This window comes from Rhinolophus sinicus, chromosome 14, assembly GCF_057876585.1.
Source record: "Rhinolophus sinicus isolate RSI-liver-muscle chromosome 14, RSI-T2T, whole genome shotgun sequence".
NCBI classification, from domain to species: Eukaryota; Metazoa; Chordata; class Mammalia; order Chiroptera; family Rhinolophidae; genus Rhinolophus; species Rhinolophus sinicus.
The window spans coordinates 60101209-61254641 of record NC_142514.1 but is presented as its reverse complement, the minus strand read 5'-3'; the positions used below and the strand labels follow the sequence as shown (position 1 = coordinate 61254641).

Sequence of the window (1153433 nt, the reverse complement as noted above, 5' to 3'; positions counted from 1 at the left end):
ATGTTCAGATTTGTCAATATAGCAAAACCACATTCAGCAAAATTGTACATGCAGACAAAGCTGATAAGCACTGCTTCCGGTCATGTAATCTCCTATCAGGGAAATAATGAATAAAAAACTGTACCAACTCTAATTACTACATTATTGATATGAAATGAAAACCAAAAATATTTGAGTCCCAGAAGTCTAAAGAGACTTGTTTCAATATGGAAACAATCAAATCTTCTTCACCAATAATTAAAGAATCCTGTGTGGAATCTGAGACCTAAAGGCAAAATCATTTTATTTGAATTCTCAGTATAATAACATTTTCAGTATAATAATGTTTGAAATAGTGACTAACCAAACTCAGATGTGAGAAAAGATAGCTTCAGAAATACCAGACAAAAGAAAATGAAAGATTTTTCAGCATTCTCCAGGGAAGACACTAAAATGTAATAGTTTCACTTTGGTATGTATAGCAACATAAAGCTTCTATATGTATACATTTTCTTTACATCCATGATAATACACCCAGAAGGTGTTTTTTCCCTCTATGACACTGATTAGAATTATTGGTTTTGATTCTGCATTTTTATCTTTTCTCAAACATAGCATAAAATCATTGTTTTTGTTCATTTCTTATGTTTTATCATATGTAATTGGCATAGGTACTCACAGGACTTTGGGACAGCGCAGTTACTATGAAGTTGGTGACATAAATTTTGCAGCTAGCCTGACGTTGATTTAAAATATATTTCAGACTGATAAAAACTGGTGGATTCACAGTCCCCAAGATTGAAGTTCTCTGGTTCTCCACTGAACAAAGGGTGCCCAGGGACCTGCAGTGCCCCATAAACTTGTTTCAGCTGTGAGGTGACATTCACCATAAAGAGGTATGTTGGGTAGGTACAGCTGAAAGTACTAGATTATTGGAAAACCATACAACACTTATGTCCAAAAAGAGTAGATTGTTCCTGTTGTTAGAGGAGTCAAATTAGAATATCTTGTCATTCTCTCAACAATGATTTTAGAATTCTTTACCATTATTTTTCTCAAAATGCCCAGATTTTTCATATATGTGGGATTTCTGTAAATTTAAATTGGTCCTTATTCAGAACTTTTTCTAACTTGCTATGCAAAATTAGGCAAGTTAATGAGTCTCTATGATTCACTTAACATATTAAATGGGAGGTAAAATGGATAATGCATAAGACATCTTCCAGCTCTAAAATCTAGATGGTCACAGTTTATCATGAGAGGAAAATGTACCCTATGACCCCACAGAGATACCTTGAAAAAGTAGTTCATTCTGCTCTGTCAGATTTTTTTGAATTCTAAAATATGATGGACATGTAGAATTAGGAATAAAGACAATCTCGTGTGGTTTTCACAACAATTTGCAGAAATACATTTCTAAATATTTTGTTTATTTGTTCCCATTTACATGGCAAATGAATATACTTACCATTTCCTGTTTCTTTCCTATACAATTTCAATTGAGAGAGACAGAGACAGAGAGAGAGAGACAGAGACAGAGACAGAGAGAGAGACAGAGAGAGACAGAGAGAGACAGAGAGACAGAGAGAGAGAAGGAGGAGGAAGAGGAGGAGGAGGAGGAGGAGGAGGAGGAGAAGAATAAGACAACTAGCCCTTGTTTCCTTGACAAAATAGAGGTTTTAAGAGTAAGTTATAAGGAATGAAGTCAGGAAAATGGCTGTTGGAATTTGCTATAACAAATCTGGTTCTCTATCATTCAGTTATCATGCTGTGGGTCATACTATTTACCTCCAAACAGGATTTTCCAGTTACATAGACCTCATATTGAAATAAAACTGAGGGGAGGGGGTGGGATATAGCTAACTAAAGTTGCCTTACTACCCAACAGGTTTAAACCAGATCTAATGGAATGGAAGAAGAATGATAAGCAGGGGGAGAAAAAACAGAGAGAGAGATAGATAGAGCCTGTGCTCCTTTCAATTTTGACCAAAAATAGGGCTTAGTGTTTGGGAGCATTTGAATTTTTTGTACGTGCCATTTTATCTTGCTTTTATTCTCTCTCCCACTCTTAATTCCCTCCTATTACAATTCACCTAATTCACACACACAACACCTGTAGGGTAGATGTTGAGGAAAATTTATCTTCATTGGTTGATGTGAGCTTTTGTCTATTAGCTTTTATTTGTTCGTATATGTGAGGTGATTTCTGTGCTGTGATCAAGGGTTGAGTAAATTCCCCCTTTGGTCTCATTCTCTCGAGCAGGGGAGATATCAGATGATGTTGCTTTCCAGGTGTCATTTTCCCGAGCAGGGGAGACATGGGATGAGGTTGCTTTTCTGTCCCCCTTTGATCTCATTCTCCCAAGAAGGGGAGACATGAGATGAGGTGTTCTGTTTGGTCTCATTCTCTCGAGTAGGGGAGATAGGAGATGATGTTTGCTGTTCTGTCCGTGCTGTGAGGTGATGGTTAGCTTAGGGTTAAAGAAATTCCTGATCAGGAATTGAGAGAATTCCCTCTTTATTCTGTCTGTTTCACCCACATCAGCAGAGAAGTAAAGAAGTAGCTAAGTTATATCAGGATGACATGGTAGGCACGTTGCCAGGCTTTGGAAGACCTTGGGCTGATGGTCCCAAGCAAGAACAGTAGATATTGCCTGTCCGAATGAATTGGCCCTTCGGCCGGATGGACAACATTCATATCAGTAACTACCCATCCTCCCGGAATTGCCATTCCTTGAGAGGGGAGGCAGGAACATAAAACTTGACTCTGGGGTGCACCTAAAGAGATATATAAAGCAGACCTCAGGTGGATTGATTGATTGATAGCTGTTTCAAGAAATTGCTATTCAGAAGATTTGCTGTTTCAGGACTGCTTTTCAGGATTGGATTGTTTCAGAGTAAGAGATCGGAACTTGCCTCAATGGACAGCAGAGACTTCTTTCGTTGGTGAATTGTCATCATTCTAGCATCTTTGAGAACTTGTATGTAACTTGCAGCTTGCAGTATCAGAAGACTTCCTAACTTCCAACAACAACAACAACAACGCCCACAGCAGCAGCATCTTGGGAACTAGCAAGTAGCGGTGTGGGAGATGCCTGAGTTTCTCTCAGCTACAGACCTGGCAACGTTTTGATTTATGACTTTTCCAGTGCCATCCCCCACCCCGGTATGGTGAGCTTGTGGCATCTACTGTAATAGTTACTATCCTATAGAGCTTACTACTGCTTTTGGATACTCTTTACTGATGTTCTTTGCGTATTTAGCCAAGTGATTTTTGATCAATAGTAAACATATGCTGGGATCTCTTAAACTTATATGTATGTATACTCCTTTGACATGACATTGGTATCAGTGTATATAGTTTAGTCTTAACCACCTTTACTTTCTGTCATTAGCACATTCTATTAATTGCCTTTGTATTTTACTATTACATATTACAAAATAAGTTGATTAGATATTACTAAATAAATAATCAAATAGCCCCATTCTAGCCTCCCTCCTCCTTCTTTCCCCACTTGTCATTACAACATCCAAACACACACATATTTAATTCACTCTACCTGCTTATTCCCTATATCCATATGTTGTTGAAACCAGTCATAATCCATCAGCATCATATGTGATCTAAGAGAACATAATCAGGTTGAAGGGAACTTCAGCCATCTCCTTGTATCACTCAGAAGACACTAGCTCTTTGTAAGTATTATAAATACTAAAGAAGAAAAACGTCATAAGAAAACCACCTACAATCCCCTTAATTTAAGCCATCATTTAAAGAAAATAATCTATGTTCCCTTTAACTGATGGTAGTTAATTTTTATGTCAAGGAAGAAAATTCAAATGTCTTATTGACATTGTAACTAAATACCCACTGATGGCTAATTTTAATAGTGAGATGGAAAAAAATCATCTCTACTTTTACTCTCAAGTCTTATCATTTGACTTTTTTAGAGACACTACTCATCAAATGAACACACAGGGAAAGAATGCATCTACCAGAGATCAAGCTTAACTGCTTATCTTCCAATAAAAGTCTATTTGATGAGGAGAAAAAGGGGGAAAGGGGATAATGGATAAGGAGAGATGGTTATTTTGTCCTTAGGATCAAATAGAGGAGGAAGCCAGCTTTATTACCATGTCTTTGATATATAAAAGAATATACATTGTAGGCAACATTATATGCATGGTCACCTCAACCCCATGATTATGCTTTTGAGTCAACTCTCTGAGCCAGAAAAGACCAAGAACGACGTAGGAGAAGAGACCTCATGTCTACTTAACAAAGATCACGTATAGGAATTGTGTTTCTCCGTTTCCTCCAGTGTTCTTAGTGTGCACATGATAGGTGACTGCACATCTTCCAATCAAGACAATACTCTAAATTATGTCTCCTTCATGTCTAGATGGGTAACAGCATAGCTGAGAAGCAACACTGAGTCATGGAAATCGCCATGGACAATCAATCCATCAAGTACAAGAAAGCCTTCAACTAATTCTAAGTCTCAGTTTCTTCAACTGTGAAATGATAATAATAATGCCTCCCTTGCCTATTTCACAGGTTTACTATGAGCTTCACATAAAATAAGTAATATGATAGCAATAATAGCATCTTCATTTATTGAGCACTTAGGTAATAAACATATGCACAGAATTTCATGAGCATTAGCGTATTTTGCCATTAAAACAAACCTATGAAATGAGTAATATTGATCCAATTTTGCAGTTGAAAATAGCTAGGCTCAGAGAATTAAAATTTCACATATTATAAATGAGAAAGTGGAGAGATTCCGATCCCAAGGATTTTGGTGACATCTTGTGTAAATGATATCAATGAGGCTTTATTCATTAAATATCAACAAGAGTGTTCTGCTCTCCTGGCCTCTTTGTTTTCAAATGATAATGAAATCTGGTGATAATCATTGCACTTCTGCTGATAAGGAAAAATGTCCATAGTCAAATTCTAAATTAATAGGACACTAAATTGCCAAGGTTATATTTTAGTAGAAAACTTGATGAAAATTTACAGAAAGGAAGTTTCTCCTTTCATAAGTAAAGTTCTTTTTTTGTTGTTCACTTTCTTTTGCCTTTCATAGGCTGGAGGTGGGACTCTGGATACTTTTCTTTTTCCTTTGCTCTTGAATGCTGCTAATAATTGCCTTCTGCCCATGATACTGTCCCCTCATTTACCTGAAAAATTGGACATTTTTTAAGTAAAAATCTGCAGCAGAAAAGGTGATATTAGGCCATCTTAGGTCCCCTTCTGCCTTTCAAAATCCAGTTAAGGACAATTAATCTCTCTCATTGAGGAAAAGATGCAAATAACTCCTTTGATCAAACTGCTATCTAATTAGACCAAGAGCACTAAAAAAATCACTCTCCACTTACTCAATCCAGCTCTGATAGACACAGAAGTCTGCTTTGGATGGTTTTTCCTTTAGGTAGATAATTGAAATAATTCTAGTTTGCTGGCTCCAGTGCTAAAGTATCATAGCGAAGAGTGTCATAGATAAATATAGGAATAGCTTCTTACAAATATATATATATATATATATTTTTTTTTTGCAATCTGGTGTTGCATATGGATGCTGGGAATAAGTAATGTGAATGGTCTCTCCTAATTTACATTTGAACAGGGGCTTAAAAAGGATGAGGGAGCACCACACTGCCTTGAAAAGCTACAGCCCAAAAAGAGTGACAGGGATGGTCACCTGTATTATAATTATTACCTAGTTTCAAAAAAAGGACCCTTTTTAGGAGTGGATCTGTCTCTGCAGGGAATATCCAAGATTGTGGCGCTTGGATAAAATATGAATCAAGAGCTAATGCTGAAAATCCAAATTGCATTTTAAAAAGAGGATGTTACATTGAAATAGTGATAAACTGAGTATTTATGCATCTTTTAACATAATTATTGACATAAAACACCAAAGTTTGAAATTAAAAGTCCATGTATTTTAAATTATGCTTCTGAATTTACAAACAACATTAGAATGAAAATAAATGTAGACTGATTACATTAATAAGTATAAACTAAATACGGTTTAGATATTTATCCATTGTGAATAGAATTGCTTCTAATATTAAATAGATTCCAGTTAACTGCAGTGCATTTACTAAAACTAATATTAATATTATCTAAGTTAACTTTTCATATATAACAAATATTGGGTAAATAAACCCTGTATGAAATCTGGAATGTAATTTATAATGAATTTGTGCTAATGATATTTAATGTGCTAGTAGTTAAAATGGAAACTTTATTGAAAATAAATGTTGCTCATTTACTTCAAAGGGAGTTACCAAACGTGTAATTTGATGGTAAATTAAGAAATAAAATAATTTTGGCTAGTATAAGTATGATTTACAAATTTCCTTATGAAAATACAGTACATATGTTATATACTTTGTTTAGTAGTAAAAAACTTCTCAGACTCTATGGACACTCCAAAAATTCAAACAAATAGCTATTTGAGGATGCATACTGGTGGTAGGCAGAATAATGGCCCCTCAAAATTTTCTACACCCCAATCCCTGGAACCTATGAATATGTAACACTGTTAAATGGCAAATAGGACTTTGCAAATGTAATTAAGGTTATGGACCTTAAAACAGGAGGATTATCAGTATCCTGTTACTCCAATGTTTGCAATCACATGAGCCTTGTAAAGCAGAGAACTTTCTCTAGACAAAGCCAAAGAAATGTGGAAGAAGAAGCAGGGGAAATGAGGCTGAAGAGGAGATCAAAGAGAACTATAAAAAGGACTCTACCTGCTTTTTTTGGCTTCAAAGATGAAGGTAAGCTTCATCATTTGGGCAGCTTCCAGAACTTGAGAAAGACTCCCGGCCAAAAGCCAGCAAGGAACTGACAACTGCAGTCCTACAACCACATGGAACTGAATTCTACCAAGTACGGAAAGGAGTGGAAGCTGCTTTTCCTGTGCAGAACGCAGCTCTACTGACAGTGAGACTGTGATTGAACCCAGTGAGACCCTGCTGGCCTTCTACACTACAGAACTGTGAGATAAAAAATGTGTGTTATTTTAAGCCATAAACTGGTGATAATTTTTTAAGGCATCCATAGAAAATAAATACCACACTGCATCATATGTACAATACGAACACTTATTAGTAAGTGAACACTAAGATGATCAAAATTTACTTTCACAATAGAATACCATGGTGTCAATATGAATGAAAATTTTTAAATTGTAAAGTTATAGAGAACAAATTCATTAAGAATCAACATCTTAATTAATGATGTAAAACAACAAAAAAATTATAAAGATGCAGCTTTTAAAAAATACAAGTGGGTGTTTGCATATTCAATATAAGAAATGGAGCTCACAGTTTAAAGACTTTTTTCGTTTTCATAAGTAAAGATTGTATGACCTTGCTCCCCTTATTTTCATTTCCTCCAAAGAATTTTATCATTTTAGTAAAATTACAGTTTATTATTACAGCTAGTCTTTATTCATCAGTGATACATATTTTGTAGCAATTTTAAGAAATATGAATTTGTTTCCACTTTAGAAATTTGCATTAATGATTAGTGATTTTCATTTGCACGTACTCCAAATTATTAAAGAAGAAAATATCTTTATACCAAATGTCTTTGTCATTTTGTTAAAAATTAAATATGGTGCCCACATATTCAGAAGTTCAACTTCCAGAAACTTCGATCAATTATTTAATTTTAATTTGCTGTATCATTCTGCTGTAGGAGGCCTGCTTATCCCTGTTCCTCAAATTTTCATAGAGAGGGAAGGAAATTCTTTCCCATAAGATCACAAAGAGCATGGAGTAAACACTCCCCATCCTCTCCCCTCCTCAGCTTACTTCCCCCACAGAAGACAGAGTACTTCTCTGCTTGATGAGTCCAATATCTATTGTCTGTTCTGTCTGTTGGAAATATTCACTTTTCCTAATTATGTTTTTGTATTTAGAAATCAGCATTAAATAATGTATTTCAAAGTATAAAAGAATTTTGATAAAATAATGAAACATAAAGATGAACCTTTCAAACAGCTATTTAAATGTTGTGCTTTTGATGTGTTACTATCTTAATTTTCAGAGGGATGCATAGGAAAATAAACCCAACATTATTTTTAATCTTCCTATTTTGAGAATAGATCCAAAATGAAAACAGTAAATTCTCAAACTCTATAGTGGAAATTCCCCGGGATCCTCAAATCATTTACAAACACGTTCCATCCTCTGTTCTGGCTTAGCAATTTGTTCTTATATTAGTGAAAATACTTATTACCCTGCATTATAACTTTTTGGACTTTTGTGTTGTGTATTTCCTGTCCCTCCACCTTCTTATCACTTACAACTTCCTTACTACTCCTGATAACTTTTTCCTTTTTTGCATTCATTTCCAATTCACCCCCAAGTCCTTTCCAAACACTAAAATCTGTCCCCTCCACTGCCACACTCACATCAAAGCTCCTTTCACCTAGCTCTGTAATATAGCAACTGCCTCCCTACATAATCTTGTCTCTGTCAATTTTTTTTTACTTACTCTACAGACTTGGAGATCTTTCCAAAATGGAAATCAGATAAACTCTCATGCTCATGGCTCCCTCTCAGACTCTTCTTGCATGACTCTAAAGATGGCAAATACACACTGAACTCTTGGTGTATGCTGAACACGTTGTGCTAAGTGCTTTACATAAATTATTTCACATAGTCCTTACAAACCACTCTGAGGTTGCTATATAATTTGTGTCATCCTCTTAAGCATTTGATCAAGTTGATACAGAATGTAGTTAAATGATTTGCCCAAAGATCGACAGCTAGTTACTAGTAGATCTCTGTGTGAACCAAGTAGTTCAAGTCCATAGTCTACATTCTGAACCTCCACCCCATCATTTAGCTTTCTTTTAGTTGTTTAAATGCTGCCTGTTTCTCTTTGCATCCTTTACACATCTTTTCTTTTCTCTACCTGAGCCACCCTCCTCTCTATCTTTGCTTAGATAGACACTTTTGGTTCTTTGTATCAACTCAAGTGTGACTTACAGAAGACTTTCTGACTCTCTAGTCAATGCTGTCATCAGAACCTTATCCCTTCCTTCATAGCACTTAGTGTCATCAGTCACTCATCGCTGTGTTTATTCCATCAGTGCCTATCTCCAACACTAGACATTTCATTAGCTGATGCACTCTAAGAAACAGGAGTCTTGTCTGGTTCTGCTCACCACTGTGTCCTTAATGCTCATCACTATGTAGCAAGTAGGTGCTCAAAAAACACAGGATAAAAGACTAAGGTAATGATTCTTTCTGCTTTTAACCATGTTCTCTCCAACTAACAACCTGATCCCTTCATGTGGTACTATACAAGCTCTTAGTACTTTTTGAGCATAACATCCTTTAGCTCACCCTCAGATAAATTCGAAAAAATCCTTTCTCCTACTTTAGTTTGAAAACTTCTAGGGAGGTACTTTTACTGGCATGGCTTGAATCAGTCCAACTGACCAATCAATGAGGTCATATCAATGCATTTCTGAGTATCTGGACCGTTCTCAGAGAGGGGGATATGAAGTGCTAAGAAGACACTTCAGTTGGTGTTCACCACAACATCTGAGTGGAGATATTAATACATGACTGGGTCTCAGAAACTAGTCCAACTGAGCTTAATGAAAATAACGGTAATATAATCTCCAATTACTCTAAGTAAAACATATTACTAAATATTTTACCTATGTTATTGCATTTCATATTTATGATAATCCTATGAGTATCCTACACATATTAGTATTTCATTTCACACATGAGAAATTGAGGCTTAGAGAGCTTAAGTGATTTACTCAGAATCACATAGCTAGAACATGGAAGAGTGAACCCAAATTGTCTAAGTCCAAAGTTTGTGCTCAGAACTGCTATAAATCCTGCCTTCTTAATAGCAAAGCTATTTGAGTATATAGAGTAACTCAACATTTACTAGATGATTAGTTGTATCAGTATACAGATGCAAAGGAAAGAATATACCCAGTAAATATGCACAGAGCTTGTAATACAAAAGTGGCATGTTGGGAGAAAGAAAAAGATGTATACAAACTACAACAGGAGTTATCCCTGGCTAATGATAGTGAAGTAGTAAATGTAAATAAATATGATTATGTGAAGTTGTATTAAACATAGCCATGCACACACATACACAAACATATAACAAATAAGGAATTTCAGGCCATTCCAATCCTGTGTTTGCTGTGCATGATCTGTCCTGGAGGCTGTATAAAATCCCTCTCCCAAGAGCACAAAATAGGATAGATACATATATTGAGGAGAAAACCATGATTAAGTGCACACATTTTAATATTCAAAGTTGAAAATTTTATTAGATTACTCAAAAGTATTGTATTCTAAATCTACTACAGGAAAATCTTTAAAAGAGAAAGTACAAATTGAATTTCATATGCTGAGATTCTTTATTTTAAGGATTCAGGAATAAGAGATAAAAGAAACTAATTTTCTATAAATCCTGGCACATTAAATTATTTAACTATTTAGCATATTATAAAATTTAAAATGACATTTCTGTTTTAAATGATTATGAAGCTTTGAGTATAATTGAATAAAACTACGTAAAATGCATTACCATGTGAAGTCAATCTGATATCTGATCAATTTTATAATACTACATATTATGATGTATAATACTATTAAGAATGTATTAATATAGTTCCCTTCAAAGCATTTTTCTCTGTTATTGGACATATGACCGAATGCTTTAATTTATTTTCTAAACATTATCTTGACACTATTGATTTCTGAAATTGTTTTTGGATTATTTAACTATGAAACATTTCAAGATTTCAATTTTATAAAGCATGTGATGCACAATTAATTATATTGCGTGACTCTGTTAGATATCTTAGAATGTTCCTGTAATTATACCAGAAAAGTGCTTATGAATTGGATTCTGTTCTGTCATTTGTTCTAATTGTGATCTGTTTAAAAAGTGAGCTGAAAGTAGATTTAACAATATGAGCAACTTAAAGGAAATGGTATATTTATGTATCAGGTTTTAAACATCCATAACGGAACATTCAAGAGCCCTGTCTTTTAAAATAAAATAATAATAAAGTCATAGACTTTTAACATAAGAGATCTGGTAATGACATCTTTGTTTGTACTTTTAATCATTCAATCCATTAGCACATATATATTTCTATGTAACAGAAATATTTCTATATACATTGAAGCTGGAGGAATATACAGTTTTGTATTTGTTCAATTGGCATCTGACTCCAATAAAAATTTTTCTAAATAAACTAATAAAGTTTAAAAGCAATAACAATAATAAGCATTGAAGAAACAAAAGCTGCACAAATATTGAGTAGCTGTCAGATCAGTGGACCCACTCAATCTCACTGTGCCACCAGCCCAACATTCAGGCACAGATCAGCCCAGGCAGTACGCAAACCATGGTGTTTGTGTGCCATGGGAGTGAGCCCTTGCCTCCCATTCCTGAATATGTCTCCTGTGTTCCTTCTTAATCACTCAGCCCCCACAAGCACTTTACAATAACTAAACATCACAATGAAGATTATTCTAAAAGCAAAACCTAACCAACAGCATTTAATTCATGTTTATATGTGTTGGTGATGTGAATTGATATCGTCAAGCTTAAAATATGCAGAACATACATATTTAAATTCTGTTTGAATGCTAGCCCACTTGGATATTCTATAGGCACTTTTTAGTTAACATCTTAAAAACTGAATTTGCACCGTCTCTACTCCCTAATCCACACCTGTGTTTCTGCCTTTGTCCCCCAATTCAGTGGTGCCAATATCTACCCATTACTCAAGGCAAAAACTCAGGAACTACTCTACATGCTTTCCTTTCATGAAGCAACATTCCTCACCCCCGGCATGTAATCCATCACCACATAATGACTGCTGCATTTTAGATTCATGGCCACTAAACCCCAGTGTGCTCTTAGCAATCCTGCAGCATCTTGCCCATCAGTGCATTCTTTCTCTTACATGACTATTGTAGAATTTCTCCTTCTCCTTAAACTACCAATACCTATCCCTGGTCTTCCTTCTCAGCTGATGACTTTGTATATTATTTCACTGCTAAACAGAAGCAATCCAGAGGACCATCTATACTCCCTACCTCCACATTTACTTGTCTCATCAGGACCCACCTACATTGAGGATCCCGAAGTCAGCCAATCTACACTCATCCCGTCTCCTTTCCTTTCTCAAGCGGGGAGTTCAATAACTTACATCATCAATTCTCTCTCTCTCTCTCTTTCAATCTCTCTCTCTCTCTCTCTCTCTCTCTCTCTCTCTCTCTTTCTCTCTCATCATAAGTATACACAATTGCTTTAAAATAAATAATAACTTCTTCCTACATACATCTTCAGTTGTTGCTGTCTCTCTGCTCCATTTATAAAAATACTCCCCCAAAGTATAGTCTAAATATTGTCTCAAATTTCTCTCCTCTAGTCTTTTTCTCTTTTTAAATTTATTTTTCATCAAAGTTATATATGATAAGTAAAATTTTGTAGAGAGATCAACAGTATACCTGAATCTCCTCCTCCATGGAAGTGAATTTTAAATCATTTAGTTGAGGTGCTTGATATTTCTTCTGGGCTAGATTATGTCTCCCCAAAACTCATGTGTTGAATTTTTAACCCTTACTATCTCAGAATGTGACTGTATTTGGAAATAGGGCCTTCAAAGAGGTAATTAGGTTAAAATGAGGTCATTAGAGTGGGCCCTAATTCAGTGTGACTGGTGTCCTTATAAGAAGAGGAAATTTGGATACAGATAGACAAGAAGAGAAGGCCACGTGAAGACACAGGGAGAAGGCAGCCATCTCCAAGCCAAGAAGAGAGGCCTCAGAAGAAACCAACCTGGCTAACACTTTGTTCTTGGACTTCTAGCCTCCAGAACTATGAGAAAATAAATGTCTGTTCTTAAGCTACTCAGTCAGTTGTACTTTGTTATGGCAATCCTAGCAAACTAATAAAGTAGTTTATTTCCAAATAATGCACTTGCATTGTTGTTTTTTTGTTTTTTCAGATTTAGATAATATATATTAACTTCCCCTTGAAGAAAATGAGAATTTACATAATTTTCACCACTCCTCAATCCATTCCCACATACATGGGCAGCCATGCTGCCCAGCCTCTGAAAATAGTTACTGTATTTTATCGATCTAAGAGGCTATTGATTTTAAGATGCACTATCATTTTATGTACCTCTAAGAAAGAAAAATACTACCAATTAAATTACGATACAAAACATTCTTATCACTTAGACTTTTATTGAAAGAAGTCTTTTAGAATTAACCAGACATAGGGTTTATTATGTATCATTCTTATTCAACTTGAAAATAAAGGTGAAATAAATTATTTAAGTATACATAAATTTTTCAAATTCAGAATCTGATTGTTGCAAATCACTTACTTAACTCAGCATCTTACTACCCATTTTTTTCTACACTATAATTGTTTATACCATCACCAATGTTGATGGTGTCGTTTTCATAAAAGAATTCTTAAAATACTAAAACACTCTGAGGTTGGTCTCTTAATCCAGTTTTGCATTATGTATAGCAAGCCATATTTTGTGTTCCCTTCTGAGGAATATTACTAAATCTATCTACTTCACTTCCTTACTTTATTCACACAGCACTGGTTCTTTACATGTGTAATACTCATGTAGCCACTACCAAATCAGTTATAGATCACCTGCAGTACACCATGATGCTACAATTGTTGACGTGCATGCTTCCATAAGTAATGACAATCTTATTCTGAATGCTTCCTGGCCAACAACATTTGTAAGACATCATTCATTACAAGACTATCTTAATCTGTAGGTATGTTAAAATGTGCAGGGTAAAATGAATAAAATTCAAAATGTTATAATTTCGATTAGAACAACATTCAATTTTATTGATTAGAATCATGTAGATGCTAATCATTGCAGAGGTGAATTAACTGTGAAGTTACTGAAGGATCTTTCAGGGATAGGCATCTTCAGAGTCCCTGGGAGGGGACCTAGCAATGTGTTCACACGATATTTTTTGTAAAAATTAGAAAAGTGTATTTTAATTACAACCAGTTAAGTTCTCCAGCCCTTCCCACTCTGACTTCACATGTATGGTCTGTAAAATTATTCCTCATAATTGATTAGCCAGAAGCATTAATAGGGGAAGATGATATAAGGATACAGAGTTTCGGTTTAGAGGGCTTTCTTTATGTAGTTTTCAGTCACTTCCATGTATTGTTAAGCTGTTGCTTAACCACCCTTTTAAGTTGTTAATGCTACTGCTCACTGTGCCAGTTCACTAGGTATCATGATTCAAAGTGCAGGGTGAGAACTTATTGCAAAATGAACAGGCACCAAGTGCACTGAGCCTTGGGAACATGGAAGAAAAAGAAAGTGTGAAATGTATGGAGCCTGAAGCTAATCTATGTAAAAACATACATGTAGGATTCAGTTCTCATCAAAGTCTACTCAAAATAGTGCTCTTCTTTTAGAAATATACCCCTAATGTAGTGCAATACTGACACCAACAAATGTTAACATAAAATGTATAATATGCTACTGTAATGAGGATATCATGGACAAATTGCTTGAGAGTTGTTGATTCAAAGAGTATTAATGTTCAGTCTCTGCCTCAGAAAAGTTGAAATATCCTGAAATCTTACTGCTAATATATGAAAAAAGCATGACAGAGACTTTCCCCAAATCTGACAGAAATCTAAAACTTCACATGACATCAGCATTAATAAACTGTTAGCTGAAGGAAAATTTTCTCAGCTATCAATAATAAAGCACAAATTTTGTTCAATGATGCTAAAGGAAAGACTAAATTATCTATCCTCTCTCTATAGAAAATGCTATTATAATATTACTTTCCTGAGAAGAGATCATAACATAAACAGCCAAAAATGTACAGAAAATGTGTTACAGAGGTGTCAGGCAGTCAAATAAAAGTAATGTTTTCAATCTCCAGATTTTGCGATGTTTGCAGTATTTTGCATGTTTTTAATTCTGTAATTTTCTATAAATTATTTTATTGTGCTAAATAAATATTTACTCATACCAAATTTTTATAACTCGATGTTCTTTCTTTGAACGGGAGTCCCAGGGTGGCCGGTTAGCTCAGCTGGTTATTACGTGGTGCTGGTAGCACCAAGGTTGCCAGTTTGATCCCCGCATGGGCCACTTTGAGCTGCGCCCTCCTTAAAAAATCAGAAAAGAAAGGGAGACCCCATAATCATATTCATTACAGTGCCCAGTAACCCTGGAAATTTACCTGACTGTGATTATTTTTCCTTTCCTGCACACTGGCCTCCTTACACTCCTTGGAGCACTTCATGCTCTGGTCAGGACTCTGCCTTTGTTCTCTCATCTGTGTGTTGTTTCCCGATATAGCAACATGGCTTGCTCTGCACTTCCTCTGGGCAATGCCCAAGGTTATATATTAGGGAGACATCCCTCACTATCCTCTATAAATAGCACGTCCAACCACAACAGGATCACTAAATAAAATACAAGATGTCTGGTTACATTTAAATTTCAATTAAACAATGAGCAATGTTTTAGTGTATGTTGCCAAAAATGCATGGAATATAGTAATGGTAAAAATAATACATTGTTGATCTGAAACTCAAATTTAACCAGGTGTCCGTTCGTTTTTGTTTTTGTTTTCATTTTTTGGCTAAATCTGGTAGTCCTACCTCGCCTACACTTTTTATCCCTCTACTCCACTTCATAGCACTTAGCATCATGTAGTACACTACATATTCACTTTCTTGTTATTGCCCAACTTCCCCACTAAACCGTAGGCTTCCTGATGGCAGAGACATTTGTCTGTGTTGTTCACTGATGTATTCAAGCACCTAGACTGGTGCCTGGCATATAGCAGGCACTCAGTGAATATTAATTTTAGGAATTAATGAATAAAGATTCTAAACCTTACAACTTTACCATTTAATATTTCTCAGTTCCTCTCTTTTTACTGTCCTCATAATTCCTGCTTTAATCAATCCCAGACTATCACTATTGTGTTCTAAATGGTCTCCGGGCTTCCACTGTTCTGAAATCTATTCACTATAAATAGCTGTACAATTGATCTAAAACACAAATGTAACCAAACTGCTGCCCTGCATAGATTCCTCAGCAGGACTTCATCAACTAGAGGAAAAAATCCAAGCACTGTGGCCTGGTACTCACAGCCTTTTTCATGGTACCCCCACCTGCCTCTCCATCTCACCTGCCACGACCCTCCAATCTGTCCTCATCCATAATCTACCCTTCACACCTCCATGCTAATATTGATTAGTTTACTTCTGCTCACAACACACTCCCCACTTCTTTCTTCATCCAACTCTTTCATATCCTTAAGGACTCGTTTCAAGTATCATTCTCCTCCAGGAATCTCCTCCAGGTCTTACATCCATGAGTTGGAGTGTGTGTGTGTGTGTGTGTGTGTGTGTGTGTGTGTGTGCACGCGCACAGTGCTTCCATAGTACTCTGAGTAATTCTGTCATAGTACAGTTTATATTGTATTAAAACCACCTATATGTTTCTCAACTAGAATTTAAATACTCAAATACAATGACAGTGTGGTATTTATCTTTGATTTACAGCACCTAACATAATGCATTTTACAACTACCTTTCCATAGGTGTTTGTTAAACAAAATAAATTCAACTATGTTATCCAAATTTAATACATACTTAATATATACTGAGATAGAGACTGCTAACTTGGGGCTACTGAGAAATCTATAATGTCCGCAGGCCCCAAAAGAGACAAAAAATGTATTAGTAGGTTTTTCAAAATAGGGGAAAACAATCTGTGAACAGGCTATGTCTAGAGATGACAGAAGGTTCCAGATCAGGGCAACGATGAAGTCCAGAATGGTGGGGACTAAACAGAAGAGAGTAGAGTCTCTGAAGGAGACAAACTATGAGAATATTGTCAAGTGGACCAACAATGGTAAAATTGCTGAGATCCACAGCAGAAGATGGTATGAGGAAGAAAGGTGTGAGACAAGCATTATAATTGTCAAGCTCAGTGCCAGTGGATCCACGAAAGCAGTAGACATTCACATATAGGACATAGAAGATCCAGAAATGTTGAGTTTCAAGTGAAGAGAAGCAGTGGCAGGAACTTGTTAGTGGTATACAATCTATCAACTGGAGAAAAGAGGCAGGCTAACCCTATCACCCCCAGGCTCAAAAAGAGGACATGAGCAGACTAGGCTTTGTGGGATAACTTCATTAATGGAATAAATAAACCTCACAAGAACGCATTTTGATTTTTAAAAATAAGTCTTGTGGTGGGCCCCATAATACATTTTCTGCACAAATTTCATAGTATTTCTATAATCTCACATAGAACAAAAATCCCCTCGCTGTCTTCAAATATAGCTAGGATGAAGTCAGGGAGGCAAAAAAGGAGGAAAATGAATACAAAGAGGGATAAATCAACAAAGAAATGCTAGTAGGAAAGGGGAATTAAAGTCTATTCGGTGCCTGGATGAACTATCATCCACAAAGTTGCCCATGGCCCATCTCTTCCCCTGCAGGGGGTTGCTGGGTGAGGAGAAGAGAGGAGTCCCTAATGACAGAATGACAGTTCAGTCCCCTGCTTCGTAATTCATAAAACTGCTTTGCGTCAGAATTTGCAGGTAAGATTTTCAAAACTGCATGGATTTCTGTGCCCTCCTAACCCCTCTCCTACCATTCCTATTGAATCAGAATTTTTGCATGCAAATTTCAAAGTTTCATAGAAATCTCCCAAATCCCTGTGTTACTAGGCATGGTCGTTGTTTGGGAACTACTATTCTAGTTTATGTCAATGCTGGAAGGTTCTGATGACATGCTCACTCCAAATCCTAAACCCTCTTCCCCTGATGGGACTCTCTAAGATTGCTGAGGAGAAAGAAGTTCTTTTGCAGATGCCCCAGGAAACTTTAGTTTCTTGAAGAACTTTCAATTCACAGCTCTGAAAAAACTTTAAAAAAAGAAAAAAAAAAAGAAAATATACTATAAAACTAAAACACACAATTTTCTTCTCTGTGCTTCCCTTTTTTCTTCCATTAGAATCAATCTGTTAACAAGAAGTAATTAAGTAAATTCACACAGTATTTCACCTGTCAGAAACTTTGTTTGAAAAAAGAAAAGCTCACTGTACATATTATTTTCACTCCTCTACACAACTTTTTCATCCTGTTAGACAGCCTTAAAAGTGGAAAACCTATTTCTATTTTTTTTTTAAAAAAAAAAAGCTCCTAAATTAAAATAACTTCATGGAAAAATACAACCCAAAAGAGGTATATCAAATGAAGGATGTTGAGTACAGAAAGAAAACTATAGTGTCCCTAAGGAGTCTGAGAATAAGGTCTGAGCACTACAAGATGGAACCTTCAATCAGATTGCTGTTCAACTTAATTATAGTTTAAGATGTGCACATGTGAAATTAATATTCAGAATCCTGGTGATTCAAAAAGCAGGAATCGGCAACCATTTGAATTCACAGTCTTATAATCCATCTTTACCCGTGAAACAGCTAGTACAATATGATATCTGTGCTCAGATTTCTGGAGAGAGAAAGCAGTGGTCCTATTTTTTTTTACAAAAAGAATAATGCATATGTAACTTGAATGTAAAAGGGGGGAACTATGTTAATACTGAGGAGAACTTATAAAGCTTCCATCTTTTTATTCCCAAACCAAGTGGAAACCCCCACTTAGCTCTTTAGGTCTATTGAGAATGTCAGTGCACACAGACCAATGTCATATTCTTAAAACATTCTCTGAGCCTCGGGCTATGCTCATGTCTGTTGTAGCTTCGCATGGTCAGAAGTGGAGATACTAAATTAACGATGAGATCTAGACTAGTTTGACGGAAACTGAACTGATAATAACCCATTTCTACCTGCCATTCTTTCCTATGGTTGCTAATAAACACTATCCAGAGATATATGCCCCAGGGAAATAAGAGAAATGATTGTCCTCTACAAGCTTCCGCTCTGGTACAAAGAAGCTCTGACTCCTGCTTTTTATGTCCCAGCATCCGCTTTTCACAAATGCCTAATACAGGCCACACCTCCCCAGGGTCCCACCAATCAGTTAGGCAGCCATCACATCCTCCTAGAACTTCTTGGCTCCTTTGTATTGGACACTTTTGTGAGGCATCATCTAATTTTATCCTCTGTATCCTGCCTTGTCAATGGCATAAGGAAGCAGGTTGGCCTGGTAGAAATACTTCAAGTTTTATGGTCAAGTCTTATCTTCATTTCCCACTCATGGCCTTGTGACCTCAGGTAAGTTACTTAACTACTCTGAACCTTTTGTGTTTTGTTTGTTTACCTAAGGAAACAGATAGATTTTACTTACAGGACTGTAAGCATCAAAGGAGAAAAAATACATATAAAAGATCTACTGCTGGGACTACCATATAAGATGTGTTTGGTAAATCTTCGTTCCTGTCACTACAATGGAACACAGTCCACCAAGGGCAAAGTCAATGCCATTGAGGTTGTATTGTGCTTATGGACTCCATTACGGCAGGTGATGGAATGGTAAGTCAAGCTACCCCTGCTACCTTGGCAAGATCAGGCTGCTTCAGCCTCTTGAGCCTCATCTCAGATGTATATGACCATGCTCACTGCCATGTTCATGCCACGCTGGCTTTCCCTAAGTTGAAATATTCTGGGCTCTTGCTTTTACCAGATTCTTGCTGATACATTTTTCTTTCTCCTTAGGTCTCATTTGAAATGTTATCTCCTCAGAAAGGCTTTGTCTGACTATTCTTATTTAAAAGAAGTCCTTCTTTGTATTTTTTATTCCAGCATCTACTCTCTTTTTCTAAACACAGACCACAATCTGTAATGATCTTATTTATTTGGTTGTGTCATATAATATAATCTCCCTGAGGATCTTTGTATCCTTTGTATCCTTCATGCCCAGGAAGTGCCTGGACACTTTGATGCTGATATTACCTGACAAGATGAAAATGTTGTTCCACTGAAATCCCTAGAGAGAGTATACCCTCAAAAAAGTTTTGGAGGAAACTGTATTTTCATTAGCAACATATGACTATCAAAAAGTTGTTTTAAATCCATGCTGACCAAACTAATCAGAGATAACAAAATATACAATAAATATAGTATTTGCTGAATCAATGAATGAATGAATGAACAAATTATTGTCAGTTCATTATTGCCTCAGTTTTGTTGTTTTTTTAAGCTGTTTTGGCTACATTCCTATTTATATAAAGCACTGGGAGGTATTGATTCTTTTCTTAGCTTTGAAGAAAGACATTGTGAAGAAGTAAATGAAATGTTAGTAATGTGGTGGTCTATTAATAAACGCTTACTATATATTGATTATTTCTGGTGATATTTTTGTTAATTAAAGAATAGTAGCCTTAATGCTATGAGATAGCACAATACTTTCAGCTCCCTTTGCTTTGGTTCCCTCAACTATAAAATGAGAAAACTCATCAATGTATAGCATGTGTATTATGAAATTAAATGAGTTTGTACATGTAAAGTGATTTAAATGGTACCTGGAACACAGTCAGTGCTAAAAATGGCATTCCAGTATTGATACTTACTGTAATCTATGGCAACGACAATTTGCAGTTAACTGATGAATTCATCTCAGATACGGAGAAAGGCAGAATCCATGTAGTGCTGATCAACACAGCACTGCCGTCATACACAGAGATAAAGAAAAGTCTATAATTCCTACTCAGTGAGAATTAGTATCATTTGGTACTGATGTCATCTGACAAGATGAAAATGTTGTTCCACTAAAATCCCTAGAGAGATTATATTCTCAAAAAATTTTGGAGAAAACTGTATTTTCACTAGCAACCTATGACTATTGGAAAATTATTTTAAGTCCACGCTGACCAAACTAATCAGAGATAACAAAATATTTAAGAATCTTCTGGTCAAATGGACACAAAGCTTGTTGGATAAAATTCATGCTACTTAGATTTATAGTAATACATAAGTCAGCAAGTCCCTGGATTTGTCTGTTGTACTGTCTGCTATGTATTATCATGACCCTTGAATAAAGATTCATTTCAATGTAACAGCCAGTAAGATTTTTTTATATCATTTCACTCCAAATTCAGAGTTTTGAACTCACAATAAACTCAATGTGTCTGTTTATAAAGATAAAAAGTTTTTAACAATCCATGATAGTAGATAACTAAAAATAGCAAATGGTTCCATATTTATATCTCAGTAGTCAGAATACAAATAAACATCCTTGGTGAAAACACATCAGTGCTTCCAATTAAGGCAATATAATTGCATGCTTTGAAGTGGAACAATGGAAAAATCTGACAATCCATTGTATTAACATGAGACACAGACTTTAGAGACATATAAAAAATATCATTTAATCTTTGTAAGGCATCTGCTTCTATATACTTTTTGCATAACATTTATGTATTGTGTGTAAACATACACATTAGATAGATAAATTGATAGCTGGATAGATAAACATATGTTAAAGAGCTAGATGAAATCTGGTGCAACCCACTAATTCAGTTCAGTAAGTCATTTTACCATTACCACTGCAAATTCTATTGTCTTCTCCAGTTTCATTGTTTTCAAGAGGTGGTGGAAAGATTTTATACTCAGTCAATTAATTTATTTACCTGACACAAATCTCTTACACCAATGTGAAAGTAGAGGACAAAAATCTCAAATAAACTAGAAAGTGGTGTAAAAGCTGACAGTGATGCTTTTTATCCTATGTGTGTCTTCAAGTGTTTTATTTTATTTATAAAGGGAAGTGCAATATATAGCCATTGAAGAAAAAAATGATAGTTCAAGTAATCTTTAATAAACAGTGATTTGAAGCACACTGTTGTTTTCCCAATTTTTCATGAGATTGCACAAGACTATTATTTAATGATCAGTTTTCAAGTATCACTGTTTCCATTCTTTGCTCTCTAAAACAACCAAAACAAACCAAGCAGTAATTTTTTTTGTTAAGACTCGGTTTCTGGGCCACTCACTCTGACTACAACATTATTTAATTCTATAAGAGTTAAGTAAAATTACCACTTAGATTTACTTATCAAAAAAGACCTAGGTGATACTTCTGATAAAAGGTTAATATCCAAAATATACACAGAACTCATACAAGTCAACAATAAAAACAAAAAAAGAAAACCACAAGCAATTTAATTTAAAAATGGACAGAGGACCTGGATAGACACTTCCAAGGAAGACAAACAGACTCATGAAATGGCAAACAGACTCATGAAAAGATATTCAAATCACCAGTCATTAGGAAAATGCAAATCAAAACCACAATGAGATAACATTTCACACCTGTTAGAACAGCTATTATCAAAAAGACACGCATAACAAGTGTTGGAGAGGATGTGGAGAAAAGGGAACCCTCATATACTGTTGATAGGAATGTATCAACATAAAGCCGCCATGGTAAACAATATAAAGCTTCCTTTAAAAATTAAGAATACAAGTATCATATGATCTAGAAAATTCCTTTTCTGGCTATCTACTTGAAAAATATGAAAATACTAATTCATAAAGATATATGTACCCTTATGTTCATTGCAGCAGAATTTACAACAGCCAAGACATACAAACAGCCTAAGTGTACATCAACAGATGAATGGATAAAGAAGATTTGGTATAGATAGATAGATAGAGAGAGGGATAGATAATTGATAGATAGATGATAGATAGATAGATGGATAGATGGATAGATGGATAGATAGATAGATAGATAGATAGATAGATAGATATAAATACTACTCAGCCATAAAAACATAAAATATTGCCATTTGTAGTAACATGAATAGATCTTGAGTATATTATGCTAAGTGAAATTAGGTGGAAAATGACAAAATCTGTATGATTTCACTTAAATGTGGAACATAAATAAAAAAGTAACAAATGAACTAAAAATGCAAACAAACAAAAACAAACTCACAGATACAGACAACAGAATGGTGGTCACCAGAGGGGAAGGAGGGTAGAGGAAGGGTAAATTGGGTAAAGGGGGTCAAATATATGGTAACAGGGGTCAAATATGTGGTAACAGAAGGAAACAAGATTTTGGGTGGTGATCACTCAACAGACTATACAGGTATTGACTTATAATGTTGTATACCTGAAATTTATATAATGTTATTAACCAATGTTACCTCAATAAATTTAATTTTTTAAATAAATAAATTTTTTTTAACTAAAGATCTAAACATGGAGTTAAAAAAAATCAGGAGCTGCGGTGGGTGGTCATTTGAGCTAAACAATTGAGTGAATGAAAAATTAATATTACACTACTGATGGTTGTAATTTATAGGCCTTTAGAAACTCCTTTGCAAGATGGATTATAGGCCACTGGTCCTATAATATAAAAAGAAGCTTCATTAGCACATTTTTGTCTAGATCTGGAAATCAAGTAAGGAGGAAAGCAGCCAGTTCTAGAAGAGAGCAAAGAATTAATCACAGTTGTCTTTGTTAACCTAAAACTAAAAGCCAAAGTGAGAGGCAACACGTGTTTATTTGAGATGAAAAAGAACTGCAATTCAGGGGCATAGATTGAGTCAGAAATCCAAATTATGTCTCACTTATAGGGTGAAGAAAAAGGGTTTTTATGAGAAAGGGAAGGGAAATTATTACATGAATAGAATAAAGGAATCTGTTTTGGTGTTAACAAGGTAAGTCACTCTTTAGCGTTACATGGCTAGTTACTAATTCTAAAGAATGTCCTTAATTATCAGTCCTTGTGGTCAGATCTGCTTTCCTGTTAGCACTGCAAATAGTTGTTTGTACGACAATGTTGGTTTGGCCCAATTCAAATGTTATTTTGCCCAGTTCAAACATTCCAGAGGTTCAAGGCATAAGACTTTCAATACAGTTCCTCTCGAATGGCTGCCTTGACTCCATTTTAAAATGGCTCCACTTGTGCCAACATTTTACACTTTGCACACATCACAAATAGGTAAGTCATAATTAGGGAAGTTTTGTTTTAATTCCAACCTCTGCCAAAATCACTACAAATTCTCTTTCAACTTTTTTTCTGAGTTTGTTTTTTAACATTAAAAAATTTTAAGCAATATTGTAGTACATAAAATTAATTACTCATAATATCTGAACCACATTCCATTAGACTGGAAAGCTCTATAATTCAAATATGCTACAGTATTCTAGGTTGGAGTAACTTTTTATAACATAAAATGTCATGACAAAATTGATTTTTTATAATCTACACTGCTTTTGTTATAAAATATGTAATGCTATGGATGTAGCTTCTTTAATCAAAGGCACTGTGTTGAAACGAGAAATGCACTTCATGTAATAGTTCCCAAGGATTTTGCAAATGTACCTCTGAAACTCCTTATAGTACTTATGATTAACGATTCAGTCTGACAGTCCTGACAATGAACTCAAAATATCCATCATTGCAACTGATAAGCGAAAGGTGTGCTGTCAGGGAATGACCAAACACACAGTTCCTGCCTTGCCAAAACCATTGTGGTAACTGGACACTCTGGGTCTCATTGTCTTTATCATCAATCCATTACATCACAGGATACATTCATCATCAGAATTTTGAGCACAGGATTTAAAAATTGAATCAGATGTAATTGATCAGTAATAAGTATGCAACATCCAAGAAACTAAGTCAAGATGTAGCATTATTAAGGGTGTTAATTTAACTTCTAAATATTTTTTAAATAAATTAATAATTTAGGGTCGAGCTATTATGTTTCTACTCTGACAGTACAGGCATACTTTGCTTTATTGTGCTTTTCTTTACTGTGCTTCACAGAGGTTGCGATTTTTACAATTAAAGTCAAGACCCTCTACCAGCAAAAGGATTACAATTCACTTTATTGAGGTAGTCTGGAACCAAACCTGCAATATCTCGCTGTATGCCTATATCTAGCATACTATCACACCATACTGAGTTTAAATGTCTCTTGAATACAGATCGCTTGGCTGATATATATATACATATATACATATATGTAGTCATATATGTATATATACATATATGTATGTATGTATACATACATATATGTAGTCATATATGTATGTATATACCATGTTTCCTTGAAAATAAGACCTAGCTGGACAATTAGCTCTAACACGTCTTTTGGAGCAAAAATTAATATAAGACCCGGTCTTATTGGGTCTATATAATATAATATAATACCGGGTCTTATATTAATTTTTGCTCCAAAAGACGCATTAAAGCTGATTGTTGGGCTAGGTCTTATTTTCGGGGAAACACAGTTTATAAGTACATCCTGTAAGGAAAATATCATTGTTTTTTACACATTTTTTTTAAATTCGGTCATTCTTTAGTGTTACACATAGCTGGAGACAAATATTAAAGAAGGAATAGTTATTCTTTTGTACGAAAGAAAGATAAGGAAGTTAAATTTCACTAAAAACAAAAAAAAAATGACAGAGGTTATTGCAAGTAAATTAGGAATTGCTATCTTTTGTCAAATGACATTATTGTGACAGGAAGATTCAACATTTACCATTCTGTCTATGATTCTTTTGTACAACTTTTCATGTGTTTCAGACTCTATAACACTGGGAAAATCATTATGCTGGCTTATTAGCAGTCTTTGTAAATTCTGAGAGATATTTGTAGTGGTGACGGGTTTAGAGTTCGATATTTGAAAGCTTTGGCACTCCTGAGTGAAGCCATCTTATAGACTAAGATGGAATTAGAGCAAGGAACAAATAATAACACATTAATTTTTAATTCATCATTGTCTTAGAGCCTGAAGGACTCTGAGAAGTTGAACAAAAGACCACTAAAAATAACCTGCTAGAAACATACTCCAAAGAAGAGAGTAAACAATGAATCTCAAATAGTTCAAGGCAAGGTACACTAACAGTATGTAGGACCAAAAATAACATTTAAAGCTTTGAGACTGGCCTTTAGGATTGTGCATATGAGGGGGGAAGAATTCCAAGGTAAAGCCTTTTAAGATCCAATAGATTATACTTTTTGATGGTCAATAGTATCATTGTGACCTTGACGGCTGCTGCAAGAAATAGTGAGGCATTCAAATATGGCCATGCATTTGCTCCGCGTCAGTCAGTCACTGAGAATAATGATGACCCAAGAATAGATGTCCTTTTGTAAAATTCTTTGTTCTCTGTGGGAGGAAAACCTTAGAAATATTCTCTATTATACCCCAAATAGCATTCTTTCTGGCAGTCCATAATAGTGGGGAAAGGGAAGAGTATTATTAAATGAGGAAAAAAGTTTATTAAGGAAAATGTATACATAAAAAAACTTCAGTTTATTACATGCCATTGTAATCTAGGATTTTACTAGTACTTTATCCATGTGAATTTATTTAATTCTAAAAACGCTCAGGGGTAGGGATTATTATTTCTATTTTGTAGACATGAAAAGAGAGATGGAGAACAACAATTTGCCCAAGGTCATTTAGTGACTGAGTGATGGAGACCAGATTTGCACCACAATCTGTTGAGTCCAAAGCCCCAGTTTTAAACCATTGTATTTATCCATCCATTATTAAATCTCAAGAGTTGTGGGATCATCTCTAGTTAAGTCCAATCTTTTCATCCACCTACTGCAGGCAAATATTATCTAAAACACCCTGAGTTCCACAGTACACTATAGGGAAATAGCTCGCCTCTAGATGGTTATTAAGAATCCACCTATGAAGGATATTTACTATCAATCTGTAACCAGCCCTCCTACCAATTAAGTTCCAAAGGACACAAGTGATGGACTCATTCCACTCAAATGACAAAGATCCTGGTGAAGAGAATAGGACTATAGCAACTTACTTAGTGAAGGTTTCACACTCATTAAACCACAGCCATGACAGTAAAAGCCCACAATCCTCTGTGAGGAATAGCCCACTAATGCAATTTCGTCTCCCTGAAAGGTCAGACTCTTTGCAGAGATTGTATTAACGTGAAACAGTTAACCAAAACAATTAAGGAAGGCCCTTACCTACAATTATCAAGTAAAGTGGAATATTCAATTTTTCTTATTTGGGCATTATTACAAGTGTTGATAATGAAATACTTCTGTCCTCAAAATAGATATACTCATCTGATAGAGGGCCCTCATCTAAGATCATATTAGTAGTTTTTTTTCTGCAAAATGAGTAAATACTGTCTAATACAAACACCTCTTTTCATAATAGTTAAAATGTATGATTTTAAAAATTGAGCGCTAAATATCCCAGCTATTGTTATATTAGCTTTCAAAACTAAAAAGATATATGAATTCTAAAAAAGTCTCCATTTGAACTCAATAAGATTACCCACTCACAATAAAAAGCCATTTCCAATGCAACATTTGGGAGGGATCATCCATCACAGAGACTAACACATTCTCCATGCTAGACTGAAGCTTAGAACTTAATGGGAAGTTACTGACAGCTTTCGTCTTCACAGCTGCCCCTGGAATCTGTTAACAAGTCTGTTCTTCTGGCATGCAGATACTAGAAGAAACTCACAATATTCCAATGAACATAATAAAATAAATGCAACCCCCTAAAAAACTGTGCCTTTAAGCCACTAAACTAAGTAAATATAACTTTTAGTGGTCATCAACCAAGTATGTTTAACAAATCTAGCCTTATGGTTTTTACCACCTTTGATAAAACTATTTCTAGCAAACAAACAATGAAAAGAATTCAATGTGTCGGAATTTCCAAATTATTTTTCTTTTTTAAATTGCAATTCTCACATTGCTGTTCTACCATCATTTATGTCATCGGCAGCCTATTAAAATGTACATAATGTAATAACATGTAATATCTTGATTAATTCTCAAAACAATTTTCTATGATAGGTGCTATTGATTGATCCTTTGTTGCAGATAAGTAAACTGAAGCTCTGTGAAGTTAAGGTACGTGCCTAGATTATAGTACTAGGTATTAGCACACTAACCAATTTTTTTCCGTATCAATAAAAGTCCATAGATATAGAGAACTTTTCCATGGATATAGAGAACCAGCCTTAGAACTCAAGTGAGAGTACATAATTTTTTCTATCTTAATGTGAATTAACAACAGCATATTTTAAAAATTATATGCACTGGAGTGAACACAAGTTAAAATTAAATATTTTTACAGATATTTTTAGCCTAAGTTCTATGTAATTTAAACATATAAGTGTATATATATATATATATATATATATATATATATACACACACACACACACATACACACACACACATATATACAGAGAGAGAGAAAGAGGTATTCTGATAAAGTCTAAATATATTAATATGTATATATTAAGCAAATCATTGCTCAAGGTGAAGTAGGCACCATCCTTTGTAAAAAATGTGACAGACTGGAATAAACCCCTGTCAAAATTCTGACCACACTGCCATCATCACTACACTCATCACCAGCATTTCACAGTTCCTTGAATTTCCACCATGAGTCATATACTTGAGTTGAAGCATCAAAGACTCTTGTTAAAACTACTGTTATTGGGTGAGGCTGGAGATATATCACATTAAATCATTATAAGCCATTAATATCATTCTACAATCTTGTTTAACTAATTAACTGTAATCATCTAGCAGGTCCTTGAAGAACTAGATCACACAGAACAAAAACAGGTAAGTTTGATATTAGAAGATGGAGAAGGGAAAGGTTAAGAGCATTCATAAGTTAGTTATTCCTAAAATATACATTTGAATTTATTCTGCCAGGTTTTTCTCAGGCTGATAGAAATGGCCATTGAATGCATTAATGCACTCAGCATTGTAATCAGACATATTTTCACAGTCTCCAGTATATAGAACAGCTTGTTCTCAGCAGAGCCCCGCCTCCCCACAATAACACTAAACATTTCAGACTGTCAGGGCTATTTCTCATGATGCCAACCATACATGGCTCCTCAGAGCACATTTTCTGTCACCTTTTTTTCTTTCAAGTTCTATTCTCTGCTACTCTTCTTTCTAACAATCAGGGGGCAAATGTAGCGGAAGTGGCAGCTAAGGGCACATTTTTCATTTATAAACAATAATTGCATATTTGTGGATAAACAATTACCTAAATATCAAAGGAAAGTCCAGGACTTGTGCCAGGCATAATAGCATAGCTCATACTGAAACAGCTCCTGGAATTACAAAGCACCTATCACAGACTCTTCTCTGAAAACTCCTCCTGGTTCACCCTATATTTATATAGAATATGAAAAAATAGAGGATAGTTATTTGGGATATGTATTATTTTAAAATGTATTTTCATAGCAATTCCAAGATCAGAGAGTTAAATTTTCCAACATAGTTTTCTCTAAGTTTGTTCAGATAGTCTCATATCTGCATTCCAAGGTCAAACAATAACAGATTTAGCAACAATTCTAGAGGATAGTCCCTCTAAGAACACAGTTGAGGCCATGAAATCATCCACTGTGTTCACCTAAGTTTGCTCAAACCATGACAAGTCAAGGGTCTACAGATTTAAAATGTCTTAACATTAGCTTTTCAGTTTAAAATAGTGTATAGTTTTGCCCTTTAAAAACTACTTCCATATTAAAAATCAATATCCTTATTATCTAGAGACTCATATTTAAAAAAAGGAATTTGAAGAATACTGAGGACCCAATAAATAAATGAACAAAGGGCTACGCCAGCTCACAAATGAGGAAACACAACTAGAATAAAAACAAAGAAAAATTGTTCAGAACTGTCCAGGGTTTCATTAATAAAAGAAAAATTAAGTAAACTAAAAATAAACCATATTTAACCCACAACTTTTTAATTACGTAAAATAAAATTATGATTGAGAGCATAAATTGGCCAAGGCTTTTGGAAAGTAATTTAGGAATATGTGGCAAGAGCATGAAAACAGCCTTTGAACTCAAAGAAATAAACTGAAATGTGAGGGGGCAAACCATGTAAAAATTGGTTTATCACAGCATTTGTCCTAATATTGGAAACTAGAAACAATGGAATAGCCAACAATAGGGGAAGAGTTATGTAAATGGTGTTGTAGCTACTCCACTGTAATAGAAGGTTTAAAAATAAGGAGATGAGAATAGATTGGTCAAATGGGGATAACTCTTGAAGTAGTGTAATAGGTATATGAGTTCATTACACTCTCCTTTGGGGGAAAAAAAAAGGAAATTCCTTAAGCTACAGAGTTAAAAGAAAGGAAATCCATATACATTGGGAGAAAAAAATATAGAAATACAACAAAATGTTAGTAGTGAATAAGTTTTCCTTTAATTTTTAGAGCAGTGTTAAGTTTCCAATAAAATTGAGGGGAAAACTACAGAGATTCCATAAATCCCCTGCCCCCACATGATCTCCCCATGATCAGTGTCATTCACCAGAATGGTACATGTTTTACCAAGGATGAACCGATACTGGTACATCACCATCACCAAAAATCCATAGTTTATTTAAGGGTCCCCTCTTGGTATTGTGTATTTAATGGGTTTGGACAAATGTATATTGACATATGTCCATCATTATAATATCATACAGAGTATTTTCACTGCCCTAAAAATCTCCTATGCTCTGTCCGTTCATCTTTCTTCCTCCTCCTTCCACCTGGCAACCACAGATCTTTTCTTTGTCTCCAGAGTGTTGCCTTTTCCAGAATGTCAATATAGTTGGACTCATATAGTATGAATATTTTTTTTTTAAAAATTTAGAATCTGTGTCTATAATGATAAGTTAATCTCTTGCAAATAAACATTACCCTCTTCACAAAACCCATGGAAACCATAAGAATTCCTCCATGAAAGTAAAGAAGGTATTGATAAAATAAAGCCTCCAGGAAGATAAAGAAAACTGATATATTAAAATAGTAGTCCAACTACAGAACACTAGAAGAAAAAAATAATTTTTGAAGAAATATTGTAAGTGACAAAATGGTTTCTTTCATAAACAAAACCCTTGGTGAACAAATATCTGCCCTTGGCAATGAAATACCTTGTCAGACTGAGAATCAAGACTGAATTGTGGACAAGGGAGAGGTAGAGAACAAAGGAGAGGAAGAACCAGCTGGTATTCAACAACTGAGTCTTTCAGGGAAAAAAAAAAAATATGAATGCTTTATACATGAAGTTAAAAAAAAGAAAGAAAGAAAAGAACGGACAAATGGGGTCTATAAGACTTTACTGAGATGACTTTATGATATTCCCAATCTGCAGAAATATTTTGATTGCTTCTAATCTGAAAGGACTTTTATTGTTTTTCAGCCTTTCAGTATACTTTGGAAAGGAACCTGAGGTATTGTTGTCTTTGGAGACTAAGAGAAATGCAGTTCTCTTGTTATCATTCTTCTGATCCTCTCCAATTATAACCCATTGCAGGCAGTTATGTGTGGCCTTCGTAGATTGGTGATTACTAAATAATTGGAGTTGAGATGTCAAATATTTCTTTTATGAGCTCAAGGTCCAAAGTAAATCCTGGACGGCAACCACAACAGTGAGGCATTTCAATATGTCTGCTTCTGTATGGGTTAGAGCTGTTATGCTTCCAAAAACGTGTGTGTGATTGCTTGGGGGGAGAAAAAGAAAGAAAATCAGAATAAAGAAGAAAGACATCTCTTTCTGTAATAATTAAGAGGATTATCATTTTTAAATTGCTATTTCTATCACTTAGGTTTAGAAACTCAGCCCTAAAATGATTGATGCTGAACCCTTCTAATTCTATTCAAATCTAACTAAATGTAGAAAGCTGGAGAAAGAAGGATTCCTTGGAAAACAAAACATATTACGGTATAAGCCCTCCTCAGAAATGACTAGCATATTGGTGGAAGCTTTGCTATTTTTGACAAAGGGGTATCTGGCACCTGTAAGTGCAGATAAACACAGGTGTTACTTATAAACACAGCCAAGCTTCAGCCCCCAATGAATGCTCCATGTTGCTGCTTGTTCTGTCATGCTGAGGTGAAGGAGAACCAGAGAGTGCCGTAACTCCCAGCCTGGATGACTCTGAAAGCAGTAAACTTCTTTTTCTAAATAAGTACTTAGACCTGAACAAAGATACTGATGGTGCTTGCAACCCTAAAATTTAAAAGAATAATATGGTGATTAAGGTCTATCATTATCATAAATAAAGAAGCTAGCGTCTCACAGCTTTGGTTAAAGGTCTATTCTGAGACTTCCCTGGATTGGGGGAAATTAACATTCTGCTGGTTGATACATTCTTCAAATCATGATAACTTATAGCAAGAATGTGGAAATTTTAAATTAGCAGATTGCATTAGAAAGTAATTTTATGTTGTCTCTCCTCCTCGTTGAAACAATCTTTATAAGCAACCCATGATATTATAAACACAGCTATTTGAATTATGTTGTATTAAACACAAGCTTTCCAATCCTTTGAACCAGCATGTTGGCTTAGGAGCAGGCTTTGCCTCACTATTTGGAGTGTGGACACGTCTGTGCTTGTCTCTTTTTATTGCTTTGGGGATTTTCCCAATATAAATCCTCTTGGAACTCAACTCTCCAGCTTTGTACAGATGTACTGTAACTGACTCTTTGTTTATGATCCTGTATCCAGTATTTTTTCAAATGGGAGTAGACAGATTAGACACACTTCTAAGGGACCTATTGTGCATTGTGAGTACTGTGTGCTTAATTGCAAAAAAAAAAAAAAACACACAAAACAAAACAGCTGCTTAATTTATGGATATCAGCAATAGGGCCAGCAATTTCAACATAGAAAGTGGAACTCTCATCATTCATAAAGTTGGCAAGAGTTTCTTCTGAATTTCAGACTGAACAAGAATCTCTTTGTTTTTCTCCAATTACTTTTTCAAACAACTAAATTGAGTGCTCGTGGAAGGTGCTTGTTTTCCTAAGTGAAGTCCTCGCTTTCACCAGTGAACAGGTGCAATAGCGAGAGTGGCATTTAAGGCATTACAAACACCCCCAAATTCCACCTAGCAGGCCTTTAAGCTTCATCCTAGATGCTCTATTTCTAGGGATCGATAAAGTTGAGCCTCTGGGGCCTCAGGCTATTAGTTGACGTTATCCACAAAACTACCAATTGCAATGGTGATTTTTCAGAATCAGCTATGCCTGGAAAAAACACACATTACTTCTCCAAAATATTACCTCACACAATTTAACTCATTTCCTTCATAGTTGGCCCACTGCCATCAATATCATAGAGACTCCTCAAGGCCCTCCAACTAAAACAGAGATTGTGTGCTGAGGATGGTCAGGGCAAGGCGAATGCCAACAGCTCTTTTCTTGGCCTTGTCTACTTTTTCTCCTGTCTCTCTTTCTGACCCTTCCTTTGGCCAAATGCACCGTTTTCCCATGAACAGTAAATGCGTGGAGGGGCTAGCCTAGTGATATGAGGGAGCTCAAAATGATCTCTATCTTGTTGTGCCACAGTCTTTCAAGAACATTATGAGAACTAAGTTGCACTTTCTTATGAAGCTTCTTTGGACTCCCAAGACTTTGGAACTTTCTTGAAATAAGACTGTGTGGGACAATAATTAATTACTGTCTTAAATAAATCCAATTCTCTTGGGTGGAATTCAGACAGGATTCGCTTTAATTATGAAAATATTTTCTGAATCAAATAGTCTTAAAGTGGAGTTTCACTGTATCGTGAACAGATGATGAAACACTGTCAGAAGAATAAGTCACGAGAAGTACCTGTTCAGCAATAAGTAAAAAGAGTCAGAGAAGCAAACACATGCATAAGGAAAATGTTGTTTTTAAAAATAAAAGTGTCAATTCATTAAACAGAGGCATTCCATCCTAAATTATTCCACCAGAGCTTCTAAAATTCCCAAATGCAACAGATTTTTGGTTACTAATAATTGAGTCTGGATTCATGCCCACAAATTGAAGATAACATTCTCCCATATCCCATTACTAATTCCTTTAACAAGACTTCCTCTGAATATTTTCTACTTTTTAACCCTTTGGTTACTGAAACTGCATTTACCAGGAGGTACTTCAATTTTTTTCTTCCCAAGTATTTGAGAGGCAGCTGTTTAATAAGCTATCCCAATGTTATATCACATGTTTTAGCAAAGAGCCAGTTTTGCATAGCCACATTTGGATTTGTGACATGAAGACGATATATTTCTGTATACATAAATATGTATATAAACTACAACTCAGCTGTGTATCCAGAAACCCTCTTGAGGACTAGGCATTTTTTCACTCTGTTAGATAAGCCAGAACCTAAAGTGAAGACATGAGTCAATGGTACTGACTTTAATTTGAATGTATTATGTATTTGGTTTCCTGAACTACTCGTAGAATAGGCTCCAAGTTAAGACACCCCTATATATATAATTTTTTTAAAAAATTACCACTGGGTTATTTCTTGTTCAAGTTCTGTCACTAATTAACTTCAGGATCTAAAGCAAAACACAGCTTCTCAGGTGATTTATTCATTTCCTCATGCACAAGATAAGAAGGATAACTGACTTAACATTTCTCACAGGGTGGATGTGAGGATTAAATGCTACCACACAAGGGAAAGCACTTTAATAAAAACACCACTAAATACATAAAGCCACTATTTATGCTAAAATCTGATTGTTGCACCATCAACCCAATGTTTATGAGATTTAAACTAGAAACGTATACTGGCACATCAGAAATGCAACCTTTTTATTTGACCTTAAAGGGAAGCTAATGGTAAGCCCTATCTCATTATGACGTTTTTTGTGCAATCAATTTTTACTGAACTCTTATCATTTCTCAACTATTTTGTTAGTAGGTGATTAGAACATGATGAATAAGTCACTACAAACTTGTCTGCATGAAGCTTAGAGTCTAATGGGGGAGCTAGATATTAACCATTTGATCACACTAATAATTACATGATTGAAATCATGACAAAGCATTTATAATGGAAGAGTACATTTTGAGAGTATAAAAGATCTAAACTATATTTCAAGTTTTGGTGAAATTCTTGAAGGAAATGACTAAGCTGAGTGACCAAAGGACAAGTAGAAGTTACACAGATAAACACTACAGGTAAGATTGCAGGCAGAGAAGCAGCATGGATAAGATCCTGATACATATGAAATAAGGGATAGAATGAAGCTAGATGACATTAGCAATGTAGAAAGAGGTAAGATCATGCAGAAATCTAGACATCAGAGATTTGAAATAGATGGGAAATCTTTAACATGGACAGAAACAAATCCAGAATTATAAAGTCATGATTTATTTTTCTAAGTACAAAAATTAAAATGTATTCTTGTAGCCCTTTAAGTCTAGTCTCTTTTGCCCTGGACCAGTGATTTTCTCGCCGTGCTGTCTGAAATCCTAAACTTCTCCAGAGCTGCCTGAGCAGGGGCCTGAGGTAGACTAGATGCAAGGAGCAGGGCAGAGAGGGCCCCCAAGCCTGACACATCAAATGGCTCCACCAACAAGCCCCACATCCCACCCCACCACCAGAATAGCTACTCTCTTAGTTTATTATATATTGGGCTTCTACCTACAAATTGCTGGAAGAAAAGATTCCAAAGTCAAGGAAGACAGGGTGGCAAGGGAGGTGGTGGGGGGTGGGGGGATGAGAAGACTATATTCCATGAGCAATAAAGTTATTTATATATGGTCTCCATCCAATTTTCTTCTTTTTTTTGCCTAGAGGAGTTTGTGTTTTGTTTTCCAAGAGCTTATCGTTGTTTTCTCTGCTGACTGCTTGCCCATGGATGATCATATTGTATCAGATCATTTGTCTTAAAATGAGGCCTAAATGGCTAGCCCATAGGGCCTCAGGAAATCTGTGATGCCTCTGGAGGCAAGCTTCTGAGTACCCCTTTTATGGAAGGGAGAACTTTCTTTTTTTTCCACTGGGTGATACTAATTTGCCTTGACTGTGGTTGTACTTCCTCAGGCTTTCCTTTCTGAGGTTTTAAAACCTTTTTATTGCCGCTTCCAGGGCTTTGCTCTGGATGGTTGATAGTGCTCTGAGACCTGGGGAGACAGGAATAGCAACCATTGTACATATTGCACACTAAAGAAATATGGATGCTGGGCAGCCGGTTAGCTCAATTGGTTAGAGTGTGGTGCTACTAACACCAAGGTTGCTGGTTTCATCCCTGCATGGGAGAGCTGTGCCCTTCTTTAAAAAAAGAAAAGAAGAAGAAGAAGAAGGAAAAATTTTGTAAAAAGAAAAAAAAGACAAATATGGATGCTGAGCTCTGTCTCCAGACGACTAAAAAACCAGTGCCAGTGACCGCCTGCTGGCTCACCGGAAGTAGGTAGAACACAGCCTTGCCCTCCCCTACCTGCCCCATGCTCTGTCCCTCACATTAGCTGAATGAAGGCTGACATTGATACAAAATGGATGGAGGCATGGCAAACCTATAAAAGGTACTGAAGGAAGATAAAGTAAAAAGCTTCAACCCCAGGGGTTTCAATCCCAGAATCTCCTAGGGGGCCAGTGCTGCTGATCCATTTATTATGTTCTACGTATCTTTCTCATCCCTGGTAGAAAGCCACCTGTTAGCCTCTCTCTTCCCAGGCCAGCAAACTGGCAATTCTATGCCAAACCATAAAACAGGTGAAGCTGCCAGATGTTACCATACATTTTGTGGGTCAAAGTCTTCCAAAATAACCATTTCTAGTCTTAATTTGTCAAGGGGAGAAAAACATTATAGCAAATAGGGAGAGATGATTGTGTCAACACCTAAGTTGGAGAAACTTTCTCATTCCAGATCACCCAATTCAAACTAAAATAAACCAAGTTGTAAAGTCTAACCTGTATGCTTTAGATTTAAGATCTCTATAGATAATATGAGCTACGTCACTGATGTGGCAGAGAGGAGCATGCTTACCCAATACTGACCATTCTCCGCCCAAATTTCCAGATTCCCTTAAATGTATGTTAGGGCCACTGACTTTTACTACCAACAGGCTGGGAGTTGAAGAGATAGTCTGGTCTGACTACTTATGAGTGGGTGTTAGCTCTACACAATCTTTCATCTGCTTCCAGCAATCAGAAAGCCAGCTGGCAAGCTGAGAGGTTGCATGGATGCAGGCTGCCCTGGCATCACCTGCAGTGACTACTTGAAAAAGTGACTTTCCTGTGGTATCCACTAGGATTTCACTAGGACTACTTAGTCCGTATCAGATAATACAAGTCACAAAACTAATTTAAGATAAACCTTCACCTAACCTTCCCGACTCTTCAAGTTCTCCATCCATTCACTGTTGTGCTTCTCCAAGTTGTGATTCTCTTATGTCGTGTGATTAACTTCAGTCCTCTGCTCTCCTGAGCCTTCTTTCACAAGGGTTACTACAGAGCAAGCGGGGAATACCAAACTACTTATTCTTTTTTTTTTTTTTATCCTTTTCTGTCTGGCTTATTTATTTATTTTTTAATTAGTTTCAGGTGCACAAGACAAAGTAATACTTAGACGTTTATCATTTGTTTCCTTCACACTGCGTGAGCCCCCCTCCCCCCATCCACTATCCCTCTGACATTGCACGGAGCCATTACATTTCCACTGTCTCCCAAATGGGACACGTGTCCATCGGATACCCTACAAAATCTTTACAACATTGTTGATTATGTTCCCCAAATTAATTTTCAAAACCCCATAGCCATCTTGTGGTTACCAACTGTTTTCTAATCCCCTCACCTTCCCCCTTATCCCCACCCCCCTGCCCATCTAGCAACCCTCATTTTTTCCTGTATGTCTCCAAAACTGTTTCTGATTAGTTCATTCACTTATTCTTTTCTTTAGATTCCGCATATAAGTGAGATCATATGGTATTTGTCTTTCGCTGTCTGACTTATTTCACTTAACATAATGTTCTCTAGGTCCATCCATGTTCAAACTATTTATTCTTAGTCTTTAACTTCTTTTACTTCCCTGGAACATTTGACATTCCTCATTGAAAACTATCTTGTTTTTCTTTAAATATTCTTTTCCCCATATTTTTATAACTCTCTTAACTCAATCAACCAAAAAGTATTTGATGAGCAACTACATACACTAAAACTGTCTATGTCCCTTGGACTCCATTCCCTTTATACTTTCCCACTGAGATATCTTGTAGCTTTATCCATAGACCCACTCCCCCAAAGCTTTAGTTTCCTAAAATGAGTCAGTGTTTATTAAAGGAACCTATGATAAAGCATGAAATATAAGAATTGCAGAGTCTTACATCATTGCAACATGAAGTTGCAGCCCAACAAATATTGACAGTCATCCAAGAAGTGAAGATATTAATGAGGTAGAAGAGGAACTGGGGGGCTAATAGGTTGTTGTGTTGTCGATGAGTGGGATTTTGAAGTAGAAGAGCCCTGAGTACTGACAAAGGCCAGTTGTGGCCATGGAGAGGGTAACTAAAAAGGGAAAAGTTTTAAAAAAGCATTGAAGTTAGTTGTCAGATGGATTATCCACATGTAGGTCAAAGTCATCCATGGTGATAGCAGGAGTAATGGTACAGGGGAAGACTGTGAGATGATGAAACTTCCTCAACAAGGAGATGTAGTGACTGGAACATAGCAGATGATAATTGGAAGCTCCTCCAGATGTCATCAGGCTCAGGGTATTTTGTATAAAAGTGTCCAAGTATAAAAGAGCCAGTGGGAGAATGTCCTCTGTGGATGAATTCTGGACCTTCTTCACCTCTTTGTAATGGTTACTACCCTGGAACCTTGCCACCCACTGCACTGAAGTGGAGTAGAATTAAAAATTGGAGGGATCCTTTCAAGCGGGTTAGTTGCTGAAGTAACTGAAATGCCTCATTTTAAGAGTTTCTCACATAGGAAGAGGATTTCAGCACAGATTTCAAAGTTACATTCGAGAGATTTCTAGTAAATTTATGAGCTATTAAAAGTATTTACCTTAAATAAATCTCTAGGGTCTTCTTCATTGCTTCTAACTTACACAGGTCACTAACCAAGACTAACAGAGACCACCCACAAAGAAAGCCAAAATTTTTATTGGCTCCAACTTAGTCGTGTGGATAGCATCCAATAATTTTCAGCCCCCCAGATTTCATAGAATTGTGCATTTATGTAATCCACCAACATTCTGAGGTTAGTGGTGCAAGGAATAAACAGAGAAAGCTGAACAGATAATTCAAGCTGTGTAGCAATTTGGAAAAAAGTAGTTCTATCTCAGAATAATAAAATGGAAATTGTGCTTCTAGAAGTATGTTGTTTCTTGTTCCTGCCAAATCTCTTTTGCATTTGTATGATCAAAAACTCATAATCCTATTGAATGCACACAAAATTGGATAATAAAGTTCTCCAAGTGTTATTGTTAGTATCTGCTTACCAATACCAACACAGAGGAAAAGCTGCATGCATATAAAATGTTACAATATTATAAACTTCTGAATCTGTTTTAATATTTTCTTTTCAATATTCAAAATATATGTCCAAATTAAGAACTGAAAGGTCATTTCTATCAGCTAAAATAGGTATATCAATCACATAAAATAGTAATGTGATTAGCTATTGACTATGTAGGAAAAATTAAATTGTTACAATTTGTATTCTTTGCACCAAAAACCAAAGACAAGTTTGGCTACAAAACAAATAGTTGTTCTAAAATGGCATGTTTTTTCTTTTCCTCAGCAATATTGTGTTTGGGCTGTGAAAGAAAGTGTTATCATATACTAATGCCATAAAAGGAAACGTTTGTGATTGTGGATGAGAATGTGTTGGGGGAAGGCTGATAGTGATTAACAGAAATTGATAACATGATATTGATTCTCATTTCCTTTCTCATCCCCGAAATGCCCTAAGACAGACCACAAAGAAAATCCCATAAGACAGCAAAAGTTATGAACATAAACTCTTTCATTGAATCCAAATGCAGCATATTAGAAGAATCTCAAGGGCTAATGTTTCCTTTGGAACATTAAATTGGTACAATACCAAGTGCATTTTTTTATGAGCCCTTAAAACAATATGACTCATAGAAATTCTATGAAGTAGGGTGTAAGTGGGGAGAGACAAATCCTCTCCAAATTCAGCTTTATCTGAGTTTGAAAATCGTTTGACTAGAAGATTCTGAGGGGGGGGCAAGAGTGGGGGCGTTAAACTTGTCTTTTCAAGGGGGGATACAGTACTTTAAACATGAGATAGCAAATTTTGTTTCATTTTGCTTTATTTTGTTTTTTTTTTTCTGGAGTTAGGATAAAATTTGAGAAGTTCTCTGGATTTCAAATTGAGTACCATAAATGGAAAGGGGAAAAGCAAGGTGGAATGTGGGGAATGGCATTCTGTAGTGTATCCCCTGTTCCACATTACTGAATTATTTATATGCCAGTTGCTTGCCACATGTTTATCATATAGATTATGCATATACCTTTTAGACAATGAAGAAAAACAGATATAATCTCTTTTTCATCTCTCTCTGGAGATGAAAGAAGATTTGTAATCATTAAAGACATGTAGCTGTGTCCTAAAACAGCATAGGTAATGTTAAACCAAGGAAACCTGCATGTCTGATACTGGTATTCACATTACACTGTGCTACTCTTATTTTCGTGTCTCTATTCATTTATTTCTAACCAAAAGTCACAGTCACTTTGCTATATTATACACACAATAGTCAGTAGCCAAGTTAATTGTTTCTTCCAATTCCAACATAAAAAAGAAAAGCTTTACGTTTAAGAAAGTTTAGCCTATACAAATAACCCATTTACAAAGAAAGAGGTGAAAATTTTCTTTAAGTTTTTTAGAGCACAAGATTTTCACCAGAGATAGAGCAGAAAGGGAAAAACAGAAAACAAAAAACACAAAATAAAACTAGGCACTACGAGTAAGTGGAAAGGAATAGAGAGAAGTCTAGAATAATATAATATCCTATGGTATTAAATTTTCAATCCTTGACCAGGGCAGGCATTTCCTCTCTATTGGACGAGGACATCCTAGTGCAACCTCCCAATATCCTGATGACTTAGTGACCCACACAGTTTCTTTTGGTTATATATAGTTTTCTAGAAATCTGGGTCTATGGTGATAAATCACTACACTAAGTTTCTCTTGTTGTCAGGCAAAGGCTAGGTAATGAATATTTTGTTTCCTTCCCTATAAGATTATGATTTGTCCCTTTACCCTTCCTTTAAAAAATAATGGCTTCTAAAACATATTAACTCATCAGTAAAATAAGTTTCATGAGGAGAGATGATAATATCTAAGTTTTATGTTAGATAAGGTAAAAGAAAAACCTCAAATATGAAATCATTTTAACATTTATTCTAAAGTTTCCAAAATTTTCCGTTTTTCATGTAGGAAATTGGGGAGTGGGAATAGAATGCTAAAGATGAACAAGAGCTATGCTTCAAACAATATTTTTAAAAACTTGAGTTATGAGAGCTCTCCATTAGTACTCAGACACCCCGCTGGTTTTAAGCGATGTTCCTTATACAATTGGGGCTGTGGCGCTAATACACAAGGGCCAAGGAGAACGTGATTAAATAGTACCGTATGTGCTCTAATGCACATACAAACATTTGGCTAAGGGTATGTATGCTTTTCTAATGTCTGAGTGTGATATTCCATAGACCTACCATACGGCTCCATTATGCAGAAGGATCCACTAGAGAACTCCTGTTATGTAGCAAAGCTGAAATATCTGCCTCTTTTATGCAGGCAATATTCCATTTTAAAATGTTTTCCAATCTGGCTCAGAATAACCCCCTCTGTGAACCAAATGTGTTCATTACCAAATATTCTCCGTGGTTTTCCTCCAAGGACTGAGACAGCCTCCAGGTGTTAGTAATGACCTAATCATACAAAGCCAGCATATTTATCTACTCTTAACCCCACACCAAATGTGGATACACTTCCTTCTTAGTCTACTTTGCCTCAACAGCCTTCATACATCTGCTGATTACGTATTTGTAAATCTCTCCTTTTATCTCCCCAACAGATGCATGCTGTGATGAGAAATGCTGAAGCACACATTAGAAGCAATGATGGTTATCAGCCTAGCGGAGGCTGATGGGCTTCCTTGGATTCCGCCATGGAACCAATGGAATGCCAAAAAATGATTGGCTGGGGAGCTCTTCCCCACTGTCAGGAGCGTTGGAAAAGGGCTGCAAGAGAATGATGAGAAAAAACCTGGAGAATGGCAAATGCTTCACTGACGCAATCTGTTACATTCCTCCTTGCAGAGTGGGATGCCTGGCCGGAGATGAGAAGAGAAGTAACAGGACTGAGAGGAAGTGAAGGAAATAGAAGCTGTGAAGAGCAGGGCAGAAAGCAAAGATTTATAGCACGTATTGTAAACTCTCTAATATTTGGGGCTTCTCCTGAACTTAATCCAACTTTCAGGTTACTGAAAATTTATTATTTCCCTTATATGTTTGTGGGAAACAGACTCAAAATGAGTAAGAAAAATGGAAAGAAACAGAGAGAGAGAAAAAAAAAAAAAAAAACACAGAAGACCTGGAATCCAATTCCTGTTTCTCCCGCCTTTGTCAGACCAAGTAAAACATTTTAAATCATCCAGATATTGGCTGATCCTCATCATTTTGAAAGTGGCTATTCAAACCTTTTAGAAAAAGACCTGGTCCTTGCACCAGTTATTGGCCAAGGTATGACATGTGAGAATAGCACTTCAGGGACAATGGCCTTTTGATGACCATCAGGTACCAGTGCTTCTAAATTGGCCAATTTTGTGTGTCATGAGGCCAGAAGACATACAATCACATAAGAAAAATACTTAATCCAGTCATTATAAGGGAGGAGCAGAACAGAGAATGGCTGAGGTGTTTATGGATGTAGCTATAACTTCAGCCTAGGTTCATTCAGTAAAGAAGATTGTTTCCAGTTACTAGGAAACACTTCCAATAAGCTTGAATTACAACCTCAATATATTTCTTTCTTTCTTTCCTTCAGGTTAACACGTGAAATACAGAGATTTCCTCGATGTCATAGTTACTTTTTACTGCCTAAAACCAATGAGTAGCTTTCCCTCCAAAAACAAATAGATTGTTTCATTTCAATCTCTTGGCAAAATACAGTAACAAAATTGGTTTTGCATTTTCCCTTTACATTTAATTTTCTGCAATTGATCACTGGCCTTAAAAAGATGAGAAGACAGATGTCAGCTACCATCCTCTATGGTGGTTTTCATTCACTAGTGTTCTTCTTTCTCTTACTCTCTAACCTCCTCCTCTCCTGTTACATTAGCTTCACATCTTGCCACAACCTCACATAATTCCTGTCCTGTGACTTTGCAACATCTAACTTGCTATGATGTATTGCCCATGTAAATGTAATTGCAGAGAAGGAGTTAAGCAGAATGACACCTTAAAAGAGGCATGCTTTTTTGACTCTCACTCCCACAAAACAACATAAAGAGATCTGGGACAACTAGATGCCGTGATGAAAACATTAGAATGTCAAGATATCAAATTAAACAATAGAACTGTCCTAGTGAAACTGCATCATCTGTCACAGGCAATAAGAGTTCCTTATGAAAGCGATATGAAGACAAGGCAATTATTTGTCTTAAAATGAGCCTTCAATTTTTACATTATGAAAAATAAAATGAAAATTGTATTTTCAGCACAGTACTTTTGAGTGAGAAATGTATAAACCTCCTTGTCACATTATATAATTAGTTATTTTCAGATCACTTGGCTTGTGAAAAATCATATTAACAAAAATAGTAACCTGGAAGCTAACTGAATAAATCTTAATGGTACTGACCACAATCTTAAAAATTAAGGGATTTTACTTTGATCCTATGTTTAAAGAAGAAAACTACAATGACATGAGAAACAACTTACCACTTATAAGTCACATATTGTAGAACATGACAAGGCCATTAAAAGATGACTAAGAGGATTTTTTTCTTAAACTACAAAGCTAAAATACTCATCTCAGAATAATTAGTTTAGATTGCTAATAGGAACTCTAAAATATAATCTCAAATGTAATCATTTTGCACAGAACAGATTTCTGACAGTAAATTCTAACTTCAAAATACTTTTCTTTATTATTATTATTGACCTGGTGTTTACATAGTAAAAAGTGAAATGGAGCCTTATCTAGCTAGCTCTTGACCTGGAACACCTTCCCTTCCAAACCTGGCCTTTCCCCTTTGCAGACCCACCATTACACCTTCTCATTATTTCTGGAGACTCAGAGAGGTTTGGAAGATTGATAAGATAGATAAGATAGATAGATAGATAGATAGATAGATAGATAGATAGATAGATAGATAGATAGAGAGAGAGAGAGATAGATAGATAGATAGATAGATAGATAGACAGACAGACAGACAGACAGACAGATAGATAGATGATGGATAGATAGTATATAACTGTGTACTAGCCTCATGACTTAAGCAATAACAGAACTAGGAAATAGGCCTAATTAGCAAAAGATATTTAGCTACACAGGCTAAGTCTATTGTCTTGAAAGTTCATTCCTACCCAGGCATGATTTAGACATTTATGAACAGGACAAGATAAAGAAAAATGCTCTGTCCACAGGTAGCAGAAGAGGACCGGAACGCAGCAGCTTTGTCTGGGTGCTAACGCAGAAACCCAGGCCTAGAACTAGGGCTCAGCAGGATTCTAAGAAGCTGGGATGCAGTCTGGAAACATGGTTTCATCCTTCATTTCTTTTTCTCTTTTAAAAATGTGTTTATTTACTTACTTATATTTTAGGACAAGGAGTTAGTCTTATTTTAATTGTCAGCCTTGAAGCCAGACTCGCACAGCATCTTTATATTTGAGAAAATGCAAACCTTGGGAAAGATCCAGGTAAGGCTTGCCATTGCACTATTCCTTCTTACTATTCCCATCCATGCTTAGCCTGAAAGAGAGCCTCCTTCTCAAACTCTCCTGGGATGCACATGAATACACGATGGAAACCAACCGATACGGTGACCTGTGCTTTCAACATTTCTGCTGCCATGATAATAATAAAGGAGTCTGCCTGGGCTTCCATTTCTCTGCTACATAGATTCTCAGAAATACATTTCCAATATTCTTATTCTCATTCTTATGAATGAATGGAATAAATGTTGCCAATTACACCATCATTAAGGGAGCTTGACTTTGCAACTCAAGACAATTTCCAGTAATGTTGGAACTTGCCATGTAGCTCGGATTAGCTTCAAAGAAAGGGCAGTTCCGACAGTGCATTAGTGCTATGCAACCCTTGTCAGTGTATTAAAGAAGTGATGCAATACTAAACTGCATTGGATTGAGACAGGGTAAAACGAGACATAGTCTCTTGAATGGCTTAGGATTTACAGCCTTGGTCATTACCTTGCCTGATGACAGAACTCTGCCAGCTAGTCTTCTGGTTGTCTAACAACCTTTTTGTTTCCTCCTAACTCTGGTCAGTCTTTGAGCTGAATTAAAATTGGCCTTGCCATCAAAATCTAAACTACAGACATACCTGTTTAAACCTTAGAGATGATGACTCCTGTGCAGCAGGATGGCTCATGAAAATCCAGCACTGAGGAAAAAAAAAAAAAAAAAAAAAAAACAGCTGGACTGGGTTATAAAAGTGTCTTTGTTGCCCTCTTGGGTTCCTGTCTCAGTAGGTCTACCACTCTGGTTACAGCTATGTCCATCACGGCTCCTGTAGCCTCTTTGGACCTCTCGTTAGTGAATTCCTGCATTACTCTCATGAGAAGAAAGAGCATGCAGAAAGATTAAGATCAATAACATGTCAGTGGCAGTATCCAAAAGCCTCTCCTTTATGATGTAAGTCCCTTCATGTCCTGACCTACGCCAAGATATCCAGGCTTATCTTCTGATTCTCCATGCTCCCAATCTAAACTTCAATAATGACAAACTGGGAAACACAACAGACTATGGTATGTAACAGTTTCACAACTTGGTTTATGCTGTTTCCTCAGTGGAACAGCACCACCGCTTCACCCATCCCCATCGCTGTCCTCTTGGCCAAACCATTTCCACGCTGCTTTCACTGACTCTCCACTAAAAGTTAACAGGCCCACCCTTGATTTGCTGCTCACGACTCCATCACAGCCTCCACCACACACACTCCACCTAGAGGCTGCTTACTTGCTCCTCCTGTACTCAGACAACACTCAGGAGCCAGAGTTTGCTCCATTACGCCAGATTTTTCTAATTACAAATCATGACCCCAGGATTAAGATAAAGGGAGAGAAATGAAAAGTAGAAAAAAGCTGAAAAAGAGCCTGGCTCCATCTGCTTGTGGACAGGGAGAAAAGTAAAAGCAAAAAGCGGCTTTAAAAAATCTGTTCTGTAAGTGCACAGGTAAGTGATTTAAAAGTCACAACTTTAAATCACACTGCCTAATGTTACTGTGAAGTGCAAAAATATAAACTTCTATAAGAGCATTGATGGCTTCTGATATTTAACACATATTTTAGTTAGAATGGTTCTGCCAGTGGTATCAGTAGGGGGAAAAAGCTCTTTCTTTTAATAAATGGTAGTTGGACATCCATCTGAACAGTGTGAACCACCAGTAACCTTTAAGAATATTCATCACTTGTCTTGTTAGACTTAGATGCCTTTCTATGCTGGGAGGCAAACTCTGTGCCTTCTCTAAGTCCTCCTTAGCCCTCTGATTTTGGTCCTTTGATTTTCTATTTATGATCTAGGGCAAAGGAATGGAGTTGATTTATTCACATTAAGTCCACTGATATATTTTGAATAAGGTATAGAAAAGAGTTTTGAGTGACTCTTCACTCATCTAAAGGTCGATGGCCAGTGAACTGCCTCAAGGCTGTCTCTTCAACCTTTCTTTTGGGTATTCCCAACCTATTCAAGCTTTTTCTTAAGTTCTTCACTCTTTGGATAAAAATTCATTTTTAGTATGTATGGAATGAGTCTGTTACCAAACATGTGTCTACTTCTCTAATTAATAGTTACCTGTAATAAATAAGCAAACACAGTAGTAAGGACAGAGCTTCATCAAGAATATCTCAATGCTCATTAACCATCAGTGGTCTCAGTGGTAAAGCACATAGCCCCCAGGTAATACTACCTTCTGAACTGAGTTAGTTCACATTGTTTTTCCAAGCCCTCTGTACTTATCACGTAAGGGCTCCATTCGACAATGTGCTGCAAAGGAAGGACTTTTCGGCATCTTGCAGTGGCCGTTTCACATCTCTAAGTCTAAACTCCCTAGACTTCCAACTATCCACATGCATTTCTTTATTTATTCCTTAAATAAATAGCAATTCTGCTGTGATTGTAGTAATTCCTCTAGAAAAGCCATTTCTTGCAATTTCAGAAGTGTACTTTTTTCCTTCTCTGTGGTGCATATTGACTTTGGAGTCTGTGGTATGACCATATGCAAAGAGAAGTGAGTGCCTAGTGGAGGTGATATTCCAGCTACTGAACCCACCCAGAAAAGGAATGCCATGGAGTCGCCTTTTTAACAATTACCACTTATTTGGACTGTAGAGCCAAAAGGCTATATTCCTTTTCCACTCATGTAGTCAAGTTTGTTTTAGTAAATTCTGTAGAGAAATAGGGGCACTTAATAGTGTCTTTAGAAATAACACCCAGAAATTGAAATGAAATATCACTATTCATTAAAAAAAAATCCTTTTACAAGATAACTTTGCACTAAAGAAGAGAATTTTGTTTTGTAGTTTGCATTTGAAAACATAGTTTAGAACTGTATATACAATAAAATTCTGATCAAAAGTGTGAACAAGTTTTCTGCAAGTAACTACAAATCCTTATATGCACTATATTTCAATAGTAATTGTTTCTCTTAATCACAGTGTTATGTAATTCTCCTTCTTACAGATAATAGAGAAAACTACTGAGAGACAACTGGATTCACAAAATTTCTAAAACTTACTTATTAATTTTGTTATAAAGAAATGCTAATTTAAACAAATATGTATTCTCTTTTTTGTTGTTGTATTCCAAAAAATAAAAATAAAATAAGTCAAGAAATTTAAAAACACTTATTAAATATCGATTGTGAATCAGGCACCAGAGAATATGTCTGAAAACAGCTCACAAAAAGGTCAATGTCTGGGGAAGAGAAGACATTGCCATCAGAAGGGTCACCTTCATTACCTCCATCAATGCAGGTAAAAATTAGCAATGTATGTAGAAATTGGCAGTGGATGCTCTAGAAAACCAACCACCAAATTTCATGGCTTAATCCAATAAAATTTAATTCACAAAAAGTCTAATTCCACTCTCCCTGCTTAGCATGCACATTTTAATTTACAGAAAAATACTTTTCATATTGTGGCTTTGTCTTCTTCTAGAATCCTGGAAGGGTCCTATTTCAGCCACACAATAGGAAAAGACAAAAAAAGGTCATATACAAAAAATATTTAGGGTCAGGTCTGAAAGCCATGTCTATTACATGCCTATCTGTTTACGTGCCATTGCCTAGAACTTGATCACATGGCCACATCTAACTGAAAAGGAGGGTAGGGAATGTAGTACAGCTGTGTGCCCAGAAAACAAGAGGAAAAGAATTTGGTGAGCAGCTAGCCACACAATAATTTATGGGAAGAACATTAGTTGTAAATCAAAAATCAGAATTTTAAACTTTGTGGTACTACTAAGTAATGTACGTTGTGGGTTAAATGTTTAATAGTTTTGGGCCACAATTTTTGCATAAGTGAAGTTAGGTATGACATTCTAATATTGCATCAAAAATTAGGAAAACAGAGATTTCTGGCCAAGATGGCAGAATAGGTAAATGCTGTGCTTACCACCTCTCAGGACCACATTAATTACAACCAAACCACAAAACCTCCATTATTGAAAATCAACTGAAGTCTAGCTGAAATGAAGCCCTACAACCACAGACATACAGAAGAAGCCACCTCAAGACTGGTAGAAGTGATAGAGACGTGAAAAGGGCTGGTCCCACAACTTCATGTGACCATTAAAAACTGGGGGGGATATCTCTGTTGTGGAGGTCCTGTCCTGAGGAGAAAAGGTGCCCAGCCCCTCCCAAACCCAGGATTTCAGTGCCGCAGAGAGAAGTCCCCATAACTTCTGGCTGTGAAAAACAGAAGAGATTATAGCTAAATGAGCTGGAGGGTGGCTGCACTCTTAGGCACTGCTCTTAAAAAGACCACGCACAGACTTACTCACTGATGGACTCACTTGCTCTGTGCTGCAGCACTGGGGCAGCAGTTTGAAATGCACCAGGGACATATGGGGTGGAATTGAATTGTCTAGCTTCAAAGTGAGGTCTAGATGGGGTAGCTTTCTCCCAGATGAAAGAACTAGCAGAAGCTATTGTTTTTTCTTTGTTGAACCCTCCCACTCCCTGCTTGCAGGTAGATGTCACATATGATTCTCCATCAAATTGTCAATCTCCTTTGTTCGGCCCTGCCCTAGTGATTCCCTGAGACCATGCCCCACCCAATTTTGGGGTACACTCAAGCCGCTTCCAGTGGCTTTTCTATATAAATGGACTGCCATGGCTCATGCTGTGGACTTTTCTAATCTCTCAAAGTTTCACAAAACACAAACAAGCAGCATCTGTCTTCAGTGTGTCCTGTAACTCTGGCTGATCAACCCTAAGACCAGCATTAGCGGCAGCCAGCCTTGGTTCGTGGTTTGGCCTCTCAAGGCATCTCCAAGCACAGCACAGGTGGTAGCCATCTCTGAATTGCTTTGTGGCTCATGCCAGGTGGTTCTGGGCAGAACACAGATTATGGCTGAACTTGGCATGCAGTGAGTCCCCTCACATGAGATCCCAGGATGGCAGGCCCAGTGGCTAGCTGTAGACTGGGACATAGATCACCCAGCTACCTGCAAAGACAATAAACACAAAAGGCATGCTGGTCAGGCACCAAAGCCCTGCTAAAGTGAACCCTGTTCTGTAGGGTCAGACCCTGCACAATTCCTCCACTGTAGTCATAGCCAGTCCTCAGAACCAATCAGCTTGAGGGTAAATCCACCCACTGACATGCAAACAGCACTCAAGTCTCAATTACAACAGGAGGACACACACAACCTGTACAAGGGACCCCTAGAGCACCTGGCTCTGGTGACAAGGGAGAGTGCACCACTGGGTCCCACAGGACACCTACTACATAAGTCAACTCTACTAAGGCTAAGAGGCATAGCAGCCCTACATAGAAACAAACACAGTGAGACAGCCAAAATGAGGAAACAAAGAAACATTTCCCAAATCAAAGAACAGAACAAACCTCCAGGAAAAGAATTAAACAAAGTGAAGTTAAGTAATCTACCAGATGCAGAGTTCCAAACATGAGTTATAAGGATGCTCAGTGATCTCAGGGAGAACTTCAACAAAGAGATAGGCAACATAAAAATGGAGATAGAAAACATAAAAAAGAATGAGTCAGGAATAAGAATACAATAATGGAAATGAAGAATACATTCGAGAGAATCAGCAGTAGATTAGATGGAGCAGAGAATTCATCAGCGAATTAGAAGATAATGTAGCAGAAAACACCCAATTAGAACAACAAAAAGAAAAAAGAACCCAAACATTTGAGAAGAGTTTAAGGAGTCTCTCAGACAATACCAAGCGTACCAACATTCACATCACAGGGGTACCAGAAGGAGAAGAGAGAGAGCAAAAATGTATAACCTATTTGAATAAATAATGACAGAAAACTTTCCTAACCTGGTGAAAGAAATAGATATTCAAGCCCAGGAAATGCAGAGAGTCCCAAACAAGATGAATCTAAAGAAGCCCTTACCAAGACACATCGTAATTAAAACGCTAAAGGTTAGCATTTAAGAAAGAATCTTAAAAGCAGCAAGAGAAAAGCAGTTAGTTACCTACAAGGGAGCTCCCATAAGACTGTCAGCTAATTTCTCAACAGAAACTTTGCAGGCCAGAAGGGATTGGCAGGAAATATTCAAAGTGATGATCAGCAAGGACCTACAACCAAGATTACTCTACCTAGCAAAGCTAACATTTAGCATAAATAATAAAATCACAATAAATACTTATCTATCAACAATTACTTTAAATATAAATGGATTAAATGTTCCAATCAAAAGATAAGGTGGCTCTGCAGTGTACACCTGAAGCTGAAGCTGAATAATAATGAATGTCAGCTGTAACTTTTTATAATTATATATATTAGAACAGCAAAAAGAAAAAAGAATATATATATATGTATATATATATATATATATATATATATATACATATATATATATATATATGGTCACAGGATGTGGAGTACAGTATAAGTAATAGAGTCAGTGGAACTGTAACAGCTATATACGATGTCAGAGGGGTAGTAGACTGGGGGAAGGGGGTATCATTTTGTGAGGGGTATAAATGTCAAACTATTACATTGTTTTGTACACCTGAAACTAATAATAATTAAAACAAAAGATAGGGTGACTGAATGGATAAGAAAACGAGACCCCTACGCATGCTGCCTACAAGAGACTCACTTCAGATCAAAAGACACACACAGACTGAGAGTAAAAGGATGGGAAAAAGATTATTTCATGAAAATGAAAATAAATAAATAAAAAAGTTGGGGTAGCAATACTCATATCAGACAAAATAGACTTTAAAATAAAGGCTATAACAAGTGACAAAGAAGGACCCAGTAATCCCACTTCTGTATAATTACCCAAAGAAACCCAGAACGCTACTTTAAGAGGACATGTGCATCCATATGTTCTTTACTGTATTGTTTACAATGGCCAAGATATGGAGGCAGCCTGGGTGTCCGTTGATGGATAAATGAATAAGAGTAAGTGGTACGTATATACACTGGAATATTGCTCAGTCATGGAAGGGAATGGGTTCTCGCCATCTGCGGCATCACAGATGATCCTGGAGAGTATTGTGCTGAATGAAGTATGTCAGATAGAGGAAAACAGATGTGATTTCACTTAAATTTAAAATCTAAAGAACAAAATCAACAAACAAACAAACAAAACAGAAACAAACTCATAGATTCAGAGAATATTTTGATGGTTGCCAGATGGGAGGGGGGTTGGGAATGGGTAAAAAAGGGGATGGGATTCAGAAGTACAAATTGGTTGTTACAAAGTAGTAATAGCGATGTAGGGTATAGCATAAGGAATATAATCAATAACATTGTAATAACAGATGGGTACTAGATTTATTAGGGTGAGAGATGGGAGGGGGTTTGGGGGACAGGGTGAAAAAGGAGAAGGCATTAAGATGCACCAATTGGTAGTTACAAAATAGTTATGGGAATGTAAAGTAAAGCATAGGGAACATAGTCAATAGTATGGCAATAACTGTATATAGTGCCAGGTGGGTACTACACTAGTCAAAGGGATCACTTCTTAAACTATATATCTAACCACTATGCTGTTTACCTGAAATTAATATAAAATAACATTGAATGTCAACTGTAATAGAAAATTTTAAAAAGAAAGGAAAAAGGTAAAGGGGAATAAGAGGTTCAAACTTTCAAGTATAAAACAAATAAGTCATGGGGATGTAATGTACAGCAAGGGGAATATAGTCAATAATATTGTGACAGCATAGTACGGTGTCAGATGGTTGCTGGACTTACGATGATCACTTCTTTAGGTATATAAATGTTGAATAGCTATTGTGACACCTGAAACTAATATAATATTGTATGTTAGTTATATTTTAATAAAAATATTTTTAAAAAGCAGGAAAACAAGTTTATGGGAGCACAGTAAAGCTGGAAGGAACACTGGCATATAGTCAGTGTTCATAAAATAGTATTATCATCATTATGATTATCTTCATCATCTTTTTTCTGAGTTGTTTCCTTTAGTTCTTTGTAAAACATCTTTCACTTGTGTAATTTCCTTCCTTTTTCTCTATCTTTCCTTCCTTCTTTCTATTGTTTCTATTTTTTTGTTGTTCTTATTTTTAATATGCTCACTTTCTCCAATCTTGTTTTAACTTTTCTACTGTGAGTATAGCCTGCATTTCATCAGACTTCTTGAATATTTGGAAACATGATGTGCTTTACTTAAGTGTCCATTTTTAACTTTTGACTTCTTTTTCTTTCTGTATTAGGTAAGCATTACCTAAAAGAAGTACAACAAATTTAGGTACCCAGCATTAGCACTTGTACCTCTGAAATTACTATCTTGAACGATGAATTTATTTATTGAATATTTGCTACTTATCGAGCAATATTCTGAAAGTTTCATGAGTGTTGTCTCCTGGAATTTTTGACATCATATTGAGGTAGATATTATGGCCTATTTACTATGAGTAAACTAAGAGTTAAAGATGTTAAATGACTTACCCAAGGTCACACAGCTGGTAAATGGTAGGCACAAGATCTGAACCCAAATGTGTATGACTCCGGAATCCATGCATTCTGCCTATAAAACCAATATTGTATACTTGAAGAAAAAGAAGTACATTCACCATGTCACTTGTCACTTTTCCTCTCAAAACAAAACCTTGGTCAGAATGACAGAATACTCAAGGATTGGCTTTGAACCTGGAAAATGCCTAAGAAATAGCCAATGAAATGACCTCTGAACCACAGGCAGATATCACAGAGCAAGTTACCAAAAAAAAAAATGCTTCGGTGAAACAAAATTCCCAGGGTGGAATTGAAAATGTTCTTTGGATCCACTACAATATTTTACTAAGGGTACAGTATATTTTCCATTCAATTTTGAAGTGAAGAAAATGTCAGCTTTGCTTTCATATTTTTTTTAAGTTCAGGATGGTCAAACATTGAACTTTGGACCCTCTCTACTGATCAGTCTTCACTAGCCCTTGAATTCCTTTTATAGTATGAACAAAATGAATTTCTATTGTCTGTTGTTTGTTCTAAACTGCCTATATATTTTTTTAACTCTGTTTTTAAATTAGTAATTTTCACAACCTCATGCAATCTTCTAAATTACTTTTTAGAGTGCTGGCTATTAATATTTTAGGTAGCTTTGATGTTTTACTTTATAGTCTTCAATTTTATTTTACATTTCACAGGTTCCTAGTTGCAAATAATCCTACAGGCAATTTTCTCACACTGCAACTATTCCTTGAAAGATATGCTAATGTAGCACGACACTTGCAATACTGGGGGTTAAGTTAATCACCCAAAATGAGTTGTATTACTGTCAGCGGTGTATAAAGACATCCCATAGTGAATTACAAGGAAGGCTAGCTTTAAAGCTGCATTTCAAAAAATACCCAAAGCTGGAGATGAACAAAAATAAGCATTTATTTCAAAGTCCATTGAGCTAAAGAATCAAACATTTGTTATTTCTGGTCTCAAAGTTATGCAGTACAAATAAAGGGATTCATATCCTTTTCAAAATTTAATTACCAGGAAGACCCTTACCGACTGCACAGTCTGTCTCTGGGCGAGACAAACACTCCATAGCAGTTTCTGTCATCATATTTGTCTGCAGAAAAAAGGAAGAAATCTTTATTTTGTTCTCTATTTAGCTGAACCAAAGGCTAGTTCTAAAAACCCAGGGAGCAAATTGCCATCCTCTGCTCCCTCAGTGAGAGTGATACTCGCGGCAGCATCACAATCTTTACATGACTTTGCCAGAAATCTGGGAGCAGGTACATTTTATACATCTATTTCTTTCCACTGTTCAGCTTTTACTCGTGCTTAAGTGTGGATTAAATAGGAAATTTAAGGACCTGCCAATTATAAGACCCTTTCGAATCTTTGAAATCCAAGTCACTTGTCATACTAGTTTGTATCAACCTCATAACTGTGGAGGCACACCCCAACCAGCTCAATGTCTGTCTTCCAATATTACTTTGTTCTTGGGAGAGATTAACAATACCTTGCTCTCATGCCCAGATATGGAGCCACACTGAAACTCCATTATCTATATTCTTTCCTGCATACAAAGCTAAGAGCAGCCATCACTGCCAGCCCTGATTCTGATCAGCGGGTCATATGCATTGTCACAGTGCTTTTCCATATAGGCAGCAGATTAAGGACTTTCAGGAAGCCTTATCCTTTCTGTCAGAAGGGTACTTCTCTACAGAACTGCTGCTTAGAGGCAAACTGAGGTAGAGTTCTGAGCTGCATTTTAAAACAGCAGCAAGTCTGCACTTACAATGATCTAGATTTCTCATTTCTGTCTTGCAAAAACATTGAGATAAGATTTAGCTACAATGTTGTGATGCGCATGTTTATGAGAGAAGAAATATATTATGAAAAGAACATTACTTCACTTGAAAAGATCAAGAGAGCGGGAAGAAGTAAAGGTTTAGCAGGAACATAGTATTTATTTGCCATGCATATTTGATATGAGTTCATTAAATACGCAATACAAGTGTCAACATAAAGTGCTGTTTAGATCAAGCTATGAAAACAAACTGCCCTGGTATTAATATTGGAATATACTAAGCTATGGTTACATATAAGCCTTATTTACTATACGGTAAAGAAAATATTTTATTGACTATTGTTAAATAACCATCTACTTAGCCTAGTTAAATTTGCCCTTTATTGATAAAGATTGATGCCTTGAAAGCTATGACAGTGTGGTTGGCATTTTAACATACCATCTCTTTGCCATTACATGGATTTTTCTTTTCACACCCATTGACATTCAATAATTAGCAATTATCACCAGCCTGTGCCTAATTTGAGAGTATTTTCTCAATCTCACTGGACCATTGCCAAAGCTGTATTCAGTGAGGAAGCAAAATACAGAAGAATCTCTTTAAGGAACACTTGCCGTAGAACTGGAGAGCATCTGACTGCACCACAGTGTGAAAATCCACTCACTGGCACAAGGAAGTATTTCATAAGACAGAGTAGACTCATTTGAGCCTTATCTGGGATTTGAATTTAAACATAGATGTTTTAGATTAAAACGCAGATAACCTCAGGCAGAAGTAGAAGGCTAGGTAGTCTTCCTGGCACGTTGCCTTCCTGAGGATCATTAACATAATGTGAAAGTACAAAGGTAGGAGACTATTATTATCCTCATGTCTCATGCGATGTGCAGGAAAGCTAAACCTGCTGTAATTAATACTGACCCTTTCTTTACTAGTAGCTCACATAGCAATTTTTAGGGAAGAATGCCAAGAGAACAAAGGCATAACTAAATTTTTCAAAACCCAGGCTTTTTGCCTTACAAACGATTTCTGTCACTGATATGACCCTAATCCTTAAGGGTCATAGAAATAAAGGTCAGGAGTACAGATGCTGCCATCAAGATATATAAATACTTTACAAACAATGAAAGCATTGGGACTTACTCAAACTCATATCTAAGATGTTTAAATCATGTACTCAAATGCCATTTCCCTGACTAAAGTTACACTTATCAAATATTCTTAATTTTACTACTTTGTTTTTTAGTTGTTTGTGATTTTGTGATTTCTGAAGCACCTATAAATGGAGCTGTTGACATGAAGTCAGAGATTTTTGTTGTTGTTTTTGTTTTTTGTCTTTTTTAATTTAATGGCAGTGTGTATCCTTCCTTTGGCTCCCTCTACTTAGCCCTTTAGGGAAAAAAAAATTTTAAAAACTTGAATGGATAACTATTTTTTAAGGTTTAGGATTCAAAAGAAATGAGTATAAACTCTAAAATTAACTTCCAGTTGTATTGATGGAACCGTGGATTCTAATTATATGCTTTTAGTTGTGTGTCATTCTTCTTTAGTTATTTTCTGCAAATTTCCCACTGCCACCTAGACAATTTCCAGGTAAAGAGTTTCATGTCATAGTTAGACTCTGATAAATAATGTGTTTCCCAGAAAATAAGACCTAGCCGGACAGTCAGTTCTAATGCGTCTTTAAGAGCAAAAATTAAAATAAGATCCGGGTATATTATAATATGATATAGTATAGTATAATATAATATAATATAGTATAATATAGTATAATATAGTATAATATAATATAAAGTAAATCCATATTTTCCCTCAGGTTTTCATTTTTGACAGGTATTTTTCTCTTTACCTCTAAGTTTCAGATTTACATATTCACTTGACTGCTATATATATGATGTTGCCTGGCTCATGGTCATTTTTAAATCAGCATATCCTAACCAGGACTCATATTATCTCCAAAAAGCCTCATTCTCCACTTAGATATTAACATAAAAGTTTCTTCAATCTCTAAAGCAGAAACCTGCCTTTCTAACTCCTTCTTTATCAATCACCTGATAGTTAGAATTTTCTCCTGGTTACATCTTGTGTATATTACCTGCTTTCTATTTTTATTCTCACTGATATAGGTCAGTCCCTCTTGTTTTCCTGACCTGAAGCAATAGCCTTCTAATTCATCTTCCTCCAGCCTTTCCTACTTTGTGCTGCATCTTCCCCACAGCAAATAAAGCAGTGGATATAAAATCAAGATTTCTCTACTTAAAATTTTTCAGTGGTTCCTATTGCTCATGTCTTCATAGCATGGTATGCAAGGTGCTCTATGGCCTTGTCTATATATACCCATGCTTCAGAGTCCACCCTTGCTACCATAAAATTGTATTTATTGTGTTATACAATACTGTTATACAAATGGCTCATACGAACTTCAGTCGTTAAGCTTTGTAATTCATGTCTTTGCTTTGATTGATTTCTCTGCTTCATACAGTCTTCCTACTTTTCAACTTCAAGATTCATTCTTTATTACTCAGCAAAGGGATTTTTCTAATAAATTTCTAATCCAATATAATTTTTTTTCCTATATCATTCTTATTACTCACAATAAAATGAAATTATCATTTTGTGTTGATTTCATCTACTAGATATAACCTATTGAAGACAGGATATGTATCTTAACATTGTACTCTCAGCACCTGGCATAGTGATCCACATATAGAGGAGATGCTGTGAATTGCTGTCTTGGGCGGCTGAGAAGATAAAGATGCCATTTATTAAAACAAGAAATAATGGAAGCTACCAGCATATGGAGCTATCTTATGTGTTTGAGATGCTAAGGGACAATCAGATGAAAATATCTAGCAGGCAGCAGAGTTACATGAGTTTAAATCAGGCATTTAGGAGGGATCTGAGCTGCAGATAACCGTAGAAGTCATAATTATATCAATGGTAATAGTGCAATAAGGAAATTTGTGAATTGTTTTCTGTTTAAACTTCCATTCTGAAAGCTTATTATTCAGTCCTTCTCTTTTAATTAATTATTTTAACTAACTCAAATACTCAAGAATCTGGATGCCTGCAATAGCCCTTGGTCAAGATTAAGAAACATAGTTTTGAGTTCAACTAGACTGTTATGTTATTATTTTGGAAATGAGAATTACTCACATGAAGCTGTTAAATAATCATGATAAAACATGTAAATTGAAAGGCTGAATGAAACATAATTGAGTCCTAAAACGCATGACACTGAAGAATAAGTGCTGCTTTTTGGTATAAAAGGTGGACAAAACATTTCTAATTCTAACATACTTATGACTTCCAAACCCATGTTAGTAGGGGCTATAATAAAATATGAATCCACTTACATATGCAAAGGCAGTATAAAATTGTCCAGCTAGGTAATAAAAAGATTAAGGGCATAAACTAGGTATATACTTTTTTTTTTCTAGAACTATGAACAGGATGCTGGGAACCTATTATGGACATATAGTTCATTTACTCTTTAATATTCATCAAATGTTTTCAGTATCTACTATATGTCATCACTGTTCTGTGCACTGGAAATAGAGCAGTAAAGAAAACAGGTGAAATTTTTCTATCCTCGTTGAGCTGATAGTCCAATGAGGAAAATAAGCAATAACACAGTGAGGATGCTATGTGGTAATGAGTCCTATGAAGTAAAATGGAACAGGAAATGGGAATACAGTGTGCCAGGGAGGGTGCGATTAATTTGTAAGAGGATGGACAGGAAGGTTACACATTTTAACAACAATCTGAAGAAAGTTCAAGAGTAAGCATGGTGAATATCTGAGGGGAAAAGAAATTCCAGGCAGAGGCAAAGACTATGAAGTGAGAAACTTCCAACAGTGTTCAAAGAACAGCAAAAAGACTGTAAGAGTAAAAAAAGGCAAGGTCAAAGTAGTCAGATAGGTAACAGGTGCCCCTATCATGTCAAACCCTTAGACCATTTTAAGGACGTCAGCTTTTATGAGCTTTTATGCTGCGTGGGAGCCACTGAAGGGAAGTTGAGCAGAAAGTGTCATGATTTAACTTTTTTTAAACTTCTAGAGCATCACTATGGCTTCGATGTTAACAGTAAACTGCATAAGGACTGAAATAGGCACACCAGTTAGTAGACACTTGCAAAAATACAGGAAATAGATGATGGTGGCTTAGAGAGGTAGCAGAAGACATGGTGAGAAGTGGTCAGATTCAGGATGTATTTTGAAGTTAGAACCATAGCATTTGGTGATAGTGCCTGTTAGTAGTCCGAATGTAAATTATAAGAAAAAGTGAAGTATTGAGAGTGACTATAATGTTTTAGGCATAATCAATTGGAATAATGAAGTTGCTATTAACTGAGTTGGGGAATACTACAGGAGAAGCAGGTTTGGAGTAGATGGTGGAGAAATCAGTTCTATGTTGAGCCTATTTGAGCCTGCTTGTTAAATATTCCAATAGCAATGGTGGAGGGACTGCTAGATAAAGGAGCCTGGAGCTTAGAAATGCAGACTGAGCAAGAGACACAAATATGAGAGTTATCAGTATATAGTTGGTGGGAGAAAATAGAGGATATGAAATAATGATCCAGAAGAGTCAAATAGTAAATAGACTAAGAAAATTTAGTCTGATTGCCTGGCAGCACAAAGAGTTCACTTATCTACTGGATCATAAATTAGAAGTGAAACCAACAGCAAGGTCCAGGTGCAGGTAAAATAATCAGCACAGAGATTGACTTAACTAGGGTTGTAATTTTGCCAGCTGTGCCAGATGCTGAGATGGAATTTGGGATGCAGAAGGTTTATTGGGGAATCATGCCTCTGAAATTAAAAGGCAAGATGCAAGATTGGAAAGAGGGAGACGGCAGACCCTGATACAGACTGACAAACTCTACCAGTGGAACAGGAAACCCACTACAGAAGTTCTGCACTGAGTGGAAATGGCTAGACCTTGGTATCACTGCCTTGCTCAGTCATTGGCTGGAGTCATAGAACCACTCCAAGAAGAAGTTCACAGCAGACCCAAAAGTGTTAAAAGCTGGAGGCTATCAACCAACCATACTGCTGGCTGTTGTACAATTTATTTCTCAAAGGAGGATCTGAACAACACATCTCCCCGAGTCTACCAAACCAACGCTTCCATAATTGAGAATGAAAAAAGATGACTTTATTAAACATGAAATGTAAGCTGTCTAGGAAGAGGAGTGAAAACATGAGACGTATAAAGAACAGTAAAAACAGTAGAATTAATGGATGTAGATTCCAGCAGGACTGGAAATATTGTTGGAGACAAGACACTAGAAGAATTGCACTGAAACAAATAGGAGGTGGTGGTTATTGTGTGGGGCACATGAACTTGGGATTATGGAAATGTTTTTGGTAACGAGAAGTTTTAGGATATGGCCCTGGGAGTGAATGACTGGCTGCAGTAGTGGGGAGACAAAGTCATTGGAGGAAGAGGTTAAGAAACTGAGAGGCTTCCAGATGGAAAAAATCACCTATGAGAATATCTAAATCAGCAAGAGTTATGATGATATTGGATTGAGAAGCAATGAGCCAGGAGGAAAAGACTTCAGTGAAGGGGAGTGACCTAGGGATTGATATGTGATCATGACAAGGAAGGTGATGGTAAAAAGATAATACTAGATTTAAAGCTGGCAAGATTTACAAAGACAGGTGAGAAAATAAAGTGGAAAGAGTAATGTGGAACAGGGTGGACACCTACCACACAGATATATATATGAGTGTAGTGGGAGAAAAATTAACACCCACTGGAGTGGGTTGTGGAAGTATCATGTTGAGAGACAGTTTTCCAGTGAGAGAAAGAAAAATGAGACACTTGTTCAGAGAAGGTGCTGAATGTTAAAAGGATTTTGTAAGTAATTACCCAACATTTCCAGAGGGCTCTGTGGCAGGATTTTCTGAAATGGTATAGGGAGTTACAGTGTAAGAGAGGAAGGGTGGCCTGGGATTCTGAGGCATTTTTATGGGAGACATGGTTCAACCTGTGGGTCTCAGGGCAGGTAATGGTGGCAAGGCTGGAGTGATGGAGAACTGGAGAATGAGTAGGGACCTGGGGCTCCATCTTAACTCCTGTCAGTAGAGACATGAAACATGGAGAGGAGAACTGAAGGCCCAAATTATTTACATAGGATTATTGTTTAATGTTCTTGATTAGATAATCATATAAAGTATATTTGCATTTTTGTATGTATGTAGACACTTTTACACTGTAATCAATGCACAATACTGATTTTGAGAGAGAATAAAGCAAAGATAATTTTTTTGACTACTTAGTCTACCTGAGACATGAAGTTGATTGTTTCCACATACTTCAACCAACTTCTCAACACATCTGTAAAAAAGGGTGTTTACTCATTTTTTTTTATGCATGAGAAATCTGAGATTCAGAAAGATCAAGTAACTTGTGTAAGATCATAGGTAATTTACAAAAGAGCTAGGATTTTTCAATTAGGTATCTCTGACTTGAAGCCTGTGAGAGGTCCACTATACTGTACCTTACCCATATTACAGGATGCCTCCATATCAAGGTAGTTTTAATATTTTATTTTTCAGAAAAGAGTTGTTCAGTTTTTGAGGTATGCTATTACATATGTTTCTGCTATATGTATGCACACATCCATACACACATTACATATGGTTATATATTATCCCTTATAATCTTTTTCAATAAGAGTTTTTAATTCTACAAAAAAATTTCCAATCCCCTATGCATTTGTTTTCCAGACTGAAACCAATTTGTCAGGCTCACTAGTCACCTTAAATTTACAGCTGTAAGCATCAGATTAGACGGGATTAAATAGAGGTTTGAGGCACAAAGCATTCACAGCTCAGATTTCCATCAAGAATGGAAAAGGAAATCCACATAACAAGAACTACACGTATGGAACCAATAAGCAATAGTAAAACCAAAGGCCCAGATTCCATACAAGCTATGCATTTTTCATCCATATCAAAATAAGATGGTAAAAATATATGTACTTTCATACATTTATGAGATTGGCTAAGAGGTACCATCTATATTAAATTAATTATATAGTCCATTAAAATTATAATGAATAGATTTTAATACTAATCTAACAAGGAATATAACATTTCAGATAATGATGCAAACAGCTCACTGTAATCATAAAGATTTTTTTATATAAGCAATGTCTCTATTTTTATCAAATGTATACTTCTTATTGAACGTATTATTATTATAAGCCATGTTCTATCCTCTAACTCAATAAAATGACTGTGTTATGTTATACAAAGACTGACAATTAAGATCGTGAACTCATCCTAGAAAAAGCGCCATATATCTCATTGCTGAATATCACTATGGTCACCTTTCAAGTATTCCCTGTCGGAGGCTATGCGCCAATGCCCGTGCCTAGTCCACCCTTCAAAGCAATTCTAGAACTCCTTTACTGAACTGGCCATCAGAGCTATCGTCATATTACCCTTGATGTCCTGAATGTCATCAAAATGTCTTCCTTTCAGTATTTCCTTTATCTTCAGGTAAATAAATAAGTCATTGGGGGCCAGATAAGGTGAATAAGGAGGGTGTTCCAATACAGTTATTTGTTTACTGGCTAAAAACTCCCTCACAGACAGTGCCATGTGAGCTGGTGCATTGTTGTGATGCAAGAGCCATGAATTGCTGGCAAAATGTTCAGGTCATTTTTGTCTGTGTCACGCAGTCTTTTCGGCACTTCCAAATAGTAAACTTGGTTAACTGTTTGTCCAGTTGGTACAAATTCTTAATGAATAATCCCTCTGATATCAAAAAAGGTTAGCAACATCATTTTGACTCTTGATTTGGACCCACAGAACTTTTTTGGTGGTGGAGAATTGGCTGACTTCCATTGTGCACTTTGACACTTTGTTTTAGGGTGGTATTGGTACACCCATGTTTTATCACCAGTGATAACACAGCCCAAAACATCATCTTGCCTCTCCAAAAGATTTTGGCAAACATCAACTCTCCTTTGCTTTTGTTCATCAATGAGCTCCTTCAGGACCATTTTTGCACACACCTTTCTCATACCAAGATTTGCAATTAAGATTTTCCTGTTTCTCTATTGACGTTTACTTGGTCTGCTGTGCTTCTCACAGTCAGTAGATGATTTTGATGCACAATTCGATGAATTTTTATAATGCTTTTGTCAGTTCTACTTGTTACTGGCCGCCCTGACCTCTCTTCATTAATGATGCATTCTTTCCCCTCAAAAAAATGTTTAATCCATTGGTACACTGGCATTTTCTTCATGGCATTATCCTCATAAACTTGGACTAACATGTCCCTGATTTCTGTTCCACTTTTGCCAAGTTTAACAAGAAAGTTAATGTTTGTTCACTGCTCTAATTCAAGCTCAGACATTCTTGCAACAGCACACAAAAATACACAATAAGGAACGCCACTCAGCAAGACACCGCCACATGTTGACGTTTTCTCCCACCTCCATTTTCTCCCACCATCTATATACTGATAACTCTCATATTTGTGAGACAATGATATACCAAGGTTATGAAACCTCACTGAGCTGTTTGCACAGTGCTGCCAATGTAAGTGCACAGTGGCAAGGTCACAAACTGAATTGTCAGACCTCATATTTAATAGGAGGGATTATTATACTGCTCTTTTTTAAAAAAACAAAATTATCCTAATGTATTATTAAAATGGCTGCCTTAAAAATGAGGTGCATTTGTTGGCTTTGCCAACAAAGGCATCCAAAATATTTGTCAAAGCTTGTTTCCTAAGGCTTTCTTGTCCTTGTACATGGACTGTTAGGCCCGTTAGGCTGGTGATGAGGAGGGGATAGGGAACTTGAATCACAAAGAATATTCAGTTCCCAAAGAGAATAAAACCTTAAAGACTGATATTTACCATATTTCAGAAGACTACAGAGCATGTTTTCTGAAATCTGAATGTCTTTTTATAATCAAAGGCATCATAGATTTGATGAAATTTTTTAAATTACATTAAATGTATTTTAATTTATCCAGCATGGCAGAGCAATTCATACTGAGTAAAATTCTTTCTCCACAGCTTTCAGACAGACTCTGACAATGGCAGACTGAGCAGAAGAGATTGTGGTATAAGAACTCTCTGAGAAGCTACTCAAATATGAATATCCTTTATCTAAAGCAGGTCCATGTCCACAGAAATGACACAGGTCAAGTCTAAGGGCCAAAAAGATGAGTTGCAAAGTATTTGCACACAACTGAGCACCACAGAGTTCAGTTATCACTAGTAAAATCTAAATAAGGTAATACTCCAATAGATCTAGTTGAATGGATAATATTTTTTTTTTAGATTTAACTAATATTAAGTTCTTATTGATGCCAAATATGGTTCTGACCAATTTTATGTATATTACCTCATTTACATATAAAAACAACAACATGAGGAAAGTATTATTACCTGATCTACAGATGTGGGAACCAAATCTCTGAGAGGTTAAATAACTTGTCCAAAATTTCCCATATATAGCATACGTGACCAGTTAGAATTTGAATCTAAACTCAGTACACCTTCCACTGCCTCGGAACTCTACACCATTGCCTGCTGGATGGCTTATTAGAAACTCATGAGCAAAGACAGTCACAGAAGTCCCTGCTCACCCAGTTCAGGGAATGAAAAGCTAACTGTAGAATTTGAATTTAGAATCTGCAAATAAAAAAAAGGAAAGCACACACAACTTGTCCATCTTCCCTCAGAGAACTCTCATGTCCCTTTTAATCTAATTACTTTCGTGTACATGCTCTGATATATAGTGATTTCCACATTACAATTGGAAAACACCAACATCAAAAATGAGGACTAACCGTGGAATAATTTAGAATGGTAGCTATAAAATAATAAATTCTACTAGGAAATTAAGACAATATGTCCAAAAACAACAACAACAAAAATCTAGTTTTGGACAAAATCTCTAGCACCTTTTTACTGATAAACCAATAGCTTATTAATATCTTACATTTTGTGAGTGCTGATTATATGTAATGCATTTACTTATAATATCTCGCTTAATCCTTATGGCAATGACATTGATACTATCATTATCTTCCTTTTTACAGATGACAAAATGAAGAAAGAGAGACATTAAATAATTTGCCTAAAATGAACTGACCAGCATTTCTAAATCGGTCTTTCAAACCTCAAAATCCATTTTCTTAACCATTATACTTGTACTATACTGTCTCTTGGCCCTCCCGAATTTCCATAATGTGATATGAAGATGAAAAGGCAGCAAAATCATGAAGCCATGAATAGAGGGTGAAGGATGCGGGAATCCTTACAATCAGCCAGCTATTTCTGATTGCTCAAAATGTTTTAAATGTCATGTTACATACATTGAAAGCAAATTGTGTGTTGGTAGAAATGAGTCCATAAAAGGCAAGAGTATTATGCAAAAGAAGGTTTTCATGTGAGGAAATTAGTTTTAAAAAATAACTTAGGCAACTTAATTTTTTAATTTCTTGAGTTTTACAGTGAAGATTTAAATAACAGTTATAACGTTCAAGGTTCTAAGTATTTGAAGAACAGAAGTACTTTTTAAATTCCTTTGGAACACATGGATTGCAGTGGATTAATATTTTTAATGATGCTGGACAAATCTCACTAGGAAATGTAAAGGCTCTACAAAAGAAACTTCTCAATACCAAATTCTTGGGAAAATCTCAAATTCCCCTTTCTTTGATGTGAACAATGAAATTAAACATCAAAACATTTTGCAGCTAGGTGGACAAGGAGGAAAGCATTTTCAAATCTATAGGCCAAAATTATCAAAACATTGTAATCATTTGTAGATTTTTTTTTGTATGTAGGTGAAAAGATAAAGGAAGAGGAAAGAGAAAATGTGGGAGAAGAATGGCATCTCTATGCAAAGATCACTTGGGGACACACAATGATTGCTAAAATATCTGTGAATCTCCAATATTTACACATAAATTTCAACATAAAAAAACACCTTTAACATAAATGAATCTGTAATATTTAAAATATAGTTTTGGTAGATAATTCAACATAGCCTAAAATTGTTGAAGATCAAATTTTGGTGATATAATAATTTTGTAATTAGATTAACAACCTAAGCTAGTAATTTTGACAGCAACAACAACAAAAAACACCATTAGTGGGAAATCAGATACTATCTAACCAAGATCAAGTCATGAATTAGTCATGATCCACCTGTTAGTTGCTCTTCTTTTTTGGGAGGTGAGGGGCAGGGAGGGGGAGCTTCCAGTTTCCTAGCATACAATAAAAGTGAACATTTATCTTCAAATCTACTGATGAGTTTTCAATCATTGAAAACTTTCAGGAGCAACCACAAGGTAATGACATAAATGTGGTTCCAGAGAAATCTATACCTAAATAGAAAGGATCTGCTAAAGAAAAGTTATAGACTTTCCCACTACTCTGCCACCCGTTCCTTGCTCCAGGGATCACTCCCCCTAGCACCCCTTCCCTATTTTTCATCTCATCCTCCTGGAATCATTTCAAATCATTTGGAAAGATGTTTATGGCAGCACTCATGTCATACTGTTACTAAATGTTTGAAAGAATTATTTTGGTTCCCACTTTTGCCACATTGACTCTGACAAGGGATATGAAAGAGTTTATTATCAGTCCAGATACTATCTCACATTATTGGGAGGTAAAATGAAGTTGAAAATAATCAGGTTTTATTCTGGACATGTTTTCCCAATTTCAGTTAAAAACAACAGCCAAGTATAAAAAGGCCTTTTCCAACTTGTGGGGAATCTATTATTTTCTTGTAATAACCTGCTCACTACTTGCCTCTACAAAATCGCAGCTTATAAGTGAGGAGATGGTGAAAACAAGGAGCAGGCTCTGAACTGCCTTCATTTATCTCAACTTGTTTTGTTCTGACACACAGAACAGGAGGAGGGCAGGAGGCCCAAAACGAGGCAACTGAATCCCTCAGACAAGCTGAAGGGGGAGTCCAGATGACGAGTGGGAACCTACATTAGTCCTCCTAGCCCATGCCACTGGGTTGGGTAGCTACAATGTGTTCTTAATTTTTCTTTTCCCAGAGCAGCACTGAGAGTGTGGAGAGAAAAAGAGAGAGTAAAGTTGGATATTTCATCTCCAGTAGTTTTTCTGTCAAGGAACTTAGGAATGGTTCTAAAAGGAAATACAATTCAGAGTGTCCTCACTTACTGCAAAAAAAAAAAAAAAAAATCTCATCTCTGCAGCCGCCCACACACCACACAACATCAGTGTCATTATTGTATGAAGACATCACTCCATCAGCTGTAAGTGTGCTGGAGGTGACTGATAATAATTAATATATCTCTTCAATTACAGTCTCTGACAATATTACTGATAGACATGTCATGGGTAACGTTACATAACAAAAGACGTTGAAAGTATTTTGTTATATGACTATTCCATCACTTACATTTCCTCCATCTGCTATTCCTCTTTCTTCTATTAGGATTGATGGAACCACTTCCAGTGCCATGTGTAAAGATCCAGTTGTACCTCTAGGACCAAATTTTCATGGACCAGTGATAGATTCACCTGCAGAGAGAGATCTATATTCAGTTTCATAAGAAGCTAGATTTGACTCAGGCAAAAGTATCATCCAACATGGCATGTAGATGTTACATTTTCTTCAGTGAGGCATGGGTCTGAAATAGGAATCCATATGTTTTTACAAGACAAAATCAGCTCTGGATTTTTTGAAAATTTAGCTCCTAACGTACATTTGGTTCTCAAGGGGAAACTCGAGCATCATTGTGTATTTCCTAAATTAATCCAATTATAATGATTTCTATATTTAACGATGAGCCACAAATGTTTTTAATCATGCCCTGTTCCCTATGGTACAGCTTACACAATACCATTGTGTACGTGCTAAAGAACAGCACAAAAACAGCCTTGCATACTAATGGAATACCTGGCAGTGCAAGGAATTCATTCCCAAAGCATGAATCATTCTGAGAGGGCAGAAGCCACAGATTTGGAATCAAACTAAATTCTGTCACACTCATATTTTCTTTGGCTCTCTCTACCTAGCCAAACTGGATAATTCCAATAGAAATCATTTGCCTTGATGCCTAAAATTATACTCTTAAAATTAACAGGATAATTATCCACTTGGTATTTCTCTTTTACTCTGAAGACACAACTTTTGTCCTATGGCTTCCAGGGGGGAAAAAATGTTAAGAATGTGATAGAGAAAAAATATATATATCAGTGTTGGGAGCTCCTTGTATTGCCTTGGGCCCCAGCATCAAAAACAGATCAAGGTCAAGGTGTCCTGTGCAGAAAAAAAAACAAAACAGAAATCACTTGATGACTCTTTTCAGTTGTGATTTGTAGACACTGGCATAAGAGTTTCACTAGAAATGAGTTGATATCCAGAGGTGGGTAGAAATTTATGAAGTAGTTTCAGTATGTTCAGTAAGATGTTTGGTAAAGGCTAGCTTGGAATTACAGGCTTAGTTTGGGTGAAATCTTAATCGTGTGTGCTTATTTGGAAGCTTGGGCACTTAAATTTTTGAATATTCTTCAAAGAGAAACATTGAAGGAGATGGCGTCACTTTCCTGGGACTGCCATAACAAAGTATCACAAACTGAGGTGGCTTAGCAATAGAAGTGGATTGTCTCACAGTTGTAGAGTCTATTACTTCAAAATCAAGTTGTCAGCAGGGTTGGTTCTTTCTGAGGGCTGCAAGGAGGGTCTGTTCCATGCCTCTGTCCTGTCTTCTGATGGTCTCATGCATTCCTTTGCTTGCAGGTGATTATTCCCTGTGTCTTCACACTGTCTTCCCTCTGTACCTGTCTGCCTCTGTATTGAAATTCCCCCTTTTATATTAATACCAGTCATACTGGATTAGTATCCACCCTAATGTTCTCATCTTAACTTTGACCACCTGCAAAGACCCTATTTCCAAATAAAGTCACATTCAGAGATCTAGAGTTAAGGATTTCAACATCTTTTGGGGGGACATAATTCAACCCACAATAGAGATTAAAATAGTTTCAAAACATTAATGATCTATTGAATACAAAAGTATGTTTTTTTAGAAAAAAAATATTTTCCACTGTGCAATAATACCTGCACTTGATTGGGTAGTGTATGGATAGATTAATGATTCTGAACTGGTTAAGGTTTGGAGAGAGTGAGTCAGCAGATTAATTAGAAAAGAGTTTGTGGGGGAGGAATGACTAAATATCACTGAGGAATGACTAATACCTAGAGGTGAGTATCAAAATCAAATCAAGTGTAGTCTTTAAATTTAGTTCAACATTAGAATTTTGTATTTGAAAAATAACTATTTCTAATATGAAAGATAGAAAGTAAAGCTCATCAAAGTATTGTTGGCTGATGGGAATAAGTGAAAGGTCTTTTTAGTCCTACTCCTTTGTCCATGTCCTTCCTCCAGGGGCATCAAAGTATGGTTTGGGAGTGGAAGTAGAGTAAAACTCAGCATGACCATGTCTCTCAAAGGGAGCAAGGCTTTTTTAACACTAAAACACTATTAGTAAGATAACAATTTACTAATACCATACTCATACATGCAAAGAGAATAGATTCTTTAGTTGTCTGTTACTCATATCAACTTTCTCATAAATCACTAAATTCTCATCATTTTCCCCTCTTTGCTGGGTAGCAAAGGGTGCAGAATTAATATAAATAAATATAATGCAATCCAGGAAATTCAGTCTGATCCCATTTGTGTCTCTCAGTCTGTTCAATAACTGCCAAGTTTTTCGGATAGTCTCTTCTCCCCTTGCTTCTTGCCAGGATGATGTCTGGATATACTTGGTAGCCAAGGAGGTCACCATGTTTACATGATCTCAAGGTCTGTAGGTGAAGGAGACCTCACATACCCTAGGGTCCTCTGGAACTCTTTTATTATGACTAGCTGCCTTCTCTGGTCTTCTGACGACTGATGACCAAGATACATTCTGGCATTTTGGAGGGTTGGATGTTGATCCCAGACATTAATTTCTAGTCACCATTCCCTAAAAATCATAGCCTCTCTGTCTTGATCTCAGCTCTCCAGTGGCCCACCAGTTCTAATAGCAGCAACGCACACTCTCACAGAAGCCCTGCCACGTGTTGAAAATACCCACATCTGAGGTGTCTTCTAGAGTGGGAGTTGGAAATCTGTGCCCTGAAAGCCAAATCCATCCCATTAGTTGATTTTTATAAAGAAAGCAATAAAACTTTGCTTTCAAAAAAAACAGAGCCAATACTCATCCATTTATGTATTGTCTATGGCTGCTTTTGTGGCATAAAAGCAGAGTAATTGTAGCATAAACCACATGGGCCAAAAACATTAAAATGTTTACTGAGTTTTAACAAGAAAAGTTTACCAACCCCTGGCATAAAGGTTTATAATCTTTAGTTGTTTCCCGAGGAAATTATGCTAATACGCTAACACACATACACTGTCACAGCCACATTCCTGGACATAATATGTAGCTATTTCTTTGATACTTCTTTCTTGAATTCCCACTCCAAAAAAAAAGTACAAGAAAATACACAGTATAATTTTTTGCTTTACCTTTTGCTTTAGTCTCACTTTTCCCACAATTCAGGAACACAGGAAGTAGACATTCTACTTCTTTATTATATCCTTCTATTTTATCTATTCCTGACACATTTTTTAAAAACCCCTATGCTGGAGCAATCCATGTCTGGATCTTGTAAATAAGGTCAATAGGAATTTGGAAAATGCTTTTCTCTTTTGATATTATCTGGATATCACTATTATTGCCTTTTATTCAAAACAGCCAGTTTTGAGATTCAAAGCACATCAATGACCTACGGGCCCCAGGAAGGAACTGTTCTCTCATTCCCTAAGGCAATAAACTTCACCTCTCAGCCTTGGAAATGGAATGCTCAAAGGAAACAAGACTTCAGGCTGACAAACACACTGGCTTACTATCACAAAAGTATTACCACTATTACACTGATGTGCGTGATGATGTTTTACTGCTCCACTGGTCCTTCAAGAGTGATCCCAGATTTACCGTGTGCACACCTGTCTTAAATTCTGGCATCAAAGTATAAACATGTACGTAAATCGGACTGTATAGGAAAATAGGAACTACAGCACTCTCCTACGTCAGTACAGACTTCACTCTGGGTATTATCTCACTTTGGCCCAACTCCAAATCCAAAGTTGGAAAGAGTATTTAAAAATTGTCCTAGTAACCCCTTTACATTTTTTCTGTGGCAAATGTAGCCAGCCTTTCCCTCTACATATACTCAATACTAATGGGAATAGATCTGCCACTCGAAACCTCCAGGGAGGTAAATAGAGCATTGCTTCATATTTATAACATTAAAAAAAATTAATCTAGATAACAAAGCCACATAAGCCCTTCTTTAAAAGTCAGGGAGCCAGCAAACCTACTGAACGGAAGAAAATATTTGCAAATTATGTATCTGATAAGGGGTTACTATCCAAAATATATAAAGAACCCAAACAATTTAATAGCAAAAAAAAAAAAAGAAAAGAAAAGAAAAAGAAAAACCTGATTTAAAAATAGGCAGAGGGTCTGAATAGACATTTTTTTTCCAAAAAAGACATACAGATGGCCAAGAAGTACATGAAAAGGTGCTCAACATCAGTAATCATCAGGGAAATGCAAATCAAAATCACAATAAGATATCATCTCACACCTGTTAAGGTGGTTATTATCAAAAAGACAAGAAATAATAAACGTTGGTGAGAATGTGGAGAAAAGGGAAAAAGGGAACCCTTAGTTCACCATTGGTGGGAATGTAAAATCAGTGCAGCTACTATGGAAAACAGTATGGGGGATCATCAAAAAATTAAAAAATAGAACTACCATATAGCCCAGCAATTCCACTTCTGGATATTTATCTGAAGGAAACTAAAACACTAACTCATAAAATATATGCACCCCTATGGTCACTGCAGCTATTTATAATAGCCAAGACATGGAAGCAACTTAAGTGTCCATCGAAAGATGAATGGATAAAGAAAATGTGTTGTGGGGAGGGGCGAGGAAAGGGGGTGATGAATGGAATATTATTCAGCCATAAAAAAGAAGGAAATCTTGTCATTTGCAAAACTGTGGTTGGACCTTGAGGATATCACGCTAAGTGAAATAAGTCAGCTTGAGAAAGGTAAATACTGGATGATCTCACCTGTATGTAGAATCAAAAACAAACAAACAAACAATAGAACTCATTAATACAGAGAACAGATCGGTAGTTGTCAGAGGCAGAGGTGGAGCGAAAAAGGTCAAGGGAGTCGAAAAATAAAAACTTCCAGTTATAAAATATATAAGTCCTGAGATTGTAATGTACAGCACATTGACTATAGCTAACAATGCTGTTTTGTATATTTAAAAGTTGCTAAAAGTATAAGTCTTGAAAGTTCTTAGCACAAGACAAAAATTGTAGCTATATGTGGCAATGGATGTTAACTAGACTTACCATGGAGATCATTTCACAATATATGTAAATGTCAAATCATTATGTTGTACACCTAATATAATGTTATGTGCCAATTCTGTCTCAATTTACAAAAAAATTAAGGAGCCAGAATAGTTAGAAATATGTGTTTATGTGTGTATGTTTATACATATATAATACTACACGGAATAATGATAGCTTCTATCTATTGGCTGCCAGGAATGCCATTAGATTCTCTACACTGTATATTATTTCATGTATTCCTCTTTATTTTATGAAGTAAACATTAACTTCATTTAACAAATAGGGAAACTGGGGCCAAGTCACCTTAACAAGTTACCCGTAGCCATGGAGTAAGTGAGAAACAGAGCCAGGATTGAGCCCAAATCTATTTGACCCTAAAGTGTAACCTAAGGGAATGCTTATCACACTGAGCCCTCTCAAGCTACTGACACATTAATAAGACACGATGAAACAGAGACTTTAGGGACAGGCACTCCGGAAGGGCCAATTGATGAGGGAGAAGGGAGGGAAGGCACCACTGAATGGAGCGTGGTTGCAGAGTGGAAGGCTCTGAACATTCTTAGGAAAATATAAGGGCACTACACATCTAAGCACAAGACAAAATCTCCATGGGAAATGTAATACGTCAGAGTGGGTCTGGCCTCAAGATTTTCTTTCCCTATTACTTTTCCAAGTCAACATTATTTCATGCACAATGATTCGCTAAGCGTATTAGGAATATTGACTAACATAGATCCATGGTCATTCTCAGCAGATGGAAATCTTCACTCTTCAACCACTACCTATCTTCCTACTATGCATCCAAATAGGTAAGTGGTATACTGGTAAATATTTCTCAGGCAGATCTCCAGTAAAAGAAAAACAAACAAACAAACAAATAAAAGCCCTCATTTGTAGTGTTTGCCATTTTCCATGTTATAATTACTTGTCATCATGACCAATATACAGCTACCAACATGTTGACACTCAATGGCAGAATTGGAAAGAAATGTGCATGGTTTGCCCTTGGGAGATGGTATGAGACAGCGTCAGCATACCACTCACCTAAGTGATACCCTTCTACCTCCATGGAGTTTCTTTCCAATCACTTAATCCCACTTTGTGTTCTTCTTTTTCTAAATATCTATGGCATTTAAAGTCAATGGCACACTACTTGGAAGTGTTTTTTTATGGCTCTACCATATGTTATATCACAGTAATCTCTGACTACATCCATCTTTAGAAGAGTGGACGTCTGATTCATCTTTAGAACCTAAATGGCACTTTACAGATAGTCTGTGTCTGTTTTGTGTGGTATGATGAATGGCCAGTTTCCTTTTATAGTTAATTACTAAACTTCTATAGAATGAAGAAAATATCTACTATTTTTTATTTATTTCTCATAGAATATACATAAGAATGTGCTAGTGGTTAATAAATATTTGTTGATTGATCTTTCTAAGGTCACGTTCACATCTTTTCAACTACTGCAAACTACAAACTGCTGCTACTATATACATTCTTCGGGCTGTACAAGCACCTGGAAAGCTAGCAACTAACACAAGCATACCTTGAAGATGTGGGTTTCATTCCAGACTGCTGCAGTAAAGTGAGTACCGCAATAAAGCAAGTCAGATCTTTTTTCTGGTGGAGGGTCTTGCCTTCAATTTGTAAAAATGCAACATCTGTGAAGCTCAATAAAGCACAGTGCAATAAAGCAATGCATGTTTGTACAAAGTTTGTGGGTTTTGTTGTTTTTTGTTTTTGTTTTTTCCTTCTGAGCCCAGCAGAAAACCTCAGACTTTTTTTTAAGTTTAGGTTTTGAGCAACTCACTGTGAATCAGATATATCCAGTGCTCTCTGGGCCTTTATTCTAAAGCATGCTCGCTGCTTAGTTTCAAACTTCTCCAGAAAGTCAGCTCCACTGTCAAGCATCTCTAGGAAAAGCAGAAGTTGCAAATTGAGGTTGGATCCTCCTTGTTGTAGAAATGGAACTCCAGGGGAAGTCACAGTTTTCAAAAATTTCATAGTTTTTGTTGTTGTTGTTGATTTTCCCCCCTAAACAAATGTAGGCTTCAATGTAATAAGAAATCTTTTCTGGTTTGTTCACCTTTAAATTCCCAGAATTTAGAACATTGACTAGCACATAGTAAATGTCCAATGAATATAAATGAAAGACAGCATAGGTAGGAGAGTGAAAAGAAAGAAAAAAGTGAAATTAAATGAAATGAAACAAAAGGAAATCTTGAGCAGACCTTCCAATATAAAATATATACAAATATGTTCTAGTATGAATTTCTTTCATAAGTTTGGATTCATCATACTTACTCAGAAATCAACGATAAGAAGATAAGATTATTGGACTGTCCATGAAACTTTGAAGCCAGGTGCTACAACTAATGGCTGTAATCTGATTTCAGCATGAGTATCCAAATTATTTCTGCATTTGTTATGGTTGCATAGGCTACAGAATATCCTGATTTATGCAGATGACTAGTGAAATTTTTTAATATCTCACTTTGTAATCTTGAGCCTTCAATTAAACACATTCAGAATTTTGAAAGAGGAATAGTACAAAATTTTTATTTGCAATTTAGATAACTACCAATATCTCAGAATTACATTTGATGGATGGTTTTCTCAATAAGTTTAAATTTCTATTGATATATATAAAATATTTATGACATGCATATCTTGAAATCTTGTGAGACATTCAATAATGTTGTTAAAGAATGTTATATAGCTCAGTGCCCATCATTATCATTTACACAGATTTTTATAAGAATCAAATTGACTTTAATTTTCATATTGAATCCCAACTTGAAGTTTCAATTTTATTGTTAACTTTATAAGTAGTGGTAAATGAGATTAATGTGGCAGGCTAGCATTGTCATATTCAGTTTCTTCGGCTTATTAAAAATGTCGGCAAGAGACACAAGCAAGCGCAACCATATTTTAGGAGAGGCTTTGTTGATGGTGTTGTTTATTACTAGGAAGAAAAAAAAATTTTTTATCCCATTTGAAAGATTTATATCAGCACTTGGCCTCGGCAGAACCAACTAACTTAAATTAGAAAGAGAATTTTGGAATTCGTCATCTATATAACCACAAATAATGTTAAAAGTTCTGCATTATAAAGAATATACCTTACAAATTTGTCAATTTCTATTACAAAACCAAACATTGTTTTGAAAGATGATTGTCGTGCGGGAGACCCTGCTCTCTGCGCCATTTGTCATGCAGGGAGGCCTGCGGGGTCTCTGCTCCCGCTCCCCATACAAGAACGCAGGATACGGTGAGGCCAAAAAGGAACACCCACGGAGCCATAGGTAGGGGAGTCATACCACTATATTCTCTCTGGCGGCACTATACTCTCAATGGAGGCTGGATCCACACTGTCCGCAAACCGCCATCCACACTTGCCAGCCCAGCCGCCATCTTCTTGCTAGCCCCCATTCTTTCTCTTCTCTCTGCTAGCGTAGCCACAGCAGTTATATTAGTGGCCAATGACTCACTGGTTACAGCTGACGGCCAACTAGCCACAGCTGATGGCCATCCCATCACAGTTGATGGCCATTTACTACCTGAGCCAGCACCTGTCTATGTGAGGCCGAGAGCCTGGAAACTACTTTCTGGGGCTCTGCCCCCACAATGATCATTAATCTGCTTAATAGCAAGTGCTTGTCTATTGAACACACTACAATTATTTGAACTCATTTTGGCAACTGCTCTTATATGAACTACAAATTCTATTGCTTTCCCAGCCATTATATTCTCGATGTCAATTGCAACATCAATACATTTTGACAACTGATTTGATGGCATATTTTAAAGTTTAACATAACACTGAAACACTTTTTCCTGTTGTATGTGCTCTAAAGATTTTGCTCAGTAATATATATCCTTTATATTTACTTGTATGGTCTTATCCTACCAACAAATTGGTGTAATGTACAATATTCATAATTTGAAATAGTTGTAATGATTCACATAATTCATTTTTGAAATAAACATTTCTTCATAAACAGCTTCTTAGGGCTCCTTTCACACAGTATTTTAAAGTAATGGCAATTAGTGTTTGTTCATTGCTTGCTCATCTACCATGACTGTTGCAAAATCAATAGCATAGGGTTGAATGAGTATTTTCCTGATACCTTGCCCATTTCCCTTACTACAACGTGATAACTTCAAATGGAACTATAAATACTTTTTTATTGAAAGATTTACATTTTTAAGTACCCTTTATCAAAACATTAAGTGGTGATTCAAATTGCACTAAACGATGCAGGGAGGCTTATTTTTATAGTCAATTTTTTATTTCAGAAGTTATCAAAATTCATAGAACAAAGAACTTTGCAAATTTTAATTTCACAAACATAGTGAGGACTTTGTGTAGAGGGCACTATAATTAGGACGGGTATAACTTGACTTGAGTCATCTGATCCTGATCATTGTCACCGTATTACTCATGAGATTTTATTTCTTTTGAAACTTCTTGTTCTTCATTAGTGATTGATTTCTAGTTTGGACGGCAATTATTTCACCTGAATTTTAACAATTACACTTATATGTATATTTAACTTAGGCAAGTAACACCTGATACTATCGTTAGCACAATAAGGTCATGATGCAATGTGCAGAGTTCACCTATTATTGCACAATTGTCTAATAAGCCATGATAAGAGCATGAGCGAAGCAGATGTGCCTGAGTTTTGCCTGGCATTTAATGGAGCACAATACACATGTGCTGAACTAGTGAACTCACTTGTATAACTTTACATGAGCAGACATGTACAGGCTTGAATTCAAAGAAAGACCAGAGGAAATGAAACCCTCTTTCTAATCAATTACACATTTGTAGAAAGGTCAAATACATGCATAAATAAGCAAAGAAACCACAGCCTGAAATCTGCATGCAAACAAGTTAAACCCAGTGCATGTGGTATGCTTGATAATCTCTAATGTGCTAAAAATTGGCAAATAATACATTTTAGTGTTTGTTGTTTTTGTTTCAGTTTGCTTTAGTTTTGGTTACAGTTTTTAAAACAATGAAATATAATTTTTAGTTGAATTAATGTGAAACTATAGAAGCATCTTGTAGAAACCTGAGGTTTCACAGAGAGCAGTTTGAAAGTGCCTGTAGATCCCAAAAATGCCTAACCCAACAGAAGACATATTCAAATTGTTTGGCTTATCGCTTCCCTACTGAAATCACCTGCTGAGAACAGGAGTAAAGGGAATGGAACAGAAGGAAGAGGGAATGGAAAAGGATGAGAAGATAGAAAGAATGAAGGGAAGGAAGGAGGGAAGGAAGAAAGGAAGGGAAAGAGGGAGGAAGGGAGAATGGTAAGGGGGAAGAAGGGAAGGAAGAGAAAGAATGGGTCTTGAACTAGTGCTTTGTGATCATTCAATTTGATGTACTCCTAAATCTCTACTTCTACTGTCTCTTAAGTCTCCCTCTCTTACCATCCACTTCCCATCCAGGCCTCCTCCTTGACAAAGTCTCCACCTCTTCTAATACTTTCCCTTCCCATAAACCCTAGCTGCTTCCTGAGGTACCATATGTCGTTACACCTGGAAGACACAACAGAAGAAAGTATGACAAAGTGTTCTTTGATGGGCTAGTGAGAGACTAATAATTTTTACAAAGTTGCAATTAATCATGCCAGTAATAAGATGACACTTTTGGTTTCCTGAATCTATAACTACAAGAAACATTAAACAAATGTTTCTTGAGCACCTACTATGTGAAATTATTTTTAAAAGAGTGTAATAAACATTTATTGAGCACTTCCTATGTGTCAGGCACTGTGTTAAGCAAAGTCTATACATATTCTCTTTCATTTTTCACAACACTAGAATATAGGAAATATAATCCTTTTTTCTCATATGGGAAAATTTTGGCTTAAAAATTTTAATAGGCTAAGGTCAAACAATTGCTAAGGGGATAGGGAGAGATTTCAAACTGTATCTGTATGATTCCAAAGTCTATGCTAATAACTCACAAATTCTATGTTTCTTCCTCGAAACTTATTCATATAATTTCAAATTCAATATATCTCTGACCAATTTATTGCCCAGGAGTTGAATTTCCCACCTGACTTTGTCCACTGTTACATGCTATGATTTTTTAAGACATTTTTTCTGAATCATTATTTTAATTTCATAATATAACTGCCCAACGTAGTAGGAAGAACATAGATTCATAACTTGTTTTTAAGACTGACAGATTTCAAACTTTATTTTTAAACAAAGCCCAGGATTTTAAAATTCTGTGATTATAACAATAGTCTGAACTCAAGAGGAAACTTTGGTCTCATTTATGCTTCACCAGAAAAAAAACCTGAACTATTTTTCAACTTTGAGTATTCAAGTGATACTTCTGCCAAGAAATAATGGGAAAACAAAGGAGCCATAGATTAGTTAAATCTCTGTATCTCAATGGGAACATGGAAATGCACATGTGTCCATAGGAACATGGCTGCCTGAATATGCACATACACATGCACACACACATACACACCCTGTGCATTCTGCTTCTCATACCGTCACTCAGCTTTTTTTACCACAAGATCCTCTCCCTCCAGCTTCTTCAATCTAGGAAAAGCTCTCTAATTGACTTCCTCACAAGGTTAGCCAATTGATTCAAGTATTTACCATTATCTCTGTGTAGCCAGCAGTTAGACACTGTGAATCTCCTTTTCCTTCTCAAATATCTTTACACGATCATTTGTAAACATTTTCCATAGTACTCCTGTTGTTAGGTAGAGCTTGACCTCTTGAAATCAATCAGCAGACAGTCAATCCTTAGAGCTGCAGTATTAATTGTGCCTCGCCTTTAGTACAAATCATAGTATAATGATATTTTGACAGTGGGCAAAATTTTGTCCAACTCCCCTAACTTCACAGATGAAGAAACTATGGCACATTACAGCTTAGAGAGGTAAAATGCTAAGAATGATCAAGATCAGACAATGAAAATGGAATTAGAATCCAGTACTAGAGGCAGAACTAATACATTCAAAAATCCACTGTTTCAAACACATCATAGCCCCTGTGGCATATCATTCACAAGGCTAAAGTGCCATCTTTACCATTTCTATGCATGTCTATAACCTCACTCTTAGCTCTTTTATCAGATAACCAACTGGCAGCTACTTGAGCAAATGAATTCTCTGTTTCATTTTATAAAATGATTTTTATTTTCCTTTATTATTCTATGATAGATATTCTTTCACATTCATATTATTTTGGCATGACATACTCATGCTATCTTATGAAAAACAATCCATACTTTCGAATAGACTATTATACAATCTTGATATAACCAGTGTCACCTCAAATGATGAATTAGTAAAATACACAAAATCATTGCCTCTCTTCTGCACTTTCTGTATATCATAACTGTTGGCTCCTACAAGTACATATAATACATTATTGTGTTCTATTGTCAAAACATATTGAAGGCTTAACAACTACTGATGCACAAAACTCAAACAGAGTTTGAATGGAAGCTCTTTAGAAAATAACAAAAACTCACTAAAACAGACCTCATAAAATCCTTAGGGTTCCTTAGTCTCCACTGAGAGAAACATTCTATAATAACATTTTTCTTTCTTTTGCTGGCATATATAATTAGAATTATAGTACAAAGATCCAAGATGGTGGACTAGGTAACCACCGTGCCTGTGTCCTTCTGTGAACACATTAAAATTACAACTAGATTATATAACAATCAACCTGGAGAACCATCTGAAGTCTAGCCAAACAGAACTCTTATAACTAAAAATACAAAGAAGCCACGTCGAGATTGGTAGGAGGAGTGGAGATACTGAAAGGGCCCCAGTCCTCCCTATAGCAATTGAGAATCAAGAGGGATATCTTAGCTGTGGAATTTCCCCGAGGACGAGTGCAGGACCCCAAGTCCCAACACAGGCTCCTCAGCCTGGAGTACTGGTAGTGGGAAGAGGAGCCCCCACAACATCTGGCTGTGAAAAACAGTGGGGATTCCCCATTTGGATGAGACGAAAGGCTGCAGGAAACCCAGATGTCCTCTGAAATGGCCCATGCACAGACTCACTCATTTGCAGGCACTCACTTTGGCTTCCAGCAGAGGTACAGTGATTCGGGGGGCCTCAGAGACATACACATGTGCAGACTAAGGAGTGTGGCTTCAGGGAAAGAGTAGAAGACAGTTGGCATTTTCCTGGTGAGGGGTCCTATTCCCGTGCAGCTGGCAGCAGGTGCCATCTTTCCTATGTTGAGCCCACCCCCACATGTGAATCTGATTGCCCTGGTGAGCTCTGCTGCTTCACCCTACTGACTCAGCTGAGACCCCTCCCCACCCAACTGGCTGAGGCACTTTATTTGCATGCAGCCAGCCCCACCCACATTGTACTCTTTCTTGGAAAACTATTGGAGTCCATGGGCCCCAGGTGGGTGGCAACTGACCTTAGTGTGCTTTGAGACTTTGTTGAGTTGTTCCAGGCTCAGCACCAGTGCCAAACCCGAGTCTACAGTAATCTGGTGACTACAACTCTTCCCACTCTAGTAACTCCCTGAGACCCTGCCTCACCCAACTTTTGTAACAAAGGAGCCATTATCATTGGCTGCACTTTAAGAGAACCAGCAGGTGGCAGCAGGCCTCTGGGTGTCCTGGACTTTTGCAGATTTACATCATGCCTGGTACTGATGGCAGCTGTCCTCAGTTCTCAGTGTGGTCTCTCCCATGCACCTCAAGATTTAACAAAGGCAGCAAACATCCATGGATTGTTTGTAGCTCCTACCAGGTAGACTCTGGCCAGTCACCGGCAGTGGCTGACCTGGGCCTGCATTGAAACCCCTCCCAACAGGCCCCAGAACCAACATATCCAGAGATTGGCTTCAGGTGACAGCAGAGCACTGCCCAATTAGCCCCACAAATGGTAAACACAGAGGGCAGTCTCAATAGGCACCAGAGCTCCTGGGGTAAATCCCACTCAGTGGGGTAGGCCTCCTACACAGCAGCCCATAATCTATAGACATGGCCAAACCCCACAGCCAGTCAGCCTGAGGGTCAACACCACCCACTGATGTGCCAATAACAATGAAGGCTCAACAATAACAAGCGAACACACACAACCACACAAGAGACACTCCTGGAGCACACAGCACAGGTGACCAGGGAGACTGTGCCACTGAATCCCCCAGGACACTTGGCCAACATTGAGAGATACAGTAGATCTACCTAATACATAGAAACAGACAAAGAGAGGCAGCCAAAATGAGGAAACAAAGAAATACATCACAAATGAAAGAACAGAAGAAAAATCCAGAAAAAAAACTAAATAAAATGGAGACAAGCAACCTACCAGAGACAGAGTTCAAATCACTAGTTATAAGGATGCTCAAGAAATTTAGTGAACACTTCAACAAAGAGATAACAAGCATAAAAAAAGAACATAGAAACCATAAAAAAAGAACCAGTTAGAAGTGAAAAATACAATAACTGAAATAAGAATGCACTAGTTGGAATCACCAGCAGGCTAGATGAAGCAGAGGATTGAATCAGTGATTTGGAAGACCAGATAGCAGAAAACATTCAATTGGAAAAAAATATTTTTTAAATCTAAAAAAAGGAGGAATATTTAAGAGACCTCTGGGACAATTTCAAGCTTAACAACAATTGCATCAAAAGGGTACCAGAAGGAGAAGAGAGAAAGCAAGGAATTGAGAACTTATTTGAAGAAATAATGACAAAACTTTCCTATTTCTTCTGGTGAAGAAATAGACATAGAAGTCCAGGAAACAGAGAGAGTTCCAAACAGGATGAACCCAGATAGGCTCACACCTAGACACATTATAATTAGAATTGCAAAGATTAAAGACAAAGAGAATCCTGAAAGCCTTATATATTAGGTTGGTGCAAAAGTAATTGCGGTTTAAAAAGTTAAAAACAATTGTAAAAACCGCAATTATTTTTGCACCAACTTAATGAATGTCTGTGCTGTACACCTGAAATTAATATAAAATAATATCAAATGCCAACTGTAATTGATGAATTTAAAAAAGAGGGAACAGGGAATAAGAGGTCCAAATTTCCAGGTATAAAGCACAAAAGTCATGGGGATGTAATGTACAGCATGGAATATAGTCAGTAATATTGTGATAGTGCGGTACGGTGCCAGATGGCTGCTGGACTTATGGTGATCACCTCTTTAGGTATATAAATGCCAAATAACTATGATGTATCCCTGAAACTAATATACTATTATATGTTAGTCATATGTTTAAAATAAATCTTAAAAAAAATAAAACAAAAATAATAAAATAAAAAGTAAAAAGATAGTTTGTAAAAGCAAAAAAAAAAATTAAAAATTAGGATTATAGCTTAGGCTATGAGTTATTAGCCTAAATTCTATTCTTCTCAAATCTTTATTGCTAGAATTTGTGCTTCAATTAACAGCCTGTGGTTTTTAATCCTTCAGAAGAATACTATTTTTTTGATACTCAGGCCAATATTTTTCTGGCTTATATCCCAGTTTTTAATGGCCTGTGTCTCATACCTGGAGCAACAATTTCCTTCCATCTTTTAATATTGTCTGCCTTAAATCCAGTGAAGAATTATTTATGTTATTTTTCACAAGTCACTAACCTACATTCAAGTAGAAACATTTTCTCAACTAATTAGTATATGTGCAACAGAAATGGGAAATCACCTTCTAAAAAGCTGAAACCAGGGAAGCCTGAATTTAATTTTACCCAGTTCCTGAGTCAATCAGTAATCAGTAATAATACTGTTTATGCCTAATATTGTATAAATGCAACATCATAATATGTTAATAATAAAATCATAAAATATCATAAACTGGACATGTTGCCTAACCAAACTTTGTCTATCTTCTTTCATCTTTAGTAATATTTCTAGGTCCTTCTCTTTAGTATCTCTTCTGTGCTCCTTCTTACTCATTAGTAAATATTTATGACTCAGACAGTCTGGCAGGTACTAGTAACACAAAGATAAATAAAGTGCATCTCTCGATTTATTTCTCTCTCTCTCTCTCTCTCTCTCTCTCTCTCTCTCTCTCTCTCTCTCTCTCACACACACACACACACACTCACACACTTCTCTCAGACTCAACTTGAGTCTGTTCTCTTTACAAAGTACCATGATTACTCCAGGGAACTCAGCCACATGCTCTGGGAATTTAGCATATCTCCCTGCTGACTAAATCTCAGGATATCTGTGGTCTGGCTGTAATTCCTGTTTAAGACCTTATGGGAGAAGTCTCCCTGAAGCACACAGGACTTCAATTCTTGCCTTGTCAAGCCATCTAGATAAATTCACCTTCCAGCATTCCTTCAGCATTCTCCAAAGAGATTGCATGGAAAACTATGTCCTGTTCCACTCTACCCTCCACTTGAGGGAAATTTTGAAGTAGTCAGGTCCAATCTTTGTCTAAACAAACAAAATTCTGACTTTTCTATTATTCTCACATGTCTGTGACTCTTTCAGGAATTTCAGACAAGTCCTCCCTGTTTTAGATTGTTCCCTCAAACTTGCTGAGGTTTCTATCTTCTTGTTATCTTTCCACCACCCCCACCCCCATCTTGAAATATTGAATCCTTGAAGGACATAAGCGTGTCCTAACTCCAGTCTTACTCCCACCAAACCTCTCTACCTTGTTCAGGGCTCTAATTCTCACCCTTCAGAACTCTCCTTTCCCATAGGCAATGGAAACTACTTTCACATAGTAGCTTGAGTTCTATCCACCTAAGGCTTAAAATAAAATCCTATGTTCAGACATTCTCCAATCTGGACTCATTACTCTCTAGGCCTCCTATTCTGCTGGGATTTCACTTTGTAATTCTCCTGTGTTGGATTTCCCTGCTTTCTAAATCCTGTGACATTTTTGTTGTTGTTAATTTTATTCTCACTGTGTTGAAACAGCCTTTTGTATATTTCTAAGAAAGAAGACACAGAAAGACATTTGTTTCTGAGAATTTACAGGTTTGAAAATGTCTTAATTTCAACCCTCACATTTGCTTGTTAGTTTCCTTCCCTTTATATATGATGGAAATTATTTCCCTTCTATACATCAAAAGAATTACTCCATTTTATTCTAGGTTAAAATGTTCTCATTAGGAAATCAAATACCATTTTTCCCCTAATTCTTTATATGTAACTAGTTGTTGGTTTATTTTTTTCAATTTCTTTGTATGAACTTCTAGGTTCTTTATCTCTGGGTGTGGCAGACACTGCCAGTTGCTCCCCAATATCCAGTCTTCCCTCCTTCCTTTAGTAATAGGAGCTCTAAGATTTTACTAGGTACATAGCAATCCAAACTAAAGACTACAATTGCCACCTTCCCTTGTAGCTGGGGTGATGATGTGACCAACTTTGGGTCAACTGAACATGAGCAGAAATTATTCGTAGCTTCCAGAATGAGTTAAAAAGAAAGGGAGATTGTTTCACTTTCCATTTCTCTTCTTCCTACTGTCTGTACTGATAGTGAAAGCTAAAGAGCCATCTAAACCAAGAGAGGAAGACACATCTTAAGGATGCCAGAGCAACAAGATAAGAAGATCTTGGGTTCTCAATACCATGGAGCAGTCATGCTGCTTGGGTTGGACTGATACCGGAGACAGAAATAAATTTCCATCATGTTTCAGCCACTATTATTTTGGTCTTTGTAACAGCATGCAACACTGAGTCTTAGATAATATTCTTCTCCTTATAAAATCTATTTATGGTCATTGCTGTGGGAACTTTGTGTCCCTTTCAACAAGGAGGCATGTCTTTAAAATTAGTAAAAGCTGTCTTTGTACAGTTTCTTTGATAATTTCCTCCTGTTTTCTCTTTTCTGTTTTTCTGGACCTAGTTGTTGAATCTCCATACCTGGTCTTGTAACTTTCTTAGTTTCCCCCCTCCTATTTTCTGTATCTATCTTTTTGTTCTATTACAAAGAAATGTCCTCAACTTTATCTTTATAGCCTATTGAATTTTTATTTTAATTGTTTTATATCTAAAGTGTCTTATTGTTTTCTTTAATTTTTAGAATCCTGTTTCACCTCATAGATACAATATCTTTGCTTATTTCTCTGAGAAAATTATAGTAAAATCTTTTTCAAAATGTTCTTCTACTTTCTTTATTGTTTCATTTCCGAAGAGTTCTGTTTTACAGATTTTTTTTTTCTCTTTCATATCAGAGACTTTCTTCCATTATCTGTTGACCTTACCTGTCCATTTTTATATGTCTAAGAGTCAAATGTTTATAACACTCATGGGAACTTCTTTGCGTTGGGGTGGGACTGGTTAACTATTGAACCTTATTGTAAGGTGATTGAGTGACAAGCTAAATTTTTTGTGGAAGAAATCACCACTGTCAAGATTTTAAAATTGCTTTTTCCTTTAGGGCCATTCTGCTTTTTTCAGAAGAAAGCTCTCCAGCCTCCTACCTGGGGATAGGAGCGGGGAGGAGATGTCCTCCTGATGGTCTGCATTTTAGAAAAGAAGACTGAGCTGGCTACCCCACCTTTCAATATGCAGAGGTCAATTAGTAATCCTATCTTTAGCACTTAACCTGATGCTACCCCTAGCTGGGTCTGGAGTACCTAAAATCAGAGACTTTCTAGTTCAATTTCTAAAGAAGTTGAACTTCTCATTATGAGTAGAAGTTATGGCGTGGCCCATTGTTTGGGAGGAGTAAGAGAGTAAGAGTCAGTCACTGAGCTAGGCCATGTCGAGGTGACCCAGGGAGTCTAACTGTTGCACATGCAGACCCTTTATGTTCATTGTCATGCCTCTTTCATGCCTCCCAAGGTGTCTGGTACCTGCTTTCTGGAATTCTGCAATGCAAATTGAATACCCTCTCTTCAGTAGACTCTTCTACAGATGTTCAGTTCATACCTTTCTCACTTTGCTTAAATCAGATACAGTCCTCAATATTCTATCTCCCTAAAATCCATTGCCTTCTCTATTTTTCACTTATATGTTTATGTTTGTTTTTTGTTTTTTTCCTAATTCCTTTAGTTTTGCTGGAGTTCTGAAAGGGAACTTAGAGAAATGTGTGTTTAATCATGCAGATAACTTTATGCACATTTAAGTCATCTCTGTGCAAAATATGTTGTAGCTATGTTATCCTAGTGTGTTTTGAACAGCATATTCCCCAACTTACTGTGATAATTCCTTCCCAACATCAAATGCAGTTCTTATACCTAGTGTTAATGCAGAAGTAAAAAAATATAAATAGATGATTCCATTTTTTTCATTTAACAAACCTTTCTGGAAAGCACAAATTCTATTTATAGTACAAGCTACCGGTATTTATTCAAAAAGAAAACAGACTCCTTTTTCTCCATGAATAACCAATTTCATATGCATGATTTTGCAAATTCACTTACAAGCAAACATAATATTGGCTAACGAATCACGCTAAGGTTGATCGAGAACAACAGATTTCCCTAGAAAACTTCCTGTTAAATTAGCCCCATTCCTCTAGGTCAAGTCCTCTGGGTCCTCTCCCAGTGGGAGAAGGTCACTGGTAGCTACTGTTTCAAAAGATCCCTAAGATATAAACGTAAGTCCCCTGGAGCCTCCAGAACAAGGCATGTCTGGTCTTTCAGTCAACTGTGGTCCTGAACTTCAAGTTACTACCCAATCAGAGAAGTTCGTAGAAACGTGTGTGCCTGTCTGGAATACCTGCTGCAATGTAAAGTCTTGCATGATCTTGCAAAGGACAGACCTTGTCTTTGCTGAGTGTCCATATCGGGAATTTGCTTCCTCTGGTGAACAGAAATTAGTACTAGCAAACGACATCTTGGATTTAACAGTTGCATGGCATTGGAAAGCCACCAACATTTAAATTCTGTTAGTGTTCAAATCCTACGATCATTTGTATTATAAGTCACTAAAAGATTCTACTACATTTTACCCATTGCCATAATTCAGAAAACTGTCTTCATGTATTTTCTTGAAGTTTTTTGTTTGGTTTTGTTTTGGGTTTTGATCCTCTTTTAAACAACATGCTCTGTTTCCATTTGCCCACTCATTAGATAACATTGTACTTACCATTCTTCTCTTAATTATTCGATTATGTTTGTTTTAATTGTACATATCTTAAATCCCACTCCAGTCTACACACTCAACTGGTTTTTATCAGATCACAGAGCTATGCTAAGTTTGTCTGTCTGACCCTTTTTCATTTCAAAAATCATGACTTTCTTTGCTCCTCTCTTCTAACCTTCCTTTCTCAAATTGGTTCCAACTCCCTTGGAGTTCAGTCAGTTTTTCATGCCAGTTGGAAAAATGACAGGATTATTACTCAGATACTTGGTTTAAAACTTCATTCCTGAGAAATTTTTTTTCTCTCTCTCTCTCTCTCTCTCAACTTTGTGACAGGAAATAGAACACTGAGCCTGTCCAAGGCAGGAACAACATAGGAACTAGGCCCAGTGCCACAATCATTATGTCACTTCTGATGAAGCTCAGCCTTCCACAATTCAGGAACTTTTTTAGCATATTCAGACTCCAGAATCTACCCTAGATCTAAAAATCATTTATGGCCTACTCAGCTTGCCCTGATGAATGTCAATGCCCTAGTTTTCCATTCTTCCTTCAAATAGCTCTGCATGATAAAATGCACCAGTGCACGTGTGCAAACCCCGGGAGTGTTAGACAACAAATATGCAAGTCAAACAGGACAAGTTCTCTACATTGGCCAGTGTGACTAATGAGGTGAAAATAGCAGACAAGGAGATTAAGTACAAGGGGAGGTAGATTTTTTTTTTTTTTTTAATTTTAGCTCATTAAATTCTCAAGCTATAACCTCATTACCAAATTTTGAATAGGTTGTCAAACATGGCAAGTTGCATTTTTAAGCTCCAACACTGGACTCAAATGTGCCTGAATTTGCACTCCAACCCTGCCTCTGACTAATTGTGTGGCATCGAGTGAGTTATTTAATCTCTCTAAATAGCCATCTCTTCACTGCAAATCCTAGTGATAATACCTACTCAGAAATATACATAAATGGCATGATACACAAAGCAGAAAGCCTGATGCAACATAAGTACCCAAAACTTAGGAAATTAACAACATAAACATAGCATTTTTATTGTCTCTTTTGATTTGGGGAGATGGCCAAAAATTACTCTAAGTGCCAGTGGGGGAAAAAAAGAATGAACAAAGACAATTGCATTCTAAGAAAGAATACTGCATTCTGATGCTGACCCATGTCCTTATTTGTAGCACTACAACCATTTTTTATTTTTTTAAATAATGTATAATTATCGTGAAGATATTGAGCAGAAGCTGTAGCAGCTTTCATAGGCGTTAGGGGTTACTAATTTGGTTGCTTGCCAAAATTAAACTTATCATCTCTCACTTCCCTCACTTTTACCACGGCAATAGTAAAGATGTACATATCAAAACCTGACAATATTTTTAATTTCAGAGATAATTATTACATCCTTATTCCAATTAGTTTATTCATTCTTCACTGAATATCCCATATTCTATTGAATGTGTCAACTTTTAATTGGGAAAAATTTCTGTTGTTCTGGATATATATTTTTGTATGATAAAGATTTCATATAAGTAAATACAGAATGCAAATTTCAGTCTGAGAAAACAGGTCTGGCTAATCTATTTTTCAACCTTCTTTAAGACTGAAGAAGTGGTTCTTACTCTTAATGTCGATAAAATCTATTCTGGCAAGTTAAAAATATGTTTTCTGGGCTGACTCTAGAAATTTTTATTTGATATGTCTGTGATGGGTCCCCAGAAGCTGCATTTTGATAAATGTCCCAGGTGATCACCATGTGGGTGGGTCTCAAGGACCCCTTGGGGAAACACAGGAACAAAGGAACAATTGAGAATATTTTGCTTCCATTTCTTATGAAATTCTCAATAACATTACAAAAATGATAGTAGATCCCTTAAAATCTCACATCTTCTCCTCACACACATCTTTTATAGCTGAGAAAATTGTTCCTCTACACACACATGTAAAAAATGCCTTTCTATGTTCCCCATTTTAATAGCAGGGTTGCTGAATCTTATCTCAAATATTCTAAAAACCATATTTTAAGAAAATAAAACACATAAAACCACTGAAACCAGAGACTAGGTAAACCAAGGTGTTTTTTGTTTTGTTTTGTTTTGTTGTTTTACAAGAGTATTTATTTTTCAAAAGAATACACTTTGGAGTTATTTGCATTGTGAGTTCTGAATATGTAGTATGTATTCACTTAATATCACTTTCTATAGCATCTGCAGGGACAGCCATAATTAAACTTAGAGTGGCAAGGCCACAATCAATTAAATATCAATCAGAGATAAAAATAAAGCAGCTTTGAAATTACAATGTAAATTCAATGTAAATATATTCATTCATTCTTTTTATTAGCTAGTATTTATTAAGCACACACTACATGCCAAGAGATCATGTTTCAATTTATTTTAAAAATACATCTATTGTATAAAGCAAAATATACCCACATGGGATAACAGAGTGACATTTACAGGCTCTTTGGGGTATATCTAAATGTATGTTTGATCTTCAAGAGCAGGTCTTTGAACAGAAAAATAGCAATGGTACTGAATTAAAATAATCACCAAAAACCATCACTGAAACCTTCACAAAGTCTGTCCATCATTTTTTTTTTCCAACCTTCCATATTCCAAAGCAAGTAAGTTATCTTTAAAATAAAATTAACATTTAAAACAAAATACTGCGGAGACATCTGGGAAGGAGGAATTTTAGAAATATTTTTAATGGCTATTCACAGAGTATTACTGTATGTATGACCGAGGGCAAGTCATAGACATTCTCTGAGCTACGTCTTCATGTGTTAAACAGGAATAAAAACATCTCATTGCAGGATTAGTGTGTAAGAATTCAAGGAGGTAATATATGTAGAACAGCAAGTATAGAACTTGGCAAGAGTAAGTGATCAAAAAATAGAAGTTGGATGATGAGGATGCTGCTGCTGCTGAATTGGTTCCTAATTGTTTCCTGTGTGTGTATTTCCTCTCTTCTGCTAGACTGTAAATTATCTGAGAGTAGGGATGGTGTCACTTTGTTTTTTTTTATTGCCAGCAATTTGGCACAGTATTAGGTAAATAATATCTGCTGTATGGATTGAATTAGGAATAACCATATCAGTGGACAGAAGTGCAACTTTTTTTTTTTTCTCTTACTAAAACTCTAAGCCATGTCTTACCTAAGAAAACAACCTGAAGTGTGTCGAGCTTGGAACAAATGTCTGCTGAAAAAAGCTAAGCATGACAGTAATAGTAGCAAATCGAATTCCATTTTGGTGCTTGTTTTGTTCCAATAACTGTTAAGGTACTTTACATGTACTGTGTTTCCCCAAAAATAAGACCTAACCGGACGATCAGCTCTAATGTGTCTTTTGGAGCAAAAATTAATGTAAAAGACTCATTAGAGCTGATTGTCTGCTAGGTCTTATTTTCAGGGAAACACGGTTGTCATAAGAATACAAAAAAATGCTGGAGAATGCATGCCTGTCTGATACTTCAAAATAGTAAGGATATAATTAATAGCTAGGCTGGGTTCCAAGTCCTCCCCCACCAGTTTTATACTTAATCTGTGTCTCATCATTATGAAATTAAATTCTAACTAGTATGTTTATAAGACAGTTCTATAGTGACATTCTGACTTCTTAAACAGCAATGTTATATATTGTTAATCTCAATGCTATGATGTATGTTTTACTTGTTTGTTGTAGTAAATCATATTTATTCATTATATAGTTAATAGATGATATTAAGTTTAATTTATTCATATACTTTATACTATTTAATCAACTGTGATTTAACTGATTTTTTTAAACAAACTAACCTAGAATTAAGAAAAATGCATTCTTTCTCCTTGAATAATTGTGCAAATAAAAATGGTAATTATAGCAGCATCTTTTTTGAAATAATACAGAAACCTACCATTTTCTCCTCTTCTCTAATAATTCCTCTTATTCTAGCACTGATCACTGATCTCTATTGGGAATATCCACGAGGTCAAGAGGATGGCAGGCAGAATGAGTGTGAGAACAGAAGGTCACTGTATGAAAACAATATTCAAAGCCTTCTGTCTAGAAGGGTGAAGGCTTTGGTGGGAAATATAATCAAAGTTTACCAAATCAGGAAAACTATAAACAAATGCAAAAGCACTTGAATCTGCATCTACATGCTATATAAAGATGATTCAAAGACAAATATATACATATATATGTATATATACATATACAAATATGTGTATATATGTGTATATATATACATATATGTGTATATATATATATATACATGTCCTCCAATACAGCAAGCAGCAAATCCTGTTACCTTTAAAATATCTAAGAATCCAACCACTTTTCACCAGCTCCACTGTTAATATTCTTATCTAAGCCACCATTATCTCTTGCCCAGGTTATTTCTGTAGCATCCTAATTCCTCATTCTACTTCCAATCTTGCCTCCACACAGAGTTTTCTCAACACGGCAAGTGAATTGTTTAAGACAAGTCATTTCTTTTCTTAAAAGCTTGCAATGACTTCCCATCTGACTATGAGTCCAAAAAAGCCAAAATCTCTAAAACGGCCAAAAAAATGCTACACAGTCAGGCCACCAATTAGCTTCTACTTTCTCTACTGCATGTAGCTTCTTTGCTGTTCCTTGAAAATATCAGGCTGGCTCCTTCACCAGGGCCTTTGCACGTCCTATTCCTTCCACCTGGAACTTTCTTCTCCCAGATTCTCCCTGGCTTACTTCTCACCTCCTTTAGAGCTTTACTCAAAGCCCACCTTTTCAATGAGGCCTTGTCCACTCAATTTAAAGCTATATAGTCTCCTTTTCTCCATACTATGAATGCCTCCTCCTCAGCTTTAGTTTCCCCACCGCTCACTTATCTCCATTTATTTTAATGTTTTCGTTATTATGACTTTCCTTTGAAATGTAAACCCAAAGAAAAGAAGACATTTTTAATCTGGTCTCTTTACTGCTGGATTCTCAGTGCCTGGAGCAATATGCTTGACACACAGTAGGTGCTTAGCAAATATGTGTTGAATAAATGAATGAATACCTTCCAGTAAGAGTGTGGAGCACTGGAAGAAAAAAAAATACATACGAACAACAAATGTGTTCATGAGTTCCTGGATTAATCCTCAGAGGGTTTTATTTCCACCTCATTTCAAGGTTCACGTCATGTAAAGCTACCGTGGCCTCCCAGGAAATACTTCTCTGTGCCACTCTAAGACACAAAATACAAAGCTGAACAGGCCACTTCATCGATTCAATACAGCAATCTCTATGTTCTACTCTGACATCTAATATTACTCGTGTTATTCATCAATACTGCTTCTGCCCCACTCTTATCTATATTTTGAAAGGTGGCATTTAAAATAATAGGTCCCTTTATATCTCCTCTCCTTCCTTTCCAAAAAGTAATCAAGGAACAAGCACTCAATGGTTTGAAAACAAGCACCATGGTAAATGTTCAAATGACAAGAGGGAATGCCAGGAGGTTTCAGATTTCCTGCATCATGCCTATTTTTTGCAGAGGGGAAAAAAAAAAAGGTTTCATAATTCAAATCCATTCTTTGTTGAATGCCTGCTGCCTGTGTAAATACTGCTTAGATAAATGACTCCTTGTCCGATATATTTGTTCCCTCACAGTTGTTAACAGTCCTCAGAGCAGTTGCTGCCTCATTCAGTGTTAGGGGCTCTCTCTCCACTTACCAGAGTCCTCACACCCTACTTTTGTCTCCTCCCCAGATGGCCTTCAGTACAGAGAGAAATTTTACTAACAGGTGCGACTTGTGCCTGGAAATGCCATCCTGAAATTCAAGGAAGAGATAATCTTCTGTGTGTTAGTGGTGTGTGTGAGTTTAAATGCTTGCATGGTTTAAGAAGCCTACATTCTGCTGATATACTTCTTGATACTCATATGTTTGCACCTCACTCTTAGAATAATCTATCCAAATCGCAGGAAATTGCAATCTCATCATCTTAATTTCACTCCTGTAGAGCTTGATGTCATCTGAAGAAAGAAAAACTCATTCATAAGTCCACACATACCAGGTATTCCTAAAACAGAGTGGAAATGGAGAGAATATGATACTGCATAAGCTCCTGAATATTCATTAGCTCCTTTAACCGAATACATTCCTTCTCTGGCAGCTTCTCAACTGGCAAGGAAAACCTTTCCGTTTCAAAATTAAAATCTCCCTTCTCTTTCTAACGTTAGGTTTCTTGTTAGTTCCACAGGCTGGGGTTAATTGGTCACAATCTCAACCTGTCTCCTGATTTCTGTAGCTGAAGGCCACTGCTTCACCACGTGCAAAACAACCGTTTGCCATGGAAAAACACATACTGACACTCATTGATCTTAGGAGAAATGACTGAGGGTGGTGAGGGAATTCGCTCCTGACAAGAAGAATGATTTTGAAGCCTCAAAAGATGCAAAATTCTTTCTGGGGCACACATTAGTGATAATCAGGGAGCGTTGCTATGGTTCAGTAGAAGTCGGTACTGAACTTCACGGAACTCTTTCAACCTTTCCTCTCTCACTGTGTAAATGTGAAAGTAACAATAAATCTTGTTGACAATTACTTCCCCGTCTATTGGCAGGAAGTCAGCAGCAGTTTGAAGAGTATTGTGAGCAATATGTGCAGTGGAGCCAACACCCATTAACTATCTCCCTAGTTTCTCCGGTGACTTATAGAACATGTTATTTTTCCCCAGTGAGCAACCCTCTAAATGTTGAATTAGTAATATTAGCACCAAATATCACTAATTTGTCAGCTAAGCTGTGTTTTTCCATTGCGCTTGCAGTGGGATCCGATTACCCCTTTGCAACACAGCTGAGCAAAGATACAAATCTGAAGACGTTTTATTTATATAATTGTGCCAAGCTTTACAAAAACAACATTAAAACAGTCACAGAGGTGACTTAGTTACAGTTCAAAATACTCATCCAGACTACAAACAGAATCCTGGCATTTCAACCTAAGCCTCCAATGAAGGTGGCATTTTGGCAGCACCACGACTCTTTCTGTATTTCACAAAGTTTTAATTCATTCAGTCACTTTTCAATGTGAAAATCCTATGTTCATTCTGAACTGAGAAATAAGTTGTTGATTCTTCCAAAATGCTCTCTTGGAGTTTTATGAAGAACTAGGGGCAGAGAGATGGATGGGAAGGTAAGGAGAAAGGTGTCCTCAAAAGCCTACAACTGTTTCCATCTGATACCGCTGCCCAGCATGGGAGGCCAAAGCAGGATGCGTGCTCTCAGCTGCGGTATCAGCTGCTCTGTGGAAGGGATGGAATGTCTACTAGCTCGCTTGTTTCTAAAAGCACAGATGTTGCCAAACTTTAGAATTCAAAGAAGGATTCAGCATTGACTTTGAGGCCTGCGTAGTTCATCAGAAACTGTATTTTGAAACTCATTTAATCAAAAGATTCCACCTTAGTTATGCAATAAGTCCACCGCAGACCTTTGAAAGCTAAAAGATGCAATTCCCTACGACTACGACCCTCGCACACACCAGCCAAGCGAGCAAGCCCACAGCGGTGACATAGGGAGGGGCTAGTAGAGGACCCAGACATGCAGACTGTCCAGGGACTCCAGGTGTCACCAAACACCTACAATTTCTTTCCCACTCTTCTCATGCTCTTTCCTGCACCATTTTCCGGAGACAAGACAATGTATGGGAAAAACTCATTACCCTAAAATCAATATTGCTTGCCCAATTTGAGTTTCTTGTTTCCTTTCCTTAAACTAGTGAAAAACACCTAAACTTACGGCAATTATATGACTTCATCAAATCAGGACACTTTGAGTGCTAGTGGGTGCTGCTGACAATATGCCAGAAGACTGTGTGTAGCCCAGTGGTATCCAGGGCAAACTACAATGCATGGCCCCCCTACTAAATGAATGCTTAGGCCTTCAGGGATGGAAAACATACTCTTGGACGGTCGGGATGGGAGGGGAGCTGAATTCTTTGCTCTTTGGCAGAGGACTGAGAATAGGAATAGAGTGATCCAAGTTTCTCCACCCCCACAAGCACGTATTCTCATCCAGAGTTTATCACATTACTGGGCTTGTGACCAGCATCCAATCCATATTTGTTCAGTTCCAATGTTCTCTGACTTTAAAATGTACCATCTCATGAGTACAATCTTCTGAGTGTACCTGCTGCTTTGGGCTCTCTGAGTCTGTTTCCTGGTCACAAGGTGCATCTGCTCTGTCATTGGCAACAGCTTTGTAACCTGTAGATTTAGGAAGTAGGAAGAGAGAAATATGCTGCACCTTCTGGCTTTGATTCAATATCACACTTCTTTACTCTCTACGTGTCTTTAGCAAGTGGCTTAATCTCTTGAGTTTCAGTTCCCACACCTATAAAAAAGTAATAATAGAGCAACCTTGCAGGGTTTTGATAAGGATTAGATGAGATAACTAACTACATTTGATTGTTTAGCACAGGAGCTGGTACTTTGAAATCAGTCAGTAAATAATAGTGGTTACTACTATTATTCTCATTATTAATGTAAAGATGAGTGACCTGAAGTCTATGCTTGTAGCACTGAATTTCTGTTGTCCAATGTTAGCTCACTTGGTCTTTTTGTCATCCTGTAGCTCCTTGTGTAGTAACTGCAGTCTCAAGCTGGAAGACAGCAATTTACAAGTTACAAAGGACTGCCTTGTTCGAGAGCTACTTGTTCTTCACCTGCTTGTACGGTTATACAACAGATTAACTGATCAACTGTAAGGACAAGTCAGTTTCTTAAAACGTACTCGTAGACTCAAGTCTTGGCAGCAGTATTCCCTAGCTTTTTAAGTTCCAACATGTATGAATATCTTTCCCTGGTTCCTTACTAGCATTTTTCCTTGTACAATATTTCTTTGTGCAATTCCTTAGGAAGCACCCTCAGAGAGTTTCAGATGATCCATTAGGCTGGGTGTGGAGGGGGATGGGAGAAGGCCCTGTGCGGGTTCTCCATTCAGAACAGGAAGGGGAGTGAGCTAACTATGAAAAATCGAATACAATTTTGCATGGTATGAGGTTTCAACTGGCTGTACAGCTCTTTCCCAGATGCTGGAATGCCAGAGAACCAATAGATCTTCTTTCAGCTGACAGTTCTTCGCACCTTGTAATGCCCTCAGCAAAACTGTTTATAAGTGGTGACAACATCTACAGACAGTTTGTTCATTGTTCTCCCACCTTCCCTTAAAAAAGCGATATGTCCAAGCATAAACTTGAAATAGTAGTTCTTTCTTACATGAGTCAAGCCCCAAGTGATGAAAATTCAAAACGGCAAGGGAAAGTGTATGAAGGCTCTGGAACAACTATCCCCAGACCTGAGGGTGGCTGACTTTCACATAAGGGCAAACAACCCTCCTCTCTTTTTTCACATTTCACAATGCAGCAAAATGCATATAATCACCTTGATTTACATGGTTTTTATTAATTAGTCTTCTTAAAGAGGTAAAGATAAAAATTTATAGGACAAATGCATGAAAAAGGATAACAGTAGGCTATTCCTCTCCCAGCCAGCCCCAAATCAAACTTTAATTTACTAGCATCTTGAGATCCTGGATGACTCTGAAGGAGGAAAGAGTTTTTCAAGGGAAGAGCACTCATGGAACACCCAAGGGGAAGACAGATAGATGTCTATCACATTGAAGGCTAAAAGTTGAGTTTATATAGGGAAGCAGCTCAAGGCCTTTGAGTGTCAAATCTGTTGCAGAATAAACCATGGGAACAGCTGAACTCCCAAAGACATCGCAGCATACACAGGCCTAAGAATGTGCTGGTCAGACAGGGGTTTGCATTAGAAAGTAGGCTGCCAGGTCTGACCACGGGCTACATATTCAATTGATAACACCCATTCCACTCTCTGACTAATTAGATGTAATTTTAATACGTGTGGATACTGAGCAGGATTCAAAATCTACTATGGTCTTTGTTTTCAAATAATTCTTCATAGAAAAAAATTACTTGAGAACAATTCTGGCAATATATCTACACATAAAAGAAGTATATTATAGTGAAATATTAACTATCTCCTTCACACACACAACTAGCATATATTTTTCACCAGTCACTAGTCTAGAGCATCTAGATGCAAATTTAAATAAGATATATTAAGTGTTTTCAAGAAGAGACAGTTTAGCTGAGGAGCCGGACATATAAGAAATAAATATAATACAGTGTAATAACTTCTGCAAAAGACTAGCATGGATGCTATAGTACTAGAGGAAAATGTAATAAATTCATCAGAAAGAAAATATATGTTTTGGCCTTTAAAGATGAGTAGGAATGTTTAGAAGCAGGAAAAGGGAATTCCTGCTCCCCTAAATAAATGCAGTAATAATACCCAATATTTTTTGAGTCCCAACCAACTTTGTGTCAAGTAGTAAACTAAGGACTTTATAAATAGTATTTCAATTAATCCTCACAGCAATCCAATGTTATCGGTATATTTATCTTATAGGTGAGGCAGCCGAGGTACAGAGAAGTCAAGCAACTCACCCAAGTTCACACAGCTATAAGGTGATGAAGCTGTCAGGAAAACCTGAAAGAGTATATATAGCATGTTTGTAAACTGGCCAAGAGTTTGATATGGATTAATACATTATGCATGAGATTAAACAGGAGAGGAGAAAGTATGAATCACCCAGGAGAATGAGGAAGTGAACGTGCTAGAAATACATCATACCATTACGATATTATGGTATTATTTACCCACAGCAGTAAAAGCCCAAAGGAATTCAAGGTGAGTAAGGAAGCCAGTGAGGACATGGCTTGGTAAGGAGAGTGCAAAGTCATCGTCCCAATAGATTAGAGGTCACTGTGGCCAAAAGATCGTTGAGGGCAGGGAAACAGAGAGAGAGAGAGTACTAGAAAAATAGGGGGTAGTAGCAGGGAATGTGAGGCAGGAAATTTGGAGAGATGCTGTGATTGACAATGATAAGGTCTATCTTGTAAGAGTATGACCTCAGAAAGGAAAGGCAAAAGTAGGTGAAAGTAAAGATTCTTGGAGGAGAAGTGGTCAAGGAACTGAGGAGCCATGTGTTAGAAAGATCAACTCTGTGTATCTTTAAATCAAAACAAATGAAGTCATGATGTTGGAGGTAATACTGGAGACCATGACAACGAGCTAGAAGTGAAAATCATAGCGTGAAGTGGGTAAACCACTCAGAGGTCAGCAGATGTCAGCAACAATGGGGGAGCAACTGGCAAACTGAGATCAAACTTGGGATTTTCAGAGTGGAGGGGAAAGAGATTGATCTGGAAGGCGTTGGAGGAGCAAAGTGCCAGGTCTGTGGGGACAGGGCTGTGGGGAGACTAAAGGAGCTCCCACTTGAGGGGGATGTAAGGAAAGTAGTGTTCAGAAGACAACCCAATTTCCATTCAAATGAAACCATGAAGAGACCATTTAGAGATAAAGTCAGGAGCAAAGGATACTTTGCTAATAATGGAACAGAGTCACATTGAAAGGACGCCAGGAGTTTGGAGGAAGGACGTGGGACATGGGTCAGCCTTGTGGGGATTAGAGTGTGGTAAAATGGGTGATCTGGGCCCTGGAACTCTTGAAGTGACTAACATAACCAGGAAAAAGTATGGTGGGTCATAGCAGATAGTGGAGGAGAGGCTGTAGAGGGAAAGGTACGTTCTGGGGCCTCCTTTTCTAACTGTGAAGATGGTAAAAAAAAAAGCTGTGGGAAGAGGCCTCTTAGACTCAAGAACATTCAAATTTATTACAGTATTCCAAGCTGTTTTCACTGACTTTATAAAAGAGAAAACTCATCTGAATTGAAAGATAGAGCAAGCCTTTAAATTCTCTAAGCTCAAAAATGCAAAAATGTGGGTAAGAACATGCAAGAGATGCCTGCTACTCAAAGTTGAACGTAGCAGGAGCCAAAATTCCCACATGAAGTGCTCACATCCTACAAGTGACACCCTGTATCCTTCTATGCTTTGTGTCACTTTTAAAATAGAAACCTCGCTTTGTTGTGCATTCTTTGACCTTTCCTTTTACCTAAAAAAGGCAAGATTTTTACAAAATTATTCAGTTTGCTTTTGTTTTTCATCGTCCAAGAGATGGCGGTTACTGCAACAGTAAGTTAAGAGGATGGAAGAGGAAAGATAAATGACTTTCTCTAAAGAACAACAGATCAGATTCTCATCAGAAAGTCTTGGATATTATTAGGCCAGGAGAAAAATTTTAACATGATGAAAATAAAAAGAAATAATCCAGAAGGAAATAAAAGGTCAAAGAATTGTCTTATCCACTTTAATGCTCAGTGTCTCTACTGAGCAGGGGGAAATGGAAACAGACATTATTGTCGTCTTTTGCCTCTGCGTGTCCCATTTTGGTTGCTTTATCTCCACTTATAACTTAGAAAGAACAATTATAAACAAATGGGGCCCAGCATGAACACCTCTCCGGCAGCCTCTCAGGGTCAATTGTCTCCTCCCAGCTCCTGCACCAGCAGAGTGATACATGGCCTCTTGGATGTCAGCATGAAGAAGAGCTAAGGAGGCAAGCGGTCTGTGATTTAAACTCATGCTGGCCTTTTCATCAGCCCCACACGGAATTGCATCAGGAAGGGAGCCTGGACAAAGCTTTGCTACTTTAAAATACAGGAATGGACACAGGATATACTGTATTGATGAGCATACAGAGTGATTCAAGGGGAAAAAAGCGATGAAAATCATTTTCCATTATAATCCCCACGAATTGCCTTACATCTCTAATATAGATCGCCTGGGAAATAATTTAAAAGCATTTAAAAATATCTTCCATTTTCTATTATGAGCCTTTGGATTTCCATAGTTTGAAGGAGTGAAGAATCTGTAGCGTAGAAAACTAATTACAAAACATAAAAATGCTCAAGTCTAATGGAACATATCAGATTGGAGGAAGATGCCAACAATGGCAGGCAGTATTACAAATGTTGCCCCAATGAAAGAGCCACGTCTGAAACAGAGGCAGCAGCTGGTACCTAAATGTCTTGTTCTCAACATCTTTGTTTTACATTTTCTTTGTTCCTGTTGGCTTACTAATTAGCTGTGATTTTTTTAATGCCCCTTACAGTAGGTTAATTTTGTCTAACTCACCAGCAGGGGTTTTTGTAATACATAATTCACAGAGCAATGTCAATGATTAAAATTCTTTCATTAACACAGCACCTTAAAGATAATAAATATGAAGCATTTAGCTCCCAATCTATTGGTGCAGAAAACCTAATTTTTCATGGGAAGAAAATTCGTGCTCAGATAACTTGGCACCAGAGAACAAAATGGAATCTGTTTTAGGGTATTGCAAACACAAAGTCCAACAAATCAAAGGGCATTGATTTTGAGAATAATAATGTAGTGGGGGTGAGCGAGTGTCAGAGGAGGGATTCTAATAATGCACTGGAAGAATGCAAAGCGTGCAGCCAGAAGTGCTATTTTCTGGCATTTTTGTGGGCAGAGCTGTGGCATTGCAGATGATCAGCTGAAGAGAGAGGGTCAACATGTTTTGGACTGAGAATCGTCAGTGGTCAGGGTGCAGGTTGCTTTGCCCTTTACATGGCATTTCTCTTCAGTCTCCTCAAGAATGTTAACGGGTCTGACTCGTCAGGATACAAGAAGAGCAATGCAATAATTAGACATAGGGTATGAAATTTCATTTTGAAAAGTTTTAATAACTCTTAGAACATCTGTTCCTCTGAACTCTATCACTTCCTTTCCACCTACACCCAAATGATTCTTATATTTCATTTGCTAAGTGCAAGTTCTATTTGCTTCCATGTGTTCATCCTGATACAAAAAGGATAGTAATTGCAGATGCCTTGGCAACAGCAGCCAAGAAAACAGAGAATCTGATCACTAAATGTGATTTTCCTTAGAGCCTTTTCCCCAATGTATTATTGTGGGGTTTTTTTCTTTCTCTTCTCCAAAGAAGAATCAGGTTATTTTTTTGTTGGCTATTTTTGGAAGGGATGGATATATGTATTTGGGGTCGTAAAAACAAGTAGCATGTCTCCAATTCAAAACATTTTCCTGCATTAAATATATCAATTGAGAGTAACTTTGCACAGAAGGAGCTTAAAGTTGAAAGACATGAAAGTAAAATTAAAAACCACAAAATTGTCTCCCAGTTCAAAGGTTATGGCTCAAATTTAACAGGTGGCTCTGACATAACGCATTTTCTACTCTCAGCTATGGTTCTAATAGGTTTGTCTCCAGAACCAAAGTCAGCATCAAACCAAGGCCTCAATTGGCATTTTGAGCTGAAGAGACATGGAACGTGGTGAGAGAAGGGGGCCCTCTAACATGTCATCCATTCAAGTAAATACCCTGTCCACTTCAAGCAGGAGGTCAGCAGCAGGCCAGTCGGAAGAAATGTTCATGGGCTTGTCCCTGCTCTGTAATTTGCCTGTGGCTAATTTCATAATTTCTATTTTTAGTGTTTGGTTGCTCCCATCGCTCTCATAAGCACAAATAATTGCTCCCATTTTTTAAAAGAAAGAAAGCAGCAAATAGCCCCTTAGTATGGCAAGCCACTGAGCTAGCTCATAAAATTAATATTGAATACCACTAAGTAAAATTTGCTACTGATCAACACACTAACAGGAAAGTTGTAACCAATGGTTCTACAATATTTAAAAAATGATAGTGAGGCAAACTTATTTCTTTTAGCCTCTTTTAGCCTTAAAAAGTAGAGTTTTTAAACTAGAAGTGTTTTAATTTCACACATATAAACCAAAAAGAATTGATTTTTTGTTTCTTGTTTCCACTTACGAATTAAAGTCTGGGTAACTTGCCAAGCTTGGTCAACCAATTACTGTTAACGATAACAGATGAGGTAGGTGCGGAGCGACTGATACCCGTAACTATTGGGCAATAGATACATATGATTCAAATAAATCAAGAATTTTATATGGACAGATTGAATCATACTTGAGCATCTGAATTTATAGTTGTTCAATGATACATAAAAGAGGATGGTAAATGCTAAGAGTAAAACCTTTACTTCAAATCAATCTTCCGCCTACTGAAAAGATCCAGTGTGGGACTTTTTCTTCTTCCTAAAGCAGCCAGGGTCACGTCTAACCAGATTGTCTTAATGTCAAAAACAAGATTGACTATTTGTCAATCAAATATTCAGACGTCTGTGTCAGTGCAGTCCACTTCCTCTACCACAGATATTGTAATAACAAGCTTGATCTTGGCTTTGAAATCGTTAAGTTGGGAGGGGCTGTGAATACAGGGCATGTAAGTCATATCATTTCAACTTTTCATCCAGCCTCTCATTCTTGATATTTATTGAGTTCCTACTATGAGTTTAGAAGTTCATGGTAAGGTATTTTGAAATGGGAAAAATTTTTAATTGAAGAGTGATATGATTTGACTTCAGTTTTTAAAAGATCACTCTGGATGCTGTATTGACAAGAATCCTTGCTGGGAATGACAGAAGTAAAGGCAATCAATTAGAAGTGTAATGCAACAGTCCAGGAGAAAGAGATGATGATGGCTTGGACTAGGTGGAAAGGGATCTAGATATGGAAAGTGGTCAGATTTAGATATATTATGAAAGTAAAACTAACAAAATTTGCTGATGGAATGATGAGGGCTGAGAGAGACAGAAACCAAGTTCACTAGAATGTGAATTCCATTTCGAGAGGGTGTAGGTGAGGGTGTGGGTGTAGATGTGGGTGTGGGTGTGTATGTGTGTCCAACTGATTGATCTCCAGCATTTACGACGGAGTCTGGAATATAACTGTCACTCAGTAATTATTTGTTGAATAAATGATACGGTGGATGAACAGAGAAATTAGATGAATGGAGTTGCCATTTATTGAGGGGGGGCCAAAGAACAACTGCAGAGGCACAGTGTTTATTGTTTATTTTGTTAGTGGGAGAGTGTGAAATCAATAGTTCAGTTCTGGACATGTTAAGTTGGTCTATTATTCAAGGGGAGAGATCAAATTGGCAGTGTATGTCAGGAAACTAGGAGAAAGTCTGAGATAGAAAATAAATTTGGAAACTAGGAAAAAGTCTGAGATAGAAAATAAATTTGGTTCCTATTAGGAAATAGGAGATATTTAAAGCTATGGGACACATGAGGTCATCTAGGTTGTGAATACCATAGAGAAGTTTGAGAAATTACCCTTAGGCCACTTGAGTGAGTATAGGTCAGGAAAATGAAGATAATCCAACAAAGACAGAGCAGCCAGTGAAATGGAAGAGGAACCAAGAATGAGTGGTATCTCAGATACATTCTAAGAAAAGAATGTATTCTGAGAAGAGGGATTAAATAATTGTGTCAAATATTATTGATGAGTCCATTAAGATATCTAGCGATAGATAGATTTATACTTAAATATAAATTGACCACTTGATTTTGCAACATATAGGTTAAGAGTGACCTTGACAAAAGCAATTTCAACAGCATCAGTATAAACTGGCATTAAAAGAAAAGATGGATCTCTATCATCCAGAACAGTGCTGACACAGCAGGTACGCAATACACACAAGTGAATGAAGGAGCAGCATCATTCTATTTAAAGTATATGTAAAACTAATTTACACATATCCCATGTTGGTTATGCCTCATTGAAAGAAATTAGTTTAAACATTGAGAACGTATTTAAACAAATTTATACACATAAAAAATTTGACATGGCAACTATGAGAAATATATCAAGATTTAAAATAAACATGGCCATCAGAATAGTATTTGTGGTAGTAAATCTTTAATAAAACCTGAATATCGAACTATAATAAACGGTTAAGTAAATTATAGTTTATCTACAAAATGGACTATTACATAGCCGATAAAAATGTTTAGTGGAAAATGACATATTAAAGTATCTAATAGTATGGAATGATACTATGTGATATATGATTTCTTATATAATATTATATTTCTCAATTTTCCTCAAATAGAAATATTTCATCTATAAAATTCAAAAGAAGTAAATTATAAATTTTAATAAATGTTACAACTTTTTATATTGTATATATATATATGCATACAGCATACATAAAATGTAATAACTTTGAGATGTATTAAACGGCCCACTAAACACCTGGTATCGGCAGATGACATCTACAATAACTGAAATCAACCACAGTCAGAGTTATGTGTCACCCATGAAATGTGTTTTTGAATCCACTATCAAAGGATAATGCAAAAGGATGTTTACTAGGGGCCTTGTTTACATTCCTTGTTGTGCACTCTTAATCACTATTTTTACTCTACAGGCCTAAGCCAATGTACTGAGTTTCAAAATGTTCATGTTGTCAGTCTTCCAAGTGGACAAATCAGATCCACTTCATAGTTAATAAAAGTGATTTTGCAGAAATAAATCATCAGACTGCCTAGAAAAAGAAGTAACTAAGAATAGTTGATTCAGCAGTTTTTCAAGACAATTTTTTTTGTCAAAGTATCTACGATATTGACCCAATGATAACAAATAATGCTATATATCAGCTAACTCCAGACTCAAATTAAACGGAGATCTTATAACTTTAGTATCATAATGGAATCTGGTTCTCTAAATTCCCCAAATTATTAACAACCCTAATAGGACTTCCTTACAACAAAGACCACTGTTATAAGCTATTAATGGAGTCAATTTTAAGCTAATGCAGTCTTTTTTATTTTAGTTGTGACTTAATTAGTATAACAAGAGGCTGAAGATTAGTAAAAATAGTGTCGTACCTAGCTTATTTTATTACATTTAGAACTATATTTCAAATGTTTTAGTACACGTTTTTATTTTAAACTTCAGCTACATTTGAATAGAAGAAAGGTATAATTAATGAAAGAACAAATGAATGAGTGGATAAAGTAATGCATTTTTAAAACCACTATTATTTTCAACTGAATTCAAATTCAATAGCAGATATTAATCATTTTGCCTCTATGTTAGGAGATTTCACATGTATTTAATTTTATAAATAAAAGCAATATCTATTTTTTAAATATTCTTAGTAAAAAAAAAAATCTCTCTATGTACATGACCAAATAAAAACCACACATTCTACTTAAACTTTTTATCTTGATCCACTTAGAAGTTAATTCTAACATAAATGAAATTGCTTGTGGTTATTGAAAGGTATATTATAAAAATATCTGTTTAAACCAGAAAGCAGGACTCCAAAGTGCTAGTAACTTGCCCAAAGCCACATAGCTGGTAACGAACAAAGGTGGAATTTAAACTTGGGTCTGATTCCAAAGACCCTGTTCTCTTAATTAGAGCAGGTTGCATGTTTCTGTGGATGGGGAAGGGCTTGTCACTTACAGCACTTCAGCTCCTTTCAGAACAGTGAAAACCTAACCTAATAGGCAGCAGAAACTGAAAAATTAGATCATAAAATACACGATTTTCAAAATGACTGCTTCGAGGAATGGAATTTTGTTGTTTGTTTGTAATCAGATTGCCTCCTCATTGTCTTGATTTTTGGTGATTTCCTCCTTTTCCTCAAGTGGTGATGGTGGTTCCCTGACTCTGCCCCTTGGGGGGCTTGGAAAGGAGCCGAGCCCAAACAGTGCAGAGCTCTCCCTGTCCATATTGTCTGACCAGGTTGAATGTCTCAGCGCCACACTCAAGACAACCCTGGCATTACGATTAGCCACACCGCCTTTTGAGCACAATCCTGCTGGAATTCAAACTCCCCCCACCTGACACTGAACGGTCCCACTGGAGTGGAACAAAGCTCTTAAACTTCATGACAAAAGTAGAATCTGACAAGAGAAAATTAATGGTTCTCCCTCATTATGGCTCCTTCCGATAGGTTTTTCTATAGCCATGACTTCCGACAGGGAGGGCCAAAATTCCCGACATCACTCCTATATCATCCTGAGAAAAAGATACCTTCTTTCCTAAGCAGCAAGAATAAGAGTTGGGGGAAATTTCATTTTATAATTAAGACAAGCAATTCTACCATTATTTTCCATCTGATACCATTAAAAAATTAATAATCACTACTATGTTTGTCAAATACAAGTTTTACGAGTCTACAATCAAGCGGAAAACCGTTATAAAAGACTGAGAAGCATTTAACTAAAATCAAATTTTATTTTTCCCATTCCATCTCTTACATCTCTAAGGTTCTGCCTATTTGCATATGTTTTTATTCAAAGATATTTTCTTAGGACCTTCAATCAAATTGTCCATTTTTCCTAGGTTCTAAATCTCCTTAGCACACCATAACTAAAACCCTCTTTCTTTTCAAATTTTCCTTCATTCCTTCTAAAAAATATTTACTGAATATCTACTATGGCCCTGATACCATATTAACCTCTTAAAACACAAAGATTTATTCTGGGGAGAGAGTACAGCAAAACTATTTCCTTAGAAAGTTCTTTATGAGTAACTGGAATTTAATGAGATTATTTCTACCTCAATAGCAGATATTCTGATAGGCACATTTGATGTCTCAAATTTCACTTTCTAAGCATTGTGCAAGCAATTGTAGATCATGTAAATATTTGGTTCAATTTCATTTTTGGTTGGTGTTGGCATTTGTTTGTGTATCTTTCAATCTGTTTATGCATATGCCACTCATACTGAGCTTTTAGACATCGAGGGACTTGTTTATATTTAATTTAGATGTGCACAAACCAGCAAGAATTAATACTAATCCAGATGGATGTTTCTTGAGTTATTTCAATAATTATAATATTCCCTTAAGTTCTTAATATATAAATGACTGTATTTTAGTGAACTACCAGCCTTCTCAACACCAGCCACATCATCATGATAAGCTTAAAACAGGCATCACTTGGGGACTAAATTATGCTAATGAAAGCTACCCTTTTGATATGAACAGTAGATATAGTCATTTGTTCATCCATATAGCTTTTCACACTTGTCCCTAGCCAGGCTGTAACAAGAGAAGGAGATCCCTGCCAGTTCCTGTCTGGCAGATCCATGTGACTTGAAGGAATCTTTGGCCTAGAGTTTGATCAATGGATGCCAGATCACCTAAAGAACTGAGAACATATGGACAACCTCCTGGGCTTTCAAACATTAATTAACTGTATTTCTTGATAGAAGACATTTAATTTTTCTGAGCACATTTTAAAAGTTACCCAAATGTGGTAATTTTCTTTTTGGGCATGTAAAATTTGGCATGTATGCTTCTTTATTGAAATGTATCATTATTAATAATGCAAATCATGTGTACCTTATTGGACATTGGGGTGATATGAACTTTATTAAGTTCCCCTAAAGAATAAACTCTCACTAAAATTCAAATCAACAAGATCACCACTTTCAGAGATCTGAGGTATCTATGCTTTTCATTGTTACATTCCTTCTTTTTGGGGGTAGGGAGGGGGGTTTGGACCTCTCAAATATTCCTTTGGAACAGTTGTGGTTCATCAAACATCAGGTAATCTAAATACAAAAGTTATCATATATAGTATGGTTCATAAAACAGTAAGACAGGTCTGGTAAGTCTACGACGTGTGGTCAAACGATATAGTGAATGTTTAAATAAAAAATAAAATTATTACAGTAAAAGACACGTTGCCCTTGATCTCCCACAAAATACTCCCCTCACTTCGAATACACTTATCCCATGTTCTTGCCACTTTCTGAAACAGTTCTGGAACTCTTCTTTCGTGAGTGTCTTTAGATCCTCTGTCGTGCGTGGCTGCCTTGATGTCCTGAATCTATTGAAAACGTTTACTTTTCATGGTCATTTTGACTTTGGGGAAGAACCAGAAGTCAGATGGTGCCAGATCCGGTGAATAAGGTGGATGAGGACACACCATAATGTTTTTATTTGACAGAAATTGCCACCTACCAGAAGCAATGTGTGACATGGTGTGTTGTCATGATGGAGGATGATTTATAGCACACTTTAAAACACACCTTCTCTCAACTGTTTTTAATTGAGTGGTTATCCTTCCAAGAAATGTATATGTAAATGCATATGCATATGTACATACACACATATATGTATATATAATTCAGAAAGAGACCATTAGTTTAGGTTAAAAAAAATGATGGCAATTTATCGTCTGTCTGAAAGATGATTCTTACTGGTCTCATTTGGAGTGTATTTTTCTTTTCTTTTCTTTCCTTTCTTTCCTTTCTTTCCTTTCTTTCCTTTCTTTCCTTTCTTTCCTTTCTTTCCTTTCTTTCTTTCTTTCTTTTTACCATCTCTGTGGATGAGGAATTGTGTTAGCCTGTCAGACACACAATACACATAACAATACTGGTATAGGGACCATCCTTCAATGGTGACACCATCTCTGTCTATGGGCCCAGTCCCCCTGGGCAGCAGTTAAATAGTTGCTATAACCTCTGTGCTCCAGGGTCCCTAATAGAATTGGCCAAGGTTTTGAGTGATGACACTGAGCACCTGATAGCAAAGGTGGTGCTTTACAGTGAGAGCATCAAAGCCAAACATTCCTGAGCCCTGCAGTTCCTCTGAGATAAAAACGCTTTCTCCATTTCAGACTGTCCAAAGACGAATGTGAAGTTAACATTACCTACTTTAGGCTGAACGACGTATGCTGCCCAAAGGGGGAAAAGCCTGAAAAAAAAATCAGCTGGTAATGTAATATTATTTGCTTTCATCCCTTGTAGGATACCATTGGAATGTATGTATAGTTAAAGAATAAAATGAAATTTCATTGAAACAGTTGTGGGTGTATTTTTACATACATAGATTTATCACGGCTATTAACTGCATGCCTGTTTTAAATAAGCATTGTTAATAAACAAGTGGATTTGTTACAAAGTCATTCATCACCGAAAATTTTATATATATCAAAAACCTCATGTGGAGGGGAGTGGTAGATGAGGGTAAAAGGGATCAAATATATGGTGATGGAAGGAGAACTGACTCTGGGTGGTGAACACACAATGGGATTTATAGATGATGTGATACAGAATTGTACACCTGAAATCTATGTAACTTTACTAACAATTGTCACCCCAATAAACTTTAATTTAAAAAACAAAAATTCACAAATAAAGTGACAAGAAGAAGGTAAATTGGAAAAAAATCTATTTGCAATATATGTAACTGTTAATATCCATGATATGAAAGTTAATACTTATGAGTACTTCCTATGTAACAGGCACTGTTCTCAGTGGTTTAAAGATGCTATTTTCTAACAACCCCAAAGTGTGGCTCTATTATAATTGTCATTTAAGGAAAGATGGCTAAGTACCTTGCACTCAGTAATGACAGTTAATAAGTGACAGAAAATGAACACGAGCGGTGCATCAACAGTGTCTGTACATGAACCCACAGAGTTTGAATCCAGAGTCTGTGAACTTGCCACCTCTATACCCTAAATCAGTTTTACAAGTCAAAAGGGAAAAATGAACTTCTCTTTCGGGAGAAAAAAGGCCAAGCCTCAGAACTAGTGATTCCAGAAAGAAGGAGGAATACAAACAGTCCAATAAAGAGAAAGAAAAATCCCACCAATAAGGATGGTACGCAAATTCCCATTATACGCACATTGCTGTGCTGCAAATGGGCTACAGGTTTGCTGAGACACTGATAACTCTAATAGCCAGCATCCTCATCCTCATATACAATAACCCAGTGTGTCCCAGAAATATAATATTCCAGGTGTCTCGTGACAGGAAAACATTGGGAAGTTTCCATTAACATATTTGCTTTTCAACTTCCTCTTGTATAAATACAGATATATAAGGACTGCCTCACAGCACTGTTGTGAAATGTAATGAAATAATGTCTGCAGGGAACTTAGCACAGTGCTGGGCACAGCGGAACCACTCAAAATTGACATTACCTACATTAGGCTGAATGAAGTGTGCTGCCCAGAAGCAGTTGTGAGAAACACTTTAACCCCCTTTTCCCACCTGCCAAATGCTGCTGGTATATACGAGGTTGGACAATTAAGTTCGTGAACTCATCCTAGAAAAGTGCTATCGTGTTTCCCCGAAAATAAGACCTAACCAGAAAATAAGCCCTAGCATCATTTTTCAGGATGACATCCCCTAAACATAAGCCCCAATGCATCTTTAGGAGCAAAATTTAATATAAGACCCGGTCTTATTTTCAGGGAAACACAGTACATACCTCCTTGATGAACATCACTATGGTCACCTTCGAAGTACTCCCCTTGAAAAGCTATGCACCAATGCCAGCGCCTAGCCCACTTTTCAAGCAATTTTGGAACTCTTTCTGGAATGGCCTCAGAGCTGTCATCATATTACCCCTGATGTCCCGAATGTCATCAAAATGTCTTGCTTTCAATATTTCCTTTATCTTTGGGTAAAGAAGGAAGTCATTGGGGGCCAGATCAGGTGTGTAGGAGGGTATTCCAACACAGTTATTTTTTTACTAGCTAAAAACTCCCTCACAGACAGTGAGGACTCCCTCACAGACTGGTGCACTGTCATGATGCAAGGGCCATGAATTGTTGACAAAAAGCTCATGTCGTCTAACTTTCTCACCCAGCCTTTCAGCATTTCTAAATAGTAAACTTTGTTAACTGTTTGTCCAGTTGGTACAAATCCATAATGAATAATCCCTCTGATATCAAAAGAGGTTAGCAACATTGCTGTAACAAGTTCGTGAACTTAATTGTCAATCCTCGTATACAATAACCCACTATTCACTAGAGGATTTTTATTGAAACTGGTACAAGGTAGGCATTATAAAACATGTGGAAGAACTGGTCTAACTGCAGGCCTATGCCAGCAGAAGTCTAGGTTGGGTGCTTACTCCTGTTACTGTCTTCCAGACCATGTTGCAATCAGTCCTCTCTCATCTCATACTCTCATCTCACACCACACAACAAAAATACAAAAGTTAATTACTACATCCTGTATTTTGTATTGTGCGGAGGAGCAGGCCCTATGGTAAAAGCCTTATCAGAGTATCTACATTAACACACAATGCCATTTTAAGAACAGACACCTTTGTATGATCCCCTGGATAGCTAGCTCGCTTTGAGCCTTGATCATTAATCATTCCCCTGCTCCCTGGAAGGAAGAAGTAAAATGATGGACAGTAACAAGGGGAGAGAAAAGGAGACGTTAAGTCATCCAAAAGAAACAAATATAAAATGATTTGACAGCAACAATTTGTGAGTCAACAGGGAAGCTTGGTACAGTGAAGTGCAGTGAATCAAAATGATCAAATGATTTTATTAGTTTCGTTTTATTAGTCAGATCTATTACCTTCTTTTTTTAATGACCAGGGAAAAACAAATAATTATAATCAGTTTATCAAGGCAGACCCCGGTGGAAAGTATACGCCTGATTCCCTGATTCCACTCCAGCCAAGCTGGGCCCATTATCCTTTGACTAAGAATACTTAGCCTCTGAATTCATTCACTCTTCAAAGGGAGGACACTGGATGCGGCAAACATAGCTTTCTCACAAAACGCCTTCACAACACCGAGAGAAAAATATAGCATGTGCTATTGTATTTAAAAAGCATTGGAGATGGACACTGCTCCAGGCTGAGGGGGGGAAAATACCCTTAATTTATCTTCAAGCCCCAGACTGTAAATATACTGCCAGCACTCACAGCAGAAGCCTTCCTCACACCACTGCCCTCTTTTGCAAGTCCCTGAACCTCACCTGGAGTAATCACATTCTCGGTGGGAGAGAGGGAATTTGGTTACCACGATTGCTAATTCCAGGGCCTCCGCTAAGCAAAGACGAATCGTCATTATAAGACATTCCAAATTATAGATGGGTACTCTGTGAGTAGACTGCTGTAGACAGGGCTAAGACAATTACCAAATGAAAGAGATATTATTATTTTAAGAAATCTAACATTTTAATACAATGTGAAAAAATGATGAGGGAATAATAAATGGAGTACATAAAAAGAGCTAATAATAAAAAAGAGCTTGGTGAGAAATCCCGCTGTCATATTTGCATTTACCCTGAAACCAATGCCATGCACATTTCTGAATGCAAATAATTCACAAGAGGAAGCAAAATGAGAATGTTAATAATCATTTTTCCCTTAATGAGAAGCTGTTCTTTGACTGAAAGGTGCTTTAAGATGGACTAAGTGAGGCTTAACAAAAGAGTTCCTTTTGGGGGGAAATGTACAAATGAAGGCAGCTGAGTTTCATTCTGGGATTTAAAGGCAGTAACATTAACATTATCATCACAAATATTATTTCTACATTTTTAAATAATAAAAATTCAACTGCCAATTTAAAATTCCTCCTTGTACTGACTTTAGCTCAAAGTGATATTTCTTATGGGATTTCCAGGTATTAAAAGCATGTTTCAGCATTAGTTTGCGCCATGCCAGACTTCTACTACTTTTAATAATAACTAATGTTAACTGGATGCTTATTATTGGTACTGTATGATGAGTTTGACAAGGGTCACCCTCACCTTAAAGCTAATGAAACTCCCAGAGACAAGGGCGAAATTTATCCGAGGACACCAGTGAGTAAACAGAATGTCCTTAAACTCAGAAGACAAAACTGCACTGTTCACCTTGGTAGCTACCATCCCTTTTGATATTACGAACAGACTCAAGGGGCGTTAGCAACAACCTGTGAACACCGCCATGCAATGACACCTGGACATGATGTAAAAGCTAGTGATGCTATACTCTTCAAACTGAGCTTGGAGTACCTTCTGTCTTCTCTTTGTCTTTCTTCCTTCAAGTAGGCTGCCAAGAAAGCAATAAGAATGCCTAAAGACAGAAGTTGTAGAACATCCGCCCCAATTACACATCTGTAGCTCTATATGTACCTCTCTCAGTGTGATTCATCCCAAGATTCAATGGCCTGACTCGATGGCATTTCAATGGCAAAAATGTATACTATTGAAATGCTTCCATTTCAACAGCAAACCATTTCAACATCATGTTTGCTTGCCGGCTGAAATGTTACCAAGTCAGTGTGGCCTAGTGGCTGTAATATGATTTTTACAGTCAAAGTATATTGGGAGACAATTCTCCGTGGGTCTTCTACATTTCTGCATGTCTTTCAAGCAGTCGCACTAACTGACTTTGTTCCGAACTATCTTTTCAGCGTGATTAAATAGCAAACAGCCCTGGAAGATCATGTTTCCCTCCAGAGCAAAGGCAGCCATACTTACTGACCATTACAAACAATTTGTTTCCTCAGCTCTCGTTTTCTCTCCTATAACTTGACTCACTGCATGTGCAGGTGACACCTGGGTCCCTTCTCACCATCCTGTAGAGACAGAGGCTAGGGAAAATGCTAATACTATGACTACTATTATTAATATGAGTAACAAAGTTCCTGAGTCTCTGACTCAGGATTCTCAAGTCTTCTGCCAGCATGCACGAGACTATAGCAGGCTAATTTCTTAGCTTGCAAGGAAGTTAAAGTCTCAGACACTTTAGAGTTCGTCACAAGGCCCATATTAAAATCTGGTTCTTTTGTTTATTAATTATGTAATGTTAAGAAAAGCACTTAAATTCTCTAAGACTCAGTGTACTCAGCTGTCAAGTGAGGCCAGCCTTAAGAGTTTAAGTGCTATATGATATTGCATTGTGTTATATAATACATGCATTAGTTCAATGCCAGGCACATGGTATGTGTTCAATAAATTTACCTGTATGATGAAGGAATTACTTGGAATTAGGAATCAATTTCCTGTCCTCTTTCTATACGGCCTCAAAAGTCACTCAACTCATCCAGGGCTGGATTTTTCCTCTGTAAAAGGACACCAGTAGATGAGGTGATCTCTAAGTTTCCTCTAAGCTTTAAATTCTGAAACTTTGTTCAAGCTGCTCCTCATCATCTCCCTTCTCTGCTCTTACAAGCAGTTTCTCTCATCAAATTTTTCCAGAAGTAACAGATCAGCACAGGGCCTGATGGAAGCTGGAACCAAGCTCCAGCTCTGATGCACAAGAGGAAAGTCTGGCTGCTGAGGAGTAAAGTGGCTTTGCTAACGCCAGCGAAAGATAAAACTAGTACCAGTGTTGCTGATAAACCAAAAGAGGTACTAATTTTAACCTTTTCTGTCTAAACTGCACCCAGCCAGCTTTCCTGTTGCAGCCAGAACAAGAGCAGAGACAATGAAAATGTAGAGGAGTGTTTAAATACCAGAAATAATGAAGTAGAATTGATAATTGGACTCATTGCCTGATTTGATATGGCATGTGAGCAAGATGATGAGAAGATCTAGATTTTAAATCCTCTCTACACACAGCGGACTGTATGGCTCCGATTAATCCATTGACTCTCCCTAGGTCTCAGTTCCTTCCCTGGTACTATGAGGACACGAGACTAAATGATTCCCGAGGTCCCTTCTGACTTTATAATTCTATGATTAATGAATGTCACTAACACTTCTTACCTCCCTAAATAATTTATCTAAATAAATGACTAAATTTATCTTAACTGCAGGCAAAGAAATCAAGTTAAGTGACAGGAAGTTTTAGCTTGTACATAGCCAGGAGTGTGCAAATAGACAACTACAACTGTCATCTTGATCTAGAATCTACCTTAGTCCCAACGTACAGTGCACCAAAGGTATTGCAGGTCTGGGTGATAATGGACAAGCCTATATGCACCTGAATATTCCACCTTTGACCTTCTTGTCCACACTGAGTAGTTTCTCCAACAGCACGAAATGTCCTTGCTCATTTGCACTCATCGATGCCTACGTTGTTCTTCTTGCATCCAAGATACATGCTCACGAGACAACTGGCCGGGCTAGATTAAGCTTGTGGAACGGTATCAAGGAACACAGTAAAGCAGCCAGTAATTAAGCCCCAACAATTACCTCATCAGCAACAATCTCTAACAAACTTAATGTTAGGAAAATACACCACTGTGTAATAATTGCAATAGAAAAACATATGAGGTTTCTTCCCGTAGCAAATCACTGATATCTTTAGCAAGATATACACTTAGCAAGATATATACTTTTTAATAACTCAGCTGAGAGACTAAGCTGATTTCTAAACTGATTTCTTCTGGACTACATCATTTTTATCTTTGCACCTACGCCGGTTATTAAATGTACAATGCTTTGGAGTTTAACGCACCTGGTTTTAAATGTTGGCTTTGCTATTTGTTAACTGTGTGACTTTGGGCAAGTTACTTAACCTGGCAGAGGTTTAGTTACTTCCTCTGTGCAATTGATATAATACCTACCTCACAGAGGGAATGCTATAATTTCATGAGACAACTTTTAAAATATCAAGTACATTGTCTAACATATAATAAGATTTAAAAATATATTGTAGCTTTTAATATAGATCAATAAATATTTTTGAGTAATAGTGATGATTTTTTCTTTATTTACTGTGTACCAGGCCCTAAATTATTATTCTACACAAACCTATACAATATAGGTACTATTATAGGCCTCATTTTCAAAGACTAAGGGCTTGAAAATAGAAAGGTGACGTGAAATGCAGCCATAGGTCCAACAGTCAGAAAATAGCTGAGCCAGAATTTAAAGTCAGGTATTCTAGGTCCAGAGCCAAAACTCCTAATAACACGCAATATCACCTTCAAATGAATGAATCATTTGGTTTCAAATAGAGCTAAGGTACAAGAAGACACTAAGAGATGATTTATCATGTCTTTAATCTTAATACAAGTCTCCATATCTTTGTCTAGAGCTAGATGTAGACCCACGTTTTTTAAATTTCTGTTACCAGATTCAAAATCCTCAAGAGAAGGACATGGAAGATTACATTCTGAGTAATCTATTCAACTAATTAGCATACAAATATTTCCACATATTTGTAATCTCCAATATCCATAGACAGGAAGAATAATTAGAAAGTTCATTAAAACTCTTTTGGTTTATAGTTCAATTTCACAGAAACATAGTTCACTCTCATGCAAATAGGTTTTTCTCTGTAAAAGTACTAGCTGTACCAGTTTCTGATGGAGAAGAATAAAATGTAAAATTCTAACTTACAGATGGAACTTAAATATAGATTTCTTATGAATGACCATACTGAAGAAAATCTTTTCAAAAAAAAGATATCATGTTTCTAACAGAATTTGTTTGTAACTCATTTGCAGATAATTATTTGTAGTAAATCTTTGGCCTTCTTCTTATATTTTAAAGTTTTTTCCGTTGTTTTTCTCTGAAGATAGAGTAAAATGGATTACAAATCTTGGAATTGTAACAAATACATTCTAATACAATTATTCAACTGCTAGAAAAATATTTTCTATGCTTTAGGTTAAATAATAAAACTACAATTCAAGATGTAAGGTCATTCATCATTCCAATACAGGAAAAAAAAAGTGAGTTCATTGTTTCGCTGTTTTATGAAAGAGAAACAAAAACAATGAGAAAAAAGGTATTTGACCAAGATCTGAGAAGAAATAGATACAATAAAATGGGCCTGGATAGGATACTCAATGTCTCATTCAAGTCTGCAGAAGAAACAAATATAAAAAATACAAAATGATTCTAATAAAGTAGGTTTCTTTCTCGGCACTGAACAAACAGGCTGAAACAGATGTTCCTAGTTGGCAGATGGTCTTCCGCATGTAACTCAGAGACCCAGGCCTCTCCCAGCTTGTGGCTCAGCCATCCCCTAGAACCTCATCACGGTCATCTTGCAGCAGGTAGAAAGGGAAACAGAGTGGAGGTGGGCATATTCTGTTCTTAAGAGACCCAGAAATGGTACATATAACATCCACCACATCCACATTCCACTTGCTGGATCTCAAACATACTGCTTACGCATCAGTACAAAGGAGATTGGGATATAGAGCCTAGCACAGGAAAAATAAGAACTAAGCATTTGATGAATAGGTAACAGTCCTTCTCACACTTTGTCTGACTTATTCCATGTCACTCCAGAGTTGAAAGAATTCAGCTGTAGAGAATATCTAAGGAGACTTCCATTAGATCCTTTTTAACATACCCCAAGCAATAATTTAGTTCTTGTATAATAACACAATCCTAGGATAACTAGGATCAAGATCATTTTCTGTTTGTTCCATAGAAATAAACAGGCGTTTTATTTTGGGCAATTTTTCTCAGACTTCTCTTTTATTTCACCAGAGTAACAAAACTTAAGAATCAGAAAATTAGAAATGTTATTTAAAACTTATCTGATCCATTGTCCTACATTCAGGAAGGTCAACACCTACACCAGTCTATTTTTATGAAAATACTTTTTCAAAGATGTGCGAAGAGGATTCCAGCGAGTCCTGTATACTCAACAACCCTCTGTCAGGAAATTCCTTCTTGTTGCTAATTTAAATTTGTTATCCTGTAGCTTAAGCCCACAGTTCCTTTTGGATTTTTCTTAGACATAGAAAACAGATGTTCTTTTATCCACAGTATAGTACACATTCCCACTTTTCTACATTTAGCCTTGTCTTTGGCGAACTGAAAAATCCCAGAACCTTTTCCCCACAGGTGCCATGCCCAAACCCTTTAACTGTATTTACGACTCTCCTTAGAAATCTTTCCAATTTTCCCATGTTCCTTTTAAGTTATCATAGTCCCAAATGAGATCTTGGTAACTTAGCTGATTTTTATAAGTACATGCTCTATGAGAGTACATAATACATAGAAAAGAGAGAAATAAATTTAATTTTATGAAAACGATATTCTATGAACAATAAAATATCATCGCCATATTTTGTCTTTTTTTTTTTTTTCCCAGTCTCTGCTTTTTGACACATTTGTCATCCCCTAGACAGAAGTCTTGGCTCACAATCTAAGTTTCCAGTTAGGGAACTGGCAAAGCCACATACTAACTCCCTTCTCAACACATCCTTATCTCAGAAAAGTCAACACTTACACTCATAAATGTTGGTAATCATTCACATGTTCACAACCGAGACACTTAAAATAATTCACATTCAAATAGCCCCTAACAGTTTGCAAAATGTTCTAAAGTGTATCCTCATTAACTCTTCACAACCATCTTGTGAGGTAAATTACACATCTTCATTTGAAAAACAAGGAACCTCAGAACTAGAGGTTAAGTAGTTTGCCTAACATCACATACGTAAGAGTAGGTGGCAGCTGTGGATCACTAATTCAGATCACCTAGTTCCAAATGTAGTGCTTTTGCAGAATACCATATTGGGGAACCATTTCTTTCTTTGTTTTCTGATACACTATCTAAGAAATAAATAACATAATTCTTAAAAATAAAAGGATGTCATGCAAATTATATCAATAAAATAGCTGATTTGAAAATTATCTCATATTATTAAAGGAGGGTGTTGAAATCTAAGTTCAGTGTCTTAAGAGTGATTTTTATACCATGATTTCATAAGATGTTGGCCTTGACCATGGTTCAATAAGAGTATGACTGTGTGTATTCTTGGCAGGGGGGACGTGTTTGGTGCCTAGTAGGTGCTCAATAAATGTGCATCTGAGTGAAGCATCATTATTTATTATATTTATGTAATTCCTATGAAGTTTATCAGAGCACTCCAGAACTCGATCTCATTTCTCACTCATCCATGAGAAGAAAATACCAGAGTCAGTAAAAAGAGTAAAAAGAAAAAGTCAATAATGGGAATTTGGCTACTTAAAAGGAAAAGGTAGGCACAGGGGAGGAAAACACAAGATGAAGTAGAAAATATGTTTCACAGAAGATATCTAGGTATGTCATCTGTAAAGCATGCATCTTTGCTAGTAAGGAGGTTAAATACATAACCTTATTCCGTTTTTTGTTTTGGATTCACAAATTTCTAATTCTGAGCAAGTAATGATTGACTCCATATGCAAATAAATACTGTACTAAAAATCTAATACCAATCGTGTCTAGCAATGCCTTGGATTTCCTAAGGAGAACACCAGCTTATTAGAAAGCAGTATGCAGGGTTTGGAAAATGTTTTTATAGTTTTATAGAATCACTGATGTTCCTGGGATTTGAAGTCTGGTTCCTAAAGGAAAATCTACTCTAGATTCATAGGCTAATGAGTTGACAAAGAAGCAGGGAAAATACCTATGAAAATGAGAGTTTAGCCTCTTGACCTATTTGCCCACCTTTAGATGATTTCAGTTGCGTGTCTCTCAGTCTTGCCTGTCTGCTGCACAGGGAGTCCTTTGTGGAATTATAGTTGTTCAATTTATTGTAAATTCCAGGGGAGATTTCAAGAGGCTCGCCTCATGCTGCCATTTCTATGACGTCATCTCCCTAAAGCTCTTCTTGACTAAAAAGACAGGGGAGAAACAGAATATCAGTATCAGATCTTCAAACCTGAAATTTAAATTACTGCTTTGGCTCTTTTCTCCTTTTTTGCCTCCATTCTTCTTTTGATGAAAAGCTGAAAACTTTAAAGCATAAAGTTTTCACCAGCTCAGCAAGCAGATTCACAGACTAAGTAAGTCCCTGAAAATGTCCAGGTTCCCATTCATCTTTAACACTAGAGGAGGCCAGACTGGGAGTAGTCATTTCATGGTAGTCTCAGATCTCCGCCATCTCACTTACATTGTGTGGGAAAAGAGCCTTGGGCAGATAACGGATTCTCGTTAATTTATAATGGTGATAGTGTTTTCCATTCAGCCTACAAGATGTACACAGATCGGCCCTGTATTCCTTGATTTCTGCTCTACAAGACATGGAGTGCAATGCTTTGCACTGGATTCCTGGTGGGAGAGGTACAAAGGAGATTTTTCATGCTTCTTATAGAATCTGAAGGATAATGACTCAGGAAGAGTCACTTACAGAGTTTAGGGAACAGTGGTGGCTGCTTCATTGTTCTGTTCACAGCATGCTAGAGGGCAAAAGTTTATCAAAAAGGGAGAAAAAAAAAACCTGAGGGTTAAACGGAACTGAATAGAAATTCAAATATGCTTAAATAAAATTTCCTCTTGTGTTTTAATTCTAGTCTTTGATTTGCATTCTTCCAAAAAAAAAAATTAAATGATGTTTTAAATGTGGCAGGCCTTTTGTAGCCTTCATTTAATCCCAAACCTTTGACTTTGGGCATTGTTAATAACATTAAATATTAGGCTTACATTGTTAACTTAATAGTAAGTGGAAAGATGGCTTTGTAATTGTATGATTTTTCTCACTCAAGCCTTTTCTTTTAATAAGTCAGTTTAAAAATTGAAGAGACAGTCTAATATTAGGGTACTTACTAGAGGAACTACTCATCCAAGGAGACGAAGCCAGTGCAAATCATTTAAATTTTAGAAATTGAGTTCTACTAACTGAGTTTATCCTTAAAAATTACTTAAATGTCACCTAAAATTTTTGTTATTTAGGCTTACAGTATCTTAGTTTTGTTAAATATTGCAAACCAGTTTTTCAAGAACATTTAAAAATAAACCAAATAGAATTAAGTCACTAACCCTCTATGTCACCTTCAACCCTCTATCAAATAAATTTTAAAGCAGTTTTTTATAATATAAAATTAACTGTGTTGAATTGTTACATTTAGTTTAGCAATATATTATTAAGAATTATATATATTTTTTGTTTTTCTTTGAGAATTTCCAATGTTTTCTTCCCTAGTAAACTGGAATCTACGGTTTCTTCTTACATATCTGTGGGCACACAGGGAACTAGCCTAAAGTCATGGATCCTTTCTAGCCTGAGGGGTTCTCTATTCCAATCAGTTTCATGAGAAATGTTCAAAGTCAAGAAATTGTCATATAATAGCCTATAGAAAGGATGCTTAGGGATATTCAGTGGTTTATGTGCATTGTTGTAGAAATATTGGTATCAGAAAATGAAGTCAATATGAGCAAACTTATATTGATGCAGCTTTTCTTTTAGTAAAAGGACTACATTTCTATATTTATATAAGTTCATTTAGATTGATCAATCAATAAGAGTAGACAGATAACATGGGTAATACCATTTCTGCAATGAAGATTATTATTAGTTATCTATTATTATCCACCCTCTCCTTTATTGACAATAGGATTGAGTTAAGCTTAGCAAACATCCTCTCAGCTATAAACAATATAATCTGCACTTGGTATGGCCATTTTCCTGGATTCTAAGTAATAGGATGAAAGCAGAAGTGATAGGTAAGCCAATTTGAGCCCCTCTCCTTAAAAAAAGAGATTGAGCCTGTGCTCGTTGTTCTCTCTAGTTGGGAAATGAAACAACTCGATGAGCCACTGTGAACCCAGGGAAGAGAGCTATGTGTTGAGGATGGCAGCACCTTCTTACCAGCTTTGTATCACTAAACTCTGGATTGTTGAAAGAGAAACAGACAATTCTATTATTTTAAACCACTATTTGGATTCTCTTTGTTAGAGAATTTTAACCTGTACCCAGTTTAACACAGTTCCTATTAGTGAGGGGAAAATACGGTAGATGTGGTTATGAAAGATACTCAGCAAATGAGAAATTGCAAATGACTGGAACTACCAATTTTATGACAAACTTAACTATTGTTAATATGTGTCTACTTATTCTACACACAAAAAATGGGGGAAATTACCATACGTTATTTGATGAATTCCTTTACAAAGGTTTTTAAAATCTAATTCTAATTACGTGTGGTATTGCTTTCAATTAGTAAAATTAAAGAACAGACTTTCATCTTCTATTTATCTATTCATGTCAACAGTTCTTGATATTAGTACAGGAATTAACTAGGAAAAACAAAGCAGAATTAAAAATTTCTTCATCTGTATTATAGCTGTCCTCATACCAACTCCAAGAGTGAAACATACCATACCCTAACTTATGAGGTTTTAGACTAAGTTCAGTTTACATGAATTTACATACATAAGTTTACATACATAAGTTTACATACATCAGGTTTCTATGATATATGTGCAAGTTTTTGAAAAATAAAAAGTATACAATATACTATCAAAATATGAAGTTATTATTATTATCCAGGGTTAATTTTTTTTCAAACTGTGGCAGATAATGACCTAAAGTTTGAGAGCTAAGATAGAGGGGAGAAAAGACATATATAGACATAAATATAGATGATATAGACATATCAGAATATTTCTAATATCAGTAGAATAATTATACCTCCAAAAAGTCTGAATTTAGAATTTAGGTTTTAAATGCTTTACCCTCAAAAACATAGTTATACACATATATGAGTCATCTTTAAGCATATACAAATGAAAGCAAGTGGGAACACAAAATTCCAAAATAAAAATCATTTAATTTGACATTAAGCAATGTATATATTCTATCAACAGTGGTTCATTTTCTCAAAGGGAGATTTGGATTAAAAACTGTATAGCTTATAACTTTATAATCATGATGGATAGTAAATTATCTAAATATAATTTATAGTTAAATAGAGAACTAAAATATGCATGTGGTCATTTATCTTGATTCTTTCAAAATCAAAAGCAATTTGGACTACATATTGTCTCCTTTTATTTGTTTTATTTAAAACAGATGTTCACAATTTTTTTCTGTAAAGAGCCAGATAGTCAATATTTTAGGCTTTTTTGGCCATACAGTTTTTGTTGCAACTATGCAACTGCCATTCACGGCAAAATCAGTCATAGATGATATAGAAATGAACGAACATGTCTATATCCTAAGAAAACTGTTTGTGGACACTGAAATTTTAATTTCCTATAATTTTCACATGAAATATTACCCTCTTTTGATTTTTTTCAAACATTTAAAAACATAAAACCAATTTTTAACTCACAGGTCTTACAAAAACAGGCAACAGGCTGTATACTGCCTGCAGGCTATAGTTTTCCACCCCCTGATTTAGAATGATCACAAAATTAAACCAACATATATAGAAATATTTACCTATACAGGATGAATTTTAAATCTCTGCCTTATTTAGCTCAATTAAAAGGGTTACAATAGATAATTGAAATTCAGTCATTCCACAAGTGTTAGTGATATTCCACTGGGTACCAAACACAAAATACAAATAGTCTCCGCCTCATGGAAATTTTAGTTCAGTTTGTGAAATATGCATTAATAAATAACTCATACAACTATATTGATGATACCCATCAACTACAATGTCTAGTTTAATTCAAAAATTAAGTGAAACTATGATTTACTTAATTACAAATTGAAAATTGTAATTTTAATTCAAAATGTTCTAATGATATGGGGAAATTGAGCAAATTGAATAAACTCATTTTTAGACCAGTAGCTCAAAGATAGGGACTGAACTAGACTTAAGCCAATGGAAAAACATATCTGATTATTCTATATTTTAATATCTTGACCTCATTTTAATTGACTGAGTTTCATAATGGTCTCATACTGGATACCATAGATTCTGCAGATTGCTACTATTAAGATACAAAGACACAACTCCTCTAACTTTTCTCAAAATAGACCCGTTTTCTCCAAATTACTTCTCCAAGTTACTTAGCAGTCACTAAATATTTTATGTGTGCAAAGCACCATTGATACAGGAATGAGAATAGTACTATTTGCGGTTTTTTACTATATTCATTAAATACTGTAATAACGACTTGACATATATTATCACATTTAATTCTCTCAGAGCTCTATGAATGAGATAATATTCTGCCTATTTCAAATATGAGGTATTAAGTATCAGAGATAATGATGTGACCAGATCTTTTTAATGCCTAAACATGTGCTTTGTACCACTAGGCTATACTGTCCTCCAGGTGCCTACCAAATATAAAAACTAGATAAATCATAGAGGATATAGAGTTTAATGATTGAATAATGCTAATATTAATTAATTGGTCATAGTATGTAACATTTGCTGAGCAATGATGCTGTGCCAAACTCTTTTTTAGAGAGCTTTCCACAAATTATAAGATTTAGTCTTTACTAAATCTCTATTTCAGGAAGGTGTCATGGTTATTATTATTATCATTTTATAGACAAAGAAGTTAAGGAAGATAAAAATGAACTAACATCAAAAATCAAACAGCGGGGCTGACGGGTGGCTCAGTTGTTTAGAGTGTTGGTTCTGGGCAACAGGGCTGAAGGTTCGATTCCCACATGTGCCAGCGAGCTGCGCCCTCTGCTACTAGAATGAAGTCAATGAGCTGTTGCTGAGCTCCCAGGGGCCCAGATAGTTCAGTTGGTTAAAGCACGTGCTCTCGACCACAAGGTTACCGGTTCCACTCTCGCAAGGGATGGTGGGCTGCGCCCCGTGCAACTAGCAATGGCGACTGGACCTGGAGCTGAGCTGTGCCCTCCACAACTAAGACTGAAAGGTCAACAACTTGACTTGGATAAAGCTGATGAGAGTCCTACGAAAATCACACCACTGTTCCCCAATAAAACGTCCTGGAAATATACATTTTCCCCAAAAAAGTCCTGTTCCCCTCTCCCAATAAAATCTTAAAAAAACAAAAACAAAACAAAACAAAAACCCTGCCCCCCCAAAAAAAAAAAAAATCAAACAGTTACTAAGTAATGGAACCAGGATTTGAACCTAGGCAATCTCTTTCCAGGGCTTACATATTTAAGTCAGTACCAATGTCCAAGCCACACAGGTTATGCTCTGCACACTCTTGGAAATGCCATTTGTTGATCACAATGGACTTTGCATCATGTGGCAAAGCTATTGGGCTTTACCCATAGGTACTGGAGAGCCACTGAAGGGCTCTGTGTTATGAAAATAATGAATATGTGTTACTGAATGATTACTCTGAAGACAGAGAGAGGACAGACTCCAAGATTTTAAGTGACCAATGACGTAGTCTTATCAAAAAAAAAAAAGCTAAAAACCTGAACTGTGGCAGCAAAAGTAGGAAGAGAATGGGTCTTAACTTCCTTAATGCATATAGGCAAATGGAGGAGGACGTACAAATATGGATGGAGAAATGAGTGAGGTGTATAACCTGTGAGTTTGAGATTCTGTGGCACTCCAGGAGGAAATGTTCAGCAGGCAGCTGAACATGAGGCTCAAGGTCAAAGTTTAGGCTGAACAAATGGATATGGTTACCAAAAACAGGTAGTAACATCATGGGTTTTAGTCGACAATCCAGGAATGGCAGAGAATGAGAAAGACGAGATTTGGGAATAGAACCGTGCAGAAGAGTTATAGTGAAGCGGTAAGTGAAGGCAGAGTTACCCTTGACAGGACTAATTGAAATGGTCATAGAGGTGTAAAGAAAATCAAGAAACAATGATGGTATGGAAAAATCAAAAGCCATACGAAAGGCAAATAAACCACACTGGAGCCCCCCAAGAAGTGTTAACTAGGAGATAATTTGAGACACCAAATAAGACAATTTTTAGTGATGTAAATTAAACACAGCCTAAATCAAAACATCAGTGCATTCCTTAATTTGATACATATAAAACTCTCAAAAGTGTCAACAAGTAGTTATTGAACATCCATCACTGTATTAGGTGTTACAGATTAGTACAGTGAAGAAACACATAGTCTACTAGGAAAAATGGCTGTGAACAGGCATGTATTACCAGTATAATTGGTAATGAGGGAAGGCATGAGGTTTTGATAAAGGATCCCATCTAGAGAACATATATCTTAGTCTGGTGTGGTAGGGAGCAGGTGAGCGATTGCATTTAGAATGGTGAGGGTGGATAATTTCTACACCAAAGAATATATCCAGTTTGCCAAATGTGGACAGCTGACCAATATTCCACCAAAGATGTCCATATCCTATTCACCAGAACCTGTGAATATGTTTCTTTGCATGACAAAATGGGTTTTGCAAAGATAATTTAATTAAGGATTTTAAGATGGGATGATTACACTGGATTATCCAAATAAAGTAAATATAATCACGAGTGGCCTTATAAGGGGGGAAGAGGAGGGGTAACAGTAGCAGAGTCAGAGAAAAATTTGAAGATGCTATGCCTCTGGTTGAAGATGAAGAAAAGTCACAAGCCAAAGACTGCAAACAGCTTCAAAAAGCTGTAAAAAGCATGGAAACAGATTCTCCCCATGAGCCATCAAAGGAACGCAGCCCTGAGGACACCTTGATTTTAGCTCAGTAACGTACATTTCAGTCTTCTGACCTTCAGAATTTTAAGATAGTAAGTTTGTGTTGTTTTAAGCCAGTAAGTTTGTGGGGATTTGTTACAGCAGCCATAGAAAACCAATACACCACAAAAGAGGCAATAGGGAGGGGTAATTCTACACAAAACAAATGATACCTGCCAAAGGATAGAGGTGAGTGAGTTTACAGTTACCATTTTAAGCTACAATTCTAAATTTGGTTATAGCATCACGGTATTCCCAAACTTGCAGACTAATGCTGCTGACTCTCTGAAACATTTTACAATCTATGCCCTCCTACAGGAATTGTCCAAACTTGGTCATTTATGCTGTTCACAGACCTCAGAGTTTGGCAACACTGGGATAAACTTCATTCCCCACATAATCTGTACCCAGTACCCCTCTGTGCCAATTCATGCTCACCCCCTTCTCTCTGGAGGGGTCCTCTGTAAACACTCCATATACAACATCTTCTACACTGAGAAATTATGTATTATATTGTATGACTGGAGAAAACTGAAACAAGCATGAGTCCAAATTTTTATCAGATTAATTGGAATATGTATACATAATCTTTGATCACTATTTTTTACTGATATAAATTAGCCCATACACTTAAGGAAAACAAACACACAAACACTATTATATTGAATGTATCGCCCATGTGCATTTTCTTTTTTAGTAAACAATTACTTCTATATAAAGAAAGTTAAGTTGGTAACTCAGACTGTCCACCGTGAAGAAGATGCTAGATTTACATTTAATTCCTAAAGGACAGCTAATTTATACAGTTTGCTTTCAAATATTTTCTAAGAGGAGCAGTGTGGAGAAAAATCATATAGTTGCAATATACGAGGTCTGACATTCGCGAACTTGTTGCAACGACGTTGCTAACCTTTTTTTGATATCAGAGGGATTATTCATTATGAATTCGTACCAACTGGGCAAACAGTTAACCAAGTTCACTATTTGGAAGTACTGAAAAGGCTGCGTGAAAAAATTAGACAATGACCTGAACTTTTCACCAACAATTCATGGCTCTTGCATCACGACAATGCACCAGCTCACAGGGCACTGTCTGTGAGGGAGTTTTGAGCCAGCAAACAAATAACTGTATTGGAACACCCTCCCTACTCACCTGATCTGGCCCGCAATGACTTCTTTCTTTACCTTAAGATAAAGGAAATATTGAAAGGAAGACATTTTGATGACATTCAGGACATCAAGGGTAATACAATGACAGCTCTGATGGCCATTCCAGAAAAAGAGTTCCAAAATTGCTTTGAAGGGTGGACTAGGCGCTGGTGTTGGTGCATAGCTTCCCAAAGGGAGTACTTCGATGGTGACCATAGTGATATTCAGCAAATGAGGTGTGTAGCACTTTTTCTAGGAATGTGTTCGTGAACTTAATTGTGTGACCTTGTAAAACTGTTCAATATACATCATGTTCAAATCAAGTTTAAAATTGTTCAAAGGGAGTGAAAAAAAAGACTCCTTTAAAAATGAGGTCAGACATCAAAATAATCCATACTGTGATCATGTTGAAATAGTTAAGAGCAAGAGTACATTATATTAAGTTAAATAACTCTTACAATATCTCAATTATGGAGAAAAGAGGGAATTGACTGCCCTGTCAAGTAGTAAAGAGAATTATAAATAGAAAATCATGAAGGAAACATATATTGAGCATTTCCTAAAGTGTGTTTTACAGATCACTAATCCCATACATAATCCACAAGAAAAAGTACAAGTAATTGTATTATTTATAAATTATGATTACTTATAAATGCTATGACTTTTAAATGCTCAAGTATGTCACTTATAAAATACCAATATAATAATTCCCTCTAATGTACATTAGTATAGTAGTCTCTCTAAAAAATCCTGCAGTAAGGAAAAAATTAAATTTGATTAACCAAGTGTTTCCCTAGCTATTTGACCTTTAACAATTCCCATCCACTGAAAGCCCCTTTAACTACTGTCCTATTGAAATATTTAGGGAAACCTTACACTAAAGCAAAGGTCAACGAACTTTTTCTGTAAAGGACCAAATAGGAACTACTTAAGGCTTTGCAGCCCACATGGTCTCTGTAGAAACTAACTCAACTACCTTTGCAGCATGAAATAGCCGTAATTGATATATATGTAAATGAAGAGGTGTGGCCATGATTCAATAAAATTTCATTTACAGAAACACAGCAGACCAGATTTAGTCCATGGGCCATAATTTGCCAACCCATATAATAGAGGCATAATCCGTCTCCCAAGAATAGAAGCTGAAAACTCACCATCTTTATCTATTAGGGTTTGTCTCCAAGTGTCTTTTAGGGAGCAACGGCCATGAGGAATTTCCTTAAACTTGACTGTGATGAGAAAAGACATATGCAGGCAGTGATGGTCTAGTTTTATCAACTGTGCTGAAGAACATTTCCTTTGAAAGACACCCCAAAAGCTGAGACATCAATGTTCTTTAGCTCAAAACAAGCAGTTTCCTGCAGTTTAGTAAGTAATCTGGGGTAAGTACACAGGTTTTAAACAGCTATATGCTTTCAGTGCAAAGAATTTAGCTACACATACACCTCAAAATAGAATTAAACTGAATATATTTATTAAATGTGCTAGAAAGTTGAAAAGACAATACTTGTGATCTTGATTTTATTTTGGTTAGTAACTGTGCAAGTTGTAAAGTTATTTTCATGAAGCAATATATTATTCTAGGCAAATGATGAAATTTAAGGGGTAAATTGAAATTGTCTCCTTACATTTATCTAGTGATATCTATGCTACCAAAATCCCCACCAAGACATTATCATGTCATGTGACCGCCAGTGACAAAAACAACAGTGATGGAAAATAGGATATTTTTTCCCAATATAGTCCCTTCCTTGTTCTCAATCAGTTGTTCAGAAGCTCTAATAACTTATCAAATTAGGAAAAATATTAGTAAGTATTACTTTCCTGGCTCCCAACATTAGTTTTGGTCATTTAACACATTTCTTCAATTCTCTGGAGGTTCAAAAGACCTTTGGCAATTCCATTAAATGATCTGTTATTTTCATCTGTAAATATAATTTCCCTTATCTAGTAATTAATGAAAGAACAAAGACTGGTTTCCTGGGTGAATGTTGCTTACTTTCTTTTTGCATTGCATTTCTGCCATTTGCTATTACTTACCAAAAATAAATAAATAAATAAAATAATAATAATAATAATAGGTTATTATTATTGACTAACATTTAATTAGGTTGTTTGATCTTTGGCCAAACAAGTTTATAGTTTTTTATTACCATGTGTATAAAGATCAGCCCACATGTTTTGATGAATATTGATGTTGTCATATAATGGCAAAGCCCTTTATTCTCTGGCTACTAAATTACTAATCAGTGATCACTAGAGAACATGTGATACACACTGCACAGGAATCCTTCGTATTTCACAAAAATCAATTTTCTGATGAAGAATTTAGGTCAACAGTTTGTATTGTGTGATTACAATGACATCAAGACAGAACTTAATACACAGAAGACTTTCTAATTATTCAGAATTTAGGCATAAATGTTAATATTTATATAGAACTGATTTTTAAGATCTAATTTCCACAGTATTCAGTTTTTCAATCAACTATCCATTGTCGGGAGAATCTTTGATTTGGCATGAAAGGCCTTTCCTTATCTAGCCAAAATGTACCATTCTATTGCCAACCCTTCCCCTTATCCTGTGCCACTGAGCCATTTTTATGGGATGGCACCAACATACCAAGTTACTGATTGCTACTTAAATATAGCATTCTGGTTCATGTACCTATGGCGTTGCAGTTCTCTCCCTCTTACCTAAAATGACCTACTCCACCTCACCTACAGTTAATGGCTACCCTTAAAGATTATCCAAACATTATTTTTTCCATTCATTCATTTATTTAAAAGCCTACTAACTGTCTCCTATGTTCCAGGTGTAGTTTAAGCACTGGAAAGACAATGGTGAACCATCTAGTCCCTACTTTCTGGGAGCTCACACCTAGGACAAGAAATACGACAAACACATGCATAAATAAGAAGATCATTACAAATAGTGAAAATGGCCATGAAGGAGGTACATGGGGTGATGTGAGAGAATAACATGTGCAGAAGAGTAACTTTAGGTAAGGTGGTGAGACAAGGACTCTCTGAAGAAGTGACATTCCTACTGAAACTTGAAAATGAGAATGAGAAGGGACCAGGAATGTGAATCCCTGGGACTAGAAGGTGCTTGGCATGTTTAGGAATTAAAAGGAGGCCAATGTGAGTGGAGCATAAAACCACAGGCTAAGGTCGTAGGAGATGAGCTTTCACTCCCAAACTTCTCACTCCCATCCCTTTGAAGTCAGTCCATCAGCAGCTCTTTTCATAACAACACATGATATCATGTTGTAAGTGTCTGCCTCTTTGAGGGCAAACTTTGAGCTCTTTGAGGGTGATTACCATATATTATACATCTTTGCATCCCCACCACCTATGAGGGCCAAGTACAAAGTATGTATTCAACGAATATTTGTTCGCCATTAATGTCCATACTTATATTCTTGATCCTAACTCCATCTGATGTCTGCAAGGACTCACTTCATCATTTATTCACATTTATCCACACCTTTACCCTCCCTATTAACTCAATGCATAAATAACTTCAAATCTTAACAGTCTTTTAAAAAAAATCACGCTTCAGCCCCATCTCTCCTTTAGCCAAAACCTCCCCAGTTTACTTTATAAAAATTCCTTGAGAAAGGTAGTCACTCATTGTTTCTGTTTCCTAATTTCCCCTGTCCTTCTTTGGCTCACTACAATGTAGCTCTACTTTTTGATCGGCACTGACAGAGTTGATAGATATGTATCTGAGCTCAGTAGTCAAATTGTATGGATTTGAATATTTGTTTTGTTTTATAATGTGGGGCAGGTGACTTAACCTCTCTGTGCCTCAGCAGCCTCATCTGTAACAAGGGGATAATAACAGCATCTAACTCAGAGCTTTGTTATGAGGATTAAATGAGCTACTTCATCTAAGTGTCTAACAAAGTTAGCGCAACTGTTGTCTTACCCTTTACATTCATTGTAGCCTTACTCATCACACTGACCCTTGTACAGATCTTCCTTAGTCTTGAAATTATCTCCTCCCATGATTTACCTATCACCACTGTCTCTTCATTCCCCTTCTCCCTTAGTGGCCATTATTTCTGAATTTCGTGAATCTTTTTCCTCCAGGCTCTTCTAAATATCAATGTCTACCAGGGCGCCTTCCTCTTTTCACTCTATACATTTCATTTAAATCCATCATTTTTAATTATCATCTAAATATGAATGAATCCCAAATCTTTATTCTTAACCCAGGTATTTTTTCTAAGTTTTAGACCCCCATGTATGACTCCTTTTACATGTGTCCATCTAGCTTTTCAGCAGAACCCCCAAACTCAACACCTCCATCCTTGAAATCAGTTTTTCTCCTCTTCTGCACCTTCTGTGGGGCTCCCTGCTGCAGGGAAAGGTATGACCAGCTATCCTGGTACCGAATTCAGAAACATTACAGGATTCCTTGGCTCTTCTGTTCCTCCTCTCCTCTGTCTCTTAACCAGTCTCCTCCATTTCCCCTTCCACATCTCCCCAGAATGTTTCCTCCCATGTCATTTCTATGACAGGGTCTTAGCGTAGGCTCCCGTCACCTCTCATCTATACACACACTCCTAGCTGATCTCACTTCTTTAGGCTCACAAACTTCAGTTCATCCACACACAGCAGCCGACAAGGTCTTTGTAAAACACAGATCCGATCATGCCATTGCCCTGCTCAAAGCCCTTCAATGACTCCCCAAAGCTTTCAGGATACAGTTCAACCTCGTCAGTTTAGTTCGAGGCCCTCTGCCTGAGCCAGATTAGTGCCCTTAACAGCTCCCTCCCCACCAATTCAGGAAGCTGCAAGTGCCCTATAAAAATCTCTACAGTTATGTTCCCGCTGTTCCGGAAACTCCTCCAAGCTCCACATCACATCCTGGTTGCAGCTCTAAGCCTCTGCTTTCATCCAAGCTCCTGGTTACCTTCATTCCCTGCCTCCAACCTGAACATTGTCTGGTTGCCTCCTTAGATGTCAGATTTGCTGGCTTTCAATTTCTCATTCCCTCCAAAGTGTGGTCTCTTTAATCATCTTTTATGCTCTGCTGCACACTGTGGCCCATTTCTCCTGATCCAGGCTCCACTGACACTCCAGCCTCACCCAGCAACCAGTTTCTACCTGCCTGGGAGAGGGCACTGGACTGTTTCTATAAACACACAGATTCCTGTGCTCCACCCACTCAGAATACTTTCTGGTCCCCAAACAGTTAGTACTGTTTCTCACCTTTGCCCTTCACACAAGCTGTTCCCTTCGCCTGGAATACATCCCAGTCTTCTCTCACCTCCTACCCATGCCACATTGCCCAACATATGCAGCCACTAGCTCACTCAGGCCAGTGGCTCATTCACTTGAAAATTCAATACTTGGAAGCCTTTGGTGATACCCACCCTGGTCTTAATTAAAAACCTCTCTTCTGTCCTCTAAATCCCTCTATACAAATCTAACATAGTGCCTAGTGTTTAAAGTTCTTCTATTTCATTTTATCCCCTATTAGACTGTCAGCCCCTTGAGGTCAGGGAACTGTAATCAATCTTTGTATCTCAGTGCCCAGTATAGTGCTTAATATATTAAGGTACCTAATAAATAATTTTCCAATAAATGAATGAGCAAATTAATTTCATAGTCCTGGAATAAACTGAACAAATGTCATTTTGAAAATTTTTTAGATGTAATAGAAATTTCATGTCACAATGATTTGTAAACAGCTCTAAGTTTATGTTAATATTAGCACTTTGAAACTGGACATATTCCAAAGTATTTCTACCAGCCACATGACAAGCTTCTACTTATAACTTAGACTTAAAAATAAAATCAATGCCCATCAATTTTTTTTCTCTAAAAGGCCTACATGATGAGGCAGGGAGTCTCAGCAGAGGTTGCCCGTGTGCAGAGTTAGTGTATTTGATGTGGATAGATTCCTGCCAGGGAATAAAATAAGATACCCTCCTTCTAACTCATTGTGCATTTGCATGGGCTTTTAGAAAAGAACATTTGCATTGCAACTTTCTGAGCATCTTAGCTCCTGTAGTGTTTTTAAGTGTGCCATTTATACCTGACACTATTATCCTTATGACTATGAGTATAAATGGAATATTAACAAACATAGATAGTTATTGGATATATTATTAAAATTGGTAAAGACAAATGTGTAGAGTACAGAATGCTGATATTATTTTGCCTGATACAGCACTTCATAGTTCTAAGCCCTTACACAAACACATGTACACACAAACACACACACACACACATACACACACACAATTTTTAACTATATTTAAATAGTATGTGATGTATAATGTTAATAATAGCCAACATTTACTAAGTACTCACTATGAGATAGGAACAGCCCTGAGAACTTTATGTACATTTTAACATTTAGACCTTACAATAATCTTAAGAAACAGGTAATATTATTATCTCCTTTTTCCCAGTTGAGGAAACAGAGACAGAGACATATAAATAGCCTGAAGTCATACAGCTAGTGAGTGATAAAGCCAGAACAGAAATCCAGGCAATCTAATTTCAGAGCTCTGCTTTTAATCTCTTTGCTATCTTGTCTTTGTACAAGACATATCATAATGCAAAACAAAGACTTGCATGGCTTTACCAACAAAAGTGATTAAAACAAAATGGAAAAGCTGTCCTTCCCATAAATGGAACTATATGTGTGCATAGAAATGAAGTAGGATTCATGTACTTTTAATCATAACTACCAATTTATCTCTTCTCTCTCCCATCAAATGGTAATTAACCTTATACCTCTAACATAAGGTAGAGACACTGTTATAGAAAATGTGCCCAAAAAGAAAGACTGAATAACAGCATTCAGAATACATATCAATGAAGATGGGATTTAATCAAAGAATTTTAAAACCATAGATTACACAGTGTGATAAACTTAATTTTCAGCGTTACATTTAATTCTCAAAAATTGTAGTATGAGGTGGAAATAATCATTATATTTTACCAATGTCTTCTGTGGTTCACAACAGTTAAGTAACTTGCCCCAGGTCACAAAGCTGGTAAGTGATAAACTCAGGATTCAAACCCAGGTCTGTGTTACTGCAAATCTCAATGCTGTCAAGAGTTTAGTCAATTTGAACTCTATAATACAATGTTATTACTAAAAGAGACAAATGATTGGGTTGGATTTGCTACAGTTCTACCCAGTCTGGTAATTTTGTGCTTTTATTGGTCCTTATTTCCCAGCTTCAGGATTATAAAACATCAGCACTGCTAATTATATAGTATTACCTATATGAGGCAAACAAATTCATAAACATTGTTTTGCTCCAAGTTTTTTTTTTGTTTTTTTTTTTCTTACTCCCATTTTATTTTATTTTTTTCAGTTGCTAATGGATGTACTTACAAAGGACAGGATATTGAACTCTAACATTATTCATGGAAGAAAAATTAAGGGGTTAATCAATCTTCCAGGTGAACCTTGTGAGCCCTTACATGGGTATTTTCATAAAAGCAATGCTGCATATAAAGTCAATGGAACAGGCGAGTCTAACAGACCTCTAGAGAAGTCCAAGCAAAACTGATAATCCAATAATACATTGTTCAAAATACAAGTTAAAAAATGAAAAGAAAAGAAAACGATCTCCTAAAGTATTTATTTTTGATGCTAGCATAAAACCCAAAACATATTTAATGCTGAATAATGAAGAACAAAATATAAGTTTTTCATATTTACTGAAGGTAAGACTAGAAAGAGTAGAAAAATAATCATCTAGCAAAGCACTTCACCATAATAGGCACTCAGCAAATATGAATTTAATAAATTAATGAGGTTTACATTTACTTCTATAAACAGGCCATATTCCACTAAAGATAACTCTTTTGTGAAAAATGTCACCAAAGTTATTATAAATAACTATAAATTATACCAAGCTAAAACCTTCAATTATTAAATGTTTAAAAAATGGCAATTCTAATATCTTAAAATAATTTTCATCCACTTCAATTTCTCTGATTGATGTCTCTCTAGCTAAGTGAATAGTAGAGAAATTTAAAAATAGTTCTGTTACTTTTATATAGTTTCTGAATACACTTGACAAAGTAGAATTGTTTCTATTTCATTTATCCTCAAGGACAAAACCAAAATGACTTTATTTTTTAAAAACTACAAACTTTATTTTACTATATTAACATAACATGGAATGCATTTGAATTTTTATTTTCTACTTAGGTGATCACAGGTATTGACACTGTATGGGAAAAACAAGTCTCAGTCAAAGTTCTCTTTCTGCATATCCTTAGTAGTCACTCATATGTACAGACTAATATGGATGAAAATTAATTTCTTTATATTGACATCAGTAAAATGGCGGCGTGAGGTGAGCCTCTGTAAAGCTCCCCATGAATTTACAAGTAATCGAACAACAATAACTCCACAAAGGACTCCCTGCACAGCAGACAGGCAAGAGGAAGAGGCCCACTACTGAATTCACCAAAAGGTGGGGCAAATAGCACGAGGTGGGGAGGAGGGAAGAGAGAAGTGCAGAGACGGAGCCGCGCAGGCTCAGAACGCAGACCTAGCTCAGTGCTCCAAGCTCTCTGCATCCTGGAACTACCGCCGCTGTGGGACAGGGAAGAATTCAGACTGCTAGAGCTCCATTTGTGGCCCACAGCGCTGAGGGGGCAGCATATAACACGGCTAAACCCAACACTCATGGCAGAGACCTCGGAGAACAGACTGAGGGAAGAAGGCTGAAAACAGTGATTTAAGCCCTCACTGCAGAACACAGAACGGAAGCCTTAGGCATTGAGACTAGCCGCCCCCTCCCTACCTTCCCAGAGCTCGCCCCACCCCCACCTGCCCGGTGCTAGAAGCGGAACGGTAGCAGTGTCAGATCAAAAGAACAAAATATTTGCTGTTCTGAGAACTGTAGACTGCAGACACAGATTCGCAGACCAACTAGTTCCGGCAAAGGGGAGGGAGCTGTGGAAGCAGGACCGGCTGTGGTGGTGGTCGCCGCCATTGCTCTGGGCCAATTCTCACAACTCACCCCGCCCCTGACCCCACCTATCTGGGTGGATCCCTGCAGGAGTAAACAGAACTGCTGAAACACACAGGCTCTGAATCTGGTGCAGGAAGAGCTTTGGAACTTCAAAAGCTCTCCACATACCCACAGGGACACTGCACCCTGTGACCCAGGCGAACTCTTAACAGAGGAAATGCCCATCTTCCAGGGAATCGCCCCATTGTCTGAGAAGCCGGAATAGTGCAGAGAAAACATAGCACTACTGTGTGAGAGAGGGAAAAAAAGGCTGCAGTGGTAGAGAAAATAAAACATTCTACCAACAAGTACTGGAAAACAAAAGAAAGACCTCTTCCTATCAACCCGTTGCAGAAGCCACTCATGTAGATGTCTAGCAAGAGAAATAATAAATGAGTAATTGCCATGAATAACCAAGGAAACAAGACAGCTCAGAAAGAAAGTGAAAGTCTCCTGAAAAGGAACTTAAAGATATGGAAATATGTGACTTAAATCACAGAGAATTCAAGATTGCAATTCTGAAAAAACTCAATGAGATGCAAGAAAATACAGAGAGGCAGTTTAATGAACTCAGAAACGCAATCAAAGAACAACATGAGCATTTTACAAAAGAGATTGAAATTTTAAAAAGGAACCAAATAGAATTTCTGGAGATTGAGAACTCAATAGAAGAAACTAAGAATGAAATAACCAGCTTAGGTAGTAGAGTTGACCAGATGGAGGAAAGATTCAGTGACATCGAAGATAGAAAACTGGAAATGACACAGATGGAAGAAGAAAGAGACTTGAGACTTAAAAGAAATGAAAGAACTCTCCAAGAACTTTCTGCCTCCATCAGAAAGAGCAATATAAGAATAATGGGCATAGCAGAAGGAGAAGAAACAGAGAAGGGAACAGAGAATATATTCAAACAAATTGTCAATGAGAACTTCCCAAATTTGTGGACAGAACTGGACCCTCGAATCCAAGAAGCAAATAGAACACCTAATTACCTCAATCCCAACAGGCCTTCTCCAAGGCACCTTGTATTGAAGCTGTCTAAAATCAATGACAAAGAAAGAATCCTCAAAGCAGCCAAGGAAAAGAAGACGGTAACCTACAAAGGAAAGCCCATTAGATTATCATCAGATTTTTCAGCAGAAACTCTACAAGCCAAGAGGGAGTGGAACCAAATATTCAATCTATTGAAAGAGAGAAATTATGAGCCAAGAATAATATATCCAGCAAAGATATCCTTTAGATATGAAGGAGGAATAAAGACCTTTCCAGACACACAGAAGATGGAGGAATTTTCTAATACACGACCTACACTACAAGAAATACTAAGGGAGGCTACTCAACCACCATCAACAGGGACAATTTGTGGCAACCAAAACATAAAAAGGGGGAGAGTAAAGGCCTGAACCAGAATATGGGAATGGAGAAAGTAAGCCTGCTGAAGAAAATGGAATACTCTAAATATCAAACTTTCTTTTACATAAACTTAAGGGTAGCCATTCAAAAAAAATCCAGAACTAAAGTATATACTGTAATAAAAGAAGAAACAGAGCGAAACATCATAGAATACCACCACACAGAAATAATGGACAGGAACAAAAAGGCAAAGAAACAATGAAGACACAGCCTTACCAGAAAACTAAAGATAGAATAACAGGAAATCCTCACATATCAATAGTCACCCTAAATGTAAATGGACTGAACTCACCAATAAAAAGGCACAGAGTAGCAGATTGGATAAAAAAAAACAAACTCAAGCATATGCCATCTCCAAGAGACACATCTTAGCTACAAGGACAAGCATAGACTCAAAGTGAAAGGGTGGAAATTGACACTCCAAGCAAATGGTACCCAGAGAAAATCAGGTGTAGCCATAATGATATCAGATGAAACAGACTTCAGGGTGAAAAAGATAACAAGAGACAAAGATGGACATTTCATAATGGTAAAGGGGACTATACAACAAGAAGACATGACAGTTATCAATATTTATGCCCCCAATCAGGAAGCACTGAAATATACCAAGCAACTACTGACAGAACTAAAGGGAGAAATTGACCAAAACACAATTATACTAGGGGACTTAAATACATCATTGACAGCTATGGATAGATCATCCAAACAGAAAATAAATAACGAAATAGCAGCCCTAAATGACACATCAGATGAAATGGACATAATTGACATATATAGAGCACTTCATCCTAAAACATCAGACTATACATTCTTTTCTAGTGTACATGGAACATTCTCAAGGATAGACCATATATTGGGATATAAAATCAGCCTCAGCAAATTTAAGAAGATTGAAATCATACCAAGCAGATTCTCTGATCACAAGGCTTTGAAACTGGATATCAACTGGAAAAGAAAGCAGGCAAAAACACAAATACATGGAGATTAAACAACATACTCTTAAAGAACGACTGGGTCAAAGAAGAAATTAGAGGAGAGATCAAAAGATACATAGAAACAAATGGCAATGAAAATACATCCTACAAAAATTTGGGGGATGCAGCGAAAGCAGTTTTAAGAGGGAAATTTATATCATTACAGGCCTATCTCAAGAAACAAGAAAACTCCCAAATAAATAACCTCATGTTACACCTTAAAGAAATAGAAAAAGAAGAACAAGTGAAACCCAAGGTCAGCAGAAGAAAGGAAATAACAAAAATCAGAGCAGAACTAAATGAAATAGAGAACAAAAAGACAATAGAAAAAATTAATGTAACAAAGAGCTGGTTCTTTGAAAAGATTGACAAAATTGACAAACCCTTGGCTAGACTCACTAAGATAAAAAGAGAGAAGACACTAATTAACAAAATCAGAAATGAAAACGGGGAAGTTATCACGGACACCACAGAAATACAAAGGATCATCCAAGAATACTATGAAGGACTATATGCCACCAAATTCAATAACCTAGAAGAAACGGACACGTTCTTAGAAACATATAGCCTTCCAAGGCTGAACCATGAAGAACTGGAAAATCTAAACAGACCGACCACCAGTAACGAAATTGAATCAGTCATCCAAAACCTTCCCAAAAGCAAAAGTCCAGGACCAGATGGCTTCACTAGTGAATTCTACCAAACCTTCAAAGAGGATCTAATACCAATCCTGTTCAGACTCTTCCAAAAAATTGAAGAAGAGACAGTACTCCCTAACTCATTTTATAAGGCCAACATTACCCTGATACCAAAACCTGGTAAGAACAACACAAAAAAAGAAAACTACAGACCAATATCTCTGATGAATAAAGATGCAAAAATCCTAAACAAAATTCTAGCAAATCGAATACAACAATGCATTAAGAAGATTATTCATCACGACCAAGTGGGGTTCATCCCTGGGGCACAAGGATGGTTCAACATCCGTAAATCCATCAATGTGATACATCACATAAACAAAATAAAGGACAAAAATCATATGATTATATCAATTGATGCAGAAAAAGCATTTGACAAGATACAACATCCATTTATGATTTAAACACTTAATAAAATAGGTATAGAAGGAAAATACCTTAACATAATAAAGGCCATATATGACAAGCCCTCAGCTAATCTCATAATTAATGGTGAAAAACTGAAGCCCTTTGCTCTACGTTCAGGAACACGACAGGGCTGTCCCCTATCACCTCTGCTTTTCAACATAGTTTTGGAAGTCCTTGCCAGAGCAATCAGGCAAGAGACAGAAATAAAAGGCATCCAAATTGGGAATGAAGAAGTTAAATTATCACTCTTTACAGATGACACGATGCTATATATAGAAAACCCTAAAGACTCCACCAAAAAGCTATTAGAAACAATCAACGAATACAGTAAAGTTGCCGGCTACAAAATCAACGTACAAAAGTCCATTGCATTCCTATATACTAACAATGAAATCTCAGAAAAAGAAGTACAAAAAACAATTCCTTTTGCAATTGCAGCAAAAAGAATAAAATACCTAAGAATAAACTTAACCAAGGATGTGAAGGACCTATATGCTGAAAACTATAAGACATTTTATGAAAGAAATTGAAGAAGACACAAAGAAATGGAAAGACATTCCATGCTCATGGATTGGAAGAATCAACATAGTTAAAATGGCCATATTACCCAAAGCAATATACGGACTTAATGCAATCCCCATCAAAATCCCAATGGCATTTTTTAAAGAAATAGAACAAAAAAATCATCAGATTTGTCTAGCCAAAGATTTGTTTTGTCCGAACAGCCAAAGTAATCTTAAGAAAAAAGAACAATACTGGAGGTATCACACTCCCTGACTTTAGCTTGTACTACAGGGCTACAATAATCAAAACAGCATGGTATTGGCAGAAAAACAGACACGTAGACCAATGGAATAGAATTGAGAACCCAGAAATAAAACCACATAAATATGGACAGATAATTTTTGACAAAGAAGCTAAAAACATACAATGGAGGAAAGACAGCCTCTTCAATAAATGGTGCTGGCAGAATTGGACAGCCATGTGCAAAAGAATGAAACTGGACTGCTATCTGTCACCACGTACCAAAATTAATTCAAAATGGATCAAAGACTTAAGCATAAGACCTGACACAATAAACTGCATAGAAGAAAACATAGGTTCTAAATTTATGGACCTTGGGTTCAAAGATCATTTTATGAATTTGACTTCAAAGGCAATGGAAGTATGAGATAAAATAAACGAATGGGACTATATAAAACTTAAAAGCTTCTGCACAGCAAAAGAAATCATCGACAAAATAAAGAGGCAACCAACTGAATGGGAGAAGATTTTTGCAAACAGTGCCTCTGATAAGGGGCTAATATCCAAAATATACAAGGAACTCATGAACTCAACAACAAAAAACAAACAAACAACCCAATTGAAAAATGGGCAGAGGACCTGAAGAGACATTTCTCCAAAGAGGACATACAAATGGCAAATAGACATATGAAAAAATGCTCGACATCACTAATCATCAGAGAAATGCAAATCAAAACCACAATGAGATATCACCTCACCCCAGTCAGAATTGCTATCATCAACAAGACAAATAGTAACAAGTGTTGGAGAGGCTGTGGAGAAAAAGGAACCCTCATACACTGTTGGTGGGAATGCAGACTGGTGCAGCCATTATGGAAGGCAGTGTGGAGGTTCCTCAAAAAATTACGAACAGAATTACCATATGACCCAGCAATCCCTGTCCTGGGTATCTACCCAAAAAATCTGAAAACATTTATACATAAAGACACGTGTACTCCAATGTTTATTGCAGCTTTGTTTATGGTGGCCAAGACATGGAAACAACCAAAACGTCCTTCAATAGATGAATGGATAAAGAAGTTGTGATATATATACACAATGGAATACTATTCGGCAGTAAGAAAAGAGGATATAGGAACATTTTTGACAACATGGATGGATCTTGAGAGTATAAGGCTAAGCGAAATAAGTCAGACAGAAAAAGCAGAGAACCATATGATTTCACTGATATGTGGTATATAAATCCAAAACAAGAAAAGAACAAGACAAACAAATGAGAAACAAAAACTCATAGACACAGACAATAGTTTAGTGGTTACCAGAGGGTAAGGGGCGTGGGGGGTGGTAGATGAGGGTAAGGGGGATCAAATATATGGTGATGGAAGGGAACTGACTCTGGGTGGTGAACACACAATGAGATTTATAGATGATGTAATACAGAATTATACACCTGAAATCTATGTAATTTTACTAACAATTGTCACCCCAATAAATTAAAAGAAAAATAAAATTAAAAAATAAGAAAAAAATTAAATTCTTAATCCTGAAAATTTCAATTAAAACAACTTGGCCTGATTTCCAGACCTAAGTGTATCTCCTTGAACTATTTTTTGGATTCCTTTGCATCCATACTAAACAGAAATCCTAGTTTATTCTACTCTGATTCAATTTTCCAAAATTTGCTCTCTGTTTATTTGGGCCTATTGGGAGAATTCCAAGTTTGTCTCCAGTCTCTGAAAGGAGATGAATGAAACTGAAATTGTATCTACAGTTCTTTTGACTCATATTTGTGCTCAAAGACAGATCTAATTTCTCTGACAATTTTCATAAAGAAAAATTAACAAATTAATTTATTTTAGCACTCATTAAAGCAGGGTTTATCCACAGCTAATATAACATTATTCCCATTCTTTTATTAAACAATCAAATCCTTATGAAAAAAATATACTACTGCTTTCCCAGGTATAGCTATAAAAATCTTTGTACATTGCCAAACATTTTGGAGTAACCTAAAATTTAAGCTTTTGGAGTTAAAGAAATTGACACCTGGAACAGACAGACTCCTTAAGATCACATGGCCAATGAGTGGCCAACCTGTGACTGTAAACCTAGTCTAGTACCAGTTCTTCTCATTCCTGTGACGGATGTAAAACTTCCCTGAGTATTCGATTGCTGATTTGATCTTCAAAGTTTATATGGAATATATGTAGTTGAAATATAGTTGAAAAGTCAACTACTTCTCTCTTTCTCTCTATTACTGTACACTGTGTTATGTTGATCTTTCTCAAAAGAGAAATAGGAACAAATAAACATCAAAAATTATATGCCATAAATATGGAGAAAAGTACAAACTGTGTATCTTGAGAAAAAGCATAGCAAATAGATGACAGGGTGATAAGCACTACTGAAGTAGATGACAGACCTAGAGATTGATAGATAGAAAATTTGCCCACTATTACATTTTCAATACATAACATTTAACTCCTCAAAGGTTTTTGTGTACACAAGCAAAAGAACCCTCAGCTGAAGGGCATCTATGAATTTTTAGTAGTCTGGGCAAATATTACAATTCAAAAATACAACATGTCAAGGTTTGTCCTACAAAGATGTAAAATACTTTAAATTGCTTGAGAGAAGATGTTTTACACAAGAAAAAATAGTTATTATAATGATTTGCTTATGTCTCATTTCTGTCTAATTATTAGTTTGTAAAGGCATATAAGCATCTGCAAAAGGACTGAGAAATAAATATGTACCTGGTCTAATGTAATAGCTACGTTTCAGAAAATTCATGAATGAATCACTTTTTGTAAATCAAAATCTTATTTTAAAATGCATTGGAAGCTTTCTATTTAAGGGGACTTTGCAGTAACTCTTACAAAGAATAATTCGAAGTAATCACCCTACTTTATCTACAGAACTGAAAAAAGAGAAAAGCTGACTAGATGTCTTAGGCAGGCCCTGAGAGGTAGCCAGAGGGAGTAAGCCCTCTAGGGGGTCTGATCCTTACATGGAAGGTCAGGGCTGGTTTTCGAACCTGGTCACAGTTTATAATCAATTGGACAACTTACAAAAAAAATAACAGGGCCCAGGCCCCATCCCAGGCTAATTAAGTCAAAATCTTTGAGCATCAGTATTGATAATTACTAACAAAAGCAGTTCCACTGGAAACACAGCTACCAAAGCTTGAAAGAAGTGGATGCACATGAAAACAGGGGACAGGAGAATTGGACACAATAAATACAAGCAACTTTTTCAAGGAGTTTGGTCTAAAGGGAATAATGAAGTAATCTCTGGAAGTTGATTCATAGACAACAGAATATTGTATTTGTTTATTTGATTTCACTTGTTTTTTAAGATGGACATTATTATATAACCTGTGTGTAAACAGGTAGAAAATACACACTTGGGTATTGACAAGTATGATCTAATAGAAAAGAAGTTTCTATCATCGGACAAAGGAGGGGCATTGCTGGCAGGCTGGCCTTGAATAAGCAAGAGGGAATGGGGTGCAGAGCAGGAGAGGAGGAGCTGGAATTACACATAGTTCCCAAGAGAGGGAAAAAGGCAGACTGTGTGAGCACAGATGCGGAACGAGGGGGAGTTATGGTGGGGCAGGCACACAGAAGTTCCCTCTGATAGCTTTTCTTTTCTCAGTGAATAAAGAACTGAGGTCATCAAGTGAGAGGGAAGAATGGGGATGGGATTTTGCAGACCTGTAGTCAGGGAAGATGTAAAATAATCCTGCGACGAGATGAATGAAATGCCTAGAGAAATGTCATCACATTGGTCTGCTGTACCAAGAAATCAATGCCATTCAAAAACGAAACGCATTATTCTCACATGCTTTGATCTTAGAAAGTCCATATGGGGTTCTAATGACCATCACTTCCTCTTATAGAAGTGTGAAACCACCCTCCTCTTGTTCATTCTAGTCTCTCCAGAGATCAATAAAGCTGGCCACTCTCTAGTTTGCAAAATATTTCTTCCCTTTTTCAAAACTCAGAATGATATTTGCTTACCTCCAATTTGCTGATTTCTAGTCTCCAGAATTCCTTAAGAACAACAACAACAAAAAAACAACGCTGAAAATTGGCAGCAATCTCATTTCTGAATACTCTCAAGATCCCCCAGTATAATTCCATTTAATCAGTATGTGTGAACTCATTTAAAAATACTAGGCACTCCATCTCTCCACCCGGAATATAATTCAGCATGGTGAGAAATTCCTAACCTAAACTTACTGTGTTCCATTCTGTTCTGTCATCCTGGCCTGTTACACATCCAGTAAATTCTGTATAGCCACTTTGTTTATTTCTAAACTCTTAAATTATCTGACAGTCTACGAGCACTTGTAAGTACTTCCCAAGTTTAAGTTTGATGAATGTACTCTTATCAAATGAATGAAAGAGTTGAGGTGACTTTTGAACTTCTGTAAAACTATAAGCATTTCAGAGAATAGGAAACACTTATGCTCAGGAGAAATAAAATTGTTATGTTATTCTTTTCCTCTAATGATAATTTCACATCCTTAGTTAAGGCTTCTTCTTTTCAGCTCTTGATTTACTTTATTAAACTCTCAAAAATTCCCCTCATTTCCTATCTCTTTACCCTGTCAATTTATCTGAATACTGCTTCCAAAGATCAACTTTCACAAAGTATTATTCTGTCAAGCACAGAGCATTTGATCCCCCACAGACCTTGGTTCAAGTCCTGCTCTGGGTTGTGGGTTAGTTACTTCATCTCTTTGGAGTATAAATGTCATTATCTGCAAAGTGGGGATAATAAGAGGATTACATGCAGTAATAAAACTCAGCTGTCTCTCCCAACATTTAAAACATACCAAATGTTCCAAATATAAATCTTTTGTTCCTTTCTTTCTCTCTCCTGTTAGCAAATGGCCCCACATTTCCAATAATACTAAGTCCAAAATAACATTTTCTTTTTTCTGGTAAATGCAAACAATGATCTCTATCATTTCCTTCTTGACTACTTTTGATAGTCTACTTAGTTCAGAGTGTTCTTCACTTATTCATATCATACTCTAATTTTTTTTAGTTATCTTACATGTTAAAATATCATTAATTCCCAGATGAAGATATAGAGATAGATAAAAACATAGATACATAGACACAGAAATGCATAGGTATAGGTATGTATATAAATAGGTAGATAGATACAGATGTAGATATGGTTATATATTATATGTGATTTATATATTATATATATTATACATATATATATATACAATTTTACATATATACACATTTTATTTTAGGTGCAGCAAGCACCTCAGTATAGAGGGCAAGAAAGCAAAGTCTGTTAAACCAGGCAGACAAGACCTCAAGCCCTCACTTGGGAACTTACTCACTTTATAGTTATAAAAAAAAGTGGCTTAAATTCTCTAAGCCTCCATTTCTTTGCCTGTAAAATAACTTCTTCATTGCAGAGTTGTATTTAAGAAGGACAGTGTTTGTAAAATTCTGGCATATAGTAGGTTCCCAGTGAGTTGCTGTTTGTTTTATTATTATTATTTTCACAAGTCTTATTTTTTCTGCAGTGCCAGACATTTTTAATAGCAACAATATATAAATGCCTGCTGAGCTGGATATTGCTATGAATCGATCTTGTTAATGGTAATGAGTAAATTGGCAGGGTTGATGTTTTCAAATTTTAAAAGATGCCATCTTTTGACGGAGTCTTATAACATCAGTGGTATGACTTCAAAAAGATTACTCCAATGAATAAGATATTTTTTTCACTCACACATCAAATGAAACAGCTATGTGATATTGGATTGCTGAAGTAGTCCATTTGCAATCCATGCAGTTTTTTGTTGTGGTGCTCCAACACACAGTAATAAAGGTAGGGGCACTTCTACAAATAAAATGCAGTTTCTAGGACATAGTTCTTCATTTTATTTTTTCTCTCCTTCCCCCTTTTTCTCCATATAATCTCTCTGATCATATGAGTTCTGCCAATTAAGTTCGCGATCTTGCCACCATTCGCTTACATTGGCAGCACTGTACAAACAGCTCGGTAAGGTTTCCTTACCTTGGTATATCAGTGTCTCACAGCTGTGTTCGTGTCAACGTGAGTGGCATTCTTGCTGAGTGGCATTCATTATTGTTGCATCTTTTTATGTGCCATCGTGAGAATGTCTGAGCTTGAATTAGAGCAATGAACAAACAATAAATTTCTTGTTAAACTTGTCAAGAGTGGAAGTAAAATCAGAGACATGTTAGTCCAAGTTTATGGGGACCAATGCCAAAAGGAAAATGGCAGTATACAAATGGTTTAAATGTTTTTCTGAGGGGAGAGAACATCTCTTCACTGGTGAAGAGAGGTTAGAGCAGCTAGTAACTAGCAGAACTGAGCAAAGCATTGCAAAACTTCATCAAATTGTTTGTCAAAATCGTCAGCTGACTGTGCAAAGAATAGCAGACCAAGTAAATATCAATAGAAAAACAGTTAGGAAAATCTTAACTGAAAATCTTGGCATGAGATAGGTGTGAGCAAAAATGGTTCCGAAGGAGCTCTGATGAACAAAAGCAAAGGAGAGTCGAAGTTTGCCAAGACCTTTTGGAGAGGCAAGACGATGTTTTGGGCCATATTATCACTGGTGATGAAACTTGGGTGTAGCAATATGATCCTGAAACAAAGCGTCAAAGTGCACAATGGAAATCAGCTAATTCTCCACCACCAAAAAAGTTCTGTCAGTCCAAATCAAGAGTCAAAATGATGTTGCTAACCTTTTTTGATATCAGAGGGATTATTTATTATGAATTTGTACCAACTGGACAAAGAGTTAACCAAGTTCACTATTTGAAGTGCTGAAAGGTTGAGTGAGAAAGTTAGATGACAATGACCTGAATTTTTCACCAATTATTCATGGCTCTGGCATCACAACAATGCACCAGCTCACACAACACTGTCTGTGAGGAACTTTTTAGCCAGTAAACAAATTACTGTATTGGAACACCCTCCCTACTCACCTGATCTGGCCCCCAATGACTTCTTTCTTTACCCGAAGATAAAGGAAATATTGAAAGGAAGACATTTTGATGACATTCAGGACATCAAAGGTAATATGACAACAGTTCTGATGGCCATTCCAGAAAAAGAGTTCCAAAATTGCTTTGAAGGATGGAGTAGGCACTGGCATCAATGCACAGCTTCCCAAGGGGAGTACTTCAAATGCGACCATAGCGATATTCACCAATGAGGTATGTAGAACTTTTTCTCGGATGAGTTCGCAAACCTAATTGTCAGACCTCACGTGTACATGTGTGTGTATGTGTGAGTATGCGTGTATGATGTGTGTGGTGTGTGTGTATATGTGTGTGATGTGTGTATGCGTGTGTGTGTGATATGTGTGTGATGTGTCTGTATATGTGTGTGATGTGTGTGTGTGCTGCCAAAAGCAGTATACACATTTTAAGAAAGGAAACAACTGTATAAAAATTATAATCTAATGAATGACACTAGCAACAATTTGATTAATGCCATCTTTTGAGTGAATGTCATACTACACATTGCTACCCTAATTCAATTCAACTTCGAAAATACATAGATAACATCTCTTAAAATGTGTACATTTTTTGGCACCCCCAGTATAATATACAATATAATGTATATTATATATAATAAACAATATACAATATATAATAGATTATATATAGAGATATATAACTATAGACATAGACATAGATATAGATATAGATGATATATAGATATACACAGAGGGTGCCAAAACAATATACACACATTTTAAGAAAGGAAAACTGTATTAAAATGGTAATACTCAATATATACTGATAACAAAAGATGAATACAAGTCATGTTTGACTTCTGCAATTGCAAGAGGTGCTCAAAGTGGTTACCATCAGCGTCCAGACACCCTGATTACAGTGAACTACTGCTTGAGCAACACTGACCAAAGTGTCCACTTGTATACATTTATTTGGCACACCCAATATATATATATATATATATATATATATATATATATATATATATATATGTATATGTATATGTATATATATATATGTATATGTATATATATATATATATGTATATATATATATATATATATATATATTTACTATTGCTCTTTTAATAATCAAGCCTACCTTGAGAGACTTCTACTATTGACTTTTCTGTACTTTCTTCATTTCTCCAAATGCCATTTAGAACAGAGTGTAATAAAAAAATTGAGCAATTTCTTGTCATTATATCTTCTACTTTTTCTTTTTATCAATGATCTGTTTTGCTAAACAGACAAATAATATAAATATATCATTTTCATGTCACTGAAGCTCACTGTGAAGGAATTTCAAGGCCAGGAAAATGAAACAGAGATTATTGGCTCAACAGTTAGAGAGACTAAAAGGAATAAAAGCTACCTCTAGAAGAATTACCTCTAAATTGATTGCTGAAAGTAAATCAATCTTCTAGCCTTTTTACATGTTGGCAAGTTAATGGAAAGAAATAGGCTTATTTATTTATTTGAGTTATATTCAACCTAATAACATTTCAATGCGTGAATAAAGAAAACTAAAGAAGAAAAATTCAATATGACTTAAAGGAAGTAGTTAAATTTTAGAAAAGATCCTTTTTTCCCTCTTCAGAGGAATGTTTACATTCTCAAAATTGATGGCTTGTTTTTACACATACACCATTTGACTTGTATTTCACAATATTTTGGATCCATAAGTACACCTAACCTAGAGTTGTCAGAAACTGGTAGTGCAAAGTTGTCATTCTTGGTGTTTTGTTTTGTTTTGTTTTGCTTTGTTTTGTTTTGTTTAAAAAAAAAAAAAAAAAAAAACAAAAAACAAAAAAAAACTTCATGTAAGACAAAAAGAAATCCAGACTTTGTACAATGGATACCAGAATGCACAATTTTTAGCTTTCTGATCTTCAGAAAGATATTTGACCTCAATAAGACTTAATTTTCTCATCAATAAAATTAGAATAATTATAATACCCACCTTACAGATTATTGTAAAATTTAAAATATGTATTTCATGAAAAGCAACTGATAAATATTCTGAGAATGGACCGTTAGTTTAGCACTTAGACTCCCAAGTAGTATTAGTTTTCTTGTGTAGGTGTGTGCATTAGTATTTTCAAAACAAGTATTTATAAGACTTTTTTTTAAGTTTTTCTTTTAAAAACTTGAAAAGTCTTTCTCACGAAGAGCTATAAAAAGGGACTTATAATATGTTTGCCTTTGAATAAACAAGTACCATTTGGCTGAGCCATGAAAATTCTGATGAAGAACTGACATATATTGGGAGAAATGGCAACTCTATAAATAATAAAAATAGCAAACATGTGCTTGCTATATCCAAGTGCTTCATATGCATTATACTATAAAGGCTAGACACCCATCAGGGGATTGTTGTTTCAATTTTTAAAATTAAAAATTTAAAGCTTACATAGATTATGAAATGTGCTGAATGTCTCCTAGCTAGTAATTAGCATATCTGGTACTTGAACCCAAAATCCTGAGTCCAGAACTGAGTTCTTGACAACTATTCATCAATGTCTGGTAGGTACATGAGGTAGGTATAAATAACTCCAAAAAAATACTTCAAGTGGGTACAGCAAAAGGAAAAGAAGAGGAAAGTTCTTGTATAAACCTCTAAAGAGAATACTATAACTTATACATATATCCACATTTTTTTTCTATTTGTTCATACAACAAATCATAAGTCCACTCCAACACACATCTCTTCATTCAAAATTTTCTGCCAAGAATCATGAACTTGGCCCTATGTGATCTCAGAATCAAAGAAGATATCAGATACCGAAATGTATATTTGATGATGAAAATTGAGGAAGGGATGTAAATTTTAAAATCCAATCTTTAACATAAAACTATTCCCAAACTTTGAAATGCCCCACAACAGAGAGATATAATTCTATAAATTAAAATAATCAAAAGCTAAAATATACTATTTAAGTGTAGTTGAGCTCAAAGGCTGCTCCAAACTCCATAGCCTGTGAAACAAATCTGAATATAATGATTTAATATGAATCAACACAGACATTATCAGCAAAATAAATTTTCTTATTAGTACACTAAAAAGTAACAAATTTAGCTCTATAGAATTAAAGGCAAAATAAGCTTCAGAAATAAGCTGTGGGTACTTCATTCATTGTAATATAAACAGGGTAGGGGCGGCTGGATGGCTCAGTTGGTTAGAGCTCGAGCTCTGAACAACAGGGTTGCTGGTTCAATTCCCACAAAGGATGGTGGCCTCCTGCAACTGAAGACTGAAAATGGCGACTGGACTTGGAGCTGAGCTGTGCCCTCCACAACTAGACTGAAAGACAATGACTTGGAGCTGATGGGCCCTGGAGATACACACTATTCCCCAATAAAATTTTAAAAATAAAAATAAAAAATAAAATATTAAAAAATATGTATAAATAGGGTAAAATATGTTAACTTCCCTTTGCCTGCCAGGGAACTTAACCTTTTTATTTGGAACAACTCTAAACTTACAAACTATGGACATTTAAGTGACATCCAGGTAATATCTGAGCCTGTCTAGTTGAGCATGCAAATCTGTAAATTATGTATATAATGGACAATTAGGTGAGCACAGTTGGAGTGTGTGCTTGCAATCCAAATTTACATGCTTAATCATCATACTTATATTTCACTGAGAATGGTTTACACACACATATCTAAATTGTAAAGATTTCATGCGTATATATTTTACACCTATGATTTCAGTTTCTGGTACAGACAAATAGGTCCTTTGTATATTTTTCTGCTTGCAATCCAAATTTACATGCTTAATCATCATACTTGTATTTCATTGAGAATGGTTTACACACACATATCTAAATTGTAAAGATTTCATGCGTATATATTTTACACCCATGATTTCAGTTTCTGGTACAGACAAATAGGTCCTTTGTATATTTTTCCTTTGAAGTTAATCTTATTTTCTATATTATTACATATGTCATACAAAACCCTTATGCTGTTGGATGGACTATGCATTTATTGTTTGTCAGGTTTTTGGGTTATACCTATGCACACTGCATTAGATCTAGAGCACTGTAGAATGAGAAAGGAGGTAGGTTCTCTGCCTTTTGAACATGCAGTCTCCTTTTTCCAATAGTATCACAAACATTTCAAACATCCAGAACAAAAGTTAAAAATTTTTAAAGAAATTGGGTAAAGAATAATATGATATATACTTTCACTCTTTAAGTCTCACTTGAACACAGTTAATTCTTAAATTCACACTTTGCATATCCAGTTCCATTTGGGAAGTGGCCCATAGGAATCATTTAGCACCAGGTTTACAGAAGTGAAAACTGAGGTTCCATAAGGGTACGTGCTTTTCTTTTTTTTTTTTTTTTTTTTATCCTTTTTTGTTGCTGTTGTTGGGGAATATTGGGGAATAGTGTGTTTCTCCAGGGCCCATCAGCTCTAAGTCGTTGTCCTTCAATCTAGTTGTGGAGGGCACAGCTCAGCTCCAAGTCCAGTCACCGTGTTCAATCTTAGATGCAGGGGGCACAGCCCACCATCCCATATGGGAATTGAACCGGAAACCTTGTTGAGAGCTCACGCTCTAACTAACTGAGACATCCAGCCACTCAAGTGTATGCACTTTTTCAAAAGCCACTGCTTTACCACAACTTTCTGATGTATCTCATAGAAAAGAAAAAAGATGATATGTTCTGTTTACTCATACAAAAAGCCTACCAAGGATTTCAGTTCAGCCCTTCACAAGCTTCAACCTGACTTCCTCTCCTCTTGGCTGGACATTTCTATTTGGATGCCTCTCTTGCACTCAACAAAATGTTTCCTCTTTCTTCCTATATCTATTCCCCTTCCTGACTTCCCCATCCATTCCTGAGTGAATCACTGAGGAATGACTCTTCCCTTTGATACCCCCATCTGACCATCAGCAAATCCTTTCTATTAATTCTTCTTTTCATTTGTCCCGCTTTTGCATTATTTTCTACCTACCTTAACTGACCCTTTGTACATCACATCAGATTATCCAAAGAAACCCAAAATGCTACTTCGAGTAGCCATGCTCATCCATCTGTTCATTGCAGCACTATTTACAATAGCCAAGATATGATGACAACCTGGATGTCCTCAAATGGAAGAATGGATAAAGAAGAGGTGGTACATATATACAATGGAATATTACTCAGCCATAAAAAATAGAATGAAATCTTGCCATCTGTGAAAACATGGATGACCCAGAGGGTATTGTGCTGAACGTAGTAAGTCAGACAGCAAAAGACAAATGCCATATGATTTCACTAATAAGTGAAATCTAAAGAACAAAATAAACAAACAAACAGAAAAAAAACTCATAGATACAGAGAACATATTGATGGTTGCTGAATGGGAGGGGGTAAGTAAAAAAGGGGAAGGGATTAAGAAGTACAAATTGGTTGTTATGTAGTAGTCATGGGGATGTAGGGTATAGCATAAGGAATATAGTCAATGATATTGTAGTAACTATGTATGGTGTCATATTGATACTATATTTCTTGAGGTGAAAGATGGGAGGGGGTTGAGGGCAGGGTGGAAAGGTGAGGGGATTAAAAACTACAAATTGGTAGTTACAAAATATTCATAGAAATGTAAATTATAGGGAATATAATCAATAATATGGTAATCACTATGCATAATCCCAGGTGGGTACTAGTCAGGGAGGTCACTTCCTAAATTACATAAACGTCTAACCACTATGCTGTATACCTGAAACTAATATAAAATATTAAATTTAACTCTAATTGAAAAATTTTTAAAAGAGGGAAAAAATAAAAAAGAATAAGAGGTTTTAAAGTTCCAGGTATAAAATAAATAAGTCATAGGGATGTAATATACAGCATAGGAAATATAGTCAATAATATTATGACAGCATGGTATGGTGTCAGATGGTTGCTGTATGTATCATGGTGATGACTTCCTTAGCATGGGGAATATAATCAATAATGTGGTAATAAGTCTGCAGTGCCAGATGGGTACTATTGAATAACTATGATGTACACCTGAAACTAATATAATATTGTATGTTAGCTATATTTTAATAAAAATCTCTTTAAAATATGAAGAAAAAATAACTATAACAAATAACAAGCATCAAGGATCTAATATGGTGCCAGACACTATGCTAAGTGTGTTTCATCAGTTACGTCATATGTGCCTCACAATAATAAGATGTGGATATATTCTGGCTAATCTATTTTATAGATAGAGAAATTTAAGTTTTGACACACTGATTAATGTGCCCAGGTCACATCATTAGTAGATCAAGTAGTATTCACACACAAGAGATGTGCTTCTAGAACTAAAAGTATTAGTTATTATCCTAAACATATGCAGGAGTGTCTCCTGTGAACCTTATGTGGCAAAAGAGAAAGCCATTGGGAAGGAGCAGGGTAAGAAGTGAAGACAACATGAAAAGGCATCTTCAATCCTCTAGAATTTATATTTCCAAGAGAAGTAACTCGGAGAACCATGAGTTAAGTGTTTTCTTTAAGAGTTTTGTCTTTTGCCTTTGTATTTCTTTTCACTTAAATCAATGGTTTCCAATACCTAGAATAGTAGAAGCAGGATAATAGGTTTCCAAGTGAACAGCAGTTTGACTTGTGAAAAATTTAACAAAATGTTATAATTAATAAATGGAACCATCACAACACACACACAAAAGGTTAATTTTCTCTTCTTCTGGGAAGAGAAATCCAAATAGAATAAAACAGACTTTTAATGGCTTTCCTCCTGAATATTTTTTGTATACTACATTTGGTGATCAGTCAAGGAAGAGACACAATTACTTTTAATTATGGACAGAAGGATAATGTAAAAATTGCATTTTGAAATTCAATTTGGAGATGTAATTTGTGTCAAAACCAAAGTCTATCACACAGACTGATAGGCTTTGGGAAATCCAAAAGAAAAGTAAAAACAGTATGTAGAGATGTTTTAGTTTTATATTATATGTATTTGACACCAGTCAAGAAGTTTGAACCCTTTTCATGTGGCATGTGGTGAGACATCAGAATCCTGAAAGTGTTCGTTTATCCTCTTTTCAGTTCATTCAAGACACTGGAGAGCTGGGTGATTAGGATTAATACTGGAGTCCAGGAGCTACCCACACAATCCTTGTACTTGTTAAGCTTCTTTGATTGTAAGCATCAGAAACCCATTCTGGTTAAACCCATTCTGGTTAAAGAAAGAGAATTTATTACCGCCATCTTGGGTAGCTCAAAATGGCAAAGCATCGTCAAGCCAGGCTTAGAGTCAGCTCAGCATCTGTTCAGGACCTGGCCAGCTTTGGGTGTCAAGGACACAGGACAACCTTGACCATCTCTTCAAGACACTCCTCAGGAGCAAGTGAATGCCAACTGTCTTTTGTATTCTTGTAAAACTTGGCTCTAGATTCAGAGTGCCCCCCTCCCAAACACACACACACACACACACACACAAAGGTGATGGATTTGGTCTGGGAAAAATGCCCACCTTTTGGCTAAGGAAGTGCAGAGACCCTTATTCATAGCCCCAGCAAGACTGCAAAGGTGAATGAGGTCATTCTTCAAAAAGAAATCAGAGCACTGTTTGGCAAGGAAAATGGTTGGTGGGCAGCCAAAAAACCAATGGTGAGCTGATATAGCAGAAGTTATTACAGAATTGCAAGTTTATTCTATTCAGAAACAAGAATTTAAGATTATTTTCTCTGGAAAAGAGAAACCCATGGAATCCCTTCATTACAGTTTTTCACTCTGTCTTATTGTTAAGAAGAGACTGATCAGTTGTTTTACATACCTGAATAGGAGCTGAAGAAAGTTCAGCTAAATGAACCTTGGTTCAAATTAATCTAAAATATCAGCAAGATCATTTGCTCATCAAGCAAAATTCTGTTATGATAAAAGGGATAAAACAATAAACAGTGAGTAAGCTTAACCTTTTATCCACCGCATTTTTTTTTTATTAAATATACAGAATCCAAGATCTTGAAGGTACATGGAGGTTATCTAAGACATTTTGTAGGTTAGGAAACTGAGATCCAGAGAATTAAAATTATTTGCCCAAGGTCACACAGCTGCTCCGCATCAAAACCAAATCTACCACTTAGATTGTCTGATTCATGGTAACATCCACTATTTTCCACTCTTTTGTTGGACCTCATGTGTCCGGGTTGATTTAGGCACTCGCTGATTAACACTAATTTCTTGAATTTGCTTTTGATTCCATTATCTACAATTTTAGGATTTAGAATCACTTTATTTCCCCAACATGTATGTTGTAAATTGCAGTATTTCATCAAATCAAGTTGCCATTAATTATAACATGCACCACTAGGAAATCAAACAAAATACTGGCAATCAAACTAGGACAGAATGCTTTCTCCCTACTTAGGATTTTTATTTTATGCTTAGTGAAAGAGCTCTTCCAGACTCATTAACACATGGGTTTTTGTCATGCACTACTGTTGTTTATAGGTTAAAAGGAAAATATAAGCAAAATAAATTTTAATAGCAGCTGACAAAAACTTCTACACATGTGGAATCCACCTCTCCTGAATGACATTTCATCTCAGAGCCATTGATACCATGTTACGTGACATCAACGTCTACACTTCAACAGCATTGCTGATGCAGCATTTCTTACATATATCCCTAGACCCTTCTTTCATGCTGCTGACATCCATTCTGCATCCATCTTTCTTCCTCAAATAGTCTTGATGATTTCTGACTGAAGTGTCAAGAGGCTGCCATTGCCTAGCCATGCCACTGAGAATAACAATAAAACTCATACATGCACACAACAACAACATCATCCTTATAACACCCACCTGGTCAACAGCAATTGTAAAACTCCATTGAGTATGTAAAAATGTGAAGAAGAAAAAAATGTGCATTAGAACATAAATGTATACATAGATATATAATAACATAAATGTGTGTGTGTATATATATATATATATATATATATATATATATATATATATATTTGTGTTTTTGTATTTTAGCCCCTGAAATGAGTATGAGGAGTAGCTTCTACTTTATTATAAACTTTGCTAAGCCTTTTTATACAACGACATATCTGTAAATGATGTATTATTATGCAAGCAGAATAAGCTTCCTCTAGTTATTTCTAGCTGACATTCATGGGGAGAGTGGACAGGTATCTGCACTATTCTTATTCCCCAGTTTGTGCCACAGGAGATGTTGTTATACACGTTCCAGGATCCATTTAATTAGTTCAAAGAGTTGATTTTCAATTTTCTGAAAACTTTTGATTTTTCAAAAATGAAATAATTCTTGATATCCTTTTTTGGCTCAAAATCTCTTACAGGGGTCATATTAAGAAATTACATTTCCTAGGAGAGTAAACTTAGATGATTAGACCCACACAAATAAAGTTTCCCACAATAATGAGGACAGTTATGCTGGCTTCCCAAGAAAACCACAGCATGTAGTGTGGTCCATGGAGCAGCAGCAGCAGCATCACCTGGGAGCTTGTGAGAAATGCAGACCCAACTCACCCGAGACCTACAGAACCAGAATCTTCATATTACCAAGATCCCTAGGGAGTCACAGGTACATTGAAGTTCAGGAAACACCAGCCTAAAAGATGGACTGTTCAGCTAAAGCTGAGTACACACTTCCCAGAAACTTGGGTTGCTATAACCATTTTATTGCCACAGCTGACATAAGCAGCTATTAGGCTCTGAGGCATTTCCAGTCTGACTGCTAGTTCCTCACAGAGTTTCAATCTTCAGAGGTGAATAAGGAAAGAAATGCAAGGAGTGGTTCATGAAAGGCACAAGTCTTTACCAAGGTTACTGAATCTTTAAGTAGTGGAATAATAAAGAGGTAGAGAGGCTGAAAGCTAGAGGAAAAACTCTCTCAGCTCAATCATCCACTCTGTTTCACCAGTATTATTGACTACTTTCTACATGCCTCACATTTAATCTTTCTACCTCTCTAAAACTTACTCACCTTCTCACACTTTCTTTGTTCTCTTTAGGAAGTCTGGTGTGACTGTCTAAACTAAGGATTCTTTATCAAGCATTCAGGGATCACCTTCAGGAAGCCTACAAATCTAAAATGATGTATTTAAAATTTTGGGGTATAGGCATATGTTCATTTTCATAGAGGAAAAAAAAATCTGTGCACTTACCAGAATTTCAAAAGGGGATTCCAATCAATCAATCAATAGTTAAGAATCACTATCATTCTAAGTAACTAATTTCTATCCACCATCTGTTTTAAAGTTGTTGATATAAACATGTTAGTGACAAAAATCATCCTATTCCATTTGGAAATTGGCTCATTACATTATGAGAAAACCAAAACCAAAACCAGTTTTGTTCTGTTACTACCTTTAAAAAAAAAAAAAAAAAAAAAATGGAGATGGGGAATGATCATCCCACTTAACTATAAGAGGACCTCTTAAATACATAAACATGTTGGCATCTTTCCTCATTTGCCATTCTCTTTTCCTTCCTTCCCTACGTTTGTCTTCTTTAGTTCTTAAAGGATCATTGTTGCTATTCCTCCTCCTTCAGTGTTAGCTCCCCTGTGATCTTCCTGAAGTGTGAAATAGATGATCAAAGCTATACTGTTCTATATTCTATCCTTCCCATTTTGACTCTGTCAATTTCAAAATCTCATTCAAAAAACAGCAAAGAAAGGTCAGGATTGGCCTTGGCTGGCTATCATAATGTGCACCGTCTCCTCACCCTTAGCCCAGGCACCCACAAAAGGGGTGGTATCCTTTAATGCCTTTGAAATCATCGAGAAAGATCAAAGAAACCACTTCCCATCCTATCTTTATAACCAGAATCCCATTGATCAGTATATGTAAAGGGATAACACATCAAGGGGGAATGGCATTTAGAAAGTATGATTTGATCCATATAGCTGAGTGATCACGGCAAGCTCAAATCCCATCTGAGCTGGGCAATAAATCTATAGTCCTGTCAGCTCTGAAATATCTCATTCATGAAGCACAGGTAAGAAATCGCCTCTAGTTGCCATTGATTATCAAACACATCGGAGTTAAGTAAGTACTTCATCTAAGCAGTAATCTGTGTATTGAGTTTTACAACTGAGTGAACATGGTAGCCCCAGAAATTCAGTACCATCAGATATCTAACAACAAGGCCTGAACTCTAGTTTTTCTAGTAAATGGCTGAGCAATTTGGTCCCAAACATTTTGCCCCTCTGGGACCAAGTTTCTTTATCCAAAAAATCAAAGAGGTACATAGGTGTTAGAATGGCCAAAATTCAGAAAACTGACAACACTGAATACTGACAAGGATGTGGAGCAACAGGAACTCTCATTCATTGCCGGTGGGAATGCAAAGTGGTACAGACACTTCAGAAAACAGTTTGGTAGTTTCTTACAAAACTAAACATACTCTTACAATCCAGTAATCACGTTCCTTGGTATTTACTCAAAGGAGTTGAAAACTCAGATTCACACACACACACACACACACACACAAAACAAACAAACAAACAAAACCTTTGCACATGTATGTTTATAGCAGCTTTATCATAATTGCCAAAACTTGGAAGCAACCAAGATGTCCTTCAGTAGGTGCATGTGTAAATAAACTGTAGCCCATCCAGAGAATGGAATATTATTCAGTACTAAAAAGAAATGAGCTCTCAAACCATGAAAAGACATAGAGGAAATTTAAATGTGTATTACTAAGTAAAAGAAGCCAACCCAAGAAGGATACATACTATAGGGTTCCAACTTTTTGACATTCTGGAAAATGTAAAACTATGAAGACAATAAAAAGATCTGTGGATCCCAAACGTAGGGAGAGGGATAACTAGGCAGAATACAGAGGATTTTTAGGGCTTTTAATGAAAATACTCTGTATAATGTTATAATGATGGATACATGTCATTATATAATATATTTCCCAAAACCATAGGATGTACAAATCCAAGAGTGAACCCTAAAGTAAATTGTGATCTTTGGGTGATAATGATGTGTCAATGTAGGTTCATCCTTGGTAAAAAGTTCTGGTGAGTGATGTTGATAATGGGAGAGGCTATGCATATGTGGGGATAAGGGGCATATGGGAAGTCACTGTACCTTTCTTTCAATTTTATTGTAAACCTAAAACTGCTCTAAAATTACAGACTAAAAAAAAGTTGGGTGAGCTGCTCTCAAAAGAGACAGATTGGACTAGAATTGAAATCTTGAACTCGATGATCAAAGAGACTTGGGCTCAAATTCAAACTCTGACACTCACCACTTCCTGAGCTTGATCAAATTACCCAAATACTCTAAGCCTAGTTTTTTTCATTTGTAAAATAGGAATAATAATTGTTCTGACCTTAGGAGGTATATAAAATATGTAATATAATTCAATAATACGGTTGAAATTTCAAGGGCATATTTCAGTTTCTAATTTTGAAAACTACATTCACTTACTCTGAGAACTGTCCTCCCTACTTGTGTTACTGTGAATATCAACTGAGATAACAGGACAAAGTCCTTCAAAAACTGTACATTACTGTGTTGATATGAGGAAATATTTGTATTATTTCACCCCTCTTACTTTTAGAGGTACTAAATAAAAACAATCTCTATGATAATGCTTTCATTCTAAATATCAAAATGAGTAATGTACATTTCAAATTAGGGGGGAAAATACCCTAGTTCTGGCAAATTTGATTGTACAGAGGAGATGTAAGAGAATATGACTCTAAAACGAATGTCTAAAAAAAAAAACCCAAATATCAGAAACAACCATTAAAAAAGTAGAATAATGCATATAGTTAAATTATGTTGGCCCAAAACACGATTAACTGATATGGAGCTTGTTTTGCATTTTCAGTAGTACTAAGATGAATCAGATTATTTTTGTTAGGCATAAATTTTAACCAGAGCTTCTAAATCACAGGTAAAACGGTGCCAAGCCAAGTGGACTATATCTCAATTCTGGGAATCCTGAAATGATTAACAACGAGGAAAAGTAGAGCTGAAGAAATATCATATTTCATTATTTTTATCCCTTTTCCTAATACTTGAGCTTCTTTCTCCCATACTTCTTGTACATTTTCATTTTTTTTCCTCTTCAAGCATTTAGGTAATACACATACACCAAAAAAAAAAAAAAAGTCTATTTAGAAAACAACAAATCCAACAAAACACTTGTATGAAGTTGCTGATTTCAGTAAATCTCCATGCTCTTTGATTTGGAAACGCTCTAGAGCAGTTTAAACTACCTCTTCCATGATTGAAAAATTTTAAAGTAGTTCATTACAAGTATACTTTTATCAAGACAGTTAAAAATAATTTCTTTGTTTTGTGTAATTTTATATTCTTGAAAGTTCTGCTGATAAAGCATGAGAAAAGGAGAATTGGTAAAAGTAAGTCATACATAAGTACTTTTTAAAACCACTAAGGTACCACTTCGCAAAAATGATGTTGACCTGTCAGTTCTACCTTTTTTCTCTGTGGGTATGCCTCCATTTTTGCAGAAGAGATACACATATTGGCATGTATTGAAATAGTCTGAATCAAATTATCATCTAGTTGAGATGGGGATGTAGCAAGGGGATGTCTCCATGACTCAAAATTCCACAGAGAGGAACCGCAGTGTCAAACTTGAGATACAGTGTCAAGATGAAATCTGCTTTGAATTTTATTAATAGTAGGGAGTATATTTCACTGCTCATTCAAGTGTCATGCTAGAACTAGATGAGTGTTGCCAATATAAGTGGATGAGATCAACACATTTTTGACATTTTTGCTACCAAGTGCCTATAAAATGTTTATATCTATAATTGTATCAAATTATGCTAATTGAGTACTGAAAAGACACTATAGTTGAAGTATTCAAAAAGTACATTTCTCAGAATCTCACAGGGCTCTTCAAGTTAAGCACTTGAGGGACCTTTTTTCCCTCTACCAAGTAGCGTCAAAGTACAATGTCTTAAGTGTCAACTTGGCCTTAACATAATTTTTAAAAGTATGAAAAAAGCAAATTCATTTATATTCTTGATACAAATATAAGGTATTAAAGGTTTTACCTTCAGTAGTTTATTTGGTTTTGTTTGGTTTTGTTTTGTTGTTGTTTTTTCAGCCCAGTTGTACTAACATCAGTTAGGAATATATATTTTACAAAAAGTTATGTTTATTATAAATGATAGTTCAAGTGCAGCTCAGCGTCTTCAACAACCTCAGCCCACCAGTAGATATTAACAATACATCAGGTGTGATTGTGAGTCAGGAAGAAAATGAAATAAAATACTAGGTCCTGGAAGATTTTTGTTTGTTGGTTTATTTGTTTGTTTGTTTTTTCCTAACTCCTTCTCTCAGGTCAAAATGAATAGCGATTTTTCTGAATGTCATTACAGACAAATACAACTTCAATGACTTCTCAATTTTACGTGAGAATATTCTGCTTTCAGGAATATAGATAACAATCTTTGAGTTCCCAAATTCTGACCATATTCTATTAAAATCATTTTTCTACTTCTCTGTTAAACTATATTTAATCCTTTGTGTCAGTGTGCTGAGGAAGATAGTAAAGATATATCTGAACTTTGCCTTAAACTTCTTTAATCTTTTAAAACTCTCATTCATGTAACACAGCTTCAGCAATCTGATTTCAACACCCCATCTCCCAGGGGGAAAATGCTAAGATTTCCAAGTTCAGAGACCAGTGTCAAACTGGTTCTCCTCAACTAAAAGATATTTAATTCTAACAGCAGATTCACTACAGTGCCTCCTGGAGCCCTTTCAAGTCTTTTGAATTTTAATGGTAGTAAAGAGGTCTTTTGTGCTGGCGAAAGGGGTCCTAGAGCTGAAGGGATTGGTAATAGCATATGGCACAGGTGGTCGCAGATAATTTTTATCTGGTGTGGAAAACATCAACCCTCTTATAAGGCAGCATATGCCGCCAAGAACACATTTACCCAAAACCTTTGTTCCCTGTGCTGGCTGAGCACAACTTAGCAACCAATTTAAAATGTTGTATTTCCAAGGCCCTTAACGATGTGGGATTCAGCTATAGAAGGAACCAACTGACAGTGCACATTCTGCCACACTCCCTTCACGTTTCTACAGCACAAATGGAAGAATAAATCTCTCCAGAAATGTTTGCTTGCAGGCCTGAGAGGCTATTCCTAGCTCTTGTCTCTTCTCATCCAGTTCCAAGAGCACTCTCCAGGGTGAAGTAGTTCTGAACTACTTTGCCTGTAAACAAGAAACCCCACGGTTTTCGACCCTTTCTCACTGTTTCCATTCAATGTCCCTTCTCTCAGTTAAAATAAAAGTCACTTTATCTCATGCCCCTCTGGTATTCTTCTAATATTTTTGCATGAGAAATTATGTTTTCCAATAGTAGTGATATTTCCATGCCTAAGGAGATCTGCTGGCAGATGGAGAGCAAGTTGGAGCTCCGTAGGCCTGAACTGACAATTAAAGCATCGTGCGCAGATTGATGGTCATTACTATCTACCAGTTATCCAAAGGCTTTATGACCCAAGCTGACAGTGGCAGTCCATGCGATGGCAACAAAACCAAATCACAATTGAAGGGCATACTTGATAAAGAGCCTTTCATTTATACATACAGCTTTAGCAATTAGTTTCTTTGTAACAAAGAGAACAAGAGATTGCACTCTACTACTATCATATGACAATAATGGTGGGATGATTTTTTTTAAAACCTTAGCCTACCAGAGCAACTGTAATAATTATTATCATTATTACGCATAATACAGTGAATGGCTGATGCTCCCTACGCAGAAGCTAAATTAAAAGAATATGAAAAAAAACACACACAATAATAAACACTGCACTCTATTTTAATATAGGCTAGGGTCCCTTTTCCTGGAAACAATTTTTTTTTTTTTTTTTTTAAGGAGGGCACAGCTAACAGTGGCCCATGAGGGGATCAAACCGGCAATCTTGGTGTTACCAGCACCATGCTCTAACCAACTGAGTTAACCAGCCACCTGTCCTGGAAACACTTTAGACAGTGGACAAGACCATTTGATTATTATCCTAACAAATGCTACTGCTAGAAGATAGTCTCTATAGGTAGAAACAACCATCTTAGCCAACCTAGCTCTTTCTGCGCTACTCATCTTTTCACTTTTGGAACCCAGTAGTCTCTTCTAGAAAAAGCATTTTGTTATTCACTGCACTTCAAGTCAGTGGCAGTTTTAAATGATGGGCTTATCTGACAGGCATTTTAATACCTTCTGTCGTGCGGGGAGGCCTGCGGGGTCTCTGCTCCCGCTCCCCATACAAGAACGCAGGATATGGTGAGGCCAAAAAGGAACACCCACGGAGCCATAGGCAGGGGAGTCATACCACTACGGTCTCACTGGAGGCTGGGTTCACTGGACGTGCGACCTGCTGTCCGTTTTGTCTGCAACCCACCGACGACTCTCTTGCACTCTCCTCCACTCTCCTCGGCTCTCCTTCGTAGCCGCAGCAGTTATATTAGTGGCTAATTGGCTAACTGGCTACAGCTGACGGCCAATCAGCCACAGCTGATGGCCATCTACTACCAGAGCCAGCACTCCTCCAAGTGAGGCCGAGAGCCTGTAAACTACTCTCTGGGGCTCTGCCCCCACACCTTCCTATCTTTCTTAGAAAGTAAAGACCAGGCAGCAAAATATGATAATTAAAGTAATTGAAATTATTTTAGCCAAAGGACAATTTGGACTGCTAATTCAAATTTTTATAAATTAATCTCTACAACCATGCCAGAAAGCAATGTTTAAAAAAAAAAAATTGAGATTGGGGTATCTTAAAGGAACACAGGAGCTTCCAATGGTCAAAGGTGGAACAATTTGAACAACAAAAAAAAATTGTAAGTAGAAGAAAAGAAAGAAAGAATGCAGGTCTTACCATCCTCTTGCTTTGCCAGGATCGGCAGACGGGGCCTCATCCTACAGCTCAGCAAATCATTGTTGCAAGAAGACTGCAGCAGCTCTAAGCTTCACTTCCCCAGATGACATATTCAACAGAACAAGGAAAGAGGCAGCAGTAAAACAAAGAACACAAGTATAGTTGACCCTTGAATAACTCGGGGATTACGGGTGCGGAGTACTGCACAGTGAAAAATGCGCCTGTAACTTTTTCACCCCCCATGTGAAATGCAGGTGCGCCAACTTTGCATTAAAAGTTATAGGCGCGCCTGACCACCGTGCCTATAACTTTTACTGTAAAATTGGCACACCTGAGTTTCACTTCCGGGCATTCAACCAACCCCGGATTGAAAACAGCGTTTTTATATGAGTTTGGGATTTGGCAATTGGGAAACTGCAGTTGGGAATGTGAAAATACAGTTGACTTTAAAAATCTGAAGTGGACTTTCACACTTCAAATCTGTGTTGTTTGAGGGTCAACTGTAAATTTTTTTATTAAAAAAAGTAGCATTGTATTATAATGGAAAACGTAAAATAAATATCCATTATTCTTTACTAATATAAATAAATGATTGAAAAAATGAATAAACAAACAAATGTGGGAGAAGACACAAATCTCGCATGTAGAAGAATTTCAAATAATTCTTGATACACCACCGTCAAAGAAATGGAGTATAACTGCCCACTCCATATGTGGGAACTACTCAAAGTCACTTCCTTCCAAATGCACAGTGGGGAAAAAGAGTAGCTTTACAGTGCAAAAGCTTGCAAACTGTACCTCAGCCAGGTGATCAAGGTGAACATCAAAAGTGATAAATCACGTTGATAGTACATACCCTTGATATCATGTGATGAACATGGCACTTTACCTCTGTAGTCTTTCTCCCAAAAGCCCGTAACCCCAGTCTAATCATGAGAAAAACACCTGACAGAATTTCTGTTGAGGGTCATTTAGCAAAACACCTGATCAGTACTCTTCAAAACTGTCCAAGTCATCAAAACAAGAAAAATCTGAGAAGCTGTCACAGCTAAGAGGAGCCTAAAGAGACATATGACTAAATGTAATGTGGCGTTCTGGATGGGATCCTAGAACAGGAGAAAAATACAACAAAATCTAAGGAAATCTAAATAAAGCATGGGCTTTACTTAATAATAACGTATCAATATTCAATTATTAATTGCCATCTTAATGCAAGAGGTAATAACGGGAAACTGCATGTGGAGTATGTGAGAATTCTGTAATAGCTTCACAATTTTTCTGTAAATCTAAAACTGTTTTAGATATTTAACCCATGGAATGTGTCTGCAGCTTATTTCCATTATAACTCTAGTTCCATCTTACCTAAGCCAGCTGGCTTTCTATCACAGATTCATGCTCATACATACACATATATAGATATTATGTTATCATAGTCATTAGCTGCGTTCACCATATTTCTTGTTCTCCTGTCCCCTTTGAAGTTAAGCATAATCCTATTACTTGCCCTGTCCAGTGAAATATGAGATGAAGTAAAATACATCACTTTCAGGCACAACATGTAATGCTAGTGTTAGATTCACTGCATTCCATTCCCCCTGCCACACTGGTAGTACCGTGTTTCCCCGAAAATAAGACCGGGTCTTATATTAATTTTTTGCTCCAAAATACACATTAGGGCTGATGTTCAGGGTCTGTCATCCTGAAAAATCATTCTAGGGCTTATTTTCCGGTTAGGTCTTATTTTCAGGGAAACACGGTAGAAACACAATCAAGATAGAATCGCCACAACCTGGGTCGTTGAGTGGCTTACAATGAACAGAATTCCCTGCTACCTTGCATTGGCAGACAAATAAACTTTGATGTATTTAGTCAAGGAGAATTGGAGGTTGTTTGTTACTATACCATAGTTTGACCACACTAGCAGATACACATATATACACATTTACCATTACTTGATAACAGAGCAACTCTCAAAAATTCACATCAAAAAGCTAATTCCTTAGAGAATATGTATTTATGACAATGTGTTAGATTATGGGAGGAAAACAAGCATTTTTGGCAAAATTTAGAATAGTAACAGGAATGAGTCTTTCACATTATTGGCCTACTGCCAATGTAGAACTTTTAAACCTTTTTATTAATTCTCTGACATTGTAACTATGGAGATTGATCTTCAGTTATGAATAGGAAAATCTGTTCTGGTTGTAATTGGTACTAGATTTTGCAGGTAGATTTAGGGTTAAATTCACTGCGTCTGAAGATAATTTGGGAACTTATTCTCTTTTCAAAGCACTCTTAACCTTGGTTCTTTTTTACTTAATAAGAAAGGTTAAGTAAAGTGGCTAATATTTTTTTAAGAGAAAATAAATGTTTCACAAAAAGAAAAATCTTGAAAACATATCCAAGAATAAAGCAGTGGGAAGATTCATTTTTATAACATAATTTTAAGAGGAGAAACAATTTTTTTATTTTTATAAGTAGGTTACATATTTCTTCCACAGTGATGTACACTAAAAAACATTAAAATTGTTGTAGAGAAAGAAACTAATGATCCTCTTGAGAAGGTATAAAACCACCATAATGCACTTGATAGTGCAGTACTCTGGGGTATCAGGAAAGGATAATTCCTTCATTTCCCCTCTCAGAGCTCAGTTTATGCAGGAAGCATTAGGATTTTAAAACTTCAGGGCCCTTAACCAGACGCCAGTCATGGCCATATGTTTTCACCTTCAATGACGTCTTCTGGCATCCAGTTCCAAAATTAAAATTTGTTTTATTTAAAATACATTTGCTCATTTAGAGGTATTAACAGACTTCTTTCTCTTCACTAAGCACACAAACATCACCAGGCCTGGAGAGTTTAATCATTGTCATGCGAACTGCACTGTCTTAAAAGCAGAAGACAGGGTCTGCCATAATCCTTTCTAAAAGACTTAATATTTTATCAAAATAGCCCATCCTAAAGGACAAATCAAAACGTACCACAGTATGGGACAGAGTTCCCACAAAAGTATATTTTTAAGTGTTTTATATTTTATATACACATATATACAATATTCTCTAAAAGTATCACTCATAAACTTCATGTGAACGAGTCTTGCAAAGAATTTTTGGTGCCTCTGTACCAGTAGATCCATCACCTAATATTTACTAGAAATAGTGGAAGAAACTGAAAAACTGCTCGCTTATCACACGTACTAGTTTTACCATATCATCATGTCTGACATTTGATAAAGATTGAAAATGGAATAGAAAATTTTCCAAAAGGAAAAAGAAGGAAGACTTTCAAGGGAACCAGATAAAGAATTGATACCTTTAAAAAAAGATGACTTCTTACTACAGCTATACAGAGACATACACAATACAAATAAATTTTAATAGGATCATAAAGAGAAGTCAACTGTGTTTGGGTGGTGGGGTTGTGGGATTATGATTTTTAATGCTCTTAAATAATCACTAATGAAGTACTCTAAGGAAGAAGGCAAGTTGATGAACAAGAGTAATAGAAGTAAAATATGTTGAATATGTAGGCAAAATATTCAAAAGGTTAAGCATTTACAAATAAAATGTATTTTTCTTAGCACCTTAAACTCTTTAAAATAACCAAACGGTATTTTTTCTCCACAAAAAATCAATTTAAAATCAAATGCATAACCTAGGAATCCCACTGAGCTCATCTCTTCTTTCGAAAACTGTCAAGTGCACTTTAAATAGTTGGGGTCTTGATGCTATGGTTGAGTTTATAATCTGCAACAACACACTTCTTATTACTTCCAGGAAAATCATTTTCTACAATGACTCACTGACACTTCTCCCTCTCATCATCATTTCTGCAGCATTTAGGTACAGCATCCAGATGTCTTCTCCTCAAATGCCAATGGAATGACAATAAGCCAGCAACATGAGCTGATAGAGTCACAGGCAGAGGCCTGTGCAGTCACTGCCCCAGTGACTGCAGAGAAAAGGCCGAGGGCATCCTTTACAAGTGGACACAAGAGGACTTCCAGACAGCAGAGAGAGTTATCATGCAAATGTGGCTCAGGAGGAATACAGGGCTACCCTGAAATGGAATTATAAATGAGGAAATATCACTGGTTGCAGACTTTAGTTACCTTGCCTATGGGTGTTCATAAAGCAGAACAAAGCCTGTCCTACTCTTTGAGGTTCATATACAATGAGGAAGCAAATATCTTGTCATTTAATTACTGATGTTACCTGAACCTTGACATGCATTTTCATGTTTTAAGAAAAAAAAAAAGATGCAAAATGGAATGTTTTCAAACACTTTAAAATACTCTAAGCTTTGTACGCTGTGGTAGTTCATTTTATTTGTCAACTTGACTGGGCTCAGAGTGCCCAGATAGTTAGTCAAACATAATCCTGGGTGTGTCGACGAGGGTGTTTTTGGATGAGACTAACATTTGAATTGGCAGCCTGAGTAAAGCAGATTGACGTGCACAGTGTGGATGGGCCTCAGCCAATCAGGCGCAGATTGACGTTCACAGTGTGGATGGGCCTCAGCCAATCAGGCGAAGCCCTGAATAGAACAAAAAGGATGACACTCCCCTGAATAACAAAATTCTTCCTGCCTGATGGCCGTTGACTTTTTTCCTGCCTTCAGACTCAAACTGAAATATTTGTATTTCCGCCTCTGGCATCTCAAGCCTCTGGCCTTAGGACCAGAACTACCCCATCAGCTCTGCTGGGTCTCCAGCTTGCCAATTCACCTTATAGATCTCGCCAACCACCAGAATTGTGTGAACTAGTTTCTTATAATACATATATATTATTGGTTCTGATTCTCTGGAGAAACCTAATACAAACACCTTTGCATAGGAGAGGGGTTTGTTTGACTCTTCTAATGTTATAGATTTGTTGGGCAGTGTCTTCATATACAAGGTACATAGTGTTGTTTGACTGAATTCACCATTCTATTAGAAAAACATAATTACCAACCACTTGGTTTGGTTGAATGGAGTGGCCAGTTTAAAGGTCAAACAAGCTGTGCTCAGAGACATTTCCAGAAGATACGTTCTAATTTATACTCTTGCAAAGATGAAAACACAAATTGAAAAATCCCCAATTTCTCAATTTACACTTAGCTGGTAATACTTCTTTCTGAGCTTCTTATTCCCTTGAGTTGTCTATAAATCTATGGAGAATAACTTAGTGGCATTTCTGAGAAAAATAGATGACCATCATGAAGAGAAATTAAACCACTCAACAATCATTGAAAAGAGTAATTCTGTCTGGACTAACATGTGTTATTCCCAACATACATATATCTGTTCAAGATGATCACGGGTCACAATCTCTAAATAAGACTTATTTTCCTGGACTCCTTGACCAGGCACAAGGATTCCTAAATTAGGCTGAACTTTACAAATTTCGTAAGCAATAATATCCTTCCGTATTAAAAATGTACACCTGAAAAGGGAGGAGGGGATTGATCTAAAATATACATGAATAGTATTTAAACTTCAATTTTAAAAAGTACCATTATCAAAAGTTTTATTTAAGAAGATCTTTGTTTAAAAGTACTGGGGAATGAGAAACAGAAAAACTGAACACAGAACTTTGCATCCTTAGTATTAGGAAACTGAGAAAATTTCTAATAGCTGAAGTACATGTCAGAAATACCATGCCCTCAATAAAGAGACCATGAATGAAAGGCAGCCCTTAGATATCTAAAGTTCCCTATACAGTGGATCTGGCAGCATATCAGAGGCAGGAATGATCTGACACATAATCTGTTAGCTGCTCTCAGAAGAATCTTTGTTCAGTGGTTGGATGGATTTCACCGATTGCTGGCCTCTCAGGATGTCAATAGTGACACATAGACAAAAAATACATACCCTAGCAAAAACAGGAAAGATTTAGTGGGGAAGTCTTGGTGTGTATAGCGCCCTAATCTGAAAGGAAGAAAATATTTTCTCATCCAGATAAATATAACTTTAGTGGTAATAATTACAAGATACTACAGTTGTAACCTCTTTTGGGAACATTTCTATCTGTTTTTATAACAACTTGATGGAGGTTGTTAATGTGGTTATAACTTTCTCTGAATTTATCATCTCTCAGTATATTTTCTGCCTTTAGCCAAGCAACAATCAATTGCAATAATATTAATTTCACAATTAGCCTTCTTTACTAATTGAGTTCCAGGTCTATTACAGTTCCAACATGACCTGTGTAATTTAAAGAGACCAACATGAATGTTGAAAACTTTACAATCCATACAAGGAAAATTCAGTGTTTCTATTGAGCTCATGTTTATTGTTTATTTAAAAATATTAATAAAACTATTTTTTTACTTTCTCAATTTATAATCCATTTGATGTATTCATGGACATTTTTACCTTTTGGTTCTGATTTGCCATTCCAAGACTTCAAAGGCTATATGTTAATAGAAAAGCACACAATAGAAAAAGATGATAGATAATAGAAAAAGCAGTAAGAGAATTGGGCTAAAGGAAACTTTATCATCCTATTTGTTTTCTTCACCATAAGTATTAAATCAAAATTTTAAAAAGTGAGAAGGGGTTAGGTTTGAAAATCAAAGAATAAAATTCTACCTCTGCCACCTATTAGCTATATAAATTACTTAAGACCTCTGATACTTTAGTTTCCACATCTGAAAAATAGAGTGAAACCAATTATATATAATGTCTAAAATACCTAAAATATTATACATAATATATATAAACTACCAAGCACTAGCACCTACATGTAGCAAGGCCTCAAAAAGCAATACAAAGAGGTCGCTGCCTCCGGCTATTACAACTGTTACTAATATTGTTAGTCTACAACTAGCAATATTAGTCTCATTCTGTCCCTCAACAAATGTGGTAGGGCTCCAAGATATTTTCAGCCAATTCTCTGGAATCTGTGAATATGTTATGTTACATGCTTAAAGGAATCTTGCTGATGGAATTAAGGTTATGGACCGTATTGGTTTACAATCCCCAACATTCTGGGGAATCAGTACAGAAGAAGAGACAGACATATACAAAAAAAAAAAAAAAAATACACAAATTAGTGAAATAAGTGATCTCAGGAATACAGCTCAAAGCATACTTCATACTTTACTCATCTTCCTGGGCCAGCAACTAATGGCAACATCTGCCACGGACCAAGTTCACATGATTCCTTGCCTCCAAGTGCAGGCCACAAGCTTACACTGTTCTCATGCTTCAGTATTATAGTTCTTGTCATAGGATCATACCACCAAAGATTTTACATCAAATATTTGAGATTCTTTGATACTATTAATAACTGGATTGCAAAATGCAAGTTCTGGAAAACATAAAATAGGCTTATTTAAATACAAAACAGAAAAGGACAGCTCTTCCTTGAAATACATACACACAGACACATATCTCCTTGCAAAGACATGAAAATTTTGAAGGTTAAAATGACTATATCAGGAAAAATGTAACTTTACCCTGCAGACATTACCTTAATCAAGTGGCCATGGTCAACATCACCAGTAACAAGACTTAGCTACATTGTGTACTTGGCATATGATCACATTTGTGGTATTCTTGCCAAAAAATGCATAACCTTTAATGATGAAAAATAGCGAAAAAAACTCAAGAGACATTCTCCAAAATAACTGACCAGTATTCTGGAAAAATGTCAAGGTCATGAAAGTCAAGACTGAGAATCTGTCACAGATTGGGGGAGACTAAGAAGAAATAACAACTAAATGAAATGTAGATTCCAGGATTGGGTCCTGGAACAGACAATAAAAAATAAAAAAAGGACAATAAGAGAATAACTGATGAGGTGTGAATAATCTTGAATGTGAAGAAATTGAAATAAACTCTAATTAATTTAATAGTATCACAGCAGCTTTAACTTTCTGCTTTTGATAAGTATGCTGTGGTTATGTAAGTTTTAATATTAGGGGAAGCTGGGTGAAGGGTATATGTGAACTACTGGTCCAGTTTTTACAAATTTGTAAAAGTCTAAACCTGTTTCCAAATAAAAAATTAGAAATAAAAGATAATCCGTCATATCAAGAGTTAGATAATCCCAGGTACACCTCAATGTAAAGCAGTTCTCCCTTTTATTGCAATAGTCAAGTTTGAGCATCTCAAAAGCTTGTCTCCAAAGTAGCCAATTAAGGACAAGCGAGAAGCTCAGGCATCAGACTAAGGAAACGTTTTGATTGAGCGGACTGGAGAAAGCTGGGAACTGAATTGAGACAGCACCACTAATTTCACTCAGACCACCTGCCTGGTTCGGCTACAACCCAGTGATCTAAACAGGATGGGCCATTACCAGCCCTATGCTGGCATTCTGAAATGACTACAGAGGAGACAAATGTGAGAATGACAACATTTACAAATGGCACAAGAACAGCAGAGGAAGAATGACTTTCTGTGAGCATTCTGAGACACCTTACATACACACATACATAAAGTCAGCAGGAGCTACACTGCATGATTAACAGGGACTATTCACCGCCCCTGAACCCCCCCGGCCAAAAAAAAAAAAAAAAAAATCCCAGTTAGTTGTGACATACAATGTGATGTATTATTTAAAAAAAAAAAAAAAAAAAAAAAAAAAAAGCTCCAAATAGAACTTTTCATTACATTTCTTTAGGCAATAGAATGAAATTTTTTAAATACAATTATTTCTTAGTTTGCTCTTTTTCTGTCAACATGCAACTACTTTTCCTCTCTTCGAAGCAGTTCATACTGATGAGTGAAAAGAGAAATAAAAAGAGCTTTGATCGTGTCAACCAAAACTGAACAAACACATCTATTAAAAAGAACTCCCACCAGAAATCTTAGAAGCCTCACAAAGTCTCATTCTTTTTCTATACTAACTCTATTATGAACTGAAACGTCCTTTTATTTTAAATTATTGTCATCGTCCCTTGTGCATGTACCAACCAGTGATTTACACTGTGTCGGATGATATTACACTGGAAAATTTGGTGTTTTAATGGCTATAGTAGCTGTAATAAGAAAATTAAATCAGATGCTGTATGCAGAATGTACATTTTTTGCTACTAACAATAAACTGAATTATAGCAGGCTAAATATTATGAAGCAAAACTTGTATCAATTTGCAATTTAAAGCATGTGTTGAAACCACTCTCAGATCAGCAGAAGAGGCTTTAGAGGCATTGGGGGGTTGGGGGTGGGAAGGCAAAGATTTCCTTGAACGAACATGATCCTTTTTCCCAATTCTTTCAACTCCATCCTTCATGACGATTCACTCTAAATTTCATCCTGAAGAACATCATGCTGTACCCTTCTGATCCTCTGGTCCAACCAAAGTCCTAGAACCCAGGCCCATAATGTTAATATGCATGTAATTTCACACTGTTCATGAATATAATAAACCATGGGTAAACAGCAGGGAGGGGCTAAATGGAAAACTCATTTGTTAGTTTTCCCACTTGGAGGTTGTTATTTTTTAAATTACTGATATTGGACACTGTAGGAGTGCCCTTTTTCATACACACTGAAGCACTCCACTGGCCCCAGGAGTCACTAAGACTAGTGGATTTTAATAGTTATAGATCTTAAATGGAGGGTTAGAAACTGTTTCTTTTCATTACAATTACAACAAGGAATTAACCCCAAGGGTATCCACTTAATTTCATAATATATAGACTGGAACGCTAATGTGGCTCTTCTACAGTGTAATAAAGAGGCAACTGGCCCTTCTCTCCCCAGGGTGGGTTTCTGTAAAATATATCACAAAAAAATGTAAAAGGAAGATTTGACGTTAACAAGCTTCCTAATGTCACCAGCTCCAGTGCCTAGCATGAAGTGGGCCCCCATAGGCACTGAGCACTGCTGTTTTGTTTTTTCCAGTGGGAAAGTGGTCCCAGCATGTTTTGAATCACTTCACCGATACTAGGAAAATGGAAAATGAGAGAAGGAAGACTAATTTACAACTAAGCACAGAAAGTCACAAGGACAGGGTTGTGGGGTAAAAATTGGAGTGGGACCCCCTTTCTGAGATGGGACCAGCAGTGTATGCTGGTCAAGTCTGGTCATGTCAGTTTAACCCTTTGCTCTCTGTAGTGACCTCAGCTCCATTTGATGGACACTCCCTCCCTACTTGTTGGAATCTGAAATAATACCAAGCTTCAGAATTTTCCATCTTCAGGCTCCAAATGTCTGAAGCCACTTCCTGGCAGAGATTTGGAATCTTAGATTCCTGCTGATTAGCCCTCTCAGTTAAAGACATTTTTATTTGTCTATGCTGTTTTATGAGGTTTGGCCATGGCTCTCTGAGACCAATGAAAGGAAGAACATTATTTCAGAAATAGAGCTTTAAACAGAAGTGGGACAGAGACAGTGGGAGAGGCAAATGGCAATTCAATTAAAAGCACAAAGCAGAGAGGAGTATATTCTTCTCTGACATTTGCATTTCCACCATGTATTGTTACATGTGGCCCTATAGACTTCTAGCCAGCCATAACCTGGTATTCACTTCTTCCTTCTCCACTGAAAGTGTCTGCTCTGTAGAAACTAAATTTGCCAGCCAACTAGAGAGAAACATATGATCCAGAGAGAAGAAACTGTGAATCACTCAACTCATTTGTTCACATCTATCAAGCAGATCGTATTTTCAGAAACATATAAGATTGTATAGGAAAACCATAAAAGAACTCTGGCTTCCATGAAAAGTACCCCTTTACAAATCAAAATACCCAGCTTCCCTCCTGAGACAGGAAGCAGGAGCTTAAAGCAGATATCAGGGCTTCCAAGAGAGCCCCAGAGATGAGAAGTCACTAAAGAGAGACATTTATCACATAAGAAAGTTGAGAGAGGCCTCATTACCGTGTATCCCTGAAAATAAGACCTAGCTGGACCATCAGCTCTAATGCGTCTTTTGGAGCAAAAATTAATATAAGACCCGGTCTTATTTTACTATAATATAAGATCAGGTCTGATATAATTAATATAATATAATACCAGGTCTTATATTAATTTTTGCTCCAAAAGACTCATTAGAGCTGATGGTCCAGCTAGGTCTTATTTTCGGGGAAGCGGGGTACTGGCTCAGAGCTACAGAAACCATTTCTAGGAGAGTCCAGTATCATTTGAAAATCTATGAGGAGCAGAAAGAGTTGAGAGGAAGGCATGTTGTTCCCAGAAAACAAACACAATGAGGATTGCACCAGAAAACCAAAGAGACAGTGTACATGCTTTCACAGGTGATTCTAAGTTTAACCAAGTGGCCAAGACTTTGTAAATACAAACCATGGACTCAGTATCAAGAAAGATGTGAATATGCATATACTGGTCAATGGTCACAAACTTCTCTACCCCCATATTTTTTCATTCCCCATTTTATCACCTTGAAATCATGTGTCTATAAGCTGTTTCCTGAATATATCAAATGTTGAGTTATTAAAAGTTGTGTGCATCTCAAAATAGCTCCTTAAGCATTTTTCCCCAGTGACTTTAGTTGTGTTTGTTCTTGGCTCATAAACTTGGAGAACTTGATGTGTTTAAAAACACAAAGTGTGGTATCCAAATGTTTTGGTTTTTCTAAACTCAATGCACTCTAGTTGGTTCACTCCTTTAAAAAAAAATATATATATATAAATATATATCTATATCTATATAGATATAATTAAAAGAAATAAGCTCACCTATGTAGAAATTTCCCATTTCTCTACTTACCTTAAATCTTTCATGCAAGAAACTGTTAATGTTCTTTGCTTTGTTTTGTATTAAATGGAATTAAGATACAAAACAATTCTCTAATTAGAATGACATTGGATATATGCCTTACAAGTTTGATTTTCTGAATTTCCCCATGACATTTTCAAATTGAATATCACATTCAATATCAATCTAACCAATAAAAAGCAATTTAATTTTTATAAGGAACCAAGAGACTATCTAAATTTGGCATATCAGACAGTTTTTGTCTCTGTTGAATTACTTTAGGAGATATTTTACTTAAACTGACTTGCAATCGCAAATTTCACATCTTTCAAGTAATATAAGACTGTTGGCCCCTGATGTACGATAATTATTTAGGTCTCAAATTTATTCAAATCAAATCGCACCTGGCAAAGTATCTGAAGCACCTACGACTACCTGTTCTGCTTGTAACACTATTTGCTTCATAGGTCTTATCTTCTCAAAGATTGTGAGCTTTTCAATATTACATACAACATCGTAGTATTTGATATTTCAATATCTATAGCAATGGTAGTGATTATTTTGATTGCATAAATACGTTTTAGTAATATAATACTTTGTAAATGATTTGAATACTTACTATAATAGAAATAGGACAGGCAAATCTATTTGTAATAGATTGTCTCCCCCAAACAACACAGGCCATTTCAAAAACAGAATATAAACACACCAAATAAATTTTTTTTCTTCTTCTCTGGATTCTAAAGATTACACCAGTAGATGGCCAGGGAAGAACAAAAATCATATCTCTGGCAGCTGGACTGCTGCGAAAATCAGAAACATTCTCCCCAACTCTTTAACTCTGGCCTTGACAGTGTCTTGAACTTTTGCCCAACGTGACCAATAACCCTGGAGACAGTGCTCCCAAACCAAATGCTTTTGTTTCTGTCATAAAACTGTTTCTTCTCCCATGTCTCCCCTTTTTGTGAAAGGGACAAATTATTTTCTAAGGCCACAGGGATTGTTTGAATGTATAAATCTGAAATACTGTTAGGCTTGCATTTGGGTATATCAGGCAACTATAGGTATACAAGAATTTGGGCCTCCAGACTGGAGAGGTAAATTAGGAAGTCACCAATATAGAGCCGAGATTTATATCCATGAAATTACCTAAGTGGAGAATATAGATGCAGAAGAGAAAAAGTGGTATAGCTGAGCTCCAGAGAACTCCATAATCTAGAGAACTTGGGAGGAAACTATCAAAGAACATGAGAAGGAGCAGACAGTAAGGTGGGCAGAAATCCTGACTCCTGTGGTATCCTGTATTTCAAGTGAAGCTGGTATTTCAGGAATGAGAGCAACTCTGTCAACTGCTACTGATAGGTCAGGTTTAGATAGTTAACCACTGACTTTATCAACATTGTGATTATCAGTGAACTTGATATGAGCAGCTTCAATGAGTGCTGAGGGTGAAAACATGATTGGAGTGGCTCCAAAAGTGGAGTGGCAAAGACAAAGAGGAAAGATTTTAACAAATCTCCAGTGAAAGGGAATGGATAATTGAGGTGGTAATGGAAGAGTATTTTTTAAGACCGAAAAAAATAATATGCTTATGTATCAATGTACATTATAGCTAATGAACCAGTAGAAAGTGAAATTTGGTTTTGCAGTAGAGAAAACAAAAAAAAAATTTCTGTGTGATTCCCTTGAGTAGGAAAGAGAGGATAGAATCCAGTCGACAAGTGAGGGAGACAAGCAGGAGGAGATCATCAACAGCACAAGGCCGGGGGCAGAGTTCACGAGGTGGATAGATGTGATGGCAGCAGATGAAAATTTCTCATCTGACAGTTTATGTTTTCTTATCATTCAGGTCCCAGAGCATCTGCGACCACTCAAACAAACTTCTTTGACCACTCCATTTAAGTATCTTTCCCTTTCATAAGATCCCATACAACCCTATTTTACGATCTCTATAGCATTTATGGCTTTTGTTGACATTGTTGTATAACTTGTTTACTTGATGTATATGTTTCCCAACCAGGAGCACAGACCTTATTTCTCTTCTTTTCTGCTATATCCTTAATTTCCACAACTGAAAAGCAAGGAATACAAATAAGAGCTTAATATATAATTGCTGAATAAATACGTCAAAGAAAGTTTCAGAAACAAGCATTTCTTAGAATGCAAATGATGTCAAATGCAATACTACAAGTCTCAAGTGCTTTTTCTAGATTTATTCATACAGATAGCAATGTCTGCGGATAGCTGTGCCTGTACTCCTTGCTCTATTGAAAATGCACGCTCCTGAGAGTTTAGTAATAGTGAATAAGATCACACATGGGCATGCTATCGGCTGCAGGCTAAGAGCATTACAGAAGAAGGGCAAGGATCTCCAACACAAAGGGTTCAACTGGTCTTCCTGAGGCACTAGGCATACAAGGAGGGTGCAGAGAAGGAAAAGATCAGCCAGAAAATAGAGAAAAGCCCAGGAACTGAAAACCATTAAATAGGAGAAAATTATCCTGAAATGTTTGTCTAGCACTTGATATTTGCTTTCTATAATTTTTGTTAGTGCGCCACCAAATCACTTCAGAGGTCAGTTACTATTGTTGGACTCATTTTTGCAGAGCTGTAAATTGAAACGCTAAGAGATTAAGTGCTCTGCATAATGAAGTTATCTGCAGCTGCTGAAAAACGAACTCACAAGCATGCTCCCTGCTTTTCTTACCAGTACCTACGTCTACTACCCCTCTAAGAGCCACAGAGTGACCCAGTCAAGGTTTGGATGATCTCCAGCAGCCAGCAGCCATGGTTGACCACTACATATATTTTTTCCTGATACTGATTTTATTTCTGGCAGGGCTGACTTGCATTGACCTGAATTGAGAATATTTATGAAAAAGAAATAGTGCATCCATGAATACAAAGTATAAATCGTGCTACGAGTGTTTATGCCTTGATTGAGCTATGCCAAAAAGCAATTAGACATTACCCAGTGGCCCCCGATTTAACCTGGTATTTATACCGTAGGCACAGGGAATCCATGAAATTATCTATGGCTAGGCACCTTGGAAATTTTCCCTGGCTATTTTTCAAAGCTTAAATGGTATTGCTTCTGGTCACCCTTGCCAAATAGAAATAAAAGAGGGCGAGAAAAGAGGGAACTAAGAAATAGGGAGAGATATCCTGAAAAAGAAAGTTTAGTAGAACACGAGGGAGTTTTGATAAAAGAAAAAAGAAAAATTCAAGATGAAATTTAAGAATTTGCCCTTTTCCTTTCGTTTTTTTTTAATTTTTAGTAGCGTAAGAAGTTTGTCTTGAAAAGTTGATCGTTCTTCTTTCAAAATTGTGTTTCCAAATGAGAAATAACATTCTGTTCTCCTTTAAGTCTCCAATGAAGGCAAATTTCACACCCCAGTTCCAAACCACATATTAGAATAATAATATTCTGCCTGAGGTGTAGAATGACTTCCATAATCCGCCTCCTTGTTCACCACACAAAGACTTTTGCAAAAATAGAGTACAAAGCGATATTGTTTGATTACATTCCCCAAAATGAGGTGTCATTTAGTTAAGAGGTAAAATGGAAGATCAGTTTACAAAACCCATCTATGTGTAAGAATAATCCACGTTTGTTCTTTTCTTTTTTTTTTTCTTTTTTTTGTATTTTCTTCCTCCCTTCCTTTCCTCTTTTTTTTTTTCTATTAATTTTTTTTATGATGTTTACTGTCAGTCTTGGAACTTCTAACATAATCACGTTGTGGACTGGTCATTAAGAAACACGATTGTCCAGCCGATGTAGAGAAGAAAGCAGTCCATGTTGGTAAAAAGAAAAAAAAATGTCTTTCCAGATATGGTATCTTCTGTTGCTCTGATCATGTTAACTGCTTTCCCTTGACTTTGAAACTTGCTTCATTTTCTATTTGTGGGATTCATTCTATCCTAAGACATCACCAACATTTTAGGAAAATGTTATGGACAAGCATTAAGTAATTAAAATAATAATAATAAGATAAATCTCCCAAATTAGAAGCATTAAGTAAATTCTAATTTATTTTGTTTAAAATAATATAAAGATATTTAAATAATTACAAAGAACATTCAATACATGTGAGAATGCTTTGGACATTCAGCATTAAATGAAAAGAACAGAATGCAAAATTGCATAACTAGATTATAATTATATAGAAATTTAAAAGTATAGATACAATTAAATGTCAACAGATGAGTTAAGATAGTTGTTTTCTTTTGTTTTCTCTACATTCCAAATTTTCTACAATTTAAAATAAATTTTAATTTTTAAATTTTTTAGCTTAAAAGAGATTCATGATGTAAAAGAACCCCTATTTATTCCAATTGTTCTTTTTTTTTTTTTTCATTTTAGGTATTTCTTGCTTCTTGGAAAAGACATTTGTGGTCAAAGAACATTTTTGGATTAGGCCAAGTTTCTGTTCTCTAAGCCAATTGATAAGGGCAGGGATTTAGAAGGAGAAAGTTATATAATCAGAATTTTATTAAAACTGTCTGGGATTTTATAGATCGTGTTTGAAACTCCACATTTCATAATGGAGAAACTAAGAAGGGAAAAGCTAGAAAAATATAAGGAGCAGATACGTGGGTGTATCCAATAGACATGTTGTGAGTTTAATGAAATTTTTATAGGCATAATTATTTCAGAGTGATCTGGATATAGCTAACAGTAGATCTATATAGTAGAGTACTACTATCTTTCTAACTCACTCCCCCTGGCATCACTCTTTTTTAGAGACGTATAGCTCTTTGCATCAAAAGAGCCTGTTTCACTGGAGAGTTTGCAGAGCAATGTTTACAAAATCCAGAGACATGCTGAAGATATTTATTAGAACTGCCTGACTTCTGTGTGTTATCGATGCTGTGGACCCCCCCTCCATGCTGACTGAGGTTCCCATATCCCCAGGTTCTGGGCATGAGGGCTGCTGACTGTCCACTCCGAGTCCCTCTCTGTGAATTGCCCTTGATCAAAGCTGCCTCACTCAAGTTATGCCCCTCCCAGAACTGGCAGCCTGCATCCAATGACTGGCTGCTCGGTAGGGGTATGAAGACCCAGTAGTTTTGTGTTGATTTGGGGACAACTCCAATGTCCATTTCAGTGCCAGAGCTTCCCGTTTAGTCCACGGGGGCTGGACTGCAAATGCGTTTCAGGTCAGCCTCTTGCTGTTCCCATCTTGCTTCCCTCACTCTCCAGGAAACCTCCTCCAGGCAAATCTCTGTCTCAGGGTCTGTGTTCCAGGCAACTCATCCTAAGACAATGCAGCTCTACCAACACATCAGTCCATTACAAAACTTGTGGTTCATTTTGACTGAAATTGTGTTGTTTTCAACTTATTGATGAAAAAGAAAAACATGGGCTTGTTTTTCAGAATTATAGACCCTCTCTTTCCAGCAGCGAGTTTAAGATAGAGAGTCAAACAGTTATCTGTTGAATTTGATCAGTTTCGACAACTTATCCTGCTTGAACATCCCGTTCCTTAATAATGACTCTTTATACTGAATAATTTTCTTCTTTATTTCTCTGTAGAAATGATAAGCCTATATGATAGGAAAATTAATCTGTGGGCCATCTTTATTGTGGCTGCTCAAAGGGTGGTTGCTCTGCCACCAGCATGGGCATTGCCTGGGAGCTTGTTAGAAATGCAGAATTTCACGTGTCACCCCAGACCTACTGACTCAGAATCTGCATTTAACAAAGATTCTCCCATTAAAGTTTGACAAGCACTGAATTGCACCATTGTTGTCATATCAACCTGCTCATTAAGACTGGGCATTCTCAGAGGGAAAACAAGCATTGGAGTCAAAAGAATTCAGTATGAGTCCAGCTCTGCTCCCATCTTTCTGAGCATCTTGAGCAAGTGAGTCTTGATTTTCTGGGCATCTATTTGCTTACCCTTAAAAGTCCCTACAACAATGTGTACCTTAGAGGGTTTTTATGAGGATTTACACTTGCTTTTATTCAAAAAACTTACTGAGCATCTGTGATGGGCTGGAACAGTTTTAAAGGCTCAAGCATTAGGAAAAACAAGAGACTCAAGTCCTGCCTTTCAGATATTCCACAAAGATGTACTGAGCATGGACCATAAGCAATGGCACTAGAATTACAGTGACAAAAAAGATAGAACCTTTTGGAGCCATCGGTTGAAGACAGGATAAACACTGAATAAGTTATTACGAAAAATAATTGGCAGTGCTACAAAGGAGCAGTGTAGCTAGCCACAGTGAGAACTATTAGGGGAATTCATCTAGGTTGGAGAAGGGAGTTGTCAAAATCTCTCCACCTTGATGTTGCTTCTAGGCTAATAAGGGTGTACAAACAAATAAATATGAAATTCCAACATCATGGTATGAGGCCAACAGTGATGTGTGGGTGTATAGGAGGCCCCTATCATAGACCTGATGGGGAAGGGGACACAGAATGGGGATTAGCTGGGTGGAACTGAGGGGAGGTCTCCTAGAAGAAATGTCATTCTCTGAGACTTACAGAATGAGTAGTATTGATTGTGATAAATGTGGAGATTAGAATGACACAAACAAGGAGAAGAGCACGAACTAATTTAGGGTTTTAAAGAAGAGGTGACATAATCAACAACACATTTTTGAAGAAACTCTGCATCATAGAGATAGATTAGACTGATACTGCTATCTGTAAATGCCTCCTACCTGTTCTCCTCAGTTTCTCACTTGCACCCCCACAACCTGCTTTTGAGTCTACTTCAGTGCCTACTCTGGGTCAGACACTCACTTACCCTGTTTCCCCGAAAATAAGACCTAACCAGACAATCAGCTGTAACCCATCTTTTGGAGCAAAAATTAATATAAGACCTGCTTATATTATATTATATTATATTATATTATATTATATTATATTATATTATATTATACTATACCCAGTCTTATATGATAGTAAACTAAGACCGAGTCTTCTAATATTTTTGCTCCAAAAGATGCATTAGAGCTGATTGCCCGACTATGTCTTATTTTTGGGGAAACACGGTAGATACTTTTCATATATGCTATTGTATTAAGCATGTTGTTTAATTCTGACGCTTTGACATCTGGGGCTTTGCTGAATCTGAAGAGCTAGCCAACTCCTAGAGATCTAAAATAATTCACCTTTCATATGCAAATCAACCCAGAGCCCAGGCCCCAACGACCTCCTTTATCAGGTTCCTTCACACACTAGGCTACTACCCTCCTGCCCTAATGACCCCAGGACCAGTATAACTAAAGACAGTTCCCAGGTCCACAGCCTGCTGAAATTTTTCATACTAGCCAATCCTAACCCTGGTTACCCTACCTTAACCCTTCCTTTCCACTGAAACAATAGAGGCTCTTGCCCATGTGTTCTCCTCACTCCCTCTGCCACCTGACTAATGTGGCACCTGCTCCTTTTGGGAACCATGAGTAATAAATTATCTTTTCAATGACAATCATCTTCTGATCTGTTGGCCCCACCATACATGAATAAAATTAAACCTAATTTTTAAAATGGTTACCTCATTTGTCTTTTATAACACTCCTGTAGGGTGGAATTCATTTTATCCATTTTTTGAGATGACAATCTGAAACCTATCTATGTCAAAGCCTTCCATTCTGTTTAAGTCAATATAATGTGGTGAGAAGAGTGTAATATTTCTAGTAAAATAGATTGGCTAGGACTCAAATCCCACCCAGTATGAGTTTGGCAATAATAAGCAACCTCAAGAATCTAGTTGCTCTATACATAAAAGTTTATTATGCATTCTCACAAACCCTCTGCAAGTCTAGATACTCTCCAGGAAAGCTCACTTCCCAGAAATGAATCATGCACCCTTCAAGTTTCTATTTTGTGGCTCCTTCAACTCAACACATAGTTTCCAGGGTCTCTAAGACAGGCAAAGAGAAAGCAGAAAGAATTCACAACTGATAATGAGTATCGCATGTCACATCTACCCACAGGCCATTGTCCAGAACTCATCAATAATCTAATTAAAAGGAAGTCTTTAAAATACAGTAAGTACATGGATATTTGTTGAGTTTTACTGTTTGTGACACACACTTCCATCACACTCAAGCTTGGGCAGTATCCTTACTTTCCATCAGCATATTATAGTGTCCCAAGTACAGAGTTACATAGCTATAGCATTGGAAAAATAAGTTATGAATATTCTTTTCATTTTAAACATGGATACAATCAGAGCTTAATATGTCATTCCCTTTATAACCACTCAAGCATTCTAACATAGTTTCATTTGTTCAATAACCACTTTACTTACTTATACTCACAATATAAATTACTAAAATTAGAATCTACTTCATTCTCATTACCACTTTCAACTTTGTTTTTTCACTTCTTGTATGCTTTTATTCAGGAATTTTTTTTTTTTTTATTCTAGGATCAGAATCACACAGAGAAAACTGTCTCAATATTCAAATAGGTGTAAAGAAAAATGGAATCTTTTTTGGATACCACAGAAATTAAATCAACCTACTTTTCCTTTTTTTTAACTGCTTTATTTCTCTATCAACTGTTTCTTCCTAGTCCATTAATAGTGTCTCTCTGTATGTTTCAAGAGCCCCCAGACAGGTTATCTAATAGACTCACTTAGTCATTTTCCAATGGTAGCACCTCTTTGAGACCAAGTTATCATATAGGACCCCTTTAAAGATCACGACTCAGTCTATGCATGGTCGCCTTGGTCAGGTACATAGTCCTAATACAATCTGCCACATAACTCACCACTGGCAGCTTAGCTCAGAAGATAACTTTGGGTGAGGCAAAGTCTCACAGTTTCATGTATTCCTCTCCATAGTAGCACTGTGAAGAATTTTTTTCATGACTAGAGCTACATTTATTATTTTCAGTTTGCTGTTGGCATAGTATTCTAGAGAGTAGGAAAATATTAAACCATAGGGGGGTTAGCCACCCATGGCATAGCTAACAGATGTGTTCCTCAAGACAAAGAAAAATATGTGAAAGCACATCTTCTGGCCATTCTATCTCTGTCATGTATAGGATTTTTTTAATGGTACTGACAGCCTTCTACAGATTTTCACTGACTGTTCGTTGTAGTATTGGATTTTGTTAATTTACATTTTGAATTACTATAAAAATGGTACTGTTACCATGACAAAAATGCAAACTGAGTTGTTCTCTCAAACATATAGGTCACCCAGTGAGCACAACAGAAAACTATGATAATTGTAAATTTAAGCAAGACGAGAAAACAGATCAATTTTGAGCAAAGGGCATGACTAATCTATAAGTAACCTTTATACTATGGAGTATTATGTAATATATTACAGGATTTTCTTAAAGGGTAAAAAAGAATTGAAACAAAAACTGAAATCTATCTCATAAGTTCAGTTTTTCATAAACATAAGAAAGACCTTAAAGAAGAAAACACATCAGTTAACTGGGAAGCATGTTTACCGAGGATACTTCAGGGCAGTGTTAGTTGTGACTGGGGATGGGATATGGGGAGCACCCTGTGTCCATCCCTGGGAGAGTGGATAAGGCAAATGTGCTAGATGCACAAAATGGAACACTATGGGGCAATTAGAAAACACCTGAGGTTTGGTCATAGCAACATGGGTGGCTCGTTTTAAAAAAATAAAGAAACAAAATGAGATATATAATATCTGATATCATTTATGTGAATCAAAAATACATATATACAAAACAAAACATTATGAGACAAAAAGTTGCCCATCAAACTGTTGCCTATGGTAATGGAACTAACACCTCTCAATAAAATATCCAGGGAATTTGCTGAGTCCCATTCAGACTACCCCATGTGCCATTTTCAATGACCCAGAACATGGAAGGTAAGATTCCTAAACTATGCTCTAGAACTCCTTTCATTCTGTCAGACTCTGCTCTGAGGGGGAACGGGTGGGTAGAGATAAAAGGAAACATAGCTGAAACAAAGAAATATGAGATAATCTTCCCACTGAATTGATGCTAATGTGTCTGCTGGGAACTAAGGAATATGATTAAATAGCATCTGAGATCCAAGAGGGAGAGAAAGAAAGAGAGAAAGAGAAAAAGAGAGAGAGAGACATAAAGAGAGAGAGATAGAATTCTCTGGTCATGACATGTTTAACTAGACTCTATATTCTTAGTTTATGTGGGGTTTTTTGTTTTGTCTATAATAATAGCCCAGCTGACCATCAGCAGTTCAAGAGAATGTAGACCCAAACACCTAGAAAACGTATTACAGCTAAGAATCAAGCCTTAGCAGCCTTTCAATTAGTTGCTTAACCCCCAGCACAAATCAATCAAAAATCAATAGACTCAAAACTACATACAGATGTGGATTAATCAACAGTACATCCATCACTTGGTTAGGTTTGGGATTCTGCGAGCCACAAATATTATGTTCCAACAAGTAGGATGTGACACATAGGCAGGAAAATAAAAGGCAGTCATGGTACTGAGTATTACAGATGATCAAAAGTCAGGTCTCAAACCTTCACACCGTTGAAAATGATTAGAGAGTATTCCCTTTGATAAAGTTTCAGGGCACTAGATGCTGATGAGCAACTTTTCTACAAGAGCTAAGGGAAAGGTAGAAAAGCCTAAGTAAGAGCAAATCGCCAAGACTGATTTGAAAGTTTCCAATCGTATGTAACAAAGCACATTTTATTTGGGATTGTGGACAGGTGGGGGATTGGCTTATGAAGACAGTCTCTACGTGATATGATTTATCGAGAGGCCAACAAACTCACTGACGCAATTCCACACAATGGCACGCTGCACAAGTTACATTGTTTGCCAAAGGAGATGCACACAGGGTGAGAAATGGAAACAAGATTTTATGACTGAGGAAACAAGTCACAACCTCCCTGCAGTCACATGTCCAACATTTAATTTCTAAATTATTACAACCAGAGAAACCAACATTTCCATTCCTGCAGAATGAGTGACACATGGTTTAATGTTCCTCTCCCCTCCTGGGAATGTACTTTGCCTGAGAGCCCAATGAAAGGCGGCTTGTCTGGTCATATCTCTGGAAAGAGATTGACTATGCCAACTTTGATATTTATTACCTTCCTACAGGGAAGGTAGAAAAATTATTTTTAAAAAATTTTAGAAGTGAAACAAAGACTATGTGTCAATATATTCTCATTGAATTAGTCTGTTTTGGCAACATTCTTTCTTCTCCTCAGGCCAGGGGTGATGTTTGACATTTGAAATAACCAATGTGGCCCACACAAAGCCAATCTAACTGCCTAAAAATCAACAACAGTCATACTGATGCCTACTGGAACAGCACGACCGAAAGCCCTGCTGGGGTAACCCCCAAATACTAGAGACCATTTTTCTGCTTTGTATTGGGATAAGTTCAAAAAGCTACTTTCATTTTCCAGAATTATCTCAAAAAGGTGTTGAAGGTCCCTAGAGTTCCTGCTGTAGTTTCATTTTACAGAGATTCCCAACCCTCCATTTGATGTCCCAGTCAGACTCAACCTGCACAAAGGCTAAGCAGTCCCTCAAATGACGTCCTACCCCTGGATTTATCCTGAGAGCGGTACGCTCCACTCCACACTGCTAAATAGTGAAGAAGTCATGTGATCCAAGTGATCCAAGTCCCACCCGCATTGGGTACCCCTTTCCACTGATGCGTGCACTTCTGAAAGGGACAGGGACAGGTAGCCCCGTGCCGCAGTTCCACCTTCATAGGTTCCTTGTCCCTACTTCCTTCACCTTAAAGGCCCTACTTAATGAACAGAAAGCCAGGGCTCTCCCAGAATCATGGTGGTGCAGGAGTCCAGGGCCCCTTATACGCGTTTAGAGATAGGTACAGTGTCTAGATGAGAACACAGGCTAGAGCCAGGAGCATGTCCTGGCTGGTTCATTTAGTGGCCATGGAATCTTGGGTCAGTTTCTTAACCTCTTCAGGGTTCAGTCTCGTCCTCAATAACACGAGGGCAACATCATAGGATCCTAGGGCATATTACACTATTTCTACATGAAAGGTGCTTAAAGTGAGGCACATGGTAGGCATTCCACAATTATTAGTAAAGGGATACGTTTCCAGAGCACAGAAAAAATGGTCAGTTGATTCTGATAACCCAACTGAAGAATCAGATTTTCTAGAATGCTACAGACTATATTTTATAAAAATGTTCACAATTCACCTAATTCATTTGTTATCATGGATTCATTGAACAGATATTTCTTGAGAGATAACTAAGTGCCAGAACCTGTGTCAGCAGCTGAGAATGTAAAAAAGAATGAGATATGTACCGTACCATCATAAAGTTCACAATGGGAGAGACCAACACGTACACATATAATGCAATGCAGAGTGGTTTTAGATAGGGAACAAAGAAAGGAGGGGGTTAACCCACATCAGCGGGCCAGACTGATGTATGCCCCACACGTACCTCAGAATAGTGGCATTGTGTGGTCAAAGCGTATAGATCATGTATAACCAGACTCATCATTCTTACGAGCCTTCATTCCTCTGATGTCAGAAACAAAAACTAGATCTCCCTATTTCAAGGTAACTTAGACCTTTGTTTTTCAAGTTAAATCTCATTTGGACAGTTAAGTTCCAGGCTTTCCCCCAACATCCTTCTCCTACCCCTCAGGAGCTTATGAATTGTCCTGTCATTAGAGAAAGGGCATCTGGTTCCTGCCTGTCACAGCACCAAAGTGTGTTATGCTGATATCTGTGGTCTGATTCCTCAGCATGAAGGTAGTGGCTTTCTGGTAGCTCAATCTTCTCTGCCCATAGCCTCAAGCTTTCACCTTAGCAATAACATTCACAACTCACATTCTGAGATTTAACCACATCCACAGCTGGCCCCTGCTGTGTGCTATCCAATCCATAATTTCCAATTTCAGCTACAGCAGCCTCCTGGCTGTTTTCTAATTCTCAAACAGTCCCATGCTCCAGTTTTAAGAATTTTAAGAATTTTCCTGGATCTCCTCTTTGGATTTGAAGGAAACTTTTGGATGGGCTAGCTCAGGCGTGGTCATTTATACACATAACAGCATAATTTCTGCTCCACAGAGGATGCCCTTTTTAAGGTAATTACATCTATCCAGAGTTTTAGGCAAAATATCAGCACCAAGCTCCCTCTAGTCAATGATTTCTAAAATATCAGCACCAAGCTCCCTCTAGTCAATGATTTCTAAAATCATCTGGGGTCTCCATCCCACCCAGGCCCAGGAACCAGCACCAATTCAAGTCTCAGTAATCTTGCTTTCCTCTCACTTTCTTCTCTCCAGGCAACTTCCCACTAGTTTTCTTCTTTCCAGGATAACGGAAAATTATCTTTGCATTACACTTTGCATATTCTGTATTCTGTGGCTTATAGTAAATCTTTCTTCCTTCAGTCCTCTAACTTCTTAATATTTTAAGGGAAGAGTTAATATTTAAAGCGAAGTTTCCAACTTCTCTTTCAACAAACCTAGGTATTGCAAGTGAATGCCTGGGCTTTTTGAAACTATTGTCTCTGAAATTAGCTTCAAGAGCATGATTTGGAATTTAAAAACTGAACGTTGTCTCCTTTGTTCTTGGCTGGGTTCTGCCCTCCCCCTGAAGTAATAGATGCCGTGACTCAGTGGGAGGGACTGTAGAGCCAATGAACTAATGAGATTTAAAAATTCAGAAGAGCAAGTTTCAAAATCATGCCTCCTTTGTCCCAAATTTTCAAAAAGGAATGACTTCCAAAAGATAGGATAACAAAATAGCACTGGGCACATCTGTTGTCTGACATACTTCTGCTCTCCAGTGGCCGAGCAAGTCACAGGAATGTGCAAGCAGGAACGTTCATAAACAGTGAAGCTGTATCATTACCCTGACTCACAGATGAGTGAACATTCCAGCTTCAGCAGAAACAAGGCTCTGCCACTGCCTGCAATAAGCAAGTTTGTTCTGGAGAGAGGCGAGGGGAAGGACAACTGGGAAAGCTGACAAAAATGACAGAAGCCATGGATTAAAGAAGAAGAAGAATCTCCTACACAATTGTCCATAAACTAAACATCCAAAATTACCTAGTTACAGTTTCCACTATCAAATTCAGGTATTAAGAACCATTGTTCTATTTCTCCATAACTAATGAAGTGCTTTCCTATCTGTTACCTTATTTTATTCTTTCTGTGCAATAGAATTTTAGTAACTCATTTCCACTTAAAGAACCCAAAGCTCACTGACTTTCTTAAAGCCAAATAGTGGTAGAGATAGGAAGCAAACTCAGACCTAGGAAGCAAACTCCACACTAAAAGGGCTATTTACATTCTTCAACCTTACAAGCATTGCTCCCTAATTTCCTTTATTCCTTAAAAATCACTCCTAATTTTTAACCCATGGTTTATTGTTACCTTACAGCTGCCGAACCGTCTGTTCCCCGTCCCTTCCCCAGGACATCACAGGCAGTGTCTTGGGAAGCTGAGACCCGATGGAATGTTATCGGTAAAGCTTCCTTGCAGGAGTGTCCCGGAAAGCTGGGAACCAATAGAATAATATCGGTCAGGCTGTCTTATCTGATCGTTTCAGTACAATGATTCCATCCCCTGGGGTTATACGTGTGTGTGTGAAGGCACAGTACGTGTTGGAGCACAATGGGGGCTTTCGGGAAGAAAAGCCAGTCAGGAACATGACTCGAGGACCATGGAAAAATCAAACTTTACTTCCTTGTATGATTACTAATAAAAGCCATGCATTGGCCTGATTCGGGGTTCAGTCCTTGAGGTTTGTGTCCCTTGGCCCCACTTGCACTCTACTCTTGTCTACTGTCTTTCTTAACCTTGCGCTGCCCTTCTCGCTTCCCACTGCTCTTGTTGTGCTGGACGTAACAGTTTATGATTATTTGCTTATGATATTTAACCTTTCCCGATATTGACAGACTGAACTTATATTGATTTATGGAGGATCCTTCCAGCATTGTGTATGTCATGACTTGCTTACCCTGAATGTCGAGTCATCAAGTCGTCCCACCGTTATGTTTGATCTGTCCCCTGAAATCACCTCTAATTTTAAAGAAGTTTGCACTCTTTATGAGATGCCTCAGGGGTCCTGCCTGATGTTTATTCCCTAAAGAAGATTTCTCCTTTGTCACTTGCTAGTTCCCACTCAAAATATCTAATACCTCAAGCCTTCCACTGCCTAGGTTATCCCATCTAGAACTCTGCTTTCGAAGGAATGCCATACACGGGGGTCAGACCTCACCACCCATTGTCTTAGCAAAATATAGTATCAGCTATTGTAACTTAGCTGTAACATAACAAATTAAAAGTAGTGTATCTATAATAATTAAGTTCTGCTACATAATAACCCCAAAATGTAATGGTTTAAAATACCCATCGTTTATTTAGTGCAGAATTCTGCAGATCAGCAGTTTGGGCTATGTATAGCGGGGTAATTCTGGTCTCGGCAGGGCTCAGTCAGTGCATCTTTAGTCCACTGCCAGGTCAGCTGGGATGGTCTGAGATGACCTCAGCTGGTCTAGGATGACCTCAGCTGGAATAGCTGTCTAGACTTGGTCACAAAACAATTGAGCAAAGTTTTAATAGAGCAGGTAGAAGTACAGACTTGGAATTGGCTCACCATCGTTTCTGTCACATTCTATTGGCCAAAGCAAATTCTAAGGCCAGAAAAGATTCAAAGATTGGGTGAAGAGACTATTTCTAGATGGGAGATGCTGCAAAAGCACATCTCAGCAGTAAGATGATATTTGTATCAATCTATACTAAAGTATCTAGCATTAAAATTGGTCAAACAATAAACTTTATTAAGTTTCATTACATGACCTACTCTACTAAGTACCCTTATATGAATACACATTTATCCATTCCCCAAGCAATGTATTTACTTGACAAAAGGGAAAAATTATTTCATTAAAATGCGTTTAATTCCATTAAGTTTGCCAAGCACTACTCAGGCGTCTAATGGTAGCACTGAACTAGTCATGGAACTATATAGGCAAGTGAGAAAATCACCAACATTAAGAAGATTGCAATCTAGTAGAGGAGACAAGTAGGTGAAAATATGCAATTATAGATATAGAGGGCATTATGGAGTTACATAGGAAGGGCACATTACTCTAAGAAAGATTTCTGGAGAAGATTATGGAACATCAGGTATCAGAAAAATCCAGAAGTACGAGAACTATTATATTCTATGTGTGTGGACAGACAACCCTGAATCCATATATCTCCTAGCTGTGTCAGAAGGTCAAGAAATCACTTCACTGACAGACCTGGGTTACCCTAAATAGCATGTGTGATATCAGGGACTATTAATAAGGTAGCATTAAACTGGTTCAGCTCACCAGCCCCCTTCCATTACTGCCATGTAATGATCCCAGGTAAATCTTTGTTCTCTGCCTAAATATCAGATAGTCAACATTGCTTATTGTCTGTCTCTCCAGCACTCCTCTCACTCAATATCTGCTTAACACCAATGTTCCTCTACTTTAAGCATTTAGAATCCTAAGGCTATTTCATCCTTAATACAGAGATCTGGCTTCTACTTCAGTTGCCTTGGCAGTTAAGTATTCTTCCTATTTTTGAGGTCCAATACCAGTCATACATTTATTCATGCAATAAAGATTTATTGAGGACGGGCTATGGCCTAGAACTACTATATAATGGTAAACAAGATGATTACAGCCTCTATCCTCATGACTCTTATAATCAGTAAAGAGAGACTGATATTAAAGCAGGAATTACACAAGTGATTTTCAATTATGTTTATATATCCTATCGTAAAAATACAAGGTGTATGAGAACAAAACAAGAAACACTTCAATTAGTCATCTGACAGATGAGCAGATATTGACCCCAAAAGGGAATTGGAGGGATCCAGGGGACATGTCTTAAGCTGAGAACACAGTGTGTGCTGAGGCTGGGTGTGAAGAGGCCTGGCGTATTGGAGAAGCAGAAAAACGGTGAGTGTGGCTGCAGCTGAGTAAAGAGGAGAATCACAGGCAATGGGGCTGGAGGGGCAGAAAATAGCCGGTCTTCAGGAATGGATCCAACACTCTGCATAATGATACTTTTCTCCAAAACCACGCCAAAGTTAGAATGAATGTGACTTCAAAATTAACCCAAACTCACAATTTTCTATTTCATTTGCAGTTTACCATACAAAGAGTATCTAACTTCTTAATCCACAAGTTCATCTTCAATTCTGACTAATCTCAGTTTCTTGAATATTTCCTCAAAACACAATAGGGTTAACTTTCATCCAACCAGTCAGAAACTCAGTAGAGTTTCTAGGATATAAAATGTTTTATAGGCTTCTAGGGACTGAAACGTCTCCCAGGGTATAGAATAAAAAGGGTGGTAGAGGAACAGAGCTAGCATCTGATTGACTCTGTTTTCTCTCTCTTTGAGGATGTTCAAACTAAAAGTTATGTTCTACCTCCTTGGCCTTAGAACTTAAGGAAGTTAGGCTGACCCCAAGGAATTCTAGGGATTCCCCCCAACCTCCTTTTCTGTGTTACTCTCCAAAGTCTTTCTTTAGCTCTTATACTCTGTCTTAAATTCTTTTGAAATAGAACTTGGAGCAAATGTGCTTCATATGCAAATATTTGGCTGTTTCCATGTGTAAATGTATTTGAAAATCAAAGTTACAAAAAAAAACACACAAAAACCTTAAAAACCCAAACCGTGCACACACATTGGTTGGGAATGTATGTGATTTGAGTTTGGGGATGCTGGGAAGTTGTGATGGAAGGCAAATCTGGAAAAGAGACTAAACTACTTCTTACGTCTCTGAGGCTCCCATATTTGAAAAGATTGAGATCCCCCCCTTTTTTTTTTCTATATTATATCTAGCTGAATAATTAACATACAACCATTTTCCTTTGCTCCCATCTCCCCTTTGCTGTCCTGCCCCAAACCAGAAGTTAGAATTACTGTCACGCGTGGTGGCCTGTGGGGTCTTTGCTCCCGCTCCCCACATAAGAACACAGGACATGGTGAGGCCAAAAGGGAACACCCACAGAGCCATAGATAGGGGAGTCATACCACTATATTCTCGCTAGAGGCTGGGTTGGACACAGGAAGCAGGAGCCACACTGTCTGCAACCTGCTGTCTGCTTCTCTGCAATCTGCAACCCACACTCCGCCGTGCTAACTACAGTCCGCGCTTGTCAGCCACCATCTTCTTGCTAGCCCCCATTTTCTGCTAGCATAGCCACAGCGGTTATATTAGTGGCCAATGGCTCACTGGTTACAGCTGATGGCCAACTAGCCACAGCTGATGGCCATCGAATCACAGTTAATGGCCATTTACTACCCGAGTGAGCACCTTTCCACATGAGGCTGAGAGCCTAGAAAGTGCACTCCTGGCTCTGTCCCCACAATCACCCTATTTTAGACTCATGGCCATTGTGGGTTTCCCCACTGTGGGGGCGGAGCCCCAGAGAGAAGTTTCCAGGCTCTCGGCCTCACATAGACAGGTGCCTGGCTCAGGTAGTAAATGGCCAACTGTGATTGCATGGCCATCAGCTGTAGCTAGTTGGCCGTCAGCTGTAACCAGTGAGCCATTGGCCACTAATATAACTGCTGTGGCTACGCTAGGAGAGAGGAGAGAAGGAGAGAAGAAGGATGGGGCTAGCAAGAAGATGGCGGCTGGGCTGGCAAGCGTGGATGGCGGTTTGCGGACAGTGTGTATCCAGCCTCCAGTGAGAGTATAGTGCCGCCAGAGAGAATAAAGTGGTATGACTCCCCTACCTATGGCTCCGTGGGTGTTCCTTTTTGGCCTCACCATATCCTGCGTTCTTGTATGGGGAGCGGGAGCAGAGACCCCGCAGGCCGTCCCGCACGACACCCACCATAACACACAAATTCATCCTTTACATAATTCCACATCGTTTTTCCTGTACTTATTCAACATGTGACACTTTGGTCCAAACTGTTCAATTCACTTGGGTTTAAAGAAAACCTGTATAAACTTTGAGGTCAGAAGTTTCTGGATCACTCCTTTTCCCAGAAGTCACTTCATCTGGGAGTGTGACGCCATTTGACATCAGTGTTCAGGGTTGAAAGCGGCAAATTAAAACATTTTGCATTTTAGGAGCTCAGTTCCTACTCTGGGTTCTGTTGTCTTAAAACTTTAGCTAAAAGTTTCCTGGAGGGGACTGAGTGTTCTCAGTCCCCTCCAAGAAACTACCGTGAATGACTTTTCACACTGCCTGTTTTAAAAGTTGCCAAATTCACTGTTTTCAATCTAGTGTTATACCCTTACATGCATGCCAGGGGCATTCAAATTGAAAGGACGAATAAAAATTCTAAATAGAAAGTTTTCAAATGAATAACGTAACAAAGAAAGCCTAACTTAAAGAGGTAATAAAGTGAAAACAAGCTTAGAATTCCAATCTCACCATAAACAGTGGGACCCCAAACAAGCTACTTGGTTTCCCATTCTATAGCAGGGACTCACTCCATGGCATTCTTTCAAAGATGAAATGAATTAACACGTGTAATTCATTCCTTACCTTTAGCTTTCCAAATGTCTAACTAGCCAGCACAATAAGATAGGGAGTAACTCGTGTTCTGTTTTTTTTTAATGAACTAATGGAGATTCATTGCGTTATACAGTCAATTACAAGTGTGGGCAATAGCCAAATAGGCAAGTTACTTAAAGGAAAAAAACGAAAAAAATCCTCCGGTCACTGCATCAGCAATTAGCAAGCATTGTGGAAAGAAGGAAGGGAAAAGAACAAAGGAGAAAGACAAGGGCCTGATGAGGCAAATTGCCTTTAATTATCCTTAAACATTTTCACCTTGTCTTTTGATGCCATAAACCCCCCTGCAGGTGCAAAATAAAATAAGCCTGAGTTTTGTTTTGCTCCTTTAAATAGGAACATAATAGCCACTGCAGAAACATGTTCTTAATCAAAGGTATTAAACTCCTGACTTCTCTCCTTCATTTGAAATTGCCTGGGTTCATTATTATCAAGGGGAAGAGGAGTCTAGTCACCATTTAGCTCCCTTCTCAGTAAATTAAAATATTAATTACAAAATACGTTAGTTTTATCTTATATCTTAAGCTATTAGTTACTGTGGCTTGGGGGAAAAAAAAGAGGACTCATTTTGTGCTGAAGTAATTTTCCTAACAAAGCATTCATAGTTACTTTCTAGTTCCTGGAAATCAAATCGGTACACTAAATGCTGCATTTTGAGAGCTATCAGAATAAATTAGATAGCAACTTCATTTATTTTTTTGTCTCAGAGATAAGTGTACAATTACAGTTGCCGTGTCCACGCTCTTAGGACATGCGACCACTCAGACAAGGCCGTTAGCTGCAGCCAATGCCAGGCAGAGCCCGAGAGGAAAGAAAGAATGTTTCCTTTTCATTTCCGCTGCACAATGCAGTAATCGATCTTATGCCCGTAGACACAAATGCTCAATCTCTGGGAAAGAGGCAAATAAAGCCGCAGAATAGACATTAGAGCCAACTAAACCCTCTTTGTCTGCCTCTTCAAAGACTCAAATTACCAGCAAGGTATTGAGATGACAGTAGAAAGTCTTAAGAAAACACAAGCCAATGGCCAGCAAACCCAGCGAGCACAGGGCGATTACTTGGTCCTGTGGTGCCTGAAAATGAACCAAAACTGGGGTATGTCTTTTACAGGTGAGAGTTATATGCAGTAATCACGCACTGAAGAGGGTTATTTGGAGAGAGTTTAAAAGCCACCATCCTCCTTGCAAAATATTTTCTTCTTTCTCTAGTACCTACCTGCATGGTTCCTGGAATTAGATTTTTTCCTACATTTGGGAGGCTATTAGATGTAAGAGGTCATGATTTAATTTTAGAAACGTCTCGAGAGATAAGGCTTTACAGACGAGACCATTTATTAAGTGCCCACTATGCACTTAACATATATTATTTTCTTGAATCTTATGACATAGATAGTTTTTATAGCACCATGTTACTCAAGTGAAAATTGAGGCTTAGAAAGATTCAGTAACCTGAAGAATTGGCAAGTGATACAGGGAAGATCTAAATCCAGGTGTCTGATTGTAAAGCCCTTGCTCTTACTATTCTTGTTGGCTTGTACCTGCTAATATGTGTTGGGGTATAAGGGACGAGTGCTGGGGCATTGAAAACCAGAGAGAGCCCAAAGAGGGAGGAGAAGGCGCATCAGAGAGAAGGGAGGGTCAGCCCTCATATGCTGATTCACCGAAGGAAGAAACTCTCTTTGCCAGACTGCCCGACGAGAGCATTAATGATGGGCCTGCTCATTCCTCCCATTGACCATCATCCAAACTAACCTTCTTCTAAGGGCTTTGTGCACATGTCCCACTGAAGTGCCCAAAACCTTCAGTCCCTCTGGATGAGCAAAGCAGTTGTAATTCATTCACACTTTTCCGTGTCCTCGGGGAATTTTAGTCACCTGTCCCTCTGCTCTGAAAGGGGCTCTCCACACATCAGAGACACTGGGAGGCAGGAGAGTATAGAATACTGGGGTAAGACACGGCTCCACTGCCTATCTGTGTAGCCTAGGGCAAGTTATTTGGTTCTCTCTGCCTCACATTCGTCATCGGAAACATGGGATCAATAATGGTTCCTCTTTCACAGGATCGTGACTAGCAGATAGAAATGTCAAATGGATGTTAGTTAGTGCTTGTAGTAAGTACTAAACCATCGATTGATTTAACTGGGCAGTATAGCATTTCTCAAAGGTGTACTGTAAAACAATTCCTGAGCCAGATGAGTTTGGAAAACATTGACTACTTGACCTGCTCGTACAAATGCACAATGTAACTTAGCATATAAAAGACTCCCCCCCAAAGTGCAGTCAACAAAACTATTTTAATATGTTTAATGTGTTCATTCCATGAAGCACACCTGAGGGAGTAGTAGTGTTCCAAAGAATTCTCTACAGGAATATGAACTAAGACAACGTAATGCAAACACGAGTGCATCTAACTACACTGGTTCCACTGTACCTGTTATGATTCATACGTCATAAACAGAAACGCTTTATTGGGTTAAAAGCTCAGCTGGCCACTCAGGAGAATAGTCTTGAATGAGTTGCTCATCTCTTAAGTCTAGTTTCTAGCTTCTTAAGTCATGTTTATGAATCTGTCTTGTCAAAAATAGGTATCAGCCTTATTTATCTTTGAATTTCCAAAATCACAGAGCCCAAAACTTTGTTGGCGCTCAGAATATTGGTAGAATGAAAAAATGAAGACTCAACTTGGTCCTACAGAGCATGAAATGGTAGGTACAGTGAAAACTTATCAGCAACTCCATTCAATCCCATAAACTTTTGCTAAGTCAATGCAAATCCTTCTGGAAGCAGACACTAAAAGTACATTAGGAGTGCAAGAGGTTAAATGGGAGGCACTGTCTGTGAAAGAAAAAGGTGGGAGGGGAAGCAGAATTGGGCAGGAGAGTCTCAGACTGCAGTGCATATCTGATACTCAGCCAACTGAATGGGGAGCTCCAGAGTAAAGGCTGCCCAGAAAAGTATGGCTTTGCTTCAAATGCTGCCACAGAGGTGGTTCCCTAAAGCAGAGTATCAGCTAACTCTTCCCTCACAGCTGAATGGGAAGTTATTTTTTTGAAGTGACATCCAGCAGTGCACCTCTGTGGTTGCCAAAATGAGCCCCTTCCAGGTGCCTAACTCAGTAGGTTCAAAGATAAGCAAGGCTTAAGTTTTATGCTAGATTGTAGTGTAATAGAAAAATAAACCATTTATTTCAATTAACCTAACAAAGCACTATGTGGCTAGTTCTCTAAGGAAAGAAAAATTGGCTATGGGGTAATTGATTAACAATGTCTGCCACGGACAAAGGAGGAGACAGTAAGTTTGCAGACACATGTATTTGCCAGCCCTGGTCTGCTCCATTCCCTCTGCCAACTCAAATCTCCCTCAAGATACAGCTGAAGTTTTATATTTTCCATAATTTTCTTTAATACAGTAAATCCTCACTTCATGTCATCGATAGCTTCTTGGAAACAGCAACTTTAAGAAAAACAACATATAAGAAACCCAATTTTACCATTGGTTAATTAATATAAGTAAGAATTAAGTTCCTATGGCATATTTCTCATCAGAAAAACATCACCGAATATCTAAATAAAGACCCAAAACACTTCTAATACTAAACACTAAGATAAATGTGAGCTGTACATCCATTTAAGAAAGATTAATAAAAGCACGAAAGAGAATTATTTTGTAACCATTTATGTGACCAGCTCAGGGTCACAGGTGACCAGAACCTCTCCCAGAGGCTCAAGGCACAATGTGGGACCCAACTGTAGATAGGACACCATTCCATCTCAGATCACACTCACACACAGCCACACTCACTCAGACTGGAACAGTGTAGACAATTCACCTAACTGCACATCTTTGGGATGTGAGAGGAAACCAGAATCCCTGGAGAAAACCCACGCAGACATGGGGAGAAAATGCAAACTTCGCAGAGAGAGTGGCCCCAGCTGGGTATTGATGACTTTTTTTTCTCATGAGCATTGTAACAAAACGATGTTGAACAAATTGACATTATTTAAGAGCTGCTGTACTTCTACGCATTAAATGTCTCTCCTTTTATAACCAACTATAGCATATATTACCTTCTCATAATTTGTCACAGAATTTGCATTTCTGTATTATCCTACAAATGTTTCCATCTCTTACAGCGAGTCCTAATAAAAAAAAAAACAATAAACAATTGGTCATCAAGGACACTGTCTCATATTTCCTTACTCCTCCCTTTTTTAATAACCCCACACCGCTTAATATACTGTAGAGAAATTAGTAGTTGGTCAATGTCTACATTTTAATATATGGATCAATTGACTAGACTCATGGTTTCAGAAGACAGATGAAACCTTTTTGCAGGAATCAAATGTATTATTTATTTCCTTTAGCATTAAAGCTCCAAAAGAAAGAGGTGAGCATCATTTTCAGTTGGGATGTGTGCATAATCATATGTTTTTGCTGCATATACTCCTTTTCTTGACCTTAGTGCCCACTGGCAGCTAATAGAGTGTCTAAGATGGAAACTGGAGGCTTTAGGAACATTTCTATAATCTCAATCAGTACCACCCCACTATCTCTGAAATACCTAATGTTAATTTTATAAATTAATATAAATTTCTCCACCAGCTCAGCTTCCAGCATCCTGGCCACCAATAGCCCTTCCAACAATGCTACCACCACTGACTGAGCCTCACAAACCGAAATTCTGGAATTGTTTCTGCTACTTTCCTCTGAAATTCATGCCGATAATAGAGTGTAGACTTAAATTCTATTTTCTCCACCAAAATCCTCCACGGACTGGTGTAGTCAATTCTAGTTCTCTTAAACTCACCATTTCTTCCATTTTGGTTCCAAATCCAGCCTCTCTTCAAAGATCAGCTTTCCAGTTAACTCTTTATAGAAAGAAACAAAATGGACTAAGGAGTGGGGGAAAAAGGTTGGAATGAATCTTTTCTTTTTTGTTTTTTCCCATAAAGCTATGCAGCAATTTGCCTTCTATTTGGCTTTATTTAAGCGGGGGGGGGGGGGGGGGGGGAGTTGCCTTTGAACTTACTGAAGTTGATTCCATTTATTCAAATTAGTTTACTTTTTTCTTTTTTTTAATTTTAGCTAATATTAGCAGTTTTCCAGTTCATAACATTCATAGCATTTAAAGTAGTAACTTTCAGGAAAATCTCTTTAATCCCATCCTAAAAATTAGTCCTCATCACATCCCACATGTTTACATGGTCACAAATGCCATCCTTACTTGAAAGCTCATTTAAAAGTAGGTAAGAGATTTGCTGGAGGCCACAGTAAATCTAGGATGAGTCAGGAATAGAAGCCAGCTGTTTGCACTAGCTGCCCTGCGCTCTAATCACCTCAACAACATTCATTCCCACACACCCCATTATTACAGAGACACTTGTCCCACAGTCCCTTCCAATTCATCTTCTGCAAAGGGGCTGTGGACATGCTCAAACCAGCCTCTCTCACTTCTCACATTTGATTCTGACTCATCACAAAGTCTTCCTGCCAAAGCCAAGTATAGCCATTGGGTCATTTTCAGATCAAATTATTGATTTAGTGCATTCAGAAGCTGTTCTTCTCATTTAATATAAAATATCTCTGTAAATGCTAAACCTTTTGCAAAATCAAAGGTGTGGAAATTTTTTCCCCACATCGTAACTTGCTCTTGCGAGTTCAGTGAGTTCTCCCTAAGTGCTGGGCACCTGCTGACTAATCGGGGTACAAAACACAGTCCTGGGCCTCCACAAGTTTACCACATATTGTGCAAGACAAATAATTAAGCAGGCCACATGTATATCAAGTCCCATCAGAGGGGAAAATACCAAATGTTAAAAAAGTTCACAGGTAGGGTATTTCCCCTCAGCTTGTAGGTTCACAAAGACTGCCTTAGAAGCTGAGTTCTCAGAAAAAAATACTAGCCAGGTGTTATGGGTTGAATGGTGTCCCCCTAAAAAAAGATATGTTGAAATCCAAAGTTCCAATACCTCAAAATATGAACTTATTTAGTAATAGAGTCTTTACAGAGATAATCAAGTTAAAATGAGGTCATTAGGGTGGACCCTTATCCAATGTGACTGGCATCCTTATAAGAATGGGAACTTTGGACACAGAGACAGGCTGGCGAGAGGGAAGATGGTATAAAGACACACCAAGAGAGCACCATGTGAAGGTGGAGAATTGTAGTGACGCATCTATAACGAAGGAACACCAAAGATTGCCAACAAACTACTAGGATCTTGAAAGAGGCCAAGAATTCCCCTACAGGTATCAGAGGAAGCAGGGCCCTGCCAAAACTTTGATCTTAAACTTCTAGCCTCCAGAACTGTGAGACAACACATTTCTGTTTTTTTAAGCCACCCAAAGTGCAGTACTTTGTTCTAGCAGCCTTACAATACTAATCCACCGGGACAAAAGTGGTGGTGGGGGGATTCTAGGTAAGGAAAATCAAGAGGAAAATACCTAGAGAGAAAACATTCCCCATGGCTAGTTTGAGTTCAGTATGGTGAAAACCTGAAAGTGGAGACAGGGGCAACTGGGAGGTGGGGTGTGACAGGAGTCAGGGACCAGCTCTTGAGGACTCTGTATAAATATTTAGTCTACCTTTTGCTGTCATGGAACCTATGGAATCCCCAGTGTTTCTACAATGGAGGAAAAAGTTTCTGGATATTGTATGTTCTGTACATCTGCTGATAAGCTTTAAACTCTGCATTTCCTCTCCAGTCAGCAGCTTGAAGCATCAAAGCTTCTGTTTCAGCACCACATCAAAACTCAGGAAGCTTTAAAGTTCATCCAAACACCCAGCTCTTGCTGAAAGAAGACACCGGGACTCTGGAGACAAGTAATAAACTGTCTCAAGGATCCCTCTGAAAATAAATATCTGATAAGTGGACCTTTATTTACATCCTGAAATGTCTTTTCCTGTTCCAGGTCTACTCCAGCCAGAAATACAAGATGCTATGTCAACTTTATCTAAGGGAGGGCAGCAACCCACCACGGGCCATAAGACAAGTGGAGCAAAACCCTGACGCTCAGACCACAACCAGCCCCACTGCCTTCTGCTCTATAAAGAGACATCTAAGGCCATCATCCTGGACCATGTAAACGTGTTCCCTTGGGAATGGCCTAAAATTAGTGTCTTTGATGCCTCTTTGAAATATCCCCACACTAAAGAAGGTATTTTTAGCAGACTTTCCATAAAGTCCCATTTAATGCATTTCCTGCCAGATACTTGAATGAAGAAAAGCTCATATGACCCATCAAATTGGGAAGTCTGGTCAGTGAGGCAAGGCTTCAAAGTGCCACAGCTCAACAGAACTGAGAAAAAGAATGGAAAGGAGGAGACGCCCTTCAGGAAGGTGTGTGCTTCCTTTTTTCTTTTGATGTGGATGGATGTCATTTTAATGAGAGGAGCTGCCTTGTGGAAACACAACAGAGAAAGTATGCCAATAAAGAATCAAATGCTTGCATTTTACAGTTTGGTACTGAGTCTGTGTTTAGAGCCAAAGTGTCACATTTCAACTTCTTTATGCAGATTAAACTCCTATTTGAGAGGTTTGACGGCTGAAGGAGAAAAGGGTGTGGGCAGAAAACTGAGTTTCCCTTCTCCTTCCACACACACATTGGGTTTGAATTTTGATGGTTTTTGGTTGTAGTTGGTTTTGTTTGCTTTGTTTTCTCTGCACTGAAACTAAGGAATTTAAACGGGGGGTTATTGTACTACATCCAAACAGCAGGGGATTTTATTTTAGTATTACGCTGTATTTTTGCTCGGAGTAATTTGTATTCACAGACCCTAATACCCCTGAACAGTATTTTTTCCTGCCTTCTTTTCACGTGTCTTTGTCCATAGTTTAGTGAAGAGCTTACCTACCCCCACTTTACTGTAACTTAGTGTCGTATCTCCCCCACGGTAACAATTGCATTTTAATAATCTTTGAATCCCCAGCTCCATAGAATAAACATACCAGTCATTTTTCCAGGAATAATGAATAGCATACACCTTGGACGACTACAACACTGCAGAGCCCAACTCGCCCTGTCTGCTCATCATTACTTGTCCTGAGAGTTGTACCAAACTCCTGCATGCGATTGCTGAGAACATAAACAGGCAGTTATGGCCACCCAGAAAATACTCTCCTGTCACCCAGTCCCAGCTTTTCCCACCTGTGATTCTTCTGTAGGTCTTCCTCATGTAGAAGAACACAGAAAATAACTAGCTAGGGAAGCAGCTTTGAAGATGTTATTTTAAAACATGGAAGTTGAAACCATATAGTGGTGTATATTATACAGATGTTTATATACACTGAGTTTAATACCACATTTATATAAACTATGCATGCTAAACATAATTTCTACTCTTTATTTAAACTTGTTCTTTGCAAAATGCTGTAAACTCCTTTATAATTATGGTAGCTTGCCTTATAATAGTTGGTCTTAGGAATTCAAAGTATTATTTGGCTTTCCCATCTACCCACTTAACACCCTCATCTCGGGGAGATGAGAGGCAGGGTTTTGTCTTCATTTGCCTGAAGGGAAAAAAAAAAAAACAGGAGTCAATGCCCAAGTGTAAAAGGCAGTGCTCTGGAAGCACTCTGGGGTGAATGTAGCAGATTTCAGTACAAGGTTGGTCCATCTTGGCTTTCATCCCAAAGGGGTTTTATTAGAAAAGTAGAGTAATACCTGTATCAGTGAAAAAGCTATGCTCAAAAAGCACACTTTATTGTCAGAATCTTTACTACCAGAGCTCAAAATACTTGAAACCTTAGGGATATATTCTAGTATGTCAGCAGTGGAGCCAATTATGGTCTGATCATATCATCAACACTAATTGAAGTAATATCACATGTTCTAGAAAATAAAATTATTATTTACAGAGTCTTATGCTAAAAGGAAGGGTAACATTTGGGTGTGTGGAAGTCTGAAAACAGAAAAGTTATCAGATAAGCTTCCAGGTGTTGGAAGAAACATGTATAGGAAGTGAGAAAAATATATATATATACATATATATTCATATATATATATGTTTATAAATGATAATTATATATACATATATTTATATACATTCACTTCCTATACATTACATATAGTTATCAGATATATATGTAAAATATATATATATTTATATATAACTATATATACACATATATATTCACTTCCTATAAATAATATATATGTAAATATATATATATTTTATATACATATATAAATATATATATTTTATATAAATATATATATTTTATATACATATATATATATATATAATAATTCCTGTCTCAAGACCTCCAGCCTCTACCCAGAATCTGGAAACAAGTCACCCAGAAACACACCAGAACTAAGTATTCTCATTTTTTCTTGTAAGAGTTAGCAGTCATCAAAGGGGAGAGATCAGGAAGCAGTTTTATAAGTCCAGTTACTCAACAGAGACAGTGTGGGAGAGTGAAAATAAAAGACAGGTTTGGGGACCAGACAAGCCAGAGTGAGAATAACACTAGTTGTGTAAACTTGTCTAAACTACCTCACACATTGGAACATCAGTCTTTCTCATCATTAAAATAAAGGCAATATTATTTACCTTGCTAGGTAGTTTTAAGATTTTAAGATTATGTAGGTAAGCACTTAATCATGATGCCAGGCAAATACCAAGTGTTCAATAGAAGGGAGCTATTATTTTAGCTAAAATATTAAATTACATTTACCATGAGCGCAGACTTGTGGAAAATGTGATTCAGTAGTATTCATGCCCAAAAGCAATTTGTACCTTATTAAAAGAATTTCAAATGTCAGCAAACTAGAGGGGGAAAGTCCTCTTTTTACATATTTAAAAGATATGTAAAATGTAAGCGACTGGAAGATTAAAACTACATTAAAACATAATAAATCAATCTATCACCGAGTGTAAATCATTGATACTAGATTCTTTCCAATTTTTATTTATCAGGGAAGAGAAAGGATAGTAAAAGCAGGGAAACAGAAGTAGAGAAAGAAATGAATAACCACTAAAGAAAGGAAACCAAGAAGAAGAGAATGAGCATGATAAAATTGAGTTTAAATGATTAAAAGATAAATTTAAAGAAAAAAAATATGGGAGGCAACAATTATTTACAACATTATAAAGTTTCCTAAATTTTCCCGATTGAGACAACCATGATGCCAGATAAAATATAGAATAATTTTTTTAATGCATTACTAAACAAGCATGATATTCAGGAATCCAGGGAACTAAAATCAAAGTAACAGGATCCTGGAGAGAAGTGGATTCCAAATTTGGCTTTTGCCCCAAGTTTCTGCCAGCCTTTGGAAATCTTGGGCTGCATCTTTAACAGATGCAGTGTAAGCAGCTGACAGGAGATAAAATCAGATGTGGTTCAAGGTGGAAGATCTAGTAGAAGATGCCTGCATTGAATCTTAAAGGTCTCTATCCTCAACATAAGAGTAAACTTAAATAAAATATACAATTATGGTCGTAGTTAGCAAACAGAATTTCTTGCCATGGTCTTAGTTCTAGATGTAGAAAATAAAAAATGTCTCCTGACAGTTTGTAAATGCAACTGACCCATACAGAATTAGTGATCCAAATTTGTGTTACCTGTCTAATCATAAAATATAAAAGTGGATAATTTAATTTAATATAGAGTGAGTAAGAGTAGGTAGTTCTAACAGGTAACCACCAAAAGGAAATATAAACCCTCTCTAAAGGAGTTAAAATTCAACCTGGATCTTGGAGAATAGCTCTTAATCTATAAGGTAAAAGGAAAATCTATCACTCACAGTGAAAAAAAAAAAAAAAAATTGCAAGGCATACCTGAAGAGAAGGCACCATGAATGAGAATCTGAGAAAACAACAGAAATAAGATATAGGCCCAGAAATTGACAGTCATATACAGAATATAAAATAAATAACATCAATCTGTTTAAATTTAAAAAAAGAAAAGCCTGAAAATTGACAATTGAATGAGAGGTTAAAGAAAATGACCAAGCATATTTGATAAAGAATTAAAATAGAAATTCTACATTTAAGTTGAAGAACTTAACTAGATTAAACAAAAGAATAGATAGCACAAAAGAGAGATTTAGTGAACTGGAAGATAAATTTTAAAAATCTATCCAGAATGCATTCTAGAGGAACAAAGAAATAGAAAATATAGCCACAGATTGACAGAAATAAACATGACAAAATCCAATCAAACTTCCCGATGAAATTCATTGAAAAAATAGGAAAGAGGCAATATTCAAAGAGATGATGACTGGGAAATTTCCAGAGTTGATAAAGCAACAATAATGACAGAAGCAGAAAGCTCAAAAAAATTCCAAACAGGAAATTATGAGGACATCACACTTAGATCAATTAGAATGAAACTGTAGGATACAAAGTGACAAGGAAGAATCTACATGTAGCCAGAAAAAAATGTCAGCTCATCCTCAAAGAAACAGAGAATTAAACTGATGGCTGACTTCTCCATATCACCAATAGAAGCCAGAGACAGTGAAATAATATCTTCAATGTTTTGAGAAAAAATAACTTTCAGCGTGGACCTTTATCTTTGTTGAAATATAGAAGCAGTCTTTCAGGAACTGAGGGGGAGGGGAGAACAAGACATTCTTAGAAAAACAAAACCTGACATTTTTACTACAAAAAACAAAAACTGACATTTTTACTACAAAAAGACCTTCACTAAGGGAAACTGCAAAGGATCTTCTTCAGTCAGAAGGAAATGATCCAAGAAGCAAGAAAAAAATGATGAATTGAACATTTCTTATGTGCATCTTCAAATTCTCTTGGTCATACCTTTGATTACAGCCATACTGGCACCAGTGAATTCTATGCAGACTTGAATCAACTTCACACCGCTGCACCTGACAACACTGCACATTTCACTTCCTGCCCTGGCAATTCTTGCACATGGTCAACCCAGAACTAGCAAGTAATCAATGCCTCAAAGGATAACCAGAACTTTTGACCAAAGGGAACCAGGAAAAAATGAATAATGCCCCCATACCCACCCACTTCTTCTCCAAAGTGGACAGTCTGAGATTTATTCAATTAGGTTCATCCTAATTACGGCCCTAAAAGATTGCACACACAACCAACTCTGGTAGTGGTTACTCAACAACCCATCTTTGTACTGGCTTCCCTAATTCACTTCACCATCCCTCAGTTAACATACTCCCAGATAAACTACTAGCTTGTAAACCTTTGTCTCAGGCTCTGCTTTCTGAGGAACCCAGACTAATATAATCCTACCTAAAGCAATGATAATGACTAATTTGCTATAGATGGGAGCATCAGGGAACAAGGTAGGTTGAAAATATTTCAAAAGAAAGGCATGTAAGTTGGGAACTCATTGATAAGAGTTAATCCCTTCTAAAGTCTTTTTATTGCTTGAGCAATGGGTGAAATGTTGAGTAACTTTAGACTTAGTTAAGTATTTTAAAATACTTATGAGACCACTAAAGGAAAAGGCATATATGATGCAATTTGTAAAAAAGGAAGAGAAGAAAAGATTGTGGGAAGACAGGAAAGGGTGGACTGGAAACTCATCCAATACAAAATAAGATAAAAAGGAGTGGGGAAAAAAGTAACCTGTCACATATGCATCCAAAACCATAGCCTGTACAACACCAAGAATGAAACGTAATATAAACTATGGCCTTTAGGTGATTATGATGTGTCTATGCAGGTTTATCAATTGTAGCAAATGCATCCCTCTGATGGGGAATGCCGATAAGAGGAGAGACTCTGCATGTGTGGGAATAGAGAGTATATGAGAAATCTTCCTGTCTTCCCCTGAATTTTGCTGTGAACCTAAAACTGCTCTTAAAAAAAAACAAAAAAACAAAAGGTCTTTTTTTTTTAAGTAGCAGAGGAAAGGAACAAATAGAAAACACGAAATAAAAAAGTAGAAACAATTCCAAATATAACAATATAAATTGCCTAAGCTCTCCAAAGAAAAGAAAAATATTACATGGATTAAAACAAAGTCTAGCAATATGCTACTTACAAGAGATATCCCTAAAAACATAAAGGTACAGATTATAAACAGTAAGAGAAATAACAAAACCAAGTCTGGAATATGCTAAATAATATGCCCAAGTTCTCATGTTTCTAGTGTTTTTTTTCCTGATGCCAGCATTCCAATTGTTTTCCACTATGTCATGCCAGTTACTGAGCATAGGGCCACCATTTTATTCATCTTTATGTAGCTGCCATCCAGCATAGCAACAAAGCAGAATCTGCTGAATTCATGAAATCAAAAGTATACAAGTGTGTAATTTGTCAGAAACATGTTGAGCATTCTCAAAAAGAGCAACGTTTCATGTAATGTATGAAGATTGATTTGTTCTGATATTTCTAACATAATAAATAAGCTTTATTTCTCCCTAGAGGATAAAATCAAGGCATAGCTCAACCTAGGAAATGTCTACATGTGTGGTCATTCGTAAGGTGACAGGCATAACCATAAAAGATGGCTTTCATTGACTCATTTATTCTATGTATATGTATTCACCTAATCTGTTGTGGGGGAAGAATAAACTTTCCTCTACCCTCAAGGTTCTTCTGGCTGGCCTAGTAATCAAATAAACATGGGACAGCTTAGCCAGAGAAAATAACCACATTTAATACGTACATATGTATGGGAACCCCGCATACATGAGAGTCGAAAACCCCACATGCACAAGAGATTCAGAGATAGAAAAGGAATATGGATATATAAGACATCCTGAGCTAGGGATGAGGTAAGGTGCCTTGGGGACTTCAAAGGGTCATTGCAGAATGGTAAAAAGAACAGAAGTTTGTCCTTCCCTGTAAGTAGGTCAAAAGAAGCTATCTCTGATAATCTCTTGTGGGCAAGGCTCCTAATTCAAATTCTTCTACATAGTTAAGGAGACGGACAGAAGTTTCCCTTGAGTCTGCAGCTAAAGTTGCCTTTAAGTGACAGTAACCTGCATACCACCGAGGCACACCCTGAGGTGGCTTGCTCTGAATCCCCACACTATGCAGACACGAGGTAAATATATGGATGCAATGATAAAGACAACTGACAAAATCTTTGCCATTTTGGAGATTGCAGACTAGTTGTTGTATAGCAAAACCCTACTTTAAACAATTTTAAATTTAAGTTAGTTTAAACAGTTGAAATGTTATTACTTTTAGGAAATGCCTTGACCACAAAGTAAAATTTTAGCTAATTTTAATTATTATCTGAATAATCTTGAATACATCATTCAGTCACGTAGATCACTTACTGCTCTAAGGCTTAAGTTTCTTGTCTCAACATTGGACAATAATCGCAACCTCTCGTGATGACAATTAGCTAAGATAATGTGCCAGGCATAGGGATGCTCAATAAATGCCAGTTCTCTTCAGAACCCAATTGTAACTGCCATGCCCCAATTTAATGTGTACCATGTCCTATTTGTAAATATGAAGCATTATGCCGTCCAGGAATCAGGTTTCAGAAAAAGGGAGCCATCTAGATGCAGCAAGACTGTTATTTATTAGAAACAGGTTTCTTGAGGTCCAAACAGGAATGCAATGTATGTATATTTATTCCTACTTTGTATCTGTTACATAGATGATGGACTAGCAACTATGATTTGAACAATCTACTGGCATTTACTTGTAAAAATGATCCTATTATATTCTGAGTTAACACATATAATTTAAGGTATCGCCTTCCACCCCCCAAAAAAGCATATGATCTAATGAAAACTTACAAAGCACTTTTTTTTACTATTATCTCCAAGCTCGCGCTTTACCCAAGCAGATGGAGAAATGTATTATTGGATATGCTGCATAAAGCTAAAGACTCTGAAATTAATAGAGACCTGGTTGCCACAGGATATGACTACACCTAATGGGCTATTAAAAAATGATTAATATATGTCTCAGTGGGCCAGCAAAGAGAGAGGCCATGATTGTGCATAAAAATGAAGAATGAATTTGACCTATCGTGGCAATGAAAATGGCTAGTCCAAGTTGCAGAGCACTGACTGTGGGAAGAGGCTAAAAGCATTTGCTGGCTTTGTGAGCTTCTGAAAAACAATGTTTTTGAAAGAAAAAAAGCAGAGTTTACTAGAATGAGCTTTACGTTTGGTCTTGCTGCAATGGCTGAATCTTTCAGTGTTAAGTGCTGTTTTGCCTTTGATTTGCCATGTCTTTGTGCTGTAAGTCAATTGTATGCGAGGAGCATTAAACAGTGCCTCTGGGGAAAATACTCAAATCCTGAGGATGCTGGGATGAAAGATGCTTTGTAATTGCAAAAAATTATTATTAATTACTATTATTCAGACTCTCGTTTTCCAATACTTCCCATTTTAGATGAGCAATATAAAGCCCCATCTATGCCTTATAGAACACTAAAGATGCCTGAAATATTATAAAGCTTTATGTCTGTAGTATTCTGTATTCAGGGCCACATATGAATAGATTATTTCTTTCTTCTCAGGAGCCGTAAGATGAGCCATTAAATCTGTCAGATAGTTTGGATGCCTTAGTTGTTGAATGAAACATTTTAAAAATTTGGGTTCTCTTTTTATTCTTCCTTTTAAAACACTCCCTCTCTAGCTTCATCTTGAGTATTACTGATTATTTCTTATTATTATTACCTTCTAGATAGTCAGTCAAATAGTGAACATTTCCGGAAGCCACACACAACAGAATAAGTTGAAAGGTGACAAGAAAATTGATTATGACATTTTTAAAATTAAAAAATATCTTCTTTGAAATAAATGACTAAAGATGGTTTAACACATTTATTTTTAACTAACCATTTTAGGAAGTGGGAAGGCTACTCAGAACTGTTTCAAGCATTAACGAAGAGTTACTAAATCCAAAAGTTTATTCAATTAAAAAAACACTGCCCCTAATCATGAGAAAAGGACCCTCGTGGTAAGAATGAGATAGGGAGCAGTGAAGATTTCTTGAAAAGACCAAAATGCCAGGTTTACAGATGCTTCTTTGTACTGACCTTGATTATTTCAATCTGCATCCCATAAACACAAATTCACATATTTATGTATTCACAGGGGAAGGAGGACTAGATTTCGTGCCCATTATGTGTTAGACACTTGATATATTTATCTTATTTAATCTTTACAAGAACCCTAGGAATCAGCTATTTGTCATTAGCGTCATTTCACAAATGCCTATAGTGAAATTAAGAAACATTAAGTAATTCTCCCAAAGTCACATGGCTAATAAGTGATAAAGTTGATTTTCACAGTTAAGACCAAGCCTAAGCTCTATCCACTATTTCATTCATTTATTTCTTTTGCTGAACACCCACTGTGCTCCTGCCTGTATATTGGAAATGCAAATACTTCTAAGACAATAGTAAGTGCCTTGGAAAGTCAAGAGTTCCATCCTGGGAAGTCTATAGGAGACAGAAATGCCTACGCTACCAGGCAAGGAGTAGAGAGGGAGGGCGGGTCATAACAGATGTCAGGAAAAGTGAAAGCAAAACCAACTCTTCAAACATGAGTAGGTGTGACCAGCAGGCCAAGAGAAGACTTTGCAGACAGAGCAGCATAGGCAAAGGCAGATTAGCCTGAAATTTTTAATTTAGGAGAAAGTTCTACAATACAAGTTTCAAAGAAGGATGTACAGTGTTTTGGGAGAAATTTCACAGGTTGAGTTAGATTGGTAGCTAGAAGTCTTTTTTTTTTTTTTTAAGATGGGAACTTGAGAAAGTTCTCAAATGTCTTCTCCACATAAAGTAGAGTATTCATAAAGCACTGCAATTGGTATGAGAAAAGCAAACAAAATTAACCCTCCAGTAAAACTGTCAGTGAAAGAAGTTAAAAAGCATTGCATAACAGAAGGGTGGTGACTGGAGGGGAAGGGGGGAAGGGAGGATGAAGAGGGTCATGGGGGTCAAATTTTTGGTGATAGAAGGAGACTAGACTCTGTGTGGTGAGCACACAATGCAATATACAGACAACATGTCATAGAAGTGTACACTTGAAACTTACATATTAACCAATGTCACCCCCAGTAAACTTAATAAATAAAAAAAGCATTATCTGCATAAGAAACATGAAGCAGACTGACATTTTCATAGTGAATTTGGATCTACTGACTGTGTGCTCAGTCTGCACCCCTACCCTTAGCACCAGTGTACCCTGAAATTTTAGCAAGGGCTGGGTTGGCTTTGCAAAGGGCAGTCACTTGGAATACACAAACACATTACTGGAACCCAGGATACCCATGAAGATGGCAGATAGCGTAGCATTCCTATTTCTAGGCTCTAACCCATTTCCACTAAAGTGTGCAAAGAGAAATTCATTTCAGCGTTAACACTAGCTATTCTGGGACGCCCTCGAGAGCCAGCTCCACATAGGTTGTCTGGAGTAGCCCATGGGACTTCTTGTGGGTCTTTCAGTTGAACCTATGCATTGGCAGGTGATAGGAAGAAAGAATGAGGTGAAGTACCCTGATTAGGATGCTCTGAATGTAAACCTACACTGGATGAAACCACTGACAGATTGACTCAAGTTGGCACCGGGCTCCATGGAATCCTCACCAGAAGCAGCTGCAGCGCTCACTTCACACACCATGACTGCCAACCTCTGCTGAGATTCCCAGGGGCCTGACCAAGTGAGCCGGGCATTACATAGATCTCCTATTAATGACCTGTTGCCTCTGGGTTTTTAGGTAATCCACTGAGTAATGTGCTAGGTGGCAAGGGATTGCAGAACGAGCTTTGTTGTCACTTTGCATTTTCTTTTAAACTCCTGCTATGCAGATAAATAAAAGGTGAAGAATGGTGGGCAACAGACTGGCATCACAAATTGTTCCCAAAATATATTCATCATCATGTGATTACCACAAATAGGAATCAAGCCACCAATCACATTAAATCACATGGCATGCTATGTTGACAAGGCTTGTTAAAGTAATCTTGACAGCAACCATAACCCTTTAGACCCTTGGTAGTTCACCAGAAGATGTTTCCATTTCCTGTCTCTGTCTCCATCTCTCTGCCTCCCTTGCCCCCTCTGCCTTCTCTCCCCTTCTCCCTGTCTGCCTCTCTGCCTTTGTCTTCTCTCTGTCACTCTGCTGTCCCTTAACTCTCACTCTATGTCCAATTTCTCCAGAAACTTGCCACAATCCTATAAGATGTATCTAGTAGATTATATCATTGGAATAATGGCTTCATTTGATAGAAAGATGCCAGTAGGTTCTTGACCAAAGTAGGGCACACACTCAGAACTAAACTATTTCTAGCAATAAAATAAGCCTCAAACACCATTTCCTTTTATGGCTCTCTAAGAAATCTAGGGGGAAATAAACAATCTACTACAATGGATTTTTGTGTCAAAAGATAAAGATGTTGATCAAGCAATCAATCACAGAGCTTTTCCATTTCTTTCAAGAATCTTTCTTCATGCCAAACTTTCTTTTGCTTTCTTTGGAAAGGTGGAAGTTAGCAAACTGCCAAGTGCAGATATTGTTTCCCACACATGGGAAAGAACTTCCTTGAACGGCACACACACCATATTAAAAAAATAATAAAATTTTTCCTTAAATTTGTCTCCTAAACTTTATGAATGAACCTATTATACATCTAATTCTGTACTTTCTTAAAAACAGATTTGTAATGAACTATTTTATTCCCCTTAAATAATTTAAAATCCCAAAGATGCCATTTTCAGCAAAGCCTTAGTGCACACATCAGTATGTGCTGCATACATTAGATTGTACTTACTTTACATGTTCAGTCACAGGTACATTTCAATATTTCAGTATTTTCTGCATTGGTTTAAAAGAGCTATTTATTATCACAGAGTCATCTCACTGGTAAATATTTATAGGCAGTTTTATTTCTAGTTTAGGGTTTGAGTATTGTATCTTACAATACCTAAAATAAAAAGCATTGTTGATTGGTTATTTTAGCTTTTGATAGACAGTGTGTTTATGGCATGTCTGTGGGAGGTTTTTTTTTCTTTAATAATTTACAAAATTACCTGCAGTGAAATCTTCACCTGTTCTTTGTTTTCTTAGCACCACAAAATTGGAATTACATATAAAATCTTTCCTCCAGAAGATTTATGTCTACCACAGACAGAAAATCTCCACTTAAATTTTTATGAAATGTCAAAATTACAGTCCCTTTTAGCAAAACAATACAAAGGAGACTTTCGCTGGATGAGGAGTATTTCTAATATCTGAGGACATCATTCTTCATCTCCCGTTTAATCCTTATTTTCCTGTGGCAGCTTCTTTTTGGTTTCATCGATTCCCCTGTTTATATTTGCAATGTGCTAATTTGTCTTTCGTTACAGAAGGTGCCAAGTGCCAACCACAGAGGCTAACCCCAGCCAGAGGACAGACCTCCCAGATGGCTGTGCTTTGCACAGTTTAATCTGAAGTTGTTCTATAAAAGGAATGATGGCTGGTTGTTTCTCTCTTTTCCCCAAGACTGACCACCTCATACTTGAAGAGGGCAGTGGTCCCCACCTGGCAGTCCCAATTTTGCCTCATATGGAAGCGAAGAAGCACAAATGCTATCCTTGACTTGATTTGGACTTAAATCTCTCTTTATTGAATTATGTGGTTTATAAAAGGGTTTATATAACATCCACAGAGCAGTTATCAATTAATTACCCATGGAAATTTAAGGGATGTTACACAGTGGTAGTTATTATACCCAGGGCATTAAACATATGTCACATAAAAGAGGCAGTCACCTTGAAATTATATTGGCAAGGCTGCCTTTTGCCAATAGAATATTATACATTCTAATGTGAAAATTGAGTTTAAAACTTATTAGGAGATGGGAATGGCCTGCTCCAAATGGTTGAAGGCAGGCTTATACACATTTCCAGTAAGCTCAGCAGAAATTCAGGAAATCGTGCATGCTGTTTGAGAAATGTCTTACGTTCTTAAGCCACTCTTGCCTTTGGTAGACTGGGGTTTTGTATTTCAGAGAGCAAATAGGCAGCTCATTTAGAATCCTGGCTCCATCTGATTCAGCCCAGGGATTCACTCAGAATCACCTGCAGACACTGCTCAGATGGAGGGCGTGTGGGCGGAAGGGTGTCCCATCAGGTAGTTGCAGTCCCAAGGCTGACAGCTTTGCACCTATGGACTGGCACCTGAATGCAGGGATTGGAAAGGGCAGAGTAGAGTGAATAATGGGGGAAGATGGATGGTGACAGGGACCCAGGATATGATTGATAGAGAAGGGAAGAAAAGAGACCTTCCAGGTCCCAGGACAGTGGTGGCAACCCGGGACAGCAGAGCAATGGGGGAAGAGAGGCAGAGAGGAGACTCAGCTGGCCCTCAAGTGAGAAAGTTGCCAACAGATTTAAAAGGATTAATCCACGGTTTACTTGCCCTGAGGACTGCCGAAACAGCCTCCCAACAAGTTTTCTGTTTCTGTGTCTGAGATAAAAGCTTATTTTGTTTGTTTGGGAGCATAAGATGGTCATGTTTGTTTATCAAGTATTAAAACTAATGTCCTTCTTGGCTGAAAAAATTAAGTTGCATTAGCTATTTTTGAAGCTGTAATTTAAAATATCAGAAAATCAGTCAGTACTCTGGGACATTGTTCTACATTGATTTTTAGAACAATTATCTCCATAGTTAGAGTTTTATTTAAAAATACCAGCAACCAGTGAAATGCTTTTTTTTTTTATTTAGCTGTTCATTAAACTAATTTCAACAAGACCTAAGTCAAAGACGTACCCTAATACATTGCTACTGTAAAATAGAAGTATTCCATCCATGAGCTCAACATTCACATTTTAGTTCATCCCTGGAGAGTCACTACCAGGAAACAGAAACAAAGGAAGAAGCAGGAAGGAAAATGAATAATTACAATCCAGGCTGATCAGTGATCTGCCAGGTCATCGTGAGAAGTGATGTGAACACCAAGAGACACAAGCGCCTAATTCTGCAAGCAAAACCTGAGCGAGAATGCCGTGTCATAACTGAGCCTTAACAGACTGAAAGATAAAAGAGTAAGAATATGACACCCCATGGCGGAGACACACAGTCACATGGTACATTTCCCAAGGTCTATTTTCCCTTCCTAAAACTGGGACTGTGAAAGACATCTGCAGTGACACTTAGGTTGGTCTCCTCTGGTTCCTGTGTCTGAGGATGACCAGGACACAGAGGAGGCCCAGACTTTCTTTTCTGGTAGTCAAGATTTTCTCTGCAAATCCATTCACTCGAACGTGAGTGTGAACATTAAAAGTACTAGGTAACCAGGAATACCATAGATTTTACATACACAAAAAAATACTTTTCATCCATGACCTACTTTGCCCTGCTGGAATTTTGGTCGCTAACTGACGTCAAAAATAGCTTACACGAACATTCAACTAGGTACTTAGGCTTCGTTTTTAAATAAACCTCAACTGATTTATTAAACACAAAAGATCATTACACATGAGAGTGAAATAAATCTGCTGAATGGAGTGTTGTGAAGGTAAGTAGAGGACCTTTGGTTACACAGTCAGATTAGGGGTCAAATGACAATAATCCTTAATATTCGGTAGTTCTATCACATTTATTCTACTCATTAGAGCCTTAAAAAAATTCTGGACACTAGGAAGGTGGCACTATTCCTGCTATTTTACAATACAGAAAGGTTTGATGGTTTACCCAAAGCAGTCTGGATTATCAAGGACAAAATTCCCAAAGTGTCCATATTCCCAACCCTATCATTTGAGCCTCTATTCTGAGGTACGTCCACCATCCAAAAGATTATGCCAAGCTTTCTTAAAAGCAAAATTTTAAACATAATATTGGCCTGAAGAAAGTTTTTCGTTTTTATACTAAGTGAAGACGAAGATCATCCACTAACTTAATCTACTTTTCCTCATCTGACATTTTTTGCCAGTTGTGTCCATAGCCTGGAATGACCTGAAATTGACAATATAATTTAGAGAATGGCAGTGCTCTGAGGTTGGCCTAGAAACTCTTCTCTATGACACTTAATAAAGATTTGGAACGTGGAAGGAAATTACTGCTTACGTTAAAATGGGAAACAATAATAATTAAATTGATATATTCAATTAGAAGAACAGAAAAAAACATAGCTCAAGTAGGTAATGAATTTGAATTATTTGGGCTACCAAAATAACCCACATACTCCTAGCAACATAAATTATTCAGATTCATGTTTTACTTTGAGTTTGTTGAATAATTGTCACAATTGTACTTATTTTTGGTTCATATAAGTATGGTTGATGTTAACTGTGAGTTTTAAAGTTTCATTTTTAACAAGCATTAAATATTACTTTTGATTCAAGGTTGAAAAGTAAATATATTACCAATACATAAATAATCCCCAGTTCTTTTTTCTCACTTAAAAAAAATGTTACATGAGAAGTAAATTCAAAGTCACTGAAGATTTTCTTTTAGCTTTTTTAAGATAGTATAAAGGTAATATCTTGTGTAGTACTACCTAAACAATAGATTTATACTTATCATTGTGGGTTTTCATTTTCGATAGCACATTTTGTTATTTATGTTATTTATAATGACTATAATCTGAGAAGTTAGTTGCTATGGCTGAAAGGGTAACTGCCACCAGAAAGGTATGAAAGGAAATTCATTAATACATTTCGTAGAATAAGAAGAATATGTAAAAAATCCTTTGCACGCATGTATTTATATGGTCACTACATTAGTTCTTAGGGCTGCCATAACAAATTAGCACAAATTTAGTGGCTTAAAACAACAGAAATTTATTTCCTCACGGTTCTAGAGGGCAGAAGTCTGAAGTCAAGGTGTCAGCAAGGCCCTGCTCCCTTTAAAGGCTCTAGAAAGAATCCTTCCTTGCCTCTTGCAGCTCTTGGTACCTCCAGGCCTTTCTTGGCTTATGGCTGCATCACTCCCATCTTTGCCCCTGTCGGCACATGACCTTTACCTCTTTGCGCGTCTCTCTGTGTGTCTCTTATAAAGACACTTGTCATTGGATTTAGGGTCCATCCGGATAATCCAGGATGATCTCATCTTGACATCCTTTAACTTAATTATATCTCCAAAGACCTTTTTTTCAATAAGATCACAGTCACAAGTGCCAGCGGTTAGAACACAGACATATCGTTTGAGAGTCACCATTCAACCTGCTATAGTCACCTTTCACAGATTTCTACTCACACATTCACCACAATTAAATTGTTATTCTGTACTGTTACTGCAGGGATAGAAGCTAGAACACACAAAGTCACTGAACCCATGGTCAAGTCCCAATTCCAGTGTCCAAGTGACTGGGAAGAAAGAGCTCTGGGAAAAGCAGCCCTTGGTTTATGTTTGTCACAGACTCCGTGAAGAAAACGCAGTGTCAGATTGCTGAGGTCCTAGGGCATCAGTTACTCTTAGTTTCTTCTTTGGGCACAAATTTTTCCTAAGGTTTTACCAGCTACATGTGTTCTTGTTATTGGATCCTTTAGGACCAAGCAATTACTGAAATCTTATCTTGCCTCCATTGTCCCTCCCATCGGCCTTGTAAACACCTTTGTCCTATTAAGGTGGTTTGGGGTGGGTGCGTTTGTTTGTTGTATTTCGTAAGTCTGGGCTTTAGTTAGATATCAGGAAGTTCCCACTGTTCTGGGACATTTCCCACATTGACAAGTCCTTCAAATGTACAGTCATCTCTTCTTCAAATAAAGAATTTGCATTATAAAATACCCACAGCATTGTTGCAACGTAAGGATTTTTAATAAACCTAAAACAGGCAAAATAAAAGAGAGAATTCGACATCTTTCACTTGTGTAGTTTATCACTGGAAGACTTTACTGCATTTATCGATACCTCTCAGGACACTTGTGAGAAAGGCACTCATCTTTAAGGACTGATACCTAAGAAGCAGAGCAGGATTGGTAGTCCGACCTGCCCACATCACAGCTGCCAAGGATTTTACTCATGATCTCATTCCTCCAGAGCACTGAGCCAGTCCTAGCCAAGGCTGGCAAATAAATGAGCTCCTCAACTCAAGGACTAATCTTGGTGCTATGAACCAAGTCTCAGTAGGCCTGAGATAGGCGTAACATCTCCACTGACCTGTGACATTGCCCAGAACCTACAGGCACAGCACCTATTTCATCCCCACATCAACACAGGCTTAGTATTTCAGAAGAAATTTCACACAAAGGTCCTGTGTAATAAAGAATTTGGCCAGCCTTTGTCCCTAGTTCCTGCGAGTTTCTCTTTAAATCCTCACAATTGTCTAAGTGATAGGAGTGTCTTTATTACTCATATGGGATTGACCACACCTGAGTTTATGCTAATGAGGTGACTCTTGGTAGGCTCCTACGGGTAGATAGGTAGATAAGCAGTTCCTGCTAACAAGATGACTCAAGATGGGACCTGGCCATGCCATAAAGACCAGTCATACGATTAGAGGATTGGGGGGCTACTGGGGGTTGAGTTCAACTGCATAACCAGAGATTTAATCTATTATGATTTGTAATGGGGCCCCAACAGAAGCTCTGGACACTGAAGTTTGGATGAGCTGCCCTGGTTGGCAGTACTCTGCTATTGTCACACATCAATGGGTCAGGAGGGTGATGTATGCTTGTACCACAGGGTGAGAACAACAGAAGCCTTATGGTTGGGACCTTCCCAGATCTCATCCTATGCATCTCCTTTTAGCTAGCTCTAATTTGTATCTTTTTGATATAACACAACTATATTTGTATATATACTGCTTTCCTGTGTTCAATGAGTTGTTCTAGCAAATTATCAAAACTGAGGGGTTATATGAGACGCCCTTAAATTTGTAGTCACTTGATCAGTGGACTCTCAGTTTGCAGTTAACATGTGGACAGGTCAGTGTTGTGACGGACCATGGCATTGACCTGTGAAGTTTGGCCCAACTCCAGGTAGTTGGTGTCAGATGTCGTTACAGCCCCAAATTCACTGCATGTACCAGGTATTCCATATAACGTATTCGTTTCTTAATGCTGCTGTCACAAATTACCACAAACTAAATGGCGAAAAACAACACAAATTTATTACCTTACAGCTTTAGAACTTAGAAGATTAATGTCATGTGCTGCACTCCTTTTGGAAACTCTAAGAAAGAATCCACTTTTTAGTCTTTTCCGGCGTCTAGCGGAGATCTATATTCCGTGTCTCATGGCCCCACATTGTGTAGTCACAGCTCTTTTGCTTCATCTGCTGCTATTGTCACGTTGCCTTTTTTGACTTTGACACTCTTACAGGGACCTTCGTGGCTGCATTGGGCCCACCCAGACAATCCAAAGTAATCTCCACTCTTAAGATGCTTAGCTGAATCAGATCTGCAGTCTCCTTTGCCATAGTCACAGGTTTGGGGTATTAGGGCATGGGCATATTTGGGGACCATTACTCTGTCTATTTCTGTGAAGCTTTTTGTGATGGAAGACTCAAAAGCAGGAGCCTCCACTGGGTAGTTGTTCAAAGCTAAAGCCAAACTTTGAAATCATTTCAAAAGGCACAAGTACATTTTGCTAAATATTATTGGTTTCTGTCTATCTACATAGGCCCTTCATGTTAAAATTTAATTATTACTACCCTTAGGGTTGTCGTTCTTTAATTTTTCTTTTTATTTCCTCTTGCATACCTGTTATTATTCACCCAGATCCCTTACACCAGAAGTTTATGTCTGAGAACAGATAATAGTATTCTAAATTCTATTGCCCAATTTATTATATTCCTTCTTAAAATAGATTCTGATCCTAACACTCATTTTTCTCAATAGTAATATAGGAGAATAGCAATAGCAGGAAAGACAATGAGCATAGAAATTAATTGTGTCTGAGTTACAAGTTTTGGCTCCTTTATTTAACTAGTGTGTTCTCAGAGAAGCCACTAAATCTAAGATTCAGTTTCTTCATATATATAATGCCAATAATAGCTTTGTTGAAATCATATTAAAAATTACATTGCTGTGATGATGAAAGATCCAGCATGGTGCCTTGCACATAGTAGGTCAAAAAAATGCCCTTCTTTTCTCCACCTTCACCACCATTGTACACCTGAAGTGGGGCCTATCCGCTCTTAAAAGAACCAAATCACATGAGATCATGACACCAATATGTTCCACCCTTAGCCATACATTCTACATTCTCACATCACTGAAATTTGTCAATATAGGTCTGCTCCCAGTGTCATCGCTGACTTACTTTTATAAGCCATGCAGGCCTGTGGTACCTGCTTTGGGGTGGTTGGATGAAACATAATATGAGAGGACAGGATTTGTCCTGACCTTCATTCTATTCTTCCAACTCCATATTATTGTATTCTGCAGCCAGCATGACTTCCTCAAGGTTACCTGAAATCTCCACAAGAAAAAAAGAGGATGTCTGCCCTGTTGGTCCATCTTTCCTGCATCTGATAGAATGTAGGGGCACATACTCGTACGCCTCACTTTACAAATAGTTGATAAATTAACTGAGTAAACTAACTCTTGTTTTTTCATTTGACCTTTTGCTCTTCCCTCTATTCACCACTGCTATTTCTCCTCTCTGAACTGTAGTCCTAATTTAAGCACCAGCCCAACTACTACCCAGAGTTTGCGCTTTTGGTGAGGTTTTTCTGGCCACTCCTCAATAACTTTTCTCACCTGCTTTTAAATTCCCCAGAATTCTTTATCTGGGACTTTTACCTTGCACTGTAATCTTTATAACCTTTTCATCTCTAGTAAATATTAATTGAAAGTCTCTTGAACAGGGGTGTAGGAAGAGGGTGAAATAGGTAAAGGGGGTCAAATATATGGTGATGAATGGAAACCAGATTTTTGGTAGTGAGCACGCTACAGTGTATACAGATATCAAATTATAATGTGATACACCTGAAACTGATATGTTATTAACCAATGTTACCTCAAGAGGAAAGAAAGAAAGAAAGAAAGAAAGAAAGAAAGAAAGAAAGAAAGAAAGAAAGAAAGAAAGAAAGAAACAAAGAAAGAAGGAAGGAAGAAAGAAAGAAGGAAGGAAGGAAGGAAGGAAGGAAGGAAGGAAGGAAGGAAGGAAGGAAGGAAGGTCTCTTGAGGGAAAAAAATGTACCTCATGCTTCTACTACTAGTACGTAGCCTGAACACATAGTAGGCATTTGAAAAATGTTTCTGGAATTGGCCTTTCCTTGCTCTAAGTAACACATGCTGCACAAGAACTTTAAGAAATATGCCAATGATCATGTTTATATTTACAACTAATTCTACCTAAATTGCTTTAAAAAAAAAAATGTGGCTGATTGATATGCTGAACTGACTATACAAAATTCAATTGCAAGTCACATTTATAGCTTGCAACCATTAAGTGATATGTGCGGGGAGGGGCATGGACGGGCACCAAAAATGTTCCTGGGCCACTAATAACACCGCCAGGTCTCATATTATAGACGTTTTCCCTCAAATTTTGTGGTTTCTCATTGTTTCTTTTATACAGTAATCACTCCAAGGTGTTTGTAGAGACTGGATAGTTATAGCAAGTGTCAAACTGTGTTAATGGGAGTCAGGCAGGAACTTAATTATTCTCCCAATTTCCAAAGGCAATGATGTATCACATTAATATTTTTCCTTCATTTTCCTGCATGCTAGTAGCTGAAAGTGAAATGATGTCCCAGTCCCCAGTGTGTGTGCAAAGGTGTCATAAATTACACCTCTGCACCTTTTCAATGGAAGAGCTGTTTCCTCCTAATGCTACTTGTCTGCACAGACGACTGACAGAACGGCATGGACTACGAAAACAGAGTAGACACGTGTTATTTCAAATTTATTCTAGGAGTCATTTTTTTTAACACTTAGGGATTTTCCCTGAATAATTTGTAATCTGCAGGGCTGAGGGCTCGTACTAACTGAATCTTCTAAGGGTGTGATTTTTTTAAATTAGCATATTTAGTCAATTTTAGTACTATTCTCAAAATCTCTGAAATTCTGAACATCATACACCTGCAACTTTACAAGACTGTGACTGGAAAATCAGCCCTTCATCACTGAAGAGTGGGAATCCCTGGGACGGCTCCTAATGGTGTGTTATGAGGGCCAGTGCCCTGTGTCATTCTAGTGACATTCACAGTGCAGATAAGGGTGAGTCAACTGAACTGATGATTGTCACTGTATGAGCTGATGCAACCAGTTCTTAGGACATCAGGCTGTGCGACCTTAGGCAAAATGAGCTCTGCGTGTAGGTTGTACAACTATCAAGTGGAACCCTGTAACTAGAAATGTTCTAAGAATTGCTAGATAAAATCGCTAAAGCAGCAGAAAGTCGTAGATGAAATTTTCCCTTGAATTCAAAATAGTGTGAGTCATATGTTGAATATAAAAAGCCAGTCAAAAACAAAACATTTTTGTATGGGAAGGAGAAAATAGGGAAAGAAAGGAAGGAGAGACAGACAGAGCAGAGGGAGAGAGAAGGAAAAGAGAGAGGAAGAAATGGAGAGACAGAGAAAAAAAATGAACATTGAGATGTTTAAGCAAAGTTAATTCTGGCTACTGAGAGTATGTTCCAACCTCATAGGCTTTGGCTTCTCAATCTATAAATACCGTGTTTCCCCAAAAATAAGACCTAGCCAGACAATCAGCTCTAATGCGTCTTTTGGAGCAAAAATTAATATAAGACATGGTATTATATTTTATTTTATATTATATTATATTATATTATATTATATTATATTATATTATATTATATTATATTATATTATATTATATTAAAGGCCGGATCTTATATTATAGTAAAATAGACCAGGTCTTATATTATTTTTTGCTCCAAAATGTGCATTAGAGCTGATTGTCTGGCTAGGTCTGATTTTTGTGGAAACACGGTAGGACATTGAGTTGATGGCACCAATAAATGGACCTCCGAGATCTCCATTTCAAAACGTTTACCTCAAGGACACTGGGAACTATGGATGTGCTACAGAAGAGACAGTCCAAGGACTTCTGCTCCATCCTCTTCTGCCATCTCACAGCCAGCACTGCAGGCGCCCTGAGCCCAGGACTTAAACTAGAAGATCGTGCTTGTTCTATTTCAGGCCTGAGGATGCTGAGGTGGCACCTGCTTGAGTTTCTTGCTGTGCTACAGTTAGTGATTGAATGTCAAAGAAAAACTTAGTGCCTGACTCCTAACACAGAAAATGGTGCACTAAATTTTGTCATTTTCCCCACTGTTTTATTACACTTACCTGTTGAGAGAGAAGTCATTAAGCAGTGAGTGTTAGCTTTACTTGCAGAGTTAGAAGAAACAGTGCATGCTGGTGGAACGGCTCCTGCTCTCTGATTAGCTAATGAAGCAGAGAGAAGAGTGTATGAGAAGAAATCATGACAGCAGCCTAACCAGGGAGTAGGGAGAGCCAACACAGTCTCATTGGGATGAGGAGCAGACTTACTAGGTGGAGTTTCATAAGACATGTGCAGTTTCCATCTTTGTTTTTTTCCAGTTTCTTGCCTCCAATCTCTGACCTCAAGGTTCAAACCTTACACTATGAAACATAAATATATATTGCCAGAATATGGCCATTCTGCACACAGCCTTAGTCTGACTTCTAGTATCAGTGTTACAAAACGGGCCCCACCGCAGGACTTACTAATAGTGAATTTAGTCCCATTTCTCTATGCTTATGCTTTTCTAAGTGAGTTGAAACAGAATCAATTCCTGTTGCCTACCTGCCTGCATTTCAGACCACACTATATTAATGTGGTCAAAATAGAATTATCCAACCTGAGTGATTTTAGAGCAAAAGCAAGCCTATTCTAAATAAGTATTACATTATGTCTTGAGTTTAGAAGTTGTGGTTTTTGTGGAGTGAGCAAGTAGCACTTTAGAATAAAGGAGAGATTCAATATCACACACACTTAGTTGTGATGGGCCTCGGGGAGGAAGGGAAAATGAAAGAGATCTTTGAAGGCTGTAAGGGAAGGTATTTGGCAAATCCAGGCAGGGGAAACACTCTAGACACAGGGAAGGGAAGGCACACAGGCGTGCAATTAGAAGAAAATTGAGGTGTCTCCAGAATGAAGGAGAGCAGGAACTGAATGAAGGGTGGAAAATTGAATTGAGTGGTAAGAAGATTAGTAGAGGAGGGGAGAGAAGAACGCGTGGAGGGATCGGGATGCCAAGAATAACTAGAATGACTGAAAGGAGGCACAAGAGTCTCACTGCTTTGCTCACGCTCCCAAGATGTGTGGTGCTATTTCCTTACATGTACAGTGGGAAGTACTGGTGCTCAAATTTCTTCTCTTCCTCTACTTTCTTGGGAGTAATGAGCATCTAAACCCAGTGACTAGCGTTTTCGCAGCTAGCGTTTTTGTCATTTGAACTTTTGATTAGATTCAAAAAAAGTTCCCAAGAAGTCCTCAACTTTAGAGAAATTTACCATAGTGATTTGGGAGAAATGGTCAGCTTACTGTTTGACCTATTCATTCAAGAAACATTTATTGACCTAATCTATTTCATTAACTTCCCAGGTTGATTTGAATCTATTTGCTATTTAGTTACAAATTCAAACATATGCTCAGCTTTGTTTTTCATGTATTAAGGGATCTGGGTTTTGGGCAGGATCTTTAAAATCTGAATAAACACATTAAAAACTTATGAAAGTTAAAGACCTGGATAATTAATACATTTCAGAAATTATGGCCAACTATCTGCAGATGTTTTTCATGAAATGCAACCTCACTTTTTAAAAATTAAATTAATAAAGAGAAATACCCTCAACTTCCTTCTACCTCTCCCGCAATTAAATCCTGTAAATCCTTCCTCCATAATCTCTCAAATAAGCCTGCCTTTATATTCCCACTCATCTCTCTCTTACCTAATATCCAAACCACTTTAATTTCTGAAGACTAATATTCTTACCTCCAGGACGTATTCATCACTGGAACAAGAACTATGCACAAAGCTATAAGCCTACCATAGTCATTCCTAGTCTCAGAAACTCACAAAGGCCTACCTAGAATAAAACACAAACTTTTATTGCAGTGCCTTAACCATCTTGCCATCTGTCCTCAGGCTCTTTTCCAACCCGGTTGTCCCCAGTCCCTTCACATCTCTATATTTCTCTTAACCATTCTGTGCCTTAGTTTCTTCATCTTGAAAGAAATAATAATAATACCTCCTTCAGAGAGTTACTGGAAAGACTAAATAAATGTCTGGCACATAGGAAGCATGATCTGTATTAATATTATGATTATTATTACTTGTAGTACTAATGTAAGCCAAGCTTTGACTATTTGAATATTTGAATATATATTGGATATATGAATATATATTAAATGCATATATACATGGTTTTTTTCTTTCTCCTAATTTTCAACTACATTTTCGGCTAGTGTTTCAAGTCTTATTTGCTGAGGTGCCTCCTATGATCAGGCTCTGGCTTAGGCATTTCCACATTGTTGTCTCATCCAATCCACTTCACATAAACCCTGAGAGAACACCTAATTTTCCCAGACCCCAAGAGAGTTCTTTTGGTGGAGTGAATAAGTTGTTCCATTCGCTCGATCTTGTAACGAATCAAGTACCATGTGTAAGTGGACTCCATAACAATGTTAGAGGAATATTTAGCCCAGAGCATGAAACCTGGTTTTATTGAGCAGTGAGATCTGTTTAAAACATGATTTTTAAAAGCTATATTGCATAAAGTCTGGATTTAGCATTACAACTCCAACGGGGACCCTGAGAAGGTTTTTAGCACAGCTTCTAACCTAACACAGAAACACCTGCGATAGAAGAAAATCTCTTCTGTTTTTAAACATCATCCAAAAAGGTTTTCGAACCATCTTTCATAACCCACTGCAAAATGTGTGTCTCAGAATATCTAAAATACCTTCACTGTCATATGAATTATCCTCCAAGAAAGTCTTCCTGTTTTTCTTCTGTAGAAATGAAACCAATTAGTATCCTTTGATATAATAATGATTCTATAACTGTTTTAAGATCTGCTTTTTCTTAGATTAAGTAAATATCAGCTTCTTTCGGTTTCCTGAAATCTAATTATCTCTGTGCCTCTTCGCTGACTTGCCCAGAAATTTCCCACATAAATATGTGAAGGCCAAAACAGTACAAAGAACTCTGGTTTCACTACAGATTAATTTAGTAAGACTACTAAATCAGGTTCATCAGTTAGATATTTTGCTATGATGTTGGAACTGCCTATTTTACTAACTAACCAGATCACATTGGTAATAAGTTTTATCTGTATGATACTAATAAACTTGAGATACTAGTAAATTTGAATATATTTTAATATTTTTACTAAATTGTGATTGTTTCATTCTTTTTTTATTATTTCTATGAACAGTTTTATGGTTTCACATGATCTAATCATATTTATATTCTTTTCCTTCATTGTTCTTATGATTATAAAATCTTTCTATATAAAAACCTCTTTATCATATTTTTAACTTTAAAAATTCCTATTTTTATACAGAAGATGCTACCTCAAGACTGAAGCCAGCATACAGAAGAAACCACCTCGAAACTGTAGCCAGTATCTGGCTTTAGTATGTGTCCTATACCTCTGGCAGAGCAGCCCTAAGCCTGGCTCTAGTGACAGCCAGCCTAGGTTTGAGGCTTGACCTCTCAAGGTACCTCCAAACCCAGTGAGTGTGGTGGACATATGTGGATTGCTTTGTGACTCATGCCAGGTGGTCCTGGTCAGGGCACGGGCTGTGGCTAAACTTGACACGTAGCAGGTCCCCTTCCAGGTGGCCCTGGGGCTGGCATTCCCAGTGGTCAACTTCTAATGAAGGTGGAGCATCACATGGCCACCTCCAAGGATGACACATCCAAAGGCAGATTAGGCAGGCACCAGAGCCCTGTTAAAGTGAATCCTGCTCCAGAGGGTCAGCCCCTCCACAACAGCTCCTTCACTATAGTAATGGCCAATCCTCACAACCAATGAGCCTGAGAGTCAATCCCTCTCACTGATGTGAAAACAGCAACCAAGGCTCAACTATAACAGGCGGGCACACACAACCCACACAAGGGACAGGTGTTGAGCACCTGGCTCTGGTGACCCGGGAGACTGGGCCACTGGGCCCAACAGGACACCTACTATATACGGCCACTCTATTAGACTGTGAAACATAGCAGCCCTACCTAATATATAGAAACAAATACAGGGAGGCAGCCAAACTGGGGAGACAAAGAAACATTTCCCAAATCAAATATACAGAACAAAAAAACAGAAAAAGGAATAAACAAAATGGAAACAAACAATTTACCACATGCAGAATTCAAAACACTGTTTATAAGGATGCTCAGTGAGCTCAGGGAGAACGTCAACAAAGAGCTAGGAAACAAAAATGGAGATGGAAAACATAAAAAAGTACCAGTCAGAAATAAAGACTACAATAACTAACATGAAGAATATATTACAGGGAATCAACAGTAGATTAGAAGAAGCAGAAGATCGAATTGGCGATTTAGAAAATAAGGTAGCAGAAAGCACCCAACTAGAACAGCATAAAGAAAAAAGAATCCCAAGAAAATGAGGACAATTTATGGGGCCTCTAGGACAATATCAAGAGTACCAACATTCACATCGTAGGGACACCAGAAGGAGAAGAGAGCGAGCAAGGAATGTAAAACCTATTTGAAGAATAATGACCCAAAACTTCCCTAACTTCATGAAAGAAATGGATATTCAAGCCCAGGAAGTACAGAGAGTCCCAAACAAGATGAACTCTAAGAGGTCCACACCAAGACACATCATCATTAAAAGGCCAAAGTTAAAAGACAAAGAGAGAATCTTAAAAGCAACAAGAGAAAAGCAGTTATCCACAAGGGAGCTGCCATAAAATTGCTAGCTGATTTTCAACAGAAACGTTACAGGCCAGAAGGGATTGACATAAAATATTCAAAGTAATGATGAAAAGCAGGGACTACAACCAAGATTTTTCTCTACCCAGCAAAGCTATCATGTAGAATCAAAGGACAGATAAAGAGCCCAGACAAGAAAAAGCTCAACGAGTTCATCACCATGATAACAGTATTACCAGGAATGTTAGAAGGACTTCTTTAAGATGAAAAGAAAAAAGATCAAAATTATGAATAATAAAATGGCAATAAATACATATCTATCAACAATTACTTTAAATGTAAATGGATTAAATGCTCCAATCAAAAGACATAGGGTGGCTACATGGATGAGAATAAGACCCACACATATGCTGCCTACAAGAGACTTACTTCAAATTGAAAGATACACAAAAATGGAAAATAAAGGGATGGAAAAAGATATTTAATGAAAATGCAAATTAAAAAAAAAGCTGGGTAGAAATACTTATACGAGACAAGATAGACTTTAAAATAAAGACTATAACAAGAGACATATAAGGACCTAGTAATCCCACTTCTAGGTAGTTATCCAAAGAACCCAAAATGCTACTTTGAGAGGACATGTTCATTCATACATTCACTGCAGCATTATTTACAATAGCCAAGATATAGGCAACCTGGGTGTCCCTGAATGGATGAATGGATAAAGAAGAGGTGGTAAATACTCATCCATTAAAAATAATGAAATCTTGCAATCTGTGACAATGTGGATGGTCCTAGACGGTATTGTGCTGAGTGTAATAAGTCAGACAGATCAAGACAAATATCATATGATTTCACTTATAAATGGAATCTAAAGAAAAAAATTAAGGCAAACAAATGAAACTGAAACAAATTCATACACACAGAGAACATTTTGATGGTTGCCAGATGGGAGGAGGGTTGGAGATGGGTGAAAAAGAGGAAGGGATTAAAAAGTACAAATTGTTTGATGCACAATAGTTATGACAATGTAAGGCATAGAATAAGGAATATAGTCAATCATATTGTAATAACTACATATGGTGTCAGATGGGTACTAGATCTATCAGGGTGATAAGTAGGAGGGTTTTGGGGGCAGGGTGAAAAAGCTGAAGGGATTGAGAAATACCAATTGGAAGTTACAAAATAGTCAATGTGATGTAACGTAAAGCACAGGGAATATAATCAATAACATTGTAATAACTATGTATAGTGCCAGGTGGGTACTAGACTATTCAGAGGGATCACTTCTTAAATTATATAAATGTCTAACCACTATGCTGTACATCTGAAATTAATATAAAATAATATTGAATGTCAACTGTAATTGAAAATATAAAAAAGGGGGGGAAATACAGAGGGTAAGAGGTTCATAGCTCTAGGTATAAAACAAATAAGTCTTGGAGATGTACAGCATAGGGAATATAGTCAATAATATTGTGATAGAGTGGTATGGTGTCAAATTGTTGCTGGACTTACCATGGTGATCGCTTCTTTAGGTATATAAATATTGAATAGCTATGACGTGTACCGGAAACTAATATATTGTATGTTAGCTATAATTTAATAAAAATCTTAAAAAATAGTTCATATTTTTATATTTAACTCTTTCATGTGCACGATTTTGTTTTGTTTGTTTGTTTGTTTGCATTTCACCTCAGAAGAGACTCAATCCTTTTCTTCCCCAAAAGTCAAAGTATTTCTTAGAGTTTTATGATAATCCTTTTTCTATATTAAGGTATCAAATGGATCAAGTGTCAGCTTTAAGAAAAACTGCTTTTAATTGATCCCCTGGGTCTATTTTATATTAATTGTAGATAGGTTAAACAAATGACTAATTAAATAATTGATATATTACAATAACAAAGGATTAAACATGCGAAAATCATCCAGATAACTTTTTAATATTATGATAAATATACATGACATAAATTTTACCATTTTTAAGTTGAGTGTCATTGAATATACTCATATTGTTGTACAACCATCACCATCATTTATCTCCAGAACTTCTTTCATTTTCAAAAACTGAAACATAACTTTTTAATAAAAGAAGGTTGATAGATTTTTTTCCCTTTCACTGTAACTTTTTATCATTGTGCCCTGCTGTTTTTCTTATTTACCCAATACAGTGTATGACTGTCATTGGCTCATATCCTCAGCTGGTGGGCAAATGGATATAAATAAGTCCTAACCCAAATCCCAGTGACTAATAGGTATTCTTGGGAAACAGCTCTCCTGGATTGAGGCAAGACCAGGACCTTTGCTGTGTCAGTTTGATGGGGTTCCTGAAAAGCAACATCTTCAGGATGTGCTGATGCCTGGCTCTTCCTGACTCTGGCCATAAAAAGTGCATAATTTATGGATATTGTATGTCCCACAATGCAATGTGCTGTTGTCATTTCATCTATTTGCTATTTTCTTTACTTAATGGATTTAGAAAGAGAAGTAAACATGAAGGTGTTTAGTTCTCGAGATACATCAAAAAGCAAGATCTGAACATTAGATGATAAAACCCCTTAGGATTTGGAGTGGTTTAGGACACATATTGTCAACTTTTTACTACTCTTTCTTGTAAGTAGACCCTCTCTGAAACAATGATAAACTTGAGATTTCCCAATACAAATTTGAGATGCGAACCCATGTGAGTGTCAACTTGCGGTTATGAATTCTCAGAGGAAGCCCTGCCTTTTGATTCCCATGCATCAATATACCATGAAATCCAAAGATTAAATTTCCCAGGTTCAGTAAAAGTCCTTGAGGAAAGAGGCAAAATTCGGTTTCAGTGTGCAGCTTACATTAGTTTATCTCTATAGTTTCCATCTTTCTCTTAGTTTTGGGCTTTACTTTCTAGCTAGCTCATCAATGCATTTTAAAAGACATTTTAAAATATTTTGTTTAGCGTTTTTAAGTGTATTCAGTGGGAGGTTCAGTAAGGATATCTAGACCTCTATTGCCACAAGCAGAAATTCATTAATTTATATGTTCAATATATACAGATAATTAATGTGTACTTAGTAAGGATCAAGAACTCTGCTAGAAACTGGGGATACCATGGAGAAAAGGTCCATAAAATTGTAGATCATAATGTCTGGAAGTCAGAGAATCTTCAGAGACAAGATGGTGAATAGAATTTACAATTTAGAAGAAAAAAAACATATATATATATATATATATATATATATATATATATATATACATATATATATATATATATATATATATGTATTCACATCCTATTGACTGTCTCTGGAGAAACTTGACTAATACAACAAATATGAAAGCATTAATAAGCATTAATTTTACTTAGAAAAATTTTCTCCTTACCTGGACTGTTTGTTTGTTCAGAGCAAAGTTTATGTTGGTTTTCTAATGACCAAACTCAACTCTATGATAAAAACAGCCTTCTTTAAGCTTTAGTGGGTGGTAAAAATTCTCGAGAACATTCTACTTTATCTCAAACACCTCTTTTCATTTCATGAGAGCAAATCTTTCTTACAAAATTCTGTTAAACTTAGGCCCAGGAACATTTAAACTACATCAACTTGATACTGTTAAATATTCATATTTCCACTGCCAAGTGATATTGTATTTTAATACCAATTGCATTTTCAGGAAGAAAAGAACTTGAACTTGCTGAAGCAGATTGCATTCTTGAAACTTCCAAACTTCTGTCAAACTCCCTTCAGCTCTTTATTTTCTTTAGCACACATTCTCACTTTTCAGCTCTCAATGGCACTGTTTGTATATTAGTCAATGTATGTCAAGATGATGATAATTAAATTTCACTTGAAGTTCAGAGACAAAGTGATTAAATTTGAACTTAAATCTTTTTAAAATAGGTAGCTCTCTTGTATTTCACAGAGGGAAAATTCTACTTGAGTGTTAGGAGGAATATAATTATCTCGTTCAAGATACCAGATCTTTCAAGAAACAATACAACATTATCTTTGGTAGGAAGAGGGTAATCAGAAATTCAAAGCAGGTTTTTCTTACAGTTATTTTAGATTTTCAGGAAGTAATTGAACTTCCCTCATACACAGACATTTGCCACAGCCATAATAAAATAGAGAACTGACAAGAAAACCTCTGTTTACGTCCCTCAACGTAAAAGAAAAAAGAATCTGATCTGTTTGTATGGCGCAAAGGAAGGTGATGAGGCCGTGTGAGCAGCAAATGCTGCGACAATAGCACAGCAATGACAGCTGCCAGTCATCGTCTCAGAAAGCAGCAAGTGCCAGAGAAGACTGACATCAGAGTCTCCCCAGTTGTACTGGGCCTGCTCCAGCATGAGGGTCTAGTCACTTGCAGATGGGTCGGGTGCCGGAGGAGGATGATCTTTACCCAGAACTGGACATGGTAGATAAAGACCCCCAGACGGTGGAAACCAGCTTCGCCTATCAGTAACGTAATTCAAATTCACCTCCTAAATTGAAGGGCTATTCAATTTCCTATTGCATTGCAACTTCTAATACAGCTGTTTCCCTTCTCCTACATCCAGGATTGATTAAGGAATGTGAATGCAAAAGTCAAAGTTGCATTACACGCTAAGGCTGTGCGTCAGCGCGGAAGTGACAATCATCCCTATTCTCAGTGTGAAATGAGAGCAAGCACTAATTAAAATTATAAGCTAGAGAGAACATGCAATGAAAAAAAGAAGCCGTCCCTAACCAATAATTCCAGGGATAAATCATAGTTGATTTGCTAACATATAGAAGTGTCCGGGAACTATGATCTACAAATGTCTTGAATATGGTTCTAATCAGTCTGCAGAACAATAATCAAGGAGGCATGTAATTAGAACAGGCTCATCCGACAAGCAGCATATAACATTGTCTCACCTTGAAACAGTGCAGAGGCCTCCTGTCTTGCAAGTAAGAACTAATTCAAACAGAAGCAGTTTTTCATTTGAAATGCACCCAGATCTCTAGCTTTCCGGAAAATGTAGTTCTAGAGGGCAAAGGTATCCCGGTAAAGTTTCCCTGAGTCTCCTGCTTTTTCTGTCTGCTTCCCCTTTCACTCTGACCTTTGCCACATCGACTATATGTGGGAAGGAGTCTGACCCGAGATGTCCTTCCTGATAGCTGCATACCCCAGTTGGTGATTTGCATGCAATCAGTAATAAAAAAAAAAAAAAGAACCAATAAAAACCTCTAAGAAAATGTGAATCAGTCATATTTTTTTATGAGCTAAGGACCTGCACCAGCTTCTGGCTGCACCACTGTCATCAAGGTAAGAATGGCATGGGAAAGCATAGACAAAAACAAACCAAGTTTTGTACACGGACTTCTTGCCTTGTCAGTGTTCTAAGTCTCTCTATGGATCACCACGTTTATTCGGAAGAGACCAATGCAGTCGATTAGGAGATAGCAACATAGATGGACAAATAGCATCTAGTATGTGCTGAAGGTGCTACTCCAACCCATCTCCCGATAGCTCCCCACCCGTACGTGGCCGAGGCCTCATTTCCCTCCACTCTCCTCCTTTCTGACTTTAAACACGCCAAGTTCACCCCTGACTCAGAACCTTTTTACTTACTGCTCCTGATGCTTGTTACATTCTCCCTCTAAGATCTTCAAACAAGTGCCTCCCCTTCGCTGTTCAGGTCTCCAGCTCAGACAGCCTTCCTCGGGGAGGCCATTCCCAACTTTGTAGCAAGAGGAGCCTTCTCACCACAGTGTTCATTAGCATTTTACCCATCATAGCTCTGTGGTTACGTGCATCGGGCTCTGAAGCTAAATTGCCTGGATTTGACCCTGGTCTCTCTGTTTACTATCCGGAGGATATAAGGTGGGGGTACTGTGACTCTCCATGCTTTAGCATCCTCATCTGTAAAATATGGGTCATGAGAACAGCTATTGCATCTATTTCATGTGTTTGTTTTGGGATTTGCACACAGTGTTATAGGTAAAGTACTTAGAACAGGGTCTGCTACAACCTCCATAATCTGTTTATTACTATTTTTTGTGTGATACTTATTGGTAGCTGAAGTTGTCTTCCTGTAGGTCTGAATGTTTATTAGGAGGCAGGGAATCTGCTTTGTTTCTTAGTGTGCCCTCAGCAACTAGAAAGATAACTGGCACAGAACAAATTATTGTGTAATGCATTGAGGAAGCACTCAATACATTATTGTTGACTAGAGGCTGAATGATTTAGACCTCATATTTGACTGCCCTTCAGGCTTTACAATAAGATGATACTGAATTAGAGTCTTAGTTCTGCCACTTTCTAACTCTGATATAAAACTAGTTATTTAACCTATCCAAGTTTTATTATTTATTAAAGAGAGATAATAATTAACTACTCCAAGGCTGGATAAATAATTTACGATATAGTCATCAGTAGAACATTATACGGCAATGAAAAGGAATGAATTACGCCTGCACGAATGAATTACACAAGGATACTGTTGAAGGAAAGAAATAATGCACAAAATATTATATATTGCATTATTCCACTCCACAGAGTTCAAAAACAGGCAAGGTTAAACTATGCTGTTAGAAGTTGGGCAGCATTAGCTTTGAGGTTGTAATGACTAGAAAAGGACACAAGGCAGCTTCTGAAGTTCCATATTCTTTTTCATCATTCTGGGTGCTAGTTACATTGGTATGTTCATTTTGTGAAAATTCAGCAAGTGCTATCCTTATAATTTATATACTGTAAGCAAAATAATAATAACAACAAAAATAATAGACAAAGCCTACTTCCTTGCATGGTTGTGAGAATTAAAAGAAATAATGTAAATAAAGCATGAAATAATGTAAAGAAGGCACGTAAGAGAAAGTAAACACTAAACACACCAATTCATTTCCCTTCTTCCAACATGGAGGCAGTTCCAGTCCCCAAGGGGCATTCAAGACCCCTCTGAATCTGGTCTTAATCTATCTCCCCAAGCTTTTGGTCAATCACATTCTATCACACGCACTACATTGTTCTAGTCACACTGAACTTCTCACTCAAATCAACTCATCTTTTCACACTTGCTTTCTTTTCATATAATTTTCCATCCACCTTGATGTTCTTTCTCTACTGTGTTCATTCAGCAAACTTCTATTTATCCTTGAAAACCTAGCGCCAACACTATTTCCTCAATAAATCCTTTCTCAGTGCTTCTTTCAATCCCTCTCTTTTGTGCTCTCACAGTAGTTGAGCCTTTATCCTATTGTGTTGTAATTATCCTTTTAAGTATCTTTTCTAGTTTCTAGCCATGCCAGTTGTATCATACAAAGGTCTTTAGGACTTTAGGCTTTCAGTTTCCCCACTCACCTAATTTTTACTCTCCAGCAAGTTATTTCACCTTGCTAAGCCTCAGTATCCTCACCTACACAATGCAGGTAACAACAGTTTGAATGTCATACAATTGTTTCAAGAATTATAATTTTTTAAATGAAATAATGTTCATGAAGGGTTTAAATAGAGAACTTAGCAAACAGAAGGTAATGAATATATGTTAGTCTTTACCATGATTAATTCAAGGGCAAGGACACCCTTCCTTTCTGTGTTCCACCACCTACTTTTACACATGAAACACATAGTAGATACTCAACCAATATTTGTTAGATTACAGAAAGATGAAATAAACAAGAAACTTGTCTATTGCTGTATAGGAAAGAATGAGAAGGCAAAAGGGAGGAAAAGAGAAAGTAGAGAAAAGGGAAAACTAAGGGACACATTTCTTGCATAAGATAAATTTTTTAATTAAACTAATATTTCAGAAGGAGAGGACTGCTCCCCTTTCCCCTCATTAAGTTAGATCACTGCAGAAAGCCAAGCCTTTCCTAGAGACACCCATCCCTTAAGGGCAGGAGCCTGGTAGCTGGAGGTGCATTGTCCATAAAAGTGTTACTGATATATCCTGGACACATGGCTTGAGGCCACGTGACTGATTATTTTTCTACAATTTAAAGTCATGAGATGTTTATGCTGCTCAAAATATCTTCCTAAAGAAAAAAAAATAAAACTACTATCCATTGAGTGCCTATCACGAGCAACACTGTACTAAAGCATTTTACATACATTAATTCTAATCTACACAGCAACCCTTGGCTGATTCCAATTTTATGGAGGAGAAAATAATTTGAGAGAGATTAAGTAATTTGCCTGAGAGAGAGAGAGCAAAGCCTTAAACCTGTGACTAAGTGAATCCAAAGCTTCCATAACCATAACACCTCTACTTCATTAAATTATTTATATGAATATCTTATATCAAATGAACACTAAAATTGGGATAAACGTATAAGAATTACAAGTAGAATTGAAATACTAGAGACTCTTTTCAATGCTACCATCCTTGTGGCCATAATTCTTGCTGACTATTGGAAATGAGTTAAGAGAGAAAAAAAAATAAAAAATAACAAAGTGAGGTTTTTTGTTGTTGTTTTTTAAAGAATGTGAAGGGCAAGGGCCTAGAGATCCAAGATGACAGAGTAGATAAATGCTGTGCCTCCCTCATTCCATGAACACATCAGAATTACACAAAATTTTATAACAATCAACTTGGAGAACCATCTGAAGTCTAGCTAAACAGAAGTTTTATAACTAAAGATATAAAGAAAAAGCCACATCGAGACTGGTAGGAGGGGCAGAGATGCGAAACTGGCTAACCCCAAACCTTTGTGTGGCAATTGAGAACCGAAGGGATACCTCGGACACAGAGGTTTCCCCAGAGGAGCGAGGAACCCGAGGGTCCCACTCCAGACTCCCCAGCTCAGAGTGCCGGTGCCGGGAAGAGGAGCCCCCACAATATCTGGTTGTGAAAAACTGTGGGAATCCCAACCCTCTGGGTGGGATGGAAGGCTGCAGGAAACCCAGACATCATCTTAAATGGCCCACACATAGATTCATGCAGTTGCAGGCACTCACCCTGGGCTCCGGCAGAGGGACAGTGACTCGGGGAATCTTGAAGATATACAGGGGCAAATAGAAGTGTGGGGCTTCAGGCTAGGGTTGGAAGATAGTCACAATTTTGCTGTGTGAAGGCTTCCTCCCGTGCAGGCAGACACCATCTTTCCTGTGTTAAGCCCGCCCCCACAGGCCAAAACTGAATCTGATTGGTCCGGTGAGCTACGCTGCTCTATCCTGCTGACTCCCTGAGACTCAGCCCCACCCCACTCCTTATCACATGAGGCTTTATCAGCGACTGAACCTTAAAGGATCCAGCAGGTGGCAGCAAACCTTGGGCTGTCCTGACATTTTGTGGAGCTACCCAGTCCCCGTACTGGTGGCAGCCATCTTCGATTCACAGTGTCACCTCTCCCACGCATCTCCAGATACTGTACAGGCAGCAACCAATGGTGGATCACTTTGTAGCTCCTACCACATAATCCCCAGCCAGTCGCAGGCAGTGGGTGACCTGGGCTTGCACTGCAGCTCCTCGCAAGAGGCCTCAGAACCAACATACTTGGAGCTTGGCTTCAGACCACAGCAGAGCACCACCCAATTAGCCCCGTAAGCAGCACACCCAATGGGCAGTCTCAACAGGCACCAGAGCCCACAGGGGCAAATCACGCTCCGTATAGTAAACCAATCCCCCGCCCCCAACACCCCACAGCAGCCTGCAAACTGCAGACATAGCCAAATCCCACAGCCAGTTAGCCTGAAGGTCAATCGAAGCCACTGATATGTCAATAGTAATCAAGGCTCAACTATAACAGGAGAGCACACACAATGTACACAAGAGTCATTACTGGAACACCCAGAGCAGATGAACAGGGAGACTGTGCCACTGGGACCCATAGGGCACCTACTACATAAGGCCACCCAGCAAGACTGGGAGACATAGCAGCCCTACCTAATAAATAGAAACAAACACAGAGAGGCAGCCAAAATGAGGAAACAAAGAAATACATCCCAAGGGAAAGAACAAGAGATAACTCCAGAAAAAGATCTAAACAAAATGGAGGCAAGCAAACTACCAGACACAGAGTTCAACACACTAGCTACAAGGATGCTCAAGGAGCTTAGTGAGCACTTCAACTAAGAGATAGCAAACATTAAAAAAGACACAGAAACCATAAAAATAGAACCAGTCAGAAGTGAAGACTACAATAACTGAAATGAAGAATGCACTAGAAGGAATCACCAACCGACTAGATGCAGCAGTGGATTGAATCAACAATTTGGAAGATAAGGGAGTAGAAAATACCCCAATCAGAGCAGCAAAAAGAGAAAACAGCCCAAAAATGTGAGGATAGTTTAAGAGACCTCTGGGACAACATCAAGATTAACAACATTTGTATCATAGGGGTACCAGAAGGAGAAGAGAGAAAGCAAGGGATTGAGAACTTACAGTGTCTCCCCAAAAATAAGACCAGGTCTTATACTATAATTTCCTGAAAATAAGACTAGGACTTATATTAAATTTTGCTCCAAAAGACGCATCCAGGCGTATTTTCAGGGGATGTCTTATTTTTTTCATGTACAACAATCTACATTTATTCAAATACAGTCATAATGATGTAGGTGATGTTGGATCTGTCGACAGTTTCTGGGTGTGGGCTGGGATCGTGTCTCGTGACGTTGAAGAATGGAAACACGGACCAGGGAGAGGCAAAAAATTTTAAAAACAGGATTGTTTAGTAGAGGCAGGAGAAGAGGTTGCAGCTCCTGAGCAGGAGGGGGTCCTGAATGGGGGGTGCCTGTGACTGAGGCAAAAGCTCCTACCTTTATACCTTCCCTTTGTCTGTTTGGGGAAGGGGAGCGGTTTTGGAGAAGGGAACTGTTTGAAGAAGGGAACAGGCGCCTTCTAATGAAATTCGTCTACCAGGTTGGTTCTGCTTGCCCATCCTAAAGGAATTAGCAAAGCAACCCACTCTTATCCATCAGGATCTGCTCCATTTGTCAGGCCAAAATGAATTTTATGATTCACCTCAAGGCCTTGTTACATTATGTCCTGGAGCAAAGGAGTGATTTCAAAACCGGAAGTTTTAGGCTATGGCTGTCTTTTTTTATCTTACCAGAGTCCTACCTATCTACCTAATAATCATACCAACTAACCTGTCTCAATATCATCTTCTCCTGGAACATCGTCATAATGAACTAAATGCGTCTGTCTGTCTGACGATCTTAACTGGGGCTTATTTTCGGGGGAAACATCGTGTTTGAGGAAATAATTACTGAAAACTTTCCTAACCTGGTGAAGAAATAGGTGTACACGTCCAGGAAGCACAGAGTCCCTAACTAGATAAACCCAAACAGGCCCACACCAAGACACATTATAATTAGAATTGCAAAGGTTAAAGACAAAGAGAAAATACTAAAAGCAGCAAGAGAAAGGCAGCTAGTAACTTAGAAGGGAGTTCCCATAAGTTTATCATCTGATTTTGCAGGCCAGAAGGGACTGGCACAAAATATTCAAAGTGATGAAAAGAAGGTTCTACAACCAAGACTACTCTACCAAAAAAGACTATCATTTAAAATTGAAGGGCAGATAAAGAGCTTCCCAGACAACAAAAAGCTAAAGGAGTTCATCACCACCAATCCAGTGTTACAAGGAATGTGAGAGGGACTTCTTTAAGATGAAAACATATATATATATATATATATATATATATATATATATATATGAATAATAAAATGGCAGTAACTTCATATCTATCAACAATTACCTTCGATGTAAATGGATTAAATGCTCCAATCAAAAATATAGGGTGGGTGAATGTATAAGAAAACAAAACCTTTATATGTACTGCATATAAGAGACTCGTTTCAGATTGAAAGACACACACAGACTGAAAGGGATGAAAAAGTTATTTCATGAAAAAAAGAAAAAGTTGGGGTAGCAATAGTTACACAAGACAAAATAGACTTTAAAACAAAGGCTATAACAAAAGACAAGGAAGGACCCAGTAATCCCACTTCAGGGTATTTATCCAAAGAAACCCAAGATGCTACTTCAAGGGGACGAGCTCCCCATCCGTATGTTCATTGCAGCACTGTTTACAATGGCCAAGATGTGGAGGCAGCCTGGGTGTCCAGCGATGGGTGAATGGATAAAGAGGAGGTGGTGCATGTATACAATGGAATATTGCTCAGCCAGGCATGAGAATGTGCTCTTGCCATCTGTGGCGGCATGGATGGACCTGGGGTATATTGTGCTGAGTAGTGTCCGACAGAGAAAGACAGATGCAATGTAATTTCACTTATATGTGGAATCTAAAGAACAAAATAAAGCAGAAACACACTCGTAGATATATAGAATATTTTGATGGCTGCCAGATGGGAGTGGGGATGAGGTCAGTGGAAGAGGACAAGAAGGAATTAAGAAGCACAACTCGGTTGCTACACAATAGTCAGGGGATGTAGGGTATAGCATAAGGAATATAGTCAATGGCATTGTTGTAACATGTATGGTGTCAGATGGGTACTAGATTTATTGGGGTGATAGATGGAAGAGGATTTGGGGGACACGATGAAAAAGATGAAGGGATTAGGAAGTACAAACTAGTAGTCACAAAATAGTCATGGGGATGTAAAGCCTAGGAAGTATAGTCAATAATATCGTAATAGCTATGTATAGGGCCGGGTGGGTGCTAGACTAGTCAGGGGGATCTTAAATTATTTAAATATAAAACTATGCTGTACACCTGAAATAATATCAAATATCGAATAATATTGACTGTCAACTATAATTGAAAATTTTTAAAAGGGAGGAAATAGTTGAAAGGGAGTAAGAGGTTCAATCTTCCAGGTATATAACAAGTAAGTCATGGGGATGTAATGTACAGCATAGCATAGTGTCATATGGTAGCTGGACTTATCATGATGATCACTTCTTTAGGTATATAAATGTTGAACAACAATGGTGTACACCTGAAACTGATATAATGTTGTACTTAGCTATATTTTTTAATAAAAATCTTTTTTAAAAAGGATGTGAAGGGCAAAAGAAAATTGGAAGGAAATTTAAAAATTGGAATTAGGAGAAATTTAAATGTAAGCAAACTTGTGTTCCAAAAAAGATTAAAGGTTAGTATTAAAAAAAAAAACCATACAAATTATATGAGAATCCAGAAGACAATGAGATGAAAAAGCAAAGCTACAGACTAAAATATACTCTAATAAGAAAAAAAAAAAAGACTAAAATCCATGAAATAAAAAGATGACATATAAGATAATCTTTTGATTTTTGTTTCCCTCTTCTACCACCCCCATTTGTTTATATTTTTCCAAAGGGGGCAAATTAGTAACCAATAAACTTTACATTCCACTCTCACCCAGCTAATGGGCCCACTTCTACTAAGATTTGAGGTAAACAGGGCTATCTTCTTCTGAAACACACTATTTAGTAACTGATTTCTTTATTTCATTTTCCTTTACCGCTCTATAGACTCAAAACAAACCAAGCCTCTCTGACGACCAGCAGAGAAGAGTCCACGAAGTGTAAGGAATATTTTTGGAACTCCCAAGTAAAACCAGAGGTGACAGATGTTGGTTAAATGCTTCCACTCTGGAGCAAAACAAACCATGCTAGTGTAGGCTTGGCCCCTCATCAACTGTTGAGACCTTGAGCAAATTTTTTTTCTTCTTTTGAAAAAGTGTACAATGAGTACCCTTCCCAGAGGATTGTTGAGAGGATTAAGTGCAATAAAGAACATAACATTTGGTACAGAGGCTGGCATACATGAAGCACCTTTCAAATGGTAGGTGCTAGCGCTTGTTCTAGTTGCAATATGTAAAATTAGTAAATGGGACAAAACCATTTAGTCTGAGATATCTTTAATAAGTTAGACAGCAATTCTTGTTTTGTGGCTCCTTTATTGTAGTGTTAAAAGAATTTACTGTGTGCTAGTGCTGTTTTGGTTTAAAAACTCATCTATTTATTACGATAGGTATTTCAGGAGGAAAACATTTAATGAATCTTTCATCCAATCAATACCTGACACCTATCCCTCATTGCTCCTGGGTGTTCTGTATAGCAGCTGTCAGCCTTTCTCAGTATCAAAATACCAGTCATTTTTTGCCTCATAAAATCAAACAAGAAAGCCATGTTGCTGTGCCAAAATGCTTTTTAAAAAGCTTAGTTCTGACATGACGTAAAATTTCAGAAAACTATTCAAAAATTGATCATTCATCTCTAGTCTCTTATGCTCACACAACATTGGTTTGCTTAAGATTAACTATGCCTTTTAAACTTTTCTAAGAGATTTGGGTCTTACAGCTTCATAAGCATATAATAGAGAAATGTGTAAAAGATTCATGGGACAGTATTTTTCTTTTCACAGAAGGTAAAGGTTTTGGTGAGCTCAATTGTATTGGGTTACCTGTTTTGTTGTTTCTTATTTCAGTCATCTATATCGTTAAAAGCCAGTATATCTAACAGCATTTCACAATCATTAATTCAGGAAAATTTTACCAGTTAAAATAGGCTTTAAAAATCAAACTGTCCCCTGTAGACTTCTGAGAAACTACACACTCAGTAATAACATCAGGAAAAGGAAGAAGACTCTACAGAAGCCTTAAGAGATGAGGGGTGGTCTATTGCCAATATTTGAAAAACACTTATAGTATATTTAATTAGCCTAATTACATGGTGCATGCACAACTTATTATTTATACCCTCTGACAGAAATGTTACCTTGGCCTCGAAAGCCTGGTGACCAGTGCCTTGAATTGAACTTGGATTATGTCCAGGTGTTTCCATCAGTCCCATACGTTTTAGATAAAAGCATCAGTAATATGCACAAAGTGCATGTTGGTGAAAAATATGATATCCTAAACACTCACTTTTTTTTTTTCGCTTGGTGCATTTAGCTGCCATAATGCTTCTGGGATCACTTGGAGACTCTAAGTGATATAACAGAAAATTCTCATCCCATACCATTCAAATGATCATTGAGACTGTCATTAGTTCATCTCCAAACCCAGTACCATTCATTCACACATTCTTAGCACTGCTTCCAGTCTGCCACTTCATGCTATTTACAGACTACTCAAAATCAACGTGATGCTCACTAGCAGGAAATTATGTGATACAGCCTTTGCACCAAAAAAGCATACTAATTTTATTACCCCGTGAAGCAATCCTCATCTATATTGAACATACCAGTAACTTTTCATACTAATGTTTGAGATTTAATGCAACAATTTCATGGAAAGAGAAGTATCTGGAACACAGGTAGTTTTATTTGTAAAACACTGCAGGAATTACCGTTTTTAAAGAAAATTTCAATGTCAATAAAATATGAAGAGCTGTTTTTATTACAAAAGTTCAACTTGTATGCATTCTTTCAAGTTTTTCTTAGAAGGTTATAACCGCAATAAAAATTTTACTGAGTTAAAATTTTTTACAAAACACTATTCCATGAGAGCATCATAAAGGTCAATTTGAAGCCTGAGGTTTAAAGTTGAATTGATGGAAAAGTACATTTTCTCCTTTTTCACTTAAATACATAAACAGGCATCCTGAAAACACCTCTATAACAAGTGCACATGAATTTCTTTTGAGATTTGGCAATGACTTTGTGCATGATACTTTTTTTTTCATTTTGGGGAGAGGATAGTGATGGTGATTTTCTGTCAAATAATTGTCCCTTTTTTAAAAAACCAGTTGCTATACTGGTTAAAATATTGTATGTAAGTACCCTCAAATAAATGTAAATGAGTTGGAGTTGACAACATAATTAAGTCACTTACACACTTGTATGGATTCTCTTCTATATCAATGAGTTTAAAAGCCTGTAAGATGAATACTATACAGATGTGTAAACAATAATTTCCTTTTGTAAATAGAACAAACACAAGTCTATATTTTAACATAAACTGAAAGAGGTCAATCTGGACTAACCTGTATCAAATTACATTTAAATCAAATGGAGGCAAGAATTACTTATCATTAATAGACCAGTAGAGTAACTGTCCCTGGGAAGAAGTACAATAATGTGATTTTATAAAAGTTCACAGTTGTGACCTTCACAAAAAAGAAACAATTAAGGTGGTGGAAATTGTGTATCCAGGTGAAGTCTGGGCAGACCCAAAGAAACTACTGGGCTAATAAGTAGAGTAATGCATCAGTCAAGTAGATTATTAATTTCAAACCTAAGAAATTAACCCGTACTAGGAGGAAGCCTGGATGGAATTTAAGTCAATATGTATAAATTTTTTAAAAGAAGTTAGTTTTAAAGACGATTCTTCTTTTGGTGGTAAAGATGAATGAGAGCTTCCAAATTGTATTCTTTAACATAAAGACTCATAACAAATTACTTTCTAAAGAGAACATTAACCATTTAGATACTATGTACTTGTTCACATCATACCAGTTTTAAGAACTACCTCAAGAGAAATAGCATTAATTGAATGCTGCCCTTTTTTTTTTTTTCTTTTTTTTGTAATTCATTACTGACCCTACTTAGCTTGGATACTGGGATGTGTATATCACACAACAGTGTAGTTTCAGGTCTTCATAGGAAAAAGTATAACAAAATAAAAAATAAGTGCTTGATTATATAATGCCCCTTCTAGTAAATACAATTTTATAAATCCCTAAAGGATTTACAAAAGGAATCTGAATACCCTTCTCAGAATATAAAATCTGTTTGAATGTTAATATAATTTCTTATAGTCAATCTCCAACTTGTTAGGTATTAACTACATGTGAATACACTACACTCCTCCATTGTTATCCTACTATTAAATATTGATATTTTATTACAGTATCTACCTTACTATATCCACATTTAGATACATAAATATATAGTTGAAAATTTTTTCTCATTACTCTTTTTAAATTCAATAGGCATGACTAAATGGGTCCACACAAAATAAAGTGATTTCTAACTTGGTGGAAGCACTTGAGAGAACCACTAAGCTTTACAAGAATTTGGTATAAACGCTTACGATGTAGACAGGAAAATTCTATTTGTTGAGATTCAATTATATGATTTTTGAACCTTTCCATGATAACAAATATTGTCATTCGCAGCTGCCTATAGGGATACTTATAATCCTCAAACCGTGAAAGTATGTTTTAGGAATTTCTTCTCACTACTGCTGAAAAATCATTTTTTTTTTTTTTTTTTTTTTTATGATGTTCAATTTGACTGTAGAATTTCCAACCCTGCTTTCTTCATTTTTACTTTTTAAGTACTGGTGCAATCCAACAAACAAAATACTTTCAGTATTATCTCCCTGTTGAAATTGATCTGCCAGATTTTGAGCCCAAGTAATGGGTACGTAGAATATAAACTTATTATATTCTTTACAACATATAGAACCATCAGAGAACTCTACTGTATTCTTTCACATATCCATGGATTATATTATGAAAGGAACTAAATATACCCAAAGTGTGTGAGGAGAGCAGGGGGAGAGTGGGAAAGGACCAGTGTGTTAAAGCCAATTATGTATCATACATAAAAGTGCACGTTAACTACTTGAAAAAATTCACATTTATTTACTGTCAAACCGTGTTAAACTTTACACTGGATATTAGTGATGGGCTCATTATTAACAGGTTTACACAAAGGGATGAAAAGAAAAGCAGAATTTTGCTGAAACAATTTACATTTCATTAGAACTTTATCATAAAATAAATTAATTACTAAATATAGGCAGAAGGAATATGGAAGAGTAATATGTATGTTTTATTGTTTAAAAAATAGGCACCTTTTGTTCACTAGAAAGTTTGTGATAAGTGCCCAGTGCCCTCTTTGCCATCTGTTCAAGAATAAACAGAGGGGTGACACATAATCTTTTCTAGATTTCACCACATTTGTGCAAGGCATGGCATAACTGGCTTCAAAGAGTTTTCTCCCCATAAAACACACTCTTTTGGCAATAAGAAATTTAAATGTAAGAATAAAACTAACTTGTCAAAGCAGAACACTGTATACAGTGGAAAATAAGTGAAAATGGGTAGAACTTACCATGACAAAGTGTAAGAAAAAACATTTCATAACATATGTGCAACCAAGAGCTTTTCACAATATTTTCTTCAAACTCTTTAAAATTATTTTAATGACAATTATATTTCAGTTGGACACAAATGTGTTTATTTTACCCTAGCAATAGAACAAAATATAATTTCTTTAGCCATTTTTCATGAGAATAGTTCATTGTACAGTTGAGGAAACATATGAAATAAGGCCTGTGGCTTGATTGCTAGTGGTTAAACATGTTTTCAATCTTTGCCTTAATGTAAAAGATTTGCAGTGAACTGCAAACTGATGCAGAATATCTCTCCTGCTTTTCCAAGTCTTGTCAGGAACAGTAAGGTACAGTAAATTTGTCCCACAGGATTTTAAAGCCTACGTCTTGTATATAATACAATGCAGGCCTACAAAAATGGTGCAGCCATATTTACAAATTTAGTTCGCAAACTGCTGCAGTAAAATGGCTGGAAAGTTTTGTTTTGCTTTTTTCACAATTTCTCTAAACAGCAGCAGAATCTTAAAATATCTGGTTGGCATCTCTTTTCTTTGTAACAAATAATTCATTTTAGTATACTCTGTGTATATACAAAGTTTCTGTATGTTTTATAAAAATTCACAGAACTGCAAGGTTCAGTCATCTTGTTTACACTGGAGGAACCACAGGACAACAGAGCCGTCTCTTCAAGCAGAGTTTGAGGGGGCTGCATCGGGCCACTGGAGTCTTTACTTATCAATACTTGCATGGGGCCCCTGCAATTCCTTAGCTGCACTATTAAAGACTTGTCACCAGCTGCATTTGTCCTTCTCTAACGTCTCCTTCCGGAATACACCCTTCTTTGTTAATGGGGATTATGTAACCATCACTATTGCCCCTGCTGATCTGGTAGCACATCTGAAGCTGATGGCCAGCTCCCAGATTTGGCATGCTCTTATAGTAAATGTCCTCGTTCTCACTCCTCCTGGAGGGAGACAGGTCTTCTTCCATGTCGGGGCTGCTCTCCTGATACGGAGAGTCTCTCAGGTTGGGCATGCTTGTGTAAAGAGAGTCTCTGTTGGGGGACTGGAGGTGGTCCTCAGCCTCAGCTGTCAGCTGGGAGACATAGCTGTCAGTCCCCTCGGGCTTCCCCTTCTTCTGGGGCTGGTACAGAAGGGAGTGAGTCCGCTGAGGAATGAGCGGCGCCTCCAGTTCCTTGTGGTGGAGCTCCAGCCCTGGGTTGTCACCGTGCATTAAGGAGGAAGCGTCCGCCACGATCGCGTCGTCCTCGCTGCTGCTACCTCCAATCACAGGTTTGACGGGTAGTGTGAGCTCTAGGGTGTGCGTCTTGCTGCTGCCCCGGAGGTTGTTGTGCACTAATTCTGAAATGATCATTTTCTCAAAAGCAGTGTCATTCAGACTTAGTCCACAGTCCACCACCTGCACGCTGTCATTATAGTCCCCTTTGCGCAGGGAGTAGCTGTTGTTGAAGTTACCATTTAGCGGTAGAGTATCCATGGCACTTGTATCCCTGGCATTGTTCAGTGAATGTCCTGAAACAGAAAAGGGGCAGTTTCCGTCATTGCCTCTGTTCCTTCCTAAAGCATCTTTATGTCTTTTGTACAAAACTTTTTAATGTCGTTCAGGACAAAGTTTTATTTGAAAGCTCACACTGGAAAAGTGCCAGGCTTTCCCGCATTCCCAACCGTAAACAGTGCAACCCCTCAGATAATAGGAAAAAGAGTGAAAGAATAATACTGTATTCCAGGCAGGGAAGATGGCATACAGAATGGTACTTTATCAATTTCGGGGTGGGGGGGTGGGGGGTTCATTTATTTGGGGTCAAATCTCTGACACTCTTACAAAAAAAAGACTTCACTCCATGCCCTTGCATAGTTAATGCAAAGCAATTCATTATTGACATTTACATTTTAAAGTACGAGACTATGGTTTATAAAAATAAAATTAACAGAATTTGTCCTAAACAACACTAAAATAAAAAGGAATAAGTCACATACAACAACCGAAGGCAAATGTACAACATAAACGCACATAACTGGCAAGCAACTTTTTAAACAACATACTAACATTTCCTTTTTCTGGAGATGAAGTTAAAAAAAAAAAAAAAGAATGGAAACAAATATGGACAGAGACAAAGAATTCAGGTTAAACAAAGACAGCCACCTCTCACACTGACTGGACCGGGGCCCACAAGCACCATCCAACAACACGATAGACAGCAGGTGGAATGACTCACTTTGGACAACTCACATCATGTCTGTCTGCTCAGGCTATCTGGCCTAAGAGTAGCTGATATATAAAAGAAAGTAAAATGATTTATTGTAACATGATGAAGAATTTCTAAGCTTCTCAGCAACTTAGAGCAAGGGTTCAACAAATTAGATGCAAGCAATAACAGCCTTTTACTTTTTCATTTAGTATTTCTTATTATTTTGATTATTACTGTTTTTTTTTTGTTTGTTTGTTTGTTTGTTTGGTACTAATACTCTCTCTAAAGGCAATGGCCCCAGGCTCCTAATGGTCAGAGTGTTTGCCTGCAGCCCTGCAGTTTGCATCAGTCACAGTGACAGCACCGAATGAACCAGCAGTCTACTGCACGAGACTGGCCCACAGACACCATGGGCATGGAGGTTAAACGCAGAAATGTTAAAGATTTCTTAAGTATGGGTCACAGAAATTAAACCAAGAATAAATATTAACTATGGAATGGGAAAAGGGTGTCAGCCTTGGCTAATATATTTGTATCTCTAAAGGAATGAAAGACTGGGTACGTCTGCTGAAGATATGAAAAGAGGTTTAGGAGGAAAAAAAATATGGTGACATGCTCGCTTTGAATCAGAGTTGTATTTTCTACAGACACATAAACATGTAAACTAAGACATCACAGTGCTTTTCAGGCAAATGAAAAAAAAATAGAGAAAATTAAATGGTCTGCATCATGGAAAGTTAGGTTATTCATTCTCAAAATCCTAAAGAAAAAAAAAAATCACTTGTCTACAGATAGGTCTGGAAAAAAACAGAATGAAATGATGTTACTGAAATGAAACTGACCACTGTGAGGCTGCTGCATTGTATGCAAGGCTTGGAGGAGTTTAGGAAAAAAAATTTATTTCTTGGAAAAAATAGGAAATTTCCCTTTTCAGTGCTCACTCCACTCTTAAAGCTGCAGATTATCCTAGAAAACTAATTCCATGACCAATAAATATCTGGTAATTGTTTGATAAATGATCATTAGCAGAAAATGAGAAAATGGGGGGGGCGGATTATATTTGTTGGTGACTGGTGGTATTTTAAAAACTCTGATTCAACTTCTACATTTGAAAAACTGACAATTAAATTTGTATCATGCTCCACATATAACAAAATGAAGTTATGACAGTTATTTGTAAGGCTTTCTTTAGCTTGGTTGATATAATTCGCTAGTTTTTAAAAATTCATGTGTACCACAATCTTTATTTATAAGGTCCACCACTAGAAAACATTTGGTGCTTTATGTTATAGGATCACTTGCTAACATTTGTTTCCTCTGTAGAGGCTCGATTTTGTCAATTTTTTTATTGTTTCTGAATAAATGTAAAAATATATACTGGGTAATCCAAAAGGTGTTTTCTATGATATACTGCAGATTTAAGCACATCTTTGACTGGTTTTGAAGAGGCAACTTTTTCTGCCCAAGTTCACGTAATTCAGTTGAAGACTTTCCACAAGCCTGTAGCAAGATTACTGTGGGAATTCAGAAATGATAAGTCAATTAGTAAGCATTCTGGATGACAGAACCTCAGGCTTTAAAAAGCAAATTATTTCAGCATTGTGTGTACTTAAGTATGGACAGCATTTGCTACAGACCTCTATTATTGACAAAACGCAGTACAGGCAGAGGTACTGCTTGAATTTGGTAACATTTTAGTTGCAAATTGTGAACCACTTGCCCGCTGAGTGTACTTCATGACTGCTAGTTATGTTTTTAATTGTGCCGGTTAAAAATCATGCTGAAAAAATTTACATTTGATAGGCAAAGTTAAGTTTTACTCCCATACTTGTCTCTCTGTAGGTTGCTAGAGGAAAGCATAAGGAAAGTAAGAAAAACAAGAGAATGAAAAGCTGCAGTTACGTTAAAAATAATTTTAAGGAAAAAAAATAGAAACAAAGTTCTGTTGTAAATTTAGTGGCAAATATCAGTCACAAATAAAGATTATATGCTAGCAGTAATTATGCAATAAATTTTACCAAAATCTTGAAAATTCTGATTTTAAATTTATATGCTTTTAAAAAAATAAGCTATTAGAAAACATAGTAATACAGAATGGGTTAGTGATAATCTCTCCCCCTCCCCCAACTAAAAAAAAAAGAAACTATAGTTATAAACTGACTAATATTAACTTCATTTTCAAAGTTTTTTTTTTTTTTTTTTTTAAAGAGAAATAAAAAACTATCGTAAAGCTGCACTATACTATAGTTTAGTTATATTGATAATACTGGATGTAGTTTTCTATACCTAGGCATCCAAATTATCTTTATTAGCTAATTCATTCCAAAAGCAAATTCTGTCGGCAAGCTTTAGAGTCAATTGAACAGTATATTACATAGATAGGATACCTCTAAATGATATAAATCTTGAAGATGGGCTCTCGGACCATGTGATGTCAGTCCTGTAATAATATATTAAGATTTATGCCACCTGTGTCAAAAACATGGATAATTACTGGTAAATACTATCATGACTGAATACTATAATATAGTGCAGTTTTAGAAGCCTGGCATGGTCAATACCATTTTTTTATTGAGAAATTAAAGATGTGATAATAAATATATAGCAACTAGAGTATTCTAGAAAAAGAGCAAAGATCAGAGCTCTGTTTAGCAATAAAGAAAGGTAGTTTTATTCTTAAGTAAAAGCACACCTGGTGAGTTAAATACAGGAGCAGAAGGGGCATTACATACAACTGTTTCAGCGAGCAATGTGTTATAGGGGTTGTTAGTGCCGTGGGGTCGAAGAAGAGGGTTTGTTAGTAGGTAATTGCCAGTCATTCCTAAAGCCAAAAAAAAAAAAGAAAAAGAAAGAAAAAAAGAAAAAGAAAGAAAAGAAAAAATACATCAGTTTTCTTATTTTAGTGTTACAGTTGCAGTAAAGTACTTTTTGTATTCATCAAGGGTAGTAGACAAGTTGGCAACAGAAAATCTGCTGAAATTTTCTGACTGTATTTGAACTACTAATTTGAAGGAGAAAGGGGAGAGGGAAGTTAAATTTCAGTAATTCACAGGTGCTTTCTAAGTCCCCCAAGTAAACACCTGCTGAGGATGACATTTACTAATTTATACAAAATCACTGTTAAACAAAAATGGCAATTAAATGCACAGAGATCAACATTATGTTTCAAGATGTTACTGCTTAATATTAAAAACCTAACCACTGAGGCCCAGAAGAGGGAATCTCAAACTTTCAGAATTTACAGGTGTGGGATTATCCCTCATGAAAACATCTGTGTTAATACCAACTTTGATACAAGCAGGAGGAAAAACAACTTCAAACAGATAAAAAGTATGACACATTGCACAAAGCTTCTCTTAGTAAATGCAAGAGCACACATGCTGAGGGGGTGGGGGGGGGAAGAGACTGTGTATAATGAATTATTAGACCATTCACAAATTTTATATAACAAGAATTTTCATTTGTAATCTAATTTGCCAGGTTTCAAAAATGAATCACTGAATAATTCATTTTCTTTTTGATAGTCATCTTAACAAAACTAGGTAAAACATCAGAGCAATGGAATAAACATACATTTCATTCATCCTAACTGACAAATTACAAACCTTTCAATACTTATCAAAGATATATTTTGCATAGCTAATGTAATCTGGCTAAAAATATTTTAAAATTCAACTTGGTTTTGATTCCATACATACTCCTCTTTTCATTTTAAACCAAACTCTCATCAGAATAATATTAACAATGAAAAATGTCCTCAATATTTCATTGTGATACAATATAATACGTTATATTACCAACCAGTACAGCAAAATGGAAATTACCTGATAAATTACTTTTCCAAGGATATATACAATAACATGATTTTTTCATACCAAACTGAAATTGGCTAAGCTTGCATTCAGGAACATGTGTGTGGACATGCACTTGGGTCATAATCTTGCTGAAATATTTTATTTGCCAGCTTATTTTAAATAAGAATTATACTGCTTATATGATAAATTTTATGCGGTCACAGTAGACCCATGAAAAACACTAATTCAAAGAGAAAAAATTACTTTGTAAATTCTCATGTATTTTAATTGTTTATAAAGATTTACTATAAATATTATCACACTTTTTACTTTTTGAAAGAAATGTAAAATTTAAAACTTTTGCAAATAAGAACTTTCACTACAAAATTGGCACTATTTAATGTGAATAGTAGGAAATCTAATTGTATTAATGTTTTAAGAAGAAAATGTGCATAAATGTCTCGGTTTGAAGGATAAATTTGTACTTAACTAGGAAAATATTTTAATCTGTGGCAAAGTTATATTTTCAGTAATTACTTTTTCTAGCCTTACTCTGTTAATGTGGAGTTCAAAATTATAGTTTTTGCATTACATTACTGAATAAAAATAATTTATATGTACTTTAATAAAGGATAAAAGTTGACTCAACAGCTTTAGGAGCTTGTGATATAAACCCATTTGAGAGAAAAGGTCCCCATTTTCTCTAAAGTTATTGTAAATTGGCAAAAGGTACAAAATTTATATTGTAAACTCAAATTTTCCTAGAAACTGACCTTGATTAAGTGTTGAAGTGCTATTGATGTCACCTGAGATAAAAGAAGATTCAGATTGTTTTCTCACAGTGTCATTCCACATCCTTCTTATACGACTCTATCAACATAAAATAGCAAGACATATGTTATGTTAGTTTCCCCAAGCTTACCTTATTAAAGACACACAAAGATTTACCCTAACAATCTGTGTAGGATTTATCTGTTAGCCTTTCAATAGAAAATGTGTGTTGATTCTGGTCTAAAACTAAGGAAGGCTATAATGTTCTGTTGCTACTCTACGAAGGGGTATTTAATTTTCTACTCTTAAAAATTTTTCTTTTATTGCCTTTATTTTTTAACGTGGAGAATGATTGATTATTCAACAAATGTTTACTGAGTGCCCACAACGAGCACTGTGCTGTATGAGCTTAAGGTAGCCAATGATTACGAAGTATACTTAAAGAAGTTTACCTCTCAAAAAAGGATGTTCACACCTAAAGAAACACCTTGAAGCAACACTTAGGAAGAAATTAAAAACCAAAACACTAAAAAAGCCAGTATTTGCTACCTAGATCATTATAATGAGGAGACAATTAGTGCATCTGAACAGAACCTGTCTCAGTAGGCTTTCCATAAAGAAGGTTAATTAAAGATGCTGTCACATTCTTTGTTACCTGTGTGCCAGAGGAATACCGAGCACTGGTTCTGGTGGTTGATGCCTTCACGGAACTGTGGGGGCTCTCAGTAGGGAGGCCGCCGCAGCAGTAAGAGTGTCTGAAGCACTTGCCGTATTCTTTTCGTACCTGCATTGAATAACCAGGAAACAGAGAGATTTATATAAACGTATTTGCTTCTCTGTCTCTCTAATTGAATGAGCAGTGGAGACAATCAGGAAGAGTAAGTTCCACTACCATTTGTCCATGAAGAAAATAAACTGAACTTACAAAATCAAGAAAATGATGAAATAGTAATCAGAAAAATTATCTCTGTCCACTAGACTGGCTAGGAAAATCTTTAAAATCTGATATGTGGTAATGCTTTATACCTTGTTATTAGGCAAATGTTATTAATTAATACAATAGTAATCTTTTAAAAGCCTTGTTTTATCTATATACTTGGCCCAAATTTATATTTCGTGCTAAGAAAATAGGACAAAAAATTTAGTATTTCCCTTGCTTAATTACATTTAACCAATCGTAATTCAGTCATTTAGGTTTTATACGCTTCATGTCCTCTTAGGTAGGTTGACACATAAACTTTTTTTACTGGATTGCATAGTTTGGCAGGTAACCTCTTTATAAAAATGACAAGACTACTTTGGCACAAGAATAAAGAAAAAAAATACTTTGATAATACGCCATTAACTAGGACAGAATGTTTTCTTCATTGATGTGTTGAGCTTCGATATTTAGTATAGAGAGTCTAAGATGCATATTCATTTCATTAGCACACAAGGGAACTATTTATGCAATTTCTATTCACATTAATGAGTTACCCACGTAATTTCCCTTTTCCCCTGAAGCTTGGACATACGAATAGATAAAAAAGTTATTAGGCCTAAAAGAAAGTTTAAAGTAAACTTTAAAAAGTGGAGTCCACGGGTGGCCTGTTAGCTCACTTGGTTAGAGCATGATGCTAAAACAGTAACAGCAAGGTTGCCAGTTCGATCCCTGCATGGGCCACTGTGAGCTGCACCCTCCTTATTAAAAAAAAAAAAAAAAAAAAAGTGAAGTCTAAACATTCACTAAATAATAGGGCACCTGGAGAGGTGGAACAAAATTGGGCGGAGTGGGGGAGAGTGCTGGATTCAATGCAGCTATACTGGCAAATGAACATGTTCTGTTGTGGCTTAGAGCCAGACTGAAATTACAAGACAGACAAAGAGACGCTGCATAAGACATTGTTTTTTTCTAGTAGGTCACCAAAAAACCCTCAAACACCTCCCCCCTCCTCACAGTTCTGTGCTCGGTATCTGCCTGCAAAGACCATGACGTTGACACTTATTCCTTGCAAAATGAGAGAATTAAAATCACTAGATGATCTTTTAAATCTAAGTGCACTCGCACTTTCATCCTCTTAGCTTTATTTAATTACACCTATTAGAACAAATAACAATGAGTTGAACTTTCAAAGCATTTTCTTTGCCTAAATATGCTCACTCAAGTAATAAGAACCATGATTTTAACAAAATCATTTTATATCAGATTCTTAACAACTCATCCTGGCAGTACTCAAAAGGATGTATCCAAGCCTAAGTAAAACATATCCAAAGAAGTACAACACAATGCTTTTAAAGTGTAATTGGAATTAAAAAGCATAGCAAAATCTCTCTCTTCAATTAATACATACAACTCTACAAGGAAATAATGGCTAGCTCACCCTTTTTCTGCAAAGTTTATGCTTTATCTCAAAATCACCTGGCAGAAATTTTGAATGCTATCATATGCATATATACGAAATGCTCATTGATAAAGTAAGAAATATATAAAAACCGAAGTAATTACTAAGGTTATACCTGTATAATGTTTAGAAAGTTAAAATTCAGTGTTATTAAATAACACGATACCTTACAAAGAATTTCTGCACATTTAATGGCTATTAACTGCTCTGAAATGCTGTATAACCGAGACAATGGCAATCAAAATGGTATTTTAGCCAAATAATACCCTCCGTTGTTGGTTTTGCCTAATGTCTATATTGCTGTGAATGTACATTATCTGTCAGGACTGCACATTCCACTGCCATTATCTCAAAATTATAGCTTATTCAAAACTGATAGAAGTAACAACACGATCATCTTGTCAGGAATGAAAACATAATAGTTTTCACTTTCACAATTCTATTTCTCTGTCCAATTTAAGTGACCAACTAGTAATAACAGAATAAAAAGACTACATTAGGTATGCAGAGAGGGAAAGGATGATACCTAGTGAAAGGCATGGAAATTTTAAACTTAAGTGGTGCTAAGCTATTCTCTTCGACTTGTGTCTTCCTGTAACAGATTGAAGTTTTTCCTCTTAAAACATTAATTTCTGAAATCATTTTTGCTTACTACACTTAGTATAAAATCAGGACAAAATAATAAAATGTGAGATATTAAATTATTGGATTTTAGATCTATTAAAATTACTCAAAAAGCAATATTAATATTGTTTTGTATGTCTGTGATGTCTGGTGCTTTTAAATTAAAGGTATTTATCCTTATACTCAGTTTCTTTTGGACCACTGCATTCCCTTTATCGAGCAAAGAACAAGATTATTTAACCTTTTCTTTATCTTGTATACACTTTACATAAAGCATTTTTATAGACCTCCCTAGCAAAGAAATCTTAACATAAGTATCTAATTTATAACATTCCCAAATTGAGATCCAAAACTGATTACTGACATACTTTATATGTGAAGCCTGAATTTCCAGACATGCATTAATTTATGATTAAAAATATGCTATTTAATAATGCCAACTGTAATTTAAATCTCTATTATATCTATTATTTCCAATAAAAGAACAAGCAAGCAGAACTCTTAGGTGTTTTCACTTACTTTCTTTTGGAGAGCACAATGAAAGATGAAAATGAACACTCCCTGGAAAGCATTAAAGATGGTGAAGAGATATGCCATCACAATAGTCTCCTCATTAATAAAAAGCAACCCAAATGACCAGGTTAGGCCAAGAAGACATAGAAGAGCAAAAGCGCCAAGCACCCAAGACCTGAAAAAATAAAGTGAATCTTATTAACAGGTTCAATGAGAGAGCAACACATGGCACACTTAAATATTAACATATCAGTAGTATCAGTTGACTTTCTCTATGTTCACATTCAAATTCAACAGCATTTTGGCTTTAACCTTTCATTGATTAAAGAAAAAACAATAGCATTTATTACTGCAGCCTCCAGAGAAAACAGCAACAGCAGGTATGACCTTTTCTTACTCCAGAATAAACAAGGCATCAAAACTATATTAAAATACAAGGTGTAAAACATCCCCATGACTTTATTGTCTTTTATGTGCATTTTGGTAAAAGAAATTAGGAGTCCTTAGTTTACTCCTGTATTTTTATTCCTGTGGTGTACCCATGACACTGAATAATGTGACACATACAGAAAGGTTAAATGGCAGATAATCAGCACCTAAACTTCAGATTCTGATAAACTAATCTTAGGTGAACCTAAAGTTTTATAACTAAAACATGAAGAAGCCTAGCTGAAATGGGACAAAAACATGAGAACAACTTCAAAATAAAGTAATTTTGGAGCGATTTCATCATGAATAGCTTAAGGAGAAAAGAACTGCAGAAAATAGGACGGAATGAGAAGGATTTAAAGTCAGTGCATTCCATGTCTAACTAATGATCTTACTTGATAAATGGCTTATTATCTTCATAGCTAGAAAGCATTATAAGCAGAAAAGAGAAACAAAATTATTAGACAGAATTAAAATAGAAAGTAATAAGAAAGCATTTATATATTTTATAAATTAGTCAAAATTAAGGAAGTCAAAATGCAGAGGCAAGCAATTAAAAAATAAAGGCATATTATAGTTTAAAAATACTATAGCAAATTAGATATTCCAAAATAATTATAAAAATTAAGGGCAATTCATGATATTGACAGATTTGTAAAAGTATAAATCATGCCATAAATTTGTTAATGTAGGGTTCTACCTTACCCAGGTAAGTCCGTATTATAGTAGCCATCACAAACACGGTAATTACTGGTGTAGATGAGAAGACAGAAAGAGGAAAAGGAAGAAAAGAGAGAGATGCTAAAGATTAGCTCTCTCTCTTATCATGCAACATGCAATGAAGCTGGCACTAACCTATCTAAAACATCTAATTTTTAAAAAATTACCCTTACTATAGATCTGCCATTTTTTACATTAAAAAATATTTTTTCACAATCCCATAACCAACTTGAATAATACCTCATAAAATTTTAACTTACGAATCACATTTAAAAGATAATTCTGAAAATGCTTCCATGACTTAATGACTCAACAGCTATCACTTTTTTTTGTTAGCATTTTTCCATTGATAGGATATTACAGGTTTTGTTCAACACCGAAATAAAGTTAACATTTATTTATCATGAAAACAACAAATAATCTCCAAGTTAATGATAGTAATAGACTGTATTCTCTTAGGAAAGCAAGATTAGAAGCAGAAACTGCTCAGGACCCTTAAATCAAAAGTCATTTAACAAAACAAACTTAATATAATCATATCAGCCATGCAAACAGGAACATCATTTTGAACTGCATTTTAAATTCAAATGAAATTGCTACAGTGATATGAAATTTTCACAATGGCCACTGAAACAATTTCTTGGCTCTAGATCAAGACAAATTATCTCATTTTTGACCAATGTCTGTGACATGGTCACAGTGATTCTCGACCTTGATCAGTAAAACTTCATTCTGAATAATTTCTATAGTTGATAGAAGGTATTCATGTATTCCCTGTGGAGAATATCTTTCACTTAGTTTGTCAAGCACTAAAATTAAAATCCAAAATACTTACTTAATGTTTTCCAACCTGCTAGAATCTGGTTTCAAAGTGTTAGAGTGCTTCACCATTTTGCACAATGTAATCACCAGGAAGATAATATTTAGCTGTTGTAACAAATAAAGAAAGAATTAGACCACTACAACCAAAGAAAAAAAAGTTTTTGCAGATTTATTTAATGAGTTAATGCAGTTTTAAATATCAATGACATGAGTACATAGTAGACAATGATTCAATTTTAATTTACATATGCAATGATCAAGTTAAGTCTAAATAAAAAATACTCTGGCTATGTACGATCGATTTTTTAATAGATCATTTGACATGAAATTGCAACCTCATTAAATCAGTATCCTGTGGTGATGATTAAATAAATTAGATACCTAAATTAGTTTCTTAAGCTAGAGCTACTCCAGGGCCTAAAAACCATCTAATGGAAACATTGAAGTAAATTCCTTAGAAAGGGTATTTATAAATTCCTTAGAAAGGGTAACTTATAATGGGAGGATTGTTGGACTTAGTTGAGTGTCTAGCTTTTGATTTTGGCTGATTAAATGAGGAGAACATTTGCACAATCTATTTGTAAGGTAAGTGTGAGGATCAAATGAAATAAAATATATGAAGAATGTTAACTACCGTGTGTCTCCGAAAATAAGACCTAGTTGGATCATCAGCTCTAATGCGTCTTTTGGAGCAAAATTTAACATAAGACCTGGTCTTACATTATATTATATAAGACCCGGTCTTACATTGTATATTATACTATGCTATGTTATGCTATGCTATGCTGTTATACTACACTATACTATACTATACTATACTATACTATTACTATACTATACTATACCCGGTCTTATATTAATTTTTGCTCCACAAGATGCGTTAAAGCTGATGGTTCGGCTAGGTCTTATTTTCAGGGAAACACCATATATAAAGAAAAATAAACTTAAATATACATAAATTTGTTATTGAACTACTAAAAGCCCTCAGTACTTTTTACCTAGTCTCTATATTGTATGGAAGTAGGTAAATTCTGAAGAAAGGCCATTTTAAGTCCATCTGAACATTCAGCTGTGCAAAACTTCCAGGTGCATACAAAAGCAAACTGGGGAAGATGGAACCTGACATGTTAGGAACATTTGGAAAATGAACATGAATGAACTTAGAAGAAAGGAGTTGTATTTTGACTGAGGAGAGGTAAAGGTTTGCTATTTGCATTTGCTTCTATGTACACCTGGCAGAATGCTGGACAGAGGGAAGGCAGTTCCATTTTTATGCTGTAAAAATAGAACTAAACTAGATTGGTCTTTGATTTTTTGACATTTTCTTTACTTCAGAATATTACTTTTAAAAAGGCAGAACAAAATTATTTTGTGAGCTTTACATGATTTAAAGACAGCTGAATCCCAAATGCTATATTTAAAAAAGGACCCACTGGATGTAGGATAAGAGCTATTTCTTAGTGGTAGATAACAGACATAACTTTGTTACAGTAACATGATCACTTTTACTAAGTCACAATACAATCTGATAAAATAACATATTTTACTCTTCTCTCACTTCTGATTTTGTAATTAGGAAAAATGACATAGATAAATAAACTTTCCAAGTCCTTTCTAATGAGTTTATGAACACAGTGAAGGCTTTAATCTAAGCTGTTTATCAGTCATTTTGTCCTCTGTGCCTTTTCATTTCTCTTAGATGTAGAATTTCTTCTTAAAGGATAAAATGAGGTTAAATGGGCATAATTTGCAAGCGTTGGCAGATGGTGTTCTATGTTAATTACTAGAGGACAAAAGAAGCTCTTTGTTTAAAATGGTACTTAAAATTCATTTCTTAAAATACTTGTATAGAGAAGAAGTAAATATATTTGTAGAAACATTTTTCTAGTTTTCTAAAGATTATTCCAGTTGATCACAATATAAATAAATGCTTACCCTTTCAGGAATATTACAATGTGATATATCTTACTCAACAAATATTTACTGACTTTAATGTTTCACACAAGAATGTTCTTATTGTACTATGGGTAAGACACAATTTCTTCCTTTGGGAAATTAGAGAGATCCTTCTTGCAGTACAGTAAATATCTGATTTGGTTTTTAAAAAATATGATACAGTATAAATCAAAAGCAACAGTATTTTTATATTTTATTTTATGCAACAGTAAGACTTAACTGGCAAATTTAAGGAATGGTTAAAATCAAGAACTCTAAATATCCTAAAAACAAACAAACCGAAACCCATATAAACAGACAAAATGACTACAACTTTTAGGTTAAAAAGGCTGCTTTATAGATTCAGAGTTACAATCCTTTAAAACTCTCAACACTTCTCTCTGAATATCCTAATGAAACTATTTATTTATTTATTCCCCCCCAAACTTCTGGACCTAGGGTTGTCCCCAACCTGTCCTTTTCTTAAACAATTTCCTGAAACATACAGGGCCACAATTTGGTATTCATTGTTTTCTAAGCATATGAATTATACTCTAAGGAATAAAATAGTAGTAGTAGTAGTAGTAGTAGTAGTAGTAGTAGATTCCAGGAAGGAAAAAAAAATATTATGTATTACAATGAATAAACTACAAAAAATAAATACTATGACTGTGAAAAAATGTAGATGTATAAAGTATTATGCTACAAAAAGAAAATGAGTAGAAAATGTGAAATCTGAGGGGTGAAAATCCATCCAAACATACTTTTCAATGAAGAAAATTATGTAAAAACAGTTATTTAAGAATTAACGCATTAGCCAATAAAAATGAAACCTACTATATAAAAATAGAATTAAAGCTAAATATGATACAAAGACACCCCCTTTTCGATAAAAGTGAGGACTAATCAACTTGAATGTGCCACAGATAACATATTTCATTTAATCCTCACAAAACAGACTGTTAGATGCATCTTCCCTTCCTTCCCTGTCACCCTAATAAGGTTTTTAACATCATACTTGTATATGTGTTTAGTTTGGGGTTTTTTTCCCAGTTAGAAATAGATTCACAACACATAAGGTTCAGACAATCATAAGGAGGGGAAACCAACAATAACCTATAATCTTATCTCCAGAGGTAGTAGCAGGCAGCATTTAGATAGCCATTTTACAAATCTGCAATGTTAGTTATCTTGCCAAAGATTACTACTTAGCTACTATAATATCAGTGCTGAGATTCAACATACTGTGATCTAGCTCCACGAACCACAGATTTTCCAAATAAAATTAACCAATTTATTCTGGGAGAAAAAATTAGGAGCCTCCTAACAAAACAGATACACTAGTTTTATATTTTAAAAAAGGTTCCACTTCTGTAAGGAGTAATCCAATTTATAAGTCACTCAGATGATGAATGAGTTGAAGATAAATGATAAATTAATCAATGTATAAAATACAGCCTCAAAGAAATCCTGAATAACATGAAGTGTGCTTGTCAAATGACTTCTACCTGATGGACTTGCCAATATAACTCGTTCTCCATTTCCTTTATAAAACACTACCATCCCATCATCTGCAAATGGCGAAAATGCCCACACACGTCTACTCCTACTAACCAAATTGTATGTTTTAACAGTTAGTTGTGTTTTCCCAAATCTATCTGTGTTATACTCACATAGGTTTGTAAATATCACACAACCCATAAAAGCCAAGCACAAAATAAAAGGCTGTTGTTTCTAACATACTTAATAGTAAACGCTTCTAATACACATTTTAAAAGCAAGTCTCTTTAAAACCAACTAAAAATATTAGAAAAATGATCATAAAAAATGCAGGATAGTTGAACTCAGAATTTATGAGTGTGAAATCTCCAATTTAAAGACACTGAAAATAAGAATTATTGCCAATGAACTAATATTTAGGTCCCACGAAAATTATAGTTAAATCCAACACTAATTTGCCTTTGACTGGAAGACAGACAAATAGTGAGACAATGGTATCTTTATAGGACAAACTATCATCATTTCAAGTTAAAGTAATTATGAAAAAAGGCACGCCAGAAATATAGTGAAATCATAATATAAGATGATAAGAAAATGCTAAGATACTTTTCCCCAACTCTACATTAAAAAACAAAACAAAAAGAAAACCTCACTAATACGATTTACTAGTTTTATTGGAGAAATGAAAAAAATACTTACATCATTTAGCTATGGAACATTTTAATATGTTACCACCAACATATATGACAGTGAAATATTTTGTGGAATTAAATAGAACATATACTGAATTGTAAACAAAATGTGAGTTTAGACTTTTCTTATTTTTCCAATGCTTTAAAAGCATAAATGCTAATTTTTATTTTCAGAGAAAAATATTATTGCTTTGATCTTTTTTAGGAGATAATATACTCTGATAAGAAACATGTTTTCTAGAATAAATACTTCAACAGATATTTCCTCCCCTCGCTTCTACTCCTTACTTGTTCTCTTAAAATATAACTGGAAATTAGAACAACAAATAGGGAAACAGAAACATCTTTGATAATAAAACCTATTGCCCAAAAGAGCCACATGAAGACTAAAAAGGTTAATTTCAAATGAACCTTCTTGAAATTAACTGGCTGCAATTCTGAGTTCTTTCTTCTTGGCATTTTTCCCATGACAGAAATGGTTCTTTCCTGCCATATACTTCTGTGCTTCTTCTTTTTTTTTTTTTTTTGGGGGGGGGGGGGGGAGATGGGGAGGCTGTTAAAATAAGTGATTTTTTTTTTGCCCTCACTTTTATTTCTTCCTGCCTTTGTTATGCGTTTTAAAAAGAAAAGAAATCACAACCATCAAACATAGAATTTTCCCTATTTCTCACTGGAAGGTAGGCAAAAAGACAAGGAGAGAAGAATGTCTCCAAGGCCCAACTGCTGCCTTTCTCCCTTCAATTCCAATGAAGCCACAATCCCCCTCTTCCGCCTTCTTTGTTTTCTCTTTCCAACATAAATACTACTAAGTTTAAGCAAAGTATTCGGTGATAGGTTGAAAGGTGTTATGCATCAGTGAGAAAGGAAAAAGACGAAGCTACAGCTATGTACACAAAAATGTGCCCAAACCTGGTAAGTCAGTCATTCACAGAAGCCCCAGTAAGTACAGGTTAATGGGATTGTGTTACATGTTGTATGTCAACTCAACAGTTTAATGCCCACACTGGTGATTAATTCCGAGATGAGGCAACTCATCCCGGAATTAATCAGATTTTAACTCTGCTCTATGTGTGCCTGCACGTGTGCGCAGGGACATAGGTACACAGACATCTCAACAGACTTCTATGTAAAAGAGTGACAGCAAATTCAGAAGGAAAAACTTTCCTATTTAGCTAAAAAAAAAAAATTCATCAAACGTGGGCTTCTTTTTCTACCAATGACAAATAATCCCCTTTTACCTATCCTGAAATAATAATTTCATAAATTATTGTTTAAATAATCTTCCAGTATAATTTGCTGACAAAATTCATCACTACCTAATGATAGGGCATAGCTAATCATCACCTATATTCGTGACAGGAGAATACAAAAAAGTTTGAAAATAGAAAAGGTGCCCCAGATTACAGGAATGCACTGCTTGTGTTAGTCATCAACCTGCTCAATTAAATCACATCCACCTGAGCTTTGCAGCTTAAAATTCAATCCACAGTTTGCAGTGCTGACATGGATATGATAAGACAGAAGAACAGAAACACCACTCTGAAGTAACCTCACTGAACTGCACATGTTTTGACCCTTTTTGTCCTCCCTGGAGCTTTTGCTACCTGGCAAATGCAACTCTAAAACTGCACTTGTATCTCCAGATCTTTGCTGTTAGCCAAGCAGAAACCTATTTCTCCCAGGGACCAGCAGCCAGAGAGGTGTTCTCTGAAGAAGACTTCTAAATGAGTGTGTGAGCTGAACTCTTACTGAACTGAATTAATTATTAACGATGCAGATGGAGCTGTCCAAATGATAAGAATAGCTCCTGACGAGTCATGATCCAAGCTTTCATTAAACCATTTCAGGCATACTAATGGTTTCCCACTGCTCATTACTTACAAGTACTTTCCTCATAGATATAATCACTCTAGTGGCCTGTAGGCAAGGCGTTCAATAGAAATACGGAAGTAGGAAGTTTTATCTTCCATAGCATATTATTTTTCTTCACAGAACATTATTAAAAATGTACACTTATTTAATACTACTAAGTTAAACGGTTTCAATTCAGAAAAGTTGGAAATGCAAAAAACTTGTAAGAATGCTCCTTACAAGTGCAGTACACTATGTAATTTATATCAAGATCTGTGTCTGAATTGACTTTAAAGTATCCCATTATTACCAGTAAGACATATGTAGGTAAATATATCAACATTCAACAAACAGGTACTGTACAATCATATCATATCTCAGTTTCGGTTATATATGCAAAATAATGTTTTATAAACTCTCTATCACTGTGGCTCTCTGTGTTGGGACGATTAGAGGGCAAAGCAATTGCGAGAGAAGAATTACTCCTAGGGTCTGTACTGTGATTGCTACCTGCTGTTTTGTTTTGTTTTAAGTTGGGAACACTGTTCCCAAAAGCCCTTCACATCTCAACTTAAATGATTTGGTAGAGGATAATAAAGACACCATAAATGGGCAATATAATAAAATGCCCTTTACCTCTGTTCTTACTGAAGCTGAGTATGTGTGAACATTAGTTCCTTTCACCAAGTGAAATGTTCCTTAATACTCTTAAGTCAGTATTTGTCTTTAGAGATAGAAAATAAACAAAACTGCAGTCTAAAGAAGTAAACACATGATAATTGTATAGAACAACTATCCTTAAACATGGTCTTCACAATTTTCAAAACATCAACATGCTTGGCCAAGGGCTCAGGGGGAAAAAAGATGCCTGTATCTTTAAGGATCACTTCTCTTCATGTCAGCTTTTTGTCTTATAATTCAAGATAGACTCAGGCTGTGTTAACATGAGTAAACCAAGAACAAAAACTGGGACAATCATCTGGATTGAATAATTCTATTGAGAAATCAGCTTTCTAGGAACACTTGGGAATGTTTTACTGACTTGATTCACACAGGCATGCATCTTAAATTTTCATTTTGCTTTGTGTAAGTATGTAAAAAGTTAATTTTAATGACAAAAGCACATACGCTTCAAGTAGTTTTAAATTTCCTTGAACTACTAAAATTTTTCTCAATTTTATGAAACACTAGTTAATCACAGAAATATCCTAAAATAAGCTCATTGTGTCACTTTTTAAAGGAAAAAAAAAACAAAAAAACCTCTTAATAATAAAAAGATATGGGCAGTATTTAAACTTGTTTATGTTTCCTCTTCAATCGTAGGTCAATAACACCTATTTGAAACAACATAATGCTAAAACTGAGTGAAAGGTTTTAAATACTGAAATCCAAATATTTTAGCTACATTTTTTCATTTGAACTATATTTCAAATATTTCACTAACAATAATGTAAGAAATTAAAAATACCTAATGTCCCTATACTTATATCAAATTTATTTAAAAATAAAAGTTCTTAAAAACCAGTATTTATATTTGGTATTTTAAGTCTTAGAAAAAGAATTTTATTTCTAATAAGTTTAAAATTGATCTATTATTCACTTATTAATCTAAGCTTAAAATATTGTTTCGTGCTCTGAAAAGAAGTTAGGGTGTGGACATTTAAAAGTATTAAACTACCATGTGGAAATTAAGACAAATATTGAGCTAATGTTCTTTCACTTCCATAAAACATTCATTTAATTTCATAAATGCTACACAGGCTTGGTACAGACTAACATTACAGATTTTGGAGACCTAGTTTCCTGAATTAAAACTCTTAGCAAAAGAAACCTCCACTACTCAAAGACAAAATATGCTATATATCTCAGTCATTCCTTTCTAATTATCAAACTAGTTTCAAATCATTCAATCTTAATATGGCTTATGTAGGAGTATATTTTTTAAGATTATGACACGACATTTTATCTAAATTAGAAATGAGAAAATCTACTTTTTAGAGGAGAGAGGATTTTCAGGAAAAGTACTAATTAGCAGTAATACTAACTTAAAATAAAGAGTTTTATCCCATAAGCTAGACGTGTTTTTAATTTTTGAATGCATCGATACATTAACAATGAAACAAATTACCCTTTTTCAATAACACTGCTGACGCAGCAAGCTAAAAATGAAGGGAAAATAGAGTCTGCTTACCAGAATAATGAAGGTAACAGGTCCAATGAAACTCCATATAAAATAGTTATCAACATGAAGCCAGCAACTAGTGTGAAAAAAGAGCATGTACTGAGCAAGTAGCTTCAACGGATCCTCAACATCACAAGGAAAACAGATTTTGAAAATCTAACAAAACTATCTGTACGTTGCCTTTGAACAGTCATTTATCTCGGGCAAAAACAATTTTATTCATTCTGAGTTAGCTTTGACTTAAAGAGTAGTAGTATTTTATTTACTCCCACTTACTGGTTTTCATTTCAGGTTTGAAATTTGATAACAGTATAATTATGTTTATATGGGGAAAATAATAAACCCCAATATGTCCCAATCCCTAATTCTTAAGACCTCTGACTTTACTAAGAAAAACTTGAAATTCAACCTTCCAAATTGTATAATTATTGTAAATCTTCAATTTTCAAGTTCTTATCTTCAATTTCTGCCTTTCAGATCTATACGTGTGCTAAAGTGTTTAACTCTATGGACTATAACAGACAAAAAAAAAAGTTACATGTTATGTTTGTTGCAAAACTGTATAGCATAAATATAATACCTCAACTGGGAATAGATGAATACTAGAGAAAAAAAAATCAAAGCATAAACTCATACACTAGTAAAGGATGCATAAACGTATTAAGACAGATTTTACCTAGTGGTTCATTTTTCATATAACGCTGAATCCCCACTGAATTTCTTTTATTTGTCTTTCATCATTTGTACAGTCAAAAAGCTTTCTTTAGTCCAAAGAATCTTTATGTAACTAATTTTATCAAAGGGAAAAATAAACAGAATTGGAAGGCAAATTCATGCCTTTAGCAAATAAAATCCTTAGAAACATGGCTATGCCTACCTTCTGTCACTTTCCATAAATATCTATATTTTTATAAATTAAAGACAGTGACTTATTTTAATCCTTTCAAACTGCCTGATAAAATATTATCAAAGTAAAACATATGGGAAGGAATGTGCTACTGTCACAATTCAGAATGAGAGTTAGCTAGAGGGTGGGCTGCATAAAGAGAGCTAATGAAGCATTAGCTTAAAACTGAGTAGTTAAACCTGTCAAATGCTTTAAATTCAGAAGAATTTTTACTTAATATCTTTCTAAGGCCAAAAAGTTATTTACTTTTTCAATTTGTTTCAGGTCAATCTTTTGTGTTAAAAAGAAAGTCCATAATTTAGAATCTGCCTCGCCAGAGTACAAATCCTCTGAACCCAGAAAATTACAAAAGACTTGATTGTAATTTGTGCACGGCATGCCCATTCTCTCACCAATAAAGCTTTCAGGGGCTATTTTAGTCTGTCAGGGAACCTCACTGACAGCTAACAGGCTTTAAAAAATTATTCACTTGAAAAACACTCAGGTCGCTTGCAATTACTCACGCTTTTTCTGTTCCATAGCTCTTATAGTCAATAGCAGCTGAAACTCCAACCACTGTGGCAGGAAACAAGTAACCAGCAACATAGTAATATTTCTTTCTTGAATATTCACTTTCAAAAACTTCAACTAGCATCAGATAGAGCTGCACACCTTCTAAGCACATCCAAGCAAAAGCAGCCAAAAAGAAAAAGTGTAGAAGTCCTGCAAATATTGAGCATGCAATCTATAAAGGAAAAGAATAAAAATAAAAATAAAAAACACAAAAGAAAATGCATGAATATAAACAGCCCACTCCAAAATTATAAAATAGTCCCTGACAGGGCTCACTGCTGCCTTTAAAATACATCATTATTTAGAATAAAGTACTGCTTCTTTAAAATTTATTATTCATAAGTGGAAATGAATTATAAACACTGCCAAATTTGAAGAGTTTAATGGTTATAGAGGATATTGCCAGGTATGCTAAAAATTTCGTTGCTAAAAGACATTACTGTTTTTAGAGAAATTTTGTGCAAGTAAGAAAACATCTTAATTTCTCTTCTAGAATTATCCACTATGAAATCTGAATATCCTACTTGTAGATGATCTGTTTTGTCTTTAGAACACTTGTTTCCAAATATATTATTTCTATTTTTTTCTGTAACAGAATGTTTTAAATTTGCTTTAATGACAAATACCCCAGGCTCTAATTACCTAACATGATTTTCCTGTCCTATGGGAAGCATTCTTAAAATTCACCCCAGCGCAGATGAATAAAGGGTGAACAATTAACTAATTATCAAGTTCTATTTCTAAAATTGAGACCTCATGATGAATAAACTACTTAGAATATGAAGAAATGATCACTGGTCAGAATGACTCTGTGAGCAAAATGAAAATTGTGAAAATAGGATCTTCTCATTTCAATATCCCCAGCATTCTTCTATGCAAATTAGGTGTCTTAATAACAACCCAGAAAAATAGAACTGTACCTTAATTCAAGAAATGAATTAACTCATAATAATTTTACTTAATGATTGGGTTTTTATTACAGACTGTCCTTCAATAATTGCCATGTCAATTATATTAAGTTACAAGGTCAAATATTAATATCAGCATATGAGTGGATTCACACTTGTTACAATAATTTTCAGAGATACAAGGTCAATAAACTAAAGGGGTACTTACCATGTATTTTGTCTTATCAATGCCTATGAGAAAAATAAATTCAGCAATGAAAAGGTTGATACAAAGGTTCTTGTGAATAGTATTACGGTCACTCTGTAGACCGCGGAAAAAGCAGAAGGTGAAGATGCAAATAGCCAGGCAAACAAGGGAAATGACAATCCCCACCCAGGTGATGACTGTAAGTAGTAATTCGTGAACTCCATCTTTGTACTGAAAATAAAAACATATGAGGAACATCAATATTCCTGCATTCCATATACCTAAAGGTAAGATAGCATTTACATGTGATAGCTCATCTCTTACTAATACTAAACTCTCTGAATATTTATGTGTTCAAATGGGGCACAATACTAAAAAGATATTTTGATTATACAACAGAGTTCAATATTATCTTAACTTTTATACCCAAAGAACGATCTATGAAAAGTGGAAGATTTTAGAAAAGAATGCAAGAGCCCAATTATTTCAAAATAGTGATTGAAATAATTACCTACATAAACAGAGAAAATATATAGTAGGATAAAGAATACTTAGTTATGATGAAAAATAATTGGCATTTTAATGATTTTTCCAGGCTAACACAAGTCAAATTTTAAGTTTTAAATTTCTCCTTGGGTTTTTATATTATATTTATGTAAGAGTCAAGTACATAACAGATTTGAGAGTTAGTGTTTTAGTTCTTAAAATATTTTTCTCTTCTAGCTCTCATTTTCTTAATTATCACAAAAAAGAATACTAAGAAGCATTCCAGAAGTCATTCTGACATTTCAAAATCTGCAGTTTTGCAGTGTTGCAAAATGGTAAGGAAACAAAATAACAGTTGTTATGAGATTCAAACATGCAAGACGTGGAGGGCAGGATAAACATCAGAGCCCTTTCTCTTTAGCATGACCTATTGCTGTTCAATCCCTGACCGACTCTGCCAAACATGCCCAAAGGAGAAAAACTTAGGAGTCTCTAAAGCACATGGTTTTGAGAAGTAACAATAAACATAGTACCAAGGCTTACTAAAATATATGGACAGTGTAGAAACAATTAAAAATCCACATTACTTTGTTTGCTTTTTAGTTACGATAAGCACCCAAAGAAGGGTCTATTACACAAGCTGTTTTGAATCTCTGAGGTTTTTCTCTGCTACTAATTATAAGTGCAAATACTTACTGCAATTTCCCTGTGGGCCATGAGAATTGCAAAATTGGTGAGGTGGCTGCATGCACACGTTGTACGAGTTTTATTAGTGTCAACCAGCTTGCAGCCCTGGGTAGACCAATATCCCATCATAGTTCTCTCTGAGTAGTTCCAGAAGGAGCAGTTTGCATTGAAATAATTGTCAGGCTGGGAAATAAAATGACAAGATAAAATTAGGATTTTACACTCTAAGATGGCAATAGCAATTGTTTAATATGTGGAAAAAGGTAATTTAGATTAAACTTTGCATGTTTCGGACTATAAAGTTTTTCATCAGCAAAACTGTAGCCTATGTTATACAAGGCAGATATCTAACTTAAAGGGGTTTTATAGTCCGAAACACTCTAAAGTGTACTTCAAATTACCAAAGACCCATTTTACACAATTACAATTTCCATCTTATGATTTTACATACTGATGGTACATTAGAATAATTTTTCTTTTCTGACAAAATTAGAGCCATGAATTTGTTCTGAGAAAATTCTATAAGGACCAAGTGTTTTAAAATCCATTTTCCATTTTGGGTTCGTTTTTGTTCCAACTGACACGTTAGCAACATCAAAGTTCTTAAAGTTCTTAAGGAGTGAATCAACCACAACAAATACAAGAGAACAGCCACACAGATTTATTTTTCTTTGCCAATTCTAGAGATCCACTTAGCTATCTGTGGGAACTTATTCACTCTACTTATAAAAACAGTCAAAATTCTTCAGATAATATTTCAACATAGTGTCATTTTTTAACTACTAACTTGCATTGTAAGGCACAACAGAGGAATCACATCTAGATGTTTAAAAATACAGTCCTTGTAATTGTGTCAAATATGATCAGTAAAACAAAACAAAAAAAATAATCTGCCACACTAAAAAGGTACGGAGTCCTATCAGTTAATAATACTCAGCTATCCTGCTGCCTAAGGTAAAAGTTAATTTTCATTCTAAAACAAATTACAGTCGTTTACATTTTCCTATTGATTACTGTATTAGCTTTCATTAAGAATACACTTAAGTTCTAATAATCACTGAACCTCATTTAATTTTATGTTCACATACTTAAATAAACTTGTGACTCTGACCTGGTCCAACATTTGAAATTCTAATGGAAAGGGCCTTTCTCTCCTCTCTGCCATTTCTCCATGCCGGTCTCCCTATCCCCAGAAAGTTACTTTTGCTTTTTGTCCTCAATGGTTTTATAACCTTCCACTACTTCATTAACATACATAACTTACATCAATGTGTGGCAGGGTAAAAAGCACAGGATCTGTCAAGTATACTCGGCTGGATTCTTTATTGATTGAAACTGAAATGACATGGGAATTCACTGCAATGGTGCTATTACGACCAATAAAGTCAGCTCCCAGTTTTATGGTTGCATTTTCTGTGCTAAGGAACTGTCCCAGACTCCGGTAAATGATGAACACCAACTTTGCAAGCCCTAGGAAAGTAAAAATAGTCAGATGATTGTACAGGAAATACACATGAATAAAAAAGATACATTAAAATAAGAAAATGAAAAAAAAATGTCCCGATAGAATCTTTATTTAGATTAAGTTTAGGGAAACAGCAAAGCATTATTTTAAATCTGCTTTTAAATGTTAAGCTGTATTAGTTATATTAGGAGTGAAATACTCTGCATTTTAGAACAGGTTTAACTGAACAAAAAAACCTGTCAATTTTTAAAAGACTATTCTCTTACCGTTCCTGCTGTTCTGTTTGACAGTATTTGCAGAGAGTTGGATTGAGCTGCCTGCTCCTTTGATGCCCAGAGGAAATTTAAAGTCTTGGACCTGCCCTTCTGTACTGAGTACTGCGACTTCTAGAACTGGATGAGGCAAAGGATAAAGGAGGCAGAATAAAAGAGAATTCTTTAAACTACAAAGAGGCAAATGATAATTGCATGGAAACCACTGTTACTTTTTATCTCCTTACAAACTTTATTGCTAAGAGTTCAACGAAATCATGAACAAACAACTACATTATTCTAAGAAATCTTGAGACTGGACTACTCTAAAAAATTTCATATAATCATTGCACCATTTTCTTCATAGATTTTTATCTTTTGCGATGAACTAATTCCAGACTTTTAGCCTATGAATACGAACAGTGTATGAATTCATAGTAAACAACTTTCAAAGTTTCATTTAAATCATTAAACGAAAGTATCTCAAAATGATTTTTCTGGCTCTATGTCAGATAACTTTTCAATGCCCAATACCTGTCAATGGAAAAACTCATTATAAAGTATAAATGTGAATGCCTTTATTGCATATATACATCTATCTCTATGTATATGAGTACGATACATTTTAGTATAAGATTGTACAGGTCAGTTTTGTAGTAATAGATTTTCTCTAATTTATGCAAGTAGTAAGACCAACATAACATACTCATGAGAAAATGTTATGGCATTATATTACAACTTCCTATCAATTCTCACTAGTAACCATCAATCTTCACATCTGTAAGTTAGGTAAAATAAGCTCCATGTGACAAATCTGGCCTGCCACCTGTCTTTGTAAATAAAGCTTTATTAGAACACAACATGCTTCCTCATTTACATATGGTCTTATGGCTGCTTTGGTACTACAATGCCAGTTAAATATTTGTAACTTAGAGCACATGGCCTGGAATGCCTAACATGTATACTATTTGGGCTTTTTAGTAAAAGTTTGTCAACCAAGAGTAACACATACTCTTAATAATTTAATAAATATAGTCCATATATTTTTCCTATATTTCAACCTCTCTAATGGTGCATATTCTTGCATAACTATTTCTATCCTTAAACACATGTGTCTGTGTACACACACACACACACACACACACACACACACGATAAATTTGTTCACTTCTCTTTTTACAAAAATGGGCTTATACCATTACAGAGTAACTCTTGGATGCCAGTTTACTTTTTATCTTTCATAACTTTGTTTTGTAAAACACATATAAATTTAGTCATGAATATGAAATAATAACACTGGAAGATTTCTATAAGCTATCAGACCACGTGTCAAGAACCTGAAATACAAGTTTATAATGAGAGTCATATAACTCCAAGAGTTCTATAAGCTGCAGAAGCTGGCTGAGATACTTATTTTATTGAGTCGCTTAGAAAGATTAAGCAGGTGGGTAGATAAATTATTTCCTCTCCTCATATCAGATTCCATGTGTGTGTGTGGGTAGGGGGTGAAAGGGAAAAGAAGAGTGACAAAAATATACATCTAATCATATATACCTTTCTCTTCCTTATACTGAAAGGGACTCTCAATTATTAATTATTCTTAAATGTGAGAGAAGACAGGGTAAAAGAAATCCTTTGAGTTTCATGAAATGTTCCAAATATAGATATACATGCACAAAGAGTTAATTTGAATCAACAAATATTCACTTCTAAGAGTTTAAAAATCACGTCAATAAAAACAAAATTAATAATTTGTTGGAATTTTTTTAAAAAGGATCATTAACACAGATAGTTGAGAATAATGAACTTAATACCAATAAATATAAATACATATTATTATTTTTATATTTAAGTATAAGAACACACAAAAGGGAAAACTAACTAGAAACATAAAAGTGACTAAAATAAATTAAAAACCCAAAAGTTCATGACCATTAAAGAAAATAAACTAATAGTTAAATATATACATGTAAAAGTATTTAATAAATTATACACACTTTATAACATCCTGAACAAATTGAGTTTAACTCAAAAAGGCATACAGAAATTAATGCATTAGAAAATACATTAATCAAATTCACCATATTAAGAAAATAAAAACATTAACAGAAAGAACTGAACAATTTTAACATCTATTCAATTGTATAAGAAATTTTTATAAAATAATAGGAACAAAAAGAAAATTCCTTGCTCAGATCAAGTTTCTGTTATCAGATAAAGGTTATCTTTCTAAACCTACAGCAAACAATGGTTACAAAACTCTAGAAACATTCCTTTTAAAGTTAGGATGATCCCTATTACAGATTTTTATTTAGCATTGTACTAAAAGGCCTAACTAATGCAGTAACTAAAGAAAAATAAAAGGCATAAAGACTGGAAGGAAAACGCAAACTTGTATTATTTACAGAACATATAATTAACTACATAGCAGTCTTGAGGGAGGCTCTAACTACCATCAGAAGTAAAAAAAAAAAAAAATTTAGCAAGGCTGCGATCAGCAACAACAATTATAATATGTAATTTTAAAACAGATGTTACTTATAATAAAAAACAAATAGTGTAAGTTAACCTAGGAATAAACCTAATAAAAGAAAAGTGTAAGATATTAATGGGAGAAACACAGAACTTTATTAGAAAACCTAAAAACAAATGGAGGATTATATTATGGTGTTATTTGGGAGAACTCAACAAGTAAATCTGTGACACCACTTTTAAAAATCAATCTATAAACTCAGTCTAATTCTAATTTAAAAATTCCAACAAGATTTTTTTTGGTGTGCATAACCTGACAAGCTGATTATTAAAATTACATGGGGAAGACATGCCCAAAGCAGCCAAGGCAATTCCTTAAGGAACAGGGTTGAAAGAACTCACCAAATATCAATAATACCGAAACAAAACAAAAGCAACAACAAAGAACACACACTCCTAACATATACAGAAACTTGATATATGACAGAGATATCACTACAAACCACTGGGGAAAGGAATGGATTATGCACCACTGATTATTCATATGGAAAACAAAATCAAATTAGTTCCCTCCCCCTATTATAAACAAATTAAATTTCAGGTGCATTAAATACATAAGTGTAAAAAGACAAAGTTTTATCATTCCTAAAGAAAATAAAGATCTTTATAACTGCAAAGTAGAGAAAATTTACTTGAGTAGGAAACCAAAAAGGAAAATATTTCTTAAATAAAATAGCAAAAATGAAAAGCACCAACCCTAAAAGAATATACTGATAAATTTCACTTCATTATTCTGTAAAACAAATGTTACCCTGAACAAAGTAAAAAAGAGAAGGCATAAATAAATATTGCAATTATATAATCCTCAAAGAAAGTATCTAGAATGCATTATTTACAGAAAATCAGGAAAACAGGAAAAAGGTGTGGACAACAAAAACAGGAAAGAAAACTAACATAGCCAAGAAATGCATTACGTAGTCAAAGAACTACAAATTAAAATAATGTTATCAATTCAAACCCATTAAAATGACGAAGTTTATGTCAACAATAAAATGTTAGCAAAGAGAGTGATAAGAAATAATGGTATTATAGGTGAGAAGGTAAATTGGTAAAACAGTATCAGAAAGCAATTTGGCAGTAATTAGTAAAGTTGAAGATAGATATGTTCTATTACTCAAAAATTCTAAGTATGTGTGTGCATATATGTCCATAAAGACATACGTATGAGCAGGAAGACATAAAAAAATCTTCACTGTAGTTTCCCTTATAGTATCAGCAAAAAAGCTTAAGCCACTAAAGTACCATTGGTACAGTTAAATAATTGTGGAGTATTCTTAAATAGATCAGATGATTGAGCTAGAGACGTATGTAATCCACATGTATACATACGAAAATTATAATGGTACAGAAAAATTATACAATTGCATCTATAGCGTGAAATCATTAATGTTAAAAATATTGTAAAAAATAGTTAAATGTACATTACCTATAGAGCAAAATAAAAAGAAAAATAGCTTACTAATGCTAACAAATAAATTAAGGATGATGGTTACTCCCTTTTCTTGACCTGATGAGGAAGGAGGACACCCAGGGGCTTACACATTATCTAGAAACTATTTCTTTCCCCCGAAATCTGAAGCAAATATGGTAAAATACTAAGATGTGGTTGCCGGGTGACTGGAACACAGATGTTTAGGATACTCTCTATTTCTGTATGCTTGAAATAATGTATGCCTTGTTCAATAGATTTCCTGAAAAGTGAATACACTTGATTCATAGAAGAACCACCCAGAATCTCACTCACAGCCAATTCTGTACATAGGATTTTAATATATTTCTCTGTCTTTCTACTTTTCAAATTCATTGTGGAGTATCTGCTGCAATGAGAAGAAGGAAGAAGGGAAGTAAGAGAGCATACAGGGAAAACTATGACTTCTGCCAGAAGAGGCACATTCGGGGCTCCATCAGTCTGAGTCCCATGGGGGAGACTGAAGGCGACAGGGAGCAAGGCCAAAGCCAAGCCTCAATGGTAATGCGGCATAAAGAAGTATAAACCTTTGTTGTGAGCTGCTGTGAATGAAGGGGGGTTGTTACTGGAATATAACTACACCTAAATTGATGGATACAATCAAGCTGGCTGATAAGCCTACTGGGAAAATAAATGATAGGGAATTTTATAATGGATGGATGAGGCTGGTAATACCTAAACCACCTAATCAATCATAAGATCACAAAGAAAAACAACCAAACATTATGCGTACGTGCCTCTTGAATATGATATAACAGAACGTTCTCGGGGGAGTGGGGACCTTAAACCTGACCTGATGAAGCCTCTAGATCTAATTGTTAGATCAGTCATGGTAAAATGATATCCTGGGGATGAAATAAGCCAAATCTAGAATGTGGGGAATTCTACAGCACAAATTATCCACTTGATTTCTTCAACAAGAATGAAAAAGGTGTTTTATTTTGCTTTGTTTTTTTATAATAAAGATGAAAGAAGAAATGACTTTTAATTCAGTGACTCGAGCAATGTATTAATCAAACGTATGATATAGACTTGTTTGTATCTTGGTTAAAAAAATCATTAACAAATTTACAAAAATCTAGTAAATTTAAAAACATTTTTGTTATTTTTTTGAACTATTTTTGTCAATTTGTTAAACTGTAATAATGACATCGTAGGTTTTTTAAAAATATGGGATACGTATTCAAGCACTTATAGTCATAATACGTTAGGATTTGTTTTAAAATAATGCAATGGAGAGAAGAATAAGTTAAATGGGATTAGCTAGATGTTAAAGCTGGGTAATGAAGATTTTTTTATCAAAAATAAAAACCTCTGTTCCTCTCAAGGTATCATTAAGAAAATGTTTTAAAAAGTTACATGTTGAGGGAAAACATTCACAGTACATATACCCGACAAAAGATTTATATTGGGAATATATAAAGAATCTTTATAATTTATTAATAAAAAGACAAATGACCCAATAAAAACGGGCAAAAGATATGAACAGACACTTCCCAGACAGATAAATGAATGACCAATCAGCACTTGAAAAGCTCACCAGTTACCAACAAAATGTAACTTAACAATCATATAAATGCAAAAGAAAATGCAAATGAAATGTCACTAGAAACCACTAGGCTAAAATCAAAAAGACATTTGAGAAGACAATCCTAAATGTTGGTGAGAAGGTGGAGCATCTGGAACTCTCACTGCTGTCAGGAGTATAAAACGCCACAACCACTTGGGAAAACAGCAGCTTTAATAACCATCAAAAAGTGGAAACAACCTAAATGTCTAACCACTGAGTAATATACAAGAAGTGGAGTGTCCTTATTATGGAGTACTACTCAGCAATAAAAAGGATTGAACTACTGATGCTTGCACCAACATGAAGGAATCCCAAAAACACTATTCGATGTGAAGGAAGCAAGATAAAAAAATAGTATATATTGTATGATTCCATTCAACTGAAGGTCTAGAAAAGCAAAACTAAACTATCGTGACAGAAAACAGATCTGTGGTTGCCTGGGGCTGGGGGTATGAGGAAACTGACTACAAAAGAGTATGAAGAACGCTTTTAAGGTGATAGAAATGTTGACCATGCTATTGGTTATAGGGGTGCACATTTGTGAAAGCTCATCAAATGGTACACTTAAAACAGCTGTTCTTATTGAATGTAAATTATACCTCAAAGCTGATTTTTAAAAGCTATAACCACATATAATTATATCATTTTTATGAGGTCATGCATAAGGGTAAACCATACAATAAAGTTAAATTAAGGATTCAAGGAGAAATCCCTAAGCAGAAAAATCAAATTGTCTTAATAACCAAAGTCACTATGTAATCACATCCTAAATTTAGATAACAGCATCAAGAGAGTGAGGACATAAGAGGATAATGGCTCATTTTAGTTCTCCTGTCTAAAAAGAGAACAAGTCCTAGGAAAATGTTGAATGTTTTCCTAATACTAAACAATATGTAATGTTTGTCACAAAATTGTTTCTATCTCAGAAACAAAAAGACATTACTATACTAGAATAAGTAAAACAACTTTCATAGTGATAATTCTTGGGTAATCAATATATGCTTATGGTAAGGTCAGGGTATTATTTTTGAGAAGTCGGTAAAATGTGTACTACATTCTTCAAGAATCTCTTTTCTTTTTTTAATTAAAAATGAAAAATATTTAGAATAATCCTTCAGTGATCACTTTGCCAACACATATATTAAAATCGGAACGATACAAAGATTAGCATGGCCCCTGAGCAATGACGACACACAAATTCATAGCCAAATAGGAGTGGGGTAGGGGACTGCCTGAAAAAGGTGAAGAGAAGAAGAAGTATTATTGATAGATACAAAATAGTCACAGGGATATAAAGTACAGTGTAGCGAATACAGTCAATAATATGGTAATAACTATGTATATATAATAACCAGGGGGTATTAGTCTTATCAAGAGGAATCACTTTGTAAGTTATATAAATGTCTAACCACTATGCTGTACACCTAAAACTAATCTAAGCGAATACTGAATGTCAACTGTTCTTGAAAATAAATTGATTTTAAATAAAAGGATAATTCCTTAGAACTCTGAAAAACACAGGTATTGAGAAAAACATATTCCTGTACATTTACATTTTCAGACGACATCTCACACTGGAATAAAAATATTTCGGACTTGTAATAATAGTGTGTTCTGCATTATGTGAGGCTGATGAGAGCACACAGTGTCAACCGGGACGGTCAAGTTTCCTTGTACTGTTGGGAGGGAGCATCAGAGGGAAATTTTAGGTTTTTTGTGTTTTGCTGTGGCTGTTGTTGTTTTTTATTTTGAAAATAGCATTTAGAAGATTTAGAATACAAACTGAGGTCGTAACGCAACACTTCAAATAACACTTTCTGTAACTCATCCTCTAAAATGATTAAGTCTATACTCCTTTATTCTTACAGGTACATCACTGGAAACATTTGAGAAGACTTATTTAATATGCATCTTAGGAGTTTTATTAAACTAGCAAATAAATTAACCTCAAAAATAATAAGCTTAGGACCAAAGGGAAGCTTTAACTATTTTGTATTACTACTAAGGCTATGGTAAAGTATCATTTTCCTTATGATTGGTCTCCCAGATCATGGCAGGACACATTATTTTGACTGTAATTTGAAGTTTAATGAGACATTTATCATTCTAAAACCTCATAATAAAAGCATATGATTTTAATAATATTTCTTCCTTTCTAAAATTTTAGTGATTTAAAATAAACTCAAGTTTTTGAATTAAAATCCAAGTATCATAATCTGATTAATGTCTGTTTCTTCATCTATGCCTTCATTTTCTACAATTATTAGTATAAAGTTCCATGATTTAGGCAGGCACAATTAGGCTAGGTAAGATATGGCATCCCAGACAGCAAGACCTCATTCAGTATCTGCAGCTCCAATGTACCTTTTTGGTGAAAGAGGAGTCAGTGATCCCTCTTGGTGTTTTTACATTTCTGCTTGGGAAACTTTTACTTTACTAAGGTATACTAGAGAACTTCACCTGAGCTCCACCTTGCTGAATAACCAACTCTAAATCAGTCAAGCCTAATTAATTTTACTGTACTCACTGTACTTCTTTTAAATATCATCACAAATTAATCTCTACCTCTTGTTGCCAGCATTTCAATTCTAAATTATGCTTCAAAACTATTTACAGCTATTTTGCAATCTATGAAGCATGGATATTCTGCATTATGGAAGATGTAGTTTACTGACCACATTTTCACCTGAAGGCAGTCATGTTTAATAAAAATATTTGGCTCAAATTCTGTTTGCCTAAAATATCTGACTGGGAGAAAACATTCCAGAAAATAATTTAAATTCATTAGGAACATATTATATCAAATGGAAAAGCATTTGCCACAGTTCCATAGCCAGCACTTTTATGACTTAAGCAATCCATATTCAGGCATTTAAGTACTCTAACACATTTTTCCTTTAATGATTTTTCAGCTGAAAAAAAAAAAAAAAAACACATACAAAACCAACTTTTAAAAGATAATAGAAAAAAAGATAATAGGATAAATGGTTGGGTTTTGCATTAATTTTATGAAGTGTGATCAACAACATCTCTTGTTAACAGACAAAAATAATTTGGCCAAAGAGAAGTTTGGCACTGGGAAAAAACAAAATCAGAACAGAAACATCATTCTCTTAAACATCTGTCTTCTAAATCAAAATTAAACCTGAAAACAAATTCACTTACCAATATTTTCTGTGGGCATCGAGACCCTGGTTGGTTCTACCAGATTGTCAGCCAGGACAAAAGCTCCTTCTTCCAATGTATCGAGTAACATTGTTGCAGTATGTGCTTGTTCAGAAGAATTCATGTGCTTCCAGGATTCCAAAGCTTCAGGTCTCAGGAGGTTGTCCACTGTGTCGACAATTGCCTGCATCCATTAGAAAACTATCATTAGTTTGACTGCCTCTAGTACCAAGGTGATGTTCAATCACTGACTAGTGACAATTGGAATATTTATCTGTCATGATGATTTACTATTATCTCAAGATGGAAGGAAACCTGGACAACATATATCTGGTCAACTTGTAACATCTGACCATTTCAAAATAAGACGAATTGAAGATTAGTAGACTACTACTTGATTTTAAAGAATAAGTGTAAAAAGATGGCTGGTTTCTGTTTATCTAATCATCTCAGCTGTTGACAAGAAATACAACCAGCATCAGCTCAACCTGAGGAGTTACTCTTACTTAAAATCTCAAGACCTAAGTAATCTAAATAGAAAACACTGATGTCTCTGGACATATTTATGCTTGAAAACATTGTTTTTTGGAACTTAAACTAAAATAACAACCAAAATTGTGCCTTAAAACATTATCTACTCATTACCATTGGGAAAGAACCAAGATGATTTCAAAGTTTATAAACGATCTGTGAATATTTTCACTCTACCAATTCCCTGTCCAACTAAAAAACAGCTGAAAATACCTTAATTCATCATCAATGATTTGTTTTTAAATGAATCAAGAGAACAGTAAACATATTTAAAGCCTATACTAATAATTTAATGAAAACAGAGAGGCAGAACGGTCTTCACAAACATCCAAGTTGCAAATATTCATATATGTAGGTTTAGTCTATTATTATGCAAAATGACATTAAATAAAAATATAACCCAGTTGGTTAAGCAATTCAAGTCAGGCTTTTGTACTGATACTTACTGTAGCTGTACACTGACCGTGGCTTAGATAGCTGAAATCACTAAGTTTGTCTGCTCTATCCCATTTACCTAGTCACAATATGTCTTTAAGCACATAAATATGTTGGTTTGATCTATTGGTAATCACAGAAGCAAAAAGAACACACGTTGTACAAAGAACAACAACAAAAATTGCTAGTTTGAGATACTACATTAAAATGAGCGGGGGGGGGGAAGTTGTTTGAGGCTACTGTCAGAGTAAGATTAATTAGCTTAATCCATCTTAATATCCTCATCTGTCTGCCTCGTGAGCCACCACGACCTTCCTGGCAGGTGAAGAAACTTTCAAGGGGCGTTACAGGTTTTTTTCTTTCTCTAATGGGAGATAGAATAGTCAAAATGCTCACACTGATACTGCTGCAGCCATTAACTAAAGTGGAATAGAAATTGGTCTGCTGAGGCCAGATTCATTAGCCACCAAAAAATACAGTCTGGAGCCTCTAATCTAAGTTACAAATGAATCCTCTGTCAGAAAGCAGGAACCTGCTTCATTTGCATAGTGTAAGTCAGCTTCTGATTTGTTATTTAAGAAGTTTTATTAGTCTTATCTGAACAGAGCAGATCATCTGTGACATACTGAAAATGACACTGGCCAGAAATTAAGGTCATGCTGAAATTTACTATGTATACACATAACTCGCCGATGACATGCTTTTATTAATTTGAAACACTTCTTATTTATTACCATTTGTACTTTTCTGGTGGAATCAAAATGATCATTAGCGTAATCATATTCCTGAAGTAGTCTCTCCCTGCCAAAGAAAGAAAGCTATTCTTTTCCCACTGAGATATGTGTCCTGGGCAACATACCAATTATTACATTTCACACATTAACTAATACCTTAACGGTGAACTGAAAGTTTCAGTATGACAAATTTTATACTCTTCAGCAGTTATTTCTTTGCCCCCATCCAAAAGGCTAAAAAGGGGTTTTCAGAATTTTACTAACTAAAGAGACTTTCCAACCACCTTTTCTTGTAAAGTTCTGAGACCCCCACAATATCTATTATTAACTAGTGAGATGCCATTCTTTTTTTTTTCCCTAGACCTTGCCAACCAATATTATGAAGGCATAGCTTTCATGTGGTACAGAAAGTACAAAGTTATTTTGTTTTGTTGTCACATGTATATGGATTAGTTCTCCAAGGTTTGATTTACTAGGGATATGGTCCCCAGATGAGTAAGATTAGAAAGTAACTATCCCCCCAAAAGGAACTTTCAAAATTCAGAATAAAACAAAATGCAATGTGGTATGATTATTTTGATCTATCACACAGAGCTAGCATGGTATAATTCCACAGTGAGCCTCAGCATGTTTCCTATTACTTGGGTCTACCAGGGAGAAAAACCGGCTGAAGAGGATAAGAATTCTAAGCCAAACACTGGCTTTCTGTTCTTACTGGCCTGAAAAAAACCAACATATAACACATATCGGTAGCACTGTCATATTATTTATATTCCATTACTAGTAACCCATCCCAGTATCAACCTGATTCTAGAAATGACCCCTAAAAATTTCAGGACAAAGCTTATTTTATTTTAAGAGTATACCACAGAGATAAAAAAGCAGTGACTTTTTCATGCACATACATTATGACTATACAGTCTTTGATATGATAAACTGCCAAGAATATATCATAGCTGTTTTAGTCAAGTTGTTGTTGTTGTTGTTGTTTTTTAAATCCACAGAGATGACAACAAGAACAAAACAAAGAGACTATTATGATTACTTTCCAATTCAGAGGATAGTTCTTTGAAATTCTTGTATTTTGGATGAATGGAAAAACAGCAAAAATTATAAAAATAAATGATTTGCTTATTCTGGGAGTAATATACCTATGAAAAGCCAACATTTGTACAGCTGATATGGGGCACATTATATAATTATCAAAGACTGAAATACATTGGGTCATGCAGCAAAATGATAAAGCGTGGCAGGTAGCTGAAGAAGGGAGAAAGCAGGGTGATAGCACAGGAGAGATACCTTAAGGTAAGCCCTGCATGTCTTCTCTCGTTTTTGGAGCTTTTTAGTAAAAGAAAAGAAAATCAGAGGTTAGATTTTATCTGTTGAAAATGAGGAAAGAAAAAATCCTCAAAGATTAAGCTTGTGTTTCTGAGCTCAAAATTCATTATGTAGTGTACGTAGTCTTCTGGATTTTTTTGAGTCTACAATGACTGCGCAAATTGTGTATTTACAGTTTTGAGCTATATTTTACTAAGTATACAAACTCAAAGTATCTTGGTAAAACTAGAGACAAAATATGTGGTCAAAAGGAAAGGAAAAAAGTCTATTTTTTCACCCCATAAAATACATTGGGCACAGATTTTGGATTACTATGAATCTCATATACATACTTATTTTTATTGTATGGTTAAAATAACTACCAAATTTATGTCACAGTAGGAAAAATTAATAATACTAATATACTATGCTCCTACAGAGGGAAAGTAACACTAATACACTACTATATTCCTAGAGAGGGAAATGCCTCCTTCTCCCAAAACCTGCCATTGAAAACAGTATTTCAGTGGCTAACATTCCTGTATGTGTCGCAATTTGGCTAGAACCCTAAGAGCTGAAGGTATGAGGACACAAAGTATGGGAATTATAGAACACATAATCTCTCCAAGTGCAGACAATGCATTCTAAAGTGAGAGTGCTGACCACAAACAGGTGGATGAAGTTTGCCACCAACTCAGGTAAGATCTCCCTCAAGTAATTTTCTTTCTTTCTTTTTTTTTTTTTTTTTAAAGCCATATTGCTCCTTTCTCAATTAGGATTCTTTCTTGGGAAATGAACCAATTTATAAGTTTTGGTTCTGAGTGTATGTCAGAGGGGCAGTCAACAGCTAGAAGAATCCAGAGGTGCCACAGAAACTGTCTAATGGAAAAAAAAACAGAAAATCTCTACCTACCTTGTTATAACTCCGTCCAGCTGAGTCCTTTTCACTAGGTTTCAGTTCCTGCAGTTGTGCGTCAAGAATGTCCACCAACTGCTCCATCAGTCTTACTGAAGAACTCACATCCCCAGCAAACACGGGCCCTTTGGTATGTTTAGCTAGTTCATTGGCAAGACTAGCGGCGTTTTCCCCACTTCTGATCTGAAATGCCAATTTATATTATCTCAGTAAGATTTCTTGCTCTGTTTGTGGCTTCTTGTTCTTCTCCTGAGTATCTTTGTTGTGGTGAAAAATATATTTGCAAATAAGTCAAAATCTGCAAGTAATTGAGACCAATAACCTTCTCTTCATTTCAGATGATTAAAGGTTCTTAGATCCTCAACACACAAGAGAAATTCTTAACCAGACATTTAAAAGAAACAAAAGGGGGGAAAAAAATCCAGCCAGAAATCCTTTTTAAAAGTTTTCAGACAGCTCTCTCATTTCACGGCAACCATTTTAAACTGTTGTTTAAAAATCTGATTTATTTATTCCAATGATCCAGGAATTTAAATCAGAATGTAATCAGTATGATACTGAGGGTGATTATCTACTGCTTAGTTTCAGAAAGGTAGATGGGAAAGGAGAAACTAAAATGTCACTGCATTACACTGTAATATTAAAGTTACTAATTCTTTTAAAGCCCTTTTTACTTATTCTATCATAATCATCTGTGATATAAACATCTGCTTGCATTCTGTGGCTTCAGTTGCAAACATAATGATATTTGATTTATTAGGCCAACGCACTATTTGTCTTACAAACATCAAAAGAAACAGAACTAACTAAATATGAATGAAATTAAGCAAGTATGTACTCATTTAAAAGCTTAACATAGAAAACAGCATGCCCCAAAACATATGTAACTTTGAATAAATAGTTTACAGACAAAACTCTGCATAATTTTTTACTTTTATACTGAACAAAGAGCAACGAAGCTGGTTTTAACATGCAAAGCTAAATTATTTATGTTAGAAGTTAAAGCCCTTAATCACCAATGTGTATCATATTAAAAGGTTCCAACCAACCTTCTGAGCCAGCTGATTTACCCAGTGTGAAGTACAGTTGCTAAGATCGGGGCCCTTAGGGTTCCATGTTCCAGTGGAAACCATGCAGAGATACGAGGCAGTTCCTACAACAGATGCAGAAAACAACAGTGAAATTGAAATCATTTTTCTGCATGCATTCGGGAAATCAGCTATGATGATCCTACCCTGCGTGTTAAATTTTGAATAAACACTAATGGAAGTAGTTGACAATAACTGACAAAAAGTAGGGTGAAATGCAGATTATAAACAGTAAATATAAAGTCAGCATAGAAATATCAGACGTTTACAGCAAACAAACAAAAAGCCCTTGATTTTCTTGGGACTCATCCAAAATGATACTTGTAATGAATAAGGCAGCTGGAAGGAAGCCTCACTAGAGTCCATGGGCAAAACTCTCAGGCTTGACCTAGGTCTTGAAGAGGGAGAGGTAATTCAGGGCCTGACCTTAAATGATTTTTACATTTTAAAAACCATTAGGTGGTCGATAGATGCTACGTTCCCGAAGTAACAAAAATAACAACAAATTTGGCTAATGTAAGTATCTCCTTCCTCAAATAAAATCATTTCAGTGTAACTCAGAATCTACCGCAACTAAAATGTAACATGTATGTATAGTTTTTCACAGGAAATACCTCTCGTTCCCTTGGGACATGGTCGTTCAACCATCATTCCCCTTTGTGTCTGAGGCCACCTTATCCCCCTCGCGTCTAATGCTTCGCAGAATCTCTCTGGCAGGGGAAAAATATTTGTTACAGGAGGAATTTTGGTTGTCGAAACTGCTGGAGGTGGTTTTGTCCCTTTGCTTCCTTCCTGTGATCCAGCTCCAGTTGTGCTCACAGGGCCTTTTTGAGAAGGAGTGCTTGTGGTTGATACAGTGGTTTTGAACAGCTCAGCTGAAGAAGTTATTGTCACAGCTGTGGTAGGCACTATGGAAAAAAGATGAGTGTGTTAATCTCAAACACACACTCGTGCTCACATACAGGCACACATCTGAATGTGTATATGCACGTACACACAAAACCGCACCCATCCAACCACCCATAAACCAACAAAATGAGCATTGCTGAGAACATCAGTAGCTGCCAGGGAGAATAAATCTCTTCATTTCTGCCAATTTATTCATATTCTTGGCTAAGTGATGGCAGCTTAGGCTTCACTATATATTTCGCTTATGACTCTGTGTTAGGCTTACTTCTCAATGAAATATTTGATAATACAAGTTAAGTATATTTTATCATATATATCCAACAGGAAATAAAGGAGAGTTTGACATAACGTTTCAATGTACATACCAAATGGATCATGTTACTAAGTAATTTAGAAAAATTCTTTTCTTATATATATTCATACTCTACAACCAAATTCAAAGTATCAACAAAGTCTGACAATTACATATAATTAGAACAATAGAAAATTTCAAGTCACCCACTCTACATCTTGCAGGAAAATAAATACTGTGACATCTTTCCACCCAGCAGCCATTCTTGCTTGAGAGACTTTTGAGCATGCCTGATTAGATCCAAACAGAAGATAAGCTTGGCTTGCTTGTGCTGTTTTAAGGAAACATCTTTACTTTTGAAAACGAAGGTATAAAGGCAACTAGTTCTGGTCAGAGGTTATAATGCAATCTCTTATCAAGAAAACAGGTCAGATCAAATCATGCCTAATTTGAAACCAACCCTACACATTTTGCTGACTCTAACAGAGAGTATAAAAGGAACTACAGTGACACATTTTAAAAGTAGAAATTTAAAAAGAAGTGTTTAAAAAGGTTAAAAAAAAAAAATCAATGGAGCTTAAGGTTTCTTTCATGAATTACCATTTAATTAGTTTAAACAACAACAAAAATTCTGTCGGTAAAACTTATAGTACTATTGTTTGAAATCTATTATGTGATCACACTCAAGTTTTATGAACATTTATAGACACCAGCTCCTAAATCCTGATACATATGACGCCTTAAATTTAAATTGTTATGAGTATAGCCAATCAAAAATAATGACTTTCAAAAGAATCTTACAAAAACATTAACTTATGTTATGCTTGTTCTATACATAAGAAACAAACTAGAACATTAAAATGTATTAGAAAACAAGCTCCTATTATCACTGTGTTTACTATTTTAAGCTCTAGTCCATAAACAGCTGTTTATACAATTCTGACAGTATTGACAGAGTAGGGTAAGCTTATCAGAGAAACCTTGTTTCTAGTTCTTTCGTAGTGACAAACTTCTTGTTATCAATGAAGTGCACTACACACTTTCTACACCTTTTTTCCTTCTCTAGCCAGAGAAACTTCTTAAGCATATGTTTTACTTCCAGGGATAATTTATTGACCATATGAGAGAAGCCTGTGTACATTAGTCAAACATCACCCAGCCAGCTGCTGCAGAAACCTATTCAAACCCGTCTATCTTTTTCTGTAAAGCACTTGCCTGACATCTTGTTAAACCTCTATAATTTTCTTTTGATTACAATGCAGCCAGGCTTTCAGTGCTTTCTCAATTAACATTTGTCAAAAGCATCACAATCTTTTGCAGAAGTGTCAAATGACTGCTGCTGAATCCAATTTGAGAGGCGAGTGGAGAATTGGAGCAAAAAGAGGAAAGGGCAGAACAAAGTGGTTTAGTGCTTCACCATCTATGTATCCCGCAGCACTGTACTAATTAGTACATACTTAATCACTGAAATGTATGTTAACAATACTACAATTGGTGATCAGTTAGCTAAGCATCAGTAAAGATTCATAATAACTGAATGAAGGTAGGCAATAAAATGTCCTCTGTTAAAATTTCATGCAACATCCTACATCCTGTTTGCAAGAGACTTTTGATAATTTTCATAGCTTTTCACCTTTTGTTCATCAAAAGAAGTTTAAAGGAAATCAACACATTCTTCAAAGGTAAATCAGTAAAATATTGGGACGTCATGAAAGTAAACTTTAAGTGGCGCAATTAAACTTCTTTGGAGAACAACTAGAATTTCTGGGATTTTGCAAGACCACAGTTTAGCAACTTCAAGGAAATCAATTTTTTGTAAGGTTGAAGATAGAAATGCAGTGGTACTTCTAAAAAGTAATATTTCTTTCCCTAGGTGAAGACAGGGCATCTGATATGATAAAAACTTAACACTTATTCAGCATTTATGTACTGGACACTATGTTAATGTTATGCTAATTACCATACAAAAAATATCAGATCATCTTATTTAATCTACAACCCCATGAAGTAGACACTATGATTATCTTCCTTTTACAGAAGAGGAAACTGAGCCAGAGAAGGTTAAGCAAAGGTCACTTGTCCATACTCTTAAATGCTATGCTCTTACTTTTCTAGCTAAAAGATTTTGATAGACTTTGGCAAACTCTGGCACCCCATGAAGCAATGTGCCCTGATTTTGGAGCACGGAACTGACACTGTGTTCTGTGTAAATCTCTAAAAGAAGAAAAGGTGTGGGAAGGTGCGTAAGGTACTGGAGCAATAAACAACAGTTTCATACTGAAACTTACGGGGCACAAGTTCAAAACTCTAAAATATCCTATAAATGATAATGAAAACATGGCAACTCACAATAGCATTTTATCTTACATCTGAAATCCAGATTCTGCTTTACAGAGCTCTACCCCAGTTAGTGGGATGTCATATCAAACGTCTGCGTTAATTCATTTAACATTCTGCCCACCGCTATCATCTGAGTACAGAGACCTAGAAACGGTACTAATAAAATGCTAATAAACATTTAATAGGGACCCATGACAATGTTCACAAACATAGACGGAATGGTTCTATTTACTATGGTAGTTTACTAAGAACTTGCTATTGATTATCAGTTTTTTTCCTGCATGAAAAGATTTAAGGACAACATCCTTTTGTTTTCAGGGTAGTCTGCCATCATCCAGGTGCAAGAACTCACCCATGCGTGCGTTCTTCTCTGAATGAACTTCAGCTCAAGTCAGTTTGCAGCCTGGAAGGCCAAAACTGCGTATCCCTTAAATTTACCCTCATTTAATGTTCAGAAATACTGGTCCTCTTTTATTGAGAGCATTTACTATCAGTGGGAAGATGTTTCAAGAAATATGTATTATATGTTAAATACTTCTGAAAAAAATAATCCTAACTGGCTCTCTTGATAAAAAGTTTCCTCCTATGTGTCATACTTGATTAGAGTAATTATTCAGGAGCTGTCAAAACCCAAGACACACATTTTTTTATATTTGGGTTGTCAAATTTGCAGACAGAAAAGGTAAATATAAAGAAAGTCAGATTAAAGAAGAGAAAAAAATGTTAAAATAAAATTGAAACAGGTTTTTCCTAAGCCCACGTTAGAGAGAAAGAAGGTGCAAAGAGGAAAAACAGACCTAGTTTAGGCAAATGGAGCAAACGAACGATGCAGAGATCACAAAAAGCTAAAATTCAATGAAAAAAAAAAGAAAAATTTATTTGAAAACCATGATCAAGGCAAAGAAATAATATACTTGGGCTGTCAAAAATAAAAAGGCTTGGATTTGTAAACGGGAAAAAAAAATATTGACACTCATGCATTACGAAGCAATCCACAATGAAAAATGAAAGGAATGGTTAATTTTACAGCACAGTGTAAGCCTTGGCAACATACATAGCAGCAAACCCAGTACACAAGGCTCTGTGAATTTCAGCCAAACCAGTCCATCACTGCTTTGTATGAAAGTAAAAGAACTGATCTCTAATTGCTCTGTCCCATCAGTTTCTTGGATCATGTTTCTGGAAAGCTGACGGTGGCTTACTGGTTTGACCTAAATTTATGGGCCAGAATAGTTCTGCAAGGCCCCATCTAGATATCAGCACACATCCTGGAGGAGAGAAACAGGAGTCTCTCTAAAAGCATATAAAGATAAATTATAAGGAGAGCGAGATTAAGATAACATGATTCAAAAAACAGCAAGAAAAATTTAGGTCAGATAAAAGTTTTTTACCACTAAGGGTTTAATAAGGGCTAATATGAATTTTCACTTTCTGGGACTATTTAAGAATGGCTAACTCGGGGGGAAACCATTACGAAAAAGAATGGCTAACTATTTTGGGTAACAAAACACAGCTGTAGGAACACAAGTTACCAAATATATGTAAGTTTCTCATTTTCAAAGCTGGTAACTGCTCTTTCCAAAAAGCATCTAAATTATCAAAGACTTTTTCATCTGAAATGGAACAAATTATATACTAGAATATAAGCCACATGTGGAAAATAACATTATTACTCATCTTGTATTAAATGAAGTACTTTTGTGACAAGTGGATGGGGCAATGATTCTTTGTTGAACTAAATCTCTACTCAACTTTATTCACAATCTTTCAGGTGTTGCCTGATTATGAATTTGCATTTTTAAAAAATATTTCCTTTCTTTGATTTTTCTAATGGAAAGGAAGAGATTTACTACCAGGCAAAACAAATGTAACAGCTGTGAGGGTAATACAGGTTACAAAAAAGGTTAAGACAAGTAACAATGCAACCCTCATCCATTCCTGACGTGTGCCTTTTACAAACCTACAGGATAAAGAAGAAGCATGATACCAGCTTTTAGAAAAACAACTGAAACACAGGAAACATCCCAAATTACTGGCCTCAAGAGAAAAAAGATTATGTCTAAATTTGAAAATAAATGACTCTAACATATTATCAGTAAAGATTTTTACGCACTAAAAGATTTAATTGTTGAAAATTTAACAATAGGATATTACCACTATAATTTTAAGCCAAAATTTTCTAGACATAAATGAATTAGAGAAAAGGGTGCATTGCGGTAAATCAGTGTCGTTCTTTCTCTTATTTTATGAACAAAAATCACATATTTTGGTATTCTATGACTCAAATTAAAAATCCAACAAAAGACTGTGACTTCTGCTTGTGACCCCATGACAATATTTAGAACTTAGTAACAGCATATTGTAAAATAATATGGGTACATGTAGTTATGTTTAAGTGTATGGCTGTGTACTGCTTTAACAGAAGAAAAAGATATTAGTATCTGTTCCACCTTGTTGAAGAGATGATTTAATCACTAAAGAACACTGTGGTTCCTAAAATTCTGAAGTAACTCAGTAAACTGAAGTATTAATTCGTATCTTTAAAACAAATACTATTGTTCAAAGAGAAAAGACTGATAATTAGTGCAAGTTCTATAATAATATAATAGGTTCTTCTTTCATCATGTGTATGAGGAGATCTTGTTTTAGTGAAATAGTCATGTAATTTACTCTCAAAAATTGTCCCACAGAAATGAATTCACTTGTTAAACTAAAATATATTTCCAAAGATTTAGCATTACTTCCTAATAGCATTCTCCATAAAGTTACCTAAAAAGAACACAAAAAAAGGCTAGCAGATCCATCCATCTTCATAAGTCATCACCTGGGACCATTTGTCACTTGGTGACAAATCATCACTTGTCACCGACAATCCATGGGTGACAGTTAAAGTCACAGAAATACTGGCCTAAAAGCATCAGTAATTTATCAGGAAGTAAAAATGCGTATTTTATATGACGATCCAGGAAGATGTTGGATGCCTCGTCTCTGGCCTAGAGAGCACACGTCAAAACTTCAAAACACTTATGCCTGGCATTGTACATCAAGCCTAGGAATTCTCCTGGGACTTCCTAACACGTATTTCCCTTAACCACTGGCGCCAAGAAGTTAAAAGGTCTGCGTATATCTTGTAATCAATTCAGAAGTCAGGTAGGGGAAACACACACACACACACACACACACACGCAGCTAACAGGTTTGTAGCTGCTATTACATTTTTAGCAATGAAAAACTAAATAACCAATGATGCTATAATTTTTTTGAAGCCAACATTTACGTGAAGAAATTCAGAAAAAATGGACTAAAATAAGGCTAAAATGTACAACGGAAATGTGACATTATCTTTTGTTCTTTATGAAAGGAGGAAAAAATAAACAGGCAGGAAAAAAAAACTGAAGAAGTTTTCCAGAAATAAGTTGTTCACAAGACATATGCATTAATAAGCAAACATTCTTACCTTGGGCAGGATCAGGTGGACCAAACTCCAGAGAATATCGTAAAATGAAGTTATTGTTCCACACGTAGAGTTGGTTATCTCTAGGATTGTAATCCACTGCAGCAATATACTGGTACTGGTTGGGGAAGGGAACATCTACATACTCCCCTCGGTTTAATCGGGTATTGTAAATGTAATCAATTGCGTTCTTGCCTGTTTCACTCTCATTGTCTTGATAAACTGATCTGACCACATAGAGCACTCCACAGATCATAAACGCATTTGATGCAGCACGTTTGTCATACACAGTCTCCCACGTTGCTTCAAATCGAAGAGTGTATGGATTCAGTTGGCTAATAACTATCATTCCATTGTTCTGTTCAGTGGCATAAATGACCCATAAGCCATTTTCATCCACTGCTAGGTCAATATCAGTCTTTCCTCCCCATCTATAAGGCGAGGTATCATGATAGTTGGCATAGTTAATTATGGCCTCTCCACTCTTAATTCTAGTCCTCAAGTCAAATTTCACAATATTCCTCGTTCGTTCTTTGTTAAAGAAGACGGCGCCATCATATACCACAAATCCAGTACCATCTACTCGATTTGGAAGTTTGTACGTTGTTGTTTGGCGACTGTTTTGGAAATCTTCTAAAGAAGCGTATTCTATTAAAGTGTCGGTACGATAGGGAGTCCAGGGCATGAAATAAATTTTATCTGCAGCCTGAAGAGGGTCCTTGCACCAAGCACCTGCCTTTTGTTCAGCTTCATATATACATGGTGAGTCCACTATTGCTTTCAAGGTCCCAGGGCACACAAAAACTAACAGTCACAGAGAAAAAGACAAAAATTAAGTGAAGTTAAAAAAAAAAAATACACAAGTAAACACGAGTTTTAATAATCAAAAATCAAGAGAAACATTCATTTATTAACATTGAATTTTACCAAAATTTATACTGAATACACTTAATACAAGTACTACCCTTCTTTCTTCAAGTTACCATAATCAATGTGCCAGCATAGAAAGTGGCTGGGGTTCATTTTCACAAATGTAAACCTAGGTTTAAGATCATTCATAATTGAGCTGAGAATTTACATTTTTGCTATGTGTTTTCATCTGATAATTTGGTAATTTAAGATTTAAAACTTTGAGCTTTGTGCATAATGGTATACAAAAGACTTTGTTTTAGTCCAAACTTTGTAATCTTCCTTCCCAGGCTCACTTATGAGCCCCCAAAATTAAAACGCTAAAATAAAGCAAATAAAACAAACAAACAAAAAATACCCCAATGTAAAGGCTTATTTATAACTTTTACAGAAGTTAGACTGAAAACAAAGGAGCCTGAATTGAAGAAACATAAATATTTGGAAAATGCAATTAGGAGCAGAGAAAAGTAAATACAAGGAAAGCAGTGATGAAACGACCAGGAGACCCTGTAACCATGGCATGCTATGGAGAGGGTTCTGGAAACCAGGCAACATGACACTTTAATAAAAAAATATCCAAGGGTGTCAGAAAAAGAGATAAAGGGTGAAAAAGAAACAGAGAAAGGACATTTCCCCCTCGCCGACTTCAGAATTTTGATCCCATTACCAGATTTAGCAGTCATATAATTTCATTGTAAACAGTCGACTTCTTTATGAGGTGCATTTATGAGATCCTGCTGATTTTTTTAACGTCAGAAGTGTTGTGGGGGAAGGGAAGGGAGGAGGTAACATCCATAAGGCACATAACAGGGAGCTGGGGTTCAGACTGTATACGTTATTTACCTTTTTGCTCCACTTCTATTTTAAGCATCGGAAGAAAAATAAAAAGAGTGCAAGGAAAAAAGAAAAAAGATTAAAATAAATTGACTATTAGTCTAAGACTGAATTCGTAATAGATGCTAAATATAGGAAGAATAAGAGCTGCACTACTTTGGATAAAGAGAAACACACAACAGGAAAACCTAGCAGGAAAAAGATTCTAAAGTTACATAAAAGAACATGGATCAATCATTTTAGTAGATTAAGGAGGCAATGCAAATATGTTGGCATGTTGCTTCACTTAGTGTACCTGAATAAATAATGAAATTCTTCACTAATGCATGGTATGCATACTCTTGCTTTTCCAAAGTCACTCAGCAGTCTTATCGAGTTTTACTTTATACATGTATGCTCTAGACACAAACGCATGCATAGGTGTATCATCTCCTTTATCTTATCATGTGAGCTCATCATTAAATTGACTAAAGTTAGGTTAAGAATAACAACAGCAAAATATATTTATAAAAATGGCAACTTAATTTTGGAGCTTAGGTCAAACTTAATGAATACTGACATGGCTACAGCTTGACATTTTTTTCAAAGATATTTATGTAAGAAGAAATATATAAGTATGTATCTCTGTACATGTTTCAATTGTTTTTCTATTATTTTCTATTTCTAGAAAAATACATCTTAACCGTAAAAAAATAAAGCCTCCTTTACAGGAACATACAAATCTCCCCCACCTACCCCAACAGGGATTTGTGGGGCCAGGTAGTGCCTTTCTTCCCCACTAATAATTAGTAAATTTACTTATTTAGGTTTATAGATATTTTATATTATAAAATTCTTACTAAATTCTCTATATTACATATGTCAAACTTGTAATACTAAAACTATTTTTAAAAAAAGTAAGCAAAATACATACAAGGAAAAAGCAAGCACAGTAGGCAAGGAGAAAAAGGAAGAAAGAATTATGGTTAGCTTTTTTTGACATTGTCTACCACCATCAATTTACACAGAAAGCAAGCTAGCATGCAACAACAATCATACCGAGCATTCAAAGCAAGTACCTTGAATCCACAGCCCCCATAAAAGGTAAATGCTTTCATAAAACAAACCTGATTAGTAGAGTTATATGTGAAAAAAATCCTCCCTCCAAGAAGTTTACAGAAATGGATTATGCAGTTAGGAAGGGTGCTACATGAGATTCTTGTTGGTAAATAGTATTCTAGTAATTACAAATCATGAAACACTGTTTTAGATTGTATGTAGGCTTTGAAGTATGTTGCCTGAATTTCATAAAGTAACCAGATTAATCTCTGTGCTGCTCCTTCTTCCCTTATTAAAAGGCATTAGGGTATGTTGATACTGTATCTCCAAACTGATTATTCAAAAAGATACTGTAGGTGAACATTTCATTAAGGTGTCTTAGCTTGATTAATTTTTTTAAATTATAATAATTCACCAAAATTAAAAACTGACCTCCTGAAATACCTTAAGGAGAAACATATCACATAAATATTTTTGCCAATGGAATAGCATATAACCTTCCACATTAAGCCACCACTTCCCCAACCCAACTTGGTCTATTTAACTCCTTTCAGGAAACATACTTGCTCTATAATGTGTAATTCTGACTGCATCCCATAAAAGAAGAAATTCAGTGTTACTGACATGAAACAATTCTTTTTATAAACCACTAGTCCTAAAATTACTCCTCAGTGAAGAGCATATTATACCTGCTTAGAATCAATAATGGAAGGGCGTGGTGGGAAAATGAGGATAAGAGAAATCATTAGTGTTGTGACTGCTCAGACTATATTTACATACAGCTTTATTCTTTTTTTTTTGGAAAGGATGATTTTATTGAAATAAATTAATGAAACGTAAAGAATGGGAATAATACATTAAAATATGTTACGTACTAAAAACAGAACTTAAAATAAGTTCAACAAAGGATGTAGAAAGTATATTTTGTTTTCCATTAATTGAAAATGGCTGGGCTTTATTATTTGATACACTAAAATGACAGTGCAGCTACTGAGTAAAATATTAAATAGGGAAGGAAGTCTTCTTTTGTGACTTAACTCATATACTTACATTAACAAATAAAATGGATGTAAATAGTATGTAATTTATAATTCTGATGAAAACTGAGATTACCCAAATGTAAAGATAAGAAATAATCAAATAAAGCCTTTGATGACTAGTGACTCAAATAAGACACAGAGATTTAAAAGAAATGTCCTTACATTATGATTTTTATGAAAACGCAAAGGGTAAGTATCTGTCAAAATAGCCAAAATTCTATCAACCCAGAAAATAAAATCACAATAAATTAATGAAATTAGCATTCTTCATCACATGCCATATATATACCGCAACTTGTCTTAAGAGACTGTATGAATTAATTCATAACAATATGTTTACTATTCTATAGACCAAACAAACATAAATACATGACCTGCTAATACCAGTGGAGGACTAACTACATGGATATGCAAGACAAGAAATTGACCCAAACAAACTAAAGCCTATATACACTGTACCTGAAGTGACACACTATTTCATTTTGAATAATCTCGAGTTTACTCATTAACAATGATTTAGTAAACAGTAATGGTTATTTTTTTATCAAGTAAAACTTGTAGCTAACATTATGGTATAATTTTTATAATTTAATGATAATTTGAAATAAGGGGGTACAAAAATCAAAACCAAATCCTGCCACCAAATTCAAATCCTGTAGGATGTGAATTTCCAATCTGATTATTCTTTTTATCCTACAAGATCCTTATGAATTCTTTTAAACACATACATTCAATTATTAACACTTCTGTTAATGATAAAGGATGCCTTATGAACCTATATTTTTAACACAGACATTATCTGGGCAAGTATAAATGTCAGATATAAATGTGCCTGCCTATAAACATACATAGTAAAACAAACAGCATTTCCAATGGACTCTGTTGAGTAAATTCATCATAACATTTTCAGAAATCATGAAAAATTTCTGAAATTTCTTTTAAAAAGGAGTAAAGAGTTTGGTGTGTACAAACTCCAGAGAATTTGCTTTGGAGAGAAGCTGATATAAAACAAGATGGTCAGGGACACATAATAAATAAATATTACCTGATGGTAACAACTTTTATCAACTAAGTATAGTGTAAAAGGGGTATGCAAATATTACAAGTACAGAAACACTATTAAAACAAGGGGAAAGTGAAAGCTACAGGCTAAAAATAAAAGCAAGTGTAAGGGATGGATACAATGGACAGAACCGTAAAGAAACAAGAGAAAAAGGGGAAAAAGAGATAAGGAAATACACAGTCCTATGTAAGATCAGAACAGTCTAAAAAGATCCTCTATATTATATTTTAACATTAGTAAAAATTATGCAATTGATAGTGTGTCACTACTGCACGGTATATAGGAATAATAGTTAATTCTTTAGCAAGGAGTAGTTAAAAAGCCATAGACTTATTTGTGCCTTATGCAAACATCTAGAAAGGTAACAGCGAATTAATTCCTGGACTTTTTTATAGGACAGAAACTAAAAAGAACAAATACTTCTCTGATTATAGCTATTTGCAAGTTTAGTGCATATTGTACAATACTTCTGGAGAACTGAAAAAGCAAAATTTTGAAAGTTAGATGTTCCAGAAGATATCCACATTTTCCTTTCTTAAACAGCGCAAGAAATAACTTAAGAGTCTGAAAATGATATTTGCTTAACACTGTTCTTGGTCTATAGACTAGGTTACAGGAACAGGCTCCAGAAAGACACAATTCTTGGCAGCTCTGACTGATTCCACTGTTTGGGAATGGATGCTGTATTCCTTTTCTAATTTGAGGACAGAAACCGTGCTAAATTCAAGTGAAAGTGACTTTTACGGAACAAAATTTTGGTTAGCTAAAAAGAAAAATACAATGTTCCTCTAGTGGCACAGGAGAATGACTATGTAAGCCACCGACACTACACACAGGAGAAATGATATAAAGATCAGTGCACTCAGTAGGCTTCCAATCCTACAAATGGTATAGAAAATACTGAAAACATAAAAGAGCATCCATTTCACAGTAACACAGGAACACAGAGCAGGAATGAAAAGAAAAGATCATCTGTGTTTGGCCTTTAACTGATACCCCACAAAAAGCCAATTTATCAAAACTGTGGCAGAAAATAGAGAGCCAGTGCCTTCACAAGATGTGTAAGAACGTATTAACTAGCATATTGGACACACTGTATCTATCAGAATGTGGGTCTTTGGTTTTAGAAAGATTGATGGTTTGGACATACGAACCCATCAGAACTAGTGATCAGGTTTTTGAGGTTCTGGAAAAAGCAGTTTCATAATTTAGTTTGAATTTAGTTTTTTTTTTTTTTTAAGAAGGGACGTGTACAAAACTATGGCAAATCAATAAAAATGCTATTATAAGAACTTTAATTCAAATGCCTATGAATTAAGGTGACATGACACATTTCCCCCCGAATTTAAAAAAGTAAAGAAGACAAGAATACTATCAAACAAACTAGCTTATGAAAATTAGGTAATATACTGAAACATTTTACCTGTTTAAAATGTATACTGAAAGTATAGGATACAATTGACAAGTATCAATTTTGAGATTCGGAAGCAAACTATACAGAATTAGAACATTAGTTGAAGCCTACTTATGGAATTTCCAGTTGAATATTAAACATCCCTCTATAGGGTCTCACTAAAAATGGATGTGCCAGATTACAAATAGAAATGTGTGCAAGGTTTTGTGATACCTATTTTATTTAGTGCTAAGACCTCATCATGGAATTTGGTAAAGAAATGCTCCCTTAAGGACAAAGGAACAAAAAGGAAAGCACTTGCCTCAGTTTCTGCAATGGTAGCGTTTACCGGGAACTAAAGTTACCACAACAGCAGGTAGCCTCAAGTAGCTCATGATTAAAACCAAAGTCAATTCCTCCTTTACAAAACTGTGAGCCAAACCAATTTGTCAGCAACTGGTATCGGGCAAAAGTACAGATTTCTATCTGCCCTATTGAATAGCTAATTCAAGTTTGTTTTCTGGAAAAACACTAGCCTTAAAAGCCAAACACTTAAGAACACAGACAGACACTTGGCCAGCATCACACTATGGCTTCCTTCCACACTTCATGAAGCTAATTGGAGGCCCAAGTCTGTTAGTGCTCTGCATGCATAATGGTTTGGTAGGCCATAAACATATGCTTCTTTCACATGTGTAATCTTTCAGCATCAATGAAGAATGCTGGAGAAAGTGGAAAATATAAATTTCATACTTACTATAAGGGACACATTCATACTGGACTTCAAGATATTTGTATGTTCCAGGACATGGATCAGGAAATACATCTGACCCAGTAACTACTATACACTGTGTTCGATTGTTGCACCTGGAAAACAAAACAAATCAAACTTGTGTGACATACTAATTTATTTGTGTATTTTTACTAAAGAAATAGAACAGACAACTGATTTTTTTTTCCTCAAGCAACCAGTACCACAGAACAAAACATTCAACTGATATTAGGTTGTTCTTCATTATTTAAGTTACTGAAGGCGTATTTTCTTTATGTTGTAATATTTCCTTATCATGGATCACACTAAACTTTAACTCAAAGTAAAAAGAAAATAACTAACAGTTCTCTATTATTCTACTATGCTTTTTAATTGGAATTTTTAACATATTCAACATGTACTGGAAAAACAAAACAAAACCTTACCAGGATATTCGCCATGTGTAAGAATTAAAATTACAATAAAAATGATACAATTAAACAGAAACAGAATCATAAATTGAATAGCTCAGAAGTTATGAAAACATATTACAACAGAGGAGGAACCAAGTTTTTAAGTTTACTCTCTAAATCCAGTTTTTTGTTATATTTTCTATTACAGATACTTTCTATATTCGTGAATACCAGATACCAAGCTAATTGATGGCACCTTCTATGCCATGACCTGCATAAATGAGAGAATGCATTTAAAGCACTTAGCATAGTAAGTGGCACCTGCTGGGTGCCTCAGCATTGTTGTTACTCTTGCTATTTTCATAGGTCAATGTGCTTACACTATTAATATGATATGACTATGAACCTCACTTCTAATTTAGTACTCCCTGAAATATAACATTAAAAAGAACGTCACTAACCTGATGCCTAGAATGTCCTATTTATTTTCTCATTTTTGTGTTATTAAATTTTCAAGATTATTAGAATTAAGTTAGAATTCCAGGGAAGATGATATTTATTTAAGTTCTGTGAATTTATCCAAATCATCTTTTTATAAGTTTTTTAAAGACAAGAACTATCCTTTATAATCGGACTTGATTACAATCTAGCGGGATATAGTATTTGCAGGCTTTTACTATATTTTCCAATAGTATATAAATTAACAAGGCAAAGCAAGCAGAACAAGAGCATTATAACAACATTTATTTAACAATTTGAATACCAGACATTCTATAGTGCAGAAAATATCTGGACTATAAAATGGTAAACAAAGAAGGAGAAAAACAGCCCAGTTTTTAGCATACCAACTAAAGGACAATAATGGAAGCATTGTTTTAAAGAAGGGTAGATATGTTAAGAGATGCACGTTAGACCCATTTCAACTCAAACCATGTTGATTATCCCTTGAAGTACAGCAAGACCTGAAAACTTCTACAGAATCAAAAAGGTGAATGTTATAGGTCAAGGTACAATATAATGAATTTCAAAGAAAAGTCTTAAATATTAAATGAATTATAACATTGCTTGTGCAAATACTAAACTACTAAGTTTTATCATAATAAAGTATGACACACATTTAAAAAAAAAAACATACCATACAAAATAATTTTCAAGAGCATGTATAAGTGGTGCCCAATCACATTCTTATGCAGTATCATGTTTTACTCTCATTATTCTGTATTTCTCTTAAATCAGTTCAATCACTTGAGGAAATTTGCCAGTAGTTCTCAATCTAATGTAAATGAATTATTTTAATATGAATCACAGAACCAATTTTATAACCTAATATTTTAAAAAGGAGATGGATTTAAGATTTCTCAATAAGTCAGTATCTAATGTTTCAATATATGTTTCATTTTCTTTGTTAAATTTTACAGCAACAAGAGAGTTCACAGCTTTTTTCAAGTTTCTTGATCTCCTAGGAAACCTCAACCACTAATCTGGTCGCCATCAAAACCAAAGTTCTTTTATTTCCTTCCTTGTGTTTATTCATAGCTATGAGGATCCTCCATTTTATCACCCTCACATCTTTCAGAAACAAAGTAATCTAAACTGTGAGTCAGACATCCCTTTTATCTACTCCTTTAGTGTGCATTTTATAACCAATCAACAATGTTAACTCTGCCATGTTGCAAATGCTTTTAAAACATATCTAAAAGATATTCATGATATACATCCCATAAAATAATTCCACTTGTGAGTAAACTTATCACACTGTCTGTCCCCTTTTCCCACCAGACCTCCTTTCATACCCCCAAACCAAGAACAGGTGGGAGAGAAAGGAAACTGTGATCAAGGTTAAAATGCACAAAGCGCATGCAGGTCTTTGGAACAAGGTGAAGGGGGATGTGGCTCAAAGGATTTGGAAATTTATACCTGTTTTCAAAAATAAAGAATACATTTAAGATTATCCCACTTATTCCCCCTAGAAGATCACATGAATAAATATGACTTTAATATGGGATGTAACATATCTTTTTTTTAATATTTTTCAATGTCATAGTATGTTTACAGAAGTATACAAGCAATAAGTATCCCTGCTTCCATTATATTTTAAAAGACCAACAACATAAGATGGAAAACAACTGCACATATTTACTTTTTCTGAAAAACTTTGCAATAGTCATCTGACCAAAAATCCAAGTTCAAATAAATGTCAGAAGCAATTACCATAATCAATAATCACACTGTACAAAGCATTCACTTTACGACAGCAAACAGTGTTAATTCTTGGGCTATATTCTTAAGTAAAATTGAAGGTAAGGAGACTTAATGGAGTCCTGCAAATAAAATTACATAGATTTCTAGAATCCATGACGTCTGAAGATGTCAAAAATGTTTAGTTTATATATCAGAAGTACAAGAAATTAACATTGAGGACAAAAAGATATTTGGGAGCTATAGTAGTAAAGGGTCAGCAAGAAGAGGAATACAAAAGTATAAGAATAATATCAGATTTGCATTCCAGTATCTCGATTCCTGGGAAACAAAACCAAAGCTTTTAGAGGACCGAATGATGGCTATAAAAATAGACTATGTGTATTTATTTATGAAGCAAGCAGCCTTAAGTTTCCAAATACAGTAAGTGTAGGACACAAGGGAAAGGAAAATACCTACTGTGAACTGTTAGTACGAAGAAAAACCCAAAAATTCTTTAACCAATACACTGTTGGTAAGACTGTAAAACTGTAAACAGCTATCATTTAAGACTATAGGAAAAGAGAAAAGAATTAGTTAGCCACAGAAGCAAATTCCCGTCAACTGTTAAGCTTCGCATGAAAATGAAAAGGCACATTGATGTTAAGCCTAGAAAGGAAAGGCATTCAGTTGTTTGTATTCTCAGCCCTGGACAGTTCCTGGCATAATTTTCTCCCTCTTCCCCCAGAAGTTGAAAAAAAAAAAAAAAAAAAAAAAAAAGGTATCTTTATTAGGAAAGGTTTGCACTAACAATTAGTAAAGGTGCTTGCACTAACAATTAAAGTTATCAGTATACTTAAGTAATACCATTGGAATTAGGTTAAAAATCCACATTTTTCTCAAATGTTAAGCATACATTTGAGCATGAATGAGAACAACGCAAAGAGAAAGAAACAGGGTTGTTGTTTTTAAATAGGTGGGCCTTAGATAATGACCTAAAGGAAATAAAATTACTGTTCAGAATAAAGAAAATGGATACTAGATATAATTTAGACACTTATTTTATATTTATAAAGATGCACAGATGAGTTAGGATAACTTAAACCACTGGTTCTCAAAATGGGATCCTCAGATCAGGGGCTCCAGCATGAACCACGAATTGTTAAAATTGCATTCTCAGGCCCCACCCAAGACCAACATACTCAGAAACTGGAGGCCAGTACCCAGAAATCAGTTTTAACTAGCGCTGCAGGTAATTCTGATGAATAAAAACCATGGGGTTAACAAAGTTTTATGTGTTTTAGTAAAGAATAAATGTGTATGGGCATGAATGCTTTTGCTCAATAAATCTTAATAAATTACAAGTGAAATGGAAACTCATGAAATGATGTGTATGTTTATGCAGCAAGCACATAATCGAGTTTACCATGCTAATATGACTTCTCTTGCTAACTTTAATCATAAGAAACAAGGGTTTTAGTTGCTATAATTTTGAGCAAGCAGACCAGTTATTTATAAATTCCTAACACGAGGGGTCTGAATAGTAAAATTTCTAAGAACATGTATATATCACATGTAAGCCCATTTTAAACAACTTTTCCTAAAAATTTACCCACTAATGAAAATTTCTAACACTAAATAAAACTGGAAATATTTTTCTGATAATCTGTAAAAATAAACGATGTTCCCTAGGAGGACATTATTTAAAATAACAATGACAAAAGATTCATTGTGATCATTGAAAATTTTTCTAAATTCAACCTTTCGCTTATGTATTCAAGTAAATTTTAACAAAGTGTCTCAATTATAGGAAGAGATTATAATATGACTGTTTTTAGAAAGAACTCAAGAAGCGTAAGGGCAGTTCTTGCAAATAATGTCTAAGCAATTTCTGGGGTATAAAGTGTGACTTAACAACACCTAGTAAATAAATGTCAACACATACATATTCAGTGTCAAATTCTAAGCATTTGATCATTCTTAACATTCTAATCACATTTCAGAAATTTCCAAAAGTTGCCATGTATGAAACAAAAGGCTAATCATGATTTCAATCACTGGGTTAAAAGCACTATCACAAAACCTCACCTATATGTTATTTCCACACATTATTTCAGGTTTCCAATTTCTATCATATTAACTATTTCTCTAATATTCTTACTAATCTAAAATATACATTGAACACAACACTCATCCTGAGAATTCCTATGTAACTAAATTAAATCCAAAAAGAAATGCTGTGCAATATTATCAAGTTCAAATACCAGAATAAAAATATTTCTGACAATATTCATAAAACTTACATTTTAGTCACAAAGCCCATGTACTACAACAAAGAAAATCCTAAATCCTGCTTTATAGGCCATAAAGCTGCTTTAAATGGAGCAAAAAGACTGAATTTTAAAAATTAAAACTCATTCCTATAAGTTTTTCTATTCTAAACAAGAAAAAAATTCTACTCAGGAACAAAGCCAAACGTACATCCCAAAAGCTGAAGAAAATAAAACCAAATAATTTTGGAGTTTAATAGTTTATTAATTTACTTCCTGTGCACAAAGGAATACCAATGTATTTGCTTATTAACAAAATTTAGAGTATAATATTTAATGTCATGGAATATCTAATAAATCTCTTAACCATCACAATTAGCACATGGTAAAAACTTAAAACTATTAAAACAGTGTATTTTATCTTCTAGATGTAATCAATGTTCTCAGGTTTCAATATTAACTTTTAAGGCATCCATAATATCTTTTGAAATTAAGATAAATGTTGCCAAGAAAAATTCAAGCAAACTATTAATATGATGTTTTTCCTTAACTTTTTAAAGCCATCCGTGAAAGAAGGCACAATGTGCACATTACTTATAATCTGAGAATAAATTGTACAAAAATCAATAATGTGGCATCATTTAACTGTTCAGAAGCAAAATCATTTGCTAATTGGGGAGACTAGTGTTTAAAAGCAGAGGCTTTAGAATCATAAAGAACTGGGGTTTAAGTTCTAGGTTGGCTGCTTACTTAACTGTTGAGTCCATAAACAATTGTATTAAACCTTTCAACCTCAGCTTTCTCATCTGTAAAACAGTACCTTCTTTAGAAGTTTGTCGCTAAAGTTAAATGGGATAATGCAGGCAAACTCTGCACAATCCCTCAACAAATATGAATTACCATCAACAAAAAAATCACTAATAACAATAAGTACTCCCTTATAAGATGGACATAGATTTGTAAACCTTAAAGGGGCAGAATATCTTTTACTCTTCCATAGTCCCTAAACAGCACATATGATTTCCTGTGTACAGCTTTAAAAACAGGCCGAACTATTCATGGAAATTTGTTTCCTTTCCAACTCTAATCTTGAATTGTACAATGCCCAACAAATCACTTTTACTCTTCTTTTGATTATCTTATGCTCATTATTACACTTTACCAAGTGCAAAGTATGGAGATGAGATTCCATGTGTAATCTATTGTGAGAGGTGTTTTAATCAATAGTCTTGTTCTGCTGATTAAGCAGGGGCTTCTGTTTTGGCAAGATAACATTAGTTTCTCCAGTCATGCTCCAAAAACCATTGGGGATCTTCAGCACATCATTAGCTATGCTACAATAAAGCTTTGGTACATTCTCTTTTCTTCCTTAAATTACTTCTTCACTGTCCCATCATTCCTCGTCTCGATGGCACTGCATTATTACTGCATCTCCCCTGAAACTTGCACTAGAGCTATGTCTCCAGGCCATAGGATGCCATTTTCAATTGAAGCTTCTGCTTGAAAATATAAATTAAGAAAATTTCATTATCTCCTGCCAGGGGCCATTATTCACCACAGTTCTAAGGAAGATTAAAAATTCAAAATCTACCGACTTGAACAAATACTCCGGTATTCAACAGAAAAGCTCAGTAAGTATATCATGACAGAAACTAAAAATTAATGTTTGCGGAAATTTGGAGTTATCCTCTAGAATTAGTCCAATTCTTTACTGAGTCTGTATGTTCAGTGAAGACTGCTTCAAAAATTTCAGTCTCTTAGTGGCATCTGTTATTTTTTCAATTCAATTATAAAATAATAGCAATAATAGGTCTGTTTCTTTCCTGAGTTAACGTCTGTCTTAGTAAAAACTATTCACATTTTTGGAGATGAAATCAATGTTTTCAAGGTACTCGTGTGTCATGTAATGATACTTCTTTCCAAAGTGCCAAAAACAAGCAGAATATTCCCAGGAGTACCGTGGAAGTGTTTAAACCACATCCACATAGGGAATTATATCCTCTAAACGAACAGAACATTCATGGTTGAATTATTGCAATATGAATCCATTCTCTAATTAATGGAATAGAAATGATATTCATTCTTAAGCCTCAATAAAAAGAGTAAATTTTATTCTCTTCAAGAACATAAGTTGAAAAATTTAGAACAATTACCACAAAGGGCAAAAAAGAAGAAAAAAAGAGACACATTCAACCTATAAATTCTTATTAAAGGTGATTATAGGCCTGACACATAATAGCCAATTCAGTAATTGTTTTTGAACAAATGAAATTATGAAGAATAGTTAACCTGGCTATTTCTATTTGTAAATAAACACAGTAGAAAATAAATATCAGATCCAATTGTGTTTCAATCAGTTGTACCTGATTACCAGAGAATTCTGTCAATTTGGACATAGTTTGGTATTGTGAAAGCCAATAACACAATACTTGGGAGATAGATCTATTTAATAGGCAGGAGAAAAATGTACCCTGTAGCTTCCAAATCACTTTTTCAAACATCAACAGTTTCAAACGACCAAGAAATGTAGCACTCTGGGCACCAGAACTTCTGTCTTTTTTAGTCCAAATTTAGAATACATTTTTATACACATAGCAGATGACCTTGGAACAATGAAAGCTAAGTTCCGATGCAAACAGATTTGCTCAAGCAAAGTATCAAATAAACCGTGGGGATATATATATGTTTGAAGATACAGGTAACAACTATTCTCACTGATTAAAGAGGGAAAGTGAGTTAAATAATAAATCAAACTTTGTTTTTTTAATTGTATAATGAAATGCCTTTTTATCCTCTAAACTTCCCTTCTGTAGAACTAAGGAAAGTGAGTCCTGCTTTCTTTAAATATTTATTAATGATGATTTGTGAGCCTAACTAATTGCTAGGTAAACATAACATCAGGAAGCTAAATGGTGTGTAATTAACATGGTAAAAAAAAAAGGGGGGGTGTTCTATAGTAATGTTCCCATTTGTCATATAACTATGCTCTCATAATTCATTTAATAATTAGTGTATTCTAGAAGACTTCTATACATCAAAGTATTTAATTCTTTGGGCATGTTAAGAGAGTCTACTCTAAGCCTTGCAGAATATTGTCAAAGTATTTTAAAATTATTAAAATACAGTTGAATTATTGAAGCAAAGTTACTACCAATATCTCTAGGAATATATGCTTGAATATTGGTACATGTATGAATGCATAATTTGGAAAAAATAAATAGTATAATTTCTATTCCACTTAGTTTCCTATATACTGGTGTTATAAAAAAAACTTAAATATAATCCTGATTTGTTTTTAAATTGCAATTGTGATTAAATCTTTGCAAATGTATTTGAAAAAAGGTACAGAAAAAGCCAATTTATTATTTAAATAATTATAAGCAAAAATACAAATATTTTTCTGTACTAGCAACACATAAACATAAACCTCTGACTGAAAAAGTATATGGTTATATAACAGAAACAGAAATCCAAATAAATAAACAAATAAATACCAGGTAACTTACAATAAGTCAATAAAAGCTTGACAGAAAAATCCTGTTTAAGATGGTACCCAGAAGACTGTCATTCTACTTTTCAGTATGTTGAAGACAGGGATAACATAGAAGTGATACCTTCCATAATCATTTTGTGTCTGAGTAAAATATTGTGTCAGGAATTGTAATCACAAAGTATGAATACTGTAATATTTATAGTTAAAATTGCATCTCAGAAACCTAAAAACATCCTCAAAAATTCCACATTAATTACCAAAATAAGAATTTTCAAATGGCAATGCTGATTTTCTAAAGACAACTTTCTATGTTTTAGAAACCTCTGAAATTCCTTGCAGTTTTTACTGGACCTTGGGGTCAGTTTAATGCAAATTAGGCTTGACTCATTCAGAGCCTTATTAATCCAATACAAAATCTCTTGTTTCCAGAAATGCACATTCAACATAAATGTGCTTGCTTTTATGAGCAAAATAAAAAGTATTTACTTATAAAGCGTGCCACTGAGACTAAGTTTCATTCACAGGGTCATCAGGTCTAACCACTTAATGAAAGGAAAAAATAATTTAAGTGGGGCTAAAACTATAAAATATTGAAACACTTCAAAAATATCACTTCTCTGTCCAAATTTTCACGAACCTTACTTTTAAAAATTAAAAAAACATATATTATGACCTGTATCAATTAGGAGCAATTATTTATAAAAATGTTAACCTACTACAGTTTGCACTTGCAGAAACTATCACATTTTTAACAAAGGAAATGGGAAATCGCTATGGGATGCCCTAGTTAGATTAAATTAGCAAGAAACTTGTTACCAGACCATATAAAAGACACAGCATAATAAGACATGACCTTGCAGAGTCTTGGAGACAATCTGTGATGTTTTTCCTTCCTCTAACCTTTGCTAATTATCTGCAAATTTACAGACTCTTTTGTTGTGGGTTATTTTCCTTCAAATTGTGAGGAGATCTTTGGTTTCTAAATATTTAATTAGTCTTGTTATGATGAGAACTGTACATGCCAAGCATTTTGATTTTCATACTCTATTCCTTCTAATTATCCTCAGATTTAGATTGGTCATCCCAAATCTTTCTTTTGTAATTATTTACTTCTTAAAGATCATTTGGTGAAGAAATATTTTCACCCTATGGCTCTTTTTTTCCACAAATGGCTTTTCTGGTCCGTTAATTACCCACTCAGAGGATTAGAGTTTGAAATAATGCAAAAGAACCTACAACTAAAAGGAATTTTAGAGGGCAAAACTGAGTAAACTAGATTTTTGTTGCTACTATTTTAAATTCACCTTAAAGATTACTCCCCCTTGGTTTGGATATGACTTTGATAAAGAGGAAAATTATGCTCCAAATGTTTGTGTGTTTTTTTCCTGCTTCCCAAGATCTTTGATGGGGTGTCATTTAGTCAGTATTATGTAGCTCATACACAAGAAAAGAATTTCTAGTCGAATTGACAGCTAATATAATTCCTATTTTTACAGAGACCTCACTTTAATTACAACATAGCAACAAATGTTCACAGAGCTTCCTATACAAACCAAACTGAAAGCATAGAAACAAAATCATAAAAGACTTTGGTAGCATGGCTTTTTAAAATTTTTCATCTATGCAAAATTTTAGACAAATTAAACTTTTTGTTGATGTATTTTATCAATTCAGGAAAGGTTTTTTGTTTTTTATTAAAAAGGCTACATCCTACAAGGGCTTGCTTTTTAAAACAAGAGGCAAGAAAGCCTGCTATTCCTTACCCAGACTGAATCATTTTGGTAGAAAATCTTTCACAACTTTTAATACTATTATTTCCTCAACAAACTTATTTTATTTTTCAGATAAATACATTTTTCTTATTATTACTTTTATTTTAAAGTTATTTATTTTCCTCCTGTTACTTATAAAATATTTTGGTAGTAAAATATGTGACATGTAAGGAGATACAAAAGTATGAGTGAGCAATACTTTAATATTGACTTGAATTAATAAATTAATGTTGGAGAACAGGGAAATATGTATACTTAAATTTTCCCCAAAGGGTCAACAAAGTGAAAACTCGATCTGAAAAAACAAGTGCTATGCAATCATTCTGACAGTCATAAATCTTTTTCTATTAATTATCTAGTTTTAACTTTGTGCCCTCATAAAAACAGTTATCTATGGTTTACTTGTGTTGCTCTTTCTCTAAAAAGATACATCTGAACTGAATTCTTACAGAAATTACTGACTGTGTACACTTGTTGAACTACTTCTTCCTTAATACAAAGAACCATTTGAAGGACCTTAAGTCTCTGAGCTAGAACACTCTCAGAGGTTAGGGCACGAGGCTAATAGTCTGAGAAACTGCTGTTTTCCAACTCACAGCGGTGCCCTCTATGCAAGCCTAAGGGTAGCAACTCTTTGTTAGGTACCGGATCTGAGGGAAATGCACACATTTGCAGGAAGCATAAGCTAAGGAGGAGGTACAGAAAAAGCCAACACACACACACTATGTTAGCCAAATAGTATTAAATTCTTCCCTGATTATCCAAACCTGAAGTGATCTTTCTCTCCTTTCACTATGGCAGTAACTCCTCATACTGTCTCTCTCCATATAATATGCTACCAATGTGTGTGTGTGTGTGTGTGTGTGTGTGTGTGTGTGTGTGTGTGTATGTATATATATGTATATATATGTGTATGTATGTATATATATGTATACACACACACACATATGTGTGTGTATTTAGGTAATTAATTATACTCTGCGTTGAGGCATTTCTTCTATTTTGCATTTTAGTTGTTAATTAACTCACTATTTTCCATGTTTAGAATTAAGCTGTAAACTCCTTACGTTTTTGTTTATATTCTTTTCCAAACACCCCAAAGAGTGCTGGTTGTATGAGGTCTCATACGATGTCCTTAGTTGTTTCTAGGACCCTAGTCTTATCTCTCTAGTTGTTAGTTTTCTTTTAAATCAGTTGGAATGCCTATTCCTGTTTACTGGAAAAAGTACTCTCTCAGTAAATACTTTCTAAATTGGAATTCTCCTTCTATATTTTATTGAGGTTTTATCATCAAAGAAACAACTCGGTGTGCTGTTGATACACACTAGTTGTCATTTCCCTCATGAAAACTGCAGTTTGTATAGATGTTTACCTAACCATTCTGTAAGACAAGAGGTGAAAAACAATAAAAGCAAAAAGCTGGAACCACAGACTCTTGGGATACTCTTAGCAGTAGAGCAGGTGTGAAAGGCTAAAAACGATCCTTAATACCCACAATCTGAATATAAATAATCAAATTCATCAGAGACGTATAAAGAGGTGGATACTTTGTGGGAATCATACACTCGCAAAATTAATGGCATCTCACGTAACTGATAAATATAAGGCAAATTTCACTGGCTTACTTCTGATAAATCAGAACTAATCTTTAATCATGACAAAATATTCATAATCTAATCCTTTTATCAAATTGACTATCACTGCAAGAGTCTCATGTGTTTGCACAATTAAAAACCTCATGTTAGCTGTATATAATGAGGCATTACATTTGATGCAAATCCTTTTCTATTGAAATAAGTGCCACGCTGACAGCAGGAAGCAGCTGATAAGAAAGCAGCGAGATGCTGCTGATGGCATTCTCGATAACTGAACACCTACTCATAAACATTCAGTCTACAGTGTATTACCCCAAGCGTTCTTTTCTTAAAAACCACAGATCAAGGGACGTGTCCTTTTGCTGCATCTCAGCCACAAAGGCAAACAATTATCTAAAAACCAGATAGATAGAAGATAAGGAGGAAGGGAGGGAGGCAGGAGTGAGGGAGGGGAGGGAATGACAATTTTATATCCACCTTGATTCTGGCATCAGAAACAGCAATATAAGACATTATCAGCAATAAAAGATATTGCTTTTCACCAGATTACAGTATTTTTGAGGGGTTAGTGCTGCTTGAAGACATTATCAGCAATAAAAGACAAGAGGTAGAAATACCGAGTTTTAAAAGCACAGTAATCCCTAAATATACACATCCAACCAATATCTATGCAGAAAAAGATGAACAAATGGATATAAAATTATGTATTACTGTTCTCTGCCATAAAAAGAGTGAACTCCTTATTGTTTCAGAGTTAATATAAAGGGCATAAAACCCTAGTGTTAGTCTCTGTATTGACATCATAGCATTTAAAAAAATTTTAACATATTTTATAGAATTATTCCATAATTTTGAGAAATATAAAGAATACAATCTTTGAAATAGCCTTTCCTCCTCAGCCTAAATGCAAGAAGAGAATTCACAATGCCCCAAAGGAAGAAGAAAGATGATCAGATGCTACGCGGAATGGAAACTTTGAAAGGGTGAGGACAGAAGCCGAATAACTCCTTTAACAGACCTACGCAGAATTTCCTCAACATATAGTACATTGTTGCACTCAGCCATTACTCATCATTCTCCCTTCTGCACCGGTTTTTGGAAGCTCATTGCGCTATCTCAGAGATTCAGTATCGTTATTTCTGTACATATATCATCTTCTACACCAGATTACAGTATTTTTGAGGGGTTAGTGCTGTTTGAAGACTCTCTACACCATGCGCTGTGCATAACGCTGTGCCTTAGTCTAAAATTCATTAAGTACATAAATATCAGTCTATAGACTTGAAAATATTCTTACTGGCCATTCATAAATAACTTCCAGAGTATCTGGCACATTACCTGAGACATTACACAACTCGATAATTATTTGGTAGCATCCATCAGTGAATAAAAGATAAAGATTTTCAGAAACTAAGCATAATCCCACAACCATATTGATAGAAACCAAATTAAAACCTTTCTTATTTATGTGGTTTGTTACGTTTCTAAAAATTACAATCACGGCAGAAGGCTTCCATTCCATAGGATATTTCTAGCCTGAATTAGCTACGTATCAGAAACTTGTCTAAAAGGCTCAGTTCATTGTGACCTAGCATATGTTAGAATCCAAAGCTTTAAATACTGCTAACACCATGTACAGGCTTGAGAGTACACGGCTGAGTGCTGTGAAGCAGCAAACCTGCCTTTCCGAAGCTAACACGCACTCCTAGGCCAAAGACATAAACAGGGTAAGCATTATCAAATAATGAATATCGAGGAAAACCCCTTTCTCACTACAGATTAAAGTCACAATGTATACTTTATTATATTAAGCACATTAAAATCTATTAAGCTATTTTAAGATTTTTACATGTCTTACAAAAGTTACAGATAAATATGAAATTTAAATAAAATAGTTGCATATTTTACAGCTGGCGAGTTTTAGAATTATTTTTATATGCAAAAAAGCATTCTAATACTTAAAAGTACTACACTCACACACAACATACCTATGTTATGCTAGGGATCCTGGTATATTTATTAACTACATTTGACATGTCATTATTAAGAAAAAGAAACCCTACAAGATCTTGCTATTGCTCTTATCTTTGACCTTTCAACTTTTCCATTTCAGCAACCTCATTAATGTCAAAATGCCATTACAATGTCTGCCCACTTTTAAATCTCTACAGCCTTAGCAAGGCAAAATCTTTTGGGTTCAGTAAGGAATGCTTTGGGGTTTTTTTTGTTTTTTTTATTATTATTTAGCTAAAAAGCTTAATAGAGCCACAAAGGTCAGAATATTTCCTGTATTAAAGAAAAAGGACCACGTGACAAAGATAAACTTTAGAATGTAAAATGCCATTTGTAGACCTGAATTGGGCATTTCTTTTTTGCTTTAAAACTAGTTTAATTTTTCAAATTTTTAAAACATTTTTAAAAAAGGTTTTTAATTGCCAGATTCCTATCATGTATGTAACCGATATCACGGACAGAACTTGTTTTTGTATTTAATAGTAGTACCTTTCTTAGGCTTTAACAGGGGACGTGGAATTTGAAGCAGAAATCTCTGAGAGGCATACAGTGCTATCAGACGTATCAGTGAAGCCATGAGGACGCAGGATTGGATAGAGTGAGAAGTCCAATGTGCCTGCAACAAAGCCCAGCAAATTCCTCAGGGAGGGAGCTCTGGAGTTGGAAGAGCCCTTCAGAGAGGTCTCAAAATGAAGCAAAGAAAGAGGAGGCCAAGCCTTTGTACTCTGGCATTTGATGAGGGCTGCCTCTGGAGAGCAGAGTTTAAGATCCCTTCAGCCCGAGGCAGCTCCAGGGCAGGGCGGCACTGTGAGTCCATCAGCAGGCAACTCCCTTGACAGCTGGGGCAGCAAAGAGAGTGGCCTGATCCTACAGGGAAATCGGGAGGGCATACCATAACACCCACTCCACAGCACTGTAACAGTGAAGAGGTTAATGAGAATTGTTTTCAAAAACAGTTCTTTTAATACTACTTCTCATTTACATGGCTTTTATTGTGTTTTATCTTCTTGTACACACTGACATGTCAATCCTGTTTACTAAGCGATATTCAATGGGTTTCCTATAGAGCAATGAACCTTAACAGGCAGCTTTTAATTGGCCCACATAGGAAACCACATTACTATTAATTCCACAGCTACCGCATAAAATAAAACCAATGCTTCTCTAACTCTAGAGCAATTAGACCTCTCGGCTATTTGGCTAACTCCGCTTCATGATACCCAATGCAGTTAATTATATTTTTTGATGTTAACAGTCTCTGTCAGTCTCAAGCATAACTTCTCTTTGATGAATATTTAAATTATATTTGAATAAAAAATAATCTTGGTTACATTTCATATTCAGTAATCATCACAGCTTAATAACGTCTGCTCGTCAGGAGTTGAAATAAATGGCAATGCACATATAAAGGTCCTAAATCAACTTATCAGATAATATGTTTGTAATTACCTCTATCTATCATCTGTCTATCTATCTAATAAATGTGTTTATATACATTTTAAAAGGTATAGTCGCATTCACATAAAAACCCACAATTAGATTTCAAAAGTTACTTACAAACATTATTTTAAATTACATATACAGAGTTTCATAAATTTATGATAAGAACATCTTAGGACTGGGTCCTAAGATAATTTAATGTAGGAAAAAATTACCAAAGTAAAAAATGTCCTAGAAAAATAAGCATACATTATTTTGTCTCCTGTAGCTGTATTGTGTGGCAACTTCCAAGAGTAATAAGAAAAAAACAAAACAAAACTTTGATTTACTCAGCGATTTTTGATTATGGAGCTTTTGGAAACCCACTGAAATCATTACTAAAGGAAAGTAACTTAAAAATAATATTTTCCTCCACAAAGAGCCTGTAATTGGAGTGGTGGGTGAGGGTAAGGGAAATTTCCAAAAATGGGGAATGCGGGAAGTGGGAGGAAAGTGTAAAAGCAAAGTCCATTAGTATAATTCCTTAAAAATATATTTATATCTATTTAGTTCAAAACTCCTTTCATCTAGTCTATCTTATAATATGAAGGTTTTAAACCAAGCATTTACTTAACATAAACTGTGAAAATAGGTTTTCTATCTCAAATTTTGTATCAAGTAAATGAATGCTGTTATCTACTTAATGCCCCTTAATAAATTATATAGTTAAAATTTTTAACTTTTCACTCTGTCTTCTCCCAAATTCTCAATGTTTAGAAAAGAGGAAACACAATGAAATGAAATAAAAAACGATGTAATGAAATGTCCTGAAATGCACACATCAACCTATGAATGTCCAGTGGAACACTGCCAATTTCTTGAAACTATCACATTATAAATAAAACAGGTAGGGTGGATTCAAGTTTTCTGAGGTCTAAAGCTTACAAAATTCAGGGGTACCATTTTAAGAAAAGAAATTGAAAAAAAGACAAGTAGAAAATCAGGTGCCAAAGTGAATACTTTAGGGGGAAAAAATCTCAACAAACAAAACATTTTTAAAAGCCAACAACAATCACAAGAAACAAAACCCACAAAACTCAAAAGTGTTTTAAGAAATTAATTGCTTGGCATTCCTTTACATGACTTTCCTTAATTTTTTCACTCCATAATCTATGACTGTCTCTTCATATAACAATTTCATAGTGTCACTTTCTATAATTTTGCTTTCCTTCTAGAACAGATGATCACAACTTGTTATCCATTATTGATGGTTGGGATGGATACATACAGCACACACCTACAAAGTCACCGTGCTCGTGTTTTTTGAACTGCTCTGGCCTGTGCCCCACAAACATTTGGTACAATTCTATTTTATGATATTCATTAAAAGAGAGGAACAGTATGGTGCATTTATAATTCTAAGTAATACAGTTGATATGTTCTCTATGTACTGTACGTACTCCATGAAGAATGTGTACATAGTAAAGAAATTCTGTTTTGATTAGTCATCTATGAGAATCAAATCTCCACTTACTGTTTTACACATTTAATGACTCAAAGAATTTCCCACAGACTAGCTTCTGCCTCCCTATATTTCAGACATTATTTCTCTAACACTTGCCACATGTCTCAGGTGCCATAGGACACATTCAAATTATAATGACACCTGGCCTTGCACATATAGGTCATGATCAGTACGGCAGTATAATGAGTAATAGGAGAATTTCTAGAGGCCATTTCTTCACCAGAATAGCTAGCAATGATTAAACTGTACACGACTGTCCGCAAACCATATAAAAACACCCCACTAAAACCCAAAATGAATTTATTACCAACTGACCTTCCACTTAACAGAACCCCAAAAATGCACTTGGCTACTCCTAAGTGACCCTAAATGAGGGGAAGTGTAACAAGGGAGTCAAAGAATGAAATCAAAACCTTAAAAGGTTGTGTTTAAATATCATACATCAGCAAATTTTACAAGAACATATGACCTTGTGAGCATGCTGCTGGGGCCCTAACAATGCCTTGGAAGTGGCCTGTCCAAATGAAGGGCTCTGACGTTTCAGATTCATTAGCTACATGATAAATCCACCTACAGAAACAGAGTAATATGTTCACAAATTACAGGGGAATTCAGTAACAATGATCTGTCTGTGGTCTGAAAAAATGAACAGAAAGACCACTGCTGTGATCTCAAGCGAACTATACAGAGTGACTCTCATTTCAGGCCCTGCCTTCAAAGCCATGGGGACCGTGTTTAGGTGAGTTCTAAAACCATGTCTTTATTGGTTGCATATGACATGCGAAGAAATATTGGGAGAACTGTGACATGTATTAGGTACATGATACACTTCACTGATTTATGTGAAATAAATGAATACTGGGGGTGCCAAAAAATGTATACACGTTATTTGTATTCATCTTTTGTCATCAGTATATATTAAGTATTACAATTTTAATGCAGGTTTTTTTTCCTTTCTTAAAATGTGTATACATTTTTTTGGCACCCTCTGTATTAGAATTACAGAATCGCTCACTTCTTTCTCTTTCTTCCTTTCTCCTAGAGACATCTGAGAGATACGTGAGCTCTAAACCTAACTGTGGGATAATTGCAAACAGCACTAAAAACTGTAACGAAATCGCTATGTTTAGAAAAAAAATACATAGCAGAGTAAAAAGGATAGGTCTTTAAAATCTAAGACAGATAACTATATATTAGTAAAACACTATCAGAAACCCCATTACCCTCAATAACTTTCCTTGAACAGGTATAAATTAGACTATTGATACTGGTGATTTTGTTACTATTGAGGTGGTTAATATGGTCGAGGGCTGCAATATTAAGTGATATATGGAAAATTAATAGGGTCATAATGAGTAACAGTTTAAACTTTTTAAAATAACTTAGTATCAAATCTTCTCCTTTCATTTAATAAAATTAGTCATTAGAGCACATTAGGAATGATACTAACTCACAGTTGTATCCTGCTTTTTATGTGGCAGAGTTCCTAAACTGCTAGGAAGAAATTAAGATTTGGAGTAAATCAACAACTAAGGATATTTTCTCCACCAGATAACATACAGGCATTTTTTAAAACTTACTTAGAAACCTCAATAAAACAAAAAGAATAATGAAAATGGGAAATTCTCAGCTTTATTCAAAATTGTATTTGTTATTATTTATTGCATAATAAAATGTATTCAATAATAAACAGCACATTTTCAGACAATGAAATTATGCCAAAGCTTTGAAGAATGCATGTATTAATTTCCTAGTAATAAACATATCAATATGAAGTTGTACTGCACATGAAAAAGATTCCAAAATCTTAAGTGAAGTTACAATTCATAATTCTTCACTTTTCTATACTAGCAGAAAATATGCATTATATTACATTTCAGTAGCATTTGGATATAAGTTTTAAGTGTGTGTGGGGGGGGAAGGGGGAACAGACAGCCAAACCCAAAGGAAAAATAGTGAATATGCCGTGATTTGAAACTCTAAAATTTCATTTCTATTCTCTACAACTGTAATGAAACATCTATTTTTATTTGTTCAAAGGACACTTTTTTAAAGGATGCTTTTAAGTCATATTTATATACTGACACTAGTAGCATGACATCAGAAAGCAGATACACACTAAAAATAAATCACATTTAAGTACAAAACAAAACACTCAAATGGGTATTTGAAATGAGTCTTATGCAAGCAGATCTAGTGTGCTTTTATTCAGTTATTTAGCTTTTGATTGTCTAGTACAATTTAGTAATACAACACTGTATTAGACTTGGTTTCTGTCAACTACCATAATTTGTTTAAATTTACTTTGTAAACAGAAACCATTAGTTTAGTGTGTAGTATGGAATGCTCTAAGTAAGTAAAAAACAACAAGCTATGTGACAATATATGTACTATTGAAATACCACTGTCACCTCACCTCATATCTCAAATGAGAAAGATGGGATAAATGATAAATAAGTGTGAAAAGCACTATGAAAAGATTATAATGATATTGAAATTTGTACGTCAGATAAATGTTCACATTTGTTTTTATTTATTCACTTCAACTTTGGTTTAAAAAAAAAGACTTCTAATGATAAAAACTGAAGCAAAATCAGACTTAAAACGAGACGTCTTTGTTTTTAAAAATGAACTTCCCTTTCTCTCATCTGACCAGTATCTGTTCAAAAATAATATCAAATTCAAACTTTTCAGGTATTATTCAATACTTAGGAAATACTGAATATTCGCAATGTAGTAGTATCCTTAGGGAAAATGGTCCTGGTTTCCTTGACCAATGCATGTAGTATAAAAGCTAAAAAACTATATATTAACTAGAAATATCCCTGAAAACCAGCAATTCACACTTGTACTCTCACGTCTTCATTATCTAGTCGAGTTATGTTACTAATTTTCATTTTAAAAGGAGAAACAAAGACCTCTGTAGGGCAGAATCTTTGATGCGACATTATTTCTTTCTTCTACATTTGCTAAGCAGGGTTGTAAGGGATATTTAGATGATTTGTCTTCTAATCTATTTTATAATTTATTAGTCTTTCTTGAGCATTAAATGTGAATGTTTAATATGATTCATGTTTATTACTGCCAATAGTCTCCCCTTCCTATAATGAGTGCTTTGGTTTAAATGTCCATCAGTAAGTGACATGCAAAGTATGTGTCCAATTAGATATACCAATTAGAGCTTTAATGATTATTTATTACTGTACTAAGGTTCAAGAGGCTGTACTAGTAACCTCCCAATCTTTGGCTAAAGAGAGGTGCTTGTAATTCCATTTAGTTGACTTAAAACAACTCAGCCAAAGAGTGAAAGAATTAGTGGAAACCCATCACCTAACAGAAAATAACCTAAGAAGATCACACAGAGATGATGAGATAGTAGCATCTGAGTTATTAATTTTTCCCAAGATACATTTCATCTTAATAGGCAAATGTCTGATACACCTGACACTACCGATAGATAAATGCACTTGGAATAAACAGCATGAAGGTTAGAATGTAGTTTCTCAGAAACGGCAGGCTTAGCTCCTATGAAAATAAATAGGTTCCCTAAATAAATATATTAAGTAAGAGAGAAGCACCGTCGACCAGTAAATATTTAAATAAAATATACCAACCCCCAAGTATTATAAAACATCAAATTAGATGAAAATGGCAGACTGGGCAAATTTTTCTCCCTCTAAAAAAAGGTCATAATAAAGAAGGGATGTGAGCATCTTAGAAAGACAGGCTTGAAGTTTATTGTGACCTATAAAGAAAGATCAGAAAACAAAAAATTAATTAAATTAAAAAAACCCTCATATAGCTCTGCCTTAGATACAAAGCTTCTTTATAAAGACTGAAAGATCAATATAAAAGTTGAGAGGGTTGTATGTCGAGGAGAGTATATCCACACTGAAATCTATAAATATGAAGTCTGCCAGAAAGCACTGGCAGAGCTGTGACTGCATTTTAATGGATCTTCATGGTTCAATTCTGAGAAGCTTCCAACATTCATCAGTTCCCACAGAAATGTTTTATGTGTATATGTGTATATCTAAGTATCTCCTTTCTTAAAATACTTTACACACACTGAGTGTCTATTAGTATACTTGAAAATAACACAAGCATATTTTAAAAAGCTAGGTAAAGTACTATTTAAGAATATTTATTATTTAAAAATTTCCATGCCACCAAGATAAACATTAATGAGGTTCTAGGTATAGATGATTTGATAGTTCAGCCCCTGTGGCAAATAATTCAAACCTTCTGAAGGTTCACAAAATAAAAAGACAGATATTATGCTGCCACTCCTTCCCAGGATAGTTTCCTAAATGAGAACATACAGTCGTCCCCTCTTAACCGTAGTTTCACTTTCTGGGTTTCATTACCTGCTCTCACCCACAGTCCAAAAACAGCAAATGAAAAAATACAGAAATAAACAATTCTTAGGTTTTAAATGGCATGCCGTTTAGCGTGATGAAATCTCCCGCAGTCCCACTCCACGCCACCTGGAACATGCATCATGCCTTAGTCCAGAGTACCCACACTGCTTATGCTTCCCACTGGTTAAGTCATTTAGCAGCCATTTAGGGTGTCAGGTCGACTGTCGTGGCATCTATCGCAGTGTTTGTATCCAAGTAACCCTTATTTTATTTAATAATGGTCCCAAAGTACAAGAGAAGTGATGCAGCAACTGGGATATACCAAAGAGAAGCTGTAAAGTGCTTCCTTGAAGTGAAAAGGTAAAAGTTCTCTAATTAATAGAAAAGAAAAAATCATATGCTGAGGTTGCTAAGAACTACAGTAAAAACAAATCTTCTATCCATGAAATTATGAAGAAGGAAAGGGAAACGTGTGATAGTTTTGCTGTCGCACCTCAAACTGCAGAAATTATGGAACAATGTGTGAGAGTGCTTAGTTATGATGGAAAAGACATTAAATTTGTGAGCAGCAGACATGAACAGAAAACGTGTTCTGATTGATGGCAACATGATGCACCAGAAAGCACTGAGCCTATCCGAAAACTTCAGCAAGGGATCCCCTGAAACGAGTGACACCAAGCCATTTACTGTAAGTAAGGGATGGTTGCAGATTCAGGAATACATTTTGCATTTTATCATCTCACATCACCACAAGAAGGGTAAGTACAGTACAACAAGATATTTTGATAGAGTCCACAGTCACATAACTTTTAGTACAGTATGTTACAACTGTATTTTATTAGCAGTTGTTGTGAATCTCTTACTGTGCCTAATTGATACACTTTATCATCAATGTGTATGTATAGGAAAAAACATAGTATATAAAGGGTTCAGACACTACACCCAGTTTTAGGCTTCCACTGGGGGTCTTGGAAAGCACCCCTATGGATAAGAGGGACTACCGTGCATGCTTCATTGTGAACAAAGTGTACTGACTATAAACAGTTTATTCCCAAGTGTCACGAAAGGGAGTTAGAATACAATGAGTCCCAAGTTCCTCGGCATCTCTAACAATCTGTTACCTAATAACTCTCTTAAAAATAGAAGCAATGGCCTATGTTTTCCCCCTCCCAAAAAGGGTCTCTACTTCTGTGCCTTGCCTGGTAGGATAGCAAGAATGGAAGTGGAGAGGCAGAGGGTAAGACCATTCTGCTTGTTCCTGGATGCAGAATGCATGGTTCCTCCAAACAGCCTTAACTTTAACTACGTGCTGGGAGTATTCACTCAATGTTCCAGTCTTATCCTGCATCTGCAGTAATGTAAAGAACCCACGGAACAAAAAAAGTAATGCACACACATGCAATAATGCATTTCTTCAAATCCTCATGCACAAAAGAAACTGTCACCACTCAAGTGGCTGCTGGGTTGACCATGTTAAATAACACAGGATTATTATACTTCGAGATAATAGGTTAGGACATTAATAGGGTTTAGAAATTCAAGGATAAAAAAGTTACTGAATGGGGTATAGGATGGGATAGATTAATCTGGTTCGTACATATTTTGGCTTACTTCTATCATCCCAACCTTTGTGGAAAAGATCTTGGCTCTAAAATAAGTTTTGTCACTTACTTAGCTTAATTTAATTAAATGGGACCCAAGTTCCAGAAGTTAGATTTTAAACATCCCTAAGTTGTACCTCTACTTTGTAAATCTAGATCGTGTATTTATTATGCATTGCTTGGTTCCATGTGACAAGGGTATTACCTAATTTTTCTGGTCTGTACAAGACTGAAAGCTACATTCTTGATTCCTATGCTGTAACACTGCTACCTTGAAAATCCTAGCATATTCTTTTATTTGAGTTGTCAAAATGGAATAAAAATCTTCAACAACGAGAATAAATGGTATGTCTTCACTGCTTTACTACTGGGTCTGAGCCATGATCCTCCTGTGCCCGTTCTGGTTTCCTTGACGGCAACTTTACCTGTGCCCCTCAACGCAGGTATGCTCTAGAACTCTGGCGTGCTCACACTACACAATCTCTGCGGGTGACATCATCTATTCACCTGCAACTATCCCTATCCCCACACTCATGAGTGCCAAATCTGTAAAAACAACTGCTTGCTCAACTAGTTATTTTTTTATAAGCCACCCTGTTCCCAAATAAACTTAAAGGCGCTTAAGAGGGTAGTACAACATCAAAAATACAGTACATTTTACTTAACAAGAAATCTAATACAGATGTGCTACGGGATTCTAACCAGTTGTAATCTATATGTGGGCTAAAAATCTAGGCTAAAAGCTTTTAAGGAGCCAGCCTAGTTCTCTAAGTCTACGGCAATTCTTTGATTTCCTTGGGCAACTTCAATTCCAAAAAAAAAAGTGAAAAAGAGCCTGTCTTTGAATCGATTACACAAAATATACTTTTCCTACCAGAGGAAAAACTGAGGCATGTATTCTTACTATCCTCTTGAGAGTAGTACACATTACTTGTAGAAACTCTTTGTATTGACAGAGGAACACTGATGAATATCCGATAGCATGAGCTGGGACTCTGTAACACTGGACCTACCCACGCACATGAATCATTAACCTTGACCTTAAATATTGAAAACAAAAACAGTAAATATTTACTTTCAGATGTCTAGGTCAAAATGCTAAAAACTTAAGGATGTATTACAGAGCATAATCTAAGGCAGCAAACTACACTGATGAGAATGAAAAGGTTCTTAGAGTGAAGAATATGAATAAAAGAACAACTATAAAACAATCCCAGAAGAGGATGTCAGGTACAATTTAGCGTATCACTTTAAGATACTAACTAGACTGTCCCCACGTGCTGCAAAGAACCAATATTGTTAGCAAATTCTAATTTATTTATTCATCCAAGGGTAGTAGGGTTGTTTTTCTTTAATAAATTCAAAGTGTGACACTATTAACTTCTTTTTTAAGTTATCCCATCATTACAGATCATTTTTTTAGTACTATCCTCAAAGAGTACTAAAAAAAGATCTGTAATGGTGATTATTTTATAAAGTATTAAAATACATATTTTAGAAAAGAATTTCATTTCTCACTTTTTAGGATGAGCCATTTGGTGTTCTTATAAGACATGTACACTGTCAGTTACTAATAAAGCCCTGGTTTCATACCTTTTTTTTTATTATTAGTTTCAGGTGTACAAAGCAACGGAATAGTTAGACATTTACATCCCTCACAAAGTGGTAAATCCCTCCCCCAAGCTACTACCCCTCTGACATCTGATATAGCTGATGGTTTCATACTTTTAAATGAGCAGAAAACAGAAAACGGAGAATGAGTAACAATACTCTTATTACCAGCAGAGTCAGAGTTACAAGTGTTATTTATTTACTTGACTCTCAACTGCTGAAGCAATTCCAATTTTTGTGCCTATCTCCATCATTATATGCAGAAAACGGAGACTTTCAAATTTAATAGAAAAGATTCTAGTGATTTTGATTTTTCCAAAAAGAAATTTTCTACATTAAAGGAAAAAAAGTCTCTTTCCTACATTATTGAATCACATTATTTGATGATCATAAATGGAAACATTGGTCAAATTGTTAGGAGTTTGGTGAAAATAACTCTTACTTTATTTTAAATACTGTAAGTATTTTAAAATTAAAACAATAGGGACAGGGGGTTATCACTTTGTAAGGGGTGTAAAAGTCTGTTACATTGTTTTGTACACCTGAAACTAATAAAAATAATAATAATAATAATTAAAAGAAAAGCCAATATATTCTACACATTCAGTAACTATTCAGTAATAATTCAGCTGCAAATACATTGTCTATCTATTTTTCTTACAGCTATCTGAAACTTGTATGTAATGGTCAAATATGGCAGACTTCCTTAAAGGTTTATATTGTACATACTAATACATAGACTAGAGTACTTATAAGCTACCACTATGAAACTCATTTTTAAGTCATCTTAACATTGTTTTCCTTGTCAATAAAGTATTCATGTTTAAATTGTCATTATGGTGATTGAATAATTATAAGTCACCAGTATAATATGACAATTTAAAAATGGGGTTTTGACGGCCAGTTTTGGAATCATCCCCTTATTTGCATTAATACACATAAATTGTTTAGACATTTTGACAACAAGGGTATGGAAAACAACTGTATGCTTTCACAGAATTTAAATACCTCAAAACTCTAGTTCCTTTCAAAAGTATCAAAAATGCAGCCCTACTTTTATAACACGAAACAATAAAAATAACTTGCTATCTATCTTGTACATTCCCTATATGTAGTTGTATTTATATGTACAAGTATGATAACTTACGTATTTTGCTAGATAGTCAACTGTGTGCTAGATTTAACTGTGTAAGCCCACATACAAAGGTAAGTTACCCACAATGTATGTTCTTCAAGGCTAGCTCTTCTAGATTTTCTCTTTGTTCCAATTCCCAATGCTTGCTGCTTGCCAGTCTTAGTAAAAACAGGTAATTATACAGAAGAGTTTTTCAGTCCCTATTTCTCTCTGGCCTATTTTTAAATGCTCAAATCATATCACTGCCTTTGAATAGTTGGATCAACATGTAAGGAATGAATAAATGGTCAATTATTAGCAGTTGCCTTTATTGCCTCCCTAACATAGGCAATTCCCAAATTTTGAAATACCATATACAAATTGTTCTATTATAACTTACTGTAGCAATGAATTTATTCTTCCAAATAAGTTATGTTTTGTGGTTCGCTCATTGGTCAGATTTCGTATTCTACATAAAGGACTTTAAAACTACTGATCAAGTACCATTTATGCAAATAAACTTTAGTCTTAATTTTTTTTAATAACTGCCCTTTAAGAAATAAAAATAAAAACATTTTGATGGAAATCTTTTTAAAGTATTGTATATGTTCTCTGGTTTCCTAAAAACATCTTGGTCAGTATCAACATTAAAAGAAAACTACTTACTACGAATGTGCTACCAATAAAAATATGCTAGTACATATTCACTGTGAAATAAGAAATTTTACAGCAATTTGTACCCATACTCTTACAGTGTAGATTTTAAAAAAATCCTTTTTCCATTGACTCTTATAATTTCTTGATGTTTTCAATGTGCCTACAATAACCAGACTCATCTAAAAATTTTGCTCTTCTACTTTAAGGCAGACTAGTAAGTAAGCCAGAGAGCTAGACAGAATATTGTGTGCAGAGGGGGAAAAGAAGCAGAAGGATGAGGGTGAAAGCTTTGGGTAGAACTATGGTTTTCCTAGTAAACAAAATATAAAAAGCAATAATGTATAATAAATTTGGTGATACTAAATTTTCTTTCAAAGTTTCTCTGTTTCAAATAACTGGGACTGCTGGATATTAAATGCAATAGTTCAATCACAACTAACCACAATTTTAATATCTTATATACAAGAAAACTCTAATATGCCAAGAGTACCAATATTTAGAAAAACAAAAGATGCCAAGAGTTATGTGCTCTGGGTTAAGGCAGAGGAAAGGCAACCCCTATCATCAGCAGGCTTTTCCATTCTCTCTCTGTAGGAAGGCAGTTGTCCAGTTAAGAGAGATCATTTACAGAAAGTTTAAAATGTACTTTCCAACACATTGTTTTTTAAAAATGAAACCAATAGTTTATTACCCAAACAAATATATATATATATATATATATATATATATATATATATAGAGAGAGAGAGAGAGAGAGAGAGAGAGAGACACACGAGGGCAAGAGCAAATGTGCAAGTGCATGCAGTATATGCTTCCTTAAGTTGCATTTGTTGTTTTTATTTTGTTTGTTTTCTAAAGATAAGGATAAAAAGAATGAGAAGACCTGCCACAGGCTGGGAGGAAATATTTGTAAAAGACGTATCTGATAAAGGATTATTATCCAAAATACATCAAGAACTCTAAAAACTCAACAATAACAAAACAAACAACCTGATTTTAAAAAATGAGTAACAGGGCCAGCCTGGTGGCTCAGGGAGTTGGAGTTTCATGCTCCTAACTCCGAAGGCTGCCGGTTCGATTCCCACATGGGCCAGTGGGCTCTCAAGCACAAGGTTGCCGGTTCTACTCCCCGAGTCCCGCAAGGGATGGTGGGCTCCGCCCCCTGCAACTAGCAATGGCAACTGGACCTGGAGCTGAGCTGTGCTCTCCACAACTAAGACTGAAAGGACAACTTGAAGCTGAACAGCACATTGAAAGGACAACAACTTGACTTGGAAAAAAGTCCTGGAAGTACACACTGTTCCCCAATAAAATCTTAAAAAAAAAAAAAAATGAGCAACAGACCTGAACAGACACCTCACCAATGAAGATATACAGATGTCATGTGAGCAAAGTGAAAAATGTTCAACACAATGGAAAATTGGGGAATTGCAAATTAAAACAATGAGAGACTACCACATACCTATTAGAATGACACAATTCTAAAACACTGATATCACCAAAAATAGGTAAAAGTGTGGAGTAACAAAACCTCTGACTACTGGTGGGAATACAAAATAGTACAGTAACTTTGAAAGACTGTTTGACAGTTTCTTACAAAACTAAACACACTCTTACCATAGGATCTAGTCATTGTGCTCCTTGGCATTTATCCAAATTAACTCTCTGTACTTTCTGCTATTTTTGATATAAAAAAAGTTTATTAATTTAAAAAAAAGGAGAAATTATTGCCAAAGATCCAGACGTTTAAACATTCTTGATATTACAAAAATTTCAAAATTTTAAAACCCTAAAATACAATATTACATTTGAAATATATATCTGTACTCTTCATTTTATGATATATTAAAAAAATAAAGATGTTATTACATATTCTTTCTGATATGTCAACCTATATAAAAACGGTAAGACATTTAAATGTTAAAAACTTACAGTAGAAATCGACATTAGTAGGTAAAACCCTAACCCAGTTTAATAAATATGCTGAGATATGGACTGCTCCCATCCACTTTGGAGTTATTATACCAATTTGGATGTAATAGCTAAAATAGGATAGCAAAGCATGAATATTTACCTTTGAGTCATAATTTTGAAGGCATCTGGGAGGTAGCAGTCTGTATTCTCCATCTGAAACGGGTCAGCATCACAAATCTTGTCATCTGTCCGACCGTAGTTAGCGCTCTCAATCATGATGACATCACTGCCTGGACATCGCAGATCTATAGAATAACCTTCACAGGATAATTCTCGCCTAACTAACCCAAATGGTAAAGCTGCTCTGCTGAAACCTAAAAAGAAAAAATAATAAATGATTAATTAACTCACTTATGAAGCATATTATTTCAGTAAGGCATTTTTCAAGTAATATAATACAATTCTGGTCTATATTCAAGAGATGTCACACAAACTATGTTTTTTTAAGTTCTCCATTCATACATTTATTAAATAATTCCTTGGTTCTTTATTATCTGTCAAGAAGTCATTAGATTTTTTAAAAAATATGTATCTTTAGCTGGACTATTTCACCCGTTAGAGACAATTTGAAATTATTCTAAACAAAACATTTTCTGTATCATCTAGTCACAAACAGAAACTAAGTAGCTCTTTTTGAGTAAATTCAGAGAAAAATGACAAATTTAATCAATGGATTTATAAACATTGCTGTTTTACAGAATGTAGTAACAACCAACCAAGAAAACAGTGTTCATTTATGCAATGGAATAAAAGCTCTGCTACACACTCGCTTTATTTATCATTTAATGTAGACATAGTAATTCCTGTTAGTAGCATTGCCTTAAAAACACTTTCATTTTAGCAGTTTCCCCCTAAAATAACTAAGCTACTATGGCAGTAACATATCTATGGCACAATAACTTATTTCAATTTATACACACTTTAAAACTGACAAAAATCAACAGATGGGAATTCAAAGGAGGCAGCCCTGCTCCAATCCAGGCCAGCACCTTGAAACGCCCAGAAAGGGCAAAATTTCTTAAGGTTCAGTTTTGTCATCTACAGAATGCAGAGAAAACATCTGTGGTGTGTTACTTTTCCTACCTGTGTGACTCAAAAATGAAATAATGTACATGTGAGTGATTAATGAAAAATGCTATATGAACTGATGCATGGTGCATTATGGAGCGTATAGACACCCACTGTTCATGAGTGCTGTGAAAAAGATTCCCAAATGGAATAAAAGATTAGAATTTTAAATTTAACCAGTATTCAAGCAGGTTAAGTAGTAACAGAGCACAGGAGGAAGCGCAAAAGCAGAGAAAGCCAAGAACAGCCAAGAAGAACGATGTGGGGGAGAAGTACATCTGTGGTATGCAGATGTGCTACCTATGGGTTAGCGATTGTTATCAAAAACTTCTCCTCCACTGTCTCCCTTTTTAATTTCAGTTCTCTAACCTGTTGTCATGTATAGCATTCCAATAATTTCAGTACTTTTTTCTTATCTCTATCCTTTTAATCACTCTGCATTATATCAATTATTCCTTATATCCCTTTTTATACAAAAACATGGATATTCAGAAGTTAAACTGTTCCAAGATATAAACTTCCGAATTGAAGGGCTGGGTTGTGTACAGGTCAATCCAATGCCGTAAGTTGTCCTCTTTAACTTAATTGCACAATGCCTCTTCACTAATTCAGTGAAAATGAAAGTCACCTGGATAAATGTACATCCTTTCCAAGATGCAAATAATTCTCCAAAGGGTTACTGGGTTACACATTGGTATGGTTTAGAAAACCAGTAATTCTCAAAGTTGGTGGACCTCTCAGTTCTACTGAGAAAACTAAAGGTGTGATTGGAATGAAGAGAAGAAAAGGACATAATTTGGAGCACAGACATCTTCAGGGGATTGTAGCAAAACCCAACCTTGGTAGGTTTTCACTAAGAAGGTTTATGGTCTTATGAGATGAGTGAAAGTATGTGAGAGGTACACTACCAATGAAGAAGAAAGAAATACAGAAACGGAGTTGGGAAAATATCAACACACACAGTAAACATAAACAGGCCAGCCTTTCAAAAAGTTTATTTATGAACTTCCTTAAGTTCATAAACTTCTACATGTATTATTGCTTTCTTCCATTTCCTGATACTGTACCACACTGCCTATACAAATAAATCTGCTTGAACTAGTCTTATTATAGTTGTTTGAATTGAAAATACTTTTAGGGCTTCAGAAGCTGACAGTTTTGTGGCAAAAGCTGTGTGGAAATTCATACAAGTGACATCATATAAAATTTTGGAGCACAACCCATTTTAAAGCAGACATGATCTGCAGTTATAATTCTTTGATGAAAGAATAAATCATATTACTAGAAAATATTGCAAATATTAGACCTTATTATTAGAAGATGGTCTTGGAGCCATAATTCACAACTTTTACTATTTGTCAAAAATATAGGTTTACAAAGCACTATGGTTTTTAAATTGAGCCCTTTCATTTTTATTGTTGTTGATAGTTTGCAGAATTACAGTTATGGTTCTAAGTGAATTTTCAGAGCCTCAAGGATTACTGTCAGTTAGATTCGAACCTATTCAGGGTTCTCAGGACTCCAGAGTCCATGCTCGTATTAATGGCCATGAACAGAAAAGTACTCAGTGACTTCTCAAGCCACCTTGTTGATAGCCGGACAAGATTTATACATTTTAATACAATCTGAAATTCACCAAGGCATGTTAGTAAATTTGACAGGAAACAACTACTGGAAAGGTTCACAAAACCAGAAATATTGATCATAATAAAAACTGCAGGGGAAGCTGGACGGCTCAATGGTTAGAGCGCGAGCTCTTAACAAGAGGTTGCTGGTTCGATTCCCACATGTGCCAGTGAGCTGTGCCCTCCACAACTGATTGAAAACAATGACTTGACTTGGGACTGAACCTGCGCCGCACCACACACACACACACACACACACACACACACACACACAACTAGATTAAAAACCAATGACTTGACATCCTGGAAAAACACACTGTTCCCCAATAAAAATTGGGGAGAAAAAAACTGCATTTGTGGAAATGTAGAGACATGTGCCATAAGTATAAAGAGAGCCTAATCTACACTTCAAATGTGTACATATGAAAACAATAGTGATAAAGTATGGGCATCTGGGTCAGCCTTGTGAACTAGGCTAAGTCATTTTACTTCTCTGGGTTTTAATTTCTTTTTCTAAAGAATTTAAACTCATTTCAAAGTTGTACTGAATTTCACCAGTTTATGATTCTAAACAGGCAAGCTCCTTTTAATCAGGTACACATGCTATTCTAATATTTTCCAGTGATCAATAATTGTTCTGTTTCTTTAAAAAAAAAAACATATGAGAGAATGTTAACATGGATGTGTTGTGACACAACATGTTTGTAGGCTATATGGTACTGTCATGATAATTCTCAGAAGCATGTGTGATGAACGAGGCAGGACTCACACAAATCACAAGCAGACATCTTCCTGAATTAACTTTTAATCAAAACCTTAGTGGAAGAGAGAAAATAAACGTGGGTCAGTTATGCAATCAAAAGAAAAATTTACATAAGTTTTAAAGAAAAATGTGCCTTCTTTGGCCACATCATACTATTTCTCTGAAAACTTCAGGGAGTGTGCATCCAACCTCTTCCACTGACAATGGTAATTCAAATGAAGTTTGGAAAGTCTTAAATAAAACTATGACAATTAACATTAATTTTAAAAATTCAGTATTTTCACTTAAGTAAATCTTACGAAAAGGCAGAGCAAAGCTTCTTCCTAAATGCATTTATTTACCCCTTATTTATATGCATTAATGACTTATTATACTGAGTCACACAGAAGAAATCACAAGTATGGCCATTACTTCTTAATCACACTTTCTGCCTTTGTACATGAAGTGATTCTTAACTGTTCCAGTGGGGTATTTTTGAGAACAATTTTTTAAAAATCACTTGCCAAGACTATAATATGGCTGATTCCCAAACATGACTTTGCATCAAAGTCAGCTGGTGTTTTTAAAAAGAAATCTTCAAGCCCTAATTGAGACCTACTAAATCAGATTCTCTGTGTTCAGATGAAGCTGAGATATCTGTATTTGGAGAGGAAAAGGTGAAGTTATTTGCAACATACTGCTAAAACTGCTATAACTAAGATGTGCCAAGAATTTCTCCAAGGCCTTTTATAAAAGAGTTTTTATTTCTCTATTGAGATTGCATATTTTTAAGCCATTGTCATCATATTTCCTCTTAATACTTTAATATAGTTTTATTTTAATCTTTGATCATATTCATAATAGCCACTTTGAAATGTTTATCTGCTAAATCTAACGTCTGGGCCCACATAGAGGAAGTTTCTACCGAATGCTTTTTCTCCTGAGTATGGGTTAACTTCCCTGTTTCTCTGCCTGTGTTGTAAATGTTTTGTTGTTGTTGAAAACTAGACATTTTAAATGATACGCTGTTAGCAACTCTTGATTCAGATTTCTTTCCCCTGAGAATTGTTGCTGTTGTGATATTTTCTTTTTAGTATCATGACTGTATTTAAATCTGTAGAATCTGTCTCCTGCATAGTGTGCAAGCTGCTACGTCTCTGCTCCTTGTTACTGCTGCTGTTATTTTAGCTCTTATTTTTATTTTCTAGCCTGGCTTCCTAGGGATCACCCCTGTGCTGGCATAGCTTAGTGATCAGCCAATGTACGAGCAGAGACTTTTCACAAATACCATGAACCCAGAACAAGGTCTCTACACTCTGCTGACTGAGCTGAGTGTGAGTTAGGGCAAGTGTTCAAAGTTTGGGCCATTTTCAAGTTAGCCTTGGTTACTTAACCTTCTGCCAAGTCCTCTCTTTTCCTTGGAATGTGTGTGTACCTTCCAGTTAGTCAAGAATGCACAGAGAACTTTTAGCCCTTTCATTTCCAAGATTTCCTGGTTATGTTTCAGACAGGCCCTCCAATCTCCACACATGGGACCATACTTCAGGCTAGCAGAGCCAGGGGTTTCCACCCATCTGTTTTCCAGTGTTGACTACTTTTACTGACAACGCAGCGGGACACGGGCTTCCACTCTCCACTCCAAATCAAGCTAACTCACCCTGGCATCAGAAGCACCGAATTTCAAGGCCAGCCTTGCCTTAATCAAACTTCCACAATGAAAGGCTGGGGGCGGTGTGTGTGGGGGTGGGGGTGGGGGTTGATGGGGGGTAATAGGAGCAGCCCCAGGCTAGAAGGTTTTAAACTTCCAAGGCTCATACCACAAATTCTATCAGCTTCTCATAAATAAATGCTTCCCATTTCTTATTTGGCTCTGATTAATTTCCAGACCTAAAATGGTTCTTGTTGACAATTATGTTCAGTTTTCTACTTCTTTGGGGGGAGAAGAAGATTTGCTACTCTCTTCACCCCATCATCACCAGAAGTCCCTTGAAGGACTCTACAAATAATTACTAACTATAAATTCTCAAAACAGTTGTATAACTATTGTTATTACCACCATTTTACAGAGGAGGAAATTGAGGCCCAGGAATAAAATTAAATTTTCCATGATCACACCTCAAATACAAATGAAAGCAAGGTTGGAAACCCAATAATTCAGTTACCAGTTCCTGGTCTTAACTGCTACTTTAATGCCTCTACAAATGATAATAAGTAGCAGCAGGTTTGGGGGTAGAGGATGTAGTAGGAGAGTACTGGCTGCTTCTAGTCTTAGAGGAAGAAGGGCAGGGAAAGGAAATGGTGTGTCTGACGGTCGAGTATTCAATGAAATTCCTCAGTCAACATTATCAACGTAAAGAAATTCCCAAATCAAAGCCTTTTAATCACATTACTACTATGACATTTATCCGAAGATGTATTTTCAATCTTTATCTCAAAGAAAAAAATAAGCATCCCAACAAATATAATCCAATCCATCTTGCAACTGTGGCAAACGAAGAAAAAACTTGTGGGAGGCCCCGTGAGTAACGAAATCAATACTGCAGCTTTGTGCTGTGCAAATGTGAACACTGCCAAATAGTGGTGCTTAGAGTAAAATGAACTGTTTTGCCCCATTTTCTCCACTCTGAACAAATGATTTTGAAAAGACAATTCCCCCGCCCCCCTCCCAGAGTTATAAAATGTCAAGCAATAACTCTCTGTGCTTTATGGCTAGTGATTAGAATAAATACCTCCCAGCAACAGGTGCAGTGACTTAGGATTGAAATCATTCACATTCAGGGGATAACTCCTAATAAACAGATGCACTGCTGCCAGATGGGAATTCGTGAGACCAGAATTGGAATTCTATCATTGGATGTTGCATCATTTGTGAGCATTTTTGCAAGAAAAGATGCTCCTCTGGCAATAAATAGTACATGCTGCTATAAGCTTAGCCTTCTTATGGACTTCAAGCCCTTGATTGGGAACAGTCTGCTTTGCTAATATTGTCTCCATTTAGTCTCCTTTTTGTACATCTCTGTAAAATCATGCATCCCTGTAAAAGTCTTCTTATTAAGCTGTAATATAAAACTTCAACTTTTCTGGTACTGTTTTTCTTAATTACTTTGAACTAACCCCTGTCATGGATGCTACTGCTCACGCTGTCTAGGGTTCCCAGAAGCACCATGACTTTTGATTATCAGGGACCTCTATGGGAGTGAGGTTGTGACTTTAAGCTCTCCTGAGACATTAAGTCAGGCCAGAGTCTACTACCAGTGTTAGCATTCAAAATCTCTGATTTATTCTTGTTTATATATGTTAATGAGATTTCTTCCTAAAAAAGAAATGAGAAAAAATAAGAAGGGGACATGATTTCAACCAGGTTGAACTCTAGCCTACAAGCTTCCAGAAAACTTATTTCCATTTCATTATAATTTAGATGAAAACAGAATGTTAAAAGCAAACCTAAAAGATAAATTATTTGACTAGTAGTTCAACTTTTTCATTTATCAGTGCATATTCATGAGGTCATCAAAACAAAATTTTTTTAAAAATCAAGGATTTATAATAAAACTTGTCTTTGTATACTAAAAAGCAGTATGTTAAAAACATTACACATAAGTTTACAGAATGTCCCTCTACTGTTTTAGTCACTGTTAGTCTGTTTAAGAAATAACTATATCAATCATACCCTAAAACATCCAAATTTTTTTTTTGGATTCATTACCATATAATTCTTTTAACCTGTCAGTAATTATGTGAGGAACCTAAAAAATGGGGAGAGTAAAAAATTACTTTCACCTTCGAATTTGTTTTCATGACAAGAGTAAAGAAAATAAAAGAATGCAATGTCATTTCCAACCTTAAGCACACTAGCTTTGAAAATGTAGCAATCTGTGTGACATAAACTTGGTTATTAGCATGAAACACAAAGCAAATCCTTACAGAAATATAAAGTTCTTGCAAAAGAAAGTATTAAAACAATCTATGGGGGGCCGGCCCGGTGGCTCAGGGGGTTGGAGCTCCATGCTCCTAACTCCAAAGGCTGCCGGTTTGATTCCCACATGGGCCAGTGGGCTCTCAACCACAAGGTTGACAGTTCGATTCCTCGACTCCCCCAAGGGATGGTGGGCTGCGCCCCTCACAACAAGCAACGGCAATTGGACCTGGAGCTGAGCTGTGCCCTCCACAACTAAGATTGAAAGGACAATAACTTGACTCGGAAAAAAGTCCTGGAAGTACACACTGTTCCCCAATAAAGTCCTGTTCCCCTTCCCCAATAAAACCTTAAAAAAAAAAAAAATCTATGATCATGTACTATAAAATAACTCAGCATATATGAGTGATATGCCTTAGTTTCATATATCATTTGATTTACCAACTGTTTTTTTAATTTGGGATATATTTTAAATTATGAAACATTTCAAACAAATGGTTTTCTAAGAAGACTATTTAGTTGGAAGCAAAATCAATTTATATGCAAAATACTGATTTAAATTGGAATACACAAAAAATTCCTAATACACGCATGATGAAATATTAATGCATAATCAAGTCCAACTACATAAATAACAAGGGGGGAAAAACTTTATCTTTGGGATTTGCTAAGAGTAACAAAATTCTGGACACGACACTCAGGTAAAATTTTATTTTTAGAACACCATCAGTAGATAGGTTCACACATTATTTCTGAAATCCTCTCAATATTTTAAGGAGAAAATACACATTATGAGTCCCTCACGACATTTTGGGATTAAATTCCTCATTAGAAAGAAATTCATTTCTCCCACTGGAAAACTTGTAAACCACCGATTAATAATTCACACGTGCCACTAAAATATAGCAATTTAAGAGTTATGAAATGCTATCTGTTTAATTCTGAACTCTAAAGGAAAAAATCCTGATAAGCCTGACTATTAAAAATAATATATGCCACAGAAGGAGACGCTTTTAATAGTCTCAGCATATAGCTGTAATTTCTCCAAAGTCCACAAATATAATACTTGAATTCTTATCTACTTTTTAAAAAATAGTGAATTTTTTATTAAGCCACAATATTACCCTTACCACTCAATAACTATGTTTAAACTACTCCCCCTGCAAGTATATTTTACTCCTTTTTCTCTTGGGCAACAATTACTCTCCAAAATCCAGTTCAAAGCTCCCCTAACCATGGGGACAAGGAGAACCTGAGCTCAGGTTTAGTTCATCTATTTTCTGTCTTATGATGAATATTTATTGAGCACGTACTATGTGCCTAGTACTTTTCTAGATACTGGGGACATAACAGTCAACAAAATGACCACAATCCCTATGCCTGGGTAACTTACATGAGGAGTGAGTTCTCCTTGAACAAAACTATCATATCTATCTGGTTCACCATTATAATGCCAAAACCTAATAAAGAGTCAGTTTACACTGCTCTCTTTATAGAGGGCATGAAGAAAAGTACGTTAAATAAATGGATCTATGAATAAATGGGGTGAAGGAACAACTCTGAGCTCCTCCATCAGAGCAGGCAAAGTGCTCTAAGAAGGGTTTCTACTTAAATTCCTTCCCTGCTGAACTTCGAGCTGCTCGATAGGAAGAAGCGAATCTTATTCTCTTTTGTATTCTTGTTTTGCAGCACAGTACATGGCACATAGGAAGCATGTAATTTTTATCAAATTTTATTTTATGCTTTATTTTATACTTTAGTTCCTCATATAGAAAGATGTCAAATGTACACAAGAACATAAAAAGATTTTTTTTTCATAGGGGGAAAACACACAGGTATATTTTTTATATATATATGTTAATTTTAAAGTTTCCAGTTTTGATGTTTAAGCTATTCACATCATCAGAAAACGTTTTATATTTAAAAATGCAGCTGTAAGGAGATAAAAAATATAACAAAGATGACATCTTCAGAGTCCCCAAGTCAGTAAGACTCAACTACGATATGCACTCTTAAATGACTACCTGTTAAGAGTGCAAAATCATCCAGGAGTTGTCATCCTTAGTCATGCAAAAGCATCACAAACACCAAAGGAGCAACTTTACCCCTCTTTTTTTACCTCCAGAAAGACTGGGAACAGTCTTTATATTTATTATATTTCATGACTAGTTAAAACCAATTTAATATTAAGAAGTTACTATCAGAAAAGCAATTTCAAGTCATTCACATACTTATCAAATTAAAATTATTAATTCTGTATAATGATTCACTGACGATGACGGCGACAACAACAAACAATGAAACCTAGAAAATAATCACAGAATATGCAACAAAACATCAGTTTCATCCTCTCCTCAGGTACAACAATCTATTTCTATTTCCATGTTGATACTGTAATATAATCAAAATATAAACAAAAATGTGAAATGTGTTCCCTTATCCAGGGACTCGCGCCCCACCCTCACCCCCAACCATACTGGCTAAAGGATTCTATTCCTTTGCTGTGACCCTATGAGTCTGATGACTGAAACCATGTAGGGGTGGTGACCTTACACTATTCCTCAGGCAGGTCTCCCAGATCAGAGTCAAAATTTGAATTCTAAGTCCATTTGTTAATGCCTTGCTGTATTTAAACATACACAAGAAGTATTTTTTTTAAAAAACCCACAAAAAGTTATTAACTATAATTTCATTTTTTAAAAGGTATGTTGAAGTTGAAATCACAAGGACAACAACGTATACGAATATAAGATTTCCATGTCAATTAACTTTTATTTGGCAACAATAAACTCTAAAGGTGTGAAGAAGTTACCAGTGTAACAAGTGGCTTCCTTGTTAAAAGTATCTTATAGGGGGGCCAATTAATACCACTTCTAAAACTTATTTGAGTTAACTACATTGAAACTGCACTGAAACCACCCACTCATTTCTCTCAGCCCCAAACAGGAATCCAAATATAATCACATTCAACCACTGCTGACTCAAATGTCCTAGAAGGGAAAGGCTTTATATCTCCATATACATCCAGGTGAGGTATTTATTTCTCACTTCACATAGGAAAAGAGTAAAACAGCCTGAAACCAGTCTTGACTCTTATATCTTGACTTTTCACAAACTTACCCAACACTAACACTTAGATCACTTTAAAAATGTCAGCCACTTAACCTTTCTCCCACTAAAGGGAGAAATATCCTGTCTTTTTTTTCCCTATATGTTATAAAGGGCACTCTTCCCCTAAAACCTCAAAAGACTTCTTGAAGTTAGGGCTTTTTTTTTTTAACTGAACACACGAATACTTATGGAAGATGATAGAAAGGCTTTTCTGCTAAGGGTAAGAAGGCATTTTCCGGCAGGGCTCTGGGAAGGGAAGAAAAAAAAATGCTTACTGAAGTACTTTTCTACCTCAAAAAAAACTCATGAGACTCAAGTTGATTTTTTTTATTCCCCCCCCTTTTTCCTCTAAACATTACTTACAATCATATTCTAAACTATGCTACATACATGAAATTTTTAAAACCCAAAATCTAGACTGTCACTACTAACACGTTAAGACTACTCCTCTTTTACAATGGAAGGTTTTTATAAGCAGTTGTAGGATACATTTCTAAAACATATACAGAGCTTAAGGGAATAACTAACCAAGTGAGTAATATGACATCTAAAAAAATACTCCAGTGAACACTGTACTGCTGTGCTACTACTTTTCTCAATGCTCCCAGACCAATACTGTAAAATGACAAAATGAATGAGACCCAAACGCAGTAGTGAGCCCATTTTGTCAATTTCACTTGAAAATGCAAACTCCAAATAATCAATAACACCACCAAATAGAAAACAGAATTTCTAACGTTACCTCTTACAAACATATCTTTGGCAACCCCACCTCGACTTTTATTTTTATTGCTCATTCATTCAACCATTTGTGTTTGTGTCCTTAGCACATTCTAATTCTTCCTTTACACTCTTCTAGAATAAGCCTTAGAAACTAACAATTCTCAAGTTGTAGGCAACTAACTCCACCACTTCCACAAACTACAGAAAGTTCACTCAGTGATAAAAGTCCTCCCTAAAGCAGAGATGATGTATAAAAGTACTCTACTACCTGTGATAGTATGAGTTAAAACAGAAGCCACTTTCCAAAAAGGTATAAAGGTTATCAAATAATTTCTTAAGTGACAATATAATGACTTTGATTTCATGGGTGGTTTTGGTGTTATTTGTGTTGTGAGGTTCAGGTTTGTTCAATTTTTAATGCAAAGATGAGATTCTAAAGAACACAATCTATTTTCAAATCTGTGTCACCAGAATATTCAAGGAGAGAAGGAGGGAGGGGACAGAGATCTTTTAAACGGGTATTGTAAAGTTACAAAATGTTGCTTTAAAAAATAAATACTACTGCTACTTTCCTGCACAGTTAAAAGTATATCCTTTCTTGTATTTTAACTGCCAAGCTGAACATCAAGGGAATGAAGAAACAGCATAGCAGCAGATTCAACTGTATAAGCTTAGCCCCTATATATACATATATACAACCCATTGTCATCTTTCCCACAGATACCAATTGTGCCAAGGCAACAGAGCAGTTCCCACTTCTGGTTTCAAACATTCTAACAACACACAGGTTTGAACTACCGTGGTCCACTTCTACACAGATTTTTTTCAATAAATGCTGTAAATATATTTTCTCTTACGATTTTCTTAAAAACATTTTCTTTTCTCCAGCTTACTTAATTGTAAGAATACAGTATATAATACATATAACATGCAAAATATGTGTTAATTGATTATTTATTATTGGTAAAGTTTCCAGTCAACAGTAGGTTACTAAGTAGTTCAATTTTGGGGGAGTCAAAAGTTATACACAGATTTTCAACTGTGTGGCGTCTGCACCACAACCCCTGCAATGTTCAGCGTCAGCTGTATAAGGAGTTGCAAGAAAGAAGCTCTTAGGAACCCTGACTGAGCCAGTGTTCATATGCCCTGGTATACTAATTACTCTAATGCCCCTTCCCTGGTACTTTAAATGCTTATTTCCCTTTACAACCTCAAATACTTTTAATTTCACTCTTACAAAGCTGAATGTTACCAGATAAAAAAGCCTGCTTACCAGTCAAGGCAAAAAACAAAACAAAACAAGAAAGGCTTAATAAGTCTCAAAAACAAGCTAGCTCTTATCAGAAAATGAGAGTAAGTTTAGGTACATCTGATTTATAACGACAACAGACATGTCTTAGAAAATTACGTCTCTCAAGATGAATTGTCTAAACAAATAATACAAAGGTTAAAGACTTTATATAAGAATTGGTTACAAATCATGATATCAATTTCAAAGTAGGTAAAGAAAAAGAACAGACAAATGAAATAAACATAAGTAGCAAATAAATATATACAATGTTCCATTTAACAGGCATGGACAAAAAGAAACCAAAAATTAAACATGGTGATTTTTTCTATCAAATTACCAAAGATTTGTTTGTGTACTGTAAAAGAGACAACCTCATGTATTTCTGAGACTACAGACTGGTACAATCTTCCTGAAAAATTCCTTACCAAATCTTCCTTACCAAATTCCTTTTACAAGAATATATTTTTTAAAGAATCAAAAAATTTGACAAAAATATAGATTAAAAGGTATTCATGAAAAGAAAAATTAGACAAAGTAAAGGACCAAAATAGGAAAAAGGTTTAAAAGTACATCAGTAATACAGAATATGATACAACCCTAATAAACAATATTATAATATAAATATATATTACTATTATAAATAATATTATAATAAATAATATTTAGTGATTTGGGAATGTTCCCAGATAATTATGAGAATTATAAATCTACTGCTTTTTGGGAAAATAATTATAAATCTTTTTCCGCAGGGAGGGAGGGGGACGCAGGGAGGGAGGGAAGAAGGGACTCAGGAAGTGAAACCCTCTTGGCAGAGCAGTGACCAGCTCATAGAAACCACTGGGCTCATTAATCAGGAGCTGATGAAAACTGGCCACCATCCCTGGCCACCAAGAAGCAGAACTTGGGTTAAAGTGAGCAGGTAAAGAAAAAGGCACTCAGCCCAGGACTATACCAGAAATCTTCATGGGAACAATCTGAAAATATACCATCTTTCACACTGAGAACTGAAGTGTTTCCTTCACCTTTTCAGTTCTGGGCAACTGGACTGTGCACCCTGATGTGAAGACCCTGGCAGTTTTTCCAAAGACTGTATATATCTCTATTCCCTACACCACAATTCCCTTTCTGCATCTGAGATACATATTCCTTGGATAAACCAATAAGGAAGTAGTTTGCTCAAGCAGCGGTCTGTATCCACAGGTTTATCCGAATCCCCATCTCTCCCAACTCACAATTACCTTCTTTCTGTCAAGTGTTCCAAATTTCCCCCAACTCAGTGCAGGCTTCTTCCCAGTACATCCCATGGCTGCCGCTTTGCTGATGTTTGAGTTAACCCTTACATGCTGAAAGGTGGACCCATTATCTATTTTTATGGAATTAAGTATTTGTATTATTTGTATAAAGAAGCAAATGGTACCTGTGACACCGAAGTGCTGTGTAGAAAATTCCATGTATTTATCCCATATATTTTACTAAAATATACAGTTAATCTGTTTACACTATGGAATTGAGTATTAATTTATTCATATTCTAAAATCTAGTATATGCATCCCTGCCTTTGTAACTTTCTTCATACAATTCTCCCTCCGTTATGCTCAGTTCTGGGACCCCCTCTCATTTAGGGCTCTTGAACTCCCTTCTTTAAAGCCTTTCCTAGCAGAAGATACAGTACAAAAGTATCATGAAATGAACAAAAGGCAGACTTGATTCAGAGAGATGATAACTTTTGCCCGTATACAAATTATGTGCATAAGACTCCCAACGCCACAATAACAAATGTTAGGTTTTTCAAAGAAAATGCATTTATTGCCAAAGGAGAAGAGCATTGAAGGAGGGGTCGCTGTTATCGCAGTGCCACACACACCCCACTCTTGTACACTGAGTCTTAGTGAAAAGGCAGAGTAGAACCAGCACATCCATACTTCTCAGGATGCCCCAAGAATGAGGACACAAAGACCCACTCCTGCCTTTTAGTGAGATGCTCGCTCTATCTTCCCTGGTGATGCAGAATTCCGACTTCCAGTTTCTGCCCGGCAACAGTATTCTGCAAGTTTGTCAACCACATTATCCAGTCATATCCCACAGGTGGGCTAATTTGCTTGCTTGCTTCCTGAGTGCCTTAAAACCTAGTTGGCTGCACATATATCTTGAAAGTCTTGATCTTCTGGAAGAAGAAGGCTATTTCTATGAACTTCTAACCATATGCTATTTTGCAAATGTACACTGTCCATCACAGACCATCTAGATTTGAACCCAGGCTCCTCTGTTTACTGCCAAGTGAAGTTGTTCAAAGGTTAAAATTCTAAACTTCTGTTTCCCAATCTGTAAAATTGGGATAATAATAGCTCCTATGTCTCGGCTTTTGCAACGGTTACATACATTAAACTCTTCAAAACAATGTTTGGCGACTTTAAGTGCTCAATTTTGCCAGCACACTTTTCTTCAAAAGTGGTACATTTGACACCCAGTCTTGAGTTCTGGATTTCATCTCCATTGAACTAAGAAAACAGCCTAATTGATAAATTATAAACCAGCTATAATAGAATAACTTACATGTAGATAATTTGCAGATTATAAAACCAATTATAGCTCATTAGAAATAAGCTAGTCCCTGTTGTTCCCATCTCTCTTTCCTATATTTTGAAGACGCAAAATTCATTTGCCAATTGTGTGTGTGAGGTTGAACACACACACACACACACACACACACATACAGTACTGGTAGACAGCTCAGGAAAAAGGACCATGATTTGCAAGAACTTAGACTATTCTACACACAGTGTACATTATTTCACTTAATGATCACAGTGATCCTGGCTGAACCCACAAAATATCCTGGCTGTTTGGAGGCTTCTTACTCCTCCCTTTTTTAGATTAGAAACAGGACAAACCTCCTCTGAGGTATCTTCTCAGACCACATACCTCAGGCTATCCTACCTCACTTCCTAAACTGCATCCTAATTATGACAAGACACCACAGGCGATCGCTGCACTTACCACATGGCTTCAAACTGACCTATTTATGTGTTTCTCCGTCTATGTCTAAAAATTCCTTGAAGGCAAGAACGAATGCTTACGTCAGTTTTTGTCCCAAGCATCTAGCACAGTGGCTGGTTTTAGTAATCACTTAATACATATGTGATGTTAATGTCACAGAAAATGGGGGCTATGGGGTATTTATCTAACATCACATTATTACAAAAGGAATCAAAAGACGAATACCATATGATCTCAATTATATATGGAATCTAAAGAATAGAACAAATGAACAAAATAAACAGAAACAACCTCAGAGATATAGAGGAAACACTGAGGGTTGCTTTATGGGAGGGGGGTTGGGGGTGAAGGAGAAGGTGAGGGGATTAGAAAGCACAATCAGTAACCACAAGATTGCCACGGGGATACGAAAGACAGTTTGGGGAATGCAATCAATAATGTTGCAAAGATTTTGTAGGGTATCCGATAGGCACTTGTCTTATTGGGGAGACCACTTCATGGACAGTGTAGCTGCCCGACTTCTGCAATGTACACCTGAAGCTGAATAATGATATACAATGAATGTATGTATATTATTAATATATAATAATAAATGTCAACTATAATATATATGACCATATACATATATATATGGTCACAGGATGTGGAGCACAGCATAAGGAATAGAGTCAGTGGAACTGTAACAGCTATGTGAGATGTCAGAGGGGTAGTAGATTGGGGGAGGGGGGTTATCACTTTGTGAGGGGTATAAATGTCTTTTACATTGTTTTGTACACCTAATAAAACTAATAAAAGACAAAATTAAAAAATATTTTTTAAAGGACTGGCTTTAATGCTCCCCGCACTATACCATGGTATCTTGTCAAGTCCTATCCGTAGTTACTTTCTGAGATTCCTGGCCACTTGGCTTCAGCAGTCTCTGAGCCCATTTTACCGTGAGTATCATTGTAATCCCACAAAACCTTTCCTAGGCACTTAAATGAAATCCATCAAATGCACATTTTAAAGGGACACATGGATCATGTTTCCATAGATTTTCCATAGGTTACATTAAACTTATTTTTATAATTCACTCACACAGTAACCCTTCTGTGTATCGTGCAAGTGGAAATTTTATTTGGATTTCTGATACGCAACATTTCAAAGTCACTCAAAATTTAGTAACAGACATTTTAATGATGAAAAACTTCATTACATGCAATATTACAATTTTTTTCTCAGCATTCAGTTGTTGGCATTTTTTAATTACACAAACCAAATGATCAAAGACTATAAAACTTCTGCAGGTTTCAATGGAAACAGACTAAAAAGTTCTGTATCTTGTCGCCTTGGTCACCTTTGCTTCACAGTGTCTAGTTAATTTGTTGAATAAATTAATCATCTTACTAAAATTCCATTTCATTCTGAGGAAATATGTTTGCCTACACATTATTTTGCAATAAGTATTGGAAGTCTATATGAGTATGCCCTCTGTGGATGCCAGAAAGAAAGAGATAATTCTACAGAGGGGGGGTCACAGATAAAGTTTTCCTAAGCCACATAGAGTTTTAAGAGAAACACGTTGGAATGTGCTTTCTGGAGCTGGAAAACACTCCATGCATTTTCATGTAGGGGTTGTCATCTTGGTAAGGCCCCTATATCTCAATCTCCTATTTCACTAACAATTCCTTAATGGAAATAATCAGTTGTACCCACTATTTCTAATTATTCTTACCATTCACTTTTTCACTCAATGGGTTCTATATGTTAAATGGGCCGCAAAAATGGAAGATACTGTGGTGTCAAAAATCTAATGTCAATAACTTCAGTAAGGAAAATTATATAATTATCTTTAATAAGCAACTCCATTATTTTCTCAGGTATACAATCAGGAAATGTTTCATGATAATGTCCTAGCGTCCATCATGCCATGACATGAACTCATGCTTTCTGACTGAAGATGGAAAAGCAAGTCTGCATGAGGGTACACAGTTTCTATTGTGTTCACAGCCATAATCACAGTACCTAAAAGGTAGGTACTTAATAAATATGTTAAAATGCCAATAGTAACCTATCATATGTCCAAATGTTCTTAGATCAAATTTTAATTCCTGGAGATAATTCCCCTTTTAATCTTTCAAACTCTATTTCCTCCTAATTCCCCTACTGTTATTGCATATTTCCAGTTTTTTGGCTCATTTATTCATCATTGCAACATGTACTGAGTGGTCACCATGGGCTAAGCAAGACACAGTATGTTGAAATGAATTTTTCAGTTTCTACTTTTCAGCAGCTCAGTCTTAAAAGTCTGAAGCAGAGCACATCATACAGTGAGAGAAAGGTGAATAACTTCACAAAAAGATCCTTGACAGGGAAGATATCAAGGAAGGGTCCTTAGGAAAGACATTTTAAAATCTCCAATATCAAGAATACACAAACTGAAACAGGTAAGAAACTGAGAGTTTCATTGGCAAAGTTAGTATCTGAGAAATATTTGGGCAGAGAAAAATGACAAAGACAACATCAAAGTCATTTTTTAACCTATTGCTGAAAGTATTCTGTGAAAATACTTTTTCTCACTACAATTTTTGTTAATCATCAAGGCTAACCTCAATTCAGTCACTCAACAAACAACATTTCACATATATTTATTTGGGTATTTTGCAACCATATCGAAAGCTGCTCCAGTATTTCCAAAAGAACTAAAATGAAACCCTATATGCTGAGAAACTCAATGAAACTCAATTAGTTTGCTCTATAAAGAATGTCTAACTAATTTATTTTACTGTTTATCAAAAAAGGAGTTTCTGACTCACTGTTAACAGGCGCTATTCTCTCATTATTTCATGAATGGCCCTTCTAAAATGCTCTCATAACTCATCGTCCCCATATCTTGAGTCCTTCTCTACTTGGGTTGAATGACCATTCTGCTACCTTTATCTTTCTTAAAGCAGATCTCATTCTCGCAGGCTTAATGCATTTCAGAGTTCTCCCTGGTCTTCACGATTCTCGAAATGCCTAAATATGGCATGCAAGGTCTCTTGAATTTCTAGCCACACCCAAAGTATCCAGACTCCTCTCTCTCAATTCTGTTCCCCACACGAATCAAATCATACTTATCTTTCCAGGGTATCCCATAGGTATAATACTCTATATCAAAACAAAATATGATGTTCACATACAACTTTCATGAAAAAAGTCTTATTCTAGCTAACGTACTCTATTTGCCATTCTCTTTCGTTTAAGTGCTGTTCATACTCACTAAATACTGTCTTCACGAACTGGTAAATCTACAGTTTGAAAAGCACTAATCTAGTCCAAATCCTAAAATAAAGAAATGAGAACTCAGGATGGTATGGGAATTTCTCAAGTTCTTGAACTAGCTGACGTTGGACATCACATTCTAAGACATTGGTCATTCTACCTGGACAAGTGTTCTGCAGCCTCAACATGCATTTTGAATATTCCACCAATTGGTTCAGTAAGAAATCTGAAACTTCTAATGAATACCCAAAGCTTTACTCTGGACAAAGTAATGATTCTCCTCAAATCATATTTAGCATCAGTTATAAATTTACTTATAATAATCCCTATTAAACATGCAACAATATATACCCAGCATGTCCACCTTTGGCTAATTACACTAGGGGGCACTTTTCAATATCTCTAGACTTCAACATTAAGTGCATCTTTTTGATAAAGTGTGTCACATTCCTGGAATTTGAGAACTATGGTCTTTTAATCCATTACCAGTTTTCTATCAAGGGATTACTGTCTTGTTTTTCTTACATTAATTATATATAGAATCCTCAGGCAGAAATTCTGACAGAATGTAAATGAACTAAGCAGATGCTATTTTAATTAAAAAGAATACATGCAAATAATTCATTTTGAATAGGAATTCAATAAAGGTTTAAAATTATTTTTATTTGGCAGGTTTCTCTGGTCAAATAAAAAAATCATGTTTAAAAGCTTATCACATTTGATTATTAATAATGTAGAAAAAGGAGTCAACTTAGAGTCTCACATGCAAAGCTAACAAGTGAGAAATATTTGGGAAGAGAAAACATAGAAAATACAAAATTATCGGTTAACTAGCTCTAAGGAGCTGAACTTTTGCTTTCTGGCAAAGAATTAATCTGTTTACTACCAAATTGAAAAGACTATAATTTGGGCAACATAAAAGGTATATAATTATGCAGATAATTGCCAAAAAATGTGTATTTGATATCTAAAATGATACATCAAAATACAACATGAACAATCTATTTGATACTACTTTCAACAAATGAGTTACAACACTTGTTGCAGCCCTGATTCTCTGAAGATCCCCAACGGGGGTTTATTTATTACGTTTTTAGTGTATGTTGATTAACAACTTCACCCAAACATAAGATCCATTTAATTTCAGTTAAATGTTATTTAAGTGACCTGTCTAGATTTTCACAAGTCTACAGGGTAGGCCTAATCCATCCCTGTTTTAGAGTAACATCAGTTTGGGACTCTTTCAATATACATCGTCACAATAGTAACAGGGTATTCAAATTTGGAAAAGAGAATTTATGGAAATCCCAATCCTTAATTACATCACAGAATGAAGTTTTCAAGTAGTAAATAATAAATCACAATGAATCCTCAATCTGGTTGTCAAGGAAACTACTTTGACTCTACCATAATTGCTGTGATCCCATCCTGCCCTTCGTGACATCACGCCTTATCACGAATTCAGAGACTGAGAAAGTAGCTTCTCTATTCCTCTCAGCAATCATGTAACATGCACTGAGCTTGACTGAACAGGGCCTTGAGACCATACAAATGCTGAATTCAAGGCCTTTCCTTTTCTATCGGGAGACAGTAATTAACTAGTAAGCAGCAATATATCCCTATCCCGCTTTAGATTAAGAATCGGGACCAAGGCAATTTGATAGTCCTTGGCAGCTGTGTTTTTAGTCCTTACTAATTGGAACCAGTAATCATTAACATCTTAACGTTAAATCTTAATTTTTTTTTTAAATTTTCCTCTGAAAATAAAGATGAATTAATAAGTTTGAAAGAGATATAAACACAAATATTTACATTGTAACATTAATTTAACATTTATAAACCACATATTAGAAGTAAAACAGTAAAATCAGGGCCAAATAAATTATTAACTCAAAATGGCTTACTCAACTTCCCCCTCCTTGCTTGTATTTTTTTTTTATATTGGTCATTTTTAGAATAATAAAATAAAATTCTGAAACAAATTGGCAATTTTATGTCTCTAATTCCACATACTGCTTCCATTGTTTTCTATTAATTATTTTGATTTTCTTAACTGGATTCCATTAAAAATATTTGTTTTCTAGTATAATTCTACTTGTTTTCAAAAGTACTCCTTTAGTTAATTTTGCTGTTATTCTGGAAAACTATATTTTAGATCATTCAATTTTGAAGTTGTCTCTACTCAATTCAACTAGTAAAGAGTATAAAAGCAGTATTACAAATATATTTTTAATTCTATCAGTCTATACTAAAAATCAAAATTATCTTAACAATTACTACCATAATTCAATATATTCACTCTGTTCTGTTTTATTTACCTACACTCAATATTGGGTCACACAAAAACCACGTGTTTTTTTCAGAAATGGGGACTTACCTAACAATGAAGATACTGACTGTAAGAGTTTTTGAGAGCGTTACATGAAATAATGAATACATAGTGTTTAGCTCTGTTCAATGCATATTTAGTCAAAAGCATTCAATAAATTTCAGCTTTCAACATCTAGCAATTTCCCCATTTTCAATTTAAAATTAAAATACTAGGCAGAAAATGGTACAATTTGGAAGAACAAGTCAAAAAGTTTGGTAAAACTTTAGTAAAAAAATTCCACAGTATCTTCTAGGAAACTATTCTGTCAACATATAATTACAGGAGGAAAACAGTGGCAAGATTCTTTAAAAAAAAATCATTCACAAAAACAGGATTGTTCTCATAGGATGAGCAATAAAGAAAACTGTTTCATCTCAAAACTGAGAAAAATGTTCTTATCAAACTAAAATATGTATATAAGTGTAAAAACTTAGCATCGAAAGACTTTTTCTTTTAATAACTGGGTATGTCACCACTACCATGACTACAGTTCTGATCTCAAGCACGTTAGCATTTAAAAAAAAAGGAGCCTGTATCTCGCCTAAGCAGGTAGGCAAGAATGCTAGCTAAAGTTAATTTTAAAAAAGAAAAGTGTAATAATTATGGGAATTCAGGTATTGCATTAGATATGGAAAAATAATAAAGGTGAAGGCTGATACCTGGAAGAAGAGGATGAAGAATCAAAGTTTGGTGCAATATCAATAGAAACCCATGGCAACTGACTAAGTAAATAGCCAGGACATAAGAAATCTCATAGAATGAAATTTATTGTTTATTTTCTCCCCATTTTTACATTATGTTCTAATAAGCCCATCATTAAGCTGAAAATAGCACAAGTCAAAAAATGCATTTCATACACCTAACCTATCAAACATCATAGTTTAGCCTCTCTTACCTTAAACGTGCTCAGAACACTTACATTAGTCTACAGGTGGACAAAAATCATCTCACTGCCCAGCGTCACAAGAGAGTAAGATACCACATACAAGTACCCAGGGAAAAGATCACAATTCAAAATTTGAAGTAGTTTCTACCGAATGCAAATTGCTTTCACACAATCAGAATGTTGAAAAATCATAAATCAAACCATTGTAAGGTCAGGGACTATCTGGGGCTTTTTTTGTTCGTTTTTTTCCCCCCACAATTAGTAATTATAAAGTATCCTTGAAAATAGGAGGAGCAGAAGGGTCTTTATATAGTTCTTCCAAAATCTACACCAAAACAGTATATTCAGAGCTTAATAGATGTGAAAACAGCATGATCTCAAATGTTCTTAGTTGGCCCCACTATGTTAATTGGACATTTACACTGAATACTGGTATCTAATTTTCTTGGTCCAAAGATAACTTAAAAACAAAATTCAAGTACTTTCTGTAGTATTTTCATACTCAAGTAGTATTAGAATGTTACACTTTTTCATACTCAGCTTAAATTCTATCATATAAAATACACCATCCTGAAAATAATCTGCATAACACACCACACCTTAACTGGGGAAGTTAATTATGTGCTTTGGTTTCACAAACCAACCGCTGTTGCCAGCTGCATTCCAAGAGTAAACAGAGACAGTTTGAGCTGTCAACAAAAGACATAATTAAGTAGAAACAAAGGCTGTCAATAAAACATGGCTAAAACATTTAAAACTTCTAAAACAAATCGAGCCAACCAAATGTAGACTACATTGTATAGTCAATACATCTTAACCACTAACCAATTGAGTCAAATAAGAATAAAGTAGGAGAAAGCTCACAAAAACATTATTTGTGAAGAAATGAAGTTTTAAGTAAATGAAGGTTAAAACGTTTTTGGTTTTTCATTTTCCCGCTTTTCTGACCTAGGATTCCACAGAAGAATAAAGCCCTATATAAAATGATTGAGGGTCTATTTTGCCAATTCTGCCATTCTAGATGCAATGGAGAGAAGTTGATTCATTCCGTACAATGGATGTGTTAGATCTTAATTATCTACCAGAACTAGTGGAAAGGGCTAGTAGAGCATCTGAAGAACTGTAGAACAGACTGCATATTTTTCAGTTTAAAAGATGGCATGGACACAAAAGGCATTTACTCTCTCCCTCAGGGTTATCTTCTAACCATAAAGATAACTTGTATGTTTACAATGTCCCTAATTTTTCAAACTGCTTTCCCATTTTCTGTGTCATTACCCATATAAACAGCTCTCGTTCTTTGGACATGCTTTACAGAAAACAGGGTTTTATTACTAACAAAAAAGAGTTTTACTGTAATGTTTTAGATAAAATTGACTTTCATTGTGATGAATACCAAAAGAGCATAGACTCTGTAGAACGTTTTAATTATTAGCAGTAAATTTTGCATAATCAAAATCCTTCAACAGGTTTGCTAGAAAGCAGTGTCTCTGAGACAGTAGTCAAAACCAGTAAACTCTGCAAACCACAAGGATAATGAGGGGGAAAATAAAAGTTCTGCCTATTTAGGACCAACCTAATTTTTGGATGTTTAATCGACTTTCTCATTCTAGTTAAAACAAGATATCATAAATCATCATTTCTCTATCTTCACATTTTTTTTCTCAGGTACCTAAAATCAGAAAACAAATTGTGCAAATTCCTTATCAACCTAATGGCTACTATAGTACATCTATCTATGTTGGCACACCAGAAATCAGGGAGGTCAGCTGAAATGGTGGTTGGGGGGAGACAGATCTCTATGCAATTTTCACCCTCAAAGAATTAAAATGGGTAGTGGGGGAAAAAAAAAGAACAAACTAATGAATCAATCAAATATTCCTGACCACCACTTAGGTGCTTTAGCAGAGTCTGAGGCAGATTTAGGGCAAGATTAAGGTGCTGTCTTCATCTTGATTAGTTTGAAGTATGTTGGAGGAGCAAAGAAACCAACCCATACAAGGAAGTGTATATGTAAGCATTCAATTATGTGGCACAGATTGTGTGGTGTAAAAATTGGAGGTAAAGGATGATTATCGAGAACTAGAGCGGTTGGGGAAGGAAAAAAACATATTATGAAGGGAAGATCTCAGCTTAACCTGAAGGACGAGCAGCTAGACAATACAGAGATGAAGTACAGCAGTAAAAATCACCTTAAACGTGGGCCCCCCTTTCCCTTCCCCTCCCCTCCTTTCAGTACTATTTGTAACAGTTTGAAAAAAAGTAAAGTGATTTGACAGGAAAAATTCAAGCACTAACATGGGCTTAATATTAAAATAAAGTATACAGGAATTAATGCCTTACCAAAAAAAAGTTATATCACTCATGACTTTGAGACCCAGATCCATCAAATCCCCATACTGTTTCACAACATATAGTTTCCCACGTGGCATATAAACCCATAGTATCCCATAATATGCAATTTGAGTATACTGGGATTTCAAACAAATATAGGAAGAAATGGGGTTGGAGTCTGGGATAAGACTTCCACAATATTAAAAACTGAAAGATGCTACTGCATTGGTTCCAGTCTGGATTTGAGAGGGTAGGACTAAGAGATCTTGAAATTGTTTTCTACAAAACACTCTAAGAGAGACTTAAGGCTGACTTAATCTTCCATCTCTGTACAAATCAGAGAAGGTTGTTTCGTGTCTTTTACTCTTAGGGAGACAGGGATCATCCAACTACTTGAGAAATAACTCCCCTGATGACATGTGAGGCTCAAGTAATATGCTAGAAAGCATTCCAACAAGGGCAGCCATAAGGATGTTCAAATGATCACTCTTTGAAAAGGGCAAAACATCGAGGTATCTCTTTAGACACAGTAAGGTAACTTGAAGAATTATTATTTCCATTGCTCGGATTAGGACCCAAACCTCAGAATACTTACAGGACTTATTTTTGTTCACAGTGGTAGTGATCAGAACTGGAAATCAAATTCAATTGTTTTATATTTTATTTTCTAGAACGCCTGATTTTCTACTACAGTAATAAAGAATAGTCACTATAAGGAATCCCTTGCACTTCATTACAGATATACCTTGGGCAAACATATTTTAAACATTTTGAGTAGTTAGCCACCAACAAAATAAATAAGGCTTTTAAAAAGGCCTGTAAGAGTTGTCTAATCCAAATGGGTAATGTTCTAGATAAGGTAATGGTAACCCAGATCTAAGTCTCTGACCAAAGTTACATAATTAGTGGCAGAGAGAGTGAAACAAATGATTTACTTTCAATTGTAATGATTCTAGTTTCTTCAAACATTTACTCCTAAGTATTTTTAGATTTTTCCCAAGTTTATTCAATAATAACTCTGTTTTGAGAATAGTTCAGTTTCTCCAGATATTTTGTAATCACACTCACTCCAAATCTCTTCACCTGCATGTTGCATTTCTAATCCTACAATGCTTTTAGTCTGGTCCTAGATTGGAAATAATTCAAGAGTCTCAATGCCAAGCAGAGGTACAGATAATTTCTTGAGGGAGTCGAGGTGTAAGCAATAAGCAGAATAAAGAAGCAGCTAAATCATTTTCATATTTTGATTTCATTGTTAGGCTATCATATTTGTTTTAATTAAATGGTTTTGGGTGAAGTATCTGCTTTCAGAATGTGTGTGTGTGTGTGTGTGTGTGTGTGTGTGTGTGGTGTATAGTTTTAAAATTGCTAACTTTTGATATGAAATTGTACCAGAATCCTATAGAACCAAAATGCTACCACATTATCTTTTTAAGAAAATAGTAATACTAATTCCTAGTGAGTTCAAGAATAGGACAATAAACCACATAGGCCTGTATTTATTTCAAGTTTCCCATGATGCCATTTACTCTAGCTTTTAGCCTTTTATGTGACATTGAGCTGTTTTATAATTACAAAATAGTTGAAAAGGACAACCTGTTAATTTAAAAGGAACACATTACAACAGCTCTCTCTGGTACTATAATATTTTAATTTCTTTTTTGAAGACAAACCAGTTGGAAAGTGACCATCTGCTAGTGTGTTAGTATTATTCGGGAAAAGTATTGAATAATGTTCTCCTTTGCTGTGAGAAGGGAACCATTAAATGAAAGAAATTCAGAAGATGCAATATGAAACTAACAGATTCAGTGCCATGTAAAAAGGATAGTTTCAATGTTTACAACTTTCAAACCATTTTTAGATGCCCATTTTAATTAAAAAGATAACTGAATCTGCTGAAATCTGTTTTGACACTAAGTCAAGAAATACGTTAACAAAGCAAACAATTAAAAATAAGACTTCCTATCAATTCTTTTCATATGATTTATTCAACATCTATTCCTACAGAGCTAGGCTGTGTCCCCAACATAAACATCTCCCAAATATACAATTTAAAAAACATACATATAGTAACTTGTATTTCATAGTTGGCTAAATTTTCCTGTACGCTGAAACCTTTTCCAAAAATGTGTGCCATCAATATTCAGTAAGATGGGTAAAGTGCTTGCTTATTTATAAAGTATTATAACAATGTGAAATCAATTAATAAGTAGATTTCTGATTTATATTAGAGGAATTTCTATGTATGCGTAATGCGGGCCCTATAGCAAGTACATATGCTGTGTACCTAATGAGTACCTCCATCCTGTCAGGTTATGGAAGGGAAGAAGAACACCATGCAGTCTGCCTGTGCCTACGGGATGGGCTTTGAAAATCAGACATTTATTTACTCACTGGAAAACTATGGCTTCCATGAATCTCTAGGGAAGTTTACCAGAGGAGAAGAAAACTCCCCCCAAAAATGCAGCACAATTGTAGGACCGGGAACTGCAAATGCTTAGTCATTAAAATGACATAGTATCCTAAGACAGTTAAACAAATGGAAAATTACAGAATTGTTAATAAATATCCCTAGTCTGCTTTGTCCATCTGTAAACATGACTTACAGATATTTTTTCTTTCTTTCAAACACAATTTTCTTTTTCAAGTCGGACTCACGATTAACACCAGTTAAACATTTTAAATGGTTTTGATTGCTAGTAAGCAGGTAAGCCACACTCAGTAACTTGAAAGGGCAAGGTACTCCTATAACTATTTAAGCCAATAGCAGAATTTCTTTTAAGATCTATCTCTATAGAACCTCTTCCCCCAAAATATCCATTGTTTTTCTTTAAAGGGTCTCAGGGTTTACAAACATTAATTTCTTTTTTCCTCCTAACAGTCCTATCATAATCCTCATTTTAAAGATAAGTAAAACAAGGCCCAGCACGATTAAGTGGCCCAAGATGACCAACAGGAGAGCACTCCTGTTTAAGACTGAACGGGTTGAGTCACACTCAACCATTCTGGCCCCACACTCTGCTCGTCAGCACCACGTCACATGCCATATCAGCCACGTCAATTGAAGCAATAAATAGTGATGCACAGAGACAAAGGCAAACAGTTTTCAGTTTGAAAGTCAATGCTGAGAAATGTCTCACTTTATGACATCTTAAAGTGAGAAAATCTATCATAACAAAATGTTGTTACTTTGCTGGACTCTCAAAAAAAATCTATAGCAGACCCTTGAATAAAGTTATAAAGTTGATGGGGGTGGGGAATCGATTTCCTACAGAGGCCAGTGACTGTGAAATCTGCATGTCCTCCCCACGTCTGCGTGGGTTTTCTCTAGGTGCCCCAGTTTCCTCTCACGTACCAAAGATGCACGTTTAGGTGAATTGGTGTGTCTAAGTTGTCCCAGTCTGAGTGCGCGGGGGGGGGGGGAGCAGAGGACAGGTGAATACACCCTGCGATGGAAATGGAAGGGTGCCTTGTCCGGAGCTGGTCCTGCCTGGTGCCCTGAGAGGTAAGGACAGGCACCCGTCGCCCACTACCCTGAACTGGAATAAGCAGGTTGGAATATAATTGTCTTACTTGTTTTCATTCATCTTTTCTTAAATGCATGTACAGCTCACATTTATTTCAATGTTTAGTATTACAAGTGTTTTGGATCCTTATTTAGACGTTTGGTAATTTTTTTTGTGACCAGAAATATGGGATAGGAATTTAACTCTTGTTTATATCAACTAGCCTATGGTAAAATTGGTTTTCTTTTATGTCGTTTCACCTCGAGTCAGTTTCCAAGAACCTATTGACGTGGTTAAGTGAGGACTTACTGTATTAAAAAGAATGATTAGGGAGGGACACAGAGATAGGAATTAAGACTCAATATTATAGGACGAGTCAGAGTGGCTGAGATGACCACCCAGAGAATCCTGTTTCAGAAAAGGAATCAATTCTGCCTTCAGTTCTATTACATAAGAGACTGCGTTGCGTTGTTGATAGATACCCAACACCAGGCTATACAGGGAAACTATGGATGAGAGGTTTTGAATTTGAGCTGCCATTAGTAGATTTAGCTGTATAAAAACCAAAGGCAGAGAATAATAAAAAGTTAAGAATTTTTAATACATTTTCTCAGTCTGAGTGTTTGTTACCTGGATTCCGCTACTAACTTAATGTTATCCTGAGCAAACGTCAAGTCATGATGGATCAATTCCTCAAATGAAAAATGAAGGGGTTGAATTAAATTATCTCCAAAGTTCTTTTAACTTCTACGGTCTTTAACTTAGTCACTCAAGTTAAACAAGCATTTGTTGATACTCAGGTAAGTGTACTTGTTATTGCATGAAAAGCTCTGTTAAGTGTAAATCAGAGATTTCTCTCACGGTCTGAAATAATAGAATCAATGGAAAAAGTACTTTTGAGTGAGTGTAAAAGATCACATATTGTCCACTTTAGTATTATTAAGAGCTTTACAGGAAGAAAATCCATACTGAATACAATGTTTTATATATATATATATATATATATATATATATATATATATATATATATGTATATGGCCTTAAAAACAAATGTTGGCATTCTTAAATATTATTTCATGGTAGAATACATACAAAGCTATAATAGGAGTAAATGAAAAAAAAGATACCAATATACAAATATCTGCTTTAAAAAGTATTTCAGGAACATATTAAAAGTATATGATAAAACCAACCCGAATCCCATTATTGGCCAGCCATTAAAAGCTTTTTATATTTTTGAATGCATTTATATCACGTGAAGTCATTCAGAAAACATTTTGATAGTTTAATTTTTAAAAAATATTTTAAAATTTAGCTCAAATGTGCTAACTTTTTTATAATGTCAACTTTTTAAATAACCTTAAACTGTTGTTTAATTCAACCTGTTGAGTTCAAGACCAAAAAAAAAAATGTGAAAATTCTCAAGGTCTGGATTCTTATTCAAATGAATAAAGACAATTCCACAAGTACTTGATATACAGTGTTTTCCTTTATGCACTTTAAAAAGTTGAACTACTATAGCAAATGTGTAATTGATTTATGGAAGAAAAAGTTCAAGTGAAGGACATACTGCTAACCGTGCATTAAAGCAGCAGGATGGAAAGAAATGTACCTCTTGGGAACATTTTTAAAGCAATAATTAAAAATGCAAATGCCAGGTACAGGTGATGCTCTCCATTTCACATCAGCACGTAAGTCACACAATAAATCCTCCAAAAACAAACAAAAGGGCCGTTTATATATCACTCCGCAAATAAAGGCAAATCTTTTCCCATGTAAACATGTAAGAAGGGTTCTGCACTCCAACACTATTTTAAAGATTAGATTTACCTGTTGTGCCAAATTTACAAAATACATCAAGAATCTAATCACAACATGGTGCCGTATTAGATTCAAATATATCATAATTTAAATCCTACATAATAACAATGCAATTAAAAATCTATTGAACATAATATATTCATAATATTGCTGTCGCTCAAAAATATTACAAAGGTGATTTAATAAATTTCATTTAATAATTCTGTATTTTGAAACATTATCCCATACTCATATGAACAGCTACTCAAGCTAGTCCGTTTTTAACCAAACAGAAGATAAGTATTATTAGGGAAGTGGGCTGGCAGTTGGACAGTTGTTCACTCTGCCTGTCATATCCCTTTAATGCAACTCTGATTTGCCTTTGTTCTGACAGCAGCAAACAGCTGCTTGTAAATGAGCCACTATCCCTAGGCTGCCTCCCATTATTCTCCACTTTTGTTTGACAAGGTCACTTGCTGCAGGAATTTGGGGAGGAAAGGGTGTGCGGCCTATAGAATTAAAGAATTTAGAACATAGGCAGGCAGGTAGTTTTCTTTTGGTAGCATGAGCAAATCAACACACACAAAAAAAGGTTTTTGCTCATTGAGCAAGTCAAACATTTTTCCTTTCATCCTAATTTCAAAAGCCTAAAGCTGTATCACAAAAGCAAATGACTTTTCCAGAAATCCTCTTTCGTTTAAATCTACATGACGGTTCTATAAAAGACAGATTTAATCACAAAATAATATTTATAAGCACATCGTAATAAATACTAAGGCGTTGCTCCCCTGCTGTGCTTCAATGAGAGTTCAGATCTGGAAGACAGCAACTGGAGAAACATTTTGGGAAAACTTGAGGATGGATATCTTACAGTTATTTTTCTCAATTCTAAATTTCAATAAAAAATTCACGTATAACTTATTTCATTAAGGGTAAAAGGGCAGGGACCTCCAGAAACAAAAATTTCACAATTTCATTCTATGTCAATTGTTACCTTTAGTGAATCTTACACAGTACATAAATTAATCTAGACTGAAACTTATTATTGAATTGTTTGATCAATATTCCACCACTGCTCCAAAAGGTATAATTGACACTATAAAGCAAGGCTCATCTTTAATTTTCAACTTGACCTATGATCTTCAGAAAGACTTAAAGCTACATTATGACAATCTCATACAATTAGCGAGGCATGCAAAAAGAGTGGAATGGCAAGTTTTCAGTTCCGTGGGTGAACATCGACAGGGCATGTTGGAGCAGCTGCCCATCTACATGAATAATTATGTTGCGGTTTTGAAAGTTTATGAGTGGGAAACGATCTAGGAAACTCTTTACATATTCTTAGGATAAAACCACCTAAATGTCAAACAGAAATCTGGAGTCGATTATTCAAGTATAATTTCTCACTATTCCATCCTTTTACCTATGTCTAAAGATAGAGTTTTGTACATTTTCCTCATCTTGATATAGAACCATAGGATGGACTGTGAGCCTGTAGTAAACTTTATTAATGGATAACTGAAAGGAAACAAATTCTATTCAGCAACGCTGGCACTTTGGATGTGTTCACCTGTGAGAATTAGATTATTTCCATACTGGGGGGGGGGGGGGGGGACTAAGAATCATGTGATTGATTATCTCAATTTCCCTCATTCTCTACTCAAAAACTGCAATTCTATTCAAAGAATATACTACCCAAGTTTTCAAAAAATTTCTAGCCTCCTGCCATCTAATATATTCGGCATCATTTACCAGGTATTGTCTTGTATGGAAGGCATTTGACTCCTAAAAATATTTTTACTACCTTAGCTAAGCTTACTTTGTATACCTTGTAAAAGCTACCTCATTAACTCTCTCTAATTTTTAGGCATAACTCTGCTGATTTTCAAATAAATTGGGTTTTTCTACATTTCAATTAGAATGTGTCAAAGCACATTCACAAACTACCACATTCAGAGATATAGTGAAGAGTAAGTATTATCACTGATTTATATATGATTATCCAGTATTAACAAGTAGTCACATAATAAAAAAATTAAAAGAAGCCGATGGTAATTTCTTATAACAGCCTTCACTTCTACACAAAGAATTGGATACTCTAGTAATTCACCATTAACAGCAAAGGACAGAAGATTTTCAGCTTCATTTATATTCAGAGGCAGATAAATCACCAAAACTCTTTTACATCCCTCCATTTTCCTTACAGCATGTTAACAGCAGGTGGTCTATCCATATCATCTTTAAAATAGGTAGGTGGCTTAAAATGCCTTTACATTTCAGTCAAGACCCTGTATTAAAAATAAACATGAGCTTTAACTTTACCATTTTCTCTAAAGATGTGGTAATACAAAATAAACTTAGTACTTAGTTTGTTCTTATTTTAATCTAATGGTTTCATACCATAAATTTGCTCATTTTAATCCTGCATGTCCTCCAAAGAGTTACGCATTTAAGCTAACAAATGCAGACAAAATGAACTAGGAAGAAATTATAAGTGTTTCTGATATTCTAATTTATGTATTTTTGCAAACTACAGGCTTGTCAGCATGCTTTTATACCAATAAACACTAAAACACATTTTTAACACCATCACAGTAAGAAAATCATGACTATACTGGATAGTACTTGCTCTCATATATCTAGAATATATCTATGTAGACATGTATAAAAATATCTGTGTCTTCTGTCACCAATGACTTTTCAGATACAAAAGTACAAAATAATTTCCAAGGACGGATGCCTCCTTCTACTTAGCCTGACATGAGTATTACAAGAGAGGGACCAAAAGTCAATCAGCACCAGTACTTAATACAGTGTGAATAAAGAAATCTTTACTAGAGACATATGTCAATATAAAAAGGTCACAGTGGGATCAAATATACAGTGATGGAAAGAGAACCAACTTTGGGTGGTGAATGAACACACAATGTGATACATAGATGACGTATTACAAAATTGTACACCTGAAATCTATGTAACTTTACCAAAAATTGTCACCCCAATACATGTTCATTTTTTTTAAAAAAAAAAAAAAGGTCACAGAGAACATTCATTACTACAAGCACTTTCAAAATAAAAATCTGAAAAATTAAAATCACATACTTTATAAATTAGAATCTTTTGAGGGAAGGGAGGTGATTTTACCACTTGCAGTTTTTCAGACTAAAATCAGGAAGTCTCCATATCCCTGAAAAACTAACAACTCAGCAGGTTGTGGCCTAACAACTTTTTCACTACTACTTTGAGATTACAAAATGCGTAGGAGAAAAACAATCTACATCCTCATCTTTTAAAAAAAGATGCTGAATTTAATGTCTAAATAATTTTAATGTCCGAGTTTACTGACAAATCAATACTTAACATTGAAGGGAACCAAAATTTTACCACCCTGGAGCTACTTTTTGGGAAACTGATTTTGAGCTGTTTATTAAGAAATAAAACTACTCAGAAAGAACGTCTGGCCCTTCCCCCTTTCCTGCCAAGAGATGCAGATAGAAACACATGCTTTAGGAAGGGATCCTGGGCGTCATCGCCTTCAGAATCTCTCCCCCAGCATTAGTCAGGAAGACTGAGCCTGTTAGCTAGATACCCCGTGGCCCATTGTTTCTGAGTTGCCCGGCAAGAATTTCCGCTCTTCCTCAACTCCTTGTAAACTGCCCATTCTCACTTCTGAAATCTAATACCCCATCCCTCCTTCTCCTGTGTTCAAAATTGCAATATATACCCAATGATGCCTCATTGTCTTTGTGGAGTTTTCTTGTTTATGGGACTTCCACGTGTGCATGTATTAAAACTTTGATGTTTCTCTGTTAATCAGTCTCTGTTAATTTGACTATTAGTCCAGCTAGAAGAACTTAGAAAGTAGGAGGAAAAGTACTAATACTTTTCGACCCCCACAAAAGCAATGAGAAATGAAGTGAGATCTATTGCAATATTGTGACTTAAAAGATAGTTTTATTTTTCATTTTCCACCAATAACATAGTCATTTACATTTAAGTTGTATAGTCCGTGTGACCAGACTAAAAAAAATAAAAAATACTGAAGATTATCATAAACTAATGCATTAACTAAGTATAAGTGCACAATGTTTTTTAAAGTATGTTTTTGGTTGTTTTGACTATGCTAACATATAAATAAATAAAGTACAACTAAAAGCAATTTTTATTTTAACAGTAATAACACCAACAAAAACCAGAACCTTGATCATTTCATAATATTCTTTATCTGCAAATATGTGTAAAATTGCTTTCATTAGGACTAGTTGTTCTGACAACTTAATATGCAGCTTATATCCCTATATTGTGAAAATAATTTCATAGCCCATAATTTTCAAATATGTTAAAATTATATTATCATTATGGATACTTTCCAAAATGTGAAACTATTATTTGAAATTAACTAAAAGTCCCCATTTCTCCCTCTGTTTTATTTGAAAACTGATTCTTGCAGTTTAAAATGTTACCTTATAAAGTCTTATTGTGTAAATATATATATATTTTGATATATAAATTTTTTACATATCATATATATATATATATATATATATATATATATCAAAAAGTTTCAAGAAAGGATAGACAGGAGTACTTAGTTTTTCTCTTAGAGCACATCACATACAAACGAGAAAGGAACACGGGTTATTCCTGGTTTTCAGATAGTTGATATGCAAAAAAAGATCTAAGGAAATCCAAGTGTTTCATTTTAGATAATTAGAAGCAAATCAAAGTTTTGTAGAAGTCTTCAATTTCAACAAAAGTTAAGTTATCGAAAAAAAGGATCTTTAATAAATTAACCACATTTTATTCTCCTTTTATAAAAATTCTCATGAATATGTATTAAAAGTTTTATGTGCCGATACACACACCATTATGTATGAAATTAACTCTGAATAACTCTCTGGCAAAAGCCAAGTCTTTCATTTCATACAAATCTCATAAGTGTTACTAACTTTTCTGTTGTTGTTTCATAAAGGAAAGTGTGCATTTCCTACTTGTTCGATTTTGACATGGAACAGCACCTAACAATTTTCAAGATATGTAGCCAATACACGTAATATTTGACAATGTAGATCAAATGATTAACAAGTTATCATAGAGATACAGACACTTAATAAGTGAATACAGAAGAATTAAAAATAAAACCTACCCTCATGAGGACTCAATTCAAATTTTCCTTTAAAAAAAAAAAAGAGCACGTCTACCTAATACACAAAATGTGCATCTGAAAATTTAATGTATTTTATCCATTTTTTAAAAGTCGCAATTATATTTTACGTTTTATAAACATTTAATAAATCAATGATTTTAATTATCAATTTGACTGACATTTATCCCTCCTCTGGAAACAATGAGAAATTATACTTCTTTATAAATTATAAAGCATATAGCTGAAGTATTCAAACTATCTATATGTTAATACTTTCCTACTATTTTTTATATGTATACTCAGGTACATTTACGATGGCAGAAAGTCATTATACATAGTGATCTAATACTGATAACAGGGGTGGCTACTATTAATTGGATTTTGTGAAAAAAGAAACGGCAATATTAGTCTTCACCAAAAAAATAAACTGATCTATATATCCTTATACTGCAGTTTAAAGTAAGTACTGTAGCTCAAGGGTCTTCCAATCCTTTTTATTTTTTTAAGTTGCGGGTTTGGGTTTGTTTTTTTTAATCAGACAACTCAGATCAGGTGCTGAATTTTTCTATTCATACAGTCTTTCAAAATAGCTGAAAACAAACACATTTTGAAGATGCAAATAAGAAAAAAAGGGAGACCTGGAAGAAATCCGTAACAACTGGTCCTCTTCTATCTCACCCAAAAGCACCAACATTCACTCATCTGGGTTGTACAAACCAGAAACCCAAGAGTCATCCTTACCACTACTTTTCCTATCTCCAAATATCTCTGGTTTTGATGTTCTAAGAATCTTTCTAATGCATTCCCTTTTCTCTGTGTCTACTTTTAGCAAGATGATCCACTTACTCTCCTAACACCCTTGCAAATCTCCCTGCATATATTATTAGTTCTATTCTCCCCACTTCACAATGTTTTCTCTTTACAGCAATCATGACCTTTCCAAACATTATCTGAGCTGGCCAACCTCCAGCTCTTAGCATAAAGATGAAAATCCTGGACATAGGCCACAGGCTCCTACTTGGTTTGAACACAAGTCCTCTGAGCCCACCAGCTACATTTTACTTCAATTAGTCAAATGTACCAAGCACCCTTCAGTTCTCTGCACAAGGATAACTTGAGCCCCCTGGTTTGGTCAAACATCCGCACCATACACTCCAACTTCTGTTTCTATTTGTTAAATGCTGACACGTATAACACGGAAGGAGCTGGTTGTAACAAAGAATGATTCCCAGTCACATGTAGCCAACATTCTAATGCAAATAATAGGTGCCGACCCCACAAACAAATGATGTAAAATAAACATTCACATTGTAGTAAGTACTAATAAGGAAATAAGTGAGGTGTTAACAAAGTGGTCTATGAATGGATGCTGTGGAATAGGAGAATGTTTTAACTGGGTAGGTAACTCCTCTGAGATAAGAACATTTAAATTTTAATCTTTTAAAAAAAAAAAAAGTAACTGAGTAGAGGAGGGGTACATGATTCTGGGCAAAGAAACTACAGGTGTAAAGGCCCTCAGATGTTTCCAGGAACTAAAATAAGACGACTAGGTCTGAAGCCAAGGGAGCCAGCCGAAGGGTAGGTAGGTAGCTCCATGGCAAGATGGAGAGAATCTAAGATCACTTAGGGGTGCGTACCAATCGAGGTTTTTTAATAGGAAAACCATTTTTAATAGGAAAACAGTGATCAAATTTATATTTTACAGAGTTCACTTTTGCTAGGCTGTGGAGAATAAATGAAAAAGAGGAGGACAAGGATCAAAGTGGCCCCTGTACCAAGTAACCATCATTGGAGAACCTACCCCATTTGTAATTTAACGGGTTAATGCATGTCTCTCCCACGTTTTCACTGTAAGTTAAAGCATGTCTGGTTTTTCTGCAACAATATCACCAGTGTCTAGGATATAGCAGTGGCACAGATGAATATTATCAACAAAACCCATAATGTGTGAAAAACAAACCAAAAAAAAGCAAAAACCTAGTCCTCTCTCTCTCTCTCTCTCTCTCTCTCACACACACACACACACACACACACACACACACACACACACACACACACCCATATCCAAAGTGGAGCTTTAGAAATACATTTCAAGGGTATATTTTGTGTCTATGTGAACCTTCGTATTTATCTGGAAGTTGTTGCCCATCTTTTAATAGATTCTCCAAGAAGTCTACAAGCTCCAAAATTTTAAGAACCCCTTAAAGCCTACATCTTAACCATAAATCTAGAATGTAGAGGACACGAAGAAATAACAATCTAAAAATAGAACAGAGAATAAAATAGAATCTAAGTTCTTCATAGATGGTTAACTCCTAACATTCACTCAAATGAAATGCAAATGTCATACAGAATAAAAAATTTTTAAAACATTACTCATTCTTGACTTTGCAATTTAATATTTGGTTTTCCTTTACAATTCTATTTCATTTAGGTACTTCGTATTTAGCAGTACCAAGTGAGGAAAATCAGTGCACCCAATCATACTTTTTTTTTTTAGTGTTTGGGGATAAGAATTAATCTGCAGGTAATCAGATATTGTTTTACACGGTTATTTAACTAGTTATTTTCAAGTATAGAATTATATATGAAACTCACTCACTAGCCTCGATTTCGATTTTTTCTCTTACACATCAGTAGAGCCACCTCTTAGTCTGACTTATTCATACAGATCTAAAAAAAGCTACATGGCACAGGCCCATGTGCACATAGCAAAGGAAGTAAGAACACCCCAGGGAAGGAATCTGGTTTGTTTTTATCGACACCCAAACCAGCGCTCTTCTCTTCCCATGGGGTTCAGCAACAACACTACCTCCTCCACCTGTACAGCAAAACACTATTATATCCAGGCTAATTCTTCTCTTTGGAAAGGAGACATTTCAAAGCATTGAGATTTAAGTAATCATCAAACACTCATCATAATAGTAACTTACTGCCAAAATCAAGTAAGATGCGTAAGGATTTTTGAGATATGAAAACACTAATTTTTAAAACAGAATCAACCGGCTACTATTAGATCACCAGAAATATTTTACAAGGTTAATTTTCTCTCCTCTAATCTCTGTAATAGGCTGTAAGGGGAAAATTTCCTACTTAAATTTACTTAAGGTAAACCTAAAATTAGTGTAGTTTTTTCTGTTTCCCAAAATTTAAAAAATAACTGCTCTTCTTATGTAACAGATGTCAAATTCTTCTGCTTAGAAACATAAATGCAGTTCTTAAATAACTTTGTATAATTTATTTGTAACCACAGACAGCAATTCATATTCTAGCAATGAAAGCATTTACTTGCCATTTATAATTCTGTATTCCCAGCTCACCCTTCGTTATAATGTTTCTTAAAACTCATGTAAGAGTCCAATTCATGCTATACACAAGGTGCTGAGAGTAACTATTTCATGCAAACTCATAAATATCAGTGAGAGATTGCTCTTGTGTAGAATATACAATTAAGTTCGTATCTCAATCATTAAGATATGCTTGCAGAAGTGGATCTTGAATGGAAAATGTATACAAGGTTACAAAATGTCATGTCTAAAAAGCACAGTTTTAATAAGAATTTCCAATAATTTTCATGGAAATTTATATGTAACTTATTTCTTTAAATAAGTTTTAACTGTCACAGTAACAATTGAAAATCAAAACTGAAATGCAGTTTTATTATTTCTTTAACAAAAATTTTGAGGAAATTGTACTTGTTTATCTATCTATACTTATTTTAAAAAGGCCAGGTATATAAAAAGTTGTATTCATTCACTGAAATGATAGCTACTAGTATATATACTAATGTGTGCCAGTATTATTCTGTGAAACAAAACTTGAGGAAACGAAGGGGAAAATGACAGGTCTCTGTCCTCATAGCTTATAGTGAGAGAGACAGAAAAATAAAGTATTTACGGATAAAAGAACTGCTAGGAAGAAAATAAAGAGGATGATGTAACTTGGGAGATCCTTTCCATAACATAGTTATGGAAAGCCGCCCTGGGGGTTAACATTAATTAGAGCCAACACCTAAAAGGATGAGAAAAAATAAATAAAATGATGGGAGAAGCCAAGGAATGAGTTCCAGACACAGGAAAAAATCTGGCATGTTACAGAAAAAGAAGGTAAGTCCATGAAACATTAACATTTTTTTCCTCTTCCTCTAAAATCAACATGCCTTAACAGTAAATATGGAGCAAAGCAATTTGTATTTGAATCTTAGCTGTACTAACTCAAAAATTCTGTGATCTTGCGTAGTAAGTTAATAAAACATTTTTAACCTCTTTTCCTTAATCTGCACAGTGGCTATTGGCATAAGAAATCTTCAGCAAACAAAACAATGCCCAACAAATTGTTCCTTCCAATATGGGTGTCACTTTTATCTTTCTGAACTTTAAACAATACCAATTGTTGTCTCTTTATTTTTCACAATCTATGTAGAACATTTTAAACAAAATTCTTTCAAACTAAATTTTCAATACTCCTTAAAATAATCAAGTTTTCATGGAAGGTTATGAGGGCAGCCGTCTCTCCCCTCCCTTTAGGGTGAACTGTTTCCCTTGGGAGTTGTCTGTGGGGCATACAGCAAAGGTTACTTACAAAAGCCACCTCACAACCCTCTCAGGAAAAAAATGAACCATTGGCTCATAAGTAGTAGTTAAAACTACTCATCCCAAATTTGAAAATATAAAAAATTAAGAATAATTGGAGATTACTTCCTAGAACAGGGAAACTCCTAACTTACGGTGCTCAGAGGAAAAGTGATCTATCTCTTCAGAAGGAAGGAAGAAAAGGAGGGAGGGAGGGTGGGGAGAGGGAGGAGAAGGATTGGAGGGAGGGGAGCTATAACCTTTAAAGCAAAAAAACTATGTGAATGTTCCATAACCCCAAATAAAAAGGACAAAGGAAATACCATAAAGTAGTGAAAGCAGGTAAAATGCTTACAGTTTTAATACTTCACATTTATCTTTGTATCAGTAATAAAAGTATAATTGGGTGGTGACCGTACAATGCAATATACAGATGACGTATTATAGAATTATACACTTGAAACCTATATAATCTTATTAACCAATGTTACCTCAATAAATTTAATGAAATAAAAAACAAATTAGATATGGCTCACTTATCAACTTTACATGTTCCAATATATTTTAGCTAGTAAGTCAGAACTAAAAGATGGAATGGAAGTAACTGAAAAAATGTTGACCAGTATCACAACTGATTGTCTAGCAGTTAAAAATCACATTCAACTTTGAAGGTTACACACTAATTTAAGGTTACAGTTTTAGAAATGTAGATGGGAAGCTGAAAGACAATGAAGCACGTTAGATAACTTAATGTCTCTTTTAAACAGTTAAGCTTGTTTGTTTAGAGTGAATAGCGAATACGGAGAAAAAAGGGTAAAGATACAGTAACACACAAGGAGAATCTCCTCTCTGTAAAGCAGTACATGGGAGCTTTCACAATTTTTAGAAATAAAGTAAAATAGGCTAATCCAAGGAATTGGGAATCTCTTTTTCCTTCTTAACTATAGTGATTGTAAATTTAGTAAATATAGTGAATGAAATTTTCATATTAACAAAGATGCAAATGAGATTGTCAAATTAAATAGAAACAGCGTAATAATCATGCAAACATTTTTTCTTAATTTTACCATTAATAAGCCATTGGTCAATTCATTGCTCAGTTCATTCTCTGGTGAAATATTTTGCCTATGTTAATGACCACTATTTGGAGGAAAAAGAAAAAAAATCTTTCTATGCACTGCCTCAATGCTGTAGGAAACACATTCAATTTCTTCTGAATCAGAAGCAGGTCCTCACTAAACATGTACACATTTGCCAAGTAATATGCTGCCTTCAGACACATGACTTGGCAACTGATTGTGCATGCAACAAAATATTCACGCTTGATAGTTCTGAGGCTCACACGGAGTGCCTTATTGTCAAAAGACTACAGGAATTAAGCCATGAAATATATTTGACAATTTAGTATTTAGAAATGTTTTGACTGTTGCCATATCACTGTTAACCTGTATGTATGGTAAATTAAGTACATAGTAAAGTATAAAATTAAAAGGCCTGAAATGCTGAAAATGTAAGTTTTCATAGTTTGTGACTTGTAAAAAAGGAAAATTAAATTCCAGTATTTTATTTCTTCCTCCACAATAGATTGCTACTTACATACAAAAAAAAAAAAAATCATAATTATTTTTTAATGTTGTTCCTATAACTACTTAAAACTGTTGCAAAATAAAACGTCTGCTCCTATCCAGATAAACTTAATTTCTGGTGCTAAGTAACTACAAGAGTGTAGAGGTGATTTAATACTTGTGACACATAATGCAGTAAGTTTAGGTCAAATGTATTGACTTTTAATCTTTTCAGACAACTTCATTTATTTTATTTTACAATTAACATATGTAACTCAACTACCAACCTTTTTGTGTGAGAAAACATGCTCGATGCTTCTGAAGCAGGCTCTCAATGTATGCTACATGGCTTCTTGGGTTTCCTCCCTTAACTGGCCCAAATGTACACAATTAAATCTCACTTTATACTAAATCAAATTTAAATAATAGCAAGAGGCTGAGGTTTTACCCTCCTGTATCTTTTTCCATCTTTTAATCTGCTCACTACAACCCACTCTCAGCAACTGCAGAATACACGCATGCACACGAGAGAGGCACTGCCTTTTGGGGCAGTGTCACATTCCTCAAATTGGGGGAGGGAGGAGCGGAGATGTAGTGTAGGAAAAATATTGTGGAATGTGGTTTTGGATGATCTTTTGGATGTCTAGAAGAAGATCCTTTCTGATATGATAATTTAAAACCTGAGGCTCCTAGGGCACGAAGCAATACTTAAGAAGCAACAGGGAAATGATCAAATAGCTATGATCAAACAGCATTTGAGTCCCAACCATTGGTTACTGTGGTCTGGGGACCTCAAAAGCTTGCAATACAATATGAAGACCAACATGAACCATCTGTTGCCCATCCTCGATTCATATGTGACAGGTCCTAAAGCCAGAGGGAATCAAACCCACACGGGGCAAAGATCAATAGCCTAGGAACCACACAAACTGATTCCTAATTTATGTTCTGGCACAAGCTAGCTTCAGCTGTTGATCACAAACAAATCATCTAAATGTACTGCAGCTAAAACCCCATAAAAGAGACCCTTTGCCTATGTAAAATCTATACCGAATATTGTCTATAAGAAAGTAAACACGATACCGTGTTTCCCTGAAACTAAGACCTAGCCGGACAATCAGCTCTAATGTGTCTTTTGAAGTAAAAATTAATGTAAGACCCTGTCTTATTTTACTATCTTATAGTAAAATAAGAGCAGGTATGATATGATATGATATGATATGATATGATATGATATGATATGATATGATATGATATGATATATGATATGATATGATATACCGGGTCTTATATTAATTTTTGCTCCAAAAGATGCATTAGAGCTAATTGTCCGGATAGGCATTATTTTGGGGGAAGCATAGTACTAAAATTCACATTCCCAGCCTTTCAGTGATTGTTCATTTTTCCTTTGTGATTTACTACTTAGAAACCAGCATAGTTTGTATTTTATTTAGTTTCATAAACAAGTTTTTTTTCCCAAAACAAGGTATGGTCATTTTTCTTTTTTACTATAGTGCGAATAGGGATCATTTATATATTCATTCCTCCGACAAATATTTATTTAGTATCTCCTCTATGTCATACACTGTTCTAGTTGCATGGGAGACATGTAAATGTGAAAAGTGACAGACGAACTTGGTTGGTCAAAAACTATAAGGGCTATGAAAAATTAAATATTTCTCTTCTTTCTCTGTAGGGTTTATAAAAAGCCCAATCTAGCCACTGCCACCCACCCATTCCACTCCCGACCAAAGGCTTAATTATGTTCTATCAATATAGTCATCTGCTAGAAAACTCATTCATTCATTAATGTAGTCATCATTCATCACATATTTATTCTTTTAAAATTATTAGTCGTGCCTTGTATATTCCTGAGGCCTGGGAATACACACTGGCAAAGACATGGTCCCTGCCCTCATGAAGCTACATAAAACTAGCTTTCAATCAAGATCTATTTGTTACATGAAAAGAGTGTCAGGAACACTAAAGTGAAGAGCAAGATAAAGAAAGTACATAAGGGGGCTATAAATGTCTATTACATCACTTTGTACACCTGAAACTAATAGTAATAAAAAAAAGTATGTAAGAGTTACTAAGTGACTGAGAGAAAAGTTCAAAAATGAGTGGCAACAAATTAAAAGGGAAACAAGTGTTGCGAAAATGTGTTGGCTCATTATGGATTAGTTGATTTTTTTTTTTTTTTTCTGGTGAAATTACCAATAGGGATAATGTAAAAACAACATGGTTAATTTATTCTTTAAAAAGTATCTGTTTTTCAAAACTTAAAAAGTACTTTCTCTGTCATCCATCTTAGCCTCCAATTTTTTAATTCCTTGATAACTAAATATGATGAATCTACATTATTTTCACTTAATTTATAAACTCTGCTAGTTTTAACTTTGACAAGTGAAATAAAATCTGAGGTAAATATAAGATTTTTGTTTGTCTTTTTTAAGGACAGCACAGCTCACAGTGGCCCATGCGGGGATCGAACTGGCAACCTTGGTGTTATCAGCACCACACTCTAACCACCTGAGCTAACCAGCCACCCCTAAGATTTCTTTTTTTATAAATTAGCTTCTGCTATACTCTATGATGACAAAAGCATTTGTAAAAAGACTGATGTAAGACAAAAAACAGTCTAAATTATTTTATAAGAAAATAACACATGATGAAAAATGTTCAAGATCTAAATAAAACATTCATGTGTTTGTTGATTAAAAACAGTATCAAATGTTGAGACATTTTACAACTGATATTGACAGAATCAATAACATAAATATCTCTGGGTATAACACTGCACAGCAACACCTTTAATCAAACATGTGGAACCTACCATAATATTCTGACATCTCTTATCAAGTGTTAGATGAGTTCCTTAAGCTGACTTATTATTATTGAAAACATTAAAACCTACACAAAATTAGCTATGGTAAATAAAGTACTTTGCTACTATTACCCTATTAAAATGTCAGTGAAATGTGCACATGGTCTAAAATTAATGAGGATATGTAATAAAAGTGACCTAAGCAACTGAAAGACAGCTGTATACTTAACAATCTCCTATCACATACTGAAAGTGGTATTATGAGACAAAAATCAAAAGTAATAGAGTAAAAAGTGTACTAAAGGCAAGCAGATTCTTAAAGTTAGAAATAAATATTCTGCTCTAGTAGACAACTTCATTTCAGAGCCAGCATACTCTTAAATATTGGCCCCCTTTTATTTTAATTTCTTAACTTTCAAGATGAAGAAATTAGACCAGAGAAGTGAACTAACTAGAGTCAGAGTTAGACCTAGATACAAAATTTTGGTTTCTTAGAAAAAAAATGTTTTCCCCCAAAGCACCTCTTATGTCGTATTACCATAGAACATTTTACCACCTAACAAAGGACCTAAGTGACTGAAATAACACAATCAGTGACTATAAAATTTGCTAGATATTGAACATTTAACACTTTAGTGCACACACACACACACACACACACGAGTTCAAAGTAATAGCATAGTATTTGCTACTTCAAATATAGGAAACCAAGTGTTTTGTTTTTATTTAAAAAAAAAATCACTAAGAGATGTTCAAAGAAAATGTTAGTCTAGGTATCAAGATTTCAAATCCCTTTTTTTCTTCCTAATTTTCTATGCTGTTGCTTAGAATTCAATGAAGTCATTAAATATTGTTATTTTATATTTTTAAAAAGCCTCACCCAATAAATGACACAAAAACAACAAAAAAGCGAGTATTAATCAAATAATGGTAAAAGTTTAGTAATCGTTTTTACTTATAAGAGAATTTCTAATCATGTAGGGATAGAAGAAAGAAATATTTCAAAAATACTACATAATAGAAAGAAAAATAATACTGTTGAATTGACACAAATAATCTAAACAACATATCTTTTCATAAAAATAAAAGAACGTATACATACAATCATGTCAGAATTAAACTGAAATAATGTTTGAAAATAATTTGATTCTCAAATTAGTAAAATATTGTAAAACTCAGTCACTATTTTATTTTACTATCTTAAATGGTCCATTATTTACAACTTTATTGGTAGCATCTTCTCAATCCTTACTAATTATCAAAATCTAAATGTTCAAACATAATGACTTAAGTAAACTATGGACAATTAGTTTCATTGAGCTATATATATCAAAATTATATTTATTCAGTCAACATTTTCAAACAGGCAGAAAAATAAACAATTGTATACATTATATGACCATAAACTAATGGCATGTTAAAATAAAAATCCCATAGCAGGCTAAAAATAAGCCATGTCCAATGGAAAAAATAAGCACTCGATTACAAACAGCATTCTTAACTCCACATTGTATTTGGGGGGGAAACGTTAAATGTGTCTAGAGCTTATTTCATGTGTTTTTAAGTTTTGTAAATTTTTTTCCAGGTCTTTGTACATACACTTGCCATCATTTTTTAAGTTGATTTACATTTTACTGACCCTTGTATCTAAGGACTCATCCCTAAATCTGTTAATTTAAGAAATAAGGACACTAAATCAAATACTAACCCTGTTCCTGATTAAAGAGGTAAGGATGTGCTATGCTTCAGAAGACAGCAAAGATAAGATTAAGGAATATATTGTCTTAAGTCTTAGCTCTAAATATGTTTATAATGCAATTGTTCCTGCCCTAAAAGGAAGTTTATGGGAATAGGTAAAAAGATGTTCATTCTTCTTAGTTTCAGTTCTTCACCCTATCAACCACAAAAAATGTTGCATATAGTAAGAACTAAAAAAAATATCGCATTTGCCAAATGGAATAAGAAATAACTTTATGAAAAAAAATAAATCCAAGGAGCAGTAGTACTATTGGCTCGATGGTATTAGTTCTACGTCTTAAGCATAATTAGGTCTGGTTTTCTCCATTCTGAAGTGTCATGTGTAGAATTTCAAAGTTTCTACATGTGGCCTCGTTTAAGCCAACAGTGTTATTATCCCAGGAAAATATCAATAATATTAAGTTTCAGGGTCTAAAATAACTGCTATTCCTCAGTGAGTTAGAGTATTATATATAATATTTTTATGTTTTTATCTTTATCTTTATTTCCTTTTTCCAAACTATTAATTTTAATGTCTCAATTGAGATAAAATGTTTTACAATTCCCATACATTTTCAAGGACCAGTCTAAAAATACCAATAACAGTAAAGATTTAGATGGCTGTGATGAGAGTGAAAAAGATTAATTGCTGTATAAACACACAAAAAATTCTTCTAAGAGTTTCACAGATCATTAAATCAATGCTGTATGTATGTGTGTGTGTATATATATATATATATATATGTATATCCAATGATATTCTATCTAAAAAGTAAAGAAAGTCATTTAAATTTTATTCATTTATTCAATAACTTATTTAAATTCTGTCATATACCAAGAGCCTTCAAATTAAAATTTTAAATAGTATGTTCAAATAACAATATAATCTTTCAACTATGTTTATTGATTAGGAACCCTCTCTGCATAGGCGCTGTCAATGTATAATAAATTTGAGAGAAGTTTCCCACCAGAAGGAACCATGTGTGCGCTGATAGAGGCTTTTCTACTGATTTGTGGACACGATGCCAAAATATGTAGTCAATGCAGTTAAAAAATAAAGCCAAGTAAGATGTCTGGCACCACAGACAAAAAGCATATGTTGAATGCTTTCATCTTCCACTTTCTCAATAGGCTGTCTGGCATCAAACAGACTTAGTCTTAATGTGAATAGTGGGTGTACATTTATGAACCTTTTTTAAAGCCATTTCCTTTTTACACATACACAGTACTTAAATTACGGAAGGCTAAATCTTAGGCATCGCACTATATACACCTAGAAACATTCCAAAACTAAAAATTAAAATGGATTTTTAAATTGTTATACAAATTCAAAAGCATCAAGAATGTTGTATCAGACAGTCATGTGGCTAAATGAATCACATCTCTGCATTTATTACAGATTTAATGCTACTGATTTAATGTGCATGAGTTTCCTCAGGTACAAAAAGGAGAAAATAAGACAAACCCCATAGAGCTGCTGGGAGAACTAGCCAGGTCCATGAATAGAAAGCACCAAACACAATCCTTGCTATCTAGTGGGGGTCCCACAAAGGGCAGCCCTTGTTTTCAGATTTAAATTAAAAGCACAAATTAGGGAGCGACAGTAGAAACTAGTTGTTCCTGTACATCTATAACAAAAGTTTTCCAAACTTCCCTCATGTTTATTGTTTAATGATTAAAGCAAGCCTCGTGTTATATGCTGATTATAAATTGATATTAAGACCATAGGGACTATATTAAATATCTAATTCTTAAGGTTTTTTAAAAAAATTCTGTAAATATGCCCCACTGACAAGTCTGTCTGAGTTTACTATCATTCTGCGTTTAGTGGTAGTTACTTCATTAAACTGACCACACAAACTACCCATTAAACCCATTTCTCTTTTGTTTAATATACTTCTCATCTTGAATTCATGATCCGACTGGACTCCCCACATTCATCACTCACCATGCCTAAGTATAAATCGCCATTTCTGCCAGCACTGAGTTCTTTCTAACTGAAAATGGTCTGCCTACAGGCACTGCTGAAGGGGGGGCAAAGCCAATCTGACTAAGAAATCCTACAAGCAACCCGACACAACTGATTGAAAAAGACATGATTCCTCAACTCAAGGGCAGTCAGTCCATGATCACAAGAGCAGTGGGACTTCATACAGAAAGAAGAGTTAGGCTTTTGAGTTTTTCTCTTTCTCAAGAACCTGAATTGGGAAACGTGGGGCAATTCCAGAATGAGAGCAAGAGATGAAGTTGACAGGGTGGAACCACGCTGGGTGGAGCACACTGGAACTCATCCTCACATAAAACTGTGAGGGAGTAGAAACTATGAGTAAGGCAAAGGGGAAAAGATAAGGAAATGACCAGAGTGGAGGGGAACAAAGGCCAGTTTGTATCCAGAAGAGCTGGCAGATACGGAGGGAACACATGGTAAGTAAACAGAGTCCCAGAAACTCCTGCTACCTCAGATCTGGGAACTGTGCTGAAGGTAACAACCAGTTTTCTTACATTTTCCCAACTCCACAAGGGCAGGCCAGGAAGCATGACTCCCCCTGAGTCCCTGGGAGAGTCTGATTTATCGTATTCCCAAACGTCCATTACTCTCCATTCCTTACCACCAACAAACTTGAATAAATCACTCTTTCCCTCATCAGTGACTTATTACCAAATTCCATCAATTCTACTTCTGAAATCTTATCAATTCATTCCTTTTTATGTAATCTCTGCAATTTTTTCCAGTCTCATTCTTCCTCACCTAGATCACCTCAACAGTCTTCTTTAAGACAGAAAGTACAAATGGGCAGACCACAGGAAGAATCCATCCAGCTCACTGGTGTATTTCATTTCCCCACCCGCCTCACTATTTGAATTTGTGCTTTGAATGAGTTTCCAGTGTTTCAAAATATGGAGATACAACATTCATAAACAATTTCTGACTTTTCTTGGGGGGAAAGAAGAAAATCTGACCAACTGACAACACATTCACATTAGCAAAGTATCAAAATACTGACAAATTAATCACCTGAACACAAGTAACAACTGTTTACTTTAGATAAGCGTAAATTTTCCAGTTTTATTTCATTTCTTTATACTCTGTCTACTTGACTTTAATCTTAATCTCCTGGTCCCACAGAACTTGTTCAATGTTCTCTCTGCTTTCAACAGTAGATCGCATCCAACCCAAATCAGTACCTCTAGAAAAAAAAAATCTACAATTACCTTTGAAATTATTCAGTGATCATCACCAAACATGCTAAAATCCTCTTTCACATGATCTGTCCCATATTCTTTACCCAGTGCTCTCTTGTCTCACCTCACCTTGCAAACATCAAACCACTTGGGCCACTGTGAGCTGTGCCCTCCTTAAAAAATAAAAAAATTTTAAAAAGGCAAGAACTATGCCTAGCACATTGCATAGTCCTGGCACACTGGACATGTTCAAAAATTACGGATGATTAAATGATTTTTTTAAACATTTCTTTTCTAAGCAGCAACAGTTCTAAAAAGAAGCAGGCATTTTCCCAATTTTATAATACATAAGAAAATGCAGACACATTAAAGAATTCATACAAGTTCACACAGCTGGTAAGTAAGAGTCAGAATGTGAACCAATGGATGTCAGACCAAAACTTGCTGCCCTTGAGTATATACCCTTTCTTGCTCCCATGGGAAACTCTGGTATAAATGTAATTTCACCACAGGATATGTCAGGGAAAGGAAACAGAGACCTAGTCAATACAAAAGATGGTAATGTCTAATCCTAAATCAAAACTGACAAGATAAATCCTTTGAGATGTTGAGCAGTATCACTGATGTTGTGACCGGCTGTGGAAACGCCATGACAACTTTCACAGTCCTAAGCAAACTAGAAGAAACTCCATAAAAATCTTCCTATTTTGAGTACTTAGTACTTCATTATCTTACCATAATGGAAAAATAATTAGAAAAAATAAAACGGAAAAGCAACCAACAACAGAAAATGTATTAAGAAAAGTCAGTGCCTACAGGATAGGCAAAAGATAGATCATAAACCCTTTAAGAAAAATATATATGACATTCAAGAAAACATGATTAATAGAACTAATCAAAGGATAATTTTGTGATTCAAGTTATTAAATTTTAAGAAAAGTAACACTATTATAAATGCTTGAAGCACAGATTAATTTGAGCGGTACTTGGCAACAGCTTGTGATATAAATTTGTACAGCATAAGAAGTTTCAATTTTGTTTTCAAACATCATAGTACTATAGTACACAAAAATCTCTTGGAAAAAAATGACAGAAAAAAATTGCATCACGGAGTAGTAAATCCTTTCAGTAACATCAAAAAGCCTGAATAAACAAAAAAAAAATCTTTAATATTCTTTTAGCGCTTGATTTGCTTTCGTTTTTTAAAATCTTTGAAAACTTCACTGCTTATCTGCATAGACTGGATATCAAAAATTTTTTAAGAGCCTCGTACATAAAGCCTAATTAAATGTTCTTTCTTAAAAACACCCATCCCCACTTTTTTTGCCCTCCCCAGTATCTCAGGGCCAACAAAATACTGACAAGCATTGTTTTCAGTACATTAGGGAGTAAAACCCTTGAAAGCAATAATCTTTGTTCACACAGATGGATAGAGATGCTTTCAATGTTCTGACATGGCATCTTCTTGCCACACAAGCACCTGTAGTCTTGCATTGTCCTGCTAGGCATTCCTAAAAACACCTGGGCAAGCTGTTGACTAAAAAACTAGACATTGGATGAGATGAGGGATAATTAGCAAATAAAACTATTCCCAGCACTCTCTCGACGTTAGAGCAGAACCAAGCTCCAAGCCGGCACCTGGTGAAGGGAACTGCTAGATGTGATAATTCCAATTTACACATTCAGCACAACATTCTGTCTGCCTGTCAATTCGAAACAGTTTCCTATTCAGTGATAACAGATACCCCAAAAGAATGCAGTGTCGAAATGCTGACATGAATTTTTTATGCACCAACTAGACTCACTCTCCTCTGGACCAGCTGCATCTGCCTCCTTCACTCTTGGAATGGACTGACAGTTGGGGACTTTTTTCAACTATACCAACAACAACAAAAATTGAAATGTATAGGGCAAATTTAAAGTATCAGATCCTCATGCAGAATAAATACCAACAAAATTTTCTTAAGTTAAGAAAAAAACACTAGTGAAGTTTAAAAAAATAAAAATTCACTGTCAGTTGATCTTAACTCATATATGCAGTACTTCTCAGCTGCCAAAACCATGAAAGTATACTTCTACTAAATACAGAATTTACTAATTTATTCTTTCTAAATTGACAGAGAGAGCAAGATAAAGCAAGAAAGAGAAGGACAGACACACAGAGACAGCATAGTATACTGGATATCCATTTGCAAATAATATTTAAATATAGAATAAGAAACTTTGACCGCAAGTATACATATGCATACACATATATACATTCATAACATACACATGTATACACACATATGTACATATATGCATATAATTTTAAAAGATTTTATGAAGATTCTCCCAGCAAAGCCATCAAGTTCAATATTATAAGCTATAAACATTTTAATATTAATAAAGTCATTAAGAACATACTAACCAAAACAGTAGTATATTCGCAAATGTAACATAGATATAAAATATCATTATAACAAAACACCACTATAAGGATAAAATTTCCTCCTTATATCTAAGCTATAATCAGAGAATTTTCTAGTTACTAAAAGAAATTCACAAGAATCTTCTAAATGATTAGAGATATTACTCATTTTTAAATTGAGATTTTCATAATTACTTATCTTCTAAAATATTTTCTCAAAGTACAGAATGCAAATGGCAATATCAACTGGGTTCATCATTAGAATTCAAGAAGGAAGCTCCAATTAGCGAATAAAAGTCAACATTAGTTGACTTCGCTATTGTAGGTTATCACCACCCAGAAAATCAAAAGAGCGATCAAAATCATTGAAGAACTAAGGTTGCCATCAGGAACCGGGGTTCGCTACCTTTAAGTCTTAAAGTATGCTCAGCTCTGAACCCCAAAGACCCCGTTCCTATAAAATACATACTGCGCATGCAGAGACACGTTTAGTTCTGATAGTCACAAACTCACCATATTGTTTTAGGTGATCATTAGTGAAACAGTGAACTGTGAATGAAGTACATATTTACTACTGCTCTGGTAGTAACACTCCTTAAATGTGCTTGTCAATTAACGGAAGTATTTTTCTGAGTGCCAAAGCATTATGAAAAATACAGAAGTAAAAAATTGTCCCTGACCTCAAAAAATTCATTGAAACATACAAAGGAGACGTAAGATGTGACTACCCCCCCCAAAAAAAAAGTAGTACATAAACAAAGACAAGTACGGACAAACTGTTCTTGTCCAATATGGTAATCTCTAGGCACCATGGTTACTTCAATTTAAATTAATTAACATTAAATAAAATAATGCACCTTTTCAGACACATTAGCCATAGTTCAAGTGTTCAATAATCACTTGTCACTAGTGACTTACTCCTCTAGACTGTGCTGCAACATAAATTCAGAGGACTCCTATTTATATGAGGAAAAAAAACACCTCCTCAAGGTACTACTAGCTTTTGAAAAGTATCCTAAAGGACAAAGAGAAACTGAATAAGTGCAAAGGTGGATTTCTTGGCATTGTTTTTAAGAAACAATTAGTCGTATAGCTTGGCTGGAGTTATGGAAGGAAAATCCCACTTAAAAGTCAAATTTGGGGTCCTTGAATTTTGCTGTGCCTTTTAGATTTTGTTTTAGTCTGAACAACTGGTCACAGAATTGACAATAGAGGAAATAATGCTTATGTAAATATGTAAAGACAATGACTAACAAAACAGATGTTCAAAAACTGACAGAAGGGATAAAGAAGGGGGAGAGGTGAGGGAAAGGATGAAGAACACGGGGTAAAACAAAGGAGTACTGAGAAAATAAGACAACAGAACTGCTGGTGCTTCACTGTTAAACACCTATAAGACACTAGTGAAATGTGATGGTTAAGCCTCAAAATGGCCTGTTGATGCCAGCAATCTTTTTTTATACTTTGCTCCTGTATATAGATTAGTGAGGAACCAAAGTAGCATTTATCACTAACAGTATAAAGTCGGTTTCAGTCTAGAAAAGTTATTCAAAACGACTGTGGGCTCTTGCAGGGGGGAGTAAGAATATTTAGGAAGGGCGAGTTAAATATTGCATTGTCTACCAACTGTAGCACAATGTCAACCACATCATGTGTCCGTGTACTTGGTATACGTGATAGCATTTCAAATCTATAAATGAATTTCCAATTTGTGTTCAACTGAAATGCATTCCAAAATACAAGAGGTGCTAGTCATTCAATTATTTGTATTTCTTCTCTAAACCTAGGTATCCAAAACTGTCAAACTGTATATCAAGGATTATATAATGCAAATTAAACATTATTTAGTAAGATTTCCATTGTGACAAGTATCTTTACTGTTTTACTACTTTACTAAAGCATGCAATCATAAGACACAATTTTACACACATCTATACGTATATATGTATATATATATATGTATTATCACATCACTATCACAATAAAGTCAATCTTTCCAAAAGACCAAAATATTATTTAAAATTAAACTTAGTTCAATCTTTTTCTTTTTTTTTTTTTTTTAACAAAATCACTAGAAACATTTGTTTGGACTTTGTCAGAAGGGTTTCAATTTTACATCATTACGTTTTAACTTGCCTAATCAGCTGAACAAAAGTACTTTATGTAAAATCATTCTTTTAGTTGCCTTAGCTACAAATCCCTGCAGAATACTATAATTGAAATCTACTCACGTAAGTTAGGAATAATTAGGGCCCCAAATTAAGCCAAACACAAAGTTAATTCAAACAGTCAGCTGCTGTCATTTAAATGGTTACAGAGTTTTATTGTTGCTTAACATTTCTGAATGCTTTTAAAAGTACTCTGTTCTTGTCTCTATTTAGTATTTTAGTACAAATAGAAATGGGATCAAGAAGCCAAGATTCATGCCTTTAGACTGGAGTCACACCTATTCCAGTCTTTTGTCACTGAAGGTTTTCCAGTCAATCTTTGCTATCAGTCAATTAACAACACAGTTAAAAGAATGGAGTGACAGCTCTCAAAGGCAAGCTTTCAGGTAAATAAAGCAGGATCACAGAATCTACAGTGAGTGCCATTAATACAACAAAAGTAAGAGCTTTTGAAAGCTAACAAGGATAGTCTCTATTTGCTTAAACTCTAAAACAAAGCAAAGGATTAAAGGAGCTTCCCCTTGTAAGGCAAACAAAAGAGAAAAGATAATGTCTAAAACCCATACATACCTGAAGGAGGGGATATGAAAGCATGCCTTTAACTATTTTAAGACAAATGGTAATCAGTAAATGTTAATCAGCGTGAACCGATAAACTAAATATAGTAAAAATTAAAACTATTCTTGTAATATTTTGGTTTTTCAGTATTTAGCATCTGTTTACATTCTCAAAGAGAGACTGATTTTTAAAAAATATATACCTATGGCTTTTATAACTTATGAAGATTATTTGAAAGTTGCAGAGTTAACAAGATTGGCTTTAATGTTTTACATATTTCAAAACAAAGTGAAATGATCTCTTTCGATCATCAAGTTAAAGAATGCTAAGTTAATATATTTTAAGGTATACCTTAAATATTCTAAGATGACAACCTGATAGGGCAGGAAAATACACCAACGATGAGGCTAAACATTTAATTCTACAGAAAGAATAATAGACTGGCAGTAAAGAGAGCTGGACAAGGGTCTAATCTTTCCAGGCCTGTTTCTTCAACTGCAAGTTGCAAACTTCTATGTGACTAATCCCCAGGTTGTGATTCTTAGTCTAAAATTCTTTAATTCTACCAAAAAATAAAAACAAAAAATAATGTGCCCTCTAAGATACTTATGTAGAATTTGTTTAAAATTTACTATTTTCTTTTTATTTGGTTTGAAAAGCTGAATAATCTAATGAACTTCATTAAGAAATAAATGTAATTTGTGATTTGTATTATAATAAAACAAAATAATATTGGTAACATATCTTTATCTCTGACAGCAGAAGTAAAAGATTATGTCTACTACTAAAAATAAAGAAATAAAAGCTTTGAGTATGTGTAACACTTAAAAGTGGATAAATCACTAGATGACCTTGATGTGGGTGATTTTGGATCTGCCAGCAGTTTCTGAGTGTGGGCCGGGATCCTGTCTCATGAAGCCGATGAATGGAAACAGGGACCAGGGAGAGGCAAAAAATTTTAAAAACAGGATAGTTTATTAGAGGCAGGAGAAGAGGTTACAGCTCCCGAGCGGGAGGGGGGTCCCGAATGGGGGGTGCCCCATGACTGAAGCAAAAGCTCTTTTATACCTTCCCTTGCCTGCTTGGGGAAGGGGAGCTGTTTGAAGAAGGGAACCGGCGCCTTTTAATGAAATTCGTCTACCAGGTTTGTTCTGCTTGCCCATCCTAAAGGAATTAGCAAAGTAACCCACTCTTTATCTATCAGATCTGCTCCATTTGTCAGGCCAAAACGAATTTTATGATTCACTTCAAGGCCTTGTTACATTATGTCCTGGAGCAAAGGAGTGATTTCGAAACCTGAAGTTTTAGGATATGGCTATCTTTGTTTATTCCACCAGGGACCTCCCTGTCTACCTAGGGACATGCTAACTCTCCTGTATCAACCTTAGGCAGATAAGATATATTTAATCTGTTCTGGTCAACCAGTTTACACATGAGTACTCCTACCCTATACTCTTTTATGATGCTATCATGTCAGGGTTTAGGGTTAAATGACAACAATTCTTAGTTTTTAAAATATGCTGACTTTGAAAAATTAGTAAAATACAAACTTTTTCTAAATGGCTTAAGACAAACATAAATATACACTTTGCATTACATGATTTTATAATGCTGCTTTAAGAAATTTAAAACATTTGTTGTAAAATGCTATTTAAAATGTTTCCTTGTAACAGAATAAAAGTAGTACAGATCAATGGGGAATAGAGAAAATATTAGGAGGAAAGGGTCAGGCTGCACTGTTACTCAGGGATTTTTCAAAACAAATCATCAGATTAAAAAAGGTCAATAAAAAGCATATAAATTAGTATTAAAAGTGTAACAAAATATAACAATGTTCAGTAAAGTTTCAAGGTAGCTTAGTTCCTTTTTTAAATAAATTATAAAACTGAAAGTGATGTTATTTCTGCATTGCAACTGTGTTCTTAAGGTTAGAAACAAACGTCAATTTGCAATGGTAGAAATCACTGTCATGCAAAATCTAATTTTCTAGACTAAACACGTTAATAACCAAACTCCTTGACACAGATGTCCCTCACAGACCAGAAACCTCAGCATCACCTGGGAACTTACTAGAAATGGAAGACTCTCAAGCCCCATCCCAGTTCACGGAACCAGAATCTACATTTTAACAAGATTCCCAAGTGCATTATATGTGCATTAAATTTTGAGCACTGTTCTTGATTAATAAGATTAAAAACATCCAACTCGACCTCTCTTAAATTTCTTCCTCTTCTCTACACATCACTTCTTGAATCTTCCTCTCCCTGTATCATAATACACATTCTCCTTTCCTATATGAGGCCTCCTTTTCCTTGTATTCGACCCCATTTCTTTCTTGGTTCCTGGAAACAAATTTTCAGGTATCTGACATATCTACTTCAAACAATCAAAAAAGAAAATTATAAAAAGTACTTTCCCTAAACAATGGAATACACGTAACCTCCACTACCTGTCTCCTTCGCTTTACTTACCTACTTTTGAATCACCTGCCACCATCCCCTCATCACAGCAATCTGCCATTTAAAAGTGGGTCTTTTAAAATCCAACAGACAGGCTCTCTTCCCCACTACCACCAGCAAAGCCCCCATCCATCCTTTCTACTGTGTGACTAAAGTTTAAGTTCTTGACTCTTTAACATATGATATTGCCTGTAATAAAAACCTGAATTTAATATTAAGCATAACGACCACCTGATGTAGATTTACTAAAAAGAGAAAAAGATGAACCAGGAAGAGTAAGGGAAGAGGGAACTAATGTTTAATATACACACACTAATTAGACACAAAGAAATAGTAAAAAGCACTCTATAGATAACCAGCAAAATAAGTAAGAATATCACTTAATCTCTTTTTTAGATTAAGACCGTATGCAAAACAAAACTCTGCTTTATCTGAATTCCTGTTTTTTTAAGGAAATTTCACGTGTTTCTTGACACTTCAGAATTCCAGTATTTTAATCAATATTGTCATGCTGCTTCTTTTTCTCTCTCTCTCTCTCACCAAAAAATTACCCCTTAAAAATAAACTTTATTAATAGACTAGATGTAGAAAGTAATAATCTTAGTAGAAAAGAGCACTATTATTGAAATCAGAAAAAGTGACATTTTCATCCATATTTCAATCTGTATAAATATGAAGTGTGTTCATTTCTTCTTTTTTAACTATTGTCCATTATCTATTTTTAATTTGGGTACATCCCAACTTCATCTACTGTGTTAGTTCAAATTTGATTCATACCCAATGATTTTACATAGTTCACTTCATTTCAAATTAATTGAGACCTTAGATCGCACCTTTAAACAAAGTTAATTCCTAATGGATTAAGAAATTAAATAAATACATTTAAGAGCTACAGGGAAATACAAGTGAATAAATATGTAACTAATCTCAAGATGCAGTTTTTTAAGTATGAAGATAATAGAAGATCTCACAGAAGGAAACAGCTATACATCAAAAAGTATGTAAAGAAGGGGTAAATAAAACAAATGAAGTAAATATTGACAACTGTTAAATCTGTGATTAATGTGTTATTTTACAAAATTCTTGTTTGAATTTTTCATTAAAAAAATAAGCAGTATGATTTAAATTAAAAAATACATTTTTCATAATAAAAATGATGTTAAGGATATAATCAAAGGGTTTAAAAAATAAAGAGAGCTGTAACAACACAAACAGAAAAACTGGCAAAGGTAGTTAAAAGTTCACATCAAAATTACAACTGCCCAATAAATAAATCTCTAAAAAATGTTTCTGTCCTCATATATGGTCCCAAAAATATAAATTTAAGTTAGAATGAGACACACTTTTTCACACATCAAAAGTGTCATTTCTTGTAAAAACTTAAAATCAATGCTGGTAAAGTATGTAGATTGATACTTTCACATATTGGTAATCAAAATGTACACTGGTATAACCCTTCAGAAAAAAACAGTTTGGAAGATGTCCATATACCTAATAAATCAGAATCTAGAATGCTAGTCTCAGGAAATAAACAGATATAAAAGAAGAGATTTAGATAAATATTTATTTTACTTGAAAGAAATTAAGTTCAAATGGCCAATGAGTAAAGGGGAGATTAAATTATTTTTGATATATACATGATAAATTACAATGAAGCAGTTAAATCTATTTTCTAAATATATAATAACAGGTACAAGTTATGATAATATAAAGTGAAAAATCAGAATATAAAAGTATATGGAAATAGATAACCTAATTTTGTTTTACCTATAACTTTATTTTATCCATAATATTAAGTATGTATGTTGGAAACAAAAAGGAAATATGTCATAATTATAGTAAGGTCCTAGAATTATGAACAATTATAAATTGTTATCTTAATTTTCTTATTTTTTTATCCTTTCTAATGTATTACATTCAAAATCTGAAGGGGGGAAAAAAACTTTTAAGAAAAAATAATCCCTCAAAGCAAGAATAATGGCAGACATAAAAGTCAAACTCAGTAGAGTCCCATGCTGATAAGCAGGGATTATAAATGTTTTTGCTTCCTGAAGCTCTGAAATGGAATTCCCTTCTCAGCCTCACATTTTAGCCAAGAGATGCCAGGGCTGGGGCTAGGCATTCTCCTGGAATCACTTCTGTCAAGTTGACAAAAGGAGTTCAAGAATAGGGTTGAAAGATGTCATGAGATATTCACTAATCCACCTTGATGTCTAATACATGTAGACTGCATGGCTGTCATATGTCATTCTCTGTCATGCAGGAGGTAAAAAGAAAATAAAGAGTACCACAGGGTACCAAGCATATGCTTCAGTAAGACACTCCCTTAGTAATGTGGCAGATAAATTGGTTCTTCGAGACATACCAGTTCTACATTAATACTCAGATGTGCTCAATCATTTGTATTATCTTCTTCTCTAATAACACAGCCTCACTATATAGTATATAAAAAGGGAAAGGTGCATTAATTCAAAGAACGAAGTAAAAGATTCATCAAAACTGAAACTACTCAGTGACTAATTAACACAATTACCGTTCGGCAAAATTAAGGTGCTTTACATGCTTCCTGTACTTTTAATTAAGCTACCTTTATTACACTATTGAATTCTTTCAAAATGTAACAGTAACTGTGATAAATGCCTAACATAGATGTAAAATCAATTATTTCAAAAATTTACTCTTCGACAGACAAGTTTATAACCTCTTTACTTTTAGCAAATTATTTCTTCATAGTAACAGATTTTTTTTTATTAATCATTTGATGTAGTCTTTTTTTCTCAAAAAATAAAACAGCCAAGCTATACAATGTTACTGAGGTCTGTTGGGTAACCATTATGTATGACACTGATTTATAACACTTTACCACCAACAACAGACCTGCTGGTGAATAAACAAACATTGTGGATAAGTAAGCCTTTTTTTAACACTGGAAAAGAAGCAGGACAGGATGAAACAGAATAGAAAGTGGGAGGAAAAGTGGAAAGAAAAAAAAAAACATCAACAATCAAGCACTAGACCTTCATTAATCTTCATACATGAAATATGGCATATTTTGACAATGAATATTGGTATGTAAGATGACCAAAGTATATTCCAAATTAACTTTTTAAAAAATACCATTGTATCCTATTTAGCCTTATTATTTTTCAATTTTGAGTCATATTCAGCACAACTATACCTTCCTTTTGAATGCTGGTAGTAGTACTACAAGGCATTTGGTATTTACAAGAAGCAATGTCATGTAATTTGTGAATGGCATTAATATTTATATTTTTAAAACTGAATTACATCACTACCTATGCAGAAGAAAGCTGCTGCAATCAAATTACATTACATTCATATACTACAATAAGGAATATTTAAAGTATCCTAACAGCAATATAGTTAGGTACTCTCTTAAGGAGTAAAACCACGTTGATCTGCACTAAAAATACAAAGAAAATCATTTTTTAAAAATACATTCTTTTAAACCAATTTTAATTTACATAATTTTAAAATTAGAAAAATAAGGTTACATTTGTTATACACCAAACACAGATATGCTGTACAAGTCCAATTAATTTAATGGGAGATATGACTTCCATTAAGTTTAATAGGAGTCATATGGTCAAATCCCCATACACCTTGCTGAAAATTTACCTTCTAGCTTTCAGCTAATCAAATATACTGAAATGAACAAAAATAGTCAATTTTGCTAGACTGGGAAATCCAAAGTCCCTATAGTAAGTTAATTCAGCATTATCACAGCAATAGCCATGTAGTTATTCCCAACAAGAAAGAGAACAAGGTTACAACAATGAAAAGAGACAAATCGAAGCAAGGGTTTAAAAATGTAACATTTACCCTTAACAGAAAATATGTTCCATTTTTTCCAATCTGGAGCCAGTTTTTCAATTTTGTTTTTTCCTTTCTTAGTACACTGTTTAAAAGAGTAACACGAAGAAAGGGGGAAAAAAAAAATGAAAAAAGAGTAACACGCAGTCCCTTTTTTAAGCCTAAAATTACACCGAAAGGGTCTGTTCAGAGGAATATAGAGCCACATGAAAAAGTATAGATAGTATTTCCCAGGAAACAACTTGTTACTACTTCTGAGCCACAGTGAATTAAACTATTTTCAAAAGGGAAAATCTTTTAAAAAGGTTACTGTATATCCACACCACTGTACCCTAACACCTCACCTCGACTACTCACACACATAATACTGCAGAGCTTCAGTGAAAGGCTGAACAACACCAGCTTCATCCCAGAAACGTGTCACAAAGGCAAATGCCTGGGCCCTACCCCAGACCTTCTAGGAGATTATGCAGCTCCTCAAGTTGGAGAACCACTGCAATCCTTTATGCCACATTCATGCTGTTCTCACTCCACTTTTGCTCCACCACCATGCTCACCACTGTCTTTAGCTTATTCTACTCCTTTTAAGACTCAGCTCAAGCATCATCATCACTTCCAGCTGGAAGCCTTTTCTGACATACACCCACCCAACTCAATTCACCCCAGTACCTCTGAATATCATCATCACGGCACTTCTCACCCTGTTATTACAATGATTTATTGTCCCCCAACTATTAAGACTAAGACCCTCTTCAAAGATTTATGCTATTTATGTAGTGGATATAGAATGAGTACCTACTGTTAGCCAGGCATTGTTCTAGGCACTCGGACACATCACTGAACCCCCCAAAAAAAGACCATTGCCCTTCTGACATGCAGACATATTGTATATGTATATTATTATGTGTGTAAACAAAAGAATGAAAAGAAAGAATAAATGAATGTAGGTCTGAATTATTTTAATTCTTATTAAGTTTAACCTTGGCGAACAAAGCTACTATTCCTTCACCAAATTACAAACCATTCTAAAGGAACTATTTATATGCCAAAAACATTTTTTGCTAATTTATATTTAACCCCTAGATCTACTTTTTTCTGCAAAAAGACCCTACAGCCAAACTTCCTGTTTTAGTAAGATATCATTAACACAAAAGTCATTGCAAAATGTGCTTTAAAATTTTTTAATACATTAAAAACTGGTTATGATAATATTTCTACAGCTATGTCCTAAAATTTTCTTGATGTATATAAAATAAATAATGTAAAGTTGTATATGGAATACCTGGCATTTATACCTGGCATAATATTTTTCTTTGAAATAAGGATAAGCAACAATGTAATTTGAGTTAATTAACTAAAATTTTGACTAATGAAATCTAATTACATACTCACTGCATAAAGAATTCAACCTGAAATCTGTATTACTCACTTTGCTGAAGAAGTGCTATTATTTATAACTTGTCACTTGAGCAAACCTTCATATGTCTGATTTATGCTTTTCAGGGCTCCATTATATACCATAATTTAATTCTCTAGGACACAAAGATTCAATATACGTTCCTACTTACTGATACATGATTCCACAGTGGGTTACTGTGCTTATAAAAATCGGCCAAAAGAATCAAAACACACTAGTTTCTCAACAGAACTGATTTTTGAAGGGCTTGAGGTTAGTTCTCTAGAAATAAAATCAGTCTGACAAAAACTTACAAAATATTTTGAAAGTCTTGTCTTTTATAATTATTTTTTATTTGGAAATTCTAAACATAATTTTCAAAAATACACAGGAGAGACTTTAAGAGTAAGCAAAACATTGCTCCTATTTTTCAAAAACGAGTAAATTTTCATGGTAAGATGATTCTTAAATAGTAACTGAAAGAGAGAGATGAGCTAATTCTAACTTTATAGATGTAACTGATGTGAGCTAATTAAAACTTTATATATATAATTAGTTTTTACTACAGTAAAACTTATAAAATGTTTAGTTATTTGCTCTTTTTGTATACAAAACATGACATGTCTATAACGTTCACCTGAACATATAACACTGAACAAATAAGCCCTTCCCTCAAATGTGGACATTTATATCTCAGGTATAAAAACAAACCCACAATTAGGTTATGCTTTTAAGAACACAATACTAAGGTAAAACACTACAGGAGGGAAAAAACTCTGAAAAGGAAGGCATGCTTCACTGTTGAATACAATACACAGGCATGTTTTGTTTAAAAAATAGAAGTTAGTTGCTATTACTTAAAAATCTAATGTCTGGTTTGTATTACAAAGCCAGAAAACTGGCAAAACAAGGCTGAAAACTGGAATGACAATCCTGGGTCCTCCGGGACTTTCCTACCTGCTGCAGACCTCCACTGGCCTGCTATATACTCAAGTTCCTATGCTTGCTTTGCCCCAACACTCGTATGTAGGTATCTGAGATTTCAACCCCTGCACAAGACAATGAGCTCAAGAGCAGAAACTATGCCATGTGCTTTTTTGAATGCTAAGCACCTGGCTCAATTTAGTCACTCAATACATGAGGAAAGAGGGAGGACACCACCCAGGGAAGCCCTATTCTGAGTTATCTGTAACCATCCAAGTACTGATATAAAAAATGCTCATCGCTGTAAGATTTCAAAAGTTAACAATCGTGTAAGGGCCCCTAAAAAAAACTTAATGGGTGAATCGTTAAATTTATAGCTTCTTTCCTGTGCTCTCATACCTAACTTTGATTGGTTTTCTCCATAGGTGTTCACAAAGCATGATCTGCTTTCTGGCAATAAAAGACTACCACGTCATGTAAAACTTTTCTAAGACAAAACCAGGTGATACTGGCTCGATGTTCCAATAGTGTGCACTAACTATGTACACTTCCATAACTAGCAGTGTGGGTGCATCCCAGGTTCTTTTTACCTATAGGAGGGGATTGCTTCAAAAGCAACACCCCCTGGCCTGGTGTGCCAAAAATGAAATTTCTCGTAACAGCAGATATGAATCCTGAACTAAGAGGTGACATACAAGAAATAAAACTGCAGTATCTCATAAAAAAGTGTCTGTTCCCTAACCCCTGCTGGGTTGAGCCACTGTGCCAGCAAAGTGGTCTCTATCTTGATTGGAAAATTTTTCATTATGTGGACTAATGAGCCATTGGTCCACACCTGGAATCTTTTTTAAATGTATAAAAGCATTCAAACATAACAGCAGGAATTCAGTTAGTTTTTCACCCCCCAAAAAAACAGATTCAAAATTATAGGCTACATACAAGATTTGCCTAACAATGCAAGCCAAAGATTCATATTGTTAAACTCAGTTTCTGTTCGTTGTTTATCATGACAATATTATTCATTCAGACATATTTTAATGATAGATTTGATGTATCTTTTTAATTCTGATGCAAAGAGCAATACCTCCTAAAAATAAAACATTAACCCAGTTGTAACTTTCATGTGACTTAAATCCAAGTGAACAGCATTTCCTTTCAGAACACAGAAATTCTAATTTTAAAATATTCCCAATTTGTTCTTTGAGTTCTACTCTTCAGTTACGTCAACATATTGAAAGTAGGGGATTGGTGAGGCAACGAGAAAATGAAACATGATTTTGGAACCAGCATTTCACATAAAATTCTTGTGGCACAATTAAAATGTTAACATTTTGATGCTTCCTACAAAGACATTGTATTAATACGCTTGCTTCTATCTATCAATTGACAGTATGCCTTTCTACACTTATCATTTCATTAATAGATATAAATGTGATCACTTAAAAATACACATAAAACCAATTTTAAAACTCTAAAACATTTTCTTCAAGAGTATTTCATTGGAACCCAAAAATCCATTATATTTTACATGTATTTCTCAGATTTTACATTCTATACATATCTAACGGCATTAATATATTTTCATGCCGAATATAATAACTACCACTAGGAATCAGCGATATTAACATATCTTAGCTCCACGTTAACTTCTGACCTGCTCTGTAAAGAGCACCTGGGAAGGTGTTATTTCCACAGAAATAATACGTAAGACTAAAGAAATAATGTATGATACCAGGAGATCCATACAGTAATGAACAAACGATGGTACCAATGATTTCATTAAGCCTTAAAAGTGTATTAAATAATTCTTTAAAAACCAGATCTGTCTTCAAAAAGATATAGATAAGAAAACACTATAAAAAAATAACATTTTTCAGAAGATATGAAAAGTTTTATTTGTTTTTAGAACTATGACCACACTGAAGCAGACAAAACTAAAAATGAGGTGAGTTGCCATAAAATACTTTCAATTTCACTAGAATAAATTTAGTCAATAAATGTAAAATATATACCAAACAATGCTTTCATTTAGTTCTCTGAGGATTATTTACAATGCTGATATTTATAAATTTATGTAAGATATAAATTCATATTTCTTGAACTCACTATAATAGATAGCTATGTAAGGAAAATAATTCAACCACCAAAAAAAACAAACAAACAAAAAAAAAAACAACTGATGTTCAAAAAAATATTTTTAACACTTATTTCCAAATAATAAAATAATACGCATTCTATCTACTTCTGCATAAATAAGACTGCATAGTTTAAGTTCTCCGGGATGTAAAAAATATAATTTAAACTGCATCTTACCTTCTGTATTCGGTAAGAAGCTGATTATAATGATAAACCACAGACTTCGCATTCTGCAACCAGAAGACACCATTATTGATCCCTTTAAATATTTTCTTTGTATTCCTTAATGAATCTAGTTACAAATGCCCAGCTTCATCGAACCCAGCAGTCTGCATCATTGATCCTCATATCTGAAAAACAAACAAATCCATCATTTACTCTATGGTCCTGCTACATTCCAAAAAAAATGTGAAAACAACTCTTTCCCTCCCTTCACTCCCTCCTTGTCCAATATGGAAGCTGCTCCTATACACGGGGTAATGAGCTTCACATCCTGAAAACGATCAAAGCCCAAAAAACACTTAGAAACAACCAGAACGTATGAATTCACACAGTAATATAAATTCTTAATGGTGATTTTTTTTCATTGAAAAGCTTACAAAGCCATTCTAGACTAATACATCTGTCTCTCTATGCCACATATTAGTTGGTTTTTTTTTTTTAATCAAAGTACAGCTGACCCTTGAACAACACGAGTTTGAACTGTGAGAGTCCACTGAATATCAATAAATACTTGTAGTTTTTGCTCTGATGTTGGGAGTCCACAGATGCAGAGGGCCAACGGTAGGTAGTGGTCTACACCATTTTATATAGCAGATCTGAGCATCGTGACTTTGGTACCCACGGGGATCCTGGAAATCCCCAGGGATACCAAGGGACAACTTTAACTTCTCAAAAGTTATACACAGATTTTTCAACTGCGTGGGTGTTGGCCCCCCAATGCCCACGTTGTTCTAACGGTCACCTGTACTAGCTTCAAAATATAATACCTCTCACAAAATTTTATAAATAAATACAGTTTTGGGTTTGTTTTTAGTAATGACAACAGCAATATTATCTACTATTTTATCCTGTTACCATCCAGGATATTTTATCCTGTTACCATCCAAGACGGAGCTGAGATAAAATGAAACTTAATAACAGTTTAAGTCTCTTAACTATTTCATTTTAAAGTTTAAGATTTTCATTTATTGGTTTTTCTCACTGCAAGGTACAACTTCAGATCAAACCCACATCTTTGAATAGGTTGTTTCACCCACGGGACCCAAACGTAAACCTCAGACCATAATGATTTTTATCTCTAAGGCTGCATCTTTCCTTTTAAAAAAACTGAGGGACGGGTGGCAAGGAAAACAGACCTGGAGTCAAGTCTAATTCTGACTAGCCATTAAGGACCAGTTCAACTGGAGATGATACAAAAACTTCAGCAGCGTTTAACTTAATTAGTGCTACTCAGTTCCTAGGATCACATGAGACCAGGTCATTTGCTGGGTTCTACGGAAGTGTTTTTACTTCTAAGGTGGCATGAGGAGTCAGAGAGTAAGTGATAGTCTTATAATACACATAAAATGCAGGCAGTTCCCAAATATACCCTGCCTCTGGGTCCAGCTTCTTCTTAAGGTTAATACAATTTTTTCTTTTATAAGGGACATCTTAACTCTTTATTTCTAACAATTTTCTATTATGTACTTCTAAGTAATACTCTTACCAAGTTTTAAGCTAACCTTAACTTGCTATACAAGTAAGAGTTTTTAAAAGTTGGGAAGTGAGAGGAATAACCCCTATTCTGAGGTTGTGTCTATAACTCAAATAAAATGAACTCATATTTAGAAAAAAAAATTTCATAGATAACTCTGAGTTCTCTATTTTACATTATCTGAGCTACTCTGCATTTTGCTACATGCTTCATGTATATCATATGTGATTCTATTAGCAACGCATTATATTTTATTATCAGTTCCCTATAATGCGACTTCAATGGAAAAGCAGTCAGATTCTAAATGGTTTAGAGCACTTACCACACTATAAAGTCACTACCTTGGTTTACCAACAAACACACCAAAAAGAATTTAAGAAATTAATCTGAAGCTATTATCTAGTGTTTAAATATAAAGATCCATAAAAATCACAGATGAAAGAAACTAGCAAGGTTTCTGTAGAAAGTCTGTTTTACCAAGCTTATAGTTTCAGACATAAAACTGCTTCTCCATATACGCCTCCTTAACCCATAATCAGCCCAGTTTTTTTTAGCTCTGTCTGAAAACTCTGAAGACAACTAGGCATCACGATAAGGAAAGTCAGATGGGTATTATCCAGTTCGGAGAACACCTTAGATGCTTCTCTGTCCAAAGAAATAAGACAAAAACAAAGGAAAGAAAGCTTCCTCTTCTGAATGCCAAAAAAGTTTTTAAAAGAACGAAACATTAAAAATTAATGTAATGGAGACACATGGCACACAATCCTGCAGAATTGGCTAGCTCTCTCTATTCATTTTTCACTCTCAAAAAACAAAACCAAACATAAACCTGCAGTTCACAACTGCTGTGGCAAAGTCCCTGCCTTAAGACTGCAAGCTATTTTATGGAAAGCATAAAGAGAAGTCAGATAATTTCATGGCCTGTCACATCGAAAAGGCTCATCAATGAACAATTTCTTACAGCCTACAGACTGTTCAGTGATCTGATTAAGCAATTAGAATAATTTTAATGTGTGGATGAGGTACATACATTCATTACCACAAGTAAAATTCAGTGAGCCTTTGGAATGCTCCCGAGTCAAGCAAAGAATTCTGGTTGTAAAGGGAACTTTCATTTCAGTGAACTGCAATGCATACAGGCTGCTTGCCCACACGCATAACTCTTGAACACATTTCCACTTTCTTAAAGCAACCCAAGATCAGTCTGTCTTCGGTCATCCACTCTTTGAAAGAGTCCTTGTTTGTGGGAAGAAAGGGAAGGAAAAAATCAGGGACTGATGACTGCCTTGTAGGAAACAGCTGCCAAGATAGGAAAACCTCTGTTTGTGAGGGGAAAAGGAGGAGGAAACCACACAACCAAGACCTCTTTTGTGGTCTTTGGCTAGGACAGAGTATTTCATGAACAGATTTTAACTATACTAAAATTTGAATGTATTCTTAAGCTTTGAATGTGAAACAATTTTAAAAGTATGCTCTAGTCATTATGAGACAGTATAAATGATTGTTTCTAACAAACAGAAACGGTTCTGGAATGAAATAAAATCATGGCTTCTTTTACACAAATAAAGCTAAAGTCTGGCCATTTATTTCTCTGTGCAATAAGTAAAAAGAATATCAAATTTATTTTGCTCATTCTACAACATATAGCCAATCACTTTCACATCAAATAGAATTATTTTCAAAAGCTTAGGCTTTAAATGCAATTTTGAAAACTAAGTCAAAAGATTTTACCGCTGTGATCCAAATTAAAAACAATCTCCCATTAAAAAAACTGCTCATGAAAATTGAAATACTTAGCAAACCACAATCAGCTAAGGATATAATAAATAAATAATCAAGTATGGTGAAACTAATCCCAAGAAAACAGTGCTCCTAAATCAAACTCGAGCCAAAGGACACTCAGGCAGAGATGCAGCCAACACTCCCTTCAAACTCGACAACTACCTGCAAAAAATGACGCTCAGTAACACTTCCTCACAATGCAAAACAACAAACAAAATCAGAAAAGGACTATTAAATTTCCTTTCAACAAACAGAAAAGATTAAGTGAATCCCCATATTAATGATGAGTTTGTCTTTAGATTTTTAGAAAACTTCTTCCCAAGAACTTCAGGGAGTAATTAAGGGTGTAAGAAAGGCACAGAGCGCAGATGAAACCCCTCCTAATGCGAAGTAACAGTTCTTTTCTTAATTATAACAGAAACAGAACATTTCTACGTGAACTGTAAATAACTGTAATTTCTTTAAAAATCAAAGCTACTTCTAATGTACAACCTCCTCCTTTTTTTATCCTTCAAACAAGATTCAAACAATTTCATCCTCTTCTTGTTTCTAAACCACATGCCATTTTCTACCAAAACCTCTCTCAAGATTTTTTTTTTAGATCTAAGTCTCCTATTACTGTGTCATGTAAAAAGCCAATTAATGCATCATGACTACTAAACCTTCCAAAGCTGAACAATGATTTCCAGGAATATGCCTCAGCACTGTTTATATCCTAAGTCCTCAATATACAGCTAGCTGTAGTCTTCCAGACAGTAACTGGCTTATATTTATTAGCTGCATTAATCATCCTGTGCCTTAAACCGTCAGCAAAATTAGGAAAACACCACTAATCAGTTTTAATATCTGTGTATTTATGCAACATTACCAGGAAATCCCATTTAACCCTATATTTAGAAAACAATAAAAACCATTTGTTGATAAGTATTAATGAAAGAAGTAGAATATGCTTCAAACTTCTAAGAGGAAAAGATAATTTAAAATGGCTTAAAACTGGTTAATTAAGGTTGATACTCTATTAAGAGCAAAGCCGCCTTAGAGATTCACATTTAAAGCTTCATCTGTGATTTCTACTCATGGACACTGACTGAACTGCTGTGAACTCTGGATTTTAAACCCAAAACAGCTGTAAGGGTGAGAAGCACAGGGAAAGGAAAGAGCCAGCAAAGCATTATACCTACCGAAGTCACCCCTCCTTGTTAGCATGCACTAATGCTGTGTAAAATGAAACATTCATGTGTTGGGTAAGCCTAAATTCTACGCACTTAAATGTACATCAACTCTAAAGGAAAGCTAAAGATAGCTGTACAAAAATCAGTGTTTCTGATCTTATTTGTGCTAAAAGATTACAATCATTATGGGACAGAATTTACTAGCAAAAGAAAGATGCTTTTCTTTATTTTACCAAAACAAAACCAAAACAACGATAACAATCCCACTCTGCCCCCAGGCTTAGAGAATGAAAACTGTATTAGCTGCATGTCAAAGTAGCTAAACCTCATCAGGGTGGTGTTCATTTTTCAGAAATATCTTACGTGCAGTCCTTACAGGCCAGAATTTCCCCTCCTTGTTAACGTAAGAGAAAACACCAACAACCCTTGGGAGTTTTCTTTCAGTAAGTTGTCTAAGCAAAACCCTTGTTATCGCCAACCAGAAAGCCTTTTGTTTAGCTCCATTCAATGTCCTTGGCGTTTAAGTTTATTAATATTTCCCTTCCCTCACAAGGATAAGGATAGCAGTTGGGAATGCTGATAGAGATTTGAAAACCACGTGGCCAACCACTAGTCACCACCCTCTTTCTCTGTTTCATTTCTGAGGACACTGACTGGTATCAAGTCTAGAGTAGTTTAATTAAATTATGCTAAAGTTCCTTTGCTATTCATTATTGGGCTTACCCTTTACTGAAACTTCTTCGTTACTAGGGAATAAATTCTCCTCTGACAGGGCTTAGAGGAGGGGCAGAAGGGAAAAAGAGTTCAGGAAATTCAGGAATGCTCCTAGTAAATTACACTGCTACTGCAGTAATATCTTGGGAGTCTGGCTGAGCATGCAAAAGAGGCTTGTCGCTGTGGACACTGGAGGCACAGCGCAGGGCAGTCTGCCATTCTCTTCATTAAAATCCTTCCAGTTGAAATAATAAAAACAAATGGCTGTCATTTTCAAACCAATGTAGGGAACATTTTATGACTGAACATAAACTTGCAAATGAAGTTTCAAAAAGGAAAAAAGCAACATGCCCAGTTCAAAATATTACCTTATAGATCATGAAAACTTGATAGCTCTCTCAACTTTTCTACTGAAACAGGTTCATAAATCCGTTTGCATAAAACATTTTCTATTTATTAAAATTATAACATACCTACAACATAGAAGTTAGTTTTTTCCCCATTTGGGGGGAAAGGGACAGCTACTTTTAAATGGCATTCCTCTCCAACTTTAAGACATTATATTGCCCCTTAACTTTCCCATACTCCAGAATGCTCATGCAGTTTTTTTGAGTTGAATACAAAATATGGGTACCATGGCTACAAGTATTTCCTGAGTGCCTATTATGTGTGAAACACTGTATTAGATATACATCACTAGTCCTTATGAGGTTAATATAATAAAGGTCAGGAATATGAAGTTCAGAAAGGAAAAGTAACTCCACTAGCAGGTGGCAGGCCTGAATTCCAATCAGGGCTAATTATTGTAGCCCCCGCCCTTTACCAATGGAGAACCCAGTGGATGCCTGAAACTTCGGATAGTACCAAACCCTATATATACTATGTTTTTTTCTATACATACATACCTATGATAAACTTTAATTGTAAATTATAAAAATTTTTGTGTATGTGGTCTCTCTCTCTCAAAATATCTTATTGTACTGTACTAACCTGTGTTATGATGATGTGACATGATAAAATACCTTATTGAGTCTAGAACTTTTACCTAATCATTGATTTCACCTAATGATTCAACTAGTCATTGTTCAGGCAAAAGGAAAGAAAAAAATCCCATGTTGTTCATGAGATGCAGTCTTATGTTTGGATCGCTGCAGGATCTTTTGTTCATAAACCATTGTTAGTAGCAATTCCCCAAATCAATGTTCAGATTCTCTCTTGGTCCATATATTCAACCACTGAATGAAATAATAATGACCCAGGATCTGTTGTATAGTAAATCATCAATAGCACCATCAGAGATTTTTTTTAGAAGTAATGAGGTGATCTGACTAAAATATGTCAAATGATCTTACAAGTAAATATGAAAAATTAACTATAATACATATATACAATAAGTTGAAGAAAATTTTGTTATGTCCACAGCACATTGCCTTTTGTAATCAATAAATAACACAACTCATTTGCAAACTATGTCAATATAGTGTCATTTAAACTTGTAATTCTTACTTCTAAAATAAAATAGATAATACCAACATTGTAGTTGTATGTATATCAGTTTAAGTTATTACATTCTAGATATTTTTTTTTATATTGAGTACTAAAGTGTTATTTATTATTTTTACCTTATATATCAATTGGTCCTGTATTAGGTTCCAAAGGGCTATAAAATAGATTAAAATATGATTGCTACCTTCAAAAAGTTAATAACCTTCTAAAAATTAAATACACAAGAAAAATAAGACCCAAAATATGAATTAATAAGTGCTAAACTCCCCCAAACTTAATGGTAATAAATGCATTTTGTATGAAAATAATCAGAGAGAAGAGAATAAAAGCCGTTTCTGGACCTGTGTTTCCCTTGAGAGGTGTACCTGGATCATCTAATATCATCTTGCTGACAAGAGCCCAAGGTGATGATACACTCTAGAATACTGGCTTAACCTACTACTGTGAGGGTTTGGACAATTCACAAACATCTATACCTCAAGTTCGACAACTATCTATGAGGGCAGAAACACGCAATAAATCTACTAGTCCATTATTTTCCCAATTAGTCCAAAAGGTTTATGGCTCTGATTCCATCTTAAGGAAACTTAAGGAAGATTTTTAGGGGCTACTGCAATGTTTCACTGAGGGCTTACTCTTCTATCAAAATACGTGTCTCAGCAATTATTCTAATAATTCCACTTTTAAAATTACATCTAAAGAAGTTGCCATTTCCAAAAACACTTTTTGAAACCTTACACATTATTACATTGGTAGCCATAATATAATAACCTGAGACTTATTCAGCTCACATATTTCACCCTCTGCCTCTGTGGGAAAGCTACACACGATCAAAAAGCAAGATGACATCCAGGCCTTCTTCCGCAAGAGCAAATTCCTCTGCCTTAGCCAGGGTTAATCTCCATCAAGCCCTGTGCCACACCATATATATCTGTGTCTACAAGCAAAACTAAATATAACAGCATTTTATTCATTTGTAGAGAAGAGGAATATATCAAGTATTTCTGAAAATTAACTTAACGTTAAAAATAAAGTTGTAGTCTAAGTGAATGAAAAGAACAGATTCTTACTTCCAGTGAAAGACAGAGTTTTGTAGGGTTGGAGTGGCTGCTTCCTTTAAAGAACATTACTGTTTCCCCGAAAATAAGACCGGGTCTTATATTAAGACCCGGTCTTATATTCTGCTCCAAACGACGCATTAGGGCTTATGTTCAGGGGATGTCATCCTGAAAAATCATGCTAGGGTTTATTTTCCAGTTAGGTCTCATTTTCAGAGAAACGTGGTAGGAGACTTAAATGGGAAGGCAAGAGAAATATTCATGGACATAACTGTAAGAAACAGTAATGAACTGAGTCATTTTGAATAGCTGTTAAATGTAAAAAAAAATGAAAAACAAAAACTTCAGTTCATTAAAAAATCAAAATATATCAAGTCTGACATGTTAGTGCTTCGTAACTATTCAATCATGGAGTGGAGGAAGTGTGTGGCTTTTAGAAAAGGGGTTTTCAACTTTAAAATATAATTTTATAACCTCTGTTAAAATTTCAAATAACAGTAAAGCAGTAATAAAACAGCAATGTTTAACAAAAAAAAATGTGGGTTATTAAAAAGCTGAGAAAAAATGACTAGAAGCTTGAATTACTTGCCCATTCTCTTATTTGGTGAAAAACTTATGTACTTTTTGCAATATTTCAATAATAATTAAAAATTTTCCAGTTCAGAAAACTGAGGAAAATATATCCCCTGTTGCTACTTCACATATAAAGAAAAGCAAAATACTGCTGAATATGAATAATTACCAATGATAGTAGGTTAACTAGTGATTCTTCAAATCTTTTAAGCTAAAATACTGTCAGTAGTATTCCATTACGTTTGGAAAGATTAGAAGCAACGAGGAAACATGCAGACAGATAGAGAGCAGGGATCAGTGAACTGTTTCTATAAAAGACCTGATAACAAATATTTTAGGCTTTAAGGACCATCAGTCTGTCACAACTATACAACTCTGCCATTGTATCAAGAAACCCGCCGGAGACAATGGGTAATGAAGGAGCATGGCTGTGTGCCAACACTTGACTACAAAAACAGCCAGCGAGCCATAGTTTGCCAACCCTTTCTATAGATGAACAGGCTCAAGATGGAGAGAAATGAATGCAGCTCAGTCTAGTAATGAACTGACTGATTAATTTAAATGTTAATGTAAAGGTAAATTAACCATACTGGGATAAGGAAAATAAAACAAAGCAGCATTACAGTGACCAAAACAAATTAGTGTTTCAGTATATGTGAAACAGAGCCATAGGTACAGCTTACAGTGTTTAAGGAGAAACTCCAGAAAAGAAAATAAAAGACATTACCACAGTAACCTATCTTACTACTTTTTTGGCAGGAGAGAATGTAAAACCAATCAAAACACTCAGTAATGGGAGACTGAAAAGTAATGAGGTTTGGACAAGACCCCTGAGGTATTCGACCATTAGTATGATGGTTTCAAATAGCTGTTGGTAAAAGTGGCTTCAAACTCCTGAAATTTCTGTCACCACTACTACTCACCCATATGAAATACTGGACATATCCCAGTTCCACACTGTATTCAACAGGTAACTGTTTAATTCTAATTTGTTGAATGTCTGCTATAAAACTAAAATCAATCTTACTCCAAAAAATTATTAAGGAACAATAAATGCACACATTTCTTTCAGAGTATTTCTCGAGACTTCCAATTGCCTACATCTAGACTCTCCCCAAAATATTTTGATATTTTTATTTTCTGCAACCTAATGTTTCTTAAAATTGAAGTCATGCTGTAACATGCCATAGAATAACATTTCTAAGCTACACTGAACAGGTATCACATTAAAATACATAAAGGCTAAACTTTCCTATCAATTTTACATATAAGACAAAAGAGTGGAGAAGGTTACAAATTTTTAATAAGAGCATTATGGTAGTAATAATCTAGGTGTTTTACTGGAAGTGGATTACTGTAAATGAAATTTTAAAATGTCCTTTCCATTTTACAGATAACAAAATGACTTTTTTTCATGTCTCTCGCGATAAGAATAAATTTGCCACACATTTAAATGATGCCTTCACACTTCCCACCCTGGCTCATGAATTAATAACTCAGTGACATTAATACAAGAAGATAAATGATAAAAAGGTTAAGGCACATGGGCCAACCATACACACATACTTCTTTTAGCACAGTTAATACTTCTCTGCCAATTATAGCTAAAACTTTTTAACAGTTTTCAATAGCATTTTTACAATCTAAGTAGCAGCTTATGCACACACAATTTCACACAATTCAGGCTTAATAAATCTCCTGCTGATACCAAACAATCATTCTAGGGGATTAAAGTGCAACATCTGTTAACATTAATAATGTTTTATATAGTCATATGTATTAAAGAAGCCTCTATTATTAGTCCCTAAAAAAACCTTCTAGACCAATATACTGATTAAGCATGAATTATACGTACGAGTATATCCTTCAATTGGTAACTTACCATAACAAAGAAATACATTAGTGTGAAATGGTAAAAGAAAAAAAAAAAAATCACACCCCCTGTAAAGTAACAGATTTTCTTTGAACCAAGCTTACTAAATGTGTACGGGTGTGCACACACAGATAAATATATACATAAATGAAATTAGCTCAGTCTCTAATAGTTTTTAAAACCAAAAATCCCCTGGAGCATTCGTTATTCATTATAAGTTTGGGTAAAATATAGCTCTGGTAACATAAAAGGTACTGCTAAAGTAGATAGTATACATTTGCTCACTGTTTCATTGATTCTTTCTCTGAAATGTCTTTATCCCCCCCTCATTTCTTTCATTCCTTCTGCCCTAACCTCTTTCTCTCTAAACTTCTGCAAAAATCTCATGGCTGGTTTCTCAACCTCTGTCCAGCTTGCCAACCGCCATTAGACTAATCTTCCAAATTTCACTCTAAACCATAAAAATGTGTAAAACTGGAACCAGTCCTAGACATCACTTTATATACAAGACAAAGAAAACACTTGGGGTTGTGTCTTACAAAGGCAGATCTAGGAACTGGCTGATTTTTAAATTTTCCTGTAAGTGCATATATTGTTATCTCACTGTAATTATCACAACAAATGTACTACCTCTATTTTAACAACAGGGAAATTACAACTGGGGGCTGGAGAGGTGGCGGTAAATGGAAAGTCAAAAGAAAAGTGGCAAAAAGCAAAACCTGAAAAAAGGGCCCAAACAGATCTAACTTCAAAAATACTTAACCCAACCCCCGGCTTCTGTCAGATGTGGTTGCTCAGTAACTCTGAATATGCCTTTCAAATTGACCTTTAATCAAGATTTTAATTTGTACCCATACAGAAAGCATTTCCCTCCTTTCCACCAAATGGAATTCTATAGAGACCTGATAGGTTTAAAAACCACCCATGCTGTAAAGCCAACCTGACCACCTCAAGCTGAGAAAACCTCTTCTGCAAATTCTTACGGTGATAATTTGTGTATCACTTGTACGGTAGTTGTTATTGGGTTATCTTAAAACTCTTCAACTAAGCTTTAAATTGTTTTTTAAGTCTCTTCTGTCAAATTTTGCACTATTTATCTTTCTTCAACATACATATCTTCAAACCAAACCAAAAAAATTTCAAGGATACATACTTTGTTCTAGGCACTGACAACTGACATTACAAGCAATACAATGAGGCAGAAGATGAGGAAATGAGCCACGGGCACAAATAACTTTACAAATGACTACAATGCAATTAAGAGAGTAAGTGCTCCATATGGACCACAGTTTGCACTTTGCTTCAATCTTGATTCCGATGAGTAGTGTAATATCCTGGTGATTAATACACTGACTATATAATAAAGCAACCACATTTCTGGAAAATTATTATAATCTTAATGGATTTCTTTTTTAGCTAACCTCTATACTTGAGAATGACCATTCTTTAATTTCCTGTTATTCCTCTTTAACTATGAAGGTAATTTGATTTGGGGACCGTAAAAGGCTTACCCTCACCTCTGTACCTTTCTGGACATATTTCTGCTCTTCCTTCTGCTTGGAATCCTCTCTGCCACTTGTTCCCTTAGCCAATTATGACTCCTTTTCCGAGACTCAGTTTAGGCTGATGTCCTGACTATTGCTTCCCTAAATCTCCACCACGCACACCAGGGGAACACTGCCATTGTGAGCAAAGTACAATCCTCCCACTATCACAAAGTACCTGAAGTATTATTTTCAAATTAGTGTGAGCTAACAGAAAACAGAAACCACAGCTATAACCTCAGTGCCAGGCACCCTTGCAAAATGACTGGCAAATAGCACATAAGAAATATTTTTGACGGAAAGGAAATAAGTAGGTAAATAAAGAAGAGAAAGGAAGGAAGGGGTGAATGAATAAACTGAACTATGAGAAGTTAACAAACATGAACAGTGGAAAGGATAAAAACAAGCAAATGGAATTCAGCAACTTAAGTGTAAAACTGAAACATAACTTTTTAAGACTGGAAACAAACTTAGAGATCAAGGATTTTTTTCCCCTTACTTGGGACTATTTTTTAATTAAATGTTTAATTAAATATTGAGGAATGCCAGTGTAAAACAGAAAATAAAAATGGATATTTTTCAGCAAGTTTATCATTAATTGGTATAAAATACCTTATCATATTTATCATTAATAGAAGTCAAATAAACTCCCTTCAAGGGAGAGTTTTAAAAACCACTGAGCCCCCTCATTACAAGAATGAGGAACCAGAAAGGTCCACAATTAGAGAGCGAACGAAATCTGTAACTCAAGTCCAGACAAATTCCAGTAGAATAATCCCTTGAAGTTTTTCTTTAAAATACTTGAAAATTTAATAATGTCTACAAAAACAGTTTAAAGTGTTAAAATAATTTAAAACTATTATAAAAACATGACATTATATAAAATTGTATTAAATAAACCTAATAAATTTGATTTTAAATAAAAACAGGATAGGGAAAATAAACAAATTTGACATTTATTTTCAAGGTAGACTAAAAATAAGATAATTTTTATTGCAAACATTTTTGCCAAGGTAGGCTTCCACATCTACACATTTTCCTAGCAATATTTTGAATTTGAGAAAACAGTTTCCAACAGTAAAATTCTTCCTAAAAGTGAAAATTTTGAAATAGAGGGCAACATACGGGTACAATGCACTTTTACCACCATTGAGAATGAGGAATAAAAAAATTAAAATCAACCTCTTTTCTCCTCCAAAGTAATGTGACTGACATTAGCACTCCAATGTTAGTGGCTTATGTCTCACCTCTCTATGAAAAATCAGTAAATTTCACACTGGGAATTAAACTTCAGTCATCTAATTATTGCCTATAATGCATGCGGCACTACCATTTTGTGTTTGTTTTTGTTTTGTTTTTTAGTATATATGACTTACTGAGGCTGTTTTTTTAGTATTTATTACTTACATGACAACTTAGAAATCCTAACTTTCCACCTTCCTCAGACCAGCATTTGCAATTTGATTAACTTTAATATACGAATCAAGCATTGCCAATGAAACTAAGCAGCTTGTTTGCAGAAAGATATCTGAATACTAAATATGAACTTTAACAGGTTTTAATAATTAAGACTCTGTAAGCGGTATCATATATGTGTGTCCTAATTTAGGAAGACAGGAGTCACATAATACTAATCAAACTAAATACAAAAAAAAAATTGTTTTGGCATTTCACTAAATTAAAATCTTGAAACCCTACAGCTACAATGTACAGATTTAGATTTTATTAATACTTTAAATCAAACCACAGTTACTATTCAGTTTCATACAATGTAATTTATAGTAGTCCTCTGCTGTGAATGCAAGAACACAATGAGATTTTCCTCAGATTTTAGAATTAGCAGTAGAAGTCATTCTGGAAGGTAAACCACCCACCCACCCACCCCCTAAAAACTATCATTTCACAATTAAAAAGTAAAGATAATCCACCTGTGATATCTAATTACCTATGGAAGAAAGGAATTGTGGAAGAATGGCTCATCTGATGCTAAAATTTGGGCCACCTTTGCTATAAGTTTATATGAGATATTAAATGGCATTGTTTCAGTTTGCTAAATGACTAAACGGATGTTAAAATATTTTGTTGAAAGTTTACATATTTTCTTATGAATGACCATTAAAAATGTATTTTAAAACATTTCTCTTATATCTTTATGGCTTCCATAACCAACTAAATAAAATTCACATTCCAGTACCAACAACCATATTTAGTTAATCTCCACTTATTTCATGTTGATTACCTTATATGAATCTAAGTCTTCTGCATGACTTACCCACCAATAGAAACAAGAAGCCAACTTTCATACCAGGACATGTGCTGACAAGTATCCTCCACTTTCTTTTAAAGCTGGTAACACATGGGAGAATCCTAATCACTGGGATGATTTGGGGGCAGGGCTATGAGTGCAGGTCACAAAGAAATAAAGGCGCTGGAAAGTAAAAGCAGAAAATGGTGCCTTACGGAGAATGTACGCAAGGCATGAATTGCACAGGGAAATGGAAGGAGATGAAACTGAGATGTTAGTTTGGGACATGTTCTTAAAGAGCCTAATCTGCTAAGATTAGATTGTATCATGTAGTCTATAGAAGTTGTTCCTATTTTTCATTGAGAAAGTGTTACATTTTCTTGCTAACTCCTCAGGTGGTGTAGCCAGTGAACTATAGTAGGGAAATACTGGAGGAAACAGAAACCTTATTAGAAGGTGTAGATAACAGTCCAGGTGAGGGCATGGCAGTAGACAGATGGGAAAAGTTTTGTAATGGGCTAGAATTTGATGATTGATCGCATGCGGGGTAGAAGAGCTAGGATCAAAGCCTAGGTTCTAGACAAGTGGTTCATTTCTGCCATTCATTTGCTTGAGAGCAAGGGAGGAAGAACGAACCCATTTTTTGGACAGTGTTCTGAGGTTGAGGGGCATGAATTACACCAAAAGAATAACAGTGCACCCCAGATTGCTTCAAGTTGATATGTATGTTTTTAATGTGATATTTGCAAAAAACTGTAATTTTGCTTCCTTTATAGATGTTTCCGTAAAATATTCTTGTGTGTCTCCTGCACATGTTTAAATGATATTCACGTTTTTTTCTAGTGCTGATTTAAGTGAAAAACTTTATTATATGGATGTAAGGCTATAAGATCTAGGTTTTTGGTTTATTTGAAGTTTCTACAAGGTAATCAAAACTATAAAGGTCAAGTTATTATAATCTGGTTACAGAGAAATCTTTATTTTGTGAAAGAATACTTTTGTCAGTTAGACTGGTTGAGTTACTCTCTTCACGGTCATTTATGTAACATTCTTTACAGCTCTTTAACCAACTAATTTGATATTCTTAGGTTTCTTTAGATACCAGCCTGCCTGTTTTCGGAAAATTTAGTAGTCAAGACTTTTTAATTTTAAAAAAATTTACTGCAATTTTGTGTGTCTTTTTCTTTTGTTATCATGAATTAATAATATATTCTGTTCATAGGAAATGTCCTAGTTACAATCTTGTTTATTGTAAGAATAACGAAATCATCATCTCAATAGCTTTCAATTCTTTAGATTCAGCAACTTTTAGGTTTTATAGCGGATCCTTTGTATCTAGTTAATTCTGGGCGATAAGGCTGAAAACAATAACCAGAAGTACCTATCATCAGTGATTAACTCACAGTAGGCTCTCAATATACTTCTGAACAAACAGTTATTGATGATAATGAAGATCATATAACTTGCCCTAGAACCTAACCAGTTTCATATTCCTGTCATGAATATAGGAACGGTAAATAATAAAAGTACTGATTTTTTTCCATGCTAACCCAAAAGTATTCTTGCTTCCATATAATAAAGTGCGTGTGATGCTGTTATCATAGTGCTTAATAGAGTTGCATACATGGAAAGCTGTCCGTAAATGCTTGTTATTATTATCATTATTGATGTGGACTAAATTTGGTTCACATTAGTTCATATATTTAAGTGGCTTGTGTCTTTCAGCATCCATTTTGACTCTAGATTTGTTTCGTCTTTTTCCTCTCATTTCTGTTTGGGAGATTCTCTCTTCCTTCTTTTCTCAATTATGCTTAGGGTTTTCTTTTTTCTTTTTTCTTTTTTGGCAGGGTTTTCTGTTATTTTTGGTATCTTTAGATGACAAATCAGTGACTGACCTGACTGACCTTTGTCAAAATGAGTATTCTGATATTGAAGACAGGAAGTGGTGATGTGTCCACTTGAAAATATCAGTACTTTCTGCTTCCACTTTTGCTATATAATTAAGTAAAAAGGATGGTTTTCATCATTTTACTTCCATAATTGCCTGATTGAATTACATGAAAAGCATGCAAGTAGGACTCTTTTTTGTACGTCTTCTCCCTGACCTACACTCATAGCCCTGCCCCCAAATCATCTCAGTGATTAGGATTCTCCGATGTATTACTAGCGTTAAAAGAAAGTGGAGGACAGCGCCTAACCTCCTCCTCAAAAAGCCTGCATCTGACAAAATCCTCCTCTGCCTTCAGATCTACATATATGGGGTCTCTTTATCTCAATACTACTTATTTTCAATTCACTCAAGCTACCCTGTATTTCCACCGCCTTTCCTCCGCACTTCATGTTGGCATGTCATTATACTATGCCTTAGATTATAATTATTTGTGGATATGTCTGTTTTTCTCATGAGATTATAAGTACCTATAGAACACAGCCCTTATACAGGACTTTTCTCCAGGCAGAGCCTTAATAAATGGCTGTGGGTCTAAAACGACTAGAACTAAAGTCCAGACGTTAATGAATTAACTAGATGAAATGTGTTTACAGATAAAATCGTTCTTGTAAAGGGTAAAACAATCAATATTTAAAAACACAGACTGTAAGACCAATGCAAACAAACGCATACTTTTTTTGGTCTGGCAATTTGGGCAAACTTTGTGCTTAGAAGTTCTGTCACTTTTTTAAAACTACATGTGCTGCCATAATGACCTCTGTGGCATTGTAGGAAACCAAAAATACCATCTTCAAAGTAAAATTCAAGAAATTATAAATACTGTGAATTAGTAAAGTAAATCCAGGCCCTCATCTGTCATTTACACACATGCGGCATTGCTGGGAATGGTTATTCTTCTGATTCACAGAAGCACAATGTACTTTAAGAGAACATACCAACATATGAAATGAATTTTTCAAAAGATAATTTGGGTATGACTTTTATTTTAATTTGACTCTCAAAAGAATTATTTTACATAGTAAGAATTCTCCAGTACTATGCATCTTAATATTATTTATCTAAATGTATCCTAGCTATGGGAATAGGATAATGGCAAAAATTGAATCGCTCTGGCTTGGTCAGTGGTATCTTCTGGCCTTGAGAACTCAACTACAGATTGCACAGCATAGAAGGGTGACAAGGTTGCCAAAATGTAAGATTTACTTCATTCAAATATACCTTTATAATCTCAGTTGTACCCTATCAATGTCCCAATAAAAGCTGGATTAAAGAGTTTGTTAAATTAATAATACACTCTTTAACGTACGTTAATTTCAAAGATGGAAACATTTGCCTTTCAGCTAAATGACCAAAAATAATGTTGATCAATATATGTAGAATTAAGAACAGGTTTCAATTTTATAAAATTAGTAATATTTATATATATTAAACCCAAAACTGTGCTGTTCTAAATTTATTGTTCAATCTGCTGTTCTTGTGTAGAATCAATAAAACTCAAAGTTCATATAAAGAAAACTCACTATTAAAGATAAGGAGTTTCTAATTTCCACTGAAATACTTGTTAAAATATTTTTTAATTTATCCATAAATCTTACAACAACAAAAACATAGACTGAAGTCCTGCTGTTTCTATACAGCTGTAGTAAGTGATTTCAAAAAATCTTAACCTAGATGTTAAACATTTAAATTTCATCAATTTTTGACATGTTAAAATGATGTAAAATATTGAAGCTTTAATATGGAATTAATGCTCAAACAGATTAAGCAGAGCTTTAAAAATTCAGAATGGTACAGTTGAGATACAGTCCAAAAGTTACCCTTTAAAGCAGTGTTAATGAAAATTTTAACTATTTAGTCAAATGTAAATACTGTTTCCTGGGATCCTTCCTAATATTTTGTTTCACTTTCCAACTACTTGAATTATTGATACATTTTATAGTTCCCTATCTAAGTCTATCCTTATACATGGTTGCATATACTTTTTACCTTTTTCAAATCTCTTTCAATAAATATAAATTAATGTCAACAAATTGAAATATTGAAATTACCACAAAAGTTTATCGAAGTCTTAGATTCTAATAGAAAATGAGACAAGGTGAGAAAAAAAAATCAATGCTTAAATCTTACACATAATGCAATAATTTATAAGTTTAGGTGACAAACAGAGCCTAATTTTTAACCAGAGAAATGAGATCAAGACAACGGCAAATCCTGGCCAAGAGTTAATACATATATTTGCCTTACCATATTTTGGTTGAAACTAATCTAAATAACACAAAGTAGGATGGCAAGCCAATCACAGGCATCAACTGCACTATGTAGTTGCCCGTACACATCATTTTTATATACAAACTAGCTTTTTCTTTTAAAATCATTTTATTCATACACAGATTTAATTATAGGATGGCAGTATATATATACACATATTATATATACATATATGTAATACACACATACACACATTCCTCAATCTGTCATTTAAGAGGCTTGCGTGAAAAAAACTTCTTTACTGGAGAAAAAAGTACAGGAAATAAAGTTTCTATTTTGTAGACTGAATAAGAGTAGGCAAGTATAAAAAAGACTGCTTATATGCACAATGGATAATCAATTATTAGACCAAACATTAAAAACATCATTTATTAAGAGTTGGATAATGCCAGACGTGAAGATATGGCAAATACCCTTTTTATAATTATGGAGGCTTCATCTGTATTAAGTCATATGGAAACACTCTGAAGAACATCAACATATGATTCCACATTAAATAAAAAACCTATACAATGATAGCAATCCCTAAACTTATATCTTGGCTGTTTTTAGGAGGTCAAACACAGCTTGGGAAGTCAAATGGAAAATGTGATTTAATTCTTTTTAAAAAAGAGAACTAAGACCCTTAGCCATCAATCTAGCAATGAGTAACATCAAGTTATTAAAACATCTGAAGACAACATGCTATCACAGGAAATATCAAAAATATTAACATGTACAAAATACTGACGAGGTGTTCTTAAGAACAGTGCAAAAAAGTCTGATAATATCATCAATTTTATAAATACATTAGAGTTTGTGATGGCATTCTTTATAAACAGGCAAAATCAATTTTAATAAAGTAAGCTAACAAATTAAAGCTATATTTCGGTTTATTTTCAATTAAAAGTTAACATTGTGATTTAATTGCAACCTTGTGGATTTGCTCCTCTTGATTTTCACAGAATTAACAAGGCAATATAGAGAAATGAGGCTATTAGCGTATGTAATACACAAGGTTCTCTGAATCCTTAAAATATGTAAGCAACAGTTATATTACAGGCGATTCAATTTAGTATTGTTCTAAAGAGTTCTTACTCTCCGATTTTTTTAAGGAATATTCTTAAACTATTAAGAATCAACTCTAAATGTTTTTGAAAAGTGTAACTCCAGAAAATGTGAATTCTAAGATACTTAAGATTTGTTTGAGGATCTTTTAATCATGTGATATTATTAACAGACTAATAATTGTTTTAGTCTCATAAAATATATTTATTCTCATTTAACAAAACCATTTATAGTTTTCCAGGCTGAAATGGTGGGAGAATCTATGTACTTAACATATTAGTAACACAACACAAGGAAATTAATAAAAAATAAAAACATACGAGAGGTGTAAAAGAGTGACTGCATTAAAATAGGCAAACTATAAAAGCGATGTTTGACCAACTTCATTATTATTCTGTCACCATGATTTTACAAAATATTTTATACACACGAATCAACCCCAAATTTTTATAAATACAAAGATAGAAAAGTGTTTTTGGAGTGTATTCTTAAATACCTTAATGTGTTGCAGCTGCTACCTGAATCCCAAATGGCACAGACCTAAAACATAGATAGATTTTTCTTGAAGTGTAATTCAAATAATTTCAAAGGTCCAGGTATTTATTTTTGCATTAGCCAATAGCTATTGTGGGCCAGTAATTACTACTAAGAGATAATAAATCATTTGTTATGATGCTCTGACAAATAGCAAAATCCTGGCCTCAGCCATTTCCTTGAACATAAATTAACTTTTTATTTTAGGGCATCTGATACAATAACAACTACCTTTCTGTTTTGACTTATATTTGGTCAAAATAAAAATGCCTTTTGAATCAATAATTTGATTTAATGAGCATTAAGCATAAACTCATTTTTAAAAACCATTACACAAAAACTCAATGATTAAATGAGTTTTCTTCTCCTTAAATATAAATCTCAAAAAAGGCACTTTCACCAATCATATTTATATTAAAATATGGAAACCATACAAATAGAGACAAAATTATTCATAAGAAAACATCAGTATTTTTATTTCCAATTTGGAATATTTCCTTAATTGTTGTGTTGACTTTTATATAAAGGTAATACAATTATATTTAAATGATGAAGAAAATATACCTTGTAATTTATTCCTTTTAAAATATACAGAAATTTGATATTCTAAGATTTTAAAATTTCACTCTTCAGTACAGCTTTGAATTAGCAACATCATGTGAATGCCACAAAACTGTACTAAAGTGTATGTAATAAAACAGTTTTAAACCTTTGTCAGATTTTAGCTTGAAGAAATCAACAAGACAAAAAGGAATGTCTTTGAAACATATAAAAAGCAAAAGGAAACTAATATTATTTCTCTATTTTTGTAATTAAAATGAAATCCTGCCAACCTAAAATACATTTTTTCTCCAATAGTTATTAAAACATGCAGAGTCACAGTTCTGCATTCCAGACTCTTTAAATGTATATAGGTACATATACATTTAAATAAGTATTTTTTAGTAACATGTTTTGTTAACTTCAGTTTAAACTGTTAACATGTTAAGATATTTTACTCTTGGTTCAAAGACTATAAAACATATCAAGTCTTTTTTTAATAGGAACTTCCACTTTTATAAAATTTATATTGAAACAGATTATTTCAAATCTATATTCTTAACACATTCTACCTTTATCTGGAGAATTATTCTTCGTATTATATTCTACTCATAATACAGTCGTTGGTTTTTTAATCTGCTCAAATAGATACTGAACAACTAATGCATACACATTTAATCTTAACATATATACAAATGAGCAGAGGATGATATCTAATTCACATTATTTTTTATTATTCATTCAAGAATATTTAATAAAAAAAATATCTGATAACTTGCAAAGAATGTCTGAGTTCATTTAAACTAAAAAGCAGATGCCCATTAACTTCCTTGTTAGAAATATCCCCAATATAATACTTTAACAATAATTTCATTAACATTGCAATAACAAATTTTCTTTGCAGTGGTTTCAAATTTCACTAATTTAAAAACCACTCCAGTAGTGTACCTTCAAATTAAACACAGAACAAGTAGAACTTACCTTAGCTGTGCCTTTCTAATAACCTCACAGAAGTTATGTACTCCGTGACAGTTACTGTTCCTCTAGCAACAAATTTCCTGGAATGAATTCTCTAGTAACCCTTACCTCACTGTGGAGGAAGGTGTGGTATTTGAGGGAAATGGATAATGAACTGTATATTGGATTCCATTTTCCGGTGCCTTTTATATTTAACACCAACTATGATAAATCTCTTTTTACCATATTAAGACAATGAAGTAAAGTTGGGCTATCAATAATTCTATAGACAAGGTACATTATGTATACTTTTATGAAACATACCATCGTAATCCTATTGAAGTGTAATTGCTATCGCAAGCATTCTTACCCTGATGTGAAAATGCTCTGCATAAATGTTGCACTGACTTGTTAAGATAATACATAACCATGCTGAGAGGGTAATATTTATGTAAAAGCCCATGCCCGTACCAGAAATCTCTTTATTAGACAAGTTTCCTTACTTAGAAGGTCATTCTGTGCAACAATAACAATCTGACTTTTCACATTAGTAAAGATAAGCTAATAAAATAATAAACCCACAACAATGAATTTCATTAAGAAACAAAGCCTCTCAAAACACAAAATAAGTATTTTTGTCATATCATTCCTTGGTAATCTAAGGGAAAAATGAACTATTACATCTCTTTTCATAGCTGCATAAGTGGAAACCCTTTCTTTTTTTCCAACAGCAAATTGTGAAATTAAGTTACTACACCAAAATGTAAAATCAAAAATAAAGATTCATTTTTCAGTAGAATTTAATGTAATATCCTATATCCTTAAATTTCCCAACACAAGTATATATATACATAAGGTGAAAAATTTTGCTCACTAAAAAGATCCAAATGAGACGCTTTTTTTCCAGTCTGATTATCAAAATACCTAACTGCAAAACTCTCAAGTATTTCTTAGCATGCAGCTTATATTTCTTAGAAATTTAGTTGACACAGGGTTCATGAAAAGAATTCAGTTTTCAATCAAGTACTGTCTACCTTGCCTGCATTCACTTTTTTCCAAGTTAGCAGTTTTCTAAACCATTCAGTATTAGGTCCTTACTGGTAGTTTCTCTGTTTAAGTGTCACTGCATTAGTGGGTCCATTACTGCAAGTAAAAATCATTAATCCAAAGTGATCATTTTTATTTTTAGAAAAGAACATATACAACTCATCTAATTTGATCTGTTAATTAAATGTAGAGGAATGCAATTTACTACTTACTGTTTAGTGATCGTTTTTTATAATATTCTACATAATCTGGAAAATTATCTTTAAAATTTGAATCTTTTAACAGTTATTAGATATTTAAACAAGACATGGTTCTGCAGTCATCCCTCCAGAGCGTTAGCCAATCATTAAAAAAAGGTAGAATCTCAAAATGAATCTGATTCACTATTTTCATTATCTTTTCAAGTGATTTTTACTAAGAAAAGGTAAAAGGCACATTTGTTAATCTGTGAATACAAGAAATAATACCTGGCGTTCAGTATATTAAATTTCATTATAATTGGCTAATCCCAAAATGCTTTACATTCCTTAAAACAACTTTTGTCAAACAAAAATAAATAATGTTAATAAAATATTCAAATGAGGAATCACCAATTTACACTGCCTTGATTATTTTATCTCATATACAAGCTCCCTCTGCAGGTAGTAACAAGGGCTAGCAAAAATATTCTAAACATGTAGGCAGTTGCAGGTCACCACCATTGTATATAAATACTATTATCTAGCATTGTTTCCTCCTTCTTACCAATTATCTGATTAAAATACCTGCTCCTGAAAATTTGTGGTTCAACATGATTATTCTTGTCCTTCATCTTGGTTAAGAATGCAGCTTGAACAGGCAGGATACACAAACTTTTCACAAAGTCACCCAAGAGCTACTCTCACAAGGTGTATTTCAAGGAAAAGAAAACATTACTTTGTTTATACAGCACCAGTCTAAAATGATAGACCACCCAAAACAAAGCTGTCCAACCCGTTTATCTGACGCATCTTCTGATTGCAAAGTAAACAAAGGTGGCATTTTAGGATTAATTTACAGTGAAAGATAAAAGATCAATTTTAAATAAATGCAGTAACAAGTATATTTTCATCTTATTTAGAATAATCTAAAACTTAAAGCCAGAGAATATTTACCTCTGAAAATCTATTTTCATTAACTCGATACAGAAGAAGAAAAATTGATTTGGTTTGCAAAATGTTCTCTACCCTTCTGTATTATTTTTTTCAGAATCTGTTTTAGATTTCTGTTTACACACCCTCCTCTGGCATACTCCTTTCCCCAGGTATACAGAGATATGGTCCATCTCTGCAAGGAAGCGGGGGAAAAAAAGAGCTAAGAACCATTTTAAGGTCTTGAGGGCAATGTGTTACCAAAAATAATTGCTGCACAACAATGTTGATGCCCCCTCTTTAAATATTTCCCCCTTGCAGAAATTTGAGGCAAATTCCGTTAGACTTACCTATGTATGAACTGACAGGCTTATAAACAGTGATTTTTTTAAATACTAACATCCTTATTAAACAAGTGAAAATTATGAAAAATATACTAACTTTCATGCTAAAACATACAGAAACATCATACAGAGATACCAGTAAAAAAATATTTTCCACTTAAAGAAAACAGGGTTAAGGGAAAAGGCAACTTATAACAAGCAGTGTTTTTCAGTGAGTTTTTTGCTTAAGAGAAATAAAATTGTTTCACTTATATTTTTAAATAGTGAGGCTGCAGACCTAGTTTAAAATCAGTAACAATATGAGAAGTGGCCTCCATCAAGGCTATGCGTATCAAACACAGCATTTGCAGCAGAAAAAAAACAAAGAGAGTGAATGTCCCTATTATTGTCTATACAGCTCTCAGGAGAATGCACAAAATATCCAAATAGTATCTTTCTCATGACAAACAGAACTTTGAAAAAGACAAAATCAGTTAAATGTCCTTAGTAAAAGTGAAAATGTCTAGGACATCCTAATATTGGTATAATTTACGTTGATGCATCTGAAGCAAATTGAAGTGTTTTAGAATTACATCCATCTTTTTAAAAATAGAAGACAAGATATATAAAAACGCACCAATTCATTTAATACATTAAGCCTTTGTCAAATTCTATGAAAATACTGAGATACAAACAAATAAGTTCACATTACAAAATCAATGTTTCCCAAACTCTGGGACATGAACTACAGGAAAGCCAGAGATTTTAAGAATGAAAACACACCATAAGCATTTGATATTGAGAACACAAAGATGAGTGGATCAAATACTATATAAAAAATGTGTTCTACAACTTCTAATCAATAATCAATCACAGTAATAAACAGTAAAAAATGGTAGGCTTTTAACATAGGGGAATAAAATTTCCGTGTGGAAGGTGCCAGAAGTAAAGTACTAATTCCAAATAGAAGTACTTTGCTTCAAAGTAAAGATACAGAGAAAATCATTTCAACATGATTTTTATGTAAATTGTAATCGAGAACTGATTAAATAAATATAATCTACATAAAAACAAAATACATATCAACTAAAGACTGTATCTAAAATTTTGTAATGATTCATCTATTATATGGAGAACTGAGGTTATAATATTTAATTTTAAGAATAAGTGATTAAAATTAGAACTCACATTATAAACAAAAGAGCCAATTCGTTTGCTCCCTCTATAGATGGATACTATTTACTACCCTCTACAGGATAATATAATACATTAGTCAAAAGCAAGGTCACCCTAGCCTGCCCTCAAGAGCCAAGAACCATTTTTGACAGTAATTGGGGTTAGATTATTCTGTCATCTAAATCCACAGCAACAATCAACAGAGGTGTGGATTGATATAAAATACCTACAAAACGATGCAAAGTGTGGACAGAACAAGCATTTCATGGTCCAACAGACAGGAAATATCTTTGAGAACAAAACATTAAAGAAGTGATATTTTCAAAATCAGTTTAAAAACAGCTATCTTAATCATACATATTTCACATTTTAAACTTGCATTTGCACTAATTTTTAGCCAATAACTGTCAATAAATATTGATATACACAAAAGAAAATATAAATTGCATGCTTACGTATGTACATGTATATATAATAGTATGTAACTTGACCATGAAAGGAGTTAGAGTTTTATCTAATAGCTTAGAGAGCAAAGCCATTTTCCTTTTAGTAAGAGCCTCATGATGCATCACTCTTCACTACTACAATGGCCAAAAATTTTATTTCTTCTTCCAGAAAAAGATACAGAGTTGTATCTGGTCTTGTTCTAACAAAATAATGTGTGTTTGAATTGATCTCAGTCTAAAGTTAAACATCTTTTCAACTTGTCCCATCTCTCACAGCCAAGAACTAATAGTTTCTTTTTCATCTACTTCTTTTTTTCTACTGTCAGATTAAAAAAAAAAACACAAAAAAACACATATTTTAAGTTACTCAATGCATCTTAAAACAGAACTAAAATTTGGTCAGTGTTTCAGGAAGTTAACTTCTGCTTAACCTGTCTGCTTTTTACTAGTATATTTCTATTTTTAGTGAAGTATTGAGTCTATCCTTTAAAAAAAAGTCTCCCAAAGATTTTTCAGCTTTCAGTACGCTTCTTTTAAGGCAACTAATTTCAATACTGAAATTCAGAGATTAAGGTATAATCCCTGTGTGTGAATTTAAATGATTTTAATGTACTTCTCACAGATTGAAAAAAATCAATGACAAGACCAACAAGGGCTCGTTTCGCTCAGCATATGTTTTTTTGTCAGGTAGTGATTAATGCTGTGCTCTGTAGAGGGAGACATTACATCCGGGCTAAAACAGACCTAAATTTTACCCTCAGGCAGAAATCTGATTTAAACATCTCTATTTAAAGTGACATTTGTCCTCCCTTTTCAACTGGTTTCCCCTGAAATTCCAGGAAGTTGACTTCATGACCTAAAAACAGCCGGGTGGCTGTGAGCAGCAGTTATGCCTGTTTCTGCACTTCAGGAAATCTGGGTGCCAGAGTGAATCAAGGTGGTAGGTAATAAAACAGGTGCCCAGCTATCTAGCTATCTGCTAGTATGATAAATTCCATGTCACTTTACTGCTACAAGAATTTAAGATTTATTAGAGTTCCGTATAATTCTAGACTCAAGAGCAAAAATTTCCAAAATGTGTTTCTGTTGATGATAATAATGTAGCTATCCCTACTGATGGACTAGGTTTCTTTTGATTTCATAAAATTACATCTGATCTTTCACTACACTGATCTGAAATAATAACTGATTGCAAATTCTAGAAATCCAGAAAAAGCAACTAATAATCAAACCTCTAAAATAAACCAAAAATATAAAGGAATAAAAAAGAATGTTCACATAACAAAAGTCACCAAGTAATGAGAATGTATGCATATTAAAACAGGAACTAATATCCTAACACTGTGAAACATGGTAACTTTTGATATTATTAAGCTATTTAGACACTGCTGGCAAGTTCCTACTAACCAAGGTAATCTAATTTCTGTTCCTTTTCCACATAAATTGATTTTCTTTTTCTTTTAGCCGTTCTGGTAATTGAACAAATTTATACAACTGTGATGGGATTTTACTTACCACCACACAATGCATAAAACCCTCCACGAAGACAAACTATATCACTTCATAGAACTGCATTTTTTGTCGTAATTAAACAAACTGTATTTAAACTTGCTCTATGCTTCCAAAGCAATCAATAGCATTTTGCTTGTTGTAAGCTGCACTTTACTTTCAGGTGTTAAGCGCTTGTTTCCTTTAGTTGATCTAGCTTTTTTTTAGATTATTTTTTATTTACAAAATATGGGAGGTTTTCACCTAAGAAATCACTTTTTAAAAATCGTTGGATAAGAATATATTGGAAACTATATGCAAATTATTGCTTACATTTAGTCCATCAGATAAATGACCTAAAAAGATTTTTTAACTATTTTTGGTTGATTGGGATCTGATGACACAATGATGCACTTTAAAAACAAAAAACCAAAAAAAGAAAAAAAAGAAGAAAAAAAACTACCTACATCAAAATAGTATTAAGAGATTTTCAGTTTACAACATATACTAAACAAGACCTATACAGTAAACTCAAAATATCACACTGAAGTCCTGCAAAAAATTTAGAAATTACGTATCCTAGTTATAGTTACTGCTTTAAAAGTTATCACACTAGGTCAAGAAACATGTCATTATTTTAGGGCTCTAATTTCCTAACTCCAATAATTAACTATCTCTAGGTTAAATAACCCATTTCCTTAACCTTTTTCTTAAAGCATTAAAAAATAATAATCACTACTTGACCAATGTTGAGTAGCAAAAGGATTTCAGAAAATAGTCTCAATTTTTCTGATAACATCAAGTCTAATTACAGTAATCTTGGTGATTAAATACTTTTCAACCTTTCAACCTTTAATCAAGAATTATTTAAAGAGATGAATATTTGAGTGGGTCTATGGACTAATTAGTGTTATGTAAGAAAGAAGTTAAGCTATAGTTTTAATCTATCTTTAAAATAGGAATATTTTAATCCTTCTTGGAAATAGTTACAAAACACTTATCTATTTAGGTAACATGAACTAATATGTAAACAAATTACCTTAGGAACTGATATGACCAAAACGTAAGTAAACAGGATTTCAAGTCCTTTTCAAGTCTAGCAGCTAAAGTTGCTATTTTTAACACTGCATCAAAATCATCAATTTGCACTTTTTAGCTAGGCATTTTTGCAAATCATTTGATGAACTTTTTTATAATTATGCATTCCACTTCTAAAATTTACAACCGTGAAAATAATTCCACTTTAATTTCATATGAACCTTTTTTGCAGAAAAGCAGATGTCAAATATGTACTTCTCCTTCAAGACACAAAATCAGTCAGTGAACAGCAAGAGACAAAGTGTAGTATTTGAAGAAACTTTTTGTAAAATAGTAATCCTATGACACTAAATTCTTCAAATTTCTAAAACTGTTATTTCATTTCGAATCTAAGTACAACTGATCCGCACTCTTAAATAAAATATCAGCAATTGGACAAGTGGTATGAATTCTTATTAAAATGAAAGCAGATTTCTTTCAGGTAGGTACAAGTGTGTTTAGTCCATACCTTAGACTATATTGTAATGCTCTCATACTACACCTGTCAATAAACTAAGTATTATTTGAACAAGTATTTACTAGAGTCAGGTCAAATAAATATTTTGATAGAAAACAGAGCAATATTTTATTACTATGGTGTACAGATTTCTAGTTACTTCCTGACCTTCCCAACATCTCAATCTTAGCTCACATATTCCTATATTACTTAAGACATTAAAATATGATTTTAAATCTTTTAATAAAACACAGAAAGCTTCAATAATTCTCAAATAAAGATCTAACCCTAAGTAAAGCTTGGTTTTAAAGTTCTCCTCTAGCTAAATTTAAGAAAGGAAACGCCCAGAAGCTTGGTGTTAACATTTGTGCTGATTGTGAAAACTGCAGCAATAAAAACTGCAACTGCTTGTCTTAAATTAAGACTTCTAGTACTCTATGTGAGATCCATACGTATGTTTATATTAGTTTTTATAACATTTGGAAGTTTTGTTGTCTGCTTTGATGTTAGTCCATTAACAAAGCAGAGAATCAAAAGCCTGGAAAAAAAACAAATTTATTGGAAATTCTCAAGTCAAAACCTGAAGTAATTGGTTTGTTCTACCCCACATGATTCAATATTCTGATTTCCCCAACTACCTGCTCCCAGAGCTATCTTGCATTCCTAAATTCGTTTTCTGTTGCCAACACAAAGTAACCCACAGTGATTGAAAATGGCAGCTGAAGTGCTTCTACAACACATTAATTTTTCTCTAAGTAGTCCAATTTTGTCATCTAAATGTTGAGAAATCTTTTCACTGCATTTTACACCTTTAAAGATTTGTTGCATTCAGGATCACCACCATGTAAAATGAAGAGCAAGGTTTTCAAGACAATTTTTAGATTATCACTAATAGCTCTAGGATAATGTGTTTTCTTTATAGCACTCTGCATTCAAAGCAAACTAGTTAACAGCAACTTAAGTGCAATAATAGCAATCGCATCAATGTGGGTTTTTTTTTTACCTCAATAGTACTTCTTAGACAACTGAAGATAAACTATCATAAAATGATTTCAGGATGATATACAATTTGAATGCCACTAAAAATAATCTGAAAAAAATTACCCTATTAAGCTGACGCCTAAAAATGTTAGGCAGTTAATGTTTTTTTCTCAAAAATTGTTTATGAAGAGTCAGTTTTCACTATTAAAATAAAAACAAGGAGGTCAGCCCATAAGTATTAAAAAAAAAAAGCCCTCCTCCAATGAAGGGATATCAACTCATGTTTAAAATCAACCAACCATAAAAGGTAAAACTATAAAAAATATGGGCTTACAAATCTCTAAAACCTTCCCTGAGATTCATTTTCATCTTAAACTAGGTTTTAGGAAATCTTAACCCAAGTGAAACCACTACTTCCCTAAAAGTTGAAGACACAAGTTCTTCTCCCTTGACCTCTTTCTTCTACATAAAATACTTGTTCTTACTTGTTTTTTCACTCATGGACATTCAGTTGTTATCAGAAATTCAAAGAATGACTCTTTCCGCAAACGTAAAAAAAAGCATTAGCAAATACACTATAAATATTAAGAAAAATAAAGCAACTTTACACTGAATTCTAGCATTTACTCTGATAAAATACAAAACTTTTGAGACAAAATCTTCAAACAAAATTATCTCTATTTAAATACATTCACAAAAAATTGATTATCACTTATCAACCTTTTCCAAACCTACACTTGCACTCGAATGTGTGCAGTAACAAAGCTGATGTTGAGTTTGAATAGTCAAACCCCTCCAATGACTTTTTTCCTATAAATTTATAAAGTGTATTAAAAACAAAGTTTTCTAGGTGAAAAATGAGCGTGCTTTTATCACAGATTTCTATTATTTTATAGACTCATGAAAAGCCTTTCTTTCCCATTTTATTAATATAACAAAGTGTAGGCCCTAGAAAAGTATTAAGTTAGAAGCAAAAGCTTTCTCACTCTCTCTTCCTCGGAAGGGACCCCAAAAGACAGGCAACAGTGACTATCATAAAATAAAAGGTCACCCTTTTTCTAGGAACAAACCATTTATCAATAGAAAATAATTGTCTTGCTATTTGCAAGGGCTCCACAGCAATAGACAATGTTTTTTCGCTCACATAATTACAAAACAGTGAAAGTTCAGAAACACAGCCTGAATCCACCTCCCCATTTTTACCCAGTACAATTCTCATTGCCCTTTGGGCCTCCGCTTGGAAGCAAATGGAAGACAGGCTGAAGTTTTCTCAATTGAGCTGAAGCTAAGAAACCTTTGATATGCTAATAGTCCCCTTCAAACGGTAAGAATTCACACTTGCATTAATTCAAACAATTTGTGCAGAATGATGTGAAATGGCACCTCTTTTAGAGGCAAGCAACAAAAGGAGAGAATCGGAATGTCTGAAGAAGCTAAACAACAGAACATTTGTTCTGCAGTATTCTCTCTATCATGCATAAATTTAGAAGATGGAAGAAGGGACAACAAAAAGTTCCATAACACACCTGAACAGAAGATTTTCTTTGTAAAGATTTCTCAACTATTACAAAGATATTTAAAGTTACAAAGTTACCTTTTTTACCTAGGTCAAGAGTCCCATCACAATTTAGAATGTTGCCAAAGACACCACACAAACCAATCTATTTTTCTGCTATGGATGCATATTGCCTCCTCAGTGCCCACCTTTAAGGTTCGCCCAAGATCAAACCTGAGTTAGTAAGAGACATCCCAACAGGCAATTATTTACCAAACTGGATGTGACTTTTCTTCGTTGAGCAACTCGAGTTAAGAGCAAACTCAATGGGGCCCGTTCCAGACACAAACACTGACAGGGAAATGAATGAACCAACCACGTCCGTTAAAGGTACGCCTCTGGAAAGGGGAAGAGAGAAGTGCAGATACTGTAAAGACTGCAAAAGAAAATTTACGAATTGGGGGAGGGGGCGGGGAGGAGAGTGCCTTAGAACCTGGCCTTTGTAACGGGAAACATATGGTTGGTGGCTGCGGCTCAGACCCTCGCAGGCTGCTTGGGAGAAGCTGCTAAGCAGCCTGACACCTTTCAAGAAACAGGAGGAAAACATTTCCTCGGTCTGAATCCGAGACTACACAGTTTGCATCAGGAAGAACGGAATGAAGGGGCCAGAGAAGGGGGAAAGGATGAGGGGGGAGGAGTCCACAGAAAATGGGGAAAGAAGACGGGCACCCAAGGACTTGTCCCTCCAACTATGCTTTTAGAGGACAGAGCAAACGGAGAATAAAAAATATATTAAAGACATACGTTCCTTAGCTTTCGCTCAGCGACACTTTGGCACAAAGTAAAGCTTCCAGCGCTTTCCCCTAACCCAAACCCCATAGTTCGGCGAAAGGAACAAACTTTCCTGATCCCAAGCGAAGTAGTCCTAGCAAGCGTGCTTCCCCACTACTGGGGCGCTTTTGTCGCTTCACTGGCCCTCGTCTCGCCACAAGAGGGGTCGGGTCGCCCCCGCCAATCAAGAAGCCCACGTTGGGTTAGCCCCGGGGTCTCCCCTTTTCTCGGGCTCCTCCCACGCCTTTTTCTCCCCGCTGCTCCCCCCCCAGCACCCCATCCTACTAACCAGGCTTCCTGAGGTTCCCAGACGCACAGCCAGCCCAGGAGCCCACACCCCGTAACTTCTCCAGCAGGCCCAGCGCGGCCCAATGCTGCCCTCTCACTGCGGGTCCGGGAGGCTCTCCGCGCTCCCCAGGGCCGGCCGGTCCCCGGCCCCGCCACCTCCCGCCCCGCCGGGCCGTCCCTAATCGTTGCCAGCCCCAGTGCCGGGTCGGCCACATCTGGCTGCGCTCTGCTGTCATCCTCGCCTCTCCACACCACCTAACCGCCAACAAGAAGAAACAACAACCCGCAACAACTCAGCCCAGCCCTCCCCCACCGTCCACTTCCCCTGAACTCGCTCCCAGCGCTCTGCCTCTCCGCTCCACTTCCAGCCCGGGATGGGTCTGCAGGAGGGCGGGGCGGTGGGGGACACGGCCCCGCACCCGGAGCAGAGCAGCCCAGCCGCGGGCGCGCCTCACATGCACCCCTCCCCAAGCGCTAAAAAGGAGAACGAAACCTTCCGACCCAAGCTTTCCGAAAATCAAAATATGCACAACGCAGTCATACTCCCCTCGGCCCCCCGCGCCCCCTGCAACTAGCCTGACGCCTTGGGAACGTTACAACAGCTCTCCTAGAAAAGGAGAAGCCGGCTGGACGGGGCTGGGAGTTCTGCTCAACGATTTCCGAGGAGAGGAGAGGAGAGGGCGGGGGAGGGGGCGAGCAGCCCGAGCGAGCGCGGGTCTCCCCCTAGGTCCGGCTGAACACAAACAGCCGAGCCCGAACTCACCCGCGGCTTCCCTCCACCTCCAACATCCACCCCCAGGCAGGAGGCGCAAAGCAAACAGGTCTCCCAAGCCAGGCACAGAGGCACATTGTTCGTTCCTGCGGCTCTTACCTCGGTCTGCGAGCGCGCCCCGGGGGCGGGCCGTCTGGCGCGGGGGCCGAGAGGGGAGAAGCGCAGAGTGCAGCGGCGACCCCGGCCGGCGAGGGCCGAGGCCGGCCCTGAGCTGCTCGCCGGCCGCCGAGTCCGCGCGGGAGGCAGCGCTGCGGCTCGCCGGCCGGACACGGGCGCCGCGGCTCGGCGCGTCCTCCTGCTCGGCCGCCGCCGCCGCCTCCAGCCCAGCAGCCCGCGCCTGGCGGCTCCAGGGGTTAGGTCAACATTTTCCCGCAGTTTCCCACACGCCGCTCTGCGAGAGGGGTCTTTGGCACACACGCACACAGCCCCAGACCTCGCGCTCCCTTGGAAAAATAAAAAATTCGGGAATCAGGGCGAAAGGGGTGGCGCAGGAAAAAGCCCGACAGAGGTGCGCAGACTTGGGAGTCCCCTCGGAGCGGCAGCCGCGGGAGGGGCGGGCAGGCGCGGGCGGCGCGAGGCCAACTCAGTTTGTCCGGCGAAGCCCCTCAGCCCGCCGTCCAAGCCGGCCCGACTGGCATCCCTGGCGCTGACCCTGCGGCTCGGGGCGGGAGACAGCGGTTGCCCCTCCTCACATTTCAGGTCTCCGGGCCGAGGCGGAGCGGCGGCCGCTGCCCCACGAAACGCAGAAGGCGAGGACTCGGGGAAGCAGGGAGGTGCACGGAAGAGCCACGCCACGCACAGCAACGGAGGGGAGATGCCCCCCAACAATCCCAAGGAATTCTCCCGCAAGCTCCCGATTTCGCTCCACCACCTCTGCGTTTGTGTGTGAGCGCAGAGAGTGAGAGAGTGAGAGGGAGAGAGGAAGAGAGAGAGCGAGAGACGGGGGAGTGCGAAGTCCTGACACAGACTCTCGGCGAGGTCTGAACTGGAGTCACCTCCAGCCTCCTCCTCCTCCTGCCCAAACCCCCACCTACCCCTCCCCCCGAATTCGGCTAATCATATAAACATATTAGCGTGTACAGCGGCAAAGGACAAATCTCTCCCTCCTGATTTTTCCAGCAAGGGGCTCAGGCAAACTCAAAAGAAGATTACAGGCAGCTAAGTACAAAACGTGGAGCAGATAATCTATAACTCATTGCCGCCCAATGGCCATTTTCCACTCCATTTGAGCAGCTGCGGCGGCGGCGGTGCGCCCGAGCAGGGGGAGGGGAGCGAAAGGGTACACTTACGGGCTCGAGCTGTTCGGGTAGTGGGGGCCAGACAGCCGCCCGAGGACAGGCCAGCCCCGGCTCAGCCGGCCGGGCGGCCGCAGAGCTGTCCGGGCGGCGGCGGCAAGGGACGCGCGCACACTCGGCCGCGGAACGCGCCCCAGAGGCGCCCTGCGGTGGCTAGCGCCCCTCCCCTTCTGCTCGGCTACCCCCCACCCCCCAGTCAAGGGGCTCCGCTTCCAGCCTCCCCCCCCCACCCCATCAACACACCCATTCAACCCCTACAGCCATCACCCACCCCCCCCTCCAAACTCCACTCACTGCGCGCTGGCTCCTTTGCGCGCTCCGCCGGAGCGCGCTCTCCAGCCTGTCCACACACACGCACTTTAAAAACATTTATTTTATTTCTGGAACCGGGTTAAGGGTATTTGGGAGAGCGCGGTAGAGCCAGGCACTCCGGCCTCGGAGGCGGGGCGCAGGGGGCTGGCCAGCGGCGCTGGGACCCCTCCCCTTTCCCCTCCAGGCCAGGAGCTTTCTCCTGGCCCGCACTTGGAAGAGGCGCCCAGGATGCGTCTTTTACCCACCCCGTCTCCAGGTTTTCTCTTTTCTCCACGCAGTGAGCCGGAGGCCCCGAAACTTTTAGTTTCCGCAGCCCTCCTTTTGTGTGACTGCTAAGAGGAAAAAGAACGTCTGTTCGCCGCGGCTGCCTCCGTCCGGCTGCGGCGCGCGGGGGACGCTCCAGGGTTAATGTGTCTTTGATACCTGAGATTTCCGGCGCGCTCGTTAATGAAAGTTACATTTTTAAAATTGCGATGACTTTTTCTTTGTAGTTACAGAGACCTAGCCAAACTTCGACTTTATTGACTATATTTCACAGGAGAGTTTTGTTTGTTTTTGATTAAACCCACCAGGATAAGCAAAGGAAGGAAAGGAAACTACAAGGCTCTTTAGTCGCCAGTGCATTCATCGTGCTGTTAGGTCTGTTTCCCTCATTTCCTTACATTGAAACTGCTTTTGCTCTTGTCCTCTGACCATATTTCCTTGCACCTCTCTGTTGGTAGTGTCAGCAAACAGCCAGGCAGCGCCAAGGATGCACCCAAGGTAAAGAGACAGACCACGACGGGACAAATCATGCTTGAAAAATGTTTAAAAGCCAGTTAAGTGTCCTCTGCATACGAGGAAAATCAAACCTGCATTTTAATTTTAATTACAAAATTTCCGAGGTGAAAGTGACTAAGTTTTCAGACGTATTTCTAAATCACCGATTATACTAATGCAACCATCAGTTCAAGAAGCATGGTTTCATTGGTTTTCAAGAAAAACTGATTCGCCAAGATTTGAAACCTCTAGAAAACAGGACGAAACTTGAGCTTCCTTGCTTTCAGAAACAATACATACTTCTTGTTGCTGCGGGTATGTTGCAGTCATCATACTTCAGAAATGATTTCAAACAACAGTGTTATTAAAATGTCAACAGCAGATTGTTCAAAAAACATGAAGACTCTAAATACCTATCAGTATTCTGTCACAAAGCCAGATACTTGTAGTACTAAAGTAAATCCAGCTACTGGTCAAGTTTGTTCTTAAGTTGTGAAAAATGTTAAAAGTACATAAATCCAAATAACTGAAACATGCTCTTTTGGTTGATTCATTGTAATTCTCAAATTAAGACTCCTTGATGATCAAATTTCTGTGTACTTAATGTATTGATGTTTTAATGATTCTTACCATTCCCAAAGATAAGAGGAACCACTTAGAGCATTTGTGCTATAAACTACATAAACACTTTCATTTGGAATTTCTTAAATAACATAATTGAAATATTATCGATACAGGATATAAACTAGCCTGGGGAAAAAAAAAACACATTTGTGCAGAGCTTGTGTGAAACCTTATTATGTACCTAAGTTTTTACATCTGTCAAAATGTATACATACAACAAATCTACCTAGGAAAATTAAATCAGGCTACCTTAAAGTAATTGAAAAGAAGGCAGAATTATAGAATTCTCAGACCTCAGAGGGATTTATATCATGATCTCCTTTGGAATTTAAAATTATTTTATTCAAGATTATAAACCAAAATATATCAAACTAATAATAATTTGCATTTACTGAAAGATTTTAGCCCTTCCTTTTGTTTATCTTTGAAGGTTTTTCACTCATCTGGGCATGATTCACAAGAAGCCCCAATGAGTGCATAGATCAGTCTAATCCTATTTTCTTTTGGGAAGCAAAACTTGGTCTGAAGTTTTTATTTAGTGAGCTTAGTAAGTAATCAATAGAAATTTTGCCTGAATTAAGCTAGCCATATGTTGGCTTATTTACTTATTTATTTACCTCTCAGAAAGAATCTCTGGAAGAACCCACTGTCTACATTTGGTAAGTCTGACATTCTTTGATGCTCTGGACATGAGTGAGTCATTCTCCACTATGTTCTTAAAGAGACTACATCACAAAAGAGGAGGATGCATGGGAGAGGGTAGAAGTTGTCAGAAATGGGTTAAAACTATAAGGAGTGAAAAATGCCTCGTACAAGTTTTTAATTTTAATTCGATAGGATGTGTATATTATAGAGTTCAAAGGATTTGACACCTTTTTTCTAAGAATATAATAAGCTTACTGTGTTTTTAAAATTAAATCTCAGTGTATTCCTTCTAGAAGAATGCTTTAAATATTAAAGAATTTTTCATTCTTTCCTTGTACTTACACATAATAATACTTTAACCTTCTTTGTATCCACAAAGAATTGAAACAGAGCTTTTAATTGCATTGATATATTCAAGATTAAGCTGTTAGCCACAGACTTGCCATTACAAAGGAACACACATCCAGAAAACATAATTTGCCTGACACTTCATGACAATTCAAAACATAATTTATAACAATACAGGTGTTATGGTAGAAAAAAATAAAATGCGAAGCTTAATAATGTCTGCAGATGTTAGCAAGTTAAGGGGAGTTAGAGTATGTTATGCATTCCCTGCAATCCAATAAAGTTAACTACTCAATCTATATTATTATTTAAGTAATGGCAAAATCATTGACTTAGTCATAATACTTGCTAATTGTTTTTAAAAATAAATTCTACAAAGGACAAAGGAAACACCCATTTCCATTTGTTTTATGTTAAATCAACATCCAACCACTCATGGTGATTTCATTCAAAGAAAACAGAAGGAACTCATTAGCTTATGTGGTTAGAGAGATTGATGGGCTTCAAACATTTTAACCATACATGTTTTTTCCAACTGTAGAGACTCATGTTTTTAATTTAAGCAACTTTAAGAAACTTAAGATTATTTTATTCAATAGGTTCACATATTTCTGATACAGAAATTATGCTAATTTTTAAAACCATATACCATCCAAGCATCTTTGTTTAGAGGAAAGTGATGAAGTACTTGTCAAAATACTGTGTTTGAGTAACAATAGTTTGGGTACCAAATTAAAGAAACACGTATGAAAATGGGCATAGTTGCAAAATGTTGTGATTAGTATAAGTTAGTATAACACAGTGAGTAACTTCTTCACTGCCCAACTCTGGCAAACTTAGGGTGGGGTGGGGTGGGGTGGGGTGGGGTGGGGTGGGGTGGGGTGGGGTGGGGTGGGGTGGGGTGGGGTGGGGAGAAAATCAGGGTTTTGATAGTGGGCCAAAAACTGTGTGAAGTTTGAACTACACAGCTGTAGATGAGGGTAAGCTGTATTCATCATTGGAAGCATATTTTTGCCTGTGATGAGAGCTCAGAGAGAATTCTAAACTAAAGCAAACAAACAACAAAAAACGTGAAACTGGTCTAGTTTCTGGTACAGAAATAGAAATAAAATTAGCTAGATTTCATCCTAAACTTAATCAGTTCCCTCTTCTTCATTGTTACTGTTCAATGATGCTTAGTGCTGAAACTACTTTTCCCTACTCTAGAAAATAAATATTGTAAAGCTCTAGACAAGATCAAAGCAATGTGTGAATACCAAACTTAACTAGAACTGGTTGAAAGTTGCTAGCTTTGTTTTTCATTTTAGTTTTGCCATGCATGTAGGCTGAAAAGAAATCAAAACTAATTTTCCATGAGAGCAGAAACATATGAAAGCATTTGGCAAAGCCAATAAGTTTTTAACTATTCTCCTGGCTCTCTCCAGGCTGACTAAATCTTTGTCCAAGAAGGCCAAACTGTCTAAAATGTAGAGATGCCATCTCCAAAAATGACAGTGTAAACTATAGTATAAAAATTATTATGGTGTACTATGCTTAATGATATTACCTTGAAGTATATAATCACATATATATTCTTAAGTACCTATCATTTTGTAATTAATACTTTTTAAAAATGTCCACCAATACAACTGGTAGCATAGCTCTTTCTGTGCACTTAGAGTGTTTACATATGTATATAAAAGATTATAAAAATTTTATACCATTATCATTATGACACTCAAAAGTAAGCCAATTAAAAAAAAAATCCCTCATAATCATTACTCCACTGAGTCTTACACAACTCAAAGTTTGTCTTTCTTTCCCATAGATTGTTCCCATAACTCTGGTTAATCTCTCCACCTTGAGGATCTTCTATAATTGGGTCTTATAGATCTTCTATCAATGTTTCTGTGAAACCATGAAGTGTAACTATAAGAACACGCATTTTATGCAAATGCTATCTATAACTTCTTATAATAATTATTTTACTCATCATAAATACTCATATCCAAGTGTTTTCTGAATTAAAGTACTGTATGTAGTTTAAAAATAAGTCTCCCTATCCTCTTTTAATATATGCAAACCTCTGTCAATAATACAGACGAAATTTCTTTCTTTCTTATTTTTTAATTGCTGAAGTTAAACTAAGAGTAACCTAAGATTATGACTCTGTTTTAAATATAAAACATTTACATGGGCAGTTCTTGGTAAAGCATCCTGCACAGCTTGGGTGAGAACAATGGCAAGGCAATGGTAAACAGTAGAGGTAATACCACCTTATGGAACCTAAACCCTCACAGATAACCAAATAGCAATTTCACAGAAGTCCAAATTGAATATTTAGTGCCTTTGAGAATATGACTGATTATTTGTGCCGTAGTACAGCAAAACTTGCAACAGGCTTTTAAGAGTCAGGGAACAAACTCACAAATATCCTCTTTGCATTTTAGAAAGTAAGTCAAAAATATAATTATATAACACTTATAATATTTTCATATTACAATATATTTTCTTAATTGTACTGCATAAGATAATTGTAATATATGATCTTAGTAATTTTTAAATACAAAAATTTTGTTTCACTTCTGAAAGTATTTTATAGTCTAAAATTGTGGAACATGAGATGTTTCACCTTGACTTTGGTTCATTCTTTTGATTGTATGTATTAGCCATTATTAACATTTTCATTATTTTGTTCCATAATTAATATGGTAGTTATTTTTAATTCCACTTATATGCTTTATTTTAGAAGGCCTTTATTTGTTGTATATAATTTAGTACAAATAAATGTGCCTGAGCACATGAAAACTAGAACAGCAATTTGCAAAAATTTTTCTTCTAAACCTATCACAGTTTCTTGATAATAGAATGTTTCCATATCTATTTTCAAAAATAATTTAAATCTTTATAATTTACTTTTCAACTTATTGCAACTCTTTACAATGCATGCTTACAGTCACTAGGAAATCAGTCACTTAGGTCCTAGACCAAACAATGATGTAATAGTGATAGGTTTTTGTGATAAGTAAAAGTACTTTAGAAAAGAATCCGTTTTCTTTAAAATTAACATCCAATTTTAGAATCATACTAAAGTGTCATTTACATCTCAGAGAAGTACTGAAGTAATTTGATAATCATAAGGTTTTGTTGAGCAATACCCACTGAAAAATATTTGCTTTAGGTTAAAAAATAAAAACACATAAATAACCTCTCCAACTATTCTACATTAAAAAGAAGTTGCTGAACCATCACCTGTATAATACAGTCTTTGAATGATTTTGCTTCAGTGATGGAGATCTGTTTCGCTGAACCACCCACACTGTTATCCAACTGTCCTGGTTACCAAAATCACATATCTACAATATAACTACAGAGGATTATTAGTGCATTAAAAGAGTGCATCCCTTCATTATGGGAATGTAATTTATGACACCAATTTAATTAGTACTGTCCTTACTACCTGAATTAATGACCCAAATTCAAACCACATATATTTCATTGTTCAGACAATGTAGAATACACTGCAAGAAAAACTAATTTCCTGTTTGTTATCTAATGATAATTGAAACACAGTTATTCATTATAATGCTGGGTTACTGCTATATATGAAGTGGCATGTCTCAAAGAAAGAGGTCATGGAAATAACATGAAAAATATTTATAGTTTGTTAAAATAAAATTAGAGAAAAGTAAGAATGCTAGCTATAAAATGTAAAGTTTCAAGAACTCCAAGAATATAAACTGTTTTTAAACAATACGGATCCCAGAAGACTATCATTTAACATTTAAAAATAAACTTATGAGTAATCAAATAGGGAATCTGAAAAATATCTTAAAAAATGAATTTTGACATTTTATATAATTACTCAATATTTACTTTCTCTCCGGTGCCCTATTGCAAAATGATTTTAAATATGACAGATATAAATCAAAATATTTTATATAGGTATAGATTCGAGATGATGATACTGGCCTGTTTGTTTATATTGAAAATTTCTATACAGGGGGAAATCATGTAATGTCAAAAATAGATACTATGCTGAATATTTAGAAAACTATCTTTAAATACTTAGGTAAATTTATAGCTTATCAAAATTTGGAGATAAAATATTACACCTTATAACTGAGGGAAGTCTATCTTTACCTCAATTTTCCAGTTAATGAAAGAAGTGTTTAAATACTCTGTAGTTAGATTATTAACTTCTACAAAACTGAAACAGATGTGTGTCTTAGTATGCCGTTAAATTTATGATTTACATAGAACCCTTACATAGAGCTGAGCAGAGGCCAATGATTCTAATTTGCTCTAGATTTACAATAACCTGATCTGGTTTTTGTAAGTATTGAAACACTTTAAACAAAATTAGAAAGCAGTTGTGCTTTGTGTGATTAAAGATGCAATTCCCTTTGGAGTAATGAGAAAAGTTAGAACATGTTTCTTTCTTTATGGATATTTCTATTATAAACACAAGTGCTATACATTATATATTTTTGTTACTATGATTTCCTTGTTTTTAATTATAAAATAAACCAATTGAATTTCACTGGAGTCTCAAATTGAAAATATGCCAAAATTTAGCTAAAGAATGTGTACTGAGCTCAATAAAAATCCTTAAATTTTTTCCCAGGGTCTTAAGGTCTTGTTATAAAAATACCAACTCACCATAATTTTCTAGAGGAAAGCATCTTTCTAATTAAGACCTACGCAAGAAAAAGACTTGAGTGCTAAATACATTTAGAACCCCAGAAAATGACATATATAAAATTGTTCAGGACTAATTATTACTTGATTAATATAAATTACAAATAGAAAAAGCCTATTTATCTCATCAAATAATAACATTTACAGCCCTGTTATTTAAACCTCCTTTGCTTGGTGAATTATAACCTATCAGCTCCTAAAAACCAAACCTATAAAAATATTTTAAACAATACTGTTTCCTTAAAAATCAGTCAGAAATGTTTATATAAATATTATTGTAAGCATTTGTGTGTATATGTTCACAGAAAATAAGTATGCAAAAGTATTAATTCATTAAAAGTTTATCTCTCATAAAACCTTTATTAGCCCTTGAAGTTTTTGCCACTTCATATAAAATGATTTATCTTTTGAATAACAAGGTTCCATTAATCTGTTTGACAAAGGAATTTTTAAATCATTTAAATAATTTATTCGAATGAATTATTTAAATTCTGTAATATATATATATATATATATATATATATACACACACATGTATATGTATATATCTGTGTCTATGTATTTGTGTTCTGGCGCAATATCAAAGGAGAAATACAAAATATAATTCAGAATACGTTGTCCTTGGTACAACCAGTATGATTTGGTGTTGCTGCTGATGTGTTCTTTGATCACCCACTGATTGCACAGTACCCCTGTTAGAAGGCCATTTTTGCTACATTTGGCATAACAGGGTGACTTAATGTCAAAGGAACATGAACCTTATTTTCTAAACTCATTTTTAATTTTGCATTTTTACTGAGATTGGAGGCTGAAATATTTTTCAAAATGTAAGGATAATATATGTAATTATTCAACATTCATAGAAATCCTGGTTTCCTCAAATCAGTGCTCTAGGTGCAATTGGAAAGTGAAAACATATTCTCTCCCCAGAGAAATAAATCATCTGTGGAAACAAAGGGCAAATATGCATGGAAAAAACGTACACAAAACTTTATAAGCAAATGTACAAAACTAATTAGGACATAAAGATTTATATAATATGCTTAATATGCATGGCATTCACGAATTTTAACTATGTTATTTCTTCACTGGCTATTACCTTGCAAATTTTTCTCTCAAATAGATCTTACTGTTATTTTTTCCCCTGAAGATTCATTTTTATTCATAAAAACAATGGAAATGATTGAATAATTCCCCAACTTTGGTGAGATTATAGAATAAATTATGATAAATTATGATTATGACAGGTTCTCATCAATTTTATTTTTAAATTGGCCTATATATATATATATATAGTTTTTACCTTCTAGTCACCTTTCTTTTGGAAACAATTTTTCCTTTGGGGTACTGTTTCCCTCTCCATTATATTAGGCTTTGGTGGGTTCAGTCAAGTTTTATTTCAATTTTGTGACCCATCTTTTCAACAGATTATTTTTAGCTTTAATTTACCAAGAAGGTCCTAATTTTATGCATATTATAATCTCAATCTATGTTTGGGGAAGTTAGTGTAATTTGAAGCCACTATCTTCTCCATTCTTTCTCCCACTTATCCATCCATCCATAAACCCAGCTACATGACTGTACCATTTTATACCCATTACCCACAATACTCAAACTTTAGTAAGGAGATCTGAGAGTCCCTTGGCAGTCTAATAAAACTTTTAAAGGTCCCTGATATACCAAAGTAGTATCATGAAATCTAGGGAAGACAATTGTCTTTAAAAAGTTCAGAATGCCTAAAATTCCTTTCTGCAACTTCCTCTCTAGAAGCACCTCCCACCCTGCCCACATTCTTGTACCTAGAAGTATAAATGGCCCCCAAAATACCTCCAAGTTGTATGATACAGGGAGTGATATTACACCATTCAGAATAGTATGCACCAATAAGACAAAATAGTTTTGAAACATGTCACCTACTCTCAGAGTTATGAAGAACAGAGACCTCTTTAATGTCTAGCAAAGGGTCTGAGCTATATAATTGCTAATTGAAAAGTATTTATGGAATAAATGAATTAGAATTCTATAATCATGAATATTATTATAATATTTATTTCAATTATAAGTCTACTTGTTATCCAAATATTGTAGCACTGCTTTGCTGATATAGACGTTACAAATCAAATAATCTAGAAAGCTTATACCAATGTAATTATCACAAGTGTACATATAAACACACACATCAATTGCTTATTAACAAATCTGTTTAGTCAAATTATTGAAATAGTTTCACAGGCCATATGTAAATATTTTAACATATGTACAAATTAGTGATTACAATGAAGATTTGAGTGTATTCCAAAAAATTAATTTAATAATAATGTGTGTATGTGTGTGCTTTTAAGTAAAGAGAAATGTGGGGCGTCTGGTTAGCTCAGTTGGTTAGAGTGCAGTGCTCTTAACAACAAGGTTGCCAGTTCGATCCCCACATGGGCTACTGTGAGCTGTGCCCTCCACAACTAGATTGAAACAACTACTTGACTTGGAACTGATGGGTCCACTTAAATAAATAAAAATTTTAAAAAAAGAGAGAGAGAGAAACTCAAATATAGACAAATTATTCAAGGAATTTCTAGCACCATGAATTAGTGTGTGTGTGTGTGTGTGTGTGTGTAGGAAGGTGGGAAATAGCTCACGGAAGATGGAAATTAATTTGAGTTTTTGAATTCAGAAAAGTTGAAAAGTGACTGACCCATTTTACATAGAACAGTCCTTCCTTCTACTTTTCCTGTCCAAACTTAAATAAGATAAAGATATCTCTAGGGAACCTCAGAAATTAGAATCAGTGGAACTTACATGAAACTTTTCAAGGGTTATATTTTGCACCCTGGCACTTTGGTTTTATTCAAAGGCAAAACGTGTGACATTTTATGTACATTATGGTAAAAAGTCTCCTACTTTTCATCTTAGCTCATTTATGATTCACTAAGCACTCAAAGACTGGAACCCTACATCCATGAGCCAAAAAACATCTTAACCAATTCTTTTCCTGACAAATCACCAGCAAATTTTATTAACAGTATCTTAAAGAGTAAATCAATTAATCAAAATTTCCAAGGAAGATGTTCTGATTTTCTGCTGGTACTTTAAATGCTTTCTTTTTGTTTACATTCCTGTTTTCTTAAAACAATTCTTTCCAAAATATATTAGTATAATACTTTGCTATCTAAGAAAATCATACTAAATATCATTTTATCTTTCTTTGATGACAGAATTTTTCAGTGTTGAAGGACCACCAAAATGAACATTGATTTTCACAACACTTATTACACATCATTATATTTATTGATTTATCCCTCCCCCACTAAACAGTAAGCTCCTTAAAAATCTTGCTAAATTTTATATGCCCAGCTTTTAGCATAGTATGTAATAGAGGTCACAAACTGCTGGCCTGTATAAAATCTAGCCAACGGATTTAATTCACAGGCCCTATAGATGTTGGGTCACACAGTGTGTTGGGTTGTTGTTGTTTTTTCATTACTAATTATGACTGTTTTTTTTTTTTTAATTTGTTGGGGTGACAATTGTTAGTAAAATTACATAGATTTCAGGTGTACTGTTGGGTTTTTTAAAATCTGCTATTTGCCAACGTTTAAAAATTAGGAGGTGTCAATCAAAATATGGATTTCCAGCTTCTGAGAAAAATTGGAATGCTATGGCAACATTTGTCGTACATCATCTGATAACATTCATCAGGTGAGGCCCTCCCTTTTAAACAAAGCATGCACTCTCTGATTCACCCACATTTGCCACCATTCCCTATTACGACTTCAAAACCAAGGCAAAGTACCTTGTGCAATGAATCGCCCCATTTGTGCAAATGTTTTTTGTTCTCCTTTAACAGTGGCATTAAAGGAAAGTGACATGTATCTTCACCTCTCCCTCTCTCAAGTGGAAAAAAGAAAGACAGATCAAGAAGACGATGTAATTCACCCAACTGCCCTTCACTAATTAATTTCTCTTCCCGCTTCTATACACATTTACACTTTTGAGTTCTAGTGGTCAATAATTTATATGCAAACAAATATATGACTTATGCCATCAATACGCATTATAAGATATGAAGCAATGTATTGAACTGTAGTAATAATGCTTTACTGTGTTTAAATGATTTGCATATATAATATCCCATTTGTGCACTTACTACATAGCTCTATGCCGGTTATAGTGCACCCCATTATTCTTATTAATTGACTTAATCCTCTCTCCACTTATATTCACATTTACCAGTTTTCTCTTTTTCTCCACACTTGACACCACTTTCCATCACTCTTCCACTGAGGTTTACTCTGGCAATTTCTTTTCTTTCTGTGACCTGTCAGTTTCCCTACATGGAAAGGTACCTTAATAGTAACAAATCATAATTCTGATTATTTTTGTATTACCTAATATCCCATAAGTATAGTTCACCAAAGGAGGACAAATGAAAGGCATCAGTCTTTTTCAACCTAACAAACAAATGTAAACAAATACCCTTTTAAGGAGTAATACACAGTTTAAAAATATATTAAACAAATAATTAAAACATGCTTGAGTAGCAGAAACAGCTAAACACAAGGTGTTTTAAGGCAAACAAGCTAAGCCTTTTCTGAAAATTACTAGACGTAACCAATAGTCTCAGATATGTTCAAAAATATTCTTTCTTAAGATTATACTTTTCAAGCGGAATATTTACTTAGAATTGAGATTATCTACTACCTAAATTAGGAATTTTTTTTTAACTATCCCAAATTTATGTTATGTTTCTAATTTGATTTTATAGTTTCACATACAAAATTTTAATTTGATTATAGGTCAAAATATTTTCTCACAGAAGATAATTCTATTTTATATAAGTATGCCAACTGGAAAATTTGATCAAAATTAATTACTCCGCAAAGTGAGAATTACCTATATTAAACATGCTAGTTTTGAAAAAATTCCTATAAATTATATAGTTTGCATAATATTCTTTATATCAGTTAAAAATCCTGAGTAGTACATCATTTCTGAAAAGACCCTTATGCTCACTGTAGTAGTCTTATTGAAATACTGCTCTCTTCTATTTAACAGTTTTATAAAACTTTCAACTAACTGTTCTTTTCTTGATCTTGTTTCAGAGCACACTAATACCTGCCTACCATTTTATTAAACAATCATCTAAGCAGCTTCACCATTAAAAATTTATTAGAACAATTATATCTGTCAATTGTTGGGATAAACTCCATTTAAATGAAAATCATCACAAACAATTTTCCATGTAACAATGAAACTGATGTTGGCATATATGATTGGATATCCTTCATATTAGGTGTTTTCTTTTTTTTTTGCCACTAAGCAAGGCACTTCTATCTAAATGACAAAAATAAAATTGAGCTTCTAGTATTCATAGTATTTATTTTTATTTTTAAACTAATGATTTTTTAAAAAATTTTTATTGGGGAATATTGGGGAACAGTATGTTTTTCCACAGCCCATCAGCTCCAAGTCAAGTCGCTGTCCTTCAGTCTAGTTGTAGAGGGTACAGCTCAGCCACAAGTCCAGTTGCCATTTTTTCAATCTTTAGTTGCAGGAGGCACAGCCCACCATCACAGGCAGGTATCCAACTGGCAACCTTGTTGTTGAGAGCTCTCACTCTAACCAACTGAGCCATCCAGCCGTCCCTCATAGTATTTATTTTCAAAACTTATGTTTTTTCTCCCTTTTCAATTTTCCTGCCAAAATGTAAGGTAAAATATATACTGAATTCTTAAACGTGCATAATTAATTTGGCCAATTAATTTAGTTCGTGTCCATATAAAAAACATGAAACGTCTTTACTGTTATTTTTGACTCTTAACAGAATACATGTGTTGAGAAGTGAAATTTCTCTTCTTGATGCTTAATAAGCATCCCATGAAGCTATACCTAGCTGAAATCATTTATATTCACCTCTTACTTAAAATTCTGCAATTTGGTATGGTCAAGAATTTGGTAAATACCATTTTAAATCACTTTGCTCTGCAAAAGTTTCTTAAACACCACCACTGAAGTACTTAACATATTCTTTCAAAAAAGGCACTGATATTACTTTTCAAAAATAAAGACTATATTGAAGATTAACCTTTTCTTTTTCCTTGTATTGAAAAAGATCTGAAAAGACCCTTATAAAGTGTAAATTCACTTAACTTTGATTAATATTACTTTTAAGATGCTTTAACTTTCCTCCCTAGAAAAGCAACTGAACTTATAAACTTAGAACATTGACCAGATCACCTGTGTTCAGATTTGAACTCCACCACGTTTAAGCTGTGTGTCCTTGAGCAAATTATGGAAGCTTATCTTTAACTGTTTCTTTTATTCTTCATTTATAAAATGGGAATAACAATTACATATATTTTATAGTGTTGTTGTGAGGGTTTTATAAATTAATACAGGTAGTACCTAACACATAGTAAGTCCTCAAATATTTTCTATTATTTTAGTACTGCTAATAGCATAAAACAGTTAACAACTCTTCAAAATACTGTTACATGCCTAAAATTATACAAACTAACATGGGACAATTTTGAACATTCTTACATATTTCTATATATTGGGCTGTAGTACAGCAGAGAATTTTAGAAGTACATTTTGAAATATATAGCTTTATATTGACTACATAAAAATTTATTATCACACGAATGCCAGTGTTGTTGCTGGTACTTTTGATTGTTTTCAGTTAGCAACTCACTCTTAGTTATATTTATAGCTTATGATTTTTATTCTTTTTTAGTTAAAAGTGCTTAGTTTTTTCTATAAATCCATATTATAAGAATATCTGGTTAAAGTTATTATATTATGAAAGCACAGAACACAAAGACAGTATCCATTAGGCGCCCTAACTTTTATTTATTAATTTATAACCCTTCATGTTCCACAGAGAATTTAAGGAGATTTACAAACAAATGGAAACAAAAGTAATAAGAGTAACTAAGAATGGTGAGACAAAGAGAAAATGAAGATTGGCAATTGAAGCAGGAAAAGTCAAAATAGGCAATGCATGCCAGCCTTTAGCCTAAGAGCCATACAAAGAAAAGGGCTGTAAAAAATCCTTGTTTCCCCGAACATATGACCTAGCCAGACAATCAGCTTTAACACATCTTTTGGAGCAAAAATTAATATAAGACCCAGTCTTATTTTACAATAATAGAAGACCCAGTCTTATATAATATATTATAATGTAAGACCAGGTCTTATATAACATAACATATGATATAATATAACACCCTGTCTTATTTTACTATAAGACCAGGTCTTACATAATATAAGACCGGGTATAATATGATGTAATATAATAATATAATATAATACCAGGTCTTATATTAGTTTTTACTCCAAAAGACACATTAGAGCTGATTGTCCGGCTAGGTCTTATTTTGGGGGAAACACGGAAGATTCACAGTGTGCAGCAAATGCATGACGTGATGATGAGACCATAGAAAACCCTGGCTGAATTGTGATGATAGCTTGTGCTCCCATTCCTTCCTACTTGTGGTCTAGCCTGTCTTCTCCAATACTGAAGCTGATACACCCCAGTTTTGCCTCTGTTACAAAGATGTCCATCCTTCTTTTCTGGATCGTTCCAACAACAACAAAGCTTCCCCAAAGGCTAATTCAACTTTTTTTCTAAGCTAAGTCACCTAGGGAATCCTATGCATATGTCCAATGGCTCATTTTGGCAGATTCTTAATAGGAAGGAAGGCATCAAAATCTCTGGAAGGTCTTAGGGGAGTGGGAAGAAAGACCCAGGTGGTTTTTGGTAGAGTGTTCCCCATTTCCACTGCCAACCCCTGGGAAACATTGCCTTGAAGCAACTGATAGAACATAACTAAATTTAATGAATTACCCTTCCTAGTGGGGAAAATGATGAGCTCAAAGGAAAGACAATGGCCCCATTGGGTATAACTAAGATAAACTACTAGTTAGCTAACAGCTGGGTTCTAACTCAGGGAATAGTTTACAATTAATTTTTTAAAAGTATATCCATTGTACTGCAGACCACAGAAATTAATTTTGGTGTTAGAAATTATGCTTTCATCAATATATCGTACTAATGAAATAATAAGCTTGACTTCTCAAGTTATTTAGGGATAGGTCTTCTTGGATTTGCCTTGTTTGTTTGTTTGTTTGTTCCTACTGGATATTGTTCAAGAGGAAGTGGGGAGCAAGATGGAGGATGAACATTAATCAAGCACGAAGTATGTGTCAAATATCATGAGGACATTTTAATGGTACATAATTTGCGGATTGGCATTCATCAGGCACGCATTGGCAAGACTTGCCGACAGTTGATGACCAGCATCTGTTCTGATCAATTGGTGCCCAAGCCCAACCATTTACACATTACTAAATATTTTAGTGTTACTCCTACTATATTTACTCTTCAAAATAGACCTTCAGAGAGGTGAGAAGACCAGCAGCTAAAGGCAGAGATATTATTCAGGGATCCCTGACTTTGCTTGCTCTTCCCCATCCTGCTGAGAGGAAGTTTTCCTTCTTGTGCTAGTTTGGTTCTAGAAATGGGAGAACCCAATATTTGAAAGTATTTTCTTATATAGAAGTGTGTAGGCCATGAGTATAAATTCTTCTAAAGTAGTGAGTTTCAGTTTTCTTTAAAAACATAATGTGTTTTTCAACCCTGCAGCTGTATGGCCCATAGGGAACCAGAAGAGAAAAGCCATGACAAGGTACGTTGTGTCTGCATGCACCTGCTACTGATACAAATGGCCACCTGGATCCAGGTGGAATTCACTTTGCTATTCTTGACTAAATACATTAGGAAATGGCAGGTGTGCATGTAATATCTACGTGCCCATCTATAACTAACCCGAAATGCTACAAGTCCTATTATAAATGAGGAAATCATGACAAAGAAAGGTTAACTTGCCTACGGTGCCTAATGGTAAAAGAAATATTAGAAGATGTGTCTTTGAAACTCTAAAGCCTACATATTGTCTTTCAACTTTCTTACAGCTGAAAAAACTTTTGCTCTGAAAACAATCTTACATAGTAGCCCAATATATTAATAAGAAACAAGCAAGCACGTCTGCTCTGATTAAAGTAAGATAAAGGCGAGGACTTTACTCTCAGCTACTGCCTCCTCACCAGTTTTAGCAGCTACTAAAGTATCTCCACAAAATTCAGTGTTGTGCTCTTAAGAGTTGGAAAGCATTGACTACAAAGTGCTGCCACCCTCAGACCGTTCCGTATTATTCATCTTGCTAAATAATTCATTCAACAAACATACCATGTAGCTACTGAGTGCCAGGCCCTAGGAATACAAAAATAAATAAATAGGTTCTGCCATTAAGAAGCGCATAGTCTGTGGGAGGAGAAAAATACAGAAAATAAACAAACAAACAAACAAACAAACAAACGAAAAAGCCCAAACACCACTGATATTGAGACTTTCTGTATCAATTCTCACACCTCTAAGAGATAGGAATGTTTAGCCCTTGAACAGATAAGAAAACTAAACCCAGAGAAGCAGTTAAGAGCATACATTGTCATGCATCCCTTGAGTGACAGAACTAGGAAGGATTACCCTTCTGGTTTCAGGGATGCCCAAACCAAGTCTCTTTTCTTCAGTGGGATGTAGCCTGCAATTTGTTGTAAATCTTTAACAAAGTAAGCACATTTTACCACAGATTTACATTTAAAATGAAAATCACTTAAACAAGAAGGGAAAAAAAGCCCAGAGGAACCTACAGATTAAATCGTTAAAATCATTATCATAATAATAGCACCTTACACAACCACTATTATTACACACCTCTTATCTCCTTCTCTACTCACAACAAGTCCGTGAGGCAGGAAGAGTAGATAATATTATTTGATTTCACAGAAGGGGAAGTAAGTAAGTCTCTGGGCCATTTATAGAAAGGATGGAATTTACTGGCCTAAGGGAAAAAATAACCTTTTCTTGCAGTTACAATGTGAGACTGTGGGCAAGTCAGCTCACCTTTTTAGGCCACAATTTGCTCTTCAGTAGGGGGTCCAGATCTTTCACCTTCAAACTAAGGGCCCTTTAGTTCTGACCTATGATGAATCTGCAAGCTGGTACATGGCTTCAATCCACCTTCTATTCCAAAGCTTTCTAGGATTTCATGCTGCTTGTTAATATTAAGCTGTAGGGAAACTTCCTGGTTTCCTGAGCATAGAATTTGGTCACATAAACAATTTAATTTTAAATCCAACCTATTTAAATTTATAATTAAGCCATGCTGATTGAAAGGTAGGCAAATCGTTCTTGCTGGTTAGAAGCTATGAACCTACATGTAAATTCGAGAACCTGTGGTGGAGGAATACTGGAGAAAAATCTAGATGAACATAAAATGAGAGACACAGAGAAATGACAGCATTACAAAGTTTCTGACAGAAGGATGTTTTTCCAGTGCAGACCGCAAAAATTATCAGGGCAGCAACATATCTTAGTGTTAGGGATTTTAGTTTGAAGTATCTGCAGAAACTTTCATTCCTCAAAAGCAAGACACTGACAATTTCTTGACCGGCCTTGCTGATAATTTCATTTCCCAGAAGGCAGAGTAAGCAGTAAGGGGAACTCCTACTCTGAACCCAATTCTGACAGAAACCAGCAGGTAAAATAGAAATGATTGGAACCTTGGGGAAAAGCAACCATGAGCTCTTACAGTGTGATTTAAGCAGTGTTCTGCCTATGCAAACACAAATGATTCTAATGAGCAAGAAAATGGGGAGGAAACTAAAAAAACCAGTGTGCTGCACAGGGACCTACCAACAGGCTCTGAATTTAAAACAACGTGTGCAAAAGATGGTAAAAGGGGACACATAATCAAGCACAAATATATGAAGGTAGCATAGACCTACAAAAATAACATCAGCAAGACTAAAGCACAAAATGAGCTGGGGCTTGTGAAAGCTACTAAGAACCAAAAATGATTTCCTTAGCATGAAAGAGGAAGAAGATCAATACTGGAATAGGCCCATTTTTTAAAGTTGAAGACACAAAATTCATTCATGAAAAAGAGAAAGCAAAGCATCTTTACTTGTTTAAGTTTCTCCCTGCTGGTTCATTCATATTTCTGCTCACATGTCACCTCTTCAGAGAGGACCCTAACCAGCCTTTCTAAAATAATATTCTCGGATATTCTCTGACCCTTAAACTTTTTATTCTCCCAATCACTGACTGCTATTATTTTACATGCCTAAGTGTTTCTTTCGTCTATATTGGGTTATAAGATCTATGAGTGCAGGGAATTTGACTTGTTTGCTTTTGTGTCTCCAGCACTTGTATGTACCAAGTACTACTCAATGAATATTTGTTGAATGAATGAATGAAGTCAAGACCATTAGACATTGCCTAAAAATTGAAAGCCCAAATATGTAATGTGATTAAAATATAGATAATAGTTACTGAGGACCTAGTAGGTGTCATGCAGTAAGCATTTATATGCATTCACTCGTTTTCTCATCATAGCAACCCTATAAAACATGTTATTAGTATCCGGTTGAATCACTTGTCCCAGATCAGACAACTAGAGAAGTGTAGAGCTAGGATTTGAGTTAAGTCCAGTCTGAGCATTTCACCTGTGTGCTCTACTGGGAGGAACTCACAGGCTTACCTTCCAGTATGTCTCTTGACCTCTATGAATTACTACCAAGTGGGATTATGAAGTATTTCGATGACTACCTTTGAGAAACGGAGGAGAGGGAATAAGAGAAGACTACTTTATGTTCAAAAAATGACAGCATCGGCAAAGTTCAGATCCATGAAAGTGGTGTCACCTGGAGGGAAATACTATAGCCTAAACTATATTTGTAAAAGACTATTTGGTGAACATTTTAAAAAAGTGGTTATTAGGAAAAAGTATAAAATCAATAAGAATAAGTTATTCAGCTCCACCTCATGGATTCTTTTCTGTACAGTTAATAAACCAGTATATCAAGGCAACAGATATGATATCAGGATTATATGAAGTCATTTAATAAGATCTTTCTTTATATCCTTGTGGACCAGACTGAGAGATATAGGTTTAGCAATGGTACTATTAAAAATGTGTTTTCATAACAGGCTGAATGACTGTACCCAATGGCCATTTTAATGATTCTGTGTTAGCCTGGAGGAAGGTTTTTCAAGTGGTACACCACAGTCCTTCGCCTTGTGTGATGTGAACATATTTATCAATGACTGAGATAAATCTATAAGAATGCATGCCTGTCAAATATCAGTTACGTGCCATACGGAAGATGAGTAAACAGCAGGTTGGTGCAAAAGTAATTGCGGTTTTCGCAGTTATTTTTAACCTTCTAAACTGCAATTACTTTTGCATCAACCTAACACATTGGATTATATAAGACCAGGATCTAAAAGTTCTTAACAACTAAAAGATGGACAAATCTAACAATATATACTTTGGCTGGAATAATTGTGAGATCCTGCCTTGGAGCCCAAATACTACCAACTGCTTAGATTTGATTTGAGGGATGTGAGACTTAGCAACAGTACTCATGGAAAAAAGGCATAGCTTTACTTGGCAGTGAATCAGGGGTATAATATGGTTACAAGAAGGAGAAGGAGGGGGAAGAAGAGGAGGAGGAGAAGGAGAGGAAGAAGAAAAAAGAAGAGGCAGAGACAGGAGTAGGAGAAAACAGAGCAGGTGAAGAAGAGGAGGAGGAGAAGGAGAAGTGGGAGACGGAGAATGAAAGAGGGGTGGAGAGGGTGGGAGAGGGAAATGGAAAATAAACAAAAGTAATTTAGGCTGCATTAATCATTTTAGGATTGCATAGCATAATAGAGGACAGAATCTGACTCTATTTCCAGTTGTTCAGGTTACCATATTCAGTTCTGAGAGCAACATTTCTTAAGGAAGATATGAATGAAAAGGTTATAAAACTTTCAGTATTGAGCAGCCTGCAAGGGAAAACAACTTAAAACCGTCTCATATGAGAAAAGGCTGAAAGAATTGAGGCACTCTTAGCCTCAAAGTTGTTATATATTTGATTGCTATGTCAGAATAGTATAAAAATAATAACAATTTTAATTAATCAGCATTTCCTATTTGCTAGCAAGGTATGAAACATTTTATATTAATGCTAGTCACAACTGCAAGAAGTGGTTTCCAGTTACAGATTAGAAAATTGAGGCGGAAAGAGATTAAGTAACATGTCCAAGGCAATAAAAGCTGGCAAGTGATAATGCTTGACTTTGAACTCAGGTCTGTCTTTTGTCAGTGTCTGCCTACACATCCTCTACAGCACATTTACCGTACCAGAAGGAAGCTAAATTATGTATGTGTGTGTATGTGTACATATGTGATAATAAATTATGTAAAATAATAGTGAATCAAAACTATTTACAGTAAAATGTCTAGAAATAGATATATCAAAATTTTAACTGTGGTTGTCTTGGGTACTGGGGATATGGCTAGTTTCTTCTTTTTCCTACTTCTTTTAATTTTCCAAATCTTCTTTACTAAGCCTATCCTAATTTCATAAAAGTCTCACCTATATGTTTTGTATTAAAAACTATGTGGAAGAGGGACTAGGTTTAATTCCAAATAGCCCAAAGAAGCTAAATTAAGATGCTGCAAGGTATAATAAGGCATATTTTCAGTTTAAAAACAGAATCACTTGTATGTAGTCAGAATTTTTCAAAGATGAAATATTTTGATAGAAGAAATAGTGAGCTTTCTGTTCCTGGAGATGCTAACAAAGTTTGGAATTACTAAAACTTTGTTGTTGTATGTGGTCAAAATTATAACCAAAGGATCCATGATGTTAGAAAATGTGAGCTGGGAAGAAATAAACCAAAGACTAGAGTTAGTTGGTTAGTATATCATTTCATACTGAGCCCTTTCAGTCTGCTGAAGAGGCTTTATTTTGTAAGTACTTTTAGTAAAATGTTTTGTGTAATGAATACATGAATGTATACGTTTAGAACAGGAAGAGTAGACCATGGATAATACTTAGTTTTTGTAACAACCTTTTTACAAAGTATCATGGATAGCAAAGACTGTACTGATAGAGGTCATGCACATTTGTTTATTCGAGTTTCAGGGTACTACTGGCTGTTGACATCTGAGCACAGAATAACTGGTCCCTCCAGGAAGTAGCATTTGGGCATGACTTCTACTCACACGCTCTGCCTCTCTGCTTCCATCCTGTAAGTATCCCGTATATTTTTTTAAACTGGGACTTCTATTAACAAAACTGAAAACTCCACAAAAACAGGAATCATGCCATATTTTAATCTCCCTATATTATATACTTGATATAATAGACAAAAACCAAATATTTATTGAATTAATCAGTTTGGCAGGTATATTCAGCAAGTTTTTTGTTTGTTATCTAAGTATGGTTGGAGAGTGCATTTGATTTCAACAGACCAACAACAGTTTATCTCTAAGGATTGTCATTATTTGCTATTTTTTTCTAGAGTTATGTTTCCTATCTACCAATAGATACAAAGACTCACTGCTTCAGCCTTGAAGATATTTTTTAATAAGATATTTTAAAGTAAGAAAAGCAATATGATTTTTCTTTTCAGGGTATTAGGTTGTCAATTTTTGCCAAATGTTAGGTACATAAGTTAAGTTTATAATATGAATGATTATAGTAGAATTTGAGATGTTACTTCCTCCTTTACCAAGGTGAACTCTAAACCCACTTTCACTTGTGGTCCTACCACACACTTTGTATCAATATGGATAAGGCCAGGCCACAAAATAACTACAAGAGAAGTAAATGTTTCTGCCAGTTCTTTCACATAGTTAGAGGCAATAGTGAACAAACTAGATAGGCTTCATTTATTTTTACTGTTATACGTATTAAAGTATCTTTATGGCATTTTTGTAGCTTCTCAGAAGGCAGTCATACTGTAACCCACAATAAATAGGGACCTTTAACAAGAAAATTCTTGAAAGACATTGTTAAAGTAAAAGAATTACCATTTTACTTCAAAAAAGTATAATTAGATTTATTATTCATAAAGCAATACTATTATTATTCATAATAGAAGGCACAGTAAGAAATAGTGAACAAGTAAGAAGTAAGAAGTTTTGGGTAAGCTGTCACATGACCGCTAATAAAAAGATGGGCAAATACAAGTAACAGATGTCCATTATTCATAAGGTCATCTTAGGAACATATTAAAAATACCAATTCTAGCCCACATGCTTATAGATTCTGATTCAATAAATATGGTCTGAGGCCTGAAAATCTGAAATTAAAAAAATGCCACCCCAAATTCTGATGCACAGCCAGATTTAGGAACCAGAGGACTCTTTTATCTTTGTGTTTTTCAAAATCTTAAAAGTAATCAATCTGTTGATCAATTAATAATGCTTTAATATTACTATTATCTGACCTAAAAATTGGCATCTGATATATGATATATATTGGGTATAAGAAGAGGATACAGAGCAGACTTTTCTTCAACAAATTCACAATTGTCTGGGTTTGCTAGCATGACTATGAATGCTTTGTTTAGAATGATGAGAAGCTAATGCTATTGGAATATTTCAAGTAAGAAAAGCAAAGCCTCAACTAAGGTAGTAATAGTGGGAACAGAGAGTAGAGCAGATATTTGAAAAACATTTTATGTGTAGATTTGACAGACAGGGCTGTTTCCTCTGAGAATTCTTTTCCTGGCTTGTAGATGGCCATCTCTACCCCATGTCTTCACATGGTCTTCCTCTATGTGTGCCTGTCTTAATCTCTTGTTATAAAGACACCAGTCATACTGGATTAGGGCTCACCCCAAATGACCTCATTTAATCTTAATAACTTCTTTAAAAACTATCAGCAATTACAATTGTATTCTGAGGTACTGGGGTTTGGACTTTTTAACACATGAATTTTTTGGGGGACACAATTCAACCCGTAACACCTAACTAGTAAATAAATTAAAATGGACCAACCAGGTGCTAAACATAGCATACAATGCTCCATAATAGTTACATTTTGTCTTAAATTTCAGCCGCTTTCCCGTCCATTCAGGCTATGCAAAATCTCCAGTAGAAAGTAGTGGGAAAATAATACAACATCCAGGAAGGGCTTCTTCATAGAATCCCTCTAAGTACCAGAAGCTTAACTGTCAGAATACTAGTGGTCCTAAACTTTGTCATAAGGAATGAGCTTAGGTACGCCTTCTTACTTTGACCTGCCTCAGGAATACATCAGACACATTCTGGTCAAGGCAGGACTTTGAAAGAGCTCACTCAGGAACTCTTTGCAATTCCCTTCCCTTGTGGTGGAAAAGGTATTAAAATTATTATTCATCCATTGCCTTCTAGAACTATCGGCATGCAGGGAGACCATCTCAGAATTTAATTTTCTTTAAAGAAGTGTAGTTATCAGGACCATTTTGGTTGCAAGTTACAGAAAGCTTCAGCAAAGGCAATTTACTGGTTCATGGACCCCTAGAAAATTTAATAACTGGAATTAAGTTTGGAATCAGCCTTCCTTGGGACCCATCAACCAATAAATTCTTACTTTGCCTAAGAGTCTGTTCTGTAATTCTGGTTTAAAAATTATTAGGACAGATTATGATAGAAACTCTGAGGATTTTTTTTATTTAATATTCACAAAATTGATATAAAATATTGAAAATATCTGACAATATTAAGTGCTAACAAGAATGAAGCACTATTGGAATATTTATCTTTACATTACTGATAAGGGTCTAAAACTGATATATTTGTATAACAGTTAGGAATTATCTAATAAATTTGAAATTTTCCATACTTCATGACCCAGCAATTCATTTTAAAGCACATATTCTAGAGCATTTTCTCAGCCAAGCACTATTGCCATTTTAGCTTTGGTAATTTTGTTATGGGGGCTGTCCTATGCCTTATAGGATATTTAGAATATTGCTGGCCTCTACCTACTAGAAACCAGTAGCACCCCCCAAATTATGACAACCAAAAGTGTTCCCACGCATTGCCAAAAATCCTCGGGGGGCAAAATCATTCTAGGTTAAGAACCACTTGCCCTAGAGAAATTTTCATACATATCCACTTATACATGTTCAAAATGTTCATAGCAGCATGGTATATAATAGTAAAAAACATAAACAAAATACTGGAAGCAACCCAAATAACCAACAATGATGAAGAAGACAAATTATGTCATAGAATGGAATACGATACAATAATATAAGCTAATGAATTATAGTTATGTGCTGCAAAAGGTTGAATTCCAGAACTTAATGTGGAATGGAAAAGTCACAAATATGTATTTTTTTTCTTACATATTATTGCAAACATATAAACCAAACAATAACATGTTTAGAGAGCCAAATAAATGAGATAAAATTATAAGAAAAGGCAAGGGATAGAGAAAATTTAAGGTACTGTTTAGCTCTGGTTGAAGAAGAGAGTTAAGGAATTTCAGAAGAGTACACAGCTTGAAAGGTCACATGGAACTCAGATATTTATGGTTTGTTCTTATTGTGTATTAGAAATTTTATTTTTGAGCCACCAAATATTTAAAAAAAATTTTAAAGCATGCATGTTAACCTTATAAACTTTATAAAACAATTCACCAACACACCAGAAATGTCTTTTTATATAAGTCATCATTTTCCTTTTTATATTTGAATTGGTATAAAATAGCCAACTTTGGTTATTGCTTAGGAAAGTTTGGAGGTTAAAACAAAACGGATTAACCGCTCATCAAGACAGACATCATGTCTTCAAAGCAATGGCCACTCACAGATAACAACATATTTAACTAACTGCTTTAAAAGCAGGGCTGTTTTTTTCTTTTTTTTTTTTAAACAGGATAATCTAGTGGCAGTAATCAGTGCAGGGAGTGAACTCCCTCTTGCAAAAAGCCCATCAATTGTTTTTTGCTAATTAAGATGAATATTATTCCTGTGAAATGAACCAAAAAGTTTGTTTGAAACGGGAAATCCCAAAAGAGATTTATAATCTACAGGAATAATTGCATGCAAGTTTAATTGAAGGAAAAGGAGAAGACTGTTTTTATCTTGGCTTTTTCAAAATCTTGAAAGTAATCAATCTGTTGGCCAATTAATAATGCTTTAATATTACTATTATCTGACCTAAAATTTGGCATTCGATATATTAATATTAGAAAATATTGTGGAATTTTAAAAGATAAAATGGCAAAATAACTATTGGTTGTAATTAGCTCCAACATGGAATTTTTGTCCTTAATGAAATAAACACATTTTTTATTAATGTTCTCAGAAATAAAATATATTGTTGATTGAAGACTAGAAGACTCTTCACAGAAATTTGCATTCAATTTTTGTTCATTAAGTATAGCCAGAATTGGGAATGAGAGGGAAGACCTATTTTGTTGAAATTCAGATTAATTACATTGAAAAATTTGCTTTATTTAAATAATTGGCATTTTTGTCTAATCTATTAAAAAAATTTGGTAGTGCTGAAGATTTATTCTGTTTTAAAGTTCAGTTTTAATAGCCACATGTCAACAAAATATATACATACATTTCAATTCAGTTTACATAGTAATTCAGAGTATTGGCTGTTTGCTTAAATTTGCACACTTACAAATTAGAAACAAAATAGTTTCAATGAACAGATGTTTTATTTATCCAATAATTTGTTACATTGGCCTTGCTCTTAGTTATGGACTAGAGGTTAATTTTATTTTCTTTCTAAAATGTCATGATATGTTAGTTTTACTAAAGATGGTATAGAGCGGATGCAAAAAATAATGAATTAAAATTCTTGATTATATCACATTAGCATCTTGGCAGCATAAAGCTATTAGAAATATACATTTCCATACACAAATAGGTGAATTTGGCTCCTCACTCTCCAGAAAAGGCTGATGCTAGATTTTTTTCTCACACACTATTTACAATGTTATCTCATTCAAAGCAAATGAGAAAATTCAGGTTAAATTTTTAGGTACATTTAAAAAATAATAATAGAGAAAGAGGGCAGCGGTCCGGTGGCTCAGGATGTTGGAGCTCCGTGCTCCTAATGCCGAAGGCTGGCGGTTCGATTCCCACATGGGCCAGTGGGCTCTCAACCACAAGGCTGCCAGTTTAACTCCTTGACTCCCGCAAAGGATGGTGGGCTGTGCCCCCTGCAACTAAGATTGAACACGGCACCTTGAACTGAGCTGCCACTGAGCTCCCGATGGCTCAGTTGGTTGGAGCGCATCCTCTCAACCACAAGGTTGCCAATTCGACTCCCGCAAGGGATGGGGCTGCTCCCCCTACAACTAACAACAGCAACTGGACTTGGAGCTGAGCTGCACCCTCCACAACTAAGATTGAAAGAACAACAGCGTGACTTGGAAAAAGTCCTGGAAGTACACACTGTTCCCCAATAAAGTTCTGTTCCCCTTCCCCAATAAATTCTTTAAAAAAAATAAAAAATAATAGGGAAAGAATATTATCAAAACACACAATATATAATCCCTCATTTACACAATATCATTTGTATGAGACTTTCAATGTAAGTGAATTTTGCAAATTAATGAAGTTTACCCTTTTAATCATTAAAACCTTTTTCATGCTAACAACTCTAAATCTCAAAATATTATTTTATGCTCTGTATAGTAAGTTAAAGGATATATAATTTTATTGCAAAATTCAAGAAAAGGCTAGAAAGGTATTTAGATTTTATCAAAAATCTTCTAGTATAACTCCCTGATTTAACAGATCAGGAATTTTAAGCCCATGTATATGAAATATCTTACTCAAAATCATACAACTAGTCTTTAGTCCCTAATTCTTACTCCTGGTGACAGTGTGCAAACAGCCTCTAATTTTTCAATGCATTCTTCTCTTGTCCCTCTAAGCTTTTATAGCATCCTTTTTAGTTTGTCAGCTGGACTATCAGAAGACCAATTCTGGAAGTGAGGATTTGGGAAGCATTAATGTGAACAGTATTAGGTACTTGCTAGAGTACCGTTTTTTCCACCTAAATTTCTTCTAAAATTATTGGCTTATTTCCAGATAAAATTGCTGGACACACAAGATATAAATACAAATTATACTTTTATGCTAAATTTTCACCCTGTAATAAATTACTCTTGAGAAGAAATCTTTAATCTCAAAAATATTATATTAGTTGCTGTATGTTTATTATTAATATTTGGTTTCTTAATATTATTTAATGATTTATTAACATTATTCAGGTTAAAAGCAAATCTTGCACTAACATTTCTTTATACTTGCACATTAAAGTTACAAAGATGACAACTGATTGTAGATTATAGATTAAACTACCCATATTCCTAGCTTTTAGATCAAAGTTTTCTGTTGTTATCGAGTAGTTTGATCTACTAACTTAAAGTGTGAGTTTATTTTAAAGGTGTTACCCTCATGTTTTAGCCTTTTTCTAGCTAGACCTTTTCTTCTGAAAAAAGTTCATAAAATTCCAAATTCATATATACTAAAAACCAATGTGAAGTTGCAGATCTTTTCATTTTAATTTTTAAATGTTCATTTTTTCACATGCATGCCTGAATTCTAGCAGTGCTTTTGTATTAAAATAAAATTAATAAAAGTAATAGCTTTACCATCACTTCAAATATTTCATTTTTTATACAATTAATCTTCATTTTATATTTTTAGTTCCTTCTGGGATTAAGTGGAAGCTTTCTTTTTTTAATTGTATAAGATCGTTTTGATTATGTAACTGGCACAAAGAGGTTATTTCCTTAATTTTGTATATACATATTTCATTAATAATAAATATACTGCTTTGAATAGCCTATTACTCAAAAACTCCTTTTGTTTTGATTATAAGAATAATACATATTTACTATAGGAAATCGAGGAAGTGAAGAAGGAATGAAGACTATTAAACTATCCATATTCCTACTGTTTTGTGTGTTTTTTGTGAAACTACTTTCTAAACCTATAATATGGTCCCAATTCTCTTTCCCCGTGATACAGAAGAACACACACATATAACATATAATGTCTGTATTTTGTGCCCCACTTTTTCACTTAACATAGCACTTTTTAATGATTGGTTTAGTTCAAAGTGTTTTTGTTTGTGTGTTTGTTTGTTTTTTCCTATAGTAAGAAATTTCTTATTTTTATATAAAATACCCAAGAATCACTGGGGGGATAAAAAACTTCATAGAGGACGGTAATAATTTGCTGAGAAATATCATTTTACATTGACTTTTCCCATTCAATAAGATTAATTTTTATTCGAATTGTAAAGAAGTTATGATTAAAGGCTAAAACTAAATATTACACTTTTAAGTCATAAAATCATATAGATAACAAAACTGTGTTTAAACAAAATCATACACTAGCTAGCTTGCCTAGAAGTTATAATATAGGTTCTTAGAAAACAAATATTTTTAAAATCACAGATACTGAAAAGCCCTCGTCAAAAATAAATTACCTATAATCAGTTTTTATGTAACTAAAAATTCTAAAGGATTCTTACTCATTCACTCTCAATATGTATAACAGACATGCTCTTTCTTTCTGATCATAAAATGTAAACTGCATTTGTTTCTGTATCTGTGTATCTTTGTGTATTTTAAAATGAATCATCCTAGAAAACAAAATGTTGAATACACTATGTTCAACTGCAATCCACTATAGAAAGCAAGACCTTACATTCCTTCTGAAGGAGCTCTAGCATATTTGGTGAGAAGTTGGAAATGCTTACAGAATTTGAATGTAACATCCATTTATTTTAAGGGTATAAACTACTTTGTAATTATCAGATCATTCAACACATTTAACAAATGATACTCCATTTCTATTATAACAATTCACTATTTCTCATTTGTTTTCAGTACTATCAAATATAGAAAGAACTCTTTACTTACCATTCTGTGAGAGATGAAATTTATCATTGTGCCATAAATACCCTAGAAAGCAAAGAGAATATTATTTATTATACTTCCATCCACAGGGATCCTAACTGCCAAATGTAATGCATCAGCAGCAGAAGAAAAAATGAAGAAAATCCATTGCAGAAAATACAAATTAATGTTGTAAGAACTCTTGAATGGGTATTACATGCTTTTGGACAGAGCTACCTTAGAATTAAGCAATTGTTATGATAAATACTTTCAAAGTCAAGGTAAAAAACATTTTATTTTCCACAAAACAAATATGATAGGACTGAGAGAATATTGTGAATAGAATTTTTCCCCTTCTACCTTTTAGCACTGTTGCATTTCACATTGATGCAGATAGAAGAGCTATACAGTACCTAAAACTCAAAGGGAAAATTGAGTCTACTTTCCTAAAATCAACATTAATGAACACTTACATCCATTTATATGTAAATAAATTTCCTGTTTGGAATTTTATACTTAAAATCTGATGTAGAAGCTGAGAAACAAAATTAGGAGTCCAAGCTTCCAGTCTACACTAAATAAATAATAATAAGGAAACATTCACTTTCTTACTATTTTCTGTTAATTCAAAACAAGGCATTAATTGCATCACATGGTAAGAATTAGAACAAAATTGTATTTTCAAATGGTATTTATTATTATTCAATTTCTAATTTTTAAAAGATTTTTAATTAACATTTACTTTCACATTTAATAATTAGAACAAAATAAGCTCAATAATTCTAATATAAAGGAATGTGTAAGGGTATAAGAAAATGTGCTTTGCTTATATTCTGATAATTCATGTTATGTATTGGTCATTTTCTCTTCCTTTATTTTTTTTTAGGTGCCATAAACGTAATTTAGAGAAAAAATCCTAAGTTCATCTCCCTCTGCCAAAATTAGATGATGGCTAAGGAAATTTTCATAGGTAACATATGCAGAAAAGGGATTTGCTTGAATTTCTGGATGATGACATTTTGATCCTTTGATATTATTTTCAAGTGATTTTGAATAAAAATTGTAATGTATTAATGTAATTTCAAATCATTATTTCTGAGAAAGATAATGCTTCTGTAAATGAAAACTAGATTAAATTTTAAGCGACAAATATTGTTCACAAATTTACTGACTTTTTGCTGGAGAATAAAACTAAGATTTTAAGTGTATCCTACTCAGATTTTCAAATAGAAAATATCTTAATTTTCAGACATTTTACTCTTAAAGAAACATTTGGATAGTAAATATGGAAGTTTGAAGTTCTGTAACAATTTAGGAATTTTCCCCATGATTGCAATTTCTTTAAGGGAATTATTTTTTTTCATATTTAATCATAAATAATAATTTACTTCATAATTTGTACTTATTGATTTTTAATGAAAGATTTTTATGGAAAAAATTTAAACTTAGAAATACTTATTGTATGTGGTTTTTATTCCTAAAGAATTATTAATAAAACTTTTACTATTACAACTCATGTTTATAATTTCTAAACTGCTGAAAAATATTATCAAAGTATTTTTAAGCACCAGCTCCTGAAGAGGGCAGTACGTTCTAGATATTACTGAATTCCAAGCTCAAATATGACAGCTTTGGTTTTAGTATGCTTTTTTATAAGAAGTAGAGGGAAAAAAAATTGGATATTTTTTATAGATGTCTGCTCCTATGATACAATAAACGAGCAGAAATTCTAGGCAACTGCAGACCAAGGTCAAAACTGTATTTGATTATTAAAATAGAATATTTAAATTATACACCTAAAGCAATGTATTTAGAAAGGGTACAACAAAATATTAGTAAGACTTTCCATGAGGAATGTTTTTATCTTAATACTGTAGATAACTTTTATTATTGGCAGTGCATTGACTCAAAACTATTAAAGGGGTTAGATTTAATTATCTCACTTCTTGCACATTTCATCTCAATTGCTATGGCAACATTCAGTTGCCTCAGCAGCAATGCACACTTTAATCAGATATTTCCTCCTCATTTTTCTATGAGCCAAAATGTATAGTCAAATTTACAACCAAGTCTGATGAATCTGATAATGCTTCTTACAATTTAATGGGCAACTTGCCTCCACCCACACATATAAATATTTTCAGAGAGGCTTGTAACTATTGGACAAGTATTAGACTTGATAAGAATATGCGTTTGGATGTTCCTACTTCATTGATTTTTTTTCCTTTTGCTATTTCTGTCACCATTCCTCTAACAGAAAGTTTTTGTTTGTTTGTTTGTTTGTTTGTTTTTTACCAATTCAAAATGCACTCCAAGTCACTACCATGGGTCATCTAACTTCAACAGGAGAGCTGATGAGTAAAGAAAACAACCTTCAACATTCAAATATCAACTGTTAACAAGCCTATTGAATTATTTACATTTTATCTGAACATACTTTGGATTGGCACATCAAAGAGGCTTTTTCTATTTCTTGAAATTGGGTAAAAGAAAGAATGATGATAATTGAAGACAGGGCAAAACCTGATATAGGAGGAAAACTAGAGTATCAAACTTAAACTGAGGGCCAAGCATGAAGAAAATTTGGTCAAGCTTCAGTAATACAACTTTAATGAGAAGTTAAAGAATGATGTATTAAATTGTTGATGTAGCTTTGGTGAGTAGTAACCATCTACATTGTTGGAAAAATTATCGCTTTAGCTTTGCAAAAGACTAGAGAAACTTGTGGGCACATAAGGAATATTGAAACTGTCTTTAAGCCTGATTTAAAGTGCTAGCAAATTATGTTTTCATAAATGTGTGGAATTTTGCAGAGTAACTATATTTTAATTTGATACTGTGTAATATAATTCTTTATAAACTGTAATTAAGAAGCAACGTGATCGAAGGTCTTCCTAACTATTTTAGCGGCTGCTAAAATTTGTATTTAGGTAGCAAACATTTTATCCTGAAGCTATATAGCTCTCTGGTGAGAAATTTTATACCCGTGTCTGACAGTAGTATTTCAGCATTTTTCAGTCACCATTTGGTAGTGTAAAGTAAAATTTTCATTAATGGAGGCAGCCTAAAAGATGCTTTTGATAGCTGGGTATACCAGTCCGATGTTTTAATAGCAATTTCTAGACTGCAGTTTTTGTATTACAGATGACTAAGTATAGCTTCAATCAAAATTTAACCAAACATAGAAAAAAGTTATTTAAAATACAGGTTTTATGTATTTTTTAACTTTAATTGAGCTGAGTATTAGCAGACTATGTTCGAAAGGTAGTTAATGAAAAGTTAACTTCTCATTAATGACGATGTTTGGAATCCATATAACCTTAGGAGTATTCTTATGGGAAGGAGATACTCAAGCATAGTATCTCTTGTGTTTGTCTCTATCAGTTGGAATCATAGTGTTTTAGAAAACTAAGACAAATGGTAGAAGTTCCAGAGAAGTGGATCCTACCTCTATCCAAAGAAAAGCATAAAACAATTAGAAGTGCTTAAACAATGGCACAAAGTATGAAGAAACAAGTCCCTTGTCTGGGCATATTCCATTAACTGTTTGCATATGAACTCTATTTTCTGTTGCTTACATTCTGGGACATTATAGAAAATGTAGTAGAACCACTCCACAAATTTAGACCTAGGAGTTAAGATGAGTCACTTCTTAATGAATTTTTCAAGTACCACTGCTTTATGTTGGTATGGAAACCTAGCAATGATCTGCAAACAGCATATTCAGCAGCAAGTTTGCAAATCCTACTCTGGAGAAACAGTCTAAATGAGAAAACCGAACAGTTTTTGGTGAAGAGTCATCTAAAACCTCCAAGGAGGCATGTAAATTGGCCCTAACTGGCATTCTTTCAAGAACCTCTGTAGATGCCAGCGAGTGACTAAAAGTGAAGAATGAGTCCCCCTTTCCATCTTGATTTGGCTCTTCTACCTAAAGCTGGCGTGCTGCCAGGCAACGCAGACACCACCGCTCGTGTTAGCCCTGTTCTCTGGATGAAAAGAAGATCTTGGCACTATCCTCAGACTCTATATTCACTTAAGAAATATTAATTGCTCAATTAAGGGTCTAGAGCTTTTCTTCTGTACCCAGAGAAATGACAAGTTGAAGACAAAATTGCACATCATGTGGGAATGCTCACCTTCAGCAAGATTGCTGAGTAAGATTAAAGAAAAGCAGTAACCAATTTGAAGATTATACATAAATAAATATATATATATATATATGGAAATTGCTGATTCTTGAGTCAGAATAATGTGTGCTTTCTGTGTAACACCAGATCCTGTAAAGTGCTAGTTTATGTTAGTTAGAAATAATCTTTTTACTTTGTTTGGTTTTGAAGTTCCCTTGTGTGATTCCACTCACACAAGGAAACTTGAATCACATTGAAGGAACTCAGGGGCTCACAAAAGGTCTTGCGTAATATTTAATCTTAATGTACTACAGTGCTGTCTGGAGAATGAGATCTTTTGAAGAATGGCTGTCTACCAGAGCATCTGTTTTTATCTAAAGAGCTGATAAGTGGTTTTGCAATAATGAGGAAAGCTAACTTTTAGTTTTACTATCAAAGAATATGGGATGTTACAGACTTCATTAGGCATTTTATCTCCCCTGCCCTTCCAGGCCTCTTCACATCAGACCTTTACATTAACTTATGTTGCTTAAATTCCACCTGCTGAGATTTGCTGGCAAATGGTCTCGAATCTTGTTTCCAAAATGCTCACCCACAAAAGCTTTTACTAGCCAATTCCATTTGGTTGGCTGGGCTCCAACCATCTCTGGTGAACACAAACATTAGCTACAGAGAAACAGAAACTTCCATGGCACTCTGGAGGAACATTTTGATCCAAAAGACACTACTAGTAAACTAAAATGTCATTGCAAATTCATGAACGTTTCCTTATGTCATGACAGCAGTGGGAGGAAAGGGCTGCATTTGTGCAATGGTTGTTCCATATGTGTAAACCTAGTCCCAACTTGAGATCAAAGACTGTCTTCAATCAACAAGTATTTACTTAGTGCGTACCATGTCTAAACTTAGGGAGTCAGAAAAGGACAAAGAAGAGCTATTTTAAAATTCGGGTATTTGTTGAATGAATGAAGAAAGACATATTGTCGGCCTCTAAAAAATCTTAACAATTATCTGCAGAATTGTGAAATTGGCATGAAATGATGAAAGCATAGTATCTCTTGTGTTTGTCTCTATCAGTTGAAATATTTAATCTATTTTATGCTACGAAAAGGTGTAATATAGTTCAAAAAAATTACTCCCTTTATTTAAGTAGTTTTAACAACAAAAATAGCACAAATGATGTAGTTTCAGGCAATATGGTCCTGCATCCCTACATCTTCCCACTTGTACTTCTTGCCTGTGAAACTTAAGATATCTACTAAACCATTATTGCTGTGATTGTGAGCTTAGTGAAGGCAGGGGAAGTCTGTATTTTTGTTTGCATTCTGGCCAGGGCAACAGGGCCTGGTTAACAATTATGACCATTCAGAAAATGATCATTCCATGAATAATAAAAAGAATGAAATGGTTTTGACCTAAATGCAAGAAGTATTCAGCACGGTTACTCTGGCTTGAAATGGTCTTAGTTTGATGGAAGATATGGGACTTTTCCCAGGACCTTCAACAATGGATGGGACTTAGTAGGTGGGAAGGAAATAAGAAATTTGTAGTGGGGTTAAGAACATGAGCAAAAGGGTTGATTGGGATGCAAAAATATAAATGAAAGGATTTAATTCTTCTTGATGGGACCACGGGTTGTGTTCTGGGCTAGTGCTTTTGTTTGTTTTAGATTAATGGATATTGTAGAGCAATGTTTCTCAAACTTCAATTTGCATACCTGGGATCTTGTTAAACTGCACACCCTAGGAGGTCTGGATTGAGTTGTGAGATTGTCTGTTTCTAACAAGTTCCCAGGTCATGTTGGTGTTGGTGTGATACTATGAATTGCAAGACTGTAGAGGATCCTTCAAGCTAGGTAGAGTCATTTGGGCATGATACAGCAGACATTTGAGAATGACTTTATGTTCTCTGGCAGTTACGAATGATGAAAATTGCATCTAGGAAGATTAGTGTGTCGACCTCATGAAAAGTATGCTTAAGAAGAGAGAATGTGGATATAGGAAAACCAGCTGGGAGGCTGTCTTCCATTTTATCTGCGTATTTCACAGATTTGGTGCTCAAATACTTGTTGATTAGTTTGTGTGGACATGGTCAATTCAAAAGCACTTTCTCAGTGGAATAATTGTGGGTCTAGGGACTTTTTGAAAAGAAGTCAAGTTTAGGTAAAACACATGGGGAATCCATGAAATGTCCTTCCCCTCCTTTCCATCTGGAAAAACTGTATTCATTCTTAAAAACACTACAAATGCTAGCTCTTCTGTTCTTATCTTACTATAGAATTGTAATTATGCCTTCACATGTATCTCTCACTCTGATCTTATTATATCATAAAGTTAAATAATAATAATAATTAGCAACAGTTGTACAACTAGTGTTTTTTATTAGTGCTTATTAGAAGTGTCAGGAAAATTTTTAAGTTTTATAATTACCCTTATAACAATGCTGTGAGGAATACTGCTATTATCTCCATTTTTAAAGATTGAAAACAAAAAATTAGTACTTGCATGCCCTAATATGGTGTCATCTATATACGTACCAATAAATATATTTATTCAGATAAGGATCAATCAACATGTGTTCTTAGAAATCCCTGATTTCTTAGTATAGCTTCTATTTTTGCCTGATATCTTTCTCTTTGTTCCTGGATCTCCTCATAACTATAATAATGGCTAGGAATTAGTGTGTCCCATGTCCCAAGCACTACTTATTGCAATTTACATGTGTTGTCTCACTTACCGCTCATAATAATCCTATGATGGGGGTGTTATTACCCTTATTTTACATATAAAGAAAATGAGGCACAAAGATCAAATACTTTGTCTAAGCTTCCATAGCTGTAGAGCAGAACTATATTTTGAACGCTGTGTTACTTGTCCTCCATGTCCTTATTAACACGGAACTCTGAGTGTTTCCCTAAATGAAAATTCTAAGTTTCTTCAAATCATAATATTTGTGAAAGGTTAATTTTCTCATACATTAAGAAAGAGTCCATGAAGCCCTTTTGCTATTTATTGGTTTCTATCAGCACATCACAATGCCTGAGCAGGGGGAACTCCCTGTGGGCTGGCAGCTATGTAGACATGGGGCAAAAAAATCTTTCTTTTTTTTTTAATTTATTGGGGTGACAATTGTTAGTAAAATTACATAGATTTCAGGTGTACAATTCTGTATTGCATCATCTATAAATCCCATTGTGTGTTCACCACCCAGAGTCAAAAAATCTTTATTAAATTTATTGGGGTATCATTGGTTAGTAAAATTATATAGGTTTCAAGTGTACAATTCTATAATACATCATATCTATATATTGCATTGTGTGTTCACCACCCAGAGCAGTTCTCCTTCCATCACCATATATTTGACCCCTTTTATCTTCTTCTACCATACCGGGGCAAAATTTTTTTTGGCAGTGAATCTCAGATAATTCCAGGCCCCCATATTCCTCACATCTCCTGTCATACTCCAAACCCTTCATACCACAACTCAATTCCCTAAAAGAATACATAGAGTCCCCCAAAACAGGGAAAGGAATATTCAAAAGATAGTCTAAACTTTCTTTGCCTTTAGAGAAAGATGGTCAACCTCTGTGATCCCTTGCCAGCAATAGAAATAAAAATGATTATCTTCTAGATATTTTAAGTGCGAGATATGATAAAAATGATTACTTGATTGACCAACTAAACTAGAGATCAAATACAAGTAAACTATTTTAGTTTATTCCACTACATATTCTTAATATGAGCTTAATCTAATCTAAATTTTTAATATTTAAATTCCAAATTGGCAAGCTTGATATTACAATGTCATAATTTCTCCAATTCCACTGTCATATTTTTTTAATGAAAATTATCCAATTTTCCCAAGTACAGCACCATACCTTTGAACAAATCCATCTTGATAGTACATTCATTGTTGTTCTAATTTTGGCTGTGTCTGCTGCGCACTCAGACATCGATAACACTGAATAGATGCAATGATACCTGCAGCACCATCCTAGGATTCACCTCATGCATGGCCTGCATGACCTGTTCTTGCTGGAATTCATTTCAAGTTCATGCAGCCAGGGAACATTGTAAGCTATTATTTGGCGTGCTATTTGATAATCGTTGTATCATGTCAATGCAAATACATATAAAATGTTACCTGTCCGCATACCAACTCTACTGTTTTTTGTCTCTAAGGGAGTATCATTATTTTCTGTTTAGATAATATTCATTGATATTTTAATACTTATTGTAGATATCTGGTTCCTTCCTAATAAAGTACGTATAAAAACCTTTAATACAAAACAAAACAGAAAACCATCACTACAACCATCAATAGCAAATGTTTGAGAGGTCTTAATTGTTTTCTTTGTAACTTCCACAAAGTATAATTTTTCTTTTTCATGTCTATTCCACTTTATTTTTAAAAGGGGAAGACTCTTCTACATTCTATACCTCAAATTGTAGTATAAAAATCATTAAATATAAAAGAATTTTCTACAAATTAACATGAATACTATTTCAGGGTTATGACAAAATTTCACGGAAGATGATGAATTTTAAACTTTAAAATTATCTTCTTAATTTGAAACAATTTTTCATCACAAAAATATTGTAACTACATTACAAATAACATTGTTCCTGAATTAGTTGAAAGTAATTTTCTAATATCATGACCCACTATTGCCAAATAACATATTTTTCCTACAAACAAGGAAATTTTCTTTAAAACTGAAATACAACCACTAAAATAAAATTTAAAAAAATGGAAGCATCATTACCATATAGTCTTCAGACCCCATTCACATTTTGCTACTTGCCTCAATAATGTCCTTCATAGCAAAATAATTCAGTTCAAAATCAAGTATTAAATTTAGTCATTGTGCCTCTTTAGTCTCTTTCAGTCTAGAAGATTTCCTCAGTTTTCCCATGAATTTTATGGTTTTAACATTTTTAAAGATTACAAATTAGTTATTTTGCAAGATGTTCCTTGTTTTAGGTTTATCTTCTGCTTTCTCATTATTAGAGTCAGGTTATCTATCCTTATCAGGAAAATAGCAAAAGTGATGTAGTGTTCATTTCAATGCATCATATCAGTGGGGACATTACTTGTGATGTTAATATTAATCTCATGAATAAGGTGATTATTGTAAAATTTTTCTTTTATCCCTTTTTTGTAAGTATATTTTAGGGAAGTAAATTAACTTTCAACTTATTTATGTCAATACGGACTGAATATCAACTTTATCCAATGGGTTATAATCTGCTCTATTATTCACCTTGATGTTCAAATAGTCTCAGATATGGCCAGGGTGCTCCCCCTTTTATCTGACTTTTTCTTTCTTTGACATATGCCTGGCATGGTTTATTTCCATACTTTTGGCCCAATAAGATATTCTAGGCTCATTTTGTCTAGAATCAGCTATTTTCCCAAGGAGTTCTGGTGCTTTTAGTTGAAAATTATATTTAGAAACCGAGATTTGGGATCTTGGCAAGTGTGCACATTATTTTGGGTATATCATTGTTTTCAGGATCTGGAACCAAGGAAACACATGTATGAAAAAAGTCACCTATTTATCTACATCCATCTATCTGTCTCTGTCTCTGTCTCTGTCTCTGTCTCTGTCTCTGTCTCTGTCTCTCTCTCTCTCCAAATATACTGTGTTTCCCCAAAAATAAGACCTAGCTGGACAATCAGCTCTAATGCATCTTTTGGAGCAAAAATTTATATAAGACCCGGTCTTATATAATATGATATGACATGATATGATATGATATAATATAGTATAATACTGGGTCTCATATTAATTTTTGCTCCAAAAGGCGCATTAGAGCTGATTGTCTGGCTAGGTCTTATTAGAGCTGATTGTCCGGCTAGGTACTGGGGAAACATGGTACCAATATTATCATATGTCTATCTCTAGATCTCTCTATATCTATATCATCTATATTATACCATATATATCTATATCTATATCACACCAAGAGTTTAAACTGATATCTTTAATGTCCAAACCAATACCACAGTATTCAATTACATATTTGTAACTACTTTCTCCAACAATGAAAACCGTATCTCCTAATTATCCTTAATACGTTGACTTATTTGATCAATCTCCCTGGGTGTAACCAATACCCTTCTGCTGCTAAACACTCCAACCTCCCACACAGGTGTCCTTCTCACCTTCTTTGAGCTTCAACACTGCTCTTTAGGCCTCTGAGGTCTTCTCCTCCCACACCCTCTATGGAAGCCTCCTTAGTTGTCCCCACCTAATAGGTTTAGGACTAAATTGTTCAGGAAAGAAAGAGAAGGAAAGAGAATAAATAGGAAGGGGGAAAGGAAGATTAAAAAGAAGAAGAGAAGGAGAAGAACTTGAGATACTTTAAAAATAGCTTATTTGTCCACTTTGTGGATTCTAAAGCTATTGCCTATTACATATTTAAATGAAAATTTCTCTTTTTTTTTGAGAAACTAAAAACAAAATAGTAAGTCTACTTTAACTAACTAGACTTCACATATTTGACAAGTATTTATTGAGTGCCTACTCTGTTCTGTATAATAAATTTTAGAAAAAACCCCAATTAACTGCAGTTCTCAATTAATCAATATATTTCAGTTACTTGCTTTTCAGGGAAATTGGCCAATTATAAGAAATCACATCTAAATTGAAGATTTATTCAAAACAGTGTCAGTCATAAAGTCTGTATGAACTTTACTGTAACTCCCATGACTTATGGATTATACTAGATAAGAAGTGATATTCAGAATTATGACCCTCAAAAAGAACATGAAAATCAATTACAATAGAAATATTGTCAAGCTAACTACAGACATTTTAGAAACCCTTTCAACAAACATAGTTTTATTCAGTTAGCCATAAAATTATAGTCCCCAAACAATCCCCAGTTGATTTATTTATTCAACAAATATTTATGAATACTCTGTGTATGTCAGGCATTGTTTAAGAAAATAAAAATCTATCAAAGTTCCTGTTCTCATGGAGCTTACCATTTAGTGAGGGAGAAAAAGACAATAAATAGGCAATATGCAGTATGCCAGATTATTATGAGTGCTAATAAGGAACATAAAGAAAGGTGAGGAAATAGCGTATGAAGGACTGGTGGTGATAATAAATGAGCTGTCTTAGACACATGGTTAGTTTTTTCTTGTCATCAGTTTGTCATGTGTCCAGTGAGATTCTCTCTCTTAGGATGAGAAATATATATTATTTTCATATTTGTTTGCTGGTTTTCTTTAGTATGTGTGGATCAAATTTATCTAAATCATTTTGTAAAGACTGGAAAGATACTGAGTTGGTAAATCGGGGATAGTAGAAAGGGAAGAAAGGGTTAGTTGGGAAAGCAGTTTGGAGATTTAAATTAAAAAAGAAACTTTCTTATATTGCTTCAGTTTTTCTACGTGAGTTATAATATCATCATCATTTTTAAAGCTATCTTTATTTTTAAAATATTTTCGTAGTACCTGAATTCTACTTCAAACATCATTCTGATAGGACTTGTGTGTCCTTGAACAAGAATGAATGGAAAACGAAAAGACTGAGATAGACAAAAATCTATAAATCTTTCTAATGTTCATTAGCAACTATCCAGATAAATGTTTCACTAAGTCCCACAGATGGTAACTCTATTTTAATAATTTAAATTGTGGATATGGTCCAAAAGTCTTTTATCATTCTGAAGCAAAATTTGGTATTTTATTCCTTAACCGAATGGGTATCTGTCTACTCCAACGATACCATTATAAATTTAGAGAATTGATAGTATCAGCTAAAAAGAAAGAAAAGTAAGACTATTAAAGTTGTTAAATTTTAGGGTAGATTAGTATACATAAGTCAGTAGCATCCAAATGAAAAAGAAATAACATTGGACAAGGGTTTTTGAGACCTAGCTTGACCTTGGTTCAAGACCTTGGTTCTTGTTATGTAACTTCATTCCTACTTTCCTATCTCCAGTCTTCTCTTTGGTAAACTTAAGATGATGTTAGTCTGTATCTAAAGTTACCACTTAGAAACAAAATCCTGAAATTTACCAAACAAAAAAAATGAATAAAATAAAAAAAATCTACCAGTCTCATGGGTTTCTACATATAAAGTTTTTTTTCTCACTATATACACGTGTACTATATTAAGGGGAAAAATATTTTTCAGTCGAATAAGTTGAATATACAATATTAAAATTCTTGTTCCTTTCAATCCTTTCAAAAATTATAGGAATCTTTTCAGATGATTATATTTGAGGAAAAAGAAGGGTGGGAGAAATAGCTACAGTATGTTTCTCTTTTGATCTTTATTTTTTTGATAGTGTTCACAAAAGATGACTACATCTTAATCATTTAGATTTTGCATATTTTTAAAAAAGATCATTTTATGGAAAATATCCTGGTACATTCTACATTATTTTTAAAATAAATAATATTTTAAGTACTAGCTTAAATTAGTTTGCTTATTTTCAGATAGAAGAGTAGCCAAAATAATCATTATACTTTTAAATTACTGGAAAAAATCCAATAATAAGTTTATTTAACGATGATAATACCTTGACTTTTATATAGTACCTTTATCCATGGTAGAGAATACTTTACACAATATGCGTGTTATTTTTTTAGCTCATTTTCAAAGGCATTTTATAAAAAATATTGATACAACAGTTTTATAAGGTAAACAAAGTCACATGAGTATTATTAAAATCTCAGCTACAAAACTAGCCAAGCACCCTGTAGACGGTAAATTTGGATGGGAGAGAGAAATAGCTCAAAGAGCTTGTAAGTTGGTTGACAAAATATACAAACACTGGGAGTCTAGAAACCACGGGACAAAGTATTATATTACAGTTGTAAAGCTACATTTCTCCCCCTTATAAATCTATAAATACTATCTACAATTTTTCACATACATTTATATTCAAAGGCAGAACCTTATTATCTGTCACAGGCTATTATGAAGATGAATTGAGATCATATATTCACACAACTAACACTGGGTGTGTATAAAAGGTCATCGTTGTTTTAAGAGTATTCATCCATTTAATCTTCTCAACAATGTTGTATTAGGTTGAACCATATGAAATTGCCATTGTTGTAGGTAAGAAACAGTTAGATATCAGCAAAATTATGTTTCAATCTAACACTATTGTTTCTCTCATCTTATAGATGAGAAAATCGAGGAACAGAGAGGTCGAGTAACTTGCCTCAGGACAATTATTGTTTTCCCCATCTTACAATTGAGGAAGCTGATGCTTAAGAAAGAACAAGTGATTTTTCCGAGGATACACAGATTCTGCTTCTCAGAGAGAGAGATCAAGAGAGATATATGCTTATGCACATGGTAAATTTTATATTGCTGAAAGTCAAACTATTTTTGTTCTTAGTACTGTGAGGTGTTCTCTTTCTAGCCTCACATTATCTTTCATTCCCCCCAAATCAAGGATTACCAGGAAACGATGCCTCTGGTTATCAAGAAAAAGGCTTTCATATATTGACTGTCTTCTGAGATGCTTCCCCTCCATCCCTGGCTTTTTCTGTTATCAATGATAAATGATTAAGGTACTGGGTGTACTTTGGTTTATTTTCAAATTATTTTCTCTGTTGATGGAACAAATGAGGTGCCAGAATTATTGGGGATAACATTTAAAAATTGATGAAACATGATCCTTTCTCAAATAGCACACAAACATAATCTCCAAACATAACTGAATGAGATTTAATTTGACCTGGAACCAGAGATATTTTATAAAGTGTATACAGCAGTAGAAAGAGAAACCAACATAGGGATATCTGATGGTTCTGTTTTGTTCTTCTGTTCTATTTCCACCAGTGTCTCAGACATTTCCTTGTAATAAGCTGGGCACTTTGAGACATCATCTTTGAGAGGTGTTTGGTATACTACAACAGGGTAGGCAGCGAGCATCTTCATCCCTGGAGTAGAGAACACTAAGCTCCTCAGCATGTGCTGCCTTTTCAATAAAGTACTTAAATGCTGTTGTTGGTTTCTTTGTAAAAATCTCACCTACAACAGTAACATTTTATCTTTATGGTTCTCCTGGACACAGACGTTGTAGTATACCAAACACCTCTCAAAGATGATGTCTCAAAGTGCCCAGCTTATTACAAGGAAATGTCTGAGACACTAATGGTTACCAGTGCCTCTCTCAGGAGTCAACCTTATTCAAAACCAAACTCAATCTGTATTTGAAATCTCTGTCAGTTAACTACCTGTGTGACTGGGCAAGCTGCTTCACATATCTATCAGTTTCTCATTCATAAAGTTGAGGTTATATTGTTACTATTCTACACAATTTATAAATATTTAAAATGGGATAATGTAGGTAGGGCTTAGAACATTGCCAAAACATGCTCAGTATTTTTTTTTAAGTATCTTAAGTTATTTTTATTATTGTTATTTTCTTTAATTAAAGTTTCTTGGGGTGACAATGGTTAGTATAGTAAAGTTACATAGGTTTGACATGCTCAGTATTTTAATGGATACTGATTTCTCATGAAATTTTGAGCATATCATAATTTAAGATTTAGAAACACAAGTGCTTGCATGTGTTCAAAAAATGCTTAAACATCTATCAGGAACTTAGGTTAATTTCCTTAAGAACTGATTCATCACACTCCTTGCATCTTATTCCCACTTTATTTCCTAGTTGCGTCCTTAATTTCCCACTTCCCAACGCTTACGCACCATCTCAGTTTTCCCAGAATAAATACACTTTATAAATACATGTCTTATAAATACACATCTTTCCTTGTCCTTTCCTTTCCATCAATGTTGTAATGCATTTCATTGTTTTCCATATCACTTACTGATAACTGCTATATTACCAAAATAGACATAATTGCTAACAGAGTAGCTATGCTGGGTGCTTTACAAAGTACAGAGAAAGTCTGCCCTAAAATTAAAGCTGATGAACTAAAGGCACATATAAACACAAATTAAGCTCTACACAACTATATATAGGGTTACAACAACAAAAAATCGCATGTGGATATTACACCTGGTAACAAGGAAATTTGTGCTAGGAGAAAAAAGTGAAATGTGAATTATAAGTCACAGCAGGTTAATAGAAGACTGCTAGCTCTGATTTTCACTTTTTATTATGGAAACTTTTAATTACTGCATTTCTAATGCACTTACATTTGCCAGTAGTTCTCATTTTATTCTTCTAATAATAGTTCCTAAGATACATTCTATAAATTACCCCTTTCCTTTTCCTTTCTCTCTTCTCTTTAAACAATTCTGAGAAAGAGAGAGAGGAAAAAGCAAACTGTAATTTTAAGTAACTCCTTTGGATTAGTTCATGTGCTGCTTAAAAAAAAAAAAAAAAAAATCTCTGTCATTAGCACTCTGCTTTCCTGCTCCCATTCTTATACATGCCAATTTATCAGCGGAGGCCATTGCTGCTGGCTGCCTTTTTTCTATTAAGGCACCAGCTCTAGACAAACAAGCCCTCTCCATTCATTCCCAACATTCTTTACTTCTTTAACTTGTTCTAATTCCAGGTTTCCTCTAAGGACCCTCAATTTCAAAACCCTTCATTAAGCTAGCCAAAAGTACTTCAATCTTTGTGTTTCCTTTTACTCTGTAAAAGGCTAGCTTTCTCCCCAAACTCATTTGTTCAGTTTTGTCTCTTAACTTCCTTACCTCTTACATCACTTTTTTGGAAGGCCAGGGCAACCCTTTTATTTTTTAAGCTCTCTAATTCCTCTCCCTCTTTTCTTTAATATGTTTCTGGAAATCTCACCTCTAGATTAAGTAGAAGAGATGTGTTACTACTCAACTTACCAAACAATTTAAAAGATGACTATAGGTCCTACATTTGATAAAATGACAATAAATCAGTTCAGAAATCCTGGGAAAATCAACTATCTGGGGTCCAAGAAAAACTTTTGGTAAGAGTGACTCCATGGCAAATAATTAGATATAGGAAGAATAGATATATTTTTTTCTAGTAAAGATAGAGACATTCATTAACTTATTCATTCATTCATTATCATACTCACTATACTGATTCCTCACTATACTGATTCCTCGCCATGCTAAAGTGTGAAATAATAATAACAATCTTAATAGTAAAAAAATTCCTTTCGGGGAATGCTCATGTAAGGAATAAGTTATTTTTTGTTGCATTCTTTGCTTCCATTCTTCACTTGACACCATTCAAAGGCAAAAGGTACAAATAAGACATCAAACACTTGATTTTAAGAGTTGAATTCAATGCCACCTGCCTCAAAATCCTCAATCAGAGTAGTTTAAAACATGATTAATTAAAGGGATGGATTTGAAAAGTGAAATGTTTTCATCTGTCTTTTCCCTTTCCTGTTTTTCCACTGGTAGAAGAAAAGTTCAAGGGTTTTGCAATATGAAGCAGAGAAAGATAGCCATATGCTCGATAACAAAACTTAAATGAGTGAGGTTGCTTATGACTTCTAAGGAAACTACATTAAATAACTAATTATGTTTCATGGGTTTTTACAGATTTGGTTTAAAACAACCCTTTTTTTTTTTTTTAGTATATGTGCTGCCGAAGCGAGCACAAAATAACCCTTTTTATGCTCAATGAACTAGGTAAGGAACATATTCCCAGTTTAAAAAGGAAAAATAAAGAAATAAACAAGTCGCACAGCAAGTAGACAAAGGGAGGATTGAAGCCAAAAGTTACATTTTCTAAATTGGCCCAAATTTTTCCATTATAAATTCCTACTTCTGCCTTTTAAAAATGCACATGCTAATGTAAACCCATGGCAGTAAAACTTTAGTCTTTTGTCATACAAATGGTACAATATACACCACATTCACAGTTAGCTATATTTTATATATTTCATAGATAATACGATATTTGAAAACAAATTAAATTTTTATCAAAATGGTTGGCAAAGTTTGCACTTTCCTTTTTTGTGTTCAATTTTTTGATAAAATTTTAATATATATATATTTTATATTACAGTCGGGAAAAAGCATGTATACTTATATTTCAAAGTGAAATGAATTTTGAAATTCTAAGGCATAGCTTCGACATCAAAGATATTCAAATAATCACAACACTGATAACATTAACTTGATTGAATATTGCAGTCCTCTTGGTTAGAAATATTTAAAAGCTATCTTCAAATGATTTTTCTTACTTAGAAAAATACAGCTCCTAAGGAGAATTCAGTCAGGGGCTATTCGCATGTTAGCTTTTAGAGGAAAAGGGGGAAGGTTTGTGTAATAGTCACATGTACCTTTAAATTTTAAGTGCAAAAGTTCCCAAGTCTTGTAAGAAGTAAAGGTAATACTCGATGAAATTTAATTGACTATATCTAATGATTATGCTCTGAGTATGATCATTACTATGTGAAAGTCGATCTCAGGATATGGATCTTGAAAAATAAAGACCACATCTCCTTGAACTGAATTTCAGCATCTCAGTGTTTAGCACTCAAAATGAGAAAATATACAGCCCCAAAGGTTTTCTAAGAGTAAGATTACTCTAAATTCAAAGGAAAGCATCAATTTTTTTTTTTTTTTTTTTTTTTTGGGCATGCTTTTCTATTCCTTATAACATACCTTTCTTTATGACTGGTTCCTTTTTTGCCATTTCTGATATCTACTTTGGCCCCACTCTTTAACTTCAATTCACTCATTTTTCTTTACCCTTATTCTATAACCTGTCACTTTTCTTAGAATTCCCATGTCTCATTTTCACCTGAGATTAGCCTCTAGACTATAATACACAAAAGGGGTGTAAGATTATTCAGTATACTGAAAACATAACACTCCAGTCTATAGTATATATATATGTATTTTTTTCCGTATGAAGCCTTTCTTTCTGCGGTAATAGAAACCTTTAACCATGTCTTTCTCCATTCTGTTCTATAATCCATCAATCTGCTTTTTCACACTCAACTTGCAGGTTTTGACCTTCCTCTATTACTCTCTTTGAGAGCTGAACTTCTTTTATCCCTTTTGCTATATTGCATGCCTTTCTCCTCTCAAAATCTCCCTTACTTCTGTTCATAGCAGCTGATCTTCTAGACATTTCATCTAGGGAGGCAATATAAAGGAGTAAGCCCATCAAATGGTTTAACTTTCAAATACTGAATATTAATGTTGGCTGGAGCTTTTAGTGGCAAGTCTGTACAGTGCAAATAGTAAGCTCTATGGGGGCTCAAAACCTTTGAGTCATCTTGTTGTGTATGTTTGGACTCCATATCTGTGTCTGAATAAACTTGCACTTGCCTCAACTTTGTTAGAATTCTTCAATGCAATTGTTCAAGCCAAAAGACATTAAAGCTGTAACAGATATATTGCCAAGACAAAAAGGTTGACTTTGCTTTGCAAAAATAACACAAAGAAAAAAATTGGTTTTAGTGAGCTATTTTGGATAAATGGCTACTACTCGGAGCTCAAAATAAGTTACCACATCAGACACAGCTACTAAATAAACTAGAAATCATATACAAGAGTATCAGAAACTCATGTGCTTTGTTCTTATGCAAGCAAACATTATAAAGTGAATATGCATCTAGTAGTGGTATGCACTCAGTAGGCATTTAATAAACTCTTGTTTAATGGATGGAAATAGAATAATAAGAATTTTGTTAGAGAATCATTTGGAAGAATGATTCTACATAAACTACACTCTTTTCTTTACAGTGACTTCATCCCTAAAGTTCTCCTATTGAGAAACACTGTTGCATTCCAGAGTTTTGCTTGGCACGCTGGGCAGAGTGAGTCTAAGTTTGATATCTGTAGAACTTCTGTTGCCATGAGTGTCTCTTGCTTCATTTACCTACTTTATTTATCAGTCAATAAGTATCAATCATCATTAACAGGTTAGGCTCATTTTCTACTTTTCTCTGCCTCCCATAGTGTAGGACTAGAGTAGAAAAGATTAGTTTTCATTACGTCCTAATATAAATAGTTAATTAGACCTCTTCTGGCTCCATCTCTCTGCTCCAGGCCAGAGCATTTTCTTGAGTGAGCTGATAGTTTTGTGTTAAGGTAGAGGAAATGGGTTTGATGGACTCTATCAAACCATTAATAATTTATTGAGCACTTGCTATGTGCAAGCACTAATGAGGATGCTTACATGAATTATCTCATTTTTAGCCTTCCAACACATCTATCCCCTTTTCACAGATGAGGAAACTGACGTATCACTCAGTTAAATCATTTGCCTTAGGTCACACAGCAAGTGGTGGAGCCAGCGTGGGACCCTGCAATTTGATCGAGAGACTGAACTCTGGACAACTAAGGTTGTCCTAGGATAACGGAGTTAATTAATTCAACTCTTGTTTTGTTTTGCTTTCTGTCTGCCAGGCTTGATTTGCTGGATTGGTTCATGCTAAATAGAATGCCTTGTCTAGAGTTGCCAGCACAAAAGTTCTTTTTGCAAAGCTCTTTCTCTTGGCCTGATTATTCCAAAAGCAAAAGCACCAGCATTATCAGGTCACTGGGCCACCGGTCCCCAGGGCAGCCGGCATAGAGAAGTACCTGCTGGAAGGAGTGACAACAGACGCAGACCCAGTCCTGCCGGTTGAAGCCCTATAACCAGGTTAATTGTTGTGAAAAGAGAATCTAGAGAAATGATCCCTTAGGTCACCAGGTTAAAGGTTCCAGTAAAGAGTACAAAGTTCAGGGCCTAAGGTGAGACCAAGACAGCACAAAGAAAATGATGTCAGAAACACAGATGTTAGACTGCATTGGGAAAACAGGGGTAGAAAAATCACACCACATCTCAAGCTCAGTATGTAGGATGAGGAAAAGTCAAACTTCCAGATGAGGAACAGGAAGAATAAACCCTCCTGCTGGGTCTCTTCTGTAGAACACCCTAACCGCCATGTTAACTCCTTTGTGCCTGGCCTGTCTACTTTTCTGTAAGGTCCTGACAGTGAACACCATGTGGATGATCTCTCGGTTTCAGCTGTAGGTTCCTAAGCTGGTGAAGACATCGCTAGAAGTTTATGGAATGGTTTTATTTTCCACTCTGCTGTTTCATTCACCTTCCTTGTGTTAGGCTGACCCTACTCATGGAGAGTCAGATTGAGACTGAAGAGCTTCTTCAATAGTTGCTGAGTGTAATACTAGAAATTACTGTAATAGGATAAGGGCTAGCTGAGAGAATCTGTCATTCTTTCAGTCCTGAGAATTAGGACCCAGGTAAGGGGGACATTTGTTGCTGTATTGCTTATCAGTTAGCTCAGCATTCAGTCTTAACCTAAATCCAGATCCTGCCAAATTGCATAGCACCATAAAGACATACTCAGGCAATGTTGATGCATTTTCTGCATTGCAGGAGACACAGAGGTTGTTTATTTTCTGACATCATTATTTATTTAAATTTAGATCTGAGGCTGCTGTGATCTTTCTTACCAGATGGTTTCAAATTTTTCATTCTAACCTGGGTTTCAGTTTGTTCCCAAGTTTTTAGTTATATCCAATGTATAAAGGGATAGTGTGACAATTTCAACAATAACATTTTATGGGGTAAATATATATTGAGTTGGGGAATTTAGACATCTTCTAGTTTTGCAACTACACAGAGGGACAGATATGCACTGCTTTAACTTTGAAGGTTGGACCTGAAAAGTTTTCCTTGACAGGATGACTCGAGAAGCTCTACGGCGAGCGTCCTATGGGTTGTTTAGTCAACTTGTTATTTCTGCCCTCAGATCACACTGACAGTATTATAGCCTCTTTCAGAGTTGGAAAATAAATATGTTCCATGAACTTGAAGTATGTAGATATATGGAAATATATGAGCCACAAAAATATTTCCTCTTTTATGGTTCAGACTTATAAGTTAGAAAAAATGGGGCTCAATCAACATGACAGAAGCTACCAGTGGGAGCCTTGGTGAGGCTTTGAGATTCAGGGAGTCTTCCTAGAGCTATAAGTGGAGAAAAGGAAAACCTTACAAATGGGTGGGGCAAGAATGCTCACATGAAACCCCAGCTGTTATCTCTATCTTTATTCTCCATCTACTTGGCCTCAGTGACCACTTACATTCTGTTCATGACACACAGAGCCCAGCACAGTAAAGAAGCAACCAGGAATCCAACTGAAGTTACTAAGCACAGAGATCTGGATCTAAGGGAAAAACAAAATTGCAAACTGAATATGGCCTTTTAGACCCATGTCCGAGAAGTTCCCTTTCCTGCCCAACAAGGAGCTGTTGGTGAGATTGTGTTTATCAAAGCCTCGAGGGAGGAAATAAATCCTAGAAACCCTAGTTGATACAGGAGGTTTAGAAAAGAAGAGTGATCTCATTCTTCTGCCGTTGTTTATGGGATGATGCTGGGTAATGCATTCCCTACAATGTCAAGGGCAGACACCTCGTACACACGCCTCTTGCCCTTCTCTATAATTGCCTCCAGGCATCACTACCTAAGCTCAATACATTGAGCTTTTTCAGCACAAACTTTTTAATTCATCAGAGTCTCAAGATTCTCTTATCTGTCAGTTTGGTGCATGATACTGGAATGACCGCAATGTGGAGGCAAAGTGATATTAGTTTGAATCCCGACTCTGATAATTATTATCTGTACATCCCCAAGACGGTTACTTATACCTCTTTACCCTAAAGTGTCTTCATTGTAAAAAGAAAAAAAATGGAACCTAACTCATAGAGATGATGAGAGGATTTAAGAGATGATATATACCGAGTATATGCCTTGCTCACGGATGTCATCTGTACAGGGTAGCTGTGTTTCTTATTTCCCTGAACCAATAGCTGTACTAGTTTCCTGCGGCTGTCACAACAAATTATCACAAACTAGAGAAATTTATTCTCTCACGGTTCTGGAGTTGGGAAATCTAAAATCAAGCTATCAGCAGGGTTGGCTTCTTCTAGAGACTCTGAGGGAGAATCCGTTTCATGCTTCTCTCCTAGTTTCTGTAGCTGCCAGAAATCTTTGGTATACCTTGATTTGTAGACATATTACTCCAATCTCTGCCTCTGTCCTCATAGTCCCTTCCCTTCTGTGTCTCTGTGGGTCTTCTCCTTTTTCTGTTACTTTTAAGGACATAGATTGCTAGATTTAGGGCCCACCCTAATTCAGGATGACCTCATCTGGAGATCTTTATCTTAATTACACTTACAAATACCTTATTCCAAATAAGGTCATATGCAGAGGTTCCAAGTGGACCTATTGTCTGGGGAACATTGCTCAATCCACTACAAAACATGTGATTAGCTGAATTGTATCCCCCCAAATTCATATGTTAAAGCCCTACCCCTCAATACCTCAGAATGTGACTGTACTTAGATATAGGGCCTTGACAGAGATAATCAAATTAAAACGAGGCCATTAGTGTGCGCCCTAATCTAGTTTGACTTGTGTTCATATAAGGAGAGGAAATTTGGATACAAAGAGAGACACCAGGCATGGATACACTGTGTGAGGACTCAGTGAAAAAGGGATCTGTAAGCCATGGAGAGAAGCCTTGGAAGAAATCCAGCCAGCATGCACCTTGATTTGGACCTGCAGTCTCCAGAACTGTGAGAAAATTAATTTCTGTTGTTGAAGCCTGTGGTATTTTGTTATGGCCGCACTAGCAAACTAACATAATGCATAACATTAATGATTGGCTTGCTTTCTTCAGTTTCTTTAGGTGTCGAGCAGCTTACACATGGACTCTGACTCCTCATAGGATGGTTTGAAGTGACCTTACAATGTGAGGGAAGCTTGCTTTCCTTCCTGCTCAGATACTACTTAGTACACCAGGCAGTGTCACTTCACTGAAATTCTATTTGATTTTGTAGCTGAATTAAGTGAAATACAGTGAATATAGTCAAGTACCTGATAACCAAAATTCTACAGTATCTCAGACCATCACAATGAAAATTATGGTGATTATGAAATCTAGATGGTATAGAGGATATAGATTAAAGAGTACTAGAAGTTTCTTTAAAATAAAAATCCTTATAAGCTTTTCTCGTGATCTACTTTTCCTTTTGCAATTTAAATGTAAAAAAAATTGGTTAATTGACAATTTTGATTAATGAAGTAAAATAAAAGCCCTATGACATATATATGATATTCTACCTGATTTCAACTTAAGAGCCATTTTGTATGTTAGTCAGCTATGCTACCATCCTCCATTAGCGAATTCTAAAAGTTAGCCTTCTTGAACATGAAACTTTGCATCTTTTAATTTATGGGCTTCAAAGAAACCCTAAACTCTTAAGTATTATCTTTTTAAATTAGCTTATGATTAGCACAGCTGTTATTTTAGTTCACTGTTTTATTGCTTTTGTAAACTCTGGGATTTTTATGAAGGTGCTAAGCTTATAGTGTATTTTTAATCACCATTTCAGTTATAATTATCTTTGTTATTAAAAACAGTACATCTGTAAGCCTATGTTGGCACTCAAATAATAATATACATAAGCAATTAACAGTAAATATTAATGATACTGATAACCTCTAAGGCAGAGAGCAAGAATGATCGAGTTAAAGAAGCATCTATAGCTTTCTCAAGCTTTTCTCTGACAAGTATAATTTCAAATATGCTTATAGCTGAGATACTTATCAGATGTATTTCTTATGACTGGAATATCTAGAGATTTTAGGGCAATATATCAACTAATGCTCTGGGGGTGGATCTCACATTGTCCTCTCTTAACAATCGTTGGCAGTAGGTAACATTCCTTTCCTCTGTGTCTACTCTGACCTGCTTCAAGGTCAAGATAATGAATATATGATTCACTACTCACTTCCCTTTGAAAATATATGGATTTCTGACAGTTACTGTAATCAACATGTTCCTTCACTATGTTAACAGCAATAAATAGTTTACTGAGAAAAGCAAGGGACACAGGGCCTAGTGATACTTTAATCTCTATGGCTAACATGTGAACATTGGAATAATACTCAATGACATTATGATTCAAGCGCCTTGTACAGATTGTCTTGGTCTAGACTGTAAACTCTGCAGGGGTTGAATCTCTCTTCTGTCATTGCATTCCAAGTGCTTAGCACAGCACCAGGCACTCAGGAGGTGATCAATAAATAATTTTGAATGGGTAAATTAATGAATGAGCAAACTGCAAAGTGTATCACCATTTCATTGAAAAAATATATTTGTTGCTTAGTCAAGAGTAATAAATGGTACTGAACCCCATCTGGTAAAATTAAAACAAAAACAAAAAACATATACATCATGTTGCCTCATGCTGAAACAAATAATTGTCAAGATGCAGAGAAAATAGAAAACACATACACATCTGTGAAATAACAAGTAACAGCAATTACTACATATATATATATATATATATATATATATATATATATATATATATGAAACAAAGCATAAAGCAGTTCAAACAAAGTATATATATAAGCATGGCATATATGCTGTACCCCCCCTTCCAAGAAAAGATGATAGAACATTTGAAATCTTACTTGGGAAGTCTCTAGAGGAAATTCAAAATCAAATGGAATTCATTGTAAAAAGTCTTTTTGGAGGAAATAAGTTTTGAAACAGATTTTGAAGAAGTTGAGAGTTCTCATTTGGTAAGAAGTACAAAACTGACAGATTAGGAAGCCACTGTAGGAACTTGAAGAGCATAATGAAATTGAGGTACAAAATTATGTGGGAAATTTTTTTAATGAACTCATGCAACATAGAAACATAGAAAAATTTTTAATGAAACTCATGCAACATTCAAACATATGTACAAATGTTTGAAGACTGTATTAAACATAATTCACTGGTTCATTTCTGTAAATAATATCCTTGGGTCCCAGCCGGAGGGAGGCTGGTTCAGATAATGGCTTTCTGAAGTCAAATTGTTGTACTTGCCTGCACAAGCCTAGTTAATAATCCTTCAACATCTAACCATCTGTGAGTGAGATGTTGAGGAAGTAGTAATAAATAAACTATTTTACTGCACCTTGGAGAAATACACTCATAATTTTACCCTACCTGAATCATGGGAGGGTAATTGTGATACCTTTGAAAAGGTTTTCTACAAAATCATAGGCTTTGCCTGTATATGTTAGGTGAAGTAGAGAATCAAGCTGATCAGTAATGTTGAGTACAGAATAAAATGACAAAACAAAACTTTTCCCTCAATTACTTGAATCATTAAAGTAAGAGTGGGTTTTACAAAGGGTACATTTTCTAAATCAGTGGTTCTCATTGTGTTTGAAGCAAAATAAGCAATATCTGTTGACTGAATAAATAGCATATTTTGCACTAACTTCTTTGAATATGAGTCATGATAGTTAGCAAAGCAAAATTTCACTTACAAATATTTCTGACCACAAATAGAGCACAAAACGCTACCTCTGTAGGTGTGGGAGCAGTTCTTAGAAAAGAGGGGTTAGGTAAGGCAATGCAATATGTCTCAAAAGGGATTTGTTACAATGTGCCTGGTTTTGGCCATTGTATGCTTTTTCAAACAAAACTAAAAGTGGAATTGTTCAACAATGTTTCCTGGTAAAATATGGTTCTTTTAACAGGAAAATGTTAGGGACCACCGAGCTAGACAATTGCTTGGCTCTGTGCTGACAATTGTGACTTTCTAGGATTACAGGATTAAAGAGCATCTCAGCCGACTTGACATCTTTGGCTGTCTTTGTGATTGATGCTCATCACGGTGGCCAGGAACCATGATGATACTACCCCGATCACTCATTAAGGAAGGCTGTCATGTCACGCGTATTGCCACAATTTGAGGACATATCTGAAGAGTAGAGCAATGAAATGGCATCATGGTCAATCCCGTAAATTTAGCCATTTATCATTACAAGATCTCGAGTATATGTCCAGGGTGATGGGTATTAATAATGGAGATGGCTTGATTTAAATAGTTTATTATTTATAGGTACAAATTAAGGATGATTTATTTTCTTTTCCCACAAAATAACCCTAGTTAGGACTGGGAAGATTAACTGTCAGGAACTACTTAAATAAGAAAGAAAATTATTTCGTTTATCCCATAAGAGATTCAAATTATAACAGAAGGAAGGGAAATATAAAAATTATGAAATACAAAGAAAATGAAAATATGGAAGACGTACACACATCGCCAAATCACCAGTTCAAATCATTTTGTTTAGTACAGAGAGCACAGTTAATAATGGATTATCTCCAAAAATACTTGAAATGTGGCATTGTAAGAGGTAGTTCTTTTTTGTTTATTTAATTTTTGCAAAGTCAGATAATTTTGAGAAAAACAGTACTGCAGAAAGTACTGAAATTGCTAGATACAGCATCTCAGTTAAAAATAACTACAACTAGAAACCTATGCTTGGTAGAACAAAAAATAAACTTAAAAAATGTTTGTTTCTGTGGAATCAAATATCTCTGACAGGGACAAATGGCAAAACACTTCAGTTGAAAAATAAATATAGAGACGCTTAACCATAGAATTAAAACTAGACCAAAAAAAAATAAACAACCCTGATTATAATAAATAATTTTCAAATAGTTTAGGTTGGAAGACTTTTAAAAATTGTATACTCAAGTTAGATTAGTGAATTAGTAATAATAGGAGCCACTTTCTACCTACACTTGTATCTCAGCATCTAACAAATACTGGCACAATGTAACCTATACCTTTTGGGATATTTACCAGTCCTATCTTTGAAAATTTGCCCTATGTCTACAGTGGGCACTAGGTCCTATATTTGAACTAGGTGATCCTTTTCTATCATCATAACAATCTGCACTGGGCACACAGGCAGGAGAAATATCTGCCCCAAGAAGGGTGGGTCTGATCCTGTCTTTAGAAAATTTGGAAGTGGAACACAATTAATGCTGGAATAGGAAAGGGATGCAAAGCCAGTGCCAGGTCATGTTTGGGCATGTTCCTGTGCTGAAGCAGAGAAAGTCACTTGAGAGGAGAGAGAGGAGAGAGAGAGAGAGAGAGACAGAGACAGAGAGAGAGACAGAGACAGAGAGAGAGAGACACAGAGAGAGAGAGACAGAGAGAGAAAGAGAGAGACAGAGCGAGAGAGAGAGAGAGAGAGACAGAGAGAGAGAGAGACAGAGAGAGACAGAGAGAGACAGAGAGAAAGAGAGAGAGAGACAGAGAGAGACAAAGACAGAGAGAGACAGAGAGAGAAGGAGTGAGAGCAAGAGAAAAAGCACATGTTCAGTGAGAGACAGCCCCCATGAAATGTTGTAGTTCTGTAGCTACTGCTTATGGTTCCACATGAGGTTTGACTGGAGATCCCAACCTTGGCTTCTATGAGTTTTCCCTGTAGTTTGTATAATGAACTTCTATTGTGCTTAAGTATCAGGCTGAGTTAAATACAGAGCATGGAGGAAAAGATAAAGTTCAGTGGAAGTTGAGGGGAGAGTTAAATATTAAACAGAATCAGAACATCTCTCTTTTTTTCAGGTTTCTCTATTTGGTGATTTATTAAGACACAATACCTGCATTTATAGGCTCTATATGTGATGTAATAAGGTAAAGTGTGCTTCGTAATTTCTTTAAGTCATATGGTTTTTTAGTGGACTGGAATATGATTTCCAAACATATAATCCTCCTACTAGATTATGCTTAGTCAAAACTTTAAGAGTTTGAGACATTTAGCCAAATTTAGGCTACAAGTTCCTTACTCTATAGAATGTGTTTTTGCCTACGTAAGCATGATTTGACACCATTTGTACTTTCTGTAGAAATAAAGAAGTTAGAACAAAAACTGTAATGAGATGTCATCTTTTCTCTACAAAACTGAAAGCAAAAAATCCCAGAGTTGGTAAGGGTTTAGGTAAATGGGCTCTCTCATATTGGATGTTTGAATTTTAATAGGAAATATATCAATATTCATTCATTTAACAAATATTTACTGAATGTATTCAAGATGTCGGACACTGTTGTAGGCACTTAAACTTAGCAGTAAACAGTCAAAAATCTCAGCCTGCATGGAACTTATGTTTTTCAAAATGTTTAAAAGCATACATATCCCTTTAACCTAAGAGTTGCACTTATATATATAAATACATATGTACATACATGTATATATATTTATTATATATGTATAAGTATTATTATATATGTATATATAATACATACATACATATATATATATATATATATATTTTTTTTTTTTTTCACACAATGGTATACTATGCAGCCATTAAACACAAGATTTTTTTTTTTTTTAAGGAGGGCGCAGCTCACAGTGGCCCATGCAGGGATTGAACCAGCAACCTTGGTGTCATTAGCACGTTACTCTAACCAACTGAGCTAACCGGCCACCCCTAAACACAAGATTTTTGAAGAACATATAGTTAGGTTAAAAATTAGGTTAAAAGGAATAACTAGGTTCTCATCATCATGCAAAATGCATAAGTGCCTACATATATTTTTTAAAGTCAAAAGACATAGATACAAAAACATTAAATGTAGTTGCCACTGTGTGATGGGATAATAGATAATAGATTTTTTCCCCTCTTATTACGTCTCTATGTTTATAATATTCTGTAATAAACTTACATTATTTGATATATTTTGCCTCATGTGTAAGATGCATGATGTTTCACATTTTCACATATTTAAGATCGAGAATTATAAGCTCAATGCAGACAGGGACCAGTCTGTCTTGGAAACTAAGTTGACTCAATGAATGTGTCAGTGTCAAAAAAAAAATTCCCATACTTTATGCAAAGGAGTATATTGTAGTACAGTTATCACTATGCATATTTGACATTAACAATGCCTAGAAGCTAATGAATACTTTTGTCATTTCAGTTATCTGTGTCAAAAATCCCTCATAAATTGTAACTTAAATTTGGATACATACATGTTTAAAATGTTCTTTGAAAAGATGAGCACAGTGCACATGAAAGAATCAGTTAATGCTAGTGGGTCCTTAACATTAGCTTGAGATGGATTCTCATTCAAATCTGAACAGCTATGTGTCCAAAGTTCCTACTGTATGCATTTTAATTAAGGAAATAAACAAAATAGAGAATGGAAGAACTGCAGGTGACATGACGCAAGTTAACGTGAAATTAACTCTCAATCCAAAAGGTGCTAATAAAAAGTTCAAGTTTTAGAGTATAGTGAATATCTGTTGTTTTTATCCCTTTGGCATCCATATTTCCCATTTCTGGTAATATAGGATGGCTCCTCCAAAAACATTTCCTTCTGGGAACCACTCCTCAGCCCATGTAAACTAAATAGGTTTGATCCACAACCAGAACTCTAGAGCTTTGCTGTACAGCACATCGGTGTCTACTTAATTTAACTCTAAATTACTTGAAGTAAAATTTAAAATTTAGCTCCTCAGTTGCATCCAGCCCATTTCAAGGGATTAATAGCTGCACGCAACTAGTGGCTATCATCCTGGACAGCGCAGGTTAGAGAACTTTTCCACATCACAGGAAGTTTTCTTGAATCTTGCTGTGGGTTTTAGGTAACTTCGTAAACCCCTGCGACTGACCACGGCGATGAGTCCAGGGAAGGACACGTGACCCAGTCAGGTTAGTGAGAGCCAGGCCCAGGACTTTGTAAGGGTTGGGGAAAAACAGCTCTCATGACTCTATTGGAATATGAGATTGGAGCTAGTGCAGTTTCTACAAGTGACAACCTGCTGAGGATGGGGACTGCATGGACGAGAAAGTTAATTTCACATTGTGTGCCTACATATTGAGAGAATCTGGAATATAGTGATGTTTTTTGAGTCCATGAGCCAGTCAACAGTGCCTGAAGACTACTGCTCATTTTTAAGTTACAAAAGCCAATGATTATGCTTTTTGTTTAAGATACTTTGGGTCTGTTCTGTCGTATAGCTCTGTAACTGAATGAGTAGTGACTGTTATACGAAGGGTACCAAAAAAATGTGCACACATTTAAAGAAAGAAAAGCTGTATTAAAATTGCAATACTGAATATATACCAATAACAAAAGATGAATACACGTCACATTTTACTTCTGCAATTACAGGAGGTGCTTAAAGTGGTTACCGTCGGTGTCCAGACACTTCTGATTACGGTGAACTACTGCTTGAGCAACGTTGACTAAAGTGTCCACTTGTATACATTTTTTGGCACCCCTGGTATATAAGTGAAGGTGAATTAAGTGAAAAGCCTTGTGCTTGTCTCTCTGATGCCACCATAAAGGCTCAAAAGTGACGCCAAGAATATAAAAAATGATTTTGAGTCGAACTTTTTAATTCAAAGATAAGAATGATATGTACTTATGTAGATAAATGTGTGCTATTGTCATTTAGCAAAACGAAACTGCGTGTGTAAATTTGATGTGGTTTGTTTTCTGAAAAGCTGTTACAAAATCAGTGGGAGTGAGTTGCTATAATTGATAGTCTCTTAAAATCTACGAATATGATATATATTTATGTAAATATATAAAACTTAGGAAGGACAATAAATTTTTTCCCATGTTCATCAGCTAATACATTCCACAGATTTGTTTTATAGATGCATAGGTGTTATGTGATCTTTCCTTATACTGCTTGAAGTGGCTTGTGGTTGATTTTGGTGTAGCCTGCTTCCAGCTAATAACTGTATAGTCTTTTTATATTGAATAGTACTCCTTATGATGATATAGAAATTTGGATAACTTATTACTAAAATTTTCGCATATCATATTTCGTTTTATATTCCTTTTCTCTTGTTTCTCACCCCCAAATTTGTACCTACTATCAACTGCTTTGAAGGTCAGAAAAAGTACTTGAAAAGAATTGGAGTGAATAGGTAAGAAAATGTAAAGACCCAGCTTGTTAACATTAAATGAAAAATACTTTAAGTTCAGTGCAGGCCTTTTCAAGTAATTTCTTTTTTTTTTTAAACATCTGTAATACAGCCAGGAGAATCATTCAGCCCTAAATTGAGTTGAGTTCTCCATTTTCACTCTGATAGCTCTACCAGCAATTTGTTTGCATATGCTTCCATTCCATTTTCATAATAAAACATAGTTAACAAAAATGAAAATGCCAACACAATGGATGTGTTTCTAAAAATGGCAGGGAATGGAGTAGGGTAACTGGACATGTTTTCTAACACAGTTCACCAAGTCACATTTTCTCTTATATCTCATTCCTTAAATAGACTAACCAGGAAAATAGCCTGGTTAGAAGAAGATAGTCCATTTTCAGAAAGGCTCCCTCAGGTATCATTAGTGGGATATGTTCAAAAAACACTGAGTCAACAAGCTGACAGTGCTCAGGAAAAAAAAGACAAACTCCACTAGCATTTGGGCTGTATACAAAGAACCATCACATTTCAGACTTGGGGAATGATATATGATGCACCTGGAAAAGTGCATTTGGTTTGGATAAATCCAATTCCAGAAATATGTGGAAGATTGGAGAGAGTTAAGAGAAAAAAAAAATAATGAAGTGACTAGGGAGGTGAGGTTTGGAGGGGACCTGGGAGGAAAGGTTAGAGCAACTGACTAAGTAACTTTTAAGATTTGACATGAAGAAAGCCAACAAATATTTAAAAATAGCAAATACTATAGAGACAGAGAAATTAATTTGGAATGGTAAAAGACCACAGGAAAAGAAGCAAAACTGAGAAAGCCAAAGTTCTGGCTATGAATATGGGAAAAAGAAAAAGAAACAAACGAAAAATAGTAACTTTTGAAATATTCTCTTAAGGAGTCCATAGGAAGCTTTAACTTACAGCAAATTTACTACTAAATGCAAAGAAAGTTTTGAGTGTTGGAAGAAGAGTGTAAGGAACGGGTGGTGAACTATATATGACTTGAGACATGCTTTCCCACTTAGTATTTCTATACATCTAGTATAATATGAAAATCCAAATTTATGTTGAGCCAGGGCACATTCCTTGCCATGCAGTGAGGTTTAAACCAAACTTTTAAAGAACCCATTATTACATGGTTTGCCCTGGGATCTCTGACTATCATAGGGGAGAAAACTGTTTTTAATTTGCAGTTTTCCAAAAACAATTCAATTAAAAATAATAAAAAAATCCAAAATCCTGCCAACAAGGGTTAATAACTACAGAGGTGTCCGACAGATATTCAGTCACAACAATTTAAATGCTCTTTTCATTAAGCCTCTTGTGTTTTTTTCCATAGCTAAACCAAGATAATTGTTTTAGGGCTAATTTCTGAGGGTGTTTAATAACACCTCCTGCTAGATTTCTTCTGTAAACTCAGCAAGAGGAAGCATCCAGAGTAATAGAAAAATACTTGTGCTCCTTTTGCAGCTCACATTCATACTTTTCTTTACAAAAGAGATCCTGCTGTTGGAGTTTGGCTATCGCCATACCAACTGTATTGGGGAAGATTGGATTAGGATGCAAAGCTGACTATGCAGTCAAGTCCCCACTCTCTAGCAGGATTTATATGTAAATTCCATTGCAGTTCATACTTTTGCAGATAATGAAATGATACAAAACACTTCAAGGTTTCTAAGTCAGCAAAATAATGAACAGAATAGCCTGTAAATCACTGTAATACATCTTTGACATTTGGTCACTCATAAAAACAGGCTTTCTATTTCTTCTTTTTTCACATAAGCTTTCTTTTTTAATGCTACATTCTAACAGCTCATAGCTCCACAGGTTATTGCTAATGTGTGAACATGAACTACAAAGAGTTCATCACACTTCAAATTTCAGTAAGTGTCAAATTTTTCATTATGTTTCCCTAAAAAAAAATGGACATTTTTTTTCTCCAAAGTGCCATTCCTTCAGATTGAAAAAAGAAGCACACATGCCTTATAGAGTAAGGGCAGTGCCAGAGGGATATGCTTTTGTAATTAACTAACCACAAAATTAAAGTTATGTAGATTGATCTATAATTATTCTTTTATATAATTTGTGATGACGTATGGATAAAAGTGTGTTTTCAAAAGACCAGCCTCTAGAGACAATATGTTTTCAGATTTCCAAACGGATCTTTCTTAGCAATGGTCAATGAGTATAACAGAAACAGTCAAGAAAAATATTGTGTAGCACAATGTATAAAATGTATTCTTTACCTTCTGCTATTGTCATTGTAGTTCCACATACTATCTTGTGGCTGAAGGTGGAATTCCCATTATAGTGTCAGTGGAGAATCCAGGCATGAGGTAAAGGAAACCCAAGACTTTGGCAAAAATGACACAATTCTCCAAGTGAAGCAAGAATGTGAACAAAGTATGCATTTCAAATATAAATTATTCTAGTGATCCATTATCTCATTAGTATAGTTGAACTTTTCAGGAAAGTATGCTCATCTTTATTCTGGATGACTAACACACATGCAATATTCCCTTTGGTATATTTAATAATTTCAGTGAAAATAGGAAGCCTATTAACATTTCACCTCATTGCCAAACCAAACAAGATTAGTCATATGAACTGAGTCTCACTGGCAGATTAATTTTGATGGTGAAATGTCAAACATGATGCATGACCCTTGACTTGTAGTTGGCCTTTTGGGAAACATGGGGTGGGTTCCTGTGGACCTATATACAAAATCATATATGACTAGCTGATGACTTACATTCTAGAATACTTCACTCTCATGAAGCCCTCAAATGAATTCAAGTGTTCTAGAAGCACACACTCCAGGACTTAGTTTGGGTAAGTACTGATGACTTAGAGAAATAGCTAGATGAGAAAATGGAGACAATGTGACCTACCAATGGTAAATAGAGGCAGTAGTCTCACATGTATTAATAACAACATTGAGTGCTTACTCAGGCTTGCATTGTGTGCTTTATACATTATCCAATAGAAGCTTCCCAACCATCTTATGAAGTAGGTCTATTACTGTCCCCATTTCACATATGAGAAGACTGAGGATCAACACCATTTAGCATGCTGTTTTTCTGAAGATCAAATGCCATATAGTGGAGTTGGATTTGAACTATGTTCAGCATTTTTAACTGCTTCAAATATATTCTCCCCTTTAACCTTCCCTGTCACAACCACCACCACTGGAAAGTAATCTACTTTTTCAATTCATTGATATGGGATATCTATTGATTTTTTTGTTTATTACATTTACTGGGGTGACATTGGTTAGTAAAATTATATAGGTTTCAAGTGTACATTTCTATAATACATCATCTATGTATTGCATTGTGTGTTCATCACCCAGAGTCAGTTCTCCTTCCATCACCATATATTTGACCCCTGATTTTTTAAACTGAGATATAATAGACATCTAACGTTATTTCAATTTCAGGTGCAAGACATAATGATTCAATATTTGTATTAATGTGAAATGATCACCTCAATAAATCTAGTTAAAATTCATCACTGTACATAGCTATAAAATTTGTATTCTTGTAATGAGTTTTAATATCTACTCTCTTAGCAACTTTCAAATACGCAATACAGCATTATTAACTATAGTCACAATGCTGTACATTACATTCTTATGACTTTATTTTATAACTGGAAGTTTGTACCTTTTGACCCCCCCCACCCATTTTGACTACCCCCCTAACTGCCTACATTGATTGTTGTAGCTTTGTCCTTTCATATTGCTTTTGATGGTTTTTAACCTGGTTTAATCTAGGTCTAAGATTCTGATTTTATTGGTGATGGTGGTGTGCTGCATTTTATATGACTCAGACAAATCAGTTTCTTACCCTGCTTTAATATCCCATTAAGAGATTTTTCTTCAACAATGCTTACAATCTGGGGAAGAGAAGATACAGATTCCTTACTTTGTTATACCTTGGTTTGTTACTCCTCAGATAGAAATTCCTACATGATTCTGACAGTAACAAAATACAGTTTCTGGGAATATAGTTATATATTTTAATGACAACAACAACAGCACACATTCATGTCAGACCCTGTGCTACCATGTTTCCCTGAAAATAAGACCTAGCCGGACAATCAGCTCTAACGTGCCTTTTGGAGCAAAAATTATTATAAGACCTGGTCTTATTTTACTATAATATAAGACCGGGTCTTTATAATAATATAATATAGTATAGTATAATATAACATAATATAATACAATACAATACCGGGTCTTATATTAATTTTTTCTCCAAAAGACACATTAGAGCTGATTGTCTGTCTAGGTCTTATTTTTGGAGAAACACAGTAGCTGCTTTGGGTATAGGAACTCATTCAGCACTCACAACACTGTGGAGTAAGTATTATTGTAACCATGTTATAGATCATGAAATGGAGCTCCAATAACCTAAGAAACTTTCTGAAGATTATGCAAAGTCTACAGTAGAACTCCAGCATAGATCTTTCTGATTCTAGTTACCTCTTCCCTTTAGCACAGTGCCTGCCATAGCCAGGGATGTGAACTGTTCCAAGTTATTTTCTTGAAGTCTAGAAATAAACATTTAAAATCTGACTAACTGTTAGAGATGAATACTGAAGGTCATTAGTATTAGATGCAATGGCATAAATGCCTTTCTTTCTTATCACTTACATCTTTGTTCTCTCAGCTCATGTCCCATTTTCATATGAAATTATATTATATATTTCAGTTCCTTGAGCAACTGTGATACTGTGGGGCTTTGGATGTCCTGGCAGTGTTGCCTTAAGTGAAGAGAAGAAATCAACCATCCCTCACTTTAGCATTGCCATGGTTAAAGGTGGAACAGGATGCCTTGCCTTCCTTGATCTGTTTGGCTTCAAAACCTCAGCTATTAATTATAATATCAGGTTCTGCTAATGTGCACGGTGGACCTAAGAACTCTGCTTCCTCTGACTTTTGTTCCTCATTATGTTCTGTGCTCTTGGTCTCATGAAGAGATAATGAAAGAGAAAGCAGGGGGGAATAAGAGATATTTCCTCCAGCACTTGGCAATGTGACATGTATGCAGATCTATATTTGTCTCTGTCTCATCCTTTTGAAGGTAAGCTTGTGGGGAGTACCGTGCATGTCCCATCGTATTAAGTGCTCAGCACTCTCTTACTCAATGCATAACATAACTCTCATATTCATTTAAGAGAAAAGCCTTCTTTTTTAATGTCCAACCAACTGAAAAGACTTGTAAGGAAGATTTAAAAAGGTTGAAAGGCGACTTTAAGCACAAAAATTTACAAGATGCACACACACAGAGCCAGATCTCACGGTGGTAAAATACGCTATTTGAGCTGTTGTTCTTTCTCTTCTTTAGACATAATGTCTGGACAAAATGCTTGTTCAAAGCTGGTACATATTGTATCACTCAAGAATATATGTATGTATCTTCAGAATTGAAAAAAGAAAGAAGAAAAACCCATCTGTTTGTGAACAAATCTGTACTGCTGAGTGGCCCACTTGCCTAAAAAGTTCATAGTATTTATTTTACACACACACACACACACACACACACACACACACACACACACACACGATTTTACTAAATTAGCTTCCCCTAGAAAATAAATCTGGATATGATCAGGAGCAGTCAAAGCAAGAAGCAGTAAAATCCAAAAATAATATTACAAATAGCTTAAATCATTTAACTTTATGTAAATCTCATAGGGAGGGAAAAAAATGAGAGCAGATTAAAAAAAAAGAGTGAACAAAGCAGGTTAAAAACTGGGAGGAGAGAACTCTTGCATCAAAGAAATAGAAACAAAAGAAATTATAAGCTATTCTTCTTTTACTGGAAAGAAATTATTAAGACATACACCTATGATACATCAGAGTAGAAGCAACTATAAAAGAAAAAAAAAAGCCCAAACCCATACTTGGATCAAGGTGGAGCAGCAACCTGCTACAATTATATAAAACTGTCTCAAGTTATTTTTGCAGGATTATTTCTGAAATAGGAAAATACTCAAGAATGTAACATACTTCTCAGAATTTCCTCCTCAATCAGTAAACAATAACATATCAGAACACAATGAGTGCCATATTCATTAAATTCTAATACTGAATTAGAGTTTTACAAAGAATCTTTATCCCCTTTAGAGTTTTATGCCTGATTTCTGTTTCATTGTTTATAAAAATGTATCCAAAATGACGCACATTTTTCCTCTATTGTTATTTTTTAAATTGCTAGGTAAAATTTATTTCTCAGACATCAAGCATACACAAAGGTATTTCCCCTCTAACTTATAAAAATTTGCTTAAGGTAAAATGATTGGTAAATAATTCAAAACAAAGAAATATCTAAATGCATTTATTTTTAAGGAGTTTGATACTACAGAGTCCCACCTTTACCTAATATAATAAGTTAACCATTTATACCTTGTCGTCTGAGGCAATACCAATTTATGTCTCTTCTCTGGCACAATTATTAATAACATTCCTTTTACTCTCAATGGTACTCAAGTTTAGACAAAAATTATATAGTTATCTCTACTCATATCAAGGCAGCATGGTATGGAAAGGTCTCAGGCTTTTAGGAAATGTTCCTAAAAGACACAGTGCTTTCCTCTATCACTGTACTTATTTACAAACCACAGAAAATTCATGTTTGTTTATCTCAACCTTTGACTCTCTAGAGTACAGTTCTCAAAGTGAAATAAGCAGACCCCTCAGGGTCTGTGAGAACATTTTGGGGGATTTGCAAAGTCAAATCTATTTTTCAAAATAATACGAAGATATTTTTAGTGCTTTTCATTCTATTGACATTTGCACTGATTATGGAAAAGCATTGGTGCATAAAACTGCTGTCATCTTGAGTGAAGGCAGTGGCACCAAACTGTATTGTAGTATTGTAGTCATTATATTCTTAATCACATTGCGCTAAAACAAAATAAACAACACAAAACAAAGAACAAACAAAAATAACATTCTAATTTCAATTAAGAATGTCCTTTAAGAAAACAATGAAAATTCGTATTCATTTTATAAAATCCAAATCCCTGAATACATGTCTTTAATATTCTGTGTGACAAAATGGGATTTAATTAGAAAGCACTTCTGCTGTATACTGAAGTATGATTGTCTCAAAGAAAAGCACTTGTGAGATAAATGTTTGAGTTGCAAGCTGAAATAGCTGCTCTTTTCATGGAATACAATTTTTACTTTAAAAAGTACCAGACAGACAAACAAACTGTGGTTATTCAGACGTGGGAATTTCAGATATTTGTCAAAAGATGAATGAAAGCAAGCAAGTCACTTCAAGGAAAACAACCAATGGTATTTATTGCCAATGGTAAAATTCAAAGACTGCAGCAAAATTATAATCTAAAGAATAATTTGTATCTGCTACTGTGAACTTGACAACGTAACAATATGTAAAAACTCTTCTGATAAGCCTGGTCGTGATATTAACAATGGCGATTAAAAAAAATGTTTTATGAAACATGTCAACTTTTGGGAAATCTGTATAACTCGGTGAAATAATATTTTGTTTTGAAAATGACCACTGCATCATGTTACAAAATCATGTAAGGAATGCATTGGTAAAATATCTATTCAAAATGTGAGATAGACTGATGTATTTCAATGCAACAGATTTAAAACTTTTCTTTGATATGGTTTCAGATTCCACTTTGCAATCAACCTTTCATAGACTATTATTTGTTGAAGCTTGGTTTAGCATCAAAGAATAATATCATGTTTATCTGAAAAGGCTATTCAAATATTCCTCCTTCTTTCAACAAATATGCAAGGCTGATTTTCTTCATTATACTTCAAACAAAACATATTGTAATAGATTGATATAGAAGTAGATACGAGAATTCAGCTGTCCTGTCTTAATCCAGAATTTAAAGATATTTGCAAAAAATATAAATAATGTCACTTTTCATATTTTTGTCTTCAAAAACATATTTTTTCATAAAAATGGGTTTACTTGTATGCTAAAATGCAATGGGTTTATCATTGCTATTTTAAATTAATAAATAAATATTAAACATTTTTCAGTTTTAATTTTAATGTGATAAATATTGAGAGCTATAACCCACACAAAAGCTTTTGGGATCCTTAATAATTTTTGAGAATGGAAAAGGTTCCTGAGACCAAGAAGTTTAAGAACCACTGCCACAGAGGGCAATGCCATTCATCTTTCTATGCAGAATACATAGTATTCATTAGATGCTTCCTACATGTTTATTTAATAGATAGGTGGGTGATGAGTAACTGAATATTGTATACGTATAATGCCAGATGTATCTGACACTAGAATAGAAAATAATCTTGATACGCAATATGTGACTTATCAATTAAAATGCAATTTATTTTTCCCCCCGACCATTGTTTCATGTCTCATAATGCTGATTTCCAAAACTGAGATAAGGAAAGGGAGGACCCTTTGGTCATATTCAATCACTTTATTAAATCACTCAAGAAATGTCTATTGGGAAAATACTTTTTGCCTATGTGGGTACATACTTAGGTACTATGTGAGGTATTGGTAGTGATGAGGGGGACAGGGAAATAGGTTATTTCTCTTAAAGTCATTATCTGACAGTCAAATCAGAGAATTTACTTAGTTATCAATTTATGTATTTTACAACAACTTTTTTGGGATAGGATAATTTTAACACATTTTAAAGATTTTTTACAAGTTCGGTTCGTGTGTTTTTTTGCTTTATTACTGTGTTTTAAGGCATGTTTAGTATCACTTCTGTTCCAGTTTCCTGTAACAAAAGTTTGAATGCCTGTTAGTGGTAGAGTGGTGTAGGGAGAGAATTTTGATGGGTGGAAAAACAGGGACCTGAGGGGACAGAGTGAGTGCGGAAACCATCTCAGATTAATTTATAGCTTAAAGTCTCATAGAAACAAGAACCGAGTCAGAACTTCTTAAAAAATTCTAAATCCTAAGGTTTTTTTGTTTGTTGGTTGCTTGGTTTGTATTATTATTTTGCCTCCTTCCAGACAAAGTCAACTCTGTGCTCACCAAAGGGAAAAACAAAATAGGGTAAATATGAGAGTTGATGGATGTAGAATTTTCACAATATCAAATCATCAAAGTTTTATTTGTCAGTTACATCTCAATAAACATTAAAAAGAGAGAAAGGGAGACAAAGTTAACTCTCTTAAAAGAGAGAATATCTTCTTGCTAACTCTAAAGGTAGAAACAGTTTGGAATATATAGTAAATTTTATTACTCGCACTGAATGGAGGAGATAATAAACGTCTTGCCAGGAAAAGGACACCTCTGAGTTGTGCTAATGTAGTTAACATACTATACATATCTAAGTGCTAAAGCTCCTTAATTATTCCATATATACTATTTTACCCATTGTAAGACCATGTTTCCCTGAAAATAAAAGACCTCACTGGACCATCAGCTCTAATGTGTCTTTTGGAGCAAAAATTAATGTAAGACCCAGTATCATATTATATTATATTATATTATACCCAGTATTATATTATATTACATTACATTATATGTTATGTTATGTTATATAAGACCAGGTCTTATTTTAATATAATATAAGGCCTGGTCTTATATTAATTTTTGCTCCAAAAGACACATTAGAGCTGATGGTCCGGCTAGGTCTTATTTTCGGGGAAAACACGGGATATCTTCCCCCCTCATTTTAACATTTCTGAAATTGGGATAGGTTGTTCAATCAATGATATATCATAGTTTCATTGGCAGAGTTTTAAATTTTCTTTGTAGAATATAAAATATTGGTGCATCATCCTATTATATTAATAGCATCTTAGACTCAGTGAAATATAGTAGCCCCCCTCCCAAAAAAATAAACTTGATTCTACAGTAATATGGTGACAGCATATTCAGGATAGTAGTCTCTGATGCCTTGGCTTGAAGTGGCTCTATTTCCCTTTTCTGTCTCCTTGGAAAATAATGGACTCATGTAATTGACAAATAAGCTGATTGGCTTCAAGGCAAAGTAAGTAAGTTTAAGTGACACTATTCCATACTGAGAACTTCAGAGTTTGGTATAAAGCTTGCACAAGTCCAAAGCAGGAAAATAGACCCCAGATGTTTACTTAATGTACCAATAAGATGTGGTCACAAGACAGAGATTTCTATATATAAAGAGTGTATCCTAACATTTATGCTTCCAATATTAACCATTTCCTCAGCTTACAATTGGAATATACATATATGTGTGTGTGTGTATATATATATATATATATATATATATATATATATATATATATATATATTTAAATGCAAAAACAGCATGTTATTTTCCTTTGTATTACCCCTCTCTTCTGAAGTGCTAAGGAAAATAAATGTGTGAAAAATCATGTATGCCCCACATTACTATCTATATATTGGTTAAACAATCAAAAGTATTTCTGCAGATGCATATATGAGAATTAAGAGCATTCCTACTTCTTCAGTCAAGACAGTCATGCTGTTCTGGCTGCACATACACATAATGGAAACAACATTGCTTTAAATAATCAAAATACACAAAGGCACATTTTTCTGAGTGATTGGAAATAACCCTGACAAATGCTCACATTTGGTAAATTATGAGCCAGCCAAGTTACGTTTGCATAAATATAATGAAAAACATTTTTTAAAAAATTTAGTAAGCATATAAAGCAAGGCATTCTCTTGGTAATGAATTTCTTTGACAGATAAACCAACAACCATGCAGGGCAAGTTTATGAAGGTATCTCCCTGAGTGCTTGAGGAATATATATATATATATATATATATATATATATATATATATATATATATATATATATAAATTCTGCAGAATTATATGAGGCAGAAATGTTCTTCCAACTAAAAACATATAGAAAAAGACCAGACCTATCAAGTAGCTACCTATATTTTGATAAAAAGAACACAAACTATGTGTAATTGAATGTTATGTTAACATGGTACACAAATAATTCACACTCTGCACATATAACTCTTCGGTAACATGGAGATTACCTATTAGGTAAACACATAATTATATTCTCTTCCAATCTTCTAGATACTATAATACATCTCAGCTGAACACTTGAACAGGCAACTGTATATAGTTGTAGAGGATTTGTGGGTGGATCATAAAATAAGTATTTGAATAGGGCAAAACATAGTTTTCTAATCAGAGGTATCATGGCACTATTGGTTACCAGATTGCTTCAGGTACGTCTGAGTACTGAGCACTGCAACATGAGGGTACATCAAAGCAAAAGCCAAGGAAAGGTGTACATTCATTTAGAATTCTCTAGAATAGCTTGTCTTAAGCTAAGCATGATAAGGTAGGGAGATAGACTTCACTGAATGAATTACATGGATAGCAGAAGTATTCTGAGAATTCTGGAGTCTTTAAAAATCACCAGTAGCTGAAGAACACACCTTTACTCAAAAGGGATGTTCTCAAGGCCTTTTCAAATTGCACACACATCTATAAGGGTGAACTGTGTTGAAAAAGAGAAAATAGGCCAGGGACAGTGGATGCAGTGGTGATGACTGTCTTAGGGGGAAATTCTTTTCATTCCTAAGCCTGAATTGTAAGAAGCGCCTAATTGTCCTTTACAGCCTTAGTCATCTTTGAGCATCATCAACTTTTCCCTGTTGACTGCCACCCACCTTCACTTGACATCAGGAAGTAAGGGCTTGAAAGAAACCAGAATTACAACAGGTCTCTGGTTGGGTAAAATGGTACAGCAGACCCAGTTAAACTGGTACCACTTGCCTCACTCTTCAAGGTAGTCCTTATTCCTTGTCTTTTTCTTGTTTAAGGATAAACTCCTAGGAAGCTTATGCTTTGCTTTAGTTTTAATATTCAAATATACTGGAAATCTTTGTTAAGAAATTGCCACCTAGCAATATGATTTGTCTTCCCATTATTTTAATAAAACCTCTCTCCTGAAGGTCATCGGTGACTAATTAATTGTGACATCCAGTGTCCTCATATTTCACTTTCCTTGTCTGAGTCTCCTCCTTGTCACCTGATCAGGCCCTGCTTCCCGAAACTCTCCACCCTTCCTCTTTATGGACATTCCCAGTTTTCTTTTTAACTGTGTGACAGCAACGTTTGTCTCCTCGTCTTCACACTTTTCATAACTGTGATCTAAATATCTGTTCCTCAGCCCTTTTCTCTCCTTGTTCTCTCCCTTGGCATCTCATCTACGCTTTGGGCCTTGTCTGCAGATGACCCCAAAACTCTGTCTTTGGCCCTGTCATCTCCTCAGAGTGCTGGATACAGGTTTTCACCTGCATACTTTTCTCTACAAGGATAGGCTCTGGCACCTCAAAAAACAAAACAAAACAAAACAAAATCTCATTATGTCCAAATTTAATTCAATATCTTCCCTCTCACATTTCCATCTCCTACTTGTGTTTCCTATTATTTTAAAAATGTCATCACCAAGGTTTGAAATCATAAAGTCAAATATAACAGCTTTCTTGTCTGTTTCTATAATAACTTACAAAACCCTGTCAATACGTCCTCTGAGATATCTCTGCCATTTATATCCCGTTTTTCATCCTCTTTCTTCTATAGACTCTCCAAGTAGCCACTTAATTGCTCTTTAGGCTCTTCTGCATCCAAACCAGAAAAATCTCCTTAAAACAGTTTGTTCATGTTTATGTGCATTTTCATATCTAAATACATTTGCTTCACCCATTTGCTTTGCTAATATTTTTCTTTTCCTACAGCAGAATTATCTCTCTTCTTGGTATCTCTATATCATCAAGTATTCCAGTCTAACAGGTTTGTCTTCCTGTTTCATGGCAAGTTACATAACTAAAGGACCTGTTATGTTTATCCTCAAATCGCCTACATATACTGCAGTAAATGACATAAAGAAGACCCTCAGAAAAATTTTTGACTTTTGGGTTGGAAATGTCCTTTTGTTTAAAAATTTTCAACACTCCCTATTTTTTACATGCTACAAATTAGTTTATGAGGTCAACAGGAGCCTAGGAGTTGCGATTTGGGAATGCTCAGAAAGAGAATAGCAGAAGGCAGGGAAAGAGGCCCAAATAAAAAGGAAATTGAGAGAAGCAGCAAGCGGTAGGCTGGAAGCCTTCTGAGACAATCATTGTCTTGACCTTCTGCCTACTGAGGGCTACATAGTCTTTGGGGGCTCAGACGTCCGCATACCACAACCAGCCATCTTTCCAGGAATCTCAGAAAGCTCAGTGCCCCTGATATGCCACACCCAGGGCTGCCATTCCCAGGGGATGCCCTGTGTTCATTGGCAGCTACTCAATGACCGATGTGCTATGCTGTTGTCTTCTGGCAGGAAAACTGGCATATCCAGCTGAGCCTAAGAATACAGCTGTCCTAAAAAGCTAATGGTAACTCCAGCCATAGTAAGCAAAGAGTTAGACCTTTGAAGGCGTCTCTCTTTTTGCCAAGTGATACTTGGGTACTGTATTTAACACTGGTTTTCACGCAATGCTGCCCTGATTTCTGTGCCTACCCCAGAGAGCATGAGCCAATAGGAATCTGGGTTATGTAGGGGGAGAGTACTATTGTAAGGGAGCTCTAAGTAGCCCCATAAGGCTTTCTCTTCTGTTAAATAAATACATTCACTGTCACAAGAAAGGCCACAGGTGAGAAGGGGCAAGGGGGAGCCCCAGAGAGATGGCAGGCTTTCTCCCAAAGACTAAGCTCTTTTGTGCAGGAATTGTCACCTTTCCTTTATATGCAGGTATCTTCCCCCCGTCCCTCCCTCAGTATAGAATACAAGAGTGCTAAACTGCAAACAACTACTGTAGGTGTACTGATATTGGAGAATGCACACTTATAGATTGTTAGGTGTTACAAGTCCAGTCCCATTATTTACCTTCACATGAGTTAATGTTTGAATGAAGCTTTCACAATCACCAGTTTCCATTTATCCACTGTTTCTCATTTCTTCACCTAATTTCCTTGTAAATTATTGTGCTCTACCTTTTTTTTCCAGTAAGAAAATAGAGTCAGTTTTATCTCTGTGTCATGTTCCCCCCTCCTATACCCTCCCAGGATGTGATCTCACCAACATCTTCACTAGGATCGGAGGCATCCGGCACATATTCTCACAACTTTCCTTATCTCCGCCTCAAGTCTCTCTGTCACCATCCCCTTTTCCTCTCCTTTCTTGGCATACACATTAAAAAATCAAACCAAAAAACCCACAAAACAAACAAACAAACAAACAAAACAACTCTTTAGCTAGCATGGCTACCTGGACTCTCCCCGATTCCTGCCAATTAAGGACACATTTCCCCTTCCACCCCCAGTTGCTTCTACTCCACTAGCTCTTTTCTCTCCAGCAATATATGGTCAAATCTCTACTTTCCTAAAAAAATTTTTTTTGCCTCACTTCTTCTCCTTTACTTTCTGAACAGAGATTCAGCATATTTGTTATTTCCAATTATTCTCACCTTCATTCTTCTCATGCCTTGAAATATGTATTCTGTACTCAGGAATCTGTGGGAACAGCTCTTATTCACCTAATCACTGCTGAATCATTAGCTTCTGTCAGCCCTTCTGCGGTTCTCAGTCTGTACTAATCAGTACAGTTGACTGTCCTGAATCACCCGGAGATGGGTGCTTCCACGCTAGGTTACAAGCTTTCTTCATGGCTGTGACTGGAGCTTCTTCAGATTTCCTGAACACTTTCTATCTACAGAATAAATCCTTTCTTTCTGCTATACACATTTAGTCTCTTTCCTTCTTACCTTGTAATTGTTTCATGAAATTATTTCCATGACTGTAGGTCCTTTCACATACCACCACAACCATACATTAGAAGTCATTTCCTATAGACAAAATCCTCAAAGAGATTTTGCTGTCCTTGGTAAAGATACCAATATATTCACATAGCAAATATTTGTTTAATGTTTTGGTCCCAGCCAGATGGAATTTTTAATGCAAATATATTTCAGAAATTTGTTTTCAGTTTATTTTTGGTTTTGTTGTCAAATTGTGGGTGTTGAATCATGACAGAACTATCAGGAGAAATTGTTTGATCTCAGGGTACTGCACTTCATTGTTGGCCCCATCATGGCGATACCCTTGAGCTTTTTCACTATTCTGGATTATCTCCTTCTTTCATTCATATTTCTTATATGAAGGATGAGAGAGTACTGCCACTCTGAAAGTGGGAGTTTAGGGGGTATGTATGAATGTTTGCAGCTACCACTTTCCTTTGTACATACACATATCCTATATTTATAGGAAGTCTTTGGCAGTGGGACATTTGAACAGTTGTTTTTTGTGTGTTTTTTCTTTACTTTTTAATTTATTTTTCCAGGACCCATCAGCTCCAAGTCAAGTAGTTGTTTCAATCTAGTTGTGGACAGTGCAGCTCACTGGCCCACGTGGGGATCGAACTGGCAACCCTGTTGTTCAGAGCACACGCTCTAACCACTGGGCTCACTGGCCGCCCCTTTGAACAGACTTTTTAGGAAGGAAGGAAGGGTCACGTTCTCTAGTCTGTACTCCTCAGTGTGTCACGTACTGAACTGACCGAGAACCCTTAGGTAGATGCTGTCTACCTGTGTTCAGACCAAATGGTGTGAAGGTCCTATATTCATCTACGTGACATGTCTACCTTTTCTCCTTGAGAAATGACGGTTCTTACAGATAAAGGCTTTTAGGGAAGGTAATTGACAGCCTTCCTCTTCAAGCTATTCATATAAAACTTTTGGGCTTGCCAGCTAGACTGTTTCACAGGTCCTTTCTAGTTTCCATTCAACCCTGGGGGCAGAGGCTGCTCTCTTCACCTTACACAGGAATGGAGTTGAAGAAATGTCAGAGAGGGAATTAGTTTCCCAGAAAGGCTATGAGAACTGTGTTTATGGAATGCCATAGATTCAAGTTTCTGCAATGTGGGCTTCTCCAAGGTGATAACAGCTAATAGCATGCGTTTCCCAGGGAAACGGAGGTAGGTTCTTTCAATAACTCTTGAGAGAAAAGAGATGGAAAATACTGGGACTGTGTCTCTCTTGCTTACTATTGTTTATCCTCTGCTTTGCAGCGTCTGACAGAAATAGGTGCTCCGGAAATATTTGTAGAATTGAAATGCATTACATTAATTGGCAAGGAAATAGCTATTGTAGTAGTACCAGATTTTTGAGTCTTGGGCAAATTCCTTATTTTCTTATATCATTTTCTGAAGAAAGTATCAGATATTCCTAGGGTTGTGATGTAGGAAGATTTTTTTCCCTAGGGCATTGTCAGGAAGTTAGGGATTTGGTCGAAGCTGATCTCTGTTAAGAGATGCAAAGGTCAGGATGAAAAATCTCACCTCAGTACATTTTAGGATTAGGTATTTTCTCAAAGGAATGAATCCTTTCCATGGACATAGTTGATGCCAGAATACTCGATCTGATAGACAAGTAGACAGTTTAACTGTGACCACTGCTTTATTCCTCCTCAGATTTAATTATAAATTTACCTTTTTTGGATATAGTTTTACCAATGATGAAAAATGACCATTTTGGATAATTACATGAAATGCAAAATAGAAATATCCTATAACTGGTATGTTACTAACATCACATAGTTATAAACCTGCACTATAGCAATGTTTAGTGTACCCTGAACAGTTTTTTAAAAAAAACCCAAACCGTTTTATTTTAATCAAGAAGAAAACAAGGTATGTCACAGATGAAAATGACACACATATTTTCGTGTTCATTATTTAAAGAAAGGAGAAACATCTGAAATCTGTTTGCTAACTACAGTAAAATACAAATTAGCCTGCAGGCACTGTGTGTGCTGTACCCTGTCTGCTTGCCAGCCCTGCTTAGTCCCAAAGTATTAATGAGCAAGTGCAAGTATTTGAACAATCAGCATTTCCGCATTTGCATGCAAACTCTCATGCTGTGTAATTATACACAGAGCTGGCACTCAAATTAATTAAAGCTGATTTCTCTGTGACTGCAAACTGGTCATATCTTCAGCTATGCCTTGCTATGAAGTCATCATTCTACATTCAACGTGACACTTCTGTCCCTGGCTTTCTTAGTAATGAATGCTAATGTTCGGCGATTGTTAATCCGGCAATATTTTAGATTGCAGCTGACAATGGCTGGGTGTTCTTGTAGTTTTCCTCTCCTCCCTAGTTTCCCCCCTTCTGGTATAAAGAACAGCTTTTGAATGCTTGCTTTGTAATTATCTCAAATAATAATGCAAACAAATTATATATATTGTTTCAGATGGTTCCCTCCCCTTTTATGACTCCACCCACTTGATTAGTGCTTACAAATTTAAAAAATGTGTTTATTTGATACTAGCAAACAATTAGTTTTGATGGTTTCCATCTTAATTTTGAAAAGGCTTTAACAAATGGTATTTTATTTTAATAGATAAGAATCTCATAATTCAGGATCAGGGAGATTAGAAGCAACAATGACTGCTAGATTTGATTAAGACTTTTTTAATCCTCATCAAACAGAGCAGTATTGCAACAGAGACTATTATTTGCCAAAGAGATCCATAAACGTTAACTTCTAGGGCAGAAGCCTTCCCTCTGCTCTTCTCCAGGAAAGTCATATCCCTTTGGTCTCTCATTTCCTCTGAAGGAACTATTTCTGTGACAATTCCTTTGACAAGACATCCTCAAAGCAATTAAGATATCAGTATGATTCTCTTTTCATAAATCTAAATCTCTGATTACAGGTGGCTACTAAAAACAGCATCATGTAAAGCCCTGGAGGTGAGCTGCTCTGACACATCCCTCTGAAATCACTCTTTACCACTCAACCACGTTCACCCTCGTCTTCATTTCTCTATTCTATTAGCCAGAAAAGGCAAGGCAGAGCTATCGCAGGGGCTGAATGTCTCTTTTTAGAGTGGACACCACACAGTTCTCTCCCTCAGGTTCAAGATCCTGAAAATACACTAGCAAGAAGATTGCCCTGGTAATCTACACTTAAAAGGGAAGATCCAGTAGGGAATTTCTTTATCATCTATCTCTAGTGATCAAACCAAGAGATATAATTGCCCTTACCTTATCAGCAGTACTTCTGGGTCCACACTGAATATCAGTTAGCAAGCTCCCTTCAAATTTCAATTGGCATACAAGCGAGAAAGGAGTATTGAACCTTTTCCTGAGAGGCTTCTAGGGAGATCACAGTCACAACACCACTGTCATGATCGGAAGACTGCCCTTCTGTTGTGTCATGAATTTCCTATGCAGACAGGTGTCATATTGACATGAATTGTGTTGCCAAGTACATTTTAAGAGGTGGGCGTGGCTGTTTCATATAGCCAGTTCCACCTGTCTCTAAACCCTCATAACCTCCATTGCTTTCAATATTTTCCTCAGGTACCTAGTGACTTCATGAGTAACCCACGCACTGGGCCCGACTACCAGAGGTGTGGGAACAGTATCGAGTTAAAGCAGCCTGGTCATTGTACACAATGCTCATTGCTACTGGCAAATGCCTAATTGCTGAATCAGGATTGGGCTGCACTGAGCTGGACGAGGCAGTTCTACTGCTTTCTGTTTGTTTCCTTTTTTAGAAACCATCCTCTTCTAATTAAGCATTGAGCAAAAAATAGATTCTTTTTTATGTTCAGTCCTTAAAACTATAGCCTTTTTAAAGCATGGAGAATTAGTATATTTGAACTTTTTTGTTTGTTTGTTTTGAGCAGCACTTGCAAACCAAAGGACAAAGAAAATTGGAGTTTCCCAAATAATTAAAATGAACATCACTACATACATTGTACATTTTGCTCTTAGATTTTCTGATAACAAATCTAATATGTGATTCTTTTGGTTTTTCTTAAGAGAAAAGGATAACAGAAGAAGTGCTTTGTAAACTTCTCAAGAAAAGGGAATCTTTTACTTCTTAAGGAGCAGTAGATAGCAGGTACTCAATCTTTCTTAGTGACGGTGGTGTTAAAATATCTGATTGCTTACATATTGCTTTATAGGCATATGTATAAATGGAACTCAGGTATGGAAGTGGTAAGACAAGATTTTAGAAACATGCCACGATTATATGTTTCATTCATCATTGTAAGAATAACACGATCAGAACAAAGTCTAGAAAATATGGGGCTCAATAGATGTAAATGGCATTTCTTTGATTTACAGTTTCCACGCACTTTATCAATGTACTCTGGAAGTGGTAAGACATTAATTTTCTCAGACCTCTTAATTCCTTAGTGACATTTAAATCAAGCAAATTGTTTTTTTTGGATTGATCTAATCTCAAATATCAAGGTTGGCCCAAATCCCATCCAAAGCAGGAATTTCCTATATGACATTACTTTTTGTTCAAATTGCCCACCATCTAGCACAAAATTGACATGTAATGATAGTCAATAAATTTTGCCAAGTAAATATGTAGTGGTACATTTATAACTACATAGGTGGACTTTATAAATTATATAAATCTACTAACCTGAAATCTCCTGAAGTCTTCCTTCCTGTACTGTACAAGGTATACAAAGTTTGCACATAAATGTGAACAGTAATCATTTACTAAATAAATTGAAATTAAATAACTCTGAAGAGAATGTATTAGTTTAAGACAATCCACTCTCATTTTAGACAGAAATCTTCCTTATTTTTGACCAGTATCTTCCTGAATTGTCTATTCTTTGGTATGAATTTTTTTCTGAAATTTCATGAAGCTTTGAGGATAAATTTAATCCCTATTCCACATGAAAGTTATTCAACTATTTGAAAAATGGCTATCATTTTTCCCTAAATCTACTCTTTTTTTCAGACCGTACATTCCTTTAATCATTTTAATATGAAATGGCTTTTAAAGCCTCTCACCATATTGGATAGATTCCAGTTTGTCCGTGTCTCTACTAAATGTGGCATCAGAACTGAATGCATTACTTGAGATGTGGTCTAATTATGCAAAGTACATGGGTCCTGATGCCAGTTTTGTTCTGGACTCTATTTTAATAATTTAGAATTTTACGAAGGCAGGAAATGCACTCTGAGGAGGGGTTGGCATCATTATCATATTTTTAGTTCTTGAACTTTTACTAAACTGTCTTAATTTTTTTCATACCAAATTCTGTTTAATCAAATTTCTTGCCACTTGTTTGTGTTGCAATTGATGTATTGGACGGAAAGAGTGGACTTTATGTCCATCCACACTAGGGCTCATCTTTGGCACTGGCCCACTGTTCTAATTATTTGTGGCATTTTTGAATTCTGAATTTGCTAATCAATATATCAGTTACTGTATATCCTTTAATGTCATTCTTAGAAGACATCTGAGTAGCTACTACGGATCAAGCACTATGTCAGACAGTGACGATATCAAAAGCAAGAAGACACGTTCACTTTCCTGAAAGAGTTCACAGCATAGCTAGGAAACTGCCAATAAAATTATTATGTCTTCCCTGATTTCTTTCAAATCACTGGCAAATAAAAGTGTTAGTGTGCTTCTCAGAGTTCTCTCTTCAGATTGACAACAATCAATCAGCCTTAGTTAATAAGAATAAAATATAACACGCATCATTTTAATTGAGCACTTTTTGAAGGATAGGTAAAAAGCACTTCATGTACATTATGCCATTTAACAAGCATGACTTCTTTATGAAAGATAGTTTTAATCGCTCATTACAGTCGAGGTGATTAAGGTTCAGGAAGTTTATGTTAACTTCCCCAAACTTATATAGCTGATACGTCGCAGGGCTTTAATTTAAACTTCCAAGGCTCTGTGACTCCAAAGTTTATTCTCAGCAATTCTTAAAGAGGTAATTCTGCCATGTTTGGAAACTTCCTAGCCACACTACAGACTAACTCTAATTTATCTTCTAGGAATGTATGAATATTTTGATTAAAAGACATGCCAAAATTCAGTAATACTCACTTTTGAAGAGCAGAAGTAAATTGGTATGCTTGGGGCTGCTTTGTTCTTAATGAACCCATCTGATTCTTAAAATTCCCTGCCATCTTCTCAAAATGTTCACTTTTACTTTAATAATCCTGTCTAAATTTTCCTAGAGACTGATGTCAAACTCATTGGTTTGCCATTCTCAGAATCTTTTTTCCTTCATAATAAAATCAGGTCAGCATCGACTAATCTCCAGTTTTCTTGACTCTGTCCCATTTGTCATAATACCTTAAAAATAATTGGCAGAGTTTCCATGGACACATCTGAAGCTCCCTCTTTCCTGAAGATACTAGAACATACAGAGGGTGCCAAAAAAAAAAAAAGTATACACATTTTAAGAAAGGAAAAAAAAACTATTAAAATTGCAATAATATACACTGATGACAAAAGATGAATACCAGTCACATTTGACTTCTGCAATTAGTACTCAAAGTGGTTACCATCAGTGTCCAGACACTTCTGATTACAGTGACTTTACTGCTTGAACAACATTGACCAAAGTGTCCAGTTGAATAAACTTTTTGGCACCCCCAGTATTTATGGAGCTATCTACTTCTCCTTCTTGGGGTTTACTTACTGTAATGGGGGGTTATTGGAAGTAAAGTGAAGATTGAATTGTTCTGCACTAAGTCTTACATATACAACACAGTTCAAAAATATGTGTTGAAAAAAACAATCTACCTGTTGGAGAGGGGAAAAAATTCTGCGTTATAAAAAAGAAAAAAAGACCACAATTTTTTGCCTTCTGGGGAGGAGCTGTATGAATGGTTCTTTTGTTAAGGAAAATAGCTAGCCAAATCTGGATGAGACACTCAAGTTGACAAAGTCAAAGTCCTTCTGGGCACAGCGTGGTGGGCAGCACTAGCTAAGGAGAGGGCTAAATTTCTCTCTAATAAATTATGAACAATTTGTTAGTCTGGGAAACAAGACTTGGACATGGGAAGAAAGGAAGAGACGTGCAAAGTGTAGTGGTGTGAGGTGTTGCCCAAGAACATGGCAGAAAGCCCAGCACACACTAGAGGAATACAGCCAGGAAGCAATTCTGAAGCTGCTCACACTCAAATCTTAAAACATAGCTGCCTCAGCACTGAGCTAGCCCAAGAGATGACACAGAAGTGATAATATAAGACACAGTCCTTTTCTTCAAATGGAACTATAGTGGATGATCCTAATTTTGTAAAATGTAAAATATCTGTGGAAGAGGCAATAGCTTCTATTTGGTAACTTTTATATTTCCAGTTTGAGTGGGTATTAGAAAATAATAAACCCCACATCTTCTTATAATATTCTATTGATATGACTTTCCCCTAATTTACTATATTTTTAAGAGAGCTGTATTCATTATTTTATAGAGTAGTATACTTACTGAAATGCCTAAGATTATTTCTTTTAGGTAAGCAAAGAATGAAAGGAAGGTATGGTTTCAAGAGAATGTAGAATCCCCCAAATGTGAAAAAAAATTTTTAAATGTTATTTTATCTAGAAAAGACTAAAGCATCAGTTTCATGTGAATTTCATAGGAATAAGCAAAGAATTAGTAGGGAATAAAGGCTTTTCGAAACATTTTTTTCTAGAAGAACATTGTACGTATGCACATTGATAATATTATCCCTAATATTCCTAAAATATTCTTAATAAAATAAATATGTTTATTAATAAATATAATCAATTATGATGGAGAGTATAACATAATTTATATATTATTAAAAGAGATGCATATATATGTATATGCACATATGTGTGTGTATGTAACAGAAAATTTAAGATTCACAATTTTAATCAATGTTTGAAAGTAAAAATGTATTGCCAAGAACGGTTCTCATTGGTAATATGCAGTACTGGAAGCATCAGCATAGTAGTATTATGCTAATGCATTATATGGCTGGCAGATGAACCTCACTGAAAAATTCAAGAAACTGAACACTGAACAGTTAGTCGCAGAAGGGCAATTATGGGACCTGGTCTGGTTTCATTATCTGAGATGAGTGAGAACAAAATGCAAAACTGAAACATAAATGATGCAAGGGATATTAGGTATGAGATTTCTTTTTTGTTTTAATTATCTAAGTTTTTATCAAGCAGTGCTTTGAAATGTATGATCCTTTCTTCGATGCTGGCTATTTCAAAGAAAAATATTAAATGGGTTTATACAACATTCTATTATAATAATTCTAATAGTTAACTTTTTTATTACCATGTGCCAAGTATTGTGCTAAACATTTTATGTACATTATCTCATTTATTACTGCCACAACACCATGAAGTATTATTACCTCTTTTTGACAGAGGAGGAAACTGAGGTACAGAGAAGTTAAGCAACATTTTCATAGCCACACTGTTAGCAAATAATTGAGCCAGGATTGCAATTTAGGTAGAATCTGCACACTGTATATCTTTAATCATTTGTTTTTCACCTACTGCCTGCTTTTTTCATGCTCCCACTATGCACTTAAGCTTTTTTCATATGATTTCCACCCTCAGGAAGGAGAAATCCACCTTCATTATTTATTTTGTAATGCTAAGCAGTCCTTAATATCCTACCCAAAGTGAGTATTAAACATAGTTGCATTCGTTAGGACACAATTTAAGGGTCAACTTGTTTATGGAACTTTTGTTGATTTCCTTGTACAGAGGTGACCTCTGTCTCTTTTGTGTCCCCTGTACCCTGTACAGATGCCTATATAAGGCCATAATATCCACTGTGCCTATTTAGTTACATATCTACTTATCTCCAGGGCCTAGCTTGGTGTTGGAACACAGTAGGTATTAAAGAACGCTTGTGGAATGAATCAATAACTGGGGCTAGTCCTTATCTTTTCTCCATCATTTTCGACACATAATTTTCCCTGCCAAGCACTAATTTGTCTCCTGCTGGGGAAAGCAGAATATTGCCTTCTCTAGACTTTGAATTAATGTTTTTTTCCATTTACTAAAGTGGTAAAGAAACATGAGTTTCTTTGCTCAAGCAAGGAGCATTTTTGATAAATAAGTAAAGTAAAAATATTGAATGAATAGCTTTTTGTTGGACTATCTCAAGGAGACGTTTTACAAAGTTTGCCCACATTGCCTGTGATAAATGCGGCTCGATGCCATTCTCCATCCCCCGCCAAATCTTATTATTAAACAATCTGACCCATCATTTAAATAGAGAAGGCAGCCATTATATTTCCACCCAACATAGACCTGGGAGAAGAGTAGTCAAGTGCAGACTGACGCATTGGCATAGTAATACCCTTTCCTTTCTTCATTCACTTAACTGACATGTATTGAATAAATAGGAGACTGAATAAATTATGGCCCGGGGAGAGGTGGGAAGCTACAGATGTGCTCTGAGATGGCTGCAGAGAGCAGGGGACTTTTGAGTGACCACTAGAACTAAAATTTAGCCAAGAGAGGGGAGAGTGGCAAGCAGACAGTATGAAAAGCAGAAGGAACAGCACCTACCATGTGTGGACATGGGGGCACATGACATCTTGGGCAACTGTTATCGGTTCCGTGGAACAGAAAGTTCTTGGAGGAGAGGAGAGAAGGGTGTGCTAGCCACGAAGTCCAGTGTAGACATTTTTTGATACAAGAAGGCAGAAGTAGGACTGTACTTTAGGTTTACCTCTGTCGTGATCTCAAGGCATGGCCTGATGAAAGTGCTGTTACACCAGGAATGCAAAAATCAAATGCCCGAAAAGACCAAGCAGGTAAAGATTAAAGAGTGAGGAGACTGGAGAGAAGGCAATAGGAAGTAGTGGTACATGGGCGCTGCCTGTGTTATGTATCTAGTGGTATTAGAACTTTCACCTTTTCTCAGTAAGTCAGGTATTCAGTTTTTTAATGTGAAATATCCAATTTTTAAAGTACCGAAAACTAATTTAATGTTTTATTAAATATTATACTGGTAAAACACTGCCTGTTATCACTTTATAAACCCTGATTTTAACCTTCTACTCTATGACATGACTTGATAATATTTTCTCTATCTTCCTCAAAAGATTATTAGAAAGATCAAATCACCTTGTAGGTAGTTAGAAAATCACAATGTGCTACAGCAATTGAAATATTATTTGTATTATTATGAATGCCACCAATTCTCATTTTTTTAGCATGTTGGTTTGTGTGTCATTTACTTTTTCCCATCTTTATTTTTATCTAACAATAATCCAAAAAAAGAGCATGGCATACCATAGACTGATATCAAAGGAATCGGTCCAACACTGTTAACTGTTGGTGAAGATTGGTTGGCACCTTTGTTTCAAGTTATGTATTAGCTCTTTCTTTGGCAGTAGGATGGGTATAAACACTAAAAATACTTTATCTAATTTGATTACAATATATATATTTGAAAACCATTTTGCCTCGGCCGACATAACTCTGGATAATCCAAAGTCTAACAAAGAAAACTGAAAGTAGACATTACCCAAACATAGTGGTATGAGCTATCAAAATACTCTCTATTTTTAAATTATTATTATTTTTTCTACAAAGCAGAGATTTTCATGTAGTTACAGAGTTTTTGGCCAAAGCTTTGTTTATCCTTAACCAATCTGTAGGTTAAAAAAAAACAAGCAGATCTGATACCAATAAATACTAAAGACGGATCCTAGAACTAAAGATAACAATTAGATACTGGCAGAGCTCCCCAGTTGAAGTCACAGAATCTTTTTCTTTTACTTTAAGTCTTTAAACAGGATTTGTCTCATTTGTCCAAGATGATTTTAGGGTGGTCCTGCCAAATAGTGACCTCTTAAATTTTGTGTGCATGTCCTCATGTTGGTTGAGAGATCTGTACAATTTTCATAAAATATATTCAGATTCTCTGTGACATCTGTGCTCTTTTAATAAGTGAAAAATCTCATAAGCATCCCATACATTTTACCCTGTTGCTGATTGGAATGTCTTCAGAAGCGGCACCAGAACAACGCGGTCCTCTTTAAGTGCTTCTGTAAAGACTTCTGTCAGCAGCTGTGGTTGAGGCTTCCACTACAGGCAGCCCAATAAGGTTTAGATTAAAAATGGGAAATAAACCTCTTGAAGTAGAATTCTGAATGTATCTACCAGCAAGAGTGAAATGAATCACATGTTTCCTGTAGGTGACATTTTACTTTATGATTTAAGGAATCTCAGCAGGAAAAGTGTAGGTTTGCCTAGAGAGGAGTGTAGGAAAAATTTACAAAGAAATGGAGAACCTAAAAATGAGGAAGGCAGGTTGCCAATTTTGTGATTTTTAAAACTAGGAATATTCAAAAACTGAGCCCTTGGTATAGAGAGCCAAAACAACCTTTTACACTTTCTGGAAATAGGGCTGTAACTCCATTTCATCCTCTCCAAGATAGTCCTGGATTCCGTGATAAACAGAAGTCGGGTACTGAATTTTACCTTCTGAATGAGGCTAAAAGCAAACAATACTGGAAAATTCAAATCGATGGTATCTGCTATTGGTAGTCTGGGTCATAGCAAAAGAGAAGTGGAAGTACTCTGTTCCTGCCCCGTATCAACTTATTTCACTTTTCATTTGTCCTCCTATTCCTGTGAATAAGTTGGAGTCAAAGAAAGAATTAGGACAGAGTTAGAAGACCCTCAGATGTCGGGGAAGGAAGAAACAGATTGCTTCTAAAGATTGGGTCGTATTGGGAAAGTGAAAGGGCATTATGTTTGTGAAAACTCCAGTGGGACCATCCTCAGGAGAATTGCAAAACCACAATCTGATGGAGCTTTAGAAATCTGTAAGATTGAATCAATCAAAGGTACTTAGCCTAAGTCTCAAACAAACTGGTTCCTTCTTGCCTTTTGATGACCTTTCCTCCCATTCCACTCATGGGAGTCACTTCTGAAGTTCTACTCCTCCATCCTGTCACGTACATGGCCCCTTCTCTAGCCACGTCTGCAAGTAAGTGGGATGGGATGGGAGAACAAACAGGTTCAGATGTGGTATCTTGTCATATTGTCAAAAGTTCACTATTGTTTGTTTTTAACCTTTGTATTTATATTTCAAAATGAAGATGTGCAATATGTTTTGAAAGTCTGCGGCCTCACATAACGTTTTCCCCTTTTACAAAGGGATCAATTAGTTGAGTTTCTTTTCCTAGTTGACCGTCACTGGCACAGTTCTGGGAACTTCTTAAAGAGAGAGCCTGTGTTACACATTTCTGAATTCCAGAAGTGCCTTAGGTATAATAGGTGCTTAACAAATCTATGTTGAACAAAGAAACAATTCTTAAAAATTTAATATCCTCTTAGATGCTCATTTTAGCATAGTTACATGTTAGAGATAAAGAAAGAATTATGATATCCCAGGGAAAATACCTAGGTAGATTTACAGTGTAAGCTTAGTTCTAAATCAGACTAAGATCACTGTATAAGAAAGACTGACAAATACTGTATTTGGTTATAATCATTAGCCAAAGTAAACTACTGTATTTTCTTTACATTAAAGGCCATATTTGAAAACATTCTGTATAAGGCAGCAGTCCTTCAAATTTTGAGAGTTATAAATCCTTTTAGGAAGCCAAGGAAAGCTATGGACTCTCTCCTGAGAAAAAAAATGCACATTCACATCTACTCAAAAAACAACACACACAAAAAAAAAACAAGAGACTTTGTTCATGAACATCCTGAAGCACATTCATGGAAAAACCTGTATCTCAGGTTAACAACTTTCAGGAAGGCAAAGCCCTTGAATGGTGACCTTCAAGGTCTAGAGGTGGGCTTTCAAGAAAAGGCTTATTTCAAGATTCAGAACAGTACACTTCTATACAGCATAATCACAAATTCCATCCATTCCAAGAGGCTGAATTGAAAGAAACAAATATGTGCACGGAGCTGCCCCCTCTCTGTGGAGGTAATGGAATTTTCATGCACAACCCACAGGGCAGAAGAATTCAAAGGCACTTGTTGAAGCCAGATGACATACGGCAGTATTGTGGCCATATCACACCATCCTCACATCCAAAGAGGCACACACAGTCAGTTCACTGTGCCAAAACACATGAAACATAGCAAGGGGATGGGGTTTGGGCCCTGGAAGCTTAACGGAAGGCTTAAGATATTTCCTAAACAAATTAAAAGAGAAATTACTATCATTAATCACTCTCTGATTCTTTCAAATGCTTTTTCCTGGGACCTAAAATTTAAGCGGATTACCAGTCATTCCCTGAGATTCTAGTGTCAGGGAAGAACCTGGGAGACACAACCGTCTGCATCTCAGTTGTCCTTTCTGACCCCTCATCTCCCCTCTTCCCAGCAACTGTTTCCTTCCCCTAATAGTAGTTTCCTCCTTGCAAAGGCAGGAAACAAAAAAAAAATAAAAAAATAAAAATAAATATATATATATATATATATACACACATAGAAATATATGTGTGTGTGTGTATATATATATATATATATATACACACACACACATATTGAACTTTCTAACTGAGCCAACTTCAAATTGCCAAACTAGAGGATGGAAGGTTGCTTTTTAAAACGCTTTTGTAGCCAAACAGATGTATTTCTAAATTTTACTTCACTTCATTCACTAGCTTCTCCTCTACTATATTTAGCATCCATTGCTCATTTTCTTATCATTTTCCATTTCATTGCTTTTGTTTCACATTTGAGTAACTGTACTCCTGACTATTCTGTTAAAGACACGTGAAATCAAATTGAAACTCTATGATTAATGATACGAATCATCTGTTCTTAAAAAAAATAGGAGGGCACACAAGTGCTTGGCAGAAGCCCCACCTTGGTGCTGTGCATATCATGAGGCAAACAATTCCCCCTTCTCAGGGCTGAAACTAAAATTAGGCTCCACCTGCAAGATGTTAACGAAAACTTACACAGCTGCATTCCAGAAACAAGTTACCCAGATTGCTTTTGGAAAGCTCTGTGTAAAAGCAAACTTGTTAGGTCTTTGCCTAATTTCCAAAATGTAGTATTAATTTTAATGGCAATTATTAGCACAATAACCAACTGATAAGTAATCTTAAAATAGATCCAATATTATCAAATAGGAAATATACTTTAATTTTACCCACACATCCTGCTGGGTTTAACCACTTATTCACAAATGCATCCTTCCTAACTATTTTGGGGCACTTACATTCAAATGGAAGAACAAGTGAAGTCACCGCAATAGGCTGCAAACAGTTCCAGTTCCCATGGAGGGGCTCCCCTTATCCACACGCTACTCAGTGGGAAGAAGAGTGGGCAGTGTGCACTTCCTTTGCCCTTGATTTCTTTTGCAGATTCTCAAGCTTTCTTTGGAAGAGAAGCCTCATGTCAAAAGCAAATCACATCAGACTCACATCCACCATTTTCTTGGCTATTTAAGATTGGCAGCTCCTGTATTCTCATCAGAGAAGGTGATCTCTGTTTTCATTTCCAGGTCAAGTCTTCACAGCAGCATTCTGCAGGCCAAAGGACTCAACTTTGATCCCCATTACTTTTCCATATCGTACTCTAGCTCTCATCTTCAGAGAGAAAGATATGTTACAGTTTAATTATTTACTAAATTATGTGCATCAAAAAATTAAAGAAGCTGCCATTTGGGGATGGAGAATCTCTGTCTTTTAAAAAGCCAGCCTTGAAAAAATCCTCTTCATCATTTCCTTTGCTTGCAGTTTATTCTTATCAAAGGAACAGGAAATGCCTACAGCTGTTCTGATTTTATCTGTGTTCCCAGTGTTGTGTTATATAGATTCTTAATATTTTCACAATTACACCTTCTTAAAGGCTCTTTGGAACAATTAAAAAAAATTGTTTCGAAGTCAAATAGGCTCAATTAGATCTCGAGCAGCGAATTCGGTTTCTGTTAGAGGTTAAATAATGAAGAAAACAGCAACGCTAACAAGTAGGAGGCTTCCTTTCATTACCCTATCTGATTTCATTAGCCTAATTCACACGTATTAATTATTAGTCTGATGAGATCATCAACGTAAGTATGCCAGCCTTATGATTGTTGCATTTGGGGAATATTCAGTCTTTTTTCAAGACTTCTGCATGGCCCTCGGATGATATTCCCATTTCATTTCCATTTCAGGCTGCTGCCCTATTCAATAAATGTATCTGAACTGCCCATGAAAGAAAGCAACACTGCCAGAATAAACATTTTGTTTATTACACAGCCCTGCTTGCAACTGTCAACAAAGAAATATAAAAGGAGATTTAAGTTTTCATTCCTAGAGCGTTAACTCCTGTGTGTTTCTACAATGCAGGTCATTACAGACTCAGCTGCCCCCTGAGATTGAGCAATTCTGGTGCATGTTGTAACAAAGGGCTGGGGGTCTGGCGGGTGGGAGTGGACTGGGCCACTTAGATAAGTTTCATTCACTGTAGGAGCCCAAGGGAACAGTGCATCACGGTAGCGGGCACTGCTTCGTTTCATGGTGTAACTTTACACTATTTTTCCCTTTAAGTCGCTACTAATCCCTTGGGTTTACATGTTTTTGGGGGCTGTGTGAGAGAAAAGCAGTGTGAAATTGCCTGAAAGCCTCCTTATAAATAAGACTTATGATATAGACCAGCTCTGTTGATGAAAAGACTGAGAGAAATGCCCTTGAGGGCCCCAAGAACCATTTTACAAGGCTCCCAATGTGATCTTTTTTTTTTTTTTTTTTTTTGTCTCTATCTAATGAATGCTAAAAAACAAACAAAAAAATTACTAACTTAAAAATCTCACTGGCCCCACATTCAGTTGGAGACAGATTATCATCACCATAAATCCTGTCTACATATTTATGAACCAATATTGCTTGTTTACATGTGATATCTTTCTGGAAACTATCTTACTCCTTTGACAAACAGAAGGAGAAAGCAAAAAAAAAGTAGGAAAGCTGGGACATCAGAGATTGGAACAGTAGACTAAGATTATAGGGTCTCTGGACTTGCTTTCTAAACTATGTGCAAGGCTCCAGCGTGGGCCATTTACATGCTTCATCTACTTAGGTCAATTCTTTGAAGTATTATTGTTCCATTTTAAAGGTGAGGAAACTGAGGCTAGTAAATGGCAAAACCATTCATTTAGCATGGGAGCATCTTACTTTAAAATAATCATGATTTTTCTCTTACAGCCAACCAGTGAAGCTAGAGGAAGCACAGGAGGACACTGAGAGACAATAGAAAAAAACACTCCCTCTTTATTCCCTTGGGTTCTTCATTATCTCCAGTGGCTCTCTCATGTTCACTCTTATGCTTCTGGAATTTGGCTTGACCTACCTTTCCTTTTGTGAAAACACTAACCCCTCTTATACCTCCCATTTCCTAACACTCCATCCTGTCCACCCATTCTGTGCCCCCTTTGGGTTCCTATTCCCTAAATCCCCCTACCTACAGCCATTGGGAGACAATTTTTGAGGCCTACCTAGTTTCCTGTTCATCTGTCTTCTGTAATTTAGAGGATAGGGACTGTGTGTTTTCTACTTGTCATGCTTACGCCTCATACTCTATGGGTACCTAATAAATGCTGAATAATAGCAGCTTTATGACAGTGCAGAACCAGAAACACAGGTTCTTGTACGGTATATAGTATTTCATCACTAGCAAGGAACATGTATTCACTCGTTAGCACTATGCTAGGCACAGAATGAAGTTAATTATGAAGCAAGGGCCCTATATTTGTACACCAAGAGATTTTAGTTTTCTCTCTTATTTTCTTGAGAAAAGAAAGGGGAGGAGAGGATTGCCACCGACTCTCCTCATTAAATCCACAGCACCCTGCGCATAGAGAGGTTGGCACTTTTTTGAAGAAGGGGGACCAAGGTACAGACTGTGTTGAAAGAGAACTCTTTGAGAGTCACTGACAAAAAAGTCACAAGTAAAAGTCAGTTTGCTGTTGCATACATCTCCTGGTTTCCTTTGTGCTGGGATGCAGAGGGAAAGAAGAGCTACCCAAAATTTGTATTTTCTAAGAATAACAAAAATATCACTGTATTCATGCTGTGCCTAAACAGCAGAGTACATTGAGACATTTAAACATTATAATTTAGGGCAAAGATTCATTTGCTTGTGATATCAACATAATGGACTTAAAAGGGTTGTAGGATTTTGTTTGTTGTTCTTTAAATAATGATCTCAATTCCATTTCTTTTGCTGCCCTGTGCGGACAGAGGCTACAAATATACAGGAAAGATAAAAGGCCACTTGCAAATTTGGGACATATGAATTCATGAGCAGACCCCATTGTAACATCATTGATTTGTTGTTGTTCTCAATCATTAATTCAGTAAATATTTATCAGGTACTACCTACCACATTCTTCGCTCTACGCTCTACAGTGGAGCTCACAGTCCAGTGGAGACAGACATGTAAACAAGTAATTAATAAAATATGGTGCAGTGTAATGGAAATAAGTCTTACAGGAATGATAAATTCTTCCTATGTGCTCTGAGAAGGCGATATGTGGGAGGTGACATTTCAGCTGTGTCTTAAAGATGAATAGTTGTTCATTGTCAGAGAGTGAGAAATACATCATAGGTGAAGGGAACAGCAAGTGCAAAGATAGAAGTCCAGGGAAAAAGATAGAGCGTGTCTATTACCTAGGGTATAGGATAAGAAATAGTAGAAGATGACATTGAACTACTTAGTAATGAAGGCCTTTTTGTATCACTCTAGGGAGATTAATATATTTCATAGGCATTGGGAAGTCACGAGAGTTTTAAACAGAAGGATAATATGATTCTATTTATTCTCTAGAAGGAGAATTCAGCATAAAGAATAGCTTGGCAGTAGTTGAGTTTGGAGGTAAGGGTGAATTACATGGACATTATTTTAGTTAAGGAATAAGGAAATGAGGGGCTTTACTTGGGAAGTGCAAGAGAAGATGAAAAATATGTAACTGAGAGATATTTAGGAGGTAGAACTAACAGGACTTGAAAACTAACACCACATGTGGGAGAGGGAGGTCAACTTGAACAATTGCCTAGATGGTGGGGCTCTTACGGGGAAATGCTAACATTTTTTTTGCACTCTAATAATTTCAGGACCTATGTTGAGTTATTTTCATATGCTATATTATTTATATCTCACAATAACAATGTGGAATAAACAGCAGGCAATTTTATCCCTATTTTATATGGAGCTCAGGTGGGGTGAGACTTGCTAGTTGCCCAGTGTCACAACTAGAACATTATAGAGTCAGGATTAGAATCTGAATTTTCTCAAAAGTCACTATGTTCTTCACACATTTCTACCATCTTCAGGTAGCATTAATGAAATTCCCTATAAAACCCTGATATGGTTTTTAAATGGAAGTAAATCATAAATTTGATGAATGAGTGTTGTGATAAATGTAAAGCTTTCTTTTTGAGTTAAAAAAAAAATATATATATATATATATATTAGAAAAAAAAAATATATATATATATATATATTTTTTTTTTTTCTAATAGTGTTTAGCAGTTCTGGTTAAATGCCTGGACAAATATTTTTGCTGATAAACAGCAACAACAACACAGAAAATAAGCTTAAAATAAGTAAAAAAGATTGACATCTCTTTGTTAAGGAAACATTTTTGCCATGGAGTCTGCTAGTGATGAGGCCTAATAAATGGGAAGAATAACATGTTTTCAAATAGCTAATCATTTGATTTTAACTCATTGGAGATTTCGCTTTCAATTTTTCAATATTATTGATTCAAAATACTTAGGAAAATATATTATCAAATAAAAATATTTCTAAAGTTAGCTGAGCAAAAGTTTCTTCTTTCCTAACAAGTATGGTAGGCTTTTATTACACAATAGGTTACTAGATGGAAAAAGAAGAAAAAAAAAATAGGCTGTGCTTTTTCGTGTTGAGGCCACTTATTTATGTATTTATTTTTAAATTTCTACTTCTTAGTTAGATCATCTCATTTTAGTATGGTGGATGCTGTATTTCCCAGCATCTTCGTTTGCTTTTGTGGTGATTTGGGAAGGTATTCATTGTCATGAGCTACTCACACCTGGCCTGAAATCTGTGAAAGAGAAGAGGATGGAAAAAAAAAAGAAAAAAGTCATGGCCTTCAACACTTTTTTTTATTTCTTCCTTATTGCATTTTATTTTTAAATTTTTCATATGAAACATTTTCCTGCAAGAATCTTCTATATATAGGTGGAGGATGCTTTTGATATGTAGATCAAGCAAAATGGTAAATACATAGCCCTCTCTTTTCAAATATTCCCTTATTCTACAATGTGCCTGTCGTGTCACTTTGATTTCCATGAGGCCTGTTCTTGGTTTTGTATTGTAACTTAGTATCTTTCCATTGTCCCTTACCACAAATATGCTTTTTAAGGAGCTACATTCAGAATTTAATCCATCAAGCTTTAACTCCTTTTTCTCCTCCTTCCTTATGGAAGATTTAGGGACTAAGTCTTTGATTTTCATTCTGTGACTTTGAGGGTTCTCACTTTCTTTCCTAATTGCTACAATCTGGTGTCCCCTTTTGCCTGGGAGTAAACAAAAACAGAAACAATTGGTGAAGAGAAACATGGGTTCACGAGCGTAGGTGCCTGACTGGCTGATGGATGGGAAGGTCTGGCTTTCAGGAATGAGATCTTTTTACCACACCATGAAATCTCAATTTCAGGATGGGCACTAAGCCAGGCCCAGTGCTAAGTGCTTTGTGTATTAGCATCCTCCCAACCAACCTACAGGGTAGGCCTCCTTACCATCGCCATTTTTTCAGCTGAAGGAATCAAATCCAGAAGAGATGAAGTATCTTTCTCAAGGTCATTCACCGAGTAGTGATAGAATTGGTCAGTAGACCCAGGTTTTTCTGGATTCAGTACCTGAATTTAAATGACTAATTTATATTTTTTTCATCTGAAAGCTTCCTAATGATTTACAGTTCCCTGGATTAGAGGGGTGATTATCATTATATCATTTCTTGAGTTCTAATACCCCAGAGAGTATATTTTCTCTGATGCCTGCGGACTTGGTAGCAATCTTCTAAAAACAGGGAAAATAGAAAAGTTGCTAAGCTCACTCATTAAAAGAAAAAGGAAAGCAGAAAAGAACATATATAAACCTATATATTTTATTACAAAAAATTATAAGTTAAAACTTGAGATGGAGGATAAACGTTGTTTGATGTTGTCTCTGATTCTCTATTGGCCTGTCTTATTTAGTTCCTTATAATAGCAAATAGTATACGGAAATGATCATTAGGTGTGTTCTGTATTATGTGTTAGTTTGGCTAATACACTATTTTGCAAGGTACAAATACTACTTTTTAATACAAGTGGAGGTATCTTGACATACTAGCAATACAAATCTTTTGAGCTATATATTAAATATATACAATATTATTTATTTTCAAGGTGAGTGGTAAATGCCATGTGACATTTTAAAAATAAGAAAAACATTAAAATTTTAAAAAATCTGCATTAAAGAGAAATTCAATGGATAGAAATCATTTTAAAATGTGACTTTATTTTATCCAAATTTTATTCAAATGTTAAATTTTGAAATATTGCCAGAGTCTAATAATTTATAAAAATAATTTACCATGGGTCATTTCTTTAAAAGGTCAATATGATGATTTGGTGATCTTAATGAATTAAGTGGATCACCCCATGATGCATTTATCCACAGTCATTGACAACTATAAAAATTCAATGCAAACATTATACACTATATTCTATTATTAGAAAGCATTGGGTTATGCTCTTTTGGAAAAATAGCAACAAAAAATAAATTTAAATAAATGTACTTCATCTAAATTTAAATAAATTAAATAAAACAAATAATAAATAATGATTCCTGTTCCCAGGAACTCACCTTCTTAGTAGCAAACATATCTAATAGCATCCCAAAAAGATTATATAAGATATATTATTAGATATGCATACGTTCTGTTGTCAGAGTACAGGAGAATAAGAGAGTAATTCTAACTTGAGGAATAGAGGTTTCCAGGAAGAGAAGGAATTTTACTGGGTCTTGAAAAATGGATAGGATTTTGAGAGGTAGGTATGACTCTGAACACAGATACTGGTTACTTTAAGATCAAGTTAAATTTCTCTGTTTAAGTGTGTCTTTTTTCTCATTGAAAAACAAAAGAGATACATTGCTTGGAAAAGGTAGGTATCTGTGTCTTGAAATAAAAATTTTAAACAGTGGATATTCTTTGTTTAAATGCTGGAAGTAAGATATTTTTCTTTCTCATTATGTGAAATAAATAAGGCTAAACGCTGAAAAATTATAAAAGTCACTTGATTAAATGAGGCAAGCAAATAAATGCTTTCTAAAGGTCTCAATTCAGCATGTTCTTTCCCCGAGGCTAGTTGGAACTAGTCCACAGTCACAGTTTCTCCATCATAAGGGTGGCCAGTCAGTGTGATGCCAGCAATAAAATGTGTAATCAATGGTCACATGGTTTTAGACATTCCCAAATCACTTTGATCATGACTAAAAAGAAAACTACCATTTCAGTTAATAATCTATAAATTCTCAGGGGGAGGTTTAGTACCATATCCAGGAGATTTCACATTTTATTTTAAAATGTAGAATGACACAATCTAGATATATATTTATCCTTAAAACATTAGTCAATTTTCCTTCATGTAATCTTTTTTTTTTTTACATTTTGATTTCAATAGAGAAATTTTTTTTTTTATTAAATTTATTGGGGTGACAATTGTTAGTAAAATTACATAGATTTCAGGTGTACTATTCTGTATTACATCATCTATAAATCCCATTGTGTGTTCATCACCCAGAGTCAGTTCTCCTTCCATCACCATATATTTGATCCCCCTTACCTTCATCTCCCACCCCCCACCCCCCACTCCGCACCCCCCTTACCCTCTGGTAACCACTAAACTATTGTCTGTGTCTATGAGTTTCTGTTTCTCATTTGTTTGTCTTATTCTTTTGTTGTTTTTGGTTTATATACCACATATCAGTGAAATCACATGGTTCTCTGCTTTTTCTGTCTGACTTATTTCGCTTAGTATTATAATCTCAAGATCCATCCATGTTGTCATAAATGTTCCTATATCATCTTTCCTTACCGCCGAAAAGTATTCCATTGTGTATATATACCACAACTTCTTTATCCATTCATCTATCGAAGGACATTTTGGTTGTTTCCATGTCTTGGCCACCGTAAACAAAGCTGCAATGAACATTGGAGCACACGTGTCTTTATCTATAAATGTTTTCAGATTTTTTGGGTAGATACCCAAGAGAGGGATTGCTGGGTCATATGGTAATTCTATTCGTAATTTTTTGAGGAACCTCCACACTGCCTTCCATAACGGCTGCACCAGTCTGCATTCCCACCAACAGTGTATGAGGGTTCCTTTTTCTCCACAGCCTCTCCAACACTTGTTACTATTTGTCTTGTTGACCTCCACGTAATCTTGTTTCAATATTAACATTTAAAATTGTCATTTCTGCCAGTCAAGATGGCAGAGTAGGTAAATGCTGTGCTTAACTTCTCTCACAACCACATCAAAATACAACTAAACTACAAAATAACCATCATTGAGAATTACCTGAAATCTTGCTCAACTGAAGCCCTACAACTAAGGATATACAGAAGAAGCCACCTCAAAAATGGGAGAAGGAGGTGCAGAGAATGCAGAACTGGATGGTCCCAGACCCGCCTGTTGCCATTAAAAATCGGGAGGGATATCTTGGTTATGGAGGTACCCTCAAAGGAATAAGGGCTCTCAGTGCCACACCAGCCTCCCTCCAGCCCAGGTTTCCAGTGCCAGGGAGAGAAGTCCCTATAATTTCTGGTGGTGAAAACAAGCAAAGGTTGGGGCTTAGTGAGATGGAAGGCAGCTGGAGTCCCAGACACTCCTCTCAAAGGGACTGCACATGGACTTAGTCACTAATGCAACCCCTGACTCTAAGCTTCAGCACTGGGGCAGCAGCTGGAGAGGCAACAGGGACATATGGGGGTGGTGGTGGTGGAACTAAGTTGTCTGGCTTCAGAACAAGGGTTGGAGGAGCAGCTTTCTTCTGGATTGAGGAGCTGGCAGAAGCCATTTTTCCTATGTCGAGCCCTCCCAGTTCCTGGCATGCAGAGGCAAGCAGACATCATATCTGAGTCTCTATCTGTCAGCTAACACCATTCGTTTGCCATGCCCTGGTGAATGTGAGACCCCACCCCACCCAACTTTTGGGCACACCCAAGCTGCTTCCAGTGGCTTTTCCAGACAAATCACCTGCCTTGGCTCATGCTACAGATTTTTCTAGGGTCTTTTAATGGTTTGTGAAACAGAGACAAGCACAGCACCTAGCTTGAACATATCCTGTACCTCTGGCTGAGCAGCCCTAAGCCCGGCACTAGCAGCAGCCAGCCTTGGTTTATGGCTTGGCCTCTTGAGGCACTTCCAAGCACAGTGAGTGCAGTGGCCATCTTCGGATTTCTTTTGGCTCCTGCCAGGTGACCCAGGTGGGGCATGGACTGTGATTCAACTTGATTTTCACTAGATCCTATCCCAGGTGGCCCTGGGGCTGGTGTGTCCAGTGACTAGCTTCAAAATGAGCTGGAGCATCACCAGCTGCCTCCAAGGATGATACGCCCAAGGGCGGATTGAGCAGGCACCAGAGTCCTTCTGAAGCAGATCCTGCTCTGTAGAGTCAGCCCCTGCACCACAACTCCTCTACTGTAGTCATGGCTAGTCCTCATAACAAATGAGCCCAAGGATCAATCCCTTCCATTGATGTGCAAACAGCAAGCAAGTCTCGACTACAAGAGTAGGGCACATACAACCCACACGGGGAACACACATGGAGTATGCAACTCAGGTGACCAAGAATACTGCACTACGGAACCCTGCAGCACACCTATTACATAAGGCCATGCTGCTGAGACTGGGAGATGTAGAGGGCATACCTAACAACATAGAAACAAACACACAGAAGCAGCCAAAATGGGAAGACAAAGAAACATGTCCCAAATAAAAGAACAGACAAAGCTCCAGAAAAAGAACTAAACAAAATGGAGACAAACAATCTGCTAGATGCAGAATTCAAAACACTGGTTATAAGGATGCTCAGTGATCTCAAGGAGAACTTCAACAGAGATAAGAAACATAAAAATGGAAATAGAAAACATAAAAAAGAAAGAACCAGTCAGAAATAAGAATACAATAACAGAAATGAAGCATACATTACCTGGAATCAGTAGTAGATTAAATGAACCAGAGGATCGAATCAGTGATTTAGAAGATATGGTAGCAGAAAACATCTAATCAGAACAGCAAAAAGAAAAAAGAATCCACAAAAATGAGGACAGTTTAAGGGGCCTCTGGGACAACATCAAGTGTTTCAACATTTACATCACCAGAAGTGAAAGAGAAGTGTACCAGAAGGAAAGAGAAAGAGCATGAATCGACAACCTGTTTGAAGAAATAATGACAGCAAACTTCCGTATCCTGGTGAACGAAATACATATATAAGCCCAGAAAGTGCAGAGAGTCCCAAACAAGGTGAACCTAAAAAAGCCAACACCAAGACACATCATAATTAAGATGACAAAGGTTAAAGACAAAGAGAGAATCTTAAAAGCAGCAAGAGAAAAGCAGTTAGTTATCTACAAGGGAGCTGCCGTAAGACTGTCAGCTGATTTCTCAACAGAAACTTTACAGGCCAGAGGGATTGGAAAGAAATATTCAAAGTGATGAAAAGCAAGGACCTACAACCAAGATTATTCTACTCAGCAAAGCTATCATTTAGAATGAAAGGACAGATAAAGAGCTTTCCTGATAAGAAAAAGCCAAAGCAGTTCATCACCACCAAACCAGTATTACAAGGAATCTTAGAGAGACTTTTTTAAGATGAGAAAGATAAAAAATATGAATGATAGCAGCCCTTCTGAGCATTTAGCCTTCAGCCCCTCTCTTGAGCCTTGCCTTTCCTTGGGGTCCACTCCAAACCCCTTGGAGTATACTTTCTCTCTTAATAATAATGTTACCTTCAGCCTTGAGTCCTTTGAGCCCCTTGAGCCTTGCCTTTGCTTGAGGCCCACTCCAAACCCTTTGGAGTATACTTTCTCTCTTAATAATAATGCCACCGTGAGCCCTGAGCCTAGAGCCGCTTTTCTCAGTGCTTGGCCTGCTCCTAATTCTTTAGAATATACTATCTTTTCTAATAAACTTCTCTCTTACCACTTAAAAAAAAGTTTGTGTATATATATGTGTGTGTGTGTGTGTGTGTGTGTGTGTGCGTGTGTGTATACATATATACGTAAATGTGTATATATACATATATATATATATATATATATATATGTATATATATATATATATATATATATATATATATATATATATATATACTTTCAATGTAAGTTGATTAAATGTTCCAATAAAAAGACAGGGGACTGAATGGATAAGTAAACAAGAGCCTTACATATGCTGCCTACAAGAGACAAACTTCATATCGAAAGGCATGCACAGACTGAAAGCAAAGGGATGGAGAGAGAAATTTCTTGGAAATGGAAACAAACAAACAAAAATCTGGGGTAGCAATACTTATACCAGACAAAATAGACTTTAAAAGCAAGGCTATAAGAAGAGACAAAGAAGGACCTAGTAATCCCACCTCTGGGTGTTTATCTGAATAAACCCAAAATGCTACTTTGAGGGGTCATGCTCAGCCATAGGTTCATTGCAGCATTATTTTAATAGCCAAGATAAGAAGGCAACCTTGGTGTTCCTGCATGGATAAATAGACAAAGAGGTGGTGCATATATACAATGGAATATTACTCAGCCGTAAAAAAAAAGAATGAAATCTTGTCATGTGCAACAACATGGATGGAAGGTATTGTGCTGAATGCATTAAGTCAGACAGTGAAAGACACATGACATATGATTTCACTTACAAGTAGATTCTAAAGAACGAAATAAACAAATAAATAAACAAAACAGAAATAAACTCATAGATACAGAGAGCATTTTGATAGTTGTCAGATGAGAGGGGTTGAGGGTAGGTGAAAAGGGGAAGGGATTAAGAAGTATAAATTAGTTGTTACACAGTAGTCTCGGGGATGTAGGGTATAGCATAAGGAATACGGCCAATAGTATTGTAATAACTGTGTGTGGTATCAGATGGGTACTATATTTATTGAGGTGATAGATGGGAGGGGGCTTGGGGCAGGGTGAAAAAATTGAAGAGATTAAGAAATACAAATTGGTAGTTATAAAATAGTCATAGGGATGTAAAGCATAGGGAATATAGTAAATAATATGCTAATAACTATGCATAATGCCAGGTGGGTACTAGTCAGGGGGATCACTTTCATAAATTATATAAATGTCTAACCACTATGGTGTACACCTGTAATTGAAACATTTAAAAAGGGGAGAAAGGTGAAGGGGAATAAGAGGTTCAAATTTCCAGGTATAAAAAAAATAAGTCATGGGGATGTAATGTACAGCATAGGGAATACAGTCAATCATTTTGTGATAGTGTGGTACAGTGTCAGATGGTTGCTGGACTTATCATGGTGATCACTTCTTTAGCACAGGGAATATAATCAATAATGTGATAATAACTCTGTATAGTGTTAGGTGGGTACTGTTGAATAACTATGTTGTACTCCTGAAACTAATATCATGTTGTATGTTAGCTATATTTTAGTAAAAATCTTTTTTAAAAATTGTCATTTCTCACAAGTCCAGGGACTTCAATAATTGAGATTAAGTTGCTTTTGGAAACATGTATACTTTATGATTGCATTTCATCTCAGTGAAATGAAAAGTGATAACTTTATGACAGCTTTCAAACTGCTGTTAGCAGTGCAACCCGTGGCGTCCTTGTCCTTCGTGTAGCTGAATTTTGCTCAATAAAAGGAAAAAACAGTCATTACGGCACAGACGATACCAGTGTAAAATTTCTCGACGATACCAGAGAAAAATTTCTCTAAGCCAAGTGCTTTTTTAGCGAGTGAAGATGCTCTTAAATATGTATCTGTTCCATGTCACAGGACAGTTAACAGGAGTAGTTAGAACGGTACCAACGGCAGTATCCATCCAAGAAAGCAACATATAAGAGCTTGTTGAAAGCAGAAAATGATTTAGGGAGGAAAATTTCAAAGATGACAGCTGTTTAAATCTAATCAAAACCTCTTTTCTACACCAGGAGACATTTAGTCTTCCATTGGCTCTAATATGTATCTTAGAAATCTGTAGGGTTTTAGAAGGCTGCTAAAGCAACACGTGATAGCTCAATTCAAAGATAAGACATGGTGACATCACTGATAAAGGATTAATTTGGAGGAGGAGTAGGTATGCAAGGCTGTTGTCTGGGACATCATCTGAGATGTATGAGGATCTTAAAATGATAAATTTAAAAGCTATGTCTTTTTAACGCATGCTACCATGTGGTTTTCCTTTTTATACACACTATTAAAATTTCCCATCTCAAAGAAAAAACATGTACACACAATCACACCGGTACATAACTGAAACCAGTAATAATCACATGGGCCTTGCTACTCCAAGTGTGATCTACAAGCAGGCATCACGTGGGACCTTGTTAGAAATGCAGAACCTGGAGCCTCATCCCAGACTTACTGACACAGAATCTGCATTTTTGCAAGATCCCTGGATGATTCTCCTGCACATTAAGTTTGAACAAGTACTGGTTTAAAAACAAGCATTAAGAGTTTCATAGTCCTCTCATTCTTAAAAGTCATGTATCCTGGGGCGACTGGATGTCTCAGTTGGTTAGAGCGCAAGCTCTCAACAATAAGGTTGCAGGTTCAATTCCCGCATGGGCCAGTGAGATGTGCCCTCCACAACTAGACTGAAGGACAACGACTTGGAACTGATGGGCCCTGGAGAAGCACACTGTTCCCCAATATTCCCCAATAAAAAAATAAAATAAAACATTGTACTTTGAAAAAAAAAAAGTCATGCATCTTAAATTTCAAACCATTACAAATTTCCCATTGTCTAAGGCAGTACAGTTTAGTGAGTAGTAAGAGCAAGTGTTTCCAGAAATTCCATGTCCAAATGGCCTGAAGCCCACGCCCAAGACCAACTTGGGCCTTTTCCCTGGGTCAGTCCTGCTAAATGGGTGGCTGTCTTGGGTGGAGAGCAGGTGAGAAATGGAACTAGACACATGCTTGGTAAGCCCCTTGCCCTGCAGAATGGAGCAGGGGGTGAGAAGGGGGTCGGGCTGGTCCCAAGTTCAGGCTTCCATTTGTATTCTTGTTCAGGACTTCCATATATTAGGGAGCATAGTAATTATTAAAAATCAATCTGTGCCTATAAAGTTGATGATTTTATGAAATAGAGAGTCTAGTCTTGAAAAAAATAATGCTTGCAATTCCTTCCACCCCTACTTCTACTGCCCTGGTTGGTGGGGTAAAGGGTGCTAGTCCAGATGCCATGCCTTTCCTTTTCATCTATTTGATCTGCTTCCATTCATACCAGTGCTAATGTGGCACGGTGAGAGCAACGTTTCCTTAGAGACTCACATCTATTCGGGCTTCCAGGCTCTGAGCCAAAGGAGTCTGACAGTGACACAGAGGGCAGTGTACTTCCCTAGATATACAAGCACAGCTCCGACTGCCATCAGTGGGAGTTCTACAGTCAGACCGAGAGCAGAGTACAGTGTAGAATTGTAAATTTGTCCTCAAGGTAAGGCAGCATAAGTGGCCTGGTTACCGAAGAGTCATACTCCACAATTAAATAGCAAATGCATTGACAAGTTAGAGGAGAGTTTGTTCCTCCAAGTTCTAGAAGGAGAAGCAGGTGAAAATAAGTTGAAATACAGTCAATCATCAAAGGAGTTTTTTAAATCCCTTAAAAGAAATTATGTAGTAAGTTACCTGTTCATTAAGAAGTCTTTTAAATTAGCCATTTCACCTAGATAGAAGATTCTGGGAATAAAGAAAAATTCTCTCAACATTACATACTTTCAGTATAGGCCATTTTCTTTATCTGCCTGCCTTAACTCAACCCCTCATCCAGGTCTCAGTTGAAATGGGAAGCCTTGCTAGATTCGCTTACGTGTCCTCCTTTAAATGTGCTTAGAGAATCCTGCATTTCTTCTTCATAGCACCTAGCCATTCTAATTAAATATTTGGGTAATCATATGCATATGTTTGTCTCTCCAGGTAGACTGTAACCTTGATAAAGATAAGGGTCGGGACTGTCTAATTGTGAGTGTGAAATACACTGGGCACTCAATCAATACTTGTTCAATGAATTCACATTGAGTAGCCTAAATATAAACTCCAAAAGTCTTATAATAAAGCACATCCACCAAGATTTATAGGAATTTACTGGATCCTCACCCAGACATATTTACTGTTTAGACACGATCAAGTGAATTTGTTTATCTGTTTTCCTAAACCACAACAGGATCAAATAGTAAACTAGAAAGAGAAGAAGGGAGGAGAAGAAATAAGAAATGAAAAAGGCCAACTTGATTGACAGTTTCACAGAGGGAGAAAACAGAACACCACAGAAAAAGGAACTAAAAGAACATAACAACGCAGAGCTATTATTAGGGGCAAAATACTGCAGAAGGAACCTTTGTAAACCTTCAGAATCCCACAATTAATGTTGGCAATTATAGATCTCAGTTTAAAAAGACAGATAATTATATTCCATATATGCTGCTTAAGAAGGCAAAAAAGTATATATTTTGGAAAGTTTTTGTATAAATAATCTAAAAGCAAGTTTGTAGCAATAAAAGCAATACTATCCATTATAATGTATTTTAAAGTTCATAAAGCACTTTTCTATAGTTTATTTGATTTTCATAAAATACAGGAGGGGCAAGCTACAATTGTCAGGAATTTTTGCTTATGTGGAACACCTCATTCCAGGGTGAAGCTGATGAATTAGGTGCCACGGCAATTTTCTCACTGAATATTAAAAAAGTATTTAGATTGAATTTTTCAGAGAATTATTGGAAAGAGATTTGATTATGATTTCAAAAAGTTTTAAAAGCCAACACTTTTTCAATAATAATTTACTGAGAGTTAGACATTATCTTTAAATTAAGTTATCTAAATCTTACCACGATAGTGCATAAATAATATAGATCTTATAAATATTCAGTAGATGCAAATTTTATTATTCATAATATTTTAAAAGTAGATGTGTCCTGGACATTAACTTATAATTTTACATTAATTATGCCCCTGTATTTTGACAGTGATCTTTATAGAATGCTGAATTTTAGAAAACCACACACACTCACATTGACCCTCAAAATCATGCTTACTTTAAGGGATATTAATAATGCAAAAATGTATTTTTAAATCTTAAAATGCTGCTAGTATCCAGAATTGCATTTGAAATTCTAATTTTCAACGCAGAATTGCATGTAAAAAGTACAAAGTATGTCAACGATGATAAGGAGTACTTGTTGACAGACAAGACAGTCCCAGGAAAGTTGTTTAGTCAATAGCAGCTATTACATTGCAATATAAAACCATCTTTATATACAATGTTCATTTTATGGTTCCTTCTACAGGAGATCAAAAATTAAATATATGCAGGAATATAATTAGAGGATTATGGCCAAAGCCAATGCACAAAGGGACAGATTTCCAGGAAAAAAATAACGTGTTATAAGCAGTTTTTTAATGATTATGCTTTAAAAACAAACCTGAATTATAACAGCAATTGTTCTCTTGTTGTGTGGGAAAGGTCACATGAAATAATTCCTCTCTGATTTTATCCATCCAGCACCATCCACCCAACCAGGGACAGGTTTTGCCTCTTTGATGTGACAGTGCAGTGAGCGTGGCACCACTCTTTCTTTTGTTATAGTTATAAACTTGTCTTGGTCTGAACAGGTAATCAAAGGCAAACAATATCCAATCAGTTCTTTGTAATGTTACAAAGAACCAAGTAGGTAACCGCATTTTTAGTTCAGTGTGTGCACTGTTAAGTGTAAGAGATACATTTGCTTCTAGCTCTTTCTCTTCGGTTTTCAGGCTTCGCTTTCCAAATCGCAACTAGTCAACATTTTCTTCTGTTGTCAAGGATATAGTATATATCTTCTAAAAGCAGAGACTTTCTTTCTATCACAATTAAAGGGTCATTCAGATCTGATTCCTAGCATTAGGCCCTGTTTTAATAAGGTATTGTAGGGTGGTTGACCATGAGGCCAGTAGTTAGCCACGACCTTTGTGGGTTATTTTGAACCAAGAATGAAATTCCAGGCCTCTGGGATTCAGCCTGGAGAAGCTTTCCTGGAGCTTCCTAATGTTCTCTTTGGTAACAAATAGTGAACTGCTTCAACTCCAACTGGGTTGTCATATGTTTTATTCATGGACCATCATGGGAGCCACCAAACAGATTATCATGTTTACATCAGGCCTCCTTGGAGATAGAAATTCTTTAATAGTTGAACTGGCAGGGTCAGTCTGTACAGAGATGCCTGCGGGCGACCAAATAATAAATAAAGAAATAAATAAAATAAGAGAAGAAGAAATAAAATCAAACATTGAGAGTTGAACGATGTCCTTCAGCAGTCACCAATCAATATGTTTTTATCTCTTGCTGGAAAGGTTATGTGAAGGTTTCATCATTTAAGCAGCATTGTGTATGTAGACTTGTGTGTATATGTATGTGTTTATTATAGGAGTGAGAAGTTGCAGAGGGGTGTGGAAAAGTGCAGAGTTCACAGAAACCACTTCATTAAAGTTGACAAACCTTTACAAATGTCTATTTATGGTATTGCCTCTTTTAGCAATTTGGTCTTTTTCAGTAAGCTAAGTGCCACATGAAGTTGTCCTATTGTTTCTTCTGGAAATAAATGCACTTTAGCAGATGTTGTGACATGCAGTAGCATTTCCTTTTCCTTGAGAGTCTAACTTCAAAGCTGATTTAAAAGGACATGTTACATTTTGGCAGGGCAATAGGTTTAATAGGTAGTGCTTGCTTATTTGTTTCTTTAAGGATTTTCCACAGCCCTGCCTTACTTAGCCCAACCATTCAGCGTTAGGCAGGAAACTATTTTATGGACTGAAAAGAAACACATGAACTAACAGGTGAGATCATTATTCACAGGAATTCTTTTCTTTCAGTTCAGCTGACTTTATTATGTGTCATAAGGAGAGTTACATTAAACCACTCAGAGTATCACAGGGTATCCTGGAGGTCATTGTAATAAACTAGATCTCTGCAGGTTCATAAGGGAATTAGTCAGTCATGGTATCCTAGAAATGGAAGGTACCTTAAATATCTCAATGTACGGGACTACCTGCATTGTTGTTAATATTGGGGGTTTCTAGATATGGTTTCTCATTCAGACATTTATGATTTATAACATCTAGAGGTTCTCATACAGAGATAATAAAACATTTACCTGACATATTTCTCAAAAGGAATATCAGCCTCCATTTTTCTAGACCCACAGAGGTGGAAGACCCAATGTCGACTCTGGCTACTCATTCCAATGACAAACATAATCGCATGAAAAATGACATTTTAAAACTAAAGTTGGGATGGTAATGCCTTTATGAGAATTTATTGCCTACATTGCTGAATAAGAAATAAAGTGTCTCTCAGCTTAGATATTAATTTATTTAAAGAGAATGGTCAGTAAGGATCACATGTTTTATCATATACATAGAAAACAGATAAAGATGTTAATTTTTAAAGGAAAATACTACTTATATACTAAGATCCTTCCTCTGTGAATTCAAGGAACTTATGGCCTTCATATAATGTACCTTTGCATGTCCTCTACCTGGAATGATCTTCATGAGACCTATGTTTACTTGGTAAACTCTACTAATTTTTAAAGATTCAGTTTCTCCACCAATCTCTGAAGGTTTGTGTTTTTTTTTTTACATTTCCATGCAGAGTTCATTATGAATCACTTTCTTCTCTGTGTCATTGCTATGCCTTGATCAATCCTTTCTTATTGTCTGAGCCACACAGTATTTATTTTATTCCTATATATTCCTCCCCCCTCTGAATATGATATCCTTGTGGGAAAGGACAATGTCAGATTCATTTTTTATTGTATTCTCAGCATCAAGTTCAGTACCTGGTACATTATAGTGACTCAATAAATACACATAAAATAAATGCATGTGACCTAAACACCACACATATTAAATCAGTTTCAGTCTAAAGTTCTACCCAGATAAATATAATAAATAAATTAAATGAGATTAGGCAGAGACATATATTTATGGGTGTCCTAGGGCTGTAGAGAAACTGAGAGAAGAAAACGATAATGCAATATTATTGTTCATAGACTAAAATAAAAGTAGTTCCTTAAATTGTCTCAATTATCTGTGCCCTCAGAAATCTTTTCAGATTTTGGAGACTTAGTGTATGTTCTTTTTTCATTCACTCTCTGGTAAGCAACGCAATCAACTGAGAAATTTCTTGAATCTATGCCTAGTTAGGAAAACTCATGAGAATCAAAAGAATGTGATTCACAAAAATGTTTGGTGCCATTCATAGAATGCATATTCTAATCACTACATGCTGGGTTTTTGGTTTTTTTTTCTTTCTTTTTTTTTTTTTTTTTGATGGCACTGATTATTTCACAAGGAAGCACATAAACATTATCATAGTGAAACTAGAGTGGAATTATGGGTTTCTCTGCTTGGAATTTTTTTTATTGCTTTTTCTGAGAGTGGTGCACATATCCATGCAGATTTTAACATACTCTTGAACTATGAGAACATGAGCAAAATATTTTATTTATAAATCTTGGGTGTAGTTCATCTTACTATACAATATATTTTAGAAATCTGACACATATGTAAATATAGGAAGAATAGTCGTTCTTTCATTTGTTCACGTGATCAATATTTCTTTGAGTATTAGTTTTAAGGCATTCTGTTGGGCACTATGGAAAATACAAAGATTTCCTAGATATAAATAATTTAGAAGTACAAATAAAACATAAAATAGGAAGTAAAAAGAAAAAGATCTTTAACATTCAGTATTCTCTTTTGACAGTTGAGATATTTTATAACCTGTAGTCATGCTTAAGGTCATCAAGGTATACAGTTTACAACGATTCTTCTAGTTTTGTGAACTTACGATAACCCAAATCAAAGATGGACACCCTTCCTTCCCCCTTCAAAAATCAATACCATACTAAACAATGTTTATTCACCACATTTATTTATCATACTAGAAAAAAATCTATAAATCATATACAGGAATTGCTATGAGAATGAGTCAGTTAGTTTATTTTTAATTGAGGTATAATTGATATACAAGATTATGTTAGTTTCAGGTATACAAAATAATGATTCAATATTGTATATATCGCACATGATCACCACAATAAGTCTAATCAACATCTATCACCATACATAGTTACAAATTTTTTTTCTTGTGATTAGAACTCTTAAAATTTACTCTCCTAGCAACTTTCAAATATGCAAGTGGTATTATTAACCATAGTCACCATGCTGTACAATACATCTCCATGACTTATTTATTTTATAACTGGCAGCTTGTACATTTTGACTAAGGAGCCAATTCCTAACATCTTCCATTATCATGCTTCTAAACTTGACTTTAACAATTAATATGGCTAGCAAATGCCTGGACACTAAAATGGAACATTTACCAGCAAGAGCAAATGGCCAAATGCTCACCACCTGCTCATGCCCTCTTGTAATCAATCAGGCCTAACTTGAAAAACAAACAAACAAACAAAAAACCAAAACCAAAACACAGTGATTAGTTAAGAAGAACTGGACCAGTATACTATCACCAAATGACACAGAAGTAATTTTATCACCAATACTTAAAAAATGTGTAGACAGACTGTATTTCTTTTTTTCTCCCATACTCTATCATACCATAGCAATAATACTTATCTGGTAAGTATTCAAAATTATTTACAGACAATAAAGTATGCAGTGGGGAATAAGGGTGGGTTAGGAAAGCATGTTCCTGTTGTTTTCAACCCATGTGACCAGAATATGGTAAATAACTAGGGTGACCATAGAATTTATTGTTGAAACTGAGTGCTTTTCAAGTGAAAGGGGGTGCTATATTTAATTATGCCAGGCAATTGGTGTAAACTGGGACTATTCTGAGCAAACTGAGATGCATGACCAACCTATAAATAATTAGCCATCACTAGACAATTTTCAATGAGTTAAGACAGATCAGTGAAGTTAGTTGTTGTATACAGGCTGTGTAAAGTAAAATTTTTTAAAGTTTGGACCACAGAGTTGATTATCTAGTCTTAGAAAATCATGTCATTGACTCAAAACAACTTGCTCCACTGTATCTTCTATGGTTTAAATGACATGTATACATACTTTTTCCCCCCAAAGAATAGTTCATCTTTATTTTTCGAAAAGCTTTTATCATCTAAAACTCTTTTAGTAATACAATTTCCTGGGCAACCAAACACCTGTACTGACTAAGAAGCAAGATGCATAAGGCTTGAAGTCAAACAAAGAGACCATTAAACTAGGAGTTAAGGAACCTGGGATGTTGTTTTGACTCTAACGCTTACCAAGTAGGACTTACCTTCACGCTGACTTAATTTTTTCATTGCAACAAAGGTGATAGTAGCACTTGTTAAATTTCCTAGGGATGGATTATGGAAATACTTTAAACACCTAAAATATTTTAGTTTAAATATTTTATTGTCAAAACCTTTGTAGTGATAAAGAAGGTAAAAGAAGAGGTGTAAAGAGTCTGAAAACACAGAATTAAGCATAGTGTTTAAAATAGTACAAAGAGCAATATGTTTAAATAAGATGGAAGGAAAACAGATTTTTCTGACTAGAAAACTTTCAGCCCTTGATGATTTGCTACCACTTTCAGAAAGCCGTCCCCGGATCCTATAATTTCACCCTGAACTCCCCTATCACACTTAATTGTTATTGTTTATCTTTGTTCCCTACTAGACTGTGTGCCTTGTAAGGCCCAGCTATATTTTATCTATCAGTAAATTGCACAGTGTCTGACCCAAAGTAGATATGCAATAACTTTTTTTTACCAAATTTATTAATGTTGATGACAAACTTGGAGAAACAGAATAAGACATCTCTATTTGAATATTAATACTCTCTATTAGATCTTTGCCAGATTGTATTTTGTTTTGAATTTGATATTTGACCTTTTTCAAAGATCCTTTTTCCACTAAAACATGGAAAAGGAAGCTTATAAGAACTACTAAAAGTTCTATAAAATTTCACCATAGGATCCCTCTTCACTGTGACATAAAAACTGGGTTGGCGATTGAATGGGAATGTGACTCTGTATAAATAATCTATTCACTTTCCAAGGTGTTAGCTCAGCTGGTGAGAGGACAGCACTAATAAGGGGAAGGCTGTAGGTTTTATTAGCTTGACCCAGAGAAAAACTGCCCAGAGTCACAGATTGCACTTCCAAGCTCAGTGAGTTCTCTTGAGTCACAAAAAGAGTGTAGATTATTCAGTACAACCTATAAACAGTTTGAGAAACAAGAAGCTGATTGTATATCTAATACACAAAAGACAGCAAATTATTATTTTCCAGAGTGCTAAAACAAATTGAACCCATCAAACAAGTGTAAGCTTAAGAAGTATACTTTTGTCATCTGTCCCCTTTAGACCACAGCTTTAAAATGCGCATACTTAGAGAAGGAAATTTTAGATCCAAATTCTTAGAATATATCCAAATCATTACTGGAATCTCTGCTTGGGAGGAAGAAAACATAACCATGTGATATTGGTAATAGTCAAAAAGGCAAAAATCAATCTGAAAATCATCAATAGTGATCACATTAGGCATTTGCAGAGTGATAGATTCTGAAAATACTTGTGTATTAAAATAATGATTTTCTTTGCAAAAATCTGCTTCCCCACACAAAAACAGCATTTCATTGTATGTAAAGCTCTGTTTTTCTAATAAACATTAATTCATTGGTCACTACCTAAATTAATGCCAGAAAAAGAAAATAATTTAGAAATATTTTTGATACATTTTGTTAAATTCAGTTATGAGACATCTGATTAGAGTATGGTAAACCAGACGGATGCACCAGAAGAAAATGTGCACTAAAAGAAAAGGTAACGGCGGGTGGCCAGATGGCTCAGTTGGTTAGAGCATGAGCTCTCAACAACAAGGTTGCTGGTTCAATTCCCACATGGGATGGTGGGCTGCACCCCCTGCAACTACAGATTGAAAACAGCAACTGGACTTGGAGGTGAGCTGTACCCTCCATAACTAGATTGAAGGACAACCACTTGGGGCTGATGGGCCCTGGAGAAACGCACTGTTCCCCAATAAAAATTTTAAAAAAAAAGGTAACGGTGACATGTGATAGCCATCTACAAGTCATTGGGCAGTCATGAAATCATATTTATTAAGAGCCCTTCCCTACATGGCAATGTTCTAGTGTCACAGATGTTCCACATCTTGTTAATCAATTTTTGAAATTAATGTGTTCTCTAGGAAGATTGATAAAAGAAACCAATTACTACTTTGACTGGGTTTTCAGATAAGAACAGAATCCAGAACTCAGAAGAGGAACATCTAGACAGGTTAAAAAAAAAACAAAAAACTTTTATACTAAACTCTTTTGTAGAATAGTTCCCTTCTGGGTTCTAAGTTTACTTCTTTCATTTCCACTAGCATGCTCTTTTTGGGACGGGTGCAACAAATATCCATCACTGCCTTCCCAAAAATAGTAACTAACAGGCATGCAATGAAGCAAGTTGCATATTACAAGTAAGCATTTAAAAACAGACAATATTTATATATACAAATAAATAATAAGACATGCTTAAGCATCAGTGAATGTACTACATGATATGTGATAAAACCATATGGCAGTGAGCCTATAAAGAACATGCTGCCAGATGCAGATAGGCCTTTTGACTTGCCTTTCTTTTTATTTTTTTGCCTTATAAATAACTACATGTCCTCATAACGGTGAAATAAAGACAGATCCCCCCACTCCCATTCCCTACCCCCCCCACACACACATACCTTTCACAATTGACTCTGCTTTTCCTGGCAGGAGAAGAGATGGAGACCTAGGCCCTTAGTGGGAAGGGAGAAGAAGTGCTACTTCTCAGAGGATGTTTTAACCACGAGGGAATTCCTTGAGCACATTAAGTTTACCAGATCTCATGCTGGCTATAAAACAAAACTCGTTCATATTAGGGCCTTGAATTGCTGTCTCTCCCCGACAAAAACCTCATGATTCTCAGAACATTTTAAAATCACGTAGGGTATGTGGCAAAATGTCTCAGAATGCTGCTATGTAGTACCTGTTGCCGAAGAAGTTTCAGAGGTTAAGATACCTAGAGTTTTCTCAGAAAATGTTGTAGTTGGTGGTATGATGACAATAACTTTAGGCAACTTTGGTTGAAGGCCAATCAATTGGGACATAGAATCTAATTAGAGGTATGACTATGCCTGTTATAAAAGGTGAGATTCAGGAAGATTAAATACTTGACAGCATCGCAGAGCTAGTTAGAGATGGACAGGGATTTGAATCTTGGTCCATCCAAATTTAGAATCTGAGTCCGAAAGATCTAAGTTTGAAATCTCCTTGTATCACTCACTAGCTGTGTAAGCTTGGACAGATTTCTTAACCTTGGTGAGGTGGGCCTCCATTTTCAAATCTTTAAAATAGAAATAATGCTTACCTCCCAGGATGTCTCTCTGTGGATCTGCCATGAATAAACAATAAGTCTGCCAAGGCCCTGAGCCAGTTGCTGCTAGAGACACACTATCCATAACTACCTCCTCTCACAGATTGTTGGAGATGTAGTGGGAGAGAGAAGACAATAACTTATTATAGGATGCATGTAGACATTTACACCAATATGTGAAACAGATAAAAAGAGGATACTCTGTTTGAAAGGGTGTGGGTGTGTGTAGGGAGGACACAGGTCCACCCACTCCCAGCTGCCTCTGGCAGTCTGGATTGCCTCCTCTGAACCCGGGGCCTCTGAAAGTCGTTGTTAGGCAAGATAACTTCTAGGGACTTTCAAACATAAAATCCTGGTTTCTACTGCAGGTGCATAAATATCTGTAATAAAAGACACAAATCTGATAACAACCATAAAGTATATGTTCATTTAGACAGAGAGATCACAGTTGCCTGTTTCATGGAAGAGGGCAGAAGAGGGTCAATGACAGTATCACAAAGAAGGTGGCCTTTCACAGGAATGGGTAGGATTTTAAGAGGCTGAGATCACCACTGAAGAGGAAGGAGAGGAACGAAATGCATTTTAACAGAACCATATCAAGAGGAAAGGTAGACTATTAAAAGAAAAGAAAGGAAAAAATACAAAGCATTTTGGAGATGTGTGAATAACCGGACTTAACTGGAGCTTCTAGTACATATGTATAGAAATAGGAGAGAGAGTTCTGGAAACCTGAGGCGATAAAGGACGATGTTAACAGGGGTTTTGGAGTCAGACAGATGTGAGTGTGAATTCCTGTTCTGACATTAGTTGTGTGAATAAGGGCAATTGACTTAACCTCTATGACCCTCAATGTCATCTTCCGGAAAATGGAAATAATAATAATGATAATAATAATAATGATAATAATAATAATAGAGCATGGTATCATTTATTGAGTACTTATTCTGTGCCAGGCATGATTCCAAGCATTTTAAAGTTGTTAACACAGTTAGTCTTCACAACAACCCTGTGAGGTAGGTATGATCATTGCGACAAGTTTGCAGGTGAGGGAACTGAGACAAGAGAGATTAACAAACCTGTCTGTCAAGTCGCTTGTCACACAGTTGATAAGACATGGATTGGAATCCAGGCGTTCTGGTTTGGGAATGCCCCTCATTATTATTTCAGTCATGTACCTCACAGAGTATGATAAGAATTAATGAAATAACACCCATAATATGCTTAATGATGATGGATTTCAGGACACGCTATCCCCAAAATACGGCACCTTGACATATTGAATATTTTAAGCCCAAGGAGTTTGAGAAGATGGCAGGACCAGGAAGGTCAGAGTCCTTCCCTCTCACCCCTCCTCTTTTCCCCTGACACAGGTCATAAAGCCTCCCTATCCCCAGAGGAAAGGAGCATCCTTCTCTCGGAAGACAAAGGGATGTCAAGAAAAACCCTACACACAGGCGTGATACATGTCACCATCCCCTTTATTACACAGTCCTCATTCTCTCTAACCTATCATATTTCTACAGGACTGCCTACTCTTCATCAAACCTAGCATAAATATACACAGGTATGTTTTTTTCAAGTTCTCATTTCCTTATGAAGTCTCCCATGTCATGTAAAACTTGCATTAAATAAATGTATATGCTTTTCTCCTGTTAAACTGTCAGTTTAATTTTCAGACCCAGCCAGAGACCCTAAGAAGGTCCAGAAAAATCTTTTTCTTTCCCTATACTAGCAACAGAGTAAGGCACGGTGTAAGGATTCAATTGAATAAATCTTCACATGGGAAAGAAGAAGAAAGTGGGGTAGAGGAAGAGGGTGAAGCCAAGTCATAGGAAGGCTCTTGAATATCATACTTAGGGGTGATTTGGACATTTTCCAGTTGGCAATTCGTAATTATATGTGGGATTGTGACAGGCTTGTCATGTGATTTAGAAAGATTAATTTTTTAGGATATACCAGTTTAAAAGGAGAGAGAATGAGTAGAGACCAATTAGACTTTTATGGTAAAAGTCATTAGATGGGCCTGAGAAAAGGTGGTGGCAATGGAGATGGAAAGGAGGAAACACATAAAAGCTATTGCAGAGACTGGGATGAAAGGTGAAGCAAACAAAAGATGACTCAAGGTTTCGAGGCTGGGTGACAGGGAGAATGCTGCTGATGCCATTAATAGAAACACAGAATCAGGGGGAGAGGCTGGGCCTTGAGGGAAAAAATGACGATTGCATTTTTTTACAGATTGAGTTTGAGGTGATGACAAATCATTTAGGTGGAGATACATAGTAGGCCATCAGCTTTGCAGAAACTCAGCTCCATATAACAAATATACAACGATAATCAAACTTTTTTTTCCCAGAAGATCCTTTGGATGAAATATTTTGAGCACATAACCATTATATATAAATACATATGTACACATATTTATAAATTGCACATATTTTTGCACATTATAAAAGATGTACATAGAAAATAATAAATAGAAATTCTATTTTTTTTTCCTATTCCCCAGTGGATGTTTTTGAGTACCTTCTGGGAGGCATGTACCCCACTGTGGAGACTACTGCCATATTTTAGATCCCTTTCCAGTGTTGGGAAGGAGCCTAAATGCATTGTACTGAACAAAATGACCTTCTATTTCTTCTCCTCCTGTGAATGAAAATCTCCCCTTTCAGGGTCTCTTGACAGTACACACAGGAAAAAAAAGGCAAAAGACTTCATTGTCCTATAAACTCTTACTTGTATATACAAATGTTACTTGTATATACAGAATGTTCCATGTAGAATTATTGATAAAGGTGAAAATAACTTAAAGATCCATCAGGAAGGGGAAGATAATACAAATTATAATACATCAGTCTACGGAATAAAGAATTAAGGTAAATCTACATGTACTGTAGGAGGGAGAACTCTCCAGGACATATTTTTAAGTAAAAAAATAAGTTGCAAGAGAGACATCGTCTTGATAAGGAATAATCCATGACCTATGAAGTATTTTGAATATGAATAAATGTATATATATATTATATTAATTATATCATACTATATTTACATATATATGTATACAAATTTGACATAACATTGAATCTGTATAAGTTTCTGGATCAACTACGAATTTTTTTTTTTTTTGGTGTTGTAGAAGAAAATTTATTAACATAGGAAAATTAATACACTAAATTGTTTAGATACAAATATAGTCTACAAAATAGCATTTATAGTATGTAATTTTGTTTTTTTGTTTTTTAATTTAGTCATCCATATTTCAAGGATCGACATCTTTAATGTCTCATTATGATGAAAAATAATAGTTACAAATTATAACATTTCATCAAATGAATGTTTTATAGTATGTAATTTTTTTTTTTTGGATCAACTACCAATTTATTGGAACTACAGAGAATGGAGGAATATGTTGGATAACACCAAGGGAATGCAATCAATAAAACCCAAACTGATGGGATCTGTTTAAGACAGATGATCAAATGAATTCAGTTTATTCAACAAATTGCAATCATGAAAAAAAAGAATGAGAAAGACCTGGAACTATGATTAAAGAGACTTAAAAAAAATTAAAAACTGTCAAACTATAGTATTTAAGGATGGCCACTTGAGTAATAAATTACTCTGTATTGTTTGTTCTTTTTACAGTAATGTGTTCATGACCTATTTGTGTAATCAAATATAACATTAAAAGAGAAAAGACAGGGCCGGCCCGGTGGCTCAGGCGGTTAGAGCTCCATGCTCCTAACTCCGAAGGCTGCCGGTTTGATTCCCACATGGGCCAGTGGGCTCTCAACCACAAGGTTGCCGGTTCGACTCCTGCAAGGGATGGTGGGCTGTGCCCCCTGCAACTAGAAAATGGCAACTGGACCTGGAGCTGAGCTGCGCCTGACACAACTAAGAATGAAAGGACAACAACTTGACTTGAAAAAAAAAAAAGAGGCCTGGAAGTACACACTGTTCCCCAATAAAGTCCTGTTCCCCTTCCCCAATAAAATGTTTAAAAAAAAAAAAATGGAGAGAAAAGACAGAAACATAGTATACATAGGGCGACCTGCTGGAATGGACGTTCTAGGCATATGTCACAATGAGACTTTTTAACAAAGGTGAAGATGGATTTACATTTATAAGAATATTGGGTTCAGAGACACATAATTATAAAACCTTCAGTTAGGAAACTGCAGAAATGTAGTTTATTGAAGAACAAATGAAATGAGTTAGCTTTTAAGTTTGTTTCCTTTAAGATTTCTAAATATTGTTGCCTTCTTTCTGTTGGATTCCCAAATAGCACAGACAATTTTTTATTATTTGCTATCTCTGATCCTTGGGGCTAGATCCTAAGATAGTGCAACAAAATGGGCGTTAGCCATGTACAGGAAAGTTATTAACTCCTGAGATGAAACTCTCCTTGCTGACGACAGGGGCATTCTATTAGTCAAACTGATGCCAAAATATAACAAACGAATGTCAAAATGTGATGAACATGCAGTTCTAAAGGATGACTGAGCTCAAGAGAGGTAGAACCTTGCAATTCCTGAGAAAACTAACGTTGTTTTGGTATTCTTTATTCTCCACACTTGTGTCAGGTCTTTTTCCCAGAATCACATCTTTATTTCGTTGCTTTGTGTAAGTCCACAGAAAATTTTGCTTACTGAAACACCATTATAAACAAGCGCCTTTGTTTTAAGTGTATGGGCCAGAGGAGTATTTGGTTTGTGGGTAAGAACTTGTTAATCTGTTAGAAAGGCTCTGGCCCAATCCACTTTAGAAGCTCTTGTCAACATATTCTGGGGCTGATATTTAGATTCTAATAGAGATGATAGGAATTGTGTGCTTTTTTCCCCCTAATACTTGTAACTACTAGAGAACTCTAAACTGAAATGAAGAAAGAAAAAACCCAGTGTTGCATCTTTCCTTTTCCACGACCAAAGATTTCCAAGCTATTTTGCAAATATAGGACAGCTGCTTTATTGAGCTAAAAAAACACTACAAAATTTAATGATAGTACTTTGGACTCTATTCTGATCTCCCTTAAACTCCACACAGCTTGGATTTTTCTGTAATTTTAATGAAAATGTGGCATAGCACATCTCTCTCATTTAAATTATGCACTGTCAGTATTTTCCTTCTTTGCAACTGAAGCACTTCTTGGGAAACATGCCAGGTAGGAGAGGGGAGGGTGAAAGCCGAAAATAGGAAATGGAGGTGGGGGTGGGGAAAGAAACTGGACTAAACAAACACACTCTCCACACAGCCATGTTGTTAAAGACTTGCAAATCACTGGGAAATGGGATACAGAAGTTCAAGTAGGATTAAGGTAGCTTAGCAAACTTAAATGCAGCTAAATGTAGGTCAAAATAGGGCTACAGGTCAAACCTTAAGAACCCTGCTGATTTGTTGAAAACTAACACAAGATTTCATTCATTTTAATATGATACCAGAGTATATCTTATTACTACTTAGCTACTTAGGACTTGATAATCATGTGTAAAAGTCAATAGTGTTTCTTGGTACCGGTGACAATTTCTCAATTAACAAAGGCTTTTTCCTTCACCTGCCATGCTCCTCTTTTGTTTTCCAAGCAAAGATCAATCATTCATTTATTTAACAAGTATTTTTTAAGAGCCTGAGTGAAGATGATAATGGAAAGGGTCCCAGCTTATTATCATCTACGTAACAAGTCCATATTTTAGAGAATTCACATATAGAAAGAAATAAAATTCCCTTGGAGAGAAGTGGTTTAAAAAAAATTAAAAAAGAATAGGCACCATATTTATATCAGTGAGAAACAGCCATATAAATTTGGTACCATTTTATAAATTACTTTTCACATGAATTCTCACTTTCGCCTGGCATGATACGTATTGTTATCAACCAGTTTTACTGATTAGGAAGGAGTTTTAGAAAGGTTAAGGAAACTGGTGATTATCATTGGTTAGGGGCAGAGCTACGACAAACTTGGGTCTTCTGACTGGGCATTAGTGCTTGTCTCATTAGGGTGCTGTGGTTGAGAACACGTGTTCTGGAATCCAGAGGATTTGGGTTTGACCACAGATCTGCTCTTCATCATGACCTTGGGAAAGTGGCTTGACCATTCTAAGCCTGTTTTTCTCTAAAATGGAGATCATGATAGGGTCTCCCTCAGAGGGTTGTGGGAAGGAGTAACATAAGATTTGTGCTTAGCACAGAGACCAGACCCAGAAAGGATTACTTAGGATAGACTAACCCATCCTTCAAGCAGGATGGAAAATTCCCTGTTAGCTGCATATAGAATTCTTAAGACACAAAGAAACTCCAGTGGGGTGAAGTCAAACAAGATGTCTGGGACTAACCATTAGTGCATCTTACTGGTCAGGATGAGTATTGGGTATAGTAGGGTGTACCCAAGGAAGACTAGGGCCTCAGCTCAAAACAACTTTTCCACATTTTAGGAGATTCCTGTGGGATAAGTCAATGGATGCTTTAAAATGCAAATATTTGGGGGTAGGAGAAACACAGTGATAGCATTTCTCAGTGATCCCGTTTTTATAAATTCTTTTAGTCAAATACTATCTTATTTGCAATCTCCTGCACAATAAGAAGGAAGGAGATTTTGGTGCTTTTTAGGGTAGGATAGGTCTAGAAGAGATAGAATCAGCTGGAAGGTGGAAGGCTAGGATGGTGGAAGCCTGAGGACTCTCCGTGCTTGGGTGAGGAGAGGCAGGGCATTCCAAGAGAGGGAAGAAGAATCTGGAAGATGGGGGAGAGTTTCAAAATAAACCTCCTTTATTTTGTGATTTAAGTTAGGATTGTTAACTGCCTGGTGTCAATAAAAATCTTCTCCTGGCTTGCCATTGGCACCACTGGCCTGGCACTGACACCTGGGTACCTGGTCAGAGCAAACCTTGCAGTACAGCACAGGGCTCTGGTTCCCAGTGTCCAAGGGATTGTGCCGGCAGATCCTTGTCTGGTAGAATGAGTCAGAATCCCTGGGAGTGCAGAGTTTGTTCCTCCCTGAAACTTGCTTGCATTCATTATTTAAATTGTACCTTCAAATGTCTTCTCTGAAATATTTCAAGCTAGGAAGTGCAGGAATACCTCTTCCCCGCTACGACTTAAAGGGTTGGTTAGAATGAAACCTGAGGCTTATGGAAATGTCACTATGTAACATGTATTCTAAGAACTGTGCAAAGCCCCCAGGTAAACCATCCTTCAAGTAGGACCAGAAATTCGGTTCTCTTTGCAGCCTATTAACTCTCCAATCCCCACTCCCCACCTATGGCAATCTAGCCTTGTGGCATCACATTTTAACTTCAGTTAACCATGGCATCTGTCTGTATATGATCTTGTGCCCAATATTCTGGGAGAAGGAAGATGTTTCTCTTTTTTGTTTTGCCTCAGTAAACAGAAAGGATTTATAAAGTGTTAGGTTCCAACATGTGGATGCTCTCGGTGGTGAGCAGCTGCAGCTGAGGGAGGTGGGTAGCCAAAGGCAGCCCACTGGGACAAAGAGCCCTGAACGAAGCCCAGGTTCTGAGTTTGAATCCCAGCTGTGTGCCCTGTCTGGACTGCAGTTTCCTAATGTATAAAATGAAGGAGTCAGATTTGCTGGTCTGTGCTTCTAATCCTTTGAGTTGGCTGGATCCCCTCATCCTTGATATAAAGGTGGTTTTCAGTGCAGTTCTAAATTAGAAGCCACAGCCCCTTGGTTCTGATCTCACTGCCAGTTTCAGGATAGAAAAGGCCTTTGCTTTGAAATTCATTTTTTTCTAGCCTCGATTTAGAAGCAGAAATCCCAAAATACTAGCTTATCGACTCCTCCAATCATCCCTACATTTGGTTCCCTTTGCATTTTGCCACCCAATGACCCACATCTCAATAGGTGAAGGCTGCACACAAAGAAAAAAGGCAGAAAGTTAAGTCAGAGCTGAACTGTTAGATCAATGGCTGCAATTTTACCCCAAAGCAGGCTGTGCTTCTGGAAGGACTAAGATTTATTGGTTTCAACACATGAAGATGTAAAATGTGCTGTTATCGCATCTCCCCAGAATGTGTACTGGCACCAGCCCGGGGAAATTGCATGGAATAGCAACTTCCTAGTTCCATCCATTTTGTGAGTTCAAATTCCAGCACGTTAGCCACAGAAAGCTGCTGTCTTGTTGGGCGAGAACCTCGAGCTATTAGGCATTGTGAGTGATATTGATATGACCCATACTATGGCTTAGACACTTACATATTTAAATGAAGTGGAATATGGTATTCAGAATTCTGCATTTAAATGCAAGGTAAACTTTCATTTATGTGTTCACTTACGATATAGTTATTAAGTACTAGTAGGTGTAGTATACTGTAAAACAATGAAGGCAGACTGTGTGCTAGAAAGAATCTAGATTTTAGATGCAGAAAGCTTTTGTGTGAATATTGTTGCTGGTGCTAACTTTACCTGGAATATGGTATTCAGTTTTTCAAGCTTCCACTTTCTCTTGGCAACAACAACATTTATCTCATGAGATCTTTGTGAATAGAAATATGAGCCTCAGGCATTTGTAGGAATTCAAAAATATTGTTGTACGAGTTTATTTACTTAATAATAATTACAGACCCCATTTTAAGTGGATGGAAGTCTTTTCACATATAGCATAGCATTTTCATCTCATACCACCTTGTGAGGCTGGTAAAGCATTTTAGCTTCATTTAAGAGATAAGAAAACTGAGGTTCAGAGTGATTAGAATCATATATTTCCTCAAACTGAATCCTAGACCCGAAGGCCTGCCTCAGAGGCAGCATATTTGCTAATGAAAAAAATAGGAAGAGCTCTATCAATCCCAGAATGGACCTGCTGAGTGGTTGAAATGTTTGTATCCTCTCATAAGCTTGGAGGAAGATGTTTCTGATCGGTAAATATACAGCCATGCCTCGCTGGGGTTCCTGTTAATACAAATGAATTTTGTTTCAGAATTCTAGTATCTCATCTTCCCTCAACAGCCATAACACATTGACTTTCAAAAGGGAGTTTAGCACTTTAGCTACTTGAAGAATTGTGATGATCTGAGTAGCAATCAGCATAAACAAGTGTTTTCTAACCAGAACATCATGATTTTCCACATGTCAGTATGTCATTCCTAGTGGATCACAACCATAGCCTGGAATAGTGTGATTTCTGGACCTGTGGAAGCCCCCTAATCTAAGAAATAATTCTCCTGTTATATAACTCTTCAAATTGCTCTGCACTTTTTAATTCTGCAATTAGAGATGAAGTTTTAATGCAAATATCCATGAGAATAGGAGCTAATTGACTTATATTTGTACTAAGGTAAGTGATACCAGATTCTTTCCTGAGGAAAGATTTATTGGAAGGAAGGACAATGTCCAAATCCCTAAAGAGGTGCTGGGGGTGGATGTGTGTGTGTGGGGGATAGAGACCAGAAATAGGAACAGAAAAGAATGATTGAAATCAAGGATAACATTTGTACCCCTTAGATTGACTTAAGTTGTTTGATAACATCAACTATTGGCTAAACTATGGAGTTCTCTCATACTCTGCTGTTGGAAAGAGAAAATTGGTACTGTGACTTTGGAGGATGAATTGACAGTATGTTAAAATTAAATTTCATCTCAATATCTAATCAAAGGAACATTATACCTATGGCGAAAGAGACACTTGCTAGGATGTCCAATGCATAATTCTTTAGTATAAGAAAAAAGTCTAAATGTCCAGCAAAGGAAGAATAATTTCACTGGATAAAGTACACTCATATCATAACATTACAGGTAGGAGGTGAAGAGAATGAAGATGAAGACATATATATTGATATGGACATGTAAAAAATAATACAAATGGAGCTTTTTGAAAATGGAGTTGGAACTGCCATACCAGAGCAACTGCCTTGAGCTACCTGCTCCTCAAATCTTTGGAATGTTAAAACTGGGCAGAGTAAAACTTTGAACCCAGCCTAAAGCAGCATTGTATTCCAAATAATTGTTTGCTATGACTACTGCTTGGAAAATTAAAGACATTCCAACAGCCTCATTTTGCATATAAAAAGCCGAGAGGCTGAGAGGTAAAATGACTTGCCTAAAGTCACTCAGTAGGAGAGAGTCAGATCTTCCCAGTTTTACTCACTAGCTTTGTTTTTCAGAAAATTCATTGATAGTTTCTTTTGAAAGTAAGAATGCAGACATTCAAATCACATTCTTAAAGGATGACAGAAAACAACCCACCACGGAACTCTATGTAAATGACCTTTCAGTAAGTGAGAGGATTGTATTGTTTACCTTAACAATGTGCTGTCAATTCCTCAATCATTTATTAGGTCATCAAATTGACTTACTGCTGTTAATACCAGTGAAAGTTGGGAGTATACCTACCTCAAGGTGCAAACATATGAGTGGAAGAAAAAAAGGCAAGGACTTGGAAATGGGACCTTGGGCTGGTTAACTGATGTTACTTAGCTTACGCTACAATCAGAAAACTGTTATTTAGCTTTAGAAAAATTATTTATTTCCCAATTAGTTTTTCTTAATAGGAGTTTGTGTATGCATGTGGCCCACCATGTCTGCATATATCGAAATGCAATCCTTTTTTTTTTTTCCAGAATAAATCCTTTTTGGTGACGGAATAGCTAATCAACTTTTGTTTATAGTTGACAATGATAACAACATTGTTATGTAAACAAATGTGGTACCTTTTATAAGATATATCTTTAGGCCAACAAATGAAGGTCACTAGTTACACTGTATGTTGAATTTTAAGTTAATGTTTTCACAATTACTTAAGAAACCTGCATGGTTCCTCTCTTAAATGTTTTCAGAGAAAAAAAAAATAATTTTCAATGTATTAACCATGTATAGACTGATTATCAGAATGAATTCAAACTGAAATTTTGAGTTTTTTTCAAAATTCCATACAATTGTTTAAAAATAATTATTTCTAGAAAGAATGTAAAATAAATATTTTTGCAAACAATAAATACAAAATATCAGTTGAAATAAGCAATAATTTAAAAATATTAAATCTTTATTCCCCACCCTTCTTTGCCAAATCCCTTCTTTTTTGAGGACATCTGGAAATACTATTCTTAAGCTTCAGCAGAAGCTTCCTCCAGCCTTTTTTCAGCTGCACTTAGTAGAAAAAAAAAAGACTCTTGGAATGAGCAACATGGTTTCAAATTCTTTCTCTACCACTTACTAGCTGTAGAACCTGGGTCAAATTATTTTGCTTCTCAATTTTCTCTTCAGAAATTGAAAATTGTAATTCCTACCTTAAAGGGTTTTTTTGAGGATTAAAGGAAATCATCACTCCTTTACCTTATAGGTATACAAACCCTTATGAAAAGCACTTAGCATGATGCCTGACCTGGAAATGTGCTCAGGATTTGCAACTTCTTCTTCTAGGGTCAGCTCGGTGTTTCTCAACCTGTTTTCAGATAACTCCAAGAAAACGATGTGAGGGGCAAATATATTTGGGGAAACGCTACATACTCAGTCCCTGTCTTTGGTATAAGAATATGCACAACAGCATGCTAAAGATCCTAAGGAGTCTTAATCTGGTGTTTTCCAATCTTATTTGAACAGAGATTTTCTTTAATCTCTAGAGAACATAAATTAATGGTTCTGGGGAACTCAGTATGGGGAAAACTGGGCCAGAAAATTGGGTAAGTATGGGTAATGGCTTTAAGGCTCCTGAGAACAGGGGAAAAGCTTAGAAAAAAATTAGGGACAGCTTGTGTAGTCGTCCATTCCCATCAGAGTTTCCTCCCTTTTTCCAATTAGAGTATGGGTCCCCTAGAGGAAGGCTTTCAGACTTTCCTATCTAAGTATCCCTAAAGCAAGTATCCCTTATTTTATCATGAAAGCCCATGAGAACCTCACATGTTACTCCATAAAATGTCTGTTTATTTAAATACAAAAACAAAAGTTTTAATTATTGAAAAGTAAATAATTGAATAGTTTCTCTCTCTCTCTCTCTCTCTCTCTCTCTCTCTCTCTCTCTCACACACACACACACACACACACACACACACACACTTTTGTTCTGACCAAATTTATGTTCTTGGGAGATGTGTCATATTTCGTGCTTATTGGGCATATAAGTGTAGACTCCCTGGTATAACACTGAATGGCCACGGGAGGAGTAGATATACTCCAGTAAGAGAAGCAAAGCCTTAAGTGAGAGTCAACACATTTTGACTGCTTCCTCTAGTTCGGGTACTGTTGGAGGAGCTGAGCAAAGAGGCAGAGAGAGTTTGTAAGAATTCCTTTAAGGAACTCTCTTACCATCTTGTATCCTATGAATGGGTGTGGTTTTTGAATGCTGAATATGAGTACCGAGTATGAGTAGGGAAGAAGTGAGACAGTCAATAAGCTCATGAAATGATAAACAAGATCACTTTTAGCACTGATTAATGCTATGAAGAAGATAACAGTAACAGAGTGACTGATGGGAGCTACTTGGGTAACAGTGTGTACTTCCAGGACTTTTTTTTCCAAGTCAAGTTGTTGTCCTATCTATCTTAGTTGTGGAGGGTGCCGTTCAGCTTCAAGTTGTTGTCCTTTCAGTTCTTAGTTGTGGAGAGTGCAGCTCAGCTCCAGGTCCAGTTGCCGTTGTTAGTTGCAGGGGGCTGCAGGGGGCTGCAGGGGACGCAGCCCACCATTCCTTGTGGGACTCGAGGAGGTGAACCAGCAACTTTGTGGTTGAGAGCCCACTGGCCAATGTGGGATCAAACCGGCAGCCTTTAGAGTTAGGAGCACAGAGCTCCAACTGCCTGAGCCACCGGGCCTGCCCTGGTGGGAGCTACTTGAACTAGAGGGTCAGGGTGGCTCTTTGAGGATGAAGTATTCTGGTTGAAGCCCACTGATAAGAAAGATGCCAAGCAAGGGTTTGTGTGAAGAACTTTCTACAGAAGCCCAAGGATGGGAAGTGGCTTGGCATGTGTTTGAATTTGGGTTTCTCATAATAGACAGAATTTGGGTTTCTCAGAATAGACTGAATTTGGGTTTCTCATAATAACTACCTGGGTACAGGTAGTTTATTTGGGAGGTCACTCCATGAAGCATCACAGAAGACATGAAGAAAGTGGACAAGGAAAGAGTGTGATATAAGTGGGTTACTGTTATGGATAATGGGGACTTAGTTTCCTTGCATGGAGCCCTCATTTGGAGCTCACCTCAGACTCTTCCTACCAGAAGGCTGGGAGGCTGGGCGATATATCTGCCTTCTCTCATATCCCACTGGCAGAATATTGTTGTTGGTGTGTTAACTCTCCTGCATTTTTAGGTTGTACCTGTGGAGGTCAAGCAAATTCCTGAACTAAAGAAAGTCCTCAGGCAGATAAGAAAGACGTAGGCACTAAAGATAGGAAACTGTGACTATGCTGAAAACTCTTCAGCTGCAGGGAGGATAATGCAAGGCATCAACAGTGTCTTTCTTCCACAGAATATAACTCAAAGCTAACTTGGTTGGAGCGTAGTAGGGGGAATGTGGAGGGAGATGAGTTCAGAGAGACAGACAGAAGCCAGATGAAGTGTAACTGCCTGTTGTAAGTCCATTGGCCATTGGGGAGTTTAAAGCGGGGAAATGATTTGGTATGATCAAGTGTTAGAAACATAGTTTTGTCTTGTTTTGTTTTTTTTGGTGGAAGATGCCTTGTAAGGAGGCAAGAGAAGAGGCACAGTGAAGGATTAGGAGGCTATTGCCATATTTCAGACAAGAGATCACATTCAATTGAGTTCAGTAGTAGATTATTAGTCTTCATTTTACCCAATCTATAAGCAAGATTTGACACAATTGATCACTTCTTCCTTTCGAACCACTCTTGCCTTGGCTTTCAGACACACCACTTTCTCTTGATTTTCCTAACTCTCTGGGACTTTTATTCAATCTCCTTTTTTGAAGTCCTCCAGCGCTCATTTCTGGGACTTTTTCTCTATTTTTACACCCTCTCTAGGTGATCTCATATACCGTATTTCCCCGAAAATAAGATCGGGTCAGTCTTACATTAATTTTTGCTCCAAAAGTCAGATTAGGGAGTATTTTCCGGGAATGCCTTATTTTTTCATGTACAACAATCTACATTTATTCAAATACAGTCATTTCATATTCTTCTGGAACATTGTTATAATGTACTAAATGTGTCCATCTGGCTGACGATCTTAACTGGGGCTTATTTTCAGGATAGGTCTTATTTTTGGGGAAATACGGTAGTCTTAATGGCTTTAAGTACCACTGGCATCCATACCTCTTTCAAATGTCTATTTCTAGCTCAGTCCTCTTTCTTGAACTCCAGAGTCATTTATGTCAATATCAACTTTATTGTCATTTGAGTGTCTGACAGACCTCTCAAACCTAACATGTCAAAACCTGAATTCTTCTTCTCCCACACCTACAAATGGCAGTAGGGATTAAGGTTGTAGCAGCAGAGTGGTGAAACGGGTTGGTTCATGAAACATTTTGGAGGTAGAGCTGACGAGACTTAATGATGAATTAGATGTAAGGAAATGGAGGACTAAAAAATGGCAACTCAGTTTTGACCCAAACAGCTGGATAGGTGGTGGTGCTCTTTCCTGAAACAGGGAGGAATATATTTGTTATCGAAAAATCAATGATTCTATTTTGACTATGTTAAGTTTGAGATGCCTGTTAGGCACCCAAATAAGACGTGTGAGGTACTTCAGTGCTTTATGTAAAGGAGAGATTCCCTCACCCATGTCTATATTTAAAAAGCCAAATGAGGATTTTTACAAAGATATAGCCCATATAAAAGCTCTCTATTTCTCTCTGCATATTGAAACTACAGGGTTGAAGAACACTTGTCTAACCATTAAACACTTGGGGAAAAGCAGAGGATGATATGGCCTGATAAACAATCCTCTGAAGTAAATTTTATATTCATAGGCAGGTTAGCAATTGAAAAGGTTAGGCGATCATTGTCAAATAGATTTTGGTATAAAAAGACTATTATAGATAAATCAATCTTTTTAAAATCCTCTGTTCAAATTCCTCCAAGACTTCCCATTTCACTTATAAGTCCTGGCTATGTCTGACCTGATTGTCCCTAATCTTGGCGCCGCCCACCAATCCTCCTTTTCTAATATAACCCCCTTGTTCACCCAGCTCCGCCCACAATGGCTTTTTTACTCTACCTTAAACACTGCAAGCCTTTGCTCTTCTTCCTTCCTTCTGCCTGGAATCTTCTTCCACCCAGATGTGTACATAGCTTTTGCCCTAGCTTCATTCTGGTCTTGCTCAAGATTCCCACACAGCAGACCCTTCTTGGACCATCCCACGTGAAATATCAAACTCTGTCATTGTTTATCCCTTTATCTTGTTTATTCTTCTTTGTAATTTTAATCACTGCTTGAGCTTAGCTTATACATTTATTTGCTTATTGTCTGTCTCTCCTATTAGCAGGGAAGCATCGATAGGTCAGGGGCTTTACTTGGTCGGTTCTGTCTTACGCTGTATCCCCAGATCCTAGAACATTGCCTGACACATAAGAGGTACTTGGTAAGAATTTAACTGGATAAATGAACAAATGACTCTTTTTAAATTTACGACATCAAATATTTCTTATGTGGCTATAGAATGTTATAGAATGCCACATAATATTTGATAGACAGGAGAAACCTGCTATGATAGGAAATCTCAGAGCCTAGATTCGAAGATCTTGGCAGGCAGGCCCTATAATCAGCACCAAGGAAAATATCTCAAAATTTAGTAGATCCCCACCAGCCATTCAGAGCTTCAGTGTCTGATTCAAAGGTAGGGATTGGAGAAGGAAGAAGTTAGGAGGCAATAATCATATTGTGTAGACTATCAAGACTAAATCTCAGGCAAAACAGAACAATTAAGGACCTAATGCCCAGAACTAAGGTGTATATTTGGCTGGTGTTTCTCAAACTTTGTTGCACATTAGCATCAACTGGTAAGCTTTTAACACTCTCCAGGATGAGGCTGCACCCCATACCAATAAAGTCAGAATATCTGGGGAGGGAACCCAGGTATCAGTGAGTTGTTCCAAGGTGTACATAAGTTGTGCTGTTCAAAGTGTGGTCCCCAGACTGACAGCCATGGCATCACCAGAAACTTGTTAGAAATGAAGAATTGTAGGCTCCATACCTACTTACCAAATCATAATCTGCACTTTAACAAGATCTGGGTGATTTGTATGCACATTGAAATTTGAGAAGTGCTAATATAGACTACAAGGTCCGAGCTAGGCAGGAGAATAATAGGTCATTAATCCTCAATTCCCTGAGGTGAATTAGAGGGCCATAAGTGCCCTGTGTTCATGGTGCTATCTGATTTAGATCAGAGTTAGATCCAGAGCCTGACGGAAGGGGGGGTGTAGGGGGCTCACCAATGGAGGACAAATGGCTTTAGCTCTGGGATGAGGTCAGTTAATGGAACAGGAAACCAGGCAGGCTTTAGAAATCCAGTGTGTGGTTACTGGTAGGAGATAGGATTGGAATGCTAGGTTAGCTCCAGACTGTAAATGAACCACAGGTGGTGATAATGTTGGAGCAGGTGAGTGACATGATTAAATACATATTTTGGGCTTAAGTTGACCAGATAGAAATTCTCAATGCACTCTTGGAAACACAAAAACAAAAACAAAAACCAATAACAAGATGAGGATAGTGCAAGAATAACAGGGAGGTGTTTTTTCACTATTCTTCAATCTTAAGGTATGTCCATAAGTCTTATATGATTAGGTTGTGTAGCTTATTATTTTAAGCACCCAAATATTAAAAACATGACCTAAAATTAGGAGAATATACAGAAGCCAAGAGTCGATTAGAAATTGTTTTGCTTGGTTAGCTTTGTTAAGATTCTGCTAAATTCTTTTCTTCAGAAACATAACTTTCTATTTCCATATCAATGGTACAGTTGACATGATTTTTTTTTTGCCACGCCATATAACTATTCTTACATTTGCAAACTTTAGAGTTGTAACACATTTTACATATTTTAAGAAAGTATTGGTATATTCAAAAATTCCTTGAGGCTGCTGATCATGTCTGACCTGTACCTTCACATTCATGTGACCTCACTTTAAATGCACGGGCTGGTTTCATTGTGAAGAGTTAGGAAAATGTAGGAAAACTAAGTGAGAGAAACTTGAGAATGACCTAAGGCATCTGATGTATGATGTTAACAACCCCTTTCTCTATTACAAAGTACTCTATCATATGTACTTACGTGTTTTTTAATTAAAATTGGGTTTTGACACATTCAATGATAATCTTTCTGAGGTTGAGTCAGATTCCAGGGTTTAATGTCTTTCTTCGATGGAGTAGATGCTCAATAAGTATTTGTTGAATACATTGCACGAATAATTATCATCTTTTAGTGTGGAAGGAGTCTGGCTTGTCACTGCCACCTTCTATGGAGTGGGATTGCCCTGGACTGTTGGAAGCTGCCTTTCCTGGGAGGTAGACTTCTGAACCCACAGCTTGCCTTGCTTTCTCTCCACTGCCTTCTTTTGCTTATTTCTCTCTATAGGTATCTCCTTAAAACATTGTCAATATACCACTTACTCAAGAACTCCTGTCTCAGACTCTGCTTCTAGGAAATCTAAGGCATTATATATGTATGTATGATTACTACATATACACGTGCATGTGCACGCACGTGTGTGTGTACACACAAAACTTTCCAAAATTTTTATCTTGTCCTACATAAAGTATATTTTACATTTTGATCCAGTATAAAAGACTGATATATATATATATATATATATATATATATATATATATATATGTACACATACACATGTATTCACTTAACAAATGTTTGTATAATGCCTCTATGTGCCAAGCACATCTCTCTGTCTTATTTGTTGGGGGAAGTAGCGATAAATATGGAGTTTATATATATAATACAAAACTTAAGCATGTGTCATGCAGGCTGACATACTGTATTCTATTCTAATATTTTCTTTTGTAATCTATTGTATTCTATGTTTTTCTTTAAAAAATGCTGTTCATGACCACTAAATTGATTTAACAATGTGCTTAAGAGTTGTAACAATCAGTTTGAAAATATTGCCTTAGTTAGTGTCATGTCTGATTTTATAAGGTATAAGGATGTTTTTGTTAATATCTTCAGGCATTCAATATGATATAATGTTTAATAAATATATATATACACATATATATGTAACTGGCTATATATATATATATATATATATATGTAACTGGCATATGCATGATATTATCTTCTTCCTTGAAAGCTCGTATGAGTCAAACCTTTATTTTTATTAGTTTTTATTAGTGTTTATTTTCCAAATACCCTTTCCATCTTCTTCAACTAGAAGTCAATAAATGAAGCTTTTGCCCTATGTCTAAACTGTCAAGGTCTCTAAGAGAAAATGTGTTTTAAAGAAGTAGGAGTTAATGGTCACTCTTGCACTATAAATTCTATTGGCAGATACTCTACTAGCTGGTAGATATAAAGATGACTTTCTCCTTGAAAACTTTAATGAGACTTGGGAATAATATACAATATGGGATTCAGGTACTATCTTCCAAATGTAAGAGCTTTTAGGCTATCTTAAAACCTTATGTAAAATAAATCACATTATTTCTGGTTATTTCTTAGAGAAGTAAAGATATCTAATATAGATGATAAATTTATATATATATATACACACACACACACACATACATATATATAGTGAAGTAAGACAACTTTAGTTTTTGAGTCTAAATGTTTTCTTCTTGAGAAGAGGTTTGCTATATATTTGCTATTTGATTGATTTACAAGTGAGGAAGTGCTATGTTTCCTACAAATAATCTTCCCGGAGAGGGGCTTAGAAAGGCTAGGGCTAAAATAGTTTGAATGGTGGAAAGAAAGCATTCTCCTAAGCACGACCTTGATTTAAATATTAATTATGTTAAAGAAATAGGTGGCATAGGGCTTGTTTATGAGTTTGTTTTCTTATTTGTAAAATGGGATAATAAATCCAATTTCACATGGTTAGTGTGACAAAAACATATGACAACATATTGAATGATTGGTTCATTGTCACTCAGTAAATACTCATTTATATCAATCAAGACTCATCAACAGGGGTCATTTAACTAGCTTGGTGAGAGAAGTCATAGAAACTATATGACATAGAAACCATAGGAAACAATTCTGATTGCTTAAATACCCATTGGACTTACACATCTAAACGGTAGTTCTGTGAGGCCTCACCTAGAGCCCAGTGATGATGTCCGACTCTGAACATCTTCAAAATTCCTCTTTGGGAATTTCCTTCAGAATAAATCTTACTTTACAGTCACATTGTATGATTGATATTATTCAGTATTTACCCAGCTGGATTCTCCACTTTTCTCATCAGGCTTAGACCTCAATGGTTCCCAAAGTCCACATCAACCTTAAAAAGTTGTTATATTTAAAAAAAAAAAAAAAAATGTGATACAGGACTTGAAGGCAACATTAAAAGAGGAACTCCAAAAATGCTGTGATTCACTGCAAGTAATGTGATTGTTTAACTATCAGCTTGACTCACCACTACTGATGGAAATCCTCATTAACCAGCCAAGGATGGCTCCCAGCTGCTGAGGATCAAACCACATCTGCAGGCCAGGCCAGGCTGTGGAGTCTCCTGGTGCCCTGTGGCCCTGAACTTGGAGTTTGAGGCTTGGGAGCTTGTGAAAATCTAGAGCTTTATTTAGGGCATCTCTCAAAACTCCAAGCTTGGAATCTGTTTAGCTGAGATATGGCTGGATATATAGTTCTAATCCATTTCAAGCTGTCTTGCTGTTTTAAATAGGTTCTTAGTACTCAGCGTTTGTTTTTACTAAGAATGAGACAGTTCTGCAATGATCACAGGAAAAATTAATTTAACCTTTCTGAGTCTCACACTTCTCATATAGAAAATTGAAGCAATAATAGTACATTCTAGTAGTGTTGTTATAAGATTACATAAAATAATGAAAATAAAGTCCTTAATGGGGCACCTGAAGTAAATTTTCAATAAATTATGGCCATTATTATTATTATTATTATTATTATTTTTCATAGCAGCTGAATACAGTCCAATCTACCTCTGTGCCCAACTCATTTACAGGCCTGCCCCTCTAGAGTTTACTCAAAGGAGGATACTAGACAACACTTACTAAGGTAGGGAACTTTTTATAGAATGTCTAGAGTTAGGATTGTGGGAGAAGAAAAAGCCATTAAAGTCACCAAGCCAATTGGATGAACTGAATATATATATATATATATTCAAGCACGTTTTTTAAAAATCGTCATATGCCCTTATAGTCACATTTGCTATGGAAATATGGATTCAGTTTTCATGACTTCTGAATCATTTCAATAATAATAGTAATAAGAATAATAGCTAAAATTTACTGATAATTACTCAGGGTGCTACAAAAACCCTTTGAGTGGGACGTATATTGGGTTTGGCATCACTTAATGAACAAAACATCAACACAAAAGGAATAGCGCTATCCCCTCCCCCTACCTTTAACTCAGCCGTCCCCACTTGCACACCCACCCGGCCCTTCACCCTTCCAGTGTTCACCAGTGTGTAAGGCATCATAAAACTGTAAAACTGCCAGTTTTCTCTTCCCACTGGTAAAGTACAGGTAACATGCCTTCATTTGCACATCAGCAAATATTCATTAAATGCCTGTTCTGAGGCACTGGTCAAAGGACTGAGGTAGAACAGTCCTTCATGGACCAGTTAGTCCAGAGGACCTGGGGTGTCTCAGGGGTCCACTCCTCTGGCCAGTTCACTGTGTTAGTGAAGAATCTTTTCAACAAAACTGCCCATGTGTCAGTTTTTACATGTTTTAAGTGGTGTTAACACTTTTCCTATGTTATAGCTCTTATGAAAGGGTAGCAGGTCATTAAAGCAATAGTTCACTAGTTGGTAGCAATACTGCTATCTTGGTCCTTGGTGATATTGGTTGGTCTTTGGTATTTACCAGTCAAGAAGTGGCAAAGAGTGGAGCACTTCTAGGAAGCACAACTAGGAAACAAAGCTGGAATGTCACCCATCACTGATGGGGCTTTGTGGCAGAACATTTCAGCTTCTGTGTTTTGGGTCTCAAGTTCCTACAGCCTAACCCAATTTCCAGTCATTTAGAGGGTGTGTCACTTGGGATTGTTATTGTGTCATAGTGGAAAAAACAAAGCTGAGATCGCTGTAGGCTCGTCACTCTTCAAAGGAAAATGAAAGAAAGAAAACTCCTTTCTGGCAACTTTTTAAACAAAGAACTTTAACTATATATAGTTCACAATTCAACGTGTACAAGGCATGCCATTACTTTTAAGTATGATTTGCTCTGAAGATGGTTACTGTCAATAGGAAGTCATGGTTGCTGGTGGAATATGTGTTTTGCTATGAACTATTTTATGTTGGTTGTTGCTATGTTTTCAAGTTTTAGGTAACAGCACTCCAAAGAATGCAATGATAACATATAGAAAGGATAAAATTTTTAATACTTTGTTGAAACACATTGGGAATGTCTCTTTTGAAGGGGTAAGACAGCTTAAGAATTGGCTTTCTCTGAAAAACAAAATGAGGCTCTGCTCTCACGACATAGATTTGGAAGCTCTGTTGTTTCTTTTCGTAAGTAAAATACCATTGATAGCTGCTCCGGTCCTTAAACACTGGAGAAAACTGACAGCTTTACAGAAATGACAGAGTATCTAACATAACTATTCTTTATTCATTAACCCTAAAAAGGAAAACACTTGAAATAACCAGAAAAAAAAATACCTATTTTCCTGATCACCCAACATGTCAATTATTTCTCTTTTGTTGAGTGTCAAATATTCTGTAACCAAAATCTATTTTTACAAACAGGGGCAAGGTAATTTAGAGGAGAGAGGGAGGGAGGGAGAAGGAGAGAGGGAGAAAAGGAGGAAGGAAGGGAGGGAGAGTACGAGAATGTGATGTATCTCCCACCGGTATCTCTATGCTCTTTATATTGCCATTAGTTTTTCTTCTGATAAGCATTTTGCCTCATTCAGGCAATATATTACACTGAAGCATCTTTTTCATTTAACTCTCCTGTGTTTCGGTTTCTTTATCCTTTAAATGATGATAATGTTTTTTCTGTTTCATAGTAAAGGTGTTAGGATTACTAGTATATTATAGATAAAAATATTTTGAACTCCCCAGAAAGACCCAAGATAAAGTATTCCTATTGTCATCATTATCACCAAAGATACTCTGTACTTTCCTCTTATTGCTGCTTAGCTTCCTAGCATCTAGCCAAATAGTAGCTTAATGATAGATATAAAATAACAGAGCTGCAAAAGAACTCAAAGATTGTCAAATACAGCCTTTTCTTTTATTCAGAACTGGATAGTAAAGCGTAGAGACATTAAATGACTTTTTGGGGTTACTATACTTCCCTGCTCAGCTTCCTCAACTATGAATGATTTTCAAGACTATGCTATCAATGCTCTTTATATGTTTATTTTCTTAGTGGCTTGAATGATTTAAACCTGAACTGCAATCTCTATTCTAAAGTTTATAAAATTGATACCATTATCTCTGAAAGGTGTGTTCTTCAATCTCATACTTCTGTTTTCACAACTTTAACAATTAGATAATTGTATTAGTTTCTTAGAGTTGTCATAATAAATATGAACACTGATGGGGTTCAGAGCAAAATTATGCCCATTTAATACTTTCCAATGCCTAACTTGTCAGAAATTTTTAAAGTTCCTTCAAATTCTAGCTCTATCTAGATTGATGAAATAAATTACATTAAATATGTAAAATGGGACGTTATAGATAAGAAACATGAAATTAACAATAATGTCAAAGATCATTAAATAACTTGGAAAAGCATGCTTGGTATGTTGTTAATTCAAAATGCTGATTCTAAAGGATACATGGTACCATATTTTGAGTATATATGTATATAAAACGACTGGTAAAATATGGAACAATATTAATAGTGAAAATTTTTCATGCTGTTGTTTTCGATGATGCTTATTCTGTTACGATTTACTTACTGCAATGAACACATATTAGTTCTATAATAAGAAATAAAGAAGTCATTAAAAAATCGTATCTATATAAATTTATGTCCATCTACTTTTTTAAGATTCATTTGCATGTTGGAAATGGAATGGGATTTAAAATGCTACTTGAAAGGGGAGAGGCTTTTGACCTATGGTAGAACCACTCATTCTAGCAAGTCACCAAGGGAAAATGTAAATGAATGATAGACTACAACTAGCTGCAGAGGAGTAAGTGAGGGGGTCAAGCTGTGTCTTTGATCAACACAACAGTGTGATTTTGCCCCAACATTTGTTTAGGCTAAAATCAGATGATGAATTTCCTATTGCTGCATCTGAGGCTTATCACTACAAACTCTGAGGCTTAAAACAGTACAGACGTCTATTATTTCACATGCCTATAGGTTATCTGTAGATTTAAGAGTTCAGGCATGGTTTATTTGGGTCCTTTTCTTAGGGCTCAATAGGCTACGAATATGTTCTGGGTGTTGGCTAGGCTACATTCTCATCTGGAGAAGAATGTACTTCCAAGCTCATCTAGAATGTTAGAAAATTCATTTCCTTCTAGCTCTATGACAGAGGGCCCTGGCTTCTCACTGGCTATCAGCTGGATACCCTCAGGCCTTAGATGCCACCTGCAGTTCCCTTCCACTTGGTTCCCTCCATAGGGGGTTCATACCAGGGCTGTTTCCTTCTTCAAGGCTTATAGGAGACTCTCTCCAGTCTGCTAAGATAGAATCTTAGATAAATTTACATATTTATGAGCTAGAAGCAAGTCACATTCAAAAGCAGAGATAGATCATAACACTGGGTCATGGAGATTATGGGACCATCTTGTAATTCTGTCTACCACACAAACCAAAGCATATTGAGAAGTCTCCAAGAAACGATCAGAGAAAGAGCAGGAAAGATGAACTTCACCCCAAAGCCTAGTCCCTTCCCCCCTCAGGCTTTTTCAGGTAGGTGCTGCTCTCATAGGTAGCCAAAGAAAGGAAAGCTCTTCAGCCTTCAGAAAGCAGAAATAACCAGAAAAGGGCATAGCTATACATGCCACGAAATCACCAGGGTAGAGGGGGAAAAAAGCACACCACACCCTGCCCAATCCTTTGGAGATTCTGATGTAAAATTCTGGAGTTACAACCTTAGTATTTCCACTTTTTCCAAGTTCCATAGCTGATTCGGACAAGCTTCTCTGTGCTTCCTGACACATGGAGGCCCTTTCCCTTCCCATCCACGTATTTAAAGCATATACAGCCCTGCTCTGTTTCCATGTTCACATGAAACCTTTTCTTACTACTCCAGTGCATGCTAACATTTCTCTACCCTGAACTTACATATTTGAGTATTTACTTATGTCTACTACTGCATAGGCTAGTGAGTTTTTAAGTTCTCATTCCTATTTTTTGGATTTTTGTCCTTCTTTGTTTGATAGAGTTCTTATCTCATAGTTATATAAAGCAGATTTCTGAGACTATCACAGGTATATATTTAGTTTCATGAATTGGTTAAATTCAGGAAATAGAGATGGAGCACAGTTACTTCATTTCCATAGAGGTACTTAACTGGGCTTCAGAAAACTATTATTTCAGAGGAGATTAGTCTAGTGAGGCAGTATATTATAGTGGAGTGTTCCCAAACTCTACATATTCATGTGCAAACTACTTAATTTTGGGACCATATTTGTATTTTTCTTTTACTACAATTTATACAATATTTTTCTTTAAATTGAATTTTACTTGACTTCAACCTAAACAATATCAACAAAACTATGCACTTCATATACGAGTTAGACATTTTTCAATTTCACCTGAAAATACATAATACAGAAATAAAGTATTGTTCATGTGTCACCTACAATTATTTCCTGTACCACCAACAGTGCTTATACTACTTGTTGGGAATTACTTACACAGTGCAAAACATTTCTAGTCTCAGGATCTGGCTCTACCTCTTTCAAACCTTGGCCCACTGAGTTCAAAAATACAGGATAAAGATAACGATAGTAAAAACTAATGTTTATTATTAAGTACTATATACCTCACAAAGTTGTAAGTATTTTATATGTATTCATTTATTAAATCTCCCCCAAACAGTCCTATATTATTACATCCCCCTGTTTTTTTCTAGACAGGGTAATGAAGGTAACTTGTTCAAGGTCACATACCCAGTAAGCAAGGATCAGGGATTTGGATATAGTTTCACTCCAGAGTCTATTTCCTTAACTACTTCATGCACTGCTTTCCTGATTTAATCTGGTATTATGAAGATTAAATGCAAAACAACACACATACACACACACACAGACACACACACACTCACACCCCTCACCTAGCACCAGAGCTAATTTATAGAAAAAATTCAATACAATTTAATGATCTTTCTAGAAGATATATTGGTATATTTTATTTCCTCCTCTCACAGGGATCACAAAATGGCATTATATCAATCTTTAAGCCTCAGACTGGATAAGTCTGATGCCTTCTCATTGAGGCAACTAAGAAAACTTCAGACAACTTTCCAGTGGGGTTAGAGAGCAGAAGTGCATCTGATTTGAGAAATTTTATATTGATCCCTGACACAACAAAGGCAGCTTAAATTGACCTTCCTGAAAGTTTTCAGGTCATGAAGACCAATTAGTTGCTATGGTGTCAATAAGTGCAAATTGCTTTAGATTGTTGGTGAATAGGGAAATCTCCATTGGGTCAGTGCCCAGGGCAATGAGGTACTAAAGGCACTGCAGGTGGTTTTAAGGGAGACATTAAAAAAAAAGAAAGAAAAAAAAAATCACAACTGTGCTGGGCTTTGGCAGTCCACTCAGAAATGGTGATGTGTTCAGGCCTCTCCTTCAGCTGGCACATGCAAATCAAGGTGCTGATCTCAGTCTATACATCACTGTGTGGTAGATTTATTTCATTTTAGGGATTATATTCCCTTTTGACGTGGTACAGCAATTGGGATTAGACAGAATTGCTTATTTTGCAGAACTTTTGATTATCTGTACAACATCAACGTATGACTAATTAATGATCCTTCCCTCCAAGCAGTCTTCTTTTTAAAGAACTTCTTTTACCATTAACAGAAAAGAAAGTTTATAAATAAATGTCTGAGTTGAAATGTAGAAACCACATTTTCAACCTTTCTAAAAAAACAATTCAGGACTCAACCTAGACATGCCATTATGTCACAGTAACAGTTAAAAAATAACTCCTCCAAATTAACAACGCATAGCCTGTCACAATAAACAGAGTTAACAGAGATAATTAAAAGTATTTTTATTCAGTTAATAAGATAAAGTGTCACAGTCGAGAATGATTACCGTGAATTTCTGCAGATAATGTAGAGCAGAACACCTTGTCTTTGTAAAAACATAACTATATCCAACAATTGCAATATGTTTTATTCATATGGTGTTTATGTCTGGATATGTCCAAGCTATTTGCTAGGTGAACAGTCACACTTGATAGATCCAGGAGGGAATTTCTTGGTACAATGAACAAAAGGAGCTATTTTGTTCTTGTGCTCCAATCTCAGACCCAAAAAAAAAAAAAGAAAAAGAAACTGTTATAAAAATATGGTCACCTTTCTGACTTTAAAACTAAGCTGGTGCCTGGGGAAGAATTCTCAGAACGTAAAAAAATTGGTGACATTACATTAGAAACTTTCTGTTCTTCCCCTTGTAATAGTCAATCCTGTTTAGACAGTAGCCTCTGAGTGGACTGGGAACAGTGCATTATGAGTGATGACAAGGGAGTCAGGGGCAAGGGACCCACGAAACTATTATATGATGACCAAGGACTGATGTTTTTATTAAAACTTTACTATTTAAGCTTTGTTTCCCAATGCTTTGATATAGCAAAATGTCTATGTCAAGTACCATAATCCAAACTACCTATGATAAAAATAAATCACTTAACATACCAATTTAATGCTCTTTTATTATCCTTGCCTTTCCTATGTGGCAAAGACAAAGATACACTCCTTAAAATTGGAAGGGACACAGCAACATGGCCTTTAACAATAAAGCTTTTTTGTTATGTAGCTGTAAAAAATTAGCAATTGAAAATAAAAGAGTGCTGTAACCAAAGGGAAGGTCCATAACCAACTGAGGTTATGCCCTGGGGTGTTGCTCCTTCCACATTTCAAGGGTAACATTAGGTCACCAGCAGAAAAAACAGTGGATGGAATTTTTTTGTTGTTCATTTTAGTTCCAATGACCCTGGCAAAGGGCTACTTACTGAAGTGTGTTTGTTTGTGGAGGTTATTCTATGGGGAATATTTGAGATTATGCTACAGGAACGGCGCTTGCCATGAAAAACACCGTTTAAAGAAACATTGACATAACATCTGAGATCTGCTAGGTTCCTGGTGCAACTAAGAAGCTAAGTTTGTTCTTGAAAAGGAAAAGTTTCCCTCTGTGGATTATGTGCCCTATATCAATGACATACTTGTACATCCATGGTTGTTCGCATCCTACATGGAGACCTAATACTCAAAAGCAAAAGAGGAAATGAAAAACTAAGACTATTACCAAAAAACTAAGCAAAAGAGGAAATGAAAAACTAAGACTATTACCAGGAAAGAAAGCTGCTCTGCTGGTGACTTGGGGCATTTGCCATAGATAACCCAAGTGAAGGATGCCTGGGAGTGGTATTGTCTGCTATTTTTTAAGCAGTCATATAGACAGATGTCCAATGAACTTGCCCATGGCAGTGAGTGCCTGATCTCTTTGAAAACTAAAATTGGATACTGATGAGTAGGCAGCCGCAGATGGAATGTGAAAGGGTGCACAGTGCTGAAGACTTGGAATTAGTAACTTTATAAAACAGAGAACATCAAGCAAATTGGCCTTAAGGAATGAACAATTAGAAAAGTACAATGTCTCTGAAAATTCCTGTGCCCTCAGTGAGGTGAATATGAAGGGACAGGATCTGAAAAGAGACATTAAGCCCAAATAGGCAACATAAGACTGTAAGTAGTCAGACTTTGCAAAATTCCAAATATGGTAGGTGAGCTCAGATGATTAGACTTGCCTCTTGTTTAGGGAAACTGAAGCAGCTTCGAAGGGTCCTGTGCTTGCTGTCTGATGGAAGGCAGTGGGGTGGGAGGAAGTATCATACCTTATTCCTCTTTGCCGAACTACACTAAAATTCAGTTCCAAAGTTTCTGTCAGGGACCCTGTAGGAGTTTTCAGCAGTGTGGCTTCCTCCTACGTCTGATGATTTGAGGCCCTGCTCTGGTTGAGATGCTCAGGTTCCAAACACTTCTAGGGGTGGCTCTGTGGATGACCAAGGCACCAGTGAATAAGGCTGACTCTGTTTTAGGCCTTGACATTGGGTGGAAGGGGGAACCAAGATAAAAATGGTCTACAATATTTTGTGTTTATGTTTACTGCTTTTTAATTTACTGACACATGTTTCTAGAATTGCCTCTTGCAATGAGGACAGCCTTACCCCCTTCCTTAGACATGTTATTCCAGAATGCCCACGAACCCTGGTTTTGACTTCATGATGAAATGGAATCTAGGAGTAGAACTGGAGATAGAGGGGAGAGAGGGAGAGGCAGGGGTGACTTGTCTGCTTAAGAAGGCATCTGTGACTAACGTATGCATTTCCAAATTCACACGAAAGATCTCTGGACCACTGTCTTCTCTGTAAAGAAGAGAAGATTTTGATGCCATGAAATCTGACTTTAGAAGCCCATCTCCCCCCACCCCCTCCCCACCCCCACACTCCCCAAACACTGCACTGCAGAATGAAGAGACTGACTAGGTCTATCCATTAGGACATTTGTATTGAAGAGCACACTGAGCAAGAATCCATTGATTTACAGCTGCCTCATCAAAGAACATCATTTTTGGATTCCATACATGTGCCCTTGTGAGGGATTAAATCAAGATGGCCACGGTTCACAGGACCAAGCTAGAGAGCCCTGGGCTTGCCTAGTTAAAGAGAAACATTTGTTTATCTTGTTCCCAGATATGGACTAGAGTGTACGAAGGAAGTTTCAAGGAGTTTAGAGGTATTATGCCAATAACAATCAGCATATTGAACTCGGCAGAAGTGTTCAGGTAGGAAAGTGCCAGAGGCAGTGATGAGTCTGGTTTTATTTAGCACGTTTAATAATGATCTGGAAGAAGGAGAAAACACATTAAAATCACAGATTATACTAAATTGACAGGTGGTGTAAACACAAATGAGGGCAAACAAAAGGATAAAAAGAATTTAGAACAGAAATGAGATTCTGTCAGAAAAAAAAAATGCGCTTTCACATCTGTGCAAAGTCTCTTAAATCAGCAATGGAAATTGTTTTAAAAGTCATTTAGCTCAGACAATGTTCACAGGCATTGCTCACATTTATAAGTGCTAACCTCTCCCCACTCCAGCTATTTTTATTTCATTGGATTATACTGTTTATACTTATCATTTAAAAATACAAATCTGGTCATGCCATTCCCCTGCTAAAAATTTTGAAAGGTTCTGGGTTTCCTACAGGGTGGAGTCCGAGCTCCTCATCCCTGTAGGTGACCCTTCATTCACTATTTTTGTCCATCTTCTCAGCCTCTTTCACATGTCTGTCTGCTCTGCCCTCCTCGTGGCATCCAGGCTGAAGTGTTTGCAGCTCCCTGATTGCACGGCACCTTATTACCAATGGCACCATCTGCTCAGCACTCTACTCCTTTTTCTTTGGGTCATCTCCATCTGATCTTCAAAATTCAGTTCTGTCCTCGCTTCCTTCACAGGCTTTTGTACACAGAAACCACCCACCCGAGTTTGGTTTGGTTCCTTCCTTGGGACTGCCATCACACCCAGTGCCCACTTCTAATGTAACATGTTGATGGAGCCCTTACTTATGTTCCAGACTCTGTGCTTTGTGTTCTTATGCACCGTCTTTGTAATCATCACAACCACCTAGGAGGCAAGTATAATGATCTCGGTCCTATATATAAGGAAATTTCATGTTAGGTTAAGTAACTTGCCCAAGATTTCACAGCCAGTAAGTGGCAGAGCTGGGATTCAAACATCACCTAGTATCTACAGTAACTGGTGTGTTATACACAGCTTAACAACAACAACAACAACAACAACAAGGATAATTAATATTTAATGAGTACGAATTACGTGCTAGGAAATTTAGATGTACTTTTGTGTTCATTACTCACAAAACATTGCAGAGTAGGTAAAATCATTTTTCATTCATACTGGAAAACCTGAGGCTTAGAGAGTTGAGAAATATTTTCAACATTATATATATATCTGCCCCCAGAGTCCTCACTCTTTTTGATACATCATTTTGCATTCTCATCTGACAGAAAATAAGCAGAGTATCTGTAGGATTCCACAACAAACAACTGCCAATGAACTTAAATACATGGGTGAGACCAAGTATACACATCAATATAGGCTCTCTCCCTAGTTTTTATTAGGCCTGTTGATCTACTTTACTTGAGCCCATTCTGATTCACTTTAAGCTTTTGTCTCATGGGTACTTGTTTCTTTTTGTGGTTAAATTGAACATACTATTTTTGGCATCAAAGTAGCTTGGCTTTTACTACTACTACCTCTCAAGGTTTTCTTATTTAGAAGGATCAGCAAGATCCAGGTCCTGGATGGTGCCCATGAGGTACGGTGGAAAGCATGTTGGTCTAGATTGGAAAGAAGACTCTCAGTCCAATTGTGTTATTGGGTCACTTTTTTTCCCCTCTGTATTTCAGTTTTCTCTCCTAGAAACCACCTTCCTGGGTGTTAAACTGTGGGCCAGCTACATCAACATCACTAGAGGAGCATTTGATAAATATGGGTTTTCGGGTGGCATTCACAGAGATTTGGATTCTGCAGGTTTAAGGCAAGTGTTTTTGAAAGATCTTCAGGTAATTTTGCTGCAGTGAATTTTTTGTATACCACTGGCCTAAATGATTTTTAGCTAAGAGATAATGTCATTTATTATGCAGGCTCACTTCTTAGAGGCTCAGGAGAATAAATTTTTTGTTAAAATTGGTAAATTATACATACCCAAAGCTTATAAAATGTGGGCCTTGCATGTAGTAGGCTCAATGAGGGGGTTTCACATTTATTACATTCACAAATGAGGCCTATGTTATTTGGATTTTTTTAATAGAGTAATAAATGTAATGGCTAATGTTTATAGCAGTTTAAATTTTTTTCACATACATTATTTGGTGTTCACTTCATAGATTATTTCCCTTTTACAAATGAGAAAACTGAGACTTTTAGACATGTCTAAAGTCATAGTGCAAATCAGGAGCATAGCCAGAATTTGATCTTGAATCTTCTGAATCCGAACGCCATGATGTATTAAATTCCTCAAAATCACCTTGTAGCCTGTGACTCTTACATGAGGGCTGCTAGTCTTTATATGAAAAGGAACTACATTTTATTTTCACAAAGCTTTTAGATTCTTAAGATAAGAAGGATAAGACTTTTATTGTAAAACTGCTGAAAGGAATGGATGACATAATGCTGCTGAAGGCTTTAGTATGCCTCTAGCAATTTCCACAAACTTTAAAAAAATTTTTTGCTAGGCTTGGTAGAAGACACTGGCTTGAGAACCACTGGTTCAGAATTTGTGGCCTTACAGGTGGATGACCTACATGTTGTGGAGCTCATTCTGTGGTATTCATTCCACTTCCCACCACCTCCCCCAAAGATCATATTTTTGCCTCAGTATTCCCCATTTTAATAAATGGTACCACAGCTCAAAACTAAGTCTTTAATTCCTTTTACCCTCACTCTGCTTCCTAATTCTTATTTATCCAATTGGCTGTATGTCCAAATAACATTGTCCATTTCTCTCCACCTTCCTCTCTCCATCTTCCCTTGTACCATCCTAAATCAGACCACCGTAATCTCTTTTATAAACTGCAATAGCCTCCAAAGTGATCTCACAGATTCCTCTCTTGCCCCTTGCAATCCATTGCCCACACCCAGCAGAGACCATTTTCAAAATGTAAAATCCCATGCTGCTCCCTACTTAAAACTCTGCAGCGAATTTCCATTTCATTTGGAATAAAATCCAAACTCCTTAACATGGCCTTTGATGATTGAGTTTCTCTTTGTCCCTCTGACCTCATCTCTCATTCAGAACAGTGTCTCATGGCGCTAGTCCCACTAGACTTGGGTTGGCACGTTGAACACATCAAGCTTACTTTTGTATCAGAACCTTTGCACTTTCTTTTACCTCTGCCTGGAATGCAATTTCCCAAGATGTTCTTAAGTCTAGTGGCTCTCTTCACTCAGATATTAGTGTGAGAATCTTCACATATTACCTGTTCTGTTCTTAGACACCTTCTCAAATAAATTCCAAGTCACTAACCTGTTTTGTTTTCTTTATAGGACTTAGATCGGCTACACTGTAATTTACATAAAATGTATTAGAATAGATCTTGTGACCTAAGGATGAATTAGTCGAAGTCACACCCCATAGCATTCTAATCAGGAGTTCACTCCCCCACAGGAGGGTGGGAGGCTGTTAGCTAACATTCTGGAAAGGCCACACTCCAGAGGAGGCTACTACAAGCACTTTAGCTATCTTTGTCTCTGATAAAGATGTTATGATAATTAGCATAGTGAATGTCAGAAGTGGATTTTTACTGGAGAAATATCAGTGCCTTGCTAATTAGCATAATGAATGCCAAAAAATGGACTCTCTTCAGTAATAAAATTAAAGGTGGCTATGTGAAAAACATTTTGCTTATATTCCCTAATGTGGCATGAACAAAGTATAGAAAACTAGAAAACATTTTCTTCTTAGGATTGAAATACAAAACTTGATCTCCATATCTCTCATGTCTCACCATTGGAATAGAAGACTTTTGATTGCCTGATGCTGACTAGGGAGGGCAGCAGAATCCTGCCTCTGGAATATTATCACATCCATCTATCTGGCAGATGAAAAAGGGATTCTATGGAAAATAACCTCAGGGTGATCTGATCATAAATTCCGAAGGGCACAGGTCATGGTAGGTAGTCAATATAACTTCTTTAGTAAAAGGTTTATCTTTGCCTTAAGCAAGCCCTGTCCTTTGTTTCTGTGCATCTAAGTTAACACACCTTTGAAATGTCTCTTTTCAGACCCCTCCTTCTAAAGCTAGAACATCTTTAAGAGAGCACTTAATCCTATGTTAACTATTTGGTAATCCAATACCCACCTTTCTTTCTCCCAACTTAATGTAATAATCTTCCTTAAATTCCTTCCTTAATTCCAAATGCATAAAAAAAGCTTCAAACTGTCATTTTTTGGAAGCATTAATCTCAATCTGTTGAGATCTTGCTTCCAGGTATGTTCTCTGTCTGGATCAAATAAATTTTTATAAACATCCTCTACAGGTTTGGATGTTCTTACATCAACAATCATGAAGGAAACTTTCATGTAAAATGGTGGGAATACCTAAAAAGACAGAGAGGTGGCACTCCATCAGGCCACGGAACTGGTTTTATTAACTGTGTTATGCCTGGTAGCTAATAAATTTTATTTAATAAAGTCCTATGTGTGATAGAATTTGGTAAGAGTCTTGCTTTGATTTATAACTCAACAGCAAGGTTGTACTGACAGTAGCTCACTCTCATCCATTTCATAGTTTACAAAACTTTCCATTATCTACCAAAAAGTACTCAAGTCTTATGCATACCAAATAGGCTTTGGTTTAGTTGACAAGAATTAGTAGATAAACTTCACTTGTGTATTTATTTGTTTACTTGTTTAGTATCTCCTCCATCCCTACCCGAAAAGTAAATCTAAGAGCAAGGGTCTTAACTGATCTCTTCTCAGAGCCTTGATGAAAGCCTGGGACCTATGAGGCATGATCTCAGTTATTCAATAACTATTTTAATTTTCTGAGAGAAAAAAGGAAGGTGGAGGGGAAAATGTAAGAAGACTAGAACATAGAAACGGGTAAGAATGAAGAATAGGTTCATGGAGAGGAAATCAACAAACAGAAGAGTCCTTAGTTTTTAATAGACAATGAAGAAAAGTAATAGTTATGCTTTCCAAAGTGTGTTTCTTGCAATACTGGCCCTGTGATATGCTATGAAAAAAAACAAACAAACGTATTTAGTGGTTAGATAAGATTAGTAAGAACCACATAAACCTCTTCCTCAGAGATCCACAATGCACATGAACATAGTAAAGGCTCTGAGAGGTATTTTAGGGAACATAGCACAAAAAAAAAAAAAAAAAAAAAAAAAAAAAGCACTTGGTTAACTTGGTATTACCGAGTATTTCCCAAACTTACTTGAGCACAGGAACCTTTTTTTCTCTGTAACACTTTCTAACAAACTCTGAAAAAGGCTTTAGGAAAGCATAAAGCCTGTGGGTAAGAAACTGGCAAAGAAAATACTAGTACTTCCATTATCCTGTGAAGCTAACTCTGGGGAGAGAGTCGAACCTTTGCTTTCCGCGCACCTTGTGCATAGAGAGCATCTATAACTGGGTTCTGAAGCGGCCAGGGAAACTGCTCTTGGCCTCCTTCTACCTTCTGACTCACCCTTCACCCAGAGAAAGAAAGGTGGACTGAACGGCTGAACCTTCCCAAAGCAGGAATACGGAGAGATAACTAGGAGCAATCATGCACTGAAAATCGGATCTGAACGTGCTACCCAGTGTAGCAGAAAAAATGAACCCATGAGAGCTGCCAGTACAGTGAAACCCACTTACTACATCCTTTTAAAGATCAGCCTAATGCTCACACATGCTCAATGCTTCCTTTCCTTGGCCCTGAGAGAAATATTATGAAGGTGTTTCACTTTAGTAAGGTTCATGAGTTTATGGCCTTGAGAATAAACTCTAGGGACTGAGAGAGAGGAAAAGAAAAGCTACTTTCACTAGATGTTGTCTCTATCTCCTTTCCATATACTATAACTAAAACATCTGAATCAGTTAGATTTTTCTAAACTCAGTAAGTGCCAAAGAGATGTCTATTTTTCTTCTTTTATTATTTTAACTAAAAATCAAATTATGTCAGAGAATTAGGCAAATGCGTTTTGGGAGAAATTCCTAAAATAAAAATACTCCAAAATACAGACAATTGCATTGCTAAATGTTGGATAACACAAGAGACATATGAATGTATGCAAAAAATTTTTTAAAATAACAAAGGGAAAGTTTGGAATTTTCGACTTGGAACTCTTTGGCCTCATCTTTGCCTCACTAATTGTCTTTCATCTTTCAGTCCTCAGATGACATTTACTATGGCAAGTGTTTCCTAATCCACTTACCTACTCCAGAAGAAACTGGTCAGGGGACCCCATTGAAACTTCCCTTATCACACTTGGTTGTGTGTTTATTTGCCCATTTACCATTACCATTAGATTAGATAATAAAGGCAGGGACCACGTGTATCTCATTCATTGGTTAGTCTTCAGAACCTCACAAATTGCACAGCAGGAAATTGATGATTAATAAATTGGTTAGTTCAAATAGTTTTGGTTTAACCAGAAAAATATAACCTACATTTTGATATACACAGTTACATTTGGGGAAACTTACATTGGCATAAATATTAATTCCGTATACATATAAATTATATATATAAATCATAGTCACTCAGAAAAAGATATATTCCTGGGGTTGGCTCCAGGATAATTTATCCAGAATTCATGGAAAAGCTTAGCTTAAGAATTATGGAAATTAGAAATTAAAATCTTAAGAGATGAAGTTTCTGAAGTAATTTTGAGTGTTGCAAGTTTATAGAAACGATTCACTTCATGAAAGTATTGCTTTTGGTTATAAAGTCAAAGTAGATGATTAAGAGACATTTCACTGCTTAAGATGTTTGATTCATCAAAACATATAAGAGTTTGCTTGGCTGTTCTCTAGTCACGTGATTATGGAGATCAAGTACTTATGTGAAAGCTACAGATGATAAGCAAAAGGTTGAAAGACTTACATACACACACGTTGTTTTTCTAGAGACATTCATTTGCATGTGTGTTTGTATGGATATGTTAGAATGTATGTGCGTGAGAGACAGGGATGAAAAGAAAGAGGAAGGAAGAAATAAATAAACAGAAAATAAACTAATAGGCAAAGAGAGAAGAGACTGAGTTCATAGCCAAATTTTTGAGTTCCTGGTATAAATAAATTAACCAAACAAGATCAAACAGATATTTGATTGATATAGCTAACTTGAAGCCTGTGTGTGTGTGTGTTTGCGCGCGCGCGTGCATGTGTGCTTATATAGGGGTCATTTCTTGGTAGTCTACTGTGTTTACTAGCCTATAGAAAAGTTATCAGGTGTCTGTAATCTTCGATAAAATTCTCCTCTATACAAATAAAGTAAATAGTAAAGCAATTTGCTAATGACTAAAATTTAATCACAAATTGCAGAAAGATCAAGTGAAATGAAATATTTTGGAATTTTTAGTGTAACTGGTTGCTGTGTGGCAAGTAAATCTTCACTGGCCAATCAAGATTTTACAGAATGGTTTCAAAATAGCAAAAACAAAACCAAGGATACACAGAGTAGGAATTTTGAAAGGAATAGTAAGCTCATATAGAATATGGATGATGCTGGGACAGGACAGAAGGAAAACAAACTATACCGTGTGAGAGAACAGAATCAAGGGAATAGGGGAGAATACACATTTTTGAAAGTCAAGTCTCAGAATGTTCTGTTTGAGTTCAGTACAAACTATCTTCATTTTATTCTAAAAAAAGCTGTTTGAGCATTTGGAGAGGTACAAAGAAGAAACAGAAAGATAGAAGAGCACACTATGAGCTATAAATCTTGATGCTTAAATTGAGTGGGGGGGAGTTGAGACAATACATGCAGTGCAGCACTTGTTAAAAAAAAAGTGACAAATGGTGTTTCCTTTTGTGAAAGTCATTTACAATTGACCATTAATAAAGAGGTTGGGATACGGGAAGCCTCTTACAGAAGTTGTAAAATTTCAGCCATCAGATTTAGCCCGTTTCATTTAATTCCATTTAACAGCTTAGAGTTGATTTTATTCAAATTATGTGTAAGGTCTTAAATGGAAAACATTTTGGTAATTTGCATGGCTATTTTCAAGACTGCAAAATCTAATTGTCACAGACAATAGAACCAGACTGTGGGCAATGGAAACAAGGGACAAAAATGACTGATGTAAATCAGTCCTCTAGAAATTCGATTTCTCCCAAGATAACCCAAATCAGTGAAATGCCCTTGCTCACAAAGTTGATGTTCACTGATGACATACCCAGAGAGACTGCCAGTCCTGCCTGGGGCCACCGACTGCTTAGGACACATTCTCCCTCCCTGTGGTGCTACCCTGAACCATGAGGAAATAAACCATTTCATCTTGATGAAGAAGGATCTCAACTTGTTTTATTCCTTGGGGCTTAGTCTAACCTTTTCCTTTAAGTGTCTTTGGGTGACTGTTAGATTCCTTGCTCAGTTGGTATCCTGGAAGTCCATTGGGTACCATGATTATTATAATTGTGGGCCATAACTGCCTTGTTTTGGATCCATCTGCTCTTCTCACTTGAATAATATAGTTTGTCAATGGGCACACATAAATCACAGACAGAATAGTTTTCGCTCTTCCTGACTTGACAAACACCAAGCACATTAAGAATTCAGCCTTGTAATTAAGCAGAGCCTAATTTCCACAGACAGGTCTGATGCAAAAGAATTTGCAGCCTGGGGGAAGGGCTCTTTGTGTTGACCTTAGATGGCAGGCATTACAGCATTCAAGGGAATTGCTGCCCCTCTGTGGTCCTCATCTGTGTCCCTAAATCACGTCCTCAGGTTATGTGGTTAGTAGGATACTGGACACTAAATTTGGAGTGAAAAGACCTGAGGCTCAGTTTCACCTGTAAAATTTCTTGTGTTGGAGGCTGAAATGAGATTACGTGCAAGTGCTTTGTTATTTACTCTAAAGAAGAACCAACTGGTGATAAACAATGAATAAACATATTAAATCTTTCTCAAAGTGTGTGGGTGTGCTTTTGTATACCTGCCCTCTGTGCTGTGGTTTACAACAGGGGAACTTTTTCATTGTTTTCCTCCTTTTTCTTCTGTCAAAGAACCTAGAGCTCTCCATGTCGACTATGCAATGCGTACCTGAATCCTAATATGTTGTGTGTTCTCTCTGTGAAGATGTTGCTGCTTCTACTCTCCGCATTGAAGGACATAATTTCACTTGTCACCTGGACTCTCGTAGACAGTCCCTCAGTAGGGTGACTAACTATCTTGATTTGACAAGGACTGTCCCAATTTTAGCAATGAAAAATTGTCATCCTCAAACCCTTCAGTCCAGGGCTTGATTGCTTCTCAGTTCGTAGGACTCACTGAAACTTACAATGTGAGATGGTTGCTCCCTGTTTCCCTGACAATTTGCTTTGACCTTAACTCTTTATTTGATTCTGAGGGAATGTACTTGCGCTTATCTTTGTGTTATGCTTACCCAAGAGTTTTCAAGCTGTATCTGACTGCACTCTAGGAGGCCACTGAGAGCCCTGAACAGGAAGTCCAGGACAGGGAGCTCAAGCTCTCTTTCACCATTTAAACCAAAACAGCTCTTCCACATTCAGTTTACGACATTGGGTTCTACGTAAGATTGACCAGTGAAAAGATGTTCCTTTGTTAAACAAAGTTCAAGAACCATTGCCCTAACCAAATCACTAACTTTATTTAGACTTTAATAAGTAAGCCAGACTGCCTTTAAGAAAATGGGAGGAGTAGAACTAGCCTTTGATAGAATAAACTTTGCTTTTTTCCCTTCTATTTTGGGAGTAAAAAAAATACTATACTAGTAGTCATATGTTGATAATTGTAAAAATATTTTCCCCAACTGTTTTTTCTTTCAGAGCTTCTTTTCCATGTTTTCTGATAGCATACATTACCATGTACTAGTTCACATGTGAGCATTCCTTGGAATGTTGGGAATTGACTCATAGAGGAGATGGTGAAATACAAGAAAACAATATTAAAAGCTTGCAATTTCAAATTTTTTCTTAGTATGTCACAAATGTATGGTATCCTGTGGGTCAGCCTGGACATTGGCATATAGATACGGTGTTGATAGGTTAATTTAGTTATGAAAGGGATTTATTACATAGACATGCATCTACATTTTCTGAAAACAATAATTATGTGTTGTAATGCACATATCATTACACACACACATACACACACACACCATCTTTGGAAAGAACCAAATCTTGATCTAGAACCGGTAAGAGAAGCAGGGTAAAGTGTCAAGGATCAAGAACAAATGGCTAAGGGACATTGTTGAGATTGGCGAGAATATCTTGGGTTTGGTCAAAAGAGAAAAGCCTAAATTCAGATTAAATTTGGGGAGAGGAACTAAATATTTCAAGCCGAAGGAAAAGTGTTTTAATGAAAATCAAAGTAGAAGAGCCAGCCATTAGAAACATGAGGTACCTAGCTTTAAATCACTGATTCTGTTCAGTGTTTTAGTCATTCATTAACCTTCTACATTATGTAATAAGATAGTAACACCAGACTTCCTCACTGTACCACCAATGATTCCTACACTCTCTCATTTTGCTGCTTTCTCCCTATGTTGGTCACTTCCTTTTTAATCTCTCAAATTTTCTGCTTCACTTTTTTTTAATTAAAAAAGAAAACAAACGAAAAACAAAACTGTATATTGAGAGATGTTGGATTGAAACACAAAAAGAGGTAGGTTTTTATTTATATGTGTGGCTTCTAGAGTAAAGGTAAAATTTGGGAGTGGTGCCTTGCTGATGCTGTCAGCCTCTTCAGTCCTGTCAGCCAGACACTCTCTTTTCTAATAGCATCATCTTTTGAACTGGTTCCTCTTCTCTCTCATTCTGCTTCTTTTTTTTTCTCCCCTGTGTACTTTTTTTTTTTTTTTTTTTTGCTCTGATGTTCACAAAAATGTTATATGGTTCTTTCCTTCTAGAGTGAAAACTCAGGCAGGACAATGAGGAATTATTTCTGAAATATGAGAGGGTCACTATTATCATATACTTGTATAATGAATTTGAACGATGAGAAAACATCTGAGGGAATCTGTAAGGACATTATTAACTGGGAAGAGATTGGCCACATTCCCAGATGAATCTAGAGTACTTTGGTGGCTTTCCTGGTACTGTATTCTGTTAGTTTTCAAATTTTCTCTTGCAATTATTTCTTCACTTACTTATTTACTTATTTATTTTCCTAGCAAAACTGAGGAGTAGTCATGGGCAAAAATAAAATGGAATTAGTCATGTTATGTTTCCATAAGAACATGGGGGGGGAAAATGGTTTTATGTGAATGTGTTAATATGATTTTAAGTGCTTTTAGACTATTGGCTTTAATTCTCTCTGTGTCATGTAATTCCTCAGGGACATCCACCAACGTGATAAGCTCTGTGCTAAAGTGAACTGTCTCATCTGTCCGCAGGAGCCTCTGACTGATGTGTCAAAATACAATTGTGTACCAGTTCTATTGCTGTTCTGTGGAAGAAACACTTCAGCACACTATTGACATCACAAGCAAATTAAAAGACTCACCAAAGTTAATATTCTCACATTATAACAACATCTCCTATAAATTATTAAAGCCCACACAATTTATTACCCATGTTAGAGGGGTAAAAAAAGCAAGTTGAATCATGAGCCACACTACTTAATGATTTATATTTTTGGTCTTCAATGTGTTGAGGTTTATAAATCATCCTGCTCAGCTCTACACTGCATCGAGGAAAAAGCAGTCGGTAGCCATGCCCTTCTCTCACCAACGATCACCTATGCACAGAGTGGAAGTGTCCTCATTATTGTAGCATCTCTCAGCAGCCTCTATGTTTCAGAGTTGCTGTGCCTTTTCATTACTATAATGTTTAGCATGGCATTGAATGAATATGATTTAAGGCTTTAGATGATAGATCTAAGCTTTTTCAGAAATAAATATTAACCTCATTATTTAGGCAGGGAGTCCAAACTGACTTGTATTCTGTCTCAAGGCTTCTAAGTAAATCAGGATATACTTAGAACTCTTTTGCTCTCAAGTCTAGTCCACTTGCTTCACCGCTAGTCTATCTTGATTATGTTTCGTGTTTTTAAACAAATAAATACACTTTATTCCATTCTGAGTGGTATGTTTAATCTCTAGCAGTGCCATTGACTTGGGCAAGTCATTTAGGTTCTCAGAGATGTGCTTCCTAATCTATCGAACGAGTTTATTTGTATTAAGTAATTCTCAATGTTTCTCTTCCAGGTTTAAAATTCTGAGTCATAGTGTATGACTGCAAACTGGGCAGTGGTTTCCCCTATTGGGGGAGTTCCTGAGAGCCCGATGGACATTCGCTCAGGGCATCTCTCTGCTTTTGCCTACAATAGCTCTAAGAGGCTTGGAGTCTGCGCTGGGCCTGTCTGCCTCTTCTTGTCCACGCTGGCTTTAGAGGAGTAGAGAGATTTCAAGAGGAAATGAGCTACACTTGAAAAGAATAAGAAGTTAGAGATGGGTTAGAACAACCAGGCTTCTTCTAGAAATGATGAGCAAATGTTGTAAAAACTCTAAATAGATCCCCTGGGGTTAGTTTATAATTCAAGGCCTTTGGTGACCATTTGGTCAGACTCCGTTGCTTGTTTTCACATGAACTCTTAATGAAGAGCCTCTAGTCCGGGTACATTCCCATCCCAGGCTGGAGTTCCCTTGTGTACAAACACTGATCTGTGCTCTGGAACAGTCGCTAGCATGTCAGATTTTGAAAACAGTGTCATGTTATATCACTGTTCTAAGTTAGCAGAGAAATAAACACTGAAGTGTAAACTAAAAAGGCATGTAAATACAACTTGTTTTAATACAGTTTCTCTTGTAAAGACAATTTGTTACACATACTTCTTGGAATTAAAATAATAGACATCAATAATGCATGGACTACACATTTAATTTGCTTTGTAAGTGTAAACAAACATGCCTAAACATTTTATATGGAGCCTCAAACTTGGGAAACATAATTTGAACTTTAAAAATGTGTTATTTTAGATTACATTTGATAAATTTGCATCAGTATTCCAGTCTCTGATGTCACTTGAATGGAATTCTGGGTTTTTCTTCCACTTAAATATACAACTTTGGAGACATCAATTAAGCCTAATCACTCAGTTTTCTCATCTGAAAAATGGAGACAGTAATCCTTAATTATTTCATAGAGCTGATGTGCATCTACAAAGAGATCATGTGTTTGTGAGAGTGCTTTTTTAAAACAATACATCTTTATAGAAACAAAAATTAATATTTTAATTTTAATTAACACGAATAATGACTAAATCCAATGGAATTTTTCATTTCTAATCCAAGTAGAAAAATCAAACTTCACTTATCTACTAGGAACACCTTTCTCAGACAATATTTACACATTCCTTTTCCTGCTTGAAGAGATTGTGGATGGGTGGGGTGAAGGACCAGTATTCACTTTTACCTCCCACCTCCCAGAAACTGTATCATGTTACAGAAATATTAGAACACACAGTGGCCAAGGCTACTGGTTTTGCAACTTGCTTGTTGAGTAAATTCAGTAAGCATTTATTGTTTTTCAGCAGTGTGATAGGCCCCTGTTCACAAGGTCAGATGGATGACTATAGGAAGGATTTACTCTAATACACATAGGAAAATCGTTTTCCTGTCTAGGTATCTTTTCCCCAAATATTTGAGTGCTAGGATGTGGTGAGGATGGGTATACTTGGAAAAGTTAAGTTCAGGCAGTGGTTGCCTAAGATCTTTATGCAATTAGACATTCAAGTTATTGTAGAAGTTGAAGGATAATGTCCCGTTGCAGAACAAAGGCTTAAGCAGCCTTTGCTAAAATGTAAGGTCCACTCTGATGATTAGACAGAATCATTGAACCTTATGCTACCCTATATATACAATGGAATCCATAAGCACCCTCCTAAGAGAGAGGCATTTAGATGAGATCTTTAAGACTTAGGTATTGTGTACCATGAATGAACATGAAAGACTGGTTGGCATAAATAGCCATTCATTCTGTCAATGACATTAATTGAAAACTCAAGGGTGCATAAAGCCCCATTCTCATTTATTGAGTAAGCCACAAGAATACCTTCACATCTGTATGCAAATATTTCACAACTGAAAATCCACTACTACTGATGAGTGAGTGACGCTGATTTGAAGAGGCTGTCAAGTGGTAACACATACACATTGGCTGTGACTTTTCCACGGAATGTTTGCCTAACTACTTGTTTGTCATATTTTTCTGCAATGTTCATGTCCTTTAAATGTATTATGGCACTTGTAAATTCTAAAATTTGTTCTGGTGTCCTTGACAAATGCCTGTAATTGGACTGAAAACCTTAGCAACGTATTTTGGCAGGGTATTAGTATGCCTACTGTGTAAAGGACCATGTGTTGCGATTTCTTTACATTCTGTAAATGCTGTAGGTTTTGAATAATTTTATTATACTCATATGTATAGGGTGAATAAATCTTCAATTACTGTTAAGACCTTTTCAAAGTTCTCTTCTCCATTCTCCCTCTTTGTCTACACTTTGAGCACAAGGAATACCACCTATTTTAGTGTACCAGGGAATACCAAATAATCAACGGCCTAGTTCCCTCCTGGCCTTGTGCTAATTTATCTGTAGGACTTTGGATTGACAAATTGCCTAATCTTGCTGAGCTTGGTTAGCAGACTCTGTCCTGTCCCGCCCACATTCCCTCAGTGTTCACCTTTGCACCCTAAAGATTGCTTATTGTGAACACTTGTGACTCTGGGACTGATGACTTCTTTTCTGGCTTTGAGAATATGCTACGTTTACAAAACAGGAAGCCAGAAGTACCCTAGAGGTGTTATCTCTGGAGGCCAACTTCAATCGAAGAGGGATGAGGGAGTTGGTAGATAAATATCCCAGCTTCTGTGTCCCTTGGTTGCGCTAATACTCAGCTGTGTTCTACACCATCTTTCAGAGTTCCCCAGCAGGACTGAGCTTCAGTTGCCAAGTTGAAAACTGCCTTGAAAACCCACTTTTTTGTTGGCTTTCTTCCATTCTCTGTCTCATTCCTCCCTCCCGGTCAGTGTTTCCCGGGATCAGCTCCCATATAAATTACTTGCAGTTGGGTCCTTGTCTTAGAGTAAGCTTCTCAGGGAAACCCAATCAAAGTAGTTTCTCTTTTGTAAAATTAAAACACTAATACCTGTCCACAGGGTTACTGTGAGAATCGAATGTGCTAATATATATATATATAAAAGTGCTTTATAATTTGTGAAACACTAAACAAATTCAAATATTTTAACCATCATTATTGCCATTGCTATTGGGTTTTAAAACTTTAATTCAAGCATATAAAATATTTGCAAATATAATTCTTTAGCTGTGAGCTAGAGAAAAAATATCTGAAATAAGGTAAGCGAGGACATTGTTGACAAAGGATAGAGGATTAACACCACAGGATGAAGGGAACTTTTCAACTACTACTGCAATACCACCCAACACCCACAGAACCCTCTCTCCCAAATGACAGATGTCAAATCCAAAGGATGAGAAAACAGACAACTGTTTTTTCCCTATTGTCACTTACTTTTCTAGGGAAGAATATCTTTCCATCTTTTCTCTGTTTGGAAGGTGTCTTTTCATTGTGTTATAAATTCACAAGGCAGGGACTGTATTTAAATCTTCATTTTGTACAGTGCTTTGAAAAGTTAATCATGTTATTCAAATATTCAGAAAGATAAGGTGAAACCATCTTCCTGACCAAAAGCAGATGGAGGGAAGAGTTTAAGCAGCAGCAGTTTTATATAGTAGTGTCCATTTACCAACCAAGAGGAAAGTTGAATATTGAGGCAGTGAATTAAAGACAATTTAACCCTGTGGGTTACCTCAAAAATAAAAGCAAATATGTGGGAAATTTTTCAGGAAAAAAAAATTGTCAAGACAGAGGTTCTTGTTGCTTGATACACTTTAACCATCTTACTCAGAAACCTGTTTAGAAAAAAAAAATATATCTATGCATTGTGGAAGCAAGATGACAACTCAGATAAAGAACTGTGATTTGTAATATACTTAATACCCTAAAGAGAGAAGGAAACAAATGCCAAAGCAATACATTCATATTGCAGGTTCATGTAATTATATCTTGCCAGCTAAATGAGTTTTATTAACTGAATGAAATGCTGAGCACTTCACTACAATTTTGTCACAACATAATTTTCTTCGATATTAATCAATTGTGACCAAATTTGCCCCAGAACTGAACATACCACAGCGCATATTTAGTTTTAGTGTGTGGTTGACTGCCATGTTGAAATAATGATCTTTCGTAATTGTTAATGATTTTAGTGAAATTTAGCACATTCACAGCAGTTACAGTGATACAATAGATCTGTCATCACAGTCACAACTTAGGTCTCGTCAGAATATTCTTGAGATGTTAAAATAGTCACATTGCTCTCCATCTTGTGGCTCTCTAAATATTTTCAGTCCCATTTTATCCTGGGAAGTCACAGTTAAGAATTTTCCTTTATATTTGTTCCCACAAAGACCTTTGTTAATCTTAATTCATAGGCTGACTGACTCTTTGTGATCCTTGGGTCTTAAAAAATTCTTATTGCATTTCTCATTTTTAAACCACATTTGGGCAGTCACTTTTTTTTTTTTTCCCTGCTTCCATAATACTTAGCTGATACTGCTAGTATAGCACTTGTCATACTGGATTATAGATAGCTGCTGAAGTGGCTGTCGCCTGCATTAGACTATGAGTTCCCTGAAGGCAGTAACCACCATTTCATTTTTGCATTCTTAGCACCTGTCACAGTCCCTGGCATCTAGTCAGGGCTCAAAACGTGTTTTGGTGACTGAATCAAATAGACACAATGCAGTATGTTGATATTTAACGTGTTTGCTGATTCACCTGACACCAGTGTTTCCTTATTATGTTATACTTAAGTCCTTATTAGAAGAATTAGCTTTTTTTTTTCCTAAAGAATGAGTTTTTAAACCAGAAAGGCATAATCACATTTGGGTTGAAAATTATTTAGTTCTATAGCTTAAGTATCTTTCAAAAGCTGTTTGCTGTCCAATGGCTTATAGATTTTAAGTATTTTTCTTTCTGAAGAGCAGGATTTCAAAAGATTTCTAATTTTTACATTGCCAAGGAAAAAGCATAATAGGTGAGACCAATCTTTCACTTGATAAGTGTGAACATTCCTACTACATTATGATTTGTTCAATTCAAGCCACTGATTTTAAATAGGAAAAGAAATTGAATAAATGTTTTTAAAAACCCCAACTGTTGAAAAGTTCTGTAATATAATCTAAAATAAATATACCAACTTAACTTTTTCTTATAAAAAGGAAACTGCTAGGTTTAAAAACCATCTGCAGAATAAATATTTATGGAGTAGAATGACAATCTGACTTATCCAAAGCATTGGCATACATTTTCTTAGTTAATGTTTGATGAAGCACTTCCACTTACAATTCTTCAGTGAACTAAAAGAAGAGTTTCATTAACTATTTTTGAAAGATAATGAGGCCATGATCCCTTTCCAGATGTTTCACTCATCAAATAATTGTGATCTTCCTTCCAAATCTCCCTGGTTGCTTGGTTCCTATTTCCTTGTTTATTGAGCTGTGATTTATAAAGATGAAGAGAAGCTGAAATGCTAGACAGACATTAGGGATCGGATATATTTCATGTGTGTCCAAGATAAAGAATCTTGTACTCTGAACATTATTATAAATTGAAAAGTAATTTCATAAATTGAAAAGTTGGAAACTTTGGAATCTCTTGAATATACATAAATATAAAATAAATAATATTCTTGTGTATAAATATACAATAAATAATATTCTTTATGTGTTTCTATATACATAGTTGCAAATCTATATATGGAAATATGTAGAATCTTTTCGATCTCTCTGAAAACTATTGTTGATGATCAGCCAGGCCCACAAACTTCACAAAATTAAGGCATAATTTTACCTTACAAAAATTATAGGCTCTTGAAGTTTTGTTACCAAAGGATAATTACCTCAGATGTGGATATAGAAAACATTTTTTTCATGGTTCTTGCTTAGGAGTACAGGTACTATTTCTCTACAGAGAGGACTCAAGATTATGACTTTGCAGAATTTCCTTTGGCATGTAGGAAGGAAACTAGGCTTTTTGCTTTAGAGCAGACTAATCTAATTGTGTTTTCTCTTATTCTAAAGTGCAGAACTAAGAGGAAATAGAGCCTATAATACAGTGTAGTTAAGGGTACACTATAAAAGGTACTTTTAAATATAAGAATAAAAATGTCAAATCACTACATTGTACACCTGAAATGAATATAATTAATATAATACTGTGTTCCAACTATACTTAAAATAAAATGAATACATTTAAAAATAAATAAATAATTGCCTGGGTAGAAAACACAATGATAGATAAGTTGATGATCACATGAATGTAACACCAATAATAATAACACAGCTAACATTTACTAAGTGTGTACTATGTACCAAGTACTTTTTTTTAAAATTAAAGTTCATTGGGGTGACAATTGTTAGTAAAGTTACATAGGTTTCAGGTGTACAATTCTGTAACACATCATCTATATATCACATATATGTTTATCACCCAGAGTCAGGTCTCTTTCCATCACCACATATTTGATCCCCTTTACCTTCATCTACCACTCTCGTCCCCCCTTACCCTCTGATAGCCACTAAACCAAGTACTATTGTAAACACTTCCGTGTATCTTTTTTCCCCCACAATGACCTTCTGAGGTAGATACTAGTATTAGCTCCATTTTACAGATAGGAAACTCAGACACAACATTTTAGGTAACTTGCTCAAGTTCACACAGCTAGCAAGGGATAGAAATCTGAAGCAGTTGTGCTCCGTGGTGATTGCTATTATACTACGTAATAGTGAGCACTAGATGATACGAGAGCTTGGAGCTATTTGCTTTGCGTCTTGGTACTACCCGTGTTTCCCTTAATTGCTCCCCAAACTGTCATTCAATTCTATCTGTTTGACTAGTTAGTTCTAGTTATGACAAATGGGCTAAAGAAAATGATAATACGCAATGTGTAAACAGTATATAACAAAAACGAACAGGATTTTGCATCGTTTTGGCATCATTGATATTCTTTGTATTTTAACCACCCCATTTTCATCTCTTAGAAATTATTGAAAATGCTTCCAGGCTATTGACAAAAGTTTAATTGGGGTAAAATGGTTACCCCAGGGGAGGAACAGGAAAGTACCCCGCAGCTATGAGTTTTGGTTACGAATAGCTGCCTTCATCCTCTGAGAAGGGGAAACTGCCTTGTTTGGAATGTTCTCTCACTTGGGCAGCCAGCAGCCAATGATTAACTGATAATCTTTCCAGCCCCCCTCTTTGCTGCAGGGACGGCTTGAATCCTGGCGCTCCAGAGCTTCCGGTAGAACTAGGCACCCACAATTTTCAACTGAAAACATATCCTTGCTTAGCTTCTTTGCTTGCCCCCTTTTACTTCTTCTAAGAGCACTCTCTCAATAAAGCACTTTTGTAAGAATCTTTTTCTTAGGTTCTGCTTTTAGGGAACTCAAGTCAAGATGGATGGTACTGGTAGTGGACCTGGGAAGCAAAGTCGTGGGTGGGATTCTGGAAGAGGATGACGAAGAGGCCCCTGTCTCTGGTGGTAGGTACAGCATTGTTAGTCCCTGGCATTCTGTAGCACTGTGATTGTTAAATCAGAAGTCAGCAAACTGTGGCTTGTGAGCCAAATCCAGCTCATTGCTTTTTGTAAATAAAGTTGTATTGGAACACATTCATTTATGTATTGTCAGACAGAGCTGAGTAGTTGAGGCAGATACTGTATAGCCTGCAAAGCCTAAAATATTTACTATCTGGCTTTTCACAACAAACAAACAAACAAAAACACACAAAACTTTGCCAGTTCTGTTCACCCATAGTAATAAACTGGGTTTAGATGCACATAGAAATTGATACCTCTTGCTTTGAGAGGTAGGGGGTAATTGGAACTATCAGGACTGTGGATTTGGGTGATTACAACTAGTATCATTGATTCATTAAAAAGAGAAAATGGCATCCTCTATTAGTTAGTACTGAAGTTATAACAAAGTAACACAAAGTTAGCAGCTTAGGAACACATACACTTACTATATCCCTGCTTCTGTGGGTTAGGAGTCTGGGGTAGCTAAACTAGGTACTCTGATGTAGGGTCCTTTAGAGGGCTACAATCCGGGTATCACCCTGAAGGCTAGACTAGGGAAGTATCCACTTTCAGACTCAAGTGATTATTGATAGGATTCCATTCCTTGTGAGCTGTTGGTAATGGCCACCCTCCGTTCCTTGCCACATAGGCCTCTCTCCAACATGGCAGATGAATTCATCAAAGCCAACAAGAGAGGGATTATGCTAGCAAGAAGGGACAACCTTATGTAGCTTAATCATGAATGTGACATCCCGTCATCTTTGTCATATTCTGTTAATTAAAAGCAAGTTACAAGGCCAGCCCATACACAAGGCAATGGATTATACAGTGCTGTGAATGCAATGGGGCAGGGCTCATTGGTAGCCATCTTAGAGTCTGTCTGCCACACCAGCTCAGATCTATTATTCAGAATTTACAGCGAACTGTGGGAGTCAGAGAGACTTATTAAAAGCTTTTAAAGAGACACTCATCTCTTTTAGCTAGAGGGAAGACAGATTTGAAGATCAGGTTCACTTCATAATTGTGAAAGTGGCAGAACTTTAAAGAAGGCTAAATTCTTAGCCTATGCAAGTCCAAATTCAGGGCCATGGAAAAAACAGCATGCATTCTGTGTTTGGGATAGGGGTATTTGGGTAGTTGAGAACCTGAAATCTGCATATTCCCCTGAATACGTTTGGCTTACAGCAGTGGTTAGTAAACCCTTTTCTCTTGTTGGAAAAGAGACATTTTTCTTGAAAACTATACAGAAGTCTCAGATGTGACAGGTCTTACAAGACAATGCTCAGGAGCTGCCTGTGCTTCTTCTCCTCATGGGAGTCAGACCGATGGTTTGGGCCATAACTCAGCATATCCTGACTAGGAAAGTAAGGACCTGCTAAGATAAGGTATACACCAAGAGAGTGCCAGGAGTTGGCTGACATATATGCCCAGATTGTTGCCTGGGAGTGGATGCTGAAGGCCCTGCAACCAAGGTGGGCAGAATATAAAGCTAAATGCACAGTTTGCTGATATGGGTTACTCTGTTGTGACACAGATTTTCATACTCTACCACGACTCTGGGTGACAAATCTAATATAAGGACAGCTATTAATTGCTTGGAAAATGTAGTGGCCCACATGAAATGAAGTAGAGATCCCAGCACTTTAGTAATAGATAGCGGAACAGATTAAAAAGAAAAATGGGCATGCAAAAATGGGATCATTATATACCACTAAAAAAATCTACATTTGACTCTGTTCCTCAGGAGGGCTTGGAGAACATTCTGTTTATTAACATGCTAAGGAATCTGCTAAAGAGGGGGATTCAGCAGTGAAGTAGCCTAGTCCTTCTTAGGCCAGGGATAGTGGGTGATGCTGTTACTGGACTGGGGTCCACTGTGGCAATGGGGATGTAGGGTTACAGATCAATGGGCTATGGGCAGCGCCTAAATGTCAGAAGCAAAGTTGGTGCAATCGCCACAAAGGGAAATAAGGTTGGACTGTCTGTTCTGCCTGTGGGGTGGAGGCTGTCTCAAAGTATCTATGGAAATGGCAACATTGTGTAAGGGCAAGACAGATGGGCAGCTAACAAGGGTATTATTTGTATATATAATCAAAAGAGATTTAAAAATTAGATAGACCAGAGGCTGAGGTTCTTAATCTCTTGCTCTGTCTGCAGACCTGAGCTAATTCTCAGATCCAGAACCCACTGCCCACTGACTGAAGGAGATGCTGGGTACCCATGAGAAAGGAACTGCAACGTTAATGAAAGTGTGTGACTCCCTACTCCTCCCCAAAAGGATAAGAGCTACTTACTCAGGAAATGTACGGGGGGGGGGGGGGGGGGGGGGGGGAGGGGAAGGGGAGACTCTTTAGGCAATATACCTAGATCTGCAGAGGTACAAGCCCCCAAGGAGGAACACCTAAAAGGGGGACAGCCAAAAGAGATGGTGACTCTGTTATAGCCTTGGAACAAACTGCAGACGGGGAAGCTGTGGTTTCTTCTGCTAAGTCTTCTCTTACATATTAGCCCAGAAAATGTGACTAACCAGAATCCTGAAGAAATAGTGCCTGGATGGAGTAAACTTGATGGAAGAAGCAAGTGGGTCTGAGCAGTGCAAGGGGTGGACCGCAGTGGTTGTTGGCGCCTCTCCCATTCCCCAGCAGCTGTGAGTGTTTCGCTGCTAACAGCTCATGGCTGCATCCTTGCCAAAGATTTATCCTGAGCTGAACAGTGCCAACTCACCTGAGAATTACCCTCCTTGGGGATAAGAGGGGCTATCCCTGTGGAACAATTTATGTTCCAGAGCTCAGCCAGGGGCCAGGCTAAGCTAAAGCCAGTTTTCACCTGAGACCACATCCTTCCTGGCTATCTTCTTTGGCCTATTGTGCTTCTCTTGCTCCCCATCTCCTGAGAGCACTCCCTTAATAAATCATTTTCAGAAAAATTTCAATCGCAGGCCCTGCTTTAGGAAGTCTGACTTAGGACACCATCTTTTGCTATTAACTATACTGGAAAAATCTTCTTTTCCATCCATATCACTCTGACCCAAACCTGAGAAAATGCACATGAAAAATTGTATTGAAGTTGCCAAACAATTTTTTTTTAACCTCCTAAAATCTCTGCTTAATTTATTACCACAGCCAAAGCTCTTACTCATTTTCAATTCTCAACTTCACTATAACTGATGACCATTATTCTATTCTTGTTACTTTCCAAGCATTCCTTTATACTGATGCCAACTATCTTTTAAAACACAATTCTGATCATGTTACCCCCCTACTTAAACATTTTGGTGACTTTCCACTGTTTCCTGGATGAGATCTCAACTCTTTAATGTAGCATACAAGGCTTTGTTTATTGGGCTGCAATTTGGAACTGAATTATAGCAGACTCTTTCTCTGCCATATAACCTATACACCATGTACAGCAGTCAGACTCAACAACTTTTTATCCCCTGATGAGGCATACTCTGGTTTGAATCCATGCTATTCTTTCTGCCTGAGATGGCCTCTCCTTCCTCTTCTGCTTGTGTCCAGTATATGTGTCCAGCTCATATACTGAAGTCCTAACCCCAGCACCTTATACTTAAAGACACAGTCTATTTATTAACTTTTCTGTGAAACTACTATTGACCAACCCATTACTTGTTTGCAAACTCCAGGAAGAATTAATAACATTGTTCTCTGTGCTCTTATAGCATTAAGTACACACCTACGGTATGATGCTTGTCATATTTTTTGTGATTGTTTATTAACATGCCTTTCTCCCCCACATGACTTTGGATTTTTCAAGAACCATGTGATTTGTCTTTGCATCTGTAATAATTACATGGCTTAAGCATAGTATTTTCAAATATATACACAAATTGAATGAAGAACTTGGCTTATTCTCAGATAGCTTCTCAGCCTGACAAGTTGGTCAGTTTTATTCCAGTTCCTGCCTTTAGTCATTTTCCTCTTACTGGAGATTTGGAAGCTGAAGAGAATCTTTGGACAACTGTCTGTTCACTTGTGTCAAATGGTTGTCCCTACCTTCAGTCCATCATTGAATGAGTTTATATAATTTTAAATCCTATGCATTCACACACATTTACACTCCCAGTGATTTGTAACAAACAGACTGACAAATCTATTTCTAAGTGGCAGTAGTAAGCCTGAAATTCAGCACGGTGACATAAATGCAAACCTATATTTTCTCTCTCCTTGAAGGTCATAGCAAGCATGGGAGAACTGAGAGAATCTGCTTCACAAGTAGTAAAACCCACTTATTACTTCCTAACTTCTCTGTATTGTAGTCACTCTGGAGGCCCATTTAATTGGTCAGTGTTTCTGCCATCTAGATTTCCAGATAAGCAGAAAATGATGCTTTTTAAGTTTTCAACTTTTTCTGAAAAAATGTTTTTTATGTTTTTGAGGGGCTGGATTTTGTGGGTCTAGCCTTAGGAAGTTCAAATAAATATACTTAAGAAAAATCCTCAGTATATTATTAGAAATTGTATTAGTGACCTGGAATAAACCAGAAGGTAAAAACAATCATAAAGGCTCTGTATTATAGGAACTCAATGGTTAATGTGGCATAAAGCCTGGTTATGAGAATCTGACCTGCTAATAATATTCATTGTTTTCCTCCAGCCACATTCTTAGCCTTGGCTCCTCCAGCTCCCTCTGACTTCAAAGGAAACTCTGCATGAAGAAGGAAAGCACACAATAGGAGAATTGGTCTGATTATCCCCCTCTGTTTGGAAATGGGTAAAGATTATAGATACGTTTTCTTTTTTCTGTGCTTTGGATTATATAATGTCAATTACCTCAAGCAAAGCCCCCTACCCAGGCTAATGCACTGATTTGGATTATACCCAAATTGCATAAAATTGGAAACAAGATATTAATAATAATCCATAATGGTGTAACATAATATAATGCATGTTTATTTTCATTGGCTTTAGCTGGTACAATAAAAAAAGTAAATTAGTTTAGAGATTTAAATTTTGTGTTTATCACACCCTGATCTTTTTGCTCTTCCTTCACCACTTCATATTATGAATGAGGTAATTAAAGAGTCTACTTCTTCCCTATTCTACTATAGCACATTTTTGCCTCTTTAAATGTGGTTGTGTGTTTGTGAGTATGTGTGTGAGAATGTGTGTATGTGTGTATGTGCATCGACTACTTTAACCAACGTTTGAAAATGAAAGCTAAAGGCCAAAGCATTGAATTAGCCCAACCTGGTAATTAAAAGACCATACATAAAGTACTAACCAGGAACCGCCAATGGACTTTTCCTTCTCAACCCAAAATGAAACAGCAAGCATAATAATCCCACATAGCTTCTAAGAATGATGTCAGGATGTGTTCTCTCAGAGTCAGCTACTGGTCATGACTTACATCAAGTTAAACAAAATAATGAAGGATCAGGGATTCTGGAAGGGCCAAGAGTTCTAATAGGAGATCTTTAGACCTTCTGCCTGCAATGCATAATCATACTTCCTGTTTGTTTCATTGGTGCTTACCATTCTCTGAAAGCAAAAACATTTGTAACTTCCACGTGAGGGACTAAATGTTCTGGTCCCACTCTTCCTGTTTAGAATTATTTCCCACAGAAGTGAATCAATACAATTTAAACTACTAAATAAAAATAACAACAAAATCTCCAATAAAGTCTTTATTAAAGGCATAAAGCTGTGTCTTATTAAACTTCCAGAATATTTGGGATTGTCCAAACTACAAAAGAATTATATAAACTCTAAATGAATTCCATCAAGGTTGGCTTGCTGTTTAAATTTCTTTAATAAAGACTCCATTTCCCTTATAAGTCTATACTGACCATAAGGTTCCATATTACCCAATCAAATCTTAGAGCAGTAACAATAACTGGAGATTTGATTTCAAAAATGGCTTAATTTGAACTACTTCTGCTCACAAATATAGAGGTTGTGGGTAAGTAGCATGAAGGTATTTTTTTCATTACTAAAATAGTTTAGAAATGTATAAAATAAAAATGAGTTTTTTATGAATTGAATGGTTTAGTAAGCCCCCAGCTTTAGTGGCTTGTCATTTTTTAGCCAGCTTTTAGGCTTGACTTACCAATGCCCCAGGAAAACAAAGCAAGAAACTTGAACGCAAACCTTTCAACCAGGTAACTCTATAGTTTATAAGTGGCAATGAATGACATTTCCTCAGGAAAATTTTGGAAATTACCAATGTCACACATTTTATTAATCCATGTTTAACCTGAAGCCTAGAAACTAGCTCCCCTTCTTCCTGTCTTCAAGATTTCTATTACCAACTGTACTATGTTGAGGTTTATATGACAGGCCATTTCAACACTTTTGTTTAGTTAAATGGAAGTGCATCACTTTTAAAGAAAAGCCCTATTGCCAAAAAATATAAACAGCCCTAACTTTGATTAATATAAATATTTAAAAACCAGAACATTCTGTTACATCTTACAAAAACAATTCTGATGTAGCTGATGGGAAAGAAAAAGTGCTTTCATACATTAGACGAATCCAACAAAATACAGCTGCAGAACAAAATTTTAAGTAAATATGAATTGTTTGTCTTTTCACGGGGCCCTGGTATTTACTTAAATGGAGTTATTTTAGAACATTCCATGTTTCATTAGTAACAATGAAAGTTTTTTTTTTTTTTTACAGTTTTAATTCTGAAGGATTTGATTTAAATTTCAAAGTCCTATAATTAAAAAGCACCATTAAACTTTTCCTGCTGCCCAGTTTAGGGTTTTGCTAATAAGCCACTGGACAAGAGATGTATGAAATGAATAGATGAAGAAAAACATTAACAGCAAAAGCGAGGTCTGGAGGGTGAAGTTAGTTTATTAGGCCCCGTTTGTCACGAATGGCCCTGCTACACATATAAAAGCAAATCCCTCTACCTTAGAAGATTAATTCTGAAGGAGGCACTCTTGGGTCAAAGTATACATAAGCGTGTGCCTAATCTCAGAGAAATCAGGCTATTTTCTCACAGCAATTAAGCAGAGGTCTGGGGTTTCACCCACAGTGTATTTAAACACAGGATACAATTAAACCCCAAAGTATTAATATCTTTGCTCTGCAAAATTGCCCAGGAAATAGATTTTGCCCTCTTCCAAATGAAAAGCAAGGCAAATTAAGAGAATAACTTGATTCTTAGCTAAGTTGCTTGAAATAAGAGTGTTGAATTTTCTTCTAATTGCAAATGTCTTATGTACATAAAGACATTTCTTACTTTACAATAGGGTAAGAGTTATAAGCGTTCTAGTTCCTTTAATCTAAATAATGAATCTTAGAAGTTTGCATGAAAATGAACTGTAATTAAATTTCTTATTCAGCATATGTTAAAAATCCACTCCTTATAAAAATCTGAGAACTCACTGTTTACCACCAACAAAATGTCACAACTGGAAAGCTTTGCAGCCAATGCAAAGAGTAAATAAAAACATAAATGTAACTGTTTAGCAATCAAGTGTTTGGAGGGATTGCTTTCTGCAGAAGTTTTTCTTGAAGACATTTTATTAATATACTCATCTGAAACCAAGAGTTAATTTTCTAGAGAGAATTATTGACAGTTTAAATCACTGCTTCACAAATGCTAAATATAAAAAAAGTAAATAAATAACTTCTAATTTTTGTGTACTAGCTCTCTAATGGCAAAAATTTTAATAGTATAAAAGTTATATTAAACAAACCACCATCTTTATATGGACTTTGAAAAAAACAACCCTGGTATTTAAAACATTTTTCCTCATATTACCATTATCGTTACTTCTCTTTTGTCTACATATCAGATTAATATTCCATTTTATTGCCAAACCAAATTCTCTTTGAATTTTTGCAGGAAGAGTAGTGGAGAGGAATTGTAAAAGACAGAAATTAATAGCTTTTTAATTTATATAGCTGAATCAATACTTGTTTTATTTATATAAGAGTTTCTAGCAAGATGCTTGTAGGTGTACGATCCAGTGAGAAATTTTATACTCCATCACACACAGGCATGCTCTTAGAAATTCAGAAAACTGAAAGAATGATGCAATGTAGGATGAATCAGATGTGGAATGGTATATACATGTGTGTACTGACATATTTTCCTACCTACCATTCCACTGTTACTTTTAAGTGGAGCTGAGTAGTTAGTTCAGGTAAAGCGCACATGGCAATGTCTCTTGAAACCACACTATAAATAGTTCAGGCCCTTTTTGATGTGTGCTGGGATATGTGAGAAGGCATGCAATGTGAATTTTACGAAGGATTGTTTTAATAGGACCAATGACTTTAATAGTACTTCTTGCTGACATCACTGGCAAATTGGTCTAGTCTGTAACCTTTAAAAGTGCAGCATATCCCAAAATGAGTTACTTATTAAACAAATGTTCTTTTTTTTGAGTGCAACTGACCTTTAAATGATTATTTCTCAGCACTTGCAACAAAGAAAATCTCACCTATCACCTTTACACTTTTGATGCTACAGGGAGTAGATCCATAATCTTTTCTCAACACTTAACGTGCCATACATGAAATTACAAACGCTAATGAGCACTTTTTCTATTAAGGGGGAAATTCTATTACTTTATTAAATGACTGCAGTATATAGAAGCTATGGAAAATTATAACAATAAATTGTTATTTTAGTCAACCTGCAACCATTTTAGAAAATATAACTCCAAAGCATCAAACAGTTATTTACTGTTAATGACAGTTTCTACGGAAACTTTCTCCCCTCAACTTCCAAGGGGTGTGGTGGGTGGGTGGGTAGGGAGTGATTTCAAGAGTTGTAATTGATTAGAAAAACATTGCCTTTAGGCTCTTGCACTTATACAATACTTGCAGGCAATTTGAGCTACACCTACATACAACTTGCACAGTACCCATTTTCACTGATTGGAAGGAAAAGCTTTTGAAACTACAGAAGTATCGATAGAATATATATCCTGTAATGTCAGCAATTTTAAGATTATGCTTTCCTCAGAAACATCTTTCCTTGTAAAGATGTAATGGATATAATCAAGTCATGGTTTTCTTTAATTAAGTGAAAATGGTAATTGTAAACTTTATTCTCAGGAATCTAAACAAATCCAGCACATATTAGGAAGAGCTAATGTTTTCTGGTTTCACTTTACTACTATATGGAAATCCACGTTACTTCAAGTTCCAATAGCCTTTTCTTGAGCAGATAACCTAGTTTACACTTTAGTAGAGCTGCTGAATCGGTTTCATTAGCCCAAATATTTTGTCTCTTAAAAAAAAAGAAATTTTTTAATTTTGAAAAATTCCAAGAAAAATTTATTGATCTGAAGGATTAAAATACTGTAACAAGCTAGTATGTCCATACTTTACATAAATTTTACTGTAATATTCAGGTACAGGTAACTCAGGTAACTGCTTATGTGCCACAATAAACTTTTTTTTTTCCCCCCGCAAATCTGACCTTATATATAAAATACTGTTTTGGAAAGGTGTTGGACTCCTAAAATTTTAAAATATCAACCCTTCACAGAATTAAAAGCCATTTTTCACTTAAGTAATCTTTCTCCTCTTTTCGCACATCTCTTACAAAGTGCATATATTGGAATAAATTACCAAGACATCTGAGAATTTTTTCCTAAACAATGAAAAATAACTGTTTTGAAATAATGTTCACTTACGATTCTCTTTTCGTCTCTGACTTGGTAATATTTTGTAAAGCATGAGGGGCAGCCACACGCCTTCATCAGAGAAATAAAAATTAATGTCCTTTGGAAACATTGGGCTCTGAAAGGAAAAACCAAATAATAGCAGAGAGATATTACTTATTTGTCTCCCTTTAGTTTAATTTACAAAAAGGCAAATCAATTATTTTATTGGCATGTAATCACAAAGGAAAACACATAGACTTAAGACTAAACTGACTCATTGTCAAGACTCCCTGGGTTTTATTCATTAATTATCGTGGCTGCCAACAAACAACAGATGAAAATCAACAATGCTGGATAAAATAATCATCAAGGGCTTCTATGTCTGTAAACTATTTAAATTCTTGAAATTGAATATTTATGATGAGTGATGCTCCTTTAATGTATACCATATTTCTGCCAGTTCTTAGCTCTGACTGCCTTAGCTCAGAAACCCCAGATGCTCCTGTCCTTTTTTCACACCCACCTTTCCTTTGGCTTCATCACGGCCCCCTTTGCTAACATCATGCCTGTTAGAAAACTGAATACCCAGTGTCACTTGCAGCTTTTCCAGTGTCCGCTCATTTCGTGATACCCGTCTCCATCCTTCACGGTACCAGTTTAGTTTCACTAGCCTATCTGCCGTTCAAAGGCAGCCCCTATGAAAACAGTCGTGAAGCTTAGTTTGTGCTTATCAATACAATGTAAAGCAGTGCGGGTTTGCCTCCTTGGGGTAAGGGAATCCATGTTGTCTGACAGCACTCTGGCCACAGATGTGACTGGTTAACTGTACAAGCAAGGAGGATAAATCCACACAACAATACTTCATTCACCAAGGAAATCTGCAGTGGATTACAGCTTCTCTATGGTTAAGTCTGGTCTTAATTTACTGCTTTTATTCAGTTTTCAACCACAAACGAGCCCCTTATGAGGCATTCACTATGCAGAATTGACAACTCTTTTTATCTACTTGAAAAATATTTTTGGATAATAATTTATGGTTACAAAATATTTTAAGCAGTTTGAATAGTTATATTATATTCTTTCAATGCTTAATGATGCAGGATCCCCTATAAAAATGGAATGCCAGGCAATTTGGTAATTTTTCATACAGTATTCATAACAACAGGACCATTTGGCCATAGAGAAACACAAATTAAAAGAAAACAACAACTGCGTATTTCATGAGAAGTCTTTTAAAGACTTTTTAAAGCTCTTAAATTGTATCTCAGGAGAAAATCAGAGTTCAGAACAGTGTCTAAAGGCCATATATATATATATATATATATATATATATGTATTTATATATATACACATATATGTATATATATACACACACATATATATAATGGGTGAAAAATAATTTTGGCAAGTATTGTATTTTATTTATGGATTATTATGTTTAAAATAGCATTTTGAACACCCTTCAGAAAGAAAAGAAAAAGCTGCAGGTCTCTCTGAGGACATAAGGGAGAGTTCATATGCTATTTATATTTTATACATGAGACCAAATGTGTGGGTAGGTTTGTACTTTTTCACTATCAAACGTATTCTCTTAATTTATATTCTGAATTAATGCCATCTTTTTAAAAAATCCATCTGAAGGTGCTCATTATTATTGGGCAAAGAGTCGTTTTCAAGGACTGATTGCCAGGAACTGCAACTACTCTGGAAACTTCAAATAGGCTGGAAAAAAATCATATACCTTTAACAAGGATCAAGTGCCAGTAACAGAATTTGTCCTTTTAGATGCAGTATTTTGCGTTGTCTTCTAATATTGCCAAGCAGTGACCCTGTACCTAGAAATAGGACCCATGTAAATAAGATGAAATGTATTTTATAAACAAAGACAAAGGAAGTAGTGTGGTTGATGTTCTTTGAGATGATAAGAGTTCCTTTTGCATTGCTTTAGATGAATTTAAACTGCAGGTACACAAAACTAGAACTTTTCTCTTGGCAGAATTTGAGCACTTTCAGACTCATTGATACTAAAGGATTCTACCCATTGCAGAATGAACTCCCTGTAGATTAACAAAGGAAAACATTCAACTGAGGTACTTGCCGTTTTCCTCATTACTGGCTACACTATCTTGAGCAGGGAATGAGTGCTTGGGGGAAAGCATCCTTGGCATTTACAAGAAAGGACATTGTTTTTACAAGGAAGAACACATTTTCTAACACATCGCTCCTCAAATGCCATAAGTAAATCATATTTTAAAAAATGCCAAATTATGTGTGTGCGTCAGGGGGGAAAACTACATAAATGTGCAATAGAAAAATAATGAACTGTATCACTTTGGTTAGTTAAGCAATTATTGCTTCTTTATAGACTCAAATGTTATTTGGTTTTCATCATAAAAACAGGTGGGGTTTGCTGTTTTATTGCTGTTGTTGGTTTGTAATTTTGCTCAAAAGAATGCTTTTTATCATTCTTGTTCTTTTAGAACTTGTCATGTTCTGCCTTTAATTTGGTAACTAGGTTTCATCACTTTCATTAGATGCTCTAATGAAGGTGTAAAAGAAAAGGTTAGTAAGGTGATAAATTACACAAAGAAGCACCAGATTCAAATGCCACTTAATATAATTTCAAAATCACTTATATTAGAATAGTTTAATTAATAATACCACAGCTACCTTCTGTTGTTTATCTCAAACATATTAATGTACAGATAAGAGCAATTTCTGTACCAGACTATAGAAGAGCAATTTCTGTAATTCCAAACTACAGAGGTTTGGAATTATGACATCAGTGAACTAGCATTGATAGTCCAAGGGAAAATGGTTTCTAACCATTGACCCAGCTGTGGGTCAATGAACTCAAGATTCTGAGGACGATTTGGTGGATTCTCTCCAATCCACTTGGCACATAGATTCATAATGTTCCTACATCATTTGCATTACACCCTGTGTACCTGGATGCTAATCTCATTTCTCCTTCCTTTTCCTGTCAGGCATTATATGTAAAGTTAGAGTGGGAGGGTCATTTAACAATGAACTTCCCCATTGTATAATCATTACAAAGCTATCCTGGCTAAATAATTTGTTGTTTTTTAAGTCACTGTGCAATTTCAAGGTTTTAATGGTCCTTAAAATATAATAACCTGTGTCATTTATTTCCTGAAATGAAAGCTAGTTCCAGCCTTTGGAATTCATATAAACAAGGGGTTCAATATGGTTTGAAGAGAGAATGAAACCCTGATAAGCAATTAATCTACCCTGAATGCTTTCCTAATTGTTTGCACCTTTTCTGATTAAAAAAAAAAAATGCAGATTTATTCAAAAGAAAATCAAACAAAACATACATCCAAATCTTTTTATTGTGCATTTGTTAGTGTGAAACCCACACACAGTGGGACAGGAAAACTGAACCTTTAAATGATTTAAAAATAAAGATGTTTCTGGTTGAATGGTAACAACTTTAATTATTTTCCCTGTGCCTTGAAGCTATGGGAGAAGGGAAAGATTTAAAATGGAAAACTAGATAAATGAGCCTAGAGAAGGGGCTTATTTCCTAACAGGATAATCCTGCAAGTGACACCTGATTGGGAAAAACAAGTTGTGGTAAACTGTTTGCTGATTTGCAGAGGCCCAGGCTTCAGAGTTAGGCCAGAGACATCATTGAGACTCAAGACTTGGCTATAAAACAGAGCTGAGTCTGCTTGCTGTGTCTGCCAGCCAGCATATTACCAAAGAGCCTGGTGAGAACCTAGACAAGACTTTCCAGTAAAGTCATATTGTCTGAGAGACACTGCACGGGCAGGGGAGACTTGTTGGAGGACCGTTGCGTAACAGGCAGAGTGAAGACTCAGGAATCTAGGAGTAGAAGAGAATGCATCTGATTGGTTAGTGGGATCAAGAGAACTAGAGCCTGGCACAGATTCATGCAGGGTGTCAATAGTCGAGGGCTACAGATGAAAAGATCGTGACTTTTTCAACTCAGAATTTATGTGTTTCTCCCTCGGCAGAGTGGTACAGGGCAGAAACAGCAAATCCAAAAATACAGAAATCAATGAAAAGGTGAAGAGTTTACCAGAGCACAATTAACAGGGACAGTAACAAAGTCAGAAAGCTTGCTCTTGAGTGAATGCCAAAGGCATCTCAGGAGCTTCTATAAAGAAGTATTCCTTGTAGGAATATGATAACCATGCTTGAAAGGAGAAGCATGGGATCCAACAAGATGATATACTGTCCAAGACTGAGACTGAGACAGACTACACCACCCCATTTCTTAGAGAGGAAGTACTAGAGGTTAAATAACTTTATAGTATGTATCATACTGCATAAGTATGAAAATTGCACACACACACACACACACACACACACACACACACATATGCATATACCTAAATTAATTGCTTGGTAAAACATATATAGCCCAAATTGTTGAGTTAATTAAGAACAAGAACACTGGTTGCCAAAGTTCCAAGGCATAGAACATTTATTCAGGTGCCAAGTAGAAACACACCTGAAATGTGGGTGTGCCATACTAAGCATTCCATCATATTTTTGGTACGTAGCAAAGACTGGCCTCCATTGAATCTGCCAAACACTCTGTAACCCGGATGAGGACCACACGCCTATCATCCGAATGGGGTTAGTCTCTTATTGGAGAATTGCCAAGTAACCCAATTTTAGAATAGCACAAATTTTAATTATATGTTTCATTTAACTGACACCTGTCCTTGGAGGCTGTCATTAAAATCTAACAAGCTGTGATGTGGGAACTATTATTATCTATGATTTTATAGGGGCAAAAATAAATAAGGAGAGAAAGAAAGAAAGGCTGAGAGGCTTAGAAGAGTGGTAGAATTGGAAGACCAGAGATTCCAATGGTGAAAAAGAGCACCCTATCAATTACCTAGAAAAGGTACAGAAATTGAAAATACAGATCATTGAATTTCTGGTGTTTGAGGTATGATTTTACTACACAGCTCCTTTATAATTTCGTTATGGGTATAGTATACCATTCATTTCCTGGGTAAACTGGGACAAAATGCCTCCTAAGTAACATGCTTGACCCTGAGAATGCACTGATTTTAAAAATAAGTTCTACCAATTTTGAAATCCCATACTCTGTGTCTTCTACATTTAGTCTGTGCAAGAGGAAAACTGATGAAAGAAGGGCATGGGGTATAGATGAAACAAGATAGATAATGTGTTGATAATCATTGAATTTGGATGGTGGGTATATGGCGTTTGTTATACTATTCTGTTTACTTACGTATAAATTTGGAATTTTCCATGATAAAAAGGTAAAAGAAATTCAATTTAGAGAAACATTTAGATACTTGTACAGTTATATTTGGGCAAATTACTTCACTTTATCCTGCAAAATTTGGCCATAAACAGGAGAACAGATCATCTTATATTAATTATATTATATTACTATGCTTTTGTTAATGATCCCCTTGTTACCATACCAAGTCCTCTTAAAAATGCAAAACCAAAAAAATCTGTATATATTTTCCTAGTCTTTGCATTCACAGACAGTCCTTTTATAGCAGCCTTCGGTTTCCAGACTGAATGCCAAATATGCTTCCTGTTTAGATCAAATTTAGCTTGAACTAAAATAATTAGCCCGTGGTCCTAATTCTAATGGAAATGTAAGACTTTTAACTATTCAGTGATAGCAGCACTATTAGATACTGCTGCCAACAGTGATCTATATGAAATCATTAGCAGACTGTTTCTTAGAGATACATGCAGAATTTGTCCTAAACCAAAAGCAAAACAATAAAAACTACTGCATTTTAACCTTTCCATGAATTTAAATAAATAATATGTACTGGAACTGCACATTAATAAGGCCTGTTAAGCTTGGGAGTATTTTACGTTCATCTGTAGTTCATCAGACAGGTTCATGACCTCAGTAGAATTGCTCTAGCTCCCGCAGTTCTTAAGCTGGCATGGGGGAGGGTGCGAAATATTATTTTTATGATTAGAAAATTTTACTAGTACTGACAGAAACAAGGAAACACATTCTGATATTGAGTATATGCTCTGAAATTAGCACATATGAAACCAAAGTTATTGAATGGATAGACTTTTATTCCTCTAGGAACCTTAAAACTAAGCAACCAAAGAAAGCTAAGTATAATGCTGTGGGTTTATTCTTAATGTAGGAAATTAAGGGCCAGCCGCTACTTTCTGTCTAGAGGTACATACACAGGAGGACCACAGGCTTATTTCACAATTTGGTAATGACAAAAATGTATAATATTTCTTATTTCTTCTTATTATTATTATTTTAAATTAAAGTTTATTGGGGTGACAATTGTTAGTAAAGTTTCATAGACTTCAGGTGTACAATTCTGTATTACATCATCTATATGTATCACATTGTGATGTTTCTTATTTAAGAACATTTTTCCCCCCACTAAGTGGTATCTGTTTTGGAAGTATCCTAGTGTTAATTTTTATCCTGCCTTCCTCCACATTTCCTATTGAACAACATCCTGTGACAGCCATTACCATTCAGGGTCTCGCTGCTAGAAGAGGTCCTGCTAAAACAGTGAAGTAAGTCCAGTTGCATCTCCATCACTCAGCCTGAGAAAATTTCATCCACAGAGCTGATTCATGCTACTTCTTTGGATCTGCCACTGGCAGCACAATAAGGGATGAATGAAATAAGCACTCAGCAGCTGAATGCCCTTAAAGACCACTTGGGAACTTTATTTGGTGCCAAATAAAGTGACCTGCCAGTGTCAGCTGCGGGAAGCATATTGTACTGGGCTCTGCAGTCTCTCCCCGTTGCCTATTCATTTCTGAGGAAATTTTCAGGTATTGAATTTTAATCCATGATGCCCAATTATAATCTGGGACCCTTTTACATTAGAGACTGGGCTTCACCCCATTTGGCAATTAAATCAGAACTGCCTAATAACAGGATTTTAATTTCCGGAAAGCAGGTGCTTCCTTTGCTCAGTCACCAATCTCTGATTTTCCTTCCTTCTCTAGCTTAAACCATTTTCATTTTCATATATCCCCCCTGCCTCTGGCCCCCTTTTATAAGTATTCATTGCATATTAGATGATTTTCCTGCTTAAGCCTGTAGGGATTCCCACAGGCTTCTTTTAAAAATGCTTATAAAATTTTAAAAAATATTCATTTGCAGGTATCCTTTTGATCTCTACTTTGTAATAACTTACTATAGTATTTTTTTAAATTAATCTGAATAAAGGCTTGTTTACAACATTATCTAACACTTGCAATTATGAAGCAAGTCTCCAGAAATAATTACTGTCTTTGTTAACTTTCTTTGTCTCCTATTTTTACCAATTCAATTAGAGACTTCTTTAACAATTCAAAAACTATTATTGTTTGAGTTTCTTTAAGGCTGTGTGCCTTCTCCAGACAGTACTTTATTGTTCAAAATGAGTATTTGAGAGAGCACTTAAGTCAGATCCTATCTAAAAAGAAGTTCCCCTCCACTCACATGTACTAAGATAGTGCGGTGTGGTCTTATCTTCCAAAACTACTTTGTGCAAGATTAAGCCGGTACCAATAGAGTCAGTAGAGAGGAGATTGTGAAACCAGATGTCAGTTTGTGTTGATGATGACAGCTTCTTTATCCATTCCATTGCTATGAATGAGCTACCTACTTTCCTATTTCCATTCCCACACATGAATTATAAAATACCGTTGAAATATTGTTCCTATGATGGTCATCAGTAGGGTTAAATTTAAACCTTTGGTGGCATAGACAGACCTATGTCATTGGTGAGGGAGGTGAGTAAAAGGCAGAGAAAGCCAAAAAAAAAAAAAACAAAAAAAAAACACAGTAGAAAGGGAGAAAAAAGGGGTGGCGTTATGAAGGAATAAGAAGGAGAGAGAAGTTGGAGGAAGGAAAAAAAAAAGGGAAGCTTAAATTAGGAAGACATTTGAGTGTTACCATCAAGGAGCTTTATCTGCTCATAGTTTGGCTGTCTTCTGCAGGTTGAGACCACAGACGCCTCTGCTACCTACCTGGACTGCCCAAACATAGTCTTAAATGGGACCATGGGGAAATATTTAATTTAAAAAGAGCAAAGCAACCAAATTCTGGATTTGAAAGAGGCAAATGTAGAGAGCTTTGCAAAAACACTCCATTGCCTAACAAAAGGATGTATTTATTTCACTTAAAGAATTAGCTCTCCTAGAATATAATAAATATGGTTTGATTAAAACATGTGTGAAATCGTATGTGATGGTGTTTTTAAAACTGTGTTCTGAGAAGCACCCATGTCCTGATAGATAGTAACTCATATTTCCTTAAGAAAAGCATGTCTTCAAGTACATTTCAAGAAACTAAATCATATTTGCCTTTTGGGTAAGTCACTATGCTTATTACCAAATTATAGGCACTGAGAAGTCCTGCAGTGAAAAAAAGAAAACAAAAAACAGTTCATGTTGAACCCCGCATTAAAAAAAAAAGTTGACTATGAAACTTTTTCCTTTTAAAACCCTATTAATAATTTGCATTTTTGGAACAGGGTTGTAAAGGGATGTATTCCAGTATTAATATTTATGATTTTGCTTTGATTTTGAAAAGTAGGAATAGCTGAAGTACATGGTAGTTTTCATCTTTGGAACCAGAATATTAAAGTTTCATACATCTGTTTAATGTGCAGTTCATTAAGTTGTTTATAAACCTTATACCTTATGACATTGTTCATTTTTACCATGCGTGATACTCTTTTTGTATTCCCCCCAGCCTCTGAGTACATTAGTGCATGATACATGTTTTGTTTTCCATTGTATCTCTGAGAACTTGCATTGTGTTTGGCAAATTGTAAGCACTTATCAATATTTGTTTGAATGAAAGAATAAACACTGTAGTAGTAGACACCTTTTTAAGCTATAGGTATAACCACATTAGAATGTGGGTTTCATAAAAATAATTCTTGGCCTCAAAATAAAATAACAGAAGTGAAGGTGAGAATGACTATATTGAACTGGTCTTTAACAGTTTTGTTGAGGGCCAATAAGTTCCTCACCAATCACTCTTGTCTGATGCTTTATTGCTCCTGTTAGCTGGTCTATTTTACGTCAATGTTCATTCTATTCTATAATTTTCCAATTTGATTTTAAGTCTTTATATCTTTAATTATCTTCCAATAGCTATTTCTTACCTGTTCTTTACTTGTTGTTGAATGCCTTCTTAAAAGCAAAACTAACAGTGAACTTCATATGCTCTGATAAACTAACTGAAGAAACAAGAAAAGACAGCAAAGGCCTAGGGCTGAGGAGTGTGTTGGGTAGAAGAGATAAAAGAGGTAAGATGTTTAATTCATTCAACAGATATTTATTGAATGCCTATTCTATGTTGGACGCAGTGCATAAAGTCTAGACTAGTCAAGGTCAGCCAAAAATACAAAATACCCATCAGACATATCAATAGAATTAAGAATTGTCAAAATTTTATCCCCTCAAATCAGTTTATACTCTAGAATGATATGATATTTTTAGAGCAATGATTGATGTGTAAATTGTTTGTCTTATCTATTTTGCTGCTTTTACAGAGGTTTTCCTTTTTTTATCTTGACAATGCTGCCAATTTTTGTAAAATTGTGCAATATTTTACGGGCCAGGACAAAACCACTTAATATAATTCTGTCACATAAAATTTAAAGTAATTTTAGTTACTTTAAATAAAAGTAATAAGCATTCAAAAGTCCACCCAAAAAATGTTTTTTGACTAAAGTTTGTCAAACTATGCTCTATGGGCCAAATCTGACCTACCTTGTGTTTTTGTAAATAAAGTTTTATTGGAACACAGCTATACCCATTTACTTACATATTGTCTATGGCTGCTTTCTTGCTCCAACACCAAAGTTGCATAGTTGCAACAGGGACTATATGGCCTGCAAAGCTGAATAGATTTATTATCTGGCTCTTTATAGATGTAGCATAGATAACGCTTGGTAATTTGGATTAGAGCAAAATGATAATTTGAGTGAGCACAAAATGATGGATCACTGAAAAAACATTCAGGGGCAGCCGGATGGTTCAGTTGGTTAGAGCGCGAGCTCTCAACAACAAGGTTGCCAGTTCAATTCCTACATGGGATGGTGGGCTTCGCACCCTGCAACTAAAGATTGAAAACGGCGACCAGATTTGGAGTTGATCCAAATCCACAACGACTTGGAGCTGATGGGCCCTGGAAAAACACACTGTTCCCCAATATTTCCCAATAAAATTTATTAAAAAAAACAAAACCCCAAAACAAACAAAAAAACATTCAATGTATCCCTTTGGATAAAATTATGTTCTTATATTTGAATATAATGTGAATATTATTCTGGAAATTCTTATCCAATAAAAATAATATCCTCTTCATTAAAGATCTAAATCGTAGCAATTGGAATTCTATTTCAATGTTGTTCTTTTGTTCTGCATCTATGTAGTGTGATCAAAAAATATGGTGAATGTTTCAATTAAAAAATTTATTACAGTAAAAGACACATGGCCATTAATCTCCCTCAAAATACTCCCCCTCACTTCAAACACACATATTCCATCATTCTTGCCACTTTCTGAAGCAGTTCTGGAAATTCTCTTTTGTGAGTGTTATTAGTTGTGCTGTCATGGCTGCCTCGATGTCCTGAATCAATTCAAAACACTTACCTTTCACGGTCATTTTGATTTTGGGGAGGAGCCATAAGTTGCACAGTGCCTGATCTGGTGAATAAGGTGGATGAAGACACACCGTAATGTTTTTATTTGACAGAAATTGCCATACCAGAAGTGATGTGTGATAGGGAGCCTTTTCGTTGTGATGAACAAATATGGTGACTGCTGCTGCCTAGTGCCATCCAACAGAAAGGCAGGGATCGTCGATACAGGAAACAGCATGTCAAACCTTAGTAACAGTGTGTGACAAATTTCAACTTGTTTGGCGCAGTCATTCAGGTGTGAATTACGGTTCACAGAAGGTGTGTTTTAAAGTGTGCTGTAAATCATCCTCCATCATGATAATGCTCGATGTCATACACTGCTTCTGGTACAGCAATTTCTGTCAACTAAAAGCATTACAGTGTGTCCTCACCCACCTTATTCACTAGATCTGTCACTATGCGACTTCTGGTTCTTCCTCAAAGTCAAAATGATTCAGGACATCGAGGAAGCCACAACAGCATAACAAAAGACACTCACGAAAGAGGACTTCCAGAACTGCTTCAGAAAGTGGCAAGAATGATGGGATGTGTGTGTTTGAAGTGAGGGACAGTATTCTGAGGTCAATTAATGGAAATGTGTCTTTTAATGTAATTTTTTTTTTTATTATTTAAACTTCAACATATTATTTGATCACACTTGTATAAGTAACAGATATAAAAAACTGGAATGTCTAAGTTTTGCAGTAATACATTCTATGCTGGGGATATAGGCTTATTTCAAGAGGTAGTATATTTTAGTGGATATTATAGATAGATTGCAAGATGGTCTATTTCCTGATATCCACTTCTTTGTGTAGTCTTACCCTACACAGAATAGGGCTGACTTGTGTAATCAGTAGGAAATTACAGAAATTACGGAGAGCAACTTCTGAGTCTAGGTCCTAAAAGACACTCTGATTTCTGTCTTGTTTTGAAAGAACCAGCTACTATGCTGAGAGGAAACTCAAGCAGCTCTTTGGAAACGTCCATGTGAGAAGGAACTGAGCCATCTGCTAACAGTTGAAGAGGAACTGAGACATCCAGTGGATACCCAGGACTGAGCTATCTTAGAAGCATGCCTTCAAGCCCCAGTCAAGTCTTTAGATGACTGCAGCTCCTGCTGACATCTTGAGGACAACTTCCTAAAAGACCTGGAGGCAGACCCACCCAGCTAAGTCACTCATTAATTTTTGACCCTTAGAATTATGAGATGAAAAATGTTTACTGTTTTAAGCCACAAACTTTTAGGGCAATTTGTTATGAAGCAATAGATATCTAATATGGTGTGTGAGTGTGTGGGCTCTGGTGTCACACAACTTATGTTTGAACCCTAGATCTACCAGCTGCTAGTTGCGTGACTTTGGCTAATTACTTAACTATGTTATATAGCTTTCTCATCTGCAAAAATGGGGATTTAATTGCCCGTATCTCACAGAATTGTTGTGAGGAATTCCATGAGGTAATGCAAATAGCAATTGCTAAATAAACATTAACAGTTATTTGCTTTTAATTATTACTAGAACTGACTCCAAGAATCCACCTAAGAATTTTTTTTGAACCTCCTTTTTTGACAACTAAGTGAACACATACTAGAATTTAAAGGACTTCTATCCTACATTCTAGAGTTTATACAACTTGGAACACCTAAAGTGACTATGGTAGGTCAGTAAAGCAAGTAATTAAGAGAAGAGGCTATTGTCAGTATACCTGAAAATAAGACATATTACCACTTCATAATATTACATATAAACAACAGAAGATGTAGAACAGGCTGCTACCCAAGAACATAGGTAAAACTCTATAGTCAAACCCCAGCCACAAAAGTTTGAAAACAAAATGACAAATGTGATTTTTGGTCTAATTTGCTAAAGCCTAAACCATACATATTAGGGTTTCTTTTGGTAAAAATAAAAGATAAATCACAAAATAATATGATGCTTTGCAGATTGTTTGAATTATCTAACCCTTCTTTAATCCAAGGGATTATTGAACAAAACCAATGTACATTCAGAAACACTTATGAAATCTGTTGTGGATTACCAATATCATCAGTTAAACCTGTTTCAAATTTATTGCTTTCATTCAGGTTAAATAATAAAAGGGTCCATTTGTCCCACTACATGTATATACACGAATTTAGCTTTCATCATTCTTTACAAGTTTAATCCAATGATTTATGTTTTTTAATGTATATTCAGGAAATCTGTTGAAGAAACCGATCCAGACAGACAGAAGAGCTAGCTGGGATTAATAGGATGTGTGGAGGATTTAAAGTTGGTTGATTCAGTTTAGAGTAAGTTAGAAAGAGAAAAATAATATAATGCTGTAACTCTCCTTGAGGTTCTAATCACTTTAATGACTTTAGCAAAGGAGAACAGGCCAAGGTCAAGAAAATCCAGAGAGAATGATACCTGTTTGTAGAAATACATTACATGGAAGAAAAGTCATTGCTTTTGCTTTTCTTTTTTCAACAGTGGAAAACACTACTATATTTTTCTTAGCAAAAATCTGCCTTCGACTTAAGACATTGTATTAATGATTAAATTTGAAGTTTCAGAATTCTTGATTTTTCTTGGTGAGGCCATTGTATTTCACTTAACACCACAACCAGCAGCAAAAAATAGGAAATAATGTGGTAGGCTGACTTTCTTTCTTTTTCTTTTTTCTTTTTTTTAAATATTTTCCAGCAAGGCAATATATTACTTTGAGATCCTCAGATAGCAAGTTTTCAGACACAAAAAAATAGTACGATTTATCTTATTCTTGATGACTTTGAACATTTAAGCACATTCGGTTTAAGCCTTGTAAGAACAAAATATTGGGATATGGGGAAGAAAAGTATTTTTTTCCCCCAGTAGAGCGAAATGTATTTCACTTTATCAGATATTTTGTTTTAATGACACTCTAATTTTTACACATACTAAGAACTTTCATAAAATTGTTTTTTTTTAGTGTAAAAAGTATTTAAAAAATATACTGTTTTCCATTAACTTCTTTCCAAACACAGAGGACAAATGGAGAGGTGAAAAGTATATTTTAGTGCTTCCCTGAACCCAACATGCAATTCTAAATATCTCCAACCCTCATTTTGTTATAACTTCCATAGTTTAATGGGACACCTTGGGCCATGAAGTATTTTGTGTTCATTAATTTTTAAAGAGGAAGAGAAATGCTATCTAGTTGTCAGCATTTGGGACAGAATATCAAGTGCTGTACATATTTTCCTGATTCTACCCATGACACAGACGATAGCTAGGGACGTGGAACATGAGAGGTAGATTTCAGTGCTGTCAATAGATGTTTGTGTGGTGATGGAAATGTACTAGACCTGTGCTGCCCAAAACTGTAGCCACCAGCTACCAGTGGCTATAAAACACTTGAAATGTGGTTAGTGCAACGGAGGTACTGAATTTTTAGTTTTACTTATTTCAATTTGTTTAAATTGCCACATGTTGCTAATAGGTACCACATTGAACAGTGCAGGGCTAGATAATTTATGATCAGATTTTTGAAAGACCAGCTAATTTTACACAACTGATTATTTTCATCTCTAGCTCCTGCCACTCCTATTCCTGTAGTGATAATGTCTAAAAAGATCAATCTTTTGATTATTTTAAAATTTTATAGACTAAATTTACTAGAAAATATCTATCCTTTCAAGTATTTTGCATATACAGACAATATGAGATTTAACTACTTTTTGCAAAAAGTTGAGTTGCTCAGATGAAATTTAATTTAAATTTAGTTATTTCAAATTTATGATTTATTAATATAACTGAATTTCTTCCTTTTTCAACACCTGATTGATTTAAAATTTTATATAAGTATCAAGAATTATTTTAAGAATAAAATGCTATCAGATTATGGTTTCATACCTATATGAAAAAGTAAAATATTTGTCTGCTTTGTCTGAGGCAAAATATGCCTCAGACATATGGAGATACCTAATATATTATTTTAAATATTGCTTATATGATGACTTGAGTTCAAGTAAATTTGTGGAGTGAAAGGGCATAATGAATGTGAAATTTTCAACAGACTCCTGCATTTTCATAAGTGGCTAGGGTTTGACTTATTATGTTAATACACATGTTATCCTTATTACTTCAGTTGTGAAATTCTTAAATCATAATTTTATCCTTTTCTAGTCTCTACCATGATGTATTACAAGTTATTTTAAAACTATGTGATTAACCAAAACTAATTAGGAATAATCTAAAGGACCCCAATACATATGTGTGGGAATAGGAATATTTTCAAAGTTCATAGACACACTTTGGAATTTCCTTCCTCCTACAATGCTCTGTATGCAAAATTCTGTTTATTTGTTTTTTTTGCTATCAAAACCAGAGTGTGCAATATTTCAGTACTTTAAATTCATTATTTTCCTTTGTCATTTTTTTCTCCACAGATTAACTCTACCCATGTACCTCATAAAGAGCTGCAATATAACTATTCCAGCCCTTAGTCTGTTCTGCACTGCTTGTCAATCATATCACCTTCCAAGGTACTTCACTGCACACAAATCACGTTTGAGTCAAGTCTACTTCTAATCAATAGATCCTTATAGATTGTTTTAGTATACCTAAATCACTTCCCAGAAAATATCTTGCCATCTCATTTCTAATGGGAAAACATTAGATGAGATTTCAATCTGGGCCACTAAAGAAGAAAGGCTAATGTACTCTTCTGGTCCATCAGGGGCCTAAACTCCATGTAGTTCTTACATGAAATGGGAAAATGTTTTCTCTCAAGTCAAAGACACACACAACGGGAACATTTTAACTGGGGTAGTGTGGAATGAAGGAAAACGGCTGAAAGAAGTGCATGCTGTCAGAATGTTTGAACACTGTAGAAAGCTTTTGCATTGCCTTGAAACCTCTGCAGTACAGTCAAGGCAAGCAAGTTCTAAAAACCAAGTGCCTCTTTGAAACAAACTGCCCGGAAATTTTTTTTTTTTTTCTCCCCCTCTCTCGTTGATCAACACCAAATGTGGCTACTTTAATGGGATGAAAACACAGTCCATTTATTATCCATATTCCAAAGATACTTATTGCTCTAATAAGATAGATAAATAGTATGCTAAGTAGCTGTTCTTAACAGTCTATCCTATTGTTTACCTAAGGAGAGTACTGATAAAATGTATATGTTGCACTTTCCAGTTAACAAAACAATCTCATATAGATCATCTTATTTAATCTTCATAATAGTGCTTTGACATGAGGCTTTGCTAGGCAAGGAGGTTGCCTGTGTTTAAATAACTGGCGTCTTTGAGATGTATCTTTAAGCATGGTCAGAAAATTCCAGAAGCTGCCTTCTTTTCATTATATTCTACAGAAATGGGTTACTTACATCAACCATTTTACTTTTCTGATATTTTCGATGAAAATTTAGTTCTGAAAAGAAATGGATTTTGGTGTAGGTGATTTACTTCTGGGCAGAGAGATTTACACTGTTTCATAGGCCACGCTGGAAGCTGGCATGCTGCACTCTGCATAATGTTAAACTCTGCCTGAATTCGGATGAAGGCTGCTGAAAGACATTCACTCCAGGGTTTTGCTAGAACCAGATAGAGACCAGAGGCAACTGAGCCTTTAGTCATATATCCTCTGAGAACACTTTCTTGGCTGTGGTGAGCAGCTTCTGAGACAGCTCCTAGGGATCCCCCCCTCCTGGTATTCATGTAAAACCCCCTCCCCACTCCACCCCCGAGTACGGAGTAGACCTAGTAACTTGCTTTGTACGAATAAAATATGGCAAATGAGATGGTGTGTCACTTCTGAGATTAGGTTACAAAAAGGCTCTGGCTTCTGTTTTGCCCTCCTTCTGTTGCTCTCTTGCTTGCCCATCATGATAGAAACCAGCTGCCATTCTCTGGGCTGCCCTATGGAGAAGCCCATGTGGCAAAGAATGGAGGGAGGCTCCAGCCATCAGCTAGTGAGGAACTGAGGCCTTTACTTCAACAACCCACGTGAAACTGAATCTTGTCCACAACCATTGGAGTGATCTGCAGAGTGGATTTTCTTCCAATCTAACCTTGAGGTGACTGCAGCTGTGGTGGTTACCTTGACTGCAGTCTTGTAAGGACCTAATCCAGAGGACCTAGTTAAGCTGTGCCCAAACTCTTGACCTACAGAAACTGTGAGATAAAATATTTACTGCCTTAAACTGCTGTTTTGGGAGTAATTTGTTACGTAGCAATATATAACTAACACATTGACTTTAACAGAATTCCTTTTTCCTATCCTTTGTGTACACAATGCCCTTTCCACTCTCCAGACTTGCATTTGGAAAAAGATTTGATGTCAGTAACTATGAAAACTGCATAGTGGATAAATTCATTGCTTTGGGATTAGAAATATCTGGGCTATGTCTGGATTTGCCATTTACTAGTTCTAAGACACTGGGAAAGTTATTTAATATCTCCAATCCTCCCTTTCCTCATGTGTAAAACAATCTATCTACACTACCTACCTCATAGGTGTGTGTGTGTGTGTGTGTGTGTGTGTGTGTGAAGTGAGATCACAAAATCGAAACAAAAATGTTTAGCATCTAGTAGGCACTCAGAAAGTGTTCGTGATTTTTATACAATTATTCCTTAATTTGAATTTAAATGTTAACTACATCTACCCATTTTGGTTTGGCATTCTTAACATTCTTATTCTTATGGAAAGAATTAATAAGCAGTGGCATTTTGTAAATGTCAATAAACAAGTATAAGCTATTCCTTTAGGTAGGAGGAACCAAGGGAACACAAAAAGCAAGTGAATGATTTCCCTTATTGTGATACTGCTCACTGAAGAGATACGGTCAGGTTAGTGGTGGTGAGAAACTGTATTATTTCCCATACCTTACACTCTCCTTTCTTTATTACAACTATGTGTATTTGGGTGTAACTGCACATTTTTTGCTTATGCAAGTCATTGTACAAGAAGAATAAAATTGCTACTTATATTTCTATATGCTTTTCCTGTTTTGAGATTAAGTTTCTCATAGGCACGATGAAGATTTATTAGGAGAAACAGAGAAAATGCTAGTATTAGAGTTAGGAGACTTGACTTTTATTTTCTCTTTAGGTCTTAGTTTCCTCATTGAAAGAAAAAGGGAGTTTTTAACTGTAAAATTCATAATAAGTTACTAAAGTACGTATAAAATAATGCCATGTGTATCGTGCATGCCGGTAATAAGAGAAACAAAACAAGCTAACTGTACAACCATTCCTTGAGCTTCTCTCTTCTTTATCTTCTCTCTTCCTGCCTCTTTAAGGTAATGCTTTCCAAAAAAAGAGGTTGATAATTAACCCCAAATGACATTGTCATAATCCCTAAGTAATCTCTAAGTAATGGGAGTAAAAAGAACTCCCATTAAGAAAGGAAATAATAGTGACCTAAATATCAGGAGGATGAACAGCAATAAAAACTATTCTAAAATATTTTGCAAGACACAAAAATAATCCAAATGCATGACAACAATTGGTGTGTACCGTCTTAAAATAGAATCCAAGTTACAATGATTTTCATTAGATGCTTCTCAAATCCTATGGGTGACATGAGCCCATTTCCTCTGTCACATTTCTGAAGACATAATTGCAGGAAACATTGTAAACAGTTTAACATTCACAGGTCATAGTGAGAAATGTTTACAGATATTGACAGCTAAATACAACATATCAGCACCAGGCACAATGTGGCATCTACCTAACAATGAGCCTCCCCAAATCAAAGTCAAAAAGTAAAGCTTTGCTTTGGTACTAAAGAAACAAAGAAGTATAGAAATATTTGTTGAATTGGTAAATAAATAAATGAATGAATAAAACGCTTCCCAAAATTATGTTTGTATAAAATGTTGTAGAAATGATACTAATAAAAATTCATTTTTCTTTCATAATATTTAAGGTTCGAGCATTAACCCCTTAGATTTAGAAATTAAAAACAATTATCCCCAAATAGGAAAAGCTATTTTCTAAACACTTTCTTAGACAGATAGTAAATATGAAAATACATTTCTTAATATTCACAGAATATGGGTATCAAACATTTTTTAACTGAAAAATTCATATAGTTTACAAAAATTTAAATTCACTAAAATTTAAATAATAGAAATATCTACTAGAAAAGAGCAGCAAGTAAATAGTCTCTATATAAATAATATTTTACAGCTGAAAATGTAATTTAATATTTGGGGTTAAGTGGAAACAAAATTTATTTACATTTTTGGACATGAGAAATAGATAAATGTAGAAATAGAGAAAAATTTGCATTAGAAAAAAAGGTTGATTTCTTAATCTTTGTTTGTTACTAAGGACATTAAACATACACAGTCTGGGTGTAATTATTTCCTAGTCTTTAAATGAAAATATGTGTGGGTGGAGTAGATATATATAAACACACACTTGAGAATTTATATGCAGAACAAAGTTACTGGTGTTTATAATTGAATTACCCTTCTTACCTGCCTAAGAGCCTCAAACAGTTTTAAATTACTGTATATTTTGTTTATGTACTTCCCTCCTAAAGGGTCTTTTCCTTGTGTAATTAGGTCCCTCCTCTATTCATATTTTCCCTATCTTCTATTCAGTATTTATTAAATTGTACTTTTCTTTACAACCAGAAAGACATATTAGTGATCATGAATGTTGACTAGGTTCCTTGGAAACCATTTATACACTCGTTCTTGTAGCTTAAAAATTGTGTTTTTTAATATTTTAACTTCTTCAAGGAAGATTTGTATCAGGAGTGTTTTTATAAGAATGATGCAAACTTTTAAATATTGTGATTTGCCCAGAAAGGCATGAAGTTTTGGCCGAGCATAACAAAACAAAACAAAGCAAAATCTTGTGCTTCTAAGCTCTGTATGGTCTTTGCTCATATGAGAACTAGGCCAGGCTAGAGAACGTTAATTGTTTCAGGAAAGTCTTATAACAAAAGCAATATTAGTGCAAAATGGAATATATATATTGGAATTAAACAGAAAGAAAAAAAGAAAAACAATGGTAAGAGAGAAAAGGATTTAAAAAATAAGGACTCTTACACTAACATTTACTTAGCACCTGTTAAGGGTCAGGTACTTTTCTAGGTCCTTGGGTTACATCAGTGAATAAAATCAACAAAAACTCTACCCTCTTGAGGCTTACAATCGAATTGGGGGATGGGCACTTGGGTGAAGGGAGAAAGTAAATAACAAACATAATAAATGAACTATATAATATGTTAGAAGGTGATATGTGCCAAAGATAAAAGAAGTAGAGGCGGGTTAGGAAAATTGAGAATGTGTGGAGGTAAGGTGAGGGTATGGTTGACCATAGGTGGTATATATAGGGAGGCAATGGTAGATACGTCTTACTCAGAAAGTGATATTTGAGCAAAGACTTGAAGAAAGTGAGGAAAAGTATCCCAACAAATATCTGAAGAAAAAGCATTTGAGGTAGAACGAATAACTTCAACGAAAGCCCAGGGCAAGAGTACGTTTGGTACATTCAAGCAATAGCAAGAAGGTAAATGTGGCTGGAACAGTTGCAACAAAGGGGCAATGAAGGAAGATAGGTTGGCAGATAATGTGTCTGGGGAGGGGGTGGTAGTACACATCATTTAAGGACTTAAAAGCCATTGTAAAAACTTTGACTTTGACTCCTGACTGACCAATTTCTTGTTCTTGCCTCTTCTTCCTCCCCTCCCTCTCCTCCTCTTCCTCCTTCTTCACCACAGTCACCTTCATTGGCATTTATTGAACACTTGCCTTGATGTGAACAAGAAAAGAATTCTAAAGTTTTAGGAGTATTTCCCCAATTTTCTTATCCTAATCATTTTTATTCAATCCAAAAATACATGTTGAATAACTAATACATATAAAACTCTGTGTTAGGCACATTTAAAACATAGAGACTGTAGTCTATTGGACACTGACTATAGAATATGATTCTCTAGACCACTCCTGAACAGGACACAATCCTATGTGTTTTATATGTATTAACACACTTACCCTCCCAGCAACCCTCCCTGTAAAGCAGATGCTTTCATTTTTCCATTTTAAAGATGGGGAAAACGAAGCACAGAAAGGTTAAATAACTCATCCACGATACATGGACAGTTAGGCATAGAGCTAAAACTTGAACTCAGGTATGTTTGTCTCCAGAGTTTGTGTTCTTGGCTGTTCACAATGCTGCCTTCTATTGTTACAGTGCTTTACAATACCCATACTCTTTGACATATTTGGTTTATTCACTTGTTCAGTCACCCAATATTTATTAACATCCTATTGTCTTCTCAGCACTGTTTGGCATTTTGGAGATAGGACAGCTGCAAGCCTCTATGGTGTCTTTGTGTGAATTATTAAAAGGTGTCTCTTCCTCAAGGCACTTTGCTTTCTTCTGTCAGAAAATTAATGTAATATTCTGATCCTTTAAGAACATGATATTTAACTGCCATTCCTGAAAAATTGCCATAACAAATATACAAATTTATTTGCAGTTCCAAAGGTAGAATAAATATGAAAGCCAATATATTAAAGGTGTTTATAATGTAAATAATGCCCTTTAGCTGTGATGTCCTTGTGAAGTGCACAACCTGAAGTGTTGTACAGGACACCACTATATGAGCCAAATAAAAGAAAATGAAGACTTGTTCCCTAGAGACAAAACATAAACTACCCATACTAGGTCAGAAAACTCATTTCTTTTCTATGAGGTCGGTGCAAAAGTAATTGCAATTTTTGCAATTATTTTTAACCTTTTAAACCGCAATTACTTTTGCACCAACCTAATACAGACCATTTGGGGCTTTATTGACAGACTCTTTCAAAATCTTTCCATATGAACTCACATAACTCAGCAATGCTGAAAATTATTACTTATAAAGTAATAAGACATTAAAGTTTGAGGAGTGTATTCTTTTGGGATTGTCTCTTATTCTTGTCAATTCTATTCAGTTAGAAAAATACCTATTGAATTCTGAACAAATACAAAACTATGTAGTAAGCCTATTTTAAAAATATGGACCATAGCCGATGGGCACAGACCATGTACTGTGATGCACTACAGTCTCTTGAAGTGTACAGGATACCAGTTCTTCACAGTATTTATATCAATCAAAACAGACACTAATCGGTTACCTATGTAGAGAGGTTTTTCTCCCATCAAAATCAGAGCATATGTATGTCATCACTTTTATATTAGTTAGCACTTATCCTTAAGAGATTTTAAAGTATGACTGGTCACTAATTCCATCTTCACAAATTAAAAAAAAAAAGGTTTTGGGAGGCTAATGGCGGCGCCAGGTTTCAAACTCAGGAATTTCTGATCTCAAAGCCCGCTATGCTGGGCTGCCTCTCAGCATGTGGTGGCAGGATGACCAACTCCCAGATCTCTTCGCAGGTTGATAGAAAAATTGGAGGTGAAGATTATGGAAGGGAGAGAGAGCACAGAGCCAGAATGACAGATGAGTGAAGATCCTACTTGGACCAGATTCCAGCCCTGCTTACACCTACCCAGGCACAACTCCTGTTGTTTAGCAGCCAATTCAAATGACTGAACTCTGAGCTATAATTTCAAACGCAGAAAATAGTCTCAGAATTTGCTGCAAGATTCATTATACCACTTTTAATCTCCATCTGTACTTGCTTTTAGGCTCAGATACAGTGCTTTTGAAAGGTAATTTAAAGATACCATGGGGTATGGAATAAGAATAACAAACACATATTGAAAGTTAACCAGAGGCCAGGTACTATTATAAGCATCAAGTTTTTTTTTCCCCCCCAAGAACAAATTTTAAAAGCTTCACTCAAACTTAGAAATATATCTGGAGCTGAAAGGCTGGGTAAAGGAATGAATATAAAGAAGTCTTTGCACCTAGAACTCTCCCATGTAGCAATGTGGCCCTGAAGGCATTGTCAACAAACCAGTGGGTGAGACATTTCAGCTACAGGAATAAGTAAAAACATGCTTACGAAAAGCATACTGACTTCATATAATTCCTTCATTCAAATGGCCATTTATTTTTTATTTCTTCATGTAGCCTATAATTGACTAATTTGAGAAATAATCTTTTTGGGGTATTATTACAAAGAAAATAAGACTTTCTTGTAGCTAATGGAAATGATTTTGTTTTTTTGGAGTTCCTTTCTTTGTCATTAAAAAAAAAATCTATGTCCGTGCTGTTTTCCCTACCTGTTGTAAGCACCTCAAGCACAGCAGATAAAGCTCATATCTCTTTGAGATTTTTAGTGTTTACCCTTCTACGTGCACATGGAAGTTTTTTGTTTTTTTTTTTTAATTCACTGATTTTTTTTTTTTTTTTTTTTTTTTTTTGTGACAGGCACTGGGTTGGATGAGAGACTACAATGGCAAATAAGACACAGGGCTTACCAAAATTTTCATTGTTATGGAGAAGTCAGGCAATTTCAGCCAGTATAAATATAACGTAGGGCAATACAGTGGTGCTCACCTGAATAGAGAGGTAGATACTGAATTCAATTTAACTCGGTCAGGGAGGACTTCCCAGAGAAAGTGTCAAATATTCTGAGAACATAAAGATGGTAATAGTTAAGTGGGGAAATGGCAAAACAGATAAAGGGAACTGCAGGAGCCAAGGCCTTGAACCCACCAGTAAGCACTGTCTATTCTGGAACTTTCAATATGCCACTATGGCTAGAAGAATAGTGAGATCTTGTCTGATGAGAATAGAGAGGCAGTTAGGAGACAGCTTACAAAGGAAACTACCAATATTTGTTTCTGATACTCCTGAGGCCCTTGGCAGGTGACATGGCAACAGCTGGAATCACTCTAGGTGTGGCTGAAAGGAGGTGTCTCCACAGACCAGTCATTATGACAAACACCAAGTGCCTCTCACAACGGAGAAAACAAAAGGCATCAGGGTGTTCTCCTTGCAAGTTAATCCAGGGATCAGAATAAAATCAGTGAAGAATCCAGGTATTGTCTGTTTCTTAACCTGTATGCCACAATTGTTAGAGTAGTAGAAGGAAGGTGGAATCTGGTCAGTAGATGAATAGTTTTCCTAGTCTCCAAACTCATTTGGGTATCATCTATGTGACCTTTAGTTAAACATAACCTGAATCTTATAAACTACTTACCCATACATAAGCAAAATAGCTTTTGTTCTATTTGCATTTTGCAAATTAAGCAGCATCTGATGGTATATATACCATTACAAGCAGCTTTTGCTTCTCTCAACCTTTCCTGGCCCTAAAAGCGTTTCTCCAGTATGAGCTAGGTACTGAACTTTGAAGAAGAGTCCACTGTAATAACAGTAAAGTTTAATGATGCATAACTTTGAAAGACTGACAAATTTCCAGCCAAAGTATTGATTCTTACAGAATTTATGAAGCACATGCTGTATTCTGTGTCATTATGGTCCATTTTTGGCTGGAAGACTCATGTAAAATAGATTTTTAAATGAGCGGTAATAGCCAGACATAAAGAAGGTATTGATGTGTGTCATGAAGGGTGAAATAGCATGCCAGATTAAAACATATAACAAATAAAAAACAACAGTACCCTCTACTACTACAACATAAATTTGCTTTTCTTTTTATTCACCCCTTCTACTTACCACTTTGCACATTGACAATTTCCTTTCTTATATAGACCTCTTCTGAAGAGCATTAAAAATGTGTAAAATTTTTGTATAGCTGCATATACAGCTTTGGGGGATACTAAACATTCAGAAACTAGTTGCTTAAATTTGGCAAAATCATTTGCTCTTACATGTAAATAATGACCTTTGTAAATAACACTAAAAGCTTATACTCTAATCTTTATTACATGCATATAAATGGCTGATTTAGTGGATCAATGTTTAAATATTTTGATAAGTTCAACAATTTTAAAGTATTACTGACATTTTTGTTTGTTTTTCAGAAAGATAAAAATTTATTCTTCCTTTATCTACTCCCAGTAAGCTGTTTTCTGTCCCCAAATGGTCTCCCGGAAGATGTCCTTCCATCTAATTTGTTTTTTAAAAGTATAGAATTTATTCCTCTGGTCCTCTGTTGCTTGTTTTTGCCTTCTTCATCTTAATGCCTGTTATGAATTAGTTTCTCAAGAAACAATTGATATGTAATATGTAAGTCTTTTTCCCCTCCAGTCGACATTTTTGTTCTGACACACTGGGGAAAAATTTGGTTTCAAAAATATTAATTTAAACTTTGATTTTACACTTCACTTTGGAATAAATGTTTATTATTAAATGCGTATCTCACCCACAGAGTAATCAATACAGATTGTGTAGTGCATTATGAGGAAACTATGTCTGAGATTATCAGAAAAATTAAATGCTTTTAGTTTTGCTTACTTGAGCAATATGTGAAAATTAGCAGTTTAAACCCTTTCAGGCATCTATCCAGACTTAGCCTTAGTCAGAAAACTCATGGAGTTATGACTAGATTTTCTTTTTCCTTCCCTTCCCTTCCCTTTTCTCTTTTCTCTTTTCCTTTCCTCTTTTTTTTTTTTTTTTCTGTTTCTCTTCTCTCCTCCCCTCTCCTCCTTTTCCTTCTCTCCTCGTTCCCTTTCTTCTTTCTTTCAGCAAAGCACCATTTACCCTATCAGGTTAGCATTCACTTTGTGAACATCAAATGACCCGAAATCCTACTTCTAAAGTCTAACATTTATGGAGAGATATCCACACTGGGATGGGAGACAGGAGGGAAAAAATATTAAGTAGTTATGGCTTTATCTGAAAAATAGCGCTGTTTCCATCACATTCCAGAATACTTTTTAGAGCTAGAAAGAGAGGTCACCCAGGTCTAAATGTGCTAGGGACTAAAGGATCTCAGACACAAGTATATCTCTCCCACATCCATAAACCCCATGATAATAACTTTATTCTGTTTTTGAACAGCTGCTTTTGAACAATTCGGGAGTTTGTCAAAAAAAAAAAAAAAAAGAAAAAGTAACTTGGCAGGAGGAAAAAGGCTGAGACTCTCAATAGACTCTTCTTGGGACTAGTGGAGCCTGAAGAACTCTTCAAGGTCTTCCTCAGCAGTGAACAGAGGAGTTTGAACTAACACACTCATCTGCACCACAAACTAGCTTTTGAGAGACCAGAGAGAGGTCAATCTTTACTTACGCATTTTTTCCCAGGCCAAATTCAAATAAAATAGGCCAAATCCTACATGGAAGATTAGAACAAAAGCTCAGAACAGGAAAGTGAGTCCTTATCTCCAGTATAATATTTCAAGAGCAGTACCCATTTACACACTATAGTTCACCTGGGGGTATTTCAATTCATGGTGTTTATTTTCATAGGTTTTTAAACTGGATTAAACTGGAGATTTTTATTTTTTTTTAAGAACGGTTTTTAGTTCTATTTGTGTATTAGAAGAATTAAAATTTTTGAAGAGTATGAACTTTAGAAGAATTTTTTTTTTAAACGTTGCCACACTCAAAGATATTTAAAATTCAGAGGCGATTATTCACATTTGGACCTTAATTTCCTGTTTTTGTTTTTTCAGATCAGACCAGTACTCCTTAGACACTATGGACAGGCTATACACATACAATGTATACATAAAAGTACACAATTGTAGCATTTTGTTGTGACAAACTAGTTTTAGTAAAATGCAAGATTTAATAGATTGAGGAAATATGTCAATGTAACAGCATATTACATTTTGCAAATGAGCTATTCCTAAAACAACATGAATTGCTTGGCTTTTATAATTTCGCAATGTTTATTCACTTGACAACAAACATTCAGAATCCATCTTTGATCTTGGAGGACTCATACAAATCGATGTATAATAAATACTTACACGACAGAATTTAAAGTGACACTCAGACAAAAGATGTTGCCTGACAGAGTCCTTGGCCTGTTGGATGTGCACACTTACCTGATATCAGGGCTAGCTTTAGGCAGGCTTGGGAAGACAGCAACTTGTCTCCAGCGTTTTCAACATTGTTTTGTACTACATTTCCCACCAAACATCAGGGACCCCGGAAATCTAGTTACCTTTTATTAAGGTAACTAGATTATGTATTATGTGCCATACATTTACATGTATTATTTTTGATCTGTATATCAACTTGCAGGATTAGAATTTTATCCCCATTTCACAGATAAGAAAATGAGGCTCAATGAGTCAAAATACTTCCAAGGGGCAGAGCTGGGTTTCAATGCCAGGTCTGACTTCAAAGCCCCTCCTCAAGCTCATGACATCATTCATCATGTCTCATCATGAGACCTGAGGCTTTCCTGTGGAGTTCACACCCAAACTTGTTCTTCTGGTTTTGACTACAGATTCCCTGTGGCTTTGAGGCTTTGGAATATAGGTAGTAATAAATAGATTTCGGTGGGTTTTTTTGGGGGGTGGGGAGCGTAGAGTAGGTAGATGGAAGGCACTGTACTTCTATTACTGTTATTTAATTTTTATTCTACTACTTTATTTAACTTTCATTACTAGAATTCTATTTACTTTCTGACAAGGACCTTTTGGAAATGATACCTTCAACCGGAGGAGTTGTAACAGGATAAATTCAAGCAGTATGGCATATTGTTGATCAGGCAGACAACATGACTGCCAATGTAGCGGGCTGTTAAGATTAGCCATTTGTTTTGGCTCGATGATGCTGTGAAAATTCCTGTTAGTTTCTTGGAACTACAAAGCATGTGATGAGAAATTTTCCTTATTTTGCTTTGTGAATATCTGCCATTTGATTTTCACTTTAAAACATAAACTGACAGCTCTTGGGCTTGTAACAGAAAATTTCCATTGTGAATAAATCCTTCAAAACACACTTGGTTGGTAGAGCAGCCCAGTGATCTGTTAAAAAAAAAATCTCTAGAAATCAATATTTCCATTAAAGACCCCTGTCTGAAATTTACTGTGTGACTCTGGGCAAGGCATTTAACCTCCTTAAACCTTCAAATATAAACTGATGTTCATGAGGATCAAGTGAAGTAGTATCTATACAAAAGGGCTTTACAAATTTCCAAGTTTATATAAATGTAAGGGCATTTCTGGGCACTATTCTTAATCTGATTCATTCCTTTCTGAGAAGCGATCCTGCAGCATAAGGCGTTGACTTGAGCCTTCCATCTGTGATATCCTTTTGACCCTAGGAAGAACTGAGACTCCTAGAATTCTCTCTGTAATTTACCTCTGCTTTGCCAATAATCAATACGTCATAAATTCTGAACATTTCTCCTTGGATTTCCTAATCTTGACTAAATGGTAAATCCTCAAGTTATTAGGTAGCAAGGGCTCGTTGATCAACTCCTTAGAAAAAAGCTTCTCTTTTTGGATTTTTTTCCCCTCTCCTATCTGTTTGTAGTTTATCTTTTCTAATCACTGATTGCTGTCTAGGCTGTCTACTTGAGATAGAAGGCAGGGAGTAACAGAACCGTATGAGGAGTGATAAATGAAGATATCTCTCTACTCCTTTCTTCCCACTTCCTCCTTTCATTTGGGGTAACAAGTACCTCTCATGCCCATTAATCAGCTTCCTTCTCTAAAAGTACCTTAGTGCCCCCTGCAGGTTAGAGGAATTTCTCCTTCCATAATCTTGTTTACACTTTTTTTAACCCTCTCCTGAAACCACTAAGTACTAGGTTCTTGTCAAAGGTGCTGGGATCCAGGAGGATTGTTTATTTGTAGTGTTCTCCAAAGTGTGCTATCCAACGCAGGTGTTGAGAAAAATGACCCTAACATGATGATTTTGATCTTATGTGCAATTTAAGGGTAATAATGGATCCCAAATATTGGACACAATTATGAGTAACTGTAAGACTATTTATAGGTGATAAGTTTAGGAGACATTAACGAGTGAGAAATCTGAAGTCTAAAAAGGCCAAGTAACTTTGTAAGGCTTCCAAAACTATCTTGCGGTGATTGCAGGACTAGAACTCAGGTCTTTTGGCACCTACTCAAGCACTCTCCCCTTTACTGTATTTTGAATAATTTATTTTCCATATTTTTAAAAGCATCTGTCTTGCCCTCCAGTTGTGTACCTCAGAAACCTAACTCTAAGAGCTACTAATGTCATCCATTCGGCTTCGGTAGGTAACTGATGGATTAGGGCTTGTAGCATGCCAAAAGGATCTGCTTGGCAATACTAATCCAATTTGTAGCCACATCCTGGTGCTATTGCAAATGTCTCAGAGGTCAATGGTATAATTTAGTGAGAACTAGAAAGTGCAATAACATGGGAGAGGGCTCATTTCTTGATTTACTTGAACGTTGCCTAAAGCAAAGTACTCTAACCCACAGCCTTGTCATGGTCCTTGGTCTGAAAAGGCAGGTATCTGTTGGGTGTTTTCAGGTTTTTACAATCTTGAAATTCTTAAACATTTTCTGAACTACCTGTGTCCTGAAATGTTACTCATTCACTCCCCACATCATTAATTGGCATTATCAATCCTGGATTTATCTTGCTTATTCTAAGTGTGTAATGTCCACTGACTCAAATCCTTTATGACCCAAGAATTTAGAGCTGAGGAAAGCCTTTCTCTTTTGGAACTAGAGATAAGGAATACAATTTTGAAGGAACCAATTCTGCATTTTAGTCTAAATACTTGAGGGGGGGGGATCCTGAGATATAATTAAGTCTTGCAGATCAAAATTAAGGGTAAACATATCTAGATATACGTTCTGAGAGGCCAAATTAAAGAAGACCGTGAAAATGGCAAGTCTTTAAACTACAAATGTATGTTTGTCCAGCTTCTGGATTTCCTGTTGCTAACTAGTTTTAAAACTACTTAACAGTATTTCATTGACAATTTCATTCATTATTTCACATGTTTCAAGTCTTTCATATTCAAGCTCTCCCAGTTATAACGTGTACATGAAAAATTACCTTAGTCTGATTTCCAAATGGTTAAAGAGTCTGATGTAATTTCTATTAGAATTTGGTGATATTGATACTGCAGGTGTTGGAGCAGCAATTATGATTAACAGGCTGTGTATCAATTTAGTTAGTTGTGACCAGCATTAAAAAGAAAAAAAAAAAAGAGGAATCAAATGGAACATAAGACAATGGGTAGATATTAATTATTGTTATGTGAAACTCTGTCTTTGGTTATGTGTGTATCTGGATTGTGACATAAATCATATTTTTATGCAAATTGCAGTCAAACTGAGAGACACTATTCAAGATTGCAGTAGACAGGGCAAGAACTGCTTACCAACTTTGTGAATCATCTGAGCCTTGGTGTTCTTCTCTGAAAATAAGTGTAGTAAGACTTCTACAATTAGGTTGTTGTAAGACTTAAGTAAAAAAAATAAAATAATGCTGGTACACAGTATCTGACATAGTAAAAACCTAATATTATTATTATTTTAGTAGGAGTTATGACAATTATGTGATATTATACCTGAAATAATATTTGAATCATTTGAAATAATAATAAATCAAAGTACTTATACTTTTCCCTTGAATAAAATTTTCTTGTAAACTTTCACTTCCTGAGCATCTAGCCCCAGGGAAGAAGCTGGGCATTCCCAAGGTTAGAACAAAGAAGCCATTGATCACTTTTGGATCTCATAAACTGAGTCTTTTGAAACAACACAGTAGTCATGAAATTTGGGTTGTGAGAAAGAAAAGGATTTTCTAAATTCTTTATTTCTTCTTTCAGATATTGAGAAGCTGGCCAGACAAACAATACTAGAAAGCCTTAAATGAGAGGAGGGCAGGATAGTTAGGAAGAGGTGGGAAATGCCTGGCTGCTTTGTTCCCCTTGGATTCTGGGTAGAAGAAGGCAGAGAGGTAGGCGAGCATTGCTCCTATTTCTCTTCTCCTCAAAAATTCCTGAAGGTGAGGGTTCAGGGAGAGAGAAGTGTAGAGATAGATGTTCTAGAGAAGTTGAGGGGAATAATGAGGAGAGAGTGGCTTCTGCCCTCCAAGAGGATATTGGAAGCTCTTGCCTTACAGGTTTTTTCTTAAACATGGGAGCTGTTACATCAAATTAAATTCAGTGGTTTAACATGGTTTTGTACAGAAAGGTCTGAGTTTAAGCCCCTCAGTCTCCCTCAGCTCCTATATAGTGTGATAGCTATCCAGAAGTTTCTGACCATCCTGTGGAATGAACCATAAGAATCTGGCTGAAAGTAGTTGAAGGACATGCCTGGAAACTTTGTCAAAGGAGGTTGCCTCAGGGGAATGAAGCCATCTACCACAGACCAAGATCCAGTTAGGAGTCACAGTCATGTGTCAGAAAATATATCCTCTCAGTGAACGTGGAGATGGGGGCCAGTCAGCAAAGGGAAATGGTGCCTCAGAGCATTGCCAAAGTTGAGTGAGTAAAACATGAATGGTTATAGCTAAAGGTATTTTCTAGCAATGGGGGTATCAGAATGCCCAGGGTATGGGCAAGTCACTCCTGAGATGTTACCAGCTCTGGGAGTGGGCCAAACCAGGAGAGCTTAGAGAACATTCATGCACTCCAGGACTCAACCTCCCCCAAGGTTACTCACTTAGCCACGTATATCCAGGTGGACAGCGCAGAACTCTGAGAAGCACTTCTCTAACTCATCTAAGCAGAAACTGCGTTACATAAAGAGATAGGTTGAATTACCAAATAAGATTAAATAAACAACTTAACTAAAAGAACTTTTCTAAACTACCTGATGGATGTGGGAATGTGAAGAAAGCTTGATCAGTTAAAAAGAAATAAAGAAACCCAATTTCATTGCACATCTGAGCATATGTAAACACATTCATGATGCTTCTGAATTATCATTAGTATTGTGTCATATCATCATAGCTATGGAAATTACATTTTTCTAAGTCTTTATTTGTACCAGTCTTTGTATTATGGGTTATTTTGAGTAATAACTCCTTTGATACAAATTAACAACTATCTAATTTAGATGACTCTACCCAAAACCTCAACTACTGAACCAACCCCAGGTGATTATTAAGTAACAAAAAAAGGGAGAAACCAATCTCTGTTTTTCTACAGTGCTGGCAAGGAAAACAGTGGTAAAATTTTAAAGTTTAGAGAGGACTTTTCTGCTTTGGTAGTCAGTTGAAATTCAACTTTAATTTTTATGTCCTCAACTTTAGAGTTTTGTCCCTTCCATACAAGTGCAGGGGAAGGTGGTGACAGTGGTGACAGTGGAGGTGGTGATATAAATTGTTAAAACTAAACAGGAAAAGATATGATAAAAAGGACCTTTTCTACTCAAGGAACTGATCTGTTCAGAGCTATTCCTTCTCCCCAACAAACACTGGCAGGATAAATGGCTGTTGCAGGCTTGTTGACAGCAAGGAGAGCAGAGGGCTCACTGATAACCAAGGCTGACAGATCATCTTGCATTGATGGTCAGGGCCAGGCCAGTATGTATCCTGTGGCTCTTGCTTTCCATACAACAGGAGGCAAGATAACATGGTGGAAAGTACTGGAATATGTTGGTAATATGGGGGTTGGGACCTCTCACTCCAGTTAGATAAATGAGCTTTAGTCCTAGAGTCACCATTTCCAAACTGTGTGAACTCAGAAAAATGACTCAACCTCCCTAACTTTAGTCTCCTGTTCTGTAAAATGGGGATAAAATTTGAAGTTTCTCATAAGGCTGATGAAATTTAAATGAGGCAATTCATCTAAAGCATTCATCTCACAGTCCAGAACTTAGAATAGGCTCATTAGAAGTCAGCCAATCATATTATTTTATCCTTTTGGGTGGCTTTTAGCTTGAACCTCAGTACCTACATGAAATTCAATAAAACACTTAAGTTTTTTGAACTGTATTTTCCTCATTTTAAAAATGGGACTAACCCACATTATATGACAATATGTAGAGATTATGATAAGAAATATGTATCAAGCTCATCTCTGTCTCCCCTACCTCCCTTTGCCCTTCTTCTGGTTCGTGCCAGAAAGATGTAGGGGAGATGGAACAAGGGTGTTTTTGAGTCTGTGTCTTTATTGCATATCCAGACTGTCTTGGAGAACTAGCAGATCTGAGATCTGAGTATGTGACCAAAGAGAAAGAAGATAAGAAATTGATAGCAAAAGCATCACAAGAAGGGAAATCAAGAGTTACTGCAGAATTAGAAATGAGAATCATGCGGACCTCTGGGTCATTTGATACATCACTGTCAGAGATATCTTTCTAAAAATTCAGATCTTGCATGAAGCAATGCAGTGGCTTACTATTGCTTCCCACAGGAAGTGTAATTGCATCGAAACCACCTATGATAAGGTTCTGGCCTCCTCTCCAGGATTATTACCAGTTGTGCCCCTCCATGTACCCTTCCTAGTGGGGAAGGAGAGGAGATTAATGAGGAAGTTATTATTGAAATAGAGTTGGCAGGGCTTGGCAACTTGGCAAAAACTTAATTTCAGGTGGAGGAATAGGAGTGATGAAATTAGAGAAAGAAAAGTCACCAATGACATTAAAGTCTTTCTTTCTTACCAGATATTCAATTAACTCTTGGCAGCAGTAAGATCCGAAAAAATGCAAGTGTCCCCTGATGTACGCTTCCTAGACTCTAAGATATAACTGACTGTAACATACATCATAAATTCTATAATAGGAAAAAAGGAAACACATAATGTGTATGACACATCTTGAGTTTAAAAACATACGGAAAACATTCTCACTCTTATTCATTCCACAAATATTTATTGAGAACCTAATATAGTATAAGCCCTGTTCTAGGAACTAGGGATTCATCAAGGAAAAATAAAAGTAAAAATTACCACCTTCCTAAAGTTTACTTTCTAGTGGAAGGAGTCAGAAAATAAATATAATAAATTATTTAATTATACAGGTAATAAATGCAATAGATAAAAGATAAAGCAGGATAAGGGGAGCTGTGATTGCCAAGCGCGTAAGGGTAGAGGTGGGCATTTTAAACAGGTTAGTGAGAGTGGGTCCTAATGAGAAAGTGCCATTTGAGAAATGACTTGAAAGAAATAAGAGTGAGCCCTTTGACTCTCAAGGGGAGACCCTTCCAAGCAGAGAGAATAACCAGCATAAATATATATCATATATGTTAATATATATTCCAGGGTTCTATAGTCACACAAATTGGGGAAATACAGTCCTACATACTATGCCCCTTTTCTTGGAAGTCAAAATAAGCAAGCATATTATTAAGTTATTGCAAAAACAAAATAACACATTTTTTAACTTTATTCAACCCGGTATATTCCAAACTTGTTAGATAACATAAACTATTGTTGATTGACATCTGTTAAGACCTCCAAGGACACCAGTTTTCCTTGAAACAGTGGAAGAAATGTTGAGTTAGGTTTCTATAACCAATACTATTTGCTGAGAAATATTGACTGTAAAATCTGAATAAGCCATTGCTGAATTATGAATATCCTTTATATTTCTTTTGAGCTTTGGAGTATTATTGTGTGGTTATTAACTAGGCATTCAGTAGCAATAATGCCATGATGCTATTTATTGAATTGATAATCAAAATAATAGGCTACTATATTCTTGGATTTTATGCCTCTTCCATATATTAAATGTTACATGAGTGTTATTGACCTTACTGTGCTGCAAATGTCTTGCAAATTAGCGCTTAAATGTTTAAATTATAGCCTTACCTTTGCACAGGTTTGAAAAGTTGGTTCTAGATGAGAACACCCTTGCGTGCTGGCTGTAACCATGCCTCGCATAACAGCAAAAGAATGTCCAGAAGCATGTCCAGCTAATTGAAACCGCAGGGGGCATTTAGGTAGGCAAAGTGTTACTACTCAGATTAACATGTTCAAGATATCAGAGTCACCATTCCCTACTCCTGCAAAAGGCACGCTTAGAATGGTAATGGCCCCAAGTGTCAGGTCTTTGGCTTTTTTTCTTTTTTTTTTTTTTAATTTTCCTTATTCTAGTTGTTCTTTACACACATAGAGGACCATCCACATTACCACCCACAAGAACAGGAGTTACTGTTATGAATGTGAAAGTGGTAGTTTCTAAACCCGTGGTGTGGAGAGAAAACCCAATACCATTGACAGAAGGCTATCTCGAGAAGTTCTCCAATATCAATAATTTTGAAAATTTGCCTTAAAGAGTAAGTTAAGTAGCAAATGTATAGTGCCTTTGATCTAGGACCTTGAAGTGGGAGGCACGTTACTCTCAGTGTATTCCAAGATATTGCTTTGAAAAGATATTTCTAATACAGTGTACTTATTTTAAATTAGATCATTTGCTCCATTTGATCTTCTTCTTTTCTTTGAAATTAAATCAGTGTCTTATAATTTCTAGAAAGCAAATAGCCTGTATGGGCCATCTGTGAGTTTGTCTCTAATTTAGGCAGAAGCGTTTGCAAAGTGGATCTGTGAAGAGGCCAGAGTTCAGGATTACTGTAGGCAGGAGTGAGTGAGAGCTTGGAATATGCTGGCAAAGTATAAACTGAGTGTTCTTTTAATCTTCCCACCCCCTGCTGCAATCTGGTACCTAGCCCATGTCCAAGACCTGTCCTAAATAAGAAAAAATATGATATATGGAAAATAATGAAATATCTATTTTGAACATTGCTCATATCTTGATTACTGGCATAGGAAAATCAGCTGATAAGTACAATAAGCAAAGCAATGATACAAAAATATTATCTTCAGATTTCTACTTATTTTCCCTGTTAACCCACAGAAATGACCATTTATAAGGTGTCGGGAGGTTCTATGAGATTATTGATATGGTTTCCTATATGTTAGTTGCTCCCCATAATAATTTATAAGTTTCAGAGGGCAGGGACAATACATCATACACCTTTACACGCCCATGCTAGACATATGATACGACCTAAAGATGTGATTGTTAGTGGTTGATTGCATATAGTATTCAAATATTTTAAATTGCACTTTGTAAGGTAATTTTTTCTTTCTTATTGCCACCCCTCTGCCTTAACTGCTACCATTTTCCCCTGGATTACTGGCTTCTCTGCTTTATCTTTTATTTTTTTCCACCAAAAGCAAAAGTGATGTTAAATTGAAAATTGATTTACATAATACTCCTATTTGAACTGCTTCAATGTCTTAAATCTTCCCTGAAAATAAACTAAGATACATCCACATTTTTTTGTCAGGGCCTATCAGTACCTGTATAAATCTGGCCCCATTTTATTTTTCCATTTGCTCCTTGGGTCAGTTGTTCTTTCACTCCTCACTATTATATCTAGCCTCAGTGGTCCTTTTTTACATCCCTCTCTCCCATCTTATGACCTTCCCACAACCTCTTCCCTCTGCCTGGAATGTGTGTCCTATCCCCACAATCCCACAATTTACATAGCCATCTCATTTTCTTATAAATTTCTGGTCTTTTGTGATCACCCTATTTAAAGTTGGTTAGTCTCTTAGCCTCTGGTTTAGTTATTTATATATTTATTTCACAGCACTTGCTATAAATGCAATTATTTATCTGTATAAAATAAATTGTGCCAATATTGCTCACCATTTTAACTCTAGTGTCTAATTCAGTGTCTGGCATGTGGTCACTGTTCAATACATATTTGTTTAAAAGAGTTATGTCTGTCAAAGACAAAAGTAAATTTTTTCACTAAATTCTGTGTTTGTACCATCAATAAATCCATGCATGTATGGTCAATTAATTTATGACAAAGGAGCCAAGAGTACACAATGGGAAAAGGACAGACTCTTCAATAAGCAGTGCTGGGAAAACTTGACAGCCACACGCAAAAGAATAAAACTGGACCAATATCTCATACCATACACAAGAATAAACTCAAAATGCATCAAAGAATTAAATGTAAGCCCCCAAATCACAAAACTCCTAGAAGAAAACATAGGCAGTTACCTGACATTGCTCTTAATAATATTTTTTTCTGATATATCTCCCTGGGCAAGGGAAACAAAAGGAAAAATAAACAAATGATGGCACTACATCAAACTAAAAGGTTTTTGCATAGCAAATGAAACCATCAACAAAACAAAAAGACAGCCTATTAATGGGAGAAAACATTTCAGATCATATATCTGATAAGGGGTTAATATCCCCCAAATATAAAGAACTCATACAGTGCAATAGCAAATAAAACAAAACTAAATTAAACTAACTAATCCAATTTTTAAAATGAGCAGAAGATATGATAGACCTTTTTCCAAAGAAAACACACAGATGGCCAACAGATACATGAAAAGATGATCAATATCATTAATCACCAGGGAAATGAAAATTAAAACTACAATGAGATATCATATCACACCTATTAGATGACTATTATCAAAAATACAAAAAAAAAAAGTCAAGTGTTGGCAAGGATGTGTAGAAAAGGAAACACTTATGCACGATTGGAGGGAATATAAATTTCTACAGCCACTATGAAAAACAGTATGGAGGGTCGTCAAAAATTAAAAGTAGAACTATATAATCCAGCAATTTTACTTCTCGTTATTTATTTGAAGAAAATTAAACACTAACTTGAGAAGATATATACACCCCATGTTCACTGAAGCATTATTTACAATAGCCAAGAGATAGAAACAACGTAAGTGTCCATTGATAAATGAATGAATAAAGAAATTGAGAGATCCAACATGGCTGAGTAAATAAACACACTGTGCCTACCTCCTCGCATGAGTACATTCAAATTACAAATAATTATAGAACAATCATCCTGGAGAACCATGTGAAGTCTGGTTGAACGGAAGTTTTATAACTAAGAATATAAAGAAGAAACCACATCAAACAGGTGGTGGAGACACGAAACAGGCTCCCAACAAAACTTTGCGTGATGGGTTGAGAACTAGGAGGGATATCTCGACCACGGAGGTTCCCTCTAGAGGTGAGACCAAGCCCCAGACCAGCGTCCTCAGCCCAGAGTACTGGTGCCAGGAAGAGGATCCCCCACAACATCCACCTGTGAAAAACAGTGGGGATTCATCTAGGTGGGATGGAAGGCTGTGGGAAACCCAGACATCATCTTAAATGGCCAAAGCACAGACTCACTCACTTGCAGGCACTCACCTTGGGCTCCAGCGGAGGGACAGTGACTTGGTGAAGGGGGGCGTCAGAAACACACAGGAAGGGACGGAGTTGTGTAGCTTCAGGGTGAGAGCTGGAGGGATAGTCACCACAGGTCTTCCTCCTGGGCAGGCAGGCATCATATTTCCTGTGTTGAGCCCTCCCCCACATACCAAATCTGAATCTGATTGGCTGGGTGAGCTTTGCTGCTCTACCCTGCTGACTCACTGAGACCCCACCCCACAAAACTTCCCCACCACCTGAGGCACTTTCTCCATGAGCAGCCAGTCCTGCCCACATTGTAATCTTTGTTTAAAAAACTATCAGGGTCTGCAAGCCCCAGGTGGGATGTGACGGGCCTCAGTGTGCTCTCAGACTTTTGCTAAGTAGCCCCAAGCTCAACACCGGCACCAAACCACAATCTACATTAAACTGTGACCACAACTGTTTCCACTCAAGTGAGTCCCTGAGTCTCTGCCTCACTCAACTTGCTTACCACATGAAACTTCATCAGTAGCTGACCCACAGGAAGCCAACAGGTGACAGGAGGCCTCAGGGTGTCCTGTCTTTTTTGCAGAGCTACCAGAGACCCAGTATTGGTGGCAGCCATCCCCGGTTCTCAGTGTGGCCTCTCCCACATGCCTATAGGTTTAGCACAGGCAGTGAACAACTGCGAATTGCTTTGTAGCTCCTACTAGGTAGTCTCCAGCTGCTCACAGGCAGTGGGTGACCTGAGCCTGCACTGGAGCCCTTCCTAAGAGGGCTTAGAACCAACATACGTGGACGTTGGCTTCAGACCACAGCAGAGCACCACCAAATTAGCCATACAAGTGTTAAACACAAAGGGTGGTCAGAGCCTGTTGGGGCAAATCCTACTCAGTGGAGTAAGTCCCCTGTGCAGCAGCCTATAAGCTGTGGACGTGGCCAGACCCTACAGCATATCAGCCTGAGGGTCAATCCCACCCACTGATGTGCCAATAGCAATCAAGGCTCGACTACAACAGAGGGGCACAACTCATACAAGGGACAATCCTGGAGCACCCAGCACAGGTGACCAGGGAGACCACGTCACTGGGCCCCACAGGGCACCTACTAAATAAGGCCACGCGATCAAGACTGGGAGACATAGCAGATTTACCTCATACATAGAAATAAACACAGAGAGGCAGCCAAAGTGAAGAAACAAAGAAATACATCCCAAATGAAAGAACAAGAGAACATTCCAGAAAAAACAATGAAACAAAATCGAGGTAAGCAATCTACCAGATACAAAGTTTAAAACAATGGTTATAAGGATGTTCAAGGAACTTAGTGAGAACTTCAACAAAGAGATAGCAAGCATAAAAAAAGACACAGAAACCATAAAAAAGAACCAGTCAGAAGTGAAGAATACAATAACTGAAATGAAGAATGCACTAGACGGAATCACCAGCAGACTAGATGAAGCAGAGGATTGAATCAGCAATTTGGAAGACAAGGTAGAAGAAAACACTCAATTAGAACAGAAAATAAACAAAAACAAAAAAAAATGAGGATAGTTTAATACACCTCTGGGACAACATTAAGCATAACAACATTTGCATCATAGTGGTACCAGAAGGAGTAGAGAGAAATCAAGGGATTGAGAACCTATCTAAAGAAATATTGACTGAAAACTTTCTTATCATGGTGAAGGAAATAGCCATACAAGTTCAGGAAGTGCAGAGAGTCCCAAACAAGATGAACCCAAACAGGCTCACACCAAGACACATTATAATTAAAATGGTAAAGGTTAAAGACAAAGAAATAATTCTTAAAGCAGCAAGAGAAAGGCAACTAGTAACTTATAAGGGTGACCCCGAAAGATAGTCAGCTGATTTCTCAACGGAAACTACGTAGGCCAGAAAGGATTCAAAGAAATATTCAAAGTGATGAAAAGCAAGGATCTACAAACAAGACTACTGTACCCAGCAAGGTTATCATTTAAAATTGAAGGACAGATAAAGCACTTCCAAGACAAGAACAAGCTAAAGGAGTTCATCACCACCAAACCAGTAATACAAGGAATGTTAGAGAGTTCTGAAATATGAAAAAAAAATATATATATATGTATACATAAAAATATGAATAATAAAATGATAATCGCTACACATCTATCAACAATTATTTTGAATGTAAATGGATTAAATGCTCCATTCAAAAGATACAGGAGGTTTGAATGGATAAAAAAACAAATCCTTACATATGCGGACTACAAGAGACTCATTTCAGATTGAAAGTCACAGAGACTGAAAGTAAAGAGATGGAAAATGATATTTCATGAAAATGGAAACAAACAAACAAAAAGCTGAGGTAGCAATACTTATACCAAACAAAATAGACTTTAAAACAATGAAGAACCCAGTAGTCCCACTTTAGGGTATTTTTCCGAGGAAACCCAAAATACCACCCAAAATACTACTTCGAGGGGACAGGTGCATCCATATGTTCATTGCTGCATATTTTACAATGGCCAAGATGTGGAGGAAGCCTGGGTGTCCCTGAGTGGATGAATGGATAAAGAAGAGGTGGTACATATATACAATGGAATATTGCTTGGCCATGGAAGAGAATGGGTTCTTGCCATCTGCAATGGCATGGATGGACCTGGGAGATATTGTACTGAGTGGAGTATGTCAGACAGATGCAATGTGATTTTGCTTATATATGGAATCTAGAGGACAAAACAAACAAACAAATAAACAAAACAGAAACAAACTCATAGATACAGAGAACATTTTAATGGTTGTCAGGTGGGAGGGGACTTGGGGGTGAATAAAAAAGGATAAAGGACTAAGAAGTACAAATTGGTTGTTAAACAGTAGTCATGGGTTGTAGGACATAGCATAAGGAATATAATCAATAACACTGTAATAACTATGTATGGTGTCAGATGGGTACTAGATTTGTTGGGGTGATCGATGGGAAGGAATCTGGGGGACAGGGTGAAAAAGGCAAAGGAATTAAGAAACACAAGTTGTGTAGTTACAAAATAGTCATTTGGGATGTAAAGTAAAGCACAGGAATATAGTCAATGATATGGCAATAACTATGTATAGTGCTAGGTGGGTACTAGACTACTCAGGGAAAGCACTTCTTAAAATATATACATGTTTAATCACTATGCTGTACACCTGAAATTTATATAAAATAATATTGAATGTCAACTGTAATTGAAAATTTTAAAAAGGGGACAAAATAGGTGAAGGGGAATAAGAGGTCCAAATCTCCAGGTATAAAACAAGTAAGTCATGGAGATGTAATGTACAGCATGAAGAATGTAGTCAATAGTATTGTGATAGCATAGTGTGGTGTCAGATGGTTGCTGGACTTATCATGGTGATCACTTTAGGTGTACAAATGTTGAATAACTATGGTGTACACCCGAAACTAATATACTATTGTATGTTGCTATATTTTTAATAAAAATCTTTTAAAAAAGGAATTGTGGTACACACACACACACACAAACTGGAACATTATTCAGCCATAAAAAAAAGATTAAAAGCTTGTCATTTGTGACAACATGCGTGGACCTTGAAAGCATTATGCTAAGTGAAATAAGTCAGACAGAGGAAGACAAATACCACATACCGTATGACCTCTCTTATACGTGGAATCTTAAAAACTCAAAAAGCTAAGCTCATAAATAAAGAGCACAAATTGATGGTTGCCACAGGTGGGAAGTGGGGGTTGGGAGAAATAGGTGAAGGGGGTTAAAAAACAAACAAAAGATCGCATGGCCACTTTGTCGAGTGTCAACTAGGGAGGGCCAAGAATAGGAGCAGAAAACCAAATAGAAGATTTATACAATAGTGCAGGAAACTAGTGGTCATTTCAACTAGGCTAAAAATCAAGGAGAGAAATGACTGGGTTTGGGAACAGGTAAAAACAAACAAACAAACAAACAGCCCCCATTTGGAGACAGATGACAATAATATGATACAATGCTGTGATGACATTAAAATATATTTACGTAGTAACCTCTCTAGCACTGACCAATCAAAATGGACCTGCGCAGTGGCCTTAAAAAGAAAGAAAGAAAGGAAGGAAGGAAGGAAGGAAGGAAGGAAGGAAGGAAGGAAGGAAGGAAGGAAGAAAGAAAGAGAAAAGTCTGTGTTCCTAATGTACTTTGTGAAACTGGAATGACTTCTGAAAATAAAAATCAATCACCTGCAATGAACAGACTGAAAAAATTTTAGGGAAAAAAAGTTTCAAGGTTGAGTCTAGTCATAAGATCTCCTAGGCATTATAGTGTACTCTGGATTTTGGAAATATGAAATAGCCTATTCAACTCCTCTTGCCTCATTTTGCAGATAGAGAAACAGAATCATAGAAATTAAAAGACCTGCCTTGATCTTGAAGTTAGCAGCATAGCTAGAAATAGAATTTCTAGTTTGGGCTTTATTTCACTATGACACCCATTTTGTAGAAAGATATGCAATAGGTACTTAGTGTTACCAACAATTTATAGTTTTAGAATCTCAAAAAAATAACACTAATTTCTGGAGAAAGTATACAAGGAGAAGTTGTCTGTGTACATTTTGGGATTTGCCTTTAAAAGGAAAGATTATGCCTTTTTCTTTTATTTTTTTCCCTTCCACTGTTGGACTACAGACATAAATGTTAGAGCTAGAGCAGCCATGTTGGATCCATGAAATTAAAACCATATATATTGAGAACGGCAGGGTGAAAAGAGAGAAAGAACCAGGGTCCCTAAATTATCAATCTGTCATATCAGCCCTGGAATTCCTAGGAAAACTTTTACATGAAAAGGAAATAAACACCTTTTCAGTTTAGGGTCCCTTTATATAGCAGCCTACACTCATCAGAAGTGCATGATATGGTACCTGTAAGTGTGTGCTGGCCTAAAAATCGCCTTGTATGTGTGATATTGGGTGATGGGTGGCAATGATATAGATGACCCTTCATTAGACCATTGCAAAATAATTGATAAAATTGTTATCTGTGATATGCTGGAAGTCAGACCAGGTGCCAACATACCTTGTAGCTCTAGAGCTGTCAGTATGCGTTGTACTGTCCTTGGGCAACATTTTGGAAACTTGTGGAGCTATTTTGGTTGTTACAACAATTAGTGGAGGGAATTGTGTGGTCAGGAAGAGATGGTAAATGTCCTGCAAAGTCGAGGAAAGTCCCACACAATAAAAATTGTCTACATTCCTCATGATTTCAAACACTGTTAGACATTTCTGTAAGTGAAAGACCTGTTTATAATTATCCAAGCATAAAACCTAATTCTATTTTACATACAACACAAAGGTGTGTGTTTTTTATTTTTTTATTTTGCACTGTTTTAACACACTGATTTTTTTTCATGAATGCAAAGACTATATACATTGTCTTTTATGTTGCCTTATTTCAAACTTTACTAAGAGTTGTACACCACTTCAGAAAATCAGCCACAGTAATGCTGCCTCAACATAACACAGCATCCTAACGTGAGATGCATTTGTTGCTATTGTATTCAGAAATTCTGTGTATAGTTGCAAGTATCTCACTATTTCAGTGTCTTCTAGTGTGGTTGTACCTGGACATCTATTGTGAATCATTTCAGAAGTTATGTGTGAAAATTTCAGGTTATGTTTTCAAAAGAAAGAAATATGCATTTCTCTACCCCTTTCTCTTTTCCTGCCAAAGGCAAAAATAATGGCTGGAGTTGGAGCGGCCATATTGGGTCAAGAGACAGAAATCACTGTTGAGGATGGCCTAATAATTAGACAGAAGGAGTCTGTGTCCCTGACACTGTACAGCTGCTATACACTAACAGTCCTGACCATCTAAGCTATTATGTGAGAGAGAATAAACTTTTATCTTGTTTGAGCTTTTATGTTTCAAGGTTTCTTTGTTATAAAAGCTTAGCTAGATTCCTATCTAATATAAATGTGAAGAGCAAAATATAAATAAAATCTAGCATAAGTCACAGAATCGCTTGTTAAATATTCAACCATAAAAACATTTTCAATGATAAATGAAAAAAAAACATGAATATAAAACTAACAATTTAAAAAGGACTGTTTTTATTTATTTATTTAATCTTTCACTGTAACAAAGAAGATAGAGCAGGCATTTTAAAAAACTTGAGAATAGGAAAAAAAAAAATACCAGGGTCATTCCTCATAAAGATAAAATAATTTTAATTGCAAATAATGTTACTGTGAGTTCTAATTCATAATTTGGAAAGCACAGATATATGTGTTTCTGGCATAAGCATGATGCTTTTTTTCTATTTATGTGCATATATAAATATAAAGTTTCCAAATGTACACAATGGACATAGTCCACAAAGGTAAAAACAGTAATTTGAAAACAGAATGAAAACACATTAAGGGATTTGAAATTGCTTATGTGTTTAACAAGTATTTTTCAAAACTAAAGTAGTTCTTTGTATTTAAAATGCACAGTGATCTTTTTATGAATAATTATCCTCAATTCATACAGTTTTGGCATACTGGGAAGTTTATATTTTCACATAATGATAGTTTCATAATTATGTTGTGATTAAAAGACCAAATATACCTGGGCTGCCAAAAAAACGTATACAAGTTGACACTTTGGTCAGTGTTGCTCAAGCAGTAGCTCACTGTAATCAAAAGTGTCTAGACACTGGTGGTAACCACTTTGAGCACCTCTTGTAACTGCAGAAGTCAAACATGACTTGTATTCATCTTTTGTTATTGGTATATATTGAGTATTACAATTTTAATACAGTTTTCCTTCCTCAAACTGTGTATACATTTTTTTGGCACCCTCCATACTTATGCAGTGCCTAGCTCAGTGCATTGCATATAGCAGGCTTTCACTAAAACTTTGGCTACATGAATGGTGAATGATTATATTCCCTAATGGTGTGCAATTGCATTGGTTCCCATTTAATCAATATATTGTATTTATAGACCAGACCAATGAAAATAAAAAACTCAGAGAATTCTTTTTGTAAGTCTGATGGTGTTTGCTTGTTAAGACAACAAAACAATGACCAAAAGAAACAAGCAAAGAAAGGAAGAAATGAAATAAAACTTGGATCATAGTAATCAAGTGAGTCTCTAAAAGTCAGAGCAAATTCTGAAGATAGAGATGAGGATAGAAGTCATGGTTGCTGATTCCCCCATTTCAGTGCTTTGTTTTAGCTGACCACACTTCCTCCCTCCTTAGAGAAAATAGATGCACAATGAAATTATCTCTACTCATCTCTGGTAAATAAATAGCAGACATTTTTCTTGTTTCAAGGCATCAGTGTGAGACAATTGTTCACATGAAGAATTTGGTTTGTTTTTTTCAACAGCTCTTCAATTTTCCATGTTGCTAAGTTAAAAAAAAAAAAAAGTACAGCATTTTTATAAAATGAGCAAACAACAACTACAGAGATAAAATGGAAAATTAAAGAATTCTTTAGAGGATCTTTCATTCAAATATACATATATTGACACACATTATTCAGAAACAACAAATGTTTGCATGTTTATTTAAACTTGTAATTTAAAAAGGAATTTGGAAGGAATCAAAAACGTAAGGAAGATGAGCAGTAAAAGCAGCAATTTCAGGTGGATGCCTATATTTAACAGCTAAACAAATCACCCTTAAATTGCACATCTGAGATCCACGTGCTTACATCTGTGCTCATATCAAATCTGCGTAAAATGACTCTATTTACAATGTTTGTATGGGCAGTTAAGAAATTTTACAAATTATGTCTGAAAGTACACTTAGAATGCCATGATGACATTTTTACATGTGTAGAATGTTAGGCTTTTTCTGGGTGTTTTATACCCTGCCTCTCTAATTTGTCTTTAGATTTCAAACCTACTTCATAGGAACTGTATCTAATTCAGTGTTCTTTGCACCATCAGTTATACTATTTGTACTAAATAACTATATATCATCATCGAATTCCTTAAAGTAAATACAACACAATTTCATCTGCCAAGATCCTGCTATGCATTTATATGTTGCTTTTAAAAACACATAACCCCAAGTAAATCACTTAAACATGGTCTGCTGTACAATTTTGGTCTGCTGTCTGTTTCTTCTTCCTTATTATTTTTCCAATGTTACTTTTATTTCCTTGTCCCCTCCATCTTTATTTCTAGATCAAATCATTTTTACTACAAATTCAATTCTTTGAAAAGATAAGAAGTTCTTGTTCTCAGTTCTGAGATAAACCTTTACCAGACAGAGAAAAGGCTGAAAAAAGAAAAAAAGAAAAGAATACACACACACACACACACACACACACACACACACACACACAATAAAGGATTGTATCATTACAGAGCAACATTCCAAAGATAGAGGCATTTAACTATGGAATGGTTAACAATAGAACTTTAATTTGAAAAAGATTGGAAAGCCAAAGAGATATTTAAAATATTTTTAAATCACTCTCACATCTTCCTTTGTTGCTTCTTTTCAGTTCTTTCAAAGACACTTGACAGCTCTGAGAAAATAAAACCCTTCAACAATTCTTGAAGCTTAGGGTCTCAGTCCTCAGAAAAGAACTCTTTCTATGTTGTATGCACTTAGACCAGACTTGGACTAAAGTACTAAACAACAGTTCAGTAGCAGCTATTTCAAATCACTAACATTCATCCACAGATGCCAAAAAGCTTAGAACGAGAAAGCCCTAATTGTGAGTTTTTAAAAAAGGGGCAGGGGCGGGGAGAGAAAAGCTACTTAAATGTATGCTCTTGTCATTAAAAAAAAAAATAAAAAATCACATTTTCAACTAGTATCTGAATTAATAAATAATCTTTAAAAATAACATATTTGATTCCGTAACCTTTGAAAATTTTTTAAAGAATAGCGTCATTTCTCTGCTCTTACTCAGACACTGAATATTCTCAGGCATAAATCATGTAAAGTCGTCCTAAGATGGGATATGATTCTTAGAATCTTATATTTATAGAAGTGGGGTCAGTGGGATGTGGTCAGAAAGTCAGGAGTTTAAAAATGAGAAGACCTTGCTAGGCATCTGCCTCAAAGAGTAATTAAATCTAAGTTGGACAAGCTATTTAACCGACAAGTCTCAATTCCCTTATCTGAAAAAGGAGAATAGTATTATTTGTCTTCTTTTAGCTCAAAGTTGTTGTGTAGATCAAATGAGATATCATACGTGAAAGTGCTTTGATGCTGGTAAAGCATGTACAGATAAAAAGTATTATCTTCTAATACAACTCTAATCAACAGATAAGGTAAATGAAGCTCATCGTGGTAATGTGACACCCACATCTTTTTTTTTTTAATGTGGTGATAACTTTTATTTGATTGCATTATGAAATTCAGGTCATATTTTCTCCGTCTTCATAATTTATATGACACAAAACTAGGTAGTAAGTTATAATTCTCACAATTCTTTTTTGGGGAGGAGGCAGGGTAGTGATGGACTAAAATATACTTTTTTCATTATAAAAATGTTGCTATGGTACACAAAATGGGGAAAATAGAGAAAAGAAAGAAAATATCCCATAATTTCATCATTCAACTACTGTTAGTGTTTTCAGTGGAGTTTTAAACATTTTTAATGAACTTTTTGGGAAGTATAATTATGGTAATGTTTCTTATTTTAAAAATTTGGCCTCCATTTAGCAGATACATAAGAACAAGCTGAAAATGCTGTGACAGGAGAATGAATAGTAGTATCCTGGTGAGGACCCTGTCTAAGTCATCTTTGTACCCCAGTCCCAGGCACATAGTAGGCATTTAGGAGATATTTGGTGAATGAATGAATATCATTGTTAGACACCCACATCTTAATGGACAGCAGGACCAAAATTAGAACTTGGGTTTACCATGATCTGTAAAATGAGATTTTCCTCAGATTTTCATGGCGAGGCTTTACTTGAAAAGCCCATGATCTGAAAGTGGCCCCATGTGTTCCCCTTCTTTTCTGAATTCATGTGATGATTTTCTCACAGGCCAAGGATTCAAGACTCACAAAATGAGCAAAGACATTCTGCCTAGACTCTGAAGAGCCTAAACTAATGATTCCCAGCTGGTGTTCCTTAGACTCTTAGGGTGAAGTTAGGGTGGGAAGAATCATTTCCAGAAAAATGTACACCAACTTCTGTAATAGAATATATTATGTAGTGTACACACGTTGGTATTGCTACTTGGATGCTTACAATTTATGTAGCTGTTATTAAGGTTATTCAGAAAAATTCATCTGAAAGCATATTGAATTCAAAGTAGCTTTTGGTATTTTTTTAAATTATAGGATACAATTACTGGGGAAAAGACCTTAAAAATTTTGGGAAATTTTGATTTAATCCATTTTTTCCTGTGTTGGAAAATATAATAGGAAAACAATTCAGGGGAACACATTTAAGGGCAAAAGTATGTGAGAGCACAACCCCCACCCCAAGTGTATGAGTCCATTTTTCTTTAAAAGATGATTATGGAAATAATAAAATTCTAATCACTGTTTAGTTGGTAATTTATGAAACAAGTTATGCTCTTTTGTTTACTGATTTTGATATCTTATACGGGTTTCTAGATGGTAAGAATAACTACTAAATTATTTTCTGAATTTCATTTTTGTTCTGCCTGAGAAATTCCTTGGAATAACTTGGAATAATCTCTGCAGGCCAAATTATTATTCATAAAAGTTTAGTAGTTAAATTTAGACTCTTACTCAATGGGTGTTGAAATTGCAGAAATTTTAAAAAAGAAAATATATGTCCTGAATTTGGTATATAACTCTTACAAATTAACATGTCCAGGAATTCTCCTAGCAGGAAAACTTGAAAAGTAAAGAAAAAGTTATGGTAATCTTATTTAATGGGTTTCTGAGGATTTATAACAAAATGTCAATTATGTATAAAATTTTAAATGTAAAATGGGGAAAATGTGAATAAGAATCACTGGACTAATTAGTAATAATAACAACAGAGCTACAATTTATTGAACTCTTATGCACATTTAAGCTTTATAATAACCCTGAAGGGTAGTTGTTAATATTCCCATTTTGCAGATGAGGAAATTAGAAATATCAGACCAAAGCCATGGAGCTTATAAATAGCAAAACCGGAATTCAAACTGAGTTCCAACTCAACCCTAAGTTGAGTAGGATGTAAACTTTAGTTATCTGATATGAAATGACAATAGGGAAACTCAAATAGTGTTTTGCACCAGCTGGACGTAATGCATAACTAGTGGTTCAGAGGTGGATCCAGGTTTTGTGGTGTCTGAAACTTGTAAAAATTTAAGACCTTAAAAATAAATTATATAGGGTTTCATGCAACTCATGCAACTGAAAAGGGGAGGTACATTGACCGTCCTGATGAATTCATATTGGAGTTAGTTTCAGGAATCCATCCAATACCTAACCCAGGCCCTTCATTTTAGTCCTAATTCTAGCCCTAATTTTAAATGAAGACTATGAGTAGGCATTTGTGCTAGGCATTCGGGCAGTGTTCCTCAAACTTTGTTTCCTGCCTTTTCCTGTTTTAACCTATTAAAGGATGTAACAAAGTCCCTTCCATAATAGTGGTTCATTAAGACATGGATTCTTAGCAGTAAATGCCATTGCTCTGAGTTGAGACTCACAGCTTCAGGATATGAAAGTTTAGTTTTCTTCTTAAAACTAGCACATTATTTATTCAACACTCTACTTATTTATTGCCTGTCCACTATGTATTAAGTGTGCTGCTAGCGTCTAGATTGCAACAAAGAACCAGAGAGATAATTCCCACTCTAACAACACTTCTAATATTTGGAATTTCTGTCAGTTATACCACCTCCTCTCAAACATACAGGTTCAAAAACTTGCTGTAGTGCATGACTTTTTTCTTTCCTTCCTCACATATCCAATCTATTATTTTGACTTTTTTCCCCACAAAATGTCTTTTGATTCATTCCTAATCCTCCTTTTCTAGTAGCACAAGTCCTCTCCTCAAACTAGGATTATTGGAATACCTTCCTTAAAGTTTCTTCTCTCAACAAATATTTAGTGCATAGCAGGTATGCATCCGATAGAGTGCCAGCTACTTATCCTTCTAAACTTCATTCATTTTCCTCTTCCGTCCATCCTCTATTCTAGAAATACTACTCTTCTCATGTCACTCAGAGCCTCTAGAGGTTTCGTCCCAGTGTAATAAGATTGAACCTTATGAAGTTGAGTGTGATGAAGATCACAGGACCGTTTTGAGTTCATGCCATCCTGAAAAAGGAGCAACTTGAATTGATCTGAAATAAGATGCATGCCTGCAGGGACTGCATTCTAGGCCTGTACTGGAAGAAGAAAAAGCTAAAGCCTGGAAAATGTGAGAGGAAGGTCCATTCATCCTGAAATCCTAGGCCTGCCACTACAGGAAAAAGGATTGGTGATCCATACGTGTTAATTGATTGATTCCAATATGTAGTTAGGCACAGCTCTATTCCAGGCATTCAGCCCTGTTGCCATCATCTGGCCCAGATTTATACCTTCAACCCCTTTCCCTTCATTACTCACCCTCATGCAACGGTCAGGCTGATCTTCCCAACTTTCTGGGCACATTATATTTATTCCTCCCTGTGTAGCTGCTTATGCAACTTCTCTTATAAGCCCCACCTTTCTCTTTCCTGCCCTCAAACCAAATTAATGATACCATAGGTGTTGTGGATCAATAATATTTAGTCTTTGGTCATTCACTGGTAAATTCATACACGTCATGTCACATAATGGTGAAACTATGAGCTTTGGGGTCAGGCAGCTGGGATTTATTCCTGAATCTACTATATACTGGCTTTGTTACATTGGGCAAATGGATGAGCCACTGTAAGACTCAGTTTTTGTGTAAGTAAATTGAGCATAAATTATAACATCTGACTCATTAAGTTTTTGTGAGGGTTAAATAAGACTGTTTAATGTAGCTGGTACGTGCTATATACTCAATACACATTGCTCTAAACATTCTTAATATTTATCTTAATCAAGATCTTGAGGATATCTATGTCATTGACTTACTTCCTCTAAATTCTCCATAGTACCTAGTACAGATTGGACAAAGAGTAAGCCTTCGATAAATCCTTAATTGTGTCCAATATGTATTAGATAGTTCACTGTAACACATAATGCAATTATTCTCAGAAGAATGCCACAGGGCCCATCTGAAACATGCTGCTTAGTCTTGCCACAGTCTATTAACACCAACTTTATCCTATTTTCCTGGCCCGTCATCTCATGTTTCATATTGAAAGTCACTAACTGCTCTGGATTCTTACTTTAGCATTTCTCCCAGATCTGTTCCTCCTTGTTATTTCCACTGCCCTTCACCTCTACACCAGCTGTTTTGCTGCAACAACCTCCCCTTGTGGGGCCGCAGCTCAGACTTCCTTCCTTGGATTCTACTCCCCGCCACTGCCGCCAGGTTAACTCCCCAAAACAGCATTTTTCATCATGTCTTTCCTCCACTGCTCATTTACTTACCTAATAAAGTCCACACTCCTCCACTGGTGTTTAAGGCTCTCCATAAATCTTTTTGCACCTTTCCTAGCAACATTTAGCTTTGGCTCCGTGTGCTCTTAGTTCTAGTCTGGAAATCTTATTCACTGTCCTCTTAAAATACTTTTCTTATTTCCTCTCCAGAGTTTGGCTTCTGCTGTTCCCCACTTATGGCATCCTTTTTTTTCTCCTACTCTCCTCATCAACACAAATCGTGCCCATCCTTCAAGGCGGACTTAAAATTCTATTCCATCCACAACGTTTTCTTTCTATATCAGTCAATAATGAATGGCTGATCACTCTTATCCTGCAACGGACGGTTATGTTCTACTCCCTCTATGCCAGGCACTGTGCTGGGTGTTCATATTACCAATATGATTAAGGAGCTGTTTCTATTCTAAAGAATCTCAGTTGCCCCCTTTCCAATTCCTTAGTATTCATTGGATCACTAATTTTGGTACCAAATGCATATTGTGTATTTTAATCCCACTAACACAGCATTGAGATGAGGAAACTGAGGTTTAGGGAGCCTATATGACTTGCTCACACACACATAGCTGATAAATAATTGGCATTGTCTTTGAAGTTCCTGAAGGGCAGATCCATGTTCACATTTTTTTGGTGATGTCAATAGTACCTAACAGATTCAATGCTCAATTTGAATTTATTGAATACAAACATTTTGATTTTCATATCTCTATTTTATATTTTGCTTTTGCAACTTTTACAGCTAGGATGATTTAAAGACCATTGCTTTTGATTTTTAATACTCCGAAACACATCCATAAACCTGATGGCCAGAGAAATGCTGTAGCCAGAGGTGTCTCAAAACAGTCAATACAACTCCATCAAATCAACTAAATAAGTGTGTTATAGCAGCATTAGTAGGTGTGCTTGTGTTAGCTTTGCCCTTGGGCAAACTTACTCTGGAATTTTAATAACAAACAAATAGACAAAAATGCCCAATTTAATTTTTATTTCTTAAATATAGAGTCTATATATTTCAAATAAGACTTCTCTTTAGTAACGGCAAGGAAGAGATGTATTTACATAAACAGGAGGAAAAATACAAACACTCCCCCAAAACAAAATCTCCTTCTTAAACGTATATTTATTTACTTCAGAGAAAAATCTCAATAGAAGAGAGCCCTAATTGGGTGTTATGAAAGCTTAACTCAGAATGATGTTAAGCATTACATTTCTCTTTTTACACATTCAAAGTAATTTTCCTTTGAAGATTCCTGACATTCTGCTTTTTCTTTCATCATATTTATTTTTAAAAGGTTAACTTTATTATGGCCATATGTCAATTTATAAGTAGTTTGCTACTTCTCAAGTTATTATATCTAGATGAATTTGTTGTACAAATTCCATGTGAAAGGGGGTACTCTTGTAAGGAAAATATCTACTGTACATAGTTAAAGTGCAAAATAGCTGAGCAGAGATTTTGTTATCATAACTTGTATCATTTCCCAATGTCACTAGACATTAATTCCTATAGAGCCAAAGTTATTGTGATGCCTATGTGTTGCAAAGTTACTTTCTATTATTAATAAAACACACAAATATTAAATGAGATGTACTAGATGATGCAAGGAAACACATAAAGCTTGCAAATCTGCTTAATTTAATTTCTACAGCTTTTATATAATTGTCTTAAAAAGAGACAGAAAATTCTCTGTATGTTTTAACTAGGAAGATACAGTGAGTGGCATCTCCATCTTCATTGTTCTCAATAAGTGCCATTTTGTGTCTCAAGATGAGGATATATCTTTAATTATTAGCACTCCACTTGCATTATGCTTATCTTCCTTTATTATGCATCTCTCATCAGCTTCACTGTCAAGTAAATATCAACCCAGGTATTAGGAAAGAATGTCAAGCAATTTGGAAGTCTCAAAAAACAAAAAAATCATGGCTAGAGTTAGAACATTTGAGCTAGTGCCCTGCTAAGAAACGTCTAACCACTGGCTCTCCCCCTCCCCAACTCTAATAAAACCCTGATTTGTAGTGTTTGGTGATTTCCTTGGGGTAAATTCTCCCACCAGAGTTGATTTTGAGGTACCTACCAACACAATGTAGCTTGATCATGGAGTTGGGAAGATGTTTTACAAATTATGTCAGAAAATACACTTAGGATGACTATTTTGATATGTTTTACATATGTTTTACATGTGTAGAATGTTAGACTCATTTGGGGTGCCTTTTTTTTTTTTTTTACCCTGCCTCTCTAAATTGTGTTTAGATTTCAAGCCTACTTGTTTGAAGGGAGCTGGCTCCAACATACCACTGAGCCATTCTCCCTTGAATTATAAAATATATGCCTGATACCAGTCACACTTATTATCAGGTACAACTATTGGTCACAAGCTTGGGTTTTTAAGTTTGTTATATTTCAATTATATATTTTTAAATATTAATACACTCAAAAGACCCTAATTCAAAAGATACAAAAGGTATGAAAAGTATCTCCTAATCGCCAAGTTTTCTTCCCTGGAGATAAGCAATGTTGTCAGTTTCTTATGTATCTATACAAAAATACTATATGCAAATGTGTATATCCCAACCCTTCATTTTAAAAACATAAGCAATAGCATACTGTTTTTACATCTTGTTTTTTGTTGTTAATTGACAAATATTTTATATTTATGCATGAAGAGCTTCCTCATTCTCTTTTACACCTGAATAATATTACATTATATGGTTGCTTCATTATATCTTTGAACTCTCTCCCACTGAAGTAGATCAATTTAGGTTATTTTTTATCTTTTGCTTTTATACACACACACAAAGTTCTGATTATGGCATTCTATATAAGTGTGGGTTTGCACGTGTATGTGTATAGTTCTAAATACATTATCAAATTAATTCCTAGAAATGTAATTTCAGTTTCAAAGGGTTCCTATATATTGTTATTATTATTAATTATTATTATTTTGCTTTGGTCAAATTGCCTTCCATACAGGTGGAGAAGAGGCAATTTCTCCAAACCTTCACCAACATAGTGTAGTATCAAACTTTTGGGTCTTTGCCAAAAAAAAATCTCTAGATGATTTTGATTAGTATATCCCAGATTATGAGTAAGATTGACCATCTTTTGTTTTATTTAAAAGTATTTACTTTTCTATGAGATTTCTTTTATTCCCTTTACTCATGTTTTATTGGATAATTTTTAATCTTCATATATGATATACATAGATTATGGATCTAAATTGGATCTAAATTACTTATCCACATGATTATCTTACTTTTTCACTGTTCTTTATTAAATAATTAATCTTTATTCACTGATCCTATATGCCATCTTTACATATTAAATTCTCCTATGCTTGTGTATCTTTCTGGACTTTTAAAACGGTTTATATTTGTGTGTGCATGTGTGTGTGTATGTGTGTGTGTGTGTACATGTGTGCATGCCGATATTACATTTTTTAATTATTGAAGCATTATAAGATGTTTTAATAACTGGAAGGTCTAGTTCCCACTCATTACTTTTTTAAAAAGATTTTTCATGGCTTTGATTGATTTTAGCTTTTTTTTATGTGAACTTTGGCATTAGTTTATCTCATTCCAAAAATACTTGGATTGGTATTTTATATTGCGATTACATGCTATTTATAGATGAACTTAGGATAATGGACATCTTTATGATGTGTGTCTTATCCAAGAACATTGTATGCCTATGTATCTATTCAAGCCATTTCTGTTTTTCAGTAGCTTTTAAATTTCATCATACAGGGTTTGCTCTCTCTCTCTCTCTCTCTCTCTCTCTTTTGTTAAATTTATTCCCAGATATTTTGTTTTTACTGTTGCTACTGAAAAGCCAAACTTTTATTGTACTTCAATTTACAGTTCTTGAATGACATAGTTGGGAAAATAAAAAGTAGAACATCTTCTCTAGAACATATTCAGGGATGAAATTTGTACTAAACCTTTGAATGGAAATAAATTACAAGAAATGAGTCATAAACTTCTTTTTTAATAAAAGTAGAGTTTGTATACTCAATTTATTGGACATGAAAATGGACACAAACCAAATGAGAGTTAGCTTTACCATCCTTACAATTTAAGAGACAAAATGTAGATTTTATTTCTTATCATAATTACATGTTAGTTCACTGGTTTAAATTATTTTAAATGTTAACTTTTTGTTTCTTTTTCCCTAAAAGTATCAGCAAGGAAGGAAATATAAAGACAACAAAAGTATAGCTTAGGGGCCGGCCCGGTGGCTCAGGTGGTTGGAGCTCCATGCTCCTAACTCCAAAGGCTGCTGGTTCGATTCCCACATGGGCCAGTGGGCTCTCAACCACAAGGTTGCCAGTTCAATTCCTCGAGTCCCGCAAGGGATGGTGGGTTCTGCCCCCTGCAACTAAAATTGAACACGGCACCTAGAGCTGAGCTGCTGCTGAGCTCCTGGATGGCTCAGTTGGCTGGAGTGCATCCTCTCAACCACAAGGTTGCTGGTTCAACTCCTGCAAGGGATGGTGGGCTGTGCCCCCTGCAACTAGCAACGGCAACTGGACCTGGAGCTGAGCGGCACCCTCCACAACTAAGACTGAAAGGACAACAACTTGATTTGGAAAAAAAAGTCCTGGAAGTACACACTGTTCCCCAATAAAGTCCTGTTCCCCCCTTCCCCAATAAAATCTTTAAAAAGTGTGTCTTTAAAAAAAATATATATATATAGCTTAAACTTTATGCAGCTATAATTTCTTAATTTACATATCACTTACCTAGTAGGACTGCCTCCCTGATATGTGCTGCTGGTTAAGTGGTTGGCTACCACTTAACCAACCTATGTATGGTGCACTCACCGAAAGCAGATGATCTCTTGAATTGACATATTATATTCATACCGTTCCTTCAATAATGTTTCTTCTGACCCCTATCTCAACACACTCCATAATCACAATGAACCAGCGATTCTTTCTTCCCTTTCCTCAAGTTTCTTGGTCCTTAGCATTCTACCAATTGTTAGCATTGATTTTATTAAATCAGAACATAGTTTGTTTGTTTTTTTTCTAAGAAAAGGTATATATCTCATTTGGATGCCAATGACAATGTCTTCACAACACTGCCCACAGCAGACAGAGGTTAATACACACAGGGATGGACACTAAATCATACTGTGTGTTTTGTATACTCAGCCAAATGAAAAGAAGAATTTAATTCCTCCATATCATCTTTTCCCATGTCTCAGTAGCCTGACACCTTCTTCAATCACCTAACTAATGTGCAGAAAGAATGAAAACTCTTTGAGAAATCAGTGACCCAGAAACTTACAAACCAAAAATTATGAAGCATCAAATGACATGCTATTTATCATTTTTCTTCTTCATAAAACCTACCACTTAGAAACTCTGTTTAGTGGCTATACATAAAAAAGTTCTCTGACTGTGTAGTTTATATGATTTTAATATGGTGTATATATGTAAGATATGTTTACTGGAAAATTACTTGCTTATTAAAAAACCATTTAAAATAGAGAAATGTAGGAATATATCCTGGATTCATTCATGTTCCTAAATTCAAACACAACCTCTCCTTCATATCTTTTGAAAGCATATTTTTACCCATATATATTTTATATATAATTTATCCTATATAACATATTAAAAGCATTTTTCTTTTTATAATATATTTCAATTGTGACATAGTTTAATAATGAAGAATAGGAAAGGCTATAACACATTTCTCCCATCATTACATAGCCTAATTATCTGCAGGAGACAGCAGTAAGTTGATGGCTTTGGAGTCAGACAGATGTGGGCTCATCAACTGTATGTGTCTTCCTCTACACGTTAGTCACTTTTTTCCTCCTGGTTGAATTGCTGGTTTTTAGCTGACTATATGACCCCCAGAATAAAGATGACATTTCCTTGCCTTCTTGTCACTAGCAGTTCTATCCAATGTGATGTGAGTGAAATGGCATATGAAACTTCATGGCTTTATCTTAAAAGTGAGGGACTATACTCTCCTTTGGCCCTTCCTCCTTTCTGGAATGCATGTATGAAGGCTGGAGTTCAAGCAGCCATTTTGATCTCAACAGCAAAAGCATACTCCTTAGATAGAGCAATGGAAAGCTGGAAAAACTTGGGACTCTGAGGAGCCTGTGAAATGCTCTATTTGTTCCAGGCTGCCTATCATGGGCTTTTATGAGAGAGACATTTATATGCGTTGACCCAGTTAGGTTGGAGAAGTTCTAAGTTACTCACAGATTTATTTAATTCTAAATATTACAATTACTTTCAGTACCAAATAATAGATGAACAGTGATTTACACTAAAAGGATGTGTATTGTTTCCATTGAAAAACAAACAAACCAAAAAACCCAGAAATAGACTCAGAGATATGGGGGGGGGGGGCAACTGATGTTTGCTAGACAGGAGGGGGGCATGAGGGAGAAGTTATAGGGATTAGAAAGTACAAATTGGTAGTCACAATATAGTCACAGGGATATGATATACAGTATGGGGAATATAATCAATAATGTGTAAAGATTGTGTAAGGTGCCAGATGGGTACCTGTGTTGTTCCAAGACTCCATCTTGGAACAACACAGGTTGCGCTGGGTTTGTTTGTTTGTTTGCTTATGGAGTGCTGAGATGTGTATCAACATAAAGTTCTCTGTGTGATCAAATATATTCACAAGTGCTGAAGACTAAAAAGAAAAGAGCAATCAAGCTATTCCTAGGAAAAATTGTGAAGAAGGTAGCATTTGTTATTGATGTGCTTAGCTAATGTTTTGTAACAGCCTCTACTCCCTCTCTGTGTCTTCATGCTGTCCTTTCTGCTCTTCATTTCCTCTCCTATTTTTGTGCCTGACTGGTTAATGCCTGTTGCTCAGAACGGAGCTCTCAATCTTCCCTAGCCAAAAACCTAGTTTCCTCTAATTTCCTCTGTAGGGGTCTAATCAACAAACTTAGTGGTTATCTAAGGCGTTCACTGAAATGAAACAATGTGCTAACTTTCCAGAGAAAAAGGCATTTTAATATGTAGGGGGTGGTAGCTTAATTCGTTGATGATGAAATTTTAGGAAACTGGTGCATGAGGAAAATTATTGGGTGGAATTTGAAACACCGTTCAAATCATGCCAAATGAGCTGACTCTGCCTCAGACAGGAAGCAAGTAAGAAAAAGAGGCACGGTACAAGAAGGAAAAAGGCATCCTTGGCAGGCACGCATCAATTGGGTTTTCTGTAGCAAAGCAAGTGCCAGCTCTCCAAGCCTCCCTTGCAGTGAGGAGTGGCAGTGACCAAATTCAGTCTGCACTGGATTTCTCGCGTGGATGCTTCATTTTCCTCCTGGTCACTTCCTCCTTCTTTCCTAAAATGAGGACATGGATTTAAAGCTGCAGCAACAGTAGCCATGTGTTGATGGCTGAGGGAAAGGCTAAATTAATTCCAAGCAGCTTGGTTCTGACATCCTTAAGCCACTAATGAACACCAAGAAAGCCTACCTCTGGCTGTGGAATTATGTGGGAAAAAATAAGTCCCTTATTTGTTTAAGTTACTCTTTTGTTTTGTTACTTGCAGTGCAACACAATTCTTAATCAATGAGACCTCTAGCTGAAATGGGCTAAAGGTATTTAAAATGGTCTTCAGTGAGTACCTTGCATCTTCCCTGTCTAAATATATCTCAAATATCTACTATTTATTAAGCACCCATGGCACACAAAATGCTTTGCCAGCACCACTGACTTCTTATATGATGGCATGAGGATGATATTATTCGAGTTTGACAAGAGGATGCTGAAATTCACATAGCTTGAGCCTTTTGCTTCAAGTCACACAGTGAGTAAATGGAGGGTTTGGTATAAATGCTGGGTCTTTTTCTGAAGAATATATATATATATATATTCACTTAGTTCTCTTGTCTTGTCCCCTAAGCAGGGACAGAATGATTGCATTCTCTAATGACTTCATTCCTATTAACTCATAGTGACATCACAGAGGATTTTGACAAGCGGAGGACACTGGACTTAAAAGAGTTTCAATGAACACTGGAACTATTTCTTACAATTGAATATTATTTTATCAAACTACCAGGGTTCACTATAAAAATGGTCTATATTCATGAAAAACACATGAGGCTCATGAGGAGTCTTAAAATAGACCCTAAAAGTCAGGTAATACTTTGGAGGAGAAAAAATGGTCTTGATTAAGATGCAGGAAAATAATAATGCTGGAAGATGCTGGAAGGAAATACAGGAATCAAAATATCAAGATGGAGTCTTGGAACAACACATGTATGTTAACCCCCGTGGACTCCCAGCCTGCTTTTCTTGTATGGCCACCCACCACATAGTACATCCGCAACCTTCTGTAGCTCTTGCAAAGGTGGGCAATTGGTACTGACAAGGATGAAGTTATGGAGACAGAGCCATACATCCGTTGTCCTTTTGAAAGTAAAACATGTGAAGTGCATGTTATTTTTGTAAATATGCTTTAAAAGCCTTAAGGTTTTAACTAATCATTTCAGTTCTGGACACTTGTCCTAAGTAAAGAATTATTAACATGGGCAAAGATTTAAAATAAAGATGATATTTGTAGTATTGTTTATATACCCAATATATTGGAACAACCTGAACATTAAAATTCTGAATCATTAAATTTGAATTATTATATTTCAATATATGGGTGATTAAATAATTAATTCCAACAACGGAATACCATAAAGCTATTTAAAATGTGGCATAATCTTCTATTGCTCTGTGCTGCCAGTGAATAAGATCATATACTGTATGATCTCATTTTTGTAAAAAATGTAACGCATGAATGTTTATATACACACAGACACACATACACACACACACATACACACACACACAGACACACATACGCACACACACAGGGTTTCAAAAATGTATACACATTTTAAGAAAGGAAAACTGTATTAAAATTGTAATACTCAATATATACCGATAAGAAAAGATGAATACAAGTAACATTTGACTTTTGCAATGACAAGAAGTGCTCAAAGTGGTTACCATCAGTGTCCAGACACTTCTGATTATGGTGAACTACTGCCTGAGCCAGTGTCAGAACTACTGCCTGACCAAAGTGTCCACTTGTATACATTTTTTTGGCACCCCTGGAATATATATATGAATGACAGGTGTAAATGACAGTTACTTTTGGGAAGAGAGATTTCAAGAATTTTTAATTTTCTTCCAGTTACACACATTTTTTAATCTTGTTACATTGAAGTTTGTTGGGTTTTTTTTGGTACGTATTTTTGTTCTGAGGGATGAAACATTGAAAGTAAAAAATAGTAAAAACTATAAAAGAGGTTGCATATGCAAATCACTTAACAAGGTGAATGGCCCATTCCTACACTCTCTGTAGACGCTGTCATTAAAAAAAAAAAAAAAAAAAAAAAAAAAAAAAAAAAAAAAAAAAAAAAAACTCCAGAAGATGTTATTTTGTGCTAACACAAAACATTTTTGTTTTTCTTGAGGTGCTTGGCTCCTTAGAAACATAATGCCTCTCTCTGAAGAGATTCTGGTTAGAAGGCACCCATGTCACATTCTAAGCAGAGGCAGAACCACATACTAACCATGAAGTAGTTATTTTAGAACCCTTTAAAACAGCATTAGCAGCAACAAAGGCAGATTCTTTTCTACTACCTTCCCTAAGACACTAATGCTGCAGTTTAAATTATTTATTTTCACTCTTGCCTGTCCTCCTCCCAGTGTTATCTGTCAATATGGTGATGGGTAGGGACACCACTGACCAGAAAATATATCATCTCCGGCACACTGGCAGGAGATGAAGGGCTCAAGCACCAGTCCCAGACTAAAAGGAGATTGCTGAAGGATGGAAGAAAATTAGATATAGGCTGTCACTATGCATTTCTTTTGTATTACATTATAAACAATATGCTGTTAATATTTAAGTCAGGAAGGAGTACCAGAATTAAAAAAAAAAAAATCACCTTGTTTCTTTTCATTGTCTCACTTTCTCTGCACTATGTCAATATCAAAAGTATATCTATGTACTCCGTATTGCCAGGAATATATGCATATCTCCAAGTATACAACACTGTAGTGATGTCAAGACAAATGCTTTATTAAATTTTATGCCTGATACAAAATTTTAAGTTTCTTGTCTTCAACCCAAATTTAATATTTTGGGGTTTTGGTACATATAAGCTTGACAAATCAACTTTCTGTTCTTGAGTTAAAGGCAAATCAAAAGCATTCAGAAAACGTCATGAACATCAAATGTCAATTGCAACACAAGATTTTGATAGAACTCTAACTAAATCTGAAACATATGGATTGAATTTTCCTTGCAATATTCTAGTGTTTGGAAGGAAAATCTGTGCAAAAATGTGTTGTGGGTTTTCTGAAACTCCCAAAGTTGAAAAAACATTTTGATTTATTTAGATTTAGAAATGGGATAACCATTTTGCACCCGGGAAACTTAATTAAGTACCAAATTCAGTTCAGCACTGCATGGCACAGGGGCCTGAATGAGTGAATTCCCCTTTTCAGTTGTATTGAACTGTTTCAATACACTTGAAGTATGGAATCTAATCAGTGGAGAAGCTGAGAGATATCTTTCTAGGGATCTAACCACTCCATATCATTTCCATCAGCTTCCCCACAAGTCACCTCCAATAAACACGCAATAAATAAACAATAAACACACATAATATGAAAACTCAAACAACCATACCACCTAAGTAAAAATTGTGAGGTTGTTTTACAAACTAAGCCTCCAGACGAATTTCCCCATCCTACAAAAATTCTTGTGTCTCCACTGAGTTACAAGTACATAGAAACACTGACGGACCTCCCTGATTGCTTTGTTATTTTGGATCTTATCTTACACCTTTGTACTTTAGCTTGATTTGACTGCACTGCTTCCCAACCCTCAGTAAAGTTCCATCAAGGAAACGCAGTGACCTAGCAATTCACACCTGCCTTTTATTAATACTTGCTGGGTTGCAGGGATTCAGAAAAGATGAGAGGAAGGAGGAGAAATGGGCTAAAATAACATTTAGAGGACAACTGCTTTGATAGTGACCGCTCTACCTTTATCAGACTTAAGGTTGCTGTCTACTGGGTTATCCTTCAAATTGGCAGCTGCATTTTAGAAATGTCTCCTCTTCCAGGTTAGGAGTCTTTTCCAAATTAGAGATGCAGTAAATGGAATTGGTTTAGGGCTTCCTTTTCTTGCTTTTCTAAAAATGTAAAATCATTACACAGGAACACAAAAATAGAAAAGTGTAAGCTCTTGATTCAGGCAGTCTTTGGATCTTGTTTTGGTTACTAGATGTATAAACTGGAGTAAGTACTTTAATTATGAATCTTATTTTCCTCCTTTGTAAATATGGAGATACTAGTATCTCCCTTACTGAGCCACTTAAAAATTTAATGAAATAGAATAAATAGTTTTACCTCGCAATTTTTTTTGAACATAGTAAAAGCTCATTTAATGTTACTTTCTCTTAATTTCTTCTAATATCTTAATGACTACATTTTTGGGTATTTTGGTTCCAACAATTAAGCAAATCATCAAAAACAAAATGAAAAGAAAACAAATAATCAGAAACAACACTCAGTATCTATTACAAAGTTCTCTAATTTTTGAAGCCCAGGAATACACAGATATTACAAAACATTCACTCCAAAAACATGACCAATTTTCTAAGTTTGTCCTCAACAAATTGAGAAACTGTTGAGGGAATAACAGGAAAATAAAAAATCTCTCTGTCTAAAACCTATAAGCAGTGAAAAGAGAAAAAAGTACATATGAATCCAATTAGAAAATTTTAAGGAAGCTAGCTATCTTAATTTTTCACATACTATATATAAAAATATACATTTCCCCCCAAGATGACAAGAACGTTACACAAATTTAAAGATTCATGCTTTTTTTCTCTCTATCAATTATCAAACATTGGATTGAAAGATATTTTCTATTAGCAGGCATTGGGGACTAGGTAAAAAAAAAAAAAAAATCAACCAAGGGAAAGCAATGATTCTGATTAAATAAATTCCATTGAACTCTTTCTAGTAAGCATTATTCAGGTCATGAATGCTAATTTGTCCTGCAGGGGGCTGTGGGTAATTACCCAGAAAAACTATCAGCTTTATTGAGTTGCTACAAAACAGTATTACTGAATGGTACACTGTAAAGGAAGACAACCTTGATATGTACTCACAGAAGAAGGCATTTTTTTTACCTCTACTGAGAAGATTTTTATAGCCTAGATAGAAATAATAATGAATAGCATTTTGCTTAGAAAAATAATGCCACATCAATATCACTCATTTCCTGTTTAATAGTCAAATAAAATTCCTGACATGCATAGACATGTATAATATCTGAGAAGTACCACCAAAATACCCAATTTTAGCTTTCTGCGTATTTAAAATTGTGTAGAATCATAACAATCTTAAAAAATGTAGCAAATATGGCACGTTGGCAGCATTTCAGCAACTACACAGAACTGCTGACATTACTAAAATCTAGATAATTTAGTCCCATATGGGAATCCATACTACAATTATATTGTCCTGCTCTGACACAGCCCTGATTTTGCACTTCTTTAAGCCTGGCTTTTTATAATTTTAATTCCTTTCACCAATGAAGAAATTTGCATTCACATAGCCTTTTTGGCTAAGAAAGAAAGAAGAAATCTGTTACATAACCTTGGTCTCTTTACAGTTGATTATAAGGAAACATACTCTTCAGCTAACCCATTCTCTCATTTTCTTTTTTAATTGATGTGAAACATCACACTACAAACCCTTGAAAACTACGCACAGCAAGTTGGAGGCTCACATATTAAAATGTAGACATGTTTAAAATCCCTTGATTTCTCATTTACCACAATGAGGTAAAAGCCATACTCAGTTCACACAGACATACATCATGGACAAACACCTAGATGTTAAAGAAATAGGATTCCCCTATGGAAAAAAAATAGAAAAAGCTATTACAAAATGTTGAGATTTAAAAAGTTGGTTTTACAACTCCCCATCCTTTACTGAAATAATTTGAAAAATGTGCTTGCTTGTTTCACTAACACCTATCCTGACAATTCATGTTTAACAAAAAAAATAATCATTTCCAGAACACTGTCTTCTCTATAATTTGGTCCAAATAGTGTCAAAGTCAAATATTCACATGAAATATATTTTTATTTTTGACTCACCTTGCCTGCTTTAAAGGAAGAACAGATGAGAGACATGTGGAAAGTATAATCTTATCAGACAATTAAACTTTGATGGAAAAAGTGAGATTACTAATTTAAGAAAATTCTTTGGCCACTTTTCCCATACACAAAGAAAATAAGGGTGAAAGTTATCTATAATTATTAACAGTGATACTTTCAGAGAACTGAAGTATTAAAGAAGCAGTCCTAAAGCTCCCTTGACATTGGTGTATTGAAAAGTCCGTGGTCTTCTTTAGTTGGTCTTAGTTGAAAGGGAGACAACATCCCTTAAGGTACCAGTAACATTTCAATTGTCTATGATTATTGATTTTAGAAGGATTTTATTCCATGTTCAAAATGGTGAAGTGGCAGTACCTGGCTGTAGCTAAGTGAGATATTCCATACTGTTTTAGATACAATATAAATTTTACTTGGAGAGGTAGGGTTGTATCTTATTTGTTAAAGAAACTTTATCAAAGATAAGAAATATCTCCATATAGTCTTTGTTTACCATTCACATTTAGCACTAAGATATAGTTAAAATTTGAAGCTTTGATTGCATTCAGAGTTGATATGATTAAGCTTGCAGAGCATGCTCTTCATTTACTTTCTTGTGAAAACTTGTGTGAACTTGTATATACTAACATATCAAGCCAAGAAAGCTATTTTTTCCTTGTCAAATAGTTTTTTTTTAAAAAAGAGCCTGAAAAAGGCACTGACTATGAAAAAAGACAACCTAATAATGGAGAGTTCAAATTGTTCATGTGTACTAATAATGAAATACACCAAAGGATTTTTCATTCTTTCTACACCTTGACAATGACAAAAAGGAGCCAACATCACTTCTCCCCCGCAGGGGATTAAAATCAGCTCTCAGTTTTCACTGTAACTATAACCTATGCCTAATAATGGCCTTTCAGTAGAATTTTTTTTTAACAAAATCAATATTATCACCAATGCATATCTTCTCTGGTTCTAGCCTTGAGAATATAAAATTGTTTTTTATCATGGCTCATTTTAAGGGAAAATGAGTACCATATGTACTTCATATAGAGTATTAAAGAGTTTGAATCAGTGTGTTTGTCAGGTTAACACTTCTGGTTCTAATAAGAAATTCTGTTTTTCAGACCTCTTTTCATTACTCACGTAGGACCTAATCTACCATCCTTATTCTGAAAAAATTCCCTCCAGCCATCAAAATTGAGCCACTGGAGTACTTGCATGTTCCTGTCGAATTTGCTTTAAACAGGAGGATATGCACCTGAGAAATATTATTATATTCAGCTTTCACATTATCATTATCACTTCCAACACAGCTAGCTCTGTAAGTAATAATTATTACCATGAATGTTAGTTCAGTCTAATTTAGTTCATTAGCAAGATAACTCCTTTGATTTCTAAAAAGGCATCATGACACTTTAATCAGTGGGTAGTACTAGCCTGTTTATTACCATCATTCATTTAACTTTTCCTCCTACCAGTGGTGTTTGTTGGGTGAGCAGAAACAAGATATATCAAAGCTCTATCAACTTTCTCCTTTGGAATTGACTGTATGCAATGAGAGACCAGAGGCTTCCGTCATCTGTCACACTGGAATTCCCTCTGTTGGGCAGACTTGAAGGATTAAGAAAGCTGTCCTGAGCATGTATTTCACTAAATCCTCACATACCATTCAGAGTGGCTGCTGCCTGAACAAGTTCCTCCTGTTTGCACACAAGAAATGGCTGGTGCAAACAATTCAATAGAGAGCCTGCCTGGCACAGTGAGTCAGGGTGTCAGCTCAGCTTCGTGCCAGTTGTTAATCCATTTGCTTTGCATAAAAGATGGAAAATAGGGCTTTGTTACTTGCACTAATTCTTTGGGCTCTGTGTAAAGGGATCTTTTTTTATTCATTCATTTTTTTAACAGTTTCTAACATTATAATACTTATTTTTATGAATCTGCTAATACGATTTCTACCACAATACAGACAGGCACTAGGTTTACAGTAAATTCATAGGAACTGTCTGTCAAAATGCTGTCTATTCCACTTCAGTTACAAAGCACTTATCTGAATAGGGCAAAAGGTCAATACAATGTAGGATGGCAGATAGAGTGGTAAAAGGAACGTGCCAGGAAGCACCTTTTTGCTTCTGCACTACTATAGGCAGCATCTTTTTTGCCACATCACTCACTTTTTTTTTTTTAAGTGATTTCCCACAAAAGGAAGACAATACACCTTGAGTGAGAAAGAGGGCTTTGTTGTCCCCAAGAGAAGTAGCAAAGGCCACCAGACCCTAAGATGCAGTTAACGCGGTGTCAGAATTACTGGCAGTCTTGCTGGCTTTGTGTGTTTTTGTGTATTTGATCTCCAATTCATCTGGGCGGTTGCAGTAATTCATTACTCTAGATTTTAATCATTCTGAAAGACAAAGATTTGATACAAAAGGAATGTGGCAGCGGTTGAAAGAAAGCAGGAAGCAATGAGCAAATTTAATCAAAATATGATTTTAACATGAGAAGAGGGAAAGAGGAGCTATGATATTGCATACATTAAAAGATGGATGAACAGTTCCACTAGTGGATCAAAAGTTTGCTGAATTGAGCCTAAAGAAAAACAGCACATGGGCTGGATGCTTTTAAAGGTTTGTTGTTCAAACTAAGTCCTGAAGCTATTTTCAAACTAATATTTAATATATATTCTTGGTGAATATTTCATCCTCTAAAGGTTATGCCAGAGGTACACCTGGAAAATAAATGAAGAAACAGTGTTTGTAACATTCCTTGTCAGATGGTGATAGCCTCATCTGTGGTACAAAGGTGGCAGGGCCGGCTTCAGGGGTGCGCAACCTGGGCACAGGGCCTCATGATAGTAGAGCCCCACACTTGCTTTCATACTCTGTTGTCACAATTTTGAAATTATTATTTTTAATTATAGGGCATTATTTATTATGTACAGTATAATCAGATTGATATAAGATGGCATCAGCCAGTGAATGTCTTGTCTTGAAACAACTTGTAGAAATATAATAGATTTTTATCCCTTTCTTTAATCTTATTTGATGCTATTAACCAGTACCATTACTTAAATTGACTATTAAGATTAGAATCAATTTGATTTGTCAGAATGTATTTTCTATTGATAAGGCTTTCTTTTTAGCCTCCTTCTGTAACCTTCATCTTTTTCCAGTTTTATTGAGATATCATTGGCATAAGGCATTGTTTAAGTTGAACAATGTGATATGATACATGTGTACATTACAAAATCATTACCAAAATAAGGTTAGTTAATACCTCTACCACCTCATAAAATTACAACTTTTTTGGTGTGTGTTGAGAACATTTAAGACCTAGTCTCTTAGCAACGATCAAGTATATTACACAGTATTGTTACCTGTAGTCACATGCTGAATATTAGGTCGCTAGAACTTAGAAGTGAAAGTTTATACCCTTGACCAAATCTCCCCATTTCCTCCAATTCCCAGCCCCTGGAAACAACAGTTCTACTCTCTGTTACTATGAATTTGGCTATTTTTCTTTTTTTTAGATTCCACATATAAGTGAAATCATACAGTATTTGTCTTTCTCTGCCTGACATATTTCACTTAGCATAATATACTCAAGGTCCATCCATGTTATCACAAATGGCAAGATTTCATTCTTTTTTATGGCTGATTAATATTCGATTATATATATATATATATATATATATATATATATATATATATATATATATATACATATACACACATACATACATATATATGTATATATATATATATATATATAAAATATATGTATATATGTGTGTGTGTGTGTGTGTGTGTGTGTGTGTGTGTGTGTGTATAAAGTATACTTAGGTTGTTTCCATGTCTTACTATTATGAATAATGCTGCAATGGATATAATGGATATAAGGGTACAAAAAGCTCTTTGAGGTAGTGATTTAATTTCTTTTGAATACCTACCCAGAGGTGGAATTACTGGATCATATGGTAGTTCTATTTTTAATTTTTTGAGGAAACTTCATACTGGTTTCTATAATGGATGCACCAATTTACATTCCCATTAACAGTGCACAAGGGTTCCCTTTTCTCCACATTCTTGCTAGCACTTGTTCTCTTTTGTCTTTTAGATAATAGCCATTCTAACAGGTGTGAGGTGGTATCTTATTGTGGTTTTGATTTGCATGTCCCTGATCATTAGTGATGTTGAGCATCTTTTCATGTAACTGTTGGGCATTTGTATGTCTGCTTTGGAAAAAATGACTAATCAGGTGCTCTGCCCATTTTTTAATCTTTTTTTTTTTTTTTTGCTACGAAGCTGTATGAGTTCCTTATACGTTTTGGATATTAACCCCTTCTGTGATATATGGTTTGCAAATATTTTCTCCCATTTCATAGCTTGCCTTTTCATTTTGTTGATATTTTTCTTTTGCTATGCAGAAACTTTAGTTTGATATATGAAATTGTTAATAATCTTATCTTTGAATTTGTGCTGTAAAGTCCAGTGGGACAATGAAAAATGCAGGTGAACAGAGAAGATACATGCAATATCTGTGTCTATCGTCCCTTGCCTCTCCATTCACATAAAACATTTGTGATGCCTCTTGAGAACAAAATTTTGGTGGACCCATTATGTGTGGGAGTTCAGTGAGTCTCAAAGTGAGTACAAGGGAAGAGTGTTACATGTTACTGAGGTAATGGTAATGATGGTGACATATAAGGGAACTAAAATGTAGCATAACACAGAGCCCTTTTTTCATTCAATACTTCCTTACTCTTCAGTAAGATAAAGTGATGGTACAATGGGCATGTATCAAGAATTAAAATGAGGCCCGGTGGCTCAGGCGGTTAGAGCTCCGTGCTCCTAACTCCGAAGGTTGCCGGTTCGATTCCCACATGGGCCAGTGGGCTCTCAACCACAAGGTTGCCAGTTCAATTCCTCGAGTCCCGCAAGGGATGGTGGGCTCTGCCCCCTGCAACTAAGATTGAACACGGCACCTTGAGGTGAGCTGCCTCCCGGATGGCTCAGTTGCTGGTTGGAGCGCGGGCTCTCAACCACAAGGTTGCCAGTTCAATTCCTCGAGTCCCGCAAGGGATGGTGGGCAGCGCCCCCTGCAACTAAAATTGAACACAGCACCTTGAACTGAGCTGCCGCTGAGCTCCCGGATGGCTCAGTTGGTTGGAGCATGTCCTCTCAACCACAAGGTTGCCGGTTCCACTCCTGCAAGGGATGGTGGGCTGTGCCCCCTGCAACTAGCAACAGCAACTGGACCTGGAGCTGAGCTGCGCCCTCCACAACTAAGACTGAAAGAACAACAACTTGAAGCTGAACAGAACCCTCCACAACTAAGATTGAAAGGACAACAAATTGACTTGGAGAAAAGTCCTGGAAGTGCACACTGTTCCCCAATAAAGTCCTGTTCCCCTTCCTCAATAAAGTCTTTAAAAAAAAAAAAAAGAATGAAAATGAAAACAGTTGAGTTAGTTTTGCATAGTGTTTTCATTGTTATCATAGAATAAAATGCATATACATATCCAAGTTATGGAATATGAATTGTATAATTTCAGCAACTCCACATGACTTAAATGTCCTTTTATTTGCATTTAAAATGGGCATTGCACAATATAAAATTTGCTAAAATTTATATTAATAATTTAAAATTACTTAATTACTTAATTAGAATAAAACTAAACAGCCAATAAATACCAAGACAAGTCAAGAGAAGGAGACCATGGGGGGGAAAGAAAAAGAAGTCTGTGTATTCTATGATTGTTAACACCATGTGTTTCCCCCTGTTTTTTGAACAAGTCCCCACATTTTAAATTTACACTGAACCCCACAAACTATGTAGCTGGCTCTGAAAATAGAAAATATTTCTACCCGGGAAACAGAAAATAGTATGTGTCCCCAAGAAGCCTAAAGTAAACTTCCCACCTTTTTAAACTATTTTATCTTTTATTTATTCAATCTTGATTACAATAATAGTAATTGGAGCCCCTCCTTATGGTATCAAGAATCCACTCAGGCAGCAAACATGTCAGTCCCCTGTCACTGTTCCACTCAACACAGCTCAGCAGCTTGAAGGCTACCTTTCTGGTTATGACAAATGATGTATGACCAGTTGCTCCCACGTGCTGCTCCCCTCCCCAGGAGCAAGATAAATGGCTGCCATAGAATGTGAAATGAAGGACTTGAGTAACACATACTTCCTAAACATGTGGTCACCAAGGAGAATGTCACTAATTAGAAGCCAAGGAGCAAACAATTTGTAAATGAATTAGTAAATGAACAGTACCCTAGGGGTCCCAAAGACTTAATTTGCTTTTAGAAGATAAGCAATTTACCCATCCACACTGGTAAAATCAATCCCTTATTAGAACTGCTTAATGTTAGTGCCTCCATGTACAATTTTCCTATCAATTGTCTCCTTCTGTGGGAGAGAAGGTGCTAGGGTGTGGGTTGGGGGGGGAGGGTCCATCTCTAGGGGAGTATTAGTTGTCATATTTCCCTGGGACTTCCATCGGTCCCCCAGCAATGGATCAAAACAGCACATCTCACCTTTACCTCAAGTGTCGTCTCATCCCTGATCACTGTCTGTAAAACAGTAACCTTTTCCTCTTGCTATCATTTTAAAAATGTTTTTGCCATTGCATTTAACTTTTTCTGAGACATAATATACTCTGTTTGATTTGCTTACTGTCTGCTTCCTCTTAATAATATAGTCTGCCAAGACAAAGTCTTTGGTTTTTTCACTACTGTATCCTCAGCGCCTAGAACAATGCCTGGACGAGAGTAGGTCCTCCATAAACATGCGTTTAGATAAATGTGTGTGTGGAAAGGGGGCGGGGGTCGTGAGAGAGGGATTGAAGGTGAAACACATTTGAGAAACACTGGATTAAACAAAACTCAGCCATCTTCTTTATTGAAAGACTTAACAGAATCTTTTATAGCTGAATGTTCATTGTCAGTGTCCAGTGGAGATACAGTATACAAACCAGTTGGAATATGGGACTCATTGTTTTGTTTTTTTGTTTTCCATTTAGAACAAGTATTCTTTGGAACACATTTTGGGAAACGTCATCTTAAGTGGTAATTTATTGACCTCATAGAATTTTAAATGAACCTTTTACCAGAGTAAATCCACCGTTTCCATTCAAGTTCTTAATATTTTATGAAGCAGCTTTTCATGGGCTGATTAGAAAGTGGTTACCACTCAGGTCTTACCCCTTAAAGGCTCATCATATTCTTGGATTTCACACAAAAACAAGCTTGTTCTTGACCTGTATTTCATGTGAATTCCACAGTTTTGTTTGCTTTGCCCTTTTGTTCTCTGTATTTCCTATAATTCTGCATGCACTCCAGTCTCTCTTTCTCAGAATAGGAACAGAAACTCCTCCAGGAGGATCAAAGGACCCGATCTACATGTAATGATCTTCGTACAATATTTAGGTCCATCTTGTGCAAGATGTGGTGTTCTCTGATTCTAATGAAAATAGTGTAATGATATTGCTCCCATTCTAAAGGGCAAAAACTGAGGTAGATGTAAGAAAGTAAAAACAAAACAAAATAAAAACTTAGATTTTCTCAATTCCAGGTTTCAGAACCTTGCTATTGTAATTGATGTTAATGTAGAAACAAAGAGTCATGCTCTGCACCTTGATGAGTGAGCCAAAATACAAGCATTGTAAGGCTTTCCATAGACTTACAGAAAAGTGTGAGCTATTACAAGAACAGGAATTCAAGTTACAGCAACCCTAAGCAGAAATAACTTCCATTGCACTCTCAACACACATAAGAGTTGAGCCAGAGAGCTTGTAAAATCACATAGCAGAAATATTGCAGAACAGTATACCTGAAAGTTATTGAGATGTGCCTCTAGACAAATTTTCAGATGTCCTCAGTAAAAGCCATAAAAATGTACTCGCAGTTTGAGTGCTAAAATGTTACATTGCACAGAGAACAGAATGAATTTTATAAATTAAAATACTTTCACACTTGCATTTCTCTAACATGGGCATTAGATCTATCCTAAACAATTAACATTGCGGCAGCAGTGACCTTGGCTCCTGAAACTGTCATTTTAAGGGTACTAATAAGCACCTTTATTCTGTAGGACAAGGGGTATGAACCTAATAATACACAGGGATTTTTTTTACCTAACTTGGACACACTGCCATAAATGTGAGATCCACGACTTTGGGATTTTACCCTAATTAAAGTTTCTAAATTTATATTAGTTCCCTTTTAATGGAATTAAATGATTAGTCCTGTATATCAAATAGCTTGGGGGGAGGGGCCCTATTCTTCTTTAAGAACCTGCTTTTTTATTGTGGTAAAATACATATAACTTAAAATTTAATATTTTAGCTCTTTTTAAGTGTACAGTTCAGTGGCATTAAGTACATTCACATTGTTTTGAAACCAATACTGCTAAGCATTTTCAGAACTTTTTCATCATCCCAAACTGAAACTCTGTATCTGTTGAACAATAATTCCCCATTCACCCCTCTCCCCAGGCCCTGGTAACCACTATACCGCTTTCTGTCTCTAAGAATTTGACTATTCCAGGTACCTTATATAAGTGGAATCATACAGTATTTGTCTTTTTGTGCCTGGCTTATTTCAATTAGCATGATGTCTTCAAGGTTCGTCTATGTTGTAGCATGTATAAGAATTTTATTATTTTTGAAGTCTAAATAATACCCTATTATATATATAATATATATATAATATATATGTATTATATATGTATGTATTTTATATATATATAATGGAGCAATATATATGTACATATATTATATATATGTGTGTGTATGTATATATATATGTGTATATATATATGTGTGTGTGTATATATATATATATATATATATATATATATATATATAATATATTCACAATAGCCAAAAAGATGGATAGCTCACAGTTTATTTACCCACTCACCCATAGATAAATATTTGGGTCGTTTCCACCTTTTTGGCTATTGTGAATAATGCTGCCATGAACACTGGTGTATAAGTATTTGTTCACCTGTCTCCTTTCGATTCTTTTGAGTATAAACCAAGAAGTGGAATTGCTAGGTCATATGATAATTCTAAGTTTAATTTTTTTGAGGTCCACCATACTGTTTCCACAGTGGCTACACCAGTTTACATTTCTACCAGCAATGTGCAAGGGTTCTAATTTCTCCATATTCTCACCACCACTGTTTTTTGGATACTAGTGATTCTAGTGGGAAAACTTGCTGTATCTTTTATGTTTCCTAAATATTTTCCTCTCCATTTTGTGTAAAACTCTGGGGATATGATTTCTAAGTTATTGACACTATTGAGATATTTTTCAGTCCAAGAATACATTATTTTTTCTTTCTCACAATGTCTATTAGTTTTTTTCCAGAGAGCATAGTAATACCGTATGTGTTTGTAATTGGAGATTATGTATATATCCCTGTATATATCATCTATGTCTACGTCTGTATCATCTATGTGTACATATAATGTGTTACTATCATTCTACTTGTTTTGGTATATTATCAATACCTACTGCCAAAGGAATAACGAAAGTGAATATGAAACTACTATTAGAAGTATTAAAAAAAGTAGGTCAGGTTTTCTTTTAACATTTAATTTTGCATGTCTTTATAGAAGTGGTGGGCTTTTGTTTTGGGGGCTTGCTACAATCAATATATCTCTTTTTAATTTTTCGCATTCAGGTTCTCATCATACTGTCTCACGTAGCTTCATAAATACTCCAGATGCTTCCCGCCTGTGAGGTTCTCACAAGGGTATATATTCTAGGCTCCAATGATGAAATATTACCTTTGTTAGAACCAACACCAGTGAGATACCCCTATTAAATAAGACCAACAGGTGGCTCAACATTTTGTGATAATTTTTACAATCAGGTTCAAGTCCCATTCTCTCTTCTAAATTAAGTGCAGGGAGATCCATTGCATTGACCAATAATTTCTATGGTGGGTTGTGCAGACCTCACCAAATAGGCTCCTGCGATCACGTGTAAATCACAGCATTTATGCTGCCTAAGGTACCTACATAGGAAAGCACAGCCTAGACCCGCTGATTAAGCTGTAGCATAAAACAACACTCCAGTAGTCAGGAGCATGACAGCTCACCATGGTTTATTGGACCAAAGAGTATAACATTGTAATTTACTTCTCTAATACATGTCATGTTCTCTCTTATTGTTTCCCCTTATGGAGTGAAATATGTAGGTAAGAGATTGCTGTACAAGCTTCACATGTTATGCCCCTCCAAAATTAGAGGGTAACAAACTGTCTTTATTATCCTGTGCCTTTGGTAAGCTCCCACAAATCACAGAAACCACTGCAGGTGAGCATCTAGTGGTTTAAAAAGTCAAGGCAAACGAAAAGACTTTGTGTCTCTGCCTGAAGCTATTTTTGAACTACAGTACTCCTAGATACAATTATTATACTTCCTGGCCCTTACTTTTTATTATATGTTACTAACCATTTTTTATTTCTTATTGACAGGAAACGAGGATTTATAAAGTCTGGCTCAATGCAAATATTTAAAGACTTAATTTTTTCCCCTCCTCCAAAACATAACAATATAAGTTGAATAGTGTTTTGGAGAGTTTATTTTTCTTTTTAAACTGGATAACATGGCTGTTATCCAGCTGAAAATGGCACTAGTCACAGATAATTTAAAGAGAATAGCTTGCTTGTTTGTCAAGCAAACATGTGTAATCTGATGAAATTATTAATGTCATAGTGTTAACTCTCTTCTCATAAATACAGTTAACAGTGCTGACACTGCAATTATGCTCAAATGTTCCGGCTCTTTGCTCATTTGTTCAATCTGTCAGTCTAGTATGGGGAAGACAAATTGTGGTGGGCACTTGACAATGAACAAAAGAGATATAAACTTCTTCTGATTAAACCTTGATGAAAGATTAAATGGTTTTGAATGCTTGCCAGATCCTTATGATATGACATTTTTAACTAGTGGTAATAAAAAGTTCTATTCAATAAAGGTTTAAAAAAAAAGATTATAAAGATGACATATATATATGTACATATGCATACGAGAGTAAAAAGGATCACGTCTTATCTTGAATTCAAACTTTATAAACAAGATAATATCAGCCATGATACTGGTCAAATTTTTGCAGTCACTTTTTTTCTGAGAAAAAACAACACATATGTGAACATTACCAATATTATTGTCCTCTAGTGTCTTCAGTCTCCCCATGGAATAGTTGCTCATAGTATCCTATTCGGAATGAGAGGTCGTTACTTTTCATTTTATAAAATTCTGATTAGAATCTTTACCATACCTATCCTATTAGCAGTCATGAATGAGTACAGATTTAGTATATGCAGCATCTTTTCATTGTTAAACTTAGTTCACATCTTTCCATTTTTGGTTTTAGATAAAATAAAATAGACTAGTTCATAATAATGACTAACAATTACATAGCACTTGCTAAATTCCAGTAGTGTTCTAGGCACTTTAAATCATTTAATCCTTATATGAATAACTACTAGTATTTTTCTCCTTTTGTAGTTGAGGAAACAGGCATAGAAAGATTAAACAACTTGCTTAAAGTCACACAGCTATTAACAACTGGAGCTAGGATGTGAATCTAAACATATTACAACATAAACTTGTAATAAATCTGCAGATTAAGAACCTATCATTATTCTTATCTTCTTAGATTTACAGATTATTACAAAGCTTTTTTGTTTCATAATATTAGATTTACTCCATCTCTTCAAATTCCCCACTTGCGTAAAGAAATCTTTAAATGACCATCAAAAAATAATTATAGTACATATTCTAAAACCCTATAGCATCATGGGTTAGTAATTATTACTGTTCATATCAAGAATTACACGACATAAAAATAAAAAACAAAGAAACCTCCTGTAATTCAGTACTCTTAGCATCTGGAGAAAATATATCCATTAAATGTGAAAAGAAATAGGGAACCCAGACTACGTGAACCTGGCTACCTAGACCTTTTGCTTGACTTAGTTGGAGCAGATAAATTGAAATAATAAAGAAAACTGGCAGCTTTCTACACAGCGCTATTGCTGAAACCTTGTTACAAATTCAGAAGGAACCTATGCAAGTTATTCCTGACCCTTTTCTTCTCTATACCTTTGGTTACAGAAATTGTGCAGTTGTGTTCTTTCTTTTCTACTATTCACAGCATACTGTAAAACTTGAGTGAGGAAAGATCATTTTAGGTGGATGGAAAGGGTTTAAAAATAGTTAATAGAGGGAAAAATTTTTTATCAGGTAAAAAGGTGAGAACAAAGCAAATTCACCAAAGGGGAAATCTTTTTTTTTCTCCTTTTTAATTGTGTTAGACAGTTGTTTCCCACTTTGAAAGTTCATTATATTTATTTGTCATCAGAGTAATTGATCTACACTTGTTACTAAATCTGTTGCTTGCTTTCTGATGAATGGATTCATTAAGTTCATTTCTAATCTCTGTCTTCTAAATTCAATAAGCACTATAAAATTTCTTTCCTTGTATGGGAATTCGAAGGTCTTTTTTTTTTTTTTCCCCTCAACAGCTTGAATTCCTGTATTCTGATTAAGATAGATGAAGTATTTGCATTCTATCCATATTCATAATCTTCTTTCAGACTCAACCTAAAATACCACATTGGTTGCCCAGGCAGACACAGGCAATGTGTTCAGATTCCCCTGTAGCTTTTTGTTTAGATGGATAAGGACCGATCCTTTTCAAATTCAACAGAAGAGGTGGTCACTAGGTGAATTCAGGCTGTTAAGAAACCAGAACAATCATTGTGTCTTTTCTATGTGACAGAAACTGTAATTAATGATCCCCCCCCCCTTTTTTTCCTGAAGAAAAAAAGAGAGATGTGCAGTTGACAGACATTTTATTAATAGTTTCTGCCAACTTGCCATGCATAAAAGGTTTTATTGGTTGCAATGCCAGTGTAAGAAAAAGTTCTTTTTGATGAAATGTTCAAGATGGTTGTTTTATGGATGAAAAATGAAGGCAATCTGTCTACCACCACTGAATGTTTGCCTTTCAATAAGATTAAAACTATTGTGACATTTCCTATTGTGTTATTTAGCCATCTGCCTCCTACTGGTCCAATCAATGATGACATTACCTAGGTCCTCTCTATTTAACAAGAAGACCTGCCAATAGTGTGCCTCATGGTTAATTTACGAGTGAGATTTACTACTGATAAAGGTGTTTGCATATTTGGTGACCGCTATTCTTCCTATAAAAGGGAAATTCTTTAGTCTCATGTTTGAGGGTTAAATATTCAGGTTGACAAACAATGATGGATGTTTGCATCCCCTAGAAATCTAGAAACTGTTCAGGAAGCAATGAGAAATGTATCCCAATGGCAAGGTCTCATCAAATGTGTCATGTCTGACTTGAAATGAGCATCTATTATTTTGCTGCTCAGCATTTAATTAAAAACACATCTTCCAAACGTTTTCTCAATATTGGCATGTTAAATTCACCTGAATTAGAATTTTTTTCCCTTTTAAAATTGTTTTCTGCAAGTTTTTCTTTAGAGTAGATGTGCTGTTTCTGCTCATCAATTAAGAGGGAGAAACATTTTACCACATGGATTCATGATAAAGCAGTGACGGTGCTTCACTGTAGCTTGGTTAGTCCTTCAAAGGGCTGAGAAGAAAAGGGATATTCAATATTTTTAATAAATCTTTGGACTTTGTGGCAGCGTAAATGGAGTTTAAGAAAGGTGAAACATAGGTACTAAAGCATTACAATCATTGACAAACTTTTAAATACTATATATGCTTTATTTTGCTTATAGTCATCATTGTTATTAATTGAAACACCACTTAGCATTTGCCCATATCTTTTACAAACTTCAATTTTTAAAAGTCTTGTATAGCTCACATTTGGGGAGAAAGGAGGTAGCTGGAAATGTGCTCTTTGCACATTGATCTTCAAGCAGTCCTTCATATTCTCTGGGAATTTTTATGTAAGTTCCCTTATTGGGAATATGCTAATGGCATCCGCCATGATTACTGATTTTCTTTGAATCGTTATTCCTCTGTGGGCAAAGCAATCAGAAAGGGAGAACAGGAGATTTCCTTCTTGCTTGTGTGCCTTCTTCAACCATCTGCTTTATCCTAATTCATTTGAATAAGATCTTCAGTTTTCTGATTCTTTATTCAGACATTCTAAGGTATTCTAAAGCTTCAAATGAGTTAATAGTTATCTATCTATGTCACAAATGTGGTTCTCTCATGTGTTCTAAGTGCAAAACCTATACAGGGTTTATATGGGCAGATTAATTTTGTTAAGTAAAAAACGGTAATGTAGGTTAGCAGCTTCATTATTTGAAATGTGTTAGTTCTCAGCACTTTTGCTGTTAATGGCCTTGAGCACAGACATTGCAAAAAAGAAGAAGAAAAGGGTAACTGATGTACTAAAACAAAGTATTTCAAGAAAATAATTCTTAATTCTAAATCTCCCAAGATGAAGAAAAACTAAAACGGATGAACTGGGAGGAGAGGGAGAGGAAGAAGGAGAGGGAGAGGAAGAGGGAGAGAGAGTTTGTGAGAGAGAAATATTGATGTACACATTTAAAAGTACATTTATAGGGATTCTGAGAAGAATGCTGGACTAGGAATCAAGACTTCTGGGTGCCAGCCCATAACCTGTCACCAAAGTGCCGCATACACTTAGGAAAGTTACTTAATTTCTTTGAGCTTCTGTTTCCTCCGTGGTGACCTAAAGTGAATGTCATAGGTGATATTAAAGGTTTTTCTCCACCAGTAAAATTGTGTGACTGTGTTATTAATTCCCATGAAACACATTGCAGATGATGGAAAATTACTTTGTGGTTTGGCTTTAGCATGGGCGTTCGATCTTGCCCAGGGAAAAGCCATTTCAAAATAAACTATCCACCTTCAGAAGAAGGATTCAGAGCTTTCTGATTACACTTTTTAAAATGATGAAAATAGACTAAACCTTAAAAATGGGACACCATATCTTGCTTCAGTTTACATGGAATGGATAAATTGCTAAGAATATTACTGATTGATAGAAGCACGTCTTCCACTTCAGTGAGTGAAAATCAGCAAGATTCTGACACTCTTAACAAGACAGAACTAACAATATGCAGAATTCACATTTAGGCAAGGGAGTTTGCAAAACTTCATGCTGGTAGTCAATGAACGTTGTCAAAACATGAAGGATACGTAAGTTTGTGAATGTTGACACTCTTTGAGTATTCAGCGCATTTAAAAGCGAAGAGAGCTATTAATGTAAAATTGTTTTGGAAAGGGCCTTGATCTTGTCCTACTCCCCCAAGAACTCCTCTTATTTTTTTCACATCAAGAATCAGACTGAGGGGCCGGCCTGGTGGCTCAGGCAGTTAGAGCTCCACGTTCCTGACTCCGAAGGCTGCCGGTTCGATTCCCACATGGGCCAGTGAGCTCTCAACCACAAGGTTGCCAGTTCAATTCCTCGAGTCCCACAAGGGATGATGGGCTCTGCCCCCTGCAACTAAGATTGAACATGGCACCTTAAGCTGAGCTGCTTCCCGGATGGCTCAGTTGTTGGTTGGAGCGCGGGCTCTCAACCACAAGGTTGCCAGTTCGAGTCCTCAAGTCCCACAAGGGATGGTGGGCAGCGCCCCCTGCAACTAAAATTGAACACGGCACCTTGAGCTGAGCTGCCTCCCGGATGGCTTAGTTGTTGGTTGGAGCGTGTCCTCTCAACCACAAGGTTGCCAGTTCAACTCCTGCAAGGGATGGTGGGCTGTGCCCCCTGCAACTAGAAAACGGCAACTGGACCTGGAGCTGAGCTGCACCCTCCACAACTAAGATTGAAAGGACAACAACTTGAAGCTGAATGACACCCTCCACAACTAAGATTGAAAGGACAACAACTTTACTTGGAAAAAAGTCCTGGAAGTACACACTGTTCCCCAATAAAGTCCTGTTCCCCTTCCCCAATAAAATCTTTAAAAAAAATAAAAAGGATCAGACTGAGGACAATCCAGCTGCTCCCATGTTTTAAATAGTTATGCGAGTTTTGAACAGATACATAGCATCTACTGATCTACTCTTATGATGAGGCTGCTGGCTTGTGATGTGATTGACCACTGACCACTCCATCCAACCTCATAAGTGTAATTCTTCTGGTGCTTTCTCTGGCAACCATTACTGATTTGTGTTCTGATTTCTGTTTGAGAGTTCTGGCTTAGTACAAACTGAGTGGCAAAGCCAAGACTTGAATAGAAATTACTTTGCTCTTGTGTTTCAGCTGACCAGAGATAAACTTGTGCCCAAAATAACCTCCACTCCCTTCCTTCCATATATCCGAACAAAGAGAAGAAATACACAGCCACTGTCTTCTTTTTTGATGCATTATACAAATAGAACACTTTTGAGAAATAGAACTAAGAATAGGAGAGCACGAGCATATCTTAATATTTCATGAGATAAAAATTCAAGGGCCTGAAATTAAAGATAGGCAGGTAGCCAGTGATATATGGAGAGAAATATTTATTGCAACAATTGGTTTGATGGACAGCAAATATTTTTTTCACTAGGAGTTTAGCTTTTGGTTACTGCAATATAGCTTTTGGTTACTGTAATACACTGTCTTTAATTAGATGAGCAGGGCAACTTGATGTTGCATCTGCTCGCTATCATGCTATTGCATTTAGATTTTTAGAATTTTGCTTTTGTATTTGCTTTTGCAATATATTTCACAGATCTCCTTGAGGCTGAATAACTTTGCCTTTTATAATGGGTGACTTGTATAACATTTAGACATGTGTATTTTTCACTAATGCTAGGATTATATATTTAAAAGATTTTTGTTCCATTTTTGCAGGTTTTACCTATAACTTACCATACACTTTCATATTTTTTTCTAGATTTAAAAATAAACATTACATATTTGATAGAAGAGGTCTTAATCCAAGTCATTTTATACTACTCACATATAATTCTATTCTCCAAACAAATGAACTTCCTGTTCTGTTTCTGGATGAGGAAGAAATCTAGAAAGGAAGTGTACTCATCAGTCCCTGGGTCAGCAAATTTCCAATCGACGTCAGTAGTACCCTCTGCTTTGGCACATAAGAATAGTATCTGGACAGCAATATTAAATGCCTCGCTGCTTAAAACATCTTTCTGAACCCAGAATATTGAACATTATATCCAATTTTGAGGATGATTTTATTCACATGAAATCAGTTTTCCAAGTTTAGAAATGAAGCATTCTTAGTTTAAGCTTAAAGATTGCACAGTGATGATTTTCAACGATTAGAAACACATTTGTACTATAACACGTCTAGGCCCAAGTAGTTCTCATTTATAGTCCATTTTTTTTCTGGCAATAATCTAAGTATTTCTGTTTTATTACATTTCTCAGCCCCATGTGATCTCAGTCAATAGATTGTCATTATCAGAATAAAGTTCTTCACATTTAACTGAATTTTGAACTTATGAAATATACACAAATCTACTTGGAAACTGATATTAAAAAAGTGAATAGAATTTAAAGTGTTCTTCACTTCTTTGGTCATTTTACAAAAATATAAAAATATTTATGTACAATCACTTCTCCTATATATTTGCCTCTTGCTTTTATTCTTTTTTATTAATTCAAACCACATATGCAAAGGCACAAGTTTTCAACATATAAGGTAAAAATAATAAAAAATGTTAGATTGGAAAAAAGATGAAAAATATCACTGGAAATCTGCAGTTTTACTTCCTACTAGAAACAAAAAAAAAGGTTATAATTTGTGCACATAGTCTTTCCTAAACTATTTCACTGAATTGAATAAATATATTACAAAGTGTGCTTAAGAAGCCAGCGGTTTCTAAGTATTTGTGAGGACAAAGTGCTTTACACTGACATATACATACATTTTTCCACATCTCTTCTTTCGCCTGCCTATTTTCAAACTCTAGAGTATAACCTTGAAAGGGTTATATCAGTTGACAGTGTTACTGAGTATACAAATTTAACTCCTTTGTACTTCAGCAGTGTCCTTCATTTTCTAATATATCTTGAAATGGGTTTATATTGCTTAAATTTCAGGTGTGATTAGGTCTCTTTCATATTTCTTAGTTTTAAATTCACACAATTAGCATGCCCATTACTTCCATCTGGTAGTCTTGCCACTTCCTGCTACATTTCCCATGTCTTAGATACTTTCAAACAGGTACTTTACCCCTGTTGCAGTTATTTTTCCCCTGTTGAATCAATGATCACAGACTAGAATTAGAAGTGAAAGTACTCAATCATTTGGAAATCAGCCAAACATTAGGAAGGTTTTCTAACTCATATCCAAAGCATGAGAAATGCATATCCATGTGTTGTCTGAATGCACAAAAGGCATGGGGGAATTTTTCTATAGTTCTAGAGGTGAGAGATAAATTCAGAATCCATATATTGCGTTCTGGGAGAAAAACAGAAATGACGATATATAACTTGGTATCCATTTTAAATAATTCCCATCTATTAGCCCTATACATTTTATTGAAATTTTATCAATTTGTAGTAGATATTCTGCATTGATCTATACATAATTGGATTTAGCTTTTAAAAGCTCAGAATGTATATTTTTCTTCTTTCAATCAGATAACACGTACTATAAAGATGTTGATGTTTTACAGTTCTCTTTTGGATTGCTTTCAGAGACAACTTATGAACCACACAGAAACATCAGCTCTTTTCAATGAACGGGGAATATGCTAACAGTTGAAATAGAAAGATCATAGTAACTTGGTTCCTGTCCTTGAGGAGCTTGGCGTGGAAAGATCAGACTTATAAACACAATGTCAATAAAGTACAGCCAGAGCCAGAGACAAGGAAGGGCACACGTGGGTTTTGACCACATGGGCATTGTCTGGCTTGTTTACTCATCTGACTCACTGAAGAAGGATATCAATAACTCTTGCGTATTTTCAAATCCAAACTCCTCTCAGAAATTTGCAATCTCCTCCTGATGAAGATCTTCAAAGGAAAGATTTAGGCACATTTTCACAAGAAAGCTAGCACAATGGCTTATATATAGAAGGCATTAAAAAAATACCTGCTGAAACTGTACATGCATTCAAAGCATGAGGAGGGTGTTGTACGAAAAGCAGAGGTGTTAGCTTGGTTGATGTTTAATCATGTGGAGGTTAACTCTGAGTCTACTTTTACATGCTGATGGTCTTTGATCTTCAGCCCTTCACTTGATTCATCATTTATACATGATTCATTGATAGGTGAATCAGGCTGGACTGCTAATCAATGTTTACTTGAGAGGATCTGGTTGTCTCCTTACCAAATGTTTGTTTATTCATGGTGGAGGCAGGGTAATATTCCTCAGCAACCTTTCTAGTGCAGAAAGGTCACAAGACTCTGATACCTGTTGATACTTGTGTGTATGCTACGGCAGTGCTAAGAAATTGTTTCCCTAGGAGACGTGTTCATTGCTCTTAAGGCATTCTAGAAACAAGATTTTAAAAATAAAATATTGCATTTAAACCAAGGCACAGATATACCATTTAGGTCATATAAAGGGGCATTTTGATATTCATGTTTTTATTCGGCTTCATTATCAAACATACTTCAAAGTATAGCATTTTAATATGTGACAGAAATCTTTTATCATAAGCATATTCTAAAATTACTTGAAATCTTAATACAAGACAATGTGAAGATGCCAGGCTTTTTATTTGAGTTAATTATGCTGTTGCCGGCAACCTCCTCTTACAATCCTTTACATTTTTCCCTCTGAATTCTTCTGTTCTTGAAAATCTCCTAATGATTTTGTATTTCTTTTCCCAGTTTCTAATTTTTTTTTTTTTTCATTCTTCAAGCACATTTTTTTTCTCATTTCAATTCCTTGCTTTTCCTCTCTAGACTCAATTTCCCAGTCTAAGCTGAAATAATTTTCTATTGAGGGGCATTTGAATTAAATAATTTGTCATAGTATTCAAGGCATATTGTATATTTATCATCCTATGAAACTTTTAGTTTTTCTTCTGAATTTTCCCTCTGAGTCTGGTTTTTTGGCTTAAATATGAAAACAAAACAAAAAAGGAGTAAAAAAAATAAAACCGGGTTTTTCCAGACATTTTAGGGGTAGAATCCCTATTTGCATATACTAACTTCACTCAAATTTCCTTTATGGGAAGAGTATCTGAGATATGCAAGCCTTGAAATTTTAAAGAGGAACAAGTAAATTATATTTGGGAATTATAAAATTGTTTTCTCAGCACAATGCATGGAAAGCTTAAAAAAAAAAAAAATCATTGTTAACAAAATACATTTCCCCTTCCAAGATGGCCATAATTTCCTTTTAAGAGGCAATGCTTTGTGCCAAGTTGTCTTGTTCATGAAACAAAGAACTAAAATGCAACCTACGTTGTGTACAAGATAACCTACTACACGAGGCTCATAACTGAAATAAAACTGAACCACATCATAGTTTAGGGAAGAAAATTAGAAGTGGCTCTCCCTGCTACTGGTTTTACTCAGTAGTAAAGAGCAATCCTTGAAAGTGTTATTTACATAGTACAAAATCCTTGTAAAGTCATAGTGGAACAAGTCTGCTATCTGACCCAGCCTTTAGAGCTCCTTAAACACCTGTGGATTTATGGAGTTCAGATGTCTACAAGAGTCTGTGTAGAACTTCATTTAGAAACCTGGAGCCCAACTAAAATAATCTGTTGACATGGGTAAACTGTTTTGTCCCTCTGTAGTCCACTCAGGCTTTTGAATGAGAAAAGAGATTAAGGCATACAAATGTACTCTTTAAATAGGTTTAAGAAGAAAATATAATGTATTTTTTTATCCACTTGTGTGATTTTGATCAATTAACCTTTGAATTCTATTCTTAAATTTAGATCTATAAAAGTCAAATCAAGAGGGGATTTCTTTCCCCCCATTATGTGTGCATAAGCAGTCCCCAGCAGATACACACATACATCTGGGGAAGAGAGCTAGCCCTTTCATAATGAAGACTTACACATTTAAAACATGAAAACCTATACCCTTTAGAAACTTATATCCTTTAAAAATGATCAAAAATAGCCACAGAGTTGTCTTAATTAACTCCATCACAACTGCTTTCTTTTGGGGATTTGACTTAGTCTTTTGAAAATCAGAGACCATGATTTAGAGAATGTTCAGTCTTATTTTAAAGAGTTTCAAGTGAGCTTATCTTGTAATTGCTAAGCATGTGTCTTCCATTTCCATCTTAAAAGTTTTATGAAAGGAAATATGCTTGAAAACACCTTGTTTAAACTCAAACAGCAAGTCACAGCCAATGTAAAAAATAACCTGGTCAACATCTCTTCTATTTTTATCCTATAATCATTCTGTGACTGACAGCACGTGTCGAAATGTGGGTAAGACCTCATTATGCCCAGCTTCTTGATTCTGTTTACACATTGCTAAGTCTTTTTTTTTTTTTGGCTTTTGAGAAAGAATATATATTCCTATGCAGTTTTGAGTTTCATGTAGCGCTATCACTGAAAGAATGAATTACTCTGAAATAGAAATCATTATTTATCAGATAATGATTGGCTTATATATGCACTGTTCTGCACCCAGTTTTATTTACCCCAGGAACATTCTGTTATTTGTCAGTACACTTCTGTGCTTCTAAATGCACAAAGGTGCTTGAGCTTTCAACCTGGCAGCTTCATATTCTTCTTGAGTGATTCACCTATCCTGTCTTATTAGGATATAACAACCGTGAATCCTTTTTAAATGTGTTAAGTAAGATGTAATATTAAAGGCACTTGTCACTCCTAACTTGAACTTAAAGGTCTAAAGAATGTCCCATCAGAGGCTATATAAGACAGACATAGTTTTAGAAACAATCCTATCACATTCACATTAGATTGGAGTTCAGGTTTCTTAACTCCTGCTGGAGAGTTGTTTTAGTGCTGAGTCTGGGTCCTGAGGATGACAGTTTGTTTCTCCTTGTGGTGTCTCATGCTTGTGGTGTCACATAGCAGTCAAATTTCTACAGTAAGTTTGGAAATGAACCAAATAAGAAAAAATAACCCCACAATCTTGGGTAAATTCATACATAAAAATATTGGTGAGAGCAGGAGGAGTCAAGGAGACAGTGATTAATTTAAATAAAAATAGAATGGTGTGTACTAAGTCTCCATGTGCTTAATGTAAAATGTAAGAATGTGTATAATGCAGGTGTAAGGCTTAAAACGATAATCTGCAAGGAGCAAGTATATATATATATATATATATATATATATATATATATATATATATATATAAAATCTACAAACAGAACCTTAGTTAATATCTGCTGTGTTCATAAATATGGAGTAAAAATGTATTCATGCTACAATATATTTTAAATTTAACCATTTTATAATTACGATTATTCTACTCGTATAAAGCAATGATAATGATGAAAACACAAGTTCAGAGTAAAGGAAAAATATTCAGTGAATTTTTATAATGCGAAGTAGAAATTTATAGCAACTAGTAGTATATATGGCTAATTCAGGCACTTGGCTTTGGCTACAGAATCACACAGACAAAACAAGGTATAAATAACTTTTGCCTTATTTCTTAATAATAATACACATATGTGAGTTCAGGACAAGAAAAACGATAGTGGTTATATATTTTTTGAATTATTTTTTTCTGTAATGTATTACTTGGGTAGAAAAATAATATACATTTTTAAAGAGATACTGAAATGAATCCTCCATTAGCACTTTTGCAAGGGAAAACAATATAGCAATATACAATACTTTATTCAAATCTTTGAGTTTTTTTGGTCCTAAACTACATTCTGTTCTTTATGTCAGAAATAACCAGTATCTGTTTTTACTAAAGTCCAAATAATTGATTAATGCAGTCATAACTACTAAAATATCGAACAGTTCGATATTTTAAAATGATATAAGCAGTTGGTGGATTGGATTTTTATTTTTCAAGGCAATGCTTAACTTTGTGCAGATCCAGTCTTTTCAAGCTGAAACAGGAATTCATGAGGTCTGATAGGTAAAAAAGAACTGTAGAAAACAGGAGTTGTGGACACAGTGTACCTGGAAACATCAATGGATTATGTAGATATGGATGGGAAGGTCCTAAGGATTTGCTGGTAATTGGCTTGAAAAGATGGGAAGTGGATCTAGGTGAGATGGAGGAGAAGAAACAGGAAAGAACTAAGTATTAAGGGATGGGTGGAGTTAAGGAGTAGGAAAACAAAAAATCTACATAGATGTAGCTACAAAGTAGTTGAATGTAATCTACTGTTTTCAAAGTGCTTTCTGACCCTCTGTGAAAGCCAGCCCGTACTGTAAATGGGGCCAGAAGTGGGTTAGGGAACATTGTAACCTCATTTCACCTTATTTAGCTATGTGCCAGAGATCTCAGCAGGTAGTTCAATTAACTCCCACTAGTTAAATGAGAAGAAAATGAGGTTACCCAGATTAACAACACACAAATCTTGGTTCTCCTCCAAATCAGGGGGAATAAGGCTGCTGGCTTGCCATTAGCTGGTCTAGTCCCAAACAGTTGCCCATTTGCCCAAGAGCTTCTGAGCTCAGGTCCATACCTCCTCCCAGCATCCTCACCAGAGATGACTAAAGCATTAAAAGTTATGCTGTGACTAAAAATAAATAAATAAATAAATAAGTTGAAACAAAATAAAACAAAAAAAGTGATGCTGAGTTTTGCATTCTTCTAATTTCTTTCTCGCTCCTTATGGAATTAATACATAACCCCAGTGGGGCAACTATTACCCATGTGATTTTCACATCTGAGAGAATTTGAACAGGAAATTTTTATTTTCTCTAAAGCTTGAAATTTGTGGAATTATTTCTTTATTTTCATTTAATATAGTTTACTGGGTTTTCTTAATTAGATCGTCTATCATTTTCACAAATAATTATCTAATATCTGCAGTTATTTTTACCATACTGTGTTTCCCCGAAAATAAGACCTAGCCAGACCATCAGCTTTAATGTGTCTTTTGGAGCAAAAATTAATATAAGACCCGGTCTTATTTTAATATAATACAATATAATAATATAATGAAATATAATACCAGCTCTTATATTAATTTTTGCTCCAAAAGACGCATTAGAGCTGATGGTCTGGCTAGGTCTTATTTTCGGAGAAACACAGTAATGTGTTTAAAATAATTGTCACTAGATACTGATAGAAATAAGTGGAAAACATTTATATAAGTAGATAACACTTACATAAGTGGAAAACAAAATATAAGTGGATAACAAATATTTTTAGTGTTATCCAAAATTCAATAAAATTTCTTTAATTTGTATCTATTTTCAATTATAATGAGTAGGTTTCTTGACAATGACTAATTTTAACAAGTAAATAAATGACAAATGCTGAAATACACATATGTTCTAATCTGGAAATACAACAGTTCAGGGCATCTCTGAATTAGTAAAATATACATGTTGATAAAATAATTTTTACAAGTAGTAGCTGTTGTTTTTAGTAGTTGTTTTAAGGCATTATATTGTAATGGTTGAAAACGGGCGCTTTCATCAAACTGACTGGCATAAATTCCTACACTGGATGACCTTGCCTTTTTGCACCTCAGTTTCTTTATCTGCAAAATAGGTTTAATAAAAACTATACATCAGTTAATTTTGTTGTGAGGATATAATAAGTTTATAAAAAACACTTAGTTGAATAATGAATGTTGACTATTGGTCTACTCTTATGATGATGAATCTAGTAAAGTTTACAAAAATGTGTACTTCTTTTCCCTAATATGTTTATCTATACCTTCTGCTATTTAAAAGAAAAAAAAAGCATTTCCCATCCATTTTTGTACAGAGGGAGGGTAGGTTAATATTGTAAGTTCTTGAAATAAAACATATTTGAACTATGACTCTGCTTCAGTACAGATTGTCAAGATAAACATCATCTAGTTCTTAACTGACCAACTGAGACTATTCCAGTTTCATCTGGTAATACTAGATTCGGCATCTATAATTTTTGTATAACAGGGAAATGAAGGTAACTAATATTTACTATGCTAAATATTTGACATTATCCAGTCTTCGTAATAGTCATATGAGTTTGGTATGATTTTATCTATTTTACAACTGATAAAACTAGGATCTGAGAAGTTCACTTACTAGATCAAAGTTACATGACTAATAATGTCTGAGTTCATGACTAAATGCTTAAGGTCTCCCAGTTGCCTTTGTTGGTTGTTCAGCTTAGAGTGGTCAGTGGGTTTCCAGTCATGTGCTGTGAGACAGGCTGGGCTTGGGATCAGCCAACACTGTCATAAGCTCTGTGATAACCAGCCCACAACTTAACTTGCTTGAATTTCAGTTTCCTTACCTATAAAATTGAGAATTATCATGAGAACCAAATTAGATAATGTCCAGAAAGCACTTTGCAAACAATTTAAGATGCTATGATGACTTATAATGATAATTTTTAAAGAATGATCTTAAAGTAGAGCGAATAAATGAAGACATCTGGTTGGTTGCTTGGAATATTATATAAAAAATGAAGGGATTTTAATGAGCTATTTAATTCCACATCTCCAAATCTTAGGTATCCAATGCCTAGAGAGTATATAAAGAGATGAAGAAGAAATCAAAGAAAAGACATATTTTAATCACCAACTCTTATCTTGGGGACAAGAGACAAGAGACATACAAATTGGTCACAAAATAGATAAAAATGTTATTAATATAGTAACTTTCAAGCACAACACACATCAAGATAATTTACAAAGAATGAAGTTAAATACTGACGCACCATAACTGCATAGAAAAACAGAAGACATTATGCTCTCACACATAGTTCACTGTGCAGTCTTGGATATTAGCACATATGTTATTGAGGAAGAACTTCAATAAAACAGAATGCATCTAATAAGCATCCCATTTTTGTCCCATTAAAACAAGAAAGAAACCTCAAATAAATGCAGGCAGATGCTGGTATTTTTCTCGTAACTTGCGCTGATAAACAAGCACCACCAAAAATGTTAAAAGCAATCAACACAAACTTTGAAACGCAGAGAAACAGAAACAGTGCTGCCTGCCTGGTACAGACTTCCTTGGAGTACATATCATTAAGGAGAATCTGAGCGCTGCTACTATTAATAAGACTACAAATTGTAGCCGATCAAACCAGAAGGAGTCTTGAATATATTTGCTGGGAATTGCTTAAGGCTTAAACACCAGGGACTTGAAACAAACTGTTCTTATCACCTTTTTCCAAACAGAGATTTAAATTTACAATGAAAGTGCCAGCACCAGCTGTACTTAAAGAAAGCACCACATGTCTCAATGAGATCCAAGAAAATGGAATGGAGCCCAGTTCAAGCTGGAGGTGTTGTCTTGCTCTAGCCAGCTGGGTGACACCGAGCTGAAAGTGATGAGGTGCTAATTAAAGTGGATGAACAGAGTTTCATTGTAGGCACCTGCCAGTGGCCTCCACAGAATCAGCTAGAACCCTGGGCACATCGCCTGGCCAGGCCACAGGAACTAAGCATGAATTCCAGCATCTCTTATCTGGTACCTCACCTTTCAGATTTCCCCCCATTTTGGTTTTAGTTGGAGATGACGACTCCTTTTGCCCCTTGCATCTGTTTACCAGTTCTCCTGAGGAATAGTTACACATGATGAAAATGTTGAGCGCAGACCCTTTCTGAAAGCAGGGATGGAAACACAACAACAGTACCAACAAAAATCAGACTAAAGTCTTTGTTAAAACAAAAAACCCAAGCTGCATAAAACACAGATGTACTATGCCTATGGGGAGAAAGCAAAAAATCACATCCAATAATATAAGAAATGTTCTCTTCAGTTTTACAACACAGTGTCAGATTTGTTCCATTCACACATTTTACCCCTCTGCCTGTTGAAATCACGCAAGATGATGCTATAGCCAGAACTACATTGTATAATGATGGGTCAATTAAAAGTATTTGCAGCAGCCACAGTAGCTGCTTTTCAATACAGAGAACATGACATGGCCTAACGCAGCTGAACCACTAACGTAAAGAAAACATTTTTTTTCTATTTAAAATGATATCTTTACATTACCAAATTATAACTTTAGGTTACCAAAGTTTTTGTGACAGACAGTACAGTGATTATCCAATACGCAGTATGTTTATTAAATGTTCACATGCATCTGTTTAGTTTTTCATATGATTAGTAAGCAGACTACTGAATCTATTATCCAAATGAAGCAGTGCCAGGGACTACTATTCTGGTGGGAAATTTAGGAGTTTGTGTAGTCTGAATTTCTTCTCCATCCAAAAGACTTTTCTTTAACAGTCCTGAGTCTGAAGCCATTACTTTTCCAGGAAATTTGTTTCTTTGCTGTATAATGCCACTTTTTAAGAGGTTCCTTGATAAATTGACTGAAATCTATAGTCACATGATTTCTATTTACTGTTCCAGCTCTGCCCTCTGTAGAAACAGAATAAACCCAGCTCTCCTTATACATGTTTCCTTCAGGTTGACATGAAAATGTTATTGTCTCTTAAGATAGTCAGAAGTCAGTAGGAATCCCAGCTCCAGGACTTAATATCCTAGTGTCCTTTTGGGCCCATTTAGTGCCTCCATTTCCTCATGTGTAAAATGGACATCACGATCTATCTCAAAGGGTGGTTGTGCATATTATGTGATATGACACATGTAAACCATGGCAAAGTACATGGTGAGTACAGAGTATTGGTTCAAGAGTAGGTCACCAGCAATGGTCAGCCAATCTGGAGAACAGAAGGAAAAGCGGTCTATGAACAGAAAAGATCAATTTTATTTTGGATAAGCTGAACTGAGGTATGTATAGAACAATCATGAATATTTCTACTGGGCAGCTGGAACACAAGGCCTACATTTAGGTGGTCTAGACTAGGCAGGTAGGCTTGGGCTAGTGACATAAAAAAATCCATGGCTGTTACTAACATTTCCAGAGTCAAACATTTGGAATGAGAAAGCTGAGGACAGAATCTAAGAGAATATGTATAGTCAAGAGTAGGAGGGGTCAAACGAGGAGCTTCAGAAAGATGTAAGACATCTATAGAAAGAATGTAGGATTATTCACATTAAAATAACATAATGGTACCTGAAAGATGGTATCATAAAAGATGTTTAATGATGCACTGAAAACTGGACATTTAGATAGGAACTTTGTGAGATTTCAGTGGAATGTAATGGAATCCACTTTAAGGAGTTGAGAAGTCAATGGGAGAAGAAAACTGGAAGGTAACTAGGCATTCTTTCAATAAATCCATCTTGTATGAGAAGGAGGCCTTTCTCTTGGCATGAGGAGAGGGGGCATAGGTGGAAGTGTTTACTTTGGGATGGAGAGGGGTCATCGTTTCTCCATGGTAAATATAATCCACCTATTACTCTTCTATTTGAGCACTTTTTATACTCTTCATAATTCTTATAATTTTACTTGAAGTGGCCCACCAATCATGTATTCAAGTTCTCTCAGCAGTTTAAGGTATAATAATGGATACCTCAAAGATTGACCTGGTCTGAAATAGTCAAATGATCTTATTCTCTTTTTTTCTATCTTTTTGTTTATGTTCTTAACAAACCATATATTTGTTTTAAATTTAAATGTGTAGTGTGAAGAGTATTTTTTCTCAGTGGGAAATAAAGTCAGATCTAGTTCCTCATGTTGACATAGCTAGGATTCTCTGACATTGGTGGTGACTCTGGTTCCTTTGAACACTCACTGGCTTTCTATTTTTGGCAGGGAACTTTACCTGGTAGAATAGAAATAGAAATACATGGCTTTTGTGACCCTACCTCCTTCCTGCACTGTGATGACTACACTCTTTCCTGCACAGATTGTAATAGACTTATTTTTTTTTCTAAATAACTTACTCCAGAAAGTCACTACTAACCCAAGTTGACAACAATTTGATATCTCTGCACTGTTCCTTTTCTATTTCATTTACTTATCCCAATCTTTATCACTTACTCCTTTCCTTGTCTTGTAGTTCTCTGCTTATCTCCTCTTACAGAACACTCCTTCTAGTATGACAGTTCACTGTTGTTTTTAATCCATATGAAAGATGAAATCATCTCCAAAATAATTACAGGTTGTAGTATTATTTTCCCACCATCTACGAAATTAGTCTAAAATTGCCCAAATTTTTATTTCAAAGAATACAAAAATAGAGATTCCTAATTCCCTTTCACAAAATATTCTAAAATATATAAAAATGCTTTTAAAATATTTTGATAAAAATCTCATCTATATAGCTTAAAAGCTAGTTGGCACCTTTCATCAAAGATGTCAGGCAGTAAAGAAAGAGGAAAAGTTGCTGGTACATGGACCAAAGTAACGGAAACAGTGATGAGCTGATTATGCACACATCTTTTTAGCTAAGTTCACATACCCAGATAAAATAATCATCACCATCTTATACTTTGAAATACAATAATCATGAATATGCCATGGGTATATTTTTATGCCCATTGAGTGTATTTTTCAAAAATGTTTTCAGGGCCGGCCCGGTGGCTCAGGTGGTTAGAGCTCCATGCTCCTAACTCCGAAGGCTGCCAGTTCAATTCCCACATTGGCCAGTGGGCTCTCAACCACAAGGTTGCCAGTTCAACTCCTCAAGTCCTGCAAGGGATGGTGGGCTGTGCCCCCTGCAACTAGCAACGGCAACTAGCAACGGCAACTAGACCTGGAGCTGAGCTGTGCCCTCCACAACTAAGACTGAAAGGACAACAACTTGATTGGGAAAAAAGTCCTGGAAGTACACACTGTTCCCCAATAAATTCCTGTTCCCCTTCCCCAATAAAATCTTTAAGAAAAAAACGTTTTCAAAAATGTGCATAAACTTTTTTTAACTATAAGTTTAATGTTTTATCATATCTTATTGACTTTAAAGTACAAAACTGATGTCAGTGAGTTCTAGAAAACTAAGGAAATAGAACAATAAAGGCTTAGAAGCCGAAAGAATTAATCATGCTGACTCTCAATGCTTTTAGGTCCTGGATCTTCCCATAGCACCTAATGAGGTATTTTGTTAGAAAAGGTTAGAAACTGTACAGGTGGCAGCATATATCTTCGTCAAAGTTGTGATCTTTCTCACTGTTACTTGAATCTACATAAAATAATGATGAAAACTGTTCATCATACTCAAAACTCAATCTCAAACAAAAAGGCCAGTAATTGAAAAAACAAACGTAATTGGCCATGAATGATGGAAGAAATTTCACTAAGGATCTTGCTGATTGAAAGAGGTTCAATAATTCCAAAACACTGGAAATATTTTAAGCACCACCAGCTTTAATATGAGACTATTGTCAAGGAAAATTTTAAAGAGTACTTGATAGTATAGCATCATGCATTGATTTGACTATACTCTATAATTTCTAAAATGGACTGCATTTGCTGAACTCGCCAGAAATCCCTCCCTTTATCTTCACGCTCATTAAATGACATAGGCATTGCTTTTCCTAACATAAGTGTCATGTTTATTGAATATGCTAGACTCTATAGATACAAAAGGAAGCATTTTCCTCTTCAGTTACTGCCTTCAATCATATTATAACAAATCCATTTACTCATCCATTCAACCAATATATATTGTATACCTACTATGTGCCAAGTACTATTTTAGGCCCCTTAGAGTATGCAAGTGAAAACAAAACAGTCAAAATAACCCGTCCTTCCTGGAGTTTAAATTCTAATGGGGAGAAAGACAATAAACATAATAGATCTTTTCCTGCTCCTGCGTTCAGGTATATTCCATAGGTTTTCTGGTCTTTTTTCATGTACTAGAAGTGTCACTTCCAGTTATTAAAAGGCTCAATTTTATCTAAACCAAAATAGTCATTTCACATCCAATTCAAAGCTCCTTTCTCTTCCCCACTGCAGCCTGCCCACATTCAGCACCTCCAATAGGGAGAGGCAAAGTGGTCTCTAATTCCTAGCTCTCTTTTCTCTCCCCTTCATGAACTCCTGCTTCTGACTCCCCCAACTATAAGAAGGCAAGGTGAAATTTTTCTAAGAGCTCTCTTACCACCTTCGGTTCCATGAACGAGAGGAAAGAGTTGCCTAAGAGTCTCTGCAACCCTACAGTTATCTATATGGCATGAAGTGTCAGTCTCCCCTCAAACTGAAGAAATGGTTCTCTTTTGAAGTTCCTCTTTGCTCGGCTTGAGGTGGGCAGAAAGCACATCCCTTGGCCAATGGAAGGAAGATGTCACAGTACTGCTCTTAAGAGGTCTATATTTCTCCTTTACAAAGTATCCCCCACTCTCTAAATAGTCTTACGATGATAAGCTGGGGATGGGTGACAGGATAAAGGTCACAGAACGATTTTCACTCTCTGTCAACAAGGCCCTCCTGGATGGTGCAGTACAATCCCGTCCAATAGAAATATAATGTAAGCTGCATATGCAATTAAAATCTTTTGGTAGGTACATTTAAAAAGTCAAAAGAAACAGTGAAATAAATTTGAATAATGGTTTTATTTATCCAAATTAATCCAAAATTTATGATTTCAATGCAGAATCAATATAAAAATAATTTATAAGTTTTTTATACCACATTGTTGAAAACTGCTGTTTATTTAAAACAGTATATCTCAGTTCAATTAGCCACACTCCAGGTGCTCAAGAGGCTCATGTACCTAGTACCTACCCTGTTGGACCGTGCAGGGCTATTCCCTCCCTTGAAAGTGGGGTAACAGTCACTTTTTATTCTCACCTTTTGAACCTCAGCTGAAACTCTGGGGTAACTGGAATGTCAATTCAACCTTCTGAAGAAGTTGTGGTATATATACACAATGGAATACTATTCGGCGGTAAGAAAAGATGAAAGAGGACCATTTGTGACAACATGGATGGATCTTGAGAGTATAATGCTAAGCGAAATAAGTCAGACAGAAAAAGCAGAGAACCATATGGTTTCACTGATATGTGGTATATAAACCAAAAACAACAAAAGAACAAGACAAACAAAAAAGAAGCAAAAACTCATAGACACAGACAATAGTTTAGTGGTTACCAGAGGGTAAGGGAGTGGGAAATGGGAGATGAGGGTAAAAGGGATCAAATATATGGTGATGGAAGGAGAACTGACTCTGGGTGGTGAACACACAATGGGATTTATAGATGATGTAACACAGAATTTTACACCTGAAACTTATGTAACTTTACTAACTATTAATTTTAAAAAAAATTTGTTTCTTGCCTACTATACCATTCCAGAACTCTGTCATTTTCATTTGCTTTCCATCATCATCATTTCCTCTCCTCCTCTCCCCATGTCTGATTTGCTTACATTGCTCCATCTAGCTCACATAACAGATGTTGGATTCCTAACAATGAATAGAATTTCCATAAAATGGTTGGAAAATTAATGAGTGTGTCCTCAAATAGACCCACTTGCCCCGAGTTTTCTTCCTCCTCTTCCTCCCACTATTTTTACTCCTATTTTCTTTCTAAATAATTTAATACGTTAAATTACAATCTTACGTAAAATACTGGCAGCTTGCAATGTGGATGGGGAAAGGCTAGTAAAGAATAAACGAAACTTCCTAATATAGTACTAAAAGTTCATTTCTTGTCGTAAAATGTCATTACAGTGCCATTTATTTAGGATTGGGGGCTCACAATATAGGGTTGCTAAGCACGTCACAAGCAATATGTAGACTGAAAATTTCTTTTAGGTTAGTGGATTTTCCAAGGTCTCTTGTTAGTATTTTTGGCTGAAATTAGCAGATAGGTTGTAAGACATGTATTCGGAAAGAAAAAAAATGCAAAGTTGGAATTGGGTGAAAAACACATCTAATAACTTCCTCAGATAAAAATAATGTGGTTCTTTTTCTTCTTTGTTTATTTGATTTTTATTTGTTTTTTGTTCTGGGGTCTTTTCTCTTTATTTTACATTTAAGTCATGCCACTAGAATATCAAAAGAAAAAAGATTTGAATTACATTCCTCTACATCAGTATAGGGCTTCAAAAGATAATAAAGTTATTTAGTATGTTCAGGGAAAGGTTATTGATTATAATTTTAGAGTTAAAGATTGAAGAGTAAATATTCAAGCCTTCCAAAGCCGAGTTTTGACAGGAATTTAAATTATCTTTAGCCAAATCACTAGTAATAAAATAGCCAATATACTGAAGAAAGTAATTTTAGAAATACCTTAGATTATTTCTTCTCTCAGAATTACTATTGTAACTATGAAAAGGTAAGATGCTACCTTTAAAATAAAATATAAAATTTAGGTCTTATCCAGTTATAAATAATAAAGATGTCCTGTTTCTGCAAGTAAAGTACCTGGGAAAAAATCCAATTAGGGCAATTATATTCTGTCTATATACATTTTTCTCAACAAATTTAAGTTGATTCAGACTTAAAACTCTGTTTCTATTCAACAGCTGTTTACACCTGGATGAGGTGAAGCAATTCAATTGTTAGTGGTGTGAATTCTGTAAATGTTACAGTCAAATGCTTTGAAATCCTTGAATATTAAAATATCTTGCAAAGGGATTACATTATTTAATCATTAAATAGGATACTAATGAGTCTTTATTAAACCTTCCAGATAAACATTGTATTGACATCTAGTGGCTATAGAGGCTGATAACAAATATACTACATTGAAAGCACATGGAATATCTTAATATTTTCCACTTAAAATTCTCTTGAATAACAAATGGGAAAAGTATACACAATACTGAATAATGCTAAGATATTGATAAGAAAGTATAAAATCTCTTTGTATTGATACGTTAAATAACAGAGATGGATTTGGGGTAGTCTGAAAGAAGAAATATATCAGAGCTTTCCAAGAAACACAGGGATAATACCTACATATTTGGTAGTGGGTTTACTAAGGCATGTCAAAAACAATAGTTTCAACTACCATTTAAAGAGTTCCTCCTATGTCTCAGCCCTGCAATGTGCTTAACACATCTTATATAGACGTCAGAAATATCCTTCATATAAGATATTATTTACACCTGCATGTTACAGTGAGGACACAGACCGTGAAAGTTAAATTACTTGCTGAAGTTTACACAACTAGCAAAACTGCAGTCAGGATCTGAAACAAATCTGTTCAGTTTTTAAGTCCAAAGTCAGAAACCACTCTTCTCTTTATAAATATGTAAGTAACTCTATAAATATATAAGTAACTCTATAAGTTAATGACTTCATTTAAAATTAACAAATTATTTATACAATAATCATATCAGTTATTTTAATTCAATTAAAAAAACTCACTTTGTGACATTTTAAACTCACTTTGTGACAACCCAATCTTGCTTTTAGATCGTTGAGCAGTTATTCTCCTTGTGAGCTACTTTCAGCTTGTTTCTACATCTAGGACTTGACATATATAATCATGTGACACATTAAGTATTAAGTAGTTTAGAAAACCAATACATCCAGAAAGATTAGAGTTTTCTCACTGGTACATATTTCTTTGACTTAAAAAAAATAATTAAAAAAAAAAGCTTTTTTGCTTGTTTGTTTTTTTCCTTTGAAAGAAAATTTATTTGAAAAGTTATCATAGAAAAGTGTTAATGCAAGAAATCAAATCAATTTACAAGATAGTTGATAAAATTCAAGGTGGTAGCCTGGCAAATGAGAATATGGAACTTATAAGGACTAATGGAGACAAGAAAGAAAGAGGGATTGTAGGAAACATTTGGGTGTAGTATCTGATGAGAAGGGAAATGGTGGGTGGGAATATTGGGGGACCCACCCACTATTTAGGGATAATGATAGGGAAAATAGGGATAATGATGGATTTCACAGAGCTCAATTTTTGTGAAACAAGCCCTTGAAGTGGAAGGCAAAAGGGCTTCCATTTTAAAATAATTTTCCCAATAACTGTACCATTTGCATAATCTGACAAAGAATAGAACATAAACATAGATGCATATAACTATCAGTTCTGTGTCTTCCTTCCTGGCTCTTCGGATAATCCTGGCTCGCTATTAGCTATATGAGTCTGAATAAAATGAGTTAAAGAACAGAAGAGCAAGGGTAAGGAACAAAGACATTTCTAAGGCCTATAGTAATTCCAGGAAATCTAGAGAGGCTCTTGGTCATTATGTTGTGCAACAGCCCTCTGCATGCATCTTCTTGGTGCATAGCCATTTATTAAGTATTGCTATCAATTCCCAAGGCAGACACTCATCCAGACCTATAATTCTGAGGTTAGCTTGGGACTGAAGGAGCCTTCTGGGAAAAGAGAATAGGGAGATGAACTGGATAGGTTGTGTTGAAGAAACACACTAATGAGGTGTTCATAATGAGCAAGGGAAATGACAAGAAGTCTGACAGTAGCTAACGTTTTATACAGGAAAGCAAGGTGCCAATTGGGAGGAGACAGGTAGCAAACTGGAATCTGAAACACAGAAGTCCACTATAATGAGATAAAAAATTACTAAGGGTCTTAACTTAGCTCTTGGATGAAGATTGAAGAAAGGAAGAGAGTCTGCCTGGGGTTTTGGATAAAGGGAAATAACTAGGTAACATTGAAAAGAAACCTGTTTCATGCTTCAACTGGCAGTAAGATACCAAAGAGACCTAAGGATAAGAAATTGAATAAGAGCTGAAAACTCAGAGGGATAAATGTTGATCTGCAGTAATTTAGGAGATGAGCGAGTATAAAAAGGAAAATAAGAAAGAAGTTGAGAGAGGATGAGAAGCTGTAAGCAAGTTTGGCAGAAGCACTGAATATGATGATGTGATGCTTGTCAGAAAAGACAGCAGATCAAGGAGCTGTGTGCCTGAAATCAACTTTAAGGTAGAGAAGCATTTCTTTTAACAATATATAAACAGGAACATTGGTGTCTTTTCAGACCAAATTAGAGAAAACTGAGGCAGAAAGCATATACCGCCATGTTTCCCAAATTTTGCTGCACATGAGAATCTTCCAGGAAGCTTGGAAACATCTCTCAATGCCTGGGTTGTACCTCATACTAAATCAGAATGTGTGGGGCAGGAGACAAATCTCTAAATTTTTAAAAGATTCCCCAGGTGATTACAATTTGCTGCAAAGTATGAGAAACTTAGCACATGCCTTGACATTCTGGAGGGAAACTGAAGGGCAGGTGGTGGGTGGATTGGTCAAAAAGAACGACGGAAATCATCTCTTTATAAGGAAGCGTGGATTATTAATGACCCACACAAATCCTAACACCAGGACTCACTGGATTGTATTTGTTTTCTTGACCTCTGACTTCCATCAAGGCTCCCTGACAGTTGATTTTTGTTATTGTGATGCACTGGATTTTCTCTTACTATTTCAGTATATTAACATACTGAGCACACAAATTACAGAACTTTGTATGGCAATTGAAAAATGAAAAATGCTTGCTTGATGAAAACTTGACATAAATTAGTCACAACATATTCAAAAAATGCAGCTTGAATGCTGAGCTACACAGAGGATATGCATAAAAATCTGATGCAGTGATCATTTCATACACAGGTTATTGGATTTACTCTATCGTCCTTTACATATAAGTATTAATAGCTTATGAGGTATTGGAAATGCTTCCATTCAAATTTGTGAAGTGACTTCCAGTCACACTTTTTGCTCCGCTCTGGTTTTGCTTTTTTAAAAAAAATAAAAAATACCGTTTGTATGCATTATTGTCACAGTCAAGTTTTCTCACAAGAAGTCAACTCTTATCAAAACATCCTGAAAAATGGTGGTGTGTATCTTATTTTTCTTCTTTGATTACGCTTGCTTAATTTTGTATCCTCTGCTTTTGCTTTGATGCCAATGAGATTAAATTTTCAAGTACAGTATGCTAAATTTATAATGTGAATTTAAAACAAAATTACTTACAAGAAACCAACATCAGCACCTAGGGACAAGGCTGAGCTATTAGCATAATTTACACCAGTAAAGATAGTCTACCATAATTATTTGTGGTCAATTATCAATTTCTGGTCAATGCTAAAATCATTCACTGTAATTATTTCCCTAAGGAATCTTCCCTGCATATAAGGGAAAACTTCATCAATTTTTTCTTAGAATAACAATACTTATTTTTTTCTACAAGATTTTTAATCTACAAGAAAACCACATCTAAACCTTTACTACTGAAGATTTCTGTAAGATTTTAAATCTTCAAGTCTTAAATATCGAAAGCAAAGAGTTGAATGTATCCAAAGCTGACATGAGACATTTCTAGAAAGAATGCCTAAAACATTGCTGTTTCATCTTGTTATTTTAGATTAATTTCAATTCTGAAAAAAAAAAAATTGAACTTGAAAATTAATTTATACTGCATAAGTAAACATTTTAAACATAAAGTCTCCTTTCTTACATATATATTTCGTTTCTATTCAATCAGTCGTAAATCCTGTAAACATTAACCTTACATTTGAATTCCTAATGACTCCTCCCATTGTCTCATTTCTGTTTGAACCTGTCAATCAATGGTGAAAAGTGCTAATCACTCCCAGAAACCCCCATCTTGCTCACAAAAGTACCAGTCACTAAAAAATAATACCGATTGGTCATGGATGGGCAGGAAATCTCCCTAGGGATCTAACCACACAATGGAGTTTATTAAGTCCATTTTGCTCTAGTCTAGCTCGCTCTGCATGCAAGGGTTTGGAACTTTAATTTCAAAGTCAGCTAAAACCGGCTAGGGTAACTTATATTCATTAGCCCAGCTCTGACTGAAGCGCTGTGAAATCTCTTGGTTAGTGTTTTTGGTTCTCGATAATAGCAGCAGCATTTATTTTTACTGTATTTTTCTCCTCTTCTTTTTTAAAGAGCAGGAAGAGATTTAGTTGGATGTGACTTGTTTTAAATTCTTAATTGGCCCATGTTCTTTTTCAGCTGCTTATTATTTTCAAACTACATCCTTTTAAGTAAGTAAACATCCACAAGAAAGATATTTCTCATTAATTCTGCCTATGTAGCAATGCCCCCTTTCAAAGCTATGGCCACATTTATCACTGAAAAGTAGTTATGATGTGTATATACAGCGTGGGCCATAAAGTACTGTAGCCTCGGGTCACACAAAGGAATGAAGTTCAGCTGTCTTATTGTCTACGTTATGCACAACACCAACTTTTTTCCAGTCTTTTTTTTTCTTTTTTCTCCTTTTTAACTGCAGCTTATTTGCTTTCTGCAAGGTGGCAGCTGCAGGGGGCTGGTGTGAAGGACGAAGAGGAAGATGGTACTATTATTATAGAATAAACAGTAATTACCTTGTAGAATTCTCTAGAGTGATCGATTACCTCTTCCGCTTATAAGAACAGGCTTGGGAATATATAATAATTGATTTCTATTACTTATGTGTGTTTTCCTTTTAACTTCACAAATAAGCAACATAGTTTAATTGACTTTAATTTCAGACTACGTATTTTTATGACTTTTGGAGTTGGCTAGGAATTAGAATGAACCGACTTGCTAGCCCCATGAGCCACAATATCAATCGAAAGTAGGAAGATATGGTGTGTGTGTGTGTGTGCATGTGTGTACATGTGTAAGCGATATATGTCATCACCTATCTTGCACTCAACCCTGGGTTGCTTTTGTCTTTTAATATAGGTAGTTGTTAGGTTTAGATTGGTTTAGAGGAATTCCAGCGTTTATCAAAATGTGAGCAGTGGTTTTAGCAAGGTCTGGCACAGGCACACTGGGAATGAAACCTTTCCAAGGCAAGCCTGACAGATATGGGTGGGATAGTCCCTTGAGATGGGTCATGCTGGGCACCATCAGACATCAAATTGTGCTGTGATGCCATGGGTCCTGTTAAGCTCCTGTGAAACTGTAGGGAACTGAATTTATTTAACCTACGCCTCTTGTTTATACTTTGACATCATTAAATTCAGACATGTTTTGGAAAAACCATATGCTTTCAGCTGGCTGGGAAATTGAGGCATGGATTATTACCTAATATATCCAGGAGTAAAGGAATCAAATTACAACCGGACCCTAGTACTTGATAACACTGAGTGACCTGGGGGAGATAATATTTTTGCCATTAGACAAAGTAGAGAGGATGGTGTTTTCTGAAGCATCTTGTCTCCTGGCTTCCTGCAAATTACTTTTGGAAGGCTTCTCTGACACTACACATTTTTGTACACTATATCCTCTCTCTCTCTCTCTCTCTCTCTCTCTCTCTCTCTCTCTATATATATATATATATATATATATATATATATATATATATATATATATATATATATATTGGTTTCATACCATTATAAAGTGGAAAAATCGCAAATGGTCTGTAACTTATAATGACTTGACTTGCGATTTTTCCACTTTATAATGGTATGAAACCAATACTCATTCAGTGAGAACAGTATTTCAAATTTTGAATTTTGATTTATTTCTCAGGGTAGCGATAGGTATGATACTCTTTCATGATGCTGGCCAGCAATAGTTCCCAGCTGCAGTTCCCAGACAGCCATGTGATAACAAGGATTAACAATCGATACTCTACAGAGTACTGTGTTGCCATTATTTTTTTGGATATTGTGTTGTGAGCATGTTTAAGGTAGGCTACACTAAGCTACGATGGTCAGTAAGTTAGGTGTATTAAATGCATTTTCAACTTAACAACCCCTTCAACTTACATTGAGTTTACCTGGACATAACCCCATAGTAAGTCCAGAAGCATCTGTAGTACCTTTTCACATCAAGTTATAAATACAGGTTAAATGACTTTCTCCCCCTTTTTTAAAATGTTTTTTCCCCCCTTTCAAATTTTTATTTCCATTGCTTAGCCCAGTGTCGGGCACATTTTAGGTGACTGAAAATGTGTGTTGAGTCTATAATACCTCATGCCTGAGGGATTGATTATATCAGTCAGACAGATGCTGTGATGTCCTGTGATTAGGATCCTATTTATTCCTTGGTATTATTAACAAAGCAATGTTATGAAATAACAAAAGATAGCAGAACTAAACAATGCCTGTAACACCGCTCTGATTGCAATGATACAAGGGAACTGCAGATGTTAATATAGGGATCTAAAACTTTTTAAGAGCTGGTGCACTAATATTTGAAGGACCTAGAAACATCTTTTAGTTCTTAATATTACTGTGAGCCAAGATTCCATTAATGAAAAAAATCTACTAGATTAAGAAGAATCATGTATTAGCATCTGCCACTTCAAAAGATTTAGGATTTTTCTGAAAGAAGAATTTACCCCTCCCCTTCCTTCTAAACATGGAGCAAAAGTAATTATTTTAATGTAACATATACAAAATATGAGTAAATTTCTGTTATTTTATAAAATCATGTGCCAAATATCCAAATGTTAATTAACTTCTAATATCTAATTTATACATATCCTTAAAAATAATATAGCAGCATTGTCAAAATTCAAATACAAAGATCCAAGCTCAGTAAATTCTCAGTGGTTAACACTGCTGAATAGCTTTCTGTGGAAGGAATTATGCTTTTATGTTGTGTAAAATATTTGTCAGTCTAGGAAATCAGATTGCAGTATTTGAAGCTGTCACCTTAATAGTGAACGATTTCAAAAACAATACAGTGAATCTAAACAATGTAGCTGAAATATGTGACCACAGACATCAGGGTATCACTCGGACAATGCCACCAATAGCATGAGTGACACTTGATGGTGGAACAGTGGGCGACTGGTACTTAGTGATCTTGTGCTTTGTCAAGTATTCCTTTTTCTTTTCTTTTCTTTCCTTGGTGGCTATTTGTCATTCTTGGAAGACTACAGACTTCCCTTCCCCGGGACCTTTTTGAACTCTGCTGTCTTTGAACATCATGGATATTGCAAAAGAAACTATTTGCTAGGCAGTAATTATATGCCACCCCTCATGTAAAGGTAAATGATAATGAGGTATGTATGAAGAATAGGCAGCCTTGTCAAAGGGAAAAAGAGCGGCTTTTAAAACTTAGAGCCATACAAAATGCCTTATAGACTTGTTCTGGAGTAACTGTATCAATTAACCACGCTAAAAGCTCTAACTCAGATGGGTACTGCACACAGCATGTCTACTAGTGTTTTATTATCAAGTCCATTATGATGAGTTCTTGTCCTAGACAAAGGGAGAACAGAAAAAGAATTCAGGCTGACAAATTAGACTTGAAATCAGTTTCATTTACATAACGACTGGAAGTTCATTAATAACAGAGTTTTAATTATTCATGCTCTTGTTTCACTAGATACAGCAGTTTTCCCCCTGCTGTGTGGGATGTCTGGATTAGCTAAAATGAACCTTAGCAAACTGATGGGTTGCCCAGACACTCAGATGCTTTTCTATTTTCACACCACTAGAAATGGGCCTGGGGGTGGGGGAGGATTGAGTGTGTATACAAATTGGGACTGGGTAATGAGGAGAGGCCAGGAAACAAGAGGAAGGCCCTGAATAGAGAGAAAGAAAGCTAGCTAGCAGGATTCTTTTGTGTTTACATTACATGTGTGTGGAAAAGAAAGAGAAGGAAAAAAAATGCAACTACTGTAAATTTGTTCTTGATGGGAGCTTCCATCTGAGATACAACACTTTAAATATCAATAATTTCAAGATATTCTGGTGTGTGTGTGTGTGTGTGTGTGTGTGTGTCTTCCTTCAGATATAGGAATATTAATAGGGTTTATTTTGGTTGCTTGCATTGAGAGAGAGAGAGAGACAGAGAGAGAGAGAGAGAGAGAGAGAGAGAGAGAGAGAGAAATAAGCAACTTTTTTCCCCTTCCATATTATCAGGACAAATCTGAAAAACAGGTTTAAAGTTGACTTCAATACAATTTTCTTTCATGAGAACAGTGGTGTTATTTTCATTCTTACTGGTAAAAATAAGGACACTAAGGATACTTTCCCAGAAAGAACTGAAACTGTTTTCACACACATGGGTCTCCTGAAGGAGCCTCAGCAGCACCTCATGGAGTAAATAGTTCAGGCCCGAGGGGGCGGGAATTATTGCATTCCTGGTTCATTTGCTGTCTATATATTTTATTGACTAATTTAGGTAACTGTCTAACAAAAAGATAATCCATAACAAATAAAAATAAGACTCAATTGTGCCCAACACCTTTGTAGTTCAGCGAAATGGGGAAAGAAGCCAGAGGAGAACCTTTCCTCATTTTGAAATCAGACAACAGCTGCAGGTCTGGGTTCCCAGGGCTGTCGTTAGAACAGCTTTACAACAAAAGTTCTCAGTTTGGGGAATCATCATTTAAAACAAACAGTAGAAATATTTTGAAGAAAAACAAAATTTAGTAAGGAGAAAGGACATTTAACAAGAGCTGACCGTGTACCCAACGTTTTGTCTATATTCTCCTGCTGAATTTAAACTTCACAAAAATTATTATATCCATTTTACAGAGGAGGAAATTGAACTTCAGAAAGACCAAGAGTGCAGCTAATAAAGGAAGGGGTTAGAATTCAATCCATGTCTGTCTGACACCAACTCTTCCCCTGTTACATACACATTTGAACACAATGATTATTTTTAATTTTTATTCATTCAAAGTTTATACAACTTGTTTTATTTTTCTATGCTAATTTCCTTTCCCCTCCTACTGATAAGTGATTTTCTACAGAATAAACACAATGACCTGTTTTTTTTGTTTTGTTTTGTTTTTTCAGAAAATAGACAGCTTTCTTAGATCTTTGAGTAACCAGAAAGTCATTAAAGTCAAATATTTAAACAGTTAATAATACAGGAGCAAGGTGCTAATATGAATGAGGTCTATTCTAGTAACAGAATAATTGAGGAAGAATTAGACAGACTACGCTACCTGATAACTTTAAGTCAAATGCCATATTTATAGGTTGCATTGGAAAAAAAATTTAATTATTAGAACCTACCATCTCTCATTACCTTAAGTTTGCTTCTAAGTGGGCATTTTTGTCCATTTACTGTGAAGGGCAATCACGGACTAAAAAAGCTAACTCTTCTTCTTTTCTTCTTTCCTTTCTTTCTCTCTCTTCCTCTCTCTTCTTCCTTTCTTTCTCCCTCCCGGCTTCTTTCCTCCCTCTTTTCTTTTTGTTTTTGTTGGGTTATCAGCTATTTATTTATATGTTGAGGAATTCATGTTTACTGGCTAATTTTAAGTTTCATTTTATTTCTTCATCCCTTCATTCCTGGTCCTTCCCCCAGCCCTGTTTTGGCCTGTTTTATAAAGCTATCTTTATATGGGAGATTTTGAATGATCAATTACTGCTTTAGAGTGACCAGAAGTTCTTAACATACTTACAATGCTTTGTCTTGTATTTCTCTAAAGAAGATAGATAAATAGATAATTAAAACACAAAGAGGTCACATGGCATGCCTAAGGGGGAAAAAGTGTTCTGAAAACATAAAACAAGATCCTTTACTAGTGAGCTACCTCAAACAACACACTTGATTTCTGTGTAATATGCAATAAAAGGGCAGTAACACTATGTAAAAGTCAGAATTGGTGCAGGTGCCTGGGATATTATTGACACTCTGTGACATCTGAGATGGCACTTTCTCAAGAATTGCCTTAGCCAATCTGAAAATTAAGCTATGAAGGACACTGCTCTAAATCTTCGATCAAAGATTACTATAAAAATCTGATGTTTTTGAAAAAGGTAATGAAAACAAAACCTTTTAAAAGACTAAAACGAACTGATTTTTCAAAACAAGCTTTAACCTCTCAAAAGGTGGTGTGCTTGTTCTGCTTTAAACACATATTTAGGTCTATTATCTGGGCTCCTGTACTCCTTTAAAAACCTAGAAATATTGCTAAAGGATGAAGAAAACAATAGAAGTTTGTATGAGAGAGAGGAGGAGGTGGAGGAGACATCTGGATTGTGTTTGATCTGGCAGCTCTCTCCCTGTTCCTGGGCAAGTAGGAGGGGTGCTCCTGTGCTGATATTTGATTTCCAGGTGCAAGTACTCACTCATCTAAATCCTGATGGTATGCTGCCATATATCTGCATAAGTACTGCTGTTCCTTTGACTGGATATCAAACATATACCTGACTGAGGCATGCAAGATAGAAGCTCTGAAGTGGCAAACATTCCAACAGGTTTGCAGGGAAGACTTAGGGTATGGCAATGTTTCTTCTAGCATGTGTGTCCTGATCTGTCTTTGGCCAGGTTCGAAGTGGCATTCAGAGGCAAGTGAGTAGAAGCCAGGAGATAAAAATGTCTAGTCCTCTTTCTGGTCATTGTGTTTATCATTTATAAAGTAAAAGGGGTGACTTTTCAAACCTCTAGAGGCATATCTGATCATGGAGGGAGGCATGTTAAATATACAAATTGTGCTGCCTAAGTTTCAGTTATGCAAGATGAATAAATTCTAGAGATCTGCTGTGCAATATTGTGCCTAGAGTTAACCATACTGCATTGTACACTTAAAAGTTTGTTAAGACGCTAGATCTCATGTTAAATGTTCTCATTGTAATAAATAAAACAAATGAAACAAAAACATTTGCTAACCATTGCACACTACTATTTTGCTGGGCATTGCTATTTGCCAAATAGAACAGAAAGTCTAAGTGGAATAGTTATTGGTTTTGTGCATTTGGGCAACATTGTTTCTTTCTTTCTCTTTTTTTTATCTGATTCTCAGCTTTCCCATCTATAAAATAAAGATGATAATATTTCTCATATCAGGGGTCTTTGTAAGAATTCAAGGTAATACAAATAAAAGCATTCTAGTTGTTTAAAACATGGCAGTTATATCATCTGATTGAAAGTTAGGATGCCAGCTTTGTCCATTGCAAAGTCAATTTACAATTTGAAGTTACATAAATTCCATAAGGCATTTGTGATTTGCTCTCAAGGATAAGATCAATAAAGACTGTGGAAGTGGCACCCTCTGCGGAATGATGTGGGGTCTTCATTTGGAGTGTGTAACAGGTACTGAGCTGTGATCAGAAGGAGAAAGCTCTGAAAAGCGAATGCTTTAAAAATGTAAAAAAAGTTTATATTTCATCTCTTGGCCACTTTATATACCATATATATATATATATAATTCACTTGGCTGGAAATCTCTATTAACTCTCACTTTTGTAGTTTTTGTAGTAACTAAAGAGAAATTTAATAAAAAGGAAAAAATAAAAACATATATTTTTGTTAGCGGCATTTTAGTATATTCCACTCCTTTGCTTATTTGTCAATAATCAAATATTATTAATAGTATTATTGTATTAACATGTAAAAACTTAATTCTCTGTCAGTGGTAAAGAGTAGATAATACTATTAAAAGAAGGAAAGACAAATTTTTTGGAAACAATAATCTGGTTAGTATTGACTGCCTAACTGTTTTCCTAGTGTATTAAGAGTAGAGAACTATATTTTCTTTCTGTAGTATTTTGAAGTTTTTAACAATAGAAAATGAAAAATTAATGTTCATGTTCCATATTAACTTACTATTGAGCAAAAGTATCTTTTTCTATATTAGGGACTTTAATAGTTTCTGTTATACTGGAGAATAAAAAGGGCAAAGGTAAAGGAAAAAAAGAAATTTTCTCAGCACTTGGAAAACTATCCTTACTGCATTTGGTAGAATTTTTGTTCCCTTTCATGTCATAATCCTTTCTTGTAACAGATGGAAAATGAATTTAGCACTGGTGGACTCCTTGGATTGTTATTAAAATATCCAAAGGATAAAGAATATTTGAATCAAACTTACAATTCTGTGCATTGGGTTTCAGTTCAGGTAATGACATAGGGGAAAGAGGAAAGCAGAAGGGAAATAGGCAGGTAAATGAAGTGGAGGAAAAGCAGTAGAAACTTAGAAAAAGACCAAAATATAGCAAAGAAGGAAAAGGAAGAAAAAAGCACAGGAGGAAGAAAATAAAAGGCAAAAGGAGGAGGCAGGGAAGTGGAGTGATGAATTCTTTGAGAAACTGTAAAATCAGGAACTATTTTGTGAGATGGCAACTCTCAAGGTAGATACACAATGATGATATAAAAAACATCTATAATAAAATTGCTGGAAAATGTTTTGCTCTCCTAGGTTGAAAGCTCTAGTCTATTTAGGAACAAGGATGCAATAAAAGTATGAATTTAATTTTACTAACAAATGGGTATTTATAGGTTAGATACATGACTAAACTCTGTCCAGCAAATGTCTATGCAACAGGAATAACTACTTCAATAGAAAAATAATTTGTACAAGTGTTTGCCATTCCTTTAAATATCATATTCTAAGTAAATTATTTGAAATCCACACTTATATTTTAAGTGTAATACTTTGAAGATAATCTTAGCAATAAATTCTAACAGTGGATTGATACTTTAATTACATAGACCCTTATATATTTATTATCTTGTTGTTATGAGGTTATTATATTTCATTTTTAACTGAGAAACTTTGAAATTTGTGACTATAATTTCTAGTGACTTAAAAATTATTTCAATCCCAATATTCAAGTACTTAAATGCTAAACATCAAGAACTTACCATGACCTTTATAATATCTTACTATGGCCTCCATCCTTGATTTCTCCCTTCATCTTTAATCTTTCTAAATTTTTCACTTTAATTACAAATGTCTTAAAAATTCCAAGTTTATTTTAGTGTTTCATGCTACATTGAAAATGCTGAACTGAAATATATGGTTAGCTCTTTGTTCTAAACCGTCAAAAAAAAAAAATCATAATATATCCTTTTTTTTTTTTATTGCTTCTTTTCCACCTTCCCTTAAAAGACTTCTTCAACTTCTACAGGGAGGAAAAACACATACACACAGTTTCCTCCTTTATTGTCTTCTAATAGGTAACATGCCTTTGGGGTGCACGGATAACATGCCCAGTAATCAGTGCTGCACGCACTGCAACATTTTATCATGAGGAGGAAATTTTTAAATGTCATCGTTTTTCAGCAAGGCGGCAATCTACCAAGTGCCACACAGCACAATGTTGCAGGAGGAATAGAATTCAGGTTTGGCCGGTTAACTTAAAAGTAAAAAGGCATTTCAAAGTGAGAGGCAAGAAAGTGTTTACTTGAGATCAATGAGCACAGCTATTTGGGAATCATTAATTCAGGCAGAAGCCCAAATAATGTTCCAATTAGGAGACAAAGGCAACAGGTATGTATGAAAAGGGGGAGGGGAAGGGAAATAATTATATCCATAGAAGAGAGGCATTTTACTGGTGCAGAAACCATAACATAGTGATACTGGTTTGAAACAGTGGTTTTAGCTTTCAGTCCGGTAGTCATCAGTCAAGTAGTCATAATATCTGCTTTCTTGTTATCTTTGCAAACAGTTCTGGGATACAAGGTTGCTTTAGTCCCAATCCAAAGGCTATTTTGCCCTGTTTTAACATTCCAAAGTTTGGAGGTAGAAGACGTGCAAGGCAGTTCTGGCATGGCAGTTCTGGCTCTGTTAATAGTGTTTACAGGTCAATTCCAAAGTCAACATCCTTGTACGTCCTGCCTTCTAGTTAGTTCTCAAATATGTCCCCGTCTCCTTTCCAACTTTCACCCATAGGCTTCTGAAAGTAAGGGTTTCTAGGGCAGGAATCGGACTATATTCATGTGTGTTTTCATGGAGTAACTGGCAGAGTAGGTTCACAAAAAAATTTTTGGAAGAATACAGTAAGTCCAAGTTCCAACTTTATAATCAAGTTACTCTGAAGCTTTGCAGGAAGTATTGGCTTCTTCCTTTTGCTTAGGTTTCTGTTGACCTAAAGCAGACCTGGATATACTACAAATGGCGTGCCAGAAGGAAGTTAGAGTGTGATATACCTGGTCATATGCTGGGTCTCCAGACTTGCTGGCCCTATGCCAACAGTCCTGAACTTGTTGCTTAAAGTCATTTACACAAACAGAATGCTCACTCTTAGTTTCTGCAGATGAATCCCTTTTATTGTTTATTTTATTGTTAGACTGGGAAATTACTGAATCCTAGGGTGGCACATAGTTCAGAAATATGGGTATTTTTCTCTCACAGTTTTGGTTCTAAAACATATAAGTACGCCTGGCTTGGTAGAGCTCGAGTTGGAGAATTCCAGGGATGAAGGAATGAATTCCAGTGAAAGGACTGCTCTTAATTTTTGAATGTTTATTAAGTGACATTTTCAAGTTGGTCATCTCCATATATTGCAGTATTCTTGCATGCTCTCCCCAGGTGTCTTTCAATGAAGCACTAAATTTCCCTTGGACTACTCCAAGAGGAAACCTTCAGCTAGGTTTAATGCAGAAGATTAAGACTGCATTAAGATTAAGTCTGAAATGTTCTGCTACCAATTAGCCCTCTAGTATTTCTGTAAGCCTTGAATTTTTGATGCGATCAATGACACCAGTGGAGCCATCTTCTGTGGAGTGGTTATTAAAGATATAAAAATCAATACAAAGATGATACTTGGAAATCTATATCACGAGATAATGAATCACCATGAGAGCAGACTAAGAAGAATGTCAGCAAACCAAACAGAAGGTTTGTGCATAACAAAGTATTTCATGCCAGTAGAATTTAAGCTAAATTTTGCATGAGACAGAAGTCTTCAGGCTACACTTATGATACATTTACATGACAGGGTTTTAATAAGATGAAGACACAAGGCCAACCAGGCAAAGGGCTCTTAGTGCATGTGAAAAAAAGGGAAAAAAAAAGGGGTGAGTGAGGATTGAGATGTTCATGACTGAGCCAATAATGGCATGATTTAACTTTAATGACAAAATAGCATCAAAACTTTCTCTGTCAGTGTTCCTTATTCAATTTATTTTAAATGAAACATTATTTGCCTGCATGTTAAGTCTATAAGTACTGATTGTTATTGGAACTGTGTAGTGAAGCTTCACAGAGTAGTCAAAATTTAATTTGAACTGGGGATTGATTTCGTTTCCTTCAAAGGAAGATTTTTTTTTTCCTTCCAAAATTGAGTTGGTGCATGACTTTGCAAGTTCATTTTGGTTTTCTCCTTGACACAATCGTAAGTGACAAGAGAACATTTAAGTGTTTTGTCCTTAAGGGACATCACAACATTGCTAATGTTGCCACAAATGACTGGGAAACCATTCTTTGGTTTTAGAGATATGGATTCCCTATCATTTCGTATCTTTCACTGCCAGAAAAAGCAAACATAGGCAAGACTGCCACAGTCAGTCACCAGTCCACTAAACCATTGTATATTTAATAGATATAGAGTTTTATGCCTGAGATTTCCCAATTTACAACTACATAAAGTTTTATAGACAGGGATTAGGTGAGGGTGTGTTTCTGTGTGTGTTGGGTGGTGCAAAAGTCATAAATGTTTCTATTTCCTTCTATTTCTAGGCATATATATGAGTCCCTCCTTGGGACTCTTTTTAAGTGGCAGGCTTTATGGAGGGACATGCTCATAATCACTGCACATCAAGTTCTTAACTTCAAAGTCTGGCTCTTCAATTAATCAGTAAACTCACAGATTTACAGAGAAATGTCTTTGTTGTTTTTGGAGTTTTTTCATCTACTTCTCATCCTGGTGTAAACACAATTTCCAGAAAATGAAACAATGACTAGTTTTTGCTATTGCATAGTAAGTTGGGTTTTCTCTGTTTTCATTGCACGTTTCAAAGGTTAACTTAATCAGCTGTGAGTTGTTATGGAGTCAGTCAGGGTGGAATTCCCACCGATTTTTTTTTTCCTCCCAAGGTATCATATAACAATAAGAGAACTAGACATACCTTGTGTAGTTTTAACAAGTTTTACAGTTTTGACTTAATTTGCCCCCCCCACCCTCTTTACCCCCTGAGACTCCCAAAGCAAATGAACCATTCAGTAGCATAAAACAAGGAGAATTAGTTTAGACTTCAATAAAACAGACTTCTTGCTGGCAGTATCTGCCCTGATGCAGAATGACTGCAGTTTGAAATATTGCAGTGTCTTGATTACTCTGAACCCTCGTGATTGTCCTCTTGAACCCCCATTGCCTGAGAAACCCCAACACTCACAGCTGTTCTGCTCTTAGGCTCATCCTCAATGGCGCTGGTCCTTCAGCTCCTTTGTCTTTGTAAAATCTACACTACAGATACATGAACATACTTAAGTTTTTCAATAGTTCTAGACTCAGGGTTTAACTTGGATAATGTCTGATAGCTCTTTTAGGTAGTGTTTGAGGGGGAAAAAGAAGGTGTGAGAAATGCTAGGCCAGCATTTCAAAGGTAGCATTTAAAGAAATATAATTCTGTGGAAGGAAAGGTTTTCGCATCTCTTCCAAGCTCTGCAAATCTTTAGCCCTCTTAAGTCAGTCGTCCTGTTTACTTGGGGATGGGTTTTGATGCCTTGACAAATATTATTTATTCATTTACAAACAGCTAACGATGACATGCTTTGTTCTGGGTGCTGAGGATACACTTTGTATCAGGGGAATTGTGAGAAAGGTGTTCAGTAAGACTATAAAGTTCTTTCTCCTATGAGGTTACATTTTAATGCTTTCTTTGTGAAAAGTTGGTTAGCATCTTTAAACATGTGTGAGTAAACATAACTGAAAAAGGATGTATGTCTCAACCTGGGTGGAATAATTACACATTTTTAATAGGTGGAAGAAATGAGCATTTATCTAAGAGTAAAGTCCTTCCTAATAGGCAAAATGATAAAAACTTGAACCCCAAAATTGGTCAAGTAAGTCATATGGAGAAAGTTAAGTTTTCAGACTACATATGTTCACCAGAAAAAGACAGATGAGTTCTTGATAAAATGAGCTGGGGGGATAAAAAGACTAGATATCTGAAAGATGTAAGCTGAACAAGAAAATTTCATCTTTCAAACAGTTACGATGGGCCCACGAACAGGGACGAAAGCCTGCAGAGGGCATTTACAACATTGCATTAACATCAAATGTATATATTTTTATCTATAGTTTAATTTAGAAATCAAGAAAAGAGATGTATTATTGTATAATGCCATGTCTTATATTAATATAATCTAATATTAATATATTTTTTCTAGCTTCTATAAAATAAAACAGAGTGGTTTTAATTTACAAGAAATGAGCACATGATGGAAGCAGAGAGAAGAATTACCCAGGAGTTGCACACAGGCCATTTAGAAGATAAACCTTTGTAAACAAGCCCAGAAATGGGAATACTTCTATGAGTCAATGCTTCACCAGGTCTATTAATGATCAACTCTCCTAATGGCTTCTTGGTTCTTAAAAATCCAGAAAACTGGGTGAATATAAACCTTAGAGGGTTTCATTTCAGGAAAGACAAAGCAAAATAAAAATATATTAAGGCAGGGAGAGTTTAAGTTAAAACACAACCATGTGTGCTTAAAAAAAAAAAGAAAGCCTAGAAAGAAACATAAAAAAAGTTAACACTTTTTTTAAGCTGTTAGTGTAAACAATGGCTTTTATTTTCTTCCTTGTTAGTTTTGATATTTATAAACTTTCTACAATAGCATTTCTATTCTAACCAGGAAAAAAAATCAATAAAAGTACAATCTAATCGTTGAAATTACTGCTATATACAAAAAGAATACATTTCACAACTGGTAGTGCCTTTGGCTAGAGAGAAAGATGATTTCCGTAGAAGGATTACAATGTTTTATATTTAATTAATCGGGAAAGCTTTGGGCAAAATCAGAACTACAGATTCTGGAAGCTGAATACAGTGAAGATTTGATAGATACAAAGAAGAAAAGGTAAGATCAATGGAACATCTTTCAGACAGTGAGAACAGTCTATCGGAAGTCTGTAAGAACATAAAGAATGTGAAAACAAGGTAAAGTGAACCTTATATGAAAGTGAATAATAAATGAGAAGAGATTAGGAAGTACACTGGCCTTGAATCTAAAAGTAAAGAGCCATGACAAGATTCTATACTTTGAATGTCAAAATTAAGAAAGTCCATTGGGAAGTAAGTTTATGGAATGAGCAAAATCAACCTTAGAATCAGATTGATTTCTACTTTGGGTGGGCTCTAAGTCATTAGCATTGGGTTTGTTTTATTGACACTATAGTGTTCCATTTACTTCCAAGAAAAAGCACATATATTGCTTTCACTTTTCATAATTCACTTGCTTAGTCAAATATCCATTGATTTTTCTGAATCTGTAGCCCATCAGCTTGCAAAACATTCATTGACTTCACGGGACTAAATAATAAGTATTGGTTGATGTTAATGTACATACATGCAATAAAACTGCCAACTCAGTCATCTTTCTGGTATACCTGACTGTATAAGAAAAGCATCATTAGACAGTGAGGCAGCACTGTCTGAAAGGTAGTGCACATAATAGAAAGAACATAGCCTTTGACCTCAGAAAAACATGGGTTCAAATCCTGGCTCTGTCACTTGCTTCTTGTTAAATTTGATCAAATTAAATATTTCAGCTTCATTTATTTATCTTTAAACTGAGACAAAACCTTCTTCCTAATGTAAATTTTGTGAAGATTAAATGAGATATACATAAGTTAAAGCATATGACAAAATACCAAGCATACAATAAACTCTCAATAAATGGTAGCTATTGTTATCATTGCCATCAGCATACTCACAGTTTACTTTCACAACAACAATGCAACTTAGAGTTTCAAGAACAATATCTAATTTTGGTTTTCTTTGAGTGAATCAAATGTTAGATTATTAATATGGGAATTTTTTCCTCATATAGTGACAAATGGTTAATTCATAGAACTAAGTATGAAATGGACTCATCTACATTCTCAAATCCTTCTCTGTCAAGGTCAGTGGTACCACCAGCTTTCTCTTTCACAAGGGGTTCAATTTGGGGCTGGTCAGAAACGCAAAGAAAGCAGCTGATGGACCAGCAGGGAGAGCTAAGTACACTGAGTCCTCAGAGAGAGAATGCTTGTGCTTGATGAGCCTCTGAGACTTTGGGTTTCTATTTTAGATACATGGGGGTTACTCAGTGAGCTTTATTCCTAAGCCCAACCTTTGGGTCTTAACTACAGTCACCGTAGTTCTCTCTGAGGGGAATGTGTTCTTTCCACCAATCCTGGAATCTTCACTGTTGCAATCTGAGGAAACAGCCTCATACTTCAGTTGAGTTTGGGATTTTGGTGGGATGTCTATTAGCACTTTCATAGGGCATGGAAGAGTGCAAGACTTGTTTGCTGGAATTTACCTAGCTTTCATGGTGAAATAACAACCCCTTTCAACTATTCCTTTGTTTTGTTTTTACTGGTCAAACAGCTCATTACTGGTTATTAAGCCTAGAGAATATCCAAGCTCTGTTCATTATTAAGTCATATCTTAAATCCCACCTCTTGCATCAGAACTCCTACAGAATTCATAATTTATAATACTGAGATGAACAAATACACATTTTTTTAATGTTAATATTTATTTTCTACATGTTGATTTTTACCTCTATAAACTGCAGAAAGCAGGAGCATACTTTACATTCTTTCTACACTGCTTTGTTGTGGCAGAATTTGGGACACATTATAGACCCCCAAGAAAATTACTAAAATGAGTAAAAAAAAAAAAAAAAGTTCTCACGTCTCCAAATATCTAGTTGGTGAGACTAAAACCTAAATTTAGCTGTTTTTTGTTTGTTTGTTTGTTTGTTTGTTTTATAATTTTAAAGTTTCCAGTGACTACGAAGAGGATCCATTTTAAACTAACCCTTTTATTCTTGAAATGATGGGCTCAATAGGGCAAGAGGAATGGGCAGATAGATGTCAGGAAAGATTGACAGCAGATGGCAGATGTAGATTTAGTGCATGCTAGAATCTGCTAGACATTTTTGTTGCTTAAAAGTTTTTTCTAAAAATCAGCCTTTATTTTTGAGGCTCCTTTATTTCTTCAGGTGAATGCTAACTGCTCAAGATCACTCAGAAAGTTCAGATGCAGGTTTGGAACCAGAACCCCAAAACCCTATCCCAGTCATGTATTGTTAACAATGACATCCCGGAATGCTTACAGGGAATAGACATTATCCATTCATGTTTCTTACATTACCACAGCAATCAAAGTTTATTTATAGCATAAAGACCCCAGAAAAATTATGCTGAAATGTTTTAACATAAAACAATTTACAATTTCTGCAGTATTATACTAAAATATTGTCTTAATAGCTAACATTATTCCTTCTACCATAGCTATCACTTGCCTTGCTTTCAATATTATAGTAGTGCAATAGTCAAGATTATATTAAGACAATAATATCGGTGTGATTATCATTAAATATTAATTATGACCTACTGGATTATATTTTGAAAATAAAAAAATGAAAGAATATTCACTCTGAAATTTGAGTAAGAATCATGATAGGAAATAATGTCTCTTATTTTTATTAAAATTTTCTCTTCTAATAAATAACCTATTATTAACACCTATTGTTTAGAAGACATCATTGTTTCTACTTTGCCCAGTTTTGTCTCTTCAAGTGTTTTTAACAGTAAGTATCACTGTTGACTAAATATTATAATAGCATGATTAATTAAAAAATATTCTAACTTCAGGCTAGGTTTTCTTGCTCGAATTAGTAATCTTTAAATGGCTCAGTTGATAACTTGTTTAAACTTTATAATCCCATTTTCTGCATTTGGGTTATTAAAATTAAAATATAGCCATAATCAATTATAGCATTTGCAACAGATATCTAAATCAAGTAAAATAAGCCATATTCCTACATGTGTTAAAAGATCAATTTCACATATTTTTATTTTTAAATTTATCTTTGGAAATAGGATAATGACAAATTACATTTTGGAGATGAGAAAACTAGGTCAGAGAGCAGTGACCACTTTTGCATTGAACCCAGGTGTTCGAGGGTTCTATAAACCCTATACTAGTGTTATTTTCTTTCCTTTGTTCTGTTACCCTTCAGTCCTGAAAGGAAACAGGGGGATGGTAGATTTGAGAAGTATGATTTGCTAATGGAAGAAGGGGAAATCCAATGACTTGTTGTGACCAACTAGCACCATGGTTATGTTTCTGAGAAGAGAGGATAGATTCCAGTGGAAACATGGACTATTGGCAAATCTTTTGGAGAGAAGTCATTAGCCATCTATATAGGCTGTTAAGTTTTTATGGTGATCGTAATTATCCATTTGTGATTTGGAAGCAGGGTGCCTCCATTCCCTTGAAAGGCTTTTTGTTTTGTAGGTTCCTTTTTATTCTGCTTCCTGAAACTCAATGCCAATTGATATTTGCATGTTTCTGAAATGGCAACAAGCCTTCTAATTCCTTCGCCCACTATACTGTGGTTCGAGATGGAAGGCGCCTCACTCTCAGGTTACTTTACATATCACACCACCTAGGGCTAGCCAAGGGCCCATTCAAAGGGCAATGGAATGCCAATTATTTTCCTTCCTGGCATTTACATGAAAGGTATAATATATCTCCTTCAGGAGGGAGGCTGCTAAAAGGGAATTGGGAGTTTGGTTCCCTTAGTAATTCCCACAACCACAGTTTCCGGACTAAAGAGGAATTGAAAAACTGAAATAATAAAGTGAGGAGGTAGAATAGAAATACTTTAGTCAGTACATTTAGTGTTTACTAGGTGCCAGGCAGTATTTTAAGTGCTTTACACCTACTCATTTGTTTCTACTATTGGAACAGCTGTTGGAAACAGGCACTGTTATTTCTCCTACTTACAGATGAGAAAATTGAAGTCCACCCTGTCACAGCTAGTAAATGACAGAACCACAATTAGAATTTAGGTTGGCTCTGAACCTAATTTAGTAATCATTTTGCTATTGGTGATATGAAAGATCCTGGACCAGTCCACCTTAATATAGAATCAATAGCTTCTAGGAATATACAATTAGTTAGCAAGCAGAAAAGCAAATGATGACCACGATTCAAAGAAATAGAAATCTGAGGCCATTCTCTATAAATCCTTTAATCCCATACTTCCTCATTTGAAAGCACCTCTGGTAAAAGTAGCCTCCATGGCATGTACCTCTTCCTACTTCTACAAAGAAATACATCCTAATCATTTTGGGTTTCATTTATAAAAATGACAGATATAATCACTCTCGACTATGCGATTCGTGCTATCCTGGCACACTTCGGGGCAGGAGAGCACAAAAATACTGTTGTAAGGAATCTGGGTAGGTAGTCAGCCTTAAGGAATATACAACCCGATTCTGAAGAAAGAGAACCCACAGACGTAATTTGTTTTTCTCTCAGCACTTTTCAGGGTCATGAGTCTACCCTCTACTAAAAGATTATCCAATATCATAATTTAGAAAATCTCCAATAGATAAAGGACAACACATTTACACCATGCTGGAATTTATTCTATAACTGGATCCATTATGCCTTATTTTGAAATTATTCACTTACCTTAGAATCTATGTAGGCTCCATATTCCTCAGAACTAGTTGTGATGTTTAGAGTATGTGGTCTGCAACCTAGAAGAAAGACAGACAAACCCGCAGTTTAAATTCAGCATGAAAAGAAAATCAATAGAATTGAAGATACATTCACATATGTGTTACTGTTTTGAGTCAGATTCAAATGATAAAGACAGTTACCAGTTCAGAGGTTTGGAGAGGAGAATATAGATGAACAGGGTATCAGTGTTTGTGTCTCTGTGCTTTAACTATCAGCTCTGACAAAAAAGTGAAAGGGTCTAAAATAATTCCTGGAACTGAACAATGTAACTGAACCCAGGAGGGAGGAGCAGGCTGCCACCCACCTGGGGAAACAGGTTAATAAAAAGATCAATTGCGCTCTTATCTTGTTAGTCAGTTGACAGCCCATTGATGCCACCTGCTTACTTTAAATGTAAAAGTACAGGCCAGCCATTGGAAAGCTGCCACCATCGCTTCGGAACCCCCTTTTTTTCTGCTCTAGTGATAGGAGGGAAAAGGCCAGACTCTGACCCCTAGAAGCTGAGCATCTGTTCCTCTAGTAAACGCAGATGTGAGGGCAAATCAGAAAGCAAGTCTTTACCCCCAGGGGAAGGGAGCGTGCACGGTTTCCTCTTCCATGAATGCACCAGAATATGATGCGTATATAAAGTTAATATTAATGTGAACTCCAGAAATATTTTAAATGTAAAAAATAAAACAGCTCCGAGGATTTTATTTCTTCTTAATCACCTTCCTCATATCTGAAGTGGCTGTATATTAGATATACACAGATTATTACAAACATTTTGTTTGCATTAATGATCTTTGAGAATCACTCTTTTTCAGTTGTCAATTATTCTTTCCCAAAAGCATTAAGAAAAGATTTACTTGCTTTAGTTTAGTATCAGTTGCCAATGATTATGAAAGCTTCAAAAGAAACATTATAGCTTTTCTAAAGCAAAGCGAGGGCCTGCTCCCCACTGGTAGACAGGAAGGAACTTTATTTTTTTATATTGATAATAGGATCTTTTTCCTCAGCTGCTATTATCTACTTCTCAGCTTCTGCAACTACAGTTATAATGGGCCTCCCAAGTTTTTTCTCAGCCCCTCACACTACACTTAGCCAGGCATCAGATGTGTGGTGGGAAGGCTCCAGACCACCCCACCTTTGTAGCAAATAAGTATTCATTTCTCTTTTAATAAAATGAGTGTATTTAATTTACCTTGTTTATGTTGATGGTATGATTTATTATTTACTATTCACGCAGTTAATATTTATTTGACTATCAAGAAATAACTTTCTGTGTTGCTTTTCCTATTCCAGTCAAAAACATTTCGCAAGCAATAAAATGCTAATTTAGGAAAGGAATAGTGAGATGTAGCAGATAGTTAAAATTTCTCAAAGCAGTGAGACCATGAAGCTACATAACTAACTTGAGGCTTGTTAACTAATTACTGTTCTGTCTTCTGCTCATTTTAGTCTCTAAAAGTCAAAGAATTGTATGTAAGCTCTGAATACTTAAAAGGCATTCCTAATTAAGCAGTATGTAGATCAGACAGATTTTCCATCAAGTGAGTCTTATACCTGTGAGGGAAAATCAAGCCCTATCTCTAGTCTAAAAGGGACATGAAGTTCAAGAGAGAGCTGACCTAAAAACATGACTGCTATTCAAAAAGTATTATTTAGTTAATTTTTAAACAATCAATTTAACATGACAATTCTGGAGCATTTATATATTTTGGAGGCTTAGATTAGTTACTGTGTGTTGAATTTGAAGGGGCTTATAAATATTGCTTCAATATCCTTGACTGACGTATGTTACGAAGAATGCTGCAATCCTACGCCTTTACGTGTGCAAATTACTAGTGAGAGAGCAAGAGACTAAGTTTTTGGAGACCAGTAATTTTCAGTTTTTCAACATACTATAAGTTTGACATGAACTGGAGGATAGTAAAAAAGTACTTCATGAATACAAAGGCTATAATCAGATTGCTGAGTGAGGCTCCAAACCTTTACCTCTGTCACCATACAAAATTATTACTGTACTAGTGACTATTTTCTTTATGCTTTTTATTACATCCCTGTGACTTATTTATACCTGGAAGTTTGTAGCCCTAATATTCCTCACCTAGTTCACTTATCCCCTGACTTCCCGTCCCTCTGGCAAACACCAGTTTGTTCTCTATGATTCTGCTTGTTATTTTTTGTTTATTTGTTTGTTTTGTTTTTTTTAGATCCCACACATAAATGAAATCATATGGTATTTGTCTTTCTCTGTCTGACTTATTTCTCTTAGCATAATTCTCTCCTGGTCAATCCATGTTGTCACAAATGGCAAAATTTTATTCTTTTTTAATGAATGAGCAATATTCCATAAAATGGAATATTACTCAGTCATAAAAAATAAAATCTTGCCACTTTATATATTTTATCCATATATATATATATATATATATATATATATATATATATATATATATTATCCATTCATCTATCAAGGGCATGTAGGTTGCTTCCATATCTTGGTTATGGTAAATAATACTGCAATGAACATAGGGGTACTTATGTCTTTTTAAATTAATGTTTTCATTTTCTTCAGGTAAATACCCAATAGTGGAGTTGCTGGGTCATATAGTAGCTCTATTTTTAATATTTTGAGGGACGTCTATATTGATTTCCATAGCGGCTGTATTGGTTTATATTTCCACTGAGAGTGTACAAGATTCCTTTTCCTCCACATTCTTGCCAACACCTGCTGATTTTTTGTTGTCATTGCTGTTGTTTTGTCTTTTTGCCATTCTGACAGGTGTTAAGTAATATTTCATTATGGTTTTGATTTATATTTTCCTGATAATTAGTGATGTTGAGCATCTTTTCATGTGCCTGTTCGATAAAGACTATTCTTTAAGCTATAATTCAGGGGGAAATCTATGATGTTCAAGAAAAAATAAGTTCCAAGCAATGTGAAAGCAATATTTTAATCATTGAGATGCAAAAGAAGTATAATAATAATGAGTATATACTGAGGAAAGAGAACCTAATTCAATATAAAAAGAAAAACTCAGAATAAAAAGAAGCCAGTGTAGAGAAAAAGTATATCCAGTGACATCTCATTTAGAGAAAAGATAAAGTGAAATGAATTTAAGTGAAATAGAGGAACATTCCAGTATCATCTTATATTATCTTCCAGATCTAAAAGAGAAAAATTTGTCTTGATGAGTTTTGAGAAAACTTCACAGCCTTAATATTTTTGTTATTTAAATATGCATGTCTCTTTTCCTTGATTAATATCCTTATTCTTGGACTACAATGGTTAACTAACTAACTGTGTCTTGTGTTTTAGGAGCTTGTGTAATTGATAAGGAAGGATTAGCTCTTTTGCTTTCCTGCGGGATATAGCCTGAGGAAGCTTTTGAAATCACAACTAATATTGTCACTTCCCCAATTAAAACAACAGCTCTGAGTATTCTGAGTGGAATGGAGCTTTCACAGAGGTTAAGTCTGCCCTCTTAACTGAAGCCTGCTATTCCAGAAGGGAAACTTAGAGAGTAGACCATCAATTGGGAAGGGCTGAAGATGTTTGAGCAGGGGACTGAATTAATCAGAAATCCAATTTAAGTAGACAAAGTATGTACTTTAAAGTACTATAGATCAGAACAAGGACAGAAAACAGATGTGTTCAATAATTGACCCAACAAACAATTTTAACAATATTTAAAGTTTAATAGCCCTATTTTAAATAACATACTATGTTAGTATACTTATACTATAATATTTAAAATAATAGCACTAAATGTAATAATAAGTAGTCTTTTTTAGTGCGATTAGGTACTGAGGATACAGAAGTGAACTAGTTGGTCCGGACCTCCGCTTTCACAGAAAGAAAGCAGACATAAAACATCATAAAATGAATAGAAAGAGAGAGAGAAGGAAGGAGAGAAACGTGTTATGAGGGTATCTAATTCTGGAAGAATGCTCCTTGTTATGTTAAGCTGAGTCTAAAGCTATGAAGATTGGATAGTAGGCTATTTTTACAGTCGAGACAAGAAAGAGATTAATGCGAACTTAGCCCAGGTGGGAGTAGTGGGAATTAAAAGGAAGAAATAGATACAAGAAGTATTTCAGGGACAATCGATAGAAATTGGCAACTGCTGAGATATGCAGGAAAGGAGAGGGAAGAGACATAGATAGATTAGACATGTGGAGCCTCATTGAAGAAACTGGGATGCTATTAACAGAAATACTGATGTCAAAAAATGAACTCGTTTGATGGGGTAATGATGAATTCGGGTGTGGTGCTTTGTGCTTGATGTATGGAAAAGTCTCATGGAGATAGTAAGTAGCTGGAACTGTAGACTATAAGTTAGGGGAGAAACTAGAGTTTCAAGTATCCTTCTGATGGACAAGATAGGTAAAGCTGTGAGATTGTCTATAATCATTAAAGGTAAGGGAGAAAGAGACTCTCCATAGATGTGGATGTTCTGGGAAATGACAATAAATAGGGAAAAGCACAACTACAGTCAGGGCAAGTAGGAATAATAGCAAATAATTAAATACTGATTCCTACATGGTCAATACTTCTCTAAGGACTTTATAGGGGTTAACTTATTTCATTTTGCAACCCTACTTTATAAATTAAGAAATGGAAACACAGAGATATTACTATGGCCAAATGACTCATAAGCAGTAGAGTTAAGATTCAAACTTAGAGAGCTTATTCTCAGAGCCTCTGTCCTTTACCACCTCTTAGACAGAATAAGTGATTCTGAAAAAAGGGATGTTCTTATTAAAACAGAAAGCCTACAGATTAAATGTAAGTGGATAGGCTAGCAAAGTGGACATCTAAGGGCATAGGGCCAAACTTGAGAATGATAACAACATGCATGAGAAGCACAGGTGAAAGAGGGGATTTTGACATTAAGCAAATGGCCATTGCTTAATATGTACAAATTCGTGAAATCATTTTGTTATACTTTTGACAAGTGTTACAAACAAAATTTCAGGATTCAATGGGAGTCTGTATTAAGGAGTCCTAACAATAATATAGGCGGTAGTATAGAGGGTTGCTCTCAGGGAAGTCTACCTTGAGAAAGTAACATTTCAATGGAGTCCTAAGTCATGAGTAGGAGATGGCAGGGCAAAGAGTGAAAAGAAAGGAACTCTGGATTTAAGGGCCCTTAGGCAGCAGGAATTTGCAAGTTTCAAGGATTAAAAAAATCTGGGACCAAGATAAACCCTAAGGATTTTGGATTTTATCCTAAGAGTAATGGGAAGATATTGAAGGGATTAAGCAGGAGAGTGACAAGTTAAGGCACAGAGCATTTAAGTAAACTGACCAGGATCACACAGCTACTAACACACTGAGCCAAAGGAAACCCATGTCATCCCAGCTCAAAGGTCTTTTCTCTCACAAAACTATATCACTGTCCATAGCTGGGCTGCAAAATGTTTAACAACCAGCTCTCTGGGGAAAAAGCAATGATTTGTAGCATTTTCTGATATCAGTGATGTAAATACCATTGCTGATTTCTCGCTACTAATATGAAGTTACCAAATACAGAGTTGGGAAGAGATGCTCCGTGTCACACCACCATTATGTGGTATTTCTAATATGCAGATACAGCAGATGAAAATATCCTCAAGAATATAGAAAATAATACAGTGTACAGCAATAATTAGGAAGTGAGGAGTTCTATGTATTATTTTTGTTTTTTTAAGATAACATATTTAATTCAAAATTTATACAATTAGTTTTTAATAGTGGCTCTCTGGGGAAACAAACAGCTAGCCAAATTGGTGAAAATTTAATAATAGGATCTCCTGAGCAGGTATAAGATGGTGCCAGTACACCTTGGTTCCCACCTCAAAGAACCATTTCTTGGGGACACATTTTTATTGTCCTGCTCTAGTTTGAGGAAATGATTCCTGGAATCTTAGATAAAAGCTAAGTCATGTCTTTGCACTTATCTCATTGTGCGGGTCATCAGCGCACATTCAGTGAGAAGAATGCAGGTTTATTTTCTTCCCCCCAAACAGGCCAAAAGTAGAGAGGGAGGGGGCTTCTGGGAGGTAGAGCTGTGCCATGTTCTCCATGAGGACACAAGGTGACTAATAGCAAACACTTTTGGCTGACTCCTCACCTTCACTTTCATACAGTCAAGAGAGTTATGTTTCTCGTTTCAAATACAAACTTATAACTGTTGAATTGAATCTAAACTTACATTCTCTGCATTCATCATTATTCAGGCCCATTACTGTCATGTAACCTCCTCTTTAGGAAAACCACTGGATCCTAAAATAAAATGTTCAGAAACATGCAAATGAAAATAGCTTAAGCTCTCAGACTTTGGCAGTGTTATTTGAGTTGTTGTGGCCTCAGAAGGGACAATCATAATATTTTTCTGGCTGTCTTGTCTTGATTTGTAATTTGAATCTCCATAAATGATAATAGAGAGGGCAATTATCAAAGAAATGGAAAGGGCAATTATCATTAAATTGAAAACACATCACACATCCAACAGGATGAATGACTGAGCTAAAAACAGATTTTGTGGATCTTGCAACTGTTCCAAATGAACTTAATGGAAGCAACTTCATCTCCCCACCTCCTCCAATTAACCAGATGACTTTGGATGTATTTTCCTTTTTTTCCCCTTAGATGATAACACAAGGCCTGTTAATCAAATCTGCCTGAATACTGACACTACTTAGGATATGTAAATTTATGAGACTAAACCAGTTGCTGTTTGCCTATTGTGGAAAAAAGAAAAAAAAAATTCCTTTTTTTTTTTTTAAACAATAGGGAAAAATTAGTTTTATTGTTTATACATTTGTGATTCCAAGAGAATGTAGACACCCATCTGATCTGTTCTTAACCCTTGCAATGAATCTTCTTAAGTAGGTGAACATTGTGTTTGTGTTCATGAGGTTAAATAATAGACAGGACATTGAAATACCTCTAAACGGCTTTTGTCCTGGTTGGATAAATTGAACAAATTATAATCCAAACTATAGACATTAGTTATCATTACCACAAACATGGAAGTAACAGGTAACTGTTTATAAATGTCTTTTGTGAAGAATTCTTAACATTTGGATTTACTATTTTAAGGAGTAGAATATAGACATTCTCTGGAGAAGGTGTGGAAGGGGAAAAAAATAAACAAATTATTTTGTTAGCACATCTGTATAGTAAAGATAGCAGTTGCGTGAATGTCAATATCTGCTTATGTGAAGCCTTATATAATCTGATCCAGCAGATCCTGATAAACAATAATAAGGGTTTCCCCCTTTCATATTAAGTGGGTTTTACAGAGAGATAAGCTCTGGCATGCTTATCTTTGTAATATATGGATCATGACAAAACTAAATGAAGAGATCCAAGATGGCGGAATAGATAAAAACTGTGTGTGCTTCCTTCCATGAATGAATTAAAATTATAACTAAATTACAGAACAATTCCACTTGAACAACCATCTGAAAACTATCTGAACAGAAGTTTTATAACTAAGAATATAAAAAAGAAGCCAAGTCAAGATTGGCAGGAGGAAAGGAGACACGGAATAGGCCCCATACCTGTGTGTGGCAGTTGAGAATAAGGAGGGATATCTCAACAGCAAAGATTCCCCCTGAGGAGTGAGGGACAACAGCCTCACACCAGGCTCCCCAGCCCAGAGTACTAGTGCTGGCAAGAGGAGCCCCCACAACATCTGGCTGTGAAAAAAAGTGGGGATTCCAACTATCTGGGTGGGACGGAAGACTGAGAGAAACTCAGATGTCCTCTTAAACAGCCCATGCACAGACTCTCACTCCCAGGCACTCACCCTGGGCGTCAGTGGAGGGACGGTGACTCAAGGGCATCAGAGGCACACAGGAATAAGCTGGGGTGTGTGGCTTTGAGGATAGTCAACATTTTCCCTGTGTGGGGCCCTTCTCCCATGCAGACAGCAGGTGGGAGCCATATTTCTTGTGTTGAGCCCTCCCCCACAAGCCAAATCTGAATCTGATTGGCCTGGTGAGCTTTGCTGCTTCACCCTGATGACTCACTGAGACCCCTCCCCACCCAATTCCCCCATAGCCAGAGGCATTTTTTCAGCAAGCAGTCAGCCCCACTTGCCACAGCATTGCACTCTTTATTGGAAAACTATCAGGTCCATAGGCCCCAGGTGGGTGGTGATTGGCTTCTGTGTGCTGAGACTTTTGTTGAGTAGCTCTAGACTCAGCACTGATACCAAACTAGAGTCTATGTTAACCTGGTGACCACAACTCTTCCCGCTCCAGTGACTCTGAGACCCTGCCTCACCTAACTTGCATACCTCAGGAGGCTTTATCAGTGGCTGAACCTTAAGGGAGCTGGCAGGTTGGCAGCAAGCCTTACGGTGTTCTACTTTTTTGTAGAGTACCCTAGGCTTGGTATTGGTAGCAGCTGTCCTCGGTTTGCAGCGTAACTGCTCCCATGTGCCTCCAACTTTAGCACAGTCAGTGAACAACTGCAGATAGATTTGTAGCTCCTACCAGGTATTCCCTGGCTGGTCACAGGCAGTGGGTGACCTGGTCCTGCACCAAAATCTTTCCCAAGAGGCCTCAGAACCAACATACTTGAAGGTTGGCTTCAGACCACTGCAGAACACTGCCCTGTTAGCCCCACAAGTGGCACACAAAAAGGGCAGTCTCAACAGGCACCAGAGCTTGCTGAGGCAAATCCCACTCAGGGGTAAGGACGCCGTACCCCCCCACACAGCAGCTTGTAAGCTGTGGATGTAGTCAAACCCCACAGCCAATCAGCCTGAGGGCCAATGCTACCCACTGACATGCCAATAGCAACCATATTATAACAGGAAGGTACACACAACCCACACAAAGGACACTCCTAGATCACCCCGCATAGGTGACCAGGGAGACTGTGCCAGGGCCCCGCATGATACCAACTCCATACATAAGGCCACTTGGCCAAGACTGGAAGATGTAGCAGATCTACCTAATACATAGAAACAAACAGAGAGGCAGCCAAAATGAAGAAACAAACAAATATATCCCAAATGAAAGAACAGGAAAAAATTCCAGAAAAAGTACTAAACAAAATGGAGGCAAGCAACCTACCAGAAATTGAGTTAAAAACAATGGTTATAAGGATGCTCAAGGAACTTAGTGAGAACTTCAACAAAGAGACAGCAAGCATAAAGAAGGACATAGAAACAATAGAAAAGAATCAGTCAGAAGTAAAGAATACAATAACTGCAATGAAGAAAGCACTAGAAGGAATCACTAGCAGACTAGATGAAGCAGAGGATCGAATCAGCAATTTGATCTTAAGTTATATAAATAAATGTCACTATGCTATACACCTAAATTACTATAAAATCATATTGAAATAAATAAAATAAAATAAATATAGAAGGATAGAAAGCTCAGATGAATTTAATTTATATTTATTTTATCTGGGCCTCTGTTTTTCCCAATCTGCTTCTTGACAGAGCTAATCACCTTCCACTGGTTAATGTTTAACCAGGTTAGTTTTGTTTACTTGAGAACAAAGAGCCATAAGGTGATCCCAGCACATTCTTAGTTATAGAACTCAAACATTATGGTAATGGACAAAAAAGTGAGAAAAAGCATTCAAAAGAAAAATAGAAACAAAATGAATATTTACTTATCACCTATTAATTGTCAAGCACATTAAATATATGTAATGTTAATGTTGCCACTGATAGCCAACCAGTTAGTGAGTCCTGTATTTGTGCATCCTCCCCTACCCAAAAAACCCACAAATCCATTAAATTTCATTATGCTGTGCTGTGACTTTTGCAAGTATATCCACCTTCACATTGGCTGTCTGAGCTAAGCCTGCCATGTGCCTGTTCTAGTGTTTTGTTGCTTGGAGAAAAGACTACGAGTATATGCAGTACTGTCTAGCTGCCAGCAATATTCAACATTAGTGCTGCATATTTTCCTTTTAAAGATATATGATTCCCAATTCATTATTATTTATTCTAGTTTCCATCTTCCATATGTTCTAGAGCAGTTGTTCAATGTAAGTAATATTTGACAACTTTGTCAAAAAAGGAAACAAAATTTCTGTCCAATTTACGTACTATGAATTTATATAAATATGCATGTGTATCTGTATATGGCTCATCTTGAATTGATTTTATATATATATAAATATGTTTTGAGGAAATAAATTGTTAGATTTATCAGTTCGTCATGGTCAAAAAATGTGTGTTGAAATACTAAACACTCTAAAACAAAAGTGGTTTCCCTTTAAAAATATCCCAAAGTTTTGAGTGCTTTGAATTTGTTGAACTCTTAAGAATCACCATCTGTTGATTAAGTAATTTACTTTTGGACATCCTCACTAAGGGGGCTGAGGTTAGGGGAATTCCCCTTGAATTCCAGGAAATTGTTCTTTGGACATGATGTTTACTTCCTTTGATGTCACAATTTCTCTTAATAAATTTAAACATTTTTTTTAAACATGGTTGTTAAAACTTATTCAATGTTATGTTTCAATTTCTAGTGTAGTAGAAAGATCAATTTATGGGTCATAATATAGATCTAATGTTGAATCAGTAAAAAAATGAACTTAAAATTATTTTAATATTTTTACTGTTTTTGGAAACATGAGAGGAGTTTTTGAAAAACAAAAACTAAAAATACATTCACTCTAATATAAAGTACAATAAAAATCATGTTAATAAAGTTTCCTTATCGCCAATATTTTAGGGGATTGATACATTTTTATCAATTGTTCAGTATTTTTGTTGAAACCCTTTGTCAGCTGTATGTAACGCTTACAGGAATTCCATGAGGTATATACCTTGTTGTCTGATTTTTATAGATTTTACAATTAAGAAGTTTAAAAAAAAGACCATGCAAACAGCAGAGTCAGAGGACTTAAACCCAGACCTGTCCTATTCTAAGGACTGCAGGTGGCAAAATGCAGTTTTCTAATTGTCCCAACTGTGGTCAGCTATTCTGAGGGCAGAGTAGACCTTATTCACATATTTTTGTGTTTCCTAGAACAATTTCAGTTCAAAACTGCTCCAGATAAGAAATTATATTGATTCTAATTTTTTAAACATTTAAATAAATCAGAATGTCAACCTCTCTGCTCATAATCCTCCCCCAACCCCAACTGCACTCCCATTTTCTACAAACAAAAGTCCAAAATGTTTTTTCTTCCAGTTCTATATTCAATAGGGGATTATTCACTTCTTCATTCATTAATTCAACAAATATTTACGGCATTCTCATTATGTAGCAGACATTTTCCAGGCCCTGGAAAAACATGAAGCCCTTGTGGTTGTGAAGTTTATATTTGGATGGGAGGGAGAGAAAATAAACATATACATAGATGTAATACAAACATAATTTAAAAAAAAAGAAAAAAAAAATGAAATGGGGTAAGGACCTAGAAAATACTAATAATAACTAATTTTTATTGAAAATATTGTACAAGTGCCAGACACTGGTCTGTTTATTGCATAGATTAATTCATACGATTCTCACAAAACTCAATGTGGTAAATATTGTGTTTTGTTGGATTGAGGGATGGTGGCAAATTATTAACCACTCCTCAGAATTGAGAGGTGGAGTTTAATTCCTCTCCTTTTAAATCTGAGTTGGCTTTAGAGACTAGCTTGATGGATAGGATGGCACAGAAGAGACAACAGGTCCAGGTCTAACCTTTAATTTCACTGACAGCTTCTGCCTTGTTCTTTTGGAACCTTGAACTATCTTGTAAGAAGTCAGACTAAGGTGTCCATACTGTGAGAAAGCCCAAGCCACAGGGAGAGGTCAGGTGTAAATTCAGCCCCAAGGGAGTTCTCAGCCTACAATCAGCATGTGAATGAACCATGTTGGAGGGCCAGCCCCCTCAAGCCTTCAAATGACTCCAATTCCTGCTGCTATCTGACTGCACCAGAATGCCAGACTCCAAGTGAGAACCACTCAATTGTGCTTAGTGAAGGCGTTCAGAATGAGCCTCCCCAAAACGTGCCGCTTTAGCATGTAGATTACTTTGACCCGAAGTTAATCAAGACCCAGCAGACTCAAGAAAAACTTTCACCTCCCCATTAACTGCCTAAATGAATTCAAATAGAGGGCCTGGTCCAGGACAGGAACTCTCACCAGAGGTAGCTATAAAAAGAATGGACTAGGTATGGTAAGCTGGGGGGAGTCTGGCAAGGCCTGTTTGTTCCAAGTCCTTTCTGTGTTCCATTGTCTCTGCAGGACATGACAAACATTTGCTCTTCCTATCTTCATGTGAATTGTCTTCCTTCCCTTTGGAGCTCCAAGCCCCTCACCTCTTCTCCTTAGCTCAGGGTGGCATATAAGCCTCAACTATTAGACTGTCTGGAACCTCATGTCTTCGTGGGGCTCCCATACGTATGAAATTTGTTTTTCTCCTGTTAATCTGCGTCAATTTAATTATTAGACCATTCAAACGAACCTAGAAAGGTAGCATACTTTTTTCCCCCTCCCCTACACTAGTTAGTCTACAGGAAAGTGAGAGACAACAACAAATAATTGTTTTAAACCACTAAGTTTTGGGATGTTTTGTCATACAGCAGTTAATAACTGGAACAATTATAATTTTCCTATTATAGATGAGAAAAGCAAGGAAAAGAAAAGTAATGTGCTCACCAAATGGTAGAATCTGGATTAAAACCAAGGGAGACTGACCCCCAAACATCATTTAAAATTCTGCCCTATATAACCTTACCCCTTGAGTGAGATCAGCATACCCAGAGCGCCCCTGACCAAACTTGGCAGTTGCTAGCTAGTTTACATTTCATTTTCTCCATTGAGGCACAGTGGTTAAGACACAGGGCACACTGCCATTGGAATATGATTGCCCAGCTGGGCTGCTTTTGCAAAAGGACCTTGTCATGTCCTTGGCCCTATAGTACTATGTTGTCTGTGACCTTTTGTCGATTGGAATCTTAAGAAAAATAAGGAGGATATGGAAGAGATTGACCTGTGATAATCTATAATCCTTTCATTGTGTTATAAAATTATGAGAATTATTCAAGTGAAATAGGAAATTGCATGGCATTTTGATTAAAGAAAAAGAGGATGAAATAATTTTGTTAAATTAAAGGGCCAATAATTGTCACCAAATCAAATTTCTTGGCATATAAATATGTTACATCTCTTGTCTAATACACAGAACTGATAGTCAGATGGAGATGAAGTAACAGGATGTCTGTAGCATGATAGCATTAACCCATGAGTTGCTGAGCCAGATGTTCCTTTCCTAGCAAGGAAGGACAGATAAAAATACAATGTGCCACGCAAGCCCGCAGTACAAGTTTCCAAAGACATTTTTCCTCAGGGTATTTACAGTTTATTTAAGCTGTTTCCATTCTGAAGACTTTGTATACACACAATAGAACAGCTCACGATAGCTCAAAGGAAAGAACTTTGCAGATGCTGTATATTCCCCACCCCTCCTCCCACCCCCCTCAAGCCTTCCAGGGGAAACTCCCGGTACACTTGAAACTTTCCTGTCAGACTATTATACAATCCAGTGCCTTTTTCAAGCAGGAAATATGATGTTCCAAAGACAACTTGACCTCCTGTTTGAAAATGGGGGTGGGGAGGCGAGGTAGGGGAAACAAAACAAGCAAGGTTTAAGTATACTTAATTCATAGACCCACTCACAAATACAAACAAGTTAATTTTGTTAAGAATGTATGATAACATTTCACTTAAGACAAAATCCCAATCATTTATTCTCCTCTGGAGTACTTCTTATGCATCCTTGAGTTTTTAAAAGTTCAAGTGTTGCCTACAAAATCAACATAATTACAGAAAGCAGTCCTTAAACAAGAATATCCTGTTTTGTTTCCTGCATACTCACTGGGGTGGCTCATCTGAATCCTTGACAACATTCAACTCCAAGAAGAAAACATCAAGACTGCTTACCGATCTTGGTTTTTACACACAGCTTCTCAGCAGTAGGGCTGTTGGCCCCAAAGTATAAGCTGACAATTGCTCTATTGTTTACTTTCCAGTCAGAAAAGCGATGCTGCTTTTCTTCACTGGGTATGGTCTCCATAATCCTAACAGTCATGTTCACTCAGCAGTAAGCCCAAATATATGTTTCCCAGAGGAGTTTCAAATACATGAGGTAGATTAGCATCTCTGTGGCTTGATGCAATCTGCGACAGATTCAACAGTAATAAACATTTTAAAGTGCGGTCAGTATTAAATTATTTGCTGAAGAACAATTTTGTTCCGGAGGTAGAAAGAAGTTAGCAATAATTTGGGGGTAGTAAATACACCAGTTGAGGGATAATGCAACACCCCAAACCTCTTGCCCTCTCTGCGTTTCATTCTGTGTAAAGGGAGGGAAAAAAGCCCAATTGTGTGCTGATGAATTAGAAAACTTCATGAACATTCAAGAAATACACATGCCACTACAAATTAATCATTAGCAGGGCAAGGTATTCTTCCCTTCTGTCAGATTCGTGGGAAGTATGCCTTATTAGCATTGAAGCCCAAAGAAGTAATAGTATCCAACAACAACAACAACAACAAAAAGAACAGGCAATCTCAGTTCTGGAAAAATCAATAGCATGGTACTTCCAGTCCCTACTTCAATCCTAAAATTGAAAATTACCAAGTGAAATCCTATTTCCTCTCAGCTTCCAGTGTGTGTCCATGTTTACAATGGAATGCGGTTTTGCATTTTAAATCCGTTCCATCATAACCCTGAAAGTGATCACAGGGTTGCTAATTCTCTGTCTCCAGTTTCCATCCCTCCCCCACTTTACAACTTTGAATTTGAATGGGACCAGAAGATTCTCTGGGGGCCACATTTGTGGCCCTTGCTGCAAAGCAGCCTCTCTACTGCTTTCAGCTGGTTTCCTGGCATGTTTCATGGGGATTTGTGGTGAGTGGCAGCTCTGGAATCACTTTTCATTCTGTCAGGTTGTGGTTAGGCTTAGTGGGGTTTCTTTGTTATACTGGCCACTACTAGTTAATTCCCTTGAAAATATCTGGTTTTCTCTTTTTCCCTTAAAGAAAAAAAAAAAAAAAGCTTCAGATTCACCTTACCCCCAAAACACAAACACAAAACAAACATGGATATTCCTTGGAAATTCTGGGGGGGAGAAAGAGAAGAGGCAGTGGCCTAGATGCTCTCAACATCCCAATTTAATTTTGATGTCAGACTATAAAAGATCTTGGGAGGGCCCCATTTCCCGAACCTGTTCTGCTGACATGGTATTTTATGCAAGAATCAGGGATACATTTTACTACCACTTTTTCATGTTAAAACAAAATTTAAAAAGCCAAACATATAAAATGTGAATCTGGGGAGCACAATTTCTTCTTCTTCTAGAATAAACCTGGAAAATAAGAAGTAAGTACCAAAATTAGTAAAAGAAAACAAACAGGAGTGGGTTAAGATGGAGTTTTCCATGGACACAAAGGGAGATTTGGCACTTTCAGCACATGTCCGCTTAAGCCAGCGCTTAACAGAGTTTTGTATTTCATGAATTAGTTTGGGGGGTGGGGAGAGAACAACGTCAGGTTGCCAACATTTTATATTGCCAAGTTAGGCTATTACAAAAAACACAACTAACATTGAATTCTTACATCATTTCTTAAAAGAAAGGACATGTTAACATCAGTGGGGGCTGGGAGGGAGGAGGAAAGCCATAATCTCAGAATACAAGGCAGCCTTTGCAAGAATGAAGAATTGGCAACTTGTATACCAAGATTCCACAAAGATGTTTAGGAACAGCCAGTTTCTGCAACATGCCAAGCCCCTTCCTACCTTATTACCTTTGTGCAAGCCATTCCCCTGACTGGAAATCTATTTCCTGGGTCAGTGGCAGAGCTCTTTACTCAAATCTAACTACAAGAGTTAGTTTGTCGTTACTTCTCTAACGGCACTGTTTGAATCCCCTCTTCCCAGACCTCATGCCAACAAACCCTCCCCTTCCCCACTTCCATTGCTCTTCATCCTCATCCCTCGGCATTTCCTTACTTTGCTTTATTTTTCCTCAAGTACTTGTTATGACCTGGCTAGATATTATTTGTTTGCTTATTACCTAGCTCCCCCATTTCAATATAAAGCTCATGAGGTCATGGGCCTCAGATCCTTTGTTCATCTCTTTCCCTCTACTACCCAAAACATTGTCTGGCACAGGTGAGGTACTCAATACATTTTTATTCCAGTTACATATGTGTATGATTTCATAGTCCTTATATTTCTCATTTTATTGTGGACAAGAAAAAAATGCACACAGAGCCTGCACTGTTTGGTATATGGAAACCATTGTCTTAAGAAAGAGATTGAACACTCCTTAGTGGGATAGATTAGGGCATAACCGAAGAAAGCGGGCATTTGGTGCATGGATTCTTTACCGCAACTGATTGTGAATAGCAGGAGTCAGAGTCACGCTTCTCATGTCTCACAGTAGGCTAGAATCTTGCTGGACTGCTAATTTAGGGATAATACATATTCCTAAAACAGACTGAAGCTGTATTTACACCCTGTTTCTTACTCTCCAAATTACTGAGTGATGTAGATTAGGCATGACTTCTTAGCCTTCCTGGCTCTTTACACCTGTTATATCGAATATGCTATTTTTTGTAAACAATAAGGGAAAATTTGCCTGCTATTAGAGTGCAAATATCTACCATACACACACACACACACACACACACACGTAACAGTAGCCTCCAAGTGACAGCACAATTAACTATTATCTCTCACAATTATTCACTGCAAAATAATGAAACTGGGAAGTCAGGTTCACAGACAGGCCTTTTTATCAAGAAGCGTGAATCTGTGTAGAAAAAGCTGTTTTTTGTCATGCATTATGGATAGTTCACAAATATAGATAGTAGGTTCCAAAAGTGTATATTCCAAATTTTTGTGCCATCTGGGGTCTTGGATAGGTGGCTCAGAGTTTTTTTTCCCTGAAAAACATCACTTCTAGGCAGGGGGGTCTCATTTAGGTACATCTCCCCGCCCCTGAAAAATAGAGAATGAGCCCGAGTGTACCTCACGCAAATTTTGCTCAGATTTTTCTTTTGTTTGTTTTTCAATTTGAGTCCAATATCTGCTCTTGCTGCTACACTTCTGAGTAGCAGTAATAGGTAATAGCAAGATGGTACATAAACATACGAGATCTAGCAATTGGTGAAGAAAATGAGAGTTTAGAGTATATGTAAAACTGATGGTCCTTATGACTTTGATTAAATTTAGTTTTAAATCCTAGCTCTAGAAATCATATCCCTCTCTCTAGTCCCCTCAGAGACCTAGCCTTTTCCCCAGATAATCAGCACCGCTTGAGGCAGCAGAGGACAGTAGCCCAGACCTGACTAGTGGTCACATGATGCGGACCACTAGCAGGCTGAAGACAACATCTTGACCTGTTATGTTTCAGTTCCTGTTCCCTAAGGTGGAATGATCCCCTGGGTACTTTCTCATGAGACCAGACAGAGGGATGCCACAAAAGACCTCAGAACTCTCCTCAAGACCTGAAGAAATGATTCGTTACACTTATCTCACCTGTGACAAATTAGCTCCCAGCATTACCCAGAACCCCTAACCCATGGTGTCTTGTGATTTTCCCCGACATAATCTGTAACCTACACGCCATCAGGAAGTCAGCATTAGCTTCCCGCCTCTGTACCGGCCAATTCAATATCAAACTATTTTTCTTTCTATACCGCAAACTCCTTCTTGTGCATTTCTTTGGGCCAGTGTACACAGGCAGGCAGACTCAAGGAACAACACTGGTGTTTCAGTCATGCATACATGCTTGTGTGCATGTGCATGTATTTGTGTTGTGTATATATATGATAGGATTGCCATATGTTGCTTATTATATTAATTATGATGCAATTAATGGAAAATGTGAAAGAGTAGGTTTTTTGAAGTTTCTTTTATTCTCTCTCTCTCTCTCTCTCTCTCTCTCCTTCATTTATTCTTCTATGCTACAGAATGGAATAGAGCTGGGGAATTTAGAAAGCCTCTGCTGATTAATCCATCATATTCTGACAACCGAATTCCCAGAAACAGAGTATTAGACTTTTGCACAAAGTGACGTTTTGACTGGAAACTTTCAAGTACAAGTCTATGAAATATTGAGAGAAGGACTGCCCATATTGGGTCCCCAAATAATGGCAGCTTCTAGTGTTGTTATTAATTGCCCCCATTAAAAAAACAAGGATTTCAACTGTCTGGCCAGCCAATTCTGCCATCTCAATACCATCTCAAATGCTATGTCAGAGAATGTTTTATAAGAAGTAAAGACTGATGGCAGTCTGGCAGGGCAGACTTTTACACTGAAAGGTAAAAATAAAAATGTGAAGTGATTTGAAAAAGAAAACATTAGGAAAGTGAAATTTGGAGCCATCACCCATGTGAAGAACTTGTCTTATTTTATGATTGTATATCGCAAAGATTAAAAATAAAGTCAAAGCTTAACTTCCTTGATATTTGAAAAATGTTCATTTACTTTTCAAAACTGCCCCGGTACAATAATAGAGGTAGTTATATTTGGTAAAAGTGGATTGTAGAGAGAGTAGCTGGTGAAAACGCTCTTAAGTATTTGTGTAGGACAAAAACCTTCCTGGCACTAAGAAGTCTCAATTGGTTTTTCAGCTGCGCTGTGGTTTATTGTGAGCTTTAAATCAGCTCTAAGACTACACTACATACCATTGTGTCTGTTAGAAAATCATTATGCTGCAATTAAAAGCAACGTTGTTTCACAGACGAACATGGAATTTTCCTCTGTGTCTGACGGCTGCGCACTTCCTTCGTGCCTCTTGTGATTATCTGTCTACACTTGCGATGGTCGAGAGATACAGCTGTCGGGAAAACACTCAACAGATGGCAGTTGCAGGGCGATGCCTCGTCCTTTTTTTGGATGCTCTCTGACACTCGAGCTCTAGACTTCTATAAATGCTGGTGTGCAACTGACTTCTTTTAAGCAACACGGATCTGGAATGTTCAGTGACAAAATTCATCTTCCTCCATAAATGAAGAGAAATTGAAGTGTCTTTATGAAATGAAATGTGCAATATAATACTAAAATGTATTGGCCTTGGAAACTTTAACTACTGTGTTATAGATAAGAACGACTAAGTATACCAAGAGGCTGACACATTGGTAGAAAGATCACTTTTTCTTCAGGAGGAGAGGGAGGGAAGATCAATCAGTCTTTTTGTTTTTATAAAGCTCTTTAAAGACTGGCTTAATATTTTTTAAAAAGAGCAATTTAACCTTGGCTTCAATAGTGACATGAATTGTTGAATGACATAATTTGTAATGAAATTAGTCTAAATGATTTAAGAATTAATTAAGTGCTTTCTTTTAACATTTCAGGTAGCATTTTAACATGCAATATTTAAGCTTCTATCTTCATTATTTTTGCAGTACCTGTATGTGTATAACATTATCATGGGAATAAGAAAAGAAGAGGAAGTTGATCAACAAACATGCAAAACAATGACCCCAAAATGCTTGTGATTGTGCTGTATTTTTCAGTATTCAAAAGTGGAATTACATATTCCATATGCCTGATTTATGTTTCTTCCTCTCAGTTACACAAACCCTTTCAGGTTCTAGAACCTCACTTCTGTTCAATGAACATTCTGGGCTGTCTGAATGCATATATTTTAACACAAAGACAAGGCGGTATTGAATATTAGGTATATGTCTTGCTTCTGTGTTTTAGACAGTGTTGTGGGTCTACCTGACAGACAGCTCAATCCCTGCTCCAATGCCACTAAATAATATTCAGCTATCTTTAGTTTGACCTGAATAAGAGTATAGGCCTATAAAACAAACCTTAAAAGTGGCTAACATGGGGATATAAACATGTTCCATAGGGTTAAGTTTAATTTTGTCAGAATTGTTGTTTTTTTTCTTTTTCATGTTAGCAAAATCATGTCCAGCAATTCACAAAGATTTATATTTCTTTTAAAACATGACACCCTGACTGTTTGTCTATTCATGTCCCAAAAGAGGTAGCTACATGCTATATATGTTTTCCTTAATGTATTTGCAAGTTGGTCTCACTGGTTGGTCCTTGAAAGATTTCCAATGGATAAAACACAAGAAATGAGAAGCTGTAAAAACCATGTGTTTTTTTTTTGGTTTTTTTTTGTTTTTTTTTTTGGCAAATGGGCAGGGCAGAGCCTGTAGAAAACATGATAAACTACGTAATATAGTTTTGAAGCATATTATATAGAGCAAGATGACATTTTGGGACAAAAACAACATTTCACTTATTCTAAGAGCATAATATGTGCCAGGTGTTATGATAAGTACCTAAATATTTTATTTTATTCTCACACATGTGATATTGACATTATTATGTCCATTAGACGGATGGGCCCAGAGCTGATAAATAATTTGCTTAAGGCCAACCAATAAGATGGTCTTTCAGATCTTTATAATTTTTATAAGAATACATAATTCTTTCTTCCAGAAACAATAGTACAACTTTATGCATAAAAGATGTTCCGTGATAATCCCACTAGATGTAGGTGCTAATTCATAAAGCAATGAAAAAAAAAAGGATTTGTTTTTATAATGAAATGCATCTTTATAGTTTTTAAAATAATATAATTCCTATAAAAAAGAAGTTGGATGGCTATAAAAATATGTGGTGTTTTTACAGGTTAGGTATTTTTGTAATAAGTAAGGTATTAGTAAACAATTTTTCCCTCAATAGCTCATTTCTTTTATGATTGATATAAAGAACATTTTATGATTCCTGTCATAGAAGTTAAAAAAAAAAAGAAAATCTTCCTTTCATCTGTTGAATGAAATGAGCAAGTAAAGCTGAGAAAATTTTAGAGGCCCTCTTTCTCTTGTCTATAGAAGGTGATATGTTAACAGCTGAGACAATGTGGGAATGACATGACAGGATGTATTTTCAAAATGAGCATACTATAAAAACGATTGGTAGAACATATTCTCTGTAATTAAACTTTATGGTTTCTGTCCAAATTTTGAAAGTAGCAACCCCTTCAGTTTGCCTTACACCAAAGAGAGAAGACTAATTGGAAACCTAAAAGTGAATCCTAGATTTTCATTTGTTTTTTATTTCAGAACTATATATTTCAGGGGAGGGGAAAGGAATATGTATTTGAGATGCTGTATGGTTACCTCCAGTATTTTGCCACAATACTGGCATCTGGGATGACACCATAATGGCAGCTCAAAGATTTACGTGGATGACACAAATCCACAGTGGAACAAAACACCATGAAAGCTCATGCAGCATGAGGATAAAGAAAGACCATTATCTCATGGTAACTGCTTGCAGTTGTGAGTATACTACTATAAATCTAAGCCAGGCAGGAAGTAGGATTTTATAGCTATAATTGCCATTTGAGATTATTCTGCTGCCCAATTCAAGTAGATGAGAAGGGTCTAATTTTTTCTAACAGTCCTGGAGCCTTACGTTGTGGTATCCTTTATTGTACAATTTTAGTTTTGAATCATAACTTCTAGTTATGAGGTTCACATCCCCATAAGTAAGAGCAAGATCGATTGTAAAAGGAAACCAGCAAACTGTAGGCTTTGCGATAAATCGAAAGTATTAGGTGGACATAATTTAAACAGTTGTTTTTCTTTTCCTGAAGAATAAACACATAATAGGAGAAAAAAAATGGGGCTCCAAAGGGATTATGCATTCCTAAATATTTTATAGCTGTGTTAAATGCAATGCTGTGCTATAGTTCCACCGCTGAATGTGTGCTGATGATCATTTATCCACCAACTGAAAACCCAAAAGATGCTATTTGAGGTTTTTTGTGTGGTTTCAGTCTTGGACCTTCTGTCAGTGTTTCACTGCATGATTGTAAAGAGCAACTCTTTGCATGTGAGAAGACAGATGCTGGTGATTTAAGCAGGAAAACACACCACAGTGCTTTTACTCAGCTGATATTTAATGATTTACCATTTAATGTAGTTCATCTTTCATAACCCTGAGTTCAAACAGAAGCAGCTGCTATTATATTGGGGGTGTAATAATATTGAACTTCCCACCAAAAGCCTACGAGAGCTTCTTTTATAGTTTTAGCTGCCGGACCCAACTGACCTTTCCCCTAAACACGACAACTGAAGGAGAGAAACAATTTACTTCCCGTCAGTGGAGTTCTGGACAGAATGTATAATTATGTCAGATAAAGATTTTCAAATCAAAACTCCTTGTGTTAACATCATTCTGCAATGTCGGAGGACGGCATACTGCACTTTGTCTCATTACCAAAAGAACACCGAGGAAACTCAGAAAATGTATGGAAAATCACGCTGAGCTGAAATCAGTTAAAAGGGTAAAGGTGTTCCTGGTTTCAACCTGGAAGATAAAATCATTTTCTTATAATTTCTATTTTGCTTTTATTAGTGTGGGAGCTTTTTTGGAAAGGTATTTAAAAAAGGCTTCTTTTCTCTAATTTTAGAAGATAACTAAATAGATACAGATATAGAGGTATAAATATTTAGATAGATGGGTAGATTGTTAGAAAGACAGACAAACATCGACAGGCAGATAGATACATAATGTATTTAAAACAAACATAACTAAGCCTTTCAAAAAACGAAAGCATAAGAGATCGACATATAATGAGATTGAAGTCTTTTGAGGAAGGATGATATCCAACATGCTGATGAAAATTATGGTATTAATATTATCAAATAGAATGCTTCAAATACATTTTTCTATCGAAAGCATTACTTAATTTAATAATCTGTTTTCACTTTGGCATTATTAGTAAGCAATTGAAAAGCAGATTATAGGCTAGGTTGCTTCTGTTTTTCTGTTTTCCTTCCTTGGTTTGGGTAAAATTCTAACATTTATAAACTAGGGTTTACAAGGAAAGAAGAGGATTATGAATTTTCATTACAATTACAAGCCTATCAGACCACAACCGTTGCCTCATTATGACTATATCTAATCCTTTGACTGCTTACAATAGACCAAGAATATATTCCTTTTCTAACAGTATATTCCTAAAAGACAGTACAGGCAGTTAGACCTTCACTGTGAGATGTGAGAAACATACTTTAGTGGTGTCCCCTCTGATGGGATTAGACGGACTAAAACTACTGTATGGGTCCCCTCTACCCCACTGCAACAATTTTTATTCATAAAGCCAGAGTCAGCCCTTTCCTCAAGGGATTTTCCTAATTAAAGATTTTTTTTTAAGCTTTGTTCATGGTTCAAAGGCATTTGTATTTAACTCTATGCATCACCTGAAAATACTGTCCTAGAGATATTTATGCATTTTCCAAAGTTTGATGATGCTTAGTATTTCGGATTTGTCATTTGGCAAGTAAATAGATAATCTGCATAACATTTATAATTATGCAATTATGACATTTAAAAAGATAGAGAAGACTTTCTGTATGAGGTTTCTAAAAAAGAAACAGTCACAATGGTAAATGTGCTCTACCTTACACTTTACCAGTATATAGTTGTTGATAGAAAGTTCCCTTTGTCTACTTTTGAGTCTGAGTTGCACCGCCTGGTTGGCTGATGGTCAAGTGCATAGGAATTCTGGATTCTCAGCCTCATCATTATTTATGGAGAAAACCTTTTAACTGTTTATTTGTAGCATCTGACAGAACTCCATGTAGGGAAATGGAGACATTAATGTAGGAAATTGGGTCAAAATTATCATGATTTCACTTTATAAGGCATGATCAAAGTATAATTGCATTTGAACTTGGAACTGTTTAGGTACTGGAAGTTGACACAAATTTGAAAGTTGGTATAAATGTATCAACCTCAACAAGTTAGAAAGTTTGATTTGAAATCCTATCCAAATTCATTCTTTCAGCCTGAATACAGACAGGTATTTTATGTGATTTTTATTTCCCTATTTGCTCAGTTTCAAGATTTATAGGAGTTCTAATTTGAACCAAGGCAGAAATGCCACCACAGAAACAGTGGGAGTTTTCTCCACAAAATTTTATTATAATTGTTTCCAGACCCCAGGGCATATTATCATGCGGAAGTATATATTTTAAACAGTTCTTCAAATTTATTTAGCCTTTTACACTCTCAAAATAAAAATCTATTCCCTGTTTTGTTTGTTTTTGAAGAGGAATATATTCTAGTTCATTATATTTTGATTAGTCCTATCATATTTGTTGGGTAGCTATTGTGGGACATTGTATTTTCACAAATAGCTAAAATAGAGTTCATTCTTTAGTGAGCTGGACTATTCAGGTGAATGCGGTTAAAGCACTCAATGAAACTGAACATTTTACAATTGTCTATTACTATGAACTGTTTCAAAGTAAGCCTCTTAATTTTTTTTTTTTTTTTAAAGGGAAGAAAATAATAAAAGCAAGTGTGATGGTGTAATGCAAAGAAAGTGTCTAAATGGTACCACATTTGACTGGAGGTGGCTTGGAGGGTTAATATCCACAAAAATACCCTAATGCAGCTTGAGGACTATTGACAAATACAGAGGGTGACAAAAAATATATATACACATTTTAATAAAGGAAAAAAAAAACTGTATTAAAATTGTAATACTCAATGTATACTGATGACGAAAGATGAATACAAGTCACATTTGACTTCCACAATTACAAGAGGTGTTCCAAGTGGTCACCATCAGTGTCCAGACACTTCTGATTATGGAGAACTACTAAGTAATACATAGATAACATCTCTTAAAATGTGTATACATTTTTTTGGCACCCCTGGAATATACATATATAAGTTATCAGGTAACAGGATGACAATACTCAAATTAGAAAAGGTTAGAAATATAGTAAATCTTCTTACAAAAATGACCTATCAACTTTAGAAGCAAGAAAACCATGCCTGGAACTGAAGTTGTGAAATAACATTTCTGTGGGAGAATGGTAGACCCAAATATAACAAATAGAAGCTAGTCACAGACTCTCTACCTACCCTGACCTTAAATAACGTCACCGTATTCACACCTCATGACATGATGCCATATTACTGAAAGACTTGTAGAGAGAAATAATCCATTCAAAGAGGTTGAAGTAAAAAGTTATTGACATAGGGAGAAAAACAGATCTTACTTCTTTTACTTATTTTCTTCTGAAGTCATAGGAAAAACTTGTATTGGGACTTAATAGAAAATTTTAAGGGAAATTTACAAACGAAAGCATTAAAGAAAAGCACTTAGTGGAAACTTCTGAAAATTATTTTGTAAGATAATAGTCAAAGTTAATGTTAAAAAATCCATGATTTTCATTATAATGAATTACCAATTTAGAATCAAATGATGGCAATTAAAGTATTTTTCTTATCAAAATTGTGAGTTTTTAAAAAAATCACATTTAATATTCCTCATTCATTTCTACCCCTTTTAGAGGGACCCCCCCACCCCCCGCCCAAAAAAATAAAAACACCAAAAAAACCTACAGTATTCCTCATGGTTCACAGCAAATTATGTTGTAATTATAATATGCAATTCAAGGAAACTTAAATTGTATTTTACAGGAAAAAAATAATGAGGGAGTGAAAGAAGATGTTTGTTGTACCTAACGAATGGCCTGAAAAGAAAAATCTCTTCAATTCTTGGGCAGTGAGTGATTCTTAATGCATGTTGAGGCCCACTTGCCTGAAAATTACATGGGAAACTTGTTAGAAATGCTGCAGATTCCTGGGCTGTATGCCAAATCTACTGAGTCTAATTCCAGGGGAATGAAATTCAGAACCTGCTTTACTACATGCATAGTCACAGATGCTTCTTAAGTATGAACAACTTTCAGAATCACTCTCTTAAAAGCAAATCTTTAGCCTGTGTGATCATTTAGGGTCTGTGGCCAAATCAAAGTAAACCAGTGGGATTAGGTTAACTATGAAATATGTGGAATAAAGTGAAGTTGAATATTTTTCTGTTGTATCTTATCCTTGCATTTGGTAGATTTATCTTGCACATGATAGGCAATCACTAATATATGTTAAATAAATGGATAAATGGGCTTTTATTCATTACACAAAGATAAGTATCATTTGGATACAAAGTATACATGTTAGAATAGAAAATCTCAATGAGAAATTTTCAAAGGAAATTAATTCTTTTATGTACTACATGTGTATAATAGTATTTAGAACACAGAGATAAATAAATAATTTAAGTTACAGAGGCGGTAATGGGGTGAGACGGGGACAAGGTTAAGTATAATCATGAATTTTTTAGCAAGTCCCTGCTAATATAAGAGATAGAGATGTTGAATTTACTAGCCATTACTTTTTTTTTTAACTTTTAATATTTTTAAGCAGTAAGGTTGTTTTGAGTAAGCACAGTATAGTCCCTGTATTTAGAGATAAAAATATTACACTTAAAAAACATTCAATGATGTACAACTATTGAAATATATATAATTAAAAATATAAGTAATTACTATGAAAATAAATAAATAAATCTTCTTTCTATATTTCTAAAAAAAAAAAAAAAATAATCCAAGAACATGAATGTTCATACCCTTATATACCGTGTAATTTGCTGAAAGTAAGATTACTTCTATTTCAGCAATGAGAAAAAATGAGAAATTTGTTTTTACATCTTTATTCATTTATTCATTCACTCAGCAAGTATGTATTGATTGCCTATTTTGTTCATAGGTAAACGAGATATGGTCCCTGGCCATGAAAAGTTCATAGCTCAAAATATTGAGAGAAAAGGTTAATTTACATTACAAAGGGATAAGGGCAAGTATAGTTCTATAAACATGTTGTGTTTTATTTTATGGATGATCAGTAATGTATCAAAGACTACATTTTTACTTCTCTGTCATGAGTCTGCTTGTGGACCACATAATTTAACAGGTAAATGCGTACTTGAAGGTGAAGGTCAAGGACTAGCTGCAGGAAGGCAGCCTCCACTGGTGTTTCAGTGCTATCCCAGAAGGACACGTTCTCCTTTTTATTACAGATGGTTCCCCACTGAAGTCAGCTGCTCTGATTTGAGTCATCCTCATTGGGAGTATTTGGAAAGAAATGACATTAGCATTTACATTTCATTCTCTCTTTGTTGAAGTGAGCTGTCATAGGCTTAATAAACATGTACGTGTTTACTGACCAACATTAAAAGTAGGAGTAATATTTCCCTTTCCTCTTATCATATCTTCGTTAGGAATACTTCCTTCCCCACTATTGTTAAAGTGGGTGTGTCTACATCCTGCTTTTTTGTAATAATCTGTTTAACCTCTTTAATAGTTTCATCTACTTAATTAATGGACTAGCCCCTAACTTCTGAGGCCACTATTGCGTAATTTTAACAAAGAGATTATGTAAACACAGACACTGATGTCTCTTAAGAATGTGATGGGTAGATGAAGGTATTTGGCAATCACTGAAATCAACAAGTCATTAAAAATTCTTCCGTGTACTACTAATTTGTTTGTAATGGCCTTCTAATTGCAGCATTATAAACAAAGACAAATGTGGATTGAACTGCATGTTCAAAGTATCAATCTTATCTTTTCTGGTTAAAACAATCATAATTCCTACTTCTGGTACAATTGAAATAAGAATAGAAAGCTATATCTCATGTCTTTGGCTGACAAGCTTCTAATGTTCAGATGTCTTTTCTGAAAAGTGGTCTTTCTTTATAGAATGTTTGTTTTCAGTTGGTAGCATTGTGTAGTCTAAGAGAAATCACAGAGATGCAGGTGCCTTATGAATAACTAGATAAGAAATGGAAGATGATCAAACTTCCTCTTAGAGCCAATGAGTCAAATAGGAATGACAAAAGATTTTCCTTTGAAACGGTGAGGAGAGTGAATTTAAAAATATCTTGTACTGTAGACAAATGACAATAATGCCTTACATCACCCTTTCTTAAAGACACAAAACCTGTTTTCTAGAGCTTTTTCCATTACCGAAATACAGCCAGTCTGCAATTAGACTCAGCAGCTGTTTAACAGTGCCAGAAACACAAACTTCCAAATCATTTCCTTCAAGCAAAATAATATCCTCCAAAGAGCGCACTCCGTATTCATTCACCACTGACTCAGAGGGAAGAGTGCCACCTATTGAATCATGGCCTCAGTATTCATAGCACCTGATGGGTCCTTCCCAGGCTCCCTTCAACAGCCCCCCTCCCCCGATTCTCCACTAACTAGCACATCCTGTCTCCCCCAGAGAGCTGGTTATAATAATGTTCTAAGGTGGTCTGAAATTCACACGTAAGTGTGCTCATATCACGCTTTATAATTTGAGGAAAACACAATGAATTTTAATCAGTTTTTAAAACAACCAGGCCTCTCTTCTCATTTACTAGAATGAAAAAAAATTCTCTTTTATTACCTTAAAGATGCCAAACTGTGCCATTTTACTACTGTGGGAAGCTGGAAGTCATTTCCGAACTCTTTTGGCAAGGGTGCTATGTAGAGCATCCAATTCAGTCCTTTAACTGTCTTCTGAGAACCACCACACAAACTGTGATTTACTGTCTCCAGGAGTTGAAGGAACCCTTTTTACCCTGAAACTGAAGAAAGAAAGGTGAAGTGTGTTTAAGAAGCATCCTATGAGACTTGCAGGAATAAGAGTTAGCATAGAGCGAGCCAGACATAAAGAATACATTTTGATAACCCACAAACATTTTCCAACTTGTAATTTTTAACTTGGTTTAAAAGATTATGTTGGTAGCCTTTAAAAGTTGCTATAACTTTTGTATATTAATCAAATGGTCTTTAGGACACATTCACAAACTTCTTACATGTAGTGGCTATGTGGTTCTGTTTTTTTGCCCCCTTGCTATTTGCGTCCTAAATAGGTTTTGGTACACTTCCGCAGCAAATACAGTGTCATAGTTAAAATATATATATGTTTACATACATATATATATATACACACACACACATTTACACATATGTACAAATATAATGTATATTTACATACACACACATACATACATATACACATGCACTAGCACCCACACACATTCACATACTGTGGAAATAATAAATTTGACTAAGCAAAATAAAAACAAGAATTTAATGGGGAATTTTGCATATTTTCTAATTTACATAACCAGAAGATGGCAAGACTCCAGTTACCCTTCTTGCCATTGAGTAGCAACCAACAACAGTTTGGATTTATGTGTTCTTTAGGTGACTCAAATTTCTAGTAGTTTAACATTATGTAAGCTGGGGACTACAATTGCTCTCATTTAAAACAAACTCACACACACGTATTTTTTTGCCCCCAGTGTTATTTTGTTTGGAGATTTTGACTGACAAGTTTATGCAGTCATAAACAGTAGGTTGTTGGAGGCAAAAACACGGTAAGAGAGAAAGAAGATATTTAATTACTAGTAAGAAAATATATTACACTGTAGTGCCTCAGAAATGGTGAGCTCTCTATCAATATCTGAAGAAATAATGAAGGGATAAATTATACCATTGTGGAAAATAATTAGTCTACCACATCAAAAATGAGAAGCTGTCTGATAGTGTAAAAGGAAATCCAGTATTTCTTTTTCTTGACAAAAATCAGTGAACTATTGACTTCAATTAAAAGGCCAATCTTTACTTGCCTTTGTATTTTTAAGCTTTGACTAGTAATTGCAGTGGATAATTTTTCTCTGGTTATAAACAACTCCAAATCATGGAGAAATGTCTCTAGTAATTCTTAGCACAGTATTATATTCATAAATGATATCATAAAGGCATCCATGATGGTAGCCTGCAGTTTCTGTATCTATTTTTTTTTAATAGGTGAATTTTTTTTTTTTTACAATGTTGTGGTTACTAATGAGGAAAACATTTTTTTTCCTTGTTCTGCCAGGTAGGTAAGTACAATTTGACACTTGGAGTGGCATAAAATTAAAATATTGGAAAGAATATGTGGTCTGTTCCTTGTTAGGACCAGGATTATATATCTGTTCTGAAGAAAAAGATTCACACTTGGCAATAGGTTTAGGATTTCATGCTGTTTCATTGCTAAATCTACTAGGTATAACAGAGGCCAAATCTTCAAGCAGCACCTGCCAGGCAAATGGTGGAAGGAAGCAGAACGCTTTAGCCAGACAGCCAGGGAGTACAATGCAGCTCCTCTGTTCAGAAGGTATCTAGGATGTCTGACTTAAGATGAGTGAAATCACACTCAAAAGCTTTGACATATACTTAACAAAAAATGTAGAGAAAATTTCCAAGAGCAAATAATTTGCTGAGTCATCATTAATGGCTATTATAAGTTAACAACAGAAAAAAAGAAGGGTATTTAAGATATAAGGTAGAAAATGTGTCAGTTAAAAAATATTTCTATTATTTAGAAATACATCCAAGAAACTTTGTTCACTTAAAGTTGGCACATATGTTGGACTGACTTACATATTTCCTATATGTATATATCACTTATTCTTTTATATTTCCATCCATCCATCCATCAATCCAACCTTTATCCAATAATCCATCTATCCCAACAAAGTATTTATACAGTTTATTTACAGTATTTATACATTTATACCTTTTATTCCTTCATCCATTCATAAATCCAACCTGTTTTGGGTGCTTGCTACATGACAAACATTACTACTAGTGACATAAACACATAGAAGATGGAGTCCCTTTCCTCAAGAAGCTTAGAGTCCATGTGGATAGAAAATTAAGTATATCAGTACTACGCAGTGTGATGTTGTGATAGAACTACTTTATGAGAGTAAATTATACTCTCCCCCACCAGCATTCCCCCTAAATAAATAAAAAATACTATTAACCCTAAAAAAGACCCCCCCAAAACTTATCACAATACCACATCCAACCCCACCACTAACAATTAACCCCACCCCTCCATAAATGGGCGACGGCTTAGAAGAAAACCCAACAAAACTAATAACAAAAATAGTACTTAAAATGAATACAATATATGTCATCATTATTCTCACATGGAATCTAACCACGACCAATGACATGAAAAATCACCGTTGTATTTCAACTATAAGAACACTAATGACCAACATTCGCAAATCCCACCCACTATTCAAAATTATCGACTCATTCGTCAATCTACCAGCCCCGTCAAGTATCCCCTCCTGATGAAACTTCGGATCCCTCCTAGGAGTTTGCCTAGCTGTACAAATTATCACAGGCCTTTTCCTAGCTATGCACTACACATCAGACACTGCCACAGCCTTTATAAATCAGGGTTTATAAATCAGACTGGTAGATCTGGGAAGGCTAACATTAAAGCTGAATTTTAAAAGATAAGAAGAATTAAGTAGATAGTGAAGAGGAAAGGTAATTCTAGACAAAAGTCATGGCATATGTAAAACATGTCCTTAATAACTGATAATCATGTATATTCACAATATAATCATTTAGCAAAGCTCCATTCCTTCACACACATCAGGATATAATGATTCAATTAACTGACCTGGAGAGTCAGTAGAGTCATGGTTACATGTACTGGCTCTAGAACCAGATTTCCTGGATCTAAATCCTGGCTATTCTCCTTTTTAACTGATAACTTTGGGGAGAAATTACTCAACATCTCTCTGACTCAGTTCCTCTTTGTTCAACGGAGGTTAATAATATTATATCTTTTAGAGTGACCATTAAATTAATTTATCCACTTATGTATATCTGGCATGAAATAATCTCTCAATATATGTTAGGTAGGATAATATTTTTTCTTTGTTCAAATTAACTTATTGATAACAATGATGATAATAATAGTTTGACGAAATGTCTGAGAACTACCACAGCTGAGATTTATTACATTCAGAAGCCACAGAGTTTCACCTTTTCTAAAACTTAAAACCACTTTCAGCAAGATGGCGAAACCACTAGAGCTTCATTTACGGGCCCTGAGTTCAAATTTTGTCTCTGTTACCTTCCAACCTCTGAGGCCTTGGCCAACTTGCCTAATGTTTGTGCCTTAGTTTCTTATCATATATGGGGATGCTAATGATACCAATGTCTCTCTCATGGGGCTTCTGAGATAATTAAATGGGACAATATGTATAAACGTGACTAACGTCACCCCAAAATTTGTTTCATCATGCCAAAAAAAACCCCACAAAACCAACCAAACAAAAAAACAAACCTTTAAAATACTTAGAAAACACATAATGGCTAATCTAAGGAATATGGAAAATATGTTCCCCAAAATACTTTCCATAGTTTGAGAGATCACATACAAATATTCTCACTTGCATTCGCGAACTCTGGCAAACACTCGTGAATGTTATTGCTGACTTTGATAGGTTGCTTTTGCACCTTTGCCAGAACTTGCTCTGGTTTGTAGCTATTCATATAATGCCCTTGAATAATGTGATAGGCTGAATTCAAAATATTCCTCCAATCATTTTGGAGGCAGTAATAATGGTAACTAAAATGGTCATCTAGAGAATGAACTAAGCGTGGGTATTTGCTAATAAAACCCTTCTTTCTCTTTATTTTTATTATTTTTGTTGTTGTCTTAGAATAACCCCAAAGAAAGTAATATAATGCTATTTGAGTAAATAAACATTAAACATGCTAACATAAAATTAACTTCCTGTAGATGGATAATATATGCTTTAAAAGACCACTAACCTCAGATGGAATACAAATACAAAACAGCTTTTTTTTTTAAAAAAACCTAAATTATAGGAAAACAGTTATTGTACTAGCTGTTTCCTGGAATTATTTTTAATTGCAAATATATATATACATTTTTTTTTAAGGCTGAAAACCCAGCCTACCCAAGCAGTATATACAGACTAGCTTGGAATAAATTCAGCATATTATCATGTTGCTAAACTATTACATTTTTTGGTTTCTCACATACCAATTACTTAATACTGTTACATCTAAGGTCTGGGCTCCTTAGTCTGTCAGAAGGAGTACAGAAGTGCTAGGCTGTCATAGCTCCTATTTTATTATATTTTTTTTCTTGCCCACAACCTGATTTCTTCTGGGTCTGACCTAATTCCTTTGATGCCTGGGGCTTGGAGGCCTGTGCTAATCTGCATCATGGATGTGTGGAGTTAAAATGAGACAATTGAAAGAATGACGTCTGGGTGAGAGTGCTCTTCAAAATCAAAATATGCAGTTAGCAAGCCAGGACAGTTTTGTTCTACTCCGTCCTGTAAAGAAGAACCTAAATTCAATGCATGGTCTCAAGTACAAATTACCCTGTCTCTCTAATTCTTATTTTATTTTATTTTTAGCTAGCTAGTAAAATATCCTATGGCCAGGGCAAAAAAGGCAATGGCAGAATACTAACTGTTAGCATCACACAATGAATTCCAATGTAAAACAAAAAAAAAACCTGTTTATGAAAAATAAGTCACGTTCTAGAAATCAGATGACAGAAAGTATTTGTGCTGACCACCATGCAGAGATCATGCAATAGTTGAAGCTTCGTTACTAAGCTTTGGAACGTGCTGATATTCAGCACATTTAGACCTGTTCACTAACTTATTGTTCCTCTGGGTCTGTTCCCAGTTTCTTTTTCCCTTTGGGAAGCAGTTCTTCTTACTGCTCAAATATGCATTCAACATCTTGTAGTCATTAATATACCAAAGGCAGGGGGTAAAGGGGCATAATTTCAAAGTGTCCCTGCTCACTTGATTTTGGAGTACAACAAAACCTGAAAAAAGGGCAAGGTGAAATTTATCCGTCCTTGGTAACAAATCACAGGTTTCTTTCTTTGAGATGTTAATAAGTTTTGGTTTTGTTTGCATGGATTTACCAAAAAAAGGGGGGGTGGGCATCCATTTGTGATTTGATTAATGACAATTCACAAAGCCATCAGTACACCTGCTTCTATCAGAAGAGATGTACTTTATGAAAGCAAGAAAATGATCAGTAACAATAATTGTTTTCAACACAGTAGCATGCCTCGGTTCAGGGATATTTTCACTTCACAGATGTTTCAAGTCACTTGGCGCTCAGCCTTCAAACTTGTTATTCATTTGGCATCCAAATTCCTGTTTCATAGCCACGTGACTATCTAATGTGCCATAAATAGAAATCTTCTGAATTTCAGAGCTGTCCCCGGCACCTACCCTAGCTGCCTAACCTATGCAGCTTTTGTGTTTCATGATATATTTGCAGGTTGAAAATACGTATTTTGGTCCGTTGTTTAAAACCTTTTATTCATCAGATATTTAGAGCTGCTAATCAATATAAATTTGTATGCTTTCTGTGTTTCTCTCCAGGGTGGTGGGTGTCTTTTTTATATTCCCCTTTTATCCGTACTTGTATTTTAGTAGTGGATATACTAGTGAGAAGGAGACTGACCCTACCCGGATGCTTAGGAGAAAAACAAAAAACCAAAAAACAGGAGTTTGGAATCCAGATAACGTACAACCTGGAAAACTAACATAGCGTTAGTCAGTCATGAATAGAATATTTGAAAATATTAGTCTAAGTCACTAGGAATGACCACTGTGTGTGTGTGTGTGTGTGTGTGTGTGTGAGTGTATGTGTGTACATGCACATACATGCTACTGCTATATTTTAACACAAACCCATGGAATCAGTATTTTTCACACTGATGAAAAATGTTTGCAGTTCAATCTGAACATTGTTCCTAACAGCTAGAAATGCCATTTCAAAACATCAAAAGCATCCACATAATTTGCTATTTGATTCCAAGAAAGAGCAAGTCATACACGGGTACAAGTTGGTGCTACTTTATGTCATTGGCCACCACATAAACTAATAAACATTTAACAGCAGAAAATCCAGCTATAATTTAGAACCCTAAGTCATGCATTGTAGTTTTCCTCTGGCAGAACTAGCTAAAACAACCTCATAGTTAGCAGTTTATACTGTTCAGCTTTGAAACACACGATAGGTTTAGCATTGGGCAGGTAAGAGACTAATTTGCCTTTGTAAAACTGCACACCCTTGGGGGCAATTGTATTTCATGTACAGGTGAACAGGAATGTTTTTAGCAGCAAGTCTATGGAGCTGACATTTTTAATGCCTTCTACTTTTTAAAAAAAATTTTTGTAGTACAAGTCTAAGCACATGAACAGCAGAGTCCCAATTTTAAATTGTTTGTTGAACTCATCTTTTGGTTTAATGTTATAATTTATGTGGGTCATAAATCAGCATTAGATATAAATTTCACACACACACACACACACACACATGCTTTCCTCAGACGCAAACATTTTAATTATCAAGTATAGTAAAGAAATAATTTATTCCTATTTTAATTAATACATTTGACCTATTTAATAAAGGATACTGCCTATTATTCTGGAAAAAGAAGAAAAAATGAGCATTGTCATACAGTGCATCTAGGACAGATTGCCTATTTTTTTGCTCAAGTTTCGCAAAAATAAAAAATTATGACAAATATTGGTTAGACTGCCTTTGTATAAGGTTTACTCTGTCAAAATCCCCTTGCAAACAGTTTTATTTTCAGAGAATTCTGATGAGCAATGTACGGTGCTCAGTTTCTCAAGCGGGCTACATCGAATACTTAAGATAATGATCACAGCAACTACTATAAACACGATAGATGCACATCAGCCTCAAATGAGATCTGAACTCCTGATGAAAGGAAGATTGGGTCTCTCTGTTTCCTGGGTGTGTCTTGTGTAACAGTCTCAGTGTCTATAACTAATGAATACAAATGCAAAGAGGTAATTTTGTAATACAATCTATAGTGAGGCAGAAACCAGGTTGCTGGCATTTTACTTACTATGCTAACCTTTTTCTCTGATGATCTGGGCAGCTTTGCCCGTCTTTAATTTTGCTAACATCTCACAGATATAAAACTGTGCCCCCCACCCCGGAACGTCCCCCCCCAATCATCTGGCTCCTTCCCCTCCTTTCTTTTCTCCTTCCTGCTGTTTCATTACATTTTCTTATGTGCATACCATCAAGTCCTCTTGGACATATAATAAGATTTGTGCCAGACTATGTTTCTTGGCTTTAATGGTTAGTTAGCTTTCCAGAATACACACGCTGCTTTATACATGCTTTTATTACTGACATCATGAGAATGCATCTTCCCTATGTTTACAATTGGGTGTTCACCCTTAAATAAAAGCAATGAGATCAGGTTGTTTAAGAGAATCTTTGAAAAGCAGAATAAAAACAGCTGTTATCTGCTTGAACCATTTCATTTTCTTTCATGATCTGAATGATAATGATGTGTAGCAGTGGGCAGTCTCCAGCTCTCATTATACACCGTACATCAGAGCCTCTTTCAGGTTGGAATTGGGTCTCTGTCCTGGAGTTCCAACAGGATCGGTTCAACCTCACTTCTAACAGGTGTTGGTGTTTGTAGGAGGGGGTGATGGGGGGGATAAAACACCTTTGCTTGCTTCTCACTAACCTCCCGGATTCAGGAGGCTGGTTTTCATTGGCAACGTGGGTTTGAAAGTCAAACCAGGTCTTTGCTGAAATCTCTCTCACCAGGAACAGATTACAAATATTTCCACATGTCAAACAAATGAACAATAGGGTGGTCCTTATTAATCAAAGCTCTCCTAAACCAAGTACAGATGGTAGTAATGAACTTCTCTTCCATGAAGATTTCTTGAAACGGGAGGAAGTATATCTCACAGAAACACATATTCCTTCAAGTGACACCAGACAAGGAATAAGGAGCTCAAACCAACTGTAACTGAAACAAAATACAATAAAACAATAATAAATAAATAAAAATTTTAAAAAGCCCAGTGTTCTCAATGATCTAAACCGGAAGGTTGATTGAGCTCATTTCCATTCAACACTCCCTCATCACAAGCTGTTTCTGAAGATTCTGTGGCGTTTGCCTAGAGACTGACAAGCTTAAATTGGTTTTAACCTCTAGAGCCCCTTTTTATATAGCAGATGTTGTTGATTGGGGAACAGAGTTCTGCTTTCCCCAAAGTCAGTGGTTTTCAGGCTCTGGTGGCATCTACCACAGAGAACGTAACTCCTCTCAGACAACAGTGTCTTTTGTTATCTTTAATTAACAGAAAAATATCGATAGGAATGGTTGAAAATGCATTGTAGTCAAAACTTGAGAGTGAGGAGAGTCAGAGAAGCAATTCTATTTAAAGAACAACCCAGAGGCGGGACCCATGGCTGCCTTTCGTTTCTCCCACCAGAGATATATATTACCTAAGCCTCTTGGGTATTGGAAAACTGGGTTGGGGAATCTCCTGGGAACAAAGACTCCTTGGGACTTTTTGTATGACCAGGTGTTACTATTTAGGAAGAGTATATTTCAGATGTTTTAGCAAAATTGGTTCCACTTCTTCACTCAAGATTGGTGCTATTATGGTCCCGTGCAGTCCTTCAAGGTGAGAGATCAAAAGACGCTAAGATGTCACTCAGTTCATGCCTTATCTCAAAACAGTGTTAAACTTAAATTGTATTTGAAAGGTGAAAATTCTATTGTAAAGCCCTTAACACAGAGGGTCTGTGATTTCCACTTATATAAAAAAAAGAAAATTCCATGATGTAAAAACTACCGGAGGCCATTTCTCTCTCCAGCCTAAATCTTTTCTACTGCAGCTAAGAGTATACTTCCTTTTGGTCTGTTCTCAGTAAAAGAGAGCATTACTCAAAATTGTTCAATGTATGGGTAAAGATTTTTAGAAGTCTCATCTCCAACTTTTTAAAGATAATTACAGTAGAAATGGGCAATTTTTCTACTAATAGCTTAAACACGAGCCTGAAACCTCAGATTAATTATAATCTTTTTTAAGAGGACTAAAATTTTATAACTTTTCATGAGGAGATAACATTTTATTGGATTTTAAAAGGAAATGAAATAAAAGTATTACCGTGTTTCCTTGAAAATAAGACCTAACTGGAAAATAAGCCTTAGCATGATTTTTCAGGATGACATCCCTGTACGTAAGCCCTAAAGCGTCTTTTGGAGCAAAAATTAATATAAGACCTGGTCTTATTTTTGGGGAAACATGGTATGTGCTATAAGAACAATTTCCTTACATGCCATAATCATGATTCCACAATGACTTTGTTGGGGAGGGGAAGAGATTACCCAACTGATTTTTAATTTATTGGTTCAAAAATTTTATGAAAATAGCCTCTATTATGAATTTGAGAATGTGAGATATTTCATTTAAAGTATGAAGTAGTATAATTCAGCATCTCAAATAGTTCCCTAAATTTGTAGAAGTAGATTGGAATTTAGGTCTTATCTTGTCCAAAATTGATTCTCCAATTCTAAGTTAACACAGAATCATTGGCAAGTGCCAAAGGAAGACTTCATCCTTCCAGTTTTTTTTGTGGTGGTAAGTGATAATATCTCAGTGAAATTCAGTTTTCAGCATGCTCTCCCTCACAGCCTGGGCATTCCTCAGAAAATACTTACATATGCTTTTTGGCTTGTTATTGAAATACAAAATTCAGGGCAATTTGTGTACTCTGTGGCATAAACTAACATAGTAATTTCTATGTTGAGAACACAATGAATTATTAGAACAAGTATTGAAATCTCAACACTATTGAGGAATGACTGAAAATTGTCTTAGAATCTTTGCTAAAAGTCATGTTTACATTCAGTTCAGATATTATGCAAGTCTATAAGTATTTTATTGTATTTTTGTTTTTTTACTAGTCAATTATAATAAAATTAAAAATAATATGGCACATAGCTGTCCATTAGAGGGAATTAATAAGAGTGCATAGGAGAGAGAAGAGTGACAGAGAGAATGATAATTTAGATGAAAGAATAAGAGGAAAAAATAAAGGGGAAGGAAGAATAGATATCATTCTCTACCTAGAAAATAGTATTAGTCTGGGGAAAGTTGGAATAATTACTCATCAGGACATAGATATATAGATAGTTGAAGGGAATAGTAATTACCATTTTTAAATGCTTGCAATATTTCAGGCATTTCATCTAGTGCTTTATGTGTATTCAGAGACTCTGATTGAAGTGGCTGAGAGCATATGGTTTGTGTTTGAATCTGAACCGTCCTTGCCTCTTATTAGTTTTATGACCTTGGCCAGGTCACATGTAAAATATGATAAAAAGTCATAAGAAAACTTTCCTCATAGATTTGTTATGAGGATTAATTGAGTGAATATTGGGGAAATTCTTGGAACAATGTCTGGGACACACTAAGTATTGCATAAATGTTTATCAAAACATATTCTCATTTAATTCTCACGAGAACTCTCTATGATAAAAAAACATTATTTTTATTTGATGTAATTTGGACAAGATCGTACACCTAGTAGGTAGTGGCGATGAGGGTGGTACTCTGTATGTCTGATTCCAGGGCCCACAAGCTTCCCTGTGCTGTAGAGTGAGCTGGTAACAGGGAGTGACGTCTACCCATGGATTTTAACTACGAAATCAGATCTATAATCAGATAGGATAAAAACCAAAGACACTGACTTTCACAGCCTATAATCTCTGTTATTTTAGGGAGGAATGGTAGATAAATGACAAAAATATGGAAAAACATATACTGTAGACAATGTCTGTACGTGTTTTTTTTTTTTTTTCTGACAACTCTTATTTTTAAGCCTATTGTTTTCCCCAAGAAAACATATTAAATATTTTGACCATAACACTATTTTGATATGGGAACCTAGATGTATTATAATTAAAAAAAAGTGTCATGCAAATTCCAGTGGATAATTTGGTTTTTATTGCTATTCTGGAATCAATTGCTTGTTACCAAGATCATCTCAACAAAGACATCTTTCCAGATTCCTCTGAGTAGATCAGACTTGTTGGTGAGATCTTCTCTCAGCTGATGAAACTTTCTGTCTTATACCTGTCACAATTTTTATTACACACTTAAAAAAATGACTGTTTGAAAAATTAGTGTCGTCTCCACTCCGCTGAAAGCTTCATTATGGAAGTATTATTTTTGGTTTGCTCATTGTTTTATCTCTGGCACCTAGAATGGTATCCAGCATAGAATGGGAAAACTGCTCAATAAATGTTTCCCAAATAAATAAACAAAAGGCAGTCACTGGCTTCTGACACAGCTGTTTGGGAGTGTTGATGGTAAGTAGTTCAAATAAAGACTGGTTGTATACTGGTGACATGTTGGGAGCTGCGTGAATATGAATACTGTGAACAATGGCATTTCATTGTTTCTTCAAGTAGTAAATGTGGAAAAATAATACTAAGAAAACTGAAAAAAAAATAGAGAAAACAAGATCAACTTAAAAGGAAAGAAACATGGTTTATCATTTTGTTTCAGAAGAGAATAGGGAGCTTCAGAGGAAATTTGTAAGTTTTTCACTGTAATTTTTACAGTTCCAAGTTGAATCCTTTTCTGTGATCTTATTAAAACAAGCTAGCTGTGGGTAGAACCTGTAGGTTAGAACAATGTATACCAGGAGGATAGATGGCAGCAGTAATACCACCTTTATATGGTGGATTCTCTTGCTCTGTATCAAGGAATCATCACCTGGTGACCCCTGGGTGCAGGAACTCGTATGTGATTAATCAAGGAAGCACTTTCTCTGTTGAACTCTGGAGAGAAATTTCGGTACCCAGCAGGTGAAATAACATACTAGGGAGCCTGGCAGGCAGAGTGGCATATTCCATTCTGACCTCAATTTCCCAAAGACACTGTGTCGTCTGTTTGTGGATGACACTCTATGGGAAAAACACAAGGCTAAGAAAACAGCAAGGATCCTGTCATAACCCCATGGAATAGGGAGAGAGTTATCTTCTCATTTAGTCAAGAAAAGAAGTTAGATTTTATTGGTATTTGGGAAAAAAGATAGACTAATTTAGTTAACTGTTTTGATAGAAAGTGTGCCATCTACTAAGTCTTTCCCTGCCAGTTCATATCTATTTAGTTACTACTGTTGGAATTGAAAAACAAAACAAAAAACAAACCCAAAAGAAATCTGCTTTTAATCCTTTAGAGAGAAAGACTGGTCATTATATTATTTCTTCGCCATGGTTGAACCAGTGATTATCTTCAAGGGACGGAGATTTCTAGGGACTTAAGCATAATATACATTTGGGTTGATTTTAAGTTTAAGAGTTAAAAATGGAACATGGTTATGTGTTTTGTTTTTTTAAATCGACAATCCACTGATGCACAGTGAGTTTGAACAGGTAGCTGGAAATGATGCTATTTAATTATGTCATAGACAATTAAGACATTTCCTAAAGTTTATCAAAATTTATTTTTCAGAAATCAAGCACTCTGAAAATGAAGACAGTGGTATTAGCATAATAGGTACTCAATTATTAACTAGATGATTGAGATGTGTATCTGTTATATTGGGCAGCTTCCCTGTTTATTATACTTATGCATCCATTTGTTATAGCTTTCCTCAATGTCAAACTTTGGCCAGGTGATTGTGTAAGGATCTTACATGATGGAGGTGGGTAATAGAGAGCATCTTCCTACCTCTTGAATAACATAGGCTTCTCATTGGTGCTTCTTCCTCACTGCTGACTTAAAACAGACAATAACTCTCAAGTAATTAAACAGAGAGGAGCAACTTGTAGAATCTTATTTTCTTACCAAAAGTTAAATTGGCACAGATATCATTAAGAGTGCAATAAGATCCAGAACTGTTTAGCTGTCGAGGGCCTCATCTATGAAATAATTACTGCTTATTTTATAAATGTTCTTGAACTTCAAGAGACTGCCTTTCATGAAATTCTACATATGTACAATGATTTTTTCTGGGCCATGGAGTTTTTGTGTTTTACCTGAAGTTTCTGCACACCCAGGTTGTAATCAATGACCACTTTCCTATCCCAAATTCATAAAGACAACTGTGAATATTTAAATATTTGCTTGTTGAAAATTTCTCATTTGTTAAAATGTAATTGCAAATAGAATTTTTACCATGCAATTTATCTCCTCTATAATGAGAAACTAGGAAACTAGTTATACGAGTATATATTTTTTCTTCCTCTTTTCCTTGGTAATGTTAGACTAACAGCTGGAACTTATAACTATTTGGAAACATCAACAATGTTGAAATTTACACTCCCATGTGCAGATGTTATCAGACAATTAAAAAAATGTGTACAAACAATGAAAAGAGGAAAGCAATTTTATCAAAGCATTATTCAGTTGGATGGGCACAAAAAGTTACACTTGTCTGTTTTTGGAAAAACATTGTGAATCAATAAGATGAGATGAATTATATCAGAGCAAGATTTTGCAAAAAGATTTCTAACTTAGTGATAGGTATGGTCTCTACTAGATGACTGAATTTATGAAATATGAATGGTTTTACCCCCACCACATTATATAAGCAAGAGACTGAACTAATAAAGAAAGAAAACAGTGCCAGCTAGCACTCTTTCCCACTGGATTTCAAGATTGTAGTCAAACATGTATCTCCCTAATACTGTTGGGCATGGTCTCTTAATAATATGCTTCCAGCAGAGAGATTGAGCCTAGTCTTCCATTGCTAATTTATATTCTGCTTATCTGAGTGATTGGTTAATCCAAATATGATATTTTGGGATGTGGAATTAGACTAATACTACTCTAATATAGATTTTTTTTTTCTTCCTTGGGGCTTTATCTGTCAAGCTAGTTTCTTTGTTGGCATTGGCTTGCTCCTCCAGTATAATTTAGTAGGAATTGGTAAAAATAGATGAGACTGTAGTAGCCATAAGATTTTAAGGCTGCCAAGTTACATGGGGAAATAGGTATAAAACTTAAATATCTCAAATATATTCAGAACCTTCCTCCTAAAATAAACTTTGTTTTTACTCCTTGCATCCAGGCAGGGAGTTTCTTCCTCAGTTCAGGAAATGTTGCTTTTGAGTGTGTGTGTAGATGAGCTAAGGTGAAGGGTGACAGCTATGTATTTGGTGTTTTTACACATGGTTTAGATTTATCAATATTATCCAGGTTTGAAAATAACCTTTAATTATGGAGGCATTGTGAGGTGACTGAAATATGCAAAGTGGAATTAGACAGACCTGGATTTAAATGTTACCTATATAGTCTGCAAGTCGAATGACTTTGTGAGTTACCTCCCCCCATGCTTCATCTTATCATGAATATATTTAATATAAAGATTGCGTTGGAAATTAAATAAGATGACTCATGTAGATTGTTTAGTATAGTAAGCAAAGCACTTAACGTAGTGGTAACCATTATCATTATTATTATTGTTTTAGATGCATTCCAAAGCTTCATTAACCACAAATACTTGCTCTTAGTCTCTATTTTCCCTTCCCAGAAAAGAAATCCAAATAGGTGTCTTCTGATCAGAGAAAAGACACTAAATAGTATTCAGTGTGGCATAAATTTGGATAGAGAATTGTTAAGTGTTAGTCTGAATTTACCATAGACAGACTTTTGCAAGGATAAACCTCCGCTGCACTCAGACGGCACATAAAGATAAATAATGGAGCACAGGACTTGCTAGAGAGGTAAGATTAGAAAGATAAATCTTTCTTTTCTTTTAGAGGAAGACTATGTGAGCCGAAGATAGGAAATGATTGCAAAGTACATCAAAACTGAAGCTTGTTTGCCAAATTCTCTGTTTTCTTTTTTCCTTCTGCAGAAAACATTGAACAGTTACTAAAAATGCCTGAAGAACGACTGCCTACATACATCGGTAGAGAGAGCAGCAGCTCTAGTTCATCCTTTTCAGTGTTTATGTTAAAATAGCAAAATCACAGGGCAGCTCTTCCATGTAGCATTTGCTACATTGTATTGCAATTTATGTTAACATGAGTGTTTTTCCCACAAGTGCTACAAGCGAAGGGCCATTTTTTATTCATGTATCGCCAATCCTTAACACAGAATAAGTGCTCAAAAGATGAGTTTGCTGCATCAATGAATCAATTTTGGTGAATCCCAGATAAGGGCATTCACTTATCTCATTTGTTAACAAACTTCATTGCCTGTTATACTTCAAAACAGCATATGCTAAACTAAAGCTTAAAATAAATTTCTAACTCAGTAGTTACCAAGTGATTTTATCATCAGGATTTCCTTTAAGTGTCAAAAATTGTCATGAGTGTTTGTACTTGAATTATTCCTGGATTGAAAAAAACATACAACACAGCAGCTGCCAAAGCAGCTTCCACATCTATTCAAAACTGCTAATCTAAAGGGTGTTTGTGGCAGCGCCTTTGTAATAGCAAAGATGAAGACAGGTCAGGAAAACACACTAAATGTCTACCCACAGTGAATTGGTTAAATAAACTATGCCACATTCACATAATGGAATACTTCACAGTACTAAAAAAGAAAATGAGAGATCAATACGTACGGATACAGAAAAATGTCCAAGCTGTACTAATAAAGAACATCAAATTGCAGCATGGGACACACAGTAGAATTCTCTTTGTGTGTGAAAAACTATACAACTCTGCTGGCAAGAGTGTGGAATGATGTTAGAAGAATATACAATAAATTGAAATGAGTGTGAGAGGAAGGGGGCATTTACTTTTCATATTATGGCCTATTATACTGTTTGAATTTTCCCTGTATGAGCATGAATTATTTATATTTTAAAAATCAAAATACAAAATACTTATGTATTATGTATTATCTCTGTCTTTCTTTAGTTTGTGTGTGTGTATATACATATATATGTATATATATACATATACATATACATATATATATATATATTCCTTCTTTTTCTCCCCCCCCCCCCCCTTTGCCTAAGACCTATAGACCTGTATATTCTGCCAATGGCTAATGTTTGGTATGTGAATGTTTGGCCTATATGTGAAAATTATTTGCAATTATTCTGCAGCTCGCCATAGCCAGAATAGAAACCAGTCTTACCCGGTTTTAACTCTTTTACCTTTTTCAACAAATAACTAAACAACCTAGCATGTTTTCAAATGTTTGTTAGCTGCACCATTCTTTGTTCATGCTCAGAAAATGTTACAGGAAAGCCCAGGGTTAGAATGGATACAAGCAGAACTCTTTTGATTGATTTCAGAATGAAGCTTCAGAACTCCCCTCCTTCCTTGTTCTGGGGCAACTGAAAGTGGGAGTGAGGGGTAGAAAGATGGAAGGGGGGATCCACAGAACACTTAATGTTCCAGGGAACCTAGCATGAAAACCATCACCTCAACCTGCACTATCAGGTCTTTTGGTTGACTCAAGGTCAAACAAGTTACATTGTTGGGCTTAGAAGTCAGATTTGCAGATGTGAATTGTATACATACAGTTTCTTTTAGCCTCACAGTTGCTCCACGTTGCAGGAAGTGTAAGAACCATGCTCTGCTCACCTTAACATTCACTTTCTCTGACCACGCCCATTCAGTGCCAAGCAGAGTAACTTACATTTATAGATAACCAAAAAAAACCATGCAGTTAATTAGTGGTTGAATTACACTGAATAGGTTAGAGGACTTGGCCAAGATCATTCAGCAGGTAAATGACACATGGGATCAATCCCTGAAACCTCATTCCCAATCCAGGCCTCTTACTCTTGTACCCCAAATCACACTTTGCCTAAGTCATTTGTCACAAGGCATTTAATTTAACTTGAACGTCTATATAATCTTAAATTCATGTCTAGGTTATTGTTGATTTTTCCATTTCCTTTACATTGAAGAAAGACACAAGCTATTATGCAATTCCCCCCTCCTCTGTATCCCTCCATTAATGTCTATCTCAGCGCATTGTCTATTTTCTTCATAGTGCTTACCATAACTCATAATCACTTTGATGTTTTTACTCCTTTTTTGTGTGTTCTCTGACTAGAATGCAATCTCTAAGAAAAAGACCTTGTCCCCGTTTTTTATAGGCCCTCTCTTTGCAATAACGACTACATTATTGAATGTTGAACGATTCAATAAAGGTTACATTTTTCAGAGACATCTTTTTGCTGAAAATAACAAAAAAAAATCTTAAAAAGGTTTTCTTAAAAGCATCTAAGAGGTGACAAGACAGTAGGGTCTGCAGGACAAAATTGAAGAAAAAGTGGGGATCTAGAGAACAAGTAGAACATGGAGTACTTAAGTTGCCTTTTTTCCAAGGGTATTTCTGTATTCTGTCAAAGTAGAGCTATATTTTGGCAGACATTTTGAGGGTCTCCAAATAAGGGCATGTAAAAAGTCATCCCACTTATTACTGAGCTGGGCTCCTAAAAAGCTACAATCTCCAAAGACAATGGAACCAGCAGTATCCACGTCCCCCCACTTACATCCTCTCCTCCTAGGGGATTGCAGTCAGCGTTGATTTGGCACATCATGAAAAGGAAAAAGAAAAAGAACATGTCATAGAGAAGGTGTTCCCAATATTTTTATGGATTCACAGCCTACACTGTGCATTGCTTTGGTTATCTAGGTTTCTTCAGTCTATGAACTTGATTTGAGATGGTTCCAGAGAATTTGTGCCTCAAGGTGTCTGGCAGAAATCAACATATACTATTTATTTGGAGGAACGCACCTCCATGCTCAACCTCAAGGAATCCCCATGATGAAATACATGAGGCAAAAGGCACTATGAGTGAGTACTAGGAGAAACATCAGTCAGAAGGGATAGGTCAACAGACTTCAGATATTAGAATTACGAGGCAAAGAGACTGAAACTACTATTGCCACAATTAAGTAATTAAAGACACGTTTGAAAATAGCTGCCAGGGAACAGGAGCTATAAAAAGTAGCATAGAAGATTTGAAAAAGTATCACTTTAAAAAGTTTTAGAAAAGAAAACTTCAAAAACCAAAATTAAAATTCAATGAACAGATTTAACAGGACATAAAACACTGATGGTGTAAATCAGAAAAATTATTCAGAACAAAGCATACAGAAATAAAAAGATGGAAAATATAGAGGGAAAGGTAAAGGCATATAGCACAGAATGAATGATTCTAGTATGTTAGAGTTCCAGCGGAGACTCGAGAGAGGATGAGATAGGCATTATACGGAAAGAAAAGGGCTGGCATTTTTTTCTCAGTTGAAGAAATGTAAAATCCACACACTCAAGATACACCCCTATTCTTAGGCAAGATAAATAGAAAGACAGGTAGAATACCTATATAACTGTGAAACTACGACTGCGAAAAAACAGTGCCTGGAATATAGCAGTTGGTTAACAAATAAGTTTGGATAGATGAACTAATTTGTACTTAAGACTGAAGACTTTGAGGTTAGACTGCTTTGTTCAGTCACATGGTATAGGCCAAGTTGCTTTATCTCTTCAAGCTTTAGAGTTCTCTTCTGTAAAACAGTATAATAATAGTGTTTACTTCACATGATTGTAGAGAGGATTAAATTAAATAAGTATTTAAAGCATGGGAAATACGTGTCTTACATGGGAAAAAAAACCCATAAATGTAAACTACCTTTGTCATTATAATACAAAAAAACGTAGTGAGTATTTGCATGATTTAGTGTTTATATATGAAAAATGTCTCAATTTATTTTCCTTATTTTCTAAAAATTCATTTTTACAATAGACACACTTCACTGGTATAACGTGTTTGTCTGTGATTTTGAATTATTTTAGAAAAAATATTGGCACATGAAATATTCCACAAGGTTTGGCACAGACTCAAAAAAGCAATAAGGATAACAATTAATAGTGGTATATTTTAAAAGTTTAGAGTGCTTTAACATACACTGTTCCATGACTGACGTTGCCAACATTACCTGCTTCTGGAGAATAGGTAACTTTCTGTGGAATATTAAATCACAAGCAATACTAGCTGAAGTTAATTATGAGAGGATCAACTTCCATTGAAGTTAGGACTATATTAAAATCAATTTTAAAAAAGCCATGATTGTCTAATATTGTGACATATTGATGAACCACTTCTTAAAGTAATGGTCTCAGCTGTCCTCATGCAATATAGATTGAATATTGAGAGACGACAGAGTAGAAAAGATAATATCAAAGATTGTAGAGATGATGGAAGATTTAACAGGCTGCAATTTGAAAGTGTGTTTCTCCTCATGAGGGTGGTAGCAATAGTCACATTTCATAAAGACCATTGAGTCAATGAACATTTATTTAGCACAATTGTTTCCACCAAATTGGGCAAAGATCTTTTAAACTTAATACACATATCACATCATTTCTTTTAATGTGTTTTTATTAGTCTAGTATATATTCGGAAGGCATGGCCACCAAAATATAGGGGACCCAGCACAAAAACATGTGTACTTCTAGATTGTTCCTCTAACACCAAAGAAAATCATGGTGAGTAACGGTTGGGGATCTGTTATCGTGTGATTTCAAATAGGAAAGGAGAAAAAAAATACCTTGAGGACATTTTCGTCCACAATGCAAGGAACACTGTGAGTGAGAGAAAGCTTTATGAGGCTAGCAGATAAAACCAGTTCATTTACCACCTTACCATAAACCAAGGACTGCTGGTCATCTTTGAAACCAAGGCCAAATCAACTAAGCTAAATGAAATGGTTTCCTGTTACCTACATTTATTCTATTAGGTCCTTTATAAAAGAGACTGTGTCTGTTTTATTTCATTTAGATAGAAGAATAGTCAGACATGTCATTAGATTACCTTTGAATTTGACCTTGTACTTGTCATTTTTTATTGTAAAATATAAGACTTTTTTCAGGAAAAAGAAATAAAATTCTTTCAAGTTAGAGACACTAAAATCTAATAGATTGTTCTATTTAAAACAGAAAACAAATGAACATTGCTGTGGAGCCCCTTTTTTTTCTTTTTCTTTTTTTCTTTTCTGTAATTAGCCACAAGTTCCTAAAGGACATTAGACAATTATAGAAACATATTGAGCTATGTGGTATCAGCCTTCAAGTTAACACTTATTTTCCTGGTTTCTGAAGACCTTTCATTTTCTTTAGCAATTATTTCAGATATTCCCTTTTGCTTCTAAGCAAATTTTTATATTTACTCAGTAGCAACTCTAGATTAGAAAAGTAGAATTGTCTCCTTAGTTTTCTTCCAGGGAACCATCTTGATATACATATTGCAGATCCTTTTTAGTTTTTATTTAGTTATTGATTAAATATAGCACATATTTCATTATTAACACTTCAACTCATTTTCCAATGATCTTAAGTGATTACCATAACTTTCTCTCATTTTAGGGCAGGCATTCCAGTTTCACTGAGTAATATCTAAGAATTTTTTCCTTATCACTCTCTCCTAAACAATGTTTAATTGCCTTATGTTTCAGGAAATATTTCTATACATTTTATTCTTTCTCATTGATAGGATACTTCATCTGCCCTTTCCCTTTTGATTTAATTTACTTGACACCAAGCAGTTATTACAAATAGCTCAAATTTTCACATTTTATAACTAGCAACATGACATCTTTCTAACTCTCATTTCATGCAGCCTTTGGAATATATTTAAACTCAGGAAAATAAAGCCAGTTTGAAAACTGTATTTTCATGCTAAGCTTATCTTCACATGGCTTATGATTTTCCAGTATCTACCCATGCCCCAGTAGTTGTATCTCACTAAAGAAAAATACTGGGTTTTAAATAAATGTATAAGACCATCACTTTTATATGATCATATAATAAAGGAATATGTGGAAGTAGTATTGATAAAATTTAAGTATTCTGTTCAGGTATAGCAGAAGAACAAAGGAATGTAATACTGTGTCCCCTTTTTATATATTTATCAAAGACTACCTGACTTCAGGCAATGTATATAGAATTGACCACAACTTGCTATCTTGTTGCACAACTGTGGAGCTTATGGGAGCAATTGGGTTATGGTATTCCAAGTAAATAGGAGGAAGGTCAAGTCACTTTTTTCATGAGCATTAATCACCAGTAGCGAATATAATCTATCTATCTATCTATCTATCTATCTATCTATCTATCTATCTATCTATCTATCTATCTATCTATCTATCATCTATCTAAAAATTATTTTTAAAACCTTCTGCACTTAAAATAAGTACATAAAAATTGATAATTTGTTTGTTCTTTTAACCGAATCTATTACCAGGTATATAATACAATAGTCTTTCTAAACCATTGTCAAGCATAGTAATCTTTGATACATTTGTCCCTTAAAGTGTTTTAAATGTTCAGCAGGTGTATATACTGAATACTCACATATCAGTAAAATTTCATAAAAACACGTAACGTGCAGACAGAAGTAGAAACAGTACACTCTGATTTCACATTTGTTATAAACTTATTTTATACTACTCAGAAAGGAAATAAATGATTCATTATTTAAAGATTAATTTAAAATGCTAAAAATATTCAACAATTAGAAGAGGTACAAATTGAAAAGGAAAAGTCTCTTTTCCTATCTCCTCAGATCCGCTCACCCTCCCTATCCAGGTAATCAGTGTTAAGATTTTCTTAAATATCTTCTGGTAATATTCTCGTTATTCACATACACACACATACATACGCACACACATACACACCTCTTCTTTCTATACAAATGAGATTGTATTATATTTCAGCAGCCTATTGAAAATCACTTTTAAAAGCATATTTCTAAACATAGAATACATACAGACTTTTGTCATTTTTAAAGGCTCCATAATGTGTCTTGGTATAAGTATACCCTAATTAATCCAACCAGTTGCCACCTGATAGGCAGTTAGATTGTTTCTATGATAAAAAAAAGCCACAATATACATTGTTGCATAATTTTTTGCACATTTATATGAGAATTTTCATAGAAAATAATTTATAGAAATAAAAATACTGAGTGAAAGGGTTTGTGCATTTTTAGTTTATTTTCAGTTTGGATAGACATTGTTTTAAATTCCCTTCAAAAACACTGTATTAAGTTGTTTTCCCACAAGGGTTAGCAAAGAGAGTCTGTTTTCCTAAGACATGGTCAAGATTGAGTAATATAAATGCCTTAGTAATATAAATGCCACACTTTTTATAAAGTGTGTGTTATGGTTGTTTTAATTTGCACTTTTTAAAATTATCAGTGAAGTTGGGCATCTTTGACAAACTCTCCTCTGGAGGACTTTTTGACTTTTGTTGTTGTTAAATAATGAAGAACATATGATCACCCGTGGTGACTCAAGTAACCACACACACACACACACACACACACACACACACACACACACACTGCCCTACCTCCTTCTCTTACCCACTATTATGGGACACTCAAAACCCAAACATCCTTTTTTAGCTATTAAATCTTTAAGTGAGAGGTTTCAATAGTACAGAATCAGGTCGATCACTTTGATACACAACTAAAATCAATTTAAAAGAAATATTAAAAGAATTGAGTTTTCAATATAAAATAACTACAGAAATAAGCTCTTTCTATACGTCTAAGATTTCCTTCAATATGGTTCAATAGAGGCAGTTGGAGTGGTGAATGGAAAGAGCAGATGATGTGTGAATGAGAGCACTACTGGAAGCTTGAGGACTTCACTGGTGTGTGCTCCAAGGCTAGGACCATGCCTGACTTTCATGTGCTCAAGACAGATAGGCCGAATGAATGCACAGACAATTGTAAATGCTAAACATGTATGTAAAATGATTACAAAGTTATATTGTAGGAAGAATGCTAGAAATTTTCTTTGATAAATAGAAACACCCCAGAATATTTGTTAGTTGGGATCCCTATGGAAACACTCAAGGTTTGTAAACACCAAACTAACAGAATAGTTCTCTCTGCACACTTACTAAAAGTTTTCCCTATTTCTTATTACTCCCAGTAATTCTGGGATCCTAAGATAAGAACGATTATATCAATTCAACTTTTTGATTTTTCAGTGTTTATGGTTGTCAGACTTTCAGCTTGGACAATGGAACCAGGGTCTTTAAATACAGTTTGTTTTTTGATCAACTTAATTTCCTAGTTTATGTCTTTTATTTGCCTTGTTTTTGTAATGCTTCATAATTTCTCTTAATCTTAAAATACATGTTACAGTTGCTTTTTAAAATGCAAATAATCTAGACAATGGCATGGAATTTCAATTAGTCCATTTTTATATCAGGCATGTGTATGTCACTAGGCACACAATATGCCTAACAAGTAGCTTCCAACAGCTACACCTATTGTGTGTTAGTCCTTAGTGGACATCCAGATTCTTATTATTTTAAACTCAAATAGCAATAGCAGTTTCAGTAATAGGATATTGAAAAATCTCTTATGTTGAATTTGGGCAATTTTAAAATTTTCATCAGCCAGAGGAAAGCAAACTTGCTTTATAGTTATGAATGTTGTGACTTGATGTGGGAGCAGAGGAATTGCTAACTGATGGTGAACAGCAGAATAACTCCCCTAGGAAAATACAGTATGATGATGATTATATAATGTTCGTATGCTATTCTGAGGCTTATTTAGAACCTTAAAGAACAGAAGGCTCAGTTAGGCCAATACTTGGGAAGAATATCTACAAAATTTTTTTATGTCAATAATTAGTGAAACATAGAAACAAATATTAAGGGAGAAAAATACTAAACCACTGTTGAACAAAGGAATCATGACCAATGAAGGGCATGACCTTCCTCAGTAAAACTCAGACCAGACAAGCTTATTTTTTAATAGGATTATCAAATTGATAGATAAAGGAAGGTGAGTGGGGTTATAAAATCAGGACTTTAGGGAAATGTTTGATGCAACAATTATTTTTTGTTTACATTCTTGGCTTATAAGTCCATCATTGGAGTGTTGTGAAAAATAATTTACCACAACCGTATGAGTTTTAATCATAGGAGAGGAAACATGATTCAGTATTATAAAATCTATTCACAGAGAACAGCAAATGGATACATTAAAAGGAAATGATATTTTATGTCAAAGGGTGATGAAAAGGAGACTGAAAGTGTTTACAGACATTCTTCATGAAAACAGTAAAAGGAGTAGGATACTATTTGCTGAATATGATAGTGTCACTATTTTAAACCAACCTCCAGTATTTATTTAAAGGTGAAACCTAGGAATATGATAAGGTTCCCCATTACCATCATTAATTTTTATTATTATTTGGGGATTTCTAATTAACCAATGTAACATAAAACCAAATATGGAGTATACATGTTGAGCAGCTATAATCCACAAAGAATTATAGAAAATAAAATATTATAAATATGACTTAAAATATAATTGTTTAATATAAAGCTAGAAGTATAATTGAAAACTAAATCACAGTGAAAACATCAATAAAAGATATCAGTAACCTAGGATAATGTTAAAAAAGAAATCTCTAAATCATATGTTAGAAAAATTACAAATATAGCTGCAATCTATAGATGTAAAATATTTCATGAAAATTAAAAACTTTATTCAGATCTTTAATTAAGGATAAAACATGATTCTGGAAGAAATGATTGGACCTCATTTATTTATATGTGTAATATATTTCCCACATTTATTTCTGTTTCATGTAACTAAAATAAAATAGGAGCTTTGGGGTAATTTAAAACTTTTCTAACATAACATTCATTTAGAAAGAATAAACAAGGAAGACTATCAAAGCAAATTTAAAACAACCACTACCACTACCACTACAAAGCACACTATAAACTTTTAATAAGTAAATCTATGGTTTTGCTATAAAAATAGACATCTAAATAGAAAAGAATAAATAGCCCAGAAATAATTATGATTTGTAAAAATGTCATGTATAATAAAGTCACTGTAAATCAATAAAATGGGGAGGAGAGGCTTAGTGAAAAGAGATGGAGGGTAAATAGCTCGCATTTTGGAAAAAGCCATGTATTTCTTTACTTCCCATTTTATTACAGATTAAGTTCTGGATGGATTAAAATGTCAAAAAAAAAATCAAGCGATCGGTAAAGTAAGAAAAATAAACAGAAGGAAATAAATAATTAGAATTTTAGACAGAAGATTTTGAATTTACAAATGATTAAAAAGCAATTATAAAGAAACAAATTCAATAAATTTCATTTTATAAATATAAAATCCTTATTTCATAAAGAATACCCCACTCTACATTTGTTAAAAAGTTAATAACTTTGTAATTGAAAAAAAAAGAGCCCATAAAAATTCGTATCTACTTGGTACAGGACATGAACAGACAATTCACCAAAGAGGAAATACAACTAGTAAACAAACATATGGGAAAATGTTCACCTCATTAGTAGTTAAAGAAATGCAAATTAAATTTAGATTAGAAAAAATAAGTTACAGTTCGTTTTTTGTAGCTCATTCTTCTGAAAAAAGGAGGGGAGTGTAAGCAGTTTGAGTCTTGCGATTTCTGTGTGTTAGGGAAAGTGTGAGATGTGGACTGAAAGGAGAAAACCATGTCATGGAGACCTATCTCCTGCAGTTCTCTTCCTGAAGTTGTCCTGGGCACAGGTGGCTGAGTGGTGGAGGAAGGGGTAAAGGAGCGAGGCTTGGATGGAGAAGAAATCTGGCCAGCATATTATTTCCCTCAGTTAAACTGAAGTAAGAATTTTAATAAACAGCTAAGGGTGGTATTAACACAAGAAATATGGCATCATCTTTTAATGATCGTATCAGCAAAAAAGAAAAGAAAATATTCATTGATAGGGAAGGTGGTGTGAACCTGAAATTTTGTTACCTATCACATCATTGATAATACTGCATTATACTTAACAACCAGTTAGAGAGGGTTAAAAGATTCTGGACTACTCTCAACAATTAAAATGTGTAATGTTTATTGAGTATTGTGTTCTGGGCATTGCAGAAAACACTCTACACTAATTCTCTAATTGGGTTCTCAAAATGAAGCACGTGTTATTACTGCTATTATTACCTCATTTATACATAAGGAGAAATTGAGTCTCAGGGAGGTTAAGAGATGTGTAAAGAATACCTTGCTAACAGACAACAGAGCTACAGTTTGAACCTAGACGTTCCAGTGACAAAATCCACCCTTAATCACTACAACATATGTAATGTGAAACACCACGGTATGATATCGTATGCATATTATTATTATTATTATTATTACTCTAAAAAGTGCATAAAAATTCAAAGTAAAATACAAAAAATGCTGAAAGATGTAATATTAAGATGGTGGGATAGATAATACATCATTTTTCTCATTTTGAAGCTTTTAAGAAGGCGTAATACTTTAAGATATTTTCTAAATGAAGAACTGTCAGGCAATTAAAAATATTCACACATACAGTCCCATCACAAATTTGTCACACTAATAGGAAACGTAACGATCAACCTGGATTTAGGTTGATGATAAGTGTAACATGGTCCCCTTCAGGAACCTCAGAGGTAGTATAAGCCTCCACAAATGTGAGGGTTTTGCAATCTAAACTGCTTCTTGGATAATACCTTTTTGGTTGTCTTAGTGTGAATATATACCAAGCAACATCCAGGCGATGTCTGGATATAATTTTGCCAAAATTGGGCCTAATTAAAGGTTTTGCTCATTTTGGTGCTGATAATAACTACCGTGTTTTCCCCAAAATAAGACCTAGCCAGACCATCAACTCTAATGCATTTTATTTTTGCTCCAAAAGACGCATTAGAACTGATGGTCTGACTAGGTCTTTTTTTCAGGGAAGCACGTTAAGAGATGAGGAAGGTGATAATGATGATGATAGTACCATTTACTGAACATTTTATTAAATGGCAGACAATGTACTGAGTACTTTTCTGGCATTTTTGCTGTGCATCCAGCTCTCAGAATCACCTCACGATATTATTGTTGTCTTTATTCCATATATTTGCTGATGATTGATTTTTCCCCCCTGAAAATACTATTTATTTCTGTGCTCTGGTTTTGTTGTTTCTGATAAATATAAAAAGTCATGCATTTATCTTCTTGACCAAGCACAGTGCTGTTAATGTTGGCAACCCCTAGCTGAACGATTATAGCTCCAATGGTCACAGCCCATATTCAGTCCGCTTGGGTCTCAATGAAGATGCTGGACAATTCCTGGAGTGCTTATCTTCTGTCATGCACAAATACGGTGGACCTCATGCCAAACTGCAAAATGTTGAGCGGTAGAAAATTTAAAGGAGATATAGAAGGATGAGAATAAGGGAAGAAGGAGAAAGGTAGGGAGGAAAGTGAGGAGGGAGGTAGAGAGGGAAAGGAGGGAGGAAGGAAAAAGGGAAGAAAGGGGGAAGGGAGGAAGAGAAGGAGGAAGGAAGGAAGGAAGGAAGGAAGGAAGGAAGGAAGGAAGGAAGGAAGGAAAGGAAGGAAGAAAGGAAGGGAGGAAACAAGGAAGGAAGGAAGGAAAGAAGTGGTGAGGCTCTTAATTAATAAGATTATAATGTACAATTTTGTGAACTTACTATAGGCCTAGTCAACCCAGTCAGACATTTTGGGAACACTGGTATTTGGGCTGCCTCCACAAAGCAGGCAGGAAACATTCTCAAGTTACCAAGCCACTAGGCAAGGTTTTCTTGGTTGGCAGTATTCTGCTGTTCCCTTCTCAGTTCTGAAAAGTTGTGAAAAGTAAAAGTTGCCCCACAGGCATCTGGGTAAATGCTTAATGGTTCTTTGGAATAGGTTAGGAATAAACTACTACATCTAACCTTAGACTTCACACTTTCGAACTGAACAAAATTGAATTTTTAAAAGTTTGTAAATTGATTTGTGAAGAAAAGCTAAGTATATCTATATTATTCAGTTGAGTAAAAGGAAGAGTGAACAGGGCCAATGCCAGGAGTGACAGAGGCCAATCCACTGGACAGTCTTAGCTGGGACTTATTGCTATTTTGGTAATGATGAGGTTGTAGAATTAAAATAAAAAATAAATTCATTTATTTTATTGATCATAGTAAGCACAGGACTGAATATGAGTCACTTTGTTCTAATTAACAGAATGTCAAAGGATGTATTGTTGCTTTTAAAAATAGCATCAAGGAAAAAAAAAATTAAGTCCAAGTGATGAAGCAGAGCTTAATTTATCCCTGAGGGCAACACTAATATTATAGTGTGATCTAGTGCAAGGCTCCACAGAAGGGGGTCCAAAAATTCCATTACCAAGGAATTACTTTTAAACATAGTCAAGAGTCATCTAAGATAGGATGGTGAGTAAATAATGTGAAATCATTATAAGTACTAATATCCATGCAACATTCCACTTTAAAATTCCCTAATCCTAGAACCAGTAGTAGAATGTTAGAAGCCCCTAAACATGGACACTTTTCCAATATGTTTGTAAGCAGTAACATAGTCTTTTCATTTGTATAAATGTTTCTGAAAACATAAATGTTCAACTGATATTTGTTGCTATAGTTAGTTCATTCATAGCTTCTTAATTTATAAGATTTATCTTTCTGTTTATATCCATATATTATTATAGATGATCACTTCTTCCTGCTGTTTGATACATTAAATACTTTTGAATAAAAATTCAAGGACCTTTGAAAAGAGATCCAAAATGGCAGAGTAGATAAACACTGTGCCTGCTTCCTTCCATGAACACATTAAAATTGCAACTAAATTATAGAATAGTCAAGCTGGAGAATCATCTGAAGTCTAGCTGAAGTTTTATAACTAAGGATATAAAAAAGAAGCCATGTTAAGATTGGTAAGAGGGGTGGAGACACAAAACAGACTAGCCCCAAGCCTTCATGAGGCGGTTGAGAATCAGGAGGGATGTCTTGGTTGTGGAGGTTTCCCCCAGAGGAGAAAGGGGACCCCAGTACCGCACGAGGCTCCCCAGCCTGGAGTACTGGTGCTTCAAAAAGGAGCCCCCAAAACATCTGGCTGTGAAAAACAGTGGAGATTCTGACCATCTGGGTGGGATGGAAGACTGAGGGAAATTCAGATGTCCTCTTAAATAGCCCCCACACAAACTCACTTGCAGGCACCCTGGACTCCAGTGGAGGGACAGTGACTCAGAGGGTGTCAGAGGCATATGAAGTGGGGGTGGGAGGGTGACTGAGGTGGTGGCTTCATAGCGAGGGCTGAAAAAACAGTTGCCATTTTCCCTGTGAGGAGACCTTCTCCTGTGGAGCCAGCAGGCAGACATCATCTTTTCTTTTCTGTACTGAGCCCTCCTCTACCACAGCCAAGTCTGAATCTGATTGGTCTGGTGAGATCCACTCTTCCACCCTGCTGACACTGGGAACCCTCCCTACCCAATTCCACCAGCATTGAAGGCAGTTTTTCCACACGCATGGGTGCCAGGTCGGTGGTGACTGGCCTCAGTGTGCTCTGAGATTTTTACTGAGTAGCTCCAGGCTCAGCACTGGCACCACATTATCAAATTTATTAAATGTAATCTTTACTTCAATTTATTGCTTCACAGGATACAGCCACTTTCGTGTTCTACCTCTTAAATCATTGCTTTCCCCTCCTCACCAGCTTTGAATCATTTTCAGTTTTGGTGGCCCACCCTCCATGTCATTATCCAAATTCTTGAAAACAAGCATTTGAAGTTAAGTAGTAAGGTGCCACATCTATGCCGCACTACTAGAATTCACCTTCCAGGCTGACATCTAGGTCTTTACTAATTATCCTATCTCTTTTTTTGGATACCTAACTCATTTTTCCCCATGTTGTGCATGAGAAGCAAGGCCTTTTTGTCGCCCAAGGTACCTTATATCTATTGCACTTCCCTGATGTGCTCTGTAAGTAACATTGTTAAGGAAACAATGCTGCTAGTCAGCCTTTGTTCCTAATGAACCCATAGGATTCTCTTGATTACAGATTCCCTTTCTATGTTTTTGCAACCCACCCCTTAATAATATATTTTGAATCTTGCCAAGGACTTACATGGCGCTTATTTGTCTATCATGGAGAAAACTGAAGATTGAAATGTGGTTTGACATTTTCACTTGTAAGTTTTCAGCTTTCACTATGGTCTTGCCCCCAGGCTCATTCCACTTAGGGTTTTTCAAAAGCCAACCTTTTGAGAAGTGGGATCAGGAGCTATTTATTCTTTCTTCCTTGGAGAACTAAACCAGGTACAATTATTCATTCATTTATTCAATGCTTTCAACATTTACTGAGCATTTTCTAAAAGGTTCCGCACAGAGGTAAAACTTGGTTACTACATTTAGGTATTTACCAGGATAAAACAGTGGTTCTCAAAGTATGACTTCCAAATTAGCAGCATCAACATCACATGAAAATTTCTAGAAAGGTAAATTTCAGACATCCTGAATCAGAAACTCAAGCCCTGTGCACTTGAGTAATTATGATGGTGCATATTAAAGTTTGAGAACTACTGGGGTAAGATACATATGTAAGGGGAAAAACAATTATAGTATTATACTACTGCTGTTGTCAACATCCTTTGGAGAATAGAGGAGTGACTAACCAAATTATATGAGTATATCATAATCTGTGCCTTAGTCATACACATAGGTAGGCAGGTATATTTTAGAATTTGGTTTCAAAGGTTTCTTTATGGAAAGAAACCATTTCTCCATCTGCCTGTTGATGTACATTATTTTAACAGGTGCAAAGTTTCTTATTAAACCATTATAAAATTAGTCACCTCAAAAACATTTTTGAAATGATATGGGGTAACAAAAAACAAATTTATTGACTAATTAATGAAAGAGCCATAAGCATAGGAAGCCAAAATCTGATGAGGTAACATACTGAAACTTACTCATACTAAATCATAATCGGTCAGTCCAGCAACAGATAAGCTTTTCAGGTTGTATAAGTACTAGCAAATGGATGCAAGTAGGATACAAATGAGAATAGCAAACTTGATTGCACTGATATTTCTCCCTTGTAATTGCCCTTTTGGACCTCCTTACGTAAACTGAGAGTCTTTGGCCTTGCCCCAAACCTTTATATCTTAGAGGGACATGGTTCCTGAGCTCTATGATGCGCTAACGTTCTTTGAATAATTTATGATGACTTTTGTTTACTTGTTATTTCCAAACAAAGTTTGACTTTATTCATCTTTATTCTCAGATGATTCATTAATTGAAGTATCACCACAATAGTTTTCCAGTATTTTTTCTTTTTCTTTTTTCAATTGATTGACGCAGAGTGTATAAAGTTTTACGGATATTGCAGATTTAAGGATGACCTACCATTTCACATGAACAATAGACAGGTCGTTTGTTTCCCATCGGTGTGTGGTATCTAAGATCTTTATGCTACAGCTTTCTACTGGGGAGAGACAGAGACACCTAAGTTCCAGGCCTCCTACCCTGACCCTTCTCACATGACTGCCCTTGGTTGTACCTAAAACAGACCTCCATAGAACTTATTCCTTTGTTCTTTGATTATCTGTTTATACATCTGTCACCTCTATTGGAATTTGAGCACACTGGGTTTCTTAATTGCTGGGTCCACTGCTATATGCCCAGGAATGAATACAATGTGTGAGATATGATTTGCTCCATAAGTATTTATTGAATAAATGAATTAATGGTTATATCATAAAGTGAAAATTTTTTCTTGTTCAAAATCATGGTATACTTTCTGAAAAATGGCCTCTATATTTCCTAGTAAACAATTACAGTAGAAAGTATCACAGAGATTTAGGCTATCTATACCTTTACACTTCACTTTACACTGGGTTACTTCTTCCATATGATAGAACATTCCATTTATAAGCAACAAAAGTGATTAATTACCTTATACTGTGAATACATATCTGTGTTAAATGCTTTACAGTTCTTATCACATTTTATATTCAAAACAAATGTTTGCAGTGAGAATATTAGCAAACATGTTTAATATTTTTAATGGAAACATCAGTCTTGGAATCCAGATTTAATTCCATAAACATCCTTTATATTTATACTCTTCCTTAATCATATTCTACTCTCCATTTTTAAATCACCTTTCTGTAGCTCTAGTTCATTTCTCTGCTATATGTTGAAACAAATTGGTATATAAAAGTAGAGTCTGAGAAGATAGCTACCCCAATTTGTGAAGAACACTAAGGTTTTACCCCTATGGCCGTTGTCCATAGAGACATAAAAGGGAGAGGTGGTTGGTTCTAGTGGCCTTGGCTCATTTAACGGTTCTGTGGATGGTAGATAACCTAAAGATGCTGCCTTTCTACTTAAGGCCAAATTAATGAACTACAGAACATCAGAACTGATTCTACTTTTCAGTAACATCTGTCTCACTTGTGTACACATGGTTCAAATAGATATATTTTTAAAAGCAATTCATTAGCATGCTGAAAATTCCCATTACACACTAAACTACAGAACACACACTATATTGAAAACTTTCCTTCACAAAACTTCAATGGATAGGACGAATATATTTTTCTCTAATATCAGTTATTCTATTATACTTCTGTAACTTAATTCTTCCGGTATTTCCAAACGAAAATTTATTATATAAAATAAAGTTTTTAAAAGCACAAGGGGGTAAAGTAATATTTAATGAGGGATGAGATGATTTTAAGTGCTACAGTGTGTTTCTGAAAGGATTGGAATCATTCAAAATTTCTGAAGTACTCTGCCTTAAGCATGGTAAGATAAGTTTTAACTATCTTCAGATCTTAATATTCAGAAACTTTTATTTTTTTTTAATTTTTTTTGCAGGGATGGTCTTCTGAGAATGAAACATACAAGTATCTTTAGGATGCCTATATTTAGTAGTACAAATAATGTGAGTATAATGATTTTCATGTAGAAACACTAGCAATTATTTAAGTTTTTTTAAGGACAAAATAAACTTGTAATGAATAACCTTGTTTAGAATTTTCTCAGATAAAACAAACAAAAGCTTTACCTCAGATAAAATTAGGATTATTTTCTGTTAACAACAAGCATTGTGTTATTTTTGTGAAAGGCAAAACAAAAATACCCAAAAACCCTCCAGCAATGATGTAACAGTTTTGGATTTCATAATCTTTTTTATCTTTTCTTTAAAATTCTGGGCCAATGCCAAGTTCAATTTCTACTATACCAGTTGAATTCCCTAAAAAAAGGTAAAAATCAATTAAAGTCATATATTCTAGAAGAGCATCTAAATGTACGGTAACATTATTAAGTTAAAGTCTTTTTTTGTTTGTTTATCCTGGCTGTTCTCCTCCAAACTGTGCCCAAACCACTTTGTTTCACTGTAGAATAAAGGAAGCTCTGTGTTTTCTTTCCCTGGCAGGTGAAGGTAGAACTGACTCAAAGAGGAACTTCTTTGGTAGTGTATGGGGTGTTACAGAAAGTGGCTAACTGATGACATCGCTTGCAAAGAAGAAACTCTCAAGGCTATTCCACTGGCTGTGGAAATCAGTACAAGCTGCTGGTCAGTTTGTAATAACTCAGTATCAAAAGTTTAGTGATAATAACAAATTAATAAATAAACTATCTACTCCCAGTACCAAAGGTAATCTAGCACTCCTGTAAGATTACAAGCGCTTCATGAAAATTAATGCTCAAGTTCAACGATGCCTGGTTTTATGTGACTTGCTTTGATGCCATAGCTTTTCTGAACCAAAGACTTTGTTTTCTTTTTTCATGTTCATAGGAATTATAAATTGATTCAGTCTAGCTTTCCTTTGCTTATGGAAAAAAAATGTATAAATGACCTTTCAAATGAGCCAATCACTTCAGAATAAGGTCATCCACTCATCTGAAACAAGATTGCTTTTAGAAGCAGAACAATAGCCCTATATAGGGAGGCATGCATTTTGCCAGAAGTAGACTACATCTGAATGCTTTGTGCAAAATCCTTTAACCTTAAACAAAATACAGCCCTGGAAATATTGCATTGTACCAAGTGGCTGGCTCCTAGTCTCAACAACTAATGTGTGTGTGTATAAATACACACACACACACACACACACACACACACACATATATATATAGTGTGTGTATGTATATATATGTAGATGTATATATGTATATACGCATACGTTTATGAGGGTATGTGTAAATGTATAGGTATGTGTGTATATATATATGCATAGATTATATAGATATAGATATATACACACACACATAAGCACATGTTTGTTTTTTTAATCTCTGATATATCTAGTTTGATGGAAAAATAAACATACCTTTCCATCACCATATTTTAAGGGTTATTTGTAAAAAAAAAAATGCATACAGTTAAATATACTGTAGCATTTGCTTAAAGTAAAAAATACATTTTTTAAAAGATCTATCAAGTAACAAACAAGACAACAACTAAACTATCAGTATATTAATTAATATCTTATACTATTGTTGATTATAAATATTTAGATTTTTTTGATACATTCTTTGATAAAAATATTGTTTCAAAGTGAAATACTAGCACAAATTACAATTATTTTAATGATAATTTTATTATCGTTGCCAACTATTGTATATATTGCATCACCAAATATATACTTGTGCATTCTCTCCATTTTTCTGTCCCCATTGCTCTTGTCCTATGTATTGCTATCTCCCTCTGCCTCTGTCCTTCTGAGTCTCTTTCTCTCTCTCTCTCTCTCTCTCTCTCTCTCTCTCTCTCTCTCTCTCTCACATTTACAAACATTAATTTTCTTCCATTATTTATTTATTTTTTACATTATTCAGAGCAAGGGCCAACATTGTCATTTTTGACATATATGGTGTAATAGTGGGACTATATAGAAGATTCAGATTTTCGGAGTAGGGGAAGGAAATTGTGTTGCAAGATATTTTGTGGTGACCAAGAAGTTTTCTTAAGGGAGTTATACTGGAAAAGGGGCAGATTAGTAAGAATCAGCTCCCCGAGTAGATGAGCATGTGGAGATGTGAGCACATTTCATGCATCAGTATAGTACATTCAATGGGATGGAGAAATACAAAACAATGGTGTGGTGGGAAAGTGGGAGCATAGAAGGCTTGGGACAGACTGGTAGCAATTCAGTATTGTAGGAATATAAAGTGTGACGAAGAGACATTAAAGACAGATGTTGAAATCATTGAAGATCAGATGCTAACAATTTCTGTATGCCATTGGTGTAGTTTTGGCTTTATCTTATATGTGGCAGAGAGTCATTAAAAGAATTTAAACAACAGATTGACATATCCATAGGCACATTTAGATCAATCACTCCAACAGATGTGTAGTGAATAGAGAGGAATGGGGCAAGGAGAAATAGGGAGGCCTTAACTCAGCAATGTTCAGTGGAGAAAGCTAACTTTTTTAAGAGAAATTAAGGAGAAAAAAATTGATAAGATTTGATATGTGATTAGATAAGAGAAAAGGAAAAACAAGTTAAGAATGTTGCCTGGTTACAGGCTTGCTCAAGTGTGTGGAATTGGTGACACCAAGAAAAGAGATATGTGAGGAAGAACAGGCTTGGCAAGAGAGTTGCTAGACACTTTGAATTTGTATGACTGGAAGTTGGCTATATGGATCTGTAATTTGGGAGAAAGTTATTGGCGGGGAAATTTATAAATTATAAGTATACAGAGGGTGAGTAAGATCATCACAGGAAAATACGTAGCATAAAAAAGAATAAAATTTACGATAAACCACTCATTCATCACATTAGAAATGATCAATATTCTACTCTTCTTATATCTTTACTCTTGTGTCTTTATTCATGGAGTGAATACATAGGTTAAATTTTTGGTGGCAGAGAAAAACCCACGTACTTTGAACATGGAAATAGGTAGACAGACATACAAATGGTGGGCTTTCAGTCTGGTTTAAATAAAAGAAAACATGATTCTGGAACTAGGCAAAATCATATACAAATAAAAATAGAAAATTTCAGGGCTCATCTTTTCCTTGTCCTAGTCCAAAAATTCATCTCTCCATGTTTTCTCTCAGTTGGGCTTTCTCTCATTGGTTTTTATAATGGTAAGAAGTAAGGGACCGACTGAGAGGAAAAAGAGAGCTGTAATAATAGATGATTTAAAACAGAAACACAGTGGAGACAAACACCGAGGAATAATTTAAATCCTCTACTGATAGAATGTAAAAATAATTCACCCTCACAAATAAAATAGAAGTCTGTCAACAATATTAAATACTCTTAGAAAAGTTATTTGCAATGGGGTTTACTTAAGAATTTCTTCATTTCATATTAGTAATAGGAATGCATTAATAGAGTAGATATTTACAGAGGGGCTTGAAGAAAATACCATGGTATTTACAGGCTTGCATTATTAGGCTATTGTTTCCTCCGCACAATATAAAGAGGTATTAATTTATCTCCCAATGTGTATTTCAGAAAATCAACTTGGCAAGTAAGAAAGTCATCTCTGAATTGGGAAAAAACAAAACCCAATTCTTTTACAATATTATTGTTACACAGAGATAACATTTAAATGAGTTGACTGGTTAGCAGCACACTGGGTGACTTCTGTTATTTATTTAGCCAAATGAACCAATTATTTAGGTTGAGAGTAAACAGAGCTTTAAGCTCTCTGGTGACTACTCTCATGTGAGAATTCTACTCAGTTGGTAGTCCAGTAGTACCTCAGAGGGAAGGTAATTCTGTACTAGAACACTTTTTTGTTGTTTTTTTTACTGTTAAACTTTACGGAAAATGTGTTATGTATAGACATATCCAGAGAACAAAATTATTCAGCTGGATTACCATAGGATTGACTCATTAATGGCCTAATTTGAATAATTACTAAGTTACCCTTTAGTATGTAAGGGGATTATTGAAATATCACAGAAAGCTTCTTTTTCCAATATTAAATCAAAATTTCCTACTCTTGATCTTTATGGCTGTTAGAGCCATACTACACATTACTAAGTTTTGTCTTCTTGTTGTAACACAGTTTTTATATACATAATTACATCCAAATACTTAAATGACAAATATTCATTTTGCTTAATAAATCTCTAATGGTACATAAATACAGATAGCAACTACATAAATGCTGATAAATGAAAGAAGATCTCCCCCCCCAAAAAAAATGAAAGAAAAAAACCAAAAGAAGATTCCATTATGGTGAATACAATAAAGCAACATATGGTATATATGTGTCAGGAATAATGTAACAGAAAAAAGTGGTAGAAAGTCCTATAATCCCAAAACATAACAGTGTTACAGTGATTAAAGAACAGGAAGCAACCTGAAAAATTAAGATGTAAAGGTAGGTTAAGTAAATTAACTATTCCACCTTGTAATAATAATGGAATATTGCTGGATTATTTGACAAGAGATTTGAATAACATGGGAAAGACTTTGTACCTTAAACATATTTTAAGAAAATGTAACAAAATCTTAGCCATATGTGATCATTTGAGCAATCAAAGGATGGGCATTCTTCTCCCACTTATTTCAGTCGAAAAATAGTAAGGAAAAATGCAAAGAATATAAATTCTGTGAGGACAGGTGATTTCTTTTTTTATTAGCTTCAAATGCACAAGACAAAGTAATACTTAGACATTTATCTTTTATATCCCTCACACTGTGTGAATCCCCCTCCCCCCATCCACTATCCCTCTGACATCGCACACAGCCATTACATTTCCACTGTCTCTATTCCTAATGCTGTGTTCCGCTTCTTGTAAGTACATACATATATGCATATATACATATGTGTGTGTATATATATATATATATATATATATATATACATACATGCATACATATACATACAAACTTGTAGTTGACATTCATTATTGTTCAGCTTCAGCTTCAGGTGTACAATGCAGGGATCAGGCGTCTACATCATCCCTGAGGTGGTCTCCCTAATGAGACAAGTGTCGATCGGATACCCTACAAAATCTTTACAATATTATTGATTACATTCCCCAAATTAATTTTCAGAACCCCGTGGCCATCTTGTGGTTATTGACTGTTTTCCAATCCCTTCACCTTCCCCTTTATCCCGACTCCCCTCCCATCTAGCAACACTCAGGTTTTCCTCTATGTCTCCAAAACTGTTTCTGATTAGTTCATTCACTTATTCTTTTCTTTAGATTCCACATATAAGTGAGATCATATGGTATTTGTCTTTCTCTGTCTGACTTACTTCACTTAACATAATGTTCTCTAGGTCCATCTATGTTGTTGCAAATGGTAAGATTTATTTCTTTTTTATGGCTGTGTAATACTCCATTGTATAAATGTACCACAGTTTCTTAATCCAGTCATCTACCGATGGGCATTTTGGTTGTTTCCATGTCTTGGCTATTGTGTATAGTGCTGTAATAAACATAGAAGTGCATAAAGTTTTTTGAATTAGAGTTTTGGATTTCTCCGGATAGGTACCTAGGAGTGGAACTGCTGGATCATAAGGTAGTTCCATTTACAGATATTTGAGATACCTCCATACTGTTTTCCATAGTGGCTGCACCAATCTGCAATCCCACCAACAGTGCACAAAGGTTCCCTTTTCTCCACATCTGCACCAACACTTGTTGTTTGTTGATTTATTGATGATAGCCATTTTGAATGGGGTGAGGTGGTATCTCATTGTGGTTTTTATTTGCATTTCTCTAATGATTAGTGAGTTTGAGCATTTTTTCATATGTCTGTTTGCCATCTGTATGTCCTTTTTAGAAAAATGTCTCTTCATGTCCTCTGCCCATTTTTTAATTGGGTTGTTTGCTTTTTGGAGTTGAGTGAGTTTTTTTAAAAAAATTTGTGATATTAACCCCTTATCAGATATATCATTGGCAAATATCTTTTCCCATTCAGTAGGGTCCCTTTTTGTTTTATTGATGGTTTCCTTTGCTGTGAAAAAACTTTTTAGTTTGATGTAATCCCACGTTTATTTTTTCTCTTACTTCCCTTGCGCGAGGAGGTATATCAGTAAAAATCTTACTCCGGGTAATGTCTGTGAAGTTTCTTCCTATATTTTTTTCCAGGAATTTTATGGTTTCAGATCTTACATTTAAGTCTTTAAGCCATTTTGAATTTATTTTTGTATATGGTGTAAGGAGGTGGTCCAGCTTCATTTTTTTGCATGTACTGTCCAGGTTTCCCAGCACCATTTATTGAACAGACTGTCTTTACCCCACCATACATTCTTGCTTCCATTGTCGTAGAATAAATGGCCATATAGGCATGGATTTATTTCTGGACTCTCTATTCTGTTCCATTGATCTATGTGTCTGTTTTTATGCCAGTACCACACTATTTTGATTACAGTAGCCTTGTAGTATAATTTGATGTCAGGTATTGTTATACCTCCCACTTTGTTCTTATTTCTCAAGATTGCTGACACTCTCTGGGATCATTTATGATCCTATATAAATTTTAGGATTATATGTTCTATTTCTGTGAAAAACGTCATTGGTAGTTTGATAGGAATTGCATTGAATATGTATATTGCCTTAGGCAGTATGGACATTTTACCTATATTAATTCTTCCTATCCATGAACATGGTATGTGTTTCCATCTATTTGTATCTTCTTTCATTTCTTTCTTCAGTGTCTTATACTTTTCTGAGTACAGATCTTTTACTTCTTTGGTTAAATTTATTCCCAGGTATTTTATAGTCTTTGAAGCAATTGTAAATGGAATTGTTTTTGTAATTTCTCCTTCTCATGTTTTATTATTGGTATATACAAATGCAACTGATTTCTGAATATTAATTTTGTATCCTGCTACTTTACTAAATTCATCTATCAGCTCTAATAGTTTCTTGGTGGAGTCTTTAGGGTTCTCTATATATAGTATCATGCCATCTGCATATAATGACAATTTTACTTCCTCCTTACCGATTTGGATGCCTTTTTTTTTCTTTTTCTTGTCTGATTGCTGTGGCTAGAACTTCCAGCACTATGTTGAATAGAAGTGGAGAAAATGGGCAAACTTGCCTTGTTCCTGATCTTAAGGGGAATGGTTTTAGCTTTTCCCATTGAGTATGATGTTAGCTGTGGGTTTATCATATATGGCCTTTATTATGCTGAGATACAATCAGCATAAAGTGGGAAAAAAACACTTTCTTAAGGGTTTTTATCATAAATGGCTGTTGGATTTTATCAAATGCTTTTTCTGCATCTATCGATATGATCATGTGATTTTTATTTTTCATTTTGTTAATGTGGTGTATCACATTAATTGATTTGCAGATGTTGAACCACCCTTGCATACCAGGGATGAATCCCACTTTATCATGGTGTATGATCTTTTCAATGTATTGCTGAATTCTGTTCGCTAATATTTTGTTGAGGATTTTTGCTTCTATGTTCATTAGAGATATTGACCCATGGTTTTCTTCTTTTGTGGTGTCTTTGTCTAACTTTGGGATCAGGGTGATAGTGGCTTTGTAAAAAGTGTTTGGGAGCCTTCCCTCCTTCTGGATTTTTTGGAAGAGCTTGAGGAGAATAGGTGATAACTCTTTTTTGAACGTTTTGTAAAATTCACCTGTAAAGCCATCTGGTCCAGGGCTTTTGTTTGTTGGGAGATGGTTGATTACTGATTCAATTTCCCTAGTGGTAATCAGCCTATTCAGGTTTTCTGTTTCTTCTTAAGTTAGCCTTGGAAGGTTGTACATCTCTAGAAAATTGTCCATTTCTTCCAGATTGTAAAATTTGTTGGCATATGTCTGCTCATAGTAATTTCTTAAATTTTTTGTATTTCTGCAGTCTCTGTTGTCATGTCTCCTCTTTCATTTCTGATTTTATTAATTTGGGTCCTCTCTCTTTTTTTAATGAGTCTGGCTAAAGATTTGTCGATTGTGTTTATCTTCTCTAAGAACCAACTCTTGGATTCATTGATCTTTTGTATTATTTTTCTGGTTTCTATTTCATTTATTTCCGCTCTGATCTTTATTATCTCCTTCCTTGTACTCCCTTTGGGCTTATTTTGCTGTTCTTTTTCCAGATCCCTTAAGTGTGAAGATAAACTGTTAATTAGTGATTTTTCTTGTTTCTTTAGGTATGCCTGCAATGCTATGAATTTCCCTCTGAGGACTGCTTTTGCAGCATCCCATGGATTTTGGGTGGTCGTGTTTTCATTTTTGTTTGTCTCGAGATATCTTTTGATTTCTTCCTTGATCTCCTGGTTGACCCATTCATTATTTAGTAACATGCTATTCAGCCTCCATGAATTGGTGTGTCTTCCAGTTTTTTTCCTGTAGTTCATTTCTAATTTCATAGGACTGTGGTCAGAGAAGACAGTTAGTATGATTTCAATTTTCTTAAATTTATCAAGACTTGTTTTGTGGCCTAACATATGGTCTATCTTGGAAAATGTTCCATGTGCGCTTGAGAAGAACGTGTATTCTGCAGCATTGGGGTGAAATGCTCTGAAAACATCGATTAAATCCAAGTGGTCCAATGTGTCATTTAAGGCCGTTGTTTCCATATTGATTTTCTGTCTGGAAGACCTGTCCCTTGTTGTCAGAGGTGTGTTGAAGTCCCCTACTATGATAGTGTTACTGTTGATCTCTGTCTTTATCTCAGTCAATGTCTGTTTTATATATTTAGGTGCTCCTATGTTGGGTGCATAGATGTTTACTAGGGTTATGTCCTCTTGTCGGATCGATCCCTTTATTATTATAATATAGTACCCATCTTTGTCTTTTAATATGTTCTTCATTTTAAAGTCTATTTTGTCAGATATAAGTATTGCAACTCCAGCTTTTTTCTCATTTCCATTTGCATGAAATATCTTACTCCAACCCTTCACTTTCAGCCTGTGTGTGTCTTTTGCTCTGAGGTGAGTCTCTTTTATACAGCATATACAAGGGTTTTCCTTTCTTATCCACTCAGCCACCCTATGTCTCTTGATTGCAGCATTTAATCGGTTTACACTTAAAGTGATTATTAATAGGTACATAGTTATTGCCAATTTTTAAACTTGTAGTTAGATTATTTTCATCTTTTTCTATTTACAGAAGTCCTTTTAGTAATTCTTGCAATGCTGGCTTGGTGGTAATAAATTCCTTTAGCTTGTTCTTTTCTGGGAAGCTCTTTATCTCTCCATCAACTTTAAATGATAGCCTTGCTGGATGAAGCAATGTAGGTTGTAGGCCTTTGTTTTCCATCACTTCGAGTATCTCCTGCCACTCCCTCCTGGCCTTCAATGTTTCTGTAGAAAAGTCATTTGATAGTCTTATGGGAGTTCCCTTTTATGTAACCCTCTGTCTTTCTCTTGATGCTTTTAGGATTCTCTCTTTGTCTTTAACCTTTGCCATTTTAACTATAATGTGTCTTGGTGTGGACCTGTTTGGGTTTATCCTGGTTGGGACTCTCTGCACTTCCTCGGCTTGTATGTTGGTTTCCTTCATCAGGTTAGGGAAGTTTTCGGATATTATTACTTCAAATATGTTCTCAATCCCTTGCTTCCTCTCTTCACCTTCTGGTATTCCTATGATATGCATGTTGTGCTTGATGTTATCCCATAGGTCTCTTAAACCATCTTCATTGTTTTTTATTCTTTTTTCTTTCTGTTGTTCTGTTTGGGTGATCTCTGCTAACTTGTCTTCTAAGTCGCTGATTCGATCCTCTGCTTCATCTAACCTGCTGTTAATTCCTTCAAGTGAGTTCTTTATTTCAGTTATTGTGTTCTATTATTTCTAACTGGTTGTTCATTATGATTTCTCTATCCTTCTTTATGTTGTCTCTAAGCTCCTTAACCATTCTTATCATCAGTGTTCTGAACTCTGTCTCTGATAGGTTGGTTACCTCTGTTTCATTTGGTTCCATTTCTGGAGGTTTCCTCTGTTCTTCTATTTGGGACATGTTTCTTTGTTTCCCCATTCTGGCTGACTCTCTGTGTTTGCTTCGATGTATTAGGTAGATCCCCTAGAGTTCTTAGTTCTTGCTGGGTTATCTTATGTAGTATGTGTCCTTTATATTTGACTTGCACTACTTCGTTCTTCTCCTCTGCGTGTGCTCCAAAGGTGACTCTTGCATTGTGAATATTGTCCTGTTAAAGAAGACCTTTAATTGTTTTTCGTTTGTGAGTACGTGGGGTTAACTCCTAGGCTGACTAGCTGTAAGACTTGGCTCTGCCCACCGCAGGGTGTTCTGTTGCATGAGGGTTGACCACTTAAATGTGGTTTGGCCTCTATGGGCTCTTCTGCCTGTAGAGAATTCCCTCTGGGTGTGTCACTTGTAGGTCAAACCCAGTAGTACTCTGGTTTGGTCTGGAGTTGGCCTCTGGGTGTGTTGAATCTTGTGCCTCTTAAGCTGGGCTCTGGTAGGGCAATTTTAGAACAAAGCAAATCACCAAGCACAACAACAACAACAACAACAAAGAAAAAAAATACATTCACATGTAAAAACAACCGACAACCCACACTCAACACAGGCAACGATATCAAAGATATAAAGACAAAACAAAACAAAACAAGCAGCGCCAGTCTTGGCTTAAGCCCACCAAGTAATCTCCAGGTTGTCCTCTGCTGTACCAAAGAGTCCTCTGTGTATTGCGCAGGCAGAGCCGGTCACCTGGTGCCCAGAGTGACATTGGGACTGCAGATTTAGATGCATGGGGCTGAGGGGTATGGATGGTAGTTTCTACAAAGTCAGTTCAGTATCTGCCCTTGCCTGCACCTATGTGCACTGAGAGTAGCACCACCAGCCCTGTGTCCAGTTCTCCTGAGTCTTAGGGCACTTCTTCCGTGTGTGTGTGTGTGTGTGTGTGTGTGTGTGTGTGTGTGTGTGGCGGGCGGGAGATTTCTGAGCTGCTGAAAGTCCAGAGCTGAGTCTGCCGCCTACTGCTGATACCTGGGTGTGTCACCCCAATTGTAGTTGCCCTGCCCTAGGCAGGCCAGAAAGGGTGGGGCTGGGGATGGAGGGGTCGTCTCTCTCCCAGCCCAGCTGTGGCACACTCCTCCCGCAGGCGAGAAAAGGTGGTGGCTTGGGGTGGAGGAGTCTCTTCTCTCCTAGCCCAGCAAAAATCACACTCTTCCCAGCCTCTTCTCTGGGTCGGAGATGCAGGCCGGTCTTCCCAAAGCCTGAGCACTAAGGCTCCTCTGTAATCTGACACTACACCTCAGTTCAGGGCCCAGTTTAAATCTCTGGAAGGGTGGGGGTAGGATTGGAAGAAGGGGGGGGGGGCAGGTATGGAGTTTGTAGGACAGGTGATTTTTGATCTGATCACTTGCTCTACTCCCAGCAAAAAGTGAAAAATATACCTTATATTTTTTGAAATCGTCTTCCATTTTAAAAATTACATATAAATTTGAAGGCCCCTATTTTTTCATCTCTTGTGCAGAAGTTAGCATAATAATAGGAGCACAATAAAACTCCATTAATGACTAAAGTTTCCTTGTATTTCCAACTCTAAACTTTCTGATAGTCAAAAAATCTAAAAATCAAAAAGGAGCTGTGAAAGTTATAAAATTAACCTTGAATGTAATGAAAAGAATTCTTTGGGAGAAGCTAGGATTTACCCAGCTTGTAGTTTTGAACAATCTTCTCATGTGACACTTCACACAGAGAGAAGACACAGTGATATAATGAAAAAGAAAAAATCACGTTCCCAAAACTTCCCTATACAAAATGTCAAGGTGAGATACCTATGGTGTTTTACTCTAGGAATACCAAATGAAAGCCTAGGGCACCATACCAGAGTATGTGAGAGAAAGCAATCCTACAGAGGGCCAAAAGAGTACCATTTAGTGTTTAGCTTCTTGGGATGTCTTAATCCAGACACAGTGTCTATTAAAGCTTGAAAAAAGAATAGGCTCTCTACCCTTAATTAAACATAAACCAGGAGGAGCAGAGGCTTTCCAGGAATGAAGGGCAGTACTAATAGCTAATTCGTTTTTGAAAAAAAAAAAAATATATATGTACTCTACTAGAGCAGGGATTTATTGTAGGGGAGGTAGAAAAAAAATTTTTGAAGATAGGTAGGGGTCTTCAAGGGGTTGTTTCTGAATAGGTTTCCTTTGAGAGCAGAGAATTTTTAATTGCTTTGTGTTCATTCTAATGCCTTCCATCCAAGAGGTGGTTAATAGATATATGTTGTATAAAAAAAGGGAAACAGGTTTATACTTTCTGGATTTCTAAAGGCAGCTGCTATTTCACTCTTGGGTGCCAGAGGTGGAAAATCAGATTAACAGAGAAAATTTTCTTACTAAGAAAGTAAAAATTAATATTGATAGATCTATTAATTTATTAATTCAACAAACATTTATTGAATGCCTCTAATGTATCAGTGCCCTTTGTGCTATAGTGATTTACAACACAGAGTCCTTGTTCTTAGGAAGCACTTACCCACGGACTTCTTGAAAGCTTCGGGACACCCTGTGTAGAATCAATGAAGTCCTGGGCAAAAACACTGATATGATGTGTCAAATGTAAAGTGCTGAAAATAAAGCTAAGATCCATCTTTTCTAAGTAAGAATGTAGCCCAAACCCCAGTCAGGATGTTTGACTATTACTGATGGACTAATTTACTAAAATACACATGAGAGTATCATAAATGACATTATAATATTTGCACTCAGCAGTCTCCAAAATCAGATCCTGGACCAAATTTCATCGAAAACATCTAGTTTCCTAACTCACCCTTTCTCCCACATACATACATCTTGGCTTGTAAAAATATACTTCAGTTAATTAGAAATTTTATAAATCGGTCCTTATAATAATCTGTATGTAAAGATGGTTTGTAGAGCTTTTTTTGGAAAGTGTAACCAGGATGGAGGACACAAAATGAATGAATGAATGAATGAATGAAATGTAACATCTAAATAGCTACTATTGAATTACCTCCTCAGTTGAAGAACATAACTAAACAACGATGGATTGTAACTATAGACTGCAATCTCTATGTGGACAGAAGCCATTTCTGTCTTGTTCACTGCTCTGTCTCTAGTCACCTCTGTAGCAGATGCTTTACGACGGCAGATGGTCAACAATTACACCAGAATAAAGTCATCAAATGTGAGTATTAAGCAACTACAGTCATTTGTAAAGCTTACACATTTTATTGTTCATAGTTCAGAATGTGTCTGAACTTAAGCATGATCTGGCCTCCATTCGTATGTGTCACACCCCCCTACCCGCTTTCAACTACACAAATATATTTTTCATCTTTTGGGGAGAATGACGGCCTACCACATCAGTGCTTTTAAATATGCTATTTTCTTTCCCCTGAATTATTTTCTCTTCCTCCTCTTCCACCCTCTTCCTCTAAGTAACTCTCCTATTCATTTTTCAAATTTCATCTTAAGCATCACTTCTTTAGGGGACTCTCTTTGATCCTACTGAGTAGATCTCTCTCCTAGTACCTGATAATTCTCCTGTATAGCACTTATTTAAATTCCTAATTATATATTTGTTTAATTGTTTGATTAATATCTTGCTTTCCCATTATAATTTCAACAGGTCTACTTGCTCATCATTGTATCTAGGCGAGATACAAATATAGATCAAATATCTACATGATTTCAAAAGGGACATGATTCCAAAGAATTATGGCCTCTAAAATGCAAGCAGAAACTAGGCTGTTTTGTTCTGACTGATTTTAAATCGTACCAATGGAAATTAGTAAAACTATCAATGAAATTTTCAACAGAAAGAAAATTCCATATATACTGCATCCTTAAAGAAATTAAAGATCACAAAAGCAGAGTTTTCGTTGCACACAGATCTGTTTTTGAATTGGGATTATGCAGAGATTCAGACTGAATTTAATACCACAAAAATCTAAGATACCATCAGCTTTAAGAAAATCTAGATTCACTGCTTGTACTTTACCCTGAGCACATAGGGCATGCAATGGCATCTTCGACTTAGTCATCAAAGCACATTCATTTCAAGAGAGGTGAAATCACTGCTTTCTCTCACTGCCCCTTAATCACATGATGTGGGAAAAATATTCTCAGACCTGCTTATGAAAAATCTGTCTTTTCCCACATTGCCTTGAAAATTTACCCTCTATCACACAGTTTTAAAAGTGCAAAATTTACCCTGTATCCATAAATTAGCTTTTCTGATTTTTTTAAAAATTATGCTGACAAGGGAATTAGAGGTCTAATTTCCACACTTGCGGGCTTCATTCTCTAAGTAAGAAAGGCTAATATTAATAAGTGCCTTTTAGTTTAATATGTGTAATAACATCTAAGAAAATGATTGTTATTCCGCATTTGCTAATTTACTTTATTATTACCCCATATTTCTATAACATTCTAATGTTTATCAAGCTCTTTCACTGATTTGATTTTCACAAGAGTATTCTGAGCTACAGAGATTAATATCCTCATTTTGCAAAAGAATGAATTAAGGCTTAAAGAGTTTATATAACTTCAGAGCCATAGTTTAGTGAAAAGGGCATGCATATTAGAGTCAGGAGAGCTGGATTTGTATATGGATTTTATTAGTTACTGGTAGTAGGATCTAAGGCAAGTTACTCGTTAACCTACCTACCCTTCATCCCCACCCACTCCCCACCACTGCCAAGCTTAATTTATTTTACCTGCAAAATGATTGTATTATGATATGTCTCATATCTTTGTTGTAAATATTAAATAACAAGACATGTCTGAATTTTAAAAAAATATTCAAAATGGTACTAAGAGTTTTTACCAAGTCCAATATTTTTTCTGTAACGTCATGCTACATAACTATAAATGAAGGGGTTAAAAATTTTAGTTATATCCCAACAAAATGCTGAAAACTTTGAAAGAAATATCTAGTACAAGAATAAAGATAGATTTTTTTTTTTTAAGGAGGGTGCAGCTCACGGTGGCCCATGTGGGGATCGAACCAGCAACCTTGGTGTTATTAGCGCCACGCTCTAACCACCTGAGCTAACCGACCACTACAAGATAGATTATTTTTAATAAACCTAGTGCTTAGCAAAGTAATCAATTAAATGCAAAGGAGCCTAGAATTAAAACTTATGGCGTTGGGGGAGGCAGGTATTACATTTTCAGGTGTAGGATGTTTACAAGATTAAAAACTGAAGAAAGAGGAAATCTGGGTGTCTGATCACAAAATATTAGCCTTCGGTAGCCTCTGAACATAAATCGTGAGACAAAGGGTAAAGGAAACCATGCCCAAAGACTATGCATTCTTCCTTCAGAATTTGTCCCTTCAGGCTGAAGAGGAGGGCCTACCCTGGAAGGCAAGTCTTGCTATGTTTGCACTTTTTCTCATAAGGTCTTTGAATGTGAGTAGCCATTATCTAGCCATCTCTTGGACAGATGAGCTTTAAGTACCTAGTACCTTAGATGAAAGGAAATCTGTGCCTCTTAATGGGCTTCAAAAAGAAACCTTCCTAATACTCCCCTGAAGACAGACGGAAGCATCTCACTGAGAAGCTGTTTAGAAGGCTTCTGTCAGAAGAGACTCCAGCATGCGTCATTCTGTAACGCTGAGAAAATAACCAGGGATTCCTTCACAGAGAATTAGATGTGACCCTCTCACTTCTTTCTTGTTATTCTTTCTTGTTTTCTATTTTTTTGAGTCCCCCTCTTCAACAAAAATTAGTTTCAAGCTTAGTAATGTGCCCAAGGTCATACAGTAAGCAAAGGAGACAGAAGTTGAATCCACGCCTGGCAAAAATCCCATATTGTTTTCATTGATCCATACCCTCGTTTGATGTAATTTGAGATTTCCCTCCCTCCTCCCCTTGAAAGGGGCTAGCATTTTGCAAGTTATAACCTAAGCCTCAGTGAAATTTTAGGTTGAATTTAGCATGCTTTAACATTCCTGTTAGAGATGACACCATTTCCCTTAGTTCATTTTAAATCTAATTGAGGAGCACAATTGTGTAAATATTAGGGGTGGGAGTGAGTGAAGCATTTGAGAATTGTTCTGGAATACTGTCTAAGGTCGTTTTATTTCTACCCACTGGCAAATCATTACGCAATAGAATAATTTCATGTCAATTGGTAAGCATTTGATTAAGGTTCCGAAAGCAAAAAATATTCATATCCTACCCAAGATGAAAAGAATAATACCAAGAGGGGAAAATATGTAATAGTAACAAGAAGAATACATTTTTTTTTCTTACTTTTGCACAAAATGATGTTCTTAGGCATTTGTCAATGTTATCTGTATAAATGCAGAGTAATGGTCTAATCCAGGGGTTATAAAGACAGTGACAAGGTCAGGCAGAGAGGGAGTACCATTCATGGGGTAGTGACAGATAAAAAGAGGCCCTTATTGGTCACAAAACACCTGTGAGAATTCAGAAACTGCCGCGTGTGAGAGAGCAGGCCAAGCTGTGGGCCCAGAGTGACTCTGCTTCTAATCACCTCTTGTCTTCTCATGAAAGGTTCTGCATAATGTTGTCTGCAGTATATTTTCTAGGACTGCAGTGTTTTCTTTCCCAAATGCAAGCAGACATCATGTTCACTTTATGGACAGTTATACCTCTCCACTTTTATCTTATCCAACTCAGCACCTGAAATACTTGGTAATTTACTTTTTGTGTCATATATCCAAACAAGTTTATAGATTAAAATAATATATCTATATATGAAAATATTTGAAACTGAAAGTTATATGCCACAATTCAATTGAGTATAACTTGAAATGGATAAGACATAAAAGCTATGAAAATTGGGATTTATTAGAGCATAAGAAAAGCCTGTCTGCTATAATAGTTAAGTAGCAAAAAACATTATAGAGACTAACTGTGAATGTCTGGCATATAATTTTTTCCTATGCAGTTGCTTTTCCTAAAATCTATCTTTTACATCCTTTAGAATCTTTCTGAAAAAGATGAAGGGAAGATCGTGATATATGTGATACAGCCATGGGTTAAATAGTGTTTAATATTGTGATTTTAACGAGTTAAAGCAATCAGCAAACAATTGCTAACATCTGCCTGATAAAAGGCTTGGAGCTATTTGACCTGAGAAATACAGAAGTACACAAGTGTCCTTGCAAAACTTGTAGCCTGCTTTTGAAGCAAGATACAAGAATCCAAAAAGGGAATTCATTACACAGAGTAAGATAGAAAAAATTCTAGGTAAGGGGCACAGACAAATGTATACAGAAGAAGGAAGCCTATCTTTGGATGGGGCTGACGGGCAAGGATTTAAGATATAAGTGTGAGACCAGTGATGGGTTGGTTTCAAATAAGGTTAGTGGGAAGGCATTCTGGGAGGGGATAAAGTGATGAGAGGAAAGAAAACAATTATATTTCAACCCTTGTTCTTTCTTTCATTCGATCAATGTTTATTGAGAACCCACGCTGTTTCTGGTAGTGGGTCAGGTGCAAAGAAATACAGTATTCAACAAGATATACATGTCCTTGTACTTGAAGTATTTAAGGATTTACAGAGGTAGTATAGCATGTGTTTCGTTTAGGCTCTGAGGAAAGAAGTGGAATCCTACCTTCATCATTAACTAGTTAGGCGACATTGAATAAGTCCCTAACACTATTATTTATTTCCCCTATAAGTGAGATGAGACTAGTAATTGTAGTTTGCTTGTAGGGTTATTTGGAAGGATTAAATGAAATAATACATATAAAGTACCTACGCTGTGCCTTGCCTTGAAATTACCCAGTAAATTTGAATCCAGCTCTGCTGGACTCCAAACTCCATGCTTTTTACCACCATGTTATCTTACTCCTACAATCTTATTCCATAGTTCTTCCATGCTGTTTTTCTCCGTGTTCAACCCTGCAACCTTTCCAATACGCCTCCAATTTCTCATTTGATTCTCACATACTGAATGCTAGACTTTCTAGGAGTTCATGCTTGATGCTCTTCTCTTCCTCCACATATTTTACTCCAGGACCTCCTCTCCCTTTCACATGACTTCAACCACTATCAGTTTACTGCTGGTTACCAACTGCTAATCTGTGACTTTATCCAAGGCTTTTCTCCTGAGCTCCAGGACCACAGCATCGTTGACACATCCACACTATCATCCCAAGTCTACTTGAAATGCACCACATTTACCTTTTTCTCCCTATTGGGTTCTTATTGTTTTGAAGATACTACTCTCCCATGAACTTTCAGGCACCAATATGGGAGTCAACCTAGACTTTTTTGTCTCCCTTATCTTTCACCCTCCAATCAATAATCATGTTCTGTAAAATGTTTACATATTTCTCTTCAAATTTAACCCCGTATCTCGAATGTTCTTGCTGTTTCACTCACTAAAGCTCCCATCATCACCAAATTCTTGAGTGCAGGTATGGTGTCAAGCCTCCATCCTACACCTTTCTAAGCGCAGGTGTGTCTGGAGGCTCATATTCTAGACTATGGCCACTCTCCTTTCAAGCTTGCCCCTCCTCAATCTGTCTTGATTTGGATAACAAGCAAATCTGATTGTGACATTCATCTCTCAAAAATGTTCACGGGCTCCCTAATAGCTGCAGAATAAAAGGTCCCCGTTTGAGCTGTCTGTCATGCCATGCAAGACTCTTGATGTTTTCATCCTTTCCTGGTAGTACAATCTCATTTATTGCTACTGGTAGTGTGGGTGGTGCCTAAGTTCACAGACCTGGCAGACAGGTTGCCTGGGTGCAAATCCTGGCAAGTAAAGTAAGAATAGTAATCACAGCCAGCTAGCAGGCTGTTGTGATGACTGACTGACTATACAAAAATGAAGAATACTGCCCACTGTGTAGCTGGTATTCATTACATGTTAGCTATCATAACTTCTAGCACTCCTTGCAGCCCCCAATATTTAGTCTATGTTCTAAGCTTACTAAGCATCACTAGGTAAGCATCACCAAATCCTTCTATTTCTATCTTTAAATACTAATTTAAATGTCATCTCATTTCTGAACCCTTTTTTGACTCAACCAGTCAGACTTAAACACTCTTTTCCATTTACTTCCATTGCTACTGCTTTAATTGTACTAAATTGTTTATATATGTATACACACACACACACACACACACACACACACACACACACATCAAAAGTGTCCAGATGACTCCAAGGAATGGCTGTGAACTAGACAGGTGAATTAGATTCACCAGAAACTTCAAAAATACCACTTTGCATTCTCACATGGCACATGTTAAGTTGAGAGAAAGGACATACAATACCAACATAATCGTATAACACCATTTAACCTCTTATGGCTTTAGGAATTTGAGGTAGAACTTTGAGCTACAACAAAATTTCCCAAGTTTTCCAAGGTCTTCTTTGCACTCCCCCTAGTGTTCTAGTATTCCCTAGAACCCCCAGAACTAGCACACTGCCTCACCTATGACTGAAACTACTCTTCACACAATTTGGCTGTTCAAACTCAACTTTTTACAGCTAGAGCTTAAGTTTGTTGTTCAAAGTTACATTTCAACTACATTAGGCAAGGAGAAGAAATTGAGTATTTACTTGCATGTATGTTGCTAGATTTTGTGTCATTCTAATTGATATGTTGCAGGTAAATAAACTGTAAGAAGAATTCAGAAACTAAAACTTAGGTATGGACCATCAGAATGTCCGCTGGTACGTGGACACTTTGTCCATCAGATATATGGGATGAGACAAATTGTCCTCCATTGCCAGCAACTTTGCTTTGGCATCCGGGCTTCAGTTAAGGAATGGCAAGGAGTGCGGTGAGTCAGGACGAGCCAGAACCCACAATGCATGTGTGCATAGAGTGCAAATCTTTGCTGAGACTCTTTTGTCTATGCAACCCACTGAGGCTGCCTTTGAGGTTAGAAGCAGCACAAGCCTTTGGAAAACATGTGTGTATCCCTATATGACATCTCTGCTGCCATTCTCTGGCTTCTGTCTTTGGCTACCTGCCACTGAAATGAATAGCTTTCAAATTGCTTGAAAAGTGAAATGGCACTTTCGTATAATTTTAGAACAAGGGAGCCACTCTAAATCTTTTTAAACTGACTTAGACACTTGTTATTTGAAGGGGTTTATAACTTTGTCATCTATGTAGTCATTCAGGTTCTTAAAAAGTAAATCGGTAACAGGAATACTTTTTATTGGCTGAAAATGTAAGCACTAAAAAGCATTATTTAATTTAAACTTGATTCTGAGCATTCAGCATCTTCTCTTGAGGGTTCAAACCTTCATCTACATACTAGCAGGTTTTACATGCTGACTAAAGGACACCCAGGACTTTTCCACTATTAATCTGAAATCTTTTTTTTTTCTTTGAACATTTATCAAATACCTCTTCTATACAATAGGATTTCTTCAATTGGTTTAATATCTCCAGATTGCCATTTCTCATTGGTATTTAAAATTCATTTTCATTTCTTGTCCTTGCCGTAATACATATAAGTGTTTCTAGAATCAGGTGGACTTATTTTCAGCATGGAGTGAGGAGCAACTCCCTACATATTATCATATTTTAAATGAAAATATTTATACGTCTGTTGCAGCAAAATTAAAAGCTTAACGTTTTTAGATTTTGTGTACTTTGGAAGTTACGAGGAGTTTTAGAAATAATTTAGTGAAACAGAAAAGAAAGGGCACAAAAAAAGAATCTCACACAAATAAATAAAAAACATCTGGTCTGACAATTGTATAAGTTCCAGACTCGTGCAACTTTAAACTGCCAAGCGTTAAACCTCTGAAAGTCGAGATTTGTAATGCAAATGATAAGTGACCCTTAAAAGGCTGAAAGGAACACGATCAAATAATTTAGGGTCAAATTTTGACCAAGTTTTAAATTCTCTTAATCTGGTGGGAAATACGTTCCAGATTTTAAATATTTTTGTGTTTGTAACTTTGCATTCATTCATATAAACCAATGAAAACATAATGGACATTGCTTATTTAGAACCACCCCTTTGAGTCATATAAGTCAATAAAAATGAGCAAAATTTTTCTTTCAGTGATCAGATATGTAACAGAAAATCTACGTTATTCTACAAAATCAACACAAGTCATTTTGTCGAATGCTGCATCACATTCTTACACATGCATATGTATAAGCAAATCCCTACAGGTAAAAAAAAAAAAAAGTAAAGAAAACTGAAATTTTAATTACAATATAAAACACTAAAATTGTCAAATATCCTAACCTTACTTTATTGTCATTAAATTTTGCCACTGAAAGATCTTACTTTGATAGATTATGCTTCTGTGGCTTTTGTATACTTCCATGAAATCTGGCCCCAAAATTCTGTTAATGGAGTCCAAACTATTCCACAGTGATGAAAGAAATTCTATATCCAAATATTTTCAAATGGTTTCTCTTCAGTCTTCCATGTTATTATACTGTCTTTTTCACTGATTATTCTTGAGATTCAAATTTTGTCAACTCTTTTCAAACTGCTTCTAAAATAATTTTGGGTACATTTTCCTGAAATCCTTGACAATCCAGTTTAATCTTGGTTTTCGAGGACAAATGTTTTACAAATATTTACTTGAATCAATCTCAAACCTCTGCATACACTGTTCTGTGCAAATTTCTGATAGCAATAAGCACATGTATTATTGTTAAATTCTCCAGTAGATTGAATCACTGCCTCATTTAGTACGACACATCCTGTGGAGAAAGTGGTGTGTGGCATAATTATAGCTATGCACTAACGAAATCAAAGAGAATTATTTGTCACTTAGTTGTCCCCTCCCTCCTCCTCCCCACCCCGTTAAAAATTCATTCCTAAAATCACAAGAACTTTTCTAGAGTGGTAAATCTCAAAATAAGAGGAATGAAAGAGAGGTGCATAATAAATTGTAGGTTGCCAAAATATTTCACAGAATACTCAAATGGCATTTGCAGTAATTATTTTAAGTTTGATGTGGGATAGAAGGTGAAGGGAGAAAAAAGATAAAAGAGCATGAGAATAGAGGATTGTAAAGTGCTATCCTGACTAGGGAGTGACTATCTAAAGCATGTGTGAAAAAAGTGTTTTTTTCTTTTTGATTTTCCCCCCACAATCCTATGAAGCATTAGGAACTAGGCACTCCCAGAAGCAAGGTACAGAAATAGATAAATGTGTGGTCTTATCTGATATGATAAATTGGCTGTTCCTGTATTTTTCTTATATCTGCTTCCAGTCAAGCATGGACATGGTGATGAGAGAATGCGTGGACTTACTGAATGAATGCATGCTGATGTGTGTGTGTAGGCAGCTTGCAAAACAGGTCTCTCTTTAACATCATTTTCTTTGGATTTTTGGAGAGATTGATACAAGGGTGTGTGTGTGTGTGTGTGTGTGTGTGTGTGTGAGAGAGAGAGAGAGAGAGAGAGAGAGAGAGAGAGAGAGAGAGAGAATGAGAGAGAGAAGGAAGCTTTTAAAGAGTTCAAAATTCAGAGCGCTAACACAATTCCTATGTTCCTGACATTCTTGTCATCAGTTACTCTTAAGTTCCAGTTTTTTCTTAGGTTAGTTTGTGCACTAAGGTCTCTGTCTCCCAGGTCAAAAAGAAATGAAAACAAACAAGGAAGTTTACACCACAAGACATGAATAGAAAGATCAGCTTGTGACTGAACAGCACATAAACAAAGAAATTCCCTGATAAGAACCACCACCTGTCACTTAGCATTTGTGCAGCCAGCAACTGGTTACAAGCAGACACACCTCTTCAGTGGCTGTGGAGTGAAGCCTGCAGAGGGGCCTGGTGCCAAGATCCTCACCCCGGTTAATGGCTTTGCTTGCATTGATTTAAACCTAACCCTAGCTCTTGGGAGGCAGTTTTGTTCGGGTGCCATGATTCTTTCCCAAACAATCAATAGTTATGAATACACAATCATAAAACTGTTTCAATGAAGAAGAAAAAAATATATGGTTTAAAGTGTAATCAAAAATTAGTGTGACTGTTTGAATCTCTCGGAGTATTACTGCAGATTACTTCCATTGGTGCAGCAAAAGGTCATGCAGTTAGTTATATATTGTCTCTTAAAATCAGTGAACGCATAATAGTTTTTGCTACTCCAAACAAGAATCATTAAACAAATTCATAAATCAATGACGCATACAGCTGCATTACTTTAATTATCATTTCTGCTCAGATGGTTGGTTTATATAACACAATTGTTTACTGTTTCCTAGGATTACACTGGAAAGGCTTGGTTGGGCCACTTCATATTGTATACTGTCCTAATTTAAACACTATTTTAATTTTTAATGACAGCAAGGAGGAGTAGTTTTTGAAAGCAATTCATTGTGAACTTTTTGTTTTTATTTTTTGACGCTTCTAAAATCTGGCTCTCAAACTCAAATATTTGCATCTCAATTTATGTTTCTTTTAGCCAGGCTCAAGGAAATCATTAAAACTCATAGTTTTTAATAAAGTTGTCTTTGCTCATCCCTCTCCTCCCCACCCCACTGTAGACCTAACATACTCACTGTAACTTTCACGGTCAACAAAGTGGGATAGATGTAAAAGAGAGCAAAGAGCGGTGACGTCTAAGAGGGTAGATTCTGCATAGCCCTTAGAAACACTGCAGTCCCAGAGGACTGCTTTTGTCATGATCCTGTTTTAAAACACCAGGAGTAGCTGAATTAAATTAGTTATGTGTGTGTGTTTGGTAGTAGTGGTGGGGGTGTGTGTTATAGAATATTAGCTACAGAAAAAGCTAAGATCCATTAGATCTTAAGGCTATATAATCCTTTTTAATTCTACGCTCTGTTCTCCAGGCCCACATGGCTCCACAGGGCAGCCCCTTCAGCTCTGTGGTGGGAGTGGCGGCCTGGATGATCTCTTCTTCAGGGTCATTGTTTTCCTTTTCTTGAAAATTATCTCAGTTTGCAGCCGAATAGCTCCATGGTCTGGTCTGACATATTCAAAAAGTTCAATAGCCTTCCTTCACTCTGTCCTTTTCTCTGTCCCAATTATTTCAAACTGCAGTGTCTCTGCTGATGTAATTTCTGCTGAGATGAATGATTAAGTCCATGAGCTGCATCCATGATCTCTTTATCAAATGGTTGTTCAGCCAACACACTTAGTGTTTGCGTCAACACTGAATGAGAACATGAACACAAATGAGAAAAGTAAGAAAAATAAGATGTTTTCTCATTTTTTTTCGATGTGGATAAGCTGACAGTTATGTTTCCTTTCACTTCACAATTCATTCGTCAATTCATCTTTTCCTCTTGCATTTTACTATAAGCCGTAAGAAGGACCCTGGCAGCATCTTCAATGCTTTGCTTAGAAATCTCCTCTGCTAAATATCTAACTTCATTGTTCTCAAGTTCTACCTTCCATAAAACACTAACCCATTCAATTCCATTTAGTTCTTTGTCACTTTGTAACAAGGATTGCCTTTCAATAATCAATAATTCACTTTCCAGTAACCTGTTCCTCATTTCCATCTAAGACCTCACCAGAATGACCTTTAATAGCCATATTTCTACCAATATTCTGTTCATGATTATGTATCTATTCTCCAAGAAGATAGAAACTTTCTCTTTAGCGCTCTTCTTTTCCTTCTGAGCCTTCATCAAAATTGCCTTTAATGTCTATATGTGTACGAATAGTCCTTTAATACAATCTCAACTTTTTCTGGCATGCGTTGAAACTCTTTCAGCCTCTAACCATCACCCCATTACAAAGCCACTTCTACATTTTTAGGTACATCTTACAACAGCACACTACTTCCATACCAACATCTGCCTTTGTCAGCTCAGGCTCTATAGCAAAATACCACAAACTTTGTGTTTGGAACAAGAGGAACTTCTCATAGTTCTAGATGGTGCAAAGTCTAAGATCAAGGTACTAGGCAGTTTGGTTTCTGGTGAGACCTCTTCTGGTTTATAGAGGGCCACCTTCTTGCTATGTGCTCACATACAAGGGGATGAGAGAAAGATATAGAGAAGTCTCTTCCTTTTACTATTGGCCATAGTCCTATTGGATTAGAGCCCCATAAGACCTCATTTAACCTTAATTACTCCATAAAGACCCTATCTCCAGGTATAGTCACTTTAGGAATTAGGATTTCAGCATATGAATTTGGGGGCTGGGGAAGGGGACAAAATTCAGTCCATAGCAGTCTCTATGCTGCTGTAATTGAATCTGGAATGTGGAGTATACAGAGTGAATAAAGATCCATACTTGAGGTAAAGATGGTTTGCCAAATTGTTCCTTCTGATTATGAGATTATAATGCCACAAATGTGGAGTGTTTATATTAGTCAAAAGGATTATAACAATATAAAAAAATGTGACTGTGATCTATTTATACATAAGTATAACTTTCATTTTGCAAATATTTTGCAACCCTGTGTAGGAAGCATTGCATTCCCAGTACCCTCTTTTACCTCCCCCCACCCGCCTCCCCCACCATCAAAATACCTGTCATATATCTCAGCATACAATTTAGCTTTGGGAAAACAGACAAAACTTTTATAAACTTGCTGCCGAAACTATTACGAAAAAGCAAAGTGTTACTGTTGCTGTATTATATCTTGTCACAGAAAACCATATGTGAAACAACAGAGGCTAGAAATATAAAAATAGTTATTAATAAAATTCAATTTCCAAGAGCAGATCCAAAAAAAGCTCAAATATTTTGAAATGATGCTTAGGAAAGTGAATATATATTTCAAATTTCATCATCTCAATGGAATGTCTAGATTTTTACTAACAAATTTTAGAATATGACTTAAATATTTTTCTAACAATTAAATTTTACATCATATGTAGTTTCTTTCTTATTATTTTCTCTCTCTTCCCTCTCATTTTATCATTAAATAATTATAAATCTAGGATTGTTATCGCTAGTAAGCCAAAAGCAGTTCACCTGAATTTTCCAGGTACCATATAGATTTGGTGGCATTACTATTTATAAAGTTGAAATTGTTTATATATATAAACAATTATGTATATATATGTATATACATATGTATATATATGTATTTTTTATACAATATGTATACATATTTCATTCTGATATTAACAGATTATTATTTACTTATCACTTCTTTTTCTAATATTTTAGAAAAAGTGCTATTAGTCTTCCAATTACTTTCTGGAAGTCATTTGTAGGGATAAGAATAGATGGGACAATGTAGCAGGATGCATGACTTTCAAAACTTATTTGACCAGTGTGTTTTTTCTAACTATTACATATTATAATACTGGGAGCTAATTTGAGATAAAAATGTATCACCTTGGATAAGACTCGGGCTCGGGGAAGTGGAGGGGGGGGGTGTAAGAGAAAGAGAGAGATTTCTCCCTCCAGTTGATATGGCCTGGTCTCAGTGACTGTCAGTCCATTTGGGCAGCTATAACAAAAATGCCATAAACTGGGTAGCTTATAAACAACAGAAATTTGTCTGAGGGATATAAATGATAAATGTTTAACTATTACATTGTTTTGTGCACTGAAACTAATAAAAAACATGTTTAAAAAATTAACACAAATTATCAAACATATGATGAAAGAAAACAAACAAACAAAACAAAATAAAAACAACAACAGAAATGTATTTGTCATAGTTCTGTAGGCTAAGAGGTCCAAGATCAAGGCACAGGGGGATTTGTGAGGTGAGGTAGAGTTTCCTGGTTCAGAGACAGCCATCTTCTCACTGTAACCTCACATAGTGGAAGGGACAAGGGAATTTTTTTTTTTTTTGTAAAGCTTCAGCCTTTTTATAAGACTTCACTCTCTTGACCTAAATACCTCCAAAGGCTTCACCTCCTAATACTTTCATACTGGGGTTATGGCTTATGAATTTTGGGGGGACACAATCAATAGTAGTGACTTTCATCTAATTAACCATTTCTGAAAACAGCCCCATAGTTAGATTTCTTTCAAGAAAGAGAGAAGACGCTATGTGAGTTCTAAGGCTAAGTCATGAAAAAGGTGTAATTTCCATCTGGCTCCTCCTCTCTTAGTTTGCTCATTCTGGGGGAAGCACAGATGTCATATGGAGCAGCCCTATGGAGAGGCCCACATGGCAAGGAACTGAGACTTCTTGTCAACAAACAGCACCAACTTCCTAGCCACAGGAGTGAGCCACATTGGAGGGTTAATCTGTTCAATGGTAGGCTGGTAAATGTTTTTCTGTTCTCTGAAAAAGAATGTGTGCATCTCTATATCTACACAGGCATACACACTCACATTAGTTATTACAAAGAATTTGTAGCATAAATTTTACCAATAACAAAAAATATATACACTATTCTTTATTATAAATTCCATATACCTATGCTTCAGTGTGACCTCCTATTTCTTGCAAAGTTCATCATCAGTGCTTTTAATTTATCTCCAACAATAGTGTCACAGAATCAGATTTTGAAAATGCTTGATTACTAGTCAATTCAGCCAAGAAGTCAGTTATGTCACTGATGAACAAATATAGTTTTATGATAAGTACTAGCTGATACTTCTGCTTATATTAACAAATAAAACAAAAGTAGAAAAGAAACATGTATGCTGAAACTTCACTTGTTCATCAATAGCACAAATTATTTCTTTGCTGAATTGGAAAATAGTTTTCAAATACTGGAAGAATATTTCAATTTTTTATGCTATTGACAATGTGACAGCTATGGACAAAACACACTTCTAAATATACTCTTCATTATTTGCATTTTCTGCATTACTTCCTTAAGTCTAGGCAATTAACAAAATATTAAATCAAGCCCCAATTTATAGTGTTTGCCCATTTCTATTGCATAAATACACCACAACGACTTACAAACTACCAACTTATGTCATAGAATGTGGAGTTGGGAAGAGATACACAGTAGCACACAGTTCTATAGCATGTCCACTACACAGACATAAAAGTAAATTACTTCAAAAGCATTGATTGCAGTAAAATAGTAAAATTATCAAAAGTGATTAGTTTTGGATATTACTTTTGATTTCAATATAATTTAAAATAATTTTTATATAATTTTTAATAATGGCTATATTTAATAACCAGCTTGTAAAATTCTTGAAAATTTAAGAATCTTCTCTTAAATCCACTGCTGTTGGCTCAGTCTGGCTTTTTGAGGACTATAACCCTATCTGACATCTTAAATGCAGCTCTATGAGAGACCCTGAGTCAGAACCACCCAGCTAAGACCTTCACAAATCCCTGACATATAAACACTGTGAGAGATAAAAATGTTTATTGTTGTTTTAAGCCAGTAAGTCTTGAAATAATTTGTTATGCAGCAGTAGATAGCCATACACATTTTATACTGTTTCCCCGAAAATAAGACCTAGGTGGACAATCAGCTCTAAAGCATCTTTTGGAGCAAAAATTAATCTAAGACCCTATCTTATGTTATATAAGACCTGGTCTTACATTATAGTAAAATAAGACCCGGTATTATATTATATTATATTATATTATATTATATTATATTATATTATATTATATTATATTATATTATATTATACTATATTATATTATATATTATAATTATATTATATAAGACCCGGTCTTATATTATAGTAAAATAAGACCGGGTCTTAAGTTAATTTTTGCTCCAAAAGACACATTAGAGCTGACTGTCTGGCTAGGTCTTATTTTTGGGGAAACACGGTATTAGTCCCAAACTCTCAGTAAAACATGAAAGCTAAATCCTTTTATCTTCTTAAGAATAAAACAATGCATCTTATAGGATACAATGAAACACAAAAACATAATTTTGCATTTTGGGAAAATTTTACATGCCAGAAAAAATAATCTTTTATAAATTAGAAAATGATTACAAACATCATTTAGCTGTTTCATATGAGTACAGAGTGTTAAGGGGAAGAAAAACACTAATTACATGATCTACACAGTGAATTAGGATGCTTCAGAAATAATTGTTTCATGTAGAAGAATTGCTTTATACTTTTTGAGAACTTAAAAGACTAACTTTGCTGATTGTCATTTTGAATTGTTCTAATTTTGCTTATTTGATTCAGACACAATATTCTTTTTGTTTAAAATGTTGTATCAACCAGAAATTCATACAGAAATTTTATGTTGCTTTTTAACAAGGATAAAAATTAACAATAAAGCATACTAATTGAAGTTACAAGCAAAATATATAACATAGTCCAGAAATTAATGTGGAGGTTAGTTGGTAAAGGCTGCCTACGCTTAAATATGAGGATTAAACACCATCCTTTTGTGAATCAGATGATGTGTCATGTGAATATTTGGATTTCTCAATATGGCAAACATTTTTTTCCCCTCCCTTCTTTCTTTCCTCTCTCTCTTTCTCTCTTTCTCTCTCCGTCCCTTCTCCCAACCTCCCTCATCTCAAGCACACAAAATTGAATCAATCATGAATCACACCAATTGTTACTCTTAACTCACCCTCATCACTCATCTGTTTATAACCTTCATTTATTTTTTATTTTTATTTTTTTGTAATATAGTGACCTCATGTCAATCTACCACCAAACCTAAAAACTAGATTATTGACAACAAGTTACACTTGTTTTACTCTCCTAAATTATCCCACAATAATTTTCTACCTGAGGTGTTATGGACTGAATGTTTGTGTGAAGGTACTAGGAGGTGAAGCCTTTGGGAAGTAATTAGGTTTAGATGAGGTTATGAGGGTGGAGACTCTGTGATGGGATTAGTGCCCTTATAAAAAGAGGAAGAGATATCAGACAGAGCTCATTCTCTCTACCATGTGTGGCTAAGGAGAGAAGGGGACCATCTGCAAGCCAGGAAGTGCGCCCTTACCAAGAACCCAAGTTGCCAGCACCTTCTTTGACTTTCCAGTGTCCATATTGGTAAGAAATAAATGTCTGTTGTTTAAACTACCCAGTCTATGCAATTTTGTTAGCATCGCCTGAGCAGACTAAGACGTGAGGAAACTACAGTCCCGATTTTGTGTTAATCTTTTACTGACCTTAAAAAGTACTCTATTGTACACACATAAATATAACAAATAACTTATTGTTAAAGGAAAATTGTTGTATACAATTATATGTGTATTTATTATTTTCTTTACATGTACATTAAAATTTTTATTTTTAAAAAACCATGTTACTTGAATTATTTTTCCCCACAAAGTTCTTGTTAATATCTCTAGAAAAACAGCGTGCAATTTGGAAAACACTAATGTGATAAAGAGCCAAATTTTACAAACTTAAAGAGCTGAGCTCAAATCTAAATTTCGTAACTTACTAGTTGTCTCAGAAGAAATGTTAGCTAACGTTTGTGGACCTTGATTTTTTTCATCTATAAGGTAGAGCACAATAATACTGACCTCATTAGGCTGCTATAAAGAAAAATAAATTATTAAATGTAGACTACTTGATACATGTATTAAGAACTCAATAAAAAAAAATAAAATTACTGAATGGAAAATAAAATTTGTTAGATTACTTGATTTTTTTTTTTTTCTACTCTGTTGAAGGGTTTGACCCAAGTAAATTTGAATTCCACTGACACTGATTTAAAATTATATCCAAATTGCCATATGGAAACTTTTTCCAGCTATCATTTGTTATAAAATGGTGAATTGACCCATGAATCATAGTGAAGGCATAGCTTGATATCATTTAGTAGCATAGCCAAATTCAGACAAGGCCAATCAATTTCTTCCAAAATCATCATAAAATGAACAGAAATTGTCAAAGACCATGTGATAAAATTGGAATACAGATCTAATTTGGTTTGATCAATCCCAGTATAACTCTAATTCCTCAATATTAGTTGTAATTTCTATGGATTCTTAACATAAGATCTAAAACATATGGACATTTAAGTAATATTTTAAAATAGATTTACTTGGGTGTTTATAACAAGAATTTTAACAAGGGGGCAAAATCCTGCAGAGAATTTTGGTTGTTATTAAAATGTTTGTCTATTCTTCAATAGTTATACTTGGCATATTATAATTCCACCCTGTAGCTGAGTCCAAAACAATCTTTTCCAAATTCGATTGGACAAATTCAGAATATCCTGTTACATTCACAGAGATTTTTTTTCTCTCTCAGGAAATAACTAGCTTTCATAAAGTTCACATGTCCTAAAAGGAAATATAAAAACTTAAAATTTGAATTTATACTTGTTTTAATCAAATTTTGATCTGAAATAGATGCAATTATTAAAATCTACTATATTCATTAGTCTTAATTCCCCAGGAACATTGATGACTTTTAGCAGATAGGTACATAATGGATACAAAACTATATATAACTCCCAGTGAGTTCCACAAACATATTTTTATGGAAATATTGAATCTCTAGAAGTGTGATCATATGAATGTAACATAAGTATCACTTCCATTAAAATGCTTAAGAATCAGAATAAAATAAATAGCAAACTTTAACTTTAAACTTAAAAAGAACCTGCTTTCATAAGAATATGAATGTTCACTAGGTTGAGAAAACTGATATTTGAAGAAACTTAAGTGCTCAAATGCCAGGCAATAAAATAAAAGTCTAAAATAGGCCTATATAAGAAACAAATCACAGTTTTCTAAAAGGCAAATAACCCAGCTAATAAATAATTTTTGTTCTGTATGCCCTGTGTAAAGAGACCAAAGAGATGTCATGTCTTTTAAATAAATCTAGAAGCTTTTCTTCTTTAAATTATCTTTGCTGCTATATTTATTCCAGGAACTAAAATAGTTCCATGGCTTAAAAAAAAAAAATTTCTACTCCTAACAATCAATTTGAGTTTCCTTTTAAATCTAACATTTTAATCTTATTTCCTCTATAGGCAGAAGATTCAGCACAATTTTTAAGCTAGGCTTTATAATTTTGAAATGTCTTAAAGCATGTATTTTACCTCAACTCCATGTTATTTTACAGATGCGGTCTCAAGAAATTATTATCTTTTCCACCACTCATTGTAACCACCCATTATCTTAGAAAATGCACACAGGTTTCAAATACATGATTGGGACTATTGTAAAAATAAAATGAAGCAGAACGGTACATGCTTATTGACAATGTGAAGAATGAGCTTGTTTTAGAGAAGGATTCTCCTTTAAGACTTTTAGGGTTTCATTTAAAAAGAACTTTGCTCCATATAAACTTCCCAAGTGAGAATGCCTGGGTGAGTTGACCTTATTGGGCATCAACCTAAATAAGGTTTGTTCTAGAATGAAGTTCTGTATAGACCATCTCACATCCAGGCACACATTTTCTCTCCCTGTATCCCCGCGTATGCTTCTATACTCTAAAAACACCACTGAGAAAACCACTTTCTTATCTGGTGTGCCACAGACTTTTACCATTGATTTAATTTGGTCCTCACATTTTTATTGTCATAGAGTGCTGCCAAATTGCCCCTCTTTTTTACTTTTAATTTTAATCACAAATGAGTGTCAGATATGGTTTTGGCCATAGATAATATATGAATGCTTCTTAGAATGAGTAATTTCCTTTGACACTGCAATTTAATTCCCTTCCTATTCAGCCAGGACCATGGAAAGTCCAATCAGATGACCCTGCTACCCTAGTAGAGAGAAAAAAATTGCTTCTGTACCTGGAGCATTGATGTGGACTCACGACCCCGGGCAAGCAGAAGTTGGTCAAAGAATTTCTGACTCTTCAGAAAGCAGAGGCTTGGATATTAGTGATAAGGTTAATGTGTCCTCCTATTGTTAATTATTCTTTGAAAAAGCATGAATAAAACAGAATAAAGTAGAAATCTTTTTACATGAAGTCTATATTTTGAAATAAAAGTGTTAATAACATATTTATTTGTCACAATGTCTTCAAACTACATTCACTATAAAATGATAGAACAGTAATGCATAACTTCCCAATAAAAAAAATCCTCTTGTAAAAAGAGCATTACTAAAAATATTCTTCAGCTTTCTCATTTATCCATTTACTAAATGAATTTTTGAACCCTCTTGATGTCATACTCTCTTCTAGGCACTGGGATACTGAAATGAATATTACACAGTTCTTTTTGATAATCTCCTAGGGGAAGAGATACAGGTAAACATGTAATTGTTACATGATACCAATCAGAGTCCCTGTTAGCATAGAAACATGGATTTAAAAAAATACCAAGGAAAGAACATATGAAGCCAACAAAGATCATGGTTAAGCTGACTTGCAGTTTATGAGTTAAGCTGACTTGGAGTTTACGAGTTAGAGAAAAGAAAGAAAGGCATTCCAGGCAGAAGGATCAGTGGGTCCAAAGGTCGGGAGAAGGACAAATTCCAGGAGATACCAGTACTGGTACTTTGAAAGTCATGAGCGTATAGGTGGGGGCTAAAGCCATAGCAGTGAATCTCGCCTAGATTGAGAAGACTAAGGATTGAAGCCCTGGCAAAACACCATGAAATAAGTATCAGGTGAAGGACTAAAGGAAAAAGAAGTAGGGAACCAGTGAGGAAGAATCAGAAAGACAGCAGTTAAAATTTCAAGCTATATTTATTTGCTAGGTACTGTGGTAGGAACTGGGGATACAAATTAAATAAATCATAACTCTGACTCTCAAGATGCTGTTAGTAAAAGTGAGAAAAACTATTGTAACGCAGGGACTCTGGATAAGAACGCAGGATATGTTGAGGCCAAAAAGGAACACCAACGGAGCCATGGATAGGGGGTTCATACCACTATATTCTCGCTGGCGGCTGGGTTGGCGATACAGGAAGCAGGCTCCACACGATGTGCAATCTGCCATCCACTTCCCTGCCAACCAACCAACCCCACTTGCTAGCCACAATCCGATGTCCGCTTCTCTGCCAACCAACCCCCTGGTGTAGCCACGGCAGTTATATTAGTGGTTAATGGCTAACCAGTAACAGCTGATGGCCACCCAACTGATTACAGCTGATGGTCATCTAATAACCGAGCCAGCACCTTTCCATGTGAGGCTGAGAGCCTGGCAACTGCTCTCTGTGACTCTGTCCCCACGCAATATAGCAATATTGTGTGTGTGTGTGTGTGTGTGTGTGTGTGTGTGTGTGTGGTGTGTCTTGTGCATGTGCAACATAGATATGGATTTGGTGCTGAAAAACAAGGCATTTGGAATCAGATTGTTTGAGTGTGAATCCTGACTTTTTCTGTTAACATTAATTGATAAATTTTAATTGTAAGCAAATTCCTTATTATCGCTATGCCTCAATATTATTTCTGTGAAATGGAGTGCTTTCCCTACAGGGTTGTTGCAAAGATGGAACAAAATAATCCATGGAAAGGCATTGATGCTTGGCACATATTAATCCTCAATAAATATAAGTTATTGTACACACATATATCCAAGGTATTATGGGACCACAAAGGAGGGTACATCTATTAAATTAAATTAGACTAATTATTCAAGGAAAAATTATTGAGCTTCAATGAATTGAGTTTTGTAGGATAAGTAGGAGTTAGTGTCACAAAAAAAGATGTAAGAGAATTCTAGGCATTAGAATAGTGTAATGAGATGGAAGAAGAAGAAAACAGTGAAACTCTTAAAAGAAAGGGAAGAAGAGCACATTTTTAAGACCCAGAGGTCAAGAGCAGAGTTGAATGAGAGGCCGTACCATATGCTTGTTAGGAGCTTGGACACTGGAGTCAGGGTGACTGGGTTCAATTTCTAGTCTGCCATTTGGAGGTTGTTTGAATTTAGTCAAGTGACATAATCTTTCTGTGCCTCAAGTTTCTCATCTGTGAAAGAAGGATACTAATATCCCCTATGGGTGGTGTAAGGAATTACTTAGAACATTATCTGGCACATGATAAATGCTATGGAATTGTTAACTACTATTACTACATTTCCAGGTTTGTGGTAGAGTTATCCCAGAGTAACATCTGCAGTTGTAAAGGAGCCTTTTGGAGCTCTGACCATCCTTTGTTCTTTCTTATTTAAGTCATTTAATTTCTATTACTGTGAACTCAAAGTTAGACAACGTGCAGTCATTGGACCTTGTATTATCAGTTAATAATTTAGTGTCTGGTCCAGTCTAGGTGCCATTAAAACATTTGTCGACAATAGGTTCAGAGGAGTATTCACTATGCTACATCAAAACCACCTGCAGGGTAGACAATTTCTAAAATAATTATATAAATAAACATGTACATTCTTTTTTCCTACTTAGAGAAGATTATTGAAAAAAATAAGAATTAAATCTTGAGAGTATTATTTCACAGACCTAAGTACTTTGGTTTTATTTGGATCTCCATTTGCAAATTATCTGACTAAAGGTTTTAGCAGACTCACAATTCATAATGCACATCAAAGAACCTCAGGTGACTGGGACTGACCACTTGATACCATCCAATGTTCTAAGAATCACTTTGAACAACAGAATATTCCAGCTTATAAAATGTATGGTAACACTTGCAATTTTTTCGTTTGTTTTTACTAAATCCTATAGAATAAGGGAAATCTTAAGAGAAAGTAGATCTGGACAGGAATAACTTGAAAGAACATTGCGGATTAGCAATCATAGAAACGTAAAGGAAACTTGGTCTCCTCTAGTTTAAAGCAAATGGTATTTATCTAAGAGATCTCATAATACTATGATGACACATGCAAACGTTTATGAACTCTTTCCAGAGAATGATCAGATCATTAAGACATACAAAGTGAGATTGAATCATCTCCCACTCACATGGTATTAAAAGAGTAACTTTGTGCTCTGACAGCCATAGATATATAGGCCCAGGTGCACTCACATTAACAACCCTCAGGGATCAGGGTAATGAGCACAAGAAAATCACCAAGGCAATGAACAAGTATTCCCAACTCAGACGGATGATCAAGGAGATGGACACAATTACCTGACTCCATCAAGATTTACAGTCTTACCTGGTTCTGTGTCTGGCTAATATTTGAAACTATAAAATTATTTCTAATCAACATGAATGAAATAAAGGATTACAATGAACTACTGTGGAACTATTCCCTTTTGTAGTCCTTGGTTAGTATCACAGTCAGTCACATTCATCTTTTTATCAGAGTATTCTGGGTGGTGAGCACACAGAGTGATATATAGAGGATGTATTATAGAAATGTACACTTGAAACCTATGTAATTTTACTAACCATTGTCACCCCCATAAATTTAATTTAAAAAGATATATCTACAAAAAAATGCACTGTTTGTACAGCATTATTATAGCATGCACAAACAGTTTTCAGAAATCCTGTTCTCAATATTATAGGCAAGAAAGGGAGGTGAAACAGGTCTGGCAGTGGCAGACTGGCATAATAGAAGAGAAACTGACAAGGCAACTGAACATTAATCAGGAATGAAAGGAATGATAAAGCCGAAGGTCATCACAATAAGACTATATAATAAGCTCTCTTGTCTCACTAAGAGCCACCCTTAAAGCAGCCTTGCACTTAAAACAGGGACCTGAAGAAAAAGAAATGTTACTAAATTTTGGGATCTAGATTCCGATAAATTTGACTATTTACTGAACTAAAAGGTTTCCGCTAAACATTGTAAAAATTGGTTAACTCCCTGAGAGGAAGGTGATATCTTTTTTTAACACTACTGCCCCAGTGCTTGATATAGGAGTCTGTTTATTAGTAGGGTTTAACAAATGTAGACTGAATAAAGAATGAAAGAAATCTCAAAAGGTTGTGAAAAGTGAGACAGATGATAGAAGAAATGCATGCATTATGTGTATTCCTTCTTGCAAAACTGATTTTGAATTACTACGAGTTGTCGGGCAAAATTCAGGTGGAAGGAGTGTGGGAGGGGCAGTTGAATCACATATGCAAATTATATTTAATTCTGTATTTAGTCATCTGTACTGTGATGTTACTTTTGTGTGTTTTTTTGGTGCATCCAAATTTTATTTCTCATGTTAAATTGTGTGTTTTTGTGAACAAGTATCACAATTTTTGGTTTGGGGTGAGGGATTGATTTATGTAGACTTCATTTTGATATTTTGTGTGTGCAACCAATTAATGAATGAAAACAGTATGATGTACTAAAAAGACACTGGACTAAGAGTAGGAAATTGTGGGTTCAAGATCCAGCTCTGGCTATGTGATTTTAAATTACTTACACAATCTAAACTTTGCAATTTCATCTGCAAAATGGAACAATGATATTCAACAAGTTTTGTGTGTGTGTGTGTGTGTGTGTGTGTGTGTGTGTTAAAATGATGCCCAAAAAGTTTTTATTAAATGCTGAATCACATACAAATATTTTTTTTAAAAAACCATGTTTTTATCTTACTGTTATCATGGCATTCATAAGGCTTTGGATTCAAACCAATTTGGTTTCACATTTTGGCTCATCGAAATATGCGACCTTGGACAAATTACTTAATGTCCTCCTTTCTAAAAGAAGGAACTTGTGGGTATCACAAGTGAGGAAGAGTCATTGGTGAGTGGTACTAGAATGTACTGTGAACCAAGGAACGTGTTAAGCTCAGACATACCCTGCTTCATTTAATCATCACCCTAGATACCTTTATTTCCTTTTCCTAGAATGCTTTCCCGATCCCCTGAGCCTCCACTTTCCTCCACTTTCCATCTTGTGAGGATTCTTACTGTTTCTGACTGGCAATTAATCCTTCTAATGTGCTGACTGATAATCAATGTGTGATAATGACTTTGGGCAGAGGTGAGCAACCAATTTTTACAAGTGCCAATTCTAGAAAAATAAATTTGTTAATAGGCCATATTAAAAAAAAAAGTACAGTAAAAGTCATCTGAAATCCTACTACTCCATTTAAATGTTATCAAACTAATTTCTTTTTTGTTTGTTTGTTTTTTTAAATCAAACTTTTTTTAGTTTTTATTGGGAAATATTGGGGAACAGTATGTTCCTCCAGGGCCCATCAGCTCCAAGTCGTTGTTCTTCAATCTAGTTGTGGAGGGCACAGCTCAGCTCCAAGTCCAGTTGCAGTTTTCAGTCTTTAGTTGCAGGGTGCACAGCCCACCATCCCATGCAGGAATTGAATCAGCAACCTTGCTATTGAGAGCTCTTGCTCTTTCCAACTGAGCCATCTGGCCGCCCTGTTTGTTTTATTAAGGCCTTTGGAAAAATATAACTTATCAATGTATTGGCCAGAAAACCATAGCTGTAAAATTGGCATTTCTTTTAAGCCTCTTTTATCTGGATATATTTGGGGAGTTTGCAACAAGAAAATCATTTTCCAACTTTTTATGCCCAAATTAGAAAATTGTTTAAAAAGAATGAAACAAGTAGGGTAGAAAGATTGGCTCATGGGTCATAATAATAGTTAATAATAGCTAATATTTTTGAGAATTTGTTTTATGTAAAAAAACCTGTAATATGAAATTTAGTTGCATTATCTAATTGATGTTCACAAGATTGCCAAGATCTAGGTATTGCTTTTAGAGATAAGGAAACCAAGGCACGAGGAAGGATGAGCAAGTTGCCAGCAAGTGATCGGGCCAGACCTAAACCTAGGCTGCCTGGTTCCAGACCCTATGTTATTAATATATGATGCTGTTCCAAGAATACTAGGGAAGTCCCCACCCGGCGTCTCCTTCAATTTTATCATTAAAGCTGGATCTGAAGGCTGGGATTGCAAACTAATTCATATCCAGACAAAACTGGTTGGAGGTAACTAATAATGTGTTGGGTATTCTTTTAGTGACCAGAATTGAGTATAAAGGAATTATTTTTCATTTTTTAATATATAAATAGAGATGGTGAAATTATTTTGTAGTTTGGTTAAATTGCCATAAAACTTTTACCTTATTTCAGTAAGATCTTCGACAGAAAAAAAGAAAATTGGAGCTTACTACCATCGCCACCACTACTGTGATGGCATCACCACAATAAAAATTATAACGATATATTACTGTAATTGTTGAGTGTTTATTGTACGTGAGGGGCTGAGTTAGGCTCTTTACATTCACTATCTCAAGCAACACTCAGAAGACTTGTGAAGAGTAGTTAGTATGACTCCCATTCTACTGACTGAAACTGAAATGAGGCTCAGAAAATTTAGTGACTTGCCCAAGGTCTCAGAATTACGAAGGGAAAAGAGCAGAGATTTAAAACCAAATGTGCTCAGACGTGGCTTCGGCCACTTTTCTCTGCCTCTCATTTTACTCTTCTGTTGAGCAGGTCTTGCTCTACCCAACTCACTGATCTCACCTGGTAACACACACCCTCCCTCCATCACTGAGAACCAGCCATGGGGATCGTCTTTCTGTTCTCCAACTGCTCTTTCTGCTGCTGTTCCTCTGAATGGGATGTTCTTTCCTGAGATTTTCCTGCGTCTGCTCCTCCTTGTCACTGAGATCTCAGCTCAAAGTCACCATCCTCACATGACTTATGAGGGAAATAGAGATCTGATTTATTGGCCACACTTATACAACATGTGTATATTAGGCAAGGCACTGTGCCAGGTGCTCACAAATGCAGGAAATTTAACTAATATTTATTTGGTACCAAATACATGCCAAACTGAGTTGATGTTTGCATCTACTTAAAGTAAAAACTGTATTATTCTATATGGTCCCTATGCTCTGATCTAGGAAATGTCAAATAAGTCAAACAGGTAATCATTTTTATGGAAATTGGGAGGAAGTATACCACGACGGGTAGGATAGGAAACGTTAAAAAGTACGGATTATAGAGTCAAGGATGCATGGGGTCAAAGACCAGATATACTATAGAAGACCTATGAGTGAAGTCCTCATATGATTTGCAATTCACAAATGGGGAAACTGAGGCTTAGTGAGATCAAGCAACTTGCTCAGTTACACAGATAATACATACGAGTATCAAAGCTGAGACAAGGTCGCAGGCTGATTACAGAGCTGAGTATCTAAATCATTCGGCTCTAATTTTGAAATGCTTAAAGATGCCATTGGAGTTGTAAATATTGAGGAACTACTATCCACACTTACATTACTCAAACGGAGCACTGGGACACAAAGTAGACAGAAAAGATTCCTGGTAAGTGTCAGAGTCAAAACGTCCCAAGGCAATGGACTACCACAGAACAATATCCTGTCTCTCACTTTCTACTAGGATTGGAAATGATATCCTTTTGTTTGGGGGGGGGGGGGGTTGCCATGGGAAACCTTAAGCTCTGGAAAGCTAAGAAGGTGAGGTCCTCTGACTTGATGCTAGCTTAGGCTCTAAGCATGAAACCAAACAGGGCTCCCGCATATTTCCCTGTCTTTTCAGCCTACTTTCTCTATGTAGGAAAGCAGATTCAGGACAGGATCCCTGGTTGGTAGTAAAAACTATGCATTTGACTTAACTCTCTTTGAGTCCTCTATGTAGCTGGTAGACACTAAGCAAAGCCCTAACATAATAAATGCTTTTCAATTATTTATTCCAATATTCTCCCTTTACAACATCATGAACAATGTCTACAGGGTCTAGAGAGGTTTCATCACTTGCCCAAAGATATACACCTGAATCATGATAGAATTCATTTCAGAAATTAATTTCTTAATTCTCAGGCCACTGTTCTTTCTGGTGTATGACCTCTAAACTCACTTGATTGTGAAATATTACAATCTCATGATGATTCATTTTTTTCTCTGAAGAAGAAAAAAAACAAGAGACATAGTTTTAAAAAATGAAAACACAAAACCTACTATGTTTTTGAAAACTCAGTGCTTTCAAATTTCGTATAAAAATCCACCTCACCTCCCTCACTCTTTTTAAAACCAGATTTCTTGCTTTGATGTATTACTAGAGAAAAATAAAGCAAATGGCACTAATGTTATGGATATTTGGTTCAATTTCATGTAAAGTATTATCATTATACATTTACATACATATTTCCTCAGAGGAGCCCAATATTTTGGGTACAGTTCGAGCTTATATAAGATTCAAAGGCCATCTGAGGTAATGGCAAATAAGAACATTTACCTGGGATTAAATTATATTTCCAGAAATAGGTTTGAATTTAACATTTTTGAAACTCTTGGAACATGGATATCACTAAATCTGATGAATATAAATCAATTTGGCCCCAAGTTACTTACCCAACTTGATTGGCATATGAAAGACTGAACTCTATAAAGATTCTTCTTTTGTCTCATAATCTGTGCAAAAATACTTCTTTTACTGATCAAATATACTGATAATTAAATGGAAGTCTCCAGAACTAAGGCAGAAATTGTGTTGTTTATCAGGAGGAAAGAAATGAAGTTGTGAGAGTATTCTAGAACCTTGAATGCATATACTATTTATTTTGACTTCTCACATGGTAGTTCTGAATATAAAAACCTACACTGTGATTTTGTACCTAAATGAAAGATGTGGAGTTGGACAGTATTTTTCTTCTTATTTCAGCTGGAAAGCTACTACCATGGCATCTATAGCAGTAAGCACCTTTGTGAATTGCAAAATCCACTTGTCACCTCAAAATATCAAGTATGACTTAGAGTCATGGAAAGTTTGTGTTGGTGTGTGCATGTGGGTATAATATGGATTTCACTTATACCTAGGTCAACAGAAACAACTTAACTAACATAAACGACTTTAGTTTTGTGTATTTTCTAAAATTAAATATCCTGTTTAACTTATATTCCAGTCTGATGGCCAATCAATTGTTGAATTTATTCTGGAAAATGTTCTCCTATAATCTTCAGGGAAGTAATATTAGGTTTTTCATCATAATGTATACTAAGCACTCATAGTTTCAACTTTTTTATATTTAGTAAATGTCAATAAATCTATGGCATATAAAAGGGCACGGCTAACATGGCAGCTATTTGATTTCTATGCTTTGTCAAATATATGCACCTCTTAATTCAATAATCCTTAAAGGCAATGCTCATTGTGGTTTCCCATTCATGATACTTGACCTTTCCTTAATGTCAAACATCATTTTTCCACTAGCAAGGGAATAAAGTGTATTATTTATATAAAGCTAATAATTATTTGGGGAAAATAAATATAACATGGAGGTAATAATTGTGAAAAAGTTCAGCACTTATTCACTGCTCAAACATGCCTGTGAGTTCATATATCATTGTCTATATTTCCACCGCCTGGATACTATGGTCCCCAAATATAAAGAAAACATGACACATCCACAAAAGGTCAAAATTTACCTAATCATCATTTCTGAGCCTGACTAATAACATGAATTAATTCCCAAACCATCCATTTTAACTTGCAAATGTGAAATCTAAGCTATCTGTTGTCTTTAACATTCTTTCATATTTCTTATTTCAGGGTAGTTCCATATTAGTAAATTAAAAAATATAAAATAAATGAGGTACGAATATAGGGAAGTTAAGAGATCTAAATGTCACGAATCCTTCACTTTTTAATTAATATTTTGGTTCAATGTAGATGTAGAGTGAAAATACTCATTTGAGAGTATACAATTTACCAGGCACTGTGCCAGGCATCATGGGACATGCAAATAAGTTTAGGACATGGTTCCAGTACTCATGAAATATACCATTCACTCATGTATGTACTTATCAAACTAACTTATCTATGTGTTAAACTTTAAGATGTTTGCATCAACAGTTGCTAATGTGTACTGAGTCCCCCAAGAACATCCTCTGAGCAATCCTTACATGTTCTCTCAAATGCACATAGCAGGTCACAATAAATGTAGACTCTAAACACTGTTTTGCACTTCTGCATGGTGCAGATGTCAGCCTCCAAAGGTGTGAAACAGTTCTTTCCAGGATATGATTAGAATATATGTTTTTGTTGACTGATACATCTGCTGGCAGCCGGGAGTGATGATCACCAGTATGTCACGTGCTACCAGCTTTTGTGTACTTAGATGATAACGGCTCAGTATAATAGGAAAGATCCATTAATTTGCCTGAATTTTAAAGCTATCCCAGTTTAAAATAATAATTTCTTACCTAAGGACATCCAAAATCCTGTTAACTAACCCCTGCAGTGTTCTTTCACTCTGATCAAGTAAGATACCTCAGATATTTTTGGATTGACGTAAATTAAAGTCGCATTCTCTGTATGTAACCAGCAGTAGAAGATTCTCCAAGGAAGTGTGCACACATGTTAATATAAAAAAATGTGACCTCTCCTTTCTTTAATCAGCTATAACCTACAGATATTAATGACCAGTCAGTTTATCACATGTGTTTTATTCAGTGACATGTGACAGTTTAAGAAATCTGTTTGAATTAATCCCCACTGGGTCAGTATTTGAGATTATCCTCTGACTCCGTTTTTCTGAAAAACATCAGATATTTTTGGTCATCCTTATTATGGTGATGAGATGCTAAACATGGTTAGGAAAATACATATTTTAATAGTATTTAATCTTGTGATGTTCTGGTTTATTAGCTTATGACAAATACCAGCTAGAAAGTAAAAGCTTTTTGGATGACCAAAAATACTGCCATTTATTTAACAGCAATTTAATCAAAATCACAATTTTCTTTCTCTTTCACCTTGACCCTGATTAAAAGCTAGTCATCAGAAACATGAAAGCAAAAGAAGGAAATTTGCACCAGCAGAGTTGTCAGGTGACAATTCATCTGTAAAGATCACAATTTCTAGAGCAATATAATAATGTGTTAGTAACTACAATGTTTTAGGCAAAACAGAATAGAAACATTTTGTAGCATGAAAGCCAACAATTTTTGTCTCTGAATCTCTTAAGCTTTGAAAATAATGGATGCTTAAACCATAGATGCCTTTCATCTCAAAATTTCAGAAGTGAAAAATAATTTGGCACTTAAAAAAAAGTTGGTGATTTGGGCAATTATGATTAAATAAAATTATTTTAAAATTGCACTTTCTATTTAGAGCTTTCACTTCTAAAATATGATGCTGCTCAGGTAAATATATGAAGCTGAAAAGATCTTAGATAACAGAACCTCCATTTAGCTTTTGGAGAAATATTTTGTATTAGATTTGAGATTACAGGTACTTCCAATAACCTGCCTTGGAAGCATACTTAAGGAGAAAATTTAAAGATTGTGTGGGAGAGACTATTCACTGTCCACCTAACATATATCATTATCTTTCTAAATAACAGGATCCCTATATTGTTGGGAACAGCAATGTGTCTGTCTACAAAACTATCTCTCAGTCTCTTTTCAAATTGAGGTAGATAATGAGACATAAATATGAGTGTGTTTATGTGGTGATGGTGGTATTCTGAGAAGAATGCACTAAGATCATTCTGCAGGCCCATTTGCCCTTCCCCTCTCTGATATCTGGGAAAAGAACATAATGGCTAGAGCATTAGTGCTATGTTTCAAACATTAGGGAAACTTAAAGAACAAAAGCCAGCATGCAGGGTGGCACAGTAGAAAGACAGCAGGAGCATGGATGACTCATGACTATGGAGCCACCATACTACTGCTGGACAGATGACCTCCAGACTTCTTTTGCATGAAAAAATAGGTATTAGCTGGCTTAAGTCGCTATTCATTAGGTTTTACAATATAAGAAACTAGACCCAATCCTAACATAGACTGATAGATCCTCTGTATATCATATAAAATATCATTTACTAGCAAATAACAAAGGAAATGAAAATTTTATTCAAACATTCCAGGTAGAAGCAACCAACTGAGTGGGAGAAGATATTTGCAAACAACACCTCCGATAAGGGGCTAATATCCAAAATATGTAAGGAACTCATACAACTCAACAAGGAAAAACCAAACAATCCAATTGAAAAACAGGCAGAGGACCTGAATAGATATTTCTCCAAAGAGGACATACAGATGGCCAATAGACATATTGAAAGATGCTCAACATCACTAATCATCAGAGAAATGCAAATAAAAACCACAGTGAGCTGTCACCTCACACCTGTTAGTATGGCTATCATCAACAAGACAAATAATAGCAAGTGTTGGAGAGGGTGTATAGAAAAAGGAACCCTCATACTCTGTTGGTGGGAATGCAGATTGGTGCAGCTGCTATGGAAGGCACTGTGGAGGTTCCTCAAAAAACTAAGAATAAAATTACCATACGACCCAGCAATCCCTCTCTTTGGTATATGCCCCCCAAATCTGAAAACATTTATCCATAAAGACATATGTGCTCTGATGTTCATTGCAGCTTTGTTTACTGTGGCCAAGACATGGAAACAACCAAAGTGTCCTTCGATAGATGATTGGATAAAGAAGATGTGGTACATATATACAATGGAATACTACTCTGCCATAAGAAAAGATGAAATAGTGCCATTTGTGACAACATGGATAGATGTTGAGATGATCATGCTAAGCGAAATAAGTCAGACAGAAAAAGTCGAGAACCATATGACGTCACTGATATGTGCAAATACAAAACTGAAAGCAACAAAGTAACAAGACAAACAACAAACAAATAAACAAAAACTCATAGACACAGACAATAGTTTAGTGGTTACCAGGGGATAAGGGCGGAGATGGGTGTTAGAAGAGGGTAAACAGGGTCAAATATATGGTGATAGAAGGAGAACTGACTCTGGGTGGTGAACACACAATGGGATTTATAGATGATGTATTACAGAATTGTACACCTGAAACCTATGTTATTTTACTAACCATTGTCACCCCAATAAACTTTAATTTAAAAAAAATACTCGAGGTAGAGGGCAGACTATAAAATAATAATTAAGTACATCGTGCTCTTTGATGTTTTGAGTCAACGCAGAGTCAAATAGCATTTTTGTGAGAGGGAGGGTAGGGTGGCTACAGATAGGTTATTGCTGAATTGGGTGGATGTAGGTATTGGAATTCAGGATCCTTACCCCGGGTAATTAGCCATATTAAAATACTGGAATATTTTTTTCCTCTACTTTATCCAGTGGAAGAATATGTTTACTTTGGCTAACTACTAAATTATCTTTTGTAAGTTATGTCTAACCAGTACAATTTCAATCTTATACATTCATTTGATAGGAAGTGCTCCAGGATGGTATAAAAACATTCATTATATGGAAACTTTAGTTCAAGAAACTAGACATTATAAGTGAAATATAGACATAGAAAGGAGACGTAGTTATTGCTTTCAATAAGTTTCCAATCTAGTACTAAAATTTAATTTTTACCTGTTTTTTAGGAATAGAAAATTGGCTTGACTTTTATGTTTAGAAATGTCTGAGATTTAAGATTAAATCAGGTTTCATTTTCAGGAGGTAACAAATTTGATGTTCCCTTTATGCTATACTGAGAGAATTCTGGTATCAACGAAGATCTTAACATTTGACTTTTTCAGAAGTCTTCCTTCAATGAGAAAAATATAAATTCCCTCTTCTTTGGATTAAGATTATAGCCACTTAACAGGAAGTCATTAAGTATCCTTGGTTCTTCCATTTGAAGCTGTAGAGAAATGTTGGTACTAAGTCTCTTCCGAAAAGGAAAAGGTTTGAAATTTGTGGTATCCTATAAATGCTCCTTATTGTACTTTCAATGAAAGGTAGTAGTAGTAGTGTTATTCTTCTCTGGGACACAACTTTTTAAAAGCCTTTTGTTTTTTTGTAAAGCCTGTAGATTGCTTCAAAAAAGTGATTTTAACCACCACAGTGCAGGTCAAACTGCTTCCCTGGGTTATTCATATCTAACACTGAGCAAGATAATAGCTCAAGAAGCAACTAGACGGCCTTGTCCATGGTGTTGAGATCATGTATCAGGATGACCCATGCATTGTAAATAGTCTTTGTATTGATTCACAACTCTTTTCAAGTTTAAAATAGGCTAAGTTGTATACAAGAACAAAGTCATAGAACAATGATTGTTCAACATACAGAGGTCATGGCGTTTGATTATATCTAAGCTTCTTTAAATGCCAAGAATTTAGAGAAAGATATTTGATATTGACTTTTAAAAAGTCCACATAGATAAAATTAATAAATCTTATTAAAGTTTATTTTAGGGATATTGATTTTAAAGTAGAAATGCACCCACAAAGAAAGTCCCGTAATAAAGGCTAATGTGTAAATTCCTTTAAAACCCGTAGTTACTGTAATTACATGGAGCATTTTACAAGCAACTAGGGACTTCTTTGGATAGATGACTGAAATTTAATCAGTTTCTGGCACAGGCTGCCTTTCTTTCCCTCCTCAGATTTCCTAAGCACTATTTCTAGGGCAGACCTGTTCAGATAGTGAACCTGTATTATCACATTTGATCTGTCTTTGAGCACTTTCCAAAAGAAACGCTTCCACAAATCTCCTAGAAGATAAAGGAAAGGGATGATTTTTCTCAATAGCACACGTTCTTTCTCCTGCCCCATTCCATTCTCAGCAAACTTATTTCAACTCTATAGTCTGGATTTTATAATCACATGAAGCATTATATATGAAATGCATAATGTGTCAACGTGCTAATGTTCCACTGGAGACTTTTAGATAAGAAGTAAGTATATCCCTTTGCACTTTTAGGACAATTGTTTGCCCTAAACCTCTTAAAAACAACAACAACAAAAAACTCTTCATTTCTAAGCATTTGGGGTTTTATTTGTATCAAGTGGCCTAGGCCTACCAGTCTGCTGAAGGGAAATCTGAGTTTGATGTAGTTTTTTTGGCAAGGAAGAACTGTAAAAATAATCACAAACGACGAATGTGAAAATTAAGCTACCACTAGAGTTTATGTTTTACAAGTATGAAATCGATCAGTTTACCTCCCAGCTGATTTAAAACATACCTGATTATTTTTGATGGTTCAAGATGTAATGGTCTCCAAGTCTAAACAGAATTCTTAGACATACCTTTATTAAAACCTGAGGATCTGAAGATAGAACTGTCTGGATTGATTACTATATTTCTGCTGTGGAGAAAAATAACAGCCCTGAGTCACTGTTTGTTGTTCATGTCTTCATTAATGTGCTTAATATATTTCTGTCCCTAGAGCAAATTTATGGTTTTTTTTTTTTTTTTTTTACTTCTTTTGTATTGTAGTTCCCTTAAACTTAGATTCTTTGAACAGAGCTGGATTGCAGTGTGACATCTGAGTCCTAGAGATCAATTGATAGTTGTTAAAGATCATGAAGGATGGCCCATTAAAACAGTTAGTATATGACAAATAACAACGTTTGTGTTTAGTGTGGAAATTTATCAACTAGACAGAGCACTTATTCCTGAGACCTGAATGAAAGTCTACTTGAACCAACTTATTAATCAGTCAGTGCCCTCGTCTTAAGAGACTGTCTTATTAAAGAGCTCTAGATATATTAAAATTGAACTCTAATGTGATAGGTACTATCCCTGAACCACAATCACGGAGCATGCGATTCTTACTGAAGACTCAAGTCTATGAAAAAGAAAAATAAGCCTTTTTTCCCCTGAGGACTGAGATATTTTACCTCAAATCTCTGACTCTGATTAGGTACAGTGTCTATCATGGGATGCCTGGCTATGTAGCTAATTCTTTCTCCCATTCTCCTTTTAAGACAGGGTGACTCCCCAAGATATTATAATACACATAAAGACATAGTGATCTTTCCACCTGCACAATATTTATATAGACCGCACTGCAGAATCTTCTTAAATTTCAACACATTTTTTAGGGAAAAAAATAAAGCACTACCAATGGGGGAAAAAAAAAAAAGAAAGAAAATAGTATTCTGGCTGGCAAGTGGTATTAATTCTCAGTGAGATGGTCTGGGCCAAAGAAAAATCATCACAGCTTCTCATCCCCTGCGGAGTCTGTCAGGGTAGATGCCCTTAAGAGCTGTGAGTCAAGGGGTTGAGCACTCGTGACAACTGGGTTGAACATTATCTCAAATGACAACGCCAATCAGTGGGTATTGATTGCCTGGGAGTGCTAGTTGGAGAAGGGTGTTCGAGGCGAAGTTTAAATACAGCAAAAAAGCAAGCCATAATCAATTAGTGACATTCACATGAGGAGAGTTCGGGGTCATAATGAAAGAGAACTCTTGTCTTCAAACCTTTGCAGCCCACTTCTGATATGGTGCTGTCCTTCACTTACCCTAGAGGGAAAGTGTGCACATTTCAGTAAACAGTCAATAGTTGCTTGATGCAATCAATAACCCTTCTGGTAGAAAGGTACCAGGTACATGCCCAGTAGCAATCGGCAATTAAATAGTTTACCAAACATCTGCAGTGACTTAAGTGAAAATCTTCTTTGTTTTCCTTTCAGGGTTTTAAAACTTGATACCTGGAATTGAACACAATAGTACTGAAAGAGACTCAAGTCCAGTCTTCCACAAAGTGCAGAAAACTTTTAAAAACATCTCCTGTAGACTTTGGTCTCTGACAGTATAGCTTCTGTGAGGGGAAACTTACCCCCTTTCTAAGGCAGTATTCATTTTTTTTTTTTTTTTAATAGTCTAGTTCTTAAAAACAGTTCTTTTGTGTGCTGAGTGAAATTAACCTTCTGGTAAATTTTACATTGTGGTCGTGGATCTGTTCTTTTCAAGAAAACAAAACAATTTGGCTCCCTCTTTTGACAATCCATCAAACAGTCGTCCAAATAATATGAGAACTGTCTTCACAGTTTTGTGGTGGTAGTTTTAAACAATTGATTCTGCTTCTCAAACTTACTGTGGCCAAAACAAGGCAGTTGAACTTCTGCTTTAACCTCTTTCTCAGTAATTCATCTTATTATGTGTACCAGAAAATGGCGGACTTGCTCACCACCGTATTTCCTTCTCCACAATCACATTCATCATCAAGTTCACTTGATATCACCTCCAACATATCTTTTAATCTCTCTTTTTATATTCAGTCTCCATCTTCCCCATTTGAGGCCAAGTGACCTTTTATCTCTTGCCTCTTTTGCAATAGCCTCTGAAGTGCGTCCTTCACCACCTCTCACCCCTTTCAAATACATTATTCACACAAAGCTAAAGTGATCTTTGTAAAAGCAAATCTCCTCTTCTTACTCTGTGCTTAAATTCTTCCATAGCTTCTTCTGGCACTTAAAACAGAGGCCTTAATGTGGCTCCAAAGAGCTACAACAATCTGGCCCCACTTTCTTCTCACAGCATTCTTCCTTATTCATCAATATTCTCTAATTACCCTCTCCTCTTTCCACTCCTCTATTTTACAAAGCTCTTTTCCACCTTGATTAGGTAGAAGAAGCCTTGATCATGAGACTTTGTATATGCTGTTGTCATTACTTGGAATAAAGCCTGTCCTCCTATCTTTATTTATTTGACTTAAGTATCACTTCTTCAGAAAGCCTCCCTGACAATATGCTCCATCACAATTGCATCAGTTAATTTTTTCACTGTAGCTTTTCCTTTCCTTTCTTATCACTACTTGTTATCAAATGTTCATTTGTGTGATTATTTAAAGTCTTGTCTCTGCTTGACTTTAAAGTTCATTAACAAAGGAATTAAAATTCTTCATTTTCTCTGTTTATCTCATACATAAGCACATACATAAGCACAATACTTGCCACAGGGTGTCAGTAAGGATTTGCTAAAAGATTAAATTATTTATTATATTAATTATTTATTTTTTATTTTTTCCATATCTGCCTTTAATCTTTTTATAAGCTTTCCTATTTTTAAAAAAGTTTATGGGGGGAACAATCTGTCAATTATTTATTATATCTCTCAGTCTTCTCTTTTCTAGGCCAAACACTTTGGTTCCTTTACTAATTCTCATATGACATAGTTTTTAAGCCCCTCTCCAACTTGGCCACATATTTTCTGACACACTGTTTTTCATTGTTCTCCTTTAAATATAGAGGACTAATTGTAATACGCTAGATGTGATCTAATAATTAGAGAATCTAATGGGACTATTCATTTCAATGTCCTTCTTACAATGTCTTTTAATTTAGCCTAAGGTGGTGTTATGCTTTTGCAGCAGCTGGATCTCACTATCCATGCGTATTAAACTTATGATTAACTAAAACCCATAAATCTTTTTCTCCCTCATTTTCCTAGACAGAAAGCCCCATTCCCATTTCCAGTTGTGCATTTAATGTTTTTAACTGATGTACAAGATTATCACTTATCTTATGCTAAGTTATTTATTTATTGTCATATGTGGTATTGATAATCTTTTTCAGGTTTGTTTCATGCGTAATCTAGATAAGCATATTTTCTTCATTCACATTCAATGCAGAAAAGGCAAAGGCCACAGAGAGAGCTCTGTGTTTTAACTCTTCCTTGACCCCAAGTAGGGGTGAAGAATCTACATGTTTGGTTCATAATGTATGTGTGTGTATATATACACATATATGTATATTACATTATATATAATATATAATCATATGCTATGTATAATGTATATATATATAATTTGTATGTATTTTAATAAGCTTAAGTTTTTAAAACGTTTTAGGATTTTCTTTTTAAATACGTTGGTAAAAGGGTAGTAGTCCATCCAAATACATGGTCAAAAGCATTTTATTTCCGTAAGTTTTGAAATAAGTTTTGGGCCTCAGTTATTTTAAAATTAATTAAAACCAAAAAGTTAAAATTGTTAAAGTCTAGTAACTGTCTTGTGAACTTCAGCTATATGTATTTATATAAAGATTAAAATAATAATTCAAGAAAAATTTGACCTAGAAGGCCTAGAAGACAAAATGGCAAATGGATCTTATTTCCTCTTTAATTACTGACTTATTCCAAGAAATAAAATTAATGAATTAAAAAAAAAAACTCATGATAATTCAACTCATGATTATTTTGGCCTCTATAGAGCCATTCCCTGGAAACTTTTATTATTCCAGTTTCACTCATAAAGCATTTGTTGAGTTCTACCTCTATGATCAGCCTCATAGAAATGCTATTCTCAAAGAGAGGTTTGGCATGATGGCCTGTTGGAATCAGTGGAGGAGAAATAGATGGAATTCTCCTAGTTTGATGAGAAATTTGCATATTTCACAGCCTCTCTTATCGAAGATGCATCCTGCTAAAAAAATATGGTTTTACATTTATTATTATGTTGTTCTGGTAAGTCATGGCAAGATATGGAGATGAAAAAACATGCTGTTGGGTTTAGTGAAAAAGAGTAAGTCTGGAACTTTTAAAAATTATTTCAAACAAAGTTGCAAACAACATCATAAAATTGATGGGGGATGAAGTGAATGTTACCTGCAACAGAAGGATGGAAGTAGGAGAAAAAAGACAGGATTAGAGTAGTTAAGAAAGCACGAGTGACGCTGAATATTACGACTTCAGTAAGAAGAAAACATAAGAGAATTTCTTCTGTAAATATTTTTTCTAATATAAATCACACTTTAAGTTATAGGAATATTATTAGGTATATTTCCCAGATTATAAAAGGACCTCTGGATTTCTAGTGCCCTACCACTGCTATTGTTACCAATATGGTTACTTCTGTAATTACCACTATGTTAGTAATAGACTCCATTTATTGACCTAACTTATGTGTCTATGGATGCATAAAAATTATTTTTATATCATTTTATTTATCTATACAACAACCATGTTAGGTAGGGGGTTGAACCACTTACAGCTTCTAAATGCTACAGCCAGAAGTGGAACATAAATCTTTCCGGTGTGAAGCTGCACTCTTAATCTTTAAGCTCTATTAAAATAAATTTTTTGTTATTTACCCAAATTAGCTGCTTACATTGATACTTATTAATCTGAAACATGCCAGATTTTGACTTTACTCTTGCTCTTTGTGCAATTATAACGGGCATAGTATTGTAGAAATGCAGAGTTAACAATATTATAGTCGAAAGGCATAATAATTGATGTAAAAGGTAGTCCTGAACACTCATTAATACCAATCAATAAGTTAACTAATCACTTATTAATCAATTGTCCAGATATATTTCCATAATTTGATACTGTTATTGACCATTTTTATAACTCGAAACAGAGATCAAGAAAACATGAAACATAGAAATAACATAGAAATAATAAACATAAATAAGAAATAAGAAACATAAAAACATAGAAATAAAAAACTTAGAAATAGAAATAATGCCTTTTATTAAAAGATTTGTGTTCTTTAGAGGTGGAGAGTGTTTTTCCCTATTTTGTTGCATATGAGATATAAACAGTTGTTAGAGTTTGGAAAATTTATGATGTAAATGTGAAAATATGCTACTTTAGGTATGTGTATATATTCATGATACTATCTTGGAATGTTTTCATTAAAATGCATACCTTATTGAAAAAATGTATAACATACAATCATATCATGTTTCATAAACACATGATTATGTTTTACATAAGTAAATATGCAGGCAGACCCACATTTACAAGTGATTACGTTTCAATTTTTTTTTAAACATTTATGCTTTTAGGACAGCAACTACAAGTTATGTATTTAATTCACAAATAGTGAATTAATATCTTAAGTGCTATTTAAGTTAACTCCAAATACTATGCACAGTATTGCTTTTAGAGATAAGCTTGATTTCCGTCAATACCAAATCTTAATAGGACAATTATGACCCACAAACTATGCTAGACGATAGCAATACAAAGTACAATTCTCAGGAGATTTATAGTCTAGTATGGGACACAGAAAAGCAAATCTATCATTAGCATTCAGAGGGACATAGTGGTGTGGTAACACAAAGGTGTGTTATCATAATCAGATGACAAACCAGCAGTTTTCAGAATGAGGTGATGAGTGCCCTGAGGGTTCTGAGGGATGAAGGGACATTTGCCAGATGCAGGTCGGGATTACACAGGACTGAGGTATGGGGAGAGTGGTACTATCGAGTTGAGACACGTAATGAAAAAACATCTCCCTATTTCCTATAAGAGAGTATTTCTGATCCTCTGCACTATTGACATTTGGGGCAGGATAATTATTTGTTGTGAGAGGCTATCCTGTGTATTTAGCATCATGCCTGACCTCTACTTACTAGATGTCAGTAGCACCAACATCTACCATACCCGTGCCTCCAAAAAATGTCTTCAGATACTACCAAATATCCCGTGGAAAGCAAAATCACCCCTATTTGAGAACTACTTCTCTAAACAAAGAAAGATAACTATCTTTGGGCACTATATGAACTTGCTAATTCCACATTGACAAAGAAATGGCAAATCTTATTTTCATTCTCTCAAGTTGCTCCCTAGATCTCCTAAATTGGGGTGGGTGGGAGATAGTTATGTGCTTTTCTTATGTGCTAAACAAGTACCTGGGATCTAGTATTTATAATTTAGGGATTGTCTATTTAGGGGTATGAATACTGGCACACACACACACACACACACACACACACACTGCAGAGTCGTAAATCAGAACATCTCTGATTTGGCTATGATATTTAATGATTATCTAGCTTTTATTCCTGTCTTGTCAGAAAAAAAAAAAAAAAAAAGAAAGAAAAAACTTCAAACTCACCGTAATACAATGTATGCCTTCTGGCAGAAATAAGAGTTGAAGCAACCTTACAAATACCATGATACTGCGTGAATTCCAAGAGTTTTCTTAAAGGGGACATTTGTATAGTGAAGTTTCATTATACTCCTCTTTAACCAAAGAATAAGCTATGAAAATGATAAAATATGATTGGCTTAAAACACAATATAGCCAACTTTAATCATTTTCTAAATCCAAAGATATTTTTAGATGAAAGCAAAGGAGGTCATTTCCAAATCACTTTGTGAAACTTAAGCCTACCCAGAGGAAAGGTAATTTTGTTTGATCCTGAACATAAAGTGAATTTGTTCACCAAACCATTTATTCCAAAAGGTAATTAAAATAATGTAAAATTGATCCAATATATGTTTAACAAAATTAACAAATTATAATCTGCTTAAACCATTTAACCTTTATGGTTCCTGTAAAAATGTTTGATTTTCTTTGGAAAAATAAATAATGTGCTTTAAATAGGTGGTGCCTCCTCGTCTATATTTCTTTTTCTTTCATTTCTTTCTTTTCTTTTCTTTCTTTCTTTCTTTCTCTTTTCTTTCTTTTTTTCTTTTGGTGGATGATCCTATTTTACAATGCCAATATAGCAAATAGAGTAGACAAACAATTAAGGGCAGAAAATAAGATTTCACCTTAAGTAAAGAGCACATGTGAAAAGGAAAATAAATGTTTTATAAGATGAGGAAATAAGTCTCTGCTTTTGATAGTGACAGCGAATTTCGTTACAGTAAGCATTTGTTAGCACCTCAGTACTTACGTCAACCCTCCAAACATAAATTAAAGGTGTATCAATTACCCTCTTTCAGGTATTCAAGTTGACTTATGGACAAAATAAAAATATTCTGCAACTTAGCGTTTGCATTTGTTTTCAATTGCTTTTCATTTATTCAAGTCATTGTCAGACATACCTTAAAAAGTTCAACAAATTGAAAAAGTCTAATTGTCTGCCTCAGGCTACCTTCATTTTATATTATCTAATTCCAATCACAGACAGAAATACTGAGTATATGTCAAGATTTGGAAGGGTTTCTAGGGGCTCTTAAGTGTCCGGGAGAGGTATAAAATAGTTACGTAAGAGAAGAAATGTGCTGTGACAGCTCCAGCCTTTAAAGAGAGCGGAAGAACTAGGAACTACCTCAGGGTAAAAATGGTAGAAGTAACTGTAGGTCTTCAGGGACTTGCTAATCCACATGTCTCTATTATTAATTCATTACAACTTACTACTTTATTTTGGGGATAAAATTGTCATTTATGTCACTCCTAAAATCAAATGACATTATAAAAGAAACCTAGTGGTGAAAGAATTAACAAAAATAACTGTCACTGCTACATAGAGAAAAATGAGTTATACATGGGGAAAAAAATCTGAATATTTTTTGATTGCAGTGAAGCAAGTCACCCATTACACTGAGGTTAATTTGTTGACTCATGATTTCCATTTATCCAATGATACTGAATCACATGAACAAACCTTTACATCTAATCAGATTTTTTTTATTGAATTGTGACCTTTAATCCACCTTCTTCTTGATTATGAATGACAGTGACCTTTATCTAATTTAAAGCAGACACTCTGATGCAAAAATATGCAAACTACACATGTAAATTCTGAATCAAACTGAAGATGTGCATAATCTACTGGGGAGAAATTATTTCAGAAGACATTTATATTAAGGCTAAATGAGGTATTTGAGAGTAAGTGAATTAGTCAGCATATAAATGGTTGGTCTGAAGAGTTGCAAATACAAAATGCTGTTTATATTTTCTCAGCTTCTATTTAGAATACTGAAATGTCAATATACATATCAATTTTTATTATTCTACTCAGCATTTTGTGGCATTCAGGAAATGATCACAATGTAATAAAGCCAGACAAATTATTTTTCAGAGGGGCTGGCAAACTGTGCCTGAATATTCAATTCATTTTTTTGCTGCAAAAAAACCTAGTGAAATTCATCTACAGCACGTGTGACATGTTGACTTCCCGCTACTGTTTTATCTCATTAAAGAGGAACTTCTTGCCCAATAGCAGCTGGCAGTCAGTAGTGTTTCTATGATATATTAGGTACTACTGTCTCAAAGAAAAGAGTTGAAGGAATAAAAGAAGCGTGCTTGCATTGAGAATCAGATGATCATCCTGTACCAGACCTACCTCTCTTGATTCCCCTTCTTTGTACCAGCGGTTTCCTTTTTCTGTGGATTAATACAACTGGTTCTGAGCTGACATTAGTGAGGGCAAACCTTGCCCTGGGCACAAACATTTTATGCAGCCTAATCCTGTAATTAACTTTCCTCTTTCTCAAGTCATTCCATCCTATGCAGAGCTGCTAATGCAAACTGGACGTTGGTACTTCTCAAACTACACTTTGTTTTCTATATGTTCAAAATCACCAAAATATATCACACATGACTAAAACACATGAGCCACATGTCTGCATTTTATTATATGGCTACACATGCATATGGGTTTATATATGATGAAGATTATGTCACAGCAGGAGGCATGGAGAGCATTTCGCTGTCAGAGCCCCACCAAACTACCTGGCACGAGTATGTACTTTCCAGATTAACACCAGGGGGTTGTCAGATTGCTATCTCTGAAATAAACAGATTTACCCTGACAGATAATCAGCATTTCCGCACTGCCTAATACATGTTTATCTTCCACTATTGACATAATTACACTAAAAGTGCACTTAATATAATCTTTCATAGGAAATTAAATGGGTTTTAATGACATACTTATAATGGATTGGGGACAGAATTGAGGGAGAGAAATATCGATACTAGATGTTTTGGAAGAACACATACATGAAGTAATGATGAGGGAATCAATGAACATCAGAAAAAAAATCAATGACAATCTGTGTTTAAGAAATTCATTTACATAGTTTCCAAAGAAATAAGAAAAATCCTACAAAGCTGTGAAACACCCCTTTGATTTTCTCACATCCTGATACTTCTTTTCTTCTATGTGCTCTGTGTTCACCTCACACAGAAAATGCTAAAAATAAAAAGAATCCTCTTAGATGGACTTTATGTTTGACTAATTCATAATCCACTCTTCAAAAAGTTGTCAGTCTGGCTTTTGAACTTGGGTTCTGGAAATTCAGTGTCCTGAACAGATCCTACTAAGAAGGAAATTCGTAAGCTCTATAGCTAACACCTATCACCAAAGTGCCTGGGAACACTGGCAGCCATGTCCTTTGAAGAGCTGTAGAAATTACCCCATGTTGGTCATTAGGCATCAGGCCTTAAGGATATGAAATCAGGGTCTGAGAAGCAGAGGTAGGTGAAAATATTAATTTCAATCAAAATTATAAATACAGTCCCGGTATAATCGGCATAAGAAACTTCTTATTGGGGCAGCTGGGAGGCTCAGTTGGTTAGGTGCAGGCTCTCGGTTGCTGGTTCGGTTCTCAGATGGGCCGGTGGGCTGTGCCCCCTGCAACTATAGACTGAGGGTGGCTACTGGACTTGGAGCTGAGCTGCGCCCTCCACAACCAGACTGAAGGACAATGACTTGGAGCTGATGGGCCCTGGAGAAACACACTGTTCCCCAATAAAATTTATAAAAAAGAAACATCTTTTTATTTTTTATTTTTTTAAGGATTTGTTATTTAGCTATGATCTGCCTCACTGCCATGTGAGAAGACCTAAGAATTTTAAGTCTGATTATCTTCAGATACTATCTATGTTTGTAACAGGATTAGTGCTTTGTTGTCCCATAAATCTTTTTTCTTTTCTTAGCTAAAGATTAAAATGAAGTCATGAAATATTTGAACACATATGTCTATGAGTGGGATCCAGGGTAACGGAAATTTGATTTTTGACAGAAAACAAAATGAATATGGGGAATTACTGTTAAATGTCTTCTATGAACTCAGCCTTGTTTGGAGCATATAGCAGATATTGGTTCATTTTTTTACTATGAAAATGAGAAGTGGGTATTTGTATTTCCAGTTTTCAGATGAGGAAGCTGAAACTCAGAGAGATTAAGTGATATCCTTAACTGCTGTGATTCCAACTCAGGTCTGTCTGTCTGAATCGAGTGCTCTTTCTGTTTCATTATGCTTCCTTTGTACGTTCAGTTCACATGATTTTAAATGCCTTTGATTTTTGTTTTCCAATCAAGGATGCAGACTTTAAACTATGGCCCTATGTCACTTTCATCAATTAGAAATACACAGTCACGGGTGGGCTGCTCCCTCCCTCTCTGAATCCAACACACTCCAAGTAGCCAATATGCAATAGCTTTTTACTTGCTAACATCTCCACGGATGAGGGCTGAAAAACAAAATGACTGAGAGCTGAGACAACAAAATGTCTTTAGCACGAGGCCAGAGTACCCCATTGGGACGGGGCAGCAGTACGTTCAGTGCCTTTATCCGGAATGGTCAGAGGAACAGGGAGATTTTTGTTTCTCCTGGGCCATGGCACCCAGAAGGGAATAGATGGGCAGCCCTGTTTTTACCCAGGTTGGTGAACCTCAAACTGCTTTTCCTGTTTCACTCCTGCCAACGCTGCTTCCTGAAGCCCATATCTTATTCCACACATCCCAGCTTTTCTCCCGGAGTGCACGGGCTGACAATCATACCTTTGCGCTGACCTGAAACCCACTCCTCTAACCAGCTGCATCTCCACCCCGAGCAGGTGTTGATGTCTACCTGGGTAAAATTGGATTTGTCAAATTCCTTTTAGAATTCGATTTGTGGTTGTAAGCTCTCTCTGTGGGATTTTTTATTGGACTGACTATTTTATAGTTTGCTTTAAAAGCCACCTTATATTCTCTTTGCTTTCATCCTTACTTAGGACCCCAACCCGCTTAGTGTATTCATTCCCAGGGAGCCAAAGCTCTGGGCCAAAGAATAGTTTCTGTTGAGATTAATTACTATTTATATTCCATTTATAGTATATAAAGATTTAATGATAGAAGTTAAAAAGCTGTAAACTGTGGTTAATATGAAATGCCAAGATGTGAATTCTTTGAGATCTTCTAAACCCTTCTCTGCTCATTTCTCAAGATATGTCTCTCTTCATTCTTCCACTGTCTTCTAAATTTCCTTATTTTCTTGTTGTTTTTTACCTTCTCCTCCTGCTCTCACCTTTCACCAGTTATCTCTCCCTTTAACTTCCAAAATGAGAAATCTAATATATTTACTACATATCTACTAGATATATAATTTTATCTAGTAGATTAATCTATTTTCCTATTGTTATTTTTAAAATGGAACACATGTAACATTTCATATGCTATCAGTGTCTGCAATATAGTTAGCTGTTAAGAAATGTTTTGAATGGATAGATGTTTCTCTCTTTGCACTTGAAACAAATTTTTCAAAATATATAACCTAAGCTAACTGATTTCAAAACAATTCAATTAATCATTCAAGTATTAATCAAGAATAGTCTCTGGCCTTCTCATTGAGCCAATATCTGTAAAAGATACAAAGTATGATCTTTCATCCTTAAGTAGTTTACAGGCTACATGGCATATAACAGTATGACCCATAAAACAACCAGGGAAATATGAGAAAAGAACGTAGAGGCTGACTTATGTGGAATAAGCTATAGATGCTGTGAAAACACAGGGAAAAGGTCTCGATGACTGTATGGAAGGCACTCGATTAATATTTCTGGGAGAGAATAACATATATAACAACAGCTGTAAAGAGACAGACAGACTTTCCAATCCTGGTTTAAGCTTTTTACAAATTTTGGCTTTACTTTCCAAACTGTGGGTCTTATTGGCTAGTAAAGTTTTATTTTTGAGTTCAAATGTGTTGATAACTGTCCAGTCTGAACTGATTGTTTATACATTTGAGAATTAAGCCATCTGAATAGTTTTTGCTCCTATCATAAACTTTCCACAGTGAGAAAAACCTATTCTATTTTGAATTTCAGGAAACTGACACATTTTTAGATATGAAATTCAGTCATGCAGCTGAAGAAATTAGCAATGAGGGATGCATTTATCAAATGTTTTTAGGTAGTTTTAACTACTTTCAATGTTTATATCAACACATAGCTCATAACCACCATTTCCTGTTCTCCTCCCACCCCCTTTTTTTTCTTTCAAGGTAGGAATATCAAACAAGTAATGGAGAAATCAAATCTGAAAGGAATGTCTCACAGGCTAAGGAACTCACTCAGCAAGAGATGATGGAATGGTGAGCTCAAATTTAAATTAATTCCCAACCTTTTCTGCACCAATGGTCGATGTCTAACTTAGCTAATCCGGGCAAAACTGATAAATTAAAATAACTTTAAAGATAGATTCTCAGGCTTTCTGCCTGCCAGCAGATAGGGGTTCTGGATATATAGGGCAGTCCTTCTGCCTGATACTTCAAATAAGATCTGAAAAGAGAGCTGGTATCACAGAATGGCATCAAAATTGTTTTTTCTTCATTACTCTAGAAATATGTAGTTTGCTCAATGGCTACTAACCCACATCCCTTACATTTCTGCCACTTGATTATGTGTTAATGCTGTTCAAATTTTTGCTTAAATTACATATTTGATATTCAGAGGTCAAATGAACACAGTCTTTGAATCAGATTCCTATGAGTTACATTTTTAATAGTTCGTCTTCTCATACTGGAAGGAAAAACTGTGTGAGACAGTTCAAACTACCCCAAATAAACAGACAGAAATAAAGTTACAAATGTTTCCTTGTATGGATCTGTTCTTGCTCGTTTCTACTTAAGGAGATAACACCTTCTGACACTACGACAGATAACTATGTTCAGTGTTTCACAGTACGATCATTTAAAACTGCATTTTCACTTCATTTGTTTTCTTTATCTGCTTTTCTAATGTGCTAGTATATTTCAACTGGGGGCATTTTCATTTAGATGAGCCCAATGGAAAGAAAGGCAAGGAAAAGAACTTCCTTTCACTACCCAGGAGACTTTGAACAAAAGATATGACAAGACAGAAGAATATATTTTTTTTCTGATGGGAACAGTTGTTTGCATGAAAATTTTAATTGTTACCCGAACTTCACTGGAGTTGCAAGGAAAGGTAGTTAGGTAAAGCCTCAGGTTAATTTCCATCATTACCAAGCACTTTACACCACTGAAAAATTCTAAACACATAAAGAGATGTCAATCTTGTTCTTTAGACAGGAAAAACAAAACAAAACAAAAAAGGTGTTTGTGTGTGTGTGTGTGTGTGTGTGTGTGTGTGTGTGTATGTGTGTGTGGGGGGAGGTGGTGCTTCAAAGGCTGTCAGTAGACAAGTCAGTCAATTATAGATCTGATATCCTTCTTAACTCCTTGAGGTAAAACACAAATGTTCTGCAAGAGTAACCATTCCTGGCATGCATTAAATGAAACAACTTAAACAAAATATATGCTATAATGGTAACACAGATAAAAGTGAAAAGCTATGAAAACAGTTGAAGAATCAGAATCAGATATTTGAATCAAAATTACAAATAGGTATGTAGAAATGTTTTTGCTGTTTGGGGCCAGGGGAATGTCCTTATTCTATTTAGTCATCTCAGCTAATTAGCCAGTAAGATATTGTTGTGTGATGGTTTGTAACCAGTATCAGAATAAATGGGTTCAAATCCCAGTTCTACCACAATTTTGTGGTCTTAGCTAATTTACGTGATGTCTTTCTGAAATGGGGATGATGGACCCATTGACATCACGGTGTTGTGCATGTTAAATAGTAACAGATAAAACAATTAATCTGCTGAGTTTTCATTTAATATGATAATCAATCCACACAGCAATGAATTTCAAGATTTAGAAAGTACACATACGGTATGACACAATCCTCCCTGAGAAATTTTGCATGTCTACAGATGATAAAGGCATTGAATGTCTGCTGATGTAGCACATCATTGTCCCTCAAGCAGGGCTGCAAGTTACTCTGGCCCCACTGAAAACTCCTGAAGTTACAGAGGACTTATTAACACTCTTTAAAGCATCCTTTTAAGATGATAATTTATCTTTTTCACTGCACTCAGTAAAACCAGCAGAAAAGAGGCAAGTGGGAATAACAACATGATATTATATATAGCTACAAGGTTTACCAGTTCTAGAGATTCTGCTGCAAGGCACACTAAAATGGAGTATAAAAATGTAACTTATATTGAAGAGTTGCTCAAATGAGTTACTAGAGGAACGGCAAGTTTACAGATGAAGCAAAAGAAACCCACAGGAATTGAAGGCTTGACCATTTTATTTAGGGTGCACAGTGAAACCTAACTTGAGGCATACAACTTAGGTCTTTGGAGAGTTTCTTAGGAGGTGTGCAAATAAATGTGCCCGTCTATAAAATATGTGCTTTTGAAATAACTCTGAAATGATGGTTTGAGATTCTGTGGGAGAATGCCACCGTAACTATCAAATACTGGTAATTTGGTTGAATGTCTAGTTGTTTGCATTTTCTCTGTCCCAAAAGAAGTCCCTGGCCACTTTTTTATACCTATCCTCAACTTGACTGCTGACAGTATCACATGGTTGCATTTTCTCTCTCCCAAAAGATGTCCCTGGCCACTTTTTATAACTATCCTCAACTTGACTGCTGACAGTATTACATGACATTCCTTTGTTCTGAAAGGGCATCTTTTAATTTCACACTAGTCTCAAGTTCACATGACCAGGAAATCCCACACACCTTTCCCTCTGTTAAGGTTTTCCTGTGTCGGGTGCTCTTCTCAAACTCATTTGAAATAGGAAAGAATCCTTTCCTACCATTAGTGACAAATCCTTTTCTTTCCCTATAATACTTAAGATAAGACTGGAATCCTCCAGTGACAGTATCTGGGAAGAAAATATTCACTGGCGACTGCTTGATTCGAATAGATAAATTTAATATGCCCTTCTTGGGAAGCTTCGGTTTACTTTTCCACTCAAGATTTCAAAGAGTTTTAAAGAAATTCTAATTATTGCATAAGAAATAAGTCAAATTCCTCTCCTCTCACTGTGAAGGGCTTTTATTTCCCACTGCTATAAAACATATATCTTTTTTTTTTTTTTTTGGCTGTTGCTATCTTGGCAGAGTAGCCTGCATACCAATAGGATCACTAAATTGCCATGAAGCAGAACATATTTATGTGTAAATTCTATGTACAGTAACCTAACAAATGCCAGAGACAGAAAGATTGCCCTCTGCACAGTAATACTTGTGTAGATGTCTTCTTTATGCTAACAATGACAGGGCTTCGTGCCTTGTACTGTACTCAAAAATCAGAGTGCTTTTTTTTTTTTTTTTTTTTTTTTTTAACAGAAGACTGTATCAAAAAGAAAAAGAACTGCACATTTTTGGCGATGAAATATTTTACATGGATAATAAATTTGCTCCCCCCTCCTCAAACTCCACTAACTACAAGTATCTACCTAGAACATGAAATCTAAGATTTATGTCATCAAAACTATTCAGTAGACCAGAGGATATTTTTTTCTACTTTTCAGGACCCTCAACTTTGTTCACTGTTTATGTTCAATTCTATACTATACAAGAGATTAAAGAATCTTGTCATAGCCACATGTCAAACCTTTTTAGAAAAATCAGGTAATAAATGTAAATTTATATTAATAAGGATTATTTTCAAAGGCACATTACAGTTATTGAAATCTAAATTGTAACTGGAATGTTATAACTATATTTTTACTAATAAAAAATAGATTTTTAGTGTAATTTTATGACATTTAGTATGTTTTAAAATTTAAATGACTACGGAATGATTAAAATATTATTACAAGTAACTTCAAGGAAACACATATGAAGTAATGTAAGCCCAGGAATTGCCTTCATAAAACAGCATGTATACTGTCAAATCTGTTCGTTGCTTACATGAATTTTTAATCCAAAAGTAACCATTTGGCTATTGAAATCAGTTTTAAAAATGATATCAAACAGTATTATACAAACATAAGCTCTTTTTGCCTTGCTACATTAAACTTTTTTTACAATGCAATTTCAGTCTCAAAACAATAAATGATAGCATATATAATGACAGTAACTAAATCCTAAATAATTATAACACTTCTGCATAGCCCAGGAACAATTTGTGAATTGTGAAAAATAAATCTATTTGACAGGCCTGTTAGCCATAAGGCCTTCAGCTTCTTACTTTGCAGCAGAATGAAGTAAAATTTATCCTTTTCTTGCTGTTGTTAAAAACATTTCAACAGTTTGTTCTTTTTCACAGAAAACGCTGCAGGAAGGTTCCAGGTTTAAAAAAAAAAATCAACACGGTTGAATTTTACACTGGGCTATTGCTGGCCAGGATACATGATAAGTTAAAACATACTGAGAAATTATTATTATTTTTTTATGAGGGAAAACTTGACATAGGATTGTATTTCTAGATTAGAGAGTGGACACCGTAATCTTTCTAGCATTGCAAAACTGAAGCTGATTGCAGGGAAAATAAACATTACGTACAATACCCGACACTTAAACAATTGTACCTATACCGTTAAGTAACAAAAGCGTGAGGCACCTGGAATCACAGCATCTGTGCCTAATGCCAGCAACAATATAAAGCATTCAAGTGACATTTGATAATGAGCAGACAGTAGAGGTATTACACGCGTCTTTAGAAGAATCAGACTTCCTACCTTGAAAAGACAGATGGAGGTAAGTTCCTTTATAAAAAAAAAAAGTTGTAAGTAAAGGCAGGCAGCAGTTGAAGTAAATTGAGTCCTTTCAGTCACTGTATACGTACTGCAGTTCTGCAATAAGGGGAAAATATAGTGGGAGGAGCGGCTGTGAACGAGTGACCTCCGCAAGCTGAGTCCTCTCTGTGAACCGAGCACTGAAAGCCACTGCTCCTGATTTGCATGGATTATCTCCACTTGAACAGATACACAGCAGATACATTTAAATGGAGCTGGCACAATGGCAAAAGAAAACAAAAAAAAAGAAAAAGAAAAAGAAAAGAAGAAAAAGGAAAGAAAAAATGGAAGAGTGAATGAATGAGGGACAACGCAAGAGAGAGAGAAAGAGAAACACAGGAGATCGGAGAGCGTGGATAAGCTGGTTCTTGCATGCAGAACTGTGTCTCAGAAGAGCTACAGCTCCCTCTTCATGTCACAGTTATAAGATAAGAAATGTTGTCATTCAGAACTGGTTAATCGTGGGGAAATATACCCAGATGAGCTGATGCTCTATCTGATCTGATTTTTATGAACATTTTATGACTCTTTCTGTTTTGTCATCAGGATGATAGATGGCATACTGAAAATCTTTTATTAGAAGACAGGTAAACAAATTTGGATAAAACCCTGAGTTTATCCAAAGCTCTGGTCTTGATTCCCATACACGTTAGTGAAGGAACCTAGACAATTTGTTAAGTAGAACATTTATTTTGAAAGAAAATTAATCCATGTTAGCCTTTAAAGAGCTAGTGATATATACTGCAACGTGAAAAAGAAAATAGCATCTAAATTTTCATTAATGATTAATTATCTGAAAGAACCTAAATGTACAACTAAAAGGGAGCTTTTAAAAAAATCTCTTTAAGTTGTTGTCTTTTTTTTCCTTTATATTGTCTCTTGCTGGCATTTCAAAATAGAAGAAATCTCTCTCTGTATGCAATATAGATGTATCTTTAAATACACAATTATAATTTGCTTTTCCATTTAATATCTTCAGAATTTTATACATTTGTATTCTTATTTTCAAAATGAGAAAGAGGAGCGGGGGTATGATTTTAACTCAAGCCAACAATCACTCAATAAGCCCGTGGCAGATCTCAGAAGAAAAGAATAACCCTCATTTAGTAAGTTAACATGAAGCCTGCCTTCTCTTTGTGTAAAGGTATCTACATTTGCCCAAACAGTCAGGCAATTAGGTTGATTTAAAGGAAAAATCAGTCAAACCAGCTGGTTGAACGAATTGATCGAAGCCTTTGGGAAGCCAATATTAACTTGGTGTGGACCAAATGACATCGTTTGAATATATTTCAACAAATGACATTAAAGCTCTCAACATAAACATGTGAGTGATACTTGCAGAGATTAGTGAGGAGAGCAGTTAGCTGTTTGCTGCTGTTGGGAATCCACATCCTGTCAGGAAAGATAAAGAATTTAAACACCCTATACTTAGAGGTACTCTGACTTGATGGACGGAAGTGATACTTTAAAAGAAATCTCAAGGAAAATGCCAACACAGGTTGCCATGAGATTTAGTGAAACTCTGGAATTTCTGAAGTGTGCAGACTTAGTGACTACAACAGTGTTTAGGAAACAATTGCTTGAAAATAAAAGGGTGGAGACAATAGTTACTTTATGTTTGTGATATCCAATAGTCTGGTTGCTCTCTGAGCTGATGGGTGAATTCTCAGGTTTTTGATATCAGTTTGGGCACAGCTTGAACACAGGTCAGGGCCCGAATGTTACTGAGGTCTTAATATTACATTTCAGGTTATAAATTCTTTGGAGTCAGGGACCATATAATATTCTTTAATATATCTGCCTAAATATTTTGAAGGTTTTTTTTTCTTTTAACCTATTTTAAATATCTCATAAATGTTTACAAAAAAGATATTAGAAATAATGGCAAAGCATTTACATTCTCTATACCAATTATTTAATGTAAAAATTGGATTCAGGAATTATAATCTCTTCTGTACCCTCATGAAATAAAAAGAAATGAAATAAATATAAGGTAAATGTCTTGCCATATACATACATATGATCACAATAACACTAGACAGTGTATTGACGTGTAAGCTTAATTACTTTCTCCTTTGTACTAGGGAGTAACTTCTAGAAGGTATGTTTAGGATTTGAGTCACAACTTTCTGGGCACCAGTGCTGACTAGGACAATTATCAGCTTTGTGACCATGGGCAACGTACTTAACTTGTTTGTAAAATGGGGATAATAAAATGACCTTTTATTATAAGGATTAAAGCAGGGGTGTCCAAACATTTTTCAACGTTTTTTTACCAAGGGCCATATGCGGTAAAATACACAAACAGCTGGGCCACTCACGCAAGATGAAGTACTTATTGCCTCACCTGGTTTATTTAAGTAAACCAAATATATTTTTGAAATTTGCTGCGGGCCAATTAACAATGGATTGCGGACCACAGTTGGCCCGTGGACCGCAGTTGGCCCGCAGGCCACAGTTTTGACACCCCTGGTTTAAAGGAAAGGACCTAGCATAGCACCTGGGTAAACACTTAATCAATGTAAGCTATTTTATAATTATTATAAATCTGTTTCCATTGAGCTTGATTATCTCTCTCTGAACTTAGAAAGGGTTATTACAGAGTCTATTGGATATAGAAAAAAGGCAACTGCCTTGTCCTTTCTTGGCTTTTTCTGCCATTGTCTGAAGAGGGCTCCTTCTTGGTCCCTGACAACCAGAAGGACTGGTGCCTCTACCTTTTTACAAAAGACAGAAATAGAAATACTATTCTCAGGAGAGCTAGAGAGTGTTGTAGCAGCAGATCCAACCTTCTGTATAGAAATAAGAAATGGCTTGTGTGGTACAATGTGAAGGGCACCCAGAAGCTCTCGGCCCAGAAATATCTTACCATCTGTCCTCTCCTAGTTCCTGAAATGCCACCATTAGGGGTTCATTTCTGTGTTTTACTGGCTTCCCATTCTCTTTTTCAATGCACATATTACTGGCAGAATTAACACATTAACATGTCTATACTTAGAGTAACACATGGATTCATAGTAGTTTTAATTATTCCATCAGAGATACTTTCTTCTAGTAACTACCTGACGATCAGCAATGCCAAGGAAAAGCCAGATGTCAATAAAGGTTCAGAGAAAGCACATTTAGTGTGTAACAGTGTGTGGGGATGAAGTTCTAATGGGATGGGGCTATACCTGTGCTTGTGTGCACTTGGATCTTCTAGAGATCCTGTAGCAGGCACTGAGAGAGTAATGTGGAAGCGCTGGCCCCTGGTGCACTGGGATAAGGAACAAGCATTCATTAATTCATTCCTTCATTCAACAAAAATGCATTATGTGTTTTGTTAGCAAAAACCTGGGCTACATATATGAAAACAGGTGGTCCTTTCTTTCATTTCTGGTGGAGATGATAGAAACAAATATGAAAGCAGATTGATTCTAATACCAGAACATCTGTACAAAGTACAGAGGAAAGAAGACAAGGAAGACAAATACAGTTGGAGTAATTAAGAAAGCCTCTACAAGTTGGGCAATGCGTGATGTGACTCTTGAAGGTAGTGGGAGCTGTTGGGGCAAATTAGGTCATGAAGGAGGAAGAGGCTGCCGGAACATGAGTCTAAAGGAAGGGCAACATGAGAGAGACAACCAGCTGGGACAATCCAGGGAGTGTGCTCAGAGTAGAGCATAGAAAGATGAGTGGGAAATGTAGGGAGATGTGACTGGAGTGTGAGGAAAGCACTGAGGAGCAGGTGGCAGAGAAGAGGCGAAGGGCACAGTCACAAAAGATCCTTTGTACCCCTGGATTTCAGCCTTGGGCCTCAGTCTTTACCCTGCCTCTGGGTGCTTTCTGCATGGGTCCAGGCTCCCCAGCCAGCAAACACATACATAGGACAATGTTTAAATGACAAGAAGTGCTGTCTCCAGGGAGGAAAGGAGGATGTATTGCCGATTATATTAGAGATTTTAGTCTTTAGGGAGCCAAAATATTCCAGAATTGTTTGTGAGGGTCTGATACCCCATTCCCTAACCTAAAGTGTTGCATGGCATATTCATATATGAATTAAAATTAATTGTGTTTGGAGACTTTGGGATGTAGCAAATCAGAATGGGATTCACTGCTGGAGCCTTGCAACTCATTTAGCACAGAAAAAATACAGCACTTTGAAATCCTCAGTGAGACAGATTACCAGCATTAATGCCATTAATACTAATGATGGTTAATAATTGGAAAATCATATTTATGAAAACAATAATGATGGTAGTCAAACCTCTCAACTCCAATATAAAATGCTATGTGATAAGCTTCCCATTTGCTTTTATTGCTTGAATCTTAGTTATTTTGACATATTTATCCAGAATATATTGAAGTTTCTATACTTAACCCAGGAATGACAAATTGCTTCTTGTAAATATTACACTTACAGTAAAATTCACTGTAAGATAAATGATTACATAGATATTGGACTCAGTAGTGGGAAATATACTTGAATTCTAACAAGGACTGGTTCAAGCTTTACAACAATTAATAACTGTCAATTTCCCATAAACACAATGACAAGTAAAACCTCCAAAAAGGGCACCCAAACCACAAATGATTAAAAAATTATGCTGATTAACAAAATGACTGAATACATTAGGATTCTTCTAAATTATCTTTTGATTGCCGACCTCCCACCCACCCCCACTTCCCCCCATGGAGATGAAAAGAGGGCCACTTAGTTCAACATTCAGCTCTTTCCCAAATATTTTAAAACTACTTAAAGTTCTGTTGCAGCCAAGGAGGTATGCCACTTTGATGTCCCTTCAAGGAAAAATCTTGTGGTTTTGTAGTAAGGAGTGAAGTGAGCTGACAGCCACCAGCAATGGGCACCTTGCTCAGGCAGCCCTCAGACAGTAACTAAGCATAATGGGACTCTTAAGGCCTATCCATTGCTGCCCAGTCCAGGACTTCTCTGAGGCTTTCCCTGCCCATCCCTGCCTCTATCATCGTCTGACTTTCAAAGGCCTGGTTACCTCAGTGAATCAGACCCCCACCTCCTCTCAGTGTCTGCTTCCCAGCAGACAGAAGTTCGTAACAGTCAACAGTATTTACCTGATGCGGAACCAACTTTTTTTCTTCTTTCCTAGCCCCTCCCTTCAATTTCCAAAGAACTGAGCTCTTACTTTTCCTATATCCATAGAACTCCTAGATAGCTCCTCACTGTGCTTCTCTTTCTAGGCTGTTCTTGTTCTTGGAACAATAGGAGTTTCCTGGAGAGCTACAGGTTCTCCAGGAGTTGCGCTCACTGAATTGCTTCTCAGATTACTATTTTGTTTCCACATCTCTGGCGTACTGAGTATAAAACATGGGCACACTACCAAACACAGAATTGAATAGTCCAGTAGACTTAATAGACTAACTGCAACAGACAGACAAGCAGCACAAACAACATGTTGATGTACTTAGATCAATAAGGCCCTGGAAGACATTCCGGCTCAGTGCCGAAAGAAATTCACATTAAGGAGGGTTTGAAAGACGTAAGAGAGTCTAAAAGGAGCTTACTGGTAGGTAGCGTAAATTCTTTGTGGTATATGGAGTAGCAGAGAAAAATGATTGAAGCTTTAGGAATAAAATCATTAGCAAAAATGATGGGGCACAGTGATTCTAAATTCAATTCTTATCTCTATCACCAAGGCACTTAAATGTTTCTCCTGCAAAAAAGGGTAACAACTTGGCACTGTATTCCATTTGCAAAATGCTCAGCATTTCCCAGACAATGGCATTGTTTAACAATAAAGTCATATCACCATTAATGAATCCTTTGCATTTTAAGATTCTGAGATGGACACCAGTAAGGAAGAAAAGTATACTTTTGAAAAATAGGTTTCTGCAAGGTATTCCCAGAGCCCCAAGTGACATATATAAAGAAGAGATTTACCTGAACTCTGAACCTAGAAAAAAAATTGACCTACATAATACTTCTATAACTAAAGAAGTAAGTATATTATTAAATTGTATATACAAATAAGAAAAAAAACTGAAAAATCACTGTTTTAGGTTAGTACAAAACAAATGGTATCTAGGTCCCTTAAAAAGTTACCCCCAATATTTACACTGCTTTTAAAAAATCAAGCTTATTTTGACCATTTCATGCACATACTTATATTAATTTAGATCTTTGAATGGAGCAACAATTTATCCCATCTGCAAATACAGGTTCTAGGTATTGAGTGCATAAAGAAGCTGATGCAGAACTCAAGGGAATGGAGGCAGATCATGACATTTGCAGACTGAGATGCATTTCAGTTTATCTACCAATTGATTCATTCATTCATTCATTCATTCATTTCTTTAACAAATATGTATTCAATATCTATTGTGTGGGGATATAATAGTGAGCAAAGGTTTTTTTTTTTCCTTACTTGTGGAATAGCTAGCAGGGAAGATAGACATCAAAATAAGCAATAATATTAAATGATTCTATAGGTTGCAAAAATTACAATACTTAGTAATTTCTCCAACAGATAGGTGGAGTCTATTTCCTCATCCATTGATTTTGGGCTGGTTTTATGACTTGTTTTGGCTAACAGAATTTGATGGAAATAAGATTGTGTCAATTTTCAACCTAGACTTCAGGAGGCCTTGCAGCTTCTGCTCTTACACCCTTAGAACCCGGTGACTGCCACGCAGGCAAGCCCAGGCCAGCCTGTGAAGGATGAGAGACCACATGGAGAGTCTCTCAGCCATCTCACCTAAGGCCATCATGAATCAGCCAGTCCCTGTCAACACTAGTTAATTGCACATGCATGAGTACATCCAGCCAAAGTCAGTGGTCCATGACCCATACCAGAAAAAGGGCGAAGCTAAGCCAATTGTCACTCTGCAAAACCATGAGCTAAATACATGTTTTGTTTGTTTTAAGTCACCTACTTTTGGGATGATTTGCAAAAGCAAACTGAGATAAATGACAAAAAAGAGCTGTGGTACGGATAAACTTAGCGTGCAGAACATCCAGACATGTTAATCCAATCTAGTGAAGTCTGGGAAGACCCTCAGAAGGAAATTATATCCAACCTGAGACCTGATGGGGGAGCAGTAGCAGCTAGCTAATCACCTTGACCCCAGCAGTATAAAAGCTTTATAATAGAAAAGGAGGCATTCCTATCATATACATCAAAAGTAACTCACAGATACTCAGTCCCCAAACCTGGATTCACCCTTGACTCTGCTCTTTTTTTTACACCTCACATGAAATAATCTATAAATTCTGTCATCTCTACTTTTAAATATATCTAGAACCCAATCACTTCTCACCACCTCCATTACTACTGTTTGTGTACAGGCCACATATTCACCTGAATTATTGCTTTGTGTGTTGTGTGCTATTCTCTTGGATTCTGCTCTGTAGTCTTCCTACTTCTCTACTGTCTTTTATTTTTTATTTATTTATTTTTTTTTTACCACGGGAACTAGAATAAACCTCCTAAAACACAAGTCAGATCTTGCCACTTTTCTACTCAAAACTCTGTGTAATGGATTAAATGGTGGCTATGTGCTAACAGCTGAAACCTGTGAATGTAATTGTATTTGAACAAAACAGTCTTTGTAGATCTAATAAAGTTAAGGATCTCCAGATGAGATCACCCTGGATTACCTGGATAGGTTCTAAATCCAATGGCAAGAGTCCTTACAAGAGACAGAAGGAGACATAGTAACAGAGGAGAAGGCCATGTGAACACGGAGGCAGAGATTGAAGTGATGCCGGCCCAAGCTAAGGAAGGCCTAGGGCCACCAAAAGCAGGAAGAGTCAAAGCAGGAGTCTCCCTTAGGATCCTTGTATGAAGCATGGCCCTGCTAACACCTTGGTTTTGAACTTTTGACCTCCAGAACTAAGAGACAATAAATATCTCTTGTTTAACTCCGCTTAGTTTGTGGTAATTTGTTAAGATAGTCCAAGGAAACGAATACATCTCCAATGACTTCTTATCTCACTCAGAGTAAAACATAATGCCAAAGTCCCTGTAAGGCACTACATTGCCCTCCTCCCCCTACTCCTGGCCCTCTGACATAATGTCCTACACATTCTCCCTTATGCTTTCCACCTGAGCCTCTCTGGCCTTCGTGCTATGCCTCCAACACATAAGGTATGTGTCCTCTTCAGGACCTTTGCATTCACTGTTCCCTCTCTCTAGCATGCCCTTCCCCCAGGTATCCTACCTGCAAGACTATTTTTCAGGAGTTTTCTGAGATGTCTTTCACATAGTGAAGACTTCCCTGAGCACTCCATTAAAATTCTATCCTAACACCTGTGTCCCCAGCCCAGCCCTGTCCTCTTTCCCTGCCTTACTTCTCTCTATAGCACTTATCCTCAGAGCTAATTTATGCTGTACTTACTCTTTGTTTTCCCACCTAGAATGTGAGCTTCAGGAGAGAGATACGTTTTACTTTTCTTCATTGTTTTATACGCAGCATTTTGAAGAGATGCTTAGTAAATAGTTGTTCAATTTAATAAATGATATGTTTATGATTTGAGGAAAGGATTTATATGAGGGATCTGGGAACTCCCTAGTTCTGCTACTTCTGGGGAACATTTCCAAATCTCCCCAGAATTCCCATAGCTGTTGAACAGAATTCACGCTGCTAATTTTCTGGAGTAGAAGAGCATACAGGCTCTAATTTTACAGGACAATGCCACTATTCTGTTATGGCAAGAAGATCATATCCAATTTGTACTTTGAAGTCCCTTGGTTTCCACTTGTCACTTTACATTTGACTTCATACTAGGCCCCAGAACTCCGAGTGAAATAGTAATGAGGGACAAGCAGCCACACTAGCAACAGGTAATGCAAGTTGAAATTTAGGGGCTTTAAGAAGTTTTGAAGGAAACAATATCAAAAGGTGAATACACATGTAAAGCAGTCTTGGGATGAGGGACAGAGAATGTGTCCTTGCTGATTTTCTTTGATGTGATTTCAAAGAATTTAGGGCTTATTCTTACCAACTGGTAGCTTTGTCACATAAACACATGCAGAGTTGGCACTAACCTTGTCAGTTCATGCTTCCTACACAGAGGACTATGAACTTAATGATTTAAATGCCAACATTTAATTAAATTCACTTACACACCGTGTTTCCCTGAAAATAAGACCTAGCCGGACCATCAGCTCTACTGCATCTTTTGGAGCAAAAATTAATGTAAGACCCGGTATTATATTATATTATATTATATTATATTATATTATATCATACCCAGTATTATATATATTATATTATATTATATTATATTATATTATATTATATTATACTATGCTATTACATTATATTATATAAGACTTGGTTTTATATTATATTAAAATAAGACCGGGTCTTATATTAATTTTTGCTCCAAAAGACGCATTAGAGGCGATGGTTCGGCTAGGTCTTATTTTCGAGGAAACATAGTATGTATTATTATATATGTTATATATATTATGTATTATATATAATATACAACATTATATATATTATATGCTACATATAATATATATGTTATATATATAATATATAATGTATATATATTATGTATGTATTATATATATAATTATATATTATATATGTATAATATGCATATAGTTGTTTTTGACCATTCTTAGTCATCAGAGGGAAAAAAAATAGATGAAATGGAAAGCTCCAGAAGCTCCTGTCACCAAATCTGTGTTATCTGGCTTTAGTAATTATGCTTGCTTTATGTAACACCAGAGATGTTTGCATAGCAACAAAAAGTGGGACAATATTCTATCCTTTGAAAAGCAATGGGAGAGCCGAAATAAAAATACAAGCAACAGCAGGGACATAAATGAGAGGCTGTATTCCAGAAGTGGAATTAGTTCAGCTAAACCAATATCTAATAGTCAAGGAGTTAACAATGTTGTGGTATTTTAATTAGAGTTGGAGTTTGGGTTTAATTCAGATAAAAATTCTCAACTGCTTATCCCCGGCACACCAAGACTGTCCAAACATCTTGGTCTGCAAAATTAGACTGGGAATAGCGCCCAAATAGGATTTCGGAAAAGATTTTTGGGACTTTCTTCTTTGGCTAAGACTTAAAATTCTGCAAGGATTACAAGAGCAGTCTTTTTTAATGTTTTGGCTAGAAACTGGAAGTGAAATAACATAAGAAAAATGTTTATGTGTACTGTACTTACAGTGAAAAATTACCTGTACTGCTTTATGTATTGAGACAAGATTTAAGTGGAATTTTTCTTTATAAAATTTTGCTCAAGACACAAACATTAGAGAAGCAAAGTTAACTGCTTCATTTTAATGACAGAATAATAAGTGCATATGTATTTCAATAAAAAATTCCAATGTAGAGATTGATCATACATGGTAATAGGAAAAATGCAGTGGTCATTGGGAATTAAAAAACATACTGTGGCATTTGAAAATATCCTGCAATATTGCTTTCTTAGTGCTTTACAGTGAAAAGAGGGTGAGTGGGATGTCATCTCTTCCATTCTCGTTTGTGTCTAGAAGAAAGTGGTCAGTGGAGGAAATTTTTAGACATCTAAATAAAATAATTTAGAAACATATACAAATTAGTTACATAAATTGAAACAAAAGTGATGAAGAAAGAGAGAGGAATTTCGTTCATTCGATGAAAATTTATTGAGCACTTTGATGTTGAGGGTCCAGTGAACAAAACAGACAACATGGAAGTTGCAGTATCATGGTCTAATGGGGGATGCAAACATTAAACAATAAAAACAGCCATCTGCAGGCTGCTCTCTCTCTCTCTCTCTCTCTCTCTCTCTCTCTCTCTCTCTCTCTCTCTCTCTCATCTGCCTATCTATCATCATCATCTATGTAATTAAAGACTGCGACATGTTTTACGAAGGACGTGAAGTAGGTACTATGATATAAATGAGTGGAGGACCAGAGTGGTCAAGGGAGAGTTCAGATTTTGGAAGAAAACAGAAGAGTAAGAAAAATGTCACCATATGAGGGATAGGGGAAAGGACATCGCGGGGAGGGGAAACATCATGCGCTGTACCACGGTTGGTATGGAAAAAAATGTCTGACATGTTTAGGTACAAAAAAAGAGCTGGGGCTGGAACTTTGGGTGAAGGAGTGGCAGGGGGCATAATTAGAGAGGTAGAAAGCCAGAGTATTCTGAGTCTCAAAGCCATGGTAGGGATTTTGACTTTATTCTAAGTATACTATGAGGACTTTGGAAAGGTTTGCATGGTGCCTCAGGCTGGGACATGGGTAAACTAGAGTGGCTTCATCAAGTTTCTATTTTAAGATCACTCTTGGAGTATAGAGTATGGCCTGGAGCAAGGCATGAGTAGAAGAGGGGAAACCAAGGAAGAGGTCATTGCCATGGTAATGATGTAGCATGAAGGTGGCTTGGACTAGGGTAGTAGTAATGGAAATAAATAGGAATGGGCATATCCAAAATAAAACCTGGAGGTAGAAAAAAAGGAGATTTGATAATGGGAGATGAGGAAAAAGGAAGATTCAAGAATGATTTCTACGTTTCTGGTTTTAGCAGTGGGTAGATGGTCAGGTCACTCACTGTCAGAGATGGCAAAGATTCAGGGAATAACTAGACGGGAAGGAAATGAATAATTCTGAACATGCTATGTTTGCGAGACCCATGATGCCTCCATGTGGAGATGTATCTCTTCTACTTAAACATTCTCAGTGAATTGCCATTGCTATAGCATGAAGTTTGATTTCTTTAAGATGTCATTGAAACCCATTTACAATGTTACTTTTACAACCTTACAACCTTATAGGATTTGTGATACATGAAATTACTTTTTCCTGGATTCTAGTGTGAGTTAAAATGTAAAGTGACAAGTGAAATGTGAGGTGCTCAAGTCTGCATGCAACCTTCTCCCTTCAGCATAATAATGTCTTCTGTGTATTCACACTTTATTTTTTACCTTAGTAATAAGACTTAATAGACTACAGCACCATTTATCTATTTATAGTTATGTCTACTCTACTAAAACATTCATCAAGGGCAGAATAGTTACTATTCTTGTTACACCCAAAATCTAATATCCAGGGTCCATAGTGCTCCGCACATAGTACATGCTTAATAAATCTAATTGGTAATGCATATTAAACAGGGCAAATAAGAATGAAATTTGCTTGGGGAATTTTATAGACTCTATGAGCTCAATTCTGGAGTATTGTTGAGCCAGTTCTGGGAATTCCATGGAGGGTAAACTAAATACCCAAATCTATCTATGACATATTTGATTTCATGCAATGTTATATTGGGGTATCTGGTAGGTACTGTGCTTGAAAATGATAGTTCTGAACTCCCCCACCATTTTTGGAACCCAAGGAGGCAGCTGAATGGAGGGGACATTAGAAAAAGAAAATGAGGTCCTATTTTCCCCACCAAACTTGACTTTTACACATGCCATTACTGGAACAAACGGGTAACATTTTTTTTCCACTTCTAAATATATTTAGGCTGCTCATTCGATATTTCTTTTCCTCTTCAAGTCCATCTTAGAAGTGAATTTTCAACTGGTTTTATTTCTGTAACAATTAAGTTTTGGAGTCTGAAAGTGCATTTTATGATGCTGGCCTCCTCATTCACTAGGATGACCCTGTCTAGGTATGAGTACTGGTCCAGTTCTGCGTGGTTTTTCTTCAAGAGTCATTAGACACATCTCTAGAACTAACCAGGTTTCCAATTAGCAACAAGCTCAAGACCTCCGATGTATCCAGTTTTTTAGGCCTAAACTATTCTGAAAGCTGCAGCAAGTGCCCAAAGACTCACAAGTTTTAGAACCACTTTACAATTCAGAATGTGAACATGGCAATGGCTGGGGAGACCCGGCATGCCAAAAGGGGAAAAAAAGAAAAGAAACACAAAGTGTTTATGTTTTAGGAGCTTATGTGTTAAGAGTGTTTTCCTATTGCGTGGTCAAAGGCAAACACGTGGTAGAAATTGTAAGAGCCTGGCATATGGGTTCCATATTCAAATGACATCAAGGGCTAAGATGGTAAAGTGAGTGAGTGAAGCCGTCCTAGTGTTAGATAATAGAGCAAGCATAGTGAAACATAGGCAGTTGGACAGTGCATACCCTGCCTTACCCCAAAACACATGCAGTCATTAAGAAAACAAAAAGTGAGAGTGAGCCTTTAGGAATGAGCATCAGATCACGTTACTCCTCTGCTTAGAATCCTCCAATATCCTCCCTCCTCCCAGAGTAGAATGTAAAGCCCTTCCATTGCCTGAGAGGCCCTGCTTGACACGGTACCTCTCTGACCACACCTCTCACCATCCTCTTCTGTTTCCAGCCATTCCAACCCCTTGGCACCCTCACTGGTCTTGAACACAACCAGCAAGTTCAAGTCTCAGGCCTTTGTATAAGTTGCATCCTCTGCCTGGAATGATCTTCCCCCAAAATGAACATGTACTCCATCAGTTTGACAGATCGCTACTCAAATGACAGCTTGTTATATGTGCTGTCCCTGATAGCATGATAGAATTCTTCCTCCATCACTCTCTAACCCTCTTATTCCGTCTTATCTTTATAATATTTATCACAAGCAGACATTTTCGTATTTCTGAGAACATTTGAAGTGAATATGCAGTATTACTTCAGTAGACTCATTTTCTTAAATGTGTGTGTGTGTGTATAGCTGTATCTATATATCTATCTATAGCTGTATCTGTATATATGTTGTTAACCACCATATGTTGGTTTATGGCGGTTAGACATTTCAATGTATGTGTATACTGAAGGATCTGGACTTTGCAGGGCTTTAAGTAGCATACGATTTTGTTCTTTTCTTTGTTCAATTTCTCTCTCAACATATTCCTATTCTGTTCAATTGTTTTTCCATGCCCCAATATTTTCTTACAATCCAGATCACTCTTTTTTAACAACACATAATCTTGTGCCAGGTTTTAAAATACAGTTCAGTTGATTATCGAAGTCGCCTTCTCTCCTCTAATTTAAAAGTTTGGAACCACCAGTTTGGACCTGGTTCAGTTGAGTAAACTGTGATGAAGAAGCCATGGAGGCTTCCTCACTCTTGCCCTATCTCCCCATTCCATAGCTCTTCTGTGCTCCCCCAAGTCAGAGGGAGGTGAGGAATAGTAGTGGGAATATTTGAAGGTGTCACTACTGGAACAGGTGTTCTCTGGGTGTGGCAGGTACCCAAACATTGACTATTTCTTTTAGGCGAAAGTTTTGTAGATACTTCAGAAATCTCTCCTGCTGGACTATATTTTTAGCTCTGATTGAATTCCTAAAATCAACCATCAGCTTTTGCGTTCAGCGTACAATTCCACTTTCTACTTAGATCTTTTTCAAACTGACTCAAGACTGGCTACCCTCTGTGGGTTTACTTGGCCCAGAGAAAAATTCCTTTATTGTTGCCCTTCGGCTACCCTCCTCTACTTTTTCGGTGGAGGAATAGCTATCTCCCTCTGAGAGCACTGCTCCTCTTCCTGCTCTGCTTAGCCAAACCCTTTATTTGGGACTTCTCCCTATGCTAACTCTCAAACTCCAAGCGACATATGTCAGGGGTTTTGAATAGCTATCAAGGAGTTTCCTCATTTGATCTCATCTACACATCTGTAACTGTCTTCAAAGAAATCCTTAATCTATCAATCTTTTGACTTATTTATATGTACCCTCAAGGCATAATTGCTACACTAGTTTCACAACTTTTTAACATGTTCTACATAGATATTCTAGCATCTGTTGATCTTAGCCTTTGGAACCTTGGACAAAACTCTAAGAAAAAAGATATTGTGGCTATAGTTAACATTCCACTATGCATGTATTCAATGTATAATTCATACATTATATATGCATCACATTAAAAGGAAGGCGCTTTTTTTTTTCTTTTTGGTGTAGAAAAAGCCCTACAACTCAAACAAATACAATTGTATCATGGATCACTTATTAATCCTTAAAAATGCTATAAAATGAGTAGAATTATATAAAATATATATGTGTATATATTTAAATAATGTTTATTATTTCACATATATGAATACAACATATAATAGTTATTTAACATAAAAAGAGATCAATGGCAAAATCTGCTAATATATTTGAAATTCCATTATAGTGAGGGAATCCTAAGGGAAAAATGCAGTGGAATGAGTTTAAGGTAATTGAGAAAAGATTATCTGTAAATCTTCTCAACAATTTGTGTATAATGACAGAATTTCTGAACAATATCAAAGAGAATAAAGGAGTCTTCACATTTTTACAGTAAATAACCCTTTCTCCCCTTCTCCCCCCTTAAAAACAAAGAGAAACAATTTTAGGGAGAATGATGGTAAAGCATTATGAAAATAATGGAAAATGCTAAGGAACTATTTCTGTATCTCATTACATATACATCTTAAATTTCTGTTCCAGTATCAATTTACGTGAACAGTTAACTACTGCCAAACATAGCAGTAGTTGACTCTCTGGAAAAGAAACACTGATTGTACTGTCTGTTTGTGGAACATGGAACAAAAGAAGAATGCTGATGGACTCCCAGACAGCATGGAGGCCCTGGAAAGTTGCAAGCAACATTAGCCAATTGGGTTATGTAGGAAATCTTGGTTTGACAGAGGAAAAAGAGCCAACCAGTGACGGAGCCCTTGAAGAATCTTGCCTTTGAACAACTGAAACTAGACTTTCCCAATTTGAAAATGCAGTTAAAGCTCCCATCTTTAAATAGAGCTCAGGAAAATAAAATCCAGCTCATTACAACATAATGTAAAGTGTAAAATAATAAAGAATTTTTGTTCTCCTTTGAATGTCACTCCTATATAAGACAGCAGCATTCTTCAGAAATTTGTGCTATCTGAGTCATCCAGGCCTTTTTCACCTTTTCTAATTTTACTCAGGCATTGAGAAGAGAAGGTTGGGTATAAATCCCCCAATGCCTCATCATTAGAGTAACAGTTAAACTAGCTGATAAAGAATGGGAAAATGGACTGGCTCTACTGTCCCCAAATTGGGATTTTGTTTACAGGATTGAAACATAATGGGCTGAAGCCATTAGTGACCTGTTCATCTGGAACAAATTTAAACTCTCACAATATGAAAATGATTCTAGAAGGAAGAAAAGGCACATGTATATTCACATATCATGTAGATTACTAATAATAAATAAATCTTTTTCTGATTTGGTCTTGGGTGTTCTTATAAATTGGAAAGCAGAACATTGCTAAAAAAAAATCCAAATGTCACATTTAGTCATAGTCACTAGTTACATATCGTATACTCAGTAAAACACATGCTAAAGTCAAATCTCTGAAATCAAAGTGAATCATCAAACATTGAAACAAATATTTGTATCTGAAGAAATGACAATAAATATTTCCTTTACCTTAATTATCTCCATCGCTCTAACCAAAGTATTGTGTACTGTACACCAATCGAGAGACACAGTGGAGGTTCATGAGAACCCAAGGAGAGATATCAATGAACATTTAGACCTATGGGAATAAAAGCTCAAGAGCTATACAAAGAATAGTGTTTCAGGGAAATCCGAGATGGTGGAGTAGATAAATACTGTGCCTGCTTCCTTCCATGAACAAATTAAAATTACAACTAAATTATAGAAAAATCAACCTGGAGAACTCTCTGAAGTCTGGCTGAACAGAAGTTTTATAACTAAGGATATCATAAAGAAGCCACATCGAGACTGGTGGGAGGGGCGGAGATACGGAACTGGCTAACCCCAAACCTCCGCGTGGCAGTTGAGAACTGGGAGGGATATCTTGGCAGTGGAGATTTCTCGCAAAGAAGCGAAGGACCTCAGACCCACACTGGTCTCCCCAGTCCAGAATACTTGTGCCATGAAGAGTTCCCGACACATCTGGCTGTGAAAAACGTGGGGATTCTGACCATCCAGGTGGGATGGAAGGCAGTGGGAAACCAGGCATCCTATTAAATGACCCATGCACAGACTCTCTCCCAGGCACTTACCTTGGGCTACAGTAAAGGGACAGTAAGTCAGGAGGTGTTGGAAACATACAGGGGGCAGACTGAGGTCTGTGGCTTCGGGACAAGTGCTGAAGGACAGGTGGCATTTTCCCTGTGAGGGGTCATCCTCCCATGCAGCTGGTAGGCTGGCTTCCTACTTCCTGTGTTGAACCCTCCTCCTCCACTTATGGCCAAATCTGAATCTGGTGAGCTCCACAGCTCTGCCCTGCTTACTCACAGGACTCCACCCCATCCAACTGCCCCAACACCAGAGGCACTTTCTCCAAGAGCAGCCAGCCATGCTTTTATTGCACTCTTTCTTGGAAAAATATCAGAGTCTGAGAGACCCCAGGTGGGTAGCAACTGGCCTCGGTGTGCTCTTTTGGTGAATAGATTCAGGTTCAGCACTGGCACCAAACAAGAGTCTACATTAACTTGGTGACCACAACTCTCTCCACTCTAGTGACTCCCTGAGACCCTGCCTCACTCAACTTGTGTACCGCACCAGGCTTTATCAGTGGCTAAACTTTAAGGGAGCTGGCAGGTGGCAGCGGGTCTGGGGGTGTCCTGGCATTTTGCAGAACTACCCCAGGCCTGGGACTGGTGGCAGCCATCCTCAGTTAGCAACGTGGCCTCTTCCACATGCCTCCTGGCTTAGCACAGGCAAAAAACAACCGCGGATCACTTTGTAGCTCTTACCAGTGACTGTAATCCCTGGCCAGTCACAGGCAGTGGGTGACCTGACCCTGAACCAGAAGCTACTGCAAGAGGCCCCAGAATAAACATATGATTTAATTAATATCTCCAAATTTCAGAGTTTTCACCAATTATACAGGGATAACAACATCTATCAACAGGCTTAATAGAGATGTGAGGCTTATATAGTAGATGATAAACATTCAGCATAGTGTCTAGCACAGAACAAGCATCACTTGTTAGCCACTGTTATTTTTCCTTTTCTGCCACTAATGCTTGGCCTATAGCAGCTTATCGAGCTTTAGAGATTACTTAACTTTGAAGCTTATTTCTCCACAGCTAACTAACTCAGGGTTTTAGATTCTCAGTTCCATATTCCCAAAAGAAGAATGTGATTGACTTAGGCCACAACATCACTACCGTGCTTATGAACTACTTGCCTTTTCACTGGTGTCCAAACCTGGCTGAAACATCTATGCCTGGGGGACATATGAGAAAATATGGAATTGAGTGGTTTACTGTTCATACAGCAGAAGTTATTGGTAAGGAAGTTTTCTTTAGGATGCATGTGTAGGTTGAGGAGGCAATGCTAGAAGTCCCTAGCAAACTATGGTTTCCTATTTCATTGACAGTCTCAGTAATGGCATATCATGTAGATAGTTTAGGTCCCCAAATCTAGGTTAAAGATTTTCTGAATTTTCAGGTGTCCACTATTGAGCAAGTATATGGATGGTTTCCATCTCTTCCCTTTCCTCTGATGACATGAGGTAGAGTCTATATCTAAACATGAGAAATAAGTGTTTGTCAATGTGACTAAACTAGTCAGCATTGTTTGTCACAGTAGGTTCTCACAATTAATCCAGAAGTGCCACAGTCCTGCTGCAATCAGGATTGATTATTATGAAAGCCAGCTGTGGCTCATCTATTTCATTGCAGATGGCCACAGCCTTTGATTCCATTGAGAAAAGTAATTTGTCACCAAAAACTCAAATGCTGCCTTCACAGTATTTTACTTTCAAAGACATAGGGAGGATAAATGACCATATGGAACTGAATGTGGATTTGTCAAACCTTTTACGGAGAGTCTTTTTTTGTGTTGCAAGTGGTGAAAGGGGCTGTTGGTTCCTAGTTCTAAAGTTTCTTTGCATAAACAAATTTCAGTTAGTTCAACTGGACATAATTTTTGGCCCTTTGCCTTGCATAGACATGACATGTCTGGGTTCACAGCTTAAGAAATTCATGTAACTCCCTATGAAAAGACAAATCTATCACTCCAGTCATAATAATATGATACAATAATATATGAAGCTTCTAACAAATGGTTTTATTGTTGTACTTATTGCTTCCCAATTTTGATAAGCATTTAAGTTTCCATACAAAATTACTTTATTCATTTCAGTAATAAAGAAAGAAATAGATGAAATAAAAGTTTGATTTAAAAGTCTCTGTTTTGCTCAAGATAAGCTGGTAAAAAGACATTTGTTGAAGTTACTAAACACTGATTTTCAAAAGCTCACTGCTACTTTGAACCCTATCAAAAGGAATATACATATATGCACCCATTTTTCAGTACACATCAGGAAATATGAAAAATTGAAGTGCTTTTGTGCTCTAAATTTTTATTAAATATGACTCAAATGCCGGTCTCAAGCCTCAGTCTTGTGTCAGATTTACTTTAGTAAAATAAATTAGAGAAATAATGGACTAAATAAAACTTTCTATTAGGAAATCCACACAAACTGAGTAAAAACAAAGTTTAGGAAAAAAGTAATGGACTTTTTAGATTCCTCTGAATGTATTATTTTACTATTTTTAAGGGTATATTATTTGGGTCATTCGAAGAGCTGATCTTTACCTAAATGAAATCACATTGCTATCCAGTGTAATAAACACTGTAAAGAATAGAAATACATGTTTCCGGGAAATAATTTGGGAAATCTTGCTTAATAAATTGCTGCTAAAAGTTGAAAAAGAAAATATATGGCAGCAGATCTTTAAGACACAAATCAAGTGCATTTTCGGCACATTATTTGGTAATTTTTAAAGCATACGTAAGTCACAAGTCATAATGAAGAGTAAAATATGTATGTTATGTTATTGTACTCATTCTACATTTTCATTTAAAAGAACATATTATCAGTGTGGATTTTATGGATATGCTGTGATGTAATCCTTTAGGATAGCTTGAAGAATTGATGTGGTTAGACAACCTTGGATTCTGAATCTTTCTATAACCATGTCCAATCATTAGATATCTAGAGGTTTGCTTTATTGTTTTGTCCTTGACCAACAACAACAAGAAAAGAAGTGATGATGTTTATCAGAAACGCTTGTAGTGGATGGAAGAGCAAAAAGATCAATGGGTTAATATTTATAAACCACAATTCAGGTGATAAAAAGTCTGCAGATGCATAAAATAAACATTCTGCTAATGACAGCATATTGATCATAAAAAAAATTACTTTGCTCCAGGGTAACATCTTTCTTGTGTTCTGTAGGCTGTATGTATGTTAGTCTCAGACAGATATTAAGTAACGGTAACAATTATCATTTAATAACCCCAAGACTGACGTGGAGAGTAGAGGCTGCAATATGCTTTCTACAGAAATTTTAAATTATTATTATTATTATACAACCAAAGGTTTATATCTTAAGACATGAAAAAATTGAAACCTTTCATAATGCTTTCTCAGATAAAATAAAACATATACTAAGACAGCATAATAAACTCTACTGGTATAGCTTTTCACTTAAAAATCTTATTAAATAAAAATCATTTTAAAAATAATTTACATTTTGTCTTGTGGAGGTCAGGAGTGAGTGTCCCCAAAATGTGCCACTCTAGCGTGCAGATTATTTCAAACTGAAATCAGTTAAAGCCCAACAAACTCAGGAAGAGTTTTTTACTTCCCCTTTCTCTTAAAGAGATTCAGATAGAAAAAAAAGCTTTAGGAAGGGAGCCTAGACTAGATTACCCTAAGAACTGACACCTTAGTATTAGTCAGGAAGATTCCAAGCATATTTGCTAGATTACCCACCCTGTCCCACTAATTCTGAGTTGTCTAGCAGGAATATTCCTCCCATGTGTGTTCTGCTCTTCCTCATCTACCTGTAAGTCACCCATTCTCACTTCTGAAATTTAATACCCTGTCCCCTCTTCTCTCCCTCCTCCAAAGACGTCTTGTATTTTAATTTACTGTCTTGGGGATTTTCATGCCTATGTGAATTCTCCATGCACATGTATTAAAACTTTGATTTTCTCCTGTTAATCTGCTGTGTGTTGTTTGAGTTATTTGACCAGCCAGAAGAACTAATGGGGTAGGGGGACTAATTCCCAGGCCCCAACTGACGAATGTCTTTAACTTTTTTAAATAATTTCCTATTTTTTTCTATATTTATATTTTATTTACTGCTTATGACAAACAAATAAGATATGTGGATATGTACAAAGTCAGAGAGGAATTACTACTTCTCATTCTAATTGATGTTAGCATTGTTCTATACATCCAGATTCATAACTTCAGTTTAATCTTTATTTTTTCTCCGTGCTTACTACCACGGACCACTTGTCAGTCCTGTATATTCCTAGACTAAGATATCTCTTACACCCATCTATGTCTTTTTATTCCCATGGCTATCTTAGATGTCATTCCTTTTCATCTACATCACAGTCATAATCTTCAAATTGGCCTTCCCATCACTGGCTCTGTTCTTCCTACTTAATCCATTCTCTACTTTTAAGATCCACTCTGCTACTATCTCTGTTCAAAATCTTCCATGGTTCCCTGCTGCACCTACACTAAGTGCAAAATCAGTACTCTGATTTCCCTTTTCAGTCCTAAATCACACACTTTGGAGTTGGATTGAAGTGAGTTTGAATCTTGGTTCTAACTCTTGCTCTTTGTATAACCTAACAAATAGTGCTTAAGACCATGTGTGTAACCTAACAAATAGTGCTTATGATCATGGAGCCCATCATAGGATTTGTGTGAGGTATAAAACACAATTAACTGATTAACTAATTAGGCATATATTTATTAAATATCTGTTATGTGCCAGACATTGTTCTAAGACTGGTAATAAAGCAGTGAACAAGAGTTTCTATGGAGATGGACAGTAATCAAATAGACACACACACACACACACACACACACACACACACAAATAAACTTTTCTTTTAGATTAGTTTTAGATTTATAGAAAAATTATAAAGATAGTACAGAGAGCTCCCTCACACCCAGTTTTCCTTATTATTACCATCTCACATTGATACACTATTAACCTTAAATTTATAGTTTATTCAGATTTATTTAGTTTTTACCCAATGTCGCAAGATCCCATCCAAGATATCACATTATATTTAGTTGTCATGTCTCCTTAGGCATCTCATGGCTATGACAGTGTTTCAAATGCTCCTTGTTTTTGATGACCTTGACAGTTATTTTAATATTGGGTAGAGACAAATAATAGGAAGGAAAGTAGACTAGATAAATGGTTAGAGAGTAAAAGGGGCTGTTATTTCAGGTAGCATAGCTACTCAAGACAACTTTTGAGGAGATGACAGTTAAACTGAAATTGGAATATATCAAGAGATCAAGCGATAGAAGTACTCATATCTATGGGAAACATTTTCCTAGACCCAGCAAATGGCAATGTAGACACCTAAAGTGAGGCCTGGGTGGGTTGAACAAGTAGCAAGAAAGCTAGTATGGATGGAATTAAGTGGGTAAGGGAGAGAAAGAATGGTAGTTACTGAGTACAGCGTGGCAGCCATGGGGATCACACGGATAGGGTCTTGGATTCTGAATGAAACGGCAAGTCCTTAGAGCATTTTCAACAGGGGGCTAATATCACTTTATATATATGTTTTAAAAATAACAGAAGTGTATAAATGATTTTGCATTCAATTACTACCATAATGTTTTTTGATCAGTAGTTATATCCCATACCCTATATAGCTGACCTGGATTACTATTTTCCCAATCATACGGCAAGCTCCACAATTTTTGACCTGTATTGTTCCCTTTGCTGGTCATGCTTTTATCTCCTCTCTCTTTCAGAATCCTGTCTAATCTCAAGATCTATTTCAATCACCAGTTTCAGGAAACCTTTCCTAACCCTTCTCTCTAGGATGTTCTTCCTCATGATACCCTGGGAAACGTGATTACCTAGAAACATTATAGGATGTGAAACTGGACAGGCTTTTGTTTGAATCCAGGCCTGATCTGTAAATTATTAGATTACACCAAGTCTGAATTCTTTAGTTAAAAAATGGGGATATTTAGTTGTCTTATGAGGTTGCCTTCTGAGATAACACACCAGGAGCTTAATAAATGCTAGTTATTCAGAGTAAATTCTTTACAATTTTATTACGACATTTACCTGATTTCTCCTGTGGTAACAGCTATTAATATTTTTATATCTTAAATTTTATCTAGTCCCTACTATTTGTAACGGCTTGGTGAAATGCTAAGGGCGAGAACAGGAGGTAAAAAATAAAAAGTTTATAGTAGAGTCCCTGAACTCAAAGGAGCTTTTCCTTGAGTGGAAGACATGTCCACATATATTACACATATATATGTGCAAATATACTGTAAGGGAGGGAATAGAATGAGGAGAAAGCTGCAGAAAATGCATTGAGTGTAGAAGGAAGCTTCCTCAAGATTCCAAAAACAGAACACCAGTACTAGGTTCTGTCAAAGGCGTCTTGGAATCAGTGCCTATTCCCTGCACAGCTCCTTGTTTATAGTGGCTGTTCAGTAAACGTTAGTTGAAATATTAGATTTCTAATTTTGTAGATGACAACACAGTGCCATCGGGAAGAGTTAGGGCTAGAAGAGAGCTTTGCCTGTGCGCAGCCTGTGCTCTGCCCTCAGAGACATATTGGCAGAAGCCACAGGGCTCCATGTGGTTACAAATTTACTCAGAAGATTACTTTAGCAGAAGCTTTGTTGGACCTGTAGACTCTAAGAATTTCTTTGTAAATAAGTGACATAAAAAAAATAAGGATTGTATTTGGCTATGAGGAAACTAAGACTAAGTCTGCATATATAGTTTGACTTGGGGAACTAAGTCAATTATTTTCCTAAATCTCAATACACGATGTAAAAAGAAGGCATTTCAAGTTATATTTGGTAATAACAAGGCTTTACAACAACTGAAAATGCCCCCTAAACTTCTGGTCCAATCGCCATGAACATCAACCAGTTAGTTATCAGGCACTCATTGAGTGCCTCTGCTAGTACCCTGCTAATACTAGGTGCTTCCTTCTAAAGCACTTTTATTGCTTAAAATAATCATTTAGCTTATGATGGAGTTTTTTTTTTACTTGCTCCAAATAAAATATTTACAAGAAGCATGTAACCTTATCAATAAATGCCTTGATAAAGTTCTTTATTGAGCATGGTTGTCAAAGCTAATCAAAGAAGTGGTGACTTACTAGCTACAAAGTGCTTTTGTACTGATTCCTTAATTTGTTCTTTACAATAGCTCTGAGGTAGCTTTTCCTATTAACTTTAGTTTTACAGATGAGGAAGCTATCCTAAGTGAATTTTCGAAGGCAGCTCATTTTACAAGTAGTTTAGCCAGGATTTGAACCTAGATATCCTGCTGCCAAAGTCCATGCTCTATCATAATAAGTTAAAAAATATTAAAATGAAATAACACTCATTGGCACATTGAGAGATGGAACATATATGTTTATAAATAAATAAATAAATAAATAAATAATAAATAAATATTATATATACTTACATATTTGTATACACATTAGATACTAGATGTATAAGTATTATATATACATACATATATGTACACACACACACACGCACACACATCATGAGTCAACCTGATCGTGATGGGGCTAGAAACAAAGTACTTGTGATCATTATTGCTACAATGCAACCTGGTCAAGGAAGATTGAAAAAAAAAAAAAGCCTATGTGGCTATTACTCCTTGTGGTCTTGTTTTCTAAAGGCAGAGTGAAGTGGTTTAGCTATAATGGTTTTGAGATGCCTCAATCCAGTCCTCTTATCATTGCTGGAAGGATGTGGTCAAATAGCAAGCAAGACAGTGTTTGGCTCCAACAGGATTATTTTCTTCCCCACACCCCAAGTTTATACAGAAGTGCCTCTTTATATTGTCTTTAACCTCAGAGATGCAAGGTACTCCTGTTGTCTTCCAAATGACCAGCCTTTCTGGAGTCTTTCACTCAGCCGGGCCCTGCAGTCAAAATGCCTAAAATATTTTGATCTTTTCATTTTCTCATCAAAGCAGCCATTGGTGCTGCTGATCCTGCTGTAGACTTAAGAGGAAAGCAATCTCATGGACCAGTTCAGGAACGACTGCTAATTTTTATTCTTTACAAGGTGACTTTTATCCTAAAGGAGATTTTCCTCTTCGCCCATCAATTCATTCATCCGTTCACTCACTCAATAACTATTTATTAAGCAACCAGTTATGCATCAGGCACTGTGCTAATTTCTGTAGATAAAATGGTGAACAAGGAGAGATAGGTCTTACCTTCAAGAATTTTTTTTTCCTACCAGCAACTATTTCTGTGACAAATTAAATGCAATTCTAATTAATGCAACGATAAACATGTGCAAGATGTTATGAACACGCGTAACCTTTCTGAGTCTGGGACATTAGGGAAAGTTTCTTCAAGAAATGATTTGTATGCTGAGATCTAAGATGAATAGAAGTTTCCAAGATAAAACAAATATTGATTACACAATGGAAAAGTACAGAAAGACTTAGTAAGGAATTCAAAGATAAATCAAACCCAAATTCTGCACTCAAGAAATTTTAAATATAAAAGGTAAGATTAGATTTATCTGTAAATATAGTAGAACATAGAAACTGTTACAAGAAATTTATAGCAAAGTTCAATGAAAGTTCAGAGGAACAATGAGAAAATATTTCCATCTTGGATGAACAAAGATGGAATCTAATGTAGGCTTTCAGAGTTGGTGTATCAACCAAATCTCTTTTCTTGATTAAAATACTCATTTCCCAAGGTCCTATGAGTGTCAGCTGACACCTTTAAGGAATATGTTCTGTGCAACCCAGGCTGCAGTTCAAATAGCTTGCCACTTGGGCTACGTAGTCTGGCCTATCCTCTGGTATTAGAGGTATCTTTGGTGGCTAAAACTCCAAAGTGGAATCACATTACGGACAGGAAGCAATCTGGAGCCAGTCATGCCATCTGCAGCACAGAGTGATACATGATTCAAATAAACAGCTTCTGTGTGCTACTGAGTTCTGGTAGACATGGAGAATCGGACCAGAAAACATCAGATGTTTATTGGCCAGAGATATCCATTGTGAGCTGGTTTCTGGCAGACCCACTAAGTCATAAGGTTGGGCAGGCCCAGTCACAGACCATTGTAAGATGGAAGTGATTCATCTGGGTTAGGGCATGAATAGAGACATGGGGTACAAGGGACTTGAACAGATTGCCCAGGAACCCTTGTCATAGATCACGGTTGTGTTGTCACTTTTTTCTTAGTTCACATCTATGGCTATATGGGGGAGGGGTGTGTCCCTTATTACCAGGTGATAGAAGAGAAAAATAGCTGAAAGTGTTTCACAGCTGCGTTGGTTTGGAATGTGGGCACTAGAGTGCCACTCAGAAATGGTCCCAACAGAGTGTGTTAAGAGGAAATTCTTAAGTATAGCTTTGGTCAGTGCACCTAGTTAAACACTTTATGTGCAAAAAGAAGTGGCCTCAGCTGAGACTATATATGAGCTGTGAACAGTGCTAAATGGCTCAGATCATTGGTTAGGTAGTTGGAAAAGAGAAAGAAAATAATATTCAGAATAAGGATGTCCAGAGAAGAGGGATGCAAATAGACTTATGTGAGTGGGCACAAAGTGTGGCGATTTTTGCACTGCACGTTAATTTCCACCAGACAAGCATCCACTATGGAAAAGATACAAAACAACCAAGTAGACAGCATTGCTTAGTTGACATCAGTCAGCCTTTTGTCACCAGCCATAACCAAGTACTGCCAAAATGGGCTTATGAACTGATTTGCCATGTGGAAAGGGTGGAACTCCAACATATGAGCAACTACTTACCAAAACTGATCTAACTACTATTGCTATTTAGAGTCTGACATGTCAATAACAGAAACCAATTACGAGCCCGTGATATGGCAGGAGCCCTTGAAGGGATCAACCACCAACTTGACGGTAAGGTGATCGCATAGTATTTCTTTAACTCTGGAAAGGGCTGGGATTAACATTGACTGAAATCGTCATATATTTCTGGTATGGGTTTCCGTTCCCAGCTTCCAAAACCTCAGCCAGTACCACTACCTGATAATGTTTGATCCACTAATATAGAATCCTGCCTAATATTTTCTTGGATCAAAAAAGCTACTTTACACCAATGAAGGTGTAACAGTGGGCACATAGTCAGAGGATACACTGGTCTTATCGCATATTGTACCATTGAGGGGTTGCTGATTGAACAGTCTTTTGAAGGTACCACTGAGGTGCTAATTTGCTGATGATACTGGATGTGGAAAGATACCACTAATGGGATGCAATAGTCAATTAAAATACATGAGTATTATAGGGTGCTGTGTCCCCAGTAGGTGGAATACATAAGTGGGGGAATCAAGAGGTAGAAATATAAGTGGTTTCATTTATCATCTTTCTTAGTGACCTACTTGGGAAGTTTTGTGTGCTTTCCCATATTGTAACTCAAAGCTCTGAATGTCTAGAAATGCTAGTTCTTAGAGGGGAATCACTTACTCCAGGGGAATAAAATTAATTTTTTTTGTGATGGTTCTCACCCAGTCACATCAGATGCTTTTTGCCAAGAGACCAACAGGCATGGAAAGTAAGTTTTCTAAGTCAATTGATCCTTATAATCAGGAGGTAGGGCAATAGGGACAAAGAAGAATGGAATAGGAACCAGGTGATCCCCTGGGGCATTTTTTGGTACTCCCTGAAACAATTTGATGATAAAGGAAAAAAGGAAACAGCCATGGTCTGAGAAATTAGGGATTAAGATCTAGTTCATCCTACATGATAAACTAGTAAAACCCAGCAGAGGTGATAGACAAGGGTTGGGAAATCAACAGCAGATATTGGAAGAAGGACAATGAGTATCAGACACAGTCTTGAGCTCTTCTTTGTCCCACTCACCATCCTCTGCTGAGTTACCCCAAGAAAAGAGACCAACCAGGATTCTAGAATTTTTTTCTAGGTAGGGTAAACCAGCTTTACGAAACAAGAAGATATGAACGGGGCACAAGGGTCAGCTGAAATGGGTGTGTTGTGCTGTGCAGGTCTGCTTTTAGGATCTGCCTGATTGTTGGCTACTGACTATTCACAGCTATTTATATGCCTCTCTCTTCCTCCACAGTTGAAGAAAGCTGCCTTGCCAAAGGCCATGTCCCATTTCCAGGGCAGCCTGCATCCAATGACTGGTCAACACAGAGTACAAAGGCCTGCCTGGCTCCTCTACCTAAATTGGACATACCGGTATCTCTAAAAGACCTTCTCAGCTTCTGAATTCTTAGTGGGATCAGCTGAGTTCACCAACCAGCAATTTCATTCAAGTTCAAATTTAACCTTTGTCCAAACAGCTTGGTTTCCCTTGCTCCTTTATAGGTAGCATTCCAGAGAGCCCTCTCCAATAAAACCCCTCTGTATTCATGTCGGAGTCTCAGAGTCTGTTTCTTAGGGAACCTGTATTATGGCACTTGGGTAGGAAGAGAGAATATTTCCTTTTAACTAAACAGCTTCTATACATTCACAGAGGTGGGAAAATGATAGGTATGAACACTTAGTAACTTACTGTTGAAGTTCCTAGGAAGTATAGTTGAATCTCATCGTGGTTAGGGGAGCTGACTCCTGTGCAGTCGAAAATCTACTTACGACTTTTGACTCTCCAAAAACTGAACTACAGCCGGCCGGCCCATCGCATCCCCGGATTCAATCAATTGTAGATTGAAAACAGTATTTTCCATCCGTGGTTGGGAATCCGCGGTTGCGAAACTGTGGCTGAGAATGCGAAAATACTGTTTTGGATTTGGGGTTGGTTGAATCCGTGGATGCCAAGCTCCCGAATAGGAAAGATTGACTGTGTTTATTGAAAAAAGTCCATGTGTAAGTGGACCCGCTCAGTTAAACCTGTGTCATTCAAGGGTCACCTGTATTGGGGAACATGCCTTGGTAAGAGAGATTGAAGCCAGATCATAAACGACTTTGAATGCTGGGTCGATTGCCTTGAATGTCGAATTTAATTGGCAATGTGAAACATTCATAGCTTTTGGAGCAGTCCACGAAACTGATCTGAACTTTTCAGTGGGATTATTGAACACTGTATAAAATACACTGAAGTGGAGAAAGAGTTCACGTGGAAGAAACGTTGTCAGAACTACCTTCAGTTTCCTGAAGGAGAAATCATCGTTTTTTAGCAATGGTAAGTAACAGTGAAAATGGTGAGGAGAATTCTGATGCAACAGTGTCTGGAGATAAACAGCGCTTGGCATTTGATTTAATGTGAGGACAGTGAAAATTGGCAACAGGCAATATTTCTGGAAGTTTGAGAAAGATATTTTGGGGCCTTTATAGAATCCTTTAGATGACCCGGGAAATGCTACTTGCCTGGGTTTCCCTGGAGATACTATTCTAGAAATCTTCAAAGGTCATGGTAAAGATTTTGTTCAGCACTTCCCTACAATAATCCTCACAGCTGAGGACAGAAATGTTTCCTAATCTCTGCACCCATTTTCTCCCTAGGTTCAGCCTGCTCCATTCATTTTATGGGTTTGTTCTTTTGAGGATTAGCTGTGACAAACTATGACTAAGCCAAATGAGCTATTTCTTTGTACCACAAACTAGGGCACTATTGTGTAGGCCCTTTTTGAGAGCAAAGTTTCTTAATGACCCTAAGCTTTGACTTAATTATTCCTATTGTAGTATTACTTAAATATGTTCAAACATATAAACAGGTATAGGGGGTGGCTGGTTAACTCAGTTGGTTAGAGTGTTGTGCTAATTAACACCAAGATTTCCGGTTGGACCCCTACATGGGCTGTGAACTGCGCCCTCCTTAAAACAAAACAAAACAAAACAAAACAAAACAAAACAAAAAACAAAATGGGTATAAACTCTGTGTGTTGGCCTTATATAACTATGTATATAAGAAAAACCATGTTATAAGTTCATGTCAGTAAAAATTATAAAACTAATAAAATTTAATTTAATATCATTAATTTAATGGACAAATGAAGTTGTTTTTCTGGAAATTAAATTTCTGCTCACAACCTAAATGACAATCAGGCTCTTCTGATTTTGGAATGCCAAGAGCTATCTTGTCATTTATTATAACTTAATTCTCTCATCATTTTCTATATGCAAACAATAGAAAAATCTTCATCAGGATTTCAAATGTCATTGGTCGGCTTTTACTAAGCAGGTAACCTTCATTTATCTATGAAGTACACGTCTCACTAACCTTAGACAATTAAAAGGGTGAAGCTTGACCAGTGATATCCTGGATACAAATGTGTATTTGGGAGCAAAACGCAAGTTACAGTGTTTGGTTGTAGAGTTGTCAACCAAATGATCCACAATATGATTATTAACAAATTTTTAGGTTACCATATGAAATATACATATAAATTTTTAGGAGCTCAGAACTTGATCAGATTTTTAAAAGAATTAAGTTCCTTGATCCACTGATGGACTGTGAGCTACTGCAATAATGTTAACTCCTTTCATTGTTCTTTTGGAGCAATGACAAGCAATTCCATAGAATTTCATCTTAATCTACAATTAAAGCCTAGCTACTGCTAAAATACTATGTAATTTATTCAGGGATAAACTGTGGATAGTATTTTTAAGTCAAAATTTGTATAATGCTAGATTTGCTGGTTCTTTCTTTACTACAGTGTTTCCCTGAAAATAAGACCTAGCCAGACAATCAGCTCTAATGCGTCTTTTGGAGCAAAAATTAATGTAAGACCTGGTCTTATTTTACTATAATATAAGTCCAAGTCTTATAATAATGTAACATAATATAATACCAGGTCTTATATTAATTTTTGCTCCAAAAGATGCATTAGAGCTGATTGTCCGGCTAGGTCTTATTTTCGGGGAAACAGGGTATGTGGTCTGGCTACCACACAGGCTTGGTGACTCTGAGAAGCTCCTGGAGACAATGGTCCTTCCATCATCCACAGGAAGCCTGCTTGCATGAATGTTGTGAAGCCTGGTTTAGGATAGTATGATTTTTCAATATTATGCATGGCTTTTAGTCATAAGTTCCTTCTAGTTTAGCCTCATCATGATTCACTTTGTTACGTGTTGTTTATTTAATTCTACTTTATAATGGGTAGTAAGACATAATTTTACCACTAATTTCTTATCCTCTAATTTTGCAATAATTTGACTCTAAGATATGTAAATTATATATGAATCATCCACATTACCTAATCCTAGCCTTCAACTCAAAATTTAATTGTACAGTGGGTGATATTTTATTGCTATCATGCAGTAATATCTCTAATGGGAATTAAGAATAGGAAAGGTAAGTGAGTTTCAGGGCCATTTGCCATGTAGAAATGGGTGAAAGTCAAACAGTTTGGGAGCTACTATTCAAATTAGCAGGAAACTCCAAATTATTTGTCTTTGTCCCTGCTTTCCTCTAGGAAAGTCACACCTAATAATGTGTTGTTTAAATTATCTTTATGTAAGCTTTGTTTTCATAGTTTGCTGCTTAAAATCCTGGGATAACTGCTCACAATTAAAATAAGAAAGAATGTGGAATAGACACTTAGTGTAATTCTAGCCTTGATAGGTCAGATTTGGTACAAAACGAGTACATGTTGGATCAAATCCAGATGGGTTTATTACCAAATGAACCAGAAGGATCTAATTATAACACTTTCACATCGAACATGGTCCCATAGAGTGGATTTCAGGAATAGCATAGTGAGAATGTGGTGCAAATGAAAACGAGATGGGTAGTTCTTTTGATGGATGGAAGTTGTAGGTAGAATAAGGAATAGAAGAAATGTCTTGGGGAACACAAATGAGGATGATATAGGGAACCTGAGTCTGGAGTTATTTTAAGCATTGGCCTTAGGGTATGAAAGGCAAATGAAATAAAAAGCAAAGTCTATGAAATTTAGTTGAATGTTAGAGAAGTCCATGGCTGAAACCGTTTGAAACTATTATACTAAAATCAGTTCAATATGTCCATTATTATTATTTTTATAACTAATTTATTTATTTTAATACTGTTGAGCATGGTAATAAACCACACTTCTCAAAAATTTTCTGGCACCTTTCTACAAGAGGGTTCCACATATTTTCTGCTCTCTGGGTTATTTAAGGCATACAGTTGTCTACTGATTTACCTAGGTATTGTAAATATAAAAATATGAATTTAAGACAATAAGGGAAAGGCTTAATTTTTTTTTAAAGAAAGTTGCTAAGGGTTATGGGTAGCCTAATAGAACTTTGTCATATTGTGTTTCATTTCATATTTTCATTGTTTCTTTATTATTTACGCACAATTAAAGGTCTTGCCCATGAGATAACTAATAGACTTAGATAAGTACAAATCAGTGGCAGTATTTTTGGAAGAAAGCTTGTTGGTTAGTTGATGATGGCAGGATTTGTGAAAGCTTTGGTTTTTAAAAGATGGCGCTTATTGCTCAGTTCTTTCTACAGAGTGAAACAGATGACATAAATAGTGACATGTATTTCCAGCACTCTTCTTTGGAAAAACAGGAATTACCAAGATAATCTATCTATACAAATCTATTTCTGAGTCTAATTTCTAAAATCCACTTCAATACACCACTGCTGGGTTTCTCTTTCTCTAGTTACTTATTTTTCTGTCTAAATCTACATGTACATAAAAATTACAAAGTGAATAGCTGGAGTTGCATTAACACAATTTTTGATTCTGCGGCATCTTAACCAAACTTTTATTTCTTCATTTTTTCCTCTAAGAATATGCATCTGAAGTGATGTTTTCTTAATAATTCGTAATAGTAGTTATTTAGGCAAAAGCTTTATGATTAATTCAGTAAACGAAACTCATACTCTGCTTTACCTCTGCACTTTTCAAAGCAGCATGGTAACAGCTATGTCTACAATATTGGAATTCCAGGACACCAGGATAAGTGAATGTGTGGATTTTAGATCTGGGAACTAGATATGATCTGGTTTCAGTACAGCTCTGTCTTCTCCAAGTTTGCATAGTCCCCATACACTCTTTCATCCATAACTGGATGTTCCCACACACTTTTTGCCTCTGGGGTCTCTTCTGTCTATGCCCTGTCAACCATCTCTTGTACTGCTTGCCAACTGTGTCCTTCCGTTGGCCAATTTTTCCACCAGGAGACTTTTCCTGGTCTCTCAGTGGCTACATACATTTAAGGAAAGGAGACAATTTTGAACAAAAATCTATTCATACATTTTCCCCTGAAATTAGAAGAATTTTAATCTTACCCAGAATTAAGTTTCTTCAAGTCACATATAGTAACAAAGTCATATACAACCGTATTATCTTTATGCATGTAAATAACTTCCCGAAACTTATCCAAGTCTTTTAAAAGTACAGTAATTCATTGATTGTGTCTACATAATGGCCAAACATCCTGCTGGAAATTTACTCAATTCAGTTGTTTGGTTGAAAGGACACCAAGCATTTGGATATTTGTTTAATCAAAATATATCAAACTGTTTCTTAATATCTGGTTGCATGTGTATTGTATACACAGGCAACCCCTGTGTAACATGGTTGTTAGATTCATAAAAATGCTGTGTTATGCGAATCCGTGTTATACGAAGAATTAGTACAAAAAAGGGGGTTAGTTTCCACAAATTAAAAAACACACCATACTATTATATTTTTATAACTAAGAGAAATATCTTTATTAAAGCAATTTTCACCAAAAGTATAGCATTTTAATATGTGTTAAATGTTTTCTTCATCATCGCTACTAAGCTTTTATTATGTTCCGGTTGTTCAGGGATTTCCCCTAATTTCTAATGAGATATCTTTTGCTCTTAAAAGCTCTTACTTCACTCCATGTTGTTCGGGGACTTCTCTAATTCTCAAACTGTGTTAGCGTGAAACCTTGTTCTAGGATGCTGTGTTGTACGAGGGTTTCCCCAATTCTTGAACCGTGTTAGAGTGAAACCATGTTATTGAAGTGCTGTGCTATACCTCTGTGTGTGTGTGTGTGTGTGTGTGTGTGTGTGTGTGTGTGTATAATTTAGTTATTTTGGTTTCAGTAGACACAGTTTTGTGGGTGCTATTAACACCTAGAGAATAATTTATACACTGTGAGTTCATTGCTGATATTTTTCTACAATCAAACTGATTCTAAAAAAAAAATGTTAGTTTTAGTTTATCACACAGGTTCATCGTTATTCTATACTTCACATAATCAATAGATATACAGAGAGTGACAAAAAATGTATACATATTTTAAGAAAGGAACATTGTATTAAAATTGTAATACTCAAAATATACTGATAACAAAAGATGAATACAAGCCACGTTTGACTTCTGCAATTACAAGAGATGCTCAAAGTGGTTACCACCAGCATCCAGACACTTCTGATTACGGCGAACTACTGCTTGATCAACTTTCACCAAAGTGTCCACTTGTATACATTTTTTGGTACCCCTGGTATATGTATACATGTAGTAATACAGACAATTCATAGAATTCAGTTTTAACAAAAAGTTGTTTTATTTTATTATGCAGTAATATATCAAAATAGTGACTGAAAAATTATTTTTTGTTCTCTTATAAAATGTGCAAACTAAAAGGATAAAATAAACATTTACCTAATCTTATATTGGTGTATATATAATCTTTATCAAGAAAAGTTACTACTTATTACATCATTGGTAATAACACTATATTTGACAAATTAATATTTATTTATTTGTTTAATTAATCTTTAAATTTCCTTCCTTACTTTCTAAGTATTTACACAGTCCTTAACTTGAGCAGGCATTTTATACTATCTTTACCTGGCAATATTTCCCAATTGCATTGTGGACTTTGTACTTGGATTTGTTTATGATACTCTTTTTATAATTCTCTGAACTTGTACCTATACACACACATACACCAGTATATACAATTAAAATGCTGGTAAAATCAAACAGTTCTTTGGGTTAATTTAACTGATTATTCTGTTATAATAATGGAATTTCTTGGTCATAAATTATATAATTTATTGACTTTTCCCCCTTTAATATAATTTAACAAGTGTTTGTTGAGTAACCATTTTATACCTGAAATGATATGTGTACACAATAGCTGTATGGGTTGATTAGAAGGTGCAGTGTAGTCAAAGCAGACATATTGATTTAAAAATTCTGCGATCTGGTTGTATTTCTTCGCTCAACCTTACCCTTATGCTTTCTAATATAAACTTTTTATTCAAATATCTAATTTGTTGAACATTTAAAATTCAAAAATAATTATTGATTAATAGCCCTTATCTAGATAACTCAAACATCTTAAATTTGTGGCTTAAATAAAATAAGATTTCAAATATTTGACAAACTAAAAAACAGAAAATTTCATACATTAAAATCTCCACTCTACATATTAAACCATTTTGCTTGCATATAACATAAGTAGTTTGAAAATTTATATTACTTCCTTTTAAAAATTCCTGTCTTTAGTTTCTATTTGTTAACCATACCATGTGCATATCACAATATTTTATAGTCATTTTATTAATCCATATCAAATTGTTATAATGACTTCCATGTAAATTTATGTTTATTTAGAGTCTGAAAAAGTTATTATTAGAAATATAATTTCTGTAACTGTGTATATTTTTTGCAATATAATTGGCTGTGACTGTGAAAATTCTTTGAAAGTAGAGGATAAATTAAGTAGAATATAGAGGAAAAGTTATATATCAATGATTAATTCACAGAGCATTTTTTTAAGAGCTGGATATATCTTTCTCCATGGCACCATATATCAAAATATTTATATATGTTATTTATACACACACCTGCACAGACACACATACATTTATATATGAGTACTTAAAATTTTTGGTGAATTGTTTAAACAATAACAAAAACAAAGTGGAAAAATACCTTTCAAAAAAATATATGGAAATAATTTCCTCAAGTAATATTTCTAGAAGAACAAAATAACAACAAAAATATTTCTGTGGCTAATAACACTGAAACGTTCCTCTTTCTGTAGCAAAATTGACAAGATACACATTCCTTAATGAGAGGAGGAGACAAATAGCATGAAATATATAACCAAAGCAAATGGCTTAAATGAGCACACATTGATTAATAAAAATGAAGAAGTCACCCCCACAACATCACTATTACTTATCAAAGGAATATTACATGACCTTCCATCTTTAGGACTTCAGTCAGAGAAAGGTTGAGCTTGGCTTCCCACTCAGTGCTAAAGAGTTTAATGATATAATTGTCACTGAATCTAATGTCCTTCTCAACTATGAGGTGAATTTGAAATGCAAATCAGAATTTATTGAATCTTTTATGACACAGTGAAAGAATGAAAGAACTTTGGTTTATGATAAGAAGGAAAGAATGATAATTAGGGAAGAACTATATTTTTAGCAAAGTAACAAAACAAAATAAGCAATAAAATCAGATTTTGGGGGTTTCATTTTAATATGCAAGCAGATATTTTTACTAATACGAGGCAATTAAAATTTGTTTTGTTGTTAAATAGTCTTGTAGGGATCTAATCATTCAAACATATTCATACCTTCCCTTCATCCAAGCCACTTACTTAATGGACTCAAATGAAGTACACATATAAACCTTAAATACTTGAAACTCCCATTGTTGACAATGAAAATTGCATGAATATAAACACTATGGACTATAGTTATAACCCTTACCTGTGTCAATAATAGCGGACATATCTCTTTTGGCTTCAGAGAATTAAAGGACCCTGACAGAGATATCTAAGAATCTATATTTATATTCTATAATACAACATAAAGACATAAAATATTTTGGAAACTCTGCATTACATAGAAAAACTGTGTAATCCTGGACCTTATTGGACTCAATCCAAAATATTAGTGTGTAAGAATGTGTTTTATAATCTAAAGGTAGATATGGAGTCATCATTTAAGTAACATGGATTATTGCTTTTAAACAGAAACCAAAGGAAAACAAACTAGATCTCTGTTGAAACAATGTGGCTGTCTAACTTGGCCAGATAAAATAAAGGATTTTATGAACAGGGACTCTTTGGATTACGTGCAGCATGAATTGTGACATGTTTGTAGAGCATGTATTACATGTGAAATGTAGACACAAGAAACATAGCACGTGATCTTTTCTTAAAGCAACTTGTACTTTGTGTGTGTGTGTGTGTGTGTGTGTGTGTGTGTGTGTGTGTGTGTGTGTGGATGTGGATGTAATAAATGTTTAGAGAATAACATGTCTTAGAAATGTTTTTTTGAGGTAAAGAGTCAACATGTGTTCCAAGAAGAGAGCAATCACCTTGAACTGATGCTCAGTTGTGCCACGAAGGAAATATTGAATTTACAAATATATAACAGAAACAGAAGATAATTTCTGGCAAGCAGTGTAATATGTTAAAACTAAAAAGATTGAATAATGATATTAGGTTGAATAATAATGATAATAATGATAATTGCAGCAAACATTTATTGCTTATTTGTGTGAGACTCTGTTCTAAGCACTTTATATCTACTACCTCATTTTATCGTCAATCTTTGTTTTATAAATGAAGAAATAAGAGTCCCAGAGAGGTATGTGACTTCCCTAGGGAGAAACTGAGATCCGGACCATGTAATCTTGGAGCCAATTTACTTTCTTGGTTGAAATGACTAGATGTAAAACTGTTGATTATGTGAAAGGATCAACTTAGTGCTGACTCAGTATAGACATCTTAGTTGGTTTTATTAACTAATGTCAGGTATAACATAGTCTATTTTAAAATCAGATCATTGGATTTTTCTATCTTTACCATAGAAAACTTTAATTCCAATATTTGTAACAATAATTTACTGGTCATATGGCCAAATGTGAACAGTGTGTGACCAAAATGAAACATTATTCTATAGTAACTTTTAGTGTAATTCTATATTTTATTGAATTTCTTTACTGTCCCAAAGCAAATTAAGTTGGTCAAGTCAGAAAAAAAAAAAATCATATAGATAAGGTTTGAAATGACCAGATGTTCAACTAGAAAAATGGAAAAAAATCTCAATGTGTGGACACAATCTAAATGTGGAAAACCATTATACACTAAAACTTGAGGCAAACTTACAAATTCTCTTCCTAAATTAAAACCCAAATTAATATTACAAAGTCATTACACTATAGAGCTGGATATAAATGTAATTAATTGATGTTAGAAATATCGTACAATTTAATAGAATTATTTTGCTAATAGATTTTCAATTGAGATTTCTAACTATAAAATAAGTCATTTTGATGGACTTTTTTGAGAATCTTAATACAGTTAATATATATTATTTATGCTCAGCAAAGTTTATTATTATGCACATATGCCACAAAGCTTAGGCAATGGGTGAGGATATTTTTTTAAAAAATAAATTAAAAGAATAAATTAAATAAAATTAAAGCCACATGTTACTTTTTGGAGGGGGATGAAGAAGCATATTTATGTGACTGTTGGCTACTCCACATATTAAGCTTGTGTCTGGTTTCAGGTAATCTTATGATTAAAGGCCTATTCCCTAAATAGTCTAGGACAGTCTCTAGTGACATGCAGAGAAGGCAGTAGATGGAGACTTAAGTTCAGCAGATACTCCAGAATCTTAAACAATCCTTGCAGTCCTTGATATAGCTGTGAGGCATCTGGCAATTTAAAGGGACACATTATCCTGTGCAGGTAACTTTGGAGAGGTGTTCAGTACAATCTTAGACAATTAAGATCATCATACAGGGGTTATTTGAGGCTCTTCATAATCCCATACATGAAAAAATATGGATCAACGAAAATTTTCATTTTTCCAAGAGATTGTCTGGAAAAGATATCAAGAGAAACAATATACTTTTTTATCTACCTTTCTCTTGATCATTTAATGTAAAGAAAGAAGGGAGAAAGAACATGTCTGGAATGCAATGTGAAATTTATTATTATTTTTTTAATCTGCTATTACGGATTTACTTCCAATCATTCCTCGACTCTATGATTATGTATTGTGACAATGTCATAATACCAATTTTTTAATGGAATGTCAGAAACATTTTATAAGTCTGTGGTTCCCTGAAAACTCAAGTGCTTTTATAACTCCATAAAGTTATTATAATAGGCTTTATTCTTTTTTTTCAAATGACTGTCAGAGGGACCTACCATTATCTTGACACTTATATTTGAGAAACTTTTGCTGAAGCTTTTATACACCTTCATGGCAACACTCAATGTCTAGGCTCTTTTGTGGCTTCCTCTTTCTGCTTCTCATTATGTCTAACTGGTTGAGTGTTTTGTCTGTTTTGATCAGCAAGGTTAGAAGTGAGCTGAATTCTGAACATCCTTTGCACTGTTTTTCAGTTCTGCTTAGAAAATATTTACTGAAGTACTGGATGCATAAAAATGAAGTGGATTTTGATATTTTATTGATGTAATGGAAGAGGAAATATTGCCCATTGTGACTATATCCAAAACATTTAGAAGTACAAGCAGAGACATATTTCTCTATTATTAGAATTTAATATGAAGTCATGTTCTTCTTCTGTCATACAGAAAATTTGTCATAGGTTTTATCTGCAATAAAAGCTATGTCAGTGGTGCCACATAATACATTTGTAAAGGTTAGAGATATTTTAACCCTCATCTGTGACCAGAATTATATTAGTAAGTAACCTACTGAAACACCAATAGCAGATTATTAAGAGTGTAAAAATTTTCTGAGGACATTAATCAAAACAGCATAGGAATCTACACATTGTAACACAGAAGGGTCCTTTTGAATAATGTCCTCGAAATTATAAATTTATTACCTAAGTAAAAAATATATGATTACAAATTCCATCAATCTCATGTCCTTGTCACAGATTTGTGTTTTTAAAGTCCAGAGAGATTATGCTGTGTTGTATTGGTTAGATTGTCACAAAGGCCTGTGAAAACAACAGCCACATTACTTTAATGACTTCCTTTGTGAAATGCGTAGTTACAAACTATGCATAATGAACAGCGAATTCTCAGAAATACAGCTTTTACTTATATGAATTTCAGTTTTCAAAATTTATGTAATTCTCTATTTTTTAAATTCTGTTCATTACTAAAACAAATGTAGAAATAAATGTTTGTAATTGGATGTACTATTTATGGGAAAATTTAAAGTTGCTGACATTTACTTTTGTAAAATTATAATATCTGTCTTTTTTCTATTTATATTTCCTCATGACTTTCTGAACAGAATTTACTTTCTCCTTTAATTGCATATTATATTATATATTTATATTAATAGCTGAATTTCAGATGCTACAGCTTCTTTATCAAGCAGTTCAGTGATTGCTGAGCAGCTGCAGAACATGTAAGTCCGATACTCAGAATTTAGTTACGAGAGAACTACAGTGAAGAACTAGCTAGAAAAATGAAGTGCACTTTTAGATTTTCTATTTCATTGGATGTACACAAGAAACAAATACAGGTTTTATTTAGAAAAAGTCAAGTAAAACTTTACTTTTCTTTTTTTTGTATATCCTAGACAGTGGAATTGTTCAAACATTTGAGTGCCTTTCTCAAGGCTGTTGCTGGCTTCTGGTCATTTCGTTCTGAAGTGCGGAATGTATTTTGAATACAAGATGATTTAATTTGGTTGGTTTAATCCACAGTTTCAACCTTTGCCTTCTCTTTTAAAACAACTTTTATAAAAGCATCTGCAGAAGCCTTGTTTTGATTACCCTTTATCCTTCAGCCTTAGATCAGTATCAGTATTTTTCCCCTTGCTCATAATCCATTATAGAAAATACTGCAGATTTCTACAGCACGACCAAAACTCCACATTATGTTTGCAATTTTCCATAAGATTTGTATAGTATAGAGTAAAAATGTTTGCTTTAAGAGACATCTGCTATAAATAAAATGACAGTGTAAATTTTCAAGAGAGCTGCATAAATGCTGTAAAAACTCAAAACATGAGCCTTCTAGAGCCAGTTCCAGCACTTAGTTATTTTTCCAATGGGTCAACAGTTTTCACCTCAGTGTTCTTGAACCCCCACCAAACTCCTGGTTCTCCCAACCTCCCTCCTAGCTCTCGAAAATTGCAATGAAATTAGTCTGTAATACTTTCAACGCCCTTGCAGATCAGCTTTCATTCTCAGGGAAACATGTGAATGGCATTAAAATATGCTTCCCACTCTCACAAAACATTTCCTCAAAATACTTTAGAAACTCAAACCAGTCACTTCATATTCTGATAGTATTTTTATTGTATAGCATCAGCCAGCTTGAAAGGGTCAGCCATCCTGGTCAGTGACACATATTGTTTAAGAAGTTTCCAGAACTACTACTCATTAAAGCTCTGCCTCAGGAGAAATTTGTTAAGGAGAACAGAGATAGACTGGCATTTCTTCTTCCACATTTTCTTGTTAGTATTCTTTAAAAACAAGCAACAGACTTCTCATGATATGCTTTTATTGAATGACAGAATTTTTCATTTTTCCTAAAGTAAAAATTTCTATAATAGTTGTGGTCAGAAACTGAGTTGAGAAATTAATGAGTAAGATTGACGATGACAACCCAAAGACATATTGAAGTTCTGAGGAAGGCAGAGCCACTTTATTAAAAATGGTCATTGAAGAATATAAAAGAAACACAAAAAAACATTTAAAAACTCTTCATTGATACTAATTTATATTTTTTAATATATAAAGTGAAATCAGAGCATCAAATACCAATTTAATTTCAAAATATAAAGTTCCATAGAATAGCAAATATATTCAAGCTTTGACCTTAACAAGGGCTTCAGGGGTTCATGAAGAAAAATGTAAATTAAGGCTTATTACTTTTCAGATAGCAAGCAAAGAACTAACAAATTGTGTGAATATGTCTTCATTTATTTACTGCATATCCAGTATGAAAGTAGTTTTCAGTGTTTATTAGATATATATTTTAAATTGCTTTTTCATTATGATACCCCAAAGGCAAAATTATTTTACTGGAAAATTGATTTGCTATCAAATAAAATAATGATAAGAGTTTTAAAGGTCTAAACTATTCAAATGATAGAACTCTAGCTTACAAACATTACCAGATGTGTTACAATTGTATGTGTGTGTTTGTGTGTGTGTATACTTTAAAAAAAAATCTTTACATATTTATTGTTCTCAAAAATGACTCTTTGTGCATTGTAGCAATGGGGAAAATGTTAGGCTGCCACTTTTTCAGACAGCAAGTGCCTAACATACACAGAAATTACACAGATTGTTATGACTATCAAAACCAATTGCCAATTTTTTTTGTTTTACAAAATACTTCCCCCTCTTATAAATGGTTTAATTTTCCCTTACCTCTTTGAGTCCTTTATCTTCTCCAATGTCCTACCCTACAATATGTGTGAAATTTTATCAAAAGCTTTCTGATATTACCATAAATTACTGTGTAAGCAGAGCTATTGCTTATCTGTCAAGGAGGCTTTTTTTCCTTTCTTTAGCAATTTTCTCCGTTTCTATATGTGTGAAAGGTGTTTCCTGCTATTTCTTACCAAGGGTGGTACCTTAAAGGCTTTTACTTTTAGTAAGGGGATACAGTAGAAACCTGTTCATAGAATAACCCTGTGACACCACAAAGAGGCAAGAAAATCATTTTATTTCATCTATTCTTTCTTTAACAAGTATTTGGGCAGAATACTTTCTCTATGGTGGAATATACTCCTATGTTAAATACAAAAATGTATTTATTTTGTTTAATGTATTTTCTACGCTTTTTTTGTTCATTTGGTTGTATATTTTGCAGGTGATGACTATTTACTATTTTTCCAGTTACTTATTTGAAATCTCTTACAATATGTTTCATTAGTGTAACATAGTACATGTTAATCTTTTGACAGGAATTATTTTACAAGGCTCTATTGTACCTGGTTAGTCATACTTTTTGACAATCATGCAATTATCTTTTCTATTGTGAGTTTTCTTAAAAAAAATTCAAGGTTAATTGGATGGACATTACACTTTGGAAAGAAGTTATGGTCAAATCCTATTATGGACTGTACAACCTGGAAAAAGGATGAAGGCAGAGATGGAGTGAAATTTCTATTTTGGGCAGTGTGGGAAAATGTCATTTTGAAGATCCAGACGTTGAGAAGGATTGTAATTATAACAGAATACCTAGAAACTACTATAAAGAAGAAAATCATAAAGCCCTTGGTGATGTGCCTGGGGGCTCATCAGTTGGCTAGAATTTGCTATTTCACACTCAATGACTTGTCCTACCACATCTCTACTTCTACGTAAATGCCACCTCAAGTATATTTAAAAATCTTTTACAAAAATTAGATAACCCATTCTTCCCTCTAAAGCACACACGTATTAACCTCACCAATAGATTAAAAAGTGAAATAGAATGGATGTGTTTCTGAATCTATCCATACTGAGGTTTATGCAGTAATGTAGAAAATGTTTAACAAAAGACTGTGTATATCAACAGTGATCAAACTGTTTTCAAAGGCAACGGCAACAATAATAAACAATGGTGACAAACAAAACCCTCAAACTATCAGACTTCCTTCTTGAATGGTAATTTTCTTTTCAGAACAGCTACTACATACAAACGCTTCACTCTGACCACAGGGCCAGGGCCACCTCTGCATGGAGTGATAGGATATATACTTAGGCCTGTGTGTCTTGTTACAACAGTTCTTTTATCACTATATTTCCCTTGTATATGTAATGCCTTTGGTGAGAGTAAAGTTGAGAGTGCTGCTTCTGGGGATGGTCCACTCTGGGAACCATACCTGCAGATCCCAAGAACTGGTTGTGTGAGCTTGGACAAAAGGCATATATCTTGGGCTAGTCAGTTTCCCCATTTTCAAAATGGAGATAATAACAGAAATTACATCAGAGAGATTTTGTGACGCTTAAAAAATGATAATATACTTATCTACTACCAAACTAGTAACTAAATGTATTTGTTTATTACCTTAATAGACTTTATTTTTTTGAGCAGTTTTAGGTGTATAGAAAAATTGTACAGGAGGAACAGAGAGTTTCCATGAACTCCCCACCCCCAACTTCCCCAGTTATTACCATCTTGCATTAGTGTGGTACATTTGTTATCACTTTGATAAACCAATATTGATACATTAGTATTAAGTAAAATCCATAGTTTACATTAGGATTCATTCTTTGTGTTCTACAATTCTATGAGTTTTGATAAATGTATAATGTCCTATATTCACCAATACAGTATCATACAGAATAGTTTCACTGCCCTAAAAATTCCCGGTGCACCATCTATTCATCCCACCCTCCCTACCCCAAAGCCACTGATCGTTTTACTGTCTCCATATTTGGTCATTTCCAGAATGTCAAATGTTGGAATCATACAGTATGTAGCCTTTTCAGACTTACTTCTTTCACTTAGCAACATATACTTAAGGTTGCTCCATGACTTTTCATGCATTGATAACTCCTTTCTTTTTATCACTGAATAATATTTCATTGCATGGATGTATTGCAGTTTGTTTATTCATTCACCTATTGAAGGATATCTTCGTTGCTTCCAGTTTTTAGGGATTATGACTAAAGCTGCTATAAACATTCGTGTGTAGTTTTTATGTGGACATGTTTCAACTCATTGGGTAAAAAGCATGCTTGCCAGATCATATTGTAAGATCATGTTTAACTTTGTAAGGAAGTGCCAAAATATTGTCCAAAGTGGCTATACTACTTTGCATTCCCACAAATAATAAATGACATTTTCTTTTGTTTCACGTCCTTGTCAGCATTTGGTGTTGCTGCATCAGTGTTTTGGATTTTAACCATTCTAATAGACAGGTAACGGTATTTCACTGCTATTTAATATACTTATTTTTTTAGACAAATATCTATTGACTTTTATGTACCAGGGACTGTTCTAAGGCCTGGGATTACAGGTGTGAAGAAAACAAAATAAAAACCTTCAATGGAATTTGCATTCTAGTGAGTAGAGGCTGGAAACAAAGAAATTAGTGGATACATGTGTATAATATGTAGGTTGGTGAGCTCTATTATAGAAGAAACTTGAGAAAAGAAAAATGTTGAGGAGCAGATACAATTTTAAATTGTGTGGTTAGAAAAGTTGTCACTGAGAAGATGACATCTGAGCAAAGACCTGAACGAGGAAAAGTAAACAGTCATGCAAACATCTGGGGGAAGTGTTCCAGGAAGAGGAAATATCAAATTCAAAGGCTCACGGAGGAGCCTGCCTGGAAGGTTTAAGGAGCAGCACAGAAGCCAGTGCCAGCAAGGAGGACATAATATCAAGGAAGTCCTGGGGGCCCTTAGTAGGACCTGGTAGGACATGCTAAGGGCTTTCATGTTACTCTAAGAGAGACGGAAACCCATCAAAAAATTTTGAGCAGAAAAGTGATATGGTATGACTTATTCTTCAAAGCATTATTAGGTGGCCTTATTGAAAATAGATTGTAAGGGTCAAGGGCAGTAGCAGACAGACCAGGTAGGAAGCTATTGCAATGATCTACAAGAGACAATGCTGCCTGCCTCAGATTTAGATACAGTGATTATAAAGTGCTTATAACATGGCCTGTCAAATGGTATTATAGTTAATATTATTTTCCTTATTATTTTCATCACTAATGTAAAAATATAAAATATCCATATTTCATATATCATGTTTCCAATTATTATGGCATCATACTCTGATGTTAATTTTTAAATTATTTTCAGTGTAATTATAACTGTAGTTATAATTTTTTTTTTTAACTCCAACCTTTTCTAATGTGAAAAGTTGAAAATGTTCTTACTGGATTAGACTTGCATGATATTCCCAGGATATGTCTTTTAACATTTCTCCCCATTGAAATATATTTAGCTCGCTTAAAATATAATTCAGTTCCAATTTGCAATCCTTCTAAGCTAGCAAGTCAAAGTGTCATATGAAAAAAAGGCAGGGAGTTGTTAAACTTTTGGGCTTTTAAACATTTTTTTTTCTTCCCCAGAAGCTGCAAAATTAGGGGGAGGAGTGTGGTTACGATAGTTGTCATTCAGAATTATGAATGGGGGCACTTTGGTTGGACATTAAGATTTCTGAGAATCAGAGTGGGGTAGGGAGATTGTGAGGAGATAGATTTTGTTTTGTTTTTTAAAATAAAAATTAAATCTGGAATGTTAAATGTCCAGCCAGCTGTGAATGGGAGAAACTGAAATCAAGCCTGTTTTCACCCTAATTTGGAATATGGGTCTGGGTCTCAGGGAGCCTCTGAAAACATCAACTGTACTACAAACAAGTAAGAATTCTAGAGAAACTCTCTAGTAATTTTCTACCTGAATGGGCATTAAGCAGTTTTCTAAATTGGTTTCCACCGTGACCTAAGTGTAGACATAAATATAGACATTAGTTCACTTAAGAAATATGCACTGAACATGCTCTATGCATGAGAAACTCTTTAGGGACTGGGGCTACAGAGATAAAACAAGAAGTCCCTGCCTCACAGAACCGACACTGTAGTGAGGGAGACAGCAAATACGTATTTAAGCAATTGAATGTATAGTTTAATTCTAAGGAGTGATAAATGCGAGGCAAAGAAAACATGAAGCAGGGTAAAGGGATGAAGAGTGAGATTGGCTTTTTAGGGAAGAGATCTCTGAGGAAGTGACATAAGAATGCGACACAAATGCAGGAAAGATGCAAACCATGTGCCTATTACTGGAGAAAGCATTCTAGGCAGAGAAAATTCTAAGCGTAAAGGCCCCGAGGTGAGAACATTTCTGGTTTGTTCTAGGAATAGCAAGGAGGCCATGTAACTACCTATCCTGAATTGAAGAGAGAAGGCGTAGGAGATGAGGCTGATGGGAAGGGAGTTAGGTTTCCGTGTTATTGGAAGCCATGGCTGGTTGAGATCATCAAAGCGTTATGACCTGATTTTCATTTTGGAAACATCAGTCTGTTTCCAAAGGAGAGAGAGAGTAAGGAAACACAAATAGAAACAGAAACTACTCAGGCAACCATCGCAGGTACTTGGGGAGACCAGGGCTTGGCCTAACTTGGTAGTACAAAAGCTGAAGTACATTTGGAGAGGTAACAGTGTTTGCTCAAGTGGGAGAACAAAAAAAAAAAAATAAACGAGGGAAACAGAGGTGCATGAATAGCCATGTGAATGATGCTGCTATTTACCAAATGAGGGGTGCAGAATTGGAAGAGAGAAGTTAGGGTGCAAGGGAAAATTTTTTCAATGTGAGAAAGATATTTTATCTTCTTTTGTTCACCTTTAAGCCCACAACAGTCCTGTGACATAAAGCAATTTCTATTGTTTTAAAAAAGTATAACTTTATTCCCTTTGAGGTGAGCATAAATATTTTCTATCATAGTGATTCTCGAAGAATTTTCTCTGGCCCACTGGTAGGCTTTAAGAGAACTCCTGAAGAGCCTCAAACTGATTGAAAGGTGTACAGATGGCCCTTTTCATCTTTAAGAAAAAAATCAGGCCTTATTCCACAGGCCTATCTTGTCTTTATAACTGAGAGGTTTTTGTTTTGTTCTGTTTTACTAGAAACCTATGATATTAACATTTGGTATTTATATACCAAAAATATTAAATTGCTGGAGCTTACTGAGGACTAATTCAGTTTTATACTCAGAAGTGTTGACAATGGTTGACAATATTTCCACAGTTTTAGGGAAGGACAATTTGTTATAGGTGAACCAGAAATGTCTTAAGTTGGCCAGGATTTTAATTGCTATTAAACTTGCTTTTAATTATAAATTAACTTTTAGTTTAGCTTAATCATTACCATTTTAGTTTCGGGATGTTACACTAAGCTTACAGAGTATATATTTGATCCAATAGCACTTTTACTATAATATCCCCAAGGCACTGAAGACCAATGAACTGTGATTTGAATATGAATTATCTATACCCCCTATTACTAACCAGATGTCTATGTAATTTCCCTCCTTCGTCCCTCAATTTGCTTAGGCAGTGACACTTTATTGTTATCACTGCATTCATTTTCCTCTGGAAGGAGTGATCAGGTGGATCAAATAGTGCTACCTATTGGTGTACACAAAAATCTTTGTTTCTTTGCATTTTTCCTGTTTATCGCGAGGTACTTTAGTGACGAATTTTACATATTTTTTTTTTTTTTTTTCTGCAAGTTACCAGAGGTACAAGACAAGTGGACAGAAAAGACATTCAATTGGGGAGCCTTTTATAGGATTAATTCATTTAGAGTAAAGTCTGCAATTACATTCTGGCTGTACTAATAATTACTAGTTGTTTGATTATTGACAAGTCACATAACTTTATAGTTTAATTTTTTTTCCATCCGTAAATGGAAATCATAGTATTTTCTACTTTATTAGGCTATTGTGAAGATTTAGTGAGATGATAATATTGATAATGGAATATATGAACTTTATTATAGGTCAGGAACCGTTTGAAGTACTTTGCAAACACATCGATCAGATGATAATATTACCCAATATTTATAGCACAATGACTAATAATAATATTAAAAATTATTCTGGTCAAATGCTAAAAGAACAATTTTAGTGATACTCAGATTGGATTTTGTAATCAAAAGTATCACTTTGGGAAGTAAAGAATGAGTAAAGAATTGATCTGCTGTAGAAACATATATTGTAGAGGATGTTTCCATTATATAGGCTAGAACTAATTACAGAGACTTTCATATGACTGAATGTATTTATGGCTAAAGATGACACTTTGCCTCAACAATCCATCCACTTCTGGAGATACAAATGGGTAAGGCTAAATGAATCTGTCAGTATATCCATTTCAGACGTTGACTTAAATGGTTATTTTCCTCTTATTTAAGCAAAAGAGACAAATTGATTTTGACAGATCTGGCAATAATCTGATATCTGCCAGCTTATTTTGTTATAAACTACCCAATAGCAAGAAACTTTTATTATCAGAATTCTTGTCTGATAAAAGCCATATACCAAGCACTAAAGGGACTGTGATAATTTGGAAACCAAATTTTGCTCCAAAAATAAAAGAACTATGAACAATGTCAGTGAAGAAATACAGGCCCACGGTGAAAAAATAAAAAATAAAAAAAATCCCAGGCAAGATAGGAGTGTGGACTGATAAAGCACATAGAAAAGGAATGAAAAAAAGAAATGGAACAGAGATGGGTTCTCCTGATGTCCTTGGGTATAAATACTGGTTATTATTAACATTTGCACAGTACTTTCATATTTTATTAGGTACTTGCAATGTAACATTGAATTTTAAAGCAGGATTGGGGGGAAGAGATGAGGGAAAAAGTCCTAGTAGGCAAACGGCATTTCAGTGTCTTAACTCTTACAATTGCCAGGTCCAGTTTTTCTCCAATTCCCACAGCCTTGCTAAATCTAAACCCTCTTGAAAAGGAAACTGGACCATTGCTTTCTCCTAACACTATTTCTTCTTTTTCCATTTTTTTAAAATTTATTGGGGTGACAATTGTTAGTAAAATTACATAGATTTCAGGTGTACAATTCTGTATTACATCATCTATAAATCCCATTGTGTGTTCACCACCCAGAGTAAGTTCTCCTTCCATCACCATATATTTGATCCCCCTTACCCTCATCTCCCACCCCCCACCCCCCTTACCCTCTGGCAACCACTAAACTATTGTCTGTGTCTATGAGTTTTTGTTTCTCATTTGTTTGTCTTGTTCTTTTGTTGTTTTTGGTTTATATACCACATATCAGTGAAATCATATGGTTCTCTGCTTTTTATGTTTGACTTATTTCGCTCAGCATTACTCTCTCAAGATCCATCCATGTTGTCACAAATGTTCCTATATTATCTTTTCTTACCGCCGAATAGTATTCCATTGTGTATATATACCACAACTTCTTTATCCATTCATCTATCGAATGACATTTTGGTTGTTTCCATGTCTTGGCCACCATAAACAAAGCTGCAATGAACATTGTAGCACACGTGTCTTTATGGATAAATGCTTTCAGATTTTTTGGGTAGATACCCAAGAGAGGGATTGCTGAGTCATATGGTAATTCTACTTGTAATTTTTTCAGAAACCTCCACACTGCCTTCCATAACGGCTGCACCAGTCAGCATTCCCACCAATAGTATATGAGGGTTCCTTTTTCTCCACAGCCTCTCCAACACTTGTTACTACTTGTCTTGTTGATGATAGCCATTCTGACTGGGGTGAGGTGATAGCTCATTGTGGTTTTTATTTGCATTTCTCTGATGGTTAGAGATGTTAAGCATTTTTTCATATGTCTATTTGCCATTTGTATGTCCTCTTTGGAGAAATGTCTCTTCAGGTCCTCTGCCCATTTTTCAATTGGGTGGTTTGTTTTTTGTTGTTGAGTTTCGTGAGTTCCTTGTATATTTGGGATATTAGCCCCTTATCGGAGGCACTGTTTGCAAAAATCTTCTCCCATTCAGTTGGTTGCCTCTTTATTTTGTTGATGGTTTCTTTTGCTGTGCAGAAGCTTTTAAGTTTCATATAGTCCCATTCGTTTATTTTAGCTTTTACTTCCATTGCCTTTGGGGTCAAAATCATAAAATGCTTTTTGAACCCAAGGTCCATAAGTTTAGTACCTATGTTTTCTTGTATGCAGTTAATTGTGTCAGGTCTTACGTTTAAGTCTTTGATCCATTTTGAATTAATTTTGGTACATGGGGACATAGCAGTCCAGTTTCATTCTTTTGCACGTGGCTATCCAATTCTCCCAGCACCATTTATTGAATAGGCTGTCTTTGCTCCATTGTAAGTTTTTAGCTTCTTTGTCAAAAATTATCTGTCCATATTCATGTGGTTTTATTTCTGGGTTCTCAATTCTATTCCATTGGTCTATGTGTTTGTTCTTCTGCCAATACCATGCTGTTTTGATTATTGTAACCCTGTAGTACAAGCTAAAGTCAGGGAGTGTGATACCTCCAGTATTGTTCTTTTTTCTTAAGATTGCTTTGGCTATTCGGGGTCTTTTGTGGTTCCAAACAAATCTGATGATTTTTTGTTCTATTTCTTTAAAAAATGCCACTGGGATTTTGATGGGGGTTGCCTTAAATCTGCATGTTGCTTTGGGTAATATGGCCATTTTAACTATGTTGATTCTTCCAATCCATGAGCACGGAATGTCTTTCCTTTTCTTTGTTTCTTCTTCAATTTCTTTCAAAAATGTCTTATAGTTTTCAGCATATAGGTCCTTCACATCCTTGGTTAAGTTTATTCCTAGGTATTTTATTCTTTTTGCTGGAATTGCAAAAGAAATTGTTTTTTTCTATTTCTTTTTCTGAGATTTCATTGTTAGTATATAGGAATGCAATGGACTTTTGTACGTTGATTTTGTAGCCAGCAACTTTACTGTATTCGTTGATTGTTTCTAATAGCTTTTTGGTGGAGTCTTTAGAGTTTTCTATATATAGCACCATGTCATCTGCAAAGAGTGATAATTTAACTTCTTCATTCCCAATTTGGATGCCTTTTATTTCTTTCTCTTGCCTGATTGCTCTGGCAAGGACTTCCAACACTATGTTGAAAAGCAGAGGTGATAGGGGATAGCCCTGTCGTGTTCCTGAACAAAGAGCAAAGGGCTTCAGTTTTTCACCATTAATTATGAGATTAGCTGAGGGCTTGTCATATACGGCCTTTATTATGTTAAGGTATTTGCCTTCTATACCTATTTTATTAAGTGTTTTAATCATAAATCGATGTTGTATCTTATCAAATGCTTTTTCTGCGTCAATTGATATAATCATATGATTTTTGTCCTTTATTTTGTTTATGTGATGTATCACATTGATGGATTTATAGATGTTGAACCATCCTTGTGCCCCAGGGATTAACCCCACTTGGTCATGATGAATAATCTTTTGAATGCATTGTTGTATTCAATTTGCTAGAATTTTGTTTAGGATTTTTGCATCTGTATTCATCAGAGATATTGGTCTGTAGTTTTCTTTTTTTGTGTTGTGCTTACCAGGTTTTGGTATCAGGGTAATGTTGGCCTCATAAAATGGGTTAGGGAGTACTGTTTCTTCTTCAATTTTTTGGAAGAGTTTGAGCAGGATTGGTATTAGATCCTCTTTGAAGGTTTGGTAGAATTCACTAGTGAAGCTATCGGATCCAGGACTTTTGCTTTTGGGAAGATTTTGGATGACTGACTCAATTTCGTTACTGGTGGTCGGTCTGTTTAGATTTTCCAGTTCTTCATGGTTCAGCCTTGGAAGGCTATATGTTTCTAAGAACTTGTCCATGTCTTCTAGGTTATTGAATTTGGTGGCATATAGTCCTTCATAGTATTCTTGGATGATCCTTTGTATTTCTGTGGTGTCCGTGATAACTTCCCCTTTTTCATTTCTGATTTTGTTAAGTAGTGTCTTTTCTCTTTTTATCTTAGTGAGTCTAGCCAAGGGTTTGTCAATTTTCATAATCTTTTCAAAGAACTAGCTCTTCGTCACATTCATTTTTTCTATTGTCTTTTTGTTCTCTATTTCATTTAGTTCTGCTCTGATTTTTGTTATTTCCTTTCTTCTTCTGACCTTGGGTTTAACTTGTTCTTCTTTTTCTACTTCTTTAAGGTGTAACATGAGGTTATTTATTTGGGATTTTTCTTGTTTCCTGAGATAGGCCTGTAATTATATAAATTTCCCTCTTAAAACTGCTTTCGCTGCATCCCAAAAATTTTGGTAGGATGTATTTTCATTGTCATTTGTTTCTATGTATCTTTTGATCTCTCCTCTAATTTCTTCTTTGACCCAGTCGTTCTTTAAATGTATGTTGTTTAATCTCCATATATTTGTGTTTTTTCCTGCTTTCTTTTTGCAGTTGATATCCAATTTCAAAGCCTTGTGATCAGAGAATATGCTTGGTATGATTTCAATCTTCTTAAATTTGCTGAGGCTGATTTTATGTCCCAATATATGGTCTATCCTTGAGAATGTTCCATGTACACTAGAAAAGAATGTATAGTCTGATGTTTTAGGATGAAGTGCTCTATATATGTCAATTATGTCCATTTCATCTAATGTGTCATTTAGGGCTGCTATTTCGCTATTTATTTTCTGTTTGGATGATGTATCCATAGCTGTCAATGATGTATTTAAGTCCCCTAGTATAACTGTGATTTGGTCAATTTCTCCCTTTACTTCTGTTGGTAGTTGCTTGGTATATTTCGGTGCTCCCTGATTGGGGGCATAAATATTGATGACTGTTTTGTCTTCTTGTTGTATAGTTCCCTTTACCATTATGAAATGTCCATCTTTGTCTCTTGTTATCTTTTTCACCCTGAAGTCTGTTTCATCTGATATCATTATGGCTACACCTGATTTTCTCTGGGCACCATTTGCTTGGAGTGTCAATTTCTACCCTTTCACTTTAAGTCTATGCTTGTCCTTGTAGCTGAGATGTGGCTCTTGGAGACAGTATATGGTTGGGTTTATTTTTTTGATCCAATCTGCTACTCTGTGCCTTTTTATTGGTGAGTTCAGTCCATTTACATTTAGGGTGATTATTGATATGTGAGGATTTCCTGTCATTCTATCTTTAGTTTTCTGGTAAGGCTGTGTCTCCATTGTTTCTTTGCCTTTTTGTTGCTGTCTATTATTTCTGTGTGGTGGTATTCTATGTTTCCCTCTGTTTCTGCTTTTATGACAGTATATACTTCAGGTCTGGACTTTTTTTGAGTGGTTACCCTTAAGTTTATGTAAAAGAAAGTTTGATATTTACAGTATTCCATTTTCTTCAGCATGCTTACTTTCTCCATTCCCATATTCCGGTTCAGGCCTTTACTCTCCCCCTTTTTATGTTTTGGTTGCCACAAATTGTCCCTGTTGATGGTGGTCGAATAGCCTCCTTTAGTATTTCTTGTAGTACAGGTCGTGTATTAGAAAATTCCCTCAGCTTCTGTATATCTGGAAAGGTCTGTATTCCTCCTTCATATCTAAAGGATATCTTTGCTGGATATATTATTCTTGGCTCATAATTTCTCTCTTTCAATAGTTTGAATATTTGGTTCCACTCCCTCCTGGCTTGTAGAGTTTCTGCTGAAAAATCTGATGACAATCTAGTGGGTTTTCCATTGTGGGTTACCGTCTTCTTTTCCCTGGCTGCCTTGAGGATTCTTTCTTTATCGTTGATTTTTGACAGCTTCAATACAATGTGCCTTGGAGAAGGCCTGTTGGGATTGAGGTAATAAGGTGTTCTATTTGCTTCTTGGATTCGAGGATCCAGTTCTGTCCACAAGTTTGGGAAGTTCTCATCAACAATTTGTTTGAATATATTCTCTGTTCCCTTCTCTCTTTCTTCTCCTTCTGGTATGCCCATTATTCTTATATTTCTCTTTCTGATGGAGTCAGAAAGTTCTCCTAGAATTCATTTCTTTTAAGTCTCAAGTCTCTTTCTTCTTCTATCTGTGTCATTCCCAGGTATCTATCTTCGATGTCACTGTTTCTTTCCTCCATCTGGTCAACTCTACTACCTAAGCTGGTTATTTCATTCTTAATTTCTTCTATTGAGTTCTTAATCTCCAGAAATTCTATTTGGTTCTTTTTTAAAATTTCAATCGCTTTCTTAAAATGCTCATGTTGTTCTTTGATTGTGTTTCTGAGTTCATTAAACTGCCTTTCGGTGTTTTCTTGCATCTCAGTGAGTTTTTTCAGAACTGCAATCTTGAATTCTCTGTCATTTAAATCACATATTTCCATATTTTTAAGTTCCTTTTCTGGAGACTTTTCACTTTCTTTCTGAGCTGTCTTGTTGCCTTGGTTATTCATGGCAATTACTGATTTATTATTTCTCTTCCTACACATCTACAGGAGTGGGTTCTGCAGCAGGTTGATAGGAAGAGGTCTTTCTTTTGTTTTCCAGTACTTGTTGGTAGAATGTTTTATTTTCTCTCCGACTGCAGCCCTTTTTTTCTCTCTCACATGGTAGTGCTATGTTTTCTCTGCACTATTCCAGCTTCTCACACAATGGGGAGATTCCCTGGGAGACAGGCTTCTCCTGTGTTAATAGTTTGCCTGGGTCACAGGGCGCAGTGTCTGTGTGGGTATACGGAGAGCTTTTGAAGTTCCAAAGCTCTTCCTGCACCAGATCCAGAGCCCATATGTTTCAGCAGTTCTGTTTACTCCTGCAGGGATCCACGCAGATAGGTGGGGCCAGGGGTGGGGTGAGTTGTGAGAGGTGGCCCAGAGCAATGGCAGTGACCACCACCACAGTCGGTCCTGCTTCCACAGCTCCCTCCCCTTTGCTGGAACTAGTTGGGCTGCGAATCTGTATCTGTGGTCCACAGTTCTCAGAACAGCAAATATTCTTTTCTTTTGATCTGACACTGCTACTGTTCTGCTTCTAGCACTGGGCAGGTGGGGGCGGGATGAACTCTGGGAGGGTAGGGAGGGGGCGGCTCATCTCAGTGCCTGAGGCTTCCTCTGCTCGGCAGTGAGGGCTTAAACCACTGTTTTCAGCCTTCTTCCCTCAGTCTTTTCTCTGAGATCTCTGCCGTGAGCGTTGGGTTCAGCCGTGTTATATGCTGCCCTCTCAGCCCTGTGGGCCATAAGCGGAGCCCTAGCAGTCCGAGTTCTTCCCTCTGCCGCAGCTCTGGTAGTTCCGGGTTGCAGCGAGCTCAGAGCACTGAGCTAGGTCTGTGTTCTGAGCCTGCGTGGCTCCGTCTCCTCACTTCTCCCTTTCCTCCTTTCCCACTCGCATGATTCGCCCACCTTTAGGTGAATTCAGTAGTGTGTCTCTTTGTCTTGCCTGTCTGCTGTGCAGGGAGTCCTTTGTGGAGTTATTGTTGTTCGATTAGTTGTAAATTCCAGGGGAGCTTTACAGAGGCTTACATCACACCGCCATTTTGATGATGTCTCTACTATTTCTTCTTATTCTGTGTCCTTGATAGTCAAATATCCCACATGCCTCCTCTCCCCCCAAATGGCTTAGTTACTAAGGTCACTATATGAATAGAATGAGATAGTAATAGGAAACCCCAATGGTCATATCTAAACATTGGTTTCACTAACTAGAAAGTCAGAAAATGTGAGCAAATATTTAAGTAAGACACATAGTACTAATTCAAATTTGTGCATGAGTGAATGAGCCTATGTCAACAGTTGTCAACATGCCACATAATGCAGTTCTTATACGGGGATTCACATATTCATTGATGAAACAGTTCTTTTTAATGGTAAGAATTGGTCAGCTAATAAAACAATATGCTACCTTAATGAGTCTAAAAGGTAAGTGAGGTATTGCAAAATTTCAGTGGAAAAAGCAAAGTTTTGGGGTTTTGAGAAGTGATTATGTCAGGAACCAAAACTAAGGGTGGTAAGATTATTATAAAATGCATTTCAAAAATCATAAGCTAGAAGTTGTAGATGAAAACCAACCCAGGAACAAAGAGATCGAGCTTTGATGGTAAGTTTTAAGACACTTAGCCACTAGTGAAAAAAAAAAAAAAAAGCCATTTTCTTTCTTCTGGGCTTTTGCTTCAGATAAGAATATATGCAAAACAGTTAGGAGATTTTATTCCTACAAATGTGATAAATGTAGTCATACTTAGAAAAAAATGAGTCCCAGAAATACCTAAATTGGTTGGTTTCATGATGCTCCCTGAGGCTATCTTATCCAGTGAAGGTTTAGAGAACAGCCTGTATCCTAACCATGCATGCTGTTCATAGGGAGTAGGCAAGGGCATTGCTGGAGCCCTGCCAGTACTACATTCTTGAACTTCTGCTCGAGTTCTGACCCCTCTGATGATCACCCTAGCAATGCGACAGGTCTAGAAGAAGAGCACTGGGAGGATACTTAACGAAGCAGTTGCATTTACCTAGGTCCTGTTTTCTTGCCTTAACCATATTTCATTTCCTATGACTTTTTCATGTAAAATACTTCCATTACTCTTCATAGTAATATTTTGTATGCCACTTGTTTCCTATGGTTTCTCTCTTGAAGAGACAACCTAACAGATAGCCTAAAAGTATTTACCTTACCTGCGGGCAATTACCCTGAAAGAAAACTGTTAATGAAGGGCGAAATGTTTTCCCTAAAGTTATGAGATCATTAAAAGATGAAAATGAGAAGGGTCTCATGACAATGAAATCCTTATTAAATGAGGGGAATGATGCTACCACTCTTATTGCCACTGGGAATTCCACTGTACTACTGTAGGGAGAGGAAGACAGCAAAAAAGAGGATGGTGACATATAATATTTTCAAATATTCCTATGTTAAGGCTTTGAGAATTATCAGAATCGGATCAAATTTAAACCATTTAACAGAACTGCATCTAAGCCAAACTGTGGTTAAAGCATACTTCAGAGCAAGAATGGCTACATTTCACTTCTTACTGCCATTTATCAGTTATGTGACCTTTGGCAGGTGAATCACTCTGTGTCTCAGTTTTCTCATCAGTAAAATGAAGACCATAATGAAATCAACCCATAAGGTAGATTACAGGATCAATATATGAAAAGCACTTAGAAAAGTGCCTAGTGCCTCAAATTGGTAAATACTATGTAAACATTAGCTTTATTATAATTAACTAGTTCTTTAAGACTAGATCTTAAGATCTACTAGGTCAGTTATCACCTGAAAATTACTAAATTTTGTCTCTAAGGTCAGCTTTCTGTAAAATATGAAGATAATAGGGCCTAAATTGTAGACTTAGTGTAACAGGGACATGCATATATATATATATATATATATATATATATATATATATATATATATATGTAATATTAAACTATATATATATATATATATATCATACCCCCATTATTAGAGATATATACATATATCTTATATATCTAATACATATACATATATCTCTAATAATGGGGGTATGATATATATATAGTATAATGAGGATATGATATGTACATGTATATATATACATAGGTGTTTGTTGTTACTATTTTTGTCATTATTTTGTTATATTCTCAAAGCATGCTACTTAATTATTTGTTTTTCTTTTAGGGATATAAAAAGAATGACTTTTAATTCGTCAGTACCATTTAAGGAATTCACACATTTGCTTACTCTGGAAAACATGCAGTTGTGTTTACTAAAACATATGGATGTTTACTGTAAATGTTTCATTCCTAGGCTCTGCTTTCACGTGTGCATATCAGGCATAATGATAATATTTTAACCCTGGTAAAGTAATGCATGCTATACAAATGTGTATAATGTGCTTCGCAAGATCATTTTCATCCTCATGTTAATTATTTGAGTAAAATGCAAATATTTAATTGAATGTGAAAATTGATCCTATACATATTTATCTGTTCTTTCTATTCTCAGGGTAAATTCAGTATGATTACTATGAGCATAATTTCAACTGACTTCTATGAAGATTTCACAGTCACCTGAAGTAACAGCCTGCAGCCGTCATTACAGAAAGCCACCAAAAGGAGCTTGAGAAATCTTGGGAGGATTTATTTCTTAAATCTTATGAAAAAAAAAGAAAGAAAAAGGGTAAAAGAAGATTTCTCCTTGAAAAGAAGTCTGAAAATATAGCAATAGAAACCAAAGAATTCTTAATCTATTGACATTTCAAACTCTTACTACCTAGATTTCTCTTTCATTGTTCATTTTACATTATTTTACGTCTCTTTTCAACAGTACTTAAAAATTGCTGCGTATTCTTAAGCCACAAAAAGAAGTGCAAATTGAGATGTAAATTTTTTCTACTTTAAAAGTAGTTGTAAAAATGTTTCTTGAAAAGGATCCCACACTATCAAGGGATAAAAATCAATGCATTAAGAGAAGATGGATTACAGGATGGTGTAGTTCACCATTAGAAAATGTAAGCAAGTTCACTTGGTTTTTATTTCTATCAAAATGAATCTTGAAAACTTCACAGATTATATGTCTCCTCTCTTCAATGTATTGTTTAGAGGATAACATAAAGGACAGAAATACTGGTGAAAAATAAATGAACTGAGACAGATTTTGTGAATCCCAGATCTTGCTGTTAGTATGTTCATAAACAGTGCGTGAATGTTATAGTCCAACAATTTTTTTGCCCTCTTTAGAATACTGTAAGCCAAAATAGTTTACATAAAATGCACTGTTTTTTTTTTTCCTTGCCTTTTTTTTCTGTTTTGCTACCTTTAAGTTATACTGTGTTTTTGACAATATAGCAACTTGGAGCTTGCACCACTAAATTTGACTCTATAAAGGGCCTCTGACACTGTACTTTGTTACATTTATGTTTTTAAAATATAAAAACATTATGCCCTTGAGGATAAACAAAAACTCAGAATTGCACTATATTAACTCATTTGCAGTGTGACTTGTTCAACATTACATACAGTACACTTATATCACTCATACGACAGAATATTTACAATTCTTGTACTACCTTTAGAATGTCAAATTTTTTAACATTTGCATTTCACGACATCTTAGGAAAATATGTAGTTTTAATGGCCACCTAACCTAACCTAGGATTTTCATTTTATTTTTTTTAAAATTCAGGACAAAGACAATAAAGTGACTTAATGAGGAGTCATTTACATGTGAGACCCTTATTTTATGTCTTTAAAGAGTACCCTATGAAAACTTACATACCTATGAGAATGATCAGAAAAGATTCTATAATATCATTTATAAACTTTCTTACAATAATCTTTATTAGCAATTTTTACTAAAAATATATCTTTAAACCTTTATTCTTGAATCCTATTTTGGACTTCCTTCAATGGGTTGTAGTTATTCCTGTAATGCAGTATCAAATTATACATACACCTTCACAAACACACATTCACAAACAAAACAAACTGAGAAACAAACAAAAAAATATAAGTGCTACATATTTTCAAAATGCCTGAAAGATTGAAAAAAAAAAAGCTAAAAAAAGAATACTAACACAGCTGTGGACAACCTCTCCATATTTTCCATGGACTCTACATCCATCAATATTCAGCAAAAGCTGAAAATAATAATTTCATAAAATCTTTTCAAAATCCAAAGTGTTCTGATACTCTCATGTGAATCTCAATGGTACTTACTGTCTCTTTTTTGTATCCGGAAGGTGAGTTCTGTTTGTGGTGCTGCCTAACTTAGTGTGTAGCTTTAAGCAAGCCACTTAACCTCTCTTAATGTGAAAAACTGGATAAAAATATTGGGCTTGTTTTGAAGATCAACATGAAGTTTCCATAAACTATAAACATGCATATATTGTTTATATTAGCAGTATTTAGCTAGACACACAATATTCAAACCAAATAATCCATGGCTCTTCAGCTTTCATAGACACCTACTTCTATTTTATTTACCTATTCTGCAAATCTTTATTGAACAGCATCCCCATTCTGAGTGATGAATGTATGGTCAAGGTGTTCATAGGGAATGTTTCAGGTGAGATGTCTTTCCAGACTGCCTGGGACCTAATCAGGGGCTGTAACATGTAGTTGTGCAAGGGGCGTCGGTGGTGCCTGGTGGTGGGAGGGGTGAAATCCAGCCTCCTCTCTGCTCCTTAGGCCCTATTTCCTGGCAAAGGAGGTGCTGTGTCTGCTTGGGGCTGTGCACACCTTTTTCTAGTCTTCAAAAGCCAGAGCATGGAATGAACCTGTCTCTTCCCTGGGATCACTATTCATCTCATCAGGTGGAAGACAATCTTTCTTAGCCTTCTAAGAAATGCCAGAATCTTCAAGACATATTTTAGGTAGTTTTTCTCAAGGTTTTAACTATTTCTCAGATGATAACATAGGAAATTTGCCTGATCATACTTTCTAAGAGCCCCACAAATCCACACAAATTAGAACTATCTCAGAGGCAAGACTCTATCAAAAGAAAGACAGGGCACAGTACCTATAAAATACATGACATGTCCTTCATCTTTTTGTGGGCACTGACCTTAAACTCTCAGGCTCAAAAGATTACACTGATTTCATAAACTTTCCTATCCTCATTTTTGCAGTTTCACTGTATATTTGGATTACAATCCTCTGCTGTTTTCGCAATCTTCAACATAATCAGTGTCCTGAAAGTATGCTGTTTTAAATTTTGGATTGTATATAGAAAAAGTTATGTTTAAAAATAAATGTCCAATTAATCTACAAAGGGATCTTTAAATATTCTCATATATTGCCTCGAAAATCCTTATTTTCCATTCATGCAAAATTATTACATAATCCAAGAATATAAACTTATAAAGCATATAAATTCTCAAATTTGTGGCTTGTTCCGGGAAATAATTACATTGATTGAGGCACCATGAATTTGAAGTAGAATGTTTTTGTGAGTTGTTGCAGGAGAAAACTCTTAGGCTTCATAAATCTAAATTGAGTGACTATGGAAAAAGGTCTATGAAGATATGAATACCTATTCTAGTAAAGGATGCAAAAATTTCAATAAAGAAATAATTGGTAATCTTGAATTCAGTGACAGAAAATTATAAATCTGTCTCTTTTATGTGAAATATGGATGAGTTGAGGTTATAAAAAAACATGTTTACCAGCAGGAGCCTAAATCAACAGCTTTGAACATGAGGGTTCAGAAAGTAGCAGGGAGCCACACTGTTCCTGACATGGGCAAAACTGACATTTATTTAATTTTTTTACTTGCAACTGCATCCATTGCTTCTCCTGCCTTCCTCCCTCTGCCTTTGTCCTTGGTTAAAATAAACCATCATAGCATTAAATCTGTCTACTGTAGTTAATTACTTCAGTTATGTGCTAAAGCGTTTAGTTGTAGCACCTTCTATGGATTTTGAAGACACAGTTTAATTTTAGTTTGTATGGTAGTTGCTGTCATCTTCAAACTGTAAAGACCATGTCAAGTGCTCCAAGGAATAATGAAATATCAATTTCAGGACAAAAAATTAAATGACTTAAAGAAGAAGCTGTTGTCCATCCCATGAGTGGTTTTTAAGACAGTGATATCTATGCTTTGAACGTATCTGTTCTTAGCCATTCAAACCACATGCGACGAGCCCAAAGTAACTGTCTGCCTTCAGTAGTGTTGAACAGACTGAAACCATCAATCTTTTTTCTGTCAGTGCACAACTATATATATATATATATATATATATATATATATATATATATATAGAGAGAGAGAGAGAGAGAGAGAGAGAGAGAGAGAGAGAGAGAGCCTTGAATAAGGCACTTCTATTTAATATTAAAGAATATATATATATATATATATATATATATATATATACACATTCCTTTTATAGTCTACTTTTTTTAAAAACAATATTATGACAATATAAAAGACTTGTTACTATCTTGTAAACATTGGGGGGAAAATACATCTAATGCTTAAAGAAACAGTGACACCGAAGTATTTTGTGGTATGTATACAAATGGATTTGGTAATGCTTTCCGTACTTATTTCATGAAATACTTTATTTGTAAAAAGAAAACACCAAATGCCAAATGGAAACTTTTCCTCATTAATTCATACAATAAATATTTATAGAGCATTTTTTGTGTCAGGATCGATAAGTAAATGATCCTGTTTATCCAAAATTTTTAAAATGAGTAAAATAAAAATAGAAGTAAGTTAGCGTATAAGAAATGACTTGAATATCACTGACGAAAAATACTGAGCAATGATAAAGTAGTTCCAGGAAGAAAAAATATAACAACTTATTTTGTACTATATATTGTTGGCCTTAAAATCGAAAACTCCATACAGACATGTTTTAACCATTTGATGATGGCATCAACTTTTCTATTTCACTGCCAATTTTTCTGAAAAGCAGGAGCAGTGTGAATTCTTAAGTGACTCTTAAATAACAATTATTCGTGAATGGTTTGTGGGACTAGGGTGACAATGGAAGGGGTCTGAGATAAAAGCATCAGAGGCAATCTCAATAAGGACTGGCTGCAAGCTTTAGGACAATTCTTGGAGTAGAGAACATGCTGGTGAAAAAACTGAGTGATACATGAACCAGCAATTGCTCAGAAAAACCTCAAGGCAAAAAGCTAAGAGGATGGTGGAGAAACATCATTTAAAGAGTAAAGGCCTAAAGGGATCCCTTTTCTCATCAATAATTTTATAAAATATACATGGCCCACATGGATCATACGCACACATTATGTTGAGGGACATGATGTCATGAGAATCTTTTTTCTGTTGATGTTCCCAGAACTCTTTGATAGAATCAATACTCATAGTCCTGATTCATTAAAAAACACATCTGTCTCCAATATAATAAAAGCTTGTGAAACCCCGGATTTTAAGGCTCTCCTATTTAATATTCAAGACTGGATGTCCAAACAGGATAGATATCTTACCGATTCATGGGCTTATAAAGCACCTGCAGTACACTGTATTGAACGTACAGAATTGATATTCATATTGTAATTGTTATAGAAAGCTACACCATTTGACTTTATAGACAAAGCATGTTTATAATCTTACACTAGCATGAAAAAAACCCAGGCTATCTAAGAATGTATTATTTCTAAATACCCTTACTTTCAGATGGTTTAGTCCACTCTTAAGTTTCTGCTCTTTATTTTGTTGCTCTCGTATATTGGGATTTGTTTGGCTTAAAAACTAGTTTATTTCTTCCTAAGATGATGTGACAACTTCTGTTTTAATATCTCCATAGAGCTTCAATTTTAATAGTCCCAGTAGGAAGCAGATTGAGGAAGCAAGGCTTGAATGTTGAATAATTGCATCTGGAATTTTTGTCCACCCACAGGTAGAAGCAATAGCAGGAAAAGAAGTCTCAGTGATGGCTACACTGCATCCCCAGTGGTAATGTCTGGTGATGCATTTGCCAATTTACATCTATAAACCAAATAGAGCTTCTACTGACACCTTTTCCAAGTTGTTACTTTTAGCATCCCTTCTGTGTCATGCAATGAACACAGTATGACCTCAGTAACTCATTTACTCTCATGAATTTAGCAGCATTCAGACTGTTATTTGTCTCTTGGAATAATAGACCTCAGCAAGTCTTGAAACTGAGCTAAAAATGAGATTTTTCCCCCCCCACAGTATCAATGGATTCAACACCTGAGAGTTGGCCCTTTTCACTAACAAATTAAAAAGTAACTTAAAAGAAAGGTACCACTCTGGTGAGTGATGTTGATAGTAGGGCAGGCTGTGAGTGTGTGGGGGTAGGGAGTATATGTGAAATTTCGGTACTGTCTGCTCAATTTTGCTATGAACCTAAAACTGCTCTGAAAAATAGTCTATGTAAAAAGGGGGTGAAAAGTCATACTCTCTCTATTTAAACGGAGATGACATATTTGCATTCTTTAGAGAGATTTGGTTTAGTGCTTCATGTGGATTTTATATTACTGCCATTTACTGTTTACAGTGCACTTATTAGTCAATTTAAAAGTCTTAAGCTGAGTTTTTCCGTTGTTGTTTGTGGAATTCAGCTTTCTGTCTAGTTGCAACCTCATGCAGGAAATTGTAAAGACATTATACATTATATTTTAGCCTAAGCTGCTGAATGAATATTATAGGCAAGATTTTGAATGATAAAGATGGCAATATAGAAATACAAAAGTCTTGCTTTTTATATTTTTATACATGTACTATAATATGGAAAGAAAATGAATGGAAGAGAAAGGTGTATGAGAAAAGACACCAGTATAAGTAAGAGGTCAAACTTACAGAAAAACAAACTTAGCATTGAAGACTGTTATTCTCCCCTTTCTTATGTGTTCATTTACCTATCCCTGTATTTTATGCACTATTTTGTTAATGACTACATAATTTTAAAAAATATAATACTGATCTAGAAGACACCAATCTAAATCAGAAGTGAAATGTAGTGTTAGAGCCGTATGGTGTTTGTAATGTTGAAAGTATATTTGATAACATGTAAATCAAACAATCTAACTCACTCATCAGAAAAAAAAAAAGAGCATAGATACACTTATGTAGCATTCACTGAATAAAGCATATGCTTTATAAGGGTTAAGAACATATAGTGACAGAACCTTTCTAATCTCTATCCCACATGTATATTGCATGTAAGCACTCAGGATTTAGAAATCAGAAAAACAGAATTCACAATGTGAGATTTGCTGGGCAGAATGTTGAACAAAGAATTTGATGCTGTTCTGTGTTTATAGACAGAATTTTCAGAATCCCAGATAGCTCAAGCCTTGTACTCTGCACAGAATGATTTGCTTGGATTTGAGAGAAGAAATTCAATACCACTGACACAGTCTGTCTTGATGTGATATAGAGTCCTACACTCGATCACAAATCCACAAATGGATTGGTTTTTTTTTTTCCAAAAGAAAGTTTAATTTGTTTTTCTAAACTATAGACTTCTTTTACACCCACTAAAAATATGCAGTTATTATTATTATTTTTTTATATTCAGGTTTGTTTTGTACGGTAAGTGATTCAAACATTCAAAGACTCTTTGCCAGCCAAAGCTGTTTGAAGTGTTTCAAAATTCTGGTTGTGCTAACTGGCTCCTTGCGATAGACCCAGATTCACAGAGAAAATTAGATTCCCCCACTCTAGGGCAAAGGTGTTCTACACAACTAAAGTACAGGACAGTCTCTTTCTTCTCCCTGGCTCCTTTTCAAATAAGTTAGTGGTAAAAGCTATACAAAGAAGAAAGTACTAAATGACAGCTAATTTAGGCTGCACTGGGATATTCAGTAGACTGTAGGGACAGCCTGATTTCCTTCATACTCACAATAAAAGAGCAATAATTCAAAATGTAAATATATATATATATATATATATATATATATATATATATATATATATATATATTCTATAGATTTGAAACTGGCTGCCTACCACTCAAGAAGAGAACAAAGCATGGGGATGCTGATATACACACAAACCTAAATAGATGACCCTAGTCAAAGAAAGCAGACTGAACCACAAAGAAACAGAAAAAGGGATAAAGTAGGAATCAATATTTAATGGTACAAAAAAAAAAGTTTGGATTTTAATCTAAGCTGCGACGTAAATACTGGAAAAAATTGCTACTTCAGCATTTAAAGTGAGATTATACTCAAGAAAGCCCCTTTAGACTTTGACTATTTTCACACCATCACATTAAAAAGTACCATTGCATACTAATGAAAGTAAAAGTGAAAGATGGGTAAAGGGAATGTGAAGGGAGGAGTTGGGGGGATGGGGATTGAGAGAGAGAGAGAGAGAGAGAAGTACTGTAGAGAGAAGGGAAGAAAGATCAATTCCTTAGATTACTAACTACATATTTCCTGTTTCAAAAAGTGTTTAGAGTGGTGCCTGGATGGCTCTGTTGGTTAGAGCTCAAGCTCTCAACAACAAAGTTTCCGGTTCAATTCCTGCACAGGATGGTGGGCTGCACCCCCTGCAACTAAGATTGAAAATGACGACTGGACTTGGAGCTGAGCTGTGCCCTCCACAACTAGATTAAAGGACAACGACTTGACCTGGAGCTGATGAGCCCTGGAGAAACACACCGTTCCCCAATATTCCCCAATTGAAAAAAAAAAAAGAGTTTAGAACTTCTGAAAAGCAGGTTAGAGGAAAAAAGAAAGAAAAATAGCAACAAATGTAAAACAAAACCAAAATAAATATGCTGACTTAGTCAATCAAGGTGAGTATGTCTAAATCATTCCCACCTTTCTACAACAGTTTCTCACTTACAGCTGCTTTTCTCAACCGCTGGTGGCATTAACTTTTAAAACTTTAATTTTCCAGTCAGATGCCAAGCATACCTGAGATCACTTAGGATGGGCATGATTAGCCACGCTTGTTAAGCATAGTAACCATGGAGTCTTGAGGAATTAAACTTTAAAAAGTCACTCTGATTTACAACTACACAACTTCTTACAACGTGGTAATAAAGAGGCTACATGATGAAACCTGACAGGATGTTAAGCTTACTGCACAAGTGTGGACAGCTGAAGAGGCAAGAAATAATACAGTTGTCACTGGGCTATTTCACCTCAACATGGAGCAAACAAAAAGAGCGTTGTTAATCAGTTCAACTCCTTGGCTGGATAATCCGAAACCAGTAATTGATAAATGGGAAAACCATACGGCCTCAACTCTGTGATTCATAAAACACATGAATATTCATACTGTCTCCTTCGGTCAAGAGGCATTCCACATGCTTCTAGGCAGGCTTTGAAAGAGGAATACAAATAATTTCTTCCTCAGCAGTAAAATACAGCTTTCCTTTTAAGGCCTATTTTCTCCTATTAAAAGTGAAGTTTAGCAATACACAGAGGACAGTAAACACAGTACATGTAGGTAAGTGACAAATGGTTCCACAGGAAGTCCTGTACGTTAGCTTTTTCACACAGCTACATTTGTAAAAATATTAAATCTTTAAAGGAAACGGAATACTTACACTACCAGCAAAAGTGTGGTGGCAATACAGCATTTTAATCTTGGAAATACTTTATCTTTGCATTTATAAGAATAAATTATTTCCTAATATCTGAACATCTGGATTTCTAATATGCTTGATACAAATAGTCTAGCTTGCGGATGGTATTAAAATAATTTTCAGCATAATGTTGTTATAGAATACAGCAGTTTATTCTTAATAAAATCAGAATAAAAAGTACTTAAAAGTAAAATATACAATATTTGTATCAATTAATTTTACCTCTAAATTATAGTAAAATAAACTTAAAGTATACATTAACAGAAATTTATGCACTAAGATATAAATTAAAATGTTATAAATACGCTGTTTTCCCTAAAATAAGACCTAGCTGGACAATCAGCTCTAATACGTCTTTTGGAGCAAAAATTAATATAAGACCCAGTATTATACTATACTATATTATTATTATTATTATTATATTATATTATATTATATTATATTATATTATATTATATTATATTATATTATACCGGGTCATATTAATTTTTGCTCCACAAGATGCATTAGAGCTGATTGTCCGGCTAGGTCTTATTTTAGGGGAAACATGGTACAAATATGCTTCAAAACCATCTGTAGTCAGTGACCTTGTAGGAAACCATTCATTTAAAATGAAAAACTTGTTGAGTTTTATCTCTTACAGAAACTTATTTTCATATGTGGCTTTTTCTTAAATCAGAGCACCTGTTGCTATACCTTATGTCTGATATAAAAATCATCCATTATCCCAGACCCCAAATATGAAAGCAAAGGAAAAAGCAAAAAATTAAGGAAAAGTGGTATATTTAGTTATATAAAAATATCAAAATATTCAATATAAGAATATTCTTCAACATCACTTAGAAAAATAATTAAATGCTAACCAAACATGACCATCTACAAAATAAAGATTGATGAAATAAAGTAAGATATGCCTATGTAATGGAATTCCAGTCTGCAATGAAAAGAAATAGCTGGAAGAATAATGATATATACAAGTTCTAATGTTATATTTACTAAAATGGATTTAAAATTGTTTATGCAGTATGATCCTGATATATATAGATATAGATATAGATATAGATATAGATATAGATATAGATATAGATATAGATATATAGATATAGATAGATATATATAGATATATACATATCTATATACATATATACATATATATGTATATACACATATATATATATATCATATATAGATCTAGCTATTAAATGTATGATTAATCTAAATGTTTTGGGGTGATTTCAGTCCCCAGATTCTCCCCTGTAGTGTTCCTCGAATACATTAATTCTGCCTGGTCACTCTACTTAAGTTCCTTTCTCTGAATTTCTGTTAATGAGAGTTTGATTTTAAACTGTATTTTGTTTCATTATGTTAGTTTTGTCTCTGCAACTAAATCATATGCAATTTGAAAATAGGGGGAAATTTTACATATAATACATATTTTTCTATATTCCCAACAATGTACTGCACATGAGAGAGTGCCAACATACTCTGTGACTATTCTTTGGCTTTTCTATTATTTGGATCCTAATTAAATTTAAAAATAATTCCTCTAGCACAACCCATGGGAGAAAGAACCTCTCTAACATGAGTCACATTTTCCTTTCTACTCTCCATCAAAAAGATACAAAAGTTTAAAGTGGTCCAGTGATCCATTTTCTGTTTTACCGATAACTTTTTCTATAAATTGTATATTACATATAAAATAGAGTAATTTTTTTCTAATATCACAAGCTCTTGCATAAAATATAAGCAAGTGAAAGTCTCTTATTAATTCTTACCCTTCACAACAATAACCACTATTAGTAGTTTGGTGTGTAATTTCTAGACTGTACTTAACATGTATTTAAAGCTCCCATCAACTTCATATTTTATTATGAAAACTTAAACGTACAGAAAAGTTGAAAATATTGTACAGCAAACACCAATATATCCACTACTTACATTCTATAATTAACTTTTACTATATTATATCTTCAGCTTTTCACATGAAAAAATTATGCTTCTTATTCCTTAATCATTAAATGACTTTTATTTTACAGACATGCAAAGTGTTCAATGAAAAAGAATCCTTCCACAAGAAGAAAAGTGTCATTTATATTTCTTCCTGGTATTCTGAGGACTTCAGGCTTGGAGTGAAAAAGAAACTTGGAGTGAAACAGAATGAAAGCTTGACAGGAAGTGAAATATGTGTCCTATCTCCTAAAGGGAAAAACAACAACACAACAACACAAAAAACCCCACCTCAAACCAAACCAAAAAAACAAATGTTAGTTGATTACCGAGCGCCATCATTTCTATAAATGTTGACATCGACTGTCACCTTCTAGGTGCAGCCCTGAAAGGATGACTTATAGGTACAGCAAACAGTACATCCAATTCTATCACCTACAGGTCCCAAAAGGAGTTACAGTTTTCTACAATTGCTTATTTATACATTTGATACTACAGGTTTGTCTCCAAGTAACATAACAAATCTCCAAACTCCAGGACAAACATTCTAGAATTCTGGAGTAAAGATTTAATATCTCTTAATTTAGCCAAAGATAGTTAAATAGAATGGGAGGACAAGTGTCAAATTAAGAAAACAAAGTCTTTGTTTTTTTAGTGCAGTATAGTACTTTAAGTCAAAAATAGCCAGTGTTATTAATCTACAAAATGGGGTTAATACAATACTCATCACAAACATATTTTCAGGTCAAAATAAAAAACAAAAAACATTTAAAACCTGTAGTATAGTGACTAGCATTGAATAAATAATCAATACATATTACTATAGTATTGGCTCCCTAGGGTCCTTTTTCTTACTATTCAGAGAGTTAAAATGACAATCTGTTGTAATTATACTGTTTTTCTAAGAAATAACTATATGGGTAATATAGAGCTATATAAATATATGTTTAAATCATTTCATCAAAATACATAGGTTTACTTTCTAATGTTAACTATAAATATTACAAGAGCTCTAAACTATGTTTAGAAGGAGTGCATATAATTACAATACAGGGTCAAGAATTACTTTTACGCTTCGGGGAGAGAAAGAGGGAGAGAAACTCACTTACAAACATATTATCCCTTCATTCAGCAAGGAAAGCAGTTCAAATTCTATCTATTCAGGCACTATGTGTGACAGGTATATGAACAAGATGCCACAGTGTGAGAATTTACCATGTATCACGAGAATTGCATTCTACCTTTCGAGTTACCAGGACCTAGCAAATTTAGGACAAGATGTTTAGAATAAATTAAATTATAAATATATGTGTATTTACTTATGAATATGAGTTTTAGTTCTATTTCACATTTTGGTCTAAATACAGTCTTTCAGTGACTAACACTAACTTCTCTTTAAATAACTGTCCTGTCATATAGGGTCTCTAGTCCCGCTCTTGGCAGGTGGACACAGAATATGGTGAGGCCCAAAAGGAACAAAAATGGAGCCACAGATAGGGGGTTCATACCACTATATCCTCCCTGGCCGCTGGGTTGGAGATACAGGAAGCAAACATCTGCCAGTACCCCAACAGGGGGACTTCCTGCACCCCAGTCTCACAGGAGACCAGGCTAGACACAGGAAGTAGGATCCACATGATCCACAATCCGCCATCCATGCTTCTCTGCCTGCCAACCAACCAACCAACCGACCAACCAACCCCCTAGCGTAGCCACAGCAGTTATATTAGTGGCCAATGGCTAACTGGTTATAGCTGATGGCCAACTAGTCACAGCTGATGGCCATCTACTACCCGAGCCAGCACCTTTCCATCTGAGGATGAGAGCCTGGAAACTGCTCTCTGGCACTCTTCCCCACATGCCCCTTTAACAATCACTCTGAATGATTGTTTTAAATTAACAACAAGAAAAATGTATTTAAGAGGCAACTTCATTTTTGGGTTGCACGGGTTTAATCCTTCAATTTTTGTGAAGTTTGAAATGTGCTTATTCTTTCTGAGGTAATAGGTTTCTTAAATCCCTGTAGTTTAAGAACATTACAAGGACTTTCCCAACATTGCTTAAGAACCCATTGAGACTATGCTTAACTTTTAGTGATGAGGATTTAAATAAGTCTGGAAAAAGATTTAGGTACAGGACTGGGAGAGCTATAATACTGAACTTTCAGACATTTACTTACTAAAATTATAACAGACATTATTAACTGACACTTAATGTGAATAATTCTGGGTAGATCCAGATTCAAACTATTTTTGTCCATCAACACTCTGCTGACAGGTTTAATGGACACCTTTGTAAATTATTTTAACTGGTATTAATAATACCAATCCTTAAGCTCCATCAAACCTTATCCCACAGATTGACTCTTAATGGATTAACTGAACTCAACAGACAAGAGCTGCCAAAGCATTTGTGTTTCTTTACATTTCAGTTTTAGCTTTATACTAAGATGTCAACGTTTACTTTAAAACTAAATCCAGTCTCTAAAAAATATTTATAGTTCATGTGCCAATGATGTTGTCTCACACTATGGTACAGGTAATGATAACTAATGGAAATCGGTAGTGATCAACTTGCTTTATAATAATGTCAGAGACTCTAGCAGTACACGGAACACATGTTTTTTCTATCCATTATTAAAAACATCTGATACATCTGTGAGAACTGGCGATTCTTTTTCTTTCCCCTCTCTAGTGTTCTGGGTACTGGGAACTGTTACAACTACAACATTGTAAGAGGCTGATTTTTTTCTTTTTTTTTTTTTATCTTCACACACACAAAACCATGAAAGAAGCTTTTACAGGAAGTAACAAATACTCCTAAATGACATTTCATTAAAAATGTGTTCCCTTGGAAAGCAGACAGAACTAAAAGCCATGCTTTCACTTGGCAGAAAAAGTGGTACAGCAGGCAATGTACGAAACTAAGGAGCACCAAAACCTACTTTGCCATGAATGCGAGCAGCAGTCTGACCTAGAAAATAAAAAGGCAAAGGAATTTTACATGTGCTTTGATATCTTCTAACTAAAATTTCAGTGGCGTTCCTATTAAAAGCAAAGATCAAACAGAAAATGCAGACAATTGTGTAAACTATGTCTGCAAAGCTACCGGATATATTCTCGGTTTCATTTTTTTAAATCCTGTGATAATAAAAACATTTTTCAGTATATGTGCTGCTGAAGCGAGCACTAAACATTTTTCTTTTTAAGAAAAATAATTTGGTTATGCATCTACACTAAATGTGTCAATTGTCAACTCTGGATAGATCAATGATATTATGTCAGTCTTTTCCTTATATTCTCTTCTTTTCTTTTTTTTTCCTATTCTTTTCCAGATCAGATCTTGTTGAAGCTCCAAAACATATTAACTGTTTCAGTGATTAATTGGAAAATAATAAGAAAAAAAAATTTTTTAAGTTGTAAGTCAAAATAATGCTTTTGGTTATTCTTGCTTAAGACATCTGATTTTAGCAATTCGAACCCCAATGACAAATGACTGATCTGAGTCGTTTCCTTCTCTTGTATATAGAAGCACGCCCAAGTCATCCCTCCCCTTCCCCCCTTTCTAAATCCTAAAAAAGAAGATTAAAATTGTCATTCAAAAATCTTCTGTCACAGACAAGCTTTAACATACTCAGTAAAAGAGTTTGCAAAACAGAGTTAAAACTCTACTGGGAATGGCATTGCTAAGTGTTTTTCAAGGTTACTTTTCTCTTCACTAAAAAAACAACAACAAACAAACAACAACAAAAAAAACCTTTGTAAAATAATAATGAAGAAGAAACTGCTTCCCATGAAGAAAAGAATAAGATCACTCGTTTTTACTACCCAGTACTCGAACTTTCTGTCCTGGTTCGAGGGTAATACCGGCTTGTGTTCTGTCAGAATTCTTTGCTTCACCTTCACTGTAAATAGCAAAGAGCTATAATTATGCTACATTTGATCCATATCAAAACAACTGATCCATGTGTCGATTTACATAAAGTAAAGCACATAAAACACTTTTGCTTTTCACCCGCACTTCACCACTTGCTAAGGAAAGTTTCCTTTTGCATACTTCATTTGAATACAAAACCCTCCCGTTGAAATTTGTGATGTTAAACAAACCATACCAGTCATTCAGCTTTTTAATTAAGGATTCAGTGTTCCGTCCCTTTTCAGACATTAAAATTCAGGTGCAGTCATTAATCTTTCTAAACGAATTCACCTGTGCCTAATACTGATGTATTCTCTATGAGGCTTGTCATGGGCTGCGTGCAGCACGCACAGCCACTCCACAGTTAATTACACAGGGGATTATCGTTAGTGTCAGAAAGATAAAGCCTCGCTAGCAGCATTATAGAGAGGGTTCTTTTTCTTTCTCCCTCCTCCCCTCATTTTGGAGCAATGCCCTATTTCATTTGGTTAACATCCACATAAGTATTTAACAATGATACATCGTGTTTACATCAGTGGCAGACTGAAGTCAGGAAAAAAGTTAGAAGGTAGTTATGAAGAGGATACCTATTTTAGGGTTTTGCTATGATAAACTAATTTGCAAGATTGGCCCAAACTCCAAACAGCTCAGAATAATATAAATTAAATATACCTTTTCAATTCTAGGCACCTTGATTAAATACATGAAATAGATTTTTTCTGAATTTGTTTGAATGATAGCTTATATACCTGCCTTCAGAAAACCAAAGGAAAGTTTGCCAGTTTTAGTAAAAGACCCTCTTGAATTATGTAATGAGTAAAATTTAAAGAAAAGCAATTTTTTAAAACATAAAGTAGCTTTATAGGATAAGTTAACAATAACAAAAAGTAATAAAAAACAACAGAAAAGCAAAAACTAGGACAAGTTAGATGAATGTATTTCACTTTAACAATTTAGACCAATATATGTATATATCAAGATAAATAAAATCAGAAAATCTGAATGATTTTTTATAGTCACACATTGAACTTTCAATATATCCACTCTAGTTGCAATTAACTGATAATTTTCTTTAAACTTTTATCCACAGTATAGTTGTACATTCTCAGAAAACAGAAAAAAATGTGTAAATATAAAATACAGATGAGATTAAATAAAAATGAGAGTTATACAAGCTTCAGTTAAGGACAGTTTATAATTACCTTAATTAACAAGAAGTCTTAGTTGAAGAGTCTGAGGTGCCATTTAACGCATTAAAATAAGGGGGCGGGAATAAGAAAAAGAAACTTTTCAAAAGCAAATTGCCTTAAAAAATAAAAATGTAGTTATTAAAATTATTTTAAATGTGGATTAAACAGATTTTAATATTTAACAACATATGGAAAAATATAATCTTTAGAATATCTTTTTATAATACTATTATATTTAGAAATAAGAACAAATTATTCCTGTCAGAAATTTAGGTATTTCCAAAATATAGGCAATTGCCTGATTATTTTTTCTAGTTTTTATTTATGGTTGGCAGCAAGTAGGTATAGCTAGCTTGTTTCTCTAGTTTGGATAATGAAATGAAACATCTATTTTTTTAATCACCTAGAAGATGATCAATTTGACAGTCCCCCCCCCCCCCCACCAAATAAATAGCTTCTTTTCTTTTGCTCCAAGTAGACACAAACTGATGGCTAAAATAAAAAAAAATAATTAATAATATTTCCTAGTTTCCAATTTCTTCAACTTAAAAATTTAAAGTGTAAATAAGTGATAATCATGATTTTTCAAGTTGATACGTATTCACCTGAAAGTTACAATTATACTTTGCTCTTGATGTGTTTCTATTAAAAAAAAAAAAGATTTAAAGATGTCTTCATGTAATTTGATTTAAATTGATTATTACAGCAGTGGAGTAATGCTGTGGTGGACACTGAGTCTGGCAGTAGACTATCTTTCACTAACATCACTGCCTTTGTCCTGAATAATCTGAAAGGGAATCAAATATATTACGGGCCATATAGGTCTCATCTAAGAGTTTGGTCACTAAAGGGCATGAACGCCATTCCTTCCCTCAATGAAAATTTGATTGTGAACAACCAGGTTCTAGGACGTGATTGTGGTTCCTGTTCTTTTGATTAGGTGCATGGTGATAAGCGGATTATTTTCTATGACTTCCTTATATTTCCTAATGTTTTACATTCCTGTGTTCTAAAGAATGTTGGGTGTTTTCATTCTTAGTGCATACAATGCTAGCACAATTAAATTAATAATATAAGCACCTATGGATATACAAAAACTTTGCTACATCAGAACACAATTATTTTTACTCAGTCAACTCTTTTAAAAGCTTGCCAACTTAAAATGGGAAATGTCTTTTTTTAAAAAAGATTTCAATCCATGTTATAGAAGTATATTCTGAAAGCCCTGGTATGACTTTTAAAATAGTTCTTAACATGGCAGGCATTTATACCCTTGGAATATTACTTTATACCAGTTGCTTTCGTCAAAATTTTTTTCAGAAATAAAGTGTTTTACTTCAAGTAATCTTTACAAAGAAGAAGTTTCCTTTTCACTCTCAAACTTTTATATAAAAGTTATTACTCTCTTGATGGACATTAAATTTGAATTAATCTGCTAAGGGGATAGAGTGAGTATAAGAATTTAAGTATGTTTCGACAGCGAGGTTTTCAAACTTTGTGGTATTTACTGTTTTCTTACCCCTATTAGGTTTAATTGTAGCCAGACTTTTTAAAAAATTGGTTTTCTTTTTGCTTTAACTTAAATGATTTAAAGTTATACAAACTTTATAATACCAAGCTTTATTTAAAAAAAAACAACAACAATTCTTTTGGATTTTTAATAATTCCTAGCCTTACCCTGTCCATTTAAGACTGCTTTCTTGTGAGCCTTTATGTGTAAGTTATTCCTCTCCCTTAAAACTGTTAAGAATGTAACGAACTACTGACAAGTAAGCAAATTAGAATATACAGCTGACAATTCTTTCGTTTTTAACGTACTGTTCTATAGAAGACACATTACAGCTCAACTAGTGTGAACATTATCCAGGATGCATTTGTAGGTTTCTGAAATTCTTAGGTAAAGCAGTTAATAATTGGATTAATCAGATATATTGAATTTCTTTAGGTGTGTTATAATATTTGGGGTTTAAAAGGATGCTAAATTTTCTTAAGTGCGATAGTATATTTTGACAAATTTGAAAACTACATTTGTGGTCTCTATCAGTTTGACAGATAATTGGAAATGTCTAAATCCATGGACAGTTAAAATGATATTTCCTTGCCAAACATCTAGGTCAGTATATGTCATATTCATCTATAATACTGCAAGCCATCATAAAGCTTTGACTAATTTCTTATGCATAATATGGTCAAGTTGAGTTTCCTATGATTTGTTTGGAAATGTTGACAAATATCTGCTATAATGACTAAGCTAACATTTTTGGGAAATATTAGGTTGCAACATTTATTCAATTTTGGTTTGCATTTAGTATCTATAAATTTATCCTATGACCAATAACATTAAATATATATGTATATGCCAGAGTGTAGAAATGTGTTGTATAATTTCAAAACAAAGGAAAAATATAATGAGATAAAATCAGTGTAAATAATATTTGAGGACACTCCCATGAATTCTGATTTCAAAATTTTTAGAAAGTAAAATACTGATTTAAGATATCTTCTTTTTTTGTGGAAAACATCTTATTTCTCAGTGTGTTTAATTAAATGAATAATAGGTAACTTAAACAACACTGTGCTAGAAGATAAATTTTGTATATACACAATTTTTCATGTAAACCTCACCCAGTTACTTTCATTAATGTTATAGAGAAGCCTTTTATTTAAAAAATCTGCTCCATTCACTAGGTTAGAATCAATAATTACAATACCAAGTAGATATTCCAGGACATTATTTACAAGCAGTATTCTAAGATGATTTTCAGGCTATAACTTTTATTTATTTATTTATTTAATTTTATTCCAGTTACTGGATACCTCTCTAGTTTGAATTGGCTGCCAGTTGTTAAATTCAAAAACACTTAACATAAATTCAAACTCATATAGTGAAAACAGTATCACGAAATACAAAGTTCAGCATTGTGAGTTGATAAGGTTACCAGTGACTTCACAGTATTTTAATTATACTACTCCTTTCCAGATTTTGCTTATTAGGCATATTCTTAATCTTATAATTCAAAATCTTAAATTTCCTTGTTCATCAATATCTCTATCAGACTGAAGACATATTTCTTAGACTAACTTTTGTACCTATGGAAGAAAAAGGACATTGCACCTACTTTTCCCGGAGGTTCCACATAATAGACATATGTCACATCCCTAATAGTCCCATACCATGACTTCAGTTTTATTGCAGACAGCTTGCAAACCTACTAACAGGATACCATATAAACACACCAGGCTTTATGGAATTAGCTGATGCATTTGCAAGGTAATGTAGCATCTGTGATGCAAATCTGTGACCAATCTTAATAGTTCCATTGGTAGACCGATGCCATTTCTCAGATCTGTTCTTGAGTTCTATTAAGCAGTTTTCTAGTCACCATTAACTTCAAGTATCATTTACACAGTAAATATATGAATCTATGGAAAGGAATACCAGAAGTGCAACCCATTTACACACCACAGGAGGCTGTTGAATCACAGAAGCACCAACCGCATTTAGAATATCCTGGACTGACAGTGCATTCTGAAGCCACACTTTGCATTTCTGGACACATGCTCAATTTCTGCTCATGAGTAAGCTGGTCACTGGGCTGATACATTTGCTATGAAAGGCTTCATTTTTCTCATTTAGAGGTTCAGCAACATGTCTTGCTGAGGATATGTACAAGATGTCATATTCTAACAAGCATGGCATAGACTTGAGTCAGGAGCACATTTCACAGAGGACAAGTTTTCTCTTTTTATCTGAGAGTAGGAAGGCTGAGAGCCCAGCGGGATTCACATACTCTACAAAAGCTCTTCCATCCTGCACACAGTGTGTGCTTAGCGAGAACACCCACACATCATGCCTCCTTACCAAATAACATTTTCTGGCTGCTCACTTCATATTTATCACTTGTATACAAAGTGTAATGGCTAAAGAAAGCATGATCAGCTTGTGCATCACTAATCTCATTACTGTAATAGTGCTGAAAACATGCAACAAAAAAGTAGCTGGTAAGCTACTACACATACACATGCCATGCTCAGCATGCACCTCATTGAAATGTGCAATTCACTGTCTGCTAAGAAAGGCAGCAGTCAGCAGTGCCAATTTTACTCCTCTCTTCCTGCTGCAAATGAAGAATAACTCCTCAGACTTAAATGAAAGGAGTGCTGACAGGCCTATCCACTTAAGGACCTATCAAGTACAAGGGTACAGCATAACACCTATCAACCTCTCAAATCTGAATGAGTATTTCTCTTTTTGGAGGCAGGAACAAGGGAGCTCTGTCTGTCCATTTAAAGTTTTCTTAGTGTCATTTATTCTCCCTTTCATTAGACTGTGACTCCTTAGACTTCAATTTGGGTCTATTGAGACTCAGATTATATCATTACTGTTATGTGGTTTATTACACACTAATCATAACCATTACCACTTACAAGTCTACAGCTTCATTCAATTAGCTGCTTGACATGGATTTTTCAGTTAATTCATGGTGAAGGTCAGCAATGGTCAGAGTGGCAGGTGCATTCTGCTACCTTATTGAATGCCAATTATCAGTCTGGGGTAATTAGAGTGACTCTTATAGACAAGTTAATCGGAGAGAACAAAACCTAAGATATGTGGCTTATGGAACTGTCCAATACTATTAGAAATTATATAGGATAGTCTATGTGCTTAAATAAATATGCCTCCCTATATTTAAAATTAAAATCTATCTTTATGCTTACCTCCTATATTCTTATTACAAAGGAACATGTTCTGGGTATATATAATATCCTTAATGTATATAATTGACTTTGACTGATAGGCTGTCATGCAGGGTTTTAGCTCCCACTCCCCACACAAGAACACAGGATATGGTGAGGCCAAAAAGGAACACCAACGGAGTCATAGGTAAGGGAGTCATACCACTATATTCTCGCTGGCAGCTGGGTTGGAGACACAGGAAGCAGGAGCCACACGATCCACAGTCTGCTGTCTGCTTCTCTGCCAACCAACCAACCAACCAACCAACCAACCAACCAACCAACCAACCAACCAACGTAGCCACGGCAATTATATCAATGGCTAATGGCTAACCGGTAACAGCTGATGGCCATCTGCTACTGAGCCAGTACCTTTTCATGTGAGGCCGAGAGCCTGGAAACTGCTCTCTGGGACTCTGTCCCCAGATAAGCATTAATAATAAATCATGATATATATAAGTTTTTGAAAATATTGTTAAGAATAATTTCAAATATTTTCTCCATAAAGTTTGTGAGCTAAAACACATTTACAGCTTAAGACTTCCATTATTACCCCTTCCAAAGTTGTTTTTCTTAAAAACTGGAATCTTCTACCTGATTATTAGAATTAGATATTGTGGGGGCAGAGCCCCAGAAAATAGTTTACAGGCTCTCGGCCTCACGTGGAGGAGTGCTGGCTTGGGTAGTAGATGGCCGTCAGTTGTGGCTGATTGGCCGTCAGCTGTAGCCAGTTAGCCAATTGGCCGCTAATATAACTGCTGCGGCTACGGAGGAGAGTGAAAGAGAGTCGTCGGTGGGTTGCAGACAAAAGGGACAGCAGGTCGCACGTCCAGTGAACCCAGCCTCCAGTGAGACCGTAGTGGTATGACTCCCCTACCTATGGCTCCGTGGGTGTTCCTTTTTGGCCTCACCATATCCTGCGTTCTTGTATGGGGAGCGGGAGCAGAGACCCTGCAGGCCTCCCTCCATGACAGATATCATGTGGAATTATATATCATATATCATATATCATATCCTTTGTTTACTGGTTATGAAGAAACTTAGAACTAATTATTGTGTTTATTTAAAGTATCTATATTAGCCACATCCTTAGCATATTGCTTTCTTTCCTGATTCATGGACTTCAATTATTTTAGATATCTTCAGGTAAATGACCTCAAAAAAAATATGTATATATAATATTTAATACTTTATAATAATACATATTCAATAATTATATGTATTTTTTTTAGCATACTTCCTTTCTCAAATACACATGTTTGTATTTGAGCACACACACGTATACATATTAAATCATTTTAACAGGATAAATAATATAGACCAGTCACTAATTAAAAGCTGATTAGTTACTATAAACTGTTTTAATATTAATTATATCAACAATAAATTCTGTAGGCTGTTCCTACTGAGAATGTAAGGCTCTGATTTCATAAACTATGTAGAGAGCTTGTCCTGTGTCAAACACTGGGCTGGCTAGGCAATAGGCATAAATAGTGAATTAGACAGATTTAGTCCAACCCACCACTGACGTTAGAGTCCAGGGGTAATACAGATAATATATAGTCGATTCAAATATAGTGTGATACAAAGGGGAAAGTAAAGGATAATGGTATGCAGAGAGGGAGGAACATTTTAAGAGAATCAGGAAAAGAAAGTGGGAAGCAGGAAAATACCTTATTACTAGAACACTCTCACCAACGCTTTTAGGAGAGACCCAGGTGGTTGTAATCTCCTCCATGTTAATCTCTTCCTATAGGCCTCCCCAACCCCCTATATCACTCTCCAAGGTGGTTTTCTGTAAAATGTTACCCATTTCCAGCTCTTTCCTCAATGGCTATTACTCAATGGCTATCATTTGCAAGGGAAGATCAGAACACAGAAATAAATGATATACCCCAAAGATACTCAGAAAAAAATGAAACATAGTAAGAGAAACAAAAGTATGATGAAGACCATGATATGAAAAATGGCAGAATGGAAGAGATCCAAGATGGCAGAGTATACAAAAACTGTGTGTGCTCCTTGGGTGAACACATTAAAATAACGACTAAATTATAGAAAATGCAACTTAGAGAAGCACCTGAAGTCTGCCTGAACAGAAGTTTTATAACTAAGGATATAAAGAAAAAGAGTTATTGATACTGGTAGAAGGGGCAGAGACCTGAAACGTGCTAGTCCCAAACCTCCATGTAGTGGTTGAAAACCTGGAGAGATAGCTCAGCTGAGGAGGTTTACCCTGGAGTAGTGAGGGACCTCAGCCTCAAACCAGTTTCCCTAGCCCAGAGTACAGGTGCTGGGAAGAGGAGCCCCCACAACATGTGGCTATGAAAAACAGTGGGGATTCCCACCATTCAGTTGGGATGGTGGGCTGGAGAAAAACCAGATGTCATCTTAAATGGCCCCCATACAGACTCTTTCACTTGCAAGCACTCACTTTGGTCTCCAGCAAAGGGACAGTAACTTGGGGGTTGTCAGAGACATGCGAGGGGCAGATTGAGATGTGTGGCTGCAGTGTGAATGCTGGAGGACAGCAGTCATTTTCCCTGTGAAGGATCCTTCTCCCATGCAACCAGCAGGTGGGCACAATCTTTTTTGTGTTAAGCCCACCCTCACAGGCCAAATCTGAAACTGATTGGCCTGGTGAGCTTTGCTGCTCCACCCTGCTGACTCACTGGAACCCTACCCAACCTAACTCCTACAATGTCTGAGGCACTTTCTCATGAGCAGCCTGCTCTGCCTACATTGCAATCTTTCTTGGAAAACTTCAGAGTCTGTGGGCCCCAGGTGGGAAGCTGCTCTGTTCGGTGTGCTCTGAGACTTTTACTGAGTAGCTCTAGGCTCAGCACTGGCACCAAACCAGAATCTACATTAACCTGGTGGCCACAACTCTTCCCATTCTACCCTGCCTCACCCAACTTGCATACCACATGAGATTTCATCAGTGGCTGAACCTTAAGGGAGCTGGCAGGTGACAGCAGGCCTCAGGGCATCCTGGCTTTTTGTAGAGCTACCCCAAGCCTGGTACTGGTGGCAGCTGTCCTTGATTCACAGTGTGACCTCCCCCACATGCCTCCACTTTAGCATAGGTAGAAACCAACAACAGATCACTTTGTAGCTCCTACCAGGTAGTACCTGGCCAGTCACAGGCAGTGAGTGACCTGGGCAGGCCTGCACTGGAGCCCCTTCCAAGAGGCCCCAGAACCAACATACTTGGAGGTTGGCTTCAGACCAAAGCACAGCACTGTCTCATTAGCCCCACAAGTGGCACACCCAAAGGGTGATCACAACAGGTACCAGAGCCCATTGGGGTGAATCCCACTCAGTGGGGTAAACCCACCATCTAGTAGCATATAAGTTGTGGACATGGCCAAACCCCACAGAATATCAGCCTGAGGGCTAATGCCACCCACTGATGTACCAATAGCAATCAAAGCTCAACTATAACAGGAGGGCACACATAACCACACAAGGGACACTCCCAGAGGACCTAGCACAGGTGACCAGGGAGAGTGTGCCTGGGCTTGACAGGGAATCTATTATATAAGGCCACTTAGGCCAAGACTAGGAGACATAGAAGGTCTAACTAATACATAGAAACAAACACAGAGTGGCAGCTAAAAGTAGGAAACAAAAAAATATGTTCCACATGAAAGAACAGGAGAAAATTCTAGAAAAAGAACTAAATGAAGTGGAGGCAAGCAACCTATCAAAGACACAGTTCAAAAAAATGTTTATAAGGATGCTCAAGAAACCTAGTGAAAACTTCAACAGAGAGATAGCAAGCATAAAAAAGGACACAGACCATAAAAAGAACCAGTCAGAATTGAATAATACAATAACTTGAAATGAAGAATGCACTAGAAGTAATCATCAGAAGACTACATGAAGCAGAGGATCAAATCAATGATTTGGAAGACAGCAAAAAGAATTAAGAATCCAATAAAATAAAAATAGTTTAAAAAACCTCTGGGACAACATCAAGCGCAGGGGTACCAGAAGGAGTAGAGAGAAAGCAAGGGACTGAGAACATTTTTGAAAAATTAATGACTGGAAACTTTGCTAACCTGGGAAGGAAATAGACACACAAGCCCAAGAAGCACAGCGTCCCAAACAAGATGAATGCAAACAGGCCCAAACAAAGACATATTATAATTAGAATGGGAAAGGTTAAAGACAAAGAGAGAATCCTAAAAGCATCAAGAGAAAGGCCAACATGTGGAGGCAGTCTGGGTGTCCATTGATAGAAGAATGGATAAAGAGGAGGTGATACATATATACAATGGAATATTGTTTAACCATGGAAGGGAGTGGGTTCTTGCCATTTGTGGTGGCATAGATAGTCCTGGGGGGAACTGTGCTGAATCAAGTGTCAGACAAACACAGATGCAATGTTATTTTGCTTATATATGGAATCTAAAGAACAGAACAAACAAACAGAAACAAACTCATAGATACAGAAAAAAATTTAATGGTTGCCAGATGGGAGGGGGTTGGGAGTATGGGTGAAGAAATGGGAAGGGATTAAGAAGTATAAATTTGTTGTGAAAAAGTAGTTATAGTGATGTAGGATATAACATAAGGAATACAATCAATAATATTTTAATAACTATGTACGAGGTCTGACAATTAAGTTTGGGAACTTGTTGCAACAATGTTGCTAACCTTTGTTTGATATCAGAAGAATTATTCATTATGGATTTGTACCAACTGGACAAACATTTAACCGAGTTTACTATTTGGAAGTGCTGAAAAGGCTGCATGAAAAAGTTAGACGACCCGAACTTTTCGCCAACAATTCATGGCTCTTGTATCACCATAATGCACCAGCTCACAAGGCACTGTCTGTGAGGGAGTTTTGAGCCAGTAAACAAATAACTGTATTGGAACACCCTCCCTACTCACTTGATCTGGCCCCCAGTGACTTTGTTTACCTAAAGATAAAGGAAATATTGAAAGAAAGACATTTTGATGACATTCAGACATCAAGGGTAATAGGACGACGGCTCTGAATGCCATTCCAGAAAGAGTTCTAAAATTGCTTTGAAGGGTGGACTAGCTGCTGGCATCGGTGCATAGCTTCCCAAGGGGAATAATTCTAAGGTAACCTTAGTGATATTCAGCAACAAGATATATAGCGCTTTCTCTAGGATGAGTTCACAAATTTAATTGTCTCACCTCGTATGTTGACAGATGGGTACTAGATTTATTGGGGTGATCGATGGGAGGGGAGTTGGGGGACTGGGTAGAAAAGGTGAAGTGATTGAGGACTACAAATTGGAAGTTATGAAATAGTCATGGGGATGTAAATTATCGCATAAGGAATATAGTAAATAATATGTTAATAACTATGTGTAGTACCAAGTGGGTACTGGACTAGTCAGGGGAATCGCTTCTTAAATTATATAAATGTCTAACAACTATGATGTACACCTGAAATTAATATAAATTAATACTGAATGTCAACTGTAATTGAAAATTTTAAAAGAGTGGGAAGAGGGAAGGAGAATAAAAGGTCCAAATTTCCAGGTATAAAACAAATAAGTCATTGGGATGTAATATACAACTTTTGATTTGTATTATCATTCTATAATCCCAAATGTCCTACAACAATGCCAATGAAAATCCAAGGCCATCCATTAACAGCACTAACTTTATGATTGTTACATTATAGCCTCATTCCAAAAAGTTTTGAAACATATCAGGCATATAGAAAAGTAAATTTGCATGCAACTCCTTTTTCCTCTCAAGATTTTTACTATCTGTAAGCACAGAATACTTCAGAAAATAACCTTAACAACGTGTAGAAGGTAACAATATACCTTTCAAATTTATTAAGAAGGTATGAGGAAAAAAAACAAATCTAATATCTGGATTAAGTTAAAGACTGAATATGAAAAGTTGGTAATCATTCCTGAATTTCATGTGTTTTGTGATAAGAAAATAACATCCTATGTAGTAATGGGACAGACACAACTATAGACATTTAGGTTCATAAATACCAGATGATTGTAGAAATTCGACTCTAAAAGGTTCACCTTGATTTATTTTTTCTTCTGAAAAGTAATGCTATTTATTTATGTTGATTGGATAACTCCTTTATTTGAAAATATAAATCACTCATCAAATGTCAAGGACAATATGTCACTACTGTAGTATGTTGGGTGATTTTAAATAAATTGTTAGAGAACATCTATGATTTTACTGTTCATGGGAGAAGTGACATACAGTTAAAATAACATTGTGCAAATTATCATTATATTTAGTTTTGAATGTGTTGTGTTATTTTATTAAAAACTTTAAAAATTCCATATAGTGTTAAATATCAGAATTTTTAAAATACTATAAAATATCTGAATAAAAAAATAATATGCTCTAAGACACTCTGAGAAAGAACATAAATGATATTACCTTTGAGAAATAGTGTCGAAGAAGGAGACCTGAATCAAAACCACTGACTACTCTCTATAGAACGAAGAACTTTAAAGTCATTCATTAATTAGCATCCTATTTTTGTGAGGCAGTATGTGGGGTTGTGATTAGAAATTTATGAGTGGAATTTGGGATCCAACTGCAAAATATGAGACGTATAAAATTTAAATAGAGTTTTGTTATATAGAACATATTATAATTTGTTCAAACATACATTAAGAGACTATGTCTGCCCACAATTAAAGAAAAAAAAAGAAGTGACTAGAGCTGGCAATACAAACAATTCTAAAGGTATTGATTTTCCCCAACTCAAAACACAAGCCTGTTTTTGATTTTTACCCAAAATACATAATATCAGTATTAAGTCAAAGACTCAACATGAAATGTAGATAATTACTCCTGGTTTTTATGTCTTTGGGAAAAAAAAAAGTCCTATTTAGCAATGGGGCATGTGTATATACAGACATTTAGTTTGCAAATGTCTAACGGTTGAAGAAATTTGATGCTAAAGGATTATATTGGTTCTAAATATATATTGCTTTTCATTATGGAGTAAAAGAAGAATTTATAAAGATGCAAAATTGACTTTGGGATTTCTTGAGAAAATATTATACACAATATGATAATAGTCAATTACATTTCATAGATTTAAGAAAATGTGTGTGTTAATGGATATATTACTCAGAATGATGAATTTACGTTTTATGGATAGTGATTTGCTTGGGAATTATTCTTTGATGTTTTTCATGTAATTTGGCTTAAACTTAGTTGCAAAGGACCTGAATTTCTTGAAACATTCACACTGTTCCTAACTGATTTATTAATTATTTTTAGAAGTTTTTAAATGAGAAGTTTATTAAGAAACATTAGTTGCTTGCCTCACTTCTAAAATGTTGCCATTTCTTTTTCAAGCCATATTTAAGTTTATAATAGAAGCAACAGTGTCATTCTACCTACAGATTTTTCTGTGCGTCTAGGTTCCGATGAAATTAACATCCACATAAAATATTCATACATACTTATTATGTAGTTACTACAAGTGAGGCCCTATGCAGGATACAAGGATAAAACTTTATACTCGATAAAGATTTTTTTGATAACACACCGGACAATTTCCAAATAAATGCCATTTTTTAACTTATTTTTTATTTCACTTGTTTCAGTTTTTAATATGACAAAAATATATAGTGTTTAGAAGTGGAAATCAAAAGCTTCCCTTATGATAAAGTATACCCAATCTTTGGAATTCACATGTGAAGTTCTGCAAATTAAGGAGTTAAGTAGAAGTCAAAAGGAGCTGTGACAATTTTTGATGGCTAGGTATTAACTGAACAAACTCAAGTTAATTCTGCAAACTAAACTAGGGACATAAGGATACCAAAAGTAATCCCACAAGGATTAAATTTGCAGTGTTATGGATACAATCTTTCTCTTTTCCCACCAAACTAAAGATAACCTTATACATTCTGACTGTTTTTTTAGAATATTTAAAAAAATCTTCCTCTCACACTCGGAGATAACAAATACTGCCGGCAAAGATGCCAAAGGGCCAATTGTTTATTGTAATTTTTAAAAAATTATAAGTGGTAAAATCTATTTAATTACTACCATTATGCATAACCTTCTTTGAATCATGACACATATATGTGATATGTATCATACTATATAAAAAAGTAAAAAAGCAACTCACAATTTAACAAAATATGATATTCATTTTATACTATAAACATTTATTAGAATTAACTATATAAATCAAACCAGTGATAATATATATCTATACAAAGTATATATTTGTTTCTATCATAAATTGATAATATATATTATATAGGATGAAATATTAGGGATGTGAGTGTGCGCGTTTGTGCCTGTGTGTGTGTGTGAAAGCAGCAATATACTTTTGAGTAATGTAATTTAAATGCTTTCACAAATTGCTTTGCACTGGTTTGTATGCTACATAATTAATTTACATTAGTATTCCAGAAAAATGAATAGGTTTCAGATGATTTTTCAAATTTTATTTAATAACTTTAAATAAAAAAATTTGCTCAGTATAGATATTAATGCATTAAATTTTAACATTTTGGATCTATGTAGAGCATAATGTGTTCTACCATAACTTATCAATGTCTGTTTCACCTCTAAATAAGTTTCCAACTTTGTAATATATATTGTGCTTTCACTGAAATATTATATAATGTATGTAAACTTGACATTTTGTCAGATTGTGTGACAAAAAGTAAATGCCATGTATTATAGAAAAATCCTTCAGTTTGCTTTGTAACAATTTAAGAGTTTTGTTGAATATTACTTTTGATTTTCAAATAACTTAAGCAGAAAACAAAGAATATTGAATAAGAAATATAATTTTTATTTGTTTAAATCACAAAGGATTACATTCTATAGAGAAAGGTAATGTTGAGTTGGAGACCTGCTATAAGGCTCTTAGCTCTAACAATTACTAGTTGTGTCATCTTGGACAAATGACTTTTCTTTACTTCTGTTCTTATTTGTAAGGTTAGCAGGCTATAATAGAACTCGTTCTCAAGGATCCAAGACGGGGAAAATAAATAATCTGCAGCAAATGCCGGTAAGTAGCAAGCAATTGGCAAATTTTAGCATTAGCTGGTGGTCCCATTTTGAGTACACGTGCATGTTTTTCATCATCATAATCGCTTATACGTGATTTTTTTCACCTTGGTAATATTTTGGATCAAGAAATGGATAAACAATAGATGTTTTTCAACTCAGTTTCTCTGAAAATGATTATCTTGCTTTTTGATACAAGTTGCCAAATTTGAATAGTTCTAAAGATTAAAAAAATGATAAAATTCAAACAACATGCAAATTATACAATATAGACTAAAACATATTAGAAGGATAAGGCAGTGAGTTTGTTTTTCTCTTCTAATCATGTCCTATGAAGTAAAAGTAGTTTTTTAGTTTCTAAAAAGAATTTTTTCAATTTTTATAACATGCTAAAATTATTTAATTAACATTAAATTAAATAATTAAACCTTTAATTTACATTTGGGAAATATAAGCAGAAAATGCCGTTATAATTAAAAAAACAGAACAAAACAACATGCATTAGGCAATTCTATATTCCCAGTATATTACTAGGAGTTTTTCGCTGCAAAATTAAACAATTGGTCCTTATCTTTAAAAGCATAGAAGTCCAGAGCAATACTGATGAGATAAATTTTAAAGGACTTAGAAACAACTGAAAAAATAAGGAACTAATAACAGTGAAATAAAGTTCTTATTTGAAGCACACTGGTGGGATTAGACTTTATTTACTCTGAGAACTGTGATTGTTTTACCTGCAGAATTGGGGGTGGGGTGGGGTGGGGTGGGTATTATTCTATGTTTTGTGTACTACCAGGGTTCAAGAGTTCACCACCCTCTTTTTACACAAGGTTATATCTGCCTGTTTGGATTTCCTCCAAACTTCTTCTTCCCTCAGCCTGAGCATGCACATGTACACACACACACACACCTCACAATTTCTGTGTAACCTGTTCTTATCTCCCTAGATCTGCACTTGGGTTTTACCTCTGGCACATCGATTAGCTGTGACCCTCTGCCCAGTTATCTAAGCTTTATGAACCTCAGTTAACTGAGTTCATTCATTCATTATAATGAATTCATTATGAGAGTAATTCAATTCATTCAATTCATTATATTAGTAATTGACTCATAATTTTCTGTTAATGGTATGATCAATAAATAGGTAAAATATTTGATAAGCTAATTTTATGAGAGTTACATCTTTGCGTTAGAATATTTCTAGATCAAATGAACCTCAATCTTCCTACAGAAAATGTTCAGGAGAAAGGATCTCTATGAAATCCCCAATTGTGAAACTGTCAAAAAATTTGTTTTACAAATGCATGTTATAAAATGCCTCCACCAATGGAAAAATATTGCTTTGAAAGATATCTCTGAAGCCAGAAAGGATTTGATTAGAGCCAGCTTCTTTGGGAAACTACATGGTTTGCAGAGGTGACATTAATTTTCTTCCTATTCCCAGAAATTTGACAACACTACTTAAATGTCTTATTTTCTTCCTATTCTCAGAACTCTCTTGGCTCATCCTCTATATGTTTTCTTTGTCCTGTTATCTCACTTGACAACAAAGTCCCTTGTGCCGGAAAATTCTTTCCCTTTGGATCTGCCAAATCAAGGCCTTCTGCAAATTCCCTCTTCACGCCTGCGTTTCTGAAGTTTGCAATGCACTAGATAGAACATCAGTAGAGCAACGATAGGCACCTTAGAAATAGACTGATAAATAATGAATGGACAGACAGAGAGAGATGGTAAAAGATACTGACTCTTTCCTTCCATACTTAAAAAGGAGAGAAAAATGAGCAGGAAAGATGAAATGGGAATGGAACCAAAATTAGACAAACTCTTAACCATTGAGCCTTTTCTTATAACTTATTAATGTAAACATCATAAACAATAGCCAAGAAATATTTCTTTTTATTATGTAGAATGAATATATTATATAAAGCTAACATTACTAAATGGGTCACATTTCAACTACTAAGCATTAATAGTAACTTAATTAAATGTAAGTATTAAGTAGTAACTTAATTAGATGTTAATATTTACCACTTGCAAAGATCAATGCTCCCAGATAAAATAGCTAATATGTATACAGAGTTTACCATTTCCTAAGAAAACTAACAAACTTTACATAGATAAACATATTTAACTCACACATTAAAAAAATAAAACAGAAACAAAACCTAGAAGAAAGATACTATTACTGAGTTTTAGGAAGGTTAGAGACCCTTATAATAGGATAAAGAGCTTGTCTGAGTTTATTCAGTTTAGAAGCTGAAGAGTCCAGGTATGGATGCCTGTAGAGTCAGTGCTCTAAGGCTTTATGACAAAAGACCAAGCACCCAACAAAGGTGACCTGAACAGCAAGACATACTTTACAAAAAGACAAAATAACTTTTGATTTGAGCAGTATTATTTTATGTTCAAACATGATTAACCAAAATATAATGCTGTGTTAAATTATTCCTGAATCAGATATGTTTTTCCATGTTCAGGAGAGGTGTTAATATAAGCTATTTTCTTGCTGGAATGCAGACAATTTACAAAATGGATACTTTGTATAAGTCTGTTAGTAGACATTTCAGCAGAGCATTTTGTCTCATGTATGTCCAGCAACTTTTATTTTGCCTCTGAAAAAGAACGCAAAGGTTTAAAAATATTTGGCTAATAATAGTTTTCAATTCCCCCCCTTAATTCCACTGTATTTGTATTCATATGCGTGCTTGAAAAATATGTCCTTCTGGATTGTCAACTCAAAAGGGAAAACCTTTCTTTCTTTTTTTTTAACATTCATTTTTGTATATCCCTCTGGTACATTATATTCTTATATAATGCAGATGTTAAATAATTATTTTTTTCCATTTCAGCATTTTAAAATATAAACAAATCTGCATTCATACAAACTCCATTGGAAGTGATCTTTATATGTAGGTAATTGGGGCAAAATTAGGTAATGATTTGTTCTACCCAAATAACTTATTTAGGAAGTTGTCTTTTGATAGAGCACATTCTCAATTTTTTTAGTCTCAAAATATCAGATTGTGTTTTACAAACTGATTTTTTTTAAAATAACGTATTGTTTTCTTTTCTTATATCTCTAGGAAAAGCTGGTCTTAACAAATAGATTGAAGATTGGTGTTGCATATATACATGCATACATTACGTATAGGATTTTAATATTATAGCCTAGATTAAGACAAATGTCAATAGGTATTGACTATTAAAATTCAATTGCTCTTAATTCAAATTTCCCATCCAGTTGGAAGGAAATTATGATGCTTAAAACAATAAGTTCAAAGAGAGATTTTTGGAAATTTATCCTGAGGAGAAAGAAAGTTTCATTTATGTGGTATATACTCAGAATTTATTAGTACTACTGTGAAGATTTAAGAATGTTTTAATTACCTCAAGGAACTAGGAAAGGAAGAACAAACTTACCTCAAAGTTAGTAGAAGGAAGGAAATAACAAAATCAGAGTACAAATAAATGAGAGACCAGAAAGATAATAGAAAACATCAACAACATTAAGAGTTGGTTTTTGATAAGAGAAACAAAATTGATGAAACTTTAGCTCAACTAACTAAGAAAAGAAGAGAGGTGACAGAAATTAATGAAATTGTAAATAAAACAGAAGACATTATAACTGATGCCAAAGAAATACAAAGGATCATAAGAGACTGCTATGAATAATTATATGCCAACAAATTAGATAACTTAAAAGAAATGGATAAATTCCTAGAAACATACAACTTACCAAGACTGAATCATGAAGTCATAGAAAGTCTGAATAGTCCAACAATGAGCAAGAACATTGAATCAGTGATTAAACATCTCCCAACAAATAAAAGCCCAGTACCAGATGATTTCACAGGTGAATTCTATGAAACATTTAAAGACGAATCAATATCAATCCTTCTCAAATTCTCCTAAAAATCACGGAAGAAGGAACACATCCAAACTTATGAGGCCAGCATTACCCTGATATCAAAACCAGACAAGGACATTACAAGAAAAGAAAATTATAGGCCAATATTTCTGATGAACATAGATGCAAAAAATCCTCAGCAAAATACTTGCAAACTGAAGTCAAGAGCACATTATTAATAAGATCACACACTTTGATCAAGTGGGATTCATCCTTATGATGGAAGGAGAGTTAACACAGAAAATCAATAAATTAGCAAAGTTAAAGATAAAAATCATATGATGATTTCAAAAGACACAGAAATAGCATTTGACGAAGTTCAGCATCCTTTTATGACAAAAATTCTCAACAAATTAGGTATAGCGGGAATGTTCCTCAGCATACTAAAGGCTATTATTTGTAAATTGATTATGAAAAGTTAAAGCTTTTCCTCTAAGATCAGGACAAGAAACAGAACAAGGATACTCACTTTTGTCATTCCTATTCAACATAGCTCTGGAAGTCCTAGAAAGAGCAATTAAGCATAAATAAATACATAAATAAATAAATAATAAATATATAAATAAATAAATAACATCCTAATTGTATAGGAAGATGTAAAATTACGTGTTTGAAGATGACCTGATTTTATATACAGAAAACCCAAAATACTCCGCCAAGAAACTGTTAGAACTAATTAGTGAATACACAAAATATTCACTTAGGAAAGTCACAAATACAAATGAACACACAGAAATCATTTGCATTTTGCAGAATAATAATAAATTATCTGAAAAAAATTAAGATAGCAATATCATTTACAATATCAAAAATAATAAAATGTGAACAAATTCAACCAAGGAACCAAGGAGGTGAAAGACCTTATCATGCAGGGACTCAGCTCCCGCTCCCCACACAAGAACGCAGGATATGGCGAGGCCCAAAACGAACACCAACGGAGCTATAGATAGGGGAGTCATACCACTATATTCTCGCTGGTGGCTGGGTTGGCGACACAGGGAGTAAGTCTCCGCCAGTACCCCAACAAGGGGGTCTTCCTGCACCCCAGTCTTGCTGGCAGCCGGGTGACACACATAAAGTAGGATCCACATGATATGCAATCCGCTGTCCGCTTTTTCTGCCTGCCAACCAACCAACAAACCCGGCTAGCCGTGGCAGTTATATCAGTGGCTAATTGGCTATCTGGTTACAGCTGATGGTCAACCAGTCACAGCTGTTTGCCATCCACTACTTGAGCCAGCACATTTCCACGTGAGGCGGAGAGCCTGGAAACTGCTCTCTGGGACTCTGTCCCCACAGACCTGTACACTGAAAACTATAAGACCTTGATGAAAGAGACTGAAGACACTAATAAATGGAAAGATATCCCATGTTCTTGGATTGGAAGAATTATCATTCTGAAAATGTCCATATTATCAAAAGCAATCTACAGATCCAATGCAACCCTATCAAAATTCCAATGGCATATTTAACAGAAATAGAAAAAAACTGTCCTAAAATTTGTATGAAACCGAGAGAGAAAGAGAGAGAGAGAGAGAGAGAGAGAGAGAGAGAGAGAGAGAGGAAAAAAACCCAAAAAACAAAAAACTGAATACCTACAGCAATCTTGAGAAAGAATAAAGCTGGAGGCATCACACTTCTGGATTTTAAGCTGTATTACAAAGCTTTAATAATCAAAACACTATGAAACTAACATAAAATAGGCACATAGACCGGTGGAACAGAATAGAGAGCCCAGACAAAAACCGACAAATATATGGCCAACTAGTTTTTGACAAGGTTGTCAAGAATGCACAGTAGGGAAAGGATAGTCTTCAATAAAAGGGATTTGAAAATTGGATATCTACATGCAAGAGAATGAAACTGGACGCCTATCTTACACAAGTCACAAAAATTAACTCAAAATGGACTAAACACTTAAGTGTAAGATCTGAAACTGTAAGATCTGAACTTGTAAAATTCCTCAAAGAAAACATCCTTGATGTTGGTTTTGGTAAAGATTTCTTGGATAAGACACAAAAAGCATGGGAAACAAAAGTTATAAAAACCCCCAAAATTCTAAGTAAGACTACATCACGCTAAAGAGTTTCTGCACATCAAAGGAAACAATAAATTGAAAAATGCAATTGCAAACCATATAATCAATAAGGGGTTTATATTCAAAACATAAAGAACTCATATAAGTCAATACCACAAAAAGAAAATAATCCAATAAAAAGTGCGCAATAGATATATATCTATATATAAATAGATATATATTCTTTTCCCAAAAAGTGCGCAATAGATATATATCTATATATAAATAGATATATAATTTTTTTCCCAAAGAAGACATACAAATGTCCAACAGGTACATGAAAATGTGCTTAACATCACCAATCATCAGGGAAATGAAAGTCAAAACCGCAATGAGATTTCACCTCACACCTGTGAGAATAGCTACTATAAAAAAGACAAGAGGTAAATGTTGGCAAGGATATGAATAGTAGGGAATCCTTATACACTTGGTGGAAATGTAATTCGGTACAGCCATTATGGAAAACAATACGGAGGCACCTCAAAAAATTAAAAATTGCACTACCATATGATCCAGCAATCTTAATCCTGGAAGTACATCTGAAGAAATTGAAATCAGTATCTTGAAATGATAAATGCACATCCGTGTTCATTGCATCATTACTTATAAGGGAAGATATGGAAACAACCTAATTGTCCCTCAGTGAATGAATGGATGAAGAAAATCCTGCTTTTGCAATATGAACGTAACTGGAGGGCATTATGCTAAGTGAAATAAGCCAGACAGAAAAAGACAAATATAGTATGAAAGCACTTATATGTGAAATGTTAAAAAAAAAAAAGCCTATTTCATAGAAACAAAATACAGTGGGGATTGTCAGGGACTGGGGGAAGGAGGAAATAGGGTGATGTAGGAAAGGGTACAATTTTCTATTATATGAAGAATAAAATCTGAAGTTCTAATGTGTGAGTAGAACATAGTAACTATAGTTAATAATATGGTATTGTATATTTGAAAGTTGCTGGGAGTAGATCTTAAGCATTCTCACCACACACACAATAAAGCCAACTATGAGAGGTGATGCATATGTTAATTATCTTGATCTTGGTAATCATTACACAATGTATATGTTAATTAAATCATCAAATAGCATACTTTAAATACATACAATTATATTTGTCAATTATTCCTCGATAAAGTTAAAAAAAGAATATTTTAATTAACTTTCAATATCTGATTTTGGGGGAAGAGGAAAGGCCTCACTGCTTTCTCATTTCCAAGTGTTCACTTGGTAATCCAGCTCCCCTTCCTGACATATACGCACATGCATAGTTTATAACATATTCCAAATTATAATCTGAGAACAGTTGAGTATTTTAAAACAATGTATAATTTAGCAAAAACCACAAATAACTAAAATTCTCTTATGAATGCTACCTAGCATGCTTGACATGCAAGAAATGTCATGCTTGTCAAATTCCACTGCAGAAGCATGCAAGTTTCCAATCTCTAAAGTCTCTTTTCGAGTCCTTAACCGAAGCTGAATTTGAGATATGAAGAATATTAGTCTCCAGAGGACAGGCCCTGCTGAATTTTTCCCTGTTAACAGTATCAAATCATCTTTGAACAGACACCCTTTATAGTTTATCATAGTCTGGCAGCTCCCAAATACAGGTAAGTTCTATTTGTGGTCATTCAGATGGAGTACCTCAAATCATTGCTATGCATCCATTCCTATAACATCGTTTTGAAAGAAAAGATTATGCTTCCTATTTTTTTGTTCTTAATGTAATATCTCCACTTCTCTGCTTTCTTCCCAGCCAGTCTCTCTCCATTTCCAAGAGAAATCTCGTATATCCTGATAAAAAATAAAATAATAATAATAATAAAATCGACCCAAAACAACTAATACCACCACCAAAACAAACAAAACAACCGATAAAAAGGCAAAAAACCAGGAAGCCAAAAAGCTAGGCGTTTTAAAGAAAAGAAATCCATATTGAAAGAAAGTTTTAGAATGTTTGAATTTCCTGCCCACATTGCATAACCTGTATCACTAAATTGTCTGTGATGTTAAAATCCATGCGTGTTAGGCAGATAGTTCATGTAATACACTGTGACAATAGTGACTTCTACATGAGCATTTCTTTTTCGTAGTTAGTTTAGGCAGACTTCCTATGTTGTTTGTTAAATACCTCCACTGTATACATAATTAGGTCAGTTGTTCACTTTCAAGTTATTTCAAGCTTCAAACTAAACTAAACCAAGAAAATATATCAGTCACTTGCAATTATTTGTTTGAAAAAAGCAAAGAATCCAAAGTGACAAATTTATAAATATATATGGTGTGTGTGTCCAAAAAGAGGAAGCCATAAAAAGAAGAATGATTTTTCCAATGTAATATAAAAGGATATATCTGATATGAATTTCATAAAATTAACAAACTCTGAATTAAAAAATGTAGACCATTTTGCTCATTCTTTTCCTGATTTTGTTTAAATTTCAAAATCAATAATGGGATAATGTAAAATATCCTTTTTGGCAAGAATGATAAGGAATGTTCAATGGTGAAGTTTTCTTATTTGAAATATGTGAAGCTAAAACAATAATAGTTTCTATTTTAGTTGTAATCATTACAAAGAGATTCATTTCCTCCTTTGAATTTAAGCAATCACCTGTATTATTACCTGAAAAAAAACTAGTTCAAAATTAAATTTTATGCTGCTGTTCAGTTTACATCCTCAAATATGTATTTTTGAAAATTTCTTTAACCTCAGAACAGCAAAAAATATATTTTTAAGATTAAAAAAATTTTGTTTTAAGATTTTAAAAGTGATTATTTAAATAGACTGAAGTTTAAATTCTCTCTGAACATCTCCTAACTTTGTGTGAATTTAGGCAAATTAGTTAAACTCTGAATGTCAATTTCTTTATTTTTAAGATAGAGAAAATATCCTTCTCACAGGGCACTTACAATGAATGATTCAATGAATTTTTCTTTAGGTAAAAGTGCTAATTTAGTATCTGAGTTATCTACAAATAGTAACATTAGTAGTATATAAAAAGGAAAGAACACTACAATTACACAGATAAGTCAAATACACAATTAATTTACAGTTGCAAGGAAAAAGAGAAGCAGCAATATATAAAATAGCATAGGATTCTTCCTCTTTCTCCTCATCTTTCCCTTCCCCTCCCCTCCCTCCCTCATCCCCCTTTTTTCTCCTTCTTCTCCTCCCTCCTTCTTCCTATCTCTGCATCATGCTAGTCCCTCTCCTCTTCCTTTTTCTTTTCTTCCTCCCTCTTCTTTTCATTCTCCTCCTCCTTTTCCTTCTCCTCCTCTTTCTCCTCTTCCTCCTCTTTTCCTCCTCCCTCCCCTCTTTTTTGTTCCCCCCTCCTCCTTTTTCTCCCCTTCCCCTCTTCATCTTCTTCTCCTGCTCCTCCTTTTTTGCCTCCTCCCTCTCTTCTTCCTTCTCTCTTCAAATGATTAATCCCATTAAGCACTGGGTTAAGCTCATTCATTTAATCTAATTTGAACCTCAGGGCAACCCTATGAAATACCTATTAGTAAGTTTTGTACTGTAAGAAGTATACTAAAAATGGAATGTGAGTGATAAAACACTTTTGGTTAGTTACAAGTAAATTTGTACTATTTTTCTTTTTAAATTTCTTAGCCCATATGGAGAACTTTTATTCTAGGTAAAACCATGGCTATTTTCTCTGAAAATTTTTTTTTCTTGTTAAGTTGTTCTAACAATTATTTAAACCATGTTTATTGCTTTTTCTGACGTAAAGTAATATACAATCATTGCATAACATCAGAAAACGTAGGAAAACAAAATGACATAAAATCATGACAACAAGCAGGAATAATTAACGTGTATTAACTTTCTTTGATTTTGTAGGTATAGATCAGGGCTAACATGAAAATGAGCAGTGTATCTTCAAAAAAGAGAGTATCAGCATTGTCCTCTTCCTGTGTATGTGGTCAGTTCTATTGATGTTTTCATTCTTTTATACAACACATGTTTGGAAGGGTACCTGCCCTGTATCACACACTAGCCCTAGTTACTATGGATAGAACAGTAGACAACATAACATGGTTTCCCCATTCAAAGAGTCTGCTGTCTAGTTACAACTGACGACTAAAAGATATTTCAAGGTAAAGTTTTCTTAGTGGGCTTATTCTAGAACAATTTGAATCTAGCCATATACATTAACGTATTGTGAAAAGTATTCATAACACATTGCATGTTGAATTTCGGTCTATGGATTTACGAGAGATACTTAAGATGGTATTGTAGTATTATGATATACCACTAGGGGTCAAAATTTTTTTGGAAGACAAAAACACCAGAAACAGGTAATATTTATCACAGATAATAATCAAACAAGAAAGATAAAAATAATTCACCAATAATTCCATATTTGTAAGGGTTTGACAAAAAAAAGTCATTATTTCCAAGATTTTTTATTTCTGTTTGATCTTTTATTATATATGCCCTTGTGTGTAATGAATCTCAATTTTTTGTTTTGTTTTTTTGGTGGGGGTAGACTAGAAATTATGTATTTTTAAAACCACACAAGGTCTTTTGATTCATTTTTCCATAAATTACACACACATCTTTGATTCATTACTGATATTTAAAGGTAGAACATTATAATTTCCTTCCTTGAATTTGTTTAATTGATTTCTTGGTATTTGATTAAAATAAATAAATTAATCATATGTTAATATTATGATTTTTACATAGGTAGAGCCTGTAAAACAATTTTAAAACTAGTATGAGTTTAAAGTTGAGTTAAAATTTTTCTACTTATAGACTACATTAGCAAAACTTTAAATAAAAGAGGGACTACATTACCTAAACACGTAAATTATAAATCATCACAAAACACATATTTTGGTTCTGAATTACATATTTATCTGTGCTGATAGTAGAAAAGGATTTTTTCCAACTCTCTTTTTTCTGTTTTGTAGTCACAATATGACATTTCTCACCTGAAAACCTCAAACTCTAGTCATTATTGTGTTTCCCAGAAAATAAGACTGGGTCTTATATTAATGTTTGCTCCAAAAGATGCATTAGGGCTTATGTTCAGGGGATGTCATCCTGAAAAATCATGCTAGGGCTTATTTTCCAGTTAGGTCTTATTTTGGGGGAAACACGATACTAATGAAACTGAGATCATAAGTAAAAACATAAGCATTGAACTATGTTTCCATTTCTACCTTATCTCTGATCACAGCAAAAATTAAATAATCTAAAGCTTTTAGAATGTGTGCAGTGGTATAACTGAATAGCCTATTACAGTCCACTTGCTCCTTCTCTGATATTAGCATTATTAGTGCTAACAAGATGTCCAGGGTCGTTGAGCATTCTGAACAATGCACCTTGAAGCCTCAGTAAGTCAGCAAAGTCTCAAAGGTTGTACCATGTAAAAGTCAAGTAATTAAACACTGATTACTTACTGTTAAAAAAAAAAAAGTGCAGCTGGGAAAAGTTGGATTCAGAGGTCTAATTTCACATGGAAGATTTCAGTGAAAATTAAGCCTTTAACTATATTGTGCTTGACTTGCTTTGAAAGAAAAGGATAAGAAAAAAAGATTATAAAAGCTATTCAGTACCGCCTTTTTGTGGCAGAGCTTTGGGAGGTGACAAACAGCCACTGGTAATTCCTTTAGTCATCTTTTCCCCAAACAGCATTTAGATTCCCTTTCAAAATTTGGCCGCGACTCTTTGGTTTCATTATTCTTGGAGAATACAAAGTCTCCTCCCCTTCTGCACCCTTGGCTCCAGTTGAAATGTTTAGCTCCCTAGAAACAGCTAATTTCTAAAAAAGTTTGCAAACAGCAAAGTCCATTTCACCTGATGCTATTTTATTTCTCTTATGTGAAAATAAATAAATAAATAAAGTCAGTTTTTATCAGAGTTTTAAATTTGTCCTATTTTCAACTCTACAATCTTTCCAAGTGGGAGAATTAGAATTTAGGATATATTTAAGTGATTTTCCTTCCGCTCCACTCCTCTGGCTCTTATTCTTCCTGTTAACGGATGGTGTTTCTTTACATTTTGTGGATGAGATTAAGGATTATTTAACAGAAATCATTATGCTGCTTGCTAAAACTTAATTTGTTTCTTGAAAATATCACCAACTATCTGTTCATAAGAACATATGAGATTGTTTTCTTTCTTTTCTAATTTATTTTTTATTTTTTAATTTAATTAATTTATTTTTTTGGGGGGAAGGGGAACAGGACTATATTGGGGAACAGTGTGTACTTCCAGGACTTTTTTCCAAGTCAAGTTGTTGTCCTTTCAATCTTAGTTGTGGGGGGCGCAGCTCAGCTCCAGGTCCAGTTGCTGTTGCTAGTTGCAGGGGATGAGCCCACCATCCCTTGCAGAACTTGAGGAGTTGAACTGGCAACCTTGTGGTTGAGAGCCCACTGGCCCTTGTGGGAATCGAACTGGCAGCCTTTGGAGTTAGGAGCATGAAGCTCCAAACACCTGAGCCACCGGGCCGGCCCTGTTTATTTTCTTATTGGTCCAAGATTACCTGTGTCAAACTTATTAAATATGTCCTGTTAGATTGTTTCTAACAAAACTGTCAACTTTTATTAATAGTAAGAGTAAGTTTAGCTTATGAATGCCTATTGGAACACCAACATAAATATGTGAGACTATTCAGACTTACTATGGCAAAAATATTTCAGTAGGTTAGAGACTATTGTAGGAAGTTTTTGTAGCAAGGACTAAGGAGCAAAGGAGAGTTTCAAAACATGTATGGGACACTTAATAATTAAACATCTTGGAAGATGCTATTGGTGAGATCTGATGTAGTTAAAAGGAAAATGTTGATCCCTAAATAGGTAATATTAACATGTGAAGCATTTTTCCTCTTAGACACCTTCCTTGATGGTACTGCTTTTTAAATCAGTTTTGTTTTTATATGAGCAATGTGCAGAAGGGTAGTGGAATCAAAGATGGCTTTTATAGATCTTGGCAGTCAAACTGAAATTTTTAAAATAGAAATAAAATCGTAAACATGTAATTATAAAATAATATTTTAAAATGCTGATATTTTTAATGAGAAAAATATAGTTTAAATACTGTTTAGTGTAACCATGAGCATAGATTTAAAGTCCACCCAGTATTTCTATTTTCTTCTTTTGTGGTAAGCTTTTTTTCATCCAGGCAAACAAACCAGTGTTCTATGATGAACTCTCACCTGGAAGACAAATGGTTTTCCAGGAACATTTGTATAGTGAGACGAAAAATATGTTGTTTTTGTAAAGAATAAAGATGGCATTAAAGGGGTATTAAAATGGCTTTCAAAAAGTGCTAGTGGAAATATGGTCTCTACCAATAGGTCTTTAACTCAGGTTCTTTGTGAAGCATTAGGATCTAACTTCGGAACATTGCCAGGCTGTAGGTTTCAGTACTGTCATGTGTGCTCAATTGAAAAGGAGAGTAAGATGTTTCTTTTGTGATGGACAAAAGTGAAAAAATAAGCATTAGTGTCCATTATGTAGAAACACAACCTTGGATTTCACCAAGAAAAACAATATGGTTGTAGATGGATTCAGATTAGAGAGAATTGCATTGGAAATCTTCTGTCTGAATGACCTTCAGAAAAATATTAAGGCAAGCAGTGTGAGTGGTAGCTTTGCTGCTTCTCCAGCAGAAAGAATGAAACAGGAACTAGGAGTCAGAAATACTTCATTTGTTATAGGATCCTAGTCTCATTTCCATTCTGACAGCATCTCCTTTTACTTGTTAAAATAAAAATAGCAACCCTCAAATTTAGTACAGTTCAAAGGGACTGTGTCAAAATAAGGACATGTCCTTGGTTTATGTTCCTTTTCTGATTTTGATCCATCTATGAAAATACAGAATCTCTGAATTATTTTAGTCTTCAAGTTAGCATCAAAGAACTTGATTACATAACCCCATAATTCATAAGACACTTATAGTTTGGGGGAACTTTTTAAAGACATTTTTCTAGTTACTAAAATTTCTTTTAGAAACCATACTTGCTGACAATTTCAGACTTGGAAACTTGTTAAAGGTTAATCAAAAGGCAGAAAAGCTCAAATGCAAGTGACTTTGTTTTGATGAATCACAATTGAATTTTGCCAAGCCTTTTCTTCAAATATGTAAAACTATGTAGTATATAAGGGAAATGTAGTCATTGACTTGAGATTCCTGTGTTTGTTCATCATCAAAATCTTTGTGAGATCAAATTCATATTAAATAACAACATTAAACACTAATGTTTTCAATTGAAAATGTTTCCTTTCCTTTGAATTTTCTTTCTTTCTTTCTTTTTTTAACTAGCAAATAACATATTTTAAATGAATTTAAATACAGAGGTGTTCATGCTACTCTGTAATCCAAGAATTTTGGGAGCACGATTAAATCTCTTAAAAGATTTTTCACAAAAATATCAAACTCACAGTGATATTGAAATTTAATGTGCCACATTGGATCAGGAGAAATGATTTTGGCTGAAAGAAACAGAAAATCTGGGCAGTAATGGCTGAAACAAACAGAGGTTTATTTTTGTCCCATCTCAAGGGTCTTGGAATTGCTGGTATTGGTGAAGTAGCTAAACGATATCAAGAACGGTATTTTACTTTCTGTCATGGTTCTTAGAGGTTCCAGTTCAGACATGAAGTCTCCATTCCCGGCTGCAAAAATAGGTGAGTGCATAGGGGATGAAGGACTACTAACAGCCAGCTGTTATTTTCAGCAGGAAAGCACATGCTTTCTCAAATATATCCCTGCAGATATCTGCTTCTCTCATTATTTAGAGTATTGCATGGTCATCAACTCTGTTGTGGAGGCGGAGGAGGCAGGGTTTGTTTGTTTGGCTCCTTCAGCTTTCAAAGTGAAGAGAAACAAGAGAGAAAAAGTTGGAAATAGGTGTTGGGTTAATTTCATATATTGTTTACCTCATTCAGTTTATTATTTCCCCCTTTTCAGAAAAAATATAAAGTAATAAGACATTGCCAAAAGCTGGCAAATAAAATGAAACAACAACAACACCACCACCAACAACAAAACTCTCACATTTCAATATCATGAAAGGCAATTATTTTATTTACCTAATTTTGTTTTTATAGTCACATGTTTTAAAATTGGGTTATAATTATACTATGCCATAATGTGATAGTCTCCTTTTTCTTTTACAAGGTATTATAAGACTTTTCAACATTTGTAAATAGTCTTTTTTAACCAATATTTTTAATGGTTATCCGGTAGCCAGATTTACCCGTTTCCGTAGTGATCCTATATAGCCAATGCATGGTATCGTTACATTCTTTATATTCAGATTACTATTGTTAACAAAATTTCAATGTAAAGCATATTAGCTACTTGCTGAGGATTATCTCATAGATGTCAATGAACAATATGGAGCAGAGTTAATGGGGGTGTAGTTAAACTGATGCAGGATTCGCCTCAGTTAAATACTGGGAAGGGTTTCTGAAAAATAAGAGTTGTAGAACATTGAAGTATATTATCATGGTGGGTCATCTTTACAGAACGTTCTATAGAAGAGCGTCATATGGATGATTTAGTTTTTGTTCAGACTAAAGTTGGAAGAATCATCTGAACAGCCTCTCCAAGTTCCTTTAATGCCTGTGGGGGTATAGTCATGTTTCATTTATCTATGACTCTTGTTCACGATTTATGAGTCTTTTAGAGAAAGTGATTCCCTTGTATCTAAGGGTCTTTAGAAGATGTTAATATTATGATTTAATACAGATTTTATGTTACAATAATTGTGTATTTTTATAATTCTTTTTGAGCTTTTAAGTTATAAAAGAAAATAAACTATCATCTATGTGTAAGCTTATAAAGTATTCATAAAAGGAGGAGTAATGAAACATTATTAAAGAATACATATTGAAATTAAACAATGTTTTTCCAAAACTACACACTAAAGGATTTCACTAGCTTGAGAGTAACAAAAGACAAGTCATGAATAGAATGTAACAACTTGATAGTATTTAAAATAATTCCCACTTTAAATAATAGGCTAGATGAAATCGTCAAATGGCATTGTACGCTACCCAGTGGGAAGGTTTTCTATAATTCAGCTCTAAGATTAGATATAAATGGAGCTATTACCATGGTAACTATTTTTGAGGCTAATAGAAGTGTAACAAATACGGACTAAGAAATACTTACAAAACCACCACCCAGACAGTAAGTTTTTCCTTCTTAATAAAAAAGTCACTGAAAAAAGTGAAAACCTGTAGACATATAGAGACTCCTTTGTTGTATAGAGAAGACTTGTTTTCAGCTGATTTCTTCTTTTTTTGTGGAATGTAGAGTTTCCTTCAGGGTAAAAGTGAGATTTATCCTGATGCATAAAAGGAGGAATGGTTTTAGTGAAAGTTAAATCTGTGGAATGCACACACTTTTAAATATATAGTTTTCTTTCTAACCTATGTATAAATCATAGTTTATAAAGTTTATAGTTAACAAGCTCTATTGTTACCTCCTTTCTTTTAAAGCAGACATAACTACAACACAGTATTGGTAATTTGTAATTGCCCAGAAAAAAAAAAATCTTTTGTAGCTTTTTTTTTTTTTTTCTGAAAGCTTCTCTAAAATGATTTTATATATGTATATTTTTAACTTTTGTAGGTAAATGTATTTTATTTATGATGCCATTTAAAAATTAGTGCCAATTTTCAAATACAGTTATAAATGGAGTATAGATGACGATTTGCCATGGAAGGCAAATTTTACAAGTAGTTTGCAAAAAAAATATTTTAACTGCAGTCCATTGTATTAACACCTCATGTGTATTTAGAAATACTACTAATCAAATATTGTTTCACAAAATGGAATATAATATTCTGATTAAGCAAGAGGAAAAAATAAAGACTAAATATAAGATAATGCATTTTAGATTTATTAACAGACTATTTCTCAAAAATTAAGTGAAGAGTCCACTGAGCCATGGTAGTTTCCATCCTTCAGTCTCCTGCTGGTCTACTGGCGGGTGACAGTCATTAACACCCAGTCTCTTAGACATTTTCATCAGCATCCTGGTATTTCTCTATGTTGCTGTAAAAGTTTCTCAGCACTAAGTAGGTGGTGCTCCAGCAGGCTACTTAAGGAAATATACACTATAATGAGATTAAAACAGACCCACTGAGCTGGCTCTTGTGGAGTATGAATAATCACTGGGCTATTCAAACACAGCGGGCAGAAGAAACACAAAGATATAGACAGCACACCTTCAAGCCCTGTGGCATTGGTGCAAACTGCCTAAAAATGATTTCAGTTAGGTCAATCTGATGTACGATAAACAAAGATATGGGATCTTGAACTTTTAGCCAAAAATAATGAAGCAAGGGATTTATATAGTGGCAGAAGCTATGCAATAACAGAATAGAAAAGGAGAAAGACCTTAGGCTGTATGCCTTGTCTTAATACTACTTGCAAAAATTGCTAGATTGTCAGCAGTGGCATCACATCCATTCACAGATACGTATTAACCACCTAGTACTGTGTGTGCGTCGTGGATACAGTCATGGATAACAGAAAGTCTCTGCCTTCACAGTGCATACAATCTTCTGAAAGGACATATTGTCAAATGAAAACACATTTTGCACCTCGTATGTTAGGAACTGAATAAAGGGATTATGATTTGCTGTTTCATTTAATTATACCAGACATATAAGATTCTATTAGTCTGTTCAGGCTGCTGTAACAAAGTACCCTAGACTAAGTGGATTGTAAACAACAGAAATTTATTTCTCACAGTTCTGGAGTTTGGAAGTACAAGATCAGGGTGCCAGCATGGTCGAGTTCTGGTGAGGGCTTTCTTCCAGTTACAGACAGCCCACTTCTCCTTGGATCCTCATATGGCTGAAAGCAAAGAACACTAAGCTCTGTCTTGACTCTTATAAGTGCACAAATCCCATTCATGAGGGTTCCACTCTTGTGACCTCATCTAATCCTAATGACCTCTAAAAGACCTCACCTCCTAATGCTATCACATGGGGGGGGGGGCAGAATTTCAACATATGAATATGGGGGGACACAAACATTTGGTCTATAACAAAGATAACATCAATATTCCCATTTTAGAAATGGGTAAAATGAGACTCAGAGAGAATGAACCACTTATTAAAAAAAATCTTTGAAAAATTTAAGATAACTGTATAGATTATACCTCTTTCTGCCATCTATCTTTTTCATTAATAGTTTTCAAGAATACTTCTTTATCTTTAATGAGAAATCATATAAACAGAAAAATCACCATATGATTAATAACTACTACATTAATGACTGAAATATAAGTTGTTATGCTTCAGATATAAAAGATTTCTTCAGAAAAAGATGTCTAAGTGGGCTAGAAAAGTGAAAAACGTTTTCATAGAGAGATGATTGGGAAATTCATGTTATTGTCACCTCTTAGAACTTCCTCCTAACTTATACTACCTGCATAGTAATTTGAAAATCAAAAGCAGGTGATAGATTCAGTATTTCCATTGTTATTAGATGATCAAACAAACGAATTAGATAGATGATCAAAGTGATTCCAATTTTACATATGGAGTTTTGTCAGGTTATTATTTCTGTGCACTTTCTGTGGGCAGGAGCTAGCCTAACTATGTGACATTCAGTTCTTCTAGTAATCAAATGAGGCTGGTATTATTATTTACCCTTTTTCATATATAAAGAAACTGAAGCATAAGTAAATAAGGTAACTTGTTTAAGGTCACACAGATAATAAGCACAGGAGTTGGGGTACCAAGATGGATCTATTTACCCACACTTCATTTTCCCCATGTTTTACTTACCCCAGTATACTGCCTCACAATCCAAAAGGTTAAGCAATTTCATTTATGACACGAGTGAGAGCTAAAAATATTTTTGACTAAAATTATAGATTAATGTCTTTGGATAGATGCACCCTTGATGTCCTTTCCATGTTAGATTTTCTTTCCTTTGAGGCATGAAAAAGTCTCCTCCCACTGGATACACAAACTACCTTTTTCTTTCATGTAGTAAAGACTAGTCATTGTTTCTACCCTACCCCCATGCCTTTCCCCTCTCCTCACCCCAGCTACCAGCCACTGGGCTAGATTGAGGGATGGAGATGCGGCAGAAGGAAGAACAACTTATATCTACTATAATTATGCTGACTGGAAAGGTTGTAGGGTTGGAAAATAGGTCAAATCCCTACTTCTCTTTTGCTATGGGAAAAGATATGACAAGATTTAAATATTCACCTAGGCCAGGTAAGGGTTACATTTTCCAGCAGCCTTTTAAATTAGATGTATGTCTATGTTTCCATTCTACCATAGCATCATTCAGTATACAGTGTATGCTACTTCTGGGTCTTGCCCTTAGAGAGAAAGAGCATGCCCATCCCTGCCACCCCTCCTTCCCTTTCTTCATTGATGGAGTGTGGTTATGAGCTATGCTGTACAATATGAACCAGGGAAGCTTAAAGATGGTTGAGGAATAAACCAATGAAGAGCCTGTGATCCTGCCTCTGTGGTCTCCAAATTCTAGGTCTGATCTGCTTTCACCTTGTCGGTTATATGAAAGAGAAACAAACTTCCATCTGTTTAAAGTACCTGTTAATTGGGATTTCCTCTATAAAGCAACCCCTCCCCCCATGCCACCTATTAAAACACATAACTCTATGTTTCTCTTTTCCACATCATCAAGTTTTCAATCTCTCCTGGAATTTCCCTATCATTATATAAACATACTATTATGCCTACTGTCTTTAAATCTTTTCATGAACCTCTTCTCCTGAGCCCCCCACTATCATTTTTGTGCTGCCCTTGATAGATAAACTTATTATCTCTACTCCATGTCTCCACTCTAGTCAGGAAACTATCAATCGACAATAATTGCTTTTGTCAAACTGCCAATGATTGCTACATTGCTAAATCCAAGAGTCATTCATGCTTCTGCTTGAAGACATACACTTTTGACTTTTCCTCCTGCTTTAAACAGTCTCCCCCACCTCCCACCTCAGGTATCAATAGTGTTTACCTTATTCCCTTCAGTCTTTTCTCCAAAGTCACTTTCTCCACGAAGCTTTCCTTAACTGCCTTATTTAAAGTCTTCAATCTCACTACAAACTCTATCTTACCTCACTGTCTTATTTTTCCCTGTAGCATTTATTACACTCTATTGCATAGTACACATATTTATTTTATTTTTTACTTAGCCCAATCTCCAATAAGAAATTAAGCTCCACGAGGGCAAACATTTTACGTCATGTTCACTATTGTATGCATAAGTCCTAGAACACTGCTTGCAACCTGGTAGGTGTTGAATGACTGAATGAATGAACAGGTATTTATTGAGAATCTAATAGGTGACATTCACCATGTTTATACTGCAAATGCAAAATGAAAAATATAGATGGGGGTCATCCTCTTCAAAATTCCTACGATCCAGATAGGAAGAGAGACTTTAATTCATCCAATTTCTATACAACATAAAAATGGCTGTTAGAGATGTATCATGAGAATATGCAAAAGAAACACTGAACCTAAAATTGAGGCAACAAAGAGGGCATTGACATCAAATCAAGGAAGAGAATGATTTCAATCTTGGGACTTTAAACGCAAGTAGGAGTCATCCCTGTGAAGTGAAGGGGGGGAAAGAGGTATAAGTTCAGGTAGAAGAAATGAGATCAAGTAAGAATGGTATGTTGGAAGAACACTGGGGCACAGAGTATAAAATAAAAGTGATGAAAGAAGAGATGGAGTTGTACGTTGGTTAGGATTGGGGGCTCCAAAGACAGACTGCTTGAATCTGAAGCTTCACTGTGCCATTTATTCATTATTGCACTGAGGTAAGTTGTTCAGTCTCTCTGTGCTTCAATTTATTTATCTGTGGACTGGAGAAGTGGTATCTCACATGGTATTTTGAGTATTCAGTGAGTTATGAAGTTAAGGACTTTAGCATAGCATCGGATAAACAATAATTTCTCAGTAAATGCTAGTTGCTGCTGTTATTGTTCAACCTGTGAAATAAGCAGGGAAGAGATAATTCTCATTCTTGCAGGGCATGTCAGGAAACTAGGTACCCCATCCTCTCCCGACAAACTTTGAGATATTATGTATTGCTAGTTGAATCATTTTATGACTTTTATCATTATCATTACAAATGAATACTTTCCATTTTCCCCAGAATCATTTCCATGATTTTGAACAGAAAATTGATGTGCTGGCCTCAGAGAAGTAGGGGTGAGGAATTGTGCATTATCTTAATTAAAGCACTTGCTGAAGACACAACTCATTTTATCTATAGAGATATATTTTAAGAGTATGTTTGTCATGAAACATACAACAGAACTCAGTAAATCATAGGCAAATAAAACAATACAAATAATGAGTATAATTATAAATAAGCATATTTCATTATTATATTGGAAAATAAAATTTTATTGGAAAATATATATATGTATGAAATGGTAGCCTGATGTTTATTAAAATGAAGTTGTGAAACAGTCTTACATGTATCTCTCCCACTTCCCCACCTAGTAGTAGCCTTTACCTGTTCTGGAAAGAGACAATCTAAGTTTCAGTGTAAACACCTGAAACATTGGAATAATTACTTTAATTCTCTGGCAAACGAAAGCTATCTTTAAAAAAATCTTATTTGATTGACATGGGTCTGCATTTAGAAAAAATAAACAAAAGAGATATTTAGTGTAATTATTGACTTTCACTACATGACACAATATGGGGCATTAAGGGCCCATATCCTGGAGTTACAGGATACTTTTTGCAAACTCTTTTCTGGTCACTTAGAAGGCAATCTTCACTCACTATTAATTAAATGTCAACGGTGCAAGTAATCAGTATTGAAATTGAGCATCTATTTCTAAGAGGGTGAGAAGGATTATTTCTAAGCTTCATTAAATCCTTTGTGCTTTTTCTTATTCATTTGTTGCATTGTCTGCTTTTGGCAGAAAAGTGTCAACAGGTGTAACAAAGTTTAAATGGATGCATGATGCCAACTGCTTCTCTATCTCTGGCATGAGAAAGGACCTCCTGTAAGAAGAGTTGCCTCCTAAAGCATTTTGTTAGCTGTCATTGGCTGGAACTCATGTCATAGTACAAGAGGCCAGCCAACTTATGAGTAGGCAACCTGCCATCTAAACAGATGGGTATGGGTTTGGCAGCCAACAGGCCAAGTATATACAACAAATGTAGCTATCAAGCCTTCATTTCCGACTGAGATTGCTGAGATGTCTGTTTGTCCTGATACCATATCAGCTGCTGTGATGGATATTTTAAGACACAAATAATATTCAATGTTGTTCTAATAAACATTTCAATACTTTTGAATTGATTGATTATTAAAAATACTAACAAAGTGGAAAAATAAACGGGGAAAAGAAGCATTTTGAAATAATAAATCTATAAAAAGTAAGATATACTGAGATGCTATATGTTCATTTGATAAAAGTAAAACTTCCATGATATCTTTATATTGCCCCTTTAGAGCATAACTATTCTGAATGCAAGAAGAATTTGTTGGATATGTCTGTGATAAACGTACAATAAAACTCAATAAATTATAGGCAATGAAAATAGTACAAATAATGCATATTACTCTAAATTAAAACTCTGAAGGAAGAAGCTTTGTAAACCTTAATGTTGTTACTTTTCTCAGTGCTTAATAATTGTTCGATAAATGCTTGTGGAATGAATGTATAGTTAATAAAATTCTCTGGTTTCTATGTAACATTTGTTTTTCACGTTTCAAATAAGTTCAATGTAATATAATACTTAAAACATTAGATGAGTGAACTTAATTGTATTTCTGATGACTTAGAGGGTGTTTAAAAAAACTCAGTCTAAATGTATAGATATAGTAAGGATAGTGATAATGTTGTCAATATGTTCTGTGACTTTACATAAAATGACAGATAATAAAACCACTTTACCATAGGCTGATTGATACAAACAAGAGTTCAGTTCCTAAGACATCTCATTAACAATGATGTTGAACAAAATGTTCTTTGAGCACCTGCTGTACATGAATGAAATCCATGCTGACTTAAAATCTGCATTTGGAGATTTTGTCAGTGTCAAATATATCAGGTTGACCTCATGTTTATTTCAAATGTATGAAGACAGATAGAGAAGTAATTATATCCCATGTTAGTATACACACATATACTTAATAGCTCTGTCCCCTGAGATGTACTCAAAGCAATGACACCTACTAGCAACAAGCACACCTAACACTCAATTTTTGGTTTCTAAATATCATTCTCCAATAAAATGAGATAGTGTGCCTTAAATAAATGACTAATTTTAGGACCAGAGCAGGCAATATAAATGAACCTGGTGCAGCAAAGAAATGCTTAAGGGAAAAAAAAAAAGGATGGGGTCATGTTAATAAGGACATTTGAGCCAACTTAAAAGAGACCTCAATGGCAAAAGGTGCAACATTTTGAGCAATAAAATGAATAATGATATTGTTGGATTATAAATCAAGAATGAAATGAAATACTCATGAGTCCATACTGATATAAACTAATGGTTAATAAAGAAATACATGGTGGAGAAGGACTGTATCTTCCTCACAGAATTTCAAGTAATAAATGTATAAGAAATGAGGGAAGAAGAAAATCGCAATTAGAATACCGCAGTAATAATTGCAGCAAGAAAACCTACGGATAAATGCTGAATTCAGTGGGTAAAATGTAAGGAGAAACAGGATATTTGCATAGCCTCAAAGTATCCTCCCCAAATACTTATTAATTATAACAAATTGTTTGAAACTCCTTCCTTTGGTTGCGGGGGATGGGGTGGGGTGGGGTGGGAGTGAGTTGGGGGTGGGGGGTAGGGGGAGGGCTTATTCCCCATCTGTTGAGTATAGTCTGGGCAGAATAACTTGCTTTCAAAGAATATAATATGGAAAGTGAAAAATATTGGTGAAACCTGGCAGATACCTCCTTAACCAAGTGATAAAGATTAACATCACCAGAAATAAGTCATGTTGATATGTATATCCTACTACAGTGTGATGAAAGGACACTTCACTTCTATGATAGTCTCTTCTTCAAATCCGTAGCTCAGTTTAATCATGTGAAAACATCAGACAAACCCAAATAAGAGGACATTCTACAAAATACCTGACTAGCACTCTTTAGAAGTGTCACGGTAATGAAAAACAGCAAACGACTATGAATTATCACTGATTTAGGGTCCTTAAGAGACGTGATAACTAAATACAGCATGACATTCTGGATTGGATCTGTGAACAGACCAGGATATTAGTGGGAAACCTGGCAGTCTGAGTGGTCTCTGACTTTGTTAATAGTATTGTGCCATTGTTTATTTCTTAGCTCTGAAAAAGGCCTGATGTTAACATTAGGAGAAGGTGGGTAAAGGATATAAAAGGACTTTCTTTGCTATCTTTATAGCTTTTCTGTAAATCTACATTTATTTTAAAATCAAAAGTTAAAAAATTTGGATTAAAAATTAATATCAATTTACTCACATCATTTGACTTGGATTTAGAAACAGAGCAGAATGTAAATTCAATTTTGTTTCTATGAACAATTTTTTTTTTTTTTAAATAAGAATTCTCTGTATCCTTAATAGTATTTTGGAATAAATTAAAAGTACCTTGCAGAAAGCTTTGTTTTTGAATTTAAGTATCAGGAGACATTTTAATTAGGATTTTCTATTCAGATCAAGTTGTAACAATAGAAATATGACTACGAAATGTTTTTTAATTCTTTCAGAACAATCAACTTGTCAGACTTCTTTTTTACCCTCAAACTGTTACAGATGTCGTTTAAGGATCACTGTTTCTTTCCCTCAATATAAATCACATGAAAATCTGAAATGGATATCGAAAACTAATCTTGAAAATATTAAGCTCCAATATTAAACTCAAACACACCTATTTAAAACAGAGGTTTTTTTGGTTGTTTTGTTGTTGTTTTTTTTGACCTAATGAAAACTAATTCGTTTAAAAAAAATCATTTAAAATAGTATGGTAAAATCCTAAAATGCTCTCCAGTTTCCATCTGTGAGCCTACCTTGAACAGAGCATCTGAAGACTACCACGTTGCTATAGATTAATTAAGAACTCACAAACTTCTGACCAAACTGCTTCAGAAAACTCAAGTTTCTTACACATAATGAAAAGTTATACTGGGTTTCTTGAATAATAGGGATTTGGTAATGATTACATTAAAAGTCTGGATGTGGTCTTAAATTCTTTCATTTGTAAGCATCTTGACAATTACAGAAAATGCTTAATAAAATTGCCAAAATTCAAACTGTATTCAGAAAGAACAAGAATATGAAAAGATTTGCTGTAATTTTTGAACTAAGTTTTCTCCACTTCACTACATTTCACCAAATTGGACATTTTGGTCAAGTGAGAGGTCAGTATATATGTTTGAATTCTGGGAACTGGACCACCATAAGTGTAGGCATTCTACTGAGTATTTCTCTGTATGTTTGGCTCCATTTACCCCTTCATTCAGGTCTCTTTTGCTTCCCTGTAATAACTACGGTTTGCATGTGCCTTCAATTTGCCACAGCACGTACTCTGCTTCTATTATCTTGCTGTTTCTCTTCCTAGAGCTAAAGGACTCAGTTTCACAATGTTCCTGTTCCAAAAATCTGGAAAATATAATCTGATTCGTCCAGATTGTGTCAGGTATCTAACCCTGATCCAATCAGGTGAAGGGGAAAGGAAAGGAGGAAGAAGGATAGGTTGGGGCACCTTATACAAACATGCTAGATCTAGCCCTTTAGATATAGATTCCCTTAGAAAGGCGCAAGAATTTAGATGTGATGGCAAGGATCTTCCTTCACCTACTTTTCTATTTTCATTTTCTATGCCTGTTCAGCATATCCTTTGCAGTAGTCAGCCAAATACCTTCATTAGTCTTTGAACTCATCCTGCATCATACATTTCAACATCAATGTTTTTGTTCACTCTATTTTTCTAGTTTGGAACTTATTTATCCTTATGTCTCAACCCCTCTGGTTATTGTCAATTCTTCAAGGCCCAAACCATGTAGTATTTCCCACCTCTGTAGTCCTACACAGCTTGTTTTATCACATGCTGGGTGGTTTTATCAGATTCTCTCTTGCATTGTTATTTATATTTTTTCTTAGTATGTCTTTTCTTCTTAACATGACTTTCTTGAGATCACAGTCTACGTATTTAAATTTATATTCCAACCACACTTGTAGTAATATTATACAGGCACATTGATTGAAAGAAAGAAAGAAAAGAAAGAAAGAGAGAGAGAGAGAGAGAGAGAGAGAGAGAGAGAGAGAGAGAGAGAGAAAGACAGAAAGAAAAGAAAGATCCAAAAAGGGCAACTGGAACAGAAAGTGGAGTTTGTTGGACTGAGGATAATATAGAGATATTTAAATTTGAGTTTTCATTTCATTTTGCCTCATTGAAAAAAATCATTTATAGGAAATAGAATGAAATTTAAATTCCTGGTGAGTAAAGGTTTTTTCTCTCTTCATTTCTCAAGCTTCATCTAGTTCTATGTAAATGTTGGCTGTTGATTAATATTTCAATGTCTGACTAACGTCTGCGTAAGTTAAGTATTAAGTTCTTTTAAATGTTCCAATGATAATTATAAACCTACTAAAATTTTAATTTTTAGTTTCAGATTATAATGTAAAACAAAATATATCCATTACACATTTAAAATGAATTATGTTTTTATCTGTGACTTTATTATGCCAAATCTTCTTAAAAATTATGACACTTAAAATGTCATATTTACTTCATTATTGCCACTTCTGTTTCATATACCTCATTATTTCACTGGGTTAGAAAACATTTATTGACTAATATTTTAAAAAGTAATTTTAAATAATTTGGATTTGTTTTTCTAACTCAATTTCCGGAAATTATTCTCTATTGGTGACATGAGAACTGGTAGGGCCTAGAGACGTGAGGTTGTAGCCCTCCAGGGCAATTTATCTCACAAATTGCTGTTGATGAGGTTTAATCTGTTCTAATGGTCACATAGCTTTAGTTTTGTGTTTTATTTGAAATAACCTTAGAGATTTTAGGCAAAATGTAATCTCCCTGGGTTACAGCCATTCAGTTATTTAATAAAGATTTACTGAGCACCAGCTTCGTGTCGTCATTCCAGGTTTGGCCCAGAACAAAACGGTCACGTAAGTGGTGCTTGGCATTACCAATTTTTCCACCTCTCTCTTTATTATAAATCTACTCGGGTCTCCAATATTGTGTCCCCACAGACCTATATCCACAATACAGTACATCCCCTTCATCTCCTCTCCCTAGGAAGTGTTTTGTGACATTCTTCCCTGGTTAGAATACATATTTATTTTTTCATAAGGAGTCTCCAAAGATATAATACCTTATCCTAGTAAGGTTTTTTAAACTTTAGTCAGAGGAATGAGTATATTTTAAATTGGGATCTAATAAATAGATCTGTATATCTATAATGAATATTGTATGCAACAATACTGACTCATAAAAATGCAGCAAAAACCAGTTGATATAGAATATGTGGTTTTATTAGTAATGAAGTGCAACATTGTATCCCATTTCATTTTCTTAAACGACCAATCAGAACTGGCTAAATTTACCTCAAGCCTTACTTAGGGTTACAAACAAGAGTGACTTTATTGGAGGGTGTTTCTGGCATGAAAGTAGGTTTCCTCTATACCTCAGATTATACAAAGTGGGCTCCTGCTGTTCTATAGCATTCAACCACATTTCCTGGGCATTTCTACTATATTGGAAGAGAGGGCATTCTACTATGTTGGAAGAGAGTATAACAGAGTTTGGACAAAATTGAAGGGGCCAGCTGAGGGAGGCTCATACCTTTCAGCTGTCCTTTAATTCTCTTTTTATCATTTAGATGCCACAGGATTCTGGGGAAACTTCACTGAACAATTAAATTGAGAAATTCGTATGTACATCAAAATTTGGAAAAGTGATGAATATGCAATTTTGCCACTAAATACAGCTCTAGTCATCTCCTTTCTCCCGTCAGATAACTATATGCTGAGTGTCTCCCACAATGTTTTCAAGTTAAGTAAGCATCATGACACAAAAGTTATTTTTTCTATGCTCAATAGAGTTGTAACATCTAATGTGATCAGACACCTTACTGAATAATGAATATGGAAATTAGATAATCGATCTACAGTAAAAGGTTAAAATGAACTCCAAGAATTTAAATAAATAAAGCTGAAGGATGTGGGTGATTTTGAGTCTATGAATGAGAGTGTGTGGTAATAGTTGTTGCAAGGGACACATTTTTTTTTTTTTTTTTTTGGTTCAATAATTCTTAAAACAATTGTTTTGGCCTCTTATAGCTGAATACCACTGCGAACAGCTTCTAACAGGTCTCTTAAAAGCCAGGGAATAAAATAGGGGGCCTGCCAAGGTATTTCATGCTCTATGATTTAGTTCTTTCAATTTTAAATCCACTGAACCAACAAGCCAGATTTAGCCAAGCAAAAAATGGATATTTATTGCCCTGCTGTGGGCACTTTCTCTTGTCCTCTTTTTCCTGGCCTTTAAATTTCTGGCCTCCTTGATTTCTTACTGTTTTGATTTTGTGCATATGGTCATCTCTGGTTATGATTATGTAAGTGAGAGATAGCTAGGTCAATATATACTATATGTATCTTTTTCATTACATAGTAACTTTCTTAAGGAGCAGGACTAAATCCTCTACTAACTTCACAATGACCTATAGCCCCTAGTGTTCTGTTTATAAATATGCTCAATGAATGCTATTTATGGGCTGACCCGCTGCTCATAAATGGAATATTTTACAGATTCTTCCTAGAATAACGGTTCAGAAAAGTAAAAACTGAATTAACCTTCCTATAAAATCATTCTAACGAACTCAAATTTGAATTCCAATTCAAGTAAGATGCACAGGAGTAGAAGGAAGTCTCCTTGAAGTCATTATGCAAGATAACTAGTCAAAGGTACTATACTTGGATATCAAATATTTGAGTTTAATATCTATATCTAATTTCTATGTATATGCATAGAAAACTTAGATCAGGTGATATATTGCATTTAGGAACAAATTCAGAATTAATTGCAAATTGGCATAAAGCAAGGCATACAAATGTTCATTCTCTGATCAGTCTAAGTACACATGTATAGATTCACACACACACACACACAGTCACACACACATACACGAGATGAGAGAGAGAGAGAGAACACACACACACATACCAGATTAATAGAATAGATAGAAAAAAAACTATATGCTGTGCTTAGGGACATATTTTAATAGCCATCTTCTATGTCATAGAACCTAAGCTCAATTTCTTATTTCAAAAGGAACAAAAATATAATGCAAGACTATGTACATATAGTCTCTAACATATTATGCTCCTGAGGAACATAAAATAATGAAATAAAAACTCAGACATTCTTATTCTTTGGCATTCTCTTAATAAGTAGACTAAAAATCTCTCTCTCTCTCTCTCTCTCTCTTTACTTTTGGTAATTGGGTAGCTCCAAGACATACCTTTGCTAAGTTAAAATAAATATATATATATATATATATATATATATATATATATATATATATAAATGAAAATGTAAAATAAAAAAAACATTTTATTTCTTTTACTTGAAAATGTAATCATTATACTAGAAATGTCCCATATTCCTCTGGACCCCATCCTCTCAATGTCTTCCTTCTTGGGCAGTCATGCTCTAACCACATGGGATGGAGGAATTGGAAGGTAACCTTGTCAATAATCCCTGAGGCCAAAGGAGAGATTTCTAGAGAAGCTCACTTTATACATGCTCGTTGGGGAAAGTTCCTCTCATTCTTTCAGCCCAAAAGGAGAGAAATAGTTGTTAGTTTATTTGGCAAAACAATACAAAATTTAAATAATAATAATTTTTTTTATTGGAGAACATTGGGGAACAGTGTGCTTTTCCAGGACTCATCAGCTCCATGTCAAGTTGTCGTGTTTTCTTTTTTTTTTTTTTTCTTCAATCTAGGTGTGGGGGGCCCAGCTCAGATCTAAGTCAAGTTGTTGTTTTCCATCTAGTTGTGGAGGACGCAACTCACTGGCCCATGTGGGAATCCAACCAGCAACCTTGGTGTTCTGAGCACTGTGCTCTAACCACTGGGCAAAGCTGCTGCCCCAAATAACAATAATTGAATTAGAATAATAAAAATTTTAAAATATGCCAAATTTCTTTATTTTAATTCTATTTACCCATGGATTCAAGCCTGGCAATTGTTCTTTTTACTCACTTCTTCTAAAACTATGGTACATCACTAAGCTCTGATAATTTTCTTTCTCTATTTTCTTTTTTAATTTTAACTTCAATGGTTGAAAGTCTTTTTATTTTATTTTTAAAGATTTTATTAAAATACAGCTAACATACAATATCATATTACTTTCATGTGTACACCATAGTTATTCAACATTTATATACTGAAAGAAGCGATTACCATCAGTTCAGCAACCATCGGACACCATACTATACTCTCACAGTATTATTGACTATATTCCCCATGCTGCACATACATATCCATCACTTATTTGTTTTATACCTGGAAATTTGGACCTCTTATTCTCCTTCACCTTCCCCCCTTTTTAATTTTTCAATTACAGTTGACATTCAATATTTTTTATATTAATTTCATGTGTAAGCATAGTGGTTAGACATTGTATAATTTAAGAAATGATCCTGCAACTAGTCTAGTACTCACCTGGCACTATACATAGTTATTACCATATTATTGACAATATTCCCTATGCTTTACTTTACATTTTCATGATTATTTTATAACCACCAGTTTGGACTTCTTAATCCCTTCACCTTTTTCATTCACTTCTTAACTCCCTTTCTTCTGGCAATCACCAAAATGTTCTCTGTAGCTATGAGTTTGTTTCTGTTTTGTTTGTTTATTTTGTTCTTTAGATTCCACATACGTATAAGTGAAGTCACATTGCATCTGCCTTTCTCTGTCTGGCACTCCACTGAGCACAGTATCCTGCAGGTCCATCCACTCCGATGCAGATGGCAAAAATCCATTCCCTTCCATGACCGAGCAATATTCCACTAAACTATATACGTACCACATCCTCTTTATCCATTCTTTCATCTACAGACACCCAGGCTGCCTCCACATCTTGGCCATTGTAAACAATGCTGTAATGAACACATAGATGCATATGTCCCCTGGAAGCAGCATTTCGGTTTCACAGATAAGTATCCTGAAGTAGGATTACTGAGTCTTTCTTTGTCTCTTATAGCCTTTGTTTTAAAGTCTATTTTGTCAGATATAAGGAACGACACACCAGTTTTTTGTTTGTTTGTGTCCATTTTCATGAAATGTCTTTTTCCATCCCTTTACTTTCCGTCTGTGTGTGTCTTTCAATCTGAAGTGAGTCTCTTGTAGGCAGCATATGTAAGGGTTTTGTTTTCTTATCCAATTAGTCCTTCTATGTCTTTTGATGGGAGCACTGAATCCATTTACATTGAAAATAATTGTTAATAGATATGTAGCTATTGCCATTTTTATTATTCATATTATTTATTTATTTATTTATTTATTTATTTATTTATTTATTTATTTTTTCCCATCTGAAACAAGTCCCTCTAACATTCCTTGTAATACTGGTTTGGTGGTGATGAACTTCTTTAGCTTTTTCTTGTCTAGGAAACTCTTTATCTATCCTTGGATTTTAAATGATAGCCTTGCTGGGTGGAGTAATCTTGGTTGTAGGCCCTTGCATTTCATCACATTGAATATTTTGTGCCCATCCCCTCTGGCCTGCAAAGTTTCTGTTGAGAAATCAGCCAATACTGTTATGGGAGCTCCCTTATAAGTTACTAATTGCCTTTGTCTTGCTGCTCTTAGGATTCTCTCTTTGTCTTTAATCTTTGCCATTTTAATTTTAATATGTCTAGGTGTGGGCCTCTTTGGTTTCATCTTGTTTGGGACTCTGCACTTCCTGGACTTGTATGGCTATTTCCTTGACCAGGTTAGGAAAATTTTCAGTCATTATTTCTTCAAATATGTTATCAATCCCTTGCTTTCTCTCTACTCCTTCTGGTACCCCTATGATGTGAATGTTGTTATACTTGATGTTTTTCCAGAAATCTCTTAAACTCTTCTCATTTTTTGGATTTTTTTTTTTCCTGTTCTGATTGGGTATTTTCTGCTACATTATCTTCCAACTCACTGATTTGATCCTCTGCTTCATCTAATTTGCTGATGATTCCTTCTAGTGCTTTCTTCATTTCAGTTATTGAAATCTTCACTTCTGACTGGTTCTGTTTTTGGTTTCTATGTCTTTTTTTATGTTTGCTGTCTCTCCGTTGAAGTTCTTACTAAGGTCCTTGAACATCCCTATAACCATTGTTTTGAACTTTGTCTCTGGGAGGTTGCTTGCCTCCATTTCATTTAGTTCTTTTTCTGGAGTTTCTCCTGTTCTTTCATTTCAGATTTATTTCTTTGTTTCCTCATTTTGGCTGTCTACCTATATTTGTTTCTCTGTATTAGGTATATCTTCTATGTCTCCCAGTCTTGGCCAGAAAGCCTTATGTAGTAGGTGCCCTGTGGAGCCCTGGCACAATTTAACTGGTCACCTGCTCTGGATGCTCCAGGAATGGCCTTTGTGTGGTTTATGTGTCCCTCCTGTTATAGTTGAGCCTTGATTGCTATTGGCACTTCAGTGGGCTATTAGCCCTCAGACTGATATGCTGTGGAGTTTGGCCACATACACAGCTTATAGGCTGCTGTATGTGTGTATGTGTGTGTCTGTGGGGGGCTTACCCCTCTGGTTGGTATTCGCCCCAGTGGGCTCTGGTGCCTGTTGAGCTCACCCTTTGTGTGTGTCACTTGTGGGGCTAATTGGGCAGTGCCCTGCTGTGATCTGAAGCCAACCTCCAAGTATGTTGGTTCTGGGGCCTCTTGGGAGGGGCTCCTGTGCAGGCCACCCAATGCCTGTGATTGGCTGGGGACCACCTGGTTGGAGCTACAAAGTGATCCGTGGTTGTTTGCTACCTGTGCTAAAGTTGGAGCCATGTGGGAGAGTCCATGCTGTAAATTGATGACAGCTGCCACAAGTACCAGGCCTGGGTAGCTCCACAGAAACCAAGAATACCCTGAGGCCTGCTGCCACCTGCCAGCCCCCTTAAGGTTCAGCTTCTGATAAAGCCTCATGCAGTATGCAATTTGGGTGAGGGGGTATAGAGTGGGAAGAGCTATGGCTACCACATTAATGTAACCTCTGGTTTGGTGCTTGTGCTGAGTCTGGAGCTACTCAGCAAAAGTCTCAGAGCCCACAGTGGCCAGGAGCTGTTTGCCTGGGGCCTGCAGGATCCCATAGTTTTCTAAGCAAGAGTGCAATGTGGGTGGGGCTGGCTGCTCATGAATGAGAAAGTGCCTCCAGTGGCATGCGAGTTGGGTGGGGTGGAGTTGCAGCTGAGTCAGCTGGGCAGAACAGTGAAGCTCACCAGACCAATCAGATTCAAATTTGGTCTGTGGGGGCGGGCTCCACACAGGAAAGATGGTTTCCGCTTGCATGTTGCATGGGAGAAGGACCCTTCACAGGGAAAATGGTGACTGTTCTCTATCCTCTGCACTGAAGCCACACACCTCAGTCTGCCCCCCAGTACGTTTCTAATAACTCCCAAGTTGCTGTCCCTCCGCTGGAGCCCAAGGTAAGAGCCTGTGAGGGAGTCTGTGCACGGGCCATTTAAGATGATGTCCGGGTCTTCCCCAGGATTTTGTCCCACCTATGTGGTTGGAATCCCCACTGTTTTTCACAGAGATATTGTGGGGGCTTCTCTTACTGGAACTAGTACTTCAGGCTGGGGAGACAGGTCTGTAACTAGGGTTCATCAGTCCCCCAGGAGGCTGTGATAATCTTCCCAGTTCTCAACTGCCATAGGGAGGTTTGGGGCTAGCCCATTTCACGTCTCTACCCGTCCTACCAATCTTGACTTAGCTTCTTTTATATATCCTTAGTTATAAAACTTCTGTTCAGCTAGACTTCAGATGGTTCTCCAGGTTTTATGATTTAGTTGTAATTTTAATGTGTTCATGTAAAGAAGCAGGCATAGTGTTTTTCTACTCTGGTATCTTGGATCTAGCCCAAGTTCTGTTTATTTTACCTTCGAAATGAACGTATAATCTATACTTTTCTTTCCATCTTTCCTGCCATCATCTCTTCTAGGCTAAGCCATCATTGTTCCTCATTTGAAATACAGCCTGATAATATGTCTTTCTACTTCTACCCTTGCTTTCTTTTAATCCATTATTGACGTAACATCTATTGTGGTCCTCGGAGAACCTTTATCAAATTGTGCCACATTCTTTGTTTCTCTTTCATTTGGAAACAAACAAATTAAAATTCCCACATGTTTAACAGCTTTCATGATGTGGTTCCTGTTCTCCAAATCATCTCACTCCATCTATCTTCTCCCTTCACACCAGAGATTTTTCAATTCCATGAATTCACCAAGTCCTTAGTCCTTGCATGGGCTGGACTAACTGCCTGCATTTCTTTCCACCTTCCGCAACTCTTCTTTTGACTGAATCCTTGTTTTTTTTTTTTTCAGATCTCAGATTAATTTTTGCCTTCTCAGAGAAATCTTCCTAGATCAACCAGTCTAAACTAGGTCTTCCTTATATTCTCTCTCACTGAGTTTTACTCTTTCCTTCCTTTCCCTTATCAGAATTTGCCATTACACATGTTTATTTTTCTGCCTGCATTATCAAACTGTTAATTCCCAGAGGGCACAGATCTTGTCCCAGCATTGTATCCAACACCTAGCATAGTGTCTGAATCCCAGTAGGAACTCATACAATATCTATTGAATTAATTAACTAATTAGTTGTTATAGTAATAAACAACTTAATTCATTAAGTCTTATTCAGAAATTATAATGTATGGCTAAATATAAATTTTTAAGTCTCTTTATTTAATGAATTGTTTAGGACCTGAAACACTTTTATGGAATAGCTTGGCTTCTTCTTAAATATTTTTATTGAAATATACCTAAGATACAATACTTTATTAGTTTCAAGTGTACACCATAGTTATTGTACATTTATATACCTAAAGTTATCACTATGATAAGTCCAGGAACAATCTGACACCATACTATGCTATCACAATATTATTCACCATATTCCCTATGCTGTACATTACATTTCCATGACTTATTTGTCTTATACCTGGAAATTATTCCCCTTCACTTTTTTTCTTCTTTTAAAAATTTTTCAATTACAGTTGGCAGTCAATATTATTTTACATTCATTTCATGTACACAGCATAGTGGTTAGACATTTATATAATTTAAGAAGTGATCCCCTGACTAGTCTAGTACCCACCTGGCACTATATTCATATGTAGTTATTACCATACTATTGACTATATTCCCTATGCTTTACTTTACATCCCAATGACTATTTTGTAACTACCATCTGTACTTCTTAATCCCTTCACCTTTTTTTTACCGTGCTCTCCAAACTTTTTCCCATCTATCACCCTAATAAATCTAGTACCCATCTGACACCATACATAGTTATTACAATATTATTGACTATATTCCTTATGCTATAACCTGACTACTGTGACTACTGTGTAACAACTAATTTGTACTTCTTAATCTCTTCCTCTTTTCCACTCCCCCTCCCAAAACCTTTTCCATCTAGCAACCATCAAAATGTTCTCTGTATCTACGAGTTTGTTTCTGTTTTGTTTGTTCATTTATTTTGTTCTCCAGATTCCACATATAAGCAAATTCACATTACATCTGTCTTTCTCTGTCTGATGTACTCCACTCAGCACAATGCTCTCTAGGAACATCCATGCTCCTGCAGATGGCAAGATCCCATTCCCTTCCATTCTTTTCCCTTTCATTGTATATATGTACCACTTATTCTTTATCCATTCATCCATTTATAGACAACCAGGCTGCCTCCACATCTTGGACATTATAAACAATGTTGCAATGAACATATGGAAACACACTTACCCTCTTAATATCATTCTGGGTTTCTTTAGATAAATACTCAGAAGTGGGATTATTTGGTCCTTCATTTTTTCTCTTGTTATAGCTTTTGTTTTAAAGTCTATTTAGTCTGGTATAAGTATTGTTATCCCAGTGTTTCCCCTCCCCCCCAAGATTCATAAAATATCTATTTCCATCCCTTTTCTTTCAATCTATATGTGTTTTTCGATCTCAAGTCAGTCTCTTGTAGTCAGCATATATAAGTAAGGGTCTTGTTTTCTTATCCATTCACCTATCCTATGTCTTTTGATTGGAGCATTCAATCAATTTACATTTAAAGTAATTGTCGATAGATATGTAGCTATTGTCATTTTATTATTCATATTTTTGATCTTTTCTTTTTTTCTCTCTGCACTTCTTGGACTTGTATGGGTATTTCCTTCACCAGGTTAGGGAAGATTTTCATCATTATTTCTTCAAATAGGTTTTCAGTTTCTTGTTCTCTGTCTTCTCCTTCTGATACCCCTATGATGCAAATGTTGGTATGCTTGAGTTTATCCCAGAAGCCCCTTAAAGTGTTCTCATTTTTTTGGACTCATTTTCCTTTTTCTGATTGGATGTTCTCTGCTACCTTATCTTCTAACTCATTAATTTGATCCTCTGCTTCATTTAATCTACAGTTGATTCCCTCTAATGTACTTGTCATTTCAGTTACCCTATTTGAGAGATTTTTTAAAATGTTTTCTATCTCCATTTTTACATTTTTCGTCTTTTGTTGAAGTTCTCCCTAAGATCATTGAACATTCTGATAACCAGTGTTTGGAACTCTGCATCAGGTAGATCGTTTGTCTCCATTTTGTTTAATTCTTTTTCTTGAGCTTTGATCTGTTCTTTCATTTGAGATATATTTATTTGTCTCCTCTTTTTGGCTGATTCCCTGTGTTTGTTTATATGTATTAGGTAGGGCTTCTCTGTCTCCCAGTTAGTACAGTGATTTCATGTAGTAGGTGTCCTGTGAGGCCCAGTGGTGCAGTCTCCCTGGTCAGCTGAGTTGGGTGTTCCAGGTGTGTCTCTTGTATGGGTGGGGTGTGCCTTCCTGTTATAGTTGAGGCTTGGTTGCCATTTGCACATCAGTGGGAGGGACTGACCCTCAGGATGATTGGTTGTGAGGACAGGCTGTGACAACAATGGAGGAGCTTTGTGCAAGTGGCTGACCCTACAGAGCAGGGTTTGCTTTAGCAGGGCTCTGGTGATGGCCCAGTCTGCCCTTTGGGTGTGTTATCCTTGGAGGCAGCTGGGTGATGCTCTATCTAGGTACGAAGCTGGCCACAGAGCTTACCAACCCTGGGGACTCCTAGGACTTGCCCCTCAACAGGCCAAGTTCAGCCATAGTGAGTGCCTTGCCCAGCATCACCTGCCATAAGCCACAAAGCAATCTGCAGATGGCAGCCTCCCCTGCTGGGCTTGGAGATTCCTGGGAAGGGCCAAGCTGTCACCTTGGCAGGCTGTTGCTAGTGCTTGTCTTAGGGTTACTCAGCTAGTGGTGTGGGATACACCAAAGCTAGATGCTGCTTGTTTGGGTTTTGTGAACCTCTGAGAAATTTTAGGAAAGTCTGCAGCAAGAGCCGAGACAGGCCATTTGTATGGAACATCCACTGACAATGGCTTTGGCAGGTCCACGTGTTGGGAGGGGTCTTAGAATCATGAAGGCAGGGCAAAGGGTGTTACCCAAGTTGATGGAGACTCAGATATGGCAGCTGCCTGTATCTTCACACCAGGAGAGAAGAGGGCTCAACAAAGAAACAATGGGTTCTACCAACACTTCAATCTGGGAGAAAGCTGCCCCTCCAGCCCTCTTCCTGAGGCCAGACAACTCAGTTCCTCCCTGTTATGTCCCTGGCACCTTTCGAACTGCTGCCCCAGTGCTGGGGCTCAGAGCAAGTGAGTCTGTCAGCAAGTCAGTCCATGTGTGAGCCCTTTTAGAGGAATGCCTGGGACTGCAGTCACCCTCTGTCTCACACAGCTACAGTCACGGCTGGTTTTCACAGCCCAGAAGTTGTGGGGACTTCTCTTCCTGGCACTGGAACCCAGGGCTGGGGAGCATGGTTTGGGCCTGGGACCCCTTGCTCCTCAGAGAGGGACCTCTGCATCTGAGATATCCCTCCTGATTTTTAGAGGTCACACGTGGGTGTGGGATCAGTCTGTTCCATGTCTCCTCTGCTTCTACCAGTCTCGAGGTGACTTCTGTATGTTCTTAGTTGTGGGAATTTGGTTCAGGTAGACTTCAGGCGATTCTCAATGATGGTTATTCTGTAAGAAGGCAAGCACAGTGTTTACTTACTCTACCATTTTGATCAGAAAACTATTTTAATTGTTTTTTAAAAAAGTTTTGTCGCCTTACTTATTAACTCTAAAATTATTTTGTAACTTTCAAATTCTAGCACTCTGTCTTGCATGATCTACAATAGTCAGTAGTCTCCGCTTTATTATAATTGCAGGAACATATTTTAAACCTCGTTTGGAAGAAAATATATTTCAGAAGAGAATCTAAAGAGAAAACCATCCATCAATTGGTGAGAAAGATGAACAGGCAACTTCTAATATAAAAATATTAAGCAGTCATTCCTTCAGCCTCAGCAGCTCAGAACTCTGACAATAATCCAGTTTAACTATCTCACTCTCAGTATCCTACCTAACATCAGACCTGGCTAGAGCCTGATAGAAATAACTCTTTCAGCAACTTATTCATGTCATGTCCAATAATTAATACTTAGTAAAAGAGGTTAAATTGTCTTCAAACTGACTGAATGTTTCCTGAACCAGTATCTTTCCAATCCATATAACTGGGATCGCTTAACAACCAACTGGCAAATGAAGGTCCTTCTCTGGTTCTTGGAACGATCTTTTTCCCAGGGAGAGGAAATTTATGTTCTTTACTGTAATGACACAGGTGTGAGCCAAAGGCAGTTTGTTGCTAGCCTGCCTTTGATATTGGATCTACTTTCTGGAATCTGTCTTCATCCTTATGACCAAATCTCCTGCATCCAGATCCAATCCCAATGATTTGGGAATTGCTTTCTGCCTTGGAATCTTGACTGGAAAAGCTGTTTCTATACCAGGGGTTCTTTTACTGACGTGTAGTATTTCAGAGTTTTGGCTCTGGGATCAGCCAGATCTGAGTGTATATTCTCAGTGCCTAAACACTGATATATACACGTGTGTGTGTATTTGCACAAATTATGCAACTAATCTCTCTAAATCTTAATTTCTTATCTATGAAGAGACTATAACAACAGGTTCCTCAGGAAACTGTGATTAGGCATGTAACATGCTGAGGACTGCTTTGGAATTAGTGAAACTTCTGTCCCTGGACTTAATCAAACATTGGTTGGTGGTTTATGTCTTTATCAGCCTTAAATTGCAGAGACAATTTCTGTGTCAGGAAGCAGAAATCTTCATTTCCCCATCTTCCTGACCTACTCTTCCACATTGTTTTCTATGTCAGTTAATGGGACCGTCATCAACCAAACTTCTCAGGTCCAAGTCTCAGGAGCTATTCTTGATTCCTGTCTTTCCCTCACTCCTTACACACAATTTATCACCAAGTCTTTGGGTTCTACCTCAAAGCATTTCCTGAACTACATAACTTCTCATGATTTTCACTCTTAACCACCAATCAGATTGCTATCATCTCCTGTCTGGATTGCTGTCATAGTCTCCCTAAGGTCCCATTTTCACACAGCAACAAATGGATATTTTAAGTATATAAACTCTTCCATAAAAATCCTTTTTTTTTTTAAAAAAAAACATACAAAGGCTTGGTTTTATGTTAGAAAATAATTGAATCTTCTTATCTTTGTCTTTAAGCCCCCCTTAATCTGGTCTCTAACTAACCCTTTGACTTCATTACCTTTATGTCTTATACTTGCTCAGTTTCCTCACCATCTCCTTTCCTCACACATGCCAAGCTTGGTCTTACCTCTGAGCCTTTGCACTTGTGGTTTCCTTAAGTTTGGAATTCGCTTTTCCTAGGTCTTTGCCTGGCCAACTCCTTCTCATTATTCAGATGCCAGTCTCTACATAACTTCTGAAGATTTGCCTTCCCTACCACCATTTTTAAAATAAGACTCTCTCCAACCCAGTCACTTTCCATCACAATCCTGTCATTTACTTTCTCCACAGCAATGGTCACTATTCAAAATAATTTTATTTTTCATCTCACTTTACCTCTCTATAGCCTCAAGAAGGCCTCATTCCCCATTGTACATTGTATCTGCAATCTATAGAACAGTGAAGGTACATGGTAGATGCTTAAGAAGTATTTGATGCATCTTATTAAATGAATGAGTATTGTGAGTTTGCACTTTGCTCTGCTAATTGGTGCTAGAAACAATGTGGGGGAAAAAAAGCATAAACAGAAGGGTTCATTTTGCTATCTTTTTTTTAACAACTACAACCACAAAAAAAGACAGGTTCTAAAGACCTGATCTTTTTAAGATGCACCTACAGCTGAAAGGGCATATTTCATTTTGATTCTACCATATTTTCATACTTAAAAAAACAACAATTGGCAATAAGAGCAGCATTTCAAAAAAACAAAAACAAAAACAAAAACAAGGATAGTGCCTTCAATATTTATTTGTTTACTTTTACACTGTTAGTGATCTATTTTTCTTTCCTTGGAGAACAAATTCTTAAAGAGGATTTAATAATTAAAAAATATATATAGATGCTAGTAGTAAATATAATAATGAATTTTCTTCTAATCTCTATTCTCTTCTTTTAATGTTTACATTTCAATTTAATGACTTTATATGTTGAAGGAAGATTGTTTGGTTATCATAGCTTAGGTATATTTTTCCCCCCTAAGTAAAGGAAGCCGTTTACCTAATTGTTTTATACTATCATTAAACGTTTTGGTATTCACCGTAAAGAAGGATGATACTACTGGTCAGTAGAGGAACTGTGAGTGATGACATATAGTTAAACCTCACTTCAAAGTACATTGTCCCCTACGTTCTAAAACATTTGTTTTTGAATCGTTAAGAAACTTGGACATTATTGATTACAAACAAGACTGAAGAGTGCCTACAAATATGACCTTTAACTTTTGTAAATATAAATTTTAGGTTTGGGTAGACAAAATCGAGCAGAAAAATCATACTGCCTAATGAATGCAGGCAATGTGGACGTTGCAGTTTCTCTTCAAACATTTGATTTCTCCAAGCGCAAATTTTTCAAACCTCTGCCTATGTTTCTGTCTTTGTATCCAGAAAAATATGGTAATAATCGAATATTAAAAATAATTTCACTATCTGTTTGAAAGTGTATTTTCACACATTTTTATGACTATGAAGTAACAAAGCAGGATAGATGAAATTTATATAACAAAACTTAAAACAAGAAAAAGAAAAGGTGGAGCCGGATGTTGATTTATGAATTCACGTTTGACTTTTTTTTTCCACCCCCCACAATTGCACATATAAGTGATACCATGCAGTATTTGTTTTTTTCTGTCTGGCTTATTGTACTTAGTATAATGTCCTCCAGTTTTATTCATGTTGTCGCAAATGGCAGGACTTCCACAATTTTATTTGTCAATCATACCTCAATAAAGGTGAAAAAAAAATTAAGAAAAGATAGAACTAGACCTTACATTACATTTTAAAGAAGAAACTTAATAAATAAAACTGATGCTTGCAAATCTCCTTTTTCATACATATATGTAAATGTGTGGATTTATACATATGAATTAGAATATGCATGTAAATAGATAGTTCTTATTGTAGAGCAACACAAAATTTGGGAGTACAAATTACCAACCAATACTCATTTCCCAATAATATGACTATAATGCAGTGGAATGGTGAAGAGAAGTTTGTGACTTTGATATATTTTTAGGCCCTGGGCATGTGCTGATAATCCTAGCTGCCTAAAATACCTTCAATGATTTCTACATGCTATATTCTCACTCTTTGTAGAAAACCTATGGAACAGTTTCCAAGATGGTGAGTTGCAGCAGCAATGAGGAGGTAGGTAAATGATTCCTGAAAGCTACTTTGTGTTTGAGTGGGGACTGGAAAAGGAAAAATGTCTCAGAAGACTAAAGTAGCTTTAAAGTAACATTGGGGAAATTAATGAAGATAACCAATATGTATTAAATAATTGGGTTATTAGACTATAACAATAAAAATACTTGTTGAGAAGACACTCAGTTTGTAATCTTGATGTAGAGAGAAGCACTGTCAAACTGAAACATCTTTAAGTCTCCAAATTAGATACCAAAAGAGCCTAGACACTAAAGCTTATTTATCTACTATGAAAAAAGTCCCTTAGGTACTGACAATTTTATATATATCTCCTCTGTGTGTATACAATACACACACACACACACACACACACACACACACACACACAGAGGGTGCCAAAAAAACGTGTGCACATTTTAAGAAAGGAAAAAAACGGTAGTAAAATTGTAATACTCAATATATACTGATAACAAAAGATGAATAAAAGTCACATTTGACTTCTGCAAGTACAAGAGGAGCTCAGTGGTTTCAATCAGCGTACAGACACTTCTGATTACAGTGAACTACTGCTTGAGCAATGTTGACCAAAGTATCCACTTGAATACATTTTTTGGCATCCCTGCTGTGTGTGTGTGTGTGTGTGTGTGTGTGTGTGTGTGTGTGTGTCTGTGTGTATGATAATATATACTATTTAGTTTTCATTTAATATAATATTTTAGAAGATTAAAAATTACCTCCACAGAAAGCAGTTAAAGATAAATTCAATGGCCTGTGAACTATGTGGCTTGGAGAGTAAGGGGAATATCAGAGAGATGTGAAATGTATACCACGGGACTCAAAGAGGCTCTTTGAGCTCAACATTTAATTTTAGATCCATTTAGTACATGATCACACAGCCTTATATACTTCCCTGCAAATAAATGTAAGTATGTCTTAAATATATTAGTTCTATTGAACAAAATCTAAGTTCTTTGAGGAAAGGACTGAGTTTTCACTTACATCCCCAGTATAAATATAATAACTGGCGCATAATAAGAGCTCAGTAAAATCCTTGCTATTCAATGATTGAGTTTCTATTTCAAACTCTATGGAAACTATGTTTTCTTTTTCTGTATATCTTTTTATCTAATAATTGACTCCCTCATACTTGGAAGACTTGAATGAAAGTTTTTATGTTGATCACATAGTCATTAGTAATGAAGTATATTTGTTAAAAAGATACAACCTGGATAATTCTCTAAGTACTAGGTTCTAAAAGAAGATACACCATGTGGCTTGAACATACAGTAATTTGCTGTGTGTACTTGGACAATTCATTTACTCTCCCTATGAACTCAGATTTCCCATCTGTGAAATGAAGATAATATTGCCTGTGTTCCGCCTACTTCACTGGGATAGTATGTCCACACCAAAGACACTGGTGATGTGTCATTTGGAATTCACTGGAGAAAAGCACTGTTAAGTTACAAGTATTACTATTTCTTAGAGTTAATGATGATAATTGGAAGAAGAGATATCATCTAAGTTATGTTTAAATGCTGCTAGAGTAGGGGTAAACATAAATTAAAAAGGGGGCGAAGCATAACTCAAATTCCTGACAAAGTAAAACCAACCAAATTATTTTTCCTTTTGGATTACAAAAATTAGAATATTTTCTACTAAAGAGGCAAAGAGAAAATGATAAAATAAAAAAGTCAAATGAAGAAATAGTATTTTTGTGAATTTTATCTGGGCACAGGTGAAGAACAGGTAAAGGAAAAAAAGAAAATAGCAAGAAAGAAAAGTTTTAATAAAGTTCCTAAGATCACTTTCAAGACAAGTGCCTCTTGGTTACATGTTTGTGGCTTATCCATTTTTTGTACTATCTGGGTTAAATCTGCACCCTGGGGCAGACTTCTCCCTGTCGGCATGTTTCTGGGTCAAGTCCCTCTTCCTGTGCCCTTTCCCCGAAGCAGTTTTTATGTCAAGGAATGCAAATCAATTTTAACATTAGCCTAAGGTAAACATAATTAGAAGGGTAGATTTTCTACCAAATGGGATTGGTGGGAGGGTGGGAAATCATACAATGAATTTCAAATTCAAATGTAATTTTTGTAAAAACATATGTATTGTGTCTTATATTTCTCCAAAAATCATCATATCAATGGTTACCTCTTGTCCAATGAGGAGAATATCTTTGAGAATAATTCTTAAAGTCTCTAAACCTGTACTTTCTTGCAAAATATTCCACAAATCTCCTCCAACTATGAACACATTGCAACACCATAGACAAATATATAGAACGCTATAAGTATTTACTGTCTATACAATGTATTCAAGGTAATTGAAAACTTAGGAAATAAAAGAAAGGAAACATGGAAAAAAAGTAAATAGGGAGAATAATTTTCACTTAGTCGTTGGGTGATTTAATGAATACGTATCTAAAATTGGGCATTCAAAGTATAGGTATGAGCTACTTGAGAACAAGAAGTTGTTTGCCTTTTTTCATCATTATACTCACCCAGAAAATAGAGGAAGGGCTCAGTAAACCACTGTAGAATGAAGAGTAGAATAGTGTAGGCAATGAATACAGCAAGTCTGAGCCTGAAATCAGTAAAGAAAAAAGTAAGGTGCTGGTAGAAGGAAAAAGGGTAGTACATGGTTAACGAAAACAAAACAAATTTCTTTTAACTTTGTAAAAAGGATTGATTTTTTTTTTTTGAACCCTGTCGATAAAATTTCAGGTCAGGTGATTTTTATTGTTATATTTTAGTTTAGTTATTATTATTATTATTATTATTTTATTTAGTGTTTTCTAGTCAAACTAAGTTTTATCTGTTTTCTTCTGCCGTCTTCATACTTGTCTTTAGTCTTGAAGTTTACGTTTAGGAGAAATGAATGATTTTCTAACTTGCAACAGAATAATCACCAAATCAGATGGCAGTTGGGTTCTTAATAAAAGCCCTGCCAAAGAAGGGCAATTCAATTCTTAACTTCCAGGCTGAAGTGCCCTCCTTTGCTCAATGCCCTGCTGTACAGGAGGGTACTAGATTTCTGAACCAGGAGAAGATGGTCAATTCAAAACAGAGAATATTCACTGGGCAGCAAGAGTGGATACATTCTATATACATCTTAAGGACTTTCTATCCCTTATCTTCTATTGGTGTTGGTTTTCTCTTGTACATAGCTTTTAAACATAAACACCACTCACATTACTGGTTAATGCTAAACTATTCATAGTACAAATTTGCCTTTTCCCCAAATTTGTCAAATTCTCACCTCATTTCCTCCACTGACTTAGTGCCAAAGAGCTTTCTAAGGCAACATGAGAAGAAAGTCAATAATAAAGAACAATTTTGTGTTTTACTTTCAGAGTTCACAGTCCGCCTCTTTTCTGAGACAAACTTCAGTGGCTTAGAAAGAGTTTTGCCTAGTGGCCTTTTTAATTAAATGCTTTGATTTATTATTATTATTATTATTATTATTATTATTATTATTATTAATCTACCTGCTTAAGAGAAGAGCTCAGGTGTTGCAGTGACTTGACATAACAAAGCAAGGTCAAATAAAACAGTGTGATCAGCAACCCAGAAGCCGCTTCCCATTTGCTTGTAGGCCATCACCTCCTGAAGGGTAAACACTGTCCTGTTTCTAAGGACATCTACATGGAATTGCAGAGCAATGGCACAATACAATTTTCTGAGAAATGACCCTCCATGGGAAGCAGCACAGCCGCATTGTAGCTCTGGATCTTGTCTCTGGGTGTTTCCTTGGGGGCAGTAAGTAAATTGCTTAAGCAATTTCTAGGGGAACAAATGATGTCCACAACAAAGGAAGTTAAGAAAAATAAATATATAAACAGCAACTAAAAGTAGGCAAACTCTTCTGTGTGAGAATTTAGTACTGGACCCTTTGACCTTCGTTCTCTTATACAAATGAATCTGCAGTTTTAATGGGAGTTTTATGGATATTAGGCATGGAAAGGAAAAAAGAAAAACAAAACAAAACCTACACAGCGAATTGAGGGAATAAGTTGCACATTTCTATAATCTTTGAAGACAAGGAAAGTTTGTCAACAGGCTGATCTTGCCCATCTATGATTATTAATGGCTTTCAAAGTTTCAAAGCTTGGCAGTTCCCAACATTTCACATTATTCTGTCTCTGTTTATATCTCCCTGGTAGACACACACTCCACTTGAAATGAGGAGCTTTTCCTAAGAGATCACTGTTAAGGATTCTATTTACGCACACAAGACTTGAAATAAGACGTATCCTTAATTATGAATTACTACCTAAGTTTCAAGGAATATGAAAAGGGGTAAAAAAGCAATGAGAAATTCATGGGGATTTTTTGTTTGTTTGTTTTTTTAAGATGACAAAATCTTGAGGCTGATTTAATAGGGGCTGTTTGTCTTTAAAAGTCATATGCTGAAAACTCCTGTGAAAAAAAGATCACATAGGTCACACTGCCAAGGATAAACAATCATTCTTAAATCCTTTGTTTCAGGCCACAGTGAAACTTAATCCCTGAGGTGTTCCCGTCTGTCCACGCATGCATGTGAATCTCACCATTCCTCTAGTGCTGGTGGCTTGCTTTCAAGCACAGAGCTTGACTGCAAGGCATTTGATTTCTGGTAATTAATCAGCTCATCATACACACTGTGTTTCTCCCCCAGGCCCAGCTCAAGTGAGTGATCCAAATCTGGCTTCAGGAAAAAAGAAAGCATTTATGCTCTGAGTGCACAGAATGAAACACTGATAAACAGCTTTTGGTAAAACATTGGATTCAGATGGCATTATTTTTCTTTTCAAGCCATAAGTCATCTTAAAAAAATACACATAGCAGAAAACCAAAACCAAAACAAAAGCCAAACAAAAATATGTTGGATGCCCTTTAAACAGAAAACATTTTGTCCAAATAAAAAGAGTTATCAAGATTTTCTGGTGTTCGTGAGTCTGGTGCTACAGTCTTTTAAAGTATTAATCTAGAATATTAATGCTCATTTAAAAAAACACACATCTTCTTGTTTGAATCTTTATCCACAGTACTTTATCTTAGAATTTCCTCTTTGGCTTGTTTCTGTAATAACCTAATTACTACTAATTTTATCAGTTGTTGTGAACAGTCTGAACTTGTATTAGTAATTCTTCATGCCTAGAGATTTGGTGACTTTCATTCTTTTCAATTACTTGTCTGCTCAACATCCATTTGTAAAGTCAGGTTTTGTTATTAGAACTGAGAATACCCTTGTATATTTGTCTTGCAGGTAATTTTGAGCCGTCTTGTTTCTATAAATAATATAGTCCTATAATGGGTTCCCTTTTCTTGCCAGTTATTTTTCTCAAAACTGAGATTAATCAATCAGTCAGTTGTCAAAAGCATTTCTGTAGTGGCTGTATTTGATTTATAGAAGCTACACATGAACGTTAAGCAGTGGGAAACATGGCGTATCAAAACTATAACAAACTTTAATGATTTTGAAGGCAGCATGAATTTCAAGTAATGCCAACCCATATAATTTTCAGACAAAGTCTGACAATGTTACTCATTGCTATGATGTATTAATCTTATCTTAACAATTTATTTCTTCTAAACATCTGACTTAGAGTATTTTACAATGATAGGTTTGATCAGAGGTTCTCAAGATTTTGTTTCCCAGGAGACATTTGGCATTCCTGGAGAGATGATTTTTGATTGTCACAATTGGGAAGGGGAGATATTACTGGCATCTAATAGATGGAGGTCAGGAATGCTTTTAAACATCGTATAACACACAGGACAAACCCCTCCCCCAACAAAGAATTATGAGGTCCAAAATATCAATAATGCTGAGATTAAGAAGTCCTGAGTTACATATATATGTATATATTTCTTTTTTATTTATGTACAGGAATATAGAAAGTGTACATATCATAAATACACAACTCAAACAGATTCCACAAATTGAATACAAACATGTAACAGCAAGATCAAGTAAAAGAAGATAATCAATGCCCCAGAAGTCCTGTCACACTTCCTTCTATCCCATAACCCCCCCCAAAAGGTAACCATTATTCTGACTTCTCAGGGCATCTAAATGGAATCACAGAGTAAGTTACATAGGTATATTACAGAAACTATGTAGCCATACCTCTCTATCTCCATTTGAATCCTAAGGGCTACTGAATCCTACAAATTGGATATAGGACTTTCTGACTCAGGAAAAATTGAGGAATTTTGAGTTTACAATGTATTTATTGAAGGTTGCTATGTATTCTAACTTAAGCACTGAAAGAGAAGGTAGTTATTTCCAGTGCATATGTGTTTACCCATCTTCACTCTGCCTCATTTCATCCTTGTTGGGCCTCCTGTTGCCAGGTGATGGAAAAGACATGGTCTCTGGTTAGAATCAGAAGCTTTACCATGATGGAAAAGGGAGACCCAGATTCATAAAAGAAAGCAGACAAGGGCTGGTCAATAAAATAAAGAAGTGTTCTCTGAGCTTTTGTTTGTTTTACTTCAAACGAGGTCACATACAAAGAGAGAGCCCTTGAGGCCATGAGCAAATGATGCAGACTCCTAGCCTAATGGAAAAAAGTGCTTTATATGTCATGTCTTGTACCCTTGTGCTGTTTCCAATTTTTCCTGCTTCTTAGTTCTAAGCATACCATCCACATAAGTGAAATAAGCCACATTGGTCTAGAGCTTAAGTTAAATATCAAAATCACTGCATGCTGACCGTGAAAACTCACTCATGCTGAACATTTGTGGGTTATCAGGATCAAAGAAGACTGCAATATTTATCAAAAAATTTAGTCCACCGTGGTTTAGCCTTCATTAACCTGGTATGTATTTGAAGAACTCAATAGAGTTAATGCAGGCCAAGACTGACTGATTTTTTTTTTTTTTTTAACTTAGGAAAACACTTATCCTCTTGAAGAGATATGTATCAATTTTTAAATATTGAGAAAGGGCAGAATAACATAAGGTTCACACATGCTATTTGGCTGTCTGAATGTAATGAGCTCTCTGCAGGGCTGAATTATGCTTTGTACATGAAGAGACACAAGGACAAATTTGTCTTTTATATAATGCTTCTAATACTGATTTGAGGTACTATGGGAAATCATACTGAGTCTAGACAATGCAAGTTTTCTTTGTTTTGATCCAAAATTATTTTAAATAAGGACAAGCCCAGTTGAAAAATCATGGGCTACTACAGACATCAGAATAAGCAAAGACAGTCTTTCAACAAATTTCAGTTAAAAATCTATCCCCCACACAGATGTCTGGATGATCAGGTGATATCTCCTGACTCAGAGACAAAGAGAAGCTAGCCTTTAAAAAAAAGAGCCACTTGTTTTTAGCCTCATTTCCTTGCTGCACACAGAGTAGTTAGTGGATCACTTAAAAAAATTTACATTTTAATAATCACTGGTGTGCTTATTGCCATTTTCAATTTCAATGTATTTTTTTACGTGGATGTAGGGATATTTTATTCACTGTAGCTGTTGGGGAATAGCGCTGCTGTTGGGGGTGAAGGTTAGGGGGAAGGTGGGGTGAAGATCAAAAACAAAAAAATATCAGTTGTACCAAAATGATAAAGAGATTTTCCAGATGATTTCCTGATATGAAGGAAATGCTTCAAATTAGAGACGGAAGACAGAGATAGAGGGAGAAACTCCCAAATTTAAATCAAGAATCTAAAAACTTTCCAGGCAAATATTTAGAATAACACTCCTCTGTTATTACATGATTTTAAATATGCCATTTTATTTAACATAGAGATAAAACATAATACAACGTTTTTCTAAGAAAGTATGCTTTAAAAATCATTTGCTTTTATGATAGATTTTCTGCTTTTATTAAATGTCCATTATTTGTACAACAAAAACAGAGATTTGCCATTTTCCCCTTAGGTATAGTCATAATTCCGTGCTGCATTATTTTCAAGGTCAGTTTTCTCTTCCACATCTCCAAGCAACACAGTTTTGGTAATAGATCTGCCCTTGCATAATAAGTATACAATGCTATAATTATTTGAACATATCACTTAATTTCTGTAACTATAGAATCAATGATGAAGTCCCAATTTTAATGTCATAAAAATTGCCCTGCTGTTTTTCCTATTGGTGCAAGGCATTCCTTGTAAACTTAGGTGTACATAGCTGCAAACATTCACAGAAATCAATTGGTGAGGTTTCACATTCATCTTATACAATGTTTCTCTGAGTGTGTCTGGGGATCACCTGCTTCAAATTCCTTGGAAAGCAAGGGATGTTTGGCAAAACACTGATTGTGGTCCCTACTGTAATTTTATCAAATCAGAATATCTGAGAGTTGTGCCTAGCAAAATGCATCTGAATACATTTCTGAGTAATTCTTAGGTAAAGTTTGAGATCCACTGCTGGAGAAAAGACTGATAATGTTTAAATCGTCTTCAGAACTACAATTTCTCCAAGGAAATGAGAAGTATTTTTTAAAAAATCTCTTAAGAAGGCATTCAGAGAGAAACAAATTGCTTTGGTAGAAAATATCTAGATGTGAAATAATTTGAGAAATAAAATTTTGCTCTTTTTTTGTATATTTTTGAAGTTGTAATCTTAACACTTAAATGGATACCTGGATTTAAAAACATTTTATTAATTAATATCGTTAACCTGACAGTTTATATGTTTAAGCTTACCTTGAGGTAGGGACTCTCATTTTTCATTTTACAATTGAAGAAACCTAGACTCAGAGATGCTGTGACTTAGTCAAGGTCATATGGATAGTACATAAATTCTGGAGCTGTCATTCATACCAGGCAATTTGATACGACTTTACATAGTTTCTTGTATTTTTTTCTGTTTAAATATTAAAGGAAGTTGAATCTGATTTTTACTTTAGTAAAAATTAAGGCTGAAAAGAAAAAAAAAATACTACATAACCCCTTATTCCAAATTTAGCCTGCACTATCACCATCACTATCTGATTGGCAAGGGTACTGGTGGTTGAATTTCCTTTGAGTCTGAGACACTGTGTAAGGTAACTGAGCTAGGGTGACAATGCTAGTACCCCTCCTAAGACAGGCCACCCACACAGTGGATGTGGAGAACCTGTTAGCACTTGTTTAGAAGCTGAAGAGTTGAGCTTGAGCCTGAGTCTGAGCCTAGTACTGAGGATACTTTATTAGGCCACCCAAAGGGTACACACAAATCCTATGAAGGTCAATATTCAGACAGTGATGACAGAGGGTATTGCTAGTCAGCACTACCCAAAGCAACATGTTTCCCCTGATACAAAACAAGATATTTGTCCTCTTCCCTTCACCTTTTTTTCCTAACTCAACATCAAAAATGGAGATGGAAGGGAGATGTGTAAATTGCAATGGAAGTTTTTATTTCCACTCATGTTCCTCATGCCCAAAAACTCAGTCTCTTGTGAGGTAGGAAGGGCTCTATGAAGCAGATGCAAGTCTAGTTTTAAAACAACTTGAACTGAGTATTAATTGTGAAAATCATCTGGAGCTTTGAGGTACCGCCTACTCTAAGAGTTGTAACATTGAAATTTAATACAGCATGACTAAGAGCAGTGATTGAGAAAAAAAGAATCATATTTAAACCACCCTCATCCCAGTTAAGACTTCCCTTTTTCTTTTAACTAAAGTTTATTGGGGTGACAATTGTTAGTAAAGTTACATAGATTTCAGGTGTACAATTCTGTATTACATTATCTATAAATCCCATTGTGTGTTCACCACCCAGAGACAGTTTTCCTTCCATCACCATATATTTGATCCCCTTTACCCTCATCTCCCATCCCCCTCCCCCCTTACCCTCTGGTAACCACTAAACTATTGTCTGTGTCTATGAGTTTTTGTTTCTCATTTGTTTGTCTTGTTCTTTTGTTGTTTTTGGTTTATATACCACATATCAGTGAAATCATATGGTTCTCTGCTTTATCTGTCTGATTTATTTCACTTAACATTATAATCTCAAGATCCATCCATGTTGTCACAAAGGGTACTATTTCATCTTTTCTTATGGCAGAATAGTATTCAATTGTGAATATATACCACAGCTTCTTTATCCATTCATCTATCGAAGGACATTTTGGTTGTTTCCATGTCTTGGCCACCGTAAATAAAGCTGCAATGAACATTGTAGCACACGTGTCTTTATGGGTAAATGTTTTCGGATTTCTTGGGTAGATAACCAGGAGAGGGATTGCTGCTCATATGGTAATTCTATTATTAATTTTTTGAGGAATCTCCACACTGCCTTCCATAGTGGCTGCACCAGTCTGCATTCCCACCAACAGTGTATGAGGGTTCCTTTTTCTCCACAGCCTCTCCAACACTTGTTACTATTTGTCTTGTTGATGATAGCCATTCTAACTGGGGTGAGGTGATACCTTATTGTGGTTTTTATTTGCATTTCTCTGATGATTAATGATGTTGACCATTTTTTCATGTGTCTATTTGCCATTTGTATGTCTTCTTTGGAGAAATGTCTCTTCAGGTCATCTGCCTATTTTTCAATTGGGTTGTTTGTTTTTTCATTGTTGAGTTGCATGAGTTCCATATATATATTGGATATTAGCCTCTTATCGGAGGCACAGTTTGCAAAAAACTTCTCCCATTCAGTTGGTTGCCTCTTTAGTTTGTCGATGGTTTCTTTTGTTGTGCAGAAGCTTTTAAGTTTCATAGAGTCCCATTCATTTATTTTAGCTTTTACTTCCTTAGCCTTTGGAGTCAAATTCATAAAATGCTCTTTGAACCCAAGGTCCATAAGTTTAGTACCTATGTTTTGTTCCATGCAGTTTATTGTGTCAGGTCTTATGCTTAATCTTTGATTCATTTTGAATTAATTTTGGTACATGGTGACAGATAGCAGTCCAGTTTCATTCTTTTGCACATGGCTTTCCAATTCTCCCAGCACCATTTATCGAAGAGGCTTTCTTTTCTCCATTGTAAGTTTTTTGCTTCTTTGTCAAAAATTATGTGTCAATATTTACATGGTTTTACTTCTGAGTTCTCAATTCTATTCCATTGGTCTACGTGTCTGTTTTTCTGCCAATACCATGCTGTTTTGATTACTGTTGCCCTGTAGTACAAGCTAAAGTGAGGGGGTGTGATACCTCCAGTATTGTTCTTCTTTCTTAAGATTGCTTTGGCTATTTGGGGTCTTTCGTGATTCCAAACAAATCTGATGATTTTTTTGTTCTATTTCTTTAAAGAATGCCGTTGGGATTTAGATGGGGATTACATTAAATCTGTATATGGGTAAAATGGCCATTTTAACTATGTTGATTCTTCCAATCCATGAGCACGGAATGTCTTTCCATTTCTTTGTGTCTTCTTCAATTTCTTTCAAAAATGTCTTGTAGTTTTCAGCATATAGGTCTTTCACATCCTTGGTTAAGTTTATTCCTAGGTATTTTATTCTTTTTGCTGCAATTCCAAAAGGAATTGTTTTTTGTATTTCTTTTTCTGAGATTTCATTGTTAGTATATAGGGATGCAATGGACTTTTGTATGTTGATATTGTAGCCGGCAACTTTACTGTATTCGTTGATTGTTTCTAATAGCTTTTTGGTGGAGTCTTTAGTGTTTTCTATATATAGCATCATGCCATCTGCAAAAAGTGACAATTTAACTTCTTCATTCCCAATTTGGATGCCTTTTATTTCTTTCTCTTGCCTGATTGCTTTGGCAAGGACTTCCAACACTATGTTGAAAAGCAGAGGTGATAGGGGACAGCCCTGTCGTGTTCCTGAACGTAGAGCAAAGGGCTTCAGTTTTTCACCATTAATTATGAGATTAGCTGAGGGTTTATCATATATGGCCTTTATTATGTTAAGGTATTTTCCTTCTATACCCATTTTATTAAGTGTTTTAATCATAAATGGATGTTGTATCTTGTCAAATGCTTTTTCTGCATCAATTGATATAATCATATGACTTTTGTCCTTTATTTTGTTTATGTGATGTATCACATTGATGGATTTGCGGATGTTGAACCATCCTTGTGCCCCGGGGATGAACCCCACTTGGTCGTGATGAATAATCTTTTTAATGCATTATTGTATTCGATTTGCTAGAATTTTGTTTAGGATTTTTGCATCTGCATTCATCAGAGATATTGGTCTGTAGTTTTCTTTTTTTGTGTTGTCCTTATCAGGTTTTGTTATCAGGGTAATGGTCTCATAAAATGGGTTAGGGAGTACTGTCTCTTTTTCAATTTTTTAGAACAGTTTGAGCAGGATTGGTATTACATCCTCTTTGAAGGTTTGGTAGAATTCACTAGTGAAGCCATCTGGTCCAGGAGTTTTGCTTTTGGGAAGGTTTTGGATGACTGATTCAATTTCGTTACTGGTGATAGGTCTGCTTAGATTTTCCGGTTCTTCATGGTTCAGCCTAGGAAGGCTATATGTTTCTAAGTACTTGTCCATTTCTTCTAGGTTATTGAATTTGGTGGCATATAGTCCTTCATAGTATTCTTGGATGATCCTTTGTATTTCTGTGGCATCCGTGATATCTTCCCCCTTTTCATTTCTGATTTTGTTTATTAGTGTCTTCTCTCTTTTTATCTTAGTGAGTCTAGCCAAGGGTTTGTCAATTTTGTTAATCTTTTCAAAGAACCAGCCCTTCGTCAGATTAATTTTTTTCTATTGTCTTTTTGTTGTCTTTTTCATTTAGTTCTGCTCTAATTTTTATTATTTCCTTTCTTCTGCTGACCTTCGGTTTCATTTGTTCTTCTTTTTCTAATTCTTTAAGGTGTAATGTGAGGTTATTTATTTGGGATTTTTCTTGTTTCCTGAGATAGGCCTGTAATTATACAAATTTCCCTCTTAAAACTGATTTCGCTGCATCCCAAATATTTTGGTAAGATGTATTTTCATTCTCATTTGTTTCTATGTGTCTTTTGATCTCTCCTCTAATTTCTTCTTCCTTCTGGTCGTTCTTTAAAAGTATGTTGTTTAATCTCCATGTGTTTGTGGTTTTTCCTGCTTTCTTTTTGTGGTTGATATCCAATTTCAAAGCGTTGAGATTAGAGAATATGCTTGGTATGATTTCAATCTTCTTAAATTTGCAGAGGCTAGTTTTATGTCCCAATATATGATCTATCCTTGAGAATGTTTTGTGTACACTAGAAAAGAATGTATAGTCTGATGTTCTAGGATGAAGTGTTCTATAACTATCAGTTATGTCCATTTCATCTAATCTGTCAGTTAGGGCTGATCTTTCATTATTTATTTTCTGTTTGGATGATCTATTCATAGCTTTCAATGATGTGTTTAGGTCCCCTAGTATAATTGTGTTTTGATCAATTTCTCCCTTTAGTTCTGTTAATAGTTGCTTGTTATATTTCAGTGCTCCCTGATTGGGGGCGTAAATATTGATGACTACTATGTCTTCTTGCTGTATAGTCCCCTTTACCATTATGAAATATCCATCTTTGTCTCTTGTTACCTTTTTCACCCTGAAGTCTGTTTCATCTGATATCAGTATAGTTACACCTGGTTTTCTCTGGGTACCATTTGCTTGGAGTGTTAACTTCCACCCTTTCACTTTGAGTCTATGTCTGTCCTTGTAGTTGAGATGTGTCTCCTACAGCATATGGTTTGGTTTAGTTTTTTGATCCAATCTGCTACTCTATGCCTTTTTATTGGTGAGTTCAGTCCATTTACCTTTAGGGTGATTATTGATATATGAGGATTTCCTATCATTCTATCTTTAGTTTTCTGGAAAGACTGTGTCTCCATTGTTTTTTTGCCTTTTTGTTGTTGTCTATTATTTCTATGTGGTGGTAGTCTATGATGTTTCCCTTTGTTTCTTCTTTTATTACAGTATATATTTCAGTTCTGGTTTTTTTTTTTTTTTTTTTTTTTTTTTTTTTTTTTTTTTTTTTGAGTGCTTGCCTGTAAGTTTATATAAAAGAAAGACAGATATCTTCTTCAGCTTGCCTACTTTCTCCATTTCCATGTTCCTGTTCAGGCCTTTACTCTCCCCCTTTTTATGTTTTGGTTGCCACCAATTGTCCCTGGTGATAGTGGTTGAATAGCCTTCTTTAGCATTTCTTGTAGTGCAGGTCGTGTATTGGAAAATTCCCTCAGCTTCTGTATGTCTGGAAAGGTCTTTATTTCTCCTTCATATCTAAAAGATATCTTTGCTGGATATATTATTCTTGGCTCATAATCTCTCCCTTTCAATAGGCTGAATATTTGGTTCCACTCCCTTCTGGCTTGTGGAGTTTCTGCTGAGAAATCTGATGATAACCTAATGGGCTTTCCTTTGTAGGTTACCATCTTCTTTTCCCTGGCTGCCTTGAGGATTCTTTCTTTTTCATTGATTTTTGACAGCTTCCATACAATGTGCCTTGGAGAAGGCCTGTTGGGGTTGAGGTAATTAGGTGTTCTATTTGCTTCTTGGATTCGAGGATCCAGTCTTTCCACAAGTTTGGGAAGTTCTCATTGACTATTTGTTTGAATATACTCTCTGTTCCCTTCTCCCTTTCTTCTCCTTCTGGTATGCCCATTATTCTTATTATATTGCTCTTTCTGATGGAGTCAGAAAGTTCTTATAGAGTTCTTTCATTTCTTTTAAGTCTCAAGTCTCTTTCTTCTTCTATCTGTGTCATTCCCAGGTTTCTATCTTCGATGTCACTGATTCTTTCCTCCATCTGGTCAACTCTAATACCTAAGCTGGCTCTGGCTATTTCATTCTTAATTTCTTCTATTGAGTTCTTAATCTCTAGAAATTCTATTTGGTTCTTTTTTAAAATTTCAATTTCTTTGGTAAAATGTTCATGTTGTTCTTTGATTGTGTTTCTGAGTTCATTAAACTGCCTGTCTGTTTCCTTGCATATCATTGAGTTTCTCAGAACTATAATCTTGAATTCTCTGTCATTTAAATCACATATTTCCATATCTTTAAGTTCATTTTCTGGAGACTTTTCACTTTCTTTCTGAGCTGTCTCATTGCCTTGGTTATTCATGGCAATTAATGATTTATTATTTCTCTTCCTAGACATCTATAGGAGTGGGTTCTGCAACAGGTTAATAGGAAGAGGTCTTTCTTTTGTTTTCCAATATGTGTTTGTAGGATGTTTTATTTTCTCTATGACTGCAGCCTCTTTTTCTCTCTCACACTGTAGTGTTATGTTTTCTCTGCACTATTCCCTGGAAGGCGGGCTTCTCCTCTGTTAATAGTTCGCCTGGGTCATATGGCACCACGTCTCTGTGGGGATGTGGAGAGCTTTTGAAGTTCCAAAGCTCTTCCTGCGCCAGATTCAGAGCTCGTGTGTTTCAGCAGTTCTGTTTAATCCTTCATGGATCCACCCAGATAGGTGGGAATAGGGGTGGGGTGAGTTGTGAGAGGTGGCCCAGAACAATGGCGGCGACCACCACCACAGCCAGTCCTGCTTCCACAGCTCCCTCCCCTTCGCCAGAACTAGTTGGGCTGCCAGTCTGTATCTGCGGACCACAGTTCCCAGAACTGCAAATATTCTGTTCTTTTGATCTGGCACTGCTACTTTTCCGCTTCTAGCAATGGGCAAGTAGGGGCTGGGCGAGCTCTGGGAAGGAAGGGAGGGGGTAGCTTGTCTCAGTGCCTAAGGCGTCCGTTCTCTGTGGCAGTGAGGGCTTAAACCATAGTTTTCAGCCTTCATCCCTTGGTCTTTGCTCCGAGGTCTCTGCTGTGAGCGTTGGGTTCAGCTGTGTTATATGCTGCCACCTCAGCCTTGTGGGCCATAAGCGGAGCCCTAGCAGTTCAAGTTCTTCCCTCTCCCGCAGCTGCAGTAGTTCCAGGAAGCAGTGAGCTCAGAGCATGGAGCTAGGTCTGCGTCTTGCACCTGCACGGCTCCGTCTCCGCACTTCTCCCTTCCCTCCTCCCCTGCTCGTGCAATTTGTCCACCTTTATGTGAATTCAGTAGTGAGACTCTTATTCTTGCCTGTCTGTTGTGCAGGGAGTCCTTTGTGGAATTATGATTTTTCAATTTGTTTTAAATTCCAGGAGAGATTTCCAGAGGCTCACCTCACGCCGCCATTTTGATGACGTCTCCAAGACTTTTCAATAAGCTGTTTTTGTAAACTACATGTTTTAAGCAGTATTTCTTCATTATAATCCCCAAACGTATACTGAGAGTTCATATTAAGTATAGTCAGATTTCGTTAGAAACCTCGGGTATCTCCTAAAAGCTGGAATAGTACAAAGAAAAGAACCTGAGCTGCATACTCGGAGACATGGAGTGGTGTTAAGAATCTGAAGACACTGCTTTGGCTTTAAAATTGGAACTGATATTTATGGATTTTTTAAAAAGATTTAGAGCATTTTGATGCCAGTCATCTTTTATCATACATATAGGCTGGAAAAAATTATTTACCTCAGGAAATATGTCCTGGAACAAAAGCCTCTCTGTGGCAGCCTTATTTTTTTAGTCCAGCAATACACTCTTAAACCAAACCAATAGGAGGTGGGGAGGTCAAGATTATCATCCTGATTTTTGTTGTACAACTAATAATCATTGTCCACTGGCAAGAATTGACTACACAGAAGAGAAACTTGGTGCCGATAGCTCTATTAATAATCAGAAGTGAGTTCACCACAGCTTTAGAACCATTTATTTCGAATGCTTTTCTGCTCTATACTTGACTACTTCTGCTTGGCTTTCTCGAAGCTTTCTCCAAAAGTATAGGGTTGTTATTGCAAGAACACGAAGATGGGTGTACATGTGGTGCCACATGAAATGGCAAAGATGAAAAGTATACAGTGAATCATTCAGGCTTGCAATGAGAACACAGTACAGCTTATCTCTGTGTTAATGTCACTTAATTCAGTTGCTAGCAAGAAAGTTCATAACATTCATGCTGGTAGCTGACTCAAATTTTAATACTCTAGGAAAAAAAGTGACTACACTATAACTCTATGAAGTGTGCAGAGAATAGAAATGCTTGATATAAAGTCAGTTGAAGAGTCTCTGATTTATGTCGCCATAAATACTTTATACATGTGCATGGCTAAACTGCAACTTACATATCATTCATAGCATGAGCAGAGTTCCGGAATGAAGAACCAGCAGGCCACCTGTCTTTATTGAAAATGACATATTGGAACGTGTCTGCAGTTGTTTGAATTGGGAGAGTGAGCCAAATTATTTTACCAGAAATCCTTTCTTTGGGATGGAATGTTTGCATGTGTATATTGTTACAGCACTCAGGGATTGATAGAACACTCCACTATTGTTGGGGACCTGTCTCATCATTCAAGGAATGTGTCTGGCTAGCCATCCAGGGATATCTCATCACTTTATGGAAGACTTATCCCAAATGAAAAGGTCTGTGTTAGACCTTTTTTATTCACTTCACTTCTTATTATCCCAGTTTCCTCTGGTATTTTTCATCTGAGAAGTCAGTAGACCAAATTGTTTATTAATAAGCTTAGATGGGAACAAAGTTTTGACCTGCAGGTGGTTGGTCATCTATAGTATATTATCAAGATGTGAATGCCAAGGTAAGGTAGGAGGGGCGTGGTAGCCGAGGGTAAAGGGGATCAAATATATGGTGATGGAAAAAGAACTGTCTCTGGGTGGTGAACACACAATGGGATTTATAGATGATGTAATACAGAATTGTACACCTGAAATCTATGTAACTGTACTAACAATTGTCACCCCAATAAACTTTATTTTTTTTTAAAAAAGATGTGAATACCAGGATATAGAACACAATTGAATCACATGCCCTCAAGATTCAGAATCATTTGTTTACTAATGGGAGAGAAATGAAAATGTATTAATGGATGTTTTCTTTCTTTTTGTTTATTTGTTTTTTAATTAAAGTTTATTGGGGTGACAATTGTTAGTAAAGTTACATAGATTTTGGGTGTACAATTCTGTATTACATCATCTATATATCACATTGTGTGTTCACCACCCAGAGTCAGTTCTCTTGCCATCACCATATATTTGATCCTCTTTACCCTCATCTATCATCTCCCTCCCCCCTTACCCGCTGGTAACCACTAAACTATTGTCTGTGTCTATGAGTTTTTGTTTCTTCATTCGTTTGTCTTGTTCTTTTGTTGGTTTCAGTTTTACATACCACATATTAGTAAAATCATATGGCTCTCTACTTCTTCTGTCTGACTTATTTCGCTTAGCATTATAACCTCAAGATCCATCCATGTTGTCACAAATGGTCCTATTTCATCTTTGTTTTTACTGCCAAATAGTGTTCCATTTTGTATATATACCACAATTTCTTTATCCATTCATCTATCAAAGGACACTTAGGTTGTGTCCATATCTTGGCCTTCATATATATAGCTGCAATGAACATTGGAGCACATATGTCTTTATGGATAAATGTTTTCAGACTATTTGGGTAGATATCCAAAAGGGGGATTGCTGGGTCATACGGTAATTCTATTCTTAATTTTTTGAGGAACTTCCATACTGCCTTCCATTACGGCTGCATCAATCTGCATTCCTACCAACAGTGTATGAGGGTTCCTTTTTCTCCACAGCCTCTCCAACACTTGTTACTATTTGTCTTGTTGATGATAACCATTCTAACTGGTGTGAGGTGGTATCTCATTGTGGTTTTTATTTGCATTTCTCTGGTGATTAGTGATGTTGAGCTTTTTTCCATGTCTATTGGCCATTTATATGTCCTCTTTGGAGAAATGTCTATTCAGGTCTTTTGCCCATTTTTAAATTGGATTGTTTTTTTTTGTTTGTTTGTTGAGTTGTATGAGTTCCTTATATATTTGAATATTAGCCCCTTATCAGAGGCTTTGTTTGCAAAAATCTTCTCCCATTTGTTGGTTCCCTCTTTATTTTGTTGATGGTTTCTTTTGCTGTGCAGAAGGTTTTTCATTTGATGTAGTCCCATTCATTTATTTTAGTTTTTACTTCCCTTGCCTTTGGAGTCAAATTCATAAAACGCTCTTTGAACCCAAGGTCCATAAGTTTAGTACCTATGTTTTATTCTAAGCATTTTATTGTTTCAGGTTTTATGCTTAGGTCTTTGATCCATTTTGAATTAATTTTGGTACATGGTGACAGATAGCACTCCAGTTTCATTCTTTTGTATGTGGCTTTCCAATTCTGCCTGCAGCATTTATTGAAGAGGCTATCTTTTCTCCATTGTATGTTTTTTGCTTCTTTGTCAAAAATTATCTGTCCATATTTTTGAGGGTTTATTTCTGGGTTCTCAATTCTATTCCATTGGTAGTTTCTGCTGAAAAATCTGATGATAACCTAATGGGCTTTCCTTTGCAGGTTACCATCTTCTTTACCCTGGCTGCCTTGAGGTTTCTTTGTTGTTAATTTTTGACAGCATCCATACAATGTGCCTTGGAGACGGACTGTTGGGATTGAGGTAATTAGGTGTTCTATTTGTTTCTTTGATTCGGGGATCCAGTTCTTTCCACAAGTTTGGGAAGTTCTTAATGACTATTTGTTTGAATATTCTGTCTGTTCCCTTCTCCCTTTCTTCTCCTTCTGGTATGCCCATTATTCTTATATTGTTCTTTCTGATGGAGTCAGAAAGTTCTTGTAGAGTTCTTTCATTCCTTTAACTCTCAAGTCTTTCTCTTCTTCCATTGTGTCATTTCCAGATCTCTATCTTCGATGTCACCGATCCTTTCCTCTATCTGGTAAGCTCTATTACTTAAGCTGGCTATTTCATTCTTCATTTCTTTATTGAGTTCTTTGACGCCAGAAATTCTATTTGGTTCTTTTTTATAATTTCAATCTCTTTGGTAAAATGTTCATTTTGTTCTTTGATTGTGTTTCTGAGTTCATTAAACTGCCTGTCTGTGTTTTCATGCATCATGTTGAGTTTTTCAGAACTACAATCTTGAATTCTCTGTCATTTAAGTCACATATTTCTATGTCTTTGAGTTCATTTTCTGGAGGCTTTTTTTTTTTTCCTGAGCTACCTTGTTACCTTGGTTATTCATGACAATTAGTGAATTATTATTTTTCTCTTTAGTCATCTACAGGAGTGTTTTCTGCAACAGGTTGATAGAAAGAGGTCTTTCTTTTGCTTTCTAGTACGTGTTGGTAGACTGCTTTTTTTCTTTCCTACTGCAGCCTTTAATTCTCTCTCATGCTGTACTGTTATAGTTTCTCCACACTGTTCTGTCTTCTCACATGATGGGGGATTCCCTGGAAGGTGGGCTTCTCCTCTGGAGCAGGTTGCTTGGATCTCAGGGCACTGCCTCTGTTGGTGAAAGTGCACAGCTTCTGAAGTTCCAAAGCTCTTCCTGCACCAGATTCAGGGCCCGTGTGTTTCAGCGGCTCTGTTTACCCCTGTCGGAATCTTCCCAGATAGGTGGGGGCGGGGACGGGGTAGGTTGTGAGGGGTGGCCCAGAGCAATGGTGGCGACCACCACAGCCAGTCCTGCTTCCATGGTGCTTCCTCTTCGCCAGAACTAGTTGGGCTTGAGTCCATGTCTGCGGACCACAGTTCTCAGAACTGCAAATATTCTGTTCTTTTGCTCTAACACTGCTACCATTCTGCTTCTATTACTGGGCAGGTGGTGGTGGAGCGAACTCTGGGAGGGAGGGCGGGGTTGGGTAGGCTCCATTCATATGCTTTCCATCCTCTGACTGGCAATGAGTACCTTAATTGCCATTTTCACCCTCTTTCTTAGTCCTTGCTCTGGGGTCTCTGCCATGAGCGTTAGGTTCAGCCATATTATACGCTGGTCCCTCAGGAAGGACTGTGGGTCATAAGCAGAACACTAGCAGTCCATATTCTTCCCTCTCCTGAGGCTGTGGTAGCTCTGGAATGCAGGGAGCTCGAAGCTCTAAGCTAGGTCTGCGTCCTGCGCCCTCATCTTTGCACTTCCCAGTTCCCTCCTCCCCTGCTCGCCCAATTTGCCCACCTTTAGATGATTTTAATTATGCATCTCTTCTTCTTGCCTGCCTGCTGTACAGGGAGTCCTTTGTGGAATTATAGGTATTCAATTTGTTGTAAATTTCAGGGGCGATTTCAAGAGGGTCACCCCACGCTGCCATTTATTTGATCAATGGAGATGTTTTTTTTTTGTTTTACAGTATCATAAACTTAAATACTGTGCAACAGTTGAATATTAAGACATAAGTTGAAACCTACTGCATAGAAGTGTGTTATTATTCATGCATTTGGTAAACTTGGTAACAGATTATAACATTGGTAACAGATTATAACAGATTATAAATTGGTAGAATTTTTGGGTGACATGTCTTTTTGAACATTTTTAAAGGCAAAATGAAAATATTGCTTTATTACCAAATACATTTGATATTTTGCCGTATTTCAAAATAGTTTTTTCTACCAAGGTATCTCTTTGCCTAGATTTCCAGGGGCACATTTATATAAAAGTAGTTATTAAACATGATCATAGAAGGTCAGATGTGCCATATTTGTTCAAACAAGTTAATCATCTAGCCCATCTATGATTTGGTCTCTGATGCTCTCAAGGTATATTTCAAGACTTTTAGAGATGCTTAGCTTAGCCTCAAAGTCCAAAAAGAAACCCAAACCTTCTCCATTTACTTAAAAGAGCCATTATAAATTAGTTACACCACAAAAATGTTTTAAAAAAATTTTGAGCCCATTTATATATGAGCTCTTTCTCTTCTAGAGGTGATGAAATTTTAAATGTTGAGGAGCCTAAAGACATTCTACAGCAAAGTCACAGAGCCCACTTCATACTGGGCTCTTCTTTTCTTTCTTACTCCAAGCTGGCAAGATTCAGCCTGTTTTCCTCTCTTTTTGATATCCACTGCAGCCCACTCTATCTTTTGGGGTTTTGTTATCCAAGAAGGAAGGCAGAGATTTGTGAAGTCTGGCCAGTTTGACCTTTCGTTTACCTATCTTTGACAAATTACACAGACTTCTTTTGTGTTAAGGATTTTACTGCTAATTCCTCTGAGAAAAACATTGAACAGATAAAAATAACAAACGTGGGAAAGTGATTGAAGGTTACAGACATTTACAAAGTTCTTACAGTCTTATTCCCTTGGTGGCAGTTCTTGACTCTCTTCTGAAGACAGGAATTGGCAATTTCCCTTTGAATTCTGTCCTGTGATTTTATTTCTAAGAGTGGGACTAATCCAAATGTCACTTCTCCTCTGACCCATCTATGGAGTAGGTAATGTGCAATATTTTTGTCCTTGAGGCTTCCTGGCTCACCATGGGGAAGGCTTGAGACAGATGCAAATTTTCAGGCTTTTCTCCATTAAACTGGTCTTTATTCACCCAGGAGTTACACCTTTCAGATGTTTTCTCACAACATGTTACATTCTACTGTCTAAAGTCTTTATTCCTTACCTACACCAAATAATGCATGTTATTTTTTTTTCAAACTTCAAGGTGTGCTTCCTTATTTTTAGTGTTTCATATGTCTATTATAACCCTACTTAGTCTTAATTATCTTCATTTTTTTATTACATGTAAATACATCTATGTTAAATTTTCCTCTTCTTAGAGATTTTCTTGAATGTGACATCTAAGAATACAAATAATTACGTTTTAGTACAAGGTCAGATTCCTTCATTTAGCAAATATTTTTATCAGCTAATGAGTACCAGTGAGTCTTGTAGGCAATGGTAATACAGTTGTGAAAAAAACAACAACAATAAAAAAGCTTTGCCCTCATGAAGGTTACATTCTAGTGGATGCAGGGAGTCAATAAACAAAAAAGTAAATCATACAGTGTGTTAAGTGGTGACAAGTGATATAGAGAATATAAGGCAGGAAAGGAGTAGAAATTGCTGGCTTGTAGGGGAGCATTTATAATTTTAAGCGGAGTGGCAGGGAAAACTTCGTAGAAAAGAGATATTTGAATAAAGGTTTAAAAAGATTTGGGAAAGAACCAAGTAGATAGCTAGAGGAACAGAAACTAAGAGCATCATCAACAGCTGTCTACTAGATAGAAGGAAGAGCCAATGCAAAAATCCAAATGTGGGAGCATGCCTGCAGGATCCAAGGAAGAGCAAGAGGTTTAGTGAGGATGGATAGAGCAAATGAGGGGCAGAAAAGCTGAATAAGTTAGACAAATCAGAGAAATAATACTTTTCCTGTCCTATGATTATCATTCTTCCTAATATACCCAGTGTTTGTAAGACATTTTGACAATAGAAGATACAATGCAACATCTTTAAAGATATCTTAAAAGACATTGGTTCAGAGATTTCTTATTATTCAGTTATTGATTATCAATAGTGCTATATCTAATTGAACCATTCCAACAAGTTATAAAAATGCTTAGACATTTGTCCAATTCTTGAATTTCTTCTTGGCAATCACACCAGAAGACATAACAACATAATAAAATAAAAGTAAAAAATCCAAACCAATAACATTGGCTAATCAGCTAACTAATGGAGCCTTTGTAGCTAAATAGCTGAGTCCTAATGAGGCCCAGAGGATTTAAAATGTATGCCAGGGACACTTGGGACTGAGGGCAACTCATTTTGCTAGTGCATTCTCATGGTTCTCAAAGATAAGAGCTTTAGATCACATTCACTTTAGAAACTTATGACAATCACACAAATGTTATTTCTATAAAAAGAAAATCCAAATCCAACTGGCTTAAATAAAAAAAGGGAATTTATTGGTTCACCTATAACTCAAAGAACCAGAGGACTCAAAATTCAGGGTTGCCTTACTACAACTATTTAATGATAGCATCAAGGATTATTTTTGTTGTAATTTTTTTTTCTTTTTTTTTTTTTTCTATCTGAACACTATGGCATCTATGGGGTTGGTTTCATCCTAAGGTCAGCAGTCCTCAGGATAGAAATTTGTCTGCTGGAAGCTCTGAGGACTTCATATTCACATGATGCCACCTAGTGTGGGAGAACCAATGTCTTGGTCCCAGAATTCTCAGCAAACTCTTCAGGTTCAATCAGATTGGTAGAATGAATTCACCCATCTCTGAACAAATCATTTTCGCCAGAGGGATGCCATGTGACAAAAGCCAGAAAATGATAACAGGTTCTCCTGAAGCTTACAAACTGAGAGTGAGGAGTAGGACGTATTTCCCCAAACCAAATTGTTGGAATCTTGCCCCAAGAGGAAGGCGGTACCAGGAAGTAAGAATGTTCCCTTAATGATGCAATACAACTAAATTGTATTTTCAGGGCTTTGTACTGTCTTGTATACAGTACATGCTTGTGTCAATTGACTTAATGAATAAATGTTTACTGAATTAATAAACATTCTTGATTAAGAATATTAAGAATATTCTTGCTTTTGTATACTGTGTAGAAAATCCATGTTGAGATCTGTGTTATCTCAGCAATACCGCTTCTAAGCAATGACCTTACTGCTGATTTTACCTTCAAAACTGTCAATAGAATAATTTGGAGGATAAAACATGAATCTGGTTTGGAATAGAATTAAGGTACTCTGACAGAGAAAAAGAATTTCACATCCAAAGAAGTATAGTAAAGTTCAGCTAAATGTTCTTTACATCTTAAAAAAAATGGAACAACTTTTCATTGCCTTTTCCTGTAAGTCATGTCAAGTTTCACATTCAAGTTAACTCTTTTCTTTTGCAAATTTCTCAGTTCATCAGGGAATCAGAGGGTATTCAAAAGTTATGGATTGTCATATTGCTAGACAGTTTATGTATGTTATTTCACTTAATTCTCCCGAAAGTCTCATAGGACAGCATAGAAGTTAAGAATTCAGATGCGTGAATCACACTGCCTGGGATCAGATCCTGGTGACTTCACTTGCTAGCTTTGTGACTTTGGGCAGGCTATTTAATCCTCATGGCTCAATTTCATCATCTGTAAAATGAGGAGATAATGTGTACCTTTCAAGTTTTTATAAGGAATAACAGTTAAAATATTCAAAGTACGAAAGAGCATGCCTGGAATCTGATAAACATTCAATAAGTATTATATATTATGATGCTGCTACTGCTTCTTCTTTTTATAAGTGGGAAATGGAGACTCTGTAAATCTCAGTAACCTTCCCACAGTCTCAAAATTGAAATGTCCTAAAGCTGGATTCAAATGCTGCTGTGTTTAACTTTGATTCCATAGCTTTTTGTACTACACTTTGTTCTTCCAACACTTGTGTTTCTAACTGACATGTACATATAACTTTATTAATATCAAATTGTCATCTATGTGAAATCAGGACCTCGAATATGTTTTATAAGTACCACAGGATCCTCGCACAGGGTTTGACACCCTGTGGGAGCTCAATATATACTGCTAATATATTCCGAGATATCTTTCAGAGAATCCTTGCTCCAGGGTGGCATTAGAAAGGACACCAGTGCTAGAAGTCCTCCTTGAAAAAGCACATCTTCACCTGGGAGAATGGGACACGTTATATTCCTCATTTTGTTTCTCTCACAAATATCATACAACAAAGCACTTTACCAGATCAATTGTTTGTTAAGGTAGGCAAGTTAGAATGGCATAGAAAATCAGATTAACAGGGCTTAAACAATAAAGGAAAATTTATTGGTTCACATAGAATTGAAACACGGGAGCACTCAAATTTCACGGGGGCTTAATACAGCAATTCAAGAATAGTATCAAGGATTTTTTTTTTTTCTTGTTGTAACTTTTTTCCATCTGAACACTTAACAGGGTAAGACTAGAAAAGGTGTGGTATTATACTCTTAAGTGGACAGGGCCCATAATAGCCACCAGTTGTGGTTAAAGATGGTGTGGAGATAAGGGATAATTAGCATACGGGCACCAAAACTTACACTGAGATACCTCAAGCTTTCTCATATAGATGAGTATCGTTACTATTCTATTTGTGTTCTCAGACTAGTTGTAAATAAAGTCATAAAGAAAAACTACCTGTTTTAGAATGCAATGGCTGGAAGAAAACTCACCAAAAAATGTCAATAGTGGTGGCTTGGGATTTTAGCTATTTTCACTTTTTCTCTCTTTTCCATATTTATCTTTTGTAATGTAGGTATTGGTTTATATTAAAACAAATCTGTATTTAAGAAATATGGTACCATTGAACTTTCTACCCAACTTGAATTGGCTAGAATAATTTTGAAAAATTTCAGCTTAAGAATTCATGTTTTTCTTGGTCTATGTTGAATTAATGATGGTTTCTAAGGAGTTACATTGGCATAAAACTGCATGAAAAATGATGTTTTATAAGTAGGCACAATTCTCAAGAATTTTAAATTGCACATTCAATGGGGAGACAGAACACCAAACACACACACACACACACACACACACACACACACACACACACTCACACCATAAGCAATAATCCCAAACATAAAAAATAAAAATTCAACAAACTCAAATATCCAGGCATTTATAAAAGAAAATAATTATATCAATATATTTTACCTATTATATAGAAAGATTTTCAGGACAAATTGAGTCCTCTAACAGATAAATGTAGCATATTAAAAACATTATTATCATTTCAGCCTTCAGAGGTTTTATTTTCACCAGAGAAAAGGTTATTCTTTTGTGTGTATGTGCATGCAACTTTAGGTGATTTATGCATTATCCAAAGTGTATTTAACAACATGCCATAAGACTGAGTTAATTACATTTTAGAAAGAACATTTAATCTTCCAGTCCATGTGTTTTCACTCTCCAATATTTAGAAGCAAGTTTAAAGACAAAGACATGTCAAAAGATGCTCCTTGTCTGTGTGCAATTGTAAGAGGAATCCTGAAATTTATTAGGATCTAGAACATTTTGCAGCAAATGATCCAAAAGTAGAAAACCAGATTAGTCCGACCTCTCACTGTGATAAGCATGATCAAATTATTTGCATAACTAACTCAAAGTAGCTAGCAAGGGAGATGGACAATAAAGTAAAAAGTCTGAAAAGAATAAAACATTTCTGCTAGGAAAAAAAAAAAAAAAGACTTTTGTCTTTGGAAGTAGAGCTCCTGCCAAAAATGAGACTGCTTTTGAGTGGAATCTAATTCTGAGCATTGAACCCCATAAAGTCCCTTTGTCAGCACTTTAGTACTTTATATATTTTGTCTGTAAATAAAAGAGAGAATGGAACATTTTAATGTTTATCCAACACTATCCCAATATGTAAGAATTATTTCTACTTATTTTTATTTTAGAAATAATTAATATACTGAAGGGAAAAAAATGATTAAAAACCCTAAAGCAGAAGACTGTTTGATTTAAACCTATTTTCCTTTGTCCTCCACATTCATACATTTACAATAACTCTATTTTTAATCCTTAGGTACTTTCCTCCATAGTACATTACTCATGTAATTCTCATGTTCTAGTTTTTCTTCCATTTGTATAAATCTTTCTCTTATTCAACTGAAAACAAAGAAGTATATTGACATTTATAAGTACAAAGTGTTCAGCCAGAGAATATGAACAATAGCAGAGGTTATGAGAGAGGAGAAGTCCTACGGGGATAGCTGTGTATCCCAGGCTTTTATATGGCCATTAGCACAAACTCTCAGAATCCACTGATTCTTTGGTTGTTGGAGATGGGGATTTCAGAGCATACACAAGGGAAATGAGTTCCAGTTTGTTTCAAACCTAGCTCAATTCTTACTCTGAAGGAAAAACAAACAAACAAACAAACAAACAACAACAACAAAAAACAGCACAACTATAGATCTTATTTTATGCAAAGTTTCACTTTCTGTTTTACTTCTTTGAGTTGAATTAGGACCATGAGGAGACTTGAAATGAAATCCCTAAAACCTGCCACTTAAGCTGCCCTGGAAGTCTACCAAATTATGAATGTTTTCTGCAGCAGAATAAGATGGAAGAACTCAGATCTGAACTAGGGTCTTACAAACTATAAAGTTTGTCTGGGATTGAGAGATATGGACTCCATTTTGTCTTGTGTGTATTGAAGTGGTCTAGAAACTCCTTGTGTCTTCAATGCCCTCATCCTGGGTTGTCATCATCATGTGACAAGGGTTGCTAGAATGACATAAAGGCAATTATACACTAAAATGATAGTAATATTCATGTCTTTTTTTTTTTTTTTGGTTCTGCTTAAAAACAGAAAAGAAACAAGTAAGATAGGTAGATACATTACTGTGAACTAGAATCCCAAACCAATATTCAATGCTTGTAACTTTCCTATCTATTCAATACTCAGCTTTGTGTCTTTCCTTTGCATGGTTATAACTTTATTTAGTTAGTTAGTTGTTTACAACTACTTTATCTTCAGATTTTTCTTATTCAAGACAAATTTCATTTAAATGTACTCAACTAATTACTAAATGTACTTTATGGAAAAGAAGCCCAGGCAGGCACATCTGAGGTGGTGACAACAGAACAATCCAATCACTTATTTAAATGAATTAAGCTAAATGTTTATGCACAAAAAGTTCAATAAGTTATAAATCTCAGAAGTTAGCCTGTGTTTATCTGAATTTTAAAAGCCTTTTATCCGCTGCAAAATATTTCTATCTAAACCATGGTCATGACATTTCATTTAAAATAAAAGGGAGGCTCTGAATAGTCCCCATAATTTTCTTATGTATAATCAGGAATACTGATTAACACAAGTTCAGTTTTCCATTACAGGGTAATACAGTGATAAGATAAAGCTTCAGTTTCAAGGTTGAAATAATACTGCTTAATTCAACTGTGTGTTTTCACCTTGAATATTTTGTTTTTAACTGGAGTAGTTATGTTCCAAGTAATTAAGATGCCGCAACTCTCTTTGAAGCCCCAAGAATCTAATCACTTATACAAAAAGGGTTTTATTCCCATAAGTTAAATGCTGGCAATTGCACATGTTTTGAACAACCTTACATTCCAGAGTTCTGCCACACCTCCTGACTAAAGGCTAGGATAAACTTTGCTTCTTAATGTCATCCACAATTTTGTAAAATAAAACAAATTCACTTTTAACTTCACCTAGAATTTAACCCTTTTCACCAAAGCAGTATATACTAAAATTATTTTTATTGATTTTCCATAGAAAGGTAAAGCTTTCTAAACATCAAGCTCCGTTTTCTTTGTCAGAAAACAATCAGGATTTATATATAGCTTTTCCTACTTAGACTTACCGAACTGTCCATTTACACTTTTCTTTTAAATCCTTCAACAGACACGTTGCAAAGCAGAAATCCATGAGCAGTCTTTCCTTTAACATTCTGCAATGCCTTCTTGATATTTTTATTTAACTAAATGAGGTTTCTTTATTTATTTGGGGGAGAAAGTCACATTTTAGCTTTATAAAATTTATACAATGGAAGCATTTTTATCTGTGACAAATGGATAGTACCAATTAACAACCAGAGTAGAGAATGATTAAAAAGCAGTTTTATAGTTGACACCTGAGGTGACTTGAGAACAAGATGGCAGTCAAATTTTATAATGCATATGACCATTTCTCACACATTCCAGAAATAACTGAGGTACCCTTTAAGTAGACCGTGAGGATCATCTGACATCATACAGGAGGGAATTGCCCAAGTCAACAGATTGTGAAATATAATCTTATATCAAAACAAGTGTTGCTCTTATAAGCAATGTATATAGTATATTTATGGTTGTGCTGTGACATTTGATCTTTGGTGATAGCTTGACACTAGAGAGTTTGGAAAAATTTTGCTACTACCATTTAAAAACATGTACTAGTACACAGGAGATTTATATTTGACAGCTAAAATGGATGGGAGGAGATCCAAAACCAGAGCATCTGCCTCATGTGTGGTGTGGGGGAGGAAAAATAATTTTTTCTCTACCCTTCTAGGTCTTGGCTGAGATGGCCCTGTAACTAAAAACAGATTAACAGAAGAAAAACAAACAGAAGTTTAATAACATGTATATCTCCTGTACATGGGAGATACCCAGGAAAACTGAAAAACTCCCTGAAATAACCCAAGCCATCACTTTAAATAACATCTCTGGCTAAAGACAAAGGGATATGTTGGGCATGGGAGGAGCCGGTTATGGGAAAAGGCACAATAAACAAAGGTAAGGTTGTTATACAGATTTAGGTCTTGCCTTCTCCACTGACACATTTCTAGAGATTTAGTCATTTTCCTTAACATAGAGGGTGACACACTTACAAATGGAAATTTCCCTTATACATGTAAATATCCCTTACAAAAGTGTAATGTCTACTTTGTTTTCAGAGCTTCTCCTGTATCTGCTCTTTGTTTAAAATAACCTAAAATAATTCTTATGACGGAGAGGTATATTTTGGGGTGATAAATTCTGCTCCCCTTCAGTGGGCATATTTAATGTGTTTTTGCAATGAATACATTACAAAATACTATCAATAATTTGTTGACCTGAAAAACGCTGATGAGCTCAAAAGTGAAATAGTGTGCTTTTAATGATATCCATTTACAATATAGCTCCCTGATATGTCATTACAGTGACAAGCAAAAAAAACAAACATAAAACAAACACAACAAAACAACAACCAACCAAACAAACAAAAAACCTGAGGTCAAATTAAAAGCAAGCAATTCCTTCAAAGAAATAAAATTTAGGAAGACAAACAAATGAAGAAACAAAAACTCATAGTAGACACAGACAATAGCTTAGTGGTTACCAGAGGGTGAGGGGGAGGTAGGTGGTAGATGAGGGTAAAGGGGATCAAATATATGGTGATGGAAAGAGAACTTGACTCTGGGTAGTGAGCACACAATGTGGTATATAGATAATGTATTACAGGATTGTTCACCTGAAATCTATGTAACTTTACTAACAATTGTCACCCCAATAAACTTTAATTTTTAAAAAAAAAAAAACAGAAAAGAAATAAGATTTAGGATTTCCAAGCACCTGAAAAAATACAAAATTTCCTAAAATTAAAATATTTTTATAGGTTAGCTCTGATGATCTACAATATAAAGTAGCAGACAAAAGAAGAAATATAAGCTTGCAGTGAAAATTTAATCTTCTGTTGGAACAAAAGACTCTTCTGTTACCAGAATAGATGAATATGTAATGTATTTGTTGAATGCAAATATGTGTTGATCGTGTGCATGTATGGCTGAATGAATGAATTAGATACCTTACTCGTGTTCCCATGAACAGTATCTAAACTATTCAATCAAGGACATTCTATTATTCACAAATGGGAAATCAGAACAATGTTGCCACAAAACTTTAAGTGGCTAAGCCCTTATGAAATGACTACTCACATAATATTTATTCAACTTGGTGGAACCCCAAAAGAAGCCTGTGAAAGCTTTCCTGACTTTTACATGAAGAGTGTTGAAGAATTAATTGGAACAATATTCTTTGTTACTTCTGTAACAACAACCTAGGTTAAAATGAACCCCAGATTTCATCAACCCTAGAATCCACAACATTTGACCTGTCATTTGACCTTCATCCTTATATGCATGACTCAATCGCCCGCATGTCATCAAACACAAAAGACTTCAATGAGTTTGCAGGGCAGAAAGCAAAACAGACAGTAACTCACCACTAGAACACTGTCTTGGAGACTTTTAATAAATGTCTTGCAAAACAAAAGTGGAGTAAGCATAACACAAGAGAGAAAACAGAGAAAGTAGGTTGGGAATTTCACTTTCAAGTTCTGAGTATTTCAGACACCATAACAAAACGAAATCCACATTTCATCAAAAGAATCTTGAGAATAACACCGAGGAAAACAAAAAAGTCTATGTTTTCAACTTGATCTGTGCAAATGTTTGAAAGTAATATTTCAAAGTTTATTGAAATATTAATTACTCACCACACTATTGATCATGGACTCATGATTTTGAACTTGCTGGCAGGAGAGATGAACTGGCTATCTTGGTATGATTCTGCTTGAGACGATGGTCTTCATGAGAAGTCGAAATAGAAGTGGAAGTGCACAATTTTCTTTGGCTCTTATCCGCATGAAGAGCTCTGCTTTGACACGACAAGGTAAAAGAGCAAACCACAGATTGTTTTTCAGCATAATTAGAAATATCTGACAGACTTTGAACATCATGACCATTAAGTTGTTGAGAGAAGCTTATTGGCCAAATGTCACCTGAGTTGACAAGAAAAGATTCACCCAAAGTGAGGGTAAAATATACATAAATTTTAACCTTTAAAATGTTGTACTGATTTCCTCTCAGTTCAGGGTACTGTATCTATGATACTGTATCATAAGCCCTAATACACCTTTGATATGGCTCAATCAAGTACAGACAAGGGAAATCCTTCTTTCCTTCATTTATTATATTGAAAAATTTTAATATCTCTGTGAGCTCACCTAATAACTTAGATCATAGGCGCCATAGAAATAATTAGATGAATAGATGGAAAAATAGATTGAGTTAAGGGTTCACCAAGTTGCATGTCTGTTATTGTTGAGGATCCATTAACCACCAGTTTTCTACTTAAGCTTTTTTATGGTGCTAAAAGCCTTCATATTTTTTGTGAATGGCTATCATCTTCCAGGCCCAAGGCATCACTATTTCAACTAGAAGACAGTAAAACATTTCTGAACAAAAGAAACAGTGGAGACTCCCATGTAATGGATCCCTATTTATTTTTAAAGTAATCAATAGTTGTTTGTAAGTAATTGCAGAGTATAATCTGTAAGTAAGGTAAGACTGTAAACACACATCTGAGTTATGAGGTTGTCTAATCTTTTCAAATTAAGGGACGATTTACAGATAATCCTGAGACATCTAGTTTTGGTAAATCACCATTGTTGCTCTTACAAAGCTGGCTTTGTACTACCATATATTCCTTGTGAATTTTAAAGGAAGAGTGAACTTCCTTGAACTACTGAACTACTATGCTGATTGAAGTTAAGTACTGCATTTCTATAGAAATCAATGAAGCTAATCACACAAGCACAGTTCATTTCCCATTCAGCAATCTTGAAAATACTTGAATATCATAATTGGTCTGCAGCTGAGTACATTTTGGTCTTCAGATCCAAGGGGGGTGAAGGATCCTTCTCAATTCACCATGTGCAAGTGAATAATGAAAGATTTAAACCACAGAATGTTGTTGTTGTTAAAAAGACTACTCTTGAAATGGTTGCAGAGGGCTAAATTCTCTTGTTTCTACTCCTTCTAAAATGAGTGGTACTGAGAACTGCAAACATGCTAATTATTTCCAAGAAAATAACGCATTTAAAATTAGAGCCTTATCTTCCAGGAAAAAAAGAAATGTCTTTTATCAATAAAAGGAATTTAGGAATTATAACCGATGATTTCAGATGACATTATAAGTCAAGACATTGGGCTAAACATTTAACCCAGCATGTGCTCTGAAAACAACAGCTATCTTATGAAGAAGGCATTATTGTCTCTAATTTGCAGACGAGAAAACTGAGACTTAAACCATCTATCCAAGTGTACAGTCAGGTCTGTCTGGATCCTATAGGCTTGAGTTTAGATGTGTAATACCTTCTATAAACTGATCAAATGAAATTACTAGTTTGGCAAGTGTTTTTGTTTGTAAGAGGGCAGGAAAAGCATATCCTTTCTGCATTGCTGCTTATGGGCAAAACACGTGCATAATAAAATGTGGTGAGCAAGGCAGATAATATTGATTTTAGTCAGGACCCCGGTCTTATTTATGCCTTGAATCACAGTAATCTTGCTAAATGGCAACAGATCTCTTAATCTTCTTTCCTTCCTTTGTTTTTAATCTACAAAGTGAATATAGTATTTATCTTCTATATATGTTAAAAATTATTGAGAATATTTCTTGCAGTTAAAGAACGTATTAATTTAATTCAGAGCATTGACAATTTTGAAACAGTTGTTTCTCAAATGGGGTGTCCAATGGTTGTTTCTGGACAGTTTTGCAATGATGATATCAGGATGTCCAAAGCCATGAAAAGAGGCTATTCATACATGTTCTGAGAGAAAGACAAAGAAGGGACTGTCTGATCCTTTTCATAGAATGCAATGTAAGCCCCATGACCCCAGCAGCTCAAAGCAATATTCCAATTATAAGTGCAAAAGATGGAGAATTTGGGAGTTCCACTATACCACAAACAAAATCATTTCCACTTGCTGTCTGTACAGTTAGGGACAGAATCACGCTGCCCTAGTCAGGACACTGGGCTTTCAGTTCACAACTGAAGTTCAGTGAGGACATTTTACACAGCTTATGAAGACTGCCACAAGGCAACTAAATTGTCTTTTTTTTTTTTTTTTTTTTTTTTTGTATAACAAGTGCATGTAGTTACAAACACAAGAAGTGTCTGCTCTAATATACTTTCTGTCAATTCTTATTATCTCTACAAATCAACTCTTTCCTGCCTTGCCCAACTTCTACAGTGGCATTTTCACCTTCCATTCACCAAGGCTCAGTAAACTAATTCATTTCTCAACAAATGTTTATTGAATGTCATTGCTGTTTCTTCCTTCTCACTTGCCCCACAGATCCAATCAATTGCCAGGTCTGCCACCTCAAATCCTTTTTGGAATGAAATTAGGTATAAATAAATTACAGAGCAAACAGGAATCAAATCACCAAATCTTACTAAATCACCCTGTCTGACTACTCTGAGACGCTGTTTCTTTCCATTTTTATGTATTGTAGAAAAATAGGAATCATAAAGAAATTATTACAGTTCTTTGAAAAAATTCTTCCTTACATAGTTCTTAATAAACTTCTCAGTGAATTCTTCCTCTCACCCTATATATCACATACTTGTGTTGACCTCTTCCATCTCCATGAACTCAATTTAATTGAGCATGTGAATTTTCACTAAGACATCACTATTTTTGTGAAATTTTCCTTAATTTCCCCAACTGAGGTAATTCTTTCTTCTGAGTATCATTATCTTTACTTATGATAGTTTCCCTTTCCTACTTGTAACGAATTATGCAATAGCTCACTATTGATCTATAAGGTTCTTAAGGGCAATTTTTCTATAAAATCCCAGCAAGTATAGTCTGCAGCATAGTAGAAGTTAAGTGAACATTTTAAAATTAATACTTTACATCTAAAAATTCTCTATTAAACCTGAAAAGAAAGTAAGTTCCCACTAACATGTAAATGACCTGAAAAATCATAATTCTCCCAGAGGTGCTTGCGTGTAAAAAAAGATGTAATGGACATTTGTTGTTTGGTTGCAAATCATGTGTTTTCCTTCTTTTGGTAAAGACATCTCAATTTCCTTGGGGAAATCCCAGTTCTCTGTAATTATTCCTTTTGAGTGGATCTCATTCCTACTACTTCAGTTATAGGGGCAGGGAATAATGTACAAATCTGGTAAATTGGGCTTTTTTATTCCTTTCGCCTTGATGATTAGGTCAGAGATGGGCATGTGACCAAATTGGAGCCAATAGCATTCACTGAGGCTTTTGCTTGGTTTGCTCTAGACTCAGGTGGTCTTTCTTCATCACAGGACTCACCTTTGGGAAGATGAGAAGCTGGGCTGCTGTAACTATTTTCCACCATGCTTAGAATTCATCTAAGATGATAAATGGCAAAGTGGAGCATTGCATTGAGTTATGTTGATGTCTATGAGCTCCTGGATCTACCCTGTCTAAAGTCACACTTATGCCTGGGTGTTTCAGTTATGTGGGCCAATGAATTCTCTTTACAGCTCAGTGTAGCTTAGGCCAATATATTGATTCAAGTTCATTGTGGGAAATGGAAACCACAACATATTTTAAGCAGAAAAAATAATTGAAAGAGTGAATTAAATGCTTACAAAATGATTGGAAAGCTGAGAGGATTTGGCCTCTAGCATAGACTTCCAGGACACTGCAGAATTGTCCTTCCAGGTAATCTATAACTTTGTCTGCATCCAGAATGAGGAGGGAGGTGAACTCCTAGTTTTAGAACACAATGCAGGACCAACAAATTTGGGAGCAGGAACCAGGATCAGTAGGCCCCTTACTCTAGAATATTCTTTTGACATCATCAACACTGGAGCTTCTCCTCTGGTATCTGGTACCTGGCTGTTCATTCTGTCACAAATGTCACCCAATACCACAGGGCTAGAGGTTACATGATGGAATGCTGATGCAGAAAAATTCAACTTCTTCATGACCTTGCTGATCCGGAGGAAAAAAAAAAAATAGCGCATGGCGTCTGCATTCTTTCTATCTTCTTATTGTCTTTTTAGTGAGTCTAATTGGAAGAACCTCGTTTGCACATAGTAGCCAAGGTACAAGGAAGTCTGGGAAGTTTAGTTTTTAGCTTTTAACCATTACCAAAGAAGAAGATGCACTAGAAAGAGGTGGAGATAAAGATGAGTGACAATTTATACAAGACAATTTGAGGAGGGTTTCATTTACTTGAAATAAAAACATACTTGTTTAATATAGAAAGCTCTGGTTAACTTAGGTAAATTTTTAAACGATGAAAATTCAAGCAGTATAACCCAGTGAAAACAATTTTGTAAAATAGGGAAAAAAAATCAAGGATTACCTGACATTAACTTCCTAAAATACAGTATCAGGCACACCATAAGCTCTTGGAAAAATATTGTTGAGAATTTTCAATGAATGAGGGAACTCTTGTTTCTTTCACTGGCATTTCCTTTTCTTCAAGTTACAAATTTACACATTTTTCAAAGTTTTCAGTTTTTCACCAAGTCTCCCAAGGCAGGAAAGACAATGTGTAAGTTAAACATTTAGTGTTATTTTTAAAGGTGTTAATCAGTTAGTTTATACCATTTGTGTCATATCTTATCAAATATAATACCCTTTAAACTTAAGAAAAAAAATGACATCCATATGACTGGTATTGTACTTTTGGTATCATTACATTGAGAATGCACTATACACAATGTTAAGTGCAGTCATATTTTAATTGAAGTTTTAAAAAATGAAACACAATAGATGCTATATGTACTTTGCAGATAGAAACACACAGAGAGAGAAAGAGTGTGAGCAAGGGAGAATGATTGTTCAAGACATTTTATCCAGTACCTAGACATTATCTTGTACACACACATCATGAAGGACAGAAATCATTACTAGTATAGAAATCATTACATCTGTAATAGAGCAGAATACTGATTACTATAAAGGTGTCATTTGGGTATCTTAGTTAACTGAATGAGTTAATAATGCTTTTGAAGGTATTGAGTAAATTGGATGGAATCTAAATATTTCGTCCTTGGTTCATTACATTTCAAAGGGTTTCGGACAATACTTTGTAGAGATGTTACCCAAATATAATGGACATTATATGTGCTTGACATTTACAAATATTTGATCAATTGTAAACTACCCTAGATTTAAGAAAGATAATTTGTATATAAGTTGTCATAGATAACTGTAAGAATTTTGAGCAAACAGCCTGCATGAGTCAAACATATTTCAGTTGAATGCAAAGAAATGACTAAAGATATTAGTTATAACATTTATGTCTGGCTCGTGCTTTTTCAGATAAAATAAACTGAAAAGTGACTGCAATATAGAAGAACCTATATAAAAATGTAAATTGCCAAATAAAAGTTGATACCCTAAGATAGTTCTTTAGTGAAATCTTAGAAATGTAATTATACAGTGATGAGAAAGTATTTCTTTCATTCTCCCTGAAAATATATTTTAATATGACTGTAATTTGTGTAATTTCTTATTCTTATGTTTTGTTGTATTACAACTTTATCAAATGAAAATGCAAACCACTTCTCTCAGTTATAATCATGTTTGATTAGTGAATAGACACAATCTGATATGACACTTCAACTTAAAATTGTCTTTCACTATGTTAATGTTTTTGTTAATAAAGTGGAAAAACAACATTTTATTCATTAGAAGCCTATTTTCAATGGGAAATGGAATAAGTGGATCCGTGAAACCTGCATAAATATGACATTCACACTAGATAAATAGCATGTTAGAATCTGTAGAAATAAAATTTGTGAACAAGAGATTGCCTGGGGAGTCTGAAGATTCCAATAAGGTACCACTCAGATGACTGCAGTTTTTACTTCCTCAATTCTACAAAGTATTTGAGTACCACCACAGTGATTTTTACTGGGGGAGAGACCATGTTTCATCTTGATGTCATAGCAGATTTAAAAGGTTTATTTCATTTTTTTTTTTTTTTTTCAAAATCATAGTGAATATTTTTTTGTGTGCAGATTCTTGTATGTATACTCTCAAGATTTCTTGAGATACGTGGATTCAGTGTTACAGGCATGGGAACAGTGATGGGTAATATATTTTAATTTATGTCATAGTGCAAGAATAATTAAATTATGAAAGATGTTTGGGGTTCCAGGGTTTTGGTAAAGAGCTTCATTTTCCATACCTGCATTCTAAAACAAGTTGAAAAAGAAGACAAAAGAGGAAGGCAAATGAGAAACAAAAACACCAGTTTTATTACTGATATTGTTCACATTAGCTAATGTGGCTTCTAACAAGATAAACCAGCTTCCTGATATTGAAACAATGTTAGGTAGAATTTTGAGCAGTCAAAAGCTTCCACCATGAGGGCAGGATTTCGTCTCCAAGTTAACTGTTTGATCACAACTACTGAGAACCTGTATTCTTGAAAGACAAGGAAAGGGGCTTGGCTTAACAGTGCCAGATTTCATTCCGAACTCTTCTATCTGAATAAGAACTCACCTGTGATGAGGAGTGATTAAGAATGTGGAAAGACCAGGAGTTTACGTATGCAGAGCTTGCTTCACATAGAAAAACTGAACAAAACAGAAAATATCAGGATAGTGGAAAAAGTGTTTCCTCCTAACAAATGATACTGAAAGAATTTTACACCAAAAATATAAATAATCATTTGATTTTAAAATACGGTACAAATGGGGGTATTTCCATGGTTTACTCTCACTTAAAAGCAAGCAAACAAATGAAAACTCAAGTCATTAAGTTATGTAGTCAATGCATTGTTACTGAGTGATAACTATTGTCAGGCACTAGTAGTACACAAATTAAATTTATACTTTCTGTGTTCAAGGTATTTATAGTCCAGTAGGAAGAAAGATTTTCAAGCAAACCGATGGAGCATAATGTTGTCAAAGTTAAAACATGTATAATATGAAGTTGGGACTTCAGAAGTGTAGTTTCTTAGTTTGAATTGAAAAGTCAGGGAAGCCCTCTCAGAGAAAGCAGCACTTGAATTGAGATGTGAAAAGTATGAAGGAATTTGCCAGTTGGATAAGTTAGGGAACAGTGTTTTACACAGAAGAACTTGATATACAGAGCCACAAATGAATGAGAGGGAGGTTAGGGAGATTTGGGAAAAATATGAGTAGTTGAAATATAAACTTAAAGTTAATAAAAATAGCAATAACCCAACACTTACTTAATGCTGGACAGTTTGCTTACTCTCTTGTGTGGATCTGTTCATTTCTTTCCATAACACCTTTAGAATTCAGTTAACATTACTATCCCCATTTTACTGACAAGGAACTTGATGCTTAAAGAAATTAAATAATGTGTCCAAGATTAGTTGTGAGCTTGGGATTCAATCCCAGGTAGTTTGTGGTGTAGCTACTGTGCTATTTTGCCTCTGAAAAAAAGGAGTGATAAGAGATGAAAGCAAACATGCAGAGGGAAACTATGTTCTAAAATGACTTGTAGCTCATGATTAGGAATATCGATTTTATCCTGCAATCAGATGGATATATATGCCATTATGATACACAAAATCTTTACAGAATATGGAAGCTTTTCGTATAAACAATTTTCTCTCATTAAAAATACTTTTTTGTTCTATTTCTTTAAAAAATGCCATTGGGATTTTGATGGGGGATTGCATTAAATCTGTATATTGCTTTGGGTAATATGGCCATTTTAACTATGTTGATTCTTCCAATCCATGAGCACGGAATGTCTTTCCATTTCTTTGTGTCTTCTTCAATTTCTTTCAAAAATGTCTTATAGTTTTCAGCATATAGGTCTTTCACATCCTTGGTTAAGTTTATTCCTAGGTATTTTATTCTTTTTGCTGCAATTCCAAAAGGAATTGTTTTTTGTATTTCTTTTTCTGAGATTTCATTGTTAGTATATAGGAATGCAATGGACTTTTGTACGTTGATTTTATAGCTGGCAACTTTATTGTATTTCTTGATTGTTTCTAATAGCATTTTGGTGGAGTCTTTAGGGTTTTCTATATATAGCATCATGCCATCTGCAAAGACTGACAATTTAACTTCTTCATTCCCAATTTGGATGCCGTTTATTTCTTTCTCTTGCCTGATTGCTCTGGCGAGGACTTCCAACACTATGTTGAAAAGCAGAGGTGATAGGGGACAGCCCTGTCGTGTTCCTGAACGTAGAGCAAAGGGCTTCAGTTTTTCACCATTAATTATGAGATTAGCTGAGGGCTTGTCATATATGGTCTTTATTATGTTAAGGTATTTTCCTTCTATACCTATTTTATTAAGTGTTTTAATCATAAATGGATGTTGTATCTTGTCAAATGCTTTTTCTGCATCAATTGATATAATCATATGATTTTTGTCCTTTATTTTGTTTATGTGATGTATCACATTGATGGATTTGTGGATGTTGAACCATCCTTGTGCCCTGGGGATGAACCCTACTTGGTTGTGATGAATAATCTTTTTAATGCATTGTATTCGATTTGCTAGAATTTTGTTTAGGATTTTTGCATCTGCATTCATCAGAGATATTGGTCTGTAGTTTTCTTTTTTTGTGTTGTCCATACCAGGTTTTGGTATTAGGGTAATGTTGGTCATAAAATGGGTTAGGGAGTACTGTCTCTTCTTTAATTTTTTGGAAGAGTTTGAGCAGGGTTGGTATTAGATCCTCTTTGAAGGTTTGGTAGAATTCACTAGTGAAGCCATCTGGTCCAGGACTTTTGCTTTTGGGAAGGTTTTGGATGACTGACTCAATTTCGTTACTGGTGATTGGTCTGTTTAGATTTTCCAGTTCTTCATGGTTCAGCCTTGAGAGGCTATATGTTTCTAAGAACTTGTCCATTTTTTCTAGGTTATTGACTTTGGTGGCATATAGTCCTTCAGAGTATTCTTGGATGATCCTTTGTATTTCCGTGGTGTCCGTGATATCTTCCCCTTTTTCATTTCTGATTTTGTTAATTAGTGTCTTCTCTCTTTTTATCTTAGTAAGTCTAGCCAAGGGTTTGTCAATTTTGTTAATCTTTTAAAGAACCAGCTCTTTGTCACGTTAATTTTTTTCTATTGTCTTTTTGTTTTCTATTTCATTTAGTTCTGCTCTGATTTTTGTTATTTCCTTTCTTCTGCTGACCTTGGGTTTCATTTGTTCTTCTTTTTCTAGTTCTTTAAGGTGTAACATGAGGTTATTTATTTGGGATTTTTCTTGTTTTTTGAGATAAGCCTGTGATGATATAAATTTCCCTCTTAAAACTGCTTTTCTTAAAACAAAATCATCAGATTTGTTTGGAACCACAAAAGACCCTGAATAGCCAAAGCAATTTTAAGAAAAAAGAACAATACTGGAGGTATCACACTCTCTGACTTTAGTTTGTACTACAAGGCTACAATAATCAAAACAACATGGTATTGGCAGAAAAACAGACACATAGACCAGTGGAATAGAATTGAGAACCCAGAAATAAAACCACATAAATATGGACAGATAATTTTTGACAAAGATGCTTAAAACATGCAATGGAGGAAAGACAGCCTTTTCAATAAATGGTGCTGGCAGAATAGGAAAGCCACATGCAAAAGAATGAAATTGGACTGCTATCTGTCACCATGTACCAAAATTAATTCAAAATGGATCAAAGACTTAAGCATAAGACCTGACACAATAAACTGCATAGAAGAAAACATAGGTACTAAACTTATGGACCTTGTGTTCAAAGAGCATTTTATGAATTTGACTCCAAAGGCAAGGGAAGTAAATGCTAAAATAAATGAATGGGACTATATGAAACTTAAAAGCTTCTGCACAGCAAAAGAAACCATTGAGACAATAAAGAGGCCACCAACTGAATGGGAGAAGATTTTTGCAAACAGTGCCTCCGATAAGGGGCTAATATCCAAAATATACAAGGAACACATGAAACTCAACAACAAAAAAACAAACAACCCAATTGAAAAATGGGCAGAGGACCTGAAGAGACATTTCTCCAAAGAGGACATACAAATGGCAAATAGACATGAAAAAATGCTCAACATCACTAATCATCAGAGAAATGCAAATCAAAACCACAATGAGATATTACCTCACCCCAGTCAGAATGGCTATCATCAACAAGACAAATAGTAACAAGTGTTGGAGAGGCTGTGGAGAAAAAGGAACCCTCATATACTGTTGGTGGGAATGCAGACTGGTACAGCTGTTATGGAAGGCAGTGTGGAGGTTCCTCAGAAAATTACTAACAGAATTACCACATGACTCAGGAATCCCTGTCCTGGGTATCTACCCAAAAAATCTGAAAACATTTATACATAGAGACACATGTGCTCCATGTTCATTGCAGCTTTATTTACAGTGGCCAAGACATGGAAACAACCAAAATGTCCTTTGATAGATGAATGGATAAAGAAATTTTGGTATATATACACAATGGAATAACTACTCGGAGGTAAGAAAAGATGACATAAGAACATTTGTGACAACATGGATGGATCTTGAGAGTATAATGCTAAGCGAAATAAGTCAGACAGAAAAAGCAGCGAACCATATGATTTCACTGATATGTGGTATATAAACCAAAAACAACAAAAAAATAAGACAAACAAATGAGAAACAAAAACTCATAAACACAGACAATAGTTTAGTGGTTACCAGAGGATAAGTGGGGTGGGGGGATTAGAGGTGAGGGTAAGGGGGATCAAATATATGGTGATGGAAGGAGAACTGACTCTGGGTGGTGAACACACAGTGGGATTTATCGATGATGTAATACAGAATTGTACACCTGAAATCTATGTAATTTTACTAACAATTGTCACCCCAATAAATTAAAAAAAAATACTTTTTTTTGTAGATTACAAAAACAAACAAAATAGAAACTTGTTCACAGGTAAAAATAAACTGCACTTTATATATGTCCAACTAATTCAGAGCACAATTATTGCACCTCTTAATGCAAACGACACTGTCCAAGAATTCATTTAAAAAGAATACTACAATTGTAGATACTGTCTATTTTCTAATTCTACACAACTAAATAAAAATGTTAATGGCCTTTAGTTAAGCAATCCTGAATCATTTGATTAATCACATGCTAAGCTCAATCATTAATTTATTGTCAAATATTTATTGAGTAGCTAACATGTTTCAGGCACTCTATTTTCCCTAAGTGATATGGAGAATATAGAGTGAGTGAGGTGGATAGGAAAGGCTGGAGGGTTATAATCACAAATATAGTGGTCAGAGAAGACCTTATGGAGAAGGTGTCATTTGAGCAAAGTTCTGAGGGAGATTAGGGAGTGAGCCATATGACAAGCATTCTAGGCAAAAGGAACAGCAAGTGTGAAAGTTATATGGAAGATACAAAAAAGATAACCTGTGGTTTTGGCCTCCAAAACATCATAGGACTAAAACATGTTAAGAAATAATTACAGAACAGAATGAGAGGCAGTACAATGGAGTATAATGACAGCAGGCTCTGGTGGCCAGTTACCTTGGTTTGAATTCTAGTTCTTTTTCCTACCCATTCTTTTTCTTTCTTTCTTTCTTTTTTTTAACTTGGAAACGTCATTTAGCCTTTATGCTTTATTATCTATAAAATGTGAATAATATTAGTATCAATCATAACATTGTTAAGGGTTAGCCAGGGCAGTGCCTGGCTTATTATAAATGCATAGGAAACGCTTCTTGTTTAGAAAAAGAATGCCATCATATATTATGCCTCAGTGTGAATCTCTTGATGAGAAGGGCCGCACTGGTACTTTCAACAATTCAGAGAGCCAAAGGAACGCACATGGTCACCAATGCTGCATCGGAAGGCTCTGGGTTTTCCGTGACTGTGTTGGAGCCTACCTAGCTCTTGAGAGCTAATGGACTCCAACCTTTCAAGATCACATAAGAACATGTCTGAAAAAGTACTTTGGAAATACTTAACTATTTTCAAAGTACTTTTTCAGACATGTTCTTATGTGATCTTGAAATTTAGTTATGGACGGCAGTTATTAGACCCATTTTAAACATGAGGAAATGGAGGGCCAAGAGAGTTAAGTAATTCATTCAAGGTCATGTTATTGCTATGTATTAGGGCCAGAGCTAAAACCTAGTCCTCCTTCCTAGTTTCTAGACTTTGTTTTCTACTCCAGCAATACATTTATAAGTGGATGGTACTTTTTCCAAGAGCTATGAACATGAATAAAAATCCTTCCAGAGCAAGTGGCAGCTGGAAAGTGGCAGATGGAAAGGAGAGACGTGGTCATTTCAAGCAAAGAGAAATAGAATTAATATTCGTAAAACTTGTGGGAGTTTTTATTGGGGGCTATGGAAATTTTTAATAGTGTAAGAGTGATTAGACCACTTTGAAGCAGAATTATATTTAGATGTACAGGGAACTAGGCAGAAATCATAGGCAAGTTGAGGCCAGATGGTAGAGAACTTTAAATGTCAAACTAAGGCATTTGAGCTTAATTTTTGGCAATGAGGAAATCAATGATGGTTTTTAAGCAGAGGAGTGATATGGAAAAAATGTGCATTTTTTGGAAGAAAAGCTGGCAGAATGGATAGGAGATAAAGAGGAAACAGAGAAATGGAGATCAATACAGAGAATATGAGGAGTAATTCACAGGAAAGTTAAAATATTTAGAAAGTCCATAATAGGATAAGTTAATCCAGCTAAAATTAAATTAATTTCAACACAGAAGCTTCCCATTCTGTTAAAGCCAAACTATCCTGTGTGTGGAAGTTTAGTTATTTCCAGGTGCCTCAGGTGCTCCACATGCACATAATAGACTCTCACTGGAACATTTGCGTGTGTGCTGCTCTGTGTTTCAGATGGTGACAGTTTGAGTGTGATATGTTGCACATGCTGCTTTGGAAACATATGAAGAGACATCAAATGCATGTGTCATGCAATGCATAACTTAAAATAAGACTTTATTTTTCTTCTGCTTAGCAGCTGCAGTTAACACTTTTTTGAAGTCTGAAATACCCCAGCATTTCTTCTATGGGGTGCAGCAGCAGCAGCTCCAGGAAAGTACCATAGCAGCTGGATGTTTAATTCCCAGGGTGCATCTGAGGAATGCAAAGCTTCTTAATGGAAAGGGGGTGGCCCATCAGGAAGCAAAGCATAGGTGAGGAGAGAACTAATAACCAAAGGCAATATGACCTGTGACATCCAAGACTTACCCCATCTCTGTCTCCCACTCCTCTCTTCCCTTGCCCTTCTCCCTCTCCCTCACCCTCTCCTTTTAGTTTGTTAATAGTTTAAGACAAAAGAAAAACCAAAGGAGCCACATTGTTTACCATGGTAACCATAGAAACACGTTATTTGACTGGACTCACTGAAAATACCTGCTAATTAACTTGGGGGGAAAAAGTCTTCCTTAGACTTACAGCCATTCCTTGTCAGGTTGGAATCCATCAGCTCTCTAAAGCTAAGTAGGGTCCAGCACAGCCAAGGATAACTCAGAGGCTTCCTGATGCAGCATGGGTGACCATGTGTGTTCCTTCTGCTCTCTGAATTGTTGAAAATACCAGTGCAGCCATTTTCATCAAGAGATTCACACTGGGTAAATATCAACCACAATTCTCTGTGCGTGTTGTCTACTACTCTCTAACACAATAAATCCTTTCTTCTTTGGGTAGGTAAATATTTTATGTCTTGTCTGAGTTTCTTTTAAAGACATGAAAAATCAACTCAGGTTCATGACAAGATATTTAGTTTCACTTGAAACTGAAGAGAGATTTTTTTCCCCCCCATAATCAACTGATGGAATTTCAAAATCTCAGAAGCCACTTCATTCTGAGATTAAACATAAATGGTAGGGGGCTATGGAGAAATTATGTGAAACATGATTGTTGGATAAACCAGTGGGCAAATGTAATTTTCTTGATTGGTTTTTGATGTAGTAGACAGTATATTTACCTTTTGGAGTAGGGAGAATGAGAAAGAATAAAGCATCCCATATGTAGGAAGAAGAGAGAGGAGATATAGCCAAAGAAAAGAAAGTAAGAGGAAAAATTGCCAGCAGACAAGAGGAGGTGAGAAAAAAATAGAGGCAGAGAGGAAGGTCTTATGCCAGGTGGAAATACTGCTTAACATCCTAGCCTCACTGACACCATTTGCCTATTCTTAGAGATTAAGTAGCTGCATGGCTTTCCTCTTATAATAACTAGTGAGCAACAAATGGTCACCAAGGTTTATTTATTCTGGATTGCGGAAGTCATTTGGCACTTTCACTGGAGATGATCCAGAGCTAGCGGCATGGCAGCTTAGAGTGTTTTCATTTACTTTGACGAATTATTTATAAATAAGGTGGAACATACAAGTTGAATGAAACTCGGCAATATTTACTTCCATTCCTCTCAGAAAAATCTCCTCAGTGATTTCATGGGTATAATATTAAGACCTCATCAGAATTTCTCTGACTCTCCAAGTCATTAAAACATCACATCAGGGTGCCTGAAAGAGAGCTCTGGAGGTCAACTTGCACTTCGGTTCACTCCAGTCATTCATGGAGTTGTCATGGTCAGTGGAACTGTCCTCAGAATGACAGCCAGAGAACTTGCCTAGGCCAAGATAAATGCATTGGAAAGCAAAAGAGGAATGCAGCTCAATGGGCAGTGAAAATCAATGAGAGCAAATTGGCCCATTTTTGCCTCACGGACTTGTGCTGTCCATTAAGCCTTATTTGCTGGTTCATGGTTGTTCACTTCATTTACTTTCTAATCCTTCTTTTGCCAGCTTGGCACATCTCCAAGTCAGTGCAATCCTGTTAATTGCTATCGCCTGCTACTGACTAACTGTGACACAGGCCTTATCACCTCGTTACAGGGATTGGACATGAAAGTCTACACATGAAACCCAGCATGAGGCCTGCTTTGTTTAGGATTGGGACTTAATTCAGACATGATCTCACAGTTTCCTGGGAATAGAGATTTTCCATGTCCTCATACCTCCAAAGGAGCTGGGAATTGCTTTAGCTGACTTGACTTTTACAGTCTCGTTGCCACTGTGATCACTGCAGTGACCTTAGAGAAGAAAGTTAGAAAAGTGGAATAGTCTATGACGGGATGAAGTTTTCTGACTTTTCTTTCCACGTACAATCCAGGCCCCCTAAGCACTGGTACAAGGTTGTGTTAGCAATTTATTACCCTGTTTGGTAACTGCAGGTCTGTCTGTTTTTTCATTAGAGAGTGAGCTTCTCAAGGGCAAGGAAGTCTTGCATTTTTATTTTTGTTCCCAGCAGCTAGCCCAGTGCTGGCCAATAATAATTTGTTGATTGAGTACAGTATTAATGAAGCACCTACCTCAAGCTGGGTCACTCTCAGAATCACTGTATGGGCCTAAACACTATTGTTTCATTACTCTTGATGATAGAAATAAAAGTTAAAGAGGTTAAATTGCATGTCTGTGATTGGCAAAGCTAGAATGCAAGCTCAGGCTTCCTGGCCCTAAAGTCTCTAGCTTTGTTTCCTATCTCATATTAAATAGTCTTAATATATTTTATTTCATAATGACATCATTAAAGTGAATCATATACATCAAAGTATCTTCTGGTAAACTAAAGACAAGTAACAAAATGTTTGTCTTCATAACGTTGCTGAATAGGTTGCAATTTTGAAAAACACATAAATCTTAATTTATGAAATATCTCATTTTTACTGAAGTATTTAATAATGAAAAATACAAAAAAATAAATCTGCTCTTTTGAGGACATTTTATTTTAATCCTTCTCTTTTTTCCCTTAATATGGTGTGTCTGGTTGTCCAAAGAGATAAAAGCTTGGGGCTTAACTTGATACTCAGTAAGAAAATTTGACCTCTCAAAAAAATAATCTAATGATTTTGTTTAATGAGTGACATTTACTATTGGACGACTCTCTTTTAGTTATGAATAGTGATTGAGACTCTACAGTCATGTCCTGCATAACGATATTTTGATCAATGGCAGACCGCACACACAACAGTAGTCCTATAAGAATTATACCGGTGCTGAAAAATTCCTCTTCCCTAGTTGTCACTCATAGCTGTAGGAATATCGCAATTCAGTACATTACTCACATGTTTTCGGTGATGCTGGCATAAACAAACCCACTGCTCTCTGCTAGTCATATAGAAGTGTAGCACATACAATTATGAACAGTATGTAATGCTTGATAAGGATCATAACAACTCTTTTACTAGTTTATGTATTTATAATACTATACTTTTTATTGTTATTTTAGTGTACTCTTTCTACTTATTAAAAAAATAAAGTTTGTTGTAAGACAGCATGCCTTGTTATGCCAGCAGAAGCTTATACATCTCATGTTTACAATGTCTCTTGGTTACATCATTTTTCCTTGTGTTTTATTTAATCCTGTGTTGTTTTGTACAGTAACATCCTATACAGTCTTGTAGCCTAGGAGCAATAAGCTGTACCATATATCCTAGCTGTGTAGTCAGCTATAGCATCTAGGTTTGTGTAAATGCACTCTATGATGCTCGCTCAATATGAAATCACCTAATGATGCATTTCTCAGAACATATTCCCATTATTAAGTGGCACATGACTGCAATAGTCTATTATTTCGTTTCTGAGTCAGAATATAATAGACTGGAGAATCACCTTCTTATATGGAATCACACAAGTGTGTTGGCCTTCCATAGCACACATCCATGTGTATGATTCCATGATACCACACAAAGCCTCTGTATTTATTTTCTTCCAACTCCACATGATGAGCTCCTCCACAGGGAGCCTGTTCCAGCCTCAGTATTCTGGATAGACTCCGATTTGAGCAATTATTTTTAGTCACTGCAGGTCCCCCTACTGTTTCTTTTTTTTTAAATTAAAGTTTATTGGGGTGACAATTTTTAGTAAAGTTACATATACTTCAGGTGTACAATTCTCCCCCTACAGTTTCAATTGGATACATTCTTTTCTTCACTTTGTGTTTCAAACTTTTGCATAGTGTTACTTCACAGCATTTGATAAATATTTTTAAGTGGTCTTATTTCTCAGCTTAATCAAAATACCCATTTTTTCCATCCCGTAATAAGTGTGAAGTTTTGAACTTAAAAAAGACTCAACCAGTACTACATCGTTTTTTCATGTTTGCACAAAGTTGGTACACTGAATTTATATGTTTATAAATATTTTCCATTTTTGTTTTTACCTTTCTGCAAACTCACTTTTAACATATTTTCTTATTTGTCATTCACTCCACACCAAATTCCCAATTGTGAGAAAATTCTTGTTATTTAAAAAATGCAATTATTCTTCCTTTTAATTATTTCTGGCTGCTTTTAAGCTAGTTTGTCAAAGTTATGTAAGATGTCTCTACTTTTTTTTTTTTTTTGTCTCAGTGGTAAATATCAAACTTCCCAGGGGCAAGACAACAGTTGGCAATGTTTATCCTGCAACCCTCTAATTTATATCAGACTTCCAGATCATTTTCATTTTTGCAGCACAGAATTCAACTGAGAATTTTTGAACAATTTCCTTTTGCTTTTACAAAATAATAATAGTAATAATAATAATAATAATAACCAGTGTTCTGTACGGAGAAGCACATAAACATCTGTTATAATTTTTAGCATCTCTGCCTTTGCACAATTGGGAGCTGTGTGAACCTGTGGTTTCTTTCTTCCTTGTTATACCAGTCCATCTTTGGGTACTGCGTAGTTTCAACAGGGAGGGTATGAAAAGAGAGCAGGGACAAACACCTTGCATAAATCGAACTTTACTTGCTTTGACCTTGTGTGTTTATTTGCCTGTTTATTCAACAAACACTTATTGAGCATTTACTGATGCCAGCCTGTCCCCTGGGATGTCTTGGTAAACATTACTTTTTCAGACCATTGATGTCTGATTTTTGAATTAGTAATTCATTATTTGGTCTAGTCTCAGTTACCTTCTGAGCCAAACATGAATTACAGAAGGCTCTCTTCCTGAAAACTCTTTCGTCTTTCCCTAAAGACTCCAGTTCTTATGTTCAGAGGATAGAATGATTTCTATCTGAACATAACACAAAGGAAATGTTTTAATGATATCTATACCATCTGATACAGTGATCTGAGACCAGTTTAGCAAGCATTCTTGCAATCTGAAGTCATACATCTGTGATCAGTTTACATTCAGTCAAAATACATTTATAGTGTTTAAACTAGATCAGCCTTTCTAAAACGAAATGGAAGCAAGTTTTGTTGCTAAGCAAATGCTGTACTATCAACTGTCAAAATAGCTCTTATTAAAACCAAATGAAAAGTTTAATTTCTACTATTTAAAATGTACATTGAGTTATAGAATTCCAAGCTTGCGTTCTAAACATATGATTTTATATTGTTTTAGACAAAACTATTCTAGTTAAGTGAGCAACTAGTAAACTGTGATATTAATATACAATTACTGTATCTGTATATTTACACGATATAAGAAGAGATAAAAACATGGCTTAAATCTTTAAAATGTAATATTTTTAAGCAAATGTTCATAATTATAATTCGTGTAAATAGAATGGTCCCTAGAGTTATTTTTGAAAAGTAGATGCAGAGAGATCCTCCAGGGAAATATTATTCATAACATGTTTTAGTTCTCAAACATATGTTAAAATAAAAATAGTACTGTTGGGGTAGATTTCAAAGTAGTTTAGAAATCAATATTTTACTTTGATTTTGTAGGTAGAGGAATGTCTATTGTTTATTTGATTCCATTTCAGATAACTTAGACACACACAATATTAGAAAGAGAAATAGACAGCAAGGGAATCCAATAAGTTCCTTCCTCTTATTGTTTCTGAGCAAAATTAAGAAAATGGTGATGCTGTGACCAGACCTGGATACTTCCACATACAATTTCCACTGTTTCATTTCGTTTTGATGACGATCTCTGAATTCTAACAGTTTATTTAAGAGTTTGACATCTCAACTTAGGATATAAGGAAGGTCTCAACCATATGGAAGCTCATATAATAAGAAAAAGCCCGCTATCACCAACTGAAAAAAATCTCACTTAAGTACTACAAGGAAAGAAAGAATAAAATGAAGATATAAAGATGTGGCATTTTCAAGAGTTTTAATTTTTCGCAACTTCGTGGTTAACAAAATCAAGAATTCTAAGCACATGCCATTATAATTTTTGTAAATATGCTTATGAATACATTTATCACTTTAATTACAACATAAAATAATACATGAAAGGGTTGCTAAATACTTTAAATTCAGTAAATCCAAGAATCAAAATTAAAGCTTCTTCATAATAATTTCATTGAATTTAGATATTTTGCACATGGTGATCTTTAATTAATGAGCTTTTAGATATTTTAAATTACTTTTTTCTGTAATTTTGAATTGTTGTATTTAGTGAATTTAATATTTTGTGGTATTTTAAAAATGTGTGCATAAAATGTACCATTTATTTAAAAGTCTACAGTTAGTTCATCAGGCATCAGGAAGTTAGGACTAATGAACCATGATATTTTGTGACATTTCATTAATAAGGTTTTTTTCTCTGTTTTTGAATAGTTTTTGTATACATAGCAATTTTCTGCCAAGTTCTGATTAACTAGTGACTAATTTCCCCATCATCTCTTTATTCGATAAATGTGAAATGTCTTTGTGTCATAACCAGAAATGGTCTTTTGGTAACTTCTTTAATAGTACTCTCAGTTCTTACATTAATAAATGGAGAAGCAGAATAAAGATATCCTGGATAAATTGGTGTAAATATTTGTGAAACAATATTTTGTGGGATGACACTAAAAGCTAAGGGGCCACATACATACAATCTCTAATCAAGAGGATTATATTCCACAATGTCTAAGACCCTCCTTGACAATGTTGTAGCAAAAAAAAAAAAAAAAAAAAAAAAAAAAAATCTTAAGAACTTAAATAAATCATGCTTCAGAATTTGAAGCTGTTAGTCAAAACTTGAGAAATATGTATGTAAAAGTTTTGGGGAACCATTGACAGCTACTTAAACTTTCACGAAATTACTTCTCTCTTAATTAGTAGATGCTAGCATTTCTCATTTTGTAAGAGTGGCATCACACTATGGATTGTGAGGGTTCTATTTGTCATTTGGTTCTATGTCTGCTAACAGTCATTTTTATAATGCTTTGTGTAAGCACTTTTATAATGCAATATAAGCACTTGATAAATCTAAGCATTCTACAACTGTTTCACTAGTTTATCATGGTTGCATTAAAGAAGCTTTCTTCCTCCCTGATTTCTTTACTTTACAGGTTTTTAAGGAGAATAATTATGTTAAAAATTGATGTTGAGGAAACTGTCAAGCACAAGCCTAATGCTACGATTTGAAATTTGGGTTTCTGGTGGCATAGTAAAGCTTTGCTACACACCACAGCTGAGTCAGAGTAAAATGAGGAGATGAATCCAAATTGAATAAGGCAGAGCACTGCACTTCTGACCATGAAGCTCAAATAATTTGGATCAGAGCTAATGATCCACCAGCACACACCTGTCTAGGTCCTGCAGGTTGCTGAGACATCCCTGATGATGAAGTGGGACCGTGTTTTAATTGTTCAGTTTTGCAACTCTATTAACTGTTAAATATGCTTTGAAGATCTGTTCTGTATGTAAGGGATTAGATGGACAAGACATTAACTGTGTCTGTAGATGGGGAGAGATATGATTAGAGGCAGACAAGGAAAGAAAAATGACATTTGTCTAGTACCTACTACTGTTCATTCCTGGTTAGGACTTTTTATATCTTCACAGAATCTCCATTATAAAGAGAGGAAACTGAAGCTCAGGGTTCAAGAGGAAATAAAATAACAAAAGTAAAATGCCTAGATTGACCCGTATGCTATTCATTCTCATTCAGAAAATTTAACAGATTGATAAACTGGTGCTTCCTGAAGTGGAATCTGTGGATTTGCAAATCCTCTAAACTAATTTTTTGTTAAAACCAAACCACAAATGCCAGTGATTTATGCATATGAACTGTGTAGTGCTATCAAGGATTGAGTTTCTTAGAGGAAAATGACATATTCTTAGAATGGGAAGTTAGATTTTTTGATTATATAATGTAACCATGATTTTCCCCAATCCTGGTATTGGCAAAATCAGAATTACAAATTTTAATCTACCAAAGTCTATCTTATACCTTTACATTATTCCATATTGCTATTAAATTGGAATATTGTAAGCTACTTGAGATTGAGACCACGTCTTCTATTTTCTTGTCACTAACTCTTAAGCATCAATATATTTCCAGTACAAATTTGGCATTTGATTACTATTTGGTTCACTAATTTACTTATTCAACAAGTATTTTAAAAATCTTATTACATGATAGATATAGTAATGTAATACAATGCATTACATTACAGATAAATTATGCTTGTTTTTGAAGCTACTACTAGTAGGTGAGATAGACAAAGAGAGAAGTACTGATTAAACTGTGTACAAAGCACAGCAGTGAGAGGGGCCATATGAGTTAACATGAGAAAGACTGGGTTTAAATTTTGTTTTTGTGCATGTTAAATGTGTACCTTGAACAAGTTACTCAGTCTCTCTGAATGTCTATTTTCCCATCTGTAAAACACAGATACTCCCTATTAAGCTTGTTAGGGATTTGGTCCTTATTTGGCACATAGGACCTGATGTTATAAGCAAATGCATTTTTGTTGTTGTTATTACTATACATATGAAGTGCTATAACTTTCCCTAAGTGGCTCAGGAAAGACACTATTAAAGTGAAGTTATTAGAAGGGATTTTGAGGTATGAACAGGAATGTATCAAATAGACATGAAAATACAAGCACAGTGAATGATCAGTGCAAATATAGGCTCATTTATTAAGCTTCAAATGGTTAAACTACACATTTAGGTGGGTGGGAAGTTTGCTAGTCCTATACTAAAAGTAGCATAAATTCAATGACTCATTCACAGAGTCACTCTGAGAAAAATGTGTGTGTGTGTGTGTGTGTGTGTGTGTGTGTGTGTGTATGTTGCACTCAGCTTTGAACTGATTTGAGCTTGGTCTTCTTCAGGAAAATAGAAAGAATCTTCTTTACAATCTACAGGTTATATTCTTTCACAGGTACATTACAGCACAAAGGGAAGCCATTCTCAGGTAACAGGCCGCTACAAAAGACATTTTGCTGTATGTGGAACAAAAAATTGAACTTCCTCAATCCTAACATTTTATAGGTATATTGAATAAAATTAGAAAAATCACTTACTGGAGCCATAGAAATTCACTTGATACAAACTTCATATCTAAAGTACCTAAAATTAATGTCTGACAATGGGCTGATAGGCATAGTGAACTTTTGGCTGTAAGTATGTCAGCTCTGAATCAGGTCAGTGAAAATTCAGAGGCATGCTAGCAAAGTATGTGAGTGGGACTCAGTAGATTCAGAGAAACTGAACAACAAAAGACCTGGCCAAACTAGAATGAATCATGTCACAGTATAGGGAAGGTACTCTGATCATTCCCCACTTTACAGAGTAAGGAAATGAGACAGAGACATTAAGTAATTTACCCAAGGTCACAGCTAGTAAGTGGAAGAATTAGGCTCCAGAAGGCACCACTAGTTAAGATGAGATCAGTTTGGAACACATTGCATTTAATATCTAGATATAGGTGTCTAGATATATTGAGATATAGGGGATTGGAAATCTGACTCTGAAGGTCAGGTTAGAGATATTAGCTGGATATAGATTTGAAAACATGGGCGTGGGTGAAGTCATCCAAAAAAGGGTCTAGAAGGTTATACCTTTACTCAAAATAAGACACACCAGAGAAGAAACATGGTGTCATTAGTATACAGTTGGCAACTGTCGGAGGAGATGGAATAGCTCGGGGAGATAACTGAAGGCAGAAGATTAAAATTGAGTAGCTAAAAGCAATGAGGTCTAAAAAGAGGCCTTTGAGATGCAATAATTAATTGTCATTGGTAAACTTCAGTGAAGTAAAAAACACTGAAGTCAGATTACAGTGAGTTGAAGAGTGAAATTAAGTGAGTAAAGATATTAAACAAAAACAGATTTCATTCACCTGTTTGGCACGTATAATACCACTCAGACATATCTCCATTGCTTATTTCAATATTCAGACAAAAAATTCATGTGAGTTTGATAGATGTAAGAGCCACCTGAGTAGGTTTAGAGTAGAAACCAAGGTGCTCCACAATTCTCATTCTCTCATTCCACTCCATCTAAATTCCATCCACATCAATGCAAAGTGCTCTACTGGGAGGAGGGGATAGGCAACTCTGAGTTAGAATCCAGCCTTGTGGCTTAAAAACTCTGGGGCCTTGGGCAGTTTCTTAAGCTCTCTAAGTCTCAGGCTTCTAACATAAAAAGGAGGTATTGATAGTGCTTATTTCACAAGTTGTTCAGATGATCAAATGAGTTATTGAAAGCAAAGTATTTATCATTATGTTTCACATCATTAAGTACTTAATAAATAGTAACTGCTATAATTATTATTTATTATTATTATCATCTGTATTTTAATTCCTTGTGATTATGCATAGTGATTTGTCAATTTCTGGGAAACTGCCTGACTTCCTTTATAAATAGAATCCAGCCATAATTACAGACCACTGTTGTCATCCAGCATAGACACACACACATACACACGTGTTGCATTAATGGAAAGAGTGTGCGATTTGGAGTAAGGTGATAAAACCCTGAGTCTGGTTACATGGTTTTCTTGCTGTTTCCTCCCTAGAAAATGTCGTATTCTTCCTGATTTGTAATTTTTTCATCTCTAGTTGGAAAAATAATATATTTCTTATGGGACCGTTGTAAAACTTGGGTGAGGAACATTTATTAAAGAGTTTTGTACTGGCACTTATTTAAGTTCAATACAAATGTTTGCATTCATCTATCTTTAGGACTAAACAAACACAAAGTGGTGAATCTTAGGTGAATTCTTTTTTTGTTGTTTCAGTTGACACTGTTTGGTTGAAGATACTTAGATTTTTCTAATTTTTTCTCTATGAAAAGTCTGCTGCTAGACCCAAGGGTCAGTATCTGTTAGAGTCAGTCTGTCTCATGAAGATATGCAAGAGCAAACAAGAAAATCACTTTCAAGAAGCTGTTACATTGGGCGTGGGAAACTATAGCAGTTCAAAATAGATGAGCCATGTGCTCACCATCAGGGTTGGCACTGCCAGTGGAATCTCATGGGTCTGGTGTATTCAACATGTTGTTACATTTTTCTCTCATTCTCACACTCTTTAATCCAGAACCAAATTTCCACTTAAGCCTGTTGATAATCTCATTTACCTGGTGGACCAACTGCTCTGTACCCATACAGCTAGGTTCCCTTTGACATTTCCCTTTTTATCTCTCTGATACTTACTAGACTTTCACTATTAACTAAAATGGTTAATAATTCCTCTGGTGTATTTGAGATTTTTGAAAAGTATTTTTTTCAATCTAGTTTAATCCATGTTTAATTTGATATATTAAATCTTAATTTAATATTTGATCATTTGAGCTAATATATTTAAAATGCATTACATCTTAATTTTATATATGCAATCACAGTTTAATAAAGTTCCCTTTTAACATCTTGATTAAAAGGACTGTTATACAGTAGCTACGCCTTTCAATTAAACTCCAAGCACTGTTGTCTCAGTGGACTTTAGTATTCTATCAAGGATTGGAAGCCTGAAGTCCGAACAAGGAGGAAGAACAGTAGTAGAAAAATGTTAAGTTCTTACTGTTGACATATCTCTCTGACCCCAATGACTTCTGTGTGAGTAGGGCAATACTAGCGTTTATAACAGGCAAATCCCTGAATTTCAGTGGCTTAAAACAACATAAGTTTTTCACATAATTTCCCAGCCTGATGTTCCTGGTCTCCGTGCGGTTCTCTTCCAAATGGTGATTCCTGTACTGAGTGTCATTCCATCTTGCTGATCTACCACCTTCAACACATGTCACAAGATTGTTTAGACAGTGAAAGAAAGTTGAGAATCTCATGGAGTGGGTTTTGTGAGCCAGATCTGGAAGTGGCACATGTTGTGTTTATTCCTGTTCAGTTGGTCAGAATGCAGTGACATGACCACACCTAACTCCAAGGGATGACGGAGATTTTAGTGAGCTATGTGCAAAGGAGCGAGAGGAAACAGGCTTGTTCATATTTAAGATATTATTGTTTGTATCCCAGAGTGCATAAAACATTAGCTGGATATTTTATTTCCAGAATCACTTCTTTGCACCTAGCATGAAATTTATCTCTCTGAGGAAATTCAAAACTTTTAAGAACACCAAAAAAAAAAAACCCCACAAAAAACCAAAAAAACTATTTAAGAAAAAAAGCCAACAAAATACATGCAAAATGTTGTCATTATTTCGATATGTCTGAGAACCACAGCCTGCTTCCAATCAGTAAGTTTGAGTACCAAAGTAAACAAACAAACAAACAAACAAACAAACAACAAACAGTAGCAAGACTTAACAACCACCAAAAGTACTTTGAACAAAATACCCAAGACTTTCTATGTTTGAATAACTACTTTTGAAGGAATCAAACAGAAGTGTGTACTGGATTTCAACCATTCAACACTGAGGCAAGTACTGATAATTAGAAGCAGACGATAGAGATATCTTGACCCGACTCCCCCAAAAAGATAGAGAATCAGAGCGAAATATTTTCATTAGTAAATATAGCATTGAAATTTTGCTAACAAGCACATTTTGAGTGATTAATTAAAAGTTCATGATATATGGATAACAAATAAGCACATGAACAAACTCTCACCATTATTAGTCCTTGGGGGAAATGTGTACTGAAACCACAATGAGATACTACCACACACCTTTTAGAATGGCTAAATATAAAAAAGTCTGACCCTACCAAGTGCTGACAAGGAAGTGAAAAAAACGGAATCTCGTGTTCAGTGCTGGTGGATGTGAAATGGCACGATCACATTACAAATATATGTGGCAATTTCTTAAAGAGTTAAACACACACCTACCATATGATCCAACCATTTCATGCCAAAGTATTTTCCAAAGAGAAATAAAAGCATATGTCCACACAAAGATATGTGCATGAATGTTCATAGCAGCTTTATTTGTAACAGTCAAAAACTGGAAACCATTCAAATGTTCATCATTTAGTGCCAACAACTGTGGTATGACATGCAATAGAATATTCCTTAAAAATAAAAAGGAATAAATATTGATACATGCTACAACATGGATGAATCTCAAAATAATTATGCCAAGTGAAAGAAGCCAGATAAAAATGGTGCATATTGTATGATTTTATTTATATAAAATTTTTAAAAATATGAACTAATCTACAGTGACAGAAAGCATATCATTGCTTGCCTGGGCAGGGGAAAGGAGGGTTGGTGGAAGGGATAATAAAAGGCTTTAGGATACTTTTGGGAGAGTTATAAATATGTTCATTGTCTTAATTATGGTAATGCTGTATACATAGGTCAAATTTTATAAAATTGTATAGTTCAAATAAAACAGCTTATTACCTGTCAAATATACCTCAATAAAGTTGTTTGTTTTATACAAATATTCAGTGAGAAGAATTCTGCATCTATTCTGGATATTCCTGTCACAAATGCATAACCAGAATTTAAAGCTGAACTGAAGGACATTCTATAAAATAATTAACCTATGATCTTGAAAAGTGTCAGGTCCTAAAGTCTAATTAATGCTGCTGACTAAAGGAGACCTAAAAAAACATGACTATTAAATGCAACATGTGATTCTGAACTGATTTTCAGGCTTTATAAGTCACTATTGGAACAACTGGCAAAACTTGACTGGGTTCTGATTTTGAAATAGTAATAATGTATACATATTTCCTGAATTTGACGGTTGTATTGTGGTTACGTAGGATAATCCCATGTTTGTCAGAAATACACAAGTGATGGGGCATCAAGTTGACAACTTATTCTCCAATAGTTGATGATAACTATGTCATTGTATACTTCTTTAAAGTGTTAAGTTTGTAATTATTTCAAAACTAAACATTTAAAAAAATCTCTCACTATAAGAAAACCAAAAATTCAAATTAAAAATGGGCATAAAAACAATATATAAGTGGAATATAAGCATTAGAAATTATGTTTAACATCATTAGTGATTAAGAAAATGCAAAGCAAAACCACATAGAAATAACAACAACAAAAAAACCCCCACATGTATTAAAATGGAAAAGGATCAACTATATCAAGTGTTGGGTGAGAAAGTATAGAAGTTGGAACCCTCGTACAGTCTTTTTGAGAATATACTATAGTATACTTTGGAAAGCACTTTTGGAAGTTTCTTGGTAAGTAAAATGTATACCTATCACATGATCCAGTCATTCCAATCATAGGTATTTACCCAAGAGAAATAAAAACATATGTTTATACAAATACTTGTACACAAATAGCCATAGAAGATCTGTTAGTAATATTTAAAAAATTGGAAACAACCTACATGCTCATTAACAGGAGACTGCATAAACAAATTGTGGCAGATCCAGGCAATGGAATACTACTCAGGAATAAAAAAGGAATTACCACTGATACACACAATATCATTGATAAAGCTCACAGTAATTATGCTGAGTGAAAAGAGTCAGTTAAAAAAAAAGAGTACACACTCTATGATTCTTTTTCTATCAAATTCTAGAAAATGCAAACTGATCTTTAGTGACAGAAACAGATCATTCATTGCTTAAGGATGGGAGAAGGGGAGAGCCAGAGGGAGAGATAAAAAGGGGCACAAGGAAATTTTGGGGGGTGATGGTTATGTTCATTCTGTGATTGTGTTGATGGTTTTACTGGTGCTTGTGCAAGTCAAATCACATCAAATTGAGCATTTTAAATATGTGTAATTTACTATATGCCAGCTATACTTCAACAAAGCTATTTTAAAAAGAGATGTCAGAAAGGAAAAGTGTGAGCTGAGTTCTTAATTTTAAGTAGCAATGAGTGCAAGCTTATGTATCCTGGTGACTGCCTGGACTGTAGCCATCCAACGTTACCAGTCGAAGGTAGACATGTCTGCCTAACAGACAGTGAAGTTGAGATTCTGGTTAACATTGTTTTGTGAAATCTGAGGAAGCTAACAGAATGTTTGGGAGTGGGCCAAGGGAAATCCCTCGAGCAAAGCCAAAGCACGACTTAGAAAAATTTTTTCAATCTGCTCCACCTTCCAAATGAAAGATTATTAATAGTTTTTGATTTCCTGGTGTGGAAGTATTTCACAGAGAAGCAGAAGTCCAAGGATGCCAGAAAAGTGCCAAATAGACTCAGTTCTCCCACAGGAAATGACACAGACATAGAGCAATGAAATGCTTTGTCTCTACCAGCATCAGGATATGCGCTGGGGCAGGTCAGTTCATGAAGTTGCTATTGTACAAGTGTCGGGAAGGAGACTTGTACCATTACCACTTTGTATTTTCTAACTAGTCAGAATCCAAGACAGAAAAGCAAATGTGATTCTTTTCCCACATCTTCTGTGGCTCAGTGGCGTTTTGTCTTCTAGCCTTCCCTCAAGGACTGATTCCTGAGGCTAAGTTATTAAAAGACAAAAACAAAAACACGAACATGTATTTGAAGCTCAATGGAGCAGTCCACAAAAGCCTTAGGGAAAGCCAGTGTTGGAATGTTCTGATAAATATTAAGGTGCTAATCAAAATGTTTCTCATTCCCCTTCCTTTGGGACACATTTTCTGCAATTGGCACACAACTTCCATTCCCCCATCTCACCCTTTGGGGCCATGTGACTACTTCTGACCAATGAGTTGTGAATGTGTCATTTCTGGGTTAAAACATTTTAATTGCTCCTTGCAAAGGTTTTGTTTTTGTTTGTTTTGTTTTTGTATTTCACCATTGGTTCAGGAGCTGGCAATGCTGGAAATGGTGGCTTCACATTCAGCCTGATCCCATATTGAGTGCAATGAGCAAGATACTGAGCAAGATATCCCTTTCTTGGTTTCAATGGCCATGATCCGTGAGTAATAAAGAAGCTGTTATTGTTTCAAGATACTGAGATTGTAGAGTTGTTTCTTGCCACAGCCCAATTCTAGTTATCCTGGTTCATTGTTTTAAAAGAACATGCATTTGATAAATAACAGATACTGATTTTCTCCATGTAAGGTCATTTGTAGTAAGACATGGACTGAAATAGAAGTAATGGTTGGTAGAAACAAATTGATCCCACATCTTGCAGTTAGCATCCAGGATTTTCCACTGCATTAATTAATTTGGAAAATGGAAAACTATTTCATTAATACATGATATAGTCCACTATTAACCCATTAGAGTATTTGCATTAAATTCTATGTCTTTAGTGATAGGAGCCATAGATCACATGAAACAGGCAGCAACAAAGATAATGTGGGCTGCTGAGTATTAAACATGTGATGTTTACATCTGTCCCGCAGACTGACATGTAATGGATTACCTGTGGCTAAATTTAAAACAAAGGTAGTACCTCCTAGAAAAGGTAAAGTGATTGCTTGTTTATCTGGACTCAATCTTACAAATAAGGCAGCTGTTTTAAGAAAGGAAGAAAACTGCTATCACAAAAGCCCGAGGAAATCTCCACACATTTTTAAAATTTTACTATTTATGGCATTGGCCCACCCAAATTCAGTAGTTAATTCTAAATACACAGATTCTTTCAGAAAGATAGCCTGAACTTGTTTTTTGTGTTTTTTTTTTTTTTTTAATTTTTTGTTGCTCACTGAGACATGCTGTTACAAATACTCCTTTCAATAATTTGATAGACTCAAGTTTTGGGCTAGAGAAAGCATCTGTAGGAAAACATGGTAATATTCTTCCTGTTTATGATTCTTTTCAGTGTAAACCACAACCTCATTTCTGTTGTGAATACCCATCTCTTGAAAGCATAGAAGTCACAATGAAGAGATTTTGAAAGAAAGGAATTGTGGAAATCACACAACACATACAAACAATGGGAAATACCTCTCTCTAGCCACTAAATCCAGAGACTTTTTCATAAAAAGTTCTATGGAGTTGGTCCTCATTATGATTTCACCAACATGGGAGATTGAAATACCCAGCCAGAAATGAAATTAAACAGCACACATGAGTCACTGTATTTAGAGAGCATTTTAATACCAGAGAAGTTATTGACTGAACCCAGACCACTAAGCATTCCATCTCAGAAAGATTAATGACTAACAACAAAAGTGATGATCCATGAACCAGACTGGACATGTATGATAAGGACAGAAATTGAAATATTAATAGAAGACCATGCATGTTTCTAATCCTCTTAATGTTACTCAGCTGCCAATATCCAATAACTTGGGGGGTTGGAAAATCAGAAAAAAAAATGGCCTTTTTGCTTTTTCATACCTAAAGAGAATTTTCATGTTCATAAAGTTTTCTGATCAATGATAGTTTAAGAACTTATAAGGATTAAGCCAGAAAAAAACAAAAATAAAAGCATCTGACTATTATCTAAAATTACGGGGTCATAGATATGCTTATGAATATTTAGCAACTTTTGGAAAATAGTGGATAGCTTTTGTAATTACTGTTATCCATCTGGACATCAGGGTCTGGTAACTCTAAGGGCAATTACAAGGTGCTCTACTGTCTTTACAAGAAGGAGAATCTTGCATATACCTCTGCACAAGGGGTCAGAGGAGGAGCTCTAAATGATTGCCAGAGATTAAGTGATTCATCCATATCTTAAATAAAGGGAAAAAGAGACAAATAAATAAGAGGGCCACAAATTATGAATCCAGGTTAAAGGTCAAGAACAAGAGTGGGTGACTATAGAGATTGGATAATGCCATACTTTTCTATATGGAGAGACCCCCAATCAGAAGGAGATCCAGTTGTAGGCCATAATGATGTCCTGAATCCTTGCTTTCACTCTTATCTGCCCTGTCTCTCATTGCCTCATACCCTGGCCCAAAATACGTTCTACACTCAGTAACCAAAGTGATTTCCTGTTATATCACATTACTCCTCAGCTGACTCCTCCTATTAAAAATACAATGGAATTTATCTTACAATACCCTAACATTAATTAAGTTGAACCCCCCCACACACACACACTGCCCTGGTATTGGCCCTTTGTCCTTTCCAATCATTCTTTTGTTTGTTCTTTATGCTCCCATTACAATGACTTTCTTTCCAATCCTGGAACACACCAAACTGGTCCTTTTTTTGGGCTGTTGTTCTTGATATTCACTCTGGGAGCTGAGCATCCCTCCAAATATTCACACGTATTGCTTCCTCTTTCTCATTAGTGTGTTTTGAGCTCAAATCTTCTCTCTTCAGAGAGAGCTCTGTACGGGAGATGTGCCTTCCAGTCATTCTCTGTCATATAAACCTTTTTTTTTCTCTTGGTGATAATTGTCACTATAGTTAATTCTTATTTACTTCTTTTGCCTGTTTGAACCTGCCCTCACTCCAGTTCTAAAAGCAAAGTTCTGTGACAGTAGAAGTACAGAGAGCTTTTTATTGTTACCCAACTCATAGAAAGGCGCCTCTCATACTGTAGACACAGAATGATTTCTTGAATTAATCTAAACATATTTTGTTCAGGTTGTGTTCAGAGAAAAACTACTAAAATCTAGATCAGCCTAAAATAAAGTTGGGGAATTAATAAAACGGCAAACTAAGGAAACAGAACATTTCATTAAGAAAAGTAATTGTCTTTCTTGTCTCAGCTTGGTTACATGTGAGATTTTCTGTTTCATGTTTTCCCCGTTTGAGAATCAAAAATTAAATACATATAAGATAAAACAAATTGGCATTAAAAAAAAATCTTTGTAGTGAGTGACAGGCTGAAAAACAAACAACGATATTCTTAAACCAAGCAGAATTCTAACTCATAATTCACATTTGTGAAGTATTTCTATGCTGTATTTTTCTAAGGAAGACTTGCCAGCCTATTCATCAATGCCATTTAGTTATTTAAGCAAAATGATATGTTGTGATAGTATTGGGAGCAGAGAACTTGAAGTTTGGGTACTAGTGAGGCCACAGTTGGAGTCTTATTTAATTTTACCCAGAGCAAAACCTCTCTGTCTTGGCCATAGTTACGGCCCTTGAGCCTTGGCCAGCTGAGTACAAAGATCCTCGCCATTCTCACAGAGCAGGCATCATGCCGAGGAAGGCAGATAAGTCTCTAGTGATCCATCACACTGTTGCAGACATCCTGCTGATAAATTAGCATTGTGTCCTTAGACAAAAGTCAGAATTTGTGTTGAGTTATTTGCAAAGACAAATAGATACTTCCTTTACACGGTAGATGTAGAGGTCTTAAAATAGTATGCACTTCTGTAAATAATGCTGTCTTTTAAAAGTATTAAAGGAAATAATTACTTATAAGAAATTTTCAGGGAATTCTTTTTTCTTTTTCCAAAAAGAATAGATATTTTGTAAAGTAGACAGGGGTTGCTTAAAATGCTCTCTGATTCGGTTTTGCTCAGAGGTTAGGTGAGCTTGAGTATCTAAGTTAGGTGAGGTTGAGTACACTGAATCAGTGCCTGCAGCTGAACAGAAATTAGAAGCGCATACAGCCTTGAAACCTGATCTTTTAGAATCATTTGATGACTGAGTTCTATCACCGACATACACAAATATGTGAAAGTACACTTTGATACAGATGGAACTGATGATTTTATGTTCTAAAGTTTATTATGAGTTAGCATCTTTAGATGATAAGTGAAGGTCCCCCTAGCCTGTGCCATGAGTTTAAAGGCCCCTGTTTTGGCCATCACTGGCTACACCTCTAGGTGAGGATTCCTAGGGTACCCACTTCTAGATCATTTGACAGGTCCCAGAGCCCCTAAATTTCCAGCCCAAATATCAATGAGATAGTTTCCAAGGCCAGTGTGGGTCTTTTATCCCAAGTTTAAGGCAGACCAAGCTGTTGCTGGTGAATAAAACTTTAGATGTGGGAGATGTGGGTAAAGTATGGACAGGCTGGATGGAATGTCCTAATGAATGGACACAAGGCCTATCTGAGTATGCGACAAGAGCTGGAAGTAACAAGAGAAGGCCCATCAAAATAGGTCTGGGTCCTAGGATTGGGGTCCTTCTCCCTGCTCTGTCATGTTCTCATGAAGAGTTAGCTTTCCCAGTCTTAGTAAAGATTTATTTGTCAAAGTGAAAAGTTAGAGAATGTTTGATGTAATAGTTTCATAACATGTTATAATTTTAAATATTCAGACATAGGATATAGGAACGTCCACTTTTATTTTTGCCTTGGGCTCTGCAAATGTCTGTTATGTTTGTAACTATATTAGATACTGAGCTTTAAAAGTGTTCAGAAGGCTGTGTATCTCCCTCAAATAGGGTTTAGCCAGATTTAATGGAGGGCAGCCTTAGTGTCCTGCTTACCTCACTTGGGTATGGTGGCATATGTGAAAAGCGCATGTGGCAGCTTGAGAGGGATATGGTTTGCCAGAGAATGATCTAAAGGACCCAAATAAATGTTATGCGATGGGGTACATTACACTATTAAAAAAGAATTAAAAATTGCTATTCCTCTGGAAGAAGATTACTTTTACCTCCCCACCCCAGGTGAAATCAATCTTGGCCTTGTAACTTCCTCTGGTCAATGTGAAGGAAACGGAAGTGATATAAGTGCTTTCTAGCAGCTGCTTTGTGATCCAGCATGTGTCTCAACCATTTCTCTTTTCCTTCTACAACAAGATTGGTCAAGTCTTTGATAGGAGTCACTCCTTCACCCTGTATTCTGGAATAAAGACTGACATTGAGTGGAACTGCTACTAACCTTCAATGACTATGTAGTGTGAACAAGAAATAAATCTTTGTTCTTATAAGTCATTGTGATTTGGGGGTTATTTTTTACAGTAGCATATCTTAGCCAATCAATAGAGATGAGTACCATGAAGACTCACATGTAAACTACTCAACCATGGGCCACAAAGGTTATGGATGTCAGCAGTAGATGCCAGTACGCAATGATGAGAGTAAGGACTAACATGTGACACACCAGTGGAGAGCAGCAAGGATAGAGGATAATGTGTGAGCATGTGGACCATAAGCTCTGACCTGCTGCACACACTATAATTAAGCAGCAGAGATGAGCGTATACTAAAGGAGCAGGTGTGCAAACTTTAATTAACAGAGTCAAAATTTTGAATTGAACTCATTTAAAAACCAGAAGTGACTGTTATCTTGAAAAAAATATTTCAATAGCTGAAATAAAGGCTGCAGAGCTATGTCAATTTTACTTTTTCAAGAAAATGAACATTAGATTTTTGTTACTGCAACTTGGAGACTGAAAATTTGAACCCATTACAATAGTAGTCTATAGCAAATATTTCTGAGCTTTAAGTAGTCACAACAATCAAATAAAGGGATTCTACCATTATTTGTTTCACTGAGGAGTAACCAGATGCACAGTTACCTTTCCCAAAGTCTCACAGCTCATGCCCATAAGCAAACATCTTGCATCACCCCTATGCTTGAAGTCTATGTCCTAACCTATCAAACCCCGAGCATAGCCCATGTAAGGCCTGGCAATTGGCATATAATGGCCCCACTATGCATCTGGATGAATTTTTCACGTGGAAATGCAAGAATGAAGTAGAGGGGGAACATAATCACCTTTTACATCTCAATAGTGCTTTAATCTTGTCTCACTTAGTAATAATGCACATTTATGAGGTAGGCAAAATAGATATTACTACTCATACTTTATAAATTAAGAAATAACTTAAATAACTTACTCAGCATCATGCTGCCTCTGCTACTGGGGTGAGGATTGGAATACAGAGAGTGTTCCTAAAAATCAGGTAATCTCTGAAGCTTTAAGTGACCTGAGAAAGGGGCAATATTTTCTCTACTTTCATATCACAAAAATATCACAAAAATCATTGAATTAGAGAGGTTATGTAATTTCCCTCTTAAATTGCAGTTAAAACCTACTAAGAAAATGTGTGGGCAACTCGTGATAAATTTAGTGACTGAGAAAGTTTTCTGAAATGCTGACTATAGGCTTGGTAGTAAGTAGTTAGGTATAGACTGAACAGGACAATTGGTGAGATGACTCCTGAATGTAACTTCTTGCCCTCATCTCTCTCCAGAGCTTTGGACCTGCACATCCAAGTTCTCTCTGCGACTCCACCTGGAAACCTTGTCAGTGCTCAAAATCAACTCGGTCCATTATCTTCCTACAACCTGCCCCTGCTCTTAACTTCCTAGGTTTGTAATATTAGCAGAATTCTCTCAGTTACACTGTAAGTTCCTCAGGGTTATCTTTAAATCTTCATTCTATATTGCCTCACAACATGTAGGTGCTTGTCTTTAGATATTATCTCTTCTATTTTTATTTTGCTTTAATTAACCTTTTCTTTCCAATTCTACGGACATAAGACTAGTTCAAGCTTTCATTAATTCTCTTCTGGATCATTAAAATAATTTCTTGGCAGATCTTAACATCTATACCCCCTCACTCTAGAAAAGCATACTTACTACTTATTGGACTAATTTTGTTTCTAACTACGTACAACTTTAACTCTGCCATGCTCTATTTCAAACCTAATCAGATTCCTATTGTCTATGGAATTAAGTACCAATTTTTGTTTCCAAATTCAAATTAAAAAATGGGAATAATATTTCTTTTTTTTGGAAAATTTTATTTATTTATTTATTTATTTATTGGAGTGACAATTGTTAGTAAAATTACATAGATTTCAGGTGTACAATTCTGTATTACATCATCTGTAAATCCCATTGTGTGTTCACCACCCAGAGTCAGTTCTCCTTCCATCATCATATATTTGATCCCCTTTACCCTCATCTTCCACCCCTCACCCCCCTTACCCTCTGGTGGAATACTATTTCTTTAGCATAATGTTAAAGTCTCTTTTTTTCTAATTGCTTCTTTGCATGTACTATCATCTCTAGTAGAAGTGAACTTACTTTATACGTTCTTAGTATATAACATTTATTTATAAGACGCCCTGTATTTTCTCATTTTATTCCTTTTCTTTTTACTATTCTTCCTGGATTTGGAAAGCCTTCTTCCATGTCCACCTTAAGTGACTCCACTTTCATCAAGGCATTCCTGCTCCTCCCAGGAAAATTAAATATTATCTTAATGCAATCATTAAGGACTGTATCTTCATAAATCATCATTAATATAATCACAATTGATATTATCTTCATATAATCATGGTTGCTGTATAATAGGAAGTTTAATTTTAAATCAAGCATGTGGAATTTAGCTATGACACAGACAGAATACATTCTGACTTCGCTCTACTACCTAGGTGTAAAGCCCACAGAATATTGTTAGGTCCTAGAGACCAGAGATTGTTTTTATTCATCATTTTATGCTATGTAATGTATTATGACGAGATTGTGTATGAGAGACCCTTAAAAACTATTTATTGAGATAAATTAGAAAACATTAACTTAATATTGTTGTATACTTTCTAATTGCCCTGAAGATACATGGAATGATTATTATGTTATCCAGTACCAAAAGAAAAGTTAAAAAAAAAAAAATGAAGTCAGAGACTGGAACTATTGAGGAATAAACTGTACTATTTCATTATTTTAAAAATATACATTCTGCACTAATAATAAAAGACAATATTGATTTTGGATATAATCATATAAGGAGGACGATTAAGAATTATAGACACCTTTTGTTCTTCTTGGTTTCCTATGACTCTCATGAAAATTTGAAACTGTGTTTTATGATCGTTAAATCATTTATAGAAGTCTACATACATTTTAAGACTGGAGCCCTGCCCAGCATAGCACCAAGATCAAAGGCTCATTTTCTTATAAATTAGACTCCAGATCTTGATATCACAAATTTACAAATTTATGGAAGTATTAGCCATGAAATAATCTGTCATCTGGTCTTTTCATTTCAACACTAAAAAACTTAAACTAGGTTAAAAAAAAAAAAGTTAACTAGGACATCAGAAAATAGGTCTATGCAGGACGTTCAAAATGCATTTAGACTTTGGATATGTTTACAAAGTGAACTGTAACCATCCACAAAACTCTGTTTAAGAAAGCATCATATTCCTTAGATTGTATCTTAGTTCAAAGGCTACAGTATTTAATGACTATGTTGTCAGAATTGATCAATGTTTAAAATGAACTTATACTATAGTTGAAAGATAAGGAGTAATATGGGTATAAACCAGTGATCAGAAGAATATAACTGATTATAAATAAAAGGTAGGATAGTTGTATAACATCGAGCCACTATAGGAAGAAAGATCAAAATCCAATGACTGCCTCCTGACAACTTAGAATAGCAGATAAGTAAATTACATTTCAAACAAAGACCTGGAGCTCAAGTCCAACCTGGGGAATGGTGTACTAGTCAACACAGATTTGGGTACTCTTTAGAGAGTGTGGTGATCGTACTGCATGATAATCATTGCTGGCTTGTATAGTATTCTTTAAATATTTTAATTTCTCAAAAGATCTACTGAAAATTCTATAATTGAAAAAGGTTCCATTAATACAAAACAACTGAGAAACACTGACTTGGACACTAATGCAACTGTCAATAAAATTTTTCATAATCAGATCTTATATTATTGCAGGAAGAAGAGACTGTAGACTTTGACCAGTTGGTTTTCCAGATTTGCCTTTGGCCATAGACTGCTAAGTATGCTTAAAGAAAAACTTGATATAGACATGATATCTTTAGATGTGCTTTTCTACTGGCTCTATTTGACATCCAAAATAGTTTCTTTCATTAGAAAAGCGATTTCTTTCTACAAATGTGTAATTTGCAAATACTTGTTTTGTAATAGAAATTAATGTTTTATTTAGCATCAAGATAAGTAGGGTTTTGTTGAGCTCTTTTTAAAATAATTGAGTGCTTCATAATGAAAAGTATCTTAAAATTGTTTGTTGATGGTTAATAATTACTTATCAGTAGAGAGTGAGAGTCTTTGGAGATACTGATGGATAAGATATAAGGAATCGGGAAGGGGAATGTATATTTGCTAGTTATGCATAGCAAAAATGAAGACTAATATATTGTTCAATGAGATATATAGTTTCATTAGAAGAGTTAAAGCTGTTTCTAAGCTATGTTAATGAAACTGTAAAATACTAATTCAATACAATACAATACAATTTTGAATACAGAACTATATAAACACTTCAGTGGTTGCTCTTAGTGAAACTGAATACAGTTTGTTTTAATGTTGCTTAGGCAAAAAACAGAATTCAAGAAGAATGGTTTATTTAACTAAAAGAACATAAAGATTTAGAAATACAATTTCATTCAAAAGTTGAATACTAGTGATACACATCGCTTAAAGCCCAGCTTGTCAATAAAGCCCTCCATGACTACACAGACCCTCAAAGACTATGTGGGATAGAAATAATTATTCTAAACCATGATGCCAATAGTTGCAAGTATTGCTCATGAATAAGAAAAATAAAAAAGTTTAAAAAAATAAAAATAAATAAATAAATATACTTTAAGAAGAAAAAAATTTTCACAGGAGATCCAAACTTATTTCTGTGCATATATAATTTTTTTTTAAGTGAAAAGAGTCTGAAGTTGTCATGAGTGAGCTAGGAGTTGATTATCACCCACAATGTTTACTCATTGGAGTTGTGGCCTGGTAAAAGTCACTGTGTGTTTCATGGTGAAAATAAGCTGGAAACTGCTGGTATGACAGTTTAAAATAGACAATGTTTCCAGGGAAACATTCATGTCTTTGATTTATTTAAATATTAAGTATAGTGTTAGGCATGTAGTAGTATATTAAGAAACAACAAACCAGGATCAACTAATGTGACTAGCAGAAAAGCAGAATTATAAATAACTTATTTTTCAAGCCTAAGGTGGAAAATCATAGTTATAGAAATACTGGAAAATAACAGGAGACATTAACATCTAAGAAAAGTCTTTGGGATCTCGTGAAAAATTAGAATGTAAATCAGTTGAATACTTGTAAAATGCAATTAGTAAATGTAAGTTGCCTGAAAAAAGTTCACAGAGAACATTCATGATAAAACTCTAGATTTTTAAGTTAAGAGTAAAAATTTGCAGTTATATTTACTTATCCAATATAATTAAAACAGTTATTCATGTTAAAAACAAACAAACAAAAACCAAAACAGAAACAAGAACAGAAAATGATGGCCTGAGCCCAATAATTCTAGAACCCAATAACCAGGGTGCGAAATCCAGTGCCACTGCCTATTTGTGTGATGGAAGGTTAGCCTGGAAAAGAAACTCCATCTCTCTGTGACTCCTTTTTCCTCATTAGTAAAGTGGTGATAATAATAGTACTTAGCTCACTGAGGTACTGTGAGTTTCACATTAGTTGATCAATAAGAAAGCACAACAAAAGAGCTAGGCACATATAAGCTCTAGATAATGTTTGCTGTTATGAGTATTATCTTATGCCATTCTTCACGTAACATTGTACCAGTGAGTGAAATATGTACTTAATAAATGGATACATACACACGTTTATACACATATTAATCATAACATTTTAATTAGATGAAAAGGCTATTAACACAAAGCATGTATTTTAAGATATTATCAAAAGTCAACACTGATAAGACATATATGAAACACTGAATTTTATTTCGCTTGATGCATAGTATGTATGCCAAATGTTTTATAAATAAACAAAATATGTAATGACTATTATTTTGAATATTATTTTTATTATCACCTTCTTTTGATTTTAGAGATTTTTAATGTTAGAGATATACTCTCCCTCAAGATATGTTTATAAAAACAACATTGTCTTAGAATGATGATTTTCACCTTAACTGCCACCTTTTTCATCAATATGTGGTCTAAACATATAAATCTTTTCTTCAAAATTATCTCTGAGGGAAATTGTTAAATGTTAACATAAATGTGTCTGTGTGTGTGTTTACATTTATTCCAAAATAAGCACCAAAATATTAGCAGTGATTAGTTACCCTGAGAGAAGGGATTAAAATGATTTCTTCTGTTTTATAATTCTTTATGTTTTTTGTTAGTATTTCAAGTCTTTATTATAACCTTAGATTTCTTCCATGATATAAACAAAATACTACATTTTAGAAGACAGTATTTGTTGTCGAACCCATAGTTCATTCAATCTGAAGTCTTCAGAATACATAGATATGGCTGCAAAGAGCTTGATCAACATCAAAGGGAGGAATATTTTCTCAAATTCTTAACTTCATTTCTTGCTACTTTCTCTCACATCATGAATTTACTTAAACATTTTGGGAAATAATACATTTTTTTGAACCATACTTCAACTTACTGGCAATGTAAATCTATGAACAAAACAGATGTTTTGGGTTTTTTGTTTCATTTTGTTTTTTTCCCATGAAGTGAGAGCGTTTTCAATCTGCCATAAGTGCCCACACATCTTCACTTTGACAATGTAGCATTCAAGTTTTAAGGCAGATTATTCATTTTTCACTTTGCCACAATTTTTGTGTTACTGCCAGAAGTCTTCTCTGCACTTGATTTTTTTTTTTTTCTTAAGTGTGTTTTCCCAGGACCCATCAGCTCCAATCAAGTAATTGTTTCAATCTAGTTGTGGAGGGCTCACCTCAAGTAGCCCAAGTGGGGATTGAATGGGCAACTTTGTTAAGAGAACGGTGAGCTAATCGGCCAACTGAACTAACCGGCGGCCCCACATTTGATTTGAATTCCACCTTTGGTGCATCTCTCACTGCTTTTGCAAAGATTTGGGAGTCCCGGATGTAGGTGAGTCCAGCTTGGACACCATCATTATATGGCGTGAGTGGAGCCTATCCAGCTGAATGGCTAAGACACGTCAAGATCGGGTATGTACAGCCCTGCTAGAGAAAGGATATTTTTAGCTTGCACTAATATGTGAATATATCAAATAAGCTGTCCTTGACCGTATTTATTTACTGAATATTTATGCAACCACACAAACTGTATCTTTGCATCTCAACAAAGAATACACTGGTTATGATAGTCAAAAGGATATGAATGTTGAGGCAAAGACCAGACTGGAAGCAATCTTTGAATATGCTCTAAAAATAGTTCTATTAGCAATGTGTTTAATGATTTAAAGACTGTCTAACTGATAAAATAAAATTCTAGTTTCTTAGCATTTCATTGAAAGAATCTGCTTTTAAGATTAACTAATCAGACAAGAATTACTGAAACTTTTAAATTCACTTTTGTGCATAATAGTCTTCACACACACAGTTGATCAGAAAAAAAAAAAACTGTTTCAACATCAACATTTATTATAATTTTGTAATTATGACCCTAAACAAGATAAATATTTCTAATGGTTGGCATGTATAAACAATTAAACAAACACATAAAATAGCAAATATATGTTTATATATGTATATATATATAAACATATATATATATATATATATATATATATATATATATATATATATATATATATAAAGGCAACATTCAGGTTAGATGGTGATAACATTTGCTTTTCATGATTATAGTGTAACAGAGATGATAAATACCAAGTTAACTAATTTTAGTGGAAGGTATAGCATAGGTATTAATCCATTTGCAGGTGAGGAAGTTAAGGATTTCTGTCAATTCCCTAACTAATTAATGAACAGGTGAAATCTGCATGCTTTTTTGACCCACGTCATTCTTTCAAAATTTTCTTTTTTTTTTTTTTTTTTTTTAATTAAATTTATTGGGGTGACAATTGTTAGTAAAATTACATAGATTTCAGGTGTACAATTCTGTATTACATCATCTATAAATCCCACTGTGTGTTCACCACCCAGAGTCAGTTCTCTTTCCATCACCATATATTCGATCCCCCTTACCCTCATCTCCCACCCCCCACCCCCCGCCCCCGTTACCCTCTGGCAACCACTAAACTATTGTCTGTGTCTATGAGTTTCTGTTTCTCATTTGTTTGTCTTGTTCTTTTGTTGTTCTTGGTTTATATACCACATATCAGTGAAATCACATGGTTCTCTGCTTTTTCTGTCTGACTTGTTTCGCTCAGCATTACTCTCTCAAGATCCATCCATGTTGTCACAAATGTTCCTATATCATCTTTTCTTACTGCCGAATAGTATTCCATTGTGTATATATACCACAACTTCTTTATCCATTCATCTATCGAAGGACATTTTGGTTGTTTCCATGTCTTGGCCACCGTAAACAAAGCTGCAATGAACATTGGAGCACACGTGTCTTTATCTCTAAATGTTTTCAGATTTTTTGGGTAGATACCCAGAAGAGGGATTGCTGGGTCATATGGCAATTCTATTCGTAATTCTTTGAGAAACCTCCACACTGCCTTCCATAACGGCTGCACCAGTCTGCATTCCCACCAACAGTGTATGAGGGTTCCTTTTTCTCCACAGCCTCTCCAACATTTGTTATTGTTTGTCTTGTTGATGATAGCCATTCTGACTGGGGTGAGGTGATATCTCATTGTGGTTTTGATTTGCATTTCTCTGATGATTAGTGATGTTGAGCATTTTTTCATATGTCTATTTGCCATTTGTATGTCCTCTTTGGAGAAATGTCTCTTCAAGTCCTCTGCCCATTTTTCAATTGGGTTGTTTGTTTTTTTGTTGTTGAGTTGCATGAGTTCCTTGTATATTCTGGATACTAGCCCCTTATCGGAGGCACTGTTTGCAAAAATCTTCTCCCATTCAGTTGGTGGCCTCTTTATTTTGTCAATGGTTTCTTTTGCTGTGCAGAAGCTTTTAAGTTTCATATAGTCCCATTCGTTTATTTTAGCTTTTACTTCCATTGCCTTTGGAGTCAAGTTCATAAAATGCTCTTTGAACCGAAGGTCCATAAGTTTAGTACCTATGTTTTCTTCTATGCAGTTTATTGTGTCAGGTCTTATGCTTAAGTCTTTGATCCATTTTGAATTAACTTTGGTACATGGTGACAAATAGCAGTCCAGTTTCATTCTTTTGCACGTGGCTATCCAATTCTCCCAGCACCATTTATTGAAGAGGCTGTCTTTGCTCCATTGTATGTTTTTAGCTTCTTTGTCAAAAATTATCTGTCCATATTTATGTGGTTTTATTTCTGGGTTCTCAATTCTATTCCATTGGTCTATGTGTCTGTTTTTCTGCCAATACCATGCTGTTTTGATTATTGTAGCCCTGTAGTACAAGCCAAAGTCAGGAAGTGTGATACCTCCATTATAGTTCTTTTTTCTTAAGATTGCTTTGGCTATTCGGGGTCTTTTGTGGTTCCAAACAAATCTGATGATTTTTTGTTCTATTTCTTTAAAATATGCCATTGGGATTTTGATGGGGATTGCATTGAATCTGTATATTGCTTTGGGTAATATGGCCATTTTAACTATGTTGATTCTTCCAATCCATGAGCACGGAATGTCTTTCCATTTCTTTGTGTCTTCTTCAATTTCTTTCAAAAAAGTCTTATAGTTTTCAGCATATAGGTCTTTCACATCCTTGGTTAAGTTTATTCCTAGGTATTTTATTCTTTTTGCTGCAATTGCAAAAGGAATTGTTTTTTGTATTTCTTTTTCTGAGATTTCATTGTTAGTATATAGGAAGGCAATGGACTTTTGTGCGTTGATTTTGTAGCCGGCAACTTTACTGTATTCGTTGATTGTTTCTAATAGCTTTTTGGTGGAGTCTTTAGGGTTTTCTATATATAGCATCATGTCATCTGCAAAGAGTGATAATTTAACTTCTTCATTCCCAATTTGGATGCCTTTTATTTCTTTCTCTTGCCTGATTGCTCTGGCAAGGACTTCCAACACTATGTTGAAAAGCAGAGGTGATAGGGGACATCCCTGTCGTGTTCCTGAACGTAGAGCAAAGGGCTTCAGTTTTTCTCCATTAATTATGAGATTAGCAGAGGGTTTGTCATATATGGCCTTTATTATGTTAAGGTATTTTCCTTCTATACCCATTTTATTAAGTGTTTTAATCATAAATGGATGTTGTATCTTGTCAAATGCTTTTTCTGCATCAATTGATATAATCATATGATTTTTGTCCTTTATTTTGTTTATGTGATGTATCAGATTGATGGATTTGCGTATGTTGAACCATCCTTGTGCCCCGGGGATGAACCCCACTTGGTCGTGATGAATAATCTTTTTAATGCATTGTTGTATTCGATTTGCTAGAATTTTATTTAGGATTTTTGCATCGGTATTCATCAGAGATATTGGTCTGTAGTTTTCTTTTTTTGTGCTGTCCTTACCAGGTTTTGGTATCAGGGTAATGTTGGCCTCATAAAATGAGTTAGGGAGTATTGTCTCTTCTTCAATTTTTTGGAAGAGTTTGTGCAGAATTGGTATTAGATCCTCTTTGAAGGTTTGGTAGAATTCACTAGTGAAGCCATCTGGTCCCGGACTTTTGCTTTTGGGAAGGTTTTGGATGACTGATTCAATTTCGTTACTGGTGATTGGTCTGTTTAGATTTTCCAGTTCTTCATGGTTCAGCCTTGGAAGGCTATATGTTTCTAAGAACTTGTCCATTTCTTCTAGGTTGTTGAATTTGGTGGCATATAGTCCTTCATAGTATTCTTGGATGATCCTTTGTATTTCTGTGGTGTCCGTGATAACTTCCCCTTTTACGTTTCTGATTTTGTTAATCAGTGTCTTCTCTCTTTTTATCTTAGTAAGTCTAGCCAAGGGTTTGTCAATTTTGTTAATCTTTTCAAAGAACCAGCTCTTTGTCATATTAATTTTTTCTATTGTCTTTTTGTTCTCTATTTCATTTAGTTCTGCTCTAATTTTTGTTATTTCCTTTCTTCTGCTGACCTTGGGTTTTACTTGTTCTTCTTTTTCTAGTTCTTTAAGGTGTAACATGAGGTTATTTATTTGGGAGTTTTCTTGTTTCTTGAGATAGGCCTGTAGTGAGATAAATTTCCCTCTTAAAACTGCTTTCGCTGCATCCCAAAAATTTTGGTAGGATGTATTTTCATTGTCATTTGTTTCAATGTATCTTTTGATCTCTCCTCTAATTTCTTCTTTGACCCAGTCCTTCTTTAAAAGTATGTTGTTTAGTCTCCATGTATTTGTGTTTTTCCCCGCTTTCTTTTTACAGTTGATATCCAATTTCAAAGCCTTGTGATCAGAGAATATGCATGGTATGATTTCAATCTTCTTAAATTTGTTGAGACTGATTTTATGTCCCAATATATGGTCTATCCTTGAGAATGTTCCATGTACACTAGAAAAGAATGTATAGTCTGATGTTTTAGGATGAAGTGCTCTATAAATGTCAATTATGTCCATTTCATCTAATGTGTCATTTAGGGCTACTATTTCGTTATTTATTTTCTGTTTGGATGATCTATCCATAGCTGTCAATGATGTATTTAAGTCCCCTAGTATAATTGTGTTTTGGTCAATTTCTCCCTTTAGTTCTGTTAGTAGTTGCTTGGTGTATTTCGGTGCTCCCTGATTGGGGGCATAAATATTGATGACTGTTATGTCTTCTTGTTGTACAGTCCCCTTCACCATTATGAAATGTCCATCTTTGTCTCTTGTTATCTTTTTCACCTTGAAGTCTGTTTCATCTGATATCATTATGGCTACACCTGATTTTCTCTGGGTACCATTTGCTTGGAGTGTCAATTTCCACCCTTTCACTTTGAGTCTATGCTTGTCCTTGTAGCTGAGATGTGTCTCTTGGAGACAGCATATGGTTGGGTTTAGTTTTTTGATCCAATCTGCTACTCTGTGCCTTTTTATTGGTGAGTTCAGTCCATTTACATTTAGAGTAATTATTGATATGTGAGGATTTCCTGTCATTCTATCCTTAGTTTTCTGGTAAGGTTGTGTCTCCATTGTTTCTTTGCCTTTTTGTTGTTGTCTATTATTTCTGTGTGGTGGTATTCTATGATGTTTCCCTCTGTTTCTTTTTTTATTTCAGTATGTATTTCAATTCTGGATTTATTTTGAGTGGTTACCCTTAAGTTTATGTAAAAGAAAGTTTGATATTTAGAGTATTCCATTTTCTTCAGCACGCTTACTTTCTCCATTCCCATATTCCGGTTCAGGCCTTTACTCTCCCCCTTTTTGAGTTTTGTTTGCCACAAATTGTCCCTGTTGATGGTGGTCGAATGGCCTCCTTTAGTATTTCTTGTAGTGCAGGTCGTGTATTAGAAAATTCCCTCAGCTTCTGTATGTCTGGAAAGGTCTTTATTCCTCCTTCATATCTAAAGGATATCTTTGCTGGATATATTATTCTTGGCTCATGGTTTCTCTCTTTCAATAGTTTGAATATTTGGTTCCACTCCCTCCTGGCTTGTAGAGTTTCTGCTGAAAAATCTGATGATAATCTAATGGGCTTTCCTTTGTAAGTTACCGTCTTCTTTTCCCTGGCTGCCTTGAGGATTCTTTCTTTGTCGTTGATTTTAGACAGCTTCAATACAATGTGCCTTGGAGAAGGTCTGTTGGGATTGAGGTAACTAGGTGTTCTATTTGCTTCTTGGATTCGAGGGTCCAGTTCTGTCCACAAATTTGGGAAGTTCTCATCGACAATTTGTTTGAATATATTCTCTGTTCCCTTCTCTCTTTCTTCTCCTTCTGGTATGCCCATTATTCTTATATTGCTCTTTCTGATGGAGTCAGAAAGTTCTTGTAGAGTTCTTTCATTTCTTTTAAGTCTCAAGTCTCTTTCTTCTTCAATTTGTGTCATTTCCAGGTTTCTATCTTCAATGTCACTGATTCTTTGCTCCATCTGGTCAACTCTACTACCTAAGCTGGTTATTTCATTCTTAATTTCTTCTATTGAGTTCTTAATCTCCAGAAATTCTATTTGGTTCTTTTTTAAGATTTCAATCTCTTTCGTAAAATGTTCATGCTGTTCTTTGATTGAGTTTCTGAGTTCCTTTAACTGCCTATCTGTGTTTTCTTGTATCTCGTTGAGTTTTTTCAGAACTGCAATCTTGAATTCTCTGTCATTTAAGTCACATATTTCTGTATCTTTAAGTGCCTTCTCTGGAGATTTTTCACTTTCTTTCTGAGCTATCTTGTTGCCTTGGTTATTCATGGCGATTACTGGTTTACTATTTCTCTTCCTAGACATCTACAGGAGTGACTTCTGCAACAGGTTGATAGAAAGCGGTCTTTCTTTTGTTTGCCAGTACTTGTTGGTAGAATGTTTTATTATTTCTCCAACTGCAACTTATTTTTCTTCTCCCACACAGTAGTGCAATGTTTTCTCTGCACTATTCCAACTTCTCACGCAATGGGGGGATTCCCTGGGAGACGGGCTTCTCCTCTGTTAATAGTTCGTCTAGGTCACAGGGCGCAGTGTCCCGGTGGGTATGCGGAGAGCTTTTGATGTTCGAAAGCTCTTCCAGCTGCTGATTCAGAGCCCGTATATTTCAGCAGTTCTGTTTACTCCTGCAGGGATCCGCCCAGATAGGTGGAGTCAGGGGCGGGGTGAGTTGTGAGAGGTGGCCCAGAGCAATGGCGGCGACCACCACCACAGCCGGTCCTGCTTCCACAGCTCCCTCCCCTTTGCTGGAACTAGTTGGGCTGTGAATTTGTATTTGCAGTCCACAGATCTCAAAACAGCAAATTTTCTGTTGTTTTGATCCGACACTGCTACTGTTTCGCTTCTAGCACCGGGCAGGTGGGGGCGGGGCGAGCTCTGGGAGGGGAGGGAGGGGGGCGGCTAGTCTCAGTGCCTAAGGCTCCGTTCTCTGCTCGGCAGTGCGGGCTTAAACCACTGTTTTCAGCCTTTTTTCCTCAGTCTTTTCTCCGAGGTCTCTGCCGTGAGCGTTGGGTTCAGCCGTGTTATATGCTGTCCCCTCAGCCCTGTGGAGCCCTGGCGGAGCCCTAGCAGTCCGATCTCCCGCAGCTGCGGTAGTTCAGGGAAGCAGCGAGCTCGGCGCACTGAGCGAGGTCTGCGTCCTGCGCCCGCGCCGCTCCGTCTCCGCGCACTTCTCCCTTTCCTCCTCCCTCCACTCGCGCGAATCTCCCACCTGTAGGTGATTTCAGTCAGTAGTGGGCCTCTTCGTGTTGCTTGTCTGCTGTGCAGGGAGTCCTTTGTGGAGTTTTGTTGTTCGATTCTTTGTAAATTCCAGGGGAGCTTTACAGAGGCTCACCTCACTCCGCCATTTTTCCGGAAGTCCTCTTTCAAAATTTTCAATATCTTTTAACAGCTCTCTTTTAATGTTATACCTTTTCTTATTATTAACTCATCTCTTTATTTTCATTTTCAATGTTTTCTGATTTCTCAATTGTTATTTCACTTTATCTGATGACTTTAGTCTGCATAGTAATTAAATATATTTTTCTTTTCCAGTTCAGATCTTGTAATGCTCTCTGCAGCTATAGCTTTTAAGGATTAACATTTTGAAGATAGAGTTCCTTTTTCTTATTTTAGCTTTATTGAAGTATAATTGATACACATTAGAATGTACATGTATAAAGGGTATTATTTGATAAATTTTAATGTATGTATATACCTGTGAAACCATCACTACAATCAAGATAATGAATATATTCATCAACTTCAAAAGTTCCTTTACCCCTTTGTAATTCCATTCTTCTTGCCTCTGCACCCCTCATGCAAAACAACCATTGATAGATAACTACAGAATCATTTGCATTTCCTAGAACTTTATATAAATCAAATTATTCAAAATCTACTTTTTGGGGGACCTTGTTCTTTTCACACAACATATGTACTTTGAGATTCATTTACGCTATGGCATATCTCAGTAGTTCATTCCATTTATTGCTGAGAATTATTTCAGTGTACAGGTGTAAGACAGTTGGTTTTCCATTCACCTGTTGATGGACATTTGGTTGTTTTCAATTTTTGGCTATTCCAAATGAAGCTGCTGTGAACATTCTTGTATAGATTTTTGTGTGGATATATGCTTTCATTTGCTTGGGTAAATATGTAGTCTGGGTCATAGGCTCAGATATATTTCATGTTTTAAGGAACTGTAAACTACTTTCTCAAGTGTTCATGTCATTTTACATTCCAACCAGCAGTTCATGGGTATTCCATTTGCACCATTTTGTTTGGTCAGGCTTTTTAACGTTAGCCATGCTAGTGAATATGTAATGACATCTGATAGTGGTTTACATTTGCATTTCCTTCATGACAATGGTATTGAGAATCTTTCTATGTATTATTTGTCATTTGTGCATTTTTTTGGTGAAGTTTCTTCTCAACAATGTTGTTCATTTTTTATTGTGTTGTCTTGTTATTAAAAAGTAAGAGTTTTTTATACATTCTTGTTGCAAACCTCTTGGTATATATTTTGCAAACATTTTCTAGTGTTTGTCTTTTCCTTTTCTTAACAATGTCTCTTAAAGAGTGAAAGTGTTTCATTTTGATGAAGCCCTATTTATTGATTCTTTTTCTTTTATAGTACATGTTTTGGTATTGTATTTAGGAAATCGTTGCCAAAGCCACGTCACTAAGATTTTCTCCTTTGTTTCTTTCTAGAAGTTTTACAGTTTTAGCGCTTATATTCTGTCTATGACCATCCTATGTTAATATTCTGTATATCGTATAAGGCCATGGTCAATGTATTCTGTCTTTTTTTGTTTTTGCATATAACTCCCCAACTTTTCCAGCATAATTTCTTGAAAAGATTATCTTTTCACATAGAATTGTTTTGACATTTTTGTCAAAAATGAATTGAATATATATCAGTGTGTCTATTTCTGGACTTATTATTCTGTTCCATTGACCTACTTATCTATCAATATGCTAATACCACATTTTGATCACTGTAGAGTTTTTTCTTTAAGATTTTTATTAAAATATAACTAACATACAATATTCTATTAGTTTCAGGTTTACATCAGTTATTCAACGTGACCCACCTGGGAATATACATAATTATTATCAAATTATTGATTATATTTCCTATGCTAAAGAAGTGATCACCATAATAAGTCCAGCAACCATCTGACACCATGCCAAACTATCGGTATTATTGACTATATTACCTATGTTGTATATTACATACCCAAGACTTATTTGTTTTACGTTTGGGACTTTGAACCTTTTATTCCCCTTTATATTTTCCCTTCCTTTTTAATTTTTCAATTATAGCTGACATTCAATACTATTTTATATTAATTTCAGGTGTATAGTACAGTGGTTAGACATTTATATAATTCACAAAGTGATCCCCTGACTAGTGCTCACCTACATAGTTATTACCATATTATTAATTATATTCCCTATACTTCACTTTATATCCCCATGATTTCTTCATAACTACCAATTTGTGTTTCTTAATCCCTTCAACTTTTTCACCCTGCCTCCAAGCCCCTCCCATCTATCACTCCAACAAATCTAGTACCCATTTGACAACATACACAGTTATTCAATATTATTGACTATATTCCTTATGCTATACCCTATATCCCCATGACTACTTTGTAACAACTAATTTGTACTTCTTAATCTTTTTCACCTACCCCTAACACCCCGCCCATCTCGCAGCCATCAAAATGTTCTCTGTATCTATGACTTTGTTTCTGTTTCATTTGTTTGTTTATTCTGTTCTTTAGTTTCCACTTAAAAGTGAAATCACCTGACTTATCTTTCACTGTCTGACTTACTCCACTTAGCACAATACCCTCTAGGTTTATCTGCATTGTCGAAGATGGCAAGATTTCATTCTTTCTTACAGCTGAGTAATATTCCATTGTATATATGTACCACCTCCTTTTTATTCATACATCAATTCAGGGACACCCAGGTTTTCTTCATATCTTGGCTATTGTAAATACTGCTGCAATGAACATGTGGATGAGCACATCCCCTTGAAGCACCATTTTGGGTTTCCTTGGATGAATACCCAAAAGTGGGATTACTAAGTCTTCTTTTCTCTTGTTATAATCTTTGTTTTAAAATCTACTTTGTCTGGTATCTGTATTGCTACCCCAGTGTTTTTGTTTGTTTCCATTTTCATGAGATATCTCTTTCCATCCCTTTACTTTCAATCGGTGTGAGTCTTTCCATCTGAAGTGATTCTTTTATAGGCAGCATGTGTAATGGTCTTGTATTCTTATCCATTCAACCACTTTATCTTTTGATTGGAGTTTTTAATCCATTTACATTGAAAGTAATTGTTGATAGGTATGTGGTTATGTTGTAGGTCCTTGATTTTCATCGCTTTGCATTTGTTCTGTCAATTCCTTCTGGCATGCAGTTTCTGTTGAGAAATCAGCTGACAATCTGATGGGGGCTCCCTTGTAGGTAACTAACGGCCTTTCTCTTGTTTTTATGATTCCCTCTGTCTTTAACCTTTGGCATTTTAATTACCATGTGTCTTGGGGTTGGCCTCTTTGGGTTCATCTTGTCGGGACTCTCTGCACTTTCTGAGCTTTTATGTCTATTTCCTTCACTAGTTTAGGGAAATTTTCCATCATTATTTCTTCATATAGGTTTTTCGATTCCTTGCTCTCTCTTTCTGCTCCTTCTGTAATGTAAATGTTTATACGCTTGAAGTTGTCCCAGAGGCCCTGTCATGCAGGGTGTCATGCAGGGTCTCAGCTCCTGCTCCCCACATAAGAATGCAGGATATGGTGAGGCCAAAATGGAACACCCATGGAGCCACAGATAGGGGAGTCATACCACTATATTCTCACTGGTGGCTTGGTTGGAGACACAGGAAGCAGGAGCCACACGATCTGCAACCTGCCGTCCACTTCTCTGCTAACCAACCAACCCCTTGCTGACTGCAATCCGTGCTTGCCAGCCACCATCCACTGCTAGTGAAGCCACGGCAGTTATATTAGTGCCCAATGGCTCACTGATCACAGCTTACAGTCTACTAGCCACAGCTGATGGCCATCCGATCACAGTTGATGGCCATTTACTACCCAAGCCAGCACCTTTCCACGTGAAGCCGAGAGCCTGGAAACTGCACTCCTGGCTCTGTCCCCACGGGCCCCTTAAACTCTCCTCATTTTTTTGGATTCTTTTTTCTGTTTTAATTGTGTGATTTCTGCTACCTTGTCTTCCAAATCTCTGATTTGATCCTCTGCTTCCTTAGTCTGCTGGTGATTCCTTCTAGTGCATTCTTCATTTCTGTTATTGTAGTCTTCACTTTCACTGGTTCTTTTGCATGGTTTCTATGTCCTTGTTTATGCTTGTTATCTCTTTGTTGGAAGTTCTCACTAAGTTCCTTGAGCATGGTTATAACCATTGTTTTGAACTCTGTTTTGGGTAGGTTGCTTGTCTCCATTTCATTTAGGTCTTTTTCTGGAATTTTCTCCCGTTCTTTCATTTTGGATGCATTTTTTGTTTCCTTATTTTGGCTACGTCTCTGTGTTTGTTTCTATGTATTAGGTAGGGCTGTTATGTCTCCCAGTCTTGCTGGGTGGCCTTATATAGTAAAGGTCCTGTGGGGCCCAGTGGCACAGTCTCCATGGTCACCTGCACCTGGTGATCCAGGAGTGTCCCTTATGAGTGTTCTGTGTGCCTTCCTGTTATAGTTGAGCCTGGATTGCTCTTGGTATGTCAGTGTATGGTATTGACCCTCAGGTCAATACCTCAGGCTGTGGGGTTTGGCCATGTCCACAGCTTATGGTCTGCTGTGTGGGGGGATTATTACATGGAGTGGGCTTCAACCCAGTGAGCTCTGGTGCCTGTTGAGACTGCACTTTGTGTGTGCTGCTTGTTGGGCTCATTGGTGGTGCTCTGCTATGGTCTGAAGCCAACCTTCAAGTACGTTGGTTCCAGGGCCTCTTGGGAGGTGCTCCAGTGCAGGCCCAGGTAGCCACTGCCTGTGACTGGCAGGCGATTACCTGGTAGGAGCTACAAAGCAATCCTCTGTTGGTCACTGCCTGTGCTGTACCTGGAGCCGCGTGGGATAGGCCACCTTGTAAACCGAGGATGGCTGCCACCAGTACAGGGTCTGGGGTAGCTCCGCAAAAGGCTAGGACACTCCAAGGATTGCTGCCACCTGCTGGCTCCCATAAGAGCCTGCATGAGGCATAGAACCTCCTGCAGTATGTGAGTTAAATGAGGCAGGGTCCCAGCTGAGTTCACCAGGCCAATCAGGTTCAGATTTAGCCTGTGGGGGTGGGCTCAACACAGGCAAGATGGCGCCTGCCTACCAGCAGCAAGTGAGGATGACCCCACGAGGAAAAGTGGGGACTGTTCTTCCAGTCCTTGCCCTGAAGTTACAAAACTCAGTCTCTCCCCCTGTGTCTCTGATGCGCCCAGAGTCACCATCCCTCCAATGGAGCCCAGGGTAAGTGCTTGTGCAGACCCTTTTAGAGGACACCTGGGTTTCCCGCAGCTTTCTGTCCCACCTGGACTGTTGGAATCACCACTGCTTTTCATAACCTGATATTGTGGGGACTCCTCTTCCTGGCACCAGTACTGAGCTGGGGACCCTGGTATAGAGAGGTATGGTTCCTTGCTCCTTTGTGAGGAACCTCTGTGGCTGAGATATGTCTCCCAATTTTCAACCACCTCACATGGGTGTGGGATCAGCCCATTTGGCGTCTCTGCCCCTCCTACCAGTCGCATCATGGCTTCTTTATACCCTTAGTTATAAAACTTCTGTTCAGCCAGACTTCAGGTGGTTCTCCAGGTTGATTTTTTTCTATAATTTAGTTGTAATTCTGATGTGTTCACGGGATGAGGCAAGCACAGCATTTATCTGCTTCACCATCTTGGATCTCCTCTTTGGGTCTACTTTACTGTACTTTTTTTTGATTTTGAAGTTGAATACTTAATTATTTTAGTCTACTTTTGGGTAGAGGGTAACAAATGAACGCTCCAACTTTCTTATAGCATCTTAGCTTCATCCTACAAGTTTTAACATGTAATGAATGCATTGTGTGTTGCCCAGGTCTAAATATTTTATAATTTCCAGACATATGGTTTATTCAGACTATTGTTTAATTATTGATTTTAAATGTAATTATATTGTGGTCATAAGTTGTGTTTATAATATTGACCCTTGAAAATTTTTGAGGCTTCTTTTGTGACCTACTATGTGGTCAAATTTTGTAAATATTTTATTAGCTAAAACTATCTGCTTGATGCATCAGTTTTTGATAAAGTTTTGTTAAAATCTCAAAGTTCAAATCCAATGACGGATTTGTCAATATTTATTTTTTAAGTCACTATGTTTTTATATTGCTTTGTTAAAGACTATCCTTTCATAACATTCAAGTTTATAGCTCTTATTTCTTGGTGGATTACTGCAGTTTTTAACATGTAAAATCATATTTTATTTTGGTCAGCGTTTTTACCCTTAAATTATGATTTGTTTAATAACAACACTGTAATGTAGACTATCTTTTCTTTGATTAATAGTCCCATCAAGAATTTTTCCATCCTGTTATTTTCTGTGTTGCTTTAAGGCAGGTTATATCTTGATTACACACACACACACACACACACACACACACACACACACACACACATACTGGGGGTCCCAAAAATGTATACACATGACTTGTATTCATCTTTTGTTATTGGTATATATTGAGTATCACAATTTTAATACACTTGCTTCCTTTCTTAAAATATGTATACATTTTTTTTGGCACCCTCTGTATTTAATAAACTTGAAAGCAGAAATTATTCTGTTATCTTACTTGTTAATATAATCTAGATTGATAGTCAAATCATTTTTGAATCAAATAAAATTGCTTTTTATCTTTTAATAATAAGTTAATTTAACAAAATGTTTTACTAAAACCTTAGCTTGTACACTCCACATTTTTTCCATCCAAATTTACCTGTTTTTTTTCTTACTGCTTATATACAATGGAGTAATGAATTTTGCTAGCTATTAGAAATTTGCCTTTAGTAAAACTATTATTTATTTGTAGGAAATGTGTAATATTCTTTGATAGTTTTAAATTTACTTTTACTTACTGGTCATAATTTGCAATATCTTTAAATTGGAATCTATTTATTTCAATAGTTATAGAAATATGTTACCTTTGTATTTCAGATCTTGCTGATCTGCCATTCTATTTATTTTCTACTTCTAAAATTGCCATAGAATAATATCTACTGTTTATTGGAAGCTAAATATTTGTCAAAAAGTTCTCTAAGAATTTTGAATGTTTCCACTAATTTTATCTCACAATAACCCTTTGAAGTAGAAACGATTATTATCATTATTTTACATATAAAGAAACTTGGGTAGAAATGCCCAAAGTAACTCAGATAACAGAAGCAGGGCTTGGCTCCAGGTCTGTGATCTTAACTGTGAGCTGATTAGACTCATTGTAGAGTCTGTCCATCTATCTTCTATTTTCATTTTCTTTTCATATTTTTCTTTACATCTCCATGGTACATTCTGTGGTATTCCTTTATATCACCTTCCATTTTTTTCATTTTCTTTTTAGCTACAGTGTGTATTCTTTTATGTTACCTTCTTTTGAACAAAATCATATTTTTGAATTACATCATATTGTTACATATATCAGTAATTCATTACTCTTTACTGTATTAACTGAATATACCACATGACATTTCTCTATTCTTTTATTGGTGGATATTGGCATTGTTTCTAGTTTTTAACTTTCTGAATAAAGATGGTATAAATAAACTTGTGAAAGTATTTTTGTAGACAATCACATCCATTTATCTTGGGTGAAAGAGTGAAATTGATAAATTAAATGATAAACATGCTTATTGATATAAAATATCAAAGTTTTTCCAAAGTGCTTATACCATTTTACAGTACCACCAGAAACATGGAGAACTTAAAATGTGTGAACATAATAGTGTCAGTTATTTTAATTACAGCCACTTGCAGTGGGTGTGTAGTATATTTTATTGTAGTTTTAATTTGTTGTTCTTTCTTTCTGTGATTGTGTTATAAACCAAACATTTTTAGCACATTTACATTAAAAAGTCAATAAATTTTTAAAGAAATTAATAAAAGTAATATTTTATATTTTTCTATATATTTTCTTTCCTTCTTGCATAGTTGGGTTATATTGTGGAATTATTTTCCATTTAGTATAAATATTCTTTAACATTTAGTTAACAATTTTTCTAGTGACAAATTTTCTAAGTTTGTATTTGTCTAAAAATTATTTTATTCACCCTCATGTTTAAAGAACAGTTTTCTTGATATTCATTTCTAGTTGATCTATTGATAGTTTGTTTTTCTCTCTCTCTCGCTCTCTCTCTCAACATTTTACCCATATCCACCACTGTTTTCAGGCTCCCATCAATTCTATTGAGAAGTCGATTGCCATTTTTGTTGTTCCCTTAAAGTAATGTGTTTTTCTTTGGATGCTTGCTTTTAAGATATTCTCTTTAGCTATTGTTTTTAGCAGTTTGACTATCATATGTCTACAGGGATCTTTGTATCTCAGGTTCTCTGAATTTCTAGGAACTCGGGATAATATGTTTCATTAATTTTGAAGAATTTCAGCCATTCACTCTTCAAATATTTTCCTCTACATCATTAGTCCTCTCCTCTTGCTCTGAGACTTAAATGAATGTTCAATTATTTTATATTATTCCACAATTCTCATTACCTTTTTGTTTCTTTTTTCCCCAAGATTTTGTATGGATAATTTTCTGTTATGTTCTACAACACACATGATGCCACAGTGAAAGGAAATTTCTATTTAGTCTCATTGCATTTCTATTTTCTGTACACCTCTGTTATTTTTTAAGATCAGTTATGAATATTAACTTTTAACTGACCTCAGTTCTCCACCAACCATGCAGACATTAACACATTACTTTTCCTGATGAACAGTCTACTTTATGCCTTTTACTTTACCAGAAAACTTCACTAAGTTTCTGTTGCCTGCCAAATTATGTATCAACTCCTTAGCCTTGTGCTGAAGGTTTTTCACAATCTGGTTCCAATTTACAATATTCTAGATTATGTCCCATTATTTACTTATTAATTCAACAATTTATTTTTACTATTTTTGTTTTAATTTTTTTTTTTAATTGAGTGCCTACTAAATACCAAGTACTCTGCTTGGCACTGGGGAGCAATAATAAGCAAAGCAAATATAGTCTCTTCTCAAAAATGGAATAAACTCTGGTGGTTGGAGCACACATTTATGTAATGATCACACTAAAATAATCATAAAATGACAAATGAAATTTTAGCAGCAGAGTTTCATGGTGCAATGAAATAAAGTATTAGTAGATTCTGACTGGATTAAGAGGGCTGAAAATTCTTCTCTCGTAAAGTTATGATTCATGATGAGAAATTAAAATGAGCATAAGGTGAACTAAATGAAGAGAGGGAGAAAGCATTTCATTCAAAAGGGAAAAAAGAACATTTAAAAAATATGGCAAGATATGGGATGAATCATGTAAGAAACAAAAATAAAATATTGCTATTTGAAAGCAGAGAATGAAGGATTCCAATGCTGAGATGAAGTTAGACAAGTAGATTGGGAACCAGGTATGCAGTGCCTTGTAAAATTTAAGAATTTATTTCAAGATCACTGAAAATTCTGCGAAGGTTTTAAGTAGAGGGGTGACATTATCAGAGTTGTATTTATACTAAAAAAAAAAAAAAGAAAAAGAAAAAAGAAAAAAATTCATGGCTGCTATGGAAAATAGATTTGAAAGAAATAAGAGTGGATATGTACAGCGTCGTGCAGTTAGAAGGCTATTGTAACTCAGGCTAATGATGATGACTTTGCACTAGAGTAGTTGCTATGGTTATGTAGTTGCTATGGTTATAAAGAGAAATAAATAGACTTGAGAAATGTATAGATAAAATAAACAAGTCTTGGTAGTAGATTTGACATGGTGACTGTGTTATGTAAAATCAAGTTTGATTTTTAGGGTTTTTGCTTATTTAATTTATACAAGTTGAAGTCATTAATTGCAGTAATGGGTATTGGGGGGAAAGTCCATCTTTAGCTTTGTCTTGGAAATATGGCCTTTTAAGATACCTTGGTTTATCTAAATGGAGATTTAAGAATATAGTTGTAGGTACAAGTCTACAGTTTGAAGTAGAGGTCTATGTTGGAGGCATATGTTTTCGAGTAACCTGAATATAAGTGGTAAATAAACATGTGTAGATGAGATCATGTGGTAAGAGTATATGGAGTGAGGAAAGAATAGAACTAAGGACAAGTCTTGAGTTCTGTCTAGATTTCATCACTAGATAGAGAAAGATCAGCCTGAAAAAGAAGAGAGATAGACAGAAAGGTTAGAAAAATGCCAAATAGGTCAGAAAAAAAAGCTTTAAAAAAGTATTCAAGAAGCCGAGGGAGAAGATATTAATTCTATAAGGAGATGAAAATGTTGATCAAATCAGATGGAAACCAAATATTTTCCATTAGATTTGGTGATATTAAAGTTACTGTAATCTTATTTAAAGCTATCTTAGTGGAATAATGGTGGTATGTGTCAGATTGGAGGAAATTGTGTGTTTGAAAGAATTAAAATGAACTGGAAAAAATAAGGAGAGAATAAAGAACAGCATAGACATTTTCAAAGTCTCTGAAGAAACCCAATAAAAACTAATGAGATCATATATTTATACATGAAGCTTATGAAACATTTTTTCTAAATAAAAGAATTGTATCTAAGTGCCTATTTAAAACTATGCCAGTGTACTTTTAAACAAAATAGTTGTTTTTATTCTAAAAAAAAATACATAACATGAAATTTATCATTTTAACTATTTTTAAGTGGACAGTTTAATGGCATTTAGTGTATTCACATTGTTATGCAGTCATCACCACCATCCATTTACTGAACTTGCAAATTGAAACTCTATACAAATTAAACAATAACTCCCCATTTATCCCTCCCTCCTGCCCCTGGCAGCCATCATTCTACTTTTTGTCTCTATGATTTTGATTACTCTAGGTACCTTATTAAGTGGGCTCATACAGTATTTGTCCTTTTGTGATTGGCATATTTCCTTTAGCTTAATGTCTTCATCCATGTTGTAGCATGTGTCAGAATTTCCTTCCTTTTTAAGACTGAATAACATTCCATTGTATGTATATTTTATTTATAAATTTATCTGTCCATGAACACTTTTGTTGCTTCTACCTTTTAGCTATTGTGAGTAATGCTGCTATGAAAATAGGCTCATAGGCATATAAATATCTCTTTGAGTCCTAGCTTTTAATTCTTTAAGGCATATACTCATAAGTAGAATTGCTGAATCATATGGTAATTCTTTCTTTTTTTTTTTTTTTGAGGAACCATTATATTGTTTTGTTTAGCAACTATAGCATTTGATATTCTCACCAGCAATGCACAAAGATTTGTATTTCTCTACATCCTGACCAACACTTGTTATTTTCTGTTGCTTTTTTGTTTGCTTTTGATAACAGCCATTCTCATAGTATGAAGTGGCATTTCATTGTAGTTTTGATTTGCATTTTCCTGATGATTGGTGATGTTGAGTATTTTTTCCTGTGCTTTTTGGCCATTTACATATCATTTTTGAAGAATAGCTGTTTAAATTCTTTGCCCATTTTAAACCAGATTGTGTTTTTGCTATTGAGTTATAGGAGGTTTTATATATTAGCAATATTAACCCCTTTCAGGTATATAATTTGCAAATATTTGTCAAGTAATTTTTAAGAATGAAAAATCATGTTGGTTTGAGATTTCTACAAAGGAAAACTTAATGCAGTACAAAATGGAGTAAAATACTCAATAGGAAAGGAAGTGTGAGCCAAGGATTTTTGATCTGACAAGCTGCTTTCAGGGATGTATGTTAAAAACAACAACACAAAAAATAGTATTAAATATGCAAGAACTCAGAAAATATTGTTTCCACGAAAATGTCATAAAGAATCTACTGATGTGTTAACCTCAGCCAACCAATGAATGTGGTGAGCACACAATCTATTTAATTGTAGAAATGACATTAAAATAAATGTGGACATTAGAATGAAAAATGAAGGTAAAGATATATGTGATTTCAAGGTAGAAATAATGTAACTTATAAAAAGCTAAACATTAGTGCAATAAATGGTGGGAAAGTTAATAGTTATACTGATGACTTTCATAAGACTCAGGAGCTAAAGGACATAAATTTAGGCTGATGAATCACATTTAAAAAAGTATAGGTACATTTAGTTGCACAAAGAGAAATAATTGGAAAGGTAATACTTTTAGGGGAATGCTATAAATTAAAATTTTAATAATCACTGTATGCTCACTTAGATTGGCTATCAATGCCTATGTTTACACTAGGAATGCAGAGATTGCTAGAAAGGGGAAAAAAGGTAGGTATTTAGAATAAATAACAACAAACCAACATTTAGCATGTTAATTGGATTTGGTGGTAAAGCAGAGTGAAGAGGAGAAAATAATTCTGAGGACTTTGCTTGGAAGGTTGATGAAAAAATGGTGATGCTTTCCGAGTTAAGGTTAGCATAAGAGAAGAGTTGAAAGAAAAGGTGAACATTTCTGTTTTTCTATGTTGATACTGATTTAGCTGGATTATCACCCTACCGGCTATGTCAATTCCAATACCAAGTGACTCCGAATAAGTGCAACACTCAATTGAAAAGACAAATTCCAGGAACAGCTATTGATCAATTTTGTATTGTTTACTCATAGAAAGAAACAATGTAGATAAGTCTCCAGAAAATGGAAACAATTACAAGAAATCTAGGACAATGAGGTATACGGTAGGTGTGGATAGAATTAATGGATGTCAGGAAGGTGAAGAAGGCTAATTAGGTGGAACCAAGTCCTGATGATTTTTTTCTGAAAAAACCAGCAGAGGTTGGAGCTACAAGGGTACTTCATTTGTCTATTAAGAAACACAGATGTTCTCTTTTTTAAACACTAAAATAACATATTCTGAAGGAAATGTATCATAACACATCAAGAGATATTTTTAAGCTATGAAAATAAAATTAATCAAGCTAATAATACATTGTAAAATAAATCTAAAAATGATATAAGTAAACATGGTTGAGAAACATAGAAATAAAGTAAAGTTTCTATTAACATCTAATCAAAATGAAGTGTGTAGACATAATATTAAGTAGGAATATGTATACATATAATTCTCAATATATAATAACTACTAGTTACAGGTGATGAAAAAGAACGCAGATATTCTATGCTTGTAGTGTTTTTATTAAATAGGAAAGGTACATCCAAACTTAACATATGTATTATTGGAGCTATCATGAAGGTAGACAAATTTAAAGAAGGTAAATAGCTGTTTTATAAGATGAGGATAAAAAGGATTTTGAGAGAAAGGAATAACTTACAGAAGGATAAAAACTATTGGCAAAACAATGAATAGCTGTTCTCTTTATTTATTGAGAACAAAACAAGAGAAAATAGACTTACCCTGTAGACAAAGGGATTTAAACTTTGTGTAAGTTAAAACTTTCTAACTAAAAGAGTTTTGAGATACTGGTTAAATATATTTTTATTTTTTATTTTTGTTTTGAAAATTATTAAGTATAAGTCAGACTCCCATCTGTGTTTTTAGCAAAGTCCAAATTACATATGGCTAAACTCTGCAAGAGATTGCTGTCGCATTTTTAGAATTGGCGTTTAAGTATGTAAAGACTTCTATGCCAAGAATGCTGACCAGCTTATCAATATCAATTTTAAACAAGTGAGCAAATTACCTTTAATTGTATCAGAAGAATTTAGTTAACTACACAGAAGAATTTCCTCCTGGAGAGGAATGTTAAGCATAGAGATGAAATCCTTTGGGACCAGATAATAATGAATAAAACACAAGGAGATGCTGTCTAGCTGGACAATGAGTGAGTAGGAATTTCACTGCTGAGCTTGTCAGCTAAGTGTGCCCAGAGAGTCTGGTTCAAACAGCAATCACCTTTGACATAGAGGGCAAGTGAGGGAGTGGGGACTTGTGGTACCAGGACCATGAGAGAATGGTTTGGGACTCACTTCAGATCTTTCAAGTCCACACTAGACTATCTAGAACCAGTAAGGCTAATGCCGTTTGTACAATTCTCCCTCCAAACCAGAGGCTTCTAGGACAGGTAAGAGTGGAAAGAAAGCTACTCACAGTCAACCTCACTGTTACATGATAAGTGCTAGGTGCTTTTCTAACAACTTTATGAGCATTATCTTATTTAATTTTTATAAAGAACCCCATGAGGAAAATGAAGAAGGTATTATTTCAAGTTGCATTTTACAGAAGAAGATGGTGACTTTGAATACTTATTCATTACAACTTTACTCAAATTCCCGTACCACGTAAAGCAGGTCAGTCAGTCTTACTCTTAGAGACCATATTCTCAATCATTATTCTATATATTGATTCGATCATATTTTTGAAAATGCAGCGGATTTCGGGAAGCATGGATTAAAGAAGACTAAATTATTAGGCTATGTTCATTTGTTTACTTTGATTTATTTAGAAAATTATAAATTGTAGAAAAATGTAATTTCTCATTAAAAAGTATTATGTGTAGTTACTGATAAAATGTTTAATATCTTTGTTATGCTAATTTTAGATTTTTAAAAAGCTTATTAGAATGCATCCATTATTTGCTAAAGTTAAAAGATTAGTCGTTCCTCCTTATGCATGAAAAAATGGAATAATCTCCATTTCTGACAACTTCTGAAGAAACTGCGCTCTGGAGGAAAAACAAATTTTAGTTATATAAGATTTGCCTCTCAATAACACATTTATGTTCTTTATTTGGCCTCCAGTAAGATATGATTATGTTGGATCACACTTCTTTAGATATATACAAATTAGGCATATTGTACAATGGCTAGGAATTACTTTTCTAATGTTTCACAATAGCTAGAATTAATTTAAATCCTTTAGGGTATACGAGGCCGGAAGTATGTCATGTTCATGGTACAGTAGGAAATAATTAGACCTGTAATGAAGAGACACTCCCAATTAAATCTTTATGGGAAAATGATTCTGAAATTAGCTTTAAGGAAATTGAATGGAAGCAGATCATAGGCAAAATGTAATACTCATGCAGAGGATTAACACGCATATTTTATATTTGTGTATGGAGCTATGTTATCTCCCTCAGAGTCGAGATATCATTTGTGTGATAAATTAGAGAAAGTTAGGTCTATACCAGATGAACTAAAAAGAACATGAGAAACACTTTTCTCATAATGAGAAGTGATTTTCATAACAACAGTCAATGGCTTATTTATAGTCATCAAATTCATATATAAACCTTAATAGGAGAAATTATGAATACAACTTAATATCCTAGAATTTATATAGATAGATACAGAGTGATACAGAAACTTTTTAATTTCAATTTTATTGAGATATAATTGACAAACAGCCCTGTATGTTTAAGATGTACAGCATAATGACTTGACTTGCATATATTGTGTAATGATTACTGCAATAAGTTTATTGAATTCAATCTTAATTATTAGATTCTGTAAATTGTTTCAAAATCTCTCTGTAATTTATTTAATTAATACATTGTTTACTAGACCACATGGAAAATACTATTTAAGATCTTATATTTCTAAGTTGATTGATAAGATTTTATAAAATAAAACTGTCTTGAATTCTCAGGAAACAATGTAAATTTTAAAATGCTTAAAATAGGTGTGTATATGTGAATGTTCCAATTTTCATTTTATTATCTTGTCTTGGAAGTTCTAATACAACTTTTTTCCTTTTATTTCTAACATTTAAGTAATATAGTTTCAAAGTATGAGATGCTTATATAACCCTTGATTTAATTGGAACATTTTAGGGGGACTTTCCAATTTTATAAATAAGAAAATTTAGATTCAGAGAAGTTCAATAACTGGCCAAATTCACAGTCTGGTTACTAGTTAGCGACACTTTCGAAACTATAATTGAATTCAATACTTCTAATCTTAAACCTCTAGTTTGTACATGAAACCAAAATGCTTCTGGTGGGTAGCTATTTGCTTGTATTCATCCATCCTTGGACAAAAGTTCAGTGCACAGTGAATAGAAACACATTTTAAAAGTTAAATTTGAGGGCATTCATACTCATAGTGAGGTGCAGCTTTAAATGTTTTCCTGGATCATTATTGACATTCAATTATCTTGTGGAAAGATTGTAGCCTCCAGGTTTTTGCCATAATATTCCAATTATAATTTACATAGTGCTTCCAATGATTGGCAAGAAGGAGACTGCAGTGTTATTCATATGCAGAATTTCAGTCCTTGATGAATAAGCTATTATGCATAAAAGAAAGCATCTTAAGCAAATTGATTTTCTGTGTAGAGCTTTAGCCCAAAAGGACTTCTCTGTACAAAAATCAAGATCAATAGTTCTAAGCAAAGCTAAGTTGAATCATGTCACTGCTTAAATTTTACAATAGTTTTAATGTAAGATAAATAACAAAGTTGCTTTGGCATCTTTCTTGTTGGTTGTCCTAATTTCAGTAACAATCAGTGCATATTTCATTACATCACTTGCTGTTGACACCAGAACTGTAAGTAGAATTTATAGTGGGGGAGGCATATGTTATGCTTGTCAACCAAAGGTAACATCCCTGTCACTCCTTGTTATCTATTTAGCCAAAACACTAGTAAAACTAAATTCTATTATGATAATTAAACTCTGAATTTATGGATGTCATGTGAAAGAATGAAAATAAAGAAATAATTCCTGCTACTCTGGGGGAGTTGGGGACCATATTTGAGTAGCTTTATGTTAGTGCATTAAATTATGACTAATGGTAACATTTTTCATGTAGGAGATGGGGTATCTCCAAAGAGAAAGGGCTATTAGGGAATTTAGATGATTATTCTGACAATTCAAACTTAAAATGCACATTTTTTCCAGTAACAGAAATATTTGGGGAGAAATTGACTGATGCAAATAAGTAACTGGAAAAATGAAAGAGAAATAGCATTTGTTGGGTACCCTCTGTATGGGAGGCAGCATATACATGTTATTCTACATATTCACCAAACTAATAAAACAAGGATTTTTAAATTACTATGTTGGAGGTAAGATATATAATGTTGGACAAGAAAGATCTAGTTTATGCTACCACAGAGCTTATAATAACTTTGCAATGGATGTCTAAGTAGGACCGACTTATGATTAAGAAAACAAGAACTAAGAACTGAAATAACTTGTTCAAAGTCACACTGTTAAGAAGTGGCAAGGGAGGGTCCAAACCCAGGTCTGTCTGTCTTCAAAACCTGACATATTTCACACCACAGTGTTATGAACTAAGTCAGGTGAATAGTGAGTATTTTATCAAGTATATAATAATAAACATGCCTACATCTATTCATTTGGCAATCTTCTAGTCCCCTGGATTTCTTTGGGTTAAAAAACACCAAACCAAACAAAAACAGTTCATTTTGCAAATATTAGCAGGTGCTTATGTCTGGGCCAGAGTACATTTCATTGTCACACATATAAGCTTTTTTAAAAACTGTAATTTGCACATAGTTTTGAAAATTAATAAAATAGTCAATGAAAACAAAGATTAATTATTCCAGGTTTGTCAGTCAACATAATCAAGTGATGACTGTGGTATTATGTTTTGAAGCAGTTGTTACTTCGACACAAACTATGATACAATTTTAGAAGTAAATAATTTCTAAATTTATATTAACTCCTTCATAAATCATAGGCCAACTGAAAAATGAATGAAAACACTCTAACATCAGTGTGCATAAAAGTATGTAAGTCTAAGGCTGAAAAATAATTTCAAACCTTTTGTTTCTTCAGAAATTAGTTAACTCCACCATTGATCTCGTTAGAAAATGAAGATTTAGTATGGAATTTCTGAAATATTTAGTAATTTTAGTCATAGGAAGTTGTATAATTATCTCCTTTTTAAAACACTAGTTTGAAAATATGTAAGCATGTAGAAATTCTTGAAATACTTAGTATTTTTCAGTCATAGAAAATTGTATAACTCTCCCTTTTTTAAACTACTTTGAAAAAAAATAAGCGTGCACATTATGTTGAATTTAGGTTTGGAGAATGAGAGTTTTATGGGTATTTGAGTGACACTATCAATACATGGTCCCTAGCGTTTCAAGTGCAAAGACCAATTTCCTCCCTGCAGCACTTGATTCTCATCAACATATTTACACAGCTATTTATTGGTCTTTACTACTTTCAGGCATCATATTAGCTTCTTTGGAGATATTAGTAAACAAATAGGAAAAAAAATATGACGAGCCCTGCCCTCGTGGTGCTTGCCTATTCCTCATCTTCTCTGGTATTTTCAAATTTACTTTTTCCTGATTCCTTTCACTCACTCCCCTTCCTGCAAATATTCCTGCCATGCTAATATTCTCAGAGGCTTTATTAAGTTTCTTCTCTCTTAAACTATTTCCCTGTGCAACACTCTCGGCTTCAACTATCTCCTCTATGTGGATGTTGCTTTGAAATCGACGTCATCCTACCTTTGACCTCTTTCCTGCATTCCAGTTCCATGTGTCCAGGTGCTTACACAAGTCTACCTGGACATCTCACCATCATCTCACACATAACGTGTCCTGAATTAAGTGCTATACCACACTTCCATTCCAAGGAAACCTTTTCTTTCCTTAGTGCCTCTTTTCTTCCCTATGAACATTATCATTGATCAAGAAGTCACCCAATGTAAATGTCTATAGTATACGTACGTGATTAATAGCTCTAATTTCTAGACTCAGGCAGCCTCTGTTTCTATTCTAACTTTGCCAATAATTAGCTTGGTAACATTGGCAACTAACTTAACCTATTGGAGTCATAATTTGCTTATCTGTAACTTGGGGATTAAAGGTGTTGGAAAGATGGACAGAGGTGACATTATTAAGGGTTCAGCACCTGGTAAGACATAAATAGAAGTTGTTTTGCTATTGGTTTTCCTTTTATTATCATATTTTATAACTACCACTACTCATTTCAAAGTATGTTTGGCAAAGTCCTTGGATGTTGCAAAACTATGGGGTGCTTCTGGCTTTGAGTGGGTCTGAGCACCACGACATCCAATTACCCTCTAAAGTTACTTCTGCCAGAGCATCTCTGAAGTCAGGTGATTTATTTACCAGAGGCCAGTTTTGAATTCTGATTGAAATGGATTCTACTGTCGATACAATTTTACAAGCCAATGATGTTCTCCTAGGTACGTTCCTTTGTTTTTCTGTTCAAATCTTTTTTTTTTTTTTTTGTCCCCAAATAATACTCTTGAAGAGCCAAACTTTCCACTTGGCACTGATTTTTTCCTTAGTTATATCCTTTTGAGTGTGTGCATTTGGCTCAAATCCCCTATCCTGCAGATGAATTCTCCTGAGAAAACTTTGTGAAAGCTAGACATTCTGCGAAATGTAAGGAGGGGTGACATTGCTGGCTCTTTCTGATACTGCTTTAGTTAGACCAAGTTAGAGTTATGCCATTAATTAAAAGAAGACTCCTTTCGTCTTTAATGCATTACACAATTGCAAAGCTACCAGTCTTCAACTGCAAAGTACACTCTCCCCACCCACCCCCCAAAAAAACTGCCTGTGTGAAGAACCAGCCAAGAATAATAATTAGCTTTTTGACATATCAGTTTCTAATGAATACATTATTTATTTTGAAATACCAGTGGCATGTCTATTAAATTAAAACTTCCAACTTTGTTTCTAGCATGCCTGTAATATCTCTTCGTGCAAAAATAATGTATACAGAGCCAAAACTCACATGCTATATTGAACATGAATTCAGAGACAGATAAATTTAATACTTGAAATAAGTTATAGGCAGTGAACAACTGAGGTTCATATATACATACATATATATTAAGTACAAAATTTAGTCAAAATACAGATGTGAATAATTGAATTTACATTGTTTTTCTATTACTAACTATGTTACAACTTGAGCCCCTATTTCCTAATCACCCAACTTTCCACCAACTATACTCAAATTAGTGTTAGTCATTTCTGATTTTTAGTACAAAAATAATGTTCATCTCTCACTTGTCCTCACATTACATCCCAATTAGAAAGTCTAGATGTAATCCGCATGATTTGGATAGGGCATGGATAATGAGAATACAGGCACCTTCTTGATTGTAGCAACCTTTGGCTTCTCCTAGTCTCTGCAGAGATGTAAATCATGATGTCAGGTCTTTGATCATCCATCTGATTTTCTGACAGCATCAACTAATCCACAGTTGACTTTGGCCCTAGCTTCTATGTTCCATGCCGCATACACTGACAGTGTCCCCCCAGTCACCACAGAGAAACTTAGTCTTGTCTGGCATCTATCTCTCAGCTATTTTGGTCATATCTGGCTTACTAGAAGCCTGCAAAACATTCAGAAAAGCTATAGATTTTTTTTTTCTGGAACTATGGAAGACTTGGGAAATTGTTTCAGGTCCTCTGTTCCTAAACACATTCCCTCTCATTTTCTACCTTTTGTTTGAGGACTAATGTTGGTACAGGGACCTTTTCTCTCTCTCTCTCTGTCTCTCTCTCTGTCTCTCTGTCTCTCTCTCTGTCTCTCTCTCTGTCTCTCTCTCTCTGTCTCTCTGTCTCTCTCTCTGTCTCTCTCTCTGTCTCTCTCTCTGTCTCTCTCTGTCTCTCTCTCTCTGTCTCTCTCTCTCTCTCTCTCTCTCTCTCTCCCCTTGACATTCTGGCTCTCCTGCTCTTATTATTCCTCAGGTGCAGAGAACTGTGTTTCTTACTCACTAGCCCATGGTACGTTGTCATCAACAGTCCATACAAAGCATTTCTGTGTATAATTGGTTTTTCTCTTTTATCCCAGTTTCACGTTTCTATTTCCATTCATTAACAGGAGCCCCATTAACTGTGCTTGACATATATCCTTATATATGCATCTATCCTGGTGAGATATATACTGTATTCTTGTGTATGTGTTTTTAATTTATATGAGTGGGATTATGTTATAAATCTCACCTTGCATCTACATATACTTTATTTTTTTTATTTTTTAAATTACAGTTAACATACAATATTATATTAGTTTCAGGTGTACAATATAGTGATTAGATATTTATGAGGTCTGATCAAAAGATATGGTGAATGTTTAAATAAAAAAAGTTAGTACAGTAAAAGACACGCTGCCATTAATCCCCCTCACAATACCCCCCCTCGCTTTGAACACACTTATCTCATCATTCTTGCCACTTTCTGAAGCAGTTCTGGAAGTCCTCTTTTATGAGTGTCTTCAGTTGTGTTGTGGTGGCTGCCTCAATTTTCTCAGTTGATTCAAAACATTTAACTTTCATGATCATTTTGACTTTGGGGAAGAGCCAGAAGTCACACGGTGTCAGATCTGGTGAGTAAGGTGGATGAGGACACACCATAATGTTTTATTTGACAGAAATTGTCGTACCATAAGCGATGTGTGACATAAAGCATTGTCATGATGGAGGATGAAGTAAAGACACAAAAGAGGACTTCTAGAACTGCTTCAGAAAGCGGCAAGAACGATGGGATAAGTATGTTCAAGGCAAGGGGGAATATTTTGAGGGATATTAGTGGTAATGTGTCTTCTAATGTAATATTTTTTTTATTTAAACATTCACTGTATCTTTTGATCACACCTTGTATATAACTTATGAAGTGATACCCTGATAAATATAGTACCCATCTGACACCATACATAGTTACTACAATATTATTGACTATATTCCTTATGCTATACTTTACATCTCCATGACTATTTTGTAAGTATCAATTTGTACTTCTTAATTGCTTCCCCTTTTTCACCCAGCCCTTCAACCCTGCCATTTGGCAACCATCAAAATGTTTTTTGTATCTATGACTGTTTTTCTGTTTTGTTTGTTCATTTATTTTGTTTTTTAGATTCCACATAAAAGTAAAATCATATGGTATTTGTTTTCCGCTGGCTGACTTATTTCACGTAGCATAATATCTTCTACATTCATCCATGTTGTTTCAAATGGCAAAATTTCATTCTTTTTCATGGCAGAGTATTTTCCATTGTATATATGTACCACTTCTTTTTATCTATTCATCTATTGATGGACACTTAGGATGCTCCATATCTTGGATATTGTAAATAATGCAGCAACGAACATATGGATGTGTATGTGTTTTGTAATTTGTGTTTTGGGTATTTTTTGATAAACACCAAAAGTGTAATCATTGGTTCCTTTTTTGTCTCTTGTTATAGCCTTTGTTTTAAAGTCTATTTTGTCTACTATAAATATTGCTACCCCAACGTTTTTGTTTGTTTGTTGTTTCCATTTTCATTAGATATCTTTTTCCATCTCTTTACTTTCAATCTCTGTGTGCCTTTCAATTTGAACTGAGTCTCCTGTAGGCAGCATATGTTAGGGTTTTTATTTCTTATCCATTCAGCCACACGATGTCTTCTGATCGGAGAATTTAATCCATTTACATTTGAAGTAATTGTTGATAAGATATGTACTTACTGCCATTTTATTATTTATATATTTGATGATGATGATGATGATGATGATGATGATGATGATTAAAGAAGTCCTTTTAACATTTCATTTAATACTGGTTTGGTGGTGATGGACTTCTTTAGCTTTTTCCTGTCTGGAAAGATATCTGTCCTTCAATTCTAAATGATAACCTTGCTGGGTAGAGTAATGTTGGTTGTAGGTCCTTGCTTTTCATCACTTTGAATATTACCTGTGAATCCCTTCTGGCCTGCAAAGTTTCTGTTGAGAAATCAGCTGACATTCTTATGGGTGCTCCTTTATAGGTAACTAACTGCTTTTCTCTTGCTGCTTTTAAGATTCTCACTTTGTCTTTAACCTTTGTCTTTCTATTATAATGTGTCTTAGTGTGAACCTGTTTGAGTTCATCTTGTTTGGGACTCTCTGCAATTTCTGGGCTTGATGTCTATTTCCTTCACCAGGTTAGGAGAGTTTTCTGTCATTCTTTCTTCAAATTGGTTTTTAATACCTTGCTTTCTCTCTCTTTTCCTTTTGGAACCCCAATGATGCAAATGTTCTACTTAATGTTGTCCTAGAGGTTACTTAAACTATGTTCACTTTTTGTATTTTTTTTCTTTTGCTGTTGTGATTGGATGTTTTCTGCTACCTTATATTCCAAATCACTGATTTAGTCCTCGTCTTCATCTAATCTACTGTTGATTTGCTGTAATGTATTCTTCATTTCAGTTATCCTTTATTTCTGACTAGTTCTTTTTTGTTTTCTATTTTCATTTTTATGTTTCCTATCTCTTTGTTGGAGTTCTCACTGAGATCATATAAGCATACTTATAAACAGTATTTTGAAGTCTGCATCTGGTAGAATGCTTGTCTCCATTTTGTTTAGTTCATTTTCTAAAGCTTGGTTCTGTTCCTTCATTTGGGATATGTTTCTTTGTTTCCCCATTTTGGCTACCTCTCTGTGTTTGTTTCTGTAGATTAGGTAAAGCTGCTATGACTCCCTGTCTTGGTAGAGAAGCCTTATGTAGTAGGTGTCCTCTCGGGCCCATTGGTGCAGTCTCCTTGGTCACCTGAGCTGGGTGCTCCAGGAGTGTCCCTTGTGTGGGCTGTATGTGTCCTCCTGTTGTAGTTGAGCCTGGATTGCTCTTGGAACATCAGTGAGTGGGATGGACCTTCAGGCTGATTGGTTGTGAAATCTGGATGTGACTATAGTAGAGGAGCTGTTGTGCAAGAGCTGACCCTATGCAGCAAGGCTCATTTTTGCGAGTCTCTGGTACCTGCCAAGTCTGACCTTTGGTTGTGCCACCTGTGGAGGTTGTTAGGTGGTGCTCTCATTTTGACTGAAGCTGGCCACTAGGAGTGTTGGTTCTGTGACCTCTTGAGAGGGCCTCTGGTCCAGGCCAAGATCAGACACTTCCCATTGACAGTTGGTATATGATACAAAGTGATCTGCAGATGGTTGCCACTTGTGAAGAGCTTGGGGGTAACTGGAAGAGACTAAACTGCAAAATGAGACTGGCTACCACTAATGCCTGGCTTGGGGCTGCTTAGCAAGAGGTATGGTGTATGTGAAGGCCAGATGCTGTTATTTGGGTTTGTGAACTTTTGAGAGATTTTAGGAAAATCTGCAGCATAAACCAAGATAATCTGTTGTATGGAAAAGCTACTGTAAGTGGCTTGGGTAGGCCCATAGCTTGGCTGGTGTGCAGTCTCAGGGAGTTACCAGGGCGGGGCAAAGAGTGTTAGCCAGGTTGATGGAGACTCAGCTATAGTGCCTGCCTGCATGTGTGGGCTGGGTGGTAAGAGGACTCAGCAAAGTAAAATGGAGTCGGTTCTCTCTTCTGTCTGGGAGAAAGCTTTCTCTCCAGGCCTCACCCTCAAGTCAGACAATTCAGTTCCTCCCTATATGTCCCTAGTAACTTTTGAGCTGATGCACTAGTGCTGGAGCTCAGATTAAGTGCATCCATCAGTGAGTAAATCCATGTGTGATTCCTTTAGGAGGAGTGCCTGAGACTCCAGCAGCCTTTTGTCTCACTGAGCCACAATTTCCACTGGTTTTCAGAACCAAAAGTTATGGGAGTTCTCTTCTGGTCACTGGAACCCTGGGTTGGGGAGCCTGGTGTGGGCCTGGGAAACCTCACTCCTCAAAGGGACCTCTGTAGCTGTGATTTCCCTCCCAATTTTTAACTGCCACACATAGATGTGAGACCAGCCCATTCTGTGTCTCCCTCCCTTTTACCTGTCTCCATGTGGTTTCTTCTGTATGTCCTTAGTTCTGGGCTTTTTTCAGCTAGAATTCAGGTGATTTTCAGTGATGGTTGTTCTTTAATTTAGTTGTAATTTTATATGCTCCACTTTTATATATTTTTAACTTTAAATTTTATAGTATGTCAATATTGCTATAGGAAAATCTAAGTTCCTTTTTTTTCCTATGTACTTTATAGTTTAAATCCACCACATTGCATTAGGCTGAACTGTTTGAAACTGATATTTCCTTATAGTCAAAAGTGTTCAAATATTAGCAATTTCATATGGTTCTACTTAAACTTACCCATTGCTCTAGTGATGGATAACTAGGCAGTGACCAGTTTTCCATAACCACCAGCAATGCTTTAATTAGCTTGGTTGTGTATCTGGTATATATTCCCAGGAATGAGTCTGTTGGGTAATGCTCACTTAATTTCACTAAGACCTGCCAGATTATTTTTCAGAATGTGTATATTACCAGGGACCTTCTCTGGAAGTTGTATTGACATCTTAAACCTCACCAGGGTGGCAAGAAATAAATCCTTATTGCTCCTGGACCTCTCCCAACCTATTAGGTGTGTTTCCCCTTCCCTCTAAACCAGAGCTCAGCCTAAAGGGAGGATGCTCTGTTTTCTGTTGGTGGCAGGAGGCATGTGGATTGGCAACAACAACACAAAAGAAGACCTTGGTTAATATTTCTATATTGTATCTTATTATGTGTGCCTTCATTTAGAAGTTTTACAATTTTAATGTCAAAATGCTCACTTTAATTATTTTAGTCAAAAAAGAAGGCTCAAATATCCAAACTACAGAGATCATAGATATATTTGGAGACAAAAAAAAAAAAAAAAAAAAAGAAATGGGGCCTTATTATATAACAAAACTGTTCCTTCTCCAGTCTTCGTTACTTTCTGCCTGCCCGTTCAATTCTCTCTTATTGTAGACTAGGTTTTTTCCCACATAGTGGAAAACACAGTGAGTGGTCAATAGCTTCTGAGTTTTATCCCATACATTTTTTGCCACCTGAGAGAGATTACTTCTGTCATTCAGATTCATTTTGAAACATCTTATGGGAGTTCCCTGATATTCCTGACTTAGATCATGCTCATTTATGGATCACTCAAATTTAGTCAGAGTAGGTGTAGGTTTATGCATGAGTATGTTTGTTTTGTGGGAGTCATGTGAATGAGGAAAGAAGTTCCAGGAGAGAGGATTGGCAGGTGATTGGCCCAGTTAGTTGCTGAGGAGGAAGCAGCAGTATAAGGGTGTATCATGTGCTCCCACATTGTTGGAAAAACACTCATTAGGCCATTGCTCCTGGAATGACAATTCTGCCTAAACATTTCTCTTGATCTATAATCCTCTAATTCCACCTAACACAACTGTGTAGCTTCTTGGAGGAAGCTTTCTAGAATCTCTCTTGACATGTAGTGTCTAAGTAAAACCAAATCCAGCCAGAAAAGGGCCTATGCTATTTTCTTTTTTCTTTTTCTTTTACCTTGATATTGCAAAAATCATTGTTAAAAGGAGATCCTCGGACACAGTTTATAGCCCTGAGCTTTCTGGAAGAGTTAACACAGTAACTGCAAGTTAGAAATTGTTTGCTTCAGGATATTAGAGGAATATCTATTTTCTAATCAACAGATGACATTTAAACTAGATAAATCCTATTAATGCTGGTGTAAGAGGGAAGGTAACTAGGATGGTAAGGCAGGCATCAACCATCAATGACGTCACAGATTCAATCCCCACCTATAGTCAATAGCATGGGTGTATAAAAGAATTGTATATTTTTCTGTTATGTCTTTTTTCTGTCTGTCTCTCTCTCAGGTTCTCTTTTTATGTGGCTCAGCATAACCTCCTGTGGCCAACTGTAGGTTGAAGATAATTAGCCTTTAATTATCACCAGTTACATTTTCACCTGTTCCACTTGCAAATCCCCAGAACTTCTAGTTTTCCAATTAGCGTATTCATCCTCCAATAAGCAAGTATTGGGAAACAGCCTGTCCCTTTGGGAACTAACCCCTTCCCTGCAAACCTTTCAAGTTATATTTTAGCTAGTATAAGAACACCCTTGAGATGATCGACATATTTTTATTTGCAATATCTATCTGCAGAATCTCAGATCAAATGTGTGTTCTCAGTGCAGTAGCTGAATCCAGGTAGATGTTGGGAATATCTTCTCTGGGGAGATCAGAATAGTGAATATTACTTGAGAGAAGAACAGAGGAATTAAAATTCACTCAAATAGGCAAAACCTGATTTGCAATCTAAAGAAGAGTTTTCTTTTTTATTTTTCCTTTTGGTTGCATATGAATAAAAGTCAAATGAAAAACAGTGGAGTGGGAAAAGAATTCTGACTTGGAATATTTTTTATGTTCTGTCAGGGGACCGAGTCTTTATGTCATTTGAGCAAGAAGTAGAAAGGACCTTCCGCTTACACTAAGGAAGGTTACTGTGGCATAAGCTTGGAAGAGGTAACATTTAAAAACATTAAAAAAAATATTAAAAATAAATAAAAATATAAATAAGTGAAAAAGCTTATAAAGTTAGGAAAAACTCTTTAGCAACAAGCTGTAAAATTTAAAATAAAACATTCACTAATCCTCCAAAAGCATATTGCAAAGGAAAAAAGGGAAAATTTACTTCACAAACATTTTGAGTTTCTATATCATATGGTGTTTGTCATATATACTTGATAGGAAAACTATAGAGAAACCTTTGGAAAGGCTGATCTGGGAATACATGCTCATTAGCATGCAAATCATTTGTCAGGATGCAAATAATTTAACAATAATGCATCCAGGGTCCCCAGAGTAAACAATTTCCATTTCTATTACTGTATATAATGCAAATACCCATAATATTTTCCCTGAAAATTACCGCACTTATTTAGTACACTTTGATCTAACTACAAATTTCATATCATTAAGCCTTATTTTAAAACAGATAAGTGAAAGAGGTTATTTTGCCAACTCACAGATGAAGAAATAGAAAACAAAGGGTTAGCCTGATCATAGAATGAGTTTAATACAATGTCTATGGTTTCTAATTGGCTTACTGTTCACCAGCTCTTCTTCATATGAATTTTAATCAACTTGTCATACTTCATTCTAATTGTAGAAAATTAAAAAAAACACACAAAAACAAAACAGTTAATGTGTAATTTGGCCCAGTATGAAATAATGGGGTTTTAAAATTTAATATCATAAATTTAAATAAATGAATAAATCTCAACATTGCAGTATGCAAGTTATTGAGATGAGTATCTTGAGAAACTCTGGTGTACAAAGAGTTATGTGTTATATTCCTTTTGAAATGGCAGGAATTACAAGTTACACAATGCAAATTCTGTGCCATAGTTTAATCCTCCAGTTGTCAGCATTCTTATTTAGACAATATAGGGAAGGATTAATATCAAAGAAAGAAGGACTGGAGGAATGGAAACAATCAAAAGATGAAAGAAGGAAGAATTAAATAACACCTATTTTTAGCTACTTGAATTACTTGCTATGCTCATATAACTTATTAATTTCAAATGAGAAAATAATTTGCCTATCTAAGGGAATTAAGAAGTACAGGTAATGAGTTAATATAGAGCTTTGTTATTTGTATTTGAAAATTTTGCAAAGGGGTTTCCACTTAGTAGGCCTGAATATGTCTCTGTTTTCTATAATATTTCCCACATGAGCTATAGGTACTTCCAACATGGGTGAGAGCAGGTTTGTAGTTTATGATCATCCTGCGTCACTGGTCACTATTTTGGGCTTGATTGCTTACCCAATACTTTCTTACAAAAAAAGGACCAATCTTTTTCTAATTGCTACATATCACATTAGATGGGCCTCTTGACAATTTTGCTTCCCAGAAGCCAATGGCTTTGTTTCCTGGCACAACCTTTTTGGCCAGATTTTAAAGTTGTGGTTCCTGAGTTTCTTTGGAAATGTTCTAATTTATCTCCTATTACATCAAAAAATGCCTTGAAGTTCTTCAAGCAAACAGCGACCTTGACAAGTGGAGACATGTTTCTCTATATCTCATGCCTCCAAACAAATTGACTTTAGTTTACATTAAGTATCCAATATGTGACCTTGAACCCTTTTGGGGGAGATAGAATGTTATTTTGTGAAGTCATTAAACTTGATCTATTTGGACAACTGAGACATCTTGTCCAGTTGACAGCAGCAAGAATTTAGCTTGGAGAAACAAAGACTTGGCCTCCAGTTTCTAATGTTGGAAAAGGCCCATCATCTGAGAAAGAGATTGGTCATCAAACTTAAGTGCAACAAACCAAGGTTGAAGGGAACATTATTCACAATGAAGGGAGAGTAGATAGGACCGTTGGGGTTGTACTGTATTGGGGCAGTCCACACTCAAATTTATTTGTTAAGGACAGAAAAGAGGTTAGCGAGAATTAAAGCACCATTAGGAATTCTGGGAGAGTAATCTAGGAAGTAAATTAAGGGGAACAAAAGACTGAAAAATGAAAGAATAGTTGCAGAACTGCAAATCCAACCATGAGATAATAAATCCTTGAATATGGACTCATCCAAGTCAAGGAATATACTTTACCTTTATACATTTCTGTAACTTGAGCCTCTCACATGTGTCAGGTGAGCAGGAGACACTCACAAATAGAGCAGTATGATGAAATCCTAAGTGGTGAATTAGCTTAGGGTAATAGTATCTTTGTAGTGTTGTATTTTGATTTGCCTTATTAGGGTCCTTATCTCCCAGCAGCTGCTTTTTACGTTGCTATATATCTGTACGTTTGTGGGATGGAATCCATCAAGTACTATACTCCTATTTGATGATATATATTGTTCTTGATACAGAAGAACAGGAAGTAGTGTTATCTCCTATTCTCAGAGATTCAATTGTTTGTTTATAGGAAGACAGTCATGAAAGAAGGTCCAAAAATGGATGAGAACTATATTCTCTAATATCTAAAATTTATTGCTCACCTATTATATGCCAGCTCATGGCATTTATTATTTACATTTATTATCTCTCTTTATAATCACAACATTTCTGAATCTTAAGGCTGTGGCTGCATCAAGCCAAACTTCAAGCCAAATAGTGCATCAAGCCAAACTCAGAGAGGCAAAGGGAGATAATTCTCGAAGGAAATATAGTGAAATCAGTTGGTCATTGTACAAACCAGTATTTCCAGATAGTTCACAGTTTTGACATTAGATTGCTACAATGACATCACATCTTTATGAAGCTGAATTTTAAGTGGATACTATAAAAAATAAAATGACACACAAAATTCCACGTGGAACAGGAAATGATGGTGGCAGTATTCACTGTCTCTGGGATCAAACTTTTGATTTCAAAGTTTGTGAAGTTGTGCTGTAACAAATACATACCAAGTTGTTAGGATGTAAATGCATATTAAGTTTTTAGACTTCACTAGTTAATAAATGGAACCTGCTGGAGGTTTCTTTTGGACTAAGTGTGCTGTGAAAAAAAAAATGACTAAGATGCTAAGTGTGCCTTGAATGGAGAATACTTACGTTTGTATGTCAGTTAGGAATGCTGTTGCTACTAGTAACTGACTCTGAATTTTGGTCATTAGATGATACAGAGTTATTTTTTTCTCACCTAACTTAAAGTCTGGAGGTAAGCAGTTCAGAACAATTGCAACAATTCAATAAGATAGTAAATGCTATCTCTTTCTGTTGTTCTATTTTGCCCCCATGCTTAGCATGCTATCTCATGTTCAAAATATGGCTGCTTTTGGCTAGGTATTGCATCCATGTTCAAGTCAAGAATAAAGGGGAGCAGAGATGGCCAGTGACATCTGCCCCTAGGATCAGGGAAACAGAAGCTTTCCCATGAGCTGCCAAGCAGATTTCTATTAATATCCCATTGACCACAACTGTTTGCCTAGCTACCCCTTGCTGCAAAAGTGTCTGGGAAAGAAAGTATTCAATAGGTCTAGCATCCTACAGGCAAGACAGGTGAGGTGACTGGGAAGAATGTTTGCTTACTTAGCAACACTGTCTGCCTTATTTAAGTTCTGTAATTATATCTTCAGTGTTACAATGTCATCTTTAAAAGGGGTTAATCCTACTAAGTGGTTGATCTGGGATTAAGTCAAATTGCCCTGTTTCCTAAATGCATGTTTTCCCAATTATGGTTAGGTACCACGTTTACTTCTTTTTCACTTCCTTTCCACATTAGCCTTTTCTGCCTAAAATTCATTACCTTGGTTCTTGGGACACTGAAGAGTTTCATGGGAGTGAAACCGAAGCATGTAGCATTAGGTAAGAATGGAGGAACTCTGAAAGGAAAAAAGAACTTTGGTATGAATGACAGGAAAGAGCAAGAGATGATGTTTCCTGAAGTGAAGACTGGTGTGAAAAAAATCAGTGCACAAGAAAAATCAGACTGGAAACAGTTTGAGTGTTGTCATAAATATGCGGACATCATTACTTTGAAGCTATCTATTGGCACACCCACTGTGCTGGGATTCCTTAAATGCTTTGTTCCTCTACTGGCAGAAATGTGAGATTAGTATGATGAATTTTTGTTTCCTTTTCTCTGTCATTAGGACACAAAACATTTCTTGAAATGTCTTCTATGAATTAAACACATAATGATATGTTTCAAGGCTTGGAACTTTTTCTTATAGAGACCTCTAACGTAATAGCTCACAGACAAAGACTTGATATGGAAGTGGAAAATGATTCTTTTTCGAGTCTTCCCTTAAGAATCTGAGGCATATTATTGAAATAAATGAAGGAGAAGGGAAACAGTTGAGACCTGTTAAAAACAAAAACATTTTGTTACCAACTTTTGAGCAATGTTTCATTCCAAATATAGTGACATTTGACTTGCATCAAGTGTAGGATGTGGAGTTGCACTTGTTCAAGTATTTCATCTGGCAGCCACACAGAAGGGGATATAGTTTGCCAAGGAATGCTTTACTCTGTCTCCCTTAGTAAGTGGAGAATTCATTATCAGTAAGACGATATACAGGAGATCTATTCACTTGGTTACCATTAGGAATCTGTCCCAATTTTTATTACACGTTCTTCTTTCTCTAGGTTTTAAATTTCATCATGAAAATTAGATAAACACTAAAAATTTAAAACAAACAAAGATGTTTTGTCTTATATATCTGTAACTTGAAATGGCCTGCATTTTTATAGTGGAGAATAAAGGGTCCTGTGGCTTAGAATTTTTTCTGCTTTGAGGAAAAAATGATAATTTGATAATATATATGTTTCCTATGTAGAGGAGAAATCTATTACTGTCAACCCTTTGGCGTGATTAGTACATTATTCTTTATTAAATATTCCCCATGACTTTAGGGTACACTGTATGGTAATTGGTCAATTGATTATACTTATAACATTTTTTAAAAAAGGTATATTACGTTTATCAAGCCTGTTAATTAAAGATAATAATATTTCAAAATGCAAAACATAGTAATTATACACAATAATGCTTTTGGAAAATGGAAATTTCTTGCTTTCAAATATTTATTTGGTGACATTTTTGTTTACTGCATCATATTGCCCATCAACACCTTGCAAAACATTTAATTCCTCTTTTGCATATAAAAAACCTCTGTATATAAGCCTTGATAAAGAGAAGGATCTGTAGGTAAAGGTATTTCTTCTGTAAGAGACACAGACCAGTAATGCATATTCAAAATTGGCCATTTTGATGAGTGGTACCAGATGACACCTAGACTCTTATATTTTAATAATGGAATGCAATAATTTAAATATATATTACTCATAATATTAAATTAGTTTAAAATTCATTAGCTGTTTCAGAAAGCGTATTAGGTATGAATGATTATCTAAATTGACAAAGCCTTGTAATTCATTTAACTAAAATTTTTGTGTACTTAGTTTGTGCAACTTGCCATGATGAAGAAAATCAACACGCTGTCACCCATGAACTTGGAGTATGTAAAAAGGAATGAAATGTGAAAAATATGATAAGAGGAAGCATGACAAGTTGGGGAACATAAAAAGACAGTAAGACAGTCTACTGAGATTTGTGGGTCAATGCAGTTTTGAGGAGAAAAAAATAGAAGCCTGAATCAGGAATTAGCCAACTGAAGTGTGTGTGTATGTGTGTGAGTGTGTGTGTGCAGGCTAGAAGGATATAAGTAGATATGGGGAGGAAAAAGAATGAGTGCTGTGTCATGAACACTGTTGAGATTGATGACTGGACAGAGAGAGACTTAGGTGGCTTTGAGGTAATCTGGGTTGGAGATGGAGAGGACCTGAAGTATGGTGATAACTAGAAACATAGTCAGATAAATTAGATGTAAAAGGCAAGAGGAAACCCTTATGAAATCCTACTTTATGACTCATCTAAGTGGGGCCCATCAGTGAAGCTGAAGACAAAGGAAGACCAGGTTGGAGAAGTGGGTCAGATGGTATATAAAGGGATGTTGAAGAGGTGGGCCAAGGGATTTAGATAGGGAAGAAGAGAGGATCGGTAGGTCATAATTAGAACACACAGACAGATATATTAGGAAGGTGATCACATAGAAGAGTACCTCACCGCTAATGAATCAAAATAAATATACACAGTAGTCAAAACCAGTAAAGTTCTCTCTCAAACCTTTATTAAGAACACTGATGCTATCTGCTCTGGGTTTTCAAGCCCATTCTTCACCAGTGTTATCCAGTTCATGGTGGTGCATATAATAGCTCATCAATTATATCATGAATGATGGCAATGTACCCTTTTTGGAATTTCTGTACCTTTATTGGAGCATCAGAACTCCTGATAAGGAAAGAGACAAAGGGGGAAGCCACATAATATGTTACGGAAGAAATAGGTAAACAATATTTGAAAATAGTTGTTAATATCTATAAGAATACTGCAAAGAAATTGTTTATAATTTTGAAAGAGATAACATATCAACTACATAGTTATGAGAAATATACATGTCACATATATATGTTTTGTGGGTTATCTGGGGGAATTTTGTCACTGCTAGACAAAATGTATGCAAAATCTATGTCTGACATTTCAGAAAATTAAGCAATTTACTGTAGGTAAAACACAAGAAGATATACATGTAAAAATATATAAAATATTTTAAAAAATTAATATTGAGGATTTTGCTAAGTTTCTACTAATGTCTACTTGAATTGATCCCTGTCTTTATGTTAGTAAATCAGCCCCTTTTTAATTTAATTCACAATATTGTATTCCCTTTTCAACTGTTTTAATACCTCATCTTGTAATTATTTGATTCCTAAGTACAGAACAGCAAAGTGTTGAGAACGTCACTCCAAAGTGTTTAAAAGTCATTAACATTTGTGGCATTTCAGATTAAGAATAAAATTATACCAAATTATATCTCCTTCTCAAATCATGCAAGCAGGGAATTTGTTATATACAGATAGATATACCTAGATACACTACATTCTATAGCAAAGCAAATCTATAAATACACACACACACACACACACACACACACACACATATATATATATTTATTTATATTTATTTATTTGTATTCCTCTGGCCAGGAAAGGATTATGGTTTCATTCAGTTCTCAGTTCACCTTAGCTCACTTTTATTTCTTTTTATTTTCACTCCTTTTTAAAATTTAAGGAACAATTTAATTCTAAATCACAATGGAATAAGTTAATGGATATTATTTGAGAACAGATAATAAAATGCGTTTTAAAAGAGTTACTTTGAACCCAGAACACTGAAATATGCCACATGAGTTTCTAGGAACAGTGTCATTTCCATCAGGCATTTCACTTTTGAAACAGAGAGCCTCAAGGTGAGCTCAGTAGTCCTGGTCGTTTCTATGTAGATGATTGATATGGTGACTTACGGTAGTTCAGGACACAAGAAAGACAATTTACTGGCTGACAGAATGTTGAGCTCTGTATTTATACTCCCTCAGTATGAAAAGCAGCCATAGCACTTAGAGTTCTAGTTTCTAGTTTATTAACCTGCTACATTTCACATGAAAATATTTTCAATTACCAATTATTTGTGATAACGCAGTCTTCTTTTAAAAGCAGTTTAATTGCTTTTAGTACAACTTCATCACCTAGATGTTATTTAAAATATAGACTTGTGTGTTAGTTTGGGATATGGTCTATGTTTCTTAGTTTTTGATTTTGTTTTTTTCTTTTAGCTTTTGTTTTTTTCCTTTTAATTATTAAGGGACACTTGCAACTCCTTGTTAACAGTTTACTTTTCCCCAACAAACTCTAAAAGCATACTTAGTTTGAATGAGTACATGAGAAAAGCACATTAATGTTGAAAGTAATAATTAAACTTCCTTAGTCTATCTACAAGCTCAGCCTCATTATAAATAAAGACAAACAAGTGCAACATAAAGAACATTTATTCCTTTATAATGGACTTTTAAGTTATTTTCTCAAATTGTTGATGAATGTAATAAAATAAAATTAAATTAAAAGAAATGTCAAGAAGAAAACACATTTAAAAATTAAGAAAGCCCACTATAAATTTGCAATTACATGTCCATTAAAGGTTTTAAAAGGGGTTAATCTTGGCAAAAAGGAAAACAAAATCGACACTATTGGAGCTTTAATAGGAGCAATTATTATCATTGCAAATTACTTAAACTATTAAGCTGAGAATAATTCAGAAATATCATTAGCAGTCAAATTACTGAAAAAAGCTTGTTTTCTTTGCTCCTTTGTTTAATTTAAACTTAATGTCTGCTTATTCTCACACAAGCAGAAAATGCTGATAAATAATTCCAGAGCATGCCTAAACATCTCCCTTCACAGCCAGCTTCTAATTTGATCTCTGGAGACCTTTTTCGGTAGCTGAATAAAATATTTTCATTTATTCTAGGAGAACCTCCACCACCATACGTTTCTAATCTCAAGCTGCTTGGTAATGCCTCTAGATGAGGCCCTCAGCAAATCATTAAACTTGTTCAATAACAACGTGACAAAACACAGGAGATTTGCTGTTAGTGAAACAAAGAAGTTTTTCAAATGGGGGAAAAACTTTAATAAGCCAACTTGAGTTTTTAGGGTGAGTTTGAGAGATTATTTAATGTTTTAAACTTTCTGGCAGTCACTGTACAAGGAGACTTCAAATTCACAGTGTCAGAATGTTTCACAAGGGCCATACTTTCAAGCTGCAGAAACCCAGACTGGGCGATTGCTTTGCTATAGAATGTAGTGTCCACCTGGGTCCCCCCGCCTCTGTACCATAGTGCATGCAGCCTCAGAGTGTGCATAGAACCTCAGCACTGCAAATATATGAAACACTGAACTACTAATTTGTTTGTTTTTAATAAAAATAAATGTTATGATGATCAGATAACGGAAATTACTTTACCCAAACTGCCTCAATCCATCAAGATGCAATTTGATGAAATGAAATGAAAGACTTGTTAAAGGTAATTTTTCTTACTAGGCTAGGAATTCATGATAAGCACTCATAATTTATGTCATGTAAGAGACATTAGCAATTAAGAAGAAATGTTAGTAGAATGAGGCAACTTTTTAATATGTTAAGGGATCAGATTCCACACTGAATGGAGATTAAATCTGACTGCCTGGGCAGAAGCAGACACTGGGGAAGTTTAACGATTTTAAATCCCAGGAGCAAGGAGGAGTGATTCGTGTCCGTTGACAGTTCATCAGTCTTGTTGTGTTGTTTGATTATTGTATTTTTATAATAGAAAAAAATCTTACTCTGTAAAAAGTTTGTTGAACCCATTGTTCAGTGTCAAAGTTTTCTTGTACAAAAAGAAGTAACAATAAACAAGAGTATACTGACAAAAATAATTAGTGAAAGTATATTCCCTATAAGTGTTTAACTTGTCCATCCAAAGTCCCAGGGTTATGAAATTTCCTTTAAAACAGTTTACCCAATGGCAATATATATATATATACACACACACACACACACACACATACATATATACATCTATATGTATATATGTATATGTGTATATATATATATATATATATATATATATATATATATATATAAGTTAATCTTTTTTGATGATCACGTGATTTTCTCTTCTATCAGAATGTTCTGTGTTCCTAAACTACAGAGTTAATAGCACGGTCTTTTCCTTCACCAACTCTTTTATCATCAGTTTAATGTTCAGCTTCATTTCTCAGTCTCCCCTAACAAGTTTTCTTCTTCATATGGAATAGAATTTTCAGAAGATGTTCATGTGTATTAGAGACGATGAGGAGCACAGAAGGAAGAACTGTTCGATGGCTAGTTCCCATCACCGTTGCAATACATTAGGAAGCCAAGAAGAGCTAATATAGCTCTTTTTCATGTTGGTACTATTGACCGTGAAGCATTTAAAGCTATTATTAGAACAAAAATAAAAGCTGCGTTTACTAAGTGTCTAAAACAAAATATATTTATACTAAAAATGGAGTCATATGTGAGTAGAAATGGAGAATTTGCACATTACCTTTAACAAAGCTCAATTAATTATAGCTTTTTCTTTGCTCTTATAATGGTCACTATACCGACATAAAAATTAAAAAACTGCTCCGGAAAAATTTTGCATAGGCACACACACACACACACACACACACACACACACACACACACTGTGTGTGTGTGTGTGTGTGTGTGTGTGTGGTGTAGCTAATATTTTGGGGAAAAATATCTTCTAATACAAAAGGACTAGGATTTCATACCCCTTTAGGACCCAGGAAAACATGCAAATATTATTCTAATTAGTACTTGAATTACAAAACATTGCTTTCTTTATGGTTTTTTTCTGGGTGTTCAATTCCAAACCAGAAAATTCCCACAGTTTCATTCACATTACATATAAAAAAGTTCTTTTTTTTCTATGCTGGTTGAGGTGTTTTTACGTATTCTGAGTAAAAAATACCACTAGAGATTGTTTTTAGGAACAGACATTAATTAAAAGAAAGTCTGTGTGTACTGAAGTGAGAAGGTATGGGCTACCTTTACGGTTTTGATGCGTAGAGACAATGGGTCAAACACCTTTGGGGCTAATGATTGTGGCCACGTAGGTTAGGGATTAGGGATGTTGGTTTAGTAGTCACTTTGCCTGGGTTTAGGCACAAATCTACCAGCTACTAGTGGCTGCATGACCTTGGGCAAATTACTTAATTTCTCTGTATCTCAGTTTCCTCATCTGGAGAATTGTGAGAGTTATCTATTCTAGGTTGTTGTATGCATTAGTTGAGGAAACATACAAAAGCACTTTTATAGTACCTAAAATGTTGTAAGCATGCAATCATGATTTATTATTATTGTTATTATTTTTATGGCATGAAGATCCAGGTGAAATTACATGGATTTGTGATTGTTTAATTTTCTATTTGTGATGGTTTAATTTCTAATTCACACATTGTCATAAAATATTTTTTTCATTTACCTACCAAAATGTTCTGAGCATACATCATCTATATCGATTACTTTTCCACTTCTTTGACTACGAGACTTAATTGTATAGACGGCCTTTTGAAGCTGAGGAATGGAGTAAAGCTTAGTTTCTTGGAGTATCTGTGCTGGAAAAAGACTGAGATGAGTGCGCATTCCACCAGGTAGTATGACACAGTGGTTAAGCACATACACTCTGACTCTACCACTTGCTCAGACTGTCTCTATAAACTAGGATAATAATAGGATAATACTTAGTTCATAACTCTGCCATAAAGGTTAACTTACTTTGTATTTGTGAAGAGCTTAGAATGCGTCTAGCACACAGCAGTGTGTTTGTCTAAACAAAGTCTCTACCAGTGTGACCCTGAGCCCTCATGAGCCTAACTTTTCTTACTTGTAAGATCAGAATAATAAATTCTCCCTTATAGTTGTCTCTGATAACTGTTACAAATAGCTATCTACCGTGTTTCCCCGCAAATAAGACCTAGCTGGACCATCAGCTCTAATATGTCTTTTGGAACAAAAATTAGTATAAGAACCAGTCTTACTTTACTATAAGACCATGTCTATAATATAATATAATATAATATAATATAATATAATATAATATAATATAATATAATATAATACCAGGTCTTATTTTACTATAAAACCCTGTATAATACAATACAATACAATATAATATAATATAATATAATATAATATAATATAATATAATATAATACCAGGTTTTATATTAATTTTTGCACCAAAAGATGCATTAGAGCTGATTGTCTGGTTAGGTCTTATGTTCAGGGAAACACGATATATGGCTATCAGTGTCCCACAAAAAGTTAGTAGTATCATCTAAACATGACTAGAAAACCCTCTGAACCATCTTTATTATCCCACTTACTAGATTAATCAACACTCTCCAGTAGCTCTGTAAATAAAATGAACTCATGCTCATAGGCACAATTCTGAGATGACACCCGAAGATTCTGACCCCTGGTGTACATGTCCTGCTTCCCTTTGCTATGAGTGCGACTGTTACTATGATGGATTTCATTCCAATGCCTAGGCTATGATATATGACAAAGTGAAGTGTTTTTACAGGTGCAACTGAGGTCTCAAATCAATTGGCTTTTAGTTAATCAAAGTAGGGATTATCCTGGGTGGACCTGACCTAATCAGGTAAGTCCTCAAAAGGAACTGGGCCTGTGAAGGGGGAGATTCAAAGTACGAGAGATGTGCTGTCTTTGAAGAAGCAAAGAACCATACTTTGCATTGTGTAGGGAGGCAGCTAGGTGGCAAGGGACAATATGTGGCCTCTAGTTGTTGAGAGCAATACCTGCTGACAGGAGGAAAATGATGACCTCAGTCATATAACCACAAGACAATAAACTCTGCCAACACTCAATGCTTGGAATCAGATCTTTCCCTTGTGGAGACTCCAAATGAGAATGTAGTTGGCCAATGTCTTGATTTAGGCTTTGTGAAAGTCAGGGCAGAGGACCCAGTTGACGTGCCCCAGATTCCTGAATCACAAAACCTGTGAGATAACAAGTATATGCTGTTTTAATCTATGGAATTTTTGGTAATTTGTTACACAGCAATAGAAAACTAATACGACCACCAAACAGTAGTGACTAGACTACATGCTAGTAAATCCACACAATCGTGCTCCCTTCAGTTGAGCTGTAGGAGTGAGGACGGTCAGTTACATTGGTTTCCAAAACCTTGCATGCTTTTTGTATTTTGTACAGATCAATGAAATGTGATACATAAATTAGAGACAATTTTTTTCTCTTATAACTATATACACTATTTGGGGCAAAACTTTGACTTTAGGAAAATTGACTTTAGGTAAAAACTTTTCAGTAAAATTTAGGTTAGAAGAAAATAATTTGTGACTAGTTGGTTATAGGTGAGTCTGTGTAAACATTAGGCTGGAATAAATTCCCCCAAATCTAGAAAGAATCATAATGAGATTGGTTTTTCTATACTTTAAACCCTTTTTGTATTTTAAAGAGGTGTAATATAGACACAGATATATCTAGATATTTAAGTATGTTAAAAATAGATTTTTATGTATCCCTATTTCAATCAACTTTATTTTGATTGGCTATATGAGTATAAGGGAATCTCCATATTTATAGAACTACAGGTAAGACAGTTGTTTTGCATTTGAAACTGGTGTTTTAAATCCAAGAGATGCTCAACTTCCAGAACTGAATTATATACTGCAGTGTAGCCAAATACAGTGGTGAATTGTGTGTCACTTGTTAGTAATAATATATTATGAAGTCTTTTGAAATGACACGCTGTTTTATGCATTGGAATAAGTCACATATGAAAGAGCAAATGTGACTCCTTTCTTTTTTTCTTTTCTTTCTTTTTTCTGTTTTTTTTTTTCATTCAGTTATACTCTTCTTAGTAGAAAAGAAAGTTGTTCACATATAACCCAACCACTTGTCTTAATGTCACCAAAAGGACTCTATTAAACATGGGAATTTCACCAATCATGTTCAGTATATACAAGCAAAAAATATACCTCTATCTTCTATCTGTCTATCTATCTATCTATCTATCTATCTATCTATCTGTCTGTCTGTCTGTCTGTCTGTCTGTCTATCTATCTATCTATCTATCTATCTATCTATCTATCTATCTATCTATCTATCTATCTATCTATTTTTCTATCTGCCTTACTCATTTATTCCCGTCTACCTGTTCATCTGTATAGAGAGATGTGATCACCACACTAAAAAAAAAAAAAAAAAAAAAAAAAAGTTTGAACAGTGATTCAATCCTATATAAAACAACACAAATACATACACATACAAGTCCCTCATTATATGCATTTGTCTATTCTGAATTTGAGAATTTATTCAAGTCCTGGCTGCAATCATAAATGGAAGGACAAAGTAAAACTATAAGATGATAGTCAGCATTAATTCTTAGAACTTTATAGAGTATTTATAATGAGTGAAGCACTTTATGCTACAGGAGTTCTCAAAGTGTGTTCTACAGATGAGCAGCACCTAATCACCTGGAAACTCGTTAGAAACAAAAATTCTTGGGCCCCACTTTATACCTAATGAATCAGAAACTCCAACGTTGAGCCTTTCAAATCTACATGGTAACAAACTCTTCAAGTGATTCTGAAGCATCCTGAAGCTTGAGAACAAAGGCATTAAATAACCCTAAGAGTTATTCTGTAGGTTTGTTATTATTATTAACTCCATTTTACAGATGAGAACATGTATCAGTGGTGTGCAGTTGTAATTGTCAGAGTCCAATCAGGGAAATACGAATCTCACCATATACTTCAAAAAGAGGGAATTTAATATAAGAAATTGATTATATAAATAATGGGAGAACAAGAAGCTATCCCCAACTCTAGAGGTACACAGAGAGGTAGTACCTTGTCTGGATCTGGAGCCACCTTGCAGAAGGTAGAATCACAGTGGGTCTGCCCTGTGGGCACCCAGTGAGGGAGTGGTTGTCTAAATGGGACCTTGAAGCACAGAATCTGCCCAAGGCTCCACATGGAGCAGAGAGGAAGGCAGAGGAATACCATATTCTTTCCTCTCATGCTGTCCTCTAGCCTTCTACAGTTCCTCCCAGATACCAGAAACTAGAGGAGACTGGGAAATATAGTTCCCGGTAACAGAAAAGTGGAATAGAGGCAGAGCAGGGAATAAATCTGAGGGCCAATAAGCAAATGGATCCTACAAATGGTTATTTAATTCAGTGTTTCACTTAGTAGATGACAGAGCTGGGACTTGCAGCAGGGAGCTTACTCACCAGATTTTGGCTCTCCACAACCCTACAGTGAAAACAGAAACTCCTACCAATTCAGCAATAACTGAAAATATTCCAGAAGAATTCATGAAAAACACATATTACACAGCTCAATTGTTGAGATCTGGCTGACATCTGAAAATACATAATTAATAGTTTATACCAGCTAAAGTCTGAATTTTAGATTTTCTTTATGTTTGGTCCAGTCATCTCGGCCTGTTTACAAAGAGGCAGGGTAGAGAGAATTCCCATGGCAGCTATAATATAAACAAGAAATGATCATATCCTGTGACAGTGGAAGGTATGTGATGATAATCAGGGGCATAAGTCACCAAGATCTGTATTTCTTAAACTTTGACTGATACAATGTCTATAGAAATATTTGTGGGTGTTAATTATGATGAATGTGTGTTGTGCTTCAGCTCACCTTTTAATTGTTAAGCTAATTGGCCTTGTTCTTCCTGAACTACTTTGTAAGAGTAATTATCTGAGACCGTGTTGGAGTGGTTTGGTCTTGCAAGAGAATTGTTTTTGTGTACCACTTAAAATAAACCTGACTTGTTGAGCTGCTGTTTTACCCATTCCTTTTGCTCACTTTCAATTTAGAGAGAAGTCTCAGAGGTAAACCACAGGAAGACTTAAACATGAAAATTCCCTGAGGTCAAAGCTAGTAGCTGTGCCAAGTCAGAGACTCTCAGCATATGACAGCTCTTTGGGAGTTAGTTTTCACATTGCCTGCCAAATGGGAATTTGAGATAAGTGAGGCGAACATTGGGCTCCTTGCAACTTTACTTGTGAAGGTGAAAAATGAAGACGCTTCTAATTAGTAAAAAATGGTTTGTAACAACAGTTTGAATTCCAAATCCTGTGGTTAGTAAAGCGTACATATGGAAGTATAGTTAAGTTCAGTTGCCAAAATTTACAATCCATTTCCTTTCTGCAATATTTGAATCCATATGGGTATTAGGGAGATCCAATTATTGTCAAAGTGCCTTCCATATTTATAGGACAAGATAGTTAAGCTTGAGCACCTTTTTAAAATGTGTTCAGGTTTAATTTTAAAGTCCATAATCCACTTAGTTAAGGCAGAATACTAATAGGTGACACCCTCAAGGCAATTTTTTCTCTTAAAATATGATAAAAATTACACGTTAGAGTATCTTAAAGCAACTTCAGTATGAAATTTTTAGGTGCTCAAAAGGAATTAAATTGTCACATTATTTTTAAATGTTGGTAGTACTTTGACCAAAAGGAAAGAAATAATCCAGAGAAATAGGGATTTGCCTTTACATCTGTAAACATGTAAACACAACATGTGGATTTGCTTAACTAAGAATGTAGCAACAGTAATTAAATTTATGAGTATCTTTATAAGTTAAGATTGAAACTATGAATCAAAGTTGTATTGATGTAAATTATTATGATATTTTATATATAAAGTATGGGATGAACAGCAGTAACATTTAAAAAAAGCAGTATAAACTTATATTAATTTCTTTAGAGTTGTTTGGTGATATATATTTTTAAAATTTGGACCATTTCATTGCACACTATAATTTTCAATACTGTGTATTGTTTTCAAAAAGGCAAGATACTTCACAATAAGTAGATATTACTGCAATAATTTATGTGGTTCTACATTCATGTTACCAAACATAATAAATGAACATATCTTTGTTTATCTTTGCTTTCAAAATATTTCAATCATTAAGAATTTACCAGGAGACTATAATTTATAAGCAAAAATAAAATTTAGTGGTTTATGTTTTAAAATTCAATTAGAATTTTAAGTTTACATTGTTATATTTGCAGTGATTTGTATTTGCTTAATGAGACTCAACTGTTAATGAATAACTGACTATAAAGGAAGACATCATAAACTATTATAATTTTTCAGTTTTATTTTTTAAAATCTCACTGATTACTTTTGATATACCACAATGCATATTAGCTATGTTATTCTCATCTATATAGTTCAATTTGAGATAGAATATATAACAATGTCCTTAATAATTGTTAATCTTTATTAATTATGTCTTCTAGCCCAATCGGAATCCTATTCTTATAGGCCAGTTCAGAGTTTTTTGAACTCATTGCCATATCTGAAATATATACTGAGTTACTGAATGATAAACTCATACTTGATAATTAAGAAAAAAAATAGGTGTGCCTATGTCACACATAGGTTTCCCTGGAAAGCAGGTTCTGAGATAAATACCAGTGTGGAGGTTTGTTAGATATGCTCTTGGGGTCTCCAATGTGGAAGGAAAGAGAAGGAAGTGAAACTAAGGGTCCTTATGACTTTGATCAAATGTAGCTCTAGAAATCATCTCTGTCCTCTCTCTATACATCCCTCAGAGACCTAGCCTTCCCCAGGGATAACCAGCAACCCCTGAGGCAGCAGAAGACTGTAGCCTGGACCTGACTCATGGTCATATGGTCTGGACCACTGGCAAGCGAATATAACATCTTGACCTAAGTTATGTTTTAGCTCCTGAACCTTAAAGTAGACCAAACCCCTGGCTACTTTCCCATGAGCACAGACATGAAGACATGGGAGCAGACCTCAGTACTGTCCTCAAGACCTGAAGAAATAGTTTATTACTTTTACCTCACCTGTGACCAATGGACTCCCAGTAGGACCCCAAACCCCTAACCCATGGTGTCTTGTGCTCTTGCCCTATATAATCTGTAACCTACACACCACGGGGGTATCAGGTTTTTAGCATTAGCTTCCTACCTCTATACTGACCAATTCAATATTAAACTATTTTTCTTTCTATACAGCAAACTCCTGCTCATGTATTTCTTTGGGCCAGTGAACACAGGCAGATGCAAACAAACAAACAAACAAACAAACAAACACATTGGAATCTGTGTAATGGAAGCAATGCAGTCTCAGCTAAGGCCTTAGTTGATTTTACGGTGCGTTCTGAAGTTAAGGTGGTTGGGGAGGGGACTGAGCCTTTTTTCCCTCACATTGATTATAAGCTGTGTAGGAAAGAGGGCATCCTATTTGGCGAGGCAACTCCTTTTAGACAAAGCAATACCCAAAAGACCTACTATTGAGAGCTGTCTGCACTACATGCAGCTGAGGGAATACATCCATCAGTCTTAAAGGGAATCTTCATGGAGTCCACCACAACCTTCTGTAAACTTTCACATTGATGAGTTGGGGAAGTATTGGAAGAAACCTATAATTCATTCACTTCTTTGTTCATTCATCAAAAATGTATTATTTTCCATTCCATAACTGAATACTTGGCATGTAGTCAGAACTCAGTATTGATTGTACAATTGCATGGGTATGTAATGGTCACTGAAGGAGAGAAAACATTTGTGCTGAGACTTGCTCAATGAGATATTAGGTGCAATTTTTCTTTATTACTACTAAAGTTTGTTTACAAAAATGATCCCAATCAACCTTGATTATTTCATTCTTATCTGACTGTGTACTTTAAGGAGGTAGTCATTGTCTTTTCATCTTTATAAACACAGAATCTCGGAAACTTTCTTGCTTATAGAAAATATGTACTAATATTTTTTGTATCAGTGAAACAGGTTTATGATGGTCCTTGAATGTTGTAGCATAGATGGGGATTTTATATTAAAGACAATGAGAGGATTGCCATTAAAAATATAAATTAAATGAATAAATTAGCAGTTTGAAACTTGAGGAAGCAGTATGGAAGATAGATTGGAGAATTGAGGTCAAAGATGAAGAGTCCAGTTGGTAAGTTATTGCAAAATTCGGACATGGATGGAAAGACTGAGCTAAGGCAATGAAAGTGGGGATGGGGAGGTGTGGTTTTCGCTGTTCATTGGTAAAAGATTAGATGTGTGTATGAAGGAGGAAGAAATGGACACAAAATGGAGGGAAAATTTTTAGTATGTAGTAGAATTAAACACCTTCATAGAAAAGGGGGGAAGCAGCTAGTAATGGATAAAAAGCAAAACAAACAAAAACTTCTGTATATTGCTTAAGCTATTATTAGAAATTATAACTTCCAGCCCAACTCTGCTTATCTACCACTCGTTCTCCAGTCTTAATTAGATAGCACGTTTTAGGCCAGGTATTCTATTAGACCATAATTTAAGAGAATTGTTCAATAAAATTTAAAGATCTACCCTCCTCCCCATGGGAACAGTATATGAGCTCAGGCAGCTGGCAGGAGGGGAAGCCTATAGCAGCCACCTCCCACCCCACAGGAAACAAACAAACAAGTAAACAAAAAACAAATATCTAAAATATCTAACAAAAAGTAATTAAAATTTATTCAATATTATTTTTCTGCAATTTTAAAATTCAAGAGTTACTACCTTAGGGCCTTTGTTTTATAAGGCATGTTGTTTCAGGCAATGATCTGATCAGCTGCCTACACAAACAGAATTGGGTATTTTGTTGTGCTTCCTCCCTCCCTCTCTCCCCTTACTCTTTCTCTCTTTTTTCCTCCCTCTCATTTTTCCTTTCTTTCTTTCTCCTTTTCTTTTCCCAGTCCTTCTTTTCTTCTGTCCCTACTTCTCCTCTTCTTTTACCAAACAAAAAATTTGGGGTTTTCTATCCATCTTTCCCATTCCATTTAATATGTAAATGACATCATATTATAGAGTAAAGAAGCGATGGTCCAGATTAATTAAAGATTTATTTCCCCAGTAAGCAATGCTTAATGATATACATTTATTATGACATAACTAATCTGAGAAAACAATGCACAATAATTAATAATAATAGTAACAATAATAATGATATGATAAAAAAGAAGAATTAAAAAGGAGAAGGAGAAGGAGAGGAAGAGGAAAAGAAAGAGGATGGGGGAGAAGGAGAGACAGAGGAGGAAGGGGAAGAGGGGGAAAAGAAATCAAATTTAACTTTCCATTTAAATCAAGCCTACAGTTGTGATATCCTAAATGCCTAGAGCACTGATACATGGGTTTAGGGTAAATTCAGTGTTCACTGCTTTTGTCCCAAGAATTCCTATATGAAAATATGGCTGTAAGTAAATCATCTCACTTTATATTAATCAATTCATGTGTAAAAATGTATATAAGTATGTTTCCTTGGTAGCAAATGAGTCTCTAAAACATTTATGAATTATCAAGCAGTGACTGAAATTTTGGCTCACAGAAAATACCAGATGTGATGATGTAGTCCTGTAGTGAAGCAAAAGATTAAAAAAAAATGCAAAGTGGTACGTTAGGATGGTTGGTTTGTTTCTTAACCCTCAAACTTTGAATAGCCCTGGATTGTTAAAATTATTTCATGTTTCCTAGAAAATAAAGTTTTAAATTCCTTCATTCTGTGTGTGTGTGTGGGTATGTGCACGTGCATGTGTGTACTCACTCACACACGTGCACAATTGCGTGCGTGTGATACTAAGTGTACGCAACACATCAGTGATCTCAGTTCCAGCCTCTGATTTTCATTGGGGTAGCTGACAGATGCCAGCAAATGGATGAGTTGAAAATGCATATTATCTGGGTTTGAAATACTGTTTCATACTCATTGCTATTAATGCTATAAATATATTCTATTTTTTCAACAAAATAACTTTGTTGTTTGTAGCTCTCTACTGGTGTCTATATGGTTTTACTTGAGCAAGGTGTGAGGGCACATTTGTAGGCCAACTCACTTTATGGTTTATTTATTTTAAGCAAGCTGTTTTCTCAAGTAAGATTTTATAGAAAACAAAATTTTATTTTGCATGCACTTCTCATAGTTTTAAAGTCAAGTTATCAGATGGCATTTCATGAAAGGGTAGTGATACCATATTCGATCTGTCCACTTTGATATTTGTCTTCTCTCTGATTTAGGATCAAAGAAGAATCATAAGCATAAGAATTCACACTACTGCAATCAATCATCTTTACCCACCATAATTTAAAAAGTGAAAGAATTTTTAAATTTTACCCATATTTCATGTTTTAAACAGAAATTTGATACATCCTGCCCAGGTATTTAATTTTAAATATTGATCAAATTACAAAAGTAATTCAAATAACATATGAAAATTAAACTACTATTTAAATGTTCTTGTAATAGTAGTCTATAAATGGCTTAGCACATGCCTTTTGACTTTTATTATTGCAGAAATGTTTTAGTGATAGTTTTATAGCATAATATTTTTTCTTAGTCAGTATTTACTGAATATTTTTTATTAAACTGCACTTTTTGTAAATTCAAAAATTGGCAATCCTGATATCCATTTCTAAGAGTATATAAAGGCAAAATAGTAAGCCACATGTATATATATCCAGAACATTTTAATGTTTGTTTCTTTAGTTAAGTTGCTCCACTCTGAACAGCTCATATTTACCTCTGATTTGAAATCTACTGTGTTTTTGCTGCTCCACTTTTCCATCTAAAGACTACCAATAATTTAAAGCTCAGCTCAAGCCCCACCTGAACTTCCTTCCTCGTTGTTTCAGCTTAGATTTTATTTCCCATATCTCTTACCTTCCATTGCAGTTATTATCCATAACTTATTTTGGCCCTTAAAATTTATGACCTTTAGGAGCAGCAATAATAGTTAAAGTATATTCAAGGCCTACTATGGCTCAAAAATTGAACTAGTTGTTCTCATAACTAATTCTAAAATGTGTAACAGACCTGCAAGGTAAGAATTATTGTTCTCTGTTTTACAGATGAGGAAACTAAGTTTCAGAGTTAAGTGATTTGCCAACCTCACTAAATTAGTGAGTGTTAGAGCCAGTAGTCAACACTAGATCAGGCTCCCAAACCCATGTTCTTTCCATTAAAAACTTAAAATGTCATGTATTTTTCAACTCAAGTAGGTTGTAAGATATGGAAGTCTAGAAACCAAGTTTTAATTAAAAACAAAACAAAGCAAAAATCTTCATACTTCCTGGTACACTGCTATATTTGCTTTAAGTGCAGAAAAAGCTGTCTTTAAATAAACTTAGTTAATTCTATCATTTTGTACAATTTAATTTGTTATTAGTAGAAAAGTACTTGAAATGAATAAGATGTAAGTTTATGGTTTCTCTTCATTACTCCAATATTAACTAATTTGGGGGTAGCTGTTAAGATTCATTCTTCAAATTTTTCTTTGTGCTCTTAGGTGCTTGTTTTATACAAATGAACTCTGTTATCTGCATTCATGGGGAAAAGTTCAGGTAAAAATAGTGGTGGATAAATAAAATAACTTACATTTTTTTAGTCAATTTTAAATATATGTGTGAATAAGTATATTTAACATTCTGGTCATTTACATTAAAAAATAAGGCTGAATGAAACAACAAAATTAAGATAGTAAGAAACCTTCCTAGTATTCTGTTTTTGATCTCTAGTAACTCAGGCCACAATACAGATCAGATTCTTTTTGTTATTTGTATGCAACAACCAGTGTGGAGGCTCCATCTCAATAGTTCCTGTATCAGAGAATGGTTAAGTTAGGGAGAGACTCTTGCTCACCAATATCTATGCCCACCTCTTCTTCCTGGGTACTTTGCTCAATTACATTTCATGCAGTTGGGGCCAAATGATTACTTCTGGCTAAGGGAAGGTAACTGAAAGTGATATATGCCACATTTTGATCTGGTTTCTAAAACCTCCTACAAGTTCTCTACTCATTTATTTCCTTGTCTTTTCTTTAAGACTTAGTGAAAGATTCACTAGATGCAAGAGCTAGGACTCTGGATGTCTGTGTGGTGCAGACCCCCTCCTGGCCCTCCAACCTGCACTCAGTGTTCACTATCAAATGAACAATTAAAATCTCAAAAACTAAATCCTTGTTAGTTTTAGGTTAATCAAAATTAGGGGACTTTCGTAATCGTAGTTAGCATACCTTGACTAATGAAAACTGAATGCAAAGTCATAGTTAATTGGATCTATGGATTGACAACAAATGCATAAATAACATATTTTAGATATTATTTTTCAATGAACGAAAGTGATATTTATTATAAGTAGATCAATGTTTACTCTCTGGAAATAATTACTGTAGATTTTACTAGCTAAGGAAAATAAAATATAAATTTGATTTTTCAGTTAGTCCAAAAAGGAATTGAACTAAGTAATCATTAAAGTATGTCCAGTTTATTGATTCCATTTCATCCATTTAAGAAAATTTTTTGAACACCTTCTATGTGCTAGACAGGGCTCTAGGCTGCAATGGTATATCAGTGTACCACACAGGTGACCATCCCTAGCCTCATGGAGTTTACCTTTTTGTGGAAAGGGGCAGGCCATAAACAAGATAAAAATTGATCACTTACTCTTATGTGATAAAGTGCTATTGGGAAAAATGGAACACGTTATATGGGATTAAGAGTGTGGAAGTGTGGTGCGGGGAGAAGATGCACTTTTAATGGAGGTGATCAGAGGCAGCTACCATTGAGAAGGAAACATTTGAGTAAGGCTTGAAAGAAGAAAATGTGTGAACACAGAACATTTAAGGCAAAGGAAACAATCATTACTTAGGCCCTAAGGGTGTGGGGGGACACATCTAGTATGTTCAAGGCAAGCAATAAAGTGTTAGTTTCTAGAAAACAAAGTTAGAAAGTGTTTTACTTAGCTAGGGCTGCCATGACAGAATACCACAGACTGGGTGATTTTAACAAGGCAAATTAATTTTCTTATAGCTGTGGAGACCAGAAGTCCAAAATCAAGGTGTCGGCAGGTTTGGATTCTTCTAAGTCTTTCTCCTTGGTTTGCAAGATGACCTCATTCTCACTGTGTCCTCACATTGTCCTCTCTCAGTCTGTGCTGTTTGTGTCCGAATCTCCTTTTTTTTTTATTAGGTTATCAGTAATATTGGATTAGGGCCTATTCTGATAATCCTATTTTAAATTAATTAGTTCTTTAAAAGCCCTATCTACAAATAAAGTCACATTCTGAGGACGCTGGAAATTGGGGCTCTAACACATGGATTTGGGGCAGGGGACAGTTTAGCCCATGACAGAGAAGTATTGTGTCCTTATTCATGTGGGTCTTTAAGAAATTGTGTTTTCACTCACTGGATAAAAATGGAGAGCCGTTGGAGGACCTGAGCAGAGGAGTGATGTAAAAGGACTTACGTCTTAACGGTAGTATGTATTCAGGGCAGAGAAAGAAAGAGAAGCATGAGTTAGGAAGCTATTGATATTTTCCAAGCAAGGTATTAGGCAGTTTAGGCTCACCTATAAATTGCTCAGTATTGGTGCTACTTATTAGTCACTAGAAAATAATTTTATCAAATTAAGTCACTTAAGCTTTGGTGGAAAAAAAATGTATTTATTTTACAGATGGGGAAACTGAGGCCTAGATTGAAAAAACTTTCTAAGTTTTCACGACTTCTTAAAATGGAATGGCCCTTATTTTTTTTCATTATCCTTCATATCAACCTCAAATTTAACTTTATTAAAGCAAATTTTATGTTTAAGAACATTTGCTTTTCTCCCAGATATGTGCATGACTCATTCATTCCCTTCAGGTATCAATTCAAAAGCACCTTTCTGAGAAGATTTCCCTGACCACTCCATAAAACTTGTAATGAACTCCCTCATCCCTGCTTACCCCCACCCCCTTACCCTGCTGTAATTTTTTCCATACTGCTGATATCATACATAATTTTAATTTTATTTATTTGTCTATTTTCTACCTATCTCCTGTACAATATAAACTCTATAAGGTCAAAGATATTTTAGTGATATATCTATATCTATATATCTATCTACATATATGTATAAATTATATATATATATATATATTATATATACTATGTATTATCCAAGTTTAATTCTTTTCTTATTGAAGATATAGATTTTAGGAGAAGGTATACAGTACATTTAGACTTTTGGAATAGAGTTTTGAGTGTCAAGTAAAGTTTCCAGTGAAACTTTTAGCATAATTTCTTGGCAAGCAGATCCTTCTCTTTTTTTGGAAACAGACTTTTCTCATTCTTCTCTCCCCTATCTAGTTCCTTTCGAGAACTGCTATTACGTCCACCCTCCAGTCTAACCATTTGGTTCAAGAGGATCAGCCATTTCACACATTTTCCTTATCCCCTAGCAGATTGCTCAAAAGATGGCAGATTCAAGTTGGACCAGTGAGAGTCTTTCCAGTTTTTAAAACTAAAAATGAGAGAGTTATTCCTTTTCCAGTGCTGAAAACAAACAACACTACTTGGAAGGAGTTGGTCTGCAGTAAGAAAAAATGAAGCAGAAACTTAAAGACTCAGGGTATAAGAATGTCCTGATATGGTTCATTTCTTTGACTCCATATCCATGTCCTTTCTGCAGTTTGGTTGTTTCCCCATCCTTGTATTCTGAAACTAACAAAGTTTCCTTTTGCCAACTTAGTTTGTTTTAGGGTTTTTTATTAGCAAATGCATAGTTCCATGTTAATACGTGATCTATGGTAAATATCCACCAAATTTCTATCAAAGATGCTATAATTCCTGCATTTGTATCATTCTAATAAGGAGATGTGGAAATACACATGAAAGAAAATCATTCATAATTTTGCTGTTTATTTCCTATTAACACTTCTAGGAGGGACACTGCTATTATCTTCCTCCAAGTACAGGAAAACAAATGATCTTTTGGTGATGGGCCATCACAACTGTGTGCTCCTGGTAAGGACTTGTCACTATAGCTTACAACACATATTTGAACAAGATTCCTAAAGAAGGGTTCAATTTGTAGAGATAGAGGCTTTTTATGAATCTGACCTTTGAAACCAGTGTAGTGGGCAATAACCATTAGCAGATCAAATATGAGAAATGTCAGGTGTGGAATAAGCCCTGACAGAAAATATTTCATCAGCCTAAGCCCTTGGACAGACCTTGGAGGCCATTCTGCAGGCACCCTTCTCCTACACTCAGTGATAAGGATGATGGGTTGCTTCTTTTAGCGCTGCCCTCCTTAGCTCCATGTTCAGCTAAAAGGAGATCAAATTGACTCAAGTGTACCATAATTCTGAAAAGATTACCATTGTGGGGTGACCCAGTTCTTTCGTTATTGCCTGATTGTCATAGAGAGGGAGTCCGGATAGAGAAATAAACTTAATTTCTTTTAAATACTCAGTCTTATATTTGTCTAGGCTATGTGTAGTGTAATGGTATTGCATATTCTTTTAGCCAGAGGTATCTTCAGCCAGGTAGTCAAATCTATGTTTCCAATTGTTAAGTACATCTCACAGCTTCAAGTTTAAAGTCACTATGGAACTGGTAACTGGAAGACAGAGAAAAATAGCTATTGGTATAGTATGGACAACATTACTATTCTAATACTTTTCAGTGACATTTTGACTTAGCATTCTATCGCTTTCTTTTGATGCAGCTGCCAGTTAACCAGTCTGGTTGTGAAACAATCGTAGTAGGCCTACTAATACAATTTTTAAAAATGACACAGTGTATCTGCAAAGATCTTTACTATCGGCAAAACAGTTTCTCCAATTGTGTTTATTCCCTGAATCGTGACTTTATCTGCTAAAGATCTGGTTGTTGCTGAAATTAGAAATCCCATTAGTGACACATTCAGGGATGTCTTCAATATAGACCTTGTTTTCTGAATTGTGGGAGGAAAAGCATTGGATATTGCTCTGTCTGTGGCAATGATCCCTGAGCTCTTTTAGTAAACCATCCATCAGCATCTGCGGTTCAGGGGGAACATAAATTGCACGCATCATCTAGCACCCAACAAACACTAACAAGTAAGAAGAGAAGTTGAAGTGCAGGTTTGTAACTGCCGGGAAATAAGAGTGGGTACTAAAAGGGAAGGGAACATTTGCATTTGCTTTGTAACAGCTACTTCTGTCTTCTTACGAAGTTTTATTTCCTTTGCACTCTTGTACTTTCATCCTGATGACATGGCTATTATTTTATAGCAGTTTCAAGCAGTTAATTAATGAACTGCACACAAGTGACATGACACCACCTTGCCCAATTATCTCTAGCATCTATTTTTACAGTACAAAGCACTGCCGCTTTGTGACTTGTCTGTGTGCACAAATTGGCTCAGGAGGCAGTTACTTTAATAACCAAAACAATGCAACAGGAGTGTCATACTGGTGACACAGAGTAATTGTAAATCACTGTGTGTAATATCATAAAGCTCGCCATAAAAGCCTGGTGAAATCATGGAATAAAATTGTTCTTTTCTACTGAGTTAAGCAGCTATCGCTCAATTTACCATGTAATCTCATGAGCCCCAGTCTCATTAGCTTATCTAGTTTGGGATGTGGCATGAGGGTGTGGTGAACACATAGAACCAAAGATCGCCAATAGGTTTAAAAAATTTCCTTGTTGTGCTTTATAAAATTGAGAAACCTATGTTGTCAGGTTGTTATGTATCAAATTGGTTCAACCAGCTTCATCTTCACGCTGCTTTTTCTCTTTAACCTGCCCTCTTCCCTCTGGTAACCAGTGCTTTTGGACTTCTGACACACTCCTACCCACAATCTGGCTGTTCAATTTGCATGTCCATATAACTACACTGATCTTCTTTTAGAGTTTGTTACAGTGGCCTTTGTTTCATTAAAAATTATCCTAAGTATAAAATACTGCCAAAGTTGTGTCCGGAACAAAATTGCTAGTTTGAGTAAGCCAAGGGTAAATTTTACAATTTATTTTTGCATAAGCAAAACTCACCATGATGACAATATACTTTCCTGACACAAATCATGAAAAGACAAATATTTCAGTCCTTCATATATGTTATTAAGATTATTTTTTATATAGCAGATTTGTTTAGAAAATAGGAAACCTGGGACATAATTTCCTGCCATATACTAGACTATTTATTAAAAACAAAAAAAATGCAGATGTCATATTTAGTTCAAACTCTGTATGCTTTGTTATTTATTTCTTATCATTTGTGAATATTCCTGCTTATTCTATATTAAGCTCCTTTGAAGTTCCTTTTCATTTTTTAAAAATTCTACATGACTACCACACTCAGTCTACAGTTTTTTTTTAATTGTTTATAATATTTATTTAGTAGTATTTATTAACTAAAAGTCTTTTTCAAGCAAAAGTAACAAATCTTGCTTTTTTAAATACTATTTGCACTTACAAGAAGTCTTTCAGGGGACTATATATGCCAATAATATTACTGTGAATTTTGAAACTCTTCTTTCTAACTTATCTTTAGAATAATAATATTTTAGTACATGTAGGAAAACCATGCCTACCGTTTATTTTAGTTTTAAATCGAAACAAATATTAAATGGCTGAATCTTTCAGGTATTCATTAACTCCCAAGAAATTCTAGTTCATTCTAAAATATACTCTACTGGCAAACAAAACAAAACAACAGCAAAAATCTGAGGATATACACATGAATGTGCCATGAATTCTGGTGGTCAATCAAAAATGGCATTGAAAAGACAGCCATATTGGAATAAACTGATGGCTAGTAAGATAAGATCTTTGAAATATATAACAACTTTCTATTTTAGTTCTAATATAGTTGTTAAAATTACTCAGAACCATTATTTTATGCCAATACCTTGAATAATAGGACCACCATAAAGCATTGTTACATTTGAATTACTTTATTGAAGGAAACAAGTCAATGTATAACTACATTTGTATAGGTTAAAGAACAACCAAGTATAAAAATATTCACACTTAAAGTGTTATGTAACATGTTTTATTTACTGAGAAACCTTTAGAAACAAAGTGGCAAAATTTGTGTAATATGCTGCATAATTTAACACGAAATTCTGAATCTATTGTGTTGCACAAAAATATAACAGTTTTCTTAACTGCTAAGTATGGTGTACCTGAAGTTTGTTCTTATGGAATAAGTTATTTAATTATATCGTAAGTAGATATAGGTGTGTGTATTTTAACTTGGTTGACCTTTCCTATCTAAATTTTTACATTAGATATGGAATGAATTGCTGGTGTTTGATATATTTCCCAGGAAGTCTCTGGTGGCAGCAGATGCTAGCTTAAATTGAAAATAATTTGCTGATTTATTATTCCAAAACCACATCTAGTATTAATCTACTTGGCCAATACAGATGTCAGGAAAGATAAACAGCTACTTTGAGTAAATAAATTGATGACTGATTATTTATTGAAGGAGGATAGATAGCAGGGATAGATAGGATCCATAAACACACGCATCATCTTACACATGTTCAGAATTTGATATAGATAAATTTCTGTGCCACAGTGTATTTTTTATATTGCTTTGGAAAAAAGTAATGCAAGAATGATGATACTGTGGAATGTTAAGTGGAAGTCTTGTAACTACCAAGGATGATGCAAATTATCTGTGATTTACACACTGCTTGAGGCAGGAATGATATATTTCTACCAGCAGTCATAAAAACAAAAGTGAGATCACAAAGTAGAAACTTCTATCGGAAAATCCATGTGAGTGTACAGTTGCTAGAGTTTGAAACATTATTGGAGTCTCAAGCCGGTAGTAGGTGAGAACCCAAGCAGGTTACAGTTTTAATATATGTGGTAGAGGTCTACTCTAAGAATGCAAGATGGGTATACAATGAGAGAGGAACTCACCTTTGTATAGCTCTGCTAAGAGGTTTATGTGCCTATCATGTTGACTCCTCCCAATAGCACTCTGATTAGGTTCATTCAACAGGTATTTTCAAGAAGCTACTTTATGCCAGGCAGTGTTATAGCTCTAGAAGTTTCAACAGGGACTTAAAGAGACAGGGATGTTTTTCTCATGGATTTATATTAGGGTTTCTCAACCTTGCCACTATTGACATTTTGGGCCAGATAATTCATTGTAGTGGGGACTATCCTATATATTTTTCAGATGTTAAGCACCATCCCTGACCTCTACCCACTAGATGTCAGTAGCCCCTATGCAAGTTATGACAACCAAAAAACGTCTCCAAATATTGCCAAATGTCCCCTAGGAGACCAAATTGGCCCCAATTGAGAAACACTGATTTACATAATGGGGGTGGGTGACACACAGAGAATCATTCAACAAATAAATAATAGATTTCAAATAGTGAAAACAATAATAAGAAAGAGAGTTACTGAGGGTAGTGGTGAAGATTATAAGAGGATTTATACGGAATATACAAGCTACTAGAAAGGACTCTCAAAGATGGATGTCTTATGAAGATACTGAATAACGTAAAGATCTAAGAAAAGAGGTTTGAGGCAGAGTATCAGCAAATGCAGAGGGTATGCATATGAAATATCTTAGCCTAGAGAGGTTTCTTCATTTGCTTAAGGTCAGGTAGAACCATGGTAGAAGTCAGATCTGTCTGCTTCCTGATCCTGTGTTCTTTGCAGGACCCTTTATCACCTCACTTTAAATCAAGGCAACTGCAATTCAAATATCCTAGGGTGGAAATGTGGTGGTGAGCTCTGCAGGTGGTGGAATGATCTGAATCCATAGCAAAAACACACTAGTGGCTACTGTTAGAAGGTCTGGGAAGAAGAACAATGATAATGAGGAAACATAAATTTTTCACAATAATAACAAGAACATTTAATATGTAAAATATTAATATGATGTTCCTTTTTCCTACCTTTCTCATAATATGATCTATCAGAGATATATTTTTTCCAAAGAATAAGTTTTACAGGAAACCGTGCTGGGTGGCATAGCCCTGTAAAATTAGAAAGTATTTTTATCTGATAATAGTTTATCCTAAAATATAGTGTATCTCTGACACAATGAATTAAAATATATGTTGACAAAGAGATATTGCCTTTTATACTAGGTACTATACTTGTTATGGGTTTATGGTTTGTACATAATATTAAGTGGCCCAGACAGAGAAATTTCATTGAACTCTTGGGAAAAACTGTAACTTGTATTTCTGCTGACTTCTGTTTTCCATGGTTCCTTATTAAGATTTATGGAATATGTAGTCTTTGATTCTTTAATTATAATTGGCAGGTGTCCCTGAAGTTGTAAAGCAATTAGGAGGCCTGTAGTTATTTTCTTATAACAGCAGAGCTAGTTGCCTTGATTTTTCTAGGGTGTTTATCATGCCCTATTTCCTTTCATTTATCATTCCAGATTGGATCCCTCAAGGATAGCATTCTAGATGTGACCAATACCTCAGGGCACAGATGAAGATAAGGAGCCCAGATAATATATAGGTAAGTTCATTACACATGTGATTTGACTATCAAGGGTAATATTTAACACCTTACAATATGAGCTTGTCTATATATTGTTTCTAAAAGTTGAGGCCTTGTTTTTAAAAACACTACACATTTTAACGTTGTTCATACTGAAGACTTTCATTTATACAGAAATAGCAAATGTTCCAACATTTAAAAGCCCTTTATGTGATAAAATTGTCCTTCTTAGTCTAGGGAATAGAATTTTTATACATCTTAAAAACAATCAAGCAAAGTCAAATATATTTCCTTCTAATTCTACAAAGACTCTTTCAATCTTTTTTATACTTGTATTTTAATTCAGGAACAACTTTTATATTCCTTAAGAAGTTTATGTTTTTTTACTTTCTAGAATGGAATAGCTTAATTCATCTTTTATACCGTGTTTCTGTAAAATAAAACCTTAAATTAATATAAGACGTGGTCTAATTTTACTGTGAGACCGGCTGTAATATAATATAATATAATATAATATAATATAATACTGGATCTTATATTAAATTTTGCTCCAAAGGATGCATTCGAGCTGATTGTCAGCTAGATTTTATTTTCAGGGAAAGAGGGTAGTATTTGTTATTTATGTCAATACTCATAAATAGGTTATTGTATGACATATACTAAATATTCTCAATGAGGTCTTCATTTATTCAATAAAATATGTATTGCTGTACTTCTTTGTGCTAGGTACTGGATATATTTTGCTGAAAACAGAAGTATATATGGTCCTTTCCTTCATTCAGCATATAGTCTAGGAGGGAAATTATTTATTTATTTATTATTTATTTATTTATTTGGCAAATATTTGTCGTGTCAGGTTTGCTTTTGTGTACAATGATAAAGAAGATAGGCAAAGTCTCAAATGAAAGAAGTGTATATCCATTTGAGAGGCATTATAAGTGAACTAAAAATAAACACAGGATATAATGAAGATGAATCAGGTAAACAGATTATGACATGCAGCTTGTGGTCTTAACTTCTATAGCTATTACTTTTGTGTAAGTTTAAATATCATAACTTTGATTCTAAAGAATAAATGGGAAACATGGGAGTTGAAATAATTTGTCTCATGTCTCTAATATTTTGAACTGCTTGACTGTGAAAAGATTAAACTGATAGAGAAATATAGGAGGTAGATACATGGGGTCAGATGAAATATTTTAAAGATGGAAAATCCTCAATCATGTTTGAATATAAATAAGGATGAGGCAGTAGGGAGAAGGAAGTTGAAAAATAAAAGCAGACAGAGGGGATTCCTAGAGGAATCAGTCCCTGAGAAGGCAAGAACTCACAGAGATTTCACAGAGCATTTATGCATGGGAAATTTCCTTCATCCATTTACTACTCATTCATTTATTCATTTATTTAATTATCACACACTGTACTCAAATATGCGTTGGAAGATATCTCTACCAATAAATAACTTATATACCTAAGAGATATGACTGGACAATAACTAATAATACATGAAAATATGAATTGTAATAACAACTATTGCCATGGGAATTTTGAAGACAACATAACCACAGGCTGAAGTTTTAATCCATATAAAGTGCTCTGTAAGTAAAGTTCCTGGCTTTTCATAGGCACTTGATGAATGGGACCCACAGAATTTATTCATGGCAGAAGCCTTACTTGATTTAGCCCTTGAAAAAGGAGAAAGTGTGGAAATATAAAAACACGGCAAAGGGCTTCCATGATAAGGGAAATAGCATAAGCATATGCAGAAGCAGGAATGGTCTTTTCTATGTTACATGTTGTGTGTTACACTGTTTCCCTAGAATGTATGTTGAATTCCCAACTCCTGTACATCAGAATGTGGTCTGTTTGGAAACTGAGTTGTTGTAGATGTAATTAGTAAAGATCAGGGCCTTTAATCCAAGATGGCTGGTGTCTTTGTAAGGAGAAAATGATACATAGAAGACTGCCATGTGACAACTGGCAGAGATTAGAGGGATGCATCTCTACAAAGCAAGGAATGCCAAGGATTGCCAGCAAAGCCTGAAAGAGAAAGGAAGAATTCTTCTCTAGGTTTCAGAGGAAGTGTGGCTCTGTCATCACTCTGATTTCAGATTTTTAGCCTCCAGAACTGTGATATAATAAACTGTTGTTGCTTGAACTACTCATTTGGAAATAGGAAAGCAGTACACAAGATAGACACTATGATGTAGGTATTTCTTTAGTTGTACTTAGTATGTTAATTTTGACTTTTAATATGTTTTGCATTTTTATATTCCATATGAAAATATACTCTATCTGAAGAATAAAAAAAAACTTTTTGAAACTGTTAATTAAATCACATTTTTATCCTAGTAACAAAAAATAAGTATCCTTAAATTCAACATTATTATTATGATAGGCTATTTGATAGACTTTTAGATCTATGCTTACAGTAAATATTTAAAAATATCAGGAAGCACTTACAATATGATAGTAAATGATAAGGACACATATAAAAGTGTACCTATCAATTGTATTTAATGTATACACCCATATCCACGTATACATGTAAGAATAGAAATGAAAGAACAAGGGGGAAAGATTAGAAGTATAGCAAAATAATGATAGTAGTTATAGTTTTTAATATTATTCTTGAAAATAGTTATAGGGTGGTTTACACTTTCTTGGGAATAAAAATCTTCTGATTCACTTAAAAACAAAAAGTTAACTCTTGTTTGTCTGCTACCATGATTGAGGTTTGTATGCTAAAACTGAGTTTATCCAGTGAACTATTGAATAAAAATGTACTTCTCGCTTTTGACTTCATGTATGTTATATTCAGTAATACTTCAATTAGTACTGGTGTTCTGAGAAAAACAAACAAAAAAAACCAAAACACAACTCCATTTTACCAAATCAATTGAGTTAAGAAGTGTGGAGAGCAGTTTGGAGGTTCTAGTATAGCGACAGTTGGTTCTCGGTCATCTAGCTATAGGACCAGAACAATACAAGGCCACTCTCTGCAGAGACATCCAAGAGACAGTGATTCCTACCTTATTTCTAGGCACAAGGCTCTGGCTATTTTCTTATGCAAGTTGAGAAGGGTGTGAGAGTTAGAGCCCAACTCACCTTTGAAGTGAATGTAAAAGGATCTTGTTTATACCACATGTAGTGCTTTTCTATATTATTTTTCCTACTTTTCTGTTATCTCTTGCTCTATTAGTACAGTTTCTGAAAAATAACAATGTACTGAAATGTGTGGAAACACTCTAGATACAGCAAGGCTAGACATGAAACTGTTCATTGCAGAATATGTAAAATGTGTTTGTGTAAATTTCAGGTGAGGCCTCCCTACCCCGAGCTGGCTTAGTAACGGGTTTGGTTTAATAACAAGATCCTATGACTTTAAAAACAAACCAGAGTTAAAATGATTATAGTTCTGTTTTAAAGTTCACTCAATAGTTGGATTTTAGAGTGTGAAGGGACTGGACTTTTGAATTATCCAGTGGACTCTATTTTGTATATGATATACAGGAGGCACTGGAAAGTAAAGTCACTCCTTAAGTTTCCTTTAAAAGTTTGTGTCAGTTCCAGGGTGGAACAAAGGCCTTCTGACTCTCAGGTGATGGGCTCTTTCCATTATATCATGCTTTGCTGTGATGATCTGTCAGAAACATTCAAGCACAGGCACAATGACTGTCAGTCAACCTGAATATAATCCACTAAGTTATGCTAATTCCCATAAAAACTAAGATGACACACAGCTGAAGGAATCCCCACTAGGATTTTGTTCATATAAATTTGCCCATTTATGGCAAATTCATCCTACTCTTTGGAATCTTTTTGTTCTCTTTATGCTATCCCTAGTGTCATAAATACAGAAATCTCTAGGATTAAAGGAAGACAAAATGGGGGAAAATGAAACAGAAATGAAAATGGTTCTCTTTGTCCACATAAGTTAGTATTTTTGCAATGAGTACCAATAGTAAATGAAACGGGGTAGACATGAGATGACATGCCCTGGCATCCAGTAAGTTTCATTAGTATCAGGTGCTAAATGGAGACAGAGTCTATTCTTAAACAGGTTGGCACAAAAGGAAATTTGCATGTAATCATACAAGTCTGGTAACAAGGGCTTTTAGTAGTCAGAAATAATTTAGCAAATACAGTATTATCATGGACTCAATGAGGCTTTAAATGTAATCAAAATGTGGAAAAAAAACAAACCCTGCTGTTTTGAATATCCAATGAATGTTATTACTATTGTTTTCAGTTTCAATTTGTTAAAAATTCTTAAAAATACTCAAAGAAGATAAAAATTCCTGGTTCCTTTAGAAAACTGTTCTTTTGCTTAATGAAGGTAGTCCCAGGGAGAGAAATTCTATGGGAAGAAGCAGCTATCAAATTGCTGGCTGGATTGCCTGGATCAGTAAGGACTTTTGTTTAGTCATCAGAAGGCCAAATTTAGAAGTGAAAGAAGAGAGGCAAATTGGATAATCCCTTGCAAAAAATGTTCTTCAGAGTTTTTTTTTTGGTTTCCCCGCCTCTTGGTCAGGAGACTAAACAAGATTTAGGATCATTTCCTTCTAAGCCATCCTCTAAATTTCTGCCAGATTTAGTTTTTTTCATAATATATACATTTAATTATCCTATGTCACCATTTAATATTCTTCTGTGACTGTCCATTCAAATCCAAAATAAATCTTTTAATAAAAACTGTTTTAAAATTAAAAAGTATCAGTGCCATTCCAGACCTTTGCCAACATCCAAGACTTTTCTCTATGGTTATATAACATTTAGATTTTATACACATAAGCTCCTCATCAGCCTTATATGCAAAATGTTCTCTTATTTCAGTGCCTCTACTCACGCACTTTCCTCTGTCAGGCATCTCCAACTGTCTTTCCCTGACTAGTGACCCTTCTTCAAAGCCCACTTTAATTGTAGACTCTGGAACCTTCCCACTCTGAAATGTCTTCCTTCTTCTGTGCATTTGTAGCATTTTTCTGTTACTCTATGGAGAGATCCTATGATAAGGGACTAAGGTTATGTGCATGTGAGTATAGAATTTATGTCTTAGTCATCTTCTTATCCCCAGTGCCAGCTCAATGCTTGACACATGACATGTGGTCAATGGACATGTTAAGAAAGAACAGGTGAAAAAAAATGCATGCACTTGTTGAAGTCCAATTCAAACACAGAACAATATACAGGAGTACGGGAATGCTGTGTGCTTGTCTCACAGACATTTGTAAATCGATGTGTGTTATTAAGCTAAAAGCAACATCCAAGACAGCTTGAAAGGCAGAAAGAAGTCACAGCTGAAGGAGGTATGCAAAAAGCAGAAACACATTTCTCACATATTTGCCTTAAGCATTATTCCATGTATAGGGTAGGATTATGGGCTGACTGTATGCATTTGAACTTCAGGCCTTTTAGAAATAATTTTCGAAGGAAATTGGTACAGCCATTTTCTTTTGGCTCTTAGGCTACTTTTTTGCCCTGGTATGACTCTGACCCTCCCTAGGTTAATTGGTCCCAATCACACTTTTCTGCATACCCTGTACCTGTGGAGAAATGTAGTTGACCCTACTAGAGTGAACCCTCAGGAATAGGTAACATGATTAAGTCCACATCTCAAAGTCTGTTTTACCACAAAGCAAATAGAATTGCTTGGCTCTGGTAAGTGCCTGAAATACTGCAATTAAATGCTGCTATTTGAATACTTTTTGCTTCAGATAACAGAATAGTTATCTAAAAGCCTCCCTACGTAATAGACTTGTATTTTTATCTCATATGGGAAAGAGTTCAAAAGTAGGAACACATTGGTTTAGCTATTCAAAGATGTCAAAGACCAAGGCTGTCCTCTCCTTTCTCTTTTCTGTCTCCTGGAAGTTGGCTTTTCATCTTGGCCTCATTTCTTTATTGTCTCGAGAAGCTCCTTCAGGTATCATGACTTTGAAAAGCAGAAAACTGGAACCATCATTTATCTATGCTGGAAGTAAGTCTATTTATTGTTGCTAAGTATATTAACAAACAGTAGTGCCATCATCCACTGGCAACTTGCAGAATTAGAGATATAACCCTTGACAGACATGTGGTGTCTTTTACAGATTTAATTTATTTCCATTATGGATGTTTTAGCTCAATGATACATAGGAATCTGAACTTTTCAGACACTAAGTAGCATGGGGCCTTAAAGAGAGTGAGTCTATGATAAATGTTTTTATATAAGTTTATTTTGCAAACAAGAAAGATAATGATGTTGATCATGTGGACAAGGGATGATTTAAATTTTTTGAAGAGGCTTAAATTATATTATCAGGACAGACATGTAAAACAAAGGCTAGGTGTAAACTGCTTGTGTTATGATGACAAAAATACTAGAAGTTTTGCTTTAATGAAAATTTCTAAAAGTTGGTTAATCTTTTTCTTTACTGAAAATTTTACAATAAAAGATATTCAATGAGTTGGCTCTTAAACTTTAAAATTTTATTTTGTCTATTTTTAAGGGAAGTTTCTGGGGAAGACTAACACAGACTAGAGAAAAGTTCTTTTAATTCCCCCCAATGTAAATATGAGGCCTTACTTTTCTCCTTCCCCTTTACTCTAAGTTGTGTTTGTTTTTTTTCTTCCTGCAGAGATAAGACTTAAAATAACTGCTGTTCACAGCTTGAAAGAGCAAGACTGTCACTACTTTTTCAGTCTATCCTCCCTGGAGGTAGACCCTTGCTTAAATAAATTGAGGCTTTAATCCTAATGATACATTTTTTTTAATTTGGTTCAAAGTTAAATGATAAAAAGGCAAAACCCAGCAGCCAATAGTATTTCTTTGTTATGTAAGAAATTTATCATTATAAACACAAATTGCATTAATTATTCTATCCCCTATAAGCAAAATCATGAAATGGAGATGACAGTAAATATAATATATATTTTCTGTAAAAATTGTTAACAGCTCTCATTATGAAAGCTTAAAATATATATGTTTTTGTAATAATAAACTCTCAGGTACTTCAAAATCAAAACAGGAGGCTTATGACCCTTCACTTGCATCTGGGCTGACCTTAGTGATCTGTTTGTAACTAAAAGGATGCTATAGAAGTGATGCTGGATGGCTTTCAGGGCAAGATCACGAAAGGTCATGCAACTTCTGCCTGGTTCTCTTGGGATGCTCACTCAATGGAAAGCCAGCTGCCATGTAAGAAGTTCAACTATCTAGAAACTACCATGTTGGAGTTATCTCATGTGAGCACTCCTGCCAGCATGAACTGCAGCCATGTGAGTGACACATCAGGGCATTCAGCATACTTGAGCTTTCAGATGACTGCAGCCCCAACCTGCAGCTGACTTGCCACTACCTAAAGGACTTGAGGCGAGAACTGTCTGGCCAATTCCTTCCCAAATCTTGATTCATATCTCATGAGCTCATTCAAATGCCTGCCGTAAGCTACTATTTTTAGAGTAGTTCAGCAACAATACTACTAGAAATTTTAGTTAAAATTATTTAGAATCACTTTTATAAGAAGGACAAGTTGTAGAACACATTTGTTCAAAATATATACCGTTTAGTAAACAGAGATATTTCACAAGGGGTCTAATTTATTCTTTACTTTTACTTTAGCTTATTTTTTTGGGGAAGAGAAATCTGCAGCTGATTTTCTTTATTTGGATGTATAGTTTAATTTTGAATGGATATTAAATCTTTGAAGTCATTGTAATATAGTCATAAGAAAGAATATTTTGTGCTTTCCGGACTACTTTCTATATGAGATAAGACAGTCTCAAACATAAACATGAATTTCCATAAAGAAAGCTTCTTCTATTATTTTAAAGTAAATTTATATAAATTGTTTTTAAAATTTCTAATAATCTGTCTAACTTCAGATACTATAAGACACAAAATTGAGCCCAAATATTAGAAAATAAATGAAAGGTGATAAAACTTTTCTCAGAACCTAGAAGGTTATGAAAAATTTGAGTCACTGGTCATAGGAAAAAAAAGATATTAACAAAAAATGTTGGTAGCTAGGAATAGAGAGATCAGGATTAATGATGTTTGTAAATTATCAGAAAAAAAATACAGCTAAAGCCATAAAAATAAATTAATTCTCCAAAGAAGTAAGTAGATTATGACCAATACACATATATACATGGTTGGCATGCAATACATATTGGTTTAAGGTGTTAAAGATTGAAGACAGTTCTGAAAAGAAAGGAAACATTTGAGGGAAAAAAAATGTTCTTAATTCTAAACATCTCTTTTATTGTTTCCCTTTTGTTTCACTGTACTGCCTTGCTACTCTTTGTGACTTTCTTTTTCTTCCCTCTACCAGCTCTTTCCTGTTTTTTGTTTGTTTGTTTGTTTTTGGTTTTGTTTTTTTTCCTCTCTCTCTTCACCTTAAGCATTTTCTTTAGTTTCTTTTTCTCTCAAATAAGAAGTCTAAGTGTTAGGACCAGAGCAGCATTTCTGTTGTGTCCCCAGAAATGACTCAGACTCCTTCTGTCTTCCTGTGCTACCTACCATTCTTAGCATTTGTCTTTCAGCCTCGTGGTTCATTTAGAGACTTGATTATATCACTGTCCTTGTTAGGAGGAAGGTAGAAGGTGACATATGAAGGGCAAATGTGCAAAGACAGTATTCTGCTAAGTGAAATCTCTTTAAAAAGCATTCTTTAAAAAGATATTAATTTTATTGGGGTGACAATGGTTAATAAAATTATAAGGTTTCAAGTATACAATTCTATAATACATCATCTGCATATTGCATTGTGTGTTCATCAGCCAAAGTCTAACCTTCTTTCATCGCCATATATTTGACCCACTTTACTCTTTTCTACCTCCAACACCCCACACCCCTTTACTTCTGGTAGCCACCATATTGTTGTGTGTGTCTATGAGTTTTGGTTTGTTTCTCTGCATGTCCATTTGTTGACTTTAGTTTTACATCCCACATATGAGTGTAATCACATGGTTCTTGACTTTTTTGTTTGATTTATTTCTCTTAGCATGATAATTTCAAGATCCATCCATGTTGTCACAGATGGCAGTATCTTATCTTTTCTTATGTCTGAGTAATATTGAATTGTACTTATATACTCTTCTTTATACAATCATCTATTAAAGGACACTTTAGTTGTTTCCATGTCTTGGCCACTATGAATAATGCTGCAATGGATAAAGAGGTACATATACCTTTACTGATAAATGTTTTCAGGTTTTTTGAGGTAAATACCCAGAAGAGGGATCACTGGGTTTTTTGAGGAAATGTCATACTGTTTTCCATAGTGGCTGTCCCAATTTACACTCCTGCCAACAGTGTATCCCCAACCTCTCCAACTCTTTTTATTACTTGTCTTGTTGATAATAGCCATTCTAACGGAGGTGAGGTGTTATCTTGTTGAGGTTTTAATTTACATTTCCCCAATAGATAGTGAAGTTGCAAATATTTTCATATATCTGTTGGCCATTTGTATGTCTTCTTGGGAGAAGTGTCTGTTCAGGTCTTCTGCCCACTTTTAAATTGGATTGTTTGTATTTTTGTTATTGAATTGTATGATTTCCTTATATATTTTGTATATTAACCCCTTATCAGAGGTGCTTACAAATATCTTTTCCCATTTGGTTGGTTGACTTTTTGACCCATTGATGGTTTCTTTTGCTATGCAGAGTAGTTTGTTTAATATAGTCCCATTCTTTATTTTTGTTTTTACCTCCCTTGCCTTTGAGGTGAAATTCATAAAGTCTTGTGTAAAATCAAGGTCCATAAATTTAGTACTTATGTTAAAAAGCATTCTTAAATCCCATCCAGAAGACTCTTGTTCACAGAATTTGACCATTAGAATAATTGTAGCTGTAAGAGAGTCTTAGGAAGTCAGTAATATTTTCTGGGCACAAAATCATCCTTTTCAAATTAGGGCTCTATAGGGTAAGAAGAAGACAAAAAAAAAGATACATACAAGCAAAGAGCAACTTCTCCTTTATCTCATAAAATGGAAATCTAAGAATCATCCTCAAATTTTTAATCTTTAAACTACTCTCTGGGACTGTTCCTCATTGCATTAATCACTCACAGGTTTTATCAATATTCTCCATCAAATCTGCCATTCTCCATTTTTTCCCCATTGTGCTGCTAGCTCTCCAAAAGATATGTCCACATTCTAGTTCCTGAAAGCTGTGAATGTTACCTTCTTTGGAAAAAGGGTCTTTGCAGATGTAATTAAGTTAAGGATTTTGAGAGGACGAGATCATCTTGGATTATCCAGGTAAACCCTAAATCCACTGATGCTTATAAGAGACACACAAGGTAAATTTGAAAGACAGAAGAATAGAAGACCATGTGAAGATGAAAACAAACTTGTGTAATACAGCCACAGCCAAGGAGTGCCAGCAGCCACCAGAAGCTGGAAGAAGCAAAGGAAAAAAATCTCCCACAGAGTCTTTGGAGGAAGCACAGTCCTGTCAATACCTTATGTTCAATTTCTGGCCTCCAAAATTGTGGGAGAATACATTTCTGCTGATTTAAGCCACTGAATGTATGCTAATTTATTACAGCAGCTCCAGAATATTAATACAATTATCTTAATCTGCATTTTTTTGGCCTGAATTGTTGCAACAGTGCTATATTGTTTTCCTCTATCAATTCTTACCCTAGTTCTATCTATACAGTTACTATATTAGTCTTCTTATAACACAAATTTGATTATTGCTTTGTCTTAAAATTTTTCAGTGGGATCCCATTGACTATATAGGCTAATAATTTAATTCCTTTTTAGGTCACACAAATGTCTTGCAATGAAACCCTTGTCCATCCATACAAATTTAGCTCCTTACAATCTTAACTGGAACTATACATACTTTCCTCCAGTGTTGTGAATTCCCCTGCTATACCATAATTCCATTTCTCTGTATACATCCTTTTCTCTGCCCAGAATACTCTTCGTCATTCTCTATCCAATAAGCTTCTTCTCTTTGAGTGCAGATAAGTGCTTATTCTATAACTCCATGGTATGCAATGCCATATATATATTTCTTAAACTCAGTCTTTCCCACTTAAATGTGAACCCCTGAAGGGTCTACTAGTCTTTGAATTCCTCCAGTATAGGGAGTAGCATCTGCATAACTACTTAAAATATTTTTATCAAGTAATAGAGAAGAGACATAGATTGTACTCATTAGAATTGAGTGGTGCTGTGGAGATTTTGAGTCTATTGAACAGAAAGGAAAGATAATTGGCTTCAGCTAACAGTAAATAATTAGATACCTTAAGGATACCAATTTTGATAAAGATTTGGGTGCTGATGGATAATTGCTGGGAATTAAAAAGTAGCAGGTGTTTAGGAAGTAAATAAAATAAAAGCATAGATTCTAAGTTCCAGAAATCTGGTCACAGAAGAAAGAAAAGTTATATGTGTCTAGCATTTTAATTAGTATCTGATATTATATTTTTTTAAAAAAGAGTTTTCATTATGATTTATAGTACTGGGAATGTGTTTACTGCTGCTGATTTTTTTCTGCCTGGCATTTACTCCCCTTTCCTTTGTTAAGAACATCCTTATTTTATTTAGAAGCATTGCATCTCCTCATTTTATGTAGTTGAATGAGACTAAAAATCAAGTTGTTTTGACTTATACTAATTAAGTTATGGTCTGTGACCCAATCTTGGCCAACAGATTTTCATTGTTAATACTTTGACTCTTGAAAAGTTTGATAGAGAAAATGGCCTAAGTTTCTTCATTCCAATGGAGAGCCTTGATGAGATTGCTGAGTGGTCCTTGATGTTTAAACTCTCTCAGTTGATCTTGTTCCTATATTTTTTTTACAACCTGGTTTATCTTTCCATTGATTCTTGGAACTACCTGTCGTTCTCTCAAAACATTTTCCTGCTTATGTCAATAGTCAATTTCTATAACTTACAACCAAATAATCCAAACTACCCTAACAAATAAACTTGTATATCTGAAGTTTTTATTGATATTAATGTGTGGGAAACAACCTTAGAGAAGGAAAAAGAAAATTCTTTAGTGGAGACTAAAGCTAACGTTTGCATGATGGCGACTATTCTTATCATGGCTTATATTAAGAAAGAAAGAAAAACGTTGCCCTTTTCTGAGAGAAATTGAAACAGTAAGTTTAAAAAAATAATTTCAGGAATCTTTGTAAGAAGTTAAATATCACAGATTCAAGATTATTCAAATTTACACAGAGAACTACTTAGAGGAGATCAACTAGATAAAAACTGTGATGTTTGTCATTTCTAATTCCAGTAATTAAGTGCTGCTCTCATTCTACTTGAAAAAGGCCTCTATGGAATTATGTTAATGGCATAATGGAGAGTCAAAGAAAAAAATCAAAACTATTATGAAAAAGAATGATATTGAAAAATTCATGAGCTGGAACCTTCAAAAAGGGAGAGTGTTTATGGTGATAGATGATCAGTGTTACTGGAATGGTATGTGGTCTTTTGTCCAGAAGGACATGCCACCTCTTATATTTCTAAAATCTATATAATGCATTAGAAACATTCTCATCATGAAGACTACAGTCGAGTACTTTAACTGAAGTTTTTCCATTACAATCCCACTATTTAATGCTTACTTCTTCCCAAAATGATGATTGCTTGCTTTCTGTTATAAGGTGATTATTTTTGAGAGGGTCAGCATGATCACTATGACTAAAAGTTGAATACTTTATCATTTTTAGAAATGAGAAAAGTATCCTGGTTGGGCCTTAAAGAGGTGAACCTAACAAGTGGCAATTATACGCCTGTGTTACCCTGATTCTCTGCTTTCACCTACTCAGACATCGGCATTCTGACTAGAGACTCTATTCAGCCTTTTGTGACAGGAACATCTAGAAACAGAAGGCGGGGAGGTCTGAGAGGGATTTCAAAGAAAGACAATTTGGAGAAACTGACTTAGAGCCCTAGGAAATGAAGTCATTATATGACCTTAATCAAAATACTTAATTTTATTATTTCTCATTCTTTAGCTCTGAAATGGAGATTATTTTACCTAATCTGCTTATTTTATGGAATTGCTGTGAGGAAAAGAAATAAAGTAGGGGAAAAAGTTCTACTAAAAAATTTTTCTATGTTAATGCAAAATACATTATTAATTGAGTCACATATCATGTTACATAATAATTTAGAGGAATGTGATTCTCTACACATAATAAAGCGCATGAATTTGTTACATCATAAGTTAGATAAAAATTAAAAACAAAAATATATTTTAAAAAAATGAAGCATATAGACCTTGAAAAGCTATTATATGCATGTACTCTCAAAGAAACACAAAACGTATCTATGTTGCATATCCTGCCTAATTCTTTTTTAAGAAAGCAAAAAAAAGATCTCTAGCAATAGAAGTAACAATATGTAATAAGATGTTTATTCACTTTATACTTTAATATAAGATTTGCGTTGTGTCTGTGGCCTATATTATCATTGGCTTTTACTCCTAATGAACATTGATCCATTTCTATTAGTCATAGTCCAGATGCTCTCCTATAAAACTTGGAGTCCTCCACCCCATCTTCATAGCATTTTCTATTCTTATTCTATAGCATGTTGCAATTCAGAAGGTGCAATATAATCTTTTTTTTAAGTCTATGCTTACTGGGATATACCAATGCATTAAAAGCTTCCTTGGGTAGGTTACATCAGCTGATACAGAATGCTTTTTTTTTATAATTGCATTTTAATTGAGACATATATATATAGCATAAAAGATAACTGCATATGTATCATCTATTTAAACAGTATTTTAAGGTACATCTTTTAATTTTTCTCCTTTTATTGATATTGTTACAGTTTGTGATTTCCCCACAGCTGTTTTTATTTCTTGAAAATCATTCATCCCATGAGCATGGCTATAGCTCTAAGCATTTTATAATAAATTGTTATGATGATTAAACACATGTAGTCAAGGACTTCTTTACATCCATATCCTTGTTCTTAGTTTTAATTTTTCATCATCTTTATTAATTTTATGTATCAAATATAATTTTTAAATTCCTTAATTAACAAGCTACATATGCTCTGTCTGTGCACTGAGAGCTGTCCTCTCACATAGTTTGCACACACAATGTGCATTTCCATCATGGTGCAGACTTTTCAGCAGCTCACTGGTTGTTGTCCCACTCAGATTGCTGAGCGGGCAGAGAGCCTCCCATTCCTCCCATATCTGTGATCCTTGGTGGTTTCCCATCCTGCTGCTACATCTTCTCCTCTTCTGGTCTCCCAAGCAGTGTTCCAATGACAGACAGCTCCTCATCTGTAGCTCCCCTGATCATCTCTTCACCTTGCTCCCACTATCTTTTCAATATAATGCCTGTGATTGCTGCAGAATGCTCACTCTCACAATTGGCATGTGTTATTATTTATTCATTCATTATTCACTCAGTTCACAAGCATCTCTTTAGGACGTATTCATTTCCAGCCTGGTGCTAGGGACGGTGGTTACAAAGATGAGCAGTCATTTCCTTCAAGGAATTTAGAGTAGTGTTCTAGTGGGGACATTTCAGAATTTGAAGGCTGAAAACAATGGTTCCATTTTTAAATTTTCTGGACCCCCAGCAACATTTGCTCTGGAAAAATATCTCTTATGGTATTCATTTCCCTTCCATAAATTCTTAAGTGATACAAAGGTTGCTTTGGTGAGAGACAAAACTTCATAAAACCTTAATACAAGGCTACTGACTACTGATATGTAACAACCAGTGAGTAAATACTAGCTTTTACTTTTATATTGTATGTTGAACCTTTGGAAATATCAGTTTTTTCCTAAATAATAAAAATGGTAATCAATTTTTTGCAGGAAATAAACCACCATGGCTTTTGTTATATTTGTGTCAGTAATTTACATAATTAGTTCTTGTTTTTACCTGACACCAGACTGTGTACAAGAGTCAGATATTTTTTTAAAAAGCTTACACAATTTCTTATGCTAGGTGTCCCATAGGCTAGCATTTCTGAAGCATTACAGAAGAAGGTAGACCCCAGGAACTATAAAGGTGTGTAGATTTAGCCTAATATAAACAAAATATAAAAGCTAGACTAAACAACAAAGTCCACAAAAATAGGCATAGCAATGTTGCTTTAAACATCCAGAAAGTTTGAGAAAAATTTTCCCTTCTTCTGAATCAATTTACCTTTATAAAAATAAAATTCTATTTCATAGATTGTATTTTATATGCAGTGATCCCAGAGATCCTATAAAGTATACACATGGAGCCAGTATTCGGTAAGTGGAACAGTGTCACTCAACATCTGAGTAAGATTCCTACTTATAATGTTTTTTTAAAAAGGCCAGATGGGAAACATTTTCCATGATATTAATGAGGAAATTCTATCCTTGCTGGGGCGGGAGGATGGGGGTTGGGGGAGACGGAGTTTTTCAAATTTTTTTTAAATAGTATAAATGTCTAATTAAACTGGAGAAAAGTCAAATTATAAAGTATTGACAGAAATGCCACTGCAGTGAACCTCATGCTATAACAGGGAGATAAAAAATTACTGCAAATGTAGACAACGATAATAAAAACACGGTGTTCCAAATAAGGAAACTAATAGTCCCAATGAAGTGTGCTGTATGATATTAAGTTTTGGTTGCCACAATTTCTGATAGACTTTGAATAACTAGAACGCATCCAGGAGAAGATGGCCAGAATGGCAAATAGTCTGAAAATCTCATTTCTTAAAGGAACAAAGAATTATTAGCTTGGAAAACATCATAAGGGAATTTCAAGAGCTGTCTTAAAATATTTAAAGGATTGTAATCTTTAAGAGTATAGACTTATTTCTTTTTTTTGCCAAATGGTAAGAAAAGAACAAAATTGGTTGAAAGTTTTACTGAGGAGAATTTCAATTCACTATTAAGAGACTCGACTGTTAGAGTCATCAACGGCGGTCTCCAGAAGGCAGATCCTATTGCAGCAGACTCCTCAGTCTCGGCTTTTGGGGGCATCTCCAGGTTGGGTCTGAATGCTCAAAGGCCAAGACAAATGCTGACATATGAGGTTGTGTTAAGTAGATTATTATCTGTCTGACTAAAACAGAGAAGGCCAAAGAATTTGGGCAAGATAGTAAATAATTACTAAAAGCTTCAGTTAACAGACATGTGACAGTTGATTTTTTAAACTTAACAACTCTTTTCCTGTGTCTTTCCTGCTTGGAATTAGGTCAATTATGTATATTTGAAGTGTCTTATTTTGGGTACCTACATCAGGCAGTTAGAAATAAACTCGTGCTAATTTTATTGTATATTAGTAATGTATTTAACATAACAAATTTCCGTCAAACAACATAAGAGCCAGTGAATCAAGTAAACAGGTATTGAGCCTCTCCATCTATATAGTTAAGTTCTTGCCTTTGAGAAGCTTATAATCGTATTGCAGAAAAATCTTAAACTCATAAATCAATTTGAGGTAATTATAAAAGGTTAAATTGTATAGACAAGACCAGTGATTTCTCTTGTTTGTCTGTGTACTTTTTGTTTTTAAGAATCTTATGTAGAAGTTCTGACAGGTTGGGGTTTCCAGAAGCACACACTGAGCACTGACAGGAAGTTTGGCATGCAGCGTGTTTATGAGGGGTTAACAACAGCGGTGAAAGGGAGAGGGCGGAAGCAAGACTTGGCAAAAGAAGTCCAACTGTATTGTAGGTTAGACAAAGCTTTACCCAAACCCACAAGGAGTTCTGCAGCATACAAGTATATAGTCTACCAAAATTGTCCAATAGTTGATGACATGGCTAGGCCTTTATGCCCCGGCTTTGAGGAGCCATCAGATATACTCCTGGGAGTGATATGCCTTTCGCCAAGATAGCTCTTTGTAATTGAAGCAAACCTTGAAACGTAGATATGTGTCCACCAACAAAGTCATAAATAAACTGGAGCTTCTTTGATTAAAGCTAGGGTAAGAGGTCTAAAACCTCCCCCCATCAGCTATCAAGATCATTCAACAACAACAACAAACCCTGAGTGGCAGAATAATAATAGCTAATAGGTATGCAGTGGTTGCTAAGTGCCATATGCTCTTTTCAGTATTTTGTATGTATAATTCTTTTAATCCTCCCTCTACCCATAAAGAAACAGGCACAGAGAGGTTATGTAATCTGCCCAAGGTCACCCATAACTTTTGGCTCTGCTGTCTGTACTCTTACCTACTATACACATGTATACACTCTACTCTGCACATGTAAATCATTATGTAAAATTTCATGAGTAAGTCTCCAGATAGAGTTTAAGGTAGACGGTATGCTAAAGGATGTGCCTTGAAGACTTGTAGTATTAGACTTGGCATAATCCTCACTATGTTCCTGAGGGACAGCAGCTGGGGACAATAGTCAATTATGTGCTCTGCTGCAGGAGATGTGAACTATGAGTGTTCATGGCTGCCACAATCTGTTTCTTCTTAATGAGATTTCAGCTGGACTCTATTCCTCTTTCTTCTTTGTTGTTAGGAAACTGAGTTCTTACCGATTGAATGTGAGCAGAATTGAGGTGCAAATTCCAGATATGGCCAATAAGGACTTATCCCTCACAGTCATTCATTTCTTCTTCTGTGTGATTGGAATAGAAAATTCCCCCAGAGCAAATTTGAAATGCATGTGTAAAAGATGATGCAGTCTTTGTTATCACAGATATCAGATTGACTGCAGTGAGCAGAACAGCCTGACCGATAGAACTAATTTTGAGTGAGAAAAACATTTCTCTTATATTTAGATCATTATGTGTGTCTGGTCTATTTGATATTACAACAAAACCTACCCTAACTTAGATATTCTTCCCACTCAGAAAATTTTAAAATATTTCTAATATAATATGATTCCACGCAGAGAATGCTGCTCACATATAAGCCAGGAGAGATGCTCTTCCCGCACCATGCTGACTTATTAACATTTGCTCTTTGGTTAGGAGAGACTCCAAACTAGTATTAGTGCATATACGAGTATGTGTTACTGTAGTTCATGTGGTTAAGCATGAATTTGGAAGATACAGCACATCAGACTCTACAAAGAGGATCAGACTCCAGTCTGACATGTGAGGGTAGGAGTTCGAGGGGATGTGTGGAGTGGGAGTTCGAGGGGAGTGGGAGGCTGCAGGGATAAGCGGAAGTATGCCAAGCAGTGCTGACAATGCTTCAAAACTGTGCCAGGCAGCTGGCCACCAGGTTCACGCTGGTTATTCTGAGGGCTATAGGGAGAAAAGTATAAGGGTATCACATTAGTGAGCTCTGCCATGCTCAGCCGGCCAGCTGTACTTTGGGACCTAGGAAGTTTCAAAACTGTTTTATAAAAGACAGGGTCCCTCTGTTGGCTCTTGATCCAACTGAACAACTCAAAATTAAAATGAAAAGGCTTGATGCTTTTTACAGAGTACTTGTCACAAATCAATAAAATGATAATTATTATTAATATTAGACTATAACTAATGATAATGTACTTGCTCAAAAATATTTATTGAGTTCCCATATGTGCCAGGCACTTTTCTGGGCACTGGGAATATGGCTGTGTATAAAGCAGAATAAAATTCCTGACTATTCAGTTCTATTGTGAACTGAAATCAGAGTGGGTTGTAATAATAGTGATGATTGTTATTCTTAGACCACTAAATAAGGTGAACTCTCCCTGACCCAAGATTTAGAAGTTCAGAATAGGCAAAAAAAGAAATGAAGCTACCATTAAAGACATCTTTCTGGAAATACTCTACATTTACAGCAGTTTCAGTTATTTACCCTGGAGATGAGTGGCAATCTGGAATCACTGAGAAGTATAGTTACAGAATCAAAGCTTTATTATGCCTCAAAAGGTAGATTTGGGGTGGGGGGGAAGATAAATAATGTTTAAGGGAGAGCTGAGATATACGAAGAGAAAAATACGTACAGGTATTTCAAAAATAATGCCTTTATTATTTGGCTTGAAACAGAAAACAGGCAAAACATGTTAAGAAAAAAAATAGCATTTAAAAAACAGACTATGTATGTTGGAAATAACTTGTAGAAATTCTAATGAAAACATAAAACAGATTACTACATACTTTATAATAGAAATATATTTTAAAATACACACATATACACATATTAAACTTCAGATATGTGGCCCAATTCACAAATTTGGTTTTTACCTAATATAACATTTCACATGACTTAAAAATGTATCTATAATAACTATTACTTGTGTGTTGAATATCACCGTAAGATCAAACTCCTCAGGAATGGAAATCCTGCCAACCTAATTGAATATTTACATGCACATGGCCCGTGTATGTTTCTGATTCACTTCATACATTCACAAACCTGATTCTTCACACTTTGCTGTATGAATAAATCTAAACCAAAGGAAATGAGAAGATGAACTTTTATGCTTTCTCCTTAGGCATGTTGTAAGTGACACAAGGTAAAGCAAATGGCTTTTTTCAGAAGGGTTCATTTCTACTCTGAACTACTATACTCCAACCTGAGTACACTTATTTAATTTAGTCTTATCTAAATTTGAAATTAATAATTAGCCCCTAAATCTTTCCTCTTGCACCAATAAAACAACTCTCCACAAAACAACTTGTTAAAACATGAAAACTACTGACCAAGTAGAAAATTTTGTTCCTTGTTAATTTTGTTGGCCTACAAGCAACTCCAAATGGGACTAGAAGTAGTGAGAAGTTGTACAACATTTTTCACTCAAATTGAATTGACTCTTTTTTAATTTAATCTGAAAAAACAATAGTGATGGAAATTCTACAGAGACATTAATTCAGAGGTCAAACAATGACAAAATAGTAAAGAGAAGTTAATGGATCTTTGCCATCTGAAGCAATGTGCACAAAAGGTCCTGGAGAATCCATAAGCCTAGTGAGAAAAGCATGAGTCGTATGTTAATGACACAAGGGCTTTGAAAATGAATTTATCTTGTATACTCAGCTGTTTGGGGAGTACATCATTTATAAGACATTCTTGTTATTAATATTTTCCATTCCATAGACTCTCTTGACAAACTATATACTTTTTCACCACATTAATTTTAAATTTAAAGTGAACATCTGGTAACTGCATTTATTCATCTGATTCTCAACCATCTTACTCTCTCTGATTTTCTTCTCCTGCTTTTCTAAATGGCCAAACGTAGCCTGAATTTGGTATTATAGATTTAAAGTTAATACATGACTATTTTTCAGATTAGAAAGATTATAGCTCCTTCCTTTACTCACTCAGTCAATCAATCATTCAATCAACATATGTTCTGCTGACCACTAAAAAGTCCAAAGACAACTTGCTTATCTTATCCCAGTCTCAAGTGTCTCTGTACTATACTCCTAGAGCACTGTTCATTGTTTTCAGTTCACCCAAAAGCAGAGGCTGAGACAAGCCTTGATGCAGGTAATTTATTTGTGGAGAGAGAAGGAAAAAGCAGAGTGGGACATAGAAGAAAGAAAGCCTATATAAGTGTGCATTACTGAGGGTGCCACAGAAAGCAACAAGAGCTTAATTCTCTTGGAAACTGAGAAACATGCAGAATGTTTCCCAGAATTGTCCATATGGGGGTTGGAAGCTAGCTTCCATTATTCACAACCTGACTTCCCTCATTGGTTTTGAGTTGCCCCTGGTGTTACTAACTCCCTGAAATGTTCAAGCAGAGGCTTCCATTGTGTTGGAGAAGTCCCTAAGACAAAAAACATAAAGATGGGTGACAGGAGCTTGAAGTGGATCTCTGACATAGCAATATGAGTCTTAGTGCACATAAAAACTTCTATAGTAAGTGAGGCTGAAGTCAGAAGTGGGATCTAGGGATGAGGAGTCTAGGGACTCAGCCATGTTTTTTAATGCACAACATCATTTATTTCTGAAGTACAACTGTCCATCTTCTTCTCTAGACTGAGAATTATTAAAGGTGGTAGTCCTACTTTCTTCCCCAGTACCAAGACGTATGCCTGGTTTGCAGAAGAATCCCCCAAATTCTTGTTGACTAAAGAATGAAATAATACTTCCCCATTCTACTGTACAATGGAAATTATTGCTGACATAGTATTACTTTTTTGAGAACTATAATAAAATTCATGTTTACTCACTGAAATATAGTATATTATTTATATACATGCATTCATTTATTTATATATTAAGTTATCAGAGGCCATCCCAGAAAAAAAAAATCTAAGCTATGTACCTATTGTTTTTACGTCTATTGCTTTGTGACAAACCACCCTCAAACTTAGTGGTTTAACCACAATAACGTATTGTTTTTCATATTTAGTGAGTTGCCTCGGCAGTTTTTCTGATTCATGTGGTATTTTCTGGGACTCTGAGCTGACTGGGAGATCAAAAATGACCTCATCCATATGGCCAACAGGTAGTGCAAGCTTCTGAATGAGAGCTCAGTTGGGTCTATTAGCTGTAAGCTTCCATTTTCTCCACTTGGGACTCTGCACTTAGCTTTTTGGGTTTCCTCACAGAATGGTGACTGCTTTCCAAGAAAGAGTATTCCGAACAGACACTTATTGCCTTGCCTTAAACATTATGCAATATCACTTTCTTTACATACCATTGCTCAAATAGTTCACAGGGAAGGCCCCAATTCAAAGGGAAAGGAAATCAACTACACATTTTTATAGGAAAGTGGCAAAATCCTACTGAAAAAGAGCATATAGGGTGGCAGATAGTGTTGTAATCATCTTTGGAAGCATAATCTATGATAAGCAATGTGTACCTAGATGTTAGGGCACATTTATATTAAATAGATTAATATTTGAGAGTGGAGCCCATATCCAATTACTCTTTATAGCCCTAGGACTAACACAGTGCCTGACAGGGACTGGTACATAATAAATGCTTGTTGAATAGATATTTGAAAGGTAAGAAATATAGACATGCCAAAAATGATTCTTTGGCTGTGAAGACATTGGGATTGAAAATACTGTTGCCCTCCCTTTAGGTACCAGTTTTCCACCCAGAATCCTCTAGTATGAACCAGTATTCACTGACCATGTGTTACCCTCCCAGGCAATGCATTAGAGAAGAAAGGAGGTCATCTTGTCCGAAAGAGTTTAAAAAAGAACACTTAAACCCGGAATGTGATTTGAGGATGAGAAATCATGGGCCATTCAAAATTTTTGCCTCAGACCTTTTCTTTTGGTTATGTGGGGGTGGGTGTGGGGTGTGGGGAAAGGGACTATGGACAGGAGTCAGGAAGAGAGGTCAGGAGCCAGGAAACTAGAAAGAAAGACTGATGTATTTATTTTGATAACTTAAAGGTTCTACAATTTTTGTGTGTGTTTTTTAAATTGTGTTCCCCTAGAACATAGGATTCCAAAGGTCTTCATAAGTTTCCCATTTGAAAATATTGAGAAAGTGTCAAAACTGGTGTGAAAGTAGGAGCACATTGGAGATTCTCAGAATCAGTAAAATGAATAAGGAAGCTCAACAGATAAGCATGTTTCTCATTTGGTGTAAGACAACATTTTGTGTTTTCTTGAAAAAAAAAAAAGTTATGATTCTTCAGTAGTGTTAAAAAAATATACCCTAGATGAGCCACAACAATGCTTATTAATGTAATGGCTAACTCTCCCTCTTTCCTTTCCTTTCTTTCATTGAATAATTCTCAGGGATAAAGTTATCCTGTGTCTTAATATAGATTTGTTTAATGCATGAATAGTGCTATAAAGACTGCCTTTCTGGAGTGCATCTATTTTGCATATGAAAAGTTATCTATTGCTCTCAGTACAGACAGTATTAACTCTGCTAGTTTACACATCTCACATCAAGCATATAGGTGGCTCTAAGCAAAATCTATGCTTGGAAATCTATGCTTGAAAATTTTTGGAAAACCTGCTTTATCTTCAAACTTTTTAATCATATTGAAATAAATAGTGCCAAAGTGATAATGAAATAATACCATTTGAAAAATTGCAAACAATTGAAAGTCTAGAAATATCTTGCTTTATAAAGTATGTTCACCTCTTCAAAAGACATTGAATATATTTATTAATACACCTAAAACTAAAACCCTGTTCTCTGCATGTCAATCATTTACAAGTTTTTTGTTTGTTTGTTTTTATTTTTTTTTAAGTACTTAAGCTTGCTCTTTCTCTATTTTACCACAAAGCTGATATCACAGATTGATTGTTTTGCTCAGGTTAAATTATTCTTTTAGGATAAGATTTTCCTTTGTCAATAGCCCTCTATGTTTCTTTGTTAGTCCCTTCTCTGGATGATATAGAGTGGTCTTAGCTATGTCATGGATTAGGTGATAATAACTCAATGGATAAACTATCTACCACTTGCCTTTAAACAATAACTTAGCCCAAAGGCTCCAAATGTGAGGTTTCTTATGCACAAACTATGGCATCTTTCAATTTATGCTACATCAGTACTTCTCTAATCTGTGTGAGGAAGGCATCTTATAAAGTAATACATTATGTAGCCTTTGATAGGAGAATCTCTGCGACTTTTAAGTACATTTTCAACCTCTCTGAGATTCAGTTTTCATGGAGGTATGCAGATAATAAAAGCATTAAAATTTTAGGGTTTTATACTGATTTAAAAATCATATATATAAAGGATTTGATAGAATTGTAAAGGATTTGATAGAATTCTAGGCATAGTGAAAGTGTAAAAATATGAAATATCAATATTGTTATTATGCCAAACAATGGCCCAGAGCATGGTTCTTTCTGGATAATTTTAAAGAGAATGAGTTCAAATGTAAATTTTAGTTCACTGAATTCCCAGACAGCTTCTTATGGTAAGGGATTTAGCACCTCTTAGCTGCAGTTTCCTTATCTTTAAAATGTTAAAAATGACATAAGGCTATTTTAAGAAATAAGATCATATAATAAGAGATTTAATTCAGAGCTTGAGCACACAAACAATGAAAATAGTAGCTATTATTGTTATGCAGCTGTTATGTGACTATCAGTCAGTAATGTAGAACTTGGCCAAAATTAGGACTTTGAGAACATTAATATTCAATAATTCTAGTATTTTCTTAAACAGATTCAGTTGTGATGTCACTAAATTACATCTAAAAATACAAATTTCAATTTGGATAGTAAGAACTCACTTATGTTGTTTCCTCTAATGACAAGAAAGATAAACTCACAGTTATTAATAATAGTCTAAAAGAACAATTAAAGCAAAATCTAATGTGTTAATTGTCATTTCCTCCACCACCTACAAAGTTTTAAACCTCATCACCTCTCTGTTCCCATTAGAGAAAAAAATAGAACTATAATTTGTTCCGTGTGTGTGTGTGTGTGTGTGTGTGTGTGTGTGTGTGTGTGTGTGTGGTATATTTTAAGTCACAGAATTTGTTTTGAGTCCTTGGGAATAAGATAGGGTATTTGTTTCCCCTCCAAAAAACAAACAAAAACAAAAAAACACACAAAAAAACAGCAACAAAAACAAGAAAAACACAATTTAATGGAATGAATTGTTCATTTTCTTGCACAATGCACTAAAAGCATAAAAGAGAGGATGTGCCTGTTACTCTGAATTATGCTAACCATCACTAATTCAGAGAAGCATTAACTTGGCCTGGGAAGGTAAACTCTACCATGGGAAAATACTCTTATTTTGCTTTCCATCCTCTCCCTTTCTTTTTCTTTCTTAAATATATATATATATAACTCATCTGAATTAGCAGGTATTGTACTTTATTTCTGTTTGTTGTATTTTCAGTATTGTGGTAGTCACTCATCCTACTTTCTTTAAGAAATTTTCCCCCAAATTTTGGGACCAGATTTTAGCAGCAAGGTAAATTTAATTTTGACAATACAAAGTTGAAGGAATTTTACAATGCCTTTAATTATTTCATAAAGGTCCTATGTTTACATATTTTCACCTGGGATCACATTTAACCCTCACCACTAGACTCAGATTTAGACTCCATTTTGAGATTCATGTTAGATATGGATACGGTGAGACTCAAAGAGGTGAAGCCACTTGCCTGAGGTGTCTCATCTGAGAAGGGATAATGCTGGTACAAATACAGGTTTGGTTATCTTCAGAGTTTTTTATATGTTACACTGTGTGGTCATGATTGTAAGGACTTTTGTTTCAGAGATTTGTTTATTTAAGAAGCAGAAAACTTTTTTCATCCAGAAATGTAAATATTGCCCATAATTTATTAACAACTGGAATTTTTTTTTTCTTCGAATATAGTAAAGAATACCTTCTCAGATACATCTTTGTAAATTGTGTTTTATCCAAAAGTATGTTGTTTCAGAACAGGCTGTAAAATTCTGAAAAGCTGAGAGACAATGAGGACACCTCATTCAAACATTGTAGCCAGTGGTAACACAGAAATCAAAAAAGGCAAGGCAAAAAACTGAAACTGAATTAGTATTTTAATAAACAGAATTTTTATTGCGTGTCCCAATAACATAATATTCTGATCGAAACTTTTTTACCTAATCATAAATCTATCTTCAGACAAAAACCTCTGTAAATCCATCTTTCCTTCACTCAGCGCACGGAGAGTCAGTTATGGGAGGGGTGGAGCGGCTGTCCTATTAATGTGTCCCAAGGTTTTGCTGAGACTATATACCATCTCTACAAAGGGGATTGGTTTTTTCAGATCATTTTCTTAAATGGGATGTTGTTGTTGTCTTAATTTTCACATGTACTCCATTAGGAGGTTTGCTGTATTTATGTGAGTCATTGATATGTTTTGTACTAGCTCCTCGTTAGCTCCTAAGTGCAAGCTCCTGCATTGAAATATTGATTTTAATCCATAAAGTCCTGGATGGGTTGGGTGTTGTCTGCCTTCATCAATTTTATTTCCTAGAAGCTGAAGTGAACTAGAGAGAGGTATTCACTTTTTCTAGATATCTATCTATCTATCTATCTATCTATCTATCTATCTATCTATCTATCTATCTATCTATCTGCTAGCTAGCTATCTATCTAGCTATCTATCTAGCTATCTATCTAGCTATCTAGCTAGCTATCTTATCTATCTATCCATCATCTATCTATCTATCATCTATCTATAGCTATCATCTATCTATCATCTACTTAATTTAGGGGCAGAGGCAGATACAGATTTTGTAGGGAATGAAGCTTAGGCAGCATGTGGGGCCCTCCTTAAAAGAATATACAATTATAATAAAAATTATATACGGAATTAGAAAGGAAATCATGAAAACCTATGAATTTTTAAAAAGATGATTACAAATATTAAAAAATCCAGAGAAATAGCAATATTTTTATATTTATACACTTCTGAGACATTTCTATTATACATTTGCCTACATTTTTTTCCTACATTTGGCAGATATAGGATTCTGGTGTCTGGTGCCTGGAGATCATGGTCTCACATACCTGAAGAATGAGAATGCAGACTTGGAAGGAGAGGTAGAGGAGCAAAGATATTTATTAAAGTGAAAGTAAAACTCTCTTATTAGAGGGGTACCCGAAACTGGGATGCCCACTGGCTAAGGCAAAAGGCTCTATTTTTATACTTTCTCTTGCCTGCTTGGGGAAGGGAGCTGGTGCCTTCTACTGGATTTTATCTATCAGATTCACTCTGTTGCCCAGACTAATGGGATTTGCATGAGAACCCATTTACCCCCAGAGCGCAATTACGTTTTTTGCCCTGGAGCAAATGAGTCATTTCAGAATGGAGTTCCAAGATATGGCTGCCTTTGTTTATTCTACCAGGAACTTCCCTGTTTACCTAACAACTCGCTAGCAAACCTGTCTCAGCTGCATATTCTTTACCCCTTCATATGACATGTTATGCTATCATTTTCCTTAGAAATAATAGTAAGATGTTTCAATCCTTTCTCAGATAATTAAATCTTTTTGATTGAAATATTATTCTTGTTAATTTTAGAAAAGTTTCTTTCAGCTTCACATCTTATTACTGGTGACATCACATGCCTTTTTAGGATTATTGTCACATTTGGGAAAACATCGCTCAAGATTCTTTCATATATGAACTATAAGATATCAGAGCACTTCAAAAGTTTTTGTTCAGTACCTAATGTTAAATTTTCTTTTAAAGCAAACTAACTGTTAGCCACTGACTGCTGATCTCAGATATCATATGATACTTTCCTACAGCTATCCGACATCTGAAATTGCAGTATCAGTCACAATTCTAGTGGGTCAAGTGGTCTGGTGGTTGTTCTGAAGCCATTCCTGCAGCTCGGTGGGTACCAAGGTTTACTGAATGTGAGGGGAAAAATGGCCCCATTGCCCCACAGCCTCAGCTACCAGCTAGCACCATCCACTAGATGTGTGAGTTAATTTTATATCATTTAATTCTACTTGATATGCCTGGTGATGGCAGCTACATGAGTGATCTCAAATGAAATAAACAGAAAAAAATTTCAGCTAGGCCCAGCTCACACTGCTCATTTGTGGAACTGTGAGCAAATAAAATTATTGCTTTAAACCATTAAGTTTTTTTTCTTCCCCACAACAAATAATAACTAAAAGAACAAAATATCTCTTATAATATTGTTATTATTCGTTTTAATTTCTTTTTTTTTTCCAGGTGTAAATCAAAATATCTTAATGATTTGGTACAAAGTTATATGCAACCACCCATTTCAGTGATAACACATACTCACAGATTTTACTGGTTGAGCCCTTTGAGTCTTCTGGTAGAAGAAGCATGCAGCAGATAAACACATAGGAACTTTTCCTGATTTGAGTATAGAGTCCATTGGCACATAAATGGTACATAAATAGGAACTCTGCTGAAGTGAACCAGAGAGATAAGAGTATTTAAAAATTATCTATGATAAAAAAGGTTAATTTGTAATTTTGATGACAATTCTTGCAAGTTTTATGAATAACAATTCTTGAAAGACCATTGTTTAAAACATGAAGAAATTCTTTCCAGACATAACAGTAAAACTTTTTCTGAAGTCATATACTTGTGCACATATAATGATTCAGGAGGATGGTGGGAACTAAAATTTTGAAGCATATCCAGGTGGTAGAATTGTCTGCATTTTGGCCTCTCTCTAGGAAATTGCCATTCTGATCACAAACAATCTTTTCTTTAAGTTAAACATTTCATTCTCTTGGGTGTTTGTTGCTAATGGAGACAGAAATACCACTCTCATCTGGATTTAATACATTTCACACACATATCCATCAAGTGCACTATTTTCTCAGCAGAAGTAGAATTTTAACAGTTTTTTGTAACTTTTGACACATCATCACTTACAAGGGTTTTCCTTCAGGGGACTTTGCAGAGAGACCTGGTACAAAATTTGGCTGTATTTTGTTCACAAATGGATAAACAGATGTCATTTACAGGTTTTTACTAACAAAAAACTAATGACGTCATGCAAAGGACTGTCACAACACAGTTTCTCTTGTTTGTTCTCTGTGCTAACTGTGTTCTATTTGACTTGACCACGTATCAGAGTACTCCCACTACCTCCACACTTTCTGCCAATCAATATGTATATTTAAATATTTGGGGACAATTGTGTTCTTCACAATGCAAAACACTAGTTAGAGAGGATTAGTAAGCCTATGAATTGCTATACTACCCCCACATCCCCATCCTGAGATTTGTTTTTCTGAATTTTAATAGATGAACTCACTTGATAGGAATGATGAGTGCAGTGAGAGCTAGCAAATTAAAGCTCAATGATTTGGAGGTGTTGTAGACTTTATTATTAAAAGTTAATGTGACATAGTAAAGAGAAAAAGACTTTTGGAGCCAAACTTGGGTTTGGCTCTACATGTGGGTTTTCTTTCTACACTGAGTTTGATAGATGGTTCAAGCACATGATTTAGACTCTTTCACCCCCTTTTTTTTAACATTAATAATGGGGGAGAACCTACCTTGAAAGTTTGATATTAAGGATTAAAGTCTATAACAATTATAATGTCAATTACCTTTACTATTTTGAAAGCCAACAGTTGCTTAATATTAAAAAAAATAGTAAAAGCAATTATTTTCATTCTCTCTACAAGCATAAATTATATAACTCCAAGAAAATATTAGTCATGACTACTGTTAATTTTATAATGACCTATCTCTATTTTGTTTTTATGCCACAACCTATATGTGCTGCCAATATTTAAGTCTTTGTTAACCATCCTGAATATTTCACAGTGGCTCGAAAGTGTTTGGGCCAGAGTTGGGCCTACTGTGAAGCACACCCTTTCCACACTGTGCAGTAAACTGGGGAATAAGCCAACACATGTGTGGATAGGCTACTGCACGGCAAGGGCTAAACTATGGACTTTCCCATTTCTAATCTCCCTTAATCCTCGTAACAACAGCAGGAGACCAACATTAATTCCCATTTACAATTGAAGCCAGTAAGGTTCTTAGAGGTTAAGCAACTTGCTCATTATCACACAGATCTTGTTTCAAAACCCGGATAGTTTTCTACATTATTCTTTTGTTCACACAATCAGGGTAGGTTTAAGAAAGCTTCTAATAAACAACTTATTCCTGGAGATTAACATACTTTATCTTTCAGTGATATGGTACATTAGATTTTGAAATCATTTCAGAAATTGTTTATATTACCCTATCCTTTTCCAATTGTAATAAATGAAACAATAAATAGGTACTGGCTCAGGATTATGTCAGGGCTAGAGCTCAAGTTTCAAAGGTCCCAGAAAAAATACAAGAAAAACTAAGACTATGGTATAATTTTTCACCTTTCTTAATTTTATTCTCCGATTTACAGAGAAGAATCTCACAATCTCATATTGTGAGCCATTTTGAATTATAAGATCACAGAATAAATAATAACTATGTTAGGATAGAACTTCAGTGATCATTTAATCTAAATGTTTATATCTTCCAGAAGTGGAAATAGAAGGAGTTCTAGTTAGGGAAAATCACTGTTATCAGCTAGGAAATAACAGTATCATGAATATAAATAATACCTTTTAATTTCCAGTCCAGTGCTATGTATATGGTACTATCTTATCTCTTTCATTAAGTTAAGCCCTAGCATTTGGCCTATAATACAAAGACTTCATGGTAGCTGAAGTCATATCCACCAAAGCAAGGATTCTCTTCAACTCAACAAGTTCTGACAATCCTTAAAGGAAAATAGAAAGTTGACTAGAAGCTGAAAAGTGTCCTTTAGGTTTGTATCACTTTCACTGAATTAGTTCAAGTATGCTAGTCCAAAGTAATAGATCAAGATGCATAATGGCTCCACTATCATAGACATATATTTCTTTCCATTTAAAAGACCAAAGTGGTAGTAGAGAAGTGATCAAGGAGGAACTCATTTCCATGTCAGGGATTCAGATGAAGGGGAGCAGAATACATCATCCCAAAATATGCCTGTTTGATATATGGATTGTTTTGACCTGAGTGTTTTTAAGACACAACAGACACAGAAGAATATCTGAAAACCAATCAGAAATTACCCTTTGGAAAGAGACATTTACATTTGTAAGGGAACTCTCCATTTGTAAGGGTGTCTTCCTTTCTATAACAGAAAGGTAGGAGGAGATGAGGAAATCTCTAGGAACTCTTATAAATGGAGAAGGCTATTGACTTAATCTGCATAACAACCATACTTTGTCTACTGTACTTTGCCTGATAGACTCCCATAACTGGCTTCTCTTCCTCCAATGTTTTATTTTGTCTTTAGTTGGAGATGCTATTTAAGGTGGTGTTTTGGGACTTTTTGGGGAGTTACTCAGTTTTCTTGGTTATTTCCTATGTATACAGGAGATAAATATTCGGTGTTATTAAACTTCTGTTGACTTTATCCTGTTGATCTTTCTTTCTTATTGCGGAGGGTTTTCAGCCAAGAATCTAAGGGTAGAAGAAATATTACTTTTTCTCACCTACACAGGTTAACAGAAATTCTGCCATCTTTAACGAAGAGCTACCGAAATCACCATAAACCTTGCCTCCTCCTCCTCATTCAGCCAGAGGAGAAAGGCACATGGGATGTCATTATGGGCAAAGCATGGAGTGGAACTCATTTCCTCTCTCATGCCATTGTTTAGAACACAGTCACATGACCACATATACAAGAAAGGCTGTGATATATGACTGTTCCCAAAGATGAGAAAAAATATTTTGGTGAATGTTTGGTACACTTCTATAGGGCTTTCAAATCCATTTTTTGGATGTGAATATGTTTCTTTTCTTTTTTGTTTCTATATTTATTTCTCTGAATGTTTGTGGATTTCTTTGTTTGTATGTGACTTGCTCTGCTTATGGGTGACTTTCTCCATATATGTTTAAATCTTTTTCAGGATATTGTACTTCTCTCAGCATGTATGTACTGTCTTTGTTTTTTTTTTTTTTTTCTGTGCCTGTTTTAAAATGAGAACATGGATCATTATGAAATACATGCTTTCTTCAATTTGGAAAAAGGATTCTTTTTTTTTTTTCTTTTTTAAATATCAGAAGCTATAGGGATTAAGTGATTGTTAAATAGTAGCTGAATCTCTAATACCTAACCACCACTCACAGATTGTTTTCCTACATTTGTTGAATTTTAAGTATTACAAAACCTGTCTTTTGCTAATAAGAACTTATCAGTACAGCTCATTTGCATAGTGAAACTAAATATGCAGTAATTTGCACATGTAAAAATGTATGAAAAACATTTTCCTTGCACACTGGGAGGGGTCTAAGTTGCACAAATAAGAAACTTTAACTCAAAGACAACCAGAGAACCCATGGATATACAAATAGGACTAATTGATATTTGGTTTATAGCTACATGCTGACAACGATTAAGCTAATTATAAGGCACATGTTGCTAAATTACTATCTTTTCATACATTTTTTGAAACAGCAAGAATTCCAGAGAGGTTCTGGTTCAAAGTCTAGTTATTCTAAACAAGAATGGAGTTGAGATTATTTTTATAGTTAACCAGTTAACATACTCCAGCACAATTAATGTAATATTTAGGAAAACATTGCATTTTATAATGAGAAAATCAACTAAAGACAAATTTAGCTGGGTCAGCACTAAAAAAGTTTCCAAGTATTTTTGTCATGTTTTGGTCCTGAAAAACTGAGTTGTCAATAAAAAGTTCTAAGGCAACATTTTGAGAGAAGACAAGAGAAAGTTTGTTCTGAAAGCAAAAGGGTCAACCAGATCTAATTGCAATAAAGGAGAAAAATAGAAATTGATGCCAAGAACCTTTCACTTTTTCAAAGAGAGCTGGGTCAAAAGAGACATAGATGTAGAAGAAGAGTGTAAAGTAAAACATGGTATTACAATTGTTAACAAGAAATAATAGGCCCAAAATTGGAGTCACTTGTGCCAAGCCCACATCAGCAAACCTAGATTTAATCCTTAACCTAATTGCAGTTTAAGCTTCTTAGGTATGTTAACATTTAACCTGCCAACATAGAATTACCTGGTCAGCACAAGAGAGATAATTCACCTGATAAGTCCCTTCTGTTCCCCTTAGGAGGGTAACCTTGCCTGATACCTTGCTAATAATTTCCTTTTGCTACTCCCTTTGTCATTAAAATCTTCCATTTTGTATTGTCCTTTGAAGAGCCTTTCTATATGCTAGATGGGATATTTCCCGATTCATTACTCACTGAATAAAGTCACTTTGATCTTTAAATTTACCCAGTTAATTTTTTTTTTTTAACAGAATGTAGATAAAATCGTCCTTTTAGCTCCGGGGAACAACACTGGATGCCAATAAGACCCTTGTTAACTTTCAAACTATAAGGGGTTCATTCCAAAGTCATTAATGATTTCATTCCATTTGGTCATGTGATTCAGATTTATTGAAACCATATGTGAATTCTAATCTTTTCAAACTACTGAAATTTACCAGAAGTGGAAGAAGAAAAATTGTTTTGCTATTGCTTTGGGGAGACAAAATGTTTTCAGTATTTGAGTTGCTAGTTTTACCATATAGTGACTTCCCTCCGATGTATATTGAGAATTGGGCCTTTCTTATGTTGTTTAATTGTCTGAGCATCAAGACTTTAGTTATGCAAATGACTATTATGAATAAATGGCATTACTGATATCTGGGTTATGGAATATAATTGAAAGGGGTTATACTATTCAATATTGGAGAAAGATTCAAAACAAAATTTATAAACTTTATAGTTTTCTGTCACTCCTAACATGTTTTCTTAGATCCCAAGTGATCATTTATTTGATGACAAAGAGATTCAGAATTTTCACAAAAGATCTGTAAAATAATTAAATTAGACATAATAGAGTCTCCAGTTTCCCTAACCTTCAACCCTTACCTTCTTTCATTTTCCCCTCCTTCCCTGCCCTCCCCCCACTTTTTTCAGTTTAATTTAATTTAGTTTTGCTATTGTCTGCTTCCTGAACCTTGAACAATCAGCAAACCACAAGGCTTGCAAATAATGGCTCATGAATGAAGTATACTGGCAGCGATCAAGATAGAATTGTAACAGTAATACCAAGAAAGAGGCAGGAAAAATCAGAATAATCTCCAGCTGTTGTAACCATGATTTTCAGAGCAGTTAGTTACAAAAAGTGTAATCTGAGCTGTGGGGGAGGAAGAAATTTTCCCCTATACTTGTAGGTTTCTAGGTTTCTTAGGCTGGTCTAATAGCTAAATCTACATGGGCAAGATTACCAAGGAAAATAACCAAATTCAGTTACATACATATGTATGGGAACCCCATACATGAGAGAATCAGAGATCCCACATACTTGAAAGGTTCAGAGACAGAAAGGTAAAATGAGGTATATATGACATCCTGAGTCAAGGAATGAGATAAGATGCTCTGTGATCTCAGAGAGGAGGAAAGTCATTTGCAAGAAAATAAGAAGGGCAGATATTTAGTAATTGGAAATTTGCCCTGCCCTATAGATAGGTCATAAAAATTATTTATGGTAATAACTGTTATATGGGAAACACCTCAATTTAAATTCTTTAAAGGAGAGGTAAAAGTTTCTCTTGAGCCTGCAGGGTCTCAATTACCTTCAGCTCAAAACAATCCCCATGCTAGAGTCGCATATCATGGGGAGGCCTTTTCTGAACCTCTTCAGAACTGAGCCATAAAGACATGTACTGCTGTCTTTCCCTGACCATATAAAACTCCAATTTTGCTTCAACTTGGAGAGTTATCTGGACTTTTGGTGTTCCCTCATGCACATTAGTTAAATAAAGATTTTATCTTCTCTTCGATGCCCTTAAATTATTTTCTTTACACCGATGATTTGACCACAAGGCATCTGAGGGCTTTTTTCTTTTTTTTTAAATTTTCCCCCTTTCCTTTGAACCTTGTCCTACTTTATTAAGCCTGCAAACTTGTATGGTTAGCATTAACTTATAATCCAGTTACACGTTCCTGTGTGCTTGTAATTATCAAATCATGAAGGTTGAATCTATTAAAGTGTAATTTACCTACGCAAGAATGGCAGAATATGAGTGAGGTCAAGAGAATTAGCTTATTGTTTCTCTCATGCTACTTGGGCGTTAATTATTTATTAAAAAAATTCAAAACTGCAAATATATCATCACAAAGGCATACCTAGATTAAAGAAAACAACAACAAAAAAAATGACTTGTGCACATCTTTTTATGTCATGAGTAAAGCAAACAAAAAGTAACCCAGTTCACTCATAAATAAATCTGTGTAAAAGTCACGTAGGAATAGGTTGAATAAAATTTAGAAAGCAATACAATTTTATTACTTAGAGAAGTAAAAAGAAGCAAGAGTTAAGGAAAAAGATTTGAGAAAACTTTACTTTGCATGCAGAAAGTTCTATCCTTAAAGCAGACTAATTATAGAATATTTGTCCATCGTTTTATACTCTTTATTTGGATTGGTTTAGGAATGTTTAGACAGTGTCATCAGTCGTTCTCAGGTGAAACATGTTCAGTGACACTTAACATCTCTTTCATTCTGAAAGTTATGGACAAATCAAAAACCAAACTCAGAGTAACTTACAAGAGCATACACAGATAATGGCTTATAATTGTTAGTATCTTTTATACTTAAGTTTGTCCACACATAATACATTGCTCTTTGGAGCACAACAGAAATGATAGATAGTATAATTCCCACTTAGGGAAGATACAATTAACAGAAAGGGAGTGGATATTAAGTGACCTGCACAAGTTCCCAATGTAGTCTGCATTGAAATTGGTATTAGAAGTCAAATTTTCTGACAATATTACAGACATAAGAGTCAGCTCCTCTAACTGAAAATAAATATGGTATGAAACCAGAGAGTCTTAACAACCAAGAAAATGTTTTAAACTATGTAACCTCTTGCCTCTCATGGTTTTAATGTTTAAATCTATTACAAGTATTAGAACATAAAGGATTTATGGCTGCAAAGAAAATAGCCAAATTTTATACACACTCAATGAAATTTACTGTATTTGGCAAGTTATTAGGAGGAAATATTTTCTAAACTTAACATCAGCTTTGCATGCTGTCTGCTGGTATTACTGAGAATAGGACCTGAAAAAACATACTACTATTAATATAGATGGAAATCATGCAAATATAATCTGTTGTCTTCTAGTAGTTAACCATTTGTGTTACGTGGCAGTATACCATGGAGAGCCACTGATAGAAGAGTCCTTATCTGGCAATGTGCTTAGGTGTCAGCCTAGTCAAGAGTATATCTGAGATAGAACACCTGGCAAATCCAAGTAGATTCTAAAGCATCCCTCTAAGGCACACCATGTTTCCCTGAAAATAAGACCTAGCCAGACAATCAGCTCTAATGCATGTTTTGGAGAAAAAATTAATATAAGATCTGGTCTTATTTTACTATAAATCCAGGTCTTATATAATATAATATAGTATCACATCACATCACATCACATCACATCACATCACATCACATCACATCACAACACAACACAACATAACATAACATAACATAATCTGGACCGGGTAGAATATAATATAATATAATATAATATAATATAATATAATATAATATAATATAATATAATACCAGGTCTTATATTAATTTTTTCTCCAAAAGACGCATTAGAGCTGATTGTCTAGCTAGGTCTTATTTTCAGGGAAACAAGGTACTTACATCTTGGAACAAATAATTGTGAGCGTCAATGCCCCATTGTGGGAACAGAGCCAGGAGTACAGTTTCTAGGCTCTCAGCCTCACATGGAAAGGTGCTGGCTCAGGTGGTAGATGGCCATCAACTGTGGTTGGATGGCCATCAGCTGTGGCTATTTGGCCGTCAGCTGTAACCAGTGAGCCATTGGCCACTAATATAACTGCTGTGGCTACGCTAACAGAAAATGGGGGCTAGCAAGAAGATGGTGGCTGAGCTAGCAAGTGGTGGTGTAGTGTCATGGCGTGGTGGAGTGTGGATTATGGATTGCAGAGAGGCGGATTGCACTGGCAAGTGAGGTTGGTTGCCAGAGACAAGGGACAGCGGGAGGCGGATCGTGTGACTCCTGCCTCCTGTGTCTCCAACCCAGCCGCCAGTGAGACTATTGTGGTATGACTCCCCTATCTATGGCTCCGTGGGTGTTCCTTTTTGGCCTCACCATGTCCTGTGTTCTTATGTGGGGAGCAGGAGCTGAGACCCTGTAGTCCGCCCCGCACAACACCCATAATGCATTGTTTGAGTGGCTGAATCAGTTTTATTACAATTTGTTTAAGCAAAATTAAACTAAACCTCAAAATTTTAATGGTGTTTGTTGGGATGGGATCCAAAAGAGCAGTAGAGCCAGGCTCTCGGCCCCGCATGGAAAAGTACTGGCTCGATTATGTAACCTGCATATGCGCAGAACGCATCCCTGTGTAAGCACTCATGTAACTAGTTGACCATCAGCTGTAACCAGTTGGCTGGCCATGGGCTACTATTGTTCTGGATGCTATACAGCTGTTGGGGCTGCTCCAGCAAGTGTGGATGTTGCTTCCTGTGTCTCCTCTGGCTGCCCTCTTGAATTTATCAGTATGAACCCACTCTTTGTGGCTCTGTTGTATTTTTTTCAGCCTTACCATATCCAAGGTATTCAACGTCCACTTGCCAGGAGCTGAGCACCCGTGCAACAGTGGTGGAGGTAAAAAAAAAAAAAAAAGATATTTAAGAAAGGATTACAATTAATTTTTAAAAATTTACTTATGTGAACATTGTCATGCAGGGAGGCCTGCGGGGTCTCTGGTCCTGCTCCCCATACAAGAACGCACGATATGGTGAGGCCAAAAAGGAACACCCACGGAGCCATAGGTAGGGGAGTCATACCACTATATTCTCTCTGGCGGCACTATACTCTCACTGGAGGCTGGATCCACACTGTCTGCAAACCGCCATCCACACTTGCCAGCCCAGCCGCCATCTTCTTGCTAGCCCCCATTCTTTTCTCTCTCTCTCTCCCTCTTTCTGCTAGCATAGCCACAGCAGTTATATTAGTGGCCAATGGCTCACTGGTTACAGCTGACGGCCAACTAGCCACAGCTGATGGCCATGCAATCACAGTTGATGGCCATTTACTACCTGAGCCAGCACCTGTCTATGTGAGGCCGAGAGCCTGGAAACTGCTTTCTGGGGCTCTGTCCCCACACTCCACCCCTACAGGCTCTCGCCTCACAATTTACGCGACAAGCGTCTTCCGCGAGGGGACCTGTGCGAGGAGCCTGGGGGTGAATGCAATATCCTGGACATAGCCAGGCTCTCTGGGCACAGCCAGGGTTTCTCAGGGCACCACCAGTGCTTCTGGGCACGGCCAGACTTCCTGGACTTCTTAGGGTACCACTAGTTTCCCCGGGCACAGCTAGGATTTCTCAGGGCACTGCCACTCTCTGTGGGCACAGCCACACTTCCTGGACACAGCCAGGGCTCTCAGGGCACTGCCACTCTCTCTGGGAACAGCCCGACTTCCTGGGCACAGCCAGGGTATCTTCAGGGCTCAGCCAGACTTCCTGGACTCAGCCAGGGCTCTCAGGGCACTGCCACTCTCTCTGGGCCTCTCAGGGTACCCTGCTGGAACAACAGCGACTCACAATCAAGGTGCTTACATATTCTCAATGGCGGCCAGTCAAGACACAAAAGCAAATATCCCCCAGTTCCACTAACAACAGTTCCCAAACAAACAGTCAAGCGGTCCATTAAATTAGGGATGGAAGGCAATTCCCCATAGTCCTTAGTCATACACCAGGGCTGTCCTGGGAGTGAGGGACGACCTTGACCTCACCCTCATCTCCCATGGAGGACTCAGCAAGCGTTACCTCCTGGGACTATAAGTCCTGCATCCGGGCTGCCTGAGTAGGAACTTCCCAGCCCACAGGGCTGCAACGACCTTCGCTTTCTCCGGCCTGTGCTGGTTGGGGAACCGTCCACATCTTTCCACCTCTCCACAGGGCTCCATCTCTCCAGCAGCTGCATGGCTTTTCCTGTGCTGGTGGGAGAACCGTCCACGTCCTCCCACCCCTCCACGGGGATCCAGCTCTCCGGCAGCTGCTCCTCCTGGTCTTCCTGAGACTGAGTGTTCATACACACAAACTGTTCCACCGTCCTTTGGAGAGCTTTGGCCAGCACCATACCCTGCTCGCTGCGCCATTTGTCATGCGGGAGACCCTGCTCGCTGTGCCATTTGTCGTGCAGGGAGGCCTGCGGGGTCTCTGCTCCCGCTCCCCATATAAGAACGCACGATATGGTGAGGCCAAAAAGGAACACCCACGGAGCCATAGGTAGGGGAGTCATACCACTATATTCTCTCTGGCGGCACTATACTCTCACTGGAGGCTGGATCCACACTGTCCGCAAACCGCCATCCACACTTGCCAGCCCAGCCGCCATCTTCTTGCTAGCCCCCATTCTTTTCTCTCTCTCTCTCTCTCCCTCTTTCTGCTAGCGTAGCCACAGCAGTTATATCAGTGGCCAATGGCTCACTGGTTACAGCTGACGGCCAACTAGCCACAGCTGATGGCCATGCAATCACAGTTGATGGCCATTTACTACCTGAGCCAGCACCTGTCTATGTGAGGCCGAGAGCCTGGAAACTGCTTTCTGGGGCTCTGTCCCCACAAACATTTTTACTTATTTCTCAGAAACACATACTAGTATAACTGTAGGCACCTTATAGAAAGATTCTTCTAGAAAAGCCTACAGTGAATTAAATAATACAGTCCTCAAATTGCCTATATTTGCAGCAAAATATCTTAGTTTCTATTTCTCTGGGTTCCAATTAATAAGCATACTGTAAGCAGAAAATTAAAATTGGTATTCCACAATTAAACAAATAAAATACATTTTTATGTGTTCTTAAAAATAAACTAAAGCATTTATTTTATAAATATATTAAAAAATCTCTTATCAGTGCGTATGAAAAGACAGCGTTTAGAAAAGTTACAGTGTAGATTGAAACAAACTGGAACTTACATGGCTAGTACGAAAAGGGCAAAGTAGCCTTGGAAGTTTCAAATAGCTCAGATTTCTCCTTCATGTGTTTTTTAGATATGGTGGGAGAGATTGATAATCTCTCCATATTCTTTGCATCAGTGTGGGGAACTGGTTTTGTGTTTCCTGCCCTTCCACATTAACCAGGAAAGCACACATTAAAAGCTAATACAGTTGACCCTTGAACAAAGCAAGGGTTATATAGATTCTGAGCTCTGTGCACTTGAAAATTGTGTATAACATTCGACCCTACAGTCAGCCTTTCACATCCCTGGATTCAACCTCTGCAGATTAAAAAGATTATTTTCTATCCACGGGTTGGGCATCTGCGGTAAGGAAACAGCAGTTGGGAACTCAAAAATAGTTTTCTGTCTGAGGTGTATCCAACCTGAAGATGCAAAACTCAGCATATGCAAAACTTGAAACTGCGTGCAGATACGAAGTGCCAACTGAATTTATTGAAAAAAATCCACGTATAAGCAACTGCACAGTTCAAACCCGTGTTGTTTGAGATTCAACTGTATCTCTTTTATGATTCAGGTGGGCCCATTGAGGGTGGGGCAGGAAAAATTCAAATGCTTCTCCACTCACTAATTGGGAGGCATTGACTCAAACAGCCAACAGGCTCTTTGCTAATAGAAATTTTTTCTTTCCCTTTTCTCAGTATATCAATATGCATTTAGGCTATAGATGAAAGATAAATTAATATCTATCCTTGATAGATCGTGCTCACTTTAATAGTTTCATTTTTCACAGAAAGTAGCTAATCCCACAGATGAGACTGTTGATCGGGAAATGTTAATTGTATGCTTTACACCCTTTCTTCTACAGAGCTGATACACACGGTGAAACTTTGGCATTGAGTAGTGTTGGCAAACTTGAGGATGCTGCCTGAGTCTCTAAGACTTTGACATAGAACAATGTGTGTGGATAATAATAATGGTAATAAAAATACCAGACACATATTGTGCTTATTATATGACAGGCACGCTTCAACCACTTGTTTGTAACAATTCACCTAATATTCACAACCATCTCATAATAAAAGTACTATTACTATACTCACTTCAGAGATTAATAAATGTGGTCATAGAGAGGTTAAATAACTTGCCAATGGCCACAGGGTGACAAAGCCAGGATATTCACCTAGGCAGTTAGCAGCTGAGTCTATGCTCTTAACGTGTTGCTGTATGAAAATACAATGATGGTGATTAATCGGAGTGACATTTGGAGGGAAAGAGCTGAAGCAAGAGGTTCTTTGAGAAGATGTACACAGCTTCTCAGGAGAAGAAAGTGAAGATTAGAGGAGGTATTCATTGGAAGCCTCCCTTTTTAAA

General features: G+C 35.6%; 1 protein-coding gene and 1 non-coding gene across 29 annotated transcripts; one reads left to right on the top strand and one right to left on the bottom strand.

Annotated features, from left to right (window-relative positions):
• Positions 1 to 246672: 246672 nt before the first annotated feature.
• On the bottom strand, positions 246673 to 845686 carry ADGRL2 (adhesion G protein-coupled receptor L2). Of its 28 annotated transcripts, XM_019754311.3 has the most exons (28): positions 845360 to 845686; positions 747702 to 747882; positions 719404 to 719471; positions 599129 to 599234; positions 456733 to 456774; positions 393514 to 393686; positions 328910 to 329123; positions 300820 to 300929; positions 293789 to 294589; positions 287405 to 287698; positions 286752 to 286855; positions 285700 to 285885; positions 284769 to 284807; positions 281770 to 281953; positions 273050 to 273175; positions 272583 to 272788; positions 271328 to 271501; positions 270167 to 270376; positions 269002 to 269222; positions 267601 to 267667; positions 259445 to 259536; positions 258595 to 258639; positions 257467 to 257635; positions 254598 to 254726; positions 253945 to 254041; positions 252070 to 252198; positions 251206 to 251223; positions 246673 to 248700 (listed from the first exon to the last, which is right to left on the bottom strand). In XM_019754311.3, the coding sequence occupies exons 6-28, from the start codon at positions 393584 to 393586 to the stop codon at positions 247946 to 247948; spliced, it is 4443 nt and encodes a 1480-aa protein (XP_019609870.1). In that variant the 5' UTR covers positions 393587 to 393686; positions 456733 to 456774; positions 599129 to 599234; positions 719404 to 719471; positions 747702 to 747882; positions 845360 to 845686; the 3' UTR covers positions 246673 to 247945. The 28 variants fall into 28 exon arrangements, with proteins under 28 accessions (XP_019609870.1, XP_088647353.1, XP_074191108.1 ...); XM_088791240.1 differs by lacking the exons at positions 456733 to 456774; positions 599129 to 599234; positions 719404 to 719471; positions 747702 to 747882; positions 845360 to 845686 and adding exons at positions 249405 to 249457; positions 426386 to 427247 and having other exon boundaries at positions 248561 to 248700; XM_088791227.1 differs by lacking the exons at positions 456733 to 456774; positions 599129 to 599234; positions 719404 to 719471; positions 747702 to 747882; positions 845360 to 845686 and adding an exon at positions 428139 to 428181.
• LOC141572520 (U6 spliceosomal RNA) lies at positions 279722 to 279826 on the top strand. The gene has a single exon (XR_012497847.1). It is a non-coding gene; the product is annotated as a U6 spliceosomal RNA (small nuclear RNA).
• Positions 845687 to 1153433: the final 307747 nt, after the last annotated feature.

What these genes read in the sequence shown, in the direction of transcription:
- ADGRL2 (XM_019754311.3), bottom strand. Translation starts at nt 393,586, where the DNA reads ATGGTGTCTTCTGGTTGCAGAATGCGAAGTCTGTGGTTTATCATTATA. An exon ending in TCCACCTGATCCTGCCCAAG is followed by an intron (nt 287,699 to 293,788) that starts GTAAGAATGTTT and finishes TTTTTTCCATAG; the next exon opens with TGCCTACCACAGCTGTGACA. An exon ending in CAAACAGAACAGCAGGAACG is followed by an intron (nt 272,789 to 273,049) that starts GTAAGAGAATAG and finishes TTACTTTCCTAG; the next exon opens with GGCTTGCAAAGTTGGTGTTC.